This window comes from Phymastichus coffea, unplaced genomic scaffold (assembly GCF_024137745.1).
Source record: "Phymastichus coffea isolate CEN01 unplaced genomic scaffold, Cenicafe_Pcof_1.1 PCOF00023, whole genome shotgun sequence".
Taxonomy (NCBI): domain Eukaryota; kingdom Metazoa; phylum Arthropoda; class Insecta; order Hymenoptera; family Eulophidae; genus Phymastichus; species Phymastichus coffea.
Genome location: NW_026706834.1, coordinates 1,807,600 through 2,961,032, shown reverse-complemented (window position 1 = coordinate 2,961,032; position 1,153,433 = coordinate 1,807,600). Strand labels below are relative to the sequence as shown.

Sequence of the window (1,153,433 nt, the reverse complement as noted above, 5' to 3'; positions counted from 1 at the left end):
ACAGCAAGTCGTGCTATGGCATGCCAACACGTAACTTTATTTGTATTTATGATTTTCGAGCAAATTGGTAATTTCAAAAATATGCTCGATTCTCAATACAAGCAATAGCTTTGAGAATATACGTTTCTCTAGCGACAAAATTATAGTCGTTTATAGTTTGCTATTTGATAGCGAACGTCGCACATGTAGCTTGCCGCGCGGATTGTGTTTACAAACAACACGCTGTGAGCGAACGCGCATTCCTTGTCCTTCCTAGAATTCAGCTTTCCAAAACTTTTATCTCGGTAAGATTTTCGCTGCGCACGCCAGTACCATAACGTTTGGGCACCAAGATGTAACGGGGATTTAGACCGCTACAATATATTAATTAAACCGAGATCAAGTAGTGGCTGGCACTATTGCAGCTCTTTGCGGGATTACGTTCTGCTACGCAAGACCGGCCCGGTAGGTCAGATCGCCAACTGGCCCGCGGAGAGCATCGTGGGTCACGTAGCTTAAATCGCGAAAGTTGAAGGAAGCGATAGGAAGAAAAGGTAGTCCGAAAGAAAAGCCATGCAGTTTTAATAGTACACAAATATATATATAGTTTATGTACGTGTTAGTGTACAGAATGGTTCAGAGAGAGCGACGAGATACGCAAAGCGAGAGAGAAATTCAAGGAATGGTCGGTACTTACATTAATCAGAGCCTCTCGATTACAATTCGGCAAGATTGCTGAATTCGCCTATTTGAATAGTCGCTTATCACGAAGGAGAGGAGGTGTCGCACGCACAGTTGCATCTCACTAACCAGTCACAAACAAGGTTCACTCTTTAGCCATGAGGCGATTCACAATGAAAAGCTAATAAGGAATAGGCACGTCCGAACGCCTTTGCACGGCTCGCGAGCTATCGGCTAATTGCCGGCCCTTCGTCACGCGACACGCGGCGCGCGGCTCGTCAGACATACGAGGTGTGTTCAAAAAGTAAGGTGACTTTTCAAATTTCACGGGCAACGTACTTTCGATTATCGATTTTTTTGATTTGTTATGTTGGTACACTCTTCCCGAACATCTGTACCAAGTTTCAAGTGTATAGCATTTTTTGTTTGGTTGTGAGAGGCGTAAAGGTTATAAGTGTTTTGCGTGCTCGGCGATTTCTTGCTATCGAAAAATCTGGATCAAAGGATTTGCATCAAATTTTGTGTAAAAAATAAAATAAAGTGCTCCGAAACACTTGGAATGTTGACAGTGGCATACGGTGAAACTGTTCTGAGTAAAAAAAATGTTTATAAGTGGTACAAACTCTTCCAAGATGGCCGGGAAGATGCCAATGACGAGCCTCGCTCTGGACACCCAAGCACGTCAACAACTGATGAAAACGTTCAAGCAGTGAAGAAAATTGTTCTGGAAAATCGTCGAATCACTATCAGAGAAGTTGCTGAGGATGTTGGTATATCGCTTGGCTCGTGTCATGAAATTTTTTCTAACGCTTTGGGCATGAGACGTGTGTCAGCGAAGTTTGTTCCGAAATTGCTAAATTTTGACCAAAAGAACCGTCGCATGAGCATCGCTCAAGAACTGTTGAATGACGTCAACGACGATCCAGATTTACTCAAAAGGGTCATAACTGGTGACGAATCATGGGTATATGGTTATGATATCGAAACCAAAGTCTAATCGTCCCAATTTAAGAGCCCAGATGAGCCAAGACCGAAAAAAGCACGCCAAGTTCGATCAAATGTCAATGTTTTGCTCACAGTTTTCTTCGATTACCATGGCGTGGTGCATCAGGAGTTCTTTCCATATGGACGTATGGCCAATAAACAGTATTATCTTGAAGTTATGCGCCGTTTGCGAGAAGCAATACGAAGAAAACGCCCAGAATTATGGAAAAACAATTCATGGCTTTTGCATCACGATAATGCCCCTGCTCACTCATCTTTGCTTGTGAGAGATTTTTTGGCCAAAAACAACACCACAATCATGCCTCAGCCACCATATTCACCGGATTTGGCCCCATGTGACTTTTTCTTGTTCCCAAAACTAAAGAGACCTATGAAAGGACGGAGATTTGCAACGATTGAAGAGATAAAGATTGCATCGCTGGAAGAGCTCAAGGCTATACCGAAAAGTGCTTATGAGATGTGCTTTGAGGATTGGAAAAACCGTTGGCATAAGTGTATTGTATCCGAGGGGGATTACTTTGAAGGGGACAACATAAATATTGATAAATAAATAAATATTTTTTCTTAAAAAACAAAGTCACCTTACTTTGTATTTTCTTAAAAAACAAAGTCACCTTACTTTGTATTTTCTTAAAAAACAAAGTCACCTTACTTTGTATTTTCTTAAAAATACAAAGTATTAAATTAAAAATACAAATTCGCCTACACGCGCACGCGGTTTCTCTCTGCCGGCACTCTTTCTTACCTTGTTGTCCGCAGTCGTCGTCTGCTGCTGCTAAGGAGAAACATAATTCAAATAATATAATATTATAGATATATGATATTCTTAATATTATCGCCGTAGAAAGAGAGACATAACGAGTTGACATTAAACTCGTTATAACATGAGGGGGAATTTATAAAGTTCTTTCTGTATAGACTAGCTGCTAGAGAATAGTGGTTGCTTTTGATTTTGTTAATAGAGGTGATATGTTTTCTACGAAGGTAAGTTTTGTGGAACCATGGTTTAGATTATGTGGATGAGTAGTAATTATGAAAGTAGTGAGATCCTTTGTAGGAGCTTTAATCTAGTACAATAGATTGAAAAAATGTTCTGTGAGAATGTTGAATATCTTCAAGAAAATCAGTGTATAGGAGCAGAATTAATGTATTAACGCCTTTTGTGATAGCTGATTTAGCTAGTTGATCTACTGTTTCGTTATGTGTGATTTGAGAGTGAGAAGGAATCCATATAAGTTCAACAGTTTTGTTTTTTTTTGCAATTAAATAAAGATTGTTTTAATGTCTAGTATGAAGTGGGATATATTTTTATTTTTTAAAGGGGAGAAGTGTTGTATGGCTTTTAGAACACTCAAAGAGTCAGAAAAGATGGTGAAGTTATTGTTGTTGTGGGAATTGTTAGAGATGTATATTAGAGCCATGTAGATAGCAAGGGCTTCAGCTGTGAATATGGAGGAGAGAGGTGAGTTTATACATTTCATGAGTGAGGTATGAGATACGCGAAGCCAACATGAGAATTATTTTTTTGTTTAGACGCATCTGTGGAGATAGGAAGGGTGGATTGTAATTTCTCTTTAAAAATTTTGTTGAATATAGTGTTGGAAGATTTAATTTTGGATCCAGTGAGATTATCAATACTAGGTTTGTGTATGGTGATATCATTATTGTAGGAGAAGGGGAGAAGAATTTTAAGAGGTTGAATGAAGGGAGAGATTTTTAGGAATATTATATTAGTTATTGTATGGATTTAGGATGGTGTATTTATGTTTAAGAGGATGGTTAAGGGAGGATAGTAAGAAGATCTAAGTGGCTGAATTTGTCTATTATAGGGGAGTAATTATATTGTATAAGTTTTATGATAAATTTGTCTGATAGAAATTTGATTCTGTGATTGACAGTAGTAATTTTGAATTCATTGTACATGACGTTTATAGAAAAAACAACTTTATGAAGACCAGAAACATATATGTTGTAGAGCAAAGGGCTTAAGATGCATCCTTGAGGAATACCTGTATTTTTATAAAGTGGGCCGTATAAGTCGTTTTCAATTTTGAAAAGTATTTTCTGTTAGTGGTGAGGTTGTAGATGAATTTTCTAGTTTTGAAAGGGATGTTTATTTCTTCTAAGATATGGTTTAGGATAATTGGATCTACTTTATCAAAAGCCGATTTAATATCGATTAGTGTGCAGTAGATTTCAAGACCTAGTTATTTATTGATGTGTAATTTAGTGATCAGGTGTGCTAGGGCATGTTGGTAGGATTTGGATTTTCTAAAATCGTATTGGGCTTCTGGGATTATGTTATTTTGTTCTATGTAATGATTTAGACGGATGTTGATTATTTTTTCAATTAATTTTAGAATACATGAAGGTAAAGAAATTGGTCTGAATTTATTATTAGAGTTTTTTGGTATAAGGATTATAAGGAATTGTTTCCAGTTGGAGTACATTACGCCGTTTTGAAAGAATTGGTTGAGTGAGTCTAGTAGGAGTGATTTGAACATGTCGGGAGTATTTTTTAACATTTTGTAGTCAATTTGATCAATACCTGGTGAAGATTTATCTTTGATAGATTCTATGGCTATTAAGAGTTTGTTTATGGTAAATGAGTCATCTAGATTTTCTGTGTTATTTGAGTTTTATTTGTTAAAGGTTTGAATAGAGTTGTTTTTTTCGTGGAAGGGAGGGTATAGGTTTAGATCATCACAGTGTTCTTGTGCAAATTTCTTTGAGTTTTCGGTTAAAGTCATGTTGTTGGAGTAAGATTTTGTTTGTTTTATTCTAACGTTTTTAAAGCAATTATAGGTATCCCACATTTTTTTAATGTTTGTTGATGTTAAAAAGTTTTCTTCATTGTGTTGATGGAATTTATTAATTTTAATTTTTCTTAAAGAATGTTCTACGTTTTTTTCGGTGGTTTTAATATTTTTTTAAATTAGAGTAAGAGGGATTTTTAAGTAATGCATTACCTACTTGTCGTCGTATTTTTGTTAATTGAGAGCAATTATCATCCCACCAGGGAGCTTTAAGAGGTCTAACTTTGAAGTTTTTGTGGATGTTAGGTTTATGAGGTTTATAAAATTCTGTAATATCAGGAGGGGGTGGGTTAGAGTACAAGTATGTAGAATTATTAGGGACTCTTTGTATTTGTAGGAATATGTGGGTCTGGATGGGGAAGTGATCACTATTTATTCTGTCTTGATATACTTCCCAAGTACAGGAAGTCTATAATTTGTGAGAAACAATAGTTAGGTCAAGGGGTGATGAGATCATGTTGGAGTGAGTGGAAAAAGAAAGATTTTTGTTGGCGTGTGAGTCATGTTCATGTTCAGGAGAGCGTTGGTAGGTGTGAGTTCCATCGTTTAAAGATAAAAGATTGAATTCAAGAAGAGCATAATTTAGATTTTCTCCTGTTTTGCATGATTTTTTGGAGCCCGATATAGGGTGGTGAGCGTTGAAGTCTCCAGCGAAGAGTTTTTATTGGAACTGTGAAGTTAAACTGTAGAAGTGTCTCCATTCGCTTAAAGTGGTGACATTATTGTTGTTCGGAGGACGGTAGAGCGAGGTAATTAGTAATTTATTTAAATTGTTATTGTTATGATTATGGGTAAAAGAGTTATTTTTAATTAGAATTGATATTAAAAGGGATTCTAATTTGAAGGTGGAGCGATAAATCTTTTCTTCTTGGAAAGGGATGTTATTTTTAATGAATATTGAAAGTCCGTCGTGTTCATGAATTTGTCTGTTTTTTGAGATATGGTGAAAACCTGGAATGGAGACGGGGAAGTCATCATAAAGCCAGGTTTCACATAATATTAGTATGTCAAAGTTAGGGGCTATTTCTTTTAATGAGTCAAATTTGAATCGTAGTGAGTGAGTGTTTCATTGTAGGATTTTTATATGATTGAGATACATTATTATTGTTATTAAGAGTGATTTTGTTGTTTTGTAAATCTGATTATAGTGTTTGAGGTGGTAAGATTAAGAAAGTTTTATGGTGGGAGTTGGGGTGAGTTAGGAGAAGATGTCTGTGTTAGATTTGTAAATTGCATGACTTTGGGATCTATCAAGAGATTGGTAAGAATGTTGGCACATTCTTCGTGTGAGATTAGTATGTTGTTAAATAAGTATCCGTTATCATGTTGAATGTTATGTAATTGACCAACGTTGTGTTCGTCTGTTTCGGTTGGTTAATCTTGATGTGAGGAGTAATAAGTGATACTTGTTATTTTAGGATTTAAGTTGTAGTTACCACTAGAATTTATTAGTGTTTCTAGATGATCTTTGGGGTAAGGAGAGGAAGGTTTCGTTGTGTGGGTTGAGATAGGAGTGCTTTGTGGGGGTTTTTTTTGAGGTTATTTGAGAGTATGAGAGTGTGTATACTGTGAGAAGATGAAGAAGAGGGGGAGTGAAGAGAGTGATTTGAGAGAGTTGATTGGGAGTTATTATGATTTTTTTAGATATTTCTTCATAAGTGAGAGAGTTGTGTAAATCAGGATAATTAGAAAAATGAGATTTAGATTTTTCTATTTCTTCGTATACTGTTTTAATTTCATTTATAGATTTGTTTTTTCTTATGGAGATAGAAAGTATTTTTTGTTCAAAAGATCTGGTGGGACATTTTTTATCGGTGAGAAGATGATTTTGATGACAGTTGAGGCAGGAGGGGTTATTTTTCTTGTCATTGTCTTGGCAGGTATCAAAGGGATGATTGTTTCCACAATATAGGCATCTAGGATTATTTGATTTGCAGATAGCTTTAGTGTGACCATATCGATAGCAATTCGTGCAGAGTCTTATGTTGGGAATATATGTTCCAATGTTAAATTTAACTCTGAATAAATAGATGAAGTGTGGAAGTATATGTTCTTTGAAGGTAATTTGGACGGTTTCGGTAGAAAGATATGTGGGATTTTTTTTATCTCACGTTTTTCTGTTGAATCTACGTATTTTTATAGCGTTAGTGTCTTTAAAATGAATAGGGATATCTATTACTAGGACTATTGCTTCTAAATTACTTTTTTTTAAGATTTCAATATCATTTTTCAGGATTTTATTTGCAATTTTCCTTTGGTGGGTTATAATGATAAATCTATTTTTGTTTGAAGATTTAATTTCATCGAAGGTATTGTCTGGAAAGAGGGGGATGAGTTTACTGGCTTATTGGACAGATTTTATGATAGTGTCATTGTATTGTGGTGATTGGAGGATGATTTTATGATAGTGTCATTGTATTGTGGTGATTGGAGGATGATTTTATATGGGGGAGGAATGTCGCTAGTGTATTCAGAGATTTTCGGTAATTCTATTCTGTGAGATAAATTGAGTTGGGAGGCAGGATTATTGGGCGAGCTGTCTATGTGTGGGAGTTTGTGTTTGTTTATGTTATCTGGGACTCGGTAGGTAGGTGTGCGGAGTCTTTTTTTGTGTTATTGTTCTTCTGTTGTGTTTGGGGGGGGGGGAGGACGGTTGGATGCATGATATTTCGGTATCATCAATTATTGGTTGAGTATGTGAATTCGGAGCGGAGCACAAATTTATGTCAGGGGGTTCCATATCGTTAGGGTCATCCATGGTGGGACTGCGTTAGAGCAAGTCCCGGAGGGCGAGCCCCTCGAATAACTCAGATTATAGGTTTGCTTAAAGATATTTAAATTATAGTTTATTTAGAAAGTATAGAATTGTTTTTGAGATGTTAGTTGAAAAGAAAATGTTTGTTAATCGTACAGTGTCACTTTTATCTTACCAATAGATTTTTGATTAAATCAATATAGTGAAATGAAACGAGAAGATGTGATAACTCGTGGCCAACGTACACGTTTTTTTTTCAAATACGAGTAGATGGGTTGAAGCGCGTGATAAATCATATCAACCAAAAACATTCCAATTCCGAATTCCACGTGATATGATGGTTATGAATCTGTCGATTTATACATAGTATATCAGGGATAAAATTATAATGATTATAAATACAACAATCGATAGGGAGATTTAAATGATGCATTTTCTTTGATTAATTTTATGATATTTTACAACCATTTATTATCTTTATAGCCTTTGTTTAAAATTACAATTATAATGGCAAAAAAATTTGCTATTATGTTTAAAATAAACAAACATGTTTTTATCGTATTCATTATTTATGATTTAGGACGTTTAATTGGCATATTCGATGAGCCAGAAAACTACAGTATGCCCCGTTATCGACCGCGAATCTGCATTCATTTTTTGGATTTTTCAATCGGTTTCATTTTTGAAATACTTCATACTTTTCCAAAGTACCAGGACGATAAAATCGAACACAGGCTTGTTTAAATTGCACACCCCTTACTTTTCCAAAATTATTAATATATGTAATTAAAACAATAATCATAATTTCATTGTATCCTGTTATCAAAACAGTATTCCCCATTATCAACTGAGCCTGCTTTCGCGTCACGTGCTTATATATTTTACCTACTATTACAGACGTAGCCTTAGACAGTATGTACGCAATAACGTTTCATGAGCATGGATTAATAATTATGAAATTGTAAATGAGTGCATATTTTTTTGAAAGAAAGGTTGCAGATTATTTTTTAAATATATTTAAACACAATTTTTAGGTATAATTGTATATTTATTTTACACCATAATAATAAAATATTAAAAAGTACATGTTGTAACGGGGTGATTACTCCGTTTTTATTCCATTTATTCGCTCGACACACAATCGTACCGGAATGCGCGCGGTAATATCAAAATATTCGAATTTATTAATCAGAGAGCAGGAGGGGACGGGAGTCAGTCAACCAACTTACTACTAGCTAGAAATGACAACAGTAAAATTATCGTTTAAATCACATGCGAGTTAGTTTATTTTCCTATACTCTACAAAATACTTGGTCCGCAGCTCTTTGTTCGCAAAGTTAGCTTACATGCACGCTACCGATTCTTACAGAGTACGAAGGAATAGCAATTAGTTAGGCACAATCATACGTGAAAAATCGCGATATTAAGCTGGCCAGCTTACCTTAGTATCGGTCGCACTATCAGAGGGGGAAAACAATTTCGTATGCCGCTTCCGGTATCTTAGTCTTTTGAGGGAGGGAATTCGCGCCCTCGGTATCGTCCTCGATGGCGAAACTCTTCACCCACTCACACACGCACTCGTGACGGTAGTGACGAAAGTATCACTTTCAGTAATTGTCTCGGTAACTCAGCTGGATCACTGGCACTCTCGGAAAACTCGGGAAAACTTCTAATGTTGTTCTAGGCAGCTGTAGCTTGGATTGCTAGTCTTCAACTGGTTCTTTCATATTCGCGCGCGTTCCGTCCCGTCTCGTACTTAGTTCCTTTTTTCTATTTTCCCCAACCGGTAGGTGCTGCCCTCGCAGGTAGCCGCGTGATTGAGACGGTAGCGCAAACAAGACGTTTACCGTCACAATGTTTCTATTTTTGAATTTTTTCGTTTTAAAATTGTCTGCCGACTACAAAACAGACAGAATTGATTCGCTAGAAAAAAGAAAGTTTTAATTAATAAAGATTAACAAATCCAACAATAGTTATGTATTCTCAGAGTGACCACAGCTACTGCATTATAGATGCAGAGAGGGATTATTCAATTAACAATGATAAAGAATTGAAAGAAAAAATTTTAGATTTTCAACAGACTATACAAAGAAATACAGTAAATAAAACTCGTGGTAAATATGTGTCTGCTGAGCCCGATTTCAATTTAATATTGCAGAAATAAAAACAAAAAAATAGAGGTCAAAAAGTCATCCAAAATGCAAACAAATTACAGGAAAGATCTGTATATGGTAAAAAATATAGATTTACCAACACATGTGCATTTGGCACGATAATAGAAATATTAACACATGTTTGCTTTGTAGTCCAATCTTTTAATAGCAATTCATAAAAAATAATATCAATGAAATGCTCTCGACACAAAACTTGTGCTATCCAAGTACAATTATAAATAATGCAACATCTTCAATAACAAATACATTATACGTTAACAGAGCTTACATATTATATTCTATGCAAGTTAACATTCAAAACTTTGAAATGAATTGTGAAACTAATATTAATAATTTATTCTGTTCTTTAATGAAAAATTATAGTTGCATTAAGGAAATTCTAGTATGTGAAATATGTGCAAATACAGAAAATAAAAACAAATGCATAATTCCAGTGCCCAATATAAATATAGTAAGAAAACATAATTATACAACGTTAGAAGAGGGACTAAATAAGTATTTTGAAGGAATAATTGTTTTTTGTTTAAATTGTAATAGCAACAATGCTTCTGTTTCATATACAATGGGGGCTTACTTATGTATAGATATTGAAGATGCTCATAAGAGTTTTCTGATATCTGATTGCAATGAATATGATATTATTTCTTCTTTAGATCATTTACCAACAACATTAAATATAAAAAGTGAAACCTTTGCTCTGTGTGGTATTACCAGATACATTCCTCCAATGCTCAAAGTTGGTATTGCTCACTACTGCTTACCGCAGAAAGGTAAATGGCACCTGGGATGAAAGAAATAATCTACGAGGTCTGTCTGGAAAGTATCGGGCCTACCTTTATATTTTCGTGCTAGCATTATTCTTTATCATTCGGTGGGTGGCATCCTTCAAAGTAATCCCCACTTGATTGAATAAGAACGGTTCCATCGATGTTTCCACTTTTCAAAACAGTCCTGGAACTCACTATTGGGGATAGCCTTAAGTACCCTCGTCGCATTGTTTTCAACCGTTTTTTGTCATCGAATCGGTGTCCTTTGAGTGATTTTTTTAGTTTTAGAAACAGCCAAAAGTAACAAGGGGCTATGTCGGGACTGTATGGAGATTGTCGAAGCAATGCGATATTGTGTTTGCTCAAAATCTTCTGCACAAGATTGGATGAATGCGCTGGCGCATTATCGTGATGGAGAAGCCAGTCACCACTTTCCCAAAAGTGCGGCCGTTTTCTTCTTACTGTATCATGCAAACGTTTCAAAATTTGAATGTAGTATTCTTTACTGTTTGTCTGACCTGTTCGTGCATATTCGTGATGTACAACACTTTCACAATCGAAAAAAACAATGAACATTGACTTAATGTTGCTCCGACTTTGACGTGCTTTTTTTGGTCTTGGCGATTCAGAATGCTTCCATGGTGAAGATTGTTGTTTTGTCTCAGGATTATAACCATAAACCCATGATTCAGCACCTGTAATAACTTTTATAAGCACATTATCATCATTATTGACCATTTCCAGATTGTCCAGAGCGATTTCTAAGCGAATGTTCTTCTGCTCTGCTGTGAGCAATTTTGAGATGAATTTCGCACACATGCGTTTCATTCCTAAATTTTCGGTTAACATTTCTGAAATGATAGTTTTTGGTATCCCAAGGTCTTCTAGTTCTCGCACACTCATACGACGATCTTGTTCGATTGCAAGTCGCACCCGCTCAATATTATCTACGGTTTTTGTCGTCGAAGGTCACCCGGAACGAGAATCACTATCGACAGATGTGCGACCATCTTTGAACCGTTTATACCACTCTTTTATTCGTTTTTTGCTCATACACTCGCTTCCGAAGGCCTTTGCATCATTTCAATAGTTTCCGAACTCGTTTTTCCGAGTTGAAAGTAAAATTTCGGAGTTTTTTCGTTATTTAATATTTTGAGGATGAACCACCCCTAAATCCTACTATTGCTATATAAATAGTTGTCAATCACCAATTTCGCTCAGTTTTCATTTACTATGACGTTTAACAATTAATGAGAGAATTGTACTGTTGTTGTGCTAGAAAAGGAATTTAGGGCCTGGAAACTATCTTTAAAAGCCACCCCTAAAACCCTGTTACAGTAATATCTTCGGTATCTATGACTATTTATCGACAAAAAAATTTGAAAAAATCTATATAAAAGAGAAATGTAACTATACAGATTTTGTCATTGGGGGTTGCCAGCCCTATATTGTACAGGCGTGACACTATTTAGAGTATATATTTTTACCATCCGAATTCAAAAATGGATCATAACAAAATTAAATAAAACGTTCTATCTTGTGAAATATAAGTAAACCTAAAGCGTTCCGGTATATCTCCTAAACACACAGTGATTAACTCCATATGTATACCCTCTAATCAACTTCCTAATTAAGCCCCTGATTAGCCACTCTCGCATACCACCTGATCAATTTCAGCCCCTGATCAATCCCACTCGCATACCCTCTGACCGATCTTCTCCCCTGATTAACCCTACTCGCATACCCCCTGAATAACTCTACTCATCAAGTTAACCCTCGTAAACGTGAGCCCTCAGTTCATCCACAAAACATTTTCACCTCTAGAAGGGTTAACCAATGAATGGTTATTGGCCAGGTTTACCTCCAGGTCAGTCAGCCGCTTAACAAATATTTTCTTCGACAGAGTAATCCGCAGCGAAATTCCCCCCTATACAAGTTGATTCAGGACAAGTGATGCACGTTTATTTATTTTATTAATACAATATTAATACGTTTGATGGTATCATTATATTCTTCTTGAAATTCAATCAAATTTTTAAAGTTAATAATTGTATTGTATACGAGTATAAGATCCATCTTCTTGTCTCTGTTGATATTGTGAGCAATGATGATACTCTATAAACTAATGCCGCGGGCATAGTAGTGTCTTGCACTATGCAAATTTCATAATTGCTATATTTTCACAAATCTTGCAGATAGAATCTTCTTCAATTCCAAAGCAATATTCTGCAGGATTATCGAATTTAGGAGGTTTTTCATCCAAATATCCGCTCTTGTACCAAGTATATTTGAATACGTTTTGGAATCTAGGTGAAGATAGTTGATTATGTGTAATAGATTGTAATTTTATAACATTATTTCTTTCATGTCAATTTATGTTCGATCCGAATAAAATGACAGCATTAGATATTTTCCGCACAAAGTTTTTCCAAATTCTAACACCAAATATATCCAATGGTTGAATTTTGCCTGTGGTACCCTTAGGGATTGTCATCAATCGAAAATTTTTATCTTGAGGTATAACTTCCAGTACAGTGCGTTCACACTGGTCACTCCATGAGTCTAGTAACAAAACTACAGTTTTTCCACAATTAGGAAAAAAGACATCTCCTAACCATGTTTGAAGAAATTCACTTAACAGTTTTCCTGATACACATGCTTGCAAATATACAGGTGCTTGCAATAATTTTTTTACAACAGTAGGCCCGAATTCGCCCTTTGGTTCTTTTAAAACCATAAAAAGAGGCGAGAGCACGACAATACCTTCTGCAGATATTGTCGGATGTATCGTATAACTTGTAACAGTTCTATCTATGAGCTAGTTGATTATGTTACTGAATCACTGCAACCCATCAAACGCATGTACGAGGTGTGATCAAAAAGTAAGGTGAATTTTTATTTTTCTCAAAAAATATTTATTTATTCATCAATTTTTATTTTATCTCCTTCAAAGTAATCCCCCTCGGATATAATGCACTTGAACCAACGCTTTTTCCAATCCTCAAAGCATTTCAAAAAATCATTTTTTGTGATCTTGTTTAGTTCATCATTCGATGCCGTCTTTATCTCCTCAATCGTGGCAAAACGCCGTCCTTTCATGGGCCTCTTCAGTTTTGGGAACAAGAAGAAGTCACAGGGGGCCAGATCTGGGGAATACGGTGCCTGTGGCATCGTTACTGTGTTGGTTTTAGCCAAAAATTCGCGCACAAGCAACGATGTGTGAGCAGGGGCGTTATCATGGTGCAAAAGCCAATTTTTATTTTTCCACAAATTCGGACGTTTCTGGCGGATTGCTTCGCGCAAATTGCGCATAACTTGCAGGTAATATTCCTTATTTACTGTTCTACCCTGTGGCAAGAACTCATGATGCACCACGCCCCTACAGTCAAAGAAAACTGTAAGCAAAACCTTTACATTTGATCGAACTTGGCGTGCTTTTTTTGGTCTTGGTGATCCAGAATGCCTCCACTGGGACGATTGAGTCTTAGTCTCGACGTCATAACCGTATACCCATGTTTCGTCACCTGTTATAACCCTGTTGAGTAAATCTAGATCATCGTTGAAGTCATTCAGTAGCTCTTGGGCGATGCTCATGCGACGTTTCTTTTGGTCGAAATTGAGCAATTTCGGAACAAACTTCGCTGACACACGTCTCATGTCTAAAACACTAGTCAAAATTGATTGGCACGAACCAAATGAGATGCCAATATCATCAGCAATTTCTCTAATGGTAATTTGACGATTTCCCAACACTATTTTCTTCACTTCTTCAACATTCTCATCAGTTGTTGATGTGCTGGGGCGTCCAGAACGAGGTTCGTCGTCGGTGTCTTCTCGGCCTTCTTGGAAAAGTTTATACCACTTGTAAACATTTTTTTGGCTTAAAGTAGACTCACCGTATGCCACTTTCAGCATTTCAAGTGTTTTGGAACATTTGATTCCATTTTTCACACAAAATTTAATGCAAACTCTTTGATCCATGTTTTTAGACAGCAGCAAATCGTCTAACGCAAAACACTTCTAACCTTGATGCCTCTCACAAACAAACCAAACATACGACAAAGCTGAAATTTGGAACGTATGTTCTAGACGAGTGTACTGACATAACCAAATAAAAAAGTCAAAGATCGAACGGACGTAGCCCGCTAAATTTCAAAATTCACCTTACTTTTTGATCACACCTCGTATGTGTTTACTCAAATCAGCACATTAACGGCGCCACCTCACCGATTATTCGATTGTATTAGTACAAGAGTCTAATTTTATAACTAAAATAAGGAGTGTTACGTCACAAAGTAATAGATATAGATATAATGATTTTTGTTATTTAAGAAAAATATGTTAATTAGAGATAATTTTGATATAACAAAGCATTTCTTATATAGATTTTAGTACGTAGATTTAAAATATAGTAATACGAATTGCGTTGAATTATTAAATAATAATGAATTTTAATATGCAAAGTTAATTTATTTAAACAATAAGTTGTATATAGAACGAAAGCGTTAATTTTATACTTAATAATGGCAGCTTTAGAATTTATGAATCTTAGATAATTAATCTAATAATTGCGTTATAAGATTATAGAAAAAACCGTTACAAATATGAAAATTTGCTATAATTCAAATGTTATTAACTAATTTGGATATTTCTTTTTGGAAATTACTTCTAAAATTAATAAACGATAAAGTTATATAAAATTTTAATAATTTTCTATTATAAATATTATAATATTACATTAATTAACTTTATTAGTTAATAACTTTTGACGACACTATTAGCGATAATTGTAAATTACACTAAATCAACAAATAACGAATTCTGTAAAGTTTAAATGTGTTGAAAGCTCATTATTAATGTTTATTTACTTGTAAATTAAGAAAATTCATTTCTCAATATTCGCGAATGTTTCTCGAATATTCGAAAACTTCTCAAAGAAAACGCTCCTCCGAAAATAGGCGGAAAAATCTGTGTATAAATACGCCCACTATTGCATAGGCTGTCATTTACCTCTAGCCTTGCAAAGTGAGCGCATGAGTCTGAATAAACTTGGCTAATACCTAAGTTCTTTCTCTCATTGTGATTAACTAAGCAAGGCTTTTCCTTTCCTATAATTCGAGCTCAACATATAGAACATCTCGTGCTATAAGTAATTTGGGCCGAATATCCTATCTAAGGAAAACTTTAGCTCTGCTTATGGGACAATTCGCACCATAAGAAACTAGGGCATAGTCTGACTTTCCTGGAAACCTCATTCATATTCGCATATATTTGATTTTTCAATTTATTATTATTAGCATATATTTGATTTATCTATTTATTTTATTGACAAGTAAAGTAGATTTATTAGAAACGAATTCTTACTCATTAGCGCAACTAGATACGAGAGTACGAATTATTTATAAGTGATACGAACATCACAAACTATGTGTAGTCGATGATATTGATTATACAATCGTTCCAACTGTCGTTATCCCTTTCTCATTTAATGTCCTGCCACTATGCATTTCTAAATTAAACCCACTTTGATCAGAATTATATACATTACTTGCTCTTTTTTTAGATAGTTCAGATTTCACTTCATTAACAAAATTTTGATAGTTCAGCTGTAGATTAGGCTCATTATCAATAGATACCTTTGTTACACGTTTCGTTATTTTACGTGATACAATTTTATGTTTTCTTTTAAATAACAATAGCCACTTTGGTGATGCTTTAAACCAAGACACCTTCAATTCATACTTCTTTTCTAAAGCCCATCTTTTACGATCTAAATCATGAACAGTCAACTTCCGGTTTAAAGCATCTTTAATTTTTTTAGAGTATACTCTGAAATTTTAAGCAAATTATCTCTTCTAGTTCCATCTGCAGAAATTTGCTGTTTCCATATTCTCAACTAACATTTACCATGACTAATTTATACTTACTTTGAACGGAACCTAAAGACAACTTCTTTTTTTCCACATTCTTAGTATTCAATAGCTTTCCTTTTGTATCCATCATCGACTGTTGTATTAGTTGTAATACAATTAGGCAGCTCAGCATAATCTTCAGCATGTATTTCCTCAAAACCATGGTCAATCACTTCTGGATTGATTATATCAAAATCGGAATCTAGGATACATAAATTGTCACTTGTTTCATACTCAACTTCTGAATAATTACCTTCAATACTTTTCTTCAATACATCTTCAATATAATCGTGTAGCTGTTTCTCTGCGTCATTCAATTTTGGTATATTTTCCACTATTTTAGTTAGATGGAATGTTTTTAATAAACTTTGTATGACATTGTGAATTTCGATTGCCATTATCACACAATATTGATATTTAAATAAATTATACAATGTTAATAAAATTGTATTACTATTTGACTGAAATATGTTGATATAATACAATATATATATACATATATATGTTTTGAGTTAACAAAACATGTTTTGAAGTTTGGATCACATAAAAAGCATTTGATTAATCTTGAGTTGCCGTATATATGTATATACGTGCCGCATATCATTGCGGTTAACATGATGAACAAACATTAAAATTTGGTTTGATTGCGGTTAATGCCGCAAACCAAGATTAAAATTTGATTTGATTGCGGTTGACGAGGCAAACCAAGATTGAAATTCTATCATAACAGTTTCTCGCTATTCAGTAAAATAGGCCGACAGAATAGGATAACATACGTGACTTGAGGGAACAAAACAAGTTTTGCAGTTATAATTACATGAACAGTAAAGAAAGGGATTGTGGATATTCTAGTACGACTGAAAGTAATATCTGAAGCAATTTTATGCGTAAAATTTTAATCCATCCTCAGAATTGAACCATCACACCACACTTTCGAGATATTCTATCGTAAACGTGCTAAAGCCTTTAGGTTCGATTTTTACCTATATTCAAAGTTATGTCACATCGTGAATATATTTTATTTCCACAAACGGACCACACACCATAAAGTAGTACTCCTACCCTTCAAAATCCACTTTACAGATTAGGAATACATTTTTCTTCATCAAGACGATCGGAGACCCCCCGTGGGGTTAATCAATGGCTAAACGAGTGGAGTTGATCAGGGGTATTAAGGGAGTAAGCGAGTGAAGTTAATGAGAGAGTCTTCAAGGGTATGCGAATAGGGTTAAACGGGAGGTATGCGAGTAGGGTTAATCAGGGGATGAGATCGATCAGAGGGTATGCGAGTGGGATTGATCAGGGGGTGAGGTTGATCAGGAAGTATGCGAATCGGGCTAATCAGGGGGTTAATCAGGAAGTGCTTAAGACGACGGATTTAAGTCCGTATGGAGCTCATCACTGGATATTTAGGAGATATACCGGAATGCTTTAGGTTTATTTATTTATGATTATTCACATTATTCACAAGATAGAATGTTTTTTTAATTTTGTTATGATCCGGTTTTGAAAACTATGCGGTTTTGTTGTTTTTTAAGTAAGAAATTTTTTCCATCTTGTTTCATCAAAAAAGATTCATTACAACCAAAGTTACTGCTGTTTAACTGTTTTTAGGGGTGACTTTTGAGGATGGTTTTTACCCCCTAGACAGCTTTTTCACCGAGAAGAAAAAATACATATCTCTTATTTTTTTATAAAATATAACATCTCAATTGTAACAAAATTGAAGGCGGACGATTGGAAATGTTCCCTTATTAGTGTGCACTACACAACGCTAAGTTGATGATACAGTTTTATTTTGATAATATGTATATGAACTTGTAGCCAATCAACGAATAAAATCGGACAAATCCAGAGTAATGGATATACAAAACTTAACAACAAAGATGAAGGAGGAAGAAGAAAACGAGGGGAAGATAAAAGTACTTGAAAAGGAGTATTCTGAAAAATACTAGTCTAATATTAATTCTTTTCCCAAAAATACTGACTATCAGAAGATCTAAAATTGCTAGATAAAATAATTTTTTTTGAAGTATCGGAGAGATTGGTTATTGATTGAATCTCACAGATAAGGAGCGTGACTGGGATTCCTAACTCTTAAATCCTTCACTCGATTCCTTTAATCAAAAATGTTCTCTTAAATAAAGTTTTAATAAAAATTTAATCAAATAGTGTTAAATTCGATTCAACGTCCTATCCGTACATATTCCTTATATAATTCATTTATTAAATAAATTTTAGCAATATTTATAAATTATTACAAAATTCATATATATTAATTAAAATTTTAACACCAATTTTATAAATATGGATGAGATTCCTCTTACAGGCATATCGGATAGCTGGTACAGCTTAAAACACTAGTTATTTCAGTGCAAAATCAGCATTGTCATTGATTTATACTAATAAATAATTTTTTGTATTTTTATATTGCATTTTTAGACTGGGGACATCTTCATTAACCATAATACAGTTTTTTCATAAATAATTGCATTTGGCTTCTACAAAACCCTGTGGTAGTTCAAAAACACGCAGTGCGTTATTTATAATAATAAATAAATTTTCGACTTTTTTATTGCATTTTTAGGATAGAGGCGTCTTGACTAACAATAATACATTTCTTTTTCATAAAAAACTGTATTTGGTTTCGTGAAAACCCTCTGGCGGTTCTAAAACAAGATTGCGTCATTGGAAGCTCTTAAGCGTTTTAGAACCGCCATAGCTTATCTACTGACTTCGGCAATCTCATTCTGATAAATCTGCAGAAGATCCATTATTGCATAATTTTTTGAACAATAACAACATTAATAACATTAACTATGAATGCAATTTTGAGTTTATATTTTCTTATTTTTAGTAATTTTATTTATAACATTTACAGATAACAATTGCGCTTAAAATTATATTGTAGTTTTTGTTTAATTGTTGAAAATATTGTTCAAGTTGACAATGATAGCATTACGTGTATATTAATTTGCTTTATGCTATCAATCTCAGCAGATACTTGTTATAATAATTATATAAACGAATAATTATGTTAAACGAATAACTAACATTTTTATTACTTGATCAGCATCAGATGAATAGCTGCAAGGACTTACTTCGAAGAGCTCAGATATATATAGTAATTCAAACAACCCAGGTGAAAATGAAACGTTACATTCTAATGAAGTTGTTCAATGACATTTAGAAGGTTATACAGCATCTATAGAAATCCAAGAGGATTATAACAAATTTTCGATGTAGGTTTTCTCATACACTATAACGGGGTTTCTGCTCAGCTTCGCCTGGGCAGGAACAGTTATATAATATCAAGTCGCGGGAAATAAATTAGGTTGCTCTCCAGAGCAGATCGGCACTCCTGCACCGAACGTCCTGGGTCCAGCAGCTCAGTTGCCTCCTTCTCGAGTCGAAAACTTGGCCCGCGGAGAGTGTCGTAAGCTTTCGTGTGATAAGGCGCGACAGCCAAAGAGAAGCTAAAGCGCGTAATCGCATGTACGACTAGGAATCGAAGAAAATGATAGACAGCAAAGGGATGAGTTCAATTCATTTATTTAACAAACAAACGGTAGCGTAATTCGCACGCAGCATAAGCGGCAGCGTGGACGGTCTCGCGTCGAATTTCGGTGCAGCCGACGAGCTGCGCACACGCTACGCAGCGAGGACTTGCGCGCGCACGCCATGTTAAGAGCGGTTAGGCACCATGGCGACGGCTAACCGGCGCACACCGTTCGAACGAGAAAGCAACGTCGCTTGCTCGTGTCGGCTCTTTAGCCGGTCGAAATGTCTCGGTAACTTGACTGAGATGGAAACGGCAACCGCACTTGCTCGTTGTAAACCGGGCGAAGCGACAGTACGCGTGTAACGGAATCCTATTCGTAGGCCGAACGAAAACAGGCAAGAAATAATCAACTATGCGGAAAAGTATCGATGAGGATACACAGTTTAAGCAACGCAGGAGGAGAGAGCCATAGAGAGAGAGAAGCCAAGTTAACAAACTGGTACTTACGCATCGCGTAACAATCAGGTACGGTAACGAGAGAAACAAAAAGAAGAAAACATGAACGCAAATCGCTATAAGCGTATACGCTGAGCGTAATCGCTTATCGGCTGCTCCTGTGGTCGCGCAGTTCGCTAGCAGTGTAAGCGTAATGCGCCCGCTGCTCGGACAGCCACAACGGGTGGAGCGAGAAGTTTGGGCAGTCCGTGGAGCGTGCAACGCCGGTTAAGCCGCACATGCGGCAGAACCTCACGCCTATGAGGTCGTCTCGCGGCCCTTCCCACTTTTCGCAGGGCTCAGTGCGGAAAGCATTTTGGAGCGCCATGTGACCAGGTGGCCGTCTAACGCTGCTCCTTGCGAAGCTCTGGGTCGCGTCTTCGGACCATGCCGGAGCTTGGGCAACCACCATCTCCGAGGCCGGTCCTGTTCGGTCCGCCCGACGGGTCTGGCGATGAGCTGCTTGGGACTCCGAGTCCCAAGACCCCACAGCTTGGCGGATCCGGAGCGCTTGACGACGTGGGTCCGCTACCGAGCGATCTAACTGCCTCATCTGCGCGCGGAGGTCGTCCACCTCCCGCAATCTTGCCTCGACGGCCTCGGCAAGCGCACGCTTCTCCTCCTCTACCAGACGGAGGGCCATCCATTCCGACCGGGTTTCAGCGAGGTGCGCTTTCCAGTCGAGCTCTCGCTCAATCTTAGCGGCGCTTTCTCCTGCCGCGCGTCTCGCTTCTGGGCCCACTACTCGGAGGAAGTCCGCCGCCTCCGTGAGGACGGCTGTCTCCTCCAGATTGGCGGCAATTCGGGCAGCGCGGACGCGTCTTACACGCTGGAAGAGGTCCCTCCAGGTCTCTTCCAGGTTTTTCGGACCGAAGGCAGAGCCCTGAGCGTCGTCGCTGGAGTCGACGTCGTCCCGTCGGGTTTGCGTGCAACGCAGGTCTCTTCTTGCCTTTCGGTCGGTCACGCTTTTTCCGCGGTTCGGCGTTCGCCTCGCTACTTCCCGGTCTATTTAACTCGGATATACCTTCCGCAGGCGCGGGAGAGAACAAATCGTTGAGTTCCAACTCTTCTTCGGACTTAGGTTCTCCTTTCTCCTCTTCGTCCACGTCCGGACATTGGTCCTCGCTGTGACAAGGCCGCAAGTCGCATACAGCAACCTTGCCTATATCTTGGCCCTCTTCATTGCTCAGTTGGTATGAGTTCATACCCAGGCGAGCAGTTACAATGAAAGGTCCCGCAAACTTTGGACTCAGCTTAGCAGCTATTTTCATTGCAGCTGAAGAAAGTAAGCGGTTTTTGGCCCAGACTTTATCTCCCACGCAATACTCTACACTTCTTCGCTTTACGTTGTAATACTTCTCTTGGCGATCTTGCGCGATTTGAGTGTTCTCTCTAGCGACAGCGCGAAAATCATCTAGCTTCTCCATCCTTGTGTGCCAGTGTTCCACGGCGGCGGCTTCAAGGTTACGGATTCGGTCCCTATCCTCCTTCCTTTTCTTGGTATCGGGGAGTTCGGGGTGCCGTCCGTAATTAAGGAAAGCGGGACTAGCGCGCGTCGCTTCATGTATCGCCGTGTTGTAAGCGAAAGCGAATTCCGCTATGTGAGCGTCCCAGGTGGAGTGATTTTCTTGAATGAAGGCACTAATCATGGTCTTGATAGTGCGATTCACTCTCTCCGTCGGATTGCTCTTAGGAGAGTACGGCGCGCACGTGCTATGCGTTACGCCGAATGAGTCCAAGAACTCATCCACCAACTTATTTTTGAACGGCGTACCGTTATCCGATAAAAATTTATCGGGCACTCCGAATCGCAAAAAGATTCGCTCCTTTAACTCGCGGCGGATCGCTTTCCCACTAGCTTTGCGTAATGGAATGCACTCTATCCAGTGAGTAAAGAGGTCAACAAAAATGAGAAGATGTTCGTGACCCTGCGCTGACCTTGGAAAAGGGCCCATAGTGTCGCCTGCCACTATTTCCCATGGCCGAGAGACTATGTGCCTTCCCATTAAACCTGCAGGAGCGACTTGCTCCACTTTGGTTTGTTGGCAGACAAGGCAATTACGGACGTAATGTGCTACGTCTCTATTCATGCCAGGCCAATAATATTTCAGCGCTGCTCGCTTCAGCGTCTTATATCGCCCTAGATGTCCTGCTGTCAGGCTATCGTGGCTTTCTACAAGTACTTGAGCTCTGCGTTCTCGCGGGAGCACTAGTTTCCATGCGTCCTCGTCCGCGCCCATCAGATCGTCAACAAGAGGATCCGGCTTGTAGATATATAGCTTATCCCCGCTATACTTCCAATATGGGTGTTCGGTTGGATTTTCTCGAACCTTTTGAACCCATTTCAAATACCAAGGGTCTTTGATTGGAGTTAGCGCTGAAAGCGATGCTAAGTCGGCGGCAGTAGTCGTGCCATCTTCTTCGTACATCCGTGATAAGGCATCTGGAACGACGTTGAACTTTCCTTTGCGATGCACTATATCGAAACTGTACGACTGTAAGATCAGCGACCAGCGTCCGAGCTTACCGTTCGGATGCTTCAAATCTCGTAGCCATTTCAGACTATAGTGATCGGTTATCACTGTAAAATGATAACCTTCTATATAAGGCCTAAATTTCTCAATCGCCCAAATTACTGCGAGACACTCTTTTTCTGTTACTGAGAGCCTCCTCTCCGTAGCGCTGAGTACTCGACTGGCAAAACAGAGTACTCTGTCTTCTTCTTCAATGTGTTGTAGGAGAACGCTGCCCAGTCCTGAATCGCTTGCGTCACATTCGACTATAAACGGGGCCGCGAAATCGGGCCGTGCCAAGACTGGGGCAGTGGCGATCTGTCCTTTGATGCGCTCAAAAGCGTCTTGCTGCGCTTCAGTCCACTCGTACTTAGTGTCTTTTCGGGTTAATAAGGTAAGCGGATCCGCTATGCTCGCAAAATCGGGCAAGAACTTCCGATACCATGACGCCATGCCAAGGAATCTGCGTAATTGCTTCAGATTCTGTGGCGGCGGATAGTCCAAAATAGGACGAACCCTCTCTGGATCAGGACGAGTCCCATCCTTGTTGACTAAAACGCCTAAGTAGCGAACTTCTGTCATACAAATGCGCGACTTCTTGTAGTTGATGGTTAAGCCCGCCTTTTTGATCCGATTAAGGATACACGAAAGCCATTTCAGATGTTCATCATAGGTCTCGGTGGCTATGATCAAATCATCTATATATGCGAAGGCGTAGGGCTCCATCTCAGGCGGTATCAGCATATCTGCCAGCATTTGGAAGGTAGCTGGTCCTCCAGCCACTCCATAGGGCATTCGCACAAACTCGAATAGCCCGAGGCCAGGAACAGTAAATGCTGTAATCGGCGTGGATCGCTCCGTAAGAGGGATCTGGTGAAAGGCCCCTGAACAGTCAAGAGCGCTAATGTACTTAGCGTGCTGCAGTTTTCGCAGAATCACGTCCATGAAGGGAAGCGGATATGCGCTAACCTTGGACACTGCGTTGACCTTTCTAAAATCTACGCAAAAGCGATACGAACCGTCTGGTTTTTTAACCATAACGACAGGGCTCGACCATTCGCTTTTCGAACGCCGAATTATCTTCGCCTCAAGCATCTTATATACCTGCGCATGCATCTCCATTTCGATAACATGCGAAACAGGGTAGTATTTCTGCTTGATCGGCCGGGCATCTCCAACGTCAAATCAATCTCAACGGAAATCCATGAAGTACATTCAATGTGGCCATTCTTTGATTCCGACAGTATCTCCTCAATTACTCGGTCGATCCCTTTTCGTTGCTCTGGAGTAATCTCTGCAATACCAAGTGCGGACAGAGCGAGCGGATTATCAACGCTCAAAGACGAGACGGTAAGTGACACGGGTTGATCACACCCTTTTACCCGTAAGGTATTCGTCTCGGGATCAAGACAAGCGGAAAACGCACGAATGAAGTCTCCTCCTAGAGTACATTCCGACTCGGCTTCGCTTAAAATAAGGGCATCTATCGTATAAGACGCTCCTGCGACCGAAAACGGTAATTGAACACTGCCAATGATGGGCACGTAATGTCCATCGATAGCGCGCGCTCCTGGGCCGTCGTACAATGTGACCGGACGATCCAGGGCCGCAGCTATTTGAAGGCCAATGGGGCTTAAGACAGTCCGAGATGCACCGGTGTCATAAAGTGCTCTAAACGTGAAATGGCCTACTTGTACTGGTAGCCACCACCGAGGGTACGTTTCAACTAAAGCGCACGTCGCAGTACTTTGGTCTGGCAGAAGCGTAATCGCTTGACCGTTCTGTGCCGGCGAACAGACGACTTTTGCTGATTGCTGTGCCTGACGATCTCCTGAGTCGGCGTTAGTTGATGAGGCCCTCGGAATCAGGGGAGCGATAGGGACCCCGTCTACTCGCTCCTGTCTGCGTTTTTTGCAGGCTCGTTTTTCGAGCATTCAGGGCAAGTAGCCTTAGTATAACCGGGCCAACTACACTCCCAGCAGAGTAACTTATCTGCGTCTGGTCCAGGAGTTTTATCTTTATTCTTGTCTGAGCGTGGTGTGATAACTCTTGCTCGACCTCCAGGCAGTCGATCACCTCCTCGACCACCTCTAGCGTTCCATCTCCCTCCATTCCTGCCCCCTCTGCCACGAGAATCGGATCCTCCTCGTGGAGAAGTAGGTGACTGTCGTGCTGCAGCTTTCGTCGAAGTTGGAGTGGTATCCACACTAGCGATAGGCAGGCTTTTGGGAGAAGACACTGTAAGCTCCTGGTATTTCTTCAGTAGGTAATTGTGGAGAGATTTCTCTAACTCAGCATCTGATAAACTCGAAGTTTCCGCCATTGAAGCGATATTCGCCTTTGACTTCATCGTTGTCTTGGTCTTCGGCTTATATGCGGCCTCTGGGAGCAAACTCTGCTCTGGAGACGGCGGCGGCTTCCAAAGTTCATCGGATTCCGCGATTTCCACCTCTTGCGCTCGATGGAGGAGCTGAGCTAGCGATGCGATGGTGTGTTGCTGCTTCTTTAGCTCCTTCTTGAGTCTTGGAACCATGTTATCGATTGCCAAGCTGACTTGGTCAGGGATACTCCATGGTCGCTCAAAGCGGCTGAAAATCGTATGTAAGGCTGATAAGTAATCTCTCACGGGTTCATCAGGTCCTTGCGTCCTTAAATGCGCTTCAACTGACAAGTTTCGGTTGTACCGACGTGACTTGCTATAAGCGGTTAGCGCTGCATCTCGAAACTCTTGGTAAGTGTGCCATGTTGGTCTCAAGAGGCGGTACCAGTGGAGCGCTTGACCTCTGAAAAGAGTAGATAATGAGTCTAGGATTTCATCCTCGGTGATGCGATCCAAACAGCAGTTCTCTTCCACACGCTCTAAGAATTCCTCAATGCTGGTATTTGAGTCATTGGAGAACTGGATTTTCCAGTCTCTGACCGTTCTTCCCAGGTTTCTTGTTTGAATTCGTGTATTATCTGAGCTGTTGGCGTTTGTTCTCCAATTTGGAAGTCCATAACTAGTCGCTTGCCGTGTCGCATTTGTTGGTTGCGATCCCGTCGCATGCGAGAGCGAAAACGCTTCGTCTCTTAGGACCCCCCTTCCCCAGCTCGAAGCTGCGGGGGTAGAAGTCATTCCGCAAGGCCGAAAGTCTTGCGTACTTTTCGCATTAGCTGTGTCGATTGGCATCCCATTCTTTAGTATGCTTGTTCTATCGGTAGTTATTTGCGATCTTCTTGTTGATGAGAACACTGCTGCATCTGGGTTTAGTTTTGGCTTTTCAATTACTGTTAAGTCAAACTCTGGATCTATAAGACTATAGGTTTCTCGGAAATTTACATTTTTGTCCTGTCTTGTTGCTTTCCAGTTACCCATGGTTTCAGACAACGACTTTATCTGTTATTGCTGTGACTCGATTTTGTTTACGAGTCTAGCGTTCTCGCTTTGCACTCTTGATAAATCGTTTTGTAAATTATCTACCTTTTCTTGAAGCGTGGTCGCATTAATCATAAATCTCTTTAGCTCTCTAGCCGTAGATTCTGGTATGTATTGTGTTTTTCCTGTTGGCAATAAACACCATACCATTCTTTCTGGCGTTTGTGACATTTCGCCTATCGATCGGTTTTCCGATGTTGATGCTCTTGGCCGTGTGTTGACAAAGCTTGTTGTTGTCATTGTCTGCGCCGTGTGTGTGCTCTCTGCGTTCACATTATTTGTTGAAGTCTCTCTTGTTAAAATTTGTGTTGTATTAGATGTCGGCGTTAGCGACATGTCCTCGTGTACGCTATTATCTTCAGTGTTGGTGTTATTTGTATTCTCAAAATCCTCTTCATTATCCAATTCTGCAATAAGCTTAAGGTCATCGCGTAATGACTTCGGTATGACTTCCGATTGCATCAGTGCCACACATAATCTATCGCGTCTTTCTTTCGCTTTTAGCGTTAAATTGTCGATCGTTTCCATGAAGTCATCCGTCGAATAGTCTCCTTGTAGTCGTCTGTAAAGTTTATTCACGCGCTCGTATATTGAACCGTTATTATCTATTTCAAGGTCATTTAAAATGTTATTTAACGTGTCGCTGGGTAAAGATCTTATCCAATTTTTGGGCCCTCGTTCACTGCCCAGTCATATAGAGAGGGCCTATTGAATTTGATCTCAGAAAAGTGGTTCCGTATAATTAGGAATTCAGTTTGACTTGTTAAACCAAGACTTTTCCCACAGGGTATACGTATCCAGCCATCCTGGAAATATGTTCCGTCCGTACGGACTACCCCAATTTCACTAAATTTGCTACTCTACTGGACAATATCTTGGTTTTATATATCTAGATTATCATAACTTTATATATTTCTTACATTTTAAGCTTTCAACTGTATTCCATTTTATATATACATAAATTCAGAATTTTATTGTATATATAAAATCATATTATTGAATTAGCACATTAATTCTTAATATTATTTCACAAAAAGAGTCCATATGATTGGAAATAAAAAATTCAAACTACGGATATTCCATCAATTCATATCACTTCATATTACTTTGAAAAATTGTATATTACTATGATTCTAATTAATACAAAAAACAAGTAGTTTGAAAAATATTAATAGTATCAAATAAATAATGTTCATCGCAAACATGGCAAATAACTCATTTTTTTTTCATATTAAATCATTGACTGCATATTAGTATGAGAAATTGTCCATATTCTCAAGGTACTAATAACAAAAAGTAATCTGATTGTACTTATAATTTTATTAGTTCATATCAATTCAATGGTAAAGAAAGTATATTGTTTCATCATATAGAATGTGAGGATAGTTGATCCATTAAATAAAAGGGAATTTTTCAAGTAAATTTAAAAAATCAATTGTGAGCTGCTATCGTTATTATTAATTATACTACTATTTTTTTTCAAGTAAATTTGAAAAATAATTTGTAAGTTGCTACCATTTTTTTTATTATTTATACTACTATTTTGTACGGTCATTATAAATGATAACAATATTTAACTAAAACTCACTTAATTTCTTAATTAATGTTTTAATGTTTATAATCAAATGGCAAATCATAATAACTCATGTTTAAAATTATTTTCATATTAAAATCTTTGACTGCATATTAATTTGAGAAATTTTCCATATTCTCAAGGTTCTAATTACAAAAAGTAATCAGAATGTACTTATAATTTTATTAATTCATATCAATTCAGTGGTAAAGAAAGTATATTGTTTCATCATATAGAATGTGAGGATAGTTGATCCATTAAATTAAAATGTAAGGGAATTTTTCAAGTAAATTTAAGAAATAATTTGAGAGCTACTATCGTTATTATTATTTATACTACTATTTTTTTTCAAGTAAATTTGAAAAATAATTTCTAAGCTGCTACCATTATTATTATTTATATTAATATTTTGTACAGTCATTATAAATGATAACAATATTTAACTAAAACCTCCTTAATTTCTAATTTAATGTTTATAATCAAATGGCAAATATACCTCAATAAATGTCGATCACCGAAAAAAAAGGGAAGCTCTTTCTATTTGTGGGATTGGAAAAAAACAAAACATAAAAGTATAGGATATAATAGTTAAAGATAAATACTGTAAAATAAAAATTTACATATTATCTTTATTATAGTAAGTTAGACTATAGTAACTATTGAGTTATGAATTGTTTAGATTTGTTACCGTATAATATTTAGATGTATTACATACCATTTTCACACCATTACAATATAAGGAAAAAAAAACAGTCAAAAATATAATAAAAAATCAAATCTGATCGTCAAAATATATGCAAGCTTATATTTATTTTTTTATTATTCTATAGCCTATAATGTTTCTTGATATGAAAATTAGTTATAATATAATTAAAAATATATCGATACCCTAAATTTTACTTCAATATTATTATTTTAACATTTCTCTTTGAGATTTTTACATGTACAATGAATGAAAAAAACGTTATTATACAAAATTGATTGTATATATGCAAATTTTACCTTAACATTGTATACATAATAAATTATAATTTATCGAAATTCAACATGCATTCCAACAAGTAAAAAAATAAATCCTGAGAAAATGAAATAACATTGAACAAATACATGTTTCATCAATAAAAAATATAATGATAAAAGGAATGTCAGAACGAGGGCCCTATGCGAAAAGTAAAACGTTTCGCTTTTGCGATTTTTAATTTTGTTATCGATTTCATCTTTAAATATCGTTAAATCGCTAATATTTTCCATTTTTATTTAATTGGTTGATTATTTATAATTATTTGTTATTTATTATTATTTTCTTGTTATAATCCTTGATTTGGTTCTTGTTATTCTTCTTTGCTAAATTCTTATTTTAATTTTGAATTATTTATTAAGAATTTTAGCGAAATACATGTGCGTTATAAATATATGATTATATATATACATATAAATTGTTGGGTATTTATCGATAATGTTATTATCGTTAATAAACAACCCAGGTGAAAATGAAACGTTACATTCTAATGAAGTTGTTCAATGACATTTAGAAGGTTATACAGCATCTATAGAAATCCAAGAGGATTATAACAAATTTTCGATGTAGGTTTTCTCATACACTATAACGGGGTTTCTGCTCAGCTTCGCCTGGGCAGGAACAGTTATATAATATCAAGTCGCGGGAAATAAATTAGGTTGCTCTCCAGAGCAGATCGGCACTCCTGCACCGAACGTCCTGGGTCCAGCAGCTCAGTTGCCTCCTTCTCGAGTCGAAAACTTGGCCCGCGGAGAGTGTCGTAAGCTTTCGTGTGACAAGGCGCGACAGCCAAAGAGAAGCTAAAGCGCGTAATCGCATGTACGACTAGGAATCGAAGAAAATGATAGACAGCAAAGGGATGAGTTCAATTCATTTATTTAACAAACAAACGGTAGCGTAATTCGCACGCAGCATAAGCGGCAGCGTGGACGGTCTCGCGTCGAATTTCGGTGCAGCCGACGAGCTGCGCACACGCTACGCAGCGAGGACTTGCGCGCGCACGCCATGTTAAGAGCGGTTAGGCACCATGGCGACGGCTAACCGGCGCACACCGTTCGAACGAGAAAGCAACGTCGCTTGCTCGTGTCGGCTCTTTAGCCGGTCGAAATGTCTCGGTAACTTGACTGAGATGGAAACGGCAACCGCACTTGCTCGTTGTAAACCGGGCGAAGCGACAGTACGCGTGTAACGGAATCCTATTCGTAGGCCGAACGAAAACAGGCAAGAAATAATCAACTATGCGGAAAAGTATCGATGAGGATACACAGTTTAAGCAACGCAGGAGGAGAGAGCCATAGAGAGAGAGAAGCCAAGTTAACAAACTGGTACTTACAGTGCTGAAACGGACGAGTCGCTCTATGGTTAATTCGTGAGTAACTCACGGCGCGCTCGCTTATAAAGGATTGGGTATTCGCGTTATCGCTTCTTGCGTTCACGCTTTTTCAGACTGGTGCTATCACCGGGTGCTCACAAGACTCTTCAGGAACAGCGTTGGCGGTTGTCACGTGTATGGCTGCTTAACTTAATTGCTCTCTCTCCAGTAATTAGCGAGCTCGCGTTGCCGGTTGCTTCTACGTTGCCGGTCGGAAGCAGACTTACTTTTTCTTTGTTACCGCTCTCTCTCTCTCCTCGAAGGGGGCCGCCTTTCAGCGGGGTCCGCGCCGCGAGTCGATATCGATGATCGATCGATAGTCGCGTCACTTACCCGTTCGCTGACGTCCACGCTGTAATTACTTAAACACGTTTACATGATAATTAATTATTATTATTTGTTGGCTTCCTGGGAAGAGAGAGGCATAACGAACTTACATGCCGTTCGTTATAACACATATCGTATAATACCTCAAGTAAACTGTTTTGCATTTGTTATCATCTTTCTAGAGTTGAAAAATCTATAAACTAGATGGCTCTAAAAAATTAAGGGTAAAGGTTTCGCGAAATTTACATGAATATGAAATTATATATAAATTTTTTAAATATTTTTACTTACATATAAATATTGATCCCAAACTCAAACTATGATAAAGTTTAGATCAAATTTCTTTTTTTACCAACCGATAACTAGTTTCAAGGCCTTTCCAACGATATATCACAACGCATGGACCTCAGCTTCCTTCTACTTAATTAAATAATCTAAAGAAGCTGATTTCAACAATATTTCAACAAAAAGGACCCTCCGGCTAAACACTTCATGATTCATACTTTGGAAATAAAAGTACAGTGCTCGAAATAAATTCTTTTACAGAACTTGTATATATTGAGTGTCTGTATCAATTTTCAAGTTAATCTATTCAAAACACAAATAATTCAAGACCTTGCGGTAAGGGTCCCAACTTTGTTGTAATCACTAATGGTTATATTTCAATTTAAAGTTTTCACCTACATAATTAGCTGTTGAATCACTGAATCTTAATCTTGCAAAAACACATAACTTTGACATTAAGTTGGCTTCAAAAATGACCAAAACAATTTATTGCACAAAATATTTTCCAAAGAATTACAGATAAAGATATATTCCTATAAAAAACAATTTACCTGTTCGTCACTTAATAAAAATATTGAAATTCAAACATAACACAGGTCTGCAAAATCAGAATTTTGATTGTTATAGAAAAGCCATAGGTCATTTCCGAAGTAATTTTTGGCGTAGAAAACGAATCCGGAGTCCAAATTTCTCCATCACGTCAGGATTTTGAGATATCCTAACCTAAAAATGCGAAAATAGTGGTTTTTTGCTATTTTTGAGGCTATGTAGCACCGCGGCATTCTCATTAATCAGAAAAAAACCAACGACACTTTAAAGTATAAGTCTGACACTTTCAAATACCGTTGAGTTTGCTCAAATAGCTCATTTCTGCATCAAAATATTCCATCTTGAATTTTTCAAGTTTCATGAATTTAGTTGTTTACTTCGTTGGTAAACTCACATAGTTCTGGAGAAAAATGAATACGAATTTTGTTTAATAATCCCATGAAAATACGGTTACGAAAGAATTTGGAAACGAAGATTTAGTAATGAAAATACAAAAGTTTACAGAAATACACAGACACATAAACTGAATAACAATATATCACTAATTTCACTAATTTAGGATACTCAAAGGTATTTTAGGATGTTGAACTTTGAGTCATTTTGGCTTTTAAAAACTTTTGAATAAAAAAAAAGTCGATTCAAGATTTAAAACTAGAATCACATCTTAAGTATAAATCTACAACTAGATAAACTGCAAAAATATCGGATTTGCTAAATAACAAAATTAGGTTTTTTTTCGGAAAAAAAAAATTTACCAACTTGTTTTACCTAGGGTAGGTGGGTTCACCTATTAGAGTATAGAAGTATAAGTATAGCAGTTACAAGGGTTTTAAGGGTATGTGATAATGAAGTCTATAAAGCTTAAAATAGGGTAGTCCATCAGTGATGGAGAATTCGGTTTGCTTAAAGAAAAGTAGTTGGTGTACCCAGGGTTAGGTGGGCTAGTCTGTTTGATGTGCTAGGGTGGTTTATGAGGGTTCATAAGATGTATTTGGATAAAATACTTGAGGGTTAAGTCATGTTAGCCTATCTGAGTTTAAGTTGTTTATTTTTTAAAAGAAAGGCGATTAGTCAAACACTTTTTCTCCAGAACTATGTGAGTTTACCAACGAAGTAAACAACTAAATTCATGAAACTTGAAAAATTCAAGATGGAATATTTTGATGCAGAAATGAGCTATTTGAGCAAACTCAACGGTATTTGAAAGTGTCAGACTTATACTTTAAGGTGTCGTTGGTTTTTTTCTGATTAATGAGAATGCCGCGGTGCTACATAGCCTCAAAAATAGCAAAAAACCACTATTTTCGCATTTTTAGGTTAGGATATCTCAAAATCCTGACGTGATGGAGAAATTTGGACTCCGGATTCGTTTTCTACGCCAAAAATTACTTCGAAAATGACCTATGACTTTTCTATAACAAAATCTTGCAGACCTGTGTAATTGGAAACGCTTATCTGTCACCAGTCATAGCAGCTTTAAACATTTGATTGCTTGCCTCTCTGACTTCTAATTGGCCTAAATATGACTACGTAGTACAGTTCGTTGAGAGCAACGATGGCTCCAGCGTTAAACCCGTTCCGAATAGTAGAATAAAGTAAAGTGAAGTGATTTCCGCGATTTGACGCGTTTGTAAAACAATTGTTATTCCTAGAGTAACAATACTATTATCCTCTTGTACTGTAAAAAGGATTATTTCGGCAATACCTATTCCTACGACATCTTGCTGACAAACCTAACCTAACTTAACCTATCCGAAAGGTAAAAGGCACGCAGGTGCGCAGTCTTTTACATAAAACATGGTCTGTCCCGCTCAAGGATGAGAAGGGAACCATCATCTTTCCATCCCTTCCTTAAATATTACTTCAAACCTAACCACATATCATAATAAACTAAAAAATCAAATACATGATGAAAACGCTATGGATACTACGGAAACAATACAAGGTAAATCACCGACTCAAAATCCTGATGTCAATGTTATTTCAAGGGTAGGCTCAAAATTGTCAAAAACAAAAATGACTTCGAAGAATTTATACAACTTAGTAAAAATAAAGTAATAATCATTGTTAAACACCGTAACACGGCCAATCAAACATTAAAACTAGAATATTGGGAAAAAAAAGAACCTTCTAGCGTTCATTCCAAATCACCTCATGATCACACAAGGAATAATTAAAACTGTTCCAACTGACATAGAAGAAGAAGAACTGAAAGAAAATCTCAAACTCTATACTCCATTTGGCGAGTTAGAATTGCTACACATCAGATGATCCTACAGTTGATACCTAGACGAAGAGACGAACAGATTCTTTCAGTACCGACCAAAACAATTCAATTTACCGTCAAAGGTCAAACATTACAAGCTGATGCCAAACTATTTAAAATTGTATATACGGTAGAAATCTACTATCTCCAGGTAAAACAATGCTTAAAGTGCTATCACTTCCATCACATCAAAACAACTTGCAAAGCCAAATTTGAAAGATGTATCAGATGCGGACAAAATAAACGTGAAAATGAAGAAATATGCCCCAATGCTACAATAACATCCCGCTGTTTACTGTCAAGGGGAACATCTCCCGACTGCTAAAAATTGTCCAGTACGTATAGAAGAGCAACTTGTCAGAAACACGGCTACCAAATACCAAATGACAGTAGCAGAAGTACGTAATCTAACAAAAAAAACAATAGAACTCCCAAATTTCAAGATTTCCCCACCTTAAACATTCTTTCAAATAACAACATAGCATAAGCACCAAATCTTAATACAAATAACTATAATAAAGAAAACTCCGTCGCTCAACAAACAGCTAACAACATACAAAATCTAAAAGGTCAGACTCAACCTCGACAATCTCAAATCCCCATAAAGTATACCTACTCTAAACATAAAAAAGACCCCCAAAAAATCTAAATTCAAACAAACAAAACCATTACCTTTCTCAAAGTCAACAATATAGATTAAAACAAGCGGATTTCACAACAAACATAAACAAATTCTAGACAACCCGGATGGAAGAACAAACCTATCATTCATGAACTACACAAAAGACTTAAGTAATAAAAACTCCAACCCAAATAACGAATCAAGAAACACAATCACAGAAATAATAGAGGAAAATGAAAACAAGATTAATAACTTACTTCAAACCATCCCATTTGATAGCCTAATGCGAAGCATCCAAAGAAACTTTTTAAAGCACTTCCAACCAAACACACCTAACCATCAAGACTATATAAATCAACGTCATCTACAATCAAATAATCCCAACCAACGACACAATCCTGAAATCTTAATAGAAAATATTTGCAATCAAAATTTTCCAAATCTAGAAAACTCACCCATAGCAGAAACAAACTCAAAGTCATCTAGCAGCTCTGATCTATTAGCTCTATTTTAATACGACTCACCTTTCAAATGGCTAATAATAACAACTACAATAATATAAAGAATAACATTAAAAAAATTATAATAATAATGAACTGAAGATCTTACAATGGAACTGTCGATCACTCATGAGCAAACTCGACTCGCTAAAAAACATAGCAGACGAATCTTAATCCTATCAGAAACATGGCTTACAAAACACTTACACCCAACAATAAAAAATTTCAATCTAATCAGAAGAGACAGATATCATCCTACTGACATAAACCTCCACGGAGGAGTCTGTATCTACATTAGAAAAAACATTCTTTATGAAGAAGTAGAAATTTATCACAATCTAACCTTCATCGAAACAGTATCAATCAACGTTACTCTCAATAATAAAGCAAGATATTGTTCGTCTCAGTGTATCGTCCTCCAAATTAAAATTTACCACCAACTGAATGCAACAAATTCGTTAACACTACATCCCAATATAATAAAAAAGTGATAGGAGGTGATTTTAATGCTCATAATCAAATATGAAATACATCCGGGAAAACATGCACACCAGGCAAAAATCTATACGACAGCATTCAAACATCCGACCTAATCATTCTAAATCATGGTTCTTATACCAGAATAGAAAACTCAATCACAGGTCAACAAAGACAGTCTGCAATAGACATTACTATAGCATCAAACAACTTATTTCTAAACATAACATGGCGGAGAGAAGATATAAAACTTGGTAGCGATCACCAGCGATGAGCATTCGGTCACCCATCCCAAACTTCTTTTTCTCCTATTCATAACGTATCTAGGTCTGTTGTACACTTGTGGGTGTTCTATCATTATACCGTGTCCGAATTCCATGTTTCAAATTAGTTTTGTTTAAAAGAGGGAAATTAAGAAAATTCTCAATTGTATAATATATAGTTATTGTTTGGTCATCAGCATATTAAATTGATGTCAGCCTCAGAAAGTACTGATTATATATTTTCAAGTACAATTCGATATGTAACCTAGTAGTAAAAGTAAAAGTCCAATAAAAGAGGTATTGTAACAAATATAATTTATATTCTCATACTATTTTTTGAAGAATTAAGAAAAATGTAAACATATCATAAATTGTCAAATCCTAATTAGTTTATTCTTATTTGAGCTCTGTAAATTCATATAGGTCATAGGGTAAATTTAGTAAATGATAATTCTTGTTTGAAACATTTTCTTTATTATAGCTAGAACAGCTGACAATCAATGAGTCAATAAATATAAGATAATTATATCTAGAGCGTAATACCGAATTGAAATTTCCAGAGCAAATTGAACAGAATGGAAAGAGTTGACTTCGGTCCAAACAGAGTCTAACACTGAAAATGTTAAAAGTAATTGTGAAACTGTGTCAAAGTATGTTTAATTATTAAAATTTTATAGATTGATATTGATTATTTTTAATTCTTTTTTAATTTAACTTTATAGGTTTGAACCAAATGCTGAAGTGTCAAAACATATTGCTGACGATAACACTAACAAAGTCAACTCTTTATATTCTGTTCAATTTGCTCTAAAAATTTTAATTCAGCATTACGCTTTAGACATTGTCTAGCTATAATAAAGAATTTAAAGTGTTTCAAACAAGAATTATAATTTACTAAATTTACCATATAACCTATGGACTTACAGAGCTCAAATAAGAATAAACTAATTAGGATTTGACAATTTATGACATGTCTACATTTTTCTTAATTCTTTAAAAGATAATATGAGAATATCAACTATATTTGTTAAAATCCTCTTTCTTTGAACTTTTGCTCTTACTACTAGACTACATTTCGAATTGTACTTGAAAATAAATAATCAGTACTTCTCGAGGCTAACATCAATTTATATCATACAATAGCTACATATTGTACAATTGAGAATTTTCTTATTTTCCCTCTTTTAAACAAAACGAACTTGAAACGCGGAATTCGGACACGGTATGATGATAGAACAGCCACAAATGTACAACAGACCTAGATGCGTTAAAATAGGAAAAAAAAAGTTTAGGATGGGTGACCGAATGCTCATCGCTGGCGATCACTTTCTCATTTCAATTTTCATCTCTAGAACAATTAATAAATGCCCATATACTTTCACTCATAAAATTTCTACAAAAAAAAAAATGGAAAAGCTATCTATACAACCTGGAAAACAAAACGGACAGCCTATTCCCATCAAATAATCCCGAAATATTTACGAGGAAACTGTATTACCGACTAACTTTTCGATCTCATCTAATCTAATACACATTTTTAACCTAAATTCTAGCCATTCGTTTTCCAGTCTGTCCATTTTTTCATTTAAATCTATTTCCAATGCTTTAATCTCTACTTTATTTTTTTTCCGTAACGTTTTCTTGCCTAATCTTTTTAAGTTCCGTCTCTATCCTTTCTTTTATACTTTTTCCTTTCTACAATAGGCGCCTCCCTCTCCTTATTCATAGCTTCTTCCAATTCTCCTATCTTTAACCTTAAACCTTCGCATCCTCGGCATTCTAATACTTTTTCTTTATTATAAAATTTCACTACCTTCACAAAACTCTCTGTAATCGGCACCTGTTTATTTCCAGGCGCGCCGGCTTTTTCACGCTTTGACACTCTAGAGGCTTTTAGTTCCCCCTCCCCCCAAGATTCCGCAATACCGCTAATGATTTTTTCACCCGCACTCATCTCACTTTTCTCACCTCTATCGCTTCTTCTCTTAGTGCCTATCACTTTTCTAATTTCCTTTTCCTTAACTTTTCCATACATTTTTGCCCATTTATGCAATTTCCAGTTCCCGCCTACCTAACCAACTGCCCTAACCTCTACGCACGCACAACTTCTTTTCACTACAGATCACATCCACGCCCTGCGCAACGGCACATGTAGTCACGGTTTACAATCAACGCACGCAGCTTTACAATAAAACACTAAAATTGTTACACCAAACACTGAAATATCCAATTAAAGAAACAAATACCACGGAGCTTCCTCACATGCGACCATTCACACTCGCGTCACCTAACTAAGTCCAATTATTATTTCTAATTATCACAGGAACACAAAAACTTTTACGGAGTCTACTCAGGCTTCTGTGAGCGTACTGTATGTTTTTCGAGCCGCTGATTGCGAATATTTTTTCAGAATTGCTTCACCACGTCAAGATTTTATTATGATTATTTTTTGCAAAATTCTAAAGCAAAGAAATAAGAGAGTGACATCTAATACTATTAATAAAAATTATCTCTACTTAATTTATTATTTTATATAAAAGTCATGATTTGAGAGAACAATTTTTCTCCAACTATGAAGGAATAACTCATCATTATTATATTTACATTATCAAAAATAACTATAACATGATAGAATAATAAATATTTAAATTTTAATTAAACTATTACAATTTATAAAAATAAAAATATTAATATATACTGTAACGGGGTTGATATCCGTTTATTTAATTATGCGCGCGATCGCATCGAAGAGCGCGCGGGATTATCTACACGTTCAAATTCAAAAATCGGAGAGCAGGAGGGAACGAGTGTCAGTCAACCAACTTTCTACTAACACAAAATAATAATATCAGAATTACGGTTAATATCACATGCGAGATCGTTTATTTCCTTTAAAGTCTACAATGTATTCGGCCCGCGTGTTTATGTTTACAAAACGCGCGCGCGACAATAACATGCAGTGTCCGATCGCTCGCCGCTCTTTGTTCGCCGAGTTACTATATGCACGATTCTTATTGAGTACGAGAGATTAGTTATTATCAATTCTACTACAATCGCGAAATTACGCTGGCCAGCTTACCTTATTAGCAGTGGCACGGAGAACGAGAGTAAAGGTTCGCACTCTAGTTGCGGGAAAGTCTGTCTTTTATGACCAAGCGGTTCTCGCTTTCAATTTCGCTCTCGATGGCGAAACTTCACACTCGCACACGCTCACACGCACTCAAGGCACAGCTTCTCTCTCTCCTAATTAACTCGTCTCGACACTCAGGAAAACTCGGGAAAAACTCTCTTTGTCACTAGCTGCAGCGGCGTGCTCAGGTTCTGAGTTTCAACTCCCTGGCTGGAGATATCGATAGCTAATCCTCGACTAGTTCATTTTCATACACGTGCGTTCCGTCCCGTCGCGTGCCGAATTCCCTCATTACATTTGCCTCAACCGGTAGGTGCTGCCCTCGCAGGCAGCCTCATGGTTGGGCTGTTAGCGCTAATAAGACGTTTACCGTCACAATACTTATGGTAAATTAACACTTGACGTGATATTTACAAATTTTATCTTGTTTATGGGTTATTAAAGAAATCTATCTTATTGATACGCTACCCTATCTAAAAAATCCATGTGAAAATCCAGCTGGATTTCCACATGGATTTCCATGTGGATTTTTGTGGATTCTATATAGATTTATATGGATTTCCATGAAGTTTTTCCTCGTGGATATTTTGTGAAATTAATTTTTAAAAAATCCAGATGGATTATGACGAAATCCAGATGGATATTTTTATAAATTTCACATGCATATAATTATTTTCCATCTGGATTTCTTAGTAATTCCACATGGAATTTTTAGAAATTCCAGATGCGTATACTCATTTACCATCTGGATTTTTTAGTAAATCCACATGCAATTTTTAGAAATTCTATATGCATTTATTTATTGCCATGAAGGGTTTATAAAGGAATAGTGGGATTGCAGTTATTAATATATTTATTAATTATAAAATAAAATTATGATTTACAAGAGTGGTTCGATAAGTACTTAGCCTCACCGCCCGATGGCGCCACTCTCGCAAAAGAAATATTCTATCACGTAGTACAACCTTCTCGATGGTTACTGTCAAGATTTCAGCCGGATCGTAGTTGTAGTTTATTTTTGAGAGCGTGTGAAAGCAAGTGTGTCCGTTGATTTTTGAAAAATGGAAAAATAGCAGTATCGGTCGGTGATTCGATTCTTGTTTTTGGAAGGGAAATCGCGCAGCGAAATCAAAAAGCGCTTGGATGCTGTGTACGGTGACTCTTCTCCTTCGATGGCGACCGTCAAAAATTGGTTTAACGAGTTTCAAGTGGTCGCACGTCGATTTTTGAAGAGCCACGTTCAGGTGCTCCGAAAACGGCTACTACGGAGGATAACGTGACAAAAATTCACGATCTCGTATTGCAGATCGACGATTGAAGGTGCGCGAGATAGCTAAGATCGTAGGCATCTCAAAAGATCGCGTGGATCATGTCCTGCATGAAATTTTGGGCATGAGAAAGCTGTCGGCGAGATGGGTGCCGCGTTTGTTCACTCCGGACAACGAGCGCAACCGTGAGACAACTTCAAAGCAATGTCTGACGCTGTTTAAGCGCAATCAGAAGGAGTTTCTGCGTCCTTTCGTGACAGTCGACGAAACATGAATCCACTGGTATACACCAGAGACCAAGAAATAGTCGAAACAGTGGACTTTACCCGGTGAAAGGCCCCACCGGCCGGAAAGGGGATGGCCACCGTTTTCTGGGATTTACAAGGTGTGATCTACATCGACTACCTGGAGAGAGGCAAAACGATCACAGGGCTGTACTATGCCGAATTATTGGGCAGATTCGACGTTGAATTGCAGAAAAATCGGCCCCATTTGGCGAAGAAAAAAGTGCTCTTCCATCATGACAACGCACCGGCTCAGACCTCCGCCGTCGCCATGGCCAAATTGGTCGAATTAGGCTACGAACTGCTGCCCCATCCACCGTATTCTCCAGATTTAGCTCCGTGCGACTACTTTTTGTTTCCAAACTTGAAAAAGTCACTCGCCGGGCAGAAATTTGAGTGGAATGAGGAGGTAATCGCTGCCACGGAAGCCTACTTTTCAGATCTCGAGGAAACGTATTTTTCAGACGGGTTAAAGAATTTGGAGCATCGCTGGGCCAAGTGTATCGAACTAAAAGGAGACTATGTTGAAAAATCAAACGCCATTTTTCCAAAATTTTCGTTTTTCTTTTGTAGGCTAAGTACTTATCGGACCACCCTTGTATTTTCATGTTGTTCTATTTTCTTGAAAAACTCTGTCCTTTTAACTGGAAAAACTTCAGGAGGAGGAGAAGGATTTTTACTCATAAAATTTTTGATTTGTTCCACTTCGCTCACTATAGTATTTAACGGATCAATTATTGGCTTAAACGTCTTACTGAATACTTTTACTCAAGTTAGAATTACGAACGGGTTTATGAAAAAGCTTACAACAAAAAAACCCTTACAGGAAGGGTCACCTAGATAATACATGTGTTATGTTTCAAGAACGTCGAATTCTTTGTTGTTTCCGAATCCGTGATAAAAAAGTTGGCTATTCCGAGAAACAGAAAGTTGACCTTCAAATGACCTTGAAAATGACCCTCAAGGTCGAAGTTAAGGTCACCACAAGATGCCCCTCTCAAAATGCAATAACTTTTGTCTACATCATTTTTCTCTAAACCATACCGATCTTAGGTTAGTTAGGTGGAAAGATTAAGAAAAAAAAAACATTGAACTTTACGTGATGTTGGGGGCGACCTTGGTGGTCACCCAGACCCCACGTATAATAGGTCATCTAAACGTAGAATTTCCCGCTCTTTCTGAATCCGAGGTCAAAAATGGGGGTTTCTATTTAAACAAACAAAGTTGACCTTCGGATGACCTTGAAAATGACCTTCAAGGTCAGAGTCAAGGTCACCCGATTATGTCCCCCTCGGAGTCCAGCAACTTTTGTCTGAAACATATTTCACGCATCCTTACCTGGAAAAAGATTTCTGGGTGCTTCGATTAAAATGGTACACCCTGTGTATATATATATATATATATATATATATATATATATATATATTTAAACTCAGATTTTGAAAATTTGTAATGGTGTATTCAATAATGAAGCGATAATTGTATATATATATATTTTTTTTATTTTGTTGAAAATACTTACAGTAACATTTTCTGAATCAGTTATCAACTCTTTATGCCCAAAGTTGACGAAATGAGAACTATAGTCTGTTTCTGTACATTTCGACTTTTGCAGATTTTGTTTTAGACAATTTTGAACCAATGCCAGAGTCCTCTGTAGTGTCGGAATCCTCTGACCGTGCCTTTTTAAATTTAGAATTGGGAGAATCGTTCAAATCAATTTGCACAAACAGTTTCCCTAAACAAAATAACGTTCAAAACGTGACAAGATCATGCCCGTGATTGGTATCGGAAAAGTTCGCATCAGCGCCTCTCGTGGTCTGAGGCTCAAACCCTGGGACTAAGCTCGTCTGCTACATTTCTCATGTAAACAGATAAGAGAGCTGTAAAATATTTAGTGTATTTAAAACAAATAACCATTTTACTGGTAAATTAGATCGCAATCGATTAAAATTTGATTAAAGTATCTAAGCATAAAGTTTTGTAATAGATCTACAATAAAAATCATGAATTTTTTCAAATTTTTTTACAGGATTTTTATAGTAGATCCATTACAAAGCTTTATACTTAGATAGTTTCATCAAATTTTAATTGATTGCGACACTAATTTACCAGTAAAAATTGTTATTTGTTTTAAATACACTACAAATGTTACAGCTCTATCTATTTACATGAGAAATTAGCAGACGAGCCTATTCCCAGGGTTTGAGCCTCAACCACGAGAGGCACTGATGCGAACTTTTCTTATCACAATTACTGTAACTGTACTCACTTTTTACACTTGAAACAGGTGTTTGAGTACTAATTGTTGAACGTGGCGTTTGAATCTTTTCAAAGTAATCCTCCTCCTCCGTTGTTACTGACGAATTATTGACTGTTGAGATTTTATGATAAAATTCAAATAGTTCTGGGGACTGAGGCGAGACAACTGGCATAGATGAAATTCCTGGTTTCTCCGGAGTCGATGTGCCAAATATGGCATCCATTTCCCTCTTAACATTTAGGCTTACGTAGAATTAGTCTTCAAAAAGATAATTAAAAACTTCAATATTTCAAGTACTAGCTTGACCTTCATGCAGTAAAACAAATTTATACACACTTAGACACACACACAAACATACACACACGCACACATACACACACATATATATATAACGGGATATTTACTATGCAAATGGAAAAATATATATAAATCACTAAAAAATATAAAATATTTAATTACAATAATAATAATAATATGAATTACCTTTCATTGATGCAATTTGTATTGCAGTCGCAATTGGTTCAACATTTTTAACATCCTACCACATTATAGTATAAACTGCAATTTTCTCGAATGAAGAAATAGCTTCCTCCTCCGTCTTATTTTTAAATTCTAATATATCTTGAACGGGAACAACTTGGCGCATATTGTCATCTATATACTTTATTTTGGCGTACAATTTGGATTCCTCCATGGTAAATAACTCTGACGAACACTGCATGAATTGCACGGAGAATTATTTTAATAAACTGGACAGTATGGCAAAATGGCTTTGAATTCCAGAAAGACAAAGAGATGATTCAATCCAAAGGTTTTTAAACGAACTGGACAGTATTACTAAGCCGGTACTTAAGGTAGACACAACCAAAAAGACACGGTGTTCTGACATGACACGACGACTGTGCAGTCAGAGAACATAAAATATGTCTTTTTGTCAGAACCGTTTTGTAATCACTCTAAGTATAATGTCTGGTACAATTATATATTTTGTTGCATTCACACGCTTATATAGCTATATACAACATTGTATTATAAATAAAATATAAACAATTTTACCTACAAAATTTATAATAGTGTTACGTCGAGGATGAGTCAGACTATTTTATGGCGGTAAAATTTGAATTTTTTATGGAAGGGGAGTTCCCGTAATTAAAAGCAATAGTCATTTAATAGCTGATTTTGATCTCAGTGACGCACTTACCCCTTCTGGGATTAACCCTTTATCGATTAGTTTTTATGTATTTTGTGCTATAAAAGAGAACGCAAAACAATTGTTACGGAGACTCTGTATCCTACTCTGTGACACTACGCGCCTTCTGTAATTCGACAATAAATATTATAAATCTATTTCTATATTAACATATTTGAGAGTTATACCTAATCCACGTTCATCTCTGGGTTCTGAGGTACGAGTTTCTGGACCAGTTAAACTGCAGGTAAATTATTTAATTATTACTTATTCACTAGGTGTTTTAGATACGTTGCCGCCTTGCTTTCGTTTGAGTCTCGCACCCGTGGTAAAGCGCCTACGCGTTGACCGAAAAGAGACAGTCGCGTTTGAGTAATTCTTGTCAATTCGCGGCCGTTACGTAAGGCGTAACAATTGGGAACCCCTCCGGGTAAATTTTTTTAACGAAAAGCAGGATTAGGCAAAAGTAAATTTTTTGTTTACAAACATGGCTACGGGAGCCAATTTGAGAGATAAACGAAATGAGGAAGCACTATTAATATTAAGAAACTGCATAGGAAAAATAGATCCGAATTTTATAACTAGTAGAGAACCAACATTACTAGAATGTATAAAATTTCTGCACGCTCGTCAAGATTTAGGTTTCGAATTAGAAGGCAAAAAACAACAACAACTAGCAAAATTAATAAAAATTTTAGAACATTATATAAATGAACAGTTAATAAGGAATTCATGTCAAGATCCACTTTTACTACTCATTGTAGAAGAATTAACAAAACGTAATATAAGTCCAAAAAAAATTTTAGTCGCAGTAAATCGTACTGACAAACTAGTACAATTTGAAAATAGAGGCACCGTTACCCGCCGAGTCTGTCCCGGCAGAGCTTGGTCTGCGGGAGCGTGCCGAATGGATAACGGACAAGACAATGGAACTGATAACGGAACTGTGCGACGCCACGATGACTCGACGCAAGGGCCGAACGTACAAACGAGCAATGTACTGGTGGACGGACGAGATTGGCCTCCTCCGTGGGGAATGCATTGCCTGCCGCCGGAGGATGAACCGCGCACGGAAAAAGAGCAGACCAGACGCGGACGAACTATCGACAGCGTACAAGATGGCACGTAAGAGACTGACTACTAAAATAAAGGACAGTAAAAACCGATGCGCTAGACAGTTGTGTGAAGAAGTGCAGCGGGACCCCTGGGGACTTGGCTACAAGATTGTGACCAAGAAACTGGGGGCCCTTGGCCCTTCTGAACCAAAAGACAAAGACACCATGAAAGCAATAGTAGATGGACTTTTCCCAAACCAACCAGAGACGGAAGAAATGACGAACGAACAAGAGACGACAGTGCCAGAGTTTGTCGGGGCAGAGCTTATTAAGGCTGTGTCCACGATCAAGCCTGGTAAGGCACCCGGACCAGACGGTATACCGGGAGAGATCCTCCAGCAGATCGTGGGCGTACGTCCAGGACTCCTCCTGGATAAGTATAACGCGGTCTTACGTGCGGGCATTTTTCCCAGACGATGGAAGACTGCTAGACTGGTTCTCCTGCATAAAGGAAAAGGAGAGCCGAATAGTCCGTCTTCCTATAGGCCCCTGAGTCTTCTAGACACAGCGGGTAAACTTTACGAAGCGTTATTGAAACCAAGACTGACGAACGCGGTAACTGCAAATGGAGGACTTGCAGGAAACCAGTACGGATTCAGACGGGGCTGCTCAACTATAGGGGCGATTCGACAAGTGACCGACGCCTTTCGGCGGACGAGGCTCGTGTGCTACGGAGCGAGGCCAATAGTACTTCTCGCGACTCTTGATGTCAGGAATGCCTTCAACTCCGCTCGGTGGGGGGATATTCTGGAGGCCCTACAAACTTTCAGGCTTCCCGAATACCTGATGCGGGTGATGAGGGAGTACCTACACGACAGATGGATTCGATACGAGACGACCGACAGAACAGTGACCAGACGAATCACAGCAGGAGTCGCCCAAGGTTCAATCCTTGGACCCGACTTCTGGAACATACTGTACGACGCACTACTAAGACTACCGATGCCACCGGGGGTGGAGCTGGTTGCCTACGCCGATGATGTGGCTGTGGTGATAATAGCCCGTACCCCGGAGCTGGCGCAAATGCTTCTGAACCGCGCGATGTTACGAATCAATAGATGGATGACTGAACGCGGACTTAGCCTTGCCCTGGCCAAGACAGAACTCATCCTTCTGACGGGAAGCAGGATTAATACCCTGATTCCCATGACAGTCGGAGAGGTATCGCTGCGGACCAGTAGGGCGGTCGAGTATCTGGGGGTGACCCTAGATACGAAGATGACCTTCTGGCCGCACATACAACAGACAGCGAGGAAGGCGGCAGAGAGGACTTCCGCTCTCAGTCGTCTTATGTCAAATACATTTGGACCGAGACAATGGAAGAGACGACTACTGATGACAACGACCCACTCGATCATGCTCTACGGGGCGGAGGTGTGGGCCAACGCGTTGAGGGTCAAGAAATACTGCAAACGACTGACAAACGTACAAAGACAGGGAGCACTGAGGATAGCCTGCGCCTACAGGACAGTCTCGGCTGAGGCTGTCCTGGTGGTGGCGGGGGTTATCCCGATAAACATGCTCGCCAGAGAGCGGAAACGCGTGTACGAACGAAACAGCGACATGACCAGAACGGAAGCTGCCCAGGACGAAAGAACTAGGACGATGACGGACTGGAACAAACAATGGAGGATGAGCACGAACGGAGCATGGACTAGACGACTCATTGACGACCTGAGACCGTGGACGGAGAGGCAATTTGGGGAAGTGAATTTTTACCTGACCCAGTTTCTTACCGGCCACGGGTACTTCAGGAAATATCTGTTTGACAGAAACAAAGTTAACAGCGCCGACTGTAAATACTGTGGATACAAATGTGATGACGCAGAGCATACATTTTTCAAATGCTCACACTGGAACGACGAAAGGCAAAGACTGGAGACGACACTTGGAAACATCACGCCCAACAACATTGTGGCAAAGATGCTACAAGACAAAGACTACTGGACGGTAACGGCAACGTACGTTGAGACTATCCTACGAGGGAAAAAGGCGGACGGTTGCCTGGAAGTCGAGTGTTAGACGAGAAGAATGCGAGAGTAAATGGTATGAACAAATGGATGAATGTGAATAAACGGACGTAACGAAACGATACAGGACCCGTGGACAACGAGAGGACTTGACGCGGTTCTCCAGCGGGAAGTAATGCTTACGCGGTTCCCCGCTGGAGAATGGTGTAGGTGGACTTTACTACTCTTCCCCGGATGGTTTACCCTCCGGTTGAAGAGAAGCGGGATTTGGGCGGTCAGCTGGTCTTCGACGACCCGGAGGCTCCTTGCGTTCGATTGATAGATCGCTTGAAACAGCCCGGTCTGAGAGGATCAGCGAGTCACGTCACACGTACTTCGGTGAACTGCCGTCACACTCCAACCGTTATGGTCCCTGAGGATTTATCCTGTTTTTTTTACCACCATAAAAAAAAAAAAAAAAAAAAAAAATATAAGTCCAAAAAAAATTTTAGTCGCAGTAAATCGTACTGACAAACTAGTACAATTTGAAAATAAATTTGAGCCAATAATTGAATCAAACGCGGAAATAACGGAAGACGAGTCAAGGGAATATTTCCAAGCTTTGACAAACTTGACAATTGACAATGATAACGAAGACGAAATAGATAAAATAAGAAACGAAATTCTTATTATAAATCATAAAAACGTTTAATTTTTAATACCAAAAATCACTGAAAAAAGTCAAAACGAGAAAAGTAGCAATTCAGAATACTTTACGTCAAAGTCAACAAGCAGATCATTTGCCAGCACAAGACCGATTTATCATTCAACTCCACAAGAAGTAACAGTACGAAATTTCACAATTAGCCCTTTGAGAAATGTAGGTTTGAAAGATATCGTAAATTTCATTCCTAAATACGGTGGATACTGCATTCCATTACATGACTTTCTAGACGGTTGTTGGGAAGCTTATAATGTTATTCCATCCGGAAATGACGCGGATCTAGCAAGATTAGTTAAAATGAAATTATACGGGGATGCATTAAAAAGTATGCGTGGAAAACATTTTGAGACAATTAGCGAGATTGAAATGTATTTAGATCACCTTTTCGGATCAGACAAAACTTTTAACCAATTATCTGGTGAGTTGGTTATGCTCAAGCAAAAAGCCTGAGAAAATGTCGTAAAATTCTCAAACAGAGTTAAAACAGTAGCGCGAGAATTAGTAAGCGCAGCAGTGCGTGAAAAAAGGTATAATGTCGGATTCTTAAATCAATTAGAAAAGGATAAAGTCAAGTTTTTCATCCGTGGCTTACACTGGGTGATTAAAGCGTGAATGGGACAGGCAAAAAATCTTGAAAAAGCAACAGCAAAAGCAGTAGAGATTGAACGCGATTTCGCAACACAGGAACCTAACGATCTCAACCAGACAGTAAAAGTACTTGCAGAAGCAGAAAAAGAATTAGCAAACATTAAAAGTGTAAAAGGAGTAAAAACCGGTAACTCGAAAATATGTCTAATTTGTAAGTTGTCAAATCATTTAGCAGATACGTGTTTTTACCGTAACAATGGCAGTACATAATTTAAAAATGAAAGATTCAATAGTAACGAAGGCCAAAAGCAAATGAATAGTCAAAATTCGGCCAATAGAGAAAGAACGAACCAACAAGTAGCTCCACCCCAAGCAAATCAGAACTCTGCATCAAAAAATCAATACCAGGGAAATTTTAATTCTAATAATCGCGGACCAGGAAATCCAAACAGAGATCCGACTATTTGTAATTATTGCGGTATTAAAGGTCACTGAAAAATAAGATGGAACAAAAGAATTTTTAACGAACAAAAGAAACAACAACAGGGAAACGCCGGTGGTTTCCAGGTGAAAGGCGCGACCGGGGAAACAACCAGCCAAACGGAGCGCCGAGCTTAAGTAAGAATACAAAGAAATTAGAAGTAACGAAAAGACTGGTATTGCTAAACTTGAATAGTAAGTCACCAACTTTCATTTTAGATATTTTTGGTCAGGAAAATTAGACAGAGCGGTTACGAAGGCAATCGTTCAAATAAAATTGGAGTAAAATTGCGAAAATTCGAAATTTGTTAATTGCCACACAACAAATCTAAGATTTGTAATTCCGAAATTGGACTGGAAAAAGCTAACGAAGTTAAAATTAGTGAACCTGAAATCTGTACATCCGAAATTAGAAATTCGAATATTGAAAATTGGAAAATATCAGAAATTAGAAAAAACCAAAGAACGTACTCAGTTTGTAATTTAGCATTAGTTAAAGAATACGGGAGTGCACGCCCAATTTCCGCGAAAGCTAATTCGTTATTTATTCAGAATAGTATAACAAGTAGGGCTGAGCAAACCCTATTGAAAAAATCCAGCTGGAAATCCAGGCTGGATTTCCACATGGATATCCAGGTAGATTTCCAGGTGGATTCATATGGATTCCATATGGATTTCATATGGATTTCCAGGCTGGATTTCCATATGGATTCCAGATGGATTTTTTTGAAAATCCAGGTGGATTTATCAATCTGGATTTGACGTGAAGTAAAATTTCAAATAATAAATAAATAACGTATTGGTTATCAGTATATAAAATTTTACTAATAGGTTCTATGGAGGATGAATTATAAAAAAAAAAAAAGTGTCTTGACCAAGGCTTGAACCCGGGATCTTTATATTATCAGACTTGTCCTTTACCACTTTGCTATCGATGACTGTTGGAATGCATTCGTTTTCTTTCCTATATCACGTGCAACTTGAAAGTTGCGAATAAGCCATATTTCTACTTATTGTATTGTTCATCTCTGATTATATGCATGAGTTTCAAATTAAGGACGTCGTCTGGTCTATTTCAAATAATGACAGAATTTACTGAAACTCAAACTGATCATCGTTTGAAGTCTTCTGTACTCACACCAGTTTTTTTGGGACATATAGTATAGTACTACATAAAGAGAAATATGATGTTTAACATGTGCTCTTATGAGACGGCATCGAAATTATGCGTAAAAAAATAAGTGCACTTATGGGGCAGTGTCAAAACTATAAGAAAAAAATGTAAGCTGCTAACGCCGAGACTGCGATGAGGACTTAAGAGAGCCTTCTTATAATAAGGAAAAAAAAGTAAAAATAATGAGCGTTAGACTCGCAGGGTACTTCGGTTGTGGCTCTCGTGGTTTACCTGTCTGAGTTGTAGCGCTGTTATAGATTACGGTTTTCTTTCTAAAGGAAAAAAATTAAAATAATAAGCCTAAAACTCGCAGGGTATAGGGTTAGAAAAGAAAAGCACTAATCTGAAACAACGCTACAACTAAGAGAGGTCAAACTCGAGAGCCAAAATCCAAGTACCCTGAACCCTGCAAGTTTTACGCTACATATTTTTTCTCACGCTCCCGGTGAAATATAAAATTTTACGCTCGATATTCTTACACGCATTTTCCATTAAGAAAAAAAAAATAGAGCCGACGCTACACCTACGCCGGCTATTTCCGGGAGCCGATACCAAACTACCCTGGACCCGCCGAGTTTTACGCTCATAATTTTCTATTTTTTCCTGTAGAAAAAAAAACACTTATTTGAAACAACGCAACGACTCAGAGAGGTAAACCACGACAGTCATAACCCAAAAATCTTGAACCCTGCGAGTTTTACGCTCATGATTTTTACTTTTTTCTTAAAAAAAAACACTAATCTAAAACACCGCTGTAATTTAGACATGCAAACCACGAGAGCCAAAATCCAAGAACCCTGTACCCTGCGAGTTTGGTGCTCATATTTTTTTTTATATTATACCTAATATTTCGTAAGTATATGTTATATTTTCTGTAGGTATTTCTATGAAAGCAAATAATTTTTGAATAAATAGAGCTAAATTTCTTAAAATTTTGTTGTTGATCTTGATCAACAATTAAAAGCCGAGATCAAATTCTACAGAGTGAACAAAATTTGTTCAAGAAGAAAAAAAAACTCGTGTAAAAGTCTGGAGCATAAAACTTGGCGGGTCCAGGGTGGTTTGGTTTCGGCTCTCGGAAATAGCCGGCGTAGGTGTAGCGTCGGCTCTATTTTTTTTTTCTCAATGGAAAATGCGTGTAAGAATATCGAGCGTAAAATTTTATTTTTCACCGGGAGCGTGAGAAAAAATATGTAGCGTAAAACTTGCAGGGTTCAGGGTACTTGGATTTTGGCTCTTGAGTTTGACCTCTCTCTGTTGTAGCATTATTTCGGATTAGTGTTTTTCTTTTCTAACCCTATACACTGCGAGTTTTAGGCTCATTATTTTAATTTTTTTCCTTTGGAAAGAAAACCGTAATCTGTAACAGCTCTACAACTCTGACAGGTAAACCACGAGAGCCTGCGAGAACCGAAGTACCCTGCGAGTCTAACGCTCATTATTTTTACTTTTTTTTCCTTATTTTAAGAAGGCTCTCTTAAGTCATCATCGCAGTCTCGGCGTTAGCAGCTTACCTTTTTTTCTTATAGTTTTGACGCTGCCCCATAAGTGCACTTATTTTTTTACGCATAATTTTGATGCCGTCTCATAAGAGCATATGTTAAACATCATATTTCTCTTTATGTAGTACTATACTATATGTCCCAAAAAACTGGTGTGAGTACAGAAGACTTCAAACTATGATCATTTTGAGTTTCAGTAAATTCTGTCATTATATGAAATGGACCAGACGACGTCCTTAATTTGAAACTCATGCAAATAATCAGAGATGAACAATACAATGAGTAGAAATATGGCTTATTCGCAACTTTCAAGTTGCACGTGATATAGGAAAGAAAGAGAATGCATCCCTACAGTCATCGATAGCAAAGTGGTAAAGGACAAGTCTGATAATATAAAGATCCCAGGTTCGAGCCTTGGTCAAGACACTTTTTTTTGTTGTTTTTTTTATAATTCATCCTCCATAGAATCTATTAGTAGAATTTTATACACTGATAACCAATACGTTATTTATTCATTTTTTGAAATTGTACTTCACGTCAAATCCACATTGATAAATCCACTTGGATTTCCAAAATAATCCATCTGGAATCCATATGGAAATCTAGCCTGGAAATCCATATGAAATCCATATGGAATCCATATGAATCCACCTGGAAATCCACCTGGATATCCATATGGAAATCCAGCCTGGATTTCCAGCTGGATTTTTTCAATAGGGAAGCCATAATGAAATCACCCTCCATAAAAATTTCGTAAGTGATAAAATTCACCCCACGAAATTCTCAATGACAGAAAATAAATTGAGTATACAGCCATACTATAAGTTGAAAATTAGAGAAAGTAGTAGCAATGATCGCAAAAAGGTAGATTGTTACGATAATGCTGACGAAACTACCCTATTAGAAAGGGTTAATAAAGGTATTAATGTATTAAATAATACGAATTCTTACACAAGTAATAAACCATATTCGGTGAGTAACTTTTTATCGGTAATTAATTCTACAACCACCCTCCTCGAAACATTGGACAAAATCAGAGATAAAGAATACATTAATGAATTATTAGAGGAAGTGGCACAATTAGCCGAAAAATATAAAACCATTAGCCACCTTCAAAGGTCCAATAAACAACGAATAGTTTTACAACTTTTGGTCGCCGTAAAGTTTTTATTGAAGGGGAAGACACGAATACCTCCTACTATCAACGAACAGGTGCGGATAGCCAAAATAAGTATGAATCAGAATACGGAAGATAGGACATCAAGAATAATCGGCATGTCACAACTAGATCATTTGAATTTAAATGAAAAGGAACATATAGTTGACATAATAAATAAATTCAACGACAGATATTACTTACCTGGAGACAAATTAGGATATACTAATCTACTCCAACACGAAATTCCATTAACATCGAAGGTACCTATTCGCATAAAACCTTTTAGACAACCCCCGGAGTTAAGAAAAGAAATTGATGCTCAAGTTTTAAATAAGCTCAACCAAGGTATAATTGAAAGGTCTTTTAGTCCTTACTCGTCTCCAATATTTTGTGTAGACAAGAAAAGGAATGCTGAAGGCATAATCAAGAAAAGACCAGTAATAGACTTCCGCGCAGTAAATACACTGATTGCGGATTACAATTTTCCAGTGTCGAATGTAGACGATCAGTTAGATGCGTTAGGAGGATCCGCAATATACTCGGTCTTTGACCTTTATTCAGGATATCATCAATGCCTAGTTAAAAAGGAGGACAGGCAGGTGACAGCATTTCAATGCGACCAAGGCCTTTTCCAGTTTACAAGGTCGCCTTTCGGATTGAAAACAAGCACGCCGGTCTTTCTATCATTAATTCACCTTTTAACGACAGGAATGAAAGGAGTAGTAACCTTCTTCGATGATATTTGCGTACATAGTAAAACTATTGAGGAACACTGTGAGAGCATCATTGAATTAATGGAACGTCTAAGAAAAGCGAATTTAGTATTAAATCCGGAAAAATGCGAGTATTTTAAATCAGAGGTAGTATACCTAGGATATGTAATCGCGAAAGAGGGTTTACTACCTCACCATGATAAAATTTTAGCCGTCCAACAATTTCCCAAGCTGAGAAATCCAAGGAATATTAAACAATTTATCGGCCTGTGTAGTTACTACAGACGATTCATTAACAAATTTTCCGACATCGCGCAACCCTTAAATAAACTATTAAGAAAAGATCAGCAGTTTATATGGGAAGAAGAGCAGCAGAAAGCCTTTGAACTGCTAAAACGCAAATTGTGTGAGCCACCTATGTTGGTTCACCCAAACTTTGAAAAACCATTTATTTTAACAACAGATGCTAGTAGATACTGTGTAGGATGCGTTTTATCTCAAAAACAAGATGAGGACGACTTTGATAAGCCAGTAGCTTATGCATCACGATCGTTAAATAGTGCAGAAAGACGTCACAACACTTTCGAAAAAGAAATGTTAGCAATTGTTTTCGGAATTCTTAAATTTCGACCGTACTTATATGCAAAAAAATTTACCGTCATTACTGATCATAAACCTCTAGTTGGATTAAGATCGCACAAAGATCCCAACTCACGAGTAACTAGAATGAGACTGAAGGTAGCAGATTTTCAATATGAAATTAAATATAAAGCCGGAGCTACAAATATAAATGCAGATGTTTTTCACGTAACCCAATAAAACTACATACATTAGATCCGCAATTAATTCAAGAACCAATCAATATAGTAAAAGGATTAGAAGCAAATTATGATAAAGTACCGGAACCGGAAGGGATGATTACACGATCGCGCACTGGACGAAAGCCTAGCGCTAAATACGAAGAAGCTATAAGCGCACTAAAACCTAGTAAACAAAAAGAGACGAGACCAAAGTGCCACTGAGGTAACAACACAACAAAAAAGAGAAGACAAGAGGTCAGAAACCCCTGAAAACACCAATAGCAACACACCATGTACACAACACATCGAGAAATAAGCAACAGATGTACAAAACAAGGGTACAGGTGTAAACTAGTTTAGAAAGCATCAAAGAAGAAGACGAATACAAATCAAACAAAACTAAGATAGACGCAACAGAGGAGATCGTAAATAATGAGAATGAAATAGAAAAAAAATTACCTCAAAGCAACATCATTTATTGTCGCGGAAAATTGTTTATGAGAAAAGATAATTATTTGTATTTTGTTAATGATAAAGGAGAACCTCTCGATGAAGGAGCTCGTCTTTTAAAAGAAGTAAATAAATTACCAAGATTAGAAAATTTTAAAGTAGGATATCATAAACTAATTAAAGTTGAAAAAAGATATCACTTACAAGGGAACCACCCCAACCCGACCTCACCGATTTGAATGATTTTGGGATGTAGTACTTGAAAAAAAATTAGATACGTGTTTTTTTTATCGGCCCATGAGGGCTTTTAAGGGGTGAAATCCACCCTGAAAATCAACCCCTAAAATCAGTTTTTTTAATATTTCTCAGCATCAAATGAATATTTTTTAGTAAACTCAACGTTAAAAAATTTCTTATAAAAAGGCGCTTTTAAGGACATAATATTTATACCTAAGGGTTGCAACCCTCTTTTTAATAGGGGTAAATACACTATTTTTTGAACTGTTTTACGACATGTAATATAGTAAATCAGCTCGAGTGATTTAAAAACTGCACTGATAATGAGATAATACCAAAATTAAATTGACGCGTTTCCGGATTAAAAAAAAAAAATATTTAAGGGGTATTTCCCCTCTAGAAACCACCCCCGTCAAACTATCAGCAGGTTAATCCACCTAACCCTGTGATAAAAAAGTTTTCGTTCTTTGTTATTTCTTGAAATAATTGAATTTTACACCATAAGCGAGTTATCCCAGCTGAATTACATACCTCTTATCCACCTACCCCTAACCTAACTAACCCCCACCCTTATAAACCACCCTTACTAAAACACAAGCAGGCTAAACCTCCTAACCCTGGGAAACACGCGTTAAGTCGTTTGTTATTTCCTGAAATAATTTAATCCTACGTCTGAGCGAGCTACCTCAACTACCCAACCTGCCTCTAACCCACCAAACCCCTATAAACCACCCTTACCCAACCAAATATAGGCTAATAGACCTAACTTTGGGAGAATTGAGTTTGGCAGTTGCTTTTTCTTAAAATAATTGATTTCTACACCGTACGTGGGATATCCCATTTTTTTTTGATAAAATATATCTGTAGCTCAAACATAATTTATGATAACTAAAAATATGTTTAATACATTTTGTTTTACTAGTACCAAAATGGCGAGAAATATCTCTTAAAAATAAACACGAGAATAACACAAGGTCTAATTATCATTTATAGATCTATATATATATATTTATATTCGTATGTAGATACATAAATATTTTTACGTAAGAGCCATCGTACGCGATACTACATATATTTTGATATTTCATAATAATTTTCATCTTTTTCTTTTTTTTATTTATTGGTAAATTAAAATGTATATCTTGGTGAAGAAAGCTGGTTATGAACAAGAGACTGCATTTTTATGATGTTATTTCTTAAATGTAGATTCATTTCATAGTCCATCAAAATTACTTGATCTGATAAACGTCGAACGAAGTTTTTCAAGATACGAAATCCATAAACATCGAGTGGTTGGATGTTCCTTTTCATTCCTGTGTGAATTTTTTTTATATTAACAATTTTGTTTGTCCGCATTATTTCCCTTACAGCTTTATTGTAATGTCCACACCAAGAGTCGAGTAAAAGTACAGATTGAGGTCCAACAGTTGCGTAAGAAACTTCTTTCAACCAAATTTTAAAATGATCTAAAATAAAAAAATGTCAAAATTTTTTTATGTCATTGCATTATAATAAACAAAAATATCCTAACTTGTCGTTAATTTTCCAGATTTAGATGCTCCCACATGCACATTTTCTGGTCTAAATAATGAAGATTCCACTATGGGACCGAATTAACCACTTTTTTCTTTTAATATTATAAAAAGTGGTGATAAAAGTTTTCCGGTTGCTGATATAGTTGGCTAAATTGTATAACTGTGCGTTGTCGATGAAACCGACTGTACCAGACATTGCACCTGCTTTTCTCCTTCAACTGCTAATGTTCTTCCCGAGTGCATTTCTAATTGGAAACCACTCTGATCTGAATTATAAAAGTTTGCAATGCCGATTTCTGGTATACGAGGTATGTTCAAAAAGTAAGGTGACTTTTCAAATTTCATTATCGACTTTTTTCTTTCGATTATTGATTATTTTGTTTTGTTATGTTGGTACACTCAATCAATATCATCAACAAAAAATAAAATAAAGTGCTCCGAAACACTGGAAATGTTGACGGTGGCATACGGTGAAACTGTTCTGAGTAAAAAAAATGTTTACAAGTGGTACAAACTCTTCCAAGATAGCCGGGAAGATGCCAATGACGAGCCTCGCTCTGGACACCCAAGCACGTCAACAACTGATGAAAACGTTCAAGCAGTGAAGAAAATTGTTCTAGAAAATCGTCGAATCACTATCAGAGAAGTTGCTGAGGATGTTGGTATATCGCTTGGCTCGTGCCATGAAATTTTTTCTAACGTTTTGGGCATGAGACGTGTGTCAGCGAAGTTTGTTCCGAAATTGCGAAATTTTGACCAAAAGAACCGTCGCATGAGCATCGCTCAAGAACTGTTAAATGACGTCAACGACGACCCAGATTTACTCAAAAGGGTCATAACTGGTGACGAATCATGGGTATATGGTTATGATATCGAAACCAAAGTCCAATCGTCCCAATGGAAGAGCCCAGATGAGCCAAGACCGAAAAAAGCACGCCAAGTTCGATCAAATGTCAAAATTTTGCTCACTGTTTTCTTCGATTACCATATGAACGTACGGTCAATAAATAGTATTATCTTGAAGTTATGCGCCGATTGCGAGAAGCAATACGAAGAAAACGCCCAGAATTGTGGAAAAACAATTCATGGCTTTTGCATCACTTTAATGCCCCTGCTCACTCATCTTTGCTTGTGAGAGATTTTTTGGCCAAAAACAACACCACAATCATGCCTCAGCCACCATATTCACCGGATTCAGCCCCATGTGACTTTTTCTTGTTCCTAAAACTAAAGAGACCTATGAAAGGACGGAGATTTGCAACGATTGAAGAGATAAAGACTGCATCGCTGGAAGAGCTCAAGGCTATACCGAAAAGTGCTTATGAGAAGTGCTTTGAGGATTGGAAAAACCGTTGGCATAAGTGTATTGTATCTGAGGGGGATTACTTTGAAGGGCACAACATAAATATTGATAAATAAATAAATATTTTTTCTTAAAAATACAAAGTCACCTTACTTTTTGAACACACCTCGTACATGATTTAACATCAGCTACAAAAGCATCATCATTAGTTTGTGGTTCTTCTTTACTTTCTAATGTTTTTTTGGTGATAAATTTATTTATTTTTCTAGATACTATTCTATGAGCTTTTTTAAATTTTAGTAACCAATTTTGAGAAGCCTTAAATCTTATACCTTTATGGCCAACAATTTTTTGAGCTTGCAATGCCCATTTCCGTATATCTCGATCATGCAATATCGTACCAGCTGCAATAGCGGCTTTTAAATTATCAAACATGTATTGGCAAATTTGCGCAATTTTTTCTCGGTAAGTTCCATTTTTATTAATTGTTTTCGCCCAACGTTTAAGTTGACTTATAGATGAAACTTTTTTAATCTATGTTGTACAGTATCTAAGTTTTTGATTTTTCCGCTCCTCCAAAATTCTACGGCTCTTTGTTTATAATCAAATGTGATTTCTTCATTATCATTTGTCGACTGATTTGTTGGTGAATAATCAGGATCAGGTAAACATGTTGAACTTTATTTTCAATTATTTTAGCATCAGTATCTTTATAATCTTCATGAAAATCTAACGTCTCTTCAACAATCATATCAATATTCGTCGGTCCGAGTGCGCTATTGCAAAATAGAAATAGATAGGGACGCTAAGAGATGCGGCTATAATAATCATAATATGGAAGTTGGATTAGGAAGAATAAAATACCTACGCGAAACATCAAGTAACGAATGCGAAAGAATGCACGTACACAGATCAATATCTATAGGAGATCGCCTCTTTCAGTCATTACTAGTGAATAATTCAGTAGTACACGCCACAACTTTCGCAAGATCAGCTGGTAGCACAGGTGGATGCAGTAATGCAGGCTACTATAATGACCCATATGGCAAATTTTAAGACGTTTTTGTGACAGGATATGTTAAAATTTCATTGCAAGAACACTGGGAAACACTATCGCTAGATAATAATAAAATCACATTATCAACAGGTACGGTTTGTAAATTCAGTGGCGATAAATGCATAGATAACGTTCTCGGTTACGCTTTCTGGGACCCAATTCCCGTGCACGAGTGCCAAGAAAATAAGTTCACAGAACTTTACACCAGATAGATAGATGGAACAGGGTAGCGACAGGCTACCACTATACGTATAAGATACACAAGGAGTGTCCTTCGCATTTAAAGATCTTGGAGGATTACCTAAATGCGGATTTGTCTTAACCAGAACAGAACATCCAAGAATTTTTATCCTAGACGATGAAAATAAACATACCTTCCCGGCAATAAAAGATAAAAACATTAAAAACATTGATTTATTTGCATATTTTAATGCAAAGATACTTTTCTTTGAAAAACACTTAAGAAAAAGTTTACAAAAGTTATATTATGACGTGTTATTTCAACAGTGCCAGTTATAAAAGAAAGTCATAATGAATGCACTAAATATCGCAACAATTAGTCCGGATTTATTAGCCTATTATTTGATGAACGGACCAGGCTACATAAGCCTACTCGCAGGTGAGGTCATTCACCTAATTAAGTGCTTACCAGTAGATGTACGGACAAGAAACTCTACAGAGTGCTATCAAGAACTACCTGTAGAGCGCGACGATAGGCCTATGTTTATGACACCTCACACATACATATTGAAATTTTTCGGTACAGAAACAGTCTGTGATAAGACAGTACCAGTAATGTTTAAGGTGGGAAGTGGATGGTTTAAGATGTTACCACGACCGACCTATTTTAGCGACGGACCAGGAGTTTTAAAGCCTCAGACAAAACAAACATGGAAATATCTAGCACCCATTGACATAACTAACAGCGGAATTTATAGTTTGTCAGATATTGAAAAATTAAAAAGCTACATCATGTTTCCAAACGAACAAGCCACGATTTTAAATAAAGTAGCAAAAAGTGTATCTTTAAACAGACGTCCCGGAGCAGAATTATCATTCTATCATATGCTCGATGAAAAAGCGCTAGAAAAATTACCCGAATCCACATGGTCGAAATTATGGGGAAGATTTATAAGTTTTGGTTCGGTAAGCGCGGGCATTATTTCCGTAATTATGCTTTTTCGGGTAATTAAATTTATACTCGATACAATCATTCATAGATACGCACTCTATTCGTTTTTCGAAAGGTCTATCAAAATAATCGGTGCAGTGTGGAATTCACTTACAAATTTACTTATCCATTTAGCTAGGACTCCTACTAAAGAACGGGAACAAGATAAGAATCAAAATAAAATTGAGCGAGGAACAGTGGTCAACACCAGTTATATAAACGCCCTTCCAAATTCCCCATCTGCTCCAAGTTCCTCGGTCGCACCAGCATTGAAAGCGAAAGTAATCGAATGTACCTTTAAACCCAACACACAACTAGTAGAAAACAGATTAATAGATACTAGACTGTATCCCGTATTACAAGAGCCTTGCATTCGGTCAATTCCTCCAAGGAATAAACGAGCTCCTTCAGATAGGGACGAATAAAAAAATTGGTATTAAAATTAGATTTGTCATCATGAATGATTCAGAAAAAATCGAAGTACTAGAAAATCTAATTTGTATAAAGACAAAATTAATATGTATGGCTCAAAGAAATAACGAATCAACTCATAAATTTGGAAAAAGAGCCATAAACTTATTAAAATCATACAAGATTGCAGGCCATTTAGCTCAATTATAGTTAGATGAAGTAACAGACACTATGGAAGAAAGAAAACAATTAGCAACGATATATTTTGTTGAATACCTAAACAAAGGCATAAAAAGATATGTGTCAATACAAATTTTATAATTCATTACAGCAGGCAGTTGCACACGCTGAACAAATTAGCAACAATCTAAATAAATTAGAAAATATTGCAAACGCAACAGATTTAGCAGCTAATCAATATCAAAACATTCAAAGATCTTTTTTTTAATCACATAATGTATTTGATTAATTAGGTAAAATTTGTAAAAGGGTATTATAAAAAAAAATTGTAATAACGATAATACACGACCTAACCCAAGCATGGATTAACAATAGTGTATTTGACGTTAATGGTCCTATAAGCTTGTATAAAAAAAAATATATAATTTATCGAATAATAATTGTAACCTATATCGAATTACAATTTGCAGAACACACAAATAAAACAAACAAGATGAAAAAAGTAGCAATCTGCCTGTATTTTCTTCTCGGATTTATGGCAGTTAAGGGACGAGAAGAAAACCCCGTCGTACATCTGATTGAAGACAATCCAGGGATTGCATTTTATAAAATTGAACGTATAGCCTTTACGCGTGAAAATTGGAGTTTACTAACAACCATTGACATGCAACACATTTTCGTTTGGAACAAGGTACTTACTAATCAAGTAACTACTTTAAATAACATCTTCATAGAAGATAATGTATCCAACATAGAAGTAAGTTCGATTATACAGCATGTTATGGATGATCTGCGGGATATTAATCATGTTGACGATTCCCTGAATCGTCTTGTTAACACTTTGCATGTTGACAAAATTAAGGGGGAAGGAATCTTTTCAAAACAGTTACGCATTGAGTAACACAAAAAAAGTTATAGAAAGAGCAACTAACATGCGTATAAACGATCTATCTTATATTGTGGGCGATGAACCGAACACTTATTACTTTGACAATGGCCTGCATGAAAAAATTAAATTAGTAAACTTGAAAACTGACTATATTAAAAGATGCGTGCAACTGTTAAAACAGAACCCGAACATAACAGACAAAAATCAGGCCGCTAATTTCCATAAAACAATTTCACTCATTAAAGAACTACAACATGAAAGTAAAAAAATTATGTTATTAATGGTTGAAATGTTTAAATATAACAAATATTTATTAGCTATGCATACCTTATACATGTTATGATGTATAAAAAAATACTAATTCTAGAAATAATACTACCATTCATAGATGCTGAACGGTTTGTCATGTACAAAATGATGTCTTTTCCAGTTTTTCAACAATCTGAGACAAACAAGTCAATCGCTACATACATTGAACCGCGGAATGATTACATTGTTGTATCAGAAACTAATAATTCATATTTCTTTATGAGTGAAACGGCCTTTGAATTATGTAACATCGTAAAATATTATATAATATGTAGTGTAGAATTAATAGAAAATACCAAAGCATCTTGTGAGTTCAACATGCCAATAAAGCCAAAAATCAAAACTTTATATGAATTTAATGTTAAATTAAGTCGAGATGAAGATTATTTCCTAATCAAAACTGCTGGCAGTCATCTCTGGTTATTCTCAACGAGAGAATATGATTCATTAAAAAATTGATGATGCACTAACAAATTGATATCTATTCCGAAGCTTTCTTCTAGCATAATTGAACTCCCAAGGTCTTGTGACATATGGGCCGACGGAAAAATATATAGAGGTGCGACCGGCAATAAAGTAATAAAAAATCTAATTATTCCGCCTTTTCGACTAACCCTTTTAAATATAGACCAGCGGTTAGACAGTACAACTAAAATTGAGATAAAATCGATCAATACCCCAACAACAAAAGTAGAATCAAATACAACTAACTTGTCAACTTGGAACCTTATTTGTATCAACATTGCAATTTTATGTTTAATTATAAGCTCTCTAATTATGTTTATAGTATATCACTATGTCAACAAAAAACAAAGTAGAAGAGGCACTACAGTAAGCGAAACATATATACCAATGTCGAAATTCGATACCGGGTTCAGATACGATTTTACGGGACCACCGTTTTACGAGATACCCCGCATACCTCCTAAAAAGGTTCATGACTATGAAAATATGTTACCAACTCTATTAGAACCAACCCAGGATGAAGAACTAAAGGAAGAATCATCTGAACAAATAAGAATCGAAAGCTCAAAATCAATAAGTATCAAAGAATAAATAAGTATACCTGTTATTGAGGGAGTCAGTCAGCCAGTTGCAGTGTTAGCATTTATATGAAATATTTAGCTCTGCGGGGAACGTTATCCGTAGTATTAGGCCAGGTGTGGGTAATAAAGCTTTCCTAGTGTGACTAGAGTAGGTCATGGATTGTAAAATGGTAATCATCCAGGAACATAAAAGTAGAAAGAAAGAGGTAGGGAATTAGAAAAAATCACTATTAAAACGAATGGAGTAAGAGGGAATTAGTTAGTCTATAGAAAATAACAGAGCAAGCAATTAATATAATCCAGTGAAAAATGTACGCTCAGTGTGTTTCCATCAAACTCATAAGTGAAAGAGGATTTTGCCACGGTTTTCTCTTTAACGAGAAAGGTGTTATGTAACGAGACCCTCTAGGACTGTTCGAAACGAGTGAAAACTACTGTTGGACACCCGAACCGTTCCATATTTATCGCTGGGGAGCTTGCCGCTGGTTGAACAAAACAGCAAGTGAATACGGATACAAAGTGCGGACCTTACAGCCAACCAACACGTATGAATTAATCGGAGAAATAATATATAATAACTCATCAAAATATCAAGAAATATGCAAGGAAAGTGTAACGAAGATGGGATACTCACTGCTAAGTCCAGTAATACCAGGACTCACAGTGGCACAACAGCAAGCCAGAAGCAAACATTTTACATTAAGAAACAATAATGAGATATTTCAATATCCGAAATATCTTACAGTACCAAAGGATAGTTTATTCAGGAGCCAAAATTTGCTATTTCAAACCGTGAATGAAAGTACTGATATTTTCATTCAGGATCTGTTTAAGATAAATTATGGTAGTCTTAATACAGATAACCGCCTTACGTTTGGATATTGTGCAGTGTGTCAAGTACCATTATTAGCAGTACGTAATTGTCGTTACTGCACGGCGTTACATTTAGACAAACAGTATGAGGACGTGTTGATGCAAATTTTGGAGTGCCCCTTTGCCGAACATCGGAAGTCGTTAGAAAATGATGACGAAAGGTGCCGATTCCATCAAGGAGGTAGTGAATTAATTCAGGCGTGGAGTAGGCAAGTAGATCAGTTATTTTCAGAAAACAGTAACTATTGGCTAAATCTTAGTGAATAAATTTTTTTTTGGGCTACTTTTATATAAAAATAGAAATAAATAAATAAATTATTATTAGAGTGAATTTATACTGCAATTTCCTGGCAAGACTCCTCCAAATACAGTTGACATAGAATACACTAAATTCGACACCTGGTATTCGAATAAATTAAGTGGTATCTAGCAGTAAGAAAGAAACAAAATTAGAATTTTATAGCTAGATTAATGATTAAGTTTCCGGTTTGAAAGGTAGAGTAAAATAAAAGGGACTTAGTTGCCAGTAAGACAGCATAGTGTCAACTAGTTTTGTGTCTGTGTCTCTATAAGTAATTGTATAACATGTTCGTGAGTAGGCTCTTCCAAAGTTGGAAGAAGTTTATGGAGCAAACCACGGATTTGTGATCACAGAAGAAGGAGTGATAAGTGGTCCCTTAAACTTGTTCAACAGTCCGGAACCATACGACAATGTGGTTTTACCGGAAATGTATCAACGAAGAATCATCTTGTGGTTAAACGGCGAAACAATGAAAATGGGACGACTATCCAGAGCGGGTAACCCAACAAATCAGGTCCAAGTCTTAGGGCAGATTTGCTATGACAGCTGCGAAGACTACCGAAAGGCATCGGAGGATTGCGATCGTATGATGGGATACGACCTAATCCTACCGCTAGTACCCGGACCTGATATCACGAATAATCAACTTCAAATCATCATGAAGAGGTGGCAGTTAAGATACGAAAACGACCAGTTGCAGTATGTAGAGTATGTTCCTCGACCACCGGATGAATTTACGAGAGAAGATATGCAGGTATGGAAAGACTATCTTGTAACATAATTTCATGGAGAAAGGATTGAACGCGGAAGAACATACGCCGAATTTATACATCTGCCTTATGGAGGTGTGGGTTTTGCGGACTTATTAACTTTTGATAACTGTGTACAGTGCTCTCGACCTCTACCTGTGTGGCGTTTTTATAAGCTGTGTATTTTTAAATATTTAACCCATGGACCGAAGAATATCTTCCTCATCTGTTGGGAGTGCTGGTCAACCGCCCATCAGAATGCCCTTCAACCCGGAGAAAAATGCCGTTTATGTAAACCTGGCACAATAGGAGAAGAAATATTTCTAAGAAGATTAAATATAGTGTGGAGTGGTGGTTTCTTGCCTTTTGAAAATTAGAGACTTTATAGTGCTTCGAAGTTTTTCTCATTCAAACATATATATGTGTAAAATTACTGGGTGTTTAGTACGTAGTGCTTATTGTAACTCATTATGTGCAAAGTATAAGTATATTATCTTAATGTACGCAATTTCAAATAGGCAGGTGTAACTTGCGAGCGCCCTGCGTTGCTGGTCTTCAGGAGCGGACGTGTTACGTCGAGGACGAGTCAGACTATTTTATGGCGGTAAAATTTAAATTTTTTATGGAAGGGGAGTTCCCGTAATTAAAAGCAATAGTCATTTAATAGCTGACTTTAATCTCAGTAACGCACTTACCCCTTCTGGGCTTAACCCTTTATCGATTAGTTTTTATGTATTTTGTGCTATAAAAGAGAACGCAAAACAATTGTAACGGAGATTCTGTATCCTATTCTGTGACACTACGCGCCTTCTGTAATTCGACAATAAATATTATAAATCTATTTCTATATTAACATATTTAAGAGTTATACCTAATCCACGTCCATCTCTGGGTTCTCAGGTACGAGTTTCTGGACCAGTTAAACTGCAGGTAAATTATTTAATTAATACTTATTCACTATGTATTTTAGATACGTTGCCGCCTTGCTTTCGTTTGAGTCTCGCATCCGTGGTAAAGCGCTTACGCGTTGACCGAAAAGAGACAGTCGCGTTTGAGTAATTTTTGTCAATTCACGGCCGTTACGTCAGACATAACAATGGTAAGAAAAGTAATACATTCAATCTTTCAAATAATTAACAAAACTATATATAAATTGACTTATAAGTCTAAAATTATTTTAATTACAGGATCCGCAAAATACTAGTAGTTATAGTAGTCAAAGAAGCATTGCATCTGAAATGCGTATACTTAATTCAAGTACAAGCGCAAGTAACATTTATTTATCAAATTCAGATCAAACTGATAGTTTGATAAGAAGATTGCGTCGGTCAATTTCAGAATTGTCAGAAAATTCAAATGAATTTAAGGCCCCGGTTCCATAGCTACGTATGAATGCGGACGGATACGGACGCGAATTGCAACTCTAGTAACATCACTAATAATATCTAGTTCGATTATTTAGTAGCAACACTACCGGTAGTGAGCAAAAGTAACTGTTGTTTAAAACTATAGCGCCGAACGTACCACATTTAATGTAACGCCTATCTAACCTTATACATTATTGAAGTCTATAAGATGGCAAATGATAGAGAATTGATAGACTTTCAACTACAATTAGTGGAATTAGGCCTTAATTTTATGGAAGTACTTGAATATATGAGAAGAAGAAGCAAATATATATAAATGATATGTATTAATCATCCCAAAAGCTTTTTTTACATTAGCATACTCATTAATAAGCAATATTCATGAGAATTTGAAAAGTAAATTGTACACCTGACATTTGAACATTAAATGTGGTACGTTCGGCGCTACAGTTTTAAACAACAGTTACTTTTGCTCACTACCGGTAGTGTTGGTACTAAATAATCGAACTAGATATTTTTAGTGATGTTACTAGAGTTGCGATTCGCGTCCGTATCCGTCCGCATTTATACGTAGCTATGGGACCGGGGTCTAATAGATCTGATCCAACCTCAAATTCTGATCAGAATTTGAGAATAAATTCTGAAGGTAACTTAATTTACTAGATCAAAAGGATGCTCTTATCCTTTCATTTGTTATTAAATCTATTGTTTGTACTTTCAGATAACTTATATCAATTAAACATAACTAGAAGTGAAAGTATTGCAGAAAATATTGTAAGTTAATCTTTAAACATAAGTTTTTTTATTATGTAGCATTTTTTTAAGTTAAAAATAGAATATGGTATTCCTATTTACGGTAAATTAAAAATTCAGTTTATATCATGAAATTACATAAATGTATATCATATAAATATTTGAGTCAATTCTTGATACTTATCACTAACGACAAATGAAAATCAATGATTTTACTTATTAGAAATATAGCATTGAAACTACTTTTTTTTACAATGATCTATCTTCTCGAGTGAAGTTATTAATGAATAAATATTGTTGTTAATTAATCCAAGTTATTGATTTGTAGTAAAGTCATGGATTAATACATAAAATGCTATCAGAATTTTAAAAGTAAACTATTAAAAAAATAAATAAATAAAACTGTCGAAAAACAAAATCTGGTTTCTTTTAAGTTTCGTTATATGAAAGAATTAAAAATGTTATTTATTGTTTTATTTTATTTATTTTTTAAATTCGGTATACACCGTAAAGAAGCAAATATATAGTGATCCTATACCCAGTCTCGTATTAAAATAAAGTAAGTGTTATTTTTTTCAGTCACATTGATGATTGAATTGCAGTTATAAAAATGAAATATAATAATATTTTCGTCTGCACTACCTAATTCTTTTTTATTTAAAATTACATTTCAATGTGGCCGTCTGCCAATGTGCTTCATTTTCATCATCCATATCTCGTGAATGTTGTAATATCTGCTCCAGCATCGACGAGGAATTTGCAAATTAAATTAATTTATTAAATATAACTAATTCATATAAAAATATTACATTTTATTTTTGTAACTGCAATATAATCATCAATACGAATCAATCAATCAAAAACCAGGGATCTCTTACTCACTAATCACATTCGCTACTGCTTGAGCTGTTTACTGATCTTGGTTTCGGTACCATCTTACATCTAAACAGGTTCAATAGCATTTTATATCTACATAGCTCATAAATCTAAGCACTGTTAACACTATAGTATGTTGCCAATGCGTCAAGCATACTATATCTATCACTTAGCCTCTTGTTATGTTCAATTTGCCTAATTGAAAAATATTTCGATATTTGTATTTAATGATCTTAAGAAAACTTATGAGAATCTTAAGAAATTAACCAAGCTGAGAAAACAGCTCAGACGGTATAGAGTCTGATCATTAATCAAGAGGTCCCTGGTTCAAGCTACGTTCGGATCAATACATTTTTTTTCTTTTTGTTTTAATATTTTTGATGCAGCAGTAATATATTATAATTTTACAGAAGAGAAAGTTTTTATAAATATTTTTAGTACAAAAGAACGTATAAAATCCATATGGATTTATCTAAATAATCCACTTAGAAATCAGCTCAAAATCCAGCTGGAATCCAAGTGGAATCCACGTCTATCGAACTGGAAATCTACCTGGAAACCCAAGTTGGATTTCCAGTTGGATTTTATTCGATAGAGCTTCTTTACTCACTCCTTTACTGAGTAATGTACTATAAATGACATGAATGGATTGATATGCAAATGTCATTTAAGTCTATATTATTTATTAATTAATTATTATCCATCATTTTTATAAAAATAAGCATTTATTTTTCAGATAACTTTATTATCATTTGTATAAAATACTATAGTAATCTATTTATTTATTATAGGGCTACGACCACATTCCATTTGATGCTGATGACTACTCTGATAGTAGTAGTGACGAAGATTTAAATCAATATGAGATTCCTAAAAGTCAATTTCATAAATTAGATGAACTCCTGGAAAATGAAACAGCTCATAAATGTCTCAATGCACAGATATATGTTAGTAAAATAGAAATGCCATTAGCTATAATGAAATTTTGCAAAAAATATCAAGAACCAAACGCAGGATTAGTAGATATGTTTAAAATGCAAAATATGTTTATGAATAACAAAATTCTTCCCGAGAATACTTATCAGGTTGATAAACTATTCTATTCAGATGGAAATAAGGAGTATCACGCTACATGTCCAGTATGTAAGGTATATCTTGGCACATTTAATAAAAAATAACGAATATTATTTTGCGAGCAATGTGATGATGATATCAACTTAAAGGATCCGACATATACTGATTACTTTGTCTTGATCAATGTAACAAGCGAACTACAAAATCTTACTGAAACAAATTACAACTTCTATACTGATGTCGTTTGTAAAAGAAATAAAGAATCCAATGATCATTTTCGAGATATTTACGATGGGTAAAAATATAAGAAATTTGTAGCGTCATTGCCAGTTGATCTCAAAGAGTCTTATTTAACTGTTATGTTCAATAGCGATGGCAGTCCAACTTTTAAAAGTTCAAAATTTTCAATATGGCCCATACAAATTGTTGTCAATGAGATTCCTATTAATATTCGCTATAAAAAAACAATTACTTGTGCACTGTGGTTTGGACGTAATAAACCAAACATGACATACTTTCTGCGTTCTTTTGTCGATCAGATGAATAAACTTTCAGAGAATGGAATTGATTGTAGAATTAAAAATGAAATAAAATGTTTTCATGTCTATGCGTTGTGCTGTTGTGTAGATTCTGTCGCACGTGCTCCTATGCAAGGCACTATTCAGTTTAATGGATATTATGGTTGTAACTGGTGTTTACATCCAGGTGTGCGAGTCCGTCATAATACTGGTTATTCTATAAAGTATCCTTTATTGGATGAACAACCGGAAAGACGTACGGCATTTGATACATTTGACCTAATGCAGAGATTAGTTGAATCTAATGTTCCGATTTATGGTATAAAGAACGTAAGTCTCCTGTTACTGTTGAACAAATTTGATATAATTGATGGATTTGTTCCATGTTCACTACATTGTATTGATTCCGGCATAGGCAAACAGCTTTGTAATTATTGGGTTGGTTCGTCAAATGAGTCTTATGCGATTCCTAAGACTAAAATAAAGATTATCGATGAGTATTTAAAAAATATCAAAGCGCCTACTCAATTAACACGATTGTCACGTTGTCTGAGTGATCGTACTTATTGGAAAGCTGTTGAATGGTCAAATTGGATCCTTTTTGGGCCCTCGTTCACTGCCCAGTCATATAGAGAGGGCCTATTGAATTTGATCTCAGAAAAGTGGTTCCGTATAATTAGGAATTCAGTTTGACTTGTTAAACCAAGACTTTTCCCACAGGGTATACGTATCCAGCCATCCTGGAAATATGTTCCGTCCGTACGGACTACCCCAATTTCACTAAATTTGCTACTCTACTGGACAATATCTTGGTTTTATATATCTAGATTATCATAACTTTATATATTTCTTACATTTTAAGCTTTCAACTGTATTCCATTTTATATATACATAAATTCAGAATTTTATTGTATATATAAAATCATATTATTGAATTAGCACATTAATTCTTAATATTATTTCACAAAAAGAGTCCATATGATTGGAAATAAAAAATTCAAACTACGGATATTCCATCAATTCATATCACTTCATATTACTTTGAAAAATTGTATATTACTATGATTCTAATTAATACAAAAAACAAGTAGTTTGAAAAATATTAATAGTATCAAATAAATAATGTTCATCGCAAACATGGCAAATAACTCATTTTTTTTTCATATTAAATCATTGACTGCATATTAGTATGAGAAATTGTCCATATTCTCAAGGTACTAATAACAAAAAGTAATCTGATTGTACTTATAATTTTATTAGTTCATATCAATTCAATGGTAAAGAAAGTATATTGTTTCATCATATAGAATGTGAGGATAGTTGATCCATTAAATAAAAGGGAATTTTTCAAGTAAATTTAAAAAATCAATTGTGAGCTGCTATCGTTATTATTAATTATACTACTATTTTTTTTCAAGTAAATTTGAAAAATAATTTGTAAGTTGCTACCATTTTTTTTATTATTTATACTACTATTTTGTACGGTCATTATAAATGATAACAATATTTAACTAAAACTCACTTAATTTCTTAATTAATGTTTTAATGTTTATAATCAAATGGCAAATCATAATAACTCATGTTTAAAATTATTTTCATATTAAAATCTTTGACTGCATATTAATTTGAGAAATTTTCCATATTCTCAAGGTTCTAATTACAAAAAGTAATCAGAATGTACTTATAATTTTATTAATTCATATCAATTCAGTGGTAAAGAAAGTATATTGTTTCATCATATAGAATGTGAGGATAGTTGATCCATTAAATTAAAATGTAAGGGAATTTTTCAAGTAAATTTAAGAAATAATTTGAGAGCTACTATCGTTATTATTATTTATACTACTATTTTTTTTCAAGTAAATTTGAAAAATAATTTCTAAGCTGCTACCATTATTATTATTTATATTAATATTTTGTACAGTCATTATAAATGATAACAATATTTAACTAAAACCTCCTTAATTTCTAATTTAATGTTTATAATCAAATGGCAAATATACCTCAATAAATGTCGATCACCGAAAAAAAAGGGAAGCTCTTTCTATTTGTGGGATTGGAAAAAAACAAAACATAAAAGTATAGGATATAATAGTTAAAGATAAATACTGTAAAATAAAAATTTACATATTATCTTTATTATAGTAAGTTAGACTATAGTAACTATTGAGTTATGAATTGTTTAGATTTGTTACCGTATAATATTTAGATGTATTACATACCATTTTCACACCATTACAATATAAGGAAAAAAAAACAGTCAAAAATATAATAAAAAATCAAATCTGATCGTCAAAATATATGCAAGCTTATATTTATTTTTTTATTATTCTATAGCCTATAATGTTTCTTGATATGAAAATTAGTTATAATATAATTAAAAATATATCGATACCCTAAATTTTACTTCAATATTATTATTTTAACATTTCTCTTTGAGATTTTTACATGTACAATGAATGAAAAAAACGTTATTATACAAAATTGATTGTATATATGCAAATTTTACCTTAACATTGTATACATAATAAATTATAATTTATCGAAATTCAACATGCATTCCAACAAGTAAAAAAATAAATCCTGAGAAAATGAAATAACATTGAACAAATACATGTTTCATCAATAAAAAATATAATGATAAAAGGAATGTCAGAACGAGGGCCCTATGCGAAAAGTAAAACGTTTCGCTTTTGCGATTTTTTATAGTATACCAGCATTAAAATTAGTATCTCAAGAATTTCCAGAGTTTGAAATATATATAAATCATTGGTCGTTTATCGTAGAAGCCTATTATATATTACTGCAAACTGAAATAACTGTGATGGATTTACGAAGAGATGATTATCTTATGAAATAGTTCGTTTCTGATATGAAACTTTTGTATGGTGTTGATGTGATGACGTACAACGTTCATCAATTACTACACATAGTACAGAGTGTTGCTGACTGGGGTCCATTATATGCACATACCGGATATGTATTTGAATCAGGCAATGGAAGAATTAAGAAATCTATTTATGCAGCCAATGGAGTTTTGAGTCAAGTGTGTCACTATGTATCTTACGACGAGAGCACAAGGAAATTACAAAGACATGTGGAATGTAAAGAAGAATCACCGTGTATGGAATACATCATATATTTAGAAAATAATGTCGTTGAAAAAAGTGTAAAATTTTCATATAGATATTTTGGCAGAACTGTAGCTAATGAAGATATTTTAAGGCAATTCGAACTTCCAATACAAACAGTAAGAGCTTATAAAAAAATTGTTAAAGATGGATGTCCATTTAAGACATGTAATAAATCATTATATAGATCGGATAATTCATTTGCATCTTTAAAAAATGGAAATTACATACAGATTCAACAATTTTTAGTCAATATGGATGACGGGAAAGAATATGTAATATATAAAAATTTCGCCCTCGATGGCGAAACCTCACACACACTCTCTCGATCTCTTCGCGGGCGACGTTTCTCCGTCAGCTCGGGTCTCTCCCCTTGGTGGTTGAATGGCACCTTGGCGACAGCGATCACTGCTAGCTGGTACTGATCTGGGCGTTCTTCTCTCAATAATTGGCTTTAACGGCACACGGATCGATGTTAGCAAAACAAAAGCGGGCGAGCGGGACGGTGGTCAAAGCTTCACTGGTTCGGTTTCAATCGCGCGCGTTCCGTCTGCTCGCGCGCCGAATTCCTTCGTTACGTATTTCGTCCCCCCGGTAGGTGCTGCCCTCCCAGGCGGCAATCAGGTTAGGTTATCAGCGCTAATTTGACGTTTACCGTCACAGATTTTACAAAAAACCGTTACAAATACGAAAATTTATTATAATTTAAATGTTATTAACTAATTTAAGTATTTCTTTTTAGAAATTACTTCTAGTAGTGATAAGCTATTAATTTGTATAAAATTTTATTATTGTTTTATTGTAAATATTGTACTATCACATTAATTAACTTTATTAGTTAATAACTTTTGACGATACTTTTTGCGATAATTGTAAGTTATATTAAAATGATCTATATTTACTTCTGTAAAGTTTACATGTTTTAAAATTTCATTATTACTGTTTATTCTCATATAAATTTTGAAAAATGATTTCGGACAATTGCGTAAATAACTCAAAGAGAGCTGTCCTGCGAAAATAGGTGGGAAAATTTGGGTAGAAATGCGCTGATTTTTGCACAGGCTAGCATTCACTCCTAGCCTTGCAAAATGAGCGCATGAGATTGAATAAACTTGGCTAATTTTGTAGTGTTCTTTCTCTTTTTTGTTAATTCTTTCTCTCAAGTGATTAACTGAGCAAATCCTCTCTTTCTTATTGTAATCTGTGCTCGACTTATAGAATAATTAGCGCTATGAGAAACTTGGGCTAAATTACATCCTTCTATAAGAAAGACTTAAGCTCTGCTTATGGGGACACTTCGCACCATAAGAAACTAGGGTAAAGTCTATCTTTCCTTAAAATTTCACCTATATAATCATAAATATTGTTATGTCTAGGCGAGGAGATGGTACAGCCAGACGTAATAATATATTCAAGTATTGTCGCGTTGGTAAAGGTTGGATCTTAGTCAGGAGTTAAGCAGAGGTTGGTTAAAGGGACAGCGCCTTTATTATACGTAGGGCGTTTTAAGTAGATAAAATAGTTTCTTACCTTATTAGGATTGGATTTCAGAAGAGGTTTCTTACGAACAGTCTCAGGTGTTTGCGCTTGATTTAAGGTTTATTGTTTAAAGTTAATTATAATACTTAACAGAGTATAATCCCGGTTCTAAGTAGCCGGATAGTTAGACTTAAAAAATAACTTTGCGAAACTACCAAACTGCTGAATCGTCAACTGTGTACTGCGTACTGTGTGTGCGAATTCCAATCCAGCCTTTTTATACCGTAGGCTGATATGCCCCTTCCTGTGTTTTCGCTAATTTAATATGCGGTGAGTAATATTCGCGGAAATATTATGGATACGTGCTTAGACTAATCTATCCCGCTAGATAGATTTACAAATATTCCCGGGAGGGTTGGTACAATAGAAAACTGAATTATCGATACCCGGTTTGTTACCATAACTTATAATTCGTCACGTACTTTTTCTTTCGTATCGACGTGACATGCCCACCCCTCGGAGTCCTTTTGAGATAGAGCAAGGGACTAACGTTCTCCGATCGCTACTGCAATTATTTGGTATGAGTATACTTTTTGTTTTTGTGTTTTTTTTGTGTCTTACATATATATATATATATATTATTATTTTTTTTTTGTGTATTTTTTGTGTTGTTTTTTTGTTTTTTTTTGTAATTATTTTTATTATTTATTATTATTCAATTATTCTAAGAATAGGAAGAACTGAGGATAGGATTACAGCAACTCCAATCGATGAACCTGCAAGCTCCTCTGGAACCTACATAAAAACTCCTTGCCAATGAATCTGGCACAGGGGGCATTACTGAGCATAAAATGCTCCGGGCGGACACATTCGGTCTCCATGGCTAGTTGTTGATCCTTTGAAGCGGCTGCGACGCGTGCTCGGCAGAAGAAGCATCCCTGCCAATGTGCGGTGTCTTGCCCGCACTCACGGCATGGATTAAAAGGGGCTCGTCCGAATCCCTCTCCTCCATAGGTTTCCTCGAAGAGGAATCTTAAGTGCAGGTGTCCGTGATGAGCCTCCTGGAAAATATACTGCGTCAGCTCGTGGTAGTTCCAGCCTCCATCGTCGTCTAATAGCGGCAGTTCGGGATGTTGCATGCTCGTCTGGGCCTTCCGGTTCTCCCCTCTTGCAAATAGTCGTTCCATTGTTGCTGCCGACGTCCGACTGTTGCATATTTGTTCCGTTGTCCAGGATCGATTAGCCATCTTGCATGGCGGGCAGAGTGTGGTAGTTGCCGTACGTTTCATCGTCCTGATTTTATGGAGTGTCTGATATGACAGGGGGTATGTCAGCGTTTTTATACCTTTTTTATTTTAGAGAGCGGGAAGAGATGGAGGAGTGTCTGTCGTTTCGGATTTTTGGAGTGGGACCACTTGCACGGCCACGGGTGGGGAGTGAGGAGTGTCGTAGTTGATTGGTAGCCTAAAATATTTTCCGTCAAGTAATGTCTGTGCAGATTTGCAGATCATTCTTTTTTGAGGAGTTAGGGGTCGATTAATTTCTTGCATTGGTATATTTTCGAAGCCGCGGTCTTTGTTACTGCACACTCTATATACGCAGAGTATGCAACTTACTGCGATTACGGATATGACAACGATTACAATGGTTACACCTAAAGTTAAATATACGTGCAATAATTTCGCTCGGTCCGAGTGCTCGTACACTGCCGGCCAAAAGTTTGGAAACACTTCGTTCGGATTTCGAAATATGTATTTTTCCAGGAGTTTTGCCTCGAAAAAAGTATTTTTTGCTCATAATGACACAGAATCAAGCCTTTCCAGGTAACTTGAGGGTTAAGGTTTTAGATAAAAGTAGTATGAACTTAGAATTTTTGCCAGTCCGTTTGTTTTCATAATATTGACGATATGAGAGTTTATTATCGATGAGAAATTTATTGTGATGTTCTACTTTTGTTTCCTTTTTTGGCTTTAAACTTTTATCCATATTACTTTGGTTTGTCAGTATTGTTTTTTTATAAGTCTTGTATTTGATTTCCCTCATTTGAGTCAAAACTGTAAGCGTCTTTAAGTTGTCTCGAATATTTTTTTTTATTTAGGAATTTGTAAAAGTTTTGGCTTACATATTTATATTATACGGCTCAGTCATGGGAAAACGTAAAGAAATTCCACTTGAAAAAAGGGGAGCTGTATTGGCATTACATAATGAAGGTATCTCATATCGTGAAATTGCCAAAAAATTGAAAATTTCATTGAAAGGTGTGCATTCAACGATCAAAAGATTTGAAGACACGGGTAATCATCACGATCGTCCTCGAACCGGACGTCCAAAAGTAACTACTTCTCGCGAAGGTAAGCATATAGTGGTTACCAGTAAACGGAATAGACGGTTAACAGCTCCCGAAATATGCGCAGACATCAACAGAAGTCGTGAAAAACCGGTTTCACTAACAACTGTAAAAAGAAGATTAAACGCTGCCGGACTTAAAGGATGTGTTGCAGTGAAAAAACCATTACTACGTAAAGAGAATAAAAAGAAAAGACTACAATGGGCTAAAAGGCATCGAAACTGGACGATGGATCAATGGAAAAATGTGCTCTGGAGTGACGAATCCAAGTATGAAATATTTGGCTCTCGACGTAGAATTTATGTGAGAAGAAGTGCGTCCGAAAAAATGACACCTCAGTGTATAGTGCCTACTGTGAAGCATGGAGGTGGCTCAGTGATGGTGTGGGGATGTTTTTCTGGCCATGGAACCGGAGATTTAGTGAAAATTGATGGAATAATGAGAAAAGAGCAATATAAAAATATTCTCGTTCGTCATGCGATTCCCTCTCGATTAAGAGGACCCGGCCGTGGTTTTGTCTTCCAGCAAGACAACGACCCAAAACATACGTCGATCCTCTGCCGCAGTTATTTAGAGCAAAAAAAAGCTGATGGTGTCTTGGAAAATATGACATGGCCGCCGCAATCGCCAGACCTCAACCCGATCGAACTTCTGTGGGAAGATCTCGATCGAAAAATAAGAACATGTTGTCCAACATCCGCTGGAGACTTATGGGAGAAGCTAAGAGAGGCGTGGGCTTCTCTGGAACAGGAAACTTTGGACAAACTTATCGAAAGAATGCCACGGTTGGTGAGAGCAGTCATCAAAAGCAAGGGTGGATTTTTTGATGAAAAAAAAATCTGATATATTAATACCTTTTCTTTATAGACTTTTGTATTTTTCTTTTTATGTCTAGATACACTTTTTCTTGTTGTCTAGATATATTTTTTCTTGTTGTAAAATATACATTTTTTGTTGTTATACTATGTTTCAAACAAGTGAATCAATAAATTTCCTAATTAATTCATGAATACATATTTTTTCAACACTGTTTCCAAACTTTTGGCCGGCAGTGTATATGTTCTGATTATTATTTGTGTTTGGGCTTTTCATTACTGTTTTGTCTGTAGTTATCAAAGAGATTTTCGGAATTACAAAATTTTCCGCCTTTAGTTTTTTCTTTGCCCCTAAATAAATATGGTGGCTTGTTCTAAGTTCGCACGGCTGGGGAATCTGTATTAATCCGGTACCATTCAAAGGAAAGGGTTGTACTACGCCGTTACAATTAATATCAAAGGAAGTATTGAGAGTCACTGAGTATAGCAAAACATTATTTTGTAACGTCGGTATAAGATAATAGTCAGTTTCGGAGCTAGTTTCAAGTTGGCAAAATACAAGATTTGACTCTTCCGGTGATGTTAACAGGTTAAACTCGCAGGAATTATTGTTTGGCTTGCGTATAGTCGGGCGCGGGCACAGATAGAAGGAAAAAATACGTTTACACTCGTTATCAATTAAATTCTTGCTTACAAAGGCATGGGTAGCTTCTCCCTCTATCACAGTCAGGTAATCACTTTCTGGTCTAATGAACTTAGCGATTTGGTTAGTTTTGTTAGGATACTGAAATACTGGCAGCGAATATAATTTGAAACTCTGTGTATTGCTGCTTGCGACAAGGGAAAAAACTACTTCGACAATGATGTTCTTACGAAAATAGACTACGTTAACTTCTGCAATTTGTTGTAGTGTTATGATATTGATTTTTGACATATGTACTGGCAACTTTGAATTAGTAATTTCCTTGATAGTTTTTATCGCGTTTAGCAAAAATTGCGGATTGAAAGAAAATTGTTTGTTTTGCAGGCGTTGACGTACTTCAGTTGATATGTAAGTAAACTTATGTAAAATGTCGGTAATTTCGGCTAAAATAAGGCTAATGTGTGTAGAATTATATACTGGGCTCATTGCGCTAGTAATGAAATCTGCGCGAGACTTTCTAAAAAGCAAAAGATTTGTCTCTGATTGTAAATTATTTTCGGTAATATAAGATAAGTCATACTCGCCCATTTGTTCGATCAAATTACTCTCGCGCATATACAAGATATCTTCCAGGGCCTTATCGGCATGTTCGAGTAAGCGGCTGTCCAGCTATACTAGGGCATCCCGCCCCCCGTTGGGTGTGTCAAAAGCGTACGCGTTGAGAGAGGTGCTGACCGCTTCGTTGATGTGTTGGAGTTTTTTTGTTTCTTCGTAGGCTGTGTATATAGAATTTTTGATGAAATCGTTTATCTCGATTGTGTTACAAGCTGCAGATATTTTTTCCAGTGTTTGGGTGAAATTGTAACGAGAGTTAAGCACTGAGTTGATGTCGAGAGCGGTGATAATATTCCATTTTTCTTGAATAAATCGTATGGTAGGTCCTCTTTCAAAAGCGATTCCAGGCTGACTATCATATTGCTGTGTAGTTGGTTGATTTTGGCATATGACGGTAGTTAGTAGACTGATGAGAAGTACTCTGGGTAGGGGCATTTTGCTGGTATTAGCTGGAAGAGTTTATTTTTTTTTTTTTTTTTTTTTTAAATTTCCGTCTAGCGTTGACAGCGATTTTGTTAAAAAGCTCCATCCATTCCCCATTGTCTATTTGGTCAAAGATGTTTATTAGTGTGGTTGAGGAGGTGTTATAGTTTCTACGGAGAAGGAGCGGTGCTACTCGTGGGGACGAGTCGGAAGGGTAAGTGGTACTGGGTTTGAGTAGTTCGCTGAGCATTGTATTTTTATCTTGGATGTCGCGATGATTACTAGCGGTGTAATGTGTTTGTTTGTGTAGGTGTGTTTTGGTCAGTGTGTTTCTCAAAAATATCTCTTATCTCTGCTATATATTTCATGGCCATTTGTAAGCAGTTAGAGTAGTGTTCATGAAATTGTTTTAAAGAGCGGATATTTTTTGTTCGGAAAGGTAAAAGGCTGTTAATGCCGGGTGTTTTAGGAATTGAGTCTATAGGTAACTCTAGGTTGGGATGGTGTAGAAGGACATGATGTATGCAGTCTGTGCATTTAATGCATCGTATGGCGTATGGTGGTCTGTGAGGACCGATGATTTTGACATAGACAAGGTTATATGATAATTGTTGTTGTATGGGTAGGGTGTAATGACAACTTGTGCAAGTAGGTGAAAAGTTACTATTTACGTAATAAGTAACCTCTGCTTCCATTAAGTTTGATTTGTTATGCAACGTGTTTTCAGTACGAGGTATTTTGTTGGGAGGGGATTGTTCATTAGTGTTACTTTTGTACATTTTTGTGGGATTTTACGGAAGGAGATTGGTAATGGGTGAGGTCTTTCGGTGTTTAGCACCTGGTGGCTACTGCAATGTCTTGTAGTTACTTGTCAGTATCCTAAAAAAGAAAATAATGCAAAACAGTTGTTTTTTGTGTAATGTTCAGTGTTGTTATTTTCTAAAAGACTCCGATATGGGGCGGATCGAATTTCTTTTGATGCGATTGATGTCTATTAGATTTTTTTCTATTTGTACGGCGTGTAAGCGTGCATCTTGTAATTTGTTGTAAAAAGTAAAAGGGCAAACGTAACGTCTGATTTCATGTTTGAGGCCCTTAATAAAAATATAAATAACTAATTTTTCTCTCTGAGTTTCGTCTTCTGTAACTTCGAATAAAAACATTTGCGCGGCCTTTCCCATTACAAAAATACAATGTATTTTTGTAAATATGTATTTATTCTGTGTCCGAATTCTATTGCGGTTTCGTCTTGCATTTGAGTTGATATACTTAATCTCTTTTTTTCTATTATTAAGTCTTCTAGTAGTTTTCTTTTGGCTCTGTGATCCATGTTTTCAGACATATAGCTATTGTTGACGTTTATGTTCTGTTGATTAACGGTGGAATTTCTGGTTCTGATAATACTGGATATATCTGTCTCTGTGTGTAGCTTGGTTTCTGGGTCACTTGATCGTCACGTTCGATTTTAAAGATAGTAGCTCGCTCTTCGGGCTGTATTGCCGACGGGGCTTCCTTGTTTAATTTGTCTGGGTTTGTTTCTCTTTCAGGTTTCCTAGCTAGGTAAAGTAGCAAGTTAGTCAAAGAATTCTAGAATGCGCCAAGTAGGTGTATGCTAAAGCCATAGAGGGAATGAAGGGCATAACCGTGTATAATGGTATCAAGGACAAACTTAATTGCTCTAAAGATCATAAGGATGGCCAAAACAGCGGCACTCGCTGATCCGAATGTAATGAATCGACTCCATAGCGATTTCCACGTAGAATTTGCAATACGGTTCAGGGTATCTTCGTCGAGTAGTTTAGCTATAGATATTCCCGGGGCTAGATTGTATTTTCCAGCAAAACCGAGTGCGATTTGATTAAGACCCGCGTTCCGTTCTGTAGGGAACATTATAAACGTGCGAAGGTGTTCGATGTCGTTATATGTGTAAATTCCGCTTGTTGCCGTGTTCATGGGGCTATTATATTCCCAATTTTGCTTGGCCTGTGGTTTGATTATGTGTGGGGTTTCTTGACTAGTGACATCCGGAATAACTTTTACCCATGAGTCACCGAACTTATACATTACCGACATTTTAGTATCGCAAGCGGTTTTGGTTCCGTATTGTTTTATTATATGCGTACGAGGTGTGATAAACATCGGAGTCTCACCACGCGTGACCGGTAATTCTTGGTAGCACGTTTCGGCCTTTCTAGCTTTGACTTCTGCAGGTACGCATTTGATAATGTGTACTACTTCACCCGCCATCATGGCCATGTATCCGGGTTCTCTCATTAAATAATATGCTAAAAGGTCCGGGGATAAAGTGGCAATATTTAACGTATTCGTAATAACTTTTCTTTCTAATTCGCATTGCTGTAGTAATACGTCATGGTATAATTTTTGCAAATGATTTTTGATATGTTTTTCAACAAATAATATTTTTGAATTTACATAAATGAAAAGATCTAGATCGTGCATATTTTTAACTCTGTTAGAAATGAAATGTTCACCAAGCCGATTTTCTAATATGAATAATCTCGGGTGTTCTGTTTTAATAATTTCAAAACCGCATTGCATCATTTTACCGAGGGCTTTGAAAGCAAAAGATATATCCTCAGAATCTAATACATAAAGTGGTCTTCGTTCATTGCCGATCTCTGTTACTTTAGTGACGGGTCCTGAATATAGATTAGTATACTTGCTGGCTTGGCACGCCTGAGACTCGGTTCTGTCCCAGAATGCGTATCCGAATATGCTATCAATGCAACGTTCTTCAGTAAATTGACAAGAAGTTCCGGACTCGAGTTTGATTTTATTTGTTTCCAGTGTTACAGAGTTAAATCTTTCTTCGAGTGATACTTTAACATAGCCAGTAACATGTACATTGCTGAATGTGCCGTAAGGGTAGGAGAAACTTCTCGCGTTAGTGTACGTGCCATCGGGGGCAATGTATCCTGCTAACTTTATCGGGTGTACGGTTGTTTGATTTATCATTAAGTTTTGTACTAGATTATCGCCGATCGTCATTATTCGATAAGAGTGCATTTTAACGCATTTTTCTCGTGTTACTTCCTTAATATATTCTATTTCGGAAAAAGGGGGGACCATTCGTGAGAGAGCGCGCCGCATGTCTTGGCTGATCGTTTGATCTCTATTTTGCAATAACGAACTTTTACAGTTGCAAAATCATTAAGTTGGAGGAGGGATATTTCAGTTACAGTAGAATTGATTATCGGATTAGGTATGTCGCATTCAGCAATATCTACAAGAGAGAAGGTAGTGAAGTTAGTAAAACGTTGAAAACAATCATAGGCTATGAAAGGAGTGACTATTTTGTAGTATTGTTGAACAAAGATGCTGAAAATTACTGCTTTCATCTGAAACATAATTTTTCAATTACTACTTGTTTCGATGTACGATTTTTTTAAACGATTGGCGTGGACCGTTCGAGTTTCTTTTTCGTTTTATTTTTATTTTAATATTTTCTTTTTCTCCCACTTCCAGGACCAAGTAGGGACCGGCAAAGTGACTGCCTGTGAGTTTATGAGGCTTTGGGCCGCATTTTAGAAAAATCCATTGACCGACTTTGAATTTACTAGGATTTGTTTTTTTATCATATTGTATTTTGGTTTTTTCTTTATATGTTATTAATTTTTCTCTAGCTATTTCATGTATATTGTGTAACTGTTTAACCAAGTTTTCCACGTAGCCTTCGTAGGTAGGTAGTAAATCTTGCTCTAGCAAGGGCTCCGTGCTTGGTAGGCGTGGCTTGCGAGCGAACAGTAGTTCCCATGGTGAGAACTGGTGGCTACTGTGCCAACTCGTATTATAATTAAATATAGCAAGTTCGACATACTCGTCCCAATTTTTGGTCTTGGAAGTGAACATTTTTAGATACTCAATTAACGATAAATGAATTCGTTCAACATTGTTAGCCCGCAGGTGATAAGCCGTTGTAGTAATATGCTTAATTTTGAAACGAGCTGCAATACGTTTCATTAGTTTTGAAGTGAAGTTAGTGCCTCTGTCACTTACTATAACGTTAGGTACTCCAAAGGTACATATTAGTTTTTTAATAAGGTTATCAGCTACAGTAGTAGCTGTTTGGTCTGGCATGGGTGCCGCTATGGCGTATTTGGTAAACGTGCACATGCAGGTAAGTAAGTAAGCGTTTGCCGTTTTGGTAGGCTCGAGTGGGCCTACCACGTCTATGCTGACTTTAAAAAAGGGAACTGGTGGGGTATGGGTTATGATCATTTTTTGTTTGACATTATGCCTATTTAATTTTCTCAATTGGCATGGTAAGCACTTTTGAATGAACTCTTGCACATCTTCCTTCAGGTGTACCCAATAGTATTTATTCCTGATACGTTTGTAAGTTCTATTGCAACCGTTATGACCGCCTATAGCTGAACAGTGGGCCTCTTCGATTACTTGTTGACGATGCTCGATAGGGGCGAATACTATAAGTCCCTTACAAACTATAATCTTGACTCCAGAAGGTCCCAGTGTATTTTTTATCATTCGTAAAATTTCAAAGAAATCGACGAGCTCAATTTTTTTACTTTGGGCTATACTGACGGTTTTAATTTTATTTTCAGTTATATTTATTACTAATTGCTTCAGTGCCTGGTATATATAATTTCTAATGTTTTCGGTGGTCTCTCTAGTTTCATGACGGATTGGGATAATGAAATGCATCTTGTTTCCTATTTTGATTGTAGTGGGAACGGCTAATTGCAATTTGTTCATTTATGGTAGTTTATCATGTTTAAATAAACTCAGTGCACCTTCATCCAGGGGGGTACCAAATGTGTCAGTGAAGTACAAGTAATTGTCTCGCCTCATAAATAGTGCATCCCGACAATAGATAATGTTTTCATTGAGTAAATTCACGGGTCCGGTAGGGAAGTTGGCTGAGTCTTCAAGCATCACGTCTTTTAAAGAGGTCATTTCCTGTTTTGGTTGTGAGTCCTATTTATTTTTAGAGTCTTGATTATGCGTATTATATTGTGTGCCAATTTTATTGCCTTCGAAGCAGTACGTGTTTTCAGTAACTGTAGGGTAATTAATATTCGTGTCAGTTTCCGTTACTGACGTGTCTACTTCCTGAGGAGGCGGATTCTTTTTCTGACGCGGCAGGAGGGACTTGACGGCTTCCAAGTATTTTGCACTTGGTTGTCGGCCCCTTGCGCATCGCGTGGTCATGGCGTGCGTATTTCCTGGCCTTTTTGTATTATCATCTAGTCGAGCTGTCAAGACCAATGCTTGAACCGGATCTTGCCTAGTTGCTTGTAAATGCTTATTGAGCTGTTCGACTTCCTGTATAGGATTTCGAGAGAGCGCATCTATAGTACATTGACATTCGACGCTCCTTTTTTATATCTGACTTCGAAATTAAAATTTTGTAACAATAGTCGCTGATGAGTTGCTTGTGAATTTGGGTCACTTATTGAATATAAATGTACCAAAGGTCTATGGTCAGTAATGATGATGAATTTTCGGCCGTACAGATAAGGTCTGAATTGCGAAATACCCCATACTATTGCTAATAGCTCGAGCCGGATAGCGGGGTAATTACTTTCAGCAGGAGTGAGGGTACGTGAAATGTATGCTACAGCGTGTTCTCGCTCTTGGTCGTCAAATTGGGAAAGCGACCCTGCGATTCCGATTTTAGATGCGTCAGTGGTAAGAAAAAATGTTCTGTTGAAATCCGGGTGTTTGAGCACCGGAGGTTCACATAATTTATCGCGTAGTGTCTCGAAAACTTTTTGCTGCTCTTCCGCCCAAACGAACGGCTGGCGTTTCTTTAATAGAATAGTAAGTGGTTTTGCGATCTTCGCAAAATTTTCTATAAATCGTCTATAGTATTCTGCTAGGCCGAGCCATTGTTTAACGTTCTTTGGCGTGCGCGGGACTGGGAATTCTTTTACTGCGCGCAGTTTATCGTTGCACGGGCGTAGTCCGTCTTTCGAGATTACATGACCGAGGTATTCGATTTCCGGGCGTAGAATTTTGCATTTCTTCGGATGAGGGACCAGATTAGTTTCACGAAGGCGTTTCATTAACTCGATGATGCTCTCGCAGTGTTCGTCGAATGTTTTAGAATATACGCTAATATCATCGAAAAATGCTACTACATTTTTTAAATCTGATACTAGTACATTTATTAGTGACAGAAAAACTGGTGCGCTAGTTTTAAGTCCAAAGGGGGTGCGACAAAACTGATACAGGCCTGACTCGCATTGGAATGCCGTTTTATGCCTGTGTTCCTTTTTAATACTTATCTTATGATATGATGAATACATATCAAATGATGAAAATAGTTGCGCACCGGCCATTCGTTCAAATAAGTCGACAGATAGAGGGACTGGGAAATTATAATCTGGGATAATTTTATTTAGCGCGCGATAGTCAAATACGATGCGCGGCGGTTGCGGTTTGCCATCTTCCGTATTCTTTTTGGGCACGCAAAAGACTGGTGCGCAATATGCGCTAGTTGATTTTTCAATAATACCTCTTTCTAGCAATTCCTGCATTTGTTCATTTATAAATTTACTGGTCTGCGGGGGGGTGCCTAAACTGTCGTAGTCTGATTGGTACTTCGGAGGTAGTATAGATCTCGTGTTCGATAATACTCGTGGCCCCGAGCTTGTCGCCCTTAACAAAAAATCTGTCGCTGTAATTTTCGACGATTTCTTCAATTTTTGTTCGTTGATCTTGTTTGATATGGTCCAATTTAATCAACTGAAGTAACTGTTTGACTCTTTCGTCACGATTATTCGTTTCTGGGTTAACAAGCTGTGCTGCGCAATGCGCTCTAGGTACTTTTCCCCTAACAATCGAGCGAGCTGTTAACAATGCATTTAATGCGTTACTAACTATATTTGGCTTTTGTAAGTTACTTTGTGATTTAATAATTGGATCGAAGTACCTATTTAGTATTTTGAGCAAGTATAAGCAATCGCTATTAATTTCAGATTCTTTATTATTTAGGCAACTAATAATACTGCTAGTTAATTCTCGTATTGACGGGTAATCTGATTCTTATTTTTCTGATTTTTTAATCATTTCCGATGCTTTGTTTAAAGCGTAGAGTAAATCGTATTCGTTTTTCAGAGTTTGCATGCGCATGCCAGAAGTTACAGATACAGAGTTTATTTTTACTGAGTTCTCGGAAAGGTAGTTAACAGACAGGTTGTACAGTTTGTCGGAATCTGATTTTTTTAGTGCTTCTCGGATTTTGTTTTCAGACGGCTGATGTATATACTCTTTAGGAGTCAGTATGTCACCTTGTTTTATGGCCTCGTGACCATTTTTTTTTACATGGGTTTTGATACAGGTGCGTTCGTCCTCTGAGTTTCGACTGCTAGGTGCAGTAGCTTTCTAGTAGGGTCGTCGACCGAATGCAAGGAGTTATTGCCGGGCTGTGCCTGTCCTTCGTTTGCGAGAGGTATTTTGCTGGGTGCCTGGTTAATTTTTTTTGTTACGGGAATAGCTCCAATGTAACAGGACTTACTTTCGGTGAAAATTGGGAAAAACAAGTCATTAATTTTTAAGAGATTCTTGGCGTAATCAATATACGCTCTGTATTTTTTTAATGACTCGCTTCCTATTACACCGTCTTCTAATATAGGAAAATTTTCCGGTACTAAGTGAAAATCTAGTACAAAGTTATAAAAGGTTAATGAAACTTTTCCTAATGTCGAGATACTTTCTTGCGAGATCCCCCGTAGTTCGTATCTGTCAAAGATATCTACGTAGACACCGTCTGGTTTGCTTGAAATTTTAAGTAGTGAGACTGCTGCCCCGGTGTCTACGATGAAGCTAAATTTTTGTTTGGTTGTTTTTATTTCAAGTTGAATTGTTGGTGACTGACTGTTAAAATGTAAAAGGATGCTTTTTTGTGCGTGCGACGTTTGAGGCGCTGTATTTACAGGAGCTCCCGGGCAGCGCCGAGTGTCTGGGAACCCTGTCTTTTTCCGCCTGTTGTAATTTTTGATTTCTGAGTTTTCGTTTTTCGCAATCACTCTTCCAGTGTCCAGTTTCTTTACAGTAATTGCAAATCGAGGAATTAATTTATTGTAATTTTTCTTGCGAATTTAAATTGACTGGGGCGCTTGTTTTTACTTGATTTTGGGCGGCTTAAAGTGGCTGATGGCTGGAGCGGGGATTAGTGTTATTCTTAGCTGCCGCGCGAGGCTCCGCCCACGGCTGCTGTTTGGGCTGTTGCCGTTGCTGTTGCGTAGTTGGTCGAGTTTGATTTTGATTCTGCGGTATCCGATACCAACAGTCTTTAGCTGTGTGTTTTGGTCTATTGCAAATTTGGTAGATGCTATTATCTTCCGCTTTCATTAATCGAACCGGCTCTATTTTAGGTTGGATTAGCGCTTTTACTGTTTCGGTTATTTCCTCAGGTTCCTGTACGTTGAATTCTCGTTCAATTTCTATTGCTTTCGTTGTAGCTAATTCTAAATTTTCGGCTTCCCCCATACGTGCTTTGATGACCCAGTATAAACCGCGGATGAAGAATTTTACTTTGTCTATTTCAAGTTGGTTTTTAAATCCAGCATAGTTTCGATTTTCCCTTACTGCTGCTTCAAAAAATTCGTCAGCCACTGTTTTCACTCTATTAGAAAATGTGATTACATTTTCACCACGTTTTTGTTTTAAAGTTGCCAATTCGCCTGTTAATTGATTACAAGTTTTTGCTGATCCGACCAGTAGGTCTAAAAATTTAATCAATTGTTCTACATTATCAAACGTTTTTCCTTGCACGCTTTTAAGTGCTTCACCGCTTAGTTTAATTTTAATTAACTTGGCGAGATCATTTTCATTGATTGTCGGGACTATGCTGCGTGCCTCTCGACAACCGTCGATAAACAAGTGTAAGGGTATGTTAAATCCGTCGAACTTAGGTACGAAGTTAACAGCGTCTTTCAAGCTAAAATTTTTTATTGGCGATACTATGTTTTGAGTGGAATTCATTAGTCCCGTTCTGAAAGTCCCCGGCGTATAATACATAGTAAATGGGCTGCTTGCAAAATTAGTTTTGTTTGTAGGGGCAAAGTGTCGAGTTGGAGTGAAATCAACTTTTTCCGATTTATTATAAGTCATTTCTGGTGATTTGGAAGCGGACGGTGTGTTAGTCATAGATACGTTTGTAGTGGGCGCGTTGTACGTGTCTGAATTTTCAATTGCTGTCTCGTAACTCGTTTGATTTTCGATGAGCTCGAGTAATGGAATTTCAGTTTTATCTAATTTTAATTTTTCAAAATTTATATCCGTAATAGCGTTAAGGAGGAATGCTGCATTTAAATTTTTACTAGTCATTTCAATGAGGATGTCAAATATTAAGTCATCTTTACATAGAAAGTCTAATGGGCTTGTATCAATGTTGTCTTGTAAACTATATTTTAATCTTTGTAATTCTTTGACTCGGGTAATTTGCTTTGTTTCAGTGGGTGGAAATCTTTGATGCAGATATGTGAGACATTCTGTAAGCGTAGGCTCCCTGTTTGTTGTGAAGTTTGGTTCTATTTCGCTAATTTTTTTTGTTAGTATTTTGAGTCTGATTAGTTTTCGTTCGTAAGGTGTTTCGACCATTGTAATTTTGCGATAAGATCCTAATTACCAAGAAATGAGGGGCCTCTAATTGTTATGTCTAGGCGAGGAGATGGTACAGCCAGACGTAATAATATATTCAAGTATTGTCGCGTTGGTAAAGGTTGGATCTTAGTCAGGAGTTAAGCAGAGGTTGGTTAAAGGGATAGCGCCTTTATTATACGTAGGGCGTTTTAAGTAGATAAAATAGTTTCTTACCTTATTAGGATTGGATTTCAGAAGAGGTTTTTTACGAACAGTCTCAGGTGTTTGCGCTTGATTTAAGGTTTATTGTTTAAAGTTAATTATAATACTTAACAGAGTATAATCCCGGTTCTAAGTAGCCGGATAGTTAGACTTAAAAAATAACTTTGCGAAACTACCAAACTGCTGAATCGTCAACTGTGTACTGCGTACTGTGTGTGCGAATTCCAATCCAGCCTTTTTATACCGTAGGCTGATATGCCCCTTCCTGTGTTTTCATTAATTTAATATGCGGTGAGTAATATTCGCGGAAATATTATGGATACGTGCTTAGACTAATCTATCCCGCTAGATAGATTTACAAATCTTCCCGGGAGGGTTGGTACAATAGAAAACTGAATTATCGATACCCGGTTTGTTACCATAACTTATAATTCGTCACGTACTTTTTCTTTCGTATCGACGTGACAATATTATTTATTATTTTAATTATTATTACGAAGTTAATATTTAGAAGCATTTTGAAAATCGAAACAAATTCTTACTCATTAACGCGACAGACCACGAGAGAACAAACTATAATGTAAATAAAAGGTTATACGAACATCACAAGATCATAACTACGCTTACAGCAAATATTCTCCACTTAGTTTTATTAAAAATTATTCGTTAAATGCTGAGATTATAATAAAACGATTTTATAGGTGAGATTTAAAGATGACTTTCTTTTTAAAGGTAGATGTCAGCATAAAAATAAAAATACGTGTCTCTTATTTCGTCAAGTAATACAACATATTAACAAATTATTAAAATCGGTGTGGTCGAGTTGAGGATATTTTCTTGTTAGTTGGAAATATGTAAATTTATGAATTAATCTATTGAGTAATTTTATTAAATATTTATAAAGCCTGGTATATCCAAAACAATTGTTAATTACATGTCACACTCTTTGCTGATGTTTGAAGGAATCTTGACAAATCAATGTATTCTTTGTTCAATGAAATGCCTGAAACATAAATAAATAAAATTTATGCTAACGTTAGATGATGATGTATAAAAAATGAAATCATTGATTTTCTACTTACCTAGGTGTAGTGCGGATATATGTTTCAATAAAAAACTTGTTACACCTGATGGTGTTAATTTAAAAACACTACAAACATAATTATTACTAATCATTCGCAGTCCATATATACAAATTTGTCGTAACCTAACTATCAGATATGCTGGTTTACTCGAACTATACGCGTTCAAAGGCCACTTATTAAAATGTAAGAATAAATTATATTTGGTGACTTGTTATTAACAATTTTAATTTCTTCCATAAATTTGCTCTCGGCATATCAAGATGTACACATACTTCGGGATTTTCGCAAATTCAAAATATCAAAACAAACGGCCACGCCTTAATAAACAGACACTTTGAGATTCAATAAGTTCTACGCATGCGCATGGACGCCTTTTCCTTTATAGGCATTAAATTATATGTGATAATTTCTTTCTTGGTGAATTTATTTCCTTAATAGTTATTTAACAAAAATAGTTTTTAATCAAGAGAATTATGAGCAGTTGTATAGTATTTTCAAAATTAAGAAAAAAGTCATTTTAATAGGAGAAAAAAAGATTTAAAAATTTCCATTATGAAACCATGTAATTATTGAATATCTTTTTAACAAATATACATGAGCATTTAGGAGTGATATTTTTGGAATGAGCATTGAAAATCTTTTCGAAAACAATTTTTATTATAATTTTTTAACAATTTTAGCTGCTAATTAATGGAGCTAGAAATTTTCGAGTGTCCAATTTCGATATTCTAATATCGAGTACTGATTGACAACGTCATATCGTTCTTTTTGCGTGCTTGATCGTACGTTAAAACACGTGGATAAGAATTGAAGGTAAAATTTTATTTAATTTTTGAAATTATTAAGTAGTTTTCTAGTAATTATTTATTTGTGAAGTTCTTTCTTATCTGCATTTTGTACTATTTATATAGTAATATAAATATTGTAAGTGATTAATTTACAAGCTGATCTTTATTAATGTACATGAAGTCGTTTTTCTATGAAGTTGAATTAATTTTAATTGATACTAAAATATCCAGGTTTTAAGAACAGTTCTAAACGGTTTTTTTAAAGAACTACATATATATGTCTTCAAAGTCAATCATTTAATGACATTTTTCTTTTACATGTAATTAATTCGTAGGTAAATATTTGATTTTGATTCAAGTGAAATGAAAAATATTTACGTAGTTGTCATTATAAATTTTATCTACATTAATATAAAATGTCTTTGCTAGTGTGTTTTATTAAAAATGCATGATATGTGATAATTGTGCTATAAAAAATGAAATATATTACCTGAATATAACTCAACTATTAGTTATTATGCATAAATACATTAAATGTTATGACAATTTTTTCCTATTCCTTATATCTTCTATGATACAACTATCAAATAATATTGCAAAGGAATCAAACAATAGAAATACGCTATTAGGCTTGTTATAATATCAAAGTATATAAAGGTATACAAAGCTTTTAAGTACAATGTATAATCACTGATACGATTTTATTATTCTCATCTTATTTCATTATAAATTATATACTTTAAGTCAATAGGATGATAGTTTAAACATAAATATTTATGAATTAGACTGCTTTCTTCTGTGTGTGTGTGTGTGTGTGTGTATGTATGTGTGTGTATGTGTGTGTGTGTGTGGGTGTGTGTTTTATTTATGTCATTTTTAGTTACGTATGTTATTATTTATACATTACTTATTGATGTTTATTAGGATAATGATATTGACAATATAGTTAACAGGATAACTAAAATTGCTAGAAAAAGTATAATTATTTTTGATAGTATCAACATTTATTTATGATAGAAATTTTAAATATTTAGATTTTTTATTACTTATGGTAGTTTTAATAAATTTATTAATATAGTAATAAATTAATATAGCAGTAGGTTGAAATATTAAGCCTTTAAATTACCATCGAAATTAGTATAAAAAGTTTGATTTAATATTTTATTTTAGTGAGTGTGACATACGTATGAAGATTATTGTTATATTCTTATTAGATTGATTTTTATAATTTATAAATTTGTGCTGAAATAGAAAAAATTATTGTTAATAGTATTTAGTTGTAGTATTATTTTTAGAAAATATTTTTTTAATATAATAAGTATTAAGTTATTATGTTGTAATAAGAAATCTTTATTTATTTAAAAAGAAGCTTATCAAAACTTTAAAATTAAACTTATTTTTCATTCTAAATAATTTTTTCAAAATATCAATGTTAAAATATTCATATATTTTTTAACATTCAAATTACGGTTATCCTTAAATTTTATGAGATAAAAGCAGAATTGAACAAAATGAATATTTTGAGTTACTTTTAATCTTAGACTATTTTGCAAAAAATCAAGTTCAGAAAAACAATAATGCTCAATGTTCTTTTCTAAATTTTCATATAATTTTTTTATTTGCTATACATTACATATTGATTTCAAGTTTTATATTATAACTTAAATTTCAACTAGCAATATAAAAATTCTAAATTCCAAAACTATTTACAAGCAGTAGTAATTATAATATAGGCCAGAATTTGAAATCATATGAAATTCTCTCATACTAGTTCAAAAAGATTCAGATGTTATTTGTTTGAATAATTAAATTATTGTAAAAAAAATTTTCAGCTCCAAATGTTGTGATGAAATTTAAAACAACATTCGTTCATATTAATTTGTAAATAATTATCCAATTTAGTTAACACTCAGATTCAATAACAATTCAAAATCTAATAATATAACAGCTTTTCATATATTTTGTATTTAGATAGTTGGCAGAATAACAAGTAGATTCTCCTCTATTTATTTATTTATTTAATTGAATCAAAATACCAATTGTGCTTAATCATTTAATTCAATTTATTTATTAACATACTTATTTATCATTTCAAACTTTTTGTAGGATATCTATATATCAATAGATACATCATATAAATAAAAATTAGTTTCTGGTAATATAGTACAGTACTTTTATCAAAATAAATTGGTAACATTTTTATTTCCAATAATCAACATAGCTGTTATTTTTCAATCTTTCAGCAGTGACAATTTTAATTTATTGATGTTATTTATTAGACACTAAACTTCATAACAAAACTATTTAATAAATTTATATGTCGAGGCAATAAATTTAATTGGAGAAGAGCATTAAAAATATTTTATCGTATTGTGTAGAGGTTAAACTGTTAAATGAATGTGGGTGGTATTCATTCTTTAATACCTATAAATTATTTTATTGTTTTAAGTATGTCTATATTCATTAACATCAGTCTCAATTTCTCTTGTCTTAGTGATATTTTCTATTTATTCAATCAATTGATAATAAATAAAAAAATAGGCCTTGAGCTATCAATTAGTACCAATTTGCTAAGTATGTCAGTTTTTGTACTAATATATTATGTTGTAAGTAGTTGGTAGAATATGGTAATTGAATTATGCAAACAAATTTTTTAAAGTGTATGTAAGATATATATAAATTTAGAGGTTTTTTGACTCATTATAAATTTGTGTCTCATTGTTTTAGACAAAATGAATGAAAACTTGGTTTCAAGGTTTTCCTTCAATATACTGTTTGAAGACTGCAAAAGGCCAGTACAGTTAATGAAAAACCAATTTAATGCTTGTAATTTACTTCTCTAACTTTTTCTTTTGCATAAACCCCCAGAAATTGTAAATTAAGAATAATTCTGTTGTAGCTTGAACTAACTTGAACAACGTACATGTAAAAAATTTGCTTAGGTCTTCTAGGACTTCAGTTTGATGTGCCATAATGAACTGCCAGTTCACCTTAGTAGTACTTCATGTTAAAAGCTTTCAGCCAATTTAATTACGAATAAAATGACTTCATTACACAGTCCATCTTATTTTATAAGTTTATATGTTTTATAAGTTTTAATTTTATATTGGAAATTTAATTGAGAGCAAGAAAATATTAATGATATATTAGTTTTACCAGTAGTATCACCAGTAATATTACCAGTAGCATTACCAGTAATATTATCATTAGTATTACCAGTGGATTTGGCTCTCCAAATTATGAAGTATGAACATGAGAACAAAAAGTTATTTTATAGATTATATAATAAGTTCTTGCAATTAGTGAAGAACGCGCTCTTAATGTAATGATCTCCACTTACACTTTTACGCTCTTGCTTACTTACGTTCTGCATTCATACATAACAATGTTTTTAATACTTATGTGATTATTATTCTTATTGCACCATATAATCTAAAAAAAATTGCTATTTACTGAAGAAATCGTTATAAAGCATATCAACTTGTGCAAAATTAAATGCAATTATAACTAGTCTTATCATATGATACATTAATAACAAATAACGATTAACCCAATACTAATGAAATGCTTTGTGTACCTTGCATTTATTTTGAAAAACTTTAAATTTCGTTAATTAGTAGTAGGGATAATTTGATGCACAGTATAAAACGATTGTAAACTAGCCAATTCAGTTTTGTTATCGTTGCGCTAAGCTACGCACACCACCGGAGCTCCGATGCCGGAAAGCGGATTATAGTCCAGGCAATAGAACCCGAAAAACCCGTTTCGTGTACTTTTTTCCGGAAAGCACGAAATTTTTACTGTGGATAGCTGATAATGAGTGTAACAACATATCTTCATCCAAAGTCTGAAATCGGTGCAGAACATTGTTAACTAGCCGTTTGAAAAAAATTTTGATCTATTTTCGTGTTTTCGCGTAATATCTTTTTTTCTAACAGTTAAATCGAAAAATGCTCCAATGGTTTTTTGTTCGTCTCGGCAAGACCTACAAAAACATGTGTCGCACGTTAATACATGTTAATTAGATAAAAGGTTATTAACACAAAAAGGCCAATTGTTTATTTAATAACTACTGTTCAATATTTGATCATAGAGATTTTCCATATACCTCAATGTAATTCTTATTACGTAAAGATTATGAACTTTGAAGCCGCAAGCTCTAATGTTAATTTCAATCTATACAGACGGTTGACAACAAATTAACTGTTTCGTTTTGTCCACAGTCCGAATCGTTAAGAAAAGTGACGTCGATTTTTTTCCCGGTACTTGTTAAGAGTTTATAATCGAAAACTGCAATTTAAACAAAAAAAAAATTTAATTTACGACTAAGGGAATTTGTTCTAAAATATTAGTTGAAGTCTCACAGCCCACAACAAAAATTTCAGCAAGCGGTAACACCTTTTTCTAACCTATATATTATTGCAAAAAGTTCTTATTGAACTGATTTTTATTTCATTCGACTTTTTACGAAAGATTGTAGTTTCCAAGAATATTTATGGGTGATCACCGTTAATAATATCAATTGAAATTCCGAGTACAAAAAAGTTGTTTTCCAATTGTTATTTATTTTATTTAATGTGTCACTACGGCCGATGTAAATTGTATATTTTTGAATCACAATATTTTATTGTAAGTTTTTAACTCAATAACTGTATTTTTGTGCATATTTATCATTAGTGTGATGTTTTGCGAATCAAAGGAAATGTTTTACAGAAAAGGCCATTTTTTGTATTTTTTACCTTTAAATATTTACTATGCAAAACGCATAAGGAAATACGAGGTCTCCAATATATATAATACTGTAATTACTATGATATTTATAAGCGATTCAATCAGTAAAATAGCTCGATGCTCTCATATCTACCTTGAGTTATAATTTAATGGACTAATACAACGAAGTTGTGGTAATCTGTGTAATATATTTATTCTGTACGTTACAAATTCACAAATCTTTTCTTAGCAAATACCGTATACCGTTCAGTATCGATTAGTTTTTACATTAAAAACATTAGGAATAGACTAAAATTCAAATTAAAAAGTATACCTCAATATCTGTAGGGACGAATAAGTAATAACATTTGAAATTTAATTGTATTATTTACAGATAAACAATGACTGACGTAGAAAAGTACGAGGAGTTGCCTACCAATGATGCCCTAGCAATCGGGTTATCTACGGAGTTGCCAGAAATCAAACTCTTTGGTCGGTGGAATTGTGAAGACGTTCATATTAATGATATGTCTCTTCAAGATTATATTGCTGTTAAAGAAAAAAATGCTAAATACCTACCTCATTCCGCGGGTCGTTATGCAGCTAAGCGGTTTCGTAAAGCTCAGTGTCCTATAGTAGAACGTCTGACAAATTCTCTTATGATGCATGGAAGAAATAATGGAAAAAAATTGATGGCTGTTAGAATAGTGAAGCATGCTTTTGAAATCATTCATTTACTTACCGGTGAAAATCCACTACAGGTATGTCTTAAGTTATAAAAATTAAATATCAATAGCTTTTGATTTATTCACTTACACTAATATTAGTTAATTAGCTTATTCATTGAAAAAGTACACAATGAGCCTTAATAGATTAGATAGACCAACGCATTTTCATAGCCGTAGACCGGACCAGGTGTACCTGAAGAAATTTGAGACGCTGAATCCGAATTCGAGCTTAGAAATGCTTCATTATCCTCAGTTTTCGAGATGTCCTAAGCTCGAAATGTCAAAAACACATTTTTTGCTGTTTTTCAACTCCTATAATTTTTTAACCAAATATTTTTCTGCAAATTTGACAATGGTATTTTAAAGAGGAACTCTTGCCCTTTAAAATGTACTCCTCATTTTTTCAATATTATTTTTCCGACATAGATGTGACACAATGAAGTATGATAAATTTTCGCAATGTCGTTTAAACAGAGGAAAGTTTCGCTTGAAAATAATCTTCGTTAAAAAATAAAATAATGTCCCAAGTACCTTAACTAATAAACCCTCTACTTTGCTAAGCAATGTGCCTTTACGACTACACCCAAGATCCTTAACCCACTAATTTTGTACCTTGCTAGGTTTACTACTGTTATGTTTCAGCGAAACTTTCCTCTGTTTAAACGATATTTGCGAAAATCCAAATTTATCATATTTGAATGTGCTGTAACGGGGGGGAGGGGGTGAGAAAATAATTGTAGGGATTTCCTCGGCTTCATGCGCTATCGACACCACTGGCGGTGTGCGCTCACAAGGAGGGGGGGATCAGTCAACGTTGGATTGCAGCTTTTTTATTTGTAAGTGTGTGTGGGTATTGGGCACCAGCTACCATCCTCGCGTTAGGAGGGCAAGTAGCGCTGCAGGTTGACTGGGTCGAGTGCTCGCCCGCACGAGGAAAGGTGGAGAAGGGGGGCTAGCTATGGGACTGCCGTTGCTGTTACTGTTGCTGCTGCTGAGGGCTCCTGCCGAGTTCCTGAACAGCTGTCTTATCGATTCGTCCTGGCCTATTCAGCCACGTGTAAATATCGGGGGGGGGGGGGGGGGGGGAGCGCGAAAAGGCTACTGAGCGAACGAGATTAAGAAGGAAAGGGGGTAGTCGGCTAGTCAAAGAGTGTCGGTGAGCGGGCTCCTGCCCAGAAGTGGGTAGTCGAAGTGACTCCTCCAAGGTCTCCTCGCCGGTGGGTATTTAGCGGTTATTTATAACGTGAGTGTGATGGCGCACGATTGCGATGTCGTCGTCATATCGATGCGCGTTAACCTGCTCCACTCAGCTTAATCGCGATTGCTACGAGGGAGAGGTACATTACAGGTTATGATTCAAAAGAAAAGAATTCTAATTATCTAGAAAAGTCCATTTATTTGCTAAAACCAAAATCCAATATCTGCCCAAAGTTAAACTACTTTATGTTTCCAACTATTACGGTGCTTCTATTTTCAAATTAGCTGCTCTAAGTGAAGCTATGCTACATTTCTAACTGTTGTTATGCTCCTATGTTAATCTGTCTGCTCAAGGTCAAGCTGCTCTATATTCCTAACTATTCCTATGCTTCTATTTCAATAGACTTGTAAATAGATTTGTTTTTTTCAAGCTATCTTGCAAAATCTACTCTTGCTCAGCCGAAGCACTTATTTTAAATTTTAAAACAGCTTTGAAAATGAAATTTCATGAACTACAAATTATCCATTCACACCTATGACCTATTTGTGCTTAAATAGGTTTAAATTTGAAAAATGTATCACGAAAAACCAATCGTGCGCGAGAGAGAACTAGTGCGGAGTGGGAGAACTAGCATGGAAAGAGGAGTACGATGTATATGGAAATATGAAACATTATAAATTTGATCGGAAATTCAGGTAGCCAAGATAAAAATACCCTAAATTAAAAAAAAATTCAAATAGCATTAATAGGTGCAGAGAAAATAATTAGCAAAGATTAATACCGAGCGTGCCGCGCTTCAGTATTACTACATACATCGTACTTCTCTTTGCTTGCTAGTTTCCCCACTCCGCTCTTATTTTCACATGCGGACTGATTTTTCGCGACACATTTTTCAATTTAAACCTATTTAAATACAAAATAGGAATAGGTGTGAATGGGGAATTTGTAGTTCATGAAATTTCCTTTTCAAAGCTATTTTAAAATTTAAAATAAGTGTATCGGCTGAGCAAGATTGGATTTTGCAAGTAGCTTGAAAAAAACAAGGCTATTTACAAATTTCCATAACTCTTAAAGTTATGATCCATTAGCGCTCATATTGTACACTAATAAAATATATGATATAAACTACAAGATATCAAAATTACAGCTCTTCAACGCTGTAACTTACCCCGTAATGATTTTTCGAAAACCACCCTTTTTTCAGCAATTTTTTAGTTTTTGGATTTTTTTATCTCGATATGGACCGATCAACTAGACCGACGTCTCATTCGAAAGGTAATTTAATTATCTTTTTTTTTTTTTTTTTTTATTTTGTTTAACGTCGCTCTATTTATGATCTATCAGTGCTAATCAGCGACGGAGGCTTGCAATGTATTTGAGAACAAAGCACATGAAACTTTTTTCAGTGGTGCTTGTATCAATCAGCAGGGACTGGGAATCGAACCCGGGCCTACCGGGTGCGAGTTCGTCGCCCTATAGGCCAATCAATGAAGATTTTTTCGTGACATTAATACTATCAGCAAACCGACTATGCAAAGTTGTTTAATACTATGCGTAGATGAAAACGTATATGTTTCCAAATCGCAACTTTCATTTAATAACTTTTTACAGCCGTTTGAAATTTGCAAAAACATGTTTTTCGCGTATAAAACCAAAACTATTGAAGTTAGGTATGTACCTCAATGGAATAAGTTATAGATAATAGAATTATCTATAAAATAAGCTATCGCTTATCTCAATCGAGTAACTAATAATCAATATAATTGCAAAAAACATCAAAATTGATCAAAAAAGGTAACATTTCAATAATTCATATCTCCACATAGAGTGATGTTGAAAGAATTAGCTTATGATATTTTGTAGATTGCATTGTTTTCTTCATGTATGCTAAATCTGAGCTATATATAATTATTAGTTTCGGCACTACAGTAATGACAATTAAACCTTTTTTTTTTAGTACATCTTGCATAATGCCCTGTGGCTCAGCCGTTAGCGTTATACATTATTTGAAAAAAGTTTTTTAAAGCTCAATAATCAAACTACAACTTTGTCATTTGAACTTTTGCTCTAAAATCAGTTTAAAAGGGTGAAATTTGTCGTTGAATATCGGGCAAAATGCGCCCGAGCGTCAAAGAAAGCGAGTGGTGGGAGATACAGATCCCGCGGAGGGGAAGTATATATAGTAATAGAAAAGCCAGGCGCTCGGCGTTTGACTTCAATATTACTTATTTTGATATTATTTACGCTATTTTACTGAAATTTTTTTTATTTTTCAAGTTAATTAAGTACGTATTCGATATTTGTTAAATAAATAATACGAAACATATAAATATATGTATATATTTTATTATAATTTAGGCAAATAGTAATTTATATTTATTTATAATATATTTATCCCCATAAAAAATGTAGTAATTTCATTAACATTTAAACAAAATACATGTTCATTTTTGGTAATTATATATTTGTATTTATCACATTATAAGTGTTCTTAAAACGTAACGGTTATTTTTATAAATATTATAAATAATATCTCAAACTGTTAATTTCAATAAAATAGCGTAAATAATATCAAAATAAGTAATATTGAAGTCAAACGCCGAGCGCCTGGCTTTTCTATTACTATATATACTTCCCCTCCGCGGGATCTGTATCTCCCACCACTCGCTTTCTTTGACGCTCGGGCGCATTTTGCCCGATATTCAACGACAAATTTCACCCTTTTAAACTGATTTTAGAGCAAAAGTTCAAATGACAAAGTTGTAGTTTGATTATTGAGCTTTAAAAAACTTTTTTCAAATAATGTATAACTCTAACGGCTGAGCCACAGGGCATTATGCAAGATGTATTAAAAAAAAAAAGGTTTAATTGTCATTACTGTAGTGCCGAAACTAATAATTATATATAGCTCAGATTTAGCATACATGAAGAAGACAATGCAATCTACAAAATATCATAAGCTAATTCTTTCAACATCACTCTATGTGGAGATATGAATTTTTTAAATGTTACCTTTTTTGATCAATTTTGATATTTTTTGCAATTATATTGATTATTAGTTACTCGATTGAGATGAGCGATAGCTCATTTTATAGATAATTCTATTATCTATAACTTATTCCATTGAGGTACATACCTAACTTCAATAGTTTTGGTTTTATACGCAAAAAACATGTTTTTGCAAATTTCAAACGGCTGTAAAAAGTTATTAAATGAAAGTTGCGAGTTGGAAACATATACGTTTTCATCTACGCATAGTAATAAACAACTTTGCATAGTCGGTTTGCTGATACATAGTATTAATGTCACAAATTACCTCATTTTTGGTTTCATTGATTGGCCTACTACTGACCGAGCCATTGCAGGCCTCAATTCAATTATCTACAACTTGCTGTATTGGAGCTTTGCTCTGCACATTTCCGTTCTAGACGCGTAAATCATGTTTTTGCAACCTTTAATCAATTTTAAAAAAATAAAGGAACAATATTTAGGAGTTGGAAACATAACAATCTTTGTTTATTCATACCGATAAAAAAGAATATCGTATTCGTTTGTTACTAAAAGTTTTCTCCTAAATATGTCTTGATTGATTGACCTATTGGGATTACAAGCATTTCCTTTAGGAATTACAAATTTTTTATGTTTGAAATATGTTCATTTCATGTTGAAGTGAGTGTAACTGTTCAGCTTTTCACGATACAAAACCAGAACCAGGTATTTGAGTTTAATCACTCTCCAATAAATTTCTATACCATCATTAGTACTTAGACTTCGTAATGCTTTGGTTCAAAATATGAAAATTTATTTATTCAATCTTTATAAACAATCAAAGACAGAAAATTTTCAGTTTTTTCGAATAAATTCGGTCTTGGACAGTTTTTAAGATAATTACATGAAAATTTGTATAAAAAGGCTTTTGAAAGCCCTTATCACGAATTCGGTATCAGAATTTGAAAAATCCAATATGGCGGCTATTTTAGGTTTAAATTGCGGCTTTCTGAGTATATCACTTGAAAGATGGTATTTAGACCCCGGTCCCATAGCTACGTATGAATGCGGACGGATACGGACGCGAATCGCAACTCTAGTAACATCACTAAAAATATCTAGTTCGATTATTTAGTACCAACACTACCGGTAGTGAGCAAAAGTAACTGTTGTTTAAAACTGTAGCGCCGAACGTACCACATTTAATGTTCAAATGTCAGGTGTACAATTTACTTTTCAAATTCTCATGAATATTGCTTATTGATGAGTATGCTAATGTAAAAAAAGCTTTTGGGATGATTAATACATATCATTTATATATATTTGCTTCTTCTTCTCATATATTCAAGTACTTCCATAAAATTAAGGCCTAATTCCACTAATTGTAGTTGAAAGTCTATCAATTCTCTATCATTTGCCATCTTATAGACTTCAATAATGTATAAGGTTAGATAGGCGTTACATTAAATGTGGTACGTTCGGCGCTATAGTTTTAAACAACAGTTACTTTTGCTCACTACCGGTAGTGTTGGTATTAAATAATCGAACTAGATATTTTTAGTGATGTTACTGCCCCAGGTCGGCGTTATTCTCTGGCTAGTAGTACTTGTCAGCTCTCGGGAAGAGAAATCAAAGTCATCGCGTCAGTGAAGTGTGTTTGTGTGTCGTTTTCCGGCAATTTTTCCGCCGTTTCACTAGTTTTTTGAGTGAGCAAGGTGGAAACTAGAATCTTTTTCCATTCTTTTTGCAGTATCGTCCATAAATTTTCTCTAGACGTAGGGTAAATTTTCCATACTGCTCGATCGAGTTCTTCCTATAATTATTCAATAGGATTCAGATCAGGTGATTGAGGAGATCATGACATGACTTGTAGTATATCCCGGTTCTGCAAGCTCTCTAAATAATTTTTACAAATATTCGAGGTATGTAAAAATATTCGTGTGTGTATTACAAATATTCGGATAATTGTCTTGTTGGAAAATAAAGTTAGGACTGAGCAGGCGTCTTCCAGAAGACACTACGTTGCTTTGACGTATACATTTGTATTTTTCTTTATTTAATATTCTTTCGGATGCAATCCCCTACTCTGGATCCTTTAAAACATCCCCAAACCATCACAGATCCTCCACCGTGTTAGAAAGAAGGTACGATGCACTCCCGAAAATGACTCTCATCCTTGGGCCTTCTAACATAAACTTTTCTTTTCGAACCAATAACTTTAAATTTCGATTCGTCACTCCACAATACTTTCCTCCAGTCATTCACAATCCAATCCTTATGCTCTTTGACCCATTTCAATCTCAGCCAAATTTTACATTTAGCCACATTACTTCTACTTTGTAATTTATAGATGATAAAAACCTTTTGTGACAGTTTTTTTGCTGTATTTATGAAAATTCCTAGATTGATTTCAGCTTCAGAGAACTGAAAAATCGTAGAAAATAAAAATAACGATTTTCTCATTCACGGAATACCACATTCGTACAATAATCGACTCCAAAATGTTGGAAAAAAAAATTTCCGAAATAAATCTGAGAAAATTTAAGTTCATTCTATGCTACAAATTACACATTTTTTCCAAGTAAAATTTTTCCGTACGAGTAGATGATACCAAAATAATAATTCTCGTAAAAAACTGTTTTTTTTTCTTTCAAACGTCTGTAACTTTTAAGCTAATCATTAAAAAACATCCTGCTACCTTGCATTTGAAATCACTTTAAACAAGCTTCCAAATCCTCCTATTAAATTTATCGTAGAAATTTTTCCCGTAAAAATGTTCGGACTTAAAAGTGGGCAAAAAATTTTTAATTTTTTACTTACCTTTATGTATTGTTAAAACATGAAAAAAAAATTATTAATCGATTCGATAAGAAATGTACCTCAAACTACTCGCCAGAACCTACAAAATAAGATCCCGGAGGCTTCTATAGAATGAATACTTTCTTAGTAACAAAACTTTTAATTTTATGTATTTTTCACTGGGTGGGTAAATAATTGTGGACGGTAGTGTAGATTAGATCAAAAATTACAAACAAAAACCGTTTCACCTCAAAAAATCGTTAGATTTCTGTTTCAGCTCTTAAGATTATTATTTTCTCTCTACAAACCAACAATAATCTACCATTGTATTTTCATCCGATTATCCATCGTAATATTATTCTTTATGGCAAAAGTTTTTATGAAAACGTTCCCCTAATTTTTCGTTACTATGCACTTGAAATAACCTATCTATGGCTTAGCGATTGCAGGGTATTGTGCTCTAAGGTTGACCTGTCTAGTGTTCAGCATTTGCATATTATTGCTGTTGACGTAAGAAATAAATTTATGTTATATAAGCATAAAGCAACAGTGGAATGCAAGGCGTAAAATGCGAATAGTGTTGAGTTGTCGAATTACAACACAGCAGAAAAAAGCATCCTCAACGGTAAGAGAGATAGTTTCAGGAAGCATTATTTGTTTTCACAAATCAAATGGTTTTGCGATATCCCATATCCTTAAATAATCTAAAAATCATGTTTTTGGCACCTTGAAGGAAGGATTTCTTAACCCATTAACGCTCACAGGACGGTTTTTCGAGACCTGAGTTTGAACTATTCTCATGTCATGAATTCTCGTGGAAAAAATTCAGGAACCATTGTTTCTTATGTTTTCGAGTGTCCTCTTTCCAATGATGCTGGTTAAAATTGTCGCTGAAAAACTTTTACGGTCCAAAAATCAAAAATAAATAAAAAAAACATGATTTTCTGATTTAATTTTTTTTTTAAATCGACTTTTCGTTCCCTAAGCATTTTTTTTAATGCCTAAAACCCTTATAGATCGCGGCCTCGAGGTTTTAACTACAAGTTACTATGGTTCTCCGGATATGAAAATTTTTCGTATAAACAAAATGGCGGCCGAAGTGAAAATATTTATCTAAAACTTTACAAATTTTTTTCTCGAATACTATAGATTTTCATGAAAATTTTTAAAAAACAAAAATGTCTTAGAATTAGTTATAAAATACTCTCAAATTTTTTCAGAATCATCCGAGAAAATTTTGGGATTTCGGAAAAGTCTCTGAATTGAAAATTTAAAAATTATGTCGGAAAATTTTGAAATAATTTGAGAGCGTTCTTTGTTTGTTTTTAAGACATTTCTATTCTCAGAAAAATGTTCCTAAAGAGTATACTTTTCGAGAAAAAAAATGTTAAAGTTTGCTAAACAAATATTTTGTTTACCAAAAACCATGCACTTTACGAAAGTTTTTCTGAGAATATATATATATATATATATATATATATATATATATATATATATATATATATATATATATGAGAATAAAACATAAAATTTTTGAATGAATTGAATCAATCTCAATGATATAATTCTGTATAAACATAATTTTTGACAACTGCAGTTTGCCTTTGATTTCCTAGATATATTTTCAATAAATTCCATGATCTTACTCGAGACATTGCTACATAAAGTTGACCGTGATTAAAAACATCTCTTCGAAGATCGATACCAATTTTGTCGAAAGTTTGTCCTTGTGCTTTATTTATCGTCATAGCAAAAGCCAATCTTATTGGAAATTGGCGCCTTTTAAAAGTGAAGGGATATAGATTTTCACAATACAATGTAATCCGATTAATAAAAACTATATTATTCCGTTTATCTCCCGTCAATATTTTACATTTTAATAAATGATTAGAAAAATCAATTATTTGCAACCGTGTTCCATTACACAATCCTTCACTGAGACTAATATTCCTGATTAACATAACTATACAAAATTTTCTCAAACGTAATTTATGAGGAGGAAAGTTAGGTGGGTTTAATGAATTAAGGTACTCAGGAAAAAGAACATCTCCCATTTCACCATTGTCACAATTGTCTATACTGTCTATGCTCGTGTATATGTGTTCAGTCATTTTATCTAATAAATCAGTAATTTTATTATTCATATCATCCACATCAACATTTCTGGCAGATAGGATAGCACAATTACTAATATCATCAAATTTTTTGTCTTTTATCAACTCACCAAAAATGTGTTGAACGATGCATTCATTTGCAGGTAGTATACAGTGTTGTGGAAGTTGTAAATTATCATCTTGTTCATTTAATGTTCCATCACCAACATGCAATAAATATTTAGCAAATTTAATTTCATGTGGTAAAACTCTCATGTTAGTATTCAACTTATATATAGAAAAAAATGACCACAACTGAGAATTTTTTATAGACAAATTTAATATTTCGTTACGCGTCCTATTAACTGTAATAGGAAGTAATTGTCTAAAATCACCCCCTAAAACCATTATTTTCCCACTGAATGGTAGATCATTGTTCATGATATGTTTTAAGGTTCTGTTCGCTATTTCTAAAGCGTATCTTGGCGCCATTGGTGCTTCATCCCAAATAAATACTTTAGTATTTTTTAAAAGCATACCTTCAGTTGATTGTATTTTAATATTTGAAGAGGAATCATTAAACATCGGAACTTGTAACCCGAATGTCTTATGTACCGTTTTTCCATTAGGCAGCAATGTTGCAGCAATGCCGGTGTATGCCATTGTGGAGCATTTGATATTCTCTGACATAAGAAGATTATATATGGAAGTGTAAACGAAAGTTTTGCCAGATCCTTCTGGTCCATCAATGTAGAAGCAAGTTAAGCCAGTATAATTATGAGAACGTGATGCTTCAATAATGTTATCAACTATTTCTTTTTGTTCTACATTCAATTTTTCATATTGTTCATTTCCAATTCGTAATAGTTGTGTTCCGTCAAAGTTATTCGTAGTATCAACTATGCATGTCATAATACTTTGATCCATTGTCGGAAAGTCAGCTAAACTTTTTCCTTCTTTAATTAACATATTATTTATGTCAGAATAAGCCATTTGATAACTGATATTAGATTCGTTATTACGCGAAAAATCTTCAGACATAGAGTCTTTAAAGGATTCCCATAATTTCTCTGGTTAAATTGGTTGACAATGAATCAGTATAACAACAAATAAATGTCTGAGGCGTCTAGGCATCATCCAAAGGCTAGCTTCCCTCATAGCTTTGTTCCATTCATCGTCATCTTCTATAATTCCTAATCCTAGACATGCTGCTGTGAAAGAATGATGTAATACATTATCTATTATTTTTAAGTCATCGTAACTCGTAGCCCCTTTGACATGAAGTAATAATAATCTCAAATGAAATAATTCAATTTGAGTTGGACTTATTGAATACATTCGGCCTATACAATTGAGATGTTTTTTTCGAGTTGCCCATGAAGAAACCATTTGATCATCGACTTTAATTTTTTTGTAGGTAAAATGTTTAGGAATTTCAGTATAGTAATTTGCCTTGCTGTCTCGTTAGTTGCATTCAACTTAAAATAATCAAGTAACATACTGCTCGAATTATTTAAAGTTGCTAATAAAGACGTTTCATTTTCATCCTGTGCAATAATTACTGCTTGTTCATTAGATAAATGTACCGATAATCTTGTAACGACGTGACTCTTATCTTGCAATTTTTTACTGAAAATTCTGTAACATGCTTCCACTGGACCAACATAACGTGTTTCAATGAAATTATGACATTCATCGTGATCAATAGTGGTACCGTTTTCCGTTTGTCCAATCACAACTGTAGTAGCATCGTGTCCTTTATAGACATATTTATATAAATATTTAACAGATGTAATACTTGAAACAATTTCCACGTTAATATGACAATCAAAAATTAGAAGTAATTTAGCACAATATGGAACTACCCACCTATTATCTACTGTATGTCCATTACATTGATAATGTGGATAACCATTTTCATCCATAGTAGTATTTTGATAAAATTCTTTAGGAAAATGTTTTGAGCACTTTTTCTCTTTCATGCACCAGTCGCCACATGGTCCATGAATCATATTTCTCATGACTATATCGTATAAACGGGAATCGCTGTAATTTATTGGTATTTCAGCTGATATAAATTTATTAACTATATCAGGCGTAGTAATTTTGTACCCTTGCTCTAATGTAATTAGTAAATGCATATGCGGCAATCCTCGTTTCTGGAATTCAATTACATAAACGTAAGATACAACTTTTCCGAATAAACTTTGTTTAATTACAACATCTAGTAAACGATCTTTTTTCAAATCGAAAACTCTTGTTACTAAATCTGGTCTATCGGCAGTTTGTTGTCCTGGAAACAAATTTTCTGTTATTTCTGGCCAATTAGGGTTACATGTCATTGTGAGAAAAATATCTGGTTTTCCTGTCTCATTTACTATAGCCATAGCGTCTTGATAACATTGTTGCATATGCCGCGGTGATCCATTGAATGATGAAGGAAGAATAATAGTCTTGCCTACTTGACCATGAACATCATTTGCACAAATCCTCATGTGATCATGTAAACCTTTGTACGTATCAGCCCGTATTTCTTTTTGATGATTCTTACAATAATCAATTCTATCTCTTTCAATTTTTACATAACTATCTACTACCCATTGTTAAAATAGTTTACGCCCTTTTATAATAGGATTAAACTCATCGCCCCTAATAGCTAACCTATGTCTAGTGTAATCTAAGCGCGTGATTTTGCGATTATTATCAACGCGATGCATGTTATGATGCCAACAGTGTGGTCCATATGGGTAGAATAAAGGATAAATCCAAGCTTCATTCAATGCTAATTTAATTCATTTTAACACGCGTCGACCCAGTCCACACTGTTTTCAAATTCAAGGACAAATATATTATCAAATGAACACAGCTTTACATCCAAGCGATGATGAAAATCCATTATATGGACAACTTTTTTTTATAGATCAAAGCGAAGCTTTAGATTATCGAATCCAACAAAATCCTCTAATAGATTATGAATTAATGGGAATCTTAGACAGTATTATTCGTGATAATAACATTTATGCTAAATCCTATGAAATGATGAAAGATGAAATACGCATACAACAAATAGTATCAGACATGAGAAACGAATGTCAATGTTTAAATGCTCAACCGAGCAGCTCGTGCTATGATTAAAATTGTAGGAAGGAATTAATCGGAAAAACAAAAGCTTTTCTTTTCATTCAAGGATCTTTTTCGAGCGTCACGTTATTTAGCAATAATTAATTTGCCAACGTTTCGGGTGTATTATTGACACCCCTTATCAAGGCTGTAAAGCAACAAACATACAAATAACTCACAAAATACATCACACATACATAATTGAAATTTTACAACAAAATAAAAACATGATATCTTACCAATTAAAATTAAATACAGTACGCTTGCACGATCATAATCCAAAATTTGCAGAGAGTGAGAGGTGAAAGTTGCGGTAACAACAAACACCTTACTAAGAAAACCGTTTTTAATTTAACGTGTGCTGACATCGCAAAGAGATATACAAGGGGATGTACAAGGAAGACAACCCCTGGCCGTTAGTCTCACCGTTCAATGAACGAACAAAAAGAAAATTCAGCGGACGCAGGGGGCACCTATATCGAAATTCTGAGGGGAAGAAAAAGACAGAGGCAAAAATAAAATGAGGGAGTGAAGGAGAGGAAATTTAAAAGTGGTAGGGAAGGAGTGAGGTGAACGGCCGTCAAGCTCGCACACACCTTCGACAACTGCTCCTGCAGTATACATCACCGCGACGTCAACATCAAATTAATACACACAATAAAAATACTCCTAATACCTCTTCGTTCCCAAGCGGCGCAAGTTATAACGTGGAAGAGTGTTAATGCTAGGTAGTGGGCGGCAGATACTGTCAACAATTGTCTTATAGCAACTTTTTAACTTGATCGTATCAGTCTGTCTATTCATGTTATCCCTCGTATCATAAATATGTAGCATTTCCGAAAAAAGACGACGACCTAAGTACTGTTCACAATCGAGAACTCGTACTTTATCAAAGTTAATTTTGTGTCCTGTATTATTTGCATGTTCGGCTAAGGCCGACGTAGTGTCCTTATTAATAACGCTGCGCTTATGTTCGTTAATACGTTGTTGCAATTGTCGGCTAGTTTGTCCCACGTATAACGAAGTACAATTTTTAAAATTAATTTTGTACACTACGTTACTCATATCATTGTTGTTGATAGCGTCTTTTCCCAATTTTACAAAACAATGAAAACTATTGACTGGTTTATGTATCACTCTGTAGTTATCCCGTTGCAAAATTGATTGTAGCTTACAGCTAAGATTTTTAATATATGGTAATACAATAAGTTTCTCTCTTTCCTTATTACGGTTTGTAAGTTGACTGTTATTATTAATACTATTGTTACAATTCATTATACTAAGTCTTTTTCTAATATTATTGTCAATAAACTTAGAAGGATAGTCATTCTCACGGAGAAAATATTTTACCAATTTCAAATTATCATGGTGAAAGCGTGGGTGTGACAATTTTATTGCTTTGTCCACGAAACAATATACTATTGCTCTCTTTTGACTAGTCGTATGATGCGAGAAATAATTAACAAACCTGCCAGAGTATGTGGGTTTACGGTACCAATTTCAAAACAAATTGAATTCAAAACAAACAAATTTCTTCAAAACAATCAGGTCAACAACCTCACCATCTATCGTTTCGTCCACGATAATATTAGTCTTGACGCGAAGAAGCTTTTTATCTCTTACACGAAATATTTACGTTTAATTACAAAGCTAAATCTTGACATTGAATTTCTCACGAAATGTAGAAATTACACTATTGTTTTCTCTTGTTAATTCTACCTCAAGATAACTAATCTTATTGTCCTTTTCTCTCTCCATAGTAAACTTTAAATTGTCGTTGTAGTTGTTAAAAATCGAGAGGCAATCTTCAATATCGTCTGTTTTTGCCACCAAAATACAATCATCGATATAACGTTTATAATACAAAATCGAGTTTGTCAATAAATTTAAGCAATGTGTTTCCAAACATTCAAGGGCCAATTCACCAAACCACGGACTACAGCAACCCCCCATCGGGGCACCGAGAGTCTGCTTGAAAAATTTGCCATCGAATGCGAAAAACGTTGAATTCATTAAAAAGATTATTCCGTCAAGAAACTCTTGTAAAGACAACATCGTATGATTCTGCAAATACTTCCATTTACGTTTAATACCTAACAAAACTAAGTCTAAATTTATGTTGGTAAACAGAGATACGACGTCAAAGGATAAAAGTTGATAATTGTCGGGAATTTTAAGAGTAGATACAGTATTAAGCAAATCAACAGTGTTACGTAATGACGATTGCGGTCTCGGCAAATATTTATTAAAAAAGGTGCAAATTGCTTTGTCAAGAAAATAGGTAGGAGAATTGATTGTAGACACTATGATACGTACTGGCAGTTCCTTTTTGTGTATCTTAACCAAACCGTAAGCTCGCGCTAAGTTCGTATTACTAATTTTTTTAGTCAAAATGTCAAAACAAGAATCAAGTTCATGTACACCATACTTAAGCCATTTTTTTGTTATATTTTCAACGGATTTTTGTAAACTACTAATAGGATTCTTTGATAACTGGACATAATGTTTTTGGTCGGATAATATAGTCATCACTTTTTCATTATATGCTTCGCGTTCTATAGCGAGAGATACGTTGCCTTTGTCGGCTTTTGTAAACAAGATGTTCGGATTCTCTCTCATAAACACACGCGTAGCTTGAATCTTTTTCTCCATTATTCTATCAATACACGAGAGTTTCTGTTTCGTTTTAGTGAATTTATTCACACAATCAATGAGAGTAATTCTGAGCACGTGTGTGTCGTGTAATTTTTCAACATTATCAACAACATTATCGCGTTGTCTAGAATTCCCACACTTGACATAAGTATCAATACTTTTTAATAACTCATAAATAGTCCGTTTGTTCGGATTACACGAATAATTATATCCTTGTCCTAATCTTATTATGTCACACACATGTTTGGGAATACTCTGATTGCACAAGTTAATAAACCTTTTATCAAGTCGTTCCTCGGTATTTGGCTCAAGATTACAGGTGTTGTTTTCGCTTATGACCTCGCTGTTGTCAATACATCTCGCAGTAGAGTTCGCAGAGACAGTAACAACATTATTAGAGTTAATAGAATAGTAACTAGGAACGACATCATCACGTAAATGTTTATTGTTGAAAAGTTGGAAAGGTACTTTATGTTTATCTAAAAATAATTTTTCAAATTTCTTATTGTGTATTGTAAGCCAAGATGATTTTAGGAACGTAATACTATGTGTATAATGTAAATGAAATAATTTGGCAATTTTCTTGTTACAAATTCTACGAATTTAAGTGAATATGCTGTATTTCTCTTTCGTTAATCTATTTCTCTTAAAATGGCAGTCAGAGATTTCTAATTTTAAAATTTGATTCATTAAGCTAAATCTCATTTGTTGGATTTTATGTGTAATGTGCTTGTTATCTATCGTTATGTTATTAATTGATTTAGTAGAATTCAAAATGTGTAATGGAATAATTTCAAAATTTCTACATTTCGTGAGAAATTCAATGTCAAGATTTAGCTTTGTAATTAAACGTAAATATTTCGTGTAAGAGATAAAAAGCTTCTTCGCGTCAAGACTAATATTATCGTGGACGAAACGATAGATGGTGAGGTTGTTGACCTGATTGTTTTGAAGAAATTTGTTTGTTTTGAATTCAATTTGTTTTGAAATTGGTACCGTAAACCCACATACTCTGGCAGGTTTGTTAATTATTTCTCGCATCATACGACTAGTCAAAAGAGAGCAATAGTATATTGTTTCGCGGACAAAGCAATAAAATTGTCACACCCACGCTTTCACCATGATAATTTGAAATTGGTAAAATATTTTCTCCGTGAGAATGACTATCCTTCTAAGTTTATTGACAATAATATTAGAAAAAGACTTAGTATAATGAATTGTAACAATAGTATTAATAATAATAGTCAACTTACAAACCGTAATAAGGAAAGAGAGAAACTTATTGTATTACCATATATTAAAAATCTTAGCTGTAAGCTACAATCAATTTTGCAACGGGATAACTACAGATTGATACATAAACCAGTCAATAGTTTTCATTGTTTTGTAAAATTGGGAAAAGACGCTATCAACAACAATGATATGAGTAACGTAGTGTACAAAATTAATTGTAAAGATTGTACTTCGTCATACGTGGGACAAACTAGCCGACAATTGCAACAATGTATTAACGAACATAAGCGCAGCGTTATTAATAAGGACACTACGTCGGCCTTAGCCGAACATGCAAATAATACAGGACACAAAATTAACTTTGATAAAGTACGAGTTCTCGATTGTGAACAGTACTTAGGTCGTCGTCTTTTTTCGGAAATGCTACATATTTATGATACGAGGGATAACATGAATAGACAGACTGATACGATCAAGTTAAAAAGTTGCTATAAGACAATTGTTGACAGTATCTGCCGCCCACTACCTAGCATTAACACTCTTCCACGTTATAACTTGCGCCGCTTGGGAACGAAGAGGTATTAGGAGTATTTTTATTGTGTGTATTAATTTGATGTTGACGTCGCGGTGATGTATACTGCAGGAGCAGTTGTCGAAGGTGTGTGCGAGCTTGACGGCCGTTCACCTCACTCCTTCCCTACCACTTTTAAATTTCCTCTCCTTCACTCCCTCATTTTATTTTTGCCTCTGTCTTTTTCTTCCCCTCAGAATTTCGATATAGGTGCCCCCTGCGTCCGCTGAATTTTCTTTTTGTTCGTTCATTGAACGGTGAGACTAACGGCCAGGCGATGTCTTCCTTGTACATCCACTTGTATATCTCTTTGCGATGTCAGCACACGTTAAATTAAAAACGGTTTTCTTAGTAAGGTGTTTGTTGTTACCGCAACTTTCACCTCTCACTCTCTGCAAATTTTGGATTATGATCGTGCAAGCGTACTGTATTTAATTTTAATTGGTAAGATATCATGTTTTTATTTTGTTGTAAAATTTCAATTATGTATGTGTGATGTATTTTGTGAGTTATTTGTATGTTTGTTGCTTTACAGCCTTGATAAGGGGTGTCAATAATACACCCGAAACGTTGGCAAATTAATTATTGCTAAATAACGTGACGCTCGAAAAAGATCCTTGAATGAAAAGAAAAGCTTTTGTTTTTCCGATTAATTCCTTCCTACAATTTTAATCATAGCACGAGCTGCACGGTTGAGCATTTAAACATTGACATTCGTTTCTCATGTCTGATACTATTTGTTGTATGCGTATTTCATCTTTCATCATTTCATAGGATTTAGCATAAATGTTATTATCACGAATAATACTGTCTAAGATTCCCATTAATTCATAATCTATTAGAGGATTTTGTTGGACTCGATAATCTAAAGCTTCGCTTTGATCTATAAAAAAAAGTTGTCCATATGATGGATTTTCATCATCGCTTGGATGTAAAGCTGTGTTCATTTGGTAATATATTTATCCTTGAATTTTAAAACAGTGTGGACTGGGTCGACGCGTGTTAAAATGAACTAAATTAGCATTGAATGAAGCGAAAAATAATGAACTGTTATAATTACGTAAACGTTCGAAATAATTGGATGATTTATTGTGTTCTACATTGAATAGATTTAAAAGATCATGTGGAAAATCTGGAAATTTATCCAATTTTATTGATCCATGACCACAGTAATCATTGAAAGAAAATTTCTTGTTTGAAACTTTTTCATTTTCGAAATGTTGAGCTTGGCAATGTTCGCATAAAATATTCATTAGTCCTAAGTAATCTTTTTCAACTATATCAATATTTTCTTGTGAAATACGATTATCGTTAATGATTAACTGGCGTGCATTTTGTCGTTTACGACGTTGATATTCTGTTTCTCGGATTCTCCTATTCTGTCGAGCAGTCTCTGCCTCTGTGTCTGTATTTTTTCGTCGACCCATAATGTATCACTTACAAAAGTAAATAAAATGTGTATTCGATTACGTAACTCAATGACACAATAGTTTGCAATTAAAATAAAAAATATATTTAATTACATTAATTTGGTTTTTACAATTCAGTATTTGGATTGTTCAAGGTTGTATTTATTTGATTTATTTTGATTAGGTTTTGGTTTGGTTTTTGGTTTTGGTTTTGGTTTAGTTTTAGTTTGGTTAAAAAAATGATAAAATGTACAAATTATTTTTGTATCACATTTTTTTAAAGTATTATGAACATTTTATCGGATGGTTTCGAATATATTCAATTGTTATTGCATTCAGAATTGTAACATGAAAAGGGTAACCTTCATTGAACCAATGTTGGATTTTTGTAACGAAAGCTCCAATAATGTTAATAATCAGCAATAGAATGCAATGTAGATTATTGAGTATTTGAAGATACAAAAGTCAATAAATTCAACTAAATTATAACCTTGTTTTTCAAAATAAATTTCTTATAATTGTCAATCATTGGCTGGCCCCATATCATACACAATGAATCTTACTATTGTTATTGCTTACTTTAAATTTTATCAACGGCATTTCTTTATCTTTACCAGCATGTGAAATTTCTACATCGTCAATTTATCCTGTTAATTTACTGAAATTATATTGATAATAATGTGTATTACGTAATTGGAACACGAATGATTTTATGTAGTTTATTTTTAAAAGTTATGTGTGTGATTCGAAAGAAGCAATTCTTAAAAAAAAAGAGTAGCAATAGACTCTGGGAGTGGAATAATAGCCGTTGATTTTTGTATCTACTTACACTGTACCAGGAGTTGCATTGATAATATTTTTAAATTCTTCATCTGAACTGTATACTATTGCCATGACCAAGAATATTTTTTGGAAAAAATCTTATACAATGTAAATGAAGTAATTGGGAACCTGAAAAAAATCATTGTTATCTATATTACTCAAGAATTAAGTATAATTAAATTTCCGATAAAAGAAACAACGAAACAATCAACTTATTAAAATTACTTGTAACCTTTATTTAGAATTATTATTTTAATAATGTAAGATTTTCGTAGATTATAAATAATAAATTCGTCATACAATACAATTACTAAACATAACTTATTGCAAATGCTCAAATTAACTGCAGCTAATTTTCAATGGGAAAATATAGTTACTTACCGTTTTCAAATCGCATCTGAACCCTGTAACTGGAGAATACTTTTCTAAAAAATTGTTTTTTGTTATCTATCTTCTTATAAAAAAGTGGTGTGCAGACAAACTATTCGTGATTTAATTAGCTGAAAGGTGGAGACGTGATTATAGAAAAGTGATATGTGAAACCAAGCTATTCGTGATCTAATAGCACGATAAATCTGCCAGTAGTTTAGGTTAGGTTATATATGCGTGTGTTTGGGTCCATGAAGCGCGCTGTCGTGTTCTAGTTTTAATTATAAATGACATTAAGCATGGATTTGAATCAAACGTATAAGTGTAATATATTTTTGAAAATTACTAATTTTTTTACTTGTATATCGTGTAAGAAATGAAATAGAACAAATTTGAAAAAATATTTATTCATATTTGATGTACAAAATGCTTATTTACATTTGACGTACAAACTCTCATCATAAAAATAATATCACATGTATTAATGTATATTAAAATCTCATGACACATATTCATATACAAAACATTTGCACTAATTTTTAGAAATTACTATAAATACGTATCACGATCTTACAATATTTATAACAATTTATGTTCTAATGATTAGTTACAATGACAATGCTTATTTTAAAAAGATACTGTACATTCAAGTTACACTTTTAGTCAACTATTTTATACCATAGTAATATTATTATTTCAATCAGTCGACTTTACTCAATTAAAAAGTAAGTATTAATAGCAAGCTAACAGTCATGGAAGTCGTTTATATAACATAAGATGAAGTATTTTTAGCTAATATAGACATAATACATTTTGTAATACATAATTTTGTTCATGCAATGTGAAATATGTAAATGAACATTTAATAATTAATTTAAAGTTTTCCTATAAGATAAGATGATTGATTTAAATAAATTAAATAAGTTAATAAATAAAATTAAGCAGCACGTGAAATAAGTGAAAATATTTCGTAATGGAAACAAATTATTCTAGTACTCTTTTAGGTGTTTTTAATCCTCGAGCCAACTGAGTGAGTGTCATTGGTTCAGTATTTTCTACAGGAGTAATTGAATTTGCATCTCTACACATTATAACAACCGGACCACCTGCAAATTATATAATGACATTTGTTAAAGAAACACGAATTCAAAATTGTTTACTAAGTTGTACTTCTTGTTACGAACCAAGTTTTTCAATTTCACCAATTACTTTCACGAAGACTCCCTTTTCCAAATCCATCTCAGTGTAGTTGGCTACATGGACTGTAACCTTATAATTGCCGTCGGTAATTGCACCGCATCCATAGACTTCATTTTTGAATTTGTTCTCTGCTTTGACAAACTTCATCTTGATGTACCCTTCGATAGCTAGAAACATAATGATAATCAAATTAGTCATTTAATTATGATAACACATTTTTTTATAAAATTCAACTTTAAAATTGGTATGTGTAAACATTCAGAGATAGAAACTCACCAATTATACCCTGAACTTTACCAATAGTCTCAAATGTCACTTCTTGAGGAAGGAGTTTATCTGCATTTACATTCAACTGATGAGTTCCAAGATTGTTCGAAATAGTAGAATCTTTAATTAGTAATTTAAAGGGAACGTAATTATTGGTTTCTTTATAATAATTCATCGATACAGCCTTAGTATAAGCACCTTCAATGTGTAAAATTTGAAAAAAGTATAAAATTTATTATAATAATTATTTTATAGTGTTATTATATAGCAATGTACACATAGATTAACTTATACGTCCAATAACAATATCCCCTTTATGCTTTTGGATTACCGATTTTCCCCATACCAGGCACACAATCCTTTTTAAACTACCATTGTTCAAAACAAATTTGAATAAATCATATTTAGATTTACTCCCAACCACAGCTGGTGCATAGACTTCGTCCACATAGCCAATCAGTTCTCTGTAAAAAAAAAACATTTCATATGAAAAAATACAAAAAGAGGAATAAGCACACAATCCTTTCATGAGATAGAGATAAATAGTACTTGTATAATAATATATACACATCAACTTACGTTGTCTCATCTCTGTCTCTAAGTTCACTGAAATCTGCATCTGTTGTGTATTCAAACGCCATTATTTCTATTCTGTATAGAAAAATAAGTGTATTACAATCAATAAATATTTGAATTTAATTCTGGTATGAACACGTGCTTAACCTCAAAGTTATTTATTTCGCGAAAGAACACGTGTTCAATATGAAAGTCATCTGATTCGAGAAATATTACTGTAAAGTAAATATACATTGTTATAATTATTTAAAAAGCTTACCTGTTCACTTGAAGCTTGATTAATTAAATAGATCTAATTGGAATGAATTTGATACACTTATAGTCTTAGTACACTGCACTATCTGCCAATACTGCCATAAGAACAAAACTCAATTAAGACAGTTAATCAATCGCATGTCACTTTTAAACGTTGCACGCGCGCCATCTCACTGACCATACGCTAATGACATCTTTATCACGCCACACACATTGACTGCAGCCAATCCAAGCACGAATAAAATACGTCACATCACACACAGCCAATCCAAGCACGAATAAAATACGTTCAGTCACGTGACAATCTCATTTAATAAAAGGGATTGTTCATTCGGCATATGTATCGCTAATCTTACCACAGTGTGACTTTTATTTTGTAGTGGTTTACTTAAAATTCGGTAGCATGCCTCTACGGGACCAACATAACGCGTTTCAATGAAATTACGACATTCATCATGTTCAATAGTGTTATCATTTTCTGCATGTTCAATTACTGCTGTAGCAGCATCGTGTCCTTTGTAGATATATTTGTATAAATATTTTACCGCTTTAATACTTGAGACAATTTCCACATTAATATGGCAGTCGAAAATCAGTAGAAATTCAGCACAGTATGGAACAACCCACTGATTCAGGTCATTGTCATGACCTTTACGATAATGTGGATAACCATTTTCGTCCATGGTAGTTTACTCTTGAAAATTTTTCGGAAAATTTGTAGAGCATTTGCCTTCTTTCATGCACCAATCACCGCATGGTCCATGAATCATATTTCTCATAACAATGTCGAATAGTCGTGAATTTCTATTTTGATCGGGTATTTCTGTTGATATGAATCTGTCAACTATATTTGGAGTAGTTATTTTATATGCTTGTTCTAATGTAATCAATAGATGCATATGTGGTAAACCTCTCTTTTGAAATTCAATTACATACACGTACGATGCAACTTTTCCAAAATAATTTTTCTTTATTATATCGTCAAGCAAATGATCTTTTTTCAAATCGAAAACTCTGGCTACTAAATCTGGTCTGTCTGTAGCTTGCTGATTTAAAAATAAATTTTCTGTTATTTCTGGCCATTTCTCGTTACATGTCATTGCAAGAAAAATATCAGGTTTTCCTGTCTCATTTACAATAGCCATAGCATCTTGATAACATTGTTGCATATATCGAAGCGAACCAGTAAATGATGAAGGTAGAATTACAGTTTAACCTACATGTCCATTTATATCATTTGCACAATTTTTCATATGGTCTTATAAACCTCGATATGTATCAACTTTTAATTCTTTTTGATGATCTTTACAGTACTGGATTCTATCTTTTTCAATTTTAACATAACTATCTACTACCCATTGTTAAAATAGTCTACGTCCTTTTATAATTGGATTAAATTCATTTTTTCTAATTGCTATTTTATATTTAGTGTAATCTAAACGGCTAATTCGACGACTATGATTTATACGAAACATATTGTGATGCCAACCTCTTGAACCGTGTGGATAAAGTAAGGGATAAATCCATGGTTCAACATTAGGATCCAAGGAATTAACAAATTGTAGTGTTTTTGTACTCTTGTTTCTAATAGTAATATAAGACTCTGGTATTTCACCATCAGCAGTCGTTGAAAAAATAACAGCCACTTCATTTACACGTTGAAAATTATATCTACGATTATCTTGACCCGGTTTTAATGAAAATAATAATTGCAATTCACATTCTGTTGAATTTCCATTTGCTTCTCTAATAAGTTGCTGTATATGTATTTCATCTTTTATCATTTCATAAGATTTGGCATAAATATTATTATTACGAATTATGCTATCTAGAGTTGTTATTAACTCATAATCTACAACAGGATTTTGTCGAATTCGATGATCGAGTGCTTCATTCTGATCAATTATAAAAAGTTGTCCATATGAAGGACTTTCACCGTCACTTGGATATAAGGCTGTATTTATTTGATAATATATCTGACCTTGAATTTTGAAACAATATGGACCTGGTCTGCGCGTTTCAAAATTAATCAAATTTGCATTAAATGAAGCAAAAGATAAAGAGTTATTATAATTCCGCATTCGTTCACAAAATAAAGATGACTTTTCATGTTCTCCATTAAATAAAGTTGAAAGTTCGGGTGGGAAATCCGGTAATGGATCTAATTTTACAGCCCCATGACCACAACAATCATTAAAAGATAATCCTTTATTGGAAACTTTTTCGTCTTTGAAATGTTTAGCGTTACAATGTTTGCATAAAATATTCATAGGTCCTAAAGAATCATTCTCAGCTGTATGAACTAAATTACGATTATTGTCATGGATACTTTCTCGAGCTTGTTGCCGTTTAAGACGTTGGTTTTCTGTTGGCTGGATTCGTCTATTTATTTGAAAAATCGCTTCTTCTTCCTGTGTGCGTTTATTACGCCCCATAATTCAATTTATTTAAATATAAACTGTGTATAAATAAGATAGAACTAAAGTTTTATGAAAGTTAAATTTTAATAAAAAAAATCACAATTTTCGATATCAATATTACTTTAAGTTTAATGAGAATTTACAAATTCGTAATCAAAATAATTCTGTAATAATTCTGTAAATTGTTATCAAATAGAAATAAAATATAGGGTTATAGCTTTATATAAAAAATAGTCGATTAGAACAATATTTAGTCGGTTTGGTTTGATTTAGTTTGATTTAGCTTGATTTGGTTTGGTTTGGTTTGGTTTAGTTTATTTCGTTGTGGTATTGGTTGGTAGTATTATATAAATTTTAAAAGATATATTCAAATTTAAAATGAAATTCAATTTATTTAGAAGTAACAAAAATGTACATGTAAAGTTACAAAATCTTATTCTAATAAAATTGAAATTTTATTTTTTACAATACTGATATCTATTACTTCAATATTTATTTCAATAGTTTTAGTTATTGTTCTGGTAAGATCCCATATGAAAATCTAAAACGAAACCGTTAATATAATATCAAAATTGATTTTTCAACTTGTTATATAGCATGAATAATTTAAAATAAAAACAAATGAAATATGTGCAATATATAACAAATACTCACTAAGACAGGGTTTGAAAATTATGTATACTAAAAGTTGAGAAGAGGACTGAATTGACAATCACTTAAAAAGAAATATTATAAATTTAGAATGTTAGGTGGTAATTTGGTACTGCTTAACCCATTAAGGACGGGACGGACACTTTTTCGTGTCCAACTTCAAGCTACCACCAAGCCAATAATTTAATTGCAAAAAAATTCGCAAACCACCGTTTCCTATGTTTTGGAGTATGTTCTTTCCGATTATGACACTTAATTTTTTCTAAAATGAGTTTTTTCATGTAAAATTTGAAGATAAAAAAAAAAGCACGGATTTTTTGGAAAATAAAATTTTTGTGATCGAAATTTGTTTGCCTTTCGATTTTTTTATGGGCTTAAAATTCATAAAAAAGGTGTCCATGATACCTTAACTAAAAAATATCGGCCCTACGAAAACCCAAATATATATATTTTTTAATAAATTTGCGTAAATAAACAAAAATTTCATTCACTAACTTCACCGATTTTTATCTCGAAAACTATCGACTTTCATGAAAAGTTTATAAGAACAAAAAATACTTAGAATCAGTCAAGGAACACGTCTGAATTTTTTCAAATTTTTGGGGACCATTTTTGGTTTTTTCGAAAATGGCCATTTTTGGGGACCATTTTTGGTTTTTTCGAAAATGGCCATTTTTGGGGACCATTTTTGGTTTTTTCGAAAATGGCCATTTTTGAAATAACCAAACATGGTCTCCAAAAATCTGAAAAAATTCAGACGTGTTCCTTGACTGATTCTAAGCATTTTTTGTTCTTATAAACTTTTCATGAAAGTCGATAGTTTTCGAGATAAAAATCGGTGAAGTTAGTGAATGAAATTTTTGTTTATTTACGCAAATTTATTAAAAAATATATATATTTGGGTTTTCGTAGGGCCGATATTTTTTAGTTAAGGTATCATGGACACCTTTTTTATGAATTTTAAGCCCATAAAAAAATCGAAAGGCAAACAAATTTCGATCACAAAAATTTTTTTTTCCAAAAAATCAGTGCTTTTTTTTTTATCTTCAAATTTTACACGAAAAAACTCATTTTAGAAAAAATTAAGTGTCATAATCGGAAAGAACATACTTAAAAACATAGGAAACGGTGGTTCGCGAATTTTTTTGCAATTAAATTATTGGCTTGGTGGTAGCTTGAAGTTGGACACGAAAAAGTGTCCGTCCCGTCCTTAATGGGTTAAAAAGATATACTAAATAGCACACTTAGTAATGGTATGTACTGCTGAAACATAAAACATAATTCAATGTTCAATTAAAAATTATTTGGATATACTCGTAAATATAATAAAATGTATCATGAAAAAATTGTAACATTACATACCAAAAGATGTTCTCAAAAGATATCAAAGGCTAGAAGTAATAATAATATCACTATGGAATATCACTATGGAATTAAGTACGCAAATTTCATGTAATAATAGATTCTCTGAAATATAAATCAAAGAATTTTTTAGAATTATTTAAAATAAGAAATAAATAATTATTTCTATTAAAGTTTATAATATTATTTGTGTGAATAAACAAAGGTCTTGCAAATCATTGCATTAATTGTAATTTCACTCCATAAACGTTCTTCTATAAAAAACTGTTTATTTATGATTTGAAGTTAAGTTGAAATGCATATAATAGATAAATAAATATATATATATATATGTGTGTGTATGTTACGTCTCAAGACGTATCTTTACTCATTTACATTCTTTAAAAGTGCAATCCCGAATTTCGTAAAATCAAAATTATATACACGTCCACCAGAAAACGATACGGCAGCAAAACACAAAGACCATACTCAGCATTACACAACACACAATGAACTCAAAAAGAAAATTACTCAACTACACAAGAAACATCAGCGATTTATTGAGCACAAATTTATGTATATAAGATGAACCACCCGAAAGGTGAGCAGCAATTATCGTTACTCCGTACACGTCAGTTCGACAATTGACGAATAAACTCTACATATCGATGCTACAGTCGCGTGCAAGCCTGTTCGACAATTTGGCTAATTATTCAACTATTACCTGTCAAACTACATTATTTGATCTCAATAAATACGCGATCCATTAAAAGTGAGAACGTGCAAATTCATTATTGAACCTATCCAAATACCGAGATCTACGATACTGAAAGTACTCTAGAAACTGTAAGTACAACATAATAAATAAATACATTCATTCTTATTCATATATCGTATATTATTCATTACTTGTGAGCCTCAATCAGCCACTAGTACTATATTGGTACGTTTCGCACATTTGCTATTCGTAGTTTATGCACGAGACGTAACATATATATATATATATATATATATATATATATAATCAATCATCACTGAATATTAAATTCAATTTGAGAATTTATATAGTGTAATGTAATACAATACTAACCTTTTTGATTGAAAATGTAATTCCTTTGGTTAAATCAGTTATTTTATAAATAGGTGACAATTCTTTCTTAATTAGTAAATACACTACATTAAAACACTTATGAGTGGTCAATTGCTTTTTCATTAAACAAATGTGTTTGAGTATAATATATTTGTTAAGAATTACTCTGCCTAGTGTGCCCATTAAGCATTTTCAAGATTTACATAGACGCTGGTCTATAGTTGATATCCGCAATTTTGGACTTACAACGACCTCTTTCTTTTAACTAAGTCAATGTGATTGCAAATTATGAATTTATGGATTATTTAATTTATTTTTATTATGAATATCATAATATCTTGATTATTGCCTGATTATAACCTGGGCTTGACAATTAAATCAGATAGAGGTTGTGAATTAATAAAAATAAATATATTTCAAAAATATTTATATTTGAAAAAAACGATCCTTTTAATACATTTATATTACTTAATAAATAAATACAAACATTTTACTAGAGTAAATTAAATGAATAAATTATTAAATTAATACAAAAAGAATTAATAGTAGTAAATATGACAATAGATATTTAAGTATAGTTTGCATAATGTTTCAATGTTTTTTAACATTGTATGTTAGGTATTATCTATAGACATAATAATCTCTCCTATATATCAAAACTGGTTATACGTTAGCTACAAAGTATTACATGTTTTACATTATACCCATTAAAAGTATTCAATAAATAAATAAATATTATGAAACTATGTTTTTACAATTTTACATTCAAGAAAATAAGTTGTGTTTAACTACGAAGTTTTTAGTTTACATTGAAATTTCCGTCTAATCTAATGAATCACATAGTTGTTTTTGCTATTAAGTATGTAAAATTATTGAAGTTATACATTTAAAATTGTTGTTACACAATTAGTATTCGTACATTACCTATAATAATATAATATATCTCAAGTTACGCAATTAACTTAATGAAAACTAAGTTTAATAAATATTAGTCTTTCTACTCTTGAAATACATATTTTTTTTATAAAACTACTATTAAATATCTTTACTTTATACTTTGTCAAAATATATATATAATACATTAAACATCTCAATACTATAAAAACGTTTCTAATATACTACATATATCTAGCAGTCAACGAATACAAAATGTTATTTAAAAGTCAAAGCATGCTTATAAAAGATTATTCGAGTACTCTTTTTGGATTTTTAATACCAAAAGATAAATCTTGTTGGCTCATGGGATTAACATTTTTGTCTGCAATCACTGAATCGTTATTTCTGCATACAATTGTGAGCGGCCCGCCTAAAAATACATTATGATTTATATTTTTTATTTATAGAAAGATTTATCAAATTATGATTTAATATTAGATATACAAAATATCTACGTACGTATAGAATTACAAATTAATTACGTGCCCTGAATTTGAAATTTCGCCAATAACTCTCACAAAGGTTCCTTTTGGTATAGTAGCATCAGTATAATTAGTGATGTTGACGTTTATTTTATATTCACCGTCAGTGATGGCTCCAACTCCATAAGTACCATTTTTGTGACGATGGGTACACTGCACAAAGGCTAGTTTTAGGTAGCCGCTAATAGCTGTAAAATATAATATAATTTATATAAATCAATAAATTAATAAATATCAATGTAAAAATTAATTTATTTACAGTATACTTACAAATTAAACCCTCAGCTTTTGCAGTAGTAGAAAACGTAATTTCATTTGCTAATGGTTCCAAATTCGGTTCCTCATTCGTATGATTGCCTAAGTACGTGATGCGAGTAGTGTCCTGGATAAGCAATTCATATGGAACTAAATTGTTGATATCCTTGTAGTAATTTCTTGAAACCACCTTTGTGACAGCTCCTTCTACGTGTAGAATCTAAACAAAGAGACAAAAGTTCATTAGTAATTTATATTATATATTTATTTATAGAAAGTATTAAAAGGAATTCAGAGTGCGGTCAATATTTTTCATACATTAAATAACTATATAAACTTAAAAGTTAAAAATAAATTTTTATAGTGAACTTACACGTCCAATCACAGCTTCATTTTCATACAGCTGGATAAGCGTTCTGCCCCACACTAAACATATGATCCTCTTATTGCTCCCGTTGTTAAGTACAAACTTGAATAGTTCATACTGGGTTTTCGTGCTAACAAAAGTAGGAGCGTGAACTTGGTCGACATATCCTGTTAATTCACTACAAAGAAAAACAAACATATAAAATTATCTATATACTAAATGTCAATAATGATGTATATTACATATATATATATATATATATTCCATCAATTAATACAACAAATGAAATAGATTCTTAAGTTCTTTGTAATTTATCAATATTATGAATTTTCAAATGTTGCTGGTAGAAATGAGCTCATCAATTAATAAAAATATTAAAATCCAGATAAAAAATACTAATAATGAAATTGCTCAATAAATATTGAAAGTAATTACAGCACGTTTTACAGTTACAATTTTTAACTTCGATCAATTATTGTAGTCTATAATTTTCCTATATGAATACTTGTTATATATTTCATGAGAAAATAACGATAAGAACCAGTTGATTTACATTGTATATATAGGCTTATTATTTAAATATTATATAATAGATAATTACGTAGTATTATCTTGATCCTGTAGCTCATCAAAATCTTCATCTCTTGTATATAAAGGTGGATTGATCATCTGTTCATTAGAAGGATCTTTGTTCATAACATGATTTTCTTCATTGGGCACAACGTTGCCATTTGAATCTTCTCTATTTTCATCAATAGCTAATTGATTTAATTTAGACGCCATTATAGGTGATTTCTGTAAAACAACATTTAATTATTATATAATAATATTAGTATTGATAACTATTATTTTTTGAAGCAAATAAGAGTAGTTAACATACAATTCAATAAAAAAAAGGAATAAAAAAGACGATACATTTGCCAGATAATAATATATTGACAGTTAAATGTATTCAAGGAGTCAAATACATGCTCGTGAATTAACCTCACTAACCTCATTAATTATCAAGGAACCAAACACGTCCTTGTAAATTAACCTCACTAACCTTATAATTATTGAAATATAATTGATTACATACATGAAAATAAAAAAAAATACTCGAAACTTTATACAACAAAAAAAGTAATAAGAAAGACAATACTGCTAGTTAAAAGTATTCAAGGAGCCGAACACATGCTCGTTTAATTGATTTTTTTCTCTAATAATTAATGAATTTATTTATAAGAAAATGAAAAAGATTTTAAATATATTTGTAAATGTACTTACCATTTACTATATTGTAATTTTTCATTAACTAATAACAATTAACGATGCCACCGGATTGCACTATGTTAATCACTGCAGTCGAAATGTCAAGGTTTTGTCACTACCACAAGCGGTGGGCCGAGTGACGAAATGCAACACGCATACACTACACAGACACGCATTTAACACTATGTCTCAGCCAATCACATCGCGTCTCTCAGCCAATCATATCACGAATAAACTGGCTTCACTCAACAGGCCATGACTTTTTATAGGAGGGATTAGAGACTGTGCTAAGTGTCACCTCTCCCAGCGACGACTTGACAGATCTCTTCTTTGCGGCTTCTGCAGTTCCCTTTACCACCTCAATTGTATTTTTCCAAACTCCAGACCAGTATCGATAACGGCTGAATTTATATGTTGTGCCAACTCTCCATCCTCCACCCAATTACTGATCGCTAATACCGCCGCGCTAATTGCCACGCTCACCGGACACTTTCCATCTGTATTCCTACAGGCCAAGAAGCGCCTAGTCTCGCCTACTCAGCCATCATTGTCGCCGGTATCTAAGCAACCCTGCACTGCATCGTTCGTCACCTAAATCATTTGATCCTGCTACCAACGTTCTCGCCGTGAATCAAAATTATCACCAATAGTCGTTGCGTTCAATTTCTCATAAACATCAAGGCATAGATCACTCAAATACCGTGGCGGAAGCACCTGAGTGGTTCAAGCGAGAGGCCCAATTAAATGCCAACAGGCATCAAGAGATGCGCGATTTGTGGTCCCAATTGCTTGCGGAGCACCAGGTTAGAGATGCTCTCTTCGCTATTACGGATGAGCCCGAACTTCTCGTCCACGGCCTTCCTCTTGACTCTCCCTCGATCCGTGATAGGATCGAGCTTCTCCCCGAAATTGAAGGAGCATACTATCTAGTCAATTTTTTGTACTGGTGGACCTGCGAGGGTCTACGTTCGTCCCATATGCCGAAGCCAGTTTTCGATCTTCTTAAAAAAGCGAGAAAGGTCAATGCCGAGCTTGGTTATGCCTGGCCGGTAGTTCGTAACCTGAGGGTGTTTTATAGGCAGACTCAGCGCTCAGAGCTGATCCCTATTTTTACTGAGGCTGACCTCCGCGGGCTCGTGCCTCTCCAACGCGTGACTCCACCTGCTGTGAGACCATCCTCTCAGCCAACTCAAAACCACAAACGACCGTCGCTCTCACCTTCTCTCCCCCTTCAAATCAACAATAATCCAGTCTGACATTCGCACACATGCAACAATTTAGCTGAGCCAAACTCATGCTTCACTGTTGTGCACGTCAATATAAATAGATTAAATATACCCTCACATTTCTCTCTTCTCGATGCTGAAGTCCAAGCTGTCCCTTATGACCTAATAGCGATCTTCGAAACCAAGCTCAATGAATATGTACCAGATGCGTACTTTTCTCTCTCAAGTTATAATTTTGTACGGCTTGATCGTGTGGGCAGGCAGAGTGGAGGTGTTGGATTCTATGCGCTGAACTCCCTGATGATCAAAATACTGGCTGAGTCCGATCCTGTTTATGACAATACTCTAGAATTCATAATAGCTGATATTCAACTGAATCACCGTAATAAACTACGTTTCGCTGTTGTTTATTGTCGTCCCTCAGCCTCCACCCCCTCCTTCTTTTTTGACTCCATCTCTACTTTCCTTCCTTACTATAATGATCTCCTCATCACAGGTGATTTTAATTGCGGTCTTACCTCTGATCTTTCACATGTTCGTGCTCTTCGTGATCAACTGGACTCTCTCGCTTTAAGGGTTGTTTCCACCGAACCTACACATTATCCTATCTCAACTACCGGAGAAATCACACATACTACCATAGACTTGTTTATTACCAACTACTCAACTAATATCATACAGTTTTCTCAGTCTTATTCATCTTTTGTTCCCTATCATGACTTAATTGCTATCTTAATCTCATCTTCATACGTCAAAAATACCAGGAAAACCTTTTCCTCCCGTCCTCTCCACCACATTAATCCCTCAGCCTTTAACTCGTTAATCATTACCGATCTTGCAGTTTTCTCCTCTGGACCTTTGTCGGACTCCTTACCTTCACTTGATCAGCTCGAGTCTGTTATCGCTCTTACAGTACTTGCCGCTTTTTATCAGCTTGTTCCATTTCGCAAGATTGCTATCCCATCTAAGAAAAAGCCTTGGGTTTTTGAAGAGCTTCGAGTCAAGATGCGTACACGTGACCAACTTTTCTCCTGCTACAAAAAACGGGATCTATTGAAGTACTGTCCCAATACCGATCACTTTGCAATCAAATTTGAAATTCCTTAGATACTGCAAAGAATTTTTTTATTCATGATACCATTCATAATGCCTATCACTCACGAATGGGGAGCCCTCCGTGACGTGGGTGTAGCTTCCAACCCTCTATCTTCTCCATTCCTCTTCTTCTTCCCCGACGTCCTGAATGATCACTACATTTTAGTGGCCAATCGTCACTCGGCTCTAACTAATCAAGCTTTCGATGACATAATTAATGCTCCGATTTTTGATCCGATTCCTTCTCAATTTTCACAACCTTTCACCTTCTCTACTGTCTCTCAGCGTGAAATTGAGTCCAAGGTTTTGGCCCTTCGCTCAAACCTGAAAGGCAAGGGTAGCGATGGCCTCTCCGCTCAAATGCTTAAACTTGGCCTTAGCTCCTTACTCCCCTACTCACTCTCATTATAAACCAATCCATCCTCACCTCAGCTTTTTCTTCAGCCTGGAAATGCACTATTATCTGCCCACTTTCAAAAATTAAAGCTCTCCAGTCTCCCTCTGGCACTCGGTCAATAGCCCAGCTTTGCGAGTCCTCCTAGGTCCTGGAGCGCTTATTTCATAAGCAGCTCTCGGACTATCTGGAGACTAGTAATTTCTTTGATTCAAGGCAGGCTGGTTTTCGCAGGGGGCATTCTACCGAGACTGCCCTAGTTGGTCTGTTGGAGAATGCCAGGCACGCTGTTGAGATGCGTCAACTCACGATTCTTGTACTGTTCGACTTCTCCAAAGTATTTGACAGTATTCCTCATGACTTACTCATCCGAAAACTGCGAGCCTGTAACCTGACAAACTCAACACTTCACTGGTTTTTCAGGTACCTATCAGAACGGTTGCACGCTGTGCTTGATCGGGATGGCTGATTGTCCAGCTGGCTACGCGTCCGTTCTGGAGTGCCCCAGAGCAGCGTTCGTGGTCCTCTTTTATTTTCTATTTTCATAAACGATCTTCCCATGGTATTGCATTTCTGTCAGCATATGATATATGCTGACGACACTTAGATTTATTATGATTGTTTTCCTTCTGAAATCATTCTGGCCCTCACCAAAGTTCAACTGGATGTCCAGGCAGACGCAGACTGGGCTGTTTCAAATGGTTTGCAGCTGAATGTTGCCAAGACGCGTGTCATTGTGGTCGACAGTGAGCTTACCTATCCTCTCTACATTTGGATTCTCTCCCTCAAATCTCCATCAATAACATCATCATTGCATTTTCCTCATCCGTCAAAAGCCTTGGACTCACGATATCCTAATCCTTACACTGAAAAAGTTACATCAATAATACACTCAAAAAGATCTACATGAATCTAAATTCACTTAAGTTTTACAGGAAATCTCTCGCGATTTCCACCAGATCCTACCTGATCAAACCCTTCATCTTCCCTCACTTCACTTACGCTTCTATTGCCTTTCACAACCTAGATAAAACAAGGCGGCTAGCTCTACAATTTACTCACAACGCCTGTGTCCGTTGCGCTATTGGTTTCATCTCTTTCATTCCATCCCCTGACATTGAAACCCACGTCATCTTTCATAGGCTACGTCTTGGATGGCTCTCCCTTAATCTCATAGAAATATTACATTAATTCTTCTTGCTTATAAAGCAGTTTACTCGTATCTTTCACATCTCTCATACCTTACCACCCATTTCCAATCACCAATCTCTCTTCGTACAAAACGTTCCTCACGTAATCCACCTTCAGCTTTCTCATATCCGGCTCCGCGTATTTTGACTTGGAACCACTCTTTTACAATTCGTTCCATATTCCTGCTAAACGTTCCATCAAATTAAATAACAACTAATTGCAGGGGATCAGAAATAATTGATTAAGATTTTCCATATTCAATAAACTTTTGTTAGCTATTTGTACAAGTAAGACAACAGTTATTACAGTTGGGAGTATTTTTTTACATAGCAGGAAAAAATATAAGAAGTAATTAAAAATTTATAAGGTTCTAAACATCTATGGATCACGACACTATTAACTCCAATATCAAGTCATAAAATTAATTTCCTAATCTAAAGTATCGAATTTGCGTATAAATATTAAACATATTACACCATTAAACTGTATTTGGATCGTTTTGCTAGGCAAACCTCGTGTATGCAGCAAAGGAAAATTTAAGATTAATAAGTTCTTGTTAATTTTTTTTAACGTAAATTAAAAACATCATCATATAATACCTACAATATTGAATCTTTCGAAAAGCGATGAAATAACAAATCAGGGTTTTTTTCGAATTTCTACACCGTTTAGCAGCGCACATACGTTTTGACATTTTAATAGTGTAGAAAATAAATAATAATATAATCGATAAAAATATAACAATTCAAAACTATCTTATACAAATAACACAAAGGCTTTGTTATTCTCGAGTTTTTCTGTAAGCTATTATCACTTTCCTGTACAGGTAACCGACTGAGGACGAAAAGCATTTTCATATATGAACGCCATCTTCAACAGATATTTGTTTTCCGCTTTATAGTGAATGCTACTCGTTATGTCTCTCTCTCCCATGTTCTAATTTACTTATATAAGTTAAATGTATATAACATGTTATTTAAGTTTCAGTGGGTTGGGTAGGTGTGTGTGAGAGAGAGAGAGAGAGAGAGAGAGAGAGACAGCGAGGAAGGCGCTCGATTTTCTTGGCGCGACAGATTCGGCGATTAGTCTTCAACGTGAGCGCACGTGTCTAGCTATCAACATGATACTCGTGCCTTGAAACAACAAATCCTTGCCAACGTGAATTAAGAGTGCGCAGTTGTGAGAGTTATCAATCTGAAAAAGCGTGTGAGTGTGGAGTGTGTGGAGTGACGGCCTTCTGCTACCGGCGCCAGCCTGCTCGGGCCTATAATTTTGTTAATCAAGCGCCTACTGCGAGCCGACTTCCACGGGGCAGCGACTTGTAAGTACTGCTGCGTACCTCATCTTTCTCTCTCTCAATTCAGCTTCTTGCTTTCTCTCTCTCTCCTTTTGCTTCGCTGCTCTTGTATTATTTTCAGTTGTTATTTACTCGTTTATAACTAATAAATATCACGTTTGTTTTCATTACGCGCATCTGTATTATTCCGTCCTTCCGCCTATCCTGTCGAACTTTTAATTTAAATTAACCATAGCCAATCCGGTAATAAGTCTTCCATCATTACTATTTAAATTTCTTTGTCTACGTCTCTGTCGATGTAGCTCATTTGTACGACAGCGTTTTTCAATATTTCTTATTTGCACGTCGCTCGGATGACGCTGGTTGGGAAAACGTTCGGCATATAGCCGAGCAGCAGCAGTATAATAACGACGGCATTCTTCAAGAATCAGTAGTATTTCAACGCATTCATTTGCTGAATAATTTGCCATATTTTTTCAAAATATCGCTAATTCAAAAACTTGCGCAAGTCATATTATTTTAATAATGAGGAACAAAATAGTATCGTAGAAATTAAGACACGCCGAAAGAATCATGCTTCCTAAGAAAGATTGCATGAAGCGCACATAACAATACTAGTCATAACAAATTTTCTAATAAGGGATGCCAACTCAATTCTTGACAGTTGATTGAGTAAAAATTATTATTAACGAAAAGCACTGACAGTGAAAATAAACACGTACCGTCGTAAACACATTGAACTACACTCGAGTCAAATTTATAATTTTAAAATATTAGTTTAGTAATATTAATTAATAGCCATAGATCATTATTTTTTGACAATTATTTCATGTTCAATTTTACGTTATTTTGTTACAATTTAAAAATAATAATTTAGTTATTTAGAGCCTAAACATTATTATTGTTTCCAATCGTGGTAATCCGGTGTCTGAGATAGGCGTTGCCATAAAAAATATTACTTTGATCTTAAAATAATCTTGAAAACTGCATTCAAGAGCAAAATACTCAAGGTCATTGGTTCACGTAAACGAATTTTAGCGAATTTTCAGTATTTACCCTTGATTTGATCTTCTAAAGGTAATTGTAAAAAGTTTGAAATGTGAGTTTACATTTAAAACTTTTCGCTTTTTTCAAATTCAATGTCAAAAATAGGGGTCCCCATTAAAAAAACACTTTGACCTTGAAATGACCTTGTAGATAAAGTTCAAGGTCAAAGTTGTTGATACCCTCAGGGGTCCGACTCGTTATGTACAAATTTTGTAGAGGTCATTTTCCGATATCTTAAATATTAAAAAAAATCACCCGTAGCCAGTTAATCAAGTAATTGACCTTAAATCGCCCTTCCCAAGGTCATGAAAAAAATTTTAAAATACCGTTTTGCACGTAAAATTTCCCGCTCTTTCCGAATCCGGTGTCAAAAATAGGAGTTGTCATTTAAAAAATTAATTTAACCTTGAAATGACTTTAAAAATGGCCTTCAATGTCATGAAAAGGTCACCGTAATATGGCCCCCTCAAAGTTGAGAAACATTCATCTGAAACATTTTTTCCGATACCCATAAAATCTCCGAGTAATCTTCATCCGAAAGTTAAAATGGGACACCCTGTATATATATACGAGGTCTGTCCGGAAAGTATCGGGCCTACCTTTATATTTTCGTGCCAACGTTATTCTTTATCATCTGGTGGGTGGCATCCTTCAAAGTAATCCCCACTTGATTGAATAACACGGTTCCATCGATGTTTCTACTTTTCAAAACAGTCCTGGAACTCACTTTTAGGGATAGCCTTAAGTATACTCGTTTCATTGTTTTCAACCATTGTTTCGTCATCGAATCGGCGTCCTTTGAGTGGTTTTTTTTAATTTTGGAAACAGCCAAAAGTCACAAGGGGCTATGTCGGGACTGTATGGAGGTTGTCGAAGTTAATTAATTTCGCGCGTGGAGCTTTATTATTATTATTAAAATAATTTTATTTGAGTATTAATATGGCGAATAGTGTAGGCGATTTTGACGAATTATTGATTTTTAAAAAAAGCGTAGAAAAACGAATTGCGGACTGGATTAAAGAGCTACCGAGCGACGAACTCGATACAGTTTTACGAAAATTAGAACTGCTCGTTGAAGGTTCAATGTATGAGCACGCGAATAGATTTTATAAGCGACTTCAAGGCGATTACACTGCAGCGAACTTTGTAGAACCCGGAAAGCGACGAAACAATAAACAGTCGGAACTACTTATGCGAAACACTAGTTTGTTCGAATATTTTACCGGCGGAGCTGCGCGATGACTTTATTCTTGCGTTGACAGCACATATTGCAAATGATGCAGGAATTAGCGCAGAATGCGACACTTCAAGATATTTAGCTAGTTCACCTAGCTTAGCGCAAAATACAGCAGATATGTCGCTTATAACGCTTGCAGACACATCACAGATTGCAACACAATACGAACCAGTGTATACGCAACTAACGCAACAAAGCGATCTTCCAACGTTAACGATCGCTACGATACATACCTTTAACAGTTTTTTATTTCCGCCGATTCCTAGTTTTACACCCGCGTACCATTACAACGTAAATATAAGGCATACAAGTGCAACCCTGATTACCTCTGCAGCTCCAACGTATACGGCAACAATGTTGCGTACCAGCGTTCAACAGTCTTCGGAGGAAATAAGATTATTGATATACTATCCATCGAATAAGTTAAAGCGATGCGTGCTACCGAATGGCATAATACAGCTCGTACCAGAAGAAACAGCCGTCGAGCTCAGGAGAGCTATTTTGTCAGAACGGGAATTAATGATGATAAACATGGATTTAAGAAATAATATTGCGACGATTTCATCGAAAAATGATCGGCTTACGCGAAATATTAACGACTTAAAATGCGTTAATGAGGATTTGCAAAGATAGATGCAAAACATGGTAGCTAATGCCCAAAAACAAACAGCAGAAGCTCAAAGTAAGCTTAATGCGACGTATACTGCTAAAACAGTACAATTTCAAAATACATATGATTTAATCGAAGATGATAACGACTTTGACTTATCGTATACGCGATCGCAAAGCAATTTAAATCCTTACGCGCGTCTTTTGTACTCTACAACTAGACCAACAATAACTTCTGAGAAGCAATAGGCTCCATTTACGCCGCTACGATCTGAGCCAGCAATCCCCGCAAGCTTCGGCTGGGGAAGGGGGGTAGCGACCTCGACATTGCGGTGTGCGCATGATGCGCCAACTCTCGTACCGGTTCCTAACCCAGCATTAAGCTTAATCTGGAGAAGGGGGACCCCTACGAGTACAACCTTTATTCCGCCTTCGTTGGCAGAGGGTACTGCGCCAAGACTGACAGCGCAAACCGGCACGCCCTTCGGGCATAGCGGAACGAGCTTGCAGCCCCATATGCGTAACCATTTTGAGCTTCTCGTCCTAGCTTTTCTAGTAAACATCTGGAAAAGACTATTAGAGAATGGAAAATCCAATTCTCGGGCGAGTGCTCTATGAGCATTGAGGAGTTCCTTGAGCAAATATAGGAAAACTGTCGGCTAGATCACGTCGCAGAAGATGAACTTTTGGATTCACTCTCGTCCTTATTTAAGAAACCAGCCCTGCTGTGGTATAGGATGGTCAGTCCGACCTGGAAAGCCTATGCAGAATTTAAGGAAGCAGCATTAAGAGCATATAGTAAATCGTGCAAGTTTGAAAGGAACTTGTCAGTAGAGGTACTCCTTCGTACCCAGGGCGCAGATGAATCAGTACGCGACGACTATCTAACAGCTCTTAATACTATCTTTAGTCGTTTTTAAACGCCCTGGAGTACGCGCGATCAGGTGATCTTAGCTATTTACAATATGCTGCCTAAATTCAAGAAGAGGCTGAAAAAGAACCAAGATTTCTTTACCACGTTACAGCAGTTGATTGAAAAGACTCAGGAAGTCGAATCCGACAAATCAGATGAGAAGTCTCCATCTACCTTAGAACAGAGCATGTTACCTGAAGCCGCCTACAGGCCTAAAGTCAAAACTGTGAAGCCCAAGATGGCGGTAGCATCAGTGATAGAAAGGCCTATTCCTACCAACGAATCTGAACTGGAGAGAGCCTTCCAAAATGTTTTTGATATTTTTAATAAGAAATGGAAGGACCTGATAGCCGTAAAGGCTAAGAGCTTGCCCCCCGCTGAAGGCGGTAGAGGCCATATGACTCTGTCGGCGGAAGATGCGGCCAGCGGTGGTGACTCAAGAGCGATCTCGCGCTGGTCTTACAATAATAGAGGCCGCGGAGGCAAGTCAAAGGGAGGCCGAGGAGCAAATAGTGCCCGGGTGATTACTCCCAAGTCCGACAAGAATAAGGACAAGGAGCCTGGCCCGGACGTAGGCAAAGTCTTATGTTGGTCTGGTTACACCAGGACCCGCTGCCCCGAATACTCCAAGACTACTAAGTCGGAAAACGAGTTAGACAGCGTGTGAGGAGATCCCTACGACGCAGCCCTTAAATCACGGGATCTTGGAGACAATCAGCGCTGTGGGAGTTTGTGCATGCAGCGCCGAGCGTGACAGTTGACTCGATGCTAGCTACAAGCCACTCGATGCTAGCTACGAGCCACTCGAACACCACGCTTAGTCATGACAATGAAGTTACCGCATCAAACGCTCTCGTCGGAGAACACCCGCGTTGGTGGCTGAACGTACATGTCGACCCCTTCTCGTTTAAAGCCTTATATGATACGGGAGTATTATGTACCGTTCTTGGTCCCATTGGAGTAGAGATAGCGGCCGCCTGTAACTTAAGGGTGTCACCTTGCTCTGGACCAGGAGCAAGAGAAGTCGATGGTCACCATGTGCCTATCTTGGGTAATGTTAAGTTGCCCTTTGAAATAAGAGGAATTACGCACGATGTGGATGCGCTCATTCTGAAGGATGTAGATACTGATTGCACCTTAGGCGGCGACTTTATACGAGCCTTTTCGGCAAATTTTGACGTGAAAGCTAACACGTTGAAAGTCGAAGGCAGTGAGGACATCATTCCGGTTATACTCTCCTCAAAGCGAACGTAGAAGATGATGTTATTCGCCTCGCTTGGTATCCAGAAGGTTACCGATAGCGAACGCCAGGAATTAGAGCTGCTTATGCACACTCACTTCCCGGAATCGGATGAGGAGACGACGGAGGCTACACAGATTGGATCCAACATGAAATCGACGTCGATGATGCTCGCCCCGTCAAACAAAAATATTATCCAGTCTTACATAAAGTTGAATTGGAAATGTACGAGCAGGTACATAAGATGCTTCGTATGGGTGTAATCCGCAGATCCACCAGCGAATGGTCGAGTCCAATTGTGATGATTCGAAAATTAGATGGCTCGTACTACATTTGCATCGATTTTCGGAAAGTGAATGCATTGACGCGTGTTTGCGCTTATCCATTATCATATATGGATGTCATTTTGCGCAAAATTCAGCACGCCCGCTACTTTAGCGCGCTAGATCTGTCGGGCGTCTTTTGGCAGGTTCCTCTTACGGAGAGAGCCATTCCGATTACCGCATTCACTGTACCGGGAGTGGGTTTATTTGAATTCATTCAGTTGCCTTTCGGACTCGCAGGAGCTCCCGCTCCATTTCAGATGCTGATTAACAAGATATTCACACCCAAAATGGAGCCTTTTGCCTTCGCGTACCTGGACGACTTGATTATTACCACAGGAACCTTCGTCGACCATGTCAAGTGGCTCAAGTTCGTCCTTAGGCGTATTAGCGAAGCACACCTGACAGTAAATCGCCTCAAATCTCGCATTTGTATGCCAGAGAAGCGCTACTTGGGTGTATTGGTTAATTAGGATGAGATCCGCCTGACCCAGATAAAGTGACGCCAATTCTCGAATACCCGGCGCCAGCAAATCTCAAGCAGTTGCGTAGGTTTCTAGACATGAAATCATGGTACCGAAAGTTCGTTGGAGACTTCGCTTCTATAGTGGCTCCACTTACTACTCTTTTGAGCAAATAAAGGCTCTAGTGGTCATTGCTCCAGTCTTGGCTAGGCCGGACACCCCGTTTATTGTCGAGTGCAATGCGAGCGACACTGGCCTTCGTAGCATCCTACTCCAACGCGTGGGAGGCGAAGACCGAGTGCTATGTTATGCGAGCCGCATTTTGACTTCTGCTGAACGTCGGCTTTCGGTGACCGAACGAGAGTGCCTAGCCGTTATATGGTCTGTGGAAAAATTTCGACCATACATAGAAGACTACCACTTCACAGTAGTCATTGTCCATCATTGTTTCGTTTGGCTGAAAAATCTGCAACATCCCAACGGGAAGCTAGATCGTTGGTCCCTGCAACTGCAATCCTATGACTTTGACATCGTGCATAGGAAAGACAAGGACAACGTCGTAGCCGACGCGCTTTCGCGCATGTTTGAAACTGAAGAGGATCAGCCTGCAGCCATAGCCGCATTAGGTGTAGACAAGGATATTAAAGATACTTGGTACCTCCGCAAGGTTCGACAAGTGCTAGACGACCCACGAGCTCACATCTACTGGAAAGTAGTGGGAGGTCGCCTATATATTCATCGACCTAATCCCGTAGTCGACGATTTGCTGGGATGTGACGACGATGCGTGGAAGCTCGTCGTGTCTCGTGAGCAGCGTGCACAGATTTTCTCTGAATGCTATGAAGAGCCGATAGTAGGCCATCTAGACCGCTGTCAGCAGGTCAAAGTTGAGCAGAAAGCCCCTGACGGGTTAATGGGCAAGTGAATCGTATTGCGTCCATGGGAAATTGTGTCCGGAGATACTATGGGTCCGTTTCTGAAGTCGACCCAGAGATACAAGCACCTATTCATATTCTTGGACTTGTTCACTCGATGGATCGAGTGTATACCTGTTCGTAAGGCAAACGCCAAAACCATTAAGCGCGCGCTAAACGAACGGATATTTCTACGCTTCGCGGTATTGGACGTGCTGTTCGATAATGGCATGCCCTTCAAAAATCGGCTAGTGGACGACTTCCTCGAAGTACAGGGAGTTTTGCATGCGACTTGTGCCCCTTATTCGCACGAAGCGAGTAAATCGGACAATCGAAACGATGATCGCCGTGTTTATCGAGGAACGGCATACTATTTGGGATATACATGTAACTGAATTTACCTTTGCCTATGACACAGCCATACACGAAGCTACGAAAAGTAGCCCAGCCTTCCTCAACTATGGACGCAATCCCGAGCCACCTCATTCAGCGCCTCGAGTTGAAGAACGTGCTGTTACTGATCAGCTCGAGTCTGAGGCGCTTGACGACTGAAGTCGTCGTATGCAAAAGTTCGAGGAATTTAGAGCTAAAGCCCACAAAAACTCCCAAGCCGCACAAGCAAGGCAAGAGAATTATTATAACGCAAAGTACCGTGATGTTCGTTATAACGTCGGAGATAAGGTCTAGGTTCGGAATCGCGTGCTTTCCTCTGCAGCACAAGCTGTCGCGGCTAAGTTAAGCCCGAAGTATGCTGGACCCTTTCTCGTAATTTCGCGCGTAGGTGCTAACACGTACCAACTCCAAAGTGAAGATGGAGTTGATGTGGGTAAAGCCGCTGTATGCGATCTCAAACCTTGCTACGTCAAGGAACAGTTTCCCGATGAAGCAGGAGACGATGATTCTCCTACTAAGGATGAGCTTCATGACGCAACGGCTTTTGAGCACAACACTGAACTTGCGATTTCCCATGACCGTGCTTCGAGCCCTGCCGACGCTAATAAAACACACGTGACAACAGCACTGAAAAGACGAAGTCGACCTCGCGGCTCCAAGAAAGTCGTGCCAGCAATAGTTGTCACGTCGCCGCGACGTTTGCACTCCAAAAGGTAACCCTGTGAGCGCGACTAACATCTACAACCGCCTGTCTTTTCCTTTATTTTGTTTTGCTTCGCTTGTTTTGCTTTTTCACTTTCGCATGCTTGCTTATCGCTTTATACACATATTTATCCTTATTTGGATCATCTAACATCTTCTATTTTCTCCAGCAGCATTATGGCCATGACACCCAAAAAGTCAATCCTCCTGTGGGAGGGGGACCTTGAGAAGGTCCAGTCTTTCGTAGCTGGGTTATTGAATGCTCTCGGGCTCCAGTCACCATTGAATACCAGAGTGACGTTCGAAGATATCTTCGAGCTGACCGGTCGGGTTAATGCCACGGTGGGGACCGCGATACCGATTGGCCAACGGGCCATCACCGCCGCTGAAGAACCAGCACTAAGCTCGAGCACCAAGAAGCCGGACGTTATCGACGGCGGTATCGAGCTGGCCCGCATTCGCGAGATGCTGCAGACCCAGATGGAAGATCCAGAGGAAGAGTCCAAGGCTAAACCAATTTCCGATGAGCGCTATTGGTTCGCTGTCCAAGAAGAGTGGGTTCCGCTGTAGGCGAAAGTCCGAGTAGCCCGACGTGCCCGCATAGCGGCAGCCGCCGAAGAGGACGCGGCTTATGCCAGCGTCCTTGAATTTGCTGAGTGCCACGGAGGACGCGCATGGACCCTAGCCGGTGACTTTATAGACCGGGTCCAGGGTACGGTTGACCTTAGGAAAGTACTCGAGGCGATCACAACCCAATGGCGGAAAGAAAGAGAGCAGCACTGCGAGGCGGAAAGGAAGAGACAGGAACTGGAGAAAGAAAGGAGCTTGAAGCCATCCAAGCTTAGCTGGTTGAGCTCCGCAAGAAGCAGGAGCTTCTCCAGCGCGAGACCCGAGCCCGGAAATCTAGTGCATCAAGCCGAGACCGGGCCGGTACTCGCCCAGCTGCAGTGACGGTTCGCCCTGCAGAACCGCTCCGTTCCGCAGCCTCGACAGCCCAGCGCCCCTGTACCCGATGGGTCGGTTCATGTAAGGACTTAATCAACAAGTGTTATGCAACGTCTGTTATTTAACGGGCGTTAAATAACAAATCTAGCTGCCCTAACGCCGCCATTCATTGGATGTGGGACGACGGTTAGCCAGATACTTTTACGACTAAGTATCCCGGTTTTGTCGCTCTCCGCCCGAAGATAGGATACTTCATCGGCCGCATGAGCGCGACATGTCCTACGCTTAACCTTTTAAGGACGGGGATTTTTACGTTAAAATTTGACTTTTTTTGCACAATATTTGTGCATAAAATGAAAGAATATGTCACGTGGAGTGCCTGACAAAATTGGTGGTCGATATATCGACCAGTCCCGTCTGGAACGTAAAGTCCAATGTTAAAAATTTAATTTGGCGAGTTAGGAATGCTTTTCTACGTATTTGGATGCACTGAATATGAAAAAAGTCATGAAAAATGTTCAGGAGACATTCTCGACCTTGAAAACCGCATTTCAAGGTCAAATTCGAAGTTGAATATAAAAATTTTGATTCGGCGAGTTAGGAGTGCTTTTAGACGTATTTGGATGCGCTGAATACGAAAAAAATATCAGAAAATGTTCAGGAGACATCCGAGACCTTGAAAATTGTATTTCAAGGTCAACTTCATTACTTGTACTATTTTAGTCCAAAAATGATATCTCTACGTTTTTGTATGCTTTACATGCATTTTTATCACAAGAAATGTATCAGTTTTCGCTCTCAGCATGACCCAGGATCAACAGCGTGGATGTGGCGAAAATTTGATCCCTTTGGGGTGCTTGATTTTCGTGAGTCCCCTTGCCTCTCACGTTGGGGTGCTTGATTTTCGTGAGTTCCCTAGCCTCTCACGTTGGGGTGCCTTATTTCCGTAAGTCCTCTTGCATCTCACCTCTAAATATTTGACTTTATGATAACGTCTCTTTTGTGTGATATTCTTCAAAACATGGAGCTACGCATAAAGGAATATCACAATCAGAGCACATGTATTTTGTTCGACTAGTAATTTTACGTAAAGCACACAAGTGACACCTTCGACTTGTAGCAAACCTTGGAAAATGACGACCAACTAATCGAGTAGGAGGGCTAACAAGACGAGAAATACTATCATTAGTATTATCCAATTTCAATAATGATCTAACAACCGATAGTCGGAATGAAGGAAAGGGCATTGGTCCTTCATTTCTAATTTTATATAAAGAATCTATTTTATATAAAGCATTAGATAAACTTAGATCAATAAGATGGAAAAATAACTTGCGATACCACTTCATTGTTTTTCTAACTGTTTCGGTTATAGAGAATTGTCTATCTACATTGTCAACACCACCCATATTTTGGTTGTATTCATGGATGCATCGTGGTTTTATAATATCCTCATTGGTTTGATAGTGTTTCTTGCCAGTGGTACAGAACTCAGGTTCGTGCACAGTATAAGCATGCAAACACTACGCTTATCTTGCCACCTGATTGCCATCCACAAATTATTATGAGCAACTTGAATTTCCCCTCGCTCTAATTTGTTTTCTAATTTTGGCATTCCTTTCCTATTTCTTTTTACCGTGCCACACATGCCTGTATCTCGATCATGCAAAAATTCTGCCAATATGGGAGATGTATACCAGTTATCTATGTATATGACATGACCCTTGTAAAAATAAGGTTGTAAGAAGTGAGCGACAATATCCCCAGTAACACCCAAATCAAACTTCTGATAATCAGTATCAGCGCCAGTGTAGACAACAAAGCCCAAAATGAATCCAATCTCACAGTCTACTAATTCAAACAGTTTGATGCCAAACCGATTTCTTTTCAAAGGAATATACTGCTTGAATCGAAGCCTGCCCTTCCATAATACTAGGCTTTCATCTATGCACAAATTTTTGTCTGGAATAAGAGCTGCTGAGAATTTACATTGTAGATAGTCTATTATTGGTTTTATTTTCACTAAAGGATGGTGAGCGATTTCCGAGGTATCTTCATTATCATGAAAATGTAAATGGCGTAAGATTGCAAGAAACCTATCACGAGACATTATTTGACCGAAAATTGGAGTATAAAGCAGAGGATCTTTAGACCAATAATCTTTCAAGTCACCTTTTCGAATATGGCCCATTAGAATTGAAAGGCCAAGAAAACGTTCAAATTCATCTTTTGTAAGAGGAGACCAAGTTTTCTGATGGGATTGCCGATCTTCACGATTCTGACCTTCATAGCGATTCGTCTCATCTATAATTCTTTCAATCAGAGGGGAATCAAAAAAGTATACAAAATAATTGATTGGTTTATTCCCCGATATAGAGATGCTAGGATTTATTTCAGAAGTACCTTGAAAATCTTTGATTGATGGATAAAAATACGCGTTTTCAAAAATTTGAGTCTCATCATAATCACTTTCTACCAAATCAACTTCATGAATTTCCTCATTCTCCAAATCTTGTATTTCAGGTTCAAACTCGTCACTACCCCAAGCTTCAATATCAGCCATTTTATCAAAAGTAATTGCTTGTAATTTTTTGATAACTTAGTCAATAAAGAGAATGATGAAATAATAAGAATATTATCAATAAAAAATCTTCCGCAAGGAAAAATAACTAAGTGTTCATCTGCCAAGAAACTAATAGTAATAAATAGTTCAAATAAACACTGAAAATGCGTTTTATCAAACGCAACACTATTTGTTTCGTATTCAAAGCATCAAACTACGTTGGTATATCAATTTTCAGGTCGAAATACCGAATAAAAAATTTGAACTCACTATTTCAAGGTCAAATATGCTTTTTAGAATGATAACACTATGTTTCCTGTATTCGACATATAATATTACCCCCGAAACAATCCGAAGTGGTCGATATATCGACCAGTCCCGTCCTTAAAAGGTTAAAGTGAGGACATTTCCTATGCCTCAATTTCGATCGGCATAGACACCATAATTCCCTTGTAAGAAAGAGAGAGAGCAGGCATTAAGCCTAAGCTTTTTTTTTGTTTTTCTATTTCATGTACATTGTATTATTTATTCATGTTCCTATCTTATATTTTTCAGTCTATTTTAATACTAATAAATTTATTTGGCTATACACATGATATATTTTATTTATCAACCCTATAGAGAGAGACCAAGGTTTCGCATCGGTATGCCCTGGCTACCTGTGACTAGGGAAGGGGCATATAACGAGTGCGAATGCTACATATTTTTTATATTGTTTCAATATGAGAGAGAGAGAGAGAGAGAGAGAGAGAGAGAGAGAGAGAGAGAGAGAGAGAGAGAGAGAGAGAGAGAGAGAGAGAGAGAGACAACGAGGAAGGCGCTCGATTTTCTTGGCGCGACAGATTCGGCGATTAGTCTTCAACGTGAGCGCACGTGTCTAGCTATCAACATGATACTCGTGCCTTGAAACAACAAATCCTTGCCAACGTGAATTAAGAGTGCGCAGTTGTGAGAGTTATCAATCTGAAAAAGCGTGTGAGTGTGGAGTGTGTGGAGTGACGGCCTTCTGCTACCGGCGCCAGCCTGTTCGGGCCTATAATTTTGTTAATCAAGCGCCTACTGCGAGCCGACTTCCACTGGGCAGCGACTTGTAAGTACTGCTGCGTACCTCATCTTTCTCTCTCTCAATTCAGCTTCTTGCTTTCTCTCTCTCTCCTTTTGCTTCGCTGCTCTTGCCTTCATCCTCCCGCCTATCCTGTCGAACTTTTAATTTCGCGTTTAGGCGTCTGGGACTAGCGCCGCGACCTGGCATTGGAGCTACGACACCCCGACAACACCTGACAGACGATAGTCCCTAGTCAGAGACGAGCCGAGCCATTCCAGCCTAACCGAGCCCGGATTCCTTTACTTCCATCATCCGCTTATTATTATCAATTTTTTTTTATGTCAACGGTACAGTTTCCCGTTACATCTCGCGAGTTTATGCCTTGAAAAGAAGGCAGTGAGGGTAGTAACACTAATTAGTGTATACCCCGGTTATACTTTGAGTGATAGGAAGCGGTAGTGGTTGAATAAGCCGAGATTTTAAACCTCAACCGCATCCTATACCTGTGCGGAGACAAGATGGCTCTGTTGTCAGTCCAGATCGACACGTGGGCATTAGAGCTGACCTCCGCACAGCACGAACGCTACCTGGCAGATTTAGAGCTGCGCAGGAACGAAAGCGTCATCCAGCAGGCGGTTATGCTAGGGAGATGGTTGCTGGGTGAGTACAGCGTCGCAGATTTCGAAGAGACCACGCACAGTAAAGAGATGGCGGCGCGCAGGAGGTGCACCCGACAAGCGTAGGTTGATACGATCTGCGACGAGTTGGAAAACCTCAGCGCAGAGGAGCGCAGCGACCATCCTCTAAGACTCATCAACAGGGAGAGAATAACCTTGAAAAATATGTCAAGGACATTCGCCTGCCTGGATGAGAACTCGGAGATTGATGCCCGCAGCCAAGAAGAGGATGACATCATCCAGAGGGTACTTCACACTCAGAAATAGGAGGAGGGAGAGAAGAGACGGAGTAACCCGAATCTAAAGTCGCAGGAGTCCTGGATCCGGAAGGAGCCCCAAGGAGAATTATTCTTGTGCGAAGCCTGCCGGGAAATGGAGTACCTGAAGGAGTGAGTCGATCGTCACCGTAAACTGGTGGGTTGGATCCTAGAGACTATTCAGGCTTTCTAGGGCATACAGGTGTATGCGGAGCGGGAGGCGCATGACATGCGCCAAAGAATACGAGAGCTAGAAGACGGAATGCATGAAATGATCGATGCAGCTCGTTCTTCCCAGCGTGACTCAATTCAACCACGCCCCAGATGCAATGTGGACTTCCAGGACACATTCACCTGCCACTCCGACTCTGAGATCCCGGGAAGCACACCGGCTCCTCCGAGACCCATCCCCAAGAGAAGAGACGTCACCCCACCGGAAGCCCTCCAAAGAAGACCAGGTGAAGAGGATCCAGAGGATTACGAGAAATCCGCACCAATTCGACAAAAAAGTCGAAGTAGATCGTCTGGCACCGTACCCCATTTACTTCCCTCAGGGCTCTCCACAACCTGAGATGTAGGAAAAATTGTCCGCAGATGGAAATTGAGGTTTGCGGGCAGTAGGGCACAGAGCGTGGACACGTTTCTGTTACGGTTAGAAGACTTGCGAGTGGGCACAGGACTAACCGATGACGAGGTGCTTTATTCCGTATCGGAGATCCTCTAAAGTAACGCGAGGACCTGGTATGATAACAACAAGCACCAGTAGCTCAATTACGCCGAATTCGTCGCCGATGCCCGAGAATAGTTCGCCACTAGTATGCAACAGCAACAAAGGCTGTTGCAGGAAGCGCAGAACCGATTCCAGGGCGAAGACGAATTAGTGCTAGACTACGTGTCCAACCTGATAGCTCTTGTGAATAGACTGGAACCACCAATGCCCTTGGAGAGGTTATTGGGCCTGCTGCATGCAAACCTTCTCGACCCAGAGGATGAGACCAGATGGTGGTTGCGGGTAGACATAGGTGACTTTAAGATTAGAGCACTCTATGATACCGGCGCCTCATCTACAGTCATGAGTTAGTTAGGGCTAAGATTGGCATCGGAGATGGGACTCGGACTTAATGTGACCAGGGCGGGCGATGCAAGGCTTGCCGACGGGTGCCCATGCCCATCATTGGTCACGTGATGTTCCCCTTTAAAGTAGAGGGGATCACAAGAAAGATACGCGTCGCCATTACGCCACTGCTCACGGATGACTGCTACGTAGGCGCGGACTTTATAAGAGAGTTCCGCGCAGTTTTGGATCCCGATGAGGATAAATTATGGCTGAAGGACGCCCAGGTAAAAGTACCTATGGAAGTGGCGGAAATCGATGGTACGGCATTTCTCGCACCCGTAGGACTTTGGGGGAGGCCACGGAAACACAGCTTGAGGAAATCGAAGACTCGTCAGCAGATTGATTCCTGACGGAGGAGAGGTTTTAGGCTGCAATGTTTCCATGCCAAAGACCTTAAGCCGTATTATGGTCCGGGCGAAGAAGATAGCGAGGAAATGACCGACAACGAACCTCGCAAGCCGTGCAAAGAAGGACCGTTGGAGGCGAACGAATCCGTAAAAGCGTACGAAAATCCGCCGGGGATTTATCGAGCGAGCGGATCGAATTAGCAGTCCGTAGCACGGCTGTAAATAAATTCCATCGAGGCGTCAGATTTACCGGTATCCGCCCCAACCAAGAGTGGTCGAGGTAGACCTCGGAAGATCCCGAGACGGTCACCGGTCAGGCAAGAGGCGACAACTCTCCCTTAAAGAAATCTAGAGAGAGAAGTAGGCCTCGAAAGGTCATGCCCGTCGTACAAAGGATGATTGGGCCGATAATCCTAAACAAGAGACAGAAAGGCAGCGGTAATCGACGAGGGTCAGGGCGTTCACGCAAGGGAAAGCGAGGTAACGCGTAACTCGGTGGGATGGGGCGTTTAGTAGGATTTTTCTTCGCGCAGGTTGTTTCATCCAAAATTTTTTGTTTTGGATGTTACAGATGGACCGGAGAATCGTCGTGGAGGAAGAGACCTTTGAAGTGGTCCCCAGATAATCTTAGATCTGCAGCTGGGCCCTGATGGGACGCACCTAATTGAAGATCTTCGTAGCTTCGTCAGGGTCCAGTTGGAGCGCCATCACGGATCAGTGGTGGAAGTTCTCCAGGTCGCAATGTGGGTCACCCCGAAGCAGGCTTCTCGGGACGCTTCGACCCAGACGGAGTGAAATGAGACGTAGCTATTTATAAAGAGAAAAAGAAAAAGTTGAATTTTTTAATAGTATTGATTAAAGTATTTTAAATAAAAATTCTCAAATAGAGGGAAAAGCCATACCGGCATAAAAAACAATAAAAGAAAGAGAACACGAAGTTACAATAAAAAGGGAAAGAAAGAAAATCGCGCACTCTTACAATAAAAAAATAGAAGAAAAAGAAGTTGCGCACTCGACACGCCGAGACGTGTTCGCGGAACACACGAGGCCGTTGGCCGTTACAATTTGTTAGAACAATGGTGGTCGCGCTAATTGTTCTTATAAGCTTTCACTCCTTCACACAATTATATATACGCGAGAAGCTTCTCAATGACACACACTTGAACACAGAATTCGACGGTCAACCGTTTTAAAAACAGGAAGGTGATCTCGGAAAGATCGATTGTCGACAGATCACGTTTCGATTGGCGATGAAGCTAGAACGCTATGTCTATACGCTTCGAACTGCTCGGAGAGACTGCCTCATCGTCCCCTCCGAGGCAGTGAATCAACATGGTGGTCAGTCCCCGGACCTTATTTCCAACGGACTCTCGACCTCGCATTCATGCGCACACCATTCGAGAGCGCGCAAGCGCAGAAGTAGTTCGCGCGGTAGGTACGAGCTGGCGCCAAGCAACGTGACGACCACGGAACATACTCCCGGCCAGGGCTGCGGGAATGTTAGCTTGGATAACATGATTAGCAGTAAAAATAATAAACAGCGTTTGATACAATGAATTGACGAATTTGGATCAATGAATTTACAATGGTTTCTTTGGATTGATCATTCATTGATTGATTCTTACAGCATAGTGACTTATGTTAAAGTACGCTTACATTAAAGTACGCTAGTGACTCAAGTAGACTAGAACAAACATACAACTTTTGAACTAAGAGGAAACAACTTCCGTTGGAGCGGCTGTTCCGTGATTGCATAGCTTATGACTAGTTGAACATATTTACAGTGAAGAGATGGTACGGGATTGCACCTACAAACAGTTTATTGTTTAAGAGTTATCTGTGGGGAGAGCACATGAACGCGTAATGTTCCGCGTGTAAACTCCCTTTGATGTTTTTACTGATGCTACTCTGGATATGCCATCACTACTGGGAAAGACCTCGGTCACCACTCCCAGAGGCCAGCGAGTGGTTCCAAGGTTATCTTCCATGAGGATGACGACAGTACCGACAGCTAGCTTGGTATTAGAGGAAAACCATTTTTGTCGTATCTGGAGTTCGTTCAGGTATTCCCTATGCCACTTGGACCAGAAATCCTGTCTTGCCTTTGTGATGAAATTCATAGTCGATAGGCGATTCGTCGGCACTGAAACAAAATCAGTTGAGGGTAAGAAATTGATTGGTCGGCCAATAAGAAGGTGAGCTGGGATGATTGCGCTGGGGTCGTTGGGATCGGCGGACAAAGAGCAAGGAGGACGCGAATTGAGGATCGCCTCGATCTCAGTTAATAAGGTACTAATTTGTTCATAAGTCAGAAAGTGATCCTTCAGCACACGTCTCAAATGGCGTTTGAAGCTTTTTACCGCCACTTCCTAAAGATCACCAAAGTGCGGTGATAAAGGAGGATTGAAATGCCAGGAAATTCGTCTGGATAAAGCGAATGATTGAATTGAATTAATGAACTCAGGTTTTTCATGCAATTTGTAAATCTCAGTCAGCTCTCGATTAGCGCCAATGAAATTGGTTCCATTGTCGGAGAAAACATCTGTTGGGATACCACGTCGACTGATGAACCTGCGAAAGGCTGAAAGAAAACCTTCGGTTGACAGATCAGTCGCAAGTTCGATGTGTACAGCTTTAGAAGCCATACAAACGAATACGCAGCCGTACGTCTTAATGAAGCTCCTATTTCTATCTTTCTTTTCTTTGATGAGAATAGGACCAAAGAAATCCACTTCGGTCTTACTGAAAGCGGGTGCTTCAGTTACTCTGCTACCAGGAAGATCCGCCATCTGTGCATTCATACATTTAGGTCGTTGTCGAATACACTCAACACAATGTCGAACGATTCTTCTAATCTGGTCCTTTCCATTGAGAATCCAATAACGTTGACGGATGATGTATAATGTAGCTTGAATCCCAGCATGCAAATTGGAGTCATGAGTATCCCTAATGATGAGATCGGTAACATGATGTCGACTAGGCAACAAGACTGGATGACGTTGAGTATAAATTAGATCGGACTTTTTGAGACGACTACCTACTCTGATCATGTCATGTTCATCAAGAAAAGGGTTCAACTCATCCAGACTAGTTGCCCTACGGAATGGAACTGAATTATCGTCCCCTTTACTCCCCTCAGCCGTCGCAAGAAGTTTCAGCTCTTTAGGGGAAGCGTTCTCGTTGAATCATGGCTACTATTTTCCGTTCGGCAGTCTCCAATTCGCTGCTTTCTAGAGGCCGCAATTCACCTCGCCGTTCATCCAATGATTTAAGATTCTTCCATCGTAACATGAAAGCTACGACTTTGATCAAGTGCTTAAAGGACGAAAAACGGGAATAAATGAATAAAATATCATTAGAGGTAGATGAGAGCAAACAAGTCTCTTTTTCGCTAGTAGATCCAGATGGTAGTAACTGCTCAGGTTGTTTTGGCCACTCAGTATCTGAAAATAACAACCACTTTGGACCGGAGTTCCAAAGTAGGTTTTTCATGAATTCCTCAGGAAGTTGCCCTCTGGACAGTGAATCTGCAGGATTATCTCCAGACGGAACATGATACCAACTGACTTGATCATCCATTTTTTGAATCTCGGCCACTCGGTTGGACTCGAATGGTCTCCGGAGATGAGGCGCCTTTTTAAACCAACACAGGGCTATGACTGAATCGGACCAAAAAGTAACTTTATGTATGGGGAAATCTAAGACGTTTCTAACCTTGATAAAAAGTTTCGTGAGATTACTAGCAGCGCAAAGCTCTAGACGGGGGATAGTCATTCCCTTCAGCGGAGCTACTCGTGATTTACTGCAGATGAGTTGGATGGATGCTACTCCATGGGAATCGACAGATTTGAGATATAAACAAGCACCATAACCATGAGGGCAGGCGTCGCAGAAACCATGAATCTCACTTTTAACGGCACCTTCAGCCCGTATAAATCGTGGAATTAGATATTCTCGAAGGGCAGGGAGTTGTTCAGCCAACACTCGCCATTTACTGGAAATATCCTGCGGTAAAGCTACATCCCAAGTGATTTGGGATTTCCAGCAATCTTGCATGAGAACTTTAGCGTACAAAATCACTGGACCAAGAACGCCTAGAGGGTCATAGATCTTAGAAATCTCAGAGAGCAAGTGGCGTTTTGTATACAAAATGTTTAAATCGATCGATGAGACAGTGTAACAGAATTTGTCGATGTTGGAGTTCCAATGGATTCCCAAGGTTTTCTGAAGAGGAGACACCTTCACCCCGCAATCTAAGCTGAAAATTTCCCTATCGATATTTTCCAAAGCGGAAATGTGATTGGACGACCACTGTCTGATAACGAAACCTCCACGAGATAATAATTGTATCATCTCATCACGAATGCTTAAAATGGCTTCGAGAGAATCAGCACCAGAAACAAGATCATCAACATAAAAGTCACGCATTAATATCTGGCTGGCGCGTGGGAAATTCTCTGCTTCATCACGAGCTAATTGGTGAAGAGTCCTGATAGCTAGAAATGGAGCACAGGCCATGCCAAAGATGACAGTATTGAGTATGAAAGTTCTTATTTTTCCTTCGTGATACCAGAGAATCTTTTGGTATTTCCTATCCTCTGGGTGAACCAGAACCTGCCGATACATTTTTTCAATATCAACCGTGACAACGAATTTGTTTGTACGAAAGCGGAGCACTTGTTCGAAAATGGAGTCTTGAATAGTCGGTCCAACCCTGAGCACATTATTAAGGGAAATTCCAGTAGATGTCTTGGAAGAAGCATCGAATACTGGTCTTACTTTAGTCGTTTCACTAGACTCTTTGACTACTGCCTGATGAGAAATGTAGTACTCGTCTCCAGGATCTTCCTCACAAAGCGTCATATGTCCCAAGGTGATGTACTCGTTCATCGCCTTGTAATATTCTGCTTTGAGATGATGATCCTTTCCGAGTTTATTTTCTAACGAATGAAGACGCCTGAGAGCTTGCTGTTTTGATGAACCTAAATTGAACTTGCTATCTCGAAATGGGAGACGTACCACGTAACGACCTGACGCGTCACGAGTGGTGTGAGTCGCGTAATGCTCCTCACAGAAGACCTCGTCGCGAGAACGAAGAGGTTCATGGTCAAAATCCTCGATAATCCAAAATTTTTCTAAGAGTTTATCTAGTTTGACCATTTTGCAAGAAGCTGGTGAAGAGCTAGACAACCCATTAAATCCCCCAGCAGCGACCCAGCCAAATGACGTCTTCTGGAAAATTAAATGTGAATTATCGTGCTGGAGCCTTATTTGGCCGGGATTCATAGCCGATAACGTGATACCAGAAGCCAATAAAACGTCAATAGGTGCTGGAAGATGGAAAGATGGATCCGCTAACTTCAGTCCTTTTGGAATTTTATAGAGTTTACGGGGAAAAACATTAGAAGGAATCGTATCCGCAATACTAGGCACAATAAGAAAGCTCAGTTCATACGTTGGAGAAGTATAGTTGGAAATCAAGTTAGCCTTGATGAAATGATTGGTTACGGTGTTCATATTGTCGACTGCTCCAATGTTAACTACACACTCGAATTTAGGTAATCTTAAAGAATTTGCGAGTTTATCGGTTATCAAATTGACAGTGGAGCATGAATCGAGGAGAGCCCGTGCTTTAATGGATTGTCCCTGTTTGTCTCGAAGTTTGATGAGGGCCGTAGTCATCAGGTATGAATCGGAAGGATAAACAGTAGAAGTGAATGAAAAACTAGTTAGTCAAGATGGGGTTGTTTTTGGAGTAGTTGATGTACTTTGAGTAGCATCACCTCGACCTTGGTTCTGATTGTTAGAATCTACGTTTTTCTTGTCCGAATGTAACAACGTGTGGTGCTTGCGGTTACATTTTTTGCAAGATGTACTTTTGCATGGAAAAGGATGATTAGACAGGCAATTGAAACAGATCTTATGCGTCCTGACAAAATCCCACCTCTGCTGAGTGGTAAGCTTCGCAAACTCGGGGCACTTGAAAAGACGGTGATCGCTATTGCATTTCTGACAAGCGACTTTGTTGGAGACAGTTGCTGCCTGGGCAGGGGCATTGGTGACAAAACTCCTAGCATTATTTCTGGAAACTTTGGACTGATGAACCTTGGAGACTTGCTCGCTTCCCCTTTTTCGCGGATAATTAGGATTAGTTGATGATGCCTTTTCTATCGACCTGAGCTTGAAGCACGTAGTTTGTGCAAAGGTATAAAATTCATCGAGAGTTGGGAGCTGATCAGGTTCAAGCTTGTCTTGCCACCTGTCCAAGACAGCCTTTGGAATACGTCTCTCAAGAATCCTGATAACTATATCGTCATTAACCTGAACTCCGATCTTTTTCAACATGTAGAGATGTTGTTTGGTTTGATCGATAAGGAATGACAACCCGTCATAGGTTGAGGAAGTGACGACAGGAAGATCGAGTAAAGCGTCAAGATGCTCAGTAGCAATAAGTCGTTTATGATCGTAGGCAGCACAAAGTGTGGCCCAAGCCTGGTCACTAGGAGTAAACGAATTGATTTTTTCTAGAGCCCTGCCTGTCAACGAAATTTCTAATAGGTTGTGTTTGTGATAGTTGGTCAGATCATCCCGAGAGTGGACCATAGCAATGAATTTGTTTTTGAAAGTAAGCCATTTGCCAGCATTACCATCATAAGTTGGGATTGCGATGGAAGGTAGTCTTGGTCGTTCAGAAAAAGTAATGTTACTTGAGTTGAGTGTGGAGTTAGCAATCAGTTCGTTAGTCTTGTTGAGGCGTGTGACAGTAGCGGCAGTTTCAAAATAAAGAGCTTCTAATTCTAAGAATTTGTTAAGTCTTTCGTGGTCAGGTTTTAAAGAATAAGTTCGTCGTTATATTTAACATAAGATTGATAAAGAGTTGTTAAACTGGTCAAACGTAAAGAGGCATTGATAACGTCAGGGTTTTGTTCTGTTAAATATTTTTTGAGGGTGTTGACATGGCTTTCTAAAGTTTTACTTTTCTGTATGATAAAATCAACGCGCTTTTTTTGGTCTTCAGAGAACTCCATTGTGAATGTTTTATAAGGGAATATGTTTTGAAACACAAAAATCAAACTATAATTAAAAATAGAATTCACGAAATGAACACAAATAAAACTAGTATTTTTATAGAAATAAATTAATTGTAAGTGAGTCAATAATAATAATGAATCAATAATGGCAATGAATGATTAAACGAATTAATAAATGATTATGTAATTACTCGATAGATTGGTTATAATTAGGTTATAAATGAATGAATGTCAATATTCAACGCTCGAAAGTGCGAAGACAAGAGTGAAACTTATCTTTAAGTAGTGTTGAATCGAAGTGTGGTTGTCACTTCACTCGCTAGATGGTGTCAGCTATCTGTTCTGCTTGAGAATGGTTGCCTTTGATTCACTAGAGTTCCTAGCCTTAAATTCTGCAACCTAAAATAACGCGCGCACTTTTCCCGCTCGAATCACGTTCGTGCACGTCGAAATGCGACAACAAAGAAATGTGAAATTCGAACCTCACAGGAGGCACCATGAAATGAGACGTAGCTATTTATAAAGAGAAAAAGAAAAAGTTGAATTTTTTAATAGCATTGATTAAAGTATTTTAAATAAAAATTCTCAAATAGAGGGAAAAGCCATACCGGCATAAAAACCCTTTTATTATTAAATTTTACAATAAAAGAAAGAGAACACGAAGTTACAATAAAAAGGGAAAGAAAGGAAATCGCGCACTCTTACAATAAAAAAAAGAAGAAAAAGAAGTTGCGCACTCGACACGCCGAGACGTGTTCGCGGAACACACGAGGCCGTTGGCCGTTACAATTTGTTAGAACAATGGTGGTCGCGCTAATTGTTCTTATAAGCTTTCACTCCTTCACACAATTATATATACGCGAGAAGCTTTTCAATGACACACACTTGAAGACAGAATTCGACGGTCAACCGTTTTAAAAACAGGAAGGTGATCTCGGAAAGATCGATTGTCGACAAATCACGTTTCGATTGGCGATGAAGCTAGAACGCTATGTCTATACGCTTCGAACTGCCCGGAGAGACTGCCTCATCGTCCCCTCCGAGGCAGTGAATCAAGATGGTGGTCAGTCCCCGGACCTTATTTCCAACGGACTCTCGACCTCGCATTCATGCGCACACCATTCGAGAGCGCGCAAGCGCAGAAGCAGTTCGCACGGTAGGTACGAGCTGGCGCCAAGCAACGTGACGACCACGGAACACGGAGGTCCAGGAAAAGGTCAAGCGTTCCGAGTTCACTGTGGACCATGGGGTGCAGACCCTTAAGTCCGGCGTACCTCAGACGTCGGACAGTGTGAGCCAGTACCCTTGACCTAGGGAAACCTGTGGTGCTTCACACTGGGTCTGCAACCACCCCCGAATCCAACTCCTCCTCGACTTCAAACATGTACGTCTGGGGCTCAACGAGGTGGAGAGTGCTTGGCGGTTCGCCGCAGATCTACAGTCTCAGGTGCAGGACGCTTTCTAAACCACCAGGTTGTAGAAGAGCTGCTCGGGACGTGGGCAGAGGTGGCTCAACGTCAGTGGGCCTATGGAGAAGCCCTGCTACGCGTGGATAATGGACAGGAGTTCCCCACTGCGCTACCGGCGACGGCTCATGAGAAGAGAGCCCCGGGAGCTACTGGTGCTGGCCCAATGCTCACGATCCACGTGGACGAGCGCGTGGCTCCTGACACCACAATCGTGGTCAGGTTGCAGGATGGACGTGTGACCGCCACGGTGGGAGGCGTGACGATCACCGCCTCCCAAGGAGTCAGCGCCCAGCAGACCCCTTGGTCTGCCGAGTAGTTACCCAACAAGATCGGGAGGCTGCTCAATCCCGATCGCTGCTGAGTGGCTGCTACATCTGTGGGGAGCCTGGGGTGACCAACTCCCAGCGGTACTCGAGGAAGTCTACACACTGGCGCTGCCCGAAGCACCGAGCGCCATGTGTAGCCAAGAAATGATGTAGGCCTGGTAGGGCTATAAATAAAGTGGGCCTAAAGAAAAGAGGAAAGATTTTAATCATTTTGTTCCTTTCCTCCCTTTCTTTTTTCAGGTTCCTGATAACGGCGAATCACGGGTATTCGTCCTATCCGGGTAGTCAGGACTCGGAGGAAGCTGCAACGGTAGTCGATTTGATCAATCGATCCGTTCGCGATTCGGTAGCACTCGTGATGCTAGAGCGAACGTCTAAGAAAAGAGGGGGCGCGCGAGAGTTCAAAGTTCCAGTTAAACCTCAGCTGTTGTTTTTGAAAGTACCGACAATTAGTTTTAACTGTGTTTTTCCGTTTTCCACAAAAAGTTTTCCTGGGATTTTGGATACGTGCGCGAGTAATAGCGAGGAAGCTGATCAAAAGTAGCAGCATCACAGCAGCAACAACTAAAGCAGTAGATTTTTCGATTGAGGCAGCGCAGCTGTTCCCGCAAGAGCACCTTTAATTTCGCTGAAAAATAATTACGTCTGATCACCGTAATTGCACCGCAGGGTAGGTGCACTTCTCTTTTATTGCGCGACAAAATACTATCGAAAGTATTTTGTCTATCGCGAGCGTTATTTTTGTGTTCGCTCCGAGCGTTAGATTTGGCGGTAGAATTTTCAATTCTCTCTCTCTCTCTCTCTTTCTTTCTCCCCATATTATTGTTAAACATTGTATATCCTACTCGCGTTCGTTAGTCTTTGGGTCCATCAAAGACTGTAATTTTTTTGTCATAAACGATATTAATTTTATTCGTCGCATTACGTTATTTCGTTTCCTATTAGTTTAACGGATCTATCACCGGTTAATTTTTAAACCGATTTCATCTAGGGGATTAGTTGGAATAAACATTAGGTCACTCATACCTAAGATATGTCGAGTGTCACAAGTCAGGTGACTTAAGGTGAGCTTAACTCTATTGGAACGAAAACACTGGAACTAAAGTATCAAACGTAAAGGCGAATACACGTGTACTCATACGTGTTTAACGAAGCGGTTAGCTCTGCATCGTGGGAATTTGTTCTTAAATAAACCCCGTTTGTACTAGCTAATCCACCCCGTTGCAATATATATAATACCAGTGATCGCATAGACAATTCTGGGTTCCAGTAATAAGTGTAAGCTCACGCATTAGTAGTTTTCGAGCATATCCAAAGGCTAATATGGTACATTCCAGACTATGACGATCAATTTTTCAGTGGTAGGTTTCGGTTTATCTTGAAACTTGATCTACATGTTGCCTATATGATTGTGTATTTAAGTATGGATTATTAGATTATTATAATAATTATAATGAAAGTTATAAACAATTGAAAATTTTTTACGAAAAATTTATATCTGCAATAATTTAAGTTATCGAAACGAATTTTTCTTTTAAATTACGCCTAAACGGGTGTACTTTGAAGATATTAAGCGAACAATACTTTAATATCAATTTTTCCAAAAGTTATTTACTTTTTTTTTTTAACGATTGGCCATATCTCAAAAAGTGTTATTTTAATAAAAACAAATTTTTTTTATTGAATTCCTTGACATTTTTTCTTTAAAAATACGTTTTAAAATTCACTAGTATCTCGTACGTCAACGTCACACTTTATGGTGGGATGGAGAAGGGCCTAGAGGGGCCTATATATTTAAACCGGCAAAGCTATTTCTTATAGTTAATAATTTGTTGTTCAAACAATATTTCAACTTTTGTAATTGATTGCAGGTATTAGTTACTGCTATAATCAATTCTGGACCGAGAGAAGATTCCACCAGAATTGGACGAGCTGGTACTGTTAGACGTCAAGCAGTCGATGTTTCGCCTCTTCGTCGTGTTAACCAAGCAATTTGGTTACTATGCACTGGAGCAAGAGAAGCAGCATTTAGGAACATCAAAACTATAGCAGAATGTTTGGCTGATGAATTAATCAATGCAGCTAAAGGGTCTTCAAATTCATATGCTATAAAGAAAAAAGATGAACTTGAACGTGTAGCCAAATCTAACCGATAAATGTAAAATATTTTCACACTTAGAAAATAAATGTGACTATCGTACTTTATAATCAGTGTTAACACTTAATAGTAACTATCATTAAAGAAACTTTCTTTAAACATTATAGAAAGCCTATTTATGATTAGGACGAGAGTTCTTTTCATATAAAAACAGTTATAGTAAAGTCGATCTTGCATTTACTTGTTACCGTGATTCTTGTTAACGTGCTTGAATTAACTTGTCCAAATATTGGATATTTTTAATTTCTAAACTGACGTTTTAACCACGAATCGTAATAGTTATTTTAAATAAAATAATGCAAATAAAAAAAATTTAACCTGTTCCGGTTCACTGTCCGAAGTGAAAGTTTCGGATACTAATTGTATTTCAACCAATAACGCCATTACTCTATTCACGGTTTCGGTTTGAATTTATTTACGATGAATAAAAAGGCAGTAATATTATAACTTTTAAATTATTTGTCGAGCGATTTTATGTCAAATTATTTTAGAGTAGAAACTATAGTCAAAGCTAACATTACTTCTGCTTTCAAAAAACTATAGTGATTCTTACAACGTATTAGTTTAATAAAGAAGTAATAATAAAGTTTAGTAGTGATTATAGTAAGAAAGAATTATCTGACGGTAAACCATTTTTTTTTTGTGAAAAGAAAATTCCAAACGTAAAACTCGCTTCCACGTCCACGAGTTCACTGTTGATATTCGAGTCATAATCGTCTGACTCCGATGATTCCAAAATTGATTTTTTATGTATCTATCCTTTTACTTTCTAATTTATTTCTATTTATTTTTCTTTTACGTAAAAATATCACTGAACATAATTCGCTCCTTATAAAATTTGCTATAAAGTAAAATTGGTTCAATACCAAAAATTGTAAAATAAACCTTGCTTATGCTGCGCCGTGCGAATATATTATCAAAAAAAAAAAAAAAACATAAAATTTTTTGCAAAATTAAAAAAATAAATAAAAATTTTTTTAAACTTTCGTTATTCATTTAAAAAGATGATATATTTGAAAAAAATTCCTGGTTTTTTTATGTAGAGTATATATTAGCGTTTCATTTAGTTTGTTATCGACTTCTTCTCCTAAATCAATCTTCCAACCCTACAGCTTCTCTATTTTTTCCTCGACTGCATTCACTTTCATTCATTCGCAGTCATATTTCTTGGCTCATCTGCCTCAAAATACAATATATCCTTAGATGCACACAAATGAGGTTATGATTTGCTTGTCCATTTCTCGAGACACTTTTAAAATTACGTACCATAAACAGATCAAATAGAAATCACGGAATGAACATAATTAAATACATCTTAAACTAGTTCCCGTTCACGTTTTAACTGAGCCTACGATTAATTCAACGTTTCTTGCATCGGCGCTGATCTACATTCGCCTAACCTGGAGGTATGTAGTAATCTACATAGTAAATATACCAAATTATAGGAATAAATTTATACTATTTGAATAGCCAATCTTAATCGACAGTTCAAGAAATTTAAAGAATTACCTAGTATTTATATTTATTTATTTATTTTTTTTATAAATGTTAAAATAAATGCTTTTCATGAATTATCATTCGAAATTCCCTTCTGCCCATGCAGTCCAGTAAATTACCTTTATGACTAGATGTAAAATGTAGAAGCAAAGCAAAAATTGAATTAGGTCCGAAATGTGACAGTTATCATTGAGTCCTATAGGTGATCGAGCTAAAAAAGGTGAGCAAATTAACAAAAATGCGAAAAAATATCAAAATCGATGGTTTTTTTTTAAATGTGAGAAATATCGAAAAACAAGTCTTACGTAAAAATATCACTGAACATAATTCGCTCCTTATAAAATTTGCTATAAAGTAAAATTGGTTCAATACCAAAAATTGTAAAATAAACCTTGCTTATGCTGCGCCGTGCGAATATATTATCAAAAAAAAAAAAAAAAAACAAAATTTTTTGCAAAATTAAAAAAATAAATAAAAATTTTTTTAAACTTTCGTTATTCACTTAAAAAGATGATATATTTGAAAAAAATTCCTGGTTGTTTTATGTAGAGTATATATTAGCTACGATATCCTGCTTTTATTTATTGAAAATATGAATTAAATAAGGGTAGGAGAATTAAAAAAAAACAAAATTTCTTTAATTGTTAACTTAACTTGCCATGAATTAAAAAACAAATTGTTTCAAAATTTTAATGTTGAAATTGAAAATTGTCCGTTAAAGGAAGCTGTTAAAAAATTTAATACATTTTCTTAAATAGATTGTGAGATACTACTGTGGGCAAAAAGTAAGGTGAATTTGTTTGTAAAATGAAAAATCTTTATTTATTCTTCTACATCAATGTCATCCCCTTCGAAGTAATCCCCTCCCGATAAAATACACTTATGCCAACGTTTTTTCCAATCCCCGAAACATGCCAAATAGTCCCTTTCCGGTATAGCCATCAGCGCCTTCTTCGATTCAGCTCTTATCTCCTCAATCGACTCGAAACGCGTTCCCCGGAGTGGTCTCTTAAGTTTTGGGAATAGCCAGAAGTCACACGGAGCCAAATCAGGCGAATACGGTGGTTGCGGAACGATATGCGTCGAATTTTTGGCGAAATGGTCACGAAGAACGAGTGCAGTGTGAGATGGTGCATTATCGTGATGCAAAAACCAAGAGTTGTTGGCCCATAATTCTGGTCTTTTTAGACGAATTGCTTCACGCAAACGACGCATAACGCTCAAATAATATTCCTTATTAACAGTTTGGCCGGGTGGAAGGAATTCATAGTGCACCACACCACGAAAATCGAAGAAAACTGTCATCATGACCTTGATCTTTGAACGACTTTGACGTGCTCTTTTCGGTCTGGCCTCGCCTTTAGCACGATATTCGCTTGATTGGTCGGTTGTTTCAGGGTCGTAAGCATAAATCCAAGTCTCATCTCCAGTAATCATGCATTTGAGCTTGTCCTGATAGTCAGAAAGCATTGTTTCACACACATCAACGCGGCGACTTTTTTGCAAGAAATTGAGCGTTTTCGGTACCAAACGAGATTTGACTTTTCGTAGGCCCAAATGGTCTTTCAAAATTGTTTTCACAGATCCTTCTGATATTCCGAACATATCAGTAAGGTCTCTAACAGTCAACCGACGATTTTCGAGCACTAATTCCTTCACTTTATTGACGTGTTGGTCATCTGTTGACGTCGATGGTCGTCCGGAGCGCTCCAAGTCATCAACACGTTCTCGACCCTCTTTGAAGTCTTTGTACCACTTATAAACATTTTTCTGCGACATGGTAGAATCACCAAAGGCCTTCCGCAACATCCTCAACGTTTCCGCAGCCGAAATTTCATTCGGCAAACAAAATTTGATGGCACTTCTTTGCTCAATTAAATCAGACATTGTAAAAATCGAAACATGCACTCTTGGTCGTTTGGTAAACACAAGCGTAAATATATTACTGATGATGACATTGACATGAAATTTGTCCCAGATGTCATTCGCAGTCCTACCAACTCAAGAAAAAAAGAACTAGCCCGAAATGTTAAGCCCGCGAAGTTTAAATTGAAAATTCACCTTACTTTTTGCCCACAGTAGTATGGCGCTTAGAAGTTTCTAATCGATTGTATTAATAATACTTTCAGTATTAACAACTTTTTTCAATAGTCAGTATTTGGCAAATACTATATATCTCTTGAATGTAAATAAAATGTTATTTGAGCTTCATGTAATAAATATGGATTGTAGTCAACAACAGTTATTGAAAAAAAACTTCCATGGCCCGGAGCAGTGGTGGGGAGAAGAATCACTGTCGACGAAAAGCCGATTACATGCTTCAATATGAACTCGTCTTTAAAATATTTGATATTTTGGTTTTTATTCAATTTAGAATCATAATTTTTATAATTTAGTATGCCGCAATGAACAAATCACATGGGGACCTCTATTTTTCTTTAAGGTCAATATTTTTATTTACTGAATGCAAAATTCAATTGTTGAAGCAATTATCGTTCATAAATTATTGAAATAATGATTGCAATGTTCAAATATATTTTGCTCAGACTACAGCCCACACCTTAACTATAACGGGGACCCAACGCATAAAGGCAAGTATAAGGATCAGAGGCAGGTACGTTCTTCGACTTCGAAACCACTGAGGATTCTATATAAGATCGTATAACTATGGCAATGAATATTAGGACCGACGTACAATTTCAAAATTGATGTACAAAAGTCAATCATCTAATAAATACCATTTAATTTTTACTGTTCAATAAAAATAATATGTTCAATAATATGTTCAATGATACAAATTTAAAAAATTCTATTTAATCAAATCATCACAAAAATAATTCTATCTATAACATGATTACAATCTTGTTACTACTTATCATATTTGGTTTTTTTTTACAAGCGATATTATAGTCACTTTTTTTGCCGCTTTCTTCATTGTCACTGTCACAATTGAAGAGTAATACTGGTTCTGAATCTGTTTCAAGCTCATTCAACAATTTATCACAATCATTATCAATTTTAAAATCAATATCGCTGCCCATCAAGCTCACATCACAGCTCATCCGAGTGACTTGTTCTCCCGACTTTGTAACAAGGCGCCAGATGACCATACCTGACGTAATTACGGTCGTCGGGGATTCAAGTCGGTAGCATAAACTCTGCACCAAACGACTGTGTAAGATACCGAGTTGTATTGAAAGTAGCTCTTCTTTAATGGCCGCTGCAACCTGGTCTCTCTTCTTGTTCCTGGATCTCTCTAAGGATAGAGTAGCCGGTACTAGCTTCTTGATAGACAGCGGCAAAAATAGACAAGAAACGGCTTGTCATCAAATACATTAGTTGTCTCCCTCCTTCGGGAGAAAATACACTTGTCATTATACTAATCTCGAATGTTAGTAGCGTCCTCTAAATGCCTCCAGCGACTTGGTCATTTGTTCCCTATCGCCCCTCATTAGGTCGGTTAAAGCTTCAATTTCTAAGAATACGGCCTACTGCTACTCTTAGCCTCATCTAGGTGAGAGCGGAACTTACATTGGTTTAGGCTATTCTCTTATTGATCTATTTTAAAGTTACGTCAGTGGCACATTTCGATGACAATTCAAATTCACCGAATTTATGTCGATTCCTTTATCAACGATATCACGTCACGCGTACACGGTAAGATTGGTCGCATAAGCCGGTCTGTTAATGCCTATCTCTGTATACTATTTAGTCAATTTAGCCTGACATATACGAGGAAAAAGTAAGGTGAATTTTGAAATTTAGCGGGCTACGTCCGTTCGATCTTCGACTTTTTTATTTCGTTATGTCGGTACACTCGTCTAGAACATACGTTCCAAATTTCAGCTTTGTAGTATATTTGGTTTGTTTGTGAGAGGCATCAAGGTTAGAAGTGTTTTGCGTGCTCCACGATTTGCTGCTGTCTAAAAACATGGATCAAAGAGTTTGCATTAAATTTTGTGTGAAAAATGGAATCAAATGTTCCAAAACACTTGAAATGCTGAAAGTGGCATACGGTGAGTCTACTTTAAGCCAAAAAAATGTTTACAAGTGGTATAAACTCTTCCAAGAAGGCCGAGAAGACACCGACGACGAACCTCGTTCTGGACGCCCCAGCACATCAACAACTGATGAGAATGTTGAAGAAGTGAAGAAAATAGTGTTGGGAAATCGTCGAATTACCATTAGAGAAATTGCTGATGATATTGGCATCTCATTTGGTTCGTGCCAATCAATTTTGACGAGTGTTTTAGACATGAGACGTGTGTCAGCGAAGTTTATTCCGAAATTGCTCAATTTCGACCAAAAGTAACGTCGCATGAGCATCGCCCAAGAGCTACTGAATGACGTCAACGATGATCCAGATTTACTCAACAGGGTTATAACAGGTGACGAAACATGGGTATACGGTTATGACGTCGAGACTAAGACTCAATCGTCCCAGTGGAGGCATTCTGGATCACCAAGACCAAAAAAAGCACGCCAAGTTCGATCAAATGTAAGGTTTTGCTTACAGTTTTCTTTGACTGCAGGGGCGTGGTGCATCATGAGTTCTTTCCACAGGGTAGAACAGTAAATAATGAATATTACCTGCAAGTTATGCGCAATTTGCGCGAAGCAATCCGCCAGAAAGTCCGAATTTGTGGAAAAATAAAAATTGGCTTTTGCACCATGATAACGCCCCTGCTCACACATCGTTGCTTGTGCGCAAATTTTTGGCTAAAACCAACACAGTAACGATGCCACAGGCACCGTATTCCCCAGATCTGGCCCCCTGTGACTTCTTCTTGTTCCTAAAACTGAAGAGGCCCAGGAAAGGACGGCGTTTTGCCACGATTGAGGAGATAAAGACGGCATCGAAGGATGAACTAAACAAAATCACAAAAAATGATTTTTTGAAATGCTTTGAGGATTGGAAAAAGCGTTGGCACAAGTGCATTATAGCCGAGGGGGATTACTTTGAAGGAGATAAAATAAAAATTGATGAATAAATAAATATTTTTTGAGAAAAATAAAAATTCACCTTACTTTTTGATCACACCTCGTATGTCATATCTGTAAAAAACCAATTAATAATTCAACGAAAATTCGTGACCATTATCACTTGACAAAAATATATCGAGGTGTAGTCCACCAAAGTTGTAATCTGAACTATCAAGATTCTCGCACGGTACCTGTAGTTTTTCATAATCTATGATGCTCATTTTATTATTCGTGATATATCTAATCATCATATGATGCTTATTTTATTATTCGTGATATATCTAATCACTTTTCTGAAAATATTTAAATTTTACCTTTGACAAAATAAAAGTATATTTCATTCATAAAGACTGTTGTAGACACTGAAATCAAATTACGTTTGATTCATTCATTCAAATTTATAATTTCATCACTTGACAGACTAGCTTATTATTTGGACCGTTATAAAATGTGAATTCAAAATTTCAAGACACTGCAGAAGAAAAAATCAATTTATGGACGCGAAAAGAAGTGCTTCCATATGAATAAATCCATAACTACGAAAAAGTTAAAGAAACCAGCTTACCTGAAAAAAAAACTATTACAGTTTTCTTACTGATTCAGGAATATGGAATGATGATTATGAAAACGCACTCAAAGCTTGGAATGCATTCACATTAAACTATCGGTGAATATTATAATTTGTACATGAAAATCGATATGCTATTACTTGCAGAAGTTTTTGAACAATTTCACGAGCTGTGTTTATTAGTGTATTATCTTGATCTAGTCCACTATTACATAACTTCAGGCTTTTCGTGAAATGCAATGCTTAAGTTTACAAAGATATGAGCCGCTTATTTTGAAAGTGGCCTAACTCCATTCATCTTCAAATCGAGATATTGAAAGTTTAGGCCATTTTCAAACTACACGGCTCAGTTATTCAATTAATTCGGAAACCTTATGTGTAAAAAATGTATCGTATTTTCTCTGAATATAAGCAATCTGAAGTGCGCCACTGATAAATAACATGAAGTTGTACATGTAACCATTGTAAGCGGCAGAAAATTGAAAAACGGAGTTAGATCACTTTCAAAATAAACGGCTCATATCGTTAAGGCTGTTGAGAGATATAGATATATATTTATTGAATCAGGTATTCGTGGTGGTTTGAGTGAGTGCTCAGGTTGATACGGTGCAGCTAACAAAAGATTATGAAAAAAAAATTTGATAGCATAGAAAAGGAGTTATTTTTTACATAGACGCTTATAACTTGTACGAATATGTAATGACACAATATTTGCCACGAGATAATATTGAATGGGAAAAAAATTTTGTTAAGATTAATTTTCTACTAATTGCAGGTGATGCTCCAACAAGGTATATTTTGGAAGTCGATTTACGAGGGTTGTCCGATAAGTACTTAGCCTCACCGCCCGATGGCGCCACTCTCGCAAAAGAAATATTCTATCACGTAGTACAACCTTCTCGATGGTTACTGTCAAGATTTCAGCTGGATCGGAGTTGTAGTTTATTTTTGAGAGCGTGTGAAAGCAAGTGTGTCCGTTGATTTTTGAAAAATGGAAAAAGAGCAGTATCGGTAGGTGATTCGATTCTTGTTTTTGGAAAGGAAATCGCGCAGTGAAATCAAAAAGCGCTTGGATGCTGTGTACGGTGACTCTTCTCCTTCGATGGCGACCGTCAAAAATTGGTTTAACGAGTTTCAACGTGGTCGCACGTCGATTTTTGAAGAGCCATGTCCAGGTGCTCCGAAAACGGCTACCACGGAGAATAACGTGACAAAAATTCACGATCTCGTATTGGCAGATCGACGATTGAAGGTACGCGAGATAGCTAAGATCGTAGGCATCTCAAAAGACCGCGTGGGTCATGTCCTGCATGAAATTTTTGGCATGAGAAAGCTGTCGGCGCGATGGGTGCCGCGTTTGCTCACTCCGGACAACAAGCGCAACCGTGAGACAACTTCAGAGCAATGTCTCACGCTGTTTAAGCGCAATCCGAAGGAGTTTCTACGTCGTTTCGTGACAGTCGACGAAACATGGATCCACTGGTATACACCAGAGACCAAGGAACAGTGAAAACAGTGGACTTTACCCGGCGAAAGAGCTCCGAAGAAGGCGAAGACTGCCCCATCGGCCGGAAAGGTGATGACCACCGTTTTCTGGGATTCACAAGGTGTGATCTACATCGACTACCTGGAGAGGGGCAAAACGGTCACAGGGCTGTACTATGCCGAATTATTGGGCCGATTCGACGTCGAATTGCAGAAAAAACGGCCCCATTTGGCGAAGAAAAAAGTGCTCTTACACCATGACAACGCACCGGCTCACACCTCCGCCGTCGCCATGGCCAAATTGGTCGAATTAGACTACGAACTGATTTAGCCCTGTGCGACTTCTTTTTGTTTCCAAACTTGAAAAAGTTACTTGCCGGGCAGAAATTTGAGTCGAATGAGGAGGTAATCGCTGCCACGGAAGCCTACTTTTCAGACCTCGAGGAAACGTATTTTTCAGGCGGGTTAAAGAAGTTGGAGCATCGCTGGGCCAAGTGTATCGAACTAAAAGGAGACTATGTTGAAAAATAAAACGCCACTTTTCCGAAATTTTCGTTTTTCTTTTGTAGGCTAAGTACTTATCGGACCACCCTCGTAAATTACCCTCAATCTAATTACGATAAACATAATGATTTTTCATTTTGCCCAGAGCACATCAGGCCAGCTGGTTTTAAGCACGAAAAATTATGTGCTACTCTCATGAATAAGAGAAATTATGTGATACATTATCGAGCTCTTAAACAAACTGTTGACCATGAACTAAAGCCAGTAAAAATTCATAGAAATTTCCATAAATGAGAGCGAAAGTTTAAAATGAGTTTCAAAAAAGTCTGTTCAAACTCGTGAATAATACTATATATGGTAAAATTATGGAAAACGTTCGAAAACATGTTGATGTTAAACTTATAATAAAGTAGGATGAATGATATGGTATGGAAGCTATGGTTTCAATATCTAATTTCCATAGTAGAGCTATTTTTTATGAAAACTTGGCAGTTCAGTTGCGTAAAAATCAAGTACGAGGTCTGACCGGAAAGTATCGGGCCTACGTTTATATCTTCGCACTATAGTGTTCGAGCGACCTCTACCGGACAGAAACGTCAACAGTAAAGCCTCACGAATCTATTGGTTACTTACTGATACCTGCCGGACGTATAGTTCATGTGCAGCGTGTCTTTGTTTACAGTGCCTTTTTCGCGTTCGTCGGATTTTGATATTGTCAAAAATGACTGAAAAACAAGATCAACGAATTTGTATCAAATTTTGCTTTCAACTCGGAAAAACGAGTTCGGAAACTATTGAAATGATGCAAAAGGCCTTCGGAAAAGAGTGTATGAGCAAAACACGAATAAAAGAGTGGTATAAACGGTTCAAGGATTGTCGCACTTCTGTCGATAGTGATTCTCGTTCCGGCCGACCTTCGACGACAAAAACCGCAGATAATATTGAACGGGTGCGACTTGCAATCGAACAAGATCGTCGTATGACTGTGCGAGAACTAGAAGAAGACTTTGGGATACTAAAAACTATCATTTTAGAAATGTTAACCAAAAATTTAGGAATGAAACGAGTGTGTGCGAAATTTATCCCAAAATTGCTCACAGCAGAGCAGAAGAACATTCGCTTAGAAATCGCTCTGGACAATTTGAAAATGGTCAATAATGATGATAATGTGCTTAAAAAAGTTATTACAGGTGATGAATCATGGGTTTAAGGTTATGATCCTGAAACAAAACAACAATCTTCACAGTGGAAGCATTCTGAATCGCCAAGACCAAAAAAAGCACGTCAAAGTCGGAGTAATGTTAAGTCAATGTTGAAATGTTGAGTCAATGTTGATTGTGAAGGTGTTGTACATCACGAATATGCACCAATAGGTCAGACGATCAATAAATTTTGCTTATAATAAAGTAGGATGAATGATATGTGTATACGTATATATACTAAAATTATGGATTTAATAATTTATATATATATATATATAATATAGTATATATTATATATACTATATTTAATAATATATTATAATATTATATATTAATATAATAATATTATATATATATATATTTAATCAATTTCTATAAATATAGAATACTACCTTCAAATTTTGAAACGTTTGCGTGATGCAGTAAGAAGAAAACAGCCGCACTTTTGGGAAAGTGGTGACTGGCTTCTCCATCACGATAATGCGCCAGCGCATTCATCCAATCTTGTGCAGCAGTTTTTGAACAAACACAATATTGCATTGATTCGACAACCTCATACAGTCCCGACATAGCCCCTTGTGACTTTTGGCTGATTCCAAAACTAAAAAAACCACTCAAAGTCCTCCGATTCGATGACAAAACAACGGTTGAAAACAATGCGACGAGTGTACTTAAGGCTATCCATAAAAGTGAGTTCCAGGACTGTTTTGGAAAGTGGAAACATCGATAGAACCGTGTTATTCGATCAAGTGGGGATTACTTTGAAGGATGCCACCCACCAGATGAGAAAGAATAACGCTAGCACGAAAAAATAAAGGTAGGCCCGATACTTTCCGGATAGACCTCGTATATTTGAATAAACCAGTTTATGTGGATCTTGCAGTATTAGATATATCCAAAATATTAATGTACATCTTTCAGTATAATTACATGAAAAAGATGCATGAAAAAAGATATTTATACTAATAAGAAAGCTAACATTACTTATTTTGACACTTCTGACTATTCTGCCAATAACGTATTCAATATGCTTAGAGTAAATAAGAAGCTTGTTGGTTTAATGAAGGATAAGTATAATGGAAATATTCTAGCAAAATTTAAGGTTTGAGTAGTAAAATGTACTGTATTCGTGTAAATGGTATCGATGTTACCAAAAAAATCAAAGATGTGAAGGCTTCAATTTTTAATAAAATTATTTAGATTAGTTTGACACTGTTAAGAGATTTGCTCATTATTTGGTCATTACTATTTATAAAATTGACATATTCATAAAAAACAGCAAATACAATCAGATCTAAATTACACAACTTTAAAACTATTCAGCAAAGAAAGATTGCATTGAATCCTTATGATGATAAGAGATACCTATTACCTAATAGTACTTATATAGTATATTAGCATATGAACATTACAACATTACGTAAGTCAAAAAAACATATTAACATTTTTAAAACATATCATATAATATATAATCATGGAACAGATACGTAATTAGTCTTAATCAGTCTTGTTTATTTTCAGATTAAACCAGAAAAAGAAACCATCCAAGTTTGTACGTTTTTAAGAAAAAATTCAAATATGTGATATGGTTACATGCACATCGAGCTACTCCTTATGAAGAACGAATGCGGATGGCTTGTGATAGAGAGCGTTTTAAAATAAAAATCAATCATTTAAATGAAATTATTACACATATTCTCATAAAAAAGTGGATGGAAATCAAGTATAAAAAACATAAAATATATTTTATTATTTTATTTATTTAATACCATTTACATATCACCTTTATAAACATAACTATTACGTGTTGGTCGAATCCTAACCATTTTACATAATAATGATCACCGTGTTTTCTTACAACTTTTTCTATCAAATAAATATCTAGATATTTTGTCTGGCATAATTCTTAGTAAATCCATCAACGATAGGTTTGTCATACGAATATCGTTTATCTCCAACGATAAGTAAATAGAACTATTTTCATAACTATGAAAATTTCTGTTAACCCATTAAGTGTATAACCTTTCTCAAAAATCTGCTTACTTTTGCTTACTCGTACTTTGTTACCAACTTTGAATTTTGTACATTTCGTTAAAGGTAGAGGTTTTTCGTAGAGAGTCGATTCAATATTTCTGAAACTGTAGCAGCAGTTACTTCGATAAGTTTCATTCTAATTTTTCGACGTTTGGAATTATTCTATTGTGAAACTAGACCAGATAGTATATCAAACCACTTATGTTTATTATCATTCAGTGAGAATTTTTTCCACATCTTATTTTTCAAATTTCTATTAATCGTTCACTAATCGATACTTTCAAGTTACTATATGTAGAATACATATGAATTTTATATTTGGTCATTAAACTTTCAAAATCTTTATTATAAAATTCACGAGCTCTGTCAAAACATGTTTTCTTTGGTACACGTCCTTTCACAAGTATAGTTTCCATAGCCTTTGCAACATCTTTACTAGTTTTTTATTTGACTGAATCATACCAAGCGTACTTGAAAAAGCAGTCAACAGCGCACAATATGTACTTGTAATTTTTATTTTCTTGTTAATATGATATAATTTGAAAACCTATCACAAATCTCAAATAATCTTCGTGGATAATTACGACGAGCTAGCTTCTGAAGATCATCTACAACTATTTTATGCTTATTCTTCATTTTTTTCAAACGCAAAAGTTTTTCTTCAATAGCGTTTAATTTAAAATTCAGTGCTGAAATATTCTTATTGATAGTTAACAATTTTTGTTCGATGTCAATTAATAACAACTGATTATTTTAACTTATTTCATCAACTAATCGCTTCTGAGCATTAACAATGATGAAAATTTTTTCCAACTCATCACTGACATCTTTTTGCAAAACTTTAAAATTAACAGGGTCTTGAATGTCTGCAGCATCAACAACTATGGAGCTAGAGGCCTGCAATGGCTCGGTCGGTAGGGCGACGGACTCGCACCCGGTAGGCCCGGGTTCGATTCCCAGTTCCTGCTGATACAAGCACCTCTGAAAAAAGTTTCATGTGCTTTGTTCTCAAACACATTGCAAGCCTCCGTCGCTAATTAGCACTGACGGAGCATAAATAGAGCGACGTTAAAATAAAAAAAAAAAAAAAAAAACTATGGAGCTCTTATTTTCTATATCAAACTGACCATCATTGGTTAATTTGAATCCCAAGCCAGGTGGACCGTGAGTGGTAACTTGGACAGTGATTTCATTTGACGTCTAAAGAGATCAATGCTCATGATGATAATGAGCTTGAAAGCTAACTAATACTATTAATATATTATTTTAGCTACTCATGTGAATTTTATTCACATGAATTTTGATTGCCAGCTGATGTCTCTGTAATTAATAATCTATGACGTTCTAAAATCTCATAGGGATCGTCCTAATATACATAATCAGTATGATTATTGAGTCGTGCAATTTTATAAGGTGACTTGTAAGGAAATTCTCGGCCACCTAGTGAAATATGTGGTGTAAATCTGATCAACTAAAATATAATAGCTCGAAATTTTTCATTTGATTAATAGCGTATCTCCTTGTGAGATATGAAATGCTTTTTATATGTATTCGTTTTAATTATAATACGACTGTAGGTACCCAAATCATTTTTAGTTACAATAGAGCTATCAGGCTATTATTTGAATAACAGTTTAATCAATCCAGCGCTTTTTTCATAAATAACTTTACCTACAATAGCACAGGGCAACAAAATTTGAAAAGTGAACTGACCTAGAACCGTGATTAAGTACTCCCGAAGGTTTTTGAGTCGCGGAATCCAAATCCGGTAGCAGATTTTGTCCATCACATCAGGTTTCCGAGATATCCTAACCTAAAAGTGCAAAAAACACTGTTTTTTACTAACTTTGAGGTTATGTAAAATCTCTACTAAAAGTTTTTTTTCAAACGGTAGACGGCAACTCAAAGAAGAACTCTAACCCTTTAAGACCCTTCTTTCAAATTTGAAAAATCCTTTTCTTTCATTGAAATATCGATGTATGAAGTTTCATATTTTGACGATTTCGCTAGTAGGCAGAAACGGCAGGATTCTCTTCACAAGATATTTCCAGGCTGAAAGACTACAGTTTGGTCCATGTCAACTGTATTTATGTATATATATATATACATACGTACATACATATATATACAGGGTGTCCCATTTTAACTTGGATCGTAGAATAACTAAAAACATTGCCAAGTATACGAAAAATGTTTCAGGTAAAAGTTGTATAGTTCAGAGGGGGTCAACTGACGAGGACATCAAACTTGATATATAGATGAAATGGACCAAACTGTAGTCTTCCAGCCTTGAAATGCCTTGTGACGTAAATCCTGCCGTTTCTACCTACTAGCGAAATCGTCACAATACAAAACTTTAAACAACGATATTTCATCGAAAAAAAAAATTTAATTTGAAAGAAGGGTTTTGAAGGATTAGAGTTCTTCTTTGAGATGTCGTCGGCTGTTTAAAAAAAAAACTTTTAGTATAGATCTGACATAACCTCAAAGTTAGCCAAAAACAGTGTTTTTTGCACTTTTAGGCTAGGATATCTCGGGAATCCGACGTGATGGACGAAATCTGCCGCCGGATTTGGATTCAGCGACTCAAAAACCTCTGTGAGATCTATCTAATGTAGTGTCCAAACTATTGTACTAAAAGTCTAAAAATCCTTGTTATTAAAAAAAACAATTGAATAATGCCTGCCTGAACTCAATCAAATATAGTTCAGTGCCCTCTTTATTATCCTTTCGTTTGAACCTTTTTTGTCATCATTTATTACTTCGATCATGTTAACGCATTATATCGTCATAATTCGCGTACAATATGGCCGCGGAGTACTCTATAATATGATGTTGTATCTTAGTTGGGGGGAAGATAATCGAAAATGGGCAGCTTGAGAATATCGTCTTCTTTTTGAGGGTAATAGACAGAATATGTCCATTGCTAATACTATTGCGACGACGGAGCGGAGGTTACACAAGACAAGCAGTACGACTCTGCGAAACCCTGGCGGTAGATGCGAAAGAGATCTACACGATGTCCTTCACGATCTGGTAGTCCAAGCTTTTGACCGGAATTCAACTAATAGCTTGCGTAAAATCGCACGTGAAATGCGAGATATTTTCGACATGAAATGCTCGTATAGTAAGACACAGCAGATTATGAAAGACGATAAGCATCATCCTTATTATTATAGACATATTCAAAAACTTGGTTAATTTTGATATTTCGATTAGTTATCGCATTCCTACACACGAGCATTTTTATCCACATTCACCAACACATATACATTCGCACACACTCTAATACTATAAAAATTATGATCGCTTGTCAAAAGAAAGACCAGCACTCAACATATTAAAATTCGTTTTATCATCAGTTACACAATCATAGTCAAGATTATACGGTCAGGCACGCGTGCGCGTATACACACACACACACTCATGCGACATTTGCTGTATTTCGCTTAAACGCGCTTAAAAATTATAGTTATTGGCTGAACAACACGTAGCGTACAGTCAATGGTTATTAGGTCAAATTGAAGCCAATGAGGGTATCTTTAACCGGATTTTAAGGGTTTGGGATGTTTAACAAGCATAATGAATACTCATAGGATTACGAAAATTTCAATTTAATCCGCAGAGGTGTGTCGTTCCATAATCTATTAAACTGTCAATGGGATCAGCCAGTGTTCTACAAAAAACATTAAAGTTGTTTTTATTTGCGTATAAAAATCGTTATAATTATAATATTGTCATAAAATTTATTTCATTCTGAAGCGCTTGGTATAAGTTTTCATTTTTGTTATTCAAAAGCACTTAAGACATAATTAGGAGCCCTAGAAAGTCTACTTAAATATAACTTTTCTATTTTCCAACAATCTTAGCGCTGTACAAGCGTTTCGCATGAAAATGAGTTGAAATGATTTTGAGAGTGATCATTTTCTTCATTAACACCTTTACTCTAACTCAAGCAAAACACTTTTTCAATGGAATCTTTCAGCTGTCTTTCAACATCGTTTCACTATTAATATTTGGGCAGGATTGATCGGTGATAGGTTCATTCATCCATTCGAACTTCCACAACATCTGAATGGCGAAAATTATTTCAATTTTCTACAAAATGATCTTCCAGGCTTACTGAACGATCATTTAATGCAGGAGTAGTAGAACAACATGATCTTTATGCAAGACGGCGCATCAGCACATTTTGCTGTGAATGTACGAAATCATCTAGATCAGGTAAGATTTCGTGAAGATCACATAACATATTAAGATACACACGCACACACACAGATAAGTAATATGCATATACACACATACGTAATACATACATAAACACATGCACACAGAAACATACACATGCGCATAATACATACACATACGCATACACGAACGAACATATACGCGTATGCAGGCACGTATATACATAGACACGTGCGCGTCTATGGGTACTTACACAAATACAAATATCATATATTTGTTCTCATACATACAAACTCTCATACATACGCACACTCATTACACACATATATGTACACGAATAAAGATACTATCCAACTTATAAATGTTATTATTCGTAACCATAAGAATTTTATACAGATTTATCCTGGTTACTAGAATATTTGTAATGGCCTAATTAAATAGCTTGTGAGATCACTGGACTGTAATTCTTGCAACTTCTTTCTATGGAGATCATAAAAAAAGCAAGTATACCATGGTAAGGTACCTTAAAATGTGGAAGGAATGTGTGAAAAAATCCAAGATTACACAGATTATCTTCATTCAGACGTCATTCGAAGTTCAACAAGAGTTGTAAGACGCAGTGCTACATTGTGCATTGAACAATGTATTTGGATGGCCCTATGGACAAGGAAATATATAAAATAATCGCGATATTGACATGGACAGTGACGATGACGATGACGAAAATGGTGACAAAAACGGTGACAATAATAACGATGACGATGATTATGTCGATGACGACGATTCTGACTAGGAAATAAATGAGTGAATGAATGAATGTATGCCTGTGGGTGTGTTTACTACGAGCGACTCTGTGTGTGTGTGTGTGTGTGTGTGTATGTATTTGTGTGATTTGGGGTGTATAAGTATTATTTAGTTTATATTATTACGTCGTTCTATGTTTGTTGTTCTATTTATAGTATTATACATATTGTTCATTTCATAAAAAAATTATTATAAATATCAATAAAATCATTTTTATTTCGCACCATAAGACTTCTCAAAGAAATAATAAATTTTCTCCGAAAAGTTCTCAAAAACTCTTAGAAAACTCCTAGAAAAGTCCTCGAATAGTTCTCGAAAAGTCTTTCAAAATGTATATAAATCGTGATTTTCCAATTCCAACAAAAAGAACAATATTAAGTACCAAAAACTAGACCAAGGTACCTACATGTTTTCGAAGTCGCTGATTCCGAATCCGTGGTCAACTTAACCTTATCAGGTCATGTTCAAGGTCATTTCATAGCTAAATTGAAATGGGACTATAGGTTTTTTGAATAGCTGGTTTCGTATTTGGGATCGGTTTGACTATTACGTAAGTTTTAGTCAAAGTTAAAACAACGAATCCAAAGAGTGATAATAGCAATAAAAAATTAATTATTATTCTATATTATCTCCAAGTTACAGATTATAATTCTAGAAACCTATGGTCAATAATTAATAATAAATTAGGAAAAAACACAAAGAAAAATAATTACATTGACTACATCATTGATAATAACACCAAAATTACCGAACCAACAACAATAGCAGACAAAATGAATGAATTTTTTTGCAATGTTGGAATAGAACTTAGTAGCAAAATAAACGAACCACTATACTATAACATAAAAATGACAGAAATGAATTCAAAAAACATATTTTTGAAATCTACATACACGCATGAAATAAAGAAGATCATTGCAAAAATGAAAAATAAAAACGGTGGAGTCGATGGCATTAATACGAAAGTAATAAAAACATTATCTGAATTTATAAAATCTTTCATAGTACACATAATAAACTTAAGCATTGAAAAAGAAATTTGGCTAGATACACTAAAAGAAGCAGAAATAATACCTATACACAAAATGAAAGAAAAATTTTTATAGGCCAATATCTTTAACATAACAAAATTTTCGAAAAAATTATCCACAAAAGATTTTTAAGCTTTATAGAAGATTGCAACTTAATATCAAATAAACTATTTGGCTTCCAAAAGCATGAAAGATGCATTAAATCATGTAACAAATATTATATACAAATAAGTCAATCAAAGTGATCCGATTGCTATAACTTTTTTCGACCTTACTAAAGCTTTTGACACAATAGATCATACAATTTTACTTGATAAATTATTTAATTATGGTATTAAAAGTAAAGCTTATAATCTTATAAAAAATTATTTAACAGACAAAAAACAAAGAGTTAAAACAAACAATAGACAAAATCAAATAAAAACAGTAAGAATGGGAGTACCACAAGGCACAATCCTTGAACCACTGCTTTTCATATTATTTATATAATTTTATATAAATGATATTTCGCTAACAATACCAGATAATACAATTCTCCCTTTCTTTAAGCAGATTACACAGCTATAATACGAGGGTTGCTATTTATATTTTGAGTCTTGGCATACGAAGTGTTTACAGGCGCCATCTGATGTTTTCAATTAAAAGTTTATCCTTTTTAACCATAACCTTCTTTTGAACATTTTGTAATTTAAGTACAACTTGTGTTGTGTACAGCGATTTGAAAATTTTATCTCGGTGAAAAAATTGAATGAACTCGTGAACATTTTCGTGCGATTATTTTTTACGACTTTCGACATGGCTTATCAAGACAAGAGTGCATCGATCAATTTACTTCGACTTTTGGCCTTTTCGATAAAGATCCATCCTTGGCCACTGCGAAACGCTGGTATAACGACTTTAATCGTGGCCGCTGTTCGCTCAAGGACGAAATTATGAATGTCGTCTAAAATCAGTTGTTGTGCCAGAAAACATTGATGCTGTACGCGAACTATACAGGGTGTCTCAAACCACCCGTCCACCCCCCAAAGTATGCCGAAAAAGTTTTTTTTTTTTCAAAAATTGATAACGCAATTATATATAAATCGAGTACGCTCTATCGATTGGACGTAAAATCAACTTCCGGTTCCAACCGAAAATGGCCTATTCAGACCGGAAGTGCATGAAAATCCAGTTTTTTAAATGGAACATGCATATTTTTTTTTTAGATTCAGATTCTATGGTAATAAATACGAAAATTACATAAGAAGAATTTTTTGAAAAAAGTTGATATTTGACCTCTCATTGACGTCTGAAGTCTGTAATCCACCAGTTCGTACTCAAGCTGCGAATATGCATGTTTTAACAATGGAATAGGACAATGTGGCTCCTCTAAGAGGTTTTCGGGGTCGCTGAGTCCGAATCCAAGGTGAGTTTGATCTTATCAGGTCATTTTGAGGTCAATTCAAGGTCATTTAGAGGTAAAACAAAAAAAAATATTAGATTTATCAAGAATGAAGTACTTTTAAAATTTTAGCCTTAATATTACAAAAATATGAATCTCGTCGTTTTTTCATTTATTCTTGTTATTATTAATCTATGTATTTACATAGCGTACTTTTATGAAATTAGGGGAAATGAAATTCCAAAACAAATTAGTTTAGCGAGATAAAAATCTTTATTCTCAAAATATAATAGATTTCGTTGCAGTAGCAACATTTGTTTATAATAACATAAATAATGATAATTTGTTTTATTAGAACCTAACATAATGAAAATTTTTATAACATAATTAGATTTTATCTTCTATTGTTCTGTAAATAAAATTTTTTTATGAATAACGCTGAAATAACTGTGCGAAAATAGACGGTGAAGATTTGACAAAAACTTTAATGTTCAAAATGCGCTCCGCCTTGAAAAATACATGCTTGAACTCTTCTTTGGAAATTATCAACAGCTCTTCTAATTTCTGCTGCTAGCAGCGACCGAATTGCATCCGTGATTCTGCCAGTAATATTGGCTCTCGTTGTCGGACGTTCTTGGTAAACTATGTCCTATACTCTTCCCCACAAATAGTAATCCAGGATAGTCAGATCTGGGGATAGAGGTGGATAATTGACAGGACCATACCTTCCAATCCACCTATTGGGAAACATACGATTCAAACTATTTCGGCAGATATGTGCCGTATGTGCAGGACATGCATCTTGCTGAAACCACATGTCACGCCGTAACTGCAGCGGGAGGTTTTTCGGGGATTTTGTGATGACCAATAACGACAATTCCACGTATTAACTTCTGCATCACTCTTGGAGGTACATTCATCCGAAAATAGAAGAGATCTGTGAAACTCATCAATTTGGCGGATTGACCAGTTATGTTTTGAAAATAAAGATTTTTATCTCGCTAAACTAATTTGTTTTGGAACTTCATTTCCCCTAATTTCATAAAAGTACGCTATGTAAATACATAGATTAATAATAACAAGAATAAATGAAAAAACGACGAGATTCATATTTTTGTAATATTAAGGCTAAAATTTTAAAAGTACTTAATTCTTGATAAATCTAATATTCTTTTTTGTTTTACCTCTAAATGATCTTGAATTGACCTCAAAATGACCTGATAAGATCAAACTCACCTTGGATTCGGACTCAGCGACCCCGAAAACCTCTTAGAGGAGCCACATTGTCCTATTCCATTGTTAAAACATGCATATTCGCAGCTTGAGTACGAACTGGTGGATTACAGACTTCAGACGTCAATTAGAGGTCAAATATCAACTTTTTTCAAAAAATTCTTCTTATGAAATTTTCGTATTTATTACCGTAGAATCTGAATCTGAAAAAAAGTATGCATGTTCCATTTAAAAAACTGGATTTTCATGCACTTCCGGTCTGAAAATAGGCCATTTCCGGTTGGAACCAGAAGTTGATTTTACGTCCAATCGATAGAGCGTACTCGAATTATATATAATTGCGTTATCAATTTTTGAAAAAAAAACTTTTTCGGCACACTTTGGGGGGTGGACGGGTGGTCTGACAGGACACCCTGTATATTGCAAGATCGTCATGCGATTTATCGTGACATTGAGGTATCCTTGGACATTAGTATGACGAGCATCAATAAGATATTGCATGAACATTTAGCTGTTAAAAAGATTAGTTCGCATTGGATCCCGCATAATTTGATAATAGCTGGAAAAGATGATTGTGTCAATTGGTCCGAAGCAATGCTTAAGAAATATAATCGCGGTGTATCAAAAGTTATTTATAACATCTACACAGGTGACGAGTCTTAAATCTAAGCGTATGAGCCCGAAACAAAACAGCAATCCACTGTATGGGTCTTCCAAGACGAGCCCAATCCGACAAAAATGGTTCGTGCGCGAAGCACTTCGGAGCAAATTATCACCTGTTTTTTCGGAATAACTGGATATGTGGCAGTCGTACCGTTAGAGCAACGTAGAACATGAATTCTGAATGGTGCACAACCATTTGTTTACGAGAAGTGCTTGGTGAAATACGAAAAGAACCGGCAACGAAGGATCATTCTTGATCATGACAATACAAGCTCTCATACATCGGCTGAAACGACCACCTATTTGACTGGCCAAAACGTCGAATTAATGGGTCATCTGCCATACAGCCTTGATTAGGCACCTAATGACTTCTTTTTATTCCCGCGCATAAAAAATAAATTGCGTGGCCAACGTTTTTCGGCGCCTGAAGAAGCCGTTGATGCATTCAAAAACCATGATTTGGAGGTTGCTTCATTGGAGTTGAAAAAGTGTTACGAAAATTGGTTCAAAAATGTATTGATCATTATGGAGAATATTTCGAAAAACAGTAAAGTTATTTTCAATAATAAATTACTGTCTTTTCGTTATTAGGTTCAAAATATAAATAGCAACCCTCGTAACTACTGGTAAAACTTAGCAAGAAGTAGAAACAAATATGAATAAATATTTGAAAGAAATTGGTGATTGGCTTGTAATAAACAAACTATCACTAAATATAGACAACGCAGTTTACATAGAATTCCGCAACAACTGTAATAGCACTCCTAAAAATCTAAAAATATCAATTCATGGCAAGACAATAAACAGAGTAGAAGCACAAGGTATCTTAGAGTATATTTCGATAGTAATATGAAATGGGACCTTCATTTGCAAAATTTATACAAAAAAAACAAATACTTCACCTTTATATTTTACAAGTTATGAAGAATTCTAAAAACAGATATCTTAAGGATACTCTATTTTGCACTGTTCCGTAGTGTAATTACCTATGGAATAATTGCATGGGTCGGAGCATACTATATTCTGATAGAAGAATAAGACTTCAAAATCTCCAGACTAGACTAATAAAAATAATCAACAAAAATCATTTTATATTTGACAAAAATCCTTCAAATATTGATCAAACTTTTTCTTTAGAATCTTTAGTACATCATTATAAAAACCTATCACAAATATACAAAAAAAAAGCAAGAAAATCAGGTATAACTGCTTAAACCTAGCAAAATGATCTAAACAAATAAGTATCAAAAATAGTTATATAAGGACCATAACACTGTTTAACAAATTACCAAATGAGCTTGAAACAATTAACAAAACGAGTATAATAAAAAATAAACTAAAAAATGGATAAAAGAAAATCCATATCAATTTTAAACGCAAACAAAATAAAGAAGACTGAAAATAAAATGAATTGTAATAAATTGAAACAACTATTCCTTACATATGATACAAAGGAAAAATTTATCCGGCATCGGAAGTCCATGAGAATACAAATTTCCAATACAAGACACTACAAGACGCTAGGACCTATATACGAGGTGTGTTCAAAAAATAACGAGAATTTTCGTTTTATGAAAAAAATATTTATTTATTCATCTACATTAATGTTGTCGCCTTCAAAGTAGTCCCCTTCGGATTCAATACACTTATGCCAACGCTTTTTCCAATCCTCGAAACACTTTTGAAACTCGATCTTTGTAATAGATTTTAGCTCTTTCAGCGATTCGCTTTTAATGTCATCTATGCTTGTAAAACGACGGCCTTTTAATGTTCTCTTTATTTTTGGAAATAGAAAAAAGTCACATGGAGCCATATCTGGCGAATATGGAGGCTGAGGCATCGTTACAGTTTCGTTTTTGGCCAAAAATTCACGAACAAGCAATGAAGTGTGAGCAGGCGCATTATCGTGGTGCAAAAGTCATGAATTGTTTTGCCACAAATCCAGGTGTTTTTTTCGGATTGCTTCACGCAAACGACGTTGAACTTGTAGGTAGTACTGCTTATTGATTGTTTGACCTTGTGGCAAGAATTCATAATGCACTATGCCATTAAAATCGAAGAAGACAGTGAGCATAACCTTCACATTCGACCGTACTTGTCGAGCCTTTTTCGGTCTTGGCAATCCAGAATGCCTCCACTGGGACGATTGAGCCTTAGTTTCGTCATCATATCCGTAAACCCATGTTTCGTCACCTGTTATAACACGTTTTATTATTACTGTCTCTGATAGTATTAAAAGTCAAGCTTATAATCTTATAAAAAATTATTTAACAGACAGAAAACAAAGAGTTAAAACAAACAATAGACAAAATCAAATAAAAACAGTAAGAATGGGAGTACCACAAGGCACAATCCTTGAACCACTGCTTTTCATATTATTTATATAATTTTATATAAATGATATTTCGCTAACAATACCAGATAACACAATTCTCCCTTTCTTTAAGCAGATTACACAGCTATAATACGAGGGTTGCTATTTATATTTTGAGTCTTGGCATACGAAGTGTTTACAGGCGCCATCTGATGTTTTCAATTAAAAGTTTATCCTTTTTAACCATAACCTTCTTTTGAACATTTTGTAATTTAAGTACAACTTGTGTTGTGTACAGCGATTTGAAAATTTTATCTCGGTGAAAAAATTGAATGAACTCGTGAACATTTTCGTGCGATTATTTTTTACGACTTTCGACATGGCTTATCAAGACAAGAGTGCATCGATCAATTTACTTCGACTTTTGGCCTTTTCGATGAAGATCCATCCTTGGCCACTGTGAAACGCTGGTATAACGACTTTAATCGTGGCCGCTGTTCGCTCAAGGACGAAATTATGAATGTCGTCTAAAATCAGTTGTTGTGCCAGAAAACATTGATGCTGTACGCGAACTATACAGGGTGTCTCAAACCACCCGTCCACCCCCCAAAGTGTGCCGAAGAAGTTTTTTTTTTTCAAAAATTGATAACGCAATTATATATAAATCGAGTACGCTCTATCGATTGGACGTAAAATCAACTTCCGGTTCCAACCGGAAGTTGATTTTATGTTATTATAAACAGTTTGTATGTTAGTATTTATGTTATTATAAACATTTTCTGAATATGGAGGCTGAGGCATCGTTACAGTTTCGTTTTTGGCCAAAAATTCACGAACAAGCAATGAAGTGTGAGCAGGCGCATTATCGTGGTGCAAAAGCCATGAATTGTTTTGCCACAAATCCAGGCGTTTTTTTCGGATTGCTTCACGCAAACGACGTTGAACTTGTAGGTAGTACTGCTTATTGATTGTTTGACCTTGTGGCAAGAATTCATAATGCACTATGCCATTAAAATCGAAGAAGACAGTGAGCATAACCTTCACATTCGACCGTACTTGTCGAGCTTTTTTCGGTCTTGGCGATCCAGAATGCCTCCACTGGGACGATTGAGCCTTAGTTTCGTCATCATATCCGTAAACCCATGTTTCGTCACCTGTTATAACACGTTTTAGTAGTTCTGCATCGTTATTGACTTCATTTAGCGACTCCTGAGCAACTTCCATTCGCCGCTGTTTTTGTTCGAAATTCAACAATTTTAGAACGAATTTTGCTGCCACACGTTTCATACCCAAAACATTCGAAAAAATTTGATGGCATGAGCCAACTGATATGCCAACATCATCAGCGACTTCTTTGATTGTGATTCGGCGATCGTTCATAACCATTTCTTTCACTTTTTTCACGTTTTCATCGGTTGTTGATGTACTTGGGCGTCCGGGTCGTTCGTCATCTTCAACGTTTTCGTGGCCATCTTGGAAACGCTTATACCACTCATAAATCCTTGCTTTACTCATAGCAGACTCACTATATGCCTTTGTTAACATTTGACAAACTTTACTACACTTTATTTCATTTTTTACGCAAAATTTAATACAAATTCTTTGATCCATTTTTTTTCACAAACGAAAATCGCCGAGCTCGAAAAACACGTCTAACGTTAGCGGCTGCAACTTAAAAAGTAAGCAATGAATATTGCTGAAAATTTTATCGTACTTCAGGGGCATGTGTACCAACATAATAAAAAAAAATTTTATACAAGCGGACTCTCCAAACCCACGAAATTTAAAAATTCTCGTTACTTTTTGAACACACCTCGTATGTTCACAAGGCAAATGTGACTTATATTACAATAGATCACACAACGGATTAACAAATTTTAATTATAATCAAATATAATGTACATCCACCGAAAACTTCAAAAAAAAATCGTTAAAATGGCAAATGAATTCCAAGATTGCTATAAACAACATTCAGACTCATATAAACAAAAAAAAGACGACTTTAATACGCTCTTTCACAAGGGCTTCATACCAATAAAATTTGTAAAAGTTTCTCATTCCAAATCTGAATCTACAATAGCAAATGATAAAATAAAATTCAAACTAATTGAAACTGTCTTTGACGTAATAGACAAAATGTCTGAAAATAATAGCAATAAAATAATTTTAAATAAACCAGCACCAGCCCCTAGTAATCCAATTCAACAACCAAATTGCTATAGGTCTATCTATAATTATTAGATTATTATTAGAATTATTAGATACCGAATTAGTTAATGACGCTATCGTTTCTTCTCTCTTTCGTTCGCAACTTTAAAGAATAAACAAATGAAGAATCACGTATAAAGTGGAATTCCTAGGACACATAATAAGCGAGGAAAGTATCAAAACAAATCGAAAGATAATAGAAGCAGTTAGCATTCCAGTTCTAAAAACAGTCAAAAACATTAGAGAATTTTTAGGACTAACAAACTACTACAGACGTTTCATAGAAAGTTTTTCTAAAACCTCTGATACAGTTGTTACAAAAGGACATACTATTTATATGGAATAATCAAAGACAAGAATCATTTCAAAACCTAATTTCACCTATTTACATACACTTCTCGCATAAATTAAAGGAACAAAAAAAATTAGTAATTTTTCTGGCAATTTTCAACAGGCTGTATTTCAGTGAGAAATTGTATAGGAAATAAAAAAATATAGCTTCTGGAGCTTGAAGACTCTAGATTTTGAACTTTTTAGTTACAAATTTTTCGGAATACCTGTAGCCATGCTATTCTTGAATAAAGCACAAAAAAAATCTTAATCTTTTTAAAAATCAATAATTTCATTTTTTTCGACTTTTTACTCAATTTTGAGTTTTCTGAAAATTAACGAAATGATTAACAAAAAAACAATCCAAAACAATTTTTTCAAAAATTTCTTTTTTTTATTAAAATTTAATTAAAATTTATTTAAACATTTTCTTTTCAAAAAGTAAAATAATAAGGTTAAAATTTTGGAAAATTTTTTTTTGCGCTTTATCCAAGAATTGCATGACTACAAGTTCCGAAAAATTTGTAACCGAAAAATTCGAAATCTAAAGTCTTCAAGCTTCAAAAGCTATATTTTTTTATTTCCTGTACGACAATTTATCACTGAAATACAGCCTGTTGAAAATTGCTAAAAAAATTGGAAATTTTTTTTGTTCCTTTAATTTATGCGAGAAGTATATATCAATTCCAAATTCGTGTTCTTTGAAAGGCATTTAAAAAGCCAAACAAATAATTTATGCATTAACTTAGTAATAGAAAAGTGCAAAATCTAAAGAAAAATAATCCAAAACTCCTTATCCATTGCAGTTTCACCAGATGAATTTGCTTACAACATTATGAAACAACCAGCCTATATGGCTAAAGTAGCTGAAGAAGTAGTACACGTTATAAAATAACAGTAAAAATTATACATACAAATGACTGCAATAAAGATTTACCAGAGCAACGTGGAAATAAGACATGGTTTTTGATACCAAAAAGACATTCTAATAAAAAAAGGAATGAAAATTGATTGCGACTCCATAATACCTCCTTACCACAAAATCGAAAATGAATGGATAAAGTTCACACCAATACCTACAAAATTCTTACCACCAAATCAGCTGAAATCTAATACAAAAGTAGGATGGACTTTTGAATCAATTGACGGCTTAGTAACAAGTGGAATCTACTCCCAAACCGATATAGACAAAATGCAAGAACAATTAATGTTTCCTATAGAAAAAGCTTCATTACTTAATATAATAGCAAAGGAAATCAACAGAGGCACAACTCCAGGAGGAATATTTACAAAAATGCACTAAAAAATATTACCAACAGTACTTAGCACCTAATATGGAACAAACTAACAACATGAGGATCATTCACCTCCGCAAACATTATGCTATTAATTATCCTCCACATTGGAAAAATTATTATAGACACAATTATTAGAGGATACATACTACACAGAATTCATGGCTGGTCAATAAACCTATTAGGAGCCCTCTTCAATTCCATCATACATTTTCTAATGACAATCCAATATAATCCGAAAATTAACATAAAATAGAAAGAAAAAAATAGAGAGAAGGAAACCGAACTCAAAGAAATTAAGGTAATACCCAACTCTCAGATATCCTCATCAAAAATTCCCACTCCATACCAAAAAGACCACCAACCATCCTCTTCAGATTAGATCTTTCAATTTCAAAAACAACTTTATTTAGCCTAGAATGAGTTGCTGTTAATACTGAAATTTTCTTTTTTCTTCGCCACATAGGGCGCTCACTTGGACCCGGAGGGATACAATCAACTACAGAACACATGTTTTATAAATATTTTATTTAATTTCAAATACAATTACAAGCATACCTATGAGGAATATGTACATTATAGAAATCACTAAAAACTTCAGTATATACACTTCGAAAACCATTACAGTACACGCTCAGTTCATAAAAAAAGATCGCAAGACTCTAGGTATCCTCAACCGAGCCATATTTCCTAAATAATAGGAGGTGCCTGGCAAGCGGTTGCATTTCCTCAAGGTCCGTAAGGTTGCCCAAGAAACAATCCTGGAACCTGAATGAAAAAAAAAATTGTTATAATACATATATAATTAAATTTTAGAATTTACTATAATTAATTTTATTTTATTTATTAAAATAAAATTTTAGAATTGGGCAATATTTCTATAATATGAATGGCTCAAGACGTTTTTTTTGTACCTTCGTGAGATTTGTAGAGTAAACTTTAACGGTATCTTGCTCGAAAACTATAATATTTACCAAAAATTTTCCAGGTACAAAAATATCTTGAAATTTAACGGAGAATATCCTAGGATTATTTTAAAATTTTCTGATATAATTTTTAAATTTTCGATTTTGGAATTTTTCGAAAATTGCAACGGTAGTCGAGTTAATTAATCGAACCGTTCGCGATTCTACTTCTCGCGCGTTAGTTCTAATAGTTAAGAGAGAGAGGGGGCGCGCGATCTTTTGAATAGCCAGTTACGCCTCAGCTGTGAACGTGAATTTACCGCCGATTGGTATTGCACTTTGTTTTCGCCGAATAATTAGTTTTTTTGGGACAATTTCGTGCGTGAGTGCAACGGTATTTTCGAGATAACAAGTAGCAGTGCAGAAGCAGCAGATTGTAGCTAATTGGAGGCAGTACAAGGCAGCGCAGCTGTTAATCAAGGGGCAGCGGCAGTTGATATTTTTTGCAACAACAATTACGACTGATCACTGTAATTGCACCGTATGGTAGGTGCACCTTCCGTCATATTAAGCGATACAAAATACATTCGGTATTTTGTATATTCGTGATAGCGTTATTTTTTGTATTCGCGTCGAGCGTTAGTTCGCGGTATAATTCGAATCTACTCTCTCTCTTTCTCACATAATATTACTAATTGTAAAATCCTATTCGCGTGCGTCAGTCTTTCGGCCCTACAAAGACTGTAGTAATATTTATTAATTAAAAATCTGTGAAATTTATTCGCCGTTTTCGTAATTTGATTTTCCTAGTAGCTTAAGAAATTGAAAAAGGCTTAGGCTTTAATCCAATTACATCTAGGGGATTAAGAAGATTGGGAGTAAAGTCGCTCACACTTAAAACTCAACGAGTGTCACAAGACACGTGACTTAAGGTGAGTTCAACTCCGTTTAATAGAAGACAACTAGGATAAATCATCTGACGTTAAGGCGAATACACGTACTATTATACGTGTTTAACGGAGCGGCGGTTTGCTCTGCATCGTGGGAATTTGTTCTTAAATAAATTTCCAATTTTTCAGATAATCTCCCTCATTACATGGCGCCCAACTGGTAGTAAGACCCGTTTAGTGCGTACAGGATTGTGCGTCGAAGGTAATCGACGCACGAGAGAGAGAGAGAGACGATTGCGCGAGCACTTAGGAAGGTTTGAGCGGGTGGTAGCGCGAGATCGTCAGCGGTACGCTGCTGGGGAAAAAACGAAATCACTTCGAACTTTTTACTTAAAAAATTGTTAAGTTGATTGTAAAAAGGGCCGAAAGCGATAATTATAAGTGGGTCGAAGTGATTTCAGGTCGTTTGGAGTAATCAGGTGTTAATCCATTTTAGACATAGTTTGGTGGATAAAGGGGGGTTGGAAGCACCTGAACGACGATAAAAGCAGAGAGCGCAACTCAAGCGTGCAGTCCTGAAAATATTAGCCAGGCGGAGCAAGCAAACAGCAGGCTCCGACCTTAGGTAGGATATTTTTATAATATTTATAGATAGTTTGCGGAGACTGCGCGCGCTCATAATCTCGCGAGTTTGTGTCTTATAAAAAGGAGGCATTAAGGGTAGTTACACTAAATAGTGTATACCCCGCTCATACCTTGGGTGATAGGAAGCGGTAGTGGTCGATTAGGCCGATAATTTCAAACCTCGACCGTATCCTACACCCGTGCGCAGGCAAGATGGCTCTGTTGTCAGCTCAGATCGACAATTGGGCATTAGAGCTGAACTCCGCACAGCGCGAAAGCTATTTGGCGGATTTAGAGCTGCGCAAGGATGGAAGTGTCATCCAGCAGGCGGCTAGGCTTGGGAGATGGTTGATAGGAGAGTACACCGTCACAGATTTAAAAGAGACCACGGATAGTAAAGAGGTGGCGGGGCGCAGGAGGCGCACCCGACAAGCGTGGCTCGATACAGTCTGTGACGAGTTAGAAACCCACAGTACAGACGAGAACAGCGACCATCCCCTGAAGATCATCAATAGAGTGGGAATATCCTTGACAGATATGTCAAGGACATTCGCCTGCCCGGATGAGGACTCTGAGGGTGAAGCCAGCCGCCAAGAAGAGGATGAGCTCATCCAGAAGGTCCTACGTACCCAGGAGCAGGAGGAGGGGGAGAGGAGACGGAGCAATCCGGATCGCAGGAATCCTGCACCCGGAAGGAATCTCAGGAACAATTATCCTTGAGTGAAGCTTTCCGGGAAATAGAGTACCTGGAGGAGGGAGTCGACCGCAACAGCAAGTTGGATGGTCGAATCCTAGAAACCCTTCAGACTCTGCAGGGAATACAGGTGTGTGCGGAGCGCGAGGCACAGGACATGCGCCTACGAATACGAGAGCTGGAAGAGGCAATGCATGAGATGGCCAATGCTAGCCGTTCTTCTCAGCGCGACTCGGTTCAACCACGCTCCGGACGTAATGTGGACTTTCAGGACACATTCACCTGTCACTACGATTCTGGGATGCCGGGAAGCACACCGGCTCCTCCAAGACCACTACCCAGAAGAAGAGACGTCACCCCATCGGATGCCCTCCGAAGAAGAGGAGGTGAAGAGGATCCGGAAGAGTATGGGAAATCCGCACCTGTTCGACAGAGGAGTCGAAGCGGATCATCTGGCACCGGTCCTCAACTATCCTCAGGGCTCTCCACAACCCGAGATGTTGGAAAAATTATCCGCGGATGGAAATTGAGGTTTGCGGGTAGTAGGGTACAGAGCGTAGATACGTTTCTGTCAAGGTTGGAAGATCTGCGCGTGGGCGCAGGGCTGACTGATGACGAAGTGCTTTGTTCTGTATCAGAGATCCTCGAAGGTAACGCGAGGACCTGGTACGATAACAACAAGTACCAGTGGCTTAGTTATGCAGAGTTCGTCGCTGACGCCCGGGATTGGTTCGGCACTAGCACGCAACAGCAACAAAGACTGTTGCAGGAAGCCCAGAACCGGTTCCAGGGTGAGGACGAACTAGTGAGAGACTACGTGTCCAACCTGGTAGCTCTTGTCAATAAACTAGAACCACCAATGCCCTTGGAGAGGTTATTAGACCTACTCTATGCAAACCTCCTTCCTAACATCGAAATTCAGCTGCGTCGGAGCGAGATGAAGTCGATACGCGAATTCAACAGGAGGGCGACCGAGGTACAGAACACCTTATCTTACGGTCGTCGTCCGCGTGTTCACCGACCCCAACTCGACGTACTTCCCTCAGCACGCCTACCAGCCGAGCAAAAGAACGGCTGGTAATAAATCCCAAACCGCTGCAATGGCCAGCGAAGGGAAGGCGCGTGCGGAGAAGGAGGGAAATCCGCAGCGCGGACAGGGCCTGGAGAACCCTGCCAGGAGGCCTACCGAACAAGCATCGGTATCGGCTACGCAAGCTTCCACTTCTGATAAGAAGATGGAAGATCGTCTGGAGGGGATCGAGCGGATATTGCGCAAGTTGGCCAATGAGAAGTAAGGCAGCCCTCCAGAACAGCGTAAGAGCCGATGGCGTGGGGGAAGAAAAAATTCTCCTTCTCCCAGGTCTCCTGGCGAGCGGCGAGAAGAACAGAGGCGGAAGATCGACTTCACCAAGCTTCTCCAGTGTTCCGCTTGTGGCAAACTAGGATTTAGTCGTAAATTCTGCCCAGATTGCAAGAAGGGAAACGGCAAGGAGAGCGAAGAGAAGAGGTCATCTTCGCGCCTCCAGTAGATTCGACCTCTCGCTGCGGGTCACCGATGGGAAACAGCAAGTTATCGGCGACCCAGGAATCCAAACAGGTCCGGGAAGGGCATCAAGAGAGCCCGGGGCCTAGCGGTATGTTGGAGTAGAAGGGGATCGAACCTGATGCCAGCCCTCGGCAGAATAGAGAAGTTGTCATTCTGGAAGGACCAGATGGCCATATACAAATTGTGGAGGAGGGTGAAGACTCCAGGGAGAGCCTCTCCACACAAAAAGCTCCTCTGCCGATAGGATCCACGAGTAGAAGCAAGCCCACTGTCGTCGCAGCAGCGGAAGGGAAAAAGCCCCCGGAAAGCACGACGAAGGGAGGCAAAGATGCTACTCGTGGATATGACCCTGAGGATGAGACCAGGTGGTGGTTGCGGGTAGACATAGGTAACATCATAAAGCACTCTATGATACCGGCGCTTCATCCACGGTCATAGGTTAATTAGGGCTGAGACTGGCATCGGAGATGGGACTCGGATTGAATGTGACCAGAGCGGGCAATCCAAGGCTGGCTGATGGGCGCCCATGCCCTATAATTGGTCACGTGATGTTCCCCTTTAAAGTAGGAGGAATCACGAAAGGAAATCAGAGTCGCCATTACGCCACTGCTCACGGACGACTGCTACGTAAGCGCAAACTGGGCAATTCTTGGCTATTTCAAACAGTTTAAAACTTCAAATCACTAATTTTGTTCACAGTTGGTAGACTTGTTACTTATACAGAGGTCAACATCTGTGCAGAGTTTTATATCAAAATATTGATAAGGGGCCGACTTATCAACTGTTGATATTTGTACTGTAGCGGCCGAGCGGCAAGCGCGCGATTCGTTTCATTTTAGTGCTATCTTAATCCTAATAGCGGGCACTCGATTTTCTCAACGGTTTCTTATGTAAAAAATGACAAGGAACACGATGGTACAAAAATTTAAAAAAAAATATATCGTTTTTTGAGATATCGTCGATTTGTTAAAAAAATTGTTTATAACAATGGCATAAATAAATGATTTGGTATTTTATTATTTACATTTTAAAATTGAAACTCTTTCCGCGTCTTTTAAAAAAAGAATCATGTCCATATCTTTATTAGTCTCCGAGAAACCGAATTAATAAAAAAAAGTTCAATATTTTTTCAACAGTTGATAAGTCGGCCCCTTATCAATATTTTGATCTAAAACTCTGCACAGATGTTGACCTCTGTATAGGTAACAAGTCTACCAACTGTGAACAAAATTGGTGATTTGAAGTTTTAAACTGTTTGAAATAGCCAAGAATTGCCACTTTATAAGAGAGTTCCGCGCAGTTTTGGATCCCGACGAAGATGAATTATGGCTTAAGGACGCCCAGGTGAAAGTACCAATAGAAGTGGCTGGAATTGATGGTACGGCATTTCTCGCTCCGGTAGGACTATGGGAGGCCACGGAGATACAGCTGCAGGAAATAGAAGACCTCGTTAATGGATTGATTCCTGACGGAGGTCAGGCTTTAGGCTGTGCCGTGGGGGTTGAGCACGAAATAGATGTTGGAAATGCTCGACCCATCAAACAGAAATACTACCCAGTCTCTGATAGGGTGTGAGAGGAAATGCACGAGCTGGTCAAAGATATGCTGGAAAAAGATGTAATCGAACCAGCGACCAGCGGATGGTCAAGTCCAATAGTAATGGTAAAGAAGGCCGATGGAAAATATAGGTTTTGCCTGAATTACCAAAAGGTAAATGCGATTACCAAACCTGATGCCTATCCTTTACCATATATGAACGACATCCTAAGACGGATAAGGGATGCAAAGTTCATATCTACTCTGGACTTGAGCAATGCGTACCATCAAATTCCCCTAAAGGAAGAATCGCGTCCGATATCAGCGTTTACAGTACCTGGATTAGGGCACTTTCAATTCAAGAGGATGCCCTTCGCACTGTCATACGCAGGAGCGACATTCCAGAGGTTGATGGACAAGGTGATAAGCCCGGATATGGATCCATTCGCTTTTGGTTACCTTGACGACGTAATTGTGGTTTCGTCGTCCTTTGAGGAGCATAAGCGGCACCTAGAAATGGTATTAAAGAGAATTCTAGGTGCGGGCCTAACCATCAACAATGCCAAATGTCACTTCTGCAAGACGGAAGTCAGGTACTTGGGAGTTCTTGCAAACCAGGACGGAGTAAGACCAGATCCAGAGAAGATACGACCGATATTGGAATATCCCACACCCCGGACTGTCAAACAGGTGAAGCGATTCATGGGAATGACCTCGTGGTATAGACGTTTTATACACGACTTTGCCATGATCGCTGAACCTATAAACCGCCTAACAAAGAAGAATGTACGTTCCTCTTGGGAGGAGGAGCAAGAGCGAGCTTTCACAAGGTTGCAGGAGGCGATGACTTCTACCCCAATACTGCAATCTCCCGATCCTAACGGTTAATTTATACTGTAAACTGATGCCAGTGACAGTGAGATAGAGGTAGTCCTCACGCAAGATGTCGATGGAGAAGAGCGTGTGATAGAATACGCCAGCCGATCACTCAACAGCGCTGAGAGAAATTATACGGTCTCCGAAAAAGAGTGCTTGGCAGTGGTATGGACTATTGGAAAGTTCCGGCCGTACATTGAAGGGCACCACTTCAGGGTAATCACTGATCATAGGTGCCTGAAATGGCTCCACAATATGAGAAATCCCACGGGAAGACTAGCGTGATGGGCGCTAGCATTGCAAGGTAATGTCTTCGATATTGAATATCGAAGGGGGCATCTCAATGTGGTGCCTGACGCATTGTCCATGGCCTATGAGGAGGAGGGGATTGAAGTGAATGCCATAAATAGTCGACCGGAGACCACTGACATCTGGTATTTGCAACAATACCAGGAAGTATGCCAAGACCCACACTCTCACTCCACTTGGAAGGTAGTGGGAGGGAGGCTGTATCATTATCAGCCTGATGAGGACGGTGAAGGGTCCATCGACGACGATGAAGCGTGGAAGCTTACGGTGCCTAGGGAGAAAAGGCACCAGGTGCTCCAGGAGGTCCATGATGCTCCTACAGCAGGACATCAAGGACGAGAGTGTACGTTCTCCAGGGCTAGGCGTTTGTACTGCTGGCCTAAGATGTATGATCAGGTCAGGGAGTACGTAAAGAGTTGCCCGGTGTGTCAGCAATGCAAGGTGGAACAAAGAGCACCTTGCGGGCTGATGGATCGTAGACAAGTGACCCTGGCAGGTGGTGGCCGGTGATATCACTGGTCCATTTCCCGAAAGATCTCGAGGTTTTGAATACATCTTAGTCTTTGTAGACTTGTTTACTCGCTGGGTAGAGTGTGTTGCAATACGCAAAGCCAATGGGAAGACAATCGCAAGGGAATTACACGAGAGAATTGTCACTAGGCTTGGCGCGCCCGAGGTATTCTTGTCGGATAATGGAATCGAATTCAAGAATCAGGAAGTCGATTCATACCTCCAGACGAACGGCATCCAGCGCGCCTTGACTCCCATGTATCATCCCCAAGCGAATCCCACAGAGCGAGTAAACAGGACACTCAAAACCATTATCACGTCTTACGTAAGCCGTGATCATAAGAGCTGGGATAAACACCTGTCAGAGTTCAACTTCGCGTTGAACTTGGCAAATCATAGCGCCATGGGATATAGTCCTGCGATGCTCATGTTTGGACGTCAGCCGGTACCTCCTTTGACGTTCAGAAGAACCCAAGATCAGCAGGCCCTTGAATGTTTGGAGGGTCAAGCTGTGGTGGATTGAGCTGAACATATGGAGAAGCTCCCTAATTTATAGGAGAGGGCCAACTCCAAGTCAAAGGAGGAAGCTGCGCGTCAGGCGGCTTATTATGACCGGAAGAGACGGCAACCCGAGTTTAAGGTCGGAGATTGGATTTGGAAGAGGAACAGGATTCTCTCTTCGGCTGCCCAAGGCATTTCAGCCAAATTGGCGCCGAAATATGCCGGTCCGTACGTGATTGAAGAGGTATGTGGTTCCAACACGTACAGACTAGGCAATCAGCTGGAGATCCTACCTGAGCTCTTCCATGCCAAAGACCTTAAACCGTACTACGGTCCGGGTGAGGATGAGGAAAGCGAGGAAGTCATCGATCCTCGCGGGCCGCAAAATAACTAGCCGTCGGATGAGGCGAACGATTCCGCGAATGCGTGCGAAGATCCGGGAGGGGATTTACCAAGCAAGCGGATCGAATTAGCAGCCCTCACGGCCGTAGATAAGGATCCCACCGAGACGTCGGATTTACCGGTATCTGCCCCAACCAAGAGAGCTCGAGCTCCCTCAAAAGGTCCCAGAGACGGTCACTGGTCCAGTAAGAGGCAACAACTCTCCCATGAAGGAAACAAGAGTGAGAGGTAGGCATCGAAAGACCGTGCCCGTCGTGCAAAGGACGGTTGGTCCGATAAACCCGAACGGTAACCAACGAGGGCCAGGATGTTTCCGCAAAGAATCGCGAGGGAACGTATAACTTGGTGGGATGCGGCGTATATTAGGGTTTTTCTTCGCGCAGGGAGTTTTATCCGAGATTTTTTGTTTTGGATGTTACAGATGAACCGGAGAATCGTCGTCGAAGAGGAGACCTTCGAGGTGGTCACGCAGATGCTATTAGATCTGCAATTGGGCCCTGATGCGACGCAGTTAATTGAAGATCTGCGGAGCTTCGCCAGGGTCCAGTTGGAGGGGACCACCCGAAGGGAGCGCCGCAATGCTTCGGTGGCAGACGTTCTCCGGGACTCATCGTGGGACGCCCCGAAGAAGGCTACCCGGGACGCTTCAATACAGACGGAGGACCAGGACAGTGTCAAGTGTCCTAAGTCCACAGTGGACCAGGGGGTGCAGACCCTCAAGTCCGGCGTACCCCAGACATCAGACAGTGCGAGCCAGTGCCCAGGACCCAGGGAAACCTGTGGGGCATCGCACTGGGTCTGCCACCACCCCCGCATCCCGGACTAGCCTACTCTCCTCCTCGACTTCAGACACGTACGTCTGGGGATTAACGAGGTGGAGAGTGCCTGGCGGTTCGCTCAAGAGCTCCAGTCTCAGATGCAGGGGTATCTGAGACGCTTCATGAGCCGCCAGGATGCAGAAGAACTGCTCGGGGAGTAAGCTGAGATGGCTCATCGTCAGAGGGCCTACGGAGAGGCCCTGCTGCGGGTAGACAAGGGATAGGAGTTCCCCGCAGCGTTCCCGGCGCCGGCTCAGGAGAAGAGAGCCCCGGGAGCTACTGACGCTGGACCAATGCTCACGGTCCATGTGGACGGGCGTATGGCTCCAGATACCACAATCGTGGTTAGGTCACAAGATGGTCGTGCGACCGCCACGGTGGGAGACGTCACTATTACCGCCTCCCAGGGAGTCAGCGCCCAGCAGTTCCCTTTGACTGCTGAGCAGCCTACATAAGATTGGGAGGCTGCTCAATCTTGATCGTAGCTGAGGGGCTGCTACATCTGTGGGGAGCCTGGGGTGACCAACTCCCAGCGGTGCCCGAAGAAGGCTACACACTGGCGCTACCCGAAACATCGAGTGCCAGGTGTAGCCAAACGATGATGTAGGCCCTGGAGGGCAATAAAATTAGCCAAAATAAAGTGGAGAGTTTGTTATTTGGTCCTTTGCCTTCTTTATTTTTTCAGGTTGCTGATGGCGGCGAATCGCGGGTATTCGTCCTGCCCGGGTAGTCAGGACTTGGAGGGGGCTGCAACGGTAGTCGAGTTAATTAATAAAATCGTTCGCAATTCTACTTCTCGCGCATTAGTTCTAACAGTTAAGAGAGAGAGGGGGCGCGCGATCTTGTGAATAGGCAGTTACGCCTCAGCTGTGAACGTGAATTTACCGCCGATTGGTATTGCACTTTGTTTTCGCCGAATAATTAGTTTTTTTGGGACAATTTCGTGCGTGAGTGCAACGGTATTTTCGAGATAACAAGTAGCAGTGCAGAAGCAGCAGATTGTAGCTAATTGGAGGCAGTACAAGGCAGCGCAGCTGTTAATCAAGGGGCAGCGGCAGTTGATATTTTTTGCAACAACAATTACGACTGATCACTATAATTGCACCGCATGGTAGGTGCACCTTCCGTCATATTAAGCGATACAAAATACATTCGGTATTTTTTATATTCGTGATAGCGTTATTTTTTGTATTCGCGTCGAGCGTTAGTTCGCGGTATAATTCTAATCTACTTTCTCTCTCTTTCTCACATAATATTACTAATTGTAAAATCCTATTCGCGTGCGTCAGTCTTTCGGCCCTACAAAGACTGTAGTAATATTTATTAATTAAAAATCTGTGAAATTTATTCGCCGTTTTCGTAATTTGATTTTCTTAGTAGCTTAAGAAATTGAAAAAGGCTTAGGTTTTAATCCAATTACATCTGGGGGATTAAGAAGATTAGGAGTAAAGTCGCTCACACTTAAAACTCAACGAGTGTCACAAGACACGTGACTTAAGGTGAGTTCAACTCCGTTTAATAGAAGACAACTAGGATAAATCATCTGACGTTAAGGCGAATACACGTACTATTATACGTGTTTAACGGAGCGGCGGTTTGCTCTGCATCGTGGGAATTTGTTCTTAAATAAATTTTCAATTTTTCAGATAATCTCCCCCGTTATAAAATTTAAAAATTTCCTGGACCATACTAAAAAAATTTGAAAATATTCTTTGATCGATACTAAGATGATTATGTTCTTAGAAAATTTCTATGAAAATGCTTGGTTTTGGAGTAAAAAAAATCATGTAATTAAAAAAAATATTTTTATATCGGACGCCATTTTGTTTACACAACAAATTTTCATGTTCGGGTAATCTTATTAACATTTACATTAGATATCGAGACCGCGATCTAAACAGGTTTGAAGCATACAAAAACATGTTACGGGATTGAAAATTCGATTTGAACAAAAAATTCAGCTTTTTTTATTTATTTTCAATTTTTTTATGACAAAACTTCCTTGGCGGGACTTTTAACCTATACTTTTCGAGAGAGCTCCCTTGAAAATTCTCGAAATTTTGGCTTTCATATTCGTTACGTGGTACTAATTTGAACTCAGCTTTCGGAAAACCGTCTTGTGAGCGTTAATGGATTAATAAAATTGTCCACGTGAGACGGTAAAAGGTATAGATTTAGGCTCATTAATCAGCCTTGGTTTTTATAGCTTTTTACCAAATTTAACACTATTTCTTTGTAGTTTAATTATTATAAAGAAATATCAATCTTAGTATTAAAAGTGCCTATGAAAATTAATTAAAATAAATTAAAGAAGTTCCTCATGAAAACGATAAAGAAGATGAAGATTTTAGGGGGGGAACCTGCTTTACAGATTATATTGAGCCTAGTAACAATTCTATACATTTTACTGCTTGTATTTTCAATGAAGGTTACAATGGTGTTTTAAAAGTTATGGACTTAACCCATTTCTTCCCAAGGCGCCATTTTATAGTCGATTTGTTTTTAACCGAGGAAAACCTCAAAATAATCGAAAATGTATACTAGAAGTCACTTTTCTATTGTAAAATTTCCCGCTCTTTACGAATCTGCAGTCAGAATTAGGATATTTTTCACGGAAAATTACAAAATGGCGTCTTGAATGTTGATGAAAATTTAGTATTACATTAGAATTTTTCTTTCAGAAATTAGTTGCTGAAATTTATAGAATCAGGATGAAAATGTAGATTTACATTGAAAATGTTAGTTCTTTGATAAACCTAGGCATTACGAATTTTCCTGGAACATTTTTCCAAGATGGCGGCCAGCAACATGTTGACAAGCGGCGAAATCTAAAATTTTCTAAATAAAAGCCGATTTAGAGAATGAATATATACTACCTATACTTTCGATGTCGCTGAATACAATGCTAGTGTCAATTTCAAGTTTACAAAATGGCGGATCAAATATGGCGTCGTTAATACCAAAATGATGAGCACCAGTGAGTGCGTACTCAATTCCTATGTTTTCGATATCGCTGAATACAATGCTAATGTACGTTTTCAATTTTACAAAATAGCGGATCTAATATGGCGTCGATAGTACCAAAATCAGGTAATGTTGATAAAATTGCGAATCTAATTACTATATTTTTTTCTGGATTCTTTGTCCCTACAGTTGGATAAATCCTTTGTCTTCTCGAGTATTGTAAAGTGTGTATTTCTCTAACGGTCTTTTTCAAGATAGTTGGAGCATATTCACTCTTTTTTTTCGGCTGCCTCTCCAATAGTCCTTTTCAGGATAATTGGCGAACTTCCCCATCTTGTGGAGGATTGAAAAGTGCGTATTTCTCTAACGGTCTTTTTCAAGATAGTTGGAGCATATTCACTCTTTTTCTTCGGCTGCCTCTCCAATAGTCCTTTTCAGGATAATTGGCGAACTTTCCCATCTTGTGGAGGATTGAAAAGTGCGTATTTCTCTAACGGTCTTTTTCAAGATAGTTGGAGCATATTCACTCTTTTTTTTCGGCTGCCTCTCCAATAGTCCTTTTCAGGATAATTGGCAAGATTTTCCATCTTGTGGAGGATTGAAAAGTGCGTATTTCTCTAACGGTCTTTTTCAAGATAGTTGGAGCATATTCACTCTTTTCTTCGGCTGTCTCTCCAATAGTCCTTTTCAGGATAATTGGCGAGCTTTACTATTCACCGAGTATTTTTTCAAGATAAATATTTATCAGATTCGGACTCTAAAAGAAGTTTCATAAAACTGGCAAAATCATGCCGAAACGTAAGTCGATGAGGAATGCCAGTGTTGATAGCAGTGTTGTAGAAAACAATGATCATAGTGATGAAGATGAAAATGATCATGAAGTTATATGGGTACCCGATGATGATAATAGTGACGTAGAAGGTCTCGATAATGACGGAGAAGCTGATGGAACTTCTAGATTCACAGATGAAGTAGCCTTATCTTATGAAGAAGTGTATCAAAATTTTTCCGCTAACGAGAAAAAGTTAGAAGCCTCACATAAATACGAATGGATAGATCAAGAAAGACCATACGATGTTCAACTTGAATCAGAAATATATAATTTTGAAGCAATAAAACAAAATGTACTAGGAAAGGAACCTCGAGAATTATGTGAAATGTTTTTTTGTGATAGAATGAGAGATTACATTATTGAAGCGATAACTGAAAATGGATTTGAATTAGATCCAGATCATTTTAACAAATTTTTAGGTATTATCATTTTTTCCACTTCCAATATTCGTAAAAGCTATAGAGATAGGTCGACTGATGAAATGTGGCATTCCGATGTTGTTTCAGAAACGATGAATAGAAATTTGTTTGAAAAAATTAAGTCTAATTTGAAAACTTCGAAAAATTCGGATAAGACTGATAATGACAAAGTTTGGAAAGTTCGTGTAATTTTAAACATTTTCAGAGAAAATGTAAAACAGTTTGGATTTTTTTGCTCTTCTTTATCAATAGATGAAATGATGATTAAATTTTTCGGTCGCACGCTTCTAAAACAATTCATCAAAGACAAACCAATACGTTTTGGAATAAAATTATGGGCTCTTTGTACTTCTAATGGATTTGTTTTAGAAATAGATATCTATTGTGGAAAAAATGATTGTCAAAGTGACACGAAGTTCTCTAAATGCAGTTTAGGATCTCGGGCAGTGATGAATATGCTTCATGTTTTTCTAACATCGGTCCATAAGAATGATGTAGCTAAATATCATCTATATTTTAATAGATTTTTCACATCCCCTGATTTACTGGTACACTTGAAAAAACAAAACCTGCGTGCCACAGGTACGGTTAGAGATGATCGTGTTTTTACAAAGGAGATGTTTCCAAAAGTGTTGGATAAATCAAGTAAAAACTCGAAAACATTGTTCAAAAATCCGGAACAGAAGACATTGATAGATAAACATAAACTAGATAAAAAGAAAGCTGTTAGAGGATCTTATGTTGTAAGTCATGATAAAACCAGTGGTATAAATTACATTACGGTAATGGACTCGAAACCAGTGTCCATATTATCTACAGCCGTTGGCGTTACACATACTATTCCAATGAAACGATTCGATAAAACAGCTAAACGTAAAGTACCAATTGAATTTCCTGGAGCATTCAAGACATATAACAAATTTATGGGAGGAGTTGATCTTCATGATCAATACTGCAGTGATCTAAAAACGAATATTGGTTCAAAGAAATGGACATGGGTTACTTTATGTAGATTGATCGAGTCTTCACTGACAAATGCTTTGATTTTGTACAATATGGTGAACAAAAAGAGAATGTCTAGTAAAGATTTTGCAAAAAGTGTTGCAAAGTCTTATTTAGAGCAACCGATTGAAAAGTTATCAAAGCATTTGAAACTCACAATACCTGATCGTAGACGAATGTGTATAAAGTGTACCATAAGAACAATATTTTATTGCTATGAGTGCAAAACTCATTTCTGTGATACTTGTTTCAGAGAGTATCATCATGTCCACAATAAATCCACAAAATCTTCACAAAGAATATGCAAAGCTAGCAATGACTGCAAGAAACGTACGAATATTTATTGCGAATAATGTCAAGAGTATCTATGTGCAAATTGTTTTGACTCTTACCATCTTGAAAAAACAGGTACGCTTGATGAATCATTTCTTCCACTATTGCATCAATTATTTTGGAAAATACTAGAAAAAGTGCTAAAAATTCAAGACAAAATGTAGCACTTAGATTTGCGATTTTATCAACACAAACTGATTTTGGTATTACCGACGCCATATTTGATCCGCCATTTTGTAAACTTGAAATTGACACTAGCATTGTATTCAGCGACATCGAAAGTATAGGTAGTATATATTCATTCTCTAAATCGGCTTTTATTTAGAAAATTTTAGATTTCGCCGCTTGTCAACATGTTGCTGGCCGCCATCTTGGAAAAATGTTCCAGGAAAATTCGTAATGCCTAGGTTTATTAAAAAACTAACATTTTCAATGTAAATCTACATTTTCATCCTGATTCTATAAATTTCAGCAACTAATTTCTGAAAGAAAAATTCTAATGTAATACTAAATTTTCATCAACATTCAAGACGCCATTTTGTAATTTTCCGTGAAAAATATCCTAATTCTGACTGCAGATTCGTAAAGAGCGGGAAATTTTACAATAGAAAAGTGACTTCTAGTATACATTTTCGATTATTTTGAGGTTTTCCTCGGTTAAAAACAAATCGACTATAAAATGGCGCCTTGGGAAGAAATGGGTTAATGTGCCGTAACGTTTGAATCTTTCTCACGTTATCAAAATAATAGTTCGGACTCTTTCTGTTGTATTCGTAATCGCGTTTCCGAGAGTAATAAGAAGTTGACACGTGTATGTTCTAAATGAAATATGAAAATTTGTCGAGTAGTAAACCTAAAGTTTTCTAAATCGATGAATCGTCTTGAAATGCAATTGAGCGTGATTGCATCTATCGGGGAGAGGCCCGAGAGCGCCGCAACCAATAATTAATTTAATTTCTCAACAATTATTATATTTGAAGTAGGGAGATATCTAAGGCTACTTTTTTTTCATAAGAGAGATAGTCTTATGAGTTGAGCACTTAGATATCGAAAGGAGAGGAATTAGCAGGCTAACCACTGAATAAAGAAATTCATCTCAGGAAATTGCTGAGGCTTTATTTCTAAACAATGCTCGCGCTGCTAAGCAAGGTAGGATAGTGAATCCTCTTGCCGCAGCGACGAGCGAATTTATATTTGCGGAATGAGCTCCTTTCTACGCTTGGTAGTCCCTACAACGCTATTTCTGAAATTGATCTAACCTTTGCATATATTTTGTTGCAAAATGGCTCGATCGAGATTGCAATTTTATGACTTAAAAAATTAAATATGAAATAACGAATTTTTTAACATAAATCGTTTCTCGTGGAAAAGTCGCCTTTTAGAGTTATAAGTAATACTATACAATAATCAAATAAAGCCAATTTTACAATAAATTTAGGGAAAATTTTTACATAAAAAAATCGCTTGTAATTTTGAATAATAATTTAAAAATGAATTTGCAAATTTCTTTTTTAACCATTTAAAAACAGCAAATTAGTGACAATCATAATCATTAATTTTACAGATATGTACAATCGACTCGCTATCTAACAATGCAATTTTAATTGTTTAAAAAAATTATAAATTTTCTATTTATTGATAACTTAGTGAATAATTAGTTACCAAAGTGTCAAATTCTTGCTTCTCTGTTTCAATACGTCGCGGACATAATCGCATATTCGAATTAACAATATGATTATTTATTGCAAAATAACTAACAATATTAACTTGTAAATTAAATTAAACTAATAAATACCTACTTGAGCATAACGACATGAAATTCAGGATCAGCGCATCAAAATTGACTAAAAAAGTGCTTTTGTCCATTCGAAAAACTTTATCATTGTTGATTTTGCATTGTAAACAATATATTTCCCACGGATGTGAGTACATCAAATGCAAAAATTTTTCATGTATCTAAGTTTAAACGTGTTTTTCTCAGAAATACATTTTTTAAAGGACCCTGCACAAACCTTACGGAAAAGGACTTTCTGTCGAAATGGTTCAAAATTTGGGATTAGGTAGCCAACATCATGTAGATCAAAAGTCTCCATGGGCGCATCGACCGGCTATGACTAGGTTTCGAGATATGATGCCTCAAATGTAGGCCAAATGATGGATTTCTGAATTACCGGTAACGTCTGCGTGATCAACTTTTAGTATGCATATGTTGATACGCGCACCCAATCAAATAACACAGCAAACAAATAAAGAATTATTAATATATGTATGCATATATATATAAAATTCACATTAATATCAATCCATTATTGATTCAGATTATTCGGATCTACTATTTCAATATCATTGGGATTGTCTATTTCCATTTGAGCATCCATTATGGTACGTAAAAGTCGAAGCGATGGATAATGAACGTTTCCGTGGTGTTTTGCGTATCCAAGGTACTAGATAACAGCAGCTACGTGACCACAGGTACCTAAAGTTCGAGCTCCTGCTTTGCAAGTACAATAATATCCGTCTATAGCGTTATTTTCTTCTTCGGCGTCATATTCTGGATTAAAAGCAATCCATAATTGATGTTTAGTAGCATTTCTGAAACGGGAAAGCAACCTGACTCTTATAAATCCTATTTCGTTCGTATTTAAGTCGATTTGGAAAGTCATGTCTTCTTGTTCACCGTCTTCCTGATCGGCTCTTAAAGAACTGTCTTGTATATAAGAAGGTGCTAAGTTAACTTGATACGTTCCATATGTCAGAGAATGTAAATCATCTACAGTTAATTCGGGAAATAGCGGAACATGCTCTGGAGTGAGCAGAAGCCAGCGCGCTCTTCTTTGTCTTAGATTTTCAGCCTCTACTCTTGCCTGTACTACATTTTCTTCTTCTGCTCGATGAAGCATTTGGTTGGCCAAATCTACGTCTGCGTTTGGCATGGTTATAGGCCCATAGTACTTATTTATAATTGCACCAGCAATGCAAAGAAAGTCAGACAAGTTTGCAGCATGAGACGTTGGTACAGTATTTGAAAATATTTTAAAAATACTTTTCAAGTGACCATTCCGTGCTTCAACAATCCACCTGGTTTTAGTAATTCAACGTGAAGCATTTGCTTCTTCAAATTGAAACTGATTTTCGTTGCGATCTATCAATGGTGGCATCTTCGTATGAGGCCTATTTCTTGTAAAGTTTGAATTGAGTCTTGATACCCACGATCGACTATAGCAATATCGCCCTCTTGAAACAAATCCCGCATTCCATTTACGTCTCGATTAAGCTCATTCAAAAGTATGCGAGCATCATTGTTAACTGCGTTGGAAAAATATGGTCCTTGGATACCCAAAAAATAGCCATCGGGATCAACAATCATTGATGGTTTAACAAGATGCTTATGCTTATGAACACAATACGATTGACGTAGAACTTGAAAACAGGAACTCTTCTCAATATCTATGTAAGTGCAATCAATGTAAACAATGGCTTTTGGATCTTCTGACGTAGGAATGTACAATTGGTTTGCAAAAGGTGTGACATGTCTTTCTATGTATTTGTTCCTGGTAATGGCTTCAAATCCAATCTTTTCGAGACAAAATCTACTTGATAATGATTGTCTGACTGTACTTATTGCCATGCTTGTAGCCTGCCTCGAAGTATAACGAAACATTACACATAAAAATTCGTCACTAAGACCTTGAGTTAACTTGCATAAAAAACAGAGAAGATCCTTTTTGCTAATATACCTGTATCCTCCTGGTATAGGTACTGGATCACAATAAGAAAATAGATCATTAAAATCAACTTTAGTTATAGAATAAAGCGTGCGAAACTCTTCGTCAGACACGTCGTGCTCATCTGTGTACCTGCGACGATCACCTTGTTCTATTTCTCCACGCATACCTTCTAAAAATGATTGCAACTCTTGACCATTTATAATGTATGGCCTATTGATATATCTCAATTCGTCTATCTGAGCTTCTGTCAAAAATTCTCTATCATTAAAATGATTTCTATAACACACATATTTTCTGGGAACATATATCTTTCTCTTTACGAAAATATGTATCCTACATTCTAATGTCAGTCTGTGGATATCATTATGACCATTACATATAAGGCACGATTGAAAAGAAATCTGTGATAAAACATTTAATCTCAAGCATTGAGGATCATTGGCCATAATCTCTATTTCTCGACGCATTGACACTATACAATTATTACACACGCGAGTATTGGGAGTTATCTCAGCTGGTGGTATACCATTTTCGTCGCGTCTTGCAATTGCGATTTCACGTAGAAGAGCATTTTTATCACCAATAAATGCAGTAATACGTGGTATCTGACGATTACCACAGACATAACACTGTATTAATGCGCGGAAAGTCATTATTTAGGTGCTTTGATAGGAACTCTCGGAAATAAAACCAAATATCAAAGATTCAACAGGATTTTAAAAAGCTGTACAAAAACAATCATCGCCGTGCAGAGAGTATCTCCAACTATCCTGAAAAGGACTGTCGAAGAGGGAATCACCGCCGTGCAGAGAGTATCTCCAACTATCCTGAAAAGAACTGTCGAAGAGAAAATCATCGCCGTGCAGAGAGTATCTCCAACTATCCTGAAAAGGACTGTCGAAGAGAAAATCACCGTAGTACAGTGAAGATCTCCAACTATCCTGAAAAGGACTGTCGAAGAGGGAATCACCGCCGTGCAGAGAGTATCTCCAACTATCCTGAAAAGGACTGTCGAAGAGAAAATCACCGCAGTACAGTGAAGATCTCCAACTATCCTGAAAAGGACTGTCGAAGAGGGAATCACCGCCGTGCAGAGAGTTTCTCCAACTATCCTGAAAAGGACTGTCGAAGAGGGAATCACCGCCGTGCAGAGAGTATCTCCAACTATCCTGAAAAGAACTGTCGAAGAGAAAATCACCGCCGTGCAGAGAGTATCTCCAACTATCCTGAAAAGGACTGTCGAAGAGGGAATCACCGCCGTGCAGAGAATATCTCCAACTATCCTGAAAAGGACTGTCGAAGAGAAAATCACCGTAGTACAGTGAAGATCTCCAACTATCCTGAAAAGGACTGTCGAAGAGAAAATCACCGCAGTGCAGTGAAGATCTCCAACTATCCTGAAAAGGACTGTCGAAGAGGGAAACACCGCCGTGCAGAGAGTATCTCCAACTATCCTGAAAAGGACTGTCGAAGAGAAAATCACCGCAGTACAGTGTAGGTCTCCAACTGCCCTGAACAGGGCTACACATATATAGCGTATATACTTATATGATGTTAATAACCCAATAATACACGTATGCGGTTGCTTGGCCGTCGATATGATTTTTTGAGAGATATATGTATGTATATATACATGTCTATATATATGCATACATATATTAATAATTCTTTATTTGTTTGCTATGTTATTTGTATGGGTGCGCGTATCAACATATGCATACTAAAAGTTGATCACGCAGACGTTACCGGTAATTCAGAAATCCATCATTTGGCCTACATTTGAGGCATCATATCTCGAAACCTAGTCATAGCCGGTCGATGCGCCCATGGAGACTTTTGATCTATATGATGTTGGCTACCTAATCCCAAATTTTAAACCATTTCGACAGAAAGTCTTTTTCCGTAAGGTTTGTGTGGGGTCCTTTGTAAAAGTTGGAAATAGAAACACATATGTACAATGTTGAAAAAATCAAAGATAAAATAACATTATTACTATATGTAACTTCATGTGTAAGTAGCGATAAAGGTTGAGTGCACTCGAGCGGTGTTTTACTTCTCAGATGACTATGAAAAACTAAGCACCTTAGCTCTTGACTGTATATCGTAAGTAAGCACAGTACTTATTTAATTTACGTTAAATGGTTAATTTTACATTTATCTCCATTTCCTCCCACATAAATATAAAAATATTCTTTAATTAGAATCTACATGATACAAGTAATTGAAAGTTATATCAATATAAACGAACATCAATATTTTCACGAAAATAAAGCTTGTACCTCAATGAAGCAAAAACAAACAAACTATATTGTTATCTTTTTTCGTTTCCAATTATTTATAATATATCATTTAAAGAAAATTTATTGTAAGTTGCTTTTTTGAAAAATCGAACACACCGATTATAAATAGGAGAAAAATTATGAATGAAGGCTTCATGGGTAGTAAAAGTAACTGTATCAGATTTCGAGCAAAATTAAATTCTGATACCATTAACCTAACTATGCCATACATACCAAGAATGAAGAACAAATTTTCCATGTTTTCTCTTTTATCATACGTATTTATACAAAATTAGGTAAATAAATTATTCGGAAGGTTATTATTTTCAGAATTGATCGCTACAATGGATTCTAGGTAAAAAATAATGAAAAACATTTTTAATACCAATTTAAAATTTTTTAATTAAAATTATTTGCTTACAATAATTTGACAACTTTTTAGATTAATTATTTAGATATGTAGTTATTTATAACCTTTTTACGCATTTATATATAGAAGTTTCATTTATCTTATTAGAACAATTAGTGCAATCACTTTTGTAAATATAGCAACTTTCAATATAATTAAAATTGATAATTTTTATAAACGAGTAAATGATAAAAGATGAAAAATTAAGCAAAATATTATAAATTACGTTATAAATGGCACAGTTAGCTTAAGATGATATCTAATATGTTTATTTACATTGGTCACATTGTCTTATATAAAAACCGAATTATTTTTATATTAATGTACTTATTTGAAAAAAGTATACACCAATGATTTATTTCACATTTTACTAAACTTCACCTTTTGTTAGTCAAATCTTGTATTTGTTGTACGAGTCATTTTTTGGCTGATTTGTTCTTCTTGTAAAAGTTGACTCCGGAATTGGCCAACTTGAGTTAGACCTTCGGCCAGTATATCACGTTGCTTTAGTAAAGTTTCTTCCCATTGCTTTGCATAATCTGAAAAATTTATTATTATTACCAACCGAATAAAAACTTAATTCATTTCTATATTCTATTATTGTTAAAATGAATATATAATTATTTTTAATAATGACGATTATTAAAATTCCAAATAAACATAACTTCGAAAAGTTTAGAATGCGGTACAATCGTGCCATACTACCTACTTACTATCATATCCTATAGGATAAAGTATTAGATTTATTACACAGGCAGCCAAACAGAAAAATGCAGTCACGTGACTAGGTGGTGTACTTAAAGGCTTTTGATGCGCTGAATCCAAATCAGACGTAATCGTCTATCACTTCCGGTTCTCAAGATATCAAACACTGTTTTTGGCTAATTTTCAGGTTAAGTCAAACCTCGGATAAATCTTTTTCCTCCAAACCGCAAATACCACCTTAAAGTGTAACTCTTACCCTTGAAAATTTCTTTTCCATACCTCGAAAATCTTTTTCTTTTCACCGAGATATCGTTATTTGATGTTTTACATTTTAGTGATTTCGAGAGTAACTTTAAGTGCCAGGAATTCTTACTCAACATTTTTTGAAGCTGAAAAAACTGAACCTGGATGCAAGTGATCTATATATATTTCACTGGCAGTAACACAGAACCCTTACAACCCGATTTCCTTCACCCACGAATCTTGTAATTTACACGGCAATAACCCTGGACCTTTACAATCCAATTTCCTTCATCCAAGAGCTCTATAACCTGTATGTCAAGAACGCCGGACCCTTACAGCCCAATTTCCTTAACCCACAGAGCCTGTAACCTGAATGGCAGTAACCCTTGATCCTCACAACTCAATTTTCTCGAAATCACTAAAATATAAAACTTCAAACGATGTCTCGGTGAAAAAAAAAAGATTTTTCAGGTCTGGAAAAAGGATTTTAAAAGGTAAAAGTTATACTTTCAGGTGATATTTTCGATTTTAGAAAAAAAATATTTATTCAGGATGTCACGTAACTTAAAAATTAGCAAGAAACAGTATTTTTTACACTTTTAGGTTAAAATATCTCGAAAACCAGAGATGATGGACGAATTCTGATGCCAGATTTGGATTCAGGACATCAAAAGCTTCCGGGTACACCTAATCACGTGTCTGGGTTTTTTCAATTTGAAATTTTGTCGGCCTTTGTTATTTTTAAGTTGTAAATTCCTCTTTCCTTATTGTAATTCGATAGAAAGAATCTGGAAGAGACAACATTTCGAATTGCTGGAATTGAATGTGATGTGCTATGTTAAGTTAATTTATATGTTGGACGGATACAGTTCAACTAACCAGTGTCCACATAATTTTAACTATTATAAAAGTTTTTGATGAACAAAATAGTATCTTATGAATAAAACAAGACTATTATTGCCAATTTTAATCCATTGGCACTCAATATACTTTTATACTACGAGGGGAGGCCAATAAGTCTTTACAAAAAGAAGGAAAAAAAAGTTTTGTGTATGTAATTTTTTTTTTTTTCAACATAATCTCCTTGAAGGTCGATATATTTTATTAAACGGCCTTCCAGTTTTTTTAAGCCATCAGAAAAATATGATTTCTAAAAACCCTCAAAATAGGCATTTGTTTCGGCGATGACTTCTTCATTCGACGTGAATCGTTGTCCGGTAAGCCATTTTTTGAGGTTAGGAAATAAGAAAAAGTCACTGGGAGCCAAATCAGGCGAATATGGCGGATGGTCAATTAATTCGAACTTTAAATCGTTAATTTTTGCCATCGAAACTGCACACGTGTGAACTCGAGCATTGTCTTGAAGAAAGAGGCATTTTTTTTGTTCAAGTGAGAACGTTTTTCCCTGATTTTTTCTCTCAACTAACCTAATAATAGATGATTCCATACGCATCCCAGAAAACCGTGGCCATAATCTTGCCAGCTGACTTTACTGTCTTTGCCTTCTTTGGGGCTGGTTCTCCTGCGGTAATCCATTGTTTGGACTGTTCTTTGATTACAGGGGTGTAGTGGTGTACCCATGTTTCGTTTACAGTTACGAGTCGACGCCAAAAGTCTTCCAGATTACGACGTATACGTGCCAAAAGAGCCTCAGAGGTGACCACGCGGGTTCGTTTGTTTTCCACAGTGAGCTAACGGGGCACCCATCTTGCTGATATTTTTTTTATCCCCAATTTTTCATGCAAAATTGAAATGATTGTATCCTTTGATACCCCTGTGGCCTCAACTAATTCTCGCAATTTTAATCTTCTATCACTCAACACCATATCGTGGATTTTGTTGACCATTTCAGGCGTACTCACTTCTACGGGGAGTCCTGAACGAGGTTCATCTTGTGTGGTTGTACGGCTGCGTTTAAATTCATTTACCCAGTTATAAACAGTCTTAAACACAGGGGCAGACTTGCCATGAACGGCGTTCAACTCAACTGTGATTTCTTTAAATGTAAGGCCTTTCAAATGAAAATGTTTTATCACCATTCGAAACTCTGTTTTTTCCATTTTTTAAATAAACCAATAACTTTTTGTTTAACCAACGCTCACAAAAAAACGACTTAATGAATCGAAGTGAAACTTTGTACGATATCTAGTTCGTAGTATTGCTTGCCAATAGCATCATAATTTAAGCATGACGAGCGCCATCTCTTGGATTTTGTAAAGACTTATTGACCCCCCCTCGTATCATGCGGTTCAACAACCAATTGCTAAAGAACGCGAAAATAGTAGAAGCGATAGTACGAAAGTCAGGCATATGTAACAAGAAAAGTATGTATTCGATAGATTTAAATTTACATTGATGATTGAAAAAAAATTACAAGAGTATAGAATGGTTTATGTATTACGCAAAATGAATAATATCGAGTCAGGTTGTAAGAGTACTAACAAAACATCTTCGCAGCCATTATGTGCATTTAAATGAAAGTAATTAACAGGAATATACACAATAAGCATACTATCGCGTTACGAGTAAGCACATCAGAGTAAAAAGTTCATATTAACCACTGGAGTAGTAAATATTTTTCTTTGTTTCAAATAAGGATTATTTCTCAGTTAATAAGTTGATGAAACCGTATGTCTTTTGACTGATCAATTAGAACTAAATAAAAGACATACCTCCAAATAGAGTAATTATGCGTCATCATAACCGACCAGTTGGAAAATTATAAGCGATAGAAATGCCAAATAGCGCTGATAATTAAATGGCACCATGCGGAACCAATAAAATAAAAGTACGCGAGCAGCTAGGAGGAAAACCGATAGTTAAACGACAAGATACCACGCTTGATCACGTCCTATTTCATGCAGCCCTCGCGAAAGTATAGACGTACTGTTTCTTCTTAAGTATCAAACAACGGACGAAGCAGAGGCAAAGGGAGCCATTTGTTATGTCGAAAAAGAAAGAGAGAGAGAGAGAGAGTAAAACGTGAAGGTGATTCGACTTGAAGGTGACTTATCTTGTTTATTAATGCCTTCCTCACTGGAGCCCAGTAAACTTGAGTTTAAGTCGCGATCGGAAGTTTACGAACCGACAGCTTTTCCAAATTTTTCTAGCATTTCGACTAACTAATCTGACCTATGGTTGATCGGAAGAAATGAACGGAAGTGGTCATTTCTTTTACTTTCTTTCATTGCACAATTCAACCCGTCGACTGAAACCTATAATTATTGTGAGTACGTGTTGCGATCATGCCGCGATACGCCAACGAAAAGCGACTCATAAAGCTGTAGGGAAATAGCATTAGGTTATTCAATTTTTAGGAAGACCATGGGTGTAGATCTTTTTTTTTTTAATAGGATAGAGGTGATCGTTTAATAAAATAAGTGGAAATTCATTAACCTCTAACCCTATACCTTCCCCGTAGTTAACGACAGAATTGTGAAGGACAGGCTAGTCCTGGTATGCGCGTCGGTATGCTAATGACATATTAATGAGAGTGTCGGCCATTTTCGATGTTTTATCTCTAATCAATTGCTGCCTGAGGCTACCTTAGAATCCTCAAGTCCGACTACTTGCTCCTGAGCAGAGCCCATCTCTTCAAATTACCACTAGCCGACCGGTTATAAATCGAACGAAATCTGATTAGAATTTTCGTACTCCTTTCTATCTCGTACGTGACTTATGAAACTAATGCGAGCTGAGAGGAGCAGTCATTATCCGACACACAGCAACTAACACTCATCTGCTTTCGTCGCTAATTCAGTACTTTATTTAGTATACTAAAACTTTTAGTTATATGAGGTCTGTCCGGAAAGTATCGGGCCTACCTTTATATTTTCGTGCTAGCGTTATTCTTTACCATTTGGTGGGTGGCATCCTTCAAAGTAATCCCCACTTGATTGAACAACACGGTTCCATCAATATTTCCACTTTTCAAAACAGTCCTGGAACTCACTTTTAGGGATAGCCTTAAGTACACTCGTCGCATTGTTTTCAACCGTTGTTTTGTCATCGAATCGGTGTCGTTTGAATGGTTTTTTTAGTTTTGGAAACAGTCAAAACTCACAAGGGGCTATGTCGGGACTGTATGGACGTTGTTGAAGCAATGCGATATTGTGTTTGCTCAAAAACTGCTGTACAAGATTGGATGAATACGGTGGCGCATTATCGTGATGGAGTAGCCAGTCACTATTTTCCCAAAATTGTGGCCGTTTTCTTCTTACTGCATCACGCAAACGTTTCAAAATTTGAACGTAGTATTCTTTATTGATTGTCTGACCAGTTGGTGCATATTCGTGATGTACAACACCTTCACAATCGAAAAAAACAATCAACATTGACTTAACATTGCTCCGACTTTGACGTGCTTTTTTTGATCTTGGCGATTCAGAATACTTCCACTGTGAAGATTGTTGTTTTGTTTCAGGATCATAACCAGAAACCCAGGATTCATCATCTGTAATAACTTTTCTAAGTACATTATCATCATTATTGACCATTTCCAGATTGTCCAGAGCGATTTCTAAGCGAATGTTCTTCTGCTCTGCTGTGAGCAATTTTGGGATGAATTTCGCACACATGCGTTACATTCCTAAATTTTCGGTTGAAATTTCTGAAATGATAGTTTTTAGTATCCCAAGGTTTTCTTCTAGTTCTCGCACAGTCATACGACGATCTTGTTCGATTGCAAGTCGCACCCGCTCAATATTATCTGCGGTTTTTGTCGTCAAAGGTCGGCGGGACGAGAATCACTATAGACAGAAGTGCGACTATCCTTGAACCGTTTATACCGCTCTTTTATTCGTGTTTTACTCATACACTTGCTTCCAAAGGCCTTTTGTATCATTTCAATAGTTTCCGAACTCGTTTTTCCGAGTTGAAAGCAAACTTTGATTCAAATTCGCTGATCTTGTTTTTCAGTCATTTTTTGACAATATCAAAATCCGACGAACGCGAAAAAGGCACTGTAAACAAAGACATGCTGCGCATGAACTATACGTCCGGCAGGTGTCAGTAAGTAACCAATAGATTCGTGAGGCTTTACTGTTGACGTCTCTCTCCGGTAGAGGTCGCTCGAACACTATGGCGCGAAGATATAAACGTAGGCCCGATACTTTCCGGACAGACCTCGTACTATAGTAAGTGATAATAACAAACACACTTTATGGTTAGCTTTAGCAGCGATGAAATTAATAATGAATGAATGCACGAAATTATCTGCGCATGAAAAGAATAGTGTTACTGTGATATCTGATGATGAGGTAGCACATTTCATAAATAGATTTAAATTTTATGTATTGAAAAGTGGTTTTAAAATAGCAAAATGGAATTTTTTAAACTAGACTCGGAAAAGGAGTATATAATGACATCGATAGATTCTTAAAACATTACGTTATAATTCATAACTTGTTACCATCGCCGATAGAAAGTATAACAAATACTCTGATTTTGTAAATACTGTAAAAAAATACTGATAAGATAAGAATAATAATTTTGCAAGTTGAGGACATTGTAAAACTCCGAATTGAAAAGAAATCGGAATGGAAAGGAATTTGATCAATTGACGGTTTTAGTCATAGCTATATTTGGTAAGATAATCGAGAGACTGAGGATGAAAAAAATGTTAAAGTAGAAAAGTTTACAGGAAATAGTCGTAATCATGATTGGTTGTAACGTTCCTATCTATGAGCTCTTCTCTTATTTTCACTAGATTACTGTAACCCACTAAACTCATGCATCTATATATATCAATTAGTATATTAAACTGTGCCACCTCACATATTATATGATTGTATTAGTGCTAGAGTCAAATTTCATGACCATATAAGGAGCGTGACATCACTAGATATTGATATGATAATTTTTATTGTTCAATTAAAATGCATTATTAAGAGTAATTTCAATAAAATAAAGTATGTTTTATATAGATATTAGAGCATAGATTAAGATTATAATATTTTTTATTACTTTTAACTACTACATCGTATTAAATTTTAATGTTCAAACTTAATTTGTTTATAACTTTGTAAATGTTAATTATTATAATAAAGCGGATAATTTGAACTCAAGATGACTATCTGAGAAATATAAGTAAGAATTCATTTCATTGATAACAGCTTACTTATTACTGTTATCAATAAATAAACAATCAATAATTTATTTAAACAAATAATAGTAAATAAATCGAAAGCGTTAATTCTGTTTATAATGACAACATTGTTATAAGTTATTAATCTTAATTAACCGATTTTATATTTACATTACAAGAATTTGCAATAATACGAAAATTGATTATTATCAAATGTTATTAACTAATTCAAGTAATTCTTTTTTGGACTTACTTCTACAAACGATAAACTATTTTTATATGAAAAATTTTCTTATTATTTAATTGTAAATATTGCGCTATTGTAATAACTAACTTCATTAGTTAATTACTTTTAACTCTATTTTTTGCGATAAGCATAAATTATACTTAAATTATTTATATCAACTTCTCTATTTTTTACATTATTTAGATTTTTATTAGTGTTGTTTATTCTATTGTAAACCAAGGCAAATGATTTTGTACACTTGCGTAAACAGTATGAAGAATGCTATCCTGCGAAAATAGACGGAAAATATTTGTATATAAATACGCTTAATTTAGCACAGACTGATATTCTCTTCTAGCCTTGCAAAGTGAGTGCTCGAGATTGAATAAACTTGGCTTACACCTAAGTTATTTCTCTCTAGTGATTAACTAAGCAATTCTTTCCTTTCCTAGTGTGATTTACTATTTAGAACATTTAGCGCTATGAGAAACTTAGACTGAATTACATCCTTTTTTCAAGAGAGAATTAAGTTTTGCTTATGGAACACTTTGCACCAAGAAACTAGGGTAAAGTTTATCTTTCCTTAAGTCCAATTCTAACAATTATAGATATTTCGTTATATGATTTTATTTCAAATTCAATATTGATATATATTTTTCAAAGTAAAACGAATTCTTACTCGTTAACGCGACAGACCTCTAGAGTACGAACAAAATGTAAATAATAGGTGATATAACATCACATGGTCCAGTGTTAAATGTGAATTGTTATATTTACTAAATAATTTTTAGCTATTTTACTGATTTCTATAAACAATAAACAGGATGTTAATAATAAATTACTATATATAAATTTTACGCAGATTATATATATATATACTTATACCTTTACTATTAAATTTACTATTAACTGTGAAATTTGAATATAATTTTATACATAGCGTATATGAGATCTAGAATCGTGAAAGATGGCATATTGCTGCTTGGTAGAAAAATAGTTTATAGAGTCTACAATAACATTTCCAAAATTTGCGTAAATTGAAGTTGTGCTAATTTTTTGATTGGTAGATTTTACTATAAATGATTGAATTTCATTGTTATTCAAAATAAAAAATTTCAATTTTGTATCTAGAGAATTTATTTTCTCAGATTTCTTAGTTACACTATTCAACATTAGTATATTTAAATAATAAATAAATAAAGCAATATTGCTTGAAAAAACCCTTAAATTTGAAAAATCATCAAATTTCGCTATTAAACAAAGGAGTTGCAGACTACCAAATGACGGTGTATTATTTGACCAGTTGGATGAGTAGCAATAAAGAAAAATGTGGGTAAGCGGTGAACGGAGTACTATCATGTCATAAAATATTTAATGTATGGGGAAAAGCTTAGTGTATTTAAATTGTAAATTTTATTATTGTCTGTTACATAATTGTGGTCTTTATTTCTAACGAGTCCTTTTTGGTCTGCACTTTTACGTGCCTCAACCGAGCGACTCTATTTGAATTAAGTGACTTCTTTTTATTGCGATAACTAACAAGTAACTTTACCCAAGTGCCACTCACCGATTTCAACCAAATTTGGCATATCGTTAGAACACTAAAAAAATATTGAACCCGTGTTTTTTAAATTTTGGCGAAATCCAATTTTTAGGAGTAGAAACCACCTCTATCTAACCTCAAGCAGGCTAACCCACCTAACTATGTGTACAGCCAGTTCAATCAACTGCTTTTCTATAAAAAATTAAGATCTCAACTACAATAAGCTAACCCACCTTAACCCTAATATACCACATCCTCCACAACCCTTACAACCTATATAAGCCATATCTATCAACCCCCAAGCAGACTAACCTATCTAATTCTTTTTTAACCTACGTTTACCGTCATAGGGGAACAACGACGAAGACGCAGTAGAGTAGTAAATTTTTGTTCCCCTTGGAGTGCTTGATTAGCGTGAGTTTCCTTGTTTCTCACAATTGTGGTGCTGAATTATCGTGAATCCCCTCGCCTATCATATCTTCTTATACGTAATTGATTGAATAGTATCAATCTAGTACGTAACGATTAAATAGTTTAGTTGATTAAACTCCCTCTACCCAGAGTTAGGTGGATTGGCCTACTTGAGGATTGCTAGGGGTGGTTTATACCCCTAAAAAGTGGATTCTGCCAAAATAAAAACCACGGGTACAGTATTTTTTAGCGTTCTAACGATATACCAAATTTCTTTGAAATTAGTGAGTGGCACTTGGGTGAGGTTACTTGTAAGCTAAGTTAGCTTACGGAACAGCTATGGGGACAAAGAGTACGTTCTCTCAATGGCAAACTGCATCTTTTACGAGGTGTGTTCAAAAAGTAAGGTGACTTTGTATTTTTAAGAAAAAATATTTATTTATTTATCAATATTTATGTTGTCCCCTTCAAAGTAATCCCCCTCAGATACAATACACTTATGCCAACGGTTTTTTCAATCCTCAAAGCACTTCTCATAAGCACTTTTCGGTATAGCCTTGAGCTCTTCCAGCGATGCAGTCTTTATCTGTTCAACGTTGCAGATCTCCGTGCTTTCATAGATCTCTTTAGTTTTGGGAACAAGAAAAAGTCACATGGGGCCAAATCCGGTGAATATGGTGGCTGAGGCATGATTATGGTGTTGTTTTTGGCCAAAAAATCTCTCACAAGCAAAGATAAGTGAGCAGGGGCATTATCGTGATGCAAAAGCCATGAATTGTTTTTCCACAATTCTAGGCGTTTTCTTCGTATTGCTTCTCGCAAACGGCGCATAACTTCAAGATAATACTCTTTATTGACCGTACGTCCATATGGTAAGAACTCCTGATGCACCACGCCATGGTAATCGAAGAAAACAGTGAGCAAAACTTTGACACTTGATCGAACTTGGCGTGCTTTTTTCGGTCTTGGCTCATCTGGGCTCTTCCATTGGGACGATTGGACTTTGGTTTCGATATCATAACCATATACTCATGATTCGTCACCAGTTATGACCCTTTTGAGTAAATCTGGGTTGTCGTTGACGTCATTCAACAGTTCTTGAGCGATGCTCATGCGACGGTTCTTTTAGTAAAAATTTTGCAATTTCGGAACAAACTTCGCTGACACACGTCTCATGCCCAAAACGTTAGAAAAAATTTCATGGCACGAGCCAAGCGATATACCAACATCCTCAGCAACTTCTCTGATAGTGATTCGACGATTTTCCAGAACAATTTTCTTCACTGCTTGAACGTTTTCATCAGTTGTTGACGTGCTTGGGCGTCCAGAGCGGGGCTCGTCATTGGCATCTTCCCGGTCATCTTGGAAGAGTTTGTACCACTTGTAAACATTTTTTTTACTCAGAACAGTTTCACCGTATGTCACCGTCAACATTTCAAGTGTTTCGAAGCACTTTATTTTATTTTTTACACAAAATTTGATGCAAATCCTTTGATCCATATTTTTCGATAGCAAGAAATCGCCGAGCACGCAAAACACTTATAACCTTTACGCCTCTCACAACCAAACAAAAAATGCTATACACTTGAAACGTGGTACAGATGTTCGGGAAGAGTGTACTAACATAACAAAACAAAAAAATCGATAATCGAAAGTACGTTGCCCGTGAAATTTGAAAAGTCACCTTACTTTTTGAACACACCTCGTATACAAAAGAAAGAAATATTCTATCACGTAGTACAACCTTCTCGATGGTTACTGTCAAGATTTCAGCCGAATCGGAGTTATAGTTTAATTTTGAGAGCGTGTGAAAGTAAGTGTTTCCGTTGATTTTTGAAAAATGGACAAAGAGCAGTATCGGTAGGTGATTCGATTCTTGTTTTTAGAAGGGAACTCGCGCAGCGAAATCAAAAAGAGCTTGGATGCTGTGTACGGTGACTTTTCTGCTTCGATGGCGACCGACAAAAATTGGTTTAACGAGTTTCAACGTGGTCGCACGTCGATTTTTGAAGAACCACGTCCAGGTACTCCGGAAACGGCTACCACGGAGGACAACGTGACAAAAATTCACGATCTCGTATTGGCAGATCGACGATTGATGGTGCGCGAGATAGCTAAGATCGTAGGTATCTCAAAAGACCGCGTGGGTCATGTTCTGCATGAAATTTTGGGCATGAGAAAGCTGTTGGCGCGATGGGTGCCGCGTTTGCTCACTCCGGACAACAAGCACAACCGTGAGACAACTTCAGAGCAATGTCTGACGCTGTTTAAGCGCAATCCGAAGGAGTTTTTGCGTCGTTTCGTGACAGTCGACGAAACATGGATCCACTGATATACACCAGAGACCAAGAAACAGTCGAAACAGTGGACTTTACCCGGCGAAAGAGCTCCGAAGAAGGCGAAGACTGCCCCATCGGCCGGAAAGGCGATGGCCACCGTTTTCTGGGATTCACAAGATGTGATCTACATCGACTACTTGGAGAGGGGCAAAACGGTCACAGGGCTGTACTATGCCGAATTATTGGGCCGATTCGACGTCGAATTGCAGAAAAAACGGCCCCATTTGGCGAAGAAAAAAGTGCTCTTCCACCATGACAACGCACCGGTTCACACCTCTGCCGTCGCCATGGCCAAATTGATCGAGTTAGGCTACGAACTGCTGCCCCATCCACCGTATTCTCCAGATTTAGCTCCGCGCGACTTCTTTTTGTTTCCAAACTTGAAAAAGTCACTCGCCGGGCAGAAATTTGAGTGGAATGAGGAGGTAATCGCTGCCACGGAAGCCTACTTTTCAGACCTCGAGGAAACGTATTTTTCAGACGGGTTAAAGAATTTGGAGCATCGCTGGGCCAAGTGTATCGAACTAAAAGGAGACTATGTTGAAAAATCAAACGCCATTTTTCCAAAATTTTCGTTTTTCTTTTGTAGGCTAAGTACTTATCGGACCACCCTTGTACTAGTATTGTCTACTAGCGATCACTCGCACACGTATCCAAGAAAACCAGAAAAACAACTTTTGGAAAACGGCAAGAATACAGTAGAAAATATTTGGTGGTACTCTGAATAACAGTTGAGGCTTAACTGAAAAATTGAACTCACGCGCGCCCCCCCTCTTTCTCTTAGACGTTCGCTCTAGCATCGCGACTGCTACCGAATCGCGAACGTATAGATTAATCGAATCGACTACCGTTGCATACTACTCCATTAGATTTATTTATTCTACTGTTATTGTAGTAGATATTGTAGTCTGTAATGTTAAATATATGAAAATATCAACATTCCAAGTTTCTGTGCATATGAAAATATTAGGTTTATTATTTAGACCGTTAATAAAAGTTAACAGTTTGTTATAATTGGCATTAATACTTCTAATATTTTTCTTCTTCTAAATATTTATTTAAAGTGCATGTATCATCAGCTATTGTTCCATTATTAATATTTACATTGACACTTTCTATTTTTATTCCTGTTAATTGATATATTATTTGATGGACTTTGCGAGGATAAAGACGAAAATTATAGACTATTTGTTAGTCTTAATTGTTGGTCTATTATCCATTGTACGCTTGTTACCTGTTGATGACTGATAGTGTGCTCTGTTTCACCAAAGTAGCACCATTGTGGAAATATATCTCGATATTCAAAAGGCGAAGCACATGTGCAGGAAGATGTGAAGACGATTTCAACAATAATTATGTCTTTATATTGTAATGGAGCATCGGCCGTTCTCGCTTGGGTAGCTCGCGGCCGTCCGCACAAATTATTTATTTCGAGAATTCGGGAAGCAAAAGACGTTCCGACGACTGAATAACGCGTCGAGCAAAACCACGTTAAACGCATAGATTAGGATTAGGATGAGGAGCGATACAGCGGCGAATAAACACAACAACGGATTAATCCACTAATCCTTTACTCGTGAATAATAGCTTAGAAAACCGCGATATCACGCCGATAGAGGCATAACAACAAATCGCGAGCGCGAAAGTGAGGCGATGGATGGTCAGCCTGCCGATTCCTTTTTGAACCTACTTATTACAATTAATACCCGATAAACAATTGCGCAGTTAATGTGGCCGATCACACTCGTCAGCGAGCGCTTGCCCTGAATGAACGTGCGACGAAACGCAAGGAAAATCCAAGTGAAGAAGAAAAGGAATAGAGAAAGGTTGCAAACAAAAGATTCAGGAATAGTCCTGAAAAAAATAGATTCTTCAAAAAAAGACAAACCTGTATCAAAGATTATTGGTTGGGAATTAATAATAATAAGGTAATACTAAACAACGAATTTAAAGTACTTGAAGAGAAAGAAAATTATATCATAGAAAAAAAAAAAAAAAAAAAAAAAAAAAAGAGAAAAGTAAACACAACACCAACACAGGTAAATACTAAAATCCCAAAATCTCCGCCGATTTTGGTAAGTGGCGTACTAAATATTAGTTCATTAAAAAGCCTCTTAGATATAATAGCTAAAAATGAATATACCTTAAAAGTTTTGAAAAACAATGAAATTAAAATACAATTAGAAAACCCGGAATTGTTTACCCGAACTATAACTGAATTAGAAAAGAAACATACCAATTTTTATACCTTTAAAAAAAAAGAAAATAAACCATATAAAGCGGTATTAAAAAATATACACCCGTCGGTTAATCTAGAATAATTAAAAATAGAAATAGAATCGTATAATCCCTCAGTTTCAAACATAAAACACAGAATAATGAAACAATTATTACCGATATTTTTAATTAAAATAAGAACAAAAAGTAATAACAAGGAAATATACGAAATCAACAAACTAATAAATCAAATTATTAGCTTCGAACCTCCGTGTAAAAGAAGAGATATTATTCAATGCATGCGTTGCCAAGAGTTCGGTCACACCAAAAACTACTGTCATAGGATACCCGTTTGCGTGAAATGTGCAAAAAATCATCTATCCAATTCAAACCAAAATAAAAGATGTGAAATGCGCCAACTGCGGTAATAACAGAAATTATTTCCAGTACTGAGACAAAAATAAATCATAAACACAGAAAACGTCGTTATATTAAACGTCTCATATGCACAAGCTGCACGTGGGAATGTAAACACAACAGTAGACACCTCAATTAACAGAAAACAATAACAATGACAGTCTGCTAGTAAATATGATGACACAACTGATGAGCCGAATAGACACTATGCTAAATTTGCTCATCATGCTTATAACCAAATTAAAATGAATACCGAAATAATAATAGCTATCTGGAACGCTAACGGTTTAGTGCACAGAAGTATAGAACTAAAACCTTTTCTCATTGAAAATAAAGTAGATGTTATGTTAACATCTGAAACACACTTCACAAATAAAAATTTTCTTAAAATTCCACAATACACACTATACAGTACAAACCATCCTGATGGCAAGGCACATGGTGAAACGGTAATAATAATTAAAAACAGTATATGCCATCACAAGATAGAAGCATACAAATACGACTATCTACATGTAACCAATATAGCAATATCAGACAATAGAGGTCGAATAGTATTATCAGCATTATAATGCCTTTCAAGACACACAGTAACAAAAGATCAATACAAAAAATATTTTGATAGCTTGGGAAATCGCTTTCTTGCAGGTGGAGACTATAATGCAAAACATTCATGGTGGGGATTAAGATCGATAACTCCAAATCTAAAAGGAGCAACACCATATACGAGGGTCGTTTGAAAAGTCCGTGCAAAAATAAAAACTTCTTGATTTCTTTTAATAAATCTTTTTTATTTTTCAACATAGTCTCCTTTTAGGCTTATACACATCATCCAACGCTGCTCTAGTTTGTTAATCCCTTACAAATAGTAGGATTTGTCCAAGTCTGTAAAATAGGCATTCGTTTCTGCAATCACCTCCTCGTTTGAATAAAATCTTTTCCCCGCCAGCCATTTTTTTATATTAGGGAACAAATAGTAGTCCGCCGGAGCCAAGTCTGGAGAATAGGGGGATGTGAAACGAGTTGGAACCCTATCTCCATCAGTTTCGCGGCCACAACTGCTGAGGCGTGAGCTGGCGCATTGTCGTGGTGGAAGAGGACTTTTTTGTGGGCCAATCGTGGACGTTTCTCTAGCAACTCGGTTTTCAAACGATACAATAAAGATAAATAATATTCGCCTGTAATGGTTTTACCCTTTTCCAGAGAGTCGATGAAGATTATTCCTTGCGAATCCCAAAAGACAGTCGCCATAACCTACCCGGCCGAAGGAATTGTCTTCGCCTTTTTCGGAGCAGATTCCCCCTTAGTAACCCATTGTTTAGACTGTTCTTTGGTCTCAAGAGTGTAGTGATGTATCCATGTTTCATCTACAGTGATGAAACGACGCTTAAAGTCTTGCGAATTTTGCTGGAACAGCTGCAAACTATTCTTGCAACACTTCACACGATCTCGTTTTTGGTCAATCGTGAGCAATCACAGCACCCACCTAGCAGATAGCTTTTTCATGTCCAAATATTGGTGCAAAATATTATGTACCCGTTCGCTCGAGATGCCTACAGTACTAGCAATCTCACGCACCTTCACTCTTCTGTTAGCCATCACCATATCATGGATTTTATCAATGATTTTTGAAGTGTTAACCGCAACAGGGCGTCCAGAACGTTCAGCGTCTTTTGTGCTCATATATATGGCCACTCCGAAAATTTTGAATCTACTTATAAATCATTCTAATCGAAGGTGCACAATCACCATAATGTTTATCAAGCTTCTGTCTAATCTCCTGAGGCGTTTTGCCTTTGAAAAAGTAATGTTTAATCAATACACGAAATTCTTTTTCGTCCATTTTTTTACAACCACTCGATTTCTTTGATTGAAACGAATGTAAAACGCAAAGTAATTGGCCGATCTGGCTGAAACTTGATGTATGCTCTTCCAAGATATGCCACTAACTAAAATTAGCCTTGATACGCACTAGTAGCGCCATCTCTCTGACTTTGCACGGACTTTTGAAACGACCCTCGTACAGTAATAAAAAAAGAAAATTTAACACCAATATTAACAGGCGAACCTACCTACTGATCCACCGATATAAATAAATTACTTTTTGATATACTTTGCAATCATAAAAGGCTTAAGTCCTAAAAATTTAATAGTCAAATCATGTCTCGATTTAACATCAGATCATTCCCCAAGTATTATTAACTTCAACTTAACAATTAAAATAAATTAAAAAAATAGCTCATTGTATAATAAAAAATTGAACTGGAAATTGTACAGAGAAATAATAGATCAAAAACTAACTTGAAATATACCATTAAAAACTAAACAAGATATTGATATTGCGATTGATAACTTGAATAAAAAAATATATAAAGCCATTGAAAATGCAACCCCTTTTACGTAACAAAACAAAATGTAAATTTAACTATTTCCAAACTAATATCGGACAAAATTAAAGAAAAAAAAAGTTAAGAGAAAATATGGCAGTTGACTAAATTACAAACAAATAAAATGAAATCTAATCGATCTAAAAAAGAACTTAAAAAAATTCTTTATGATGTACAGGGCTATAGCGATGCTCGCTGGCCCTGTGTGCGGCACACTCCTCGCGTGAACGCAGCGACCAAGTATACGCCATATAGCGACTACATACTTGTGTCGTTGCAGGATCTGGAGAGAGGAGCGCGACGATCGGCGAGGTGTCGCCGTGAGAGCGAGTGAGAGCGAGAAGAACGAGAGAGAGAGAGAGAGAGAGAGATTTTGACTGATTTTTGACGGCGAGAGAAGTGGGAGCGCAGCGGTGCAAGGCTTAGAAATTAAGAGAGAAGAAGGGTAGTTAGGCGTGAGCTCTCGAGTAATTAGGGCCGCCTACAGAGGACCGTCCTGGACAGAGTTCCTACTGCAGAGGAACCATTGCCACTGGTGCAACAGCTATATCTGCCAGGGAGGAGAAGCTATCTTGGAAGCAGAACCAGTTCCCGCAGCGACCATTCGTCGACCACGGAGTAAAGGCCGTGCTGCGGCCCTTCCTGCAGCCACCTCCATCGTCGCCAGGGCGCCGTTTCCAGCGGGTTTCCGCTTTCGCCGGCGTCGCCTCTCTAACGACGGACCGTCGGCACCCGGTGGGTCTAACGCCAGTTTATTCTCTCTCGCGCCAGCTCTCACTCGTTTGCAGATTCCAGTTTGTCAAGCGTAATTTTATCGCGCACGCTGAGCGAGCGCGCTCGCCACGGTGAATTAAATTTGTAACGAACGTTTGTGAAAATGGCGTCAATAAATGAGATCGCCATATGTAATATTAGTTAATTAAAGTGTCCGATTATTTGAATCATCCTCCCCAACCAGAGCGAACGTCGGCCTGTGAAATTCAGCGCCGGCGTTCTTTACCGAGAAAGAACCTAGTAAAAATTAGCAGGGACCAGCCCAAGGCGCGCGGTGGCTCACCCCTCTTGCATGGCATCCCTTGTTTAATCTCGGCGGATTTTGTTGTTGGTATCGCTTTGTCCTGGTTGGAAAGAGGTGATCGCGAGAATTCCCTTTGTGATAAGTTTTGAACAGTGCGGTATCTCGCCCGATCAGTGCTTTTCGGTGAATTCGCGGAGTAGCGAGCGAGAGCCGTAGAAATAATTAGGAAAAGGGAAATTTTAGTTGCATGTGACATTTTGATTTTTCGTCATTATTGTGTCGTCAACACATTTGGCTCGAGATACGCGAAAGCCCGGATCTAGTGGAACGGACTAAGGCGAGTATCGCGGTGTTGTGATTAAGCGATTAAGCGGTAAATTTGTGTGTACTGTTATTGCGCAGATTGCGATTGCTCGAGCCGAGAGTTTTGGCTATTTGAAATTTGTACGTTTGGATTTTGTGTTTGTGAATTTGAAAGTTACCAGAATCGCAACGATCACTCTCGGCTATTTAGATTGTTGTTAAGCGAGAGCTCCAGGTTAGGCGTGTTTAGAGGCTGAGTAAGGTCTTTGTGCTGCGTACTCGCACCATAGGCATTCCGGCTTGTGCACGCTGAGCTGTTCTCGAAAACAAAGAGGACAAACGCGCTTAGACCTGTTGAAGGTGAAATAGGCCGGGGAAAGCTTGGGTCTGTTTTGGTGCCTGTTTGTTTACCGTGCGGGGTCGCGTGAAATACGATGCCGGTGACGAGATCGCCCAAGCATCGGAAAGCTACAGAATCGCGACCGCGGCCAGAAGCGTTTAGAAGACGAGTTATGAAAATTTCCGTAGTGAAGTCAATATGGGAGCGCATTCAGTCAATGAAAATTCAGGAATTGTTGATATGGATGACTCTGAGCGGATTAGTTACGGACGGTACGACCGCGATCGTGCAAGATAGGGAATTTCGCGCATTTTTATTTAGCGTGCGTCATGAATCGGCGCCGTCTGTGAGAGCTGACGATTTTCTGTCGGACGAAATACCGACCACCATTGATGCGAGAATCGCATCATCGGCGCAGGTCGAATCGCTGCTGGAAATTTTCGAGGCGGCGGTAAACGCAGCGGTAAACGCAGCGGTAAGCGCTCGACGAGCGCCAAGAGACAGCACACGGCGAACATGTGCGCTGACATCTGAGGCGCGAATTCGCGCCACGGATGGTGCGACTGCATGTGAGGAGATGCGCGGAAGGGATCAAAGAGCGGGTTTGTATCGTTCTGTGCCCACGTACTTTGCGCCAGCTCTGGGTATTGCGGATACGCAAACAGAGATTGTGCGAACGAGCGCGAAGCGGCGACCGGCGAGTTTTCACGATCAGGAGCCGTCGATGGGGCAGCGCGCGGTAAGAACGTTTGAGCCAGCATGGCTAAGGTCGGCGGCATCTAAAGCGAATGATGCCGAGAGCTGGGGCGATCGCGAGGATATATCGCGGGTGATATATATAGCATACATATACATACAGCGCAAGGCCCGGGTAGTACGAGCACGCCGGTGCGCGACGGTGCGCAGTCGGGGGCAAAGTATAGACCTCTTGAAATGAATTATGATCGAAAGCGCGCGGATGATGCCGCGGGTACGCGGTTAGGCAAGCGTGAAGCCAGTAGACAGCCTGAAGAGACAGAGGCTGAGGACACGGACTACGATTTGGTACTCGATGACGACGAAACGTGGCAGGAGAGCACGTCGGATGAGGTGCGCGCGAGCAAACTGAGGGGCCAATTTATAAATGGGCGACAAGCAGACGCGGTTACGGCGGTAAGAAGCTGGTCTTTATCATTCTCGAAGAAGGCTGGACTGACGGCGGAGTAATTTTTGAGGCAATTGCACGAAATGCAATCATTTTACAGATTGAAGGACGCGGAGATATTGTCAGCGCTAACGTTATCGTTTACTAGCGCGGAAATAGCTTTATGGTGGGAGACGAATCGCCCGAGTTAGGATACATTATGGAAGTTTAAAGATGAGTTCCAGCGCCAGTTTTTTCCGTGGCGATCGCGCGAGGACGTTTATGACGCGCTGCGCCGCCGAACTCAAGGCGAAGATGAGCCATTAGGAGAATTTCTCACGGCCTTCCTGTATATTGCGAGTAGGTTAGAACCGAAGCTTTCGGATCGCAGGAAGCTTGAGCTGATTAAAAATAATTTATACCCGAAATTACGCAATTATATCAGGGCGAAAAAGGTTCAAACCCTCAAAGACCTTCGCGTTTACGGGGAGAGATTCGAGCGCAGACGCGACATTGAGAATCGCTATCGCCCGCCGCCAGCACCATAGGAGTCGTTGATGCCAGAGGTTGCTTACTGTGGAGATTCGTCAAAAGGAATCGCGAAGACTGACAGTCGCGCAAACTTCGCAGTGGGCGAACGGGTCTATGCGGTCGGAAGTGAGAATAGAAAGGACCACCACGGAAATAAAAATAAATCGGCAGACAGGAGCCGCAATTCCAATGAAGGTGTAGCTCAACGAGGAGCCGCGGACTCATCGAGAGAGTTGTCGAGAGATAGGGTAGCCGTGTTATCCCAGTTAGCTTAATCGCAGAAGGGCGCGCCCAGGAGAAATGCGAATCCTGCTGCGAGGAACCCTGCAGGTCGCGTAACCTTCCAAGGCGTATGCCACAAATGCGGGGGGCTGGGGCATCGAAGGCCGAGTGCCCGAGCCCGGAGAACTTATAGCCGACGCAAGCAGGCTCGGAGCCGTTGAGGGCTGGAGGCGTGAGTGGCAGAGGGGTTTCTAACCAAAGTGCGAGTCGCAACCGAGAAAAGAACCCAGTACGCTGCTACAAATGCCAACAGCTAGGGCATTACGCGAATCGTTGTTCACAGGGAAATAGAACAGGGTTGACGTGCCAAGGTTGCGGCAAAGAAAATAAGACGTTGGAAACGTGTCCGCAATGCCAGGTGTGGCTCAAGGCTCTGGAAAACTTAAAAGCGGGATCCAGTTGCCCGACGGATTCCGCGTAGTCGCGCGTAATAGGGCGCCCAACGCAGCGAAAGTCGCGTTCATGAGGCTGTTCTATAGCAAGTTCGCAGAGTTTCAACAGTAGGCTGAGGGACATGAAGCTAGCTTAGGCGCGAATAACGCGAAAACAGAGGCCTTTATGCAGCGCGAGTGCGCGAAAAATAGAATCAAGGAAAGCTCGAGGAAAGAGTTCGACTGTATCGAATTCAACGAACGATGGGCAAGAACGCGTGAAGCAGGTCCCGAGCACAAGCGAGGAAGGCGAGGGTTGGAGTCAGGGGAAACGCTGGATGCGCGCGAACCAAAGCAAGATCGAGGAGATGTCCAAGGGAGTCCGACGCTCGGACGTGGGTCGAAAGATGAATCGACGAGAACGCGCGGGGTAGATCAGCCAGATAGGAACTCGATGGAAACTACAGAGACCGCGCTGTCTTCGAGAGGTTCAGAGGGGAATGCGGCGCGTGCGCGGCCGGTTCCGGAACAGACTCGGACGGCGAGATCGCTTCAGCAGGCTGGAAACTCAAAAACTGACGACTTTGACGGTGTAGACGAGACGTCGTCGCGATCCGTCACCTCGCTCAGGGAGCTTATGGTGCTGAGCGTAGAGGTAGTAGTTAGGGCGATACTGACCGCATCGGTTTTGGGAGCGTCAGATGGCGCAGGATGCGAGTCGCCGCGAAAAGATTTGGCAGATAGCCTGGTGAACGAGAAGCGAGTCGAGTCATCGGAGACCGGCGTAGGTTTCTCGCGTTTTTGTGCTCGTGTTTTCGTGGGCAAACCAAAGGTGGACGCGTTGGAGAATCGCGAGTTGTTGGTAGTTCATATCACGGGGAAGCCATATAGTGCGCTGTACGATTCAGGAGCAATGGTGACTATCGTGGGCCCGTGTGTACGCTGCGACTTTGCGGACAGGATTGAGCCGTGCGACTTCGCGTTGTTCGGGTTTTCGGAAGTGAGAACCGGGATCGTGGGAAAACTTCGGCTCAGGGTTGAGATTGATGGAGTGTCGCGAATAATAGTGGCGCGAGTCGTAGATGTGCCGATGCAATACGATATGATAATCGGGATGGATTTAATCCAGGAGTTTGGTATCGGCACAGATCACGCGAATGGGCGATGGCACATAGAGAATGACCCGTGGCACTGGTTCGCGGAGCTGAAGCGCGAAAGAGTGGAGTTCCCGAGCGACCCTGAGCCCCCGCCTGTTCGCGTTAGAGCCGAGGTCGCGGGGCTCTCTGAACTGCGACCATCGCAGTGCGAATTATTCGAACGCTTTGTGCGGCGAGTGGTTCCCGAGAAGTCGCCTCCGCGTACGCATTTAATTGAGCATGAGATTGATGTGCAGGACGCCCGTCCGGTAAAAACTCCCATAAGGCGTTATTCGCCACAGATGATGGAGTTCATACGAAGCCAGACAAAGAAATGGCTAGAATCGGGGCTAATCCGGAAATCGACAAGCGATTGGAGTAGTGCGCCGGTTATAGTTAGGAAACAGGACGGCACGAATCGAATGTGTATAGATTTGAGGTCGGTGAATAAAGCCACAAAAACAGATGCATATCCGATGCCGAGTATTGACTCAGTTCTCGATCGACTGCGTGGGGCGCGTTATGATTCTAAGATCGACCTGAAGAACGCTTACGCAAGTACCGTTAAGCGAGGAAAGCAAGAAATATGCAGTATTCGTGGTCCCGGGATCAGGGTTATTCGAATGTAATTATGATTTTCGGATTGGTAAATGCCCCGGCGACGTTCATGCGTCTGATGGATACGCTTTTCGGACCGGAATTTGAACCATATGTCTTTAAATATTTAGACGACGTAATAGTGGTAACCGAGACTTTCGATGAGAATTTGGTTTGGCTTGAGCGAGCTCTGGAGAAGCTAGTAGTTGCGGAACTCGAAGTAAACGTGAAGAAATGCGAATTCGGGTGCTCCGAGGTGACGTTTTTGGGATATCTATTGGATAGTCAAGGCCTGCGGCTTGACGCAGATCGGATCAAGCCTGTGGTTGACTTTCCTCAACCCAGAAATGTTAAAGAGTTGCGACGTTTCCTCGGTATGTGCGACTGGTACGCGCGATTTATTGAGCACGAGAGCGAGATGAAAGTACCGCTCACGAAGCTCACGCGCAAGAGCGAACGCTGGCACTGGGGCCAGGAGCAAACCGAAGCTTTCGAGAAGTTAAAGAAAGCGCTGACGGAGGCGCCGGTTTTGCGAAGACTTTCTTTATTGATTACGACGCATCATCGTATGCTTTAGGTGCATGTCTAATTCAGAGGGACGCGGATGGGTTTGAGCATCCTACATGCTACGCGAGTAGAATATTGAATCTACACGAGCGCAATTATACTGTGTCGGAGTTGGAATACGCGGCTGTAATAATGGGGATTAAAAAGTTCCGCCCTTATATTGAGGGAGTGCATTTCGTGGTGGTCACGGATCATACGGCACTTACTTGGCTATGCAATAAGAAGGAACCTACAGGTCGGTTCGCGCGTTGGAGTCTAGAACTCCAACAGTACGATTTTGAAATCGTGTACAGGAAAGGTCGCCTGCATCATACGCCGGACGCGTTATCGCGCGCGTATGAAGACGGCGAAGAGGTAGCGGCATTCGCGACTATCAAGGATCCCGACTACTTACAGCGCATGAAGGACGTACTTGCGAGACCGGATAAATTTCGGAATTGGCGAGTGGAGGACGGAATGTTATATAGATTCTCGTCTGATAGATTACTTGATCCGGTTACAAATCGTGAGCAGTGTTGACGCTTAGTGGTACCGTTAGAACACCGAGTTCGAGTGATGCGAGACGCACACTGCGAGCCGTCGACGGGACATGTCGGAAGAGATAAGACCTATGATAGAGTCGCAAGGGAGTATTCATGGCCTGGAATGTACTATTACATCACGGAATTCGTGTAATCGTGCGACAAAAGCCAACGGTATAAAATCGAACAATAATTGCCGATGGGCCTCATGAGCAAGCGGGTAGTCGAGCAACCATGGTTGGTAGTAGCGAAAGACGTGATTGAGCTCCCGAGGAGTAAGAATAGGTTTAAATATAGGTCAATAAGTCTTTACAAAATCCAAGAGATGGCGCTCGTCACGCTTAAATTATGATGTTTTTGACAAGCAATACTACTAACTAGATATCGTACAAATTTTCAGCTTGATTCATTAAGTCGTTAGTTTGTGAGCGTTGGTTGAACAAAAAGTTATTGGTTTATTTGAAAAATGGAAAAAACAGAGTTTCGAGCGGTGATAAAACATTTTCATTTGAAAGGCCTTACATCAAAATAAATCACAGTTGAGTTGAACGCCGTTCATGGCAAGTCTACCCCTGTGTTTAAGACTGTTTATAACTGGGTATAACAAAAGATGAACCTCGTTCAGGACGCCCCGTAGAAGTGAGTACCCCCGAAATGGTCAACAAAATCCACGATATGGTGTTGAATGATAGAAGATTAGAATTGCGAAAATTAGTTGAGGCCACAAGGGTATCAAAGGGTACAATCATTTCAATTTTGCATGAAAAATTGGGGATGAAAAAAATATCAGCAAGATGGATGCCGCGTTTGCTCACTGTTGAAAACAAACGAGCCCGCGTGGTCACCTCTGAGGCTCTTTTGGCACGTATACGTCGTAATCTGGAAGACTTTTGGCGTCGACTCGTAACTGTAAACGAAACATGGGTACACCACTACACCCCTGTAATCAAAGAACAGTCCAAACAATGGATTACCGCAGGAGAACCAGCCCCAACGAAGGCAAAGATAGTAAAGTCAGCTAGCAAGATTATGGCCACGGTTTTCTGGGATGCGTATGGAATCATCTATTATTAGGTTAGTTGAGAGAAAAAATCAGGGAAAAACGTTCTCACTTGAACAAAAAAAATGCCTCTTTCTTCAAGACAATGCTCGATTCACACGTGTGCAGTTTCGATGGCAAAAATTAACGATTTAAAGTTCGAATTAATTGACCATTTACCATATTCGCTTGATTTGGCTCCCAGTGACTTTTTCTTATTTCCTAACCTCAAAAAATAGCTTGCCGGACAACGATTCACGTCGAATGAAGAAGTCATCGCCGAAACAAATGCCTATTTTGAGGGTTTTCAGAAATGATGTTTTTCTGATGGCTTAAAAAACTGGAAGGCCATTTTATAAAATATATCGACCTTCTTACGAGATTATGTTGAAAAAAAAAAAATTACATACGCTAAACTTTTTCTCCTTTTTTTTGTAAAGACTTATTGACCCCCCCCCCCCCCCCCCCCAGTATAAAGCGATAATTGAATCAGTATGGACATACGGTATACAATTGTGGGGCACTGTTATAAAATCAAATATAAATGTAATAGAAAGATTTCAAAACAAAACACTACGATACATCACTGATGCACCATGGTTTGTCACAAACGAATACATAAGGAAGGACGTAAACGTAGCAACCGTACGAGAAGAAATCGAAACATTCTGCAGAAAGTATACAAGTAGAATTTCGGAACATCCAAATCAACTTGCCAAGGAACTAATAAATACAACGCCAACAGTTTCAAGATTTAAAAAATATAAAACACCGTTTGCTAATGTAAATTAAGTAAATACGGTATTTAACACATAGGTAATTACCTATGTGTTAAATATAACACGGTAAGGTACCTCCATGAACCATAACAAATTATCTTTTTTATAACCAATATATAAATTGTATCAATAACATGTACTCATTGTCTTTGGACAGATTGTACAGTGCCGGTCAGCCACTTTTACCCCCCCACGGGCAAAACCAGTCTAACTTCAAAGTTTTATATCTCTGGTAGAAATTAACGTACAGAGACGCGCGTGGGTGCGTTTGAAAGGTCATTTGGAGAGCTTTCAAATGATATGACTCACGGTTGCCATCGATTGTTTTTGGGCCCTCGTTCACTGCCCAGTCATATAGAGAGGGCCTATTGAATTTGATCTCAGAAAAGTGGTTCCGTATAATTAGGAATTCAGTTTGACTTGTTAAACCAAGACTTTTCCCACAGGGTATACGTATCCAGCCATCCTGGAAATATGTTCCGTCCGTACGGACTACCCCAATTTCACTAAATTTGCTACTCTACTGGACAATATCTTGGTTTTATATATCTAGATTATCATAACTTTATATATTTCTTACATTTTAAGCTTTCAACTGTATTCCATTTTATATATACATAAATTCAGAATTTTATTGTATATATAAAATCATATTATTGAATTAGCACATTAATTCTTAATATTATTTCACAAAAAGAGTCCATATGATTGGAAATAAAAAATTCAAACTACGGATATTCCATCAATTCATATCACTTCATATTACTTTGAAAAATTGTATATTACTATGATTCTAATTAATACAAAAAACAAGTAGTTTGAAAAATATTAATAGTATCAAATAAATAATGTTCATCGCAAACATGGCAAATAACTCATTTTTTTTTCATATTAAATCATTGACTGCATATTAGTATGAGAAATTGTCCATATTCTCAAGGTACTAATAACAAAAAGTAATCTGATTGTACTTATAATTTTATTAGTTCATATCAATTCAATGGTAAAGAAAGTATATTGTTTCATCATATAGAATGTGAGGATAGTTGATCCATTAAATAAAAGGGAATTTTTCAAGTAAATTTAAAAAATCAATTGTGAGCTGCTATCGTTATTATTAATTATACTACTATTTTTTTTCAAGTAAATTTGAAAAATAATTTGTAAGTTGCTACCATTTTTTTTATTATTTATACTACTATTTTGTACGGTCATTATAAATGATAACAATATTTAACTAAAACTCACTTAATTTCTTAATTAATGTTTTAATGTTTATAATCAAATGGCAAATCATAATAACTCATGTTTAAAATTATTTTCATATTAAAATCTTTGACTGCATATTAATTTGAGAAATTTTCCATATTCTCAAGGTTCTAATTACAAAAAGTAATCAGAATGTACTTATAATTTTATTAATTCATATCAATTCAGTGGTAAAGAAAGTATATTGTTTCATCATATAGAATGTGAGGATAGTTGATCCATTAAATTAAAATGTAAGGGAATTTTTCAAGTAAATTTAAGAAATAATTTGAGAGCTACTATCGTTATTATTATTTATACTACTATTTTTTTTCAAGTAAATTTGAAAAATAATTTCTAAGCTGCTACCATTATTATTATTTATATTAATATTTTGTACAGTCATTATAAATGATAACAATATTTAACTAAAACCTCCTTAATTTCTAATTTAATGTTTATAATCAAATGGCAAATATACCTCAATAAATGTCGATCACCGAAAAAAAAGGGAAGCTCTTTCTATTTGTGGGATTGGAAAAAAACAAAACATAAAAGTATAGGATATAATAGTTAAAGATAAATACTGTAAAATAAAAATTTACATATTATCTTTATTATAGTAAGTTAGACTATAGTAACTATTGAGTTATGAATTGTTTAGATTTGTTACCGTATAATATTTAGATGTATTACATACCATTTTCACACCATTACAATATAAGGAAAAAAAAACAGTCAAAAATATAATAAAAAATCAAATCTGATCGTCAAAATATATGCAAGCTTATATTTATTTTTTTATTATTCTATAGCCTATAATGTTTCTTGATATGAAAATTAGTTATAATATAATTAAAAATATATCGATACCCTAAATTTTACTTCAATATTATTATTTTAACATTTCTCTTTGAGATTTTTACATGTACAATGAATGAAAAAAACGTTATTATACAAAATTGATTGTATATATGCAAATTTTACCTTAACATTGTATACATAATAAATTATAATTTATCGAAATTCAACATGCATTCCAACAAGTAAAAAAATAAATCCTGAGAAAATGAAATAACATTGAACAAATACATGTTTCATCAATAAAAAATATAATGATAAAAGGAATGTCAGAACGAGGGCCCTATGCGAAAAGTAAAACGTTTCGCTTTTGCGATTTTTTTAAATTTTGCGACAATTATGCAAAATTGAAAATTCTGAAATTTTTTTATTATTTTTGACAACTAGCCAATTTTGGAAAAAAAATCGTACGAAAATTTGAAGTACACCATTTTTTAGCTTCTACCAAGCCCTATCTGAATCACTCATCAAAAATTTATTTTCGTCAAATATGACGCGCGCACGGGCATTTTTTCCTGGAAGTGATAGTTTTTTTCAACATTTTTTATCTCCGTCAAATTGTAACAATCGAAAAAAATTTTATAGGAGAAAAAAAGTTTGTTTTTTCACGTAGAATACTGCAATAATTTTTTTTTCGGTTTTTCGAAAAATGTTTTTTTTCGGTTTTTTTCAATTTTTTTTTCTCACAGTCGGTACGCTAAAAAGATGAGAAACCAAAAAAAAAAAATTTTTTTCCACCCATTCAATAATACTACATAACAAGTATCGTAAATTACATCAAAAAAAAAATCTTTTTTTTTTCGACCTTGAAAAATAATTTAAACCGAAAAAAAAAATTTTTTGAAAAACCGAAAAAAAAAATTTTTTGAAAAACCGAAAAAAAAAATTATTGCAGTATTCTACGTGAAAAAACAAACCTTTTTTTCTCCTATAAATTTTTTTCGATTGTTACAATGTGACGGAGATAAAAAATGTTGAAAAAAACTGTCACTTCCAGGAAAAAATGTTCGTGCGCGCGTCATATTTGACAAAAATAAATTTTTGATGAGTGATTCAGATAGGGCTTGGTAATAGCTAAAAAATGGTGTACTTCAAATTTTCGTACGATTTTTTTTCCAAAATTGGCTAATTGTCAAAAATAATAAAAAAATTTCAGAATTTTCAATTTTGCATAATTGTTGCAAAATTTAAAAAAACAATCGATGGCAACCGTGAGTCATATCATTTGAAAGCTCTCCAAAAGACCTTTCAAACGCACCTACGCGCGTCTCTGTACGTTAATTTCTACTAGAGATATAAAACTTTGAAGTTAGACTGATTTTGCCCGTGGGGGGGTAAAAGTGGCTGACCGGCACTGTATATATAAGTTAGAAATTAGAAAAAAAAAAAAAATTGGCTGATGAGGCAGCTAACAGATCTGCCACACTACCCATCAGCCAGCTAGCGCCCGAACATGCAAGAGAGGGGGAGAGAGAGAGAGAGAGAAAAGAGAGAACACGGCACCGATTTCGACCATCAGCCTCTCTGACGGCTAGAACACTCTGTTCGATAACGTCACTGGTGCGCTTCTTCTCGATGAGCGCCTCACTGGTGATGTTGTTATTCACTCTCTCGTTCGACCTCTCGCACGCTCCACAAAGACTGATGACCAAAGATTGTTGTTGTTGGTGTTGTTGGTTCCGCTGAGGTTGCTGTTCCAACTGTAGGAATACGGCTGGGCGCGGCCCAGCCATAACACCCTGCTTCTCGTCCGCGCACCGGGCGTACCTCCGAAAACGAAACTTCATTGGCAAGATCACGGGGTGGACTCGTTGGAAAAACCGTTGAAAACTCGGTATAATCCACGCATGTGACGTTCTCTGTTAATATCCAACAAATACTTTCTCAAAATTGGCGTGGAGATCCACAACTGGAGCGCTCTCTCTCTCTCTCTTTCTCTCTCCTCTTCTATCTTCCGCGCTATCTCGATCACTTCATCCGCCTGCTCAGCCCATACGCCGCATCTCGAACACAAAACACAAGCATGAGTGTGCGTGCCACACGCACACGTTCTCAGCTTGGCGCGACACGTGGACTTTGGTGAGAGCTAAACAGACGAAATCGGCCTAATCAAGATTCTTCATCACAGATTAATGTTTGTTTCAATATCTTTTTCATTTGTTATGCAAATTTTATAGATTTCCGAAATTTTAACTATTGATTTTCTGATTTGTTCTTTTCAATTTTAATATTATTTGATAGTTTTTTAGTTAATGTTTTTTCAATTGTATTTACGTTGTCTTTGTAATGTATTAAGATGTATGTGTGAGTGGCGCGGCGAGCACCTGCGAAGTGTGGTTCATGTGTGTTCGAGTAGCACGAATGGCCGGCACGCCGCCGAGGCCGGCTTGTAAATCTCTCTATCCAAAGCTGTAACTAATATAATAGTAAGCATTCCACAATAAAATTTAACTATACAAAACTAATAACACTGCACTAATTTAGTAAAACCTCAATATACAACAATGGCGACGAGGATTAAAACGATTTTAAAAGATTGAAGCGTGCGTGTGAGGTTATGTTTGGCCACGTGTAGCAAGCAATATAAAGTATTACAAGAGTGATAAGTTGCGACGTATAGAGAGTAGAAAGGTGCTCGCTATAAAAGCAATAAAAATTGACTACGTTTTGTGTGAGTAGAAAGGTGCTCAAATAAAACAAGTGAGTAGAAAGGTGCTCGCTATAAGGCAAATTAATTAAATTGTGTGTGAGTAGAAAGGTGCTCAATTAAACGAAAGTATTGTGCAATTTCGGAAATAAGTTTCGAATCGAGCAGGCAAAACTTGATTCAGATGCAATTAAATGAGTAAACAAGGTCTAAGTTGGGTACAGACGCTTGATAAAAATCAAATTCTGGAAGAGTTGCGTCAGCGCGGCGACGACGCGCAAGAATCAGAGAAATTCGACGACGTAAGAGAAAGGTTACGTAATTTAGTAAGAAAGGAGATAGAATCCAAGGAAGTTTTGGCACTGGAAGATAAATCGACTGAGAACGAGTCATCATTACCAGCCAATAATACAGATAACGACGACAGTGGTAGTTCAATAGCAAGCGAGATAGACAACTCTTCAGAAATGTCAGACAACGTGAAAAACATTGCGAATGATACAAAAGCAGCGCATCTACTGGTAAGAGTAGATACGAAAACGTTTCAGCTAATCAAACAGCTGATCGCTCCAGCTAAAATTACAGATCAAAAGTATACTGATATTGTTAAAGTATTACAAAATCACTTAAAACCCAAGCCGTCCGAAATTATGGAACGATGTACATTTGGGAAAGCAACCCAGTTGAAAGATGAATCAGTTACAGAATTTGCGGCGAGATTAAGAGGCTTAGCGCTGCATTGTAACTTCACAAATTTGGAAAATTCATTGAGAGACCAGTTCGTCTGCGGCATTGAATGTCACGATACGAAAATTCAGTTATTCAAGAAAACGACTTTAACGTTTGACGATGCATATCAAGAAGCACTTGCACACGAGACAGCAAATAAAAATGCTAACAAGGTTATGAACAAAATTACTCAAAACGATTCAAGTACGGACGACGTTCTAGCAATCAGACGATCAAACAACAATTGGAAATCAAAAAATATTCAAAGTCAATCTAGTAACGACTTCTCAAAAGTTAAGTGTTATTGTTATGGAAAACAAGGTCACACGAAAACAGTTTGCAAGTATAAGGATTTGACGTGTCACAATTGCCATAAGAAAGGGCACTTACAAAACATTTGTCGCAGCAAGGCAAAAGTAGAATCACAAGAAGATAAAAAGAAGCAACGAGTACAACATATACACAAGGCATCGAGCAGCGGAGCAGAACAGGCAGACGACACATCGAGTACGAGTGGCAGATCAGAAGGAGATTTCTATTGCTTGAAGAGTGATCAAGATTGCGATAATAGTGATGTGATTTACAAAGCAGAGTATCAGAGTAAAAGCGATAATATAGGTAAACCTATGTATGTAAACGTATTGATTAATGGTATGGATGTATGTATGGAAATCGATAACGGATATGTAACGGTAATCTCAAAAAAATTGTACGAAAATAAATTTAAAAAATTTAAGCTTGAAAAGACTGTGAGAAAATTGAAAACATACGACGGTAAAGAATTGTTACCAATTGGCAAATTAACAAAATTGACAGCGAAATTGATAAATAATACATGTGTATTAGATTGTTATGTACTTCCAGGTGAAGGGCCAGCACTTATAGGTAGGGAATGGCTAGCAAAATTCAAGTTATGGCCATTGAGGTTAGATTGTCAAAATACAAACAATGTGTATAATTTGAATGTAGAAAATGTTGCAAATTCACTGAGCAAAAAATTTCCAAAATTATTTAGTGATACACCTGGATGTTATAACAAAAGTTTATCTAAAATTTATTTGAAAAAAAATGTAAGACCAATTGCATTAAAATGTAGGCCAGTAGCTCATGCGTTGATTCCGCTAGTCGAAAATGAAATTGAAAGATTACTAAAACTAGGACATTTGAAACCAGTGGAGATAAGCGAATGAGCAACTCCCATAGTACCAATATTCAAAAGTAATACAAAAATTAGAATTTGTGGAGACTTTAAGGTAACATTAAACCAACATCTCACTATTGATAAATATCCTTTGCACACCATCTATGACATTTTTACTAAATTACAAGGTGGTCATTCATTTTCGGAAGTAGATTTAACGCATGCCTACATGCAATTTCCAGTCGATGAAGAGAGTTCAAAATTATTAACGATTTTAACGCACAAAGGCTTATTCAGATATACAAAAATTACAGAGGGTGTTGCACCAGCACCTGCGGATATCCAAAGCAAAATGGATGAGTGTCTAAGAGGTTTGAACGGAGTGATAGCGTACCTGGACAACATTTATGTAACTGGGAAAACGGATGAGGAACATTTAGAAAATTTGCACAAAGTGTGTAAAAGATTAGAAGAATGCAATTTAAGATTAAATAAAAATAAATGTTTTTTCATGAAACAAAAATTAGATATTCTTGGGTTTGTTATAGATAAATCTGGATTATACAAATCTAAGTCGAAAGTAAACGCAATGTTAAATGCTCCTCAGCCAAAAAATGCAAAGGAATTAGAGTCTTTTTGAGGATTAATCAACTTTTATGCAAGATTTCTTACAAATAGATCGGTAAATTTGAAACCATTGTACGACATGTTGCATAGCACAATATTCACTTGGAATGACGAATGTACAAAAGCATTTAAATGGGTAAAAAATGAATTAGCGTCCCCGAGAGTATTAGTAAATTATAACCCAAACGAAAAATTAATATTGGCATGTGACGCATCCATTTATATATATATATATATATATATATATATATATATATAAATTTATATCCATTTATATACGCATATGCTTATCAGCAATACTTTCACATAAATATAGCAATGGTAAAGAAAGACCTATTGCATTTGCATCAAAAAAGATTACAAAAAGCGAACTAAATAGAAAAATATTAGACAAAGAAGCAATGGCAATTGTATTTGGATGTAAAAAATTTTATCAATTTATTTTTGGAAAATCCTTCATTTTGAGAACAGACAATAAAGCTTTAGAGTATATACTGGGACCACGAAAGGGCATTCCACAGACTGCTGATAATAGACTACAGAGATGGGCATATTTCTTGTCGGGCTTTAGATATATAATGGAGCATGTAAGTTCAAAAGCTAATGCTAACTGTGATGCGCTCTCGAGGTTGCCAATCGATGATAATATTAAGTTAACAAATTCAAAATTCTCACATGTATACTTTTTTGATGAAGGTCTTATCAGTTATGATTATAACTGATAAGACCTTCATCAGAAAAGATTAGAATTATGTATAGAAAAGGGTTGCCTCTTTTGGGGTTTGAGAGCAATTGTACCAAAAAATATGAGAAGGGTCATACTAAATGAACTTCATGCTACTCATTTCGGCATTGTCAAAATTAAATTGTTTGCAAGGTCTTATGTATGGTGGCCAGGTATAGATAACGATATTGAACGGATAGTTAGAGAATGCAACATTTGTATAATCGAACGAAAAAAATCGCAAAAGCGAAACGTTTTACTTTTCGCATAGGGCCCTCGTTCTGACATTCCTTTTATCATTATATTTTTTATTGATGAAACATGTATTTGTTCAATGTTATTTCATTTTCTCAGGATTTATTTTTTTACTTGTTGGAATGCATGTTGAATTTCGATAAATTATAATTTATTATGTATACAATGTTAAGGTAAAATTTGCATATATACAATCAATTTTGTATAATAACGTTTTTTTCATTCATTGTACATGTAAAAATCTCAAAGAGAAATGTTAAAATAATAATATTGAAGTAAAATTTAGGGTATCGATATATTTTTAATTATATTATAACTAATTTTCATATCAAGAAACATTATAGGCTATAGAATAATAAAAAAATAAATATAAGCTTGCATATATTTTGACGATCAGATTTGATTTTTTATTATATTTTTGACTGTTTTTTTTTCCTTATATTGTAATGGTGTGAAAATGGTATGTAATACATCTAAATATTATACGGTAACAAATCTAAACAATTCATAACTCAATAGTTACTATAGTCTAACTTACTATAATAAAGATAATATGTAAATTTTTATTTTACAGTATTTATCTTTAACTATTATATCCTATACTTTTATGTTTTGTTTTTTTCCAATCCCACAAATAGAAAGAGCTTCCCTTTTTTTTCGGTGATCGACATTTATTGAGGTATATTTGCCATTTGATTATAAACATTAAATTAGAAATTAAGGAGGTTTTAGTTAAATATTGTTATCATTTATAATGACTGTACAAAATATTAATATAAATAATAATAATGGTAGCAGCTTAGAAATTATTTTTCAAATTTACTTGAAAAAAAATAGTAGTATAAATAATAATAACGATAGTAGCTCTCAAATTATTTCTTAAATTTACTTGAAAAATTCCCTTACATTTTAATTTAATGGATCAACTATCCTCACATTCTATATGATGAAACAATATACTTTCTTTACCACTGAATTGATATGAATTAATAAAATTATAAGTACATTCTGATTACTTTTTGTAATTAGAACCTTGAGAATATGGAAAATTTCTCAAATTAATATGCAGTCAAAGATTTTAATATGAAAATAATTTTAAACATGAGTTATTATGATTTGCCATTTGATTATAAACATTAAAACATTAATTAAGAAATTAAGTGAGTTTTAGTTAAATATTGTTATCATTTATAATGACCGTACAAAATAGTAGTATAAATAATAAAAAAAATGGTAGCAACTTACAAATTATTTTTCAAATTTACTTGAAAAAAAATAGTAGTATAATTAATAATAACGATAGCAGCTCACAATTGATTTTTTAAATTTACTTGAAAAATTCCCTTTTATTTAATGGATCAACTATCCTCACATTCTATATGATGAAACAATATACTTTCTTTACCATTGAATTGATATGAACTAATAAAATTATAAGTACAATCAGATTACTTTTTGTTATTAGTACCTTGAGAATATGGACAATTTCTCATACTAATATGCAGTCAATGATTTAATATGAAAAAAAAATGAGTTATTTGCCATGTTTGCGATGAACATTATTTATTTGATACTATTAATATTTTTCAAACTACTTGTTTTTTGTATTAATTAGAATCATAGTAATATACAATTTTTCAAAGTAATATGAAGTGATATGAATTGATGGAATATCCGTAGTTTGAATTTTTTATTTCCAATCATATGGACTCTTTTTGTGAAATAATATTAAGAATTAATGTGCTAATTCAATAATATGATTTTATATATACAATAAAATTCTGAATTTATGTATATATAAAATGGAATACAGTTGAAAGCTTAAAATGTAAGAAATATATAAAGTTATGATAATCTAGATATATAAAACCAAGATATTGTCCAGTAGAGTAGCAAATTTAGTGAAATTGGGGTAGTCCGTACGGACGGAACATATTTCCAGGATGGCTGGATACGTATACCCTGTGGGAAAAGTCTTGGTTTAACAAGTCAAACTGAATTCCTAATTATACGGAACCACTTTTCTGAGATCAAATTCAATAGGCCCTCTCTATATGACTGGGCAGTGAACGAGGGCCCAAAAACCGCCACATACACCACTAACGACATGGCCTTACCCAAGTAAAGCATGGGGGAGAAAACACTGCGATTTTGCAGAACTGTATGAGAAAGCATACCTACTGATAATCGATGCACATTCCAAATGGCCGGAAATAATATGTTTTAATAAGAATACAAAATCAGATAAATTGATTTCAGAATTCAAAAAATTATTTGCAAGACACGGTTTTCCACTTCACTGTGTGACGGACGGAGGTCCACAATTTCGTAGTGACGAATTTTGTAAATTTCTAGCAAATAATGGCGTACAACATTCTTTTAGTCCGCCTTATCATCCAGCTACAAATGGAGCTGCCGAAAATATAGTACAGATTTTTAAGGATAAGGTTAAAAAAATTGTTAAAGGGGGGGAAACTGTAGATAATGCAATTAATATGTTTCTTTTCTACTACCGTAGCATCGACCATTGTACAAAGGGGTAAAAGTCCGGCGTATCTACTTTATAAAAGAGAACTACGCACGAGATTCGATAAACTACGTCCGAGCGTGTTTGATCATGTAGATGACAAACAGAGAGCGCAAATAGTAGTTAAGTCGGGGAATAGAAACGTAGACTTTCAAATAGGAGATAAAGGATACGTCGATGACCACGGTGTGCGTGCGGAAGTGCGTAAGGAAGCAACAATTGTAAGGCAAGATTCGCCGTCTACTTTTGTCGTAGTAGACAAAAATGACAAACGACAAAAGCGACACGTAGATCAAATGGTCAGCAATAAACCTACGAAACTACGACGCTCTCCTAGGTTGAACCAAACTAATAATTAAAGAGGGGGGAGAGTTGTAGTGTATTGAGATGTATGTGTGAGTGGCGCGGCGAGCGCCTGCGAAGTGTGGTGCATGATGTGTGTTCGAGTAGCACGAATGGCCGGCACGCCGCCGAGGCCGGCTTGTAAGTCTCTCTATCCAAAGCTGAAACTAATATAATAGTAAGCATTCCACAATAAAATTTAACTATACAAAACTAATAACACTGTACTAATTTAGTAAAACCTCAATATACAACAGTCTTCATTCATGCAATTTACTATAACTGTATATTTATTTCTACTTATATGTAACTTTTTAGTTTGCAGAGTTTTGCCCTTTGTCAAATAATGGGCTACAACGTTTTCAAGATTAGTATTGTTATTATTATTTGTTTTTTCAACTATTAATCTTGGTACTCTTTTTGCAGTAGGTTTGGGCATTATGGTAACCTCAGCATATGAATTTTTGAATGGTGTTGTCATTTTAATTTAGTCTTTCTTTCAACAATAATTCATTTAGCAATTGGCTTTTTTCTTTTGTTTTATTATATTGTTTTTTTAATAATTTTCAATTTTAAAAGCTTGCAGTTTGTCGAAATTTTTATATGTTGTCGTTTCCATGATTTGGCCATTTTCTGTTTGTTTTTCGTGTATGATTTCATTTAATGTTTCCTGTTTTATCTGTTCTCTACTTACAAGTTTGAGTTGAAATATCAGTTGTTTTACTTCCTTGTAAAAGTTATCATATGCTAGATTTGAAGTGAACGCTAGGTTAGAATGGTCTTGGCACATCACGAATGAATTGTTTATGAATTTGATGGGGCTTCCTGCGTTTTATTTGGACACTAATTCACGAGTGTGATAGAAATTTTCACACATTAAGCAAACCACTACACCAACTTTTGTGGATGAATGACATTTATAATATTTGTGTAGAAAAGAGTCGGGTGGCTCCTACTTTTGCCAACCCTGAGGCGAAATTTGCCAAAATTTAAAGTTTTATATTTCAACGGAAAAGAGTTGTAGAATAAAATAATTAAAGATAATAGCAAAAGCTTTCAGTAACATGAAAATAATATTGTTTGCACTAGAATTATGTTTTTTATGCTTAAAAAATGAACATAAAAGATTTCTTTTTTTTTTGCCCATATACAAATTTATTTATTTGCAACGCAAATCATCGAATCATTAAAACTCCAAGCAAAATTAAAAGGTGGAATGTTTCTCTTAAAAATAAGAGAGACAGAACTCATTTCTGATTATTTTATATAGAGTTATAGCTTTTTTTTATAAAAAAATCGTTTTCTTTTTCATCAACTCATATCTCGATTGCTATGCATTACATAAATAAAAAAGTACAAAGACAAAAGTTGTTTTTTTTTTGGTAAAAAGTACGAAAAAAAATTAAAACTAAGATCTGAAACAAATTTTTTTTTTCATTTTTTTACGCTAGTCATTTTTTTATTTTTTATATTCTTTATTTTTTTTATATTTAATTATGATCAAAAGTCTCAAACACATTTTCAATAATAAATTGTTATAAATAAATTATAAAACAAATAAATAATAATAAATTATAAAAAATATTTATTAATAATGTAACGGAGTAGATTAGCTGTGTGGCGGTAAACGTCAAATTAGCGCTAATTACCTAACCTAGTAGCTGCCTGCGGGGGCAGTACTTTCTGGTAGACGAAAAATGTAACAACGGAATTCGGCACGCGAGCAGACGGAACGCGCGCGATTGAAAACGAGGCAGTGAGGGACTAACCATCATCACGCTCGTCCGTAATTACGACGCCAGTTACCGATACGCGAACCACCAGATCGAACTCTACAGTAGAATTGTCCGAACCAGAGCCGAATATCAGCGACCGCTGTCACCGAGTTGTCTGGAGTGCTGACCTGAGCCAGCTGAAGGTCATCGTACCTGCGACATCAAAAGAGTGTGTGTGTGAGGTTTCGCCATTGAGGGCGAACCACGTGCGCGCGAATTCGCGACCCGCGTCAAAAGAACAGACAGACATTCACGCAGTGCAAATTGTTCCTTTTGTCTTCGTGCCTTTGCAGAATAAAGGTAAGCTGGCCAGCTTAATCTCGCGATCGTGATTGCACGTGTAATAATTAATTTTCCGCGCTCGAAGCGTGCATGTAATAGCTCTACGGACAAAGAGCAGCGAGCGTCTCGACACTGCATGTTGTTGTCGAGCGAGCGCCGATGTAAACATAAACACGCGGGCCGACTCTAATGTAGCATTTAAAAGATAATAAAGAGTTTTCGTACATGATATTAACAAGTACTTTCGGAGCGTTCTCTTTGTATTCGTAGTTAGTTGGTGGACTGACACCTGTTTCTCCTTGCTCTCCGACTTCCCTGTTTAATATAGATGATTATGAACGTATTTACGCGATCGCCTCAATAAAATTAATTAAACGGTAAGCAACCCCGTTACAGCTGATACAAATATGGTTTATTAAAGAACAAATTCTCACAGTGCAGAGCTAACCGCCGCTCCGTTAAACAAGTATGAGTATACATGTATTCGCCTTTACGTTTAATAAACGTTTCCGATGTCTTCTTCTCAAATAGAGTTAAACTCACCTTAAATCACTTGACTTGTGATACTCGATCTATCTTAGGTGTGAGTGACCTAATGTTTACTCCAACTATCTCCTAGATGAAATCGGTTTATAAATTAATCGGTGACGGATCTATTAAACTAAAAAGACACAAACGGTCGCGATAGACAAAATACTCTCATAAGTATTTTGTCGCGCAGAAAAAGGGAGGTGCACCTACCCTGCGGTGCAATTACGGTGATCAGCCCGACACCTCTCTCTCTTAGACGTTCACTTTAACATCGCGAGTGCTACCGAATCGCGAATGTATCGATTGATCGAATCAACTACCGTTGCAATAAATAAATAGAAAGAAACAATTTCTAGACACTTTTATAAAGTAATACTCATTATTTATTATCATATTATTATTCTGTAAATATAATTAAACTTCTTTGTAATAAAACAAAATTTTACAAAAATAATGTACTTTCAAAGTAACGAAAATATAATTTTTTATAACATAATTGGCTAGCGTAAAAAAATAAAAAAAAATTTGTTCCCGATTTTAGTTTTTACTTTATTTTTGTATTTACCAAAAAAGAAATAACTTTTGTTTTTAAAATTTGTTTATTTAATGCATAGCAATCGACATATGAGCAGATGAAAAAAAAACGATTTTTTTTTATAAAAAAAGCTATATCTCTGTATAAAAAAAATAAGAAATGAGTTCTGTCACTCTTATTTTAAAGAGGAACATTCCACCTTTTAATTTTGCTTGGAGTTTTAATGATCCGCCGATTTGCGTTGCAAATAAATAAATTTGTGTATGAGCAAAACAAAAAACAAAATTTTTTATGTTCATTTTTTAAGCATAAAAAACTTAATTCTAGTACAAACAATATTATCTTCATGTTACTTGAAGCTTTTGCTATTACCTTTAAAATGGCGTGGAATTTTTTATTCTATGACTCTTTTTCGCTGAGATATAAAACTTTAAAGTTTGGTAAATTTCGCCTCGGGGTCGGTAAAAGTACGTATCGGGTACTGTATAAAAACATCTATTCTTTTGAAAAGTATAATATAATCATTGTCATGCAATTGATGAGAATCAAAATTAATGATGGCTTGATATTCATTTAAATAACTTTATTCTAATACAGCTTTGCATGAATTTGCATAGCATTTGCATAAAATTATTTGCTACTACTAACAATTTTTTAAGATTATCAAAAATCTTCATTTTAATTGAATTGTTGAATTGTTTATTTGATCGAATTGAGTCCTCTGAACCGCGTCCGATTGCGTGGACTGTTTCTCGTTTCCCGGATTTCGTTCATTTTTTCTTTGATTGCAGTGAGCAATTACGTGGCCATGTTTTTTACAATAAAAACATTCTATGTTAGGATTGTATAGTTTTAATTCGCAAACGTTCGTAAAGTGTCCTATACGGTTATAAATTTGGCAAATTATACTATTATTCTCTGACTTATTCCAGCAGTCTTTCACGATGCGATCTTGTTTGTCACATAGATGGTACGAGTACTATAAATTGGAATTACATTTTTAGTTCAATGACCTTTCCTACTATAAATTTGATATATCGCTTTGGGCTAGATTCTTCTAAAGCAGGTTTTCTGATTATAGCCTAATTTTAGATAATATAAGCAGACCTCACTACTTTGGACCATAGTGTTACGATTCAGGGCCTAATAGTCTATCCTATTAAAAATTTGGCAAGTATAAGTTGACTTCTTTTGATGAGGAAGAGGTTTACCGCGCTAAGTTAATTGTGCTTCTAAATTTTTCTCTGTTCTTTTCGCGTTGTTATAACATAGTGATATCAGGGTTTGTGTCAGCCGGTAAATTTAAACTCATATTTGATTTGTTATAACATGTTGTTTAAATCAGGGTACAGATTTCCGGGTAGAAATGTAATCGGGATTTGGGATTCCCTATCAAATTTAATTACAGTTCTCCGCACTTTCGGAAAATGGACTAAACCTTTACCTGAAAAATCACCTTAGCAAGATCCTAAGGATTAGTTTCTATTGTTCCTTTGCTGTGCGTGAAATAACTATGAGAAACGTAACTAATGAATAAATTTAATTTAAGAATGAAAGGAAGGGGGAGCGAAAGAAAGTGAATTATCTTGAAAATTAAATATATATTTCTATATTTTTATAAAATGTGACGGTAAACGTCTGGTTAGCGCTACCGTCTCGATCGCGTGGCTGCTTGCGAGGGCAGCACCTACCGGCCCGGGGAGGAAAAACCGGCGCGCGAAGAGAAAAAAATCAGTGAAAGAGTGCCTTTGACACCGGCAACATCGTGCAGGAATCCAGGAGCAACGCTAGAATCACCAACCTCGTGCGAGAGTCGAGAAATACCCCTGTCTTGGTCAACAGCGCGCGAGAATTGAGGAATAACGCGAGATTGCGTAGCGTGCGTGAGTGTTACGTCGCAAAGAGTGCGACTACTAGACGGTCGATAGTTTTTGTTGTTACTGTTATCGTGTCAGCCCAACGAACACGCCATCGTAGGCCGGCGGCGAATTGTACGAGTTGATCCGACGAAAGCAGCAAGGCGATTAAAGAGGCCTCGTCTTCAATTTGGAAAAGTGGCAACCTGAGCCACGTGCTAAGAGACGACGTTGAATGGCTCCCCCTGACAGCGCGACTAATCGCATAAGGTAAGCTGGCCAGCTTCGCGTTATTGTTTTCGATAAGCGACCACGCGCAATATCTCTCCCCTCACGTCTGCGTCAAATGAACGATTGTAAACGATATGGCGGCGCGTTAGATTGTCGCGCACATCGTATTAGCGTAAATGCGTTATATATTACATAATAAATAAACTAGTCTGTGCATGATTGAAAAATTAATTTACTGTTGTCTTTTGCTGTTAGTAAGTTGGTTGACTGATACCTGTCGTCCTTTCCCACTCATCGGTTAGTTAACAAAAATTGATTATTTCGATCTCGCCGTGCGCATTCCGATACGACTGCGCATCGGGCGAGCTAAAGAAATTAAAACGGATTCACACTCCGTTACAAACATTACGATGATTTTATTATATAAAGAGGTAATGTATACTATTATTTATTAACTAAGATTCCACGCGCTCAAGATTTTTTTTATAATTTTTTTTATACTATTCTTATACCAATTGTATTATGCGTTTTGTTAATACTGTATTTGGGCCCTACTAATCTTTCCTTGGTTTTTATTAAATTATTTTGGAACCTTTTTGTAACGCATCAATGGCTGTAAGGCCAACTTGGCCGTCGTTTCGAGGCTCTTTTCAGCAGCCGAATGGCCTTTACTTCGGAGCAGAATAAAAAGCTGGAGTGACTTTCCAGCCACGAGTACTTGTAAACCGTTTCTTTAAGACAGAGACTTTCACCCTGCTTTATTTACCCTTTTTTCAGCACATTGCGCTTGCGATACGCCGCTCATATATTTAATGTTTATTGTAATACATAGTAATTTCAGGAAAGAATAGGAATATAATTTTTACGGATTATTAATTCATTAAGAGCATTATATAGTTAATTTAAACTTTATTTACATGAAAACAGAGCACTAAGTAATATAAATATACTTTTCATAATTTTAACAATAATTATATAAGTGACACATAAACGAAAAAAAGAGGAGTCCTTTATACGCATCTACATCCTACATCTACGCGAGCTGAAATCTATTTTACCTGGGAAGAGATATACGCAAAGATATAGCTATTTTCTTCATGGAAACAATCCAAGTGAAATATATACATAGTAGAAATCAATTTCATCAAAGTAGAGAAAGAATAGAGAAAATATAACTATCGCTTTATTAAACTTAATTGTACTAACAGTATTTATTTACTGATCGATTCATAAAAATATTACGTATGGTTCTTATATATTTTATGAAATATTAGCGTTTTATGGTATTAATAATCTGGTTTCTTTTTCCTCTTTTTTTTGTGGGCAATAATAATATTATGCAATTTTCTAAGCAACCTCGCGTGCTCTCGGTTGCTTAACTCAACTTTAATTAACAAGAATAAAAATGAAAAAATTGTAATTCCAATACACGGGAGACAAATAAATATACGACTGCACTGATTCATAGTTACAGCATGTCTGCTTGCGCGATCCACTCTCGTTGCTACTGTCACACGCTTACACACACTATCCCTCTTTATTTCGAGTAGTCAGCAAACCTTCCCATAACACATGCATTTGCCTCAGTATCTTTATTGCTGCAATATAACGTCTTTATTGTTGAAGGTTAACCTTGATGCTTTCGAAGTATAGTAAACCTTTTCCTTAATGCAGATTCTAAAATTCATACTCATTTCTTAATTTAATTTACCTGCAAGATACTATATGATTTACTTTTAATTATTTTTAAACATTTTTATGACCGGCCCTGTATAGTGTGAATTAATATAGTACACATTAATAGAAATATGATAAAAATAAAAAATAATAAGGAACCTGATTTACAACAATTTTGATCGTCACGTAACACTTTTGTTAGCTTCTAACAAAAAATCTACATCTAGAAAAAATCTCGTAATGATTTTCGATATTCGGCTAAGAATTCATAAGTTTTTATTTTGATTTTATTTTTCTCGGATCAGATATTGCTGTTATTGTATAGTTCCATTCATCATAAATTATATTATTGTTTAATTTATTTTAACGTTTGTGTTGCGTAAAGCTCTTTACATGTAATGACTTAATAATAAGTAGAATGTTTAATTATAGCGAAGAGTATAATTTGTAGTTAGTTTATCATTATTTTATATTGATAAATTCTATACACTCCTCGCAAAAATTAAGGGAACAAAAAAATTTGTCAAATTTTTGGCTGATTTTCAACAGGCGGTATTTCAGTGAGAAATGGTCGTACAGGAAATAAAAAAATAAAGCTGTTGAAGCTTGAAGACTCTAGTTTTTAGTTTTTTTAGTTAAAATTTTTTTGGAGCTCCGTATTTCATGCAATCCTTATACAAAGCGCAAAAAAAAATTTTATCCAAAATTTTTTACATTTTGTTTCTTACTCTACGGGCATGGAAAAATTTGTTCGAGCTATACCAATACATAGGTCTTTTAGCCTGTTTATTTAGCTTCACGCTGCTTTTCGCGGAGCTCAATTACGATCATTTGTCTCCGAGATATCGAACTTTGAATGCAAAAGGATCCTTTTGCATTCAAAATTCGATATCTCTGGAACTACTGGTCGCACAGCGAGCGGACACCGAATTTCATCATCTGCATAAAATTTCCGATGAAATACAGTCAAACGTTAGTAATGTGAAAAATGTTTTTCCATCTCTAACATTGAATTGAAAAAAGTGAAAAAAAGTGACATTTTCCCCTTTTTTGGTTACTTGACTGTATCTTCAGTAATATGGACGGTAAAGGTACGGTTAAAGGGAAATTTTACAGTCTAATGTCCCCTAAAGAACCCCCTAAATTTTTGGAGCGATCAGTTCAGCGGTTTTTCCGGATCAATTGATCAAAATTTATAAAAAATTTAAGGAACAAGGTTTTTGTTCCTTAACTTGAAGCAAACTTTTTAAAAATCAAAAAAGACCTGTTGTACGGGCAAATGCTGAAGAGCTATTAGATTACGTTGTAAATTATCGAGAAATAATTGGGCATACAAACATAAAAGTTATGATGGATGGTGGCCAAGGTTTTTTGAAAATTTGCTTATCTGTCTTTTCAGATATTGATCGATTCAATGGTGAAACTAATAAAACTCCTCAACAAACCAGCGTGCAAAAATTATTAATTTTAGGTATGGTGCCAATGGTCAAAGAAACGTATGATAACGCTAAATTACTTTTCGATTTGATAAAACTCAATGATATATCATTCAAATTCGTGTCCGATTTCAAATTATTATTGATTGTAAATGGCCAACAGACTGCGTCAGCAGCGTTTCCATGCCCATACTGTTTTGTAAGATTGTGTGATCTACGACTTCATAAGGAAAATATTGATTCGTATGCTCTCAAAACATATGGTGATTTAAATCGTGACTACAATAGATATTGTGAACTCAGTAAACTAGAAGAATATGAAAATAAAAATATTGCTAAAGAGTGCCATAGTACCGTTAACCGACCTCTATTCGTTGAACTCGATGATACTTTTGTATTACAAAAATGTCTGATTCCAGAGCTGCATATATTGCAAGGGTTCGTCAACCATTTATTCTGGAAAGGTATAGTACCTCTAGTCAGTCGTGGAAAAGCTTTATTGTGGCCTATGAAGCTGAATCTTATCTCACGAAATTATTTTGGCGAATGCTTTGAAGGTAATGCTTGCCGAACGCTTTTGAAAGAAGCTGACAAATTGAACGACTACGAAATTTACAAAGAAGTCGGCTATTCTGCATTAGTACCTTATATTTCTGCATTTAAGGTGATGAACAAAATTGTTCACGGTTATTTTAGAGCTCAAACTGTAAATTCTGAATATAATTTACAAACTCTCTTGAAAGAATTGAATTTTGTATTAGGAAGTACTGAAACATCTGAAACTTTGAAAATTCACGTATTATTGTAGCACTTGTCAGACTGTCTAAAATTTCTTGATAACAATGGCCTAGGTCTTTGGTCAGAGCAAGCAGGGGAATCGGTTCATAGAGAATTTTGTAAAACTTGGGAAAGCTTTAAAATTAATTCTATTGCAAATCCAAGGTATGCTGAGTATTTGAAAAGAGCCGTAGTGCAATTTTCATCGCTAAACCTCTAATAATGTCTTTTCGTATATAAAGAAAACCTACTGTTTAATTAACTAATTACTCATGTTTTTGGAACTTCAACTGTAATTGTCATTAAAAATAAATATATTTTTATAGCTGGAATCTTTATTTTATTATATTTTCTCATCCTTTCAACGAATATGAAGAAGAGTAATTTGATACTTCATATTTACAATAGTAAATCAGCTGGAAACTTCAATCGACGATATTTCACGAACGGAAGCAGCTTTGATTTCGGTTGAGCCAGATTTTCAACCTATAGGTACTCAGAAATAAGATGCCGTCAGCCGTTTTTGTCGTCAATTTAGGTCGAATTGTTCGGCCTTTCTGATCACCGTGTTGTGGATTGAAAGCTTGTATCGCGTTAGTGTAGGTATGGGTCACGGATCTTGCCAGTGACGCGCTGGGAACGGATCAGTCGCGAAAGGTTTTGTGGGGCATATAGAGCGGAGGTAGAATGCGGGACAGTGACGCCAGAATGCCGCCTCCTCGACCGGTTAATCCCGCAATGCGCGAGATCTTGAAAGATAGGGGCGTGGGACCACTGAAGCGGTGCATTACCGCGATTTCACCGGTTGAACTCATGGCCCTATTGCAGAAAAACCAGTTGAGTGTTGCTGGCACGTATGAGGAGCTGCAGGACCACACGCGGTGGTACATTGTAGCGCATGAGATACCGGAGCTGAATCCGTCGAGCTTTGTTCCGGGACCACCCCAAAGCATTCTCCATGAAGAATCGCGAGAAATCGAGATGACCGAGACACCGAGTGGATATGAGGTTGAAGGCCAGCGAGCGGAGAGCCAGGCGAGTCCACGGTGAGCCGCGGCCGGCTGCGCGCATCATTACGACACGTAGAGCCGCGTTGCGCTGGGGCGCGTGACTGAAAGGCTGGGCTTAATGCAACGGACAAGCAGGTTCAGAGCGATGATATAACATCCTCGAGTGGAGCACTAGCGGCGATAATCGCCGAGGAGCCTGTTTAGTATCCTGGCATCCAGTACTATGGACAGGAGGATGAGCCTGGCATCTTGGGTCAGGTATGGGGCGTATTTGCGCAGCTGCCGCGCTTAGTCATGTATAAGAAAGTGCAAGAAGCCCTGTCCACTGACGCAAATAACCTGTATCGTGTGGAGCAAGCCACGATAAAAGTTCAATCCAACGAGTGATCACGACGGGCATCCGTTGCGCTGACGGCTGCTCGAGCCCCAGAGTCGCGAGCGCCGGGTAAAATGCCGTCCCTCTCTTGGAGAAGTGGTGTCAGAGGGAAAAGGGCTGATGCAGTGAGCACTTTCCGCGCCAAATCGCTCAAATTTAACGGTGAAGGCAATGCAAATGCGGACGAGTTTATAAGGAAATTATAGGTAGTAAGTGTGGTGCTCTCGGGGAAGGCAATGTTGTGGTACCGAAATAATGAGTTGAATTAGTCGAACCTTGATGAGTTTTTAGATTACTTTCATGAGAAATGTGGTAAGCATTGGAGGTGATCAGATTTATATCAAGACTACACTACTGCGTTCCAGTGTATAATTAAGCGCTTTGACCGTCCCCCGTCGGAGCAGTGAGCAAGACTACGCTCAGGCGAACGACTCAGAACAGACGAAACTGTTGTTTCGTCTGTTTTGTTGGGCGCAACACCACCGAGCATGGTGCCGTAGTAGAGAAGAGAACAGTGTCGTAACAGTAACGGATTTGCGAGTGGTCACTCGTTTAGCGAGATTTGCTATGCGTGTGGGGTGAGCGAACATCGGAGTGCGCAGTGTCCTAAACGAGGCACCGGCGGAAGTCGCGGAGGCGGTGAGACCGCGCCGCGATATTTTAGGTGCCAGCGGCTGGGGTATTCTATTAACGCGTGTCCGAGTATGTCGGTGTCATGCCAGTTTGCGACATACCAGGTTTCGTGTTAAAAAATTGTCCCATGTGTGCGGGCAATCTGAAGGCATAGGAAAACTCGCATGCGGGGGCCGATATTCGATTCCTACGTAAATTGGCTCGAGCGAGCATAACTGTCATTGCAGACACATCAGGAACGGATGGTGCGCAGGGCGCATGCTTTGGCGAGCCCAAGCAGGAAGAGTGGCTTGAGTCAGGCGAAGTGGCGGCCACATTTGGCAGCAATCCCTCAGGTTCGAGTGCGGACAATAGGGCGAGGAACGTAAAGAAGCAGGAAATTGATGGTGTGTACTCAGTTGGGAACACATATAGTTGACAGACCGATTTAAGAGCGGTCTTTTGGGATAACCTGTCAAATAAGTACGAGTAGTTAGATGTAGTTAACATCGACAGTGAGGAGTTTTTAGGAGTAGGTGTGTCGAAAAAGTCACGAGATTGCCGTTTATCTGCGCTTGCACGAGAGTGGTCATCCGCTGAGCAGTATTCACACCGAGGCGATGCGTTGAGCATTCTCGCACCGTATCCAACCAGGGGGCGTGGTACTGGAGGATCCGGCACCGTAGATCCGAGAAGATGGCGGTAGAAGAGCTTGAGCGAACGGGGAAGGGAGCGAAGATTTGGGTGAACCGCAATGCTCCGGTCGTGGCGAGTTAGTCCGTGCCATTAAGGCCGAAAACTCAAACAGGACAGATGAAGCGTTGCGTAGGGGCCAAGTCGAGCGGATAGCGGAAACGCTGTCCTTATGCTCCTTAACTCATTAAGTCCCAAACGCACAAAATTTTAACGTTGACTTTGACCGCGCATCATTTTAAAATAAACGAGGGACTTTGAACTCAAGGCACATATACTTATGTTTTTGAGGTCGCTCTTTCGATTAGCGGTGTCGAAAATTCCGAAAAATAACGTTTAACCTATTATTTTTCAACAAATATAAAAAAAATGCACTTTTTGCACTCGGATTTTTTTTTCAAACCTAATTTCAGCAATGTTCCGAATGTCTAGGCAACTTCTAATACAGATAAAAGGTGTTCCCGATACTTGCACTTCAAAAATATGCAGCGAAACATTTCGATATATAGTAATATTCAATTCAAAATGGCGTCCGAACGCCAAATTTTTGTTTTAAATTTCACAGATTCTTTTCTCGAAAACTATAGACTTTCATAAAAATTTCCTAAGAATAAAAATGTTTTAGATTTAGTCAAAGAATATACTCAATTTTTTTCAGATTGATCCGGTACGATTTTGGATTTTTCAAATAGTCAAAAAATCGAAATTTCGAAAAACGTCCTTAAAAAATCTGAAAAAAATTGAGTTAATTCTTTGATCAATTCTAAAACATTTTTGTTCTTTCCAAAATTTTATAAAAGTTTACAGTTTTTGAGATAAAATTTGAATAAAAATTCGAAAAGAAAACTTTACATATCAGTGACTTCAACATATCGAATGGAGATTAATTTTACGAAGTTTGTCAAGGAATTAGAATATAGTTTATAGGTGTAGGTTGTACATGTATTATTTTCCTACGTAGTAATTGCGTTTCTGTCAAACTGCACAATTACCTTTATGCAAGAACCAAAAAAAAGTCGCTACGTTTCAGAATTTAACAACGCACTGCCACTATTCAAATCGAAGTAAATTCCTGTCATAAACTTGAGCGTAATTTTTTGTTCATTTCAATTTGAATAAAATCTCTAATAAGTTTTATATAAAACAGAGAACATAATGTCTAAAAAGAAATCTAATACAGCACCTGCCAATCAACATCGGCCAAATAACTTACAATTCAATTCAGTCGAGTATGATGAGCACGAACATTTCGTGAACGGAAGCATTATTCCATCTATTAACTTTACGGACTGTGAACATTCCGATTCAGATGTATCCAATATTTATGAGGATGATGATAATTCTAAATTTGATTCTTCAGAGATAATGAATAATTGCGATTCTAACTTTACTGTTTAATCTTATAATAATTTGTATGACAGTTATACCAGTTCACAAAAAAAATTGGAAGATAATCACAAGTATGAGTGGATCAAAGGAGAATATAGTCACAATAATACTTTATCAAATGAGCTTTTCCTTAGTAAAAATAATGTGTCTGCTATATTGAAAAGTACTCCGACAGAATTATTTGAATACTACTTTTCACTCGAACTTGAATCTTACATTGTCAAATGCTCAAAAATAAATGATTATGATATCACAGTTACCGATCTAGAAATATTTATAGGTATTATTATTTTTACAATGTATAATAAAAGACTATATCAGAAGGATTATTGGTCCTTAGATTCATGTTTGAGAAGTGAACTGGTGGCGTCTGCAATGAGCCGTAACAAATTTTATGATATCAAATCCAAAATTAAATTCCACGAGCTTCAAAATCAAAATGATAACGATAGAATTTATCGCGTAAGAAAATTTGTAAACATTTTTAGACAAAATTTGATGAGATTTGGAATTTTTGAAACGGCATTGTCGATAGACGAGATGAAATTTTTCGGCAGATCGGTTTTGAAGCAATTCATAAGGGGAAAACCAATAAGATTCGGAATAAAATTGTGGGCTCTTTGTAGTGCCAGTGGCTACCTCTTCGATTTTGAAATATATTGTGGGAAATCTTCTAATAAGGCTGATAAATTATCTAATTGTGCCCTTGGTAGTTGCGTAGTAATTCTGCTTCAAGTTGTCATAAATACAGTACATCTGCGTAACCGAGATCGATTACACATATATTTGAACAAATATGGATTACACGCTACGGGTACCGTTAGAGAAAACCGAGTTGCTGTTAAAAATACAATTAACAAAAAAGATGACCGAGGAAAGTATGACGTTCAACATGATAAACATAGCGGCATGAATTTCATAACCGTAATGGACTCTAAACCTGTCTCTGTTTTAACCACTGCTGCAGGAATAACACCAATAAGTGCTGTGAAACGTCGCCAAAAAGGTGAAAAGCAAAAGAAAGATCTAGATTTTCCCAGAGCATTTCTAAATTATAATGAATTTATGGGCGGCGTTGATTTGTACAATCAACGCTGTAATAACATACAACCTATAATAAGGTCTAAGAAATGGACATGGGTAATCTTTTTAAGAATTTTACAAACTTCTCTCGTCAATGCTAACGTATTATATAATATCTGCACTAAAGGTAAGAAAGCTCCAATGAGTACAAAAGATTTGTTATAAGTGTGAGTAAAACGTATTTGAACAAATCCAAAAAACGAAGTAAGCATACAATAGAAAAAAATTTCTTGCCAAGAAAGTGTAGTATTGAAACCTGCAAGACACGAACAAGAAAATTTTGTAATACGTGTTCCTCGTATTATTGTCAGCTATGCTTTGAAAAGAATCATACTAATGATCAGCGTTTTTTTCTCTAAAAAATATAAAATTGAAAAATAAACAAAATAAATAAAATTAAAAAAAACAAAAAAAATATTAAAAAAAAAAACAGAAAACATGATTCTCTCAATCATCCACCTCCTCGCGGTAAGAATCGGGAAACTTTATTCTAAAAAAAGGCAAAGGGACGTTTACGACAAAAAATTTTTACAGAATTTTATCTCAAAAACTATAAACTTTTATAAAATTTTGGAAAGAACAAAAATGTTTTAGAATTCATCAAAGAATGATCTCAATTATTTTCAGATTTTTTAAGGACGTTTTTCGAAATTTCGATTTTTTGACTATTTGAAAAATCCAAAATCGTACCGGATCAATCTGAAAAAAATTGAGTATATTCTTTGACTAAATCTAAAACATTTTTATTCTTAGGAAATTTTTATGAAAGTCTATAGTTTTCGAGAAAAGAATCTGTGAAATTTAAAACAAAAATTTGGCGTTCGGACGCCATTTTGAATTGGATAACACTATATATCGAAATGTTTCGCTGCATATTTTTGAAGTGCAAGTATCGGGAACACCTTTTATCTATATTAGAAGTTGCCTAGACATTCGGAACATTGCTGAAATTAGGTTTGAAAAAAAAATCCGAGTCCAAAAAGTGCATTTTTTTTTATATTTGTTGAAAAATAATAGGTTAAACGTTATTTTTCGGAATTTTCGACACCGCTAATCGAAAGAGCGACCTCAAAAACATAAGTATATGTGCCTTGAGTTCAAAGTCCCTCGTTTATTTAAAATGATGCGCGGTCAAAGTCAACGTTAAAATTTTGTGCGTTTGGGATTTAATGGGTTAAGCCCTCCAGTGGGGTCAGAGTTAGTGGAGCAAGGCGATGGACAAGTCAAACCAGCAGCGATGGTACCGCTGCGATTCTCCTTGGGACCACTCACGTAGGTTAAGTTAGTAACAAATAAGTCGCCTTATAAAAGTAAGATCATTGTCAAGGAAGCGAGTGCGCCAGAGAAGGTGGCAGAGGCACCTTCTGTATTAGTGGAGGGGAAGGCCGAAGCAAGCTAGGGAAGCTCCACCACAGAGGAAACGATTGATAGGAATATAGCACATATAGTGATAGTTGAGAACAGGTTTTTTGTAACGGTTAATATCAATGGTATGAATTATTCGGCTCTGTTGGACTTGGGTGTGCAAGTGAGCGTCGTGGGCGCGGGGTTGGCGAATAGGTTCAAGTCGCGACTAAAACCTCCGACAATAGTAGTAAAAGGAGTCTCGAGTGAAGAACCTGATACACTGGGAGATTTGCAGTTGTATTGGCATCATTATACTGTCGGACTTTCAGTGGACTAGCACCCCGGTGGTCATCAGGAAGGCAGACGGAACATATCGATTTTGCCTGGACTTTCATCATGAACTTTCATGATCATCACTTTCATCGTGAACAAGGTGACTAAAATCGATGCGTATCCGATGCCCGTCCTGGATTTGATTTTGGATCATCAGCGCGGGCGGCTTTCTCTTGAAGATCGACTTATGGTCTGCTCAGCATTTTGGCATATCTCGCTGAAGGAAAGCAGCAAGCAGTACACTGTGTTTGCGGTACCGGAATTGGAGTTTTGGGAGTTCGACAGAATGTCGTCCGGTTTGGTGAATGCTCCCGCGACGTTCATGCAATTTATGGACGCCTTACTTAGCCCGGAGTAATCGTTGAATGTGTTTTGGTCTATGGATGACTTGATAGTAAGTGCGAGTTTCGGAAATTACATAGCTTGGTTGGGTCGAGTGTTGCGTAAGTTAGTAGAGGTAGGCCTTGAAATGAACTTGGAAAGGTCGGATTTCTTATGTACCGAAACTACATATCTTGGCTACCGATTAGACTGTCAGGGTCTGCGCCCCGACCCGGAAATGATTCAGCCAATCCTGGAGTATACCGCGCCAAGAAATATTGAGCCCTCGATTTGTTATGCAAATCACATGCTGAAACCGCATGAGTATCGGTATTCGGTTAGTGAGATTGAGTTTCTAGCGGTTCGTTTTGCAGTTAAAAAGTTTAGGCTGTATATCGAAGGTTTTCACTTGGTGATGGTGACGGATCACAACGCGTTAACCCGGCTTCTAGGTAAGCGAGACCTATCGGGGCGACTTGAGCGATGGGTGCTGGAGTTTCAACAGTGTAATTGCGAGATCGTGCATAGGTGAGGTGCTTTTCACCATGTTCCAAATGAACTTTCGCGCGAGTTCGCAGACGCGGTAAGGGTCTGTGAGTTCTCAAACGGTCTAAGTACAGAAAGTGGAAAGCGGAAGACAATTTAATGTACCGGTATATCACAGACCATCTGCGCGATTTAGTTACCAATCGCGAAGAATGTTAGCGACTCGTGGTTCCACTCGAGTATAAAGAAAGAATGCTGCGGGACTTGCACTGTGTGCCGTCCGCATGGCATTTTGGTCAGGAGAAAACTTACGACCTCGTGGGTTGTGACTACTTTTGGCGAGACGTCTGGTACGACGTGAAGAGCTCCGTTGACCTGTGCCGGGAGTGCCAGCGGTATAAGGTCGAGAAACAGGACCCCAGGGGTTGATGGAAAGAGTCTTAGTTGAACGTTCTTAGGCAGTGGTTGCGACAGACATGGTGGAATTGCCCAGAAGCAAGAATCGTTTTCAGTATATCGTAATTTTTTAGGGTATGTACTCTGGATAGAGCTTAAACCGGTCAGCTCGGCGGACAGAAAGTTGTTCGCATGCATGTTCAAGGAGTTCATATTGCTGTGATAATAAATACCGGATTACCTCATCAGCGATAATGCGAAGACGTATCAGAGTAAGCTCTTTCAGAACACTCTGAGCGAGTATGGCGTCGAGCACGTGTTCCACCCCCCCCCCTCCCGCCTCATCATGAGATCAATCTAGTAGAGTTAATTAGGAGCGAGAGCGGTAGCGGCGAGACGAGAAAGAATAACAGATGCATCGCGAAAGACGAAGGAACGAGCGCGAATACGTCGGCAGTATCGACAGTGACAGACAAAAGCGCGCGCGCTAACATAAAAAGCGACAAAATTCCTGAATTACCCATTGGAGAACAGCAAGGAACTAAGACAACGCTAGGCATAGAGTGGCGAGGAGAAATTCAAATTGTCACCCAGGGCATCATGGAGACTTCAGTCTAGTTTACCGTTGATCTACCAGCCACCTCAACATCAGTTTCAGCCAGCAGCCTTCCTCGGGTAAGGCTGTCTCTCTCTCTCTCTCTCTTTCTCCGTCTCTGATGAGCGCCGCACGCACTTTACATCGGCTCCAGGTTTTTACAGTTTAACTAATATAATTTTGTTGCACCTCTGCGAGCAACTTGTTCCAGGTGATGTGTTGTCCAAGGGGCAGCTAGGCTTGAGCTAGTTAGTGCATAATTTGCCCTGGAATTACACATTACCTCAATCTACAGTTGTCACATAACCTGATCCATCTCAATCTAAATGGACGTGAGACTTCAGCAGCTACTGGTATCATCTGGCATCATTTTGCACTCCATTGATTTCTCCTGCACACCGGTTTCCTGCAACATCGGCTACTAAAAAACACATTATCATCGCCTACACACCGCTTTAGTGAGAGAGATACATCAAAATTTAATTTAATAATTCTCGCCTCGTTACCCGGCTGCGCCCTTAATCAATTTCTCCTGTAGCCGTCATCGTTACCTTTTCGACTGATTGTGAGTGATTTGTTTTGTTGTTTCTGTCAGTCATCAGTCAATTTATTATTAAGCGACCTATTTTAAGTACTCATAATTCCGAGCGCCATTTATGTTAAGTTCCTCTGCTAATTAATATTCCCGCGAATTTTTCCAAATTTCCCGCGAATTTCGAAATATCTTGCATTTTATCTAACTGCAGGTAGGAGTCACTGATCTCATTTACTCTTGTTCGCGCCAAATTTTCTATGTTGTGTCACATACATACTAACTTGGCCATTTCGACTACGTTAACTCGCTCTTTCCTCTCCAGTTTATTTACTTGTTGAGTTTAACGTAGTTCGACTCCCTCTTAATCCTCTAAACCTTAAACTTGTAATCCCTTACGATTTCTTAATGTCAATTAGAGACTGCTTCCATTGCGACGACTCGACAGATCTCTTTTGTGCGGCTCCTGCAATTCTCTTTACCACCTTAATTGTATATCCCTAAATTCTAGGCCGATATCCAAAACTACTGAATTTATATGTTGTACTGATTTATCACCTTCCGACCAATTACCGATCGCCAATACAGCCGCGCTATTCGCCACGCCTACCGAACACTCTCCATCTATACTCTTCCGGGCCAAGAAACGCCTAGCCTCGCCTACTCAGCCGTTATTGTCGTCGGTAACCAAGCAACATTGTACTGCGCCTCATCATTCGTCACCTGAGTCCTCTGTTCCTGCAACCAACGTTTTCGCTGCGAATCAGAACCACCTTCAATCGTCGTCGCACTCAATCTCACATCAAGGCATCGATCACTCTACTACCATGGCGGAAGCACCCGAGTGGTTCAAACTAGAGGCCCAACCAAATGCCGGCAGACATTAAGAGATGCGCGATTTGTGGTCCCAATTGCGCTTGGAGCACCAGGTCAGAGATGCTCTTTTTGCAGTCACAGACGAGCCGGAACTTCTAGTCCACGGTCTTCCCTCTGACTATCAGAGCACACTGTTCCAAGCAGCAACTTCACTGCTTGTTGCGCTCGGTTTTGGCGGGATGCACAATCTGCCGCAAATCATAAATACGCGTGATTGGAGCCATTCATCTGTCTCTTCCCAAAGCTCATTATCACTTTCCGGCGCTGCTCGTCGGTCTACTCGCTCATTCGCTTTTCTTGTGGATTCTCCATCGATCAGGGATAGGATTCTTCGTTTCTCCCCGAAGTTGAACGAGCACACCGCCCAGTCAATCTTTGGTACCGGTGGACCGACGAGAGTTTACGTTCGCCCCACATGGCCTAAGCCGGTCTTCGATCTTCTCACAAAAGCGAGGAAGGTTAGTGCTGAGCTTGGTTATGCCTGGCCGGTGGTCCGTAACCTGAGAGTGTTCTGCAGGCAGACTCAGCGCTCTGAGCTGATCCCCATTTTAACTGAGGCTGACTTGCGCGGGCTCGTGCCTCTCCAACGCGTGACACCGTCTGCCGTGAGGCCACCCTCTCAGCAAACTCATACTCACAGACGACCGTCCCCCTCGCCCTCTTTGCCCCTTCAAATTAACACTAACCCAGTCTGACGTTCACAGAAATGCAACAATTTAGCTGAGTAAAACTCATCTTTCACTGTTGCGCACGTCAATGTTAATGGATTAAATGTACCCTTACATTTCTCTCTTCTTGAAGCTGAAGTCCTGACCATCCCTTACGACCTAATAGCAATCTCCGAAACTAAACTTAATGAATTTGTATCAGATGTTCACCTTACTCTTCCGGATTACAATTTTGTGCGACATGATCGTGTGGGCAGGGAGGGTGGAGGTGTTGGTTTTTATGCGCGGAACCCATTGATGATCAAAATACTAGCCGAGTCTGATCCCGTCTATGACAATACTCCTGAATTTATAATTGCCGACATTCAACTGAATCGACGTAATAAGCTACTTTTTGCTGTAGTTTATCGTCGTCCCTCAGCCTCCATCCCCTCTTTCTTTGACTCCATCTCTACTTTTCTTCCTTATTACAACGATATCCTTATCACAGGTGATTTCAACTGTGATCTCGCCTCTGATCTTCCACATGTTCGTGCTTTTCGTGATCACCTGGACTCTCTTGCTTTAAGGGTTGTTTCTACTGTACCTACACATCATCCTATCTCAACCACTGGGGAAATCACACACACAACCCTTGATTTATTTATCACCAACCACTCAACTAACATCTTACAGTTTGCTCAATCTAGTTCACCCTTTGTTCCTTATCATGACTTAATCGCTGTCTCAATCTCAGCTACATACATCAAAAATACCATGAAAACTTTTTCCTCCCGTCCTCTCCAACACATTAATTCCTCAGCCCTTAATTTGATAATCGACACTAATCTTTCAGTTTTCTCCTCTGGACCTTTACCGGGCTTTTCACCTTCACTTGATCAGCTTGAATCTATCTTTACTCTCAATGCACTTGCTGCTTTTGATCAGCTTGCTCCACCTCGCAAGATCACTATCCCATCCATGAAAAAGCCCTGGGTCTCTGGGGAGCTACGATCCAAGATGCGCACACGTGATCGTCTTTTCCTTCGCTACAAAAACACAGGTTCTATTGAAGTACTCTCCCAATACCGGTCACTTCGTAATCAAATCTCAAATTCCCTGGACAATGCAAAGAATTCCTTCATTCATGACACCATTCACAATGCAAAGTCTATCACACACAAATGGGGAGCCCTCTGTGACATGGGTGTAGCTTCCAACCCTCTTCCTTCTCCACTACTCCTCTTTTCCCCTGACATTCTAAATGTTTACTACGTTTCTGTTACCACTCGTCACCCTGCTATAACTAAGCAAGCTTTCGATGACATAATTAATGCTCCGATATTCGAACCGATTCCCTCTCATTTTCCACAATCCTTCACCTTCTCTACTGTCTCCCAGCGTGAAGTTGAGTTCGAGGTCTTGGCCCTTCGCTCCAAAGGCAAAGGAAACGACGGCCTCTCCTCCCAAATGCTAAAACTTGGTCTTAGTTCTCTAACTCCCCTCCTCACACTCATAATAAACCAATCCATCCTCACTTCAGTCTTTCCCTCAGCCTGGAAACGCACTATCATCTGCCCTCTCTCAAAAACTAAATCACCCCAGTCTCCCTCTGATACACGGCCAATAGCTTAGCTTTGCGAGTCCTCTAAGGTCCTGGAGCGCTTACTTACTTCACAAGCAACTCTTGAACTATCTGGAGACCAGCAATTTCTTCGACCCAAGGCAGGCTGGTTTTCGCAAGGGGCACTCTACTGAGACTGCTCTGATTGGTCTGTTGGAGGATGTCAGACGTGCTGTTGAGATGCGTCAGCTCACGATTCTCGTCTTGTTCGATTTCTCCAAAGCGTTTGACAGTATTCCCCATGAATTGCTCGTCCGAAAGCTGCGAGCCTATAACCTGGCTGACTCAGCACTTCGCTGGCTTTTTGGCTACCTGTCGGATCGGTTGCAGGCTGTGGTTGATCGGGCGGGCTCATTGTCTGGCTGGCTGCGTGTCTGTTCAGGAGTGCCCCAGGGCAGCATTCTTGGACCTCTTCTATTTTCCATTTTCATAAATGATCTTCCCAAGGTACTGCATTTCTGTCAGCATATGATAGATGCTGACGACACTCAAATTTATCATCATTGCTCTTCCTCTGAAATTATTCCAGCCCTCACTAAAGTTCAACTTGATGCCCAGGCAGTCGCGGACTGGGCTACCTCAAATGGTCTGCAACTAAATATTTCCAAGACCCATGTCATTGTTATTGGCAGTGAGCTTTATTTATCCTCTTTACATCTAGACTCCCTCCCCCAAATCTCCATCAATAATATCATCATTCCATTTTCCTCATCCGTAAAAAGCCTTGGACTCACGATATCCTCATCATTATATTGGAAAACTCACATCAACAATACGCTCAAAAAGATCTACATGAATCTAAATTCACTTAAGTTTTACAGGAAGTCCCTTGCGATTTCCACCTGATCCTACCAAATCAAATCCCTCATCTTCCCTCACTTCACTTATGCTTCTATTGCTTTCCACAACCTGGATAAAACAAGGCGGCTTGCTTTACAAGTTGCTCACAACGCATGCGGCCGTTTTGCTACTGGTTACATCCCTTTCATCCCATCTCCCAACATTGAATCCCACGTCACCTTTCATAGACTACGTCTTGGATGGCTCTCCCTTGAATCTCACAGAAAAATCTCACTAATCCTTCTTGCGTACAAGATAGTTTGTCTTTCTCACCCCTCATACCTTACTACCCACTTCCAATCACCAAACTGTCTTCATTTAAAATGTTCCTCCCACAATCTACCTTCAGCTTTCTCATATCTAGCTCCGCGTACTTCGACTTGGAACCTCTCTTTTACAGTTCGTTCCATGCATCTGTTAAATCAACTATCCATAACTGACTTTGACATTTCCAAATATAATGAGCTCAAGTCATGGCTGTTCTCCCTCTTTACGGTCCTGGAACATCAGCATTTCATCCAGAGGGTCACGTCCGAATCCTTAACAAATCTCTCATCCGTTCGAAAATTACCCACAGTATCCCTTCCTTTCAACGTCTCAGCCTTCACTGACAGTCCAAATTACCTGCAAACACCTGGTTCCTACGTCTCCTATAATTTCCGTCCCTTCAACTCATAAAAACTGGAATATTGAATCTTCCTCTGTCTTCTGTCTAGATCTTATTTCCTCTTCTCCCTCTTCTCCTCCTTCTATCCTCCTAACGTAGTGGTCACATGACTCGCATTAATTGTCGTTACCAACTAGATTTATCTGTCTCCTTGAGGTCATTCATTGAAGCCCACCTATCCTTTTTGCTCACACGATTTTCTCCCCTCGTCCCTTTATGTGACTTATTTTCTCCTGTACCCTGCGACCTGCGTATCTCCAGTTTTGTATTGTTTTCTTATTATTATACCAGTGTGATATTATTGTCTCACACTCCTTCATTTCTTATTGCCTTTCTTATTGCGTTTTTATCCTGTTATGTTTCTTGTTATAATGCCAATGTATTGCGTATGTTATATAGTGTCACTTATATTTACTTATCTTATAATTGATACATACACATGAATACTCTTAATTGTTAATTGTTAACGCTCATTCGATATTCATATTATTGTTTTATTATTTTAATAGTACTTTATTGTTTTTGAAGCCTACGAGGTTATACCTCATGGCTAAATAAAAAATTGTTTAATCTAATCTAATCTCTTTATAGATACTACCTGTTAATAAAGATAACACAGTCCGACAAAATTTGATGAAAGTACAAACCCAGAGACCAGACCTAGTATACCCGAAGGAATTTTATGCCCCGTATCCGAATCTGGCCTCAGAATTGAACCATCACTCCCCGTTTCTGAGATATCCTAACCTAAAAGTGCAAAAAGGACTATTTTTCGTTATTTTTGTACTCTTCTCATATCGCTAATTTCCATTTTAGTCAAACAGAACATTCGAAGGAGCAAGTTGTCTACTTTAAAAAGCTTTACATTCTTTAAAATAGAAAAAAAAGTGTAGGATTCTTAGAGTTTGACTTGAGGGTTAGCCTATCATGAGTATAAGGAATCTAGGATTCTTGAGGTTTATATTGGACGTTAACCTGTTGGACTGTAAAGAGTTCATATTATTTGTGACTTTGAATGTTCGCAATTATTGTTTGATGCATTTTTTACGTTATTAGATAACTCAGCAATTCGAGTTCGTGATGTGACACCAAATATATTTCGAATTTATTTATTATTTAAGATTGTAAGTGTTGTCTGAGTAGATTACGTAATTAAGTGGAATTTGCAAATTATAGATAAATTATTAATCTATTTTTACATACATCAGATCATTTTTCATGTAGTTTATAGTATCATTGAAAACTCAAATTTTTTCTATTTCAAAAAACGAAATCTTCACTTTAAAAATTTCAATTAAAAAAATTAGGTAGTGCGTTTTAAAGTAGACAACTTGCTCTTTCGAATGCTTTGTTCAGTTTTTGACTAAAATTGAAATTAGCGACGTGAGAAGAGTTCAAAAACAGCGTAAAACAGTCTCTTTTGCACATTTAGGTTAAGATATCTTAGAAACTAAGGGTGGTGGATCAGTTCTGAGGCCAGATTTGGATACGTGCGCATCAAATTCCTTCGGGTACAAGATGTCTGGTCTCTGGATCTAAAAACTGTCGGCCTGTGTAAATGAAGGTTATTGAACAGTTATTTCTGTGTGCGCCTGTCATTCTCTTCCTCTCGAGTTGTTACCCAGCCTACAAACTTCGTGACGAAGCTCATTGCCACCATTGCAGTGGAGCGAATGAGCCTCCCACACCTTCCTTTAAAAAAAAATTAGTGATACGACACTTGGGCAGGGACCCATTGTATGACTCGTGAGAATAATTAAGTACGATTATTTCCCCCACACGCTTAATCAGTGTTACAGAACATATATTCACAAAACGAAAACAGCTGAGACTGAAATGGAGGAAAATGTACTGACTCATTAGAGGAAAATCGGAGCTAAAGATAGAAAATGAACTTATGCCTTACACAGCTGTATTTTATTAATAGAAAAAATAAAATAAAAGTATTTTCATGTTAATAGTAATCTTATACATACACTAATTACACGAGTCACGATAAATGAATGACATACCATAATGACAACGGGAAAGGACTTATTAATTACCTTTATTGTTAGACTTCCTTTACCAAAAAAAGAACAGAAAACTAAAGAAATCAAAATTAAAAAATTATTTCTCCAATTTTAGAAAAATAATAATTCTTAATTTTTCTTCTGCCGAGGCTCGAAGTTTTTAGTCACCAATTTATCTATAACTTTTGAGAAACTTTTCACTTATAAAACATGTGAGATTTCGCGAACATTGATTTTGACGTTCAATAATTTATAATGGCAATTTAAAATATAACGTGACGAATGATACACATGCGCCGTCCAAAATAATTTTGACTGCAACCGTTAAAGTACATCAGCCCATGCAATCATTTAAATGTTATTGTATATTTTAGAATGTCTATCGAATATGTAATAAAGTGCACTTCATAATAAAGTAAATAGTCTCAATTAAATTTTATTTTTGTATAACTTTTTAATCGTATCATATTTTTCGATAATTTTTTTGCTATTGAAATGATTCAATATTAGGTTTAATTTAGTAAATTCAAAATAAACTCAACATTAATTAAAAACTATTTTTAATACAAGAGAGTCGTAAATTTCACCAATTTAACCAAAATAGCATATAGCTATAGAAATATGAAGCATTAATATGAATGGACGCTGTATTTTCAATATATTTTTATGTGCGAAAAGTTTTTTAAAAGTTACAAGTAAATAACTGAATAATCGGGAACAAAAACATCTAATATTCTTTTCTTCTTATTAGTATATTTTAAACTCTAACAGCAATGACGATTTATTTATGAGTGCAACGATTACCGAAAATCGTTTGACTCGCGCGATGTAATTAGCGGTTAAGCGAGGTGAGCCGCGTTCGGTTCGCGAGAGAGGGAGAGCGCGTAAGGGGCAACGACCGGGAGGGGAGGCTCCGAGCGCCAGTACGACTGTGTCACTCAGTCATCCCGTGTGCCTAACCTCCATATTCTCCGTGCCGTTCGATTTTCGTTTGGACATTGACATTGTTCTTGGTGAGTGTGCGTGGGTGAGGTGCAGCGGTAGCAGCAGCAGCAGCAGCAGCAGTGATAGTTGCAGCAGCAGCTAAAACAGTAACTGCAGCAACGGCAATAACAGCAGCAGGAGTAGCGGCAACAACAACACCGGCAACAGCTTCAGAGGCAGAGCGGAGTAGCGGCGTTTCCGCCCTCGCCTTTTGGATACGGTTGGCCACCGTATCCCCTGCGGTATTGCGGTAGGTGCACCTTCCCCTTTTGTCAACTGTGATCACGGTTTTGCGTGCGAATCCGCGCAGCGAGCGCGAGGAGCGTATTGTTTTGCGTGCGAGCAGGTAGTTCGCGGCATCGCGGTTTTTTCTCTCTCTCTCAAAAAGCGTGTATTGTCATTCACGCGTGCGCGCGTCAGTCTCTCGGCCAAATCCCTGTGTAATTGATTTCAGTTAATAAATCATCCCTTGGTCTTTATTCGAACGAGTTTCCGTTATTGTGTTTCCCTTTGTCCGGAGGTCGCGCATATTTGTTTACATTCCGATTCGAATTCGCCGGTTGCGAAGCACGAATCGCGTGAGAATCACTAGACGCGAGTCGACGTCCTAGGTTCCGGTGGTGACCGCTCGAGCGCTAATAGTACGAGCGACAGCGCCGCCAAGTGGCGAGTTGGGGGAACCCAACTCGGAATTTTGAAGAGACTCTGCGCAGGCGCACTCCTAGGCAAGGTAGGTTAATGCGCATCGAGCGCATAGATAACAAGGCTTCATATAGTTAGAGTACGGGCACTTTTAGGAGATTACCGACTAAACGACAGCCTGTTACATGGCGCCCAACTAGAATTAGGACTCACGCACGAGAGAATTTGCACGAAAAAAAGAGAGCAACGCGCGCGAGAGAGAGACGTTTGCGCGCGTGCGTAATAAGGTGCGAGCGGGTAAAATAACGCGTGGCTCGTTCGGTACGTGCTCTGCGGTAGGGGAAAGACGCCTCTCCGACCCAATAATAACTGCTTTCGTGAGCCGAGAGCACACTAACCCCAGGGGTCGAAGAGACATCCGTAGTCGCTCTAACTTGAAAACAAAAGGTGACTAATTGTATTTAGGTTAACTTTTTGCTTTTTTAAGTGTTTCATTACACATTAAAGTAGTAAAGTGGGGGTTAGTCACCGAGCGACAGTACCAGCAGAGCGCGCAATTAGGGTGTGTGTAGGGTTAGACCAACTAACCCGGTGGACCTAACAAACAGTTAGCCTCCACCTATAGGCAGGTAGCTGCGAAGCGGAAGTTAGTACTTCCTTAGACCGCGCGATACCTGCACACACCCACAAGCCACGCGTATTGTTGCCTTGTAAATAAAGGCGTAACTGGGTAGTTGGCGATAAAAATCGCAACACCCCGCTCGCGCCTTGGGCGATAGGAGGCGGTAGCGGTCGAGTACGAAAACTAACCTCAACCGTCACCTACGCCCTAACATAAGCGTTATGGAGGATACCGCCGACGCGATAACTCGGTGGGCTTCGGAACTGCCTTCGACACAGCTGGACAGATACCTGACGCAACTGGAGTTGCGCACAGATGGTCCCAGGCTGATGCAGGCAGTCCGATTAGCATATTGGTTGCTAGGCGAGTACATCGACCTAGACTTCCAAGGAGCGGCGTTGGATAGGGAGGCCACACAACGCAGGCGACGGAGCCGAGAGAGGTGGCTGGAGACCAAGCGACGCGAGTTGGAAGCAGCCGACGCCGAGGATCTTGTCGCCCACCCACTCATGCTGCTATATAGTGATGAGGCGGTGGAGGCGAACCTAACGCGGACTCTCGCCGTCTACGAGAACCTCGAAGAAGAGAGCCAGAGCGAGATGGGGGAACGAGAGCCCGCAGAGGAAGGGGGGACCGGCGAGGTCAAGGGGCCTACGGAGGGGGTCGGTAGTGAGCACAAGGGCTCCACCGGATCGCCGGATAGGCGAAGAGCCCGTCGCTTCGAGAACGCGGAGCTACAACCTCCAGAAGAAGAGGAAGAGCGCTGCGTGACCGAGCGACTAAAGGAGGAAATCGAGTGCAACCGGGTCGGGATAAACCGCATATTGGAGATGCTGGAAAAGCACGACCAGGTATGCGCTCGGTGGAGCGACCAGTTGACCGCTCTGCAGGTGGAGTTCCAGCAGTTTAGAAGCAGGGACCCCACCAACCGACGAACGGTCATACCAGAGCGGCCCCGGAGGACCGTGGACTTCCAGTCCACGTATACGTGCCACTACGACCCAAGGGTACCAGGTAGTACCCCGGAACCCCAGCGACCGACCCCTGGCGAACCTCGAGCGGCTCCCCAAAGGCAGGTGCCTTCAAGGACGGAGCAGCCACCGAGAAGAGGTCCAAGAGACTCCGACGCTGAAGAAGAGCAGATGATCCCTGAAGGATCTGCCTGGTACGACGCCAACGCGGCGTCGGGGTACTACGCGACTCGGGACGCGGGTAGGATTGTGAGAGGGTGGAAGCTGCGATACTCTGGTACGGCTTCAGAGTGCGTAGATACCTTCTTGTCTAGGCTAGAAGATCTACGCGCGGGGTCTGGGCTAACGGACGGCGAAATCTTGTGCTCGGTATCAGAGCTCCTCGAAGGCGTTGCGAGGACCTGGTACGAGCTTAACAAGCTTAAATGGAGAAACTACGCCGACTTCGTGGCAGGCGCTCGACGTTGGTTTGGGTCGAGTGAGCTTCAGCAACAGAGGTTGCTGCAAGAGGCCCAAGCTCGGTACCAGGAGAAAGGAGAGCTGGTACGAGAATATGCCTGCCACCTTCTCTTCATGTTAGCCCAGCTGCGTCCGCCGTTACCAGAGCAGAGGCAGTTAGATTTGTTATATGCAAATCTCCTACCCGCCATCCGGATGCAACTGCGAAGGAACGCGTTCTCCAACGTGGACGAGTTTCACGCCCGGGCGACCGAGATCGAAACCGCTTTGCGGGACGACGAGCGCCCGAGGACCAGGTTGGAGCCAACGTCCACGTTATACCCCGAGCACATGGGGGTGTCAGCTAAGGCACCACCGCCCCGGGCAGGACCCCGAACGGCGGCCATATCCAGCAAGTCTCGGGGTAGGGAGCAGCGGCAACCCGAGTCGCCGGTTAAAACCCCGGCCAAGAGACCCGAGGACCGGCCCACCATCGCTGCAACGCAGGCAACAGACCCCATTGAGGATCTGTCGTCGCAAATTGCGACCCTGCGGCGCGATATGGACCGGTACTTTAAGGAGAGGAAGGCTAACTCTCCCAGGCGGCCGAGAGGCCGGCCACAAGAGAAGGGGAGGAATAAAACCCCCCCAGGGTCTCCTGGCCAGCGACGAGAGGGTCAGCGGAGGAAGATAGATTACTCCCAACCCATCAAGTGCTCGTCTTGTGGCAAACTGGGCTTTACCAGAAGGTACTGCCCGGATTGCAACAAGGGAAACGGGCAGGGAAGCGGAGGACGGAGGTCCCCTCCGCGTCCCCAGTAAAGGTGACCTCTCGTCGCAGGTCGTTTGAACGTGGCAGGGGCCCGTCAACGACCTCAGGGTTCAAGGAGGCCTCGACAGGGGTATCGGACCCCACGAGATCCAGCAGTGCAGCGGCGTTAGAAGCGACAGCGACCGAACCGATGCCTGATCTGGGTAACCGGGCATTTTGTATCCTCGAAGGGTACGGAGGCCGGATTCAGGTGGTGGAGCAGGGGTTTGAGTGGGCCGGAGAGGAGACCACCAGACCCAAAAGCTCCAGGAGACCACCTGACGCTCCGGAGGATACGCCGGCGACCCAGACACCTGCGGGCGAGAGCACGTCGACGCGAGTAGCGGCTGCCCAAGGCAAGAAGAGCCGTGAAAGCCTCCCGTTCACAGAGGGGAGAGAGGCGGCGAAAGCTCCCCGCAGGTACAGTCCCGAGGATGAGACCAGGTGGTGGCTTCAGGTGGGAATAGGTGCCTATAAATTAAGGGCACTCTACGACACCGGGGCCTCATCAACGGTAATGGGTCAACTCGGGCTTAGGTTGGCATCTGATATGGGGCTGGGCCTGGACGTCACGCGAGCGGGAGAAGCGAAGCTCGCTGACGGTCGCCCATGTCCCATCTTGGGTCATGTGATTTTCCCTTTCACAGTAGGGGGAATCACAAAAGATGTAAGGGTCGCTATAACGCCATTGCTGTCGGATGACTGCTACGTCGGCGCGAACTTCGTGAGGGAATTCAGCGCCAACCTGAACCCTGACACGGACCAGCTGTACTTGGCGAAAGCCAAAGTGGCGGTACCGTTAGAAGTGGCAAGCGTCACTGGTACGTCGTGCCTCGCACCCGTAGGCCTGGTAGAAGCCACGGAAGCACAGCGTCAAGAAGTGGCTAGCCTCGTCGATGGATTAATTCCAGACGGAGGCGAGTGTTTAGGCTGTGCTGTGGGGGTCGAGCATGAGATAGACATCGGAGACGCTCGACCCTGTAAACAGAAATACTACCCGGTCTCCGACAGGGTGCGAGACGAAATGCACGCGCTGGTCAAGGCCATGCTGGACAACGACGTCATTGAACCAGCAACCAGCGGGTGGTCAAGTCCAGTGGTAATGGTTAAGAAGGCAGACGGCAAATATCGGTTCTGCGTAAATTACCAGAAGGTAAACGCAGTAACCAAGCCAGACGCCTACCCATTACCCTTCATGAGTGACATCCTACGAAGGATCAGAGATGCTAAGTTCATCTCAACACTGGACTTGAGTAGCGCGTACCACCAGATACCACTTAAAAAGGAGTCGCGCCCCATTACGGCGTTTACAGTCCCCGGCCTGGGGCATTTTCAGTTCAAGAGAATGCCCTTCGGATTGTCCTACGCCGGCGCGACCTTCCAGAGGTTGATGGACAGAGTCATTGGCCCGGATTTAGATCCTTTCGCTTTTGCGTACCTCGACGACGTGATTATTATCTCGCCGTCTTTTGAGGAGCACAAGCGACACCTGGGATTGGTTTTACAACGAATCCTGGGTGCGGGCCTCACTGTGAATAAGACCAAAAGCCACTTCTGTAAGTCGGAAGTCAAGTACCTGGGGGTCCTGGTAAACCGTGAAGGGGTAAGGCCAGATCCAGAGAAGATCAAGCCCATCATAGAGTACCCAGTACCACGGACGATCAGACAGGTGAAGCGATTCATGGGGATGATGTCGTGGTATCGTCGCTTCATACCCGACTTCGCAACCATCGCTGAACCGATAAACCGCCTGACGAAGAAGAGTGTCCCGTTTGCTTGGCAGCAGGAACAGGAACAGGCGTTCGAACGGTTGCGAGATGCAATGGTCTCGGCACCGATCTTGCAGTCGCCGGATCCCAGCGCGCAGTTCGTGTTACAAACGGACGCGAGCGATAGTGGGATAGGCGCGGTATTGACGCAAGAAGTCGATGGACAGGAGCGCGTAATCGAGTACGCCAGCCGCTCCTTAAACAGTGCGGAGAGGAATTATACAGTCTCCGAACGAGAATGCCTGGCGGTAGTATGGGCGATCGGCAAGTTCCGGCCTTATGTTGAAGGGCACCACTTCAAAGTCATCACCGATCATAGTTGCCTTAAGTGGCTCCACAGTATGAGGAATCCTACAGGAAGGCTAGCGCGTTGGGCGTTAGCATTACAAGGGCACGTGTTCGATATAGAGTATCGAAAAGGAGACCTCAACGTGGTGCCAGACGCTTTATCTAGGGCCTATGAGGAGGGGGTGGTAGAAGTGGGTGCCATGACTCATCTGCCGGAAACTGCCGATGCCTGGTACCTTCAGAGATACAGGGAGGTATGCCAGGACCCACATTCTCAGCCTACCTGGAAGGTAGTGGGTGGGAGACTGTATCATTACCATCCAACTGAGGAGAGCGAAGGGTCCATAGACAACGAGGAAGCCTGGAAGCTAGTGGTTCCTGCCGAGAAGAGGCATCAAGTACTCGAGGAGGTGCACGATGCGCCAGCAGCGGGACACCAGGGGAGAGAACGAACGTTCTCCCGGGCTAGGCACCTGTATTTCTGGCCAAAGATGTACGATCAGGTCAGAGAGTACGTGCGGAGTTGCCCGGTATGTCAGCAATGCAAGGCAGAGCAAAGGCCGCCTTGCGGGCTGATGGGTCGTCGAGAGGTCTCGCGACCCTGGCAGGTGGTGGCCAGTGACATCACTGGCCCCTTCCCAAAGAGCTCACGAGGGTTCGAGTATATTTTGGTCTTTTTAGACCTGTTCACTCGGTGGGTGGAGTGCGTGCCCGTGCGCAAGGCCAACGGAAGGACCATCGTACGGGAATTGCACGAGAGGGTGGTCACCAGGTTTGGGGCGCCAGAGATTTTTCTTTCGGACAACGGGACCGAATTTAAAAATCAAGAGGTCGATGCCTACCTGTCAAGGAACGGCATCCAGCGCGCCCTTACCCCAGTTTACCATCCCCAGGCAAACCCCACGGAGCGAGTGAACCGAACCCTCAAGGCCATGCTCATATCGTATGTGGAGCGGGACCATAAGAGCTGGGACGAGCACCTGCCTGAGTTCAACTTTGCGTTGAACTCGGCAACTCACAGCGCGACAGGGTATAGCCCGGCCATGCTGGTCTTCGGTAGACAGCCTACTCCCCCCTCGACCTTTAGAAGGGCCCAGGATCAGTTGGCTCGGGAAGCTTCCGAGGGCCAAGAACTGACCGAATGGGGCGAGCACATGCGCCAGTTACCAAACTTGTGGGAACGCGCTGGCTCTAAGTCCAGGGAGGAGGCGGCTCGTCAGGCGGCCTACTACAACCGGAGAAGACGTCAGGCCGACTTTAGGGTTGGGGACTGGGTGTGGAAGCGGAACCGCATCTTGTCTTCCGCAGCTCAGGGCGTTTCGGCGAAGTTGGCACCGAAATACGCTGGTCCCTACGTGATTTTGGAGGTATGCGGGACGAATACCTACCGCCTAGGTAACCAGCAGGAGGAGTTGCCCGAGCTGATCCACGCCAAGGATCTCAAGCCCTATTTCGGCCCATACTCTGATGAGGACGACGAGGAACCAGGAGGCGGGGACTCAGCACCGCTGGACGAGGAGGAGGGCGTAGGCGACCCGCCAGCGAAGATCGAGGGATCCAGCGAGGATCCGATATGCGAACGCGTCGCGAATGCAGCCCCCTCGAACGAGCGTGAGAAACCCGCGGCGGCTCCGGAAGTATCGATCGAGGCGCCGGTTAAGCGTGGCCGAGGTAGGCCGCGCAAAAACCCCGCGTGCGAACCTCGAGAACCAGGTGGAGACGACCTGGATGGCAATGCGGTAAAGGGAAGGGGCAGACCACGTAGAACCGCCCAGCACGTGCGGAAGGTGGTGCTGCCAGCTGCCCCCGCAAATGGGCCATGCTCGCGAGGAAAGCGCCGGGGACCGGGACGTCCTCGTAAAGAATAGCGTCGAGCATTACACGGCGACGGGTAGGTTAAGGGCTGAGCCTGAGAAATCCCTTGACCCCACTTCTTCTCTTTTACAGATGGAGAGGAAGCTGGTCATCAGTGAGGAGGCCCTCGAGACGGCAACCCAGCTGCTGCTCGACCTGGGATTGGGCCCGGGCGCCGATCGGCTGATCGGCGATTTACGTCGCTTCATCCGGGCCCAGGTCGAGACGGCCGCTCGCGAGGGCCGCTCTCGCCAGCGGGTGGATGACTTCCTCCGGGAAGGTATGAGGGCCCAGGCCTCCAAGCTCTCGACCCGGGAAGTATCCACCCAGACCGACGGCCCATCCGAAGAGGGTCGTTGGTCACAGTCCACGCAAGACCAGGGTACGCAGACCCAAGGGTCGAGCGCGTCCACGGTGGAGAGCTCGACCCAGTGCCCCGGGCCAAGGGAGGCTTGCGGCAGCCAGCACTGGGTCTGCACCCACCCACGAGTCCCCCAGCAGGTGGGTCTCGAGAACACCTGGAGGCACGTGAGATTGGGCCTCCAGGAGCTCGAGAATGCCTGGGAGTTCGTCGGGGAACTCCAGCGCCAGGTGCATGCGCACCTGGGAGAGTTCCTCGACTTCCGAGGTGCCCAGGAACTGCTGGGGGAGTGGGCTCCTGTAGTCCGGCGGCAGAGGGCCTACGGAGAGGCCCTCCAGCGCGTTGACCGGGGGCTGGAGTCCCCAGAGGCCGCGGGCCCGCCGGCAGTGTTGCCACCGGCGGCCCCGACGAGCAGGGATGCGGCCAGGGCTCCAGCCAAGCCCCCGACCAAGGCTCAACACAAGAGAGCGTCGGGGGCCCCCGGCGCCGGGCAGGAATTCGTGGTCCGCGTGGACGGGTCGGTTTCCGACCCTACCGTGGTGGTGCGAACCGAGGGGGGACGCACATCCGCCACGGTGGGCGGCGTTACATTCATCGCCGCCCCGGCGTCAGCAGCCACGCCGCCCCAACAACCGACAGGAAGCCAGGGCCATGGGGCGGAGCCCAGCCTCGTCAGGCGACCGGGAAGAGGCTGCTATATCTGCGGCCATCCCGGGATCACGACCACGTCGAAGTGCCCCAACAAGTCGGAGCACTGGCGCTACCCAAGGCATAAGGCGCCAGGGGGCTCCGGCAAATGACGTGGGGGGGTGGTGGCCCGGGATGGGCAAATAAAGTATTTGTTGAGAATAGGATGTGTTGGTTCCTCTCCTTCCCCAATCCTATCCTTGGGGTCGCGAGTCAATAGGGTAGTTCGATCCGGTCGTTCGAAGCTAGGAGGGGGCTGCAACGATTACCGAAAATCGTTTGACTCGCGCGATGTAATTAGCGGTTAAGCGAGGTGAGCCGCGTTCGGTTCGCGAGAGAGGGAGAGCGCGTAAGGGGCAACGACCGGGAGGGGAGGCTCCGAGCGCCAGTACGACTGTGTCACTCAGTCATCCCGTGTGCCTAACCTCCATATTCTCCGTGCCGTTCGATTTTCGTTTGGACATTGACATTGTTCTTGGTGAGTGTGCGTGGGTGAGGTGCAGCGGTAGCAGCAGCAGCAGCAGCAGCAGTGATAGTTGCAGCAGCAGCTAAAACAGTAACTGCAGCAACGGCAATAACAGCAGCAGGAGTAGCGGCAACAACAACACCGGCAACAGCTTCAGAGGCAGAGCGGAGTAGCGGCGTTTCCGCCCTCGCCTTTTGGATACGGTTGGCCACCGTATCCCCTGCGGTATTGCGGTAGGTGCACCTTCCCCTTTTGTCAACTGTGATCACGGTTTTGCGTGCGAATCCGCGCAGCGAGCGCGAGGAGCGTATTGTTTTGCGTGCGAGCAGGTAGTTCGCGGCATCGCGGTTTTTTCTCTCTCTCTCAAAAAGCGTGTATTGTCATTCACGCGTGCGCGCGTCAGTCTCTCGGCCAAATCCCTGTGTAATTGATTTCAGTTAATAAATCATCCCTTGGTCTTTATTCGAACGAGTTTCCGTTATTGTGTTTCCCTTTGTCCGGAGGTCGCGCATATTTGTTTACATTCCGATTCGAATTCGCCGGTTGCGAAGCACGAATCGCGTGAGAATCACTAGACGCGAGTCGACGTCCTAGGTTCCGGTGGTGACCGCTCGAGCGCTAATAGTACGAGCGACAGCGCCGCCAAGTGGCGAGTTGGGGGAACCCAACTCGGAATTTTGAAGAGACTCTGCGCAGGCGCACTCCTAGGCAAGGTAGGTTAATGCGCATCGAGCGCATAGATAACAAGGCTTCATATAGTTAGAGTACGGGCACTTTTAGGAGATTACCGACTAAACGACAGCCTGTTACATGGCGCCCAACTAGAATTAGGACTCACGCACGAGAGAATTTGCACGAAAAAAAGAGAGCAACGCGCGCGAGAGAGAGACGTTTGCGCGCGTGCGTAATAAGGTGCGAGCGGGTAAAATAACGCGTGGCTCGTTCGGTACGTGCTCTGCGGTAGGGGAAAGACGCCTCTCCGACCCAATAATAACTGCTTTCGTGAGCCGAGAGCACACTAACCCCAGGGGTCGAAGAGACATCCGTAGTCGCTCTAACTTGAAAACAAAAGGTGACTAATTGTATTTAGGTTAACTTTTTGCTTTTTTAAGTGTTTCATTACACATTAAAGTAGTAAAGTGGGGGTTAGTCACCGAGCGACAGTACCAGCAGAGCGCGCAATTAGGGTGTGTGTAGGGTTAGACCAACTAACCCGGTGGACCTAACAAACAGTTAGCCTCCACCTATAGGCAGGTAGCTGCGAAGCGGAAGTTAGTACTTCCTTAGACCGCGCGATACCTGCACACACCCACAAGCCACGCGTATTGTTGCCTTGTAAATAAAGGCGTAACTGGGTAGTTGGCGATAAAAATCGCAACACCCCGCTCGCGCCTTGGGCGATAGGAGGCGGTAGCGGTCGAGTACGAAAACTAACCTCAACCGTCACCTACGCCCTAACATAAGCGTTATGGAGGATACCGCCGACGCGATAACTCGGTGGGCTTCGGAACTGCCTTCGACACAGCTGGACAGATACCTGACGCAACTGGAGTTGCGCACAGATGGTCCCAGGCTGATGCAGGCAGTCCGATTAGCATATTGGTTGCTAGGCGAGTACATCGACCTAGACTTCCAAGGAGCGGCGTTGGATAGGGAGGCCACACAACGCAGGCGACGGAGCCGAGAGAGGTGGCTGGAGACCAAGCGACGCGAGTTGGAAGCAGCCGACGCCGAGGATCTTGTCGCCCACCCACTCATGCTGCTATATAGTGATGAGGCGGTGGAGGCGAACCTAACGCGGACTCTCGCCGTCTACGAGAACCTCGAAGAAGAGAGCCAGAGCGAGATGGGGGAACGAGAGCCCGCAGAGGAAGGGGGGACCGGCGAGGTCAAGGGGCCTACGGAGGGGGTCGGTAGTGAGCACAAGGGCTCCACCGGATCGCCGGATAGGCGAAGAGCCCGTCGCTTCGAGAACGCGGAGCTACAACCTCCAGAAGAAGAGGAAGAGCGCTGCGTGACCGAGCGACTAAAGGAGGAAATCGAGTGCAACCGGGTCGGGATAAACCGCATATTGGAGATGCTGGAAAAGCACGACCAGGTATGCGCTCGGTGGAGCGACCAGTTGACCGCTCTGCAGGTGGAGTTCCAGCAGTTTAGAAGCAGGGACCCCACCAACCGACGAACGGTCATACCAGAGCGGCCCCGGAGGACCGTGGACTTCCAGTCCACGTATACGTGCCACTACGACCCAAGGGTACCAGGTAGTACCCCGGAACCCCAGCGACCGACCCCTGGCGAACCTCGAGCGGCTCCCCAAAGGCAGGTGCCTTCAAGGACGGAGCAGCCACCGAGAAGAGGTCCAAGAGACTCCGACGCTGAAGAAGAGCAGATGATCCCTGAAGGATCTGCCTGGTACGACGCCAACGCGGCGTCGGGGTACTACGCGACTCGGGACGCGGGTAGGATTGTGAGAGGGTGGAAGCTGCGATACTCTGGTACGGCTTCAGAGTGCGTAGATACCTTCTTGTCTAGGCTAGAAGATCTACGCGCGGGGTCTGGGCTAACGGACGGCGAAATCTTGTGCTCGGTATCAGAGCTCCTCGAAGGCGTTGCGAGGACCTGGTACGAGCTTAACAAGCTTAAATGGAGAAACTACGCCGACTTCGTGGCAGGCGCTCGACGTTGGTTTGGGTCGAGTGAGCTTCAGCAACAGAGGTTGCTGCAAGAGGCCCAAGCTCGGTACCAGGAGAAAGGAGAGCTGGTACGAGAATATGCCTGCCACCTTCTCTTCATGTTAGCCCAGCTGCGTCCGCCGTTACCAGAGCAGAGGCAGTTAGATTTGTTATATGCAAATCTCCTACCCGCCATCCGGATGCAACTGCGAAGGAACGCGTTCTCCAACGTGGACGAGTTTCACGCCCGGGCGACCGAGATCGAAACCGCTTTGCGGGACGACGAGCGCCCGAGGACCAGGTTGGAGCCAACGTCCACGTTATACCCCGAGCACATGGGGGTGTCAGCTAAGGCACCACCGCCCCGGGCAGGACCCCGAACGGCGGCCATATCCAGCAAGTCTCGGGGTAGGGAGCAGCGGCAACCCGAGTCGCCGGTTAAAACCCCGGCCAAGAGACCCGAGGACCGGCCCACCATCGCTGCAACGCAGGCAACAGACCCCATTGAGGATCTGTCGTCGCAAATTGCGACCCTGCGGCGCGATATGGACCGGTACTTTAAGGAGAGGAAGGCTAACTCTCCCAGGCGGCCGAGAGGCCGGCCACAAGAGAAGGGGAGGAATAAAACCCCCCCAGGGTCTCCTGGCCAGCGACGAGAGGGTCAGCGGAGGAAGATAGATTACTCCCAACCCATCAAGTGCTCGTCTTGTGGCAAACTGGGCTTTACCAGAAGGTACTGCCCGGATTGCAACAAGGGAAACGGGCAGGGAAGCGGAGGACGGAGGTCCCCTCCGCGTCCCCAGTAAAGGTGACCTCTCGTCGCAGGTCGTTTGAACGTGGCAGGGGCCCGTCAACGACCTCAGGGTTCAAGGAGGCCTCGACAGGGGTATCGGACCCCACGAGATCCAGCAGTGCAGCGGCGTTAGAAGCGACAGCGACCGAACCGATGCCTGATCTGGGTAACCGGGCATTTTGTATCCTCGAAGGGTACGGAGGCCGGATTCAGGTGGTGGAGCAGGGGTTTGAGTGGGCCGGAGAGGAGACCACCAGACCCAAAAGCTCCAGGAGACCACCTGACGCTCCGGAGGATACGCCGGCGACCCAGACACCTGCGGGCGAGAGCACGTCGACGCGAGTAGCGGCTGCCCAAGGCAAGAAGAGCCGTGAAAGCCTCCCGTTCACAGAGGGGAGAGAGGCGGCGAAAGCTCCCCGCAGGTACAGTCCCGAGGATGAGACCAGGTGGTGGCTTCAGGTGGGAATAGGTGCCTATAAATTAAGGGCACTCTACGACACCGGGGCCTCATCAACGGTAATGGGTCAACTCGGGCTTAGGTTGGCATCTGATATGGGGCTGGGCCTGGACGTCACGCGAGCGGGAGAAGCGAAGCTCGCTGACGGTCGCCCATGTCCCATCTTGGGTCATGTGATTTTCCCTTTCACAGTAGGGGGAATCACAAAAGATGTAAGGGTCGCTATAACGCCATTGCTGTCGGATGACTGCTACGTCGGCGCGAACTTCGTGAGGGAATTCAGCGCCAACCTGAACCCTGACACGGACCAGCTGTACTTGGCGAAAGCCAAAGTGGCGGTACCGTTAGAAGTGGCAAGCGTCACTGGTACGTCGTGCCTCGCACCCGTAGGCCTGGTAGAAGCCACGGAAGCACAGCGTCAAGAAGTGGCTAGCCTCGTCGATGGATTAATTCCAGACGGAGGCGAGTGTTTAGGCTGTGCTGTGGGGGTCGAGCATGAGATAGACATCGGAGACGCTCGACCCTGTAAACAGAAATACTACCCGGTCTCCGACAGGGTGCGAGACGAAATGCACGCGCTGGTCAAGGCCATGCTGGACAACGACGTCATTGAACCAGCAACCAGCGGGTGGTCAAGTCCAGTGGTAATGGTTAAGAAGGCAGACGGCAAATATCGGTTCTGCGTAAATTACCAGAAGGTAAACGCAGTAACCAAGCCAGACGCCTACCCATTACCCTTCATGAGTGACATCCTACGAAGGATCAGAGATGCTAAGTTCATCTCAACACTGGACTTGAGTAGCGCGTACCACCAGATACCACTTAAAAAGGAGTCGCGCCCCATTACGGCGTTTACAGTCCCCGGCCTGGGGCATTTTCAGTTCAAGAGAATGCCCTTCGGATTGTCCTACGCCGGCGCGACCTTCCAGAGGTTGATGGACAGAGTCATTGGCCCGGATTTAGATCCTTTCGCTTTTGCGTACCTCGACGACGTGATTATTATCTCGCCGTCTTTTGAGGAGCACAAGCGACACCTGGGATTGGTTTTACAACGAATCCTGGGTGCGGGCCTCACTGTGAATAAGACCAAAAGCCACTTCTGTAAGTCGGAAGTCAAGTACCTGGGGGTCCTGGTAAACCGTGAAGGGGTAAGGCCAGATCCAGAGAAGATCAAGCCCATCATAGAGTACCCAGTACCACGGACGATCAGACAGGTGAAGCGATTCATGGGGATGATGTCGTGGTATCGTCGCTTCATACCCGACTTCGCAACCATCGCTGAACCGATAAACCGCCTGACGAAGAAGAGTGTCCCGTTTGCTTGGCAGCAGGAACAGGAACAGGCGTTCGAACGGTTGCGAGATGCAATGGTCTCGGCACCGATCTTGCAGTCGCCGGATCCCAGCGCGCAGTTCGTGTTACAAACGGACGCGAGCGATAGTGGGATAGGCGCGGTATTGACGCAAGAAGTCGATGGACAGGAGCGCGTAATCGAGTACGCCAGCCGCTCCTTAAACAGTGCGGAGAGGAATTATACAGTCTCCGAACGAGAATGCCTGGCGGTAGTATGGGCGATCGGCAAGTTCCGGCCTTATGTTGAAGGGCACCACTTCAAAGTCATCACCGATCATAGTTGCCTTAAGTGGCTCCACAGTATGAGGAATCCTACAGGAAGGCTAGCGCGTTGGGCGTTAGCATTACAAGGGCACGTGTTCGATATAGAGTATCGAAAAGGAGACCTCAACGTGGTGCCAGACGCTTTATCTAGGGCCTATGAGGAGGGGGTGGTAGAAGTGGGTGCCATGACTCATCTGCCGGAAACTGCCGATGCCTGGTACCTTCAGAGATACAGGGAGGTATGCCAGGACCCACATTCTCAGCCTACCTGGAAGGTAGTGGGTGGGAGACTGTATCATTACCATCCAACTGAGGAGAGCGAAGGGTCCATAGACAACGAGGAAGCCTGGAAGCTAGTGGTTCCTGCCGAGAAGAGGCATCAAGTACTCGAGGAGGTGCACGATGCGCCAGCAGCGGGACACCAGGGGAGAGAACGAACGTTCTCCCGGGCTAGGCACCTGTATTTCTGGCCAAAGATGTACGATCAGGTCAGAGAGTACGTGCGGAGTTGCCCGGTATGTCAGCAATGCAAGGCAGAGCAAAGGCCGCCTTGCGGGCTGATGGGTCGTCGAGAGGTCTCGCGACCCTGGCAGGTGGTGGCCAGTGACATCACTGGCCCCTTCCCAAAGAGCTCACGAGGGTTCGAGTATATTTTGGTCTTTTTAGACCTGTTCACTCGGTGGGTGGAGTGCGTGCCCGTGCGCAAGGCCAACGGAAGGACCATCGTACGGGAATTGCACGAGAGGGTGGTCACCAGGTTTGGGGCGCCAGAGATTTTTCTTTCGGACAACGGGACCGAATTTAAAAATCAAGAGGTCGATGCCTACCTGTCAAGGAACGGCATCCAGCGCGCCCTTACCCCAGTTTACCATCCCCAGGCAAACCCCACGGAGCGAGTGAACCGAACCCTCAAGGCCATGCTCATATCGTATGTGGAGCGGGACCATAAGAGCTGGGACGAGCACCTGCCTGAGTTCAACTTTGCGTTGAACTCGGCAACTCACAGCGCGACAGGGTATAGCCCGGCCATGCTGGTCTTCGGTAGACAGCCTACTCCCCCCTCGACCTTTAGAAGGGCCCAGGATCAGTTGGCTCGGGAAGCTTCCGAGGGCCAAGAACTGACCGAATGGGGCGAGCACATGCGCCAGTTACCAAACTTGTGGGAACGCGCTGGCTCTAAGTCCAGGGAGGAGGCGGCTCGTCAGGCGGCCTACTACAACCGGAGAAGACGTCAGGCCGACTTTAGGGTTGGGGACTGGGTGTGGAAGCGGAACCGCATCTTGTCTTCCGCAGCTCAGGGCGTTTCGGCGAAGTTGGCACCGAAATACGCTGGTCCCTACGTGATTTTGGAGGTATGCGGGACGAATACCTACCGCCTAGGTAACCAGCAGGAGGAGTTGCCCGAGCTGATCCACGCCAAGGATCTCAAGCCCTATTTCGGCCCATACTCTGATGAGGACGACGAGGAACCAGGAGGCGGGGACTCAGCACCGCTGGACGAGGAGGAGGGCGTAGGCGACCCGCCAGCGAAGATCGAGGGATCCAGCGAGGATCCGATATGCGAACGCGTCGCGAATGCAGCCCCCTCGAACGAGCGTGAGAAACCCGCGGCGGCTCCGGAAGTATCGATCGAGGCGCCGGTTAAGCGTGGCCGAGGTAGGCCGCGCAAAAACCCCGCGTGCGAACCTCGAGAACCAGGTGGAGACGACCTGGATGGCAATGCGGTAAAGGGAAGGGGCAGACCACGTAGAACCGCCCAGCACGTGCGGAAGGTGGTGCTGCCAGCTGCCCCCGCAAATGGGCCATGCTCGCGAGGAAAGCGCCGGGGACCGGGACGTCCTCGTAAAGAATAGCGTCGAGCATTACACGGCGACGGGTAGGTTAAGGGCTGAGCCTGAGAAATCCCTTGACCCCACTTCTTCTCTTTTACAGATGGAGAGGAAGCTGGTCATCAGTGAGGAGGCCCTCGAGACGGCAACCCAGCTGCTGCTCGACCTGGGATTGGGCCCGGGCGCCGATCGGCTGATCGGCGATTTACGTCGCTTCATCCGGGCCCAGGTCGAGACGGCCGCTCGCGAGGGCCGCTCTCGCCAGCGGGTGGATGACTTCCTCCGGGAAGGTATGAGGGCCCAGGCCTCCAAGCTCTCGACCCGGGAAGTATCCACCCAGACCGACGGCCCATCCGAAGAGGGTCGTCGGTCACAGTCCACGCAAGACCAGGGTACGCAGACCCAAGGGTCGAGCGCGTCCACGGTGGAGAGCTCGACCCAGTGCCCCGGGCCAAGGGAGGCCTGCGGCAGCCAGCACTGGGTCTGCACCCACCCACGAGTCCCCCAGCAGGTGGGTCTCGAGAACACCTGGAGGCACGTGAGATTGGGCCTCCAGGAGCTCGAGAATGCCTGGGAGTTCGTCGGGGAACTCCAGCGCCAGGTGCATGCGCACCTGGGAGAGTTCCTCGACTTCCGAGGTGCCCAGGAACTGCTGGGGGAGTGGGCTCCTGTAGTCCGGCGGCAGAGGGCCTACGGAGAGGCCCTCCAGCGCGTTGACCGGGGGCTGGAGTCCCCAGAGGCCGCGGGCCCGCCGGCAGTGTTGCCACCGGCGGCCCCGACGAGCAGGGATGCGGCCAGGGCTCCAGCCAAGCCCCCGACCAAGGCTCAACACAAGAGAGCGTCGGGGGCCCCCGGCGCCGGGCAGGAATTCGTGGTCCGCGTGGACGGGTCGGTTTCCGACCCTACCGTGGTGGTGCGAACCGAGGGGGGACGCACATCCGCCACGGTGGGCGGCGTTACATTCATCGCCGCCCCGGCGTCAGCAGCCACGCCGCCCCAACAACCGACAGGAAGCCAGGGCCATGGGGCGGAGCCCAGCCTCGTCAGGCGACCGGGAAGAGGCTGCTATATCTGCGGCCATCCCGGGATCACGACCACGTCGAAGTGCCCCAACAAGTCGGAGCACTGGCGCTACCCAAGGCATAAGGCGCCAGGGGGCTCCGGCAAATGACGTGGGGGGGTGGTGGCCCGGGATGGGCAAATAAAGTATTTGTTGAGAATAGGATGTGTTGGTTCCTCTCCTTCCCCAATCCTATCCTTGGGGTCGCGAGTCAATAGGGTAGTTCGATCCGGTCGTTCGAAGCTAGGAGGGGGCTGCAACGATTACCGAAAATCGTTTGACTCGCGCGATGTAATTAGCGGTTAAGCGAGGTGAGCCGCGTTCGGTTCGCGAGAGAGGGAGAGCGCGTAAGGGGCAACGACCGGGAGGGGAGGCTCCGAGCGCCAGTACGACTGTGTCACTCAGTCATCCCGTGTGCCTAACCTCCATATTCTCCGTGCCGTTCGATTTTCGTTTGGACATTGACATTGTTCTTGGTGAGTGTGCGTGGGTGAGGTGCAGCGGTAGCAGCAGCAGCAGCAGCAGCAGTGATAGTTGCAGCAGCAGCTAAAACAGTAACTGCAGCAACGGCAATAACAGCAGCAGAAGTAGCGGCAACAACAACACCGGCAACAGCTTCAGAGGCAGAGCGGAGTAGCGGCGTTTCCGCCCTCGCCTTTTGGATACGGTTGGCCACCGTATCCCCTGCGGTATTGCGGTAGGTGCACCTTCCCCTTTTGTCAACTGTGATCACGGTTTTGCGTGCGAATCCGCGCAGCGAGCGCGAGGAGCGTATTGTTTTGCGTGCGAGCAGGTAGTTCGCGGCATCGCGGTTTTTTCTCTCTCTCTCAAAAAGCGTGTATTGTCATTCACGCGTGCGCGCGTCAGTCTCTCGGCCAAATCCCTGTGTAATTGATTTCAGTTAATAAATCATCCCTTGGTCTTTATTCGAACGAGTTTCCGTTATTGTGTTTCCCTTTGTCCGGAGGTCGCGCATATTTGTTTACATTCCGATTCGAATTCGCCGGTTGCGAAGCACGAATCGCGTGAGAATCACTAGACGCGAGTCGACGTCCTAGGTTCCGGTGGTGACCGCTCGAGCGCTAATAGTACGAGCGACAGCGCCGCCAAGTGGCGAGTTGGGGGAACCCAACTCGGAATTTTGAAGAGACTCTGCGCAGGCGCACTCCTAGGCAAGGTAGGTTAATGCGCATCGAGCGCATAGATAACAAGGCTTCATATAGTTAGAGTACGGGCACTTTTAGAAGATTACCGACTAAACGACAGCCTGTTACATGAGAAACTAATAAAATAGAAGAGAAGATTCCGTAATTGTCATTTTTTCCCCTTTGTTTGTTTCAGGGGGCCAGCTAGTGTTAGATAGTAAATATTCAAAGTATTCTTCGTTGGTATATAAAGATCGTCCTAATGAAGATATCGGAACGAAAAATTTTTTATTTTGAAGGGCTCAATAAAAGCTTTTATTTTCTTACTCATGAGTATCAAAATTTTATTTAGAGATCCTAGAAATTTCCCAAGATCGTAACATCTTATATGTTGAAAAAGTTACTTTACCGCGTCTTTCTGAAAATTAGAATGAATGAAAATTATCTTGGGAAGTCTCATTGTTTTAGTTAGAATCTGTACTATGGAACGAGTCGAGCTGATTTTTAGAAAAATTATTTATTTTATTTTCATGTTTGTCAACCAGTTTTTCTAAAATTATGAATTGTTTTTCTTAATAAAATTTAAAAAACCAGTCGTAAACATGAAAAAATATTTTTTTTGTAAATCCGCTCCACTAATAACATAATACAAATCTTAACAAAGACAACGAGTCCTCTTAACCTGATTTCCGTTCACTCTAACATTCAAAAAGTGTGGTAAAGTAAATTAAAAAAAATAAAATGTTACGAGTGCAGGAACTTCCTAGAGCCACTAAATAAGATTTTGATATACTCGCAAGCAGAAAGATGAAAGCCCATACCAAATCATTCAAGTTGTTAAACGCTAATAAACAAAACATTCAAGTTTCACTATTTAACAACGGTTGGTCCCCTTAATTTCAATTTTCTTTAGAAACATAATTTTCGTATTTGATTATCCAGTTGCTTTTTAAAAACTGGTTTCACACGTTAATCTTGTCATATGAAGTTCTAGAAATAAAAACTGAAAAGCTCTAAGATAAACGATATATTAAATATAGATCGACTAAAGACAACTCTAGGAAGTTCTAGTAAACTATGGTTTATTATATTTACCTTCTTGGTCATAATCTACTTCATGTGTCATGCTAAATAAGTTATGAGCTGCATTTAAAAATTTTGCAGTGTTATCCATGATTAATTTGTGCATGTCTAATACTTCTTCCTCCAACATTTGCAAAGCAGATACTGCTTCATGAAAGGTATACAAGTCTTGAGATAATTCTCCTTCCTGAAATTTATCATTTTTGTTAAATATTTTAAATTATAATTTTATGATAATAAAACTAAATCGAGAGAATATTTTAGTTAAATTTAGCAAATGTATCATCAAGAATATTATTTTATAAAGCTCTATTAGGTTAAAATATAAAATATATAAAGAAGTTGTGATGTTCGTATCACTTATAAATAATAATTCGAACTCTCGTATCTAGCTAATGAGTAAGAATTTATTTCTAATAAAGTTACTCTACTTGTTGAGAAAATAAATAGATAGATCAAATCGACTCCACTAATAATAACATATTGATAAATCAAATATATAATAAATATGTATAATGTTTGAAGGAAAATCAGACTATGCTCTAGTTTCTTATGGTGCGAATTGTCCCATAAGCAGGGCTAAAGTCTTTCTTGGATAGAATATAATTCGACCCAAGTTTCTTATAGCGCGAGATGTTCTATAAGTTGAGCTCGAATTATAGGAAAGGAAATGTCTTGCTCAGTTAATCACAATGAGAGAAAGAACTTAGGTATTAGCCAAGTTTATTCAGACTCATGCGCTCACCTTGCAAGGCTAGAAGTGAATCCTAGCCTGTGCAAAGGTGGGCGTATTTATACACAGATTTTTCCGCTTATTTTTGCAGGAGAGATGTCATCGAATATTCGAGAGACATTCGCGAATTTTAAGAAATGTGTTTTCTTAATTTACAAGTAAATAAACATTAATAATGAGCTTTCAACACGTGAGAACTTTACAGAATTCGCTATTTGTTGATTTAGTGTAATTTACAATTATCGAAAATAGTGTCGTCAAAAGTTATTAACTAATAAAGTTAATTAATGTAATATTACCATATTTATAATGGAAAGTTATTAAATTCTTACATAGCCTTATAGTTTATTAATTTTAGAAGTATTTTTTAAAAAGAAATATTCAAATTAGTTAATAACATTTGAATTATAATAAATTTTCATATTTTTAACGGTTTTTTCTATAATCTTATAACGCAATTATTGGATTAATTATCTAAGATTTATAAATTATAAAATTGTCATTAAGTATAAAATTAACCCTTTCGTTCTATATACAACTTGTTGTTTAAATAAATTATTAATTGTTTATTTATTAATAACAGTTATTATTAAGCTGTTATCAATGAAACCAATTTTTACTCATGTTCATTTCTTATTCATTTTGCATTTAGACTATTTACATTTTTCTAATAATTCATATATTTAGTGTAATAAATAAATTAAATTTGTATATTAAAATTCATTATTATTTAATAATTAAACGCAATTTGTATGACTATATTCTAAATCTACGTTCTAAAATCTATATAAGAAATACTTTGTTATATCAAAATTATCTCTAATTAACATATTTTTCTTAAATAACAAAAATCATTATATCTATATCTATTACTTTGTGAGGTCACGTTCCTTATTTTGGTTATAAAATTAGACTCTTGTACTAATACAATCAAATAATCGGTGAGGTGGCGCCGTTTAATGTGATGATTTGAGTAAACAGATAGATGTGTTTGACGGGTTGCGGTGATTCAGTGATATAATAAACTAGCTCATAGATAGGACCATTACAAAGTTCCTTGGAAATATCGTGATCTGCAGTTAGTAGAACTTTTGTCATCAGATGTTGCGACAACACCGAATATTTCAAATCCTTGCATTCATTTCATCTTCAGTAAAATTATACGGCATTTGTAAGTTTTTTTAGTTGGGCAACAGTAAACGAATAGCATCCCAAATGAAAATAAATATACAAATTTTGTACAGAATCTATACGAAATTTATACAATTATATATATATATATATGGGTCAATCTAATACTTTTTTGCAAATCGGTGCGCACGAGGTCAACCGATTTTGCTGAAATTTTGATAATAGGTTCTACTTAAAAAAAAAGAAACTGCCCAAAATTTCAGCCCTCTATATATAAAATTGCGTTTTCAGGACCGATTTGAAGGCCCTTTTTAAGCGTTTTTTCTACTGTTCTTCAAAAGGGCCTCAATCCTTGAGTTTTTAAGGTTTTTCAACCAACGACATCTCATTTTCTTTGTCTTTTTAAGAGCTTTTTATTCATGTAATGTGTTATACACGTTACTTTATGGGCGAGCTGCTTACCGGCATATAAAGAAAGCACTTTTTTTCCTATTTTTGCTCATATTCAAAGCCCTGTAGCTCCGTCAATTTTCATTATTTTTAGGCTTGCGGGGCATCATTTTTTTTGTCTTTTCAAGACGAAAATAATTGTGCCCCGCAAGCCTAAAAATAATGAAAATTGACCAATCTATTCTATTTCAAAGTTTGCTATTTTAGCCAAAAGTACGTTTTTCGCAGTTTTCGTGCCTGTTTTTTTATATGTTCCGGTATCTCGATCGAGCTAAGAATCTGTTAAAGTGTACACCAAATGTTGTAGATTGAACTGCAATAGGTTTTGAACGGAGTATCGAACTCTATCATGTTAATTGAATCTGTTACTTTTACCTATTTTTTGATGAAATTTCCTTCTATTTTCCACCGTTTTGAAGTACTCAGGATTGTAAATTTTACAACATTGCCAGTCTACGTAAATTTAAAATATATAGAGCAAAATCCAATACCCTTTTCTTTGTGTAACGTGACAAATATAACGTAATACATAAATATTTCCCATAAAGTCGGTTTCTGGATAATGACAATCCTTGGGATAAATTTTATTTATATATATATATTATATATAATATATAATTTATTTTTTATATATAATAAATTATATATTATATATTATATATAATATATAATTTATTTTTTATATATAAAAAATGCAGATCCTCCTTCGATATAGTATCATTTTTGTGCATAGTTTTATCTGCACGAAATCTTTCTCTGTGACATTCATCGTCAACATAACCACTGACACAACAGATTTCTTCATTGGCAATGGCCATTTTATTCTCAAATACTAATACTTCAAAAAAATGAACTTATTATAATCTATTTTTTTGAAAATATCACAACATTAAATAATAACTAAGCAAATAATTTTCAAACCAGTGTGATACAGATGTCGTACGTTTCAAAGCATACAATAACAATGCAGGAATTACACGGGCACAGCATGAGGTATCAGAAAGTCTAAGAAGTTGGTAAACAAAAATAAAAGATATCAAGAAATCGAGAAAAAAAATTATGTTCTCAGATAGCTCGTCGACTAAATAAACAAATTCTATGATCGATTTGTTTGTTCTTGTTAAATTAACCATATGAAAAATTTAAATTAATAGCGATCGGCTGGCATCCACATTCATCGTGGATGCAAATATTATAAAATACTTTAAAAAATGTTTAATTAGGTAACTAGTTAAAGTTCCTTATTTGTTAATAGCACTCAAATAGAAATTGCAAAAAGCTTAATTTACACATCAGTCAAAAGATAAAATTTTTATGTGTATTAGATGCATTACTGGAAACATTGCGCAAGCGCATTTTCATTTTGCGCCATTTATCTGCTGTTCGGTAGATGACGAGAATATTTATTGTAACTCTTTCCCTAATTATTACGAGCGATATTTATGATCCAACATAAAAGTGTTAGATTGCAATACACCTAACTCAACTTCACTACACTATATCTAAACCTGTTGCAAATAAGACATGGACGTGTTTGAATTTATCCCAAGGATTGTCATTATCCAGAAACCGACTTTATGGGAAATATTTATGTATTACGTTATATTTGTCACGTTACACAAAGAAAAGGGTATTGGATTTTGCTCTATATATTTTAAATTTACGTAGACTGGCAATGTTGTAAAATTTACAATCCTGAGTACTTCAAAACGGTGGAAAATAGAAGGAAATTTCATCAAAAAATAGGTAAAAGTAACAGATTCAATTAACATGATAGAGTTCGATACTCCGTTCAAAACCTATTGCAGTTCAATCTACAACATTTGGTGTACACTTTAACAGATTCTTAGCTCGATCGAGATACCGGAACATATAAAAAAACTGGCACGAAAACTGCGAAAAACGTACTTTTGGCTAAAATAGCAAACTTTGAAATAGTATAGCTTGGTCAATTTTCATTATTTTTAGGCTTGCGGGGCACAATTATTTTCGTCTTGAAAAGACAAAAAAAAATGATGCCCCGCAAGCCTAAAAATAATGAAAATTGACGGAGCTACAGGGCTTTGAATATGAGCAAAAATAGGAAAAAAAGTGCTTTCTTTATATGCCGGTAAGCAGCTCGCCCATAAAGTAACTTGTATAACACATTACATGAATAAAAAGCTCTTAAAAAGACAAAGAAAATCAGATGTCGTTGGTTGAAAAACCTTAAAAACTCAAGGATTGAGGCCCTTTTGAAGAACAGTAGAAAAAACGCTTAAAAAGGGCCTTCAAATCGGTCCTGAAAACGCAATTTTATATATAGAGGGCTGAAATTTTGGGCAGTTTCTTTTTTTTTAAGTAGAACCTATTATCAAAATTTCAGCAAAATCGGTTGACCTCGTGCGCACCAATTTGCAAAAAAGTATTAGATTGACCCATATATATATATATATATATATATATATACGAGGGTGGTCCGATAAGTACTTAACCTCACCGCCCGATGGCGCCACTCTCGCAAAAGAAATATTCTATCATGTAGTACAACCTTCTCGATGGTTACTGTCAAGATTTCAGCCGGATCGGAGTTGTAGTTTATTTTTGAGAGCGTGTGAAAACAAGGGTGTTCGTTGATTTTTGAAAAATGGAACAAGAGCAGTATCGGTCGGTGATTCGATTCTTGTTTTTGGAAGGGAAATCGCACAACGAAATCAAAAAGCGCTTGGATGCTGTATACGGTAACTCTTCTCCTTCGATGGCGACCGTCAAAAATTGGTTTAACGAGTTTCAACGTGGTCGCACGTCGATTTTTGAAGAGCCACGTCCAGATGTTCCGAAAACGGCTACCACGGAGGATAACGTGACAAAAATTCACGACCTCGTATTGGCAGATCGATGATTGAAGGTGCGCGAGATAGGTAAGGTCATAGGCATCTCAAAAGACCGCGTGGGTCATGTTCTGCATGAAATTTTGGGCATGAGAAAGCTGTCGGCGCGATGGGTACCGCGTTTGCTCACTCCAGACAACAAGCGCAACCGTGAGACAACTTCAGAGCAATGTCTGACGCTGTTTAAACGCAATTCGAAGGATTTTCTGCGTCGTTTCGTGACAGTCGACGAAACATGGATCCATCGGTATACACCAGAGACCAAGGAACAGTCCAAACAGTGGACTTTACCCGGCGAAAGTGCTCCGAAGAAGGCGAAGACTACCCCATCGGCCGGAAAGGTGATGGCCACCGTTTTCTGGGATTCACAAGGTGTGATCTACATCGACTACCTGGAGAGGGGCAAAACGGTCACAGGGCTGTACTATGCCGAATAATTGGGCCGATTCGACGTCGAATTGGAGAAAAAACGGCCCCATTTGGCGAAGAAAAAAGTGCTCTTCCATCATGACAACGCACCGGTTCACACCTCCGCCGTCGCCATGGCCAAATTGGTCGAAATAGGCTACGAACTGCTGCCCCATCCACCGTATTCTCCAAATTTAGCCCCGTGCGACTTCTTTTTGTTTTCAAACTTGAAAAAGTCACTCGCCGGGCAGAAATTTGAGTCGAATGAGGAGGTAATCGCTGCCACGGAAGCCTACTTTTCAGACCTCGAAGAAACGTATTTTTCAGACGGGTTAAAGAAGTTGGAGCATCGCTGGGTCAAGTGTATCGAACTAAAAGGAGACTATGTAAAAAAATAAAACGCCACTTTTCCAAAATTTTCGTTTTTCTAAAAATTAAATAAATAAACAAAACAGTGTAATGAGAGTCGCATGTTATTGTTCTCCGCTATCGTCGCGAGCGTTAGTGGCCCGCACTATTTTATCATGCGAGTCTACGTGCTGTGCGCGCATTCGCGAAGGAGAGGAAGAGAGAAGGCGAAAACCGGCATGCATTTGTTCGTTTTTTTTCAACCAAAGCGAGAAAGCAAGGTGTACGAGGTGTGGCTATTAAATAACGAGACTGGTGATATAAAACATTTTATTTTGATATTATGTATATTTATTTATTATCACCTTCAATATATACCCCTCCTCTATCCCTACATCGCTCCATACGAATCTTCCATTGTTCGAAACAGTGCAGAAAGTCTTTTTCTGTTAGTTCCTTCAGGACGCGCGCCGCTTTTTCTTTCACAGCTTCAACAGACTCAAATCTTGTTCCTTTTAATGCAGATTTCACCTTAGGAAAGAGATAGAAGTCGCACGGTGCAAGATCCGGCGAATAAGGTGGATGGTCTAACACTGGGATGTTGTACTTGGCTAGAAACTTCTTGACGGACAGTGCGGAATGAGCTGGCGCATTGTCTTGATGAAGAAGCCATGACTTCTCCTTCCACAGTTTGGGTCGTTTTTTTCTTATTCTTTCACGGAGTTCAGTAAGAACGTGAAGATAATAATGTTGGTTAACTGTTTCACCTTCAGGAACCCAGTGAAGGTATATAATTCCATGAATATCGAAAAAAACAATCATCATTGCTTTGAATTTTAATTTGCTCATTTTCGCTTTTTTGGCTCTTGGCGAAGTTGGACTCTTCCAGTGCATGGATTGGCGCTTTGTTTCAGGATCATAGGTAAAAAACCAAGATTCGTCACACGTTATTATCTTTTCTAATAAGTCTGAGTCTTTTTCAATCGCATTCAAAGTGTCAATACAAATATTTTTGCGAGCTTCTAGTTGTTCAAACGTGAGAATTTTAGGCACCAGTTTTGCACACACTTTTCTCATGTTAAAATTTTCATGTAAAATTTGCCGCACACATTCTTTGTCAATTCCTATAGATTCAGCAATCGCACGAATACTTAGCCGACGGTCAGATCGAACAAGATTACCGACTTTTTCGATATTTTCATCCGTTTTTGACGTGGAAGGGCGACCCGAACGTGAATCATCTTCAACACCTTCTCGGCCATCTTGAAAACGCTTAAACCACTCAAAAACACGTGGACGCGACAAACATTCATTGCCATACACTTGTTTCAATAAATTATAAGTTTCAGTTGCAGTTTTTCCAAGTTTCATGTGAAATTTCACAACAATCCGTTGCTCTATTTTTACGTCGATCATTTTTCCGGCAAAACAAAAAAACAGCTCGTATAGAAACAAAGGCCACGGCTACACTGGTTTGTCTACAGACACGGTAGACATCGCATTCGAAAGAGTAGGCTTCAGGCTAAACAGCTGACAGTCATTAACCTTTGGCGCATGCGTACTTTTTCTGTAGCAGCGCTAGTCTCGTTACTTAATAGCCACACCTCGTATTGTCTTTAAATGTAAATCTACCCCAGCCCGAAAAACATCGAATAATCATAGAATTTTAGATATTTTGCTATGAAAATTTTTTCTAGTATATTTCAAACCTTTTACTACAAAAAAAATATTCAGGTTAACAATTTTTAATGTTATACACACTGAAAAAAATTGTTGAAAAAAAAAAATATTTTATTTATTTTTAAAAATTGTCTGGGGTAAATCTACCCTACATAGCAGTTAAGAGTTAAAAAAGAACAATTAAGGTGTACGATTAGTGACAAGAGCAACCAATTGATAAAGGCACCAGTAGATATATCTAGAGGCGAAATCCTAGCTATTTAGCATCGTCGACCACTTACAATTAGTGACTATATCAATCGCCCCCGGAGGCGACGTTCCAGTCATCGACGATCGTTATAGCTTACGGCAGAGTTTTGGGTTATTAAGTTGGTTAATATTATTAAGTTTGGACAAGTAAGTCGCGTGCGTTATATCGCGGCTCCGAAATAGTGAAGCCGCGCGATCGTGTTATTTTCATTGCAGTCTCATTCCGTGTACCGTTTTAGCTGCGCGTCCGTCTATGCCAACGATTTCCTCTCTTTCTCTCCCTCTCTTACTACAACGTTAATAGTAAACGTGTGGCTCCCGACAAATGTTTAAATTCGTTTATAGAAAATGAAGTGTTGAGGAGGTCCATTAATAAAACCTCATACGCTGTAATTGAGTGTCCGTTTGATTTTCCCATTCCGCACTCCCGGCCCGTCGATGATACGAGCTTCGAACCTGATTTCCCTTTCCGCGCGCATTACACGATTCACGCACGATCTTTCAGACCATCCACTCCACTGCGAGGACACACCTGCGCATGCGCGCAGATACTTGATCGGGACGCAGAGGAAAAGTGAGTTGGCGATATAGGAATCGATGACAAAGGTGATGGGCAAATGATTTAGGCTTATTAGCCATAATAAAAAGAACACCATTTTACAACAAGGAAATTATGGATAAAATAATCTGAAAAGCTTTCACAGAATACACAATACGAACTATATATGGAAAATTAAAATAAATTAACTAACCTGACAAAGACTTGAACATGAGACTTTCGTGTTACTAGATTTATACTTTATGACTTTGCTAGCGATGACTTTTATCGTTTGTTAATTTTAATCTATTTTACACGATCTGAAAATTGTTAAATTATTCAATCATATTCAATTAACTATATGTTTACTAATAATAGCGATTAATGTAAAATTAACAATATATAAGTTTTTCTCATCATTTACATTTTTTTGTTAAAATTAAATTCATCGATATTACCAGTACCAATACAGTTCATTTAATAGAATCAAATAAATTATAAATAATTTCCAGATTCCATGTAACACAGAATAAAAATAACTAACATGAAGATCTCGGGTTCGAGTTTCGGTCAGATCAATATTTTATTTTTTCATTTTTCGTATGTATTTCACCTTGTATGAAAGCTATTGTGACATTAATATCACCTATTAGTCGCATTAGTGAGTAAGAATTTGTTTAACTTTGAAAAATATATATGAATATTGGATTTGAAGTAAAATTATAAATGTAATATTTATAATTGTTAGGGTTGGACTTACGGAAATGATAAATTTTGTAATAATGGAAAGAAGGGAAATAGTGAGAGATGGAAATTCACTTAATTTTAATTATATTCAGCAACGTTTCGCCAGCACATTTGCTGACCTCTTCAGGCTTGATTAACAGAAAAATCACAAATTATTAACAATAAAGTTGCAAATGTAATTTTAATGGCATATGTATATATATGTACCTGATTTCTCTCGTAGTCAAATTATTATAGGCTAAAACAAATAGCTCGTCAGCACAAACGAAATATACTGACGAAACGTTGCTAAATATAATTAAAATTAAGTGAATTTCCATCTCTCGCTAATTCCCTTTTTTTCATTATTACAAAATTTATCATTTAAGAAAACTATAAGGGAATCAAGACAGTATGTTACGTATTACGGACTTAAGAAAAGATAAACTTTACCCTAGTTTCTTATAGTACGAAGTGTCCTATAAGCAGAGCTTAAGTCTCTTTTGAAAAAAGGATGTAATTCAGCCGAAGTTTCTCATAGCGCGTAATATTCTATGAGTCGAGCGTAAATCACAATAGGAAAGGAAAGAATTGCTTAGTTAATCACTAGAGAGAAATAACTTGGGTATAAGCCAAGTTTATTCAATTTCGAGCGCTTAGTTTGCAAGGCTAGGAGAGAATACCAGCCTGTGCAAAAATCAGCGTATTTATACACAAATTTTCTCGCCTATTTTCGCCGGACAGCCCTCTTCATGCTGTTTATGCAAGTGTGCAAAATCATTTTCTCTTATTTACAATAAAATAAACAGCACTAACGAAAATCTAAATCATGTAAATAATACAGTTATTAACTAATGAAGTTAGTTAATACAATAGCGCAATATTTACAATAAAATAATAAGATAATTTTATATATAAAAATAGTTTATCACTTGTAGAAGTAATTTCAAAAAAGGACTACTTAAATTAGTTAATAACATTTGAATAATAATCAATTTCCGTATTTTTGCAAAATCTTATAATGTAAATATAAAATCGGTTAATTAAGATTAATATATTATAAAATTGTTGTCATTATGTACAAAATTAACGATTTCGAGTCATATATAATTATTTCTTTAAATAAATTATTAATTGTCTATTTATTGATAACAGTAATAAGTAAGTTGTTATCAATGAAACGAATTTTTATTCATGTTTCTCAGATAGTCATCTTGAGTTCAGAGTATCCGCTTTATAATAATAATTAACATTTACAAAGTTATAAACCAATTAAGATTGCACATTAAAATTCAATACAATTTAAACTAAAAGTAATTAAAAATATTATAATCTAAATCTATGCCCAAAAATCTATATAAAAAATACTTGGTTTCATTGAAATTACTCTTGATAACGCATTTTAATTGAACAATAAAAAGTATCGTATCTATACGTAACATACTGTGTTGATTACCTTATGATTTTTTAAATGATCAATTTTGTAATGATGGAAAGAAGGGAAATAGTGATAGATGGAAAATCCCTTAATTTTAATTATATTCAGCAACGTTTCGTCAGTACATTTGCTGACCTCTTCAGGCTTTATTAATAGAAAAACAACAAATTATTAACAATAAAGTTGCAAATGTAATTTTAATGGCATATGTATATATATGTACCTGATTTCTCTCGTAGTCAAATTATTATAGGCTAAAACAAATAGCTCGTCAGCACAAACGAAATATACTGACGAAACGTTGCTAAATATAATTAAAATTAAGTGAATTTCCATCTCTCGCTAATTCCCTTTTTTTCATTATTACAAAATTTATCATTTAAGAAAACTATAAGGGAATCAAGACAGTATGTTACGTATTACGGACTTAAGAAAAGATAAACTTTACCCTAGTTTCTTATAGTACGAAGTGTCCTATAAGCAGAGCTTAAGTCTCTTTTGAAAAAAGGATGTAATTCAGCCGAAGTTTCTCATAGCGCGTAATATTCTATGAGTCGAGCGTAAATCACAATAGGAAAGGAAAGAATTGCTTAGTTAATCACTAGAGAGAAATAACTTGGGTATAAGCCAAGTTTATTCAATTTCGAGCGCTTAGTTTGCAAGGCTAGGAGAGAATACCAGCCTGTGCAAAAATCAGCGTATTTATACACAAATTTTCTCGCCTATTTTCGCCGGACAGCCCTCTTCATGCTGTTTATGCAAGTGTGCAAAATCATTTTCTCTTATTTACAATAAAATAAACAGCACTAACGAAAATCTAAATCATGTAAATAATACAGTTATTAACTAATGAAGTTAGTTAATACAATAGCGCAATATTTACAATAAAATAATAAGATAATTTTATATATAAAAATAGTTTATCACTTGTAGAAGTAATTTCAAAAAAGGACTACTTAAATTAGTTAATAACATTTGAATAATAATCAATTTCCGTATTTTTGCAAAATCTTATAATGTAAATATAAAATCGGTTAATTAAGATTAATATATTATAAAATTGTTGTCATTATGTACAAAATTAACGATTTCGAGTCATATATAATTATTTCTTTAAATAAATTATTAATTGTCTATTTATTGATAACAGTAATAAGTAAGTTGTTATCAATGAAACGAATTTTTATTCATGTTTCTCAGATAGTCATCTTGAGTTCAGAGTATCCGCTTTATAATAATAATTAACATTTACAAAGTTATAAACCAATTAAGATTGCACATTAAAATTCAATACAATTTAAACTAAAAGTAATTAAAAATATTATAATCTAAATCTATGCCCAAAAATCTATATAAAAAATACTTGGTTTCATTGAAATTACTCTTGATAACGCATTTTAATTGAACAATAAAAAGTATCGTATCTATACGTAACATACTGTGTTGATTACCTTATGATTTTTTAAATGATCAATTTTGTAATGATGGAAAGAAGGGAAATAGTGATAGATGGAAAATCCCTTAATTTTAATTATATTCAGCAACGTTTCGTCAGTACATTTGCTGACCTCTTCAGGCTTTATTAATAGAAAAACAACAAATTATTAACAATAAAGTTGCAAATGTAATTTTAATGGCATATGTATATATATGTACCTGATTTCTCTCGTAGTCAAATTATTATAGGCTAAAACAAATAGCTCGTCAGCACAAACGAAATATACTGACGAAACGTTGCTAAATATAATTAAAATTAAGTGAATTTCCATCTCTCGCTAATTCCCTTTTTTTCATTATTACAAAATTTATCATTTAAGAAAACTATAAGGGAATCAAGACAGTATGTTACGTATTACGGACTTAAGAAAAGATAAACTTTACCCTAGTTTCTTATAGTACGAAGTGTCCTATAAGCAGAGCTTAAGTCTCTTTTGAAAAAAGGATGTAATTCAGCCGAAGTTTCTCATAGCGCGTAATATTCTATGAGTCGAGCGTAAATCACAATAGGAAAGGAAAGAATTGCTTAGTTAATCACTAGAGAGAAATAACTTGGGTATAAGCCAAGTTTATTCAATTTCGAGCGCTTAGTTTGCAAGGCTAGGAGAGAATACCAGCCTGTGCAAAAATCAGCGTATTTATACACAAATTTTCTCGCCTATTTTCGCCGGACAGCCCTCTTCATGCTGTTTATGCAAGTGTGCAAAATCATTTTCTCTTATTTACAATAAAATAAACAGCACTAACGAAAATCTAAATCATGTAAATAATACAGTTATTAACTAATGAAGTTAGTTAATACAATAGCGCAATATTTACAATAAAATAATAAGATAATTTTATATATAAAAATAGTTTATCACTTGTAGAAGTAATTTCAAAAAAGGACTACTTAAATTAGTTAATAACATTTGAATAATAATCAATTTCCGTATTTTTGCAAAATCTTATAATGTAAATATAAAATCGGTTAATTAAGATTAATATATTATAAAATTGTTGTCATTATGTACAAAATTAACGATTTCGAGTCATATATAATTATTTCTTTAAATAAATTATTAATTGTCTATTTATTGATAACAGTAATAAGTAAGTTGTTATCAATGAAACGAATTTTTATTCATGTTTCTCAGATAGTCATCTTGAGTTCAGAGTATCCGCTTTATAATAATAATTAACATTTACAAAGTTATAAACCAATTAAGATTGCACATTAAAATTCAATACAATTTAAACTAAAAGTAATTAAAAATATTATAATCTAAATCTATGCCCAAAAATCTATATAAAAAATACTTGGTTTCATTGAAATTACTCTTGATAACGCATTTTAATTGAACAATAAAAAGTATCGTATCTATACGTAACATACTGTGTTGATTACCTTATGATTTTTTAAATGATCAATTTTGTAATGATGGAAAGAAGGGAAATAGTGATAGATGGAAAATCCCTTAATTTTAATTATATTCAGCAACGTTTCGTCAGTACATTTGCTGACCTCTTCAGGCTTTATTAATAGAAAAACAACAAATTATTAACAATAAAGTTGCAAATGTAATTTTAATGGCATATGTATATATATGTACCTGATTTCTCTCGTAGTCAAATTATTATAGGCTAAAACAAATAGCTCGTCAGCACAAACGAAATATACTGACGAAACGTTGCTAAATATAATTAAAATTAAGTGAATTTCCATCTCTCGCTAATTCCCTTTTTTTCATTATTACAAAATTTATCATTTAAGAAAACTATAAGGGAATCAAGACAGTATGTTACGTATTACGGACTTAAGAAAAGATAAACTTTACCCTAGTTTCTTATAGTACGAAGTGTCCTATAAGCAGAGCTTAAGTCTCTTTTGAAAAAAGGATGTAATTCAGCCGAAGTTTCTCATAGCGCGTAATATTCTATGAGTCGAGCGTAAATCACAATAGGAAAGGAAAGAATTGCTTAGTTAATCACTAGAGAGAAATAACTTGGGTATAAGCCAAGTTTATTCAATTTCGAGCGCTTAGTTTGCAAGGCTAGGAGAGAATACCAGCCTGTGCAAAAATCAGCGTATTTATACACAAATTTTCTCGCCTATTTTCGCCGGACAGCCCTCTTCATGCTGTTTATGCAAGTGTGCAAAATCATTTTCTCTTATTTACAATAAAATAAACAGCACTAACGAAAATCTAAATCATGTAAATAATACAGTTATTAACTAATGAAGTTAGTTAATACAATAGCGCAATATTTACAATAAAATAATAAGATAATTTTATATATAAAAATAGTTTATCACTTGTAGAAGTAATTTCAAAAAAGGACTACTTAAATTAGTTAATAACATTTGAATAATAATCAATTTCCGTATTTTTGCAAAATCTTATAATGTAAATATAAAATCGGTTAATTAAGATTAATATATTATAAAATTGTTGTCATTATGTACAAAATTAACGATTTCGAGTCATATATAATTATTTCTTTAAATAAATTATTAATTGTCTATTTATTGATAACAGTAATAAGTAAGTTGTTATCAATGAAACGAATTTTTATTCATGTTTCTCAGATAGTCATCTTGAGTTCAGAGTATCCGCTTTATAATAATAATTAACATTTACAAAGTTATAAACCAATTAAGATTGCACATTAAAATTCAATACAATTTAAACTAAAAGTAATTAAAAATATTATAATCTAAATCTATGCCCAAAAATCTATATAAAAAATACTTGGTTTCATTGAAATTACTCTTGATAACGCATTTTAATTGAACAATAAAAAGTATCGTATCTATACGTAACATACTGTGTTGATTACCTTATGATTTTTTAAATGATCAATTTTGTAATGATGGAAAGAAGGGAAATAGTGATAGATGGAAAATCCCTTAATTTTAATTATATTCAGCAACGTTTCGTCAGTACATTTGCTGACCTCTTCAGGCTTTATTAATAGAAAAACAACAAATTATTAACAATAAAGTTGCAAATGTAATTTTAATGGCATATGTATATATATGTACCTGATTTCTCTCGTAGTCAAATTATTATAGGCTAAAACAAATAGCTCGTCAGCACAAACGAAATATACTGACGAAACGTTGCTAAATATAATTAAAATTAAGTGAATTTCCATCTCTCGCTAATTCCCTTTTTTTCATTATTACAAAATTTATCATTTAAGAAAACTATAAGGGAATCAAGACAGTATGTTACGTATTACGGACTTAAGAAAAGATAAACTTTACCCTAGTTTCTTATAGTACGAAGTGTCCTATAAGCAGAGCTTAAGTCTCTTTTGAAAAAAGGATGTAATTCAGCCGAAGTTTCTCATAGCGCGTAATATTCTATGAGTCGAGCGTAAATCACAATAGGAAAGGAAAGAATTGCTTAGTTAATCACTAGAGAGAAATAACTTGGGTATAAGCCAAGTTTATTCAATTTCGAGCGCTTAGTTTGCAAGGCTAGGAGAGAATACCAGCCTGTGCAAAAATCAGCGTATTTATACACAAATTTTCTCGCCTATTTTCGCCGGACAGCCCTCTTCATGCTGTTTATGCAAGTGTGCAAAATCATTTTCTCTTATTTACAATAAAATAAACAGCACTAACGAAAATCTAAATCATGTAAATAATACAGTTATTAACTAATGAAGTTAGTTAATACAATAGCGCAATATTTACAATAAAATAATAAGATAATTTTATATATAAAAATAGTTTATCACTTGTAGAAGTAATTTCAAAAAAGGACTACTTAAATTAGTTAATAACATTTGAATAATAATCAATTTCCGTATTTTTGCAAAATCTTATAATGTAAATATAAAATCGGTTAATTAAGATTAATATATTATAAAATTGTTGTCATTATGTACAAAATTAACGATTTCGAGTCATATATAATTATTTCTTTAAATAAATTATTAATTGTCTATTTATTGATAACAGTAATAAGTAAGTTGTTATCAATGAAACGAATTTTTATTCATGTTTCTCAGATAGTCATCTTGAGTTCAGAGTATCCGCTTTATAATAATAATTAACATTTACAAAGTTATAAACCAATTAAGATTGCACATTAAAATTCAATACAATTTAAACTAAAAGTAATTAAAAATATTATAATCTAAATCTATGCCCAAAAATCTATATAAAAAATACTTGGTTTCATTGAAATTACTCTTGATAACGCATTTTAATTGAACAATAAAAAGTATCGTATCTATACGTAACATACTGTGTTGATTACCTTATGATTTTTTAAATGATCAATTTTGTAATGATGGAAAGAAGGGAAATAGTGATAGATGGAAAATCCCTTAATTTTAATTATATTCAGCAACGTTTCGTCAGTACATTTGCTGACCTCTTCAGGCTTTATTAATAGAAAAACAACAAATTATTAACAATAGAGTTTGCACAAGTAATTTTCATAGTATATAATTATATGTATATGTGTATACCTGATTTCTCACGTAGTCAAATTATTATAGGCTAAAACGAATAGATCGTAGCACAGTCAAGTTACAATAAAGTGAGAAATCAAGTACTTCAACCCATATATATATATACTCTTCATCTATTATCCCTTCCTCATCGTTGTTGGAATGAAATTTTTTGTCAGCAAGTAAAAATTTAGAAAATCAAAAATTACCTACACTCGCTATTCCTAATAATTGCAAAATCTTCAAAAAATGTTCATCTGTGTTAAAAAAACATAACATTATGCCTATCCCTTCATTACAAAAAACATTACAAGAGTTTGTCCGTTTAGGAAAAGACAAATCTGGTTTATTAGACAACACTGGTATTGTCCATAGTTTTAACTACAAAAAATGTTCAGCGGTCTATATAGGTGAAAGTAAACGTTCTTTAAAAATTAGATTAAACGAACACAAAAAAAACATTGGTTCAGATACAGTAGTAGCTACACAGATAGGCCAATCAATGAAGCCAAAAATGAGGTAATTTGTGACATTAATACTATCAGCAAACCGACTATGCAAAGTTGTTTATTACTATGCGTAGATGAAAACGTATATGTTTCCAACTCGCAACTTTCATTTAATAACTTTTTACAGCCGTTTGAAATTTGTAAAAACATGTTTTTCGCGTATAACACCAAAACTATTGAAGTTAGGTATGTACCTCAAAGGAATAAGTTATAGATAATAGAATTATCTATAAAATGAGCTATCGCTCATCTCAATCGAGTAACTAATAATCAATATAATTGCAAAAAACATCAAAATTGATCAAAAAAGGTAACATTTCAAAAATTCATATCTCCACATAGAGTGATGTTGAAAGAATTAGCTTATGATATTTTGTAGATTGCATTGTCTTCTTCATGTATGCTAAATCTAAAAAATACTTGGTTTCATTGAAATTACTCTTGATAACGCATTTTAATTGAACAATAAAAAGTATCGTATCTATACGTAACATACTGTGTTGATTACCTTATGATTTTTTAAATGATCAATTTTGTAATGATGGAAAGAAGGGAAATAGTGATAGATGGAAAATCCCTTAATTTTAATTATATTCAGCAACGTTTCGTCAGTACATTTGCTGACCTCTTCAGGCTTTATTAATAGAAAAACAACAAATTATTAACAATAGAGTTTGCACAAGTAATTTTCATAGTATATAATTATATGTATATGTGTATACCTGATTTCTCACGTAGTCAAATTATTATAGGCTAAAACGAATAGATCGTAGCACAGTCAAGTTACAATAAAGTGAGAAATCAAGTACTTCAACCCATATATATATATACTCTTCATCTATTATCCCTTCCTCATCGTTGTTGGAATGAAATTTTTTGTCAGCAAGTAAAAATTTAGAAAATCAAAAATTACCTACACTCGCTATTCCTAATAATTGCAAAATCTTCAAAAAATGTTCATCTGTGTTAAAAAAACATAACATTATGCCTATCCCTTCATTACAAAAAACATTACAAGAGTTTGTCCGTTTAGGAAAAGACAAATCTGGTTTATTAGACAACACTGGTATTGTCCATAGTTTTAACTACAAAAAATGTTCAGCGGTCTATATAGGTGAAAGTAAACGTTCTTTAAAAATTAGATTAAACGAACACAAAAAAAACATTGGTTCAGATACAGTAGTAGCTACACAGATAGGCCAATCAATGAAGCCAAAAATGAGGTAATTTGTGACATTAATACTATCAGCAAACCGACTATGCAAAGTTGTTTATTACTATGCGTAGATGAAAACGTATATGTTTCCAACTCGCAACTTTCATTTAATAACTTTTTACAGCCGTTTGAAATTTGTAAAAACATGTTTTTCGCGTATAACACCAAAACTATTGAAGTTAGGTATGTACCTCAAAGGAATAAGTTATAGATAATAGAATTATCTATAAAATGAGCTATCGCTCATCTCAATCGAGTAACTAATAATCAATATAATTGCAAAAAACATCAAAATTGATCAAAAAAGGTAACATTTCAAAAATTCATATCTCCACATAGAGTGATGTTGAAAGAATTAGCTTATGATATTTTGTAGATTGCATTGTCTTCTTCATGTATGCTAAATCTGAGCTATATATAATTATTAGTTTCGGCACTACAGTAATGACAATTAAACCTTTTTTTTTAGTACATCTTGCATAATGCCCTGTGGCTCAGCCGTTAGAGTTATACATTATTTGAAAAAAGTTTTTCAAAGCTCAATAATCAAACTACAACTTTGTCATTTGAACTTTTGCTCTAAAATTAGTTTAAAAGGGTGAAATTTGTCGTTGAATATCGGGCAAAATGCGCTCGAGCGTCAAAGAAAGCGAGTGGTGGGAGATACAGATCCCGCGGAGGGGAAGTATATATAATAATAGAAAAGCCAGGCGCTCGGCGTTTGACTTCAATATTACTTATTTTGATATTATTTACGCTATTTTACTGAAATTTAATTAACAGTTTGAGATAATATTTATAATAATTATATTTATAATGTTATTTACAATAAATTTTAATTTATTTCATTATACTTAAAAATTATGACATTATTATGGTAATACAATAGAAACTTAATTTAAATATTAAAGTTATTCATTAAATCTATATCTTTTAGCGCAGTGTACTTGATCCATGTCTATTACATTATCTAGATTATCACACACACTATCAATTATAGTTTCGCATTCTATTATTTCATCATTTTCGTAATCACTATCGCATCTGATAATAATGTTTTTTTCAAAATTGAAACAAGATTCTTCGTGACAATGTGCACAAAGATTTGTACATTTTAACCCATTTTTCCGGCAAGTACAAGAATAATCTACGCAGCCTTTCTTGCATCACGAACAAGATATTTGTTCAAGCATCTTTTTCGGCACAAGTGGCTCTTTAGTACCTATAGGTAAAAGACTATTGTTATCTATTTCCCATCCCCAATCTGTTGCTTTTACATTTGAATTTCCTAGCCATCTTTGAACTTGATAATAAACTCTAAACGCGTGCTCTTTTGCTGTTCCTTCGGTTGGTGGCAAAGATTCTAATAAAAATTTGGATTTGACTTTGGCCGTGCTAAAATGCAAATAGCCAAGGTCATTTAACGAGAAAGCATTAGATTTTTCTATTAAAATCTTTTCTGCTTTACTGCTATAAATACCCATAATTAAAATGAATGCACTGCTCGCAACTTCGTCGTGAGTAGCATCTTTTTTATAAAAAACTGAAGCGAATTCTATTAATTTTTGATGATTAAATATTTCCATCAATTTACTTTTACCTTGTTTGTAGAAAGCAGATGTGGTATTGCAACCACAAAAGGCATGCAAAAAGCCTACAATGCTTAACAAATCTTTATATATTAGGTGTACAAATAAGTTTCCGCGGTTTTTTATAAAAAATTAGGAATTTATTGTGAAGGAAAAGTACATTACGTTTTATTCAAAGTATTTTCCATCATTTGCCACTACTTTTCCCCATCTTTCTGGCAACATTCGGATACCCCGTCGAAAAAACTCTTTATCTTTTGACGCTATCCACAAATCTACCCAATTTTTGGTGTCTTCATATGATGTGAAACGCTGCTCAGACAGACCATGTGCCATCGACCGGAACAGGTGATAATCAGAAGGGGCTAAGTCTGGTGAATACGGCGGGTGGGGTAAAACTTCCCAGTTGAGTGTTTCCAAGTATGTTTTTACTGGCGCCGCAACATGTGGACGAGCATTATCGTGTAAAACAATAATTTTGTCGTGTCTGGAGTAGTAATGGGCGCGTTTTTCCTTAAGTGTCCGACTCAATCTCATCAATTGTGTTCGGTAGAGAGCTCCAGTAATGGTTTCGCTTGGTTTCAGCAATTCATAATACACGACACCAAGCTGATCCCACCAAATACACAGCATGAGTTTTTTTCCATGAATATTCGGCTTAGCTGTCGATGTTGATGGTTCGCCGGGCTTAACCCATGACTTTCTCTTCTTTGGATTATCGTAGTGAATCCATTTTTCGTCACCAGTGACTATACGATGCAAAAAACTCTTTTTTTTTTATTCCTGGCAAGCAGCATTTCACTCATGCATAATGGGCGTTCAACGTCTCTCGGCTTTAGTTCATATGGAACCCAATTTCCTTGTTTTTGAATCATTCCTAACGATTTTAAACGATGTGAAATTGCTTGTTGAGTCACTTGTAGAGTAAGTGCAAGTTCTTTTTGCGTTTGGGACGAATCTTCCTCCAATAGTACTTCTAATTCCATGTCTTCGTACACTTTCGGCCTTCCACTGCGTTCTTTGTCCTTCACGTCAAACTCACCGTTCTTAAACTTTTGAAACCATTCCTGACAATTTCTCTCACTTAAAGCAGCTTCACCATATGCTTCTAGAAGCAATCGATGCGCCTCAGCTGCAGATTTTTTCAAATTAAAGAAGTAAATCAAAAGTTCCCGCAAATGATGCTTATTCGGAATAAAACTTGACATTTTTGCACGAAAAAAATTACGTGATGCTGATACGGAATCACTAGTACTTTAAGGTTATGGTGTTGCCGGATGACAAAACTTGGGATATTACGTTTTACATCTGACAATTTCTCCATAACCTTCTGGTGGAGCCATCTTTTGACAAACCGCGGAAACTTATTTGTACACCTAATAAAAAGCTAGTATTACTATAGTATTCATAATTATGAACACCTTTACTGTCTTTTCTGAAAAAGATATTACTCACGTTTTGTCCTATTTGCGTTAATATTACTAATAAATCTATATCTGTGCCTACAATAATTGTAATGTTATCACTATCGACGCGCGCATTGTCAATCGCTGTTTGAACAATCAAAACATCGGTATCATCAGAAGCAATTTTTGTTCTGAAACCTATTTCATTTAATAAATGGCATAATATTTCAATTAATTTGATTTTGTTTTTTTCATTACTCAAAAATTGTTGCTGATTAACCGTTATTTTCGTATGATTTTTGAATGCTATTTCCCTACCTATATTTTTTAATTTTCGCCGAGAACGCTCAACCGATTTCGTTACATTTGCATCATCTTCTGGATAACCGTCGAAGACTATATAACTATTGGGTTCATAATGGATTTTTGCATACGAAATATACTTATTTAATATGCACTCTATTGTCTCATTACAATTCCAAACGACTTTATGAAGAAAAAATCCCCCGTCTACTACATGAGTAGTTTTGCCCTTGATCTCGATAATATCGACTTTTTCAAAATTTGAATAAAATGCTGATTTTTTTGTTTTCCGCATACCATTTTCATCGAATAATGACAATGGCACTGAAGATAGTTCAAATTTGCTGCTATATTCCCTAATATCTTCTGGAGTTTTTATATTTAACGCTAGTTTTTGAAATATCAATTCCGGTGATGTATGAACTACTTCGTTGCTGATATTTTTTATTATTGCATTAGTGGTTTGTAAATTAACAACTTTACTGCTCCGCTTAAATGTTAAGGATGAATATATTTTATCAGCTGTATTTTTCATTAATGCATTGCCGATTTCGAAAGCTTTAAAACAATTTACAGAAGACAAATCACCAACATAGCCAGAAAATATATTAATAATTTTGTCTGTGTCTGGGAATGGATTATAGATTTCGAAAAAGTGTAATAGTTTATTTAAATCATCAGCATCTCGATTAATACAAGACACCCTATTATCTACGTGTTGCTCAGACGTGGCAAATGTAACGTTACAGAAATTTTCCATCGCACTACTAACTTCTAATACAGCTACTCTAGACATAACCCATTTTCCTACAACCGATTCTGTCAAACCGCGACCATGTGTCAAACCTCCAGTACATTTGATTGGTCTCATTAACATCTGCTCTATGGTCATATCTGACCATATGCCAGACCAAAATCTGTTAGACCGCCTAATCGTGAAGTAGCCCTGATTACAATACTTATCATACTCAACAATGTCCATAAGATCTTTTGATTTTAGCATATGCTGTATATACAATAAGCTAGCTTTGGAATACAAATGATGCCCCGAAGCATAAAAAATTGGAATCATTAATTTAATAATTTCCAAATGCAACGGAAAATTGCCAGAACGTTCGGCATCTATAAATCGTTGAATTAAATAAATTATTTCAAAATATTGCACCCACAGTTGACACGTTGGTCCATTATTTTTTAGATAATTGACGCGTTCTACAAATTTTTGCTTTATATTTTGCATAATAACCGATTCAAGTTTATTGTTAAAATTATCCTCTCCTACGTCTAATAGAGATTGATTTAAAAATTTTTTTTCATTATCATCTGCTTGAACTAACAGATGGCCTCTCACAGCTCGAGAAAAAGCTTGGCCAATAAGAGCTTTATCAGCAGATAATTCAGAATAAATTGAACTAAAAGCTTCTTTAAGGCCACTTCCACCCATTATATATCCGACAGATGAAATATAAGACATTAATAGATGGAAGCCGCCTAAACGAGGAAATACTGACATTAGGTTATGGGGATCGTTATCGGGATCAATAGAGGAAACGATTTCCATTGCTTTCATAAACAATGGCAAGTCGAACGTAACAAAACAATGTTTTTGTTTGTTAATATTGGCTCTTTGCCTAGCATCGATTAATGAGGTTAATATAGTTTTATGGTCGCTTGGAGGAGCATTAATAAATGGCAAAGGGATAATTTTTGATGTGTCAAATTCATCATTCAATAAATGAAATTTGTTCATGAATCCATTCCAGTTTGGTGTTTGTTGTGGTGCACTAAATTTTCCATAGAACCACAACAAATCGATAGGTTTTAATCTACCAATTGTATCGATACTATCTAATGCTAAATCATCTACAGTTATAGAACTCAAATTAAAAGGCTTCTTATTATTAAAAGTACTTAATGGTGTAAACCCGAATGTATTAGTTGAATTAAACGAAAAGGCTCCTTTTAAACGTGGAATACAAGTATTTGAGCGTACTGACGCTGATGGCGTCACACACATTATACCGCCCATAGAATGGAAAGTATTTTTTCCATCAATAGTGCAAGTATTGTGATCTGCATTGTCATATACGAATTGCAAATACGAATCGGAGATGAAATCTATAGTTTCTGGACAGTTCACAATCGATGTTCCAAATCGAGTTGTCTCAAAATATGAAGCACAAAGACCTAAATTATGAAGACAATCTATGATACCTTTAGCAGCATATTTAGTGTGAATCATACAAGAAAGTGCTAGTAATATTGAAGAAGAAAACGACCGTGGTCTAACGACAGACATTAAAATATGGCCTAAAGTACTAATTTTATTATCTAATTTGAAATCAGGGCCTTTTTTGGGAGTACGTTTATGTGTTTTTAATAATACGTCGAGAAATACTTTCAGTGCTTCTGGAATTTCTGCGTTAACATTATCTAAAAATGTAGTTGGTGATTTATAACTATCAATGTCGCATTTCATTGAACGAATATCTTGCAATATTAATTCTGCGGCTTCTGTAATTATACGTAGTTTTTCTTCTCGCGGGTCATTTTTACGATTATCATAAAAATTTTTTTCACTATACAATCCTCCTAACCTTTTCAAACAAATAATTCGATCATTGGTAACTATATAAGTAACTATCTCATCTTCAAAATGTTTTTTTAGAGCATCTTCAATACGATTAAGCGGTGGTAAATCTGCAGACACGTGAATACTAATATATTGATTTAAAATTTTTTTTAACGAAAATTGGCACTCTTCGCTATTTTCTAATAAAAAATTAATAATATATGATATTAAATGAGACATTTCATCACTTATAGGTTTACCTATCACGTTTGTTGGACTATATAAATAAAACTTGCTTAAGCAACGTCGATGATAAAAAACATTTGCCTGAGTGTAATATTCATAGTTCTTGTCTTTTAAATTACATACACGCGACGATATCATTAAATTAATTTCATTTTCTTGATACGTTTCACGCTGCGCTATAATGCTATCTATAGTACTCTGCTGCAATACGCGAGAATATTTGTCCATATTATAAAATTTTTGCGAACAGAATAAACAATACGTAGAAAAGTCAAATTGAAGCCCTTCCTCTTTACGTTTTCTACCTACTTCAACAATTTTGAGTGCATTTTTCAGTGCCACTTTTATATTCGATTCCCTAACATACATTGTTTGACAAACTCTATGTACAGTAATTTCTTGGACTTTTTCCAAATCTACATGTTTATTGTCCTTTCTTCGACGGCTAACGCTTGCTAATTTCTCAATACCCCGTTGTTTAACTATACAAGACTTATTAGGATTATAACGAATTTAATTCATTCGTTATGTCTCTCTCTTCCCACACACGCATGTACACAATTTATATACTTATACTATATTTGAATTATATTATTATATTGTACAGCGGCCTGCAGCAGCCGACAACATCGAAGTGTAAGGTAAGAGAGAGAGCCCGGCATGTCTACTAACGAGCCTACAAGCAGGGAGAGTCGCGTCCGCGTGTATGCGTGTGGTCGCGCTGCCGAAAAGCGCGATGAAAGAGTGGGGACGCCTCCCGCGGCAATTGACTGACAAACGTAACACGGGCGACACGTGTCTGGACGCGCATTGAAGCAGAGGCTTTTCCCTTTTTTTTTCCTGCTTGGGCAGCTGCCGCGGTTTAGCATTCCTCGACTTCGTTCTCTTTACTGGAGTGCTTGGACTTTCGACCTGGCTTTGCCTGGGATTGTTTGCGAGTGCGTACAGTGGTGCGGCGATTTGACAGAGTGGTGTGTGCGTGCTGGAGCCTAGTGCTAGGCAGTCTCTCACTTCTTCACCACTGCATCCGGCGTCCGGGAACGCCGTTCGGCGAGCGAATACTCATTGTACAGAGGGCCTGGCCATTGCCATCGCATTGTAAGTACCGACTCGTCTAGCTCTCTCTTGCAGGCTTGCCGATTCTCTCTCTCCTTGCCGACTTACTGCTCTGTATGCTTTCCCTTGGATGCTATATATAAATTATTTTTACCTTTTTTATCCTCTGTGCTTCTCTGACTTTGCACCCGACTCTCACTCCCTATCCTTAGCGAATTCTCTGCGCTCGTCGCTACTTTTCGCGCTTTTCAGCCACTGCTACCTGCGACGCTCTACGCGGGCCACGAGGCTGCTTGACATTGTGGCTAGTTGAAGGGCTTGGCCACACGTGCACCAGCGTACTAGCCTCGTGGCATTCGTAACTGGTAAAGCCGAGCTGTCAATCATTTTATCCTCTCGATTATAACGACGAGTTAGCTAAACCCCGTTATAGGATCTAGTACCTTATCACATAGTATGCAAAAGTTTACATCGTTTTTGCCTGGCTGTTCACCGATGTCTTCTAGAGCAGAGATTTCAACGTCATTGTCTTCCTCTGATGAATGTCCTGCTATGTTGTGGAAGTCGTCAGTTGCAGCCATAATGAAAAGTTGAAAGATGAAAGACAACTTAATTATCTGTAAGTTATGAATAACATATTAGAACAATTTCACAAGCTGTACATAGTACACCGCTGAATTTATTGATTTAATTGTACTGAACTTATTGTAACATACATATTAATATGAATATAAAAATAATTTATATATATTAATATATTAATATATTGTAATTACAATAACTTCAAGTAAATTTTATAAATAGGAAAGGAGCAGTCCAGTAGAATCAGTTTTAAATAAGGCGCATATTAAAACCTCCTATCCGTCACCTCGAATTTCTTTTTGCGTTTAGCAATATAAATTTTTTTAGCTAAAAAAAGCGAAAAACGGCACTTTTTTTTACTTGCGCGCTGTTTACTTGAAATGTATTAAAGATACAAAAATAATTTACTGGAATAAAGTTGTAGAGCGTTAAATTTGCAACAAAGTAGCATAGTTTAAAATTGTCAGAGTCAATTTAGCGCGACTGTAGCGGCAAAACAAAAATACAAATTTTTTTTTGATAAACGTTTTCTGCGACTAAAAATGTTAATTGTTAATGTCTTCGTACATTTTTGATAAATATTCTATAAAAATATACTATATCTAACAAATAATTAAATTATTAAGTTATTAAATTATATAAAAAAACATGCTTTCACTACAACTCGTTAACTAATAAGAATACAATTAATGTAATGTCATATTTGAGTTTTTGAAGATTTGCTATATCAATTTAAAATAAAAAACGTCATATTTGATTAATTAGAAGCAGAGATAAGTCAATGTTGACGGCGTAATTCGATTTTTAGCAGTTTATCCAATTTTTCGACTCCACGCTAGGATACCCCAACCACCGCACGCAAAAATTTAATGAATATCAGGTAGCAGGATTCTTCTCGAACGGTCAAACTTTCACTTGACTTTCAAGGGATATACTAATTTATGTCTATATCTCTAATCCCATTTATTATAAATTTTATAAATAGCAGGTAACAGGATCCTTCTCGAACGGTCAAACTTTCATTTGTCTTTGAAAGGACATCCTTTATTACAGATCCAGTGTCCTAAGCTGCTTACTTCTTTCTAAAATTTACGTTGGACTGTCTATTATCGCGAAATGTACTGAAATATTAGAATAAATTATAGAAATAAGTAATCATATATTTATATATATATACAAATGCATGTGCATATATATAAGTATATACTGTACTGTACTGTATACTGTACGAAGTATATATTATATTTCTAAAATTTAAATTTGAAGAAACATTTACACTTACACTTTTATTCTACGATTCTACACAAAACAAATGTCTATATATTAAATATAAATAAAATTTCAGAAACTTACCTAAATGTTATGTGGTTGATTTAAAGAAGGTGCTATGACCAATAACAATTAATAATTGCAGATTTCAGAATAGCTAGAACACAACCAGCCAGACTGAAAGTTCCAAAGGAACTGATCAACTGGCCTGGGCCGCTCCAAAACTAGCATATTCTATATGTATATACTATACTGTATATACTGTACATTCAAAAATAACCGTTACGTTTTAAGGACACTTATAATGTGATAAATACAAATATATAATTACCAAAAATGAACATGTATTTTGTTTAAATGTTAATGAAATAACTACATTTTTTATGGGGATAAATGTATGATAAATAAATATAAATTACTATTTGCCTACATTATAATAAAATATATACATATATTTATATGTTTCGTATTATTTATTTAAGAAATATCGAATGCGTACTTAATTAACTTGAGAAATAAAAAAAATTTCAGTAAAATAGCGTAAATAATATCAAAATAAGTAATATTGAAGTCAAACGCCGAGCGCCTGGCTTTTCTATTACTATATATACTTCCCCTCCGCGGGATCTGTATCTCCCACCACTCGCTTTCTTTGACGCTCGAGCGCATTTTGCCCGATATTCAACGACAAATTTCACCCTTTTAAACTAATTTTAGAGCAAAAGTTCAAATGACAAAGTTGTGGTTTGATTATTGAGCTTTAAAAAACTTTTTTCAAATAATGTATAACTCTAACGGCTGAGCCACAGGGCATTATGCAAGATGTATTAAAAAAAAAGGTTTAATTGTCATTACTGTAGTGCCGAAACTAATAATTATATATAGCTCAGATTTAGCATACATGAAGAAGACAATGCAATCTACAAAATATCATAAGCTAATTCTTTCAACATCACTCTATATGGAGATATGAATTTTTGAAATGTTACCTTTTTTGATCAATTTTGATGTTTTTTGCAATTATATTGATTATTAGTTACTCGATTGAGATGAGCGATAGCTCATTTTATAGATAATTCTATTATCTATAACTTATTCCATTGAGGTACATATCTAACTTCAATAGTTTTGGTGTTATACGCGAAAAACATGTTTTTGCAAATTTCAAACGGCTGTAAAAAGTTATTAAATGAAAGTTGCGAGTTGGAAACATATACGTTTTCATCTACGCACAGTATTAAACAACTTTGCATAGTCGGTTTGCTGATAGTATTAATGTCACGAAAAAATCTTCATTGATTGGCCTAAGAGAAGAACGTTCTCACACGAATTTGACTGAAAAAAAACTAAGATATTGGATTATGACAAGAATTATAAGAAACGAAGAATACCCGAAATGTTACACGTTGGCTTACATAAAAACACGTTAAATAGAAAAGAGGATATGCAATATGTTAGTCACATCTATAAGCTTCTATTAAGATCGAGAAGGAAGGAATAATAGATGAAGAGTATATACTTATATGGGTTGAAATACTTGATTTCTCACTTTATTGTAACTTGACTGTGCTACGATCTATTCGTTTCAGCCTATAATAATTTGACTACGAGAGAAATCAGGTATACACATATACATATAATTATATACTATTAAAATTACTTGTGCAAACTCTACTGTTAACAATTTGTTGTTTTTCTATTAATAAAGCCTGAAGAGGTCAGCAAATATGGTGACGAAACGTTGCTGAATATAATTAAAATTAAGTGATTTTTCATCTATCACTATTTCTCTTCTTTCCATCATTACAAAATTGATTATCATATCTATATCTATAAGTACAGTGACGTCACGCTCCTTATATAGTCAAGAAATTTGACTCTAGCACTAATACAATTACATAATATGAGATGTGGCGTTGATTAATATACTAATTTATATATGTAGATTTATGAGTTGAACGGGTTGCAGTAATCTAGTGAAAATAAGAGAAGAGCTCATAGATAGGACCGTTACATAGCTCCCTTTTGAGACTGAATGATCCATGTGATAAAAGTCTTATGAATCAAGTTCTTCTATGAGCTGTGGCGAGGAATTTCGGGGGTTTTAACCACGCTCCGAGTTTCTTCCGCCACAAGGCCTGTTTGGCTCTACCCCCGATTATTTAGGGCGACAGACCGTCGGCTAATTACGGCGATCGTCGGGGGTAAGGCCACTTAATGGCGACTGCGCAGGGTGGGCAGACGGGGGATACGCGTGATATCCTCGATTCAGGCCTTGGTGTCCAACTCTCCACTTTCTATGTCTCCTTGATTATGGTATGCCGGCAGCTCAGATGATGGCTCCTTAATTCAAGTCGTGAGTCCGTTCGAATTCGCGCGTATATTACCTATCGTGGGACCCGAAATATAGCGAATTGGTGATACCCGTATATAATTTTTTATATTGTCTTACCGCTCGCGGCTGAAAATCACTAGCATGCAATCGAGGTAGGATAACACAGTAAGTTTTATATAAAATAATTAATCACTTTATTGACGTATCCAGTAATTTACAAATAAGAGGTCGGAGTGAATAGGGTCGGTAAAACTCTGAATAACCATAAAATGGCAAGGGTACAAATTAATCGAAATGTTAATAATTTTCCGGTCGGTCCTCGATTAACAAAGATAATGGGAAGGTCAGTGCAAACAACTCAATCACGAATTTTTCTTGTCTGATCTTACCGCTCCCGCTCGGTTTACGAAATGGCGGAAAGGTCAGCACAATTAAATAAGTACGGTGATCTTATTCGGCTAATTCTACTCTCGTAATAATTTGTTAGCGAAAGGTCAACGCGAATCCTGAATCACGAACTTTCCTTTGTTTGATCTTAACGCTCACACTCGGTTACGAAATGGCAGAAAGGTCAATAAAATTAAATAAGCACGGTAATTCTATATTCGGCTAAATCTACGTTCGCAATAAATTATTAGCGAAAGGTCAGCGCGAGTATCCTAAATCACGAACTTTCCTTTGTTTGATCTTAACGCTTACACTCGGTTACGAAATGGCGGAAAGGTCAGCACAATTGAATAGGCACGCTAATTTTATTCGGCTAAATCTACGTTCGTAACGAACTATTAGCAATAGGTCAGCGCGAATAACTCAATCACTACTTCGAATTCGTATAAACCTAACACGCACTTTAAATCTAGGAAATGGCGGAAAGGTCAGCGCGATTCGATAGGCACCGGCGTCGACGGATCCACGCGTCGCGACGACCTAAGGCACTGAGAAATTTATTCGGGTACTCCGCGATTAATAAAAGTGAGTGGCACTTTGCCTACTTACGATTTTTCCTTGCTGCTTCTGCGAACAAAATTAGCTAAAATGGAAGGTGTCTAGCGCAAATGGTCCTGCGATAAGATTATCTACGGAAGGCTCTTTCCGGCTAGAGAACCAGCGGCAAAATGGACGAGAATCGGCTTCTCGCGGTCAAAGATCGCTTTTCTTCTCCTCTTTCCGAGAAGAAATGTTATTATTGGTCGGTATGCCAATTCGGATATCGGTAGCGCCCTCCGAATATTTTATCATTGGTCCGTATGTAAATTAGAAGGATACAGCGCCCTCCTTAACTCTCCTACTTTTATCGTTATTTACCCTCTCTCACCCCCCCCCCCCCCACTAAGGTGACTATCATTAGTTGTCGGAAAAGATCTACCCCTACTCTTATTCATTTGTCTATCCGGACGGAAATCAAATTTTATTCTAATTTGCTCATTGGTCGTGACGTCACTAGAGAATTTTGTCAGAGGTTCGAATTCGGTCAGTTAATTTATTATTTGAACCTAACGGGGTAGTTGTCGCTCGCTATCATAATAGGGGTGTCGGTCGCATGCGAATTTTACAATTCGGTATCTATTCCATGCTCATTCTTTTTCAATTATAATTTTAATTTTAATGTGTCATAAATACGTATATAATATTCTTCGTTTCATTTGAAGCGCCCTCATCCTCGCATTTTCATATTATTCTATTTATCATTTCGTATCATCTGTCTCGCTCGCTCTTGTTTAGTCTATTTCGCTCGCTCTGTCTCGCTCGCTCTGTCTCAGTCTGTCTCGCTTGCTCTTGCTTAGTCTACTTCGCTCGCTCTGTCTCGCTCGCTCGCTCTCAGTCTGTCTCGCTCACTCGCTCTCAGTCTGTCTCGGCGCTTCAAGATGGCCGCTCAGTTTCTAGCGCGTACGCCTCGTGTTCTTGTGTCGGTTGTTGGAGCGCCTCCTGGGGCGCTCCCGTGTCGGTTCAGTGACGTTCTCCCGGGTGTTTGTGTGTGTGGTTGCTGTTATTCTTGTGTGTGGCGCTCAGGATGTCGCCGATGGTGTTCGGCAGCCCGACACAGCTGATTGCCGGCTGCCACTTCATCGGCGATTTTCTGCTCGCCCCAGGAGTGTCAGTGCCTCGTGAGTGTTGGTGTTGGTGTCTGGGAGTGTAACGGATCTGCATGTGTCATCAACATGCATTTCCGTTGCATTTCCCAGTCAAGTTTTCAATTTTTCTTTCGCCGGTCGGCAACACGTGGTCGGGAGTGTGTGTGAGTGAGTGTGTGCATGCGCTCTCTTTTTCCGTGGTGCGCTTCTTTTTTTCTCTCTGCTCTTTGAGTGTCCGTCGGATCGCGTTTGACGAGTTTGTTTTGCCCATATCTCCGGCGTTGTTGTTCGGACATAAAAAAGGGTAATTGTTCTATATAGGGCGCGTTTGTCTTTATTTTATTCAACCGGTTACGGGGCGGCAAGGGACGGGGATGGCCTTTCTGAGGTGTTGCAAATAATGCAGCACCCAGGAAAGGCCTTGTAATGTACCGCATTACATAGCTTTAATACTTATTTTCTTTATTTTATTGGTTTGTTGTTGTTTGTTTTTCTTTATTATTATAATTTACAATCATTTTCAGTGTCAGCCCTAAATAGCTCCTGGATTTTCAGCTTCAATCCATATTCTTCCATCCAAGTACTCCCAGGTATAGCTGGGCGTTCAGCTTGAGGTTGGTTCAGTTGTTGTTGCAGCTCCATAAATACTTCCTCCGATTCAGCTATCCTCACTGTCAACTTGCAGATCTTGTTGCGCTTCCTGCGCTTCCACTTCTTCGAGGTGGTAGGAAGAGGTGCGGACAGCACAAATGAAGCTGGGCAAAGTATACTTGATGGAAGGAAGGAAACTGTGAATTTATCTTTTAATTTAATCCTAACCATCCAAGAAATCTTGGACGGTATCTGCGTACTTGTGCACACAGAGTCAGGGACTACATCTTGAGGTGGTATAAAATTTTGACTTTTGGGAAAAGGAACAAAATCCCTCAGATCCGAGGAGTCGCTTTGTCTTTTCCCATTTTCAAAATTACTTGCTTACTCTCTCTAGTATTCGCACATATAATATATTGATATGCAAATTTGCTTGAAGAGAGGGTGAGTCTTCTAGTGGCTAAAATGTGTACGGTTTTAATAGAAATGTATGAATCGTGCCTCGATCTTTACCGTTCTTGTATCTCAATAGGTAAGTCTCTAGGACTTTTATAGCTTCGATTATATATGGGCCTTCATATAAGTTTAAGCACTTTTTAATTATTTCTTCTTCTTTGCTACTTACATTTTAACTCTGTAATAAAACATAATCATTAATTTTATATTGATAATGATTAATATTTTTATTGATGTTTTCAGCACGTTTTATAAGTTTTGAATGCATTTTCTTTCTTATTCCCTCTATTTGATTATGGTGTTTTTGCACGTTGGTTTTGGTATCTGGTAACCATCGATGCAAAAATCTCTCCGGTTTGAGGTGGAGGTGTGCTTCCATAGGAGTAACTCCAATTGTCTCGTGACACACACAGTTCATAATTTTCTGTATTTTAGCGATTAACGGAGCCCAGCCTTTGTGATTTTCATTGGCGTAAGTCCTTAAAACTCTTCCCAATTCTCTGTGTATCCGCTTCACGATGTTGCTCTGTGGGTGACGGATACTAAAGTATATCAATTTTATATTAGCACAAATAGAGTTTTTCTTTCCAAGCTTTTGCAGTGAATTGAGTACGGTGATCACATTTAATTGCCAGTGGTTTACCATAGTTAGGAATAATATGTTCGAAACCTTTTTTATGGTTGTATATGTTGTTGATCTATTTATAGGATACATAACAACGAATTTACTGAAACAATCTCTCTATGGTTATTAAAATATATTCAACTCTGCCACACGAAGTTGGCAAAGGACCGTAGAAATCTATTGACAATAATCGTTTGGTTTTTCTATAAGTATTGGCTGCATTATAGATGATATCTTTTTAGTATAATACTTCGTGTGTTAGCATAAATCACATCAATTTATGATTTTAGCAACTCTTTTACGAAGTTTATGAATATAAAAATTTTTTTGTAACATCTTAGTAATTTTTCGTTATCCGATGTGATCATAGATCACGTGTAATTCTTGGATTAATCCTGTAATAATTACTTCAGGTAACAATATTTTATTGTTAATTTTATCCTCTTTATATACTAAATTGTTCTTGATTATATATCTATGATCAAAATTCTCTTTTTTTCTTAATTTTTGAATGTAGTCATCATTTTGTTGTAACAAATCAAGATTTTTGAAATGCTTAATTAAATCACAAGAAGGATCCTTCATTAACGTATCGACTTGGATTTCATCGGTGCAGTTATTGTTGTAATCCGTAATGTATCTTGATAGGCAATCAGTGGCTTTATTTTTGTTGCCTGGCAAATACTCGTACGTGATGTTGTAGTCTTGTAAAAACAAGCATCACCTCACTAATCTCGCATTTGTAAATTTACAAGTAGACAAAAATTTCAACGCTTCATGATCCGTACGAATAATCATTTCTTTCGCACCTTTCAAATATGTTTCCAATTTTAGACATGACCAAGCTACTGCTAAAAGTTCTTTTTCGATAGTGAAATAATTCAATTCGGCGCCTTTTAAAGTTCTAGATATAGATGTTACAACTTAGTCTTCCCCTTTGCTATTTACTCGAGACAAAGCAGCGGCTATAGTGTGATAACTAGCATCAGTCGTTAATATATAAAGTTTACTAGAATTAGGAAATTTATATATATTTATATGTATAAATATGGTGAATTTTGCATAGGCTTGTATTCTCCCCTAGACTTGCATAATGAGCGCTCGTGATTGAATAAACTTGGCTTATACGTATGTTATTTCTCTCTAGTGATTAACTAAATAATTCTTTCCTTTCCCATTGTGATTTAAGCTCGAGTTATAGAAAATTTCGTACTATGAGAAACTTGTGCTGAATTACATCCTTTTTTCAAGAGAGACTTAAACTCTGCTTATGAGACAATTCGCACCATAAGAAACTAGAGTAAAGTCTATCTTTCCTTAAGTCCAATCCGAACAATTATACATATTTCATTTATAATTTTACTTCAAATTCAATATTCACATATATTTTTTAAAGTTAAATGAATACTTACTCATTAACGCAACAGACCACGAGAGTATGAATAAAATATTAAAAATAGGTGATTTTAACATCACATTTGGCGACCATGACAGAACTCTTGTAATTTTAGTTTGCGTTAATTTGTATAATTTTGTTAATTGTAATTACTCAATAATTTATAAGGCCTAAGCGAAATAAGCAAATGCCTGCTACAAGTTGTAGAAATGCGTCTTTAGAGAAAGAAGAATGTGGATTACGCAACTTATATTCGGAACTTGTGAATGCGTTTGTTAACTTAGGGAAAAATTTTAAACATAATATGCGATTGTTTGATACGAATTTGAGAAATATGAGTTCTGATTCAAATCATTTAGCTGACACCGTGGAACATAAAATGGCATCTAGGCCTGCTCCCGGTGCATAATTTAAATTATTTAATATTTGTCTACTTATCAAAATTATTTATTTAAATAAAATTACAACATTATGAATTATAGAGTTATTTTTATTATAAAATTTTTATTAAAAATGAGATTGAGAAAATAATCAATTTAATGTGCTTATCTTACTATTTGTCAAAAATTTTCTATTGTCAAAATTAACTGAGTTAAAAGAAAAATATTACTTATTAGGCTTAAATCATTAGCTTATTGGACTGTTTTTATCTTTTGCATTGCTTTGATTGTATTACTAAAATATCGAACGAAAAATGTCCAATATATAACTCTACAGAGTACACTCCCGAAACAATTCTAAACAAACTTAGTGAATCACTAGTTAGCGAAGATCACAAATTGACTATGCAACAAAAAAGAACGCACGAATAGGAAAGGGCCGTGGTAGATAAATTAAAAACATTTCATACTGATCAATTCAAATTGCAGAACGATTTTAAAACAATTTCGGAACCAATAAATAATCTCAGTAATAAAGTGGTCAGATTGAGCAGAATGAAATAATTAAAAATTTAGATACAAATTTTGAAAAATCAAATGAAGTTATTCTTATCTTAAAAGAAAGATGCGATGATAATTTCATTAATATTATTCGCGTAAAAAATAATGTTACTCTGGAAATGAATGAAACGTTTTCAGTACTTCGCGAAAATATTGATAAACTTAAAAATAATTATCAAAATAGATCTATCGTAAATGAAAAATAATTGAAACGATCAAGCAACCAGCTTTAACGTGTCCAGTTTTCGATGAAAGTTATAAATATCGTCCGGTGTAATATCTAAATGATCTTAAACGTTATTTACAAGCGAGTAATTATAATACCGCTCATCTATTATGTTTACTATCTCAATCTATAACGTTGGTAAATATTTTGGAAACGGAAAATTAACTCGCTATAATTATGCAATACGCAAAATAAATTTAGGGTTTGATATAAATGAAAATTTCGATGAGCAAGAATTGATAGTTAAACTCTCTCGGCATTTTGATAGAGACGTACGTCTATTAGTTAAAGTTAGACATATAAAAAAGATATCGGAATTCATTAAAATCTTATCTTCTCTAGATAATGATGAATATATTAGTTCACGCCATACTCAAAAAGATAGTGGCATAGAACAACAAATCAATAGTATTACTGATGAAAATAATAAATAAGTTAATAACAATAATAACAATAAAGTAAATAAAAACAAATATAATAAAAGTACAAAACTTATTCTACTAAACGTAGGCGTACTTAGTTCTTCGTCGGCAAACGCGTAAGTGTTGCTTCTCGAAAATCGGAAAAATGCGAAAGCTTACAACGAATAGCAACACTAAAATCATATGATAAGTTAAAATCAAAAGAATTATTAACCGTTTTTGAAGATCCTAGACGAGAAATTAATGGCGAATTATTAAATAATGAAAATAATAATAGGGGTAGAATTTGTCCTGAAATACTTCTTTTTCTATATAATATTCCGGTTAAAGCTCTACTTGATTCATGTAGCAAAATTCCTGCTATTTTAGAGGAATCTTATAATCAAGATCTAAACATTTTTAAGGATAAACCAACTCTTCCTATTAGCGGGCATGTCATTAAAGTGACTACGGTCCAGAAATTGGAGAGATTGAAGAAATAAATTTATTTAAATGTAAAATGGGGTGATCAACATATTAATATTATTTTCATAATCAGTTCGGTCCGATCGCTCAACGAGTATAGACGTGTTTACAAACGCTCAGCAAAGTTTCGAAATACAGTGAAGCATAGTGCGCAACGGTCGAGATTACTTGAAGCGCCTGAAATGGCAACTCCCTCAAAGGACGTTAAGTCCATCTCGGTGCAAAACGACGTAAATGCCGGTGCAAAAAAAAAATACAGAAAATTGGTCTACTATAAAAAACAAAAGGGTACATAGTCCAGAACTAGCTAAATCCATCAGTAGGGCGAGCAAGCAAAAGTGCATAAGCGACTACTGGCTCAGTGCTCCACCAACGATCACATCTAACAAATTTGCTCCATTTCAAGAACAAGAAAATAGTTCTCCTAATGCTACAGGAGAAGTGATCCCACCGGTCACTAAACCTCCACCAATTTTTATAAATAACGTAGGAAATATTCGCCCACTTGAAGAACTACTAGACAAAATAGCCAAAGATGGATACACCATAAAGATAGTAGGACAAGACAAACTAAAAATCCAACTTAGTCAGCCGGACAAATATCTTCCTACAGTGACAGAATTGAAACAAAAAAACACAATTTTATACGTATCAACGTAAACAAGATAAGGGACTCAAAGTTATCCTTCGAAGCATACATCCATCGGTAGACATCAACGATTTAAAAAGTGCAATAGAAGAACATGGTCACAAAGTTAATAGTATTTTCAACATACGCCACCGCACTACAAAAGCTCCATTACCGCTGTTTTCAGTTGAAATAGAAACAAAACCCAACAACTTCGAAATTTATAACCTGAATCGTCTGTTGAACTCAGTTGTAAAATTCGAACCACCTCACGCAAAAAGAGAAATCCTTCAGTGTTTAAAATGCCAAGAATTCGGCCACACAAAAAATTATTGTTTTAAAAGTGCAAAGTGTGTAAAATACGCAGAAGGGCATTTAACTAAAGACTGCCCGATTAAAGAGAGAGTAAACAACATCATATGTGCAAACTGCCACGGGAATCACACAGCAAGTTACAAAGGTTGCCCGGTACGTAAACAACTGCAACAGAAGCTATATCCTGCATTTAGAGAAAAAAATTTAAATCGCCAAAACCAAAACATCATGACACAAACAAATAAGGCCTCTGACAGTACGGTAACACAACAAACGGTAACACAAGTCAACAGATGACATACGCACAGGTAAAGAGTAATCAAAACATCACAAACCAATCGTCAAATCAAAAACAAACAGTCACACAAACAGAAACACCTGATAAATCCGAACACAATAACAAGCTTGAAAGAATGATGGAAAATCTTATGTCGAAAATGGACAATATGATAAACCTTCTTTTTACAATAGTAAATAAACTAGTAAAATGAATCAATTAAAAATTGTTATCTGGAACGTAAACGGTCTAATGCAAAGATACTTAGAATTAAAAGCATTTTTAAAAAGCGAAGATATAGACATTATGCTTGTTTCTGAAACACACTGTACAAATAAAAACTTTCTTTCGATTCCAAACTACACAATACATTTCACAAATCATCCACTAAATAAGGAACATGGTGGTACGGCTATCATAATAAAAACAAAAATAATCCACTACGCTAATATACATACATGCGAAGTTGACATACAAGCAACAAGCATAACGATATCAGACCGTCGAGGCCCTATAGGCATAGCAGCGGTGTATTGTCCTCCAAACCACAAGATAACAGAAGAGACTTTTTCAAAATTTTTTCTAAGCCTAGGAAAACGTTTTGTAGCTGACGGTGATTATAACGCCAAACACCCATGGTGGGGATCTAGGTCATCAACACCTATATATACGAGGTGTGTTCAAAAAGTACCTGGAATTATCGTTTTTCCAAAAAAATATTTATTTATTCGTTTACATCAATCTGGTCCCCTTCAAAGTAATCCCCCCCCCCCTCCAGATATAATACACTTATGCCAGCGTTTTTTTCCAATCTTCGAAGCACTCTTGTATTCACTTTTTGGTATGTCCTTGAGCACTCTCAGCGATTCGGCCTTTATTTCTTCAATCGAGGAAAAACGCCGTCCTTTTATGGGTCTCTTCAACTTTGGGAACAGGAAAAAGTCACACGGAGCCATATCTGGTGAATATGGAGGTTGGGGCACGACTACGGTATTGTTTCTGACCAAAAAATTACGAACAAGCAACGACGAGTGAGCAGGTGCGTTATTGTGATGCAAAAGCCATGGATTGTTTTTCCATAAATCGGGACGTTTTTTTCGGATTGCTTCACGCAAACGTCGTATAACTTCAAGGTAATACTCCTTATAACCGTACGACCTTGTGATAAGAACTCATGATGCACCACGCCCCTGTAGTCAATGAAAACTGTAGGCAAAACCTTCACATTCGATCGAACTTGACGTACTTTTTTCGCTCTTGGTGACGTTGAATCCTTCCAGGTGGACGATTGTGCTTTGGTTTCGACATCATAACCGTACACCCATGTTTCATCACCAGTTATGACCCTTTCAAGCAAACTTGGATCGTCGTTGACGTCGTTTAATAGCTCCTGAGCGATGTTCATGCGATTGTTTTTTTGGTCAAAGTTCAGCAGTTTTGGAATGAATTTTGCTGCCACCCGTTTCATGCCCAAAACATTTGAAAAAATGTTATGACATGAGCCAATTGATATGCCAACTTTATCAGCAACTTCTCTAATTGTGATTCGGCGATCATTCAGAACCATTTTTTCCACTTTTTTCACATTTTCATCGATTGTTGACGTACTGGGTCGACCGGAGCGTTCGTCATCTTCAACGTCTTCGCGGCCATCTTGGAAACGCTTATACCACTCGTAAACACTTGTTTTTTTCATAGCAGACTCACCATAGGCTTTTTGTAACATTTCACACACTTTGTTACACTTTATTTCATTTTTTACGCATAATTTAATACAAATTCTTTGATCCATTTCTTTTAAAAAACGAAAATCGCCGAGCTCATAAAACCACGTCAAACCTTAGCGACTACCGCAGACAAAGTAAACAGTGAATATAGCTGAAAATGTTATCATACTTCAGGGGCATGTATACCAACACAGTAAAAAAAAATTTTGACAATCGGACTCTCCAGACCCGCGAAATTTAAAAATTCCGGGTATTTTTTGAACACACCTCGTAGAGGTAGAGAATTATACAAATCTCTGCAGAAAAACGATTGTATCCCAATTTCAACCGGCGAGCCTACATACTGGTCCTTAGACATAAAAAAACTACCAGACCTAATAGACTTTGCAATAGCCAAGGGTATAAATAAGAAATATTTTGAAACCACCTCATGCTTAGACTTATCATCGGATCATTCGCCGGTGATAATTATACTACTCTCTCAAATATCAACAAAATTTAAGCAAATGAAACGAATCAACTGGCCAAAATTTTAAAAATATATCGACGAACGCTTAACGTGCAACATACCACTAAAATCCAACACACACATAGAAAAAAGTATCAAAAACCTAAACTCATTTTTAAACGATGCCTTGACACACTCCACTACACTCACCGAAGACAACAACAGTAAACAGCAACAAAACACAGACAAAATTACACAAAAAATACGTGAAAAAAGGCGATTACGTAAAAACTTCCAAAAAAGCAGATCAAAAGAAGACAAAACTAAACTAAATAAGGTTACAAAGGAATTAAGGAAAATGTTGTATGAAGAAAAAAACGCTAACGTGCAGAATTATTTGAGAAGCCTTACCCCGACAGAGACAACAGACTATTCACTATGGAAAGCTACGAGGCGATTAAAAAATCCTACTAAATTTATTCCTCCAATAAGAAAATGAAAAGGCAAATGGGCTAAAACATACGAGGAAAAATCTACCACTTTTGCAAACCATCTGCGCAAAACCTTTGAGCCGCATCCAAGAAAAATCACTGAATCAGAAAAGTCGACCTTATTACACCACACAGAAGTCCGAGATCTATCTTCTATCACTCCAGTTAAAATAAAGGAAGTATTGCTAATAATAAGTAATATCAACAATAAAAAAGCTCCGGGTTTTGATAATATCACAGGTAAAATGATAAAAGAATTACCTAAAATTGCAATCAGATTTATAACAATACTTTTCAACGCATGTTTCCGCCTACGCTACTTTCCCATAGAATGGAAAGTAGCCGAGATTATACTTATACAAAAACCTGGTAAAAAAGACGAACTAGTGAATTCCTACAGGCCTATCAGTCTAATTCCCACACTCTCAAAAATATTTGAAAAGTTAATCCACAGTAGAATTAATCAAATCATAGCTAGTAATAATCTCATTCCACATCATCAATTTAGGTTCAGAAACGAACACTCCATCATACAACAAGTAAACAGAGTCGTAACTGTTGCGAGAAAATCTATCGAGGATAAACACTACTGCTCAGCTGTGTTCTTGGATGTCGCACAAGCGTTTGATAAAGTGTGGCACGACGGACTGTTATTCAAAATAAAGAAAAACATTTCAACACACTACTACGAATTACTTCAATCATACCTCCAAGACAGAACGTTTCAAATAAAAATAAATACACACACCACGCAAAGATATAGCATCAAAGCAGGAGTACCACAGGACAGCGTCCTAGGTTTAACTCTCTATCTCTTATATACTGCTGATCTACCAATACAGCCAGACATTACAATAGCTACATACGCAGACGACACGGCCATACTAACAACCCACCACCTAGCAAATACAGCATCAAATAATCTTCAAATATATTTAGACTCACTTCAAAACTGGTTAAATAACTGGAGAATATCTGTTAACGAAGAAAAGTCCTCACACATTACATTTACTTTACGCAAAGACACCTGCCCAACAGTTACAATAAACAACAAAAACATTCCACAAAGCACATGCGTAAAATATCTAGGAATGCATCTTGATATAAGATTAAACTGGAAAGAGCACATATTTAATAAGCGTAAACAACTCGGACTTAAACTGAGAAAACTACATTGGCTGATCGGTAGACAATCCGAATTTTCCACCGAAAACAAAATATTACTTTACAATAGCATTCTAAAGCCAATTTGGAATTACGGCATATAGCTATGGGGTACTGCCTCAAATTCTAATGTTGAAATAATAGAACGATTTCAGTCGAAAGTCTTAAGAAATATAGTCGAAGCTCCGTGGTATGTTCCGAACGAAATAATTCGAAAGGATCTACAATTTTCAACGGTGAAAGAAGATATTGAAAAACAATTCAAAAAATACAAAATGAAGATAGAAGAACATACTAACCCCTTAATAAAAGATCTACTAAGCAGATCAACAAAAACCACAAGACTCAAAAAACACCGTATTTTGTCATAAAAAAAAACAAACAAAAAATAAAGTTTGAATAACCGCTGATATTCAAACACACATGTACTTAAGCGATGAACTGTAAAATAATTTACCTATTGTCTAGCAATTAGACAGATTGTAAATAACTCTTGGGTAATAATAATAAAAAAAAATTTTCATAATCATTTCTAAATTAATAAAAGATTGTATTATCGGTTATGATACGATGAAAAATATAAAACTTAAACTCGATACGTATAATGAACAAATTTATTTCCAAAGTTGATAATAATTTAGAAAATCAAAAATATAACGATATATTTGTAGATGAAAGTATTTTTCAAAGCTTAACTATTTAGTATGATACTGTCTCGGAATTTGGTAATGATCTACCATCGCTCATAGATTTAACTCGAAATGAAATAGACGCTAGGATCGCAAAAGACAATTCTGCAGAGCTAACTCGAGGGGAAATCAATGAGAAAATATATAAAAGCTCAAGCCTAACCGATGTTCAAAAAATGAGATAGCTTCGCTCGTGTACGAATTTAAAGATGTATTTCGTAAAAAACTAGGTTTATTAAAAATATATACTCATAAATTGATTTTAAAAGATAAAGAGCCTTAGTTTTCAAAACAGTATCCTACACCGTTAAATCATCGGGAAAAAGTTCGAGTTACAATCAAAGAAATGCTAAGAGATGGCATTAATCGTCGATCAGTTAGTAATTATATTAATCCTAATGTTATAAGTATTGCATGAATGCTTTTATGAAAATTCTATATTATTATTACTACTCTTTTAAATACGAGGTGTGATCAAAAAGTAAGGTGAATTTTGAAATTTAGCGGGCTACGTCCGTTGGATCTTCGACTTTTTTATTTGGTTATGTCGGTACACTCGTCTAGAACATACGTTCCAAATTTCAGCTTTGTAGTATGTTTGGTTTGTTTGTGAGAGGCATCAAGGTTAGAAGTGTTTTGCGTGCTCCACGATTTGCTGCTGTCTAAAAACATGGATCAAAGAGTTTGCATTAAATTTTGTGTGAAAAATGGAATCAAATGTTCCAAAACACTTGAAATGCTGAAAGTGGCATACGGTAAGTCTACTTTAAGCCAAAAAAATGTTTACAAGTGGTATAAACTCTTCCAAGAAGGCCGAGAAGACACCGACGACGAACCTCGTTCTGGACGCCCCAGCACATCAACAACTGATGAGAATGTTGAAGAAGTGAAGAAAATAGTGTTGGGAAATCGTCGAATTACCATTAGAGAAATTGCTGATGATATTGGCATCTCATTTGGTTCGTGCCAATCAATTTTGACGAGTGTTTTAGACATGAGACGTGTGTCAGCGAAGTTTGTTCCGAAATTGCTCAATTTCGACCAAAAGAAACGTCGCATGAGCATCGCCCAAGAGCTACTGAATGACGTCAACGATGATCCAGATTTACTCAACAGAGTTATAACAGGTGACGAAACATGGGTATACGGTTATGACGTCGAGACTAAGACTCAATCGTCCCAGTGGAGGCATTCTGGATCACCAAGACCAAAAAAAGCACGCCAAGTTCGATCAAATGTAAAGGTTTTGCTTACAGTTTTCTTTGACTGCAGGGGCGTGGTGCATCATGAGTTCTTGCCACAGGGTAGAACAGTAAATAAGGAATATTACCTGCAAGTTATGCGCAATTTGCGCGAAGCAATCAGACAGAAACGTCCGAATTTGTGGAAAAATAAAAATTGGCTTTTGCACCATGATAACGCCCCTGCTCACACATCGTTGCTTGTGCGCGAATTTTTGACTAAAACCAACACAGTAACGATGCCACAGGCACCGTATTCCCCAGATCTGGCCCCCTGTGACTTCTTCTTGTTCCCAAAACTGAAGAGGCCCATGAAAGGACGGTGTTTTGCCACGATTGAGGAGATAAAGACGGCATCGAAGGATGAACTAAACAAGATCACAAAAAATGATTTTTTGAAATGCTTTGAGAATTGGAAAAAGCGTTGGCACAAGTGCATTATATCCGAGGGGGATTACTTTGAAGGAGATAAAATAAAAATTGATGAATAAATAAATATTTTTTGAGAAAAATAAAAATTCACCTTACTTTTTGATCACACCTCGTACACTATTTTTTCTATCAAAATCTTATTTAAATACCATAAAACAATACAAAATTTTATAAAGTAAACTGTTTCTTAGACGGTTACCTTATTACATGTTACTATACATTCTTATCAAATCTCTATTTAAATTATTTATGTATTTAAATATACTTTTTTTATATATATCAATTGAGTTTTGCTTTTTTTTACGTATTGTTTCTCAATTTTTGAAAGAAATGAAATCTATTTTATAATGGTACGAAGGCTAATTTGTTTAATACACATGGCTTAAATAAATTAAGTAAGTACACATCTAGCAAATCAATGAGTCTGATATTAGGTGTACAAATAAGTTTCCGCGGTTTGTCAAAAGATGGCTCCACCAGAAGGTTATGGAGAAATTGTCAGATGTAAAACGTAATATCCCAAGTATTTTCATCCGGCAACACCATAACCTTAAAGTACTAGTGATTCCGTATCAGCATCACGTAATTTTTTTCGTGCAAAAATGTCAAGTTTTATTCCGAATAAGCATCATTTGCGGGAACTTTTGATTTACTTCTTTAATTTGAAAAAATCTGCAGCTGAGGCGCATCGATTGCTTCTAGAAGCATATGGTGAAGCTGCTTTAAGTGAGAGAAGTTGTCAGGAATGGTTTCAAAAGTTTATGAACGGTGAGTTTGACGTGAAGGACAAAGAACGCAGTGGAAGGCCGAAAGTGTACGAAGACATGGAATTAGAAGTACTATTGGAGGAAGATTCGTCCCAAACGCAAAAAGAACTTGCACTTACTCTACAAGTGACTCAACAAGCAATTTCACATCGTTTAAAATCGTTAGGAATGATTCAAAAACAAGGAAATTGGGTTCCATATGAACTAAAGCCGAGAGACGTTGAACGCCGATTATGCATGAGTGAAATGCTGCTTGCCGTGAATAAAAAAAAGAGTTTTTTGCATCGTATAGTCACTGGTGACGAAAAATGGATTCACTACGATAATCCAAAGAAGAGAAAGTCATGGGTTAAGCCCGGCGAACCATCAACATCGACAGCTAAGCCGAATATTCATGGAGAAAAACTCATGCTGTGTATTTGGTGGGATCAGCTTGGTGTCGTGTATTATGAATTGCTGAAACCAAGCGAAACCATTACTGGAACTCTCTATCGAACACAATTGATGAGATTGAGTCGGGCACTTAAGGAAAAACGCGCCCATTACTACTCCAGACACGACAAAATTATTGTTTTACACGATAATGCTCGTCCACATGTTGCGGCGCTGGTAAAAACATACTTGGAAACACTCAACTGGGAAGTTTTACCCCACCCGCCGTATTCACCAGACTTAGCCCCTTCTGATTATCACCTGTTCCGGTCGATGGCACATGGTCTGTCTGAGCAGCGTTTCACATCATATGAAGACACCAAAAATTGGGTAGATTTGTGGATAGCGTCAAAAGATAAAGAGTTTTTTCGACGGGGTATCCGAATGTTGCCAGAAAGATGGGGAAAAGTAGTGGCAAATGATGGAAAATACTTTGAATAAAACGTAATATACTTTTCCTTCACAATAAATTCCTAATTTTTTATAAAAAACCGCGGAAACTTATTTGTACACCTAATATATTATTTGAAAATAGAACGTATGCTGAAAAATGTAGTTGAAAATAGCTTTCATATTTAACGTCATAGAACAAGTAGTGTAGTTATCTAAAATGTATTTAAATTATTGATGACTAGTACTTAACGTATATGTTACAAATAACATTATATCATTCATTTTTATTCTATCACTTCTTCCAAAACTTTAAGTATTTCAATAGATAATTTTTAGAATTGTGACACTAAATATATTTAAAAATAAATACATTACTTGTTCTATGACATTAAATATGAAAGCTATTTTCAACTACATTTTTCAGCATCCGTTCTATTTTCAAATAATTTATCAGACTCATTGATTTGCTAGATGTTGTGACTGTAAACGTCTTATTAGCGCTAGCAGCTCGACCATGCGGCTGCCTGCGAGGGCAGCACCTACCGGTTGGGGAAAATGTAGTGAGGGAATTCGGCACGAAATGAGACGGAACGCGCGCGTATGAAAATGAACCAGTCGAGGATTAGAACCCGCACACTCAGCTGCAGCAGAAATTAATTAGAGTTTTCCCGAGTTTTCTTGGAGTGCCGACACGAGCTGATAAGGAGCGACAGGAGCTGTGCCTTCGCCTGACTGAGACGAGTACATGCAAGTGTGCGTGAGTGCGGAGTTTCGCCATCGAGGGCGAAACCGAAAGCGTGAACCGCTTGATCACAGACGCGAACGTCCCCGAGACTTAATCACGAACTTTTTCTCTCGTTCTTCGTGCGACTGCTAATAAGGTAAGCTGGCCAGCTTAATTTCGCGATTGCTATGATTGCTAATCACTAATCTTTCGTACTCCATAAGAAGCGTGCATGTATTAACTCGGCGAACAAAGTGCGGCGACCGATCCGACACTGCATGTTATTGTCGCGCGCGCGCTTTGTAAACATAAACACGCGGGCCTAACACATTGTAGAAATAAGAGGAAATAAACGATCTCGCATGTGGTATTGTCTGTAATTTCGATATTATTTCGCACTAGTAGAGAGTTGGTTGACTGACGCCCGTTACCTCCTGCTCTAACGGTTTACGAATTTGAACGTTCAGATAATCCCGCGCGCTCTTCGATGCGATCGCGCGCATAAATAAATAGACGGGTACCAACCCCGTTACAACGTGTACTTACTTAATTTATTTAAGCCATGTGTATTAAACAAATTAGCCTTCATGCCATTATAAAATAAATTTTATTTCTTTCAAAAATTGAGTAACAATTCGTAAAAAAAAGTAAAACTCAATTGAGATACATAAAAAAAAGTGTATTTAAATATATAAATAATTTAAATAGAGATTTGATAAGAATGTATAGTAACATGTAATAAGGTAACCGTCTAAGCAACAGTTTACTTTATAAAATTTTGTATTGTTTTGGATTACCTACCATTTCCCCGAATACTTTTCCCCGAATCGCCAATCCCCCGAAAAACTCCCCGAATGATGAATGCCCCGAAAACGGAACCCCCGACGACGTTTCCCCCGAATAGAAAAAAAAACGAATTTCATATGTTTTGTTATTTGCCGATAACCTAATCATACAAAATTAGCAGTATAAGCGGCGACAAATTATCAGTGACAAGAACTCAAAATTTTTAAGTAAAATGGATAGTGAACCGGAAATCATTGTTTTTGGTCGTTCTCATCGTTTATTTTTGGACGGTTTCGTGTAGGTGAAATCGAAAGATGCCGGTGTACATACGCATTGGGATTGTAAAAGAGTAAGGAGTAAGGAGTGTACAGCCCGAGCCGTGACATTAACTCGGAGTGCAGGAGGGCAAATTGTAGTAATACAAGGCCCGAATACATCACCGCATGAGCATCCCCCCAACCGTGAAGAAGCTGAAGGGGAAAAACGAAAATTTAGTTTAAAACGCAGGGCTGAGACTCATCCAGACCCCCAGCTGCAATGTTGCGAGAAGAACTGGCAGGAGTTGCATCTGGAGTACTCAGTCAGCTTCCCGAGAGAGAACATTTGAAAAGAATGATTCGCAGAGTCAAGAAAAAGAATGTGCCGCCTAGTCCAACTTCACTCGCGGATTTGGATGAAATTCCTGAAAATTATAGAAAAACGGCAACTGGTGATCAATTTTTAATTTATGATTCAAGAGACGATAATGAGCCAGCAGAAAGTCGAGTCCTTGTTTTTGCAACACAAAAAAATCTCGAGCTATTGTCGTCAAGCCAAATGTGGTTCGTCGACGGAACATTTAAAGTACGTAAACAAGGTTATCAAAGTGAAACTATTCCTACAATAAACTTTTATTTTATAGGTTGCTCCTCATATATTCACCCAAGTTTTCACAGTACTGGGAACGGTGTCGAGAGCTTCTGACGGAGGCGAACGAGAGGTTGTTGCATTGCCATTTGTGTATGCACTACTCTCATCAAAAGAAGGTGAACAGTATGCATCGGTCCTACGTGCCATCGTGTCAGCAGCTGAAAAGTACGGTATACGAAATTGTGCACCCGAAGCAATCATGTGCGATTTTGAGCTTGCGATAATAAACGCCTGCAAAGAAGTATTTCCTTATGCGGCGCTATGTGCGTGCTTTTTTCACTTGGGCCAGAGCTTGTATCGACAAATTCAAACAAAAGGTCTACAGGCAGCCTACAATGATAAAGAAGATAGATCCATAAAAGAGTTCACGCACATGCTTGCCGCTTTGGCATTTGTGCCAATCGGTGATGTAGAGTGTTACTTTGCAAGCTTGAAAGGCAGCGCTCCTCCAGACATGAAAGAGTATATCGAGTACTTCGATGCAACTTACGTTACCGGCATCCCACGCAGAGGCAGACGAAGAGCAGTGCCACCAAGATATCCTATACACATATGGAATCAACATGACGACGTGATAGAAGGTCAGGCTAAAACGAATAACGTGTCGGAAGGGTGGCATAACAGATTCCATCTGCTAATGAGAAAGAACCATCCCGACATATATTCGTTTATAAAAGAGGCTGTGAAAGAGCAAGGTGACACCGACATCGCAGTTGTTGAATTGTCTCTCGGACGAAGAATTAAAGCAGCACCAAAAAAGAAATGGGTCGAAGTGCAGACAAAATTGCGCAGAATTGTATTGAACTATGAAACGTACGAGATGCGCGACTATTTGAACGCCATTGGACAAACAATTGTTCTGTAATAAATAAAATCAGACTCCTGTATACGTTTATTATATTTATTCGGGGAAAAAGGATTCGGGGAAAAAAGGATTCGGGGATTGGGTTTTCGGGAAATAATAAATTCGGGAAAAGTGCAATTCGGGGAGCGGGATTCGGGGAAATGGTCGGCAACGATTGTTTTATGATATTTAAATAAGATTTCGATAAAAAAATAGTGTATTTAAAAGAGTAGTAATAATAATATAGAATTTTACAAAAGCATTCATGCAACTTTTTACTTTGTTAAAAGTGCTTTTTTAGAGATATCATTTATTTCAAGGTAAGCTATAGTTATTATTAATAATAATAAATATTAATAAGTGATGATTCAAACAGAGATTTGATAAGAGTAGTATAGTAAATAAGGCAACTGTTTACGCAACAGTTTACTTTGTAAAACCATGTGTAATGGTATTTAAATAAGATTTATATCAAAATAATGTATTTGAAAGAGAAGTAGTAATAGAAAAAAAAACTAACAAATATAATAAAATTATAATTTTTGTTATTGTACAAAAGCTTTCCTGCAACCTTTTTCTTTGTCAAAAGTTTTTTGTTTTTAGATTTCACTAGTTTCAATGTAAGCCAAAATAATAATAATAAAATACGAATTGAAAGCAATCAGTTAGTTTCCATATGTAAATCTTTTAAATGGAATAATTGTTAAATGACAAAAGTATCTTTATTATTTAAAAATTTTAACACTTCTGGATGAATAATAATTTTTCTTTATATATCTATTATAGATTAATGTCTTTTTTTACGGGCATTAGCTTGTTCTAAAATATTATATAAATATCTTTTGACCCTTTCGGCCACGGTTTTTTTAACAATTTTCGAATTAGAAACATCAAACCAGTTAATGTCTTCGCGTAGTACGTTGAAATATTCTCCATATTCCAAATTTTGCCCACTATGAAAAATTGCATTATTGGTATAACAATAACAATAATTGCAATCAGAAGAACCGAATGGTGATGGTGATATAATGATGAGATAACTCAAACGGAATGCCGGTTGATTAACAATTCATGTGTCTGCAGGTTGCAGTTTCAAGTCAGATAATCGATCGAGATCTCGAAATCGACTATCGAGTGCTTGATGATCGAGCATGCGCAGTAAAAATGTTGAATAAATTTTTCACGGCTGGAGAAGAACATAAAATTAGACCACCTCGGAAATAAGAACGATAAAAAAATGAACAATCGTCGACGTAAATAACGAAATTAGTAGTTTTGTCACTTATTTTATTAACTATGAATAATTTTGTAGATTAAACGCATAATAAAACGCATAATATGTTAAAAAAAACCGTATGACTTATGAACCCATAGCGAAGCTATTGTGTATATGTCGTTTTCCGTGCCTCCGGCATTCATGCCGCAGGTCGCTCCCGCGACCATTGATAAAAAAAGATAGGTCAGTAAGATTTTGTCTAGGTGCCTGAAAATTAAATAAAAAATTAGTAAAAGATTACGAAACCTTACTACACATGAATGATACTTTTCAACATTGTTTCGGAATAAAATTTATATCTAGTCTTGATTTGACAAGTAGTTTTTTGGCAAATAGTAAGAGCATTAACTTTATCAGTCGGCGATTTAAAATAATTTATAATCCCGTTTGTTGATGACATATTATGTATTTCTAAAACATTTAATGAATATATACATCATTTACGTACGCTATTTACATGTTGTCGTAGGGATAATTATACAATGAAATTTGCTCAATCTAAATTAGTTCAAGAAGAAATTGAATTTTTAGGACATGTTATTACTCCATACGGTATGAAAGCTCAGGAAAGTAAGTTAGAAATCATTCAAAACTATAAAGCTCCAAAAAACTTAAAAAGCTTGCAATGTTACGTCTCGTGCATCAACTACGAATAGCTAATGAATGAGACGTTCCAATATGTTGACTAGTGGTCGGATATGTCTCACTTATAATAAATATATGTGGAAATGTATGTTTGATAAGTGTACTACCTTGATAACCGTAGCCTTTAATTGTTGATAAAATGTAGCAGGCTCTAACTGCTTGTTGAATTATATGAATGTAGCAGGCTCTAACTGCTTGTTGAATTATATGAATGTAGCAGGCTCTAACTGCTTGTTGAATTGAATAATTGTAGCAGGCTCTGACTGCTTGTTGAATTGAATAGGATAGGTTGTAGAATAATACTTGCACGAATATTACTTTGTAACAGTCGCGAGTTTATTAATTAAAATGATCACCAATTGTCGGACCGGTGTGTACGGAGTTGAGTCTTACAGGTACTTATTGACAGACTGACGAACTACTGATCAACTCCCTCGTAATGATGTTCATTGCTTTTTATATGTTAATTTTCAGGTCAGTATCGAATTGTGACATTTTGTTTTTTGCTGAATATACATTCTTGTGCTCGGTGGCTTTATTTCGGAGTGCTATTTGTTTCGCGTTTCGTCAGCTTTCTGCTGACGTGTGAATATTTTAGCAGTTTTGAATTTCCTGAATATGCATTTGTTACAAAAGAGGATGTGTCGTAAGGTGTAACAACTTTATTTCGGAGGATCATTTACCTCGCGTTTCGTCAGCTTTCTGCTGATGTGCGAATAGTTTTAGAAGCTTTGAATTTCACGAGTGTGCAGTTGTTACAAAAAGGATGCGTCGTAAGACGTAACAGCAAAGTTTTCTCGGTTTTATTAATTTTTATTCAAAGTTTGCGAAAAATTATGCTGAAATATGTAGATCTTTTATGAACTTATTGCAACAAAGCAAAGGCTATCAGTGGTTACATAAGCAAGAATTAAATTTTAAAAATATAAGAAAGATTTTTTTGATACTATTACTTTAAAATTTCCTGATCCTAATAAGCCTTACATATTAACGACTGATGCTAGTTATCACACTATAGCCGATGCTTTATCTCGAGTAAATAGCAAAGGGGAAGAAGAAATTGTAACATCTATATCTAGAACTTTAAAAGGCGCCGAATTGAATTATTTCACTATCGAAAAAGAACTTTTAGCAGTAGCTTGGTCATGTCTAAAATTGGAAACATATTTGAAAGGTGCGAAAGAAATAATTATACGTACGGATCATGAAGCGTTGAAATTTTTGTCTACTTGTAAATTTACAAATGCGAGATTAGTGAGGTGATGCTTGTTTTTACAAGACTACAACATTACGTACGAGTATTTGCCAGGCAACAAAAATAAAGCCACTGATTGCCTATCAAGATACATTACGGATTACAACAACGACTGCACCGATGAAATCCAAGTCGATACGTTAATGAAGGATCCTTCTTGTGATTTAATTAAGCATTTCAAAAATCTTGATTTGTTACAACAAAATGATGACTACATTTAAAAATTAAAAAAAAAGAGAATTTTGATCATAGATATATAATCAAGAATAATTTAGTATATAAAGAGGATAAAATTAACAATAAAATATTGTTACCTGAAGTAATTATTCCAGGATTAATCCAAGAATTACACGTGATCTATGATCACATCGGATAACGAAAAATTACTAAGATGTTACAAAAAAATTTTTATATTCATAAACTTCGTAAAAAAGTTGCTAAAACCATAAATTGATGTGATTTATGCTAACACACGAAGTATTATACTAAAAAGATATCATCTATAATGCAGCCAATACTTATAGAAAAACCAAACGATTATTGTCAATAGATTTCTACGGTCCTTTGCCAACTTCGTGTGGCAGAGTTGAATATATTTTAACAACCATAGAGAGATTGTTTAATTAAATTCGTTGTTATGTATTTTATCAATAGATCAACAACATATACTACCATAAAAAAGGTTTCGAACATATTATTCCTAATTATGGTAAACCACTGGCAATTAAATGTGATCACCGTACTCAATTCACTGCAAAAGCTTGGAAAGAAAAACTCTATTTGTGCTAATATAAAATTGATATACTTTAGTATCCGTCACCCACAGAGCAGCATCGTGAAGCGGATACACAGAGAATTGGGAAGAGTTTTAAGGACTTACGCCAATGAAAATCACAAAGGCTGGGCTCCGTTAATCGCTAAAATACAGAAAATTATGAACTGTATGTGTCACGAGACAATTAGAGTTACTCCTATGGAAGCACACCTCCACCTCAAACCGGAGAGATTTTTGCATCGATGGTTATCAGATACCAAAACCAACGTGCAAAAACACCATAATCAAATAGAGGGAATAAGAAAGAAAATGCATTCAAAACTTATAAAACGTGCTGAAAACATCAATAAAAATATTAATCATTATCAATATAAAATTAATGATTATGTTTTATTACAGAGTTAAAATGTAAGCAGCAAAGAAGAAGAAATAATTAAAAAGTGCTTAAACTTATATGAAGGCCCATATATAATCGAAGCTGTAAAAGTCCTAGAGACTTACCTATTGAGATACAAGAACGGTAAAGATCGAGGCACGTTTCATACATCTCTATTAAAATCATACAGATTTTAGCCACTAGAAGACTCACCCTCTCTTCAAGCAAATTTGCATATCAATATATTATGAGGTGTGTTCAAAAAGTAAGGTGACTTTTCAAATTTCACGGGCAACGTACTTTCGATTATCGATTTTTTTGTTTTGTTATGTTGGTACACTCTTCCCGAACATTTATACCAAGTTTCAAGTGTATAGCATTTTTTGTTTGGTTGTGAGAGGCGTAAAGGTTATAAGTGTTTTGCGAGCTCGGCGATTTCTTGCTATCGTAAAATATGGATCAAAGGATTTGCATCAAATTTTATGTAAAAAATAAAATAAAGTGCTCCGAAACACTTGAAATGTTGACGGTGGCATACGGTGAAACTGTTCTGAGTAAAAAAAATGTTTACAAGTGGTACAAACTCTTTCAAGATGGCCGGGAAGATGCCAATGACGAGCCTCGCTCTGGATGCCCAAGCACGTCAATAACTGATGAAAACGTTCAAGCAGTGAAAAAAATTGTTCTGGAAAATCGTCGAATCACTATCAGAGAAGTTGCTGAGGATGTTGGTATATCGCTTGGCTCGTGCCATGAAATTTTTTCTAACGTTTTGGGCATGAGACGTGTGTCAGCGAAATTTGTTCCGAAATTGCTAAATTTTGACCAAGAGAACCGTCGCATGAGCATCGTTCAAGTGCTGTTGAATGACGTCAACGACGACCCAGATTTACTCAAAAGGGTCATAACTGGTGACGAATCATGGGTATATAGTTATGATATCGAAACCAAAGTCCAATCATCCCGATGGAAGAGCCCAGATGAGCCAAGACCGAAAAAAGCACGCCAAGTTCGATCAAATGTCAAAGTTTTGCTCACTGTTTTCTTCGATTACCATGGCGTCGTGCATCAGGGGTTCTTACCATATGGACGTACGGTCAATAAACAGTATTATCTTGAAGTTACGCGCCGTTTGCAAGAAGCAATACGAAGAAAACGCCCAGAATTGTGGAAAAACAATTCATGGCTTTTGCATCACGATAATGCCCCTGTTCACTCATCTTTGCTTGTGAGAGATTTTTTGGCCAAAAACAACACCACAATCATGCCTCAGACACCATATTCACCGGATTTGGCCCCATGTGACTTTTTCTTGTTCCCAAAACTAAAGAGACCTATAAAAGGACGGAGATTTGCAATGATTGAAGAGATAAAGACTGCATCGCTGGAAGAGCTCAAGGCTATACCGAAAAGTGCTTATGAGAAGTGCTTTGAGGATTGGAAAAACCGTTGGCATAAGTGTATTATATCCGAGGGGGATTACTTTGAAAGGAACAACATAAATATTGATAAATAAATAAATATTTTTTCTTAAAAATACAAAGTCACCTTACTTTTTGAACACACCTCGTATATGTACGAATACTAGAGAGAGTAAGCAAGCAATTTTGAAAATGGGAAAAGACAAAGCGACTCCTCGGATCTGAGGGATTTTGTTCCTTTTTCAAAAAGTCAAAATTTTATACCATCTCAAAATGTAGTCCCTGACTCTGTGTGCACAAGTACGCAGATACCGTCCAAGATTTCTTGGATGGTTAGGATTAAATTAAAAGATAAATTCACAGTTTCCTTCCTTCCATCAAGCATATTTTGCCCAGCTTCACCTGTGCTGTCCGCACCTCTTCCTACCACCTCGAAGAAGTGGAAGCGCAGGATGCGCAACAAGATCTGCAAGCTGACAGCGAGGATTGCTGAATCGGAGGAAGTAATTGTGGAGCTGCAACAACAACTGAACCAACCTCAACCTGAACGTCCACCTATACCTGGGACTACTTGGATGGAAGAATATGGATTGAAGCTAAAAATCCAGGAGCTATTTAGGGCTGACACTGAAAATGATTGTAAATTATAATAATAAAGAAAAAAAACAATAACAAACCAATAAAACAAAGAAAATAAGTATTAAAGCTCATAGAAGAACTTGATTCACAAGACTTTTTTCACGTGGATCATTCAGTCTCAAAAGGGAGCTATGTAACGGTCTTACCTATGAGCTCTTCTCTTATTTTCACTAGATTACTGCAACCCGCTCTGGACGATCCTGTGCTTCGTAGTGAGCAGGGATACGACCGTTGCACAACTTTGGATTGTCTGAATCCGGCGGGGAGTCTCACTGCATATCAGGCAGATATGCTAATTTGCAGCAGTTGAGCGCCTCTCCATGAACACCGCGATACCCGGAACGTTATCCGGACAAGTACACGAAAATCGATTGATTTATTGATTTTTTATATTATTTTTATTTATTATTATCCTTAGTTTATTATATCAATTTTATTTTTAAAAGTCTTTGGTTGAAATGTAATAAATGATCGGTATTGGGATTTAATTTGTAATCTTGACTTCCTTCTTTTTCCCATGCCTCACGTGCGAACGTCGTAACTTGCACGCCCGGCAGGTTGCTCAGTAGCCGAAGTACTCCGCTTTCCGAATCGCCGCGTGAATAATTGAAGAAATAAAGTTGCAGGCAAATATTTATTGTAAAATCCGACTATCTCTTTACGCCACTAAAAAGTAATTTTTATAAAATTCCTCAAAATGCTTTTTTGTCGCAGTAATATCTCTTCGTTGAATGAAAATCTTTTACTCGCAAGCCAAATTTTTATGTCAGGAAATAAAAAATAATCATAAGGAGCCAAATCTGAAGAATAAGGTGAATAAGAAAGTTGTCGTAGCGTAAATAAAATAATTTGGCCGTAGCAATGGAAGTCGTACGAACTGGTGCATTGTCATGGTGGATAAGAACATTTTTTTTCGACAGATGCGGCTGGTTTTCCTTCAGTATGGCATTAAATCGGTTTAATAATAAGACATAATATTCTTCTGTAATAGTTCTTTCACTCTGTAAGTAATCAATTAATATTATACCATTTGAGTCGCAAAAAATTGTAGCCATGACTTTTCCGGCTCATAACGAGCTCAACTCTTATGTGAATCTTTCGCAAAATCGGAAAAGTCTGTTTATTTCTCTATGCATACGCTTTACAACATTTAACTGAGGATGTCTAATTGATGAAATTATTGATTCAATTTCCATCCGACTTCATTTATTTATCCTTTTTACCGAAGTAACTTGCTTACCATTGATCAGACATAATTACTAGCGGCTTTCTGAATTCTATAATCTAATCTTCAAAAATTTTGTTAATTACAGCTAATATGTTTGCTTTTTTGATCTTATATAAAACCATATATTTGAAAAATACTTTTTGATGTTGGTAATGGACCATAAAAATAAATACATAAAATTTCAATGAATAGATAGATTAATAGATAGTTAGAATTCGGTTTCTCACATAATATTGACTGCATTACTACATCATAAAGTACTGTTAAATACTTTGTATGCTAATATATCGTGCAAGATTTCAATAATTTCTTTATCATTTGTTCATTTTTGGTACAAAAAATACCTCTTCACAATGTTAAAAGTTTTAAATGTACTCATGCGACCGTATGCGATGTAAATATCCCTTATTAATTTTACAAAAGTTGTATCAGGTACTATGATTTTGTATATGGAATTGTCCAACTTGTATAGCATATCATTTTTATTTAATAATTATTACTTATGATTTTGTCATTAGATGTAATTTTATTTTCTATTTTGATATAATAATCATCCATTTTTTGATAAATGCTTATTTATTTTAATAATTTGATTATATCTTTTCTCAATTCACGTTTCGCATGTGATAATGTGTCATCACGAGAAAACGTTGCACCTATAAAATTCGTGCAATACATGAAAAATCCTCTCCCGACAAGAGGACGCGAACGACCCATCAGCTGATGCCGTTGTAGCTCACATACCCATGCTTAATTATCACCTCGAGACCTCGCTAAACAACTCTCAGGACCTGCCCGACCGATGCACACCATCCGTGTACACATACTTTCATACACAGGAACCCGAACAGATGCTTCTCCAGAAGACAAAGCGACGAAGAAGATTCCAGTCGACATCAGCTGATCTTGGTAACTGGCCACGCTGGAAGGAGCACCACTCATACACTAACACTAGACCAGACCCAATCAACGTACTCGAAAAGACAGCTCAACACACACATACATGCACCGACCGACCTTGCGAACACCGAGAGACAATCATGGAAAGCGGTGACAGACGCAACGTTGATGCGGAAGCCAAGCAGCGGCCAAGTTATGACGCGACCGACAACGAGCGTGAGCCAGAGAGAGAGCGGGGGGAGCGAGAGTGCAAGTGCGAGTGAGACAACCGAGGAGGCGCATGAGTAGGCGCGAGCAGGAGCTAAGAAAAAGCATGCGTACGAGATAACCGATAGTCATTCCGGTAAGGTAGACCTTATTCCGGTTATTAAATCATTTATGGTATTTATGCTTGTGCCGTTGCGTGCATCACCTACGTCTCCTTCCATTCTTACTTTTAACAAATTTGTGAGATTTGCTTCGTCTACGTCATCAATCAGGTTTCTTATTTGTTTCAATTTTTTTATACATTTAGAAATTATAATAGTAGTAGTATTTTATTGTTCGTGTATAGCCTTCACGACCTTTTACAAAAATTTCCTTTCACATTATTTCTTACATTGTAAAAACGCTTACAAAAAACTATCTTCGCATAACCGCTTCGCTACAATAAAATCTGCAAAAAATTCGCTTTAACAATATAAATATTTGCACATGTATACCTTGCCTCTCCCTTATTTGCTCTTTGCCCTACTACTTCTGCTCTTATTCGGGATGCTCACTATACCTCCTCGATTTGGCCAATTTTTCAAAAATGAATACATAGTTACAAATTGCTCTATTAGGAATTCCTTTTAATATTTCAATCAATTTATTGTTTTTTACCCTTCCCCCACCAGTAATTTCCTGTTCCTCAAACTCCCTTATCCATTTACCCCCTATTTCCTCTTTTGCACTCCTACATTCTAGCATATGTTCCAAGCTCTCTTCTATCCTTCCACAGAATCTGCACTCCCTTTCTTTAAACCCCTTCGCCCATTCTCTGCCTATGTTCCCACATCTTATTCTCGCCCATTGTTCTTTTATCCATCCCAGAGTCGTCCTGTCCCTCCAATAAGCCTCTTTCCCCACCGTCTCTTTCAGTTTTTTATAAAGTTCGTTATATGTTGACGCGTCTATTTTGCCCCACAAACTTTGTAGTTCCTGTTCTGCTTTTCTTTCTCACCCACTCTCTAATTTGCCCTTTATTTTTTCTACTTCTTTTTTCGCCCATATTATTTTTAAGGTTTCCCCATCCCCTACCCCTTCCAATAGTATTAGCACCCTCTTTCCCCATTTCGTCGGGTTCTTATTTAATATGTTCCTTACTTCCTCCCTCAAACAAATTTTTGGCCATCTCCCTTCTTCCATTTTTTCTATCTCAACTAAATACTCCATTGCCCTCTTAGCTGTCTGCAACTCCATCGACGCCCTACTTGCTTCCATGGCAACTATATAATGTGGCGTGTTAATATTTAATCCCATGACCATTTTTATAAACTTCCTTTGTACCTTCTCTAGATTTTCCCATTTCTGCCACCCCCAAATCTCTACCCCATACAAACATCCCGCTTTTATTATACTGTCCATCAGATATAGCCTTTTCCTTAGGTTTTCTATTTTTGCCCTTTTTAAAATACCTCCCACCGCATTAATTGCCCTACTTGCTTTCTCTGCTATTTTATTTATATGTGTCGTATTCACATTTTTTTGAGTAAATCAGTACTCCAAGTATTTGAATTCCCTAACTTCCTCCACTTTTCTGCCTTTGTATGAAAAGATTTTCTCTTTATCTATTTTTCCTTCACAACAAATCATTATCTTAGTTTTCTCTGTATTAACTTCCATTCTTATTCCCTCACTATAAATCTCCGTTTCTTTTAACATTTCCCTCATTCCTTCCTCATTATCCGCCACAATTACAATGTCGTACGCGAACTTTCAACAATAGAATTTTTTCCCTCCCACTACCGCTCCTCCTATTTATTTCTTTTCCCAAATGTCATCCATATCATCCATGAACAAACAAAATAGGTTAGGACTTAATGGGTACCCCTGCCTTACAACCTTGTGTGTCTCGAAACTCTCTGATAGCTCCTCACTTGTTATTACTTCATTCCTTGTTGATTTGCAAATTGTTTTCATTATCTGCAGCATTTTCCCCCTTATCCCCTTCTTTTGTAGTTTTTCCAACATTTTATCTCTGTCTATTCTTTCAAACGCGTTTTTGAAATCAATGAATCCTAAATACAATTTCTCTCCTTTCCTTTTTAGTTCATTGCCTACAATCGAGTGCAATACAAAAATATGCTCCCTCGTCCCTCTTTTCCCTCTATATCCTACTAGACGTTCCCTAAATACCTTATTGCTCTCTGCCCAATCACTAATTCTTGCGGCCATTATTTTCGCCATTAGTTTATAGCTCACGTCTAGCAGCAATACCCCCTATAATTTTTAGACTCCTCCTCCTCGCTACTTTTAAATATTAGGTAAATTCGTGCTATTTTCCAGCCATTGAAAATTTCTACTATTGTTTTTATCCAACTATTCGGTAGCCCCTTTATGAATTCAATGGAAAGCCCGTACTGACCCGCTGCTTTTCCGTTTTTCATTTATTTCAAGGCATCTCTAAATTCTTTCTCGCTTATCCTCCTATTTAACCTGTCCTCCTCCTTCCCCTCTTCTGTCCCCTCGTTCACTTCTGCCTCCTGGTTCGCGCTTCCTCTCTCATTCTCGCTTCCCCTCCCGTTCATGCTTTCCTCCTTGTTCGGGTTCCTCCTCCCTTCCCCTGTTGCTCTTAGTAAATTCTTAAAGTGTTCGGCCCATTCCTCATTTTTAATTGTTTCCCCCTTTCTGCTTTTCCTCGGCTTTTCTTTATTTACTATCCTGCAAAATTTCCCCATGTCCCTGCTCCATACCATGACTTCGATCCTTTTTTCGTTTTCCTTTCTTACTTTTCTCGCTATCATCTCTTTTAATTTGTTTTTCCCTCTTTTCCATAACTCTCTCTTCTCTACCGTTCTGTCTGCTCTCCATGCATTCAACTCTTCCCATACTCTCTTTTTTTGCATCCTTATTTCTCTATCATTGTTTCTACTCAACCTCCCGCCTCTTCCGCTATATTTCATTATCAATTCATCAGTTGATTCTTTTATTTTCATTACCAAATTATTCCATTTCTCCTACAGTGATTTACCCCTCATTTCTTCTATCCTCCATTTTTTCCCCATCGAAACCTCATATTCCTCTGTCTTGTCTTTCTTCCATATAAGTCTTTCTCTAGCCTCTCCTTCCCTTTTCTCCTCTCTTTTTTCAATTTTACCCAACTCGAAAATTACTGGTAAATGGTCAGATTCTATCCGTGTTAGTATTTCTACCACCGTTATTACCTTTGTCAGCCCAATTTCTCCTTCTATTACCAAACCGAGGACCGATGAGCCCGCATCCCCAATAAAAGTAATTTTCCCCTTTTCGTTACCTTTGCTACATTCGTTTTTTATTTCCGCGTTACAATATTTCAGACTTTCTATTAATTTTAATCCCTCCTGCGTCGTTTTTTTGTCCTCCGAATTCTTCTTACTGCCCTTGTTTATCTGTTCGCTTCCCACCCTTACATTGAAATCTCCTGCTATAATAAATTTCTTCCCTTCAACTAAACTCACCTGTATTACCTCTTCAGTTTACTAATCATTCTTCTCGTTTTTGCGTTATTGTAAATCGTTATAACATCAATTTTTTCTTTCCCTATCCAGATATTCCTTGCTATTATTCCGTATTCCCATTCTTCTATCTCCACGTTTTTAGCTACCTCTTTCCTAATCCCTACCATAACCCCCCCCCCCACTAGCTCTCCCCCTCGTTTTCAAAAAAAAATTCTCTCTTTTACCTCTACGAGACCCCCTTTTCTTTCGTCCCATAAGCTCATTTTTCCGTTGATGTTTATTTTTAGGTAGTCCACTTGCACTTGTTTTTGTTTTTTCCTTTCTTGCTCTGCTACCATCTCAATCCATTTTTGCACTTATATTTCTCTGCATGTTCTATATTCCTCTAAACTTATTCCTATTTTTTCAAAAATCTCCTCTTGTTCTATAAACACCAATTTTTCTCTAAAATTTTCAAATGTCAAAAGTAGTTCTCCTCTCACTGGCCGGATCCTTCTTATTCTGAACTGTCTTCTTGTCATTCCCATTATTATTTCTTCTGCTTATTCCTTTCATCTTTTCCTGACGTCCTCACTCCTCTGATAAACACATTATTCTTCCTATCTATCCTCTCTTTCATCTCAAATTCGTATTCTGAATTTTTCATCGCGTCTGGGATATTTATTTCCAGCTATTTCTCTCCCTCTTCGTCGTTCTTGTCCACGTTCGCTTGTTGATCTTCGTCTGCTCGTTGTACCGCTTCCTCTTCTTGTCTTTCGCTGCTCTTGTCTTCTGCTCTCTCGTTTGCCTGCTCTCCTTCCTCCCTCCTACACTTGCCACATCTAACCATTTTTCCTATTTCCTCCTCTACCCTCTCTTTTTGTTTTCTCTCCTTTTCTCCTATTTGTTTTATCAATTCTGACATTTTTCTATCCAACTTCTCTACTGCTATTCTTATCGCTTCTTTCGCCATTTCTACTGCTTGTGCATCAATTGTTCTTTGCTCTTCCATCTCCTCCATTCTAACCTGTAATTTCTCCAATATCTCTCCTACTCTGTTTCTCTCAATTTCGCTTGTGTCCGTGCTATTATCTGTGTTTATGTCCGTCCTTCGGTCTTCTGTTCTCCTTGCTTCCTTTTCTTCCTTATCGGCCTTACCTTCTTTACCATTCAGCTCCCGTACGTCTTTATCTCCTGCTCCTTCCGTATTTTTTTACCTTTATCTTTCTTCGGGTTCTCGTCTTGTTTTTCCTCATCATCCTTCTCCTTCCTCAACTCATCTTGTTCGATTTCCTTTGTTACCTCATCGTCATCGCTCTCTATTTCCTCTACCTGCTCGATTATTTCACTGTGATTTTTCCCTACTTTACCGCATGACCTTTTATCTGGCTTCCTCGGTGGTGTATGCACTAATTTAACACTTTTGCGAACCCTATTTCCTTGTTATCTTCCTCCTTTTGCATGAACTTTCTTATATCCTTTTCTTCACTATTTTCCTTCTTCTCATTTCCTACTTTCTTTGATCTTCCCCCTTCCTTCTTTGTCTACTGTTGTTCTCCGCTTTTCGTCTCTACCTTCCTGCTCGTTGCCGCCATAACCGCACTTTTGCCGATCTTCGTACTTTCACGCATTTTCTTTTCGCTCGCCCTTATCTTTCACTTCTTTATCACTCTTTCGCAGCCTACCCTTACACTCGACCTGCTAATCCACTTTTCAATTGTTTGTTCTCTATTTTATCCTAATATCACTATCTTTATTGCTATCCTACACCGCACACGTCTATCCCGTCTGAGCTCTCGACCGGAAGTCCTTCAGATGTTATATATATTAACTGTATTGAAGTCGTATATTTCTGAACATGCTGAACAAAATTTTCGGCACATTGTATAGCGTCAATATCAGAAGAACGTAACTTATCTACTGTTGCATAATGTTTTACCACGCCACCTAAACCATCAACGGCACCTATTCCATGGCTGGTTGCAGAAAATATCCATTTTTTATTCACTGTTACTTTTATAATATAACTAGTACCGATTTTTGAAATGACTTGCAGCACCATCGGATAATATGGTGATTGACTCAAGCTTGATATCGTATTTATTAAATTCCCCTTTAAGAGTTCAATTATTTTTACTTGCTTATTTACTCAGTGATTGCCTTGAACAAGATTTTTCAAATTAATGACCAATTGTCAGCGAAATCTACGAGTATTAGATGTCGAGAGTTTTTAGATACTCCTTTCTTTCAGTTTCTATTTTTAATCTTTGCTCTTCCTTAATTTTTAAATTAGAAATTATTTTAATGATATGTTTTGCAAGTACTTCTTTGACTCTAGAACTAGATACCATTCTAGTTTCTAAATTGCTTTTATTCCAAAGAGAGTAAGATATTTCAATATATATCTCCGATTCATCAGTTTTTAAATTTCAACAAGAAAAGGGAAAAATAATAATTTACGACTGTACAAGGTAAATGTTCTCAAATCATAAGAAGAAAACTAAATTGTTAAAAAAAAATTTACAAACATTGAACAAAAAGTTAAAAAAAAAATAAAAACGATATTTATTAAAAAATATATGTGATGACATTATTTTTTCCTTCAGAGCTTTTTTATTTTTATAAAACTATATGTTTCATGATATTCACTCGAAAGTGAAATTTTTCAAATTGTCTTCTCCATAAAAAAGTAATCAGATTGATATACATTTGAAGATATAGTCATTACGAATCTATAAAAAATATGGGCAAAATAATGACCTTATTAAGATATGTCGATTTCATTACAAGATGCACTTTTTTGAAAAAGTGCATAATATTTCAAGAAATGCACTTATGCACATTTTTGATACATGTTATAAAAAAAGTTCAATCTGATTGTGACTAATAACAAATGAACTACAAAGAGTCAAAATACGTGTCACTTTATTTTTAATATAGAATCATAAAAAATGATTTGGTGTGGTTCGCTCACACATGTCCATGGAGCTCTGCATTATCTGAGATGAAATCGGCCTAGAATTGAACACAAATGAAATGGAGAAATGGGTAGTGGAAAAATTAGCACGGTTAATCATCCGCGCGTAGAGAAGGTCATGCACCCTGTGTAAAAGTCGATGAGAACTCTGAAGAATATGAATGTCCAATTATAGCCGATACCGCAGATGACAATTATTCTTTAAATCAATAGGCCTCGTAAGATGAACGTGTGTTAGTCGTTTGTTCACTGTAATGTGTTCAATATAATGATGGATTAGTGAATCCACAAAGGAACGAAAAGTTGAACAATATAGCTTCAAAGCACAGCCGCACAGAGTATGTATTAGCGAAGAGAAACGATTCGGCAGGGTGTACGAGCTAGTCCAGCGAGCTTGGAGTGCGCGAAAGAAGAAGGTTTAAGTAGAAGGTGGAAAATCAATAACGAGAAGAACGTTATGATTGGTAGTGAATTCTGGGCTAAGACAAACGAGGACCACCGCAAACAGGGAGAGAAACTCGTGGTAAGTCAACTGTCGCTACTCTACTTGCACCCATCAAGTGTCAGAGGTACGAAGCTGCGAAAACCGAGGAAGCTAAACAAGGCAGCTTCCAGTCCCGGGATGAATTAACCCGGAAAAGAGTGAATGTTGGAGTAGAAGAAAGTATTCTTTAGGTATGAAGTCGAACAGAACATTCAAAATAGGTTAATGGAAAGGCGGATCGTGGAGCGATCGTAAAGGGTAGTTGCAACTGACATGATGAAATTATCCTGGAGCAAAAATCGTTTGTGATACATGGTGTTCTTTTAGGATCTCATCATAAAATGGTTTGAGCTCAAGCTTTTAAATACATCGGACGGCAAGTCGCTCATACGTACTTTCTAGCGGTTGATTTTCTTTAGGTGGAAAATACTGGAATATTTAAATAGCAATAACGTGAAAGTGAAGATAATCGTCTACCTTCCGATTTTTTTAGGAAGATCTTTTCAGGTTTATTTCTAATTTTTGCTTTTCTAAAGTAATTTACCTACACATTGTTTAGAGTAGGGAATTCATAATTCACACAGACTACAAGCCCCTGATCAAGGTGTTCCAATAACGCCCGCCGAAAATCTCCCCAAAACAACTGTATCAATTTAACTAAATAGGTTAATTATGAACCAAGTTAAATCATATCCTAGATGAGGAGAATTCCATTGCAGATACCTTTTTACGCAAATGCATAATGCACATGATGACTGAATTAGACACCAGGATCATTAGCATGGCCCAGACAAATCTTGTGATTGTGTTACCAAACACTGTAACTACGACTCGCAAGCTCCAGCCTCTCAGCATTGAAGGCGTTCAAGTCCTAGGCGACGTCATCGCGAGTATTGTACGCCCTTACCTGCCCTTCCTATACGCAATACAGCTTTTCACATTGTACATGGACCTTCCCATCCTAGCAGCCAAGAGATCAGAAGGCAGCTCAAAGAAAAGTTCACCTGACTAGGGTTAAAAAAGAACTCTTTGCGCTGAGTGGGAAAATACACTCCATATCAGAGATCAAAGATCCATAGGCACATACGAAACCAGCCCACTCCCTATCCTCCACCACATTAAAGTTCTGAAAGCATGCTTTAATCACATTCTTCTGGACCTCATCGTACTACCGTCTATAAGTAACTTCAGGTACTGCCTAACAATTATAGACAGAGTTTCGAAATGACCTCAGGCGATTCCTTTCAAAGACAGCACAGCCGAAATCGTTGCAGCAGCGCTATACGCAGGCTGGCTCTTTCGCATGCCCCTATCTATTACTACCGATCACGGTCCTTAATTTAAGTCTACCTTATTCATTTACTTGGTGAAACTGGTAGACGTAAACCAAATTCAGACCACACCCTACCACCTCTAAGAAAATAGCACGGTTGAGCGTTGACATCGGACGCTTAAAATGGCTCTCACCATTCATAACCACGACCTATGAATAGATATTCTACTTACCGTTTTTCTAGGATTATGCACGACCTGTAAACCGGACATCAAAGCTTTAACCTCTGAGCTTCTCTTTGGCACTTCTATAAGAGTTTTCGAAAGCCTTTTTTGTAAAGAACAACTTGCCTGTCACACCTGGTTCCTTTCTTGATACGATTTCAAATACGTCATTGACGTGGACGGAATGCCCACCACGGTCTCAATCGTGCTACTAGTGGCAGGCTATGTCGTAGTGAACTAACTAACTAATTCAAATTCAGAGTTACCTTCAAATCTGGAAATCTCCAAAAAAGAGTAGCTGTGATACCTGCGCCCAGTCGCACTTTTCCTCACTACTCAGCAGCATTCCTTTAGCACGCCGCCAGTCTCGAAAGCAAGTGAAAATACAATTGCCGTCCGTTCTTCAACGACTGTAGTCGCTGATCGGTTCTGGCACGTTTGCCATAATTAAGATCGACTTAGTCATTAGAAAAGATCGTTACAAAAACCAAATGCATTGCGTGACCTACTGTCGAAAAACAGAGAAGGCGCATGGGTGAAAATATACACTTTTATATTAGAGAAGTTTTCGTAGTTTATAGATAAATTTATAGAAAGGAAGTAAAAGTTGTAAGAGGTTCTTTACAAATAAATGGTCAAGTCAAGCGTTTGCATGGCATTTTCAAAACAATGTTGAGTAAGTTGTTCAACAATGATGAAAGTCGGATTTGATATACGAATAGGGCAGATGTGGAATTTTCAGGCAATAATTGCATTAACAAAAGTATTAATGAAGCGCCAGGTAGATTATTTTTTGATATTAATCAAACTGGTAAAAAAGTGGACAACATGAGCCAGTTTCTGAAGTATTAATATTGAAGAGTGTGATTAAGACGTGATGAAAGGAAAAGCTTTAAAAAATGTTATAAAATTGTAGAACTATAGTAATAGTAAATATTGACCATATTTAGATAAGTCAGAGACCTTATCAATGTGTTTGAAAGACTATGAATATTAGTTAGTGGAAAGCACTTGTAAGAGTTCATAATACATCATTGTTACTTAAATCTTCGTTAAATTATATTATTATACAGGATGCTATAAAAGTAACGATACCCACAACAAATATTGTAGGTAAAAGCTTTCTTAAAAAAAAGTAAAGGTCATTATTTAAATAACTTTTTATGTGGAACTCAGTGGATTTGACCTTGAATTTCACCTTGAACTTCAAGGTCATTTCATTGTCAAATTTGTTTTTTTTTAAATGTGATACTCTATTTTTTATATCGGCAATCCAAAGAGTAACAAATTTTACGTCCAAAAATGTACTCAGGCCATAGGTCAAGATGACTTCGAACCTTCAGCTGAAGGTTATTGAGTTTTACGTATGAACCGGCTCCGATCTGTACTTTTCGGCTTAGGGGTTGTAACGGAGTTTATAAATTTCGACCAACGATTTCAAATGAGAATATCTTGCTCGAGGCCGTCCGTACAATATTTAATAAAAGGGAATGAGCTCAGGAGGCACGAATGCTCCTATGACTAAATGGCACACCGAGCGTATGTATCAATCGTGCGCGATTTAAAGGGAGAAGGATAGAAATCGGGTAAGAGCAGTGACACTCTCAATAACGAGTAACGTGATTTATTAAATCAAGACAAAATAAATTACCATTATGGAGCGCGCTCGCTCCGTATACGCCAGCTGTCGCCTAAGCTGGTTATAATCCTGTCAATCGGATTATCGGCATTAACATGCTTGACAATCCGACAGACCCGCGATCGTCATCGCGCACCTCACGCCCCGCACGGGGGTCGACACCCATGCCAGGCCACACCAATGCCACCACACGCGCCGCTAAACATGCGAGAGAGAGAGAGAGAGAGAGAGAGAGAGAGAGAAAGAAGACCTTGGCAGTTGATGTCTGCGCGGCACACTCGTCTGCGCGGTGAGACTCGCCGCTGTTGCTGCCGATGATAATGGCCCGTCGCCACTGCCACTCCTGCCGCTTGTACCGCTGCCGCCTCTTGTAGATGTGCCGATTGCACGCGCGCCGGCGGTGTAAACACCGCCGCGGTGAAACTCGTGAATCCCGATGACGGGCGGCGGAGTTTGGTTGGGCGCGACCTAGCCATCAACCGAACGAACTAACAACATTCTCCGAGCGCCCACACAGCAGGTACGCACCCAAATAAGTTAACATTCGACGTCGGCGAGACACTACCGCTACCGAAGACAAACCGGGCAAAAACCAAAAAGAAAAAAGAAAACCGGGGTAAACGCGTGCGATCGATCGGCCAGTCGACACTTAACTGTCGATTTCCCGCGACTCTCTCTCCCTCATCGCTCAATCAACTCCGTCGGCCGCTCCTGGCTCCGCCAATCCGCTCGCCTGCCGCACCTCAAACAGAGAAAAACGGGCATGAGAGTGTGCACAAATACATTGTCAGCCCGAGCGTATCGAACGGATCGAGGGAGAGCCAACGGAGAAAAACGGTAAACCGAGATTCTCCATTACAGGGTATTGAAAAAATTAAAGTGATTCTTATAGTAGCGGAATCCAGTGATTACTTTTAATTTGACCTTGAGTTAGACCTCACAAATACTTACAAGGTTTAAGATCAACTTTCTTTTAATAAAAACGGCTATTTTTAACAACAACAACAATCAAAAGGGCAGAAAATTTCACTTAAACCTACTATGAATTAATTTCAATCTGTGTGAAATTAGAACTTTCAAGGTCATTCAAGGTTATTCAAGGTCATGTTTTTCAAAATTTAGATACAAGTAAAAATATTTTTTGGGATATTCTGTATTCTATTTTCTTTTCATGATGAATTGAAAAATATAAAATTTTTATATCGAGGTATTAAATAGCTTTGTGGTGTAACGGGACTTTTGTTCGAGGTTTTTCAAACAGAAATCGAAACATAAATTAGTTATTATTCGCGGACGAAAACTATATGTCGCGGGCGTTGTCGCTATCTTGTACAACCCTATGCTCCTGCATAAGCGCGTCCAGGGTCCAGCTGCTTCAGGTTTCCTCCTTTGTCAAGAGAGAGAAATCGACCCGCGGAGAATGAGCTACGCAAAGATTAGCCGGTGAATAACCAAGAGGGAATGGGGCACGAATCAATAATGCGACTATTATAAGAAGATCGGGAGTGATTAGGTTAATAACTCGGCATGAATTTCAGGTAAATCAGCTTATATTGGCAAGAGGGAAGTAAATACTAATTTTACAGTTGTAGAACGCAAATTCAGCGCAAATCGGTCGACGCGCCTGCGTCACGTAGGCAAGTGCAACACAAACACTTGTAGACATGCACCCGACAGAACGAGTATAGCCCACGATCCACGTTAGTGAACCGAAAACGGGCTCACGCCACGTTATAAGCCACCGCTGATAGAAAGAGGTTACCTAGTCATACTCACTGGCGATCGAAAGTCAGTGCGACAAAGGGTCAATACGCGGCGCAAAGAAATGATAACATATGCTCGACGCACTAAAAGCGGATCAAACCAAAAGTTATACAAGGCAAGCGTAAGGAGAGAGAGCGTAAAAGAGAGAGAAAACCAAGTAACGAGCTAGTACTTACAGTGCTGATCGCTCGCTTAATCCGTTAGGATTTGGTAGCGCACTCGCTTTGGGGATCTAGCTTGCGTATCCGCTTCTCCACTGGTAGGTGATCCTTGTTTCAATTCTCCGCGTCACAGTCCTATCGTTCATCCTTCTCACGAGGTGTGTACTTGTCACCGGTTCGAAGACAATTGTTCTAATCGCGCCTATTCTTTTTCTCTCTTCTCGATAATAATCACATCTCTCCGAAGACCGCGTCGCGCGCTTACTATCGACTATCGACGGATTGACGCGTCACGTACCGGTTCGCTAACATCTGCGCTGCAAACAACTCATATAAATAAATACATTGTCGATCACATAAATTTGGCCACCCCATCAAAAATCTTCAAAAATTGAAGTTTTGTACCATTATAAGGAATCAACCGATCTAAAAAATTCAAAGTACGTTTTGAAGCTTGTACCAAGTTCTTCAATATATGATGAAAATATTTAAAAAAATAATGTTTAATTAATTTTTTATAAACAAATGAAAAAAAAAATGTTCAATTTTTTTCGTCTATTTTCAAATTGGCATAACTTTGTTAAAAATAATCGGATTAAAAAAACACAAAATGGAGGTTAAAGCTATGGTACTCCTCTTTCAAATGCGCTATATAGAATTTTGGTTTATTTATTTTTTAGGGAATATTTAAATTTTATGTAAAAAAAATCACATTTTTTTCAACAGCTCATAACTCAAAAACTACGAGTCAAACTAAAAAAATCATAAGAGCAAAAATTATGTGTTTTTACTCAATGAATACGAATTCAACGTAAAATATTCAAATTTAAAAAAAAATTTTTTTTTTTTTTACCAGGAAAAAAAGATTTTTATTTACAATTATTTATTAAACTTTTAGTGAAACTTCTTCTCAGCGACATTTCATCGAGAAGAAGGAAAAGCACGTGAACTTTCTTTCAGTGGAAAATTATTACGTTAATGTAAATTCTGACGAGAATGAAAATCAAATACATCGTCCTTATACAAGGTATCCAAAAAGCCTGGAAACACTCAAATAACTTTCCAGGCGATTTATTTTTAAAATATACCAAGGTAACATTTGAAATAATTTTCAACAAGGAATTCATTGGTGACCTTAAATTTGAACTTGAAGATGTCCTTGACGGTTTTTTAAGATCAGGTCAATTTTTTTAAATGGAAAGCGCCTTTTTTGACATCAGCAATCGAAAAAGTGGGAAATTTTACGTTCAAAATCATTCAGGTCAAAAATTTCCCGTTGATCTTGAAGGTCATTCAAAGATTATTCAATTCTGAGACCTCTTAGAAGAAGTTGATTGATGTAAATAGACCAACGCTTGCTTTAGTTTTTTTGTTTGATCGCAGTTAGCGATGACCTCAAACTCGATCTTGCTTGTATCCTGCGAGATCATTTCAAAATCAAAGTTTTTTTCTGATATCTTCCTCACCTGATATCGGCAATTGAAAGAGCAGAAGTTCCCATATTTTTACTTTTAGCGTTACCCAGGAACAACGGCGTGGACGTAGTAATTTCTGTTCCCTTTGGGGTGCTTTATTATCGTGAGTTCTCTTGCCTCTCACTCTCTGTGATTCAGTAAATATTCTCTGGCTGTATTTATTGCAGATGCTTGAACTGCTCTTCATTTAATTCTTAATAGTATCCTAATCGATGATAAAAAGCACTAACAGTATTCCTGATGATTTCAACGGGAACAAGAGCTGATTCATCAACGATCCTTTGCCGTGATTCAGCCAAATTTTAAGGTTTTGTTCTGTATACTCGATCTTTCAAATATTGCGAATAGTCAAGAGGCGTTAAATTAGGTGACCTAGTAGGCTATTCAATGGTGCCTTTTCGTCCTACCCATCGAATAGTAAATAATGCATCTAACAATAAGTAAGCGCGAACAGTTCGTGCATAATGATCTGCTGCACCACGCTGTTAATACCATGTGTCATTGAAGTTTTCTCCAGTTATTCATCTTATTGCAGGAACTATTTGATTTCGCAGCATAATTTCTTAGTTTTAGGCATTCAAGTTACGACTAATAAAAAATGGCCCTATAATTCGATTTTTTAGTTTTTCAGCCTACATTTTTAATTTTAGTGGATATTATGATTTTATAAGAATTTTCAGATATCCAGTATCTACAATTATGCTTATTCGAACTTGCGTCAAGTTGAAATGTAGCTTTATCTGAAAATACTATATTAGATAGAAAGTTAGGATTTTTAACTGTGCGAGCCATCATATCATCATAAAATTCAACGCAACGATCGAAATTATCTTCGTTTAGCTTGTGTATAAGTATTATTTTGAATGGATGGAAATTCGCTTTCTGTTGTACGTTATGAACAGATGATTTACTTATTTCGTGCTCTTCAGCGGCTCTACAAATGGAAGTATGTACATTGGTAGTGAATGTTAACAAAATATCTAATGATTTTTCTTCACTACTTACTGACCTTGATCTGCCTGATCTAGGTAAATCACTAATAGTGCCGGTATTTTCAAACCTTTTAACAGTTTTTTGTACTGTTGAAAATGACATTAGCCCTAAATGTTGCATTGATAAGATCTCTCACAGCCTTTTAAGATCGTTGCACTGGACCATAACTTCTCATTATGAGAAGCTTTATTCTTTCTCTATCAGTTAGTATGTCCATTACACTATTCTTTGCAGTAGACTGTATCCACAAGATAATCAGAATATGGAAATTCAGAAACAAGTATAATATTTTTTTAAATTGTAAACTATTGCACTCGAAAATGTTTTGACGAGCATACCAGAGCAGCTTGAAAGGGCAATAACCAGTAGTTGTTCCTGGATAACGCTAAAAATAAAAGTATCGAAACTTCTGCTCTTTCAATTACCAATATCAGTTGAGGAGAACATCAGATGAAAAACTTTGACCTTGAAAAGACCTTGTAGGATACAAACAAGGTTAAGTTTGAGGTCACCGCTAATGGCGATCAAACAAAACAACTAAAGCAAGCTTTGGTCTATTTCTGTTACGTGACGGCCTATTATATTACAATTATATACTATCGAATAATATTTTGCTTTCGGGATTTCCGTTCGGACACAGTATAGCTAGCTCGGTGGGAATGAGCGGCAGAGGCTGATTCACGCTGCGTCAGCATGCTGGGACAGCATGCTGCAGTAGGCGTGCTTAGCTAGGTAAGACGAGCCCCTACGAGAAGCGTAAACGTCTAAAGCATCTGCGCGAGAGACGGTATGCTAGGGACAAAGGCTATATAATAAACCAGCGAAAGCAGAGCGAGAGAGAATTAGTCAGTCAGGAGTGAGCGCTCGACTAAGAAGCCTGCAATTTTCCTACTAAAGTTAAATCTATAATTTAAGAGTTTGAGAATATAAGAGTTAGAGTTATAATTAAATATTCAAAATACCGAGTACCATTATTTCTAACAATTTTGTGTAAACGAAAATCATAGCAATATTCACTTTATTGCGTATTGGAATATTATTGGATAAAAGGAATATATATTGGACCAGTTAATCTGACCGAATTCAAAAGGAGTGATTGCCTACATAACGAACCAAACAATATTTCGGACCAAAACGACAGAGTGAGTACTTCCGGCCTCTATTCTCGATAAACCGAAATCTCTTCCTTGTATTTTTTTCTCTCTCTCTACTACTTACCATATTCAAGGTTCCCCTTTCGGTGAATCCATTTGTTTGCGTACCGGGACCAGGTGTGTAAAGACGACCGACCGTGCATTTTAGAACATTTATTTAATAAATCGTGAACTAGATAGTAGCGCGATATCATTACTAAACGTGTTATCTTATGTATCAAAATATATATAAATCTATCCTACGTACCCGTGTAAGTTCATTTTAATAAACCAGCGAGCCCCCCCCCCTTTTTCCCATTACTCTCGCTTACCGCTCGTGTGGACGAATTTCGGATATTATCGGCAAAAAACGCGATCCATTCGCTAACACGGTCGGGGTACCGTACTGAAGGTTCAATTCGCCTGAGTCAGGACCACTCGGAGCTAAAAACGGTCTAATACGTGGCCGTTTTGAAAAGACATCAAAACTGCCACGTAACAATTTCCATCAATCGAATTCTTCTAAGAGGCCTCAGAATTGAATGACCTTCGAGATTAACGGAAAATTTTTGACCTCAATGATTTTGAACGTAAAATTTCCCGCTCTTTCGATTACTAATGTCAAAAAAGGCGCTTTCCATTTAAAAAAATTGACCTGACATTGAAAAAACCGCCAAGGTCACCTCCAAGGTTAAATCCAAGGTCACCGTTGAATTTTTTGTTGAAAATTACTTCAAAAGTGACCTTGACATATTTTAAAAATAAATCATCTGGAAAGTTATTTGAGTGTTTCCAGACTTTTTGGACACCATGTATGGTTTATAAAGTACGCTATGTATGGATAAAAGACATTATTGTATTATATTATTGTATGTATTGTGTGACGAGAGCAGGCCATGTGCCGGTCTCTCGTCTGCGTTCTCCCTCCTCCACTCGACAAGGCGTGTTGGCCAACGTTAGGCTCATTAAAGTATGCGCCTAACACTTGGCCTTTTTGTTTCAGCGCCAAGGACGAGCCAGCGCAGTTGAGCGCAAGAAAAAATTGAGGAGCGCGGTGAGAGAGTGAGAAAGAGAGAGAGAGAGAGAGTATTAGGCCCATGCAGGGATTGGCAAGCGCGCAATGCGTGACCGATAAGCGGCGCGTCGCGTGCCGCCTAACTAATAGGTCAAGGTAGGGAGAGGAGCGAGCGCCGCTGAGCGGCTGCAAGACGAGCGCAAGAATAAGTGCGTGAGAGAGTCGAAGCCTAGTCCTACTAGAGTGCAGTAGTCCTGCTAGAGAGTGCAGTTTGGGATAGCTGGAAGGAAGGTCAACCCTACCGGCAACAGCTTTGTCTGCGACCGCAGCCAGCCCACCCCTGCAAGGAGAGTCAACGTCGCCTGTGGATACCTGGTCAGCGATAGCAGCCAGCAGCTAGCAACGATCTGACCAGCGACGACAACCGGTACTTCCTGCGGCAGCACATCGCCCGGGATCCACGACGTTGCTAGGAGTGGTGAACAAAGGTCAAGCCTTCTTTTCTTCTTTCTCTCTACACTCTCTCTCTCTCTCTCTCTCTCTGGTGATGCGACGGCCGGTGCGCGTTGAATAGGATAGCCAGGCATCCACGTGCCGGCTATCTAAAGGTCCGCGTTTAAGTTTAATTTGTAGTAACGTAAGTTACGACCGGCGAATTGTCCAGGCGCCTACGTGCCGGGCAGTTCATCCGGTATAGGTTCGCGTAATTTAAGTAAGTTTGTAATGTAAAGTGAGATTTGATTTCTGTCTTTCTATAATTCATTTATCAACCCCTCCTCGTTCTTCTCCCTCAATTGCCTTGAGCGAAAGTGCCTCACTTACCCCGCAAATAATTGGTAACAAAGAATAGAGTTTTGATACAATTGTATTATTGTATTGTATTTATTAGTCATTACCTTTCGGTTTTAGACGGCTTCCGATTATACATTTTTTTACATTAATTTTGCTCATTCTATAATAATATATCTATAATAGCCATTATGACTACATTTATAAACATTTTAAATATTATTTCAACTATATAAATTACCATTTCAAGAGTTATTTCCCGCTTTATAAATATTTCTTAACTATGACTCTACATTAACCTATTTTAATCTCTAATGTTTTTATTTTTATGTTTTCTTCACTATTCACTTTCACTACTTATGTAACTAATAATAATTCAGTCTTCATTGTTATTCTTCTTCTTTTCTGCTATTTTTGTTCTCGCTTCTATCCTTATTATTTGTATCTCCTTTAGTTTTTCTATAACTTGTCCGTTTTTCCCTAATAGGAATTTAATTTCTTCTTGTTTCTTTGTTTTTGCACATTCTTTGGTTACGTGTATCATTGTTTCTACTTCGTTTTCATATACTCTGCACATTTTTTTTGATTGTTTTTTCAATAGTCCTTTAGCTTGAATTCATTGCCACATCTATATTTTGCTATTAGCTTTCTTTCCTTACCTTTCATCTTAATATCTAAATACTTTGGTTTCTTTCTATACTCTAATATTTCTTTGGAATATTGATTATACGTTGATTCTTCGATTTTTTTAAATCTTTTTGCTGCTCCTTTTCTTTCTATTTTGCCTATTATTTGCTCAGTCAAATATTCTTCCTTTTCTTTCATTTCATCTAGTCTCTGTTTTATCATTCCTTCTTCTTTTAACAATTTTATTCTTATTTTCGCCTATTTTCCTTGTTGACCTACTCCTCTTTCTCTTTCTCTATCTTTTATGCATACTTTTACTAATTCTTTGTTTAAGTTTCTCACCCTTTTCTCGTATTGCATTGCCCTTCTTAAAGCTTTTATCGACATATTTTCTATTTTACTCTCTTCCGCCACTATATAATTTTACGTTGGTTTGTCTAATCCTAGTATCCATTTAATATATTTGTTGCTATGCCATCAAATCTTTTATCTTTTTTCCAGCCCCATACCTTTGCTCCAAATAATGCTATACTCTCTACCAGAGCTGTGAACATTCTCATTCTTTGATTAAAATTATTCTGGAAAATTCTGCCTCCAATACTCCATGTATTTTTCATCGCTATTGCCGCTTTTCTTCTCTTTTCATTCATGTGTTTTTCGGCTCCTCCGTTTTATTTCGCTCACTTCTTCTATATTCTATCCTCTCCAATCCCATCTTCTTTTTTATCTCCTCGATTTTTTTCAAAGACTATTATTTTTGTTTTTTCAGTGCTTATTCACATTTTTATACTTTCTATATATTTCTTAAATCTTTTTAACATGTACTTTATATCCTCTTTGTTTTCCGTAAGTACCACCATGTCATCTGCATATTTCAAGTCCATATCTTAATTTTTCCTATTACAACTCCTCCTCTGTTCCTTTTTTTCATGCTAATTTTGAAAATTTTTTGAAGCCAGTGTCTAATGATGAATACGTCATCAATATTACAACCCGTATCGTGTTGATTTTTGCGCGATGTGTAGCTCTGATGACTCTAATTCACGTTACCAAAGCTACAAACAGTAAACTATTCATGATATCAGTTCAGCCAGGTGGTTCGTACATAATCTCTATGACTTAGCTATGTATTCCCACAAGTTATACAAAAATCCACTACTTATGAGAAATTTAACTTTTCATGAGGCATTCAGCTTTCTTCATGATACGATATGCCACATATGTAAAAAGTCTTTCGACGCTGAAAAGGGTACAAAAGTTCGCGATCATTGCCACTTTACGGGAATGTATCGAGGACCTGCTCATAGAACATGTAACATTGCTTATCATAAATTAAGAACTATACCCGTATTTTTTCATAATCTCAGCGGATACGACGTACACCTATTCATTAAAGAAATTGCGAATAAATTCCCTGGTCGAGTGAGCCTTCTTTCTCAAACAAAGGAAAAATATATATCTTTTACCAAATATGTGGAAGGTAGCAACATTTATCTACGATTTATTGATTTATTCCAATTTATGGCTTCGTCTCTCAACAAACTGTCATTATACTTGCAAAAACATGATATTCTAGAGCGCCACTTCCATCAAGAAGATAGATACAACATGCAGCAGATCGCTTTATTGAAGAGAAAAGGTGTCTTTCCCTATGATTATGTATCATCATTAATGAAACTCGAGAAGATATCTCTTCTACAAAAACAAGACTTTTACAGCAGTTTTTATGACTCGTATATCAGCGACGAGGAGTACGCTCACGTGGAAGAGATTTGGAGAACGTTCAATATCACCGATCTCGGCAGTTATCCGAATCTATATCTCAAGACTAATGTCCTCTTATTGGCTAAAGTATTTGAAAACTTTAAGAATACATGTCGAATTGCGTATCGTTTGGATCCTGCTCACTATTATTATTACGTGACAATTTTGATGTTTTTTTAAAACGGCCACGTGTTAGACCGTTTTAGCTCCGAGTGGTCCTGACTCGGGCGAATTGAATCTTCGGTACGGTACCCCGACCGTCTCAGCGAATGGATCGCGTTTTTGCCGACTATGTCCGAAATTCGTCCACGTGAGGGATAAGCGAGAGTAATGGGGGAGGGGGGGGCGGCTCGCTGGATTATTAAAATGAAAATACACGGGTAACATAAAATAGATTTATATATATTTAGATACATAAGATAACATGTCTAGTATTGATACATTTATCGTGTTACTATCTAATTCACGATTTATTAAATAAATATTCTAAAATACGCGGTCGGCCGTCGTTACACACCCGGTTCCGGTACGCAAACAAATGGATTCACCGAAAAGAGAACACTGAATATAGTAAGCAGTTATCCAAAAAAAAGAGAGAGAAAACAAGGAAGAGATTTCGCTTTATCGAGAATAGAGCGTGGAAGTACTCACTCTGTTGTTTTGGTCCTTTTTTTGGTTTAAATAAGTCTGATTTGTGGTGTTAGCTTTATTATTTGAATTCAAAACACAATAATTCATGCCAAACTCTTTTCTCTCTTGTGCTCGGAGACTTAACTCAAGTTGATTTAATTAATACTCTGGCGAAAATAGCGTCCGTACTTTAGAACCGGCTAATCGCAACTACTCGCGCGCCTGCCTAGCTACCGCAGCCTACTCTCCCTCTCTCCTTCCTATTTTTCGTCTCCTTCTCATTGCTTTGTCTCTGCTGCAAAGGCTCAACAAGCGCGCACACGTGCGCTGCTGTCTTCAGCAGTTTATCGCTGAAGTCTTGGCCTTGACGCTTTTACTATGTGCCGAGACTTTGTTTTAAAAACTGCTCAATTTCTGTCACATAACACCCTTCCCCCGTTAGGAACGTTGCCGCCCTCGGCAATGTATCAAGAGCCACAGCGTCTACAATTAATTATGAAAAATGGATCGGTAAAGAATAAATTAGTGACTAAATTCGTAAATATATAGGTCCTTTATTTCTAGTCCATTATTATAATTTATGATAGTGTATAAAGAAAGGGGTGTGTACATATATTTAATAAGGGAATAACCCGGTCCTAGATTGTTATCCGCGCTAAATCATCCGAGATGGCCTGCGCCGTATTTTTGGTCCCTGCCGCTGGTTCTGTAGGTCCAGCGAGAGGTCGATTAGTGTCTGTTCTGGTTCCACGTTACTAACGTAATCAAAGTTTCTTATACTACAGTCCTCCAGGTGCTGGTCCCATTTTCTTAATTATATAGACCTGCCGCAGAAGTAGTGTTTTTTCAAATTCCCTCCGATTTGCATATCACAGAGTAACTCGTGCTTGCTACGTTCGTTAGAGGTAACCCAGTGGCCGCAGAGATCGTGTTTTTCGTACAGGTCCAATGCGTTTTCGCCGTACCTTACGATCCTGGGGCGAATAAGTCTGGCTTTTAAACACTGGCCAAGCTTATTCGCGACCACCCTTTCTGCGTCGGAGGTATAAATAAATGCGGCGAACCCCATTAAACCGTTCCCATTCCGCATTGGTACGTAATTTATATAGTCTATAGGGCCAAATTTTAATAAGGCCTTATTTGCCATTGCTTCGGTCCAATTATAGTGTAATAGAAAGTGAAGCCTATTTAAGCGATCGTGCTTAGGGCCAAGGTTTTTTGTTTGGAGGACCAGTGCGGCACTACTCAGGCCGGTATTTTACCCGTCCTCTTCGTCAGATGAGTCTGGTTCATTGGCGGCTTTCGAGAGGTCGTTGCCGTCAAATATTGCCTTCTCAAACTGATAATAAGTCGGCAATTCCTCTTCCAACCCCAGAACTTCCTTGGAAAACGGTTTTCGATCGTTGAACAACTGCTCGATTGCCTCCTGGGCATGAATGGGGTCCGAGAAGTAAAAAACCGTGCATCCTAGGCTTTCCCTGAATTTCTCGAGAATCGCCACGTCGATTATCTTCTCTAAAGGTCCATATTGGCAAGCAGGCCACATTGCTTCCGCTTTCCTGTTTGGGTCCATGTATACTATTATAAGTCCGTAGTTTTCATTAAGCATCGGCTCAACGTCTAATCTGAGCCGTGGGTCCATGATAAAGATCCTGTAAATTTTAAGTATGGTCCTTTAGAAAGATGAATGATAAGATAGAGATAAATCGGAAGTGAAATGTACAACGAGAAGCGTTAGACGGGGTATTACAATTAGTCCACGGGTAGTATCTATAAACATGCAGTTATTCAAGGTATTATCTAATCGTCGATGCGTGTATAACTAAGATTAACAAAAGTGACAAAGATGATCATACTTAATTTGAAAGAACTTCTTTTAAGCTATAAAATATTTACTTTTAGATAACGTTTTAGTATAATCAACTTTCTTCCTTTTTGCCTCATTTTATACATAAGTTTATAAATATTCTTGCTCTTGGTCGATGTTTGTGCTTATTTCGTTTTCAGGTGGAGTATCAGCTTGGCCCATGGACTTCGCGTTTTTCGCGGGCTGCTGAATCAAGGCGGTCAATTGTTTGGTCCTGGTCGAAGAGATCGATTGCGTATTTACCTTGGGTTCAGGATCAATTGTAGTATTCCTTGTGCTTACGACTATAAGGTGTGACGGTGGTCTTCTAACTTCTGATTTTGGATAACATCCGTTAGCCTTTTTCTCCCTTATCCTTTTCTGATGCTGCCACATGCAAGTCCTGTAATGGTCTTCGTAAATCGTAAGCTCTATTTGTTCATCACATAACCAGTGGTGTTTGGTTTCATGGTCCTAATTCCAACGTCGTTTTCGTACTTGCGCGAATTCTGCACCATATATTGGGTCACACTCTTCTACTGCCCTGTTGGCGTCAGTTGCATCGTAGTATTGGACGTATCCCAAGGCCAATGATCCCCTCGAGTCTTTCAATAGTTTGTGATATAGTAAGGGTCCGAATTCTACGAAATGCTCGAAAAAGGCCACTTCTTTTCGATTTTCTTCGATAATCCACGGTAGTCTGCAGAATAAGCGTGTGTTATCAGTTGGTCTTGATGAAGATTTCTTAAAGACTCTGGTCCTTTCTATACGCGATGACTGTTTAGTTATTGGGTCTGGGGTCCATGATTTAGTCCTCCTAGCTATTTTAGCATGTTCGATTTGATCGAATTTACATAACGCAACTTTTACGCTGCTATTGTCCACTTTTTCCAGTGCATGAAACTCCTGAACTGGTCCCATCTGTTCCAGTCTGCGTAGAAGTTCATTTAATAGCAAGTGGTCAGGGTAAAGAATTTTTATACTTTTAGGATCCTGTACCGTATTACTGGTTATTTCACTCATGTCATGTTTTCTTCTCTTTTTTTTCTGAAACAGATCGTGAGTTGGTTATATAAGTATGTTAGTAGTCATTAAGTTAATTCTGCGATTTGAGTTTGCAGTGCAAGGGTATTGTCGTGTCGCTTTTGGGGATTAGGTTTCGATGTAGATGATGCTTTTGATTTTGTTTCATTTTGGTCCAATGAAGCGTCGCTTAACGTATGACCAACAGGTTTTCTTGGTTCATCCGTACGTTTAGAATCCTTCCTAGTCTTAGTCATTTTTAGACTATGGAAAATCGATGTAGTTCTCGCGATACGGTGTCGCTTAGGTGTACGAATGCCGGGTGATTTGTGAGTTGTAGTGCTATGTGAGATCCATGTGCAGTTAGTGCACCATTTATACACAAGTGCGGTTAGTAACATTATCATAATAATATTGATACTAAATCCTCCGTAGATCAGTCCTGATTAATAGGTAGTAAATTTATTGTGTTGACTTATAGTTTCTGCCTTCTCCATAATATCATTTAAGGCTTTTTCTTGGCTAGTCCACATTCCAGATTGCGGGACCCATTTTTCTAATTTTATATCTGAATCGAATAAAAGATGTACGGTAGGATATAGATTCGTTAAGATGAAATTCAAATTTGGTTTATATAGATAAATGTTTGTGTCATTTTTTTTAGCTTCTGTTAACAGAGTCGCATCGCTCGTGTATCCATTACAGCCTTGGGCGATTTTGAGTATCCCTAGCCCTTGTATGTGGATCATCTGGTCCATTCGGTCCAGATAAGCGATTCGTATAGTGTCCAGTTGATGAGCAGAGAAAATCCACGACCCGTCCATCGAAATATAATTCCAGTGCGTCGTTTCCTGACTTTTCAGTACTATATCACAATGGTACAACTCATGGTTGGATGGTTGTATTAGCATTCTTAATTCACAATTTTTATTCAGATTAACATCTAGAAGGGGTCCTTTTACTGAGCATACAAAGGTATAGTGAGTTCGAAAGCAATCTGATAGAGATTGATGGTCCATTTGCATATACTGTTTTTGATCCGAGCTCAAGACTAAGTAAGGGTAATTATATTTTATATATGCCGACGTTTTTTAGAGATCGATAATTGTGGTACTAATATAGAATGCAATCTATATAAATTGTAGTAATTTCTGTCCACAAGGGGCAAGTGCACCACTATATATGTCCTTCCTTCATGATGCGATGCGTCAATTTTTGAAATTCTAACAACTTCTTCCGCTCTGAGATGCTCCGTTGGAATGGGAAAATCAAGGTCCATTACAGTATGTTTGATATCATTAGCTATTTGATGCAGCACATCAGTGTCTATTGAATCTGGATGCACTTTTCCTTCTTTTAATGCACGGAGAATTTCTAGAAATCTTTCTGAGCCTTTAATGAAATAATCTAATCTAGATTCCAATATTCTTCCAAAAGATTGTACAGAAATCATATATTCTAAGCGTGCGTTTTCACTTTCTAATTTTTCGAATTTCTGCTGCATCTGGGTCCCAAGCTGAAACATTTTGTCACCATGTATATCTATCATTTTGAATAATTTGTTTATTCCCGTGGTAATAATGTGTGTCCTTTTATTAAAGAGATTGATTAACGATTTCTGGTCTTGGTATAATTGATCGATGTTTGCGTCTATTTTATTCGTTTCGTCCACAGTTACCAATCCAAAAAAACTATGGCTTAAGCTTCCTATCTCTCCAAACGGTATTAGTCTTTTGGTCCTGATGCTTCCGGGCCGCCGAACCTTAGGTGGTTTGGTATTTCCCATGTTTCCGATTGATTCAGTAATTTCCGCTTGTAGTCGTTGAAGCGTGAGCTCTTTCACATCCAAAATATCTTTGTTTAGCATGTTGTTACACGTCATTCCATCTAGGTGTTTGGTGCAATTCCCAAGTAATATATGAAAGTCATGTATAATAGTTGTCCTGGCCAAGAAGTACTTCGTATCAACTGTAATATATACTTTCCAATCCGCTCTTCTTGTTCTCATGGGGTCCAATCTTTCATAATATAGTCCTGGGTTTTGGCTCAAATTCTCTATTGTGTAAGCTTGGGGGTCCGTAACAGATAATGCGAGTAAAGAGCATAGGAGAAGACAGATAAAGTTTCTCATGTTGGAAAGGAAGAACCTAGAAGGTACGAGACAGTAAGTGTAGATTTATAGCCTTAAAAGATCAAGTTTAAATAGCATATAGTTAATGTCTCAATTTCAGTTTATCCACGTGTTTGCGTAGTTTCTTTCCATTCGGGAATTCTAACAAAATATTTTTTCGATTTAAAATTTCGAAAATTTTCAAAGGTTGTTTGTAGTAACTATCGGCCTTCCCTATTCGCGGTTCGTTTAGGACCCATGTGTAGTCTCCTACCTTCCCATTGAACGTGTTAGAATGTCTGTCACACCGCTCTTTTGATTTTATCTTCTCATTTAATTGGGTAAGACGTAAAACAAGGTCCAATATGTCCAAGGAATTTTACTTTCCTACAAAGGAAATTTACCTTGTCGGGCTGTAGGACTAGTCCCGCATCCGATAGTCTCTCAAAAAGTTTTCCAACTATCACTTCATGTTCATGAAGGTTCTTAGCATAAACTATTACGTCGTCTAAGTACACTAGCATCTCTACATTTAGTAGTCCGTGCAGCAATATATTCATCATTCTCTGGAATGTTGCCGGCGCGTTCATCAATCCTTCCGGCATCCTTTTATATTGGAAATGCTCATCAAATGACGAAAAAGCTGTCTTGGGCCTGTCTTCTTCTCTTAAAGGTATTTGTTGAAAGCCATTCGCAAGGTCAAACGTTGAAAAATAAAGGGATCCCCCTAGTTGATCTAATATATCCCCTATATTCGGTAAAGGGTAAGCGTCACCGACAGTTTTTTTATTCAATTCTTGGAAATCGATGACCATTCTCCACCTTGGGGTCCCATCACTTACCGGGCTTTTAGGTACTATCCAAAAGGCCGAGTTATATGGTGAATTCGATTCTTCTATTATTCCATCTTCTAATCGTTTTCTTAACGTTTGAGAAATAAATTGTCTATGAACGGGAGGGTGCCTATACTGTTTGGTATTTACAGGAATTCTATTTTCAAAATAAATTTCATGTTCTATTAAGTCCGTGCAGGGCACTGGTTCTCAAGGAAGTAGAAATACGTGTGGGTACCCTTTTAATAGTCGCTTAACGCTTTGAGGCTCACTTGGACTAAGATGTCCGGTCGTAATCAATTGTAAGAGGTTCTTTCTCCTCTTCTTATATTAATTATTGGCCTGCACGGCTACTTTGGACTCCGACACACTTTCGCCTTCGGAGCTGGAAAACTGCGATTTAAACTGCTCGAATGGTAAAATTTCTCTCGGGTCCACTTCAATGGTGACTTCCTCGTCATCATGTGTATTAATCGCTATGATTTTACATTCGCATTTGCGACTACTCCCTCTCCAAGAAATACCTTTTCGTCCTTTACGTCAATCCTGGGCAAGTAGCCTTCTATCAACTCGGTTTTGATCAAGTTAATTTGAATAACTTGATGAGACCTTGGTCCTATGGTGTACCTGACTTTAGCGTAACTGACGTCGTCCTTTGCTCGACTGGGCTTAGTGTTACTAATCCCTTCGTTAGCAAGTTGCTCTATCGCATAATCCAGGTCCAAATCAGCTCCAAGTTCTGATATTTCATCGTCTTTTGGTACTATGCGCATAGCTTTGATAAGATTGTCTTGTAAGCGCTCCACAGGTACATTAACAGATAGAAATGGTATCGGATTCATCAAGTCACTGTTTACCATTAGAGTTCCATTATAATACGATATAACTGCACTCGTGTCTATTAAATAGTCCCTTCCTAGCATGGCATCTTCTTCAATGGGGAAATTATTCCACACTATATGAAATTTAGCAGGCTTGCCATTTATTCTTAGCAATACAGTGCCTAGAGTCGGAAACGTGTGTGCAGTTATGCCACTCAGCGTAGTCAACTCTCTTGGGTCGAACCTCGTAGTCCAATGTAAAGTATTAAATTTTATAAAATTTACGGCCGATCCATTATCGACCATAAATACGGTCCACCGTTTATCGATCTCGGGTATTCGAAATCTTACTCTTGTAGGCGCATAGATTTTATTATCTCTTGCGCTAGGTCCCTGATCTGCGGCAACTGCGACGACTGACTCGGAAGAAACGTCTCCGAATTTTTCAGTATTGTCATCACTTTTGCTGGCGGTACTCCCGGCTTCTCCACTTCCGGCATCTGTCGAACTTCTGTCATCAGTGTTTTTGCCTGTTGCTGCCGATGATTCTGAGTCGGGGATGTCTGAGATAGGCCCGTCGCATTCACTCCAGGACGAGCCCCGTTGGAGTTTAAATTACCAGCATTTCCTCCGAACTACTGATACGGCGGGTTCGGTCTTAACTCGTTGGTTTTCTGTTGTTGGTCATAGGCAATTGCCCCGTATCTTCGTCCCGTAGGATTTTGATACATGTCCGAATCAGGATTGTACAATCGTCCGGGGTGACCGCCATTATCTTGAAAATTTTTATTCTGCTGGCGTCCCCTCCAATTTCTAAACATAAACTGCCTTTGCCCCTGGGACTGATTTTGCTGTTGTTGAGGCTGGCTCTCTTGGTTGTGATACTGATTTTGCTGTCGTTGATTATTCTGGTAAAATCGTCCATTCTGGCGTTGGATAAAAAATTAGATTTCCGCGGGTAACTCTTCCCATTCTTCGTAATATGGTTCCTCAGCTTCAACTTGCTGATACTGAATATAGCTAACGTTAAATCCACGGTTAATCGACAGCCACTTACTCATATTAAGGTCCACATTTTTCGGCTTATTCTTATTCCTAGTTTCTATGCGAAGGGCTTCCTTGTAAGCCTCCTTAAGAGACTTCGGCTACTTAATATCGACTAAGTCCCCGATTTCTTTTGGGAGCCCATCAATAAAGGTTTTAATTGTGGAATTCTTTATCGGGGTCATCATAACATCGCTATATTCAACTCCGAGTTCTTCTTTCAGCGCATTCTGTGCGCAGTTTAGTAAGATATTGACACGGTCGTGAAAATCTCCGACCGTGTCCCCATTTTTCATTCGCAAACTATGAATCTTCGAATCATAAAAAGAGAAGTCCTTGCACGGGGCAAAACGCTCCTTGAGTGCTTTAATTAGTCCCTCGGCAGTATTTACCGTAAATGCAATCTCTCGCTGGTCCCCTTAATTTCGCTATGATCAAGCGAATAATTGGGTATCAGCTATAAGTGCCTTTCCGTTACGGATGTCCTGAATAAAGTCTTTTAGGGGAACATTTTTCCCATCAAATTCCGTGATTCCTTGCACAATATTTTGCAAAGTAAAACTTGATGACATACTAGTTAGAAGATTTAAAGTCGCTTGTTCAGTTGCCGTGGTAGAAAGACTTTATTGTTTCTTGGAGTCAGGTGGTAAGAGACAAAAATACACGAGAAAAAAAAATAAATAAGACGCGATCACTAAATCACAAGTAAAATGATTATATAATATAAAAGTAAATAATAATTATTATTGCTAAGGGAGAAAAACAAAATTCGATTACGGATGATAATAATACTCAAATAAAATTTACACAAAGTAAAAAAAAGGAGTAAACTCAAATCCACAAGTCCAAAATTACCGTAATTTGAATCGTTATTTTAATCTGACCTCCCCTACATGAGTATGTCCCCTACCCCTACATACAATATAAATTTCTAGCGAAGTATAAGACAATAAAACTAACTAAAATTGCAAATAAAAATTCTATCGGTCGCTCCCCATTAGATAAAAGTGTCGGATTCCTACTAATCCCATCTAAACCTTTCACTAATCCTTATCATTTAAAAGAAATAAGAGAAGAGTGAAATTAGTTAGTCCAAACCACTTATCAACAAAAAGAGGAAAAGAGAAAAAAAACTTCACCTTCATAAAAGGATTGAAACAAAAGTACTTAGCGAAAGTAATTAATTCAATTAAAACTAAATAATAGATAGGTGACCACAAAAACTCTAAGTTAATTTTGTTAATATTTGCAAGATAATCAAAAAGCACGAGGAATTCACTCGAAGAGGATAAAAGAAAAGAAAAAAAAACTCAGTCAGCAAAAGAAATTCGAGGGTGTTCAAATTTCCCGCTGACTTCAGCGAAATCAAACGCGTGAGAAAGAGCGAAAATTTCTTCCTCGCCAAAGCTCAAGTTATACGGCGGAGGAAACCCTTCGGGTTTCAACTCCACGTGCCGTTCCAAAAAAATTCCAGAACCAACACGTTTATATATATATAAAAAAAACGTATCAATAAAATTAAGAAAGGACACAATGATTTATCGGCAATTAATCGAAGTCACAAAACCACGCTCAGCTACCATTTGTTACGTGACAGTTTTGATGTTTTTTCAAAACGGCCACGTGTTAGACCGTTTTAGCTTCGAGTGGTCCTGACTCGGGCGAATTGAACCTTCGGTACGGTACCCCGACCGTCTCAGCGAATGGATCGCGTTTTTGCCGACTATGTCCGAAATTCGTCTACTCGAGGGATAAGCGAAAGTAATGGGGGAGGGGGGGGTGGCTCGCTGGATTATTAAAATGAAAATACACGGGTAACATAAGATAGATTTATATATATTTAGATACAGAAGATATTGTGACTTGGACAAGAGTAGACGTGTCTTGTGTGAGTGCTGAATATAGGCCGATTCTGGAGAGAAGAAGAGCAGGAAGTGAAGAGAAAAGTGGAGAAAAGGTGCAGGAGGAGTGGAAGGACGTTCGGAGAAGAGAAAAAGTGAACGAGATAAAGGGTGAAGGAAGAAAGGTGAAAAAGAAATAAAGAGAGAAAGGATAGGTTAGGGTGGATAAGTCAGAAGGCGAGAAAAGAGGAGCGTAGGAGAGGGGCATAAAGGCGAAGTTAGAGGGAATAAGAGAGAAAGTTAAGGCGGAAGCAAGACGGGGAATAGGAATAGGAAACAGGAACGAGATGTTTACAACACCAGGAACAGCGAGAGAGACAGACGGTAAAGGGGATAAGAGGAAGGCAAAGGGGGTGAGAGGTAGAGAGAGCGAAGAGGGCATGAGAGGGGGAAACAAGGAAGAAGTGAGACAGGCGAAAAGATACAAAAGTGAAAGCGAGGGGAGTGAAACAGAGGGGGACGAAGGGAATGAAATGGACAGAACATTGATAGGGGTGGGGGAGAGTAAAGGAGAAGACAATGTATTTGAAAGAGTACTAGCAGAAATGAGAGAGTTGAGAAGAGAGGGGAAGAGGGAGAGAGAGGAAATGATGAGACGATTGGAAGAGGCGGAGAAAAAAAGAGAGGCAAAATGGGAGAGAGGTTTGGAAAAACTTAGAGAAGAATTAGAGAAAGATAGAGAGGAAAGGAAAAAAGAGAAAAGAGAAGAAAATAAAAGACAAGAGAAGTGGGAAGAAAGAATGAAAGGATGGGAAGAAGAGATGAATAAGATAAAAAAATACATAGAAGGAAGAGAGACAAGGGTAGAAGTAAAAGGAGTAGATAATAGGGAAGAAATAGATTACATGAAGGAGAGGATGGATAGAGAAAATAGGGTAAATAATATAATTGTTCCAGATCTGGAGAGAGAACTAAAATGGGAAAAAAAAGGAGACGCAGAGGAATGGTTAAAGGACAGAATGGGAATAAAGGGGGAAATAATAAGCCTAAGGAGCATAGGAGGATCAGAAACAAATCAGAGACAGGAAGGGATGGAGTATAGAAGGAAGAGGATGTGGCAAATAAAGTGTGCCTCATGGGAGCAAAAGGAGGGAATAATGAAGAAAAAAAGTAAATTAGGGGAGAAAAAAATGTATATAGATCACGACTGGACGTGGAAACAAAGGAAAATAAGAGAGGAGGTAAGAAGAAAAGCAAGGGAATTGAAAAATAAGGGTAAGGAAGTAAAAATATGGCACAATGGGCTAAGAGCAGGGGAGGAAGAGTGGAGGTGGAACGAGAGAGAGGAGAGAATGACAAAGAAAGGAAGGGAGGGGTTTCGGAATTAAAGGGGGGAGAGGAGAGAGGAGAGAAGAGGTGATAGGAAGGAAAACAGTAAAAATGTTATTTTGGAATGTGGTGGGAATAAAGAGCTTGGAAGAAGAGGACTGGAAATATATTAGAAATTTTGATATAGTAGGACTTACGGAGACATGGGTGAAAAGAGAAGAAGCAGAAATAGGAATAGAAAGAAATCTGAATGGGTATATCATTGAATGGAGGGACTCGAAAAGGGAAGGAAAAAGGGGTAGGGAGATAGGGGGTGGACTGATGGCAGTAAGAGAAAGACAAGGGAGAATAAAGGTAAAATGGAAGAAAGAAAGGACAGAAGAAGTCATAGTAGGGGAAATAGAGATAGAGAGAGAGAGAAATGCACGGTGGCATCAGTCTACATGCAGCACAAGAAAAAAGAAAATTATGAGTACCTAACCGAAGAAATAGAGGAAAATAGAGGTAAAATATTAATAATAGGAGGAGATTTTAACGCTAGAACAGGAGGCGAAGGAAGAGAATGGGATAGCGAAGGACAGACAGAAGAAATAAAAACAAAGGATGGTATGATAAACGCAGAAGGGGAAGAGATGGTTAAATGGCTAGGAGAGACGGGATTAGTGATTATGAATGGAAAAAAAGAGGGAGATGAAGAAGGAGAAATTACATATATAGGAGCGAGAGGGATGTCGACGATTGACTACGTAATAGGAAATATAGGAGGGGAAGAGAGAGTGAAGAAAATGCAAATGGGAGAGAGAATCAATTCGGATCACCTACCAGTAGAAGTGGAGCTAGAAAACAGGGTTGAAGAAGAAGAAAACAGAGAAGAAGAAAGGTTAAGAGAAGACTGGAGCGAAGAAGGAATAAAAGAGTATCACAGATGGATAGGAGCAGTAGAAGGAACGGAAAAATGGGAAGAGATAAAAATTAGAGTGCAGAACGCTATAACAAAAAAGAAAATAAGGAGTAAAAAAGGAACAAGAAAAAGCTGGTGGAGAGAAGAATGTAAGGTAAAAAGAGACAAGGTAATGAATGCTCTGAAAGAACTAAGAAGAAGAATTGGGGATAGAAGCGGTTACCTGGAAGCAAAGAGGGAATACAGAAAGGAAATAAGAAAGGCAAAAGAAGAGGAAGGAAGGAAAGTGGCGGAGGAAATAAGCAAAGATAGAACGAGAAGGAAATTTTGGGAAAAAGTGAGCGGAGGAAAGAAAAAAAGAGCAATAATAGATGAAAAAATAAGCAATGAGGAATGGCTAAAACACTTCAAGAAACAGCTGGGAGAAAAAGAAAAGGATGACAATAAAAAAGAAGAAAGAGAAGAATGGGAAAGGGGGGAAAAAGAAGAAAGAGGGGAAATAGAAGTAAAAGAGGTAGTAGAGGTGATAAAGAGAATGAAAAAGAAAAAAGCAACAGAAGAAGATGGGATTGCAAATGAAGCGTGGATGGCTGGGACTGAAAGCCTAATAAATGACCTGACAAAATGTCTAAATAGAGTATGGAATGGAGAAGGATACCCGAAGGAATGGAGAAAGGGAATAATAATACCAATATACAAGAAAGGAAAAAAAGAAGAAGTAAGCAATTATAGGGGTATAACGCTGATGGACACAGGATATAAGATATATGCAGAAATAGTAAGGAAAAGACTAGATAAAGAGATAGAAGAAAAAGGAATACTAAGCGATACGCAAATGGGTTTCAGACTAAAAAGAGGAACAACAGACGCAATATACGTGCTAAAAACGGCAATAGGAAAAGAAATCAGGGAAAAAGGTGGGAAATTGTTTGTCTTCTTCGCTGACATGAAAGCAGCGTTTGACAAGATAAGAAGAAAGAAGATATGGGAAATAATGAAGGAAAAAGAAATAGATAAAAGAATCAGAAGAAGCATAGAAGAAATATACAAGGATGCAGAATAAAAATTAGAGGAGAGATAATAGGTGAATTCGACACAGAAAAGGGAGTAAGGCAAGGGTGCCCGCTGAGCACCACGCTATTTAATCTTGCCTTTGCGGAGTTAGAAGATAAAATGAGTAAAATTCAGGAAGGAGTGGTAATAGGAAGAAAGAAAATTTGGACGATAGGATACGCGGATGATATAGTAATGATGGCAAATAATGAAAATGGGATGAAAGAGATGCTGAAAAAACTAAAGAGATTCTTAGAGGAAAGAGGGTTGGAATTAAACGTAGAAAAGTCAAAAATGATGAAATGTAAGAAAGGAGGAGGCAGAGGAAAGGAAGAAAGTTTTGAGTGGATAGGAAAGAAAATTGAAATGGTAAAAGAATATAACTATCTGGGATACATAAGAAACAAAAATAATGGGAATAAGAGACATATAAAGAAAACAGAAGGTAAAATAAATATGGGACTAGGAAAAGTATGGGGGTTGGGAGAAAGATTATTTAAAGAAAATTGGAAGCTAAGGATGATGTTATTTGATGCGTTAATGAAAAGCGTGATAATGTATGGAGCAGAAATATGGGAATGGAAAAGATACGAGGAAATAGAAAGACTACAAATGAAATATATAAAATGGGTACTGGGTTTGGACAGAAACACACCGAGTTATCTGATAAAATGGGAAACAGGAAGAAAAGAAATAAAAGAAAAAGCAATAGAGAGAGCGATGAGATATGAAAATAAAATAAAAGAAGAGAGGGATGGAACAATAAAGAAAGAAGCATGGAGAGAAATGAAGAGAAACGAAAAGAAAAGAGAAGAAAGAAATGAAAAGAAAAGAGAGAGAGAAGAAAGACTAGGGGAAAGTAAAAAATACAGAGAGAGAGAAGAAGGAGACGATGAAAGAGAAGAGTTCTGGGAAGAAGTAAGAGAAGAATTGAAGAAAAAAGAAGAAAAAGAAATGGAAGACAAGATGGAAGAATCAAGATATATAAGAGAGTGGAAGGGGATAAGGGAGGAAATGAAGAAGAGTAGACTAATAGAAATACAAAATGAAGGGAAAATAAGAGGGCTACAGATAAGAGAGAGGTTTAGGTTAGGGAACGAGACAAGTGGGTGTAGATACTGGGAAAAAGAGGAAAATAGGAAATGTAGATTATGCCAAAAAGAAGAGGAAGACTGGAAACACATAGTAGAAAAATGCGAAACGACAAGAAAAGAAGGAGAAAAGTGGGAAGAAATAATGGTTGGGAGCAAAGAAAAAATAGCATGGATGAGGGATCTAAAGTGGAAAAGAAGAAGAAAAGAAGAAGAAAAAGAGAAAGAAAAAGAAAAGTGAAAAGAGAGAAGAAAGAAAACGGTAAGAGAGAACCGTAATAAGCATGAGTGAAAGCAGAGGGAGCGGAGGATACCGCAGTAAAGGTGTAAAAGCCCTAACACGGACAGATGAAAGAAGAGGAAAAGGAAGCGCAAAGAAAAAGAAAAAACACTAAATCATCAAAGCACGATCACACACAAATACAACACAAAACACTAACAAGAAACAAGACACGTCACTCAACAAATTGAAATGTATATTGTAAATGTATAAATAAACATTGTAACATTAAGTTGAATAAACTCAATATATATATTTAGATACATAAGATAACATGTCTAGTATTGATACCTCTATCGCGTTACTATCTAATTCACGATTTATTAAATAAATATTCTAAAATATGCGGTCGGTCGTCGTTACACACCCGGTACCGGTACGCAAACAAATGGATTCACCGAAAGGGGAACACTGAATATAGTAAGTAGTGATCCAAAAAAAAAGAGAGAGAAAAGAAGGAAGAGATTTCGCTTTATCGAGAATAGAGCGTGGAAGTACTCACTCTGTTGTTTTGGTCCTTTTTTTGGTTTATATAAGTCTGATTTGTGGTGTTAGCTTTATTATTTGAATTCAAAACACGATAATTAATGCCAAACTCTTTTCTCTCTTGTGCTCGTAGACTTAACTCAAGTTGATTTAATTAATACTCTGGCGAAAATAGCGTCCGTACTTTAGAACCGGCTAATCACAACTACTCGCGCGCCTGCCTCGCTGCCGCAGCCTACTCTCCCTCTCTCCTTCCTATTTTTCGTCTCCTTCTCATTGCTTTGTCTCTACTGCAAAGCTCAACAAGTGCGCACACGTGCGCTGCTGACTTGAGCAGCTTATCGCTGAAGTCTTGGCCTTGACGCTTTTACTATGTGCCGAGGCTTTGTTTTAAAAACTGCTCAATTTGACACATAACAATTATATAACGTCCGAATTAAGTTGGGATGCTATGTTAAAATATACAAGCGTAAAATTGGAACTTTTGACGAATATCGATATGCTCGTGTTTATCGAACGCGGTATTCGTGGAGGGATCAACCGGTGCTGCAACAGATATGCCGTTGTCAACAATCCGTACATGGGAACTGATTATAATTCCCAAAATATAACAAATACCTTATGTATTACGACAGAAATAATCTCTTCGGGTGGAATATGGCTGAACCTCTTCCACAAGACGGTTTTGAATGGTGCGACATTGACTTAAATTTTTCTTTCGATGTTCTCGATGATTAACCCTTTGGATATATACTTGAAGTTGATTTAAAGTATTAGATGAAAATTTACGACGCACATAAAGATCTATCATTCTATCTAGAGCACAAGTCTGCTCTTGAATCCAAGCAGAAAAAACCAATGACGACTCTGGATGATAAAGAGCGTTACGTAATCAACTATAGAGCATTGAAGCAAATAATAAAGCATGGTTTGTGTTTCAAGAAAATCTATTGGACTTTGAAATTTGGTCAGAATGCATAGTTGAAGAAATAGATTGATTTAAACAACGACATAAGTAAACAGACGAAAAATGAATTTGAAAAAATGCTATTTAAACTATTCAATAATGCCGTGTACGAAAAGACTATGGAAAATGAAAAGAAACGAATCGATGTGAAATTGGTGAGCAAGTGAGAGGGGGGATATGGTGCTAAAGTTCTCAGAGCTCGGCCAAATTTCCATAAAAGAGATATTTTTGACGATGAGCTAGCGATAATTGAATTTGCTAACGAAAATAACAGTGAAAAAACCCATATACATCGGTTGTGCTGTCTTAAATTTGTCGAAAACTCTTATGTATCGATTCCACTATGAATATATAGCTAGTGCTGTGACTAAGTATTGCAAATTGTTATACACTGGCAGGGATAGTCTGACGTATGAGATCACTAATACAGACATACGAGGTGTGTTCAAAAAATAACGAGAATTTTCGTTTTATGAAAAAAATATTTATTTATTCATCTACATTAATGTTGTCGCCTTCAAAGTAGTCCCCTTCGGATACAATACACTTATGCCTACGCTTTTTCCAATCCTCGAAACACTTTTGAAACTCGATCTTTGTAATAGATTTTAGCTCTTTCAGCGATTCGCTTTTAATGTCATCTATGCTTGTAAAAAGACGGCCTTTTAATGTTCTCTTTATTTTTGGAAATAGAAAAAAGTCACATGGAGCCATATCTGGCGAATATGGAGGCTGAGGCATCGTTACAGTTTCGTTTTTGGCCAAAAATTCACGAACAAGCAATGAAGTGTGAGCAGGCGCATTATCGTGGTGCAAAAGCCATGAATTGTTTTGCCACAAATCCAGGCGTTTTTTTCGGATTGCTTCACGCAAACGACGTTGAACTTGTAGGTAGTACTGCTTATTGATTGTTTGACCTTGTGGCAAGAATTCATAATGCACTATGCCATTAAAATCGAAGAACACAGTGAGCATAACCTTCACATTCGACCGTACTTGTCGAGCCTTTTTCGGTCTTGGCGATCCAGAATGCCTCCACTGGGACGATTGAGCCTTAGTTTCGTCATCATATCCGTAAACCCATGTTTCGTCACCTGTTATAACACGTTTTAGTAGTTCTGCATCGTTATTGACTTCATTTAGCGACTCCTGAGCAACTTCCATTCGCCGCTGTTTTTGTTCGAAATTCAACAATTTTGGAACGAATTTTGCTGCCACACGTTTCATATTCAAAACATTCGAAAAAATTTGATGGCATGAGCCAACTGATATGCCAACATCATCAGCGACTTCTCTGATTGTGATTCGGCGATCGTTCATAACCATTTCTTTCACTTTTTTCACGTTTTCATCGGTTGTTGATGTGCTTGGGCGCCCGGGTCGTTCGTCACCTTCAACGTTTTCGTGGCCATCTTGGAAACGCTTATACCACTCATAAATCCTTGCTTTACTCATAACAGACTCACTATATGCCTTTGTTAACATTTGACAAACTTTACTACACTTTATTTCATTTTTTACGCAAAATTTAATACAAATTCTTTGATCCATTTTTTTTCACAAACAAAAATCGCCGAGCTCGAAAAACACGTCTAACGTTAGCGGCTGCCACTTAAAAAGTAAGCAATGAATATTGCTGAAAATTTTATCGTACTTCAGGGGCATGTGTACCAACATAATAAAAAAAAATTGTATACAAGCGGACTCTCCAAACCCGCGAAACTTAAAAATTCTCGTTACTTTTTGAACACACCTCGTATATGATGTCATGCATCGAGATATTCATAAATTCAATTTCTCAGATTCTGACAAACAAAATTAGTTCAATATTCCAAGAGCCAATAAAAAAATGGTTGGACTAATGAAAGATGAGAACAAGGGTGAAATCATGTTGGAGTTTTTCGGACAGGAGTAAAATGTATAGCGTTAGAGTTCAGAATAGAAATCCAATAAAAAAGCGAAAGGTCTAAAGAGTTCTGTATTGAAAGCTACGATCGTATTTGAAGACTATCAAGTACCTTCGTGAGTATGTGACGTTAAGCCAAGAGCAAAAAATCTTCAGATCTCGCTATCATCAGTTATACAGCGAGATGCAGTCAAAGGTGGCGTTCAGTGCGCAAGATGACAAACGGTTTTTGCTTCCTGATACCACCAATACGCTTTCTTGGGGTCATTACGTTATTCCATTAGTAAAAAAGGAGGGGATAGAAACATTGAAAATGGTCTTGGTCAAGCCACCACCCGAGCCGCTGCCGCCGCCGCCACCGTAACTTCAGCATTAGTTACAGTTAATAAGCCTGTTAATAACTATAATCAGGGTATTTCATTTTAATCCGACCACAATCATAATCTAGTAAGAACAAACGTTATCAAAAAAATGACCTCTACAAAAGTTGCAGGAGACAAAGCGGGCCACTAAATGGTACCATCAACTTTGACCCTTCATACGTTTTTCAAGGTCATCTGAAGGTCAAAGTGCTTTTTTTAATGGAAATCCCTATTTTTGACCTCGGAATCGTGTAGAGCGGGAAAAGTTACATCCAAAATAATATTTCAAGTTTGTATTTGTGACTTGAGAAGGTCAATTAAAGGTCAAATGTTCAAAAAACTGTATTTTTGTCATACCGATGTCTCCGTACAATTTATTAATCAAATTAATTAATTCTCTGATTCTCCATTATGAATTTGTCCCTTGTTTATTATTAAAGTATATAATTTTTTCAGTTAAAAATAATTTTTCATATTGACTTTGACCCCTGCTTATTGTTACATACAGTTTATATTTAATATATCACGACTTATTGAACAGTTAAACTAATCAAATTTCTTTTGTTTAACATTGTTTTCTTCTTAAATTTAATAGTCACAGAAAAATTATGTCGTTTTTTTTTACTTTGTTATAATCAAAATTTTCACTATGACTGATTACCCAACGGCTGAAAGAGTTGATATTCTACTGGTTCTTCGTGAATGTAGACGTAAATACCGACAAGCTGCTGTTCTTTATCGAAATCGATATCCCGACAGGAGGCATCCGAGTCATACAACAATTCGTGAAATTTACCGTAGAGCTCAACAAGGGCAACTAGCACGGGTTAGAGAATGTCGTAATTACAATGAAGAATATATTCGTGTAATAGTGATTCTGGCAATGGTTCATTTAAATCGTAACATCAGTACCCGTGACATTCAAAGACAAACTGGTATACCAATGGCTACTGTTTGGAGAATACTAAGAAATCATTGTTATCATCCATATATCACTTTGACTCAAGCCATCACACCTGCTGATATGAGATTACATCTACAGTTTTACCAATGAGCACGACAAATGATTGCCAATGATTCAAACTTTTTTCGATACGTAATATTTTCAGACGTAGCAAACTTTCAAAGTAATGGCCAGATTAATCGACATAATTGTCTATATTGATCGGATGTTAATTCGCATTGGCACAGGCAGATAGATAATCAAAATCGATGGAGCCTTAACGTATGGTGTAGAATTGTTAATCGATACCTTATAGACCCGTACTTTTTCAATGGAAATAAAAATATGCATAATTTTTTACAGTTCCTGAGAGACCATCTTCCAGTACTTCTCGAAGAAGTAAATTTGTACACAAGATTAAGAATGTGGATTCAATTTGATAGAGTTCCTGCACACTTCGCTCGAATAATTAAACAATATCTCAATCAATATTATCGTGACAAGTGGATTGGACGCACCGAGCGTGGAGATTTTGGTGTTCGATGACTACCAAGATCGCCAGATTTAACATCACATGATTTTTGATTGTGGGGATATTTAAAAGATATTGCTTATGACCATGAACCAACAACAAGAGAAGACATGATGCAAAGAATTCAAACCGCTTGTGAAAACATCCCAAGGACTGTATTACTCAGAACAGTAGAACAATTTCAGCAGCGAATACAATTATGTATTCAAGAAAATGGTGGTATCTTTGAAAATCTACTTTGAATTCTGAAGAATTCACTGAGAGGCAAGGGGACTCACTCTAATCAAGCATCCCAAAGGAAACAGAATCCTATTACTTCCACGTTGTTGTTCCTGGGTGATCCTAATGGTAAAAATTTGACCTTCAAATGACCTTGAATATCGATAATAGGGTCCAGCACATTGTCATATTCAAATTGTATATTTTTCCATTTTCGGATCCTTGATAAAAAAAATTTTCTGTTACAAGCACTGTGACTATCAAATGACCTTGCCAAATGGCTTCAGAGACAGCATGGCATTTTACACAATTACTTTCAAAAGACATCTTTACAATATTTATTGTACCAAAAAATTTTAAAAAACCATTTATTAGGAGTTTTTTGAACAATTGACCTTCAATTGACCTTCTCAGGTCATAAATACAAAATTTAAATATCATTTTGGTTATAATTTTTACCGCTTTACATGATTCCGGGGCCAAAAATAGGGGTTCCAATTAAAAAAAGTACTTTGACCTTCAATTGACCTTAAAAATCGAATTAAGGGTCAAAGTTGATGATAACATTTGGTAACTCACTCAGTCCCCTACAACTTTTGTAGAAGTCATTTTTTGATAACATTTGTTTTTACTAGATTATGCGCGTGGTCGGATTAAAATGAAACACTCTGTATAATACTACTACTAATAACAGAGTTAATAACTGTTTTGTTATACTGTATTTATATTGAACGTAATTCCTTCTACTCATTATAATCCAATAAACTTAGTAAACTCTGGATATATATATAAGTATCTATTAGAACAAAACTAGTCTTGGAGAATAATACTTGCAGTCTCACTAATTGGGCGCTGACTTCTGACTGACTACTTTGGTCCTCGCTATTACTCTGCTCACTTTGTTTCCTACTCTCCCTCCTTCACAGTTTCTCTCTCTGATTTACGCGTTTTTAATCACTGCTTTAGTCCTCAGTAAACAAGCTGACTGCAGCATGCTGTCGCAACATGCTGCCGCAGCATGTTACAGCAGTGCGCATTTCCTATTCATTCTCGCCGAAGTGCGCACACATGTGCTGTTGACCATAGCATCTTATCGCTATGCTCTTGGCCTTGGCACAACACAAGCGAAGCTCTAGCGGGCAAGCTCTCTCTCTCTCTCTCTCTCTCTCTCTACATTTAGGCATATATAGGAAAGAAAATAGCCCATCACTTAACAGGAGAATATAAATTTATATTATATTCAGCGTGAAATTTTGGAAATTTGAATTATAAAATTGTTTACCACGGTCAACTTACAAGGAAAGGTATCCAACCCGATCTCACCGATTTTGATGATTTTGATAAATATTGTAGAACATAAAAAAATAAGAGACAAGTATATTTTTTATCGGATAATTTTCACTTTTAAGAGGTAAAAACCTCCCCTAAAGTTAACCCTCAAAAAACGTTTTTTTTAATATCTCGGCTTAAAATTACTATTTTTCAGTGAAACAAATTGAACGTTATTTCTTACAAAAGGAGCAAGTATTTCATGATAATTTGAAGAGTAAGGGTAGCATCTCCTATTTTTAAGGGTTGAAAACATATATTTTTTGGCATAATTTTATAATAAAAAAGCTTAAATCGACTACAAAAAATTGGAAAAAATGTTTAAACATCCATAATAGCAAAATTTAGTTGACGTCTATCGGTATTTTAATAAATATTACCCCTAAGGGGGGGGGGGGTAAACCACCCTTAACACAAAATAACTGTAAATATGTAATTCAAACATAATATTTCGTAGAACGTTTATATATAGAGGTTTTCGAGGTCGCCGATTACAAATCTGTTATCAGATTTTGAAAATTTAAAATGGCGGAACCAATATGGAGGACAGAAATATCGAAAAAAAAATTTTATATAATAAAAAGTTTTAAACGACTAAAAAAATTGGAAAAAATTTGTAAACATATATAATAAACAAATTAAGTTTTTTGGTATTTTCATAGATACTACCCCTAAAGAGGGGTAAACCACCCCTAACACAAAATAACTAAGTATACCTCAATTCATAATATTTTGTAGAAAATTTGTATATAGGTGTTTTCGAGATCACTCTTTACAAATCTGATATCAGATTTTGAAATTTAAAATGGCGGAACCAATGTGGTGGACGAAAATGTCGAAAAAAATATTTACCTTTCATGAAAACTTGTTTACAAATGTGTAATCTTTGTAGCCTGTACATGTGAACTAAAGAGCCTTAAACCCTAAACCCCTAAACAACAAATAGGCTATATGCCTGTGCTTTTTAACCAAACGACTCCAAACTCCTAACCTCCAGACAGGCTGAAGGCCTATACTTTATCGTAGACACGAGTATAGACATATTACCGATATTTTATTCAATCATTTTATATGTAACAAATAACTTCTCGTTTTATGTTTCAATCAAAGATTATAAAATTAACTACAAGTAAGAGGACTAATCACAATTTTTACATTGTAATATCGTTGATCAGTTAATTAGTAAGTCGTTTAATTGTAGATCAAAATCTGATTGTAAAAAATATTTTATCCCCATGTAGGCCATCACTTAATATTATTACTTGATTCTTGGAGTGGTCATTGTGACAAAGTTATAGAAGAAACGATGCCACAAAATAAAATTATTAACATAAAAAAATTCCAACTAGAACCACAGGAAAAATACAACCACTTGATGTCTATGGATTCCGTATTTGGAAAAACTTTGTCCGAACATTTTCTGTGTTGTCCGAATGTAATGTTAATGGATCATGATATGAATTTAAATGTGAGAAATAATATAATTAAACTTCAATTATTGGTTCACGACCAACTGTCTTCACTGAGATATATAGATTTGTGTAAATATTCCTGGTATAAAAGCGGTTACGTCAATGAAAAACCAGATAAATTTGATAATCCTATAGATTTCAGTTTTGGAAAGTCTTGTGCAACACATTGTGAAATAAAAGAGGACTACCATTATTCTACAAACTTCGTAAAATAATATATTTTATGCTCAATACAAAAAATGCACTATGGCAAAAGATAAAAGATTGTAGATTATTATTATTACACTCTAATATTATAAACAAAAATACATTATAAATTAAATTTATAAGGAATTTCAATAACATTCTGATAACAATTTCTACGGAAATTCTAAAACTGCTTCACACACAGAATTTTTTTGTTTACAAATTGAGGAATTTGAGGTGGTTTGGGTAAAAAGCACAGGCATATAGCCTATTTGTTGTTTAGGGGTTTAGGGTTTAAGGCTCTTTAGTTCACATGTACAGGCTACAAAGATTACACATTTGTAAACAAGTTTTCATGAAAGGTAAAAATTTTTTTCGACATTTTCGTCCACCACATTGGTTCCGCCATTTTAAATTTCAAAATCTGATATCAGATTTGTAAAGAGCGATCTTGAAAACCCCTATATACAAACCTTCTACAAAATATTATGGATTGAAGTATACTTATAATTATTTCGTGTCAGGGGTGGTTTACCTCCCCTTAGGGGTAGTATCTATGAAAAAACCGAAAAATTTAATTTGTTTATTATAGATGTTTACACATTGTTTCCAATTTTTTTAGTCGTTTAATACTTTTTTATTATATAAAATATTTTTTTCGATATTTCTGTCCGCCATATTGGTTCCGCCATTTTTAATTTTCAAAATCTGATAACAGATTTGTAATCGGCGACCTCGAAAACCTCTATATACAAACGTTCTACGAAATATTATGTATTGAATTAAATATTTACAGTTATTTTGTGTTAAGGGTGGTTTACCCCCCCTTAGAGGTAATATTTATTAAAACACCGATAGACGTCAACTAAATTTTGTTATTATGGACGTTTAAACATTTTTTCTAATTTTTTTTAGTCGGTTTAAACTTTTTTATTATAAAATTATGCCACAAAATATACGTTTTCAACCCCTAATAAATAGGGGATGCTATCTCCAATTTGTTTCACTAACAAATATTAATTTTAAGCCGAGATATTAAAAAAAACGCTTTTTGGGAGTTAACTTTAGGGTAGGTTTTTACCCCTTAAAAGTGAAAATTAGCGGATAAAAAAAATATGTGTCTCTTATTTTTTTATGTTCTACAGTATCAAAATCATCAAAATCAGTGAGTTCAAGTTGGATACCTTTCCTTGTAAGTCTCTCTAGACCCGCTGTCTGTAACTCGTGGCGCGTTTATCTCTCGAACCTGCAACACCACCACGTTCAAGCTTCTACCTATTCTCAATGTTTCGGAAAAGTTTTCGTACTGTTTGCTTATCACGAGCACGTCTGTATTAGTTTTTGTTACAATTTACGTCATTTTGTCAGTTAGCGCCGCTCTAAATGCTGCGTACGAGGCCATGCAAGGCATGTGAGCCAAATCTTGGTTATCTCGCCTTATACAGAAGAAGAAAGAAGGAGCATTTGTACACGCCTTTTCTCCATACCTCTTTTAGTCGCATTTCCAGCAGCAATCGCTTTTGTCCGATGCTGCGTAGTCAATCCCCGTGTGTCTATAGCCAAGACACCTGTAGCATCCTGGAACACGGAGCCTGGGTCAGATCCGGCAGTTAATCTACCCGATTGTAATTAGGTTCTTTTCAGCAGGTTCTGTATTTCTCTCGCGACGAATTCACATATTACTAAAGCATGTTGAAATTTAAAGACGTGTACGTTTTTTCGGTGTTAGTTCCGATGTTCGGGTTAGGTACTGTTCCTTGTTAGAGATTTCTGGGAACTCGACCTTTAATCAAAATAGACTCCATTAAACTTTTGATATCTATACCATTTTTTTGTTTTGCTAGAGCTGCCACGTTTTTGAAAATATATTAATAATAGTCAATAGATATCGAAAACCTTTATTCTCTATCGAAAAGTTTTGTTTATCTACAAAATCAGTTTACCACGTATTGTCTATTCCATGTATATGAACATTTCGACACGGATAGTTACGATGTTCTGGCTTCTGTATCTTGTTTCGAAGTCTTACGGCTGATGCTAATAAGGCTGCCCGCTATCAACTTAGTTCAAAGGGGAATTCGGCAGGCGCAAATGCTTTCACGACTGAACATTCGCCGGGTATTCGTATTAATCGCGTGCGAAACAATGTTTAGGATACGGATGCGATCGGGTTCGAAAACACTGTTATACACACTTAACATTACGGCGTTTACTTATGAAACTACGCCTACGATACATTTGTATATAAAATATGAAAACCTGGCGTTTTTTACTCAACTAATATCTAACATGGAAGGTATTCGAGGTGTCCCTCGTAGATTTTAGTTTTGTTTTGATATGTTATAGAACATTTAAAAATAAGACAAACATGTTTCTTTTTATCTGTGGAAAAAGTTTTTAAGAGGTGAAACAGTCTTTTAAAATTTTAGTAGCCGAGGGGTGATTTAAGAATTTTTAATATAATAACTTAATATTTTTTAACCAAACTCAGTAGAAAATTTATTTTACTGAAATGAATGAAAAATATCGATTTCTTGACAAGATTTGATCTATTTTTAAATATAAATAAACAATTTATTTGTAAAATTTTCATAAAATATGACTTTAACAAGTTAATTTTGAGCGAAAAAATCTGAAAAAAATATGTTATACACAAATATATATCTCAGTTGTATTTCTGTATTTTTTTTAAATAAAAATTTTCAAGGGGGTAACTACTCTTCGAATCTTTTACCATGTATCAGTTGTAACGGGGGAGGTTATCTGAAAAATGGGAAATTTATTTAAAAACAAACTCCCACGATGCAGAGCAAACCGCCGCTCCGTTAAACACGTATAATAGTACGTGTATTCGCCTTAACGTCATATGATTTATCCTAGTTGTCTTCTATCAAACGGAGTTGAACTCACCTTAAGTCACGTGTCTTGTGACACTCGATGAGTTTTAAGTGTGAGCGACTTTACTCCTAATCTTCTTAATCCCCTAGATGTAATCAGATTAAAACCTAAGCCTTTTTCAATTACTTAAGCTACTAGGAAAATTAAATGACGAAAACGGCGAATAAATTTCACAGACTTTAATTAATAAAAATCACTACAGTCTTTGTAGGGCTGAAAGACAGGCGAATAGGATATTACAATTAACTATGTTCGGTAAGAAAGAGAGAGAAAGAAGATTCGAATTCTACCGCGAACTAACGCTCGACGCGAATACAAAAAATAACGCTAACACGATTAGACAAAACACCGAATGTATTTTGCATATAATGACGGAAGGTGCACCTACCATGCGGTGCAATTACGGTGATCAGCCGTAATTGTTGATGCAAAATATCAACTGTCGCTGCCCCTCGATTAATCAACTGTGCTGCCTCGATCTGCCTGTAATCTGCTGCTTCTGCACCGCTGCTTGCTGCTGCAATACTGTCGTTGCGCACACGCACGTAATTGTCCCAAGGAAACTTTATTTTAGCGAAACTAAGTGCGAAACACAAATCGGCGGTAAACTCGCGTGAGCAGCTGAGGCGTAACTGCCCATTCAAAAGATCGCGCACCCCCTCTCTCTCTTAATTATTAGAACTAACGCGCGAGAAGCAGAATCGCGAACGGATCGATTAATTAAATCGACTACCGTTGCATAGTATCTATTTCCGCAATAATAGCATACTTTAATAGTTTTTTGAAAAACGAGACACACGTGTCTTTTTTATCTGCGGATCAACGATTTTAGAGGATGAAACAGCCCTTCAAAGTTATGGGTATTAAGGGATAGTTACTTTAAATGAAAAAACTTTATATTTTTCAACCAAACTAGCTGGAACATCCATATCACAAATAAGTTGAGATATGTTCAGTTAGTTCACAAAATTTGGTCTATTTTCAAGCATAAACAAAAAATTAATTTATAACAAATTTTATAAAAAAATGTTGTAAAGGGATAACTACCCCTTGTATTTTTTATTACGTATCAGTAGAAGGTTGGGATCATTTTTCAAAATAATAGCATACTTTAACAGTTTTGTTTATTTTGGCAAAAAGATCCACAAAATTTGTCAATCTTACACGTGTGTTGTTGGAGAGTACTAACTCTGGTTTACAGCTAAATTGAAGAGGAAAATATCCAAAAAAATTTTAAATTCTGTTATATTACGCAAAATCCCCACAAAAAACATGGTTATCAATAAGAACTTTTATTTTAATAAAGACCATTCACGGGTTATTATTTATAATAATAAATATAATTAAAATAATATCCAAATATATATGTATCATGAAACTAGTTTAAATAGAATTGATATGTCCAATTAGTTCACAAAATGTGATCTAATTGGACATATCAATTTGTGTCTCGTGTCTAGTTTGTGTAGTTGATAATGTATGTGTTTTGTGTGTGTATGTGCGTGTGTTTTGTGTATATGTGTATGTATGTAGATGTGTCTGCAACTCTTGTGTCTCTGTCTTCTACGCCTGTCTGTTCAGCTTTTCTTCCCGTTTTTCTGTTGATTAATCTTCTCTTCCTCTCTCTTTCTCTCTCTCTCTCCGAGATCAGCCTTTTCCGTTCTTCTGTTTTTCTTTTCAACTTCTTCCTTTGTTCCTTTCTTTTGCCTTTTCACCTTTGCCTTTCCTTTGCTTTTGTTCTCTTTCTTGCTAATCAGTTCATCTGTCTTTCTCCTTATTAGAGTTTGATACAGTTTCTCATTTCCTATTACTCCCTCTGCTTTTCCTTTCCTCAACTTCACTTATTTTCCTTAGTATCTTATAATTTGTCTTCTTGTTTTTCTTTTTCTTTCTCCTCTTCGTTTCTTCTTCTTTTCCATTTTAGCTCCATTATCCACGCTACCTTTCCTTTACTTCCTATTATTATTTTTTCCCATTCTTCCCCTTCCTTTTTGCTTTTTTCACATTTTTCTACCATGTGTTTCCAATTTTCTTCCTCTTTCATACACATTGTGCATCTCTTATTTTCTTCTTTTTCCCAATACCTGCTTCCTCTCGTTTCATTACCTAACCTAAACCTTTCCCTTATTTGCAGGCCTTTTATTCTTCCCTCTCCTTGAATTTCCTTTAATCTATACTTTTTCACTTTTTTATTTCTTCTTTCAGTTCTTTCCACTCGTTTATATATCTTGACTTTTCTAGCTTTTCTTCTAGTTCTTTTTCTTCTTTTTTCTTCTAGTTCTTTTTCTTCTTTTTTCTTTAACTCTTCCCTTATTTCTTCCCAAAACTATTCTCTCATTTCGTCTCCCTCTTTCCTCTCTCTATATATTTTACTTTTTTCTAGCCTTTCCTCTCTCTCCTTCTTCTTACCCTCTTTATCTTTATCATTTCTTTCCCTTTTCTTTAGTTCTCTTCATGCTTCTTTTTTTATTGAGCCATCTATTTCTTCTCTTATTTTGTTTTCATACCTCATTGCTCTTTCTAATGCTGTTTCTTTCATTTCTTGTCTTCCTGTTTCCCATCGTATTAAATAACTTGGCGCGTTTCTATCTAATCCCAATACCCAGTTTATGTATTTTAGTTGTAAACTCTCTATTTTTTCATATCTCTTCCATCACCAGATTTCGGCTCCAAACATCACGCTTTTCGGCAGTGCGTCGATCAGGTTCATCCTTAGCTCCCAATTTTCTCAAAATAGCTTTTCTCCTAGCTCCCATAGTCTTCCGAGTCCCATATTTATTTTCCCTTCTACCTTCTTTATCTGCTTTTTATTTCCGTTATTTATGCATGTTACATATCCCAAGTAGTTGTACTCTTTAAGCATCTCTATCTTCTCACCTTCCCATTCGAATTTTTCTTCTTTCCCCCTTCCTCCTCCTTTCCTGCATTTCATGATCTTTGATTTTCCTACATTTAGCTCTAATCTCCTTTCTTCCAGCTATCTTTTTAATTTTTTCAGTATTGCTTTCAGTCCACTTTCACTCTTTGCCATCATCACTTTATCATCTGTATATCCTAATGTCCATATTTTCTTCCTTCTTATCGCTACCCCTCCTTCTTGCACCTGTTTGATCTTCACTTCCAGGTCGGCGAAGGCAAGATTAAAGAGCGTGGTGCTCAAAGGACACCCATGCCTTACGCTTTTGTAAGTCTCAAACTCCCCAATTATTTCTCCTTTAACTTTTACCTTACTCCCTGTTTTCTTATATATTTTTTCTATTCTTTTCCTTATTTTTCTATTTATCCCTTTCTCTTTCATTGTTTCCCATATTTTCTTCCTCTTTATTTTGTCAAAAGCGGCCTTCATGTCGGCAAAGAATACAAACAGTTTTCCTCCTTTTTCCCTTATTTCCTTTCCTATTATTGTTTTTAATATATATATTTTGCGTTCATTGTTCCTTTTTCCTTGCTGAATCCCACCTGCGTATCGTTTAGCGTTTCTTTAGCTTCTAGTTCTCTTTCCAGCTTTTTGCTCAATATTTCCGCATATATTTTATATCTCGTGTCCATCAGCGTTATTTCTCTATACGAGGGTCGTTTGAAAAGTCCGTGCAAAGTCAGAGATATGGCGCTACTAGTGCATATCAAGGTTATTTTCAGTTAGTGGCATATCTTAGAAGAGCACACACCACGTTTCAGCCATATCGGCCAATTACTTTGCGTTTTACATTCATTTCAATCAAAGAAATCGAGTGGTTGTAAAAAAATGGATGAAAAAGATATTCGTATGTTGATTAAACATTATATTCTTAAAGGAAAACGCCTCATGAGACTAAACAGAAGCTTGATAAACATTATGGTGACTGTGCACCTTTGATTAGAATGGTTTATAAGTGGTTTCAAATTTTCGGAGTGGCCATATGAGCACAAAAGACGGTGACCATTCTGGACATCCTGTTGAAATCACCACTCCAAAAATCATTAATAAAATCCATGATATGGTGATGGTTGACAGAAGAGTGAAGATAGGTATCTAATGCTCTAGGTATTCCGAACAAATGGGTACATAATATTTTGCACTAACATTTGGATATAAGAAAGCCATTCACTTGGTGGGTGCCGCGATTGCTCACGATTGATAAAAAAAAATCGTGGTAAGTATTAGATTGTTAAAAAAACGGTTTGTAGATCTTACAACAAAATCCGTAGGACTTTATGCGTCGTTTAATTACTGCGGATGAAACACGGATACATCACTACCCTCCTGAGATCAAAGAACAGTCCAAATAATAAATTACCGACGGGGAATCTGCACCGAAAAAAAAGAAAACCATTCTTCCGGCCGGGAAGGTTATGGCAATTGTCTTTTGGGATTCACAAAGAATAATAATTTTCATCGATTATCTATAAGAAGGTGAAATAATTACAGGTGAATATTATTCATCGTTATTAAATTATTTGAAAACCGAGTTGCAAGGAAACGTCCACGATTGGTCTACAAAAGTCCCGTTCCATTACAACAACGCACCAGCTCATACTTCAGCAGTTTTCTCTGCAAAACTGATGAAAATAGGGTTCCAACTCCGTTCACACCCCCCTATTCTCCAGACTTAACTCCGTCGGACTAATATTTGCTCCTTAATATGAAAAAATAATAGGCGATGTAAAGAATTTAAGGTGGTTATTGCAGGAACAAATGCCTAATTTACAAATCCTATTATTTGGAAGGGATCAACAAACTAGGGATCACAAAAAGATTTATTTAAAAAAAATCAAATAGTTTTCATTTTTGCACGAACTTTTCAAACAACCCTCGTAGGCTTCGATTCAAGCAATATATTTCTTTGAACAGAAATCGCTTTGGCATTAAACTCTTCATGATTGTAGATTGCAAGATAGGATTTATATTGGATGTTATTGTCTGTACTGGTTCAGACACTAATTATGAGAAATTTGATTTGGGTTTTACTGGTAATATTATAACTTACTTTTTACAATTTCATTTTTATAAGAAACATATCGTATATTTATAGACAATTGGTATACATGCCCCACTTTGGCAGAATTTTGACATTATTTACACGATCGTGATACAAGTATATGTAGCACGATGAAAGCAAATAGAAAAGGAATACCAAAGCTTGAAGCAAGTTAGTCTAAAGTAAAATACAAGTAGCTAACAGTGATACGTGCATGGCAGTGAAATGGGAAGATAAACGTAGCGTTCACATGCTTACAAGTGTTTACGAAATTGAATTCTGTGCAACTGAAGAAAAAAGGTATCTAACAAATGAAGATATTAGAAAGCCAAGGTGTGTTCACGAGTACAATTAAAATATGGCTGGTGTCGATAATGTTCATAAACAATTATCTCTAACAGAAACAGTGCAAAAAACAATATAATGGTATCGAAAGCTTTTTTATTGATCTTTTTTATTTATCTTGTTAATCTTTGCCTATCTGATGCCCATGCATTATATAAAATGAGAAAAAAGGAGCTAGACATTTCCTTCACGTCGATTACAAGTTGACAGATGATTATTGAAACTTGATTCTTCTGCCATGCATTTCTCTTTACAATAATCCTCCCACTCAATTAGTAGGCCATTTTCTCAAGTAAGGTTCAAATCGAAGGTACCACTTATATTCTTTGTGCAAGACAGTACGTTGAACAATATATACATGCTCCAGTAGCGATACTCCTTTATGTGCAGCATCATGCTTTGAAGAATATCACACAAAAGAGACATTACCATAAAGACAGGTTATCATTCCTACGTCAGAGGGAGGGAGACTCACAAAAATTAATCATCCGAAAACGTGAGAGTTAAGGGGACTTGCGAAAATCACGCATCCTAAAAGAATCACCTTTTCGTCATGACCAAGTCGTTGATCCTCGGTCATGTTGAGAGCGAATGTCAGAATGTTTCTTGATATCTCTGGAGCAGTAGCTTACTGCATTTGTAATAGAAATGAAATTTGACCTCTAAATACAGTTACGTAATAAGAGTGCCTGTGGAATATTTTTATATTTTTTATGTATTCAGTTCATTAAATTACGTACGAAAACTTTCTAAAACTTGACTTATAGGAAAAATGAAAGTTGACCTTAAAATAGAGACTTTCAAATTCAAGGGCAGGAATTTTGGTACTATTTTTTTCATAGAAATACTTTTTTACTTTACTTTACTTTCAAATCCTCATAACAAATAAGACAAATTTTTCACATTCCACTTTACGTTACTTGAGGAAGTGGTTCATATATCAACCATCAGTTAGGCTTACGACTCTAACTAAGATATCCAGTTATTTTATGTACAAATTTTATAAATAATAACTTCACAAACTACGTAACTTTATAATAGTAAATATTTATATAAATCATTTACAATAATTTGAATAAATTTCTACAATAAAATTAACTTATTTTGTAAGTACATGTACTTATTAAGTGAATAATGAACGATTAACGAATAACTGAAGTTCCGCTAACTATACATATAATGTTTACCGGCAAAACTTAAAATTGCGCATGAAACTATCAATCTGAAAATATTCATCTGATTTTACTAGAGAATAAGAATAAAAAGAATACACACACACAAACACCTACATTTCAAAATGTAAAATACGGCATGTAGACTTACGTACTATCTCATAAATTATTTAACAAAATTGCCAACATAAAGAAATATCTATTATTACATCACTTTCAAAAGAGTCAACACAGAAATAAATTCAAAAGAGTATTAATATGTATTTTATGTCGGCAAGTATCGTATTATTAAAACTAGCATAACAATTATAATGTTACATTATAATAATGGTAGGAAAAATGTTGTCTTCAATTGCTATTATAGTATTGATTTGTTTAAAAAAGAATAATTTTTCTTTTAAAATTGTAAGAAAAATCAAATTCCATAACTTTAAGATAACCTACACTTCAAATAAGAGTGACGTAATATTATTTTCAGAAATAGGTAACTTTAATTTTTAATATTTACTGAAAGAAACTGGTTAGATAAGTACGAGTATAAATTGGTATACAAGGGTTTTTGGGATCGCTGATCACGATTCTGAACTCAGAATTTCAAAATTTAAAATGGCGCATCCAAGATGGCGGCAAAAATTTGGTGTATATATTTTATTTTATTGAAAGTTGGTATAAAAGGGTTTTTGGGATCACTGATCACGATTCTGAACTCAGAATTCCGAAATTCAAAATAGCGGTCAAAATGACGGATCCAAGATGGCGGCGTAAATTCAATGTATATTTTTTATTTCATTGAAAATTTGTATACAAGGGTTTTTGGAATCGCTGATCACGGTTCTGAACTTAGAATTTTGAAATTTAAAATGGTGGATCCAAGATGGCGGCAAAAATTTGGTGTATATTTTTTATTTTATTGAAAGTTGGTATTCAAGGGTTTTTGCGGTCGCTAATTATGAATCTAAACTCAAATTTCCGAAATTCGTAATAACAAATGCAAGACGACAGCAAATATTGATATTTCAGAATTTCTTCTGAAAATGTGCATGTAGAGGTTTTCGGGATGGGTGATCATATTTCTTCGAAAATTTCCTTTCTTCTGCGGAAAGTTCTGAAATTCCATATTTTTAAAAGTCAACTCCTTCCATCAATAGAGGCTGTAACAAACCGTCATCTGTTCAAATGTTGTAATTTCTGTATGCTGGTACTCCATTAGATCCAATGCCAATTCAGTAAATCAGAGGATAAATCATTACCAAACTTACTTGACTTCAATAATCCTGAAATTATATACGTATACATAAGAGTAAAAATATAGCGAGTGTTAAAAATTCTTTCAGTTGTATAGCACATCGAACATTTCAAGTTATCTATTGGAGACCGATGGAAAAACAATTTTAGAGCGATAAAATAGATTCGTACGGATCATTGTAGTATAATACACTAAAATCTGTTGTGAGTTGCAATTTTCGTAAGAGCTTGTACCGATCCTGTAGCATTAAAAATTTTTTTTATCAAGTAGTCGAGTTTTTTTATAATTACAAATATTAACGTATCTCATACAAAATGGAAATCGCTGATATTCCTAGCGACACGGAGTCAGTAGATGGACTTGTTGATTCAGACCAAGAGGATGATATAAATGTAGAAACCAAAGATCAGCTTGAAGAGAATGAAGGTGACAGCGATTCAGATGAAGATCAAGGAGAACGCTCTGGCAATGAAGTATGAAAGAAAAAAGGAAAAAATAGAGATGATGATCAATTCACTGCTGATTTCGGACCAAATATCCCCGAAAACGTAAAATCTAACTAGATATTTTTTTGTCTTTTTCCTGACGACAATCTGGATTTACTAGTTCAGTAAACAAATAAATATACACAGGAGAAAACTCAGGAAAAGCAATTGATCAAAAAAGAAGAGTTACTGATTTTTCTAGGAATTAATATTCTGATGGGAATAAAAAAACTGCCTTCTTATCGCGACTATTGGTCGAGTGACCCAAAGTTGAAGGATTCATATATAAGCTCGCTAATGCCGGTTGTTCGTTTCGGATTCATATTAGGTAATTTGCATACACTGCCGGCCAAAAGTTTGGAAACAGTGTTGAAAAAATATGTATTCATGAATTAATTAGGAAATTTATTGATTCACTTGTTTGAAACATAGTATAACAACAAAAAATGTATATTTTACAACAAGAAAAAATATATCTAGACAACAAGAAAAAGTGTATCTAGACATAAAAAGAAAAATACAAAAGTCTATAAAGAAAAGGTATTAATATATCAGATTTTTTTTTCATCAAAAAATCCACCCTTGCTTTTGATGACTGCTCTCACCAACCGTGGCATTCTTTCGATAAGTTTGTCCAAAGTTTCCTGTTCCAGAGAAGCCCACGCCTCTCTTAGCTTCTCCCATAAGTCTCCAGCGGATGTTGGACAACATGTTCTTATTTTTCGATCGAGATCTTCCCACAGAAGTTCGATCGGGTTGAGGTCTGGCGATTGCGGCGGCCATGTCATATTTTCCAAGACACCATCAGCTTTTTTTTGCTCTAAATAACTGCGGCAGAGGATCGACGTATGTTTTGGGTCGTTGTCTTGCTAGAAGACAAAACCACGGCCGGGTCCTCTTAATCCAGAGGGAATCGCATGACGAACGAGAATATTTTTATATTGTTCTTTTCTCATTATTCCATCAATTTTCACTAAATCTCCGGTTCCATGGCCAGAAAAACATCCCCACACCATCACTGAGCCACCTCCATGCTTCACAGTAGGCACTATACACTGAGGTGTCATTTTTTCGGACGCACTTCTTCTCACATAAATTCTACGTCGAGAGCCAAATATTTCATACTTGGATTCGTCACTCCAGAGCACATTTTTCCATTGATCCATTGTCCAGTTTCGATGCCTTTTAGCCCATTGTAGTCTTTTCTTTTTATTCTCTTTACGTAGTAATGGTTTTTTCACTGCAACACATCCTTTAAGTCCGGCAGCGTTTAATCTTCTTTTTACAGTTGTTAGTGAAACCGGTTTTTCACGACTTCTGTTGATGTCTGCGCATATTTCGGGAGCTGTTAACCGTCTATTCCGTTTACTGGTAACCACTATATGCTTACCTTCGCGAGAAGTAGTTACTTTTGGACGTCCGGTTCGAGGACGATCGTGATGATTACCCGTGTCTTCAAATCTTTTGATCGTTGAATGCACACCTTTCAATGAAATTTTCAATTTTTTGGCAATTTCACGATATGAGATACCTTCATTATGTAATGCCAATACAGCTCCCCTTTTTTCAAGTGGAATTTCTTTACGTTTTCCCATGACTGAGCCGTATAATATAAATATGTAAGCCAAAACTTTTACAAATTCCTAAATAAAAAAAAATATTCGAGACAACTTAAAGACGCTTACAGTTTTGACTCAAATGAGGGAAATCAAATACAAGACTTATAAAAAAACAATACTGACAAACCAAAGTAATATGGATAAAAGTTTAAAGCCAAAAAAGGAAACAAAAGTACAACATCACAATAAATTTCTCATCGATAATAAACTCTCATATCGTCAATATTATGAAAACAAACGGACTGGCAAAAATTCTAAGTTCATACTACTTTTATCTAAAACCTTAACCCTCAAGTTACCTGGAAAGGCTTGATTCTGTGTCATTATGAGCAAAAAATACTTTTTTCGAGGCAAAACTCCTGGAAAAATACATATTTCGAAATCCGAACGAAGTGTTTCCAAACTTTTGGCCGGCAGTGTATATCCGACAACAGCACAGAACCTAAAAAAGGTGAGCCTAATTATAATAAATTGTATAAATTGAGACCATTGCTGGATAGACTTCAAGAAACATTCAAAACTTGCTGGAAACCAAGCAAATATCAATCTATCGATGAATCCATGATAAAATTCAAAGGTCGAAGTAGCCTGAAGGAATACTTACCGGCAAAACTAATAAAACGAGGATATAAATGTTGGGTTCGTGCGGATGAGTCCAGTTACGTATGTGAATTTCAAGTTTATACTGGCAAAACCGAAAGTTCTGAGAAACAGTTAGGAGCACGAGTTGTCAAAGATTTGACGCGTGAACTTGTTGGTAAAAATCACCATGTGCACTTTGACAATTTCTTCACTGGTGTCGATCTATTAATTTCGCTGAAAGAAGACAAAATATTTGATTGCGGAACTGTACGTTCCAAGCGTACTGGGTTACCTAAATCTGTAATGCTTGACAAACAAATGAAACATGGACAATACGATTTTCGAACGTCTGATACTGGTATTACTTGGATAAAATGGATGGATAAGAAAGGTGTTTGTTTCCTGTCAAATTACCATGATCCATCCGAAGTGACAACAGTAAATCGAACACAGAAAGATGGCACACGAGTGCAGGTAGATTGTCCAGTCATGTGCTCTGATTACAACAAATACATGGGATTTGTGGATAACACTGATCGTTTGTTATCTACATATAAAATAGATCGAAAGTCCAAAAAGTGGTGGCACAGATTATTTTGGCATTTCATTGATCTAACTATTACAAATTCATTCATCATATTTTCAAAAATAAACGCTGATAATCTTATAACATTGAAGAAGTTCAGACTACTTTTAGTGGATCGATTGGTTTCTCACAAAATTCCAACTAAAAAAGGAAGAAAGCGACAACCTACACAAACCAATCTTCACAAACCACAAGTTTCTGTTGAAAAAAGACGCTCTCTATCTGCTCATATGCCAACACCCATTGATAATTATAGGAGATGCGCTCACTGCAGTACAAAAACAAAAGATGTGCGAACTAAATGGTCATGTAGTACGTGCAACGTACCATTATGTTTACAAGTAGACAGAAATTGCTTTTTGAAGTATCATTCAAGAAAGATTGAAATGAATTAGAAAGCTAAGATAATTAAAACATTGAAGGTGAGAAGATAAAAATATAAAAGTGAAAAAAAACAAAAAAAAACAAAAATACAAAAAAAAATCAATCTGATCTTGGATTCACCATTTTAAATTTCGAAATTCTGGATTCAGAATCGAGATTAGCGATCCCAAAAACCCTTGTATACTAATTTTCAATAAATTAAAAAATATACACCAAATTTTTACCGCCATCTTGGATCCGCCATTCTAAATTTCGAAATTCTGAGTTCAAAATCGTGATCAGCGATCCCAAAAACCCTTGTATACCATTTTTCAATAAAATAAAAAATATAAACCAAATTTTTGCCGCCATCTTGGATCCGCGATTTTAAATTTCGGAATTCTGAGTTCAGAATCGTGATCAGCGATCCCAAAAACCTTTGTATACAAATTTTCAATGAAATAAAAAATATACACTGAATTTATGCTGCCATCTTGGATCCGCCATTTTAAATTTCAAAATTCTAAGTTCAGAATCGTGATTAGCGATCCCAAAAACTCCTTTGTATAAATTTTTGTAAAATTATAACTGAAAGTTTCTTCAATAATAAATTTTGTTTATAAATAGGGCTGTTTTTTCGTCTTTGTTTAACAATATTAACAAATTAATAAAAGTTGTGGCACCAATTGACGTAAATTTCAATTGTATATTATCCTATAATCGTAAAACAATAAAAAACTCAGGGTAAATTCATCAAAAACTATTCTAAATTTACAAAAAATTCTATGAAAAAAGGTGGGAATACGTATTCCCACTGTGCCGCGCAAAGGGTTAAATAATTTTTTATTGTCCTGAAAATTTTATTTTATGCTATTTATAATTATAGAGGTATTCTCGACCTTGTAGAGGTGATTTTTCCTTTAAGTGGAGTAAATTTTAGGTTACTGTAAGAATGCTGGTCTTCAATTTCATTTTACGCTACCTTTTCAGTCGTCATCAAGATGTCAAGCGAAACGGAACCGCTCTACACAGCTAATTTGCTAACAAAATACTATAAATATCATCCGAATACCAAAGTGGATGCGGTAGTACGCCTAGTGTGCAGAAATTTTTACCATACCAATAAAATTGTTTCTAAATTCAATCAAGGCCCTCCGATAAAAATTATGAACAGTTCGTTTGTGATCTGCCACGAACATCCGGACTTTGCCCTAACCTTCAATCTACCATATGAAAAGCTCAGTGACAATGCAAAGAAATTCATCGCCCAACTAAAAATTGTAAGTAAAGAGGAAATTAAACTAAGAAATACTAAATAAAATAGTTCATGAAAAAATCTTGATAATAGACAAGAAATGGAAACAACTATTTTTGAAGTGTATGATGAGATTCATGCACTAAAAATAGAAAATAATTTACTTAAAGAACTACTTAAAGAAACTGTGGGATTGCGGGCGTGAATAGGTTAAATACAGTGAGTTCATTAATATTATTAAGTATAACGGTTTTTAATTACAATGCTGATGTTGTGCGTGTTGGAAGTACGCTACTGTTCTTTGGACCGACGCGTGTTACAAAAATGTTCATTGTTACGAGAACTGACGACGACGTTAACTCGCCGAGTCGTTGTGACGATCTGCAAATTGCAAGGGTGCACCCTTGCAGCTCAACTCCTCTCTTTCCTCTTCAAGGGATAGTTTGTGTCCTAGCCCGCGAGGAGAGGGAAAAGAGAAAAACTATAGAAAGCGCGCACGTGGGTGTATAAAGGTAGGCCCGATCTGAAGGGTCAGCCGAGATTTATGAGCGAGTCGTGCCTCGGTGCACTGTTTGCTCGACGGCCTTTTCATGTCCGAATCCGTTCAATTTGTTGTAGATTTTTACAAAAAATGAAAAAATAAATAATGTCCAAGGCTTGAGGAAAATTTAACTGCGTGTCTGGCAAGCATGTGCGGTGCAGACTTTGGAAAGTCTGCGACCTGACAGTACTCCCCCGCCAGTGATGAAGTCACGAAAAAAAAAAAAAAAAATATGTCGTCTAAAAAAAAAAGTAATTAATGGTATTATCGCGCTAACATGTGGAATGAATGCTAATTAATCATTATGATGAAAATGTAAAGTATTACATGCTTATACTAATGATAGGGCTCAATCAGTAACTGCAATAATTAAAGTAACTCCAAATTTATACAAGCACATCGAAGAAAACAATAATAGACTATTTGTTGGCTGTTAAAATTGTAGAGTTTTTAACATTATAAATACAACTCCTTGCTATAAATGTTCAAGATTTGGCTACAGTGGCAGTAGATGCAGAAACGAAGCCACGTGCATGAAATACGCTGGCAATCATACAGCTGACAGGTGCAATTGCACTTATCATAACAAGAGATTCAAAACATACTATAATGATAAACATTCTACAAATGATAGCCACAATTGTGAAATACTCAAAAATAAAATAAAAAAATATATTAAAATGACCGATTATCCCATTCAATTAACTTATCAACGGTACTTTTATAAAACACAACGCGCTACAGCACAGCAAAGGATAATTAATTAAAGATTTAGAATACCAAGAAATGCATCGCTCGCTTCCTATCGACGCTAAGTCCAACAGATAAACAAGCAAACAGTAAGAAGAAACATGGATAATGATAGTGAAAGTAATCTACTTACTGAAGAAAAAACAATTAACAACGTATACAGCTTAAATAAACATTTAAAAATAGAAAAAGAAACAATAGTATGCATCAACATTAGAAGCTTAAATGGAAATTATAATAAATTAATAGTTTTTATAAACAGGCTCCTAATAAGACCTAGCATTATAATATACACAGAAACTTGGAATCCGTAACATGAACAAATTTTTAATATAGGTGAATATAATATGTATTACATTAATAGTAAACTAAACAGATCAGATGGTGTAGTGATCTGTATTAACAATGACATAAAAGAAAGCACAGAAATAATACAATTTAATAACTTGAAAATAATTAACTAGAAAATAATATTACTAAACAATGAAGAATTAAATTTTTCCACTGTTTACAGATCTCAAGACATACATAAAACCGAATTCTTAATTAATGTTAAAAAGCTTTTAAAACTCAACGAAAATAAGAAAAATAGTATAATAGTTGGTGATTTTAACTGTGATATACTTAGCCAAGAAATAATGGACTACGAATTTCTAAAAGTACTTCTAAAAAATAGCTAATGTCCGGGTTTTCATGGTATAACCAGACCATCCACTGATGATAACAAGAAAGGTTCGTGCATTGATAATTTCTTCATCAAGCTTGATAAGATAAATTATAATACATATCTATTAATCCCGCTATTCAATGATCATTATCCACTGATAATGTGTGATGATGCGTCATCACGCGAAAAAATACACTACCTGTGCTAGCCCCGCTCCGGCTAGAAAATGCGACCGAACAGCTACGGCCGCATGCACCCGCCCACGCACGTCCAGATCTCGCGACCTATGGTTCCCCGAAGACTCCCTGACCGATGCGCACGACCATTACACCTGCGAACAACGCCTCGCGCACTCACGACCTAATCCGACACTTCCCCGGGAAGCTGGAAGCCCTTAAAGATTCCAGCCGTGATCAGCTGATCGCAAGCTCCCGTTAACTGAGGTAGATTTAGTTAAACTAAAGTAGGGGCAACCGAGCGCGTGAGAGCAAGCGAGACCGCCGATACGAGACCGATCGGACGTGAGTGAGGAGAATCGGCAAGACCAACGAGCAATAGATAGACAAGGATAGGCAAGCGACGCTAACGAATTAGCCAATCGTTATAGGCTTAGGGGTAGCTAGACTAATAGAACGAAACCGACGCTATCTTCGTAGCCAATAGGGAAATTAGGCGCCAACGCACGACCAATAAACAAATTACGCGGGCTAGAGAAACCGGTATAGACGGCGCTGACACCCGGCTTAGCAATAAGCCAACCAATCAACTAATAACTAAGGGGAGGTAAGTTAAGAGAAGCGACGCGTCGCCGAAAAACGGCGCGCCAGTACCCGTTCAGCCCTGGTGTCGACCAGACGAGCCAGACCTAAGAATGCGAGTGCCGTGAGTGCAGCAGTGATAGAACAGAGTGCAACAGCGATAGAACAGAGTGCAGCAGCAACAGAAGCAGAGCAGCAACAGCAGCAGAGCAGCAGCAACAGAAGCAGAGCAGCAGCAACAGAATCAGAGCAGCAGCAACAGAAGCAGAGCAGCAGCAACAGGCCCGCAAGCCACAAACGACAACCTCAACAGCTCGCGACCGTACCAAGGAAGCGCCCGAGTGAGTACGCTCTTCTTTTTAATAGATCGCGTGATTGCCCGTGTCCGCATTCTCGGGAGTGCCACGCGACCTCCGCGCGATTACTTAAACGCTAGATTTTCGGGAGTGCCGTATGACCTTCGCGCGTCAGACCGATCCCTTTGTACGAATCTTCGTCATCGACCTTCCGGGCGATTTCCTTGTCGCGCTGTTACGTTGTCCGTTGCCCGAAAGACAAGTTTTCGCGTGCGTGCATCTATGTGCCGCAAAATCCCCGTTTAACCTTAACGAGTCATTGATTTGAAACGAGCTTTTCCGTTTATGAGTCGCATGATTGTCGAACGTCTGCGTTCTCGGGAGTGCCGCATGACCTTCGCACGTCCGATACGATTTTCTCGAGCGCGCACCTTTGCCATGGACCTCTCGGACGCCTTTCTTGTTCCGTCACGTTGAGTATCGTTTGAACGACCAATTCTTCACGCGCGCACACACATTCGTAAATTCTTCGCGCGTGCGTAGGTTGACCACCGATTTTCCCTTACGCAAGTTTCCCCGACTAAGTTGTTAGACTTAACGAGTTTCTGGCTTTCGCGCGGACACGAACTCCCCGTACGCGCATCAGTTTCGTTGATTTCCTTTATGCGATATTCTGTTAGATAAAATTGTCGAGTGCCGTATGACCTTCGCGCGGGCAACGGACTTCCAGTGCGCGCGCCTATTCGCAAACGTTCTTCCTTTCGGGCTTTATTAAGCGCTAAACAAGAGTGGATACCGCATGACCTTCGCGCGGGCGACAAGTCTTACGCGCGTCGACAAATTCCTTTGCCGAAACCGATCGGATACTGCGCGAGTCGCGTCTGACCTTCGTTCGACCGACGAGTTTTGTGTGCGCATTACTAGCTTGCTTCGAAATGTTAGCATTGCCGATCGAGTAGCCCGACCTTCGCGCGACCGACCGATTCCGTGCGTGTGTGTTTACTGGAGCCAATTCCCGAGCTAGTATGCGAAGTAAATAGTTTGTATACGGCATAACTACGCGTTTGCGATTTATCGAGACCGCTCGTATCAACGATCGCCCGCCTAGGTCGACGTTGCGTCGAGGTACGCCACTCGTGTCCCTATTAACTAGATCAGGCTGACCATCGCGAGGGGTTGACTACTGGGCTGACCTGGGGAATAACTGATTTAATAAACAAGAGTCCTTATTAATTATGGTTTATTTACTGACTTTGCCCCCTTGATCACCTCATCCCCCGTAGCTACCGCGATCGGTCCGAGATTAACGAACGCGCATGCAAACGACTTGATTGCCGCCTAGCCCAATAGCCGTTGCCGCAGGAACCACGCTACCAGTCGACGAAGGACCAGAAGGAACCTCTCCCCAGACTACTGATCCGTTAGTCGAGGCGTCCCTGTGACGCCTTCCTCGATATACCCGCTTCTGAGCTAAGAGCCACCGTGCCCCGGATCACACCTGACTAGCCGAACGAGCTGCAGCCGTGGGTGGCTACAAACCACCCGTTGTCCCTTCTCTCTTTCATGAAAATTGTTAAGTAGTTGATGTAGTTTGAAATTTTCTGAAATCAGCCCTTACAAATGAATTCATCCCTAAAACTCAATCTCAAGTATTATTTTTTCATTACTTGAAAATACCCTAGGACTATTCAGTGGCGTAAAACGTGTAATAATATTAGTTCACATCCTTGGTATTGAATTAGAATTCTTCACCCCACTAATGTATCAACCCCTATTTTTCAATAAAAAAATGACACCCTTTTCCATATGAAAATACTAGTTTCTTGAGTTTGACGAAAAAAATTTTGGCAGTATGCACAATATTCAAATACGAAATCGACTGTTCTCACCTTAATAAAAATAACCTATAATAAGGGGTGTACCAGCCCCACAGGAGATATTGTCGTATCTCTATGATTTTATTCTTTTTCTATGGGACTTTCAAAAGTAATAAAAAATTAATGATTCAAAGCAAGAAGAACTAACTAATTATCGAATAAATGCATACGAAGAATAAACGTATAAACGCTTGGAAAACAAATTAAGAGAAGTGAACAGCTTAAAATAACAAGATAAGATTAAATTTATCATTTTCTTGTTGTTGTTGTCGAGATCGGACGGTGGGAAAAACCTCAACGGTTAAATTATCGTCTTGCTATGTTTTGGATAGATAAGACCTTTTTCGACGATGCGATCACACTCTTGAACTCACAATCAGCTCGCCAAAACAACACTCGAATACTCGATATTACCTCTCATCATCAGTCTTTAGTCAGAGCTTCATCGAGCTCGTTTGAATCAGTATATTAATTGTGAGTGCAGTGTTTGTTGAATTTACAAGAAATTACATTGGAATCCAATAAATGTGCAACCAAATTTCAAACTTCAAATTTCATCAAAGTATAACATAGTATTTTGGAATTCGTACATATTAATTCTACCATATAATTTTTGGTCAATACTTATTTCCTGATTGTAAGTAAAATTTCCTTTTGCGTAAAATTTCTTAACGCGGTAATTGATAGATATTGTATACATGCCCTCGCCATTTTTCAAAAAACGCACAGAAATTGAAAGTACTCTATTTTACAGCTCTTTACAAGCCCTATCTAAAGAAACCATAAAAAATTATTTTCATCATTTTTTTTACTCTACATTTTTGAATTAAATATTTTTCCGAAGAAAAAAGCTCAAAAATTTTCATACTCACATCGTATTTGACGAAAATAATTTTTTAATTAGTGATTTAGATATAGCTTATAAAGAGTTATAAAATGCAATACTTCATATTTTTATGTGGTCTTTTTCCAGAATTGGTGAGGGATCAAAGATGGACAAGAAATTTTGGAATTTTCAATATTCAATTATCGTTCGAAGAAATTAGAAATGAAATTGATACGTAATTGTCAGTATAATGTTGATTTAAATGATATTAAAAATTATTGCCTGACTTTGTAAAAAAATATTCAAATTAATGCGCTTCGGATTTCATCATATAAAAAACAAATAATAATTATTATTTCTAGGTATTGGAAAAATGACTATTAATCCTATAAATGTTATACAATTATTATTATTATCTTTTCAAGCTATGAATATACAAGAAAGTCCCATTACTAAAGATGAAATTGCTTTGAAGGATAATATAGAAAAACTATTACTTGATTGTATAAATAACTTTGAGGATCCAGAATTCATTGTGGAATCTACATTAGCTTTTCAAGAACCATTTAAGGATACTGAAATGCATATTGTTGAAGATATTGATAAAATCTGGTCAGCGGATGTTGATGAACACTCACTAGTATGTACAGCGGATACAGAAGATCTATCTTGGGATTACAAACGAAAAGCTGTGGACTATTGGAGAAGCGGAGTTACGAAAAATCTCGCTCTGCAAACTGTGCAGCATAGATTTCGAAAAGTCCAATCAATTACACAGTTGAAACGATGGGCGCATACTTTGAATAAAGGAGGCACTTATAAAGAAAAAATTGGAAGAATCAATAAATTTGTATTAGATAATTTTCAGTCGGCTTCCGATGCCGGTTATATAATTCACGATAGAGATTTACAAAAATGGGCATTACAAGCTCAGAAAATCGTTGGACATGAAGATATAAGGTTTAAAGCGTCACGTCATTGGCTACAAAATTTTAAAAAGGCTCACAGAATAGTCAGCAGAAAGATAAATAAATTCGTAACAAAAAAGCCTGTTGAAGGGAGAGAATATTTACAAAAAACAGCTGATGATTTTGTTTCAGATGTGAAAAAAATAATTAAAAGCAAAGGTTTGGAATCAATTTACAATTCAGATCAGAGTGGATTTCAAATTGAAATGCACTCGGGAAGAACACTAGCTATTGAAGGCGAAAAGCAAATTGAATGTCTTGTAGAATCTGTAAGTTCGACGACTCACAGTTACACAATTCAACCACTCATTTCAGGTGATGGGAGACTGCTTTCCCCATTATTCATTGTTTTAAAAGAAAGTAAAGGAACCTTTGGACCGGTAGTAGAATCCAAATTATTCAAGCCTTCAAATATTTACGTGATGCCTTCCGCTTCTGGCAAACTGACTTCAGGTATGATATTTATTATCGATGATTACAGTTTTTAACTTATGTCATGTGAATAAAAATGAGTTTTTTCAATGGTTACAGAACATTTTAAAACATGGTTGAAGGATGTGTATTTTCCCAATGTTGGGCATTCAAGTGTCTTATTAATTGATTCGTGGAGTGGGCATTGCCCTGATGCTGTAAAGGAAGCAGCACCTCCAAACAAAATTGTTGATGTAAAAATAATTCCAAAAGGAACAACAGGCAAAATTCAGCCACTAGATGCTTTCGGCTTCCGAGTGTGGAAAAATTACGTCCGTCGCTTCGAGGACAGTGTAACATTAATGAATGAGGATATAGAACTTCATAAAAGAAATAATATTATAAAACTCCAATCCTTGGTACATAATCAATTGTCATCTCCTCGATACAATAACCTATTCAAATATTCATGGTATAAAAGTGGCTACGTTGAATCAAAGCCAGATAAATTTGATAACCCCGTAGATTTTAGTTTTGGTAATGATTGTAATGAGCGTTGTGATGTTTCTGGTTGCTCTAACTCAGCAATTGTAAGATGCTCTTGGTGTAAGAAATCATTATGCTTGAAACATTTTTTTAATGATTATCATTATTGCCAGGATTATAAAAAGTAACATTAAAACTCGAAACTATTGAAATATTAAATTTAAAATTTTTTTGTACTTTGAATCATTAATTTTTTATTACTTTTGAAAGTCCCATAGAAAAAGAATAAAATCATAGAGATACGACAATATCTCCTGTGGGGCTGGTACACCCCTTATTATAGGTTATTTTTATTAAGGTGAGAACAGTCGATTTCGTATTTGAATATTGTGCATACTGCCAAAATTTTTTTCGTCAAACTCAAGAAACTAGTATTTTCATATGGAAAAGGGTGTCATTTTTTTATTGAAAAATAGGGGTTGATACATTAGTGGGGTGAAGAATTCTAATTCAATACCAAGGATGTGAACTAATATTATTACACGTTTTACGCCACTGAATAGTCCTAGGGTATTTTCAAGTAATGAAAAAATAATACTTGAGATTGAGTTTTAGGGATGAATTCATTTGTAAGGGTTGATTTCAGAAAATTTCTAACTACATCAACTACTTAACAATTTTAATAGTATCCAAGAGATTTACACCATGATATCGTAATGGAATAATGAAATATAATAGTATAAATGTTAGGGGTAGCTCACCCCCTCAAGGGATTTTTTTTTTGAAAATGCCGGAACAGGTCAACTTTATTTTTGATTATTGTGCATAAAACAATTAATTTTGTCAAGATTTAACAGATTTTGGAATGTGTATAGTGAAAAAAATGGTCATCAAATATAGTTTTTCATTAATAAAAAACGGGGGTTACGAGTCTGATGACTAAAAACAATGCATAAATATGTGCTTTTCAATAACAAGTGTTACCCACTTTGTTTTAGTAAAAAATTACGAATTGTATTCGAGAAATTAAAAAAAATTTGTTTTTAGGGGTGAACTTCAAGGGTGGGTTTCACCCCTTAAATGGGCTTATGGGCACGTATAAAAAAATACGCGTCGAATATTTTTTTATGTTCTACAACATATCACAATTTCAAGAAAATCGGTGAGGTACACCTCGGGTACCTTCCTTGTTAGTAGCAAAATAAACGCACCACTAAACCATAACATAAAAATGACAAAATGATTTCAAAAAGCATATTCTTGAAACCTACATACACATATAAAATAAAGGAGATCATTGCCCAAATGAAAAATAAAAACGGTGGAGTCGATGGCATTAATACGAAAGTAATAAAACATTAAATAAATTTATAACATCTCCTATAGTACACATAATAAACTTAAGCATTGAAAAAGAAATTTGGCCAAATGCACTAAAAGTAACAGAAAAAAATACCCATACACAAAACCAAAGAAAAATCTTTACCTAATAATTATAGGCCAATATCGCATAGCAAAAAATCTTTGAAAAAATTATCCACAAAAGATTTTTCAGCTTTATTGAAGATTGTAACTTAATATCAAGTAAACAATTTGGCTTCCAAAAGAACAAAAGCACGGAAGATACATTAAGTTATGTAACAAATATTATATACAAACAACTCGATCAAAGTGATCCAATTGCTATAACTTTTCTCGACCTTGCCAAAGCTTTTGACACAATAGATCATACAATTTTACTTGATAAATTATTCAATTATAGTATTATAGGTAAAAGCTTATAATCTGATAAAAAATTCTTTAACATACAGAAAACAAAGAGTTAAAACAAACAATATACAAAGTCAAATAAAAACAATAAGAATGGAAGTATTACAAGGCTTGGACCACTGCACTTCATATTATATACCCGTATAAATGATATTTTGCTAACAATGCCAGCAAACACAATTTTCTCTTTTGCAAATGACACAGCTATAAGTACTGATAAAACATGGCAAGAAGTAGAAACGAATATGAATAAATAGTTGAAAGAAATTGATGATTGGCTTGTCATAAACAAACTATCACTAAATATAGACAAAACAGTTAACATAGAATTCGGCAACAACTATAATAGCACTCCTAAAAACTTACAAATATCAATTCATGGTAAGACAAAGTAGATAGCACAAAGTATCTTGGAGTAGATTTTGATAGTAATATGAAATGGGACCTTCATTTGTAAAATTTATTTATTTATAAAACCAAATACTTCACCTTTATATTTTACAAGTTATGAAGAATTATGACAATAGATATCTTAAGAATGCTCTATATTGCACTATTCCATAGTGTACTTACTTATCGAATAGTTGCGTGGAGCGAAGCATATTCTGGTAGAATAAAAGGACTTGAAAATCTCCAGACTAGACTAATAAAAACAATCAACAAAAACGATTTTATATTTGACAAAAATCTTTTAAATATTGATTTAACATTTTCCTTGGAATCTCTAGTACATCATTATAAAAACCTATCACATATATACAAAAATAAAGCAATAAAACTAGGTATAACTGCTTAAACCTACCAAAATGATCTAAACTAAGTATCAAAAATAGGTATATAAGGACCATAACACTGTTTAATAAATTACCAAATGAGTTTGAAACAATTAACAATACAAGTACAATAAAAAATAAACTAAAAAATGGATAAAAAAAATCCATAACAATGTTAAACGCAAACAAAATGGAGAAGATTGAAGATAAACTAAATTATTATTAATTGAAACATCTACTACTCACATGGTACAAAAGAAAAATGTATTCGACATCGGAAATGCATGAGGATAAAAATTTCCAATACAAAACACTACTATTAGGACCTGTATAACAAGACAAATGTAACTTATATTACAATAGATCCCAAAACAGATTAACAAACTTTAATTATAATAAAATACAATGTACATCCACAGAAAACTTCAACAAAATTATTAAAAAGGCAAATGAATTTGAAAATTGCTATAAACAACATGTAGACTCACATAAAAAGAAAAAAGATGACTTTAATACGCCCTTTCCCAAGGGTTTTATACCAATAAAATTTGTAAAAGCTTCTCACTCCAAATCTGAATCTACAATAGCAAATGATAAAATAAAATACAAACCAACTGAAACTGTCTTTGACGTAATAGACAAAATGTCTGAAAATAATAGCAATAAAATAATTTTATATAAACCAGTACCAGCCCCTAGTAATCCAATTCAACAACCAAATTGCTATAGGATGACTTACGGAAACATCAATTACATAGGAAATAACAAAGCCCCACTCTATTTTAATAGAGGTTTACAAGGTCAACAAACTTTTGTAAGCTCTGTTTACTCACTTCAACTTCAACCTAAACACAAAGACCTCATAGTACTTTATGACATCGTTTTCACTTCAACCTGCCAATGTACCTTTATAAAGCAACATCAGAGAATTTTCTCCTACTACAGAACATGTGCGATTGGACTTGCCTAACAAGATTCAATCACAGCGAAAGAATAAAATACATTATGGACCACGACGCCATAATAGGAAATTATACCACAGCTAGATCAAGACTTATTAGATTCTGGTGAAGAAGAATACAAAAAAATGCATTTATTTAATAAAAAATTTATCTAAACTACCATATTAGTTTTAAGTTAGTAATAAGTGCATCCAGATCGGCGAACAGAAAATTATCCTCTGCTAGATTGCAAATTTTGCCAAAACTTTTTTGTAATATATATTAACGATCATTCTATGGATAAGGTAAATCTCACTCGAGGGGAGTGTGGACGTATCTTGGATGTGAGCGCGAGTTTTGGTGAGAAAGTTAAAGAGGAAAAGTGTTTGACGAGAAAAATAGAGGTGAAAAGAGCGTGGAGGCGGAGGAGGAGTGGAGAAGAGAGAGAGAGAGGCCTGGAGAAGAGCAGGAAAAAGCAGAGAGAGAGGAATAAAGAAAAAAATAAAAGTTGAGGTTAAAAGAGAAAATCAGAAAGCGGGAAAGGCAGGCAGAGAGGAGGGGCGGTAAGAAGTAAAGGCAGAAACAGAAAAGGTAAGACAGGGAATAAAGGTGGGATCACGGGTAGATATAGAGAAACGAATTAAGGCGTACGGGATAGTGATGGAAGGATTTATGACAACTGAAAAATTAAGAGATAAAGGTGGAAGGATGGATAGACAGACCCAGAGGAGGAAAAGAAGAAAAGAGTAAAGACGGGGAGAGGGAGAGAGAGCGGAGAGGGGCTGAGGGAGGATATTAGAGGAGAAATGAGAGAGGCAAAAAGATGCAAGAGTGAAAGTGAAGGGAACGAGATAGAAGGGGAAGGGGGAGAAGGATTGGATAAAACCGATAAGAAGAAAAGATACGGACAGATATAAGGGAATTAAGAGAGGTATGGGAGGAGGAAAGGAAAGAATGGACAGAAATGTTTAAAGAAATAATGGGAAAAATGGAAAGAATGGAGGCAGAGGGGAAAAGAAAAGAAGAAAGATGGGAGAAGGAAATAGGAAAAGTTAGGAAAGAACAAGAGAGAGAGAGAGAGAGAGAGAGAAGAAAGAAAGAAAGAGATGAAAGAAGAAAGCGAAAAAGCAGAACGTAGAGAAAAGAAACTGCAGGAAAAATGGGGAGAGAGGATGGACCAGCTGGAAGAGGAATGCGTGAAACTAAAAGAAAGCATAGAAGGAGGAAACAAGAAGCAAAGAGGAACAGAAGTAGGCAATAAGGAAGAATTCGAGCATATGAGAGAAAAAATGGATAGAGAAAGTAGGATAAACAATATAATAGTGACAGACTTAGAGGGTGAGTTAAGATGGGTAAAGAAGAGAGAGGCAGAGGTCTGGTTAAAGGAGGTACTAGAAATGAAAGGAGAGATAGTGAATCTGAGAAGAATAGGAGGAATAGCGGACAGGGATGATCGGAGAGAAAGAAGAAAAAATATGTAGCAAATTAGATGCGCTTCATGGGAACAAAAAGAAGGAATTATGAAGAAGAAAAAGAATCTGGCACAGAAAAAGATATACATAGATCAGGACTGGACGTGGAAGCAGAGAAGGATAAGAGAGGAAATAAGAAGGAAAGCGAAAGAAATTAAAAGTAAAGGTAAAGAGGTAAAGAGATAAAAGCATAACGGGGTGAAGTTAGAGGAAGAAGAATGGTGGTGGAGCGAGAGAGAGGGAAAAATGGTAGGAAAGGGGGTGGAAGGGTTTCGAAAACAATAGGGATAAAAGAGAGAGAGAGGAGAGAAAGGAGAGAGAGAGGAGAAAGGCAGTAAAAATACTATTCTGGAAGGTGGCGGATGTGAGGAGCATGGAGGAAGACGACTGGGAATATGTTAGGGAATTCGACATAATAGGGCTAACGGAAACCTGGGAGAAGAGGCAAGGGGCAAGAACTTGTGTGGAGAAGCAACTGAAAGGGTACAGCATAGAGTGGAGGGACTCAAGAAGGGAAGGAAGAAGGGGGAGAGAAATATGGGGAGGAATAATGGCGGTAAGAGAGGGGAAAGGAATGAGAAAGGTTGAATGGAAGAAAAAAAGGACAAGTGAGGTAATAGTAGGAGAAATAAAGATCGGAGGGAGGGAATACATGATAGCATCGGTGTATATGCAACATGAGAAGAAGGAAAACTATGAATACCTAAGCGAAGAGATAGAGGAGAACAGAGGAAAAACAATAATTATAGGAGGAGACTTCAACGCAAGAACAGGAAACGAAGGAAGAGAATGGGAGACAGAAGAAAACATAGAAGAAATAAAGGCCAAGGATAAAGTGTTAAACTCAGAGAGAGAAGAAATGATAAAATGGCTAGAAGAAATGAGCTTGGTGATAACGAATGGGAGAAAAGAAGGAAATGAAGAGGGAGAAATAACATACAGGGTGTCCAAAAAGTTCCGGGACACCCCAGTAAGTCCTGAGATATAACTATTTCCGAGGAGATTAAGGTCATTCCTGTAGTAACTTTGAACGAGGAATCCAGTGGTGACCTTGGTTTTGACCTTAAGCTTGACCTTCAAGGTCATTTCAAGGTCTACTTTTTTTTCAAATGGGAACCCCTATTTTTAACAACGGCAATCGAAAGAGCGGGAAATTTTACGTCCAAAACGGTATTTTTAAATTTTTTTTCATGGCCTTGAGAAGGTCGATTTAAGGTCAAATGCTTGAAAAACTGCCTAAAAGCGATATCGAAAAGATATCGAAAAATGACCTCTACAAAATTAGTTCAGAACAGAATCGGCCACTCAATGCACCAAAAACCTTTGACCTTTAACCTCATTTTGAAAGTCATATCAAGGTCGAAGTGTTTTTTGTAATGGAAATCCCTCTTTTTGACCCCGGATTCGCACATAGCGCGAAATCCGATGTTTGGATAAGGTATTGTGTTGAGTTTCAATTGATCCACGATGTTCATCGCTAAGGTCATGTGAAATTTAGATCCAATATTATTCGCGAAACATTTACAAAATGTTTCGGGCTAAATTTATTAAATTCTACTGGGAGCACGTCGTGGATCAATCGAAACTCAACATAATACCTTATCCAAACGTCGGATTTCGCGCTATGTGCGAATCCGGGGTCAAAAAGAGGGGTTTCAATTACAAAAAACACTTCGACCTTGAAATGACCTTCAAAATGAGGTTAAAGGTCAAAGATTTCTGGTGCATTGAGTGGCCCACTCTGTTCTGAACGAATTTTGTAGAGGTCATTTTTCGATATCTTAAAAATTAAAAAAACGCTTTTAGGCAGTTTTTCAAGCATTTGACCTTAAATCGACCTTCTTAAGGCTATGAAAAAAAATTTTAATATACCGTTTTGGACGTAAAATTTCCCGGTTTCGATTGCCGTTGTCAAAAATAGGGGTTCCCATTTGAAAAAAAAAGTTGACCTTGAACTGACCTTGAAGGTCAAGCTTAAGGTCAAAACCAAGGTCACCACTGGATTCCTCGTTCAAAGTTACTACAGGAATAAACTTAATCTCCTCGGAAATAGTTATATCTCAGGACTTACTGGGGTGTCCCGGAACTTTTTGGACACCCTGTATATAGGAACGAGAGGAATGTCAACGATAGACTATGTAGTAGGTAACGAGGAAGGTGATGAGACAATAAAAAGGGTTTAAATAAAAGAGAGGATAAAGTCGGACCACTTACCAGTAGAAGTGGAATTGGGAGATAAAATAGCAGAAGAAAGAAAAGAAGAGGAAGAAAGAATGATAGACGAATGGAGTGAAGAAGGTATAAGAGAGTATCAGAGATGGATAGACGCAATAGAGGGAATAGAAAAAGGAAAGTGATAAAAAATAGAGTGAGGAACGCAGTCGTTAAAGAGAAGATAAGGGAAAAAAAGGATCAAAAAAAAGCTGGTGGAGAGAAGAATGTAGGATAAAAAGGGTTAGGGTGATGGCAGAGTTAAATAAGGTAAGAAAAGGGGAAGGAGATAGACGCAAATACCTAGAAGCAAAGAGAGAATACAGAGAAGAAATAAGAAAAGCGAAAGAAGATGAACGGAAAAGAGTGACAGAAGAAATAAGAAAAGATAAGACGAGAAGAAAATTCTGGGATAAAGTAAATGGCAATAGGAAGAAAAGAATTGGATTAGATGAAAATATAGGAAAAGAAGAATGGATAAAGCACTTCAAGGAACAATTGGGAGAGAAAGAAAAGGTAGAAAGCAAAGGGGAAGAAACCGAAGACAGCGAAGGAGAGGAAGGTGAAGAAATTAAAGAAAGAGAAGTAAAAGAGGTAATAAAAAAAATGAAAAAAAAAAAGGCGACAGGAGAAGATGGTATAGCAAATGAAGCGTGGGTGGAAGGCACGGAAGGCTTGATAAAAGACATGACAAAATGCTTAAACGGAATATGGAACGGAGAAGGATATCCGGAAGAATGGAGGAAGGGAATAATAGTACTAATATATAAGAAAGGGAGGAAAGAAGAAGTAGAAAACTATAGAAGAATAACGCTGATGGATACGGGATATAAAATATATGCGGAAATACTGAGGAAAAAGCTGGAAAGAGAACTAGAAGCTAAAGAAACGCTAAGTGATACGCAGATGGGATTTACGAAGAAAAGACAATAATAGAGAAGGAAATAAGGGAAAAAGGAGGAAAACTGTTCGTATTCTTTGCAGACATGAAGGCCACTTTTGATAAAATAAAGAGGAAGAAAATATGGGAAACAATGAAAGAGAAAGGGATAAATAGAAAAATTAGGAAAAGAATAGAAGAAATATACAAGAAAACAGGGAGTAAGGTAAAAGTTGGAGGAGAAATAATTGGGGAGTTTGAGACTTACAAAGGCGTAAGGCAAGGGTGCCCTTTGAGCACCACGCTATTTAATCTTGCCTTCGCCGACCTGGAAGTGAAGATCAAGCAGGTGCAAGAAGGATGGGTAGTGTTAGGAAGGAAGAAAATATGGACATTAGGATATGCAGATGATATAGTGATGATGGCAAAGAGTGAAAGTGGAATGAAAGCAATGCTGAAAAAATTAAAAAGATACCTGGAAGAAAGGGGATTAGAGTTAAATGTAGGAAAATCAAAGATGATGAAATGCAGGAGAGGAGGAGGAAGGGGGAAGGGAGAAGAATTCGAATGGGAAGGTGAGAAGATAGAGATGGTGAAAGAATACAACTACTTGGGATATGTGATAAGCAGAAATAATGGAAATAAAAAGCAGATAAAGAAGGTAGAAGGGAAAATAAATATGGGACTCGGAAGGCTATGGAGGCTAGGAGAAAAGCTATTTTGAGAAAACTGGGAGCTAAGAATGAACCTGTTCGATGCTCTGGTGAAAAGCGTGATTATGTATGGAGCAGAAATCTGGGGATGGAAGAGATATGAGGAAATAGAGAGACTACAACTAAAATACATAAAGTGGGTATTAGGATTAAATAGAAACACGCCAAGTTATCTAATACGATGGGAAATAGGAAGACAAGAAATGAAAGAAACAGCATTAGAAAGAGCAATGAAGTATGAAAACAAAATAAGAGAAAAGATGGCTCAATAAAAAAAGAAGCATGGAGAGAATTAAAGAAAAGGGAAAGAAATGAAAAAGATAAAAAGGGTAAGAAGGAGGAGAGAGAGGAAAGGCTGGAAAAAAGTAAAATATACAGAGAGAGGGAAGAGGGATATGAAATGAGGGAAGAGTTTTGGGAAGAAATATGAGATGAGCTAAAGAAAAAAGATGAAAAAGAACTAGAAGAAAAACTAGAAAAATCAAGATACATAAACGAGTGGAAAGAGCTGAAAGAAGAAATGAAAAGGTATAGGTTAAAGGAAATTCAAGGAGAGGGAAGAATAAAAGGCCTGCAAATAAGGGAAAGGTTTAGGTTAGGTAATGAAACGAGAGGAAGCAGGTATTGGGAAAAAGAAGAAAATAAGAGATGCACAATGTGTATGAAAGAGGAAGAAAATTGGAAACACATGGTAGAAAAATGTGAAAAAAGCAGAAAGGCAGGAGAAGAATGGGAAAAAATAATAATAGGAAGCAAAGAAAAGATAGCGTGGATGATGGAGATAAAATGGAAAAGAAGAAGAAACGAAGAGAAGAAAGAAAAAGAAAAGCAAGAAGACGAAGCTACAAGACCCTAAGGAGAGACGGAAACAGAAGATAGAGAAGCAAGACCCACAGACACATCTACACACACATCATACACACACATACACACAAAACACAAACATACGCGCAAACATAAACATACACATGCACACACACACAAGACACAAGTAAAAGCAACTATACAAACGCGAGGAAACAGGTATTGGAGGATGGAGCAAAATGGAAAAGAAGAAGAATCGAAGAAGAGAAAGAAAAAGGTAAACTAGAATGCAAATCATAAGATACTAAGGAAAAATAAGTGAGGTTGAGGAAAGGAAAGGCAGAGGGAGCAATAGGAAACAAGAAAAAGTTGTCAAAGCCTTAACAAGAAGAAAGATAGATGAAATGATTAGCAAGAAGGAGAGCAAAAGCAAAGGAAAGGCAAAGGTGGAAAGGCAAAAGAAAGTAATAAAGGAAAAGCTGAAAAGAAAATATGCAAGAAAGAGAAAAAAAAAACAGAAGAGCGGAAAAGGCAGATTTTGGAGAGAGAAATAGGAAGAGAAGATTAATCAGAATAAAAATGAGAAGAGAAGAGGAACAGACAGGCGCAGAAGACAGGGACACAAGAGTTGCAGACACACCTACAAATGCACATATTTATACAACACACACACACGCACGCACGCGCGCACTGACACACACACAAAACACATACGAGGTATGATCAAAAAGTAAGGTGAATTTTGAAATTTAGCGGGCTACGTCCGTTCGATCTTCGACTTTTTTATTTGGTTATGTCGGTACACTCGTCTAGAACATACTTTCCAAATTTCAGCTTTGTAGTATGTTTGGTTTGTTTGTGAGAGGCATCAAGGTTAGAAGTGTTTTGCGTGCTCCACGATTTGCTGCTGTTTAAAACCATGGATCAAAGAGTTTGCATTAAATTTTGTGTGAAAAATGGAATCAAATGTTCCAAAACACTTGAAATGCTGAAAGTGGCATACGGTGAGTCTACTTTAAGCCAAAAAAATGTTTACAAGTGGTATAAACTCTTCCAAGAAGGCCGAGAAGACACCGACGACGAACCTCGTTCTGGACGCCCCAGCACATCAACAACTGATGAGAATGTTGAAGAAGTGAAGAAAATAGTGTTGGGAAATCGTCGAATTACCATTAGAGAAATTACTGATGATATTGGCATCTCATTTGGTTCGTGCCAATCAATTTTGACGAGTGTTTTAGACATGAGACGTGTGTCAGCGAAGTTTGTTCCGAAATTGCTCAATTTCGACCAAAAGAAACGTCGCATGAGCATCGCCCAAGAGCTACTGAATGACGTCAACGATGATCCAGATTTACACACCAGGGTTATAACAGGTGACGAAACATGGGTATACGGTTATGACGTCGAGACTAAGACTCAATCGTCCCAGTGGAGGTATTCTGGATCACCAAGACCAAAAAAAGCACGCCAAGTTCGATCAAATGTAAAGGTTTTGCTTACAGTTTTCTTTGACTGCAGGGGCGTGGTGCATCATGAGTTCTTGCCACAGGGTAGAACAGTAAATAAGGAATATTACCTGCAAGTTATGCGCAATTTGCGCGAAACAATCCGCCAGAAACGTCCGAATTTGTGGAAAAATAAAAATTGGCTTTTGCACCATGATAACGCCCCTGCTCACACATCGTTGCTTGTGCGCGAATTTTTGGCTAAAACCAACACAGTAACGATGCCACAGGCACCGTATTCCGCAGATCTGGCCCCCTGTGACTTCTTCTTGTTTCCAAAACTGAAGAGGTCCATGAAAGGACGGCGTTTTGCCACGATTGAGGAGATAAAGACGGCATCGAAGGATGAACTAAATAAGATCACAAAAAATGATTTTTTGAAATGCTTTATATGCATTATATCCGAGGAGGATTACTTTGAAGGAGATAAAATAAAAATTGATGAATAAATAAATATTTTTTGAGAAAAATAAAAATTCACCTTACTTTTTGATCACACCTCGTACATAATCAACTACACAAACTGGATACGAGACACAAATAGCAATATAAGAAATGTAAACCAAATGTAACATATAAGTTGTAAATAAATAAACTAACTATTAACGATCATTTTATGTAATTATGTATACGTACTCTGGATAATAATAAATAATAATAATTTTTTAGAAATTTTGATAAAATAACTTTTTCATGTATTTAATATTATTTTCACCCCTTGTAGAGGGTATTTTTGAGCCTAAAACATTCTTTTGAGATTGTTTCGATTTATAAACCCTAGAATCGGATTCATTGCTCAAAATAACATGAATATACTGGTCTGGCTCACTGGCCTTGACATTTTATTTATAGAACTGTGTTATTATACAACAATTAATCATATCAAAGTTAACTTTTACTTGATTACTTAACATCGTACTATATGTAGGATGAAAAATGTTACTCATTGTCAGTCAAAATTAATTTGAGAAATCATTCCCGGCAATACTATACAATGTTGATGTTCCGTTACACTCATCACGGAATCAGATTAAGTACTCAACTCTTCTTTTAAGAAAATTGTTTTAAGAAAATTAAACAGTGATTTATATATATGATTTAGAAATTGTATATCTTCTCTTTTGTTCAGGCTATTATTCAATAAATCAATGTATAACATTTTGAAAATTTTGCACTTTTTGTATTTACATATGTAATCTAATTGTGTTCGGTCAATCTCGTCCTTAAAGATGTTTTGCTTTAACCAGTACAATTCGCTAGAAGTTGTTTATATTGGAACTTATACACAACGTAAATTACAAATTTTATTACAAAAAGCACCAAATTTCCGAACTATTACAAATGTGTTTACGGAATGATAGCTGCAAAAAGATGTACAATTTCTGTATTATATGTATAAATCACTGTTGAATTTTTTTAAGACTGTAACGGAGAATCACGGCTCGGCCGTTGCTCTCCGTCGAGCTCTCGCCAATGCCCGCGTGCCTTGCCAAGCTGAGAGTGTGCGCCGGTTAAGCACACGCTCATTGTTTTGATTTTTCTGCTATAAGGTGCGACGGTAGCGATGGCGGACTGGAGGGAGAGAGCCTGAATTCAAGGGTTGGGCAGCGACCGAGGAGACACAGGGAGAGAAAGACAGAAGAGAGAAGAGGAGAGAGAGACGGACGCTGGCAGAACTGCGCGCGCACTCTGTGATGGGAAAAGAGGAATCGGCAGTTGAGTTTGAGCCTTTGGACGGATCGCTGCGCGCACAGCTTATCGAAATAGTTTTTGGTGAGTTTTCCTGTGCCCTCGCCGATAGTTATTGTGAAGGATACGTGCCCGGTGCGTGGAAGTGAGTCGCAGTGAGGATTGTTGTTGGAGACGAGTTTAACCGCGAGCGCAGCGGGGCCGGCACCAGTGCACGCGGGAAAACTGGCGAGGTGTTACGGTTTGTGCGCGCGTGCAGCCATTTTGTGGTGCGGAACAAAAGAGAGTGGCAACAATAACAGACAGTTATAACTATAACAATTAACAAGAATAACAATAGCCACCACAACACACACGCACTCATCAACAAATAACAGTAACAATAACTACACTTAACAATAACTAACAATACTAATAGCCACAACAACAACAACGAACAATAGTAATAACCACAACATTAACAATAGCAACAACAGTATTAACACCAACATCAACAACAGTAGCAACAACAAAATCAGGGTGCACAGAGGAAGACAGGAAAGTAAGGGGGAGAAGGACAGCAGAATAACAACGAGCAGCACGGAGCAGGTCGGTGCCTCTCTCTCTCTCTCTCTCTCTCTCTCTCTCTCTCAGCTACGCGATCAAGTGAATTATCTGTGTTGCGTGTAAATATTGTTTTTCAATGATGTTGTCGAATGATCAATCGGCGGATCGGTGAGCAGATCTGCAGCCGATCCATTGCGCGTTTCACGTAATTTGTGCAGTCGATTTGATGTTATTGAATTAAGAATGTTAATTTCAAATTATATTACTATTTAATAGAAATTTTATTGTTATTGTTGTCGTTGCCTAAATCACTCCTGATCCCGAATAAGTTTTCTTGCGTGCGTTTGATGCGTTTGCTCGGCGCATTATTTAGTCGCGGAAAAGTTTGCGCTTCCCGAATCCCCCCTCCCTTAAATGAATAGTTTGTACGGACAACCGCGAGCTACCGAGACGGGGACGGCTGCTTATCTCCGTTACAAGACATTAGAGTTTAGTACTTAATTCGTTTCCGTAATAAATGTTGTGGGATATCAACGTTGTATAGCACTGCCAGGTATGACTTCTCAATTAAGTTATAACTAGCGATGAGAAACATTCTCCATCCTACATATCGTATAGTGCGATATGAAGTGAGCAGATCTTTACCTGATCACTTAATATCGCAATAAAACCTAGTTAACATTAATTTGATTGATTATTGTACAATAATAATTTATATTTTAGCTTGAGTAATACGTCTTCTTTATGTTTATTCAATAAAGTCTGCTGAAAACAGCCAGATTGATGACAAAACGTCGCTAGAAATATATGGAATAAATTTATTTACCGGCCTGCTTCTCCCTCATTAAGCAATATATTTTTTACTTCATTAAAAGGTTAATATTTAATGACCAATTAATAGGTAAGTATGTTTCATCAATATAAACTATAATAAAAAATTAAGTTGTGAATTTCATCTTAATTTTGTGGTCATAAAGAAGCTTTTCCAGATTTTAGCAAAACTTTTTCAAGACGATAAAGATTTTAATTAAAAGATATATTAAAACTTATCAATGTGAATAGTTTAGTTATGTTGTAGTATATCAATCGAATAATCGTTACATAAGTATGTATATTTGTCTTTAAAATTCATAAGCTACCAAAGTAACTATATTTATATCAGTTTTTATTTACATCTGCAAGATATGTAAGGACTTTTGTACAAGTGATAAATATCTGTGCGGAAAAATATAGACAATGAGAAAATTTGATTGTAGTCACACATATGACTGAAATATTAACAGTTAGCAATAATAACTTAACTTTTAAAGCGACGATTTAATAAATACTTGAATACGAATATATTTGCTTATTTTGATAATCACGATGACAGACAAGTATCTAAGCAAAGCACAACTATATACGGTCTGTCCGGAAAGTATCGGACCTACTTTTATATTTTCGTGCTAGCGTTATTCTTTCTCATCTGGTGGGTGGCATCCTTCAAAGTAATCCCCACTTGATTGAATAACACGGTTCCATCAATGTTTTCACTTTTCAAAACAGTCCTGGAACTCACTTTTAGGGATAGCCTTAAGTACACTCGTCGCATTGTTTTCAACCGTTGTTTTGTCATCGAATCGGTGTTCTTTGAGTGGTTTTTTAGTTTTGGAAACAGCCAAAAGTCACAAAGCGATATTGTGTTTTCTCAAAAACTGCTGCACAAGATTGGATGAATGCGCTGGCGCATTATCGTGATGGAAATGCCAGTCACCACTTTCCCAAAAGTGCGGCCGTTTTCTTCTTACTGCATCACGTAAACGTTTCAAAATTTGAACGTAGTATTTTTTATTGATTGTCTGACCTGTTGGTGCATATTCGTGATGTACAACACCTTCACAATCGAAAAAAATAATCAACATTGACTTAACATTGCTCCGACTTTGACGTGCTTTTTTTGGTCTTGGTGATTCAGAATGCTTCCACTGTGAAGATTGTTGTTTTTTTGTTTCAGGATCATAACCATAAACCCATGATTCATCACCTGTAATAACTTTTCTAAGCACATTATCATCATTATTGACCATTTCCAGATTGTCCGGAGCGATTTCTAAGCGAATGTTCTTCTGCTCTGCTGTGAGCAATTTTGGGATGAATTTCGCACACACGCGTTTCATTCCTAAATTTTCGGTTAAAATTTCTGAAATGATAGTTTTTGGTATCCCAAAGTCTTCTTCTAGTTCTCGCATAGTCATACGACGATCTTGTTCGATTGCAAGTCGCACCCGCTCAATATTATCTACGGTTTTTGTTGTCGAAGGTCGGCCGGAACGAGAATCACTATTGACAGAAGTGCGACCATCCTTGAACTATTTATACCACTTTCTTATTCGTGTTTTGCTCATACACTCGCTTCTGAAGGCCTTTTGCATCATTTCAATAGTTTCCGAACTCGTTTTTCCGAGTTAAAAGCAAAATTTGATGCAAATTCGTTGATCTTGTTTTTCAGTCATTTTTGACAATATCAAAATCCGACGAACGCGAAAAAGGCACTGTAAACAAAGACACGCTGTGCGTGAACTATACGTCCGGCAGGTGTTAGTAAGTAACCAATAGATTCGTGAGGCTTTACTGTTGACGTTTCTGTCCGGTAGAGGTCGCCCGAACACTATGGCGCGAAGATATAAACGTAGGCCCGATACTTTCCGGACAGACCTTGTATATCTCCGTCTTTTTAAAAGCAAATGTATAGGTCTTCAGAGAAGGAATTGAATACTCCAAAGATGATTGAACAGTCAACCTGAGTGGTTACAGTTTCAAATCGCTCGTGAACAAAAGTATTCTACAGCTATGCGGCAATACTTAGCTACCAAATATAAGTCAGTCAGCTTTAAAGGTAATACTCAGGAAATGAGGAGACAGTTGACGATATTGTAGAGAGTATAGAGATAGACTACGTACCTCACGCATTAATTTTGACTCTCTATAATCATAAGAATGTAGATCCATTTGCTTTATCATATTTAGAATATTTTGATATACGATAAATATTTTAAGCGTCATCCAAATATTAAAGCAAAAGTTGAAGATTGCCTAATATGTGAAATCGTTTATGGAGAACTACGTCCACGAAACCTTTAAACTTGGACAAAAGAAATTAGTAATTTTCAATAGAGGAGTATATGCATAATACACATGTTTTCATATTTCTTAAGCCTTAAAAATGATGATTACATAACGTGATCACTTTTATTAACTGCTGAAAAAATAATGCTAAAGAAATGAAACAAAAGTCTTAAAATATACGTTCAATGTAAGGTACGACGATGGGTCAAAAAGTCCTTAGAAAAAGATAGAAAAACAATTTTTTTTGACAGAATTTTTTTATTTTTCAACATAATCTCCTTTTAGCTCAATACATTTTTCCAGACATCATTTAATTTTTTTAAGCCATCAGAAAAAAAAATTTTGGAAGTTTCTCAAAATAGCCAGTTGTTTGTGTTATGACCTCCTCGTTTGAGATGAATCGTTGTCCGGTAAGCCTTTTTTTTAGGTTTGGGAATAAAAAAAGGTACTAAGGGTCAAATCTAGTGAATACGATGGATGGTCGTACTACTTTGAACTTCAATTCTTTAATTTTAGCCATTGAAACTAAGCAAATGTGCACTCGTGCAATGTCTTGATGAAACATTTTTTTTTTTCAAATGAGAACGTTTTTCCTTTATTTTCTCGCTTAACCGGTCCATCAACGACGCATAATACTCTCCGGTGAATTTTTTGTCCTTTTTCTAAATAGTCGACGAAGATAATTGCATCCCAAAAATCTCAGGAGTGTAATGGTGTATCCACGTTTCATCTACAGTTATGAATCGAAGCAAAAAGTCGTCCGGCGGTGGATACGCGCCAAGAGGACCTCAGCGACCACCACTTCACTGCGTCTGTTCTCGATTGAGAGCAAACGCGGCACCCATCTTGCCGAAATTTTTCTCATATCTCATTTCTCATGCAAAATCAAAATGACTATACCTTTTGAAACCCCTGTGACCTCAACTATTTCGCGCAATTTTATTCTTAGGTCACTCCATACCATGTCGTAGATTTTATTGATCATTTCCGGAGTGCTCACGTCTACGGAATGACCTGAACGATGTTCATATGCAGTCGATGTACGGACAAGTTTAAATTAATTTACCCAATTGTCAATAGTTGCAAACACAGGGACAAATACATCATTAACTGCATTTAACTCAGCTTTGATTTCTTTCGGTGTAAGGCCTTTAAATAGAAATGTTTTATCACCGCTTGAAACTCACTTTTTTCCATTGTTAACAAGAAACAAAAGTTGTTCACTTTAATCGACAATAAAAACGGAACTACTTGATGGATTTATCTGAAACTTCGACAGCACTCTATTGAATAGTGACACTCACTGGTGCAATGTAAGTTGAGATGCTTTAAGTGCCATCTTTTGGATTTTCTAAGGACTTATTGACCCACCCTCATAGCTAAATCTCATATAGAACTATTAAGTGCGATCTTTTTCTCATAAGCAAATTTTTGATGCATGTGACTTCATTTTAGAACTATGCATCAACTCTTTAAAAGGAGCCATTACACGTGTTTTTCATAAACTGCTGATTTCGGGTGTAAAAACATGTACTTGATATGGGACTTTTTGGAAAAATTAATTTAAAAATATTTAATTACGTTTTATAAATGAAATAAACTTAGAATATCATTATTAACCATATAGCATTGGACAAATGCTTGGCACTTAATACTCATCCTCATATACTTCACCCACTCTTACAAGCAAATTTTGCAAAACCACGCTTTATCTTTCAATAAAACATTTGATTTTTTTACTTTTTAAAATTTCTTTACTAACAGGAATATCCAACTTTTCCATTTTTTGAGAACGTTTCTTTGGCGTCTTCTTTTTTTGGTAGACAGTTTTCGCTTCTCTTTTTAAGTAAATCCTTTACATAACTCTCTGCCGTGACTATTGATCGATTCTTTTCTATGAACAGGTCTTGATTTCTTTCTTGTAGCAAGTGATAATAAATTGGGAAAGTTTAACTTTGCATTATATTAATTTTCAAATTTATTCATTTCACCTACTGAAAAAAATGTACCATTTGCATGGTGCTCAATATTGCCTCTCGATAAATGTACTTGAAGTAAATTAATAACCGCTTGATGAATATCAGTTGATGATTGATTTGAACAGCACAGAGAATTAGAAACTTCTTAACTTATTTCCGTAGCGCACGTTTGGAATGTGAGCACACTAGGTTTGAAAGCTTTGTCAAAAATAACATCAGGATTGTAAAGATATAATACAATAGCTTTGAAACTAGTTTATTTGTTTTGTGGAATGAGTGAGTGGTCCCAAAAAGAAGTAAATATTCTACCAAATCTTTATTTCATTACAACTGTGTTGCTAGAACGTAGATAATTCATTACTCCAATGGGACTCAAAGGATCTAAACACAGCTTTGTCCAAGGGTTGAAGCTTATGTATTGTATGTTATAGTAATTTTTCGGCAATATCTTCCATTTCATGAATGACATGATATTTTGCTTCATCAAAAACGAAAAAGCTAGGACCAGGATTTTTATATTTATCAAAATGATGAAACTATTCTATAAATATTCTTTAAGTCACTTTTCCTTTTTCTATCTTTTCCAAAACACAGAAACTTATAGTAAATTATAACTATATTCGTTCTTCTTCCTTCTACCTATAAATCATATCATACACGGTGTTCATAGGCAGTGTTAAATGAAAATTATCAGTCACTCCAAAATAATGACATTTCTTGTTTCTGCAATACAACAGCATTTTTTAAACGCTTAATGAAAATACTCGGTTCGGTGCTTTTTTTTAACAACAAACCAAAAAATTACTTATTTTCCATGTAGGCAACAATAAAATTTGAAACCTTGAAATATCATTAAAGGACATGCTTAAGGTCAAATTCAAAACCACCAATCGATTTCTCATGAAAATAAATTTGATCTTTTCAAAATATCAGTTTAATAGGCGAATTTTAGGGTGTTTTGTTACTTTTTGAACACCTTGTATAACAAATCACATGGCAACAGATAGATACATGTGTGAGATATTGAAAGCAAAAACTGATAAAGCAATGGACTTTACCAATTACGAGATAAAACCTACCCTACGAAGATATCTAGATATGTCAGACAACTACAGGAATAAAACAAATAGATATAACAGCGCCAATCAATAGGAAATGAAGAAAACTGCATTATTGAAATTCATGCATCCGAAGATATCTAACGTCTTATCGAGTCGAGAAAGTGTACTAAGAGTCACGTAATGGATAAATACTTCAATTTCGACTACCTACTAAGTAGAGAATATGTATATAACGATTTAACATCTCTCAATCAAAATTTCTTGAAAGATAAGAGCATAATCACATGTATAAACATTAGAAGCTAGAATATCAATTTCAATAAATTAGAAACTTTCATTGGAAAACAAGTAGTAAAAACTAGAGTACTTATATGTACAGAAACTTGAAACTAACATGTTTCAAATTACTATAGACTAGAGAAATATAAGAGTAATTATAATGCAAGTACCATCAATAAAGTAGATGCAATCTTAATATAGAATAAAGAAAAATTAGAAGAAAAAAACGGAAATCGTTCTAGTTTATAGACTGAATATATTGTAAGTTTAGATATAAAAATAATTGGTGGGAAAAATTAAAAAATTTCAGCCTATTACAGATTTCATGATATGCCAGAAACAGAATTTGTCGTTAGTCTCAAAAAATTCATTACAGAACAAAAAATAAAAAGAATTACTGCATTGTTGGAGATTTTAATATAGATATTCTTACTAAATTCAATAAGTTGAATTTTTCCTCAATAATAGAACCAGAACATATGAATAATCTACTTGAACAGAAATATACTCCTTGCTTTTTGGGAATGACAAGAGTTGCAAATAACAATTTTGAAGGTACTTATATAAACAACATTTTTAAGAAAACTGAATTTATTGAATGTACCACACATAGAGTCGACAATGCATTTAAATTAAAAATAAGGGGACCTGTATTTTTACTTTTCCCCATAAAATGCGTAGTTGCATCATACATGCATTTTCAAAATTCAATGCAAAATGAAAAAAGTTAAGAAAAAATTTGTTCAATTGACTTTCGATGACGTGAATTTTATTAATTTCAAATATAATTTAATAAATATTGTTTCTTATGATCTAGTGAATGAAGGCCTTTACAACTAGATTACTAAAAATATTGAAAAGCGAATTTCTGAAGTAAAAAATGCATTTTATCGAAAAGTGCATCTGTAAAATAAATAGGTTTTTTTTAATGTCTTTTTATAGCAGTGAATTTTTTTTAAGGATTCTTTGAACTAATATCTTCAAGTATGTATTTATAAAATTCTCAATTTTGTTTTTTTTTGCGGATAAAAAATGTTAAATAAAAATTCTTTCTTCATTTTTGGTATGAAATGTAAGAGCATTTACAGAGTTGTATAATGAGTAAATTAACTGGCTTATAGTGATCAAACATTATTCAGACGGTTACTGCTTAGCCTGTGTTGATTTTTGCGGAAACTATTATAATGTGTGACGGTAAACGTCTTATTAGCGCTAACAGACCAACCATGCGGCTGCCTGCGGCGGCAGCACCTACCGGTTGAGGCAATGTAATGAGGGAATTCGACACGCGACGGGACGGAACACACGCGTATGAAAATGAACGAGTTGATGAATAGAACCCGCACACTCAGCATAGTGACAATTAGAGTTTTTCCCAAGTTTTCTTGGAGTGCTAAGACGAGTCAACTGATAAGGATCGACAGGAGCTGTGCCTGAGCCAGACCAGAGCGAGTGCGTGCTAGTGTGCGTGAGTGAGGGGTTTCGCCATCGAGGGTGAAACCGAAAACGCGAGATACCTCGTGACAAAGACAGACTTTCCCGCAACTAGAGTGCGAACTTTTTCTCTCGTTCTCCGTGCGACTGCTAATAAGGTAAGCTGGCCAGCTTAATTTCGCGACTGATATGATTGCTAATCACTAATCTTTCGTACTCCATAAGAAGCGTGCATATATTAACTCGGCGAACAAGTGCGGCGACCGATCCAACACTGCATGTTATTGTCGCGCACGCGCTTTGTGAACATAAACACGCGGGCCTAACACACTGTAGAAATAAGAGGGAATAAACGATCTCGAATGTGATATTGATTGTAACTTTGATGTTATTATTTCGCGCTAGTAGAAAGTTGGTTGACTGACACCCGTTCCCTCCTGCTCTCCAGTTTACGAATTTGAACGTGTAGGTAATCCCGCGCGCTCTTCGACGTAATCGCGCGCATAACACAGTCCGACAAGATTTTTGCACAAGCAAACCATACATGGTTCCCCGATGAATTTTTGGCGCTGAAACCGAATCCGGCCTCATAATTTCTCCAATACGTCAGGATTTTGAGATATCCTAACCTAAAAGTGCGAAAATAGCGATTTTTGCCTATATTTGAGGTTATGTATCACTACGACATTCTCTATACACAAAAAACTATAAACGACATCTTAAAGTAGCAGCCTAGTCCTTTCAAATGCCCTTGAGTTTGCTCAAATAGCTTATTTTTTCTTTAAGATATTGTATTTTAAAGTTATTCGATTTCATAAATATTGTACATCTCAGAACATACTCGTACAGCTTTGAAAGTTTTGACGTCGAATTTTATGTCAAACGACTTCAATCAACTACTGTTCTGCAAGAAAATTAAGATATATACCATAGACAGGCTAACCTACCTTTAATCTAAATTATATCATTCCACAAATCCTTACAACTCTTAAAAACCACCCCTACCAACCCTCAAACAGGCTAACCTACCTACGATAAATCTGGGTAGAGCGAGTTTAATCGACTGCTTTTCTATGAGGAACCTAAGATCTCAACCACAGATAGGCTTATCTGTTTTCTCCTTGACGTACTCTATCTCCAGATACCCTTACAACCCTCATAAACCGCCCTACCAACCCCCAAGCAGGCTAACCTACCTAACGCTGGTTAGAACGAGTTTAATCAATTGCTTTTCTATGAGGAACCTAAGATCTCAACCAGATAGGCTTACCTGTTGTTTCCTTGATGTACTCTATCCTCAGAAAACCTTACAACCCTCAGAAACCTCCTCTACCTACCCCCCAAGCAAACTAACCCACCTAACTTTTGGTAGAGCGAGTTTAATCAATTGCTTTTCTGTAAAAAAATTAATATCTCATTGACATTGTCTCTGATATACCCCTCCTCAGGTAAGGGTGGTTTCTAAGGGCTGTAAGGGTTCGTGGGGATGACGTAATTTAGGTTGAAGTTGGGTTAACCTGTCCATGGTATATATCTTAATTTTGTTGTAGAACAGTAATTGATTGAAGACGCTTGACACAAAATTCGACGTCGAAACGTTCAAAGCTATATGTTCTGAAAGGTACAATATTCATGAAATGAAAAACTTTGAAATTTAATATCTCAAAGAAAAAATAAGCAAACTGAGTAAACTCAACGGCATTTAAAAGGACTAGACTGCTTCTTTAATATGTCGTTTGTAGTTTTTTACGTATAGATAATGTCGTGGTGCTACATAACCTCAAATACAGGTAAAAATTACTATTTTCACACTTTTAGATTAAGATATCTCAAAATCCTGACGTGCTGGAGCAATTCTGAGGCCGGATTTGCTTTCAGCGCCAAAAATTCTTTGGGAAAACATATATGGTTTGCTTGTGCAAAAAATTAAGGTATTTGTGTAGGACTGTGTAATTAAATAAACGGATATAAACCCCGTTACAAATATATATTATATGTATTATATGTTTGTGTATACTATCATCGATACCTGTGTAAATATTCGCCATTTATTTACTGTTATTGTACGTTCCTATCTCAACTTATCAACATGTCAGGCATCGATATTTATTCGACAAGGCGAATGAAACGTTCAGATTATTTCGGAGTTCACCAAAAATGCATGTATCCTTCTTGAAAAAATTGATGGCCTGTTTGGTGAAAGTAGTTTAATCGTGATTTGATTGGTTGAAAGATATCACGTGATAATGGCATGTACGTACCACATGTGTAGTCGTTTGTATAAAAAGTGTGTGTCGTTAGTGTCAAAAGTGTGTGGTCTTCAACGTAATAAAAGTAAATAATAGATTTGGTAATTTTTGATAAATGTAGAATTACCGTAAGGTAAATGTAAAATTATTAATGAATTTTTTTAAAGAATATTAAGTTTAAAATATTCAAACAACTAAAAAGTAGGAAATAAATTTATTATTTAATTTTCAATGTCAAAATAATTAATCAGAAAAAACGTTAAGTGAAATAAGATTAAATTTTTTTTTAAATATTTCTGATTTATATCTCCTTAATTTCATATTCATACATCAAAATAATCCTTAATAATAAATCTTTAAAAAAAATTTTTTTTTTTAAAACAAAACTGGTGACTTGTTGAACGACGAAAGTTCTGTTTTGTGATCTGATTGGCTGACAGATAGTCGCATAATCGGTTGCGTAAATCGTGTACGGTATTAATTGTCACATGTGAGATGAACTGGCTATAAGTGGGAAAAAATTGGTTTATTGTCATCAATCGACACCGACGTAAAATTAAGTACCTGAGTTTACAATTATTAAAAAAAATAGGTGAGTTAATCAGAAACATTTAGTGATAATTATTTTGAATATTTATCTTTGATAAAAGGTTTTAATCGGCAAGATAAGTAATTTAAGTTATGTGGCCACATGTTTTTTTTTAAATTTTATTAACTTTTGTTAAAAAATAGGTACTGTAGCTACACATTCAATGTTTATGTTTATTTTCAATTTTCTTTTAAAATTTATTAACACCAAATCTGTTGTTTTTCAGAAGATATCAAGAATGGATGTGGTTTTCGAAAATGAGAATAATAAAAATGAGATCAACAATAAGGCTAACAAAGAAAATGAGGTCCAGTATACACGTGATGAAGATTTCGGTGAGTTAAAAGACAAAGATGAGACTACGTAAGAGATTTTTAGTTTTATTATTAATAAAAAAGTAGTAATTAGATTAATTCGAATAATAGTATAATAAAATTGTTTATGCACTGTTATAATCCTATATTTTGGTTGGAGATAAATGTTATTCATTTTTTTATTAAAAGCGTAGTGATTAAAGAATAGACATTAATAACTAAAGAGTTTTAAAGTTACCGCCACTGAAAGATGTTAATTAAGAATATTTTATTTTTTTACAAAGAAATCATTGGATTCGTGGATGAGGTACATGCCCCATGTATAGTAGGAAAGAAAGTTAAATATGATTTGTTTAAGTTTTGTTTGAGCAACGGAAGTGAGAGGAAGATAGTTTGTTTGATTTGGGGAAAATCCATAATAGCAAAATATGAAAAGAATATATTCATTGGGCAAGTAAGATTAATTTTTATCATTCTTTTTCCTTATAATTAATTCTTTAATTATATATTTCATATTGTACATAATTTTTTCTTTTTCCAGATTTTACACATAGAGAGTGCAGCGACAACAGCAGCATTAATGAATTATAAAGAAACTAACAACTATGTGCCATTTGAACTGTTAATTAAGGAGAATACTTCTATATCATATTTAAGCATGCATATAATGGATAAAGAAAAGAAAAGGAATGATGGAACGTGTGGCAGGGAATTTCGGGGGTGTTGACCGCGCTCCGAGTTCTTCCTCCACAAGGCCTGTTTGGCTCTACCCCCGATTATTTAGGGCGTCAGACCGTCGGCTGATTACGGCGATCGTCGGGGGTAAGGCCAGTTGGGTTGTCGCGTATCCCGGTCTGCCTAACGGCGACTGCGCAGAGTGGGCAAACGGGGATACGCGTTGTATCCTTACTGCAGGCCTTGGTGTCCAACTCTCGATTCCAATTTTCCTCCTTAATTAGGGTATGCCGGCAGCTCAGGTGATGGCTCCTTGATTCAGGTCGTGAATACGTTCGAAATCGCGCGTATGTTACCTATCGAGTGACCCGAAAATATAGCGAATTAGTGATACCCGATTATGACCGCTCGCGGCTGAAAATCACTAACATACAGTCGAGGTGGGATATCAAAGTAAATTATATGTACATAGATAATTAATTACTTTATTGATATATTAATAATTTACAAGTAAGAGGTCGGAGTGAATAGGGTCGGTAAAAATCTGAATAACTATAAATCCGTAAGGATACAATTTAATCGGAACGTTAATGATTTTCCGGTCGGTCTTCGGTTAATAAAGAGAGAGGGTCATCGCAAATAACTCAGTCGCGAATTTCCTTTGTCTGATCTTACCGCTCACACTCGGTTCATAAAATGGCGGAAAGGTCAGCGCGAATATCCTCGATCTCAATTTTCCTGGGTTAATCCTAACGCTCACATTCGGTTCGCGAAATGACGGGAAGGTCAACACAAATAGCTAATCAAGACAATTTTATTCGATTGAACCTACGTTTGTAATAAATAACTAACGAAAGGTCAGCGCGAATCCTAACTCGCAATTTTTATTCGTAACATCTAACACTCAATAAAAGTTAACGAAAGGTCAGCGCGAATACTAAATCGCAATTTTCTTTCGTAAAATCTAACACTCAATAAAAGTTAACGAAAGGTCAGCGCGAATACTAAATCGCAATTTTCTTTCGTAAAACCGAACACTCAATTTATCTCTACGGAATGGCGGACAGGTTAGCACGATCCGATAGGCACCGGCGTCGACGGATCCACGCGTCGCGACGACCTATGGCACTGAACGATTTATTCCCGCACTCCGTGATTAAATAAAAATGAGTGGCACTTTGCCTACTTACAATTTTTTTCCTTGCGGTATTGGCAAACAAAATTGGCAAAATATCTGAGAGGCGTCTAGCGCTAATAATTTGGCAGCGAGATTAGCTGATAGAGAGGCTCCTTCTATCTAGATATCCAGTGGCAAAATGGACGAGAATCGGCTTCTCGCGGTCAAAGATCGCTTTTCTTCTCCTCTTTCCGAGAAGAAATGTTATTATTGGTCGGTATGTTAATTCGGATATCGGTAGCGCCCTCCGAATATTTTATTATTGGTCCGTATGTAAATTAGAAGGATACAGCGCCCTCCTTAACTCTCCTACTTTCGTCGTTATTTACCCTCTCTCACCCCCCACTAAGGTAGCTATCGTTAGTTATTGGAAAAGATCTACCCCTACTCTTATCTATTTGTCTATCCGCACGGAAATAAAATTTTATTCTAATTTGCTCATTGGTCGTGACGTCACTAGCGAATTTTGTCAGAAGTTCGAATTCGGTCAGTTAAATTATTATTTAAATCTAAAGCGGGTAGTTGTCGCTCGCTATCATAATAGGGGTGTCGGTCGCGTGCGAATTTTACAATCCGATATTTGTTCCACGCTCATTATTTTCCAAGTTATAATTTTAATTTTATTGTCAGAGATACGTATATAATATACGCCGTTTCATTTGTAGCGCCCTCATCTTCGCATTTGCATATTTTCTATCTATTATTTTATATCGTCTGTCTCGCTCGCTCTGTCTCGCTCGCTCTGTCTCGCTCGCTTTGTCTCAGTCTGTCTCGCTCGCTCTGTCTCAGTCTGTCTCGCTCGCTCTGTCTCGCTCGCTCTGTCTCAGTCTGTCTCGCTAGCTCGCTCTCAGTCTATATCGGCGCTTCAAGATGGCCGCTCAGTTCCTAGCGCGTACGTCTCGTGTTCTTGTGCCGGTTGTTGGAGCGCCTCCTGGGGCGCTCCCGTGTCGGTTCTGTGATGTTCCCCCGGGTGTTTGTGTGTGTGGTTGCTGATATTCGTGTGTGTGGCGCTCAGGATGTCGCCGATGGTGTTCGGCAGCCCGACACAGCTGATTGCCGGCTGCCACTTCATCGGCGATTTTCTGCTCGCCCCAGGAGTGTCAGTGCCTCGGGAGTGTTAGTGTTGGTGTCTGGGAATGTAACGGATCTGCATGTGTCATCAACATGCATTTCCGTTGCATTTCCCAGTCAAGTTTTGCATTTTTCTTTTGCCGGTCGGCAACACGTGGTCGGGAGTGTATGTGAGTGTGTGTGTGCGTGCGCTCTCTTTTTCTGTGGTGCGCTCCTTTTTTTCCTGTCTGCTCTTTGAGCGTCCGTCGGATCGCGTTAGACAAGTTTGTTTCATCCATATGTCCGGCGTGGTCGTTCGGACATAAAAAAGAGTAATTGTTCGGTATAGGGCGCGTTTAACTTTATTTTATACAACCGGTTACGGGGCGGCAAGGGACGGGGATGGCCTTTCTGAGGTGTTGCAAATAATGTAGCACTCAGGAAAGGCCTTGTAATGTACCGCATTACAAACGATTAAAAAAGTTACTTTCGATAATATTGGCAAAACCAAAGGATTCGTTTATGAGTTTACATTTTTATATTTGTCTTAATGTTAATTTTATTAACTGAATATCATCAGAATTATAATACATTTTCTCAGTTTTCTTAAATTTATCTTTTCTTTAATACACAGATTATTGCAAATGTAAATTAACTATTATTTGTTTATAATAGGTCAACATGTATCAATAATTGTTTATTTATAGGTATTGAAGGTTACATCAAAATTAAATTTGTACAAAATGTAAATAAGTATAAACAAGGATCATACAGATGTGGTTCAATCACAAATGGCCAATATAAAGTTACAATTCACATCATCAATTACAATGATTTAAATATAGAGAAAGGAGTCTTGGTGAACGGAATTGGAGAGGTAGATGATTCTGGTGAGTACTTTATACTTCATTATGTGATGGGACCCTGACTGAAATGGCCGGCCCTGTCTGGCTCTCTCTCTCTCTCTCTCTCTCTCTCTTTCTTGCAGCTCGCTCCTTCGCTGTTGCCCTGGCGAGCGCGGTGGAAATCAAGAACCGATACCGATGCACGCACCGCTTTATTTCAGGGCCAATACCTGTGTCGAGCATCGTCATTGGGAGCCTTCTAGGAGCGAAAGCGGCTGCGGCAGAAAGAAGAGAGAGAGATTGATGCATAAGAGTAAGCGAGCGCGAGCGACCCGCAGCAATCCGCTTGTGAGAGCGAAGCCGCCGGCGTTGCTCGAGCAGGCACGCGAGCGGTTTTGAGGAGAGAGTTCCAACCGAGATCTTGAGGGAGAAAGATCGATTGTGACGGCAGAACGTGCGCACGCTAAAAAATCCGAATAGCATAGCAGAGAGGCAAAGAAGTGATACGACGTCGAGCAGATTGCGGCAAGGAGAGGATTCTCAGCGACGCCCAAGGCAATGAGGACTTCATCTGGACCTGCCGTTAACCTACCTGCAGCACCAGCAGCATTTCCTGCCTGCAGCTTTCGTCAAGTTAGGGCATCTCACTCTCTTTTTCTCTCGCTATTTTCGCGAGTGTGCGACGCGCCGGCGAGGTGCTCGCGATCATCCGTGCGTTTGTCCGCGCGAGCAAAGACACGCGGCCTCAGAGGACGACGCGTAAATCCGCGTCGCCGCTCTTTGATTGACAACCGTTTTAAGAATAAATATAGTTACAGGTTATTGAGAGTGATCATTATGTGCGCCCGTCATTCCCTTCCTCTCGATTTAACGCCCAGGACGCCAACTTCGTGATGAGGTCCATCATCATCGCTACAGAGGAGCGAAAGAGCCTCTCGTACCTTCCCTTTAAATAATTGGTGACACGGCGCTTGGGCACGGGCCCATTTTAAGGCTCGTGGGAGTTATCAAAAAGATAATTCCCCAAAACGCGTTAAATAATTTAATCATTTAGTGTCACAATTAAAAAAAAACTACAACTTTTGCACTTAAGTTCTTTAATAAATAATGAAAAAGATATATTTTTATTTACTAAGAGTCTAATGCGGTGCATTACAAGGCTTTGCCTAAGAGTGTTGCACTATTTGCAACACCTCAGAGGAGCCATCTCCGTCCCTTGCCGCCCCGAGACCAATCAAATAATTATACCCGACTCGTATCCTAACTAATACATTGTTTTATTTCTATTTTCGTCCACCCATGCCCGAGAAAATGACGCAACAAGTCGAAGAACGCGATTCGACAGATGGGCGAAAAACGGAGTGCACGACGGGAAAAAGAGAACGCACGCTCACACACACTCCTGACCACGTGTTTCCGGCTGGAGGAAAAACACGGAAAACTTTACTGGGAAATGCAACGGAATTACACGCGGACCCGTAACACTCCCAGACACTAACAAGGACACTTCGAACAAACTGACACTCCTGGAGCGACCAGAAAATCGTCGATGAAGCGGCAGCCGGTAATCAGCTGTATCAGGCTGCTGCGCACCATCGGCGACATCCTGAGCGCCACACACACACACTGCTGCTGACCAGTAGTGGCACTCGGAGACACGCACAACACCCGGACACATATACATCACACGACCGAAAAGGGAGCACTCCAGGAGGCGCTCCAAAGATCGGCAATAAAGCATGAAGTGCACGCGTAGGAGCGACGGCAGCCATTTTAAAGAGCCATATAGACTAAGCGGGAGCGAGCGAGATAGACTAAACAAGAACAAGCGAGACAAACCATATGAAAGCGAGCGAACTAGAATAAATACCATACTAATTTGAACGTAAACGCGATGATGAGGGCACTACGAAGATAAAACCAACATACAACTATTGTATCATTGCAAAATATCTAGCTATGCGATTTAGAATATGAAACATACTAATATAAAAATTAGAAAATAGTTGTATGCGGCCGCTACAATCCTTTAAGAGTATTAATAAGCGACAAACAATCTGACAAATTAAATTGATAACTGATTGATGAAATTTGAACCTCTGACGTAACTTGCCGGTGACGTCACGACCAATAAGCGAATTAGCATAAAATTTAATTTCCGTCCGCAACGAAAAATAAATAGGAGTAGGGGTAGATCTTTCTCATCAATCAATGCTGACCGACTTAGTGAGGGGTGAGAGAGGGTAAATAGCAACGCAGTAGGAGATAAAATAAGGGCGATGTTACTTTTCTAACTTGGATATTGACCAATGACGAAATATTCGGTGGGCGATACCGATATCCAAATTAGCATATCGACCAATAATATGATTTCTTCTCGAAAAGAGGAGAAGAAAAAGGATCTTTGACTGCGAAGAGTCGTTTTTTGTCCATTTTGCTGCTGATCGCTACCACTATAGGAAGCTGAGATTCCCGGATTCGCTGAGACCATAAAAGAACTTTAAGTTTTGCCGAGTGAGTCTTCAGCCGCAAATAGGCAAAGTGCCACTCACTAATGAAAATTGCGAAGTGCGGTGCCTGATTTCTCGTGCGAATAATCACATCGTGACGCGTAGATCCGTCGACACCAGGAATATAGTGCTCCGATCGAGTCGCGCTGACCATCCGCCATTTCTCGAGCTAGCGTGAGTGTAAGAATCGAGGGGAATTTAGATATCTAGATGCAGTTCGAATTGCCGTTACGAATTGGGGATCGAGCGTATTAGTTCGCAGCAGATTTGATTTGCCGGGACGTGTGGATTAGTTTCCGCCACGCATTAAATCGCGTCAAGTCGCGCTGACCATCCGTCATTCCAACCGCATCTGTACCTTAGCCACCGAATAAAGGACAGTAAAGCGAAACCGATTTTCATTATTTACATACGGTGATCAGAAAGGCCGAACAATTCGACCTAAATTGACGACAAAAACGGCTGACGGCATCTTATTTCTGAGTACCTATAGGTTGAAAATCTGGCTCAACCAAAATCGAAGCTGCTTCCGTTCGTGAAATATCGTCAATTAAAATTTCCGTCTGATTTTTCCTAGTTGTAACTGAACTATCAAATGTCACGCATTTAATTAAGATAAGAAATATTATTGTTATAGCAATAACGTAATTTTCTATTGTTATTACATTATTATTTGGAATATAAAAACATTACATTGTATTATATTTATATTAATATATTGTTTGGATTATTAAAATATCAAATATGAAATTTGTATTGTTACCTTATTCATTGAGATATTTTATTTGAATAACAGTCATACTTCAGTACTACGTGCAGAATTTCAATTTCGCGTGTTCTCTCTCCGAGGTCCGTGCTCACTTGCCGATGCATTTTTGCCAACTACTGTATTCACCGGTCAATCCTTCTACTTCGTTTAAAAATGTAACGTTCACTTTTGGTGAATAAATTTGCATTTTTTTTTCTTACAAAAATATAAGTTGATCAATTCCCACTACCTTTTCATTATCAGTAAACCGAATACCATGTAAGTTATTACGGACACTACATCGTTTCAATGTATACTTAATTCGGAAAGTTCAAAGATTCTTCCATTCTCCACATAATCTTAAAAAAAATTATAAGATAATAATCTGTTTCTAGACTGTAGGAACTTATTCTGATATCCATAAATGTTGGTAATATTAACAGTTATGAATTATTTAATTATCAATTAATTAGTATTAAGTAGTTTTTCTTTTATCATTAGAACGAAAAACATTGCATCGGCTCAAATATATCACGCCTGGTATATCATCAAACATCCAAACTTCTTTTCATTCATCAATATCACTTTTGATCAGGTGATTCTACAGTGTTTTATTATTTCATAAGTACATTTTGAATTTAGTGCTGTGATATAAATCGATCAAAATGAGTTATACGTGTACTCATGAAGAAAACAGAATAAAACTTTGTGCGCCGTGTGGGAAAAAAATTATTGTTCATGGTAAAAAACTGAGTTTTTTTCAAGTAACAAGTACACACGAAAAACGTATCCAAGACCATATGAATTCTGACTACAATAAATAAGTCAAATCCAAAATTTCCAACAACCATTTACAATTCATGCCGCATAACCCTCTCAGAGTATGATAATGGTGAATGTCAGCGGCCTTTACCGAAAATGCCAAACTATTCCATGATCCAACTGCCAAAAAGTAAAAGATCTACAGGTAATATATGGTATTGCTACATTTGTCGAACGGCAAGAGCTACAAATCATTCAAAAGCAAAAGTTGGACAAGGTAATACTAGACAATTTAGCACGAAGATTAATAAATCGAATGGGTTGTATGGACATGTTAGCGTGGCGTCAATTTCTAGTGTTGATTCGAAAGATAGCGAGTCGAGTTCAGATTCGATTTTACGGTGTAAGATATGTTTGAGTGAAATTGGTAAAGGTAGATCACATAATTGCAATAGCCGTGCTACTCTTCGTGAAAATGCTTTGGAACTCGTCGAAAATATTCCTATAAAGATGCAAGAGCAAATTGCTAATAATATTTTGAAACGAAAAGTCGACGAACTAGATGACTTTAACGAATTGAGTCTGAGTTCGTTTGCAGGACGTGAAATGAGAATTGCTCTAAATCCAACCAAAAAAGTTAAAACTGTTGAAATTTCTATTGATGAATTAGATGATTTTAGAGTAAATACACGGGCCTCGATGAATCACATGAAAAAAGTAACAAGTCTCATAAGATCTAAATATCGGAAGAAGCACTTTACCACCAAATTATGTTGAACATATGTCGAAAAACAACAAAAAAATGGAACATTTGTATAATCTTGACGAATTATATTTCGATACTGATTGTAAAGAGAGCAAAGAAAAAAGACCTGTTGTATGGGCAAATGCTGAAGAGCTATTAGATTACGTTGTAAATTATCGAGAAATAATTGGGCATACAAACATAAAAGTTATGATGGATGGTGGCCAAGGTTTTTTGAAAATTTGCTTATCTGTCTTTTCAGAAATTGATCGATTCAATGGTGAGACTAATAAAACTCCTCAACAAACCAGCGTGCAAAAATTATTAATTTTAGGTATGGTGCCAATGGTCAAAGAAACGTATGATAACGCTAAATTACTTTTCGATTTGATAAAACTCAATGATATATCATTCAAATTCGTGTCCGATTTCAAATTATTATTGATTGTAAATGGCCAACAGACTGCGTCAGCAGTGTTTCCATGCCCATACTGTTTTGTAAGATTGTGTGATCTACGACTTCATAAGGAAAATATTGATTCGTATGCTCTCAAAACATATGGTGATTTAAATCGTGACTACAATAGATATTGTGAACTCAGTAAACTAGAAGAATATGAAAATAAAAATATTGCTAAAGAGTGCCATAGTACCGTTAACCGACCTCTATTCGTTGAACTCGATGATACTTTTGTATTACAAAAATGTCTGATTCCAGAGCTGCATATATTGCAAGGGTTCGTCAACCATTTATTCTGGAAAGGTATAGTACCTCTAGTCAGTCGTGGAAAAGCTTTATTGTGGCCTATGAAGCTGAATCTTATCTCACGAAATTATTTTGGCGAATGCTTTGAAGGTAATGCTTGCCGAACGCTTTTGAAAGAAGCTGACAAATTGAACGACTATGAAATTTACAAAGAAGTCGGCTATTCTGCATTAGTACCTTATATTTCTGCATTTAAGGTGATGAACAAAATTGTTCACGGTTATTTTAGAGCTCAGACTGTAAATTCTGAATATAATTTACAAACTCTCTTGAAAGAATTGAATTTTGCATTAGGAAGTACTGAAACATCTGAAACTTTGAAAATTCACGTATTATTGCAGCACTTGTCAGACTGTTTAAAATTTCTTGATAACAATGGCCTAGGTCTTTGGTCAGAGCAAGCAGGGGAATCGGTTCATAGAGAATTTTGTAAAACTTGGGAAAGCTTTAAAATTAATTCTATTGCAAATCCAAGGTATGCTGAGAATTTGAAAAGAGCCGTAGTGCAATTTTCTTTGCTAAACCTCTAATAATGTCTCTTCGTATATAAAGAAAACCTACTGTTTAATTAACTAATTACTCATGTTTTTGGAACTTCAACTGTAATTGTCATTAAAAATAAATATATTTTTATAGCTGTAATCTTTATTTTATTATATTTTCTCATCCTTTCAACGAATATGAAGAAGAGTAATTTGATACTTCATATTTACAATAGTAAATCAGCTGGAAACTTCAATCGACGATATTTCACGAACGGAAGCAGCTTTGATTTCGGTTGAGCCAGATTTTCAACCTATAGGTACTCAGAAATAAGATGCCGTCAGCCGTTTTTGTCGTCAATTTAGGTCGAATTGTTCGGCCTTTCTGATCACCGTGATACAGCTTGTTGACCCGTCCTTCCCTGCATGCTGATTTTATTTTCAGCCGCGGACAGTCGATAGCAAGGATTCACTTGTTTGCATTACTGGTTCCGAGCATTAGGTGATCTACGCGCTAAATCGAACGAATCTCCGACCCGAGATGAGGAGTCGTATCCTGAGCTGCCGGCACTTCCAAGACGCGAGAGGACGGAGAAGATCGACGATTGATTTGTACCACTAGCCTGAGGAAGAGAAAATCACCGTAAAGACGTCACCTTCTCTCCTCTTGTATCTCTCTCTTAATCAGTTCAATCCTTTTGGCTATTCGCGACTTGTGCGCTGTGCCAGGCTCACACGGGTCGGTACAGCTGCGTTAGTGGTTGAATTCCTTTCTATTTTTGTATTTCGAGTCGGTAATGAGATGGCAAGGCGCCCACGTGCTGGCTATATCATCTAGTTAATAAGAATTTATTGTGTATTAACAATAATATTTATAATGTTAGGTTAAGATTTATGATTAAGTGTTTTAACCGTCATCACTCGAGGTAACGATTTTATAATAAATTTAATTCGTTAGTGAAAAGAGAATAGCTATTGTGATCGTCTTTCCTCTTCTGCCTTGCCGGGAGCGATATACCGCCTCCCTTACCTCCTCCTTAAATAATTAGGTGATAGCGGGAAAGAATTGCCGGCCAAGGACGGCCGGCGCTATTACATGTCATCCCTTGCGGGGAGAGGACGATCATTAGTGCGCGAATTATTTAATTAGGGCAAATTAGCGAACTCGAGTGATTTCTTTATTTTGTGTGAACAAGGGCAAAAAGACGTGTGTTGGAAAACAACGTGCAGCCCTATAAGTATAAGTTTCAGGTATTGGCTTGCGGCGTGGCGGGATCGTTCGCGCCGTGACGTGTTCGTGTTGCGAAATTCGGCTAGTGGAGGTGTTCGCTTACAACCGCTCGACGCATTCCTTTGTAGTCTTATGCTAGGCGATAACTTGCCAGCATATGACACGGGGAAGGCGCGGATAATTTAGTTTTTGTTTCGTTTTCTCTCGTTTCTTTTTTTTGTGTTGTGTTGTCAAATTCCTAGCGTGTCGGTTATCGCGTTCCATGCGCTTGTTTGACTGTCCATCACCACTGCAACTGCGCCGTTAAAAGAAAAATTTTTTTTACAACATGCTGCTCGCATGCAAAGATCGGCTTACGATGCGTAGGTTGCTTCGTGACGCCCGCGTTAAGGAAGTCAAGCGCTGCATCGATTCAATAGAGCCGGCCGCCCTGTTTGAACTAATGCGTTACCGTAGGTTAGCGTTGCACGGCGAAATGGATGAATATAAGGAAAGGTACTTGCGTTTCATGATCGCGTTGGAGCTTGGGTCGCCCTTACAGCTGAGCGATTTTACGCCGGGTAACGTGCCTGATCTATCGCGCGATGAGCCGATGCATACGGCAGTTAGTAGCGATGAAAGCGAGAGTAGGACGATCGAACCGGTTAGGATTGCGCCGTCAAAGGCGCCAGAGTGGCGATCACCAGGACAGGCGACGCGATCACCAGAAAGCGTTGTCCTTCTGCCTAAGCCAATTCGGCCGCCGGGTAATAGGGTTATCACTCCCATTCCTGAGGAAGAAATTTTACCGGCAATCGTCGCCGCTAATGTAGTAACACCAGAGGTAGGTGTATGCACGCCGGCTGCGCCTGAACTAGAAAGGCGTAGCAATGGTACATTTAGCCAGGTTTGGGGCGCGATAGCAGCGATCCCGCGACGGATTTACCAACGGGAAGTGCAACAGGGTATTATTGATGGTACCAATGCGGTCTATAGGGTAGAAAGAGATGCAGTGCAAGGTAGAACGAATCAGGCTGCGCAACAGGCTCAACAGCCGTTGCAAGCCGATCCGTCGGCAGGCCGCGCGGCGCTCAATGCGTCAGCGGTTGCCGGTTCTGCCTATCAGACTCGCTCAAGTGTTCCCCCGTGTGGAGCAATACCGGTGAATCAGTTACCGTTTCTGAATAGTTCTCTTGAAACTCTTTATAGATCGCCCCATTACCTGATACAGAGACGTGGATTCGTGAATGGGAAAGGGCTGTGCGCGCACCTTATAGTAAACGCGCACGCGCTTCTAAATCATAAAGAGTAGACTTGGGCTCGATGGCTAGAGCTTCGACGAGAGCGTCAGAAAGTAGACCGGTCAAAAGGCGAAAACGAAAATTTTGCCGGACCATGGCAGCATGTTGACGTCTCGAGCTCCTCCGAGTCTGAGGTTGAGGATTGGAAGAAAAGCATGTCCCATAACGGCGACAAGCCGGTAAAAATTGAAAAGAAAAAGAAAAGCCCGAAATGCGTTAAGTACATAAATGATGTGCTGGCCGATGGCGTTAGAGCGTTGACTGCATGGTCGCTTCGTTTCACTGGCGATGATGACATGAGCGCGATGAGTTATTTGTCAGGACTAGAGGACTGTCAGCGCTACTATAGGATTTCGGATAAAGAGATGCTAAATGCTATTGGCACTACTTTTCGTGGCAAGGCGCGTTCGTGGTACGAACTTAATCGTAAACAGTGGGTGACTCTTACAGAATTCAAAAAGAATTTTTCGGCTAATTTTTGTCGTCCGTTTAATTATGAACAGCTATATAGAGAGCTAAGACAGAGATCACAAGGAGAGCGCGAGTGTATCTCTGATTATGTAGCAGCTTTTCAATAGATTTTGAGACGCTTCGCTCCTCCGATATCTGACAAAAGACTAGTAGCTATCATATTGGAAGGGCTACACCCGCAGTACAAGCGTTATTTAGAAACAAAAACCTTCAAAAATTTGAGTCAATTCAAGGAAGCAGGGTTAGTTCTAGAAAACCGTATGGCGGGTTGGAAAAGGTGGCAGCGTCCACCGAGTGCGGACGTTACGCTCGTGCTAGAGTCTGTTTATACCGAACCCAAGAAGCTAGCCGAGAAGAAAGCAGTCGCGGCGGTAGAACAGGTATCGAGCGAAATAGATGAGGTTTTGACGTTAGAGCCAGTTAAAAATACGCGCGCGAGCAAGAAGAAAGCAAAGGCTAAAGGCAATGGGCCGAAGGGCGAAGTTGTCGCGACTGGTGTCCAAGGCACCAAGCCGTAGGTGACGAATCGCTCTTCACAGCAGGCAGCACAGCCAAATGTTGTAGCGCAGCCGCCGGCCGCTCAGGTGCCGACGTTTCCTGCGCCGAGTTTAATTCCGCAGCAACGGGGGCGAGCGAACGGCGCTCAAGCAAACAACGCAAGAGGACAACGTCTTTTCGCTGGCGCATGTTTCGCGTGCGGTCTGGTTGACCATCAGAGGTCTCAGTGCCCGACCGCGCAGAATGCGCTGCCGATTGTTTGTTATAAGTGCAGACAACCTAGGCACTATGCAAACAGTTGTCCACTGAGGCCCACGGAAGCTAAGCCAGTATGTCAGGTATGCGATACCGTCAGGTTTGTCTTCCGAAACAGTCCAGTTTGTAATCAAGTAAGACAGAGAAACTCGGGTGCGAGAGCCGTCGACCGTTCAGCGACTCCTGCTTAAGGCAAATTGAACGAGCGGTATGGATAGAGGAGCTACTAGAAAGGAAAAGTAATTGGGTTGACGCGTCGAAAATAAGGAATTTCGATCGCGCTGTTAGTAGTGTGTTAGGTGAGAAGTCGGGTGCAAATGAAAGAAAACAAGTCATTTGTAGGCCGGGTAGTGAAGTCACTTACGATGTAGCTGACAAGAAGCTGGAGAGATCAGATCTCGTAGTTAATGGAGAGTTTATTTCCTCGGCGTTGGACGGGCCTATAAAGCCAGAGAACCAAAAATCAAGTAATTCGCAAGGCGAAAAACACTCGGTTCACCGTGTTAGTGCTAGGGTCGCTCATAAACAACGGGACGAGGCAACAAGCAGAACACTGATAAAGTATGATGCGCGGGATGCGGTCGGAAAGAACAAAGTTCAGCTGAACGTGAACTCTTCCACATCTAACGACGTAGAGGGCTCAATAAATTCGCGTATACAAAATACATAAGTATTTCATGAACCCGCTAACATTACATTTTTAAGTAAGCGTCCGGTTGTCTGTACAGACGCACCGTCCGTTTCGGTGAGAGGAGAGACTGAGCATGGCTCAAATGTACCTTTGCTAATGACGGAAGAGTCAGATCAAGTGCTAGTAGCCGTGATCGAGAATAGGTTTTTCTTGAAGGTAAAAATAAGCAATGAAGTCTATACTGCGTTGTTAGACTCGGGTGCTCAAGTATCAGTTGTAGGACCGAGGCTTGCACAAAGGTATGAGAAACGTTTAATGCCATCTACGATATTTATTCAAGGTATTTCAGGTGAAATGCCGCGAATATTGGGCGATGTTAGACTGTGCTTTGAGATTGGTGATAGATTCGCTTGGCTTACCGCGACGGCCGTGTTAACTTTAAAACACGACCTTATATTAGGCGCGGATTTTTGGAATAAATGGGGCATTAACATTAATTTCGGGAATCATGCTTGACGGTCAGGCGATCAAAGCGATAGGTGTCAACTGGCCGACACAAATAGCGAGGCAGTTGATGTATACGCAGAATGCGCAGGTCTGAATAGATACGAGGAAACTCAGCGCAAGACGATCATGGCGCTCGTTCGCCGGATCGTCCCTGAGCCCAGAGACTCGCCGGCTGTCACAAGCGTTATCGAGTATATTATCGATGTCGGTGATGCGCGCCCGATCAACATACCAATGCGTCAAATGTCGCCGAAAATTTTGGCTTTCACACAGGAGGAAACGATGAGCTGTGGAAAGCAAAGATAATCAGGGCGTCGAGCAGTCAATGGAGTAGTGCGCCGGTAGTTGTATGGAAACAAAACGGAGGTTATAGGTTCTATCTAGATTTTAGGCCGGTAAATAAAGTAACGAAGAGTGATGGGTATCCAATGCCGAACATGGACTCAATCTTTAATAGGTTGCGTGGCGCGGTTCATTTTTCAAAAATCGATTTAAAGTCAGCATTCTGGCAAATTCCACTCTCGGAATCGAGCAAACAGTACACAGTTTTTGCAATACCGGGATTAGGTCTGTGGGAGTTTGAAAGAATGCCGTTCGGTTTGGTGAACGCGTCGGCAACGTTCATGAGAGTCATGGATGCACTTTTTGGACCTAAATATGAACCGCATGTTTTCTAGTATCTTGACGATTTATTGGTAGTTAGTGTTGATTTTGATAGTCATGTTGTTTGTTTAGAATAAGTCTTAAATAGGTTAGTAAGTGTAGGGAACGTGTGTTGCGCGACGCTTATTGCGAGCCTTCTTCTGGACATTTGGGCTGGGAAAAGACTTATGATAGAGTAGCACGTGAATACTACTGGGCGGGCGTTTGGTACGACGTTAGTACCTCCATTTCCGAGTGTAAAAAGTGCCAGGAGTATAAGACTGTACAACAGGCGCCGCTCGGATTAATGAGAAAACGTGCAGTAGAGCACCCATGGGCCGTAGTAGCCATGGACATAGTCGAGCTACCGCGTAGCAAGAATAGGTTTCGGTATATGGTCGTGTTTCAAGACCTAATCACCAAGTGGGTAAAACTGAAACCGCTTAGGTCGGCAGACGGGCTTGTTCTGGCCACTGCCTTGGAGGAATTAATTTTATATAGATGGGAAACGCCAGAGTATTTAATTAGTGACAATGCGAAAGCATATAAGAGTGTGGTCTTCCAGGGTATGTTACGGGAGCATGGCATCGAGCACGTGCTGTGCCCTGCCTATCACCAGCAGAGCGATCCAGTTGAGCGTGTCAATAAGACACTGAAAACTATGATCGCAATATTTGTTGACAAAGATCATAGAAGCTGGGACCGTTACTTGCACGAGTTTAGGCAAGCATTAAATACCGCGACGCAATCGTCTACGAAAGTGTCGCCAGCGTTTTTAAATTAAATTTAAAAGTCTTAGGAGAGAGTTAGAAAAGAAACTGCCTATTACGAAAATTGATACGCAAGCGTGAACGGACCGTTTAATTCGACTCAATGCGCTTAGAGATCTAGTCTGGCGGAAAGTTCATAAGCTCTCTAACGCTGCCGCGGGTAAGAACGCAAAACTAGACCCTACATATGACGGTCCGTTCAAAATTGTTAGAGTATTATCAAGAAGTATACGATTTGTAGACGGACAGCAAACATCATGGTGCGCGAGTGCATGCGTCGGAATTAAAGCGATACCTTGCACCTCGAAAGATTAAGGGATATTAGTTGAAGGCAAGGAGGTATGTAGTCTATAGGTGTGATAACTTGGAAGTCTGTTTATTTATTTTTAAGGTATTGGTAACGACTATGGATAATAGAGCGACGGAGTTGGGAGCCGCCGCACCCTTTGAGCACGACCGTTCCGCGCAATCGTCTGTAGCGATCGGGATGAGCGTTTCCAACGTGTTGCAACAGCCGATGGCGCCGGAAACTGCGGGGTCGAGCCAGGCCGAGGGGCTCGCCGCTTTTCCTTCACAAGAAGAGCAGGCGGCCACTCTGGTCGAGGCTCCACCACAGCTTCCTGGGGTCTCGAACGAGACGTTTGATCGTGTCAGTCTCAGGTCGCGAGGAGTGCCGACTCCTCCACTGTTACCGGTGGGTCCGGTCCCTTTTGAAACGACGGGTTTGGTGAGCCTTAAAACAAGCAGGGCTCCATCCACGACGTTGTGTTTGGCTGCTTCAGTACGATACTGGATAGAGATCGTACGCAAGTGTGCGTCCTACCGCCTGACGTCTCTCGTAATACGTGAAGAGGCGGAGAGATCGCGCGTGGCTTCCGCCGCGGAGGGTCTGTATCAGCCCCCAGTTGATACAAGTAATTGTTTAGGATCGTCACCGGATCGGCGACGTATCTCGATCAATCACTCCCCAAGACCGAATTTCGGAAGAATCGCCAGGAAGCGCGCGAATTCACGAGGACGAGGAGTCGGCCGCGAAAGTACGGCGTTATGTTCCGCGGGTACCAACGAAGTGTTGGAGATCCTCGACGAAGACGGCGATTCGGCGAAGGAGATTTTGCGAGCTCCTGAAGTGCCTCGAGTGGCGCCTCAGAGGCACGTGCATGAACCTGTGCCGTGGAAGCCTCTTCGGCTCCAGAGGCTCGATCCGGCCTATCAGTTCGTAAGGATTGGTGGACCGGGGGCTTTCGCGCCGACTGGTTACTCGGCTGATGAGCGAAGCCGAGAGCTTGAAGAACGCGTTAACGCAGGGCGGAGGCGGCGATGGGCGGGGCTTGATATGTCCTGCAACATAGAGTCGCCGTTGCACTCTAGAGACCCAGTGCCGACGCTATCGGTTAGTGTGGTTACGAACGCTGCATCGGTGGAAGCCGACCAGCGTCCCATGGCCACTACGGGTCGGGCAGCGAGTCAATCATTGATTGACTCGCTGCCGATTGAACCGCTTTGCGGTCCCGTGAGCGCGTTGACGGGCCTATGGAGGTGGAGGAGCCGCTGCTACGTCCGTCGTCTCTTCTGGCCTTGTTGCCCGTCCTCCTCGTACCGACAACTGGTCGTACCTCGACATCATTTAAGGCAGCCCGGTTTGTAAGGCGCGGGAAAAAGCCATCAGTTGAGTCGGCCCCGGCGAGTGTGCCAGTTAAGGCTGGCGCCTCTGGTGCAGGGTTCGGACTCGTGAGAGGGGCTTTTCTCTGGGAAATGACGTCTGTGCCGTGGGACGATCAGCTTGATCTCCCATCGTTCAGGTGCTTCAATTGCCGGACAGGCTCCCACCACAAGGCCGACTGCACGAAGCCACCGCTAAGACGCGACTACTGCCGCAATTGCGGGCGGTTGGACACAACCGTCAGCGATTGCCCGCGGCGTCACCTGGCATACTCACTGGATCAAGCTAGGGTTGGTTCGAGCCGAGATGCCCCGGTTCCGGACTTTAGTGAGCCACTCCCCAGCGTGTCGTCTGTCCCACAAGACAGACCGGCGCCACAGCAGGTTCCTCAAAGTCTGGGACCTGTGACAACGGGGCAGACGGTTTCCCTGGCCGCCACTCCTGAGGTTACCCGAAAACCACGCCATCGGTCGGGTAAGGCTTCCCGAAAGAGACTGGCACGCAAAAGCGCTCGTCAGTAGACGAACGGCGCGGAGTCGCGATCGCGAGACGGATCCAGTTCGCTCTTGACGGAAGTCGCCCCGATGGATACATCGGAGGCGTCCCCGCCGTTAGTGACTACCGCGGGTGGTCATCGGCTCAATGGTACTGGCGCTATTACACTGGTAGCCGAGGAGCTTAAGACCCTCAGGCTCAAGTACCTGGAGGGTAACAGATAGTCGTCGAGCCTCAAGGTATGGTATTCTCATTAGTAACCTAGCTGACTTTAAAGGTGAATACGCGCGCGGGGCGTCTTGACGCGTCGTCGACTCGATGGTTGAGTTTATTTTCTTTTACGGTGCCTGGACCACGCGTTTGCCCTTGTAATTAACCCTTGTAAAATTTAGTCGTCGTCATTAAGCTAAAATTTCAGTTTCGTTATTTATACTAACTTAGAATTAAGTTAATCCTAAGCTTATTAAGTTTTTGAATAAGTTATTTATTACTGCGTCAGGCCAAGTCGTGAGTCTTTGCCGAAAGGGGGAGAGAGACTTGGGGTCCTAGGGAGAACTTTGGCCTTCGGAGGGGCTGTAACGGTGTAGGCTGGTTATGGCCTACACCGTGTGTTCCTTCTCTCTCTGACATTGGCTAGGGCTCATGGCGGGCATCTGACGTACGTATATATTCCGTCTCTGATGCCAGCTTTTATTTCAGCATCTTTATTCTACAAGTAAGACAGAGAGAGCAGAGCAGTACCAGTGAGCAGGAGCACGCAACAACATGCGCTCCCGTCAGTCACAGAGAGTATGTGTGTGAGAGAGAGAGAGAGAGAAAGAATGCAGCTATAGTGCGGCTAGGCGCGCGGCACTGACCACGCTTGGCGGTGCCGCGTGTCACCGATTAGGCAAGTGAGTAGTAGGGGAGGCGTGAGAAGTAGTCTCTCACGCACTATTTAGTCGTCTCTCGCGAGTATTAAGGGAGTGACTTCACGAGTGAGAGTAGAACAGTCTAACGCAGCGGGACAGTATTTTCGAGCGTAGCAGCCTTTATCCACCAGTCACGCCATATCCCACGGAATCACCAGCCGGCAGAAAGAAAGATCAACGTGCCAGCTCAGCAGACTTCGCCAATTATTCAGGTCAACTTCTCTCCTCTTTTTTCTCTCTCTTAATCGGTTCACCTCTTTTGCTATTCGCGACTTGTGCGCTGTGCTAGGCTCTCACGCGCCGGCACAGCTGCGTTAGTGGTTAAGTTTGTTTGTACTTCTGTTTTTGTATTTCGAGTCGGTAATGAGATGGCGAGGCGCTCACGTGCCGGCTATCTCATCTAGTTAATAAGAATTTATTGTGTATTAGGTTAAGGTTTATGATTAAGTGTTTTAACCGTCATCGCTCGAGGTAGTGATTTTGTAATAAATTTAATTCGTTAGTCAATAGAGAGTAGTCATTGTGATCGCCTTTCCTCTTCTGCCTTGCCGGAAGTGATATACCGCCTCCCTCACCTCCTCCTTAAATAATTAGGTGATAGAGGGAAAGAATTGCCGGCCAAGGACGGTCGACGCTGTTACAAATGCTTAAACCGTTTTTGATTAAGTATGCTAATTATAATTATCTAATGGTTAATTTACTCTGACACTGTTAGTTTACGAACTATGCTTCATCCTGCGCTAGATAAATGTAAGTAATATTATTTTTATAGTAATTACACCGTATCAAATAATAAGAATCCAAAAAATATAATTGAGCAATATTTATATATCGATGTAATTTATTATATTTACAAAATGATAATGTGCTACTTAATGAATTTTAATTTTTAGAACGTTTTTTTAATGAAGGTACATAAGAAACGTACATTAATAATGTTCATTTCAACTATTGTAATACGAGGTGTGTTCAAAAAGTAAGGTGACTTTGTATTTTTAAGAAAAAATATTTATTTATTTATCAATATTTATGTTGTCCCCTTCAAAGTAATCCCCCTCAGATACAATACACTTATGCCAACGGTTTTTCCAATCCTCAAAGCACTTCTCATAAGCACTTTTCGGTATAGCCTTGAGCTCTTCCAGCGATGCAGTCTTTATCTCTTCAATCGTTGCAAATCTCCGTCCTTTCATACGTCTCTTTAGTTTTGGGAACAAAAAAAAGTCACATGAGGCCAAATCCGATGAATATGGTGGCTGAGGCATGATTGTGGTGTTGTTTTTGCCCAAAAAATCTCTCACAAGCAAAGATGTGTGAGCAGGGGCATTATCGTGATGCAAAAGCCATGAAATGTTTTTCCACAATTCTGGTCATTTTCTTCGTATTGCTTCTCGCAAACGGCGCATAACTTCAAGATAATACTGTTTATTGACCGTACGTCCATATGGTAAGAACTCCTGATGCACCACGCCATGGTAATCGAAGAAAACAGTGAGCAAAACTTTGACATTTGATCGAACTTGGCGTGCTTTTTTTGGTCTTGGCTCATCTGGGTTCTTCCATTGGGACGATTGGACTTTGGTTTCGATATCATAACCATATACCCATGATTCGTCACCAGTTATGACCCTTTTGAGTAAATCTGGATCGTCGTTGACGTCATTCAACAGTTCTTGAGCGATGCTCATGCGACGGTTCTTTTGGTCAAAATTTAGCAATTTCGGAACAAACTTCGCTGACACACGTCTCATGCCCAAAACGTTAGAAAAAATTTCATGGCACGAGCCAAGCGATATACCAACATCCTCAGCAACATCTCTGATAGTGATTCGACGATTTTCCAGAACAATTTTCTTCACTGCTTGAACATTTTCATCAGTTGTTGACGTGCTTGGGCGTCCAGAGCGAGCATCTTCCCGGCCATCTTGGAAGAGTTTGTACCACTTGTAAACATTTTTTTTACTCAGAACAGTTTCTTACTTCGCGCACTAAAGCTCAGGAATTTATTCAAGTAAACACACACGCACGGAATCGGTCTGTCGCGCGAAGGTCAGTCGCTCCTCGATCGACATTATTAGCATCTCAAGCAATAATCGTATCACGGAAAACAGGGGCTAATGATGCGCACATGAAAAACTTGTCGGTCAAACGAAGGTCAGACACGACTCGCGTAATATATATCCGATCGGCTTTACAAATAACTTCATCAACACGCGTATGAGACTCGTCGCCCGCGCTAAGGTCGTTCGGCAATCAACGGACAGTTACTCAAAGAATCCACAACAACTAGCGTACACGGGTGATTCGGCCGGTCATGCGAAGGTCAGGCTTTGTCTAATTGTAACTTTCGTGAAAATTGTTCCAAGAAATCGGTAATAGCTACGCGCACACGAACAATTTGTTTTATTCGCAAAACGGAGGAAAGCTCATTGTCGATAGGCAAATTAATAAGGTTGGGCGAAGAGTTTACGGCATATAGACGCGAGCGTGAAGAAGTCGCCCTCAGACATTAAACGGAAACGGCGCAACGACGGAATTCACCCGGAAGGTCAGCGACGAATAGGCGCGCACAAGTAAATCGGTCGGACGCGTGAAGGTCATACGGCACTCCCGTGAACGCGGACGTTTAGCAATCACGCAATCTAATAAGAGATAAACGTACTTACTCGGGCGCCTTTTTATCACAATCGCGACTGCAGATACCGCCGCTAACGCTGCCGTAGCTACCGCTACCGTTGCTGCCGCCGCTCCTGCCTTTGCTGCTGTTGCTGACTACTACTGTTGTTGAGGCTGCTGCTTGCTGCTTTTGCTACTCGTTGCTTGCCCTGCTACTCGCTGATGACTCTGCTACTCACTGCTTACTCTGCTTCTCACTGCTTACTCTGCTTTGCTGCTCACGCTGTTCACTTGTGGAGTTAGGTGGCTGGTCGGACCCAGCACTCGGCGGATACTCGGGTAAAGGTCCTCTGGTCGGCACCAGGGCTCGGCGATTACTAGCGCGGCGCTTTTTGGCGACGCGCCGCTTCTCCTTGCTTACCTCTCCTTAACGGTTATGCGGTTGGTCGGCTTGTTGCTAAGCCGGATGTTAGCGCCGTCTATATCGGTAATTCTTACCCGTGTAATTTCGTCATTGGTCGAGTCCTGGCGCCTAATTTCCTTACTGGTTGCAAAGATAGCGTCGGTTTTACTTCATTCACCTAGCCACCCTATGCTGGTTACGATTGGTTAATTCGTTAGCGTCGCTTGCTTATCCTTGTCTATCAGCCGCTCGGTAGTCTTAACGATTCCCCTCGCTCGCGTCCGATTGGTCTCGTATCGGTTGTCTCGCTCGCTCTCACGCACTCGGTTGCCCCTACTTCGGTCTAGCCAGGTCTGCCTTAGTTAACGGGGCTTGCGATCAGCTGATCCCAGCTGGAATCTTTACGGGCGTCCAGCTTCCTGGGGGAGTGTCGGACCGGGTCGTGAGTGTGCGAGGGGTTGTACGCGGACGTAAGGGTCGTGCGCATCGGTCGGGAAGACTTCAGGGGACCATAGGTCGCGAGATCTCGGACATGTGTGGGTGGGCTTGTGCGGTAACTACTGTTCGGCCGCACGTTTCTATCCGGAGCGGGGCTAGCATAAGGTAGCGTAGTTTTCCTGTGATGACGCATCAACAGAACAATTATTGCACAAATTGTAAAGATTTCTTCATTTTCCAGTTTTTCATTAACCGAAGAAATTATATTAAATTAATATTAACTTGGCAGCATATTTATTCAATTATATGTTGTAAAGAAAATCTGAGAAAACTTATATTTATATAATGTTATACCATATGTAGCAATATTTTATATGTTGGGTAAATTTTTGAACTATGTGTAAAGTTATTCAAAGCTTGAATTCATTGTATATTATTAAAATAAATTTTTTTTATTAAACGATTATTATCAAAACCTTAATTTATTTATTGTATAATATAAATAAAGTTGTGCTAATCCACATTCTCAATATGCCCAATGGTCAAGTTACACTACATTAATTTCAAATATCTGAAATTATTATCAATGTGATGTTATAAATGAAACTTAATTATACATGGATTTAATGCCGTATTTCAGTGATTAAATTTCAACATTCAGGTTTTAAGATTAATCCAGCTACTACTGGTGAGTATATTGAGTAACACTAACATACTGATTTGATATATAGTAGTTTTTACAAACTAGAATACTTTAATACTCAAATCTACAATTTATGTATTTTATTATTTTAAACATTCTTTTATTAACTATTTTATATTTAATTGTTAATTCCACGCTTTAACATATCCAGGGATATTAGTTATATAAAAATCTAAATAAAAATATTTTTTATTATTTATTGTATTTCTTTCGCACAAAATAGATGTTAGTAGATAACATTCGTTGATTTTTTATAAACTCATTTTTAATATTTAATTATGACATTATAGTTCCAAGTTTTTATTTGGAGTTTCTAAAAATTTATGGTAAGTATAGTAATTAGATTATGTAATGGTAGTCGATTCGAACAATCCATACGTTCGCGATACTCCATACGATTCGACGTACGTAAGTGCGAGAGCAAACGTTTAAGAGAGAGAGAGGGCGCGCGAGAGTTTAATTTTCAGTTTAGTCTCAGCTGTTGATTTAGTAAATCGCCTATTTTCATCTTGTTTTTCTTTGCTGTTCATCGAGATAAAGTTTTGGGTTTTGTTTGGTACATCAGTGGTGTGGGAGTGAGGAAACGAGGATAACCACAACAGACATTAACAGCGAGGAGTTGGACGAGCAGCAACCGATCCGGTAGCAAGGGCAACATCGTTGCAGTATCACCCGGGAGCAAAAAGTGGTTTGCCGACATCAATTACGGCTGATCACCGTAATTACGCCGCAGGGTAAGTGTACCTCCCTTTTTCCGCACATCGAAATACTTCCGAAAGTATTTATTATACGCGACCGTTATCGCATTCGTGCCGAACGCTGTAGTTCGCGGTAGAATTTCAAATTCTCTCTCTCTGTCTCTCTCTCTCTCTCCGGATAAATGTAAATCTTATATACGTGCGCAAGTCTTAAGTTGAAAGTATCAATCGTAAAGGCGAATACACGTATGGTCATACGTGATTAACGGAGCGGCGGTTAGCTCTGCATCGTGGGAGATTATTCTTAGACAAACCCCAATGGCATCGGTTAATCCAGCCCGTTATAATTAACATAATTTATTTTATATAATATTAACTATCTATCTAATAAAAAGAAATTTTTTATTTGATACTTTATTTTATCATTTACTTTTATTATGTGACAAAACTTAACCAGAGCAAGCCAAAATCAAACCATACCAAACTAAAATCAAACCAAACCAAAGCCAAACTAAGATAAGAACGAAACTTAGTAAAAAACATAACTCACATTACTAAAAAAAAACTCACATTACCAAATTAAAATCAAATCATCAATTAAATCAACAATATTTTTTTACAAAAGTTAGACTGATTACTAAAATATTCTATTAAATTAAGAAAATATTTACAATTGCCTTGTTATTTGTACTGATACGTTCTGATTATTATTTCATTCTTATTATACTTATTTATACTGTTACGTTGTCATGTAAAATTTCTTATTTTATATTGTATCTATTTCTTCTTATTTTTTTATTAATTTTGTATTAAAATATGGGTAGACAAAAACGCTCCGACAAAGAGATAGCGATTTAAAAAAAAATAGACGAATTAGAGAATCAAAAGGCCAATGTTGTAGATAAGTTGCTCGCCAGAATATTATTGACAATGTAATACGTTGCAAAAAATATCGTTTTGTACAATGTAATACGTTGGAAAAAAATTACTCATGACGTGAAATTCATTAGAATATGGACATTAGGTAGACCGCCGTGGGTAGACACCGTCGTCAACCGGAGAATCGACCTCAGGCTGACGGGGGAACTGATCATAATCACTTAAGGGGGTATCCCTCAATAGATCGATGAAAAAAGTCTTTTTTTTTTTGCATAGATCGAAAGTACATCATTTCAAGAATGTGCTGTTAAAATATTGGACCGAAATTCAGAGCGTTTCAGCCGCTATAGCTATTTTCGTATAGAAACTCTGGCGCGCAGAGCAGGTAGGCAGCTGCGCGCTCGAGCGGCAAGGCGCCCCGCTGGGCGGTGCGCTGCAGTTCGCTTCCTACTTATAATATACAATGGATTAGATGTTTCTCGATCTTCCTTTGTATAAACTGTACGTTCGTTTACTGGGTCAGGCTAGGTGTAGCATAGTAGGTACAAAGGTTTCTGAGGAAAGGTAGGGATTCGTTTGGGAGACCGTTACTACAGTTTGCTCAGTTTTATTTCGGCTTTTGGGTAGTGAGCATCGTGTTTCTAGTTTTCACAATTTGAAAATGAGTACTAGTTATCCTAAGGGCGAAAAAGAAGAAGGCTATCGTGCCGCAAAGAGACGAAGATCTTTCCGCAGTAATCAATTCTCAACTGAAGAAGGCGAGCAAGTAGGATGTTTATGAGCATCCAGCTCCACTACACCCAGATGTACAAAAACATTTAATCCCGATTTATCAAGTTTTATCGAAAGATGATTTATTGAAAAGATGCTTAGGTGGCTACACGCAAAATGCAAACGAAAGTTTCAACTCAGTCATTTGGCGATTAGCTCCGAAGCATTTACACTGTGGGCCAAAAACTGTTGAAATTGCCGCTCATACAGCTGCTGTACTCTTCAATGACGGATTCTATGGTGTATTAAGAATTATGAAATCGCTGCAGTTCAAGACCGGGCTATCCGCAGCCAACTACGCGAAGAGCGCTGACGATGAGCGCGTGAAGCGTCAAGAAATCCGCAGCCAAGAATCCACAAAAGCAGCTAGGACTGCTAAAAAACTAAAAGCTGCGAAGTCAAATCAACAGTATGATGAAGAAGAAGGTATCCTTTATGGTGCTGGTATTGCTGATTGAGTGAAAACCAATTTTATTCGATGTGAGTATGAAAAAAAATGCCGTTTTCGCCTGCCGCAAACTTTAAACGCGTTTATCTCCGAATCATTTTTTTTCGATTTGTCGATTTGGCGGGCGCTCTTACTCAGCGAATTTTCAACTTAAAAAAAAAAAATACCATTTGAACGGAAATTAAATAATCTCGTCGATGTACCTATAAAATTCTGTCAAATATTGTTTGTTAAACGCTTTTTTGCATGAACAATAAAAAAAAAAATATATTTTTTTTTTTAAAAGTCCGCCATTTTGTTAAATAATTTTTCCGAGCAATAAATTTAGGTTCATCGACGAGAAATATGTCTAATGAAACTAAAAAAATGTTTTCTGTATGTTTCAGAGTGATTGGAAAGCCAGGATTTGAACCGCCAAAAAGGAAAAAAAAAAAAGTTTATAACTTTGAACGAGTACTGCACATTTGTTTATTACAATATTTCTCTAAAAAAAATTTTTTCTAATTTGTTAAAATTTCAATAAAACACAGTCTGAATTTCATGAAAAAATATTGAATAGTTTTCTTTTAAAAAATTCCCAAAGTTTTCGTCGATTTTCTGCGATCTATTGAGGGATACCCCCTTAATAAAGGATAATTACTGGTAATAAGTTGTTATCTTTGACTTAACCTTGTCAAGACTCCGCATTCACCCGTAGCTAATGCGATTGGGTTACGCGAAACCGACTAGCGCGTCAACGCCGAGACGCCATTTTGTGTGAGTGAGAGATTGAGCCCTTCCCCCTCCCCCTATACCACTCTTCACCGTTTTCGAATTGCTAATATGGCACCTAGAGACGCCTCTCCGAAGATCCACTTCTGAAAAGAGTCCCTGCCCAGACATTTTTGACTAGCCGCCGCCCGCACTTCTCCTCGCACGTAGATTAGGTCTTCGCGTCCCTTCCTCACACTCAGAGGTGGCCAACAAGGCCAGTGCGAGAAGAAGAGTATCAGCGAACCGACATTCAGCGATCAGAACCAGCCGGTCTGCAGCGCTACTCGCTCTCCTACCGCGAGAACGGTAGCTGGCGCCCAATTACAAAATTAAAGCTGCAACGATTGGCTGACTGCGCCGCTGGTGGCAGTTGAGGCCGGAACAAATCAAATTATTTTTCCATCTCCCTCTTTCCGTCACAGATATTAATCAAAAATATGTCTTAATGACGGATTATAGAAATAATTCCAAATACTTGATTTTTCGATAATTTATCAAAATGTCGACTTATAAAAATGTAAGATATGAACTGTAGTTATATGCAATAACATTGTATTTCTTAATTGAATTACATTATTTTGAATTCAATTTAGGCACGTGAAGCGTGCTGTAGTGTTCTAATAATAACAGGAAACTGAATTTTCAGAAAGTTCGAGATTATGCAGACTTTTTGCAATCAAAGTTTGCTAATCGAAGATTTTGTGCTACAGTTAGTGTGTATAATAATTGTTATAAGTGTATTGTTTTTGCCAGTGAGACAGCAGAGATTGATGACAACGATATAATATAAGCAAACGAATATGAAGAATTAGAAGTAGACAGTAACGATTGTGAATTCCGACTAAATATTACAATATGTATTGATGAGTTCAATGAATTTTTAATTTCTCGATTAAAAACTCAGTGTCGCCTTTGTGTAAAAAGTTATAACGGGGTTATAGACCGCGACAATATACAAGAATAATGTAGAATAACCGAGAAGAATGGATTAAAGATATATTTGCCAGATAGCAATGGCCCGCGGAGAGTGTCATAGGTCGTACAGCTGCAATCGCGAAAGCTATGAAAAGTGAGTGAAAAAAAAGAGTACACAAAAGAAAAGGGCAGAGCCGGTGGGTGTGCAAGTGTTTTATGTATATTTGTAAATATTAATTAGTAGAAAAAAGCGGATACTCTAAATTCGAAATGATTATCTAAGAAACATGAGTAAGAATTCGTTTCATTGATAACAACTTAATTATTACTGTTATCAATAAATAAACAATTAATAATTTATTTAAACAAATAATTGTATATAGATCGAAAGCGTTAATTTTGTACAAAACAACGAAAATTTTATAATTTATTAATCTTAATTAACTAATTTATTATTTGCATTATAAGATTTTACAAAAAACCGTTACAAATACGAAAATTGATTATAATTCAAATATTATTAAATAATTGAAGTAATTCTTTTTAGGAATTCCTTCTACTAGTGATAAACTATTGATATATATAAAATTTTATCATTATATTTTATATTGTAACAGACTACCGTTTAGTCGCAAATCCCAGGCAATTATAATTACCGTAACGGCCAACCGGTGCTCTGCTATGTGCTTCGAGCACGCTAACTCACCTTACGCCGGTGTGCGCATGCGCCGAGTCCTCGTAGCAATCCAACTTCGGTGTTCGAACTATCCGCTAGAGGTGCTGGTGCGCTTGCTTACCAGCGCTCCGTCGGCCGCAGCAGACAACTCGATTGACGAACAGTTCTGTCTATTGTATTCGCGACCTATGTTGAATTCTCGGCGCGTTCGAATCAAAACGTAAATATAAACACCGACACCGGGCAAGGTGAGACGAAACAACAAGATCGTCTCTTATTATTAGTTAACCACTTTATTAGACTAGGTAAATCCTATACACGGGATGATTTGCCGAGAGCCTGGGACGCACGCCGTATATACAAAATAAATCTAACGGGGAGAGAGAGTTAATTTCGCGGACGTTGCGAACCAATCGCACCCACCACGATGTCCACAAAACTCACCACGCACGCTGCGCGAGATCGCACGCAAAACAAACTCAAAAGTGCAGCGCACTTACCGCAGAGCTGATTAGGATACGGTGGTCAACCGTATCCGCTGACACGAGCAACGAGCTGCCTCTGCAACCGGCTTTTGTTGCTGTTGTTGAGCTGCGCCGTGGATGCTGCTGAGGTTGTGGTTGCAGCTGCTGATGCTACACACGTTGTACAGTGCGCGCACTCGTCTCACCACACTCGGCGCAGATTATCTATTTATCGATTCTGTAAGTCACTCAGCACGGCTGTACAATGATGTCACTTCGCAAGGGAAACAATGATGTCGCCAGACTGATGAATACTGTCATACTGACTCGCTAGCTCTCCCCTCCCGGTCGTTGTCCCTAACGCGCCCTCTCTCTCTCTCTCTAACCTAAGCCGATCATGGCTATTACGCTTAGCCACGCTTGATGGTCCGCGCGAGGCCTAACGATTTTCGGCAATCGTTGCAATGTAAAAATTGTTAGATACAGATTTTATATTTTACATACTTTTTACAATAATTGTAAATTATACTTAAATGATCTATATCTACTTCTGTAAATTTTACATATTTTAAAATTTCATTATTACTGTTTATTCTCTTGTAAACTAGAAAAAATGATTTTGCACAATTGCATAAACAACTCGAAGAGGACTGTTCTACGAAAATAAGCTGGAAAATCGGTTTATAAATACTCTGATTTTTGAACAGGCTAGCATTCACTTCTAGCCTTACAAAGTGAGCGCTCAAGATCGAAAAACTTGGCTTATACCTAAGTTCTTTCTCTCAAGTGATTAACTGAGCAAATCGTTTCTTTCCTATTGTACTACTGTGGGCAAAAAGTAAGGTGAATTTGTTTGTAAAATGAAAAATCTTTATTTATTCTTCTACATCAATGTCATCCCCTTCGAAGTAATCCCCTCCCGATAAAATACACTTATGCCAACGTTTTTTCCAATCCTCGAAACATGCCAAATAGTCTCTTTCCGGTATAGCCATCAGCGCCTTCTTCGATTCAGCTCTTATCTCCTCAATCGACTCGAAACGCGTTCCCCGGAGTGGTCTCTTGAGTTTTGGGAATAGCCAGAAGTCAACGGAGCCAAATCAGGCGAATACGGTGGTTGCGGAACGATATGCGTCGAATTTTTGGCGAAATGGTCACGAAGAACGAGTGAACGAATTGAGCGTTTTCGGTACCAAACGAGATTTGACTTTTCGTAGGCCCAAATGGTCTTTCAAAATTGTTTTCACAGATCCTTCTGATACTCCGATCATATCAGTAAGGTCTCTAACAGTCAACCGACGATTTTCGAGCACTAATTCCTTCACTTTATTGACGTGTTGGTCATCTGTTGACGTCGATGGTCGTCCGGAGCGCTCCAAGTCATCAACACGTTCTCGACCCTCTTTGAAGTCTTTGTACCACTTATAAACATTTTTCTGCGACATGGTAGAATCACCAAAGGCCTTCCGCAACATCCTCAACGTTTCCGCAGCCGAAATTTCATTCCGCAAACAAAATTTGATGGCACTTCTTTGCTCAATTAAATCAGACATTGTAAAAATCGAAACATGCACTCTTGGTCGTTTGGTAAACACAAGCGTAAATATATTACTGATGATGACATTGACATGAAATTTGTCCCAGATGTCATTCGCAGTCCTACCAACTCAAGAAAAAAAGAACTAGCCCGAAATGTTAAGCCCGCAAAGTTTAAATTGAAAATTCACCTTACTTTTTGCCCACAGTAGTATGTTAGTACGTGTATTCGCCTTAACGTCAGCTGACTTAACTTGGTTGTCTTCGATCAAGCAGAGTTGAACTCACCTTAAGTCACGTGCCTTGTGACACACGATGAGTTTCAAGTGTAATCGACTTTGCTCCTAATACACTTAATCCCCTAGCTATGATCGGATTAAAACTTAAGCCTATTTCAATTGTTTAAACTATTAGGAGAAATCATATGACGAAATCGGCGAATAATTTTAATAGATTTTATTAATAAAAATCTCTACAGTCTTTATCGGGCCGAAAGACTGACGCACGCGAACAGGATTTACAATTTAATAACTTTCGGTGAGAAAGAAAGAGAGAGAGAGAAGATACGAAAATTGGCGCGATCTAACGCTCGGCGCGAATACAAAATTATCAACGCTAACGCGGCTGAGCAAAATAATAAATATATTTTGACACGCGATAATAAAGGGAGGTGCACCTACCCTGCGGTGCAATTACGGTGATCAGCCGTAATTGTTGATGTCAGCAAAATATCAACTGCCTCCGGTCCTAGGTTATCAGCTGTGCTGTCTCGTACCACCTATCAGCTGCAAATCTGCTGCTACCAAAACGCTGCAATCTGTAGGTCTCGTTGTTGCACTCACGCGCGTAATTATTATGGACCAGTAACTATTAGTCGGCGAGAAAAAAACAGTGCAAATAACTTCGGCGATATCTACTTGTCACAACAGCTGAGACGTAACTGCTAATTTGAAAGATCGCGCGTCCCCTCTCTCTCTCAATACTTAGAACTAACGCGCGAAAATCAGAATCGCGAACGGTTCGATTAATTGAATCGACTACCGTTCCAGTTAATACATGTATTCATGTTCGTTGTATGCTTATGACAATATTTGGCGCTAATTCTGTTCTGTAAGTTTGAGTTAACGAGTTCATCAGTAAGGCACCATGTCTGCAAAACAGTGTAAAAAATCAAAAGACAAAAGAATTCGTTACGATGTTTGTTTTAACCCTTTTTATTTAAGTAATCATTCAAGAAAAAAAAATTTTAAATTGAGAAAAGTGAATGCAAGTCTATTAAATGCATTAAAGATTCCAGTGAATAATGATTCATTGACACAAAAAATTTGTGATTCTTGCCGCCAGTGCATCTATAAAGTAAAAGAAAAAAATGAGCCAGCAAGAATGGTATGTATTTATAATAAAAATATTCAGAAATTTACAAGATATATTTCAGATATTGCTTTCATACATCATAATTTTTACAGACAGATAATATTAATGTATCGTCAAATGAGGACTCGGATGCTAAAATTGGCAGTGGAGAGACTTCTGGACCTTCAGGTGAAAGTGTAACATTGCAGACCGCTCGCGTTGAACGTTTAAATCAAGGATTAAGTTTTATATGGTCTTCACCTATCAACAAAAAAAATTGAAGTAAAAAAGTTATTCAGAGAAAAAAGTAAAAAAAATTACAGATGTCATCAAGAAAAACATTTTTCACATTAGTAATGATGGTCCAGATGATGATAATGGCGATGATAATGATGATGATGATGTTACAATTGTAAGAACTTTGCAAGAAAGTTTTAATACTACAGATGATCGCTCTCTAAAAATTAAAATTTTAACTATCTTTAGACACTGGTCGTATACAAAAATAGAGCTTGCTTTTCCAACTGCTACTTGCCACATGATTATTGTTGCAAAAAATATTGCAAAAGAGAAAGGAATTTTAAGTGATCCGAGTCCTAAAAGTCATCCATCTTTGAATATTAATGATGTAAATACTATTGTTAGTTTTTACCAGTCTGATGACAATACTCAATTGATGCCAGGTAAAAAAGATTATATTTCTGTCAAAGTTAATGGACATAGAATACAGATGCAAAAATGCTTGCTCTTAAATAATTTATAAGAATTATTTCAATTATTTAAAGAGACGTACCCAGCTGTAAAAAGTAGTTTCTCTAAGTTTGCCAGTTTACGACAAAAATATTGTATATTGGCAGGTATATACCAGTATATACCAGTATATATATATAGCAGCATGTATATACCAGTGGTACTCATTCTGTTTGTGCCTGTCCGATACATGGAAATGTGAAATTATTAATAGATGGAGCCAATTTGAAATCGATTACAGCTGATTCGGAAGAAGCAATTTTAAATTATCATGACTGTGTAGATCGTATGTTGTGTAAAGTTCAATCTACAAATTGTTTTTTGGGTTTGTGTAATGAGTGCCCTGGTGTAACTAATATTATCGAGCAACTGGAACAAAATTTCGAAGAAAAATTTATTGAAACTGTCAACTACAAACAGTGCATAACAAGTGAGAGAACTTCATTACAAACATTGATATCTAGTGTAGATGAATTTTTGGAATCTTTAAGTAGTGGTTTAAAAAAATTACTGCTACACTCTTTTTTAGTAAATAAGCAAAGAGACTTTATTAATGACAAAAAAACTAAATTGTTGAAGAACGAATGCGTTGTAATTTGCGATTTTTCTGAGAACTACGCGTTTGTAATACAAAATTCTGTACAAGGCATACATTGGAACAACGATCAAGCAACAATACATCCTTTTTCTATTTACTACAAAGATAACAAAGACGAATTGAAAATAAAGAGTTTTGTCTGTATTTCCGAATGTTTACGTCATGATACTATTGCTGTTCACGTATTTCAAAGACATTTCGTAAAATTTATAAAAACAAATTTAAAATGTGTCAATAAGATAATATACTTTTCGGACGGTGCGAGTGGACAGTATAAAAATAAAAAGAATTTTATAAATCTTACGCACTATTTTCAAGATTTTGAAATGACAGCTGAGTGGCACTTTTTTCTAACATCACATGGCAAAGGGCCGATGGATTCGCCGGGTGGCAACGGCCCGCGGAGAGCGTCGTAGGTCGCGTAACTGAAATCGCGAAGGTGTAGGGAACGAAAGGAATGATAGAAGGCGCAGAGTGAAAGAGGCGATAGGTGTAATAGAAATATATATTCTACGTGTATTTGTACAGGACGGTGCAGAGAGAGAAGCAAAGCGAGAGAGACGTAAAGAACGAGTGGTACTTACATCAGCTGCCGCTGACGGCGAGATTAGCCACGAGGCTCGACAATAAAAGTTCGGTCTATCGAACGCCGATACACGCCGCAACCGGTAGCACTCAATTTAGCACTCGATCTATCACTCAAATTAGCCACGAGGCGACGCAAAATCACAAAACGAATCTAGTCGTCAATGGCACAGCCAAGCTATGAATTTCTAACGCAGTCGCACGTGTGTCACCAATTCGAGAGGCGTCAGCTAATTGCCTCCTTTGTCAAGCAGCACCTCTCTTTCGCGGCACCCCGGCTCGCCAGTCCTACCAACCTACGCGGCCTCTCTCTCTGCTAGCGTTCTCTCTTACCTTAGTTCAGCTGCTGTCGTCCACTGCGGCTGCTAGTAGTATAATATAAAAGTAGATACATGAATATGTATATATATTATTGTTATATAATTAATGTGGAGAGAGAGACATAACAAGTTGTTGACAAACTCGTTATAGAACTCTGAAACGACTTGCTGCTCGAGCAAGCCTTCAAAGAATTAATAATCCAATTCGTACTCCAAAAGAGTTATTTGACTGGGCTACAGAAGCTTTTCTAAGTGTGACGTGTTGTTATTCAACCAATAAAGAGTACGACGAAGAAGAAAAACGATTATCTGCACGTTTTCAAAAAGCTGTTATGATAAAAGAAACTTTGAAATATCATTGCATGATGCCGATCTCACTTCAAGAGCTGGAAGCAAAACAATTCTCTTTATATGAAAAAAAAAAAATTGTAAAAATTTTTAAGTAAAAATTTGTATGAATTGTAACAATAAATATTAAGACCAAGGCAATGTTGAGAAAAAAAATGTACATAGAAATTACTAATGAATTAAAATCCGAATATATCACTTTATTAGCTAAAATAATGTTATTGTTTATTGTATTTTTCCTGATTTGATATACAACCTTATTTATAAATAAATAAGGTATACAACTAAATTTATTAATAAATAATACTATTGTATTAATAATGTAAAACATATTGTACATACTATAAGCAATATATATTACAGAGAAGAACGGTATGAGGTGAGAATATGTGGTGTACCTTGCAACTGGTGCGCCGACGTCAGGTACCGCGCTTGTTTATTTAATTTTTTTGCAATAGTAATTATTATGTTTCCATCCAGAAAAATAACATTTTCGATGTAAAATTTGATGCAGAATACGATAAAAATACTTTAAAGGCGCTAAACCGTGGGCCTCGTTGTTAAAAATTGATTTAAACATTTTTATTGTTTATAAAAATACGAAATTTTATATAAATTTTTTTGAAACATTTTTTTTCTTAAAGTTCACTTTTTGACTTTCAAAATGAAAAAATAAAAGTTTTTCTAGCTAAAAAAGAACCAGAGTTATAAATTTTTGAAAATGAGTCTATAAGGCAAAAATCACGAAAATCTCAAATTTTTCGACCCCCTCTACTTTCGAAAAAAAAAAAAAAAATTCCTAGGACACGTGTCTCTTTTTTTCGATATCGAACACGTAAAAAAATTTTCAGGCAAATCGGAGATGGGTCGGTCAGAAAGGTGTTTGATTTGTAAAAGAATGACCCAAATATAAGATCGAGACAAAATATTTGAGCTACATCACTCAAGTACACTAGGGGGACCTCAGGAGTAAAGAGAACATGGAATCGTATTAGAATTCAAGAATATCGGGAAAACTTAAAATCAAATATTAAAAAGCGGATTAAAAATTGTGAAAATTATCAAAGAAATGAACTGAAAAGAATAAAAACCAACCAGTGTTTTTACCTGCCACTACATGTTAATTCTCGCAAGATTATCGCTCTGGTTAATTTGGGTTAGGTTCGATGCACTCATACTTCGGACAGCGGACTTTCGACTACCTGCCGTCTCCATAACATAAAGCAGCTATATAAAAAAATCTTTGTTTCATTGAAATTACTCTCAATTAACGTATTTTAATCAATCAACAAAAACTATTATATCTATATCTATAAGTAGGTGACGTCACGCTCCTTATATAGTCATGAAATTTGACTTTGGTACTAAGACAATCATATAATATATGAGGTGGCGCCGTTTAATATGCTAATTGATGTACTCGTAAATAGATTGATGAGTTTAGCCAGTTGCATTAATTCAATGAAAATAAGAGAAGAACTTATAGATAGAACCGTTACAAAAGTTTGGTCAAAAACCTATCATTGTATAATTATACAAAAAGTAATAGATATTAAGTAGAAATTCCATCAGTTATTAACTTTCAATTCACCAGTCATAGAAATACGAGGTATGATCAAAAAGTAAGGTGAATTTTTATTTTTCTCAAAAAATATTTATTTATTCATCAATTTTTATTTTATCTCCTTCAAAGTAATCCCCCTCGGATATAATGCACTTGTGCCAACGCTTTTTCCAATCCTCAAAGCATTTCAAAAAATCATTTTTTGTGATCTTGTTTAGTTCATCCTTCGATGCCGTCTTTATCTCCTCAATCGTGGCAAAACACCGTCCTTTCATGGGCCTCTTCAGTTTTGGGAACAAGAAGAAGTCACAGGGGGCCAGATCTGGGGAATACGGTGCCTGTGGCATCGTTACTGTGTTGGTCTTAGCCAAAAATTCGCGCACAAGCAACGATGTGTGAGTAGGGGCGTTATCATGGTGCAAAAGCCAATTTTTATTTTTCCACAAATTCGGACCATTCTGGCGGATTGCTTCGCGCAAATTGCGCATAACTTGCAGGTAATATTCCTTATTTACTGTTCTACCCTGTGGCAAGAACTCATGATGCACCACGCCCCTGCAGTCAAAGAAAACTGTAAGCAAAACCTTTACATTTGATCGAACTTGGCGTGCTTTTTTGGTCTTGGTGATCCAGAATGCCTCCACTGGGACGATTGAGTCTTAGTCTCGACGTCATAACCGTATACCCATATTTCGTCACCTGTTATAACCCTGTTGAATAAATCTGGATCATCGTTGACGTCATTCAGTAGCTCTTGGGCGATGCTCATGCGACGTTTCTTTTGGTCGAAATTGAGCAATTTCGGAACAAACTTCGCTGACACACGTCTCATGTCTAAAACACTCGTCAAAATTGATTGGCATGAACCAAATGAGATGCCAATATCATCAGCAATTTCTCTAATGGTAATTCGACGATTTCCCTACACTATTTTCTTCACTTCTTCAACATTCTCATCAGTTGTTGATGTGCTGGGGCGTCCAGAACGAGGTTCGTCGTCGGTGTCTTCTCGGCCTTCTTGGAAGAGTTTATACCACTTGTAAACATTTTTTTGGCTTAAAGTAGACTCACCGTATGCCACTTTCAGCATTTCAAGTGTTTTGGAACATTTGATTCCATTTTTCACACAAAATTTAATGCAAACTCTTTGATCCGTGGTTTTAAACAGCAGGAAATCGTGGAGCACGCAAAACACTTCTAACCTTGATGCCTCTCACAAACAAACCAAACATACTACAAAGCTGTAATTTGGAACGTATGTTCTAGACGAGTGTACCGACATAACCAAATAAAAAAGTCGAAGATCGAACGGACGTAGCCCGCTAAATTTCAAAATTCACCTTACTTTTTGATCACACCTCGTATGTTCAACGTATAAACGGAGAATAGTAAGATTAAATAGTTTATCACAGTTCAGTAAGATTAATATGATTTGGTTTGAACAGAGGCTAGTGGTATTGTTATTAACATTTAACTTGCACACCTCATTTTGGCCACGTAACTGCTCGGTGGGGTAAATCTACCCCAGCCCGAAAAACATCGAATAAATAAGAGAATTTTAGATATTTTGCTATGAAAATTTTTTCTAGTATATTTCAAACCTTTTACTACAAAAAACAATATTCAGGTTAACAATTTTTAATGTTACACGCACTGAAAAAAATTGTTGAAAAAAAATATAAATAAAATTTATTTATTGTTAAAAAATGTCTGGGGTAAATCTACCCCCCATAGCAGTTAAGGGTTAATAATATAAAATAAATAAATGTATAAAATATATATATGCATAACACACAATACTAATGAAAAGAGTGGACCATTCTTTATGGTCACATTAAAGGTCTAGGGTAAGAAAATATTTTCGTAATCCATTTTCGAAAGCAGAGACTTGGAAGGATCTACGTACACCAAGTCTTAGTTCTTACCTTTAAAGTGTCGAGCTCTAGCCGTTCTTCTTACCAGAGAAGCCAAGTTTGTATGCAGAGAAAAACTCAGCTAAATATTTAAGTTCTCTCATATGTATGATTTTTACATTAGCAAGGTAATGAAGTAAATCCTGAGAGTGTTACAGCAAAACCAACATCAAAATATAGCACAGGCATAAGCTACTAAGTCTCTGTAATTTAATCTGTTGTTACATGAAATGATACCATCAGGCAGTAACTTAGATGAAGCCGGATTAAAAACTACATCACAGTTTTTGCGCGGCATATGGTCTTATAAAGCACAAACTATAAAGCACAGAAAAAAAACAGATGACGAGTGAGACAGATGAGAGACATATTATTACTGGTCAGAAAAGAATATCAAGAAGGCTAGCTACGAGGGGGGCCAATAAGTCTTTACAAAAAGAAGGAAAAATAGTCTTGCGTATGTAATTTTTATTTTATTTTTCAACATATTCTCCTTGAAGGTCGATCCATTTTATTAAACGGCCTTCCAGTTTTTTTAAGCCATCAGAAAAATATGATTTCTGAAAACCCTCAAAATAGGCATTTGTTTCGGCGATGACTTCTTCATTCGACGTGAATCGTTGTCCGGCAAGCCATTTTTTGAGGTTAGGAAATAAGAAAATGTCACTGGAAGCCAAATCAGGCGAATATGGTAGATGGTCAATTAATTCGAACTTTAAATGGTTAATTTTTGCCATCGAAACTGCACACGCGTGAACTCGAGCATTGTCTTGAAGAAAGAGGAATTTTTTTTGTTCAAGTGAGAACGTTTTTCTCTGATTTTTTCTTTCAGCTAACTTAATAATGACGCATAATATTGTCCAGTGATCGTCTGACCCTTTTCCAAGTAGTCGATGTAGATAATTCCATATGCATCCCCGAAAACCGTGGCCATAATCTTATCAGCTGATTTTACTGTCATTGCCTTCTTTGGGGCTGGTTCTCCTGCGGAAATCCATTGTTTGGACTGTTCTTTGGTTTCAGGAGTGTAGTGGTGTACCCATGTTTCGTTTACAGTTTGTGACAGGGCTGATAGCGATATTCGCTAACCCTGTGCGCGGCACTCTCCTCGCACGGATATAGCGGCCGAGCGTGGCTATGGTTAACATAGCATTCATGCGCTCGTGTCATTGCAGGGCCTGGAGAGGGGAGAGCGCGGCTGACGGAGAAAACGGCGCGAGAAGGAGCGAGAACGCGAAGAGCGTGAGAGAGAATGAGAGAGGAAGAGGAATGGGCGAGAACGCGGAAACCGCGGCTCGCGCCGCGAGAATGAGGAGAGCGGGAGAGATTGAGGACAGTTGGAGAGTGACCGTACGTTAATGAGGTCACGGCGCAAGAGAAGCTAGACGACGCGCCAAGAGAGAGAAACCCCAGGACGAGAGAAAGTCTTTGTGTCGCGAGTCTCCGGCTGCTGTTTGAACAGCCCCCCCGGCGATCATCATCAGACGATCGAGGAGCCGATCCCGGCCGCCAGCTGCCAACTAGCCGCCGCCGGTGATCCGGCGAGCCCCACTGCCGGCTGGACTGCGATTCCGCCGATGCCGGCTCTCCACCAGCGAGCCGCGGGGGGAGCGACCCGGTGGATTTGTTTCTGCTTGATTTTGCGGATCTCTCTCTCACGTACCAGCTCTCGCCCGGTACGACGCCGCGAAGTGAATTGTCGCAATTGATAGTCGAGCGAATCCGCTCCTATGTATTCTAGACTCGTCGCGTATGATAGTTGAGCGACTACGCTCCTATTCGTCGCCTGCTGTCGCGTTCTGTAGTTTGAGCGGACGCGCTCACCATTGTACTTGTAAAACCGTAGATGTAATTTCCGTTGGCGTAAATAAAGGGATCGCCTCTTTGTATTTATTCCGAATCCTTATGTTCACCTTTCCCGTCATCGCGGTAGATTCATGCCCGTGGAAATCAGCGCCGGCTTCCTTCACCGAAGTAGGACCTGTTAATAAATCGCAGGGGGCATAGCAGTGGCGCATTTGGCTGTGTCTTGAGGATATCCCCCCCCCCTTTGCAAGTTACGAGTCAACGCCAAAAGTCTTCCAGATTACGACGTATGCGTGCCAAAAGAGGTTCAGAGGTGACCACGCGGGTTCGTTTGTTTTCAACAGTGAGCAAACGGGGCACCCATCTAGCTGATATTTTTTATATCCCCAATTTTTTATGCAAAATTGAAATGATGGTACCCCTGTGGCCTCAACTAATTTTTTGCAAATTTAATCTTCTATCAACTCAACACCATATCATGGATTTTGTTGACCATTTCGGGCGTACTCACTTCTACGGGGCGTCCTGAACGAGGTTCATCTTTTGTTGTTGTACGGCCGTGTTTAAATTCATTTATCCAGTCATAAACAGTCTTAAACACAGGGGCAGACTTGCCATGAACGGCGTTCAACTCAACTGTGATTTCTTTTGGTGTAAAGCCTTTCAAATGACAATGTTTTATCACCGCTCGAAACTCTGTTTTTTCCATTTTTCAAATAAACCAATAACTTTTTGTTCAACCAACGCTCACAAAAAACGACTTAATGAATCGAGTTGAAACTTTGTAAGATATCTAGTTAGTAGTATTGCTTGCCAAAAACATCATAATTTATGCGTGACAAGCGCCATCTCTTGGATTTTTTAAAGACTTATTGACCCCCCTTCGTAAGAAGAATCAAGCACACGGTTACTACTGAGTTTTATATATTTCCGGTTAGCGTTTAAAGATGACCGTCGCACGTATAGTTCGTGCCTAATTGCTTTTGCTCATCTAAAATTAAATTGTTCAAATCTTAGAAGTTTTATATGTAAGTCAACAATGAACGTACAGAGACCAGTGACAGTGCATTTGAAAGCTCTTGAAAAAAACGATAATTCAATTTCGAAAATCCAATACTCTTAGCCCATCATTGGTTTCGGCCTATATCGTGAAAAAAAATCATAGCAAAATTTGATATACGTTATCTTTTTCCAAGTACTATCTATAACACTTATTATAAATTCAAATTCGTCGAATACAAGGCACGTAATTGAGTTTTTAATGGATATTAACCATTTTTTTAATTTAAAATATCTCGGTAAATTCGAAAGATAGAAAAATATTTAACTCCAAGGAAATGTTAGTTAATCTAAGTATAATGTAATAGAATTTATCAGATTTTTTTTCGAAAAAAAAATTTTTACTTTCTTTACCTGATATTTTATTACATGATGTGGATGAAATATTGTGATAAAACTATACATATCCATTCTTCTCATAAAAAAATTCATGACCTATCTAATGAAGGCAATTTATTTGCAATACAATTGCGTGAAATACAGTTCGTGGTATATGACAGCGTGTTTTGAGTTGGCTACTTCAATAATTCTATTACATATGATAGGTACTGTGATCAATAACAAATATTTAATGTTTGTTTAAATTAATTTTTTCAAATTTCAATGAATCTTTATGACGTTTAATATACATACAAGCAACATTGTATTTTTTAGTAAAGTTTTTATATTTGTATAGTCAACATAAAACAACAGTTTTCCAAAACACAATCATGATTTTTGTAAATAAGTTATCTTCAACATTGGTCGTCAATATATATAAATTTATTTATTAATTATATTCACTGTGTATAGTAAATATTTCTAATAATAATATCATCTAACATAATAATTAAACATTACTTTTACCAAAGTATCTATCTTTACTTTTAATTACTGCTCGGCAAATTCTAGGCATTCTGTTATCAAGATTGTTTATCGTATTTTCTGAGATTTTATTCTATTCTTCTTACAATATAGCCCATAGATGTGTCCGCGCCGTAGGACTTACCTTTTGTACAGTACAATTATGCTCTTTCCATAACAATTCAATGAGATGTCAATTCGGCGATTAGGTAGGCCAAACCATACGAGTACATTTCAGTTTTTCTCTTTCTTCAAGACTCTTTAGGTAACTTACGATGGTTAGATGTATGTTTTAGGTCATTGTCTTGTTAGAATATAAAATTAGAGCCAACCAATTATTCTAATTCCTGAAGGAATGACATGTCTTTAAATAATATTGTGATAGACTTCTTTCTTTAAAATTCCATCTATTTTTACAAAGCCGCCAACATAGAAATCTTCAAAACATACCCAAACTATTACTGATACGCTACCAAGCTTAACTGTAGGTACAATACAATTTTCTAAAAAATTTTTATTCATTCATCGACATATATAAATTTTCCGTTTGTTTCCAAATATTTCAAATTTAGATTCGTCATTTCATAGAATTTTTTTCTAATCAGCTGTAGTTCAATATCTATGTTCTCTGGCCCAAAATAAACGTTTTTTTCTGTTAACTTCTCAAAGTAAAGGTTTTTTAACAGCAACTTGACTAAAAAGACCTCGTTCTCGAAGTCTTCTTTTAATAGTTGTTTCACTTATTTTTATTTTCAAATTTGATTTGAGCTGCAGTTAATCCTCTATCGCGTAAATTAACTTGTGACATACAATTATTATTTTTTCCTTGGTTGTTACACTTGATTTTACATTCCTATGTCTATTTTTAGTGTTAAGTAATTTAGATACGTTATAATCCACGCTACGTTTGGGAATTTTCAGATCATGTGCAATTTGGCGATTGCTTTGACCAAGTTTGTGTAAGGCCTTAATTGTTGCACGCTCGTCCATAGATAAGTTTGACTTCGGTGGTATGGTCATTCAAAAGATCTTTTCAAAACTTAATTTAATTTTAATATTACTTATAAAATAGAAAATTTGACACTGAAATTTAACACTTACTAAAATTCGTACAATTTGTCTGTACATAACTGCACTATTATTTATTCAGAAAATAAGATATGTTTACTATCTGTACAAAAATTCTTAATATTATAACGGAAACATTGATTATGTCTTATTTCTTGATTTAATAAAGTATTTTGTTATAATCTTTTTTTACGATACAGGCCGGAATCAAAGATGGGAATCTTTTCAAGAGCTTTCAAATGCACGGTCGCTGGTCTCTGTACGTTTATTGTTGTTTTACATATAAAACTTCTAAGTTTTAACTAATTTCATTTTCAGTGGATAAAAGCAATTGACCGGCACTATATTTACATCGACTACTTTGCGCATGTGACGCGTAAAGCAAAGAAACGTACGGTTTTTTGAAGCCGAGAACATGGAATAGAACCGTTAATGAGAGTAAGAAAACGGTCCAGCGGGAACAGCCCGGTGAGCAACCATCAGTAGTCACCGCATTAGCGAACCCGTCCAGCAGCGGAGTCAGCTATCAGCGAGAGCATCAGAAAGATGCCATTTTCTTCGCCATGATCATCAGTCAATTTCTCTCTCTCTCTCTCTCTCTCCCTCTCTCTTCGTCTCTCTCTGTCTCTTGCGTGCTTTTCCGAATGACGTCTGATGATGATCAGTAGAGAATATTGCGGCTAACCGAAAATTTTGATAAGATCAAGGCATTTATTTTTGCGTTGATGATCATACTACTGTGGGCAAAAAGTAAGGTGAATTTTAAATTTAGACTTCGCGGGCTTAACATTTCGGGCTAGTTCTTTTTTTCTTGAGTTGGTAGGACTGCGAATTACATCTGGGACAAATTTCATGTCAATGTTATCATCAGTAATATATTTACGCTTGTGTTTACCAAACGACCAAGAGTGCATGTTTCGATTTTTACAATGTCTGATTTAATTGAGCAAAGAAGTGCCATCAAATTTTGTTTGCGGAATGAAATTTCGGCTGCGGAAACGTTGAGGATGTTGCGGAAGGCCTTTGGTGATTCTACCATGTCGCAGAAAAATGTTTATAAGTGGTACAAAGACTTCAAAGAGGGTCGAGAACGTGTTGATGACTTGGAGCGCTCCGGACGACCATCGACGTCAACAGATGACCAACACGTCAATAAAGTGAAGGAATTAGTGCTCGAAAATCGTCGGTTGACTGTTAGAGACCTTACTGATATGATCGGAATATCAGAAGGATCTGTGAAAACAATTTTGAAAGACCATTTGGGCCTACGAAAAGTCAAATCTCGTTTGGTACCGAAAACGCTCAATTCGTTCACTCGTTCTTCGTGACCATTTCGCCAAAAATTCGACGCATATCGTTCCGCAACCACCGTATTCGCCTGATTTGGCTCCGTGTGACTTCTGGCTATTCCCAAAACTCAAGAGACCACTCCGGGCAACGCGTTTCGAGTCGATTGAGGAGATAAGAGTTGAATCGAAGAAGACGCTGATGGCTATACCGGAAAGGGACTATTTGGCATGTTTCGAGGATTGGAAAAAACGTTGGCATAAGTGTATTTTATCGGGAGGGGATTACTTCGAAGGAGATGACATTGATGTAGAAGAATAAATAAAGATTTTTCATTTTACAAACAAATTCACCTTACTTTTTGCCCACAGTAGTACATTAGTGAGGACGCTTTCGAAAAAAAGTATTCCTATTTTATTGATTTCATCATCTCTTAAGTGCTTGTACCGTACAATCATATGATTTTATTATTCGGTGAATTATTTTTAGCTATGGCATATTCATGCGCCTTGACCCCTCTCAAATAATTTGTTGACACAAGCTTCGGCAATTTGTAGTCGTCAACGGCTTTAAATTGACTTTTCTATCATACATTAAAGAAAAGAAGCAAAACTGTAAAAAAATACAATAATTTAATTTCTTACTTTGTTTAAATTTCTTTTTATACTACATTATTAATATAGTATGCCTCATTTAATGTAGTCCAATTTTATAATTTTATTACTTTTTGAAATGATATACTCTATGTTAGAGTGCTGCGATACTGTTGAAGTGGAGAGACTTCCCATTTACATGCTATATGATAGACCGCCAAAGTCAAGAGTTTTTAGTGAACTTTTTTATAAGATGTGTGAACGATCATACCCAATTTTCCGATTTGATTGATTGCTAATATTATTATTTGATAGCTATTCAATAAAATAAATTATATAATATACTTTTTCAATTGTTAGATTTGTATTATCTGAAAACAATCAAACTATCTTAAGCGTAATAAGTAGCTACTTACATTCAAGGATATCAGTTGTGCTAAATCGCTTTCACTTGGAACCATAATGTGCATTGTTTCGTCAACTAACATGTTACGCTCATTTTCTAATGAAAAGTCTTTTATTTCCGCTGGTTCCGTGACCGCTAGTTCTTTTACTCGATCAGCATAACGAAGAGTATTCAAGGAATGCTCACAAGAACTCATCCCAGGACTAATCATGGCAATCTGTTTAAAAGACAGAAGTAAATAATATATTACGTTAATTAGATTAAAAAAATTATTGTATAAATTATAAAATAGAATTATTAGAGTTAATTGGAAACGATTTGTTAAGAAAAAAGTTAAGTAGTGTAAAATAAAGATAATAATTTCAGCAATCGCGGTTACGAGCTGCAAGGAGGTGAGTGCGGAGTGCACATGACTCTAAACAATAACAATAACAAATATATCCATACCATTCATTAACTGAATCAACATATCTTCTAAATAACTGTTATTGTTATTGTTTACTGTTGGATCTGTATTTATTTAGCTTCTTCTACCGTTTCATATATATTGATATTTGCGACCTGTGTGTACGAAATGTTCAATCTATGGCACTTTCTGTTCTTGTTAATTGTTTTGATATTAATGTTGTAGATCATTTTTACTCAAGTTTGGTAGCGTTAAATCATTTATGACTAGATATATTTTTGTCATAGTTTGAACATTTGATATCTTTTATTTTTACTTATGTTAGATAATTTGATGTAAAACGATTCTTTGCACATTTTGCACGAACGAGGCTTTTATGGCAATAAGTTTTGATATGACCATATTCTTGGTAATGCATGCATTCAGGAATATCTCTTTTTTTACGCGGTGTTTCGAAACTGATAATTTGGTTCATATTTTTAATTCCATGAAAAATATTAGTAATGGCTGCTGAGTTATTTTATGTTTAATATTTGAGATCATAATTACTTTATGGTTATTACCATATTTATTTACGTTTCAATATTTTTTTAATTCATCAATATTGACTGAAGAATGCATATTTTTTGAAACTACCTTATTCGGTTTGTTTTATTTCTTCTGTAATATGTAAAAATCAGTATTTTTCTTTTCTAATTCTTTTATTATCGGGGAAAGAGATTCTGGGTTTTCTATTTGTAGTTTGATTTCATTATTTTGTATGCTTTATAGCAACCTCATAAAAATCTTTTAATTAACGCACCCGAACAGCAGCACTTAACCTACAACCCACTTAACTTACAAATTCTGCCAGATCCTTTAAGAAAGAATATGGCGTAGTCGGTTAAACACCGACAAAAAGGACGAAAGGTGACTTGTCTTCTCCGAAAATCTTCCTGGTTCTTCTCATCAGAAAGAAAATTTCTTATTGGCCCAAATTACCAATGGGACTGTATGATGCTTCCTCTAATCTTTCATAATTTTGTGATATTTTATATCTCTTACCCCTACTTAGGCTATGAATACATTAAAATCTATTTCCATCTCTGATTAATGTAAAATTACAGCGCGCCAAAGCTCGTTAAAGAGGAATACGAGGATTACGCATAATTAATTATTTAAAAAAATATTTTATAAAAGAGCTTTAGCATCGTCCTACATCTATTGTAGTTCTCGGATGCATCCGATTGCTGTTCTTAATACCTTGATGATGATCCTATGATTTTATTCCAGTGTACTATATTCTGAAACTTGCTTAACGGTTGGTACATGCATGTAGGAATCACAGCATTATCCATGACTCAATCGCCAAAAAGTCTTATTACAATTAATTTGCACATAACAAAATTATTTAAAAAAAAATGCTAAAATTACTTAATTTTATACAACTTTTGTTAAAAAAATAATTATAGAAATTCTTCCATAATTTCATCGTTGTCTTCTCAGTCCATACATGCGCCTGGATGTAAAATGCGTTTATGCGTTTGACGTTTTGAAGTGCACATATGGTTCTGTAACTGCCATTGTGATTTGGACCTACTGTGACTAATATTCTGCATTCAAAAGAAGAATATTCCCAATCGTTTAAATCTTAAACTTTGAGTTCGAATCGATCTAGTCAAGTCTTCTTTAGATCGCCGGAACGAAAATTTTAGTAGCATTTTTAAGCGTATCTTAAATCACGAAATGTACTTAGAAATCACTTCTGTACTTGGAGTAATCGAGATTACCAGAGCTCTACTCCGATCCATGATAGTGAAACTCTAGCCATAAATTATTACGCTTGTACTTTTATGTTAGTCGCCGATACGGAAAGGGCGATTTGAATAATCGCACGAGCGGTTCTTCGTCTCAATTAAGCGGTATGATTGCCTACTTGTTCTAAGCGTAATTTTTGCCAAGCATCATGTAGCCTTGCATGTCCACTGCGTACTCAATCATGATAAAGACTGTGCTGTATTGGAAAGGGTGGGTAGTTATTTAATAAACTCCCACTAGTTTATATGTGTTTTTTCACATCTTTAGTGATCGGATTGTACCAAACGATGCGGTCATGTAGAATAAGACGATATGCTGTGATTCCTCCAAAAATATTTTCTCTTATTTCAAATTCTATGCGCAAATCTACTGGTGCAGTCTTTAAAGTCTCATTTTGTTTGGAACAATCAATTGCTATAAACGGCATGTGATATCTATATTCAAATCATTGAAGCATAGCTTCAGGATCTTTACTATAGTACAATCTTTGAAAATTAACGTACATGTACAAAATTGCATACTTGTTTTTAGCTACGAGGGGGGGGGGGGGGGGCAATAAGTGTTTACACAAAGAAGGGAAAAACAGTTTTGTGTATGTAATTTTTATTTTATTTTTAACATATTCTCCTTAAAGGTCGATCTATTTTATGAAACGGCCTTCCAGTTTTTTTAAGACATCAGAAAAATATGATTTCTGAAAACCCTCAAAATAGGCATTTGTTTCGGCGATGACTTCTTCATTCGACGTGAATCGTCCGGCAAGCCATTTTTTGAAGTTAGGAAATAAGAAAAAGTCACTGGGAGCCAAATCAGGCGAATATGGTAGATGGTCAATTAATTCGAACTTTAAATCGTTAATTTTTGCCATCGAAACTGCACACGTGTGAACTCGAGCATTGTCTTGAAGAAAGAGGTATTTTTTTTGTTCAAGTAGGAAGTTTTTCTCTGATTTTTTCTTTCAGCTAACTTAACCCTTAAATGCCACACGGGGTAACATTTACCCTAGCCCTTTTTCAGCGATCTGTACTTCCGTGGCCCTATCCCAAATTATAGTTTTGGCTCCATCTATCGTTAGTTGGATGTTAGGCTACCAGTTCATGCAGTTTTGGCGGGTCAGTCTCTTGACAGCTGCCGAAGAGAGCGAACGAAAAAGAGGGTGGGGTTCAAAGTTATCCGCTGTGTCATTTACGTATATTTGACCGTGGTGAACTGTGATTTTTTTTTCGTTTTTCTTGGAAGTAATTTTCAAATTCGAGGCGTAAGTACTACACTATAAGATATTATATATTTTTTTGAGCCGTTTTTTCAATGTTTTTGCAATATTTTAGATGTCGCGTAATTTGCGGAGTCGGGCGTTACCAGCGTTAGCCCATTGCCTTGTTGATGAGACGTCAGCCATCGACGAGATGACATCAAACGATGGTGATCACGTATCAGAGCAAAGTTCTTCTGAGGAAGCATATGAGCCTTCTCGTGAAAATTCAACGGAAAGTGCTGCAGAGATGATGGATGTAGATGAAGATGACTTAGAAAATGCTAGTTTGGATCAGCGTCTGTTAGACGCTCAAAATCGTCGAGAATCAAGAAACAGCAATGGCTGTGCGGGCAGACCAACGACGGTTTTGAGAAGGAAAAATGGCTACAAGTGGAATACAAAGGCTCCCGACAGGACTTCAGGTCAGTTTTATTCATCTATTTACAAGCGGAGCTCAGGTATATACGTACTGTGCTCGTCGTCTCTCTTGGGCGAGTATGGCGGAGCGGTAAAGATGAACCAGCAGGGGGGGGGGCACGCATAGAGAGAGAGAGAGACAGTGAGAGAGAGAGAGAAAGGGAGAAAGAGAGAATAAAGGAAAGAAAGAGATCTGGGATATTTCGGAGCACGGCGTAGTTCGGAGTCGTCAACTTTCACTTTCCAAAAATTATTTCGATTTCAAAATTTCTGATTGCAGATCGTGTATCTCCGGCAGAAGGAGGCAGAATCCCGGGTCCTATTGGACCAGCGGCTAATTTGACTGCATTAGAAGATTTTTGGGAGGTGCTGATGGCAAGTGAAATTTTTGAAAAAATTGCCTTGCATACAAATAACCAAATTGAGCACGTATGCGCTTCGATAATGGTCAGCAATCAGTTGTTACAGTCTTATCATCATCTCACGGATATTGTAGAAATCAAAGCGCTGATAGGTTTGTTGTATTATGCCGGTTCGCGAAAAGACTCAAACGTTGATGTTCATAAGATGTGGGACAAAAGGCATGGTATTAGCGTATATCGGTGTACAATGTCGCGAATGAGATTGACATTTCTTTGCATATGCCTTCGTTTTGATGATAAGGAAACGCGAGATAAAAATGACAGATTAGGAGCTATTAGGGAAATTTGGACTATTTTTATTACTAACTGTATGAATTACTATAATGCTAGCTCAAAAACAACAGTTGACGAACAGTTGTTGGATTTTCGTGGGCGATGTGTTTTTCGTATATATATAAAATCGAAACCCGATAAATACGGTCTCAAATTGATCACACTGAATGATGCTGAAACTTCTTACCTTATTTTTGCGATGTCGTACTTAGGAAAAGAAAAAATTACCGATATGCTACAAGGTGAAAAGAATCCTGAATATTTTTTTAGAAAAGTAACTGTGCCGATTCATGGCTCTCATCGAACAGTCACTTGTGACAATTGGTTTACGACAATCCCTCTGATTGATCGCTTCATAGAAAATCCGTATAATTTAACAATAACGGGTACCGTTCGCAAAAACAAGGTGGAAGTTCCAGCACAATTCAAATTAGCTTCCAAACAAGTTCCTCATACGAGCTTTTTTTATTCTAAAAGTATCATGCTGCTTTCGTTTACGCCTAAAAAAACAAAATTGTACTTGTCGCGTTTTCTTATTCGAAATCGAACGAAATCTCCGAAGGAAAACCCAATATAATTTTGCACTATAATAGTACGAAAGGTAGAACAGAGTGTTTCCACCAACTCTGTCACGCGTATACGACAGCGATGCGAACAAACTGTTGGCCAATGCGTTTTTTTATGAGCATGCTAGACCAGGCAGCTGTAAACGCTCGAATATTATTTAAATGTTCAAAGCGTAATGTAAAACAAGATGATACTCTATCAGCGTTTGATTGTCTCCAAGATTTGTCAATGCATCTAATTAAGCCGTATTTGCTAGATAGAATCACAGTGCCCAGCCTTCGAACTGACTTGCGCTTAGGAATAAAAATGATTTTAGGTCTCACAGATGAAGTTATCGTCGATGAAGAAAGGCCTTACTTCGATAAAAAAACTAGATGTGGCCTATGTAGTCGAAAAAATGATCGGAAAACAAAAGAACAATGCCCCTCTTGCCTTCGTGCAATGTGCAATGATCATCGCGTATACATGTGTATTGAATGTGCCGGTACGGATTAATATTTTCATGATTCAGAAATGAAATTATTAATCAGAATTCCTTAAGTACTAATTATATTTCATTTTTATATCATTTAATTCATGTATTATAAGATTTATAATGTAAAAAATATCGCTACGTCAAAAATTTGCATGCTTGCAAATTAGCGAAAATTTTTTTCTCAAAATATATATACTTTTTAGAAAATTTCTTGTAACCATGAGTTTCATTGAAAACTTCTATATTTTGTACATGTAACTCTAAATTTTTATTGAAAAATTTTGAAAATTGATAAAGTTACGAGGAATAGAAAAAAAAACGGAAAAATGCTCAATTTTTTTTCCTAATTTTTTTTTAGTGTGAAAAAAAAATTTTTTTGTTACAGTGAATAATTCTTACGATAAATTATGTTGAGGCGCTAGCGCGGGGGCTGAGGCAGAAATCCCGTCGGGAATGAGGTGATGCAGAGGAAAGATCCTTTAACTTGGATCCTTTATTGATCGCTTCTTGTGGTAACAAAACAGGCAAAGGTTACAATATCGCGTTGAATGATGATTCTGGCGGTGGAGAACGCAGGTCAATGCTAGCCGAAAGCTCCAAGCAAAACAGAGCTTAGCAACGGCGGTGACGTCGTTCGGGGGAAGGGGCTTCAGTCTTGCCCCCACTTCAGGGCCTGCGTCGTCGTCCTCTCGTCGGGGGATAGAGGAAAGGGGGGCCTGGGCTCGAGCCGCGCGAGGCCGGGCAACTCGACCAAACATCCCGCCCGCCTCGTTCCGAGAACGACTCGCTGATGTTGTAGTCGCCGAGCGCCCTAGGGTGGCTGCTCGATGAGACCGAGGGCTGGCAGGGGCGCCAGCTTGACGACTGGCCGGACATACTCCCCGGCGGTGGTCCGGATCTTGGCGGAGCGAACGAGGCCATCCGGTCCTAGGTGGATGGCGACTATACGGCCAAGAGGCCATCGCCTGTCTGGGCGCAGAAGAGTAGGGTCGGTTATGACCACAAGGTCGTTGACCTGGAGGTTAGGTCGAATGGTCCTCCACTTGGGGCACTGACGCAGGGTATTCAGGTACTCGCGGCCCCAGCGGTCCCAGAGCAGCCCGCGGATGGCTCGGACGAGCTCCCAGTGCTGTGTGCTCTCCAGGTTGGTGGTTGCGGGGAGCGGCTGCGGAATTGAGGTGGCAGAGGTTCCGAGGAGAAAGTGGCTCGGTGTCAGAGCGTCCAGATCGTCCAGGTCTCCGGTGGGCGGCGCGAGCGGTCGGCTGTTCAGGGTAGCCTCGATGGAGACGAGGAGCGTGGTAAACTCCTCGTAGGTGAGCCTTCTGGGGGCGGCAATGCGGTGAAGGTGGGCCTTCATGCTCTTCACGCCGGCCTCCCAGAGTCCGCCGAAGTGAGGGGCAGCCGGGGGGATGAACCTCCACGAGACGCCGTCCTGTGCTAGCGTCCCTTCGACCAGCCCCCAGTCGATTTCGGCCTCCTGCAGCAGTCGTCGAAGCTCCAGGCTGGCACCGCGGAAGTTGGTGCCATTGTCGCTCCAGATCTCGTTTAGGCGTCCTCTCCTCCCGATGAATCGGGTGAGGGCTCCGAGGAAGCTGGCCGTCGTCAGGTCACCGACGAGCTCCAGGTGGATCGCTTTCGTGCTCATGCACACGAAAAGTGCCACGTATCCCTTGATGGTAGGGAGTCCCCGTCCGCGGCTTCGGCAGAGTGGAAATGGGCCGGCATAGTCCACGCCGCAGTGACTGAAGGGCCGCGAGGGGGTCACCCTGACCGCGGGGAGGGGGGCCATCCCTTGGGTGGCGGTCCTTGCGGAGATCCGGGCGCAGATCAGGCACTGGCGAAGGTGGCGCTTGACGCGTGACTTGCCGCCGGTGATCCACGCCTTCTGCAGGACTCTCGTGTAGGTAGATCGAAAGCCTCCATGCAGGCTGCGAGCGTGGGCCCATCGGAGGACGAGCTCTGCCAGGTGCGAGCGTCCGTCCAGGAGGACGGGGTGGCGCTCGTCGTAGGGCAGTGGAGATCGTGAGAGGCGTCCGCCCACTCTCAGGAGTCCGTCTTCGTCTAGGAAGGGTTCCAGCGCTCTGAGTGAGGCCTGGAGCCGGGGCGCGGGTCCTTGGAGGAGCTTGATCTCATCCGCGAAGGTTTGACGTTGCGAGAGGCGGGCGCAGGTGAGAAAGGCCCAGCGGAGGTCATCAGCTCGGACGGGCCCCAAAGGTCTGGGCGAGTTGGGCGTTGACCCGATCAGCAGCTGGTGGGCCCTCACGGTGCCGCGGAGGAGACTCCCCAGCGTGGAGAAATTCTCGAGGTGGTTCCGGGCCTGGTCCTCCGTGGCGGCAGGGCTTCGGCGACGAGCGAGCGAGACCAGGCAGGCCGTGGTGGTGTCGCCCGGGCCTGTAGACGGTGGGTCGTCGACGAGAGCGGTCTGGGGCCAGGCGGATTCGGGGCTGGACAGCCACTTCGGCCCGGTCCACCAGAGGCGGTGGTCCTTGAGGGTGTCCGAACCGACCCCCCTAGAGGCGATGTCCGCGGGATTGTCGGTGGTGGGCACGTGGTGAAGGGTTGCTCCGGCAATCAATTCCTGGACGTGGGCGATGTAGTTGTCCACGAGGTCGTTCCCCACCGGTTCGTCGGACTGCAGCCAATGCAGTGCGACGCGAGAGTCGCTCCAAAGGTGGCAGGCCAAGATCGGGACCTTGAGGGCGGAGGCGGTGGTGGTGAGAAGCTGCGAGGCGATGAGAGCCGCGCGCAGTTCCAGTCGCGGGATTGTCATGCGTAGGCGACCGGTTGACGCTGGCTGGAGGCTCTTGATGGAGGAGAGCTTTGTCCGAGCGTTGAGTAGGGCGATGGTGACGCTTCCGTCCTTGTCGGTGACCCGCGAGTAGACTGCGGCGGCTAGGGCGCGGCGGCTGGCGTCGGCGAACGCGTGGAGCTGGAGATTCTTGTCGGGTGCGAGCCCGACCCATCGGGGGATGTCGATCTCGGTGGCCGCGAGGATCGTGGAGCGGAATGCGGACCACTTGTCCTGTCACGCCTGTGAGAGGATCTCGTCCCAGCTCAGCTTCGCTCTCCACAGATCCTGCACGATCATCTTAGCCACGAGGGTGATTGGCGCCAGCCATCCCGCCGGATCGAAGATACTGGAGAGCTCGGCGAGGGCCTTGCGCTTAGTCAGTTGAAGCCCGGGATGAGGCGAGGCGGGAGGCTTAAACCGGAATCGGTCGGTGGTCGGGCTCCAGCCTACTCCGAGCTCGGTGACTGGTCCGTCCGCCGAGAGATGGACCCAGCTGGGTCGAAGGCGATCGTCCACGGCGATGTCCTCAAGCAAGGCGGGGTCGCTGGCCACCCACTTCCGCAGGTGGAAGCCGCCCACCGTGAGGAGCGCGATCAGCTGGTCCCTGAGGCGTCGGGTTGTCTCCAAACTGTGGCCACCGCTGAGGAAGTCGTCCATGTAGAGGTCGTTCTCAGCGGCCTCTCGGGCGAGTGGGAAGCGGGCGCCCTCGTCGGCGCAGAGCTGTCTGATGGTCCGGAGGGTCAGGTAAGGTGCGCAGGTCTCGCCGTAAGTGACGGTTTGCAGCGCGTAGTGGTGGGCGGGGGAGTCTGCGTCCTGGCTCCACAGCACTCTCTGGAGGTGGACGTCCTCTGGCCTCACGCGGATCTGGCGGAACATCATCTGGATGTCCGCGCAAAAGGCGTAACGGTGCAGCCTCCACCTAGTGAGCACGGTGGTCACGTGCCCTTGTAGCTTCGGCCCGGCGTGCAGCGCGTCGTTCAGGCTGTATCCGGAGGATGTGGGTCTCGAGGCGTTGAAGACGACGCGCAGTTTCCGTCCTCGATCATGATGTTGCCAGATTCCGTGATGCGGGATGTAGACGGCCGGTCCTTGATGTGCGGTGAGCTCCTCGGCAGTGAGACGCCGCATGTGCCCGAGGTTCTCATACTCGGCCATGAACTCGTGGTAACGGCCCGACAGTTCCTGGTCCCGCTGCATCCGGCGGTGCATCGAGGCGAGGGCGGAACGAGCCTGGCTCAGGCTCTCCCCGAGGAGAGCGACGCGTTCCGGTCGTAGCGGGAGGGCTACGGTGTAGCGCCCTGTGGGGTCTCGGCTGCATCCTCGAGCGCACGCTGCCTCGCACTCGACGTCGGCGGTGGAGATCCTTCTCGTCTGGGGTACCTCATCCAGAGACCAGAATTTCTGGACGAGGCCGAGGAGGCGCTCGTGGCCGGTCGCTGGGCCCGGGATGGACAGGGTGGCGCAAGACAGGGCAACGCCCTGGTCGGCCTGTCGAGCGGCGGCCGCGCGCCCGGTGAGCGTCCAGCCGAACACAGTGTTCTGGGCCAGAAGCGGGCCGTAGCTCCGAACGCCCGATTGGATGATCCGGCCGTAGGCGTCCGCACCGATGACGATATCAATTCCGGCCGGACGGTCGAATTGAGGGTCGGCGAGGGGCAACTCTCCCTGCGGATCCGGGCGGGGCTTCTCGATGGCTCCGGAAGGGGTGACGATTGCGACATCTCTCAGGACAAGCGCCTCAATGCGGATTAGTCGGTCGCCGGAGGGGGATCTGAGGTGCAGCATCGTCTGGTGTCTCGCCGAGTCCATGGCAGGGCCGGCGACTCCGACAACGTCGACTCGGACGCGGCGTAGCCTGCAGCCGAGTCTGCGGGCGAGGGTGAGGCTCAGGAGGGTTACCTCGGAGCAGGGGTCCAAGAGTGCTCTGCCCGGCACCGGCGGTGAGCCGTCGCTGCTGGCCTGGACGACGGCAGTGGGAAGGAGGGACAGTCATAACTGTTCCTCTTCCCTCGCCGAGACCTCTGGACAGGCTCGGGTGATGGCGGCCTGGACGCGGGGGGCCTTTGGCGCGGGATCCTCGTCCTCGTCGCGGTCAGCGGGACGTCTGGCCGGCCGGCCTGCTCCTTCGTGGATGAGGGTGTGGTGGGCCCCGGAGCAACTTCTGCAAGTCCCATTTGACGGGCAGATCCTGGCCCAGTGCGAGCCACTCAAGCAGTTGAAGCAGAGGCCGCGGTCCGAGACGAATCTCCTCCTTTCCTCAGGCGTCAGGCCGCGGAAGGTCAGACAATGGCCAATATAGTGAGCCTCCTTGCAGGCTGGGAATCCGCTCCGCTTGAGGGCAGTGGTGTGGGCCCGCACTTGTCGGCCGCTCGGCTGGCGCCCCTGGCTCTGGTCGGCCTTGCGGGATGCGTCGGATGCGCTGGCCGATTGAGGGAGGGCGGAGGTCGGGGGGTACAGCGGCCGCAACGTCCGGAACCGCCGCTGGAGGAACTCTCCCAGCTGTTAGAAGGTCGGCTCGCTGGTTTTCTCCTCTCTCTCCTGCTCCCAGACTCTTCGGGTGGCAGGATCCATGGCTCGGCTGCCGAGATGGACGAACCAGTCGTCCCAACTGCCGACTGGTCGGCCGAGCTTCTCCAGCTGGGTGCGGTGACGTCTCATTGTGCAGCAAAGTTTCTGGATCTTCTCCGGCGATTCCTTGGCGAGCGGAGTGAGGTGGAGTAGGGCGTTGAGGTGGTTTCGCACGCGCAGCTTTGGCTGGTCGAAACGGCTGCAGAGGGCCTCCCAGGCCGTGGAGTAGTCGTGTCCTGACGACTTGAAGTCCCTGATTGCCTCGGCCGCCGCACCGTCGAGATTCGTCTTGAGAAACAGCATCTTCGTGGCATCTCCCAGGCTGGTGTTGGAGTGCACGATGTCGATGAAGAGGTCCTTGAATGACTCCCACTCTTCGTCGAGGCCTCCGAACCGAGGTAGGGTGATGCGGGGAAGCCGGGCCAAGGCGACGTTTCCTCCGTCGTGAATGTCAAGGCCACCGGTAGCGCTGCATGAGGGGGTCGAGGCGGGGCTCGGTGACCCGATCTCCAATGTGATTAGACGATCCCGGAGGTCGATGAGGTTTCCCTTGATTGAGGAGTACAGGTCCTCGGCGACGAAGTAGCGGTTGCTGCCGCGGTAGGCGTCTGCGTCGTCCTCGGTCGAGGTCAGAAGGCGGACGTGATTGTCGCAGAAGTTGGCCCAGTATCCCTCCACGAGCTGGAGCCGCGTCTGGAGTATCCCCATTGTCCATTGATCGGCCGGGGAGCCGCGGACCCTATCCGCCGTCTGTCGCAGCACTTCGAATAGTGCTTCCTGGATGGCAGTGAGAATCATCTGGAAGATGATGAGGGTTTAGAGACCGCGTGGAGGGGGACGGAGTCGCCGTCTGTCGGCCAGGGTCGGGCGTCCGACGCTCCGGCTCAGCGCGCGTTCTCCGGCTCCTCCGCTCAGGGGTGTCGGCCGGACGCGTGTCGTCGCCGTCGGCGCGGCGACGAGACGTGCGTCCGCGACGACCGAGAGCCACAGCCGTGATGCGGCTGGGGGGCCGTTCGAGGGGGGGGTCAAGTGTCGACCGGGGCTCGCGGAGCCCTGGTAGGGCGACGACGGCGCGTTGGCGTCGGCAAGACCCGGTGTCGTTGGCGTCGGCGAGACCCGGTGTCGTTGGCGTCGACGGCGCGTCGGTGCCGGCGAGGAGTCGCTGCTGTCGACGGCGGCCATCTTGAACGCCGCTTGGCGTTGCTGCTGTCGGCGGCGGCCATCTTGGATGCCGCTTGGCGTCGCCGTCGTCCACCCGGGGCGCCGTCACCGAGCTCGACGTGGCCACCGGGTCCTCGCCGGCGCACGCGGTCGGTCCCAGCCGGGCCTCGAAAGTCCGGCCTCCCTCGACCCGTCTCATGCGCGTCGCTGGCGGTCACCTTGCCAAGACGCTCGTCCGCCGACAGCTGGGCTGGCCGGGCGAGTCGAAGCCGGGGCTGAGGTGAGCGCGCCTCGCCTCCGGGCCGCGCCTGAAGTCGCGGCGACGCCGGGCTTCGGTCCAGGCGCGGCCGCCCGCCGTAGGCCAACGTTCAGCCTCAATTAAATAGGGTGCCTACCTCGATCGTTGTCCGGGATCCGGCTCGAAGGACCAAAATGTTGAGGCGCTAGCGCGGGGGCTGAGGCAGCAATCCCGTCAGGAATGAGGTGATGCAGAGGCAAGATCCTTTAACTTGAATCCTTTATTGATCACTTCTTGTGGTAACAAAACAGGCAAAGGTTACAATATCGCGTTGAATGATGATTCTGGCGGTGGAGAACGCAGGTCAATGCTGGTCGAAAGCTCCAAGCAAAACAGAGCTTAGCAACGGCGGTAACGTCGTTCGGGGGAAGGGGCTTCAGTCTTGCCCCCACTTCAGGGCGTGCGTCGTCGTCCTCTCGTCGGAGGATAGAGGAAAGGGGGGCCTGGGCTCGAGCCGCGCGAGGCCGGGCAACTCGACCAAACAAATTAAGTATCGAATTACATATGAAAAAATTTTCAGACAAAAATATTAAAAACTTCCAGAGTTATGATTAGTTTTTGGACTGGGGTAAAGAGAACCCCCTATGGCAAGTATGCGACTTTTTAGAGGTGTGGCATTTAAGGGTTAAAATGACGCATAATATTGTCCAGTGATCGTCTGACCCTTTTCCAAGTAGTCGATGTAGATGATTCCATACGCATCCCCGAAAACCGTGGCCATAATCTTACCAGCTGATTTTACTGTCTTTGCTTCTTTGGGGCTGGTTCTGCTGCGGTAATCCATTATTTGGACTATTCTTTGGTTTCAGGAGTGTAGTGATGTACCCATGTTTCGTTTACAGTTACGAGTCGACGCCAAAAGTCTTCCAGATTACGACATATGCGTGCCAAAAGAGGTTCAGAGGTGACCACGCGGGTTCGTTTGTTTTCAACAGTGAGCAAACGGGGCACCCATCTAGCTGATATTTTTTTTATCCCCAATTTTTCATGCAAAATTGAAATGATTGTACCTCTGTGGCCTCAACTAATTTTCGCAATTTTAATCTTCTATCACTCAACACCATATCGTGGATTTAGTTGACCATTTCGGGCGTATTCACTTCTACGGGGCGTCCTGAACGAGGTTCATCTTTTGTTGTTGTACGGCCGTGTTTAAATTCATTTACCCAGTCATAAACAGTCTTAAACACAGGGGCAGACTTGCCATGAACGGCGTTCAACTCAACTGTGATTTCTTTTGGTGTAAGGCCTTTCAAATGACAATGTTTTATCACCGTTCGAAACTCTGTTTTTTCCATTTTTCAAATAAACCAATAACTTTTTGTTCAACCAACGCTCACAAAAAACGACTTAATGAATCGAGTTGAAACTTTGTACGATATCTAGTTAGTAGTATTGCTTGCCAAAAACATCATAATTTATGCGTGACAAGCGCCATCTCTTGGATTTTTTAAAGACTTATTGACCCCCCTCGTATATCAACATTTAGATTACCATATGAATAGCATTGAGAGTTAAGTTGAAGTTTTACATTACTGATGTTGCAATGATCGAATCGACTAACATTAACTGCTCTGACATTTTTGTGATTAGTTTGAAAAGCTAAAATGACATAACACGATTTTTCTAGTTGATTTGCAGTCTTGACGGTCCAAACATGATTTTTATTCATATGTAGCATTGGATACTTGTATAAATCCCGACTACGAAAACTCATTGAAATGCTTCTTTCCCATTGAGCAAACGAATTTTACACGCATTTGATGCAGTCACGTTTGGCATAAGCCACTCGAGATGTTTTATATCAACCTTAATGTCTTCGAAAATATTTCCATCATTGATGCGTTTTCTTGTTTGTTTAAGAGCATTAACATCTGTATTTGATCTAATGAGAATTAATTCATGTTTTATACTCACTAGTACTTTGCGATAGTCTTCAATAAATTCGAGAATAAAACTTAGTGGAATTAAAACATCAAAGTTACCGTCTTGATCAACAATCAAATGATTTTCTTCTATATCTACCCAGCCAGCATTTTCAATCATCAAAGTTGGAGTAAAAGATAGATAGTTTTTTATAACGATTGTTAGCCCGACGTTTTTGCATGCATCGATTTCTATGGCATTCAACTCATATCTAATTTCCTAAAACAGGTAATAAATTACATTATTAGCAAATGCAGTATTCGTTAGGTGTGTATTATCATTTTTTACACATAATCATCCACAAATGCGCAGCGAACTACACGAAGGCAGTACGCACAAGTCTTGATATTGATTTGCATTGCGGATTTCATCGCTATTCTTGAATAATGAATTGGAGTACAGTTGATGAGCGTGTATCTCATGAGCTAGAGATTCATCAAAGGTGACAGGAAGCTGTATTTCTAGAACGTTATCCATTTCGTAGAAAGCAGCAAGATATAATGCAAATTATTTTTCACAAATGATTTTTAAGCCTAGACTTTTCAGTAACTGTATGATTTGGCGTATTAAAGCTTTTTTTTTATTGACGACTGATGACTGGTAGGCATATTTTATTCTTCATATAGCGCACACTGCTTTCTGAATTGTAAACGATTTCCATCATATACTTTTGATATGTAATTTAATGGTTATAACTTCTCTGCGAAAGTTTATCAAATTTCTGTCCTGATCCATGATGCGTAACTGTAAATGATCAATACACTTTGTAGTAATTGCTGGGAAAAATTTGTGAATATCGTGATCTTCTGTTTCATTTAAATATGTTCCAGAGGTGATGCTACATAAGATTCTCAATGTGTTTACCTCAAGAATTATAACTAGAAGATCCAACCGACCCGTCTGCTAGTAAACGCGGGATGAATTCTAGTAGACGACCGATGAAATATTCCGGATGGAAACCAATAGGCTCAGAACTTTCAATTATACAACGTAACGTATTATTATTTGGTTTCAAATTTACTGTAATATAATGTTCCTCCAGGGTTTTCTAAAGAAATTTATTAATACTGTCAAGCTCGTAGTTGCCTGTAGGTATTGTGATGACTTTCTTTACCAACATAAGATTTATTGTGGTTGTCGTCAGTATTAGGTATTGAATTGAATGTTAAAAGTTCAACTAAACCTAAAACGTAATTTTATTTTAATAAAAGCTCAATAGACGGAAAATTGACTTCTAGAACTGACGATGTAACCGTATGAGTCAAAGTGAAAGAACTCTCCATGACTGTTCTAATACGATTAGCAAGTATTTTGTAGTTTTTTTACTTACGAGGTCTGTCCGAAAAGTATCGGGCCTACATTTATATTTTCGTGCTAGCGTTATCGTATTAGCGTTCAAAGTAATCCCTACTTGATTGAATAATACGGTTCCATCGATGTTTACACTTTACATATATACAGTCCACTTTACATATATACACTTTACATATAATACAGTCCTGGAACTCACTTTTAGGGATAGCCTTAAGTACACTCGTCGCATTGTTTTCAACCGTTCTTTTGTCATCGAATAGGTGTCCTTTGAGTGGTTTTTTTAGTTTTGGAAACAGCAAAAGTTACAAGGGGCTATGTCGGGACTGTATGGAGGTTGTCGAAGCAATGCGATATTGTGTTTGCTTAAAAACTGCTGCACAAGATTGGATGAATGCGCTGGCGCATTATCATGATGGAGAAGCCAGTCACCACTTTCCCAAAAGTGCGGCCGTTTTCTTCTTACTGTATCATGCAAACGTTTCAAAATTTGAATGTAGTATTCTTTACTGTTTGTCTGACCTGTTCGTGCATATTCGTGATGTACAACACTTTCACAATCGAAAAAAACAATCAACATTGACTTAATGTTGCTCCGACTTTGACGTGCTTTTTTTGGTCTTGGCGATTCAGAATGCTTCCACTGTGAAGATTGTTGTTTTATTTCAGGAGCATAACCATAAACATATGATTCATCACCTGTAATAACTGTTCTAAGCACATTATCATCATTATTGACCATATCCAGATTGTCCAGAGCGATTTCTAAGCGAATGTTCTTTTGCTCTGCTGTGAGCAATTTTGGGATGAATTTCGCACACACGCCTTTCATTCCTAAATTTTCGGTTAAAATTTCTGAAATGATAGTTTTTGGTATCCCAAGGTATTCTACTAGTTCTCGCACAGTCATACGACGATCTTGTTCGATTGCAAGTCGCACCCGCTCAATATTATCTGCGGTTTTTGTCGTCGAAGGGCGGCCGGAACGAGAATCACTATCGACAGAAATGCGACCATCCTTGAACCGTTTCTACCACTCTTTTATTCGTGTTTTACTCATACACTCGCTTCCGAAGGCCTTTTGCATCATTTCAATTGTTTCTGAACTCGTTTTTCCGAGTTGAAAGAAAAATTTGATGCAAATTTGTTGATTTTGTTTTTCAGTCATTTTTGACAATATCAAAATCCGACGAACGCGAAAAAGGCACTGTAAACAAAGATACGCAGCGCATAAACTATACGTCCGGCAGGTGTCAGTAAGTAACCAATAGATTCGTGAGGCTTTACTGTTGACGTTTCTGTCCGGTAGAGGTCGCTCGAACACTATGGCGCGAAGATATAAACGTAGGCCCGATACTTTCCGGACAGACCTCGTACATACTTCCACATACAAACTGCAGACAGAGGTGACCATAGGTATTAAAATATTGATATCTCTTACAATTAGTATTGTACTTGATCTCGTCAACTCCAAAATATATCATCAAATCGAGAGGAGATTCGAGAGAAGGTTGCCAAAACTATCAAAGTGTGTAACTTTATTTCCAATTTTCCGATAAGCAAAGATAGTGTGTTCCAAGTGCATTAACGTTATCGAGATTTATTATAGCTGATTCACGATAGTGTGGTCTAGAAATTGGTAAATCGTTTCTCATCAATACGCCGCGGAAATTTGGTATGTTTAAAACTTTACCATACGAGGATCGTTTGAAAAGTCCGTGCAAAAATAAAAACTACTTGATTTTTTTTAATAAATCTTTTTTATTTTTCAACATAGTCTCCTTTCAGACTTATACACTTCATCTAACGCTGCTCTAGTTTGTTAATCCCTTCCAAATAATAGAATTTGTCCAAGTCTGTAAAATAGGCATTCGTTTCTGCAATCACCTCCTTGTTCGAATAAAATCTTTTCCCCGCCAGCCATTTTTTCCTATTAGGGAACAAATAGTAGTTCGACGGAGCCAAGTCTGGGGAATAGGGGGGATGTGAAACGAGTTGGAACCCTATCTCCATCAGTTTTGCGCCCACAACTGCTGAGGCGTGAGCTGGCGCATTATCGTGGTGGAAGAGGACTTTTTTGTGGGCCAATCGTGGACGTTTCTCTAGCAACTCAGTTTTCAAACGATCCAATAACGATGAATAATATTCGCCTGTAATAGTTTTACCCTTTTCCTGATAGTCGATGAAGATTATTCCTTGCGAATCCCAAAAGACAGTGGCCATAACCTTCTCGGCCGAAGGAATTGTCTTCGTCTTTTTCGGAGCAGATTCCCCCTTGGTAACCCATTGTTTAGACTATGCTTTGGTCTCAAGAGTGTAGTGATGTATCCATGTTTCATCTATAGTGATGAAACGACGCTTAAAGTCTTACGGATTTTGCTGGAACAGCTGCAAACGATTCTTGCAACACTTCACACGATCTCGTTTTTGGTCAATCGTGAGCAATCGCGGCACCCATCTAACGGATAGCTTTTTCATGTCCAAATGTTGGTGCAAAATATTATGTACCTGTTCGCTCAAGATGCCTATAGTACTAGCAATCTCACGCACCTTCACTCTTCTGTCAGCCATCACCATATCAATGATTTTATCAATGATTTCTGAAGTGGTAACCTCAACAGGACGTTCAGCGTCTTTTGTGCTCATACGGCCACTCCGAAAATTTTGAAACCACGTAAGGTGCACAATCACCATAATGTTTATCTAGCTTCTGTTTAATCTCCTGAGGCGTTTTGCCTTTGAAAAAGTAATGTTTAATCAATGTACGAAATTCTTTTTCGTCCATTTTTTTAGAACCACTCGATTTCTTTGATTGAAACGAATGTAAAACGCAAAGTAATTGGCCGATCTGGCTGAAACTTGGTGTGTGCTCTTCCAAGATATGCCACTAACTGAAAATAACCTTGATACGCACTAGTAGCGCCATCTCTCTGACTTTGCACGGACTTTTCAAACGACCCTCGTACTTCATCAAGCCAACATTTATGAGAGTTATATCGGGCAAGCTTATATCGACCTTTTTTTTAACCCTGATCTTAAATATGGTTTGATATAAAGAACATAACCTGCTTTGTAAGGTCTTAGATATAATCCTTTTCATATTGCAATTGTTTCCATGGTTTTGTTGTACCTTTTATTCTGTTCTAATTCTCGTTTCATTGCTTTTGCATTGTTTACTACTGTAGCAATACCTGCAGCTCCGCTAGCTGAAGCACCAGTAGCACTTTAACCTATCAAAAATGGTATAAGAAAGCGTAAAGGTTCTCCTATTTTTAAAGAAATCGGTAGAATTCAAGTAATGGTGTTGGGTATACCGCCAGGTTTTTTAGTTGCTGCACGAGCTTTGTTTAAAGCTGATCTAATGACGGTTTTAGTAGATTTATTTTTTGACCACTTACAAGTTGAAGCTTTAATTATGTATTTTAAATTGATCGACACTTTGCAACTACTATTACTTTTTGTCGTTTTTTTTGCGATCTTTTCTCTTATTCTTTGAGTGCCATGCCGAAATTTGATTTCAATTTCATGGTTTTGGCGACAGCGTAAGTAGCTACTTTTTCACCAATACCAGAATTCTTAGCTAAAATTTGTCACCAAGCTTTTTCTGCTAAAATTTTACCTGAAACATTTCTCGCTTCAATATTATCTCAATTTTTCGAGTACGTTATATCACGTTCATTGCAAGCAGTGTCAAAGGGATTGATGCCTAGATCACGCACTAAACGTTTCTGTAACATAATTCCCGGATTACAGTACTGATAAACCGGAATATGAAGCTCGAATGGAAGTTTATAATGAAGTTATTGACGACCTCCCGTCCTTTCTTCATTTTCTGCTGCTTTGATCATTTGTATATAATCGTCACTATATGAAGATCATTCTATATTACTGAAATTTGAAACTATGAAAGCACGTATAGGTATAGCTATTCAATCAGATGTCGTCTGAACACTTTTTTGGAACTATGGATTTCAAAGAGCAGGTAGTAATACTGCCTATTCAGCATTTTAATATCATTGTACAGGAAGATAATTGTCTAAAACGTCATGGTGATTTACTTTTCAATAGTATTAGAGTCATCTTTTGCGATCCGTCAAACTGTAGTAAAAGTCTTTTGGCACTTATTACATATCCTAATGGAGTTAGATTGGAAACGTTTACGTTTACTTAACATCTGTAAATCAACTAAAGTGTAAATCATTAGAAGAGTTACTGAAGCCTATAGATGGTATACAGTATTTTTCATTCAACGAGCACGACACATTGGTTGATTCTGAATAATCATTACCTAAATCAATTATGATATTCGACGATATTGTATGTGCGAAACAAGACAATATGCATGCTTTTTTTGTATGGGTAGACATAAAAGTATCAATTATATTTATTTTTGACAAACGTACGCTCGGATTCCCAAACATCTTGTAAGAGATAATGTTAATCTGTTGTCAATTTTTCGACAAGACGAAGCGAATATGAAACATATATATGATGATCATGTAAATTCAGATATGGCATTAAGTATGTTTAAAGTATTATGCGTAAAATGTTGGCAGGATGATAAATATGGATTTTTAGTAATCGACAAGGATCGACCTATTGATTCTAATAGATATAGAAAAGGTTTTGATTGTTTTGCTATAAATATATCTTACCAGTAACATAACATACAATCTATTTGTAACTGTTGAAGTGTGAACACTATGAATGATCACCAATGAAAAAAATATGTACTTAGCCAACTCGTGAAAATGCAAAATGCAATTAGTGATAAATTTAAATTATTAAAGAATGATCGTATTAATAAAGATAACTTTTTAAATGAAACATTCGCACAAATTGTTGTTCCTCTTTAAAATATTGTGAGAAAAGTTGATCCAATGAAAAAGTTAGTTAGTGAACATAAAAATCTGGAAATCGAAGGCGTAGCACCTAGAGATTTAATTGAACATGAATATTCGTTTATTGAAAACCCACACCATTATATTCGTTCTACTGCTCTTGATAGTAGCGATAGGTATGAAACAGTCAAACGATAAAGATATTGACACTACCTTAACAAATGGTTTAATGGAGTTGTAGCAAAACATTCTAATCTAACTCATATAAGTAAAGAAGATTACAAAAATTATAAAGAAATTCTCGAAATAACTGACAATCATAGAAGGAGAGCCAAAACAAATGAACCTATTCGAGCTTATAACAGTAAGAAATTCAATAACATTATTTGTGTTGACATTATGGAAATTCAACAACATATTTGGTATAACTAAAAATGCTGATATAAACTCATTGAAAATTGGTACTTCTTTGCCTAGTTACAAGGTAGCGCGAAACAATATTAATATGGATTATGTGTATTGGGATGATCCAAATGACCTTGTTGATGATCTTCAATTACTTATACGAGGGTGGGTCTTGAATCAAACTTCCCCTCGACGTCTGCCACATCTGAACCGCGAGAAGCGACCGTTCATTGGAGTAATATCTCTAGCACTTTCAAGAATAGAATGAAAATTGGACTTATAACCAATCTTAAACATTTAGATTTGCATTCTTTTCTGACAGATACTAAAAACTTGTATGTTTTATAAATCACAGATACTTTAGACAAATAATAATTTGAAAGTGAACGTTATATTGGATGCTGAGTTTGCAAAGGTAAAATATAATAAAGAGTCACTTGATGTGAAACATTTCAATACAAAGACAACTCCAATATTTACAATGCTGTTAATCAGACATGTAGCTGATTGCAATTCGTTTGTTGGCCATAATCAAACTAGACGATCAAGCAAGCTTCTCATCTAGTTCAATAGTTGTCGAACCCAACCTTAACCATCTATCCATGTCTTCAACGTTAGCGCGGCTTAACCTTATAAGTTGATATGAGTCCAAAAGCGCTAAAGCGGTATCCTTGAAGTATTGCACCATTGTATAACTGTATACATACGATTGAATTATCAAGCCTAACAGCTCAAATGTCTTATATATGCCGAGTAAAAATTGGGAAGGGGGGGGGGGGGGGGAGCAGCGTCAGTAACAGTTAGCGACTCGAATGATATGAAACGGAGGGGGAATCAGTCGGCAGCATTCAGCATAAAAATTATAGGGAGGGGGTAGCAGTAGGCGGCTCGACGATGTAAACAAATTTGTGACGGACGAATCGATCGTTGAGTTCGATCGCCCTGTCCGCCTCTCTCTCTCTTCCGCGTGCCCTCCCCTGAGCCGCTGCCACATCGGTCTTGGTTGATTAAAACCGAGTATCGACGCACGATGTGGCTTTGTTGCAGGTTTGATTCCTGATCGGCGGAGATGCCTGGCGTTGGAGGGATAGGGCAAGAGCGGAGAGCAGAGGAGGAGAGAGAGAAGTAGTGTCGCCGGCATGAGTCGCACATGTGTGCGTAGCCGGCGGCGCTCGGCCGTTTTTGAGTACCTATAGGGAGGGGGCGAGTAAGACTTCGCGGAAGGCGCGAGATCGCAGTCAGTGTGGCTTCGACCAGCAATTAATTTGGAGAGTTGAGCCTCGCGACCGAGAAGTGTGTGCGATAAGCATATTGAGTGAACGGAATAGAAAAGGAGGACAGGACCATCTGCATCCATCCAGAAACCCGCCTTTCGAGGACGACATCGTTGGCCCAGAAGACGCGGACTTCTGCAGCAGCGCTCCCTCCCAAGGTCAGGTATCCTTTTTGTTTCTCGGTGCGTGCCTCGATTTCTCTCTCTCCGAGCATCGTATAGGCCGGACGCGGACGAGCGGTTGCATGAGTAAACTCGCATCGCCCTCGCGGAATTCGCGGGACAAGTTGTAAGGTGATGTTCTGTCTCCTGTGCGTTAATTCGCACGGAACGAACTTAGCCCGGACTCGGCCGACGCACACGTCGAACGCTGTATGTACGTTATTGTTGTAATAAAGTGTAAAATAGCTGAACTGATGAGTTTATTCTGTTTAACCTGTCTCTCTCGTAATTAGTTAAATTGCGATTATCGATATTACCGGACGACACAGCCCTCGTTAATTTTCCGCAACGAAGCGAGTATGCCTTCCGAGCCTTTCCCCTTAAATAATTTGTGACGCAACGTTGTTCGGGCTTAAATTATTAACGTACGTGTTACAAATTATAAGGAAGAGATAGCAGTCAGTGGTTTGAATTATAATAGGGATAGTCGTATAAAACAATGGTAAACTATCTTTAACTACCAGTTTGTCATGCGAACTAATAATAAAATAATATAGTTATCTCCTGTAGCTAAGAACATATGTCATACACGCGTATTCGTTGCACACGCGGGCCGACTGAAGTAGAAGACATAAGATAGGCCGAAACAAACAAACTATACGCGGTAAATACATGATAGACCAGAAATGAAATAGAACATAGACAGCTGCAAACCTAAATAAACAATTAAGCTATATGACTCTCTCGGTTCCCAGGATATACTTATTCCTGAAGGAAGTGGTAGGGACTTATCTTAAGTTTGTGAGCCCCCGAGAGGGACAAGCGCAGTCAGTCCTGTACACGATCTCGCCTTGTAAAGACATCTCTCTGGAGCTCTGTCACTTTATAATAAAAAGTATTATTATATAACTGCCGACTTCGACGCCTAGATTCCTGCAAGTACCCACACGCGCCTTATAACTCGACCATCGCTACCGCAGCGTGTAAAACTTGCCGTGACAATCATCAAAATTGGATGACAAGTTATGAAAATAATATCAAAACAATTGCCGGTTTGTAAACATAGATTATATTATTTTTGGCTTTTCTTTGCTAATGTGATCTTTATAAAGCTTAATAAAGTGTTTGAATGTTATTAAATAAAACTCTATTTAATAGAAGTTATTGTTTGCGGTGTTAAATGGTAATTCGACTCTTATCATTTTTTCTTCAGCTAGTATTTTTTATAAATGTAATTTTTTTTAGTTTTTTTTTAATTTCGAACTAGCGAGACTTGATAGCTTTTGTGACGAATGGTTGAACGAGCATATTACTCCTATCGAATTGGCTAACACTGACTTTTATTATACAGGGCAGATTGATCACATTGTTTTGAATGTGGTATAGAAGTCTGTCATTAGGAAGAGGGCCCTATGGTTGAACTTCAGCGTTGGAGCGATTGTTATCGTTTTATACGCAACCTGCCCTGTGGTAACGTGTCCATCGGTTTGGACTCTAGTACTATACCTCGTCAGGATAGGGATGTGACCGGTCTCTATTTCCTTGATTACCAGCTCGATGTAGAAGCTGACATGCATAGTAGGGCAGAACTCAATATGATTATTACATCAGAAGCTACAACTGATGACAATCGAACTGGTTTTCCATGCTGTTGCTCGCGAAAAGAATGCTCTAGAAAGAAGCTAACTATGTTCTTAGAAAGTAGACTGAGTCGTTTAAAAGAGGAAATCAATGAAATTTCGAATATCACTCATACAAATAATCTATTAGTAAAATTTGTTTAAAAAATAATATTGAGCTTTTGTTTATACCTTATAGACATATTGTATCATATAGCAACTGTGCTCTTCAGTTAATTAAGTTTCCCATTTATCGAGGTGATATTGTGACATTTCGAGACATAAACGTATTTATTTTTCATAAAACACTTTTCAAAAAAGGATATTTACCAAATATCCAATTGAAATAATGATAAAAAGAGTAATAATGTATACAAATAGAGTTCATCGACTTAAAAAAAGGTTAGATTTGTTAGCAGTTAAAAAATTATCTACTGATTTTAATAAAATCTAAATGATTTTAATAAAATCTCTCTAAATAATTTTAATAAAAAAATAATACTGTCAAAGCAATTTTGCATGACTTACATAACTTCACTAATATATTTCGAATTCCTTTAAATAACATTGCTGCGATAAAAGATTTGGAAGAAATGTCGGAGATTGGGTTCGGTACATTAGAAAAACTTGCCTTTATAACAATTGATATTCCGCTTGTAAGAGTTGAATCTGTATTAATTTTAGAAAAAAATGACTAATTTGAAGCCATAATGAAAGTAATAATTTTTAAAGCTTCATCTCCATTTCTAGTTTTAATTGTAATGACAGAATAGTTTACGATGTATCTTAAAAGATACCTCAAATTCTTAAAAGATACCTCAAATACAAGTTATTTTCAATAGAGAAGCGAATGTTTTAAAATTTATTTGAAATATGTAAATCAAAATATATTTTGAAATCAGATATTGTAAAGAAATTTTTCAAATAGTAATGAGTAAAAATATAGAACAAGTTTTATTTCTCAATAAATATAATATTTTTATACTTTATTAATTAAAATTTTATAAATATAGGTATAATTGGAATAATAAGAGACGAAATAATATTCAGTTGTCATTGAATAAGAAACAATGACGATCAGTCGTCTGAGAAGGAAAAAAGAGATTGAAAGTAAGAAATCGTTTGTCACACTATTGATAGTCAAGTGCATCCTCTCGTAAAAGACGGTGCATCCTATGTTATATATATATTATATATATATATACGTCCTACATATGCGTCCTATAATATGCCCATATTATCCCTCTTTGCCCCTCTCTCTCTCTCTCTCTCTCTCTCTCTCTTCTCTCTCTCCTCTCTCTCTCTCTCCTCTCTCTCTCACTCTCTCTCTCCTCTCTCTCTCTCTCTCTCTCTCTCTCTCTCTCTCTCTCTCTCTCTCTCTCTCTCTCTCTCTCTCTCTCTCTCTCTCTCTCTCTCTCTCTCTCTCAGGTAATACTTTTTTTATTAATTAATTGTTTTAATTTCAGTCAAATGCTTCCGGAATTAATTTAAGATTTTTGGAGACCATTTTTGGTTATTTCAAAAATGGCAATTTTCGAAAAAACCAAAAATGGTCCCCAAAAATTTGAAAAAATTCAGACGTGTTCCTTGACTGATTCTAAGTATTTTTTGTTCTTATAAACAATTCATGAAAGTCGATAGTTTTCGAGATAAAAATCGGTGAAGTTAGTGAATGAAATTTTTGTTTATTTACGCAAATTTATTAAAAAATATATATTTGGGTTTTCGTAGGGCCGATATTTTTTAGTTAAGGTATCATGGACACCTTTTTTATGAATTTTAAGCCCATAAAAAATCGAAAGGCAAACAAATTTCGATCACAAAAATTTTTTTTTCCAAAAAATCAGTGCTTTTTTTTTTAATCTTCAAATTTTACATGAAAAAACTCATTTTAGTAAAAATTAAGTGTGATAATCGGAAAGAGCATATTTAAAAACATAGGAAACGATGGTTCGCGAATTTTTTTGCAATTAAATTATTGGCTTGGTGGTAGCTTGAAGTTGGACACGAAAAAGTGTCCGTCCCGTCCTTAATGGGTTAACGCAGCTAGTACGCTATCGTAGGCCTGCCACAAAGCCGCTGAATCAACTCGGTGGAAGTAACAGGGAAATAGAGAAGGCCTCGTGCTTTATTTGGAAAAGCGGCAACCTGAGCCACGTGTTGAAGGGCGACGTCGATTAGTTTCCCTTGATAAAGCGACGAGCGTATCAATGTAAGCTGGCCAGTTTCGCATTACGATATTATTGAACAGCCACGCGCGATCCATTAACTTTTCTTTCGCAAAGCCATGCGCGAGCGTTATTAAACCGGCAGCGAGCGAGTGAACGATTACATCAAACAAGCGATTGCGATTAAAATGGCGGTGCGTAAAGTTGCCGCGCACATTGAATAAACGTTTATGCGTAGGCCAAATGCGTTGTAGATAATTATCGTAAATAAACTAGTCTGTGTGTGATCGAAACAATAACTTACTTTCGTCCCTTCTTATTGCTTAGTTGGTTGACTGATACACGTCCTTCTCCACTCTTCGGTTAGTTAAGAAAATTGATTATTTCGTTCTTATCGCGCGCATTCCAGTACGACTGTGCACGAAGTGAGACAAGGGTATTAACACGGAATTCATACCCCGTTACAATATATATATATATATATATATATATGCGAGTGTGTGTATGTATGTGTGTGTGTGTGTGTAAATTTTTTGTATTTTTTCTAACTAATATTTTGCTATTATTCACAGGCCTCAAGGATACATACAATTAGAGGAGTCACAACTTCAACAGTAATTTAAAATGATTTTCCTCATCTTTTCTCTCACGCTCTCTTGCTGTGTTGCTTTGTGTATGTGTACATGCATGCCATAAAAATATATTAAAATATGTTTTTCAGTCATCCTTTACCACATGCAATGAATATTGAGGAGGCAGCCGTTGAGCTGCAGACTATTGAGGAGGAGGAGCCAGCACACATACCCAGACCGCGCACCGCACAAGAACAACGGAATAATATGTAGGTATTACAATAATTTTTAGATGTTTTCTAAGATATTTCATAAATATTTCTTTATATTTCAGATATGTGCATGCTGATTATCATTAAGGAAAGAAGCGATATAAAAATATCACCCCGCCGGTGATTGAACTAGATTAGCTAATAATTAAGTATTAATTGTTAATTAGACTAAGTTTTTGATAAAGAATAAAATTTATAGTCTCTTATTTTATTATTCTTTCCTTAGTTGCTTCATCCCATAAAAGTAATAATCTATAAGATAACATGCAGGGAGACCCGGGAGAATGACCCGATATCCCTCTAATCTGTAGCCCTCTTATTTACCTACTTATTGTTTCTCGGAAAATACGATGATGATATTTATTTTATAGTAGGTTTTACCTACAAGACTCTAGAGCCGAAAACCTAGGTTTTTTATAGATTTTTTTTAAGCTATTCCACCACTTTTAAAAATTTCAAAAAATTCGCAGGAAGTTTTTAGCTAAAAATATACAAAATATTTTTTTTTCCGAGATGAGTCGATACTTATTTTCGAAATATCGAGTTTTAAAAATTTCAAACGCCTGTAAAAATTCGAATTTCGCGTAAAAATTTTTTTGAATAACATGATTTTGTAGGGCCTAAAAAACCCTGCTTTTGAGAAAAAAAGATTTTCTAGCTTAAACACTAACCCAGATATCGTTGAAATACTAAAAATCACGAAAATGGGCTTTACAGGTCCCTGTATGGATTTTAGATTCTGAAATTTTCAGGATTTTTACTATTTTTAATGCTGAACATACAGGCATAATTAATTTCTCGGGTTAGTCAAAGGCACTTTTGATCATCTTACCCTGCTAGACTTTTTGTAATGTTTTTCATTTGTCTCGATGAAACTTTTAAGGTTATCTAATCATTATTTAACTATTCTTTCGAAATAGAAACGTTTTAATTCTTCAGTATTTAGAATGATTTTCTTGTACGTTCATTGGTTTTGTAACGAGCGCGATCAACCCTCGTTATGTCTCTCTCTCCTCGCGATGAGCCATATACATATATTATTGTATAATACATTTAGCTTCTAGCACAGCTGACAACAGCCTGAGAGGAGAAGCAGCCGATCACGGTAAGTCACGTGAGAGGGAAGAAGAGAGATATCTAACAAGTTATCACATGCGTAAGGGTCGTGCGCCTCTGGCCTTCCGCGACTCACATGGACGATACAGCAAAAGAAGGTAGAATAGGTTTGACCACGCGATCGCGCACACGCATCTTGCAGCAAGCCGTGCAACCCTACGCGCATCGTCATCGTTTCGTGCGTTTACACTTTTCGAGTGCATCAATGAAGAAGAAGCTATTCGCCGCATCAGCGTAGCTATACATCGCCTCCTCTTCCTTTGTGACTGGGACCCATCTAGTGTCCCGTATAGTAGTAAATATGCTTGTATGCGCGTGCTGATATTTGAACACAATAAGAGTGTCACTTTTTTTTCTTGTGTAAGACCTAAGCGAGGGCTAGGAAACTACCGTAAACTATAAGTGTCTGCAACTTCTCTCTTTCTCTCCCGGCTTGCTGCTTTCTCGCTCTCCCGCACTGCAACTCTACTGCCTGCGCTTCTGCGAAGCACCGCTTTGCTTTTATTATATGCGATCGTGTGCTATTGTGGATTAACCGTTTCTTACGTTAGTATATGATCTATTTCATCCTAACCACTTGCTTCTTTTGAACCCTATTCTTTCCCATTTCCCCGTCGCCCGTTGCAACTGCACATTACGTTCTTACGCATTTTTAGTGCAAGTGAGCTGCACAACGCTGTCTGTGGGCCTAGGAACTGGACCGGTCCCACAACGGCATAGCTGTGCTACATAGACAACGCTTCTTAATCCGCTAACCTATAATCTTCCTCAATACTTTCTAATAACGGCAGGTGTTGTGCGCGTCAAGTGCATCCCCGTTATAGTATTTAAGTACTTTAAACACAAAGTTTGTCATTTTATCCAATTATATATTCGTGCTTTTAGAGAAGAACATGAATTTCTTTGAAATTATGTTTTCATTGAGTTTTTAACTGTACAGTTAACATTGCAATACAGAAATTACAAGAAGCATTATATTGTATACAATAATGTATTATAGTTAGTTTATTTATTTACAACTTATATGTTACATTTGGTTTTCATTTCTTATATTACAATTGTGTCTCGTATCCAGTTTGTGTAATTGATAACGTATGTGTTTTGTGTGTGTGTGTGTGTGTGTGTGTGTGTGTGTGTGTATTTTGTGTATATGTGTACGTATGTAGATGTGTCTGCAACTCTTGCGTTCCCGTCTTTTGCTTCTGTCTGTTCAGCTCTTCTTCCCATTTTTCTGTTGATTAATCTTCTCTTCCTCTCTCTCTCTCTTCAAGATCTGCCTTTTCCGCTCTTCTGTTTTTCTCTTTCTTGCATATTTTCTTTTCAACTTTTTCCTTTGTTACTTTCTTTTGCCTTTTCACCTTTGCCTTTCCTTTGCTTTTGCTCTTATTCTTGCTAATAATTTCATCTATCTTTCTCCTTATTAGGGCTTTGACATCTTTTTCTTAATTCCTATTGCTCCCTCTGCCTTTCCTTTCCTCAATCTCACTTATTTTCTAATTTATAATTGTATCTTATAATTTGTCTTCTAATTTACCTTTTTCTTTCTCTTCTTCGATTCTTCTTCTTTTCCATTTTGCTCCATCCTCCAATACCTGCTTCCTCTCGCTTGTGTAGTTTCTAGTACTTGTGTTTTGTGTGTGTGTGTGCATGTGTATGTTTATGTTTGCGCGTGTGCGCGTGTTGTGTGTGTGTGTGTATGTGTATGTATGTAGAGGTGTCTGCGAGTCTTGCTTCTCTGTCTTCTGTTTCCGTCTATCCTTAGGGTCTTGCTGTTACGTCCTCTTGTTTTTCTTTTTCTTTCTTCTCTTCGTTTCTTCTTCTTTTCCATTTTATCTCAATCATCCACGCTATCTTCTTTTTGCTTCCTATTATTATTTTTTCCCATTCTTCCCCTTCCTTTCTGCTTTTTTCACATTTTTCTACTATGTGTTTCCAATTTTCTTCCTCTTTCATACACATTCTGCATCTCTTATTTTTTTCTTTTTCCCAATACCTGCTTCCTCTCGTTTCATTACCTAACCTAAACCTTTCCCTTATTTGTAGGCCTTTTATTCTTCCCTCTCCTTGAATTTCCTTTAACCTATACCTTTTCATTTCTTCTTTCAGTTCTTTCCACTCGTTTATGTATCTTGATTTTTCTAGTTTTTCTTCTAGTTCTTTTTCTTCTATTTTCTTTAGCTCATCTCTTATTTCTTCCCAAAACTTTTCCCTCATTTCTTCTCCCTCTTCCCTCTCTCTGTATATTTTACTTTTTTCTAGTCTTTCCTCTTTCTCCTCCTTCTTACCCTTTTTATTTTTTTCATTTCTTTCCCTTTTCTTTAGTTTTCTCCATGCTTCTTTTTTTATTGAGCCATCTCTTTCTTCTCTTATTTTGTTTTCATACCTCATTGCTCTTTCTAATGCTGTTTCTTTCATATCTTGTCTTCCTGTTTCCCATCGTATTAAGTAACTTGGCGTGTTTCTATCTAATCCTAATACCCACTTTATGTATTTTAGTTGTAGTCTCTCTATTTCTTCATATCTCTTCCATCCCCAGATTTCTGCTCCATACATAATCACGCTTTTCGCCAGTGCATCGAACCGGTTCATCCTTAGCTCCCAATTTTTTCTAAATAGCTTTTCTCCTAGCCCCCATAGTCTTCCGAGTCCCATATTTATTTTCCCTTCTACCTTCTTTATCTGCTTTTTATTTCCGTTATTTCTGCTTATCACATATCCCGAGTAGTTGTACTCTTTAACCATCTCTATCCTCTCACCTTCCCATTCGAATTCTTCTTCCTTCCCCTTCCTCCTCCTCTTCTGCATTTAATCATCTTAGATTTTCCTACATTTAACTCTAATCCCCTTTCTTCCAGGTATCTTTTTAATTTTTTCAGCATTGCTTTCATTCCACTTTCACTCTTTGCCATCATTACTATATCATCTACATATCCTAATGTCCATATTTTCTTCCTTCCTATCTCTACCCCTCCTTCTTGCACCTGCTTGATCTTCATTTCCAGGTCGGCGAAGACAAGATTAAATACCGTGGTGCTTAAAGGGCACCCTTGCCTTACGCCTTTGTAAGTCTCAAACTCCCCAATTATTTCTCCTCCAACTTTTACCTTACTCCCTGTTTTCTTGTATATTTCTTCTATTCTTTTCCTAATTTTTCTATTTATCACTTTCTCTTTCATTGTGTCCTATATTTTCTTCCTCTTTATCTTGTCAAAAGCGGCCTTCATGTTGGCAAAGAATACAAACAGTTTTCCTCCTTTTGCCCTTATTTCCTTCCCTATTATTGTTTTTAATATATATATTGCGTCCATTGTTCTTCTTTTCTTCCTAAATCCCATCTGCGTATCGCTTAAGGTTTCTTTAGCTTCTAGTTCTCTTTCCAGGTTTTTCCTCAGTATTTCCGCATATATTTTATATCCCGTGTCCATCAGCGTTATTCCTCTATAGTTTTCTACTTCTTCTTTCCTCCCTTTCTTATATATTGGTACTATTATTCCCTTCCTCCATTCTTCCGGATATCCTTCTCCGTTCCATATTCCGTTTAAGTATTTTGTCATATCTTTTATCAAGCCTTCCGTGCCTTCCATCTACGCTTCATTTGCTATACCATCTTCTCCTGTCGCCTTTTTCTTTTTCATTTTTCTTATTACCTCTTTTACTTCTCTTTCTTTAATTCTTCACCTTCCTCTTCTTCGCTGTCTTCGGTTTCTTTCCCTTCTCTTTCTTCCTTTTCTTTCTCTCCCAGTTGTTCTTTGAAGTGTTTTAACAATTCTTCTTTTCCTATATTTTCATCTAACCCAATTCTTTTCATCCTATTGCTGTTCACTTTATCCCAGAACTTTCTTCTCGTCTTATCTTTTCTTATTTCTTCTGCCACTCTTTTCCCCTCATCTTCTTTTGATTTTCTTATTTGATCTCTGTATTCTCTCTTTGCTTCTAGGTATTTGCCTCTGTCTCCTTTCCCTTTTCTTACCTTATTTAACTCTGCCATCACCCTAGCCCTTTTTCTTTTACATTCTTTTCTCCACCAGCTTTTTTTCGATCCTCTTTTATTTCTTATCTTCTTTTTTACAACTGCCTTCTTCACTCTATTTTTTATCTCTTTCCATTTTTCTGTTCCCTCTATTGCGTCTATCCATCTCTGATACTCCCTTATACCTTCTTCGCTCCAGTCGTCTTTCTTTCTCTTCTTTTCTTTCTTCCGCTATTTCGTCTCCCAATTCCACCTTTATTGGTAAGTGGTCCGACTTTACCCTCTCTTTTATTTAAACCTTTTTTATTGCCTCATCACCTTTCTCGTTACCATAGTCTATCGTTGACATTCCTCTCGCTCCTATATACTATATGTTATTTTTCCCTCTTCATCTCCTTCTTTTCTTCCATTCGTTATCACTAAGCCCATTTCTCCTAGCCATTTTATCATTTCTTCTCCTTCTGCGTTTAACACTTTATCCTTGGAATTTATTTCTTCTAGGTTTTCTTCTGTCTCCCATTCTCTCCCTTCATTTCCTGTTCTTGCGTTGAAGTCTCCTACTATAATTATTGTTTTTCCTCTGTTCTCCTCTATCTCTTCACTTAGGTATTCATAGTTTTCCTTCTTCTCATGTTGCATATACACCGATACTATCATGTATTTCCTCCCTCCGATCTTTATTTCTCCTACTATTACCTCACTTGTCCTTTCTTTCTTCCATTCAACCTTACTCATCCCTTCCCTCTCTCTTACCGCCATTATTCCTCCCCATATTTCTCTCCCCCTTCTTCCTTCCCTTCTTGAGTCTCTCCATTCTATGCTGTACCTTTTCATTTGTTTCTCCACACCAATTCTTGCCCCTTGCCTCTTCACCCAGGTTTCCGTTAGCCCTATTATGCCGAATTCCCTAACATATTCCCAGTCGTCTTCTTCCATGCTCCTCATCCCCTCCACGTTCCAGAATAGTATCTTTACTGCATTTTTTCCCTCTCTCTCCCTTCCCTCCTCTCTCTCTCTTTTATCCCTATTGTTTTCGAAACCCTTCCACCCTTTTTCCCACCATTTTTCCTTCTTTCTCGCTCCACCACCATTCTTCTTCCTCTGACTTCACCCCGTTATGCCACATCTTTACTTCTTTATCTTTACTTTTTATTTCTCTCGCTTTCCTTCTTACTTCCTCTGCTTCCACGTCCAGTCCTGATGTTTGTATATTTTTTTCTGTCCCAGCTTCGTTTTCTTCTTCATAATTCCTTCTTTTTGAAGCGCATCTAATTTGCCACATATTTTTTCCTCTTTCTCTCCGATCATCCTTCCCCGCTGTCCCTCCTATTCTTCTCAGATTCACTATCTCTCCTTTCATTTCTAGTTCCTCCCTTAGCCAGTCCTCTGCCTCTCCCTTCTTTTCCCATCTTAACTCACCCTCTAAGTCTGTCACTATATATTGTTTAACCTACTTTCTCTATCCATTTTTTCTCTCATATACTCTTATTCTGCCTTATTGCCTACTTCTGTTCCTCTTTGCTTCTTGTTTCCTCCTTCTATACTTTCTTTTAGTTTCACACACTCCTCTTCCAACTAATTCATCCTCTCTCCCCATTTTTCCTGCAGTTTCTTTTCTCTACGTTCTGCTTTTTCCCTTTCTTCTTTCGTCTCTTTCTTTCTTTCTTCTCTCTCTCTCTCTTGCTCTCTCTTAACTTTTCCTATTTCTTTTTCCCATCTTTATTCTCTTCTTTTCCGTTCTGCCTTCATTCTTTCCATTTTTCCCATTATTTCTTTAAACATTTCTGTCCATTCTTTCCTTTCATCCTCCCATACCTCTCTTAAATCCCTTATATCTGCCCGTATCTTTTCCATAAAATCTTCTGCACCACTACTTTTTCCCACTTCTCTTATCGTGTTGCCCAATCCTTATTCCCCTCCCCTTCCGTCTCGCTCCCCTCGCTTCCAATCTGGCATCTCTTTGCCTCTCTCATTTCTCCTCTATTATTCTCCCTCAGTCCCTCTCCGCTCTCTCTCCGCCTTACCACCTGTACTCTTTTCTTCTTTTCCTCCTCTGGGCCTTTCTTATCCATCCTTCCACCTTTATCTCTTAATTTTTCTGTTGTCACAAATCTTTCCATCACTATCCCGTACTCCTTAATTCGACTCTAATTCTACTCGTGATCCCACCTTTATTCCCTGTCTTACCTTTTCTATCTCCGCCTTTACTTCTTACCGCCCCTCCTCTCTACCTGCCTTTCCCGCTTCCTGATTTTCTCTCTTAACCTCAACTTTTCTTTTTTTCTTTATTCCTCTCTCTCTGCTTTTTCCTGATCTTCTCCTAGCCTCTCTTTCTACTCCACTCCTCTTCCACCTCCACGCTCTTTTCATCTCTATTTCTCTCCTCAAACACTTTTCCTCTTTAACTTGCTCACCAAAACTCGCACTCACAGTCAAGACACGTCCACAGTCTTCCACCAACCTACCTCTCCTCCTACAATACTGTATTATAAACGGAAACATAATTATTTCAATTAATATACGTTAAATATATATATATTGTAACGGGGTTAGTACCGTTTAATGATTATATCGCGTGGTTATATTACTGGGACACACGTGAATCGTCAAAGCTCACTACTATTCCGGGAGAGCACGAGAAAATATGCGTCAGTCAACCGATAATCGTTTATAACCTAAGCTAAATTCAGTGGAAGCTATGTGAGATGAGAGAATCAATGAAAACACTTGTTAGTAAGGTAAATCGGATCTTTTATTATCCCTCAAAACTCACAAAAGGTCGGCCCGCGCGTTTGTTTACATGCACGCTCGCTCATCGACAACACGCTTTGCCGGTACGCTCGCCGCTCTTCGTTACGAGAGCCATTACATGCACGCATTAAATGTTAGAATCGAGTTATTATTTGTGTGATCGCGATCGCGAAATTAAGCTGGCCAGCTTACCTTTTACTCGCAGGCGATCGAAGAGAAACAACGAATACTTCGCACAGCACGGAACAGTTTTATTGTTGTTTTGGTGTTCGCGAGTCGCGAACGCGCGCACGCACTGGTTTCGCCCTCGATGGCGAAACCTCTCACACTCTCTCTCTTTCTCGTTCTGGCCTCCGGCTGGTACTCGATGGCTCCTTGGCGGCTGCACTCCTGGATCACTAGTTGCTGTTATTATTAAAGCGTACGGACGTCAAGGGCACGTGAATCGAAGGGATGATAGCGTAAGCGGACGGACACTATGATGGTCGATGCTTCACTGGTTCAAATTCGTTCGCGCGCGTTCCGTCTGCTCGCGTGCCGAATTCCTTCGTTACCTATTCTGTCCTCCCGGCAGGTGCTGCCCTCATAGGCAGCAATTAGGCTCAACAGTCAGCGCTAATTAGACGTTTACCGTCACAGCCCCCTTCCAGTCAGGACCTATAGGGTCCTCGACGATAATTCCATTAGCGCTGCCTTTTCCGAGGAGAAGATGAGGAAGGATAATAAAGGATTGTAGTCCATGTGATGTAAAACTTAAGATTTATTGGACGGCAGGGCGATGTATCGGTGGTCCTGCCCACGGGGGCAGGACGTTATCACCTAGCTGGCCTCGGCGGTAATTCCTGGCCCTGGTCGTCCAACGGGGGTCGGCCGCGCGCCTCCCACCCCAGCCTCTCCTGGACCAGGTCGGCGTGTTGTCGCACGCGTGGGCAGCGGTCCGTGCGGGTCACCCCGGGGTAGTGGCATACGTTGCATCCCTCCCACTGAGCGCGGGAAAGGGTGCCCCGTGGGAGCTCTCGCTCTCGGGGGGTCAGAGGCAACCCGTTCCTACGGTTCGGGGCGGACCACAATGGTCTTTCGACCGTGGAGTCCGCACCCGCGGGGCCTAGGACCACATTAATGTGGATGGGCCCCGTTGCTTGACCGCCTTGGCTCCCATCCACATTAACCACCAGGGTTACCCCGCCTTCTTGCGAGCCCTGGTGCGGCGTGATCACCGACCTGGTTTCCGGGGCCGTTGTTCTGGCGCAGGCGGTCGGAGACTGGGGGAGGCTTGAAGGATCGCCGCTCGCCGGGCCCTCGATGGCCTGGCGGAGGCGCTGCTGTACCTCCCTTAGGGCCGACGCGAACTGGCGACGGCGGGACACCACTCTCTCCCAGTGGTCAAGGTCTGCTGGGTGGTGTCCCGCGGCTGTGTACGCATCATATTCGGCGTACACAGCCCGCTGGAGGGCGTTGAGGGTCGTCCAACCTCGCTCGACCTCCCTCAACCCCTCGACGATGTCCTCCCAAGTCCTTTTGCCAGAGGGTGGTGTCTGGCTCGGGAACCTGGGGGGCCAGGTCGCGTCGGGGGCACCCTCTTCCGTTTGGGTGCCCACTGATGCTGTCGGGACCCTCATGGGGATGGGTCCCTTTGGTGGTCCGGACGGTGGTGCAGCGTCGTCGCGCGTGATGCCGTGCGTCGTCGTCGGCGTTGTGGAGGTTTCCTAGGTCGGGAGCACTTCTATGAGCACGGATGACGAGCTCTCGTGAGCTCGCACCCGTGCTCGCTCCTCTTCCTCCTTCTTCTCAGCGAGCAGGTGGAGCGCGGCATGAACCACCCCCTCGACGGCGGGACCTAAGTCCAGGCCGATGAGGGCGGCTGCCGCTTGCTCGAACTGATCGAGGGTAATCTGCATCCTGTAAACGTCCGGCGAGTTAGTATCCTAAAAACAACTTTGGATATCGAAGGTGGGCGCCTGTTCGGCTGCCCAGGGCCTTCGTCGCCGGAATTGAAGGTGGGATCCTTGGCGTCGGTCTCCCAGGTCCTTCGTTCGCCGTGTATCATGCATCCACGGTTGTCGCTTTCGGTGGTCTGCCCCTCTTCCTCTTCACGATGATGGGAGGAGGGGCTCGGGTCGTTTGTCGATGTTGTGTAGTGTGTGTTGTTTGCGCGGACTTACGAGGTCTTCCTCGTGGGCGCTTCGTCGGGTTAGTAGGGGGGATATGTAGCGGAACTCGGCTAGGGGGACTACGGCGAGTACGGCGAGGTGAGTTCGGGATTGTCGCGTCGTCATTTCGGAGTGTATTATCTGAAGTGTTGGCGCTCCCGTTTCCGTGTACCGATGTATCGCTCGCGTTAGGCGGGACGTTCATCGCCTCGGTTCCCTCGGTGGTAGAGGTCTCGTCGTCATCTCGCGTTCGGGGCCCATTTGCCGGTATGTCGTCGTCTCGTCCATAATAGGGTTTGAGGTCCTTAGCATGTATTAGCTCTGTGACCTCTTCCTGTTGGTTGGCGAGGCGATATGAGTTGGCGCCGAGTACCTTTGTGACGATAAAGGGGCCGATGAACTTGGGTGCTAGTTTCGCGGAAATGCCCTGTGCCGCGCAGGACAGTATGCGATTCTTTTTCCACACCCAATCACCTTCTTTGAACCTGTGGTCCCTGTGTTTGGCATTGTAGTACTTGGACTGCCTCAGGGACTCATCCGAGGCGCTCTCGTGAGCTTGCTGAATGGTGGAACGGCTATTCTGCATGTGCTCGTTCCATTGCCCGATTCGAAGCAAACTCTCTTCTTGCTCGGCGAGCTCGTCCATCCGTTTCCGGAGAGTATTCGGGGCTCCCGGTTGTCTGCCGTAATTGAGCATGGCCGGACTAACCCCGGTGGAACTATGGACGGCCGTATTCAACGCGAACATGAGTTCGGGTAGCGCTCGGTCCCATTCCCGATGATTCCCCTGCAGATACGACGTTATCATCGTCTTCAAGGTGCGGTTAACCCTTTCCGTAGGGTTAGCCTGCGGGGTATAGGTTGGGGTGAAGATCCGTTTTATCCCCTGATCTCTCAGGTACCCGTCCACCAACTGATTGCGGAACTCGGTGCCGTTGTCAGACAAGAAGATCTTGGGTGTGCCGAAACGTAGGATTATTCGTTCCCGAAGTTCCTTCACGATCGTCTTGCCGTTAGCACTACGTATGGGTATGCATTCGACCCATCGTGTGAATACGTCGATGAATACCAGGACGTATTCGTGCCCTCGTGGGCTCTTCGGGAAGGGTCCGGCGATGTCGCCCGCGACCACTTGCCAAGGCATAGACCATGTTCGGTCCTGCATGAGCCCGCGCGGCGGTCGCTGCTCGACCTTGCACTGTTGGCAGATCTGGCACTTTTGGACGTATCCCTTCACATCCGTGTACATTCCCGGCCAGTAATAGGACTGGGCGACACGGGCGAAGGTCTTCTCGCGTCCTAAGTGTTCTGCCGTCTCTAGGTCGTGATTTTCAAACAATACCGCTCTGCGTTCTTCCGGGGGCACGACGAGTTTCCATTCGTCGCCATACCGATCTCCTCCTGGATGATCATAATTCGGCTTTCGGTGATACATCACCCGGCCGACAACCTTCCACTTCGGGTATTGCTCTGGTTGGCTCTCGACGCGTCGGAATTGATCCGTGTACCAGGCGCTGTCCCTTGGCTTCGGCTGGTCCATTGCGCCAACCTCTGCCTTCGTGGGCTCGAAAGCGCGTGATAAGGCGTCGGGCAATACATTGTCTGCTCCCTTTCGGTATTCGATCTCGAAAGTATGGCCTTGAAGTTGTAAGGCCCATCGGGCGAGACGTCCAATTGGATTCTTCAGGTTGTATAGCCATTTCAGGCTATTGTGATCAGTTACCACCCTGAACGGGCACGCTTCTATGTATGGGCGAAACTTTTGGATGGCCCACACGACCGCCAAGCATTCGCGCTCCGTAGCTGAGTAGTTTTGCTCAGCCGGATTAAGGACTCTGCTAGCGTACTCTATGATTCGGTCGCCGTCTCCTGCCTTTTGTAACAGGACGGCCCCGATTCCGGTAGCGCTAGCATCTGTCTCCAGCACGTACTGCCCATCTGGTTCTGGTAATCCCAGGCATGGTGCGGACATCATGAGTGCCTTAATTTTGGCGAAGGCTTGTTCCTGTTCCTCTCCCCACACATATTCGCTCTTTTTTCCTGTTAACCTCGTTAACGGTTGAGCGGGCGTGGCGAAGTCGGTCAAGAATCTGCGGTACCACGAAGCTACCCCCAGGAAGGTGCGCAGCTGTCGCACGTTTCCTGGTCTTGGGTACTCCATGATAGAGCGCACCTTTTCAGGATCTGGCCTGATCCCCTCGCGGTTGATCAGCAGCCCGAGGTATTTGGCTTCAGACTTGCAGAAGACGCTTTTCTCTCGATTGATCGAGAGGCCAGCTTCGCACATCCTGTCCAATACGGTTTTTAAGTGTCGTAGGTGATCCTCGAAACTGGACGATACCACTATGATATCATCCAAATAGGCGAAGGCGAATTCGCCTAGTTCGGGACCGATCACACTATCGATCAACCGCTGGAAGGTGGCACCGGCGTACGAGAGACCGAACGGCATTCGTACGAACTGGTAATGTCCCAGTCCAGGTACGGTAAAGGCCGTAATCGGCCGAGATTCGATCTTGAGTGGGATCTGGTGATACGCGCTACTGAGGTCGAGCGTAGATATATAGCGCGCATTTCGCAAACGTCTTAATATATCTTGCATAAACGGTAAGGGATACGCATTCGGCTCGGTGACTTTATTGACCTTTCGGAAGTCAATACAAAATCTGTATGAGCCGTCCTTCTTGCGTATCATGACCACTGGGCTCGACCAGCCACTGTCGGCTGGTTCGATTACCCCTTGGGTCAACATTTCCCTTACCAGTCTATGCATTTCTTGCTCGACCTTGTGCGATACTGGGTAGTAACGCTGCTTAATTGGCTTCGTATCCCCGACCCGAATCTCGTGCTCGATGCCTGCCGCACATCCCAAGCCCGTCGGGGCTCGGGATAGAGCCTCGTTGATGGTCTTCTGCAGCATGGTCTGTTGTGTAGCCGTAACCTCGGCTAGTCCGATTGTGGCTAACCTCGGACCAGCCTCCAAACTAGCTACTTCTAGCTCCATTTTGGCCTGCGATCCCTTGAACAACAATGTGTTATCGTCTGGGTCAAGTACCGCTCTGAACAACCTGACGAAGTTCACTCCTAAAATACATTCTTCGACGAGGGTAGGGAGGATGGCTACTCTCGTCGGCATCGTCAATCCTCCCACGGTGAAAGGTAGTATAGCGTGACCGACGATCGTTAACTTACGACCGTCTGGTAATCCTGCTGTTCCCGCGTGGGTGGTGTCTAATCTGACGCCTAGCACAGTCGCTATTTGTAGAGCATTACTACCCATGGCTGTGGTGGAAGCTCCCGGATCATAGAGGGCCCGTATTTGGAAGTCCCCTATTTTCACCGGTAGCCACCAACGCGTCTCCTGTTCCGGGGAATATCGGGAAACAGTTGCGGCGGCTCCACAGCTTTGCTCTTTATTCGTTATAGCGCTAACCATTGTACTCTTGCGTGGTCGAGTGGCGTTACTTGTGATCCGAACCCCTTTGGTTCGGGCGATCGGAGTTTCCATGAGGTTCTTCTTCGACGGTTTATTTGCCTTAGCCCGTGCCCCCGAGGGCGTGTGCGATCCGTACGTCACTGCCTCGGCTGGTCTAGGGTCTTTGGCTTTACCAGTGTCGTAACCTTTCTTCTCCGAACGCACTCTTCCACCACGCTTATCTTTGGCGTCAGCAATGGAGTTCTCGTCCTCGACGCCCAACACGCTCGCTGTTAGCGGCGTGGGCTGTGTTGGCGGAGGCCGCGAGACCTCTTTGACGGGGTTTGGGTTATTGGATGAAGGAGTGGGATCAACCCCACCTATCCATTCCTTTGGTCGTTTCCCTTATTACACTGGGGACAGAACTTCCTATAATAACCCAGTAGGCCGCACTCGGCACATTTGATCGGCCCAGAGAATTCTCTTCCTCGTTTACGGGGAGTCTCCGGCCTTTTACTTCGGTCCTCGGAAGTCGAACTTTTATCGGTGCGGTTACTCTTCATTTCCGCCGATATTTCCTTAAGGGATAACAGCATTTGGTTGAATACGTCGGTGGGGGGAACCTTCTTTTCACCATCGACGGCTTCCAGACTCGGGTTAGGTGCTGCCCCCGGGGGCGTCGGTGTGTAGACGACCTGGTGCGTCACCTTCTCGAGTACCTTCTCCATGCGTTCCAATCTATCGCTGACTTCCGGTTTATCACCGGACATGGAAGCCACTTTCCCTTTACGAGCCTTGCTCGCGTCGGTGCGGGGATGATATGCCATCTCAGGATACAAAGTCGACTGAGGGTCTGGCATCGTCCGCTCCATCCTCCGCTGATGCAAGTTGTGCTGGGCCGTCATGGCCAGGACGTTTAGGGTTCGTACGGAGTCCACTTCTGATCTCCGTATTTGGCTTTGGATTTCCGGTAGGAGGTTGGTATGAAGCAGGTCTAGCTGACTCTCGTGCGTCATCCTGGGGTTTAGCCGACTCATTAGGCCTATCAGGTTCGCGATGTACACGTTCGCGGGTTCGTCTGGGCCCTGATATCGGCCTTGTACCTCTTTGGTTAGACGTTGCTGCTGTTGCCTGCTAGTTCCAAACCACGCTCTGGCGTCTGCCTCGAAATCCGCGTAGGAGAACCATTCATTCCGCATTGCCTCAAACCAGACGAGGGCAGGACCGGCGAGTAGCTCGGAGACAGCCGTGAGCATCTCGTCTTCCGTGAGTCCAGCGCTGCTCCTCGAGTTGTCTAATCTCGTTAAGAAGGTGTCGATGCTCGCGTTGCCTTCTCCGGAGAACCTGAGCTTCCATCCCCTGACGATGCAGCCGACGTCCCTTGTTGTGGATAACGGGCTTGACGTCTGTTGGGATGACCACATGCTCGGCGGGTGGTTGTTCACTTCAGCATTAACTCCACCGAGTTGATGCTGTCCACCCTCTCCAAAAGGGGGCGTTCGGCGGGGGGTCCTGTCGGGGGCCCCCGTGGGCCTCAGTCCGGGTCCGGCTGGAGTGCTCTGGGGTAGCCTTGCGTCGTAGTGGCATGTGAATGTGTCCTGGAATGCGACACTCCTACGCGTGTTTTCGGGTTGTGGTTCCTCATTGGAACTGTTCGACTCGTCTTGCCGCATAATTTTGTTTACGGCACTCTCCAGTTCCGTGATCCTGGTTGCTAGGTTGTCCATGTGTTCCTGCACCCTGATGTTGGTCTGGACGATTTCTTGCATTACTTGGATTAGGTCAGACGCATTTCTATTTCGTGAGTCTTGTACCTCCCATTTCCTCTCATGTTCCCTGCACCGGAAAATGAGGTCTTGAACCATTACCGCGAATGCCGGCGGGAGTCTGAATTGGCTGCCATCATCAGCCGTAATAGTAATTTCCTTATTACTATTTGATTCTTCTCCGCTGTCCAGGGCATTCGCGATGTTTATCGCGGTTTTTTGAACTCGCGATATTACGTCCGCACTCTGTAGTAGCTGGGCTAGCGGGTGTTCTCCTTCCTGCTCGGATGCTTTGTGTTCCTGGCATAGGGATGCAATTAGCTCCGAGCGTAGGGCGGCTCTTTTGGCTGGACTGCTGTTTCGGTGTTCGGCTTCCGCGAAATCTGTTGCGGAATAGTCGCCGAGTAGCCAGTTGTGCAGTCGTGCAGCTCTCGAGAGCTTGCTCCCGCTAGTTTTGAGCTCCAGCTGGTCGAGGTATTCTTCTACTTCCTCCTCCTGGAGCGTCCATACCCAATTTTCTACTTCAGTCTGAGTGCGGTCCATGATTTGTTGTTAGGTTACTTGCGGTTGACTTTTATGTAAATTTACAGGTATGTTACGCGCGTGCGAGTGTTATATTAAAATTCGTGCGCCGAATTGAAAAATAAAAAAAATTTTATTTGTCAGCACTGGGCTTGATCAAGGGCGCTTTACGGATTAATTGCCGAAAAATTCTTTGCTCGTCAATACGCAATATAATGATCCTACCTATCAGGCGTACTAACTGTTTGTTAGCACGGCTGTGTGAGTTAGTATCTAAAATATTGTAATGAGCGTTGTGCGTAAACACCAATAACCGCAGTTAATAATATTAAAAAATTTTTACGTTACGACAATGTCAAATAAAATTATTCAATTAAATTAATTTCGTTTGAAAATTGCCGGTGTTAGTTTTCCCCGGGCCAACGGGTATAATATTATTTACGGCAACTTTCAAAATTTGTTGGTGTTTACGCTCGAGAATCTTTCGGTCGCACTCGCACGCGTTCACAGTCAATGTTTACAATTTTTCGCCGCAGCGGGCCTTCGCAAGCTAGCTAACGGGCTTTGTTTACTATTGTGGCTTTCGGTGTCGAGTGCGCACAACAACACTTGACTGCCACCTGAGCTATTGGTTGACCGAGCGCAAGGTTAATATTAAGAACCGGTGTTTTGAACAATCAGAAACACCGTAGGTTCTTTAACGTTGGGCGCCATGTAACGGGGTTAGTACCGTTTAATGATTATATCGCGTGGTTATATTACTGGGACACACGTAAATCGTCAAAGCTCACTACTATTCCGGGAGAGCACGAGAAAATATGCGTCAGTCAACCGATAATCGTTTATAACCTAAGCTAAATTGAGTGGAAGCTATGTGAGATGAGAGAATCAATGAAAACACTTGTTAGTAAGGTAAATCGGATCTTTTATTATCCCTCAAAACTCACAAAAGGTCGGCCCGCGCGTTTGTTTACATGCACGCTCGCTCATTGACAACACGCTTTGCCGGTACGCTCGCCGCTCTTCGTTACGAGAGCCATTACATGCACGCATTAAATGTTAGAATCGAGTTATTATTTGTGTAATCGCGATCGCGAAATTAAGCTGGCCAGCTTACCTTTTACTCGCAGGCGATCGAAGAGAAACAACGAATACTTCGCACAGCACGGAACAGTTTTATTGTTGTTTTGGTGTTCGCGAGTCGCGAACGCGCGCACGCACTGGTTTCGCCCTCGATGGCGAAACCTCTCACACTCTCTCTCTTTCTCGTTCTGGCCTCCGGCTGGTACTCGATGGCTCCTTGGCGGCTGCACTCCTGGATCACTAGTTGCTGTTATTATTAAAGCGTACGGACGTCAAGGGCACGTGAATCGAAGGGATGATAGCGTAAGCGGACGGACACTATAATGGTCGATGCTTCACTGGTTCAAATTCGTTCGCGCGCGTTCCGTCTGCTCGCGTGCCGAATTCCTTCGTTACCTATTCTGTCCCCCCGGCAGGTGCTGCCCTCATAGGCAGCAATTAGGCTGAACAGTCAGCGCTAATTAGACGTTTACCGTCACAATATATATATAAATGAATGAAAAAAATTGAAATTTAGGTGAAAAAATAATATTCTTACTTGGATAATTTTCATTTAAGCAAATTTTCATATTTTTTGTAATAAGAAATGAAACCCCCTTCTTACTTTTTGTCCTCATTTTTGTTAAACTTTTCGGTCATTGAGATCCTATGTGGGAAATAGAAGAGCGAAATATTATTTTAAAATTTATTAATTTCATGTTCATTCAATAGCCCTGATAAGACGCGATTTTATGAAAGACATTTTTAAATTCAGTTATTAATTATTCGTTTGGCATTTTAACGGGGTTGCTTACCGTTAGGCCAGCCACTAGGTTAGGCAGTTAGCGCTAATTTGACGTTTACCGTCACAGCATATAATTTCATTATGTTTTGAAATATATAGATTGAAATGATGGAATAATTTCTTTTTCATAAAAATTGAAAATAAGGAAAGAATAAGTGCATCTCCTCACTAGTTGTCTCTTCGATTTCGTGCGAAATGTATACGTTTTAATCTCCCATTAAAATTTTTCAACCAACTATCCAAAAGGTATTTGCATATATCACATGTGATTAAAATTTCCCATGTCACAAACCACGTCGTTAGTGCCAAGTTGCAGTGAGTAGTTTAGACGAGACAAAAATGAATAATGACGTGGTGTATATAAACTTTCGTCCGCAAATGACGTCACCACCAAGCCAGCAAACAGACCTTGGTGCACTGATAGTGATGCCTAGCAAATCTCCGGGGCACCATCTACTGCGACGAAAGAAAGTGTCAAGACTATGATGTTGTTTGCACTAAATAACCGGTCTTACAGGGAAAGGTACTCAACCCGAACTCACAGATTTTGATGATTTTGATACATATTGTAGAACATAAAAAAATAAGACACGCGTATTTTTTTTATCGGCTAATTTTCACTTTTAAGGGATAAAAACCTCCCCTAAAGTTAACCCCTAAAAAGCGTTTTTTTTGTAATATCTCGGCTTAAAATTAATATTTTTCAATGAAACAAATTATTATTTGTTATTTCTTACAAAAGAAGCAAGTATTTCATAGTGATTTGAAGAGTAAGGGTAGCATCCCCTGTTTTTTAGGGGTTGAAAACATATATTTTTTTGCATAATTTTACAATAAAAAAGTTTAAACCGACTAAAAAAAATTGGAAAAAATGTTTAAACATCCATAATAACAAAATTTAGTTGACGTCTTTCGGTCTTTTAATAAATATTACCCCTAAGGAAGGTAAACCACCCTTAACAAAAAATAACTATAAGTATACTTTATAACGAATCGTTTGTATATTCGTTATGTCTCTCTCTCCCCAAGAAGCCAGTAACTAATATATTTAATAATCATTATAAATTACCATATTGTTTGAATAGTTACAGCATTACGGACGTCAGCGAACTGGTAAGCGACGCGACTTGCGTACGATAATCGATGTCGACTCGCGGCGCGGACCTCGCGGAGAGACGCTTCCTTGCGAGGAGAGAGAGTGAGTTTCGAAAATTGATATAGTCCGTTTTCGACGATCGACGGGTTAACGTTCCTCGCGCGAGTCGTCAGGAGTATTTTCGACTTCCTTCTGGCGAGCCGAGGCCTACTGCGAACATCCAGCCTTACACGCGCCTACGTACGCTGCATACACCAGAAGAGAGGCGTTATTGCGAGTCAGCCGACCAGCGGAAGCGAATACGCAGCAGAAGCGAGCCCGCTATCGTGTGCCCTCGGTTTGCGGGTTAGAATAGGTGTACAAGCGGCTATACTGTAAGTACCAGATCTAGTACCTGGTTTCTCTCTCTATACCGCTCTCTCCCTTTTTGCGTTAACTAAGCCGCGCGTTTACGCTCGCCTTTTCTTTTGTACACGTTGCGCCGCGGCCACGGTTGGTACCGGCAATTCCTCTCTCTCCGCGAACGTGCTGTCGCTTTTATATATTCGTCGTATCTGAGACGAATAAGTGCGGTTTGCCGTTCGCGAACACCCGGCTCCTACGAGGCAATTTCGCTGTTACTTGCTTCGACGAGGTTAAGCGCTGTCGCTTCCACGTTTGAACGGTGCGCGCCGGTTCGCTGTCGCCAGTGTGCACAGCTCACAACAGAGCGAGTGCTTGCGCAACCTTAACCGCGTAGCGTGTGCGCAGTTCCGTTCGCTTCACTGTCAAACTATTGCGAGTTTGTTGCGTTGCGATTAACATTGTTTATATCGACGCGTTTCGATACTATGTATTCCTTTGTTGCTGATTAAAATTTATACGCCTCTACTTTTAATTCTATTCGAGTGCTTATTGTCCGCCGACTCCCCGTTCCTTGAATTGCGATCGTGTATGCGACTGTACACGCGCGAATCTCTCTCTTTGGACGTCGCGCATCTTCACGCGTAGCCTACGACACTCTCCGCGGGCCAAGCTTTCTGACTGAAAAGGAGGCAACTGAGCTGCTGGGCCCAGGACACCCGATGCAGGAGCACCGTGTCGCTCTGGAGAGCAACCTAATTTATTTCCTGCGATTTAGATATTATATAACTGTTCCTGTCCAGGCGAAGCTGAGCAGAAACCCCGTTATAACTTCAATCCATAATATTTTGTAGAAGGTTTGTATATAAAGATTTTCTAGATCGCTCTTTACAAATCTGATATCAGATTTTGAAAATTTAAAATGGCGGAACCAATGTGGTGGACGAAAATGTCGAAAAAAAATTTTAACTTTCATAAAAACTTGTTAACAAATGTGTAATCCTTGTAACCTGTACATGTGAAGTAAAGAACCTTAAGCCCTAAACCCCTAAACAACAAATAGGCTAAATGGTTGTACTTTTTAACCCAACGACTCCAAACTCCTAACCTCCAGACAGGCCGAAGGCCTATACTTTACCGTAGACACGAGTATAGACATATTACCGATTTTTATTCAATCATTTTGAATGTAACAAATAATGTCTCGTTTTATGTTTCCATCAAAGATTATTTATTTTTCTGCCTTTATAAATTAGCATAATTTCAAAAATAATTACATAAATTATAAAGTATTTCATAAATTTCATAACTATATAATTTTATAAATTCGAAAAGTTCACACTTTTTTGCAAATGAAAAAACATAGGTTAATAAAATTAGTTTATCAACCTCTTTTGCATTTTGTAATAAATTTTAATGTTGTCAAACTTAGGAGTTTTTCATTGTTACAATTATTTCGTAAGCCAAAAGTTTTTTAGATGAATTCTCGAAGTAATGATTATTGTATCTACGAGGTCTGTCCGGAAAGTATCGGGCCTACCTTTATATTTTCGAGCTAACGTTATTCTTCATCATCTGGTGGGTGGCATCCTTCAAAGTCATCCCCACTTGATTGAATAACACGGTTCCATCGTTATTTCCACTTTTCTAAACAGTCCTGGAACTCACTTTTAGCGATAGCCTTAAGTACACTCGTTGCACTGTTTTCAACCGTTGTTTTGTCATCAAATTGGTGTCCTTTGAGTGGTTTTTTTAGTTTTGGAAACAGTCAAAAGTCACAAGGGGCTATGTCGGCCGAAAAGTGCGGCCATTTTCTTCTTACTGCATCATGCAAACGTTTCAAAATTTGAATGTAGTATTCTTTACTGTTTGTTTGACCTGTTGGTGCATATTCGTGATGTACAACACCTTCACAATCGAAAAAAACAATCAACATTGATTTAACATTGCTCCGACTTTGACGGGTTTTTTTTGGTCTTGGCGATTCAGAATGCTTCCACTGTGAAGACTGTTGTTTTGTTTCAGGATCATAATCATAAACCCATGATTCATCACCTGTAATAACTTTTCTAAGCACATTATCGTCATTATTGACCGTTTCCAGATTGTCCAGAGCGATTTCTAAGCGAATGTTCTTCTGCTCTGCTGTGAGCAATTTTGGGATGAATTTCGCACACACGCGTTTCATTCCTAAATTTTCGGTAAAAATTTCTGAAATGATAGTTTTTGGTATCCCAAGGTCTTCTTCTAGTTCTCGTACAGTCATACGACGATCTTGTTCGATTGCAAGTCGCATCCGCTCAATATTATCTGCGGTTTTTGTCGTCGAAGGTCGGCCGGAACAAGAATCACTATCGACAGAAGTGTGACCATCCTTGAACCGTTTATACCACTTTTTTATTCGTGTTTTGCTCATACACTCGCTTCCAAAGGCCTTTTGCATCATTTCAATAGTTTCCGAACTCGTTTTTCCGAGTTGAAAGCAAAATTTGATGCAAATTCGTTGATCTTGTTTTTCAGTCATTTTTGACAATATCAAATTCCGACGAACTCGAAAAAGGCACTGTAAACAAAGACACGCTGCGCATGAACTATACGTCCGGCAGGTGTCAGTAAGTAACCAATAGATTCGTGAGGATTTACTGTTAACGTTTCTGTCCCGTAGAGGTCGCTCGAACACTATGGCGCGAAGATATAAACGTAGGCCCGATACTTTCCGGATAGACCTCGTATAATAAAATATTTACAGTCTAGAATTCCATAATAATACTATTTGATACTATTTGATGAATTTATCAAAAAATCTAAATTCAATAATAATTATTATTCTCATTATTATTAGTATTATTCATTATCATTGCTATTATCTGTATTACTGTTCTTATTGCTATTGTAATTATGCTTATTCTTATTATTTTTTTTTGTGGAGACTCGGAACCCATTTACGGACAATTAACGGAAACCTGCCAAGTGTGGGACTCAGTAGTTTAGGTCACCAGTACCCACCAAACATGTCTCTCCTTGTTTGCACAGCAACCAGCCCGGAACTGTTTATCACATTAGTTCAGACTGGACGGCTGTCATTGCGTGTCCAAGCATACATTCATCCCTTTAATACTCATTCATTCATAAATAGGCTCTGAAATTTTCTCATTCATTCAATTTTCCAAGCATCCATTCGTCTTTTTGTTTCGTAACACATTCGTAACGTACAGCGCGATCTTACGCCATGCGTCAACAGTTATCAACATTACGTTCGTCACGTTTTCTGGCGTAATCGGCCCTAATTATGTCTCCAGTCTCAATCTTTGCTCGGCCCAATGATCGCACGCGCAAAACGTGTGCTCCGCGTCGTCCCAAGACCCTCTACAGTACACACAGTCTGGGGAAGTTCCTTACCCATTCTGAGCAGGTACTTTCGGAAGTATCGGTATCCGGTTAGAAACTGGGTGAGATAGAAATCCACCTCCCCGTATTTTGTCTATCCACGGACCAACGTCTGGTATCAGTCTGTGGGTCCATCGTCCTTGAACGTCTGTTGTCCATCTTGTCTGCCATTGTTCTGTCGTTTTCGTTCGTTCCTCTGTTGCAGCGTCGGCCCTCCCTACGGTCGCACTTCAGTCGTAAATGCGTTTCCTCTCGCCTGCCAAGAGGTCGATCGGGATAACGACCGTGATACGTGCGAATATCGCGTTTTCCGAAACTGTTCGGTACGCGTAAGCGATTCTTAGCGCTCCCATTCTTTATACGCTCGTCATAGTCTTTTCGCGTCTCCTCACCCGTAATGAGTCGGCCCATACCTCTGCTCCGTAAAGCATGATAGAGTGAGTTACGCCCATCAGCAGTCTTCGTATACTCGATCTCGGTCCTTTCGTATTTGCCATCAGCCTGCTCAAGGCCTTGGTCCTTTCGCTGGCTCTGTCGGTCGCGCCTCTTATGTGGGGCCAAAAGTTCAGTTTCGTATCTAGAGTCACCCCCAAGTATTTTACCTTACTTTTGGTCTCCAGTCGTCCCGTTCCTATGGTCATTGGTATTATCGTGTCTATTCTCTGTCTCGTCAGTATCAGTAAGCCTGTCTTAAAAAGAGCCAGGCTCAGTCCGTGGTCCGTCATCCACCTGTCCAAACGCCTCATAATCTGGCTCAATTTGAGCTGAGCCAGATGTGTGTCGCGGGCCGTTATTACGGCTGCTACGTCGTCAGCGGCTTGCTTCGCCGCGTTCAGTCTTGATCTCAGTAGCAGTTCGTATACTTTGCCGGTCGTTTTGAGGAGGCTCAAGGGCCTATACGAATTCGGCTTGTCGGGTTCTCCCTTGCCTTTACCAATGAGTACCAACCTCGCGTTTTTCCAGAGTTTACTGAAAACACCCGCTGTCAGGCACCCATTGTACAACTGCAAGAGTATGTCGGGCCGTCGAGTCGCTACATACCGTAGCAGTTCACCCGGTAGATCCAGGAACCTTGTTCATCTTCAGCAAGGTTGTCGCTCGTATGAGCTCTTCACTTGTGAAGCAAGGACATTCCATTTCTTCGTCCGTGTTCGTGTCATCGATTCTGTCAGGATGCGTTGGAAAAAGATCCTCAACTATCTTTTCCATTGTCCTAGCGTCTTTTGTCTCCGGTGGAGCTCGGACGCCTAGTTTCCGGGTCACAATTTTGTAACCCATCCCCCACGGGTCCAAGTCCACCTCGTCTGTTAGTCGTGTCCAGCATTGTCGTTTGCTGTCCGTTATAGCTTGTCTCAGCCTTTTTCTGGCAAGTTTGTATGCATCTGAGGCTTCTTCGTCATGTCTGTATCTTTGTCATTGTGCCTGTCTACGTCGCCGGTGACATTCGCGTCTGATGTCTGCAATTTCTTGCGTCCACCAGTACATCTTTCGCCGGTCGCGTCCGTATCGTTTTTTCGGCATCGTAGCTTCGCATAGGTGACGGAGGTATTTTTCCGCCTCCTCAGCTAACTTCTCCGCCGAGTCACGGTCCGTAACACTTCGAGTGGTTTCCGTAAAAGGCTCTGCGTTTTGCAGTAGTCTGTTGAGTTCTTTTCTGTCCAGGTGTTTCGTGTCCCATCGTAGAGGGGGTAACACGTTACCTCTTCGTCTAGTCGTATTTTCGTCTGACACTTCAAAGATGATGTATTGGTGATCACTGGCTATATATTCCTCGATAACTTTCCATCTTCTTATTCGCGTCAGTAGTCCGTCTGTGGCGAAGGTCACGCGTGGTATAAATTGACCCCACCCCGGTCGTCTAAATGTCGCCATCTTTCCCTCGTTTACCACTACTATTTCCAGCCTTGGGGCCATCTCTAGTAGCAGTCGTCCGCGTCTGTTTGTCGTGAACATACCCCACTCAATCGCCCGCGCGTTAAAATAGCCCGCCACGATCGTATTTCCGGGTATATAGCTGACGGCGTCTTCGATATCTGCGAGTCTGTTGGCATACTCCATCGCGGAATAGTTTGGTGACAAGTATACACTGACAATAACGACAGTGCCCACCCTCACTCAAACTTAGTCCGCCCCGGATCCGCTTGCCGAGACTCGCATTGTTTCGTTTCCGCGTACCCATACTGCCGTCGTGTTCGATTTGCTAGCGAACCACGATGGCTCAGGTCTGTTCCTGTATTGTTCGCTTATAACAAGCACGTCTGCGTTCGTCTCCGTCGCAATTTCAGGGAGGAGCATGTATGCTACGCTATTCCTGTTCCCATTGCATTGTAGTATCGTCAGGGTCATTTTTTCTGTTTCGTCGTCAGTTCCATCAGTGCTGCTCTGTATACGGCGCATCCGCCTGATCCAGGTACGTGGGCCAGGTTTTGTCCTTCTATCCCCTAGAGGATAGAGTAAGAGGAAGCAGTCAGTAGTGTTTTTACACTCCTTGCCCACGTGACCCGTCTGTCCGCATTTCATGCAGCAGTTCTTTCTGTCCAGCCCTTTACATTCCCTCCGCGTATGTCCGTAACCGAGGCAGTTGAAGCATCTTTGAGGATGAATGCGGAGTCGAACTGGACAATTCATCCATCCTGTTTTGATGCGCTCTTTGCCTATCAGTCTCGTTGCTTCCGTCGTGTCGAATTCGCAAACGGCTTGCGCATTCCCATATGCGTTTGGCGCAAAAAGATGCACTTTCCGTTCCGAGTCCGTATTTAGTTCATGATTTATCGCGTTCGCGATGTCCTGTACCGTCGTAACGTAGTCCAAGTCAGCAAACTCCAGCGTCACCCTGGAAGTTAAGTCTTTTACTGTCGCAGTCTGTCCTAATACTTTCTGAAGTGTCCTTGGGAAGTCCTGTCCTTGCGACTTTTCCAGCCGCATCAATACAGCACCGTCCTTGGTTTTTCTAATCGTCCGAACGTCTACCTTCTGTCTTGGGGTCTACCTTCTGTCTGATAGTCCACAAGACATCGGCGTACAGTTGTCCTTCTGCCGACTTGATCAGAATGGTCCCGCGCCTGATTTTCAGGTTGGGACACGCCGATCCTCGGCTTCTGTGTCCGTCTGTCGTCTTTTGTACCGTCTCGTTGTCGGTGTTTTTCTTGTTCATTTTCTTTTTCTTTTTTACGACGGTGGCCCGGTCCTCTGACACCTCCGCTCTCATCTCAACATCCTTCGAAGGAATCTGTTGAGTGGTATGCGTGGTGTCCCCCTCGTCAGCTATCTGTCAATTTCCGGCATTAACCCCCAGCTTTTGCTGTGTGGCAGCAACTTCGTCATCTACCTGGTCTGGGCTTGGGGTCTGTTTTAGCCGTCACCTTTTATGTCCTGGAGTTTCCTCCATTACATTCGCTCGTCTTTCCGTTACGTTCGTCTTTTTTCTGAACTGTCCCATTCGCTTCAGTTCATACATACAAACTTCTACAGCCTCATATATCTCAGCCATACCGTTCGTAATCACGCGACTCACGTTTCTTTGGACGTCGTCTTCTCCGTCATTTGTCCTAGGACGCTGGGAATAGTGAGCAGTTGCTCTCGCATCTTACTTTCCACAGCGTCCCAAGATTCTAGCGACGTCGACCCTGTCCTTTTTCCTGTTGCAATTACCCATCCACCAACCAGGTTTCCTACTGGTGTAACGGGAGAGCCGGGCAACTCCAGTGACTCTTCTGAGTCGATGGGCGCAGGCAGCACTCTAGTACCTGCAAAATTTTCTTTATCTTTCATCTCCTTTTCATCTCCTTCATTCTACTATGTGTTTTATGTGTTAGTAGTCAGAACTAATTACCAGGTATAGTGGGTCCTGCAATCTTTCCTGAGTGACCCCCTGACCGAGCGTGCCTAGAGTCCGGTGGCCTCGACTGTTCCTCCCCCCCTCGCTGTAGCAAGGGCCCTTCCGATCGCCAATCGGCATTACTACAGAGAGCGAGATTTGACGGTTATTACGCGCTTTACCATTGTGTAGGGCGAACCTCCCATGCTGGCTGAGCTGGGTCCGATACCCTCCAACTACTGGCGACCCAGGAGTGCGAGACGGGTTTTACAATTGTACCCTCCAGAGTCGGCACACACACAATCTAGGGTAAACTCTCTCGTGATTGCTCTCGCACCGCCTGGTAAAGTTCTGCTTTGTGGCTGACAGACTAATCCATCATTCCTCTGGTATCACATCCATTCGGGAGATGCCCGTTTATAGAGCCCTCTCATTTACAACCCACTTGGAGAAAATACCCGTTTATAGGGTTCCATCTCATTCGTAGGCAATACCCGTTTATAGGGTTCCATCTCATTCGTAGGCAATACCCGTTTATAGGGCCCCTCATTCATGCTCCCAGAGAATTTTCAAACAGTCAATCAGATGTGTAGGTTTTGTCTGATAAGTGGTTGTGTATAGCCTTACTGCCTACCACTAATCGCGGCTGTAGCCAGTGCTTCCATTAGCCGTCTCTATTATAGCGCTGCTGCAGAGAGCATCGATGCGATATTGACATTTCCAGCGGACGCGACGTGGACGCCGGAAGTTAGCGTTTCTCTATTGTGGGTGTGATCCACACAATAGAGCACCCACAATTCTTATTATAATAATTATTATTATTATTACTATTATTATTATTATTTTTTTTTTTACAAGGAGTTGCGGAATCCTTTTTGCGGATTTCCCTTAGTCTTTCTGACTGAGGGGTTATGTGGGACTCCCCGAAAAAAAAAAATAGGCCTACCCACTAAACCGCCATCTCCTTGGTGTCCTTCCTCCCAGCCAGGGACTATAATGATATTACTTCTGACTGGAGGTTCTCTCTGTATTCGTCCGTTCGTGTCGTTTCTCCGTGTCTTGTTACATCGCGTCACTTCGTCTGCTCAGTCATCTGTCAGGCAGCCGTCCACGTTCTTACGTCTCAGTATAGTTTCCGTATAGGTAGCGACTAAGCGCCACCATTCAGGTTCATGCAGCATGAAAGCGACGATGTTATCGGGGGTAATGCTGCCGACCGTTTCTTCCAGTTCCTGTCTGTGTCTTGTCCAGCGGTCACACGCGAAAAACGTGTGTTCCGCGTCGTCTCGTTCATGTCCACAGTACTTACAATTGGGTGTTCGTAGTCTGTTCATATTGTAGAGGTACCGTCGGAAGTATCCGTGGCCCGTCAAGAGCTGGGTGACGTAGAAATTTACATCACCAAATTTCCTTCGAGCCACAGGCTCAAGTCCCGTATCAATCGTCTCGTCCAGTTACCACCTCGTTCCTCTGTCCACCGACCATGCCAAATGTCAATTGTTCTGTCGCGTTCAGCGATTGCCGCGTTCTTTCGTCCTATGTTCGCGCTGCTCCCGTAGATCCTTTTGCGCTTAAAGGCCAAAAGATCCACGAGTATTACGCCAGCCACCATCAAAACAGCCTGCTCAGAGACTGTTCGTTAGGAGCAAGCGATTCGCAGTACGCTCTGTCTCTGTACCATCATCATCGTCTTACAGTATTTTTTTGTCTTCAGGGAGTCTGCCCATATTTCCGCGCCGTATAGAAGGATAGAGTGAGCTGTCGCCATTAACAGTCGTCGTTTTCCCGATCTCGATCCCGTCGTATTTGCCATCAGGCGACTCAAGGATGCTATCCTCTCTGCTGCTTTCCGTGTTGTTTTCTGTATATAGGGCCAGAAGGTCATCTTCGTATCGAGGGTCACCCCAAGGTATTGACTTCCCTCTTGGTCTCTATCTCGCATGTCCCCACCCTCATGTGCAGTATCGTCTGTATGCGTCTTCTCGTGAGAAACATCAGTTCCGTTTTTTCCGTTGCGAGTTGTAGTCCGTGGTCTGTCATCCATCGTCCGACTCGTCTCATGGTCTGGTTCAACGCCAGCTGCGCCAGCTCTGGGGACCTCTCCGTAACCACCGCCGCCACGTCATCAGCGTAGGCGACGAGGGTCACTCCGAGCGGTATCCCAAGCCGAAGCAAGCTATCGTATAAGCCATTCCAGAAGTCAGGTCCCAGTATCGACCCCTGTGCCACCCCAGCGGTGACCTGTCGCGTTACTTGTTCTTCGATCGTCTCGTACGTTATCCGTCTGTTTGTTAGGTAATCCTCCACAACCCGAAGCAGGTATGGCTGAATCCCGAAGTTGCTTTTCAGCGCCTCCAAGATATCCTTCCACCTGGCCGAATTAAAAGCATTCCTAATGTCGAGCGTAGCCAGCAACACCATAGGTCGCGCAGCGTGGGAGTGTCTGTCTAGTTCCAGAAAAGAATCGACCACCTTGTGGATCGCTCCAATCGTCGATCGACCCCTCCTGAAACCGAACTGCAAATCTGATAAACCTCCTGCGGTCTGGATCGCATCCATCAGTCTCGGTCTCAGTAGTTGTTCAAAGAGTTTACCAGTCGTGTCAAGTAAACTCAACGGTCGGTAAGACGAAGGCGTGCCAGGATCTCCCCTACCTATTGAAATAAGAACGAGCCTTGCCACCTTCCACCGGTCGTTGAACGTTCCTGTCATCAAATACGTGTTGTACAGGTCGAGGAGTATCTCCGGCCGTAGATGAGCCACAAGCCGGAGGATCTCGGATGGTACTCCGTCCGGTCCCGGTGCCTTACCCATCTTCATCGCATTCGTTGCTCTGATGAGCTCCTTAGCGGCAAAGGTGGGGGGTATTTGTGCGTCCACGTCATCCATCATGTTTGTCCTAATCGGGTGCGTCGGAAACAATCCGTCAACAATCCGTCTTGCTGTTTCGGCATCTTAAAGTTCCGATGAGACTCGGGCCCCTAGTTTCCCGGTCACAATCTTGCACTCTCTCCCCTGGAGCCGGTGCAGCCATTAGCTCTTTCGAAAATTTTCGTCCGTCGAGTTTACGTAGGTTCCACCGCGGGGGTTGATGGGTTCTCGTTCGTCTCGTTCCCGTCCGACCCACCACTTCAAAGACGATGTATTGGTTATCGCTGGCTGTGTAGTCTTCAAACACCCGCCATCCTCTCAGCCGTGGCAGAATTCTGTCCGATGTCATCGTGACGTCGGGGATAGAGTCACCAACACCTGGCCGTCTGTACGTCGGCGTATGTCCTGTATTTACCACTGCTAGATCGAGTCTTGCGGCCATTTCCAGCAGTAGTCGTCCGCGTCGATTCGTTTCTTTCATTTCCCACTCGGTCGCCCTCGCGTTAAAATCCCCCGCAACGATGACATCCCCGGGCAGGTCCCTGACCCCGTCTTCTAGGAGTGCCACCTTTCTTTCGAACTCCATCGCGGTGCAGTTGGGTGTCAGGTAGACGCTGAGATAAGTGACAGCGCCAACTGTGACCCAGACGTAGTCGTCCCCGACACCGCGATTGGAGACTCTAGATTAGGTGCCGCCCCGTACCCAGATAGCAGTGGTCTCTGTCTCGTTTGTAATGTATGTCTGGGTCGTCCTTCTCCTGTATGGTTCACTCAGAATCAGGATGTCCACGTCATATTCGTCGGCCATCTAAGGTAGGAGCATGTCTGCAGTCCTACTTCGATTCAGGTTTCCCTGAATTATTTTGTCCGTCTTCTGATCCGCCCCCTGCACTCCTCCAGCGCGGCCCGGAACACGGCTCACCTGCCGCCTCCGGCGAGGTGGGCGACGTCCCCGTGCCCGGCCTCGGAGCTCAGTGGGCAGACCGGCTTGTTTTGGCATTCGGTCGCGTAGTGTCCGGATGTGCCACACTTGCGGCAGCATTTCGTCCTGTCCTTGCCTGTGCATTCAGCTTGTACATGGCCGAAGCCAAGGCATCTGTAACATTTTGTCACCGTCAGTCGTTTCCGAACGCGGCAGTGCACCCAGCCAATTCCGATCCGATCACGCCGAAGCAATGCATCGGCTTCCCGCGATTCTAATTCGCAGACCGCCATATACTGCTCAGCGCGGTTTGGACCGAAAATGTGGACTCGAAAGTCCGTGTTTCGTCCCGTTTCCCGTCTGAGCGCGTCAGTCACGTCTTTCGGAGTCGCAACGCAGTCTAGATCCATGATCTCCAATTGGACCTTGGAGGTCATGGCCCTGACACTGCCCGCTTCCCCGATCGAGTCTTTGATCTGTCGCCCAAACATCTCACGTCAGTCCGGCTTGTCTGCGTCTACCTGTAGCTTCAGAAGACATAAGCCGTTCTTCGTCTTCCTCAGGGTTGTCATCTGCACGTGGCTCTCCTTCGAGACGATCGTCGTCCGTATTTTCCGTACTATGTCAGAGTACGTCGTGTTGGTGCCCGGCCTGATCAGGACAGTCAGACCCCTTTTCCGGTGGGCCGGTCCCACTCTGTCAGGCCGATTCTTTACGTCCGTTTTCTTTTTTGTCTTGTCTGATCGTTTTCGTGTTACCGTCTGCCAGTCTTTGGTCGGTTCGATCGTCGGTGGCCTCTTTTGTGAGGGCTCCGGCGTGGTTTCAACCGTCGAACGTTTTCGTTTCGTCCGTGGCGTTTCTTCGTTATTCGCCGCTGTCTTGTCTGTATTGTTGTTGTCTTGGAAACGGCTTTCCGAAACTGTGTCCGATCGCTTGTGCAGCGCGATGTCCACAGTCTCAAGAATTGTCTTAATTCCCGTCTTCACTGTCATACTCATGTTCTTTGTATGTTTGCTGCCTTGGCCATTTTCGTCGCCGTCTCTTGTATGAGCCGCAGCAGTTCCATCACGTCTCGTGTATCGTTTGTTATTGTCGGTGTTCGTCCTGTCGTTGGTTCTTGGCTGTCAGCGGCAGAGGCGTAGCTCACCCCGCTGCCGCCGCTTGACACACTGTCCGTCCTCTGTCGTCTCGATAAGTTCAGTAGGTTCGTGTCGTTTTTTCGTGTCTTTTTCCCCATTCCCGTGCACAAAGTGCGGCCCTCAAAAATCCGTACCGCTACCCGTGGCCACCGGGGCTTTCACCCGATCGGAACCCGGGGTAGATTCCTCCTGAGAAGGAGTTACCACTTGAGGTACATTAGTGATTTCATTGTGCATTTTCATAATTTTGTGTCCCGTTATGCTAAAGGTCCCTCGTGATCGCAACTGCACGAACCCCGCTAGAACGACGCGCGGTCCCTGAGGTCCCCTCTCCTGTGTGTTTACCCTGTGTGTTCAGTGTTCCTCCCTGTAGTGTGTGCGTGTATGTAAGTGCCCATAGGCGAAACCGGGCTTCGTTCACGGGGAGAGCCCGTTTAGAGAGATCCCCTTCACTCGCTATCGGGCGGCTCCCTTTATGGGAGTCCCCGCCCATTCGCTTTTCGGTAAGACCCGTTTATAGGGTCGCCGAGCATTCACTTCCCTGGTTTGCCAGAAGGCGTGTGTGTGTGAGTATTTGCGTAGTGTGTGTGTGTGTGTGTGTATGTGTATAAGTAATTAATGGTTGGACACATCGGCAGAATATCATTATCTTTTGCGTCATTTGTGAGCCATATCTTCCTCTTGGCCGTGTCCGTTATGGCGTTGCTGCTCAGAGCATTGACGCGACGGACAACGTTTCCACCGGGCACGTCGTGGACGTTGGAAGCTAGCATTTGCCCAGTGAGGTGTTACCACTTACTGGACTAGCCCGTCATTATTATTATTATTATTATTATTATTATTATTATTATTATTATTATTATATTACTATTATAATTTTTGTTATAGGTAAAAATACATAAAAGAATATCAATACTCGAACTTCATTTGTAATTAAAGAACACGTTGTTATTGAAACGGAATTGTATATACATTCATTAGTTTAATGAATGGTATCATACATTCAATGATAATACCACAGATAAATGTCTTTCACTAATAAAAGTTGTTGACAATATGTGCGAATCAATATATTCTTTTTAGATTGTTTTCATCGAGAGTTTACCTTAGCTGCCTGTGTTATTTTTTCGGCAGTGAGTGAGTGAGTTCTGTGGGTATTCTAGTTCGATACCGGAAAGTACGAATAGTACGTCTTTTTGTTTGTCAGTGGTATCATACAGTTGTAGAAAATTTTCTTTCGTGATTTTATATAGTGTAACAGGCTGCCGTTTAACCTTTAATCCCTATTGAATATATCTATTCGTATGGTCAAACGACGCCGTGTTATCTATGTGCTGTAAGCACACTAACTCACCTTGTCCCGGTGTGCGCCTGCGCCGAGTTCTCTTACCGATCGAAGTTGGGTTCTCGATCTCTCCACTAGGGGCGTTGGCGCGCTTGCTTAGCAGCGCTCCGTCGGCCACTGCTGATAACTCGGTTGGCGAGCCGCTTCTTATGTTGCCTACGCGATTCGTGCTAAACTACCGGCGTGTTCGAATTAAACGTAAACAACAACACCGATTTCGAACAAAAGGAAGACAAAATAATACGATCGTTACGTGTAAATCACTGACTACTTTATTTACTTAAAAACGTGTATAAGAGAGGGATTCGCCGAGAGACTTTCGCACGCTATTTCGAATAACGATATAATCGGGGAGAGAGAGAGTGAAACTCGCGATCGTCTCGGACTATTCGCTCGCACGCTTTTAATATTTTTGCCGCGCACGCTGCGCGGGATCGCACGCCAATACAATATATAGTGCTGTGCACCTACCGCGGAGTTGTCGGGAATACGGTGGCCAACCGTATCAAATTATACTCGTTGCTGTTACTGCCTCTGCGTCTGTTGCTCCTCTGTAGCTGTTAAGTGACTCGCTGTTGCTGATGTTCTCGTATCTGTCGAGATCACGCACGTTGATCAGTGCTGGCACTCGGTACTCCACGTTCACTATCAATACACTTGACTCCCTGGATCTCACTCAGAAATTCGCACACGCAGTTGTCTCTCACTCGTAATCTAAATGATGCAGCCGGACTGAATGTCACAGTCATACTGGCTAGCTAACTCTCCCCTCCCGGTCATTGCCCCTAACGCGCCCTCTCTCTCTCTCTCTCTCAAACCGATCGCGGCTGTTACGCTCAGCCGCTTAATAACCCACGCGAGTCAAATCGATTTTCGGCGATCGTTGCAATAGATTTACATTATTCAATTTCAAAGTGAATAAAAGTTTCTATAAGTAAAACATAATTAGTTTAAAAGTGATTATATTTAAAATACGTAAGTATTCTATTCACTTTTTGAACATCTTTTCAGTAATTATTACGTTTCATATAAAATGAATAAATAAACTTTTGTAATTTTGCTTCTTCAAATTAAACTCGATACCGCTCAAGAGGCTCGTCTAGAAAAGATACTGTTTTGTTTCGTCTTGTTTTGAAAATTTATTGTAATGAAAAAAAATTCTAATTTTTTTTTCTAAATTCCTTCAGAAATAAAAATGTTTAGACCAGTACAGTCTCTTGTTTAGCGATTTCGAGAGTAAGAATACTATCATAATAGTTACTTATCATTCATTTTGGGTACGACTCCTACACAATAGGCCTTATATTCTCACCAGAACAAAAAGTATAACCAATTAAAAAATGATTATTTAAAGTGTGAAATAAATTTTGAACTAATATGAGTTCGCTGAAGATGCCATCCTGTTTTCAAAGCGAAAAAACACGCGATTTTCGGTGATTTTTTTAAATGAAGTTAAAAACTGTATTTATTACAGAAAATTGTTGATTCAAAAGGGTTTGTCGAAAAATTATTTTAAAGAAAATGGCGGCCATTTTATGAAATAACGTGGTTTTTGGAAGACTCAAATTTTCATTTTGCTTCCTCCCAGAGAAAGCTTTATAATAGTAACATTTTCAGTTAAAACTTCATAGAAGTAAGTTTGAAGGTGTTTGGAAGTCGAATCACGTATTTTTAGAAAATGTTTGGGCCTAGTCGAATTTAGTTTAAAAGATATAATGTTTTAAAAAAATAAACTCTTTTTGTGAATAACAAAGTTATGGTTACAGCTAATTGTAAGTAAATTTTATTTTAGTGAAAACATAAAAATTTTGTATTCTTTCAAAAACAATTTGTATGATTTAAATATATTAATTTTTTTATCTAAAGAATGGAAAAACCATTTTTCAAGAATCGAAAATTCACTATAAATCAAAAACGTGTTGATAAAATCAAAATGGACTCTTTTCACGCATTCGGGATAGAAAAACAAAAGTGGATACCAAATTTATCGATATCCGATGGATAGATAAAAAATGGTATACGTACATACACACACACACACACATCCATATGGACATTTTCTAAAAACACGTTTTTCGAACTTTAAACGAAGTTTTTTTATGAAGCTGAAAATTTTACTTTTACAAAGCTTCTTCTACGAGGAAGCAAAATTTTAAGACGATTGCTTTTACGATTTTCAAGATATCTTGGTCACCGAAAAACAACTCTAAAAAAGACAGATTTCCTTAACATGGCTATAATTCCCTTAATTTACAATATTTTTCAATACCAAAATTCACGAAAGTTTTTCAATATATCTACTTTAGAACCAACAATTTGCTGTAAGCATAAAAACAGTTTCAATTTCTCAAAACGATCCACGAAAATCGCGTGATTTTTCGCCTTGCGACTAGGCATAAACCATGATTAGTATATTACGCATTAAGGGCGGAAAGAAGGCGATTACAGACGAGTGTGAAAGTTGTCACCCTAGCGAAGTGAGAGTGGCAATCACTCATTATAACCGTTTTCTTTCCACCCATTATGCACACCACATTTTTTGTCTAATCTGCACAGTAAGTGTATTATTACGTACGTGTAAATGTGAGTGTTATTATAGCACTATTTTCCGCTCTAGAGCGGAAAAGAGAGCCCTAGGATGGAAATTTTTTCCTTTTTTGCACTTTTTCGCCCGTAAGTTTATTTTTCGCCCAAGGGCTCATTCCCCCGCCCTTGAGCGACAAAGTGCTATTTTCGGTCCGATTTACATGCATATAACAGCATACATTCGGTGGAGGCAGGGCAAAAAGATTGTAACGGTCCTATCTATGAGCTAGTTTATTATATCACTGAATCACCGCAACCCGTCAAACGCATCTATCTGTTTACTCAAATCAGCACATTAAACGGCGCCACCTCACCGATTATTTGATTGTATTCGTACAAGAGTCTAATTTTATAACCAAAATAAGGAGCGTGACGTCACAAAGTAAAAGATATAGATATAATGATTTTTGTTATTTAAGAAAAATATGTTAATTAGAGATAAATTTGATATAACAAAGCATTTCTTATATAGATTTTAGTACGTAGATTTAGAATACGAGGTGTCTTCAAAAAGTAAGGTGACTATTCAAATTTCACGAGCAACGTACTTTCGATTATCGATTTTTTTGTTTTGTTATGTTAGTACACTCTTCCCGAACATCTGTACCAAGTTTCAAGTGTATAGCATTTTTTGTTTGGTTGTGAGAGGCGTAAAGGTTATAAGTGTTTTGCGTGCTCGGCGATTTCTTGCTATCGAAAAATATGGATCAAAGTATTTGCATCAAATTTTGTGTAAAAAATAAAATAAAGTGCTCCGAAACACTTGAAATGTTGACGGTGGCATACGGTGAAACTGTTCTGAGTAAAAAAAATGTTTACAAGTGGTACAAACTCTTCCAAGATGGCCGGGAAGATGCCAATGACGAGCCTCGCTCTGGACGCCCAAGCACGTCAACAACTGATGAAAACGTTCAAGCAGTGAAGAAAATTGTTCTGGAAAATCGTCGAATCACTATCAGAGAAGTTGCTGAGGATGTTGGTATATCGCTTGGCTCGTGCCATGAAATTTTTTCTAACGTTTTGGGCATGAGACGTGTGTCAGCGAAGTTTGTTCCGAAATTGCTAAATTTTGACCAAAAGAACCGTCGCATGAGCATCGCTCAAGAACTGTTGAATGACGTCAACGACGACCCAGATTTACTCAAAAGGGTCATAACTGGTGACGAATCATGGGTATATGGTTATGATATCGAAACCAAAGTCCAATCATCCCAATGGAAGAGCCCAGATGAGCCAAGACCGAAAAAAGCACGCCAAGTTCGATCAAATGTCAAAGTTTTGCTCACTGTTTTCTTCGATTACCATGGCGTGGTGCATCATGAGTTCTTACCATATAGACGTACGGTCAATAAACAGTATTAATTATCTTGAAGTTATGCGCCGTTTGCGAGAAGCAGTACGAAGAAAACGCCCAGAATTATGGAAAAATAATTCATGGCTCTTGCATCACGATAATGCCCCTGCTCACTCATCTTTGCTTGTGAGAGATTTTTTGGCCAAAAACAACACCACAATCATGCCTCAGCCACCATATTAACCGGATTTGGCCCCATGTGACTTTTCTTGTTTCCAAAACTAAAGAGACCTATGAAAGGACGAAGATTTGCAACGATTGAAGAGATAAAGACTGCATCGCTGGAAGAGCTCAAGGCTATACCAAAAAGTGCTTATAGTATGAGAAGTGCTTTGAGGATTGGAAAAGCCGTTGGCATAAGTGTATTGTATCTGAGGGGGATTACTTTGAAGGGGACAACATAAATATTGATAAATAAATAAATATTTTTTCTTAAATATACAAAGTCACCTTACTTTTTGAGCACACCTCGTATAGTCATACGAATTGCGTTTAATTATTAAATAATAATGAATTTTACTATGCAAAGTTAATTTATTCATTACACTAAAAATTTGAATTATTAGAAAAATGTAAATAGTCCAAATGTAAAATGAATAAGAAATGAACATGAGAAAGAATTGGTTTCATTAATAACAGTTGAATAATAACTGTTATTAATAAATAAACAATTAATAATTTATTTAAACAATAAGTTGTATATAGAACAGAAGCGTTAATTTTATACTTAATAATAACAACTTTATAATTTACAAATCTTAGATAACACAGGTCAACATGATTTATATCGCACGAACATGAGCAAAATATTCCGAAGGTTTTTGAGGCGCTGAAGACGAACCTGGCATCAAAAATGCTCTATCACGTCATATTTTCGAGATATTCTAACCTAAACGTGCGAAAAACACGTATTTATGCTATTTTAGAAGCTATATTACACCGCAAAAAAATTTTTTTTACTGAAAACTCACAAGACCATCTGAAAGTATTGCTTCTGCCCTTTCCAACGCATTTTTCAAATTTAACAAATCTTTTTTTTCGCGGAGATATCATCGAATGAAGTTCACCACTTTAGCGATTTCATAACAACAGTACAAACAATACAAATATGATAGCCCCACGAAAAAGTCATATGTGAATAAAGTGCAAAAGGTAATACCATTACATTTATGTTTTTGGGGTTGTTGAATCCCAATCCACGATTCATTTAACCCGATTAGCTCAGGGGTCAAAGTTAAATCAAGGTCAAATCAAGATTATCCCATTAATGTTGGTCCAGGTACTGTTTCTATAGGATTTTGAGGTAGCTGAATTCGAATCTACGGTGTTTGACCAGGTCAACTCAAAGTCAAGGTTAGGTCAAGGTAAAATCCAAAAAATACATTCAATGAACCCGAATTTAAGGTTTATCTGACCAATAACCCCCTAATATTTCTATGGCAATGTTAGCAACCCCCTAATAAACCTTTAATAACCCCCTAATATGAACTATGCCATGAACCCAATGGTAATCCTATCAACCCCTTAATAACTCACCCCCCTAATAACCCCCTAATAAGAACTATGCTAATAACCTCCTGATTACGCAATGACAGTGCTATCTCCCCCCTAGTAACCCCCTAATAACCTCCCTAATATGAACGGTTCTATGAACCCCTTAATAGCGTAATGGCAATGCTAAAATACCCCTAATGACTCAATGGCAATCCTATCAACCCTCTAATAGCCCCCCCCCCTATATACTTCCCCCCTAATAACCCTCTAATATGAATTAAGCTAATAAGCCCCTAATAATGCAATGAGAATACTAGCAACCCCCTAATTACCCAATAGCAATGCTATTAACCACATTATGTCATATTCTTCAATGTTATCAATTTTCTAATTGTGAAATCGTTTCCTTTTTTAGTCTAGGCTTCTGGTTGCTCACTTTCTCTTATGCTGTAGACCATCATCTTCATGTTTAAGAGCCCAGCAGTAGTTACCTAACATATTAACATTCCATCTACCTGGATACCTTCTTTCCATCTCTTGGATGTCTTGGTAGAATCTTCCTCCTTGCTCCTCACTTGGGGTTCCAAGATTCTCAGGAAAAGAATCTAAATGAGAATTCAGGAAGTGTACTTTTAAACTCATGTTACAACCCAACTCTTTGAAACTCGTAAGCATATTTTGAACGACTACGAGATAATTTTCTACTTTTCTATTTCCCGAAAATCCTTCTACAATCGCTGCAAAATTCACCCATGCAGCCTTCTCTTTTCTTGTCATCGTTTGTTGAAAATCAGCCGATTTCAAAAGATATCCGGACCTGTGAAAATACCTTCCTTTATTTTTGCATTAGATAATCCTGGGAATTTATCCAATAAGTAGTGGAAGCATTTTCCACTCTGATCAAGGGCTTTGATGAATTGCTTAATTAATCCTAATTTTATGTGGAGGGGAGGTAAAAGTATTTTTTTTGGATCACACAAGGGTTTTTTGAGAACATTGTGTGATCCTGGCTTCAGAGACGTGCGAAGTGGCCACTTAGATTCTTCCCAATGACGTGTAGTAGCTCTACTATCCCACAAACAAATGTAACATGGGTATTTGGTATACCCCGACTGCTGTCCAAGAAGTATAGTTATTACTTTCAAATCACCACATATGAGCCATTTATAATCTTCATATTTAATTTTCTCAAGAACTATCTGCATATTCTCGTAAGATTCTTTTAGATACACTGAATGGGCGAGTGGAATCGAAGCATATTAATTTCCATTGTGAAGGAGGACAGCCTTCAAACTTCTTTTAAAAGAATCGATGAAGAGACGCCATTCAGTAGCGACGTATATCAAGCCTAATTTTGTCATTAAACCAGTCACGTCATGACAGTAAGTCAATCCATCTTTCTCTGCGAAATATCTGATATATTCTTGCTCTCTGTTTCTGTACGAAGAAAAAGTTGTTTTTGGCGCAAACAGATTCATTTCTTTCAACCTAGAACCTAACAATTCTGATTTATTTTTTGGCAGGTCCAAATCTTTAACCAAATTATTTAGAAGAGCTTGTGTAAACAATTGAGAACTTTCGGTTGCATCGAATTGTGCACTATCATCTGACTGCGGATCTTCGTCGTCCACCTCGATATCATATATTTCGTCTGGGCTTCTGGAAGTAGTAGGTAAACATTCTAATTTCTTTAGGGGTAATGATTTCTCACAGACAAGAGTCCCCCGTAAAACTGCTTTATTAACAGATGAGACATTAGGATACAAAATTGCAGATTTATTCTTATTATTGAAATCTTTCAGATCAATAGAACAAAAGTAACAGTCATTATGGTCACGTGGCTCACGCCAGATCATCGGAGAACTGAAAGGCAATTTTTGCGAAGAGTCGTCTTTATTCCAACGACTTAATATTGTATGGCAACTTACACAAATTGTGTTTGGCACCCAAGATTTATCTACATTCACGATAAAATAGCCGAAATAGTTTTTGTAAGCAGTTTCGATTGAAGGCGTAATGTTTCTCCTTTGGTTTTTAGTAGCATAAAGTCCACATACGTTGCAGAACTTGTTAGGATCGTTCATGCAACTCCGGGGAGACATTATAAAATCGATCTCAGGAACACGAGGACGATGAAGATTACTAGAAACTTCAACTGGGATTCTCAACTATCCTGAAAGGGACTATCGAGAAAATGCCGCTCGATCGCAAGAAGTACGCCGAATCTTTCAACTATCTTGAAAAGGACTGTTGAAAAGATGCGCGTAAGGTGGACCAAAGCAGAATTCTCAACTATCCTGAAAGGGACTATCGAGAAAATGCCGCTCGATCGCAAGAAGTACGCCGAACCTTTCAACTATTCTGAAAAGGACTGTTGGAAAGATGCGCGTAAGGTGGACCAAAGCAGAATTCTCAACTATCCTGAAAATGCCTGTTAAAAAGAAGTGCGTATGATCACCAGAAACCGGACTCACAACTATCCTGTTGTGAAAATCCCGCTTGATCGAAAGGAGTACCGTTTGCCTTTGCACTATTAAGGGGTTGATAGGATTGCCATCGCGCTATTAGGGGGTTCATAGCATAGTTCTTATTAATGCGATTATTAGGAGGTTATTAGGGGTTGATGGCACTGCCATTGTATTATTGGAGGTTGATAGGATTGCCATTGGGTTATTAGGATGTTTATAGAATAGTTTATATTAGGGCGGGTTATTAGAGGGTTATTAGGTGGTTGCTAACATTGCCATAGAAATATTAGGGGGTTATTGGTCAGATAAACTGGGGTTATAAATTAAATTCGGGTTCATTCAATGCAATTTTTTGGACTTTACCTTGACCTAACCTTGACTCTGAGCCGACCAGGTCAAACGTACCCCAGATTCGAATTCAGCAACCTCAAAAACCTATAGAAACAGTACCTGGACCAAGATTAATGGGATAATTTGATACATATGTTCTACAATATGTATCAAAATCATCAAAATCGGTGAGTTCGGGTTGGGTACCTTTCCTTGTTAGTAACAACCGGTAGTATTTGGTTACATTTTTTTTTTATTTATTTATCTCTCTCTTAATTTTTCCGATATTCATCGACATTCTCATAATAATATTTTTTCAACGTCTCTTTGTTCGAATTGTGGTTGTTGGACAGCACGAAAAAAGGAATATCTGCATTCTCAAATAATATTTTATAAAAAAATTTTTGTTTTTCATTTAACTATTTCCATGATTGTATGTTTATTTTGCCTTTGTTTCATTGATATTTTCAGCTTTTTACAATCGAACAATCATTGTCTCTTTTCTCGATTTTCGTGTGCATACTCACTCTATTTCTCGCAGATAGCAAGCGATTATAGAATAGCTCGGATCTATTCAATCTCACGTAATTAAGATTAATAAAAATATTATTTGACGAGTCAATTGGAGAAGAATCTTTGATTTCCTTACTATTATTTTTTCCGAAACAATTAATCACTTTATTCTTTTAATATCTTTAAAGAAAATTCTAAGACAACATTCTTAATCCTCTGCTAAATTAAACTTTTAAAAAAAATATAAAGTATGTTATACATTACCATGCATGTTTTCGACTTCTCTCCAATAAAACTATCTCTTAAAACTTGAGTTAATTTACTGGCTCTAAATGGTAAGTGGGTACCTTTTCGGCCAAGTGCTCTAATGCATTCTTTTAATGCTAGCAAGGATTTATTTATTTCAGCTCCCTCCATTCCTAGAGTAACAATATAATATTTAGATTGGGTATTTTCAAGCTTATACACATGTGACCCGTGTTGTTTATAAAAAGTTAATTATATATAATATTATAGTTTAATTTGTAATGCATCATAAAATTAGGATCTATTTGGTTATAAAACAAATATTCAGTTACATCAAGTTTTCAACTGTTTAAGTGATACATAAACTTTATTATACAATCTGATTCAGAAACATTGAATGAAAATTATATCACTGGATTTGTCTTAAAAAGTTATATAAGATGCAATTGAAAAAAAATTTTTAAGTTGAATAGGTAATGAGATAATTGGCATAAGATCAGCTAATGAACGACGGCCGTTACTAGGTAGAGCCTCGCGGCGAGCAGGAAGCAGTTCTTAATCGCATTGATGAAAGACATGTAGTTAGCTGCATAATTTTTTTTTATTCTGACGTATTTCAACTTGCTGCATGTAATAAAAAGTCTTGCTTTTATTTATTTACTTTCTTGGAATTAAAGAGAAGTTTACAAAACCATTTTTTTTGGTTATCTTTTATTCATGAGTTTTCTGTATGTGCGTTAACTCATAGTTTTTTACGATTTTGCAGATAGTCTGCTCAGATTTGGTACGCACGATTATCATTGTAACACAAGTATGGCTTTTTACTCACAAGACTGTTACATTTAAATTAACAAGTTTATTGAATGTAGAAGAAAATTAAATGATACCATTCATAAACGAGTTACATAAACCAACAAGGAAGCAATCCATCAATGCAGTTGGCAGCGTATTTGTTTTTGTTCTACGTTCGTTCCACAAAATCCGTACATTTAAATTCAAACCGCAAGTTTTCTCAGTAAATAGAAGCGTCGCGTTTTATAATCTGATAACAATAACTAATTTCGAATTCTTGCAGTTCGAAAGAGCTTGAGATTGACGTTTTTCAACGACAGTTAATTGAAAAGGAAGGGGGTTTGGGAGTGTCTGATCTCGTAGGGAAAGAATAAATGAACTCCAAGGTATGGACTTAATTTTGATACTATTTCTTCGGATAAATAATAGAAAGAAGAGAGAGAAAGACGATCGAACATCGAGGATTTGTCGTAATACATTAGGTCTCTGCTTATCTGTGTCTGCTATATTTACGCCTGATTTTTAAAATAATTTAAGTGGTAAAAGCTTCAAATAAAAGTTATAGCGTATTAAATTATCTGCCAAAAAAATCAGCACTATTCTAAAATCATTAGTTTGCTTGTAAATTGATAAAGACACGGAATGAATTTAACTACTATTTGTGTTTTTTTTATATCTTTTCAGGTTAAAAACTGATCATCGTATTATTACTATGAATTATTATAAAATATTCAAAATGTTGCAATACAGATATTTAAATGTTTATTAGAAACAAGTAATAAATTGTCTACAAAATTTTATCTTGTAAACGTTAAAAAAATCAATTGCATAATGTTTATCCGAATTCAAAAGCATGTGGAGTTCAGCGCTCTCGTTATTCAAATGTTTATAACTGTAGTTGATATTAATATTGTAGCTCACGATGGTCGTTTTTACTAGTTGAATTATATATAACATATACGTCAGCCGAGTTCACTGATATTGTATTGTACCTCAGGTGGGCAGAAAGTAACCGAGAATGAGCAGCACGGGAGTACCGTCGACGTTTCAAGAGCTTGCGCGAGAATATGCTTACTGGCAACACCATCGTGGTAACGGAGCGTGGTAGGCTACGATATACCAGCAGTATGGCCGTGCGAAATCTGGACGGTGATAGCACAACAGATCTGCGCGACGCCCTTCATAATCCTGTTATGCAAGCGTTTGCCGAAGATTCAACCAATAGCTTGCGCAACGTCACGTGTGATATATGAGTCAATTTCAATATGAGATGCTCGTACACCACTACGCAAAGGATCATGAAGGATGATGGCCAACATCCATATCACTACCAGCGCGTCCAGGAGCTCGGTAAGTGTGCCACGAAATAAATTAGTTCGTCAGTGCTTTAAAGTAAAGTTTTGAATTTTTTTAATATTTGGCACATTGATTGTTTAAATTAAGATCATATCTTGAGCCAAATAAGACATCAAAATATTATTTAATTATCAAATTATGGATAATTAAAAAAAAGTTTTTCTTTTTTTTTTTAAATGCTATATCTCGGAAACTATCAATCGGTACGAAACGGAATTTTTCAAAATAAGTGGACAAAATAGTATTGTAATTAAAAAAATACATCATAATTATTTACTGAATAATAAAATAGTTATATAATAAGTAAATAAAATCAAATATAACATTTATTATCGAAATGGGCAATATTTTTTCAAAAGTATTATTACTAATCAATTCTGTTGACAAATTTGCACAAGAAATTAAAACGTATTAATTTTTATTGAAGCTAAAGTTATTAGCGATCAAAGATGACGCAGGGTATGATATATATTTCATCCTGGCGGATCGTCGACGTTCTCAATTGTCCCTCAGCAGCATTGAACGTTTCGGTAGTGACCGTCCCCAACAATTACTGTGTCAAATACAAAAAAACAAAAACTTTACTCCAAAGCACCTACAAACTTATTTGTTATATGCCTATTACCTTAGTGAATTATTATGAACGCTATATAATATAAAAATTAAAGCAAATTAAAGCAAAATAAAACCAATAATGGTATTATGGATAGAATTTGGTGGTCTGATGAGTCTACTTTTGGAAAAATAGGACTATAATCAGTATAATGAAAACTGGTGAGACTATGAAAATTCAAAATTATTGAAAGAAGGTAATCTATTTTTTGACATAGAATAGTAATAAATTTATCATTTACTCATTCACATAAATACACGACCTACGGGTTTAATCAGACACGCACGCATACTCTCGCACATACATACAGGTACTTATAAATTTATAAAGGATTTGCAATCAAATTTCAAATTAGGTTCAGGACAGACACATTTACATTTAAAAGCGAATATAATTAAACAAACCTATACACATGCGCGTAAATAATTGCATTTACACGCAAAAATCACTCACATACACACATACGTAAACACACTCGTAAATGATTGCACCTAATGATTAAATGTTAAACAATCAACATGGTTATTAAGAACAAAGTATTAATAAGAAAAATTCTGATGATTGTAGACAAAGATAAATTAATTAAACAACTATTGAAAGAGTTGGAAGAACTTACGAAAAATTCCGGTGATTTAACTAAAACTATTACAAATACATCACCAATCTTAAACTAAAGAGTTGTTTAGACCTCCAAAGTGTTATCAAATAGGAATTCTGTATCAACATGTACACTGTAACGGGACTTTTGCTCGACATGTGTCGAACAGAAGCCGAAACAAAAATGAGTTATTATTCCTGGATGAAAATTATATGTAGCGGGCGTTGTCGCTATACTGTACAAATCTATGTTGGTGCATAGGCGCGTCCAGGGTCCGGCTGCTTCAGGTTGCCTCCTTCGTCAAGAGAGAGAAATCAGTCCGCGGAGAGTATCGTGAGCTATGCGAAAATCAACCAGTCAATAACTGAGAGGGAACAGGGAACGAATCAATAAAGTGACCGACTGTTATAAGAAGAGCGGGTGTGGTTAGGTTAATAACTCGGCACGAATTTCAGGTAAATAACAGTTTATATTGGCAAGAGGGAAGTTAATATAAAATTCAGAATGATAAAACGCAAATCAGGCGACGCGCCTGCGTCACGTAGGCCAGTATAACACAAACACTCGTAGACATGCATCCGAGAGAAACGAGTATAGCGCACGCGCTACGTGCGTGAATTGAAAGCGGGCTTACGCCACGTTATGAGCCGCCGCCGATAGAAAGCGAACCGGCGCGCCATATATAAATCTGTAAGCTAACACGCTTACTCAGTCGCATGCGCAGGCCAACGACAGTCGGCGCGACAAAGCGTCAACACTCAGCACTAAGAAATGATAACATGTGCCCGACGCACTAGACGTAGTAGTAAGCAGATCAAACTAAAAGTTATATAAAGCGAGCGTGAGGAGCGAGAGCGTAAAAGAGAGAGAAAACCAAGTGAAGAGTCAGTACTTTCAGTGCTGATCGTTCGCTTAATCCTTTAGGATTCGGTAGCGCACTCGCTTCATCTCGTGTATCCGCTTCTCACTAGTAGGCAATCGTCTTAAAGTTTTCGCTTGGGTCCTAGGATATTGCTGCCGATAGTCGTGCGAAAAGGCTGCCTTGCTTCTCGTCTCACTATAATTCTCCGTGTCACACTCGTATTGGTTGTCCTTCTCACGAGGTGTGCCCTGGTTACCAGTTCGAAGCTACTCGTAATTGTTCTGATCGCGCCTTTTCTCTCTCGCTCCTCTCGATAATAATCACGTCTCCGCGTGGTCCCCGTTGTGTGCTTACTATCGACTATTGAAGGGTTGATGCGTCACTTACCAGTTCGCTGATATCTGCGCTGCAAATATCTCATATAAATAAATACATAGCAATATTACAAATATATTTATTACGGGCTTTGTGAAGGGAGAGAGACATAACGAACTACAAGCCGTTCATTATAACACTTAGGTTATTTGGATCTACAGTTTTATTTAATAAATGATTTTGTTTTAGATAATTCTGTACGTACCACGAATAGAGAAAAGTTAATCAGTTGTTATGGCATGCAAAGTAACAAGCAAAGTAGTTTAGTTGAACCAATAGATTCCTCAACACCATCAGCACTTATTAGGAGAACAACATGACAAAATGTACAATTCTTTACATCTGATGAGAATTTTGAGTCAACTTCTCTGAACAGCGTTTCATCAATTTCTGTATCCATTACGTATCTCACTGAACATAAATTAATATCTAATAAAATTATTGTCAGTATTAATAGAAACGCCAAAGTTATCTCACCTTAAAACACGAGTGATCAAGTTGTGAAGGAAAAATAGATTGTGTAATTAATATTTAATAGAAAAATAATAAATGAACAAGACCAACCAAATATTGCAAAGAAAAGCATTAAGTGTAAGAGAAATATGTGAAAGCAAGAGGAGAGAACCTTTAAGCACTTAGAAAAAGGACTTCTTTGTTAAAAAAAATAACAGAAACGAGATCGTATATATTGCAACGGTAGTCGATTCAATTAATCGATCCGTTCACGATTCTGCTTCTCGCGCGTTAGTACGAACAATTAAGAGAGAGAGAGGGGGCGCGTGATCATTTCAATAAACAGTTACGCCTCAGCTGTATACGCGAGTTTACCGCTGATATTGTTTTGCACCGTGTTTCGCCGTTATTAGAGATTTTCTGGGATAATTACGTGCGTGAGTGCAACGACGGTATTGCAGCAGCAAGTAGCAGCAGTGCAGAAACAGTATTGCAGCAGATTAAAGACAGAGTGAGGTAGCGCAGCTGATAAATAGAAGGGCAGCAGCAGTTGATATATTTCATCAACAATTACGGCTGATCACCGTAATTGCACCGCAGGGTAAATGCACCTCCCGTCATTATTGCGTGACAAAATACATTCGGTATATTATCAATCGTGATAGCGATTTTTTTTTGTATTCGCTCCGAGCGTTAGTTCACGGTAAAATTCGAATCATCTCTCTCTCTCTCACCGAGTGACGGTGTAGGCTGGTCATAGCCTGCACCGTGTATGCCTGCATTCTCTCTCCCAGGCGAAGGCACACGGCTGGCATCAAACGCACGTTATTTTCACGTGCCTGATGCCTGCCTCTTTATTTTCAGCAACGCACGAGAACAGAAGGCGAAGCCATAGGCGCGACGACGCGATCGAGCATTGGGAGTGCGAGAGCGAGAGAGAGAGAGAGAGAGAGAGAGAAGCAATATATGAGTCTAGTGGTTGGGCTTGGCGCGCGGCACTTATCGCGACTGGCATTGTCGCGTGCCGCCGATTAGGAGGCGAGTGGTGGGAAAAGGCGTGAGAAGCCGGCTCTCATGCACTCGCTACAGTGAGTGACGCGACGCATGCGAGTACAATCGGCCGCATTAGCTTAAGTGATCGTCGCCGTGAAGCCTGCCCTTTTGTTCAGCCAAGCAGCTAGCAGTCTTTCTGCAGATTAGCCGGGCCGGTTTCTCTGCCAGCAACAGCGGCAACACAGGTTCTCCTGCCAAAAACCGCCAGCAACGCAGCAACCAACAGTCTTCCTGCCAAGCCGCCGGTGGTGCATCTGCAAGACTGCCAGCGACAGCAACATCCGCCAGCATCGGTCAGGTTATTTGTTCTCCTCTCTCTTTGCATCTCTCTTTTCCTCGGCGATTTCGCGGTTCGTGTTGCTGCGCCAGGCTTCCCCGAGCCGGCGTAATTTTTGGCAGTGCTTTAGTTTTTTAGAGTATAAGTTGTTGTTGAGCCGGTTAATGAGACGGCAAGGCGCTCACGTGCCGGCCGTCTTATTTAGATTAAGCGATGATCTATTATGTTAACATAAGTGAAATTGTTTAGTTCGTTAGCACTTATGATAGTGCAGTTATAATAAAGGATGAGTTCCTGGAATATTGTGAAAGTTATTTGCATGCACTTCTCTTTCTTGCTTTGCTAGGAGCGACACACCGCCTCCCTTGCCCTCCCCTTAAATAATTCGGTAATAGTAGCGAAATTGCTGGCATTGAAGGCCCACGCTATTACATGGCATCCCTTGTGAGGAAGGGGGCAAAGCAGAAGTGAGAAGAGTGATTGTGTGTGTACGTGAGTAATTATAAGTGAAATTTGCATTTATTAAATTCGGCAGTGAGTGAAGTTGTGAAAGTGATTCGTCGCGTTCCTTTGTTAGCAAGGGCAAAGCGCATTGAAACATCGCGTCTTTGTCAGAGAAAAAAAAATAGAAACGCATAAACATTGAAAGCGTTAGTATATCGGGTTGCGGCGCGGAAAGGTCGCTTGCGCCAACACGTGTTCGCCTCAGAGAATTCGAGCGCCCGAGTTTGTTTACACTCGAGCACTGCATTCCTTTGTGGTTCTAGGCTAGGCGATAACTTGCCAGCCTAGCACAGAGAAGGAACACAATTTTCTTTCGATTTTGTTTTTCTTTTTATCCTCAATTATTATTTTTTTTTGTGTGTTGTTCAATTCCTAGCGTGTTAGTTACCGCGTTCCGCGCGTTTGCTTGACTGTCCGTTGCCATTGCATCTGCGCCGTTGAAAGAAAAAGAATAATTTTTTTTAGACAACATGCCGCTCGCGTGTAAAGATCGGCTTGCGATGCGTAGGTTGCTTCGCGATGTCCGCGTTAAGGAAGTCAAGCGCCGCATTGATTCGACGGAGAAGGTTTCCCTACTTGAATTAATGCGTTACCGTGGGTTAGCGTTACACGGCGACATGAACTTAGGGAGAGGTACTTGCGTTTCACAATCGCATCGGAGAGGCTAGAACTTGGGTCGCCCTTACAGCCGAGCGATTTTGCGTCGGGTCGCGTGCCTGATATATCGCGGGACGAGCCGATGCATACGGCAATTAATAGAGATGAGAGCGAGAATAGGACGATCGAATCGGTTAGGATTACGCCGCCAAAGGCGGCAGAATGGCGATCACCAGGACAGGCGACGCGATCACCTGAACGTGTTGCCGTTCTGCCTGAGCCAATCCGGCCGCCGGGCGAAAGGGCTATTACTCCCATTCCAGAGGAAGAAATTTTACCCGCCACCGTTACCGCTAGTGCGGTAACACCAGAGGTAGGCGTGCGCACATCGACTGCGCCCGAGTTAGAAAGATGCAGCAACGGTACCTTTAGTCAGGTTTAGGATGCGATAACAGCAGTCCCACGATGGATTTACCGACGGGAAGTGCAACAAGGTATCACTAATGGTACTAATGCATTATATAGGGTAGAGAGAGAAGCAGTGCATGGTGGAACGAATCAGGCTGCGCAACAGGCTCAACGGCCGTTGCAGGCCGATCCGTCGGCCGGCCGCGCGGTACTTAATGTGCCAGTGGCCGCCGACCCCGTCTATCAGATTCACCCAAGCGTTCCTCCGCATGGAGAAATGCCGAGGAATCAGATATTCTTTCCAAACAGCTCTCTCGAAACTATTTATAGATCGCCCCCGCAATCTGACACAGAGACGTGGATTCGTGAATGGGAAAGGGCTGTACGCGCACCTTGTAGTGAACGCACGCGCGCATCAAGATTAGATAAAGTAGGCTCGGGCTCGGAGTCTAGAGCTTCGACGAGAGTGTCAAAGAGCATGCCGGTCAAGACAAAAACAAAAATTTTGCCGGACCATGGCAGCACGATTGACCTCTCGAGCTCCTCCGAGTCAGAGATTGAGGATCGTAAGGAAAGCGTGTCGCATCATGGCGACAGGCCGGATAAAATTGAAGGAAGAGAAAAAAGCCCGAAACGCGTTAAGTATATAAATGGCGTGCCGGCCGATGGTGTTAGTGCGCTGACCGCATGGTCGCTTCGTTTCTCGGGCGATGATGACATGAACGCGATGAGTTATTTGTCAGGACTAGAAGACTGTCAGCGCTACTATAGTATTTCGGATAAAGAAATACTAAATGCTATTGGCACTACTTTTCGTGGCAAGGCGCGTTCATGGTACGAACTTAATCGTAAACAGTGGGCAAATTTTATAGAATTTAGAAAGAGTTTTTCGGCTAACTTTTGTCGTTGGCTTACTCGCGAACAGCTGTACAGAGAGCTGAGACAGAGATCGCAAGGAGAGCGCGAGCGTATATCGGATTATGTAGCTGCTTTTCAATCAATTTTAAGACGCTTCGATCCTCCGGTATCCGATAAAAGACAAGTAGCTATCATTGTGGAAGGGCTACACCCGCAGTACAAGCGTTTTCTAAAGACAAAAAGCTTTAAAAATTTAAGTTAATTTAAGGAGGCAGGATTAGCTCTAGAAGACCGTATGGCGGGCTGGAAAAGGTGGCAGCGTCCACCAAGTGCAGACGTTACGCTCGTGCCGGAGTCTGCTTATACCAAGCCTAAGAAGCTGGCTGGAAAGAAAGCAGTCGAGGCGGTAGAACAGGTCGCGAGCGAATTAGATGAGGTTTTAACACTAGAGCCGGCTAAAGATACGCGCGCTAGCAGAAGAAAAACGAAGGTCAAGGGAAAAGGGCCGAAGAGCGAAGTTGCCGCGGCTAATGTCCAAGGCACGAAGCCGCAGGCGACGAACCGCTCTTCGCAGCAGGCTGCGCAGCCGAACGTTGCAGCGCAACCGAATGTTGCAGCTCAGCCGAACGTTGCAGCGCAGCCGCCGGTCGCCCAGCTACCAATGTTTTCTGCGCCGAGTTTGATTCCACAACAACGTGGACAAATGAACGGCGCTCAAACGGGCAACGCGAGAGGACAACGTCCTTTTGTAGGCGCGTGTTTTATGTGCGGTTTACCTGGCCATCAGAGGTCTCAATGCCCGGCTGCGCGGAATTCGCAGCCGATTGTTTACTATTCATTGCCGACAACCAGGGCACTATGTAAACAATTGCCCACTGAGACCGACGGAAACCAAGCCGGAGTGTCAGGTTTGTGGGACCGTTGGATTTGTCTTCCGAAATTGTCCGACTTGTAGTCAAGCAAGACAGGGAAACTCGGGTGCGGGAGCCGCCGACCGCTCAGCGACTCCTGCTTAAAGCAAATCGAACGGGCGGTTTGGATAGACGAGTTGCTAAAAAGGAAAAGTAACTCGATTGTTGCGTCGGAAATAAGGAATTTCGATCGCACTATTGGTGTGAGATTAGAAGTAGAGTCGGATGCAAACGAAAGAAAGCAAGTCGTTTGCAGGCCGGTAGGATTTGGTGTAGACGAGAGGTTAGAATCGGGTACAAACGAAAGAAAGCAAGTCGTTTGTAGGCCAGGTAGTGAGGTCGTTTACGATGTAACTGACGGGAAGCTGGAGAGACCAGATCTCGTAGTTAGTGGAGAGTTTATTTCCTCGGCGTTGGAAGGGCCCCTAAAGCCAGAGAACCAAAAATCGAGCATTTCGCACGGCGGAAAAGCCTCGGTTCAACGTGTTAGTGCTAGGGTCGGTCATGAACAGCGGGACGAGGCGACAAGCAGAACATTGCTCAAGTACGATGCGTGGGATGCGGTCGGAACGAACAAAGTTCAGCTTAACGTAGACTCTTCCACATCTAACGATGCGGCGGGCTCAACAAATTCGCGCACAGATAATGCGCACATATTTAACGAACCCGCCAACTTTGTAGCTTTGGGTAAGCATCCGGTCGTCTGTACAGACGCACCGTCCGTTTCGGTGAGGAGGGAGACTGAGGATAGCTTAGTACCTTTGCCAAAAACGGAAGAGTCGGATCAAGCGTTAGTAGCCGTGACAGAGAATAGGTTTTTCTTGAAGGTGAAGATAGGCGATGACGTCTATAATGCGCTCTTGGACTTAGGTGCTCAGGTGTCAGTTGTAGGACCGAGGCTTGCACAAAGATACGAGGAACGTTTGAGGCCGCCAACTATATTCGTGCAAGGTATTTCAGGTGAAAAGGCGCGAACATTAGGCGATCTCGGACTGTGTGTTGAGATAGGTGGTAGAATCACCTGGCTTACCGTGACGGCCGTGTCAACTTTAAAACACGACCTGATCTTAGGCGCGGACTTCTGTAAGAAATGGCAAATTAACATTGATTTCGGGAATCGTGCTTGGCGGTCAGATGATCAGAGCGATTGGTGTCAATTTGCCGACGAAGGTAGCGAGGCAGTTGACGTGTTTGTTGAATGCGCAGGTTTGAATAGGTACGAAGAGACTCAGCGCGAGACGATCATGGCGCTCGTTCGCCGGATTGTCCCCGAGTTTGGAGATTCACCGGCAGTCACTAACGTTATCGAGTATATTATCGATGTCAGTGACGCGCGCCCGATTAAAACGCCAATGCGTCGAATGTCGCCGAAAATCTTGACTTTCCTGCAGGAGAAAACAATGCGCCTGTGAAAAGCAAAGATAATCAGGCCGTCGAACAGTCAATGGTGTAGCGCGCCGGTAGTCGTGTTACGTCTCGTGCATAAACTACGAATAGCGAATGTGCGAAACGTACCAATATAGTACTAGTGGCTGATTGAGGCTCACAAGTAATGAATAATATACGATGTATGAATAAGAATGAATGTGTTTTATTATTTTATTGTACTTACAGTTTCTAGAGTACTTTCAGTATCGTAGATCTTGGTATTTGGATAGGTTCAATAATGAATTCGCACGTTCTCACTTTTAATGGATCGCGTATTTATTGAGATCAAATAATATAGTTTGACAGATAATAATTGAATAATTAGCCAAATTGTCGAACAGGCTTGCATGCGACTGTAGCGTCGATACGTAGAATTTATTCGTCAATTGTCGAACTGACGTGTACGGAGTAACGATAATTGCTGATCACCTTTCGGGTGGTTCATCTTATATACATAAATTTGTGCTCAATTAATCGCTGATGTTTCTGTGTAGTTGAGTAATTTTCCTTTTGAGTTCAATGTGTGTTGTGTAATGCTGAGTACGGTCTTTGTGTTTTGCTGCCGTATCGTTTTCTGGCGGACGTGTATATAGTTTTGATTTTACGAAATTCGGGATTGCACTTTTAAAGAATGTAAATGAGTAAAGATGCGTCTTGAGACGTAACACCTCGGGGCATAAGATATTGCAATTAATATGTATTGATTGCAATGGTTGGTTTTCGGTGGAAAAGATTATTTCATTATGTGCATTTCCGAGTTTCGGAAGTGTTGGAATTTGATTGCGTCGGTGGGATCATTTTTCTGCAAGATGTACAAATTATTTGGTATATATAGGCTGCGTCGCTTCAATAGTTTACAAAGTGTTCTCTGCGCTTGTGACGAGAATACAGAATTCAACATGTATGGTTTCTCGAGAAAACGCCGTTCGATGGTTTGCGTAAGTATTTTGCTTATTTATAGTATGTATGTGTATATGTAAGTGCTGTATGTAGGTGTCTATAGTGTATATATAATTTTGGTTTTTCTTTCCTTTAGTTTGAAGACTGGAAGCATACTCGCGCCGTCAGGCGTGCCAGGAGGGAGGGCCTGCCCATGCCCGCCGCGCCGAAGCCTGGAACGAGGAACTATCGTAGGATAGAGTTTCAGGATTGGACTGTTATCCGGGCTCTAAGGCAATGTGACCGGCTGACACATACTTCTTACTACCTTGGGGAGTATGGAAGGGACGAGGATACTTGGGGTCTTCGCGATATGTTTTTTTATGAATTGCGTGTGTATTGTAACGGATTTCGTAGAGTTTATATAGAAGTGTTTGACGATGATTATAAAGTTTTTATCGGGCCAAGTATATCGCATCGGTATGATTGTAATTGTATTTAGTATGTATGGCGAGTCATTATTTCCATTTTCCTGGCTTTTTACGATTTGTATAAAAAGGATTATTTGTGTTTTATAAATACAGAAATTGAATTTGAAGAATTTTCTTTTATTGTCGTAAACCTATAGCGAATATTTCGCTTCCCTACCCGCTTAAAATTAGGCTACATTTGAGGAGTCTTGTTTGTATTAGTTTAATTCTAGTGAAAACAAATGTTTATTTGTAGTTGAAAGAGTAGTTTGATTGTTGAAGGTAAAAGGTGGTCTGTTTGGTAGAGGAGGTGGCGTTATGCATCTAGGTGTTGAGATAGGTATTGTGGGGATAATCTTGATTTCTTGCAGATCTATGTGTTTTTCTTTGTCGTTGTCTGTTCTGTTTTTACTTGGTTTCTCGAGTTTGATGGGGAGGTGTGTAATAGAGCTGAAGATGGCTCCGAGTAGGTGGAGCGACCAGCCGTAGATTGCGTGTAGTGCGTATCCTCTAATTATTGTATCTATTATTAATTTTATTGTGTTTATTAAGATCAATGTCATAATTATAACTGAAGAGATTGATCCGCAAGTGATCACTTTGTTTATGATCATATTCCAGGTGCTGACTGCAATGTTTTTTATGGTATTTTCTGAGAAGATGCTTCCGCTCGTTGTCACGTCTCCCGTTATTTCTCTTGCTATGTCATTGAGTATTGATGTTCTTTCCATAGGGAACATTATTTGTTGTTGTAGTTCGTCTAGTTCGTCTTGAGAGTATACTCCACTTGTTGCTAATGAATTTATTGATTTGAAGTTCCATCCTATTTTTGTGTTAGGTCTAAGTGTGTTTGGTGCTGCGCATGGTTGAGGTTTGGGTGTGAGTCTTACCCAGTCTTCTTCGAGTTTGTAGTACGTTGGGACGAGTGCGTTACAGTTTATCTGTTCCCCTTTCTTTTTGAGGATGTGTGTTTTTGGTGTCAGGAACCATGTTTCGTTTCCAGAGGTTTCTGGAAGTTCGTTGTAACATTCTTCTAATTTAATTATTTTTACTGTCTTTGGTACACATTTTATTGAGTGTACTGCTTCTCCTGCAACTCTTGCGATGTATCCTGGTTTTTTCATGATGTCGTATGCAAATTCGTCAGGGGAGAGGGTTGCAATGGATAGGGCATTTTGTATTACCTTTCTTTCAACTTCGTATCTTTCTGTTATTAAATTCAAGTATAGTTTGTTCAATTGACTCCTTAAATGTTTTTCTACGTATACAAATTTTGAATTGACATATGTAAATAGGTCTAGGTTTACGGTGCTTTTTGTGCTTACTAAGTCATTTTCTAGTTGGTATACGTTTATGTAATTGTCTTTTTCTACGATGAATAGTTTCGGGTGTTCCGTTCTTACAAGTTCTCTGTTGCAGCGTTGTATTTTGTTTCTGGCGCTTAGAGCAAATGTTATTTCACTATGATTTAATGCGTAAATTATTTCGTGATCGTAGTCACTAGAATATTTCGTTGCTATGCCTTTAAATAGTATATCGAATTCATTTTTGAAGCATTCTTCTCCTGGTAAAATATCCCAGAAGGTATAGCCTGCTTCCATGTCTATACATGTTTTGTCAGAGAACTTGCATACGGTCACTGTGTTTAGTCTTAATTTATCGTTATCTAAGTTTACTTTAGCTCTACTTTGTATTAATATTATTTTGATAAAGCCATGAACAAATACCTTATTCCATGATCCGAAGCTATCAGCGTAGGCTGCTCCATAGCAGGAGTTTCCTTCTGCGCTACCCGCGAAATCGATACTTTTTGAAGTAGTTGCGTTTATTTTTAGATTAACAATTTTATGAATATTGTCATGTACGAAAGTTCCCGTTTCATGGATAAATTTACATTGTTCATGACTTATTTCGTAAATATATTCTTGTTCTCCAGTTGGTGTGGGTATTAAGTGCCCGAATATTCCACATGTGGAGACAGTTCTATGTATTTCTATTTTACATTGTAGTACGGAAATTTCGCGGAATTCCGCGGTTTGTATTAATTCTATATATACATTTGATTTATTTACGGGAGTGTTGTAAAAGTCGCATTCTTCCGTGTCTACTAAGGAGTACGTCGTGATGTTTGGCGTTGTTGTCCCGCAGTCGTATCCAATGATGGCTGATGTTGTTTTGATAATTGTAATTATTATTAAGAATTGTTGATACATATTGAAATGGTTCTAGATCATAAATTATTGTTAGATTTTTTTCTTGTGCATAATTAATTTATTTGCATGGACTGTATTTGCTTTTCCACCTTTATTTATGATAACATTATTTTTGTCTGTAACCTTTAAGATTTCAAATGGTCCCAGGTTTTGGTTCTTTTCAAGTTTGCCTGGTTTAGGTTCTTTTATGAGCTAGACCTGGTCTCCAACTTTGAAATCTGTTGGGTTTATGAAGCGATCATAATATTTTTTTGATCTTTCTTTAGTAGTTATTAGGTTTTTTCTTGCAAAATTTGCAATATCTTTCATATTTGTGATTAACTGTGACAGGTAATTATTGAAAGTGGGTAATTGTTCTGAAGCTTTTAAAGCTTCGCTTGAAGGTAATCGTGGTGGATAAGCAAAAACTAGTTCATGTGGTGTGAATCTGTGGGCGCTGTGTACGCTTGTGTTATAATGGAATTGTGCTAGTTCTAGTAATTCGTCCCATTCAATTTTTTTGGTTGAAAAATTTTTTAAATATTCGCACAATGGGTGATGGGCTCTTTCTAATGAACCGTTTGATTGTGGCGAAAAGGGTGTTGTTTCTATTTTCGTGAATTTAAATCTGCGCGCTATGCATTTCAAGAGTTTGCTTGTAAAGTTTGCCCCTCTGTCTGTGAGCACGATTTTTGGTGAACTGAAAACACAATAAAAATTTTTTTATGAACGCGTCTGCGATTGATTCGGCAGTTTGATCGGGTAGAGGTATCACTATTAGAAATTTTGATAATAAATCTTGAATAGAGAGGATGTATTTATTTTGATTTTTGGTAATATTTAGTGGACCTACTATATCCATAGCAATTTTGTAGAAAGTTTTAAAGGGTGTTTCCGTTATAACCATTGGTTGTCTTGTCTTTACTCTTTTTAATTTATTTCTCTGGCAGTCTTCGCAATTTTTTATTCTTTGTTCTATGTCTGTTTTTAAATTTTCCCAATAATACTTGAGTTTGATGCGATTTAATGTTCTATTTACTCCTGAGTGTCCTCCTAAGGCGGATGAGTGATTCAGATTGAATATTTTATCTCGGTCTTTGATTTCGATATATTCTATATAGTTTAAGCAAATAACTATGTTAATTCCTGAGTTCTGAAAGGTTTTTGCGATTATTTCTTCTATTTCTTGCCAATGGATATTGTTTATCTGTAGGTCTTTTGAAATGCTGAATCTATTTTCTTTTTGTTGTGTCATAATTTCTTTCAGGGTTCCTAGGATGTGGGTGATATTTTGTTTTATTGTTATTGCTGATTGACCTGAGTCTATGCATAGAATGAATAATTTTTTTGAATTTATTTTTATAATTTCGATTTCATTTGTGCGAAGGTCTTTATTGATATTGATTTTCTTTGACTTTATAAATTGTTCCATTTTTTTGTCTAATATTTGTCGTGATTGGTTTACAAATATTGCAACGTTGTCGTTCCGTGATTCTATGGATTTTTTTGTGAAGACTACATGTTTCTGTTTTTCTAGGTCTGCCTTGCTTGTCGTGATTTGTGGTGGGTAATCTTGAATGTTTACTATTGTTTTTTCCTTTGGGCTTGTTTTTTGTTTTCTTTTTTTCTTAATTGTTCTTTTTATTGTTGTATTATTATTTTGTATATCTGTTGTCAGTGTTTTTTCTGTTTCTTTAGCTTTTTGTGCTCTGGTTACGACTGTTACCATGGTATTTTCTACGGGATTTCTTGATAGTGCGTCTGCGTTTGTGTTTATCTTCCCAGGTTTGTAGATGATATCATAATCGTAATCCAGTAAGTTGAGTCTCCATTTTTGTACTCTGGAGTTATTGTCGGCAGATTTGAAAGATAGCAGTGGTTTGTGGTCACTTACTATTGTGAATTTATTTCCATGTAATTTCTGAATGTTTTCACGGCGCATACAATTCCTAATGCTTCGCGTTCATATGTGTGGTACTTCTTTTCTGCTGGTTTTAGCACTCGTGATGCAAATGCAATTGGTTTATCCTCGCCTATTTTGCCTTGTGAGAGTACACACCCTAATGCGAAATTTGATGCGTCTGTTGTTATTATGAAGGGTTTTGTCATGTCTGGATATTGCAGTATTGGTGCAGAGCATAGAGCTTTCTTTAAGTTTTCGAATGATTTTTGTCTCTCTGTATTCCAGACAAATTCTATGTCTTTTTGTAATAGCTGTATTAATGGTTTGGCTATATCTGAAAAGTTGTCTATAAAGCGTCTGTAATAGCTGGTAAGTCCCAAGAATTCTCTAATATTTTTAACTGTTTTAGGGATAGGAAATTTCTGTATTGCTTCGATTTTCTTTGGGTCAGTTTTTACGCCTTCTTCATTTATGATATGTCCTAGAAATTCTACTTCTTTTTGAAAGAATTTGCATTTGCTGCTTTCTAATTTGAGTCCTGCTTCTCTTAGCTTTTGTGCTATGAGCTTGAATCTTGCGTTGTGTTCTTCTACTGTATTTGCCACAATGATTACGTCGTCAATGTATACATAGCAGAAGCCTTTTTCTCTTAAGTCTCCGAGTACTGTTGTTAGTGCTCTTTGAAAAATTCTTGGCGAATTGATTAGTCCAAAAGGTAGCACTTTAAATTCGAAGCGTCCCAAACCAGGTATGCTGAAGGCGGTTTTGTGAATGTCTGATTCTTTCATTTTTATTTGATGGAATCCAGAAACCATGTCAATAGTTGTAAAAAATTTGTTTTTTCTTATACAATCAAAGATTTCCAATATGTTAGGTATCAGGTAAGGGTCTGGTATTGTTTTAGCGTTCAATTTTCTGTAATCTATGACTAATCTCCATTTTTTTTCCCTCTTTCGTGAGTCCTTTTTTTGGAACGACCCATACTGGTGCATTAAAAGCGCTTGTTGAAGGTCTAACTAATTTGTTTTAGATTAGTTTTTTTGTTTCGTCTAATGCCACTTGTTTCAGTGTGTAGGGCAAAGGAAATTGTTTGATATATACTGGCTTTTCGTCTGTTAAGTTGATCTCGTGTTCTTCGATATTGCACATGCCGAGTTCATCTCCTTCTAGCCAGCATATGTCTTCGAATGATATGATCAAGTTCTCTATTGCTCGTTTTTTATTGTGGGTTAAGTGATCTAGCTTTACTGTCTCAATCAGTCGGTTTCGTCTTTCTTTCGTGTCTTGAGTTTCTGGGGCTTTTTCTTGTGTGATTTCCCTTTGTATTTCTTTTTGTGTATCAATAGTTCCATTACCTGATAATTCTGCTTCTTGTATATGTATATTTTGTTTTGTATTGTTCTCTATTTTTATTTTTTGTTCTAATATCGAACAAAAGGTATAATAGTTGTCCATGATGTATTCTTCTTCTGTTTGCTCTTTTTTATTTTCGAGAGCTTCGTTTATATTTTCCATGAATTTTGCTAGGTTTTCTTGATACGTTTGTTCGTCGCCTTCCTCTTGTGCTTGCTCTGTTTTTTCTTTTTCTTGCGTGTTTATTTCGTTTACTGTCGTTAATATTTTTTCTAGATCTTGATATAATGATATGTCTTCATCTTTTGATGTAGTGTCATATTTTTCTGTAATTTCTTCTGTATTGTTGGCTTCTTGGTTTGAAATATCAATCGATTTTTCTTGTAGTGTAGTAATTGTGGTAGTTGTGTGTTTGTCTTTTGTAGATTTTACAAGTATTTTTTTTCCATTGATTCCTAGGTATCCTTCATCTAGTCTCACCTTGTAGTCTAAGAAAATGTTTATTCCTAGAATTCCATCGTATGGAATAGAGAAAGTGTCCGGGGCTACATGGAAATCAAAGTATGTGTTTTGTATTGGTATCTTCGTAGATCCTAGGGTTTTGATAGACTTGTCGGTTATTCCGGAGATCAATATCTGTTCATTGCTATTTATGTCTCGTTTTGAAATACTGTTATTTTGTATGATGTTTAGTTGAGCTCCGCTATCGATCAACAATTTGAGTTTCTTGTGTGAATATGGATCATCGACTTCAATATATTGCAGTAAATTTTCCATTTTCAATACGTATGTTTTTGCTTCTATGTTGACTGTGTTTTTGATTTGTTGTGTTTTTGTATTTTTTTGTTGTGGGAGCGCTTTTTCGTTGTGTTCCCTTTCTAGGCGTTCCCTCCAGAAAGGGCCTCGAAGTTTCCCGCTCTTCCTTTATTTCTAAAGCAATTTTGTATTGTGTGACCGGCTATTTTACATTTTTCGCAGAATTCGCCGGCTTGTTTTTGTCGTGATAGGATTATTCTGCATTCATCAATTATGTGGCCGTGTTTCTTGCAAAATTCGCATATTTTTTGTTGATTTGTTGGTGTGTTGTTCATTAATGCGCTTAGTTTTCTACACTCGTTTATATTATGTCCTGGACTTTTGCAGTAGGCACAGCCTTTCCTTTGGAATCCATTATGATTTGAATTATATAATAGGTGTTGGGTTTGTTGAACTTGCTGCGATTGCGTTTTTAGGAGTGGGCAATACTTAGCTGTGTGGCCTGTCTCTTCACAATACTGGCACTTAAATTTCTGTTTAGCTTTGAATTCTGTGAACATGATTTTTACTTGGTCACAGGTGTCTTGTTCGTGGCCTACTTCTTCATAGATAGCACATATTTTGTATAGGGACTTTTTTATTTCTCCTGCTATACAATCTTTTACAAGGTAGCCCATATTATTGCACTTTCTGCATATTACTTCCGGGCATTGTTGCATTGTATGTCCAATCTTCTCACAATTTTCACATTTGTTTTGTTTTGAAGTTTGGTCATTCTTACAATTTATTGGGTTGTGTCCTGTTTCGTTGCATTTCCAGCATGCTTTGTAGTTACTGATGTGTGGGCATTGATCTACTTCATGTCCCATTTCTTGACAATATTGGCAGTGTATATTTTGCCTTTTGTTTAAACGACAGGCACTTATTGAATGGCTTGGTTGGCTACAGAATTTGCATATTAGATTAATTTTCTTTGGCACTCTCTTGCAACTATTCGAGAAATGATCTGTTCCTTTACAATACACGCAGGCTGCCGTGCGACAAAATAGAGCTTCATGTGAAAATTCTCTGCATATTTGACATGTGAGAATTTTTGTTTCCTGAAATTCTTCTTTATTGTTCGAATATGTATAGTTTCTATTTGGTTTTGTTGTGTATTTCCTTTTTTCTATGTCGCTTTCGATGTCTATTGCCCTTGTCGACATTTCTTGTACTGTGGTTCCTGGGCCTATTTCATATCTAATTTCTGCTTTTAATCCTTTTCTATAGCTTTTAGCTGCTTCTTTATCTAGTGTAGCTTCGAATTGTGTTCGTTCTATTGCTGTAGTGTCTTCCCATTTATTTAGTTCTTTGAGAATACTCAATACTAATTGTCGTAATCTGTTAGTATAGTGTACGACTGATTCATCTTCTTCTTGTGATATCTGACGAACTTTTGCATATAATGCGTGTATGTCTTCTTTGATGGGGTATAGAGTTCTGATTGCATTGATTAAGTCTGTTATATTTTCCACTTTGCTTCCTCTTATGGCTTCTTTTACTTCACCTTTAATTTTTATTTTTAATAGTTTTGTAAGATTTCTCTCATCGATGTCGTCTATAATATCCTTTACTTCTTTTAACATGGAGATGTATTCCATAGGTGATATGTTTTTGCCATCGAACACTGCGACGAAGGCTGCTACGTCTTTCAATTGTAATTTCATTGGTTTTTCTTGGTTATCCATATTTGTAGGTATTTTATTAATTGATGGCATAGAATTTTCTCTAATGATTTTTGTTTTTTGCTTTGTGGTAGACGGGTCTTTGATGAGTGTGTCGATGTTTACTAATGCTAGGAAATCGCTTTTCCGTGGGTTTTCCTTCTGTAGATTATTTTCAAAATTTTTTTGAAGTATGATTTCTTGTTTATCTTTTTCGGGAAATGTTTTTCCTTCCTCTTGACTTTGTAGTTCGAGATTTGAAAATATATCTTTTGAAGTTCCTAAGATCAGGCTTTGTTCGTTGTAAATTCCTCCAAAGTCTGAGTATCGTTGATTTCTATCAAGGTCTATTGTGGTATTTATTGTTGAAAAGTTGTTTTCTTGTAAAACTGAATCTTGTTCTTCTGTTTGAGTTGCTGATGAATCTTCGGTTCTTGAAATTTCTGCTTGTGTTTCCTTGGTTTTCTTTGTAGGTGAGTATTGTATCTTGCTGCTTCTTCTGAATGCATTTTTTTCTAACTCTTTATGTAGGAGGCTTTTCAGTTGGGGATTGCTGCGCGTTTGGGATCGCGTAAGCTTCGAGTCATTTTAAGTTATTCTGCTAGTTGGGGTAATTTTTTACTCATTTGGGCATTTTATTCGAGAAAAGAAAAGGAAAAGTAAATGTATTGAATTTAGATTGTATTGAACATTATAAGAAAGTTCGAAAGAAAATAATGTGGAATTAAAAAAAAACTAAAAATCGATAGTTAAAATTTGTTCTGTTATTAGGAGGGAGTCACGAAAAATGATTCGTATATTGTTTGATTTATAATAATATTTGCATGCACTTCTCTTTCCTGCTTTGCTAGGAGCGACACACCGCCTCCCTTGCCCTCCCCTTAAATAATTGGGTAATAGTAGCGAAATTGCTGACATTGAAGGCCCACGTTATTACAACCGAATAGTATTCATTATAAAATCCTGTTCTCGAGCGTTAGTCTTTCGGCCCAATAAAGACTATAGTTATTTTTATTAATTAAAGTTAGTCAAATTTATTCGCTGATTACGTCATTTAATTTTCCCAGTAGCTTAAGCGATTTGTAAAAGACTTAGGTATTAATCCGATTACATCTAGGGGATTAAGTGGATTAGGCGTAAAGTCGCCCACACCTAAGATTCATCGAGTGTCACAAGGCATGTGACTTAAGGTGAGTTCAACTCCGTTCGATAGAAGACAACTAAGCGAAATCATCTGACGTAAAAGCGAATACACGTACAATCGTACGTGTTTAACGGAGCAGCGGTTAGCTCTGCACCGTGGGAGTTTGTTCTTAAATAAATTTCCCATTTTTTAGATAACCTCCCCCGTTACAATATATTTATATATTTTTAATTATTCTTTTATTTATTAAACTACTACAACGTTGTATTCTATATTTTATTATATTTTACAGCTAAGTATGTCGCACATATGATATGGTATTTCTATTCTTATAAAAGTCCGGAAAAAAGCTATGGATGTCAATACTTCATACGCCTTCATCAGAATCTTATATTCACTTTTATGGAAAGATGATGAGTTCATCACACTTGAAATACAAGAAAACAGAACAAATGTTTCTAATGTTAAAAACAATGCTGATCCAAAGAAGTTTGAAGCTTAAAAAAGTAAAAATAAAAAACATAACATAAAATTTATTATTTATTTAAGAAATTGTTTTTCTTTATATCTTTTTTTTATTTTTTTTTTTTATTTACAGAAGCGTATACTCAATTCTTGTACAATCGTTGAATGATCACAGAAGATATCGACAAAAATGATACCAAAGCTCTCAAAGCACAAAATGCCAGAATCAATAAATTTAGTAGAGAATTAAGCGTAATTATTTCTCAAGAAAGACAAAAATATTTGGCTTTATCTGAACGAACACGTCACGAGAAGAATGACTTAGATGATATTGATGAAGATGAGGATGACGAGGAAACAATGTTAGCTAGTCCATTATAAAAAGAACATAATGATGCCTAAATATCGAACGTAACCAAATATATTCTATTTTATTAAATACTCACTTTTATTAAAAAAGCGATGTATAAGACAGTTTATTTTGTAACGGGGTATGACCGTTTAATAAATTATATCGCGCAATTACATTAAGGGACGCGCGTAAATCGTCAATGCTCACTACTTATCCGGGAGAGCATGAGAAAGTATGCGTCAGTCAACCGATAATCATTGATAACCTATACTAAATTGAGTGGAAGCTATGTGAAATGAGAGAATCAATGAAAACACTTGTTAGTAATGTAGATCGGATCTTTTATTGTCCCTCCAAAATTCACAAAAGTTCGGCCCGCGCGTTTGTTTACATATACGCTCGCTCGTCGACAACACGCTTTGCCGATACGCTCGCTGCTCTTTGTTATTACAGCCATTACATGCACGCATCGAATGTTAGAAACAAATTGTTATTCGTATATTCGCGATCGCGAAATTAAGCTGGCCAGCTTACCTTATAATTGCAGGCGATCGGAGAACAACACGAATACCTCGCACAGAGCGGAACTGTTTTTATTGTTTCTTACGCGACTCGCGAATGCGCGCACGGAGTGGTTTCGCCCTCGATGGCGAAACTTCACACACACGTACACTGCTTGGCCTTCAGCTGGTGTCCGGATGGCTCCTTGGAGGCAGCTGTCACGGCTATCTGGCACTCTCGGTTATCAGCTGATCTGGTGTATCGTTGATAAGGGCTCGTGAATTGGCGATTGCGGTAGTGAAAGCGGGCGGACACTATGATGGTCTATGCTTCACTGGTTCAAATTCGTTCGCGCGCGTTCCGTCTGCTCGCGTGCCGAATTCCTTCGTTACCTATTCTGTCCCCCCGGCAGGTGCTGCCCTCACAGGCAGCAATTATGCTAAATGGTCAGCGCTAATTTGACGTTTACCGTCACAATTTATATAAAGTATGTTACATCGTCTACTGAATCTGGAATGTAAGATCCAATATTTAAAATTAAAATAGGAAACCATTTTTCTATTATTATATTATTATTATTTTTACTTTAAATTATGTGAAGTTTTTATTTGCATAATGTATAACAATGATTTCATTTATTGAATTTTCTTTAGTCGTTTTAATCTGCAGTAAAATTGCGTTAAATCACAATGAGAACTGATTTTTAGACTAATATATAAATTTAATAAAAATAATTCTTTGTTACAATGTTTCCTTATTGGAAAAAAAATTTTGAAAATTTTGAAAAACATATTTTTAATTTGTGTAATCAACTTTATAAATTCTATTATTTTAAGATATGGCAGCAATAACTATATTTTATGTAAAATTTATCAATAAAGTAATGGATTTCCATTCCTTTATATAGTACATATTACTTTATAAACGACATTATCAACGGGAGAATTAATATAAAAAATAATGTTATTTGGAATGGGATGACGTCATATTATTTCAAAAATGTTATTTTTGATAAAAAATAACGTTATTTCTGAATACTGAAAAGTGAATGAAATAAAAAAATCAAGTTATTTGGGATGAAATGACGTTATTTGTCAATACTAATGATAAACAGATAATAAAAATAACGGCCTCTTTTGTTCCAATAGCTGACACGTTCAATAACGTTAATTTTTGACGTTATTTAATCACGTCATTTCTCGATGTCATTTTCTTCAATAGAGCATACATGCACACATATATTTCTCTTTTCATAAATAATTTTTGTGCTGCTTTGAATTATTTCAAACGGATTCTAACACCGTATCAATATAAACATTTCGACAGGATTAATGGGGAATCGCATGATTGACCCATTTGAACTGCCATAGCCACTGAATGGTGATAATTATCTTGAATTTCTGCAGAATGATCTTTCCGATGTATTTTTAGGGTGAACTTTGATGCTGAATTTCATCCTTTAAATATGTTTTTCTACTGATAAAAATAATACGAATCTTTTGTTTTTTGAATATACTACAACATATACAAGAATTATCAAAATCGATGAGTTCGGATTGGTGTACCTTCTTCGAAAGTATCTGCATGAGTTGTACAACATTCCACAGCCTATAGAAAATTTAATATTCTAAAAAACATTTAGCATTTTTCATTCGACGATATATCACATATGTAATAAGCCTTTCAACATCAAAAAAGATACAAAAGTTTGTGAGCATTTTCACTTTACTGGTAAGTATGGTGAACTTGCTTACAGCGCATACAACAATACTTATCAAGAATAAAGGACTATTTACGGATAAATCAGCAACTTTTACAATAAATCTGCTGACGTAAACGATCCATACATGGGGAATGACTAATCCGCAGAAAGATGACAATTTTTTTAATATACTACGACGTTCATAAACTTTACTAACGATGTATGACTGAGCCTCTTCTACAGGGTGGTTTGTAACGGTGTGAAATTAATTAAAACTTTTCTATCAATATTGCCGATGATTGCTCATTGAATACGTACTTGAGGTAAATTTTGAGTATCCAAAAATAATGCATGATGCCCACAATGATTTACCCTTTTCTTATAATGACACTTTAAGATTAAAAACTTTACGTAATAAAAAAAACATTGAAATCAAGACATTAGTTCAGAAGTTATTAATAATTTTCCAAAGCGCCGCCGAACTGAAAGTAATTTTTTTAGACGTGAGAGAGTTCGCTGGCAGGCTTCTTCGTCCACCTTCCTCACTCTTTACTTTTTAAACTGGTAACTTTCCTTTTCAATATCATTTAAAAAAAACCTCAACTTTTCAAATTTTTATAAGAGATTTTAAAAATTTAGAGTTTACGGTACCAATTGCCGTTAAATTATTTTTTTAATATTATAAACAAAAGGGCTACGAATTTTTGAAAAAAAAAATCGTACCTCACTTCCTATTGGACATAATCAATTTTTTTTAATTTACACCCTCAAACCAGCTTTAAAAATTCTTTTGTTCTAGATTTGTAAAACGAATAGGATCGCTGCAAATTGAATTGTTTATAAGCAAAAAAGAGACATTTTCAAAAAACTTTTATTTAAAAATTTTTATTCGAGACTTTTCAATGATTAAGGGCATCGTACTTTACTGTAGGGGCTATTATTGTAAATTAATTCATTACAATTATCATAATCAGTTGTTCGTCCTAGTACATCAATTTGGTAAAAAAAGTGTGTTTGTGTGTGTGTGTGTGTGTGTGTGTGTGTATGTGAATGATCCATTTACCTGATTCACAAAGAATATTAGTGCAATGGTCAAATTCAAGACTAGAACTATGGTGAACTACGAGGTGTGGCTATTAAGTAACGAGACTAGCGCTGCTACAGAAAAAGTACGCATGCGCCAAAGGTTAATGACTGTCAGCTGTTTAGCCTGAAGCCTACTCTTTCGAATGCGATGTCTACCGTGTCTGTAGACAAACCAGTGTAGCCGTGGCCTTCGTTTCTATACGAGCTGTTTTTTTGTTTTGCCGGAAAAATGATCGACGTAAAAATAGAGCAACGGATTGTTGTGAAATTTCACATGAAACTTGGAAAAACTGCAACTGAAACTTATAATTTATTGAAACAAGTGTATGGCAATGAATGTTTGTCGCGTCCACGTGTTTTTGAGTGGTTTAAGCGTTTTCAAGATGGCCGAGAAGGTGTTGAAGATGATTCACGTTCGGGTCGCCCTTCCACGTCAAAAACGGATGAAAATATCGAAAAAGTCGGTAATCTTGTTCGATCTGACCGTCGGCTAAGTATTCGTGCGATTGCTGAATCTATAGGAATTGACAAAGAATGTGTGCGGCAAATTTTACATGAAAATTTTAACATGAGAAAAGTGTGTGCAAAACTGGTGCCTAAAATTCTCACGTTTGAACAACTAGAAGCTCGCAAAAATATTTGTATTGACACTTTGAATGCAATTGAAAAAGACTCAGACTTATTAGAAAAGGTAATAACGTGTGACGAATCTTGGTTTTTTACCTATGATCCTGAAACAAAGCGCCAATCCATGCACTGGAAGAGTCCAACTTCGCCAAGAGCCAAAAAAGCGAAAATGAGCAAATCAAAATTCAAAGCAATGATGATTGTTTTTTTCGATATTCATGGAATTATATACCTTCACTGGGTTTCTGAAGGTGAAACAGTTAACCAACATTATTATCTTCACGTTCTTACTGAACTCCGTGAAAGAATAAGAAAAAAACGACCCAAACTGTGGAAGGAGAAGTCATGGCTTCTTCATCAAGACAATGCGCCAGCTCATTCCGCACTGTCCGTCAAGAAGTTTCTAGCCAAGTACAACATCCCAGTGTTAGACCATCCACCTTATTCGCCGGATATTGCACCGTGCGACTTCTATCTCTTTCCTAAGGTGAAATCTGCATTAAAAGGAACAAGATTTGAGTCTGTTGAAGCTGTGAAAGAAAAAGCGGCGCGCGTCCTGAAGGAACTAACAGAAAAAGACTTTCTGCACTGTTTCGAACAATGGAAGATTCGCATGGAGCGATGTAGGGATAGAGGAGGGGTATATATTGAAGGTGATAATAAATAAATATACATAATATCAAAATAAAATGTTTTATATCACCAGTCTCGTTATTTAATAGCCACACCTCGTATTACATTTTGTACTCTGTATCTTATTTTAGAATTAAAAACTATTTCTTTTTCGAAGGATTCTAATCAAAAATCTATATTTCCGACGTGTTAATAATTAATTCAATAATATTAATTCAATAATTCATTTATACTTATAAATTAAGTAGAATTAGAATATCCTTCGTTTATTCAACAAAACTTCTTTTGCTTTTTTTACGATTGTATTTTGTATCAGAAAGTACATTTGTTGTTGCATCATAAACTACATATATGATTATTATTTAGTTAACTGTTCAAAATTATGATCATCAATTTCTTGTATATTTTACTTTTCCCGTTAGAGATAACGATAATATACAGATCGATTCTGAAACTACTGTATTTCAAAAAATGTTGCAATGTAGATATCTCACTTCTGATAACCGCTTCTGTAACATTCTTAAAATGTTAGACTTATCTGTGTATTTTGAGATTTTTAACAAAATTCTGTAATAAAATACCCGACGTCTTTTTGTTCTTTCAGAGCAAATGTATTTTCAATCAAAGCTCTCATCTTTTTCTTTGGATTGTCTTCTGGATTGTTAAACAATTTTACTCTAATAGAAGTAAAATTGAACAAGTCTTGTGAAACTGAACTTGCATAACACGAAACTAAATCTTAACTTACTATACCAATGATTTTCCATGACTTTTCATATGTCGCATCTACATATTATTCCAGGTCATATTTCTTAGAGGATGTACATTAGGTTGTTCATTTAAAAATTCATTACAATCATCATCCTTTTAATTTTTAGTAGTTGATCTACTAGACATTTGTAAGACTGTCGTATTTTCATTATTATTTATTTTGTCAACATTTTCCCTAAAGTTATATTTATTTATTTAATATTTTTTTAATTTTTTTGATGACTATATTTTTGCACATGCTATAATGGTCATTATTAAATTTGTGGAAGGGGAATTGGGGGTTGGGTTTAGCCCGTATGCACGAAATTTCGTCGCCACAAGGTTCGGATGACTCATTTCTTCGACTAGATTTTAAGGGGCGCCAGATCACTGTTCTGGGTAACAATGATCGTCGGAGATTCGAGTCAGAATCGGCGCAAATCCGGCTTTGCCCGTGGTGCGACTGCGCAGAGCGGGCAAAGTGTTTAAATTCGGTCCCCTGCGCCTTTTCGTTTACTCAAGTCGTTTCCGATGTCGTCCACTGGTCACTTGTCGTATTCCCGACTGGGCACATTCAAATACAATATTCACTCTAGCGTGCTTGCTTTTAAAGCCATTATTATATCAATTACACAGTCCTACAAAAATACATTAATTTTTTGCACAAGCAAACCGTATATGGATTCCCGAAGAATTTTAGGTGCTGAAACCGAATCCGGCCTCAGAATTACTCCGATACGTCAGGATTTTGAGATATTCTAACCTAAAAGTGTGAAAATGGCTATTTTTGCCTATATTTGAGGTTATGTAGCACCACGACATTATCTATACACAAAAAACTACAAACGATATCTTAAAAAAGCAGCCTAGCCCATATTAAAAGTAGCCTAACTTAAATGCCGTTGAGTTTGCTTAAATAGCTTATTATTTCTTTGAAATATTGCATTTTAAAATTTTTCGATTTCATGAATATTGTATCTTTCAGAACATACAGCTTTGAACGTTTGGACGTCGAATTTTGTGTCAAGTGACTTGAATCAATTACTGTTCTATAAGAAAATTAAGATAGACAGGCTAACCCAACTTCAACCTATATTTCATCCTTTGTCGTAAACAACTTTCATCTGAAACATTTTTCACAAAAACACGAATTTTCGATTTTAAAATGGTTGTACGGATGGTCTGGAACACCCGGTATATATATATATATATATATTTACAACCTATGTTACATTTGGTTTACAATTCTTCTTCACTATTTCTGTCTTGTGTTTTGTGTGTGTATGTGCGTGTGTGTGTGTGTTTTGTGTATATGTTGTGTACGTATGTAGGTGTGTTTGCAACTCTTGAGTCTCTGTCTTCTGCACCTGTCTGTTCAGCTTTTCTTCTCATTTTTCTGTTACTTAATCTTCTCTTCCCCTCTCTCTCCGAGATCTCCCTTTTCCGCTCTACTGTTTTTATCTTTCTTAGTTATTTTCTTTTTTCAACTTCTTCCTTTGCTACTTTCTTTTGCCTTTTTACTTTTGCATTTCTTTTGCTTTAGCTCTCCTTCTTGCTAATTTTCTCAACCTCACTTATTTTCCTTAGTGTCGTATAATTTTATCTTCTTGTTTTCCTTTTTCTTTCTCTTCTTCGTTACTTCTTCTTTTCCATTCTTGCTCCGTTGTCGAATACCTGCTTCCTCTCGCTTGTGTAGTTGCTATTACTTGTGTTTTGCGTGTGTATGTGTATGTGTATGTTTGCGTGTGTGTGCGTGTTTTGTGTGTATGTTTGTGTATGTAGATGTGTTCGCGAGTCTTGTGTCTCTACCTTCTCTTTCCGTCTGTCCTTATGGTCTTGTAATTTCGTCTTCTTGTTTTTCTTTTTCTTTCTCTTCTTCATTTCTTCTTCTTTTCTATTTTAGCTCCATCATCCACACTATCTTTTCTTTGCTTCCTATTAATATTTTTTCCCATTCTTCCCCTTCTTTTTTGCTTTTTTCACATCTTTCTACTATGTGTTTCCAATTTTCTTCCTCTTTCATACACATTCTGCATCTCTTATTTTCTTCTTTTTCCCAATACCTGCTTTTCCTCGTTTCATTATTTAACCTAACCCTTTCCCTTATTTGTAGGCCTTTTATTCTTCCCTCTCCTTGAATTTCCTTTAATCTATAGTTTTTCATTTCTTCTTTCAGTTCTTTCCACTCATTTATATCTTGACTTTTCTAGCTTTTCTTCTAGTTCTTTTTCTTCTTTTTTCTTTAGCTCTTCTCTTATTTCTTCCCAAAACTATTCTCTCATTTCGTCTCCCTCTTCCCTCTGTCTGTATATTTTACTTTTTTCTAGCCTTTCCTCTCTCTCCTCCTTCTAACCCTTTTTATCTTTTTCATTTCTGTCCCTTTTCTTTAATTCTCTCCATGCTTCTTTTTATATTAAGCCATTTCTTTCTTCTCTTATTTTGTTTTCATACCTCATTGCTCTTTCTAATGCTGTTTCTTTCATTTCTTGTCTTCCTGTTTCCCATCGTATTAAGTAACTTGGCATGTTTCTATCTAATCCTAATACCCACTTTATGTATTTTAATTGTAAGTCTCAAACTCCCCAATTATTTCTCCTCCAACTTTTACCTTACTCCCTGTTTTCTTATATATTTCTTCTATTCTTTTCCTGATTTTACCATTTATCCCTTTCTCTTTCAAGATTTCCCTTATTTTCTTCCTCATTATCTTGTCAAAAGCGGCCTTCATTTCGGCAAAGAATACATACAGTTTTCCTCCTTTTTCCCTTATTTCCTTCCCTATTATTGTTTTTAATATATAAATTGCGTCCATTGTTACTCCTTTCTTCCTGAATCCCATCTGCGAATGGCTTAGCGCTTCTTTTACCTCGAGTTCTCTTTCCAACTTTTTCCTCAGTATTTCTGCATATATTTTATATCCCGTGTCCATAAGCGTTATTTCTCTATAAATTTTTACTTGTTCTTTCTTCCCTTTTTTATATATTTGTACTATTATTCCCTTCCTCCATTCTACCGGATATTCTTCTCTGTTCCATATTCCGTTTAAGCATTTTGTCATATCTTTTAACAAGCCTTCCGTGCCTTCCATCCACGCTTCGTTTGCTATACCACCTTCTTCTGTCGCCTTTTTCTTGAGCGACCTCTACTGGACAGAAACGTCAACAGTAAAGCCTCACGAATCTATTGGTTACTCACTGATACTTGCCGGACCTCGTATAGTTCATGCGCAGCGTGTCTTTGTTTACAGTGCCTTTTTCGCGTTCGTCAGATTTTGATATTGTCAAAAATGACTGAAATACAAAATCAACGAATTTGCATCAAATTTTGCTTTCAACTCGGAAAAACGAGTTCGGAAACTATTGAAATAGTGCAAAAGGCCTTCGGAAGCGAGTGTATGAGTAAAACACGAATAAAAGAGTGTAAACGGTTCAAGGATGGTCGCATTTCTGTCGATAGTGATTCTCGTTCCGGCCGACCTTTGACGATAAAAACCGCAGATAATATTGAGCGGGTGCGACTTGCAATCGAACAAGATCGTCGTATGACTGTGCAAGAACTAGAAGAAGACCTTGGGATACCAATAACTATATTTTCAGAAATTTTAACCGAAAATTTAGGAATGAAACGCGTGTGCGAAATTCATCCCAAAATTGCTCACAACAGAGCAGAAGAACATTCGCTTAGAAATCGCTCTGGGAATGGTCAATAATGATGATAATGTGCTTAGAAAAGTTATTACAGGTGATGAATCATGGGCTTATGGTTATGATCCTGAAACAAAACAACAATCTTCACAGTGAAAGCATTCTGAATCGCCAAGACCAAAAAAAGCACGTCAAAGTCGGAGCAATGTTAAGTCAATGTTGATTGTTTTTTTCGATTGTGAAGGTGTTGTACATCACGAATATGCACCAACAGGTCAGACAATCAATAAATAATACTACGTTCAAATTTTGAAACGTTTGCGTGATGTAGTAAGAAGAAAACGGCCGCACTTTTGGGAAAGTGGTGACTGGCTTCAGCATCACGATAATGCGCCAGCGCATTCATCCAATCTTGTGCAGCAGTTTTTGAGAAAACACAATATCGCTTTGTGACTTTTGGCTGTTTCCAAAACTAAAAAACCACTCAAAGGACACCGATTCGATGACAAAACAACGATTGAAAACAATGCGACGAGTGTACTTAAGGCTATCCCTAAAAGTGAATTCCAGGACTGTTTTGAAAAGTGGAAACATCGATGGAACCGTGTTATGCAATCAAGTGGGGATTACTTTGATGGATGCCACCCACTAGATGATAAAGAATAACGCTAGCACGAAAATGTAAAGGTAGACCCGATACTTTCAGGACGGACCTCGTATCTTCTGCATCACTACTTTTTCCCACTTCTCTTATCATGTTGTCCAATCCTTCTCCCTCCTCCCCTTCCATCTTGCTCCCCTCTCTTTCACTCTTGCATCTTTTTGCCTCTCTCATTTCTCCTCTAATATTCTCCCTCAGCTCCTCTCCGCTCTCTCTCCCCCTCACAACCTTTACTCTTTTCTTCTTTTCCTCCTTTTGGTCTTTCTTATTTATCCTTCCCCCTTTATCTCTTAATTTTTCTGTTGTCACAAATCTTTCCATTACTATCCCGTACGTCTTAATTCGTCTCTCTAATTCTACTCGAGATCGCACCTTTATTCCCTGTCTTACTTTTTCTGTCTCCGCCTTTACTTCTTACTGCCCCTCCTCTCTACTTGCCTTTCCCGCTTCTTAATTTTCTCTCTTAACCTCAACTTTTCTTTTTTCTTTATTCTTCTCCCTCTGCTTTTCCCTTCTCTTCTACAAGCCCCCCTCTCTCTCTACTCCACTTCTATTCCGCCTCCACGCTCTTTTCACCTCTATCTCTCTCCTCAAACACTTTTCCTCTCAAACTTTCTCACCAAAACTCGCACTTACAGTCAAGACACGTCAACTCCCTTCCACGAGTCTCATTAAATAAAAATATATTAATGACTGTTTAGTTCCTAGTGTAAAACATGGTGGTGGTTCATTCATGGTATGGGGTTGTTTTGCTGGGTTAATAGTAGGCGATATAATTAAAATTGATAGAATTCTGAAAAAAGGAAGTTACAAATAATTTTACGTACAAAAGTATGCAGTCACGTCAGAGTTACGATTAGATGGATGACAGTTTGAATTTCAACAGGATAATGATTCCAAGCATACTTTAAAATTATGTAAAATAAAAATAAAAAAATTAAAAAAAATAAAAAAAATTCGACTTCGGAACTATAAATTATGATAAGCTAAATATTTATGCTACCAGTTATTGAGGTTCAAATGGGATTCAAAACCGAAAATCATTCGGAAAACTCGATTTTACAAAAAGCATTTTGAAAAAATAGCGTTTTTGTTATTATATTTATTTATCAAATTTTTAACAACATAAGTAAAAGTAGATAAATAACATCAGTTAAATAAAAAATAAATAAATACTGTAAAAATTATTTGAAAATTTGACAATAAATAAATTTTTTTCTACAACGTGGAATGAATTTTATTTTATTTGAATTTTATTCAAAAGTTGCTCTACTTAAGTAGATTAGATAGTACTAAGAAAGATAATTGGATAAATTTAGCTAGCCAACTTAAATTTTTAAAGTCTGCAGTGAAGTAGTTTTATTCATCAGATTTTCTAAGACTGGTCCAGCTATCGGAGAAAGAACATGGCATACTTGTGTCTTTTAAAAACTTATATTTATAACATACTATCAAGGTAAAAGATTTCAATAACATGATTTTTTATTTTTCATAATTAATTTATGACTATTAAACTTCCAGGTTCAAAATTTGCCCAAAAGGGTTCAAAAAGGAGGGAAATACTGCATCTGAGCTAAATTTTGTTTATGTGTTACAAGCATATTTTTGGAGGGGCTCAATTAATTGCAATACTGGTGGACTCAATTGAAAAGATATCCCTCCTAGATGGTCCCAATTCATGATTATGAATTGGTTGAATTATTTTTGTAACTTAAATGAATAAAGTAGTGAGTAAAATAAAAAGTAAATTTGTCTTATCCATTAAAAATAATGATTAAAAAATATGTATGTATATGTATATATATATATATATATATATATACGTACGGGTTTGTCTATTAGCTGAAGAAGTATCTGCACCTCTTTCGTTGCCAGCTAAATCTATCAGTGAAAATTTTCCATGAATTTTATGAGTTCCTGGTGCACGTACAATTATTTGGAAAACTGCGTGTGACCTTGATGAATTTGTATTGGCACTAGTTTGTCCACTTGTTCGTACATTGTTTCCATGTTGGATGAGTTTTAATACTTCATCGCAATTTTCGACAACTTTCTCAGTTAATCCAACTATTTGCACCTATTATTTTTAATACATTATTAATGTTGATGAATACAGATATTTATAAAGTAAAAAAATTGACAAATACATTGAATTCACACATTATAGTTACAATAGTTACGATTTGATAGTTATTTTCTTTCCTTTTCTATTTTAAATTTGACTGATTTTTATACCTACTCAATCTCCACATCCTAACCTGAACATATCGTGCGTTAAAGCTGATAATGTAATTATTAAACCTGTTTGACTGAAAAGTAACTCTACCCAAGTGTCACTCACCGATTTCAACTAAACTTAGTATATCGGTAGAACCCGTGTTTTTTTTATTATGGCGGATCCCACTTTTTAGGAGTAGAAACCACCCCTATCAATCTATATAACTCTTAGTAGAGAATGTTTAATCAACTGCTTTCCATACGAAAATTAAGATCTCTCTCAATCACAGATAACCTAACCGACCTTAACCCTGATATATCTCATCCCCACAATCCTTTATAAGCCATTCCTACCAACTCCCAAGCAGGCTAACCCATCTAATTTTTCTTTTTACCTATGTTTAGCATTATCTGGGATCAACGACGAGGACGTAAAAAGTTTTTGTTCCCTTTGGGGTGCTTGATTAGCGTGAGTACCCTTGCGTCTCACAATCAAGGTGCTGGATTTATGTGAGTCCCTTTGCCTTTCACAATCGGAGTGGTAAATTTACGCAAATCCCCTCGCCTTTCACCTCTTCTTATATGTAATTGCTTGAACGTAATCATTTAACATGTAACAATTAAGTAGTTGAGTTGATTAAACTCGCTCTACTCCAAGTTAGGTGTGGGTTAACCTGCTTGGGAGTTGATAGAGGTGGTTTCTACCCTTCAAAAATAGATTCCACCTGCAACGAACCCACCCAGTACCGGAACTCCGTGCACTGCGAGGTTTTACGCAATGTTCTCTTCGCCCACTAGACGGAGCACCGTTGTCGCTGTTTTAAACGCATTGTTTTTCAATAAAAAAATTCGATAGATGCATTTTCATGATACTACTTTAAAACTTGATAATTTTGTTGCTGTAAACAATAAAATTGAGAAGAAAATGGACAAGTATAAAGTATTTTTAGAATTAGCCAAAGAATACATGACAATTTTTTGGATGTATTTTGAATAATTTTTTTATTTTGTAAAAAGTTGCCATTTAAAAAAACAAACAATATTCTCAAAAGTAGTCGAAAAAGTTCATATGAGTATTTTTCTTTTCTTGGCACTTTTTCCATAAATTCATAGTTTTTGAAAACAAAAATCATGAATTATTTGAAAAAATTTTACGGTTCGGGCGCCATTTTGAAAATTCTAAAGTAAAAAATCAAATTTTGAATTATAGATTCTTAAAGTTCAAGCATTTATTCCATCAGTTAAAAAGATTTCCGGTCAATTCCCAACATGAAAAACTTTGAAAACTAGATTTAAAAAAAAAAGTAGAAAATTCATGCTTTTTTTTTTGTTCAAACGCCATTTTTTCATAAATATTAATAATTTTGATCAATTTTGAATTAACCATCAGAAAGGGCATATCTCAAGTTTTATAAATATGACCTTCTCAATTTTTTTGACATCTATATAATGAGTTACGAGATGCCAAAGGTTGATATATTGCGAGTGGCGTTTTCGGCCAAAACGGGATAGGTTACAAAATTGTGAATCTCGAGCAAACGAAAGATATTCAAGTAAAATATGTGTGAGTCCAGAAAGTTACTACGAATATCTTGGTGGTATGATTTTTGATGCTCCTTGGTAGCTAAGACTAACAACCGAAACCTCGAACGGGGCAGATACGTCAACGTGAATTTCTAATGTTGGCACTTTCTATGACTTAATTTTATTCACGTTTTCCACTGAGCTTGAATATATGAGTTTATTTGAAAATTGAATTATAATAGTGATTAATATTATAATAAGACCAATAATAGTGATCCACCCACAGAACAGGCTTGCCGGGTCCATGAGCACAACCAGTCCTTTTTACAAACTATCTATCGGAGGAGATCCGAGATTGCGGGCCGACGTGACTTAAACCATCTTTGACTTCCGCTGATGGCAATACAGATGGCTGCTTTTCTAGTCAGAAGCAGCCAGTCGGCTTGGCTTCGGCCTTGACAAGTGTAGTTTGTTGTGTAACGTCTGCCGGAAACCTTCCAAAGAGCCTAGTACCGTTGTGGATGTGCAAAGCACAAGGGGTGAAGGTGAACTAGTACGACAGGCTGTACTACGAGTATATCTCTGCGTGATGTGCCGTCCCTGGTGCCGCCCGTTTAGACATGTGTTGGAGGGTCACACCTAGTTGCTTCCGAGGGTAGTTCCTGTCGGTGAGAGTTCAGTGGGCTGCACGCACGTGGAGATGAATATTTATTTTCAGATATGGAGCAACGTAAATTACATACGGAAGTAGTAAGTATTAAGGTAAGTAAAAGAAAGAATGTGTTAGCAGCTGAGACTAACGACCTGAGGGAGCAGCTAACACCCACTTTAACAGGAGGATCGAAAACGGTCATGAATGCCCCTACTAAAGAAGAAATTACGAACCTCCAACGAGTCAACGATGATATGAGGGCACTCATAAAAACCATGACAGCCGTATTCGGGCACCAAAAAAACATAGCGCGGAGTTCGAGAATAGCCTGCCTAAGCTAGAGGATTATCTGGACAAGCTAGAGGCAATCAGAGCTTATTGTGGTTCTTCACGAAAAAGGATAGAGCTCGTTGCAAACGCAATGAAAGCATCTCTCACTAACACTAGCTCCACAGGATGAAAAGAAGAAGGCTTCGAGAATGCCAATATAAACTCCTTCTCTAAAGAACAGGAAACAAGAGAAGAAACAGGAGGATGGAGCATGGTTCAAGGTGTCCTCCGAAAAAAAGGAAAACAAGGACAAAAAAGGAACAGGAGTCCTTGAAGAGCCTTTACTAAAAACAACGAAGAACACTACGGGCATCCTGCGCAAGAAGAAGGCTTGGCCAGAAGCGATTGCCCTCAAACATTAAGGAGACAAGACCTACGCCTATATTAGAAGAACCATACATAAGAGTGTCAAGCCCGAGGACTATGGCGTTGAAGTCTGCGGCATGCGCTGCATGAGGACCGGAGAGGTCCTCGTAGAGCTTCGCAATGCAACGGCCGAAAGCCGGCAGGGCATCACAGAAGACTTTAAAAGGCTGTCGGCAAAGGCACTGGCATTAGGAAACAGATTCTAAGGGCGATCTTGAAAATTAAAGTCCTCTACTACTGCACCACTAACGCCAAGATAGGAGACGCCCTGCAGCATGTCCTGCAAGATTACAAAGAACCATTGAGGATATCGGTAACCAAGGCAACAATGTCCAGCAACTTCTGACCATTGTCGAGCTGAGAGCGGTTGCTGCCACGAAGCTGTTGGAAACAACAAAAATAAAGGTGGGTAATCTGTAGGATCATTCCCCGCAAAGTGCCTTGGTTTCGGTCATTTGGGCCGGGACTGAAAGGGATCTGTCTAAAGCTCCTGTTATAAATACGGTCCACAGAGACACAGGGTTGCATTTTGTACTACAAGTCTAATATGCATAAAACCAGGACTGTTTATGACCAGTACTTATCAACGAGGCTGTGACTGATGTTACCATGTGCGTCATATGTCGAGCCAGCGAGGTATTGGGGAGGAAACAGCCGAGAGTAAATAAACGTCCTGTATTGGTGGACGAACCAGATTGCGGAGCTTCCGACGTAATTGTCTGGAGCTCCGAAGACGCGCTCAAAGGAGCTAAGTTGGTGCAGAAGCAGCCCTAAGAATGGCCGATTACAAATAGGTCAAGAGGGAACTTCGTCAGGCCTTCAAGTCTAGTCAGCGCCGATGCTGGAGCGAATCGGAGAAGTATTTTAATTGGGATTCATGGGGATTGAGGTATAAAATCGTCTTCCGATAATTGGATGCCTTATCACGAAGCGGGCCTACTAATGCGAGGACGATGGATGTTATCATCGATGCCCTTTTTCCTGCGCATCCTAGGAGATCCGAACCCACTCCGAGTCCGGTATACCTGGATGCTCCGGCCTTCATGAAGGAAGAATTTCGGAAGGCCGCGAGCTCGATGAAGAACAAAAAGGCACCAAAGACAGATGGACTCTAAAAGCCGTAATTGAGAGCAGATCCGAGCTCTTGTTAGGTATGTACAATGCGTGCCTAAAAGCGGAAACATTTTCTTCCCACTAAAAAGCCGCGCGACTTGTGCTTGTCGGTAAGGGCAAGACCTGCACCCCAGAGAGTATGGCTTCCGAAGTGGGAGATTGACGTTCAACGCCATCCAGGTGGTCATGGGAGCTGCCAGAGCAACGAAGCAGGGAAACCACTATTCTCGCCCCGTCTGCCTATTGCCATTACTCGACGTGAAAAATGTTTTACACTCGATAAGATGGACCGACGCTTTTGACGCACTGGAGTGGGATTTTGGTGTCCATGATTACATACGGTGTATAGCCGGGGATTGCCTATGAAACCGTTTCCTGGTATACCAGACGCGGGATCGTCGAAGGTGAAAAGAAGAGAGCGGTGGTGCAACTAAGGGCTCCGTCCTCTGTTCCGACATATGGAATATCTACTATGATAGGATCCTGCGGTTGCATTCCGAGGGAGTTTAAATACGAGGATAATGTCGCATTTATTATCACAGCAAGAGATGAGAAAGCGGCTCAGATGCGACTCAACCAGGTCATACGATGCATTATGTTCTGGATGGAGGATCATGGACTTCAACTGGCAACGCCGAAAACAGAGATCGTGTTTCTCACCAAGAGACATATCCCTCTTGTGCGACCGATGTCTATGAGAGATGCGACAGTCTAGACGAGCACTGCAATTAGTTACCAGGAAGTAATACTTAACAACAGGCTCACCTTCGAGTGCCAGATAAGAAAGGCTTTGAACAAGGCGGCGTGCGTGACGGTGAACTTGAGCAGGATAAAGGCCAACATCGGGAGCCCATGACCCTGCAAAAGACGTCTGCTCGTACGCGTTGCCGAGTTCATACTGCTCTACGGAGTATAAATTTAGACTTATGCACTGCGGTTACATATCAATCGAAAGAGGATCACCGCGGTGCAGCAGAGAAGGACCCTCCACATGGTATGTTTCTACCGCATGATCTCCGAACTGATGGCGCTGATCATAGCGGGTGTAGTCAGGTCCATAACTGGATTCCCCCTTATCTAAAACAAAAAATTATTATTATTATTATTCAGTCAACGTTTGATTCATGAGGACAGCAGACGTACCTGTTACACATTCTACTCGGATAACTAACTGATAGCCAGTTAAAACTAAAATTCAAAACAATATAATAAGTTATGCATAATCAGTTAAAGAAATAGTCACGGCCAAAATACCCACCCAGACAGGAGAAGTAATATCTACCACACGCAAAACAACACTGAGAAGTGGTTAACGATTAATAGCAAAAGGCAGCGAAGTAGCCCAGATAATTCAAATCAAAAGGAAAAACAACGACAAGCACATCTATTCGACTATTGGCTGAACCAAAACACTAACAAGTTGGAAGTTTAACAAAATAAAAAAGATGCTGACGGTAACGAAGTAACAATCATTTTCAAAGAAGACAAATCACCAACAATATACGTGTACAACATGGAAAACATTTGTCGACTAGAAAACTTACTAAATAATATAACTAAACATAGCTATACCCTTAAAGTACTAGCGCAAAACAAGGTTAAAATTCAACGTACAATTTCAGAAAAGTATTTGCCTATAGTCAGCGCACTAAAAGAGAAAAATACTCAGTTTACACGTATTAGTGCAAAGAAAAATAGGGCTTAAGGTGATCTTGAGAAGCATCCAGCCTACAGTTGATACGGAGGTATTAATATATGCCATCGAAGCATATGGACATAAAGTAATTAACATTCGCAACATACGCCACAGGATTACAAAAACACCGTTACCTCTTTTAACTGACAAAATAGAACACGATTATAAGAGCCAAGAAATTGACAAAACTAATAGACTACGAAACTTGAAAAATTTTAACCATCACATATCAAAAGAGACATACCACAATCTTATAACTGCCAAGAATTTGGGCACACTATAAATTATTATTTTAAAAGCGCAGTTTGTGTAAAATGTGCAAAATATCGTGCAACTAGCAATTGTTCAATAAAAGAAAAAGTAAAATAAGTAACGTATGTAAACTGTAAAGGAAATCACACAGCAACCTTTAAAGAATGTCCGTTATGTATACAGCTGCAACAAAAACACTTTCCTAGATTAAGAAAAAAAACATTAAATCAAAATAATACACAAGCTCAACGAAATTTTTATTTAAATAACAATGTAAACAGAGTCAGATCAAATACTTTATATAATCAAGCAGCCGCAAACCAAAAGAAATACAATGTGACGCAAGAATCAAACCAAACTAATGATCAGGCGGAATCGAGTAAACACTCAGAAGAAGAGCACATAAACAAACTAGAAAAAATGATGGAGCAATTAACGAATAGGATGGACACCATGCTAAATTTATTAACAACGTTAATAAATAAAATAGCATTATGAACTTATTAAAAATTGTTATCTGGAATGCAAATGGACTCATGAGGAAACACCAGGAATTTAAAGTATTTTGAATACATGAAAATATTGACATAATGCTAATAGCAGAAACCCATTTCACTAGTAAGAACTATTTAAATATTCCAAACTACGAGGTATATAAGACATTACACCCATTTGACAAGGCATATGGAAGTATTGCGATTATAATCGAAATTAAAATAAAATATTACATCCACTCACACACTAGTGAAAAAACTAGTATAATCATAAATGCCAATAATGGTCCAATAACAATAATAGCTGTCTACTGTCCTTCAAATAAAGCAATTACGAAAACAACTAGACAAACTTTTTCAAAACACTGGAAAATTGTTTTCTAATAAGAGGAGACTTTAATGTGAAACATTCATGATGGGGTTCAAGATCATCCACGCCAACATACTGAGGTAAAGTTCTTTATGAAACTCTTCTTAAAAATAATTGCATCTATTGAAGAATCAATGTACTGCCCAAAAGACACACACAAGAAATTAGATTTGATTGATTTCGCAATAGTTGAAGTTATAAATGAAACACACATTGAAGCTTTTTCATGCTTAGACCTTTCATGAGATCATTCCTCAATATTAGTCACTTTGCACTCAACAGTACACGAAACTGTAAACAACCGTACACTAACAGACTGAAAAAAACATACACGATTTATAGAGAACCGTACTAAATGTAATGTACCTCTCAAATTTACTACTAATATAGAAAATAGTATTCAAACACTCAACTCACTCCTAACTGGAACCATTAACCAATGCTCTACTACTATAACGAAGAGAAAATCTCAACAAATCATTTTCTCTACAGTCGAATAAAAATTCAAAGAAAAAAGACTACTAAGAAAAAGGTATCAAATTACTAGATCGAGCCAGAATAAAACGAAACTAACTAGATTAATTAAAGAACTGAAGAAAGTATTGTATGCAGAGAAAAATGCAAAAATACGGAAAAATCTCAGAGCACTTATTCCAACCGAAGCAACGGATTACACACTGTGGAAAGCGATTAAACGGTTAAACAGACCAACTTCATTCACAGCGCCCATTCGAAAAAACTATGAAACATAGACCATATCAGATGAGGAAAAAATGGCAATTTCGCAAATCATTAAAGCGAAGTATTCAAATCACAAAAAAGGATAATTTCTGAACAAAAAGAAGCCTTACCGGAAGATCATAATGCTCAGGAAATCATTCCAACCAAACTAATTAACTCAAAAAAAGTACTCCAAATAAATAATAATATAAATTATAAGAAATCCCTCGATTGTGATAATATTAAAGGAAAAATGATTAAAAAGAATTTAAAAATAGCAATTAGATACATAACTATAATATTTAATGCATGCGTTCTTATTTGCTATTTTACTTCTGAATGGAAAGTAGCAGAAATTATTTTAATACCTAAATCCGGTATAGAAACTGAATTCATGACTTCATACAGACCAATTAGTCTACTGCCAATACTTTCAAAAATTTACGAAAAAATAATACTAGTTCGAATAAACACAATTATAATAGATAGAAAACTTATCCCGGACCATCAGTTCGGTTTCAGGAGTCATTATTCCACGATCGAACGAGTGAACAGACCATGTCAAATTCTTAGGCATACACTTAGATAGAAGATTGACATGGAAAGAACACATATTCCTAAAACGAAAACAACTGAGACTGAAATGAAGAAAGATTACTGGCTCATTGGATGAAAATCTGAGCTAACAACTGAAAATAAACTTCTACTTTACAAAGCTGTACTCAAACTAGTCTAGATATATGGTATCCAACTGTGGGGAGCCGCTTCGAATTCGAACATTGAAATCTTAGAAAGATTTCAATCGAAAGTCTTATGTAGCATAACTCTTGCGCTGTGGTTCGTTCCAAATTAAATCATCCGAAAAGATTTTACGATTGTAAAGGAAGAAATAAAAAATTTCTTTCAAAATACAACATAAAACTACAAAACCACTTAATCGAAAACTGCTTTAACAAGTGATTTTTGAGGGTGGCTTTTACCCCTTAGAATGCTTTTTCGAATGAATGGCATTTTCTTGATGAAAAAAAAAGTGTGAATATTTATATTTATTAACTTTAAAAGTTTTTTACATGAATATTATTATGTTTATAAAAATATTATATTAATATCCCATGTTATAAAAAGTTATATTTTCGTTACTTTGAAAGTATTATATTATTTTTGTAAAATTTTGTTTATTACAAAGAAAGTTCAATTATATTTACATAATAATAATATGATAATAAATAATAAGTTGCAACGATTAGCGAAAATCGTTTGACTCGCGCGAGGTTATTGAGCGGCTGATCGAGAGAAGCCGTGATCGGTTCGCGAGAGAGAGAGGGCGCGTAGGGGCAATGACCGGGAGGGGAGCGTTCAACCGGCAGTATGACTGTGTCACTCAGTCGGCCTGCATTGTCGCTAACCTTTTTCTCCGTGCCTTTAACGCGTTTTTGTTTGGTGGTGCTCAAGCAAACGGCGTGACTTGTGTGCGTGGGTGTGCTAGCAGCAGCAACAGCAGCAGCAGTAGCTATAGCAGCAGCAACAACAGCAACAACAGCAGTCGCAGCGACAGCAGCAACGACAACAGCAGCAATAGTAATCGCGGCGGTGCGGCGAGCAGAGAAGCAGCGCTTCAACAGTTGGTTGTTCGGATACGGTTGGCCACCGTATCCTCATCGTTCTCGCGGTAGGTGCACCTTTCCCTTTTTACCGTTGTTAATAGCGTGCGATCCCGCGCAGCGTGCGCGAGGAAAGTAATTGTTGCGTGCGAGCGGTTTGTTCGCGGTAATCGCGGTTTTTTCTCTCTCTCTCATTTAGCGTGTGTTGTCATTCGCGCAAGCGTGCGCAAGTCTCTCGGCAAAACCCCCGTGTAATTGAAACGGTTAAATAAAGTGAATATTAATCTTTATTAAATCTAGCAGTCGTTATTGTGTCTTTCCTTTGTCCGGAGGTCGCGTCTATATTTGTTTACAGTTGATTCGAATCCGCCGGTAGCGTAGCACGAATCACGCGAATACCGGTAGACGGGAATCGACAACTTAGGTTCCAGCGGCGGCCGCACGAGCGCTACTAGTAAGGGGCGACAGCGCCGCCAAGCGGTGAGTTGGGGGAACCCAGCTCGGAATAGTGAAGAGACTCTGCGCAGGCGCACTCCGAGACAAGGTAGGTTGCTGTGCTTTGAGCACAGAGATAACAAGGCGTCGTTTAGTAATTATAAAGGTACGTTTAAGAGATTGTAGACTAAACGGCAGCCTGTTACAAAGTATGTATTACTTTATAAAAATGTCTAGAAATTATTTATTTCTATTTATTTATTTATTTATTGGTAAACTTAACTAAGAATTTATTATTGAAAATTTGTTTGAGACTTTTGATTACCATTAAATATAAAAAATTTGTTCCAGATCTTAGTATTCACTTTATTTTTGTATTCTTTACCAAAAAAGAAACAATCTTTAGAGTTTTTTTTATTTAATGCATTGTAACGGGGTGTGAATTCCGTTTCATTTCTTTATCTCACCCGATGCGCAGTCATACCGGAATGCGCGGCGAGATCGAAATAATCAATTTTTGTTGACTAACCGATAAGTGAGGAAGGACAGGTATCAGTCAACCAACTTACTAATAGCAAAGACAACAGTAGATTAACGTTTCAATCATGCACACACTAGTTTATTATCATGTAATCTACAACGCATTTGGCCCGCGCATTTACGTTTTGTAATGGGGTGATTACTCCGTTTTTATTCCGTTAATTCGTTCGACACGCAATCGTACCGGAATACGCGCGGTAATATGAAAATATTCGAATTTATTAACCGGAGAGCAAGAGGGGACCAACTTACTACTAGGTAGAAATGACAACAGTAAAATCATCCTTTGAATCATACGTGAGTTAGTTTATTTTTCTATACTCTACAAAATACTTGGCCCGCGTGTTTATGTTTACGCAGCGCGCGCGACAATAACATGCATCGCCGGATCGTCCACAGCTCTTTGTTCGCAAAGTTAGCTTACATGTACGCTACCGATTCTTACAGAGTACGAAGGAATAGCAATTAGTTAAGCGCAGCTATACGTGAAAAATCGCGATATTAAGCTAGCCAGCTTACCTTAGTATCGGTCGCACTATCAGAGGGGGAAAACAATTTCGTATGCCGCTTCCGGTATCTTAGTCTTTTGAGGGAGGGAATTCGCGCCCTCGGTATCGCCTACGATAGCGAAACTCCTCGACCACTCACACACACTCGTAACAGTGGCAACAAAAGTATATATCTCGGTAACTCAGCTGGCTCACTTCTGCACTCTCGGAAAACTCGGAAAAACTCATAATGATGTTATCGCAGCTGGATGCTCGGATTGCTAGTCCTCGACTGGTTCTTTTATATTCGCGCACGTTACGTCCCGTCTCATACCGAGTTCCCTTTTTCTATTTTCCCCAACTGGTAGGTGCTGCCCTCACAGGTAGCCGCGTGATTGAGACGGTAGCGCAAACAAGACATTTACCGTCACAGTTTATACGATGTGCGCGACAATCTTACATATGGTCATTTCGTTTACAATCATTCGTTTACTCGTTTGCATGCTCGCTCGCTACCAATTTTCTCGTATTCGCAGATGTGAGGGGAGAGCTAAGATGTTACGCTCGGTCGCTTATCGAAAACCATACAGCGAAGCTGGCCAGCTTACCTCATGTGATTAGTCGCGCTGTCAAGGGGAGCAGTTCTACGTCGTCTTTTAGCGAGTGGCTCAGATTGCCACTTTTCCAACTTGAAGGCGAGGCCTCTTTATTCGCCTTGCTGCTTTCGTCGGATCAGCTCGTTGAATCCGCCGCCGGCCTACGATGGCGTGTTCGCTGGCCTGACACGATAACAGCAATAACAAAAACTACCGACAGTCTAATAGTCACGTTTCTTGCGACGTTCACACGCACACACGCCGTTACCGATACTAAAGACACTCCTGGGTTCAGACACGCTATCCACGATTTTCAGGTAACTGTTCAACTCTCGCATTAGTGCTCATGGACTCCTTCACGTTCTTACCGGTGTCAAAAGCGCTCTCCCACTGGTTCTTTTCTCTTCGCGCGTGTTTCTTCCCATTTCGGACAGAGTTCACGCCTTGTCCAACCACCCTCAAGCCCTTGACTATTTCCTTCCATGACCGGTGACTACCCGGCGCTGTTGGTTGGTGGAGGAAATCTGGACGCCAGTCGTTATCAATGGAAGCACTGTCAGTTTGAGGACTTGTTGATACCTTCGGCGCTGCTGCCGGAATATCTCCAGCTGGTGGTCCTGGCAGCGACGGGGTCTCTTCATACACGATGCCCAGAGCAGATGACGGAGTCTGGGGTTAATCTTTCCCCACCTCCTCAATCAGCACGGACGACAAGCTCCCGCGAGCTCGTGCTCGTGCCCGTTCCTCCGTTTTTCTCGTTTTCTCGATGAGCTGGAGGGCGGCGTGCACTACTCCGTTGGCGGTGGGGCCCAAATCTAATCCTATATGGGCGGCCGCCGTTTGGTCTATCTGCTCCTGCGTGATCTTCATCCTGTAACATTTTTATATGTCAATACCGGTAATTTTTTTCCTTTGATATCGAAGGTGGGCGCCTGTTCGGCTGCCCAGGACTTACGTTGCTGGGGTTGGGTTGAAGGTGGAGTCCTTTGCGTCAGTCTCCCAGGTCCTTCGTTCGCAGGGCATCATTCATCAATGGTCGGTGTTTTCGGGGGTCTCCCTCTCTTCCTTTTCACAACGACGGGAGAGGAGATACGTGGACTTTGTTAGCACGACGGGGCCCGAATAGTCAGCGCGTTCTTGCGAGGTCGTCCCCGCGAGCGCTTTACCGTACTATTCGACGGGGCTATTATCGGGGTCTTATCGAGGTGACTGGAAGGGGTGCAATGGGGGTGGCTTTAACTCGTCGCGTTCTCGCTCTGGGGAGTATTATTCGTGGTAACGGCGCGTTCGCTTTCGTGCGGTATCGCATCGCTCGTTAAAGGCGGGTGGCTCGTCGCCTCAGCTCCCTCGGTGGTAGGGGTATCGTCATCATCTCGCCTTCGGGTTTCGTCTTCTGAGAAGGTGCCCTCATGTCCGTAAAAGGGTTTGCGATCTTTGGCGTGGACCAATTATTTTACCACTTCCTGTTGGTTGGCAAGGCGGTACGAATTGACTCCGAGTACCTTAATGATCACGTAAGGGCCTCACGTATGCGGTTTCTTTTCAATACACAGTCCTCTTACTTAAATTCCGAAGCCCTATGCTTGACATTATAATATTTCGCCTATCTAAGGGATTCGTTAGAGGTGATCTCTCGGGCTTCCTGAATAACGAACCAGTTATTCTTCATCTGTTCGTTCCATTGCTCTATTCGGAACAAGTCTTCCTCCCGGATCGCACGCTCGTCCCTTTACCTACGGAGGGTATTCGGGACTTCCGGTTGACTCCCGTAATTTAGCATACGAGGGTCGTTTGAAAAGTTCGTGCAAAGTCAGAGAGATGGCGCTACTAGTGCGTATCAAGGTTATTTTCAGTTATTGGCATATCCTGGAAGAGCACACACCAAGTTTCAGCCATATCGGCCAATTACTTTGCGTTTTACATTCGTTTCAATCAAAGAAATCGAGTGGTTGTAAAAAAATGGACGAAAAAAAATTTCGTGTATTGATTAAACATTACTTTTTCAAAGGCAAAACGCCTCAGGAGATTAAACAGAAGCTTGATAAACATTATGGTGATTGTGCACCTTCAATTAGAATCATTGATAGAATCTATGATATGGTGATGGCTGACAGAAGAGGGAAGGTGCGTGAGATTGCTGGTATTGTAGGCATCTCGAGCGAATGGGTACATAATATTTTGCACCGACATTTGGACATGAAAAAACTATCCGCTAGATAGGTGCCGCGATTGCTCACGATTGATCAAAAACGAGATTGTGTGAAATGTTGCAAGAATGGTTTGCAGCTGTTCCAACAAAATCCGCAAGACTTTAAGCGTCGTTTCATCACTATAGATGAAACATGGATACATCACTACACTCCTGAGACCAAAGAATAGTCTAAACAATGGGTTACCAAGGGGGAATCTGCTCCGAAAAAGGCGAAGACAATTCTTTCGGCCGGGAAGGTTATGGCAACTGTCTTGTGGGATTCGCAAAGAAAAATCTTCATCGACTATCTGGAAAAGGGTAAAACCATTACAGGTGAATATTATTCATCATTATTGGATCGTTTGAAAACTGAGTTGCTAGAGAAACGCCCACGATTGGCCCACAAAAAAGTCTTCTTCCACCACGACAATGCGCCAGCTCACGCCTCAGCAGTTATGGCCGCAAAACTGATGGAGATAGGGTTCCAACTCGTTTTACATCCCCCCTATTCTCCAGACTTGGCTCCGTCGGACTACTATTTGTTCCCTAATATGAAAAATGTCTGGCGGCGAAAAGATTTTATTCAAACAAGGAGGTGATTGCAGAAACGAATGCCTATTTTACAGACTTGGACAAATCCTATTATTTGGAAGGGATTAACAAACTAGAGCAGCGTTGGATGAAGTGTATAAGCCTAAAAGGAGACTATGTTGAAAAATAAAAAAGATTTATTAAAAAAAATCAAGCAGTTTTTATTTTTGCACGGACTTTTCAAACGACCCTCGAAACGGGGTTAGTTCCCGTGAAGCTGTGGATAGCGGTGTTCAGTGCAAACGCGAGTTCAGGCAGGACTCGGTCCCACTCTTTATGATTTCTGTGCAGTTACGAGTTAATCATCGTCTTCAGAGTTCTAGTAACACTTTCGGTAGGTTTAGCCTGTGGGGTATAGGTTGGCGTAAAGGTCCGGTTTATCCCCTGTTCCCTCAGGTATCCATCTACGAGCTGGTTCCGGAATTCAGTGCCATTATCGGACAGAAAGATCCTAGGCGTGCCGAAGCGCAGGATCACTCGTTCCCGGAGTTCTTTTACGATTGTCTCACCATTGGCACTACGTATAGGTATACATTCGACCCATCGTGTGAATAAGTCGTTGAACATTAATACGTATTCGTGCCCTCGAGGGCTCCTCGGGAACGGTCCAGCAACGCCCGCCACAACTTGCCAAGGTATGGACAACATCCGATCCTTCATGAGTACGCGCGGCAGTGGCTGTTCAACCTTACACTGCTGGCAGATCTGACATTTTCGGACGTATCTTCCGATCCGCGTACATGCCAGTCCAATAGTAGGATTGGGCGACACGGGCGAAGGTTTTCTCTCGCCTCAAATATCTGGCGGTCTCAATGTCATGGTTCTCGAACAGAACAGCTTCTCGGTCTTCTAGTGGCACGACAAGCTTCCAGGTATCATCGTACCGTATTCGTCTTGGTAATCACTGTTGGGCTTTTGGTGGAACATCACCCTACTCACTACCTTCCAATCTCGGTATTTCTCCGGATTGGCTTCGACGCGTCGGAACTGTTTCCGGTACCAGGCGTCGTCCCTTTCTTTAGGCTGATCTATCGCACTGACCTCCGCCTTCGCGGGCTCAAACGCGCGTGATAACGCATCGGGCAATACATTGTCAGACCCTTTTCGATATTCCATCTCGAAAGTATGGCCTTGAAGCCGAAGGTCCATCAGGCTAGACATCCCATAGAGTTTTTCAAATTATACAGCCATTTTAGATTGTTGTGATCCATCACAACCTTGAATCGGTACGCTTCTATATATGGGCGGAACTTCTGTATAGCTCATACGACCGCCAAGTATTCGCGCTCCGTGGCAGAGTAATTCTGCTCCGCCGGCTTAAGGACTCTACTAGCGTACTCGATGATCCGTTCTTCGTCCTGTACTCTCTAAATCAGGACGGCACCGATTCTCGTAGCACTAGCGTCTGTCTCCAACACCTATAGTCCATCGGGTTCTGGTAATCCGAGGCATGGTGCGGATCTCATGAGCGCCTTATGTTTGGCGAAAGCTTTTTCTTGGTCTAGTCCCACTGGTCTAGTCGCACTTTTCCCCGTTAATTTCGTTAATTGTTGAGCGTGTGTGGCGAAATCACTCAAGAAGCGGCGATACCAATAAGCAACCCCCAGGAAAGTACGCAGCTGTCGTACGTTTCCTGGTTGGGAGTACTCCACGATAGAGCGCACCTTTTCAGGGTTGGGTCTGATTCCTTCTCGGTTAATCAGCAATCCTAAATATTTTGTCTCCCGCTTGCAGAAGACGCTCTTCTCTTCTCAAAATCAAGAGAAAGTGTATGTAGATCAATATCCTCGACAATAATAGCATTGGGTTCCTTAAGTTCTTCTTCGAAATCTAAAGAAGTTTCTTCAATCGAATTGACGTTATTACTTGAGTCCATCAAATCTAATAACATTTACTGAAAAAGATCTTTAATTTCCACTTCCTTAATATTATAATTACTTTCTTCAATAGGTAGTTGTTGAAAATAAGCGAGTAGCATATTTATCAAGTTTAGAAGATTGATTTTCATTTTAAATGCTAAAATAAACATGACAAGCTGGTAAAAATATTTATAATTACAAGAAAAATCTTCAACTTATCTTATCTAGGCTCATAATTAGTCGATGAAGAATATTATATTTACGCATATACTCCATAAAGAAATTAGCTAGAAAATAACTTGAAGAGACAATATCAAAAATAAACTTACATTATATATAAATTAAGAAAAAAGAATTATTCACATAAACAGAGAAAAAACAAAATTGTTTTGAGAAAAAGATTGTTGAAAATCAAAGATGATACGAAAGTTATTTTCAAAACGAACATGTAGAATGCCTGATTTCGTTCATTTATTTCTACATATATTCCAATTCAAAATTCATATGTAGCATTCTCGCATCAATATAATATTTTTCACATGGCTGAAATATATGACCTAAAATTTACATGTGTTACTACTCTTGAAATTTTGTTTGAGACTTGAAATAATATAAATATGTATATATTTTTTTCGAACATTTCGCCAAAATTTCTTTCGCAGAATAGCACCGACTTACAACAAAACATTCGATTAACTGGCACCGAATAAAAATATACGTCGTAAGTACGTGATTATGAAACCTGCTCATTTTTAGCAGATAAACAAGTTAAAAACATTCCAGTGACTCACACCAGAAAACTCGTTTCTTCCGAATATGAAACTTATGTTAATAAAAATATTAATGTAATGCAACTTATAGATAATAATGTTGGAGTAATTACGAGGGTGGTCCGATAAGTACTTAGCCTACAAAAGAAAAACGAAAATTTTGGAAAAGTGGCGTTTTATTTTTCAACATAGTCTCCTTTTAGTACGATACATATAGCCCAGCGATGCTCCAACTTCTTTAACCCGTCTGAAACATACGTTTCCTCGAAGTCTGAAAAGTAGGCTTCCGTGGCAGCGATTACCTCCTCATTCGACTCAAATTTCTGCCCGGCGAGTGATTTTTTCAAGTTTGGAAACAAAAAGAAGTTGCACGGGGCTAAATCTGGAGAATACGGTGGATGGGGCAGCAGTTGGTAGCCTAATTCGACCAATTTGGCCATGGCGTCGACGGAGGTGTGAGCCGGTGCGTTGTCATGGTGGAAGACCACTTTTTTCTTCGCCAAATGGGGCCGTTTTTTCTGCAATTTGACGTCGAATCGACCGAATAATTCGGCATAGTATAGCCCTGTGACCGTTTTGCCCATCTCCAGGTAGTCGATGTAGATCACACCTTGTGAATCTCAGAAAACGGTGGCCATCACCTTTCCGGGCGATGGGGCAGTCTTCGCCTTCTTCGGAGCAGTTTCGCCGGGTTAAGTCCATTGTTTCGACTGTTCCTTGGTCTCTGGTGTATACCAGTGGATCCATGTTTCGTCGACTGTGACGAATCGACGCAGAAACTCCTTCGGATTGCGCTTAAACAGCGTCAGACATTGCTCTGAAGTTGTCTCACGGTTGCGCTTGTTGTCCGGAGTGAGCAAACGCGGCACTCATCGCGCCGACAGCTTTCTCATGCCCAAAATTTCATGCAGAACATGACCCACGCGGTCTTTTGAGATGCCTACGATCTTAGCTATCTCGCGCACCTTCAATCGTCGATCTGCCAATACGAGATCGTGAATTTTTGTCACGTTATGCTCCGTGGTAGCCGTTTTCGGAGAACCTGGACGTGGCTCTTCAAAAATGGACGTGCGACCACGTTGAAACTCGTTAAACCAATTTTTTACGGTCGTCATCGAAGGAGAAGAGTCACCGTACACAGCATCCAAGCGCTTTTTGATTTCGCTGCGCGATTTCCCTTCCAAAAACAAGCATCGAATCACCGACCGATACTGCTCTTTTTCCATTTTTCAAAAATCAACGGACACACCTACTTTCACACGCTCTCAAAAATAAACTACAACTCCGATCCGGCTAAAATATTAACAGTAACCATCGAGAAGGTTGTATTACGTGATAGAATATTTCTTTTGCGAGAGTGGCGCCATCGGACGGTGATGCTAAGTACTTATCGGACCACCCTCGTAATTGTTCACGTAAATAATTGTAAACGTAATTATTATTAACTTTATTGCTTTTTACAATTACAATATTTAAAAAATGTAGAATATTGTTGGCTACAAAATGAGATCTTTGTTTTTTAATATTTAATTTACAGAAATTAATAACTATTTAAGTGATCAAAAACATAATTTTATTATTATTGAATATGTTTAATGATACGAATAATTAAATTTTTATGTATTGTTTCAATTCGATAAAGCTTCGTTTTGATGGAAGAAATTTTTTAGAAAAGCATCATCGTATAAGTATTGTGTATTTAAAGGTTTATAAAATATTCTATAGAAATGGAGTAATCTTATGAAAATCTGATTTTAGAAGTGAAATTTGATAGTAGTTTTTACCGCTTTGAATGTGCTATTGACATATAACGATATATATTTCTCATTATTTTAGGCCTTCTTTAGATTGAAATTTCATTCAAAGCGGTTATCATAGCTATTTGTTAAAAAGAAACTATATATTTGACTGAAGAAGGGCTTACCCCACTTATATATAATTTAAAAAGAAAATTCGAAATACATTACCTGTAGGTTTCAATGTCCTTCCGAATAAAAGAAGTTTTATTTAGTTTGCAAGAATAAAATTAAAAAAAAATACTTTCACCCTTGTAAAAAATAAGAGATGCAACTCCCTGGATTCGTGGTATAACTTATAACTTTGTGACATGGTAACAAATAATTTTTAGTTGGTTTCAAGAAAAAATGATTTATAGAAAAGGAGATATACTGAAAGATCGGTTCTTGGGGGTGAACAATATGAGTAGTTTCCACCCCTTAAATGGTTTCTTCCCCTCACGAATGAATACTTCTGGCTTTTTGTTAGTCGTGCATAGTATATTGAACAGATTCAATCTTAGTTACATCAATTTCATTTATACAGTTAACTCAAAGCGCTTAGTTTCAATGAAAATAAAAAAATTAATTTATGGGTAGTTTAACCTTAAATTAGAAAATAATAGAAAATACTTCAACTTTGATTCTTAATGCCCTTCTAAATAAAAAAAGTTAGAAGAGGATTAAATTAAATTCACAGTATTGGCAGACAAAAATGTAGAAAAAAAGTCATTTCCATCCTTATAAAAAGTAAGGGTTGTAACCCTCTGGAGCTACGTGACACTGTTATTGAGTAACATGAATATCCAGTTGGTTCCAAGAGAATATCTTATTTAGAAGAAGAGATATATCAAAAAACTATTTTATGGGGTGAACTTTAGGGGCAGTTTTCACCCCTATAAATCACGTATTAGCAGATAAAAAAATACGTGTCAACTATTTTTCAGTCCTCTACCACATATCAAAGTTACATCGAAATCGGTTACTTACACTTGGTGTACCTTCCTTGAAAGTCCTAATATGTTCACGCGTGACTAAGATCTTAAAGATCTTTAACAATTTTGCGGAACGTGGAGTGAAAGTGTGGATTCTAGAACCGAATAAAATTGATAGCATCTTTATACAAAAATTACAGTTTATTTGCAATTAAAATTTTGGCAAGAAAAGACACAATTAACCGATATAGAAAAGCGAGAATACAAAACGTGTCACGTGGAGATTTGTGATTCTATTGATCAGTGCGCGTGCGAGAACTAAGTTTACTCGGCGGCTGCCGGAAGGAGAACGAACGATTTATCTGATTGACAGTAGCTCCAATTCGGCGAGTATCCTCTTCGGCATCTGAGTACCACCACCGCTGCTTCCTCGCTGGTTGGACATCAGCGCTGCAGGCGGTGCCAAAAATTAGCGATATTCCAAAACCAGAGACCACATAAAGTTTCAAGCCAGTTCGTGAGGATCCAGGTGGCTTGAAGCATACATAGGGGTTTGCGCATGCGCGCGCGTATGCTGCGCACGCATCGTGGATGGTTACGGAATGGGTGTTGCCTCCCGACGACGCCTCGAAGTCATTTCTTGACATAGTCGCGACCACCCAGAGCTCTCCCCCCTATTAGTAAATAATAAAAAAATTAATTTTATTATATAGAATGTCAACGTAGATTCCTCCTATAGAGATTGTAAAGAAAGGATGCTGTAGAAGTTGGCAGGGCGCTTGATAAGCTATATGCTAGCTAGGCGTGAGCCCTCGAAGAGGGGGTAGCGTCTTTAGCTTGCTAAGCTATGGTTGCTACGTGTGAGCCCTCGAAGAGAGGGTAGCGTGTCTAGCTTGAGGTGTGCTGGCTAAGCTGAATGTCGGCTCAGCGTCTCTCTCTCTCTTTCTCTCTCTCTCTCTTTCTCTCTCTCTCTCTCTCTCTCTCTCTCTCTTTAGCTTGAGATATATACGTATGAAGGGGAGGATGTTTGCTAGGGCTGCATCAAGCTTATATTGAAAGACAGAGTTCAGTGCCCCACCCTCACTCAGCTCGCCAAGTAGTCTTTTCCTACGATTCTTCACCCACCTACTCTCCCACTTTATACTCTTCCAACTCCCTTAGAGATATTTATTTGTAGTAAGTAGACAGTGTAATTATTAGCAATTATCTATCTCCATTTTGAACAATTGTCCTCGGAAATATATTCGAACAATTCGATAGCTAGCCTAGAAATGAGAACATTGAAATTCAGTATATACTCTATTTAGTTAAACTCTGCAGTTACCTTCCCATTTTGAAGTATAAGCTACTCTTTCCATAGATCACAGCTTTGCGTACACTATATACACTGTATAATTTCTGAAGAAGCTTAAAGACGACTATTAATTTATAAAGTAATTTACTGCTTTCATTGCTCTTAATCGATACTAGGACATCACAGCGCGCTTCGCGCGCGCAGTTAATGTCAATGTTAATAATTTAAATGTAAATGAATAATTCAATAAAAATCAATATAAATTATTTATCGCTTATACAGTATTGCAAATTATAATGTTTTAATGTACCAAAATAATTAATTAATATCATATAACTCTGTGTAAACATAATTTTTAACAACTGAAGTTTGTCTTTGATTTCCTAAATATATTTTTAATGAATTCCACGATCTTATTCGAGATAGTGCTACATAAAGTTGACCATGATTAAAAACGTCTCTTCGAAGATCTATACCAATTTTGTCTAAAGTTTGTCCTTGTGATTTATTTATCGTCATAGCAAAAGCTAATCGGACTGGAAATTGTCGCCTTTTAAAAGTGAAGGGATATATATTTTCACAATACAACGTAATGTGATTAATAAAAACTATGTTGTTTCGTTTATCTCCAGTTAATATTTTACATTTTAATAAATGATTTGAAAAATCCATTATTTGTAATCGTGTTCCATTACACAATCCTTCACTGAGACTAATATTTCTGATTAACATAACAATGCAAAATTTTCTTAAACGTAATTTATGAGGTGGAAAGTTAGGTGGGTTTAATGAATTAAGATGTTCAGGTAAAAGAACTTCTCCCATGTTTCCGTTGTCACAATTGTCGATGCTGTCTATGCCGGTGTATATGTGTTCAGTATTTTTATCTAAGAGATCAGTAATTTTATTATTCATATCATCTACATCAACATTTCTGGCAGATAGAATAGCGCAATGACTAATTTCATCAAATTTTTTGTCTCTTATCAATTCGCCGAATATGTTTTGAACAATGCATTGATTGGCAAGTAGTATGCATTGTTGTGGAAGTTGTAAATTATTATCTTGATCATTTAATGTTCCATTACCGACATGCAATAAATATTTAGCAAATTCAAGTTCATTTGGTAAAACTCTCATGTTAGTCGTTAATTGAAATTTCGAAAAAAGTGACCATAATTGAGAATTTTTAATAGACAAATTTAATATTTCGTTACGCGTTCCATGTACTTTAATAGGAAGTAATTGTCTAAAATCACCACCTAAAACCATTATTTTTCCACCGAATGGTAAATCATTCTTCATGATATATTGTAAAGTTCTGTTCACTATTTCTAATGCATATCTCGGGGCCATTGGTGCTTCATCCCAAATGAATACTTTACTATTACTTAAAAGGATACCTTCATTCGATTGTATTTTAATATTCGAAGAAGAATCATGAAACATTGAAATTGGTAAACCAAATGTTTTATGTACTGTTTTTCCATTAGGCAGCAATGTCGCAGCAATGCCAGTGTATGCCATTGTTGAACATTTGATATTTTCTGACATAAGAAGATTATAAATCGTAGTGTAAACAAACGTTTTTCCAGATCCTCCAGGTCCATCGATGTAGAAGCTAGTTGAGCCAGTATAATTATTTGAACGTGCTGCTTCAATAATTTTATCTACTATTACTTTTTGTTCAGCATTTAGTTTTTCATACTGTTCATTGCCAATTCGTAATAGATTATGTATATCAATAGTATCAATATTATCGACTACGTTAGTAATGATGTTTTGATCCATTGTTGGAAAGTCAGCTAAGCTTTTTCCTTCCTTGATTAACATATTATTTATTTCTGAGTAAGCCATTTGATAACTAATATTCAATTCGTTGTTACGCGAAAAATCATCAGACATTGAATCTTTGAAGGCTCCCCATAATTTTTCTGGAAAAATCGGTTGACAGTGAATCAATATAACAACGAATAAATGCCTTAGTCGTCTAGGCATCATCCACGATACAGCTTCCCTCATAGCTTTATTCCACTCATCATCATCTTCAATAATTCCTAATGCTAAACATGCTGCTGTGAAAGATGGATGTAATACATTATCTATTTTTTTTAAGTCATCGAAACTTGTAGCTTCTTTTATATGAAGTAATAATAATCTCAAATGAAATAATTCAATTTGAGTTGGACTTACTGAATACATGCGACCTATGCAATTGACATGTTTTTTTCGAGCTTGCCATGATGAAACCATTTTACCATCAACTTTGGTTTTTTTGTAGGTAAAATGTTTAGGAATTTCAGCATAGTAATATTGTCTTGCGGATTCATTGGTTACATTCAAATTAAAATAATCAAGTAACATACTACTTGAATTGTTTAAAGTGGCTAATAATAATATTTCATCTTCGTTTTGCGTAATTATTACTGCTTTTTCATTAGGTAAATGTACTGGTAATCTTGTAACTACGTGACTATTATCCTGCATTTTTTTAGAAAAAATTCGATAACATGCCTCGACTGGTCCAACGTAACGCGTTTCAATGAAATTACGACATTCATCGTGTTCAATGGTGCTACCATTTTCTGTTTGCCCAATCACAACTGTAGCAGCATCGTGTCCTTTATAAACATATTTGTATAAATATTTAACCGATGAAATACTTGAAACAATTTCCACATTAATATGACAATCAAACATTAGTAATAATGTAGCACAATATGGAACTACCCATCTATTATCTACTGTATGTCCATTACGACATTCATAAGTACCGGTATTTCTTCTCTGATAATGTGGATAACCATTTTCATCCATAATTGTATGCGGCTGAAACTCCTTTGGAAATTTTTTTGAACATTTTCCCTCTTTCTTGCACCAATCGCCACATGGTCCATGAATCATATTTCTCATAACTATATCGTATAAACGTGGGTCGCTGTAATTGATTGGTACTTCAGCTGATATAAATTTATTAACTATATCAGGCGTAGTAATTTTGTATCCTTCTTCTAATGTGATTAATAAATGCATATGCGGCAATCTCCTTTTCTGGAATTCAATGACATATATGTAAGATGCTACTTTTCCAAAGAAACTTTTCTTAATTACAATATCTAGCAGACGATCTTTTTTCAAATCAAAAACTCTTGCTACTATATCAGGCCTGTCAGCGGTCTGTTGACCTGGCAACAAATTTTCTGTTATTTCTGGCCAATTTGGGTTGCATGTCATTGTTAGGAAAATATCCGGTTTTCCTGTTTCATTTACAATAGCTATAGCATCTTGATAACATTGTTGCATGTGCCGTGGAGAGCCAGTAAACGATGAAGGAAGAATTACAGTCTTGCCTACTTGACCAGTTACATCATTTGCACAAATCCTCATGTGATCATGTAAACCTTTATACGTATCAGCTCGTATTTCTTTTTGATGACTCTTGCAATATTCAATTCTATCTCTTTCAATTTTTACGTAACTATCCACAACCCATTGTTGAAATAACCTGCGTCCTCTTATAATGGGATTGACTTCATCTTCTCTAATAGCTAATCTATGTCTAGTGTAATCTAAACGTGTAATTTTACGATTATTATTTACGCGAAACATGTTACGATGCCAACAGTGCGGACCGTATGGGTAGAATAGAGGATAAATCCATGCTTCTACATTAGGATCTAAAGAACTTACTGTTTCTAATTTTTTTGTACTTTTATTCCTTATAGTAATGTACGATTCAGGAATTTCTCCATCAGCAGTTGTTGAAAATATTGCAGCAACTTCATTTACTCGTTGAAAATTGTATCTACGAATGTCTTGTCCTGGTTTTAATGAAAATAATAAATGCAGTTCTGAAGAATTTGATTCATGCCTCATATTTGTTATTATTTCTTGTATGCGTATTTCATCTTTCATCATTTCATAGGATTTTGCATAAATGTTATTAGCGCGTATGATGCTATCTAAAATTGTCATTAATTCATAATCTATTAAAGGATTTTGTTGAATTCGATAATCCAAAACTTCGTTTTGATCGATAAAAAAAGTTGACCATATGAAGGATTTTCGTCATGGGTAGGGTATAAAGCTGTATTCATTTGATAATATATTTGTCCTTGAATTTTGAAACAGTATGGACTTGATCTTCGCGTTTGAAAATTAACTAAATTAGCATTGAATGATGCGAAAGATAAAGAGCTATTGTAATTACGTATACGTTCGAAAAAAATTGATGATTTATTATGTTCTCCATTGAATAAACTTGAAAGATCAGGAGGAAATTCTGGAAATGCATCTGATTGAATAGATCCATGGCCACAGCAGTCATTGAAAGATAATTTTTTGTTAGACACTTTTTCATCTTCAAAATGTTTAGCTTGGCAATGTTCACATACAATATTCATTACTCCCAAGTAATCTTTTTCAACTACGTCAACATGCTCTTGTAAAAGGCGATTACGATCAGTAATGAGTCCTGAATTTTGTCGTCTACGTCGTTGATTTTCCGTGTCTCTGCGTCGCTTGTTTTGTCGAGCAATCTCAGCTTCAGCATCTGTATTTTTTCGTCGACCCATAATGTATATTTGATAGCAGTACTAAAATCCGTTAATCGCTCAATTAATATTATGAATGAATTTTTTGCAATTCTACTGTAATCATAGAACAAATGATTAGTATTGTTTTCAAATTTTGTTTGCAGTAAATATAATTGGTTTTTTTGGTATTCGGTATTTTGGTTTTGGCTGGGTCAGGTTTATTTGGCTTGGTTGGGTTTGGTCTGTTTAGTGTAGAAAATATATGTAAGTTAATAATTATATTTTATTTTTTGTAATACGATGAGTATGAATTTCAAAATTTCGGATATACACGACGATTGATTGTTGAAAAATCTCGTAACGTATATCGTGTGCGCCTATGAAGCCTGCAAGGTGACGTTTTTTCGTGCTTGCTCAAAACTTGCAGTGTGAATAAATGGAGAACCTGAAAAAATAAATTTGTAATGAGGAATCCGTTGTATGAACAAATTTTACAATAGTAAAATGTAAATCAACTCACCAAAATGCAAACTGCAGAATGAATAAAATGGATTTCAGTATCTATGGTGATAATCTATGACACCGCCACGTTGTATAGCCAAAGAAATTTTAAACTGTGGACGTTATAAAATACTATTAATTATCATTGTTTATTGATTTCCATATGATGTTAAAGATATAAATTCTATGCAATCAGTTAGCATGACGTAGAAAGTCCTATTTTTTTTATTTAAACAATCATGATTTCTAAGTAGTTAAACAATTGTATACATCTAATTGATTTAATTTGACCATTTTTAGTAAAAACACTTAGATACAGCCTTTACCGTCCATTTTCTTGTTTTTTATTATCATTCTCATGTAAAAAAAAATAAGAGGTAATAGTAAATTCAATTTCAAAACTTTTTCACATCTTATGTTTTTCCAGTAGAATGAATAGTTTGAGAGAAACAAATTCATTTCAGTTTTGGTCGGTTCATTCATTTCGAAGAACCCATTGAAGGGAAAATGAATTTTTTTCTCTCTAACTATCTATTGTACAGGAAAAACATTAGACATAAAAAAGTGTTTAAATTGAATTTACTATTACTCCTTATTTTTTTTTGACATGAGAATGATAATAAAAAAAATGAAAATGGACGATAAAAGACTCATGTCACTGTTTAGATATATTATCAGTACGAATAAATTTACCTGGAAGTTACAGATGATATAAGTTGACCTTGCACTTTAATGTTAATAAAATATGTAAAATCTCCACTTATGACAAAGGGATAAAGTCCGGTCAATTCCAGAGAAAGCACTAAATAATTGATAATCAAAATTGACTATGAACTTTCGAGCACTGACAAATAATGTTATCTGGAAGTATAATTCACAAAGTCATTTATATCATGTTTATTTTGTTTGGAAGTATATTCATATAAAAAATACACTTACAACCAATGTTGCTGTTGAAATTGCAAAGCATATGCATGCAATGTGAAAAACTGAAATAAAGTTGCATAAACTGCAAGTTATGACGTACTACAAATCTTAATTGTAAAGATTGCTGAGAAGTGAGAAACTGAATTGGAAAATGTAGGTGTGATCAACTGATCTCTGATTCTCATATACGTTTTTAATATAGGTTAATTAAATAGCACGTGTTGATGAAAAAAAAATTTGTTATACGTTTCGTAAGATAATCGTTGGAGGGCGTTGTACATTAGATGCAGCAGCAGACAGCACTTATAGTATATCTGTCATTTATATTATATACATACATAGGGGAGGGCGCTTTAGAATTGATGTAGCAGTAGTCAGCTTTTATATATATAAAAATACATTTTATTTCACTTGAAATTTTAGAACTCATTATACTTATTACACGTAACATCTCGCGAATATGTTTACATGATAAGCTTTAAGAAATATTAGAATGTTAAAAAATGTACAAACTTAACGTATTTTAGTACTAATATTTTAATACATTACATGAATTTTCAGTCTGGCTTTTACTTTTCTTAAAACAAAATTATACTTAATATTTCCTTATAAGTTATCAGTCTGATCCTTAAGTAAAATTATCTATCAAGTAGGTGATTTTAACAATATAATAATTTAATGTGAAAGGATGTTGAGATGTTAAGTGATCGAATAATAATTTTTCATCATTTCTTAGAATCAAAATTTCTAAATAATTTAAAAGACAAACTTCAAATATAAAAAAATGAACATATTTGAATATGCATGAAATATCGTTTGACAGAAGTTAAAAATGTAGTAGTATGAAAAAAAGAAAGTGTCATTAGACAGAACAATTGTTTTCAAAATTTCTTAGAATGAGAAATTTTAGAAAAGACGAATGTCAATACGAAGTATCAATAAGAAAATTGAATGTCATTAAACCGAAGTTAAAAATGTAGCAGGAAGTAGAAAAAGAAAGTGTCATTAGATAGAAGTTATTGCTCGTGTCCTCGTTTCGGAGTCTTTACACCACGAGCAATTTGTGCAGCTGTCATTGATGCACCATTATCAACTGGAACGACAGCGCTGTCATCTCTGCATACAATTGTAACCGGTCCTGAATCTAAAAATCATAAAAATGAATTTATAATCAACTTTTTTTATAGCACGAAAAGAAATGAATAGCAGTATGAATTTTTTTTTTTCTTACCGGATATATCCACTTCACCAACCACTTTTACTCTAACTCCTTTTTCCAAGTTCAGATTTGTAAAATTGACGATGCGAATGTTAATCTTGTATATTCCGTCAGTGATAGCTCCCCACCCATAAATTTCATTTTTGAATTTGTTGTCAGCTTTGAAGAATTTTACCTTGACATACCCTTCCAAACCTAGAAAAATAAAAATTTTAAGTGTGTATATACATATAGTTTTCTGTGCCAAATCAAATTCATGTGGCCTTTATCGTCCATTTTCATTTTTTTTATTATCATTTGTAACGAGTAGGCTCGTTAAGGGGTAGATGAGCGAGATTTAAAATAGCGCGCCATGCGCAATAGATCCGCGCAGCGATAAAGAGAGAGAGAGATAGCTAGGACGCGCCGATTCGAGAGAGTACACGTGAGACCGGCAAGCGAGCAGCACGTGTTCGAGGATCCTTTGTAGATTTGACTTTTTGGGTGTGGAGAATCGAGTGGAGTAGTGTGATCGTTGAGTGAGATTGAGCAATTGTGCAGAAGGAATACTGTGGTCGGGATCGACATCCTGCTTCGATCAGCATACGGGGGCGACCGGACCGAAAGTCACCAGCAGAGCGAGGAGCCTCGACTAGTCGCCCACAACATCAGCCCGGAGACCTCCCCGATCTCGACAGTATTGGGCGACGATCTTCACACGACTAGATTCGGGTTACAAGGAAAAGCTATCTACGGCTGCGACCGACCGAGTAAGTCCCCCTCCGTTGTAACGTGATTACGAGTGCGAGTCCTATTAAGCGAGCGTATACGAACTGCGCCGACCGTGCGCCACTTGAAAATGTATCACCTGTCTCTCTCTCACGCGTACGTTAAGTAGACCGTGCGCCGTGAACCTCTCGGTCGATGCGGAATGCGCGCGAGTGTGTAAACAAAATAATCGAATAAAATCCGTTCTGGTTGTACTGAGTAAGACAGCGAGATTATTCGATTACACCAAATCTTTCTCTGCGTTCCCTTCTCCTTCGTAACGTTTTCGGAGAACCTGCAACCGTCGCTCTTCTTCGTTTTCCCGTGCTTTCGCGCTCGTTTTCAGGTTGCGCCGCCGGCACGGAGCTAGCCGAAAAGAAGGAAACAACGACGACATAGATATTTTGTTAACGGACAGTGATTTGCAATTACGAAGAAATCAACTCCCGTTACAGTGGCGCCCAAATAAACGAAAACAAAGCAGAAGAAAAAGGACGAACCCCGACAAGAGAATTGATAAGGCGCGCGCGACAAAAATTCCGAGAGAGAGAGACTCGCGCTAAATTAAATAAATAGTGTGTGTGTGTGTGTAAAAAGAAACACCACGAGGTTTCAGAGCAATAAAATTTGTCGAGCGTACTCTGGCCACGAAATAAACACAGTGTATATACAAACGATTGTAAGACCGAGAGTGTTTACTAACCCAAACAAAATTCCGAGGCCAGAGAAGGATACAGTGAGCACGAAAAGCGAGCGCGCAAACTTATACCGCGACAACGTGCTCAAGAAACTCCAACGCCGTGACGTCACAAGCCACGAAGAGAGAGAGCGAGCAAAACACAGCGGCAACAGGCTAGCCGCATAGCATAGAGCAGCAAATAATATCTAGATAAATACATTCGTATTCAATAAGAAATAGTGATTATTAGTTATCATTTAATGAATAAGATTTAATAATATTAAGATCAATTATTTGATACCTAATTAACCCTCATTGAAAAACAAACTGAATTAAATTAAGCACGCTCTCTCGGCAGAAATATCACGGCGCGAAAAATTGTTCGCTTCAATAAAATTTCCTTTTCAAAAATATTAAAATTTTCATTTAAAATTATAAATAGAAAATCTAAAAATAGAAAACTGCTCACTGTACGACGACAAAATTTATATAAATAATTACGCCAAGAAAAACTAACAAATTCTCACCTACAAACAGTAAGTGAAAATTAATAGGTAGGATAATTGTAAAATCAGCGTAGAAAAGGCGAAGTAAGAAACCTCATGGTGAATACCACAGTAATAATAAAAGTTTGATTACCATAACAGATTAAAATATTTTTTCTTACTTCGGATAAAATTTTGTTTGTTATTTCGGCAAATAATACCGAAAATCAGAAAAATAAAAGCATACACACACACAACAAACATCGCAATCTAACTCAACGTACACCCACCGATAATAATAGATAGAAGAATGTCAAACATGAAGGACATGGACGACACAGAACCAGAAATAGAGGAGTGGATAAATAACCTAGATGATGATCGACTACATCAGACTCTGGCAACTTTAGAATTAAGAAGCGACGGTGAAAAGACAATCAGGGCACAGAGACTCCAGCGTTGGTTAATGGGCGACTATACAGCGGCTGACTTTGACGAAACAACAGCTCAAGAAATCGCCCAAGACCCTATCCGAAGAAATGAATTGAGATACGCCTACATCTCCAAGGAATGCAAAACACTGGAAGACACAGGAGCAACCGATCGCGAAAACCACCCTCTATATAGGCTACTCACCGATGATGAGATTGCAATCAAGCTCAATCTATCAACGAGCCAATCCCTATCAAAAGGGGCAGAAAGGATCTCAAGAAGCGAGGAACACGAAGAAGACCAAGCTTCGATAGCGTCAGACACGGAGATGCCCACGCTATATAATGAAAAGGGCAAGCCCGTTACAATCCCCGCAGAGATCAAGGAAGTTATGCACGAATGGATAAATCGACTTAGAAGAGTCGAAAAGGCTATGGAAAGAGAGCGCCAGTACGTGTTATTAATAGCACAAATGGCACAAACTATATGCGCAACCCAAGCCACGGAAACATCAAGGATGACTAGGGCTCTGCAAAGGATAGGCAATATCGAAAACGAGATATACTTACTCCAGGAAAACCAACCATCGTCACCAAGCAAAGAAACGGAACAGCAGCCCAGCAAAACAGTGAACTTCTAGGACACGGTGACACTACACTATGACACCATAATACCAGGAAGCACTCCGCAAACACCACCACCAACGGAACAACCACGATGGAACCCCAGAATACCGGGAGACCCCCAAATACAACCCTCGGGGGGGAGTGGACAGCAGAATACAGTGAATAATTCTGCTGAAGGTGGCTTCGCAAGACATACAGGCAGCTACGGGCAAAACACGACGATGGGCCTGTCAACTACACGAGACGTGGGAAGGATCGTGAGAGGCTGGCGAGTCAAGTTCTCCGGAGGAGACGACCAGAGCGTTGACGTCTTCCTGGAAAAACTCGAAGCCCAAAGATTGGCAGCTGGTCTCTCAGAGGAAGAGATGCTCCTCGGGCTACCCGATGTACTTACCGGGGTAGCCCACACCTGGTACCTGAATAACAACAAGGATTGGATAGACTACCAAGACTTCATTTCGGATGCGAGAGAATGGTTCGGTACTAGCATCCAACAGCAGCAGAGACTCAAAAGAGAAGCTCAATCGAGATACCAGGGTGAAAACGAGCCAGCTAAGGTCTACCTCACGAAACTACAGGCCATGGTGAGTAAGCTACATCCACCGATGCCACCGGCAGAAATACTTGAGCTAATGTACTCCAACCTACTTCCCGAGATAAAGATTCACGTGAAGAGAAGAGATGCCGTATCTGTTAGGGAACTATGCCGGTTAGCGACGGAAGCGCAGAACGACATCACTTTTGTCCGACAAAAACGGACGCTGCTGGAGCCCAAGGCCTCCCTCTTCCCTGAGTGGGCGTATCAACCCACGAGCGGAGAAGCAACGGCGAGTAACCGTAGGCCGAAGGTAGCGGGCATGTCGGATGGGAAAGAGGACGAGGAGGGGAAGAAAGAACCAACAGTACCGGAAATAGCGGGCCTGATGGAGCAAGCCTTCCCGTCCACGATGATGCAGGGATTGGAGAGTCTAATCTCGAAGATAGTAGACCGGAGGAGTCGACACCCGGTCCCACCTGCTGAGAAACCGAAAACCCCCGAGAAAAACGGAAGCCCAAAGTTGAAATCAAAGGGGCCCCGACGAGAGATCGATTTCTCAAAACCACTTACGTGTATAAAGTGTGGCAGGTTGGGCTTCAGCATCAAGCATTGCCCCGACTGCAAAGAGAGCCCAAAGTCGGGAAACGAGACAAGGGACGGTTAGAGGGGGTCCCTACCGTTCCAGAAACAGAGAGGATCCCTCACTCCGATAGTCAGCGGGACGAGGATATCCCGCAGGCGAACCAGGCAGTTACCCCTGCCGAGGCGCTGGAGAAAGTATCAGGAGTGAGAGGTGAATATTCGACCGAGATCAGCACGCAGGGAATGAGCGAGGAGAGCGAATCCAAGTTAATAAATCGACCGTCTAAGAGTATGGAGGTATCGAGTTCCACGGATGGGGACTTAGACGTCGCAAGAGCAGGTCCACAGGAGAACCCGGAGGAGGGGAAGGATGGCCAAGAGTCCTTGGGCGCCACGGAGGAAGGAATTTGCAAGAAGCAAGCCAACCAATGCGCGCCCAGGGAGAAAGGACCGCCCCCACCGGCTATCGGATCGGCCAAAGGCGACAGTCGAGGGCGACCTAGGAACAAAGAATACGAACCCGAAGATGAGACGAGATGGTATTTGCCCATCAAAATAGGGGGGTTCCGGATCAGAGCATTATTCGATTCGGGAGCATCTTGCACTGCGATGGGTAATTTAGGACTGGAAATCGCTTCGTACTTGGGTTTGAGACTAGAGGTGAAAGATGCGGGTTCCTGTCGTTTGCCGGATGGCACGAAGGTATCCATAACGGGTCACATTCTCATGCCCATGACAGTAGGTGGAGTGACAAGGGAAATCCGTGTGGCGATCGTCCCAAGACTAGCGGACGAGTGTTACACTGGAGTCAACTTCATCAAAGCGTTCAAAGCCGTGATAGACTCGGAAGAAAACGAACTTTTCCTCAAAGACGAAAAGGTCAAGATACGCATGGAGATGGCGAGCATCGAAGGACTGGCTCAACTAGCATCGGTGGGCATCGCGGAAGTAACGGACGCCCAGCGAGACGAGATTAGCCAGATGGTCTCCAAGATCTTGCCAAAGCCAGGGAAATTCCTAAGCTGTGTTATCGGGGTAGAGCACGAAATCAACGTCGGAAGCGCTCGGCCGATTAAGCAAAGGTATTATCCGGTTTCGCCGAAGGTCGAACAGGAAATGCATCGGCAGGTTAACGAGATGCTGAAGGCGGGGGTCATCGAGCCATCCAAGAGCGGATGGTCAAGCCCCGTGGTGATGGTCAAGAAAGGGGACGGAGCCTGGAGGTTCTGCGTGGATCTAAGGGAGGTAAACGCGGTCACGGAACCGGACGCGTACCCCATCCCTTTCATGCAAGATATTTTACGCAGGCTAAGAGATGCCAAGTTCATATCGACCCTCGACCTCAATTCGGCCTACCATCAAATCAACCTGAAAAAGGAATCCCGCCCAATGACGGCGTTCACAGTACCAGGCATGGGCCACTTCCAATTTGTGAGGAAGCCATTTGGCCTCTCATACGCCGGAGCGACCTTTCAACGGGCCATAGACTCAGTAATTGGCCCTAACATGGATCCTTTCGCCTTCGCGTATCTCGACAACATTATTATTGTCTCATCGACATTCGAAGAGCACAAGGAGCACTTGCGAAAGGTATTAGAGGCGCTCAAGGAAGCCGGCATGTCCGTAAGCTTAGAGAAGAGTGCCTTCTGCAAGTCGGAGGTACGATACTTGGGCGTACTAGTGAATCGAGACGGGATACGCCCCGATCCCGAGAAGGTACGCCCAATACTAGAGTTTTCTGTCCCTAGGAACATAAGGAAACTCCGTAGCTTCATGGGCATGGCCTCATGGTACCGGAAATTCGTAGACGATTTCGCCACAATCGCAGAACCCCTCAACAAACTTCTGAGAAAGAAATACCCATTCGGGTGGGGCGCCGAGCAGCAAGCGTCATTTGAGCTAATAAAAAGACTGATGACGACGGCACCTATACTCCAGCCGCCTGACCCGAAGGGAGACTTCGTATTACACACCGACGCGAGCGATACAGGCTTGGGAGCGGTGCTGACTTAGATAGTAGAAGGGGGCGAGAGAGTCATCGAATTCGCCAGCCGTACGTTGAGCCAACCAGAGAGGAATTTCTCGGTTTCCGAACGCGAATGCCTCCGAGTCGTATGGGCCATCGAGAAGTGCCGGCCGTACATGGGTTATCACTTCAAAGTGATAACCGACCACAGTTGTCTTAAGTGGCTGAGGAGCATGAAGAATCCGACAAGCCGTTTGGCTCGTTGGGCGCTTAAGCTACAGGGATACACCTTTGAGGTAGAACATCGCAAAGGCGCCCTACATCACGTGCCCGACTGCCTCTCAAGAGCTTACGAAGAAGATGGCGAGGAAGATTCGATCCTGTGCGCATTTACGTGGAGTGAATGTACCCAGGATAAGTGGTTTCTGGAGACCCTGCAGGCAGTGACGGACGAGCCGGAGAAGAACCCGACATGGAAGGTCATGGGGGGAAATTTGTATACCTACCGCCCAGACGCATAACTCGGTGAATTGAGTGACGAGGAAGAGGCATGGAAGCTAGCCGTGCCCAAGGAATAGAGGAAATCCATCATGGCTGAGTGCCACGACGCCCCGGCGGCTGGGCATCTTGGGCGAGAAAAGACTCTCGCCCGGATACGCCGCTTTTACTTCTGGCCAACCCTCACAGATGATGCCGCCAAATACGTGAAGAACTGTATGGTGTGCCAACAATGTAAGGTGGAGCAGCGCCCGCCCTACGGCACCATGGGGCGCCGCCAAATGGAAAAATCATGGCAGATCGTAGCCGCGGATATAGCTGGACCCTTTCCTCGAAGCTCAAGAGGGCACGAATACATCTTGGTGTTCGTAGATCTATTCACACGATGGGTGGAATGTATCCCCCTTCGAAAGGCCACGGCTAAGAATATCATAAGAGAATTCCATGATCAAATAGTTACACGGTATGGCGCGCCAGAGGTCTTCCTATCAGACAATGGCACCGAGTTTAAAAACAAATTGGTGGAAGAATACCTTAATAGAAGCGGCATCTCGCGGGGCCTGACGCCAATTTACTGTCCACGAGCGAATCCAACAGAGAGATACAACCGCACCCTTAAGACCATGATCAGATCATACCTCGAGGAGCAACACAAGGATTGGGATGAGAAGCTGCGCGATCTCTGTTTCGCCCTTAACACCGCCGTCCATAGCTCAACTAAAGTTAGTCCCGCCATGCTAAATTATGGGAGACAACCAGTGCCGCCTGCGACGATCCGACGCGAGCGGGAAGCAATAAGGGCAGAAAACGAAGAAAACCAGTCGCGGGAAGACTGGGCGGATCACCTGAGTCACCTACCCAAGCTATTCGAAACGGTTACGGAAAGGGGGCGGCAAGAACAGGAACGTCAGGCGAAAATGTTTGATCAGAAGCGACGCCAAGTCCCTTTCAAGGTCGGCGACTGGGTGTGGTACCGTAACCGCGTCCTTTCATCCGCGGCAAAGGGGATCTCGGCTAGCTTGGCGCCGTTTTATAAGGGCCCATACGTCGTCATCGAAAAACTGGGGGCAAATACCTTCCGAATAGCCAATCACCAGGAGACTATCGAGGGTACGGTTCACGCCGAAGAGCTTAAACCGTTCCACGAGGCGACCAAGGAAGAAGAAGACGAGGAGACTCGACCTCCGAGGGACATCGAGGCGAAGCGCGACCCGCCAGCGACATGCGACGAATCGAACGACGGAAATCGCGAAGGGCAAGGCTCCGAATGCACTCCGGATTTAGCCGACGTACCTCCACAATCGGAAGCTGAGGATTCCGAGGTGGGGAACGCACCCAGACGGCGACGACGTGGGCGGCCCCCTAGAGGACCACGGAGTCAGGGCCCCCCAATCCCTGAAAAGATGGGCAGGGGTCGCCCGAGGAAAGCCGTATCGGTGGTACGTCGGGTAGTCGAGCGCGCGGCGTCGAACGAAAAGCGGGGAGACGAGCCTCCCATACGAAAACGCGGACGACCTCGGAAATCGTAGCTCGAACTCATTAACTGTGATACCCACCCCGGGGTACAGGCGATCTATATTATGTAACCATTTACCATTTTCAAACATATCATATCATGCATCATACTCATGTCATATATCATTCCTTTACCTCAACCCGATGACCTCCTCCTCCCCCAACCCTAGGATAGAGACCACGATCAGGAGGAATGCCGATTGGATGGAGGAAAAACTCCGATATCTCCTCCTGTCGGACTCGGCGCAGACAAGGGTCACAGAGATCCTGGGCCGGATGAAAAGAAGGCTGGTTAGGGCCCGAGATCTCGAGGACCCGATCCACGTGGAGGAGACAATGGTGAGCGCGGCCGACGCGGCCCTCAACGAATTGGGCGAAGTCAACCTTGGGCGCGTGGCGAGGGAACTCATCGTACACACGCAAGTACGATTCCTCGCCCAGCTCGGACGCGCCCACGACCGGGGGGAGTCGATGCTCGCCCCAGGCGGTCGGACGAAGGGTCGCCCAATCCACATCGTCGAGGTGAGGGATCCCGCCCCGGGAATCCCGGTAGTCACGCACAGACCGGGATTGGCCTCGCCACCTCCATCAGACGGCTTGAAGGAACTGTGGGAGAAGTTCCTACCGATGCCTACCAGCAGGGGAAGTCTAGCTCCAAAGCGCCCACTTCCACCAGTGGGGATGAGGCGAACGCGGACGGCAGAGGCAGCGACCAACACCGAGGCTGCTCCCTCCTCCGAGACATCTGGCTACGCAGGGGCTCCTTCCTTCTCCAAGGGCTCCTCGGCCAATCGGGAGCCCACCAATGATCCCCGCGCGGCGGCCGCAACACCGGACCGACAGCCAACAGGCACGGGATCGGAGGACTCCAATACCGCGCAACCGGATAGGCCGGGATACCCCAGGAGAGGTCGCCCATATAACCGGGATGACTGGCCTACCTCTCCGTTAGCCTGGCCAATGGAATCCTCCTTGGAGGAGAAGTGGAAGATCCTCCACAATGCCCTCCAAGAAATGGACAGCGCCTGGAACTTCGTGCGACTCCTCACTCACAACACCACCGTGAGGTTCGCCGAGTTCCAGGATTATGCTGGTGCTACACAGATGGCCGGGGAATGGACGGAGAAGGTCGCCATCTGGCTATCCTACACCGCGGCCATTCGGAAGGTTCGAGCCGACCGAGCCTAGAAACGAGAGGATCGGGCTCGCGGAGACCACGGAGGGGTCTCGGACGAGACCCACCGCCATCATTCCGGGCCAACCTCCAGCGCCAACATCAGCGTGGAGGCATCCTCATCCAGGGGAGGGACGGTGAATATCACCATCGCCCCTGATAGAGAAAGGGGCCAGGGTGGGCAACGCGGACAAGCGTTGCTCGAAAACTTCCAAAGGAAGCGGAGTCGGCGTAATCACGATCCGGACCGGAAGCCGAACCCGAATCATTGCGACCCCAATAACAGGAGAGAGGGGCTCTCCTTCTCACAGGCACAGGGGTGTGCCCGGTGTGGACATCCGGGCGTGACCCGATCCAGCAGATGCCCAAACATATTGAACCACCCGCCAATGGGGAAACCAAGTCGACCCCTTTAGCCTCCCCTCCTGAATAAAGCAATTCCATTCGATCACGAAAAATCGCATTATTATTATACCCCAGAATCATCCATAGCCATCCATCGCTCATCTTCGCCTCATCGATATCATCCAAACTTCCGATAAGTCTGGACTAGAGGGGGGCTGTAACGAGTAGGCTCGTTAAGGGGTAGATGAGCGAGATTTAAAATAGCGTGCCATGCCCAATAGACCCGCGCAGCGATAAAGAGAGAGAGATAGCTAGGACGCGCCGATTCGAGAGAGTACACGTGAGACCGGCAAGCGAGCAGCACGTGTTCGAGGATCCTTTGTAGATTTGACTTTTTGGGTGTGGAGAATCGAGTGGAGTAGTGTGATCGTTGAGTGAGATTGAGCAATTGTGCAGAAGGAATACTGTGGTCGGGATCGACATCCTGCTTCGATCAGCATACGGGGGCGACCGGACCGAAAGTCACCAGCAGAGCGAGGAGCCTCGACTAGTCGCCCACAACATCAGCCCGGAGACCTCCCCGATCTCGACAGTATTGGGCGACGATCTTCACACGACTAGATTCGGGTTACAAGGAAAAGCTATCTACGGCTGCGACCGACCGAGTAAGTCCTCCTCCGTTGTAACGTGATTATGAGTGCGAGTCCTATTAAGCGAGCGTATACGAACTGCGCCGACCGTGCGCCACTTGAAAATGTATCACCTGTCTCTCTCTCACGCGTACGTTAAGTAGACCGTGCGCCGTGAACCTCTCGGTCGATGCGGAATGCGCGCGAGTGTGTCAACAAAATAATCGAATAAAATCCGTTCTGGTTGTACTGAGTAAGACGGCGAGATTATTCGATTACACCAAATCTTTCTCTGCGTTCCCTTCTCCTTCGTAACGTTTTCGGAGAACCTGCAACCGTCGCTCTTCTTCGTTTTCCCGTGCTTTCGCGCTCGTTTTCAGGTTGCGCCGCCGGCACGGAGCTAGCCGAAAAGAAGGAAACAACGACGACATAGATATTTTGTTAACGGACAGTGATTTGCAATTACGAAGAAATCAACTCCCGTTACATATTCCCATGTTAAAATAAAAAAATAAGAGGTAATAGTAAATTCGATTTCAAAACTTTTTTATATCTAATGTTTTTCCCATAGAATAAATGATTAGAGAGAAAAAAATTCATTTCCCTTTCAATGGGTTCTTCGAAATGAATGAACTGACCAAAACTGAAATGAATTTTTTTCTCTCTAACTATTTGTTCTACAGGAAAAACATAAGATATGAAAAAGTTTTGAAATTGAATTTACTATTACCTCTTATTTTTTTTTTGACATGAGAATGATAATAAAAAAAATCAAAATGGACGGTAAAGGCCGCATCAAAGAATTTTCTCAAAAAATGTTCAATGTTTTTATTAACATTCTGATGTACAAAAAAAAAAGAGGTAATAGTAAATTCGATTTCAAAACTTTTTTATATCTAATGTTTTTCCCATAGAATAAATGGTTAGAGAGAAAAAAATTCATTTCCCCTTCAATGGGTTCTTCGAAATGAATGAACTGACCAAAACTGAAATGAATTTTTTTCTCTCTAACTATTTGTTCTACAGGAAAAACATAAGATATGAAAAAGTTTTGAAATTGAATTTACTATTACCTCTTATTTTTTTTTTGACATGAGAATGATAATAAAAAAAATCAAAATGGACGGTAAAGGCCGCATCAAAGAATTTTCTCAAAAAATGTTCAATGTTTTTATTAACATTCTCATGTAAAAAAAAAGAGGTAATAGTAAATAAACTATAGTACTTACACACTAATCCTTTTGCTTTTCCTACATCTTCAAAGGAAGTTTCAACAGGCTCAGCATTTGTCTTGCCGTCGATCTGGTCATGAGTCCTAATACACTGAATTGTAGTTCCATCTTTTATCTGTGACGGAGAATTTCGGCTCGCCGATTTTTCTCCTCTGTCTCTCTCTCATCCGTTCGCTACACCCGGGCTGAGAGTGTGTTGGTATACACTCTCATGCCTGGTTTTTTCTCTGTTGTGAGGTGCGGCGAACGGGCATTGGCGGAGCTGGAGGCGGTTGACGAGGCGACGATCCGTTGCCAGGATCGTCATGCGGGAGAGCGAGCGAGATGGGGAGAGCGCGAGCTGTGCACGGATCCGATGCGTGCGCAGCCGGGGGGAAGAATCGGCAGTTTCGTTTGGGCTGGCCGATCGCGTGCGCGCGTTTGTTTTCGTTCGTTGCCGATTTGGATTTTCCGTTGGTTTTTCTTTGGAAGCGGTGCGGTGCTTCGCCACGTCGTTTGTTTTGTGGATGCGCACCCGGTGTGTGGGTGCGCATCGGTGGTTCCATTTTGGTGTGAGTGAGGAGTGAGTGGCTGGGTCGCGCCCAGCCAAGCCTTGCCGCCCAGCACCGGTGTGCGTGGGTAAGGGCGAAGCCCGTACCGCTGGCGCGCGCGTGTTCGGCGAGCGAATCCGGCGAGCGGCTGAGCAGTAGCACCAGCAGCAACAGCTGAACAGCCGCAACAGCGACAACAGCAACAGCTGCAGCAGCAACAGCAACAGCAACAACATCAGTAGCAGCAGCAAGCCGCAGCCGTTGACCGGGAGCGGCCATCTTCACCTGAGGTCGCCGTTGGGAAGATCGGTGCCGGTTTTCTCTCTCTCTCTCTCTTTCTCTCGCTCTCTTGCATGTCCGGGGTGTTCGCGGGTGCAACGGTGCAGGTCGGGCAGTGATGCCGGCCCCCGTTGCCGGGTGTTGAGGTCGCGAGTGCGTTCGCGGGCGTTTAGGGTTAAGCGGATTATCGGGCAGTGATTGCCGATAATCCGATTAAGCGGATTAGCGTTTTTCTTGTATTAGGCCGATTTGCGAGATGGAGTGTGCGTGCTCCGTCTAATTATTAATTTGTGTGTCTTTCTTTTATTTTTCTTTTATTGTGTTCGTATTAATAAAGTTTGTTATATATATATATGTGTCATATATTACTGCGTCAACCCGTTCGTTTTCCCGATTTTCCTTTAATTCGTGCGCGATTGGCACACACGCTCGGTGTGCCATTCAGTCGTGGGAGCATTCGTGCCTCCCGAGCCCTCCTTTGATAAATATTGTGCGGACGGCCGCGAGCAAGTATTCTTCAACGAATAGTCGGCTTAAATAATTCCGTTACATATCAATAACTCGAAAGGCACCAAATTTTGTTCTGCTTTATAAAAATTCATAAGGACAGCTTTCGTTACTGCACCTTCAACATGCAAAATCTGGTAATATATTATATTCTGGTTTTATATATAATATATTATATCTGGTAATATATTCAACATTAGTATGTTATAATGCATTATAGTAATAACAAATTAATAAATTTGTAAACTTACCTTGCCAACAGCGATCTGTTCAACATATTTTTGGATCAGCGTCTGTCCCCAGATTAAACAAACAATCCGTTTGGAACTGCCATTGTTCAACACAAATTTGAACAAATGATATTTGACCTTACTTCCAACAACAGACGGAGCATGAACTTCGTCGAATACCCTACGACTTCTCTGAAAAAAAAAAAAAAAAAGATTATAAAAAAAACATGAAAAACATCATAATTTTAAAACAAAATTAAAAGGCAATCCATTTCCTTACGTTGTTTCATCTTTGTCACGAAACTCAGCTAAGTCCTCGTCTGTCGTGAACATCGGTTGATTGCATTCGCTGGCCATAATAACTGTATAAAAATCAATGTATATGCATTTTATGAATAAAAAAATATTTTTAGTTCTCAAAATTCAACACGCGGTTTGCAACTTCATATTATAACCTAAATAAGCGAATACGTATTATTCATCATCATATTATAACAATGCATGCAAATTATTACGATAAAAATAAATAACACCGCAATAAAATGCATATAAATTTATCGACGTTTAAAAAAAAATTAACATAAAAAATTCAACTCCAAATGTTAACACGTGAGTTAACCTCATTACCCGAACATATCAAAAAGATAGCGAATAATATAAGACATAACTTAAAAATAATTTATGTACTTTTGGCTTTCGTAATAACACTTACCTTACATTGAATTATCGGACTGACAAAGACTAAAAATCAGCAGATGGAAGTAGGTCATTAACCGAATAAATTTTTCCACAGCACCGGGGATGTCAATGGCAAGACAATACATTGACCGGATTTGTACATTGACCGGATATGACCTCTACCCTTTCTTTTCTCACTTCACTCTTACACGCATGTGCTGCCAATGAACAAACATACACACACACACTACTACTTACCACAGCATATAACGTCACGTTCTCAGCCAATCAGCTTACGAATAAGACGCGCTCACTCATGAGTCTCAGCCAATCAGATCACGAATAAAACGCGTTCACTCATCACTCATTTCCTTTTAGAAGTAGGATTTGAAATTGAATGATTTTTCTCGAGTAATACTATGAAGAGGTCAAACTTGTGCTGTACACTTGATTGCCCTAGAAAAGCAATTTAATAATTTCATAAAAATCGGTGGAACTATTCAGACATCACAGATAAATATAGATGAAATTCAAAGAGATGGTATTGTTTGAAGACCAATTCATTCTGCTTTTAAAAATCGTATTAATACTATAGTCATAGCAAATCAACATCATGTGGATATAAAGTCGTTTTTAAATGAAACAAACAAACTTTTACAAAAGCAAATACCGAAGTTTCTACTTATTCATAATGCATTGAAGATAAATATGGATATTTCAGCTTAGTTTATTATTAAAAAAAGGAACGAAGAGAATATTCAAATTAAATACTTTAACACTAAAAATCAATGCATTCATAAAAATAGTGATCTAACTGAATGGTATTGAAGAAATATTGAAGACGTTTTACTTAAGAATAAAGAAGAATTTCAAGAAAGAGACACTGGTTCATCATAAAAGACTATTGTTAAGTAAGCTTACAGTTTATATAAATAAATACAATCCACTCAAACTTGGCTCGTATATTCCATTACCTATGGTCATAAAAATGATAAAAGCTTGTATTAATGTTAGGAATACTGACAATGAATGTTTCAAATGGGCTGTACCATCATGTCATCATCCTACTAATAATTATAAAAACCAGAGTTATAAAATCATTAATTATGCGCGCTTTGCAAAAGAATTGAAATTTGATGATATAACGTTTCCTGCGGAAATAAAGAGTATTCGAAAATTTGAAAAGTTGAATGACATATTTATAAACGTATACGAGGTGTGTTCAAAAAGTAAGGTGACTTTTCAAATTTCACGGGCAACGTACTTTCGATTATCGATTTTTTTGATTTGTTATGTTGGTACACTCTTCCCGAACATCTGTACCAAGTTTCAAGTGTATAGCATTTTTTGTTTGGTTGTGAGAGGCGTAAAGATTATAAGTGTTTTGCGTGCTCGGCGATTTCTTGCTATCGAAAAATATGGATCAAAGGATTTGCATCAAATTTTGTGTAAAAACTAAAATAAAGTGCTCCGAAACACTTGAAATGTTGACGGTGGCATACGGTGAAACTGTTCTGAGTAAAAAAAATGTTTACAAGTGATACAAACTCTTCCAAGATGGCCGGGAAGATGCCAATGACGAGCCTCGCTTTGGACGCCCAAGCACGTCAACAACTGATGAAAACGTTCAAGCAGTGAAGAAAATTGTTCTTGAAAATCGTCGAATCACTATCACAGAAGTTGCTGAGGATGTTGGTATATCGCTTGGCTCGTGCCATGAAATTTTTTCTAACATTTTGAGACGTGTGTCAGCGAAGTTTGTTCCGAAATTGCTAAATTTTGACCAAAAGAATCGTCGCATGAGCATCGCTCAAGAACTGTTGAATGACGTAACGACGACCTAGATTTACTCAAAAGGGTCATAACTGGTGATGAATCATGGGTATATGGTGATGATATCGAAACCAAAGTCCAATCGTCCCAATGGAAGAACCCAGATGAGCCAAGACCGAAAAAAGCACGCAAAGTTCAATCAAATGTCAAAGTTTTGCTCACTGTTTTCTTCGATTACCATGGCGTGGTGCATCAGGAGTTCTTACCATATGGACGTACGGTCAATAAACAGTATTATCTTGAAGTTATGCGCCGTTTGCGAGAAGCAATACGAAGAAAACGCCCAGAATTGTGGAAAAACAATTCATGGCTTTTGCATCACGATAATGCCCCTGCTCACTCATCTTTACTTGTGAGAGATTTTTTGGTCAAAAATAACACCACAATCATGCCTCAGCCACCATATTCACCGGATTTGACCCCATGTGACTTTTTCTTGTTCCCAAAACTAAAGAGACTTATGAAAGGACGGAGATTTACAACGATTGAAGGGATAAAGACTGCATCTCTGGAAGAGCTCAAGGCTATACCGAAAAGTGCTTATGAGAAGTGCTTTAAGGATTGGAAAAATTGTTGGCATAAGTGTATTGTATCTGAAGGGGACAACATAAATATTGATAAATAAACAAATATTTTTTCTTAAAAATACAAAGTCACCTTACTTTTTGAACACACCTCGTACATTCGTAAAAAAATATAGAAAAAATTTTAATTTTATAATTAAGAAAGAGTATATTGATGAATATGATAACCAAAGCCAAAATATTCAGAATGAAGAATCAATTTCCGATGAGTTGACTATGTTTGAATTAATAATTTGTCTGTTCACACTTCTTAGAAGTTAAATGACTTCACATACTAAAAAAATCTATCTTTGTGAACGCTGCCTCCACTATTTTACTACTGGGGATTAATTGACAGCTCACGATATTGATTGTTCAAAAATTAATAAGTGTAGGATAAATCTGCATAATGATACAATTCTAAAATTCAAAGATTCGAAACGTAAAAAAGTGGTTCCATATGTCATATATGCTGACTTAGAATGTTTATTATAACCAATCGACAATAGTCGTGCTTTTCAAGAACATGAAGCTTTTAGAGTTGGATTATATATAAAATGTAGATATGATGACAGTAAGTCAGAGTATAAGTCTAATGGAAACAAAACATTTGAAGAAGAGACGACTGCTCAATGGCTTATAGAACAACTTAAAATATTATTAGCTTAGTTGGAAGAAGTATATAAAAATGCTTTAGCAATGAATCTTTCCTTTATAGATGAGTATACATTTAATTGGGCTTCGAAATGTCACAGTTGCAATAAAACTTTTAAGGAAGAAGAAAGGAAAATTAGAGATCATTGTCATTTAACCGGTATATTTCGAGGAGCTGCTCACAATCATTGTAATTTGAATTATAAACAGACCAATTTTATTCCAGTAGTATTTCACAATTTTACAGGCTATGACTCTCATTATATCGTAACAGAAATTGCTAATAATCCAGATTTTGAGAGAAAAATTTTTATTCTAGCAGAGAACAAAGAGCGTTATATATCTTTTACAAAACATGTGTAGGGTTATGTCATTAGTTTACGTTTTATTGAATCGTTTCGTTTTATGTTTTCATCTGTAGATAAATTAGCATCATATTTACCTAAGCTAGATATTGTAAAAAGAGAATATGAAAAAGATAATTTCACTGGAAGACAAATTGATTTACTTAAAAGGAAAGGCGTCTTCCCGTACAAATACGGTAACAGTTTAAATAGTCTGACAGAAAATCAATTACACTCTATGGAAGGATTTCATAGTCAATTAACAGATATTAATATATCCATGGCAGAATACATCCACGCATCAAACGTTTGGAATACTTTTCAAATTAAAAATTTAGATCAGCATATTAATCTTTATCTGAAAACAGACTGGACGAGATCGTGCGATTACAATGAGTTATCGTACTTGGGAAATGTATGAGTATCCGAAATTACCTCGTATATCAAAGCATGTTTAGAGTGTTAAGACTTCCAATCAATTGGAAAAGCCCCGCTTTGTTATTTTAGCTTTTGAAACTATACGTAAAAGTTCAGCGAGTGTTAATTCTAGTAATTTTGATAATTGTGACATTAGTAATGTAAAGCTATTTCTCAATTCACAATGCTATCCATATAGAAATCTCAATTTGAACATTGATCAAAATCAGCATGCTGTTCTCTACAATATGTATACTAATTTTCAAAACACCTATGGTAAAGAAAAAAATGTAGTAAAGCCGTTACTCAATAAAAAAGATTACATTAATAGAGTACCGCTAATAGTTAAGGACTATTCCAAACAAAATGAAACATTAAACAGCGCACCAGCCAATGTTCGCCTAGAATTTGAATCGGATCGAGTTTCCTGAAGATATTGCTGCCTAATACTTAATATTACACGATTGCATTGTACAATTAGTGGTGATGTCAAAAAATTAGCTTAAAATTAATAAAACATTATGTAATCAATGTATACAATGCTTTTCAATAAAAAGAAATAAAATATAAACATTGTTGGAATTCAATTTAAACTACCGATAATCATACTATATAACTCAGGGGTGTGGGCTATGGTGACTATGACGTCCTCTATTTTCGAATAGTGGTGAGGTATGGGCTTTATATAGAAGAAATACATGCATGTAATCTCATAACGTCTTTGGTATCTCGTAGAGCTCACATTAACTTCTTCATCTTTTGAAATGGATTACGTATTAGATATTCAAAGTTTTCAAGACTCAAACGAGTCTTTTGTGTGAAAAAACTCGGCTATTTACCTTTATATATTGATACTTTTCTAACTGTGCTTTTCTTTGAACCACCGCATCATGGCTTAAACTTCCTATCATATGTCGTAAAGTAAATAAATTATTAGAAATGTTTCATCATGGTATATTATGAAGATCTGGCATTATACCATATAAAATTTTACCGTGTGTATTGAACAAATATTTACATAATTCTAAAAATATTTATGTAAAAGAATTGCAAAAGAAACAATGGCTACCAAAAATATTACCTAAAAAGTAAGTATAAAAATTATTTTTTGTCAGAAATTAAAAACATTATTAATTAGAAAGTTCTTTCCTTTTATAGAAAAATTTTGGATCTTGAAAGCGACATGAGATATCCACCATTGAAAGAATTACCTTTGCCATTAAAAACGTTGTAAACATATATATATATATATATATATATATATATATATATATATATATATTGTAACGGGGTAAAACCGTTTAATTATTTTCTGCGCGCGAATACACTAAAAGGACGCGCGCAGTTAATTATACTCGGTACGTAAATCGGAGAGCATGTAAAGATAGTCGCCAGTCAACCAGTAAGTTCTCTTATCGAAGGAAAGTGAGTGGAAGCTATGAGATATAAGCGAATCAAAAGAAAACATTTGTTAATAAAATGAACTAGATCTTTTATTATTCCTTATACTCTACAGAAGGTCGGCCCGCGCGTTTGTTTACGTTGACGCTCGCTCATCGACAACACGCTTTGCCGGTACGCTCGCTGCTCTTTGTTATTAGAGCCGTTACATGCACGCATCAAATATTAGAATTAAATTATTATTCATACGATCGCGATCGCGAAATTAAGCTGGCCAGCTTACCTTATATTTGCAGGCGATCAGAGAACACAGCGACAAATCGCACAGCACGGAACAGTTTTTCTATTGTTTTGCTCGCGGGTCGCGAATGCGCGCACACACTGGTTTCGCCCTCGATGGCGAAACCTCACACACCCTCTCTCTCGTCCTGGTCTCGAGCTGGCGGATGTCTGGCACCTCGGTGGGAGCTGACACGGCTATTGGCACTCTCGGATATCGTTGATCTGGCGTGTAGTCGTCAAGGGCACGTGAATCGGCAGTTGTAATAGCGAAAGCGGGCGGACACAACAACGGTCAATGCTTCACTGGTTCGAATTCTATCGCGCGCGTTCCGTCTGCTCGCGTGCCGAATTCCTTCGTTACCTATTTTGTCCCCCCGGCAGGTGCTGCCCTCACAGGCAGCAATTAAGCTAAATAATCAGCGCTAATTTGACGTTTACCGTCACAGCTCCCTTCCAGTCTGGACCTATAGGGTCCTCGACGATAATTCCATTAGCGCTGCCCTTTCCGAGGAGGAGAAGAGGAAGGATAATAAAGGGTTATAGTCCAAGTGATGTTAAATTCGTGTTTTATTGTGTAGCAGGGCGGTATATCGGTGGCCCTGCCCACGGGGGCAGGGAATCATCACCTAGCTGGTCTCGGTGGCAGTTCCTGGCCCTGGTCATCCAGGGGAGGACGGCCGCGTGCCTCCCACCCCAGCCTCTCTTGGACCAGGTCGGCGTGTTGTCGCACGCTTGGGCAGCGGTCCGTGCGGGTCACCCCGGGATAGTGGCACACGTTGCACCCTTCCCACTGAGCACGGGAAAGGGTGCCCCGTGGGAGACCTCGCTCTCTGGGGGTCAGAGGCAACTCGTTTCTACGGTTCGGGGCGGACCACAACGGTCTTTCAACCGTGGGATCCTCACCCGCCGGGCCTAGAACCACGTTGATGTGGATGGGCCCCGTTGCTTGACCGCCCTGGCCCCCGTCCACATTCACCACCAGGTTTACCCCGCACGTTTGCGGGCCCTGGTGCGACGTGATCCCCGACCTGGCTTCCGGAGCCGTTGTCCTGGCTCCGGCGATCGGAGGCTGAGGGAGGCTCGTCTGATTGCCACTCGCCGGGCCCTCGATGGCCTGGCGGTGGCGCTGCTGGACCTCCCTTAGCGCCGACGCGAACTGGCGACGGCGGGACACCACCTTCTCCCAATGATCCAGGTCATCTGGGTGGTGTCCCGCGGCTGTGTACGCGTCGTACTCGGCGTACACAGCCCGTTGGAGGGCGTTGAGGGTTGTCCAGCCTCGCTCGACTTCCCTCAACCCCTCAACTATCTCCTCCCAGGTCCTTTTGCTAGACGGGGGCGTCTGACTAGGGAACCTGGGGCGCCAGGTCGCGTCGGGGGCACCCTCTTCTGTTTGGGTGCCCACGGATGCCGTCGGGGCCTTCATGGGGATGGGTCCCGCTGGGGGTCTCGACGGTGGCGCGGCGTCGTCGCGCGTGACGCCGGGTGTAGTCGTCGGCGTGGTGGTGGTCTCCTCCGCCGGGAGCTCTTCTATGAGCACGGAGGATGAGCTCTCGTGAGCTCGTACCCGTGCTCGCTCCTCTTCCTCCTTCTTTGCACTGTTGGCAGACCTGGCACTTTCGGACGTATCCCTTCACATCCGTGTACATTCCCGGCCAGTAATAGGACTGGGTGACGCGGGCGAAGGTCTTCTCGCGTCCCAAGTGTCCTGCCGTCTCTAGGTCATGATTTTCGAACAACACCGCTTTGCGTTCTTCCGGGGGCACGACGAGTTTCCATTCGTCGCCATATCCGTCTCCTCCTTGATGATCGTAATTCGGCTTTCGGTGGTACATCACCCGACCGACAACCTTCCAATTCGGGTATTGCTCTGGTTGGCTCTCGACGCGTCGGAATTGATCCGTGTACCAGGCGCTGTCCCTTGGCTTCGGCTGGTCCATTGCGCCAACCTCTGCCTTCGTGGGCTCGAAAGTGCGTGATAAGGCGTCGGGCAACACATTGTCTGCCCCCTTTCGGTATTCGATCTCGAAAGTATGGCCTTGAAGTTGTAAGGCCCATCGGGCGAGACGTCCAATTGGATTCTTCAGGTTGTATAGCCATTTCAGGCTATTGTGATCAGTTACCACCCTGAACGGGTACGTTTTTATGTATGGGCGAAATTTTTGGATGGCCCTCACGACCGCCAAGCATTCGCGCTCCGTAGCTGAGTAGTTTTGCTCAGCCGGATTAAGGACTCTGCTAGCGTACTCTATGATTCGGTCGCCGTCTCCTGCTTTTTGTATCAGGACGGCACCGATTCCTGTAGCGCTAGCGTCTGTCTCCAGCACGTACTGCCCATCGGATTCCGGTAGTCCCAAGCATGGTGCGGACATCATGAGTGCCTTAATTTTGGCGAAGGCTTGTTCCTGTTCCTCTCCCCACACATATTCGCTCTTTTTTTCCTGTTAACCTCGTTAACGGTTGAGCGTGTGTGGCGAAGTCGGTCAAGAATCTGCGGTACCATGAAGTAACCCCCAGGAAGGTGCGCAGCTGTCGCACGTTTCCTGGTCGTGGGTACTCCATGATAGAGCGCACCTTTTCAGGGTCTGGCCTGATCCCCTCGCGGTTGATCAACAGGCCCAGGTATTTGGCTTCAGACTTGCAGAAGACGCTTTTCTCTCGATTAATCGAGAGGCCAGCTTCACACACCCTGTCCAATACGGTTTTTAGATGTCGTAAGTGATCCTCGAAACTGGACGATACCACTATGATATCGTCCAAATAGGCGAAGGCGAATTCGCCTAATTCGGGGCCGATCACACTATCGATCAACCGCTGGAAGGTGGCGCCGGCGTACGAGAGACCGAACGGCATTCGTACGAACTGGTAATGTCCCAGTCCGGGTACGGTAAAGGCCGTAATCGGCCGAGATTCGATCCTGAGTGGGATCTGGTGATACGCGCTACTGAGGTCGAGCGTCGATATATAGCGTGCGTTTCGCAAACGCCTTAATATATCTTGCATAAACGGCAAGGGATACGCATTCGGCTCGGTGACTTTGTTGATCTTTCTGAAGTCAATACAAAATCTGTACGAACCGTCCTTCTTGCGTATCATAACCACTGGGCTCGACCAGCCACTGTCAGCTGGTTCGATTACCCCTTGGGTTAACATTTCCCTTACCAGTCTATGCATTTCCTGCTCGACCTTGTGCGATACCAGGTAGTAACGCTGTTTAATTGGCTTCGTATCACCGACCCGAATCTCGTGCTCGATGCCTGCCGCACATCCCAAGCCCGTCGGGACTCGGGATAGGGCCTCGTCGATGGTCTTCTGTAGCATGGTCTGTTGTGTAGCCGTAACCTCGGCTAGTCCGATTGTGGCTAACCTCGGACCAGCCTCCAAGCTAGCTACTTCTAGCTCCATTTTGGCCTGTGATCCCTTGAACAGCAACGTGTTATCGTCGGGGTCAAGCACCGCTCTGAACAACCTGATGAAGTTCACTCCTAAAATACATTCTTCGACGAGGGTAGGGAGGATGGCTACTCTCGTCGGCATCGTCAATCCTCCCACGGTGAATGGTAGCATGGCGTGACCGACGATCGTCAACTTACGACCGTCTGGTAGTCCTGCTGTTCTCGCGTGGGTGCTGTCCAATCTGACGCCCAGCACAGACGCTATTTGTAGATCATTACTACCCATGGCTGTGGTGGAAGCTCCCGGATCATAGAGGGCCCGTATTTGGAAGTCCCCTATTTTCACCGGTAGCCACCAACGCGTCTCCTGTTCCGGGGAATATCGGGAAACAGCTTCGACGGTTCCACAGCTTTGCTCTTTATTCATCATAGCGCTAACCATTGTGCTCTTGCGTGGTCGAGTGACGTTACTTGTCGTCCGAGCCCCTTTGGTTCGGACGATCGGAGTTTCCATGGGGTTCTTCTTCGACGATTTATCCGTCTTTACCCGTGCCCCCGAGGGCGTGTGCGATCCATACGGCACCGCCTCGGCTGGTCTAGGGTCTCTGGCTTTACTAGTGTCGTAACCCTTCTTCTCTAAGTGCACTCTACCGCCACGCTTATCTTTGGCGTCACCAAGGGAGTTCTCGTTCTCGACGCCCAATACGCTCGCTACTAACGGCGTGGGCTGTGTTGGCGGAGGCTGCGAGATCTCTTTGACGGGGTTTGGGTTACCGGATGAAGGAGTGGGATCAACCCCACCTATCCACTCCTTTACTCGTTTCCCTTATTGCACTAGGGACAGATCTTCCTATAGTAACCCAGTAGGCCGCACTCGGCACATTTGAGAACTCTCTTCCTCGTTTGCGGGGAGTCTCCGGCCTTTTAGTTCGGTCCTCGGAAGTCAAGCTTTTGTCGGCTCGGTTATTCTTCATTTCCGCCGTCATTTCCTTGATGGACAACAGCAATTGGTTAAACATGTCGATGGGCAGAACCTTTTTCTCGCCATCGACGGATTCCAGACTCGGATTAGGTGTCGCCCCCGCGGGCGTCGGTGTATAGACGACCTGGTGCGTCACCTTCTCGAGTACCTTTTCCATGTGGTCTAATCTATCGCTGACTTCCGGTTTGTCACCGGACATAGATGCCACCTTCCCCTTACGACCCTTGCTCGCGTCGGTGCGGGGGTGATACGCCAACTCAGGATATAGAGTCGTCTGAGGGTCTGGTATCGTCCGCTCCATCCTCCGCTGATGCAAGTTGTTCTGGGCCATTGTGGCCAGGTCGTTTAGGGTCCGTACGGAGTCCACTTCTGATCTCCGTATTTGGCTCTGGATTTCCGGTAGGAGGTTGGCATGTAGCAGGTCCAGCTGGCTCTCGTGCGTCATTCTGGGGTTTAGCCGACTCATTAGGCCCATCATGTTCGCGATGTATACATTCGCGGGTTCGTCTGGGCCCTGGTATCGGCCTTGGACCTCTTTGGTTAGACGCTGCTGTTGTTGCCTGCTGGTCCCAAACCATGCTCTGGCGTCGGCCTCGAAATCCGCGTAGGAGAACCATTCGTTCCGCATTGCTTCGAACCAGACGAGGGCAGGACCGGCGAGTAGCTCGGAGACAGCTATGAGCATCTCGTCTTCCGTAAGTCCAGCGCTGCTCCTCGAGTTGTCTAACCTTGATAAAAAGGTGTCGATGCTCGCGTTGCCTTCTCCGGAGAACCTGAGTTTCCATCCCCGGACGATGCGGCCGACGTCCCTTGTTGTCGACAACGGGTTTGACGTCTGTTGGGGTGACCACATGCTCGGCGGGTGGTTGTTCACTTCAGCATTAACTCCACCGAGTTGATGCTGTCCACCCTCTCCGAAAGGGGGCGTCCGGCGGGGGGTCCTGCCGGCGGCCGCCGTGGGCCTCAGTCCGGGTCCGGCTGGAGTGCTCTGGGGTAGCCTGGCGTCGTAATGGCATGTAAATGTATCCTGGAATGCGACGCTCCTACGCGTGTTTTCTCGTTGTGGTTCCTCATTGGAACTGTTTGACTCGTCTTGCCGCATATCTCTGTGTACGGCATTTTCCAGTTCCTTCATCCTGGTTGACAGGTTGTCGATTTGTTCCTGCACCTTGATGTTGGTCCTGACGATTTGTTCTACAATTTGGGTTAGGTTAGACGCGTTCGAATTTCGTGAGTCTTGTACCTCCCATTTCGTCTCATGTTCCCTGGACCGGAAGATGAGGTCTTGAATCATCACCGCGAATGCCGGTGGGAATTTGAACTGGCTGCCATCGTCAGCCGTTATAGTAATTTCCTTCTTACTATTTTATTCGTCGATTTCCTCCTCCTGGAGCGTCCATACCTAATTTTCTATTTCTGTCTGAGTGCGGTCCATAATTGCTGTTTGTTCGCTTGCGTTTGCTTTCTTTGCAAAATTTACAGTTATGTTACGAGGGTGCGAGTGTTGTATTACGATTCGTATGCCGGATGAAAAATAAAAAAAATTTTATTAGCCAACACTGGGCTTAATCAGCGGCGTTTTACGAATTATTTGCCGAAAGATTCTTCGCTCGTTAATACGCAATATAATTATCCTGCCTATCAGACGCACTAACTGTTTATTAGTACGGCTGTGTGAGTTAGTATTTAAAATATTGTAACGAGCGTTGCGCGTAATCACCAACAACCGCAGTTAATAATATTAAAAAAAATATTTACGTTAACACAGTACAATATCAAATAAAATTATTTAATTGAATTAATTTTGTTTGAAAATTGCCGGTATTAGTTTTCCCCGGGCCATCGGGTATAATATTATTTGCGGCAACTTTCAAAATTCGTTGGTGTTTACGCTTGAGAATGTTTTCGGTCGCACTCGCACGCGTTCACAGCTATTATTTACAATTTTTCGCCGCGGCGGACCTTCGCAAGCTAGCTAACAGGCTTTGTTTACTAACGTGGCCTTCGGTATCAAGTGCGCACAACAACACTTGATTGCCACCTGGGTCGTTGGTTGACTGGGCGCGAGTTTACTATTGAGAACCGGTGTTTTGCACTATCAAAAACACCGTAGGTTCTTTAACGTTGGGCGCCATGTAACGGGGTAAAACCGTTTAATTATTTTATGCGCGCGAATACACTAAAAGGACGCGCGCAGTTAATTATACTCGGTACGTAAATCGGAGAGCATGTAAAGATAGTCGCCAGTCAACCAGTAAGTTCTCTTATCGAAGGAAAGTGAGTGGAAGCTATGAGATATAAACGAATCAAAAGAAAACACTTGTTAGTAAAATGAAATAGATCTTTTATTATTCCTTATACTCTACAGAAGGTCGGCCCGCGCGTTTGTTTACGTTGACGCTCGCTCATCGACAACACGCTTTGCCGGTACGCTCGCTGCTCTTTGTTATTAGAGCCGTTACATGCACGCATCAAATGTTAGAATTAAATTATTATTCATACTATCGCGATCGCGAAATTAAGCTGGCCAGCTTACCTTATATTTGCAGGCGATCAGAGAACACAGCGACAAATCGCACAGCACGGAACAGCTTTTCTATTGTTTTGCTCGCGGGTCGCGAAGGCGCGCACACACTGGTTTCGCCCTCGATGGCGAAACCTCACACACCCTCTCTCTCGTCCTGGTCTCGAGCTGGCGGATGTCTGGCACCTCGGTGGCAGCTGTCACGGCTATTGGCACTCTCGGATATCGCTGATCTGGCGTGTAGTCGTCAAGGGCACGTGAATCGGCAGTTGTAATAGCGAAAGCGGGCGGACACAACAACGGTCAATGCTTCACTGGTTCGAATTCTATCGCGCGCGTTCCGTCTGCTCGCGTGCCGAATTCCTTCGTTACCTATTTTGTCCCCCCGGCAGGTGCTGCCCTCACAGGCAGCAATTAAGCTAAATAATCAGCGCTAATTTGACGTTTACCGTCACAATATATCATTACGGCAATCGATCTAACTATGTATGTGTCATTACAAATATACAAAAATTGTTTACATGGATTAAAGATAGACTGAAGCAATCTGAACTCGATGGTATCAATGAAGTTGATAGTAATACATACAAAAATTCATATAAACATTTCGAAATAGCTATGGTAATCACTAATAAAAATAAAGATTATAGACAAACTGTTCTGTATTCAATGTATAATTGAACAATAAATTAATAATGAAATGAAAATTCTATGAGTTCTACTAATAAATATTTGAATAAAACTAACTACGGGGTTGAAAAGTTCCCGAAATCGAATGAGACTACTATAGTGCTTACTTAAGTAGAGAGAAAAAGAGAGAGGGAGAGAACAGCATCCATGCTATACGATGTACTCAATCTCCCTCTACTATACAGCTATAGCCTGTTGAGCTAAAGGAGAGAGAGAGAGAGAGAGAAAGAGAGAGCAGCATCCACGCTATATATAGTATATACGTGCCTAGCAAGCTAGAGACGCTATCCCCTCTCCGAGAGCCCATACCTAGCCAGTATATAGCTAACCAAGCTAGAGACGCTACCGCCTTTCCGAAGGCTCACATCTAGTTAGCATAGCTTAGCAAGCTAGAGACGCTATCTCCTCTCCGAGGGCTCACACCTTGCCAACATAGCTTAGTAAGCTAGACACGCTACCCTCTCTCCGAGAGCTCACGCCTAGCCAACATATAGCTTACCAAGCACCCTATTAACTTCTACAGCGTCCCACCTTTACAACCTTTATAGGAGAAATCTACCTTGACAGTCTATATTGTTACGTTACATAGTGATAGACTTGTGAAATACGTTGACCGTCGTTAATTGGAGAACTATTTTGCTTGAATTTTTGGTGCTGCGATTTTCCTCAAGCTGTGGGCAAATGCTAGAACAGGAACTTGGGTTGGACCACAGAGCGTCAACTCCCAACCAAGTTCAATCTCCTATATGACCCCCATAATGCTCCTTTCGAAATTTCCTGACGTTCAAGAAACGGGTCCTTTGTTTTCTGGAATGGTGATTGGCTTGGGGCCTAGAGTCATCATTGGAAGACTGAAGATCAACCTACTTGAGGCAAGAGAGAAGATTCAAGAATCAAAAGACGGGTCCCAGTTTTCTTCTAGAATGTTTGTTCGGCTGTGCTTGAAGATTTGGCATTGGTTGAAGACGGATTAACCAGCTTGGTTTAAGATGTTCTTATTGTCGAGGACGACAATTTTTCAAAGGAGGGGGTAGTGTTACGAATGCGATTTATAATATCGAATTTGTACGTTTGTATCCACGGCAACGTCGGAATAAATATTTTAGTTGTTGTTTTGTTTTTTTTTTATTTAACGTCGCACTATTTATGCTCCATCAGTGCTAATCAAGGACGGAGGCTTGCAATGTGTTTGAGAACAAAGCACATGAAACTTTTTTCAGTGGTGCTTGTATCTATCAGCAGGGACTGGGAATCGAACCCGGGCCTACCGAAGCCAAAAAAAGCACGTCAAAATCGGAGCAATGTTAAGTCATTATTGATTGTTTTTTTCGATTGTGAAGGTGTTGTACATCACGAATATGTATCAACAGGTCAGACAAACAGTAAAAAATACTACATTCAAATTTTGAAACGTTTGCATGATACAGTAAGAAAAAAACGGCTGCACTTTTGGGAAAGTGGTGACTGGCTTCTCCATCACGATAATGCGCCAGCGCATTCATCCAATCTTGTGCAGCAGTTTTTGAGCAAACACAATATCGCATTACTTCGACAATCTCCATACAGTCCCGAATAGCCCCTTGTGACTTTTGGCTGTTTCCAAAACTAAAAAAACCACTCAAAGGACACCCATTCGATGACAAAACAACGGTTAAAAACAATCCGATGAGTGTACTTAAGGCTATCCCTAAAAGTGAGTTCCAGGACTGTTTTGAAAAGTGGAAACATCGATGGAACCGTGTTGTTCAATCAAGTGGGGATTACTTTGAAGGATGCCACCCACTAGATGATGAAGAATAACGCTAGCACGAAAATATAAAGGTAGGCCTGATACTTTCACCTACGACGTCAATTCAGTGACAGAAGAACCTATGTGCACAGTAACTTTCGAACGTTAGAATTAAATGCAGTGGTGAGCGATAGCCAAACCAAGGAAAAATCAACTTGAGTGACTATAATCCACAGCATTTTAACATGAGCTTCAATCTAGTTAAATAAGTTGAGAAGCTGGCAATTTCTAGAATGTTGATTCTTAAAGCCATAACCGACATGTCTGTGATGTTATGCTTACTTTACGTGAAAATGTTAGCGGTTCGTTTCAAACGATCGTTGAAGAGATTTACGTTTGTGACTAGTAAGATCATGATCTTCCTTTTTCAATGACGAGCAGTAGTTGGACATTATATTTTCGTCTTATTTACCTTGGTGTTGTTTCATTTGTTCCACTGTAAGAATCACAACTGATTGGCGAACGTCTATCAACATCTACTCTGAAAATTTGTATTTGACATTATGTGAATTAATATATGGGAGCGAAGCGTTATCTAGTTAGCAAATTTCTATAAATTCGTGGTCGAGAATTACAACAAATAGTAAAATGACCGATCGGCAATATTACGTATATAACGTCTACGAAATTGCGTAATTATTTTTATTTGAATTAAACAACCGCTAATAAATATTAGTGTAGCTGTTTTTCCGTGTTTTAGCGTGAGCGTCTTCACTTATTCCCAACGTCGCTCAATTTTTAGAATATATAAAATATTTTTTTGTTCCGCACTCGTGTACAATATTTCGGTACGCACGCAATCAATCTCTAGAGTGTCAACAAACCGGCAAGTAACAGTGAAATTGACACCGTGTGAGCGAAGTCGCCTTGTTATGGTATGCGCTTGCTCGACTCTGGAATGTCAACAAAGCAGGCTTGCGCGAGTTGTTGAGTTGTCGGCACGCGGAAATCAGATTTTACACTTTTAACCACACATTTCTTTGTTGGGCGCCAAATTATATAACGGGGATTTAGCCCGGTTTACCCCGTGAATATAAAAAAAAACAATAAATGGGGAATGATCGAACAAACGAAGTCTGAAGCTTATTGTACTTAGTCGTCCTCCCAGGTCCGGTGCTCGTCACGCCGGTGACAGGACGGACGGATCAGCGCAGATTCGTAGTGTTGGCTAAGGAACGCGAAAGTCGGAAATTCAAAAGCGGTTGTCGATGCGAAAAGGTAGGACGGTCGAATAAAACAGCGGGATACGATTGAGCCAGGAGACGTCGCAATTCCTCCTTGAACAGGGACACACACTCCAAGGGCTAAGAAAAAGGGCAGGAGGCCACAGTCAAGGTCCAAGGAAAGAAGGCAGTTGGAACAAAGGACTCTGTCTGCTCACTCGCGTGTCTAGACAGCTACTGCTCGCGCCGCGCGCTAAAGTACTCGCTTTCGTCAATGAGCCAATCAATGCGCGCGGTCACTCGCTAAGGCGCGACTATGTTTCTCTCTGTCTCTCCGCGCCTTACTGTCGCGCAGGGAAGTATCTCTGCGTACTCGCATCTCTCTCTCACCTCACTTACCTTATATCAGAACAGAAGTGTAATTACATATGTAAATATATATAATAAATGAATATAAATATAATAAATTTAAAATAATAAAAACATAGGATAGGTTCGGAGAAATATGTTACATATACTTATCATTACTAGGGAGAGAGAGACATAATGAGTCAGCAATTTCACACGTTATAAATGTTTCATCAGAATATATCCTTTCCCTATTTACCTATTCAAATTTATGATCATGTTCAAGCTTACTTTTATCTGCCTGATAACTTTTCGAAGCCCTCTTGAAAGTAGCTTTTGCCAATTTTTTAACACGATAATTATCCAAATCATTATCTGAAGCATTTTCAGAATCTGAGGAACCAGAATAATCTGCATTTGGTATCATACAGTTCTCATCATCGTCTGTTGTATATACTTCAGTATCACTTTCAGGATCAGGAGAAACAGCATGCCTCGATCGTTTTCGTGGCATTGCAAGTATAGATATAAAAACAAATTGTTCAGGAAACCTCGCTATTTCAGGATGCTGTATTTGAATAACTTTTCGATTGGAAAACCAAGATATATTTTATCGACTTCAACCACTGATGTCACCAAATAGTCTTTAGGAAAAATTTTCTCAAAGAAAGGATGGCTTACGTTATGAGTAAAGTATATAATTTATAGGCATACGGATCATTTCTTGTATTTAGAGCTTCTTGGGGAATGGAAATTCTGTACGTCTGGACTCTAAATTGTACTGGGAAGTTTCAAAAGTTAAAACGGTTGAAAAGAATTCGCACAAGTTTGATATTCTTTTCTCGAAAACTCTAGACTTAAGGAAAAAACTTATGAGAATAGAAAAGTCTTAGAATTAGTCAAAGAATACTCTAATTTTTTCATATTTTTTTGAAAAATTTCTGAAAACTTCGAATTTCTGGTTTTTTAAAAAATCAAAAATTTTCTGCAACGACTCTGAAAAAAATTTGAGAGTATTTCTAGACAAATTACAAAACATTTTTGTTTTAAAAAACTTTTTTCTAAACCTTATTGTTTTGGAAAAAACAAATAGTAACGAGAAAAGTATTTTTTTTTCAGATTTCGGCATTTTATTCGTCATTTTGAAAAAAAAGCTCAAATATAAAAATTTTCTGTTAAAGTTCAACTATTTTGTGCACTCATGGTTGAAGAAAGATTTTGATTTCGATACGTTTAGGGGTAAAAGAAATTCAGGAAAAAAAGAATTTTTACTATTTTTTTATAAAAAAACCGCATTTTTTTTTTATAAACAACAATTTCCAATGTTGAGCCCGGATTTGGATTCAGCACACCCAAATACATAAGGGACGATACCTCAGATCAATTTTTTGTTCCGTTTTACAAATGGATTTTGCGATCAAAAACATGCTCAGAAAATGACGTTTTTCGTTGTGAAGGGTTAATAATATATATCTGATCGCTTGTACCAACTCAGCTCCTTGAAAGTTGAATGAAGACACGACTATGCGAAACAGTACGTTAAAGAAATGGCTCACATTATTTAGTGTATATGAAGGAAGAGAAAGAAAAGAGAGAGAGAGAGAGAGAGAATATTTATGAAAGCGATCCGTAAATGTTCAGGAAAAAATCGGGTACCTAGGAAATATAATTGAGCAATGATAAAGTTGGTGAAGGTCGCAATAGCAACATTCATATTATTCATGTTTTTTAATAGCAGATTACTTATTTTTACTAACCAAATTTTGATGATTATTGGAATATTGTGAGAATCAAATTTTGTTGTTCTTGAAGAAATTCAAATGTAATTAGTTCTTATATAATATTGAATATTAAAATATTATATTTAAAAAATTAAACCCCATTTATAATTGAATTTGAAAATTCAACATCGTAATATAATTGTTTAAAAGATTCATTTTGAAGTCAATATTTTGTTTATTGTTTAAATTTATATTATAAAATTAATCATATCTGCTTGTATTTTCCTTCTCTTTATCTATGTGAATAGAATAATAAAAAATTAAAATATTGCATGAAATAACATTGTAGAATCTATTCACTGTAAATTTTAAGGACAGTTAATTTAATGATTATTAAGAAATAGTATGTGAAATGAACAGGCTAGCTTCAAGTAACTTAGGTGAAAGGAACACAAGGGTGTAGTTAAAAAATTATGTAATTGATTATTTTGAAGCTGTTGAAGTTTGCTATTGATATTTGTATTTTTCAGAAGTAGAAACCATAATTCTTAAATTATAATACTATTTACCTGCTGTTTTCCATCTTCTAGTACTCGTAATTTTTCTTTATCCGCTAAAAGATCAAATACTTTTCCTGAGTATATTTCAAAAAAACTAGCTGAAACAATCAAGTTCAATGGGCGATATTTGGGTATTTTTAGGCACTTAAATACGTCTTTAGCTACCATTGCATATATTCCTTTTCTACAATCTTGCGTTTTTCCATTGAAATCTCCACCCATTGTATGAGTTTTTCCACTTCCAGTTTGTCCATAAGCAAAGCATGTTGCCATGCCACCATCAAAAATTGTTGAAATCAATGGCTTTGCCGTAAATTTATAAACTATCTCATTATTACATGATTCATCAAAAGCATAATCAAACCTAAATAATTGATTTTCTAAGTACTTTGTTAAATCAACCTTTGCTTTAGGCTCGTGAACAACTATTTGATCTTTTCTGGGTACACTAATGACATCTATTTCTTTTTTAGCGATTTCCTTCTTATTCAATGGACGTTTTCTGACACAAACTGTTATTTGGTGGTCTTCTACTGCATCTGTTTCTCTTAGAGGACGGAACTCAATACTACCTTGATAATCTCTGTAAAAAAAGGACAAGAAATCAAATTAAATCTATTCGTACAACTAAATAGCAAGTATACAATAGCTTGAGTCATTGAAATTTACTAAAATATTTTTTAATATTGAAACATCTAAAATGAATCATATATGATAATTCTTTTAAAAAAATAACTGAATATAAAATAATTTTGTACATGCAGTCTTCATATTGTAATAATTTAATTATTACTTTATTACTGGTTCTTTTATAATCAACAAATTCATGAAAGTTATATGGTATAGTACTTATAAGCTCGTGATGTGCTGCGCTACATTAGTCCCTTACTTTTACGTATTATTTGATAGGTATGTCATATACTTATAAAGGCAGTTCTGACGGACAGTTCAGGGATTGTTATGATAACCAGACTTTCAGATTTCTACCACCCTAGAACGATTCTTGTTCCTAACTTGATTCGGAGTGTGAATCTGCCCTAAATTCATCGATAAAAGGTAGGGTTATCGTCGAATTTACGGTCGGCAAAATCGCGTTTTAATTCTTATTATTGAGTTTCTTAAATTTTCCCAAAACTGATAAGACTGCCTCGCAATTACCATTTCACACACACACTCTCTCTCTCTCTCTCTCGCTCTCTTAGTCTTTGTTCTCCAAGCTCATCAAATATCCTTTTTCAGGCCAGCTCAGTTAAGGACAGTTTTTCTCCTAAGTATGGTTACGAATAGTCATGAGCAATTTCGAAAGAGAATTAACCCTTTTTCTCCCAAATAACACAAATTTTTTCTTAACATTCATCCTCATATCTTTTAATGAAAAAATCGTATGAAAAATTTATCAAGCATCACATCTTGTAGATTTTGATCTCCTCTTTCGAATGCCATTGACAAAATTTACCTAAATTGTAAGCCGAAAACGTTATAGACCGGTTTTCCGGAAAATTCACAAATTTTTCGCATTTTTTTTTCTAAAAAAAGTATATTTTGAAATGGAAAAAGTTTGCACACACCATTGAAAACACTGTTATCGGTGTTATAGATGTCTTTTCTTTCAAATGCCGTTGGATTATTTCCGAAATTTAAAATGGCGAACACAAAATGGCGTTCGAAAGGAAAAATTTTTTTTTTAAACTTGACGAATTTTTTTCTCCAAAACTATCAAGTTTAGTGAAAAATTTCTAAGAACAAAAATGTTTTAAAATTAGTCAAGAAATACTCTCAAATTTTTTTACAGCGAATTTGGAAATTTCGATTTTCCGATTTTCCAGGAATTCGAAAATTAACTCGGAAAATTCTGAAAAAAATTGAGAGTACTCCATGGTAAATTTTAAGACTCTTTTGTTATTATGAATTTTTTTATTGAGTCAATAGTTTTTGAGTAAAAAATTAATCAATTTTATTCCTAGTATACATTTTTTTCAAATTGGTTTCACAAAATTTAAAAAAATTTCAAGTCTAACAATTATTTTTTTTTGCTACCCTCGCTAAAAGTCGATTTTCCTGATCGCGACGCGATAGGACTTTAGGCGAGAGAGTTAATTTTTGAATTCGTGGAAAATCGGAAAATCGAAATTTCCAAATTCGCTGTAAAAAAAATTGAAAAAATTTGAGAGTATTTCTTGACTAATTTTAAAACATTTTTGTTCTTAGAAATTTTTCACTTTTCACCGATCTTAGAAATTTATAGATCTTAGAAATTTTTCACCGATTTTCCACGAATTCCAATTGTTATTAGTTTTACGCAAGATAATTACATAGTGCAACGGTAGTCGATTTAATTAATCGAACCGTTCGCGATTCTGCTTCTCGCGCGTTAGTTCGAACTATTGAGAGAGAGAGGGGGCGCGCGATCATTTGAATAAGCAGTTACGCCTCAGCTGTGAAAGTGAATTTACCGCCGATTTGTATTGCACTTTGTTTTCGCCGAATAATTAGTTTTTTTGGGACAATCTCGTGCGTGAGTGCAACGGCATTTTCAAGATAACCAGTAGCAGTAGAGAAGCAGCAGCTTTGTAGCTAATTTGAGGCAGATCGAGGCAGCGCAGCTGATAATTAAGGGGCAGCGGCAGTTGAGATTTTTTACAACAACAATTACGGCTGATCACCGTAAATGCACCGCATGGTAGGTGCACCTCCCGTCATATTAAGTGATACAAAATATATTAGATATTTTGTTTATTCGTGATAGCGTTATTTTTTGTAATCGCGCCGTGCGTTAGTTCGCGGTAGAATTCAAATCTACTCTCTCTCTCTCTCTTTCTCACCGAACATAATTAAATTGTAAAATACTATTTTCGTGCGTCAGTCTTTCGGCCCAACAAAGACTGTAGTGATTTTTTTATTAATTAAAGTCTGTTAAATTTATTCGCCGTTTTCGTCATTTGATTTTCCTGGCAGCTTAAGTATTTGAAACAGGCTTAGATTTTAGTCCAATTACATCTAGGGGATTAAGAAGATTAGGAGTAAAGTCGCTCACACATAAAACTCATCAAGTGTAACAAGACACGTGACTTAAGGTGAGTTCAACTCCGATCGATAGAAGACAAATAGGATAAATCATCTGACGTTAAGGCGAATACACGTATTATCATACGTGTTTAACGGAGCTGCGGTTTGCTCTGTATCGTGGGAGTTTGTTCTTTAATAAATTTCCCATTTTCAGATTTATCTCCCCCGTTACAATAGATTGTTATTTAATAAATCGGCTCAATTTTATACCAATTACTTTACTTATTTCAATAACCTGCTTCCTCTGTCTATCCGACGTTGGATATTATTCAAATCCCACGGAGAACAAAGGATGTTAGTAAACATTTTGAGCTGAATCATCTCCGGCTGTCTGCTATCAAGGTAAGCCACGACCCAGCATCAATTTGAGTCGGCAAAACACCATGTTACAAGGTATATAACCGTAATTATACGGATATAAAATATCTCATACATCACACACGCGTCGAACTTCATACATGATCAATTAATGGAGATGTACTCCTTTCCAGACGTTTTTACGCACCCCCACACAAAAAATCATGAGAGCTAAACAGTTTTATTGCTCAACAGAAAAATATAGTAGCTCAAAAATTCCAATGATATTCAAAAATGTGACGTCGGGAAAATTTTTTTCATTTTATTTCTTTTAATTATTTTTCTTTGAATATCCGAGTGAACGCATGAATAGAATACATTTTCATCATCTGCTTTATCTACCATATAAAAAAAAAATAACGTAGCGTCAACGATCTTTGAAATTTATAATTAATCCGTATCTTTGCGTTCTCACAAAAAACCGAGCGCATACATCTTGGAACTTTTGGCGCAAACAGGTGACTGAAAAGTGATAAAATTAATATCTACCTCAGTAGTAGATAAGCTATGGCGGTTCTAGAACACTTGAAAGCTACCGATGACTCAATCCGTGTTGTAGAACCGCCATAAGGTTTTCACGAAGCCGAATGCACTTATTTATGAAAAGGAAATGCACTATTGTTAGTTTAGATGCTAGACCAGTCCTCTGTCCGAAAAAAAATAGAAACAATCTTTAAACAGCGCGATTTTTTTTATTTTGCCGTGGAAGAAAAAGTACATAATGGGAAAAATAGTTTCGGATGTTGAGAGATGGCGGAACATTGTTTGTTTACGAGTTTAATGAAAAAACAGTACTTTTTTTAATTATTTGATTATATATCTTGTTCTAATCATTCCATTGAGATAACAAGCTCGGCGGCATTAGATTCCCGATGAAATTCTGTATAAGAGTCAATATGTCACCAAATAAATTTTTTTAATAACAATATCTTGTTTCCAAGATTGCAAAAGAAAAAAAAACCTTTATATAGTCGTTAATTTTCATCATAATTTATCAAGAATTTCGGAATCAATAAATCTTTTGAAAACGAATAATACAGATTCGGTCCGATTTAACAAAAGTTTATTGTTCACGAGTTAGAGGGCGACAAAGATTTATCTCTGAAGGTGTACTCGTACCAGTGTGACCTCGGCCAAATTTCCTCGTATGCTAAAAAGTATGAAAATAAAGGTATCAAAGATTCATCATTCATTTACAAATTATCATCTGAACGTAGAATTTCATGCAGAATTAGAATCTCCAGTCAAAGATATAGGTTTCAATTGAAAACACAACATTGACTTTGAAATGACCTTGGGGGGGGGGGGGGGGTTATTGAGGAGATCATCCGTACCCCACACATGTAGCTTTATCTGAACGTAGATTTTGACAAGGAACTCAAATACGTGTTAAAAAATAGGGGTTTTCATTGAAAAAACAACATTGACCTGGAAATAACCTTTTGGGGTGGCAATTGGGGAGTGGACGGCACCGGGACCCCACACATATTATACGATCTAAGTTTAGCATTTCACGAAGAATCCGAATTCGTGGTCAAAAATAGGGGTTCCTATTCAAAAACAAAATTAACCTTGAAATGACTCTGACGGGTGGCGTTCAAGATCAAATTCAAGTTCATCAACATATGGCCCCTTCGATCCTGAACAATTTTCATATGAATCATTTTTTAGCTTTCCGGGCTTGTTTCCGAGATACATAGCTGTGAAAGTTAAAATGGGACACTCTGTATACATACAGGGTGTTTCATTTTAATCCGACCACGCGCATAACCTAGTAAAAACAAACGTTATCAAAAAATGACCTCTACAAAAGTTGTATGGGACTGAGTTGGCTACCAAATGCTATCATCAACTTTAACCCTTAATTCGATTTTCAAGGACATCTGGAGGTCAGAGTGCTTTTTTAATTGTGTAGAGCGGGAAAAATTACATCTAAAATGATATTTCAAGTTTGTATTTATGACCTGAGAAGGTCAATTGAAGGTCAAATACTTGAAAAAACCTCCTAATAACTAGTTTTTTTCAAATTTTTTGGTAGAATAAATATTAGAAAGATACCTTTGGAAATTAATTGTGTAAAATGCCATGCTGTCTTTGAAGCCATTTTACAAGGTCATTTGAAAGTCACAATGCTTGTTGGAAGAGAAAATGTTTTTTCATTAATGATCCGAAAATAGAAAAATATAAAATTTGAATATGACAATGTCCCGGACCCGATTATCGATATTCAAGGTCATTTGAAGGTCAAATTTTTATCCTACCATTAGCGTCACCCAGTAACAACGACGTAGATGTAATAGGATTGTGTTTCCTTTGGGGTGCTTGATTAGAGTGAGTCCACTTGCCTCTCACTTTTCTTCAGAATCCAACGTAGGTTTCCAAAGATACCACCATTTTCCGGAATACATAATTGTATTCGCTGCTGAAATTATTATACTGTTCTGAGTAATACAGCCCTTGGGATGTTTTCACAAGTAGTTCAAATTCCTTGCATCATGTCTTCTCTTGTTGTTGGTTCGTGTTCATAAACAGTATCTTTTAAATATCCCCTCAAATAAAAATCAGGTGATGTTAAATCTGGAGATCTTGGTGGCCTTTAAATATTAGATTTAAATATTGGCCTTTAAATTTAGATCTTTAAATATTATTAAATTGATTTTTATCAACACTAATTCAAGCCTTGAAATTTTCTTTATTTATTCAGTCCAAATTATTCATATCAAAAGTATGTCTCTGGTTTTTCGAATTTTCGTGATAATAGTCGTACATTAAATCACTCACAATATTTTGCCTACTATCTGAAACTTGATCTTTTATTTGGTTAACCAAAGGCCAATAATTATATCAACGACCAAATGTTTACTGCACTACAAGAATCATGATAAATGAGGCAGTTATAATCCATTTAAAGTTGATCACGGATAGATTTAAAAGCTGATATCGACGTATCCTTTTGCTTGCAACCAAAAGTACAATATTTAAAAGAATTATTTCCTTCCTTATAAATTTTTAAATCAGGAGTATCATGATCTATAGAAACAAGTAAGTTGCTAGTGATCTTATTATAAGATGGACAAATCTCACTATTACGTGGAACATCTTCAATAGGATCTACTAATTCTTTATTGGTATTATATTTTTGCCTAATATTATTTATTGGTCTTAATAGTTGTTTATATGTGCAAATACTGTTTCAACCTACTTTTGAGTTTCGCAACTCAAACACAGAGTAAAAGGCATTATTTAAAAATTAAACAGCTCCAGAAATAGTAATACCGAAAATAAAAATAAAAAAAAAGCGTAGGAATTCAAAAAGCCTATTAATAGTGACATCCAGTACAAATTCATCCATGAAAACTTTGTATACGCTATTTCAAATTATGAATCCTTATGTTGTAAAATGTACACATAAATAAAGTAAGACGTTGTAATTTAACATCCACCATCTATGAATTACTTGAACAAATGCTGAGGATTATTTAAAATTTTCGTGTTTTCTGGTTTAAAATCCAAAAAGATTAGATAAGTTTTCTGAATATAAAATATACTGTACAAGGTATGTTCAAAAAGTATCGCGAATTTTGAATTTCCGCGGGCTACGAAAATTTGATTTCTGATTTATTTGTAGTGTTATGTTCGTACTCATATCCCTTACTTATGCTGATAAGGTCGCCCATTTTGAATGTTTAGTTAATTTTTGACAACTGTTTTGCTTGGATGTGTTTTGGCTTGTCTTCGATTTTTGCCTATTCTAAACAATGGATCAAAGAATCTTTATTAAATTTTGTGTGAAAATCAAAATAAAGTGCACGGACGCAATCCGAATGTTGACTGTGTCATATGGTGAAGCTACCTTGGACCAAAACAACGTTTATCGGTGGTATAAAATGTTCTTAGTGGGCCGCAGATGTGAACGATCAACAACGTGCCGGACTCCCGAACACGTCAACAACAGACGAAAACATTGATAAAGTAAAGAAAATAGTATTGGCCAATCGTCCAATCACCGTTAGAAAAGTTTATGAGGATCTAAACATATCGATTGGCTCAAGCCATTCGACTTTAACCAATGATTTGGGCATGAGTCGGGTCACCGCGAAATTCGTGCTAAAACTGCTCAATTTCGACCAAAAACAGCACCGCGTTAACATTGTTCAGGAGATGTTGGACTCGGTTAGTGACGACTCAAATGTGCTCCAGAGCATCATAACTGGTAAAGAATCATGGGTTTATGGTTATGATGTGGAAAACAAAGCTCAATCATTCCAATGGAAGCTGCCGCATGAGTGAAGACCGAAAAAAGTGCGCCAAGTTCGGTCGAACGTGAAGGTTTTGTTCACAGTTTTCTTCGATTACAGGGGTGTGGTGTATCATTGTCACAGGGTAGTACGGTCAATAAGGAAAATTACCTGCAAGTTATACACAATTTGCGCGAAGCAATCCGCCAGAAACGTCCGGATTTGTAGAAGAACAAAAACTGGCTTTTGCACCATGATAACGCCCCTTCTCACACATCGTTACTTGTGCGCGAATGTTCGGTCAAAAACAACAGAGTAATGGTGCCGCAGCCACCGTATTCCCCAGATTTGGGCCCCTGTGACTTTTTCCTGTTCCCAAAACTAAAGAGGCCCATGAAAGGACGAGCTACGCCACGATTGAGGAGATAAAGATAACATCGAGCTGAACAAGATCACAAAAAATCATTTTTTTAAGTGCTTCGAGGATTGGAAAAAATGGCATAAGTGCATTATATCTCAGGGGGATTACTTTTAAGGAGATAAAATAGATATTCATGAATAAATAAATAATTTTTAAAAACATACAAAATTCACGATACTTTTTGAACAGACCTCGTATACCATAATTATTAAGTTATTCAAGAGGTAATGCACCGATTTCAAGAGTCAATTGGAATAAAAAAAAATAAATTATGTAAGTGAAGAAAATGTAAACATTTTTAAATTGCTATGATTGTTGATTTTTCAATTTCAATTAGAATAATTTTTTTGTTTTAACTTTTTAATAATATATTGAGATGGTTTTGTCCTATCTAGAAGGTTGCTTTTTCATCAAGATAATAAATCAAGCCATGAATATATATTTTTCATTCTATCCAAAATCTGATTATATTTCTAATTTTTAAATGAATTGAATGTATACATTTCATTACGGGAATGATTAAACCCCTATAATACGGGAAGATATAAAAATAACTGTAGAAATGATTTAGGCATTGCAGTTTAAAAATTCTATGAAAAAAATGTTACTTTTCAAATTTCCATGATTTTACACTACGAGTTTCCATTACACACAGATTAAGGGTATTTTTTCTATATCTAGAGGGTTAATTTTTCAATAGGATCAATGAATACTGTTACAGATTTCTTCTAATTTTTTTAATCAAGCAAAAATTTTATTTTTTTTATATTTGATTTTTATATTCAATTTTTCAAATTTTAGAGGGATAAACTCAACCCAGCCAGAGTTTAACAGTAGACTGTGCAACCCTCTATTATCTGTGAGGGATAAAGAGAGATAATTAGCTTCCATATTTAATAGCTATTACAATAATAATAAAAATTTTTGCAATTTAAAGAATTTTTTAATTTTTAACTTTATTAAGTTTTTTCACCTCTCAAAAAAAAAGAAAGTTTTTGCAACTTTTAAAAAAATACAAAATTTTTTTTTCGTTTTATCACGAGTATACAAATACCGTCAAAATATTTTTACGAATTTTTTTTCAATAATTTCTCTGAAATTTCGAAAAACGGGTGATGTTTGCGGTCACTTTTTTTTCCATAACTTAAAAATTTACATAAACTATTGAGATGTCTTTAAAATATTTCACTTTCTTCTATTTAAAAATCCGAGTTAACAACATTTTCATAGCTAAGTTAGACCTCAGTGTAATATTTACGACTACAGTTCTGTACTTTAATGGGCTGCAGTTGATATTTTGGGTTGTCAGAGCTATGCAACCCCCTAAGTCTGCAGAAACCCACCCCTAATCTAGAAAATTCCCTGTCTAAACAAAAAACTGCGATAATATCAGAGCATCAAATGCTGAATTAAAAGAGTAAAATTGTACGTACTCTCATAAAATTCGAATTTGTGGTACGTCGAAGATTCCTTCTTTTAACTTCGCATCGCTCGTTTCCGGAAATTTCGTTCCCAAGTATGCTAAACAATCACAATCTTTGTTTAGAGCTTTGACAAACTGTTTCATAATAGCAAGCTTTATGTGAAGTGGAGGCAAGAGGATATTTGTGGGCTCAACTAGAGATTTGCGAACAATATTTTTAAAGCCTGGTTTCATTTCTCCTCTCCTAGTCTATTTCTTTTTTTGATAGTGATTGATTCCAACTCTACTATCTCACAAACAGAAGAAGCACACATATTTAGTGAATCCTGTATGTTGACCAAGAATAAGTGTTGCGATCGTCAGATCACCGCATATTTTCCATTTGTACTCTGCATATTTGATCTTCTCTAGAATTATTTCCAAATTCTCATACGACTTTTTAAGCTTGGTGGAATGTGCTATTGGAAGAGGTGCGAAGGTATTTCCATTGTGAAGAAGGACAGCTTTGAGGCTAGGCTTCGAGGAGTCGATAAACAGCCTCCATTCCTCGTCTTTATAAACATTTGGTTTAATTTCATTTACCAAACCTTTCACAATATACCAATGACTTTCCATTATCTTTTGTGAAAAATTTCCTGAAACATTGTTCTCTTTTTCAGTAAGTAAGTTATGTTCTCTCTTGAGTGAAAGTCTGAGGGGTTGCCGTTTTCGATATGATAAATTCCTCATCTCCATCGTATTCTTTACTATCCTCCTCGGAGCTTGTCTCATTCTGATCATCATCTTCCTCTTCTTAAATTATCTATATTCATAGGTTCATGTACCGTTCCTTTCTCTGTTTCTGTTTTAATCGGCATTTGCACTGAGCAAACCGCAGCGTTCTTGATCTTTGATTTGTTGTTGACACTGAAACCTGTGGTGTTTGTCATGCAGAAATGGAAATCGTCTTTACAAGTCGGTTTTGACCATGACATGGGCTTCGTGAATTTAAGCTTATCTTTTTCTTTAAATGTCCTATATCGTAATAACATTGTACAACACAAACTGCAAAAAATATGTGTCATTCCCGTTGATCTTGATGTACAAACTTTAAAACTTTAGTAAGATGTCCGAAAACCATTGATCTTTCTCCTATTCTTAAATCTTCAAATCCTCCACTGAAACGAGGTCACATTACATCTGTGTCTATAACCAGGTTACTTTCATGTGGTGACGGTGGGCAACGGTACTACACTACCTGAGTCCCTGGGTTAGCGGTCTCATGTCGTCATGGCAGGCACAGATTAAATATGTTTTACGATGTAGGGGAGAGAAACTCCAATATCAGCAGCTGGTCAGGGTGAGAAAACGGGTCTGCAAGCGTTGTCATCAAGCGATCGCAACTCTACAGAAGTGAAAAACTTGGTTTCTGTAGAGTATGAAGTTACAAGGCATGATATAGTAGATCACAACTGCACCGAGAGTGTAGACACGTTCTGCTATGTATGTGGAGAATTTAGAATTTCTAAAAATAGGTGAAAGATCAATGGTCATTGGGAATCTCTCTACGGAGATTGTTTTGGTTTAGAGATTGAACATCAGGATACAGCATGGGTACCGCATATAATTTTCAGTTCATATTGTACAATGTTATTACAATATAGGACAATTAAAGAAAAAGATAAGCTTCAATTCACGAAGCCCATGATATGGTCAAAACCGATTTGTAAAAATGATTGCTATTTCTGCATGACAAACACCACAGGCTTCAGTGTCAACAACAAATTAAAGATCAAGTACGCTGCGGCTTGCTCGGTGCAAAAGCCGATTAAAACAGAAACAGAGAAACACACATGAACAGAGAAACAGGTACATGAACCTATGGATATAGATAATTTAAGAAGAGGAAGATGATGATCAGAATGACACAAGCTCCGAGGAGGATAGTAAGGAAGACGATGGAGATAAGGAATATATCATATCGAAAACGGCAACCCCTCAGACTTTCACTCAAGAGAGAACATAACTTACTTACCGAAAAAGAGAACAATGTTTCAGGAAATTTTTCACGAAAGATGATGGAAAGTCATTGGTATATTATTCGGATGTGAAAGGTTTGGTAAATGAAATTAAACCAAATGTTTATAAATACGAGGAATGGAGGCTGTTTATCGACTCCTCGAAGCAAAGCCTCAAAGCTGTCCTTCTTCACAATGGAAATACCTTCGCACCTCTTCCAATAGCACATTCCACCAAGCTTAAAAAGTCGTATGAGAATTTGGAAATAATTCTAGAGAAGATCAAATATGCAGAGTACAAATGGAAAATATGCGGTGATCTGACGATCGCAACACTTATTCTTGGTCAACAGACAGAATTCACTAAATATGTATGCTTCTTCTGTTTGTGAGATAGTAGAGTTGGAATCAATCACTATCAAAAAAAGAAATAGACTAGGAGAGGAGAAATGAAACCAGGCTTTAAAAATATTGTTCGCAAATCTCTAGTTGAGCCCACAAATATCCTCTTGCCTCCACTTCACATAAAGTTTGCTATTATGAAACAGTTTGTCAAAGCTCTAAACAAAGATTGTGATTGTTTAGCATACTTGGGAACGAAATTTCCGGAAACGAGCGATGCGAAGTTAAAAGAAGGAATCTTCGACGTACCATGAATTCGAATTTTATTTGCAGATCAGTACTTTGTTACGAGAATGAACGATACCGAGGAGAAAGCATGGATCAGCTTCAAAGCAGTAGCACAAAACTTCCTGTGAAATAAAAAAAGTGATCAGTATCAGATTCTGGTTAAAGACCTGCTGGAGAATTACCGGAAATGGGGTTGTTTAAGGGGGGGGGGGGGCAGGTGAATTTTCAGCCTACCTTTAAAAAAATCGCAGGAGGCTGATAATTATATTTATAACGTAGTTTTTCCCGCTGAATCGAATGGCGTTATCAGAAATTAAAAAAAAAAATTTTTTATGCTTATTTTGGCCGTTTTTCAAAAAAAAAAAATTTTTTTTTGGGTTTTTATTTTTTTTTTTGTGGAAGGAATCAATATTTTTTAAAACCCATGCGCTATCTTGTTTAAAATAATAAAAACTATATACAAAAAAATTTTGAGCTCAAAATCTCAAAAATTGAGGGAGGAGTAGCATTTTTTCGAAAGCCACTTTTGTTTCTTTTTTTTTTTTTCAAACAGCACTAGCTTTTATGTATAATAAATATGAAGTGTAACAGGCTGTCATGTAGTCGGTAATCTCCTAAAAGTGCCCGTACTCTAACTATATGAAGCCTTGTTATCTATGCGCTCGATGCGCATTAACCTACCTTGCCTAGGAGTGCGCCTGCGCAGAGTCTCTTCAAAGTTCCGAGTTGGGTTCCCCCAACTCGCCGCTTGGCGGCGCTGTCGCTCGTACTATTAGCGCTCGAGCGGCCACCACCGGAACCTAGGACGTCGACTCGCGTCTAGTGATTCTCACGCGATTCGTGCTTCGCAACCGGCGAATTCGAATCGGAATGTAAACAAATATGCGCGACCTCCGGACAAAGGGAAACACAATAACGGAAACTCGTTCGAATAAAGACCAAGGGATGATTTATTAACTGAAATCAATTACACAGGGATTTGGCCGAGAGACTGACGCGCGCACGCGTGAATGACAATACACGCTTTTTGAGAGAGAGAGAAAAAACCGCGATGCCGCGAACTACCTGCTCGCACGCAAAACAATACGCTCCTCGCGCTCGCTGCGCGGATTCGCACGCAAAACCGTGATCACAGTTGACAAAAGGGGAAGGTGCACCTACCGCAATACCGCAGGGGATACGGTGGCCAACCGTATCCAAAAGGCGAGGGCGGAAACGCCGCTACTCCGCTCTGCCTCTGAAGCTGTTGCCGGTGTTGTTGTTGCCGCTACTCCTGCTGCTGTTATTGCTGTTGCTGCAGTTACTGTTGTAGCTGCTGCTGCAACTATCACTGCTGCTGCTGCTGCTGCTGCTACCGCTGCACCTCACCCACGCACACTCACCAAGAACAATGTCAATGTCCAAACGAAAATCGAACGGCACGGAGAATATGGAGGTTAGGCACACGGGATGACTGAGTGACACAGTCGTACTGGCGCTCGGATCCTCCCCTCCCGGTCGTTGCCCCTTACGCGCTCTCTCTCTCTCGCGAACCGAACGCGGCTCACCTCGCTTAACCGCTAATTCCATCGCGCGAGTCAAACGATTTTCGGTAATCGTTGCAGCCCCCTCCTAGCTTCGAACTACCGGATCGAACTACCCTATTGACTCGCGACCCCAAGGATAGGATTGGGGAAGGAGAGGAACCAACACATCCTATTCTCAACAAATACTTTATTTGCCCATCCCGGGCCACCACCCCCCCACGTCATTTGCCGGAGCCCCCTGGCGCCTTATGCCTTGGGTAGCGCCAGTGCTCCGACTTGTTGGGGCACTTCGACGTGGTCGTGATCCCGGGATGGCCGCAGATATAGCAGCCTCTTCCCGGTCGCCTGACGAGGCTGGGCTCCGCCCCATGGCCCTGGCTTCCTGTCGGTTGTTGGGGCGGCGTGGCTGCTGACGCCGGGGCGGCGATGAATGTAACGCCGCCCACCGTGGCGGATGTGCATCCCCCCTCGGTTCGCACCACCACGGTAGGGTCGGAAACCGACCCGTCCACGCGGACCACGAATTCCTGCCCGGCGCCGGGGGCCCCCGACGCTCTCTTGTGTTGAGCCTTGGTCGGGGGCTTGGCTGGAGCCCTGGCCGCATCCCTGCTCGTCGGGGCCGCCGGTGGCAACACTGCCGGCGGGCCCGCGGCCTCTGGGGACTCCAGCCCCCGGTCAACGCGCTGGAGGGCCTCTCCGTAGGCCCTCTGCCGCCGGACTACAGGAGCCCACTCCCCCAGCAGTTCCTGGGCACCTCGGAAGTCGAGGAACTCTCCCAGGTGCGCATGCACCTGGCGCTGGAGTTCCCCGACGAACTCCCAGGCATTCTCGAGCTCCTGGAGGCCCAATCTCACGTGCCTCCAGGTGTTCTCGAGACCCACCTGCTGGGGGACTCGTGGGTGGGTGCAGACCCAGTGCTGGCTGCCGCAGGCCTCCCTTGGCCCGGGGCACTGGGTCGAGCTCTCCACCGTGGACGCGCTCGACCCTTGGGTCTGCGTACCCTGGTCTTGCGTGGACTGTGACCGACGACCCTCTTCGGATGGGCCGTCGGTCTGGGTGGATACTTCCCGGGTCGAGGGCTTGGAGGCCTGGGCACTCATACCTTCCCGGAGGAAGTCATCCACCCGCTGGCGAGAGCGGCCCTCGCGAGCGGCCGTCTCGACCTGGGCCCGGATGAAGCGACGTAAATCGCCGATCAGCCGATCGGCGCCCGGGCCCAATCCCAGGTCGAGCAGCAGCTGGGTTGCCGTCTCGAGGGCCTCCTCACTGATGACCAGCTTCCTCTCCATCTGTAAAAGAGAAGAAGTGGGGTCAAGGGATTTCTCAGGCTCAGCCCTTAACCTACCTGTCGCCGTGTAATGCTCGACGCTATTCTTTACGAGGACGTCCCGGTCCCCGGCGCTTTCCTCGCGAGCATGGCCCATTTGCGGGGGCAGCTGGCAGCACCACCTTCCGCACGTGCTGGGCGGTTCTACGTGGTCTGCCCCTTCCCTTTACCGCATTGCCATCCAGGTCGTCTCCACCTGGTTCTCGAGGTTCGCACGCGGGGTTTTTGCGCGGCCTACCTCGGCCACGCTTAACCGGCGCCTCGATCGATACTTCCGGAGCCGCCGCGGGTTTCTCACGCTCGTTCGAGGGGGCTGCATTCGCGACGCGTTCGCATATCGGATCCTCGCTGGATCCCTCGATCTTCGCTGGCGGGTCGCCTACGCCCTCCTCCTCGTCCAGCGGTGCTGAGTCCCCGCCTCCTGGTTCCTCGTCGTCCTCATCAGAGTATGGGCCGAAATAGGGCTTGAGATCCTTGGCGTGGATCAGCTCGGGCAACTCCTCCTGCTGGTTACCTAGGCGGTAGGTATTCGTCCCGCATACCTCCAAAATCACGTAGGGACCAGCGTATTTCGGTGCCAACTTCGCCGAAACGCCCTGAGCTGCGGAAGACAAGATGCGGTTCCGCTTCCACACCCAGTCCCCAACCCTAAAGTCGGCCTGACGTCTTCTCCGGTTGTAGTAGACCGCCTGACGAGCCGCCTCCTCCCTGGACTTAGAGCCAGCGCGTTCCCACAAGTTTGGTAACTGGCGCATGTGCTCGCCCCATTCGGTCAGTTCTTGGCCCTCGGAAGCTTCCCGAGCCAACTGATCCTGGGCCCTTCTAAAGGTCGAGGGGGGAGTAGGCTGTCTACCGAAGACCAGCATGGCCGGGCTATACCCTGTCGCGCTGTGAGTTGCCGAGTTCAACGCAAAGTTGAACTCAGGCAGGTGCTCGTCCCAGCTCTTATGGTCCCGCTCCACGTACGATATGAGCATGGCCTTGAGGGTTCGGTTCACTCGCTCCGTGGGGTTTGCCTGTGGGTGGTAAACTGGGGTAAGGGCGCGCTGGATGCCGTTCCTCGACAGGTAGGCATCGACCTCTTGATTTTTAAATTCGGTCCCGTTGTCCGAAAGAAAAATCTCTGGCGCCCCAAACCTGGTGACCACCCTCTCGTGCATTTCCCGTACGATGGTCCTTCCGTTGGCCTTGCGCACGGGCACGCACTCCACCCACCGAGTGAACAGGTCTAAAAAGACCAAAATATACTCGAACCCTCGTGAGCTCTTTGGGAAGGGGCCAGTGATGTCACTGGCCACCACCTGCCAGGGTCGCGAGACCTCTCGACGACCCATCAGCCCGCAAGGCGGCCTTTGCTCTGCCTTGCATTGCTGACATACCGGGCAACTCCGCACGTACTCTCTGACCTGATCGTACATCTTTGGCCAGAAATACAGGTGCCTAGCCCGGGAGAACGTTCGTTCTCTCCCCTGGTGTCCCGCTGCTGGCGCATCGTGCACCTCCTCAAGTACTTGATGCCTCTTCTCGGCAGGAACCACTAGCTTCCAGGCTTCCTCGTTGTCTATGGACCCTTCGCTCTCCTCAGTTGGATGGTAATGATACAGTCTCCCACCCACTACCTTCCAGGTAGGCTGAGAATGTGGGTCCTGGCATACCTCCCTGTATCTCTGAAGGTACCAGGCATCGGCAGTTTCCGGCAGATGAGTCATGGCACCCACTTCTACCACCCCCTCCTCATAGGCCCTAGATAAAGCGTCTGGCACCACGTTGAGGTCTCCTTTTCGATACTCTATATCGAACACGTGCCCTTGTAATGCTAACGCCCAACGCGCTAGCCTTCCTGTAGGATTCCTCATACTGTGGAGCCACTTAAGGCAACTATGATCGGTGATGACTTTGAAGTGGTGCCCTTCAACATAAGGCCGGAACTTGCCGATCGCCCATACTACCGCCAGGCATTCTCGTTCGGAGACTGTATAATTCCTCTCCGCACTGTTTAAGGAGCGGCTGGCGTACTCGATTACGCGCTCCTGTCCATCGACTTCTTGCGTCAATACCGCGCCTATCCCACTATCGCTCGCGTCCGTTTGTAACACGAACTGCGCGCTGGGATCCGGCGACTGCAAGATCGGTGCCGAGACCATTGCATCTCGCAACCGTTCGAACGCCTGTTCCTGTTCCTGCTGCCAAGCAAACGGGACACTCTTCTTCGTCAGGCGGTTTATCGGTTCAGCGATGGTTGCGAAGTCGGGTATGAAGCGACGATACCACGACATCATCCCCATGAATCGCTTCACCTGTCTGATCGTCCGTGGTACTGGGTACTCTATGATGGGCTTGATCTTCTCTGGATCTGGCCTTACCCCTTCACGGTTCACCAGGACCCCCAGGTACTTGACTTCCGACTTACAGAAGTGGCTTTTGGTCTTATTCACAGTGAGGCCCGCACCCAGGATTCGTTGTAAAACCAATCCCAGGTGTCGCTTGTGCTCCTCAAAAGACGGCGAGATAATAATCACGTCGTCGAGGTACGCAAAAGCGAAAGGATCTAAATCCGGGCCAATCACTCTGTCCATCAACCTCTGGAAGGTCGCGCCGGCGTAGGACAATCCGAAGTGCATTCTCTTGAACTGAAAATGCCCCAGGCCGGGGACTGTAAACGCCGTAATGGGGCGCGACTCCTTTTTAAGAGGTATCTGGTGGTACGCGCTACTCAAGTCCAGTGTTGAGATGAACTTAGCATCTCTGATCCTTCGTAGGATGTCACTCATGAAGGGTAATGGGTAGGCGTCTGGCTTGGTTACTGCGTTTACCTTCTGGTAATTTACGCAGAACCGATATTTGCCGTCTGCCTTCTTAACCATCACCACTGGACTTGACCACCCGCTGGTTGCTGGTTCAATGACGTCGTTGTCCAGCATGGCCTTGACCAGCGTGTGCATTTCGTCTCGCACCCTGTCGGAGACCGGGTAGTATTTCTGTTTACAGGGTCGAGCGTCTCCGATGTCTATCTCATGCTCGACCCCCACAGCACAGCCTAAACACTCGCCTCCGTCTGGAATTAATCCATCGACGAGGCTAGCCACTTCTTGACGCTGTGCTTCCGTGGCTTCTACCAGGCCTACGGGTGCGAGGCACGACGTACCAGTGACGCTTGCCACTTCTAACGGTACCGCCACTTTGGCTTTCGCCAAGTACAGCTGGTCCGTGTCAGGGTTCAGGTTGGCGCTGAATTCCCTCACGAAGTTCGCGCCGACGTAGCAGTCATCCGACAGCAATGGCGTTATAGCGACCCTTACATCTTTTGTGGTTCCCCCTACTGTGAAGGGGAAAATCACATGACCCAAGATGGGACATGGGCGACCGTCAGCGAGCTTCGCTTCTCCCGCTCGCGTGACGTCCATGCCCAGCCCCATATCAGATGCCAACCTAAGCCCGAGTTGACCCATTACCGTTGATGAGGCCCCGGTGTCGTAGAGTGCCCTTAATTTATAGGCACCTATTCCCACCTGAAGCCACCACCTGGTCTCATCCTCGGGTCTGTACCTGCGGGGAGCTTTCGCCGCCTCTCTCCCCTCTGTGAACGGGAGGCTTTCACGGCTCTTCTTGCCTTGGGCAGCCGCTACTCGCGTCGACGTGCTCTCGCCCGCAGGTGTCTGGGTCGCCGGCGTATCCTCCGGAGCGTCAGGTGGTCTCCTGGAGCTTTTGGGTCTGGTGGTCTCCTCTCCGGCCCACTCAAACCCCTGCTCCACCACCTGAATCCGGCCTCCGTACCCTTCGAGGATACAAAATGCCCGGTTACCCAGATCAGGCATCGGTTCGGTCGCTGTCGCTTCTAACGCCGCTGCACTGCTGGATCTCGTGGGGTCCGATACCCCTGTCGAGACCTCCTTGAACCCTGAGGTCGTTGACGGGCCCCTGCCACGTTCAAACGACCTGCGACGAGAGGTCACCTTTACTGGGGACGCGGAGGGGACCTCCGTCCTCCGCTTCCCTGCCCGTTTCCCTTGTTGCAATCCGGGCAGTACCTTCTGGTAAAGCCCAGTTTGCCACAAGACGAGCACTTGATGGGTTGGGAGTAATCTATCTTCCTCCGCTGACCCTCTCGTCGCTGGCCAGGAGACCCTGGGGGGGTTTTATTCCTCCCCTTCTCTTGTGGCCGGCCTCTCGGCCGCCTGGGAGAGTTAGCCTTCCTCTCCTTAAAGTACCGGTCCATATCGCGCCGCAGGGTCGCAATTTGCGACGACAGATCCTCAATGGGGTCTGTTGCCTGCGTTGCAGCGATGGTGGGCCGGTCCTCGGGTCTCTTGGCCGGGGTTTTAACCGGCGACTCGGGTTGCCGCTGCTCCCTACCCCGAGACTTGCTGGATATGGCCGCCGTTCGGGGTCCTGCCCGGGGCGGTGGTGCCTTAGCTGACACCCCCATGTGCTCGGGGTATAACGTGGACGTTGGCTCCAACCTGGTCCTCGGGCGCTCGTCGTCCCGCAAAGCGGTTTCGATCTCGGTCGCCCGGGCGTGAAACTCGTCCACGTTGGAGAACGCGTTCCTTCGCAGTTGCATCCGGATGGCGGGTAGGAGATTTGCATATAACAAATCTAACTGCCTCTGCTCTGGCAACGGCGGACGCAGCTGGGCTAACATGAAGAGAAGGTGGCAGGCATATTCTCGTACCAGCTCTCCTTTCTCCTGGTACCGAGCTTGGGCCTCTTGCAGCAACCTCTGTTGCTGAAGCTCACTCGACCCAAACCAACGTCGAGCGCCTGCCACGAAGTCGGCGTAGTTTCTCCATTTAAGCTTGTTAAGCTCGTACCAGGTCCTCGCAACGCCTTCGAGGAGCTCTGATACCGAGCACAAGATTTCGCCGTCCGTTAGCCCAGACCCCGCGCGTAGATCTTCTAGCCTAGACAAGAAGGTATCTACGCACTCTGAAGCCGTACCAGAGTATCGCAGCTTCCACCCTCTCACAATCCTACCCGCGTCCCGAGTCGCATAGTACCCCGACGCCGCGTTGGCGTCGTACCAGGCAGATCCTTCAGGGATCATCTGCTCTTCTTCAGCGTCGGAGTCTCTTGGACCTCTTCTCGATGGCTGCTCCGTCCTTGAAGGCACCTGCCTTTGGGGAGCCGCTCGAGGTTCGCCAGGGGTCGGTCGCTGGGGTTCCGGGGTACTACCTGGTACCCTTGGGTCGTAGTGGCACGTATACGTGGACTGGAAGTCCACGGTCCTCCGGGGCCGCTCTGGTATGACCGTTCGTCGGTTGGTGGGGTCCCTGCTTCTAAACTGCTGGAACTCCACCTGCAGAGCGGTCAACTGGTCGCTCCACCGAGCGCATACCTGGTCGTGCTTTTCCAGCATCTCCAATATGCGGTTTATCCCGACCCGGTTGCACTCGATTTCCTCCTTTAGTCGCTCGGTCACGCAGCGCTCTTCCTCTTCTTCTGGAGGTTGTAGCTCCGCGTTCTCGAAGCGACGGGCTCTTCGCCTATCCGGCGATCCGGTGGAGCCCTTGTGCTCACTACCGACCCCCTCCGTGGGCCCCTTGACCTCGCCGGTCCCCCCTTCCTCTGCGGGCTCTCGCTCCCCCATCTCGCTCTGGCTCTCCTCTTCCAAGTTCTCGTAGACGGCGAGAGTCCGCGTCAGGTTCGCCTCCACCGCCTCATCCCTATATAGCAGCATGAGTGGGTGGGCGACAAGATCCTCGGCGTCGGCTGCTTCCAACTCCCGTCGCTTGGTTTCCAGCCACCTCTCTCGGCTCCGTCGCCTGCGTTGTGTGGCCTCCCTATCCAACGCCGCTCCTTGGAAGTCTAGGTCGATGTACTCGCCTAGCAACCAATATGCTAATCGGACTGCCTGCATCAGCCTGGGACCATCTGTGCGCAACTCCAGTTGCGTCAGGTATCTGTCCAGCTGTGTCGAAGGCAGTTCCGAAGCCCACCGAGTTATCGCGTCGGCGGTATCCTCCATAACGCTTATGTTAGGGCGTAGGTGACGGTTGAGGTTAGTTTTCGTACTCGACCGCTACCGCCTCCTATCGCCCAAGGCGCGAGCGGGGTGTTGCGATTTTTATCGCCAACTACCCAGTTACGCCTTTATTTACAAGGCAACAATACGCGTGGCTTGTGGGTGTGTGCAGGTATCGCGCGGTCTAAGGAAGTACTAACTTCCGCTTCGCAGCTACCTGCCTATAGGTGGAGGCTAACTGTTTGTTAGGTCCACCGGGTTAGTTGGTCTAACCCTACACACACCCTAATTGCGCGCTCTGCTGGTACTGTCGCTCGGTGACTAACCCCCACTTTACTACTTTAATGTGTAATGAAACACTTAAAAAAGCAAAAAGTTAACCTAAATACAATTAGTCACCTTTTGTTTTCAAGTTAGAGCGACTACGGATGTCTCTTCGACCCCTGGGGTTAGTGTGCTCTCGGCTCACAAAAGCAGTTATTATTGGGTCGGAGAGGCGTCTTTCCCCTACCGCAGAGCACGTACCGAACGAGCCACGCGTTATTTTACCCGCTCGCACCTTATTACGCACGCGCGCAAACGTCTCTCTCTCGCGCGCGTTGCTCTCTTTTTTTCGTGCAAATTCTCTCGTGTGTGAGTCCTAATTCTAGTTGGGCGCCATGTAACAGGCTGTCATGTAGTCGGTAATCTCCTAAAAGTGCCCGTACTCTAACTATATGAAGCCTTGTTATCTATGCGCTCGATGCGCATTAACCTACCTTGCCTAGGAGTGCGCCTGCGCAGAGTCTCTTCAAAGTTCCGAGTTGGGTTCCCCCAACTCGCCGCTTGGCGGCGCTGTCGCTCGTACTATTAGCGCTCGAGCGGCCACCACCGGAACCTAGGACGTCGACTCGCGTCTAGTGATTCTCACGCGATTCGTGCTTCGCAACCGGCGAATTCGAATCGGAATGTAAACAAATATGCGCGACCTCCGGACAAAGGGAAACACAATAACGGAAACTCGTTCGAATAAAGACCAAGGGATGATTTATTAACTGAAATCAATTACACAGGGATTTGGCCGAGAGACTGACGCGCGCACGCGTGAATGACAATACACGCTTTTTGAGAGAGAGAGAAAAAACCGCGATGCCGCGAACTACCTGCTCGCACGCAAAACAATACGCTCCTCGCGCTCGCTGCGCGGATTCGCACGCAAAACCGTGATCACAGTTGACAAAAGGGGAAGGTGCACCTACCGCAATACCGCAGGGGGTACGGATACTTTTGGATACCAACCGTATCCAAAAGGCGAGGGCGGAAACGCCGCTACTCCGCTCTGCCTCTGAAGCTGTTGCCGGTGTTGTTGTTGCCGCTACTCCTGCTGCTGTTATTGCTGTTGCTGCAGTTACTGTTGTAGCTGCTGCTGCAACTATCACTGCTGCTGCTGCTGCTGCTGCTACCGCTGCACCTCACCCACGCACACTCACCAAGAACAATGTCAATGTCCAAACGAAAATCGAACGGCACGGAGAATATGGAGGTTAGGCACACGGGATGACTGAGTGACACAGTCGTACTGGCGCTCGGATCCTCCCCTCCCGGTCGTTGCCCCTTACGCGCTCTCTCTCTCTCGCGAACCGAACGCGGCTCACCTCGCTTAACCGCTAATTCCATCGCGCGAGTCAAACGATTTTCGGTAATCGTTGCAGAAGATGTGTAATCGATTAGTGTATTCAGTGCGAACTTGAGATACAGTCAGACGTGAACCTAGTAGTTATCACTATCAATCATGCCTCGACGTAAAAATCGGTCGGTGTATTATAGTGAATTGGCAACAAAAAAATGGAAAAAAGCTTCGTGTCAGAAAAGCTTACGTTCACAAATGAAAGCGGATGCCATAGCGAATATTAGTGAAAGAAATAAAAATGAAAACAATGAAGCAGAAGAAATAAATGCAGTGTCTGAAGAATTTTATGAAGATATAACTGAAACTACAGATGAAGAAACGATGGATGAGTGCGACCAAGAAAAAGTTAGTGAATCGCAGTACATCTTGCTCGATTTTTCACAAATATCGTCATTATTGTCAAAAACGAAGTGTGTCGATTGCGATCATAGTACATTGCGTTTCGAGTTAGATTCACAGTCTTGGGGATTCTCGAGGAAAATTGTTTTGAAATGTTCATACTGTGAGTTGCTTGGATTAGAGACAGATAAGACAAGTATATATACGTCAAAAAGAGTTTGCACCAAAAGTAGTAGCAGGCCTCCTTTCGATGTGAATGTAAGGCTGAGCTTGGCATTTTTGTATGAAGGTAGAGGCTATTCAAGCATACAAAATTTTGCTATGATTATGAACATGCAACCTTTTTCCTGTGCTTCTTTCAAAGATCATATGGAACGAATCGAAACTGCTGTTGATGAGTCGACTGAAGTGATTTTGAACGAATGTCGAACTGTTGTCAAAGATACATACACAAGTTCATGTGTGGTTGAAGATCAACAAGTCGATAGTGACAGTGACGAAAACAGTAACTCTGACGACGACGAAGAAATGAATTGTGACAGTGACAATAGTTCTTATTTGATTTCTAATGACGAATTAGAAAGTGCAGCAAAAATTCGAACGGAGCAAGGGCTTGAAAAGAAACTGAATTTAGGTGTCAGTTATGACGGTTCGTGGCCTACCAAAGGTTTTAGATCGCAAGTTGGTTTTGCCAGTGTAATTGATTTGGTTACTGGATTCATCATCGATTTTGATATTGCAACGAAGTTTTGCCAAGAATGTTCGTTCACAGCAGCTCTATTGGGTGAAGATTCGCCGGAATTCGAGTTTTGGTCGCAAAGTCATGTCGGCCAATGTCGTAAAAATCATTCAGGATCGTCAGGAGCAATGGAAGCTACAATTGCTGAAAACTTATGGAAACGGTCCGAAAAGTATGGATTTCGCTATACGAAAATGCTTTCAGATGGGGATTCAAAAGCATTCACTCATGTCGCATCGTTGAATCTTGGAGAAGATTATAAAGTAGAAAAAGAAGAATGTGTCAATCATGTATCCAAAAGGTATTTATAAATTCGTAATTGTATCTTCGAAATTCGCGTCATACAATTTGATCACATTTATTTATTATCAATTACTATCCAGAGTCTATGCTGGTATAAAAAAAATTATAAAAGAAGAAAGGAGCAGAAAAGTCACTTTGGGAGGCAAAGGTCATGGTCAACTCAAAGACACGACAATAAAAAAACTAACAGAATATTATAAAAAAGCAATCTATCGTAATAAAGGGAATATACAGGTATGTATGAAAACATTTGTATATAGTCCATATTCCTTACTATTTCATAAATTTATATCTAAAATATCATTTCACCCTTTATTTACAGAATATGAAAGTAGCAATATATGCATCCATTTACCATTGTGCGTCTACTGATAACGAGCCTCAACATTTATATTGCCCAGTAGGGGAGTCATCTTGGTGTTTTTACTAGAGAGCATTAGGGAAAGGAATCGAGCCTGGAGCTCACGAATCTAATGTAAAAACACCTATAAATGAATTTTGTTTGCAAAAAATTCTTCCTCTGTATGCTAGATTGACTGACGATTCTTTACTACTACGAGGTGCGCGTTGTCAAACACAAAATGCGAATGAAAGTCTACACAGCATTATTTGGAACAGGTGCCCTAAAGGAACATATGTTTCTGATAAAAGAGTTAGAATGGCAGCAGCAATTAGTGTTTGCGAATACAACAGTGGATGTAAGAGATTTTTGTCAGAAGTTTTGAAGAGATTAGGAATAGTAGAAGGTAATACAACTGGGCACATGTCAACTAAAAAAGATACGAAAGCAGTGCAGCGATTCGAGGAAAGAAATTCAGCCAAATATAAAGAAGTACGACGAAAAATTGAATTCGCAAAACAAAAAAGAGAGAAAGATATACTCAATCGTGACGGTGAAAGCTATGGTGCCGGTATGTTTTGATGGATGCCTATTGTATGCGCATAAAGTATGTAAACTGCAATAAATGTAAATAGAATTCTGAAACTGACTAAGATATTTTGATTTTCCCTTTGTAGTATAGAAAATACAGTCAATAATACACAGAAATAGATATAAAAATCGATTACACATCTTCATATTTATTATACAAAAACGCTAGTGATGATTAAAAAAAAAAAAAAAAAATGCTACTCCTCCGTCAATTTTTGAGATTTTGAGCTCAAAATTTTTTTGTATATAGTTTTTATTATTTTAAAGAAGATAGCGCATTGTTTTTAAAAAATATTGATTCCTTCCACAAAAAAAAAATAAAAACCCAAAAAAAAATTTTTTTTTGTTGAAAAACGGCCAAAATAAGCATAAAAAAATTTTTTTTTTTAATTTCTGATAACGCCATTCGATTCAACGGGAAAAACTACGTTATAAATATAATTATCAGCTTCCTGCGATTTTTTTAAAGGTAGGCTGAAAATTCACCTGCCCCCCCCCTTAATGAATTTGAAATTATATTTCCTGCATTCTCATCTGGACTATTTTCCCGCAAATTCCGGGGACTACAGTGAAGAACAAGGTGAACGATTTCATCAGAATATACAGAAAATGAAACGTAGATACCAAGAAAGATGGGACATAAACGTGATGGCAGATTTCCGTTGGATGTTAAAGAGGGATACTGAAACCAAAGGAAAGAAGAGAAAAATAAATCCACTATACAGATCGCTGAAAGAGATAAGGGTTCGGTACAAACGAAGAAAATGAGAAATTTCTGAAATAAGTTTACGGTTATTTTGATACAGAATCAGTTCATGCAGACGCAGAGTAATTTTTTGACTATCAATATTTTTCTTACCGTTACTTTATAAGGTAAATTCTTTTTCTTTCGAATTGAAATTCCTATATTGTGTTCCGGATGAAGGGACAGTTTTTTTTCAGACTTAGCGAGCTACGAGTTTCGAAAATTTCAAAATCCTGTTCTGCCTCTGAGAGTACGTACAATTTTACTCTTTTAATTCAGCATTTGATGCTCTGATATCATTATCGCAGTTTTTCGTTTAGACAGGGAATTTTCCAGATTAGGGGTGGTTTTCTGCAGACTTAGGGGGTTGCATAGCTCTGATAACCCAAAATATCAACTACAGCCCATTAAAGTAAAGAACTGTAATCGTAAATATTACACTGAGGTCTAACTTAGCTATGAAAATGTATTATAAACGGAAGAATCTAATTTTAGAAAGGATTAACCGAATTTTAGGGATAGTTTATCTCGATTCCGAGTAACTGAAGAGTGTAGGGCCAATTCTGACCGTGGATTCGGATTCAGTGCACCAAAAGACATAAGGGTACATAGATACCATATTTGGAACAGCCCACTTTTTTTGTGTGTGCCTGTGTTGTTTTTATAAATTATATTAATATAACTGAATAATATACAAAATTTTTACTTTTTTCTGGTAAGTTTTCATTATCAGACTGAATATGAAGAATTATAAGATATTTTTAGTACAATTATTTCATACTTTTACATGTATTAATTTGTTATTATCAATTGTAACTAGCTTAGTTCAAATTTATTTCATTTGCCAGGATAAGGTCTTGCATATTCATTATCTCTTCATCACTAATAATTTTGATATTAACCAAAGTTTTAACTCATAAAACAAAAGTCACATCCATAATAAAATATTTTATGTGGTATTAATAAAAGGAAGTTTAATAAAACTGAATTTATTGTAAAGTAATGTCATAGTCGAATCGTTTATATAATAGATAAATCTATTGTTACCGTTTGTAAATGTGTAAATGGTATGAAGAATGATAACTATATTTTGAAAACTTTAGTGTATGGAATTAAAGCAACTTTATATTTCCATTCTTCTAGATTCGATATATCATTCTTAGAAAAAAATATATTTAAATTGGTTGATTAGAAGCGAAGAAAAGTCAATGTAAAAGCGCGTAGTGAGTTATAACTCGCCAATATACTTCTTCGTAGTTGTGCCATCTTTTCCCCACTACTGCAGCTGTAACGCCAAAGAACGGATTTCGATTGAGTTGTCTCTTCTTTTTATTTAATTGTGCAACATATAAACGTGTGGCGTATTTGTGTAAACTAATATGAACGTACTTTTTTTCGCGATAGAATGGTTTGACAGCTGCATGTAGCTACTTAACTCTGGTCAAATAATTCAGATTCAATATTTTAGGTAACAAATGTTGCCATTTTTTGCAAATTTTAGTACGCATTTTTCAGATTTTAACTCTAGCAAATGACCGTGGAAATGTTCAATTTATAATTAAGGTGAAAATCAATGCTCTTCTTTAAAAAATCGCATGACTCGATTAAATTACAGTATATGGTGATTTGAACATAAAAGTATACGAAAACTTGTCTTTTGTTTATATAATTGATAAAAATAAATTTAATTGCTACTCTTAAATGAAACATAAAATTATATACATCAACTGAGTAAAATTGCTGTTGCATGTACGTAATATACTAAAAGATATCAAGAATTGAATCCGAGAATTAATAGTAGTCGTTTCATTTTTACTGTCAAAGTTCTTGTCATACTGTCTGTGAATGCCGTAAGTATAGACTAATTACATTATATTGTATATCAGTGTAATTGAATTGAAACATAAAAATATATACATAGAAATGACGGCAATTGCTATGTTATGCTTACACAGTAAACGAATAATCGAGAAGTCAGGAGTTGAATGTGGAATAGCAGTTGTGTAAGAGTCTTTCGATCAATGCCCTAAGTATAGAAAGTATGGGTATAAGTATTATAAAGTAGTAGATAAGTATTCTAAAAATTGAGATTAATACTGAGAAAAATTTTTTAATACCGTATATTACATATTATTTATTAAAGTGTCGTTGCGTTTCTTAGGTAATAGTATGTTATGTTAATAAAATATAGTATGTTATGTAACGGGGTGGATTAGCTAGTACAAAAGGAATTTATTTAAGTGCAAACTCCCACGATGCAGAGCTAACCACCGCTCCGTTAAACACGTATGAATATACGTATATTCGCCATTACGTTTGATACTTTCATTTAGTTGTCTTCTTTCCAACAAAGTTGAACTCACCTTAAGTCACCTGACTTGTGGTACTCGATCTATCTTAGATGTGAGTGACCTGATGCTTATTTCAACTAATCCCCTAGATGAAATCGGTTTGAAATTTAATCCGTGATAGATCCGTTAAACTAATAGGAAACGAAATAACGTAATGCGGCGAATAAAATTAATAACGTTTAATTCTAATAAACTACAATCTTTAAGTGGCCGAAAGACTAACGCACGAGAATAGGATTTTACAATGATTAACAATAATACGGGCAGAAAGAAAGAGAGAGAGAGAGAGAGAGAGAGAGAAAGAGAGAGAGAGAGTCGCGATTTCTGTCGTGCATAAAAAGGGAGGTGCACCTACTCTGCGGTGCAATTACGGTGATCAGCCGTAATTGATTTTCCAGCGAAATCAAAGGTGCTCCTGCAAGAACAAGATGCGCTGCCTCGCTCGCGAATCTGCTGTTTAGTTGCTGCTGCTTTAGTTGCTGTTACTGTGATGCTGCTACTTTTGATCAGCTTCCTCTATATCACTCGCGCACGTATCCAAAATCCCAGGAAACTATTTTTTATGGAAAACTGTGAAACACTATGTAAAAACTATTTGACGGTACTCTACCAAGTAACAGCTGAGGCTTAACTGAAACTTTGAACTCTCGCGCGCCCTCTCTCTCTCCTAGTCGTTCGCTCTAGCATTGCGAGTACCACCGAATCGCGAACGGATCGATTAATCGAATCGACTACCGTTGCAGGTAATAAAATACTAATATTTTATTAACATACCATTCCTTTGTAAGTCTGCTATAAATTCTTATTTTGATTCTGGTATAAAAGTGATCATTTTGTTGTAATCTTTTATCGAAAGTATATCTAATTTTTGTTTTTTATTTACTACAGCATTATTCAATTCATAGGGGCTGCTTTCAATTTCTTGCATGAATATAAAGTTAAGATATCCAACTATTTCTAAAATAAAATCAAGTATAGTTAATAAATAAATTATTTAAAGTTGTTATAAAAATATATAAAAAGTTTGTTATATTTACTAATTAGCCTCATTTTTCTGCAATATCTGTGAATTTTATTTTTGGGATATTTTTTTAAAGATTAAATGATTCTAAATCAACAATAGTAATATTGGAAATTCAAATTCAAGTATGTTTTCTTGGAAAAATTTCATTGAAAGTAATATTTTTTTAACTATAGTAGCATTACTAATCAATGTTTTCTATAAAACGAATTTGCTGCTATAAATTGCTTGTATAAACTTAATATATTTAAATATTAAATGGAAATATTACCTTATTTAACAGTTATGGTAAAAAATTTAGTCGCCTTAACTTGCGCACGCTAATTCGCCCCCCAATGACTGTTAGCGACTCGTCTCTCCGACATGATTGGGGGCACCAGACCACTGTTTCTAAAATCAGAGATCGTCGGAAATTCGAGTCGGAAAAAGGCGCGTAATTTACTGCGTACCGTGCGCCTGCGCAGTAGGTGCGTATAATGGCGTCTTTACTGCTACCAGCCGGATTTCTTCGGGTTTTCTTTCTCTATTTCCAATTCTCCTTGCTCTTGAATGTTCACGACTAAGGAACTCAGTTAGCAGATCCTTCTCTTTGGGTCAAAATGTGAGGAGATAATGGCGCGCAAACGGCTATCTCTCTGAGAGCGGAAGTGTTTTGCTAACACGGAGCATCGCATCTCAAAAGTAAATAACCTAACTCTTTGTAGTTTTTTATGGAGAATCGCGGTATGGCCATCGTTCTGCCGACGGACTCTCGCCAAAGTCCATGCTCTGTGCCAAGCTGCGAGTGTGTGCGTGTAGAGCACATACTTATGCTTGGCTTTTTTTGTCAAGGTGTAGCGTGAGGATGAGCGATGAAGGAGGACACAAGCGGCAGAGGAGAGGAAGAACGACAGACAGATAGAGGAGAGTAGCGAGAGACAGAAGAAAAAGGTAGAGAGAGAAAGAGAGAAGATGGAAGAAAGATAAGAGAGGAGAGATTGTGAATGGCGCACGCTCTCACGCGATTATTGGCAGTATTCGTTGAAATATAGCGAAGGCCGTCACGCTATTTTAAGTACATTTTTTTATGTTTTCCCCGCAACTTCATCGAAAAGTATTGTTCCTTGGAGATGCACCTAGTGCACGATGTATAGTTTTATCGGCAACGTTGCATCTAGCCACTGGACTGGATTAGTAACTGGCATCGGTGCGCGTATGATTCCGACAAAGCGTCGCATGTAAACAACCATTGCCTGGAGTGAGGTGTGCGCATCAGCAGCAACAAGGGACATCAGTTGCAGTCATGACAAATACAACGACATTGACAACAACAACGACGACGTAGACAAGAACGGCAGCAACGATATCGACGACGACGATAACAATGACAGAATCAGACCAGCGGATGAGTTCGGTGTTGCTGTTTTCTCTCTCTCTCTCTCTCTTCTCCCGCATGCATTGAGCGTGAGGTTATAGATTAATCAGGTGGCAATCCTACCAGCGATTCACCTTTCGCGAATGCGTAATCTGTTTATTTTATATTTGTTGATTTTTTCTCGTTTCTTGTTTTTCTTTTGTTGTTATCATTAAATGCTTTCATGTTATGTCGTTGTCACGTTCGTTTACCTATAAGTCATTCCTTATCCTGAATCCGGTCCACGCGATTGTGGCGTTATAGCTCGGTGCGGTATTTAGTTGTGGGAGCATTCGCGCCTCCCGAATATCCCTGTAAAATAATTTATACGGGCGACCACGAGTTAACCCTAGCGGGAAAAGACGAAAACACCGTTATAAGTTATTGAATAAACCTTTAACCAAAGCTTAATAAGTTTCACTTTTCTAATTTTCAAGGTAATTCTCTGCGGCTATTTTGAAACTTAACTATGCAGCCAACTCTACAGGGGTTATTTTTAGTATTGAAGAAAAGTAATTACGCTGATCCCCAATGGCAAGTGTTCTGTGATCACAAAATCTTAATTCCAATTCTTGGTTAGCAGTCAGGATTTACAAAACTTTCCTATTTTTTGAGTCTCTGGGATATTAGAGATAGAAAATATTACTATGTACAAAAATAGTAGTCAAGGAAAACAGATTTTAATCTAGATGTAACAAATATCCTTCGACATGTTTTAATAGGTCCATCAAAAATGTTGCTTTTATCCCTTCATATCAAACTGGATCTTATAAAGCAATCGTCAAATCTCTGGACAATGATGGAAAATATTTTTAATACTTAGAAGTTTCCAGATATAAGTGATAACAAACTAAAAAAAGGGTGTTTTCGATGGTTCCTAAATTTGCACATAATTCAGTGATGAAGACTATCATAAATGATAATTGTAGAAATGGCTACATGGTGGAATTTAAAAAAAGTCCCAGAGAATTTTTGTGAAATCCAAAAAGTAAAGATTATGAAATTTTGGTAGAAAATTTATTGAATAAGTACAAGGAAATAGGTTGTTTAATGAACTTATAATTGTACTTTACACGTCCTCATTTCGATTACTTCCCAGAGAACCTCGTAGACTACAGCGAAGAATAGGGTGAACGGTTTCATCAAGATATCAAGGAAATGGAATGTAAGTATAAAAAATGATGGGATATAAATATGATGGCAGATTTTTGCTAGATGCTTAAAAGAGAAAAGGGCTAAAAACACAAAAAAAGAAGAAAAATCAACTGCATAGATCTTTTCAAGATCGAAGGGTTCTTTACAAAAGAAAAAAAGTATAAATTTAGATATATCTATAGCATCCACCATTGTTTAAATGTGGTTTTGCTTATGAAATGAAATTGAGGAACAATTTCAACGTTGAATTCGGATTCAGCAATCCTCGAAACGTAGGAGAGCAATTTTTAAAAATTAGAGTATAATACGAGATTTGTCCCAAAAGTGTCGAACCTACCTTCATATTTCCCTGTCAAAACTTCTAAGCGACCTCTATAGGGCATGGGTGTCACCAGTAAGTCTTCACGAGCTCATTGATGTGCGCAGTAATTAGCGACTTAATGTATAAGTCCGTGAATGGCATGCGTTTATTTATAGTATGTTTTTTATTTTTATCGCATTTCGTTATTTGGTAAAACGACGGAAAAATTAGATAAAAAACTTTGCATAAAAGTTTGTTTTAATCTTGGAAAATCTAGTTCAGAAACAATTAATATGATGAATAAGGTATTTGGACAGGAGTGTATGTGCAAAGCAAGAATAAAAGAGTGGTACAAGCGATTTAAAGATGGCCGCATAATAGTTAACAGTGATTTTCGCTATGGTCGACCATGGGACACAAAAACACCAAGAAATATCGAGCGTGAGCGACTTGAAAATGAAGGAAATCGTCGATTGATCGTCAATGCCAACTAGAAAGTGATCTCGGAATATTAAAAACTACTGTTTGGAGAATTTTAACCCAGGATTTGGCAATGGCTCACGTGTGTACAAAATTCATACCAAATTGCTAACGGTAGATAAAAAAAATAGCTCAGGACAACTTGGAAATGGTTTCTAATGATGAAAATGTACTCAAGAAGATTATTACTGGTGATGAGTTATGGGTTTACGGCTATGATTTATAATCAAAACGACAGTCTCCATAATGGAAGCATTCTGAATCTCCAAGACCAAAAAAAGCACGTCAAAGTCGGAGCAAGGTGACGACAATGTTGACTTTTCTTTGATTATGAAGATGTTGTGCACCACAAATACGCTTCGAAAGAGCAAACGATCATTAAAGACTAACTGCAATCAAATATTGAAAAGATTGCGTGACCCAAACAGAAAACGGCCAAAGATTTGGTCAAGCGATGACTGGCTGCTTCACCACGAAAATGCACCAGCGCATTCAGCACACCTTGTGCAGCAATATTTGACAAAGCACTAAGTCGTACAGCTTTGTCAGCCTCCATACAATCCCGACGTAGCTCCCTGCAATTTTTGGCTCCTTCCCAGATTAAAAATGCCACTTAAAGGACACCGGTTTGATAAGAAAGAGACGGTTGAAACAAATGCAACGAATGTACTAAAGGCTATTCCAAAAACCGACTTCGACTATCTCAGGAAGTGGACACACCGTTGGCAATGTGTTATTCAATCAAATAGGGACTACTTTGAAGGATGACACTCACTGGATGATAAAGAAAAACACCAATGCGGAGATATGAAGGTAAGCTCCATACTTTTGGGACAAGCCTCGTATATAATCGCCGAATTATTTATTTTATTACACAATCTTCTCAATTATTTCTGTTTATTTCAAGTTTATGCAATACACATTTTATTTAGCTATGCTATTAATCGTTTATATTTTATACGGCGTAATACACTTAAAAGTAAAATTTGAGAATAGGTGTCTATTGTAAGCGTACATGAACGTGTTTTAGGGCCCGAAAACTCGGAGACAGAAGGAAAACAATACCGGCGACAGCTCAGCACGTCTGTGACACGCGTGTGCGGAACAGCGTATTTTTATAAATGAAAAGCTTTCATTTACGACAGAATTTAGCTCGGTACACCAGCGATCGTTTGCTTTCCCTATGCGGCCAGCAAACAAAGACTTTCTCTAAGCTATATTTCCATTTCTAATAAATTTTATGAAATTGCATTATACGAGGTCTGTCCGGAAAGTATCGAGCCTACGTTTATATATTCGCGCCATAGTGTTCGAGCGACCTCTACAGGATAGAAACGTCAACAGTAAAGCCTCACGAATCTATTGATTACTCACTGATACTTGCAGGACCTCGTATAGTTCATGCGCAGCGTGTCTTTGTTTACAGTGCCTTTTTCGCCTTCGTCAGATTTTGATATTGTCAAAAATGACTGAAATACACAATCAACGAATTTGCATCAAATTTTGCTTTCAACTCGGAAAAACGAGTTCAGAAACTACTGAAATAGTGCAAAAGGCCTTCGGAAGCGAGTGTATGAGTAAAACACGAATAAAAGAGTGGTATAAACGGTTCAAGGATGGTCGCTTTTCTGTCGATAGTGATTCTCGTTCCGGCCGACCTTCGACGACAAAAACCGCAGATAATATTAAGCGGGTACGACTTGCAATCGAACAAGATCGTCGTATGACTATGCGAGAACTAGAAGAAGACCTTGGGATACCAAAAACTATCATTTCAGAAATTTTAACCGAAAATTTAGGAATGAAACGCGTGTGTGCGAAATTCATCCCAAAATTACTCACATCAGAGCAGAAGAACATTCGCTTAAAAATCGCTCTGGACAATCTGGAAATGGTCAATAATGATGATAATAATGTGCTTAGAAAAGTTATTACAGGTGATGAATCATGGGTTTATGATTAGGCTCCTGAAACAAAACAACAATCTTCACAGTGGAAGCATTCTGAATCGCCAAACCAAAAAAAGCAGGTCAAAGTCGGAGCAATGTTAAGTCAATGTTGATTGTTTTTTTCGATTGTGAAGGTGTTGTACATCACGAATATGCACCAACAGGTCAAACAATCAATAAATAATACTACGTTCAAATTTTGAAACGTTTGCGTGATGCAGTAAGAAAAAAACGGCCGCACTTTTGGGAAAGTGGTGACTGGCTTTTCCATCGCGATAATGCGATAGCGCATTCATCCATCTTGTGCAGCAGTTTTTGAGCAAACACAATATCGCATTGCTTCGACAACCTCCATATAGTCCCGACATAGCTCCTTGTGACTTTTGGCTGTTTCCAAAACTAAGAAAACCACTCAAAGGACACCGTTTCGATGACAAAACAACGGTTGAAAACAATGCGACGAGTGTACTTAAGGCTATCCCTAAAAGTGAGTTCCAGGACTGTTTTGAAAAGTGGAAACATCGATGGGACCGTGTTATTCAATCAAGTGGGGATTACTTTGAAGGATGCCACCCACCAGATGATAAAGAATAACGCTAGCACGAAAATATAAAGATAGGCCCGATACTTTCCGGACAGACCTCGTACATCTTTAATTTAATTTAAACAGAGTTGTATAAGAGTGAATTAATATACTCGTATATAATCAGGCATGAGCCCGAACGTGTAATTGTTTAGGTATTTATAGCAATTAAAATCTAATTTCGACAAACGACTGACATTAGCCCGAAAATTTTCCCGTTACATAATTTTTTTTGCGAAGATTGGCGGTAAATCGATCTAGCTATTTAAGATTATGTTGAGCTATGCACACTCACGCGATTGCGGAGAAGTGATTTAACCCTTTTATCACGCAATTAGCATGATTATTTGATCGTCACAGTAATATATTATCTTAAGGTTTTTGGGGTGGCTGATTACGAAAATGAAGTCAGACTTGAAAAATTTAAAATGGCGGATTCAATATGCTGGACCAAAATTTTCAAATTTCATGAAGTATGAACTAACATGTATGTACATAGGTTTTTGGGATCGCTAATTACGAATCTGAAATCAGATTTAAAAATTTAATATGGCGGATCCAATATGGCTAACGGGAAATTTCATATTTAGCAACATAAGAACTGAAAACTGATTTGTGGTTTTCTTAGGATCGCTGGTAATAAATATGATGTGAGATTCTAAAAATTTCTACAAATTAAAGATGGCGGATCCAATATGGCGAATCAAAAATTTAAAATTTCATGAAATTATAACGAAAATATGTATACATAAGTTTTTGGTGTCACTGATTGCGAATTTGAAATCAGATTTAAAAAATGCAAGATGGCGGATCCAATATAGCTGATAGAAAATTTCATATTTGGCAAAACTTGAAGTTAAATTTCGTTTTGTAGACGTTTGAAGTCACTAGTAATAAATATTATGTCAGGTTATACAATTCTATAAATTCAAAATGACCGATGCAATATGGAGATCCAATTTTTTTGGGATTTTATAAAATATAAAGTTAAAAATATATACATGAGCTTTCAAGGACATTTATTACAAATCAGATTTTGAAAATTGAAAATAGCAAATTCAATATGGCCGTTGAAAAATGTAACGTTTGGTAATTCTGCACCAATAATTCTTTTTACTACGATTTTCAGGCCACACTGTCTCATTTCGATTCACCAATTTAAAACTCATTACGAAACACCCTTCTCTTTTGAACACGGGCTTGGGACCGGGTATGGCAGAGTTTTGTTTATTTTTGTTTTATTTTTCTCTTTTTTTTTAAATTCATCATTTCCTATGATATTCTTACTTCGTAGCAATTATTTTTTGCTGCAATGCATAGTGAAACATTACAAATGGTACATAGGTATGAAGTTCTTACTCGCTTTTGTGTAGAACTGCAACAATTGCAATTTCTTACAGTTTCTAATTTAGTTGGAATATGTAGTACTTGGGAAAATCTTATTTCATCGAGAACTGCTCGTTTGTGATTGTAAGGAATATATTGCTTTGGTTTTTTACCTCTCTTAGAAGAGATAGAAGAGCTAACAAATTCCTTGACAACGTTCAATCAAAAATCCTTCAGACATTTTTGTGGCTGAATTATTTTGTTTGTAAAGGAGAAACAAATTCACTATTGTCACGTCGACGAAACGCTAGAATATTCGATGCCACCACTTTTTACTTTTACAAATGATCTCATAGGTAGATTTTAACAGGTCTGCTTGGTCTACAAAACCTATATAATTATTGTAGTCTCGAACAAGTTGTAGACAAGTAAGTACGAGGGTCGTTTGAAAAGTCCGTGCAAAGTCAGAGAGATGGCGCCATTAGTGCGTATCAAGGTTATTTTGAGTTAGTGGCATATCTTGGAAGAGCACACACCAAGTTTCAGCCAGATCGGCCAATTACTTTGCATTTTACATTCGTTTCAATCAAAGAAATCGAGTGGTTGTAAAAAAATGGACGAAAAAGAACTTCGTGTATTGATTAAACATTACTTTTTCAAAGGCAAAACGCCTCAGCAGATTAAACAGAAGCTTGATAAACATTATGGTGATTGTGCACCTTACGTGGTTTCAAAATTTTCGGAGTGGCCGTATGAGCACAAAAGACGCTGAACGTTCTGGACGCCCTGTTGAGGTTACCACTTCAGAAATCATTGATAAAATCCATGATATGATGATGGCTGACAGAAGAGTGAAGGTGCGTGAGATTGCTAGTACTGTAGGCATCTTGAGCGAACGGGTACATAATATTTTGCACCAACATTTGGACATGAAAAAACTATCCGCTAGATGGGTGCCGCGATTGCTCACGATTGACCAAAAACGAGATCGTGTGAAGTGTTGCAAGAATGGTTTGCAGCTGTTCCAGCAAAATCCACAAGACTTTAAGCGTCGTTTCATCACTATAGATGAAACATGGATACATCACTACACTCCTGAGACCAAAGAACAGTCTAAACAGTGGGCTACCAAGGTGGAATCTGCTCCGAAAAAGGCGAAGACAATTCCTTCGGCCGGGAAGGTTCTGGCGACTCTCTTTTGGGATTCGCAAGGAATAATCTTCATCGACTATTTGGAAAAGGGTAAAACCATTACAGGCGAATATTATTCATCGTTATTGGATCGTTTGAAAACCGAGTTGCTAGAGAAACGTCCACGATTGGCTCACAAAAAAGTCCTCATTCACCACGACAATGCGCCAGCTCACGCCTCAGCAGTTGCGGCCGCAAAACTGATGGAGATAGGGTTCCAACTCGTTTCATATCCCCCCTATTCTCCAGACTTGGCTCCGATGGACTACTATTTGTTCCCTAATATGAAAAAATGGCTGGCGGGGAAAAGATTTTATTCAAGCGAGGAGGTGATTGCAGAAACGAATGCCGATTTTACAGACTTGTACAAATCCTGTTGTTTGGAAGGGATTAACAAACTAGAGCAGCGTTGGATAAAGTGTATAAGCCTAAGAGAAGACTATGTTGAAAAATAAAAAAGATTTAATAAAAAAAATCAAGCAGTTTTTATTTTTGCACGGACATTTCAAACAACCGTCGTATAACCAGTTGTTAATCGTAAATTATGCTAGTTATTTCATATTCTATGACGCTCAAGAAAGCCAAACACGTGAACTTTTGTTCTGAAGAATAAACTATTAAGAGGGTGAAAGCTACCCCCAAAAGGTACCCCTCAACACTATTTTATAGCGAAATTTTCGTATTTTATGCACAGTTTTCAACAAAAGAAACTAAAAAATTCTTTTAAAAAATTTCAGCTAAATATATGGATTTCGTATACAGGGGTTGCAACCCAACCCCCTAAGTCGCCTGAAAGAAAAGCTATGTTTTCAAATATTTTTTTGCAAAATTTTTTCAGAAGAAATGAAGTTTATGAAATTCCGTTTAAAATCTCACACAAAAGTATACAGTATCCGTCACCAGGGGCTGATACCCCTTCATTGGAGAGTGAACAGAGCATTCATTTGTTACCCTGATCCCCTACCACCCTGAACCCAATTTCCTTAAACCTCGAGCTAGTTACCCTGCCACGCTATAACCCGTAACTTAGACCCCAATTTCATCAACCCTCGAGCTGGTTGACTTGCCACGTTCTAATCCTGAACTCCTACAACCGAAATTCATCAACCTTCGAGCTAGTTACCCTACCACGCTGTAACCCCAAACTCTTAACTCCAATTTCCTTAACTCTCGAGCTGGTTACCCTGACACGCTCTAACCCCGAACTCCTACACCCGAATTTCATTAACCCTCGAGCTGGTTACCCTGCCACGCTGTAACCCCAAACTCTTAACTCCAATTTCCTTAAACCTCGAGCTGGTTGACTTGCCACGTTCTAATCCCGAATTCCTACAACCGAAATTCATCAATGCTCGATCTGGTTACCCTGCCACGCTCGAACCCCGAAATCCTACATCCGAATGTCATCAACCCTCGAGCTGGTTACCTTGCCACGCTGTAATCCGTAGCTCCTTCACCCCCATTTCATCAAACCTCGAGCTGGTTACCCTGCACTTTCCAATTTTCTAGTCCGAAACCCGGTTCTCTGTTGTTCATAATCCCGATTTCGAAATATTTATAGTATCTTCAAATAAAAGAACACAGGCACATTATTTGTAGAAGATAACGTTTAATTAATTACGTATATTTATGTATAGGTAGGAAATAGCAAATGCAACTACGAAATCATGCAAATTTTTGAAGTTGGAAATAGCTACGGGGAATTTCATTTTTGAATCATTATGTTCAACAAATATTACTACTATCCCTGAGGAAATTCTATTATTGTGTTATGACAAAAAAATTCATTAGACAAACTGATTTTACCATACTAATAGGTATATGTGTGTATTTCGCGAGGCAGTTTTAGCCAATATAAAAATACTGACATGAGATAATGTTACTCTTATTTTCCACCTTAAACACACTCGAGTATGTGCGTGGCATAAAAAAATCAAACTGTGGCATGACGTGGAAACCACAATCAACGAATGCGGTTCATGTGGTTCAAATAGCAAGATTGGAACTACAACTGTTTTTTTCTTTGATAGAAACCATAATCAACGAATGCGGTTCATGTGGTTTAAATAGTAAGATTGGAACTGCAATTGTTTTTTTTTCTTGATAGAAATCGCAATCGTTGACGTATGTGATAAGCCAAGATCTAACAGTGGAGGAGCCTCGGGCACCTTGGTTTGATATCGGTTTGTGTGATGCCAACTTCAAAACATGTTTTGTTCACTTACAGTATATAGAAGCATATTCGATCAGCATACTTCAGTTAATTTATAATAGAACTTCGCTTTACACCTACGTTTTTGAATATCAAAATTGTGTTAGAATGGCAATTGAAATTCACAACGTCATTCAAAAATTACTGAAAACATTCCATATAAGTGCGGTTGTAGAAAGCATACCTATATTAAACGATGCAGAGAAGCAGCTACACGATTATGTTGAAGATATATTGAGAAAAAGTATTGAAAAGAATTCAGGTATTGAACGTGAGACAAGTGAGAACTTACGTTTCCTGGATGATGATTTGGATATCAATTCAGAAGTAATTGACGATTAATTTGACGAAATACATGGTGTAGACTATGCCGAGGTACCTACTTGTACAGTAACAAATACAGTACTCGACGATAGATTTAAAAGAAAAGCTGTTGAATACTGGGAAAGTGGTAAGAAAAAGAAACTATCTTTAAGTTCCGCCCAGAGTAAATATAAACAAGTTTCGTCAGAACGTCAGTTGAGAACATGACAAATTTTGATAGGCGGAACCAAAAGAGAGAATCTGTTTAATGTTTCAGAATATAATTTACAACAACTCAAAGATGCTTTAGATCGGAAGTTAACAGTGCATGATTTAGATCTTTAAAGATGGACTTTACAAAAAAAGTATGAGTTAGATATGCCTTGATTTAAAGCTTCACCCAATTGGATATTACTATTCAAAAAAAAGCATAAAATTGTATCGCGTAAGATAACTAAATGTGACTAAAGTATCTGTTGAAAATGAGGCTAGTTTAAAGTTAGATTGTCAAAATTTTATCAACCTCATAAAAATAGAATTATCAACCAAAAGTACAAGTAACGTATATAATGCCGATCAAAGTGGATTCAATTTAGAAATGCATACTGGAAGAACATTGAGCGAAAAAGATAAGAAGACAGTCAAATCAGTAGTACTATCTGTATCATCGACTACGTATAGTTATACGATTCAACCGATAATATCTGCAGAAGGTACATGGCTATCACCCCTTTTTATGGTATTAAAAGAAACAAACGGAGAGTTTGAACCCATTGTTTCAAAAAAACTATTCAATGCACCTAATATATTTTTGCGAGCAAGTGCATCAAGAAAGCTGTCGAGTGAATTACTTCAAACATGGTTGCAACATGTATTTTTTCCTAACAGTGGGGAAACAGCAGTTTTATTACTAGACTCATGGAGTGGACAGCGTGAACGAACTGTAAGAGAAGTGACAACACCAGATACAAATTTGTGATTGATGACAATTCCTAAGGGTACGACAGGCAAAATTCAACCACTGGATGTATTCGGTTTTCGATTTTGGAAAAACTTTGTAAGAAAAATATCTGATGCCATTATTTTATTCGGATAAGACATCAGTTTACATGAAAGGAATAATATTATAAAATTACAGTATATCACACATAATCAATTATCTTTACCTAGATTCAAAAGCGTATTTATATATGCTTGGTACAAAAATGGGTAGTTGGATAAAAAACCCGATTCGTTCGACAATCCTCTTGAATATTGCTTCAAAATTACAGAACAGCCTATCTGCGAGACTTGTAAGAAAATAGCAATTATAAAATGTGCATGGTGCAAGAAACTAATATGTCTACAGCATTTATTTATAAAGTATCATTATTGTTCACAATATGTGATATGAGAGCGGATCGTCTTTTTATATTCAAAAAATGTAATCTCAATATTAGATGAAATGACGAATTAATGAAACGTAAATATAACAGAAAAATAAAATAAATTCTACAATTAATTCGCCTATGTCCTTTTCTTCAGAGATATTACAAATATGTCGAAATTGGGATTATGAATAACAGAGAACCGGGTTTCGAACTGGAAAATTGGAAACCGCAGGGTAACCAGCTCGAGGTTTGATGAAAGTAGGATGTAGGAGTTTGGGGTTAGAGCGTGGCAGGATAACCAGCTCGAGGGTTAAGGAAATTGGGGTTAAGAGTTTGGGGTTACAGCATGGCAGAGTCACCAACTCGAGGATTGATGAAATTCGGATGTAGGAGTTCGGGGTTAGAGCGTGGCAGGGTAACCAGCTCGAGGGTTAAGGAAATTGGGGTTAAGAGTTTGGGGTTACAGCGTGGTAGGGTAACCAGCTCGAGGATTGATGAAATTCGGATGTAGGAGTTCGGGGTTAGAGCGTTGCAGGGTAACCAGCTCGAGGGTTAAGGAAATTGGGGTTAAGAGTTTGGGGTTCCAGCGTGGCAGAGTAACCAGCTCGAGGTTTGATGAAAGTAGGATGTAGGAGTTTGGGGTTAGAGCGTGGCAGGATAACCAGCTCGAGGGTTAAGGAAATTGGGGTTAAGAGTTTGGGGTTACAGCGTGGCAGAGTCACCAACTCGAGGATTGATGAAATTCGGATGTAGGAGTTCGGGGTTAGAGCGTGGCAGGGTAACCAGTTCGAGGGTTAAGGAAATTGGGGTTAAGAGTTTGGGGTTACAGCGTGGTAGGGTAACCAGCTCGAGGATTGATGAAATTCGGATGTAGGAGTTCGGGGTTAGAGCGTTGCAGGGTAACCAGCTCGAGGGTTAAGGAAATTGGAGTTAAGAGTTTGGGGTTCCAGCGTGGCAGAGTAACCAGCTCGAGGTTTGATAAAATTGAGGTGTAGGAGTTACGGGTTACAGCGTGGCAGGGTAATAAGTTCGAGGATTGATGTACTCGTAATTCGGGTGTAGGAGTTCGGGATTAGAGCGTGGCAGGGTAACCAGCTCGAGGGTTAAGGAAATTGGGGTTAAGAGTTACGGGTTATAGCGTGGCAGGGTAAATAACTCGAGGTTTAAGGAAATTGGGTTCGAGGTTCTAGGGGATTAGGGTAACAAATGAATGCTCTGTTCACTCTCCAATGAAGGGGTAGCAGTCCCTGGTGACTGATACTTTATACTTTTGTGTTAGATTTTAACCGGAATTTCATAAACTTCATTTCTTCTGAAAAAATTTTGCAAAAAAATATTTGAAAACATAGCTTTTCTTTCAGGCGACTTAGGGGGTTGCAACCCCTGTATACGAAATCCATATATTTAGCTGAAATTTTATAAAATAATTTTTTAGAGTTTGTTTCGTTGAAAACTGTGCATAAAATACCAAAATTTCGCTATAAAATGGTGTTGAGGGGTAACTTTCGGGGGTAGCTTTCACATTTTTAATAGTTTATTCGGTAGAAGAAAAGTTTACATGTATTTGGCTTTTTTGAGGGTCATTGAACATGAAATAACCAGCATAATCTGCGAATAACTACTGCTTATATTGTATTAATAACATTAAGGGGTAGTTCACCCTCGAAATAATAGATAATAGGAAAACCCCGAAACACGTCAATTTTGTTTTATCATTTTCTACTAGAATATCATTTTTAAAATTTTTGTAACATAATTTTTTGATTTTGTAAGGTAAAAATATACTTAAAAATACAGCTTTTCCTCTATATAATGTAGGGGTTGCAACCCCCGGGGATCAAATTGATGTGTGTCTGTTACTTTTTTTATAAGTATCTTGTGTTTTTTTGTTTCATAAAAAAATATTCATTACAACTAAGGATATTGCTATAGAACTGCTTTGGGGCTGTTTTTTGGGGGTGGGTTTCATCCCTTAGATAGCTTTTTCCGCCGATAAAAAAAATACGGTTCTTTTATTTTTTTACGAGCTATAACATATCTCAATTGCAGAAAAATTGGAGGCCGAGGGTTCGGGTGGTTCCCTTGTAAGTAGAAAGAACTTATATTTTAGATTTATCTTTTTTAAACGTTTTTTTGGTTACATAGAGATCGAAAAAAAAAACGTTACAAATTGATAAGTGGACATTGCCCAATGAATTGCAGGCATGGGCCTAACTTAAGTAACTGGCTACCTAGAAGGGTCTGCAAGAGTTTCTCAACTACGGGCAAACATTCGCCAAGACCAAGAGTCCTGGGCTACCGAAAAACAGTAGCTTTTCTGTATTAAAGATTATGGCCATATGATGGAGACAGAGTATGCCAGCACATAGGGAGACTCATTTTGTCAACAATTCATTTTGTGAAATATTGTCGTTTAAAATTCAAAATGTTTTTATTTTATTATTGTAATGTGAAAGCCTAATTTTATGCGTTATGACAATTTTATTTGTGTTTGATGTGACATAATTGTAAGTGTTAAAATGTTTTAGGCTGTATTAATTTTAACCCTTTCCGGCATACATTTTTCAGAGAAACCAGTTTTCGTATAAATTGGTATTTAATGGTTTTTGGGATCGCTGATAACGATTCTGAACTCAGAATTTCAAAATTTAAAATGGCGGATCCAAGATGGCGGTAATAATTTGGGTTATTTTCTTTTATTTTATTGAAAATTGGTATACAAGGGTTTTTGAGATCGTTGATCACGATTCTGAACTCAGAATTCTGAAATTCAAAATGGCGGTCAAAATGACGGATCCAAGATGGCGGTCAAAATGACGGATCCAAGATGGCGGCGTAAATTCAATGTAGATTTTTTATTTCATTGAAAATTTGTATACAAGGGTTTTTGGAATCGCTGATCACGGCTCTGAACTCAGAATTTTGAAATTTAAAATGGCGGATCCAAGGTGGCGGCAAAAATTTAGTGTATATTTTTTATTTTATTGAAAGTTGGTATACAAGGGTTTTTGCGGTCGCTAATTATGAATCGAAACTCAAATTTCCGAAATTCGTAATAACGAATCCAAGACGACAGCAAATATTGATATTTCAGAATTTCTTCTGAAAATGTGCATGTAGAGGTTTTCGGGATGGGTGATCATATTTCTTCGAAAATTTCCTTTCTTCCTGCGGAAAGTTCTGAAATTCCATATTTTTAAAAGTCAACTCCTTCCATCAATAGAGGTTGTAACAAACCGTCATCTGTTCAAATGTTGTAATTTCTGGATGCTGGTACTTCATTAGATCCAATGCTAATTCAGTAAATCAGAGGATAAATCATTACCATACTTACTTGACTTCAATAATCGTGAAATTATATACGTATACATAAGAGTAAAAATATAGCGAGTGTTAAAAATTCTTTCAGTTGTATAGCACATCGAACATTTCAAGTCATCTATTGGAGACCGATGGAAAAACAATTTTAGAGCGATAAAATAGATTCGTACGGATCATTGTAGTATAATACACTAAAATCTGTTGTGAGTTGCAATTTTCGTAAGAGCTTATACCGATCCTGTAGCATTAAAAATTTGTTTTATCAAGTAGTTGAGTTTTTTTATAATAACAAATATTAACGTATCTCATACAAAATGGAAATCGCTGATATTCCTAGCGACACGGAGTCAGTAGATGGACTTGTTGATTCAGACCAAGAGGAGGATGATATAAATGTAGGAAAAGATCAGCTTGAAGAGAATGAAGGTGACAGCGATTCAGATGAAGATCAAGGAGATCGCTCTGGTAATGAAGTATGGAAGAAAAAAGAAAAAAATAGAGATGATGATCAATTTACTGCTGATTTCGGACCAAATATCCCCGAAAACGTAAAATCTCCACTAGATATTTTTTTGTGTCTTTTTCCTGACGACATGCTGGATTTACTAGTTCAGCAAACAAATAAATATACACAGGAGAAAACTCAGGAAAAGCAATTGATCAAAAATGAAGAGTTACTGATTTTTCTAGGTATTAATATTCTGATGGGAATAAAAAAACTGCCTTCTTATCGCGACTATTAGTCGAGTGACCCAAAGTTGAAGGATTCATATATAAGCTCGCTAATGCCGGTTGTTCGTTTCGGATTCATATTAGGTAATTTGCATATATCCGACAACAGCACAGAACCTAAAAAAGGTGAGCCTAATTATGATAAATTGTATAAATTGAGACCATTGCTGGATAGACTTCAAGAAACATTCAAAACTTGCTGGAAACCAAGCAAATATCAATCTATCGATGAATCCATGGTAAAATTCAAAGGTCGAAGTAGCCTGAAGCAATACTTGCCAGCAAAACCAATAAAACGAGGATATAAATGTTGGGTTCATGCGGATGAGTCCAGTTACGTATGTGAATTTCAAGTTTATACTGGCAAAACCGAAAGTTCTGAGAAACAGTTAGGAGCACGAGTTGTCAAAGATTTGACGCGTGAACTTGTTGGTAAAAATCACCATGTGTACTTTGACAATTTCTTCACTGGTGTCGATCTATTAATTTCGCTGAAAGAAGACAAAATATTTGCTTGCGGAACTGTACGTTCAAATCGTACTGGGTTACCTAAATCTGTAATGCTTGACAAACAAATGAAACATGGACAATACGATTTTCGAACGTCTGATACTGGTATTACTTGGATAAAATGGATGGATAAGAAAGGTGTTTGTTTCCTGTCAAATTACCATGATCCATCCGAAGTGACAACAGTAAATCGAACACAGAAAGATGGCACACGAGTGCAGGTAGATTGTCCAGTCATGTGCTCTAATTACAACAAATACGTGGGATTTCTCGATAACGCTGATCGTTTGTTATCTACATATAAAATAGATCGAAAGTCCAAAAAGTGGTGGCACAGATTATTCTGGCATTTCATTGATCTAACTATTACAAATTCATTCATCATATTTTCAAAAATAAACGCTGATAATCCTATAACATTGAAGAAGTTCAGACTACTTTTAGTGGATCGATTGGTTTCTCACAAAATTCCAACTAAAAAAGGAAGAAAGCAACAACCTACACAAACCAATCTTCACAAACCACAAGTTTCTGTTGAAAAAAGACGCTCTCTATCTGCTCATATGCCAACACCCATTGATAATTATAGGAGATGCGCTCACTGCAGTACAAAAAGAAAAGATGTGAAAACTAAATGGTCATGTAGTACGTGCAACGTACCATTATGTTTACAAGTAGACAGAAATTGCTTTTTGAAGTATCATTCATGAAAGATTGAAATGAATTAGAAAGCTAAGATAATTAAAAAATTGAAGGTGAGAAAATAAAAATATAAAAGTGAAAAAAAACAAAAATACAAAAAAAATACAAAAAAAAATCAATCTAATCTTGGATTCACCATTTTAAATTTTGAAATTCTGGATTCAGAATCGAGATTAGCGATCCCAAAAACACCCTTGTATACTAATTTTCAATAAATTAAAAAATATACACCAAATTTTTACCGCCATCTTGGATCCGCCATTTTAAATTTCGAAATTCTAAGTTCAAAATCGTGATCAACGATCCCAAAAACCCTTGTATACCATTTTTCAATAAAATAAAAAATATAAACCAAATTTTTGCCGCCATCTTGGATCCGCCATTTTTAATTTTGGAATTCTAAGTTCAGAATCGTGATCAGCGATCCCAAAAACCCTTGTATACAAATTTTCAATGAAATAAAAAATATACACTGAATTTATGCCGCCATCTTGGATCCGCCATTTTAAATTTCAAAATTCTAAGTTCAGAATCGTGATTAGCGATCCCAAAAACTCCTTTGTATAAATTTTTGTAAAATTATAACTGAAAGTTTCTTCAATAATGAATTTTGTTTATAAATAGGGCTGTTTTTTCGTCTTTGTTTAACAATATTAACAAATTAATAAAAGTTGTGGCACCAATTGACGTAAATTTCAATTGTATATCATACTATAATCGTAAAACAACAAAAAACTCAGGGTAAATTCATCAAAAACTATTCTAAATTTGCAAAAAATGCTATGAAAAAAGGTGGGAATACGTATTCCCACTGTGCCGCAAAGGGTTAACTATTAAAACTATAAGTATATGGATGTATTGCGTGTGTGAAATAATGTATACTCCGAATGTGTATGCGTGTGACAAAGATGGCAAACAGGGAGAGCGCCAGCAGCGCTGTACTCCGCATCGCGGCTGTCGCCACGCCTATGACTTGACGGAGAGAGCTCGTAGAAGCCTGACGCGCTTGTTGCTACTTGAGGGTATTTCTTCGCGTACGGCTGTGAGCCGTATACTTCATTGTATTTCTTTATATCTGACCTAACTTATTTTGCTACAATAAAGATAACTCCACATACGTGTCCGCTGTTTATTTATTTAATAATTCTCACTAGACGAAAAAGTCCGTTTAATAGGTTATGGGCCCAGGCCACGTGTCGTGCGTGTTTCTTTTGGTTGCAAAGTGATTTTTTTTGGGGTTGTGTTCTGATATAAACAGTTAACAATAAAATGGAAGCGATTTCAAAAATCGAGAAGCTTAGAGACAAAGATAACTGGAATCGGTGGTTATTTGTAGTGCGTACTCATCTCGAGGATGACGACGATCTATTGGCAGTATGCGAAGGGAATCTTGTAATGCCTGAAACTCTCGCTGTGACTGCGACCGATCCACAGAAAACTGCGCATGCAACGGCCGTTGATAAATTCAAGAAGGCAGATAAGGCTGCGCGAAAGCTGATTGTTTCTACAGTTGAAAGAAAGCCATTAGACTTGTTAATGAATTGTACGACAGCTCGCCAAATGTGGGTAAAGTTAAGTGCTGTGTACGAAATGAAGTCGGAAGAAAACGTTTCATTGTTACAGAAAAAGTTTTTTGAATTCCAGTGGGACGAGAGTGAAAGTGTAGCAACAAATTTGTCGCAGATAGAGATACTTGCTACAAAAATGAAAAATTTGGGTAGTGAAGTTCCGGAATCAATGGTGTTAAGTCGTGTATTGTGCAGCCTCCCTAGAGCTTATAACCATTTCCACAGTGCGTGGGATTCAGAGCAACCTGCCAAGAGAACTCTTGAAAACTTGACTTTAAGGCTAATGAAAGAGGAATCAAGAATCGATGGTTATGAAAGCAACGCAGAAAACAAATCGATTGCTTTAATTGCCAAGCAAAGACAAAGTTTGGACCTGTCGAAAGAAGATACAAAGAAGACCAGTAAAAAGAAAAACAAAAATCAGAATCCGAAAAGAAAAGGCAATTGTTATAAATGTCATTCGCCGAATCACTACATTCGTGAATGTCCGAAGAAAGTTCAACGAAACGACGCAAAGGAGAAATCATCCGCGGAAGACGGTTCCGAAGAAAAGGTGGCACTTGCTGGTTTCAAGAACGAGGCGAAGCAAACAGACGTGTGGATACTCGACTCGGGATGCACGGATCACATGACATGGAGGAGGGAGTATTTTTCAAGCTACGCAGAGTTTGAAGATCCCGTACCTGTGACTTTCGGAGACGGCGGTATGCAGCTAGCGTATGGATGCGGTAAAGTAGAAATCGAAACTCGCGTCGCGGATAAGCGTAATTGTTGCGTTCTTTCCGATGTTTTGTTTATACCTAGCCTGCGAGCGCATTTGTTTTCTTTAAAGGTCAGTGCCAAAAAGGGGATCGATTATAGAATCGAGAATAACGGTAAAGTTTGCAATTTACTTAAAAATAATGTCGTTATTGCGAACTGTTCTGAGATGGGGAATTTGTATAAAATAAATTTGGAGGTTCTAGTACCTGAAAATTTGTGTCTTGTCTCGAATAAAGTTGAGAGTTTACAGATGTGGCATGAGAGGCTTTGCCATCAAAACAAACGGCATGTGCGCGAAGTTTTAAAAACTGTAACTGTGCGCTCGGTAAACAACATCGCGATCCTTTTCATGCTAGGGTAGACCGTGCTAAAGAAGCGAGACAAATTATACATGCCGATCTATGTGGGCCAATAGAAATTGAGTCGCTCGGTAAAAAGAAATATTTCTTACTTTTTAAAGATGATTTTTCGAGTTTCAGGAAAATTTATTTCTTGCGGCATAAATCGGAGGTCTCAGAATGTTTACAAATTTTTTGTAATGAAATTGGAAATCAATACGAGAGTGGTGTCAAAGAATTTGTAACTGACGGTGGTGGGGAGTTTGTAAATGAAACAAACAGAAAGTTTCTTGCAAGCAAAGGCATCAAACATACGGTGACGATTCCGTATACTCCACAGCAAAACGGAGTCGTGGAACGCGATAATCGCACAGTTGTAGAAGCAGTTCGTTCAATACTGCATTCAAATACGGATATACCGCGTAATCTTTGGGCAGAGGCCGTTAATACCGTCGTTTATGTTTTAAATAAAACGGGTCCGAGTAAGGTTAAAGGCAAAACTCCGTATGAGCTGTGGATCGGTCAATCGGCGAGTATTTCTCACTTAAAGGTTTTTGGTACTGAATGTTTTATACACATTCCGAAAGAGAAGAGGCGAAAGCTGGATAGTAAATCGCAAAGAGACTTTCTTGTTGGGTATGTGGAAAAAAATCGTGGTTGCCGTGTTTGGGTACCAGAGTTACATGATGTCGTCGTAAGCCGTGATGTTTTATTTAAGCCAGAAAGGTTGACTCATACGATCGCTGAATTAGAAGTAAGCAAAACTCAGAACGGTGCTGATATCAATATGCCTATTGATAAAAATGCAATTGAACTCGAAAATTCTGACGATCCGATTAATAGTGATAAATGCGAAAATGTTACTGTAGATGCGATCGAAAGTAATGTAAATAAAGGCGATGGCGCTATTTCAAACGATAGGAGAGAAAATCGTGTGCGACGTCAAACAGATTTTTACGATTGTGTGCTATCTCACTTTTCCAATGCCGCTCCTAAAAATTTTAATGAAGCTATGAATTCTAGTGAGAGCGAATTTTGGAAAAGGGCAATGGAAGATGAGATAGAATCACATAGCGAGCACAACACGTGGAGTCTTGTAGAAAAACCCGTTGATGTGAGAATCTTGGGAAATAAGTGGGTTTTCACGTATAAAAGAAACAATGACGGGACTTTGCGCTATAAAGCGAGGCTTGTTGGTCAAGGGTTTTCGCAAATAGAAGGAGTAGACTTCAACGAGATTTTTAGCCCCGTGGCTCGTTTCGACTCGTTCAGGATTCTCATGGCAATAACTGCGATGGAGCGCCTTCGGCTCGCTCAATTTGACGTTAAAGTCGCTCACCTACATGGTAAATTAAAAGAAGTTATTTTTATAAAACAGCCAGACGGTTTCAACGACGGTACAGATCGGGTATGTCGTTTAGATAAGAGTATCTACGGATTGAAACAGGCAGCTCGGTGCTGGTTCGAACTCTTCGAAAAATTTCTCGTAGATTTTGGTTTCGCAAAAAGTACAGCTGACCCGTGTTTTTACGAATACATTCGTGGTACTGAAAGGCTGTTTTTACTGCTTTATGTTGACGACGGACTCCTTGCTGCGTCGAGCAAAGAATTAATCGATTCGTTCTTAAAGAGTTTAAACTTAAAGAGTTCTTAAGAGAATTTTAAAATTACTTTTACAAAAGATGTAAGAAAACTCCTTGGCGTGGGAATTTCTAGGTTGGACGATGGTTCTATATTTATAGATCAAAAGGACTATGTAGAAAGTATTATAAACGATCTCAAATTGACAAACGCAAATAGCGTATCTACGCCTATTGAGCCTTGTGGGCAAACGAATGATTATAGCAAAAAGATTTCAAATGTACCGTATCGCGAAATAATTGGTAAGCTTATATTTTTAAAGGTCACTAGACCTAACATTTCTTTTGCAACAGGCATCGTATCGCGTTTTTTAGAAAATCCTAGCGAAGGCCATTGGATGCTTGTTAAAAGAATTGTAAGGTATTTAAAAGGGACAGCTGACTATGGTTTACATTTTAAAGGCGAAGGTAGTTTAATAGCGTATAGTGACGCTGATTACGGAAGTGATAAAGAAACACGAAGATCAACTTCGGGTTCGGTTTGTTTACTTGCAGGCAGTGCAGTCGTTTGGAAAAGTAAACGTCAGTCGTGTGTTTCTTTATCAACTACCGAATCAGAGTATGTTAGTGCGGCTAATGCTGCTAAAGACATTGTGTGGGCAAGGCGTTTCTTGAGTAATTGTAAGAAAAAATGTAATTTGCCGAATATAATTAATGTATGCGATTCTGAAAACAGGTTAGATGCAACTCCATTGTTTGTAGATAACCAAAGTGCGATAAGATTAATAAAAAATCCCGAGTTCCATGAGAGAACGAAACACATCGACATCAAATATCACTATGTAAGAAACTTGTACCGCGAAAACATAATCGATGTGAAGTATGTAAGCACTGACGAGCAAATTGCGGATATCCTTACAAAAGCTCTGCCGAAATCAAAATTCATGTACTTCGTTTCTAAACTAGGTGTTGTATCAAGAAGTAATATCTTTTAAAGGACTGTAATCTAAAAGTATACAATATTTAGGGAGAGTATTAAAACTATAAGTATATGGATGTTATGCGTGTGTGAAATAATGTATACTCCGAATGTGTATGCGTGTGACAAAGATGGCAAACAGGGAGAGCGCCAGCAGCGCTGTGTTCCGCATCGCGGCTGTCGCCACGCCTATGTCTTGACGGAGAGAGCTCGTAGAAGCCTGACGCGCTTGTTGCTACTTGAGGGTATTTCTTCGCGTACGGCTGTGAGCCGTATACTTCATTGTATTTCTTTATATCTGACCTAACTTATTTTGCTACAATAAAGATAACTCCACATACGTGTCCACTGTTTATTTATTTAATAATTCTCACTAGACGAAATAGTCCGTTTAATATTAACAAGGTATAATTTTTTGTTTTTTTTGTTTTTAATGATTCATTTATTGTAATAAAGTACCTGATGAGGCCGAAAAACATATCAGCGAAACGTTGGAATGGAATAAAGAATATTAAAGTCAGGAAGAGGTTTTGTAATGAGTTGACCTTTAAAATCGATTATATATATGAACAATTCATTTTATTTGTAATTTATAAGAAAGGGTAACTTGATTGGGTCTCGGATCATTAACAAGAGTTATGTTTGCAGCGGAAATGTTAAACTCTATTTTATGTTGTTTTTTTTATTCACTCGCTTCATAACAAGAAATCAGTACATTTATTCAGCATATTCATAAATTTGCTTTCTGTTGTAAGCTTTTAAAATTTTCACGTCGACTTCACACAATTTTTGATCAGACAACCATCTATCACGAGCATTTTTTAATCTATCTGTAAAAATCTGGAAATATATAGAGCATTTTTAACAAAAAAATATTTAGATTGGATTTCATAAAGCTTGCTTTGTAATCACATTGTTAACAAAAACAATAACTATTATTGCAATACCTTTTTTAAGCACCGACCAGTTATGTTGAGTGAAGCAAGAAGTTTCTTTTTACCCAATCGGTGCCACGTTGATATACGAGGTGTGATCAAAAAGTAAGGTGAATTTTGAAATTTAGCGGGCTACGTCCGTTCGATCTTCGACTTTTTTATTTGGTTATGTCGGTACACTCGTCTAGAACATACGTTCCAAATTTCAGCTTTGTAGTATGTTTGGTTTGCTTGTAAGAGGCATCAAGGTTAGAAGTGTTTTGCGTGCTCCACGATTTGCTGCTGTCTAAAAACATGGATCAAAGAGTTTGCATTAAATTTTGTGTGAAAAATGGAATCAAATATTCCAAAACACTTGAAATGCTGAAAGTGGCATACGGTGAGTCTACTTTAAGCCAAAAAAATGTTTACAAGTGGTATAAACTCTTCCAAGAAGGCCGAGAAGACACCGACGACGAACCTCGTTCTGGACGCCCCAGCACATCAACAACTGATGAGAATGTTGAAGAAGTGAAGAAAATAGTGTTGGGAAATCGTCGAATTACCATTAAAGAAATTGCTGATGATATTGGCATCTCATTTGGTTCGTGCCAATCAATTTTGACGAGTGTTTTAGACATGAGACGTGTGTCAGCGAAGTTTGTTCCGAAATTGCTCAATTTCGACCAAAAGAAACGTCGCATGAGCATCGCCCAAGAGCTACTGAGTGACGTCAACGATGATCCAGATTTACTCAACAGGGTTATAACAGGTGACAAAACATGGGTATATGGTTATGACGTCGAGACTAAGACTCAATCGTCCCAGTGGAGGCATTCTGGATCACCAAGACCAAAAAAAGTACGCCAAGTTCGATCAAATGTAAAGGTTTTGCTTACAGTTTTCTTTGACTGCAGGGGCGTGGTGCATCATGAGTTCTTGCCACAGGGTAGAACAGTAAATAAGGAATATTATCTGCAAGTTATGCGCAATTTGCGCGAAGCAATCCGCCAGAAACGTCCGAATTTGTGGAAAAATAAAAATTGGCTTTTGCACCATGATAACGCCCCTGCTCACACATCGTTGCTTGTGCGCGAATTTTTGGCTAAAACCAACACAGTAACGATGCCACAGGCACCGTATTCCCCAGATCTGGCCCCCTGTGACTTCTTCTTATTCGTAAAACTGAAGAGGCCCATGAAAGGACGGCGTTTTGCCACGATTGAGGAGATAAAGATGGCATCGAAGGATGAACTAAACAAGATCACAAAAAATGATTTTTTGAAATGCTTTGAGGATTGGAATAAGCGTTGGCACAAGTGCATTATATCCGAGGGGGATTACTTTGAAGGAGATAAAATAAAAATTGATGAATAAATAAATATTTTTTGAGAAAAATAAAAATTCACCTTACTTTTTGATCACACCTCGTACACATTCCTTCTTCATAAGCTTCATAATAGTTGCAAATAAATACCCATTGGTTAGTGGTTATATTTTTCCCCTCCCACATCGTGGCGTTACTGAATATAATTATTTTATTTTTGTTATCTAGTATCTTTCAGTACATTATAATACTTATTTATTACTTATACCCACATCTCCGACATTTTTATATCTATTGAATGTGGAGGTGTCATCGAAAACAATGTTATTGATAAGACTATCAAATGCAAGCTGACATTGGTTATGGCACTATTGAAAGATTCTATTCGATACATCAATGTCTTTAACGATAACGATTCGAAGTCGACAGAACTTGAAATAGACATCGTCGATAATGTTAAAATTTGTTCAAAATTTATTTATCACTGCGTTTATAATTAAAATTAAATACCACCTGGAAGTGAAGCGGGAAAAACAATAATAGTCAAAAAGCGACAACTTATTACAACTTCCAATTATGCATACTGTTTGCAAACAAAATACTTATAATAATCAACAAATTATGATGAACTCCGGTAATTAAAAATCCAAGACTAGACAAAGTAATTGAACAAAAGATTTATCAGGGTGGTGGGTAAAAGTTGCGAACGATCAGAGAATAGTAGTAATCTAGACGAGCAGAAGACGGCGTCAATGAAGTGAACAGGACGTCGAGTAAAACCTGTATCAGCAGGACGCCCAGGCGATAGCGACGCGACGCACCATCGGACCTTGCTGTAGCCGGCGAGAGGATACGTTGCCGAAGCCCTTCCTGAAAGCGCAGAAAGCTAGGAAGTAAAACGACCGAAGACGAGACCGAGATATACTGTATTGTAACGCGCCCAAACACATAAGTGTACAGCTTAATTACTTTCTCTTTTTCTCTCTCCCTCTTCTGAAAACAAGGCTGTACTCGTAAGCGCGTAACTCAGCGGAGTTGTTTGATGGAATGCGATCATTAGGCACGGTGAGGTGGTGAACGACGTTTACCTATCGCACGCATGTACGCTGTTTAATTTTAATAAAACGAACGCTACAACCCAGTTATCAGTCTCGTTAATGTTGGCTCAGCAAACCTACTGATCCATAGTCCATTTCACAGCACCAGCAGGAGCCCACCGAATCATGCCTCTCCACGGGCAATCGTGAAGAGGCCACGACTGCAGTTCGTCTATGCTAGCCCGGCAAATATCCTCCTGCGAGAGTGTCATCTCGGATATATGTATAATATATAACTTGCTAGGGGATTTCATAAAACGGACCTAAAACACAAGCTCACAAGCTAATACATTACAAAAAATTAAATTATATGTGACGGTGTAGGCCTGTCATGGCCTGCACCGTGTGCCTGCCTCCCTCTCCTTCTTAGGCAAAGGCGCACGGCCGGCATCAAGCGCACGTTGTTATCACGTGCCTGATGCCTGCCCTTTTATTTTTCAGCAACGCACGAGAGTGGAAGGAGAAGCCGTGGACGCGACGACGCGATCGAGTATTGAGAGTGCGAGAGAGAGAGAGAGAGAGAGAGAGAGAGAAAAGCAATAGTTTGAGTGTTGGGCTTGGCGCGCGGCACTTGTCGCGACCGGCATTGCCGCGTGCCGCCGATTAGGAGAGTGGTGGGAGAAGGCGTGAGAAGCCGGCTCTCATGCACTCGCGACAGAGAGTTACGCGACGCGCGCGACAGCAATCAGTCGTACGAGTTAGTTGGTGACCATCGCTGCCTGCCCTTTGTTCGGGAAGAAGTCAGCATTCCTCAGCAGATTGGCCGGACGAAACTTCCTCTGCCAGCGACGTAGCAGTCAGGAGTTGCCCTGCAAGAAGCCGTCATCGAGGCAACACCCAACAGCCTTTTCTGCCAGATCGCCGGCCACGCAGCAGCCAGGGGTTTTCCAGCCTAGCCGCCGGTGGGACACCTTCAAGGCTGCCAGCAACAGCGACGTCCACCAAATTGGTCAGGTCACCGATTCCTCTCTCTCTTTATATCTCTTCCTTTCCTCGACGATTCTCACGGTTCGCGTTGCTACGCCAGGCTTTTCCGAGCCGGCGTAGTTTTCGGCAGTGTGTAATTTAAGTAATTGTTTGAGCCGGTTAACAAGGTGACATGGCGCTAACGTGCCGGTCATCTCGTTTAGATTAAGTTTGCGCGTTATTGTTAATAAGTGTTTGTACTTTCGCCGGCATTCTAGGTAGTGCGTTGTAATAAACGGTTTGTCAACGAGTTGTGTGTGCGAAGTTATTTTGCCCGCTGTTCTCCTTCCTGCTTTGCCTGGAGCGATACACCGCCTCCCTTGCCTTCCCCCTTTATAAATAATTGGTAATAGTAGTGAATATATCGGCATTGCACGCCGACGCTATTACATATAAATAAATGTAATTTAAAATATCAGCGAAATGAGATGTATTTAAAGGACAGAATGTATTTTTGTTTTGATTTGAAAGCTCCTAAAACTCTTTCATTTTCTTCTGTCTATCAAATGGAATTTCGTATTTGGAAAACCAAATCGAATAACGACTTTAGCGTTCAAGATAAACCAGCTGCGGCTGCAAGTATACAATCACAGTGGAGTGCGAAGCATACTTTTCTTATTAAAAAAAATAAATAAAATTTAGACTCATGGATAATTGTCATTAAAGAAGTTGTTCTTTATGATTCATAGTATTTGTCTATATGTTTCTGTAAATATAATTATATTTTGGAATATATTTCTTATAAGCACATATATATGTGTATGACTGTATGAGAATCACGCCACCATAGTGAGCGCCACTAAACGCATTCTTTCTTTACTTCCTAATAAAAGTGTATCTTTATATATGATTATGTGCGTGCCATTATATCACCCAATATACAACAGTATGAGAGGAAATGTGCAAGGTGATCGTACCACTATGCTCATGTATATCACGTTTTTATTAAAAAAATATATAGACGGTCATCACTTTCAAAATAAGTATGATAAATATGATATATACGTACTGTCATTTTCACTGAATATTTTTGAAAATATGAGTAATAAATTGTAGTTTCAGCTTTACTGATGGCAAATACCGTAAGTGTCTATTAGTATTTTCATACGGAAAAAAAACATTCTTTGCTATAATAACACTTGATTAACATGTTTATCATCATTATCTGTAGACAATATTGCGATAATAATTTTTTGTTAAATAGTTAATTAGTTAGCAAGTGATACTCTAAAACCTTTTATTTCTGTTTATGCAACGTAAATATAATTTACGATACTACTAACATTTAAATAGCCATAATTATAGACCATGCAAGATTTTCATTATTTGTTTGTTTTATTTGAAAATTGCTTAAGATGAACCCACATAAAATCAGTTTGATTATATACAGCCCTGGTTATCATGCTCTGAAGAAAGATTTATGTTGATATAAAATTTTTTTCAGTATACGTGAAACTGCCGGTTAGAGGAAAAACTATTTTAGAAATCAAAAGAATGCATAAGATTAAAAAATAAACTTTACTATCAAAATCGAAAATGGCGATAAAGTAGATGGCGCTATAAGGTGAGGAATATACATCTAACATTATTATTACGTCTTCTGCCAAGTTAAGCATCCTATTGTAAAACTTACGAGTATTTTATTGTCCAAAAAGTATTCGATAATAAGATAAGAAATGTAAGTAATGCCGACTGAAATGAATTAATTTTCCAATAAATTAATCATTGATCAATTGTACACTGAGTAAGTTTCTTCTGATCTACAGAAGTTAAATAAAAAATCAAGATAGAGTAAAAGTTTAGGTAGCCAATCACTTCGATGTACCAATTGACGTCCAAATACCTCTAGTTACGCATAGTGAAGGTCGCTACCCTGAATCCCACGACACGCTATCTATACCGGTTTCAGATGCGCCCACTCAAGTACATAAAATGACTTCTACAAGTGCAAATTGAAATTTAGATTCTTTTATAAATTTTATGTTTTATAACCTTATCTTGTTAGAGATATAACTTATAGTAAAGAGTGAAATTAGTGTTTAATAGAAAATGTAAAAAATTTTAATTTTCAAACATGACGTTTCTTTGTTGCAAATTGATGCATCTACACTATTTATTTAGTTTTGTTTTTTCATTGTCATTTGCAGTTGCTATGAAAATTTTTTTAGAATAGGTTGATACCAACGAAAGTTTGTTTACCGACGAAATTTATTTTACTTTATAGTACGTCTATACAAGTACGCGTTGATAAAAAAGTTAGCTCGTAATTTGTGATATTTTCCTAAACTATACTTTTTTATTCAATAACTACATCAACTTCGTTGCACTATAAAAATTCTTTCATCGTCGCAGAACATATCTTATTAAATTTTGTTATTTATCTAACTGATTTTCATCTTACAAAATAAGGCCAGAATTGAAAGTCCACGAACTTAGTTGTTTGCACGCCCTCGTACTGGCATAAATGTATATATTTCATGAGGCCAATTACTAGAAAAACATAGAAGCAGTGATCAGGATATAAACAGTACTATTTTTTAAAAAGTTTGACACGCATGGTTTTTGATCCCGTTCCTCAAAACTATAAATTAGTTGCACATGAAATTTTTATTTTGAGCAAACAGCCTTATCTAAGAGTATGAATAATTGATATTGAAACGTTTTGAACTGACATTTATATTACAATAAACCGATCCGATAAATTAGTCACCATCATCTACCTGAGGCGAATATTTTAGCACGCGATATTATATTTTGAGAGGTCGACAATCGATTTTTAAACGAATTGATTCAAAGATATCACACCAAATAACTTGGTTGTGACAACGTTATTTTCATACAGTCATTTGGACCCAGATATCGCCTATTATGTAGCTATTGGCCTAATAACGGCTTCGAAGTCTCTTCAATTACAGCAACAAACAAAGGATGAACTCCGCTCCTACCACGCTTTCATTACAAAATGAGCAGGCAGTCGCACATCCATTTGCGCTACTAACTCGAGTCAGTAGGTTCATCCTGCTTTAATCCGCAGCATTTTCAAACAAAACGTTAGGATAGCAGTTCTGAACCTTGCCGACTTAAGGCCGAAGAAGGACGAGGCAGATGCATAGCGGAAATCTATGTGATTCGGAAAAACCGTTTCCCTTCCTCTTGTTCCCGAAAATATTGCGAATTAAAGCTATCGTGCAGCCGTTTGAGACCGAGATATCGCCTATTATGTAGCTATTGCGTATTATTGCGAGTTATGAATAATATAGTATGTATAATATAATATATATATGTATATATAACATTGTCAACCTCCGCATAAGCGTGCGGCTAAATGATCGGCTATGCGCGTACTAGCGATTTTTGTCAGTTAGACCGAGCTAAGCTTGAGTGGGGGCACCTATACCTGCTCTACCGATGATTTACTGTACCTATTACGAATCTTTATCGGAATTTTTCTCTGTAAATATTAATTATATGATAAAATCCAAGTATGTATGATTTTAGGTGAAACCCCTTGTGAGTTGGGATATTCAGGAAGTTTTTTCATTTCGTCTAATGTGTACTCACCCAGATTTCATTCTGAAACTCTAGGGATGGTATAGAAAAAGGATATGGTGGAATTCTCGGGAAAGAAAGGAATCTTGATTGGTAGGAGGATTTCACATCAGGCGCCTACAACAATACAATTGATTACTGGGACTGGGTTTCCGTAGGTTTTAAAAAAAATTATAGACTTGAACTTTTCTTCCATTTCCATTTATTTATTATCTTATAATAATGTATTTTATACAAAATTATCTATAAGTTGTCCAAAAGTAGAAAATCACCGTTAAGTTTAAATTATTAGTAATAGTTAGAGAATATCATATACAGTAAGATTAAGATAAGGGGATTAACAGTACTTACTTCAATCAGCATAAGTACAGATTTGGTGTTGATTCCGAAATATTTTAACGCGGCCTAGAAAAGAAGCAGTAAATTAATACATTTCGATTAAACTCATTTCGTTCAATAACAAAGTTACGGCAACTCATTGTCTCCTTGGCTCCACGAGTTATTTTTTCAGTAATAATAGTACAGCGATACTGGCACGTCCAAGATTATTGTTTATTCGATAACTTTTTTTTTATATCTTCAATAATTATTTTAGGACAGTTAAAAAGAAATAGTTACTGTAATCAATACTAAATCAAAGAAAATAAAACCGATTTTGATTATTTTATATATTGTTGTAAATTAAAAAATTATCAATTAGCCAATTTACACAAGCATATTCATGGAAACATTAAAAGTAATGATACATATACAAGGGATATGAAAATAAAAATTAGGTAAATATTGAGATTAATGAAATATTACTATACTTACATATCAATATTGATAAATTTTAATCAGTCTAAATGTTGAGCTATTACCAATTTTTTCATCTCTGGTATACGTATAAGCTTTTTTGATTTGCTCATATATATATGCTTGTGCAATTTGTCTATTCGATGACATTATTATTATAGTTACTATACAGTAACTATTTTTAAATATTCACTTTTACACAACTTATTTTGCTCGTTACAAATTTTTTCAGTATTACAGGCTAATAATAACTTAAGTGAATAATAAAAATAAGTAGTGATTTGTTTTGTTAGATGGCTCTGATATAGTCAGAATGTAAACTTTAATTTATTAAAAATAGTTCACATCTTATTTTGGTTAACATTCATCTAAAAAAATAAATTACAACTTATTTTTATTATTCATTTAAGTTATTTGCTTGTAATCCTGAAAAAAGGTATAACGAGCAAAATAAGTTGTGTAATAGTGAATATTTAAAAATTGAGATTCAATGTCACTATAACAACTATTCTAAAAAATAAATCACAACTTAAACACAGAAAAAATTGTAAAAGCAAAATAAGTTATGAATTACTTTTTAGGATGGTTGTTATAGTCAGATTGAACATATAGAAATAAGTTTATATAATGTGTGACGGTAAACGTCTTGTTTGCGCTACCGTCTCAATCACGCGGCTACCTGCGAGGGCAGCACCTACCGGTTGGGGAAAATGGAAAAAGGGAACTCGGTATGAGACGGGACGGAACGCGCGCGAATATGAAAGAATCAGTCGAGGACTAGCAATCCGAGCATTCAGCTGTAGTTAATAACAATAGGAGTTTTCCCGAGTTTTCCGAGAGAAAAGAAGCGAGCCAGCTGAGCTACCAGAACATTAAGTGAAAGTGGTACTTTCGTCGCTACCGAGATATATACTTTTGTCGTCACTGTCACGAGTGTGTGCGAGTGTGTGGGTGAAAAGTTTCGCCATCGAGGGTGAAACCGAGAGTGCGAGTCACCTCCTTCAAAAAGACTGATATCCTGGAAGCGGATATACGAACTTGCTTCTACCCCCTTCTAATAGTGCGACAGATGATAAGGTAGGTTGGCCAGCTTAATATCGCGATTTTTTATATATAACTGCGCGGAACTAATTACTAATCCCTCGTACTTTGCAAGAATTGGTAGCGTGCATGTACTAACTCTGCGAACAAAGAGCTGCGAATGCTCCGGCGATGCATGTTATTGTCGCGCGCGCGCTACGTAAACATAAACACGCGGGCCAAGTATTTTGTTGAGCATAGAGAAATAAACTAACTCGCATGTGATTTAAACGATGATTTTGCTGTTATCATTTCTTGCTACCCTATTGCAAAAATCCAGCTGGAAATCCAGCATAGATTTCCAGCTGGATCATATGGATTCCATATGGATTCTATCTGGATTTCCAGATGGATTTCCAGGTGGATTTTTTTAAATTGAGGTGGATTTCCAGGTGGATTTCTAGTGAATTTTTTATAAACCAGGATGGATTGCCAGCTGGATCACATGGATTCCAAATGGATTTGTGTGTGGATTTATAAGTGAATTTCTAGGTGGATTTCCAGATGAATTTCTAAGTAGATTTCAAGGTGGATTGTCAGGTGGATTTTTCGGTGGATTTTTTTGTGTTGGGAAGCACACACACGTGACAATATTAACATGGCAACATAGTGGATTTGCAAAGTCTGTTAGTGGCATACAAATATTGAATGCGGTTGAAGTGCTTGTAAAATAAAAATATTAGTATGGCATTGAAAAATAGTGATTAACGGTTTGATTAGAAAATAAATAATGTATTAATTAAGTAGAGTTACAGAAAATAACGATTTTTATACACTCCAACAGAATACAATTTTCAAAATTTTTTCACCATTCAACGAAGATTTAAAAAAGATCAGGTATTGACATCAGTTGGCGAATGATTTTAATCTGTACATAAAATAAATTCGTTAATATTTTTAGTTAACATGTTCTGCATTATTTCAAATTATGTGATATATTTTGTTTTTCAAAACGAAAGAGTTCATATTATCAAAAAAAAAAATTGACAGAATGAGTGTGATATTAATACTCGCAAATTGAAATTATTTTTGCTGGATTGAGTAATAATAACATTGAATTATAAAACAGTGAGTTTATTTTACAACCAAACATTTATTGATTTTCAAATATGATTTAAATAAGAAATTTTAATATCACGTTGTTTTAAGTTATAGCTTTTATTAGATTATTTTGAGTACAGATTAAAGTTTAGGAAATATCACATAAAAGACAAAAAAATAATAAAATATAAAAAAATTGAGTATTGATGACACCGTTGGTAGAAATAGTTAACATAATAATAGGAAAATCATGAAATAGTTGTCCGAAAATAAAATAACTTTTTTTAACATTTGATTCTCAAACTATGTCAACTATCCGATCAGATAGATGTGCTAATCCGCTCGGACGAACGGGCCATGTTGGGACCGATTTACGTAAGATATCGAAAGCTGTTCTCCAAGAGTACCCACATACAAGGTGTGTTCAAAAAGTAAGGTGACTTTGTATTTTTAAGAAAAAATATTTATTTATTTATCAATATTTATGTTGTCCCCTTCAAAGTAATACCTCTCAGATACAATACACTTATGCCAACGGTTTTTCCAATCTTCAAAGCACTTCTCATAAGCACTTTTCGGTATAGCCTTGAGCTCTTCCAGCGATGCAGTATTTATCTCTTCAATCGTTGCAAATCTCCGTCCTTTCATAGGTCTCTTTAGTTTTGGAAACAAGAAAAAGTCACATGGGGCCAAATCCAGTAAATATGGTGGCTGAGGCATGAATTTCTGTTTTTGGCCAAAAAATCTCTCACAAGCAAAGATAAGTGAGCAGGGGCATTATCGTGATGCAAAAGCCATGAATTGTTTTTCCACAATTCTGGGCGTTTTCTTCGTATTGCTTCTCGCAAACGGCGCATAACTTCAAGATAATACTGTTTATTGACCGTACGTCCATATGGTAAGAACTCCTGATGCACCACGCCATGGTAATCAAAGAAAACAGTGAGCAAAACTTTGACATTTGATCGCACATGGCGTGCTTTTTTCGGTCTTGGCTCATCTGGGCTCTTCCATTGGGACAATTGGACTTTAGTTTCGATATCATAACCATATACCCATGATTCGTCACCAGTTATGACCCTTTTGAGTAAATCTGGGTCGTCGTTGACGTCATTCAACAGTTCTTGAGCGATGCTCATGCGACGGTTCTTTTGGTAAAAATTTAGCAATTTCGGAACAAACTTCGCTGACACACGTCTCATGCCGAAAACGTTAGAAAAAATTTCATGACACGAACCAAGCGATATACCAACATCCTCAGCAACTTCTCTGATAGTGATTCGACAATTTTCCAAAACAATTTTCTTCACTGCTTGAACGTTTTCATCAGTTGTTGACGTGCTTGGGCGTCCAGAGCGAGGCTCATCATTGGCATCTTCCCGGCCATCTTGGAAGAGTTTGTACCACTTGTAAACATTTTTTTTACTCAGAACAGTTTCACCGTATGCCACCGTCAACATTTCAAGTGTTTCGGAGCACTTTATTTTATTTTTTACACAAAATTTGATGCAAATCCTTTGATCCATATTTTTCGATAGCAAGAAATCGCCGAGCACGCAAAACACTTATAACCTTTACGCCTCTCACAACCAAACAAAAAATGCTATACACTTGAAACTTGGTACAGATGTTCGGGAAGAGTCTACCAACATAACAAAATTAAAAAATCGATAATCGAAAGTACGTTGCGCGTGAAATTTGAAAAGTCACCTTACTTTTTGAACACACCTCGTATAACTGATAAAGCAAAAGTTTGCAGAACTTGCAGAGACAATTTGTCAGAATCTACGTGTCAAAATTCATCTGAGCCACCTGCTAAAGTGGCAAAGGTGCATAAAACATATGTAACAGCCAGGTCAGACGTATATCCATCTGCAAATAAAGACTTAGTAGATAATAAAAGTGCTAAGTCGGAAAGAGAAATTGAACTATAACACATGTTAGATGGGTTGAAAGAGAAATTCAATTCGCTAGAAAAAACAGATCCTCTGCGTTTATCAATTTTAACAGTTGCTCCAGAGGAATGGAGTACTCGTAAAACAGCTAAAGAATTCGGAACGACTAGGCATATGACAATCAAAGCTAAAAAACTAAGGGAATTAGAAGGAGTATTAGCGCAACCAGCATTAAAGAAAGGGAAACATTTACCAAATGATACGAAGTAATTGGCGATAGATTTTATACAAGTGATTTGAATAGCCGGTTAATGTCAAATCTGAAAAATGTCCTTGTAGTGTCAGAAGATAAAATTAAAAAATTGGAAACAAAGCGAGTATTATTATACGATATAGCGTGTTTACATAGAGAATTTAAAAATTTGTATTGTATCCGAATAATCCCATCGGACTAACCAAATTTTCAGAGCTTCGACCAGAATACGTTGAACTGGCTGGAGCCAAAGGCACACATAGTGAATGTGTTTGCACTATTCATGAAAATTTCAAAAATATGGTTGAGGCTGCTGATTTGGAAAGGATAACGCTTGGGCTGAGATACCCAATTAAAAATTATAATGATTACTTTTCAATTATTATGTGCAAAGAACCGACAGTTGATTGTTATTTAAGAAATTGTACGGCTTGCCCAGGTATTGAATCTTTTCATGATTACGTCCAGGAAATTCTAGAAGAAAGAAATATTGCGGAAGTCATTTTCAGCGTGTGGCAGTCAACCGATAGGTGTACACTGATAAAGCAATGTTTACCTGCAAAAGACTTTATCTTTGAAATGTGCACACAATTACAGAAATTATTGCCTCATCATTTTATTTCAAAAAATCAATCGGCTTATCTATCTCAACTGAAACAGAAGCGAAACCAGGAGAAGTATTAGCTGGTACTGACTTTTCTGAAAATTTGAAATACGTTGTTCAAAATGCCGCCCAAGCATTCCATTTTAATAATGACCAATCCACAGTTCACGTTAGCATTTTTTATTATAGAAATGGTGATACGATTGAACATCAAAGTTTGATAGGGTTGTCTGAAAGCACGACCCATGATGCAGCATCAGTATACATGTTTCAAGAGAAAATGATACCAGAAATAAAGAAAGTGTGTCTTAATGTTAAGAAAATAATTTACGCTAGTGATGGTACTAAATTGAAAAGAGACAATCGATTTCTTAGTAAATATAATAAAAAATTATGAAAAAAAGAATAAAAAAAAGTAATTCGGGCTTGATGCACTGAGTATGATGACAGTCTCAATCTTGTTAAACGCAGAGAGCTTTTCACTCATCTACAATAGGAAGGTAAGAAATGATGACACTTTTTTAAAATGATTATATGAAACTATTAATAAAATCTGTTATGTATTTTTAAGAGAACAATGACCCCCCTCCCCCCCTATTTTGAAGATGAAAATATAAAATGAATTTTTTTATGACGAACATACATGAACTGACTATATATTGATTATGAAATTTTTGTTTGGTACGTCATGCATAAGGATAAGTTATTTTATATTATGAATATCTGTCCCCGAATTTTTATTTGATGGCTTTCAATACTGCTATACATAAAAACTAATCGCTTTTGATAGACTTCAAAAAATTTAGCAGGATATTCATATTACTTCGACACCATATTGGATCCGCCATTTGGAATTTCGAAAATATGACATTGGATTCGTGTTCAGCGACCTTGAAAACCCCTGTATACATAGTTTCAACGAACTTCATCGATTTATTCGATTTTTTTTTAATTTCGAACCGCCATATTGGATCCGCCATTTTAAATTTCGAAAATATGACAATGGATTCGTGTTCAGCGACCTCCTAAACCCCCTAATATGTATGTCAAGTCTATTTCGTTAATTTTTTCTCGACTTAGCTCGGGTTTCCGGGTCCCGCGGCGCCATATTGGATTCGCCATTTTGAATTTCGAAACTCTGATGACGGATTCGAATTCACCGACCAAAAATATCCCTTATTACAAGTTTGCAAGTAAATGGCAATAAAATTGCAAGTTTTGTAACCGAAAACGTAAAAAGTTAACCCGAGGAAACTAACTTTTGGCAGCCATATTGGATCCGCCATTTTTAAATTTCAAAATCGCCAGAGTTATTTCGAAAGTACTTGTCAAGACGAACATTTTGAGCCGTCGCGCGATTTTTTAGGACGCTCTCAACTTTGTCGAAGCTCGGTGGTCGAGTTGACGCGAAATGCTTATATATATATATATATATATAAGCATACTTTCTATAGTAATGTGCTCTAATTTGATGATTGGTATTCTCCGATGTATACCACCTGGCGTATAGGCAGGTTTATCGGTTACACATTTTTTGCTTAATTTTTCTTCATATGAACTATTTTCAGTCATATGCATAGCTCGTAATATATGTTTCGTAAGTTTACTTTCATCTTTTGATTTAAGAAATATTTTTCAGTCTGAATACAGGATTTTTAAATCCTTGTTAAGCCATAGATATGTGGTCTGTAAAAAAGTATATATTTCATAATTGTTTCTAAAATAAAGGTAAGTAGTAGAATTCTAAAAATTAACATACTGACCATTACACCTTCATCATTTGTAATAGTTTCTTTGTGTCCAAAATTTGAATGATAGTCCGATAGCTCAGTCGAATTTTCTGACTGAATACTTTCATGATCCGTCACAGATAGCATTTCATCTTTATCTGATTCAGTATTTCTGCCACGACAATCTTTTTTTGCTTGCTTTACAGATTTATGTTTTAAACAATTATACGATAATAATTTAATTTCCTCTGTTTGCAGAGTATCTTTGGGAATTTCAACTGGTTTTGAAGAAATTGACTCCATGTCATGATTTGCATTGTCATCAATTTCTGAATTTTGAATGGATTCCTCATTATGTAAGTGTAACGGTTTTGGTTTCTTCCTAAGCAAAGTCGGAGTGAAATACTCATATTCTAATCTCCCTACAAAAGATTATTTTAGAACATTATTATAAAGTAATTTTAAATAAAATAATTAATGTAATTCCCATATTTAGTTATTTCATTACTTTTATTGGACGACGTCGGTGTGTTGTTTAATGGTAATTCGATATCTGTTGTGACGGTGAACGTCGCATTAGCGCTAATAGCCTAACCTAGTGGCTGCCTGCGGGGGCAGCACCTACCGGTAGACGAAAAATGTAATGAGGGAATTCGGCACGCGACGAGACGGAACGCGCGCGATTGAAAACGAACCAGTGAAGAATCAGCTACCGATACACAAGCCGCAAAATCCAAGTCCGCAGTCTGATTGCCCGAACGCAGTGCAGATAAGAGTTGATTGTTGTTGCCGAGCTGTCCGGAGTGTCAACCTGAGCCAGCAGAAGCGCTGCCATCTCCTGCGGAGTCAAGTGTGTGTGTGAGGTGTTTCGCCATCGAGGGTGAAACCGTGTGCGCGCGAGTTCGCGATCCGCGACAAAGAATTGAAAGACTTTGCCTGAACACGCTGTGTACTACGTTTCTCTTGCTGCCGAACAATCGTCATTAAGGTAAGCTGGCCAGCTTAATTTCGCGACCGGGATAGAATTGCTAAGCAACTAATCTCTCGACTCGACAAAAAGCGTGCATGTAATAGCTCTGCGGACAAAGAGCGTCGAGCGATCCGACACTGCATGTTGTCGTGTGCGCCACTGTAAACATAAACACGCGGGCCTAATGCGCTGTATAGTTAGAGGAAATAAAAGATTCCATTACTGATTTCATTTTCGTAGATAGTTTATTGACTGACATCAGTTCCCTCCTGCTCTCTGATTTTCATGTTTGACGTAGGTAATTACGCGTGCCCTTCAGTACGATCGCGCGAATAAATTAATTAAACGGTATCCACCCCGTTACACTGTATTAATATTAACCAGCGTATTGAAATCAGATGATAATATTGTACTAACATTACTCCTTTGCCAGTTTTTGTTCGGGGTATTTGTGTTACCAATGACAGCAATTTCAGTCTTAAAAGATAAATATACATATGAATTATACATTGTGGTTATACTAAATCTGCTAAATAATTTATGTTAAATTAAGTAATATATGACATTTCCCTGCTATCGAGTTTGTTGTTACAAGTTTACTAATTGTTTTTTTTCTTAAAAAACGGGAAAGACCGAGAGTGAAGCTTTTATTGATTATGATTGACTATACGACAAGAGATTGTAAGTTATATATTTATACGATTATTTATTAAAATATCAAAATCTATCAGTGATAAAGCTGGTAACATAGATTTTCAAAATTTGTATTGTAAAAATCAATATTCTTTTGCTTTCAAAAAAAGGCAATACACAATCTAATTAGCATTTATTATGATCTTTAACAAATAAAATTTCTCAAGGAAAACTTTTCAATAAAGTTGTGATTGATGTGTTAAAAACGTTCGATTAAAAACAATGACTAAAACAAAAGCAATCATTTTCAATCGTGATTCTATATCCTCTGTTATCTATTAATATCATACTTCGAAAGCAAGGTAATTGAAAATGATTAAATTCGATAGGAATAATTATCATTAGATTCGATTTAAATCAGAAACTGAATTTTTTGAAGTTTTTGAAAAATACATAAAAAATATTCAATAGCAAACATCACATTTTATTGAATTGTTTTAATGAATATTATTAAGAATATAAATTATATTTTATATATCTGTAATATTGGAGGTTAGATTTCACTTGAGGGAAGTGTGGACGTGTCTTGAATGTGAGCGCGAGTTTTGGCGAGAAAGTCAAAGAGGAAAAGTGTTTGAGGAGAGAAATAGAGGTGAAAAGAGTGTGGAGGTGGAGGAGAAGTGGAGAGGAGAGAGAGAGGCCAGGAGAGGAGCAGGAAAAAGCAGAGAGAGAGGAATAAAGAAAAAAAATAAAGTTGAGGTTAAGAGAGAAAACCAGAAAGCGGGAAAGACAAGCAGAGAGGAGGGGCGGTAAGAAGTAAAGGCAGAGACAGAAAAGGTAAGACAGGGAATAAAGGTGGGATCACGGGTAGTTATAGAGAATCGAATTAAGGCGTACGAGATAAGATGGAAAAATTTGTGACAACAGAAAAATTAAGAGATAAAGGTGGAAGATTGGATAAAAAAGGCCCAGAGGAGGAAAAGAAGAAGAGAGTAAAGGTGGCAAGGGGGAGAGAGAGCGGGGAGGGGCTGAGGGAGAATATTAGAAGAGAAATGAGGGAGGCAAAGAGATGCAAGAGTGAGAGCGAGGGAAGCGAGATGGACGAGGAGGGGGGAGAAGGACTGGACAACACGATAAGAGAAGGGGGAAAAAGTAGTGGTGCAGAAGAAATAATGGAAAAGATACGGACAGACATAAGGGAATTAAGAGAGGTATGGGAGGAGGAAAGGAAAGAATGGACAGAAATGTTTAAAGAAATAATGGGAAAAATGGAAAGAATGGAGGCAGAGGGGAAAAGAATAGAAGAAAGGTGGGAGAAGGAAATAGGAAAAGTTAGGAAAGAACAAGAGAGAGAGAGAGAGAGAGAGAGAGAAGAAAGAAAGAAAGAGATGAAAGAAGAAAGAGAAAAAGCAGAACGTAGAGAAAAGAAACTGCAGGAAAAATGGGGAGAAAACTAAAATGGGTGAAACTAAAAGAAAGCATAGAAGGAGGGAACAAGAAGCAAAGAGGTACAGAAGTAGGCAATAAGGAAGAATTAGAGCATATGAGAGAAAAAATGGATAGAGAAAGTAGGATAAACAATATAATAGTGACAGACCTAGAGGGGGAGTTAAGATGGGAAAAGAAGGGGGAGGCAGAGGTCTGGTTAAGGGAGGTACTAGAAATGAAAGGAGAGATAGTGAATCTGAGAAGAATAGGAGGAACAACGGAGAGAGATGAGCGGAGAGAAAAAAGAAAAAACATGTGGCAAATTAGATGCGCGTCATGGGAACAAAAAGAAGGAATTATGAAGAAGAAAAAGAATTTGGCACAGAAAAAGATATACATAGATCAGGACTGGACGTGGAAGCAGAGAAGGATAAGAGAGGAAGTAAGAAGGAAAGCGAAAGAAATAAGAAGTAAAGGTAAAGAGGTAAAGATGTGGCATAACGGGGTGAAATCAGAGGAAGAAGAATGGTGGTGGAGCGAGAGAGAGGGAAAAATGGTAGGAAAAGGGGTGGAAGGGTTTCGAAAGCAATAGGGATAAAGGAGAGAGAGAGAAGAGAAGGGAGAGAGGGGGGAGGAAGCCAGTAAAAATACTATTCTGGAACGTGGCGGGGGTGAGGAGCATGGAGGAAGATGACTGGGAATATGTTAGGGAATTCGACATAATAGGGCTAACGGAAACCTGGGTGAAGAGGCAAGGGGCAAGAACTGGTGTGCAGAAACAACTGAAAGGGTACAGTATAGAGTGGAGAGATTCAAGAAGAGAAGGAAGAAGTGGGAGAGAAATAGGGGGAGGAATAATGGCGGTAAGAGAGAGGAAAGGGATGAATAAGGTTGAATGGAAGAAAGAAAGGACAAGTAAGGTAATAGTAGGAGAAATAAAGATCGGAAGGAAGGAATACATGATAGCATCGGTGTATATGCAACATGAGAAGAAGGAAAACTATGAATACCTAAGTGAAGAGATAGAAGCGAACAGAGGAAAAACAATAATTATAGGAGGAGACTTCAACGCAAGAACAGGAACCGAAGGAAGGGAATGGGAGACAGAAGAAAAACTAGAAGAAATTAAGGCCAAGGATAAAGTGTTAAACGCAGAGGGAGAAGAAATGATAAAATGGCTAGGAGAAATGGGCTTAGTGATAACGAATGGGAGAAAAGAAGGAGACGAAGAAGGAGAAATAACATATATAGGAGCGAGAGGAATGTCAACGATAGACTATGTAGTAGGTAACGAGGAAGGTGATGAGGCGATAAAAAAGGTTCAAATAAAGGAGAGGGTAAAGTCGGACCACTTACCAATAGAGGTGGAATTGGGAGACAGAATAGCGGAAGAAAGAAAAGAAGAGGAAGAAAGAATGATAGACGACTGGAGTGAAGAAGGTATAAGGGAGTATCAGAGATGGATAGATGCAATAGAGGGAACAGATAAATGGAAAGATATAAAAAATAGAGTGAAGAACGCAGTTGTAAAAAAGAAGATAAGGAAAAAAAAGGATCAAAAAAAAGCTGGTGGAGAAAAGAATGTAAGGCAAAAAGGGATAGGGTGATGGCAGAGTTAAATAAGGTAAGAAAGGGGGAAGGAGACAGAAGCAAATATTTAGAAGCAAAGAGAGAATACAGAGAGGAAATAAGAAAAGCAAAAGAAGAGGAAGGGAAAAGATTGGCAGAAGAAATAAGAACAGATAAGACGAGAAGAAAATTCTGCGATAAAGTGAATAGCAATAGGAAGAAAAGAATTGGATTAGATGAAAATATAGGAAAAGAAGAATGGATAAAGCACTTCAAGGAACAACTGGGAGAGAAAGAACAGGAAGAAAGTAAAGGGGAAGAAACCGAAGACAGCGAAGGAGAGGAAGGTGAAGAAATCAAAGAAAGAGAAGTAAAAGAGGTAATAAGAAAAATGAAAAAGAAAAAGGCGACAGGAGAAGATAGTATAGCAAATGAAGCTTGGGTGGAAGGCACGGAAGGCTTGATAAAAGATATGACAAAATGCTTAAATGGAATATGGAACGGAGAAGGATATCCGGAAGAATGGAGAAAGGGAATAATAGTACCAATATATAAGAAAGGGAGAAAAGAAGAAGTAGGAAACTATAGAGGAATAACGCTGATGGACACGGGATATAAAATATATGCGGAAATACTGAGAAAAAAGCTGGAAAGAGAACTAGAAGCTAAAGAAACGCTAAGTGATACGCAGATGGGATTTAGGAAGAAAAGAGGAACAATGGACGCGATATTTATATTAAAAACAATAATAGGGAAGGAAATAAGGGAAAAAGGAGGAAAACTGTTCGTATTCTTTGCAGACATGAAGGCCGCTTTTGATAAAATAAAGAGGAAGAAAATATGGGAAACAATGAAAGAGAAAGGGATAAATAGAAAAATTAGGAAAAGAATAGAAGAAATATACAAGAAAACAGGGAGTAAAGTAAAAGTTGGAGGAGAAATAATTGGGGAGTTTGAGACTTTCAAAGGCGTAAGGCAAGGGTGCACTTTGAGCACCACGCTATTTAATCTTGCCTTCGCCGACCTGGAAGGGAAGATCAAGCAGGTGCAGGAAGAAGGGGTAGTGATAGGAAGGAAGAAAATATGGACATTAGGATACGCAGATGATATAGTGATGATGGCAAAGAGTGAAAGTGGAATGAAAGTAATGCTGAAAAAATTAAAAAGATACCTGGAAGAAAGGGGATTAGAGTTAAATGTAGGAAAATCAAAGATGATGAAATGCAGGAGAGGAGGAGGAAGGGGGAAGGAAGAAGAATTCGAATGGGAAGATGAGAAGATAGAGATGGTGAAAGAGTGCAACTACTTAGGATATGTGATAAGCAGAAATAACGGAAACAAAAAGCAGATAAAGAAGGTAGAAGGGAAAATAAATATGGGACTCGGAAAGTTATGGGGGCTAGGAGAAAAGCTATTTAGAGAAAACTGGGAGCTAAGGATGAACCTGTTCGATGCTCTGGCGAAAAGCGTGATTATGTATGGAGCAGAAATATGGGGATGGAAGAGATATGATGAAATAGAAAGACTACAACTAAAATACATAAAGTGGGTTTTAGGATTAGATAGAAACACGCCAAGTTACCTAATACGATGGGAAACAGGAAGACAAGAAATGAAAGAAACAGCATTAGAAAGAGCAATGAAGTATGAAAACAAAATAAGAGAAGAAATAGATGGCTTAATAAGAAAAGAAGCATGGAGAGAACTAAAGAAAAGGGAAAGAAATGAAAAAGATAAAAAGGGTAAGAAGGAGGAGAGAGAGGAAAGGCTGGAAAAAAGTAAAATTTACAGAGAGAGAGAAGAGGGAGATGAAATGAGGGAAGAGTTTTGGGAAGAAATAAGAGATGAGCTGAAGAAAAAAGATGAAAAAGAACTAGAAGAAAAGCTAGAAAAATTAAGATACATAAACGAGTGGAAAGAGCTGAAAGAAGAAATGAAAAGGTATAGGTTAAAGGAAATTCAAGGAGAGGGAAGAATAAATGGCCTGCAAATAAGGGAAAGGTTTAGGCTAGGTAATGAAACGAGAGGAAGCAAGTATTGGGAAAAAGAAGAAAATAAGAGATGCAGAATGTGTATGAAAGAGGAAGAAAATTGGAAGCACATAGTAGAAAAATGTGAAAAAAGCAGAATGGAAGGGGAAGAATGGGAAAAAATAATAATAGGAAGCAAAGAAAAGATAGCGTGGATGATGGAGTTTAAATGGAAAAGAAGAAGAAATGAAGAGAAGAAAGAAAAAGAAAAGCAAGAAGACGAAGCTACAAGACCCTAAGGAGAGACGGAAACAGAAGACAGAGAAGCAAGACTCGCAGACACATCGACACACACACACACATACACACACACACAAAACACAAACATACGCGCAATCATAAACATACTCATGCACACACACACACACACAAGACACAAGTAACAGCAACTACATAAGCGAGAGAAAGCAGTATTGGAGGACGGAGCAAAATGGGAAAGAAGAAGATTCGAAGAAGAGAAAGAAAAAGGCAAATTATAAGATACTAAGGAAAAATAAGTGAGGTTGAGGAAAGGAAAGGCAGAGGGAGCAATAGGAAACAAGAAAAAGGTGTCAATGCCTTAATAACGAGAAATATATAGGAAATGATTAGCAAGAATGAGAGCAAAAGCAAAGGAAAGGCAAAGGTGAAAAGGCAAAAGAAAATATGCAAGAAAGAGAAAAACAGAAGAGAGGAAAAGGTAGATCTTAGAGAGAGAAAGAGAAAGAGAAGAGTAATCAGAAGAAAAATGAGAAGAAAAGAGGAACAGGCAGGCGTAGAAGACGAGGCCACAAGAGTTGCAGACACACCTACAAAGGCACATATTTACATAACATATACACACACACAAGCACACACACACACACACACACACACACACACACACACACACACACACACACACACACACACACGCGCGCGCGCGCGCGCGCACACGCACACACGCACACGCACACGCACACGCACACGCACACGCACACGCACACGCACACGCACACGCACACGCACACGCACACGCACACACACACGCACACGCACACACACACACACACACACACACACACACACACACACACACACACACACACACAATCAACTACACAAACTGGATACGAGACACAAATAGTAATATAAGAGATGTAAAGTAATGTAACATATAAGTTGTAAATAAATAAACTATATCTGTAATATTTATAATTTTATATATTTACAATATATTTATAGTATATTTATAATAAATTATAGTCTCAATTATGAATTGTAAGTTACTCTTGTACCTTAATTATTTTTCGGATTCATTCGGTATATGATGTGTGTAATATGATTTAAAGATAAGTATTGCGTTTAGTATTTCTCATAAATCTACTGCAAAAAATAATTTTTAACTGTTAATGTATTTTTTAACAAGTACGAATATAAGAGAATTATTGATGAATTCATTGTTTTAATATTTAATGTCGGTAGTTAATACTAAATACTTATATTTATGATGAATTCATCGACAGTTCTTTCATAAATAATTATTTTTGTTTGAAAAAAAGAATACATTAAACATAAAAAATAATTTTGTTTTGAGTATTTATAATACAAATTAAAATTGATTAAGATTAGTTTATATCTACACAGCATATGTTACATAATTAATTACGCTATAATTCTTCTTTAGAGTGTCGAGTGAAATTGTTATCAGAATCTATGGGAATTATAACAAATATATTCAAAACATTTTTTTTTAATAATAAAAATACATAGAACCATGTATCAAAACGAATACTCTACTGTAAACTATAATTACAATAAAATATATTTTGAGATAATTTTTTTAAATTCCATCTCTTTTTTAACCAAATAATAACTATGATAAGATTTATAAAAAAATAATCAAAAATATTGGATAAAAAGTGACTGAAAATTACATTTATAAGTACCTATTCGAAAATATTTAAAGTATTTACATTAGATGTAGAGTTCCATTAAATATTATTAATGTACATAAAGAAATATTAAATAAAAAGTAATTAAGTTTTTCATTATTGGAAATATTATTAAAAATAATTAAATAGTATTGAAATTAATAGTAAATTTTAATATTGATTGTCATTTCGATTAAAGATAATTAAAACTGATTTAATTTTAATTGACTTGCCAATTGAAACTGAACCATTCCATTAAAACTGATTAAAATTCATTAAAGTTTCATAAACTTTAATAATAACCGAAGGATCATTTTTACAAGGCAAAGACGTTTCTAGCTATGGTGAATTATATGTAACATATCATAGTGTTAGATTACGGATTCGATAAATAACATTGTTTATCAAAACAAAATTCTGGACTATAGTTTGAATGATAAAATAGATAAAAGCTCTAGGACAAAGAGAGAGACAAAAATGAGAACGTACTGTATAATTTTATAATTAATTTTAAAAAATTATTACCTTTTTTCTAGATCTTGAATCTTCCTGTGCTACTTATTATCTTTAAACTTAAACTTATTATCTTTAAACCTTCATTATCTTTAAACTTTTGTTCATAGTTATAAATTTGAAATTGCAATTTCTTATTAATTAAACGGTATGTTTCTAATCGAGATTGTAATGTTTCTATCCTGTTTTTGAATTTTGTATTGTCATGTTGTAAAGCTAAATTGTCTTTCTCCAATTTTTCAATTTACTTTTTCAAGCGACTTTCAATTAAGTCTTTATTGTTATCTGAATTTTGAACCTTCAATAGCTCAATACTATCATGTGAATTATTACTATCAACTTTTCCATCGTTATCCAATGATAAGCTTTGTGATTCAACAAATTTATCCATTTTGTCTTTTAATGATTGCTTTTGTATATCACTGTCATGTTGCTGTAATATAAAATTATCAAATCATTTTAACTCATAGTTTATTATATTATACACTATAAGATACAGTATAAAATAGTGAAACTCACCAATTTGCGCAATTTTATTTCTCTACTTTTCTTTGACAAAGCTGCATGTTGACTGGCTTTCAATTGAGGAATATCATTATAGTCAACTTTATCTTTAGCATTGTAATAATTTTCTACGGTTGAATTGTTCAAAATATTAAAAACTCCTCTTTTTAATTTAAACTGTTCCAACTCATCTTCAGTTTTGATAACTACTTAAATAAATTTTGGTAAAATAAATTCACATAATTTAACAGTACATACATGTTTATGTAATATGTAGAAACTTTGATTTAATCTTATATAATAATATACATTTATATCAAGTTGATGAATAAATATCCGTGGCAAAGAAACAATGATTACACAGTCCGACAAGATTTTTGCACAAGCAAACCATACATGTTTCCCCGAAGAATTTTTGGCGCTGAACCCGAATCCGCCGTCAGAATTTCTCCAACACGTCAGGATTTTGAGATATCCTAACGTAAAAGTGCGAAAATAACGATTTTTCCTATATTTGAGGTTATGTATCACTACGACATTCTCTATACACAAAAACCTATAAACGACATCTTAAAGTAGGAGCCTAGTCCTTTCAAATGCCGTTGAGACAGGCTAACCTACCTTTAACCTAAATTATATCATTCCCACAAATCCTTACAACCCATAAAAACCACCCCTGCCAACCCTCAAACAGGTTAACCTACCTACGATAAATCTGTGTAGAGTGAGTTTAATCTACTGCTTTTCTATGAGGAACCTAAGATCTCAACTACAGATAGGCTTATCCGTTTTCTCCTTGACGTACTCTATCTCCAGATACCCTTACAACCTTCATAAATCGCCCTACCAACCCCCAAGCAGGCAAACCTATCTAACGCTGGTTAGAACGAGTTTAATCAATTGCTTTTCTATGAGGAACGTAAAATCTCAATCAGATAGGCTTACCTGTTGTCTCCTTGATGTACTCTATCCTCAGAAAACCCTACAACCCTCAGAAACCCCCTCTACCAACCCCCAAGCAAACTAATCCACCTAACCCTTGGTAGAGCGAGTTTAATCAACTGCTTTTCTGTAAAAAAATGAATACCTCATTGATATTGTCTCTGATATACCCCTCCGCAGGTAGGGGTGGTTTTTAAGGGTTGTAAGGATTTGTGGGAATGATATAATTTAGGTTAAAGGTAGGTTAGCCTGTCTATGGTATATATCTTAATTTTCTTGCAGCACAGTAGTTGATTGAAGTCGTTTGACATAAAATTCTACGTCAAAACTTTCAAAGCTGTACGAGTATGTTCTGAGAGGTACAATATTTATGAAATCGAAAAACTTTAAAATACAATATCTCAAAGAAAAAATAAGCTATTTGAGCACTCAACGGCATTTGAAAGGACTAGGCTCCTACTTTAAGATGTCGTTTATAGGTTTTTGTATATAGAGAATGTCGTAGTGATACATAACCTCAAATATAGGCAAAAATCGTTATTTTCGCACTTTTAGGTTAGGATATCTCAAAATCCTGACGTGTTGGAGAAATTCTGAGGCCGGATTCGGGTTCAGCGCCAAAAATTCTTCGAGGAACCATGTATGGTTTGCTTGTGCAAAAATCTTGTCGGACTGTGTAATCATTGTTTCTTTGCCACGGATATTTATTCATCAACTTGATATAAATGTATATTAATATATAAGATTAAATCAAAGCTTCTACATATTACATAAACATGTATGTACTGTTAAATTATGTGAATTTATTTTACCAAAATTTATTTAAGTTTCAAGTTTGCTTTGTTTAAAAGAGAGAAAATAAGAAAATTCTCAATTATACAATATATAGCTATTGTTTGATATAAATTGATATCAGCCTAGGGAAGTACTGATTATTTATTTTTAAGTACAATTCGATATGTAGCCTAGTAGTAAGAGCAAAAGTCCAAAGAAAGAGGTATTTAAACAAATATAGTTTTTAGTCTCATACTATTTTTTAAAGAATTAAGAAAAATGTAGATATGTCATAAATTGTCAAATCCTTATTAGTTTATTCTTATTTGAGTTCTGTAAATTCATATAGGTCATATGGTAAATTTAGTAAATTATAATTCTTGTTTGAAACATTATTAAATTCTTTATTATTGCTAGACAATGTCTAAAGCGTAATGCTGAATTAAAATTTCTAGAGCAAATTGAACAGAATATAAAGAGTTGACTTTGTTACTGTTATCATCAGCAGTATGTTTTGACACTTCAGCATTTGGTTCAAAGCTGTAATATCTAAATTAAAAAAGAATTAAAAACAATAAATATCAATCCATAAAATTTTAATAATTAAACATACTTTGACACTGTTTCACAATTACTTTCAACATTTTCAGTGTTAGACTATGTTTGGAACGAAGTCAACTCTTTCCATTCTGTTCAATTTGCTCTGGAAATTTCAATGATTACGCTCTAGATATAATTATCTTATATTTGTTGACTCATTTATTGTCAGCTATAATAAAGAAAATGTTTCAAACAAGAATTATAATTTACTAAATTATGACCTATATGAATTTACAGAGCTCAAATAAGAATAAACTAATTAGGATTTGACAATTTATGACATGTCTATATTTTTCTTAATTCTTTAAAAAATAGTATGAGAATAAAAACTATATTTGTTAAAATACCTCTTTCTTTGAATTTTTGCTCTTACTACTAGGCTACATATCGAATTGTACGTGAAAATAAATAATCAGTACTTCCCTAGGCTGACATCAATTTACTCGTATTAGGTGTACAAATAAGTTTCCGCGGTTTTTTATAAAAAATTAGGAATTTATTGTGAAGGAAAAGTACATTACGTTTTATTCAAAGTATTTTCCATCATTTGCCACTACTTTTCCCTATCTTTCTGGCAACATTCGGATACCCCGTCGAAAAAACTCTTTATCTTTTGACGCTATCCACATATCTACCCAATTTTTGGTGTCTTCATATGATGTGAAGCGCTGCTCAGACAGACCATGTGCCATCGACCGGAACAGGTGATAATCAGAAGGGGCTAAGTCTGGTGAATATGGCGGGTGGGGTAAAACTCCCCAGTTGAGTGTTTCCAAGTATGTTTTTACCGGCGCCGCAACATGTGGACGAGCATTATCGTGTAAAAGAATAATTTTGTCGTGTCTGGAGTAGTAATGGGCGCGTTTTTCCTTAAGTGCCCGACTCTCATCTCATCAATTGTCTTCAGTAGAGAGCTCCAGTAATGGTTTCGCTTGGTTTCAGCAATTCATAATACACGACACCAAGCTGATCCCACCAAATACACAGCATGAGTTTTTTTCCATGAATATTCGGCTTAGCTGTCGATGTTGATGGTTCGCCGGGCTTAACCCATGACTTTCTCTTCTTTGGATTATCGTAGTGAATCCATTTTTCGTCACCAGTGACTATACGATGCAAAAAACTCTTTTTTTTATTCCTGGCAAGCAGCATTTCACTCATGCATAATCGGCGTTCAACGTCTCTCGGCTTTAGTTCATATGGAACCCAATTTCCTTGTTTTTGAATCATTCCTAACGATTTTAAACGATGTGAAATTGCTTGTTGAGTCACTTGTAGAGTAAGTGCAAGTTCTTTTTGCGTTTGGGACGAATCTTACTCCAATAGTACTTCTAATTCCATGTCTTCGTACACTTTCGGCCTTCCACTGCGTTCTTTGTCCTTCACGTCAAACTCACCGTTCTTAAACTTTTGAAACCATTCCTGACAACTTCTCTCACTTAAAGCAGCTTCACCATATGCTTCTAGAAGCAATCAATGCGCCTCAGCTGCAGATTTTTTCAAATTAAAGAAGTAAATCAAAAGTTCCCGCAAATGATGCTTATTCGGAATAAAACTTGACATTTTTGCACGAAAAAAATTACGTGATGCTGATACGGAATCACTAGTACTTTAAGGTTATGGTGTTGCCGGATGACAAAACTTGGGATATTACGTTTTACATCTGACAATTTCTCCATAACCTTCTGGTGGAGCCATCTTTTGACAAACCGCGGAAACTTATTTGTACACCTAATATATCAAACAATAGCTACATATTGTACAATTGAGAATTTTCTCATTTTCTCTCTTTTAAGCAAAACGAATTTGAAACGCGGAATTCGGAGACGGTATGATGATAGAACAGCCACAAGTATACAACAGTCCTAGATGCGTTACGAATAAGAAAAAAAGAAGTTTCGGATGGGTGACCGAATGCTCATCGCTACAAAGCAGCTGCAGTGCAAAGCTCATCAACATTATTTCACTTTTATGTTTTAATATTTTAATATTTTATGAGTAGGAGTAAATAAGTAAATAACGATAGAAAAGTAATTGCTTATACATAAATTAAATTATCTGTTGCAACGGTAGTCGATTTAATTAATCGAACCGTTCGCAATTCTGTTTCTCGCGCGTTAGTTCTAACAGTTAAGAGAGAGAGGGGGCGCGCGATCTTTTGAATAGGCAGTTACGCCTCAGCTGTGAACGCGAATTTACCGCCGATTTGTGTTACACATTGTTTTCGCCGAATAATTAGTTTTCTGGGACAATTTCGTGCGTGAGTGCATAGGTATTCTCGAGATAAAAAGCAACAGCAAGTAGCAGTGCAAGAAGCAGCAGATTGTAGCTAATTGGAGGCAGTACAAGGCAGCGCAGCTGATAATCAAGGGGCAGCGGCAGTAGATATTTTTGCAACAACAATTACGGCTGATCACCGTAATTGCACCGCACGGTAGGTGCAGCTTCCGTCATTATAAACGATACAAAATACATTCGGTATTTTGTCTATTCGTGATAGCGTTATTTTTTGTATTCGCGTCGAGCGTTAGTTCGCGGTATAATTCGAATCTACTCTCTCTCTCTTTCTCACCGAATATAACTAATTGTAAAATCCTATTCGCGTGCGTTAGTCTTTCGGCCCTACAAAGACTGTAGTAATTTTTATAAATTAAAGTCTGTTAAATTTATTCGCCGTTTTCGTAATTTAATTTTCCTAGTAGCTTAAGTAATTGAAAAAGGCTTAGGTTTTAATCTAATTACATATAGGGGATTAAGAAGATTAGGAGTAAAGTCGCTCACGCTTAAAACTCAACGAGTGTCACAAGACACGTGACTTAAGGTGAGTTCAACTCCATTTAATAGAAGACAACTAGGATAAATCATCTGACGTTAAGGCGAATACACGTACTATCATACGTGTTTAACGGAACGGCGGTTTGCTCTGTATCGTGGGAATTTGTTCTTAAATAAATTTTCCATTTTTCAGATAACCTCCCCCGTTACACTGTTGGTTTTTTTGAAAAATATATTTTACAAAAATATATTATCAAAAATAATTATCGAAAAGAATCATATAATTATGTTTATATAATGTGACTTACAAAATTATTTTACAGTCTCAATCATGGAAAGTTCTAATGGGAGTCATGGGAGCTTAGCAGCCAATGCATTTAATTTATCTACTTCCTCAAATGTTGATTTTGATTCAACTAGCTCATCAAATAATTATACAGATAGTATAATGAGAGAATTGCGTCAGTGTGATTGCAATGAATGTGATGAAATAATGTCACACAATTGTAATAATGGTGAGAAAATTAATCATAATTATTATAATACCATTCGAGTATCGTTCTATATTGTAATTCAGATAGATTCAGATGATTGATCATCATCATGTATTGAATTGTTAATAAATACTTTTCTATTAACATTCGACTATAATTATTGTCTGCAAATATACAACAATTTGGCGACGAGGATGAAAATCGTCATGTTTTCTTCGCTACGTTTTACAAGAAAAAAGAATCTGAAGCAGAAAACTGTGCGACAGAGCATCCAACGAGCTTGCAGATGCAACCTAACCCTACGTGTTTAATCTTTTCACATCAACTTTGAGAAACGAAAAAGACGGCAAAAACGGAAGTACAGCAAATAATTTATCGAATTCATCGACCACATCAATCAAAATCATGGACGCAGGTCAATTTGCGCAAATACTTAAACTACAGAAAAGTATGTTAGAAAAGTTGGTAAATATTCAAGTAACGGGAGATCCGTTACGACTTGCCAGTTCGGGAGCTTTCAATACTTGTCTTTTACCGAATTTCGAAAATTTTGATGCCAAAAATGAATCTTTTCGAAATTACAAACAACGTTTCGAGAATTACTTAGAAATGAAACACATCAAAGAGCAAAAAGGATATTGCGCGAAACTGTTGTTTAATTCTATTGGAGCAAAGCATTTTACGACTATAACAGCGCTTGCAGCTCCTAAAACTCCTTCTGAGCTTATTTACGAGGAACTTATGAAACTATTAGAAACACATCTTTCGCCAAAGAAAAATGTACTCGTTTGTCAACATCAATTCTTATCGAAATACCAATCCGAGCAACAGTCAATTTCCGAGTTTGTTGCATCTTTACGGCGTGATATTGGAGACTGTGAATTTATTTCGTCTTGCAACTGCAAGTCTTCGATTGCAGATATTTTTCTGCGCGCTCAATTTATTCGCGGAATCAAAGATTGCTCGATTCGTGAGAAACTGCTTCAGTGTGAAAAGTTAACCTTCGAACAAATACTTGAAAAAGCTATCGCACTCGAAGCTTCAAAAATTGATTCGAAAGAAATCGCACACAAATCGATTTCGACTTCAAATACTATTGCTGATACAAATAAAATTTCACAGTCCCACAATAAGTCAAAGCGTCAATCGAAGGACCGCAATCAATCGCAGCAGAACTCGTCTTTAAAACAAGAGCATCAACATCCTCCGAAGAAAGGTTACAAATCGAAAATCGACTACAAGGCTTTAGGCATCGGCGGCTTGTGTTTACGATGTGGACGCAATAATCATATAGCTAAAGATTGCAGAACAGAGACATCAAAGCTCAAATGCAATGACTGCAATAAAACAGGTCATGTGAGTAAAGTCTGTTTACATACGTTACTTCAACGTAATTCGAAATCGAGTACTTCAACAACTAATTACATACAAAATGAATTAGTTTACTTGCACACTGATTATGGTGTCAATACTATTGTTGATGTTTTTCAAAACAATCAAGCAGCAGCAACATCAACTGAGCGTTATTATACATTCATCAATATCGAAGGAAAAGCTGTGAAATTCGAAGTTGACTCCGGACCTGCTTACACCTTTTTGCCGCGTAGCCAATTTTCTAATCTTAACTTGAATGTTCCTTTAATTAAAACATCGATAGGCTTTCGATCGTACACTCAAAATACATTTATGCCAGATGGCAAAATCAAAGTAAACATTGAATACAATGGTAAATCAATCGAAGATGAGATTTTCATAGTGCCAGATGAATATTCTGCATTAGCAGGTCGGAGTTGGATCAGACAACTTGCAATTGACTTAAAAAAAAATTGATGAAGACGTTACTTCACAATTTTCAAATGCTGTTATCAAAACTGTTTCTAAAAATGATATCGATGAGATAATTGGCATGTTTCCCAATGTTTTCGAAGAAAAAGTTGGCTGTGTACGTAATTATCAGGTTAATTTGAAATTGAGAGAAGACGCAAAACCAATTTTTCATCGACATACTGATATTCCTTACGCAATGTTGGATCGTGTGAATAAGGAACTCGATACTTTAGAAGCTGCTGGCATAATTAAAAAGTTGAAATTACTGACTGAGGATCGCCTTTAGTAGTTCTTTCCAAAGCTGACGGAAGTGTTCGTTCGTCAATTATAAACGTAGAGTTAATCAACGTCTTAAGAAAGTTCATTATCCAATTCGAAGAATTGATGATATCTTCAATAGTTTGCGAGATTCTCGTTAGTTTTGCAAACTTGATTTGTTTAAAGCTTATTTACATATTTCTGTTGACGACGATTCGAGTATTATTCAAATAATGTCGACGCATCGAGGCACATATAAAATCAAGAGGCTTGCTTTCGGTATAACGACTGCACCATCAGAATTCAATCGAATATTGGATCAGATACTACAAGGCTATCCGAAAACCGAAAAATATTTGGACGACATTATCGTTCATGGCTGCACCAAGGAAGAATGCAAACAAAATTTAATATCGTGTTTGAAACGTTTACAACAACACGATTTACACGTTAATGTAAAAAAATGTTCTTTCTTTCAAGAAGTTATTGAATTTTTAGGCCATACTATCAGATATAATCAGATTTCTAAATCTGAAAATAAAACCAAAGCTGTCGTCGAAATGCCTAGACCAACATCAAGTGACGAAGTCAGAACTTTCCTTGGCATGATAACTTATTATTGCCGTTTTATTCCAGACCATTCTACTAGAAATGCTCCTTTACGTCAACTTTTGAAGGATAATGCAAAGTTCAAATGGAATGCGAAATGTGAAGCAGCATTCATTCGATTAAAGCAAGAAATAACAAGTGATCGTGTGTTAAGACCATATAATTGACATCAGCTAAACAAAATTATTCACAACTTGATCGAGAGGCACTTGCGATTATATTTTCAGTTGATTATTTCTATCAATATTTGTATGGTAGACCTTTTACACTTATAACTGACAATCAATCTCTCGCTCGAATTTTTCACGAGCATGCAGATATACTACGCATGACGTTAGCTCGTTTACAACGATACGCCGCATTTTTAACTCGTTTCGACTATAAAATTTTGTGCAAGAGGGGTGTTGAAAATTCGAATGCAGATTATCTCTCTCGTGCACCGATTGTTTGCAATCCACGAACAGAAGCAGCTATTAATCAAGAAGTTCATAAAATTTACAATGAGTCAATTCTTGTAATTTCAACACTCAATATTTCATTCGAATCGATAAGAAATGAAACTCGAAAAGATACTATACTATCTACAATTTTTCGAGAACTTAAAAATAACGCAAGTTGCGACACTGAATATACACTTGACAATGATATTTTATTCAGAGATCAACGAGTTGTCATTCCATTCAGCTTGCAAACTTTGGTACTTGCAGAACTTCATCGAACACATGTAGGCATTTCTAAAATGAAACAGCTTGCAAGAAGATATGTATACTGGAAATCGATTGACAAAGATATTGAACGATTGGTTAGAACTTGTGAAGCTTGTGTGCCAATTAAGAATAGTCCAGCAAAAGCGCCTTTCCATCCCTGGGAAAAACCAGAAAATAATTGGCAACGTATTTATGTCGACTATGCAGGCCCATTTCAAAATCATCATTTTCTCGTTATAGTAGATGTCAAATCAAAGTGGGCAGAAATCGGTCTTAGTTTTTCTGCTCCAACATTCACGTCGATAATTAAAATACTGGAAGAAATTTTCGCACACCACGGGTTTCCGAACGTATTGGTTTCTGACAATGCAACAATTTTCACAAGCGACGAATTTCAAAACTTTTTGCAAGAAGCATGGAATTTTTCAAAAGTTTATTGCACCTGGACAACCAGCTACGAACGGTTTGACTGAATGAAATATACAAACGATAAAAAAAAGACTTTCCGCTATGATTGATGAGCCACTGTCTATGAAACAAAAGGTTAGAGAAATACTTTTTAGGTATCGTGCAACGCCTTTGAACAGCAGCAAAACACCTGCTGAGTTATATTTGAACCGACAAATTCGAATTCAGTTTGACGCATTTAAACCAAATCAAATTGTAAAAACTTCCACACCAAGTAAAAAAACACGTCAATTGAACGTCGGAGAAAGAGTGCAAGCGCAATACTACTCAAATAATAAAGCACAGTGGAGACTTGGAATTATCATAAAAAAATTCGGTCAACTTCATTACTTAGTTAAATTAGATAACGGTTATACATTCAAAAGGCATATTGATTAGTTGATTTTAACAGAAATAAAAGAGAAGAAGCCAATAAGTTGTGGACCAAATGTGAAAGCTCAAGATTCAGTTTGTTTAAAACAAAGTTCACCTCATATACAAGATTTAGTTACTTTTTCATTCAATGTTCCACAGCAACAAGAGCAAGTTGAAGCTCATGTTCCCGCTAATAATTTACCACAACAAGAGGTAGATCAGCAACCACCGTAATATTAAATAGATTTACAAAGAAGAGAAGAACGACAACAACAGCATGTATATCCTTTTGAAGAACAGCGAATACTACCTTTTGTTGAGCCGCAAGTTCCAATTGTTAATCGTCGATCTTCTAGAGTTCGATAAGAACCTGTTTACCTTAAAGATTATGTAAGACGTTAGAATGCTATATTTTCAATATAAAATTAATAAATTCTCAAAATAAGCGTGAGAGAATTATAATAACATTCGAGTATCGTTCTATATTGTAATTCAGATAGATTCAGATGATTGATCATCATCATGTATTGAATTGTTAATAAATACTTTTCTATTAACATTCGACTATAATTATTGTCTGCAAATATACAACAATTATACATGTACTTATTTGCATATTAATATAATGTAATTCTATATCTTGCTTAATAACATCTGTGGAAATTACTTGTTAATAAAAGTATATTATTTTTTTTTAATTTATATAAATTGTTAAGTGTAAAAAAGTTTCATATTTGTAAATGTAGTTTTTGTTTCTATACTCCTATAATTTTAAAGCAATTTCATGAATTTCAAACAGCATATTTTTGAGAATATTCAATCAATTTTTTTAGTCATTTTTATACGAAAATTCAAAGCTGATTTCATAAAAATTATAACAGTTTTATAATTATAATTGCTTTTTTATAAAATTTTTATTATAAAAATTATAATTGTGTCCAAAAGAAAGTTCTATATGAAATTATGTTTCAGATATCTCAGCCACAACTAGTACAATTTCAAGTGAAAAATCATGTTTTGATTTGCAACTGAATGCAGAAGGTAAAATTCTAAGTTTACTATACACAGTTTTTTTGCAAATAAATGTATCTTAGCCATAAATATTATAGTTAGTAATTGTAGATAAGGATAAATATAGTTGACACCTCATGTTAGCTTTGGAGTATTAATTTAATCTCATTAAGAAATTTATGTAATATACGGCTAACCAAAATATGAATATAATATAAATATAATTGTGTAGTCAATGTAGTAAATTTTTTCTATTAGAGTCCCCTTATAAAAAAGTGATGGAAGCCATATTGAAGCATTTTATTCGTGACCTGATTGGCCCAAATGAAAATACCGCGAGAATTTAAATTGATTTTAGTTGATTTTTTATTTCAGATTTAATTTAATTTGTTTTTGGCAAAAAAATAAAATATAAAAAATATAATCTTTCATTCATCATTTATAATCATAATGTAGTTCATTGTTTATCAGTTTTATCCCTTATGAAAAAGTGATGGATGCCACGATGAAGCATATAGTGATCTGATGGCTGAGATATAATTGCGTGATATACTTATGCGGCGGAAAATAAGCATATAGATGTGGTTTTGATTTGAGATTTTACTAATAAAAATTCAAATCATCATAATTTATCATACGGATAATTTTGAAGATAAGGAAGTAAAAAAGTAGACTGTAATATTGTTTATACACTCATAATATGAAACTAACAACGAAGAAATCGTTTCATACAAATAATATAGGTTTAAATTGCTCTAAATATTTTCTATTAATAATCGAAAATTTGGTTTTTGAATGTGTAAAATAAAAGTTGTAATATTGCAATCTTTATTCAAGAAGTAGAATAAAAGTTTAATTATAAATTAACCCGTTGAGAAAAAAATATTATAAGATTATATTTATTGCAGTTTTTGATATAATAAATCATAAATTTGAAAAGGTAGTTTCATCACAAATACACATTTTCCGCTGTGATATGCGTTTTTAAAAAAAATTGAAAAATCTACCTTTGAAAAAAGTAATTTGTTAAATATATTAATATTGATATAACAATAAGAAATAAAAAAGAAGGTAAAAACGCGTAAAGTTTATATAAACTTTGTAACAGGCTGTCGCCTAGCCTATAATCTCTAAAAAAGTGCCCTTATTATAACTAGACGAAGCCTTGTTCTATGTGCTCAAAGCACAGTAACCTACCTTGCCTCGGAGTGCCTTTGCGCAGAGTCTCTTCGCTGTTCCGAGTTGGGTTCCCCCAACTCACCGCTTGGCGGCGCTGTCGCCCCTTGCTAGTAGCGCTCGTGCGGCCGCCGCTGGAACCTAAGTCGTCGACTCGCGTCTATCGATAATCGCACGATTCGTGCTACGCAACCGGCGAATTCGAATTCCCTGAAAATAAACACTGGCGCGACCTCCGGACAAAGGAAAGACTAAATAACGACTATTTAACTCGAAAGTAACGATCAACATGCACTTTATTGGTGCAATTTAACTACACGGGAGTTTTGCCGAGAGACTTTCGCACGCTCGCGTGAATGACAAGACACGCTGTTTGAGAGAGAGAGAAAAAAAACCGCGATTACCGGGAACTACCTGCTCGCACGCAACAACAAATTCTTCGCGCTCGCTGCGCGGATTCGCACGCAAATGATAACAACGATTAACAATGGGAAGAAGGTGCACCTACCGCGATATCGATGAGGATACGGTGGCCAACCGTATCCGAACAACAAGTTGCTAGACGCCGCTTCGATGCTCGCTGTGCCGCCTCGTAACTGTTGTCGCTGTTGTTGTTGCTGCTACTGCAGTTGTTGCTATTAGCACACCCACGCACTCAAGTTCTCAATGTCAATGGCAAACACACGAAACTTGAACGGCTCGGGAAAACGGAGGTTAGATCGGCACGAACTGACTGAGTGGCACAGTCATACTGCCGGTCGGAGCCTCCCCTCCCGGTCATTGCCCCTTACGCGCTCTCTCTCTCTCGCGAACCGAACGCGGCTCCTCTCGCTTAGCCGCTCGTTAACCTCGCGCGAGTCTTACGATTTTCGGTAATCGTTGCAGCCCCCTCCTAGCTTCGAACTACCGGATCGAACTACCCCATTGACTCGCGACCCCATGGACAGGATTGGGAAAGGAGAGAAACCAACACAATCTATCCTAAATAATACACGCTTTATTTGCCCATCCCGGGCCACCCCCCCCCCCCCCCCACGTCATCTGCCGGAGCCCCCTGGCGCCTTGTGTCTTGGGTAGCGCCAGTGCTCCGACTTGTTGGGGCATTTGGAGGTCGTGGTTATCCTGGGATGGCCGCAGATATAGCAGCCCTTGCCCGGTCTTCTGATGAGGCTGGGCTCCGCCCCACGGCCCTGGCTCCCTGCTGGTTGTTGGGGCGGCGTGGCTGCTGCTGCCGGGGCGGCGATGAATGTTACGCCGCCCACCGTGGCGGATGTCGTCCTCCCATGGTACGCACCACCACGGTAGGGTCGGAAACCGACCCGTCCACGCGGACTGTGAACTCCTGTCCGGCGCCGGGGGCCCCCGAGACTCTCTTGGGCTGAGTCTTGGTTGGGGGCTTGGCCGGAGTCCTGACCGCGTCCCTACTCGTCGAGGCCACCGGTGGTAACACCGCCGGCGGGCCCGCGGCCTCTAGGGACTCCTGCCCCCGGTCAACGCGCAGGAGGGCCTCACAATAGGCCCTCTGCCGCCGGACTACCGGAGCCCACTCCCCCAGCATTTCTTGGGCGTCGCCCAAGTCGAGGAACTCCCCCAGGTGCGCGTGCACCTGGCGTTGGAGTTCCCCGACGAACTCCCACGCATTTTCTAACTCCTGGAGGCCCAACCTCACGTGCCTCCAGGAGTTTACAAGCCCATCCTGCTGGGGGACCCGTGGGTGGTTGCAGACCCACTGTGGTTGGCCGCAGGCCTCCCTTGGCCCGGGGCACTGGGTCGAGCTCTCCGTCGTTGCCGCGCTCGACCCTTGGGTCTGCACCCCCTGGTCCTGCGTGGACTGAGACCGACGGCCCTCTTCGGACGGGCCGTCGGTCTGGGTGGACGCTTCCCGGGTCGAGGGCTTGGACATACCTTCCAATACCAAACCTCCTCATACCTTCCCGGAGGAAGTCGTCCACCCGCTGGCGCGAGCGACCCTCGCGAGCGGCCACCTCGACCTGGGCCCGGACAAATCTGCGAAGATCGCCGATCAGCCGATCGGCGCCCGGACCCAGTCCTAGGTCGAGCAGCAGTTGGGTGGCCGTTTCGAGGGCCTCTTCACTGATGACCAACTTCCTCTCCATCTGAAAAGAGAAGAAGTGGGGTTAAGGGATTTCTCAGGTTCAGCCCTCAACCTATCCGTCGCTGTGTCACGCTCGACGCTATTGCTTACGAGGACGTCCCGGTCCCCTGCGCTTTCCTCGCGAACATGGCCCATTTGCGGGGGTAGCTGGCAGGACCACCTTCCGCACGTGCTGAGCGGTTCTACGTGGCCTGCCTCTTCCCCTTACCGCATTGCCATCCAGGTCGTCCTCACCTGGTGCCTGAGATTCGCACGCAGGGTTTTTGCGCGGCCTACCCCGGCCTCGCTTAGCCGGCGCCTCGATCGGTACCTTTGGAGTCGCTGCGGGTTTCTCACACTCGTTCGCGGGGGCTGCAATCGCGACGCGCTCGCATATCGGATCCTCGCTGGATTCCTCGACTTTCGCTGGCGGGTCGCATACGCCCTCCTCTTCCTCCAACGGTGCTGAGTCCCCTCCTTCTGGTTCCTCGTTGTCCTCATCCGAGAATGGACCGAAATAGGGCTTGAGGTCCTTGGCGTGGATCAGCTCGGGCACCTCTTCCTGCTGGTTACCTAGGCGGTAGGTATTCGTCCCGTATACCTCCTGAATTACGTAGGGACCAGCATACTTCGGCGCCAACTTCGCCGAAACGCCCTGAGCTGCGGAAGACAAGATGCGGTTCCGCTTCCACACCCAGTCCCCAACCCTAAAGTCGGCCTGACGTCTCCTCCGGTTGTAGTAGACCGCCTGACGGTCCGCCTCCTCCCTGGACTTAGAGCCAGCGCGTTCCCACAAATTGGGTAACTGGCGCATGTGCTCGCCCCATTCGGTCAGTTCTTGGCCCTCGGAAGCTTCCCGAGCCAACTGATCCTGGGCCCTCCTAAAGGTCGAGGGAGGAGTGGGCTGTCTACCGAAGACCAGCATCGCCGGGCTATAACCTGTTGCGCTATGAGTTGCCGAGTTCAACGCAAAGTTGAACACTGGCAGGTGCTCATCCCAGCTCTTATGATTACGCTCCACGTACGACATGAGCATGACCTTGAGGGTTCTGTTCACTCGCTCTGTCGGGTTTGCCTGTGGGTGGTAAACTGGGGTAAAGGCGCGCCGGATGCCGTTCCTCGCCAGGTAGGCATCGACCTCTTGATTTTTAAATTCGGTCCCGTTGTCCGAAAGAAATATCTCGGGCGCGCCGAACCTGGTCACCACCCTTTCATGCAATTCCCGTACGATGGTCCTTCCGTTGGCCTTGCGTACGGGCGCACATTCCACCCACCGAGTGAACAGGTCTATGAATACCAAGATATATTCAAACCCTCTCGAGCTCTTTGGGAAAGGGCCAGTAATGTCACTGGCCACCACCTGCCAGGGTCGCAAGACCTCTCGACGACCCATCAGTCCGCAAGGCGGCCTTTGCTCCGCCTTGCACTGCTGACATACCGGGCAACTCCTCACGTACTCCCTGACCTGCTCGTACATCTTTGGCCAGAAATACAGGTGCCTAGCCCGGGAGAACGTTCGTTCTCTCCCCTGGTGCCCCGCTGCTGGTGCATCGTGTATCTCCTCGAGCACTTGAGGTCTTTTCTCAGCAGGAACCACTAGCTTCCAGGCTTCCTCGTTATCGATGGACCCTTCGCTCTCCTCAGACGGATTGTAATGGTACAGTCTCCCACCCACTACCTTCCACGTAGGCTGAGAATGTGGGTCCTGGCATACCTCTCTGTACCTTTGAAGGTACCAGGCATCGGCAGTTTCCGGCTGATGAGTCATAGCACCCACTTCTACCACCCCCTCCTCATAGGCCCTAGATAAAGCGTCTGGCACCACGTTGAGGTCTCCCTTTCGATACTCTATATCGAAGACGTGTCCTTGAAGTGCTAACGCTCAACGCGCTAGCCTTCCTGTAGGATTCCTCATACTGTGGAGCCACTTAAGGCAACTATGATCGGTGATGACTTTGAAGTGGTGCCCCTCAACATATGGCCGGAACTTCCCGATAGCCCATACTACTGCCAGGCACTCTCGTTCGGAGACTGTATAGTTCCTTTCCGCACTGTTTAGGGAGCGACTGGCGTACTCAATTACGCGCTCCTGTCCATCGATTTCTTGCGTCAATACCGCGCCTATCCCACTATCGCTCGCGTCCGTTTGTAACACGAACTGCGCGCTGGGATCTGGCGACTGCAAGATCGGTGCCGGGACCATCGCGACTCGTAACCGTTCGAAAGCCTGCTCCTGTTCCTGCTGCCACGCAAACGGGACACTCTTCTTCGTCAGGTGGTTTATCGGCTCAGCGATGGTTGCGAAGTCGGGTATGAAGCGACGATACCACGACATCATCCCCATGAATCGCTTCACCTGTCTGATCGTCCGTGGTACTGGGTACTCCATGATGGGCTTGATCTTCTCTGGATCTGGCCTTACCCCTTCACGGTTCACTAGGACCCCCAGGTACTTGACTTCCGACTTACAGAAGTGGCTTTTGGTCTTATTCACAGTGAGGCCCGCACCCAGGATTCGTTGTAAAACCAATCCCAGGTGTCGCTTATGCTCCTCAAAAGACGGCGAGATAATAATCACGTCGTCGAGGTACGCAAAAGCGAAAGGATCTAAATCCGGACCAATCACTCTGTCCATCAACTTCTGGAAGGTCGCGCCGGCGTAAGACAATCCGAAGGGCATTCTCTTAAACTGAAAATGCCCCAGGCCGGGGACTGTGAACGCCGTAATGGGGCGCGACTCCTTTTTAAGAGGTATCTGATGGTACGCGCTACTCAAGTCCAGTGTCGAGATGAACTTAGCATCCCTGATCCTTCGCAGGATGTCGCTCATGAAGGGTAATGGATAGGCGTCCGGCTTGGTTACTGCGTTTACCTTCTGGTAATTTACGCAGAACCGATATTTGCCATCTGCCTTCTTAACCATCACCACTGGACTTGACCACCCGCTGGTTGCTGGTTCAATGACGTCGTTGTCCAGCATGGCCTTGACCAGCGCGTGCATTTCGTCTCGCACCCTGTCGGAGACCGGGTAGTATTTCTGTTTACAGGGTCGAGCGTCTCCGATATCTATCTCATGCTCGACCCCCACAGCACAGCCTAAACACTCGCCTCCGTCTGGAATTAATCCGTCGACGAGGCTAGCCACTTCTTGACGCTGTGCTTCCGTGGCTTCTACCAGGCCTACGGGTGCGAGGCACGACGTACCAGTGACGCTTGCCACTTCCAACGGTACCGCCACTTTGGCTTTCGCCAAGTACAGCTGGTCCGTGTCAGGGTTCAGGTTGGCGCTGAATTCCCTTACGAAATTCGCGCCGACGTAGCAGTCATCAAACAGCAGTGGCGTTATAGCGACCCTTATATCTTTTGTGATTCCCCCTACCGTGAAGGGGAAAATCACATGACCCAAGATGGGACATGTGCGACCGTAGGCGAGCTTCGCTTCTCCCGCTCGCGTGACGTCCAGGCCCAACCCCATGTCTGATGCCAACCTAAGCCCGAGTTGACCCATTACCGTCGATGAGGCCCCGGTGTCGTAGAGTGCCCTTAACTTGTAGGCACCTATCCCCACCTGAAGCCATCATCTGGTCTCATCCTCGGGTCTATACCTGCGGGGAGCTTTCGCCGTCTCTCACCCCTCTGTGGACGGGAGGCTTTCACGGCTCTTCTTGCCTTGGGCAGCCGCTACTCGCATCGACGTGCTCTCATCCGCAGGTGTCTGGGTCGCCGGCGTATCCTCTGGAGTGTCAGGTGGTCTCCTGGAGCTTTTGGGTCTGATGGTCTCCTCTCCGACCCATTCAAACCCCTGCTCCACCACCTGAATCCGGCCTCCGTACCCTTCGAGGATACAAAATGCCCGGTTACCCATATCAGGCATCTGTTCGGTCGCTGTCGCTTCCAACGCCACCGCACTGCCAGGTCTCGTAGGGTCCGATATCCCTGGTGAGACCTTCCTGAACCCTGGGGTCGCTGGCGGGCCCCTGCCCCGTTCCAGCGACCCGCGACGAGAGGTCACCTTTACTGGGGACGCGGAGGGGACCTCCGTCCTCCGCTTCCCTGCCCGTTTCCCTTGTTGCAATCCGGGCAGTACCTTCTGGTAAAGCCTAGTTTGCCACAACACGAGCACTTAATCGGTTGGGAGTAGTCTATTTTCCTCCGCTGACCCTCTCGTCGCTGGCCAGGAGACCCTGGGGGGGTTTTATTCCTCCCCTTTTCTTGCGGCCGACCCCTCGGCCGCCTGGGAGAGTTAGCCTTCCTCTCCTTAAAGTACCGGTCCATATCGCGTCGCAGGATCGCAATCTGCGACGACAGATCCTCCATGCGGTCTGTCGCCTGCGTTGCAGCGATTGTGGGCCGGTCCTCGGGTCTCTTGGCCGGGACTTTAACCGGCGACTCGGGTTGTAGCTGTTCCCTACCCCGAGGCTTGTTGGACATGGCCGCCGTTCGGGGTCCTGCCCGGGGCGGTGGTGCCTTAGCTGACACCCCCATGTGCTCGGGGTACAACGTGGACGTTGGCTCCAACCTGGTCCTCGGGCGCTCGTCGTCCCGCAAGGCGGTCTCGATTTCAGTCGCCCGGGCGTGGAATTCGTCCACGTTGGAGAACGCATTCCTCCGCAGCTGCATCCGGATGGCGGGTAGGAGATTTGCATACAGCAAATCTAACTGCCTCTGCTCCGGTAACGGCGGGTGTAGCTGGGCCAACATGAAGAGGAGGTGGCAAGCGTATTCCCTTACCAGCTCTCCCTTCTCTTGATAACGGGCTTGGGCCTCTTGCAGCAACCTCTGCTGCTGCAACTCGCTCGACCCGAACCAACGGCGAGCGCCGGCTATGAAGTCGGCGTAGCTCCTCCATTTGAGCTTATTGAGCTCGTACCAGGTCCTCGCAACGCCTTCGAGGAGCTCTGATACCGAGCACAAGATTTCGCCGTCTGTTAGCCCTGAGCCCGCGCGTAGATCCTCCAGTCGTGACAAGAAGATATCTACGCACTCTGAAGCCGTGCCGGAGTATCGCAGCTTCCATCCTCGGACAATCCTACCCGCGTCCCGAGTCGGGTAGTACCCCGACGCCGCATTGGCGTCGTACCAGGCGGATCCTTCCGGGATCGCCTGCCCTTCATCCATGTCGGCGTCTCTTGGTCCTCTTCTCGGTGGCTGTTCCGTCCTTGAAGGCACCTGCCTTTGGGGAGCCTCTCGAGGTTCGCCAGGGGTCGGTCGCTGGGGTTCCGGGGTACTACCTGGTACCCTTGGGTCGTAGTGGCACGTATACGTGGATTGGAAGTCCACGGTCCTCCGGGGCCGCTCTGGTATGACCGTTCGTCGATTGGTGGGGTCCCTGCTCCTTAACTGTTGGACCTCCGCCTGCAGGGCGGTCACCTGGTCGCTCCACCGCGCGCATACCTGATCGTGCCTTTCCAGCATCTCAAGTATGCGGTTGATCCCGACACGGTTGCGCTCGATCTCTTCTTTTAATCGTTCTGTCACGCACCGTTCCTCTTCTTCTTCTTGAGGTTGTAGCTCCTCATTTTCGAAGCGTCGGGCTCTTCGCCTATCCGGCGATCCGGTGGAGCCCTTGTGCTCACTACTGACCCCCTCCGTGGGCCCCTTGACCTCGCCGGTCCCCCCTTCCTCTGCGGGCTCTCGCTCCCCCGTCTCGCTCTGACTCTCCTCTTCAAAGTTGTCGTAGACTGCGAGAGTCCGCGTCAGGTTCGCCTCCACCACCTCATCCCTGTATAGCAGCATGAGTGGGTGGGCGACAAGATCCTCCGCATCAGCTGCTTCTAACTCTTGTCGCCTGGACTCCAGCCACCTCTCTCGACTCCTTCGCCTGCGTTGTGTGGCCTCTCTATCCAACGCCGCTCCTTGGAAGTCTAGGTCGATATATTCGCCTAGCAACCAATATGCTAATCGAACTGCCTGCATCAGCTTAGGACCATCTGTGCGCAACTCCAGTTGCGTCAGGTATCTGTCCAGCTGTGTCGAAGGCAGCTCCGAAGCCCACCGGGTTATCGCGTCGGCGGTATCCTCCATATCGTTTACGCTGGGGCGTAGGTGACGGTTGAGGTTAATTTTCCCTAGTCGAACACTACCGCCTCCTATCGCCCAAGGCGCAAGCGGGGTGTTGCGATTTTTATCGCCAACTACCCAATTACGCCTTTATTTACAAGGCAACAATACGCGTGGCTTGTGGGTGTGTGCAGGTATCGCGTACTCTAAGGAAGTACGAACTTCCACTTCGCAACTACCTGCCTATAGGTGGAGGCTAACTGTTTGTTAGCTCCACCGGGTTAGTTAATCTAACCCTACACACACCCCAATTGCGCGCTCTGCTGGTACTGTCGCTCGGTGACTAACCCCCCACTAAAATACTTTAATATGTAATAAAACACTTAAAAAAGCGAAAAGTTAACTAAAATACGATTAGTCACCTTTTATATTCGCGTTCGAGCGACTACGGACGTCTCTTCGACCCCTGGGATTAGTATGCTCTCGGCTCACAAAAGCAGGTGTTATTGGGTCGGAGAGGCGTCTTTCCCCTACCGCAGAGCACGCACCGAACGAGCCACGCGTTACTTTACCCGCTCGCACCTTATTACGCACGCGCGCAAACGTCTCTCTCTCGCGCGCGTTGCTCTCTCTTTTCGTGCAATTTCCCTCGTGTGTGAGTCCTAAATTAGTTGGGCGCCATGTAACAGGCTGTCGCCTAGCCTATAATCTCTAAAAAAGTGCCGTTATTATAACTAGACGAAGCCTTGTTATCTATGTGCTCAAAGCACAGTAACCTACCTTGCCTCGGAGTGCCTTTGCGCAGAGTCTCTTCGCTGTTCCGAGTTGGGTTCCCCCAACTCACCGCTTGGCGGCGCTGTCGCCCCTTGCTAGTAGCGCTCGTGCGGCCGCCGCTGGAACCTAAGTCGTCGACTCGCGTCTATCGATAATCGCACGATTCGTGCTACGCAACCGGCGAATTCGAATCCCCTGAAAATAAAGACTGGCGCGACCTCCGGACAAAGGAAAGACTAAATAACGACTATTTAACTCGAAAGTAACGATCAACATGCACTTTATTGGTGCAATTTAACTACACGGGAGTTTTGCCGAGAGACTTTCGCACGCTCGCGTGAATGACAAGACACGCTGTTCGAGAGAGAGAGAAAAAAAACCGCGATTACCGCGAACTACCTGCTCGCACGCAACAACAGATTCTTCGCGCTCGCTGCGCGGATTCGCACGCAAATGATAACAACGATTAACAATGGGAAGAAGGTGCACCTACCGCGATATCGATGAGGATACGGTGGCCAACCGTATCCGAACAACAAGTTGCTTGACGCCGCTTCGATGCTCGCTGTGCCGCCTCGTAACTGTTGTCGTTGTTGTTGTTGCTGCTACTGATGTTGTTGCTATTGCTGCCGCTGCTGTTGCTGCTACTGCAGTTGTTGCTATTAGCACACCCACGCACTCAAGTTCTCAATGTCAATGGCAAACACACGAAACTTGAACGGCTCGGGAAAACGGTGGTTAGATCGGCACGAACTGACTGAGTGGCACAGTCATACTGTCGGTCGGAGCCTCCCCTCCCGGTCATTGCCCCTTACGCGCTCTCTCTCTCTCGCGAACCGAACGCGGCTCCTCTCGCTTAGCCGCTCGTTAACCTCGCGCGAGTCTTACGATTTTCGGTAATCGTTGCAACTTATATATTTTTATTTTCCTATATGAAAAAGTGATGCTGAGTGAATGTTTTGTCTTGAAAGGTTCACCTCTGAAATGCCGTAAGTGGCATTCCAGCAAATTTTTATTGAAAAGAATTAAAAGGAAATGATTTTAATTAAACAACTCAATTTCGCGTGACCTGACCCTTAAATCTACAAATGAATCAACCTTTAAGATTTTGATTCAAAACTGGTCCCTGCGGTTTGTTAATGTAGCACTGGTAACAAATAAACAACACTATTTTTGTGGGAAAAAAGCCTTTCGGCATAAAAAAAACCCAATTTATTAAAATGATACAGATTGGATAAATTCGGATGAATTTGAATGTAAGGATGATAGAGTGATGCCGCACATAGTGACACGCACAAAGGTCGCAATTATTTTCGCACGGTACTATCACGTGTTCACATAAATTTTACGCGTGCGCGCGCGGATGATTTTTGTACACACATTCACACACAAAATAAATGTTGCTGGTAATATCAATGGTATCACACAAAGATGATTATAGAGAGAGAAATGAAGTTAGCTTGATATCGGTGATATCATACAAAATGAAAACAAAATTGACAAGACTTATGAGATTAGCTTGATATCGGTGATATCATACAAAGGCAATAGTAGACAAAGGAAAAGGTTCGTGGATTACTATCTGTAATCACCGCGTGGCAAGGGCCACTTATTTGTTTGTTATAAATAATAAACACTAGAGTTGCGCAATACGTTGTTTTGCGTCTTTGGTATTGTTAATCGTTGACGATTTTAATTATCACGATCACAAAATGAACCGGATTGCGTTGAATTTCACGGATGCAAACGAGAGGTAGAAATTCGCGATCGCCCTCTACGCAAAGGCTGCTCGAGCTATACTAACTACGTGCTCGCGGTCAAATTGGCGCGAACTATCTAAAAACCGCGAAAGCATGTGCAGTTGGTGGCGCCATCTCCCGCAGTTCTCATTCAAGCTCGGCTCTCACGCTCACACATATACACACATGTGAGACGACGGAACAGTGATGAAATTTTATTTATGACCTGATTGACTGAATTTCGTCACGTGTGTCACAATTATGAGTAAATCGGTCATAATAATAAATCGAAGTACTTTACATCTATCAATACAAATAAGTATAATAATTTGTAGGCATTAAACTGTATATGACTTCCACATTCTCTCAATGGCCTAACCTTTAAATAATACGATAAAGTAATCTTAATGCACTTCAATTGCATTTATTTATTGAACATATAAATTAATTGAATATATCATTATTGTAAAGTTTAGCTTCGGATAAATATGATCAATATTGAGAAGAATGGTAAATTGATATTTTATATGAAATTCTGCGAATTTATTTCGGTGCAGTCAGCACCGTTCATTTATTTTAAATAAATTTTGAAATTTAATTAATAAATGTAAACAAACTCTCCAAATGGTTTCAGATGAACAATGGAAAAAACAGTTAAATTAAAATAATATATCTGTTGATATGGAGAAATCCTATGGAAAGCTTTATACCATGAACCAATACGTTAAGAAAGAAACAAAATTAAATTGTTAGGCGCAGCTGATGGTTCTATCCTTATCCTTGCCTTACATTTATTTTTATTTTTTATTTTTATACGTTTTACATATTTTATTCCTAGCTTATCTTTAAAAAAAGATGAGTCGCTGACATCCAACGTTGTGATTTTTTGATGCAAAAATAGAATGCGAAATTTTGATTTTTCCTATACTTTGAAATATTATTATTATTATATATCAAAGAGTGTAAGATTTCTATTTTAGCGATAAATTCAATTTATGAATAATTAACATGGATAATAAACTGCAAGAATGGAAATATGTTTATAAATTGGTTTAAGAACATAATACGTTATGTTTTGAAATTATTTGTACAAATTGTTAATTTTATAACCATCTCCGATACTACAATTAATATCGTTGTATTAAAATTTGGTAGAAAGAAAAAGAGAATAAAAATAAAATAGAGAGTATATATTTATCTTTTGTATATTTTAAATTAAAACGTATGCGAACAAAGGAAATTAATTATCAAAATATTAAACCCGTTAACTTAGAAGAATATTCACGGGTGTTTTCATAGTGGCAGCAAAAAGTACACGACGTTAAATGTATTACTCATACTAATATAAGATTGGAGCCATAATCACTACTATTGAATATGTAAGTTTAGTGTTGTATAATAGTATAATAGCATTATTAATCTTAGGTCAAATTAATCTTTTGAATAATTTTTCCGATATATCTTGAAATGAGTAAAAGTTCATCGATTTCTGAGAACAAATGGGTGCATGTTCTATTTTTATTCATCAATAAATGTTGACGTATGTAGTCTATTTTAAGCAACATGATTTATTCGTGTCCATTGAAATCTTGAAGTTGACATGTAAAAGGTTCAAATAATGTAATAGATAATAGTAAAACATGAAAAAAAAAGCGCGCGAAGAGCGCTAAATAACACTAGTAGTATAAAAGTTGATAGTATATAGAATATTAATTTTCATAATTAAATAAAAGTACTGCATTATGATTATAAAATAGTACCAATTTTAGTATAAAGTTATGATAATTACAAGAGCTTATTTCAAGTAGAATAAAAAATATAGTGACATTAGAATTATATAAAAATGAATACTGATATTATATTATATGTATATTATGATGTTCGTATCACTTATAAATAAAATAATTCGAACTCTCGTAATCTAGCTAATGAGTAAGAATTTGTTTCCAATGATTTTACTCTAATTGTCAATAAAATAGATAAGTAAATCAAATGTAATTAATAAGTAAATCGAATATACATAAATAAGTACAATGTTTCGAGGAAAGTCAGACAATGCCCTAGTTTCTTATGGTGCGAATTGTCCCATAAGCAGGGCTAAAGTCTTTCTTTGATAGGATATATTTCAGCCCAAGTTTCTTATAGCGTGAGATGTTCTATAAGTCGAGCTCAAATTATAAGGAAGGGACAGTCTTGCTCAGTTAATCACAATGAGAGAAAAAACTTAGGTATAATCCAAGTTTATTCAGACTCATGCGCTCACCTTGCAAGGCTAGAAGTGAATGCTAGCCTGTGCAGAGGTGGGCCTATTTATACATAGATTTTCCCGCTTATTTTTGCAGGAGAGATGTCATCGAAAATTTGAGAGACATTCGCGAATTTTGAGAAATGAGTTTTCTTAATTTACAAGTAAATAACCATTAATATTAAGTTTTTAACACATGTAAACTTTACAGAATTTGTTATTTGTTGATTTTATACAATATACAATTATCGCCAATAGTGTCGTCAAAAGTTATTAACTAATAAAGTTAATTAACGTGATATTACACTATTTACAATAGAAAATTATTAAATTTTCATATAACTTTATAGTTGATTAATTTTGAAAGTATTCTCCAAAATTAATTATTTAAATTAATTAATAACATTTGAATTATGACTAATTTTTCATATTTGTAACGGTTTTTTCTAATCTTAATATGCAATTATTAGATTAATTATCTAAGATTTCTATATCATAAAGTTATCATTATCAAGTATAAACTTAATATTTTCGTTCTATATCTAGCTTATTGTTTAAATAAATTATTAATTGTTTATTTCCTAATAACAGTTATTATTCAGCTGTTATTAATGAAACCAATTCTTACTCATGTTCTATGCTTATTCACTTTGCATATGAATTATTTACATTTTTCTAATATTTCATATGTTAACGTAATAAATAAATCAACTTTGCATATTGATATTCATTATTATTTCATAATATAACGGGGTTCCTGCTCAGCTTCGCTCGAGCGGGACACGCTATATAAAAGTAACCGCGGAAAAGTAGATGAATGGCTCTCCAGAGCAGATCGGCACTCCTGCACCGAACGTCCTGGGTCCAGCAGCTCAGTTGCCTCCTTCTCGAGTCGAAAACTTGGCCCGCGGAGAGTGTCGTAAGCTTTCGTATGACAAGGCGCGACAGCCAAGGAGAAGCTAAAGCGCATAATCGCATATACGACTAGGAATCGAGGGAAAATGACACATAGCAAAGGAGTGAATTGAATTCATTTATTCATAACACAAGCATAGAATAGCGTAGTTCGCGCGCAGTACAAATAGCAGCGTGGATAGCCTCGCGTCAGATTTCAGTGCAGCCGACGAGCTGCGCACACGCTACGCAGCGAGGACTTGCACGCGCACGCCCTGTTAAGAGCGGCTAGGCACAATGCCGACGGCTAGCCGGCGCGCACCGTTCGAACGAGAAAGCGACATCGCTTACTCGTGTCGGCTCTTTAGCCGGTCGAAATGTCTCGGTCACTCGACTTAGATGAAAACGGCAACCGCACTTGCTCGTTGTAAATCGGACGAAGCGACAATACGCGTATAACGGAAGCCTGTTCGTAGGCCGAACGAAAACAGAAAAGAAATAAGCAACTATGCGGTAAGGTATCGACAAGGATACGCAATTTAAGCAACGCAGGAGGAGAGAGCCATAGAGAGAGAAGCCAAGTTAACAGACTGGTACTTACAATGCTGGAACTGACGAGTCGCTCTACAGTAGATTCGCAAGTAGTTCTCGGCGCGCTCGCTTGCAAAGGACTTGTTAATCGCGTTATCGCTTCTTGCGTTTACGCTTTTTCTCTCTGCTTCTATCACCGAGTGTTCGCTGGGCTTTTCGGGAACAGCGTCGATGGTTGTCACGTGTGTGGCTATCAAACCTGATTGCTCTCTCGAGTAATTAGCGAGCTCGCGTTGCCGGTTACTTGCTCGTTGCCGGTCGGAAGCAGACTTACTTTTTGTCCCTACTCTCTCTCTCTCCTCGAAGGGCTCGCCTCTCCGCGAGGTTTGCGCCGCGAGTCGATATCGATAATCGAACTATAATCGCGTCACTTACCGGTTCGCTGACGTCCACGCTGCAATTATTTAAACATGTTTACATGATAATTAATTATTATAGATAATAATTATTTGATGGCTTCCCGGGGAGAGAGAGACATAACGAACTTACATGCCGTTCGTTATAATAATTGAATGTAATTTTTGTTATTATATTATGAATCTACATGCTAAAATCTATATAATCAATACTTTGTTATATTAAATTTATCTCTAATTAACATATTTTTCTTAATATCCAAAATCATTATATCTATATCTATTACTTTGTGACGTCACGCTGTTTATTTTGATTCGACTCTTATTTGTATACAATCGCGTAAACAGTGAGGTAGCGCCGCTTAATGTATTGATTTGAATAAACAGATAGATACGTTAGACTAGTTGCAGTAATTCAGTGATTTAATAAATAGCTCATAAATAGGATCGTTACAATATTTATATTTTCAGATGTCAATTATCCACCTTATGAATTGGATATGAATAATCAATCACAATGTCATATTAATGAAGATACAAGTGTTTTGGAATATTTTGTAAGTATTAAAAATTGAAGGTCTATTATTATGTATATTTGGAGAATTATGATGATTGATCGTATTGGCTAATCAACAAATGTTTGCTCTATTTTTACTTTTATTAACATATAATTACTTTAAATACATATATTTAAATACTATTATTACTTTATATTGCAACGATTACCGAAAATCGTCAGACTCGCGCGTGGTTAATGAGCGGCTAAACGAGAGGAGCCGCGTTCGGTTCGCGAGAGAGAGAGAGAGCGCGTAGGGGCAATGACCGGGAGGGGAGGTTCCGACCGGCAGTATGACTGTGTCACTCAGTCCGCCTGTGTCGACTAACCTCCGTTTCCGAGCCGATCACGTTTTCCGGGTGATAGTGCGAGGGCGATATTGCGAACTTTGGTGCGGTGTGCTGAGTGCAGCAGCAGCAGCAAGAGTAGCAGCAGTAATTGCAGCAGCAGCAGCAGCAACAACAGTAGTAGCAGCGACAGCAGCAACAACAACAGCAGCAACAGTAATCGCGGCGGTGCGGCGAGCGGAGAAGCAGCGCTTCAACCGTTGATTGTTCGGATACGGTTAGCCACCGTATCCTCATCGTCCTTGCGGTAGGTGCACCTTCCCCTTTTTATTGTTGTAATTAGCGTGCGATCCCGCGCAGCGTGCGATCCCGCGCAGCGTGCGCGAGGTAATTAATTGTTGAGCGCGAGCGGTTAGTTCGCGGTAATCGCGGTTTTTTCTCTCTCTCTCATTTAGCGTGTTTTGTCATTCGCGCGTGCGTGCGCAAGACTCTCGGCAAAACCCTCATGTAACTAAGTTGCATTAAATAAAGTGAACATTAATCGTCATCTTTAAATTAAGTAGTCGTTATTGTGTCATTCCTTTGTCCGGAGGTCGCGCCGATATTTGTTTACAGTCGATTCGAATTCGCCGGTAGCGTAGCACGAATCACGTGAATATCGATAGGCGGGAATCGTCAACTTAGGTTCCAGCGGCGGCCGCGCGAGCGTTACTAGTAAGGGGCGACAGCGCCGCCAAGCGGTGAGTTGGGGGAACCCAACTCGGAAAAGTGAAGAGACCCTGCGCAGGCGCACTCCGAGACAAGGTAGGTTGCTGTGCTTTGAGCACAGAGATAACTAGGTGTCGTCTAGTCTTAATAAAGGTACGTTCAAGAGATTATAGACTAAACGGCAGCCTGTTACAATATTTGTTTTATTATATTACATTCAATAGTTCTAATTGTGAGAATTTTAAATTATATAATTTTAAATTAAAATTATATTAAAATTCAAATTATATCACTATAGTTATACCATTACAAACAATTTTTTTTTCAAATTTCAGTTTTATCAATAAGTAAATAAACTATCTCCAGGAACAAAATTCTGTCTTTATTACTGTAATAATTTATGATCTTAAAACATTGCAAAAAAATCTTATTGGACTCTATTCATTTTTATGAAGTATTTTTTATATATTTTAATTGCTGGCAATTGTAAAAAGTTATGTACAATATTTACATGAAAATTTTTAAATATATTCAACTTGTTTACTTGAATGGAATTTAATTGTATTTCATATAACTTTTATCGTGTTTAATTAATTGTTTATTGCATTTTTCTACGTGTTACATATTTGAAGGAATATATTACATTCTATTCCAATATTAAATATGCTTGATATTGTATGAAAAAATATTATAAGTGGTTTTCTGAATACAGTGAACCAATATAGTAACTAAAATTATTTCGTTTACCAAAAAATTCATGATAAGCTACTTATATTTACATTTTATTAAACATAATTGTAATATTCTTTTACATTTCATTAGGTGTCTCAAGTAATTAAGAATTATTATGCATGATCTAAACAAACTATAATTAAATACAAATTTATTGATTATAATAAGATATTTTTTATCTCAAAATTTGTGAAATACACAGAAAAATAAAATTTTATGGTTTTAAATGACCATCAACCACGACTATATCATAATACTTTTGTTGAGCATCTAATGAAGATGTTGAGTTAATGAATGTTTGTTTACTTTGTGTACCTCTATCGAAGTACAGTAGATCTTTATTTGTACCTAGATAGTTAATGCCCATCCTAATACAGTTTGGGTAGGTACTTTGCACCGTGTAGGTTTCCCTGGGGCTAACATTGGTTTTTTTTGCTATTTTATCTATTTCATCAAAAACTTTTTCAATTGATGTTTTATTTGTTAATTGTAGATTAAAATCAGGGAGCATGGCATTTATAAACTAAATACGTTTGGTATCCTTGTTATGGGGTTCCATATTTAAATGTTTAATAAAATCGTTTGCTAACTTGATTATTGTGATTTTGTCCTCTGTCGTTATTTTTTAACATTTTTTTTGTAAATAAATTGAATCAATCTAGTGTGAGATCTTTTGTAATACAAATTCCAATTTTTATTTGCACGGATATATGTTCTAATATCTTGTTGTAACTTCGTATGGTTATTCGCATTCTCATGGATAGGAAGCGAATTCCCATAGAAATTATTTAATTGTTGTATAATATCTTTACATTTGATTTTATTGTCGATAATTTGTGAATTTTGATGTGTTTTTTATCCATCTTTTGAGTTTAGTTTTCCTATTATTTAAACTATCAGTAGTTTTTAGTTCATTTGGTAGATTGTTGAAGAGCATTACAGCTCTTACATAGCTATTTTTTATATTATTTTTGTTCTTTTCGACTGCTGTAATTTATTAAATCTAATTTTTTTGTCTTTTAATGTACTTCAGGTGTAATTCTTCGTAGTGAAAAAGTAGAGATTCAAATGATAAAGTCTAGTCCAAGTCGACTGGATAATTTTCTACATTGAATTTGTTTTAATATATTATTCTAAATAGTATATTTTGTAGATTTTTGATCCCTTTAATTTCACCTCTATACGCTCCTCCCCGAGCAATAATTCTATAGGACAATGCTATGAAAAAATGCGTAGTAAAGCATCAATATTTCAGCATTCATTATTTTTGATAAATTGTAGAAAACATATGTCAAAAATTTGTTTTCTTTTATATATATTTTGTACGTACAGATCCCATTTCATATTAATGCCGAAAGTTGCATCATCTTGCTGAAACCATATTCTTCGTCTTATTTCTAAATCAAAATCTCCTAACAATTCTGGCAAATTGTACCTTAGAATTGTTAATTGTACCTTACGCAGTAGAACAGATTTTCAATTTGGATTTCACTTCACTTGGTTAGTCTATAACTATGTTTAACCTTTCGAGTTAAAACACTGTAAACACGTCTAGTCTCCCTGAAGACTAAACGCAAACTGATGGAAACATATGATATTTACATTTTATTAATAATAAAAATATTATTTATGATAGAATTAATGTATCGATTTACTTACAGAACAATCATCTAGTATCACAAAATATAGAATATGATCTTTTGGAAAGTAGTGATGAGGAAGACAATTTCAATAATTTGTCAATGTACGACATTGAGACCATTGGTAGTAAATTTAAAAAATTAGATGAAATTTTATGCGATGAAGAATATAATGAAGTTCAGGAATTACAGATAAGTGTTAGCAAAATAGAAATTATGTTAGCTATAATGAAATTTTGTAAAAAGTATCATGTACCAACCACAAGAATTGTAGATTTATTTAAAATGCAAAATATGTTCCTTAATAAGATAGTTTTCCCAGAGAATCGCTATTATCTTGATAAATTATTCAATCTAGAAGGAGGTAAGGAATATCACGCTGTATGTTCATTATGTAAAGTATATCTGGGAACATTTGGTAAAGAACAACGTACAATATTTCGTGAAGTGTGCGACGATGATATCGATTTGAAAGATCCCTTTTATAGCGGTTATTTCGTTATTTTTAATGCTGCAAGCGAAATTGAAAATCTTGTCGAAGCCAATGCCGACTTTTATATAGATGTCGTTTCTAGACGTAATAATGAGCTTAATGTCGATTTTCGAGATATTTACGATGGTCAAAAATATAAGCAATTTGTAGCATCCTTACCGGCTGATCGTATAGAGTCTTATCTTAGCGTTACGTTTAACAGTGATGGGTTGCCAACATTTAAAAGTTCAAAATATTCAATATGGCCGATTCAACTGATGAAATTCCTCAAAATATTCGTTCTCAGAAAACTATTACTTGTGCATTGTGGTTTGGGCGTGACAAACCATACATGACATATTTTTTACGTCCCTTTGTCGAATATATTAATGAACTCTCAAAAAATGGAATAAAATGTAAATTGCAAAATGAAATAAGAAATTTATATGCATCATGCTGTTGCGTGGATACTATTGCGCGAGCACCTATGCAAGGCCATGTACAATTTAATGGTTATTATGGGTGCAATTGGTGCTTGCATCCAGGTGTACGTGTTCGCCATGATAATGGATATTCTATGAAGTATCCTATATTGGACGAATATCCTGAAAAAAGAATAGCTGATTCTACATTTCAGTCGATGCAAAGAGCAGTTGAATCTGGTGCTCCTGTTTTCGGTATAAAAAACGCCACACCTTTGCTACTTTTGAATAATTTTAATATAATTGATGGTTTTGTCCCATGTTCAATGCACTGTGTTGATCTGGGTGTAGGCAAACAATTTTGCAACTATTGGTTTACTTCATCTAATAAACCTTACTCAGTTCCTAAATGAAAAGTGAATACCATTAATCAATATTTAAAAAACTTCAAAGTGCCGACGCAGTTGGTACGATTGTCATGTTCTTTAGATGATCGAGTATATTGGAAAGCGGCAGAGTGGTCTAATTGGATTCTTTTTTACAGTATTACGATATTGAAATTAATATCACAAGAAATTCCAAATTTTGAAAAGTATATGAATCATTGGGCCTTATTAGTAAAAGCATATTATACATTATTGCAAAATAAAATAACTATGAGAGAATTACGAAGAGCAGATTGTCTTTTAAAATAATTTGTATTCCAAACTGAACTTCTTTATTCAGATGATGCGATGACATATAATGTACATCAATTATTACACTTATCACAGAGTGTTGCTGATTGGGGTCCATTGTATGTACATAGTGGCTATGTCTTTGACAATGGTAGAATTAAACAAGCTATTTACACTGCTAAAGGTGTCTTAAGCCAAGTATGTCGTCAACTGAGTTTTGAAGAGAGTATCAGGATATTACAAAAATATATAGAAATAAGAGAAGATTCACCGTCTTTAGAATATGTTAAATATTTAGACAATGGATTTGTTGAAAAGACTATTAAATTTACATACAGATATTTTAGAAGAATAGTTCTTGATTAAAATCTTTTTGAACAGTTTCAACTTCCATTAGGAAAAATAAGGGCTTATGCAAAACTAATTAAAGATGGGTGTTTATTTAAGTCATCTGAAAAATTATTATATAGATCAGACAATTCATATGCAGTTTTAAAAAATGGTGATTATATACAGATTCAGCAATTTCTTGTAAATATTGAAGATGTAAAGGAGTATACCACGTATAAAAAGATCAATGTAAATAATGATAATTTAATAAATGATGAATTACAGAACCTCAAAAAAGTTATTGAAGTAAGACAGAATGTTGATATAACAGAAACTACAAATGTTTATAAATTACGTGTCTATTTAAATATTGATGGCGATGATTATGTTTCCTCTGTACCTAATATGTATTGGAAATAACATACATTTATATTATATTGTGTAGTAAGACAATTGTTAAGAAAACAAGGAATGTTATTCAATTGTATCCTTTTTATTTTCCGAATACATTATGTCTATTCACGTTTCTCATTTAATATTTATTATTATTATGCATTGATTATCTTGTAAGAGCTAATGTAAATATTAATTAAGAAGTATCTGTATTATTTTTCACTATATTTTTATACAAAATAATAAATATCATATAAATAACTTTATTCAGCAGTTACGAATTGTATCTATTTTTAAATGATGGCATTTTAGTACATACTGGAACAATCAGATTAATGTTATTCCATTGAATTTTGATTATTATGTAAGTGATATTTTACATATTTAGCCGTCAATATCCTTACAATGAATAAAAATGTAATCATAAAAAAGTTACACTAGAATTCAACAATGCAATAAGTACTTTTACATAATATATAATTATTCATTTAATACTTTTCTTGTGCTCTGAAATAAATATATTTTTCTATCCCGTGACTTTTATCTTATGAACTTTAAAAAAAAATTGATTAGAAATCGTAAGACTGCGAAGTAGCGAAGATTCTTAGAAGTAACGGAAATTCATCCAGAAATCAATAATTAAATTAAAAAAAAATATTTTTGAATTCCAAGTAAAAGCAACATAGAACTCTACTTAGAAATCCAACTGGGTTTAAAAAATCCATCTTGGATTCCACCTAGAAATCTACCTTGGATTCCACCTAGAAATCCACCTGCATTAAATGAATCTACCTAGAAATTCACATGGAGGCCATGTGGAAACCATATGATCCAGCTGGAAATCAATCTTGCATTATAAAAAATCCACTGAAATTCACCTTGATTTTTTAAAATTCCACCTGAAAATCCATCTAGAAATCCATATGGGATCCATGTAGAATCAATATGATTCAGTTAGATATCCATCCTGGATTATAAAAAAATATACTGGAAATTCTCCTAAAAGTCACCTAGATTAAAATAAACCCTCCTAGAGATCCACCTAACAATTCACTTGGATTTAATATAAATCTACCTGAAAATCCGCCTAGAAATTCTCCTGGATTAAAATAAATTCACCTGGAAATCTACCTAGAAATTCACATGGATTATAATAAATCCACTTAGAAATCCACCTGGAAATCCACCTAGAAATTCACCTGGATTAAAATAAATTCTTCTGGAAATCCACCTAGAAATTCACCTGGATTATAATAATTCCACCTAGAAATCCACCCGGATTTAATATAAATTCACCTGGAAATCCACCCAGAAATCCATATTGAATCCATGTGGAATCCATATGATCCAGCTGGAAATCCAGCTAGATTTCCAGCTGGATTTTTTCAATAGGGTAGTAGTAAGTTGGTTGACTGACTCCCGTCCCCTCCTGCTCTCCGGTTAATAAATTCGAGTATTTTCATGTTACCGCTCGCATTCCGATATGTAATCACCCCGTCACAAATCAGATTATTATTGAATAACTAAAAATGTAAAAAAATCCAAACATAAAAGTAGAATAAACAAATTATGTTTTAGCAAATACTTAATAGTATTTAATGATAAAATGTATTAGTTTTTAATTGTTAAAACTGTGATATAAAAATAATGTACTTACTAGTGGTTAGATCCCTATTGATGTAAACATATAAGTCTTGGACTATAAATGCTTCAATGATATGGACATCTCGCACAATTTAATATTTAATTGGGTTTCTACAACGCCTCTATTGGTAAATAATAAAATTATTTGTAGTTATTAGGCTTTTCTGCAATTGTTTACTATGTAGGACTGTCATCAAATTTCTATTTTTTGTTATATTAAATGTAATATATTTGACGTATGCTATTTATAAAAGTTATAAAATACAATATACTCGATACTGTAACAAATTGAAGTTATAAGTTGAAAATACAAGTTACTTTCCTCATTTATTGATTTAAGAAAATCTGCAGTATGAGTTTAATTATTCAATATTGAAATTGAAACTAATACTACATTTTGATATCTTAGTAAAATTAAAAAATAATGTATCAAGTAAACGTACTGATTAATTAGGTTCTATAATGTTATGAAATAGATTTTGTAGTTGTAATAAATAAAATATAATTGTTTAATTGAAATAAACTAATAAATTTTTACTTAACTAGTGAAACCTAGATATCGATAAACGCAAAATTATTAACTATTTTACTTTCGAAATATTTATTATTTGCAATATAAATGACAACATAACTTTTAATCACTAAAAGTAGTTAATTTAATAATTATATTTATTCTTTAAATTTTTAGTTTGTTAAAAGTTAATATTTAAGTTAGTTTTCATAACTAACCTGGATAATTTAAATTATTTTAATATATGAAATAGATAAAATTTTTTGATATAAACTCATAATAAGAAATAAAAATACCAGAATTAATACAAAAATCCAAATAATGATTTAAATAAAGATAATTCTTACTAATTTAATAACTGAAAATATTATAAATAAATTTATTCATTGAAAATTAATATTTTGATTGCGTTCAACTAACAATAAATGCTTATGAAGAATCGCTGATTGTAATATGAATATAAAAATTAAAGTGACAGCTTAACATTGAAATCGAAGATTGAAATGATATTATATTGATAATTAGTTACTCTACTATCTTTACCAAAAGAAAAATAAAAGTATGGATTAGTAAGTAGCCAACGAGGTAGGACGAGTACCAACGCAAATGCCTTGCGGTCACGGCGCTAACTCCCGTTTCAACTCGCAAAATTCTAAAATTTTTTAGCACTTATACTGGAATGAGCAAGCATAATAACGTCAAAGTATTTAAAAATGTTAGCGAAGGACATAGTCTCAGGTCGCTTTTAGATCAGAGGAAGTCACTCCCAAGAGTTGGATTCTAAGTCTATGATGAGAAAACAGAAAAGAGTGCGTATACTCCTCTAAATTATAAGTTCAATTTCGGGATTAGCTGAAATGTATTTATATTATAAGTAGATCATTCTTTGCGTGGCAATTAGGCAAGAGTAGAACTCATGCCCGTGCCTACGCGAGAGCTCATTTTTATTAACAGAATTTGGGTACAATTTACACCGAAATGTCCGTTCAATATTATTTTTTATATGGACGTATACTTTATTTATTTATAACAGCAAATCCAAGAACGCTATATAGTTTTGCATTTCAACATTAAAATTTTAATTTGACAATGTAGAAAATGAAGGTATAAGTAAGAAATGCGAGAAAAATTGTTATAAACTATTATTTACAAGTAAAGTTTGTTTATTTCATATAGCAAAACTACCAATAAAAATTATGTGTTTAATTTATATAACAAAATCGGATATAATCTGAGAAATAGAATAGCATTTTTAATTTTCGTGTGAATTTGAACAATAGAATTTGAATTTTATATAAGATTTGAATTTTGCAAAATTTCTAATTATTAATATAAAATCGTGTAATATATTAAGGTAGCTTTTGAGCATTTTCCCTGCATGTATGCACTCAATATGTCAGATGGTTGAGAAATCGTTAATTGATTCAAAGATTTTATAATCCAAAGGTGTTGAATAACCGTAGCTACTAATGATCACCTAGAATATACCATTCAACTAAACGGTACGATATTCATTAGTAGGCCCCTAATATCCAAAAATAATAAAATGAATTATCAAATAATTGAATTGAAATAGCAAAAAGAATAGAATCTAATCATTGTCATGATGTTTACTAAATGGTATAGAAATATAGACCTCGTAGTCATGTACTTGGCGGTAAAATAATAATTAACAGGATATCGTGTATCCGTGCCACTGATCACACTTATTACCTGTCATTGTAGTAATTGGATCGATAAATTATTCAGTAATATATTTCAAAGAGCGTAGGCCCTCTGTACCATGGAACTAGTACCATCGAATTTCGACTCAGGAATATCTAATATGTATCGTGGTAAAATTTCCATCAATCACGTATTTCCTCTAGTTATGTGATGTTTTTTATTTATTATGGAACCGATAGCTCACTCCGGGATGTTTTTAGAAGGACGTAGGCCCCGTATACCATTGCACTAGTACTTGGGTCCGAAAATGCATCAGGTACATCAAATCCATATAAAACGACTCAGGCGCATCTAATATTTATCAATGTCGATTTCTAAGAAATCACGCGATACCCTCAGCGATATAATGATTTATAACCATCATGCGGCTAATAAATTACTCCGTCATGTTTTTGAAGAGCGTAGGTCTTCTGTATCTTTTCACTAGTACTTGGGTCCGAAAACGACTCAGATGCATCTAATACGTATAATGGTAAATTGTTTTGCAGTTACACAAGCGCCTCAGTGATATAATGCATTGTAAGAATCAAGGGTCCGATATCCTTACATCGCCATGTTTCTAACCGAGCGTAGGCCCCATATATCTTTGCACTAGTACTTGGGTCTAAAAACCACTCAGGCGCATCTAATACGCATTATTGTTAAGTTTCCATCAATTACACATTTCCCCTAGTCATGTAATGCTTTGTAATAATCGTGGATCCAATAGCTGGCTCTGCGATGTTTTTAAAAGAGCGTAGGCCCTCTGTACCTTTTCACTAGTACTTGGGTCCGAAAACGACTCAAGTGTATCTAATACGTGTAATTGTAAATTGTTTTGCAGTTACACAAACGCTTCAGTGATATAATGTTTTGCCTAAATCATGAATTCTATATTCTACTCTGTGATGTTTTTAGAAGGGCGTAGGCCCCGTATACCGTTACGCTAGTACTTGTGTGACACTAGAATTATCCAGGGATTCAACTCTTTAGTAGGGCAAAGCAGTTCTGTTGCTACGAGAATGACGTAAACTTAATACATTTAATGAAAAATTCTCATTACGTATCCTCCATATAAGGATCTTTATCGGTTAATGGTGGATTTTAGTATCTTAACTTTCATCGTAGTAATATCAGTAATAAGTTTCCCCCGTAAAGAAAAAATTGCTCATTTGCTGTATAAATTCTTAATACTTGCAATTAACAGAGATGGAGGGTTTACTTGAAATGGGTAAATTGAACTTTGTAAAAGAGTGTATTTATCATTGTAGAAAATAAATGGTTTCAATAATACTTACTGTATATCGTCACTATCATTCATGAAATGATTGCCTTTGTCCTTGACCTAGATATTTCTGACATGAAATTAAGCTCGACGGGAGAGTTGTGTGACGATCTGACGAAAAATATTATAACATCATAAACATCACGTTTTTGATCTTAAAAATAAGAAACAATAAAGCACATGTGCTTCTAACCGCAACTCCTGACACTTGTTTACATTCCTAATGTTTTGGTTTGCATTGACTATGTTTTGATTTGCAATAATGAAGTAGGCGTGGGGATGATGGAATTTAATCGAACGAATTATCACGTTGAAGCACATTTAAAATCAATTATTCTACAAAAAAATCATGTTCGAATGATCTCAAAATTTAGTTTTGAACTGACAAGAATTACTGTCACATTTTACAATGGTTACATTTAATATTTCGGAATAGGTTCGAAACAAAGTTGTTGCTTCTGAAAAACTCTACAAACTACGTTAAAACTGACTTCAGAATTGAAAAGGATGGCCACTCAATATATTTTAGCAAAGGTCACATTTATTTCTTCGCATACCAAGAGATAAAAAAATTTAGTGGCCACTTTATAAAAGTCACTTAGTATATATATATATATATATAAAATCTTTCTTCTTCTTTGATTTTTTCCCTTCGTACTCTTCCTTATTCACATGGCTTCTCCACTTCTGCTCTCCTCTGCCTGGTTATTATCATTCCTATCAACCTGCTTTAATATCTCTTGCTTACCTTTACTAGTTTTTCGAAAACTCTAGCGTATTAACAGGTTCCTGAATCTACTTTTCCTTTTAATAGCCTACTTCGTTTCTCAATCAAATCCTTTTTGTGCTATCTTCTCTCCATTTATCCACCGCTTGACATCACTTCGTAATATCTTTTTATGCTCTCTCACAAATCAATATATGTTGTAAATCTTCTCTGCAGATTCTGCACTCATTATTTCTAAATCTTTTCTCTTCCTCCTTGTCTATACTGCCGCATTTTAAGCTTAACCATTCTTTTTTCATGAATACGTCGTTTCAACTCTCTTCCTACTCGTAATATTGCTCTTTTCCTATGCCTTCCTTCCAGTTTTTACAGTATATGATATGTAATTTTGCTGACTTATAATTTTTACTCCATCTTAGTTGTATGTTTTGTTTCAATCTTGTTACTGGCACATTCTTCATTATCTTTTGTAGATTGTTTTTAATTATCTCTTCTTTAAATAGCTCTCTTAGCTCGCCATTTCCTGCTATTTTGGCTGTTCCTCTCAGTTCTTCTCTCCATTTGGTCGGATTTTAGCTCTTTTTAGGTAGTCTACTATTCTCCATTCCTAGTATGTAGTATGTATTTCTAGTATACAGATATCTTCTGTTTATCTCGTCACTCTCTTGATCGTCTCTGCATCCTTTTCCATCATACGAGGTGTGATCAAAAAGTAAGGTGAATTTAGAAATTTAGCGGGCTACGTCCGTTCGATCTTCGACTTTTTTATTTGGTTATGTCGGTACACTCGTCTAGAACATACGTTCCGAATTTCAGCTTTGTAGTATGTGTGGTTTGTTTGTGAGAGGCATCAAGGTTAGAAGTGTTTTGCGTGCTCCACGATTTGCTGCTGTCTAAAAACATGGATCAAAGAGTTTGCATTAAATTTTGTGTGAAAAATGGAATCAAATGTTCCAAAACACTTGAAATTCTGAAAGTGGCATACGGTGTGTCTACTTTAAGCCAAAAAAAATGTTTACAAGTGGTATAAACTCTTCCAAGAAGGCCGAGAAGACACCGACGACGAACCTCGTTCTGGACGCCCCAGCACATCAACAACTGATGAGAATGTTGAAGAAGTGAAGAAAATAGTGTTGGGAAATCGTCGAATTACCATTAGAGAAATTGCTGATGATATTGGCATCTCATTTGGTTCGTGCCAATCAATTTTGACGAGTGTTTTAGACATGAGACGTGTGTCAGCGAAGTTTGTTCCGAAATTGCTCAATTTCGACCAAAAGAAACGTCGCATGAGTATCGCCCAAGAGCTACTGAATGACGTCAACGATGATCTAGATTTACTCAACAAGGTTATAACAGGTGACGAAACATGGGTATACGGTTATGACGTCGAGACTAAGACTCAATCGTCCCAGTGGAGGCATTCTGTATCACCAAGACCAAAAAAAGCACGCCAAGTTCGATCAAATGTAAAGGTTTTGCTTACAGTTTTCTTTGACTGCAGGGGCGTGGTGCATCATGAGTTCTTGCCACAGGGTATAACAGTAAATAAGGAATATTACCTGCAAGTTATGCGCAATTTGCGCGAAGCAATCCGCCAGAAACGTCCGAATTTGTGGAAAAATAAAAATTGGCTTTTGCACCATGATAACGTCCCTGCTCACACATCGTTGCTTGTGCGCGAATTTTTGGCTAAAACCAACACAGTAACGATGCCACAGGCACCGTATTCCGCAGATCTGGCCCCCTGTGACTTCTTCTTGTTCCCAAAACTGAAGAGGCCCATGAAAGGACGGCGTTTTGCCACGATTGAGGAGATAAAGACGGCATCGAAGGATGAACTAAACAAGATCACAAAAAATGATTTTTTGAAATGCTTTGAGGATTGGAAAAAGCGTTGGCACAAGTACATTATATCCGAGGGAGATTACTTTGAAGGAGATAAAATAAAAATTGATGAATAAATAAATATTTTTAAAAAAAAATAAAAATTCACCTTACTTTTTGATCACACCTCGTACACTTCTCATATAAATTAAAGGAACAAAAAAATTTCTAATTTTTTTGCAATTTTCAACAGGCTGTATTTCAGTGATAAATTGTCATACAGGAAATAAAAAAATATAGCTTTTGAAGCTTGAAGACTCTAGATTTCGAATTTCTTGGTTACAAATTTTTCAGAGCACCTGTAGCCATGCAATTCTTGGATAAAGCTCAAAAAAAAAATTTTCCAAAATTTTTAATTTATTATTTTACTTTATTGGCATAAAAAAATTTTTTCGAGGTAGACCGATGCATAGGTTGCATAGCCTGTTCATTCGGCTTCAATTTGCTTTTTGCGGGAGTCGGATACGATCATTTATTTTTGAGATATCGAATTTTGAATGCAAAAGAATCCTCTCTCACTCAACTGCTAATATCTCTGAAACTACTGGTCGCTCAGCAAACGGACAGGGGGTTTCGTTTTCTGCGGAAGATTTCCTACAAAAATTTGACATGGTTGATTGGAAAAAAACTTTTTTTTTTCGTTTACAAGACACGCAAGGTTTTTGATTGATTACTGATTTACCGCCGGCATTAGCGTTATCCAAAGCATACCATGTGGAAGTTGCACGGTCGGATTTACGCTTCTTTTGTGTTTACGCACGTGTGTTAGATTCTTCAGAAAAAATGAGACCCTGTAGGTTGTAAGTTTCACAGTATTTAACGACTCCAAACTCATTTTCTAAAGTGTGTAATGTGTATGTGTTCAGTATCGGGTGTTCCCGCCTCTACTCCTAATTACAGCTTGGAATCTTTGTCGCATATTCGAAATGCAATTTCGGATCATCCGTTAAGGGAGCTGACGCCAAACTCTTATCAGAGCGTTCTCTAATTCTGCTAAGGTGAGGTTGCAAGATTCGGTCGATGTAACGCCTAGCATTGAGAGTGTCTCGAACAATCACTAAAGGAGTACGAGAATCCCGTGTAATTATAGCCCAAACCATCACCGATCCTCCACCGTAAGCAGCTATGGGACGAATGACACGTTGTTGATAACATTGACCTGCACGACGCCAAGCTTGAGGTCTTCGTTCGTTACCATGCAGGCAAAACCGAGACTCGTCAGAAAAAAACGCTGTTCAGATTTTTCATTGACCAGTTCACATGGTTGTGAGCGTACTGCAGACGAGCTCTACGATGTGCAACGGTCAAAATCGGTCCACGGGCAGTAGTTCGAGTCCAAATTCGCGAAGACGATTTCTTACCGTCGATCGAGAAATGTTTCGTGGCTGTCATTGTTGTTGTTTTTGTTGTTTTTGTTGTTGTTGTTGTTGTTGTCGCTGTTGTTGACGATTCGGAAAGTTTCAAGCGATGACTTTTGCTGGAGCAAAAGGGTCTTGGATAGCTTGTCGAATGATTGCTCGATCATCTCGACAAGTCGTTGCTCGATGTCGTCCTTGACCAGCACGTCGTTGGTATTCATTTGTTTCCCGGAATCGGTTGTACGCACGAGATACAACCGAAGCACTTACACCGAGTTCTTCACCAACCTGTCGATATCTGTATCCCTTCTAAACAAAGGTCATTAGCCGAGTGACTTCTGGGGCAGATAAATGTCGCCTGAGAGGCATTATGGAATAAATTGGAATTTAAAATCTGTTATCATTAATTTCTTTAAAAATAATGAAAAAAACTGTTGGTTGGTTTTTATTACCAGAAGTCGAACAGTTTTGAAAATAACTGTTTTGTGTCACGTAATGGCTTTGTAGAAAACGTAAAAAATTTATCGCTCAGAATTTCGCGTAATGAGTACCATGGGCACCTTCGAGATATCGACTTTAATTCTATTCAATAAAATTTTTTTTAGGAAAAAAAAAAAAGGTTTGAATATATCCATAGCTTCAACGAGGTAAGTCAAAAATGGCCTCTTGGTTTTTCTTAATTTTAAAAATTTTGCAAATTTAATTATCCAAAAAATAAATTAGCGGGAAGTTACAGGGATGACCTTTAGGGCGAGCCGTTTTCCACATTTTATGTTGTTCATTTTTTCGATATTTTTTTAAGGAAATTTTATGAAATTTTTTTAAGCGTGAGAAAATTTTTTTTTTCAAATTTTTTCTTCAATTTAAAAAAAAAATTTTTGAGAAAATTTTCGAAATTTTTGAAAAAAGTTTTTTGGATTTTTTTTTTCGTTAATCAATTTTCAGAAAACTCAAAGTTGAGTAAAAAGTCGATAAAAATGAAATTATTGATTTTTAAAAAGATTTAGTCAAGTTTAAGATACAAAAATCTTGTTCCCTTCATTTTTTCAAAATTTCAATCAATCGGTCCACGAAAGCCACTGAACCGATTGATCTAAAAATTTAGGGGGGTCTTTGGTATATTAGACTGTAAAATTTTTTTCTAACCTAAGTTTTTCCCCCAATATTGCCGAAGATACAGTCGATTAACCAAAAAAAGGGAAATTGGCACTTTTTTTCTCTTTTTTAAGGTTAACGTTACAGGTGGTAAAACATTTTTTTTCCAATCAACCATAACAGATTTTTGTAGGAAAACTTCTGCAGAAAACGAAACCCCCTGTCTGTTCACTGGGCGACCAGTAATTTCAGAGATATCGGCAGTTGAGTGAAAAAGAATCCTTTTGCATTCAAAATTAGATATCTCAAAGACAAATGGTCGTATTTGACTCTCGCAAAAATCAAATTGAAGCTAAATGAACAGGCTATGCGACCTATGCATTGGTCTAGCTCGAAAAAATTTTTTCATGCCCATAGAGTAAAATAATAAAGTAAAAATTTTGGAAAATTTGTTTTTGTGCTTTATCCAAGAATTGCATGGCTACAGGAGCTCTGAAAAATTTGTAACCAAAAAATTTGAAATCTAGAGTCTTCAAGCTTCAAAAGCTATATTTTTTCATTTTCTGTATGACAATGTATCACTGAAATACAGCCTGTTGAAAATTGCCAAAAAAATTTTTTTTGTTCCTTTAATTTATGCGAGAAGTGTAGGTTATTTCCTCATTCCAGTTTCATTCTGTTCTTCCATTCTTTATCGTTCCCTAGTCTCCTTACAAAATTTGAAAAGCTCTCTTTCCTTGTTTCTCTTCTTGTCCTACGATGTTCGTGGTCATTTTTGCTCTCCTTCCTTGGCATCCTCTCCTATTTTTGAAATCTCCTATCATCAGTTGTTCATGGCTCTTCATATCTCTCTCCTCTACTAGTCTTTCATGTTATATTCCGAATTTTTCTATACCCACGTTGTTGTATATTATAATTATATCGCATATTCTTTCTTTCTTTATATTCACTTACAATTAGTCAATACTATTCCGTATTGTTATTCCTCCATCCCTACTCACTCTATCGCCGTCAAACCAGAAGACCCCTTAGAATGTTACATTTGCAATAAAATATGAGCAATTTATAAATAAAATTTTTTTTAGTTAACTTAGAAACATAAGGAAAATTTTATAACTAGAAAAGAGTTTAGGAAAATAATATCTAAAGATGGGGAATTGAAAATGACCTAAAACAAAATGATCAAGAGTAAAAGAAACTTCATAAGTTAAACATAGAGTTTTTGAAAATGATGGAAAGTAACAAAGCTGCATATGACAAAGCCAAAAAGATAAATATAGAAAAAAACTAGTAAATAAAAAATTAAAAAGTGGAGCATATTAGAATTCAAAATGCGGATCATAAGGGAAAACTACGATTGATAAGTAGAAAAATTGAAGTAAGGTTTGGGATAAAAGAAGACTGAACACAAGGTAATATATGAGTGAAAGCCGATAAAATCGAAGAGAATTAACAAGAGGCATTGTAACGGTAGTGGATTCGATTAATCGATCTATTAGCGATTCGTATACTCGCGGTGTTAGTTCGGACGACTAAGAGAGAGAGAGAGAGAGAGAGAGAGAGAGAGAGAGGGTTTGAAAATAGTCAGTTAAGCCTCAGCTGCTTTTGCGATAGTACCGCCAATTATTTTGTACAGTGTTTCGACGTGTTTTTCAAAAAGTTTTTCTGGATTTTTTAGTACGTGCGAGTGCAGCGAGGAAGATAAGCAGCAGCCGCATTTACAGTCGCAGCATCTCAAGCAGCAGCAGTATTACGAGTAAGGCAGCGCAGCTGATTTGGATCCGAGGAGCACCTTTCAATTTTGCTTCAACAATTACGGCTGATCACCGTAATTGCTCCGCTGGGTAGGTGCACCTGCCTATTATTGCACGACAAAATACTTTCGAGAGTATTTGGTCTATCGTCAGTGTAATTTTTTGTATTCGCGCCGAGCATTAGATTTCGCGGCAATGTTCGAATTCTTTCTCTCTCTCTCTCTCTCTCTCTCTCTCTCTCTCACCGAATTATAATCAATAATTGTGAATCCTATTCACGTGGGTTAGTCTTTCGGCCCATAAAAGATTGTAGTTTTTATTAATTAAACTTTGCTCATTTTATTCGCCGTTTACGTCATTTCATTTCCTATTAGCTTAATAGATCTATGAAGGCTTAAGTCTTAATCCGATTTTGTCTAGGGGATTAGGCGGATTAGGCATTAAGTCATTCATACTGAAGATAGATCTAGTGTCACAAGTCAAGTGACTTGAGGTGAGTTCAACTCGATTGGAAAAAGACACTGAAACGAAAGTATCAAACGTATAGGCAAATACACGTATAACCATACGTGTTTAACGGAGCGGCGGTTAGCTCTGCATCGTGAGAGTTTGTGCGTTAATAAATTTCTCATTTTGTAGGAAAACACCACGTTACAGCATTCAAAACTTATAAAACGTGCTAAAAATATCAATAAGAATATGAATCATTATTCATTATTAATATAAAATTAATGATAATGTATTATTTTGGAATTAAAATGTAAGTAACAAATAAAAAGAAATAATTACTGAAGAGAGTAAGCTATCAATTTTGAGATGGAAAGAGACAAGGCAACTCAAACCGATTCCTCAGATCTGAGGGACTTTGTCCCTTTCCCGAAAACTCAAAATATTTTACCATCGTAAAACATGGTCCCTGGCTCTGTGTGTAAAAGACAACATCCAAGTCTTCTTGGTTGGATTAAAAATCAATTTACAATTCCCTTCTTCTCAGCGAGTATACCTCGCCCAGCTTCTTCTGTGCTGTCCGCATCCCTTCCTACCACATCGAAGAAGCGGAAGTGCAGGATGCGCAAAAAGGATGCGCAAGTTAGCTGCGAGGATTGCTAAAACGAAGGAGGAAATTATGGAACTGCAACAACAACTTATAGAAAACCAATCTCAACCAGAGCGTCCACCAACACCTGGAAAAATATGGATGGAGGAGTGGAAAAAGAAGCAGAAAATAAATAATTAATAACAAAATAATAATAAAAAAATTAGTACAAGAGTCAAATTTCATGACCATACAAGGTGTGTTCAAAAAGTAAGGTGACTTTTCAAATTTCACGGACAACGTACTTTCGATTATCGATTTTTTTGTTTTGTTATGTTGGTACACTCTTCCCGAACATCTGTACCAAGTTTCCAGTGTATAGCATTTTTTGTTTGGTTGTGAGAGGCGTAAAGGTTATAAGTGTTTTGCGTGCTCGGTGATTTCTTACTATCGAAAAATATGGATCAAAGGATTTGCATCAAATTTTGTGTAAAAAATAAAATAAAGTGCTCCAAAACACTTGAAATGTTGACGGTGGCATACGGCGAAACTGTTCTGAGTAAAAAAAATGTTTACAAGTAGTACAAACTCTTCCAAGATGGCCGGGAAGATGCCAATGACGAGCCTCGCTCTGGACGCCCAAGCACGTCAACAACTGATGAAAACGTTCAAGCAGTGAAGAAAATTGTTTTGGAAAATCGTCGAATCACTATCAGAGAAGTTGCTGAGGATGTTGGTATATCGCTTGGTTCGTGTCATGAAATTTTTTCTAACGTTTTCGGCATGAGACGTGTGTCAGCGAAGTTTGTTCCGAAATTGCTAAATTTTGACCAAAAGAACCGTCGCATGAGCATCGCTCAAGAACTGTTGAATGACGTCAATGACGACCCAGATTTACTCAAAAGGATCATAACTGGTGACGAATCATGGGTATATGGTTATGATATCGAAACCAAAGTCCAATCGTCTCAATGGAAGAGCCCAGATGAGCCAAGACCGAAAAAAGCACGCCAAGTTCGATCAAATGTCAAAGTTTTGCTCATTGTTTTCTTCGATTACCATGGCGTAGTACATCAGGAGTTCTTACCATATGGACGTACGGTCAATAAACAGTATTATCTTGAAGTTATGCGCCGTTTGCGAGAAGCAGTACGAAGAAAACGTCCAGAATTGTGGAAAAACAATTCATGGCTTTTGCATCACGATAATGCCCCTGCTCACTCATCTTTGCTTGTGAGAGATTTTTTGGCCAAAAACAACACTACAATCATGTCTGAGCCACCATATTCACCGGATTTAGCCCCATGTGACTTTTTCTTGTTCCCAAAACTAAAGAGACCTATGAAAGGACGAAGATTTGCAACGATTGAAGAGATAAAGACTGCATCACTGAAAGAGCTCAAGGCTATACCGAAAAGTGCTTATGAGAAGTGCTTTGAAGATTGGAAAAACCGTTGGCATAAGTGTATTGTATCTGAGGGGGATTACTCTGAAGGGGACAACATAAATATTGATAAATAAATAAATATTTTTTCTTAAAAATACAAAGTCACCATACTTTTTGAACACACCTCGTATAAGGACCGTGATGTCACTCTACTTATAGATATAGATATTTGTTTTTCAATTAAAATGCATTAATTAAGAGTAATTTCATTGTAACAAAGTATTTTTTATATAGATTTTAGGACATAGATTAAGATTATAATAATTTCAATTACTTTTAACTACTAAATCATATTGAATTTTAATGTGCAAATTTAATATGTTTATTACATTGTCAATGTTAATTATTCGAATAAAGCGGATACTCTGAATTCAAGATGAATATCTGAGAAATATGTGTAAGAATTCCTTTCATTGATAACAGATTAGTTATTATGTTATCAATAAATAAACAATTAATAATTTATTTAACCAAATAAATTGTATATGAATCGGAAGCGTTAATTTGGTACATAATAACGACATTTTTATAACTTATTAATTTTCATTAACTGATTTGATATCTGCATTATAAGATTGTACAAAAAATCGTTGTAAATACGAAAATTGATTATAATTAAAATGTTATTAACTAATTTAAGTGGTTCTTTTTTGGAATTACTTCTGCAAACGATAAACTATTACTATATGTAAAATGTTATCATTATTTTATTATATATATTGCACTATTATATTAATTAACTTTATTAGTTAATAACTTTTGACTATACTTTTTGCGATAAGTGTAAATTATACTTAAATAATCTATATCTACTTCTGTAAATTTACATGCTTTAGAATTTCGTTATTGCTGTCTATTCTATTGTATACAATAGAAAATGATTTTGCATACTTGCGTTAACAGCTTAGAGGGCTGTCCTGCGAAAATAGGCGGGAAAATCTGTGTGTAAACACGCTGATTATTGCACAGGCTAGCATTCTCTCCTAGCCTTGCAAAGTGAGCGCTCGAGAGTGAATGAACTTTTTCTCAAGTGATTAACTAAGCAATTCTTTCCTTTCTTATTGTGATTTACGCTCGACTCATAAAACATTTCGCGCTATGAGAAACTTGGGCTGCACTTTTTCAAGACAGATTTAAGCTCTGGTTATAGAACACTTAGCACCATAAGAAACTAGGGTAAAGTCTATCTTTCCTTAAGCCCAATTCAAAAAATTATAGATATTTCATTTACAATTTTACTTCAAACTCAATATTCATAAATATTTTCTAAGTTAAAACGAATTCTTACTCATTAACGCGACAAACTACGAAAGTACGAACAAAATAATAAATAATAGGTCATATTAATATCACAACACTTTGGTTACATTAAATAAGATGATGATCTTAAAAAACAGTATCGTTGCAACATTAAGTAAAATGTAGATACCTATATTAAAACAAACGCATGCAACTATTAAATTAAATATACCGAGTTGCTTAATTTTGATTAGATAACTGAAAGATAGCCTAATTTAAACAAAAATAAGCTGAACTGTCGGATGAACAACAAGAATACAATTGTAAAAATAAGTAATAAAAAATTTTTTTTTAAATCAATATAAAACAGCTAGCAAGGTACATAAAGTTTAATGTAACTGTAAAAGATTAGTGTAAAAAATCAGAGGAGCGTACAGGAGCGATTAAGCATTCAATATAGAATATAGAAACAAAAGAATCAATTGATTTAAGATCAGATTGATGTTCATTTAATCGGAAATATTAAACATCTTCTGCCTTCATTGCTAAATAATTAGTAATAATAATTTTGCAGAAAAAATAATATCTATTACATAAAATAGAAATAAAATAACGATTAAAATACAATTACAGAAATTAATGCTGTTGTTACTATGATAACGGTATGTATATTTTTTGACTTTACAAATTAATAATCTATCATATATTAATAAATAGGGAATCGTTATTGTATTAATCTGAAACGAAAAATGTAAATATGAAGACCTGGACTATTATAAAAAATTCATTGTAATCCCTGATATTGAGCTGTCACTTACAAAAAGTTGGAGCAAACGTTGGTTTTTTAATACATATCAAAGAATCAGTGACGTGAGCTGTGAAATGGTGTTAACGAGTTTTGTAAAAAAACTCGTTTTGTAAAAACAAAACCATATATAAATATAATTTGTAACGAGGGTCGCTCGTTAAAGGTAAAGCCTAAGCGCCTCCATCGCGTAGGGCGACGTAAAAACCGGCCCGTGAAAATAAATCAGAGAAGGAGAAGCGCCCGCGAGACGAATGAGCGGAAAAGTGAGAGAGAGGAGAGAGATTAGGGCGCCGACCAGCGCGTGTTAGGCGCGCGTAGCACGGAACTGTAGGAATAAGGGGAAGGGGAAAGAGAGCGATTAGGCCGCCGGCCGGCGTGCGCGACAGAGGAGTGAGGAATGCGTACGATCAGTCAAGTCCGGACCTGCGGGCAAGAAAAACGCGAGTGAGTGCATTTGACATTGAAGGAGCTTCCCGACCGATATTACGCGAAGACTCGGTGGTTATAAGGTCGCTGGGAATCACGCCCCAGGGAAAGGTCATTCGCTGCCCATTACTGCCAGTTGCCCAGAGCGATCTGAGGCAACAGTCGAGGATCGCGGGCAACTGCGAACCCGGGCAGGGAAAACCTTGACTGGAAGGCGTGCCGCGAGGAAGGGCCGGAAGCCGACGCAACTCGCGAATACCGTCGAGGATATCCTTGGCAGCAGCAACTCGACCCCGCAGCGTAATGTCCCGACATTAATTGTAAGTGCGCGCGGACAGAAAGCGAAATTAGATAGTGCGCGTCTTTCTCTCTCTCATCGCGAGCGCGATATACCCTGCGAAATCTCTCGGCCACGGCGTTACCTTTGTATGATCTAACGCGGCAAAGGAAAATAAATCTGTAAATCTTTCAAGAACTAGCTGAGACTTTTCCTTTCGAACTCCCTTTGGTTTTCCTCTCCTATGGCCCATAACAGAACCTACCCGACCTTGAGTCACTGGGCAACCCGGAATCGCCGCACGTGTCCCCCACATGTGGGGTTTCTCGGGCTCTGGGGCGAGAGGTCAGAAGATCGAGCTGATCCGAACGAGCTGATCGAGGTGGCGGTCAGCCTCGCAACGCAGGGAACATCCTTTCTCTAACGGGTGAGATTTCTATTCGCGCCCCGAAAGAAATACCCCGTTACAAATTTAAGCACAATATATTTTTTCAAACATCGTCTGTGGAATAATGCTATAAAGTCTCTAAAGTCGTTTTTTAAATACATATTGTATCAATAAAAATGATCATTTTTGGCAATTGTGAAAAAATTCTACGCAAAATGTAATTATAATTCTAGACTTCAAAACCACCCAAATAAACTTGTCAACAAACTTTTTAAGATATCCATTGCCAACACTAGATTAAATAAACAAAAATGATTAAATAAACGTGGATGGTCTTACATTCTTCTTGCGAATATGTTGAGAAGTAACTGTTTTTCCATGGGAAATAGGATATGATTTTGTAGTTCTTAGAGATCTTCTAAATATCGCTCGTTGCTAATAATTCCATTTTCGTTGATTTTCAGGTTATTTTCGTTAATACTTATCATGTTATAATATTCTTGTCTAAATTCTTTAATAACTAGAATACTTTATTATAGATGAAAATGATCATTTTCTTAATAAGAAACAATAAAGAAAACAATAATGTAGAAAATATCAAATAATCAGTTTTTATTACTCCATTATCGAAATAAATATAATAAATAAATAAATTATGTATTCAGACGTTTTGATAGCTTTAAAAATTCATGTTTCTTGGTAATAATAATAATAATAATAATTAATAATAATAATAATAATACTAATATAATAATAATTAAATTATTATTGTCGGAGACGACTACGTCTGGGTCACAGTTGGCGCTGTCACTTATCTCAGCGTCTACCTGACATCCAACTGCACCGCGATGGAGTTCGAAAGAAAGGCGGCACTTCTAGAAGATGGGATCAGGGATCTGCCCGGGGATTTCATCGTTGCGGGGGATTTTAACGCGAGGGCGACCGAGTGAAAAATGAACGAAACGAATCGACGCGGACGACTACTGCTGGAAACGGCCGCAAGGCTCGATCTAGCAGTGGTAAATACGGGACATACGCCGACGTATAGACGGCCAGGTATCGGAGACTCTATCCCCGACGTCACGATGACATCGGACAGAATCCTGCCACGGCTGAGGGGATGGCGGGTGATCGAAGACTACATAGCCAGCGATCACCAGTACATCGTCTTTGAAGTGGTGGGACGGACGGGGACGAGACGAACGAGAACCCACCAACCGCCACGGTAGAATCTGCGTAAACTCGACGGACGAAAATTTTCGGAAGAGCTAATGGCAGCACCGGCTCCAGGGGAGAGAATTCCCTCCGAACTGACGGGCCGGTAAAGAGAGGAAAAACTGACAGACAAGACGGCCAAATTAATAGACAGTTTTTGCAGAAGTACAATACCGAAACGTCGACAGATACAACAAAGACAACCACAATATTGGTGGACGAACGAGATAGCCGAGCTACGCAGGATATGCCTGACAAATCGACGACGAGTGACAAAGGCAAGGGGCGGACCCGAAAGGGAAAACCTCCAAGCCATATACAAAACTGCACGGAAGACGCTGACGAAAGCAATACAGGACAGCAAGACGCGATGCTGGAGGAAGCTCTGCGAGGAGGTGAACGAGGATCCCTGGGGAACCGACTACAAGATCATGGCGGGAAACTAGGGTCCCGAGTATCACCGGAACTAAAAGATGCCGAAACAGCAGGACAGATTGTTGACGGATTGTTTCCCACGCATCCGATTAGGACAAACGTGATGGATGACGTAGACGCACAAATATCCCCGCCTTTGCCGTTGAGGAGCTCATCAGAGCAACGAATGCGATGAAGACGAGTAAGACACCGGGACCAGACGGAGTACCATCCGAGATCCTCCGGCTTGTGGCTCGTCTATGGCCGGAGATACTCCTCGACCTGTACAACACGTGTTTGACGACTGGAACGTTCAGCGACCGGTGGAAGGTGGCAAGGCTCGTTCTTATCCCAAAAGGTAGGAGCGATCCTGGCACGCCTTCGGCTTATCGACCGTTGAGTTTACTTGACAGGATTGGTAAACTCTGAACAACTACTGAGATCGAGACTGATGGATGCGATACAGACCGGAGGGGGTTTATCAGATTTGCATTTCGGTTTCAGGAGGGTTCGATCGATGATTGGAGTGATCCAAAAGGTGGTCGACTCTTTCCTGGAAATAGACAGACACTGCCACGCAGCGCGACCTATAGTGTTGCTGGCGACGTTCGACATTAGGAATGCTTTTAATTCGGCCAGGTAGAAGGATATCTTGGAGACGCTGAAAAGCAACTTCGGGATCCAGCTATACCTGCTTCGGGTTGTGGAGGATTACCTAAAAAAACAGACGAATAACGTACGAGACGATTGAAGGACAAGTAACGAGACAGGTCACCGCTGGGGTGGCACAGCGGTCGATACTGGGACCTGACTTCTGGAATGGCTTATACGATAGCTTGCTTCGGCTTGGGATGCCGCTCGGAGTGACCCTCGTCGCCTACGCTGATGACGTGGCGGTGGTGATTACGGAGTGGTCCCCCGAGCTGGCGCAGCTGGCGTTGAACCAGACCATGAGACGAGTCGGACGATGGATGACAGACCACGGACTACAACTCGCAAAACGAAAAAACGGAACTGATGTTTCTCACGAGAAGACGCATACAGACGATACTGCACATGAGGGTGGGGACATGCGAGATAGAGACCAAGAGGGAAGTCTATACCTTGGGGTGACCCTCGATACGAAGATGACCTTCTGGCCCCATATACAGAAAACAACACGGAAAGCGGCAGAGAGGATAGCATCCTTGAGTCGCCTGATGGCAAATACGACGGGTCGGAGATCGGGAAAACGACGACTGTTAATGACGACAGCTTACTCGATCCTTCTATACGGCGCGGAAATGTGGGCAGACTCCCTGAAGACAAAGAAAAACTGTAAGTCGATGATGATGGTACAGAGACAGGGCACACTGCGAATCGCTTGCTCCTACCGAACAGTCTCTGTACAGGCTATTTTGGTGGTAGCTGGCGTAATACCCGTGGATTTTCTGGCCTTTGAACGCAAAAGGATCTACGGGAGCAGCGAGGACATAGGACGAAAGAACGCGACAATCGCTGAGCGCGACAGGACAATTGACATTTGGCAAGGCCGATGAACAGAGAAACGAGGTAGTAACTGGACGAGACGATTGATACGGGACTTGAGGCTGTGGCTCGGAAGGAAATTTGGTGATGTAAATTTCTACGTCACCCAGCTCTTGACGGGCCACGGGTACTTCCGACGGTACCTTTACAACATGAACAGACTACGAACACCCGATTGTAAGTACTGTGGACACAAACGAGACGACACGGAACACACGTTTTTCGCATGTGACCGCTGGACAAAACTCAAACAGGAACTGGAAGAAACGGTCGGCCGCATCACCCCCGATAACATTGTGGCTCTGATGCTGCGTGAATCCGAATGGTGGCGCTTAGTCGCTACCTATACGGAAACTATGCTGAGACGTAAAAACGCGGACGGCTGCCTGATAGGAGACGAAGTGACGCGACGATATGAGATACGGAGGAACGACACGAACGGACGAACACAGATAAAACATCCAGTCAGAAGTAATATCAATATAGTCCCTGGCTGGGGGAAGGACACCGAGGAGATGGCAGTTTAGTGGGTAGGCCTATTTTTTTTCGGGGAGTCCCACATAACCCCTCAGTCAAAAATACTAAGGGGAATCCGCAAAAAAGATTCGGCAACTCCTTGTAAAAAAAATAATAATAATAATAATAATAATATAATAATAATAACAATACACACACACACACACACACACACACACACACACACACACACACACACACACACACACACACACACACACACACACACACCCACACACACATTGACTTTAAAGAGTCAAGTCACTCCTAATAACATAACAGTATGAGAATCTCACAAAAAATTATCTATTTGAATTTGATTGAACAATAGAATTATAATATGAGGGAGGGTCAATAAGTCTTTACAAAATCCAAGAGATGGCGCTCATCACGCTTAAATGTGGGGGCACACAGCTCTCTCACGGCCTAAGTCGGTAACTCCCCTCTCTTCCTGACCGATCATGGCTCGTCGCTGTGCTTTGACTCGCGCGCACACGTGCCAGTCCGAACTTGCTATTCAAGCCTTCAGCACGCCTAACTGTATCGCTGATTTTGATACTAAAATAAAGTCTCTTGCTTCCAGACTGAGTTGTCTCTCTTCTCTATCAACCTGCCAGGCAGTTGTGGGCTGCCATCCTCAAAACTGCCCTACCCTGGGCATTGACTTCCCACATTGGTGACCCCTCGACGTAGAGGAGAGAGCAGTCGTCGTGCGGAGGACTTCTTCAGCGCACCTTACCAGCGCGCCTTTACGCCCTCGCCTGCGGTTCCCAGCACGCCTCGCCGTCCACTCCGCGTGTTTCAGCACGCGTTACCTTCTTCACCACGTGCCTTGTCTTCACGGCGCTGAGGTACCCTGGGGCCCATAGCTGCTGTACTCAAGCGAACTCCGTCAGCAAGCCCGATTCGCCACTTCTTCACTCGACCTTCAAGTAAGCTAGTGAGTGATCGTGCAGAGGTCACAGACAGTAACATTCTGCGAGTGTTCATTTTATTTGTTACGCGTGTGTGTGCATTTTGCAAAGCGGCGTGCGTGTGTGTGTGTGTGCATTGTGCAAAGCAATGTGCGTGTGTTTTAGGCCTTTGTCTTAATTCTTAGAATCATGTTTCCCCTTAGTATCTACGTAGGAATCAGTGTTTACTTTTCGCACGCGCGCGGCTTCGTGCTAGCGAGCGTTTCGTGGAATTCCTGTTGGTTTTGTTTTCTTACGCGTGCGTCGGAATTTACTAGAATAATATTCAGGGCATTTTGTTGTTTGTGATGTACCTGCGTGTACACACCAGCTATTTGTTAACAATGACACGCGCGCAACCTGTTGTTGCATTCCAATCAGTGTCGACTTATTTATTTTTCTGTCGGGCTACACCTTCGAGTGCTAGTTAGCCCGTCTTTCGACAACACTGATAGTATTCCCCAGCCTTATCATGGCCACTCAGCAACAAGTTGACGAGCTTCAGGCAGCCCTCCGCCTAGCTATTGAACAGAACCAGCAGCTCACAGCTGCCATTGCTGCAGCTCGTCCCGCACCTCAGGTAGCCGCCTGTAGGACTCCGAAGATTCCCAGTTTTCTACGTAACGACCCCAGAGTCTGGTTTTCACAGTGCGAGATTACGCTCCGGAATGTAGGGATAACGGCATCTGACATTAAGGCTGATTTCATCGCAAAAAAGCTCGATGCGACCCTATTTCCTCGTCCCTCTCAGATTTACACAAAGAAATCGCTCGCATTTCCGACCGCCTCGAATCCCTCGAAAAAACCGAGGCCACTCTCGCTCTAGGAATGCTTACCGCGGCCGCTCTAAATCGCGTAATAAAAAATCCTCCAACCAAGCGACCAGGACCGACGGGTTGTGCTATTTGCACGCCAAATTTGGCAGCAAGGCCTATCGTTGCCGAGGCAATTGCTCTTGGCGTCCCATCCTTTCGGAAAACTAAACCCTCTCCCTCGAGCGGAAGCCTCGAGCGGAGTTGGTCATTCTTCCAAGCGCTTCCACATTCGCGACGTAGCCTCAGGACTCAGTTTCCTCGTCGATACAGGAGCTGAAATATCGCTACTTCCAAAAAGGGCTAATGATAACACGCCCACTCGATTTAAGCTATTTTCCGCGAACGACTCAATTATCAACATTTACGGAGAACAGAACCTCGTTCTTGACCGTCGACTAAAGCGTAGCTTCCCTTGGAAATTTCATCGCGCTGACGTTACCAGTCCTATATTCAGTGCTGATTTTTTACACTTTTTCGGCCTTGTGGTCGACCTCAAACAGCGTAGGGTCGTCGATCCACACTCTAAAACCTTTTCAATCGGTTGCTTCAAGTTAGCCCAAGCGACCAAGATCAGCGTTCTCGATGCCAACTCTAGTTTGTCCAAACTTTTGGCAGAGTTTCCCGAGGTGACCGGGGAGTGACCCTCCAATCCCCTCACCGCGAAAGAAATATTCCACCATATCAAAACTTCTGGTCCTCCTGTCACTGAGCATGCTAGGCGTTTAGACCCGGTAAAGTACAAGGCGGCTCGCAAAGAATTTGAAAATCTTGTCAAACAAGGCATTTGCCGCTTATCCAAAAGCCCATGGGCCAGTCCCATTCACATGGTAAAGAAACAAGACGGTTCCTGGCGCATTTGTGGCGACTACAGGCGCCTCAACGCTTGTACCGTGCCGGATAAATTTCCAATCCCTTTCTTGCACGACTACTCTATCCTTTTGCAGGTCAAGCAAGTGTTCACTAAGCTGGACCTCTTCAGAGCCTACTACCAAATTCCGGTAGCTCCCACTGACGTATTAAAGACGGCAGTCACGACGCCCTTTGGCCTCTTTGAGTACGTTTTTATGCCCTTTGACCTCCGTAATGCTTCGCAGTCCTTTCAACGTCACATCAACAGAGCGTTGGGGGACCTTAACTTCGTGTTCGCCTACCTCGACGGTATTCTTGTGTTTTCTTCCTCGCCCGAAGAGCATGAAAAACACCTTCGTATTGTCTTCGAGCGACTCAGGAAATTTGGCCTGCGATTTAACCTCGCCAAGTGCGAGTTCGGTAGGTCTGAAATTGTCTTTCTTGGCCAACTCATCGTCCAGCACGGTTCCAGGCCCTCACGCGAGAAAGTTCAGGCAATCATCGATTACCCTCAACCTAAGACAATTAACAGCGACTGGATGGAAGCCTCTCGCATTCTTCTCGCGAAAATTGTCGTCATCCCATCGTAACTACAGCGCCTATGATAGGGAACTTACCGCGGTTTACGAAGCAATCAAACACTTCAAGTACTTTCTCGAAGGCCGTGTATTCAAGGTTGTAACTGATCACAAACCGCTGACCTTTGCTTTCTCTCAAAAGTTAGACAAGGCCTCTCCGCGTCAACGCCGCCAGCTTTGTTTCATATCACAGTTCACCACGCATTTTGAGTACCTCCCCGGCACAGCCAACGTAGCAGCGGACGCTCTCTCGCGCGTAGAGACCATTCGTCTCCCCCTCGATTTCGAAATGCCAGAGCTGGTGCAGCACCAGCAGCACGACACAGAGTTGAAAGAGCTCCTCGAATCATCTAACCACTCACTTATTCTCAAGAGCATTGAGTTTGGTCACAACCACAATCACCTCTATTGTGATCTAACGGGTAACATAATTCGCCCCTACGTTCCGAAAACTCTTCGTAAAAAAGTCTTCGACCTGTTCCACTCACCATCGCACCCGAGCTCCAAAGTCACGACCCAATTCCTCAGGCAGAGGTACGTGTGGCCTGCAATGCATCGACACATCAAAGCCTGGTGTCAAGCCTGCCCCGATTGTCAACAAGCGAAAATCTCTCGCAACGTCAAAAATGAAACCCTCAAAAATGAAAACCTCCTGACGACCGCTTTCGTTACGTCCACATGGATATCATTCGGCCTCTTAAAGCTTGCGATGGCTATAACTATATTTTAACTATCATCGACCGTTTTTCGCGATTGACTGAGGCGGTGAACAAAACTATTGAAGCTTCTACCGTTCTTCGTGCGTTCCAGGATTGGGTCCCGCGTTTCGGTGCTCCCCGCTTCCTCACCACCGATCAAGGTGCACAATTTGAAGCGAAGATCTACAGCGTTTATCTCGCCTTCCTTGGCTGCAAACGCAAGCGGACCGCCGCGTATCATCCTGCCGCCAACGGCCTTATCGAGAGTTGGCACCGCAGCTTTAAAACTGCACTCATGTGCCACAACAATCCTGATTGGCGAAGCATCCTTCCAATCGTGGTCCTCGGCTTGCTCACAGCTGTGCGTCTCGACACGGGTGCATCCCCCGCTGAATTCCTCTATGGAACCAGCCTCCGCATTCCGGGCAAATTCTTCATTTTCGACGATTTTATGGCCAATCCTCAAATATTTATTGAAGATTACCGCGAGCACATGCGTCAGCTCAAGCCAGTGCCAGTTGAACATCACCACGGCACGCGCCCCTTCATCTTCAAGGACCTCGCTTCGTGTACGCATGTTTTTTTGTGCTCTCCAGCAGTCAAATCTCTTGTAAGGCCCTACTCCGGACCCTTTAAGATCCTCGAGCGCGTCTCAGATCGCAACTTCAAAATCGATGTGAAGGGTGCTCAAGGTCGTATCGACAGAATTGCTTAAACCGGCTTATTTTGTTCCGGAAAGTCTCGGTACTCCGTTTTTGGATCTCTCGGTTCCGTGCGTTGATCCCAAAAAACCTGTTTCCTCTTTAAAAACTTACTCGCGATCAGATCAGCTTCAGATTCCTCGCCGAGTTCGTTTTGATCCTAGTACTAAGTAGCATTAAGTTAGTTTTAAGTCAATTTTTATTGTGTTACCTAATTAAAGTTTGTGATCTCGACAGCTTCCCTCGAAGCGTGTGGGAAGCTTGTCAACCCTTTCTAATAAAACCAGAAACGTTCGAGACTGAATCCTTAGTATTAAGGCTTATCGGAGCACTAATTAACACCTTGCTCTTGTGCCCCACTTACCTTACTTGTACCTGTTCTCGACTTATCTTTAGTTGTAATTTCTTTGTAACTACAGTTTTGTTCCGCAATATTAGATTGTTTTGTCAGTCGGCTTGTGCGTTAGCCATCCACCTTGTTGTACACTTAATTTTTTTTAATGCTTTTTCTCGTGGGGGAGTATGTGGGGGCACACAGCTCTCTCACGGCCTGAGTCGGTAACTCCCCTCTCTTCCTGACCAATCATGGCTCGTCGCTGTGCTTTGACCATCGTACCCCATAATCTCTAACCAAATTTCCTGGCGCAAACCTCTTTTAAAAATTCTCAACGCGGCCGATTTCACAGTTGTTTCATAAATATCATGAGCTTGGTCTGTTGTGTTTGGATCTATTTTTTTTAGTTCTTTAATCTGTAGAGTTAATCCCTGTAATCGATTCGCATAACTTAAAACTGAGGTTTGCATAATTTCCTCGAATTTTCCATACAAATTGTGAATGTTATCCGACGACGGATATAATTGCCTTATGACTGATGAAATCATTGATACTTATTGTGTTTTAATTTTTCTATATATTCCGTAATTTTTATGTTTTTCCTGAGAAAGTTTGGAGCAATATTGGCGACATATATAAATAATAATCGTAAGAGTTAAGCAGCTGTATTTCTGTTTTACTTATATATTTATTTATTTATTTTGGAAGACTCGCTCTAGTTGGATTGCAAAGTACTAGTTGCTTTTTGATATAGCTTGTAAATTTCGTGTCTTTTGCATTGTTACAAATGCTATAATTACTAAAAATTTACTATCTATGTAGTCTTTATCTGGAAAAGAGAAGTCGTGTTCAATATTCGTGTTAGGTATTGTGGTAATACCTAATAATAAATTTGAATGCTTAAAATTTAAAGTTAACTGCCTTACCATACTAATCCTAATTACTAGTACTTTACCGACATTAGTATTATATTTTAATTCGAAGTTTGAAATATTTGCTAATTCTATTGTTTCATTCATATTCGCTAAAATTTTTCTCGCAAAATTCATAGTTTTTTCGAATATACGTTATTCTTAGTCTTATTGTTCGATGAGGAATGAGCAAGTTTACTTCGACTCTAAAATGGATTATTTTATTTGATGAAGTAGGTCGCGTGGGTGAAACTATTTTCTTCAAATCTAAGATTTTTTTACTAGAAGTCGTGTTAAGTGTATTACTTCCTCAAAACCGGCTTTATTTTTATTGTTCATTAATAATTAAAAAATTACAACATCTGCATACTAAAACAGGATAAAAAAACCTATACCTTCTGTAACAAAGCCACCATTAGCTTATTCTATTTTTCTTTCAACTTAAAAAAAAGAAGAATTCACCTCTGAAATTATAAAATGTGTTCAAGACATCCTGTTTGTACCGGAACCATCATCAAGTGTAGACTCGATGATCAGCATTTTTTATTTCTCTATTTATAAAAATAATATTATTCTGTGTTCCGGCCGGAATGAACGTCGCAAGGTCAGTTTTGGCCAAATTTATTTTGGCTCACTGCATAACAGGAGGCCGTGACGTCACTCGAAGAAGGTTTACACCGGTTTCACCTAAGGGTCAACGATTGTCTATTAACTTGTTTTCTGTTTTTGCTTCCTGTTTTTTTGAATAAATTAATAACACTTTTGTTTTCTTCCTTTGTATTCTTATTTTTGCTGCTTGTTACAACTTGCTTGGTGACGTCAGCAAACAGGCTACTACGTTCTCTGCAGGCTTCAAGAGGGCAGCACTTCTCGGCGAGCATGATGGTTCTCGTCAGCGATCGCGGAGGTGGGAGTAACGCTGGTGCCCCTTCCACAGATCCATTCACTAGAGTAGGAGACGGCGTCGAGGCGCTCACCAGAGTTGATGCCTGAGAGACAAGCGAGCTGGCGAGTCAGTTCTGTTCCTGCTCACCAGCGGATCGGTCATCTTCGCTTCCGGCTCTCGCCAATACCTCGTGACACGGCGGTGATAGTGAGCTCTCGACGTGTTTATCACTGGGGTGTGCAACGCTGCCCCCCCCCCCCTTCCCCCTGAGATCTGGTCGAACAATCAGCGAACGCTCCAGCCATTGTTTCACAACGACGCTTCCGGCGACTGCTCCTGCTCATCTTCGTGACAGCCCTGGCGCTTACTCACCCGATGTGACAGTGACTGTTCTGGTAGCTCGTGTCAAACATCGCTGTCGTCTCCGGATTGGAAGCCTCTCAGTCTGGCGTAGAGGTTGCGGTTGGCGTTCGCACCTAGGTGATTATTCCGAGGGAGATCTTCTGTCACCTCCGTGCGGTCTCACAAGTTTGTGAAAACGTTCTCATTGATTTAATTATACTGTGCAGTGACTTATCTCTCCTTACTATGTAAACGTAAAGGTGAATAAAATAGTTATTTGGAACGACGGTGATATTCCTCACATCAACGACCCTATCACTCCTCGATCAAACCGGCCCTTCTTAGCGAGTGTGATTTCCCTAGAAGAAGCCACTCGACTAAAAATCAACTCGCGAACATTCTTTTTAAAATAATTAATCTTAGTATAATTGTTTTATCAACGCCAATTGATATGACATAGTTAATTATTTAATACGACATCAAGGCAAGACTTACCTGGTTATTGCGATTATTACGTTTCTTCGTTAGCCACTGATTCAACTTCTCTGGTCGGCTCAATGAGATAGCCGCGAATGGGCAATGAATTCACAGAAAATAATCATTTTTGACACTCAATAAAATGTTTTATACAACCTCAGTATAAATTCTAACTAATACAATTTCAAGATATATGTAATTTCAGTGTTCTATTTTATTTGATGTAATAAAGGTAGAGAGATATAAATTCAAATTCATTATAAAATTTATAATGAAATTTAAAACTCGATGTGCGATTGTCGCGCGTCGCAAATCTGATATAAGGTTGAGCTTTCGTTTAGTTCATTGGTTTTTCGGACTATATTTTTTCATTTTGCAACATTCTTGAAAATCGAGGTTTCGTTAACCGCCTCGATTTCTGGACTACCAAAATGCTGAGTTTTATTGATTGCAACATCGTGAGCTCATTAATGAAAAATAGAGAACAGATTACATCTCAAGACCTAGTATCACATTCGTTTTGAAATATAAAAGATTTCTCTAATTTTAATAAAATAGCAATTTCTAGTTTACCTTATCATTGCCAAAAATTCCCAATTAGGATTCCCTGGATCCATATTCATAAGAGCTTCTTTTTCTTCTTTTAATTCAGCCTGCCTCTGTCTCCGTTCTTCTCTATTTTTCTTTAATCTTTCTACTTCCTTTACAACATTGGAACGTCGACTTCTACTATTGTCTGATACATTTTGAGTTTGAATTGATTGTTTTGATTTCAATGAAATAGGATTAGGAACGGAAAAAGCTGGAGTAGTAGGTGTTGGAGGGATGGTTTCAACTTCACGACGACCAGTGAAATTCAAGATTGAATCATTGCCATTGACGGATGTCGGCATAATATTAGTCGGACGGTTGATTTGCCGAGAAGTCTGTTTATTAAGAGATGCTGTAAATTATAAATATATAAAAAATGGGTTAATCAATTTCGTGTATCTAGAAAAGGAATTAAAAGAAATTAGAAAATGTTTTAAGAGTCAATCTTCAGGAAACTTGCAATAAATCAGACAACAATATTATGCAAATAACATTTCGCCGTCTTAGTTTGCGGCCATTTTATTCTAAGTAAAATAAATGTAAAACAGAGTTTTTAATGTAACTATATCTTATATAAAAAATGCTAGGAAGTTACATGTACTTATGTCACATCATTATGTATGAGATAAAGTCTAAATGTTTTAAAAATTAGGTAATTTTGATGTCAAAAACTTGTTACAAATGAACAAAAACTTTTTGTTTTCCTTTTTCATAATTGTGACGATGACACAATTAGACTGATCAGACATTGAAACTAAGCTGTGAGAACAATTGTGTACGGTTTTATGGTTTGACATAAACCATTGTGCACAGTAACGTGGCGCGAATCAGCGTGTATCAATTCTTACGCTATGTTACTATGCAAAATAATTTATATTTATAATAAAATCGTGTACAATTGTCCGCACAACAAAACTAATTGATCAAAACTAACTGAAAAATATGGCCAAACGACTGCTTATTAAGTATACATACATTCACACATAGTCATGTTATCTGTTCAAATCTACACAAAACTTCACAATTTATTACTAACAGAACATCATTTAATAATTTTTTATTATATAACTCATGAAAAAAAGATACTATATCGTCTCATAAGTTACGAGGGTCGTTTGAAAAGTCCATGCAAAAATAAAAACTGCTTGATATTTTTTAATAAATCTTTTTTATTTTTCAACATAGTCTTCTTTTAGGCTTATACACTTCATCCAACGCTGCTCTAGTTTGTTAATCCCTTCCAAATAATAGGATTTGTCCAACTCTGTAAAATAGGCATTCGTTTCTGCAATCACCTCCTCGTTTGAATAAAATCTTTTCCTCGCCAGCCATTTTTTCATATTAGGGAACAAATAGTAGTCCGACGGAGCCAAGTCTGGAGAATAGGGAGGATGTGAAACGAGTTGGAACCCTATCTCCATCAGTTTTGCGGCCACAACTGCTGAGGCGTGAGCTGGCGCATTGTCGTGGTGGAAGAGGACTTTTTTGTGGGCCAATCGTGGACGTTTCTCTAGCAACTCGGTTTTCAAACGATCCAATAACGATGAATAATATTTGCCTGTAATGGTTTTACCCTTTTCCAGATAGTCGATGAAGATTATTCCTTGCGAATCCCAAAAGACAGTCGCCATAACCTTCCCGGCCGAAGGAATTGTCTTCGCCTTTTTCGGAGCAGATTCCCCTTGGTAACCCACTGTTTAGACTGTTCTTTGGTCTCAGGAGTGTAGTGATGTATCCATGTTTTATCTACAGTGTTGAAACGACGCTTAAAGTCTTGCGGATTTTGCTGGACCAACTGCAAACCATTCTTGCAATACTTCACACGATCTCGTTTTTGGTCAATCGTGAGCAATCGCGGCACCCATCTAGCGGATAGCTTTTTCATGTTCAAATGTTGGTGCAAAATATTATGTACTCATTCGCTCGAGATGCCTACAGTACTAGCAATCTCACGCACCTTCAATCTTCTGTCAGCCATCACCATATTATGGATTTTATCAATGATTGCTGCAGTGGTAACCTCAACAGGGCGTCCAGAACGTTCAGCGTCTTTTGTGCTCATATGGCCACTACGAAAATTTTGAAACCACTTATAAACCATTCTAATCGAAGGTGCACAATCACCATAACGTTTATCAAGCTTCTGTTTAATCTCCTGAGGCGTTTTGCCTTTGAAAAAGTAATGTTTAAGGAGGTATCCTCGTGTAAATGGCGAAAAATAAATGCGATTTTTAAGATTTTTTTTTGAAAAAACTATACAATATTATCATTTGAAATTTGAACAGGTCCTCAATGTTTATTTCAGCATACAAAAAAAAATTTTCTTTTTCAATTATTACAAATAGTTGAAGCTTAATATATTATTGAAGAGACACACAATTTTTTTTTTTCGTTTTGTGCCACGTTTAATTACCGCTGTATCAATCTGAAACATACCAAAAACATTTTTTTGTTATTATAGTACGAAAAACTCGTCGATAAACTACATTTACGATTATAAAAAAATTTACTAAAAAAATGGCTGACTTCTAAACGAATTAAGAAAAATTTTTTTTTTATTTTTATTGCAAAAAAATGGTTAAATAATAACTTTTTTCAAAATCCTTTCAGTTTGTCGACTAGATAATTAAATTACCTTTAAAATGGTATTTTTTTTTTCGATACATTAAAAATTCGCGGAGTAATCGTCGACAGAAACTCGAAAAATCATTTTTCGAGGAAACCCGAGAAAACGCGTTTGCAATAAATCAAAATTTCTTTTTTCATATTTTCACTTTCAAAACCATTTTTTGAATTTACCTGCAATGCCTGGTCCATAGAGCAAACCTTCTGACTTTTTTAAGAGCACATTTTCCGCTGCATTTTTCATTTTCTTCAATAATCGAGCTTCTTTTGAGCAACTCTCACTTCGAGCATCTTACCGCTTGACTCGCTCTTGGTCCACTGTTTTCGCATAACTGGCTGTAACGTTACCGACTTGCAAATCTAATATCCTCATCATCTTCAAAATGCCTTTGAATCCATCATTGAAAACTACAGCAGCAATATAAGCAGCAATTTCAACAGTTTTAGGGCCAGAATGTAAATGTTTTGGAGCTAGACGCCACAAATGTAAATGTTTTGGAGCGCGTTGAAACTTTCGTTGGCGTTTTGAGTGTAACCGCCTAAGCACCTTTTCAATAAATCTTATTTCGAAAGATCTTTGTAAATTGGTAATAAGTGCTTTTGCAAGTCAACATATAAACCTGGAGGATGTTCATATACATTTGCCCCTACAAGGCGTGATGATTGCCACCCGCACCAGCTGTCAATTCCAGGAGGGCAATTTTCGTGCATTGGGTTTTCATCTGTAGAGCACATGTGATAATAAGTTGACATTATGGCTTTCTTCATATCTTCAACGGAGTCCACGTTCCTCCTTATTGCTAATCCGTAATAATTAGTCAACTTTGTAATTAGTGCATCTGTGAGTTTACCCTTTCCGCCTAATTTTTCAGCTTTTTTCAAATTGCGCAGTCTTGTGCCCATTCTCTTTTGCACATGGCCAATGCACTCACATTTAGTAACTGTATAGGCATCACTATAAGGATTTTCGTTCAATATGGCTAGAAATGTCTTTGAGTCGTCATCACCTGTATAAACTGTATACATTACACCGTATAATCCTTGTGATCGCAAAAACATTTCGAGTACGACATCGACCTCCATTTTACCAGCGGAGCCTTTATGATTCGCAATGCACTCATCAGCGTGATTCTCATACCAATCATTATATTCCGGCGTATTTTCTTTATAAGGATACGTAGAGCAACCTTGACAGAGCGTACTTTTCACAATTAAGTCAATAATTTTTCCCGTCTCGTATGCTATCAACGTTGTAACACCAATTTTTGACAAGAAGCCACGCTTCTTCCACGAGCCATCGCCTGATACTTTTAACTCTAGCAGTGGTCTGTTGTTTTCCTCATTTAATTTCTTTTCTTCTTTGACGGCGTTATCACAACTTGTGAGAAAACAAGCCTTCGAGGTATCATAAATATGCTGCAGTATACCATCATAGGCTTTCTTACTGAGACCTTCGCCAATATCCAGTAAACTTGCAAATAAGTTAATTCCTTTCAAGCCAACACCTAATAATCTCATTACAAATACTATACGTCGGTTTATTTCGAATCCATTATTGATGAAGGGTCCTGAATTAACTTTACTTTCACCACACCTACACGAAACAACGAGTTTCTAGCCTATGCCGCGGTGCCCAGCTTCTAAAAACTTTACAGGTCCTTTGCACGATTTGCAGCACAGCAATTCAGACAATACAGAGAACATAGTCACAAACTCAATGATGCGATACCGGTGCCCATTATTTATTGTGATTTCATCCTCCGATGCCAACGATAATTTTCTTGCACTCGCACTGGCACCTTTCGGTTCGCCTGTTTCAATTGTAAAGCGGTTTCCATAAAACTTTCTTTTGCGCTCTGATGCACGATATCTTAAGCCTCCCACGCCCTTCGGATACGAAGAAGATGACATGGTAAAACGTGCAGACTTGCTTATAACTCGGAAGCCACGAGAGAACTGAAACAGCTGCAGTAATCGCGCCGAAACTAGCAGTTCGAAAGCTATACTCTACAACCTCATCTCAGAAGTATACTAAACATAAAAAACGTTATATTTCAAACATGGCTGTATACATTTTATTGTATACCTTTGAGTTCCTACTCGATGGGGGGCCTTTGTGTTAGAGCGCTCATCTGTTTACCTGCTCCGCGCGCTGACGGACCTTTCCGAAAACGGTCATAAAATTTAAACCGCTTAGAATTTTGCTCCAAAATTCTAACAGCATACTTTTGAAAGGTATACTTTCAAAATATACACAAAAAAACAATCGATTTTTTTCGCCATTTACACGAGGATACCCCCTTAATCAATACACGAAATTCTTTTTCATCCATTTTTTTACAACCACTCGATTTCTTTGATTGAAACGAATATAAAACGCAAAGTAATTGGCCGATCTGGCTGAAACTTGATGTGTGCTCTTCCAAGATATGCCACTAACTGAAAATAACCTTGATACGCACTAGTAGCGCCATCTCTCTGACTTTGCACGGACTTTTCAAACGACCCTCGTATAGGTATAGCATGCTTTCGCCAAGTAAATTGGAAGAAACTAATTAGAGCGAGTAATAAATAAAAAATATGTATAACAAGGGTTTTATTAAGAGCTCGTGTTACAAAACTTTTGCTTTTTTCACTTGAATTTCATAATGTGAAGTAGTAGAGCTAGATAAAGTACACATTTCTGATAAATATTCAAGTTTAAGTAAAGAACGAGAATTAATTATTAATATACTTTGGAGGAAATTTGGAGTAAAGCGCAGACCGCAGTATCGAATAAAAATATCAAAAGCACATTCACGTAAGGAAAATAAGAGAACGCGAATATAATAGGTCATATCTGTAAATCTAGAGAAATAAATATACAGGGTGTTGCAAAAGTATGGATACATTTGAATAACTTTTCAGGAATAAATTTTTTTGAAAAATGATCATTAAAAATGATTTAGGATTTTTCCCTGGCTATTCGACTGTGACCTTGACCTTGCCCTTCAAGGTCAAATCAAGGTCAAGGTTCCTTTTTTAAATATGTAACGGTGAATCGGCCGTTCTCGCCTAGGTAGCTCGCAGCCGTCCGCACAAATTATTTATTTCGAGGATTCGGGAAACAAAAAACATTCCCACGATTAAATAACGCGTCGAGCAAAACCACGTTAAACGCACGGATTAAGATTCAGGATAAGGAGCAACACAGCAACGAATAAATACAATAGCAGATTAACTCACTAATCCTTTACTCGTAAATACTATATTTAGAAGACGGCGATCTCATGCCGATAGACTACGAGCAGCACAGCAACAAGTCGCGAGCGCAAAAGTGAATCGGTGGCTGGTCAGGCTGCCGATTCTCTTTTGAATCTAATTAACTTAATTAATGCTCGATAAGTAACTTCACCGTTAATGTGGTCGACAGGGTAATCGGCAGATCTGCCACACAACCCACCCATCAGTCGGCGCCCAAACATGCAAGAGAGAGACGAAAGAGAGAACATGGTACCACAGCCCCTCTGACGGTTGGAAGACGTCGTTGAATGATGTCACTGGTGCGTTCCTTCATGATGAGCGCCTTGCTAGTGTTATTGCAGCTACTCTCTTCAAATTAGCGCAGGGATTCATAACTGGAGAGCTCTGTCTCTCTCTCTCTTTTTTTCCATCTTCCGCGCCATCTCGATTGCTCCATTCGTCAGCACAGCCCGGGCACCGTACTCCGAAAACAAAATATAAGCATGAGTGTGCGTGCCACACGTACACACTCTCAGCTTGGCGCGGCGCGCGCACATTGACGAGAACCAAACGGACGAAATGGTCCTAGCCGAAATTCTCCGTTACAAATGACAACCCCTATTTTTTATTATGGATTTGATAAGAGTGAAAAATTTTACGTCTGAATATGACTTCGATTTTGACTTTGAAATGACCTTGAAGCTCATGATCAGGTTGTTTGTTAGTAAAACAGCGATATTTTCATTGTTCCTATCTCCTATTGACTTTTTCAAGTAGAATGACCTTGACCATTACTAAGATCATGACAAATATCATCTGCCATATTAAATCTCCTATCTTAGATTATGAAATTTCCGTTTAAGCATAAACTAACCACCACCCAATAACCAAATAACAAGGCGGTGATCCGGCCAGTGAAGGGAAAGCGGTGATCCGGCCAGTGAAGGGAAAGCGGTGACCCGGCAAGTGAAGGCAAGGCAGTGACTCAACCAGTGAAGGCAAGGAAGTGGCACATAGCCAATAGCTAGCTACAGCTTATAATCTATGTTCCAAATGTTGTCTCAAAACATCCTGACATATTCCTAGACGGACATAAAAATTTTCAATGCACTTTTTATCACATCAAGGGTAATATCAGTGCATACATTGACTATTCTCTGTTTAAGATCATCTAAATCTCGTACTTAATAATGTATACCTCATTTTTTATGTAGTACCAAAAAAAAAAGTCATTCCCTAATCTGGCTGGTCACTTAATAGTGCCCTTCTGGCCTATCCAATGATTATTGAATACATCATTTAGATAGTTTCTTACAATTATTCGGAAATGAACAGGTACACCATCTTGCTGGAACCAAACCTCGTTAAATTCATCACCAGCTATCTCCTGAATTGCTGAGTCTATTTGCTCTTGAAGTAATTCCAGGTATTTTGATCCATCTAAACTCTCGTCGATAGAAAAAGGTCTGACTATTCTATCCCTAAAAATACCTGCCCAAGCATTTAATTTTTTTAGGTACTATGTGTGATGTTCATTCATTGCTCTAATATCTGTGGCGATTAACTTCACCATTGAGTTGAAATATTGATTCATATAAAAAAATAATCAATGACTGAAAATCAGGATTGTGAATAACTTTTTCAATCATGTTTTCACAAAATTCAAATTATCGATCTTGATCATCTTTATTTATTTCTTGATGAAGATGTATTTTGTAGGGATGAAATTTGATTATTTTTAAATTTCTAAAAATTGACATTTCTTCAATTCCAAGCTGTTGAGAAGCCTTCCTAATACTCAAATGTGGCTTTTTAACAAAAGATTGGGCCACAGCCATTTGCTGATTTTCTGTGGTCTCAATTTTTGGTCTTTCCGACTTTGGAAAATTCTTATTGGTACCAGATTCTTAAAATTTTCTAATAATTTTAGCAACATTGAACTTACTAATACCTGTTAAAAGCCTACTGGAAAGGTTTCATTAAATAATTGTACTATTGCATTGCCTACAAAGATAACTTCAACTTCACATCATTAAGGAGAAATTTTCTCTCGTTCCGTTAGAGAAGCCATATTGAAAGGTAAGAAGAAAAATAACTAGTAATAAAAAACAAATAATAGCCAAAAAAGATTTCGCTAACTAGACTGAAAGGACTGTTAGAAGTAATGGGGAAAAATAACTTTTCAATTATCCTAAAAAAGATTATTAAAAAAAGTATCCCCGCTAACACAATAATCTCTATTAACTATCCTAGAAAAAACTGTTTATGGCAGTGCTACGAAAATAACTTTTTTTAAATTATTCTCTAAATTAATTTCGACGTTACAAAACCGAAGCACAAGCAAAAATGGTGGACAAGATTTTATAGGATCAATTGAATTTTGCAAAACTGAGTGTACGAATGTTTTTGTGGTCGCTGATTACGGGTCTCATGTCAGTTTGTAGAAATTGTGTAAACTAAGATGGCGGATCCGAGATAGCGGATAATATTTGTCATAACCTTGTGACGGGCGGAGCGACCGTTTAGTTCGCTCGCCCTGTTCGCCTCTCTCTTTCTTCCGCGTGCCTTCCCTTTCGCTGCTGCCACATCGGTCTTGGTTGATTCAAACCGAGTATCGACGCACGATGTGGCTCTGTTTCAGGTCTGATTCCTGATCGGCGTTGATTTTTGGCACGGGAGGGACGGAACGAGAGCAGGAAACGAGACAAGAAGAGAGAGCGAGAAATAGTGTCGCCAGCATGAGTCGCACATGTGTGCGTAGCAGGCGGCGCTCAGCCGTTTGGGTACCTGTAGGGAGGGCCGTGGAAGACATCATGAAACGCGTGAGATCGCGAGGGCAGTGTAGCTTTGACCAGCAACGCGCCTTTAGCTGGATTAGCCTCGCGACTAGAAGTGAGTGTAAGACGCGCGAATACCAGCTCTCTTGCAGAAACTACGCCAGACTTCAGAAAAGAGGACCGACTGCGCCGTGACAAATCCACCTTTTCGAGGACAGCAGTCGAGCCGACGGACGTGGACTTCCTCTACGGCACTCCCTCCTAAGGTCAGGTACCCTTGTTTTTCCTTGGTGCGCGCTTCGGTTTCTCTCTCTCTCTCTCTCTCTCTCTCTCTCTAGCCATCATATCATCTGGACGCGGACGAGTGGTTGTACGTGCGTAGAATCCGCACCGGATACACGGGGACTTGCGGGATAATTTTGTAAGGCAACGCTTTGCCTCCGGTGCGTTAATTCACACGGGACAGGCTAGCCCGGACTTTGCCCGACGCACAAGTCAAATCGTGCCGGATATGTAAATAGGAACATTTGAATAAAAAGTGTAACTGATTATAGAAAAAAGGATTTCATATTACCCTGTCTCCTCTTATAATTAAATAAAATCGCGACTATTGAGATTGCCGGGTGACGAAAGCCCATCATTAATTTTTCGCGACGAAGCGATTACTCCTTCCGGACTTTTCCCCTTGAAATAATTTGTGACGCGACGTTACTTGGGCTCATTTCCGACGTGAAAATAGGAAAATATAAACGAACGTGTTACAACCTTGGTAGTGGTCAAGGTTATGACTATGTTATTGAGGGTCAAGATCATTCTGAACTATAAAATTAACAGTAGATATGGCCAGTGGGAATATCACAATTTTATCATGAAAACGACCTTGACCATGATCTTCAAAATCATTTAAGATCGAGGTCAAAGTCATGTTCGGACGTAAAATTATTCGCTTTTTTCAAATCTGCAATAAAAAATAGGTATTGAAAGAATAAATCTAACAAAATAGAAAGAATAAATCAAACAAAATAGAAAGAAAAAGCAATAGCTAAAGTCATGCGGGACTAAAGGATTACTGACATAGAAGGCCAAATTTGATCATACGTCAGTGATAACTTGAATCGAGCGGTTAAATTAAAGAATTTAGATGTCAAGAGTAATAAATTAGAAATCAGAAAATTAGAGGTAAATAGAAATCTTGATTCAAGTGTTATAAGTTCGATATATGACTGATGAAATACCCCGGTCAAATTTGTAATTAAACAAAACTTAGAGAATAACGATTCTATAGCTGAAAATAAAAAATTTAATTAAGAACCAACCATCATAAGCAAACATAATTATAAATAATGTGAATAATAGCAGCATTTTATTAAATACTGCATTTAAATTATAGAAGAAGAAATTATATAGTATCAAGCTGATACCAAGGTTTGGTTAAACAGATCAAACTCAGAACGATCGCCTAAACAGTTTGTTGATGTAAGATTTGAGTATACTCTTAGAAATACTTGATCATTTTAATAGTGTTGTACTATATTTTAATGACAGTCTAAAGTATAGTAATATACATAAAAAAATTGTTTTGTTAAATATAATTAGCTATAATAATACACTGAAAAAGACGGTCAAATTCAAAATAATAGAAATTCATAAATATGAATATGACAAGAAGGTTTACATAACACACTTCAATCAATATAGGAATCTTAACAAATATACATGTACGAGGTGTGTTCAAAAAGTAACGAGAATTTTTAAATTTCGCGGGTTTGGAGAGTCCGCTTGTATAAAATTTTTTTTATTATGTTGGTACACATGCCCCTGAAGTACGATAAAATTTTCAGCAATATTCATTGCTTACTTTTTAAGTGGCAGCCGCTAACGTTAGACGTGTTTTTCGAGCTCGGCGATTTTTGTTTGTGAAAAAAAATGGATCAAAGAATTTGTATTAAATTTTGCGTAAAAAATGAAATAAAGTGTAGTAAAGTTTGTCAAATGTTAACAAAGGCATATAGTGAGTCTGCTATGAGTAAAGCAAGGATTTATGAGTGGTATAAGCGTTTCCAAGATGGCCACGAAAACGTTGAAGATGACGAACGACCCGGACGCCCAAGCACATCAACAACCGATGAAAACGTGAAAAAAGTGAAAGAAATGGTTATGAACGATCGCCGAATCACAATCAGAGAAGTCGCTGATGATGTTGGCATATCAGTTGGCTCATGCCATCAAATTTTTTCGAATGTTTTGGGTATGAAACGTGTGGCAGCAAAATTCGTTCCAAAATTGTTGAATTTCGAACAAAAACAGCGGCGAATGGAAGTTGCTCAGGAGTCGCTAAATGAAGTCAATAACGATGCAGAACTACTAAAACGTGTTATAACAGGTGACGAAACATGGGTTTACGGATATGATGTCGAAACTAAGGCTCAATCGTCCCAGTGGAGGCATTCTGGATCGCCAAGACCGAAAAAGGCTCGACAAGTGCGGTCGAATGTGAAGGTTATGCTCACTGTGTTCTTCGATTTTAATGGCATAGTGCATTATGAATTCTTGCCACAAGGTCAAACAATCAATAAGCAGTACTACCTACAAGTTCAACGTCGTTTGCGTGAAGCAATCCGAAAAAAACGCCCGGTATTGTGGCAAAACAATTCATGGCTTTTGCACCACGATAATGCGCCTGCTCACACTTCATTGCTTGTTCGTGAATTTTTGGCCAAAAACGAAACTGTAATGATGCCTCAGCCTCCATATTCGCCAGATATGGCTCCATGTGACTTTTTTCTATTTCCAAAAATAAAGAGAACATTAAAAGGCCGTCGTTTTACAAGCATAGATGACATTAAAAGCGAATCGCTGAAAGAGCTAAAAGCTATTACAAAGATCGAGTTTCAAAAGTGTTTCGAGGATTGGAAAAAGCGTTGGCATAAGTGTATTGTATCCGAAGGGGACTACTTTGAAGGCGACAACATTAATGTAGATGAATAAATAAATATTTTTTTCATAAAACGAAAATTCTCGTTATTTTTTGAACACACCTCGTATAATACCGTAAGAAGTAATTTTAATATTGATTTCATAAATTAAAATGATATGCATAGGATTCGTTATTGAATATACTAGAATATGAGTTTATACTTCTTTTTAATAAAATCACTATACCAAATTAATAACGTAAATGAAGGATCTGGTATAGACAATGTTTTCGCTAAGACAGGTATGAATTTAATACGATTAAAGTGAATATGTGCTTCACTAATCACTATTGACCCTTTATAACTTTAGATGAAAAACATTAAAAAATTAAGAAAATGAAATACATGGAATTCAATAATCTAAAAAACATTGCTGATAAAAAGAATTCGAATTTTATTTTAACTATTATTGATGCTTCAATAGCTTGTGATACTTTAACTGAAATCATCCAAAATGTTACAACAAATGTAATATTACATGAAATCTAACTATACTGTAAGTATCATAAAAATGGAAAGATAAAACAATTCATGGACTACAAAAAGTATTGTCACTTCTCGTAAAATCAAATAACAATATATCAAATATAACATAGAGAATCAACTAATTTAAGACTTAAAAATGAATACAGGAAATAAGAAAAAACCTTGAAAAAGTCATAAAGAATGCCAAAATCCAAGATGGCTTATATCGTACCGACCGCTGCAGAAAGGATAGTAATACGGTTTAAAGATATATTAGTAAGAAATTAAATAGAATTTATGAGATAAAAAAATGGAGTATATATAATTATTTACTAATTACAGTAATTTGTTTAATATTGTCAATACTTTTAATGATTTCTTTGGAGAAATGGCCATTAAATTCGCTGAAAAAATCAGAATAATGTGCCAATTCTAAAACTACCACTTAAGAAAACACAGGATTTCAAAGTTTTATTGACTTATTGTTAGTAGAGCAACATAATTTATTCCATCTATGAGAAAATCTTGTGGCGAACGAGCTCGATCTGGTAAGGAAAAAATTGATATGTTTGCCAATTATTTATACACAGTATTCAAACCTTTACCGAACAAGAAGAGGACCCCGCACTAGAAGATCTGAACGTCCAAGACATTACATCAACTGTAGCAGTAAAAATAAAGGAAGTATCATTCATTATGAAAAATATAAAGAAGAAAAAAGCATCCGGTTTTTGATAATATTACAGAATAAATTATTGAAAAGCTACCTGCTATAGCAATAACATATTTAAAAACTATTTTTAATGTATGCCTTCGTCTATATTAATTTTCCACTCAATGAAAAATGGCAGAGATTATTTTAATTTCTAAACCTAGTAAAATAACTAAACTAGTAACGTCGTATAGACCGATTAGTCTTTTACCTATGTTATCTAAAATTTTTGAAAAAATAATTTTAGCTAGAATTAACCGAATAATAATAAATAGAAAAGTTATCCCAGACGATTAATTTGGTTTTAGATACAATATTTCACGATAGAAATCGTAAATAGAATAGTATTAGCTAGAAGAAAATCTATAGAAAAGGAAAACAATATTGGACCTGCATATTCTTGACGTTGTACAGCCTTTTGATAAAATATGGCATAAAGATCTTCTACATAAATTAAACAGATGTTTGCTAGAAAAACAATATGAATTACTTAGGTCATACATACAAAATAGATAATTTCAAGTCAAAATAAAGTTTAAAAAATCAAAAAGACAGATAATAAAAGCAGGAGTACTGCAAGTTAGCGGACTGGGATCAACAATGTACTCGTTATCTACAGCTGATCTACTAAAATCTCCGAACATCATGGCAACAACATAAGCAGACGACATAGCCTTTGTCATATCATATTTAGAAGTAAAAATTACAACGCAAACGATAAAAATTATATAAATAATTATCTACAAATCTGGCTAAACTCATGGTGAATTAAAGTAAATGAAAATAAATCAACACATATCATTTTCTCACTTAGGAAAGCCACCTGCCCATCTATTAAACTCAACTACAAACACATATCACAAAGCAGTCATATGAAATACTTGGGAATTCATTTAGACCAGAGGCTTACATGGAAAGAGCATATATTCAAAAAACGGAAGCATCTGGGAACGAAATGGAGAAAAATGTACTGGCTCATTGAAAAAAAAATCAGAGCTTTCAATAGAAAATAAAATACTGCTTTACAAAACGATAATTCAATCAATCTGGACTTATGGCATTCAACTATGGGGTGTCGCTTCAAACTCAAACATTGAAATCTTAGAAAGATTCCAATATAAAATATTAAGAAATATTGGACGAGCGCTATGGATTATACCAAATGACACCATCAGGAATGATCTACAGATACCATCAGTAAAAGAAGATGTGGCGGGGAACTTCGGGGGGTCTCCGCTGCGCACTCCGAGTACTTACGCCATAAGACCTGATTGGACCATTTTCTCCCGACTAATCATAAGGGCGCCAGACCGCCGTTCCTAATTTACAGCGATCGTCAGGAAAAGGGCCGGAAAATCGCGACGTATGTCTATTTGCCCACAGTGTGACTGCGCAGAGTAGGCAGGTTGACGTCTTCATGGCGATTTCCTCTTCTCAGGTCGATGGTACCACCCACAGTCGATCTTATCCGTCCTCTCACGTCCTGGAAGTGCCGGCAGTTCAGGATACGACTCCTCATCTCGGATCGGAGATTCGTTCGATTAAGCGCGTAAGTAACCTAATGCTCAGAACCAGAAATGCAAACAAAAGCATCCTTATTATCGACCGTCCGAGGCTGAAAATAAAACCAGCATGCAAAAAAGGAAGAATCAACGAGGCGTAAATAATGAAAATTGGTTACGCTTTACTTTCTTTTATTCAGTGGCTAAGGTACAAATGCGGTCGGAATGGCGGATGGTCAGCGCGTCTTGACGCGATTTAATGCGTAACGGAAACGGATTTACACGTCGCGGCGAATCAAATTTGCGACGGACTAATACGTTCGATCCCCAATTCGTAACGGTAATTCAAACTGCACCTCGATATCTAAATTCCCTTCGACTTTTATACTCATGCTAGTTCGCAAAATGACGGATGGTCAGCGCGACTCTATCGGAACACTATTATCCCGGCGTCGACGAATCCACGCGTCGCGACGGAATTATTCGCACGAGAAATCACGCACTACACTTCGAAATTATCATTAGTGAGTGGCACTTTACCTACTTACAGATATGGCTGAAGACTCACTTGGCAAAACTCAACGTCCTTATATGGTCTCAGCGAATCTCATTATGGCTTCCTACAGCGGTAGCGATCAGCAACAAAATTGACGAGAAACGGCTCTTCGCGGTCAAAGATCCTTTTTTTCTCCTTTTTCCGAGAAGAAATCATGTTATTGGCCAATATGTTAATTCGGATATTGGTAGCGCCCTCCGAATATTTCGTAATTGGTCAATATGTAAATTAGAAAAGTAACAGCGCCCTCATTTTATCTCCTACTTCGGTGCTATTTACCCTCTCTTACCCGCCGCTAAGTCAGCCAGCATTGATTGATAAGAAAGATCTACCCCTACTCCTAATTACTTTTCGTTGCAGACGGAAATCAAATTTTATTCTAATTCGCTTATTAGTCGTGACGTCACCGGCAAGTTTCGTCAGAGGTTCAAATTTCATCAATCAATTATCAATTTAAATTATCAGATTGTTTGTGGCTTATTAATACACTTAAGGGATTGTAGCGACCGCATAGAAGTATTTTCTAATTTCTTTTAGTATGTTTCATATTCTAAATCTCATCGCTAGATATTTTGCAATGATACAATAGTTGTATGTCAGTTTTATCTTTATAGCGCCCTCATCATCGCGTTTGCGTTCGAATTAGTATGGTATTTATTCTAGTTCGCTCGCTTTCATATGGTCTGTCTCCCTCGCTCTTGTTTAGTCTGTCTCGCTCGCTCTCGTCCAGTCCGTCTCGCTCGCTCCCGTTTAGTCTATATTGCTCTTCAAAATGACCGCCCTCGCTCCCGCGTGTTAACCTCGTGCTCTGCTGCCGGTCTCCGAAGCGCCTCCTGGAGCGATCCCTCTCGGTCGTGTGATGCATATGTGTCCGGGTGTTATGTGTGTGTATCTCCGGGTGTTATCAGTGATCAGCAGGAGTGTGTGTGGCGCTCATGATGTCGCCGATAGTGCGCAGCAGCCTGACACAGCTGATTGCCGGCTGCCGCTTCATCGACGATTTTCCGGTCGTCCCAGGAGTGTCAGCTTTTTCGAAGTGTCCGTGTTAGTGTTTGAGAGTGTAACAAGTCTGCATGTATCGCTAACGTGCATTCCCGTTGCATTTCCCAGTCAAGTTTTCCGTGTTTTTCTTCTAGTCGGCAACACGTGGTCGGGAGTATGTGTGTACGTGCGCTCTCTTTTTCTCGTTGTGCGCTCTCTTTTTCTTGTTGTGCACTCCGTTTTTCGCGGGGCGGCAAGGGACAGGGATGGTTTCTCTAATGTGTTGCAAATAGTGCAATTCTCTCAGATAAAGCCTTGGAATGCATCGCATAACAAAGAAATCAAAACGTTTTATGAAAAATACAACACCAGATAGAAAAACCACCCAAATAAACTTATTAGCAAACTTCTCACGGTAACAATCACTACTACGAGACTAAAGAAATGTAAACTGATTAATATACAATAAAATCGAAATTAATAAAATATAATACACCTGTAAATTAACAATAAGAAAATAATACTCACTAGAGTATTATGTTTTATACTTTGTTAATTTCCACAATAGATAACACATTTCCTTATTGTTTATTGTGATGAATAGATTGCAATGAAACTTGTAATAAATAAAATAAAAATGTGAATATCAGAATATATTACCATCAATTCCATTTTCTCACCAAATTTGCACATTGTAATTAATGCACATTCATCGCAATATCTTAGGCCCCGAGGTGATACGTCTTGCAACGTATTTTTTGCAGAAATATTTCCTTAAACATACACGTACAATTCTAAAATTTAAGCTCTTAAAAACAACCAAATTATGCGAGCATATGCAAGAACCGTCAGACTTCCATAAAATCTATGTCATGTTTTATATTAATTTTAATACGTTGTAGTGCATTGAAAAATAGCCAACACGTATTTTTTTATACGTGCCCATACGCCTATTAAAGGGGTGAAAAATGATCTTAAAAACACCACCAATAACCGGTTTTTTTCAATTCTCGAAAACTATTGCAAATTTTTTGATGAAACAAAGTGGACATCGTTCTTCTATAGAAGATAAGTATTTATATAATATTTTTAATATAAGGGATAAAAACCCTTATCTTTTATACAAAGAAAAACAAAATTCTTTTCCATCTAAAATTTACAAAACTGAGTGAATCTAAATGAAATCAACTATGTTATAAATAAAATTAAAAAATAAAGTTGACCTATCTCGGGATTTTGTGGAAAAAAATTTTAAAACGGGGTAAACTACTTCTAAAATGGATATTAAATCGTTTCAATATTATGTATGTACATACAAACTGAATTCTTACGTTATTATTCTGGCTATTTGAAAATAATCATAATCAAACATCGTGGAGGAAAAATCTTCCCCCCCCTCCCATAAGGGAAAAGAGTCACTTATTAAAGAAGGTATTTGATTTTCCTTCATTCTAAAAATAAAAGTTTCTTTGCTAACTATTACCAATTCATTCAGTACCTCGTTCGCCTGATAAATTAATTACACAGGTTTACAAAATAAAAAAAGTTGATGCCTACTTGACCAGACTATATAACTTTTATGTATTTCGATGCGCTGAACACGAATCCGAGGTCCGTTGATCTCCATCACGTCAGGTTCAAGGTCTTTTGAAGTTCAAATATATTTAATACAACGGAATTTAAAATTTGACTACGGATTCGGAAAGAGCGGGAAATTTTACGTTCAAATACATATTGTTGGTTTTTTCCAACATGACCTTTGAAGGACATCTAGAGCTCAAACAAATAATAAATAGACCTTATTTGCTTTTTATCCATATCAACTTGTTTTTGAGACGTCCGATGGGCTTCTATTGTATACTGTCATGTATCTTTGTATTCTGGAACTATTGGCATCACGGCTGAAAGAAAAAGGTTGTTTACACAAAAAAACAAAAGTAACATACTACAGAAACAGAGATGAGCCTTTTCGAAAATATTTTGTTCAAGGTGGTTCTTTGGTATATTGTAGTGATATAGACGGGTTGTTTAGAACATTTGGAGTTGAACATGATCCTAAAGAATGGCGGTTATTTATTGATTCTTCTAAGAGAAGCCTTAAAGCTGTATTACTAAACAATGGGAATAAACTAGCTTCTGTTCCATTGGCTCACTCTACGACAATGGATGAAAATTACGTGAATATGGAATATTTACTTGATAAAATTAATTACGAGTTATATAAATGGAAAATCTGCACGGATTTAAAAGTTGTCACAATCATTTTGGGACAACAATCTGGTTTTACGAAATACCCATGTTTTCTATGTGAATGGGACAGCAGAGCTCGTGAAAAGCATTATGATGTAAAGGAGTGGCCAGCAAGGGATAGTTTTGTTGTAGGGAACAAAAATCTCAAATACAATAAATTGGTTGATCCTGATAAAATAATACTGCCTCCTCTTCATATAAAATTAGGCTTGATTAAACAGCTGGTATAAGCTTTAAAGAAAAGAGATAGGAAAGCTTTTCAATATCTCTTCTTGAAATTCCCAAAGTTATCCGAAGCAAAACTCAAAGAGGGAATTTTTGATGGACCTCAAATAAGAGAACTCATAAAAGCTCTCGAATTCCCGATAGAATGTCAGAAGATGAACGAAAAGCTTGGCAGAGCTTTATTGACGTTTGTACGAAATTTTTAGGTAACAACAGAGATCAAAATTATAAAGAAATAGTCAACGACTTGGTCGTAAACTACAAAGCTGTTCAATGTCTCATGAGTCTGAAACTCCACTTTTTAGATTCTCATTTGGACAAATTTCCAGAAAATCTAGGAGATTATAGTGAAGAGCAAGGTGAAAGATTTCATCAAGACATTAAAGAGATGGAAAGGCGCTATCAAGGATTTTGAGATGTCAATATGATGTCAGATTACTGCTGGAACCTTAAGAGGGATACTTCAGTTAAGCACAAGAGAAAAGCGCTGAAAAGAACATTCGATGAAAGATGTAGACCTAGCAAGAAAGCACGTTTACATTTAAGAGTGGTGGCTTAACAGAAAGACATAAACCTCGATGTTAAGAAGTACCCTGCATGAGATTATAATAAAAAATGATTGTTTCACCATGACATTGAAATACTTAATATAAATTTCAGAGATTTCCTGATTTTCATACCTTTAACTGACTTTAGAAAGTTAGAAGATCTTAAATTTCGATTGGATTTCAATTCGATTTCGAGAATATCAAGGTCGGGGCGTGTAGAATTTGCTATGCCGTGTTTGGGATTTTTTATGCGGTGGTAAAAAGTAAGCGAATCCTCCTATCTAGAACCCTGTTCTCTACTTTACTATTCGGAGAATCCCGGTAGCATTTGAAGTACCCATAACACGTAAGCATCTGCGTAAGGTAGAAGTTCACTTCTCCGAAGCTCCTCTCCATCCACGCCCTAATGTCGGGAATTGAGCTTCTCGTCCATACGCCTTTACCATCTCTCGACCACCGTTCTCGCCATACCTCTATTGTTCTATCACTCTCCTCCTTGGCTACTTCTACTTTATTTTCGTTTAACCTTCTGTCATAGATCCTCTTGCGCTCCCTAGCAAGAAGATCTACGGGGATTACACCATCGACAACCAGAATAGCTTCCGTCGAGACCGTCCAGTATGCGCTAGATGTCCTCAAGGCCCCTCGCCTCTGTACGCTCAAAAACCTTTCGCGATATAGATCAAAGTTCATCGCATCAGGGGTTCATGAAATTAGGATGTGAAGGTCGGGGTTGTAGAGTTGCAGGTTACCGGACTCGGGGCTGAGAAAATTAAGATATGGAGATCGGAGGTTGAGAGTCCAGGGTTATAGTCACGCAGAGATGCAGGGCTCGAGGGTTAAAGCAATCAGGGTTCAAAGACTAGGGTTATATTTGTTTTTTTTGTGCAAAATTAACGAATTAACCTTGAAATGACCTTGATCCTAACTGGATGAGGTCAAATGGATTCCAGGTTTGTATTCAGAATACAAAGATACATGACAGTATACAATAGAAGCCCATCGGAGGTCTCAAAAATAAGTTCATATGGATAAAAAGCAAATAAGGTCTATTTATTATTTGTTTGAGCTCTAGATGTCCTTCAAAGGTCATGTTGGAAAAAACCAACAATATGTATTTGAACGTAAAATTTCCCGCTCTTTCCGAATCCGTAGTCAAATTTTGAATTCCGTTGTATTAAATATATTTGACCTTCAAAAGACCTTGAACCTAAAGTGATGGAGATCAACGGACCTCGGATTCGTGTTCAGCGCATCGAAATACATAAAAGTTATATGGTCTGGTCAAATAGGCATCAACTTTTTTTATTTTGTAAACCTGTGTTATATATGAAAAAACTGTTCAACAGGGGTAAACTACCTTTAAAATGAATACTATACTGTTTTTATATCATATATGTACATATAAACCGAATTTTTTAAAATTTTTCGTTCTGCGCAATCGAAATTAATCAAAATTTAATAAATTTACTTCTGTGAAGGAAATATTAACTGCCTAAAAGTGGATATAGGCAATTATTATTTTCGAGCACTGAAAAAATAAAAGTTTCTTTCCTAACTGTTACTCATTAATTTAAAGCGTTATTCTTTAGGTAAATTAAACATATACGAGTATATACTGCGGTATTCTGCTTTTGCATAGGGATGAACTACCTTTATCGCATTATTAAAATTCAAGATCCTAATGCAAAAAAAAAGATAATAACTTTTTTATCTCTTATATACGAGTAGAAATAAAAGTTAAAGTAACACCAAAGTTTTTATTTTCATAAAAATAGTAAACGATTCGCTTCAAGTATTTTGAAAAAAATAAACGTTTACTTTTTAAAATATATTAACATAAACTAAACATTAACTTTCATCAACTTATACCAAATTTATACAATTATTTTCAATAAGATAAATAACACAATTAAAGAAAAACAATCAACGCTCTGTTCTTCATAGTTATTTACGCATCTAGGGCGATAAGTGATACTTATATTTATGATAAATTTTATAATAATGGAAAGAAAGGAAATAGTGAGAGATGAAAATTCACTAAATTTTAAATATATTCAGCAACGTTTCATCAGTACATTTGTTGACCTCTTCAGGCTTTATTAACAGAAAAACCACAAATTAATTATTAACAATAAAGTATATAATTATATGTATATACTTTATTAAATGTAAATAAGCATAAAATTATATGTATATGTGTGTACCTGATTTCTCGCGCAGTCAAATTATTATAGACTAAAACAAATAGCTCGTAGCCAGTCACATTACAATACAGTATGAAATCATGAGTCTGAAGTTTGGATCGTTCACAATGAACGAAAATTTCCAAATTTCAAGTTTCAATTTTCAATACGACATATTGCTTATCAGCAATGCTATATTGATATGAACAATTATTTTACATCATTAAGTTAATTACAACCCCTATAAACTACCCTTAGAGTAACTGGCGTAATGAATGTTAGTATATTACGTTGACACTTGTTATTACCAATAAATAAGACGCAGCATAATGCTTTTACGTTAAAGTATAATTGTAATAAGAATGCGAAAAAAATGTTTCCGGTCGGCGCCGTCGTGAACTACCCCTACAGCTCGTCAAACAAGCGCTAAACACAGAATTTAATCGTTTTTTCGTTCAAACATCGAACCACCAAGATATATAATGTTAAGCAATGGTTTTTTATGTAAGCATTGCTCCAAGGAAAGGGCTCGGAAAATATCTCCGGTAGTCGTACTCGGGAACTACGAGGGTCGTTTGAAAAGTCTGTGCAAAGTCAGAGAGATGGCGCTACTAGTGCGTATCAAGATTATTTTTAGTTAGTGGCATATCTTGGAAGAGCACACACCAAGTTTCAGTCAGATCGGCCAATTACTTTGCGTTTTACATTCGTTTCAATCAAAGAAATCGAGTGGTTGTAATAAAATGGACGAAAAAGAATTTCGTGTATTGATTAAACATTACTTTTTCAAAGGTAAAACGCCTCAGGAGATTAAACAGAAGCTTCATAAACATTATGGTGATTGTGCACCTTCGATTAGAATGGTTTATAAATGGTTTCAAAATTTTCGTAGTGGCCATATGAGCACAAAAGACGCTGAACGTTCTGGAAGCCCTGTTAAGGTTACCACTGCAGCAATCATTGATAAAATCCATAATATGGTAATGGCTGACAGAAGATTGAAGGTGCGTGAGATTGCAAATACTGTAGGCATCTCGAACGAATGGGTACATAATATTTTGCATCAACATTTGAACATGAAAATGCTATCCGTTAGATGGGTGCCGCGATTGCTCACGATTGACCAAAAACGAGATCGTGTGAAGTATTGCAAGAATGGTTTGCAGTTGGTCCAGCAAAATCCGCAAGACTTTAAGCGTCGTTTCAACACTGTAGATGAAACATGGATACATCACTACACTCCTGAGACCAAAGAACAGTCTAAACAATGGGTTACCAAGGGGGAATCTGCTCCGAAAAAGGCGAAGACAATTCCTTCGGCCGGGAAGGTTATGGCGACTGTCTTTTGGGATTTGCAAGGAATAATCTTCATCGACTATCTGGAAAAGGGTAAAACCATTACAGGCAAATATTATTCATCGTTATTGGATTGTTTGAAAACCGAGTTGCTAGAGAAACGTCCACGATCGGCTCACAAAAAAGGCCTCTTCCTCCACGACAATGCGCCAGCTCACGCCTCAGCAGTTGTGGCCGCAAAACTGATGGAGATAGGGTTCCAACTCGTTTCACATCCTCCCTATTCTCCAGACTTGGCTCCGTCGGACTACTATTTGTTCCCTAATATGAAAAAATGGCTGGCGGGGAAAAGATTTTATTCAAACGAGGAGGTGATTGCAGAAACAAATGCCTATTTTACAGAGTTGGACAAATCCTATTATTTTGAAGGGATTAACAAACTAGAGCAGCGTTGGATGAAGTGTATAAGCCTAAAAGAAGACTATGTTGAAAAATAAAAAGATTTATTAAAAAAAATCAAACAGTTTTTATTTTTGCACGGACTTTTCAAACGACCCTCGTACCCCTACAGCCCCTCAAATAACGGCTAAACACAGAATTTTATCGTTTTTTTGTTCAAACATCGAACCACCAAGACATATAATATTGAGCAATGGTTTTTTATGTAAGTATTGCACCAAGAAAAGGGCTCCGAAAATATCTCCGGTCGGTGCCCTCGCGAACTAACCCTACAGCCCGTGATTTATTATCTGACTGCTAAGTGCAGCAAGGCGCCGCGCCGCTGCTCGTTTTCTGCAACTCTGCGCGGCTATTGTCGCGAGCGCGCCGTTTTGGTGAAATCGCTATATTCCACTGATTATTACTAGAATAGATCTGAAACTTTCCAGAAATCTTTCTTGACTGTTAACCAACAAATGTCTCGCTAAACGTTATTAAAGTTTCACACTTCCCCGCACACATTTCGTCATTAAATGCATGAAAACCATGACACCCGAATATGTTCACTTGCATTGAAATAAATAATTAACCATATTCCACAGTTATTTTTGTATAAATTCAACGTGTATGCAAGATTATTACACGTATTTAAAACAAGAAATCGATATAATCGGATGAAAATTGACCGAGTAACAGCGAGTTTATTCTAAAAAAATAAATAATGTGTTTCCCTTTCGTTAACTTTTTTTCTTTCTCACGTATTTCATTTTTACACACACTGTTACTCTTTAATAATAATCAACTCACTTTCTATTCGGATTCCACCATGCTCCTCTAACAAGAAGTTGCCCATTCTGTTCGGTAAAATGTATTGGTGGACACTGCGGCGGCTGTTGAGCTTGCGCTAAGAGCTGCTGCGGCGGTTGTTCACTTTGTGACGGCGGCTGCTGTGGCTTATTTTTTGCCCATTGTCCTTTTTGGGCTCGTTTTCCTGCAAATACATATAATTATTATATTATATAATTTTATTATTTAATATTTATTAAAATAAAAAAATGGTATAATTACCTCGTCTTTTGAATGCTTCTGACTCATTTTTATTTTTCTGTCCATGCGTCTACTGTGAGCGTTTGGAATGAAATGCAAATCGAACACTCTCGAATTATGCCATACCATGTGTTGGCGGTGTTGCGATCGTCATCTCTCTCTCTCTCTGTCTCTCTCTCTCTCTCTCTCTCTCTCTCTCTCTCTCTCTCTCACTTAATTGTAAGTTATAATTGTAAATCCTATCGCATGCATTAGTCTTTCGTTCCATTAAACTTAGTTAACGTACGGAAAAATCCGGTTTTGATATTACATTTTATACATCGTGTCATATTTATGCAATAAACAACTGTGTTTTGCAGTAATAATTTCATAAAAATAACGAAATATTATGGATGATTCTTGTGCTAGGAGTCTTGACAAATCAAATGACATGACGCTGACGATCGTGAGACATTTTTTCATATAATTAGAGCAATTGACAATGAAGCGATCGCAATGTAATAAATTGTATATTTAACTAACTATACCAAGTTTCGTATAAAAAAATAAAGCACGTTTTGATGATGGAAGCGCATTATTTCAGACTACTTAGTATTATTTTTCAGATTTATTGCAAAATAAAAAAATTCCAAAAATGGTGTTGTTTAACGGTTTTTCGTTAATAAATAATTATTTTATTGATTGATTTTGACGGGCGATATCTCATTTTAATTTTTTCTACGCAATTTCATTTTTATCGAAATTACGCAAAGTATTGTTTCTTAGGTAAAATTTAACATTCTTTCAATTAGTCCATATTTTTTTAACGTTTTCCAAGCCGTTCGCGAGATATAAACAAAAACAACTTTCGAACGTTTATTTAGCATAGAAATCGTGGACCGAGTGCGCTGAAAATGTTTAATATAAATCGATCAACTTTTACTAAGTTCAAGATGTATTGGAAAAAATATTCGAAAATGAATTTAACCTATGATTAATAAAATGTACTAAGCGATATATCATACTATTATGCAATATCAAACCACATACTTAATAGTCGTGATTACAGTCTTAATCTGATATATTAGTATGAGTGTTATGTGACAGAAATTGAGCAGTGATTAAAACAAAGTCTCGACACATAGTAAAAGCATCAAGGCCAAGACTTCGGCGATAAGCTGCTGAAGTCAGCAGCGCACGTGTGCGTGCTTGTTGAGCCTTTGCAGCAGAGACAAAGCAATGAGAAGGAGACGAAAAATAAGAAAGAGAGAGGGAGAGTAGGCTGCGGTAGCGAGGCAGGCGCGCGAGGAGTTGCGATTAGCCGGTTCTAGAGTACGGACGCTACTTTCGCCAGAGTATTAATTAAATCTAACCCATTACTTATATTCGACTTAAGTTAAGTCTCCGAGCACAAGAGAGAAAAGAGTTTGCCATTAATTATCGTGTTTCAAATTCAAATAATAAAGCTAACACCACAAATCAGACTTATATAAACCAAAAAAAAGGACCAAAACAACAGAGTGAGTACTTCGATGCTCTATTCTCGATAAAGCGAAATCTCTTCCTTGTTTTCTCTGTCTCTTTATTTCGATAACTACTTACTATATTCAGTGTTCCCCTTTCGGTGAATCCATTTGTTTGCGTACTGGGACCGGATACGTAACGACGACCGACCGCGTATTTTAGAATAGTTATTTAATAAATCGTAAATTAGATAGTAACGCGATAGAGGTATCAATACTCGATATGTTATCTTATGTATCTATATATATATATAAATCTATCTTATGTTACCCGTGTATTTTCATTTTAATAATCCAGCGAGCCGCACCCCCCACCCCCATTACTCTCACTTATCCCTCGCGTGGACGAATTTCGGACATTGTCGACAAAAACGCGATCCATTCGCTGAGACGGTCGTGGTACCGTACCGAAGGTTCAATTCGCCTGAGTCAGGACCACTCGGAGCTAAAACGGTCTAACATATGGTCGTTTTGAAAAAATATCAAAACTGCCACGTAACAATGAGTAATACATTTAACATCGTATAATATTTTTTTGTTAAAAATACCCGTGAACATTCTGCAAATTTAACGAGTTTAATATTCTGTTTATATCATTTGGTTGTCCGCAGTTCTATTAGTTTATAATGTACAAAAGATAAAATGTGTTTTCATCCAGTTTATTCACTTTCTCATTCAATGAAATTTTAACAAGAGAAAAGTATCACAGATGGTTATAAGATTATCGATTTGTACTAATAATTTCAAAGTACAACCTCTTATCTTTTCAAAATGATTTATTAACAGCATTTTTTCAAATTTTGCATTATATAATCAATATTATTTTTTAATAAATTAAATTTTCTACTAAAATAGAAATCTTATACTTCTTGATATATACTCGTAATACAAATTTTTCAAAGTATACGTAAAATACCAAATTTTGCACTCTTTCCTTTTAACGCTACAATTGCAGTTTTTGAGTACTCTATATTCAAGGAAGTGCCAATCGACGAAAACAAGATGAAATTAACTCAAAATTCATACCCGACTATTTTTGGGTATGCTCTTTCGATTAGTGTAAGCCAAAATTCCGAAAATTTTTAAAAAACCACTAAATATTTAGATTTAAATAAATAAAACACGATTTTTTAGATATATTTCAAACGTTATTTTTACCTTGAAATAACTCTTCTTTTGGCATAAAACCTATCAAAATCTTGCAATTGAACCTCGAACTTAAAAGTTATAAACTTCAAAAAATTAATTTCATATTTCCTAATTCAAAATAGCGTCCAAAATGGCGCAATATCAAGTTAAGCTTTCATTATTTTTTAAATCACGGAGGGTTAATTTTAGAAAAACATTTTGTAAAACAAAAAGTGTTTACAATCATGTAAAAAATATGTATGAATATTTCAGAAATTTTTGGAGATGCTTTTGAGTTTTTCAAATAAACGGCCAAATCCAAAACTCTCAAAAAATTTAAAAAAAATAAAGACTTACTCTTTGAATAATTTATAACGGAGTTTTGGCTAACCCGCCGTTATAATCGAGAGGATAGATTAATTGACAGCTCGGCTTAATAAGTTACTAATGCCACGGGGCTAGTACGCTGGTGCATGTGTGGCCAAGCCTTGCAACCAGCCACAATATCAAGCAGCCTCGTGGCCCGCGTAGAGCGTCGCAGGTAGCAGTGGCTGAAAAGCGCGAAAAGTAGTGACGAGCGCAGAGAATTCGCCAATGATTGGGAGTGGGAGTCGGGCGCAAAGTCAAAGAAACGCAGAGAATACGAAGGATAAAGATAATTTATATAAATTATTAAAGAGAAAGCATACAGAGTAGTAAATCGGTAAAGATAGAGAGAAGCGAGCAGGCAAGCGAGAGAGAGCTAATCGAGTCGGTACTTACAATGAGGCGACAATGGCCAGGCCCTCCGCACAGTAAACGCTCGCTCGCTGAACAGCGTTCCCGGACACCGGTTGCAGTGGGCTACCTAGCACTATGTCCTCGCACACACCGTTGTGTCAAAGTGCCGCACCACTGCACGTACCCGCGAACAAGCTAAGGCAATGCCAGGTCGAAAGTCCGGGTCCGCAAAAAAGCAAACTCTTTAGCGCCCAAACACGTGTCGCCCGTGTTACGTCCGCCAGTCAATTGCCGCGGGAGGCGTTCCCACTCTTTCATCGCGCTTTTCGGCAGCGCGACCACACGCATACACGCATACACGCGGACGCGACTCTCCCTGCTTATAGACTCGTTAGTAGACATGCCGGGCTCTCTCTTACCTTACACTTCGACGTTGTCGGCTGCTGCAGGCTGCTGTATAATATAATGTAAATTCAAATATAGTATAAGTATATGAATTGTGTACATGCATGCGTGGGAAGAGAGAGACATAACGAATGAATTAAATTCGTTATAAATTTTAAACAAATTTTGTTCTATAAAATTTTTTCCTAAAGTTTATTATTATCCTTTGCAAACGTCATAAATATAGACAATTAGCAATTACTATGCAAATGTGATTAATATTGAATATTATTGTTTAATATATGATTATAAGACCTTTTAGCGATTTTTCAACCTATAACAATGTTTCCAATTCTAACCACATGAAGGTAGATGCTTATCTAGAAACACTTTTTTTTGTTTTTTTTGTTCTTTCTTTTTTTTATTATTTTTTTATTTTTACCGTTATTCTACTGTAGAGTACACATTTAATGTTTGATTATTTTGCATGAGCTTTTGTTCTCTGACTTATTATTTACTTATTTAGAACCAGAGCAGTACTTTTGTTTTTAATTACTGTGCCAAATGTGATTTAGTATTGGTTTTACTTCTGACTTATTTAGATAAGCTTCGCAAACCTTTAAAATAAGCTCCTTTTTTTATCAACTTTTTATCATTATTAGAAGCTGTATTATACAATACAGTAGCATTCTTTATAGCTGCCTGTAATATTTTTATGAGAATGAGCCGAAGTCCATTTTTTAGATCATACTAAATATACATGTTGTTGACTTAATTTTCTAGGAGAATAATTAAGAAATAATATTTGAAGCATTTGCAATACTATACGACTTCCTTGTGTGTATTTGAGTAAAACAATAGCAGTATCACTATTCTTGCCACAGTATACATCAAAGTCGTATAAATAGCTATTTGAATTAAATAATGCCCACATTTTTATTCCAAACCGGATAGGTTTAGCTTTGATGTACTGTTTGAGGAGAGTCCGTCCACAAAATTTGAACATCATTTCATCGATAGATATGGCAGTTATAAAAATTCGAAATTGAACACAGCGTTCTCTAAAAATATTCAACAGTCTTCATACTCGCCATATTCTATCGTTTTTATTCTCATCCGTTGGCAATGAATACTTTATATGAGATTTTATTTGTTCGAATTATCTTTGGCCCATAGCTGCTGTGACTGGTTCAGCTCGTAATAAAGGATTTTTGGACAAAAAATCCTTCTGAGACATTCTTTTGTTAAAAACAGAGAATATTAGAACTCCTAAAGACACGTAAAATATATTTGGAGTAAGTGTATATTTATTTTCTGCTGTAGCGTGAATGATATGTTTTTTTTTAAATACTGTTCAAATAATTCTAGTATTTATTGTTTTTGTTCCTCAGTAAGTAAGATTTTATTTGTAAGTGTATCATTATATATTTTTTCACCATTTACCCAATTATATTCATGATCCTGTTCTAATTTTTTTTCAGTTGTGTTGTAATCTTCTCAAATTCTTTTATACAACTGCGATGGAAAATACATTTTATCGTTATCTTCTTCATCAGAATTTACTTGATCATCATTGGATTCATTATCATGATAAAATTGATCCTCCGTGAGTTAAAATATAATGGAAGTTTATCTTGATATTGCGCCATTTTTAATTAAGAAACACGAAATTCATTTTTTGAAGTTCATAACTTTTAAATTCGATGTTCAATTGCACGATTTAGTGGTTATTTGGAAATTTTCAGAATTTTGGCTTGCACCAATCGAAAGAGCATACCCAAAAATAGTCGGGTATGTATTTTCAATTAATGTGTGTGTGTGTGTGTGTGTATGTGTGTGTGGGTGTGGGTGTGTGTGTGTGTGTGTGTGTGTGTGTGTGTGTCTGTGTGTGTGTCTGTGTGTGTGTGTGTGTGTGTGTGTGTGTGTGTGTCTGTGTGTCTGTGTGTGTATTAGAAATTCGCGATATTTTTTTTCATTTCAAAACAATTTTTTTTCAAAATTAGATTAATTTAATTACTTTGAGTTTTTTTCAATATCATTTATTATTCAACTACTGTCTGACTATAGGTGAGTGAAAATGGAAAAAGGGTATAAAGGATGTAAGACTAAAGCTCAGAAACCTTTGGAAAGTTCAAAATTCAGCTTTAATGAGTAAAGTTCACGCAATAAAAAGTAAAATTAATATTATTTGTGATAAAATTGATTTAAATAAATCAAATAACATATACAGGGTGTCCCATTTTAAAGGAACCACCCCGAAATTTTCGACGGTTGGCGTTATACAAAAAAATTGTTCAGACAACAGTTGTTTGGGACAATGGAGGCAACCTTTCTGTGAAATCCGATTTGACCTTGAGATTCATTTTCAAGGTCATTTCTAGGTCAAAGTCATTTTTTGAATAGGAACCCATATTTTTGATCCCGGATTCGGAAAGAGCGGACAATTCTACGTTTAGATAACGTATTATGTGTGGGGTGCGGTGAACCCCCCCCCCCCCGCCTAAGGTCATGTAGGGGTCAAATTTATGTATGTAAGAGTAAGGTTAATTGTAATAACCCAATAACTCGATAACCCAAATAACCCAATAATCCAATAACCCGATAACCCCAATATAATTCAATAACCCCAATATCCCAAAAAAATTGTAGGGTCAAACAACAGTGACCGTGAGCTTAAACTCCAGGTTGATTTTCAAAGTCGACTTCATGTATTCAAAGCCTTCATGAGAAGTGTCATTTTCCATTTTGTGGGATAACATGTTATTTCCATTCTTTTTTCTGGTGTGAATCCGGACAAGCCTACAAAGTTTCAACTAAATTGTTTAATAACACTTTTTTAGTATTGTTTATGACAATAGTGATTCGCGAATAGTCCTTCTCAGAAAAGTTCAAGTGTAATTTTCTTAGTCGACTTAAAAGGAGGGAATATGCCGGATTATTCGAGAAACGAAATTGCTGATATTCTGTTGTCTCTCGGGGCAAGTCAAGGCCGATATCCTGCTGCGGCAAGGTATTACCCGCAGCACCCGGCTGGGTAATCAATACCTTATTAACCTCACCCTTGCCCTGGTGGGATGGGGGGTGAACCGCTCCCCCAACATAATACTTTATCTAAACGTAGAAATTCCCGCTTTTTTCGAACCCGGGATAAAAAATGGGGGTCCTTATTCAAAATATCTCATGGTTATTGGGTTATTGGGGTTATTGGTGTTATCGAGTTATTGGGTATTGGAGTTATTGGGTTATTACAATTAACCTTACCCTTGCCCGATCATCCCTGTGCATAAATGAAGAAAATCATAAATTTGACTCCTACATGACCTTAGGCAAGGGGGGGGGGGTTAACCGCACCCCACACATAATACGTTATCTAAATGTAGAATTTTCCGCTCTTTCCAAATCCGGAATCAAAAATATAGGTTCCTATTCAAAAAATGACTTTGACCTACAAAAGACCTTGAAAATAAATCTCAAGGTCAAATCGGATTTCACAGAAAGGTTGCCCCCATTGTCCCAAACAACTGTTGTCTGAACAATTTTTTTGTACAACTCCAACCGTCGAAAATTTCGGGGTGGTTCCTTTAAATTTGGGACACCCTGTATAATAATGGTTTAGATGCTAAAATTAAAGAAGACAAAAAAGTATGAACCAATCACAAATTGATGAAGGAGAGTATTCGTTGAAAACAAGCATGATCGAAAATCCCAGACATATTAATGAACCGGATGAAAACAATTTCAAGAAATTAATAGATTACGATATAAATAATGGACAGAGTTCAAAAATTAAAGTATTAAGAAAGTTAGAAAATTACTTAAGCGTCCTTATTAGCGAGACAAACTGCAAAGACAATTTCATTCAAGAAAATTCCTGCAATCCAAGTACAGTATTCGATCGTGAAATCAACGAGTACGACTCATATTCAATGTTTGAATCAGAGAAAAAAATTGAATTAAAACCATTAGAAATTGTTTTTGTCGATGCTCGAACGTTATAAAAAAAATAAAAGTGCAAATTTTAGTAATGAAATAACAGTCGTTTGGATTAATACAAATTTGTTGACAGATTCGAACATAGTTTTTGACAAGACAAACTATTACAGAAAAAAAACAATAATCGGTGATGGTAATTGCTTATTTAGATGTTTTTCCGTAATACTTTTTAATACTGAGACTCACCATAACCTGTTAAGTATTCAAATGAAGTGCACGAATACCAAAATTCGGAAGATTATAAAAATGTTATGGAAAGATTAAGGGAGTTTGGAACATTATATGAAATAGGAGTGTTTGCTAAGTTATTTGTTATAAATATTCAAGTATTCGTCGAAGGAGATGAGACAGGGAAAATAGAAAAAAAAGATGAAAGTGGTGATGTAACCCATCAGATTAGTGCCTGTATTTTATTCACTGTAAAACGTACCAACGGTCACTGGCAACTTATAGAAATAGTCAGTGTAAAAACATCTGAAAATACAGTAAAACAGGCAATTTATGAAGATATTCCAATGAAAGAAAATGATTTATCTTCTAATGGTAACAATAATTTGACGTCGACACAAGTATGAAGAAGGATCTACCAATAACAAGCAAAATAATATCCAACAGCTCAAAATCAACAGAAATTTAACGAAACCAAGTAGTGAAAAAACAATTTGTAACCAAAAAAAAATTACTGTAGAAGAAGCCGAGGATATGTACTCATTTGAGTATAAAAATAATAAGATAGATACCAACAAAATTGTAAATTTTTCTAGTAAAAGTAGACCACACCTACCAACATCTAAATTAACATCATACAAATATTTTCATGAAGATTCAAGAAGTAATTGCGAAAGAAGTCTTATTTATCCACAAGAGAAGATGAAGAGTTTGATAAATTGTGTAAGAAATTTAAAAAAAGTTCGATGGCAAACAAAGATAAAATAGTATTCAATCATGACATCGGCAAAGTAAAACTGCCATCAACTGAATTTAAAGACGAGTTTGGGCAGATCAATAAAGACAAAATAAGAGCAACCATAGAAAATTGCCTGTTGTATGACTTGAGCTGTACTTGTACATTGCGATTTTATGAGGGTGTTCGTTACAATCGAAAAGATATTGTAACGTATGCCAAATGCGGACGTATTAATGAACATCACCAATTAAGATTTAAATTCCTAATTCACCATGCCAATGAGCCGATTGCATTTATAAACGTACTATCTACAGAAAAAATAAGAGTCGTACATGAAAATACTAAAATAAGTTATTATTACAAGTTATTGAAAGGAGAAAAGCGTGGACAATGGGTTGAAGATGCAAATCGTTTAGGTATTCAAAATCTTGTGAATCAAGTAATTTTACAATCTGATCCTGGTCTTACTGCCGATGGTCATAATCAAGAAATGAGAAGAAGTGCTACAGTTTATAAAGCTGTTTCAGAACGGAAAACTGCAAATCGTCTAAAATTAAAGTCAAGAGACTTATTGGATCTGTTTGAACTATGGATACAAGAGTCCAAACAAAAAGATCTTTTATTGAGAAAAGTGCAACTTCCACTGACAGTTATTATGTATGCAGAATAAGAATTACATTTATTGTCCACGCAAAAAAAATATAATAGCCCATATAGGAACCGTAGCGCGTGCGCCACAAGATTTGGAATGTAAAAAAATATTTTATTATACTATGTTGGTTAAACATGAGACTGAAATAGTTAAACTGACACACATGATAACTTCCGAATATGGAGTTGTTTCTATTAGCGAGTGGCTAAAAGAATATAAATTTTTTACAATGAAAGTTTTGTATAAACGACCATTCTTTGAGTGTGTGGTTTCGGATTGGTCATGGGTTTTTGTACATTCCATAATACAGGAATGGAATGACATGACATTGGTAGAATATATAGTAAAATTGTATGATTTCTGTCTCAAAGAGGCCACCGCTGACGAAGAAACAAAAAAAAAAGCAATCTTACTACTACCTAAACATTTGATACATTTAAAAATATGTTGTGGTTATTTTCAACACTTGGTATCAAGATCGATAAAAGAAAATTTTAGAGAGTTTGTCCACAATAAAATAAGTAACTATAAAGTGAAAAAAGACAAAAAATGTCTTACTAGATTGCATGGGGCTATTCCTTTTATGTAATATTAACAGAAGTTGATGAACTCTTTGAACTTATGTGTAACGTGCTGCTGAGTACAGAAAAACAAGACGCCATTGATCATTTAAGACAAATCAAACGGCTTCGATGTAAGCATTCTGCATTGTTACCCAATTATGATATTTCAGAAAAGGAAGATAACAAGGATATCTTGCACAAAAACGATAATGACAATTTTGATATTATTGCCGATACCTATAATTCTGCCGTATACAAAAAATCTCCATTTTACCAACGTTACTATAAACTCTACGTAACGATTCATGGGAAGAAACATGTTATTGCTATGGAAGTTGAAATAAATGTATCAAATTGCTATTATGCTCCAAAATTGATCATGTACTTCGACTGTAGATACCTTATATTGGTTTGTGGAGTGGTTTGGATTTATATGTTATAGATTCAAATATATCAAGACTCAGCAATGCTTACATTGAAAGTTGAACTAGAGTAATGAAAGAAAAACTCTTGAAAGGAAATATTAGCTCGTGTATAGGTGATGTAGTTCGTATCCTTAAAATGATCGACAAGTAACAGCTAGTTTGGTAAAGATGGGTGTTTCCAAACTAACAAGGAACAAAATTATCTAGCCAAAAACCTAAATACCCAGAAGCTCTTGTTAATCCAAATCTTATTGAGAAGTGGAACAGAAAATCTGCCATGAACGTGAAAGTAGGCAAAAAAAGAAGGAAAAGAAAAGTCATTTAGAAGCATCAACAATTTGCCGTCGACTACCTGAAAAATTAAAAAATAATATAGAAGAAGGATTTTCAAATGAAATGAATGAAAATTTAAATTCAACAGTGTGTAAACAAACGAAGAATGGACTGATGAAAGGAACTACAAAAATAAAAAATAAGTGTATAGCAAATACTTTGACATCTATAACTAATAAAAGAAAAAGAAAAGAAAATCATGTTATCCAGATTAAAAAAAAGAGGACTATTGAAAAAATATAAATCGAAGAATATCAAACTGCTGATAGCATGATTGAACTGATAATGTCAAAATTAGAAATACGTTGTCCAGATGACTTGGAAGAAAAATTAATAGATGAAAGAGCAATCGTTCCGATCGATGACTGCATTGAACCAACGCCAGCAGCATCCGATGATATTATAATTCAAGGTTCAATAGGTATCGAAGTAAATCAACAAAGCTCGGGCATGAAAGAAAACCATTAGAAAGGCAACCAGAAATTTTAGACACATTTCCAAATAAAGTAATAAAAGATGTTAATTATTATTTCAATTCCCGGTCTTGCAATATCACTGTCATTAAATACCAAAGCCAAAAAAATTGTTAAATTGAAAGTATGTGAATTGAGAGCTCAAGAATTTCACACACTTCGGAAAAAGATATGGATCAATATTGATGATAGATGCATACATAGCTACATGTATAGATATATGGGATAATGTAACATATGAGGTGTGTTCAAAAAGTAAGGTGACTTTGTGTTTTTAAGAAAAAATATTTATTAATTTATTAATATTTATGTTGTCCCCTTCAAAGTAATCCCCCTCAGATACAATACACTTATGCCAACGGTTTTTCCAATCCTCAAAGCACTTCTCATAAGCACTTTTCGGTATAGCCTTGAGCTCTTCCAGCGATGCAGTCTTTATCTCTTTAATCGTTGCAAATCTCCGTCCTTTCATAGGTCTCTTTAGTTTTGGGAACAAGAAAAAGTCACATGGGGCCAAATCCGGTGAATATGGTGGCTGAGGCATGATTGTGGTGTTGTTTTTGGCCAAAAAATCTCTCACAAGCAAAGATGAGTAAGCAGGGGCATTATCGTGATGCAAAAGCCATGAATTGTTTTTCCACAATTCTGGGCGTTTCTTCGTATTGCTTCTCGCAAACGGCGCATAACTTCAAGATAATACTATTTATTGACCGTACGTCCATATGGTAAGAACTCCTGATGTACCACGCCATGGTAATCGAAGAAAACAGTGAGCAAAACTTTGACATTTGATCGAACTTGGTGTGCTTTTTTCGGTCTTGGCTCATCTGGGCTCTTCCATTAACACGATTGGACTTTGGTTTCGATATCATAACCATATACCCATGATTCGTCACCAGTTATGATCCTATTGAGTAAATCTGGGTCGTCGTTGACGTCATTCAACAGTTCTTGAGCGATGCTCATGCGACGGTTCTTTTGGTCAAAATTTAGCAATTTCGGAACAAACTTCGCTGACACACGTCTCATGCCCAAAACTTTAGAAAAAATTTCATGGCACGAGCCAAGCGATATACCAACATCCTCAGCTACTTCTCGGATAGTGATTCGACGATTTTCCAGAACAATTTTCTTCACTGCTTGAACGTTTTCATCAGTTGTTGACGTGTATGGGCGTCCAGAGCGAGGCTCGTCATTGGCATCTTCCCGGCCATCTTGGAAGAGTTTGTACCACTTGTAAACATTTTTTTTACTCAGAACAGTTTCACCGTATGCCACCGTCAACATTTCAAGAGTTTTGGACCACTTTATTTTATTTTTTACACAAAATTTGATGAAAATCCTTTGATCCATATTTTTCGATAGCAAGAAATGGCCGAGCACGCAAAACACTTAAACCTTTACGCCTCTCACAACCAAACAAAAAATGCTATACACTTGAAACTTGGTACAGATGTTCGGGAAGAGTGTACTGTGACGGTAAACGTCAAATTAGCGCTGATAACCTAACTTAATTGCTGCCTGGGAGGGCAGCACCTACCGGGGGGACGAAATACGTAACGAAGGAATTCGGCACGTGAGCAGACGGAACGCGCGCGATTGCAACCGAACTAGTGAAGCTTTGACCACCGACACGCTCGTCCGCTTTTGTTTGTTTTGCCACTACCGATCCACTGCAGCTAACACCGAAAAATCGAGAGGACGCCCGTTCCAGTAGTAGCCAGAGCGATCGCTACCATCAAGGTGCCCTACAGCAGCCAAAGGGAGAGATCCGCGCCGACAGAGAAGCGTCGCCCCAGACGAAATTAAGACAGTGTCTGTGAGGTTTCGCCATCGAGGGCGAAACCGCGTGTGCGCGCATTCGTGACCTGCGATAAACAGACAAAAACAGTTCCGCGCAGTGCGACTCTTTATCGTGTCACCTCCGTACGCCTGCAATAATAAGGTAAGCTGGCCAGCTTAGTCTCGCGATCGCGGTTGCATGGTTAACAAATAAATTATCGTTTCCGAAGCGTGCATGTAATAGCGCTGCCAACAAAGCGCAGCGAGCGTCCCGACACTGTGCGTTGTCGATGAGCGAGCGTCGATGTAAACAAACGCGCGGGCCGACCTTATATAGTATTCAAATCATAATAAAAGATTCAGTTCGTGTTACTAACAAGTGTTTTTCGACTCGCTTACTCCTTATAGCTTCCACTCATTTTATTATAAGTTAATTAGAATTACTGGTTGACTGACGCCTGTCTTCACATGCTCTTCGGACTGCATTTTGAGCATAGATAATTACTTTCGCCCCTTTGGTTTAATTGCGCGAATAAAATATAATTAAACGGTGATACCACGTTACAGTACCAACATAACAAAACAAAAAAATCGATAATCGAAAGTACGTTGCCCGTGAAATTTGAAAAGTCACCTTACTTTCTGAACACACCTCGTATGTGCCTACTGACATTACCTCGACGATATTAGGAGAGTACAGTGTAAAGAGGACATGTACAAATAGACGATTAACCAAGTTTTAGATTTCCCTATTTCTAATTTATTATTAATGGCATACTTGATAGGCAGTCACTGGCAGTTATTAGTCGCAAATGTCAAAGAAGAGAAAATTTGCGTACTCGATCCTTATGATGAAAATGCAGATGAAGATCGAGCTTTGAAAGCGTTTAAGTTCTCGATTCAAACAGCTTCTTGAAACAGCTGAAAAATGAAAACTGGAAAAAATGGAGGATTGATAACCGACCTTATCAGTCAGTGAATGATGGGCACAGTTGCGGCCCGTACGTAATGTATTATTTACATTGCTTAGGGTTCAATAAAGAATTTGATTTAAAATTCGATCCTGAAGAATATAGGATGAAAGTAGCTCACGATCTACTATTACTCTCTCAAAATATGGAAAACATTTGCATATATTATTTTTAAGAAATTAGATCTATGCCAATAAAATGTAAACGCTGTAATCGTAAAAATGATGTACGATGCTTGAAATACCATGATGTAAATAGTGATGAAGAAGAAGAAATACCACTGAACGAGCATTCTAAAAAGAGAAGACTAGAAGAAAAAGTAGATGAATGTCATACATTCGTATGTAGACTTTGCCAACGATACAATGTTACGATAGTATTGCATCGAGAGAGATTATATAAAAGTAGTTAATGAATATAAATATCTTTTAGTACTATTTCGAATACGAAGCTGCTAAAATATAATATCAAAAAGAAGAAGATCAGCCGATTCTAAATCTTATAAAACCAAAATTTAATATAACAAAAAATTATCTTTTATATTTCACTTTTATTCCAGTATAATAATGTCTAAATAGAAACACTGTACTAAATACGAGGGTCGTTTGAAATGTCCGTGCAAAAATAAAAACTGCTTGATTTTTTTTAATAAATCTTTTTTATTTTTCAACATAGTCTCCCTTCAGACTTATCTACTTCATCCAACGCTGCTCTAGTTTGTTAATCCTTTCCAAATAATAGGATTTGTCCAAGTCTGTAAAATAGGCATTCGTTTCTGCAATCACCTCCTCGATTGAATAAAATCTTTTCCCCGCCGGCCATTTTTTCATATTAGGGAACAAATATTAGTCCGACTGAGCCAAGTCTGGAGATAGGGGGATGTGAAAGGAGTTGGAACCCTATCTTCATCAGTTTAGCGGCCACAACTGCTGAGGCGTGAGCTGGCGCATTGTCGTGGTTGAAGAGGACTTATTTGTGGGACAATCGTGGACGTTTCTCTAGCAACTCGGTTTTCAAACGATCCAATAACGAAGAATAATATTCGCCTGTAATGGTTTACCATTTTCCAGATAGTCGATGAAGATTATTCCATGCGAATTAAAAAAAACAGTAACACATTGTTAAGACTGTTCTTTGGTCTCAGGAAAATATGAACAATATTTATTATACGCGTAGTAGCGTTAAATAAATCTGTAAACTTTTAGTAATACAGAATTTCTTAAAATTATTCGGTTGCAAAATAACCCTAACATTAAAAAAAATTGTTTCTTAGCCTCGCGCAGTCGGTATTCGCAGTAACGGAAAAATGAGTCAGTGGACTTGTTAACCTAATAAAGAAAAACAATTTTTCTTTGCTCTGTACAGGCGGTATTCGCAGCAACGAAAAAATAGGTGAGTGGACTTTTCAATGTAACAATGAAATCAAATTTTCGTTGTTTCGTGCAGACGGTATTCGCAGTAGCGAAAAAATGAGTCAGTGGTCTTTACAATGTAACAATGAAATATAATTACTTCTTTGCCTCGCGCAGTCGGTATTCGCAGTAGCGAAAAAATATGTGAGTGGACTTTTAAGTGCAACAACGAAAAACAATTTTTCTTTGTCTCGTATACTCGGTATTCGTAGTAGCGAAAAAATATGTGAGTGGACTTTTTAATCTAATAAAGAATAACAATTTTTCCTTGTTCCGCAAGGCGGTATTCGCAGCAACGAAAAAATAGGTGAGTGAACTTTTCAATGCAACAATGAAAAACAAATTTTCTTTGTTTCGAGCAGCCGGTATTCGCAGATGCAAAAAAATGAGTGGACTTTTCAATGCAACCATGAAAACCATTTTTCTTTGCCTCGCGCAGTCGGTACTCGTAGTAGCGAAAAAATATGTGAGTGGATTTATCATTGTAACGATGAAAAACAAATTTTCTTTGTTTCGTGCAGTCGGTATTCGCAGATGCAAAAAAATGAGTGAGTGAATTTTTCAATCTAATAATGAAATACAATTACTTCTTTGCCTCGCGCAGTCGGTATTCGCAGTAGCAAAAAAATGAGTGGACTTTACAATGTAACAATGAAATACAATTATTTCTTTGTTTCGCGCAGTCGGTATTCGCAATAATGAAACAATAAGTGAGTGAACTTTTCCATTCAACAATGAAAAACCATTTTTCTTTGTTTCGCGCAATCGATATTCGCCGTAGTCAAAAAATAAGTGAGTTGATTTTTCAATGCAACAATGAAATACAATTATTTCTTTGCCTTGCGCAGTCGGTATTCGCATTAAAGTCCGGGAAAGTAAGTAAATAAAATTCAAAAGTTTCCCATAATTGATTTTTCATTTTTAAATGAAAATATATTGACCCAGCATCACTCTGTTAGATTGTCTAATAATTTCCGCTCGAGGTTGCGACGCATCTTGCAAGCACAGCTCAGACCATCTAAAATTCAAGAGATTTATGCTCTTGTCATTTCTGGATATGTTCTTACAAAAAAATCGTAGAGATGAAAATTGAAGGAAATCTTATGCTCTTGAAGGTGACGCAAATAGTTTTTTCAAAAAAAAATTTTTCGATCTCAAATTTTCCAACAATTGAAAAAATTTTTGAAAATTATATTTTGGGCTGGTAATTATAAATAAAATATTAATATCGAGGTCAAAACATAGATAATCATAGAGAGCAAACTTCTAAAAATTTACATTTTTTCAGATTTGGAAAATTCAAAATGGCGGCTGCGCAAATTGGAAACAAATTTTTTTTTTTCAATCGCGTCTAAACTTATGAACATTAACGATATTGAGAAACAGTTTGTTGCAATCGGCAGAGTAAAAGTTATATTTTTATAAATAACATAAACAAAATTTTGAAAAATTTTTTTACATAATTTTTAAGAACATTTACCAAAAATAAAAATTGTTCCATCTATTTTTTTCTCATTTTGGCGTTGAAAAATTTGTTTAAAATATGTTTCCACATTATAAATATGTGTCTTTGAAAGACGAGTATTTAAAAAAAAAAGTTTTTTAGATGGGGCTTTTACAAGCTGAGATAAACAAATTCAAAGTCTGTTAGATTCTGTGATAATATCGATTGAAATTTTCAAATTTTGATCACTTCGCTAGATTTTCGAATCCCAACTCAACTTAAACACAATTTTCAATTTTCTACCGTCAATTGGTCCATTCAAAAGAGAATAGTAATCCTAGCTCGCTCGGCCAAACGGTGCGGCGGCAGCTGCTTGGCGTTGTGGTGGGGGATCAGCGCTCGTTCGTAGTTGAACGAAGCTCAAGCTTTTATTTTGGTTTTCTTTGTAAAAATTTTGCATTTGTGGTTGGCTAATAGTATGGTTATTATCAACGATTACATATTGCTAGAAATAAAGTACAATGATATTTATAATTTATATCTATAAATCCATTTATTACATATATTATACATAATTCGAAACGTAGATACTAAGAATAATATTTATTTACAAATTTACATCTATTTTCTACAAATTCTCGCCCTTTTTGGTCTCTGAGGAAGTGGCTCTGTACAATTTTCCACGTCATTATCATTAGCATATAAATCCTCATCGATATTATTGCTACTATCAATTGCAAGTTCACAATCGAGTAATTGACTCGTATCAAAATTTAGCTCATCACTCAGAGTTTCATTATCATCCTTGTCATTGTCAAGTACCGTACTTACAATTTCGATGTTACAACAGTTTTTGCCTTCGCAATTTTTACATAATATCGTGCAATGTATGCCAACTTTTTTACAACCACACCTGGAAATAGAGTACCCTGTGGTACAAGAACACGAAATAATTTTCAATAATTCGTCGGGTACAAGTACGTCATTAGTCATTTCTGGTGCGAGGCCACAATTATCAATGAATTTCCAACCTCAGTCGGTAGGCTTCATTTTGTCAATAATGGTTTTATCCTTATCCCACAACCGGAGTTGATAAAACACTCTAAAAAAATGAAATTTCATTGCAGCTTCCGTTGGTAGCAAAGTTGCTAAATTAAAAGTTTTTTTAGCTGAAGATTTTAAAAAACATGTAAATGGTAGCATGTTTAACGATTCATTGCGATTTGGTTTCGACACATATACGTATTTTATAAATTCTGTGCCAGCTTTTTCAACTTCAGCTTTCGTTGCTGTACTGTTGTAAAATATTTTTAGTTGATCGAGCAGTTGCATGTTGTTCCTAAGAAGATCTACGAATTTGAGTTTACCTTGGTTATAAAAAGCAGACGTGTATCACAGCCACTAAAGGCATGTAATAATGACACGTAATTTTGAAGCATTGGGTATTTAAAGCTGTCGCATCGATAAAATTTTTTTGCGTCTTTATCTTTGCCTAGTTGTAGAAAGTAAATATTAGTTTTTTCATGAGCTAGCTGACTTAATATAACTATAACGTCTACATCCTCAGCAACGATGCAAGCAAACGGATAGTTATTGGAATAGCTTATAGCCGACCGAACAAGCTCTGCATCGACATCTTCTGCTTGGTTTATCAAAAATCCAGCATTGGCAAGTTTTCTTTTCAATAACTAAATAAAATTGTTCTTATTCGTATCATTGCTTAATAAGTTCAGGATAACCATCAAAATATATCATGCAAGTGTTACCATTTTTAGCATAATTTTTCTGGATATAATTAACGTACTGATCACCTACTTTTCCATACGTCGAATTCCTATTCCCAACCACTCGATGTAACAAAAAACCACCATCTATAATAAATATTGAGTATTTGAATGTCGGAGGTTTGACTTCTGGCGTAAAACAATCATAAAAATCTGATTTCTTGTTTTTACGCATACCAGTTTCATCAAAAATCGACAGTGGGTATGGGGCCAACTCGTGTTTTAAATACTTTTGCATATCTTCATCGTTTCTTTTCCACACGCAAATTCTTTGGAATAGTAAAGTAGGATCTATCGCAAACTCATCTTTCTTCTTGTCAGTGTAGCCTTGCAAAGTCATGACTCGGTTTTCCGTTGTAATTTAATATCTTTCCAATTTTTGCCGTATGTTTCTTTCATTATTTCGGAGCCTATTTCAATTGCAATGTGGCAATTCACTTGTTCCTTATCTGCGATCAAGCCAGTGCTTATACACATAATTTCTTGTGTCGAAGTAAAAGGACACAACGCCAAGCAGCAGCCGCCGCACCGTTTGGCCGGGCTAGCTATAGGATTACTGTTCTCTTTTGAATGGACCCATTGACGGGAGAAAAATTAAAAATTGTGTTTACGTTGAGTTGAGATTCGACAACCTAGCGAAGTGATCAAAATTTGAAAATTTCAATCAATATTATCACAGTATCTAACAGACTTTGAATTTGTTTATCTCAGCTTGTAAAAGTCGCATCTAAAAATTTTTTTTCCAAAATACTCATCTTTCGAAGACAAACAAATTTATATCGTGAAAAGATATTTTAAACAAATTTTTCAACGCCAAAATGAGAAAAAACTAGATGGAAAAATTTTTATTCTCGGTAAATGTTTTAAAAAATTATGTAAAAAAAATTTTTTAAATTTTGTTTATGTTATTTATAAAAATATATCTTTCACTCTGCCGATTACAACAAACCGTTTCTCGATATCGTTAATGTTCATAAATTTTGACGCGATTGAAAAAAAAAATTTGTTTCCAATTTGCGCAGCCGCTTTTTTGAATTTTCCAAATCTGAAAAAATGTAAATTTTTAGAAGTTTGCCCTCTATGTTTATCTATGTTTTGACCTCGATATTAATATTTTATTTATAATTACCAGCCAAAAATATAATTTTCAAAAATTTTTTCAATTGTTGGAAAATTTGAGATCGAAAAATTTTTTTTTGAAAAAACTATTTACGTCACCTTCAAGAGCATAAGATTTGCTTCAATTTTCATCTCTACGATTTTTTTGTAAGAACACATCCAGAAATGACACGAGCATAAATCACTTGAATTTTAGGTGATCTGAGCTGTGCTTGCAAGCTGCGTCGGAAGCTCTAGTGGAAATTATTAGACAATCTAGGAGAGTGATGCTGGGTCAATATATTTTCATTTAAAAATGAAAAATTAGTTATGGGAAAGTTTTGATAGTTAACAGATTTTTCGACCTTACTTTCCCGGACTATTAGCGAAAAAATGAGTCAGTGGACTTTTCAATGTAACAATGAAATCAAATTTTCTTTGTTTCGTGCAGTCGGTATTCGCAATAGCGAAAAAATAAGTGAGTTGACTTTTCAATGCAACAATGAAAAACAAATTTTCTTTACCTCGCGCAGTCGGTATTCGCAGTAGCGAAAAAATAGGTGAGTGGACTTTTCAATTCAACAATGAAAAACAAATTTTCTTTGCCTCGCGCAGTCGGTGTTCGCAGTAACGAAACAGTAAGTGAGTGACTTTTAGATGCAACAATGAAATACAATTATTTCTTTGTTTTGCGCAGTCAGTATTCGCAGTAGCGTAAAAATGAGTCAGTGGACTTTTTAATCTAATAAAGAAAAACAATTTTTCTTTGCTCTGCACAGGCGGTATTCGCAGCAACGAAAAAATAGGTGAGTGGACTTTTCAATGCAACAATGAAAATCAAATTTTCTTTGCCTCGCACAGTCGGTATTAGCAGTTTCCTCAGGCAGCTCAATATCAGCCAGAATAGAGTACGTAGTACAAGGTATTCAAGTAGTATGCAAGGTTTCATGATGCCTGACAATACATATGCCTTAAAGGAGCTAGCGAGACTTTCACTTAACTGCAATGAAGAACCACTCGTACGATTATTCAAATCTCCGTTTCCATGGCGAGGACTACCTGAAAAATGTAAGCGTTATAATCTTTGGATGAAAATCTACTTCCATGGATTAGAATGGGACTCTGGTGATTTCAAGTACGAAGAACATAAATTCATCATCACAAACACGCTCAAAGATGCTACGAAAATTTTTGTTTCCGGAGATCTGAAAAAAGAGTGGTTAGAACGATATGACTTCAAAGTTTTCGACTTGAATAATTGGGGATGTTCCCCTTGTGAAAATATGAAATCAGTTACCGTGTGTCCTAATCATAACGGTAAATACGTAATGAAGTGCGCACATTAAAATGTCAAATTTACGAAAAAGTTTTACTTAAATGGTTGCTGCATAGATTGGGAAGAGAGCGATAAAATTATTGAAAAACAATATATTTGAATATGTACATTCAAACACACACACACACACACACGCGCGCACTCACACATACACACACACGATAACACGTGATCTTAAAACACGTGCACACATACGGATGAACTCACGGGGGGGCCTAGTCTAGTCGCTTTTTGGTTGTGTGTATCTAATATACGCAATAAGAGCTACCAAGAGCTAAAAGCAGTCGTGACTCACTTGTTAAATGCTACGGTCTATCGATCCATAGGACGCGAGATCGATTCCCCATGATATCTGCTCATTTTTTTCACTGAGCTAAATCTGTGCATTACACCGTATACACGTCAATCAATTGCGTCAAATTAATTAAATTCAATTAAACATAAATTTATTTTAATATTTAAAACGAATTGGGTGGGCGGGGGGAAGGGACTCTTGCGCATGATCTAGCAGTGCTGATCTGATAGCTCATACGCTTTAAATCACTGAAGGAGGAGGGGGTGGTAGCGGGGGCGCCTGATCTAAGAGTGCTGATCTCATAGATCTCAGGAGGAGAGAGGGGCGGCGGCGGGGCGCCTGATCTAAGAATGCTGATCTTATAGATCTCAGGAGGAGAGAGGGGCGGCGGCGGGGCGCCTGATCTAAGAATGCTGATCTTATAGATCTCAGGAGGAGAGAGGGGCGGCGGCGGGGCGCCTGATCTAAGAGTGCTGATCTCATAGATCATGCACTTCAGATCACTGATTTGAGGCCCCCCTGATCTGAGCCCCTCCTGATCTGTGGTCTCTTTTTGTGTCTTATTACTCTTCTTCTTTCAAATTATGATTAATCGGGCATTTTTGTTTCACTGTTTTCGTCGTCTTATAGCTAGTGAAAATTCCTTTCTCGGTCAGTATCTCACACATTGTTTTCCTATATATCTCATTTATTATATTTAATATCCGTACGTATATCCCTTTATAACTAAGTTTTTCTATCATGATTTTCATGTTCACAGTGCTGAATGGCCTACTGTACTCTGTAAATGTCAAATAAATCATTCCTTTTTTCTGTTTTACTCTACTATTCCGAGTATTCTCAGTGTCTTTCCGACCTATCAAGCTGATGCTGCACTTGGTCTATCTGCCCCTGTGACCCGATACTCCACGATGCCACCCATCCAGATCCTTGTAAAGATACACAGGATTTTCCCACTATCCTACCTTTAGCATGGCAAATTCTAATGTAAATTGCCTAAATAATTATTCCTACTTTTCATTTCTTGAAATCCGAGAGTCGCATGTACTTTGCACTGAATGGCGTCAATTTTTTCTACCTTTATAGACTAAGTAAATACGTGGATGGCATTGCCTTCTATGTTTGTGAGTGTTATACGAGTGAAAAAACTAAAACAGTGAAAAAACACTAGAGTGAAAAAACTTCTGACGTCCAATCAAAAATTTGATAACTCGCCTAAGTTTATTATTGCTTGTACTAAATTAAGAGAGTAAATCAGAAAATATTGTTTGCCGTTGTCAAGCGAAAGCCACCTGTCGTTGATTAGGTGATTTTAATGCAAATACTTATCTTATCTACTGTTTGTATCCTAGGAGACCTCCGTGACTTGGATGCCCTTACAGTAGTCTCATTAAATCCTACATGCTATCGTTTTAAGACCAATACATCCACTTATACTAACTTGGATCTCTTTAAGTAAAGCGTAATATAAAAATTGCTTTCTTAATCTAAATTGAGGCATCTTTTATTGACTGTCCAGACCTTATTGAGCTTATTTTTCGATGTTCAATCCCTTGAGATACCGTTTGAACTATCACTATACGTAAACTTGAAGCCATGAACCTTAATCGACCCAATGAGGCCATTAGTAGTCATTGGTATGAAATCTGTTATTCGTATATGCTTGTTCATTGACATTTCTGAATACCGACTTCCATCTACATAAAAGAACTCTGTTCTCTATTTTCTCAGTATTTAACTCCATGGCACTACAGCGCCGAACAACTCTTTCTTGAAAAAAAATTGTGAGTTTCTACAGAAATAAGGGTCCACGTACGAGCTCGTGATATTGTCTACAAGCGTGTTAGATTTCGAACTCATCGCTACATGGTTTCGAACGAGATTGATATAGCCAAGAACAAGTATCTACTGCTCAAGCTTCAGGCAGCAAATGGTTTCGAAGGTAAACGGCGTAGGCTTTGTAACATCGGCTCTGTCGTCAACTCAGTGCCTTCGTCCAGTACCCTTAATGCTCATTATACTTATATGGAATAGGTTACCTCGTCTCATCTGTGATACTTTCTCAGAAATGCCAAGTATCTCTTTTATTCACTCCTTTAATTTTACCTCCTTCATTTGTCAATCTGTTACTCAGAAAGAGACCGCCTCTAGGAGCAGAGATCTGGATAGCTTGTAGGTGCGGATGATCATAATTTCAGCTGAAACTATTCATCCTCACCTTACAACACTCTTTAACAGGTCGATCGATAGCACTTACTTCCTAGAATTCTAAAAGTGTACTCTTTTAAGACTCTTTTAAGTGTCTGATCGCATCCAGATCGTCATCGATGAGGGTAAGATTGTGTTCCAGTGGCTGTGTCACATGGTAGTGTAATGGACCCACTTTTGTTTGCAGCCTTTATTAATTTTTTCAGTACTCTACGTTTTGATAATCATAAGATCTTTGTTGCTAATATCCAGATCAACCTATCCTCAAGATACATTTGTAGATTTCAATACGAAATTTGATGTATGGTATTAAAAATCAAAAGTAGAAAATTGATTAATATTTTACAATAGCATTGATAAAAATGAATTAGGTCTTGTAACAATTTTGCAGGAGTAAAATATTGATACAAAGTTCAACAAAGACAATGTTTTAAAAAAGAACTGATTTAGGTCATTGCTATCCAAACTCACAGTAGCTTTATTACTTCATCTATGCTTTCCTCTGTTAAGAAACGTTTTATAGCTCTCGTCTCTGAACAGCTTTCTTTTGCAATATATTCAATCGAAGGTCCAATAGAACATTTATGCTTTTTCAAAAGTAAAGCATTATTTTTAATAGATCTACTACAATAAACAATTCACTGAGATAAGTTTGGCTAATGCCAGTATGAATCGCTCCTGAAATGAAATATTTATTTCAATTTTCTTTTTACACATGAAACATAGCACTCTTAGAACTATTAACCAGTATAAATTTTCTCACTTAAAGCACCTTGAGTGTTTATTAAATAAACTTTCTTTCCTTTTAATGGATTGTCATACTTTCTGCTAGACATGATACCGTACGAGGTCTGTCCCAAAAGTATTCAACCTACCTCGACACTTGATTTAATCTTCGTCATCCGGGAGTGGTAGCATCTTTCATAGTAGTCCCGATTTAAATAAATAAGACGCTTATATCGATGTTTCCATTTATTAAAATACTCTTGAAAGCCAGACTTCGGAATTGCCTTCAAATTCCCTTAAAATGCCTGTAAAAATGATAAAAATGTCTGAAAATTCATACTCGACTATTTTCGGGTATGCTCTTTCGATTGGCGTGGTTAAAAATTTCAAAAAATTTAAAAAAAACCATTAAATTTTGCAATTTAAATAAAAAAAGCACGATTTTTACAATACATTTTTTTTCAAACTCGATTTTCACCTCGAACCACCTGTTCATTTCACGCAGAACCTTTCAAAATCGTGCAATAATACCTCGAACTTAAAAGTTATGGACTTATGATAATAAATTTTGGCATAAAAAATTCAAAATGGCGCCCAAAATGGGTCAATGTCAGGGTACATTTTCATTATTTTTTTTTTCACGAACGGTCAATTTTAGAAAAAAATTGTATAGAATAAAAAGTGTTTAGAATCACTCAAAAAATACGCCTGAATTTTTTCAAAATAGTTTAAAGACTTTTTTAATTTTTTTTAAAAATTGTTAAATTCAAAAATCCAAAAACTTCTCAAAAAATTCTGAAAAAATTCACACTTACTCTTTGAACGATTCTAAGCAACTTTTCTTCTATAAAATTATTTCCTAAAACTGATCATTGTTGACTAAAATGGGTTAAATAGAAAAAATTATTTACTTGTTGAACGAAATTACATTTCTGTCCACAAAGCAAATTTTTTTAACATTCTTTATTTAGTTTACTTTCCTTACTTTTTCTTTTCTTTTTATTTTAAATCTGTTTTATATATTTTTTATAAAATGTAGCAAGTATATCAAAGTTAGTTATTTTTATTCGATTACTTATCATAATAATCAGTATAATTATGTGTGATTACCATATTCTTGATTCTCAAATATTATAGGGATTAATTTTACTTTATTTATTTTGAAGATTTAAAATATTGCTAATGATTTTTTTCTGAACCGAAAATGTCGCAATTATTTCAGAGATAGTTTCTTTTATTATTTTTCATGTGCTCTATAATTATACGTGATAATTCTAACATATCATAGTAATTATTTTTACTTTATTTGTTTTCAATATTTTAAATATTTCTACTGCTTTGTTTCTGAAACATATTGTAAAAATGCCAAAGAGAAAAAATGAAACATCGGCTTCTGCTACTGTTTCAAAAAATCGTCATAAAAAGAAATACAAGGTATCGTCTAGTTCGATAGAATTTGATGAAGAAGAAAATTATGATGAAGCTGTTTTTATTCCAAATCCAGATAGTTCTGGCGAATCTGATGGTGATGATTCACGTTACGAAAATGACGATTTTGATGATTCTGAAAATGAAGTCGAAGAGTTTTTTCCAAGTTCATCTTATAGAAAATATCTCCAAGGATATGAACCTTCCCAGAAAAAACTTGAAGATGACCATCAATTTGTTTGGGTTGACGGAGAAAAGAAATATCATTCTAATCTGAAAAATGAAATATTACTGTCAGAAAAAGATAAAAACTTCATTTCCCAATGCTCTGACTCCAAACTATTCGAATTGTTCTTTTCTACAGATATCAAACAATATATAATCGAAGCTACTAAAATAAATGGATATGATCTGACTCCGGAAAAATTGAATGCATTTTTAGGTATAATAATATTTACCATGTTCAACAAACGTTTATCTCAAAGAGATTATTGGTCAAAAGATCCTTTTCTTGGATGTGCTTTAGTACCTAATGTTATGAGTCGCGATGAATTTGAGAAGATAAAGTCAAAGCTCAAGTTGTCCAAACCAGAAGACGAATATTCTAACGATAGAGTCTGGCGTGTTCGATCTGTTTTCAACATTTTTAGAAAAAATCTTCTTATTTTTGGAGTTTTTGCAACGGCTCTTTCGATCGACGAAATGATGCTAAAATTTTTTGGAAAAACTGTGTTGAAGCAATTCATCAAATCAAAGCCCATTAGATTTGGTATCAAACTATGGGCTTTATGTAGTGCAAACGGGTATGTGTTTGACTGTGACATATACTGCGGAAAAAACTCTGAAAATAATGATTTTTTACCAAAATGTGCATTAGGCAGCCGTGTTGTCATGCAAATGTTGCAAAATGTTTTGGAAAATATATCAATTAAAAAGCTGAGTAAGTACCACGTTTATTTCGATAATTTATTTTGCTGCCCTGATTTATTAGTACATCTACACAAAATTGGAATACAAGCAACAGGCACGGTTCGAGAAAATCGTATCAATGTAAAAAACAACGTTGACAAAAAAGATAATAGAGGTACATATGCAGTCAAACATGATACAGAAAGTGGTATCAACTTTATAACTGTTGTAGATTCTAAGCCAGTTTCTATTTTGTCAACTGCCGCAGGTGTTACTCCTCTTTCTATAGTAAAACGTTTTGACAAGGAACAAAAGCAGAAATCTGACATATCATTCCCCCATGCATTTTCGGTGTATAACAAATTTATGGGCGGAGTTGATATTCATGACCAGCGATGTAATAAGGTTGTGCCTATTGTGCGTTCGAAAAAATGGACTTGGATTATACTTATGAGAATGATTCAATCAAGCATCACCAATTCTGTAGTTTTGAGAGACTTGACCGATTCAGAAGATAAAAAACACTCTACAAAAAGCTTTGCACTCTCATTAGCTAAACATTACATGGCAAAGAAGGATTTCAAAGGACATAAGTCAGAGATTGTACAAAAGTTTAGATATTGTTCGGGAGAAAAATGTGAAAAGCGAACAAACAGGATTTGTGAAAATTGTGAATTGTATTTTTGCAAAATATGTTTTGATACAATCCACTGATAGTCATTTAAAATAACTTTTTAAAGTTTAAAAAACGTAAACCTTTTAAAAAATTATAAAAAAACGTAAAAAAAAATTAAAAAAAAAAAATAAAAAAAAAAAAAAAAGAAGAAGATTCTCGGAAATCGTCCACCTCCAAGTGGTGAGAATCAGGCAACATTGTTGATAAAAACAATGGCAAAGGGCGATCTTGATCTCTAGATTATATACTTACAAATATTACACCCAGACTTGTATATATATGCCTGTGTGTGTATGCAGATTTTCGGCCATGTAGCGCACGAATAATTTTTTCTATTTAACCCATTTTAGTCAACAATGATCAGTTTTAAGAAAAAATTTTATAGAAAAAAAGTTGCTTAAAATCGTTCAAAGAGTAAGTGTGAATTTTTTCAGAATTTTTTGAGAAGTTTTTGGATTTTTGAATTTAACAATTTTTAAAAAAAATTAAAAAAGTCTTTAAACTATTTTGAAAAAATTCAGGCGTATTTTTTGAGTGATTCTAAACACTTTTTATTCCATACAATTTTTTTCTAAAATTGACCGTTCGTGAAAAAAAAAATAATGAAAATGTACCCTGACATTGACCCATTTTGGGCGCCATTTTGAATTTTTTATGCCAAAATTTATTATCATAAGTCCATAACTTTTAAGTTCGAGGTATTATTGCACGATTTTGAAAGATTCTGCGTGAAATGAACAGGTGGTTCCAGGTGAAAATCGAGTTTGAAAAAAAATGTATTGTAAAAATCGTGCTTTTTTTTATTTAAATTGCAAAATTTAATGGTTTTTTAAATTTTTTTAAATTTTTAACTACGCCAATCGAAAGAGCATACCCGAAAATAATCGAGTATGAATTTTCAGACAATTTTATCATTTTTACGTTGATTGGCACTACCTCAAACATGGACTACTGAAGAACTGCAATTCAGGCGTTAATGGGTTAAAGTATGAGTTTTCTTCTTTCAAATGCCGTTGAGTATGCTCGGATATCTTTTTTTTTCACGAAGTTACACAAATTTGAAAATTTCAAATTTTATGAATTTAAAAAGCACCACACCATTCAGCCCAAGCTATCTAACAAGTAACCATATTAAAGAGCCACTCACCAATTTAAACCAAACTTGGAAATATGACAAAACACTAAAAAATATTGTGAGCATCGTGCTTCTATTTACAAAATGCTCTCTTACGGGTAGAAACCACCCCTGCCAACCCCTAAACAGGCTCACCCACATAACCCTGGGTAGAGCAAGTTTAATTAACTGCTTTTTGATAAAAAAACTCATTTTCTAATCACAGGTATGCGTACTAATATGAGCTAGATAGGCCTCATCCCCAAATACCTCTTCAACCCTTTAAAACCAGCCCTCCCAACCCCTAAGCAGGCACACCCACATGACGCTGGGTAGAGCAAGTTAGCCAAGTGCTTTTTAATGAAAAAATTTAATTTTTCAATCAAAAATGGGCGCACACATCTTTACCTAGATATGCCTCATCCTACTTTTATTTTCGACCCTTAAACCCATCTTTACCTTCTCCTAAGCAGGCTAACCCACGTAAACTTGGGTAGAGCATGTTTAATTAAGTACTTTTTGATAAACAAAGTAAATTTTTAACCACATATCGGCTTACTAATTACATTCTTGATATGTCTAATCATTATACGTACACCATTACAACCCTTAAACTACCTCTTTAAACGCCCAAGCAAGGTACCCTACCACTGTTCACCTGTATCATGGTGAAAAGGAGATCAGTTGTGCTACCGCGCAGCCTCTTTCATCCGACCAATCACGTTCTCATCCAAATCGCCGCCATATTAATTTCTTAAACTAAGCCTGTACACCCTAAAATCTAATACTCTAAGCCAACTTTCTTAAATATTCACCATCTCAAATCCACTCACCCCGAAATTCATACACACAAAGAATCGATCAGTAACTTGTTTTTTCTTTTAGGGCCGGGTGTGTAAGCGTGAGTTTCGTTGGCTCGGGATGTGTAGGTTTGAAGTGGTGAGTTTTGCTTGTGTGAGAAAGTTGAGGATCTGTGAATTTAGATGAGGTGTATTAGTTTGTGGATTTTATGATGTTTTGGACTTGGATGTGTACGTGCATATGTGTATGGGCAGCCTCTTGCTACGTGAGTTTAGGAGTATGTGTGGACTAAATACGATACTGTTTTGTAAGAATTTTTATTTGAACTTTTAAAAATTAAAAATGGTTTATTACCGCTCTCAGCCGAACCCAGAGTCACGAAACGTGGACGTGGCGGTATTGACTCCTTTCGTTTTTTTTTTGTTTTTTTTTCATTTTTTATATATTTTTTTTATTTTTTTGAGAATTTTAATTTTTTTTTGTAATTTTTTATTTTCTTTTTGTTTTATATATGCTCATTTTTTCTTATGGAAGCGTTCACGTGACCAATCATACGCTCGTTTAAGAGACTTGCGTCTATGATTAGGCGAGTTGTCGTTTCTTTTAAGAGACCAGGCATAATCTGCCATCATTCGCACAGTTAATTTACCTTGATAACGTCGCTCTTGTTGTTTAATGTCTTGATGAAAGCGTTCACCCATCTCTTCACTGAATGCCCCTACATTTTCAGGAAAGTTGTCCAAGTGAGAAAATAAAAAATGCAATTTCATGCTCATTAAACAGCCTAATTTCTGAAAATCCTTTAACATTTTTGTGACTATAGTTGAGTATTGAGGATCTCGATAGTTTCCCAAAAAGTTTTCTATAACTTTTTTGAAACTTAACCAAGCATTTTTTTCATCAGTTTTCATACACTTCACAAATTCTTCATCATTCATTAGAGCTTTAATATCAGGACCAACAAAAACACCTTCTTTTATTTTAGCATCCGATAAATATGAAAATTTAGATTTAATATATTGAAAACAATCACCATCAGTATCTAGAGCTTTCACAAATTGCTTTATTAGTCCCAATTTTATGTGAAGAGGTGGTAGTAAGATCTTGCTTCTGTTAACAAGGCTCTCATGCACAACATTTTCAGATCCTACTTCCCATTTCAATCTATTTTCCCACTTCTTTTTGATGTAATGTTTATCTCGATCCCGGCTATCCCAAAGACAGATATAACAAGGGTATTTAATATTTCCAGATTGTAAACCAACTAAAATATTAATCATTTTGAAGTCACCGCATATCAACCATTGGTGCAAATTGTAATTAATTTTCTCCAGGTGAAGTTGAAATGTTTCATATGATTCTTTAAGCGTACTAGAATGAGCAATAGGAATTGCCGCATATTCTTTTCCGTTATGAAGCAATACTGCTTTGAGGCTCTCTGTAGAAGAATCGATGAACAGACGCCAGTCATCTGGCTTATAAGAATAAGATGCTTCTTTATATTCATTAATAAGTCCTTTAATATCATGGCAATATACTAAAGTATCTTCACTCGTAAAGTACTTTATAAAGTTCTGTTCTCTTTTTCTGTAAACAGTTATTTTTGTACCAGACAATAGCAAATTTCTCTCCTTCAACCTAGAAGCTAACAGCTCAGCTGAATCTTTGGCAAGACCTAAATCACGGATAAGATCGTCTAACAAGGAAACCCCCCCCAACCCGACCACACCGATTTCAATAATCTTTTAATATGTTATAGTTCATCAAAAAATAAGACATACGTATTTTTTTTTATCGGCGGAAAAACACTTTGAGGGGGTGAAAACAACCCTCAAAGTTCACCCCCAAAAATAGATTTTCCAATGTATCTCAGCATCTAATTGATATTTTACGACCAAACAAATTTCATATCACTTCTCATGTGAAAAGCAAACTAGCACATGCAACTTCGACCACAAGGGATGCAACCCTTATTTTTTTTTATTTAAAATACTATCTATTTCATGGCTATTTTTATGAAAAAAATTAAAATAACCCGAAAAAAATTGGAAAAAATATTACCCTACATAAAATACAAAAATAAAGTTAATCTAGTCAAGCTTTTTTTCAAACTACCCCCTTAAAGTTGAAAAACCACCCCTAAAAAATTGTTTTCAATACATTACAGGTGGTGTTGATAATTTAGTGTAAAATTTGTTAAGTATCATTTATACTGTACAAAAACAACTATCTCGTGCAGTTTCGACCACAAGGGTTGCAACCCCTAATTTCTGTCATCGAAATTTTTACCTTCTTTGTACCTATTTTTGAAAAAAAGTTCATAATGAGCTTGAAAAAATTAGTAAAAATATTACCGTGGATATAATAAGAAAAAAAATTTACCTTTTATTTTTAAAACCACCCCTTATGTTGAAAACCCACCCCCAAAAAATTGTTTCCAATACATTACAGGTGGTGTTGATAATTTACTGTAAAATACGTTGCGTATCATTTATAATGTACAAACACAACTATCTCGTGCAGTTTCAACCACAAGGGTTGCAACCCCTAATTTCTGTCATCGAAATTTGTACCTTCTTTATTCTTATTTTTGAAAAAAAGTTCATAATGAGCTTAAAAAAATTGGAAAAAATATTACCGTGGATAGAATAAGAATAAAAAATTTACCTGTTCAAACTTATTTTCAAAACCACCCTCAATGTTGAAAAACCATCCTAAAAAAAGTTTCTGACATATCGTTGCAATCTCTTCTAAATCAAATAAGCTATGATTCCATAGCTATTTTGTTGCTCTCTTTTAAATTTTTTACGTTCTATCGTTTATTAATTCTATCAATAAATAAATAACTTTTATTATATAAAAAAACAAGTCAAGAATAATATAATATTATAAGTATACCTAGAAGATAAGTATAGTTTCTCGGATGCGCAAAAATTTTGGTATATAAATGATAGTATTATCAGAATTTTATTTACGTCCTACTATCAGCGTCTCTGACGATTGTCTGTTATTTTCATGATTGATAAATATGAGTAAGTAATTCTTCATCAGTAGCCAACACAACTTTCTTGTTGTTGGACGTATTGTATCGACTATTGAACTAACAGCATAATAAATAGTAATAAGAATATAAGATTATAAGTACAAATAATAATAAGATACTATTCCGTTAATTCGTATTTCGTAGTACCTGCTACGTAAGTATAACTATAAAATTATTTTTTATATGCAAATAATTTTACGGCTTTTTAATATTTGTTATTAAAAAAATTGAAATTACACTGATTATGAGGATTTATTAATTAATGATGTTTATAATTATTGTTTACTTATTGATTTGTTTATTATTATTGTTTATTAATTAATATGTTTACTTTTTAATTTATTAATTAATTTTTTTCATGAATGTTTTCTATAAGTTTGTTTATCATTATTGTTTACTTATCAATTTGTTTATTTATTTGTTTTTATCCTAATTTGTTTATTTGTTATTCAGTTTATTTCTTATTCCCCAGCGATATCAGGAGAGACCTATACAGAGGAAAAATAAGGAAAAAAAGGGGACGGATGGATGGACGGACGCACGGAGAATTTCGCGCCTTCTGTTTAATATAATAGAAGATATATAAGATATATGAATATATATATATATTTTTTTTTTATTTCAGATTAAAAAATGAAAATTAACGCTCTGAACGTTTTAAATTTATTATTAGCTTACTTTCAAACTCTACAAATACCTGAAAGTGAGACAAATTATAAAGAGATTCAATTGTCGGAAAGAATTAAAAGCATTTTAATAGATTTCAATGAATGATTTCAATGAAGTAGATATGATCGTTGAAGATACATTAAATTTTCAAGAAGATTACAAAGATCATGCTGCAAAAATAGTAGAAGATGAAGTTCAACACCATTTTCCTGACGATTTCGAAGCACCCACCGACCATTGTACCAAAGACAATGAAGATGTCAGTTTTAAATATAAGCAAAGAGCCGTAGAATACTGGAGAAGTGGCAAAAAAAAAATTTAAGTGTTGAAAGTGTACGTCAAAAATTTAAGAAAGTTTCATCTGTGAGTCAGTTGAAACGTTGGGCTCATACAGTCAACAAAGGTGGTACTTATAGAGAAAAAATTGCAAGAATTTGTCAGTACACTTTTGATAATTTTAAAGCAGCAGTAGACGCTGGTTACATCATTCATGATCGTGACATACGTCGATGGGCATTGCAAGCTCAAAAGATTATAGGATCAGAAGATGTAAGATTCAAAGCTTCGGATAACTGGCTTTGTAAATTCAAGAAAGCTCATAGAATAGTATCCCGGAAAATAAATAAGTTTATAACCAAGAAAACACTAGAAAGTAATTCAGAACTAACGATTAAAGCAAACACTTTTATTGCTGATGTTAAAGCAGGCATAAGAATAATTGGAATTTATAATGTGTTTAATTCTGATCAGAGCGGATTCCAACTGGAAATGCACTCCGGAAGAACGCTAGCGGTTGAAGGAGAAAAGCAGGTACAGTGTTTAGTACAGTCAGTTTCTTCAACAACCCACAGTTATACTATACAGCCACTCATATCAGCCACAGGAGAATTACTGTCACCACTCTTTTTAGTTTTGAAGGAATCTAGCGGTGAGTTTGGACCCATTGTTGAAACCACTTTCATAGGTCTCTTTAGTTTTGAGAACAAGAAAAAGTCACATGGGGCCAAATCCGGTGAATATAGTGGCTGAGGCATTATTGTGGTGTTGTTTTTGGCCAAAAAATCTCTCACAAGCAAAGATGAGTAAGCAGGGGCATTATCGTGATGCAAAAGCCATGAATTGTTTTTCCACAATTCTGGGCGTTTTCTTCGCATTGCTTCTCGCAAACGGCGCATAACTTCAAGATAATACTATTTATTGACCGTACGTCCATATGGTAAGAACTCCTGATGCACCACGCCATGGTAATCGAAGAAAACAGTGAGCAAAACTTTGACATTTGATCGAACTTGGCGTGCTTTTTTCGGTCTTGGCTCATCTGGGCTCTTCCATTGAGACGATTGGACTTTGGTTTCGATATCATAACCATATACCCATGATTCATCACCAGTTATGATCCTTTTGACTAAATCTGGGTCGTCGTTGACGTCATTCAACAGTTCTTGAGCGATGCTCATGCGACGGTTCTTTTGGTCAAAATTTAGCAATTTCGGAACAAACTTCGCTGACACACGTCTCATGCCCAAAACGTTAGAAAAAATTTCATGGCACGAGCCAAGCGATATACCAACATCCTCAGTAACTTCTCTGATAGTGATTCGACGATTTTCCAGAACAATTTTCTTCACTGTTTGAACGTTTTCATCAGTTTTTGACGTGCTTGGGCGTCCAGAGCGAGGCTCGTCATTGGCATCTTCCCGGCCATCTTGGAAGAGTTTGTACCACTTGTAAACATTTTTTTTACTCAGAACAGTTTCACCGTATGCCACCGTCAACATTTCAAGTGTTTCGGAGCACTTTATTTTATTTTTTACACAAAATTTGATGCAAATCCTTTGATCCATATTTTTCGATAGCAAGAAATCGCCGAACACGCAAAATACTTATAACCTTTACGCCTCTCATAACCAAACAAAAAATGCTATACACTTGAAACTTGATACAGATGTTCGGGAAGAGTGTACCAACATAACAGAATAAAAAAATCGATAATCGGAAATACGTTGCCCGTGAAATTTGAAAAGTCACCTTACTTTTGAACACACCTCGTATCAATAAAAAGAACATATACATTTTCATAAGTTTAATGAATACTGATTCAGCAACTGTTAGGTTATTCTTATTGTTACTTCAAGAACTACGTCCACATGGAACGCTGCAGATGTACACCAGGTACCTATACGCATTAGTCTTGGTTCCCTATAATCATGATTATGTAGATCTACTTCCCTCACAATTTTTTTAAAGTGATATAGGAGAAGAAGGTTTTACACGCATCATAACTCGATCTACAGTTTAGGTACAATTGAGATAAACTTTTCTTTATTTTGACTTTATTTCCGTGTTTTGGGGCATAAACCAAAACTTTTTCTTAATGACATTTTTTCCTAAAACCAATAAAACTTGAGATAATGATTTATTTTAAAAAAAGGCTGTTTTTTCACAAAAATGACTGTAACTCCGGTAAAAAAGTCGCACGAAAATCTGCGGGTGGTCTTCGTAAAGGAGAAGGGGCTAGCTTATGATTTTTGTTGATATACTTGTCCTCCTATTACTAGTTCTAAACTGACATTGATTTGAATCAAGGTGAAAAAAAAAATAAATTTTTTAATCTGTATTTTATCGAAAAACAGTTGTTTATTTAAAAAATGTTTTTTACATATTAAATGGAAGTTGTTGCAATAATCTTCAAAACGCACTCCGATTTTTTTTCATACAATACTTTTCGACTGCGATACAAATTTTCAAGTTTGTCTGATTTTGGTGTCGGTATGGCAAAAATGATTAATAGGTAATGTATGTAAGTCAACAATAAACGTACAGATATCAGCGGCAGTGCATTTGAAAGCTCTTGAAAAGAGCTTTTAAATGGCGTATACATTAAATGCAATTGATGCCCTGCTCTAACTTTTTCTAACGATAATTCAAATTGAAAATTCAATACTTTTTTGCCTATATTGATTCGTGGTATATGACAGTGTTTTGAGAGCGCGAAGCGCTCTGGGCTTGGCTACTTTAATAATTATATTACATATGAAAGGTATTATGATCAATAACAAATATTTTATATTTGTATAGATTTATTTTTTTAAATATCAACGGACCTTTGTCATTGTAACGGCCCGGAAAATAATTAAATTATTCTCGCGGCCTGTTAACAAATTTATCTTCGCTGCTCGGTGCGAGGCTTACCGCCGCCCCGGTCAGCTAGGCGCTTCCTGGTGTTCCGCCGCGTACGGGCGGACACGTGCTGCCCTGAAAAGGGATCGCGAAAGCGCGGCTAGCACGAGAGCGTGCGTGGATTTTAACCACGGGCGTGGGAAGGGAGAAAGGTGCCTTCCTGGGTACGCCCAACACAATGGCAACACTTGAGCAGGTCAAACCGCACTTTATTCACTCAATCAGATTTTCTTTTTTACACAATATCGCGTGCCGAGATTTCGCTTCGAGTACTATTTTAGAGAGAGAGAGACGCTCGCTCGCGCAACTAACGCACGCTAAGTAATCGCTTACGAACGCAAGAAAACTCACCGGGAAGTAGCTGCTGCAGACAGACTACTCCTTCTCGCTAATCGCCCTCGCTATCGCCCTTGTTCGGGCGGGCAAGCTCTGATCCTCGAATCGCCCACCGGAGACGACGGTCCACGGGCTCTGGTGATCCTAGGGGATGGCGGCAACACTTTCTCTCACACACTCACACTTTCCTTTTTCCTCGATCCTTTTTCTTTCGTTCGTGCGCGCACGTGACGCTAGCTCGAGCTCCCCGGTATCAGTGCCCGAAAATCGTCTCCTCTCCCCACTCTACCGCTACGGCACGCGCCTCATCGAGTCTCTCTCTGTCTCCCTCTCTGCTTCGCTTCGCGCTCGCTTGCCCGCTTGGCCATGCTCGGCCTCGTGTGCGGGCAACTTTCCGCGAAAACGGCTCCGTCCGTTATATCATATTTAATGTACATACAAGCAACATTATACTTTTTGGTAAAGTTTTTATATCTATATGGTCATCATAAATCAACAGTTTTCCAAAAGAGAATCATTATTTTTCTAAATAATTTGTTTTTAACGTTGGTAGTAAATATATATAAATTAATTTATTAAATAGATTAACTACGTATAATGAATAATTCTAGCATAATAATAATAATATCATCATTAATAAATAACATTGAACTAGAGAATAAATTAAATATTACTTTAATCAAAGTGTGTACCTTTACTTTTAATTATTGCTAGGTAAATTCTAAGTATGTCGTTAACATGCTTATTTAGTGTATTTTCTGAGATTTTATTCCATTCTTAGCGCAATATAGCCTATTGCATAAGATGCTCATATCGACGTTTCCACTTATGAAAGTACTCTTGAAAATCAGACTTCGGAATCACCTTTAGTGCATTCATCGCATTAGTTTCAACAGTCTCTTTATCGTTGAATCGATGTCCCTTAAGCGGAATTTTCAATCGGGGAAATAGCAAATGTCACAAGGAGCTATATTGATACTGTATGGAGATTGGTGGAAGTACGTAACACTGTGTTCTGTAAATAATGCTGCACAAAGTTTGATGCATGCGCTAAAGTACTGTCTTGGTGAAGAAGCCAGTTACCGATTTTCCAAAGTTGCGGTCGTTTTTGCTTGATAATTAATTTATTTAACGCAATCTTTTCAAAACTTCAACGTAGAACACTTTGTTGATTGTTTGACCTGTAGGAGCATATTCGTGGTGCATAACGTCCTTATAATCGAAAAAAAACAGAATGATGATCACTGTCAAAAGATGTGCGGCCACTTTTGAACAGCCTATACTACTCTTTCATTTGTCTTTTATCCATATACTCATCTATCAAGGCATTTTGCAACATTTCAATAGTTTCCGCAACTAGTTTAAGATGTTACTATGTACATCAAAATTAAATTATAAAAAATAAAATTTTTTTTTTGAAAAAAATTTGTTGCATTCTACTTGAATTAACAACCATTTGCTTTCAGATAAATATATTTCTATCTTTCGAATATACCAAGATATTTCAAATTTAAAAACAGTGGTTAATATCTAACAATAAGTCAGTTGTGCGAGTTGTATGCGACGAATTCGAATTTATAATGAACGACTAGAAAAAGCTAAAAAATGACATATCTCAAAATTTGCTAGCCGGAATCGAAGATGGGGAAAAAAGCGTTGAATTTTCAAAGTTGAATTATCGTTAGAAAAAGTTACAGCAGGGTCTCAATTGCATTTGATCTTTACGTGATCTGAAAGCTCTTTTCAAAAGCTTCTAAATGCATTTCCCGTGGTTTATGTACGTTCATCGTTGACCAACACGTAACACTTCTAAGTTATGAACAATTTCGTTTTTGGCGGGCAAAAGCAATTGGCTAGCATTGTATATACACGCGCGCGCGTGCTCATTTTAATTTATGCAGTCAAACATCTGCGAATGCAAACCACATGCAAAAAAATGGTTCAAACGAAAATAAAAATTGTTCATGTCAATGGGGGACATTTTTGGTCACCTTCAATTTGACCTTGAGGTAATTTTTCAAGGTCATTTCAAAGTTGAGATAATTTTTTTTAATAGGAATCTATTTCTGATGTGTGAATTGGATAAAGCGGAAAATTTTACGTCCAAAACCGTTCTTCAAACATTTTGTTTGTCGAAATGTCATAGTTGTCTCAAGCAGAATAAGCCTTGCTAAACACAACCAATCAATTAAGAAATTTTTGTGGTCACAAATTATGAATTTGATATTAGGTTTCGATGGGGTGCGAGATGATGGTACTGTATGAAGGCTAAATCGCTTTAAGTAGGGTAAATTTTTCGATTTCCATGAAAATTGCTAAAAATACTATCCTGGGCGTTTTCGTGGTTATTCCTTTGCAGAAATTCCAGCAACATTGTTCTATCCGTTTTAAGCTCTTTCTGATAATACTGGGTCCTTACTTTTAGCATTACTCAGAAATAATGACGCTGACATAGTAGAGTTTGTTTTCTTTGGGGTGTTTGTTTAACGTGAGTCCTCTTACCTTTCACCATCATAACTGCGGTTGACATTTATTCAGGGAGTAGATGTTCTAATTTACCTCCATTGGCTTTCAGGCACAGGCGTCAGGACCTTTGGAAATGATCCACTGTCCTGAGTAACGTTGCTCTAGGAATGGATACGCAAGCTCTACGAATTCTATCCATAAAATCTTTCCTTGTTGTAGGTAGTTCAGCAAAAACTACATTTTTTATGTACCCCCACAAGAAAAAATCTGATGACGTCATAGCTGGTGAATTAACAGGCCAGTTAACTAGACTTCCTCATTCAATCCACCTCTCATTGTAGTTGTTATTTAAAAATTCTCGAATGATACTTGCAAAATGTGATGCTGCACCATCTTGCTGAAGCCACATTCTTTGTTTTGTAGCTAAGTCGACATTTTCCAAAAGTACTGGCAACTGATATCTTTTGTTAGTAGCTCTAAATAGCTGTTTCTATCGATAGTTCCCTTAAAGAAATACGGACCTATCAAGTAACTACTAACTATTTCACACTACACCATGATGTTACACCAATTTTGATGATCCATCGCTCTGTATTAATGAGGGTTCACATCTTACCAATAATGGTCATTGTGCTTGTTTAGTCGCCCGTCGCTATAAAATTTAGTGTTATCCGAGAAAAGAACGTATTTGAAAAAGTCTGGATCATTGTCTATCATTCTTAAAGTCGAGTAACAAAATTCAATGCGTCATTGAATAGGATTCTGCCTTAATTCCTGAACTAAAGTTATGTTGTAGGAATGATAGTTAAGAACTGTCAGAATTCTTGAATCCGTCGCATGGGTAATACCAATTTCTTTTTCAATTTAGCATGTGCTAATATGCAGGTCAAGATAAACAATAGCTAAAATAGTTACGAAACGAGCGTCGTTTTCATCGTTTCGTGGTGCCTGCGCTAGCGAGTGAGATGGCCATCACAAACTCTTTGAGTTAGAATTCAAATTGTCATATCAGTAGCATGTCTTCTTTGTGAATACAACTCATCATACCGCCTAGCTGCCATTACGTTGCTTTAAAATCATTATCATGTCAACTATTTGATCAACTGAATAATCAACCATGATATAATTCTACTTATAGAGAGATAATTGAAAAAGATTTAATTTTTGAAATATTGAGAACAAATAAGCTTTAGTGTTTCGGACATTTAACTTAAGTTACAAGTTCAATACTAATTACTGAAAATTCCATTCTTGCTTATTTTCAACATTATAATAGTTAACATTTATGTTTAAAACTTTTATTTAGTTGATCTTATTATCACTTATTAGATTATAAACCAGAATTTTCGACATCGTTATTCCGGTGCAGTTGTAGATATTCCAAATACTTCATATTTGGAAAAAAGAAATCCTGAACAAACAAGTTACAATGGTATAATTATGTAAATTTTAGAATATTTAGTAAGAAAAATAGAAAAATGATTTGTATCTGTTTAGTAAGTACTTAACAATTAAAAACAAATTAAGAAAATAAAATTAATTTAACAAAATTGTGTATGTTTTCTGGTATGCTGAAAAACTGACCAGTCTGTGCTTGGAAACTTATAAAATTGGAAGTTTTAAATGGCAAGATATTTGGGGAAGGTAGGCTTTGGATGTGAGAATTCTGTTGTTTATAAACTAAAAATGACCGACTCGTGGATTTCAGAATTAGGAGGTAGTAGTTTGGAGCTTGCAAGTTACTCGTTTGAGAATACCTGTGATAAAAATAAAAATTTCTGTTACTTTATATTTTTTTACCTAATGCTTATTCTCATAAAATCATAAAACTTTGTATATGGGAAAGTGATTTTTTGAGTCTTAAGAAAAAATGGAGGGTGATGGAATAATTCTGGCCACAAATTCGGTTTTAGCACATCAAAATTCATGAGTTGCTGGATCTGCTCTTAGGTACAGACCCCTTTCTACTCGTAATTATGTCTGTGAATTATCCAGCTGATTAAATAGTTGATATAATAATAGTTTTAGGGCAATATAATTATCGTACCGCAGCTAGGCAGCATACTGAGCTGTATCTATAATAAAGACATCCTTTAACTGCTTGGGCTTATCAAGGCTTGTTCTGCTTAAAATAACTATGACATTTCGCGTTCAGATCATTTTTTAAGCATTAGACCTTTATTGAACCTTATGGAGGTCACAAATAAAACCTTTAAGAAACGGCCTTGGATGTAAAATTTCCCGCTGTATCCGATTCCAACCTCAGAAATAAAGATTTCTATTCCAAAAAATAATCTTAAGCTTGAAATGACCTTGAAAAACTACTTCAAGATCAAATTGAAGATGACTAAAAGTTGATCATTATCGGATTGAACAATTTTCGCCTGAATCATTTTTTTGCATTTGCCTTGCATTTGGAGATATTTCGCTGCATAGATTAAAATAAAACACCGCGCGCACTTGTGTGTGTGTGCGTCCGTGTGTGTATATATACGAGGGTGGATTGATAAGTTTCCGGCCTGACCAAGAAAAACAACGTTTTTAAGAATTTGTTTTTTTTATTTCTCAACATAATCTCCTCCAAGGCTGATACATTTCTCATAGCGGTGTTCTAGTCTAGTAATGCCATATTTATAGACTGATTCGTCAAGCTCCTCAAAATACCCATTTATAGCTTCGATTACTTCTTTATTGTCCGCAAATCTCTTAACACAAAGCCATTTTTTGAGATTAGGAAACAGATAATAGTCACTCGGGGCTAGGTCTGGAGAGTAAGGAGGGTGCGGCATCAATTCAAACTTCAGATCGTTGATTTTAGCCATCGCAACGATTGACTTGTGCGCTGGTGCGTTATCGTGATGAAACAAGATTCTTTTCTTCGCCAGATGAGGTGGTTTAATTTTCACCTCGTGGCTCAAACGTTGCAATAAGTCTGCGTAGAATGGACCAGTGATAGTTTTACCCTTTTCAAGGTATTCAATGTATATAATACCTCTTGCATCCCAAAAAACAGTAGCCATAACCTTGTTCGCCGAAAAAATTGTTTTTGCCTTCTTTAGAGTTGGTTCCCCTAGTCCAATACACTGTTTAGACTGTTCTTTGGTTACAGGAGTGTAGTGGTGGACCCAAGTTTCGTCAACGGTTACGAATCGACGCAAAAATTCGCTTGGATTACGCTTATACAATGCCAAATAGGCGGTAGAAATGTTTTTTCGAATCAGTTTTTGGTCGACTGTTAACAAACGCGGCACCCATCTTGCACAGAGCTTTTACATATGCAAATGTTGGTGCAATATATTTTGCACACGTTCATATGACATCTTACAGGTTTCAGCTATCTCACGCACTTTTAATCTGCGGTCTTCCAGCACTATTTGATTGATTTTTTCGATCATATCTGGAGTTGTGACCTCAACAGGGCATCCTGAGCGAGGCTCATCAGAGGTGCTCACACGATTCTTTTAAACTCGGAAACCTACTGCTTAATTGTTGAATATGATGGGGAGGATGTCCCCAGTGTTGAGTCCATCTCTTCTTTGATTTCCTTCGGCTTTAACCCCTTCAAATAGAAGTATTTTATGACAGCACGATTTTCCAGCTTTTCCATTTTTAAGAAAAACACAGAGGTGTCTTGTTCAGTGTGCTCTCAAACCTAAACTAACATGGCGATCGGGCTGAAACTATAGCTACAAGCTATCTAAGGATGGTACTATAGAACGCCACCTCAAGGTAGGCCGAGTGGCGCCATCTCTTGGTCAGGCCGGAAATTTATCAATCCACCCTCATATATGGCACATTCCAGACTATGACTATCAGCTTTTTAAGGGTAGGTTTCCGATTTTCTTGAAACGTGGTCTACATTATGCTTATGTGATACTGTATTCAAGTATGGATTATTAGATCATTATAAACAAAAGTTATAAACAATTGAACATTTTTGACGAAAAATTTTTAAAAAATATATATCTCCGCAACCATTGAAGTTATCGAAATGAATTTTTTTTATATTACGCATAAAAGGGTGTACTTTAAATATATTATGCGAACAATACTTTAATATCAATTTTTCCAAAAGTTATTAACATTTTTTTTAAACAATTGTTCCGTTTGATCCAGCGCCAATGCTCGGCCGACGAGCGTCGTAAGGCCCGGCAGCGTCCACTATTATCTCTCACTGTGTCGCATCTAATGATCGCTTGATGAATTTTAAAACTGATTCTTAAAGATAAAATGTCAAGGAATGCAATAAAAAATAAAAATATTTAAATTTTAAAATAAAAATTTTTAAAATAAAAATAACACTTTTTACGATATGCGCAATTGTTTAAAAAAAATGTTAATAACTTTTGGAAAAATTTATATTAAAGTATTGTTTACTTAATATTTTCAAAGTACACCCTTTTATGTATAATTAAAAAAAAATTCGCTTCGATAACTTAAATGGTTGCGGAGATATACATTATTGATATAATTATTATAATGATCTAATAATCCATATTTAAATATACTACCATATAAACAATACGCAGACCAAGTTTCAAGAAAATCCGAAACCTACCCCTGAAAAGTCATAGGCTGAAATGTGCCATATATATATACCGGGTGTTCCAGACCATTCGTACAGCCATTTTAAAATCGAAAATTCGTGTTTTTGTGAAAAATGTTTTAGATGAAAGTTGTTTACGACAAAGGGGGCCATCTATCTGTATAATTAGTTTTGACCTTGAACATCGTTTTCAAGGTCATTTGAAGGTCGAATTATTGTTTTAAATGGGAACCCCTATTTTTGACACCGAATTCGGAAAGAGCGGGAAATTTTACGTCCAAAACGATATTTTTAAATTTTTTTTCATGGCCTTGAGAAGGTCGATTTAAGGTCAAATGCTTGAAAAACTGCATAAAAGCGTTTTTTTAATTTTTAAGATATCGAAAAATGACCTCTACAAAATTTGTTCAGAACAGAGTGGGCCACCCAATGCACCAAAAACCTTCGACCTTTAACCTCATTTTGAAGGTCATTTCAAGGTCGAAGTGTTTTTTGTAATGGAAACCCCTCTTTTTGACCCCGGATTCGCACATAGCGGGAAATCCGACGTTTGGATAAGGTATTATGTTGAGTTTCGATTGATCCACGACGTTCATCGCTAAGGTCATGTGAAATTTAGATTCAATATTATTCACGATACATTTACAATTTAGGTCAAAACTAATTATACAGATAGGTGGCCCCCTTTGTCGTAAACAACTTTCATCTGAAACATTTTTCACAAAATCACGAATTTTCGATTTTAAAATGGCTGTACGGATGGTCTGGAACACCCGGTATATATATATATATATATATATGACATATATATATGGCATATATATATATATATATAATAGTGAACGTTCACAGGCCCTACGACGCCGATAAGTCAGTAAGTTTGATAGCATCGCCGACGCGCGACCGAGCGAGCGTCGTAGGGCCTGTGAGCGTCCAATATTATCGCTCACTGTATCGCATCTAATGAAGAATTTTTAAAATAAAAATAATAGTTTTTGAGATATGGTAAATTGATTAATGATTTTCCATACTTTCTTTTCAGAGTAATCAATATTCTTTCCGAATATGCTTCCAAATCATCTGATCCGATTTTTTTTTAATTTATAGAATTATCTGGTGCTCACGCTGAACATCTGAAAAAGTTAAAGCGTAATAATTGTGTTAATTTATTTAATTATAAGTTGCAACGGTAGTCGATTCGATTAATCGATCCGTTCGCGATTCGTTTACTTGCGATGTTAGTTCGAATGACTAAGAGAGAGAGAGAGAGAGAGGGCGCGCGAGGTTTTGAAAATAGACAGTTAAGCCTCAGCTGCTTTTGGAAGAGTATCGCCGTGATTTAGTTTTGCACTGTATTTCACCGTTATTTTGTAAATCGAAAGTTTCCAGGATTTTTGGCGTGCGTGAGTGATAGCAGCATCAAAGCAGCATCAAAGCAGCTTCAAAGCAGCAGCATCTAAAGCAGCATCAACAAAAGCAGCAGATATTTGTGAGAGACAGCGCAGCTGATCCGAGGAGCACCTTTAAATTTCACTTCAACAATTACGGCTGATCACCGTAATTGCACCACAGGGTAGGTGCACCTCCGTATTATTGCGCAACAAAATACTTCCGACAGTATTTTGTCTATCGTGATCGTAATTTTTTGTGTTCGCGCCAAGCGTTAGATTTCGTGACAATTTTCGAATTCTCTCACTCTCTCTCTCACCGAATTATAATTCATAATTTTAAATCCTATTCGCGTGCGTAAGTCTTTCGGCCCATGTAGTTTTTATTAATTTAACTTTGTTAATTTTATTCGCCGTTTACGTCATTTCGTTTCCTAATAGTTAAAGATTTATAAAGGCTTAAGTCTTAATCCGATTTAGTCTAGGGGATTAGGCTGATTAGGCATGAAATCATTCATACTGAAGATCGATCTAGCGTCACAAGTCAAGTGACTTGAGGTGAGTTCAACTTGATTGAAAAAAAGACACTAAAACGAAAGTATCAAACGTAAAGGCGAAAACACGTATAACCATATATGTTTAACGGAGCGGCGGTTAACTCTGCATCGTGGGAGTTTGTGCGTTAATAAATTTCTCTTTTTGTAGGATAACCACCCCGTTACAAAGTAATCAATGTCGAATCAAATTACATTGTTATGTTCAGCGACTAAAAGTACGCAGAAAATTTTGAGATTAGAATAATATCTAATATCAAAAAAGATTCCAACAAAATCTTGGATAAATCTAATAAATATTCACTAAGTACAGGATTTTCATTAAAATTGCGCGCACGCTATAATAGCACAACGATTATTAAATGACAGCTTTATGGAATATAATAACATGCGGTTATATCTACAAACTCACGACTTGGTTAAAAATGTTCTTTTCAAGTGATTATTTATTGATCTGATATGTGGTTTTGTAAAAATCTTCACTGATTGTTAAAAAACCATTATCCTGCTATAAGTTATTCTAGTATTAAACATCCTCGAGTAATTTTTGATTTTTGTTTATAATTGAGTAAACGAACAGAATAATGTCATACTAAATTTTAAATAAATTCATTATAAACTCTAGATAATTATGTGTATTTAAAAAAGTCAATTTATTAATAATGATACTTGATCATAGTATAGCAATTAATTGTAAAAAAAGTTTTTTAAGTTACTTTTGTAATTTTTAACATTTTACTTTTTTTCTTGAAATTTAAAACAATAATAAATGTAAAAAGTCAACATTTTTCATTAATATTTTTCAATTCTTGTTTTTTCAACTTTGTAAAACGGATAATTGACGTTATGTTTCTGAAAAGATAAAGCGCTTAGCTGCTAATGATGTGCGTCCCTTCAATTAACCACAATACGCAAGGTAATATTCATACTTTTTTAGGCTTTTTGAAAAAGTATATTTTGAAGTGACTGTTTTGTATTTATGTGTTGTGACAGTAATCGTCGTATTAGCGCTAATAGCCTAACCTGGTGGCTGCCTGCGGGGGCACCAACCGGTAGACGAAAAATGTAATGAGGGAATTCGGCACGCGACGAAGCGGAACGCGCGCAATTGAAAACGAACCAGTGCAGGACTAACTACCGATACGGAGAGCCGCGAGTGAAGGATTAGCCATCGACACGCTTAGCCGAAAGTCAAGGATTGGGACCCGATCGCAGAGTTGCGCTACCAAGATTATTGACGCTTCCCGAGCTTTTCCAGGAGTGCCCATACGAGCCGAGTCGGAAGTACGACAGCGACCCTCCCGCCTGCCTAAAAAGCGTGTGTGTGAGAGTGCGCGTGCGAGGAGTTTCGCCGTCGAGGGCGAAACCGTACGCACCAGTTACCGCGTGAAAAGACAGATTTTCTCGCCACTCGAGTACGAACTTTCCCTTCCGTTCTTCGTACAACTGCTAAAAGGTAAGCTGGCCAGCTTAATTTCGCGATCACGGTATAATTGATAAATAACTAATCTCTCGACTCGATAAAAAGCGTGTATGTAATATCTCGGCAAACAAAGAGCGGCGAGAGATCCGACACTCCATGTTGTTGTCGTGCGCGCGGCATGTAAACATAAACACGCGGGCCGAATACGATGTAATGTTAAGAGGTAATAAAAGTTCTCGTATGTGATATTAACAGTACTTTCGAAGTGTTCATTTCGTATTAGTAGATAGTTGATTGACTGACACCCGTTCCCTCCTGCACTCCGATTTTTGTGTTTGATGTAGGTAATTACGCGCGCCCATCAGTACGATCGCGCGAATAAATTAATTAAACGGAATACCCACCCCGTTACAGTGTATTTACGTAGGATCGGAGTATGAGGGACAAAATTCATTCAATGATATGAGTTGAATTTCGATTACGTATTATAAATTTAATTGAATATTTGCATCTATCTATTTTAAGGTAAGTCTGCAAATGTTGTAATATTTCATTTTTATTACGGTTTTGATTTGGGAAATTTTCAAAATTTGAATGTGAATTGCTATAGAAAATATTGGAATATATTTTCATCAAAATAATAGCATTTGTTTTTTTTAATTTTTATATAACAATCGATCGAGTTATATCTTGATGGTTAATACATACGAGACTTATATAAAAGAATGGCTGGACGTCTGGAGTTTACGGCTGACGAATACATCGATATGGTGAGTTTTTCTGGTGAGGCTGGGCCTGGGAGAGGAAGAGCTCCAAGGGCTGCTGTACTGTGGGAGGCACGTTATGAGAGAAGAGTCGACCATTAAACCATCGAGACCACCATTAGAAGGTTAAGGGAGAAAGGCTCTGTATTAGTGCAAAATCCGAACGGCGGTTACCCAGGCAATCTGTGCGGTCAGCTCTACAAGTCGATCGTTGAAGTCTTTGAAGATAATCCAACGACTAGTTTGCGAGTGGCTGCTCCTCAAGTTTCGACAGATCTCAACGTGAGGTGCACGTATAGCATGGTAACGAGGAAGGACGAGCAACACGCGTATCTTTACAGGCGCGTTCATGAGCTCCGTAAGTTATAAATTCATGGCGATTCATAATTGCGAAAGATAAGTTGTAAGAGAACAAGGTCATATGTTTGATGTTCGTCGTTTTATCAACATGCTACTTATTTAATCTAAAAAAATCATGACACCATCCTATTCCTTGCTTTTTTTACATCGAAATAGTATTCGTAATATAAGGCTAGACACAAAGCTGTCCGGAATAAACGATCAAGCAAATGCATCGGCTGTCACCACTCTATCGCATGCGTGAGCGGATTATTGGATCGGATGGCTCAAAGATTTCACGCCAGCGTCGCTAAAAAGTAATACCCGCTAGTACCTACTTGCCTCTCTATTATGGTAAAGCACTTCTTCTCTGCATTCAATTGAACTTGAGACAAACACCTTTAAAAAATATCCGCATTAGAAGTTTTTTTTAATGCATTTAAAATTTTTTAATTATTACGGTCACTGCACCTTAAAGTAAATTATAAAAAACATCGAAATTTTCTGAACTAATTGTCATTGGCCGTTCTTTTAGTCTTTTGAACTTCTTTCATTTCATATTCAAAAGTATACGATGTCCTTTTGCACATTATAAATTTTCTATTATCTTTCATAATAGGAATACATACCTGATTGTCTTGAGCTCGATTGTTATTTTCAACTTTTTCATAACGTTGGAACAGATATTCCTGAATTTCTTGATGTTTCTTGTTCGTACAGTATCTAAAAGTTATTTTACTTTCAGTTAATGGCTGTGTAGCCCAATGAAAATGTTGTTCGGGATGGCTGATTAATTTTCCATGTGCACTTTCCTGTCTAGATGATCCACTCAAACGTCCTCCAATCCTATCACTTGTACTTTTTCCATGACTACTAGCATATTTTTACTAGCATAAAATTTTTCAAATTTGCAAATTGAGTAAATTGCAATAATACGTAAACGCATGCGATAAAATGGTGGCGGCCGATGCATTTCTCCAATGTTCACACTGCAACAATCTTGCAGTTAACTAGATAAATATTCGTTTACTATTGTAAGCCGTTCTGTAATATGGTACGATTTTTGAGAGAGAGAGAGAGAGAGAGTCGCTCTTGTGAGATGAAGTCCGCTTACGTATCCTCGGTGAAATGGCAACAGGCGTTGGCTTAATCACTCGGCCCGCTCGGAGTTGTTAAGCTGCAAAATTCGAAGATGCACAAGAGAAAGGACAACAAAAATCTTAGAGAGAAAGAAAGCATACCGCTGGGCTAATGTTGTTGCTGTCGCTGTCGGTGTCGCTACCGCTTTAGCCGATACTATTGCCGATACTACTGTTGCCCGTTGTTGCTGATGCTTATATTGTTGCGTCTACTCATCTGTGCGAATCAAGAATTTTTTCCTACCTATTAACACATACTTATTGCATTTACGGAGCTTATTTTCAGTTAGAAAGACGTACAATTCTTTAAGACTCAATAGCGGTAGGGTCTGTTTGACGTAGCGTCCATTCACCGTAGAAGCTTCTCTCGCTCGGCATACTTCCTATCCATCTTCCGACTGATATAGGGAGCCGTTTGAATTCTAGCGCGCTATAAAACAAGTTCTTTCTGGTATTACTTACAAGGGAACCACCCCAACCCGACCTCACCGATTTGAATGATTTTGGGATATGTTGTAGTACTTGAAAAAAAATTAGATACGTGTTTTTTTTATCGGCTCATAAGGGCTTTTAAGGGGTGAAATCCACCCTGAAAATCAACCCCTAAAATCAGTTTTTTTAATATTTCTCAGCATCAAATGAATATTTTTCAGTAAACTCAACGTTAAAAAATTTCTTATAAAAAGGCGCTTTTAAGGATATAACATTTATACCGAAGGGTTGTAACCCCCTCTTTAATAGGGGTAAATGCACTATTTTTTTACTGTTTTACGACATGTAATATAGTAAATCAGCTCGAGTGATTTAAAAATCGCACTGATAATGAGAAAATACCAAAATTAAATTGACGTGTTTCCGGATTTAAAAAAAAAATTTGTTTAAGGGGTGCTTCACCCCCTAGAAACCACCCCCGTCAAACTAATAGCAGGTTAATTCACCTAACCCTGGGAAACACGAGTTAAGTCGTTTGTTATTTCCTAAAATAATTTAATCCTACGCCTGAGCGAGCTACCTCAACTAACCAACCTGCCTCTAACCCACCAAACCCCCATAAACCACCCTTACCAAACCAAATGTAGGCTAATAGACCTAACTTTGTGAGAATTGAGTTTATCAGTTGCTATTTCTGAAAATAATTGATTTCTACACCGTACGTGGGGTATCCCATTTTTTATTGATATAATATATTTGTAGCTCAAACATAATTTATGACAAATAAAAATATGTTTAATACATTTTATTTTAATAGTACCAAAATGGTGAGAAATATCTCTTAAAAATAAACACGAGAATAACACGAGGTCTAATTATCATTTATAGATCTATACATATATATATTTTGTAACAGGCTGCCATTTAGTCGATAATCTCTTGAAAGTGCCTTTATTACGACTAGACGAAGGCATGTTATCTCTGTGCTCGAAGCACAGCAACCTACCTTGCCTCGGAGTGCGCCTGCGCAGAGTCTCTTCACTATTCCGAGTTGGGTTCCCCCAACTCACCGCTTGGCGGCGCTGTCGCCCCTTGCTAGTAGCGCTCGTGCGGCCGCCGCTGGAACCTAAGTTGTTGATTCGCGTCTACCGGTATTCGCACGATTCGTGCTACGCAACCGGCGAATTCGAATCTACTGTAAATAAACACTGACGCGACCTCCGGACAAAGGAAAGACACAATAATGATTACGAGATCAAATAAAGGCTAACGTTCACTTTATTCATGCATGTTAATTACACGGGGGTTTTGCCGAGAGTCTTGTGCACGCTTGCGCGAATGACAATGCACGCCGTATGAGAGAGAGAGAGAAAACCGCGATTACCTCGAACAAACCGCTCGCACGCAACTACTAATTTTCCTCGCGCACGCTGCGCGGGATCGCACGCAAATTATAATAACAGAAAGGGGGAAAAGGTGCACCTACCGCAAGAACGATGAGGATACGGTGGCCAACCGTATCCGATTAACACGCTGCTAATAATCGGCTCCGCTACTTGCTGCACCGCCTCGATTGCTGTTGCTGCTGTTGTTGTTGCTGCTGTCGCTCAATTGCTATTGCTGCTACTGCGGTTGCTGCTACTGCAGTTGCTGCTACTATTGCTGCTGCTAACCCACCCACGCACTCAAGTTCGCAATGTCACCAGCAAAAAACGCACGAAAAACTTGGAACGGCTCGGGAACAGAGGTTAGATACGCTCGGGCGGACTGAGTAGCACAGTCATACTGCCGGTCGGAGCCTCCCCTCCCGGTCATTGCCCCTACGCGCTCTCTCTCTCTCTCGCGAACCGAACGCGGCTCCTCTCGTTTAGCCGCTCATTTACCTCGCGCGAGTCTAACGATTTTCGGTAATCGTTGCAGCCCCCTCCTAGCTTCGAACTACCGGATCGAACTACCCCACTGACTCGCGACCCTAATGACAGGATTGGGAAAGGAGAGAAATCAACACAATCCATCCTCATTAACACACGCTTTATTTGCCCATCCCGGGCCACCACCCCCCCACGTCATCTGCCGGAGCCCCCTGGCGCCTTGTGTCTTGGGTAGCGCCAGTGCTCCGCCTTGTTGGGGCACTTGGATGTGGTGGTAATCCCGGGATGGCCACAGATGTAGCAGCCCTTGCCCGGTCTTCTGCTGAGGCCGGGCTCCGTCCCCTGGCCCTGGCTCCCTGCTGGTGGATGGGGCGGCGTGGCTGCGGCTACCGGGGCGGCGATGAACGTAACGCCGCCCACCGTGGCGGATGTGCGCCCTCCCAGGGTACGCACCACCTCGGTAGGGTCGGAAACCGACCCGTCCACGCGGACCGTGAACTCCTGTCCGGCGCCGGGGGCCCCCGAGACTCTCTTGGCCTGAGTCTTGGTCGGGGGCTTGGCCGGAGTCCTGGCCGCGTCCCTACTCGTTGATGCCGTCGGTGGTAACACCGCCGGCGGGCCCGCGGCCTCTGGAGACTCCTGCCCCCGGTCAATGCGTAGGAGGGCCTCACCATAGGCCCTCTGCCGCCGGACTACCGGAGTCCACTCCCCCAGCATCTCTTGGGCGCCGCGGAAGTCGAGGAACTCCCCCAGGTGTGCGTGTACCTGGCGCTGGAGTTCCCCGACGAATTCCCACGCATTTTCAAGCTCCTGGAGGCCCAACCTCACGTGCCTCCAGGAGTTTTCAAGCCCTACCTGCTGGGGGACCCGTGGGTGGTTGCAGACCCACTGCCCCTGGCCACAGGCCTCCCTTGGCCTGGGGCACTGTGTGGAGCCGTCAGCCGTCGCCGGCTTGTTCGGCTCTGGGGTCTGCACCCCCTGGTCCGTCGTGGACTTAGACCGACGGCCCTCTTGGGACGGGCCGTCGGTCTGGGTGGACGATTCCCGGGTCACGGGCTTGAAAGTTTGGGCCCTCATTCCTTCCCGGAGGAAGTCGTCCACCCGCTGGCGCGAGCGGCCCTCGCGAGCGGCCACCTCGACCTGGGCCCGGAAAAACCTGCGGACATCCCCGATCGGCCGATCGGCGTCCGGACCCAGTCTCAGGTCGAGCAGCATTTGGGTGGCCGTCTCGAAGGCCTCTTCACTTATGACCAGCTTCCTCTCCATCTGTAAAAGAGAAGAAGTGGGGTTAAGGGATTTCTCAGGTTCAGCCCTCAACCTAACCGTCGCAGTGTCACGCTCGACGCTATTGCTTACGAGGGCGTCCCGGTCCCCTGCGCTTTCCTCGCGAACATGGCCCATTTGCGGGGGTAGCTGGCAGGACCACCTTCCGCACGTGCTGAGCGGTTTTACGTGGCGTGCCTCTTCCCCTTACCGCATTGTCATCCAGGTCGTCTCCACCTGGTGCCTGAGATTCGCACGCAGGGTTCTTGCGCGGCCTACCCCGGCCTCGCTTAGCCGGCGCCTCGATCGGTACCTTTGGAGCCGCCGCGGGTTTCTCACACTCGTTCGCGGGGGCTGCAATCGCGACGCGCTCGCATATCCGATCCTCGCTGGATTCCTCGACCTTCGCTGGTGGGTCGCCTACGCCCTCCTCTTCCTCCAACGGTGTTGAGTCCCCGCCTCCTGGTTCCTCGTTGTCCTGATCCGAGAATGGACCGAAATAGGGCTTGAGGTCCTTGGCGTGGATCAGCTCGGGCAACTCTTCCTGCGGTTACCTAGGCGGTAGGTATTAGTCCCACATACCTCTTGAATTACGTATGGACCAGCATACTTCGGCGCCAACTTCGCCGAAACGCCCTGAGCTGCGGAAGACAAGATGCGGTTCCGCTTCCACACCCAGTCCCCAACCCTAAAGTCGGCTTGACGTCTCCTCCGGTTGTAGTAGACCGCCTGACGGTCCGCCTCCTCCCTGGACTTAGAGCCAGCGCGTTCCCACAAATTGGGTAACTGGCGCATGTGCTCGCCCCATTCGGTCAGTTCTTGGCCCTCGGAAGCTTCCCGAGCCAACTGATCCTGGACCCTCCTAAAGGTCGAGGGGGGAGTGGGCTGTCTACCGAAGACCAGCATGGCTGGGCTGTAACCTGTCGCGCTGTGAGTTGCCGAGTTCAACGCGAAGTTGAACTCTGGCAGGTGCTCATCCCAGCTCTTATGGTCCCGCTCCACGTACGATATGAGCATGGCCTTGAGGGTTTTGTTCATTCGCTCTGTGGGGTTTGCCTGTGGGTGGTAAACTGGGGTAAAGGCGCGCCGGATGCCGTTCCTCGCCAGGTAGGCATCGACCTCTTGATTTTTAAATTCGGTCCCGTTGTCCGAAAGAAATATCTCTGGCGCCCCAAACCTGGTTACCACCCTCTCGTGCAATTCCCGTACAATGGTCCTTCCATTGGCCTTACGTACGGGTACACACTCCACCCACCGAGTGAACAGGTCTAAAAAGACCAAAATATATTCGAACCCTCTCGAGCTCTTTGGGAAAGGGCCAGTAATGTCACTGGCCACCACCTGCCAGGGTCGCGAGACCTCTCGACAACCCATCAGCCCGCAAGGCGGCCTTTGTTCCGCCTTGCATTGCTGACATACCGGGCAACTCCTCACGTACTCTCTGACCTGATCGTACATCTTCGGCCAGAAATACAGGTGCCTAGCCCGGGAGAACGTCCGTTCTCTCCCCTGGTGTCCCGCTGCTGGCGCATCGTGCACCTCCTCGAGTACCTGATGCCTCTTCTCGGCAGGAACCACTAGCTTCCAGGCTTCCTCGTTGTCGATGGACCCTTCGCTCTCCTCCGTCGGATTGTAGTGATACAATCTCCCTCCGACCACCTTCCAGGTAGGTTGAGAATGTGGATCCTGGCATACTTCTCTATACTTTTGAAGGTACCAGGCATCGGCAGTTTCCGGCTGATGAGTCATGGCACCCACTTCTACCACCCCCTCCTTATAGGCCCTAGATAAAGCATCTGGCACCACGTTGAGGTCTCCCTTTCGATACTCGATATCGAACACATGCCCTTGTAGTGCTAACGCCCAACGCGCTAGCCTTCCTGTAGGATTCCTCATACTGTGGAGCCACTTAAGGCAACTATGATCGGTGATGACTTTGAAGTGGTGCCCCTCAACATAAGGCCGGAACTTCCCGATAGCCCATACTACTGCCAGGCACTCTCGTTCGGAGACTGTATAGTTCCTCTCCGCACTGTTTAAGGAGCGACTGGCGTACTCGATTACGCGCTCCTGTCCATCGATTTCTTGCGTCAATACCGCGCCTATCCCACTATCGCTCGCGTCCGTTTGTAACACGAACTGCACGCTGGGATCTGGCGACTGCAAGATCGGTGCCGAGACCATTGCGTCTCGTAACCGTTCGAAAGCCTGCTCCTGTTCCTGCTGCCACGCAAACGGGATACTCTTCTTCGTCAGGCGGTTTATCGGGTCAGCGATGGTTGCGAAGTCGGGTACGAAGCGACGATACCACGACATCATCCCCATGAATCGCTTCACCTGTCTGATCGTCCGTGGTACTGGGTACTCCATGATGGGCTTGATCTTCTCTGGATCTGGCCTTACCCCTTCACGGTTCATTAGGACCCCCAGGTACTTGACTTCCGACTTACAGAAGTGGCTTTTGGTCTTATTCACAGTGAGGCCCGCACCCAGGATTCGTTGTAAAACTAATCCCAGGTGTCGCTTATGCTCCTCAAAAGACGGCGAGATAATAATCACGTCGTCGAGGTAAGCAAAAGCAAAAGGATCTAAATCCGGGCCAATCACTCTGTCCATCAACCTCTGGAAGGTCGCGCCGGCGTAAGACAATCCGAAGGGCATTCTCTTGAACTGAAAATGCCCCAGGCCGGGGACTCTGAACGCCGTAATGGGGCGCGACTCCTTTTTAAGAGGTATCTGGTGGTACGCGCTACTCAAGTCCAGTGTCGAGATGAACTTCGCATCCCTGATCCTTCGCAGGATGTCGCTCATGAAGGGTAATGGATAGGCGTCCGGCTTGGTTACTGCGTTTACCTTCTGGTAATTTACGCAGAACCGGTATTTGCCATCTGCCTTCTTAACCATCACCACTGGACTTGACCACCCGCTGGTTGCTGGTTCAATGACGTCGTTGTCCAGCATGGCCTTGACCAGCGCGTGCATTTCGTCTCGCACCCTGTCGGAGACCGGGTAGTATTTCTGTTTACAGGGTCGAGCGTCTCCGATATCTATCTCATGCTCGACCCCCACAGCACAGCCTAAACACTCGCCTCCGTCTGGAATTAATCCGTCGACGAGGCTAGCCACTTCTTGACGCTGTGCTTCCGTGGCTTCTACCAGGCCTACGGGTGCGAGGCACGACGTACCAGTGACGCTTGCCACTTCCAACGGTACCGCCACTTTGGCTTTCGCCAAGTACAGCTGGTCCGTGTCAGGGTTCAGGTTGGCGCTGAATTCCCTTACGAAATTCGCGCCGACATAGCAGTCATCAGACAGCAGTGGCGTTATAGCGACCCTTACATCTTTTGTGATTCCCCCTACCGTGAAGGGGAAAATCACATGACCCAAGATGGGACACGGGCGACCGTCAGCGAGCTTCGCTTCTCCCGCACGCGTGACGTCCAGGCCCAACCCCATGTCTGATGCCAACCTAAGCCCGAGTTGACCCATTACCGTCGATGAGGCCCCGGTGTCGTAGAGTGCCCTTAACTTGTAGGCACCTATCCCCACCTGAAGCCATCATCTGGTCTCATCCTCGGGTCTATACCTGCGGGGAGCTTTCGCCGTCTCTCTCCCCTCTGTGGACGGGAGGCTTTCACGGCTCTTCTTGCCTTGGGCAGCCGCTACTCGCATCGACGTGCTCTCATCCGCAGGTGTCTGGGTCGCCGGCGTATCCTCTGGAGTGTCAGGTGGTCTCCTGGAGCTTTTGGGTCTGATGGTCTCCTCTCCGACCCATTCAAACCCCGGCTCCAACACCTGAATCCGGCCTCCGTACCCTTCGAGGATACAAAATGCCCGGTTACCCAGATCAGGCATCTGTTCGGTCGCTGTCGCTTCCAACGCCACCGCACTGCCAGGTCTCATAGGGTCCGATATCCCTGGCGAGACCTTCCTGAACCCTGGGGTCGCTGGCGGGCCCCTGCCCCGTTCCAGCGACCCGCGACGAGAGGTCACCTTTACTGGGGACGTGGAGGGGACCTCCGTCCTCCGCTGCCCTGCCCGTTTCCCTTGTTGCAATCCAGGCAGTACCTTCTGGTAAAGCCTAGTTTGCCACAACACGAGCACTTAATCGGTTGGGAGTAGTCTATCTTCCTCCGCTGACCCTCTCGTCGCTGGCCAGGAGACCCTGGGGGGGTTTTATTCCTCCCCTTTTCTTGCGGCCGACCCCTCGGCCGCCTGGGAGAGTTAGCCTTCCTCTCCTTAAAGTACCGGTCCATATCGCGTCGCAGGGTCGCAATCTGCGACGACAGATCCTCAATGCGGTCTGTCGCCTGCGTTGCAGCGATTGTGGGTCGGTCCTCGGGTCTCTTGGCCGGGGCTTTAACCGGTGACTCGGGTTGCAGCTGTTCCCTACCCCGAGGCTTATTGGACATGGCCGCCGTTCGGGGTCCTGCTCGGGGCGGTGGTGCCTTAGCTGACACCCCCATGTGCTCGGGGTACAACGTGGACGTTGGCTCCAGCCTGGTCCTCGGGCGCTCGTCGTCTCGCAAGGCGGTCTCGATCTCAGTCGCCCGGGCATGGAATTCGTCCACGTTGGAGAACGTATTCCTCCGCAGCTGCATCCGGATGGCGGGTAGGAGATTTGCATACAACAAATCTAACTGCCTCTGCTCTGGTAACGGCGGGCGTAACTGGGCCAACATGAAGAGGAGGTGGCAGGCATATTCTCGCACCAGCTCTCCTTTCTCCTGGTATCGGGCTTGGGCCTCTTGCAGCAATCTTTGTTGCTGCAGCTCACTCGACCCAAACCAACGTCGAGCGCCTGCCACGAAGTCGGCGTAACTTCTCCACTTGAACTTGTTAAGCTCGTACCAGGTCCTCGCAACACCTTCGAGGAGCTCTGATACCGAGCACAAGATCTCGCCGTCTGTTAGCCCAGAGCCCGCGCGTAGATCTTCCAGTCTCGACAAGAAGGTGTCTACGCACTCTGAAGCCGTGCCAGAGTATCGCAGCTTCCATCCTCGGACAATCCTACCCGCGTCCCGAGTCGCGTAGTACCCCGACGCCGCATTGGCGTCGTACCAGGCGGATCCTTCCGGGATCGTCTGCCCTTCATCCATGTCGGCGTCTCTTGGTCCTCTTCTTGGTGGTTGTTCCGTCCTTGAAGGCACCTGCCTTTGGGGAGCCTCTCGAGGTTCGCCAGGGGTCGGTCGCTGGGGTTCCGGGGTACTTCCTGGTACCCTTGGGTCGTAGTGGCACGTATACGTGGACTGGAAGTCCACGGTCCTCCGGGGCCGCTCTGGCATGACCGTTCGTCGATTGGTGGGGTCCCTGTTCCTTAACTGCTGGACCTCCACCTGCAGAGCGGTCACCTGATCACTCCACCGCGCGCATACCTGATCGTGTCTTTCCAGCATCTCTAATATGCGGTTTATCCCGACCCGGTTGCGCTCGATCTCTTCCTTTGGTCGTTCGGTCACGCACCGCTCTTCCTCTTCTTCTTGAGGTTGTAGCTCCGCGTTCTCGAAACGACGAGCTCTTCGCCTATCCGGCGATCAGGTGGAGCCCTTGTGCTCACTACTGACCCCCTCCGTGGGCCCCTTGACCTCGCCGGTCCCCCCTTCCTCTGCGGGCTCTCGCTCCCCCGTCTCGCTCTGACTCTCCTCTTCTAAGTTGTCGTAGACCGCGAGAGCCCGCGTCAGGTTCGCCTCTACCACCTCATCTCTATATAACAGCATGAGTGGGTGGGCGACAAGATCCTCAGCATCAGCTGCTTCTAACTCTTGTCGCCTGGACTCCAGCCACCTCTCTCGGCTCCTTCGCCTGCGTTGTGTGGCCTCCCTATCCAACGCCGCTCCTTGGAAGTCTAGGTCGATATATTCGCCTAGCAACCAATACGCTAATCGAACTGCCTGCATCAGCTTGGGACCATCTGTGCGCAACTCCAGTTGCGTCAGGTATCTGTCCAGCTGTGTCGAAGGCAGCTCCGAAGCCCACCGGGTTATCGCGTCGGTGGTATCCTCCATGTCGCTTATGCTGGGGCGTAGGTGACGGTTGAGGTTAATTTCCCTAGTCGACCACTACCGCCTCCTATCGCCCAAGGCGCGAGCGTGGTGTTGCGATTTTTATCGCCAACTACCCAAATACGCCTTTAATTACAAGGCCACAATACGCGTGGCTTGTGGGTGTGTGCAGGTGTCGCGTACTCTAAGGAAGTACGAACTTCCACTTCGCAACTACCTGCCTATAGGTGGAGGCTAACTGTTTGCTAGCTCCACCGGGTTAGTAAGTCTAACCCTACACACACCCCAATTGCGCGCTCTGCTGGTACTGTCGCTCGGTGACTTACCCCCACTTAATTACTTTAACGTGTGTGTAAACACTTAAAAAAAGCAAAAAGTTAACCGAAATACTATTTGTCACCTTTTTTATTCGCGTTAGAGCGACTCCGGACGTCTCTTCGACCCCTGGGGTTAGTGTGCTCTCGGCTCACAAAAGCAGGTGTTATTGGGTCGGAGAGGCGTCTTTCCCCTACCGCAGAGCACGTACCGAACGAGCCACGCGTTATTTTACCCGCTCGCACCTTATTACGCACGCGCGCAAACGTCTCTCTCTCCCGCGCGTCGCTCTCTCTTTTTGTGCAATTTCCCTCGTGTGTGAGTCCTAATTCAGTTGGGCGCCATGTAACAGGCTGCCATTTAGTCGATAATCTCTTGAAAGTGCCTTTATTACGACTAGACAAAGCCTTGTTATCTCTGTGCTCGAAGCACAGCAACCTACCTTGCCTCGGAGTGCGCCTGCGCAGAGTCTCTTCACTATTCTGAGTTGGGTTCCCCCCACTCACCGCTTGGCGGCGCTGTCGCCCCTTGCTAGTAGCGCTCGTGCGGCCGCCGCTGGAACCTAAGTTGTCGATTCGCGTCTACCGGTATTCGCACGATTCGTGCTACGCAATCGGCGAATTCGAATCTACTGTAAATAAACACTGACGCAACCTCCGGACAAAGGAAAGACACAATAATGATTACGAGATCAAATAAAGGCTAACGTTCACTTTATTCATGCAGGTTAATTGCACGGAGGTTTTGCCGAGAGTCTTGCGCACGCTTGCGCGAATGACAATGCACGCCGTATGAGAGAGAGAGAGAAAACCGCGATTACCTCGAACTAACCGCTCGCACGCAACTACTAATTTTCCTCGCGCACGCTGCGCGGGATCGCACGCAAATTATAATAACAGAAAGGGGGAAAAGGTGCACCTACCGCAAGAACGATGAGGATACGGTGGCCAACCGTATCCGATTAACACGCTGCTAATAATCGGCTCCGCTACTTGCTGCACCGCCTCCATTGCTGTTGCTGCAGTTGTTGCTGCTGTCACTCAATTGCTATTGCTGCTGCTGCGGTTACTGCTACTGCAGTTGCTGCTACTATTGCTGCTGCTAACCCACCCACGCACTCAAGTTCGCAATGTCACCAGCAAAAAACGCACGAAAAACTTGGAACGGCTCGGGAACAGAGGTTAGATACGCTCGGGCGGACTGAGTAGCACAGTCATACTGCCGGTCGGAGCCTCCCCTCCCGGTCATTGCCCCTACGCGCTCTCTCTCTCTCGCGAACCGAACGCGGCTCCTCTCGCTTAACCGCTCATTTACCTCGCGCGAGTCTAACGATTTTCGGTAATCATTGCAATTTATATTCGTATGTAGATACATAAATATATTTACGTAAGAGCCATCGTACGCGATACTACATATATTTTGATTTTTCATAATAATTTTCATCTTTTTCTTTTTTTTATTTATTGGTAAATTAAAATGTATCATTCAACGAATTCCTTACAGAAATGATAATCATCGAAAAAGTGTTTGAAATATAATGATCTTTTACACCAACCACACCGTATTATAGCAACATTTTTACATGCTTCTACTTCGCAATGTATATTGCAAGAATCTTCAAAACTAAAATCAACAGGGTTATCTGTTTTAGCTGATTTTTCAGCAATGTAGCCGCTTTTATACCAAGCGTATTTAAAAATATTTGTATATCTTGGTGAAGAAAGCATGGACAAGAGATTATATTTTTATGATGTTATTTCTTAAATGTAGATTCATTTCATAGTCCATCAAAATTACTTGATCTGATAAACGTCGAACGAAGTTTTTCCAGATACGAAATCCATAAACATCGAGTGGTTGGATGTTCCCGGTCGTTCCTGTGGGAATTTTTTTTATATTAACAATTTTGTTTGTCGGCATCGTTTCCCTTACAGCTTTATCACAATGTCCATTCCAAGAGTCGAGTAAAAGTACAGATTAAGGTCCAACATTTGGGTAAAAAACTTCTTTCAACCAAATTTGAAAATGATCTAAAATAAAAAGTCAAAATATTTTTATGTCATTGAATTATAATAACCAAAAATATGCTAACTTTTCGTTAATTTTCCAGATTTAGATGCTTCCACATGCATATTTTCTGGTCTAAAAAATGAAGATTCCACTATGGAACCGAATTGACCACTTTTTTCTATTAAAACCATAAAAAGTGGTGATAAAAGTTTCCCGGTTGTTGATATAGTTGGCTGAATTGTATAACTGTGCGTTGTCGATGAAACCGACTGTATCAGACATTGCACCTGCTTTTCTCCTTCAACTGTTAATGTTCTACCCGAGTGCATTTCTAATTGGAAACCACTCTGATCTGAATTATAAAAGTTTGCAATGCCGATTTCTGGTATACATGATTTAACATCAGCTACAAAAGCATCAGCATTAGTTTGTAGTTCTTCTTTACTTTCTAATGTTTTTTTGGTGATAAATTTATTTATTTGCAACGATTGCCCAAAATCGTTATGCCTCGCGCGGACCGTCAAGCGTGGCTAAGCGTAATAGCCGTGATCGGCTTAGGTTAGAGAGAGAGAGAGAGAGAGAGGGCGCGTTAGGGGCAACGACCGGGAGGGAAGAGCTAGCGAGTCAGTATAGCAGTGTTCGTCAGACTTGCTACGTCGTGTCCTTCACCAATTATTTCATAGCAGATTACAGGAGCTATTTTGGAGATATTCTGTGCCGAGTGTGTGAGTGAGTGTGAGCCTTGCACCTCGTGCGTAGCAACAAAGACTGCAGTAACACCTTTGCAGCAGCATCCGCAGCGCAGCCCAGCAACAACAGCAAAGCAGGTTGCAGCGGCAGCTCATCGTGTTTGTTAGTGGATACGGTTGGCCACCGTATCCTAATCAGCTCTGCGGTAAGTGCGCTGCACTTTTGAGTTTGTTTTGCGTGCGATCCCGCGCAGCGTGCGCGGTGAATTTTGTGGACATCGTAGTGCGTGCGATTAGTCCGCGACGTCCACAAAATTAACTCTCTCTCTCCCCGTCAGATTTATTTTGTATATACGGCGTGCGTCCAAGACTCGGCAAATCATCCCGTGTCTAGGATTTATCCAGTCTAATAAAGTGGTTCACTAATAATAAGAGACGATCTTATTATTTCGTCTCACCTTGCCCGGTGTCGGTGTTTATATTTACGTTTTGATTCGAACGCGCCGAGAATTCAACATAGGTCGCGAATACAATAGACAGAGCTGTTCGTCAATCGAGTTGTCTGCTGCGGCCGACGGAGCGCTGGTAAGCAAGCGCACCAGCGCCTTTAGCGGATAGTTCGAACATCGATGTTGGAACTACGAGGACTCGGCGCATGCGCACACCGGCGTAAGGTGAGTTAGCGTGCTCGAAGCACACAGTTAGCAGAGCACCGGTTGGCCGTTACGGTAATTATAATTGCCTGGGATTTGCGACTAAACGGTAGCCTGTTATACTAGATACTATTCTATGAGCTTTTTTACATTTTAGTAACCAATTTTGAGAAGCCTTAAATCTTATATCTTCATGGCCAACAATTTTTTGAGTTTGCAATGCCCATTTCCGTATATCTCGATCATGCACTATCGTACTAGATGCAATAGCGGCTTTTAAATTATCAAACGTGTATTGGCAAATTTGCGCAATTTTTTCTCGGTAAGTTCCATTTTTATTAATTGTTTTCGCCCAACGTTTAAGTTAACTTATAGATGAAACTTTTTTGAATCTAAAATGTACAGTATCCAGTTTTAAGTTTTTGTTTTTTCCGCTCCTCCAAAATTCTACGGTTCTTTGTTTATAATCAAATGTGATTTCTTCATCATCATCTGTACACTGATTTGTTGGTGCAAAATCAGGATCAGGAAAGTGATGTTGAACTTCATCTTAGATTATTTTAGCATCAGTATCTTGTGACGGAGAATCTCGGCTAGGCCGATCTCGTCCGTTTGGCTCTCGCAAATGTCCGTGCGCCGCGCCAGGCTGAGAGTGTGTGCGTTTGGTACACACACTCACGCTTGGACCTTTTGTTTGCGAGGTGCTGAATACGGGCTAAGCTGACGACTGGAGCGATGCAGATGGTGCAGAAGAAGAGAGAGAGAGAGAGAAAGAGAGCGCTCGAATTGCGGATCGCCGCGGAAAATTCGGGGAGTCTCTGCTAAGCGATAAGCAGAGGAAGTAGCGCGCGCGGATAAAACCGAAGGTTACGGTTTTTCCGAAGTTGGCCCCGCGACCTCGTCGACGTCTATTCGTTTCGGAGACACGCTCGGTGCGCGGACGAATAGTGGAGCGTAAGGCTGGGTCGCGCCCAGCCGTGTCCCGAAGTATACCCGGCACCGGTGCGTGCGGGTAACCGGCGAGGTGCGCGGGTGCGCGCGCGAGCAGGCTGAACGTGCTGCGGTACCGAACGATATGGAGGCGGCGAAGACAACAGCAGTATTGTGTAGCAAACGAGAGGACGAGAAGGAGGAAGATAGCGACGACAAAAGAAAATACCAGCAAGACGGCCAGCGAGGAGCACACCAGTGACGTCACGGTGCAGAGCGCTCTAGCTGTCGGAGAGCCTGAAGGTCGAAGTCGGTGCCGTGTTTTTCTCTTGTCTCTCTCTCTTGCATGTTTGGGCGTCAGCTTATGGCTGGTAGCACGGCAGATCTGCTGGCTAGCCGTTGGTAGACTATCGGCGGAAAGTGTTTGTCGGGCATATATTGTTATAATATTTAGTTTTTACAAGGGAATCGGCAGGCTGACCAGCCACCGATTCACCTTCGCGTTCGCGTTTGTTATTGTGCCGCTCGTAGTGTATAAGTCCGAGGTCGACGTATTGTAATTGATTGTTGACAATTAAACGACTATTGTATTAATCCGCTGTTGTGTTTATTCGCCGCTGTATCACTTCTCATCCCGACTCCAAATCTGTGCGTTTAACGTGTTTATGCTCGTGGGAACGTCTTTTGCTTCCCGAATCCCCGAATAAATAATTTGTGCGGACGGTCGCGAGCAACCCAGACGGGTACGACCGGAATTCTCCATTACAATCTTTATAATCTTTATGAAAATCTAACGTCTCTTCAACAATCATATCAACATCATTAAACTCATACACGGCATCTATTAATATTTCTTTCAACTTTTCTGACAATTTAATTTCTTGGAAATTAATCTCGCTATCTGGTATTTGTAAACTTTGAAAATATGCTAATAATAAATTGACTACGTTCAAAGGATTGATCTTCATGAATGAAAATGATGTTAGTGATGGGGGCGAAGATGGTCAAGATGATGATAATGATCCCGATTGGGAAACGTAAATAGGATATTTGATAGTATATAAATTATTTCCGTTTGTATTATTAAAGTTGTTCATATTGTTATATTGTTTCTACGTACTTGTAGATTGTTAATATACAGGGTGAGTCATTTTAATTTCCCCAGTCTAATAACTTTTGAAACAAGCAAATTACGCAAAAATGTTTCAGACCAAAGTTGTAGGGGTTCAAGGGGGACATCTAGGGGTGACTTTGAAATTGACCTTGAGCTTGACCTTGACGGTTTTCTCAAGGTCATTTCTATTTTTTTAATGGAAACCCCTATTTCTGATCTCAGGATCAGAAAGAGCGGGCAATTTTACGTTCAAGTATCTATTTAGTTTTTTTTCATAAGAACATAAACAATATTTCAGTTTTTACTTAAGAAATTGAAGCCGCTTTCAAACATCAAAAGGTTTAACGAGCATCGAAGACCTTTGTCGTACTTCTGTTCTCAATGTGAAGCAAAGGTCAAATTCTTGAAAATTCTCTTATTTTTGTTACATTTCGAGGCGAAGCTTTTATCGCCTATGACCGTTGTTAAATAAACTTCCAAAGAATAAGGGACTGGCCATGTACTAACGATGCTGATGTTTAAGATCATAAACTTCCTATCTTTAGCACTACCCAGGAACAACGACGTGGACGTAATAGGATTATGTTCCCTCTGGGGTGCTTTATTAACGTGAGTCCCCTTGCCTCTCACGATTCGGGGTGCTTTATTAACGTGAATCCCCTTGCCTCTCACGATTTGGGGTGCTTTATTAATGTGAGTCCCCTTGCCTCTCACAATTCGTGATGAAACTAGAATAAACTTATTTCCTATCGGTTTTGCTCGAAATTATTACCATTTACGTCGATGCATTGCCTGAGCCTCTATTCGAAGCTTTCAATAGTGCGCAGTAAGATATCTCTAGAGATTTGTCTACATGCAACTCTAATCCTTTCTATCATATTCTCCCTTGTTGTGGGCGCTTCGGCGAACACAGTATTTTTTAAGTATCCCCAAAGGAAGAAATCTGGGGAAGTTAAGTCCGGTGATCGTGCAGGCCAAGCAACTGGACCACCTCTTCCAATCCACCTTTGTTGGAAATTTCTATTTAAAAACTCTCGTACAATTAAAGCGAAATGCGGTCCTGCACCATCCAGTTGTATCTACATTCGACGTCTAGTCTCAAGATCTACGTCTTCAAGTAAAAGTGGGAGATGATCCCTTAAAAGTTCTAAAATAGCATTGCCGTTGACATTTTCTTCAAAAAAGAATGGCCCGATGAGATGACCATTAACTATTCTACACCATACATTTACACTCCAACGATGTTGATTATCGACTGGTCTGTACCAGTGAGGATTCTGATCAGACCAATAATGACTGTTGTGACGATTCAATTGGCCAGTACTATGAAACGTAGCTTCATCAGAAAAAAGGACATAATTAAAAAAATTCGGATCCTGCAAAATCATCTGTAGAGCCCACCGACAGAAATTTACTCTGTTTCTCATATCATTAGCGTTTAATGCTTGCGTTAAGGTAATATGATACGGATGATATCTATTACTTCTTAAAATTCTAATAACGGTTCTCTGAGGTATTCCTGTTTCTCTCTCTATTTGTCGGCTGCTGATATGAGGATTTAGGTGAACCAATCCTAAGACAACCAAAACCCTAGCATCTCTATCATCATACTCATGTCTTGGTCGACTTCTTCGTAGATGCCCTTATCGAGCTCTTTCTTCAAGACGATGAATGGTACGGTGATCAGGATGGCGCCTTTGTGGGTATCGAATTCGATACAACCTTGACACTTCACGGTAATTACCTCTACATTCTCCTAAAATCCAAATCATATCAACTATCTCTGTTGGGGTAAAATCAGCCATATTTAAAAGATTTTTTCAAAAAACCTCAATACAATTCAACAAAGGCAAAGATCATAGAAAGATGATACAAATTAAATATTACTGAAAATAGAGGCAATATTGTCCAAATTAGATTTCATATGATCGATGGCAATAAGAAAGGTCTCTTATTCAAATATGAAGAAATAATGATAGTGATACAATGAACACAAGCATGGTTAAAACAAAAGTAATATTTAAAGCTTTTTCAAAATTGAAATCACGACTGAACGTATTGCGATTACTTTCTAAACGACTTCCAAATGTAATAGATTCTTCATTGAACATGAAATTTATCCTTATGTATTTAACTTTTACTCTTATTTCTTTGCAGAACATCAGATTGATACTGAAATAGTTTCATTAATTTAATAGACTTGTAATAGCAAATTATTAGCAACAACTTCCAATATTTGAAATTTATTAATAATAATCATACAGTCCGGTAAAAAATAAAAAAGGATAGGGAACGGAAACAAGAATAGTCCCGTAAAATTTAAAAAAATTAAATTTAAAAAATTTTTAAATTTAAATTTTAATTCCTGTAAAATTTCCTGCTCTTTCCGATTCCGAGGTCAGAAATAAGGATTCCCAATAAAAAAATAGACTTGACCTTGAGAAAGCCGTCAAGGTCAAGCTCAAGGTCAATTTCAAAGTCACCCCTAGACGTCCCCCTTGAACTCCTACAACTTTTTTCTGAGTCATTTTTTCGTATTTTGCTTACATTGTTCGATTCTTGTTCCAGGATAGTTTTGACCTTAGCATGACCTTAAGGGTTTATTTTGACCCATGTTAAAAGATGTTATCTGGATGTAAAATTTCCCGCTCTTTCCGATTCCGAGGTCAGAAATAGGGGTTCCCAATAAAAAAATAGACTTGACCTTGAGAAAGCCGTCAAGGTCAAGCTCAAGGTCAATTTCAAAGTCACCCCTAGATGTCCCCCTTGAACCCCTACAACTTTGGTCTGAAACATTTTTGCGTAATTTGCTTGTTTCAAAAGTTATTAGACTGGGGAAATTAAAATGACTCACCCTGTATATAAATTAATAAAGAATATAGAAAAGTTGTTATTAATATGAGAAAAAATTGAAGATTCATGTCCCTAACTCGTCTAACCTTGAATAAGAATGTTCTCAGATCGTTTGACCTGGAATGCGGTTCCCCTCGGCTGGTCTAACCTGGAATACGGTTTCCTCTGATCTGGTCTATTCTTGATATAAGTTTGGTTTCTGGTCTATTCTTGATATAAGTTTGTCTTCTGTCCGTCTGACCTTAATAATGATTCCCATGGCTTATCTGACGTTTAATGACTTTGCCCTCGGCCCGTATGGCCATAATCATTTTCATGGCTAGTCTGATTTTGAATAAGGTTGCCTTCGGATAGTGTCGTCTTAAATAAGGTTGCCGTCTGCTCGTCAGGCCCTTAATAAAATTTTCTCTTGCTCGCCAGGCCTTAAATGAGTATGTCCTCGGCCCGTCAAACCATAATCATGATTTCCATGGCTCGTGCGACTTCAAATATGGTTGCCCTAAATAACAGTCCTCCCAGCTCGTTCAACGTTAAATACGGTTACCCTCAGCTCGAATGATCTTAAATAAGGTTCCGTCGTCCCGCCTGACTATAATGTTGATTGCCATGGGTAGTCTAACTCCTAATAATGTAGTTCTCGGCTGGTCTGACCTAAAATACGATTACAAATGGCTCATCTAACCTAGAACGATGTTTCCCTCTGTTTGTCTGACTTTGAATAAGGTTGCCACAGGCTCGTTTGACCTAGAGTACGATATTCCTCTGCTCATCTAGCCACAAACAAAAATCGCTTCGGCTCATCTGACTTTAAATGAAGTGTTTGCAACTATTTACAATTGGGTAATGAATTTAAACGTGACCGTATATTGACTGCATATGATCGATAAAATCCACGATATGGTGTTGAGTGACCAAAAAAAAAATTGCGAGAAATAGTTGAGGTCACAGGGATTTCAAAAGGTACAGTCATTTCGATTTTGCATGAGAAATTGGGGATGAAAAAAATATCAGCAAGATGGGTGCCGCGTTTACTCACTGTTGAAAACAAACAAACCCGTGTGTTCATCTCTGAGGCTCTTTTGGCACACATACGTCGTAATCTGGAAGACTTTTGGCGTCGACTCGTAACTGTAGATGAAACATGGGTACACCACTACACTCCTGAGATGAAAGAACAGTAAAAACAGTGGATTGTGAAAGGTCAACCAGCTCCAAAGAAGGCGAAGACAGTGGAATCAGCCGGCAAGGATATGGCCAATGTTTTTTGGGATTCACGTGGAATTATCTTCGTTGACTATTTAGAAAAAGAACAAATAATCATCGAAGAGTATTATGCGTTGTTGTTGGACCAATTAAGCGAGAAAATGAAGGAAAAACGTCCTCATTCGAACAAAAAAAAATTCTGTTTCATGGAGACAATGCACGAGTGCACACATGCTTAGTTTCAATGGCTAAAATTAAGGAATTGAAGATTCACCAGATTTGGTCCATAGTAACTTTTTTTTATTCTCAAACGTAAAAAAGTACCTTGCCGGATAACGATTTATCTCGAACGAGGAGGTCATAATACAAACAAATGGCTGTTTTGAGAAAATTCCAAAATTATTTTTTTCTGATGACTTCAAAAAACTTGAAAGACGCCTGGAAAAGTGTATCGAGCTAAAAGGAGATTATGTTGAAAAATAAAAAAATCTTGTAACACGTTCATTACTTTTACCTGATTTCACGATTCTCTCATCAAATAAACAGCCCAAAAAACGTCGCGTCACTAATTATTTTATAAAGGGGAGGGTACGAAAGGCGCATTCGCTACGCCGCAGAAGGCATCAATGGGCTTTCGTTGTCAAATATTCCGAATGCTGCAATTAAGAGACAGGTGGAGAAATAGGAATTATCTAGAATCATTTATCTGTTAACAGTCTTTATTCACTAACTCTAATTACAATGTTCGATGTAACTTTACGCATCAGACAGAAAGGCCGTGCAAGTTTGTCTCTTTGCGAGTAAATGCAACGGAGACAAAGCATTGCATCACGCATACTTGGCCGATCGTTCGGCAGATGCGGTGCGATTTAAGTGCACACGCACCTACTTGGCCGCGTCCTGGTGATTTCTTCAAGAGAGAGAGAGAGAGAGAGAGAGAGAGAGAGAGAGAGAGAGAGAGAGAGAGAGAGAGAGAGAGAAGCGAAGGGGGCACCGAAAATACAAGAGAGCACCTGACCTGAGGAAGAGACATCGTCAAGAATCCTGCGAGCGGCTGCTGCTGATGTTGCTCTGCCACTCGTCGACGTCCTCCTTTCTGCTGCTGCGCGTCCTCTCGATTTCCACGGAAAATATCTAGGGCGGTCTGGTAGCTTTCCTCAGCCTTCCCCCTGCTTCCCGTTTCCAAAGAGAGGGCCGATGTCAGTTGAAGATCACTTTTTTTTTCTTTTCTTTCACTCGCTATTGTTCGTGACGCTGGTCCAGCCAGTACTACTCGCGCTCTCCTGTTCCTCGCGGCATTTCCGCCCTTTCCCTCAGTACCCAACATCGGCTAAGCGCCGTCGGCTTCGCACACACGTGCGAGTCATACTAGCAACACCACTTCGCTCTCTCTTTCTCTCTCTCCTCTTCTCCTCCAAAGCTCCAACTACCAACACCGATCAGGAATTAAACCTGAAACAAAGCCACATCGATGCTCGATATTTGGTCCGAATTACCAAGACATCGATGTGGCAGAGGCGAAGGGGAAGGCATGCGTAAATGAGAGAGAGGTAAACATGGCAAGCAATCTCAACGATTACCTCACCCGTCACAATCTACCAAAAAAATTGTTTTTCTATCTTTTTCTAAGGACTTATTGACCTACCCTCGTTTTTCTACATCGTGCTCGAATGTCTGGCCCTACAAATATGCCTTCCTTAATTTACGCTTCAGACAATTTAGGAAATTTGCCCTGAAGATACTTGTAACATTCGCCTTCCTTATCTAGTGCCTTGACGAATTGCTTTATCAAGCCCAGTTTTATATGGAGTGGAGGTAACAAGATATGTTTAGTATCAACAAGGTTCTCATGGACGACATTGTGTGATCCAACAACCATTCCGATTCTTTTCGTCCATTCTTTCCGAACCTAATGTTCTTCTCGTGCACGACTGTCCCAGAGACACAAAAAACAGGGGTGCTTCGTATTTCCAGATTGCAAACCAACTAATATATTGATCATCTTGAAATCGCCACAAACGAGCCATTTGTTTCATTGCAATTGATTTTCTGAAGAAGGAATCAAAAGTTATCGTGAGACTCTTTCATTGCAGTGGATTGAGCAATCGGAATAGCTGCATACTCATTCCCATTGTGCAGAAGTACTGCCTTGAGACTTTGTACAGATGCATCCATGAAGAGTCGCCAGTTCTCTGGATTATAACCTCCTTGCACTCCATATAAACTGATGAGATGCTTTATATCGTTGCAGTAAACAAGGTTATCCACGCAAGTAAAATATGGCCGAAATTTAATATCTCTCTTCCTGTAAATAGAAACTTTTGTCTCAGGTAATAAAAGATTTCTTTCTTTTAGTCTTGAAGCTAAGAGTTCTGAAGAATCTTTCGGAAGATTCAAATCACGGATCAGATCATTCAAAGAATTTTGGTCGAAAAATTTGGGCTTTTCTGAGTCAGCAAAATCTTCTTCATCACTACTGCTACTTTTGTCTGTTACGGGAACTTCTATTGGTTGAAGTTTTTTTGGCTCAGAATCAGAATTTTTTTTTCTTTCTATTTTTCCATACTGAGTTGCTGTAACACTAGAAACGTTCGGATAAAGGAGAGAAGCTTTGTTATTATGATTAAAACCTAAAGTATCACATTTACAAAAGTAACAGTCATCATGGTGATTTTTAGGTTCACGCCATATTGTTGGTTGGAGAACAACTTCGGTTTTAGTTTTATTCCAGTTTTTCAAACTTCGGCGACAGTCTTCACAAATATATTCAGGAACCCATGGTTTGTCTAAATTCTTCATAGGTGTTTCGTAACATTCTTCAAACTGATCTTTAATGATATCAGTGATTAATCGACGAAGTCGAGCTACCTCAAATTTACCGCAGTATTACAAAAGGAATCGATCTTTCCTTTGCATGGAACTCTACATGCCGACATCTTCAATAACTTATAAGTTAATTGGAAATCACGAGTAATATTATAAACTTATTCTAATAACGAAATGGGTAAATATAATTATATTTCTAGAAGACAAAGTAATAATAAAGATCAGTAAAAGTACTGCACGCAGTGTTATATGAGAAATAATAGAAAGTATTTAATTCCAGTGACTTTTCCGTTAGCCTGCCGCTCAAACACGATCTCTAACACGGATGAAGAGTAGAACTCAAAAACTTGGAGTTTTCGAGCAGTGTTAAAACACGAATAATATAAACTTATTCTAATATCGGAATGGGGTAATGATAAAATTTCTGAAAAATGAAGTTATAATAAAAATCAATGAAAGTACTGCACGCAGTGTTGTACGAGAAATAATACCAAAAATTTAATTCCAGTGACTTATCCGTTAGCCTGCCGCTCAAACACGATCCCTAACACGGATGAAGAACGAAGCACAAAAATTTGTAGTTTTTGAGCAATGTCATACACGGGTATCCTCAAGTAAGGAAATGTAGGCCCTAAGTGAATCCGATATCTGCTAACGTAGATACTTTTTTCATCGTTAGTAGACCAGAAAAATGTAAGATTAAAATTCCTAGCTGATCGATTTCGCAAGTTATAGACACTTGTATGTAAAAGTAAATTGTACTTGTATACGTAAGTTGGATATGAATTTTCCTATCACAGACACAAATTCTTCTACCTTCTTTTACCGCTGAAATAACGTCTATCGTTGTTCCATTGACCGAGCGGTAATCCCCGTCCACCAAACCCGAATTTTTTTAACCCTCGATAGGGCCAGGAGTTATAGCTTCGCAGGTTAAAGACTCGAGGGTTAAGGAAATTGGGGTGTGAGCGTCGGGGGTTATACAGCAGCAGGTTAAAGGACTCGAGAGTTAAGGACTTTGGAGTATGTCGGTCAGGGGTTACAGCGTCGCAGGTTATGGGGCTCTAGGGTTAAGGGAATTGAGTTTATAGAGTTATTCTGACGTTAAATTTGGATTCAGTGACCCAAAAAACATATAATTACACTATAACTCCTGTGACAGGGCTATAGCGATGCTCGCTGGCCCTGTGTGCGGTACTCTCCTCGCGTGAACGCAGCGACCAAGTATACGCTATATAGCGACTACATACTTATGTCGTTGCAGGATCTGGAGATTGGAGCGCGACAATCGGCGAGGTGTCGCCGTGAGTACGAGTGAGAGCGAGAAGAGCGAGAGAGAGAGAGCGATTTTGACTGATTTTTGACGGCGAGAGAAGTGGGAGCGCGGCGGCGCGAGGCTTAGAAATTAAGAGAGAAGAAGGGCAGTTAAGCGCGAGCTCTCGAGTAATTAGGGCCGCCTAAGGAGAGACTGGACAGGACGACATTTCGGCCAGAGAGGAACGACTGCCAGGAGTGCGACTGCTATTTGCGAGGAGAGCCAGGAGTTCCAAGCCGAGCCCGGACAAGCAGCGACCATTCGCCGTCCACGGGGCAAAGGCCGTGTTGCGGCCTCTCCTGCAGCAGTCTCGGTCATCGCCAGGGCGCCGTTTCCAGCGGGCCTACGCTTTCGCCGGCGTCGCCTCTCTGTCGACGGACCGTCGGCATCCGGTGGGTCAAAAGCCTGTTTATCTCTCTCGCGCCAGCTCTCGCTCGATTACGGACATTTGCGTATTTCGATTTTATCGCGCACGCTGAGCGATCTCGCTCGCGTGATCCCGCGAACTCTTGTCACGGAAAGGCTGAGCGAGCGCGCTCGCCGCGGCGAAGTAAATCTTGTAGCGATATTTGTGAAAAGGCGTCAATAAATGAGATCGCCATATGTAATATCATTGAATTAGAGTGTCCGTTTCTTTGTATCAACCTTCCCCAGCCAGCGCGAACTTCGGCCTGTAAAAGTCAGCGCCGGCTTTCTTTACCGAGAAAGAACCCAGAAAAATTAGCAGAGACCAGCCCATGGCGCACGGAGGCTGACCACTCTTGCACTCCTTATTCGGAAATTCGCCACTATTTCGTGCTGTAACGAAATCGCTAAATCACTCAAATTCAATCTACGATATCTCGATGGAAAAAAAAGATTTTTTAAATCTGAAAAAAGGGTTTTGAGGGGTAAGAGTAGTACTTTGAGATAGCATTACTTATTTTTTAAAATAAAATTGGCCTACGACGTAATACTACGCGAAATATAGTGAAAAGTCGTGTTTTTTGAACATTTAGGTTAGGATTTCTCGAAAACCTAGGGTGATGGAGCAATTCTGAGGTCAGATTCAGTTTCAGCGCACCAAAAACGTTTGGGAACGTACTGTCTGGTTTGTGGATTTTTCCATTTTTAAAATTTTGTCGGCCTGTGTTATTATAATAGACCTGAACTACCAAAAAAAATTATGATATGTCAAATTTGTCATGACCCCCAACACGAAGCGCTATTTTGCCATTCTGCAGCATGCGTCTATTGCAAAGGATCAGATCACTTTTCCAATAACTGTAAAAATTCAGTAGACAAAATCAATTTGATATGCAAATACTGCAGCCAAAAAGGATACACAATAAGCGCTTGCCCGCTAAACAAACGAAGAAATAAACATTGCCAATACTGTCAAGAATTAGGACATGAGGTAGGTCAATGCCCCTACATTGCCGACTACATAAAATGTTGGAAATGCGGAGAAACGGGACATGAAGCCATCAAGTGTAAAAATAAGATCACACAAAAAGTAAACAAATGTGATATTTGCGAAGAGGGAAGTCATTCAGCGCAAGAGTGCCCTGAAGTCTTTTGTAAAAAATGCAACAAAAAAGGTCACTCTATCAAATTTTGCACAATAGGTAAAAATAGATTACCTTATAGAATATGCACCCTATGCCAAGAACAGGGACATGAAGAACAAGATTGTGAAGAAGCGCGAATATATTTCACAGAACAAAGAAACAAATCAAGTTACAAGTGCCAATTATGTGATCAATTGGTCACACAGCAAAGTTATGCAGAAAAATTGCGAATACACAACAATCTGCAAACCCTCAGCAAAGTCCGCAAAACTACAACACCTACAATAAAAACTACAATATCGGCTACAGAAACGATTTTAACAACGATCAAAAAAAAAAAATTCTGCGCCTATTGCAAAAATATGAGTCACACAGCGAGTGAATGTAGGAAACTATAAGCACTAAAAAATTACCCACTACAAAATATTTCAATCACATGCGAAGGTTGCAACGAAACATGACATAACATAGATAACTGTGAAAAAATTAAAAGATTACAAGAGGAAAGAGTATTTTGCAGAACCTGTAAAGTTGTCGGTCATACAATAGTACAATGCCGCAAATATGGGGTAAACTCGGAAAACTCTGGAGCTCCTTTGGGAAGGAACGCCTAAGGAAGTAGCAGACAATAAAAACGTTCCACGATGAAACATCCACTCTCCCAACACAAACAAAACAACACATAGATATATACAGCAAATTCGAAGAAAATGTAAAGAAAATAGAGAGTACCATGCTACAGACAGATATAGCTGAAAACAGTAATGATATTAATCAACAAATTACAAATTATTACAAATAATAATATATTACAAACGACTGTACCAAAATATACATTGTCAAACTTAAAAACCTTCTCAAGTACATAGAAGTATTTGAACCAAATTCGAATAACAAACTGCAACTACTAGTAGACAGTGGAACACAACTAAACATTATCAAGAATAGCAGCATTCCACAAAAGCATTTAAATAGAAACGAACAAATATCTATATCAGAAAGAAGACGCCATAAGAACAATAGGCTCAACACAAATGGATATTGCAGATGAATCATTTGATTTCCATATAGCACCAGATAACTTTTCTATTCCTTACGATGAAATAATAGGAATAAATGCTTTATCCAAACACAAATTAAGATTAGATAGAGATTAATTGGAAATAAACAATCAAAAAGTGCCATTAAAAGAAACTACTAGCAGAAATCAAACAAACACATTTACAGTACAAACATCAAAAGAAATTAATAAACATCATGACACATGGGAACCCATAGCATTTGACAAAAATTACATAGTAGACAAAAATGATATCGAAACAAATACGACAACACACAGCAAAGAAGTATCAATACATAAAGATGTAACACAAATCTTAAATATAATAAGTGACATACAAAAAGAAACGAAAAATAGTACGAATGATCAAATATATGGGAATCCAGAAACAAAAATATTATCTCAACCTAACTATCACTCAAGCTTGGCACAATTTATTGGAAATATTAGTAAAGCCCTGGAAGACGAATCCAATGAAACCGAAGAGAATTATACTATAAATGATTATTCAAATTTTTGCGACATGTTAAAACATAACGTTGCAGGAGAGATTGACAGAAAATATGACAAAATAACGAACCAGCAAATTCACATTATGAATGATATAGAAAATAACTTCAAAAACATTAATGAAAAATTCACAGCTAAAGAAACTAATTTAAAATCGACACATATATTTACAACTACACACAACAAAATCGCACAAAAAGAGACACAAGAACATGAAATAAAAATACGACGAAAGCAATTGATAGATACAATAAACTTAGAACACCTGACTCAACGTAAAAAAGAAAACAGAAAATTTAATACTGTCATTCGAAGACATTTGCTGGTTAGAAGGAGATAAACTTGGCCAATGCAACATAGAAGAACACGAAATTATTTTAACTGATGATAAACCAGTATATGTTAAACAATTTCCTATGCCATATACACTCAAACAAATCGCATGTGATGAAACAAAGAAGCTAATTACAAATAACTTAATTAGATCCTCAACAAGTGCATTTAACGCGCCAGTATGGATCGTGCCAAAAAAGGGAATAACAAAAGACGGAAAGAAAAAATGGAGAATGGTAATAGATTACCGAAAATTAAATGCAAAAACTATTCCAGATCCATATCTTATACCCAACATATTAGAAATTTTTAACTGCATAGGAAAAAACAAAGTTTTCACCACCATCGATATGGTTTCTGGATTTCATCAACTAAAAATGAAAGAGTCAGATATACATAAAACGGCGTTTAGTATCCCTGGCTTGGGACGTTTTGAATTCAAAGTATTACCTTTCGGACTAATAAACTCACCTAGGGTCTTCCAAAGAGCACTAACAAAAGTACTCTGAGACCTATTAGAAAAAGGGTTCTGTTACCTGTACGTCGATGATATAATTATTGTTGCAAATACGGTTGAAGAACATAATAAAAGATTCAAACTCATAGCAGAAAAATTTAGAATGGCAGGATTAAAAATTGAAACGAGTAAATGCAAATTTCTCCAAAAGGAAGTAGAATTCTTAGGCTACATTATAAGTGAAGAAGGCATCAAAACAGACCCAATGAAAATAGATGCAATAAAGAAATTTCCTATCCCAAAAACCATAAAAAATATCAGAGAAGTCTTAGGCCTAACAAGCTACTACAGACGCTTTATTGGACACTTCTGACAAATAGCAAAACCTATCGTAGATTTACTGCAAAAAGAACAACCATTTATTTGGACTGAAGAAAGACAAAAAGCATTTGAAAAATTAAAAAATGCCCTATGCACAACTCCAGTTCTTCAATACCCAGATATGAAAAAACCATTCATCATTACAACAGATGCTTCAAACTACGCGCTGGGTTGTGCACTCTCTCAAGGAGAGATTGGTGATGACAGACCAATAGCATTTGCATCAAGAATCTTAAAATCAGCAGAGAAAAAATACCATACATACGAAAAAGAAGCACTTGGCATAGTATTCTCAATAAAGACATTTAAGAATTACATATACGGAAACAAATTTACCATCGTTAGTGATCACAAACCATTGTTATCCTTCAAATCAGCAGATAACAATTCAAGAGTACAAAAATGGAGACTAAAACTAGCAGATTATGATTATGATATTATCTACAAACCTGGCAAAATAAATACAAATGCCGATGCACTATCACGAAATCCGATGGAAGATATAAAAATAAATGTAGTTAACAGCACAAAAAGCAAAACAAGAATCAATAGAAATAATCAAAAATGAACGACAAGTACAAGAAAAACACGAGAAACAAATCAAAATAACAAGAAAACAAGACAAAGAAAAAGAAAATAGAAATAAAAATATTACACAAGCACAAGTACATATGGAAAAAGAAGAAAATACAAATAATGAAGCAAAAATACAGAAACAACATAACATTCGATTTACGAAAAAACCCATCGAATCAAGAAAAGACAACATTATACATTTTATCGACAACAAACATCAATCATTAGATAACGCAACAGAAAGACTAATAAAAATCAAACAGATACAACCAGACAAAAATCTACAGCCCCAGGAAATTGGAATAATACAGTCAGGAACAAAAAATATCTTCATAGCCTGTCTTGACACAAGACAGTCCGCTATGAGGATAAAGGAGAATCTCAAAGGTATCTTCAAATTATTAAGAACATTAATAATTTGCAAGAAAATAACAACATTCAGCATCTCAAGAGACCTACAATTAAAAAACATACATTAGGCTGAAATAGAAAACATTCTAGCAACAACATTCGAAACTTCTGAAACTAAAATTAGCATTTGCCTAAACTACATCGACTACGTAAAACTTGCAGACCGAGACAATATATTCGACCAATATCACTCAAGTGCACTAGGAGGACATTCGGGAATCAACAGAACATGGAACAGAATAAAAAACAAATACTATTGGGAAAACCTGAAAACTGATAGAGAACCGTATCAAAAATTGTCAAACTTGTCAAAGAAATAAACTAAAAAGAATAAAAACTAGACAACCAATGATAATAACGGACACTCCCATGAAAACATTCGACAAAATCGCAATGGACATAGTAGGACCTCTAAACGTTACTAATAATCAGAACAAATACATTCTTTCTATACAAGACCTACTCTCAAAATTCATAATAGTTGTTCCACTCATTAATCAAACCGCAGAAACAATTGCAGACACCCTAATCAAAAGATTTATATGTATTTTCAGTTCACCAAAAGTAGTCCTCACCGACAGAGGAGCGAACTTTACAAGTAAAATCTTAAAAGCCATTGCTCGTAGATTTAAGTTTGCAAAAATAGAAACAACCGCATTTCCACCACAATCAAACGGCTCCCTAGAAAGAGCACATCACCCCCTTTGTGAATATTTGAAAATTTTTTCTAGTAAAAAAATTGAATGGGACAATTTATTAGAATTAGCCCAATTTCATTACAACACAAGCGTTCACAGCGCACATAGATTTACTCCGCATGAACTGGTCTTCGCTTACCCACCATGATTACCGTCTAGTGAACCGTTAAAAATTTCAGAACAATTGCCAACATTCAATAATTATCTATCAACACTTATACAAAACATGCAGGATATTGCATGCTTAGCGCGAGAAAACCTCGTAACAGCAAAAGAAAAATAAAAAAAATACTATGATCGCCACATAAACCCTTGCAATTTCAAAATAGGAGATCAAGTGTGGCTCATTAAAGAACCTAAACCAGGAAAATTAGAAAAGAATCACAACCTGGGTCCCTTTGAAATATTAAACATCACAGATAAATATAACGTAACAATAAATAAGGGTGGAAAACCGAATACAGTTCACGCAAATAAATTAATATTACACAAGAGTATATAAACTGATAAACCTTTCTCTGTTTTAGGACAAACAAATCATGTATTCAAAAATAACGTTATTCATTACATTCTTTCAAATTACTTATGCATACATTGGATATCACTGCGGCACCACAAACACTAACATCACAACATTCTCTCTACTGGACGCTGACGAATGCGACTTTAACACCGAAACCATAAACTCAACAATAGCAAATATAGAACTTATCCAAGCAGCCGAATTTAGAAATGTTCCAGTACATCAATGCAAAATTGAAATCCATCGGACAGTATACCAATGCGGATTATTCGGACGCCTCGAACCTGAACAAAACGGAGAACAGGAATACTTGTATGAATTGAGCCATGAACAATGCCAAACTATGCATGAAACGAGAATTTTTAAGTATGACAATTTTCATACAATTGCCGATTTAAAAATAAACGCCACAACAACCAAGGGCATAGACTTCGCTGGCGATGCAGGAAGCTGCAGCGGCGTAGCCTACGCAGACAGGTTCGGATCATGGAATAAGGTACTTGTTCAAGGCACAATTAAAATCACATTAATACAAGCCTATGCGAAAATTTGTCTGAGTAATGACAAACTACATTTAAGCTCAGGAACGATATATAAATTTTCAGACACAACTTGCGTAGACTCTGACGGGGGTTATACATTTTGGGACATTTTACCTCAGGAAGAATGTTTTACTAACACTTACGATATTTTATATAAAGGTCCAGTAACAAAATACTTTAACACACACAATGACGACATAATATACATGGTAAACATTAGCGACACGACCTTTGCTTTAACAGCCAAAGATAAAATATTAAAATGCTACAGAGAGTTCATAAGAACAGAACACCCAAAACTCTTTATCGCGGAAGAAAACAATAACTTCAACAAATACAAATCCGATAAAGATACTGTTACTAGCAAAATCAAGGTCAACATAGATTTATTCACGTACGTAAATTCTAAATTTGTATATGTCGAAAAGCATTTGGGCAGACAGCTGAACGACCTTTACAGAAAAGTCATTACAGATAGGTGCGAAGTAGAGAGGAAAACAATACAAAACTCCCTATCCCTTGCAACCCTCTCCCCTGACGAATTCGCATACAACATCATGAAGAAACCTGGATACATTGCCAGGATCGCAGGAGAAGCAGTTCATGTCATAAAATGCACCCCTACTGTAGTGAAGGCACAGCACCTCAGCGAATGCTACAACGAATTACCAGTAATTTCAGGCAATAAAACCTGGTTTCTTACTCCAAAAACACATATCCTCAAAAGAAAAGGTACTTCAATGAACTGCAACTCCATACTACCCACATACTACAAAGTAAACAACAAATGGATAAAACTAACGCCCAAACCAATGGAAACAATACCACCACAAGCACTCAAACCTAGACCAACTACAACAACAAATAATGTTCCCCATGGAAAAAGCATCTCTGTTAAATATTATAGCTAAAGAGATATCAGGAGAAGGAACAACAAAGAACATTTTTACAGAAAATACATTTGCGAAATTGGCTGAAGGCACTTGGAATTACATGTTCAACAAACTAATCACGTGCGGATCAATCTCATCAGTAATCATAATGATATTAATATTACTGCAAATAATAAAATTGACGATTGATACCATCATCAGAGGATATACGCTGCACATGGTTTATGGCTGGTCTATGAACCTACTATGGGCCTTCTTCAGCTCAATAACCCACCTGCTAGTGATACTAGGACGACAAAACCATGACAGTATGACAAAAAATAACAAACAAAACGCAGAAATTCAACTGGACACAATGCACACAAACCTGAACGACACAGATGTCAGGATACAAATTTACCCTGATACCCACTGTCCTATTCCTCAATAAAGCTTATCAGCTTATAAGCTTATTCAGAGGTATCGAATCAACACTAATCAAATACAAACATGACCTATTTTCAACAAAAGTCTAATTAATTGTCGTATCATTCAGTATCCCAAATGCTTTACGTCATGGCTATATTTTAAGCGGGGAGGGAAGCGAGATATTCGCTTTAGGATATTTGGCTAAGACTGCAAAGGAATTTAAATTAAAAAACAAATTTTTTATCTAAAAATAAAAGAAAAAGAGATATTTATTTTTACAAAATTACAATTATGTTTACAAATATAATTGCACTTATATACAATTGCAATTATATCGATGGTCCGTACTTGGACCTATGATTGCATTATGGAAATCATTAGGAGCCTCCACGCGTGCTCGACGAGGGCCGTTGCAATATGCTGGCAAATCATAAAAGAGTAATCCGTAAACTAGAAAAAGGGAAATATATAATGATAATAATAACAATGAATAAAAAAAAAAAAAACTAAGTAACAAGAACTACAAGCAATTTGTAAAATACTTACGCAGACCATCAAATGACGCTTCCTTGGAGGTCCAAGCATTGTAAATTACAAGTCAAAATCGAACTGTACAAAATCGAGCAACCACGCTCCTTATATACTAAATAAAGTGGACACACCGCAAAATTTCTGTATAAACCGCTAGTAGCTTTGAATTTCAGAAGTATTTTCATGCAAACATTGCAATGTCTTAGGCCCTGGGGTGTTACGTATTACGACGCATTCTTTTTGTAACAAATGCACATTCATGAAATTCAAAGCTGCTAAACTACTCGCACGTCAGCAAAAAGCTGACGAAACGCGAGGTAAATGACACTCCGAAATAAAGTCACCGAACGCAAGAATTTATATTCAGCAAAAACAAAATGTCACACCATATCGCAATACTCAGCTGAAAAGAGCTGTAAAAGATATAAAAAGGAATGAACAAAATTACTCGAGGGGCAGTTGATCAGTAGTCCGTCAGTCAGTCAATAAGTACCTGTGAGACACAACTCCGTACATACCGGTCCGACAATTGGTGATTACTTTACTTAATAAAGTACTTTTGTAACTCGCGACTGTTACAAAGTAATATCTTGCAAGTATTATTCAACGACCTATCCAATACAATTCAACAAGCAGTTAGAGCCTGCTGCATTTCTATCAACAATTAAAAACTACGATTATCAAAGTAGTGCAATTATCATACATACATATTTACATTTCCACATACATTTATTATAAGTGAGACATATCTAACCACTAGTCAACATATTGGAACGTCTCATTCATTAGCTATTCGTAGTTGATGCACGAGACGTAACAATAGATGCGTCAAAGCGCTGGATTTTTTAAGATTAAATGTTCCTGGAGCATGGTTATTCTAGGTCACATGAGACGTGAGTGGTACTTTTTAAAGCGAGGTGAGACGAGAGCAACTTTACTTAAGGTTAGACGAGGCCAAGGCAGATAACCGAAGGTAACCTTATTTGAGGTCAGAAAAGCCAGATAAACATTTATCAAACAAGCAACGGTAGGCTTTTTTCATGGCACAGGGGATGAAAGCTTTACGTCAGCGCGTGTGTATACGTGTATGAGTATGTCAGTATGGAATATACTTTCACTTACGGAGTTAGATTCTTTGCTATAGAACTTCTTGGTGATGACAAAATTTTCCTCTATTCATATGGAGTGAGGATTGAGGATAACGAAGAATTCAGTTAGTTCGGTTCCATTGCATCCAAAATTGTGATCGAAATGTTATTTTATTGATAATCCATATTCAAAATGATAATTTGTAATTTATAAGTTGTTAGCGCTTTTCTTCGACTGCAAATGGTCCCCCCGGTTGCTCCAATTCTGTATAATTCAAGATGTCATGGGTAGTAGTTTGTAATTTTTCCACTTCCTTCCCAATAATTTTGTCAAGTTATTCCAAAGGTATTTTTATATTTTAAGTATATCATCTTCAGCGACCTTGTCATGTAAATTTTGTAGGAAAAAAATTGCATCTAGGTTTTCACCCTGTCTTTTCAACCAGTTTCTCAAAACGTTCACATTAGACTCATGGGAAGACATTTTGAAGCCATACATTTTTTCCAATACCCACACCGCCTGCCCTAAGCTAATGTTCCGTGGATCATACGTTATTCTGCGTTGACAATACAAACTACAAAATACCGTTAAAAATATATTGTGAGCACAAAATGCACTTTAGGTGAGCAGGTGTCTCTAAACTACGCTCTACCCGAAAGCTATAGTCTTAGCCAATCAAGTAAAGTGCCAATTAAATTCAAAACATCTCAACGTTACCTTAACACAAAAGAAAAATAACGACCGAATTATTCACTTGAATAGGAGACGATATGTCTACTCATGATCAAAATCAAATTGAAAATTGTAAACTCGTTGATAATGAAAGACAACAAGGCAGACTAGAACTTGAAATTCAAAATAAATCACGACAAGCACAATTATCAGATTACTGGGTAAGTAAATGAAGCAACAAGTACTAAATACTTTACGAAGCCAATAAAAAATAGATTGAAGAAGAATACAGAAAAACCAATGAGACAAACAGTAGTAAAAATTTAAAGAAAATATATAGAAAATATATAACCGCTTGAAAATTTACTGTACACAATAGCCAAAGAATATTACATATTAAAAGTGATGTGACAAAACAAAATAATAAGTTGTATAATACAATAACATAGATTGTAACGGGGTGGATTAACTGATGCAACTTGGGTTTATTTAAGAACAATCTCCCACGATGCAGAGCTAACCGTTGCTCCGTTAATCACGTATAAGTATACGTGTATTCACCTATACGAGCTGTGTTCAAAAAGTCAGGTGACTTTTCAAATTTCACGGGCAACGTATTTTCCATTACCGATTTTGTTGTTTTGTTATGTTGGTACACTCTTCCCGAACATCTGTACCAAGTTTCAAGTGTATAGCATTTTTTGTTTGGTTGTGAGAGGCGTAAAGGTTATAAGTGTTTTGCGTGCTCGGCGATTTCTTGCTATCGAAAAATATGGGTCAAAGGATTTGCATCAAATTTTGTGTAAAAAATAAAATAAAGTGCTCCGAAACACTTCAAATGTTGACGGTGGCATACGGTGAAACTGTTCTGAGTAAAAAAAATGTCTACAAGTGGTACAAACTCTTCCAAGATGGCCGGGAAGATGCCAATGACGAGCCTCGCTCTGGACGCCCAAGCACGTCAAAAACTGATGAAAACGTTCAAGCAGTGAAGAAAATTGTTCTGGAAAATCGTCGAATCACTATCAGAGAAGTTGCTGAGGATGTTGGTATATCGCTTGGCTCGTGCCATGAAATTTTTTCTAACGTTTTGAGACGTGTGTCAGCGAAGTTTGTTCCGAAATTGCTAAATTTTGACCAAAAGAACCGTCGCATGAGCATCGCTCAAGAACTGTTGAATGACGTCAACGACGACCCAGATTTACTCAAAAGGGTCATAACTGGTGACGAATCATGGGTATATGGTTATGATATCGAAACCGAAGTCCAATCGTCTCAATGAAAAAGCCCAGATGAGCCAAGACCGAAAAAAGCACGCCAAGTTCGATCAAATGTCAAAGTTTTGCTCACTGTTTTCTTCGATTACCATGGCGTGGTGCATCAGGAGTTCTTACCATATGGACGTACGGTCAATAAACAGTAATATCTTGAAGTTATGCACCGTTTGCGACAAGCAATACGAAGAAAATGCCCAGAATTGTGGAAAAACAATTCATGGCTTTTGCATCACGATAATGCCCCTGCTCACTCATCTTTGCTTGTGAGAGATTTTTTGGCCAAAAACAACATCACAATCATGCCTCAGCCACCATATTCACCGGATTTGGCCCCATGTGACTTTTTCTTGTTCCCAAAACTAAAGAGACCTATGAAAGGACGGAGATTTGGAACGATTGAAGAGATAAAGACTGCATTGCTGGAAGAGCTCAAGGCTATACCGAAAAGTGCTTATGAGAAGTGCTTTAATGATTGGAAAAACCGTTGGCATAAGTGTATTGTATCTGAGGGGGATTACTTTGAAGGGGACAACATAAATATTGATAGATAAATAAATATTTTTTCTTAAAAATACAAAGTCACCTTACTTTTTGAACACACCTCGTACGTTTGATACTTTCGCTCCAATGTTTCCTTTCCAACAGAGTTGAACTCACCTACGTCACCTGACTTGTGACACTTGCTTTCTCTTAGGTGTACGGAGACTAATGTTTCTTTTCACTATTCCCTAGATGAAATCGGCTTAAAGAAAAATCCGGTGGCGGATTCGTTAATCTAAAGGGAAATAACGTAATACGGCGAATAAAATCAAGACGTTTATAATAATAGAAGCTACAATCTTTGGTGGGCCGAAAGACTTGCGCACGCGTATAAGATTTACAATTATACGGGGAGAGAGAATTCGAAATTCTACCACAAAATCTAACGCTCCGCGCGAATACGATAACGGTCGCGTATAACAAAATACTTCCGAAAGTATTTTGTCGCGCGGAAAATGGGAGGTGCACCTACCCTGCGGTGCAATTACGGTGATCAGCCGTATTGATGTTGGCGGCAAACGATTTCTTCACCCGAGTGATGCTGCAATGACGCTGCCCTTAGCTCCCGGATCGGTTGCTGCTCGTCCGACTTCTCGCTAATCTTGGCTCCGTTGCTTTTTTCTCGCACCTCGCTATCACCCACGCAAGTATCAAAACTAAATAATTTTCACTTGTCAAACGGCAAAACACAAGAGAAAATTTTGGCGGTTTTCTTGCACAACAGCTGAAGCTTAACTGAAAATTAAACTCGCGAGCACCCCACCTCTCTCTCTCTTAATCGTTCGTTCTAGGGTCACGAGTGTTGCCAAATCGCGAACGTATCGATTGTCGAATCGACTACCGTTGCAACATATTAGCTAAAGATTTTGTTTTTATTGCTCCAAGAATTTTAGCAATCTGTATTAAATATTCAGATAATAAGTAAATTGTATTGATATATCAAAAAACTCTTACATGAATAGCGGCTGAGTACTGCACTGTGTGATCTGACTTTAATTTATATCATATAAGTAGATCAAGATAAAACAACAATGAACAAAGCAACCAAAGAACTGGTGAAAATGCTTTATGAAGAGAAGAAAATACAAATGTAGATAATACTAAAAACACTGAGTCGAACAAAAGCAATTAACTATTTGCTGTAGAAAGCCATTAAACTACTTGAAAGACCAACTTTGTTCATTCATCCTACCTGGATAAAGCACCTGATCACATCACAGGCAAAAAGATAAAAAGTTACCTGCAAAAGCAATAAGATACATGCATACGTCATGCATTGAAAACTATTGTTTTTTTTTCAATATAATGGACAAAAGCTGAAATTATTTTAATACCAAAATCCAGAAAAGTAATAGAATACAGAACAAACAGTTCACTGCCTGTACTTTCAAAAATCTTTTGAAAAATGTATAACGGCATTACCAGCGATATTCGCTTCCCCTGATTGCGGCACTATCCTGGCAACGACCAAGCGTAGCTATGATAACATAGCATTCACACTTTCGTGCTTGTTACAGTGTCTGGTGAGAGAGAGACAGAGCGGAAAGACGCGTAGAAGAGGGCGAGAGCGCAGAGCAAGAAAGAGATGATTATGATAAAAGCAATTATCGTGACCGTACTTTGGCCTTATGGTAATTGATAAGATATAAAGTAGCATATATTCTCAAAAAAATTGAAACATATACAGTATAGAAGATTCAGTTGATTCACATATAATAATAAGGTACAAAACTAAAAGATAACTTTTACATAGTTAATTTATCGTAAGGGATATACCGCAACGCTGCAGAGAAACACCAAGATTACCATTTAAATCACAACTTCTATTTGCACCACGGCCTCAACAAAATTTATTGCTAAATGTCTGTGCCATCCGAAAGAAAAAATTCATGCAACCTAATCTTAGACGTAGCGAGATTATTAATAAAACGAATATTTGTAGGGATCGAGTCTCAAAGGTTCATAGCTTCAACTGTGAAAGACTTTGCATAGATAATAGTGGTAACTAGAGGTCGCTTAAAATTCTACTGCTTTAATCGGTAAGAACGTCGAATCTTAATAATCGGGGGAGAAAAAAGGTTGAATAGATAACGCGGTTTTTGAATGGTAGAACCTGATATAGGGATAATTTCATGAAGTAAACCAGCGATAGACAGCCAGCCCAGCTTGGCATAAAAAAGCTTGAGATCCGCATCCCTTCCAAGTCGAAAAACGAATCGGACACAAACATTCAGCATGCGATGGAGCTTATCATTTAGATAATTGGACAAATCACAATATGAGAGACAAGTATAATCGAAGTAGAGATTGGCCAACACAGTGATCATCTTCTTTGAAGTGACGAATGTAAGAAAGCTCCCCGTTTGCGTAACTCGAATAGAACGGCATATACTCTACTCAAATCTCGAAAAACTTGAGTGTTCCATTGCAAGATGTAGGACATGGAAATGCCGAGATTCTTAACGGGGAAAACCAATTCAATCTCATAGTCCCCAACGATGATCAGTTGCAGAATTCGCAAATCGATGAAGCGCAGCTGTTGTGATGAGTCCACAAGCATGGCCACCGTCTTGACAAAATGAATATCAATTTCCTTGTTATTTACCCAACGCAAAATCTGGTCTCCGTCCTGGTTCAGCTTTCTAATTGTGTTGTTGCTATCTTTGTTCATAAGTTTGTAAATGATCCGCAAAAAACATCCCGCTACTATAGGACAGGACACGCAGCACGGAATCAATGAAAACCAAAAAGATTATAGGACCTGGCGTCGAGTCCTCCGTACACCAGGGGACACCGCAAGAAAGTCATAGATTTAATTCTCGAGATCTATTGCTGTTACAGGAGTATCGAATGATCAATTGAGTTAAAGACCTTTCTAAAATCAGACAAGAGTACGAGAATCTATAAAATTATATATATATAAATTATATATATTATATATATATAAATTATATATTATATATATAAATTATATATTATATATATATTATATATAAATTATATATATATTATATATATAATGTATATATAAGAATCTCGTAAGATAGTAACGAAGCCTCTGTCAATGCCGTGACGAATATCGTCCATAATCTTAATAAAGCAGACTCAGTACTATTATACTTACGGAAACCTGACTGGCAATCCGAGAGCAAAGAGTTCTGATCAAGAAAATCAGTGATCTGGATGGCCATGACTTTGTCGAATAACTTGGCGAAATGAGGTAACTTTGCAATGGGTCTGATGGCGGACAGCGATCTCGGCTTTGGAATCTTGCTGAGGGGAATATTTGTGGCTCTTTTCCATGCTGATAGATTCGAATTGAACGCCAATTAAATAGATTTGCCACGGAAGGAGATATAAGAGACAATACATCCTTAAAATAACTGAGAAAGGAGCGCAACTCATTAGATAATATCAAAAACTTGCAAATTGCAAGGAAAAGCGAGATTGCAATGATTTACAAGGCCGCAACACGCGTGCGCATAGAATACAGTATAAGCGAACGCAGAACAAAACAATGACGCATGTAATGAGAGCGGAACATGGGTAAACGCAGTTGCGCTAACGATAAACAGCGTACTATAATATAACAGATGGCTTCATAGATGAACGAAAAACAGATGACATAGACTACCAAGAGATAAACAAGACACTCAAAACAGAATAGTAAATAATGTGAATTATTAAGTAGTAGTAAATCGCACAAAACAAAAAATGATAATTCGCAGTTAAAATTGAAACCGGACTGATCCAAATACACGGAACGAAAACAAGATTTTTCAAAAACAGAGAATGAGGCGGTCAAGAAGTGCACGTGCACATTGCAAAAAGGACTCACTCTCGGATAGCAGAACTCAAGAACAATGACCTAGCTAAAAATTCTGGTTAGCAGTCACTATCACGGCCAGGAGTAGACACGGCAATCCAAGTTGAAGGCATTAGCAACAAGACGGCATAAATGCAAAGCCACAGACAGTAAAACAGTAGAGGAGCAGCAACAGCAAGGCAGCAACAGTAAGCAGACGTGAAGCAGCGAGAAAAATACTCCCAGGTAAATATTCAGCACTAGAACATGCCAGTATAGCAATTCTAGGTCGTTTTGCAGTGAAATAAGCAAAACTCCATATAGCACACATGGACCACAGGAAATTCAAACCGCCCTGTAACAGATTTCCTCGAAAGGGATAGGGCAAAGGTAATAAATACCAGAGAAAGACAAGAGCGTGGTAGGATTGGTGTTGCTACGACACTTACTAAAATGATTGATCGATCGATTATTCTTTATTGTGCTGGTGTGGTGGTACCCCATCTAGTTAAAGAGAGAAATAGATAGATAAATAGATAAGCTTTATTGAGCCGTAGGGTGTAACCCCGTAGGCTTTAAACAAGATACAAAGTAGATACAATAAGTTAGAGCGCAGTAATAGGCAGTAAGAATACCCAAATAATATAAATTTAAGGTGAACTTAAGAGTAAACGTAATATGTAAAGAATATGAGAGTGAAGTTATGATACATACATAAAAATAGAAATAATTTAATACTCGCATGAGGTAGAGAGAATATAACTGAATTAATTGAGAAAAGGTTAGGTGATGAGATGAGGTGAGGTCGTGAATCGTGGCGTACAAGAATGAAATAAGCTAAATTTAAAGTAACTAGATGAAAACAAGCGGACTTAATACAATACAATATACTCAAAAGAGCGGACAGTTCACAAAGTTGAATCGCCGGCCAAAGAGAGTAGATGAAGCTAGCGAACAGGATCATTATACGTGGTAGAGAGAGAGGAAGAGAGAGAGAGAGAGAAAGAGAGAGAGAGAGAGAGAGAGAGAGAGAGAGAAGGAACTACAAGAAAGAAAGCGAGAATAGAAGACTTATTTGTCCATTTGTCCAAAGAAGAGCAGTGTGGCGAGAGCTATTAAACAAATTGGCCGTCTAGAGAAAATTTCGATCAGTGGAAGTCTGATCGTCGCGCACGAGTTGCTTCGTTAAATGTCGAAAACCATTGCCATTCGCGGAGTTTGATCCTTCGTGAACTGTGATAATTGTAAGGAATGCCAGCGATAGTTTCCTCGTCGCCCTTGTCATCCGGGCGACCCTTAACAAGTCGGCAAATAGCCAACGTCATCCACGCCAAATGTACGCCGCTTTACCACCTGCAGCAAGGTTGTATCGACAACCGACATCTTCGTCGCTACAAAACCTCAGCGTGCAAATTGGTCGTCTGCGGTCAACAGGCCCACAAGTCCAAGCCAACGATCAACAGTAACCATTTCCGTCATCGCCGCCCTTCCTCCTGCGAGCTTGAGTCAGCGGATGATCTCGGTGGGTAAAAATTCAGGGTTTTCCCTCTCTCTACCGCACCAGTTCTCGCTCGGGTATGACATCGCTTATTCGCGCGAATTTGTATAGTTTGTGTTGAACGAATTATCCATTTGTTTTGTCTTTCTGCACGTGGTGTTTTCACGGATTGCGTCGAGTGACTTCGCTCGCGCTTCTCACCCTTGGGTGTGTTCATCTGTTGGATCGCAAACACTCAACGATTGAATAAGTAAACAGAACAGTAGCCGCTACGCTAGCTGAAGGGATCTTTTATGAAGCAGCACTATGAGCTGTTAGTATCACCACCATGTGATGCGAGGTATAATCCTTGGCTGAGAGTACCGCATGCCAATAAATAATAACTAGTGATGACTTTTCTCAACGGCAAAATCTGGCTAGCGTTTTTTAAGTCCAACTTTACATACTCATATCAAACGTTTGTCAGAGCACTATGGAGTTTCACGAGCTGGTCAAGATGTACTTGTACGTGAAAGTACAAAACACTGAACCTTCCTTCGTTTGTCGACATTTTTATAATAATTTTGAACACTATTTATAAGCTATCAGATGTATTTCTATTACGGGTATCACTACTAGCGTTATTATGAGAGGTGTTAAAAAAGTTTACCCGTTGCTATAACTATAATGCTTCAGTTGATACCTGTTGTATTAACAACGGAGGAATATTATAAAATTTACCATGACAACGTCAAACGTGATATTAATAGTGAAGTTGGTCTTGCAAACTACAATCAGTGTTATGAATTTTTATAAAAATGTTGACGAACAAAGAAAGTTTCAGTGTTTTTTACTATTAGAACTTACAGATGTAATCCACTTTATCAAACTCAAAAATTATTTAAAAAGCAATATAAACCAAAGTTAGACGCGCGTTGTGGCAACGTTATCTCAACTCGTAATTGACAACTATTCTTGGGAACTTATGCGCAACATTTCAGTAACATACATAAAGAAAATCAACATGGTTCACTGCTGTTATTGCAGCAATGATAGTAAAACGTTTTATAAGTGAATAAAGGAAATAACGAAGATATAACATGCTAATAATAACTGGACTATTTAATAAAGCAACTTTCAAACAATATTCTAAAAACATTACAGTAATATTTCCACCTATAGGGTTTTCGAGGCTTAAATGCAAAATACTGTAGTAACATTTTTAAATTGTTACAATGACTACTCCAAAACGTTCCAAAATCTATAGTGGGGGAAATAGAAGAAAACTTATGTTGAAAACCATAAATGTCTACATTTAAAAATGTAAGTTTAATTTGTTGTTATCGGCTTATTCGTATCTTAAAATTATACATATCTTATCAATCGAAAATAATATAATTCTAACAACCTATGTAAATGACGCTCGCTTTAAATGATAAAGATAGAAATAATAATATTTTCATGAACTTTTTATATTTAGACATAGCATCATTATCAATCGATGCGCACCCAGATTAATAGAGCATTTTAGCCCGGCTTGTTTAGCCAAATAATGAATGAATATGTAGGTGAAAGTAAAAAACACTATTTTATTATAATTTCTAGATAATTTTCATACTACCTGTCATACCTTAAAAATATCTTAGAAACGTTTATTTTTATGAAAAATTTATGGAACATAAAATTTATCATGTAGAATGAAAAATTAAATAAGGACCAGTTGTAATTGTTGTTTCTTTTTAAAACTGGTCTTCGTTAAAGCTTTAAACAAAGCTCCGGGTTCACAACGTTAATCCTGCAGCATCATTCTTTACATAAAAATCACGCAATAATCAATGTGCATTGACACGAGCGCGCGATTTAAACAACTGTTAATCATCGTTTTGTCGGATTAATTGCAACGCATGATGTGCTCGCTGCCTATTTTACATTTTTAGATACATGATGATGATTCGCTAATAAAATTCCTCAATCGATCATGTATTCTCATAATTTGAAAATATTAATACACGAACAATCTATCATTATTCGATCATTTATTTGACAAATAATTTTTACTTGCATATGATATTTTCTGTAACAATTGTTATTAAAAAAATATGCATAATGATTAAGTTGCTCAGATTATTTGAATCACTGCATTGTAGCGGCAACATTTTCGTCTATTAACAGATTACTATTCCCGGAATTTATTTTTGTGTAAACGAACAGGTACGCAGAAAATAATCGTAACAGGTAAAAAAGGAATAGATTTAGCGACCACACAAGGTTACATAAAAAATATTCAACGAATCACTTTTATAATTTAATATTTTCAATTCGTGATCAATTCATCGGTATGATTCATTGCATATGAAGCGCGCATTTTAATCAGTCGGTAGGAGAGGTTCTTCATTGATGTTGAGCACCGCTTTTAGCCGTGGCGTCTGCAGCGGCGCGCGCTTGCCCCCCCCCCCCCCACCAAGTACGCGTTCGATTGACCAATTTTTGAAGATAATTATCTAATTACCTATAATTACGAAAAAAAGAAAATAAAAATAGTTTCTTGCATAATTTTTCAAGACGAATCCAACGGTAACCATTGTTACATACGTTTTCAATCACTCTGTATATACATATATATAAATTTCCTGGAGTGGCTACTACAGAAATATTGTGATCGAATAATAGCAAGTAGATATAAAGACTCGAAGTCTTATTTGGCCTTTTTTTTCAAAATTCGTAGTTCGAGTTTCTAATCTTTTTTTATCAACGGATCGTGAAATCTCGCTGCTTTTGTACTTTTATGAAAATAATAGTTCATGAGCAAATATACATATATACGAAGTCCCCACTTAGCTTGACTGGGCGATAATGGTTTTATAGTTATCTTTGAAGTGACAGATCTTGTCTAATTTCAATATTTTAAAGGAAGATGAAAACAATTTTAAGAGATTCAATTTTATTTTTTGCGCATTGAATTTGATTCTAAAGGATTGGAGATATGAAATTTGAAAAGTCATAGATTTTCAATAATTACAATTTGGCGATTTTCAAAGTCCTGTTAGGCGGATAGTAAAGTGCTAAAAATCCCGCAGACATCTTTATACGTCGGTATAATGTAAGTATGGACTAATATATTTATACATGTGTGTTTGTGTGCGTATGTGTGCATGCGTGCGTGTGTGTATGTGTGTGTATATACTGCCGATCACCTACTTTGGGCACCCCGCCGCAAAACTAGTAAAAACTTTAAAGTTCAATGTCTCTGGTAAAAATTAACGTACAGAATTTGCTCGGAAGCTCATTTGAAAGATCTTTTTAAGAGCTTTAAAATGGTATGACTCATGAATGCCATCGATTGATTTTTAATTTTTTGCAAGCAATAATTCAACCTTGAAAATGCGGAAAATTTGTTGCTAACTTTAAAAAGTAAGCAAACAATTATTTTCGTCGAAGCCGACACGCATACAGGCATTTTTCCAGAAAGTGACAATTTTTTAAACATTTTTTATCTCCGTAAATTCTCAAAATTGAAAAAAATATATAGAAGAAAAAATGTTTGTGGTGGAATACTGTACTATTTTTTAAAATTTTTTCGAAAACAAATTTTTTGTCGATTATAAAAAAAATTTTTTTTTTCACAGCTGGTACGCCAAAAAGATGAAAAACTACGTAAATTTTTTTTTCACTGATTCAATATTATTTCATAATGAATATCATGAATTATCAAAAAAATGAATTTTCTCTTCATGATTTTTTCCAGATTTGGCAAATTTTCAAAGCTAGCAAAAGATTTTCCGAATTTTCAATGTTGAATTAATGCTTGCAAAAAATTAAAAATCAATCGATGGCATCCATGAGTCATACCATTTTAAAGCTCTTAAAAAGATCTTTCAAATGAGCTTCCGAGCAAATTCTGTACGTTAATTTTTACTAGAGACATTGAACTTTAAAGTTTTTACTAATTTTGTGGCGGGGGACCTAAAGTAAGAGACCGCCAACGTATATGTGCGTGTGTATGTATTATATATGTTGGCTCTCAAAATTGGAATTAATTTTACTTATGTGCGTGTGTATTTTTATTTGGTTATTGAACATTTTTGTCTGAAAAGTATAACAGGAGATGTATTTAGCGAGCTATGATACATCAAGAAATATTAAAAACTCATAGAGCTATACATTTTGAAAAATATAGCAAAAAGGCCTTTCCAAAATTATATATACATGTAAATATCGTAAAAGAAAAAATATATGCATGAGAAAGCATAAAAAGAGGAAGTTAACGAACAAGTATTTACAGATTATCGTTGATCGATGGAATACGAAGGAAAAACTCGCTCATGCTGACGATTAATCTGGTCGTTGTTAATCTAACATAGGTAACTGCGTTCGTTGCCATATCCAGACCTCCCGTCTGTCGTACTTTCCTTCTACCTATAACAAGTATTGCGGCATGCGGTACTACGAATTCGCTCAGAAATTCTCTCATAATGTATCCGTATAATAGCGAAGTTCTCAGCTCGATGGTATAATCCTAACTTCTCTTACGTATGCGGAAAGTATTTTCCTCTCTCTTCTCATTCAATAAGCTCATAATTTAGCACGCGGTCACTCACGCATGTCTCGTTGTCTTTCTCTCTCTCTTTCTCTCTCTGGTAAAGGTCTGCAACAGACGTACTTTTGCTTTACTCCTGGTTTTTTGGCATTTTTCTAATACTCCGTTCACCCTTTTTCGAGTGTATTGTTGCAGGTGATGCGTGTTCCATCGGGCATCCAGGTTTGTGTTGAATTTTGCATTGGTTTTTGCATTTTGCTCGGGATTATTGTATCGCCTTTCACCGATCTCTCTGGCTAACCTAAATTGGTCATCACCTGTTCGCCGCTTGCTGACTTTTCTACCATCGTCCGTAACCACTGCAGTTGCCATTCTCCTGCACATTAGCGTCTCAGTGAACTGGATCATCCACTACCCTGGACCTAAACCTTCACTATTACCGATGCGCTTTTTAATTCTACTTTTAGTGAGAGCTATTTTATCCGTGTCCGCGTTCGCCGATTGACGTATTGTTTCGGCGTCGTTTGCCCGCCGCATTGTTTTTCGTGATTATTTTCGCCCCGTTTTATTTTTGTCTTTGCTGATTGATCTCTGTTAATTATTGTTACTCTTATTAATATTTCTTTGATACATATTGCAAATTACAGATTATATCGGTCTCATCGCAAAATTTTTTAGCGCTTTCTCTTGTGAATTTTAATTACCTCGCCACTCAACCGTTAGCGGTTGCGACTTTTCCGCCGGATTTGAATCCGCTGGCAGCGCGCCAATTTTCCCGTTCGTCAGCTACGATTCGCTCTCTCCTCAGCAGTCACCGCTCTTCTGAGTTTTTCACTATTAACCTAGTTGCGATTACTATTACCAGTCGAGTTTTCGCACGTGCCTGCATATATCAAATCGCGATTGGGCTAAATACGGTCTCGCTGTGCGCCGTCTTCACCGTACTCTGCTCTACCGTTCCTGCAACCTGTTGTACCACTATAACTGCGTATCAACGCGAACTCACGCCCTGAGATTTCCAATTCTGCAGATTTTGTCTGTTGCGCCAACCGTTCTCCAGCTGAAAAAACTATTACCTAATATCTCTGCCTCAATCATTGCTACGCCCACTGGTCACTCTCCTTCCATCTTTGCATTGGCCAAGAAGTGATTAGCCTCTCCTCTGCAGCCATTACTTCTTCTTGTCGCCAAGCAACCCTGTATATCGATCGTCGATTCGCAGCACGTTCCGTCTGAGCGTATTCCGGATTCTCGAGCTACCAATTTAGTGGAGTCTTCGCCTCACAAAAGCTTTCTTCACTCTGCTCCCATCACCTCACCGCCCAGCATGACCAACACGTCTGAGGCACCGAAATGGTTCCGAAAAAAGGCACAGCTGAACGTCAGTTGTCATGAGGAAGCCTGCCGCTTTTGAACACAGCTATAAGCAAGAATCATGCCAGAGATGTGCATTTTGCTATCACTAACGAGCCAGAGATCGTTGTGCATGGCTTTCCTCATGAGTTTAAGGGTTCTCTATTCTAGGCCGCCTCCACCGTGCTTGTTGCCCTCGGCTTGGGGGGGGGGGGGGGGGGGGGGGGTCACGCCCTCTCCCCATTGATCGCCGCCCGATAATGAAACCTTGCTGCATCCTCTCGTGCGATGGACGCCAACATTACCCCTCAGCAGAAGCCCTCGATAGCAGCAATCAACTCAACTCCCGCCATTCCTTTGCCTTCCTGGTGGACTCACCTTCCGTACGCAATGGAATTCTACGCTATTTGCCGCGTTTAAAGGAGCATTTTGCCTTCACCATTTTTGAGTGTGGCGGTACCTCCAAGGTTTATCTGCGCCCTATCTGACCAAAGCCGGTCTTCAATCTTTTCGTTAATGCAAGAAGAGCTACCGCCAACCTTGGCTATGCGTGGCCAATGGTTAGAAATCTACGTGTTTTCTATAGAGCCACTCTGCACTCCGATCCTATCCCAATCTTAATTGAAACCGATCTGAACAAACTCCCAAATTCCAATCCTGTTCCCCCACAGCTCATGAGTTTCCACAATCTTCCCCGCTCCCGCAAAATAGCCAGGGCCCGCTCTGACTCGTCAATAAAGTCCCTCATCATGTGGCCTCTGATTCTCATTAAATCCCACATATTTTTATCGCACATATAAACATTAACGGCTTTAACGTTCCCTGGCACTTTGCCCTTCTTGAAGCAAAGATGCAACTCAACCATTATGACCTAGTGGACATTTTCGAGACCAAACTTTCTCATTTAATCCCAGAGGAACACCTCTCCCTATCTAATTTTAACTTATAATGTCACCATTACGTCCTCCAGACGGCTACACACGCCCTCATCCAGAAGAACCATCCGCGTTTAATATACCCGGCCGACGCCTCCCAGCGAGGCAGCCTAGAGCATTGTAAACTCCCTTCAGACGGGAAAACAATACTCCAAGCCATAAGCATTCGGGTGTTTCCGTCCCTCTGCTATTTTTCCCGAGCCTTAGGGAATTGTTCCTCTGACTCCCCCTTTGAGGATGACCATTCACGTAGTCGACTGATCGTCAGACCGAGTCTTAGTTACCGTACCGATTTACCCCCTCTTTCTGCGGGTAGAGTGAGGCCCGATCAAGCACCACAAGTCGTTAACAACGATTGGTGTGTAATACCCGATCCTTGGTGTGGTTAGTCTCTTGTAGCTAGGGGAGCTTTACCGAATTCTCAGTTATGTATCAGCCGGTCTCTTTCCTTTGTTACAGTGACGTACTGGATAAGTGAGAACCCTCTATTTCTTCTGTATAACAATAAAGAGCTTAATCCTTGTCTGTCTAATCTCTGCCTAATTATTTAACTAAGCCCGAATCATCCTCACAGAACTAATAGCAGTCCAAGAGGATTCACAGTTGTAAGGATTACCCCGTGCGTGGAGATATGCTGCATTAGGCATGCCACCTCTAGTACATGTCTATCTATAGCCAATATAAAGATATTTGATGATTAAGCCTATTGACAATAACACTATAAAAAATATAACATTTGCCTTAATGGTAATGTAAAAATAATATCATTTATGAAATCTTCATGTAATACCACTAGTTTCTTATTTATATTATTAAATAAAAACGAAAAGTAATAAATTACCACAAGGGATTTTACTGTCTGATAGTGTTACGTCGAGAATTTTAAAATATTTAATTTCCCTTTTTAATCTCGAAAATATCCTTAATTTACTAGGAAAATTGATCTAGAGCGAGCGAAGCTACGCAGAATTATTGAAAGGAAAAACCTGTCATGGCGGGTTAATACTTCGTCACCTTTGGCTGGTAGATTCTCCTATGATTTGTCAAAATGCAGTCCGGCATTAACAAGAATAGTGGAATGTGCCTAAAGCACTGCCCACAGCTAGTCACACTTCACAAGTCAAGCGGAATGTTTCGGTTCGGGTTGTAACTTCACTAAATTTCATGGTATCGATTTCTTTATTATTACTACGCTTTCAATCTTACAAAAGAATTAAGCGTTTCGTGTAGCTCGTTACAGTTTCGCTCGCGGTTGCGGAGTGTATGCAGTCTTCTCCGCAATTGAAAAAAAAGACCAGCAATGGCCCGCCCAATGGCGTAATAATCAATGTCACCGGCCAATGGGCTAATTGCTCATTGAGCTTCGCGAAGTCGTCCCCTATCCTATTCAGCAATTCTCACAAGAGCGTGAGAGAGGGGGAATGTCTTTTGTCAAAAGGGCATATTAGGTGGAAGGATATACGTGTCTCTCACTCCCCGCAGGAAACGGCATCGACTTAAATACAAATTTCGTCTGGAGGTCGATCCCTATTAAGGTTCCCGAGAGCGAGGAACCGCGCAGTTAGCCGTTTGCGTCAGAGGGACTGAAAGTCGCACGCAAACTGTTGTATCGGCAACATTTCAGCGTATGATGTCTGACTTGCATGGGACGTAACAGATAGAAAACTCACTAATGCAAAATGCTTTTAAGCCATAGTAACTGTATTTCTAAAAGTAATAAAGTGATAGTCAAATGAAAAAAATATCCGTGAGATACAGTTATTAGGTAAAGATTACAGGAAAGCAAAAAAAAATTAACTTGATGTATTAAAACCTATTAAGAAATTTTTAATAATTTTTTTCCAACATTCAGCAATTGTCAGGTCTTTAAAAGATTCATTTTCTATTTTAATCGTTACATTTGATGGGATTTCGAACAATTATGCACGGATTACGTCAATAAGTCTTTACAAAAAAAGGAAACACAAATCTTTGCGGATGTAATTTTTTTTATTTTTCAACATAATCTCCTTGAAGGTCGATACATTGTATTAAACGGCCTTCCAGTTTTTTAAGCCATCAGAAAAATATGATATCTGAAAATCATCAAAATAGGCATTTGTTTCAGCGATGACTTCTTCATTCGACGTGAATCGTTGTCCGGCAAGCCATTTTTTGAGGTTAGGAAATAAGAAAAAGCCACTAGGAGCCAAATCAGGCGAAAATGGTGTATGGTCAATTAATTTGAACTTTAAATCGTTAATTTTTGCCATCGAAACTGCACACGTGTGAACTCGAGCATTGTCTTGAAGAAAGAAGCATTTTTTATTGTTCAAGTGAGCACGTTTTTCTCTAATTTTTTTTCACCTAATAATGACGCATAATATTATCCAGTGGTTGTCTGGTCCTTTTCCAAGTAGTCGATGTAGATGATTCCATATGCATCCCAGAAAACCGTGGCCATAATCTTGCCAGCTGACTTTACTGTCTTTGCCTTCTCTAGAGCTGGTTCTCCTACGGTAATCCATTGTTTGGACCGTTCTTTGGTTTCAGGAGTGTAGTGGTGTACCCATGTACAGTTACGAGTCGACGCCAAAAGTCTTCCGGATTACAACCTATGCGTGCCAAAAGAACCTCAGAGGTGACCACGCGGGTTCGTTTATTTTCAACAGTGAGCAAACGCGGCACCCATCTTGCTGATATTTTTTTCATCCCCAATTTTTCATGCAAAATTGAAATGATTGTATCCTTTGATACCCCTGTGGCCTCAACTAATTTTCGTAATTTTAATCTTCTATCAGTCAACACTATATCGTGGATTTTGTTGACCATTTCGGGCGTACTCACTTCTTCGGGGCGTCCTGAACGAGGTTCATCTTTTGTTGTTGTACGGCTGCGTTTAAATTCATTTACCCAGTTATAAAAGTCTTAAACACAGGGGCAGACTTGCCATGACCGGCGTTCAACTCAACTGTGATTTCTTTTGGTGTAAGGCCTTTCAAATGAAAATATTTTATAACCGCTCGAAACTCTGTTTTTTCCATTTTTCAAATAAACCAATAACTTTTTGTTCAACCAACGCTCACAAAAATACGACTTAATGAATCGAGCTGAAACTTTGTACGATATCTAGTTAGTAGTATTGCTTGCCAAAAACATCATAATTTAAGCGTGACGAGGGCCATCTCTTGTATTTTGTAAAGACGTATTGACCCCCCCTCGTAACTATTTACAATTTATTGTGTACGTAGTGTAAGAATTGATTCACACTGATTTACGCCATATAACAATAGTTTATGTGTATAATAAAATCATGCATAATTGTTCGTTAGCCTATAAAATATAAGAATTATTGAAATAGAAAATAAGTTTTTTCAAGACTTGTAGGTATTGAAGTTTTGTGTGAAAATAAAGAATTAATAAAAATATGGTAGTTTGACGGTTTTAAATAATATAATTTGATCTGAATAAATACCAAGGACTTTCAATTTTGTGCCCAATAGTCAACATGTCGTTTTATACACTGCTTTTGTTTTCGGAGCTCAGCAAACAATGAAATTTTATACAAAAAGATGCCGAATTTCGATTTTAAATGTTTACATATTTAATATAATGTAATCGGTACTCATAATAAACGATTTTTTTTTCAACAACTATACTAATTTTCTGTTGTTCATTCTTGCTCAATATTAACCTTAAAAATATAATAATATTTTTATTATTAGGGACAGATTTCCCTAATAATGTAAATATCAATATTCAATGTAATAAAATAATAGTTTTTTAATCAATATTTGAATTTCAGAATTAATTATCAAATTCACTTACATTTCATCGGTAACGAAGACTTGCTCGTGTTCTGAAAAAATAAAAATTATCATAATTCAACTGTAAACTTATGATTGTTAAATAATTGTATAATTTAGCAAACGAAATATAACACAATAAACAAAATTAACGATAAACATAAAGCAAACCAATATATTGTAAATTTTTAATTTTAATCAGTTGTCACATGTGGCTACTCCATAGACCTATGTTGATTCATAACATTCAGTGGCGCTGTCGAGCGCTACGTCGTACTGCGTTGCTTCATATCATCGTACAATGAACCTAATGACTCAATCGCCTGAATGAGTTATAAAAGTAATTCGACTTTTATGTGTCTGTGATCACTCCAACATGCTTGCATAATTGCGTAAAAAAGTACTCAAGGATATAAAATACCTCTTCAAACGACACTCATACACTACTTACATTTCATGTGATTAGCACGAAACCATATACTACGAGGGTAACAGGAATAATATGCCACTAGTACTTGCATCTATTTCCGAACGAATCTATTTACTATAGATTAATCGGGATACGCAATTTTTCTGTCTCCAAGTATACATAAGTGTTAAACAATAAATGAACCTTAAACTTATCTCACTATCTATTTTTCACGCAAATCGTGACGCTAACATCGCCTAGGATTGATTAAATGACAGCCTGGAATGGACACGGGGAAGTCATCATACATGATATTTCTAAAGTCGGGAATGGAATTTAAAAAAAAAATTGTTTCAAGTTTTTTTTTTTTTGAAAAAAAAAATGGTTATTTCCATCACGCAAAATTTATCTATGTTGACTGTGACAAGACAGATTGAAAGGACAAGGAGGACATGAATCGTTGTACGAGCTCTCGCAACTCTTGCCGAACAATGCTAAATATCTTTTTAAATTCCTCCTTATAGTCCTGTAAGTCAACCTGATATACATCATAACATCACATATTACATATAATTCATTTAAGATCTAGAAGTTCATGGTGAGCCTTAACTGAGTTATTATAAAATTCAAAACAACCAAGAATTTTTTATCGGATTGTTCTTTAGTATGAAAAAAATAGTATTGTAAGATCATAAAGATCATACATGCAACTTTTTAAAAAACCGCAATTGTTTAGTTCAAACTCATAATTTTGCGTTTGACATTATTCGTTGCAAATAATTATCATGAGAACATATACATCCACTGGCTGGAGTATAGATATAGCCATGCCTATATGCCACTTGTACACAGCATACGTAAAGAATGAAAGAATGTAAATAAACCTTAACCTTTCACTACTATTTAAACCAAAAAAAAGGACTAATTTTTAGTTGGTATATTTACATTTTATACACTGTTTACATTTTGAAGAGTCCAGATCAATTTTACGTGAAGTTCAATGTTATATTGAAAATGTTTACAAACGCCTTGACTCATGAAGATAATCGTGAAAGATTGTACTTGTTTCGTTTTAAAGTAAATAGTTAATAGTAATAGCTAATTTGAAAAATAAAAATATAATGAGGAATATATCTCCGAATGGAAAAAATGAAGAACGTGTTGAAAAAGTTATTTATGATTACGATTCTTCTCGAGAAGAATTTTCTACGGATAATTCTATTGTATGTTTAAAAAAACTTTATAATTTCAAAGCGAATAGAAATCAACCAAGAACAGTACCTCAGTCATTTTAAACCTATTAGAATAAATGTACGCTCCTTCAATACTATAGAATATATAGAATATATAGAATATAAAGAAAATAGAAAATAGAATATAATAAAGATGTATAGACGCCTAATAATTTGATTGGAGCAAATTACAGTCGAACCGCCATAACTCGAATTGCAAGGGACCGAGACATAAGTTCGAGTTATAGAGATGTTCGAGTTAGGAAGGGCGAGGTTCGACTTGTAATATGTATGTACATATAAAGATGATTTATGACATAAAAATATAAAAAATTAAAATTCAATCATAAATAGTTATAATAAGAAAAATATACGAGGTCTGTCCGAAAAGTATCGAGCCTACGTTTATATCTTCGAGCCATAGTGTTCAAGCGACCTCTACCGGACAGAAACGTCAACAGTAAAGCCTCACGAATCTATTGGTTACTTACTGACACCTGCCGGACGTATAGTTCATGCGCAGTGTGTCTTTGTTTACAGTGCCTTTTTCGCGTTCGTCGGATTTTGATATTGTCAAAAATGACTGAAAAACAAGATCAACGAATTTGCATCAAATTTTGCTTTCAACTCGGAAAAACGAGTTCGGAAACAATTGAAATGATGCAAAAGGCCTTTGGAAGCGAGTGTATGAGCAAAACACGAATAAAAGAGAGGTATAAACGGTTCAAGGATGGTCGCACTTCTGTCGATAGTGATTCTCGTTCCGGCCGACCTTCGACGACAAAAACCGCAGATAATATTGAGCGGATGCGACTTGCAATCGAACAAGATCGTCGTATGACTGTACGAGAACTAGAAGAAGACCTTGAGATACCAAAAACTATCATTTCAGAAATTTTAACCGAAAATTTAGGAATGAAACGCGTATGTGCGAAATTCATCCCAAAATTGCTCACAGCAGAGCAGAAGAACATTCGCTTAGAAATCGCTCTGGACAATCTGGAAATGGTCAATAATGATGATAATGTGCTTAGAAAAGTTATTACAGGTGATGAATCATGGGTTTATGGTTATGATCCTGAAACAAAATAACAATCTTCACAGTGAAAGCATTCTGAATCGCCAAGACCAAAAAAAGCACGTCAAAGTCGGAGCAATGTTAAGTCAATGTTGATTGTTTTTTTTGATTGTGAAGGTGTTCTACATCACGAATATGCAGCTACAGGTCAGACTCAAAGGACACCGATTCGATGACGAAACAACGGTTGAAAATAATGCGACGAGTGTACTTAAGGCTATCCCTAAAAGTGAGTTCCAGGACTGTTTTCGTAGTTCTGGGATTGATCCATGGGCACTGCAATTATCGATGAAAAGTAGAATTTTCCTTTTCTCTCTGGCAAACTTGCTATCTAACTTGAGGAGCCACTTCTCAAAAATATCGCGAGTCATTCATGCCTTATTGTTAGACTCATACTCGCATGGCTTCGTTTTAACGTTCTTAAAACATCGAGGATTGGCGGATTTCCCAATCGTTAGAAGCGGAAGCTTCTCAGTGCCATCAGAATTAGCTTCAACAAGAACTGTGATGCGAACTTTACTTAGCTTCCCACTGCTACAATTTTCTCCCTTGAAAGCTAGCGTTTTATTCGGCAAACATTCATAAAAAAGAGCCGTTTCGTCAGGGTTAAAGATGTCCTTGGGGTCGACACCTCTAATTTTTTCCAAGAGATTCACTGTCCATTCTTCTGCTACTTTCATATTGACTGCTGCATTTTCTCCACACACTTTTTTCACAATAATATTGTGACGATGTTTGAACGTCTGCAACCAACCATTACTCGCCTTGAAGTTAGAACAATCCAAACTGCTAGCGAACTCTTGAGCTTTCGCCTGAAGTATCGGGCCACTAACGGGGATCTTCTTATCACGAGCCTGTTTAAACCACTTCGTTACACATCCATTTAATTCCTCATTCGTTGTCTCTCGGCATATATTTCTACTCTGATTCGAATAATGTTGAATAATTTTATCCTTATTTTTTAGATAAGTGGAAAAAGTATTCCGAGGAATTCCAAAATCAGTAGCAATTTCCGACTTTTTCTTCACTCCTGTTGGAACTTCTCTAATCACAGCAACTTTTTCAGCTAAATTCAAAGTTTTCAAAGTCTTTTTAGTTGACGTGCTCAGAATATAAGTCATTTTGTAACTAGCAAAAAACACAAGGAACGTAGATAGAACGAAGATAAAAACTGAATTTAGACACGTACTCAACGGAAAACCGATGGAGACTGTTGCCTCTGCAGATTTTCGATTTCCTTTTAACGGTTCGAAGAATGGTGACTGCGATTGGTGTGGGGGAGGCAATGGAAACCAGCATACATCATGCAATAAAAATTTCAGTCATTCCAGCGACGACAAGTATGTATGTATGTAGAGCGAGGGTAGTAAAATCGTCAGAACAGTTTCGGGTAAAAACCCTGCGCCACCTGAGCATCGCAATTATGTCCCGCCAGTTTGTGGGAAATCCAAAGAATCGTCTATGCTCCAAAGTACGTGTGAATGAATGCCATAATAAAAGAAGGCCAGGTAAAGCAATAAAGTTAGGGCGACAGTCATTGGGAAAAACCCGGGGAAAGCCCAAAGACGGTCTGCGCTCTATTCACGTTTAAAGCCTATGCAAAATTATGATCTCGAATTTAAAAAGTTCGAGTTAGGGAGGTTCGAGTTCGAGTTATAGAGGTTTTTTTACATGTGTCAGTATAGGAATGTCAAGGGACTAGGGCAAGAGTTCAAGTTAGAGAGGAATTCGAGTTATGGGTGTTCGAGTTATGGAGGTTCGACTGTATATGGAATTTTCGCAAAACTAACTACCAAGGCTATTGCGCCATTTTTCTAATGAAGTTCAGCAAAAAATGTGGTATCAGCATGACGAAGTTCCGGGTCATCAAGTTGCCTTTGTTAAAAAAATGCTGAACCACATGTTTACAGGCAAGTAAATTGGTAAAAACGGACAAATTTATTAACCTTCAGAATCACCAGATTTTAATCCTCGAGATTTTTTGTGTGGGATCACGGAAAAGATTATATCTATAGCACAGAGATAAATAATTTAAAGGATTAGAAAATAGAATTATGATGGAATTTGAAAATATCACATCTGAGATGTTAGCTGTAGCAAGACGGAATTTCATACGTCGGCTACATTGCTGCATTGAAGTTAATGAAGAATATATTGAAAATCATCTTCGAGTTAGAAATTTTCATTTTAAAAGTAACATAATTATTATTAAAATTATACAGTGTCGTATTTCAGGTTAACACACTCTAAAACTTGTACATATTCTTTTTTTCAAACTTTTAGATTTCTATTTTCAGTTTTATAATTCATCTTTCATTTAATTTATTCATTTCTTTCATTTCTTTTGTTTGTTACAAAATAAAATATTTATATTGATTAAATACAAAAATTCACTATTATAACTGTTTAATTTATTACTGACTATTGTAAATACTGACTATTGAAAGATTTTTAGTTATCAGATTGTGATATGATTTTTACTCTATGCGAAATATACTATATAAACGTGCATAGCAGGGCAACAATTTCACAATTATTTAACAAAGGGTTGAGTGCTGGAAGGCAGTTATGCTCCAGTGCTTCGGTGACGCAGGGTACCGTCGCCTAAGATCGGACAGAGATTACAGGAATTATGAAAGGGTATAAATGAATAAAAGAGAATTACTAAGATTTGCTTTAATGATAATTTATTAAAACCTTAGGGTATAAGCCTAGGGTATAACCTTTAGACATTTTATTATTTTCAAATAATTAAAATAATTAAAATATATATATTGTTCGTAGAATAGGGATCACATTCCTTCCTTCTATAGTTTTCAAGAAGCAAAAATAGTCGTTTTTGAACAAAGTGTCGAATAAGACAGTACACTCGTTCCCACGAGCTCTACACATATGTACGAGGTGTGTTCAAAAAGTAAGGTGACTTTTCAAATTTTACGGGCAACGTACTTTCGATTATCGATTTTTTTGTTTTGTTATGTTGAAACACTCTTCCCGAACATCTGTACCAAGTTTCAAGTGTATAGCATTTTTTGTTTGGTTGTGAGAGGCGTAAAGGTTATAAGTGTTTTGCGTGCTCGGCGATTTCTTGCTATCGAAAAATATGGATCAAAGGATTTGCATCAAATTTTGTGTAAAAAATAAAATAAAGTGCTCCGAAACACTTGAAATGTTGACGATGGCATACGGTGAAACTGTTCTGAGTAAAAAAAATGTTTACAAGTGGTACAAACTCTTCCAAGATGGCCGGGAAGATGCCAATGACGAGCCTCGCTCTGGACGCCCAAGCACGTCAACAACTGATGAAAACGTTCAAGCAGTGAAGAAAATTGTTCTGGAAAATCGTCGAATCACTATCAGAGAAGTTGCTGAGGATGTTGGTATATCGCTTGGCTCGTGCCATGAAATTTTTTCTAACATTTTGAGACGTGTGTCAGCGAAGTTTGTTCCGAAATTGCTAAATTTTGACCAAAAGAACCGTCGCATGAGTATCGCTCAAGAACTGCTGAATGACGTCAACGACGACCCAGATTTACTCAAAAGGGTCATAACTGGTGACGAATCATGGGTATATGGTTATGATATCGAAACCAAAGTCCAATCGTCTCAATGGAAGAGCCCAGATGAGCCAAGACCGAAAAAAGCACGCCAAGTTCGATCAAATGTCAAAGTTTTGCTCACTGTTTTCTTCGATTACCATGGCATGGTGCATCAGGAGTTCTTACCATATGGACGTACGGTCAATAAACAGTATTATCTTGAAGTTATGCACCGTTTGCGAGAAGCAATACGAAGAAAATGCCCAGAATTGTGGAAAAACAATTCATGGCTTTTGCATCACGATAATGCCCCTGCTCACTCATCTTTGCTTGTGAGAGATTTTTTGGCCAAAAACAACACCACAATCATGCCTCAGCCAACATATTCACCGGATTTGGCCCCATGTGACTTTTTCTTGTTCCCAAAACTAAAGAGACTTATGAAAGGACGGAGATTTGCAACGATTGAAGAGATAAAGACTGCATCGCTGAAAGAGCTCAAGGCTATACCGAAAAGTGCTTATGAGAAGTGCTTTGAGGATTGAAAAAACCGTTGGCATAAGTGTATTGTATCAGAGGGGGATTACTTTGAAGGGGACAACATAAATATTGATAAATAAATAAATATTTTTTCTTAAAAATACAAAGTCACCTTACTTTTTGAACACACCTCATATATATGATAGCTAGCTAAAATATAAGATAGGCTGAAATCATTTTTCGCATTTTTAAGTAACCTGTTCCTATGTACATATTTAGAGACATCGTTCATAGTAATAGCGGCATATCTATAATCCCGTATACAATATTAGTTCATGCGCATTCCAAAACGCAGCTACCCTTGAAGACAAAGAAAACTACCACCTAGCAACGGTTATAAATATGGGACAGTATAATCTTGTATAAGCTACCATAGCATAGCGACGTCTGTCAGGAGCTCCGTCACTTAAAATAAAGACTTTTATCCATAAAATTTATTTTAAATATTCATTTGTGTCTATATTGATGCCCGGATTCCTGCAAGTACTCAAACGCGCCTTAACATCGACTATCGCTACCATTACGTGTAAAAATCTTGCTCAAGTGTATCTTAAGTAGACGACATATTTTGGTGGCAGTCAGGGTGATATCTAGAAACGGTACAAAAAAATCATCATTGATATAGTCGAACTATCAGACTTTTACGAAAACATAGAAAAACCAAAACTTTATTTATGATCTTCAAACATGGATGCCATCAACAAGATTACAAAGAAAATACGCTCAAACGAATATCTCACCGAATCAGTTAAGGAAACAGTTAAAAAAGGAGCTTCTATCGCAGTATAAAATAAATGAAAGACAGCAGACGTAGATCTCTAATTTAACAAAGCAACTTAATAAACTTATGAAGGAAATGCACAAAAATGAGGTAACATAAACGAACAAAAACAAGGGAAAATTCTTGCCTCAGCGCCAGCTCTGCCTCCTAATGATCCTTATTCAGCCGGAGATACGTCCGCGTGATTACATGTTTACAGAGGAATGCTAACACGGGAAGACCATCGGTTTATTCGTGAGCTGCTCACAGTGATAAGAGAATACGACGGATCCATAGATGTCTTCGCATTTATTGATCAAATAATAAGCACTCAACTAGATTCGGATCCGACTATCTCTGCTTTAATCATAAAGATGTGCGCGTCAAAATTGAAAGGGAGTGCACAATAAGTAGTAGAGCGACATAAAGTGACTACTGTTCTACGACTAAAGAAATGTTTGGAAGCACACTTTGGCAAGCTGGAGCTTGAATATGATTATCCGAGATACGAAGTGCTATGAGACAAAAGCCGGGTGAGCCAGTGAAAAATTATGTTTATAGCTACAATAATATCAATATGCGGATACAAGTGGCTATAGATGGAGAAGGCGGAAATTATAGAGAAATGCATCGCATATATGAAGTTGATAAAGCTATAGAAAAATTTGTGCGTGGATTATATCCCAAAGGATTGCGACTTACCGTGCAACAGCAGAAACCGCACACATTACCCATAACATATCAACAACCAATGTACGAGGAGCAAAGAAGAAGCGAAGACGAAAGACTTCGTGCTAGAAATCGCACCGATCAGACATATAAATAGGCCGATCATAGAAAAGAATGAGAGAGAAGGGACATTAAATCCAAGGATAGATACACTAGTTTAAGTGGACATCACTCAAGAGACAATTATAATTCAGTGCCAAGAGAAAAATATTAAAGCAAAGGAGAAGTTAATTATCGCAACGACTCACGAGGACCCTCAAAAGAACGATATGAACTCCGAGATAGAACACCCCCAGCAGTGGAAAACGAGACAAGCCTATAAAACCTACTTGTTCGAACTGTGGAATACGGGCATGATAAAAATCATTGTTATCGGCTGCAGAATTCGCAAAATGAAAATTTTTTAAAACCAGCCTCGAAACCTAATAAACGAAAAGTATCTTCTATAAACAGATGATCCGCCTCAATGCTATTGGAACGACATGGAGACGCAATTTACCCCTCAAATGGACGACATTGGCATTTATGGCTCAAGCCAACAGGAACTGGAGGACGATTACTGAAACTTTTAGTAGACACAAGAGCTAGATTTTCTATAATTAACGACTCAGTACTAGACAGAAAAACATGTAACGCAATTAAACAACCTATAGATGAACGAAAAACAATTCAAATAGTAAATGGATCGCACGCAATGTATGGGCAATGCAAGCTCAAGATTTTCGGAATAGATTTTATCTACAATATAGCAGCAGATTCCTTTCCACTCGATGCCGATGGACTATTAGGCAGCGATCGGCTAAAACCTATCAACCTCTTATAAACACAGCCACAGAAACAATAGAAATCAAAGATGAGCATAAAAACGTCTTGAAAGTTAGATTTAACGAAGAACTTACACATGCACAACCACGAATTAATATTTTTACAGTAAAATTCGATACACTAGATGGAAATTACATTATTACAGACGGGAAAAACTTCGTTGTTCCTGCAATTTATCGTGTTAGAAATAAAAATACGAAAATAACCTGCATTAATGAATCGGATAAACAAACGAATATAAGTACTAACTTAGATATAGAGAAATTTGATGAAAACACGTCAATACTGAATAATAATATTCCAAACGAACAAAGGAAGGCACTTTTACGACAGCTTTACTCACAAAACAATTATACATATGCAACGCGGGAGAGAGATCAACGTATAACCGAAATTACGGCTCACGCACTTACCACCAGATCAAGCAAGTGCCATTTTATCTCTGGTTGAAGCATACTCAGATATATTTTAACTTGACGACGATTCTACCCCTTCGCTCGATGATATATATCATCGCATTGATCTCACCACGTCTCAACCTATAACTTGAAAATTATATCAACACCCAATGTCTTTGCATAAAGAAATCGACAAACAACTATTAGATCTCGAAGAAAAAGGAATAATAGCTAAATCTAACTCACTTTTTCTTTTGCCCATGTGGTGTGACTTAAGAAGCCAAACGCCTCGGGAGTACAAAAATACAGAGATGTGATCGACTTCCGAAAATTGAACGAATATATACTTCAAGATAATTACACAGGCCGACAGAATTTGACAAAAATATTTTACCAAGAACCCGAGTATAGTTTTCCGAAGGTTTTTTGCGCGCTGAATCCGAATCCGAGGTCAGAATTACTCTGGTGGCTCCTGTTTTCGAGATATCCTAACCTTAAAGTGCAAAAAACGCGATTTTTGTCTATATTTGAGGTTATGTAACAAAGAAAAGAAATTTTTTTTCAAAAAACTGTATACATCAAATTAAAGTATGAGTTTTCTTCTTTCAAATGCCGTTGAGTATGCTCGGATATCTTTTTTTTTCACGAAGTTACACAAATTTGGAAATTTCAAATTTTATGAATTTAAAAAGCACCACACCATTCAGCCCAAGCTATCTAACAAGTAACCATATTAAAGAGCCACTCACCAATTCAAACCAAACTTGGAAATATGACAAAACACTAAAAAATATTGTGAGCATCGTGCTTCTATTTACAAAATGCTCTCTTACGGGTAGAAACCACCCCTGCCAACCCCTAAACAGGCTCACCCACATAACCCTGGGTAGAGCAAGTTTAATTAACTGCTTTTTGATAAAAAAACTCATTTTCTAATCACAGGTATACGTACTAATATGATCTAGATAGGCCTCATCCTCAAATACCTCCTCAATCCTTTAAAACCAGCCCTCCCAACCGCGTACAAAAAATAAGCTGCGTATATAAAAAATTCTTATGTTTTCACACCTGATATTTGATGATTTTATTTTATTAAATTTCTGATCTTAGGAGTTATCCCTGTAAATAATTACACACCTTGTTTTTCTTGTACCAAAATAAGCTGCGTATGTCTATCTGTGATTAATTCCTTCATCGAATTTCACATGATTAAAATAGCTTACCCAGGGTTCTATGATTAGCCTGCCCAAGGGTTTTTAAGGGTTGTACATGTATACAGGGATAAGGCATATCCAGGTTAAGATGTGTATGTCTATTTGTGATTAAAAAATTAATTTTTTCATCAAAAAGGATTTAATTAAACTTGGTGTAACTAGGGTTACGTATATAAGCCTGCAAGGGGTAGATAGGGGTGGGTGGCTTTTAACCCTTTTCGGCATACATTTTTCTATTGACTATTCTGGCTTAAAATTTCTTACTCGGGGGTTTTCGGGGTCGCTGAATACGAATCTACAGTCAGAATTTTCATTTTTGAAAATCCAAGATGGCAGATTCAAGATGGTGGATGAAAATCATAGAATTAGTATTTTTATATTTTTGGTTGGAAATTAGTACTCGGGGGTTTTCGAGGTCGCTGAGTTCGAATATACTACCAAAATTTCGTTTTTTCAAATCCAAGATGGCGAACGCCAGATAGCGAATTCAAAATGGTGGAGGATATTTTTTTGAAATCAATATTTCGCTCGAAAAATAGTAACTTGAAAGGTTTCCAAAACCCCCGAGAATGGGTTTTTTTTTACCGAAAAGCAGTTGATTAATCTTGCTCTACCCAGGGTCATGTGGGTGTGCCTGCTTAGGGGTTGGTAGGGCTGGTTTTAAAGGGTTAAGGAGGTATTTGAGGATGAGGCCTATCTAGATCATATTAGTACGTATACCTGTGATTAGAAAATGAGTTTTTTTATCAAAAAGCAGTTAATTAAACTTGCTCTACCCAGGGTTATATGGGTGAGCCTGTTTAGGGGTTGGCAGGGGTGGTTTCTACCCGTAAGAGAGCATTTTGTAAATAGAAGCACGATGCTCACAATATTTTTTAGTGTTTTGTCATATTTCCAAGTTTGGTTTAAATTGGTGAGTGGCTCTTTAATATGGTTACTTGTTAGATAGCTTGGGCTGAATGGTGTGGTGCTTTTTAAATTCATAAAATTTGAAATTTTCAAATTTGTGTAACTTCGTGAAAAAAAAAGATATCCGAGCATACTCAACGGCATTTGAAAGAAGAAAACTCATACTTTAATTTGATGTATACAGTTTTTTGAAAAAAAATTTCTTTTCTTTGCTACATAATCTCAAATATAGGCAAAAATCGCGTTTTTTGCACTTTAAGGTTAGGATATCTCGAAAACCGGAGCCACCAGAATAATTCTGACCTCGGATTCGGATTCAGCGCGCAAAAAACCTTCGGAAAACTATACTCGGGTTCTTGGTAAAATTTTTTGTCGGCCTGTGTTATCCATTACCTTCAATAGATGAAATTCTAGATCAATTAAGTAAAATGCGGGTTTTTTAGCGTGCATGATCTAATGAATGGATTTTATCAAGTCTCTGTTTTTCCAGCGCATCGTGAGTGTACTGCATTTAGCACGAATAAAGGACATTGGGAATTTAAACAAATGCCAATGGGTCTTAAAAATAAATCAGCCACCTTTCAACGAATAATGAATTTGAAATGACAAGGATTGATTGGGACGATATGCTTCGATTATCTTGATGATATAATGATTATTCAAAAACACTCGAAGAGCATCTACAAAATCTGCAAACTTTGTTTCAACGGCTCAAAGAAACAAAATTGAAGCTACAACCAGATATGTGCGAGTATATAAGAAAGAACTCAATTAGAATACCTTCGATATTTAATCACACCAGAAAGAGTTCTACTAAATTCAAGAAAAATTACAAGCAACTTACGAATCAAAAGGAATTATAACAACTATTAGGCCTTTGTGGGTACTACAGAAAATTCATCAAAAACTATTGCAAAATAATCATACCACTCAATAAATTTATGAGAAAGGATCAAATAGTTAAATTCACGGATAGTTGCAAAAAGGTTCTCGAAACTCTCAAAAAAAAATTAACGTCAGCTCATATTTTACATTACCTGAATCTTGACGATTTGCTTATACAAATGATGTAAGCAATGAAGGACTCGCAGCAGTATTAAGCCAGGGCAAATATAAGAAAGAAAAAGATTTACCGTGCGCATTTGCTTCGCAGGCATTAAATGACGTAAAAAAAATTATTCAACCACAGAAAAGGAACTATTAGGATTGGTCTGAGCAATACGACACTTCAGACACTTTTTATATGGAAAGTCATTTGCCATCATAACCGATTATGCGCATTTGGGTGGATTAATCAAAACAAAATTTCTCGAAATAGAATCAAGAATATTTAAACTACTTTTGAAAATAGCAAACTTTCAACCAATGATTGAGTATAACAAAGGAAAGCTTAATACCAATGCAGATGCACTTACAATTAGTCGAGCATTCTGCACCAAAACTCTTTGTAACATTATTTAGACACGAAACAATTATCCAGGTTTCATCGACACCAAAGAAAAATGGGACTCAACACCTGCAACTAATTTAATAGATGAATCCTTCAAGCAAGGAATTAAGTCGTTTGAATTCAACGACGATTTTACTCCGCGAGAGATTGACAATTTAAGCAATCTTCTGAGAACAGTGGCAAAAATGAAAAGTGTTAATAAATTATATGTAAAAAGGAAACATAACTATTTGAAGCAGTCCGTAATATCGGAAGATAAAAGACCCGATTCCTCTATCAAATCAATCACAGCCACCAAATAATCTAAGATTTACAAACAACCATTATCTCCAGCAACCAATGCCGAAAACTCAGATTTACCCCTAACACGACAACAGTCGCGATCCCGTGGAAAGCCGAAAATCAAGTCAAAAATCATCATTAATAACACAGCCCCACAAAAAAAAATTTCTGTGCACGGAACCAGACCACTATATCCTTATGTTTTTTTGGTCGCTGAATCCGAATTTACAGTCAGTTTTTCTCCATCAGGTCAGGGTCAAGGTCAAGTCAAAGTCAAATTCATGAAAATACGTATAATCAAAGACAACCGTTATAAAAAGGTTCTCGGCTTGGCTATATCAAGAACCTGTATTTATCTAAGGTTTTATATGATATCTCACTTTTTTATCCTGGAAAGATCATAAAAGTGGCTGTCTTTTACGTTTTTTTTTCTTGTCGTTACTTTCCCTTTTCTTTCTGTCACGTTTGTCACACATATATAACAACGAATAATGAAGATTATAATAAATACATATCAGTTTTCTACCGTTTTGTAAGTGTTTGTGCCAAATCCACGGTTCTAAGACATTCGGATTAGACTTGTTAATAAACTGTAGGTCCAGAGATCGGGAACAGATAAATCAAGTAGAATGATATCAATAGAAGCAAGTGCAAAAACGAGTACTCTTGCACGCGGTAGTCCGAAGGCTTCTTGGAAAAACGAATGTTAAGGTGGAAAATAGAAACGCTTCCTACACAGCGGTGGTAAGTAAGGTACCCTAAAAGCCCGGAGAGAGTATAAGGAGTACATACAAAAAAATAAATCTTTGTGGGCATATATTAATTCTGCAAAACCTGCTATCATGAAAAATACTGGATGCGATGACAACTGCTTCAAATGAAGATATGTAGAATGATTCGTTGTCCAGTCCATTATGGTAACGAAGCCACAATTTGAAACTACACTATTTACTTTCACCTTTAGAGTACTTCCCACAAAATCTAGGTGACTTCAGTGAAGAGTAAGGAGAAAGGTTCCATCAAGATATTAAGAGAATGGAAAAAAGATATCAAGGAAGAGAGAATGTGAGCATAAAGGCTGATTACTGCTGGTCATTGAAAACGGAAAGTAATGATAAGGAAAAGAAACGTAAAAGACAGCCACTTTTACAATCTTTCTAGAATAAAAAAGTGAGATACCATAAAAAACTGTAGATAAATACAGGTTCTTAATATATAAAAGCAAAGCCGAGAACCTTCTTATACTGGTTGTCTTTGATTATACGTATTTTTTTAGATTGACCTTGACTTGATCTTTAACCTGACCTGATATGATTTATATTTATCTAAGGTTTTTTATGATATCTCACTTTTTTATTCTATACATGCGTTATATATATTTTTTTTATCAATATGATATCACATTCCCTCTTCCTTGATATCTTTTTTCCATTCTCTTAATATCTTGATGGAACCTTTCTCCTTACTCTTCACTGAAGTCACCTAGATTCTGTGGGAAGTACTTTAAAGGTGAAAGTAAATAGTGTAGTTTCAAATTGTGGCTTCGTTACCATGAGAAAAACGGACTTCAGATTCGGATTCAGTGACCCCAAAAACATAAAGATCCGGTCTGTTTGTCCACATTCAACGGATAATCTCGATTTTACGTTGACATGACCTTGACCCTGACCTGGTGGAGAAAAACTGACTGCAAAGTCAGATTTAGCGACCAAATAAACATAAGGATACAAAGGTCTGGTTCCGTGCCCAGAAATTTTTTTTTGTGGGTCTGTGTAATAAATGCAAGGGGGATATAATTTTAGAACCTTCCATAGAACTTATCACTAATCCAATGCCTGTAATAATAGATATATTGAACAAATTGAAATTTGACGAAACATTAGAGCTGAGAAAGATTGATCGAAATACTTTTCAAAAGCTGATACAGAAATTCTCTGAAATGGCTATAAAAATGACACGGCCTACTCTGTATATCAATAATAATGAGCAACAACATGTAAGCAACGAAGCTACGTAAAAAATACTATTCGGCAGAGCACACGGAGAAACACATTGGAAACAGGATAAAATGATGATCGAAATTCGAAGATTTACTACTAGGAAACAAAAACGCAAGATATTCAAAATTGAATTGGTTCTTGCGAATACTGCCGCAGCGAAGAAACAAAGAATCGATTCAGGGCCCCAGGCATACTCGTTGATGCACCTTCAGATATTAATGAAATTTAGTACATAGATCACGTACAGCCAAAAAGAAATGTATATTTATTCGTAATTAAAGCCTTATCAAGATTAGTGAAATTCGTGATATTAAATAGTTTTGATGAAACCACTAATGCATTTAAGAACTTATTTTGTGAATGGGGGACGCCGAAGAAAATAATGTCAGATAACGATTCAACGTTGCACTCGAAATCATTTCAAAAGTTATTGGAACAGAATGGAATAAGTCACTATCCTGTCACACCTTTGCAGCCTCAATCAAATAGAATCTGCGAAAGAGTTACTGGTACACTCAAGAATAATGTAACCCAAGCGTTAGAAAATAATCAATAGCATATACCCTCAGTCATGAGCTATAACAATATGATACATCCAAATAAAGAATTCTCACCGTATGAACTTTTTTATGCTCATACACTAAAAGAGATTATGACTGAATCTTTATTAAGAGGCATAATCGAGGTTTAGTAAGGCTGCTCGAGACAAACTTGTAGTAAAAACAAAAATCAATGAAAGTAAAGAAAGAAATAAGAGGGAAGTCGACACAAGACAATCATTAAGATTCAAACCAGAATTGGAGCAACAAGTTATGTTCAAATTAGAAAATTAATGAATATCTTGCACCACCGACAATACTTACGATAAATCGAAATGCAAATGCTACACAAATATTATACAGGGTGTCAATTAAGTCCCGGGACGCCTGAATATTTTCTGAAGTACTTCAGTTCTGAAAAAGGTCAAGGTCATTCCTTTAGTAACTTTCAACGCGGAATCCGATGGTGACCTTGGATTTGACCTTGAGATTGACTTTCAAGGTTATTTCAAGGTCAACTTTGTTTTTTCAAATAGGAACCCCCATTTTTGACCCCGGATTCGGCAAGAGCGGGAAATTTTACGTCCAAAACGGTATTTTTAAATTTTTTTTCATGGCCTTGAGAAGGTCGATTTAAGGTCAAATGTTTGAAAAACTGCCTAAAAGCGTTTTTTTAATTTTTAAGATATCGAAAAATGACCTCTACAAAATTTGTTCAGAACAGAGTGGGCCACCCAATGCACCAAAAACCTTTGACCTTTAACCTCATTTTGAAGGTCATTTCAAGGTCGAAGTGTTTTTTGTAATGGAAACCCCTCTTTTTGACCCCGGATACGCACATAGCGCGAAATCCGACGTTTGGATAAGGTATTGTGTTGAGTTTCGCGCTATGTGCGAATCCGGGGTCAAAAAGAGGGGTTTCCATTACAAAAAACACTTCGACCTTGAAATGACCTTCAAAATGAGGTTAAAGGTCAAAGATTTTTGGTGCATTGGGTGGCCCACTCTGTTCTGAACAAATTTTGTAGAGGTCATTTTTCGATATCTTAAAAATTAAAAAAACGCTTTTAGGCAGTATTTCAAACATTTGACCTTAAATCGACCTTCTCAAGGCCATGAAAAAAAATTTTAAAATACCGTTTTGGACGTAAAATTTTCCGCTCTTTCGATTGCCGTTATCAAAAATAGGGGTTCCCATTTAAAAAAACAAAGTTGACCTTGAAATAACCTTGAAGGTCAATCTTAAGGTCAAATCCAAGGTCACCATCGGATTCCGCGTTGAAAGTTACTAAAGGAATGACCTTGACCTTTTTCAGAACTGAAGTACTTCAGAAAATATTCAGGCGTCCCGGGACTTAATTGACACCCTGTATAACAACGCCATACTCAGACGTCATTTCAATCAACTTAAACCATTGCCCGACGTTTACGTAACAGATGAAAGGACTTTTGCCTAACTGCTTTCCCTAACCACTAGCACGCACGAGCAGATTAATATGACGCACCAATTCATACCATTGCTAAGACAAAGTTTCGGTACTGCTTATCTGTATGAAGATACATGGACCATACTTAATCACATGAACCTATCCGTGCTTCTGCAAAACGGATAATAAATTGGACGTTTAGATCTCATAGCTTCTGTTTGTAAAAGTCATACCTATCAAGCCAAAAACTTTATCATACACTAGAAGCGTAGGCTAAATAGCCTTATACAAAGGATTTCACTCTTCCGACCACATGATACAGAAATTAATAATAGACAAAAAAGAGGTTTATTTAACTTTGTCGGATCAGTCAATAAGTTTCTTTTCGGTAATGGATGCTGATAATGCTGAATATTACAATCAAGAAATAGAAAAACTATACAACCACACAGGAAAAACTTTGATGGCCGAGAGAAACCAAACGATATTTATGCAGCACCCCTTCAATGAATTTTCAAAGGAATTTCATACGTTCCAAAGAATCGAGGAGGAGTTGCTAAAATGGAGTAGAAATATGAGATTCGTATCCACGAACTATCAAGCCAACGCGATAATAGATTTGTCGCTTGAAAAAATTGATGTTTCCATAGAAGATTATAATAAATACATATCAGAGTTATTTACATCTATAAATATTGCACGAAACGGCATATCAGAAGAACGTATATATTGATATACTCTTACCATCTCATATCAATAACTATTTTTACATCATATAGTCTATGACTTTCTCGTCATATACAGGGTGACCCATTTTAATCTATGGACCCGAATTGATTCTAAACCACGACATCTGCAAAAAAATGTTTCAGACAAAAGTTGATCAGGACAAAGGGGGCCATTTGACGGTACCATTAGTTTTGACCTTGAAGTTAATTTTGAAGTTCATTTCAAGGTCAAGATGGTTTTTTAAAATGGGAACCCCTATTTTTGAGTGCGGGTTTGGGAAGAGCAGAAAATTTTAAATCAAAATTGTCTTATGCAAAAATTTTTTTTGTGACCTTGGAAAGGTCAAAAATGAAGGTCAAATGTCTGAAAAAACTATTATTCGTACTTTTTCTAAAATGACTTGGTTTTCTTGGTAATATTACCGTTCATAATGCTTGTGAAAGATCAATAAATTCTAAGGGTGTTAATTACTTTGATTAGCTTGACCTTGGCATCAATTTTCAAGGTTATTTGAAGGTTATAATGCATTTTTTATTGGTAAACCATATTTTTGACTGCAGTCCCTGTTTTATGATATTAGGTCCTAAAAGAATGTAACTTCTTACATGATGACAGAGATTTCTTAGTTTTTTAACCTAACTTTAAGAAGATCACATCAAGGTAAATTTAGGAACCTTTGTTTGATTGCTGATTCTTCTTCAAACATGAGTGGCTTTTTGTAATACAAGAAAAGCAAAACAAAAGTTCTTTTATCTTACTTTTAGCGTTACCCGGAAACAACGACGTGGACGTAGTAAGTTCTGTTTCCTTTCGGGTGCTAGATTATCGTGAGTCCCCTTGCCTCTCACGTCGAGGTACTAGATTATCGTGAGTCCCCTTGCCTCTCACGTCGGAGTGCTAGATTATCTCGATTCCCCTTTCCTCTCACGTTCGATTAGCCACGGATTAATTGTTCGAAGTTCCCTTTCATTTTCAGAATTTTTTTCAGAGTACAGTACCTGGTCTAGCTAATTTTTGTTTCAAGTTTCTTTAAAATGCACTCGAAAATCGCTTAATCCCTAGTCTGACGCTCGTACTGCGTTCACCACTGTTAGATTTATTTTTGATATTGCTGTATCAATAAATATGTATAAGATCTAACACAGAATGGCCCTAGCTTATTGATACAATTTCTTTTTATTAATTACGAATTAAAATAATAACTGATTGAAGGATCTGACTCAAGATTTAAAACGTACTTAAAATTTTATTTTTTGTCTCCGAGATATTAAAGCTCAAAGATTGACCGATTTTCATTAGATGGCGAAATTTATCGTGGTACTATCATTTTTCAACTACTTTTAATTGTATTATTGAAAAAAATTGAGCTTATGTTAGCCATTGATTTATTTGTAATATTTTATTTATTCCTTGAAATCTACCTCGTTATTAAATCACTATTCACACTTCTTGTACTTGATCCGGAAGAAATTTCGTAATATGGCTGATTATCCACCAACACAAATTGTTGATATGATATTAATTTTAGGAGAATGTCACAACAATTTCACCGCTGCATCAAGACTTTATGCTGTACGCTTTCCAGATAGAAGACACCCTTCTGATATGACAATAAGAACCTTAACTGAAAGAGCTCGCGAAGGGCACCTTGTTCGCCAACGCCGTCATCATGATTATGAAGATAATGATGTTCGAACCTTAACAATTCTCGCAGCTGTCCACTTAGATCCGCACATTAGTACTCGACAGATTGAAAGAGAAACGGGTATACCGCAAAGTACAGTTTCGAGAATCTTAAGATATTTAAATTATCACGCTTACCACATCACTCTAACGCAAGCCTTACAGCAGCGTCATATTTTAACGCGAATTAATTTCTGCCAATGGGCTTTGCAAACCATACAAAATGATCCCTATTTTTTTCGATACTTACTTTTCTCCGACGAAGCTAAGTTTTATAGCGACGGGCAGCTGAACAGACATAACTATCACTATTGGTCACACGAAAATCCTTACTGGTTTAGAGCTGTAGACCATAAAAATCGATGGAGTCTCATGGTCTGGTGCGGAATCGTAAACGGATATCTTATTGGACCTTACTTTTTTTATCAAAATGTTGACAGGCATAGCTACTTAGCGTTGATAAGGGACCATTTACCCGGTCTCTTGGAAAATGTTGACTTGGCAACGCGACAAAGAATGTGGCTTCAACAAGATGGTGCTGCGCCTTATTTTGCACGTATTGTACAGGACTTTTTAAATAATCGTTATGATGGCAGGTGGATTGGACAAGGAGGACCAATTGAATGGCCTGCTTCTTCGCCGGATCTCACGTCACCCGACTTTTTCTTGTGGGGGTACGTGAAAAATATTGTTTTTGCACAACGGCCAACCTCGAGAGAGGATATGATGGAACGAATCCGTACAGCTTGCGAGAAAACTTTGAACAATTTATCCGTGGTTAACCGCAGCCATTGTGAGAGGCAAGAGGACTCACGATAATCTAGCACCCCAACGCGAGAGGCAAGGGGACTCACGATAATCTAGCACCCCGACGTGAGAGGCAAGGGGACTCACGATAATCTAGCACCCCGACGTGAGAGGCAAGGGGGCTCACGATAAACAGAACTTACTACGTCCACATCGTTGTTTCCGGGTAATGCTAAAAGTAAGATAAAAGTACTTTTGTTTTGCTTTCCTTGTATTACAAAAAGCCATTCATGTCTGAAGAAGAATCAGCAATCAAACAAAGATTCCTAAACTGACCTTGATATGACTTTCTTAAGATTAGGTTAAAAAACTAAGAAATCTCTATCATCATGTAAGAAGTAACATTCTTTTAGGACCTAATATCATAAAACAGGGACTGCAGTCAAAAATATGGTTTACCAATCAAAAAATGCGTTATGACCTTCAAATAACCTTGAAAATTGATGCCAAGGTCAAGCTAATCAAAGTAATTAACACCCTTAGAATTTATTGATCTTTCACAAGCATTATGAACGGTAATATTACCAAGAAAACCACGTCATTTTAGAAAAAGTACGAACAATAGTTTTTTCAGACATTTGACCTTAATTTTTGACCTTTCCAACGTCACAAAAAAAATTTTTGCAAAAATAGGAGTTCCCATTTGAAAAAACCATCTTGACCTTGAAATGACCTTCAAAATTAACTTCAAGGTCAAAACTAATGGTACCGTCAAATGGCCCCCTTTGTCTTGACCAACTTTTGTCTGAAACATTTTTTTGCAGATGTCGTGGTTTAGAAGCAATTCGGGTCCATAGATTAAAATGGGTCACCCTGCATATATCTAAAACAGGACTGACTATTGTCACAAAAGATCCTATTGCGTACACAGATCCATGCAAAGTTATAAAATTGTACCTATTACCCTTCGAAAGTTGTTTAAATGTCCTCGGACTCCTGGAAATTACACAACAACATATATTTATATATAAAAATAATGCCAAGTATACAACTATCGACGATATCAATGTATATTCATGCAATGACCAAGGGTGAATATGTGATCTTCAGTTGTATCCAAAACATCTGAACTCGCTAGATAACTGTGAAAGATTGCTTCTTGATGATGCAACAAAATGTCTGCCAAAATATTTCACGTTATCACATTATTTCATACAAAGACTAAATAACACCAGCTTCTATATACTATCGATCGATAGAATGCAGTTTAGCCTTTTTTGCCATTCCTACATGAAAGATTTGTAGATAAAATAACCAACTGTTATACAATTGTCAGACCGATGTTTTCTCACCAATGCTGATTATAAACTAGAGATAGCACATGACGTATGTACGTACCTACACAGAAAGTTACCCAAAGGTGAATATTCCATCACTTCCCCAAAATACATCGCTTGTGATTCCAACATTCACACTACAGACATCACTTAGAAAATCTACACACGAAAGCAGCAAGCTTGAAACAAATAGAAGATAAATTTGAGATATTGTCAAAAGAATAGAGTAACTACTCTTACATTGCTACTGCCATAGATTATCTGCATTAGGCTGGATATATAACGCTTGCATTTATACTAACCTATATCGGATCTAGAATAGAATTATTTAAAGCCATAATTATACTTTTGCAATACATTTCTAGACAATTGACAGGGTATTGTTGTTGTAATCGTCCAACCACTTCAAAGATAGTGACTTACACTCATTGTTCTAATGTTAATACCACCGGTAATTAAACTTACTCTGAAACTGTCAACCGATTCTCTTATACCAGCACGCAAAATACCTCCACTGCAATATGCAAATATTTTGTAAGATTCTTGAGGATAAGAATCATCCGAAGGAGGGAGCTGTCAAATAAAACAGTACACTCATTCCCATGAGCTCTACACTTATTTATATATGATAGCTAGCTAAAATATAAGATAGGCCGAACTCATTTTTCGCATTTTTAAGTAATCTGTTCCTATGTACATATTTAGAGACATCGCTCATAGTAATAGCCTCATATTTATAATCCCGCATATACGTAATATTAGTCCATGTGCATTCCAAGACGCAGTTGCCCTTGAAGACAAAGTAAACTACCACCTCGCAACTGTTATAAATATGGAATCCCACCATCGGACAGCGGTTATTCTTGTATAAACTACCATAGCACAGCGACGTCTCTCAGGAGCTCCGTCACTTTAAATAAAGACTTTTAGTCATAAAATTTATTTCAAATATACATTTGTGCCTATATTGACACCCGGAATCCTGCAAGTACCCACACGCGCCTTAACATCGATCATCGCTACCATTGCATGTAAAATCTTGTTCAAGTGCATCTTAAGTAGATGACAAAAGTAAAATTTTACCATATAATGTTAATAATATATAATATGATATTAAACACAAGGAGATTTACTTATCGATGAAAAAAGATAAGATGACACCTAGAATTCAAATGAAAACATGAAGTATATGTGTAATTTGATTTATATTACATTCACAGTTCTGAAATTATTATTATTGTAACAGTTGTTATTATTAGTTAAGAAACACTAGAATTGACCTAATTATTACCATCAGTACCGAAATGAGTTTGAAGTTAAGAACGTTCAACTTGAACGAAAAAATCTAACCTTCAAAAATGTCTTCTAATAAAAATTAATGGCTAAAATACATTACAATAATGATAAATTACAAAAAAAAACTTTTAGTATAACATTCCACGCTCTAAAAACTATCCTTAAAAATCTGCCAATGTCGAATATTACCATATGTTATTAGATAAAAAATCATTAATTATTATTGACCATAATTATTTATTCTTATGTTAACACGAGTAAAACGTTTGAGCGCGCGGAATTGACCTGTGATACGCTCACTCGACCGCGAAATGGCGCTGAGTCAGCGCTGCAACCGAACTTATCAACTTATTGGCGTCGTAAGGCCTGTGAGCGCCCATTATTATCGCTCACTGTATCACATCTAATGATCGCTCGATGAATTTTAAAACGGGTTCTTAAAGAAAAAATGCTAAGAAATTCAATAAAAAAGGAATTTTTAATAAAAATTCAATAAAAACGAAAATAACACTTTTTGAGATATGGCCATTTAAAAAAATGTTAATAACTTTTAGAAAAATGGATATTGAAGTATTTTTCGCTTAATATCTTCAAAATACATCCTTTTACGCGTAATTCAAAAAAAATTTTTATAACTTAAATGATTGCGAATATATCAGTTTTCGTCAAAAATTTTCAATAGTTTATAACTATAGATATAATTATTATAAAGATCTCATAATCCATACTTAAGTAAACTACCACATAGGCAACATTACAAAGGTCTTACGATTTGTTTGAACAAGATATGGGACGGAAAAGGATATCTAGAAGAATGGAGGAGTGGGATTATTGTGCCAGTTTTCAAAGGGAGCAAGAAAGAAGTAGGGAACTACAAAGGAATAACATCAATGGACTCAGGATGCAAAATATATGCGGAAATTTCGACGAGAATATTCGATAAAGAAATGGAAGGAAAAATGATATTAAGCGATACACAAATGGGATTTAAAAGATTAAGAGGGACAATAGATGTGATATATGGGTAATTCTAGGCTATTTCGATTGACTTGTAACCCTTAGATTACGGATTTTTTTTTAATTTGGCACAATTGTTGTACACATAAAACTGAGATTTTTCCCAAATTTTGGAGACGATACATTAATTATATCAAAAGTTATTAACAATTAAAGAAAAATGATAAAAAATTTTCAAACAGCTATATTTTAAAAACTAATAAAGATATCGAAGTCGGATTTTTTTCAAAATACTTATAATGCCTTAAAATTTCGAAATAATTACAACAATAAACAATAAAAATTTTTTTTCGAAAGTTATTAACTTTTTGTTTAAACAATTGCTAATATCTCAAAAAGTATATTTTTTTTTGAAAAATTCTTGCTCCTACGTATTCCTGAGGATTTTTGCTATCGAAATCAATCATAAAATTCAAGGGCCCGACATATCGGAAAGCGTAGCCCTAATCAAAAGAAGACGCCTCGGCGTAAGGCTGCGGTAGCGCTCCAGTGGACTCACGGTCGAAAGGTACTTTAGCTTTAATCTAAAAAACTAATAAAGATACCGAATCGGAGTTTTCCCAAATTACTTATAATACCTTGAACTTTCGAAATAATTACAACAATAAACAATAAAAATTTTTTTTCGAAAGTTATTAACTTTTTGTTTAAACAATTGCTAATATCTCAAAAAGTATATTTTTTTTTTGAAAAATTCTTGCTCCAACGTATTCCTGAGGATTTTTGCTATCGAAATCAATCATAAAATTCAAGGGCCCGACATATCGGAAAGCGTAGCCCTAATCAAAAGAAGACGCCTCAGCGTAAGACCACGAAGACGTCCTGCTGTCGTTGCGACGTACACTGAGGCATCTTCTTTTGATTAGGGCTACGCTTTCCGATATGTCGGGCCCTTGAATTTTATGATTGATTTCGATAGCAAAAATCCTCAGGAATACGTAGGAGCAAGAATTTTTCAAAAAAAAAATATACTTTTTGAGATATTAGCAATTGTTTAAACAAAAAGTTAATAACTTTCGAAAAAAAATTTTTATTGTTTATTGTTGTAATTATTTCGAAAGTTCAAGGTATTATAAGTAATTTGGAAAAACTCCGATTCGGTATCTTTATTAGTTTTTTAGATTAAAGCTAAAGTACCTTTCGACCGTGAGTCCACTGGAGCGCTACCGCAGCCTTACGCCGAGGCGTCTTCTTTTGATTAGGGCTACGCTTTCCGATATGTCGGGCCCTTGAATTTTATGATTGATTTCGATAGCAAAAATCCTCAGGAATACGTAGGAGCAAGAATTTTTCAAAAAAAAAATATACTTTTTGAGATATTAGCAATTGTTTAAACAAAAAGTTAATAACTTTCGAAAAAAAATTTTTATTGTTTATTGTTGTAATTATTTCGAAATTTTAAGGCATTATAAGTATTTTGAAAAAAATCCGACTTCGATATCTTTATTAGTTTTTAAAATATAGCTGTTTGAAAATTTTTTATCATTTTTCTTTAATTGTTAATAACTTTTGATATAATTAATGTATCGTCTCCAAAATTTGGGAAAAATCTCAGTTTTATGTGTACAACAATTGTGCCAAATGAACAAAAAATCCGTAACCTAAGGGTTACAAGTCAATCGAAATAGCCTAGAATTACCCATATGTGCTAAAGTACGTAATAGAAAAGATAATGAAAAAAGAAAAAGTCAGCATAAGTAAGGGACATGTGTACCAACATAACGCTACAAAAAAATCAAAAATAAAATTTACGTAGCCCGCGGAAATTCAAAATTCGCGATACTTTTTCAACAGACTTCGTATTACGTTATAAATAGTACGTATAGAAAGTTAATTAGTTTTGATATTTTATCTGCACGAAATATTAACGTTAATAAAATAAACTGAAAAGACATTGATTTATTAGATAAAACAATCGAAAAAATATACACAAGTATAGACAGTACAGAAAACTGAGGTAATGAAAGTTTTCAAGAATATAAATTTTCTCCTTCATCTCTTCCGCTTTACGAACTAATTTGAGAGTAAATATGCTTATTCGAAATTTTAGTATCAACGAAGTTTTATGTAATGGTAATAAATTACTGATTTTAGAATCTTGCAATAATTTATTAAAATGTGAAATATTAAAGGGTGATAGAAAAAGTTAAATTGTCATTATAAACCGTATAACATTGTATTTGTCAGAAAACGAATATCGATTTGCTTTTAAACGCCGACAATTTCTTATGAAAATAGCGTTTGAAATCACAATTAACAAAGCGCAAGGTAAAACTTTAAAAAATTGGAATCGATTAAAGAAATTGCATTTTTAACCACGAGCAGTTATACAGGGTGGTGAAAAAGTATGGAAACACCTGAAAATCTCAGAGGGTTGGTCATAAAAATAAAACTCTTAAGGTCAGGTCCTATATAACTTTCAACGAGGAATCCAGTGATGACCTTGAATTTGACCTTGGACCTTACCTTCATGGGTCATTTCAAGGTCAACCTCATTTTTTCAAATGAGAACCCCTATTTTTGATGCCGGAATCAAAATGAGCGGGAAATTTTACGTCCGGATACGTGGTTAGGTATGAGGTTAAAGTAACCTCTGGAGGTTAAATAGAGGTCAATGTCGGAAAAAGTATGGAAACCCCTGAAAATCTGAGCGTTGGTCGTAAAAATAAAATTGTTAACGTCAGGTCTTATGTAACTTTCAACGATGAATCCAGTGATGACCTTGAATTTGACCTTGGACCTCACCTTCAAGGTCATTTCAAGGTCAAATTTCTTTTGTTAAATGGGAACCCACACTTTTGACATCGGCAATTGAAAGAGAGTCAAATTTTACGTTAAAATATGCCTTGAGGTCCAAGGTCGACGTGACCTCTGGAGGTCAAATAAAGATTAACAGTATATTTATATCGAAACTCCAAAAATGTGTCTATTTTGATTATTAAACAAGAAAACTAGTTTCTCAATCCAGAATCCTTCTTTTAGCGCTATCCAGGAACAACGACGTGGACGTAGAAGGATTCTGTTCCCTTTGGGGGGCTTTTTTAGAGTAAGTTCCGCTTGCCTTTCACTTGGGGTGCTTTGTTGAATAGGTTTTAGTATCACTGATCTCGATCACGCTACCCTGAACCTGAATCGGGATACACGGCTACACGGAAACACGGCGATTTCCAAAATTACTGAATAAGTTGGCTAAAATAAGAAAATAATTTAGAAAATCAGATATGTAGTTTGTAATAATTTGCAAAAATGATTCATTTGCATAAATTTTGTAAAACGTTTCATTTGCAAAAAATTTCTAAATCGTAGCCTTTCAAACAAATAGCGAAAACGAAGTTGGATCCCGCAAAAATTCGTTTCTATTTTCATTAACATTCATTTACCATTCAAACCGTTACATTAAAAAAGTATTGCTAAGTTTAAATTAGACAAGAAAAAATTATTTTCGTTACGCCCGCTTCTACAAGAAAGAAAGAAAAGAAAGAAAGCCAACGTATCCACATTTTCAAATGAAAATCCGACGTGTCCGCTTTTACAAATAAAAACTCAACTTGTCCGATTATTCCGCCAAACTGACGAAATGTATCTTTAACAAAATAGCTGTCTCATTAAAAGTCGAAAATTCAATATTATGTGTGGCTTTTTCATGTCCGCGTAGTTACATAAATGATATTGTTAAAAAAAGGTTTTCTTTAGATAGAAAATAAATTTATGAATGAATGAATTTTTATTTCAATTCGCTTGACGAATACATTTTTGGTATTACTGCATAAATAACACTCTGTAGTTGCAAGAGATAAAATTTGACAAAATCACCAAATATTTTTGTTGTAAATTAGTTTTGTACGAAGAAGTCATTTTGAAACCAAAATGTTTCGATTGTCCGAAAGAGAACGGATATCACTTTTGATAATGAGAGGTTTGGGGTGATATGTATAGGTCATATACACAGGTAACTAATCTGTTTAATGCAACATTTCGAAACGATGGTACTCCTATATCAAGAGGAACTGTTTCAAAAACAATAAGACGTTTTGATGATACGGGATCTGTTCGAAATCGTCCTGTTGCTGGTAGACCATCGACAGCAACAAACGAAGAAAAATCTTTACATGTTTTACAGTCTTTTGTAGAAAATCCTCATGAGACTCTTCGATCTGCAGCTTTACAACACGACATCCATCACACATCTGTTCTTCAAATTTTGAACAGAAACAAATTGCATCCCTTCAAAATTAAACTCGTGCAAGAATTAAATGAAGATGATCCTGATCGTCGCACATAATTTTGTGAGATGATGATGGAAATGATAACTGACAATCCACAATTTTTAGGAAATATTGTCTTTTCAGATGAAGCAACGTTTCAGTTAAACGGTAATGTCAATCGACATAACTTTCGATATTGGTCTGATACAAATCCTCACTGGATGGACGCAACTCACACTCAATATCCTCAAAAGCTAAATGTGTGGGCAGGAATTGTAGACGACATAATAATAGGTCCCTTTTTTATCGAAGGAAATTTAAATGCACAAAATTATGAACAGCTATTGCGAAACCAAATTGTTCCAGCAATACAAGCTGTAAAAGGAGACGATTTCAAAATCACATGGTTCCAGCAAGACGGTGCAGCACCATATTTTGCAGTTAATGTTAGAGGATTCTTGAATGAAACATTCTTCGAAAGATGGATAGGTAGACGAGGTAGCATAGAGTGGCCTCCAAGATCTCCAGACTTAACACCATTGGATTTTTTCTTATGGGGTTATTTAAAAGATCGCGTTTACAGAACAAATCCAGAAAATCTTGATGAATTAAGACGTAGAATTATTGAGGAAACTGCTCTCATTACAAGAGATATGATTCGACATGCAGTTCAGTCATTTTACATCAGGATTGGTTACTGTCAAGAAACAAATGGAGAACAATTTGAGCATCTGTTATAAATTTACTCATCTACTATAATAATTCATAAAAACGCCCTAAGTGAGAGGCAAGGGGAACTCACGATAATCCAGCACCCCGACGTGAGAGGCAAGGGGAACTCACGATAATCCAGCACCCCGACGTGAGAGGCAAGGGGAACTCACGATAATCCAGCACCCCAAAGGGAACAGAATCCTTCTACGTCCACGTCGTTGTTCCTGGATAGCGCTAAAAGAAGGATTCTGGATTGAGAAACTAGTTTTCTTGTTTAATAATCAAAATAGACACATTTTTGGAGTTTCGATATAAATATACTGTTAATCTTTATTTGACCTCCAGAGGTCACGTCGACCTTGGACCTCAAGGCATATTTTAACGTAAAATTTGACTCTCTTTCAATTGCCGATGTCAAAAGTGTGGGTTCCCATTTAACAAAAGAAATTTGACCTTGAAATGACCATGAAGGTGAGGTCCAAGGTCAAATTCAAGGTCATCACTGGATTCATCGTTGAAAGTTACATAAGACCTGACGTTAACAATTTTATTTTTACGACCAACGCTCAGATTTTCAGGGGTTTCCATACTTTTTCCGACATTGACCTCTATTTGACCTCCAGAGGTTACTTTAACCTCATACCTAACCACGTATCCGGACGTGAAATTTCCCGCTCATTTTGATTCCGGCATCAAAAATAGTGGTTCTCATTTGAAAAAATGAGGTTGACCTTGAAATGACCCATGAAGGTAAGGTCCAAGGTCAAATTCAAGGTCATCACTGGATTCCTCGTTGAAAGTTATATAGGACCTGACCTTAAGAATTTTATTTTTATGACCAACCCTCTGAGATTTTCAGGTGTTTCCATACTTTTTCACCACCCTGTATATTGCTTCATTTGTTACGATCTTGGAATTCATTGAAATTATTTAGAGATTCACCTGATAAGGATAGCATTGAAAATTTTGTATATAAGAAATTGTATGTATAAATTATTTACAAGCTTTCCATTGAAATATTTTAAATTACATCATTTTAATATTATGTACTTATTCTACTAATGTTATAACCCATGTTCGTCATGGAATTAATTTCGATTGCGAAATACAAGTATAATGTAATACTATTATATCAAATTGAGGATGCAGCCGGTTTTTCTTTATCTCTATAAGCTTGTATAGTCAAATTACTTCTAAGCATCGAAAAACCCTGGGCGCGCGTACGTGCACTAGTGAGATTATATTATTGTAAATCACGTAATACGATATCATATATATATGGGACGTTTCACGTTAACCGAATCACCTGCTACCCAAAATTTGTGTTGATAGATCTTGACGTTTGAGGTATCAAAATGTATGTTTGGACAAGAATTTTCACAATTTTACCGGCGAAATTCAAAATTCAATATGGCGGCTACAATATGGCGGCCGGAAGCTGGAAAAAAACCGCGTGTAAGGCATAAAAAGCTTGCAGAAAGAAAAATGCGAAACCTATCGGGTTATTTTAGGCTCAAATTGTAGCTTAGGGATACCCTTTATCAGCTGTTGGGGTTGGATGAAAAAATCCAACATGGCGGTTCCAATATGGCGGTCGAAATTCACTATGGCGGACAAATTTTTAAAAATCAACAAATTTATACCAAATTCGATATATGGGAGTTTTTAGGGTCGCTGTTCACAAATCCGGGGTCAGATTTACAAAATTCAAGATGGTGGATCTAATATGGCAGACCAAATTTTAAAAATTAACCGACTTTTCTTAAATTCGTTATAGGGAGATTTTTGGGATCGCTGTTCATAAATCTGCGGTCGGATGTACAAAATTGAAGATGTTAGATACAGGATGATGGACCTAATTTTAAAAAATCAATCGATGCCCCCAAATTCGGTATATTGGGATTTTCAGGGTTGCAAAATTCAATGTGGCGGATGTAAGTGTATAGACCACTATTTTTAGTGAAAATTGCTACTCTTAGCACTACCCAGGAACAACGACGTGGACGTAGTAGTTTTCTGCTCCCTTTGGGGTGCTTGTTTTTAGTGAGTCCCCTTGCCTCTCACTATCAGGATGCTTATTAATTTTTAAAAATCAACTTATTTGTAATTATAATCAATTTTTGCAAGTAGTTTTTTTGCAAGTAGTTTTTTTGCATGAGAGTATTCTAGTACAGATAGAATTTTATCTGTATTCGGAACGAATCCATGCGATGATTGAATTTTTGTAACTTTTGGACATTTATCAAATCTCTTTTTCAGAACTGAAAGGACTTTTTCATGATCCTTCTTAGAATATAAGAAAAATTTTATGCCAAATTCTCGTTTATTAGCCCAATTAAAGAGGCTCTGAACATTCAAAATTGCTTCATTTTCTGAAACTTGCAAGCTCGCTCTTGTAGCTTCTCTTTTTACAATGGCTCCGACGCCATCTGGAGCTCCTTTTCCGTGAACAGTGGCGGAAGTATGCCATTCAGCATCCACTCCAAAATCCATCTTGTGGTTCATTAGATTAACCATCTGATAACGATTTTTGAAGTGCTGTTTGGCACCGTCACTGATATATATGATCTTTTTAACATTCGGTATGACTTTGCAGATTTCAGGTACAAGATTTTTTTGCATCAAGTATACAGCAGCAGCATCGTGCTTAGTACACTCCGACATCGATAAACAGCTAAAATGTTTTAATTCACCTTCTGATTTATAGTAAACAACAGCTGGAAATATTGTAGATTGATCATTATTATAATGAAATTGCTGGGCGGCATTTTGAGCAACGTAAGCATAATTTTCTGAAAAATCTAATTGTACGAGCACTTCACCAGCTGAAAGATTATTCTTTTTTTCTTCAATAAATTTAGACTATTGTTTAGCAATAAAGTGATGAGGTATCAACTTTTTCAATGCAGAAGAAAGAACTTCAATGAAATCTTGCGTTGATAGACACTGCTTTATCAGTGTGAATCTGTCGGTTGCCTGCCAGGTACTGAAGATTACTTGACTAATATTTTTCTCTTCCATAACATTTTCAACGTAGTCTATAAATTTTTGAATTTTCGGACAAAGATCACACTGCTCCAAATAACAGTTTTCTGTCGGATTCTTACAAAGAACATAATTTATACAGTCTTTATAATCTTTGAGAGTACCATTAGAGATATTTTCTAGATTAATAGCGTCAATCATCGCTTTGAAGTTTTCATGTACAATACACACGCATACATTATGCGTACCAGCGGATCCTGCGAGTACACACCACCTTGGTCTGAGCTCAGCAAATTTGGTAAGAACAATCGGATATTCAGGAAAATTCTTTTTAAACTCTATGTGAAGATTTTTAATATCATTTAGTAATAATCTTTTTTGTTTTTTTGTCTTTTTATCATCAATACGAACAGTAACAGTATCTTTTTTATTGGACATGATTCTGCTGTTAATATCGTTTTCATAATAATCTATAACTGCTTTTATGGTTTCTGGCGGTAAAGTTTTTCTAGATTTTGCAACTGGAGACGCCAAAATCCCAGCTGATTTTTTTAACTGTTTGGATATACGTGCCTTCCTATAAGATGTATCAAATTCCTCGGCAATTCTACGTATACTCCATCTTTCAGGCAAAATAGTGAGTATACTCGTACGTAATGGGTCATTCTGTGGAAGAGAATTAAATTTGTTTTTAAGTCCAGTTAAAATGTCTTTAAGATCATCAGCAGTATTTGAATCCTCCTCTGCCTCATTTGAGTCAGAAGGAGGCTCACTATCTTGTAATTCGGCATTATTACAAGAGTCCTGCTCAGAATCGAGACTCATATCGTTTGCTGAAGATGAGGTATATAGTGTATCAAAAGAATTTCTGCATGCATCACAAATTACTGACTATTCTGGAAATTCAGGATGTACTTCGTGAATTTTCTTAGAGATCTTCCTGATAATTTTGCTATGTCCTCTATTAATACCGAAAGGGTTAATACATCTGTCTCCACGGAATTTTTTTTCTGGAGGAGACATTGTTCAAAAATTGGACGAACAAATTGGAAAAAAAAAGGAAAATATAAATAAAACTGAGAAAATAAAAATAAAAAAACCAAAAAATGTGTGAATGATAAAATAAAATTTAGAAAGACTGGCCTACCAATTATCCTAAAAAGAACGATTGGGAAAAAAGTTGCCTACAAGTTGGTATTAAATGTCGCTGTTGGATTCTGAATTAGACCTTTGAAAAACTCAGATAGAAATAGTAAACATCGATAAAAATTGCTGTATTCATAATTTTGACAAAGTAAATCACTTGTGTCTAGTCATGCATCACCTAATGATGATAATTTGAAGTTTAACTATCGTATGATGACCAAAATGGAAAATTCAAATTAATTTGATTCTGCACAAGTTTGCTCTAAAAGAGTGTCAAAATTCAACGTTGTAACTCTAATTTCCTATATGGGGGTGTTTCGAATCATGAATCAAGATCTGCAAAATTTAAGATGGCCAATGCAAGATAGCGGAAGAAATCTTTAAAATTTGACTGATTTACTCAAAATTTGGTATACAGGCGGTTTTGGGGTAGCTGATTGTGAATTCGTGGTCAGATTTTCAAAATTCAAGATGATAAATTAAAGATGGCAGTACATATTTGCAAATTTGTTCCGCATCTTGGATCTGTCATATTTAACCCTTAATTGGCACTGTGGTTAAAAAATATCCCAAGTAATTTTTGAGCTTAAAATATACATACGTACTAAATTCGATAAAATGGATCATGTGGTGACATCTATCAGTAGTTGATATTACTAACTACAGGTACAATAGGTACGCGTAGTGCAGCAGGCGTTAGTGTATGTTGGGCAGTCGCTCAAAGTAGATGCCAAAAATTGTTGGGCAATTGATTACCCTGTGTATTTTGCAAAATGAATACCTTTTTTTGGAAGCATCAATATCGCAGTAAATTTTTTCTTAAAGTATAATATCTCAAGCATTTACCCATAAATTTATAGCTAAAAATATTAAAAATTATGCGACTTATGATTATTTAAGTGAAATTTTTTTCATGTTTTTTTGCAAACTATTTTTCAAAAATTTTTTTTACTAGATTAATTTGAATAAATGACTATGAAACCAATTAGACTTCGAAAAATATACCCTAAAGTACATTATATAATGTTTTTGAGCAAAAATATTAGATATTAGCTGAAGAAAACTTATTTTAACGCGTTGGGATATTAAATACCCCATGTGTCAGTTACGTATATTGGAACCAACAGTGCTAATTACGGGATAATTCCAAATTTGACATTTAATTTATGAATAGCAACTTTAACAATCCCATATACCGAATTTTAGGGCAATCAGTTAATTTTTGAAAATTTTGTCCGCCATATTGGATCCGCCATCTTGAATTTTGTAAATCTGACCCCGGATTTGTGAACAGCGATCCTAAAAACCGCCATATATCGAATTTGGTATAAATTTGTTGATTTTTAAAAATTTGTCCGCCATATTGGAACCGCCATGTTGGATTTTTTCATCCAACCCCAACAGCTAATAAAGGGTATCCCTAAGCTACAATTTGAGCCTAAAAATGACACGATAGGTTTCGCATTTTTCTTTCTGCAAGCTTTTTATGCCTTACACGCGGTTTTTTTCCAGCTTCCGGCCGCCATATTGTAGCCGCCATATTGAATTTCGCCGGTAAAATTGTGAAAATTCTTGTCCAAACATACATTTTGATACCTCAAACGTCAAGATCCATCAACACAAATTTTGGGTACGCAGGTGATTCTGTTAACGTGAAACGTCCCATATATATATAATTTTAACACAACTATAAAGAACGAAAACAAAAATAAGAATGACTAATTAATAAATGAATGATTAATATATAATTAATAATTTTCAGAACAATGTTTCGTAAATATTAACAAATGAAAATAGAATAAAATGGGTTTTATTTTTTTACATGTTGTAAATATATTGAAAAATTATAAATATATCAATTTATGTATTGAGAAATTCTATAAAATCTATAAACAACGAAAAAAAAATAATGATTAAAAAGAAATAGTTGATCAAACGAAAATCGAACCTGCAAGAGTTGAAACGGAATCATGAGTCAAGTGCTTTAGCTACTTCAATTATTGACGCATTAGATACTTATAGCGTAAGAGTTGCATATGTTTATCAAGAAGCAAGAGACTTAGGATTAAGTATTTAAGCTTGAACTTCGATAAATAGCTTAATTAACCCGCAATGAACCTAAAAATGCAAAAAAAACAATCATACGTAAAATACTGTCTTGATTCCCTTATAGTTTTCTTAAATGATAAATTTTATAATAATGAAAAGAAGGGAAATAGTGAGAGATGGAAATTCACTTAATTTTAATTATATTCAGTAACGTTTCGTCAGGACATTTGCTGACCTATTCAGGCTGATTTCTCTCGTAGTCAAATTATTATAGGCTAAAACGTATAGCACGTCGTTCGCTCGCATTTAAATGTAAAATATATATAAAGAATTATCTCGAATTTATAAATAAAAATCTATAAATTATTATTTTTTATTTATATATTAAAAGTAATATAAAATCTGTTTTCAATCATTCAGAGCGTCCTAATATTTATAATTTTGCTGAGTATATCAAAACATATGTATATGTTTTGATAGACATACCGACTGGTGCCTATTCATATAGCAGTTAGCTAGAGATAACTTGATAAGTAAAAAAAATATTACATCACAAGAAATTCGTTTAACATATCTAGTAGACAGACACAAGCCAATAGCTTGATTAAGATAAAAGAGAGAGTCAGTTTACATGCTAAAATCACCAAAATCAAAATGTGTATTGCTTGCTGATTAATATTCATGGCTAAGAGAGAATGGAAAGAAAACAATTAGTCAGTGTTTATAAAGTACAGACGTATAGTTACGACTTTCTTGGAATTACTTTGCACTTTCCTACGTGATTATTTTAATTCGGCTACATGTGCATAAATGCACTATAGCTTGGTCGTTCTTACCGTCCCTGAAATTGTTTATTTAATTATCACATTTATTTGTTATAATTGTCACACTGATGATAGCAACGGATAATCAATTATAAAAGTTATCAGCATCGCCTATACCTAAACTGAATACTGCATGATTAGTTCATCAACCAGCATTATTCAATAAAATTCATTTATTTATTCAAACGTCTTACGTCAATGCACTCCATGCCAGCGACGTTGAAATTTATTGAAGTAGTGCAATGAGAAGTACGTAATAGCACTTTCATGTTGGCAACACGACATTAATTGCCTATTGTTTCTTGCAATTATTAGAATTAGTTTTATGTTCAATTTTATTTTATTTCAATTTTTTTAATTAGTATTTATTTTATTTACTTTATTTAATAAAACGGTTCATGAATTTATACTATCTGTTGCCTTATCTATTTTATTATAACCCACATTATTCTTTATCTTACTCGACTTTGAATATTAATTTCATTATCACAGAGAGGACGAAACACAAGATCAAAATAAATGTCTACATAAATTCTGATCTAACTATTTGCTATCAAGGTAAGCCACGACCTAGTCTCCAGTAACTGAGCTGAGTTATGGGTTAATCTCAACAGATAAATAAACATTACATTCAATCATTCCTTAGGTAATAATGTGTCGAAGATAACTAATTAAAATTTAATATTATCTTCCCATAAATTCCGTAAATTATTATTACTAATAAGAATGGCACTCCTCTGAAGTTTGATTAATTATTAATTAATAACTAGTAGTGCCTAGCGCCTAATTTAAATTCAATAATGACCTATTGAGTAAACCGCGTTATAGTTAGTCCACTCAATAAAGTTTTTAAGGCGACTCCAACAACATATTCTTGGTCATATTTGTAATCATTATCATCCATTATTATCTATCTTGTCGAATACCATAATGAATTAATAATTGATAATCCACCATGTTATAAAGGCACCTGTAATTGTTTTAAATTTTTATTTTAATTGGAACGTATCTTCAAGGTTTTGCTTATACTTCAAGAATGTACAATTGGCCACAAAATAACGGTTCATTTATAATAAGAACAGGTAGCGGAGAGATTGTACGACGGCCGAATCTGGGCACCTTGATTTATTTTAATTTACGGTTTTTGCTGCGTTAGATGCCGCCGTTGCACCGTTTGCCGGATCGCACACTGTACTATTTCGATTTAAGTTGTGCAATGATCAAACATCATCATTTAGACGAAAAATATAATATTGAGTCGAAAGATAAATGAAGGTTCAGGTAATAAAGATTTTGGTAAAATATTATTTTAATAATTTTTCATCGCTGACCTTTAAATAATCGATTCGAAGTTGACGGAATCGATAATTTTTATACATTTCCTTATTTTTAACAGCAAAATTTTTTTTTTCTAAGTCTAAGCTTTGTGCGGTTTGGCACGGTAAATTCAAAGCCGTTGTCGAAATTGGTCTAACATTTTTTAATGCTTGCAAATAGCTTCAGAAAGTCGGCCCTCAGGAAAAATGTATCAAGCTAAAAGGAGATTGTGTTGAAAATTAAAAAAAAATCTACTGTGACGTCGGGGTCACTTTCAGGTACGCTTAGAGTAAGTGTAAACTCAGAGATGCTGTGATTGTTGCGTGAAGAAAACTGTATGCTAGCGCGGTATGTAATAACTAAATGTTATTAAAAACACACCAGACTCACGCTTAATGTGTTCTTAAGGGACTTTAATGAAAATTCACAAGACTCACGCTTAATGAATTTCCAAAGAAGGGACTACTTAAAGAAAGGAATGGACAGCCAGATATAAGGTTTTACTTATATTATTTGATTATTTGATATTTAGGCTGCGCACTCTCTGTTCTTTGATCTCTATCTCACTCTCTCTCAATTCTCAATTCTAGATGTACTTAGCTGAGTTCTTCCTGAGTTCTTGGTTGACTTCTTGACTGAGTTTTTGGCTGAATTCTTGGCACTATTCTGCACTATTGATTCTTCAAAAATTATCTTATCCTATGCTTCCTCCAGCACTAACTCACTGGTGCTCACTCTCTGCTCCTTGGGTCTTGTACAGCCCTTTTTATATTCGGTGGGGTAAGTCCCTCTCTTAGCCTCTCGGTTTCGGGAGGAGTGGAGCAGGCAATGGTGCGTTAATTGGTTTGTTTGTCTCTTCCAATTTTTCCTCGCTGAGTTTTCGGGCCCTGATTGAAGCGAGGGCTTGGAGAAAATCGGGGGCATGGACGCAGGGGTACAGGCCTTGACTTGCGAGACGGCTCCTCGAATACCGTTCGCAGCCAAGATTTGTTCAAAAATTTTGTAATTATTAAATAATTGAATTCAGAACAAATCTAATCGACTGTACATAACTTATATACTACTTAATACTAACAACAATATTACAATTAAATCCGCCGTAAAGTACAATTACACAGCCACACAAAAAAAAAAGTGGCAAAACCCACAGACCAGACCATGCAGACTTTATGTTTTTGGGGTCGCTGAGTCCGAATCCGGGGTCAGTTTTGCCCCACCACGTCACAGTCAAGGGCAAATGAAGGTTAAATTTGCAAAAATGGAGAAAATCAATTTTCTCCAGTCTATATATACGTTTTTAGGGTCGCTGAATTCAAATCTGGGGTGACTTTTGTCCCACCCCCGCGAGGTCAAGGGCAAATGAAGGTCAAATTTGCAAAAATGGCAAAAATCAATTTTCTCCAGTCTATATATACGTTTTTAGGGTCGCTGAATTCAAATCTGGGGTTACTTTTGTCACACCACCTTGGTAGTGTAGTATTCATCAAAAACAAACAGAAAGTCATGCCATCTAATTTTTTCTGCTATACCTTACGCGTTTCTCATCGAATGAACGGTGCAAAGATTTTCTTTTACGTTTTTTTGCCGTTTTACAATCTCTTTTCAACATCCAACAGTAGTCAGCCAACATGCATGTACCCCATCTTCCTTGATAACGCTTTTCCATCACTTTCACATCTTGATGGAAACGTTCACCATGTTCTTCACTATAATCACCACAGTTTTCAGGGAAACTATCCAAATGATTATGTAGAAAATGTAATTTGTAATTCATGAGACAAACCATCACCCTAAAGCTCTCCACCATTTGAGATACAATTTCTTTGTAATTGGGGCTTCTACGATTAACCAAAAAGTTTGCGGTAACGTCCTTGAAGCTAAGCCATGCAGTTTGTTCGATGCTGGTCATGGAACTAATAAACTTATCATCAGCCATCATTTTTCTAATCTCTGGACCATCAAAAATACCTTCTTTTAATTTCACATCCGATTTACTTGGAAATTTGCTTTCCAAGTACTTGAAGCTCTGAGCATCTTTATCTAAAGCCTTGACGAATTGTTTCATGATACCAAGTTTTATGTGCAATGGTGGAATGAGAACTTTTTTAGGGTCAGCCAATGGGGTAGCTTTAACGTTGTGTTCTCCAACAGTTAGAGATTTTCTCTCAGGCCATTTATGATCAGTATAGTGCTTTGCTCGATCTCGACTATCCCATAAGCACAAGAAACATGGCGTCTTCGTAAAACCAGACTGCTGTCCTAACAATATTCCTGAAACTTCACAAATACGCCATTGATCCTTGTCATATTTAATTTTTTGCAGTATAATTTTGAGATTACCGTATGTTTCCTTCATTGTGGTGGAGTGCGCTATAGGAACTGAGGCATAATAGTTGCTATTGTGCAGTAATACAGCTTTCAAACTTCTGTTTGATGAATCTATGAACAATCTCCATTCTTCGTCTTTATACACATTAGGTTTAATTTCATTCATTAAACCTTTTACGTCTTTACAATATACTATTTTATTACCATCACGATTCATATCTTCAAAGTATGGTTCGAAACTTTTGCTTCTTTTTCTGTAAAAAGATACTCTAGTAGAACTTGCCAACTGATTCATGCCTTTCAAAGCTGAAGCTAAATGTTCTGCTCCATCTTTAGGTAAGTTAAGCTCTCTAACTAGGTCGTTCAGTTTATCTTGAGACCATAACTTTACGCTTTTGTCTTTCTGGCCCGCTGGAAGGAAAATATCATCATGTTCATCATCATCATCAGTTTTTTCATCAATATCACTTTCATAGGATTCATCTTCCAAATCATCACCTACATCATTGGTAGCATTGCCATTATTGTCATCACTTATGTCGTCACAATCTTCGTCATTATGATCTCCATCATTCGTATCCGATTCAATGGATAACTTCTCAAGCACATAAAGCTCTTCATTGGTACTCGATTTTTCAACAGCTTTTTTTACAGAAGTGACTTTAGCGTAATTCACTTTTATTTTTGATTTACTATTCAATCCTGAAACTTCAGTATTGCAGAAGTAGCAATCTTCGCTTCCATCTGGTTGATACCATTCCATTGGGCTAATAAATATGACATCATCACGTTTTTTTGTCTTTTCCCATTTACAAAGCATTTTACGACATCGTTCGCAGATGCTACCTGGAGTCCACTCTTTTATAATATCATCCGTCTCTAATTGAAAACATGATTTGTGAATTTTTCTGAGGCGTTCATTAAAATCACGACGAAATTTTTTAGGAGTATATACTCCACAGACGAAACAAAAAAGATCACGATTTTTTTTGCAATTATGACGAGAAGTAGAAGGTAAATGTTCCATACAGTATAACCCCGCACGTTAGGGATCCTAGTCCGACCGCAGGTGAGTCCGCTGTCCCGGAGGTGATAACTCTTATACCTCTCCGGGGCTAAGTATAAGAGCTTTCCGACTTTGACGAGGACAGTGTCAACTCGTCGTCAGACACACTACAGCTTCATCCTCACACCCTAACGCCCCCCTGCAAGGCAGTGCGCTTCCACTGGCATCGTTACCTCGACAAACTAATGAGCGGATCATCCCACACATCCCTATTTAGGGCAGTGTCACCGTCACAGTTTTTGTCGAGGCAGCAGGTTAAGGCAACTTTGAAGGAAAAATTCATATTTGAATTCTTCTCATTCATGTCACCATACATTTATACAATTAGCAAATACATGCTGGTTTTCTAAAAAGTTCTCTACTCATGATACAGAAAACTCTAATGCATTTAGGAAATTGTTGAACGTACGATTTCACAAATATGAAAGAAATAAATATGATTTTTAACTTTTTGGGGGGTAGCAGAAGCCCAAATTATGAAGTATCTGAAATTGTTGAGAACATAACGCCGAAGTAAGTGGCGGCAATGATGAGGATAGAAGTGATGACTCGGATGATGATTCAAGGTTGAATTCTACGAAAGTGATAACGATGGAGAAACTAAAGAAGACGATGATGAAGATGACAATGTTTTCCTTCCGGCGGATAAAAAAAAAATAACATAAAGTTATGAACTCAAGGTAAACTGAACGACCTTGTTAGAGAGCCTAGTTTGAAAGATATGAATCAGTTGGCAAGTTCTACTAGAGTATCTTTTTACAGAAAAAGAAGCAAAAGTTTCGAACCATACTTTGAAGATATGAATCGTGATGGTGATAAAATAGTATATTGTAAAGACGTAAAAGGTTTAATGAATGAAATTAAACCTAATGTGTATAAAGACGAAGAATGGAGATTGTTCATAGATTCATCAAACAGAAGTTTGAAAGCTGTATTACTGCACAATAGCAACTATTATGCCTCAGTTCCTATAGCGCACTCCACCACAATGAAGGAAACATACGGTAATCTCAAAATTATACTGCAAAAAATTAAATATGACAAGGATCAATGGCGTATTTGTGAAGTTTCAGGAATATTGTTAGGACAGCAGTCTGGTTTTACGAAGACGCCATGTTTCTTGTGCTTATGGGATAGTCGAGATCGAGCAAAGCACTATACTGATCATAAATGACCTGAGAGAAAATCTCTAACTGTTGGAGAACACAACGTTAAAGCTACCCCATTGGTTGACCCTAAAAAAGTTCTCATTCCACCATTGCACATAAAACTTGGTATCATGAAACAATTCGTCAAGGCTTTAGATAAAGATGCTCAGAGCTTCAAGTACTTGGAAAGCAAATTTCCAAGTAAATCGGATGTGAAATTAAAAGAAGGTATCTTTGATGGTCCAGAGATTAGAAAAATGATGGCTGATGATAAGTTTATTAGTTCCATGACCAGCATCGAACAAACTGCATGGCTTAGCTTCAAGGACGTTACCGCAAACTTTTTGGGTAATCGTAGAAGCCCCAATTACAAAGAAATTGTATCTCAAATGGTGGAGAGCTTTAGGGTGATGGGTTGTCTCATGAATTACAAATTACATTTTCTACACAATCATTTGGATAATTTCCCTGAAAACTGTGGTGATTATAGTGAAGAACAAGGTGAACGTTTCCATCAAGATGTGAAAGTGATGGAAAAGCGTTATCAAGGAAGATGGGATACATGCATGTTGGCTGACTACTGTTGGATGTTGAAAAGAGATTGTAAAACGGCAAAAAAACGTAAAAGAAAATCTTTGCACCGTTCATTCGATGAGAAACGCGTAAGGTATAGCAGAAAAAATTAGATGGCATGACTTTCTGTTTGTTTTTGATGAATACTACACTACCAAGGTGGTGTGACAAAAGTAACCCCAGATTTGAATTCAGCGACCCCAAAAACGTATATATAAACTGGAGAAAATTGATTTTCTCCATTTTTGCAAATTTGACCTTCATTTGCCCTTGACCTCGCGGGGGTGGGACAAAAGTCACCCCAGATTTGAATTCAGCGACCCCAAAAACGTATATATAAACTGGAGAAAATTGATTTTCTCCATTTTTGCAAATTTGACCTTCATTTGCCCTTGACCTCGCGGGGGTGGGACAAAAGTCACCCCAGATTTGAATTCAGCGACCCCAAAAACGTATATATAGACTGGAGAAAATTAATTTTCTCCATTTTTGCAAATTTGACCTTCATTTGCCCTTGACTGTGACGTGGTGGGGCAAAACTGACCCCGGATTCGGACTCAGCGACCCCAAAAACATAAAGTCTGCATGGTCTGGTCTGTGGGTTTTGCCACTTTTTTTTTTTGTGTGGCTGTGTTATTATTATTGTGTAGTCATAATATATAATAAAAATGAAGCAACGCTTGTTATCTCGGACGCTATGTTGTACAAATTCGTGGACTGTCAATTATCATTTCAAGAATTTAAATTAATTGGTAATTACGCAGTTTTATTTATTCAAAATTGTAATCGGGGAACAAAAATTCTTATATAACTTAACAGACTGCTTACTAGCTGATTTTTCCTAATATCTTATAATAAAAGTTCGCCAAATAACAGAGAACTTATTAAAATTAACGTATATTTTTTTCATTTTCTTCTATTTTCTGCTTAAACTAAGCTTCGGAGCGAAAAACCGTTAAGAGGATTTGAGAGGCCAAAATTATTTGCGACATATTGATGGAGTTAAAATATTCAAATTAAAAAAAAATCATATTATCATTTCTAATGCTTAATTTCTAGCTTGAAAGAGAAAAATTCGTTAGTCATGATGAGAACAGGATGCAGACGCACATCACGTCTTCGGAGGCTGCATGCACTTTACATAGAAGAACGAGGGTGCGAGGGGCGGAAGAGCGCAATAAAAAAAGAAACGCACGCTTACATGAATTTGATGTACAGATTTTATTGCCGTTTGGAGACTGTCGAGGAAAATTTTCCTGCGATACTCGATTCGGTTCCCACCGTTCATGGGAAACGGTTTTCACTCCGTCCTCGGTTTTGATACTAAGAAAAAAAAATTATTCCCTTTTTTTGGAATCATACGGCCCGTCGTTACAATTGATTAAAATCTATTAAATATTACGGACATTCTCTTAAAATTCGGTGTGAAAAAAAAAAAAATTGTATTGTTATGGCCCCGTCCTATTATTGGCGTGATAACGCTTCACGATATATACGCGATGATCGTAGGCTCCTGTCAACACATACACGTGGAATAAAGCAGGATAGAGCGTCGATTGTAAGGCCAGGTACGCAAGCTCGGGCCACTATCAAGTTTTATATAAACACCTTATCTCGAATGTGTTTTCATCGTGGGAAATCATAAGGGTTCCCACTCTGTTCTCAATATTTATTTATATTAATTAACTAAAATAAAAAAAAACTAAGTTATTGCCGGCCATAACACTACCAAAAAATTGTTATTCTATCTTTATCTAAGGACTTATTGACCCAGCTACGTGTTATTATAATTCTATATTATGAAAATTTGTGTATAGAAAGAATATTGATAAAACTATAATTGATAGAACTGAAATAATATCATTATATGTAACAGGCTACCGTTTAGTCGCTAATCCCGGGTAATTGTAGTTACGAATACGGCCAAACGGTGCTCTGTTAGCTGTATGCTTCAAGCACACTTACTCACCTCGCTCCGGTGTACGCATGCGCCGAGTTCTCTCAGCGATCCGACTTAGATGCGCGAACTCTCCGCAAGGGGGCGCTGATGCGCTTGCTTGCCAACGCTCCGTCGGCCGCTGCAGACAACTCGGTCGACGAACAGCTCCTTCTATGCTTTCGCGATCCGTGTTGGATTACCGGCGCGTTCGAATCAAATGTAAACAATAACACCGACACCCGACAAGGTGAGACGAAATAATAAGAACGTCTCTTATTGATCTCTAACTACTTTATTGAACCAAAACTAACCCTGTACAAGGGACGATTTGCCGAGAGTCTGAACGCACGCTATTTCGACACAATAATTTGAATGGGGAGAGAGAGAGTAGATTTCGCGGACGTCGCGGACTATTCGAACGCACGCTACCTAAAACTCACCGCGCACGCTGCGCGGGATCGCACGCAAAACGGTATATAAAGTGCAGCGCACTTACCGCTGAATCGATGAGGATACGGTGGCCAACCGTATCCGACTATACTAAAAGGATGAACTGCCTCTGCAACTGCCTCTCGTCGCCGAAGTTACGTTGCTGTGGATGCTGCCGAGGTTGAGCTCGCTGCTGCCGAGGCCGCACACGTTGCACAGTGTGCGCACTCGCCTCACCACACTCTAATTATCCACTCAATCACCCTGTCTATCACTCTGAAGGCAAAACACTTTGTCGCTTCAAACGTAAAGAGCTGCGATGTCGCCGGACTGAAGGACACAGTCATACTGGCTTGCTACCTCTCCCCTCCCGGTCATTGACCCTAACGCGCCCTCTCTCTCTCTCTAACTCAAGCCGATCACGGCTATTACACTTAGGTAGCCACGCTCGACAGTCTACGCGAGTCCTAACGATTTTTGGCAATTGTTGCATATAATAAAATTCATCGATAAATGACAACCATTAACTATATACAGTGGCGTGCATAAGTTTCTGGTCAAAAAAAATCACTTAAAATTCAAAGTTTTGCAATGGCCGTAGACAAGCTCATTTTAAAGTGGAGAGAAATACCCTGCATATATTTTTTTTATTAAATTAAAAATTGGATTTTTTAAGTTAAAAAATAAATTACTTTTTTTTACATTAAATTGGTTACAATTTTTTAACGGCTTAGTAGATTTAAAAAATGGAAAGTATAAAAGTTGTATATTTCTGTTATCTTTAAAATGAGCTGAATAAGATCCATTTTTATTAAGCGGATAAAAAGCTACATTTTTTGTAAAACAATTCCCTTTTGTTCATCTTCGATTATCTCGAAAACTATATACTGGAGAAAAAAGCTAGAAAGAGAAAAAAAGGTTGTTTGTTAATGTAGAATAATTATTCACTATCAAAATTACATGTTGTAAAAAAAATGTTTCCGTTTTTTTATCATGGGTACAATATTACTATCAAACGATTACAAATAAATATATTAATATCAGTGAAAATTATGAACGTAATGCAAATGTTATATACTCTTTTTTTGGTAAAGTCATTCATTTTCCAAAAATCTGTGCATTAATGTATTAATAAAAAAAATACGATGATAAATGAGTTCTGAAAGAAATTTTTTCTTTTTTGTTCATTTTTGAAAACACTTTTTTTTTTAAACAAGGGCTAAAATTTGCATGCTATTCAAGTGTTTGTTAATTGAGTACAATGATAAAATTGCAAGTAATTTGTTTTTTGTATTCATCGTACTTCAAGAACACCATGACTTCCCTGGGCTGAGGACTCTCTTTTTTGATTATTAACACGTTGATAAGCGGAGGATTACCACATCATTGCACAAGGCTTAAAGTTCAATTAATACATACTGACAGAAAAATTTTTTTTTTCTTTCTTAGTAATTTTTTGTTTTTTTATCGAACATGTTACTTTTTTAAAATTTGTTTTCATTATTAGCTTTTTTTAATTGTTTATCCGTTAATATTTTATATTTTCGATTTTTTATTAATTTGATTATCACTTTATTCAGTTTTCTTAATTTTTATTCTTGGCTTGTCCATATCGTTTAAGAGATGCTAGCGAATTTGTGCGAATAGTTACGCTCATATAAAACTGAGATCTGTTAAAAAATGATTAGCAGAAATCCTAGGTAGTGTTATAAATTTTCCAACAATACCGGGAGCGTGTCTCATGAGCCGCTCGATGATAAGACCGAACAAGGAAACGAGTGGATCTTGAGTCTACTGGACGATGATATTCACAAGACCTTTGTCGATCTAAAGCTGCGCACCGATGGTGACAGAGCCGATCAACCTGTCAGGTTACGCAACTGGATTGGAGGTGGGAATGTACTCCGCTAGTCTTTGCGTGATATTGCCTTTTCAATAACAGTATTCTTAAACCATATATCATCTAAAATTTTCAGAAACAATCGTGGTAGGGGAGGTTAAGTGATAAATATTTTTGTATCAATTGAAAAATATATTTTATTGATGAAAATACATCTTGCATTCTATATTCTTACATCCTTTAAGATATTTACATGAAAGTACATCTTATTCTTTAAGTATTAAGTTGACAACACATCTTCATATACAACTCATACAATTCATTTACTTAAGAATCACTATACAAATCCTTAAAACGATATTTTATCTATCCTTCCAATCCATGCGTGTAAGTGTGTGTGTGTGTGTGTGTGTGTGTGTGTGTGTGTGTGTGTGTGTGTGTGTGTGTATGTGTGTACATCAACCAATGATTTAAAACTTTCATTAATTTAACGTTTTGATATAATGTGATGCATGTCGTTATATATTTATCATTATGATTAGGGTAAACAGTAATTAATTCTAAATTTTCAAAATGGGAACAACCCCAATCATTCAAGTCGAAAAATCAGGTAATATCCTTCTAGCCATACAAAAATTGTTATGACATCTATTAATGTACGAGGTCTGTCCGGAAAGTATCGGGCCTACCTTTATATTTTCGTGTTAGCGTTATTCTTTATCATCTGGTGGGTGGCATACTTCAAAGTAATCCCCACTTGATTGAATAACACGGTTCCATCGATGTTTCCACTTTTCAAAACAGTCCTGGAACCTACTTTTAGGGATAGCCGTAAGTACATTCGTCGCATTGTTTTCAACCGTTGTTTTGTCATCGAATCGGTGTCCTTTGAGTGGTTTTTTTAGTTTTGGAAACAGCCAAAAGTCACAAGGAGCTATATCGGGACAGTATGGAGATTGTCGAAGCAATGCGATATTGTGTTTGCTCAAAAACTGCTGCACAAGATTGGATGAATGCGCTGGCGCATTATCGTGATGGAAAAGCCAGTCACAACTTTCCCAAAATTGCGGCCGTTTTCTTCTTACTGCATCACGCAAACGTTTAAAAATTTGAACATAGTATTCTTTATTGATTGTCTGACCTGTTGGTGCATATTCGTGATGTACAACACCTTCACAATCGAAAAAAACAATCAACATTGACTTAACATTGCTCCGACTTTAACGTGCTTTTTTTGGTCTTGGCGATTCAGAATGCTTCTACTGTGAAGATTGTTGTTTTGTTTCAGAATCATAACCATAAACCCATGATTCATCACCTGTAATAACTTTTCTAAGCACATTATCATCATTGTTGACCATTTCCAGATTGTCCAGAGCGATTTTTAAGCGAATGGTCTTCTGCTCTGTTTTTGGTATCCCAAGGTCTTCTTCTAGTTCTCGCACAGTCATACGACGATCTTGTTCGATTGCAAGTCGCACCCGCTCAATATTATCTGCGGTTTTTATCGTCGAAGGTCGGCCGGAACGAGAATCACTATCGACAGAAGTGCGACCATCCTTGAACCGTTTATACCACTCTTTTATACGTGTTTTGCTCATACACTCGTTTCCGAAGGCCTTTTGCATCATTTCAATAGTTTCCGAACTCGTTTTTCCGAGTTGAAAGCAAAATTTGATGCAAATTCGTTGATCTTGTTTTTCAGTTATTTTTGACAATATCAAAATCCGACGAACGCGAAAAAGGCACTGTAAACAAAGACACGCTGCGTATGAACTATACGTCCAGCAGGTGTTAGTAAGTAACCAATAGATTCGTGAGGCTTTACTGTTGACGTTTCTGTCCGGTAGAGGTCGCTCGAACACTATGACGCGAAGATATAAACGTAATCCCGATACTTTCCAAACAGACCTCGTATCTTGAATCACAAACTTATGCTGTGAGTATTTGAGAACGCTAGAGTTCAATTCTAATCCATGATAGTGGAATTCTGCCTAAAGATTATGAATTTTAAATTAATTAGTTTTGGCCATGGAAATGATGGCTTAAATAATCGTACGAATGAGTTTTTCTTATAGTTGTATGGAGTATTATTAACTCCTTGAAGGTGTAATTTTTACCAGACATCACAATACCTTGTACCTTGCATATCCACTACGTACTCCATCTTATTGATTACCAAAGCGGTTTTTGAAATAGTTAACGGTTTTAATAAGTCCCCCTTCGTTTAATACCCCCTCTCTTCTTTAAAATTAGTTTTTATACATCGCCATTTATCGTATTATATTGAATAATGCGATCATGGCAATACAGGTTGTAAACTGTGGTTTCTTCAAGAATATTGTCTCTTGCTTCAAACTCTAACAGCACATCCACTGCACCACAATTCAATGATTCGTTTTGTTTAGAACAATTAATGAAAACGAGCGAAACTTTATTTATAAAGATAAGTATATTTAGCAAGAGTTCTTTTGGAAATTGTTCTTTGGAAATATCGTACAATATTGCAAATTGATATGTATTTATGTCAATATTATATGTAATTACCATACGAATAACAATGACAATCGTTATCGACTTGTGAGAGTTGGAGAAAAGTTTCACGTTACTGATGTTGCAATGATAAAATAAGCTACCTTAGTTGTTGGGATATTTTTTAGTTTAGTTTGAAAAGTTAAAATAACAAAAAATGATTTTACCATGTCACTGTCCATACATGACTTGTATTCATAGGTATCATTGGATACTCATATAATTGCCAACTACGAAAACTCTTTGAAATGCTGTTCTCTCTTTTCATAAAGTCAAATAAACAAATTTTTTGAGTATTCGATGCAGTAATATACGGCATAAGCTATTCGATATACATTAAATCGATCTTGAAGTTTTTTAAGACTGTTTTAGATTTCCTATTTTTCTTTTTTGTAAAACAACATTTAAATCATAGTTCGATAATGTGAGAATCAGATCATGTTTCAAATTTATCACCATATTTATTTTGTGATAATTCATATTTATTTTGTGATAATCTTCATAAAATCCAAGAACATAGCTCAAAGGAATAGTGACATCGAAGTATCCATCCTCGTTGATTACATTTTTGATTGCGTTTGTATATACATGTGCCTGCGGTTTTCCAAACTATACATCGAGTAACCGTATATCCTACTTCATCTTCTTATGAGTACGTTCTCGTTTTTCATCAAATGACCACTTCAGGGATCATCGTTTCTGTTCTGTCAATAGGTCGTTTCTCTACCAGAAATAGTCATCCATCATATTCTCGTCCCACCTACCTTGTCTTCCTTTCTGTTTGAAGTCTATGGCGAGGAATTTTAGGGGATCTCAGCCACGCACTCGAAGTACTTCCGCCACAAGGCCTGATTGGCCCTTTTTCCGCGACTAATTATAAGGGCGTCAGACTGCCGTACCTAAATTAGGGTGATCGTCGGGGGTAGGATCAGAATATCGCGGCGTATCTCTGTTTGCCCGCGGTGCCACTTCGCAGAGTGGGCAGGTAGACGTTAACACAGCGTTTTCCCTGGTATCAGGCCGATGGTATCCAACAATTGTCCATTTATTCGTCTTCTCGCATGCTTGAAGTGCCAGCAGCTCAAGCTATGACTCCTTGTCTCAGGTCGGAGATTCGTTCGATTTCGCGCGTAAGTTACCTGATTTCGTAACCGAAAATGACGAACAAAGACTTCTCGTTATTAACCATCCGCGGCTGAAAATAATATCAGCATACACGGAAGGGAAGATAACGAGACGTAAAATTAAGAAAATCGATCACACTTGACTATCCTTTATTCTAAAATACAAATACAATTACGGTCTAATTAGCGGATGTCAGCGCGACTTGACGGGACTCAATGCGCGGCGGAACAGATCCACACGTCCCGGCGGATTAAATCTGCGACGGTCTAACACTTTCGATCCCTCAATTCGTATCCGTAATTTTCTATTTCACTATCTAAATTCCCTTTCGTTTTGATTCTAGCACTCACGACAACTCGAAAAATGGCGAATGGTCAACGCGACTCGGTCGGAGCACTAAATTCCCGGCGTCGACGGATCCACGCGTCGCGACGGTATTATTCGCCCGAGAAAAATTACGCACCGCACTTTACAATTTATTTTAGTGAGTGGCACTTTGCCTACTTACAGATTTCCGCTGAAGACCTCGACAAGCGAAATTACGGTAGCGAATCTGGCACAATTGATTCCTTCCAATCTAGCGATCAGCGGCAAAATGGACGAGAAACGGTTTTTTGCGGTCAAAGATCATTTTTCCTCTCATCTTTTCGAAAAGAAATCCTATTATTGGCCGATATGCTAATTCGGATATCGGTAGCGCCCTCCGAATATTTCGTCATCAATATATAAATTAGAAAAATACAGCGCCCACGTTTTATCTCCTACTTATTACGTCGTTTTCTCAAGTTTAGGTAGACGGATATGGAAAAGAATTAGTGTTCGAATTAGGGCGCGCATAGATTATAATTATACGGCTGGTTACGGGACGGCAAGGGACGGGAGTGGCTTTCCTGAGGTGTTGCAAATAATGCACCACTCTCAGGCAAAGCCTTGTAATGTACCGCATTACAAGTCCTGATGGAAACATTCATCCATTTCCTCATTGAATGCTCTAACGTTTTCAGGGAAGACTTTTAGATGAGAAAATAGGAAATGGAGTTTCAAATTCATAAGACACCCTAATGCTTCGAAATTTTTCAAGATTGTATATATGATTGCTTTATAATTTTGATTTTATGATTCTCCAAAAAGCTCTCTACTACGATTTTGAAGCTTTTATTTCACCGTTTTTTCGAAGTCATCATTTTTCATCAATTTCCGAATATCAGGCCCTACAAAAATACTCTCTTTTATTTTGGCATCAGATAACTTAGAAAATTGAGAATGCAAATATTTGTAACATTCAGCTTCTTGGTCCAATGCTTTCGTGAATTGTTCGTATGATGCTAGGGAATTCTGGATAAATCAGCGATGGTTTATTGCTATGATTAGAAATAGTTATATCGCATTTGCAGAAATCATTAGTATGACTTATACATTCACGCCAAATATGGCTGGATAACAACTTCTTTTTTAATATGAGTTTAAAGTTCCGAACGTTCAACTTCAACGAAAAAATCGACATTTCGAAAAATGCTTTCTAATCAAAGTTAATGACTAAAATACATTGAAATAATAATAAATTGCAAAGAAAAAACTTTTAGAGTGACCTACCATCCTCTAAAAACTACCCTTAAAAATTTTGACAATGTTGAATATTGCCATGTGTGGTTAGATACAAAATAATTAATTATTTTCGATCATTGTTACGTGACGTTTTATTATGTTACAATTATATACTATCGAATAATATATTGCTCTCGGGATTTCCGTTCGGACATAGTATAGCTAGCAGTATTCGTGTGTGCGACTCGGTGGGAATGAGCGGCAGAGGCTGATTCACGCTGCGTCAGCATGCTGGGACAGCATGCTGCAGTCAGCGTGCTTAGCTAGGTAAGACGAGCCGCTACGAGAAGCGTAAACGCCTAAAGCATATGCGCGAGAGAGAGACGGTATGCAAGGGACAAAGGCTATATAATAAACCGGCGAAAACAACGCGAGAGAGAATTAGTCAGTTAGGAGCGAGCGCTCAATTAAGAAAGCCGCATCTTTTTCCTACTGAAGTTAAAATCATAATAAGAGTTTGAGAATATAATTGTTTGAGTTGCGATTAAGTATTAGAAGTGTCGAGTACAATTGTTTTAATAATTTTGTGTAAACGAAAATCATAGGAATTATCATTTTCTTGCGTGTTGCTACACTATTGGATAAAGAATATATTGGACAACGAAAATCATAGGAATTATCATTTTCTTGCGTGTTGCTAAAGTATTGTATAAAAAAATATATTGGACCAGTTGATCTGATCAGATTCAAAGAAAAAGTGATTGGCCACATCACGAAGCGAATAATATTTTGGACCAATTTATATTTACAATATTAATACAGAGTGAGTAATACTTTTTATGTAACCAAAAAAACAATAGACATCGCGAGGCGAAAATTATGCGTCTGAGAATATATATATATATATATATATATATATATATATATATATATATATATATATATATATATATATATATATATATATATATATATATATATATATATATATATCTATTCTGCTTAACTTATTTATGTTGTGAATGAGACTAGAATAAATGTTATAATTATAAACGCCTATAAGTGTATCCATATGCTTCCCCACTATATTAAAGAAAATCTCTATTACATTTTTCCTTTTTATAAATAAGCGAAAAACGTTATAAACGTTCAATTATTTATTTTACAAAAACGATATCGAGTGTCGAATTATAATTAACGGGGATTTCATTATTGACGCGCGAACGGGCCGGGGTGCCCGAAAGCCTGACTGCCGCCCGAGTCTAAGGCCGCTCGGCTGTTAAAAAGGCCTTCGTACGGGACAAACTCGCCTCGCGCGAGTTATCACCTAACAATCATATTCATTTCTTATAATGTAAAAACATTACTCAAAACTTTAAGAACCCAAAACCACCCGGAACAACCAGTAAATTCATTTAAACAAGTGAATAAATAAAATTGATATATTTTAGCTACCATTTGTAATTAGCCATTCCTTTTTTTCAATTTTTTCGGATATAATTGTTAAATGTCATGTAAAGAAGAGGTGTACAAAGTTTGAGCGGGCGGAACGATATGCAACTACCCCTAAGTTAATTTAACAATACGCAATCAAATATACGTAATCAAGGAAATTCGCTGTATTTACGACACCATTTGTTATTAGCCACTCCTTTTTCAAAATTTTTGGTATATAATTGTTGAGTATGATGTTGAGAAGAGGTGTACAAAATTTGAAGGCGTGGAACGATATGCAACTACCCCTAAGTTAATTTAACAATATACGTGATCAAAGAAATTTGGAACTTCAATGCTCCCATTTGTTATTAGCTACTTAATTTTTCAATTTTATTGTATATGAATGTTGAATGTCATGTAAAGAAATGGTGTATAGAAATTTGTTACATATAATAGTTACCTGTCCTGCAGATAAGAAATGAGCAAAGTTTGATCCTAGGAAAAAACATGAAATTGTCTTCAAATTCAATCAAAAAGATAAATATTTTTAATTTACACTAGTCCCGCTTCAATTTATTATATGTATATATATATATATAATACATAGACGTTGATGGTGTAATATGTGGTGATAAATATGTATATATATATACATATATATATATATATATATATATATATATACATTTAACTATTTATTTACTTATTGCGAACTTTTTAATAATTATTAATTATAATTTGTAATATAACATTTGTAATTTTATATATTGTTAATAATTCTTCGTTATAATTTTATTACAGAAAAACAATTTCCTCTCTGCATTCAAAAGGGCTTGAGACCTTCATATTAATAATATTTTGGATTATATTAACATGGCTGCATTAGAATCGGTTTATTTACTTCAGTTTTTTCACTGTTCTTAGTCTATCGACTTCCGTAACACTATTGTATAGGTTTCCTGCATTGTTCTTATTAACTTTTACATCGATCGTGCAGTATGATATATTTTGGTTAATTGTAGAACAAAATGCAGATTGTTTTAAAATATAAATCTATAAATAATGAATCAATTATTTATTTTCATTATTAATATTTTCAATAATGATAATATTTTATAGATGTTAAAAGCAATAATTTGAATTAATTGAATTTTTTAGTTTTATATCTATCTTAGTCCAGCGACTTACTGTTTTTACAACTTTTAATTCTCAGATATAAATCTGATTTTGTAGCTGAAACTGAATAGACCATGAGTTTGATGATTATATAAGTACTTTGGAAGTTTTATTTGATTTTAAAATATTTCCTACAAAGTTTACAAATAAATAATTCGTTTTCTCCTGGTTTATTTTCAATTTTTCTTTTTTTAAACCGCCTGTTAACTGTAACATTCTCTAATTCATCCGTATCAATACTTGTGTACTGCAAACATCTTTTTCCACATTTCCGTCTGCAATATTTGCATTAGATTGATTCCGATTTTATATTAGAAAAGCAACACATACATATATTTTCCATATTGTCTGATAGTAACAGAAGTTTATGTGCTACTTTTAACTTGTACTTATCAGGATCAAATGTGAGGTTGAAATCTTTTGCATAACCTAAACACTCAAGATAATACATTACGTATGATCCATAACTGTAACCATCGTTACAATTTTGGTATGGACGATTATCAATCTTCTATTTTTTCCATTGGAACTTTTGTAACTGATTGAATGGTGAGTTTGTATGTTTGATAAAGTTTTCAAATGCCTTTGTAGCTCGATCTTCATCGTCACCTTTACCGTAAGGATCTAAAACACATACTTTTTCTTCACTTATATTTGCAACGAATAATTGCCAATGACTATTTAGTAAATAAGGCATTAGTAATAGGTTTTCAATAGGAAATGTAATTGTATTTATTCTTCGATCTGTGCATTTCCTCCTTCCGCTGTATTCTCCCAATATTATCGATGTATTATCTGTAGATATGTGAGTTACACCTTTCTATTCATCTATACAGGTAGCTACATAAGAATCTATAACCATACCATTTTTCCATATTTTATTTTTTAGTGTATGAAATTCTTGAGCTCTTAATTCATATGTGTTCATTATTATTAATTTCTGGCTTTTATATTTAGTTACAGCAACATTATAAGAACGAGAATTAAAGTAATAATTTGCATCATTGACAACTTTATTTGGATACTTTTCTACAACTCTTCTTTCATCATTTTCATCGTGTTCCACGTATTTAGTACTGTTTTTTTGTATATCTTCTTTCATCTATTCTTCTGAATGATTATCAATATTCATATTATTAATTTTTACATCCTGTGTTGGAATTGTCTCACACGTAATTTCTTTGTCTTTATTAGTAAGATCTATTATGTCAAGATTTAGACGATTATCTCCTTTGAATTTTCTTTTGTTCGTAGATTTATCTGATTTCTTCTTTTCATCGATCACCGTAAGAACACGTATTTGCAAATAATTTTCTGTTATTTTCTGTGCCATCAACTCTATTTTCGCCGCAGTTGTACTATTTTTACTTATTTTTCTTTCATTAATCTGTACTTTCTGTAACTCTTTTGGTTCGAAATCATTCTTTAAGTTTTCTTCTACTTTACGTAATTTTTTTGCTTCATGAATAATAGTTGATGCATTAATATGGCCCTTTTTAATATGCTTTTTGATATTTATCTTAATGTCTGCTGACAACTTTCTATCCCACGTCTTTTTTAAGTACGGATTAGCAACAGTTGCTGGATATTTAGCTTTCTTATTCGATAATCTGATTCATTTTATACATTGGTTGAGTTTAATGAAAGCTGCCGTTTCTTGTCTGCTTTTATCAAGTACGCGTATTACATCACCAATACAAGACCTAGTATTTCCATTCAGAACTTTATTTTTCATAACTTATGTGGAGCTTTCGATGTAGGCATTGTGATGGTAATTGATTACTCTTGAGATAATGTTATTTACTAAATCCAAATCTAATCCACTCCACATCACTATATCCAGAATCCATTTTTTTATAGCGTATTCAACAAATTCTGGAGCAAAGTATTTATTCGATACTATTTTTGGAATTTTCTCTTCGCATTGTATTTTACTACCATAGATAGCAATATATTTCTGGTAATAACGTTGATAAAACGGTGATTGTTTGTAGGTGGCACGGTTAAATAAATCTTCACTAGCCACTATATCAAAATCTTCATTTGTGTTGTCAATATCCCGTTCATTTTCTTTATAGTCGTCATCTTCATGTTTCGGGATTAAATCTGATTTTTTAATCAATAATGACTGCAATGCATTGATACTATCATTCGCATTTTTTTTCTTCTGTAGTCAATAAAACGTTACAAATGTGTTGAAATATTTCATCAATTTCAACAAGGCTTCTGCACAAGATTAATAAAAAATGTAATATAACAAGAAACTATGTACGTTCTTTTTTTCTTTTTGGTCGTGCATTTTATTATGTAAAAAACGTGAAAAATTGACTTTCAAGGATCGTGAAACTGCGTGTGCAAAGTGAGTACAGCATATTTTTACAATAATAAATTCTTTAGATAGTAATACACCTTCTGCACAGAAAGTATACAAAATGTCTATATACTTCGGTAATGGAATATTGTTTCATTCTAACAGCAATGAGTGAATGAATACCCATGATTAATCAGTAATTATACATCGTAAAATTGGCCATCTTTTTAACTTTTCCATTGCAAAATTTCTGTATTTTTTTAGCCATTTACTAATTGATGAAACGCCATGTTCAGATGTGATCATATGCGTTATTTTGACTATTGCTGCATAATGTCTTATTAATATATTATAGTAATAGATCTTCTTACAATTCAGGTCCTATGGATTACGTACTACAGATCCCGTCACATCTATATGAAGTATTGCATTTTTTATTTTTGCTAATACATTCAACTCTTGTTCTACATGCATGATAGCAGTTAATGGCAGTTGTACTATTCGCAAAAAAGGATCTTTTAGTTTTACATTCTTTGTAAGAATGTAGGAAGAGATATTTTTCTGCTCATTATTAATAAAAATGATTTTGACAATTTTGTATCTATTAACGAGAACCTGAAGAAACAGAAATATGAAATAAGTGTTTACTTCGTGGAAGGAAAATATATTAAGTAACGTTCATCATTCTATCTAAAAAACATATTTGAAATCTCAAATGATTTTAATTTGTGGATTGAGGGATCACGTGATGTGACGACGTAAATTTAGCGAGATATTTAAAGCTTTTCATTAATATTTTTCAATTCCAATTTGAAGTAAACTATTTTAATGTGAATTAGTACTATTAGTTGCTAATATTCTAATTATAATTATGTTACAGATGGAACATTACATGCCAAAGAAGATTGCCTAAATATACCATTACGTTGTTTGCTTACACTTTCAGCAACTATTATTAAAAATATAAAGTACAGTTTATAAAGGACAGTTGATGCTACGAGGGGTGGTCAATAAATCTACAAAAAGAAGGAAAAAAAAGTTTTGCGTATGTAATTTTTTTTTATTTTTCAACATAATCTCCTTCAAGGTCAATACATTTTATTAAACGGCCTTCCATTTTTTTTAAGCTATCAGAAAAATATGATTTCTGAAAACCCTCAAAATAGGCATTTGTTTCAGCGATGACTTCTTCATTCGACGTGAATCGTTGTTTGGTAAGCCATTTTTTGAGGATAGGAAATAAGAAAAAGTTACTAGGAGCCTAATCAGGCGAACATGGTGGATTGTCAATTAATTCGAACTTTAAATCGCTAATTTTTGCCATAATCTTGCCAGCTGACTTTACTGTCTTTGCCTTCTTTGGGGCTGGTTCTCCTGGGGTAATCCATTGTTTGGACTATCCTTTGATTTTAGGAGTGTAGTGGTGTACCCATGTTTCGTCTACAGTTACGAGTCGACGCGAAAAGTCTTCCGGATGACGACATATGCGTGCTAAAAGAGCCTCAGAGGTAACCATGTGGGTTCGTTTATTTTCAACAGTGAGCAAACGAGGCACCCATGTTGCTGATACTTTTTTCATCCCCAATTTTTCATGTAAAATTGAAATGATTGTACCCTTTGATACCTCTGTGACCTCAACTAATTCTCGCAATTTTAATCTTCTATCAACACCATATCGTGGATTTTGCTGACCATTTCGGACGTACTCACTTCTGCGGGGCGTCCTGAACGAGGTCCATCTTGTGTTGTTGTACGGCCGCGTTTAAATTCATTTACCCAGTTATAAACAGTCTTAATTACAGAGGCAGACCTGCCATGAACGGCGTTCAACTCAACTGTGATATCTTTTGGTGTAATGCCTTTCAAATAAAAATGTTTTATCACCGCTCGAAACTCTGTTTTTTCCATTTTTCAAATAAACCAATAACTTTTTGCTCAACCAACGCTCACAAAAAAACGACTTAATGAATCGAGCTGGATCTTTGTACGATATTTAGTTAGTAGTGTTGCTTGCCAAAAACATCATAATTTAAGCGTGACGAGCGCCATCTCTTGGATTTTGTAAAGACTTATTGAGCCGCCTCGTATATTAAATAAAATAATGGTGAAATACATGAACTTTGAATATTATTCCAGACGAATAATTTCCAGCTTCTTCCAAATCTGGTGTGAGAAATAGGGGTTTCCATTTCAAAAGTAACGTTGACCTCGAAACAACTGGGGAGTGGGATGGGGGTCATTCGGAACCCATAATTATTCCATCATCTGAACGTGCAATTTCACGTAGAATACAAACCTGTGACGAAAAATGAGGGGTTCCAATTAAAAAAAAAAAGTTGACCTTCAAATGACCTTGAAACACAAGTTTAAAGTCCAGTTGGAGGTCATCATCGGCTGTCCCCTTCCAAACCCTAAAACTTTTATCCGAACTTTTTTTCGCTATCATGTGTAACGGTCCAGTCTGATTTGTATCTTTTTTTCCTCTGCAAAATATCAACCCGTCGTGCACGAGAAAATCAAAGAAAAGCGGTAATTGAGCGAAAGCGCTTTTCTCACATATATGTAAATGTGTTAGGGCAATTCAACGAAAACCAGACCATATAAGGAGCGACACGTCACGATCGTGGGAAATTTATTGTTTACAATGAAAATCGACAATTGCAAAGTTTTTCAAATTAACAAAAGCATTTTTTTAGTCAATTTTGATGCGCTGATCTTGAATTTCATGTTGATATAGTTCTCAAATATATATTTATTGGTTTAATTTAGTATACAAGTTAATAGTGTTAATTATTTTGCAATAAACAATTATATTGTTAATTCGAATATGCGATTGCATTCATAACGTAGTGAAACAGAGAAGCAAGAATTGGACACTTTGGTAACTAATTTTTCACTGAATTATCAATAAATAAAAAATTTACAATTTATTTAAACAATTAAAATTGCATTGTTAGATAGCGATTCGATTGTATATATTTGTAAAAATAATGATAATGATTGTCACTAATTTGCTGATTTTAAAATGGCTAAAAAAGAAATTTGCAAATTCGTTTTTTAATTATTATTCAAAATTGGATAGCTATATTAATCGTTTTTAATTTAAATAATGTTCCACTAATCACAAGCGATTTTTTTATGTAAAAATTTGCCGTAAATTTATTGTAAAATTGGCGTTATTTGATTATCAAATTGTACTACTTATAACTCTATAAGGCGATTTTTCCTCGAGAAACAATTTATGTTAAAAAAATCGTTATTTCATATTTAATTTTTTAAATCATAAAATTGCAATTTCGACCGAGCCATTTTGCGACAAAACATGTGCAAAGTTTATATCAATTTAAAAATAGCGTTGTAGGGACTACCAAGCGTAGAAAGGAGCCGATTTCACAAGTATAAATTCGCTCGTCGCTGCGGCAAGAAGATTCACTATCCTACCTTGCTTAGCAGCGCGAGCATTGATTTGAAATAAAGGCTCAGCAATTTCGTGAGACTAATTTCTTTATTCAGTGGTTAGCCTGCTAATTCCCTTCCTTGCGATATCTAAGCGCTCAACTCATAAGAATATCTCTCTTATGAGAAAAAAGTAGCGTTAGATATCTCCTCTCTTCAAATTCATTAATTGCTCAGAAATTGTATTGAGTATTGGTTGCGACGCTGTTGGGCTTCTCCCCGATAGATGTAATCATACTCAATCATATTTCAAAACGATTCATCGAAATAGAAAACTTTGTGTTTGCTATTCGATGAATTTTGATATCTCATTTCTTGTAGAATATATGCGTGTCAACTTCTTGCTACTCTCGGAAACGCGATTACAAATACATTAGAAAGATTCCGAACTATTTATTTGATAACGCGAGAAAGACTCAAACGTTACACATGCTTCCGAAACGAAATAATTGATCACCTCGATTAAAATGGTTCACCCTGTATAACAATAATATCTACTTGCGTGGTAAGTTTCGTTTGTGGCACTTTCTAAGAACTACCCCTCCACTAAAAAAATTATTTCATTTTGAAAAATTATTTCTGTAAAAGTCTTCCAATACGCATGCCGTATAACTACCGAAAAAGCATTATTGTTAATTGCAAAAAGTACTTCTTCAGGTTATACATTCTAGTAATGGACTATATGAAGTTGTAGCCCAAGATTCACTGAATTAGTAACTTTTTTCCGTTTTGAGAAATATTGATTAGATTAAAAGTTATTAACAGCCAAAAAAATGTTCAATTCCCGACTTTGAAAAATTTATAACTTTTGAAATATGCATTTTATGAAAAAAGTGTAAAAAACCATTTCGTCTCAAAATAACACCGATTTACTTAAAAAAATAGTTCAGTTGATGAAATTCATTTTTCCATAATTTCTTTAAACAAAATAAATACAATTTAAATTAGTATTGGGACGGTAATCGTCGTATTAGCGCTAATAGCTTAACCTAGTGGCTGCCTGCGGGGGCAGCACCTACCGGTAGACGAAAAATGTAATGAGGGAATTCGGCACGAGACGTGACGGAACGCGCGCGTACGAAAATGGACCAGTGCAGGATTAACTATCGATACAAAGAGCCGTAAACCGAGAATTGTAACCCGATCGCAGAGCCGTGCCACATAGTCTTTCGACGTTTTCCCCTAGTTTTTCCTTGGAGTGCGAAGGCGAATCAAGGAGATAGCCTGACGGAGCTGAGTGCGTGCGAGAGTGTGCGAGTGAGGAGTTTCGCGATCGAGGGCGAAACCGAGAAACGCGAGCTCCCGCGACGCGACAAAGACAGACTTTACCGCAGCGAGAGTGCGACTTGTTCTTCCGTTCTTCGTAAGACTGCTAAAAAGGTAAGCTGGCCAGCTTAATTTCGCGATCGCGGTAGAATTACTAAATAACTAATCTCTCGTATTCGACAAAAAGCGTGCATGTAATAACTCAGCGAACTATAAGCTGCGAGCGATCCGATACTGCATGTTGTTGTCGTGCGCGCGAGACGTAAACATAAACACGCGGGCCGAACATAGTGTATTAATAAGAGGTAATAAAAGTTCTCGCTTGCGATACTGAAAAGATCTCCGACGTATTTATTTCACGGTAGTAGATAGTTGGTTGACTGACACCCGTTCCCTCCTGCTCTCCGATTTTCGTGTTTGACGTAGGTAAATATGCACGCCCTTCAGTACGATCGCGCGAATAAATTAATTAAACGGTATCCACCCCGTTACAGTATCTATAAATATTCATTTAGAATAAAAAGTTCAAAAAACAATATAGTTTTAATATTTCAATTTGATTCAATGTTAGCATTAAAAATAGGAGTCATTAATTATATTGTTGTACTTATTCAAAAAGCAAATATTGTTAATCAAATTTATTAAATTTTGGGGAATAATATGTATGTGCAATTACCCCCTGTTCTGCTAGCCAATTAGTTAGTTCAATGAGGCAAAAATTCTTTGTGCGAGAAAAAAAAGAGAGAGAGGAAGAGAGAAGAAGAGAGAGAGAGAGAGAGAGAGAGAGACAGACGTTTTTGGATATAAAATTAGGCACTTCCCCTATGCTGTTATTTCATATGATTATATAATATTATTATAAATAAAATTTTTCTACATACCTTTTTAATTAATGAATCCATTCCAACCTTGTCAAAATTCACTTCTATAATGGATTTAAAATTATCTGCAATAATTTTTCCAGCAAGCTGGATGAATTTTTTATCACTCATTTACGCTTCTCATTTTTAAACTTGCACTATTACAAATTACAATTATTGTAAATTAACAAAGTTGTAAGTTTCAAAATTGAATATAGCACTATTGAAACAAATTGAATTAAAGTAAAATTAAAATAATGAAATTAATAAACGATTGAACGATTGAAATGAAATAAATGAATGAAAACGATTGAATTGAAAATTGAAATCGAATTAAACAAAATCGAAATTGAATAATGAAAAAATCCACTGTGCAATGTTGTCGTGGCAAAGATCACTGTGCAACTGACTGCGACTATCGAGAAAAGACTATGTATTGACATTATATACTATATGACATACATAGTTACATCTATAAAACATAGGATTTAAAAGACGATATATTTTTCAAACGGCGAATTCTTTGTGCTCTTACTAGTCAGTCGTCAGAAAACAGCCAGAGGCAACAGTTGTCCCGAGAATCAAATAAGTGATATTAAGGTAAGTAGTTTACTAATTCGCTTCTTTGTCTCAAAATTAAATTATTAATTTTATTAAATATAAAATAGTATATTTATGCAAAATATAGATGGCAGAATCTAGGGAGACAGATATAATGCCACCTGGCATTGAAGGCGACGACCTACCCCAGTACTTTACGCATGGAAGTGCCGCCTCCTCACCGACATTACCGCCAACACCATCACCATCACCACCCTCAGCACCACTACAATCACCACCACTACCACCACCACCACCACCACCACCATCACCAACACCACCACCACCATCATCAGCACCACAAGTATCAGCTTACTTTTGGCGTGGAGATAATTCCGCGGGACCTTCTGGATACCCCCAGGTCTCCTACGGGCTATCGCCGCATCAATCCCCAGCGCGCTGGCCGCACCAGCGCCATCAACGATATAGATCACGCCAAGAGTAAGTAGAAATATAAAATTGTCAAAGAGAAAAGAGAGATAGATAGATAGATAGATAAGCTTTATTAAGCCGTGGGGTATAACCCCGTAGGCTATGAGCAGAATACAAAGCAGATACATTAAGTTAGAGCGCAGTAATAAGTGATAAAGTTATACAAATAAATATTAATTTAAGATGAACATAGGTTAAGCATTATAATTAAAGAGTATGAGTGTGCGATTATGACGCATACATAGCAATAAAATGATACAATATTCGCATGAGATGGAAAGAATAGAGATAAATTGATTGAGAATAGGTTAGGTGACAAGATAGATGAGATCACAGAGCGAGGCGTACAAGATGGAATGGGATGAGCTGAAGTGACTAGTTGTGAACAGGCAAACATAACACAGTACGTTGTGCTGAAGAGGCCAGAATAAGCACTAAATAAAATCACCGGCCAAAGAGGGTAATGGAGCCAGCGAACAAGTTAACAAGCATAGTGGTCAAGCAAATTCAAAACTAAGGATTAACTCGTAAAGCCTGGAGAGATGAAGAAGTGACAGTGAAGGTAGATTGTAGATCAGGGTGTAAGTACGGGTGGGTGTTACAACGAGGAATTGAATGGGGAAAAATTGCAGAACAGGTAGCGACCAGGTGATAGGAGGTACTCTGATGAGGAAGTGAAGGCGGAGACGTTGAAGGGAAGAGGGATAGAAGGGAGTTTCAGGAGCCAGGAAAGATTTGTGAGGTGTTCGGCGTCCACCCTATGGCGAAAAAGGAACTATTTGATCACCATAAAATAGCCATAGAGCCAGCGCCTGAGCTCTACATAGCGAGAAATGTCAAACTCAGTGATGGCTAGCTGGTTGAGGATATACATGCCATAGGCCGCCGCCGAGAACCTCCAAGCCTTAGTTCTTGGAGCGGGATAGGAGAAGGCCATCGGGGGATTGTGGGAGGAATGCTTAAGATTAGGAGGATTTGGGGTTTTGATATATGTCGTAAGGTAGCACGGGTATTGACAGCATACGGTTTTGTATGTACGAAGGATGAGAGAGATGTTGCGCTGACTCTCAAGAGATAGCCAGCCCAGACGCAATCTATGGAAGGAGACATGGGAGTCAATGCTTGGTGTGAGGATGAAAGGTATAAAGCCTGTGATGAATCGGACACAAGCATTGAAAGCTGTTTGAAGGGCCAGGGTTCTGGACTTATCAATTTGCATGAAGGCTATGGAGGCATAAGAAAAGTGGGGAAAGAACAATGTTTGTACCAGATATTTCCTTGTCTCAATGGTGAGTGACTTTCTATAAAATTTAAGGGAATTTAGACCAAGGTGAACTCTCTTAACAATGTCGGAGATGTGGGGTTTCCATTGAAGAGTCGGGTGATAGTAAGTCCAAGGCTTTTCACAGATGAAGAGAATGGTATCGCAACACCATCAACCTTGAGCCTGGACAATGAGTTTAGGTTAATAGCGAGGACGTGAAGTTCGCTACCAACGACCATGACCTTTGTTTTGGCGACATTGAGTTGGAGACCGTTCGCTCGCGCCCAATCCGTCACCGCCTGTGCATCCAATTGGACCTTCTCAAGCCCTTCAACAATCTGGGAAGGGACGCAATGATGGTAAATCTGGGTATCATCAGCATAAATTAGGTGCTTGCAGAAAAAAAGCACTCGTGGGAGGTCATTAATGAAGATGGCAAACAGTAGCGGACCAAGGACGCTTCCCTGCGGGACACCCGTCCGGGCACGCTCCCACCGCGAAACAGTGTCCCCATGGTCAATGACAGCTTGCACCCTGTCGACAAGGTAGCTGAAGAACCATCGTAGGACGGAGTCACCAACGTGAGAAGCTCTGATCTTATCAATAAGCAAGTCATGAGGAATTCCATCGAAAGCCTTTGAAAAATCAAAAAGGACAAGGATGGTAATTTGCCTCCTATCAATGGCAAACCTCATGTCGTCAAGGACGCCCACTAAAGCAGTCTCAGTAGAGTATCCCCCACGGAAGCCAGCCTGCCTGGAATCCAGAAGGTTATTAGCTTCTAAGTGGTCAGAGAATTGTCGGTGCAATATTTGTTCAAGGATTTTTGACGGTTCAGACAACTGTGCGATGGGCCTAGTATTAGAAGGAGACTGGGGTGATCTGACCTTAGAAAGAGGACGAATATGGGTGCGCTTCCACGTGGCTGGGAAAGCAGATGTTTCAATGGACTTGTTATATATTTCGGTAAGGTTGCAGGCTACGGTGTCAAGTCCAAGGAGAAGCATCCCTCCCGTAAGTCCATGACAACCCCTGCCCCTAGAACGCAACGCCCTGTTCTCGCTCTTAACATCAGATTGTTTAATTTTTGAAAAGACAAAAGGAGGAAAAGTAAAGGTGATATGCAAGGGGGAACTGCAGATATTGTCAAATGCAGTAAGGTTTAGGGCTGGAGATCTATTGACAACCGTGGCAAAGTGTTTATTGAGTTCGTCAGTTGAAAAAAAAAACAGTGGTGACTGCAAAAGCCGATTGGTTAAGCCGATATCATGGAGAGTCCTCCACTTGGCTTTTGAGCTATTGGCATGTTCAATGTTATTACGGATGTGGGTATTTTTCTCAGTATCAAGCTCGTTTGAAATGACAGTTCTTAGGGAACGACATTGTTGAAGGGCCAAGGATGAGTTGGAGGCTCGAAAGCGTTTGTAGGCTGCGTCGCGGATCCGCATTTGGACACGCAGCTTATCAGTCACCCATGGCTTCTTTTTGGCGGAGATGGTAACCAGACGAGAAGGAGCAAGCTCGTCAAAAGCTCCACAAACTGCCAGGGTGAAAGTTTGCTCAAGTTGATCGACTAAGGGTCTCGACGAAGAAAATCACCCTGGTAATCCGGGGAGACCGAGAACTTGCTGGTGATGAGAGAGTTCAGGACCGATTTATTAACACGATGGAGAGAGCGGGAGGCAAAGGTTTTAGGTTGTTCTTGGGGCGAGGAAAAGAGTATGGAAAGCTCAATGATTTGGTGAAACTAAGAATATGAGTTGAGGGATTTGTTATGAAAAGATCCAGCGCTGTATGTGTGGCGACTTCACTCTCAGTAATAGGATGATGTGTAGGCTCGGTGGAAACAACCCTAAGTGCGTGTGAATCGATCAGATCACGCAATGCCAGGACGTGAGGAAGATGTGATGTAAGGTCGGAGTTGAAATCGCCAGTGATAATGACATCATTGAAGAGAGGAAGAAAGGAAGAGATGGTGTTAAAGAAAAATGATGAGATTTTGGCAGATGGACGGCGGTAAACAACTGCAAATAATAGTTTTACGTGGCTTTTATTTTTGATTTCGGCTATCATGAATTCAGGTGAGTTGTTAAACGTGGAATCAGAGGTAACGAGTAATTTTACTGTCAAACTATTGTGACAATAGAAGCCAACTCCACCACCCTCCTTGCCCTCGCAATCCAGTCGGAAAAAATTATAATCGGCTAGAGCGAGGTGGTCATCAGACATGACATTACAAAGTTTGGTTTCAGAAATGGCAATAATGTCATATGAACTTGTATGTGCCTGTGCTTCAAGGAGAGAGAAGTGCCACGGTACGTTCAGACCGTTTATGTTGATGTGCACAACGGTGAGGGAAGATCGAGAGGGGATGGAGGCGATAGCAGAGTTATTCACAGGGACCGTTGAATGTCATGAGGTTTGAGCTGAGTTAACGGTTGGCGACTGTGAAGAGGAGGCAGATAAAGTGAAGCTTGGTGTATTTGCAAGTGATCGGATATGAAGATCAGAGCGAGGAAGTCGGAGATCACGATGGGCATCGCCAAGAGGAGCGAAAGGCGCGGCCGAAGGGTGAAGGGGGTCTGGAGCTCCCGCCGAGCCTGCGACAGGTTGACGAGATGCCAGCCTCGGCAGACCACGCAGGTCAGCCTCAGAGACGATGGGAATGAGCTCCGATTGCGGCATGGCGCGGCAGAAGACCCGCAAGTTTCGCACCACAGGCCATGCATATCCGAGGTCATCACTCACTCTTCTGGTCTTGGATAGAAGCTCAAAGACAGGCTTGGGGTAGATTGGGCGCAGTAGGACTCGTAAACCACCTCCACAGCCAAAGATCGTCTGCGCAGTATGCCCCTTCAGTCTGGACGAAAACTTGATAATTCTGTCACGAGAGGACGGTGAATCCAGCAGGAAGGTGAACGACTTCCTTCGTGCACCTTGGCTCGAGTGAGAGAAAGATTGCGGCTGATTTGTGGGTGCAGTAGAGCAAGAAGCAGCAGTGGGATTCCACTCCCTTGTCGCAATAATCGCAATGAGGACAGAGGTAGCGGCCTGGAAGAGGGAACCTTGAAATTCAGCAGGTAACCCATGGACCAAGATTTCAGGCTCGTCGACTATTGCAAAGTGGACGTCACGCTCGCGAAACTCATCCTGCGTTTTAGTCCAGAGTCCGCACAGTTTCTCAAAGCGCTCAGAATTGAGTTGCGCTTCCTTCGCATGCCGCTCCGCGTTAAGCTGCGACTCCCTGCGAAACCACTCAGGTGCCTCAGACATTGCCGAGTAATCGATGTTCCGACCTTTAGTCGGAGGTAGCTCAGATCTATAAGCTTTGGTGATCGCCAGCAGTGATGGCTGAGTTGGTGAGGCAAGACGTTTCTTGGCGTGTGCAAGAATAGAGGGGGAGTGTCCTGTAGGCGTAGCGAAGATATCCAAGGCAGTATTGGCTAGAGTTGTATCGTCGTTCGGTGAGCGGTTGAGGCAGCAGTTAAATTCTGCAGAGTTGTGATTGGCTGGTCTTGAGTTGGGTGAAATGCAAAGGTTATGGTACAGGGAATTACAGGAGTTGCAGAAGAGTAGTTGATCAGGTCGTCGCACGATCAATCCGCACTTGGCACACACGCGACTTGACATAAATAGGCGAGATAAGTTTAGAAAAAGTAGAAGTGCCTATAATAATTTGAATGTTCGCGCGCAATCTCAAGTAGCGCGGATGCGCACGCAACTAACCAGCTATGACAAACTCGGTAAAGTGACCTCTACCGAGAAAAAGCGAATTATCATAGAGGGTGTGGCGGGAAAATCAAAATACGCGCGAAGATGATGCTCGCAGTAATGAGGAACGCGAAATAGAGATTAAGGGGAAAATTTGGCGCGGAAAATTCACAAGATGACGTAAACCGACTTAAATGTACGTTACAACTTATAACGAATTTAATTCATTCGTTATGTCTCTCTCTTCCCACGCATGCATGTACACAATTCAAATACTTATACTATATTTGAATTCACATTATATTATACAGCAGCCTGCAGCTGCCGACAACGTCGAAGTGTAAGGTAAGAGAGAGAGCCCGGCATGTCTATTAACGAGCCTATAAGCAGGGAGAGTCGCGTCCGCGTGTATGCGTGTATGCGTGTGGTCGCGCTGCCGAAAAGCGCGATGAAAGAGTGGGGACGCCTCCCGCGGTAATTGACTGGCGGACGTAACACGGGCGACACGTGCTTGAGCGCGCGCTAAAGGATTTGCCTTTTTTGCGGATTCGGACTTCCGACCCGGCATTGCCTTAGATTATTCGCGGGTGCGTGCAGTGGTGCGACACCTTGACACGACGGTGTGTGCGTGCAAGGACGTAGTGCTAGGTAGCCCACATTTCGTCACCACTGCAACCGGCGTCCGGGAACGCTGTTCAGCGAGCGAGCGTTTACCGCACGGAGGGCCTGGCCATTGACGCCTCATTGTAAGTACCGGCTCGATTAGCTCTCTATCGCTTGCCCGCTCGCTTCTCTCTCTATCTTTACCGATTTACTACTGTACGCATTCTCCTTAATAATTTATATAAATTATCTTTATCCTTCGTATTCTCTGCGTTTCTTTGACTTTGCGCCCGACTCCCATTCCCAATCCTTAGCGAATTCTCTGCGCTCGTCAATACTTTTCGCGCTTTCCAGCCACCGCTACCTGCGACGCTCTACGCGGGCCACGAGGCTGCTTGATATTGCGGCTGGTTGAAAGGCTTGGTCACACATACACCAGCGTACTAGCCCCGTGACATTAGTAACTGATTAAGCCGAGCTGTCAATTAATCTATCCTCTCGATTATAACGGCGGGTTAGACAAAACCCCGTTATAAACTTAAGATTAAAATGAGTGATTATGAAAATGATGATAAAGATGAAAATGTGAATTACGCTAGATGAATCGAGGTGAGATGTAGTCTTAAAATTAAAAATGATCGATTACAGGTTCACAGAAGTAATAACAAATAATAAAAAAGAAAAACGGACAATACAGAGTAGTGGCAAAATGTAGGCAGGACAAAATATTCCTCACTCAACCAACGAGAAAATAGTTGTTCTAGCGATGAGTTCGTCGTTGGTAGAGCTAGAACGGCCAGGTTGATGATGAGATGTCCTGGTACAGTTGTGATACGGCAATTGATTTAGTTAGTAGAGTGACGTATGTGGTGTTGATTCAGGTGAAAGAGGTTAGGTGATGCTGGTTGCACAAGTAATGCAAATTCCAGGGCAAAATGCAAATAATTATGCATGAAACAGCGTACACTTGTTAGCCCCGTGGAAGATGTACTACCTGGAACAGTTTGCTCGAAAGTGTGATGCCATATGGTTAGATAAACTGTTTTTGTTGAAAAGCCGTTGGAAAGATGCTGTGATGCTTACCAGAGAGAGAGAGAGAGAAAGAGAGAGAGAGAGAGAGAGAGAGAGAGAGAGAGAGAGAGAGTATAAATTTGTGTAAAAATAATTCTTAATATTTACAGGCCAACAGGACCGTATAATGAGATACAGAAACTAAGATATGTAAGTTACCGAAACATATAAACGACAGCAATATAAAATATTTTATAAAAATATAAATATAAATTTTTTTTAGAAACTGTCAGCGGAGCGTCGAAAAATGAGGAATCTTTTCGACGAAAATAAAACACTGAAAGCTCAGTTAGAACTGTTGAAGACAATGACTCCATGAGTAACAATTAACATAACTCAATCCCATCTGCGATATACAATATTTAATATTAAACATTTTCTGTTTCAGATAAAAAATTCAACTAAAATTGCCTTATGTTAAAAAAATTATTATTTTAAATTATAAAATAAATGTATTCACTGTATATACATGTGTGAATTTATTTTCCCTGCAAAAAATTAGAATATTTCGTGGCAAACTTATAATATTTTCAATTTTCGTAATTTCTTTCGTTGTTAAATTAACATAGGGGTAGTAGCCTATCATTTCGCGCACTCAAACTGTGTACACTATTTCTATAAATAACGGTCAACAATTTTATACACAAAAATTGAATCATTAAATGGCTAATAACAATTGGGAGCATTAAAACTCCAAATTTCATTGATTGCGTATACTGGAAAATTAATTTAGGGGTAGTTGCGTATCGTTCCGCTCGTTCAATTTTTGTATACTAGTTCCTTACATGACAATCAATAATTATGTTTTATATGTTTAATTATATACGCTTCAATATATCTTGCATAAACGGTAGGGGATACGCGTTTGGCTCGGTGACCTTGTTGACCTTCCTGAAGTCTATACAAAATCGGTACAAGCCATCCTTCTTGCGTATCATAACCACTGGGCTCGACCAGCCGCTGTCCGCTATCTCGATCACCCCTTGGTCTAACATCTCCTTTACCAATCTATGCATCTCTTGCTCGACCTTGTGTGACACTGGATAGTAGCGCTGCTTGATCGGTTTCGTATCACCGACCCGAATCTCGTGTTCAATGCCTGCCGCACATCCCAGTCCCACGGGGGCCTGCGATAAGGCCTCGCTAATGGTCCTCTGCAATATCACCTGTTGAGAGGCTGTCACCTCGGCTATTCTGATCGTAGCTCATCTCGGACAAGCCTCCAAGCTAGCTACCTCTAGCTTCATCTTGGTTTATGATTTCTTGAGCAGTAACGTATCATCGTCAGGGTCAAGTACTGCTCTACACAATTTAACAAAATTCACTCGTAAGATACGTTCATCGACTAGGGTTGGGAGTATAGCTACCCTCGTCGGAATCGACACGTCCCCTACGGTGAACGGCAACACGGCGTGACCAACAATTGTCAACTTACGGCCATCTGGTAGTCCTGCCGTACCCGCGTGGGTGGTATCCAACCTGATGCCTAGCACAGACGCTATTTGCAGAGCATTACTACCCATTGCTGTGGTGGAAGCTCCTGGATCATAGAGAGCCCGTATCTGGAAGTCTCCTATTTTCATTGGTAGCCACCAGCGCGTTTCCTGTTCCGGGGAATATAGCGAAGCAGATTTGGCGGCTCCAGAATCTTGCTCTTTGCACACCATAGCGCTAGCCACTGTGCTCTCGCGTGGTAAAGTGATGCCACTTGTCGTTTGAACCACCTTGGTTCGGACGATCGGAGTTTCCATGGGGTTACCCTTTGACGGTTTATCTGCCGTTACCCACGCCCCCGAGGGCGTGTGCGATCCATTCGCCACCACCTCGGTCGATCTAGAGTCTTGGGCTTTATTAACATCAATACCCCTTTTCTCCTCGTCCACGTTACGTCCGCGTTCACCATTGGCACCACCAGGGGAATTCTCGCTCTCGCCGCTCAACACGCTCGCTACTATCGGTACTGACTGTGTTGACGAAGTCCGCGAGATCTCGTTTACGGGGTTTGTCTTAGGGGATGAAGGAGTGGGGTCAACCCCATCTAACCACTCCTTTCCTCGTTTCCCTTGTTACATTGGGAAAATACGGAAGCAACAAGAGGTAAAAGGTGTACAGGAACTGAACGGTAAATAAGGGGAGGCCGATAAGGAAGGAAAGGAGGCAAGGAGAGCAGAAGAACGAGAGATGAACATAAACACAGACAAGAGCACGGACACAAGAGAAAAAGAGAGAAACAGAATAGGAGAGCTATTGGAAAAATTGCAGGTTAGAATGGAGGAGATAGAAGAGCAAAGAAGAATCGATGCGCAAACAGTAGAAATGACGAAAGAAGCGATAAGAGTAGCAGTAGAGAAGATAGATAGAAAATTATCAGAACTAATAAAACAAGTAAGAGAAAAAGGGAGAGTAGAAAAGGAAACAGAAAAAATGGTCAGATGTAGCAAGTGCAAGAGGAAGGAAGGAGAGCGAATAAACAAAAGAGCAGAAGACAAAAGCAACGAAAGTCAAGAAGAGGAAGCGGTACAGCGAGCAGACGAAGACCAACAAGCGAGCGTGGACAAGAACGACGTAGAGGGAGAGAAAGAACTGGAGAGAAATAAGCCAGATGCGATGAAAAACTCAGAATACGAGTTCGAGATGAGAGAGAGGAGAGATAGGAAGAATAATGTGCTTATCAGAGGAGTGAGGACGTCGGGAAGAAGATGGAAAGAAGAAGCAGAAGGAATAATAATGGGAGTGACAAGAAGACAGTTCGGAATAAGAAGGATCCAGCCAATGAAAGGAGGAATACTTTTGACATTTGAAAATTTTAAAGAAAAAATGGCGTTTATAGAACAAGAGGAGATTTTTGAAAAAACAGAAATAAGCTTGGAAGAAGATAGAACATGCAGAGAAATAGAAGTGCAAAAATGGATTGGGCTGGTAGGAGAGCAAGAAAGCAAGAAACAAAAACAAGTGCAAGTGGGCTACTTAAAAATAAAAATCAACGGAAAAATGAGCTTATGGGACGAGAGAAAAGGAGGTCTCGTAGAGGCAAAACAGAGAATTTTTTTTGAGGGCAGAAGACAAGAAGAGGAGCAGCGAGAACGGAGAGGGACACCATGGAGGACAAACACGGAACATCTCCACGATAGGTTTCGGAACGAGTGAAGAAGCAACAGTTGAGGAAGAGGAAAGTGACAATTGGGAGATCCAGGACATATCAACAGAAGGGGCAAGAAGAGAAACAACGACGAGCAGAGGGACCGGCGAACATGGAAGGAGAGGTTATAAATGCGTATCATGGAATGTAGTAGGGAGTAAAAATATATTAAAATGCGAAGATTTCTTAAATAAGTTTGACATTATTTTATTACAGGAGACATGGGTAGAAAAAAAGAAAGAAACAAATTTAATTAAAAAACTGAACAAAAAATATAGATGGGAAATGAAGGCAGCAATCAAAGAGAAAACGAGAGGGAGAGCTAGTGGGGGGGTTATGATAGGGATTAAGAGAGAGATAGGTAAAAACGCGGAGATAGAAGAATGGGAATACGGTATAATAATAAAGAATATCCGGATAGGGAAAGAAAAAATTGATATTATAACGATTTACAACAACGCGAAAACGAACAGAATGATCAGCAAACTGAAAGAGGTAATAGAGATAAGTTTAGTAGAAAAAAAGAAATTTATTATAGCAGGAGACTTCAATGTAAGGGTGGGAAGCGAACAGATAAACAGGGACAGTAGGAGGAATTCGGAGGATAAAAAAACGACGCGGGAAGGAATAAAATTAATAGAAAGTTTAAGATATTGTAACGCGGAAATAAAAAACGGATATAGCAAAGGAGACGAAAAGGGGAGAATTACTTTTATCGGGGATACAGGTGCATCGGTCCTAGATTTGATAATAAAAGGAGGAATTGGGATAACAAAGATAGTGACGGGGATAGAAGTAGTAACAAGGATAGAATCTGACCACCTTCCAGTAATTTTCGAGTTGGGGAAAAATGAAAAAAGGGAGGAAGAAGAGGAAGGGAAGGCTAGAGAAAGACTTACATGGAAGAAAGATAAGGCAGAGGAATACGAGGTTGCAATGGGGAAAAAATAGAGAATAGAAGAAACGAGGGGCATATCACCGCAGGAGAAATTGAATAAATTAGTAATGAATATAAAAATATCAGCTGATAAATTGAAAATGAAAACTAACGGAAGGGAGGGAGGGAGGTTGAGTAGAAACAAAGATGGGGAAATAAGGAGGCAAAAAAAGAAAGTATGGGAAGAGTTGAATGCATGGAGAGCAGACAGAACGGTAGAAAAGAGAGAGTTATGGAAAAGAGGGAAAAACAAACTAAAAAAGATGATAGCGAGAAAAATAAGAAAGGAAAACGAAAAAAAAAATCGAAATCACGGCAGCGAGCAGAGACATGGGGGAATTTTGGAGGATAGTAAACAAAGAAAGACCGAGGAAAAGCAGGAAAGGGGAATCAATTAAAAAAGAGGAATGGGCCGAACACTTTAAGAATTTACTAGGAGCAACAGAGGAAGGGAGGAGGATCCCCAACAAGGAGGGAAACATGAACGGCAGGGGAAGCGAGACTGAGAGAGGAAGCGCGAACCAAGGGGGAGAAAGTAACGAGGGGATAGAAGAGGGGGAGGAGGAGGACAGTTTAAACAAGAGGATAAGCGAGAAAGAACTTAGGGATGCCTTAAAACAAATGAAAAACGGAAAAGCAGCGGGTCAGGACGGACTCCTCATTGAATTCATAAAGGGACTACCGGATAATTGGATAGAAACAATAATAAAAATTTTTAATAAATTATGGGACAGAAGCAAGATTTTAGAGGGATGGGAAATAGCAAGAATTTACCCAATATTCAAAAACGGTGAAGAGGAGGAGACAAAAAATTGTAGGGGGGTAGCACTACTAGATGTGAGTTATAAACTAATGGCGAAAATAATGGCCAAAAGGATCAGTGATTGGGCAGAGAACAAAAAGGTATTTAGGGAAAGTCAAGCAGGATTTAGAGGAAAAAGAGGGACGAGAGAGCACATTTTTGTATTGAACTCGATTATAGGCAATAAACTAAAAAGGAAAGGAGGGAAACTGTACTTAGGATTCATTGATTTCAAAAACGCATTCGATAGAATAGACAGAGATAAAATGCTGGAAAAACTAAAAAAGAAAGGGATAAAGGGAAAAATGTTGCAAATGATAAAAACAATTTACAAATCAACAAGGAATGAAGTAATAACTAGTGAGGGATTAACAGAGAGTTTCGAGACAAATAAGGGAGTAAAACAGGGGTGCCCATTAAGTCCTAACCTTTTTTGTTTGTTCATGGATGATATGGATGACATTTGGGAAAAGAAAGAAATAGGAGGAGCGGTAGTGGGGGGGGGGGGGGGGGGGAATTCTATTGCTTAAAATTCGCGGACGACATTGTAATCGCGGCGGATAACGAGGAAGGAATGAGAGAAATGCTAAAAGAAACGGAAATTTACAGTGAGAGAATAGGAATGGAAGTTAATACAGAGAAAACTAAGATAATGATTTGTTGTGAAGGAAAAATAGGTAAAGAGAAAATCTTTTTATACAAAGGCAGAAAGGTGAAAGTAGTTAGGGAATTCAAATACTTGGGGTACTGGTTTACTCAGAAAAATGTGAACACGACACAGATAAGTAAAAAAACGGAGAAAGCAAGTAGGGCAATTAATGCGGCGTGGGGTATTCTAAAAAGGGCAAAAATAGAAAACTTAAGGAAAAGGCTGTACCTGATGGACAGTATAATAAAAGCGGGATGCTTATATGGGGTAGAGATTTGGGGATGGCAGAAGTGGAAAAATCTAGAGAAGATGCAAAGAAAGTTTATAAAAATGGCCATGGGAATAAATATTAACACACCAAATTATATAGTTGCCATGGAAGCAGGTAGGGAGTCGATGGAGTTACAGACAGCTAGGAGGGCAATGGAATATTTAGTTGAGATAGAAAAAATGGAAGAAGGGAGATGGCCAAAAATCTGTTTAAGAGAAGAAGTAAGGAACATATTAAACAAGAACCCGACAAAATGGGGAAAGAGGGTGCTAACACTACTGGAAGGGGTAGGGGATGGGGAAATCTTAAAAATGATATGGGACAAAAAAGAAGTAGAAAAAATAAAAGGTAAAGTAGAGAGCGGGTTAGAAAGAAAAGCGGAACAAGAACTACAAAGTTTTTGGGGCAAAATAGACGCGTCAACGTATAATGGACTTTACAAAAAAATAAAAGAAACAGTGGGGAAGAGGCTTATTGGAGGGACAGGATGACCCCGGGATGGATAAAAGAACAATGGGCGAGAATAAGATGTGGAAACATAGGCAGAGAACGGGCGAAAGGGTTTAAGGAAAGCAAGTGCAAATTCTGTGGAAGGATATAAGAGAGTTTGGAACATATGTTAGAATGTAGGAGTGCAAAAAAGGTTATATGGGGTAAATGGGTAAGAGAGCTTGAAGAACAGGAAATTACTAGAGAAGGAAGGATAAAAAGTAATAAATTGATTGAAGTGTTATAAGGGAGCCCCAATAGAGCAATCTGTAACTATATATTCATTTTCGAAAAATTGGCCAAATCGAGGAGGGATAGTGAGCACCCCGAATAAGAGCAGGGGGAGTAGAACATAGAGCAAATATGAGAGAGACAAGATATACATGTGCAAATATTTATATTGTTAATGCGAATTTTTGTTACTTGTGAACTTTTATTTAGCGAAGCGATTATGCGAAGACAGTGTTTGAATATAAGAAATAATGTAAAAAGGAAATTTTTGTAGAAGGCTGTGAAAGCTATACATGAGCAATAAAATACTACTACTACTAGTTTCAAACGTTAGTCGTGTGTTGGACTTGATCGAGTGATGATCATATGCAAACGTCAAAGAGAAAAAGAAAGGACGAAGATTTGTCAATGATATCATTAATTAACTTCCATTTGAACTCCATATTCCAGGCTATCAGTATTGCGGACCAGGAACTAAGTTACAGACACGTTTAGCTCGCGGCGATCCAGGAATCAATCCTCTCGACGTAGCTTACAAGCAACACGATATAGCGTACTCGATAAATCGAGAAAATATCAAGGCTAGAAATATCGCACACAAAATTTTAGCTGAAAAAGCGATCAAGAGAGTCTTAGCTAAGGATTCTAGTTTTGGTGAGAAAGCAGCTGCTTATGCTGTATTTAACACTATGAAATTAAAATCAAAGTTTGGTATGGGTCTCCCAAAGAGAAAAAAGAAAATCAAGACGAAAGAACGCAAGAAAACAAAAAAGTTAGTTAACCCATTAACGTCCAAAATGTCAAAATTTCTTGCACGTTTTCAAAGTGATTTTTTCCTATGTAATTGGCGTTGAAAAAATTCTTGAACCACATATTCTGATGTAAAATTGCATGCTCTTTCAGAATCCGTTGCCAGAATCATGATAAAACTCACAGGAAAAGAGATATGCTCGATTGAAACATAAAAAATACCTAAATTTTCGAAAAAAAAAATTTTTAGGATTTTTTTTCGAAGTGTTACGGTGAAGATATCACCTTGCGACCGTGATCAAAGGTGATCATGGGATTTGAAGTTTAACAGGGAATTTTTTTGTTTACCTTGAACCATCGCTTCTTTACGAAATGGCAGAAAAAACGAATTTTTTTTTTCAATCTTCATCAACTTTTTTCTCAAAATCTATGGTCTTTAGAAAAAAATTCATAAAAACAAAAATGCCTTAGAATCGCTCGAGGAACATTCTCAAATTTTTTCAGAATTTTTTGAGACAATTTTTGATTTTCCGGGAAACTTGGGAAATGGAATTTTCAAAAATGTCTCCAAAAATTCTGAAAAAATTTTAGGATGTTTCTCGAGTGATTCTAAGACATTTTTGTTCTTATGAATTTTTTTCTAAAGTCCATAGATTTCGAGAAAAAAATTGATAAAGTTGAAAAAATAAAAATTCGTTTCGGCCGCTATGTTCACTTTATCAATTTTTTTCTCGAAATCTATGGACTTTAGAAAAAAATTCATAAGAACAAAAATGTCTTAGAATCACTCGAGAAACATCCTAAAATTTTTTCAGAATTTTTGGAGACATTTTTGAAAATTCCATTTCCCAAGTTTCCCAGAAAATCAAAAATTGTCTCAAAAAATTCTGAAATAATTTGAGAATGTTCCTCGAGCGATTCTAAGGCATTTTTGTTTTTATGAATTTTTTTCTAAAGACCATAGATTTTGAGAAAAAAGTTGATGAAGATTGAAAAAAAAAAAATTCGTTTTTTCCGCCATTTTGTAAAGAAGCGATGGTTCAAGGTAAACAAAAAAATTCCCTGTTAAACTTCAAATCCCATGATCACCTTTTATCACGGTCGCAAGGTGATATCTTCACCGTAACACTTCGAAAAAAAATCCTAAAAATTTTTTTTTTCGAAAATTTAGGTGTTTTTTATGTTTCAATCGAGCATATCTCTTTTCCTGTGAGTTTTATCATGATTCTGGCAACGGATTCTGAAAGAGCATGCAATTTTACATCAGAATATGTGGTTCAAGAATTTTTTCAACGCCAATTACATAGGAAAAAATCATTTTGAAAACGTGCAAGAAATTTTGACATTTTGGACGTTAATGGGTTAATTTGAAAAGCGTAATCATAGCGGCCACATTCAAATGATCCAAGGATAAATGTGCGCGCAAAGTCATCGGTTTTGCTTTGAAAAAAGTTCGTATAACCGTTAAAAAAAGCTGGTGGAAAAGCAAACATCAACGTTCCACGAATGTTGCCAACGTCAACATTCCACGAATGTTACCAATATCAACTAAAATGGGTGGAGCTTTGCCTCATACCACTTTTTGCAGGCTTGAGTGTAACTGGCGCTCTAGCTGGTGGCACCGCGGGAATAGCAAAAGCCGTGAACGATGCAAAGTCTGCAAAACAGCAATTGGAAAAGAACAAGAGACACAACAAAACGATGGAGGCCATTACTCTGGGAAAAGGCTTGTATCTCAAACCTTGTAAAAAAGGCTATAGACTTTATCTCAAACCTTATCTGGGATCAGGTTTGAAAAAAAAAAGTTCGAAATAAATTTACCGGATGAAGCCCTCATAAACGCCGACTTGATGAAGTATGCAAAAATTTTGAGTATACAAAATTTTCGCGGAGTCTTCATGAGAAATGATTTACCAAGTTCTGGACCATATTACACGAATCAGCTATAGTCAATCTTGATGGCGTCGAAGGAACAAGAATGCACTGGGTGGCTTATCGCAAAATCGGAAAAAACGTCACATATTTCGATAGCTTTGGAGATCTTAGGCCACCTATTGATTTAATGATGTATCTTGGCGATATCGAGATCAAATATAATACGAAAAGATATCAAGATTTCAATTCTTACGTATGCGGTCATCTTTGCTTACAGTTTTTGTGCGAGGGTATACAAGTAAAGGCCACGTGAAAATATCGGTCGTCATGTTCGGACAGTCATGGAGGATTCGTTAACTCTGACGCTCTCGGGTAATTCTTCACTGTTGGAAGCGCACTATTTCCCACCAATCAAACTATCACAGCATAAACATTACAAGTTGGGCTTAGTCGAGTTCCTAACGTTCAACTCAATACCTAATATTGACGTACATAATAATCAATTTTACGTCGCAAATCAAATTATCGACATACCTGTCGGGACCTACGAGGTCGACGAAATTTCTTCGCAAAGTTGTGCAGCCTCTCCGTACTGATAATAATAATAAAATAATATTAAGTTTGAAACCAAACAACAACACCTTGCAGCATTGTACAATCAAGTGTTTCGAACATATCGATTTTCGTCCGCAGAATTCTATCGGACGATTGTTGGGTTTTTCACAACGTACATTAGAGGCAAACATTTCTCACAACTCTGATCTGCCCGTCAGTATTCTCAGAGTGAACGCTGTGATAGTCGAGTGTAACATAACCGCTGGAGCTTACTTGAACGGAAACACCGTTCACGATATTCACGAATTTTTTCCAGCAGTACCGCGTGGATATAAAATTATTGAAATTCCCTCTCACATGATTTATCTTCCAATTATGAAAAAGTCTATAGATTATTTACAATTACGCATCGTCGATCAAGATGGAAATTTAATTAATTTTCGCGGTGAAGTCATAACCATCAGATTACACCTCAAAAGCGTATAATGGGAATTGTTTACGATTCAAAGAGTGGTAGGGGCTATATAAGCATTGAAAAATGCAAACCCGCCATCAGTCGTCGACTGAAATTGAAAGCGTCAACACGACGAACTCCAGTTATCAATCGTCATCGGAAAGCGTGAGCTTTAACACGTCAAAGCATAAAGTTCCTAAAAAGTCTTGGGTTAAGAGTAGTTCCAGGTGGAAAAGTGACGAGATTCGTATATCAATTCAACATCAAGACTTGTGCCTTTTACCATCTCGCAGCTCGTTACACACTTGTGAACGATTACGTAGCAACAATAACACTTTGTTAACGAATACTGATTTTGTTAATAATGCCATTTGTCACATGTTTGAAGAAATTAGGTATGAGCTGAATGCTATAGAAATAGATAAATGTAAGTATGTTGGTCTCATAACCGTTATGAAGAACTGGTTATCTCTCACTCCAAGCCAAACCTTGATTGCCGAAAATGCCGGATGGATAAATACCTTAGAACAAGAAGACCGTAAAATAACTAATGCGAATGGCGACTTTGACATTCTCGTTCCTCTGAGCTTCATACTTGGATTCGCTGAGGACTATCGCAAAGTGCTAGTGAATATGGAACATGAATTAATTCTCATAAGATCGAGTACCGATTTAAATGCAGTTTATCAAACGAAGAAGACCGTGACCAACGTTGAAGCTTACGAAAAATTCAAGATTAATGTAACACGTCTCGAATGGCTTATGCCCTATGTGACTGCACCGAATGCAAAGAAAATACGTCTACTCGACTTTCTAAAAAGCGAACGAAGTATTTCAATGAGTTTTCGTAGTTGAAACCTGTACGAATATCCAGCGCTGCCTGCAAACACAAATCACGTGTGGACAGTTATAACGACAAATCAGTTGGAGAAACGACGCTATGTCATTTTCGCTTTTCAAACCAATCGAAAAAATAAACCAAACTATAACGCTAGTATATTTGATCATTGTAACATCAGAAATGTAAAACTGTACCTCAACTCTTAGTGCTATCCATACGGTAATCTTAACATTGATTTCAGTAAAAACCAGTACACAATGTTGTACGATATGTATGTCAATTTTCAAAACGTATACTACGATAAGAATGCCGAACCGATGCTCAAAAAACTCGAATATAAAAATTACATGCCACTCGTAGTGATTGACTGTTTAAAACAAAACGAATCATTAAAGACTGCTCCAGTAGATGTGCGCTTGGAGTTCGAAACCAGAGAAAATATTTCCGAAGGAACTACAGTGTATTGTCTTATTCTACACGATCGCATCGTTTAGTATAATTCGATAAATGGAGATGTGGAGAAACTTATTTAGGAGAGGGGGAAGGGTATTAAAGAATTGACTCTTACCTTAAGCAGCTCAGTAGTAGCTTTCTATCGCAATGGAGTACGCAGTGGATATGCAAGGCTTCATGATGCCTAGTAAAACTTATGCTGTGAAAGAGTTAGCAATACTTCCACTTAACTACAATGAAGAACCGCTCGTACGCTTGTTCAAACTTCTCTTTCCATGGCAAAGACTAACGGAGAAATATAAGCGAGAAAATCTCTGGTTAGAACTCTACTATCATGGATTAACATGGAACTCTGGCGATTATAAATACGAAGAGCATAATTCATCATCACAGATACGTACACTGAAAGATGCCATAAAAATTTTCAGTTGTTAGAACGATATGGCCTGAAAGTTTGCGATTTGAATGATTGGGGCTATTCACCTTTCGAAAGATTAAAATCAGTTACCGTGTGCCCTAATCATAACGGCAAATACGTAACGACATGTGCACATGAAAACGTTAAATTAATGAAAAAGTTTTACATCGATGGCTGTTGTATGGATTGGGAAGAGAGCAATGAAGTAGTTGAAGGATTTCTATAGTGATTTTGTTTTTTTTAAGTAAATACTTTGTAGAATAACATGTATTTTTTAAGAACATGTAGAATAAGATATATTTTTTATTAATAAAAAATTTTTGTTTCAATTGATACAAAAAAAATATTCTTTTATTTTTTTTTATTAAACCATCCAAAAAAAAGCGAAATTCTTCGCTGACTCTGACGATGACAGCAGCAGCAGCAGCAGCAGTTCATCTTTTTATAATAAATTTTGTATTTTTTATCAACAAAAAAAAATGTATACAACATAGAATTAAGATGAAAAAAATGTTTATTTATTAGTTGAGGTGGTGTACAATGATGACATGTATACATATGATTATTAGTCCTTCTTTTCGTTATTGAACTGCTGATAGCCTTTTTGTTCAAAAATTTTTTAGTACTGCTCGAAAATTTGGAAATACTTTGTTTTCATGTCGATGATCCTTTGTTTTTCTTTTTGTCCGGGTTTTCCTGTGAAAGACGAGAGTACTTTACTTTAGAGTAGCGAACCATTTTACTGGAATGCTGATTGATGAATGATTCGATAATTCATACGCTGTGCTATTTATAGTAGCTTACAACCACGAAGGCTACAAATAAAAGAAAGTAAGCAGAATTTTGTGTTGCATTCTTTTCATCTTTGTCTTCACAGGTACTTGCAGGTTTATTCTATTAAACCATCTTTGGTAGATGAGACACGCACGCACGCACACACACACACACACACACACACGCGGGGAGTGCGTAGAACGCAGGGGCATCACAGTGTAGGAGGGGGGGGAGTGCGTAGCACGCACGGACAGCACAGTAGAGCAGGGGGAGGGGGGAGTGCGTAGAACGCACCGGTGTAACTCAGGAGGGGGGAGGTGAGTCGACAATGCACGGGCCGCTTAGTAGGGGGGGGGGGGGGGATGACGTGACAGTGGAGAGCTGAACATGCACACACCTCAACTCACACACTTCAACTCAGTGAGCTGATACCCCTCTGAGTTAAGGCCCCTCTGGTTTATCTACTCGATAGAGTTTAAATTAATGAATCTGTAAGATTGAGTGAGTTGGTACGCGGGAAACGCTGGCTGGAACTGGATTCCCGCTCTGCTTCTCGTGCCGAGCCCAAGGTCCCTTATGCGCCCTGCACCCGTAAGATTCTCGCCGGCAAAATCGCTGAGTAAGGTCAAGTCGGAGAGAAGTAAATGCGCTAATTGCGAAATGCACTTGTTTATTTACAGTTTATTGCAGCAGTTGGGTAATAAGAATACAACTCCGAACGCCACAGCTGTGGGCGCAGCGAGCCGAAACAGAAAAAAGACGGCTAAGGCGCAGAAGAGCAAATTCTCGCTAGCAGGAGCGCGGAGATAGGCTAGCTGCACGCGGCTAGAGCGCCGAGCCACGACTACTTGATCCTCTTCATATTCCGCGCCGAGCGCTACTCCCAGTCCGCTCGTGGTGCGAGCACTTGCTTGCGCGGTTGGCGACGAGGCAGGGAAGTGCTGCCTCCTGGTGGCGCGAGTTGTCTGGCCGGTAAAGGCGCCACAAATTTTCCATGACTATCCGAATGCGACAGACGATTATTTTATAATGTCTTCACTTATATAATTTCGTCCAAGGATTGTAAGCAAAAGTGACCGCAAACTTAACCATTGAATTCGTAGTATCATTGTGGAATATATTTAATTTCGTCAACTCCAAGCTACATCATCAAATCGAAAGAGGGATAAGTATTATAATGCCATCAAAATATGCAACGTTGTTTCCGATTTTCCGTTAAGCAATCCAGTGAATTCTACATATATTACCATTATAAACAATTATTATTGCTTATTCACGATAATGCGATCCAAAACTTGGTAAGTCATTTATCATAAACACTCCTCGAAAATATGGTAAATTTAAATTTTCTTCATATTTCGTCAAGACGATGTTTGTAAATTCATTTCAAGTTTTTCTATTAAACTTAATGCTAAGTAAGGTTTGAGATAAAGTCCGTAACTTGATTGATAAGGTTTCAAAAGACGATGAAGGATGAGATCCATCCTTTATCGTCGACACTGTCAAAATTTGTAGAACGTTGGTGTTTGCTTTACCACTAGTTTTTTTAACGATCGCACGAACTATTTTTGAAAGCAGAACCAGTTCAAAGCAGAACCGTTCGCGCAGATATACTCTGTGACTATTTAAAAGTGGTCGCTTAGATTACGTTTTTCAAATTAACTTACTTTTTAGTTTTCTTGATTCCTTTCAAAGTAATTTTTATCTTGTTGAGGACCATGCGAAACTTTGATTTTCATTCCATGGCGTTGGATACAGTGTAACGGGGTTTTAGACCACCACAATATATATAATAATAACATAAAATAATCGAAAGAAATGGTGAGCTCAATTACAGATTGTTGAGGGTTCATGCGAAGGTCTTACGAGACTTGGCCCGGTAGTCCGATGCATTTGTCGATTGGCAATGGCCCGCGAAGAGCGTTGTAGGTCACGCAGTCGTAATCCCGAAAGCTATGGAAAGCGAGTGGAAAGAAAGGGTACACAAAAGAAAAGGGTAGAGCCAATATGTGTGCAAGTGTTTCATATATATTTGTATATTATACAGGACTGTGTAGAGAGAAAAGCAAGCTAGGCAGAGAGAGAGAGAGAGAGAGAGAGAGAAACATAAAGAACGGTCGGTACTTACATATAGCGTTGCCTTCGTAACGGACCAGTAGGCTGGCAATATTACAATCATGCCATTAACAATATCCTCACAAAAGTCGCAGTGACACGCACCCTTGCAACGTTCTATGCACGATACAATGCCTAACATACGAAGTAAGTCACTCGGAAAGCCACGCGGCGAAATCAGCCAGAAGTGCACGCAGGAAATTCGTTCATCGCCTAAAGGTTAGCTGGGCGTCCTATCCGCTCGCGAGCAGTCCGTTAATTGCTGGCTCTTTGTCACGTGGCACGTGGAGCGCGGCTCGTCATTCGTACCACGTCAACACACGCGCGCGCTACTCTCTCTGCCGGCTCTCTCTCTTAACTTAGACTCTCAGCTGTCATCGTCAGCTGCTGCTAGGAAATAAATGTATAACATTTAGAAAATAATCAATGTATATAAATTTACATAGGGAGAGAGAGACATGACGAGTTGACAACAAACTCGTCATAACAGCATAAGCAACTGCTTTCTCACTAATACTAGAATCATCAGCAAAAATTCTCTTCCACGCTTTTTCAGGTAAAATTTTGTTTGTAATATTTCTAGTTTGTATATTTTTCGATTCCAGCCCAGTTATCGTTTGAAAGATGGAGATTTACTTTCAACCAGCATTAGAGCTATTTTTTATGGTTCATCCAACTATGGTAAAATCAACAGCTTTTTGGAGCTTGTCACTCAATCTAATGGTGTTACATTCGACAACGTTTATATTTATTCGAAATCCCTCAATCAATTAAAGTATAAACTGGAAGAGATGTTGAAATCTATAGTCGGAAAAAAGTATTCTGAGCATGCAATACTTAATTTAATTATGACATTCGATAACATTGCCTGTGAGAAATGGGACAAAATACGTACTTTTTTTGTATGAATAGACTTAGAAATGTCGATTATTTCTATTCCTCGCAAACGTAAACACGCATTCCTAAAAAATCACCTCAGAAATAACATCAATTTATTGGCAGTTCTTCGACAAAATAAAGCAAATATGAAACATATATACGACGAATTCATCATATGAATTTTGATATGACTTTAAGTCCATTGAAAGAACTTTAAAGAACTTTAAAGAACTACGCTAAATGTTGTTTTGACGATTAATATGGATATTTAGCTAACAAAAAGGATAGGACCATAGATTGTAGAAGATACCGAAAGGAGTTTGAATTGCTTTGCTATAAATATATTACAGTATTAATGCTGCAAACAGTATATTTATAATAAATATACTGAATTTATAATAAATTGCTGATGCGTCAACATAAATGATCAGCAACGAGAAAGTTATGTGCTTTTTTTAACTCGTGAAAGGGCAAAATGCAATCATCATTCATTACCAGCAACGATATTTAGCTGAGTGAGATCATCTATAAAAATAAACAAGAGAGACAAAGACAATTATGATCATCTTTTAGAACAAAAATAATTTTTCTTTTATTATTATTATTCCAAGTTCACGTCAGTCAATAAGCAAATACTCTTACAATTACACACACACACACACACACACACACACACACACACACACACACACACACACACACACACACACACACACACACACACACACACACACACACACACACACACACACACACACACACACACACACACACACACACACACACACACACACACACACACACACACACACACACACACACACACACACACACACACACACACACACACACACACACACACACACACACACACACACACACACACACACACACACACACACACACACACACACACACACACACACACACACACACACACACACACACACACACACACTTAGTATTTTTTGGATAATGATTCTAGAATTTTTTTTAAAAAAAAGAACTAAGAAATATATCGTATTCTTCCAGGAAAATTGGCCGAACTTTTAAGCTCATGGTGAAACCTCAAAAATGGCAAACTTCAATTGATGATATCTTGATGAAAAAAAATGATATCTTAAATTTGAAAAATGGGTTTTGAAGGGTAAGAGTGCTTCTTTAAGATGCCGTCAACCGTTTTTGAAAAGAATATAAACTCACGATGTAATCAAGCCTTGAATATGGCCAAAAAACGTGTTTTTTCGACCTTTAGGGGACGATTACTCAAAAACCTGACGTGATGAAGCAATTCTGACGACGGATTCTAATTCTACGCCAAAAATTACTTCGGAAATGACCGTAAGTTGTAAAAGAACAGTGACGACTCTCTATTTTGCAGGCCTGTGTTATGTTAATTTATTTGCGTATTCATTAGTTTGTTTCTTCAATCTGGTGTTGACGATGGATGTTTAGAGACGTATATTGACAAGGTTATTTGGGTAGTTTTGAAGTCTGGAATTATATTTTACGTAGAATTTTTGAATTTCTTCTTTAACTGTAGGTATCTGTAAATCATTTCGGATAATTCTATTCGGTACGGACCGTGCGGCCCGTGCGATATTGCGTAGGACTTTCGATTGAAATCTTTCCAGGATTTCGATATTCGCGTTAGCAGCACCCCATAGTTGAATGCCATATGTCCAGACTGGTTTAAATATAGCTTTATATAGCAGCAATTTGTTTTCAATTGACAGATCCGATTTTGTTTCGAAGAGCCAGTACATTTTCTTCTATTTTAGACCTAACTGTTTACGTTTAGTATATATATGTGCTTTCCATGTAAGCCTTCGATTTAGGTGAATATCTAGATATTTTACTTGACTATTTTGCGAAAAATATTTCTCGTTTAATCTAATAGGAGGACAGGTACCTTTTCAAAGTGTGAATGTCGTATGTATTAATTAGTGTTCAATTACTATTATTCTCCAAGAGTTAAACTAATTTTGAAGATAATTTGTTATGTAGTTTTGTAATGTTTTGTTTACTATTGTTAAGTCTTACGACGCATCCTTTTTATAAAATGAACATTTGCGAAATTCAAAACTACTAAACTATTCGCACGTCAGCAAAAAGCTAATTAAACGCGAGGTAAATGACTCTCCGAATTTAAGCCTTACGACGCATCCTTTTTGTAACATATGCACATTCAAAACTGCTAAGATATTCACACAACAGCAAAAAGCTGTCGAAACACACTCCGAAACTAAGTCACCAAAACGCAAGAATTTATAATCAGTGTTCGCGGCATCTGCGCTCCATGTGCATAGCACGAAAGTAGAGAGTAATAATTTATAACAATTTTTTTGGCGGTTGTAAATGTGAAAGTTTATTTAGAGATTCGGTCCTTTGTCGCTTAATGTTTTCTCTCTTTTTTTTGCGGATGGGGAAAACCCAGAATATTAACACGTGCGGCAGTTCCAGCGGTGCGCGCGCGATACAAAAGAAAACAGGCGGTATGGTCGTCCAGCAATTGTCGCGCAGGTAAACGTTCGGAGGGAAATTCGGCACTATAAACCTTGCTTTTTTTTAATTGTCTCCACGAACAGGCCCAATGCTGGAGAAAACTCTGATCCTTCTTCAGGAAGGAGGAAGCAGCAGTAGCTCTCGAGAACTCGATCCTTACACCTCGTAGCTCTATCTCAGCACCTCGTCGCATTATTTTCAGTCACCTAGTTGCGCTCAGTTAACTGCTGCTTTCAATTGTTACGTCGTTGTGTTAGTTTATCGTGCTAGCCTTCACGGGTAACGTGTGTGTTGAATGTGAGTGCGAGTTCCTGCAGTATCGTGCATTTTATCTTGTGACCTGTCGAACCCACGATCGCAACAAGGGCTACCGGCATCCGTAGGCCTAGCTGAGGATATACGTGATATCCTCTGAGGCGTCTCCGACCCTGGGCAGCTCAGACAGCAGCAACTCGGCCCTACTTTAGGGGCAGCATAGTGCGGGCCGTGCCCGTGACCAAGACGTTGGCACTGTGCTGCTCTAGGAGACGACCTTCCTTCTCGCACAAGGTGCAATTAGCGTCGTGTGGTAAGCGAGTAGTCTATAACTTGAATGGCCATTCACAGGCAAAGCGAGCCTGCCGAAATGTATTAACTATAATAAGTAGCATAACTCTGTACATTCGTCGACTGTATTTGCTTATATTTAGATGGCTTTTCCCTACTTATGACTGGGGTTTTTATGCCGGATAAATACGAGCCTAATTATATTAGATAAAATTATAATAAAAAATAAATCCATATCTTTTATTTGTTCACTATTCACGCACCATATTAGTATTAAATTTCAAATAACTCAATATACATGAGACTTATAAATTCTTTCTAATAGGGGATCCAAATTTCTGTGTTAATTATATTTAACTTGGAATTTCTACTAAGAATTGTCCAATTTGTTCAATCAGCAAAAACAAAATGTCACACAATATCGAAATACTGACCTGAAAAAGAACTATAAAAGATATAAAAACCAATGAACAAATCACTCTCAGCAGTTGATCAGTAGTCCGTCAGTCAGTCAATAAGTACCTGTAAGACTCAACTCCGTACACACCGGTCCGACAATTGGTGATCATTTTACTTAATAAACTCGCGACTGTTACAAAGTAATATCGTGCAAGTATTATTCAACAACCTATCCTATTTAATTCAACAAGCAGTTAGAGCCTGCTACATTTATTCAATTCAACAAGCAGTTAGAGCCTGCTACATTCATACAATCCAACAAGCAGTTAGAGCCTGCTACATTTTATCAACAATTAAAGGCTACGATTATCAAGGTAATACAATTATCAGACATATATTTCCACATATATTTATTATAAGTGAGACATATCCGACCACTAGTCAACATATTGGAACGTATCATTCATTAGCTATTCGTAGTTGATGCACGAGACGTAACACTATTGTTGCCTTTGAGTGTACTGTTAAAATTGCTGTATCATGTAATAACAACAAAGAAGGTTTACAGTCATGCGTACTGAGCACCATCGTCAACTGTCCCTTGCTATATAACTGAGGATGACATGATCTGATGTTCTTTTGCTCTCGGCTTCAAATAATATTTTTACGAAGATATTTGACGTGGTCTTCTAACATAATTATAGCAGTCAACACAGCACTCTCTAATCTTTTGCCTTCATTACAGGATTTTTGTTTTGCACTTTGACGCTTATACATCTTGCTTCTGAATTCAATAAACTCAAACCACTATCTTATTGGTTCTTGAAATATTGAACTGATTTGATTTAAAAAAATTTGAGGTATTGAACTGGTGAATATCTCGGCATACGATGGAAAATCTTTTTCTCTCTATTTCTCAGTCATTTTATTAAGTAAAAAGTATTACCTTTTTTGAAATTGCAATCGTCCATTACCGTAGCCAGTAAACTTATAGTCATTAAATAATGCGGTGACTTATGAGACGTTGCCAAATACGTAAGTATTACCTTTATAAACCAATAAGTTTTTAAAACGTAAATTTGTATTCTTATATATAATATATTATTTGTTTCATGCTTTCACTCTACAGATCTGATGCTAACTTCTAGATGTTTGCGAAGAGTATCAATCAAGGCGTACCATTCATGTTGACTTTGTGTTTGGGACAATGAGGGACACCTTCCCCAGAAATCGGATTAGACCTTGAGATTTATTTTCAAAGTTATTTGAAGGTCAGTCATTTTTAGATTAGGAACCTATAATTTTGAACCCGGATTCAGAAAGAGCGAGAAATTCCACGTTCAGATAAAGTATTAAGTGTGAGGTGCGGTTAACCCCCCCCCCCCCCCGCGAAAGGTCATGTAGGGGTCAAATTATTATTTTCTTCATCTATGCACAGGGATGATCGGGCCAGGGTAAAAGTAATTGTAATAAACCAAAAACTTAAATAACCCAATAAACCAACCCCAATAACCAAATAACTAAGTTCGTGATCGAATGAACAATTTTTTTGTAGAATGCCAACCGTAGAAAATTTCGGGGTGGTTCCTTTAAAATGGGTCACCCTGTATATGCTGTCCGAATACCCCCCCCCCCCCCCCCCGTCCATCAAAGTCATGAATTCAAACCTGCGACGAAAAATGAGTGTTCCCATTCAAAAAGTAAAGTTGACATTGAAATGACTTTAAGGGTGGGGTGGGGGAATTACGGACCTTATAAATATCCTATCATCTAAACGTACAATTTCATATAGAATTCAAACCTGCAACGAAAAATGAGGGGTCCCATTTAAAAAGTAAGATTGACCTTGAAATGTTTTTTGGGGTGGTCGAGGGGTTATTTGGATCCAAATTACATGAATTGAACGTAAAATTTCCCTCTCTCTCCGAATCCAGGATAAAAAATATAGGTTTCCATTTAGAAAAATAAAGCTTAACTTCAAATTACCTTGAACTTTAATTTCACGGTCAAGTTGGAGGTCACCATCGGCTGTCCCCCTCCAAACCCTAAAACTTTTATCTAAACTATTTGTCGTTATCATGCTTCCGGGACAAAATAATTGGCCACCTCGATTAAAATGGTTCACCATGTATACAGGGTGTTTCATTTTAATCCGACCACGCGCATAACCTAGTAAAAACAAACCTCATCAAAATATGACCTCTACAATAGTTGCAGGGGACTGAGTGGGCTACCAAATGCTATCATGAACCTTTAATTCGATTTTCAACGTTATCTGAAGATCAAAGTGCTTGTTGTAATAAAAAATTTTTTTTTCAAGAATCCGAAAATGGGAAAATTTACAATTTGAATATGACAATATCCTGGACCCTATTATCGATATTCAAGGTCATTTGAAAGTCAAATTTTTATCCTACGATTAGTATCACCCAGGAATAACGATGTGAACGTAATAGGATTGTGTTCCCTTCGGGGTGCTTGATTAGAAAGAGTCCCCTAAGTTTTCAAAGATACCACCATTTTCTTGAATATATAATTATATTTGCTGCTAAAGTTGATCTACTGTTCTGAGTAAAACAGCCCTTGGGATGTTTTCACAAGCGGTTCGAATTCTTTGCATCACGTCTTCTTTTGTTGCTGGTTCGTGTTCATAAACAATATCTTTTAAATCTCCCCACAAATAATAATCAAATGATGTTAAATCTGGAGATCTTGGTGACCATCGAACACCAAAATCTCCACCCTCGGTGCGTCCAATCCACCTGTCACGATAATATTGATTGAAATATTGTCTAATTATTCGAGCGTAGTGTGCAGGAGCTCCATCTAATTGAATCAACATTCTTAATCTTGTGTATAAATCTACTTCTTCGAGAAGTACTGGAAGATGGCCTGTCAGAAACTGTAAAAAATTATGCATATTTGTGTTTCCATCGAAAAAGTACGGGCCTATGAGGTATCCATTAACAATTCAACACCATACGTTAAGGCTCCATCGAATTTGATTATCTATTGTCTGTGCCAATGCTGATTAATATTCGACCAATAATAACAATTATGTCGAATAAGCTGGCCATTGCTTGGAAAGTTTGCGTCGTCTGAAAACATTACGTATCGAAAAAAGTTTGGATCATTGGCAATAATTTGTCGTGCCCATTGGCAAAACTGTAGACGTAATCTCATATCAGCAGGTGTGATGATTTGAGTCAAAGTGATATAATATGGATGATAAGGATGATTTCTTAGTATTCTCCAAACAGTAGCCATTGGTTTGCCTTTGAATGTCACGGGTACTGATGTTACGATTTAACCCATTAATACCCAAGTCGAATCTGGTAGAGATAGCCTTGAAATAACTATTGAGTTCATGTTATAGCTCAAACATAATTTACACATGTTTTTTCTTTTTGCATTTCCAATTGTTTATAAAAAGTTATTTAAACAAATTGACAAAAGTTTTAGTTTTTTGAAAAACTATTTACGGCAATCGATTCTACGGGAAAAACCAAGGCGAATACCTCTTTAGCCTTTTATCATACAAATGTAATTAGAAATCATAAACCAGTTTCCATCATTTGAATTTTACGAACCGAATGTGAACTAAAAATAACTTGAAAAAGATTTTCTACGGTTGTACTGAAATAAACACACCATCAGTAGAAATTCCTCATAATTTTATAATTCTTTCTAATTTTCATTCCTATCTTCATCTCAAATGTAAATCGACTAAATAGTTCAGTGTCATATACTATTTCGACGATAGCTTGTCACTCTCAGTGAAATAGAAGACTATTCTATTATATTGAATAAATTTCTGATTTTGTTCTTTTTATATACTTCAATATAAAACTGTAATAACAAGACGAGGCGAAGAATTGCTGATTTGAATGAGATGGTTGACGGTGATGATATAGATGGTGACCATCATGTTGATATTGCATTTCTTCCAACAGAGCATGAGAGCTCAGATGAAGGTTCAAGTAATGAAGAAGAAGAATATACTTCACTTCGGTCGCTTCCTACAGGATCGTATGAACATATAAAGAGTTCTTATACTAGTGACCAGAAGTTACTAGAACCGAATCATAAGTATGATTGGCGTGATAATGCTTTGAATTATGACGATCTTCCAGATGATGACTATGATCTTTCATCTATTTCATCATTTTACTCAAAAAGTTCTTTGGAATTGTTTGAACTCTTTTTTTCTCAATCAATGAAAAACTTTATTATAGAAGCTACTTCCGAAAACCACTTTGAATTAACCAATGATGATTTAGACCGATTCATCGTGATCATTATAATTACTATAGTTAATTCTAGGAAAAAGCAGTCTTACTATTGGTCCAACAAACGACTTTTGCAGTGTCCAATAATAAAAGAAATTATGCCAAAGGAAAAATTTGTAAAAATAAAAAAAAACATTAGGTTTTATAAACTTCAAGACAAAGATGAAAAAGATAAAGTCTGGAAAGTCAGATATTAATTATTTAGGGAAAATTGTATGAGATATGAATTTTTTGATTATAATTTGTCAATTGACGAAGTTATGGTCAAATTTTGGAAGATTCAGCATCAAGCAATGCATTAGGAACAAACCTATAAGATTTGGGATAAAGCTATGGATACTATGTTCTTCAGACGGATATATATATGATTTAGATATATATACGGGCAAGTTTGGTACTGAATCTGAAAATCCTTTAGCTTCCGTTTGTTTGGGATCGTGAGTGGTTATCAAATTACTTCAAAGGTTCCTGGAGACGGTTAAAAATGAAAATCTGGCAAAATATCATTTGTTTTTTGATAACTTCTTTACATCTCCAGATCTCATGATTCACTTAAGAAATATTGGATTATCGGCTACAGGAACTGTTCGTCAAAATCACGTCAAAGCAAAAATCGATATGTCAAAGAAAGCTGATAGAGGAACCATTATCTCAGTTCATAAAGCCAATTCAAAACTGAATTACATAACGGTGATGGACTCAAAACCCGTATCAGTTCTCTCAACTAAATACGGAGATGAACCGAAAATTGAAATGAAAAGGTGGCATAATAAAACTAAACAAAAAATTCTCTTTCCTCAAGCTTTCATAATGTATAATAGGCACATGGGTGGAGTAGACTTACACGACCAGCATTGTAATGCACTTATTCCTACAATCCAAAGCAAAAAATGGACGTGGTGTCTCTTCATGAGACTTATTCAAGCTTCATTAGCTAATGCTACTGTTATTTATAATAAACTCCATCCAGACGAGAAGAAAGGTTCAAAAGATATTGTGGAGGAAGTTTGTGAATATTATATTCAAAAACCCGAAAATACTCATCGACCCAAACGACAGAAAAAAGTTAAAACTCAGACAGAGGAACATCAGATAAAGGTTGGGAAACGTAGAAAGTATGACAACGAAATTGTTCAGTATTGACTGAATATTGTTGTTCAAAAGGTGATATTTATTTTTGCAAAACTCACAGAGAAAATCATTCGTAATTGTTTTTAAGGATCTGTTTTGAAGAAAGTAGTTCTTTTACCCATAATGATTAACAAAAACAGTTGGGTCGAAAAAAATAATGTTAGAGAGGTTTTTGTCAGCATCACTTCTCAGTTTCAAATTGTTTATAAGGAATATACACCAACAAAATCGAGTCTAACAAGAAAATCTTACAGAGGTTTTCGCCTTGGTTTTTCTCGTAGAATCGATTGCTGTAAATAGTTTTTCAAAAAACTAAAACTTTTGTCAATTTGTTTAAATAACTTTTTATAAACAATTGGAAATGCAAAAAGAAAAAACACGTGTAAATTATTTTTGAGTTATAACATGAACCCAATAGTTATTTCAAGGCTATCTCGACTAGATTCGGCTTGGGATACAACGAGGTCAGCATCACTTTTCAGTTTCAAATTGTTTATAACGAAATTAAACCAACAAAATCGAGTCTGACAAAAAACGCTACAGAGGTTTTCGCCTTGGTTTTTCCCGTAGAATCGATTGCCGTAAATAGTTTTTCAAAAAACTAAAACTTTTGTCAATTTGTTTAAATAACTTTTTATAAACAATTGGAAATGCAAAAAGAAAAAACACGTGTAAGTTATTTTTGAGCTATAACATGAACTCAATAGTTATTTCAAAGCTATCTCTACCAGATTCGGCTTGGGTATTAATGGGTTAAATGAACCATTGCCAGAACCACTATTACTCGAATATCTTCTTCATTATAATTACGACGTTCTCTAACCCTTGCTAGTTGCCCTTGTTGAGCTCTACGGTAAATTTAACAAATTGTTGTATGACTCGAATGTCTCCGGTCGGGATGTCGATTTCGATAAAGAGCAGCAGCTTTTCGGTAATTACGCCCACATTCACCAAGAACCAATAGAATATCAACCCTTTCAGCCGCTGGATAATCAGCCATAGTGAAAATTTTGATTATAACAAGGTAAAAAAAAACGAGATAATTTTTCTACGACTATTAAATTTAGGAAGAAAACAATGTTAAACGAAAGATTTAATTAGTGCTATATTAAATATAAACTGTATGTAACATTAAGCAGAGGTCAAAATCAATATGAAAAATTATTTTTAATTGAAAAAATTATCTATTTTAATAATAAATAGGGGATAAATTCATAATAGCGAATCAGAGAATTAATTAATTTAATTAATAAATTGTACAGAGACATCGGTATGACAAAAATACAGTTTTTTAAGCATTTGACCTTTAATTGATCTTCTCAGGTCACAAATACAAACTTGAAATATCATTTAGGATGTAATTGTTCCCGCTCTACACGATTTCTGGGTCAAAAATAGGGGTTCCCATTAAAAAAAGCACATTCACCTTCAGATGACCTCGAAAAACGTATTAAAGGTTAAAGATGATGATAGCATTTGGTGGCCCCCTCTGTCCACTGCAACTTTTGTGGAGGTCATTTGTTGACGTTTGTTTTTACTAGGTTATGCGCGTGGTCGGATTAAAATGAAGCACCCTGTATAGAATAAAATATTTTTATATTAATAAAAATATTCATTAGATCAAAAAATATTTTATACTTGATCTCCTATCTCAAACCATTATTATCCAAGCACCAAAGTAAACATTGGATCACTGTCAAAACAGAATAAAAATTTATCCGTAGTTTTTTCTTTTTGTGATTCCAATTGTTTATGTAAAATTATTGAAACAGTAAAAAAAATTTTACGATTTCAAAAAACTGAGCATGTCAATTGTTCCTACAAAAAAATATTGAAAAAATATTGAAAACCTCTATACCATTTTTATATTCTATTTTGTTAGTGTATTATCATTAAAAAATAAAATATTCAGCTTTATTTGGAAATTAAGATTTTAATTTATTTTATTCTAGCCAATTGCACCGAATCTTCAGACACGAATTTTTTCAGCGATCATTTAGGATTGAGTTTAGGTAACAGATTACATGTGTACAAGAAAGTTCCAAAAAGGTTTTCTACTTGTTTTTCCGTGTAGGATCAATTGATATGATGAGTTTTTTGAAATTGCAAAGCTTTATAATTTATTTAAATAATTTCGTATAAGCAATTGCAATTACAAAAAAAAAACGCGAGTTATTTGTTTTAGTTTTGATAGTAACCTTAATGATTAGTTTGGTATTATCTAACCTGTGATCTAGCCTTTGATTGGGCAATAGTGCGTTAATTGCTTCTAAAATGTCTAAACCACACCTGATCTGAGAGTACTTACCTTAAAAACGCACACAGTTAGATCATACATGATCTAAGAGCATTGATTTTATACTACACAAGTTCAGATCATATTTTATCTAAAAGTGTTTGACCCGCTCAACCGCCTGCTACAAAAGAAAACCCGCTGGAACTGGACCAATCTAGCTCCAATATTAACCTATCCTGACTTCACCGAACCCGTCATACTACATACAGACACCAGTTCTATTGGCCTAGGAGCATGCTTCACCGAGACAATCGAAGGAAAAGAACGCGTGATAGTCTACGCCAGCCTATCGCTATCAAAAGCAGAAAAAAACTACTGAGTAACCGAAGTGGAATACCTGGCCGTCGTAAGGGGCATCAGGAAACTCCGAGGTTACCTAAAAGGATTCCAATTCACTATATATACTCACCACCAATTCTTGCAACGGCTCCATCAGCCAGGTTCATCGTCCGGCAGACTAGCAAATTGGACACTGGAACTGCAACAGTATGATTCCATCATCAATTACAGAAAAGGTTCAGAAAACATTGTAGCAGACCTCCTTTCGCGTAATCAGGCTGGGATGACCTAAAAACTAACCCTCAAAAATTCCTAAGCTACATCATCCGCAACAGCTCTACCGCTATATAATAACCAGACTAGATTTTAAGTACACCGCAGATGGAAAAGACATGTAGACAGCACAAAAGACATGTAAGAAAGCTATGTATACCGTCGCACGACTGGAACAAAATAATACTCGATAATCACGATGCCCCAAAAGTAGGCTAGCTAGGCGTGGCAAAAACTCCCGCCAGATTAGCCAACAAGTACGAGACTGGGATGCTTCGAGAAGCAGCCAACTATGTGCGAAATTAGTCCAGGTGCCAAAAATACAAATGTAGCCAGAAATGCATTCCAGGACTAATGGACGCCTATATAGCATGCTCTTCAAACCAAAACGCAATGCTCCTAGTCGAGCAGGATAAGTTCACCAAGTGGGTAGAGGCCATACCTCCCCGTAAAGCATGAGTCAAGGCAGTCACCAAAAACACAAGCAATATCATACACCATTTCGGCAAACCCGATACCATTATCAGCGACAATGGTCGGCAGTTCATAAACGGAAAATTCACTAAATTCTTAGAAGGATCCAAAATCACCCAGAGATGAACGTCACTATACACTCCACAATACTACTGTGGGCAAAAAGTAAGGTGAATTTTCAATTTAAACTTCGCGGGCTTAACATTTCGGGCTAGTTCTTTTTTTCTTGAGTTGGTAGGACTGCGAATGACATCTGGGACAAATTTCATGTCAATGTCATCATCAGTAATATATTTACGCTTGTGTTTACCAAACGACCAAGAGTGCATGTTTCGATTTTTACAATGTCTGATTTAATTGAGCAAAGAAGTGCCATCAAATTTTGTTTGCGGAATGAAATTTCGGCTGCGGAAACGTTGAGGATGTTGCGGAAGGCCTTTGGTGATTCTACCATGTCGCAGAAAAATGTTTATAAGTGGTACAAAGACTTCAAAGAGGGTCGAGAACGTGTTGATGACTTGGAGCGCTCCGGACGACCATCGACGTCAACAGATGACCAACACGTCAATAAAGTGAAGGAATTAGTGCTCGAAAATCGTCGGTTGACTGTTAGAGACCTTACTGATATGATCGGAATATCAGAAGGATCTGTGAAAACAATTTTGAAAGACCATTTGGGTCTACGAAAAGTCAAATCTCGTTTGGTACCGAAAACGCTCAATTTCTTGCAAAAAAGTTGCCGCGTTGATGTGTGTGAAACAATGCTTTCTGACTATCAGGACAAGCTCAAATGCATGATTACGGGAGATGAGACTTGGATTTATGCTTACGACCCTGAAACAACCGACTAATCAAGCGAATATCGTGCTAAAGGCGAGGCCAGACCGAAAAGAGCACGTCAAAGTCGTTCAAAAATCAAGGTCATGATGACAGTTTTCTTCGATTTTCGTGTGGTGCACTATGAATTCCTTCCACCCGGCCAAACTGTTAATAAGGAATATTATTTGAGCGTTATGCGTCGTTTGCGTGAGGCAATTCGTCTAAAAAGACCAGAATTATAGGCCAACAACTCTTGGTTTTTGCATCACGATAATGCACCATCTCACACTGCACTCGTTCTTCGTGACCATTTCACCAAAAATTCGACGCATATCATTCCGCAACCACCGTATTCGCCTGATTTGGCTCCGTGTGACTTCTGGCTATTCCCAAAACTCAAGAGACCACTCCGGGGAACGCGTTTCGAGTCGATTGAGGAGATAAGAGCTGAATCGAAGAAGGCGCTGATGGCTATACCGGAAAGGGACTATTTGGCATGTTTCGAGGATTGGAAAAAACGTTGGCATAAGTGTATTTTATCGGAAGGGGATTACTTCGAAGGGGATGACATTGATGTAGAAGAATAAATAAAGATTTTTCATTTTACAAACAAATTCACCTTACTTTTTGCCCACAGTAGTATAACGTCGTAGAAAAGACTAACAAAGTACTCAAGAGCATGATAGCCCAACTCAGCAAACAAGAACAAAAGAACTAGGACAAACACATTCCGGAGCTAATATTCGCATAGAACACTGTTCATCCGAAACCACCGGATACACTCCAGCGTATCTCATATTCAACCGCGAACTTGAGCTACCAAGAAGCCATCTACATTTACTAGCCATCAACTAGTAATATCAACCCACTCGTCTAAAGTACCTCAAAGAAGCACGAAATCTCATCAAAACAAACTTTGCCAAAGCCTTTCATAAACAATCACTTACTATAACCGACGCCGGAGACATCGGTCTCCAAAAATAGGCACGCGCGTCATCAGAACGCATATTCTGTCCGACAAAGCCAAGAATGTGACCGCAGAACTAGAGCCTAGAGCCTAGAAGGCCCATTCACCATCATCAAGCAACATTCCCCAGTCATCTTTGATCTCAGGGGAACAAATAAACAATTACTCCGTCACGTACATATCAGCCACCTAAAGGAGTTCGCTAGTTCCTACTCCCAAGTGTTTATGGACTGCGTAATTTCTCCAGTACCAATGGAACCATCATCCAAGGAAGCCGCATGCTCTCGCAAACCCACCGCTCCGCAAATGGTGGTTCCTCTGCAAAAAACTCTTTCGGCGCAACTACACTCCAAACATCAACCAGACGCATATCCGGTACCACGAGACCTCCCGCCCACCAAAACGCAAACAGCCAAGCATCATTCTGACACTAAGATCGCGGTCATCGTTCTACCTCCAAAGCGCCGCAGACACCCCAGCAAAAACCACCAGCCGGAACAGAATTCTGGCTATTTCATCGAAGGATGGACGCCGCGTCAGGGACGCCCAGTAATGATGGTCCAACTACTGGAGAAAAAAGAGGTCCCGGTACCGGTCAACGGAAGCAACTGGACCCAATGGTGGACCATCAACGGATCCAAGAAGAATAGGACGCTACGTTTCTCGAAAACCCACCAACTAACTTACGTGAGTCTATGGCGAAATATGTAATTGCCACAATTTTCTCATTACCCCCTCCCCTCTGACAAAGAGAGGATGTGTATCGTTACTATCCGTTGGTTTCACAAACGACTGCCAGGCGGCCACACACGACCTAATCCGGGATAATCACCTACATTTAATATACCCGGCCGACACCTTCCAGGGAGGGTAGGCTAGACCATTGCGATATCCCTTTCATAAGGGAAGACAATACTCCAAGCCAAGGCGACTGGGTGGTTTCACCCTCTCCACCACTATTGACAAGTCTTAGGGAGTTGACCCTTTGACTCTCCCCCTTGAGCGCGACCACTCACGTGGCCATCTGGTCGGCGGGCAAGCCTTAGCTTACCGTACCGATTTACCCTCTCACAAAGGCTGGCGCCCATGCCGATCAGCTGCCACCAGTCGTTATCGATGATCGGTGCAATACCGATCGTCGGCGTGGACACGCTCTCGTAGTTAGGCGCGCTATATTGATTTCTTAGTTGTGTGACAGCCGGTTTTTTTCTCTATTACGGTGACGCACCAGATAAGTGAAAACGATTTATTTTTAGTATCTCAATAAAGCATTTAGTTCCTGTTCGTATAAACTCTGCCTTGTTATTTATCTAAGCCCGAATGATCCTAAAAGAGCTAATAGCAGTCTGAGTAAACGGACGGCTGTGGGAGTTACCCCGCGCATGGAGATATTCTGCTTTAGACACGCTATCTCTATTGCATATCTATCTCTGTCATTAAATACTAGTTCTTACTGCGAGCGAGGATTGAGTTTATGTTAACGATGAACAAAGCATCAAGTGCAACTTAAAAGTAAAACAAAGATACATTTGTTCCTTCCAGCAAGACAGACACACAACAGTCCAGATGTTTCGACCGAGTGCAGAACGAAAGTTAATAAACACTCACACCTACGAGGGGGGTCAATAGGTCTTTACAAAATCCAAGAGATGGCGCTCGTTACGCTTAAATTATAATATTTTTGGCAAGCAACACTACTAACTAAATATCGTACAAAGATCCAGCTCGATTCATTAAGTCGTTTTTTTGTGAGCGTTGGTTGAGCAAAAAGTTATTGGTTTATTTGAAAAATGGAAAAAACAGAGTTTCGAGCGGTAACAAAACATTTTCATTCGGAAGGCCTTACACCAAAAGAAATCACAGTTGAGTTGAAAGCCGTTCATGGCAAGTCTGCCTCTGTGTTTAAGACTGTTTAAAACTGGGTAAATGAATTTAAACGCGGCCGTACAACAACAAAAGATGAACCTCGTTCAGGACGCCATGTAGAAGTGAGTACGCCGGAAATGGTCAACAAAATCCACGATATGGTGTTGAGTGATAGAAGATTAAAATTGCGAGAATTAGTTGAGGCCAGAGAGGTATTAAAGGGTACAATCATTTCAATTTTGCATGAAAAATTGGGGATGAAAAAAATATCAGCAAGATGGGTACCGCGTTTGCTCACTGTTGAAAACAAACGAACCCGTGTGGTCACCTCTGAGACTCTTTTGGCACGCATACGTCGTCATCCGGAAGACTTTTGGCGTCGACTTGTAACTGTAGACGAAACATGGGTACACCACTACACTCCTCAAACCAAAGAACAGTCCAAACAATGGATTATCGCAGGAGAACCAGCCTCAAAGAAGGCAAAGACAGTAAAGTCAGCTGGCAAGATTATGGCCACGGTTTTCTGGGATGCGTATGGAATCATCTACATTGACTACTTGGAAAAGGGCCAGACGATCACTGGACAATATTATGCGTCATTATCAGGTCAGCTAAAAGAAAAAATCAGAGAAACGTCCTCACTTGAACCAAAAAAAATGCCTCTTTCTTCAAGACAATCCTCGAGTTCACACATGTGCAGTTTCGATGGCAAAAATTAACGATTTAAAGTTCGAATTAATTGAACATCCGCCATATTCGCCTGATTTGGCTCCCAGTGGCTTTTTCTTATTTCCTAACATCAAAAAATGGCTTGCCGGACAACGATTCACGTCGAATAAAGAAGTCATCGCCGAAACAAATGCCTATTTTGAGAGTTTTCAGAAATCATTTTTCTAATGGCTTAAAAAAACTAGAAGGCTGTTTAATAAAGTGTATCGACCTTCAAGGAGATCATGTTGAAAAATAAAAAAAAATTACATACGCAAAACTTTTTTTTCCTTCTTTTTGTAAAGACTTATTGACCCTCCCTCGTATCAAATACAATAGAGATATAATAAGAAAAGTATAATGAAAACCGCGAAGTAATCTGGATTATCGGCATATGTAACACAAAAATACTATCGGTGTACGAATGAATGAAGACTCCTGAAGATAACTGGTGCTGCAGCTACCTGGGGTACATTCAGATCGCGATGGCCCGGGTGATAATTGTTGGTATTCACGTTCGGCCATGTCAGGCGGCTAAGGTCTCGCTGACCGTTTTCTTCATTCAGGAACATCTTCGATGACTCTTATTCGTGTATCATTTACTCTCTTTTGCTGTATCACTTCTCTGATCTAGAAAGTCCGACCACACAGTCAAAAGCCAAAGGGCAAACAATGAGAAAAAAAGAAAGATAGCGGCTCAACATATTATCGGCTCAAGCTATACTGTCTTCTCTTATTCACGTATTGTTCTCGCTATTTCACTTAGCTCTTGCATGTGTTTGAATACTCTCGAATCCCTCGGCTAATTTCTCTCTCTCTCTCTCTCTCTTTCATGTTTGTGCTATCTATTCGATACCACAATTGCGCTGCAGTATAGGTGCGAATGCTTTATCAAATATCCATTCATTACAGGAAAATAAAAAAATTAAGCATTTGAATATATATAAAGTTTATTTATGGGCATATATTGTTTTATCATATGCAGTTATTCCACGCTCATTTGTTTGTCATATTAATAACGGAGATGAAGCCATTGCAGCCTTATTGTGACTTATATATAACTACATAAATATTTGTGATGTTCGTATCACTTATAATATAATTAATAGTTCGTACTCTCGTGGTCTTGTCGCGTTAATGAGTAAGAATTTGTTTCTTTTCAAATTTACTCTAATTGTCAATATGAAATAAATCGATAAATCAAATGTATGTAAATAATAAGTAAAGTTCCAAGGAAAGTCAGACTATGCCCTAGTTTCTTATGGTGTGAATTGTCCCATAAGCAGAGCTAAAGTCTTCCTTATAAAGTATATAAGTCAACCCAAGTTTCTTATAGCGCGAAATGTTCTATAAGTTGAGCACGAATTATAGGAAAGGAAAGGTCTCGCTCAGTTAATCACAATGAGAGAAAGAACTTAGGTATTAGCCAAGTTTATTCAGACTCATGCGGTCACTTTGCAAGGCTAGAAGTGAATGCCAGCCTGTGCAATAGTGGGCGTATTTATACAGATTTATCCGCCTATTTTCGCAGGAGCGTTTTCTTCGAGAAGTCTTCGAATATTCGAGAAACATTCGCGAATTTTGAGAAAAGAGTTTTCTTAATTTACAAGTAAATAAACATTAATAATGAGCTTTCAACACATGTAAGCTTTACAAAATTAGTTATTGGTCGATTTAGTGTAATTTGCAATTATCACAAATAGTATAGTCAAAAGTAATTAACTAATAAAGTTAATTAATGCAATATTACAATATTTACAATAGAATAATATTAAATTTTTACATAACTTTGTCGTTTATTAATTTTAGAAGTAATTTCTCAAAAGATATATTCAAATTAGTTAATAACATTTGAATTATAACAAATTTTCATATTTTTAACGGTTTTTTCTATAATATTATAACGCAATTATTAGATTAACCCATTAAGGACCAGGCCAAAACTGGAAGAGATAGCGTCAAACTAACTATGCGTTCATAGGCAAATCGAAAAAAAAAATACCAGTGTTTTTTCTTTTGCCATTTGCAATTGTTTATAAAAAGTTATTTAAACAAATTACCAAAAAAGTTATTGTTTTACGAATCTGATTGCGGAAATCGATTCTACGGGAAAAAACATGAAAAAAATTTATGTAACATTTTTTTACCGGACTTCAATTTGTCATGAAAAACAGCTATCAAGCATTGAATTGATACCGACAGTCACAAGTGATTCAACCGGATGGTTGAGTTCAGTTCAGTTAAAAAAAAATTTTTTTGATTGTAAAAATTTGTAAACCGTGTTAGAGATCACGTTTGAGTGGCGGGCTAACGGTTTTACAGAAAATTTAGAGGTTTTGTTTCTTGATACGAAAATTTGATTTCTATCTGACTTACAGCGAAAATCTATAATTTCTTGTAAATTGCTGTTTATTTTTGAACCAAGCAAAAATGACAAGGCGGATGGTTAAAGATTTAACCGATTTTGTCGAGGATGATGATATTAATGATTCCCGAGCTCATGTCGATATATCGTTCATTCCCGGAGATCACGAAAGCTCAGATGGGGATTCTGATTGAAATTTTGACGAAAATATATCATTTGAATTGATTCCTGTTGGTTCGTATGAACATATAAAAAGCGCATACAGCAGCACTCAAAAACTATTAGAACCCAATCATGTTTACGATTGGCAAGTATTAGATTTGAATAATACCTCAACTATGAATACGATGATCCCTTCAACGTTCAATCCATTTCCTCTTTGTATTCTAAAAACTCTTTGGAATTATTTGAAGTATATTTCTCAAATTCAATGAAAAATTATATCATAGAAGCTACAACTGAAAACAATTTTGAATTAAGTATGAATGACATAGAAAAATTTATTGTTATCATAATGATTACTATTTTCAATTCGAGAAAGAATCTCCGTGACTATTGGTCAACTAAAAATCTTACAATGTCCAGTTATTTCTGAACTTATGACAAGAAATAAATTTATTGAAATCAAGAAGAAAATAAGATTTTATAAACTTCAAGATGAAAATAAAAATGATAAAGTTTGGAAAATTAGAAGTTTATATGATTATTTTCGTGAAAATAGTATGCAGTTCGGTTTTTTTATTACAACTTATCAATAGATGAGATAATGGTAAAATATTTCGGGAAGTTTGGCATAAAACAGTGTATTAGAAATAAGACAATCAGATTTGGAATAAAATTATGGGCCCTTTGTTCCTCAGATGGATATTTATAGAACTGGATATTTATACAGGTAAAGCAGGACTCGATGAACGGAACCCTCTAATTGCTGTTTGTTTGGGATCGAAAGTCGTTATCAAGTTGCTATCGCCTTTACTACAAGTAACTAATAAAGAAGATCTTACTAAGTATCATGTGTATTTTGATAATTTTTTCACCAATCCAGATCTTATGGTACATTTGGAAAAAATTGGATTATCAGCAACTGGGACGGTCAGACAAAACCGCGTCAAAGAAAAAGTTGAAATGCCAAAAAAAGCTGAGAGGGGAACAACTATCGCTCTTCACGATCAAAATTCCAAACTGAATTATATAACTGTGATGGATTCCAAACCTTTATCAGTGTTATCAACAAAATTTGGGGATGAACCGAAAATTGAAGTGCAGCGATGGCATAAAAAAGCTAAGAGGTCCATTCTTTTTCCTCAAGCGTTTTCTTCCTATAACCAAAACATGGGTGGGGTTGATTTGCATGATCAACATTGTAATGCTTTGATGCCTTCAATTAGGAGTAAAAAATGGACATGGTGTCTGTTCTTACGACTTATTCAGGCTTCATTGACTAATGCTACTGTGATTTATAATAAGCTGCACCCAGACTTGCCCAAAGGTTCAAAAGATATTGTGCAAGAAGTTTGTGAATTTTATCTTGAGAAATCAACGTCCTAACAAGCGAAAGAGATCAAGTGACACATCATTACATAAACACGTAATCAAACAAGGTATGTACAAAACATGTGGGGTATTATCGTGTGAGATGAAAACTGAATTTTATTGCCAAAAATGTGCTATACCCTTGTGCAAAAGACACCGAGAAGATCACGAAAATAAAACTGAATAAAAATTCAATCGAATTACATGATCAATGTTTGATAGCTGTTTTTCATGACAAATTGAAGTCCGACAGAAAAATGTTACATATATTTTTTTCATGTATTTTCCCGTATAATCGATTCCCGCAATCAGATTAAAAAAAATTACTTTTTTGGTAATTTGTTTAAATAACTTTTTATAAACAATTGCAAATGGCAAAAGAAAAAACACGGGTATTTTTTTTTTCGATTTGCCTATGAATGGTATAGTTAGTTTTTCGTTATCTAGCGTAGATTTTGCTTGGGATTTGGGGAAGAAACTTTGACTGTCGGAGCCGCAATTATTTATTGCCGTTTTACATTAACAAATTGAAGTCCGATAAAAAAATGTTACATAAATTTTTTTCATGTTTTTTTCCGTAGAATCGATTTCCGCAATCAAATTCGTAAAACTTTTTTGATAATTTGTTTAAATAACTTTTTATAAACAATTGCAAATGGCAAAAGAAAAAACACGAGTATTTTTTTTTTCGATTTGCCTATGAATCGCATAGTTAGTTTGACGTTATCTCTTCCAGTTTTGGCCTGGGCCTTAATAGGTTAATTATCTAAGATTTAGAAATTATAAAGCTATCATTATTACGTATAAAATTAACGCTTTCGTTCTATATACAACTTACTGTTTAAATAATTTATTAATTATTTATTTATTAATAACAGTTATTATTTAACTGTCGTTCATGAAACTAATTCTTACTCATGTTTCTTAGATATTCATTTTGAATATGGAGTATTTACATTTTTCTAATAATTAATATTCATAGTGTAATAAACAAATTAACTTTGCATATTAAAATTCCTTATTATTTAGCAATTAAACGCAATTCGTATTATTATATTCTAAATCTATATATTAAAATCTATATAAGAAATGCTTTGTTATATCAAAATTACGTCTAATTAACATATTTGATTCAAATAACAATAACCATTATATCTATATCTATCAATTTGTAACGTCACGCTCCTTATATGGTCATGAAATTAGACTCTTGTACTAAGACAATCGAATAATAGGTGAGGTGGCGCCGTTTAATATACTGATTAATGTAAACAGATAGATGAGTTTAACGGGTTGCAGTGATTCAGTGACATAATAAACTAGCTCATAGATAGGACCGTTATATATTCAAAATAGTATTATCAGATAAGAAAAAGAAAAGAGAGATGGAAACTAAAAAGAATTTTCCAAAACAGAGATAAACTGTTGACTTGTAAATATGAAATAATTAAATTTTTGATTTTTCTAGATGATTTCAATGTATATTACGGTTTTAAATATTTCTTGATTGCAATGTGTCTAAACTCATGAAATGATACGTAAGTAGTAGAAATATAATATCAGATAGAATTCCTTTGATGGAATCCTGTAAATAGAACCTTAAATTTTCCGATAACTATTGATAAGACAATGTAAAAATACTAATTCAATTTAAATTTAAATTATAAATAAATAAAACACAATAAAAACTTTGTATATACTCAGAAAAAGTTAAATCATGATTATAAAAATGTATAAGTATTTGAATATACTTCAATTCTTACCCGTGATTTTGTAGTAACCAGAACTTGGTTATTTGTAATTGATGGTGTAACAACATTTGGGATGCTTAGTTCAGGATTCAGCGATATGATGGCTTCAATTTCTACCTAAAATGACATAAACAATGAATATCGCCTGCACAATTTTTAAGTAAAATCAAAGTACATGGCATAAATTTCTAAGGTGCATTTACAGGCGACACTATTCACAGTACCATCATGTACAAAAAGTCCTAAAGCTTTATAGTTTTTAGAATTACATAAAAAAAATTTTTACAAAATGAAAATGATATGTTTTACAAATTTTTACTCTTTTTTTAGCGTGAGACTCAGAAAATAATCAGTACTTTTTTGTTCAACTTTGCCCTTTATTATCATAATCCCAGCTGAAGAACTCTTTTCCCTATCTAACATGTAGTACAGATTTTTGGGACTATGAATAGTATTGTGATATTGAACTGAGAAAATTAATTATTATTCAAATTTGAAAATTCAAAAATTTTTTGGCCATCTTTGATTCCGGCCTGTATAGTCAAAAAAAATAGTAGCAAAATTTGAGATACGTCATTTTTTAGCTTTTTCCAAGCACTATCGAAAATGCTCATTATAAATTCAAATTCGTCGAATATAACGCGCGCAATGAAGTTTTGGCTAGAAATTAACCATTTTTTAAAAATTTGAAATATTTCAGGAAATTCGAAAAATAGAAAAATATTTCACCTAAAGAAAATGTTTGTTAATCCAAATAAAATGCAACAAAATTTTTACTTTTTTTTATCGGACGTTGACGTACCTAGTAACATTTAATCTGAAACTAATTGCCAAAATTTTTTAAGTACTTTATTCAATCAAGAAATAAGATATGATCTCTGTTTCCATGATAATATTAGGAGTACAAATAGAAAACCGCCGTTTTCCCATAGGTGGCGTCAGTATTGCACGTCGGTAAAAAATTGTTAACAGGAACGTTACATAGCCAGCTGAGGCATTTGTCAACAACTCTTCATCACCTCGCTTGTCTATTTTTACTGTGCTTTGTTTTGTTCGTGCGCAAAAATGGCAAAATTCGAGCCGAACAGGAGACATTTGCGGGAAGTGTTGCTTTTTGCATTTCATTCGGGAAAAAACGCAGCTGAGGCGCGTCGAATGATTGTAGAAACTTATGGTAACAGCTGTATTATTGAAAGAACGTGTCGGGAATGGTTCCGAAAGTTTAGAAATGGCGAGTATGACGTAGATGACAAGGATCGTCCCGGACCCGTAAAAAAGTTCGAGGGTGCGAAATTGGAGGCTTTGCTGGATGAAGATTCTTGCAGAACGCAACAGGAACTTGCGGATTTATTGGGCGTAACTCAGCAAGCCGTTTCCCATCGCTTGAAATGCTTAGGAATGATCCAGAAAGTGGGATGTTGGGTGCCGTACGAGCTGAAGCCGAGGGACATCGAACGGCGTCTTGTCACGTGCGAACAACTCCTCCAACGGCAAAAAAGGAAGGGTTTTTTGCATCGCATTGTGACCGGCGATGAAAAGTGGATACACTATGAGAACCTAAAGCGGAGAAAATCGTGGGGTCTTCCCGGCCATGCATCAACTTCGACAGCGAAACCAAACATTCATGGCTTGAAGCTGATGCTGTGTATTTGGTGGGACCAGATTGGCGTAATTTATATGAACTCCTGCAACCACGCGAAACCATCACAGGAGCCCTCTATCGGATGCAATTGATTCGTTTGAGTCGAGTGTTAAAGGAAAAACGCCCAAAGTACACGGAAAGACATGACAAGGTCATATTTCTGCATGACAACGCTCGGCCACATGTTTCCAAGGTCGTGAAAACATACCTGGAAACTTTGAAATGGGACATCCTATCGCACCCGCCGTACTCTCCTGACATCGCCCCTTCTGATTTCTACTTGTTCCGATTGATGACGCATGACCTGGCCGAACAGCACTTTCGTTCTTACGAAGAAACCAAAAATTGGATCGATTCGTGGATCGCATCAAAAGACGAACAGTTTTTTCGAAGAGGAATTCAGAACCTGCCAGAAAGATGGGAAAAAGTTGTGACTAAGGATGGAAATTATTTTGAAGAATGAGATTGTAACGAGTTTTTTACAATAAAACCTCAAATTATTAGAAAAAACGGCGATTTTCTATTTGTACTCCCAATATTAAGAATTTCTTTATCGATACCAGATATATCTTATTTTCCGAAAAAATAATAGTGTAGTCAAGTGTTGGTAAATTGTATGAATTTTGATAAATATTAAATTTCAGCGTCAAATTTTCTATTTCATAAGTAATATTACAATCAAATTAAGCTTCAAAAAGCTGTTTTGATTGACCATGCCTAAGAAGAAAAACTTATCTACGGAGCGGTGTGTAATAATTAAGGCATTGCATAAGCTTAGTAAAAGCAATCGCCAAATTGCAGATTATCTGAAAATTCCCAGACGTGGTGTAAATTATAATGTATGTAAATTACTTAAGTATGGTAACGCTAAAAATAGACATGGGTGGCGGGGGGAAAACTAAGAGTAATAAACAAGAAAAATAATAATTCAATTTACGCAAGTCAAATTTACACAAGTCAATTTACGCGATAGACGATAAACTACTGCTTAAATCGAATTCCAAATTTAAGCTAATTTGAAAATGAAAATAAGCGAAATAAGTATCAAAAGAAGATTTCAAAAACGTGATTGTTCTTTTCGAATTGGTGTGAAAAAACCTTTACTTTGAGAAGTTAACAGAAAAAAACGTTTATTTTGGAGCAGAGAAGATAGATATTGGACTACAGCTGATTGGAAAAACTTTCATGGAGTGACGAATCTAAAATCGAAATTTTTGAAAACAAACGGAAAATTTATGTGCATCAAAGATTGAATGAAACATTTTCACAAAATTGTATTGTGCCCACAGTTAAGCATGGTGGCGGATCAGTAATGGTGGTTTGGGTATGTTTTCGGGGTTCCCATGTTGGTGACCTTGAAAAATAGATAGAATCGTAAAAAAGAAGGCTATCACAATATTATTCAAAGGTGTGTCATTTATTCAAAAATTAGAATAATTGGCCCTATTTTTATATTTCAACAAGACAAAGATCCAAAACACGAACCTAACGTTTGTAAGAAATACCTGTAGAGTCTTGAATAAAGAGATAAATTCAAATATATGGTTTCGCCTCTCCTATCTCCGGATTTAAATCCCATTGAATTGTTATGTGAAGAGCTTGATCGTGCTGTACGAAAGATATGCCCTACGTCTAAAGGATGCTTAGAATTTACCGAATAGTAATTAAAAGTAAAGGTAGACACTTTGATTGAAGTAATGTTTAATTTATGCTCTAGTTCAATGTTATTTATTAATGATGATATTATTATGTTAGAACTATTTATTGCACACAGTTAATATAATTGATAAATTAATTTATATATATTTACCATATACATCAAGTCCAAAATGTTATGTTTAAATCATATGAAAATAAGTGCCTACTAAACCTTGATTGAAAGACTTATGACATAGCATGGTGGAAGAAACACATCGAGATGGAGACGAGACAAATCTGAGGACCACTTAATAAGGCTAATGAGGTGAATAACCTTGAAGAATGGTTATTTAAGAACAGGAATTGATAGGTGACAATTCGCGCCAGGCGAATTTGTCCCGTATGTAGGCCTTTCAACAGCCGAGCGGCCTTAGACACCCCGACCCGTTCGCACGTCAATAATGAAATCCCTATTAATTTTAATCCGGCACTCGATACCGTGATCATAAAATATTTAATCGGACGTTTATATATATTTTCACTTGGTTATATAAAAAAAAGAATGTAATAGAATTTTTTTTTAATATAACGGGGAAGCATATGGATACACTTAAGCGCGTTTATAATAATTTATAATATTTATTCTAGTAAGTTTAACTACATAAATAACTTAACCAAAAATAGAGAGAGATATATAAATGCGTAATCTTCACCTCGCGTTGTCTATTATTTGTATTACATAAAAATAAGTGGTACTCACTTAGTATTAATAAGATTAGTACAATTTTGTCCTTGGTATTATTTATTTAATTTGTGAGTATGATCTTCCTTCGTTCTGATCAAATTTACTGGTCTAATATATGTATATATTTTTATTTAATATTGCGGCAGCAGATAAGATAGTGATGATTTCTATAGTTTTCGTTTATAGAAAAGAAAGAAATTATCTGAATGATCGCACTTAACACTTTTTTTTTAATATTCTATTAAAACTCAAACTCTGATAATTTAAACTCCAATAAGCTCAGACTGTAATAAACTCAAACTCAATAAACTCTGATAAATTTAATTATAGCATTGGAGGAAAAATTGCAGCCTTCTTAGTTGGGCGCTCACTCCTAACTGAAGAATCCCTTGCTCGTTCTCACCGGTTGGTTATATATCCTTTGTTTCCCTCTCATTCCTCACACTCCATCTCTCTCTAGTGCATACATTTTAATCGTTTCGCATTATCTAAATCCGGACGCTGAGTGCGTCGCAGCATACCTCAGCGGCTGTGCTCAGCGTCTTCCACTCGTTTCCGCTAAGACGCGCACACGAGTTTGAGTGTGTGTGTGGGACCGAAAGCGAGAGTCTAATCAAGCATACGGTTGCAAAAAAAAGAAAATAATCCGTCACGTAACATCCCTCCCCCCTGAGAATCGTTGCCGTCTTTGGTAACGTTTTGGAAGGGTCCAATTAGGGTAGTACAGGAAAAGAATAGAAAATAATAATATATGTAATAATAATAAATAATAATAGTAACTAATAAAATATATGGTCCTCTTTGATCATATATAACAAAAAAAATAAAGGAGAGAGACAAAAGTTTATGGTTCTGCTCAATCTTCATCTGCGCAACGCAAGTGGCGGATATCCTGTCCAGCTGTTAAATCTAACCCCTCTAAATCTTGTAGATAGGAAGTTTGATCTTGAAGTAATAAGTACTGGTCATTAGGTTTGATTGAGGGAATTTGTAAAAACAAGGTCAGCTTCTTTATGCTATCAAAGGGGGACCCGTTGTAATCATAGGTCCCTAGATTACAATCTTTTAAATACTGGTCCCAATTGGAGAGATACGAGGGTGGTCGGATAAGTATTTAGCCTACAAAAGAAAAACGAAAATTTTGGAAAAGTGGCGTTTTATTTTTCAACATAGTCTCGTTTTAATTCGATACACTTGGCCCAGCGGTGCTCCAACTTCTTTAACCCGTCTGAAAAATACGTTTCCTCGAGGTCTGAAAAGTAGGCTTGCGTGGTAGCGATTACCTCCTCATTCGACTCAAATTTCTGGCCGGCGAGTGACTTTTTCAAGTTTGGAAACAAAAAGAAGTCGCACGGGGCTAAATCTGGAGAATACGGTGAATGGGGCAGCATTTCGTAGCCTGATTCGACCAATTTGACCATGGCGACGGCGGAGGTGTGAGCCAGTGCGTTGTCATGGTGGAAGAGCACTTTTTTCTTCGCCAAATGGGGCCGTTTTTTCTGCAATTCGACGTCGAATCGGCCCAATAATTCGGCATAGTACAGCCCTGTGACCGTTTGCCCCTCTCCAGGTAGTCGATGTAGATCACACCTTGTAAATCCCAGAAAACGGTGGCAATCACCTTTCCGGCCGATGGGGCAGTCTTCGCCTTCTTCGGAGCACTTTCGCCGGGTAAAGTCCACTGTTTCGACTGTTCCTTGGTTTCTGGCGTATACCAGTGAATCCATGTTTCGTCGACTGTTACGAAACGATGCAGAAACTCCTTCGGATTGCGCTTAAACAGCGTCAGACATTGCTCTGAAGTTGTCTCACGGTTGCGCTTGTTGTCCGGAGTGAGCAAACGCGGCACCCATCGCGCTGACAGCTTTCTCATGCCCAAAATTTCATGCAGGACATGACCCACGCGGTCTTTTGAGATGTCTACGATATTAGCTATCTCGCGCACCTTCAATCGTCGATCTGCCATTACGAGATTGTGAATTTTTGTTACGTTATCCTCCGTGGTAGCCGTTTTCGGAGCACCTGGACGTGGCTCGTCAAAAATCGACGTGCGACAACATTGAAATTCGTTAAACCAATTTTTGACGGTCGCCTTCGAACGAGAAGAGTCACCGTATACAGCATCCAAGCGCTTTTTGATTTCACTGCGCGAAAACCCTTCCAAAAACAAGAATCGAATCACCGACCGATACTGCTCTTTTTCCATTTTTTAAAAATCAACGGACACACTTGCTTTCACACGCTCTCAAAAATAAACTACAACTCCGATCTGGCTAAAATTTTGACAGTAACCATCGAGAAGGTTGTACTACGTGATAGAATATTTCTTTTGCGAGAGTGGCGCCATCGGGCGGTGAGGCTAAGTACTTATTGGACCACCCTCGTATACCGCTCTTCAACAGAACCAATGCGTTCTTAGTACATTTCTATTTTGGTATTGGTAAATGGTTTTATGTGCTTCAATTTCAGTTTTAGTGACGGAGTTTCGCTGTTACATGTCGAGGTGGCGAATGTTTCGCCTTGTAGCGTCTATACAAGTTGGATGGTGCCATCTCTCTCTCTCTCCGTGGATCTGTCGATGCCGGTGCCTATTGTTTCGAGTGATTCGCGCTGACCTTTCCGCCATTTCATAGAATCGAACGTGAGTGTTAGGATCAGACGAATTAAAATCAGTGATTAAATTATTCGCGCTGACCTTTCACCAATATAGTAGTTATTCCGATTGTAGATGTAAACGAATAACATGAGTGATCCAATTATTCACGCTGACCTTTCCGCTATTTCGTAGAATCAAACGTGAGTGTTACGAACAGATAAAGGAAATCAGTGATTAAATTATTCGCGCTGACATTTCGCCAAAATCGTATTTTATTGCGAATGTTAGAAGTAGACGAATTACAGTCAGTGATTAAATTATTCGCGCTGACCTTTCGCCAATATGGTAGTTTATTGCGAATGTTAGGCTTAGACGAATAAAATCAGTGATCCAATTATTCGCGCTGCCCATTCCGCCATTTTCGTCAATCAAAACCCGACCGGGAGGACATTAACTTTTCCATTATTTCGCGTCCTTGTTATTACGTATAATTATGCAGAATCATACTGACCCTAATTAATCCGACCACATGCGTATGAATTATGAAATAAGTCAATACAAGTGATTAATTGTTCTTTATATAAATTTCTGCTTCTTGTTACCCTGCTTTATTTGCATGCTGATTATTTTCAGCCGCGAACGGTTATGAGGTCTGGAAAGTATCGAGTCTACGTTTATATCTTCGCACCATAGTGTTCCAGCGATCTCTACCGGACAGAAACGTCAACAGTAAAACCTCACAAATCTATTGGTTACTTACTGATACCTGCCGGACGTATAGTTCATGCGCAGCGTGTCTTTGTTTACAGTGCCTTTTTCGCGTTCGTCGGATTTTGATATTGTGATAAATGACTGAAAAACAAGATCAACGAATTTGCATCAAATTTTGCTTTCAACTCGGAAAAACAAGTTCGAAAACTATTGAAATGATGCAAAAGGCCTTCGGAAGCGAGTGTATGAGCAAAACACAAATAAAAGAGTGGTATAAACGGTTCAAGGATGGTTGCACTTCTGTCGATAGTGATACACGTTCCGGCTGACCTTCGACGACAAAAACCGCAGATAATATTGAGTGGGTGCGACTTGCAATTGAACAAGATCGTCATATGACTGTGCGAGAACTAGATGAAGACCTTGAGATAACAAAAACTATCATTTCAGAAATTTTAACCGAAAATTTAAGAATGAAACGCGTGTGTGAGAAATTCATCCCAAAATTACTCACAGCAGAGCAGAAGAACATTCGCTTAGAAATCGCTCTGGACAATCTGGAAATGGTCAATAATGATGATAATGTGCTTAGAAAAGTTCTTACAGGTGATGAATCATGGGTTTATGGTTATGATCCTGAAACAAAACAACAATCTTCACAGTGGAAGCGTTCTGAATCGCCAAGACCAAAAAAAGCACGTCAAAGTCGGAACAATGTTAAGTCAATGTTGATTGTTTTTTTCGATTGTGAAGGTGTTGAACATCACGAATATGCACCAACAGGTCAGACAATTAATAAAGAATACTACGTTCAAATTTTGAAACGTTTGCGTGATGCAGTAAGAAGAAAACGGCCGCACTTTTGGGAAAATGGTGACTGGCTTCTCCATCACGATAATACGCCAGTGCATTCATCCAATCTTGTGCAACAGTTTTTGAGCAAACACAATATCGCATTGCTTCGACAATCTCCATACAGTCCCGACATAGCCCCTTGTAACTTTTGGCTGTTTCCAAAACTAAAAAAACCACTCAAAGGACACCGATTCGATGACAAAACAACGGTTGAAAACAATGCGACGAGTGTACTTAAGGCTAAATATTCCCTAAAAGTGAGTTTCAGGACTGTTTTGAAAAGTGGAAACATCGATGGAACTGTGTTATTCAATCAAGTGGGGATTACTTTGAAGGATGCCACCCACCAGATGATAAAGAATAACGCTAGTACGAAAATAGAAAGGTAGGCCCGATACTTTCCGAACAGACCTCGTATAATCGGGTAATACTGATTCGTTATATTTTCGGTTCCTACGATAGGTAACATACGCGCGAATTCGAACGGACTTCCCACCTGAAATAAGGAGTCATCATCTGAGCTGCCGGCATATCATAAACGGGAGACAAAGAGGAAACGAATTATTGGAAACCGAGGCCTGGAGTAGAGGAGATCGCGAGTACCCATCCGTTTGCCCTCCCTGTGCAATCAAACCGGGACACGCAACGATCCTTAGGCCCTATCCCCGACGATCGCCTTAGTCAAATGGCGGTCTGGCGCCCTAAAGCATCGGGGATAAAGAGCTAATCAGACCTTATAGCGGAAGAGATTCGGTAGCGTGGCTAATACCCCCCAAATTCTCTGCTACAAGGTCTGAACAAATTTCAATTCAGCATTACGCTTTAGACATTGTCTAACTATAATAAAGAATTAAAATGTTTCAAACAAGCATTATAATTTACTAAATTTACCATATAACATATGGACTCACAGAGCCCAAATAAGAATAAACTAATTAGGATTTGACAATTTATGACATATCTACATTTTTCTTAATTCTTTAAAAAATAGTATGAAAATATAAACTATATTTGTTAAAATCCTCTTTCTTTGGACTTTTTCTCTTATTACTAGGCTACATATCGAATTATACTTGAAAATAAATAATCAGTACTTCCAGAAGCTGATATCAATTTATATCAAACAATAGCTACATATTGTACAATTGAGAATTTTCCTATTTTCCCTCTTTTAAACAAAATAAACTTGAAACGCAGAATTCAGACACGGTATGATAATAGATCAGCCACAAGTGCACAACAGACCTAGATGCGTTACGAATAGCAAAGAAAGAAGTTTAGGATAGGTAACCGAATACTCATCGCTGTGCTGACGCTATTTTTAGAAATATATAAAAACTTGATGTTACATATTCTGAATACTTATATAATGTATTGAATACATTCTTTTTGTTCGAAAAAGTGTTGATGTGCTCAGTCGCGAAAAGTGAGCTTTATTAGATTGAATGGATGTGATGGAAGCGTAAATTAATGTTATATATTATATACTATTACATGAATGTATGCACGTACTTATGTATATGTTCCTACCTACGTATATGTGTAGCTGTGTCTGTACCTGTATATCTGCATGTGTGCGCTTCATAGATTCAAAACTCAAATAATAGTTTCGGATCAACTTTGCGGTTCGACGTTTGTGCAGAAATTTGATTTTTTCCTATTTCCGAGCGGATTCCGGCCATTAGCGCTTGACCAAACGGAGTTACGATAAAACTAATATCATCATCGAATTTTCGAGTATGGCCCACTCTTTCTAGAAATTGGAAACCAATTTAGGTGGATAGAGTATACAATTATAGATCTCCTCACAAAAATTGGAACCTGAAACGTACAATAGGCCTATTATATATAGGGTAGATTAAAAACTGGAAAAATTTTTTTAGGGCAGATCCTTAATTTGTGTGATCTTGAAAAAAAATCACAAATAAAGGAAATTACTAAAAGAAGAGAATGCCCAAAACCAGATGTCGATAGCTTTTTTAGATCCGGAGAAAAAAAATTAAATGTGAAAACATTTGTTTTTTGTATATGGGTAATTCTTGGCTATTTCGATTGACTTGTAACCCTTAGGTTACGGATTTTTTGTTCATTTGGCACAATTGTTGTACACATAAAACTGAGATTTTTCCCAAATTTTGGAGACGATACATTAATTATATCAAAAGTTATTAACAATTAAAGAAAAATGATAAAAAATTTTCAAACGGCTATATTTTAAAAACTAATAAAGATATCGAAGTCGGATTTTTTTCAAAATACTTATAATGCCTTAAAATTTCAAAATAATTACAACAATAAACAATAAAAAATTTTTTTCGAAAGTTATTAACTTTTTGTTTAAACAATTGCTAATATCTCAAAAAGTATATTTTTTTTTTGAAAAATTCTTGCTCCTACGTATTCCTGAAGATTTTTGCTATCGAAATCATTCATAAAATTCAAGGGCCCGACATATCGGAAAGCGTAGCCCTAATCAAAAGAAGACGCCTCGGCGTAAGGCTGCGGTAGCGCTCCAGCGGACTCACGGTCGAAAGCGACCGGACACCGAGGCATCTTCTTTTGATTAGGGCTACGCTTTCCGATATGTCGGGCCCTTGAACTTTATGATTGATTTCGATAGCAAAAATCCTCAGGAATACGTAGGAGCAAGAATTTTTCAAAAAAAAAAAAAATACTTTTTGAGATATTAGCAATTGTTTAAACAAAAAGTTAATAACTTTCGAAAAAAATTTTTTATTGTTTATTGTTGTAATTATTTCGAAAGTTCAAGGTATTATAAATAATTTGGGAAAAATCCGATTCGGTATCTTTATTAGTTTTTTAGATTAAAGCTAAAGTACCTTTCGACCGTGAGTCCGCTGGAGCACTACCGCAGCTTTACGCCGAGGCGTCTTCTTTTGATTAGGGCTACGCTTTCCGATATGTCGGGCCCTTGAATTTTATGAATGATTTCGATAGCAAAAATCCTCAGGAATACGTAGGAGCAAGAATTTTTCAAAAAAAAAATATACTTTTTGAGATATTAGCAATTGTTTAAACAAAAAGTTAATAACTTTCGAAAAAAATTTTTTATTGTTTATTGTTGTAATTATTTCGAAATTTTAAGGCATTATAAGTATTTTGAAAAAAATCCGACTTCGATATCTTTATTAGTTTTTAAAATATAGCCGTTTGAAAATTTTTTATCATTTTTCTTTAATTGTTAATAACTTTTGATATAATTAATGTATCGTCTCCAAAATTTGGGAAAAATCTCAGTTTTATGTGTACAACAATTGTGCCAAATGAACAAAAAATCCGTAACCTAAGGGTTACAAGTCAATCGAAATAGCCAAGAATTACCCATATACGTATTGCAAAGGTAGTCGATTCGATCAATCGATACATTCGCTATTCGGTAGCACTCGTGATGCTAGAGCGAACGTCTAAGAGAGAGAGAGGAGGCGCGCGAGAGTTCAATTTTTAAGTTAAGCCTCAACTGTTGTGCGTTAGAGTACCGCCAAATAGTTTTCTATTGTGTTCCTGCCGTTTTGCCGATTAAAAGTTATCTTTCTAGATTTTTTGATACGTGCGCGAGTGATCGTAAGAGTAATCGCAGCAGCAGCAAGCGAGCAGCAGTATTAAGCCCAGCAACAGTCAATTTGCGGCGAGGAGAACCAGCGCAGTCCTTTCTGGGAAGGAATTCGTTGGACAACAAGAATTTTGTTGAAAAATTACGGCTGATCACCGTAATTGCACCGTAGGGTAGGTGTACTTCCCTTTTTCTGCGCGAAAAAATACATACGAGAATATTTTGTCTATCGCGACCGTTTGTGTGTTCGCGCCGAGCACCGAGTTAGTTTTCTCAGTTGAATTTTGAATTTTCTCTCTCTCTCTCTCTCTCTCTCCCCGTATTATTGCAGCAATTTATTAAACGTATTCGCGTGCGTAAGTCTTTCGGGCCTACAAAGACTGTAATATTTTCTGTCATAGATGTAACGGTCCAGTCTGATTTGTCTCTTATTTCCCTCTGCATAGTAGCAACTCGTCATACACAAGACAATCAAAGAAAAGCGGTAATGGAGCGAAGGCGCTTTTCTCACATATATGCAAATGTATTAGGGCAACTCTGCGAAAACATTACCATATAAGGAGCGTGACGTCACGACCGTGGGAAATTTATTGTTTACAATAGAAAATCGACAATTATAAAGTTTTTCGAATGAACAAAAGTATTTTTTAATCAATTTTGATGCGCTGATACTTAATTTCATGTTGTTATAACTCTCAAGTCGGTATTTATTAGTCAAATTTAGTTTACAAGTAGATAGTGTTAGTTATTTTGCAATAAATAATTATATTGTTAATTCGATTATGCGATTACGTCCGCGACGTATTGAAACAGAGAAGCAAGAATTAGACACTTTGATAACTAATTATTCACTAAGTTATCAATAAATAAAAAATTTATAATTTTTTTAAACAATTAAAATTGCACTGTTAGATAGCGAATCGATCGTACGTATCAGTAAAATTAATGATTATAATTGTTACTAATTTGCTGATTTTTAAATCGTTAAAAAAGAAATTTGCAAATCCGTTTTTTAATTATTATTCAAAATTAGATAGCTACATTAATCATTTTTAACTTGAATAACGTTCCGCTAATTACAAGCGATTTTTTCATGTAAAAATTTTCCGTAAATTTATTGTCAAATTAGCGTAATTTGATTATTGAATTGTACAACTTATAACTTTAAAAGGCGATTTTTCCTCGAGAAGCGATTTATGTTAAAAAATTCGTCATTTCATATTTAATTTTTTAAATCATGAAATTGCAATTTCGATCGAGCCATTTTGCGAAAAAACATGTGCAAAGTTTGTATCAATTTCGAAAATAGCGTCGTAGGGGCTACCAAGCGTAGAAAGGAGCCCATTTCGCAAGTATAAATTCGCTCGTCGCTGCGGCAAGAGGATTCACTATCCTACCTTGCTTAGCAGCGCGAACACTGTTAGAGAAATAAAGCAATTTCCTGAGATAAATTTCTTATTCAGTGGTTAGCCTGCTAACTCCTATCCTATAGATATCTAAGCGCTCAACTCATGAGACTATCTCTCTCATGAGAAAAAAGTAGCCTTAGGTATCTTCCTACCTCAAATACAATTACTGTTGAGAAATTAAGTTGAGTAATGGTTGCGGCGATGTCGGGCCTCTCCCCGATAGATGCGATCACGCTCAATTGCATTTCAAGACAATTCATCGAGTTAGAAAGCCTTGGGGTTTGCTACTCGAAAGATTTTTATATATCATTTAGATTACACGCGTGTCAACTTCTTGCTTTTCTCGGAGACGCGATTGCGAATTCAATAGAAAGAGTCCGAACTATTGTTTTGATAACGTGAGATAGACTCGAACGTTACATAAACGATCTTGATTTTGTTCGCCGCATTACGTTATTTCGTTCCCTTTTAGCTTAACGGTTCCGGCACCGGTTAATTTTTAAACCGATTTCATCTAGATGATGGTTGGAGTAAACATTAGGTCACTCACACCTAAGGTAGATCGAGTGTTAGAAGTCAGGTAACTTAAGGTGAGTTCAACTCTGTTGGAAAAGGAGATATCGGAACAAAAGTATTAAACGTAAAGGCGAATACACGTATACCCATACGTGTTAATCGGAGCGGCGGTTAGCTCTGCATCGTGGGTGTTTATTCTTGAATAAATCCATTTTGTACCAGCTAATCCACCCCGTTACAGTATATAGGGTGGGAAGTGGTCTAGGAAGATCCAGTCATCGGCAAACTTAATCTTTCTTTATGTAAAATACACTCATATAATTAGTTTTTGAATCCAAGTAGGGTGCCAAATCGTTCTTCTTATTTCGGTGTACCCTTTAATCGAATAAAACAAAGAAACAGCTCGATGGATATAATTTGAACAGTGGGAGATTCTTGTAGGTATATTGAACTATAAAGATATACTTAACATTATTGGTTTTTGCGATACTGTAAATTTAACTCACGGTTTTTCAAAAACGCATCAAAAGCTCTTTTTTCTTTTTCTTTCAAATTCATGTAAAGCATGAAAAATATATTTTATTCAAAAATTAATGGCCAATTTTTGAATAAGCTTTAATGAAATTTGTGAAACCCATCTTCAATTTTCAGTGCAATCATTTGGTTCTGAGACACGAGAATCAAAGAAAACATGATCTATTTTATATTCAAACTTCAATATCTCTAAGTAAAATTGTCGTATAAAGCTCTACAATCTCCCCAATTAAAGTTAAATAAACAAGCTATGCACTTCATATAATCGTTTAGATAAAAAAATCGCTTTAAGTTCGTGGACCAAAAAAGAACCAACAAAATTTCGAAAAATGTTAATAACACATTTCTTTCTTAATCAGGCTCAGTAACTAAGCTTTCTTAAAAGACTTGATAATTTGGACGTTTACCTGGACCGATCCAAATTTTTTGTAATTACACATACTTCATCGTAAAATATGCTCTTAAACGAGTAATTAAAAACAATCTATTTTCTTCAATTTTTTTGACCGATTTATGCCATTTTTAAGACAATCATGTATTTTTCGTAAATACCGCCAACATTAGCATGACACGATGCGTATCATGAGGAGATTGGTCGGATTTTCGCATCATTTTGGCCCAGAAAAAGGCTAATTGTGTAAACCATTTCTCAAACTAGGGGCACCCTCATTTCTGCAGTATTTTCTGATTCCAAATCCTATGTGCCTCAGACATTTGATACTGTGTATTACTGCAAATAGGAAAATTTCGTACACTAATTCATGATCAGCGACCTCAAAAATCCTTGAGAACCCTTTACACTGCATTTTCCTTGCTTCCTAATGCCATTTTCTGATCCTATAAGGACGAGAAGACCAATTTCAGCGATACTCCGTCTTGCCGAAGAAATTATGATTTTTTTCTCAGTGTACAAAGTATATATGTAGAAATTGAAAACTACAAAAACATTTTTAATCAAAATGCCTCAACTAACTGCAATTGAATCTGCTCAAATTGTTCCCCTGTTACGAGTCGGACTAAATCCAAGCAAAATATTAAGAAAAATGGGGATTCATCGTTCGACGGTATTGTGTGTTTTTAGTAAGTATGAAGAAACAGGTTCTTATGACTGGGGGCCTGACCAAAGTCGACTTAGGACAACTATTAATCGGGAAGATCAAAACATTGTCAATGAAGTCTTGCGCAATCCAATACAGTTTGTGCGAGAAACTGAGAATAATGCTTTATTAGGCAGACAAATTAACGCTCAGACAATAAGCAGACGTCTTCACGAAAGAGATTTAAGATCACGAATTTATGTTAGAGTGCCAATTTTAAGAGCAATTAATCGACAAGCTAGCCTACGCAAAACCAGTAATTATTGAAATTGAACAGAAAGATAGTGGAGAAATGTGTTTTTTACAGACGAATCTTGATTTTCTCCTAGAATTCGAATTTGTTGACGTGAACGAGAGCGTTTTTACGCAAATCATATTTGTCCAACTTGAGCGTTTCAATTTAATCAACTAACTACTCAGTCGTTAGGTACTAAATTGATACTATTAAATCAATTACGTACAAGAACACGTGAAAGGAGATTCACGTATATCTAGCACCCCGATTGTGAGAGGCAAGGGAACATACCCTAATCGAGCACCCCAAAGGGAACAAAAACCTACTACGTCCTCGTCGTTGTTCCTTGATAACGGTAAACGTAGGTTAAAAGAAAAATTAGATAGGTTAGCCTGCTTGGAGGTTTGGTAAAGATGGTTTATAAGGATTGTAAGGGTTGTGGGGATGAGGTATATCAGAGTTAAGGTAGGTTAGCCTATCTGTAGTTGAGATCTTAATTTACTTATAGTAAAGCAGTTAATCAAACTTACTCTACACAGAGTTAGATAGTTAGCCTACTTGGCGATTGGTAGGGATAATTTCTACCCTTAAAAAGTGGATTCCGCCAAATAAAAAAAATACGGGTTCAATATTTTTTAGTGTTCTAACGATATACCAAATTTGGTTGAAACTGATGAGTGGCTCTTCGATAAGGTTACTTATTAGCTGCACAACATCTAGCAGCTAGGCGTCTCAGGAATGCTGTTGCATCCTTACCGATAAGTTCAATTTAATAGTACCGGACGAAACGCCTTCAATTTTTAGAAAAAATCTCATTTTGAATCTTGCACATGGCAAGCAAAATAAATAATAACATAGTCACACACAAAAAAAAATGGGCTGTTCCAAAGATGGCACCTATGTGCCCTTACGTTTTTTGGTGCGCTAAATGCGAATCCACCGTCAGAATTGGCCCTACACCTTTCAGTTACTCGTAATCGGGGTAAACTACCCCTAAAATTCAGAAAATCCCTTCTAAACTTGGATTCTTCCGTTTAAAATACATTTTCATAGATAAGTTGGACCCCGGTGTAATATTTCATTCTCGTAACAAAGTACTGATCTGTAAATAAGATTCAAATTTGTAGTCCGTAGAAGATTCCTTCTTTTAACTTCGCAATGCTCATTCCTGGAAATTTCATTCCCAAGTATGCGAAACAATCATCATCTTTGTTTAGAGCTTTAACAAACTGTTTCATAAGACTAAGTTTTATGTGAAGTAGAGGAAAGAGGATATTTGTGGGCTCAACCAGTGATTTGCGAATAATATTTTTAAAGCCTGGTTCTATTTCTCCTCTCCTAGTCCATTTCTTTTTTTGATAGTGGTTGATTAAATCTCTACTATTCCACAAACAGATGAAGCAGGGATATTTAGTGAATCCTGACTGTTGACTAAGAATAAGTGTTGCGATCTTCAGAACACCGCATATTTTCCATTTGTACTCTACGTATTTTATCTGCTCTAGAACGATTTCCAAATCCTCATACGTCTCTTTGAATTTGGTGGAATGTGCTTTTGAAAGAGGTGCGAAGGTATTTTCATTGTGAAGAAGAACAGCTCTAGGGCTTCTCTGCATGGCTCTGACATCCCACATTCTAACTTCAGCCCATTAAAATACAGAGTTATAGTTGTAAATATTATACCGGGGTCCAACTTATCTATGAAAATGTATTTTAAACGGAAGAATCGAAGTTTAGAAGGGATTTTCTGAATTTTAGGGGTAGTTTATCACGATTACGAGTAACTGAAGGTGTAGGGCCAATTCTGACGGTGGATTCAGATTTAGCGCACCAAAAGTCTTAAAGGCATATAGGTGCCATTTTTGGAACAGCCCACTTTTTTAATATGTGCCTATGTAATTAGTTTATTTAGGTTGAGCTCGTAAAACCGACATAAAATTGAAATATAGAGTTGAGAAAGAAAAAAAATTTTATGTTCGTAATGAAACGTTTTATTAATACTTGAATTAGTTACCTTCAACTTCAGGATGAGCTTAAATTTATCCCCACCTCTACTCGCTATTCAATACAATATGGTTCATTCTCTCTATATCATTAGTTTTTGACAATGGAACAATCAAAGGAGGTTCAACAAGCACAAGTTCAGAAAACGTCATTGAAGTGTGTTTAGTTCCAAGAAAATCTTCACGTATGTCAAATGTTTATATAGGCACATCGAATTACTTATTATGGGAGATGGATGTAGATGACTTGTGATAGAGATTGTTTTAAATTGAGAATCAATAGTTTGGTGAAATTATTACACCTGTACTTATAAAAAAAGGATGGAAATAAAAAATAATAGAACATGAGTAGTATAGCAATGTATGTTTCAGGCCAGCCTGCGGGGGGGGGGAGGTTCTGTAACTTTTTGGTCTCCTAGCATAACCCCTCCATGTTAATTATTATTAATGTTAATAATTATTTATAATTTTTGAGGAAGGTTCCTAGGGCTGCTAATCCCTAGAAACTCTACCTAGTGTTTTCTGTCTAATTTATTTTAATGTATTTTAAAAAGTTATAAATATTATTGATAATTTAATTGCTACATTGAAAATGAAATGAATACAAAGCGATAATTGAAAGAAATGAAGAGACAGATCGGAGAATGGAACCGGCGTCCTCTGGGTCGACAGGCTAGCGCTCTACCACTAGAGCCAATGCCACATGTACCTTAGAGAATGCTTATTGTGTATATTAGCTACACACATACATTTGGTCTAGGGCCTGAGCGTGCGGAGGAGGGGAATGCGTGTTCAGCTTGGCTTGGTGACTATAGTTTTGGCTTGGGAATGCGCTGCTATAGTAGTAAATGTGTGCTCTCTCCACGGAGGGTGCTTCACTTACTACCATAGCTGTTGCCGTAAGAATACTAAAGACTGCGAGCCCAATCACTCGACTGGCACCTCCTTGAGATGTTCCTCCTAAACATCTCTATTAGGAGAGAACCTTATTTCCATCCATTCACCCTTTCTCGTAATCGCTTGAGATGAAATGTCTCTACTCAGAGAGTATCCTATTCTTCTCATGCATGACTATTTTATTATTGTGATTAGTTAAATATTAGTTAAATAAATTTACATTTTAGTGTTTATTTAATATTTATTATTTTTAATTATACATTAAGTAGAGTACACTTTGTCTATAATCTTTATGTTCAGTATCCGACATAGCTATTTTAAAATATTCAGTCGAATTTTTATACGAATTATAGTCCTCTGTAAATCTTTCGACTGTATCGAACCTTTTTGACTTTGCTTGTTTTTGTCTTTCCATCATCCAATCGTATATCTTTTGTGTAATTACCGCAGCACGTATTATATTCTCTCGATTTTGACTATGATATATACATGATAATTTAAAATTAAGACTTAAATCTTCCAATCTCATTTCAGTTTCGATATCTAAAATCTTTTTGTAATTAAACAAAAATAATTAAATTCAAATTTATAATTACATTCTAATGTAAATTATTTAAACCTACTTTTCAGGAATAATTCTTGCTTCTTTTGAAATCCTGTCACATACAAATTTCTACAATCATGTAAATAACTACGTATAGTGCAATTGAAAAAATTATACCATTTCTCCATAATACGAGGTGTGGCTATTAAGTAACGAGACTAGCGCTGCTACAGAAAAAGTACGCATGCGCCAAAGGTTAATGACTGTCAGCTGTTTAGCCTGAAGCCTACTCTTTCGAATGCGATGTCTACCGTGTCTGTAGACAAACCAGTGTAGCCGTGGCCTTCGTTTCTATACGAGCTGTTTTTTTGTTTTGCCGGAAAAATGATCGACGTAAAAATAGAGCAACGGATTGTTGTGAAATTTCACATGAAACTTGGAAAAACTGCAACTGAAACTTATAATTTATTGAAACAAGTGTATGGCAATGAATGTTTGTCGCGTCCACGTGTTTTTGAGTGGTTTAAGCGTTTTCAAGATGGCCGAGAAGGTGTTGAAGATGATTCACGTTCGGGTCGCCCTTCCACGTCAAAAACGGATGAAAATATCGAAAAAGTCGGTAATCTTGTTCGATCTGACCATCGGTTAAGTATTCGTGCGATTGCTGAATCTATAGGAATTGACAACGAATGTGTGCGGCAAATTTTACATGAAAATTTTAACATGAGAAAAGTGTGTGCAAAACTGGTGCCTAAAATCCTCACGTTTGAACAACTAGAAGCTCGCAAAAATATTTGTATTGACACTTTGAATGCGATTGAAAAAGACTCAGACTTATTAGAAAAGGTAATAACGTGTGACAAATCTTGGTTTTTTACCTATGATCCTGAAACAAAGCGCCAATCCATGCACTGGAAGAGTCCAACTTCGCCAAGAGCCAAAAAAGCGAAAATGAGCAAATCAAAATTCAAAGCAATGATGATTGTTTTTTTCGATATTCATGCAATTATATACCTTCACTGGGTTCCTGAAAGTGAAACAGTTAACCAACATTATTATCTTCACGTTCTTACTGAACTCTGTGAAAGAATAAGAAAAAAAGGACCCAAACTGTGGAAGGAGAAGTCATGGCTTCTTCATCAAGACAATGCGCCAGCTCATTCCGCACTGTCCGTCAAGAAGTTTCTAGCCAAGTACAACATCCCAGTGTTAGACCATCCACCTTATTCGCCGGATCTTGCACCGTGCGACTTCTATCTCTTTCCTAAGGTGAAATATGCATTAAAAGGAACAAGATTTGAGTCTGTTGAAGCTGTGAAAGAAAAAGCGGCGCGCGTCCTGAAGGAACTATCAGAAAAAGACTTTCTGCACTGTTTCGAACAATGGAAGATTCCTAAATATACACAATGGAAGATAAATAAATATACATAATATCAAAATAAAATGTTTTATATCACCAGTCTCGTTATTTAATAGCCACACCTCGTAAATCAATAAAATTGAATATATTAAATATTTCAAATAAAATAAATGTTAATTAACGATAATAAAAAATAAATACCATGATGACGTAATTACAGCCACTTATTAACACTTTGATATTCGATAGGAAGTTTGAGCCAATGATGCGGATGTTTAAAAAGAAGTACTGTAGATGAAGTATTAGAATATACTGGTAAATAGGCAAACTCCTTACAAATAAAAATATTATTAGGACTCTGAAAGCCTTGAATATCTAAAATATAGTCTATTTTAGAGTATAAATGTAATTATTCTCTGAGATATGTGAACAGAATCGTATTTCTAAGCAATTATATCGATATTTTTATTTTAAAGATCTATATAAACCCTTTAATACTAAATTTATAAGTTGGGGTGCTACAGTTGCATTTTACCGGATGTTAATGTTCTCTCGTTTCTCACGTTAATGTTCTCTCGATTCTGAGAATAAGCAATATCGTGATCTTTACAAGCAGCGTCTAGCGGATTTTTTCCAGGATTACTCCGAACAAGTCATTTTTTTTAATTTAGTTCTCGGTGCGCAATACTTATAACCAGACAAATGAGCTTCGAATGGCAAATTATTGATGATCTTCTTCACTAAGCCACCACCAGCAAAAAATGCTATACACTTGAAACTTGGTACAGATGTTCGGGAATAGTGTACCAACATAACAAAATAAATAATCGAAAGTACGTTGCCCGTGAAATTTGAAGTCACCTTACTTTTTGAACACACCTCGTATAGATCAGTAAATATAGTCGTTCATGCTTTGAGATACCATTGATTTCACATATCTTAGAGAACAATTGGATTTATACTCTAAAAATGGATTATGTTTGCGATGTCTAAGGCTTTCAGAGTCCTGAAAATAATGTTATTTATTAATGGTATTTATTTATTTAATTATATTTATTTAGTTATAATGTGTTAGTTATTTAGTTATATCTCTCTCATACTCTGGTTTAGCGTGGCTTGGGACCATTCTTTCTCGTAGAAAAGATATTTCCCTTTTCCCGTGGAGGGGAGCTATGTTTGCTTGAATCCCTACTAGTTCTTGTCGAACAATGTGCTACACTAGTCATTTTCGAAAGGTAAAGAGAGACTACGACCGAAGTCACTCGATTGCTTTCTTCTTGAGATGTTCCTCCTAAACATATCTGCTAGTATAGAACCTTTTATCCTATCCGTTCAGCCTACCTTTTCTTGCAACTATGATTAGTTAAATAATTACTCCTATCAATTGCTTACTTGTTATCATTTATTAGTTTTAATTATACACTGAGTAAAGTATACTTTGCCGATAATCTTCATGATCAGTAGTCGTCATAGTTATTTTTAAATATTGAGTTCAATTTTTATAAAAATTATAATCATGTGTAAATCAATCGACTGTATCATTCCCTTCTGATTTTATGTTTTTGTCTTTCCTTCAATTAATTGTATATCTTTTGTGTATTTATTACAGGATGGACTATAATTTTTCGTTTTTGACTTTAATATATGCATGATGATTCAAATTTAAGACTTAAGTCTTCCAATCGCAGCATCTCATTACAGCTTCAATATCTAAAATTTTGCTATAATTGAAAAAATAATTCAATCCAAATGTAGATTATTATTAAGTTAATCTGTAAATTATTCAAACTTATCTTTGAGGAATAATGTTTTGAAGCCATCGCTCCTTTTATAATTCTTTTATATAAATATTTCTACAATTATGTAAATAATTACGTATACTGTGACACAAAAATTTGTATGCTATTATACCATTTCTCCATAATATTCTTATAAAATTCCATTTATTAAATATTTCAATTAAATTTAATATTCTATAATAATATAACTAAATAAATATATTTAAATAAATAAATACTATTAATAAATAATATTATTTTCAGGACTCTGAAAGCCTTAGACATTGTAAATATAATCCATTTTTAGAGTATAAATCCAATTCTTCTCTAAGATATGTAAATTCAATGGTATCTCATATCCCAGTATCATTCAAATCGGTGAGGTCGGGTTGGAGTAGTTCCCTTGTTAGTAACCTCGTTTCTATCTTTAACTTAGCCATATAAAATATAAATCATATTTGCTACTTTGCTAGAAGTCAATTCCTATTAGAATTGACATCTTTCTATAAATCAGTCTGTTCTCTTCAGATTCCTAACCGGTTGATTTTTTTAGTGCGAAAGTAGGTCGAACCTTTTTAACTTTCTTTCATTCCAGTAAATTTTCTGATTCGTTTGGACAGTCGTTGTCATTTTTTACAGCTCTTTCACTTATTCTCTTTTTTTATGGGATCAAGTACTACTACTACTATTACTACTACTATTACTACTACTACTACTACTACTACTACTACTACTACTACTACTACTACTACTACTACTACTACTACTACTACTACTACTACTATTACTAGTGCTGGGACACCAGATCGCGATAAAGCGATTTGGGAACATAGCACCTGGCACCCATGGTCCCTGAGGATATGCGGATCTTCGTAGACTCCCTTTTTCTCGATGATCCTAAGTGGTAGGCCCGGCTATTGAACGCTGATGATGGGGTTCCTCCTTTTACAAGGGAGGAGTTGCTGATGGCGACGGCAGATCTTGTAAACAGGAAGGCTACGGGTCTGAACGGCATCTCAAACGAGGTGTTGAAGGTCGTGGCGAGGGAAGACCACACGTGCTGCTGGAAATGTTCAATGCTTGTCTTCGAAGATTATCCAGTTACATTCCCAAAGACCACAGCCCGGTGTCCCAAACGCCGTATACTTCTTGCTATCCTCTCACAAGGGCACTTGAAGATAGACACTCTTAAAGTCGATTTTGGAAATGTACCCGGTGCCTCGCAACCTATCGATTATCACATCTATCCCCGGCATCAGATTAGCGTCGATGCGAGTGGTTTTGTTTACTGGGCGGAGGTCGATGTATAAACGGTAGCTTCCGTCGTGCTTTATAACGACCACCGAAGCACTACACCACTCGCTCTGAGATGGAGGGATCAACCCCTTTTTGTAGCAGTCCACGATCTTCTGGCGGATGAACTCTGTGACCTGCAGGGAATACCTGCGCAAGGGTGTCTTGATCGGTCTAGCACCTAGCACATCAGTGACGTCCTCAATCAAGTTCGTCTGCGCAGGTGACTCCTTCGGCATCACTCGCCGCATTAGCGCCTCGATTTGGAGTCGCTGGGGCCCTGCAGTGCCGAAAATCCTCCCACTTCCGTAGTCAGATTCAGATTTCTTGGCTGGTCGAGAAAGTATATGCAGTTCTCCACTCTTTGTGCAAAGTGGTACCACATTTCCCGATTTTCGATACTCCATGCGTCCTCCATGGCGTCCATTCGGAAACCAAAGGCAGGGATAAAGTCCTGTCCGAGAAACATATCGTACTGCAGTTCCTGCTCGCATGCATTTGCCTCGATTTACCGGACCACTGTGTCGAATTCGATCACCAGCAGCAGCTTCCCCAGCATGCTGACCGATGTACCCAAGAAACCGTTCAACGCACTAGGGATTTTCTGAACTCGAGCTCGAAAGTTCTGCGTGATTCGGCGGTCCACAACAAATACCTATGCCCCTGTGTCGAACAGGGCACTATACGGTTTACCGCCGATGAACAATATGAGAAGTAGACGGTTTTCCACTATTACGTCAACCATAGGATTCTCATCATCAGATGCAGCCAAATAATCAGTTGTAACCTCCACGACCACCGCCCCCCACCGGAACCGACGAAACATCCAGCTCCTTCGTTGGGTTCCTAACACTTGAAGCTCGGACTGCATCCACTGGTAATCTAGAGAAAATCAATGGTTTCACCCAATCGCTCATCCGACTCGCTCAGCGCATCAGACGCTAAGATAGCCCGCTGCGACGACTCACACGCGGGCACTGCCTCGCACATTCACGCCTTCACGCATTTCTTGGCGTTTCTTATCGTCAGCCACCTGCCAACGGCTCTCAAGACGCCTTACGAGCTCCTTCCAGTACCCTCGGTTCGTCTCCGTCTCTCTCTCTCTCTCTCTCTGAACTGTGAACTAGTCAAATCCTAGTCTATTTATTTTAATGTAATAACTACAAGCATAATTTTATTTATTGACTGAGGAACTAAAATTGTAATCGAACTGTGATGAAATGTGATGCCGGTACGGCATAATGTAAACTAAAGCTGTGACAATTACTGTATATATTTATATATTATTGTATTCTATGTTTTGCCATCACGGTAAATAAATTCTTATCTATCTATCTATCTCTTTCTCTCTCTCTCTCTCTCTCCCTGTGTCTCCTAGCTCACTGCTCGAGGCTTGGGTTCGGGGTCTCCCTCCAGCCCGCCGTCATCGCCGTCGCACCTCAAATCAGAAAAACCAAAACAATGAAAGAGTGCTCAACCAGCGCACACTCTCAGCTTGGTATTGCACGTGGGCACTGGCGAGAGCTCGACGGAGAGCAACGGCCGGGCCATAATTCTCCGTTACACGATAACCGTTATATTCGCGCACTTGTTTTATCGGTGAGACTGCTCGCGGGTGAGCCTACCGGCTATAAAAGGAGGGCATGCGTCGCGTCCGCTGGAGAGATTTTACTGGGCAGCTTCAGTCTCGCTTTGAAGTAATGCTAAATTCTACTAGCTAAAAAAAAAGACGCGAAAGCACGAAGAATTAAATATGAATTAAATATACAGAATTAAATATGCGAGTATAGGAATGGGCATTTCTGAAGGGTCAGTTGTGATGTTCGTATCACTTATAAATAATTCAAACTCTCGTATCTAGTTGCGCTAATGAGTAAGAATTCGTTTCTAATAAATCTACTCTACGTACTTGTCAAATAAATTGAAAAATCAAATATAAGGTGATATGGCTAGGTTTTAAGGAAAGTCAGACTATGCCCTAGTTTCTTATGGTGCGAATTGTCCCAAAAGCAGAGCTAAAGTCTTCTTGGGATTGGATATAATTCGGTCCAAGTTTCTTATAGCGGGAGATGTTCTATAAGTCGAGCTCGAATTATAGGAGAGAAAAAGTCTTGTTCAGTTAATCACAATGAGAGAAAGAACTTAGGTATTAGCCAAGTTTATTCAGACTCATGTGCTCACTTTGCAAGACTAGAAGTGAATGCCAGCCTGTGCAATAGGGGACGTATTTATACACAAATTTTCCCTCCTATTTTGCAGGAGGATTTTCTTCGAGAAGTTTTCGAATATTCGAGAAACATTCGCGAATTTTAAGAAATGAGTTTTCTTAATTTACAAGTAAATAAACATTAATAAAGAGCATTTAACACATGTAAACTTTACAGAATTCGTTATTTGTTGATTTAGTCTAATTTACTATTATCGCAAATAGTGTCGTCAAAAGTTATTAACGAATAAAGTTAATTAATGCAATATTACAATATTTACAATAGAACAATATTAATTTTTAACATAACTTTATCATTTATTAATTTTAGAAGTAATTTCTAAAAAGAAATATTCAAATTAGTTAATAAGATTTGAATTATAACAAATTTTCATATTTGTCACGGTTTTTTCTATAATCTTATAACGTAATTACTAGATTAATTATCTAAGATTTATAAATTAGAGAGCTATCATTATTACATATATAATTAACGCTTTCGTTCTATATACAACTTACTGTTTAAATAAATTATTAATTATTTATTTATTAATAACAGTTATTATTAAGCTGTTATTAATGAAACCAATTCTTACCCATGTTCTTTAGATATTCATTTTGAATATGGACTGATTACATTTTTTTAATAATTCATATTTTTAGTGTAATAAATAAATTAACTTTGCATATTAAAATTCATTATTATTTAATAATTAAACGCAATTCGTATAACTATATTCTAAATCTACGTACTAAAATCTATATAAGAAATGCTTTGTTATATCAAAATTATCTGTAATTAATATATTTTTCTTAAATAACAAAAATCATTATATCTATATCTATTACTTTGTGACATCACGCTCCTTATTTTGGTTATAAAATTAGACTCTTGTACTAATACAATCAAATAATTGGTGAGGTGGCGCCGTTTAATGTGCTGATTTGAGTAAACAGATAGATGCGTTTGACGGGTTGCGGTGATTCAGTGATATAATAAACTAGCTCATAGATAGGACCGTTACACAGTCAATGATTAGATTAGTCGTTCTTAATTATCACGATGGTATCCTTTAGTAGTCAATGGTCCGTTTACAAATTGAGAGCTGTGTAGCGACAATAATTTCTAGCACATGGCAGATGCGGGTGCCGCCACTTTGTCCGCTGCCACGTGCATGCAGAAATCGTTCGTCTACAAACGAGCTATAACACGCGTACAATTATATCGTGGCTATTTCCGAATTCGCGTGAGATTGGGCGTCGACCCATCTCGGTCTACACCTTATATTACATGTATAAAACAATGACGGTCTGCGCGGGTATATTAAGCGGAGCTGGCCAGCTCACTTCGCGAGATCTGCTTTTCGCCGTCACGCAGGTTATTTCAATCCTCTGGAGCTCGCTCAGGATGCCTTCTTTTTCTATTGGGGAAATAACGCACATAGTAGCTTCCGCATTCAACCGATGTCGAAGTTCGAAAGTCCGGAACTCGAAAAAAACGTCTGTGTCTCAGGCCGGTCTTTACACACCTATTTGCTTATCTCTCCAGCGTACACGACGCATGCCCTCCTTTTATAGCCGGTAGGTGCTGCCCCGCGAGCAGTTCCACCGATAAGATAAGTGAGCGAATAAAACGTTCATCGTTACAATACATATTAGGAGTAGTATTATTAATTGTATTGACTGAAAATTTTCAAAAATTTATGAACGTTGAAACTTATATAAATTAGCAGTAGTATTACTGATAACAAGTTACAAAAATAATGAATTTTTGAAAATTTTGACCATAACTTGTTGTGAATAATCAGATTCGGAGATAGGTTTATTGCAGTTTCATCGCATTACATGTGACTTAAAAGAGTTTACAACGTTGACAAGGAATGTCCGGTGTGGACGATCGCCACGAGCCAAGAGACGCGATAGATTCCCCGCGTGTCGCGCTTCGTGCGTCGAAACGCCGAGCGCCCGAGAAATGTCTCTCACGCATTTACGTATGTAACCTCATATTCTCAATACAGTTAGTTACTGTAATACAGTATTCATACAGTTTATTCATTATCGATGATGGGTTTATTTTAATCCACTTCTTGAGTTCATAGTTTCTAGTGTATAAGTTCCCTATTATTATTAGATTGTGAGGTAACTGATTGATTAGCATAACTTGTGACGGTAATCGTCATTTTAGCGCTAATAGCCTAACCTAGTAGCTGCCTGCGGGGGCAGCACCTACCGGTAGACGAAAAATGTAATGAGGGAATTCGGCATGTGACGAGACGGAACGCACATGATTGAAACTGAACTAGTGCAGGATTAACTACCGATACGGAGAGCCGCAAGTCGAGGATCAGCATCCGATCGCTAAGCTGTGTGAAAGAGGTTGACGTTATTCCCGAGCCATCCTAAGTGTCGAGACGAGCTGACCCGGACCTGCAGGAGTCGTGCTATAGCCTGAAGGAGCTGAGTGCGTGCGAGAGTGTGCGAGTAAGGAGTTTCGCCATCGAGGGCGAAACCAAAACACGCGAGTTACCTCGACGCGATAAAGACAGACTTTGCCGCAACCGAAGTACGAATTGGTTCTCCTTCGTGGGACTGCTAAAAAGGTAAGCTGGACAGCTTAATTTCGCGATCGCGATATAATTGCTAAACAACTAATCCCTCGACTCGACAAAAAGCGTGCATGTATCATTTCGGCAAACAAAGAGCGGCGAGCGATCCGACACTGCGTGTTGTTGTCGTGCGCGCGGCATGTAAACATAAACACGCGGGCCGAATTCAATGTAACTTTAAGAGGTAATAAAAGTTCTCGTAAGTGATATTAACAGTACTTTCGAAGTGTTCATTTCGTATTAGTAGATAGTTGGTTGACTGACACTCGTTCCCTCCTGCTCTCCGATTTTCGTATTTAACATAGGTCATTACGTGCGCTCTTCGATACGATTACGCGGATAAATTAATTAAACGGTATCCACCCCGTTACAAACTACTCTTGTGTGACTATTTTTGATACTGACTGTAAGTATCCTTTTTGGGTGTTGTAGTGTACGAGGTGTATTCAAAAAGTAAGGTAACTTTTCAAATTTCACGGGCAACGTACTTTCGAATATTTGTTTTGTTATGTTGGTACACTCTTCCCGAACATCTGTTCCATGTACCAAGTTTCAAGTGTATAGCATTTTTTGTTTGGTTGTGAGAGGCGTAAAGGTTGTAAGTGTTTTGCGTGCTCGGCGATTTCTTGCTATCGAAAAATATGGATCAAAGGATTTGCATCAAATTTTGTGTAAAAAATAAAATAAAGTGCTCCGAAACACTTGAAATGTTGACGGTGGCATACGGTGAAACTGTTCTGAGTAAAAAAAATGTTTACAAGTGGTACAAACTCTTGCAAGATAGCCGGGAAGATGCCAATGACGAGCCTCGCTCTGGACGCCCAAGCACATCAACAACTGATGAAAACGTTCAAGCAGTGAAGAAAATTGTTCTGGAAAATCGTTGAATCACTATCAGAGAAGTTGCTAAGCATGTTGGTATATCGCTTGGCTCGTGCCAGGAAATTTTTTCTAACGTTTTGGGCATAAGACGTGTGTCAGCAAAGTTTGTTCCGAAATTGCTAAATTTTGACCAAAAGAACCGTCGCATGAGCATCGCTCAAGAACTGTTGAATGACGTCAACGACGACTCAGATTTACTCAAAAGGGTCATAACTTGTGACGAATCATGGGTATATGGTTATGATATCGAAACCAAAGTCCAATCATCCCAATGGAAGAGCCCAGATGAGCCAAGACCGAAAAAAGCACGCCAAGTTTGATCAAATGTCAAAGTTTTGCTCACTGTTTTCTTCGATTACCATGGCGTGGTGCATCAGGAAATCTTACCATATGGACGTACGGTCAATAAACAGTATTATCTTGAAGTTATGCGCCGTTTGCGAGAAGTAATACGAAGAAAATGATATCGGTTTTAACGATCTCGGTTAACTTTTGAACTAGAAAAATTTTTTCGTTTTGATTTTGTCGAGTTTTTTAAGTTGTTCAAAACCGTTAAGTCGAAAAAATTGTTGGCATCAAATTCAAATTTTTATAGCGTTTTAATTTTTTTCTTGAAAATTAAGAAAAACACATTTCTGGAAAAAATATATTTTATGTATTTCTACTCTGAAAATACGCCTATATTTTTTTGAGACTTTTAAAATTGGTGGAACAATCTGTGACGAGAGCAAGCGTTGCGCTTGTTCTCGTCGGTATTTTCCCCAATTCCCCCTCTCTCTCGGCAAAGCACGGTGACCAGTGTTAGGCGCATTTAAGAATGCGCCTGATACATGGTCTTTGTTTCAGCCGACGGAGAATGCCGAGCGAGACCGAGCCGGCCCGAAGCTGTTACGCTGGCGATAGAGTATAGAGGTGTTAGAAAGAGAGAGAGAGAGATTTAGGGACGTGCGTGCCCTACGCAAAAATCGGCAGGCGCGCGTCACGAACCAATTGGCGCATTGGTCGCGCGTCTCCTAATAAGTAGGTCAAGTTAGGAGAGAAAAAGAACGAAGAAGAAGCTGTCGATCGCGGAAAAGAAAACGAACGACACAGACGGTACTGAGTCGAGCAGTCAGAGAGTCAGAAGGTTTCCATTAAGACGGTAGACGGTCAGCGGTGAAAAGTCGAAGTGCAGTTGAGGACAAAGGGTCAGCCAAACGCATACGCCACCAAGGAGCCGAGAAAGACCGAGAGAAAAGAGGACGACTGCCTTGTTCCAGCATCTGCTCGGGACGCTACCCGGAGAAGCCGGCAGGAGTTGCCCAGCGACGGCCAGCAACATCGTGCGCAGGGCACACCCAGGCCTCCCGTTCCAGTATTGAAGGTCAAGTCTCGCAAACTAATCTTTCTCTCTCTCTCTTTCTCTCTTTCTCTCTCTCTCTCTCTTTCTCTCTCTCTTTCTCTCTCTTTCTCTCTCTTTCTCTCTCTCTCTCTCTCTCTCTTTCTCTCTCTCTTTCTCTCTCTCTCTCCAGCGATATGGCTCAGCGCGTAATTGTAAGTGTCAGGTGGGTAGCATGGCATGCACACGCCGGCTACCTGCCCTAATTACGGTGCGCGTCATAAATTGTTCAAATAGAAAATCGTCTAAGCGATCCCTTGCCGGGCGACTTTCTCTTTTAGTTAAGTAGGCTAAGACGGTTCGACGTCAAGGCGGTCATCTGCCGGGCCACATAACAAAATTTGATAAAATGTCGGTGGTGTATATCGTATAGATTTGTAAGCGCGATAAGATAGTTAACTTCTTCTTTGTTCTCTATTGTTCTATAGTGTTAAGACCTGATAGCAACACCGTTGTGTTCATTAGGCTAAGAATTTGTAATAGTTGATTATAAGAGTTCGTATTATAATACGGTTTATTCTTTTGTGGTTGTTCATGTACGGTTTTGAAATTTAAGTGTAATTTTACTTTGATTTGATATGAATTAGATTTGTTTGAATGCGAATTTTTGTTGTGTGTATAATTCCGTAACCACTTTCACTTCTTTACCTTTCCCCCCTTCCCGCCTCAATTGCTATGAGCGAGTGTGCCTCACTTGCCCACCTTAAAAATTGATAACGAACGAGCTTTCGCTACATGGCATCCCTTGTGGAGCTAGCAATTGAGGTAATGGGAACGGAAATGGTAAATTAATGAATGGTTAATTGGGAATTTTCCGTTGTATACCAAGGGCAAAACGCGCGCACAAAGAAAAGAACCTCTAGTTCCGTGTTTATTTTTCTAGGAGTGTTTTGTCTCGGATTACTAGTGACCTTTTGTCGGTGGAGGAGTCGGGTGTCGGCCGTAAGTGCGTCGTTTGGTTGTTTTGACACCGGACCCGACCTTAAACATTAGAATTGGGCATATCTCGAGTTTTCTTTCTTGGGCATATGCAAGGCGATCGCTCGCCGGCTTAAAGCCTGGAAGAGAATTCGAGATAAAATGTCGGTGGTGTTGAACTACATAACACGCGATAAAGGAACGCTGCCTCGATATTTTAAACTTCGGTTTCCCACGGAAAGCTCAATTCATTAAGTCGTTTTTTGTGAGCGTTGGTTGAACAAAAAGTTATTGGGTTATTTGAAAAATGGAAAAAACATTTTCATTTAAAAGGCCTTACACCAAAATAAATCACAGTTAAGTTGAACGCCGTTCTTTGCAAGTCTGCCCCTGTGTTTAAGACTGTTTATAATTTGGTAAATGAATTTAAACGCGGCCGTACAACAACAAAAGATGAACCTCGTTCAGGATGCCCCGTAGAAGTAAGTACGCCCGAAATGGTCAACAAAATCCATGATATGGTGTTGAGTGATAGAAGATTAAAATTACGAGAATTAGTTGAGGCCATAGGGGTATGAAAGGGTACAATCATTACAATTTTGCATGAAAAATTGGGAATGAAAAAAATATCAGCAAGATGGCTGCCGCGTTTGCTCACTGTTGAAAACAAACGAACCCGCGTGGTCACCACTGAGGCACTTTTGGCACGCATACGTCGTAATCCGGAAGACTTGTAGCGTCTACTCGTAACTGTAGACCAAACATGGGTACACCACTACACTCCTCAAACCAAAGAACAGTCCAAACAAAGGATTACCGCAGGAGAAATAGCCCCAAAGAAGGCAAGGACAGTAAAGTCAGCTGGCAAGATTATGGCCACAGTTTTCTGGGATGCGTATAGAATCATCTACATCGATTATTTGGAAAAGGGCCAGACGATCACTGGACAATATTATGCGTCATTATTAGGTTAGCTGAAAGAAAAAATCAGAGAAAAACGTCCTCACTTGAATAAAAAAAATGCCTCTTTCTTCAAGACAATGCTCCAGTTCACACGTGTGCAGTTTCGATGGCAAAAATTAACGATTTAAAGTTCGAATTAATTGACCATCCACCATATTCGCCTGATTTGGCTCCCAGTGACTTTTTCTTATTTCCTAACTTCAAAAAATGGCTTGCCGGACAATGATTCACGTCGAATGAAGAAGTCATCGCCGAAACAAATGCCTATTTTGAGGGTTTTCAGAAATCATATTTTTCTGATGACTTAAAAAAACTGAAAGGCCATTTAATAAAATATATCGACCTTTAAGGAGATTATGTTGAAAAATAAAAAACAATTAAATACGCAAAACTTTTTTTTCCTTCTTTTTGTAAAGACTTATTGACTCCCCCTCGTATATAACATTACCTCTACACGGAACTGACAATTGTCACCAATACACTATTATTTCGACAGTTTTCTCCAAAGTTTGGCACGAAGATCATCATTTCTTAATAAAAGCTTGATTCTCGACTTTCGTAAGCGATGAGCCAATATCAATCCACTCTGAGCAAGATAAAAAATGAAATATCACAACCCTCAAAAATGAGACACCTACCGCTAGATTACTTTATCATCCTAAATACAACCTGCACCCTCATTTGTATCCTCAGAACAACTGATTGTGAGTATGTTTCGACTGGGGAGGGAAGGTATAATAGCAGTAAAGACATTAATCCATGTCTAGTGGAAATTACTACCATTTATCCAAATAGTTTACAAGTTCTTTCTAAAAATACTATATACAGCAACAAAATTTAAAAAATTATTTACCTCTTTGCCTTTGGTTTCTCCTTTTTCAAACCATTCAACCGTGACACTTTGTTGTTGCCAATTGACGCCTGACACAATAGCTGAATGGACTCGCCCTAAACAAAAGAAAAAAACCACAATATAAAAACGAAATTAATATAAACTAATTAATTACAAAATTTAATGAATTCTAAAAATACACATATTACTAGGAATAAAATATTTTTTACAAATATAAACTATAAACTATTTAATTTAGTATTGCTGGATATATTAAATATCTTAATTAGGTAATTAATTGAATAAAGTTTTAAATTTGTTTTTGAATTAATAATAAATACGATGGATTGAACTACATTACATCTTTAATTTTTTTCCTGGAATTGACTACATTTGACTATATTGATTCATTTCTGATTTTGAACTAAAATCATGGACGAAATGAGACTTTCTGTTGCATTTGAGAGAATAGGATCTTGCCGTTGAATTCTACTTTTTGAATAATTGCATGCTCATTCTTTTGTTTAGAGGTTAACTGTAACTGCACAAATGAATAATGTACACTTATACTAGATGTGCGGAACTACATCTTTACGTACGCATTATAGGAAGTAATTCGAGAAGAAATCGCTAAAGAAACAATCTAAATATTAAAGTAAGTAAAAGGTTGATGAGGAAAAAAATCAAGTCCTGCTGTGTGGCAAATTTTGTTCAGGCAATCATAGTGATAAAATTTTAAATTATCCCTATTAGCGAAAGTCCTAAAAACCAAACGATTTACTTTCTACACTGAGCTTTCTTTCAAAACTAAATTAACTAAATAACGTTGGTACTTACATGATAAAATTACATATCAATATAACCTTATCCCAAATCCCCAAATCCTTATTACCCCAATTCCCGTCTCTTATACCTGTGAACATATAACTTCAGACCTCTGAATCCCAATTACCTTAATCCCCGACTCCTGTAACCTGTAATTTTAATGTTGTGAAACTGCTAAATATTTAAAATTAATTACTGATATTTCGAAATGAAAGAAAAAGATATCTCCAATCCAAATAATGGAGTTTAAAGGGCAAGAGCGTTGCTTTACGATGGGTTTACTGGTTAATGGAAAAAGTTTATTCACAGTGTTACATAATCTAGAACATAAAAAATAATTGTGGTTTTCGCCTTTTTAGGTTAGGATATTTAAAGAACCTCAGGTGATGGATTCATTCCGAAGCCAGATTCAGATTCAGCGCATTTAATACCTTCGGAAATATACTGTCGCATTTTTGGGTTTCTTTGGATGTCTGCCTGCGTTATCTGTATTTTAATATTATAATTCTGTTTAATAGTTATAAGTTCTTTATTTAATAATAACAATATTAAGTAATTGTGGTACAATCATTGGTTATTGACATTCATTGCACGTAGTTCATTAATCTTTAAAATCTATGATATCATTATGTTTTCTTGTTATTTCACATTTTTTGGGATTTTTGTTAAAAGTTCCAGTAAGTATTTTCAGAAATTAGAAAATAGAAAATGTTTAAAGATTTACATAAGCAATCAAAGTCATCGGTGATATTAAAGATATTACTTTAATATAACGAATAGTGATTACCATTTTACCCATGCGATAGTGTTATGTATTCGCTTTTATATTACAATACTTTTGATCTGTATTTCGACTGAATCAGATTTATCGCGGCTAAAATTCTCCTAATAATATTTAGATCGAGATGTAACAGAGTTGTTCGTATCTTGTTGGATTGTATACGTGTTGTGCTATTGGTAGTAGTTTGTTCCAATCAAGGTTATTTTATATATAAATTTGGAATTATTCCTTTATTGTACTATTTCATCTTTCGATACCCCTTAATTGTGTAAGTGCTGTTACGTATAAAGCAGTGCTTCTATATTTATTTATTCTGAAAGTGTCCGCAAATTCGTTCAAAAGATTATTTACAAAGTGCGTGCCTTGGTCAGTAGTTAAAATATTTTAGTGTTTTTAAATAGCACATTAATTTTTTTATTAATGCACGCTACTTACATCCGCGTTTACCGTTAGTATAAATAATGTAATATTGAGTAAAGTAGCTTGTAAGACTATAGTGTATTTATGGTTTTTTCTGTTGGATGCATAGGATTAATTTGTGCAAATGGCTTGGGTTACATTTTTGTCATAAGTATAGGTAATCAATATTATGCACAAAAATGAAGGGATTGTGGCGGGGAATTTCGGGGGGTCTTAGACGCGCTCTCGAATCTCTTCCGCCACAAGGCCTATTTAATAGGGCCTAATATCGCAACGTACTCCGATTTGCTTTCAGGGCGACTGCGCAGTGTGAGCAAACGTAAGAGGACTCACGATCTCCTCTATTTCAGGCCTTGATGTCCAATAATGTGGTCGTCTTCTTCTTCGTTTGTAATATGCCGGCAGCTTAGGTTGTGATACCCTACCTCAGGTCGGAAGTTCGTTCCAATTCGCGCGTATGTCACCTATCGTGGGAACCGATAAATAACGAACCAGTGTTTTCCGATTACAACCGTCCGCGGCTGAAAATAATCAGCATGTAAATAAGGTAGGGTAACAAGAAGCAAAATTTATAAAGAAAAATTGATCACTCTTTATTAAATTTATTTCACCCTAAATACGCACGTGGTATTAACTAGTAATTAACTAAAGGTCAGTATAATTCAACACAATTCTGTGTAACAGCAAGGACACGAATTAATAGAGAAACTAAAGTTCTTTCAGTCGGTCTTTGATTAAACGAAAATGGCGGAATGGTCAGCGCGACGTAATCGAAGAAATACTACCTGGTTTAATTAGGCTTAATCTTTAGCTACGTCCTAATAATCGAACAATTAGTTAGCGCAACCTATCTCAACTACTAACTAACTTCCGATTAATTTAACACTCATTCTACATTCGGATAAAGGCAAAAGGTCAGCGCGAATGATCTAAACACTGATTTCCTTTGCTTAATTTTAACACTCACGTTAAATTCCAAGAAATGGCGGAAAGGTCAGCGCGAATCACTTGAAACAATAAGTATTGACGTCGACGGATCCACGCGTCGCGGCGACCTGTTATACCGAGAGATTCATACCCGTACTCCGTGATTTCTAATAGTGAGTGGCACTTTGCCTACTTACAATTTTCTGCTGAAGATTCGACAAGCGAAATTACTGCGGGAAGAACTAGCATAATCACTCCTTCTGGCTAGAAGAGTAGCGGTTAAATGGACGAGAATCGGCTTTTCGCGGTCAAAGATCGCTCTTCTTCTCTTTCCGAGAAGAAATACTATTATTGGTCGATATGCTAATTCGGATATCGGTAGCGCCCTCCGAATATTTCATCATTGGTCCGTATGTAAATTAGAAAGATACAGCGCGCTTATTTATTCTTCTACTTTCGTCGTTATTTACCCTCTCTCTCCCCCCCAAAAGTTAGCTAGCATTGATTGATGGGAAAGATCTACCCCTACTCTTATCTATTTTTATATGCGGACGGAAATCAAATTTTATTCTAACCCGCTTATTGGTCGTGACGTCACCAGCGAGTTTCGTCAGAGGTTCGAATTTTATCAGTCAATTTATCAATTCAATTTGTCGGAACGTTGGTCGCTTATCATTACATAAAGAGGGTTGTCGGTCGCATACACATTTTTCTAATTCGGTATTTTTCCATTTTCGTTTTTAATTTCAACTTAAATTAATTGCGAGTAATAATTTAAGTCATTTCATTCGTAGCGCCCTCATCTTCGCATTTACATTTAATTCTATTCATCATTTCACTCGTTTCATATAGTCTATCTCGCTCGCTCCCGCTTAGTCTGTCTCGCTCGCTCATATTCAGTTTGTCTCGGCGCTTCAAAATGGCCGCTCGCTCTCTCGCGCGTGCACTCCGTACTCCGATACCGGTCTTTGTAGCGCCTCCTGCAGCGCTCCTGTTTTGGTCAGGTGATGTGTTTTCGAGTGTTTGTTTTTCCGGGTGTCATTAGTGATCATCATTGTAAATATATGGTATATATATATATACACAGCTGATTGCCGGCTGCCACTTCATGGGCGAATTTCTGCTCGCTCCAGGTGTGCCAGCGTTCCACGAGTGTTAGTGTTAGTACCTGTGAGTGTAACGGATCTGCATGTGTAATCAACATACATTTCTGTTGCATTTCCTAGTTAAGTTTCCCATGCTTTTTTTCTGGTCGGCAACACGTGGTCGTGAGTGAGTGTGTGCGTGCACTCTCTTATTTTGTAGTGCGCACCATTTTTAAGTGTCCATCGGATCGCGTTCATCTAGCTTGCTTCGTTAATTTCTCCGGTGTTATTTTTCGGACATAAAAAAAAATGAGTGTTTGTTTTAGGGCGCGTCTGGGTTCGCGTTATACGACTGGTTACGGGGCGGCAAGAGACAAGGATGGCTTTCCTGAGGTGTTGCAAATAATGTAACACTCTCAGGCAAAGCCTTGTAACGTACCGTATTACAGGATATAAAAAATATTCTAATTTTTCGGGGTCATTTTCAACCAAGAATATCTTGGAGAAGAACAGTCGTACAAGAAATAAAAAGCCTAACCTAAAAGTTAAAAAAACACTATTTTTTTTCATGTTTCAGTACATATTACATAGTGAATAAATTTTTTTTTCTTAAAAACGGGTTCTGCCTTTTAAAAGTAGCATTCTCATCCTTCAAAATCCTCTTTTAATTTTTCGAAAATTTTTTTTTCTTCAAAGATATTGTTAATTGAAGTTTAATATTTTTCTTATTTTGTCACAGCCTTGTAATCAATGCGATTTTCCTAGAAAGCAGATAATATAAACTTTTACGTTTTATAAGTAACTTAATACAAATCCCACGATAGAATTCTATCATAACCTAAAATTTTGAGATTTTCTAACCTAAAATTGTGTGATCTCAGATTTTATCGTTGAGATGTCCTGTAAATCAGGTTGAAAAATACAGAAATATATTAGTTTAGTGTTTTTCTGATCAAGTAATGTTTATTGAGTAATTGACAAAATGTTTTAGGTACATTTATAGCTGTAGTTACCAAATAAGTATAAATTTATTTATAAAGACGAATAAAAGCATTTATAAAGAAAAATAAGTATAAATTCATTTATAAATTTATTTATAAAGAAATAAGTATAAATTTATTTATAAAGACCGTATTTACGTATGGCTGTAATACAGAGATCTGAGATACAGTCTTTGACTTGAACTCTTACGAAGTGCCCGCCACGGCGCTTGCAAGGTTCTTATAGCTTCTAAATTTCGTTATTTTTTTATATTTGCAGTTTCAGGGAAATTTTGCTTGCTACATCGCAATTTGCAGAGTAAGACATTAGCTTGCCGCATATCTATTTGTGGTGAGAGTTCACGATAGTGCAATGATTTCTTGCTGACGTGAACAGAATTTGAGTTTCTTTAAGAGCTTGAGATTCGGAACTTTATATTGAAAGTTAAGAGACATCGTAAGATGTAACATGATTATGATGTAGTATGATTAGTGGCTTTTAATAAAAAATTTTTCGAAGTGATAATGTTGACTGAAAAAAAATTAAATATTTACAAATTTAAAGGTATTTAGAAAGTTTGGTATTACTTTGGATAAATTAGATATGTGAAGGATGTTAATTGTAATTTTTCAACTTCAAAGTATCCGCAAAAACTGCAAAACACTGCGATTCTTTTCCTTAATACCCTAAAGGTTAAAAAAAAACATTTCTGTCAAAATCACCGGACAAGAAATTTTTCAGATTTTTATTCATGTTTAAAACTTTAAAATGATTTTAGTAATAATAAGTAAATTTTGTACTCAAATATAAAAATTACCAAGATAAATATGCATAAAAAATTATTAAAAAAAAATTTTTTCTCCTGTTCACGTTTTTTCAGTTGCACTGTAAAATCATATTCTACTAAATTGTCGTGAAATTTACTTGCTTCGTATTCTATCACTTTTGGGTGTTGGTCTTGCTGGCATGAAAATTTTTGCATCTCATCACTTTAGGAAATTTTCATTGCTAGTGGTGATTCCGGTTGCTGCCGAATTCTAATTTCTTGAATACCGATTTTTGTAGTTCGTTCCCTTGTTTAAACAAATCTGCGATGATCTAAAATGCTCGATCCCCAATTCGTAACTGTAATTCACACTGCACCTAAATATCTAAATTCCCTTTCGATTCTTTCACTCACGCTAGTTCGAAAAATGGCGGGTGGTCAGCGCGACTCGATCGGAGCAGTATATTCCCGGCGTCGATAGATACACGCGTCGCGACGGGATTATTCGCACGAGATATCACGCACCATACTTCGCAACTAGTACTAATGAGTCGCACTTAGCCTACTTACAGATTACTGCTGAAGAATCTCGACACACTAAAGGTGCTTATGAGCGACTCTCGTATTTGCTTCCTACAGAGGTAGCGATCAGCGGCAAAATGGCCGAGAAACGGCTTTTCACGGTCATGATCCTTTTTTCTCTCCTCTTTCCGAGAAGAAATCCTAATATTGACCAATATGCTAATTCGGATACTGGTAGCGCCCTCCGAATATTTCATCATTGGTCAATATGCAAATTAGAAAAGGAACAGCGCCCTCATTTTATCTCCTACTTTCGTCGCTATTTACCCTCTATCAATCCCCACTAAGTCGGCCAGCATTGATTGATGAGAAAGATCTACCCCTACTCCTATTTATTTTTCATTGCGGACTTAAATCAAATTTTATTTTAATTCGTTTATTGGTCGTGACGTCACCGGCGAGTTTCGTCAGAGGTTCAAATTTCATCAATCAATTATCAATTTAATTTGTCAGGTTGTTTGTCGCTTATTAATATATTTAAGGGATTATAGCGGCCGCATACATTTTCTAATTTTTATTTTAGTATGTTCCATGTTCTAAATTGCATCGCTAGATATTTTGCAATGATATAATAATTTTATGTCAGTTTTATCTTTATAGCACCCTCATCATTGCATTTGCGTTTGAATTAGTATAGTAGTGACATTATGCTTTAAATTTAACGTGTTTTGGGGAAATATAATTCCCATGAGTCATACAAGGACCCGTGCCCAAGCGCCGTGTCACAAATTATTTAAAAGGGGAAGATAAAAGAGACTCTTTCGCTCCTCTGAACGGTGACGATGGCCCTCGTCACTAAATTGGCGTTTTGGGGCTTTGAATTAAGAGGAAGGGAATGACGGGCGCACAGAATAATCACTCCCGATATTCGTTAACAATATTTATTCCTCAACATTTAACAATCAAAAGAGCGACGACGCGAGTTAACGCGTCATCCTCTACGGCCGCGTGCCTGCGCTCGTGCAGACAATCGCACGGGGGCACGTTGCAATAATTTGAAAGGACTAAAAAGGAGGGACTCGGTTTATTCGCCGATTTCGGCGAATTCTCGCGGATGATCGCTAGCACTTCGCCGACGCGTCGTGCACTCGCGAATAGAGAGAGAGAAAGAGAGAGAGAGAGACGACCTGACCTGGTGAAGGCTGCTGGCAGGAATCACTGTTATTGGCAGAAAATACTGCGGAAACTGCTGGCAGGCTTGCGGCAGGTTCGAATGGATTCCACGATGCCTCAAGTGACGACGGAAATCCTCTCCGGGCTGTACTCTGCTCGACGTCGTCTAGCTCCTTTGTCTCTGCTTGACTATTCGGTTTTCTCGCGAGCGCACGCTTGGCCGTCAAATCGATCCTTCTAACCCAAGATCTTGGCTCGAACTCTCTCCTCAACCGATCGCGCGCCGGCTCGAGCAACGCCGGCGGCTTCAATCTCGCGAGCGGATCGCCGCGGATCGCTCGCGCTCGCTTACACTCTACTTGCGACGCGCCAATCTCTCTCTCTTCTTCTTGCCGCACCCGCTCTCGCTCCTAATTGGCTCCCAATGACGATGCCCTGCTCAGGTATTTGCCTTGAAATAAAGCCGTGCGAGCATCGGTATCAGTTCGCAATTTCCAAACGCTCGCTAGGGCAACAGCGAAGGAGCGAGCTGCAAGAGAGAGACAGCGAGCCAGGCAGGGCCGGCTATTCTAGCCAGGGCCCCGTCACATGGTATTTATTCTAGTTCACTCGCTTTCATATGGTCTGTCTCACTCCCTCTTGTTTCATCTGTCTCGCTCGCTGTCGTCCAGTCTGTCTTGCTCGCTCTCACTTAGTCTATATCGCTCTTTAAAATATCCGCCCTCGCATCCACGCGTTAACCTCGTGCTCTGTTGCCGGTCTCCGAAGCGCTTCCTGGAGAGCTCCCCATCGGCCATGTGGTGTAAATGTGTACCTGGGTGTAATGTGTGTGTGTCTTCGTTGTCAGTGATTGGCAGCAGTGTTTGTGTGTGGCGCTCAGGATGTCGCCGAAGGTGCGCAGCAGCCTGACACAGCTGATTACCGGCTGCGGCTTCATCGACGATTTTCTGGTTGCCCCAGGTGTGCCAGCGTCTTCAAAGTGTCCGTGTCAGTGTCTGGGAGTGTAACGAATTTGCATATATCGCTAACATGCATTTTTGCTGCATTCCCCAGTCAAGTTTTCGTGTTTTTCTCTCCAGCCGGCCACACGTGATCGGGAGTGTGTGTGTGCGTGCGCTCTCTTTTCCTCGTCATGCGCTCCGTTTTTCACTCATCTGTCGAATCGTGTTCTTTAACTCGTTTTTTCGGGTATGGATAGGCGAATATGGAAAAAAATTAGAGTTTGGATTAGGGCTGTGATGTTCGTATCACTTATAATATATTAATAGTTCGTAATCTCGTGGTCTTGTCGCGTTCATGAGTAAGAATTCATTTTTTTTTTTCAAATTTACTCTAATTATTAATATGGAATAAATCGATAAATCAAGTATATGCGAATGAAAGCAAAGTTTTAAGGAAAGTCAGCCTTTGCCCTAGTTTCTTAAGGTGCGAATTGTCCCATAAACAGAGCTGAAGTCTTTCTTATAAAGGATATAATTCTGCACAAGTTTCTTATAGCACGAAATGTTCTATAAGTTGAGCATAAATTATAAGAAAGGAAAAGAATTGCTCAGTTAATCACAATGAGAGAAAGAACTTAGGTATTAGCCAAGTTTATTCAATCCCATGCGCTTACTTTGCAAGGGTCGGAGTGAATGCCAGCCTGTGCAATAATCAGCGTATTTAAACACAGATTTTTCCACCTATTTTCGCAGGAGAGTTCTCTTCGAGAAGTTTCCGAATCTTCGAGAAATATTCGCAAATTTTGAGAAATGAATTTTCTTAATTTACAAGTAAATAAACATTAATACTAAAGTTTCAACAGGGTGGGTTTCGACTCGTGGATGGTAGTGGATGTGTCTTGACTGTGAGTGCGAATTTTGGTGAGAAAATTAGAGAGAAAAAGTGTATGAGGAGAGAGATAGAGGTGAAAAGAGCGTGAAGGCGGAAGAGAAGTGGAGTAGAGAGAGATGCTTGGAGAAGAGCAGGAAAAAGCAGAGAGAGACGAATAAAGAAAAAAGAAAATTTGAGGTTAAGAGAGAAAATTAGGAAGCGGGAAAGGCAGGTAGAGAGGAGGGGCGATAAGAAGTAAAGGCGGAGACAGAAAAGGTAAGACAGGGAATAAAGGTGAGATCACGAGTAGAAGAAGAGAGACGAATTGAGACGTGCAGGATAGTGATGGAAAGATTTGTGACAACAAAAATATTAAGAGATAAAGGTGGAAGGATGGATAAGAAAGGTACAGACGAGAAAAAGAAGAAAAATGTAAAGGTAGTGAGGGTGAGAGAGAGCGGAGAGGGGCTGAGGGAGAATATTAGAGGAGAAATGAAAGAGGCAAAAAGATTCAAGAGTGAAAGTGAGGGAAGCGAGATGGATGGGGAGAAGGGAGAGAGACAACACGATAAGAGAAGTGGGAAAAAGTAGTGGTGCAGAAGATAAAATGGAAAAGATACGGGCAGATATAAGGGATTTAAGAGAGGTATGGGAGGACGAAAGGAGAGAATGGACAGAAATGTTTAAAGAAATGATGGAAAAAATGGAAAGAATGAAGACAGAGGAGAAAAGAAGAGAAGAAAGACGGGAGATAGAAATAGGAAAAGTTAGGAGAGAACGAGAGAGAGAGAGAGAGAGAGAGAAAGAGAGAGAGAAAAGAAAGAAGGAGAGAGACGGAAGAAGAAAGGGAAAAAGCAGAACTTAGAGAAAAGAAACTGCAGGAAAAATGGGGAGAGAGAATGAACCAGTTGGAATAAGAGTGCGTGAAACTAAAAGAAAGTATAGAAGGAGGAAACGAGAAGCAAAGAGGAGTAGAAATAGGCAATAAGGAAGAAATAGAGTATATGAGAGAAAAAATGGATAGAGAAAGTAGGATAAACAATATAATAGTGACAGACTTAGAGGATGGGTTAAGATGGGAAAAGAAGGGAGAGGCAGAGGTCTGGTTAAGGGAGGAACTAGAAATGAAAGACGAGATAGTGAATCTGAGAAGAATAGCAGGGACAGTGGGAAGGGATGATCGTAGAAAAAGAAGAAAAAAGATGTGACAAATTAGATGCGCTTCATGGGAACAAAAAGAAGGAATTATGAAGAGGAAAAAGAAGCTTCGACAGAAAAATATCTACATAGATCAGGACTGGATGTGGGAGCAGAGGAAGATAAGAGAGAAAGTAAGAACGAAAGCGAGAGAAATAAAAAGTAAAGGTAAAGAGGTAAAGATGTGGCATAACGGGTTGAAGTCAGAGGAAGAAGAATGGTGGTGGAGCGAGAAAGAGGAAAAAATGGTAGGAAAAAGGGTTTCGAAAACAATAGGGAAAAGAGAGAGAGGAGGGGAGGGAGAGACAGGGAAGAGGGGCAGTAAAGATACTATTCTGGGACGTGGCGGGGATTAGGAGCATGGAGGAAGACGACTGGGAATATGTTAGGGATTCGATATAATAGGGCTAACGGAAAGAGGAAGAAAGAATGATAGACGACTGAAGCGAAGAAGGTATAAGAGAGTATCAGAGATAGATAGACGCGATAGAGAGAACAGAAAAATGGAAAGATATAAAAAATAGAGTGAGGAACGCAGTGGTAAAAAAGAAGATAAGGAAAAAAAGGATCAAAAAAAAAGCTGGTGGAGAAAAGAATGTAGGATAAAAAGGGCTAGGGTGATAGCTGAGTTAAATAAGGTAAGAAAAGGAGAAGGAGACAGAGGCAAATACCTTGAAGCAAAGAGAGAATACAGAAAAGAAATAAGAAAAGCGAAAGAAGCTGAAGAGAAAAGAGTGGCAGAAGAAATAAGCAAAAATAAGACGAAAAGAAAATTCTCAGATAAAGTGAATTGCAATAGGAAGAAAAGAATTGGAGTAGAAGAAAACATAAGAAAAGAAGAATGGTTAAAGCACTTCAAGGAACAATTGGGAGAGAAAGAAAAGGAAAAAGCAAAGGAGAAGAAACCGAAGACAGTGAAGGAGAGGAAGGTGAAGAAACCAAAGTAAGAAAAGTAAAAGAGGTAATAAGAAAAATGAAAAAAAGGCGACAGGAGAAGATGGTATAGCAAACGAAGCGTGGATAGAAGGCACGGTCGGGTTGTTAAAAAATATGACAAAATGCTTAAACGGAATATGGAACGGAGAAGGATATCCGGAAGAATGGAGGAAGGGAATAATAGTACCAATATACAAGAAAGGGAGGAAAGAAGTAAAAAACTATAGAGGAATAACGCTGATGGACACGGGATATAAAGTATATGCGAAAATACAGAGAAAAAAGCTGGAAAGAGAAATAGATGCAAAGGAAACGCTAAGCGATACGCAGATGGGATTCAGGAAGAAAAGAGAAACAATAGACGCAATATATATATATTAAAAACAATAATAGTGAAGGAAATAAGGGAAAAAGGAGGAAAACTGTATATATTCTTTGCTGTATATATTAAATTAAACTGTATATGGGCAAATCCCAGAAACTTTTGATTTTTGTGTTACTCGCTTCTACAGCTGCGTAGACATGAGTTTGGTCAAGTTGTAATGACTTAAATTGAAAGGTCTGCAACGTGTGTATCAGGAAAAAAAATATTATTTGTTCAATAATAACCTTTGCATGCAATTCTGAAGGTCAAAAATCCAAAAAGTCGGAATATTGATGAATTTTGCATGTTACTTTGCAAAAAAAGAAATTTCGAATTGCTGTAAAACGTGGAGCATTGTTTGAATTCTATTGAAACTTTTAGAAGTTGTTCTATGTACTATGCCCTTGAAGAAATATCTTCATTTTTTCATGTGCCCTTAATAAAAAATAAATGGGAGTAGCTACAAGTTTTGTTACTGGTTTTTTGCCGAATTTGATAATTGTCGATTTTCGCTTATAGCGATTGGAGCATTGAATGAATCATAATATAACAAATTTTTATGTTTAATTGATGCTTAAGTAAAGCTATTTATGTGCCAAAAAAGTGTGTGCTCGTTAAAACTAGCTTTTTAATCGATGTCAAAGATCGAAATATCTCGCGAAACTTTTTTCCACTATCGTCATATTTTAGTAGCACAAAAATAGTAACATGTTAAAACCGTCGACGATCACTGTGCTCTATTTAATATCACCAGTGGAAGCTTATAACAAAATGCTAACATGATCACTCTTTTTATTAAAAGAATAGGGCTATTATAAATTTTAATGTCAAAAATCATGGTTATCAACTTTTTTATATTAGTGATTAGAACATTGTAGATTAATTTTACATGTTTTAAATATCTATATTTTGTGTTCTATAATGAAAAATAAGTATAAATAATTAAATTAATAAATTGATAATAATGAACATAATAAATTATTATTAATAATTAAAATAATTAATTATACATGAATAAATGAAAAGTTCATATCTGTATTGTTGAAAATATTATGTCGATGACAAGACTATTCTATTTAAAAGTTTAGTAGATTCGAATTTGTAAATATAGTCTGTTTATCAACACGAATACAAATCTGATTTCGGGCGCCAAATATTCGTCTATTAGTCGGGAGTGAGAAATCAAAGTTGAATGAATGAATGAATATGAAACAGTGAATAATAGCAATGAAAAGCTTCGAAAAAAAAGATTGCAGATGCAACAAAAGCGTTTGAATGAAGGTTTGAAACGCGAGCGAGAGAAAATTAGGAAAGATCAGTACAATGAAAATAAGCGAAAGGCAAGAGTTATCGTTCTATGTTCATTGCAACTTCTTGATGTACAAAAAGTGATAAATATATTGTTGATGGCTCATGTTTTATCATGTATTTTCATTTAAGAATCATTTCCAACATTATTGTTAATGAGTTGTGTGTGTGTGTGTGTGTGTGTGTGTGTGTGTGTGTGTGCGTGTGTGTGTGTGTGTGTGTGTGTGTGTGTGCGTGTGTGTGTACGTGTGTGTGTGTGTGTGTGTGTGTGTGTGTGTGTGTGTGTGTGCGTGTATATATGTGTAAGTGTAAGCATGTCTTTGTGTACAAATAGGTATGTCGAGAAATACAGAGATATATGTAATATTTTGAGTACTATTATATTGTTAATGGAGAAAGGGTTGCAGCTGCTGGAGCATTGTATAAAAAATTAAGCACAACTATTCTATCAATTCTTACACTAGTTCCTGTGATCCTGACCAAATTTCACAGGTGTGCTCCAAAAATTGGCCAATTCTACTTTTTTTGACCAAAAATCAAAAGTTTTTGGGATTTGCCTATATATTAAAATATGGGAAATCATGGAAGAGAAAGGGATAAATGGGAAAATCAGGAAAAGAATAGAAGAAATATATAAGAAAACAGGGAGTAAGGTAAAAGTTAGAGGAGAAATAATTGGGGAGTTTGAGACTTACAAAGGCATAAGGCAAGGGTGCCCTTTGAGCACCACGCTATTTAATCTTGCCTTCGACGACCTGGAAGTCAAGAACAAACACGTGCAAGAAGCAGGGGTAGTGATACGAAGGAAGAAAATATGGACATTAGGATATGCAGATGATATAGTGATGATGGAAAAGAGTAAAAGTGGAATGAAAGCAATGCTGAAAAAATTAAAAAGATACCTGGAAGAAAGGGGATTAGAGTTAAAAGTAGGAAAATCAAAGATGATGAAATGCAGGAGAGGAGGAGGAAGGGGGAAGGGAGAAGAATTCGAATGGGAAGATGAGAAGATAGAGATGGTGAAAGAGTACAACTACTTGGGATATGTGATAAGCAGAAATAACGGAAATAAAAAGCAGATAAAGGAGGTAGAAGGGAAAATAAATATGGGACTCGAAAGACTATTGAGGCTAGGAGAAAAGCTATTTAGAGAAAATTGGGAGGTTAAGGATGAATCTGTTCGACGCATTGGCGAAAAGCGTGATTATGTATGGAGCAGAAATCTGGGGATGGAAGAGATATGAAGAAATAGAGATTACAACTAAAATACATAAAGTGGATATTGGGATTAGATAGAAATACGCCAAGTTACTTAATATGATGGGAAACAGGAAGACAAGAAATGAAAGAAACAGCATTAGAAAAAGCAATGAGGTATGAAAACAAAATAAGAGAAGAAAGAGATGGCTCAATAAAAAAAGAAGCATGGAGAGAACTAATGAAAAGGGCAAGAAATGAAAAAGATAAAAACTGTAAAGAGGAGAGACAGGAAAGGCTAGAAAAAGTAAAATATACAAAAAGAGGGAAGAGGGAGACGAAACGAGAGAAGAGTTTTGGGAAGAAATAAGAGAAGAGCTAAAGAAAAAAGAAGAAAAAGAACTAGAAGAAAAGCTAAAAAATCAAGATACATAAATGAGTGGAAAGAACTGAAAGAAGAAATGAAAAAGTATAGATTAAAGGAAATTCAAGCAGAGGGAAGAATAAAAGGCATACAAATAAGGGAAAGGTTTAGGTCAGGTAATGAAACGAAAGGAAGCAGATATTGGGAAAAAGAAGAAAATAAAAGATGCAGAATGTGTATGAAAGAGGAAGAAAATTGGAAGCACATAGTAGAAAAATGTGAAAAAAGCAAAAAGGAAGGGGAAGAATGGTAAAAAATAATAATAGGAAGCAAAGAAAAGATTGCGTGGATGATGGAACTAAAATGGAAAAGAAGAAGAAACGAAGAGGAGAAAGAAAAAGAAAAACAAGAAGACGAAATTACAAGACCATAAGGACAGAAGGAAAGAGAAGACAGAGACACAAGACTCGCAAACACATCTACATACGCACACATGCACACAAAACATGCTCACACACGCAAACATATACATACATACACACACACACACACACACACACACACACACACACACACACACACACACACACAAGTACTAGCAACTATCCAAGCGAGAGGAAGCAGGTATTCAATGACGGAGCAAGAATGGAAAAGAAGAAAAATCGAAGAAGAGAAAGAAAAAGGAAGACAAGAAGATAAAATTATAAGGCACTAAGGAAAATAAGTGAGGTTGAGAAAATGAAAGGCAGAGGAAAAATAAGAATTGAGAAAAAGGTGTCAAAGCCCTAATAAGGAGAAAGACGAGTGAAATGATTAGCAAGAATGAGAGCTAAAACAAAAGAAAGGCAAAGGTGAAAAGGCAAAAGAAAGTAGTAAAGGATGAAGTCGAAAAAGAAAATAAGTAAGAAAGAGAAAAACAGAAGAGCGGAAAAGGCATATCTCGGAGAGAGAGAGAGGAAGAGAAGATTAAGCAACAGAAAAATGAGATGAAAAGCTAAACAAACAGGCGCAGAAGACAGAGACCCAAGAGTTGCAGACACACCTACATACGTACACATATACACAAAACACACACACGCACATACACACACAAAACACATTCATTAACAACTACACAAACTAGACATGAGACAAAAATAGTAAAGTAAGAATTGTAAACCAAATGTAACATAAGTTGTAAATAAATATATATATACTAAAGTTTTAACACATGTAAACTTTACGAAGTTAGTTATTGGTCGTTATAGTGTAATTCACAATTATCACAAATAGTATCGTCAAAAATTATTAACTAACAATGTTAATTAACCCATTAACGTCCAAAATATCAAAATTTTTTGCACGTTTTCAAAGTGATTTTTTCCTATGTAATTGGCGTTGAAAAAATTCTTGAACCACATATTCTGATGTAAAATTGCATGCTCTTTCAGAATCCGTTGCCAGAATCATGATAAAACTCACAGGAAAAGAGATATGCTCGATTGAAACATAAAAAACACCTAAATTTTCGAAAAAAAAATTTTTAGGATTTTTTTTCGAAGTGTTACGGTGAAGATATCACCTTGCGACCGTGATCAAAGGTGATCATGGGATTTGAAGTTTAACAGGGAATTTTTTTGTTTACCTTGAACCATCGCTTCTTTACAAAATGGCAGAAAAAACGAATTTTTTTTTTTTCAATCTTCATCAACTTTTTTCTCAAAATCTATGGTCTTTAGAAAAAAATTCATAAAAACAAAAATGTCTTAGAATCGCTCGAGGAACATTCTCAAATTTTTTCAGAAGTTTTTGAGACAATTTTTGATTTTCCGGGAAACTTGGGAAATGGAATTTTCAAAAATGTCTCCAAAAATTCTGAAAAAATTTTAGGATGTTTCTTGAGTGATTCTAAGACATTTTTGTTCTTATGAATTTTTTTCTAAAGTCCATAGATTTCGAGAAAAAAATTGATAAATTTGAAAAAATAAAAATTCGTTTCGGCCGCTATGTTTACTTTATCAATTTTTTTCTCGAAATCTATGGACTTTAGAAAAAAATTCATAAGAACAAAAATGTCTTAGAATCACTCGAGAAACATCCTAAAATTTTTTCAGAATTTTTGGAGACATTTTTGAAAATTCCATTTCCCAAGTTTCCCGGAAAATCAAAAATTGTCTCAAAAAATTCTGAAACAATTTGAGAATGTTTCTCGAGCGATTCTAAGGCATTTTTGTTTTTATGAATTTTTTTCTAAAGACCATAGATTTTGAGAAAAAAGTTGATGAAGATTGAAAAAAAAAAATTCGTTTTTTCCGCCATTTTGTAAAGAAGCGATGGTTCAAGGTAAACAAAAAAATTCCCTGTTAAACTTCAAATCCCATGATCACCTTTGATCACGGTCGCAAGGTGATATCTTCACCGTAACACTTCGAAAAAAAATCCTAAAAATTTTTTTTTTCGAAAATTTAGGTGTTTTTTATGTTTCAATCGAGCATATCTCTTTTCCTGTGAGTTTTATCATGATTCTGGCAACGGATTCTGAAAGAGCATGCAATTTTACATCAGAATATGTGGTTCAAGAATTTTTTCAATGCCAATTACATAGGAAAAAATCACTTTGAAAACGTGCAAGAAATTTAGACATTTTGAACGTTAATGGGTTAATGCAATATTAGAATATTTAGAATAGAACAATATTAAATTTTTACATAACTTTATAGTTCATTAATTTTACAAGTGATTTCTAAAAAGAAATACTCAAATTAGTTAATAACATTTGAATTATAACAAATTTTCATATTTGCAACAGTTTTTTCTATAACTTATAATGCCATTACTAGATTAATTATTTAAGATTTATAAATTATGAAGCTATCATTATTATATACAAAATTAACGCTTTCGTTCTATATACAATGTAACGAGTCCATCTGCTCGGCTTCTGCAACGGCGGCGCGGCCTGAGAAGCGCGAACTGGTCGGATACACGCAGTCACCTTACTCGCGACTCACGCGGGTCCTGCTCCTGTTGATCGGCGCTACAATGCCATAAACGCTGCGCCTTTTTCTCCTTCTGATTTCTACTTACTGCTTGTAGTCCCCGTTGTCGTGGGTAAAGGGTCGCCCGGAGTCAGCGACTTGGCGGCTGTTTGTCGCACGTGTTATTTTTATGTTGCTCGCGGAGAAGAGAACGGTGCGAGGTAATCAAATGGGTGAAATTCACAGCATGCAGATCAAATTGACAAAATAGAAAGAGGCGTTTGTGGTATTTCGCGGCTCACATGGGGTTTTCTAGGCCCCGCCGCATTTATTTTAGATAAATCAAAGTAAACGTTGATAACTGAGCTCATGCTCATACAAAAGAAATAAACGGAGTCGGCTTTTATGCTTGCCGCTCGAACTAATACAATGCGCAGTTTTCATCTGCTCTCTTTGTGTCGCGACTTGCTCGCATCTTCCTAAAGTACAGTATTACTCACGCAGCTTCGCTTTTACAGCTGCGCCCCGCTGGCGAAGATGTTCTCGCGGTCGGTCCATTTCCACTCTTTCGGAATTGCTCAAACGCTCGCCGGACGAAAGTCGGCTCTCTCGGTTCATGCTCGCTCGTCCGTGGTCCGGCCCCAATCAGCCGCACGCGATCAGAAGATAGCGTCGACGACCGACACTTCCCCCACTCACGGCTCTAACCGAAAACGTATACGCACTTACAGTGCGTATGCCCTTTCGTCGCTCTCACGCCTCGCGCTCGCGACTACTTGCACCTGTGTGCGTGTCCTCACGACTATCTTTCTCTCGAATGTTGGCTCTGCGAGCCTATGTGTGTGAGCGGTCGAGATACCACGTCACAACAAATTAATGTTTAAATAAATTATTGATTATTTATTTATTAATAACAGTTGTAATTAAACTGTTATTAATGAAACCATTTCTTACTCATGTTTTTGAGATATTCATTATAAATTTGGAGTATTCTCATTTTTCTAATAATTAATATTTTTAGTGTAGTAAACAAATTAACTTTGCATATTAAAATACATTATAATTTAATAATTAAACACAATTAGAATTATTATAATCTAAATCTATGTACTGAAATCTTTATAGGAAATGCTTTTTTACATCAAAATTACTTTTAATTAACATATTTTATAAATAACAAAGCTATTATATCTATATCTAGAAGTCTGTGACGTCACGCTCCTTATATGGTCATGAAATTAGATTCTTATACTAAGATAATCAAATAATAGGTGAGGTGGCGCCATTTAATATAGTAATTGATGTAAACAGATAGATAAGTTTAACGGGTTGCAGTGACTCAGCGAAATAATGAACTAGCTCATAGATAGGACCGTTACAGGGCGCACATCGGTCATAATTATCCGGCTGGTTACGGGGCGGCAAGGGATGGGGATGGCTTTTCTGAGGTGTTGCAAATAGTGCAACACTCTGGGGCAGAGCCTTGTAATGTACCGGATTACACTAGTTAATTGGCAAACCACCATCTTACAGTAGATTGTATCACGTACGAACTGAAAGGGAGCAGAAGATAGCTTTAAGTCCTTTTGACGATAAAATATGTATACTCGATGGGAAATTTGATAAATTTTCATGGGGACGATAGAAATCTCATAATTGAAAGATAGAGTTGCAGCGCTACGCCGAAAGAGAGGTGAAAAAAAGTAGAAGATGAAGAAAATGACCACAGAGAGCAGCACAAAAATTCTACATCAGCAATAGTCAATAGATGTCGCTTAGTAGAAGGTAGTAGTGGGGGAGAAGGTAGTAGTGGGGAAGAAGGACCTCTTAGGAAAAGGAAAAAGTTAGAAGAGAGGAAAACTATACAGTCTATCTATACAGATGTCGCTCAAGATAGAGTAGTGCGCGAAAAAAGAGGGAAATGACGAGCTCTAAGAGAGGAGATGTTAGTTATAAAGCGGAGAGCACGTTCCAGTCCAACGCAGTTGTTCAGCATTCACTTGAAGCAACAGCCTCTTCCTAATCCTCCTCTTTCTCCACTAGTAGATGCTCTCCAGTAAATTTAAAGAAAAAAAGTTTCGTGTACAGTTCTCTAACTCTGACACTAATAGTAATAAAAAGTATATAGTAAATTACTGATTGATTTTTTTTTTGTAGAGTGGATTTTTCATCAATCAATAAGTTTGCACAATCAACTTTCTTACCTAGAGACAATATATCACAGTTAGATAAGAACTGTACATATATGGTAATTAAATTCAGATGGATGAACACTCGCTATGGATTTAGCGTTGTAGTAACTGTTGATGAAGAATTTGAGGTATTTCTACCGAAACGAGTAAGCTTGGCGTTAGAAAAAGCTGAGATGCTACAGAAATTATACAAGACCACAGAGAAGAACGAATTATTTCTGCACCATCGAGAAGGCTCCAACTTTAAATTTAAAAATTAATTTAGAACAATGTATAAATGTATAGACACTACCCGTCAATCACTTTTGCCATGCTTACCTCAAAATTAGGCAAAATTGAAAGTTTTGTATCTCGGTCGGAAATCATCGTATCACAAAAAACAGCAGGGCATTTTAAAGGTAATTGCAAAAGCTTCCATTGAAGACATGCAGAGACTTAAAAATGAAAATATGTGTTTTTTACAGTAAAAAAACTGATTAAAAAATTTCAATTTTTTTAACCTCGACTTAAATCAATGCCAATTTAGAACCAGGCGGTGGAGGGCAAATCGACCGTATGGGTTCGGAGGGTAATGTCTTTCCCTTTAAAATTAGCCCCCGCGGGGTTCTATCCGATGTTTTTTAACCGAGTTACGGCGTTTTTTGAAAAAAGCAACCTTTTTTTCCAATCCTCAATTACTTCGACTTGCGTACGTTTTGGAAAAAAATGCCAAGGAGAAAAAAGTTTCATTTTGTGCCCAAGAATACGAAAATAAAGTCAAAATAAAGAAATAGAGAAAAAAATTTGTTTCGGTTTTTTAGTGCATTAAAAAAATAAATGAATTTAACTTTTTTTTTACGCTTCGTTTTAAAATGTCTAGGGACGTAGTAAATCACAAAAAAACTTAAACTAAGCGTAAAAAAAAAAATTAAATTCCTTTATTTTTTTAATGCGATAAAAAACCGAAAACAAATTTTTTCTCTATTTCTTTATTTTGACTTTATTTTCGTATTCTTGGGCACAAAATGAAACTTTTTTCTCCTTGGCATTTTTTTCCAAAACGTACGCAAGTCGAAGTAATTGAGGATTGGAAAAAAAGGTTGCTTTTTTCAAAAAACGCCGTAACTCGGTTAAAAAACATCGGATAAAACCCCGCGGGGGCTAATTTTAAAGGGAAAGACATTACCCTCCGAACCCATACGGTCGATTTGCCCTCCACCGCCTGGTTCTAAATTGGCATTGATTTAAGTCAAGGTTAAAAAAATTGAAATTTTTTTAATCAGTTTTTTCACTGTAAAAAACACATATTTTCATTTTTAAGTCTCTGCACGTCTTAAATGGAAGCTTTTGCAATTCCCTTTAAAATGCCCTGCGGTTTTTTGTGATACGATGATTTCCGACCGAGATACAAAACTTTCAAATTTGCCTAATTTTGAGGTAAGCATGGCAAAAGTGATTGACGGGCAGTGTAGTGAATAAGTAATAAAATTATATTTTTAATTTTAATCATTTCCTTAATCCTTATATAATTATTCTTTCAAATCGTTTTTTGGAGAGGTAGATGTAATTATTTATGCGATCTTTCCGTTGAGTTTCGACTTAGTGTAAAGGTCTCATAAACAATGTTGGTAGTGGAAGTACCTCATAGGTGAGAGCGATAGTTGGGGCTCTCACTATTCCCTAACAAAAAAAAAAAGAGAGATAGAGAGAGAGAAAGGGCGATTTACTGGGGTTAGATGGGCTTAGATTCTCAAATAGCGAAGGAAGTTAATAGAAAGCCCATTCTGTTCGAAGCAGCGGTAAGAAGAAGTAGTAGAAGCTTAACCATGCCAGCTATAAGAGACAACAGGAGATTTCGCTCCTCTACTAAGAATGGATATTTTGCGAAAAAAAATCATGTTCAATACGAAGAAAAAGACTGTAGAAAAGATATTTAGGAGCAGATGGCACAAGATCATGTACGTTTCCAAAGACGTATTGCCTAATTGAATAAAGTTTTATTACGAGTATTGTTCAAGAAACGTATACTTATGATGAATCGAATGCTTGGTCCTATATTTGAAAATCACACACGATATATATGTTAAATAAAATAGAAATCTAATTCAAAGTAGAGGGAGGCGGTTGTGGCGGCTCGAAAACCATAGTAGTAGAGAGAGGTTTTAAAAGAGCTGCGAATCTCGAAGAGTTTAATTGCTACTCGATACGTTTGTAATTCTAATCTTATTATATTTAGAGATTTTCTATAATTATTTATCGTAGTCGTAAGCGTAGTAACGTTAGCTTCACTAGTTTTTCGCAACGTTTGTAAGTTTACAGCATCGTTACTCTCCTGAGGATCGGCTATATACAAATTATTTTGTCATCAATATTGTATTATCCGTCTTTAGTGATTTCATAGCCTACACCAGGAGGACCTCGATTACCCTCCTTTTTAATAAGTTTACGTCCAAACCCATCAACACTCATTTTATTACTGAGAAATATTTAGAAATTTCTTAATATATATAGCCAGCTTCACGCAATTCTTTAATAATTGAATGAATTTCATTAACATGACTAGGATTACCAGCGGTTTGTTCGGCGATAAGCAATCTTAATCGATCAACACGCTCGTTTGAATCATCCCAATATACATAATCAAATAATGTTCCTTTTCTTGCTATTTTATATTTAGGAAAAAGACCTTTCATCAATAATCGATTTTCGCTTCTTAACACTACCACTCAAGGATAAATTTGAATCAATACACTTTTTGAATTTATTTACATGCTTATTGCCATATTCTTCATTTGTTTCGTATCTCTTACGATGAGCGTTAGTGATTTCAAGAATTTTTATATAATTTTCAATATCCGATGAAATGATTAATTTAGAATCAGGTTCTTTACAAAAGAGAGGTTCCATTAAACCAGACATCTTGCTATATGCTTTATTATTCACGATCACATTATCATTTTGGAAGGAAATTGGAGAATTGCCTATAGCATATGTATTTTCTTGCAAGCGAACACCAAATGGCTTGTCTAAATTACTTTGCTGTTGAGGTTAATGCAATAGACGAATATAGTTTCCTACAATCGAATCATCCAATAGCTGTTTTTGTTGTTTTGTAGTTACATTTGAAATAACTTTATCTGAATTTAGCTTTGTTTAAATTCGTCTTCATCAGCATCATCATCAATAGGAATAGCGGATTCAAATGTAGTATCAAGCTGTTGCAATGTAGAATTTAATACATTAACATTACTATTGATCTATCGAGAATTACAGGGTGTAAAGATCCTACTCGTATCTATGAACTCATCTCTTATTTTCACTGGATTACTGCAACCCACTAAACTCGTCAATCTACTTACATCAATTAGCAGATTAATCCATGAACGACCAAAATGCTCAATTTTTTTGTTGATTTTCAACTCGTTTTTTTCGGTAGTCATAGGCCTAAAAAATTTTTGCAAACACGTATTTGGATGGGAAATTTAACGCTTTTTCAGAATCTTTTTTCAAAATTGCGATTGATTGCGTTATAAAAAAGTTATAGCCAATTAAACAATAAAAACCTGAAAAAGTTTGCGATTTTTTTTAGTAATGTTACCGCTAAAAAATCATCAAACAAATATGATCAGAGGTGATCACGATTATCAAAGTATCTCCAGGAATTTTGGTGGAATTTTTGAACCACTTCTTCCAACAAAATGGTGGCAAAATAAAAAAAAATCCATAAAAAACATTTATCATTTTTTATCTCGGAAACCGTTAAGTTTAGATAAAAAGTTCATTGAACAAAAAAGTCTTAAAATTAAACAAGAAATACCCCTGAATTTTTTCATAATTTTCCGAGGCGATTTTTGAATTTTCGGAGAATACGGAAAATTCATTTTTCGAAAATCATCTCCAAAAATTCTGAAAAAATCCAGGCATGTTCCTTGATGAATTCTAAGACTTTTTGTTCCATAAACTTTTCCTACAAACTCAATAGTTTTCGAGATAAAAAACGTTCTACTCTTAGCATGACCCAGAGACAACGTCGAGGACGTAGTAGAATTTTGTCTCCTTTGGGGTGCTTGATTTGAGTGAGTCCCCTTGTCTCTCACTGCAATACGAATTTTTCAGTGTTTTTTTTTTTGAAACATTCAACACAAATCGATAAATCACATTTTTCACAGATAATTCTCGTTCTTACGGGACAATAATAACAAAGTTTAAGTTTTGTTTGTTTGGACATATTGTGTTTCTCTTTTTTGCATTGTCTCTGCGTCATGTAATTTTTAGCTATTGAAAGTGCAAAACCTTTTGTTCCAACCCCTTTTTTCTCATCATTGACAGCATTAAATAGTACAGTAGCATTTACAATCAAAGCTTGAATTAGTCTTAAAAAAACTACCCACGTCCACTTTTTTGAACGATTATAAGTAAATTGTTACAATGTCCGTCGTGGAAACCATTGCCACCCATAAAACTGTTATAGACGCTAACAGCCCTCGGAAAAGGTATTTCAACTTTTTTTCCTTCCTGCTCACTGTATCTCTTTAAAAAGGATAATGGAGTTACCCCTGCAGCAGTAGAAATAATCGAAACTGGTTTTGAATCCATCACAATGATGTAATTTATACCAGTGTTTTTATCGTGCTTCACGGCATACTCACCTCTTTGAGCTTTTTTATTTAGAACATTTTTATCTTTGACTCTATCTTCTCTAATAGTACCTGTACATTTTAGCCCAAGCTTCTTCAAATGCACAGCGAGATCTAAGCTTGTGAAATAATTATCAAAATAAAGATGGAACATAGATATTTTGCCCGGAGGTATAACACGAAAAAACTTTTCTAGTAAATTCATGACAACGCGAGAACCTAATGCACACTTACTAAATTTACTTCCCGTTGTAGAATTTTTTCCGCAGTATAAGTCAAGACCTAATACAAAACCATCGGAAGTACAAAGATCCCAGAATTTGAGACCAAATCGTATGGGTTTTCCTCGAATGAATTGTTTTAGAACCGTCCTCGCATAAGACTTAGCCATCATTTCATCGATGGAAAGAGCAGTTCTCCACACACCGAACTTCATAATATTAATTTTAAATAGGTTTAATAGTGAACGGATACGCCAAGCATAGTCAGTTGAATTTTTATCTTTCGTTTGTGAATATTTTAATTTTGATTTGATATCTCTTCAAACTTATTACGTGACATAGCAGAAGAAACAATGTTACAAGATAAAAAGGGATCACGTGACCAGTAATCCCTCTGAGATTTCCTTTTGTTGAATGAAGTCAAAATGATTATTCCCACGAATGTATTTAAGTCTTTTAACTTTAAATTAAAATTATTTTCTTTGCAAGCATCTATAATATATTGCTTCATTTCAGTTGAGAAAAATGTTTCAAACAGTTCTACTGGCTCCATTTCTTGTATTTTATTTTTTACCGAGTCTTTCAATAAAATTTTGTCTTTCAAATTATCATTATACTTTTTTTCTTCTTCCATCCACTGGAGTTCATGCGTTCTTTCTAATTTAGTTTGAGTTTCAGTATATCTTTTACAAGCTTCTGTGCACGTTATACTATATTAGAAATTTCATCATCCGAATCAGTATCGAAATCTGATCCATCAGAACTAGAATTGTCAGGATTTGGAAGGGTAACTATATCATCGTAAGTGTTCTTTGAAGTATCAATTTCGTACATTTCATGGGAGCGAGTGGAACGTCTTTTACGTTTTTGCGACATGTTATATAAAATACTAAAAATACCTAATGAAAATAATTACTACAGTTTTCAATGCTTCTTGTCAAACCTAGACTTTAGAAAGCGAAAATAATCTTTTCGATTCGATTTACTATATGGTCTCAAAATAACAAGAGACTAGTAAGTAATAAAAATGAGCTCACATACAATTTTCTACATTGCTTTTTTGATATGTGCATATTAGTATATGCTATACAAACTGCACTTGTATACACATAAAAAGGCAAAACATTATTATATTATTGTTGAATGGCTGTTCTTTATTCTGTATCAAAAATATTAACGCTGCTAGGATTATAACCTAACTCACTTTTTATCTCGAAAACTATTGAGTTTGTAGGAAAAGTTTATAGAACAAAAAGTCTTAGAATTCAACAAGGAACATGCCTGGATTTTTTCAGAATTTTTGGAGATGATTTTCGAAAAATGGATTATCCGTATTCTCCGAAAATTCAAAAATCGCCTCGCAAAATTCTGAAAAAATTCAGGGGTATTTCTTGTTTAATTCTAAGAATTTTTTGTTCAATGAACTTTTTATCTAAACTTAATGGTTTCCGAGATAAAAAATGAGAAATGTTTTTGATGGATTTTTTTTATTTTGCCACCATTTTGTTGGAAGAAGTGGTTCAAAAATTCCACCAAAATTCCTGGAGATACTTTGATAGTCGTGATCACCTCTGATCATATTTTCTTGATGATTTTTTAGCGGTAACATTGCTAAAAAAAATCGCAAACTTGATATTTCGCAAAATTTTTCAGGATTTTATTGTTTAATTGGCTATAACTTTTTTATAACGCAATCAATCGCAATTTTGAAAAAAGGTTCTGAAAGAGCGTTAAATTTCCAATCCAAATACGTGTTTGCCAAAATTTCTTAGGCCTATGATTACCGAAAAAAACGCGTAAAATCGACAAAAAAATTGAGCATTTTGGTCGTTAATGGGTTAAACGGCGCCACCTCATATATTATATGATTGCAGTAGTACTAGAGTCAAATTTCCTGACCATATAAGGAGGGTGCGTCAATCTACTTATAAATATACGAGGTTTGTCCGGAAAGTATCGGGCCTACGATTATATCTTCGCGCCATACTGTTCGAGCGACCTCTACCGGACAGAAACGTCAACAGTAAAGCCTCACGAATCTATTGGTTACTTACTGACATCTGTCGGACGTATAGTTCATGCGCAGTGTGTCTTTGTTTACAGTGCCTTTTTCGAGTTCATCGGATTTTGATATTGTCAAAAATGACTGAAAAACAAGATCAACGATGAAATTTGCATCAAATTTTGCTTTCAATTCGGAAAAACGAGTTCGGAAACTATTGAAATGATGCAATAGGCCTTCGGAAGCGAGTGTATGAGCAAAACACGAATAAAAGAGTGGTATAAACGGTTCAAGGATGGTCGCACTTCTGTCGATAGTGATTCTCGTTCCGGCCGACCTTCGACGACAAAAACCGCAGATACTATTGTGCGGGTGCGACTTGCAATCGAACAAGATCATCGTATGACTGTGCGAGAACTAGAAGAAGACCTTAGAATACCAAAAACTATTATTTCAGAAATTTGAACCGAAAATTTAGGAATGAAACGCGTGTGTGTGAAATTCATGCCGAAATTGCTCACAGCAGAGCAGAAGAACATTCGCTTAGAAATCGCTCTGGACAATCTGGAAATGGTCAATAATGATGATAATGTGCTTATAAAAGTTATTACAGGTGATGAATCATGGGTTTATGGTTATGCTCCTGAAACAAAACAACAATCTTCACAGTGGAAGCGTTCTGAATCGCCAAGACCAAAAAAAGCACTTAAAGTCGGAGCAACGTTAAGTCAATGTTGATTGTTTTTTTCGATTGTGAAAGTGTTGTACATCACGAATATGCACCAACAGGTCAGACAAACAGTAAAGAATACTACATTCAAATTTTGAAACGTTTGCATGATACAGTAAGAAGAAAACGGCCGCACTTTTGGGAAAGTGGTGACTGGCTTCTCCATCACGATAATGCGCCAGCGCATTCATCCAATCTTGTGCAGCAGTTTTTGAGCAAACACAATATCGCATTGCTTCGACAACCTCCATACAGTCCCGACATAGCCCCTTAGGACTTTTGGCTGTTTTCAAAACTAAAAAAATCACTCAAAGGACACCGATTCGATGACAAAACAACGGTTGAAAACAATGCGACGAGTGTACTTAAGGCTATCCCTAAAAGTGAGTTCCAGGACTGTTTTAAAAAGTGAAAACATCGATGGAAACGTGTTATTCAATCAAGTGGGGATTACTTTGAAGAATGCCACCCACCAGATGATAAAGAATAACGCTAGCACGAAAATATAAAGGTAGGCCCGATACTTTCCGGACAGACTTCGTAGATATTGTTACTAATGCGATTTATAGTATCGAATTCGTACGTTTGTATCCACGACAACGTCAGAATAAATATTTTTGTTGTTGTCTAGTTAGTTGACACCTGAGAGTCAAATTGGAAGCATCACGTTTGTGTTTCAATAAAGTTTTAGTTTGTGTTATTTACGTATTTTTATTGACTATACGTAAACGTAACATTTTGGGGGCTCGTCCGTTTTGAATTTGTCCGAGTTTGTGACAGTGAACTGTTTATACAACATGAGTTTTCAAAAATCTGGAAAAACAACATGTACACCATCACGCGTGCCGCTGCAGACAAAGACGAGGGCGCAATCTGCAATTGAAACTGCGACCACTGCTGCTGCTTCGAACGACACTGCTACATCGGATATTTGCGAAGTGAAGACCACCATCGACAATGTAAATAGATCATCCATCGATATTTCTAATTCTACATCTGCTCAACAAACAATTTTGCCTTCGAGCTTGCCGAATGACCCGCTGTCACGGGATCAAGGTCCACGCTCGTTAACTTCTGTGCCGGTGGATGAGATACAGGTTTTATGTCAAGAACCAGTACAATATGGTGTGCTGTTGGTTGATGAATCACAGCCTTTTCTTCGTCAACTTAATGCAGCAAAGGCAGAATCAGAAAAGCTACGTCTAGAAGTTGCGGCTTTACATCGTCTTTGAAAGGAAGATACACAAGCTAACCAAGAAGAATGTGACCGATTAACTCAATGAAAAGCTGTATTAGAGAAAGCTAACCAAGACGAACATCGTTTACGATCCAACATCGAATCGCAGTTTCGCAGAGAACTAGCAGAGATGCAATTACGATTAACACTGCTAAGCATCTGCACTACATCTGTCATTTCACCGTCGGTTTTTTGTAATGTTGTACCGATTCCATCTACCTCTATTTTTCAACCCTCCGGACAAACACATAACCCTACTCTTACACATACACCTGATTTAATCCCTCAACATTCGCTATATACCCCTGTATTGCCTACAAATGTAAACACATTCAACCCTTCTAACACTCAACCACTTCCAATTGCGAATACCCATATCAATCTAGGATATAACCTACAACCCGACACTTTTGATGGTACTTTATCCTTCCACGATTTCATCCATCAGTTCGACATAATTGCTCAGTTTAATAGATGAAATGAAAACAAAAGTTGTATTGCATTAGTTTCTTGCTTACGTGGACAAGCTCGAACCGTATTAGATAGTTTCGAATATGGCTGTGTAAATTTTGTAGATTTACGTTCAAAATTAGACCTTCGTTTTGGCAATAGTTTTCAGGCATTAAATAGTTTTTCGTTATTTCAAAATAGACGTCAGCAAATGAATGAGGATTTCGCTGTACTGGCTACGGATTTGGAAAGATTAGCAAGATCAGTATTTGCTTGTTCTCCACCGGAAGGGCAGGATAAGATTGCTTGTTCACAATTTATCCTTGCTCTGCTTGATAATTCTATTCGCGAACAGTTACAATTAGAACATATAGTCTCTTTAAAAAATGCTGTCGCTTGTGCTTTTGAAATAAAAGCTATTAGAGAACAAAATCGTATATTTACCCCACAGGTTCCACCACTATTTCTTGGTTTGGCTCCTGCTATCCCAACTGCAACTGTCCAAAATTTTTATCAACCTCAAAAACCTCTTTCCGGTAACCAACATGCCCCCACTAAGAAGTTCACTGACCCCGAGTGATGTTGGGAGTGTGGTTCCAGTAATCATATCCGGATTAATTGCTCTAAGTTTACTAAGAAGGGAAATTAGAATGTGTCAAACTTTCTGGGGCGAGTTTGACAAATTGCAACAAAGCCCCATTGCAACCATGTAATCCTAATTCTCTTTATTTCGGAAGAATTTCAAGGAATCCGAAAAATTTTCATTTTTCTGGTAAAGTTAATGGAACTTCATGTACATTTAGAATCGATTCCGGCTCTGATATTTCAATTTTAAATTTTAAATTGTTTGATCCCAGTAAAGAAAGAATTCCTTGTGATTCTTCTAACCTTAAATACCCTACAGGCGAAAATGTTCCTGTATATTTTAAGACACGTGTTAATGTAGAATTAGGAAAACACCGTTTGGATTTAATTATCTATGTCGCTGACATAGGAGATGATTGCATTTTAGGGTTAGATTTTTTTGATACTGCAGGCATTACTTCCTACACAGAAAAGGCCTTTTTGGTAATTTCCCAATTTGTGAGCAACGAACTTGTGGTTATATTTCTTCCTCTTCTTCTTCTACTTCCTCTGAAATTCCTGAATATTTACAAGACTTGTACGAGAGAAGTTGCATTGAATTAAACATTTCTCAGAAAGAGAAATTCAAAGAATTCCTTATTCAACATTCGACGTCTTTTACGGATGGATCAGTAAAGATTGGTGCTTGTAATAAGATCGAACATAAGATAGAGCTTTCTGACCCCCGTCCCATTAAACAACCTCTTCGTAGATCCCCTTTTCACTACAATGCAGAAATCCAAAAAATGATTTTGGAAATGCAAAAACATAGAGCTATTAGAAAATCTAAAAATTCTTGGTGTTCCCCTGTAGTTATAAAAAAAAAGGATGGTACATTACGGTTTTGTATAGACTTTAGAAAGTTGAATGCTGTTACAATTAAAGAATCTTTTTCTTTGCCAAATATTTCAGAAATTCTCGATGATCTAATAGGGTATTTTAGGTTTTTAACATTAAATTTTAAGTTAGGATATTGGCAAATTAAACTCAGATCTCAGGATAAAGAAAAAATAGCATTTTCTGTAGGTAATGGTCTTTGGGAATTTGAGGTTATGGCTTTCGGTTTGTGCAATGCTCCAGCTACCTTTGAAAGGTAAATGGAGGATATTCTTCAAGATTTGATCCACAAAACTTGTCTAGTTTACCTAGACGATATTATGGTTAGGGTTAAGAGCTTCGAAGAAATGTTAGATAATTTAGGTAAGGTTTTCTCTCGTTTACATGAAGCGAATGTGAATCTTATTCCGAAAAAATGCGAACGTTTTAAGAGGCAGACAGAGTACCTAGGTCATATTATATCTCAGGAGGGTATAAGTATGGATCCCAAGAAAGTTTCTGCTGTCTTGGAATGGCCAATTCCTAAGACAAAGAAACAGATTAAGAGTTTCATTGGGTTCGCTTCATATTCAAGAAGATTCGTCCCAAAGTTTTCTGACATAGTCAAACCTCTTTATAAGTTAACTGAGAAAAACATTCCATTTGTTTGAACTTCTGAATGCCAGAAAGCTTTTGATAAGTTGAAGCAGGCCTTGACATCCCCTCTTATTTTAGCATATCCAGATAAAGATGGCAAATTTATCTTAGATACTGATGCATCAGGACATGAGATTGGTACTGTTCTTTTATAAATTCAGAATGGTGTAGAACGAACAACTGCGTATTATAGTAGGGTGTTATCCAAGGCTGAGAGCAATTACTGCGTCACTAGAAGAGAACTTTTAGTGGTTATAGATTCTTCTAAATATTTCTCCCATTATCTCATTGGTAGAAATTTTTAATTCGTACAGAACATTCAGCTTTTAAATGGCTAATCTCTTTTCGAAACTTAGATGGTTAGTTAGCTAGGTGGTTAGGAAAAATAAGTAAATTTAATGTTGAGGTTATTCATAGGAAAGGATCTTCTTATAGTAATGCAGATGGACTTTCACGTCGTCCCTGCGATAAATCTTTTTGTAGATATTGATTAAAAATTTAAAACAACTATGCTGTTGAAAAGGTAGTCGGTTGAATCTGTCTTCTTGAGAATAATCCTATTGATTGGAAAATAGAACAAGGAAAAGAAGAGGACATTAGTGTCCTACTTAAATTTAAAAGGGAGGATAAAAGTCCATATAGACGTATTGTTTCTTCAAAAAGTCCTTCGTTTAAATTTTATATTCTTCAATGGGATTCTCTCTTTTTTCGTAATGATCTTCTTTTTAGACGTTGGCAATCACATGATTTGAAAACATGTGTGTGGCAATTAATTGTTCCAAAGAGTAGGATCAATGAAGAACTCAAAGCAGCTCACGATTCTCCTACTGGTGGCCATTTTGGTATAAACAAGAGTCTGGACAAGGTTCGACATCGTTTTTACTGGGATTCCTGTAAAAGGGATGTTGAAAATTGGTGTAAGAGTTGTGATCTTTGTATTGCTAAAAAGGGACCATCAGGAAGAGGTAAAAGTCCCTTACAGATTTGTAATGTTGGAGCTCCATTTGAAAGACTTCAAATAGACATTTTAGGCAAATTACCTCCTTCTTCATCTGGTAATAGGTATTTAGTGGTTATAATTGATTGTTTTACGAGATGGCCTGAAGTAATTCCTCTAAAAAATATTTAAGCCAAGACAATTGCTAGGGCGTTAGTCTCCTAAGTCATTTCCCGTCATGGAGTTCCTTTAGAAATCCATATAGATCAGGGTAGGAATTTCGAGTCAAATTTGTTCAAAGATTTAACAGTTTTATGGGGTATCCATAAAATTAGAACTATACCTTTACACCCACAATGTAATGGTCAGGTCAAGCGTCTTAATAGAACAATTCTGCAGTATCTCTCGTTGTTCTTTTCAGAAAATCAACGGAATTGGGATGAAGTTATTCCGCTCTTTCTTCTAGCATTTCGTTCTTCACGTAATGAGACAACAGGGATGACTCCTGCGGAGATTTACCTTGGACAAGATCTTCGATTGCCCATTGACATACACCAAGGATATCCATCCAACGTTGTTACCGAAACTCCCTTCAATTATGTCACAAGAATTCGTCATCAACTACACCAAATTCATGATGTTGCTCGAAAAAAAATGAATTTACAATTCAACCGTACCAAGATGACCTATGATAAGTCTTCTTTTTTCAAGTCATTCGAAGTCAAAGAAAAAGTTTGGTTCTTTAATCCGAAGAGAAAAATTGGAAAGATCCCGAAGTTGCAATCCGATTAGGAAAGTATATGAAGTTGTTCGAAAAATTAACGACATTATTTATTGTATAAGACAATCCCCTAGACATAAGAATAAAATTGTACGTAGTGATAGACTTGTGAAATACGTTGACCGTCGTTAATTGGAGAACTGTTCTGCTTGAGTTTTTGGTGCTGTGGTTTTCCTCAAGGTGTGGGCAAATGCCAGAACAGGAACTTGAGTTGGACCACAGAGCATCAACTCCCAACCAAGTTCAATCTCCTATATGTCCCCCATAATACCTCTTTCGAAATTTCCTGACGTTCAAGAAACGGGTCCTTTGTTTTTTGGAATGATGATTGGCTTGGAGCTTAGAGTCGGCTGTGGAAGACTGAAGATCAACCTGCTTGGAGTCAAGAGATAAGATTCAAGAATCAAGAGATGGGTCCTAGTTTTCTTCTGGAATGTTGGTTAGGCTGTGCTCGAAGATTTGGTATCTTGGGCAACCTTGGAGCTTTCATTGGTTGAAGACGGATTAACCCGCTTGGTTCAAGATTTCCTTATTGTCGAGGACGACAATTTTTCAAAGGAGGAGGTAGTGTTACGAATGCGATTTACGAGGTGTGTTCAAAAAGTAAGGTGACTTTTCAAATTTCACGGGCAACGTACTTTCGATGACCGATTTTTTTGTTTTGTTATGTAGGTACACTCTTCCTGAACATCTGTACCAAGTTTCAAGTGTATAGCATTTTTTGTTTGGTTGTGAGAGGCGTAAAGGTTATAAGTGTTTTGCGTGCTCGGCGATTTCTTGCTATCGAAAAATATGGATCAAAGGATTTGCATCAACTTTTGTGTAAAAAATAAAATAAAGTGCTCCGAAACACTTGAAATGTTGACGGTGATATACGGTGAAACTGTTCCGAGTAAAAAAAATGTTTACAAGTGGTACAAACTCTTCCAAGATGTCCGAGAAGATGCCAATGACGAGCCTCGCTCTGGACGCCCAAGCACGTCAACAACTGATGAAAACGTTCAAGCAGTGAAGAAAATTGTTCTGGAAAATCGTCGAATCACTATCAGAGAAGTTGCTGAGGATGTTGGTATATCGCTTGGCTCGTGCCATAAAATTTTTTCTAACGTTTTGGGCATGAGACGTGTGGCAGCGAAGTTTGTTCCAAAATTGCTAAATTTTGACCAAAAGAACCGTCGCATGAGCATCGCTCAAGAACTGTTGAATGACGTCAACGACGACCCAGATTTACTCAAAAGGGTCATAACTGGTGACGAATCATGGGTATATGGTTCTGATACCGAAACCAAAGTCCAATCGTCCCAATGGAAGAGCCCAGATGAGCCAAGATCGAAAAAAGCACGCCAAGTTCGATCAAATGTCAAAGTTTTGCTCACTGTTTTCTTCGATTACCATGGCGTGGTGCATCAGGAGTTCTTACCATATGGACGTACGGTCAATAAACAGTATTATCTTGAAGTTATGCGTCGTTTGCGAAAAGCAATACGAAGAAAACGCCCAGAATTGTGGAAAAACAATTCATGGCTTTTGCATCTCGATAATGCCCCTGCTTACTCATCTTTGCTTGTGAGAGATTTTTTGGCCAAAAACAACACCACAATCGTGCCTCAGCCACCATATTCACCGGATTTGGCCCCATGTGACTTTTTCTTGTTCCCAAAACTAAAGAGACCTATGAAAGGACGGAGATTTGCAACGACTGAAGAGATAAAGACTGCATCGCTGGAAGAGCTCAAGGCTATACCGAAAAGTGCTTATGAGAAGTGCTTTGAGGATTGGAAAAACCGTTGGCATAAGTGTATTGTATCTGAGGGGGATTACTTTGAAGGGGACAACATAAATATTGATAAATAAATAAATATTTTTTCTTAAAAATACAAAGTCACCTTACTTTTTAAACACACCTCGTATAATATCGAATTCGTACGTTTGTATCCACGACCGAATCGAAATGAAAATTTCGATTTCGGATTCGGAAAGAGCGAGAAATTCCACATTCAGATAACGCATTATGTGTGACGTGCGGTTAATCCCCCCCCCCCTGCCCGACCCAACCAGCGTAAAGACATGTAGGGGTCAAATTTATTATTTTGTTCATCTATGCACAGGGATAATCGGACAAGGATAAGATTAACTGTAATAACCAAATAACTTGCTGGTAATATCTTGCCTCCCCAGCCCAATAATTAGACACTAATATCTTGCTGCAGAACGATGTCGGCCTTGACCATCAAAATTACCCAGGGAGGCTTCGGTACCAAACCACATAGGAATCCCAATCATTGAACGAAGAAAAAGACGTCGACCACGAATACGCGGAAATCATCGTCGCATTATGAGACAGAACATCGATGATCTACGAATTCTCGTTGTTTTGGCAATAGTTGATTTGGATCATCATATCTCTGCGTGAAATTCAGAGACGTACTGGAATCCCAAGAACAACAGCCAGTAGAATTTTGCGGCTTCATAGATGTCATCGGTATCATATAACTTTGACTCAAGCTTTGATGCCAGATGATCTCCGCCGCAGACTCGAATTCTGTAATTGGGCACAAGCAAGGATTCGTGAAGATCCTGAATTTTTAGATACGTAATGTTTTCGGACAAAGCTACATTTCATAGTAATGGGCAACTCAATCGCCATAATAGTAATTATTGGTCTATCCAGAACCCTCAATGGGTAAGTCATGTTGATAATCAGCATAGATGGAGCCTCGTAGTTTGGTGCGGTATAATAAATGGTTATCTGATATGACCTCATTTTTTCGATGGGAGTGTCAACGGCGCAGTATATCTTAATTTCCTGTAGAATAAATTACTCGAATTATTGAAAGATGTGAATTTGGGAACAAGACAACGATTACGGCTTCAACAGGATGGTGCACCGTGTCATCGCTAATAGTTCGTCACTTCTTGAACCAACGATACCGAAGACGATGGATAGGCATTGGTAGTGACATTACTGACAAGGGAACCACCCCAACTCTCCGCCACCGATTTTTTATGTTGTAGTTCGTAAAAAATAAAAGACCCGTATTTTTTTATCGGCGGAAAAAGCTATCTAAGGGATGAAACACACCCCCAAAAAACAGCCCCAAAAGCAGTTCTATAGCAATATCTTTAGTTGTAATGAATATTTTTTTATGAAACAAAAAAATACAAGATACTTATAAAAAAAGTAACAGACACACATCAATTTGGTCCCCGGGGGTTGCAACCCCTACGTTGTATAGAGGAAAAACTGTATTTTTAAGTGTACTTTTACCTTACAAAATAAAAAATTATGTTAAAAAAATTTTTAAAATGATATTTTAGTAGAAAATGATAAAACAAAATGGACGTGTTTCGGGGCTTTCCTATTATCTATTATTTCGAGGGTGAACTATCCCTTAATGTTATTAATACAATATAAGCAGTTGTTAATCGGAGATTATGCTGGTTATTTCATGTTCTATGACGCTCAAAACAGCCAAACACATGTATACTTTTGTTCTGCGGAATAAACTATTTAGAGGGTGAAAGCTACGCCCGAAAGTTACCCCTCAACATCATTTTATAGCGAAATTTTCGTATATTATGCAGTTTTCGAGGAAACAAACACTAAAAAATTGTTTTAAAAAATTTCAGCTAAATATATAGATTTCGTCTACAGGGGTTGCAACCCCCTAAGTCACCTGAAAGAAAAGCTATGTTTTCAAATATTTTCTTGCAAAATTTTTTCAGAAGAAATGAAGTTTATGAAATTCCGTTTAAAATCTAACACAAAAGTATACAGTATACGTCACCAGGGGCTGCTACCCCTTTATTGGAGAGTGAACAGAGCATTAATTTGTTACCCTGATCCCCTATCACCCTGAACCCAATTTCCTTAAACCTCGCGCTAGTTACCCTGCCACGCTATAACCCGTAACTCCTACACCCCAATTTCATCAACCCTCGAGCTGGTGACCCAGCCACGCTGTAACCCCGAACTCCTGCATTCCAATTTTCTGAAATACGGAACCCAGGTCCCTGTCATTCATAATCCCGATTTCGAAATATTTATAGTATCTTCAAATAAAAGGACATATGCACATTTTTTGTAGAAGATAACGTTTAATTAATTACGTATATTGATGTATAGGTAGGAAATAGCAAATGCAACTACGAAATCATGCAAATTTTTGAAGTTCGAAATAGCTACGGGGAATTTCATTTTTAAATCATTATGTTCAACAAATATTACTACTATCCCTGAGGAAATTCGATTATTATGTTATTACGAAAAAATTCATCAGCCAAACTGATTTTACCATACTAATAGGTATTACAGTAGGGTGTTCGTAGTCTGTTCATATTGTAAAGGTACCGTCGGAAGTATCCGTGGCCCGTCAAGAGCTGGGTCACGTAGGAATTTACATCACCAAATTTCCTTCCGAGCCACAGCCTCAAGTCCCGTATCAATCGTCTCGTCCAGTTACCACCTCGTTCCTCTGTCCATCGGCCTTGCCAAATGTCAATTGTCCTGTTGCGCTCAGCGATTGCCGCGTTCTTTCGTCCTATGTCCGCGCTGCTCCCGTAGATCCTTTTGCTTTCAAAGGCCAGAAGATCCACGGGTATTACGCCAGCCACCACCAAAACAGCCTGCGCAGAGACTGTTCGGTAGGAGCAAGCGATTCGCAGTTCGCCCTGTCTTTGTACCATTATCATCGACTTACAGTTGTAACGAAAGCTCGTTCGTTAACTATTATTTAGAAGTGGGTAAGTGAGACGTACTCGCTCATAGTAATTGAGGGGGGAAGGGGGAAGAGGCAAATAAATGAATTAGTTAATAACTTTATAAACACAAAACACATTCGCATTTAAACAAATAGAATTCCAATCAATTCAAGGTCACATTACATTTAAATTTCGCAATTACCGCACATTAACAAACCGCATAGAATCAGTCGCATTACACAAGCTCTTAATCCGATAAACACAAGGACGTTCTTAACACCTATTACAAAAAGAACAAATTAACTAACTTATCGCGCTTACTAATCTATACAAAACACAACGCGCGTCGCCCGGCAGATGACCGCCGTGACGACGAACCGACTTAAGCTATTTAACTAAAAAAGAAAGTCATCCGGCGAGGGATCGCCTGGACGATTTCTCTTTGCGCGATTTATTACCCGACCGTCATTAGGGCAGGTAGCCGGCGTGTGCATGCCTTACTACCCACCTAACATTAAAAATTACGCACAGTGCGAGAGATTAATTTGAAAACTTGACCTCTAGTTCTGGAGCGGTAGTCCTGTCTGCGCCCTGCGGGTCATCGCTGGGCAACTCCTGCCGGCTTCCTGGGTAGCATCCCGGGCAGTTACGGGATCAAGTCGTCTTCTCTCGGTTTCCTCTCGGCCCTCTGTCCTCGGCTGAACTCCTGTCACCGCTGGCCGTCCACCGTCCTGCTCCGAACGACTCGGAAAACCTTTTGAGTCTCTACTCGACTTACAACCGTCTGTATGTCGCTCGTTTTTCCTCGCGATCTACAACTTCTTTGCCGATCTTGTCTCTCCTCACTTGACCTACTTATTAGGTGGCGCGCGACCAATGCGCTAATTGGTTCGAAACGCGCGCCTGCCTAACATTGCGTAGGGCACGCACGTCCCCGACTATTTTTCTCTCTCTCTCTCTAACATCTCTATATTCTCTGTCGCCAGCGTAGCTGCTTCGGGCCTGCTTGGCCCCGCTCGGCAATCTCCGTTAGCTGAAACAGAGACCATGCATTAGACGCATTCTTAAATGCGCCTAACGCTGGTCACCGTGCCTTGCCAGAGAGAGGAGAATTTGGGAAAATTCCGACGAGAACAAGCACAACGCTTGCTCTCGTCACACAGTATTTCTTTGTCTTCAGGGAGTCTCCCTATATTTCCGCGCCGTATAGAAGGATCGAGTGAGCTGTCTCCATTAACAGTCGTCGTTTTCTCGATCTCGGTCCCGTCGTATTTGCCATCAGGCGACTCAAGGATACTATCCTCTCTGCCGCTTTCCGGGTTGTTTTTTGTATATGAGGCAAGAAGGTCATCTTCGTATCGAGGGTTACCCCAAGGTACTTGACTTCTTTCTTGGTCTCCATCTCGCATGTCCCCACCCTCATGTGCAGTATCGTCTGTATGCGTCTTCTCGTGAGAAACATCAGTTCCGTTTTTTCCGTTGCAAGTTATAGTCCGTGGTCTGTCATCCATCGTCCGACTCGTCTCATGGTCTGGTTCAACGCCACCTGCGCCAGCTCGGGGGACCTCTCCGTAATCACCGCCGCCACGTCATCAGCGTAGGCGATGAGGGTCATTCTGAGCGGCATCCTAAGCCGAAGCAAGCTATCGTATAAGCCATTCCAGAAGTCAGGTTCCAGTATCGACCCCTGTGCCACCCCAGCTGTGACCTGTCTTGTTACTTGTCCTTCGATCGTCTCGTACGTTATCCGTTTGTCTTTTAGGTAATCCTCCACAACCCGAAGTAGGTATGGCTGGATGCCGAAGTTGCTTTTCAGCGCCTCCAATATATCCTTCCACCTGGCCGAATTGAAAGCATTCCTAATGTCGAGCGTCGCTAACAACACTATAGGTCACGCTGCGTGGCAGTGTCTGTCTAGTTCCAGGAAGGAGTCAACCACCTTTTGAATTACTCCAATCGTCGATCGACCCCTCCTGAAACCGAACTACAAATCTGATCAACCTCCTCCGGTCTGTATCGCAACCATCACTCTCGGTCTCAGTAGTTGTTCAAAGAGTTTACCAGTCGTGTCAAGTAAACTCAACGGTCGATAAGCCGAAGGCGTGCCAGGATCGGTCCTACCTTTTGGGATAAGAACGAGCCTTGCTACCTTCCACCGGTCGCTGAACGTTCCTGTCGCCAAACACGTGTTGTACAGGTCGAGGAGTATCTCCGGCCGTAGACGATCCACAAGCCTTACCCGTCTTCATCGCATTCGTTGTTCTGATGAGCTCCTCAGCGGCAAAGGCGGGGGGCATTTGTGCGTCCACGTCATCCATCACGTTTGTCCTAATCGGGTGCGTCGAAAACAATCCGTCAACAATCCGTCCTGCTGTTTCGGCATCTTTAAGTTCCGGTGAGACTCGGGCCCCTCGTTTCCCGGTCACAATCTTGTAGCCGGTTCCCCAGGGATTCTCGTTCACCTCCTCGCAGAGCTTCCTCCAGCATCGCTTCTTGCTGTCCCGTATTGCTTTCGTCAGCGACTTCCGTGCTGTTTTATTATTATTATTATTATTATTATTATTATTATTATTAACCTTACCCTTACCCCGGTGGGATAGGAGGGGGGTTGACCGCATAGCACACATAATTCCTTACCTGAACGTACAATTTCCTGCTCTTTCCGAATCCATGATAAAAAATGGAAGCTCTTATTAAAAAAATTACTTGGTTATTTGGTTATTTGGGTTATTGGGATTGGTTTATTGTAGTACGAACAATGAATTTTTTCAGCTTCCTTAATATTTTTTTTTTAGCCATGATACTATGTACTTTGCTCTATCTTTTAGCCGACCCAAATCTTAAATAAGATTTACAGTCTCTTGTGATATTGGACCTTTTTCCTTTGCGATATAATGTGGAGTGTATTCCTCGTCACTTGTATGTACTGCACTATCTACAATATCTTTGTTAATTAAATCTTTGACTTCTCTATCGTTTTCATGAGGAACTTCATTCATTTCTTCTTGTAAGGTCTTCATATTTTCATCTTTTTCAAAATTAGGCTGAATATCCATAGCATAAATCTGTATGCAATGTTTATACTTTTTCATTATTTAGTGATACATATATTGGTTTCACTAACTTTAATTTTGGGGAAATTAATTTACCATTTATTTTTGCTATGTATCCTATGTAAATTTGTATTGCAAAAATTGGTTTCCTCCTAATATTAGGAACATTCATTTTTAGTGCATGTTACCATTCTTAAACATTCTAAGCATTTTCCTACAAGAACTGCATCTCTCTCTCTCTCTCTCTCTCTCTCTCTCTCTCTCTCTCTCTCTATATATATATATATATATATATATATATATATATATATATATAAAGAGTATATATATCATGTATTTTATTATCAGACTAGTGCTATTTAAATATTTCCATGATTTGATATGATATATAGTCGATGATATCATTGATTGATAAATAAATATGCAATAGAATTTTATATTTTTATCTGTCGAAGTTCGGGATTTAATCCAGTTGGATTAACAGAAAAACTTTTGAAACACGACATTGAATTGAGTACTCCATATTATTGTTAGAAGCTATTCGAAAAATTGTGTGGAACACCGCCGAAGCGCCGAATTTTTGCGTAATAAATGTTTAAATGAAAAAAGACGCAAAAAATATCAACTAAAAGACAAAAATGTATGAGAACAAAGTTGTAGAGCGTAAAATTTCCAACAAAATGCTATGTTTGAAAATTGCAAAATTCAATTTTCTTCGGCCGCAGCGACTGACTGCAAAAAAGGAAAAAGAGCCTATCTTCTGCACTCGAAAATGTAATTGACAATATCGTTGGATCTTAACGATAATGTACTTTCTATGAACTTTTGTCTTTCACGAACAAAACAAGAAAGAAATCAAATCGCTATCTTTATTAGTTAACAAGTTACTGCATTAGTTAACTAAATGAGATGAACTTTTAGACGTTAAAAAAAAGTAACAAACCATTGATCTACAACTGTCGTGATTTTTTGTAACATTGTACGAGCTTTCAATTATTATATGCTGTGATTTAGTCGATAACTTTTTATTATTAATTAACCGGTACGTTTCGTTTTTTTGAAAATGTCGATTTTCGTATAAAATGAATACAACCGCGATCGTTGACTCAAATCTAACTTTGAAAAATCCACCATAAAGTGCTCGGAAAATGGAAACTTTTGTCGCTTCGAAAGTTTGATTTCGATCATTCTATCCCAAGTTATTGAATCTCAAAGTAAGTGCCTGTACGCGACTACCAAACAACAATTTTGCGAAAGAAAAATACCTTCATCTTCGTTTGTGATATTACTTGACATATACTTAGAAATTCAATACCCTCAACGACAAAAACTTTCATGTGCGTATTCGTTATTTCGATAGACAATGTGATTATATTCCACTAAAAGCACAACAATTACGAATGACAAATACCGTCCACGAAGTTTTGGAAATGCATTAAAAGTAATGAGTTAATTAGATTTCTCTTAATTAGCTACATCTAATTGAAAATATATATGTTAAAATCACTTGTCTACAACCGAAGGAAGTTTAATTTGAAGAGCGCTGCAATGGTTTTGCGCTCGCCGAATCACTTCACTAGCTTAGCCTCGAGCTTCCCCCACCACCGCGTCTCTTTGGTCGAAGAGCAGATTTCGACCGCGTTTCCTCTTTTTTTTTATTTAATTAAGCGAAATATATACGTTGAGGGTATTGAATTTCTAAATATAAGTGATGATGTAATATCACAAACGAAGCTGAAAGTACTTTTCTTTCGCAAAATTGTTGTTTGGTAGTAGCGTACTGGCACATTCTTTGAGATTCAATAACTTGGGATAGTATGATCGAAATCAAACTTTCAAAGCGACAAAAGCTTCCATTTTCCGAGCACTTTATGGTGGATTTTTCAAAGTTAGATTTGAGTCAACGATCGCGGTTGTATTCATTTTATACGAAAATCGACGTTTTCAAAAAAACGAAACGTACCGGTTGATTAATAATAAAAAGTTATCGACTAAATCACAGCATATAATAACACAGGCCAACAAGGTTTCAGAACCAGAGACCAGACATAGCACACCCGAAGGATTTTGGTACGCTGAATCCAAATCCGAGCTCAGAATTGCGCCAGCACGTAAGGATTTTGAGATATCCTAACCTAAATGTGTGAAAATCACGTTTTTCGGCTATATTCGGTACCTTATAACATTGTGAATAAATTTTTTCATGCAAAACTGACAACGGCATCTGAAAGAGCAACTCTTGATCTACAAAATGCAGTACCGATTTTTGTTTTTATGTCTTTTGGTAATGGAGATATCACCGTTTGAAATTTAACACCTATGAATTTGTTTATACTGCGACACTACAGAACGAGTGACCAGACATAGTACACCTGAAGGATTTTAGTTCGCTGAATCCAAATCCGAGCTCAGAATTGCGCCAGCACGTCAGGATTTTGAGATATCCTAACCTAAATGTGCGAAAATCACGTTTTTTGGCTATATTCGGTACCTTATAACATTATGAATAAATTTTTTCATGCAAAACTGACAACGGCATCTGAAAGAGCAACTCTTGGCCGACAAAATGCATTACCGATATTTTTATGTCTTTTTCCAGCAGAGATACCGTCAATTGAAATGTGCCATTTATCAATTTATTTATACTGGAATATGAAACATCTTGATTTTTTTGCAGTCTTCAGTAGTAGGAAAAACTTACACTGGCATATAAAGGTCTACCATTGTAATAATTTACGGCGAATCTAGCTGAATTTATTAGATGCCCTCTAAAATGGCAGCTATAAATTTAGGGCAGGCTAAGGCAGATGGTTATGACCTAAATGCACTGAAAATCCTATAACTCTAGAACCAGCGACAGATTAACTTAAGTGCGCTATAACCTGGCAAATCACGGCAAGTTAACCTAAATTCGCTATAACCTGCTACAGGTTAATTTAAGCGCGCTATAATCCGCAACAGGTATATTGAGTACGATATAACTTGCAAACTAGAATCCACGACAGTATAACCTATATGCGCAGTAACCTTCGAGCTCTAGACCACTACAGGGGAACTTACGTTCGCTATGATCTGCGAGCGCTAAACTCACAACAGGTTAAACTAAATGCAGTGAACAGTGAGGGTCAAGCACAGGACAAATTAATTTAAGTGGACTGTAATCTATAGCATTTCAACCCAAGCTCCAATGTAGTTAGAGAGGTTACACTAAGAAGCTGACAATCTTTAGAATGTATATTCTTAAACCTATAACCGCCAATTCTGTGATGTTATACTTTCTTTTTGTGAAAACGTTGGCGCTTCATTTCAAACGATCGTTGAAGAGATTTACGTTTGTGACTAGTAGGGTTATTATCATCCCTTTTCAATGACCAGCAGTAGTCGGCCATCATTTTTTCGTCCCACCTTCCTTGGCAGTGTTTTTCCTTTTGTTAAAGTCTTGGTGAAATCGTTCACCAATCTCCTCACTATATGCTCCAAGATTTTCTGGGAAATAGTCGAAATGAGAATGAAGGAAGTGTATTTTAAGCCTCATTAGACAACCCATTTTTCGGAAATTCTGTAACATGTTGGACACAATAGTTTCAAACTGAAGGTCTCGATTATTGCCTAAACATTTTTCTGTAACATATTTGAAGCTCAACCAAGCATTCTTTTCAACGAGAATCATGGTTTCGATAAATATATCATCTTTCATGAGTTTTCGTATATCAGGCCCAACGAAAATGCCTTCCTTAATTTTTGCATCACTCAATTTCGGAAATGTGGCTTTCAAATGATTTCAAACATTTACCTTCTTTATTCAAGGCTGTCACAAACTGTTTCATTAAACCTAATTTGATGTGAAGTGGTGGCAGTAATACTCTCTCTCTCTATGAACAAGACCTACGTAGGCGACATTATGAGAACCTATTTTCCATTCTGATCTTGTGGGCCATTTTTTTGTTACCCAATGCTTAATAAATGATTTTTTTAGTGCAGTTGAGTGACCTACAGGAAGTGCCGCATACTCATTTCCGTTGTGTAGTAACACAGCTTTGAGACTGTGTGGAAGAATCAATGAAGAGACGCCAGTTTTCTGGCTTGTACAAATCTTGGATATACAAGTTAACCAATTCTTCGATGTTATTACAGTACACCATCACATCGTCCATTGTAAAGTACTTTATGAACGCCTCTTCTCGGTTTCTGTAAATTGACACTTTTGTTCTAGGTAATAATAGCTTCCTTTCTTGGAGTCTTGAAGCACAGAGTTCAGCTTTATCCTTGGAAGATTGAGGTTTCGAATAAAATCATCTAACGAACTTTGGTCAAAAAGCTTAGGACTCTCGTCATCAGAACTATCTTCAAAAGAGACATCTTCAGTTGTATCAATATCCATCGGTTCAATTTTTGCCGAACCAACTTCTTTTCCGGGTTTACTTACTTTTCCTACTTTGGCTGGTGTTACACTCGCTACCGCAGGGTAGATGATTTTATTTGAATTTTGTTTATTGAAATCCGTTGTATTACATAAGCAGAAGTAAAAATCAGTTTCATGGTCCTTGGGCTCACGCCAGATGGTTGGTTCAATAACAGTCATATTGCTGCTATTATCATCCCACTTCAACATAGCAAGTCTGCAAGAATTACAAATTGAAGATGGTACCCATGTCTTATCTAAATTGTCGATCGGAACCTTATAATATTTCTTATATAGAGTTTTGATTGAATCATTAATCGATCGTCGATAAGAAGTTGTTTCCCACAAACATAACAAAATGTATCAATTTTTCTTGTACAAGGGCTTCTGGAACTCATTTTTCTTATAATAAATAACAAAGAGGATAAAAAATGTTCTTATGATAAATATTCTTATAATACATAAAGTAGAAGAAAATAAGATAATAGCATTTACAAAAATTCGACCGTTAGCCCGCCACTCAAACGTGATCTCTAACACGGAAGGATTAGCATGTCACAAAATCAGTTATCTCAGCTTTCAACTATCTCAGTTTCAGCATACAGTCATACATTTCAAGTTACGTAATATTCTACATCATCTATCTACAGAATTTCAAAAACGAATGAAAGATTTCACGGTTTTTGATTCCGCTGATCGTATCGGATATCAGATTTTCAAAACTTATTTTATTCAAGCAATTTGTTTAAACAAATTTTTGCACAATTGAATATTTTTGCAAGTTGCACCTCATTTCCATGGTTTTAGGGGTCACTGATTACGAGTTTGATGTTAGATTTGTGAATTTAGATTTATTTAAACAATTTATTGAAACAAATGTTGCAAGACTCAATGTTTTTGCAAGTTGCACGTACTTTTGCTGATATTTGAGGTCTCTGGTTATGAATCTGATATCAGATTCGCAAAATATATTTTATTTAAAAAATTTCTTTAAACAAATTCCTGTATAATAGAATATTTTTGCAAGCTGCACCATATTTCCATTTTGGGGGTTACTAGTCACGAGTTTGATGTCAGATTTGTACATTTAAATTTAATTAAACAAATTATTTAAATTTTTAATTCTAATATTTGTCTGTCAGTCATAGGCCGACAAACTTCAGAACCAAAAACTATACATAACGCACCCGAAGAATGTCGATGCGCTAAATCCAAATCCCAGCTTAGAATTGTGCCAGCACGTCAGTATTTCGAGATATTCTAGAAGGCTATAATCTGTGTGACCATGACCCTAAATCCGTTAACCCAAAAACCCTCGACCCCTTAACCTTTAACTACCCCCTTAACCTTAAATCCGTTAACCCTGTAGCCCTGAAACCTGTGATGTTATAACCCTCGATGCCGTTACGCAAATCCCTTAATGCCTGAGCCCAGTAATTTGCGCCTAAAGGAATCTAGGGCTATTGTATCGCAGGTTACAGGATTCCGAGGTGAAGAAATTCGGGGTTAAGTTGGCAGGTTTTATTGCCGCGATTGTTATAACGTTCTTGGGTTAAAATATTTGGGTTAAGGGGACGGGGATTATTGCATCGAAGGTCACAGAACTCGGGGGTTAAGGGAATTAGGGTTAAGTGGACAAGGTTTATTGTCCCGCAGGTTACAATGCTCCAAGATCAGGGATTTGAGTTATAATAGTCGAAATTGCGTTGCCGTATAAACCAATTGATAAGTAGTACATTTCAATTGACGATAAAAGAAGACATACACTAAAGATTGTTAGTGCTTTTGTACGATAAGAATTGCTTTTTAGATGCCGTTGTCAATGTTGCGCGAAAAAATTTATTCGCAATGTTATAAAGTACCGAATATAGCCAAAATACGTGATTTTCGCACATTTAGGTTAGGATATCTCAAAATCCTGACGTGCTGGCGCAATTCTGAGCTCGGATTTAGATTCAGCGCATGAAAATCCTTCGAATATATTATGTCTGGTCTCTGGTTCTGAACCTTTGTCAAATTTTGTTGGCCTGTGTAATTGAAAGCTCGTACAATGTTACAAAAAATCACAGCAGTTGTAGATCAATGGTTTGTTACTTTTTTTTTAACGTCTAAAAGTTTATCTCATTTAGTTAGTTAACTAATGCAATACTCGTTAACTAATAAAGATAGCGATTTGATTCCTTGTTTTGTTCGTGAAAGACAAAAGTTCATAGAGAGTACATTATCGTTGAGATCCAACGATATTGTCAATTACATTTTCGAGTGCAGAAGATAGACTCTTTTTCATTTTTTTCCAGTCAGTCGCTGCGGCCGAAGAAAATTGAAATTTGCAATTTTGAAACATAGCATTTTGTTGGAAATTTTACGCTCTACAACTTTGTTCTCTTACATCTTTGTTGATTAGTAGATATTTTACGAGTAAAATGGGAAAACGTGTCACAAAAATGCCATTTTTGGCGTCTTTTTCCACTTAAACATTTATTACACAAATTGCTGCACGAAAAAATCGGCACTGGGTATACGGCGGCGTTCCATACAAAATTTCGGATAGATACTAACAATAATATGGAGTATTTAATTCACTGTCACCTAAAAGTTCTATTCGACTGGACTAATTCTAAAATCATCAAAAATCTTAGAAAACACAAAAAAATGTAATACAAGTTCTAAAAGTTTTATAGTTTACTACAATCGTATCCTTAATGATATAAATAACATGCTTTCGTAATGTTTACGGTTGTAATTAATGCATTCTCAAAAAAATTTTTCAATATTTATATAATTTAATAAAGCCAAAATCACCGTAGAATATTTTGTCGTAATAATCTATTGATTTCAATATTTTACTACCTTCTTTGTTTGTTTGGAGCTAGACTATTCCATAGAGTAAAATTTAATTTATTTCTTTAAATTAAGGTATATGTCGGTTTTTATTTCGAGGTGAGTACGATTATATCACTTCATTCATATCAAATTCATGTCAACTATACTGCCATTCTTTCCGAACATTTAATCATCCATATAAATCTGCAGTAAATAGTAATACTTCATAAACACATGCAACCTATATACTATCACATAACATTTCCTATTGCTCCCTCTGCCTTTCCTTTCCTCAACCTCACTTATTTTCTTTAGTATCTTACAATTTGTCTTCTTGTTTTCCTTTTTCTTTCTCTTCTTCGATTCTTCTTCTTTTCCATTTTTGCTCCTGCATCCAATACCTGCTTCCTCTCGCTTGTGTAGTTACTAGTACTTGTGTTTTGTGTGTTTGCGTGTGTGTATGTGTATGTTTGCCTGTGTATATGTGTTTGTGTGTATGTTTGCGTATGTAGATGTGTCTGCGAGTCTTGCGTCTCTGTCTTCTCTTTCCTTCTGTCCTTAGGGTCTTAAAATTTCGTCTTCTTGTTTTTCTTTTTCTTTCTCCTCTTCGTTTCTTCTTCTTTTCCATTTTAGCTCCATCATCCACGCAATCTTTTCTTTGCTTCTTATTATTATTTTTTCCCATTCTTCCACATCCTTTTTGCTTTTTTTACATTTTTCTACTATGTGCTTCCAATTTTCTTCCTCTTTCATACAAATTCTCTTTGAAATATATTCTGTGATCTATAAAGATCTTTTTCTGCCCCGGCTTCTTTTTCTTCTTCATGATTCCTTCTTTTTGTTCCCATGAAGCGCATCTAATTTGCAACATCTTTTTTTCTCTTTCTCTTCGATCATCCCTTCCCGCTGTTCCTTCTACGAGGGTGGTCCGATAAGTACTTAGCCTCACCGCCCGACGGCGCCACTCTCGTAAAAGAAATATTCTATCACGTAGTACAACCTTCTTGATGGTTACTGTCAAGATTTCAGCCGGATCGGAGTTATAGTTTAATTTTGAGAGCGTGTGAAAGCAAGTGTGTCCGTTGATTTTTGAAAAATGGAAAAAGAGTAGTATCGGTAGGTGATTCGATTCTTGTTTTTGGAAGGGAAATCGCGCAGCGAAATCAAAAAGCGCTTGGATGCTGTGTACGGTGACTCTTCTCCTTCGATCGCGACCGTCAAAAATTGGTTTAACGAGTTTCAACGTGGTCGCACGTCGATTTTTGAAGAGCCACGTCCAGGTGTTCCGAAAACGGCTACCACGGAGGACAACATGACAAAAATTCACGATCTCGTATTGGCAGATCGACGATTGAAGGTGCGCGAGATAGCTAAGATCGTAGGCATCTCAAACGACCGCGTGGGTCATGTCCTGCATGAAATTTTGGGCATGAGAAAGCTGTCGGCGCGATGGGTGCCACGTTTGCTCACTCCGGACAACAAGCGCAACCGTGAGACAACTTCAGTGCAATGTCTGACGCTGTTTAAGCGCAATCCGAAGGAGTTTCTGCATCGTTTCGTAACAGTCGACGAAACATGGATTCACTGGTATACGCCAGAAACCAAGGAACAGTCGAAACAGTGGACTTTACCCGGCTAAAGTGCTCCGAAGAAGGCGAAGACTGCCCCATTGGCCGGAAAGGTGATGGCCACCGTTTTCTGGGATGCACAAGGTGTGATCTACATCGACTACCTGGAGTGGGGCAAAACAGTTACAGGGCTATACTATGCCGAATTATTGGGCCAATTCGACGTCGAATTGCAGAAAAAATGGCCCCATTTGGCGAAGAAAAAAGTGCTCTTCCACCATGACAACACACCGGCTCACACCTCCGCCGTCACCATGGCCAAATTGGTCGAATTAGGCTACGAACTGCTGCCCCATCCACCGTATTCTCCAGATTTAACCCCGAGCGACTTTTTTTTGTTTCCAAACTTGAAGAAGTCACTCGCCGGGCAGAAATTTGAGTCGAATGAGGAGGTAATCGCTGCCACGGAAGCCTACTTTTCAGACCTGAAGGAAACGTACAGTGCCGGTCAGCCACTTTTACCCCCCCACGGGCAAAATCAGTCTAACTTCAAAGTTTTATATCTCTGGTAGAAATTAACGTACAGAGACGCGCGTGGGTGCGTTTGAAAGGTCATTCGGAGAGCTTTCAAATGATATGACTCACGGTTGCCATCGATTGTTTTTTTAAATTTTGCAACAATTATGCAAAATTGAAAATTCTGAAATTTTTTTATTATTTTTGATAATTAGACAATTTTGGAAAAAAAATCGTACGAAAATTTGAAGTACACCATTTCCTAGCTATTACCAAGCCCTATCTGAATCACTCATCAAAAATTTATTTTCGTCAAATATGACGCGCGCACGGGCATTTTTTCCTGGAAGTGACAGTTTTTTTCAACATTTTTTATCTCCGTCAAATTGTAACAATCGAAAAAAATTTATAGGAGATTATTTATGTTTGTTTTTTCACGTAGAATACTGCAATAATTTTTTTTTCGGTTTTTCGAAAAATTTTTTTTTTCGGTTTAAATTATTTTTCAAGGTCGAAAAAAAAAAGATTTTTTTTTTGATGTAATATACGATACTTGTTATGTAGTATTATTGAATGGGTGGAAAAAAATTTTTTTTTGTGGTTTCTCATCTTTTTAGCGTACCGACTGTGAGAAAAAAAAATTGAAAAAAACCGAAAAAAAAAATTTTTCGAAAAACCAAAAAAAAAATTATTGCAGTATTCTACGTGAAAAAACAAACATTTTTTCTCCTATAAAATTTTTTTCGATTGTTCAAATTTGACGGAGATAAAAAATGTTGAAAAAAACTGTCACTTCCAGGAAAAAATGCCCGTGCGCGCGTCATATTTGACGAAAATAAATTTTTGATGAGTGATTCAGATAGGGCTTGGTAATAGCTAGGAAATGGTGTACTTCAAATTTTCGTACGATTTTTTTTCCAAAATTGGCTAATTGTCAAAAATAATAAAAAAATTTCAGAATTTTCAATTTTGCATAATTGTCGCAAAATTTAAAAAAACAATCGATGGCAACCGTGAGTCATATCATTTGAAAGCTCTCCGAAAGACCTTTCAAACGCACCCACGCGCGTCTCTGTAGATAGGAGACATCCTAACCACACTATCATTCGAAATATTGATGTAAGATCTCGAGAAGTGTGGTAAAGACGTGCTAGACCACTATGTATTTATGATGAATTTTATGTTCATGTATTAGTTACTCTGGCGATTGTTCACTTAGATTCTCATATCAGTACTCGTCAAATCGAAATGCAATATGGAATCCCTAAATCAACTGCTAGCTGAACACTTCGTAGCCAACATTATTATCCATATTATTATAACACAGTAGTTACACCTATGCAGATGTACTTACAGTTTTTACCCATTAACATAGGCAAATCAATAACCAAAATCGCTGGGACCTTAATGTGTGATGTGGAATTATGAACGGATACCTCATAGGTTCCTTCTTTTTTAATACCAATGTGGATATAAATAATTTTTTACAGTAGCTTAGAGACCATTTTCCAGGACTTCTCAAAAACAACAGATTTAAATGCTAAGTTACGAATGTGGTTAGAACTAGATGAAGCTGCTCCGTAGTTTTTTTTAATAGATCAAGAATTTCTCAATGAACATTACCATAACATGTAGATAGGACGTACTGGACTTAGGGATAATGGCCAGCAAAATCTCCAGATTGGACGTTACCTGATTTTTTTTGTGGGGATACTTGAAAAATCTTGTTTATGAACACCCAGTAACTACAAGTAAAAACATGATCAAAAGAATTCAAACTGTTTGCCGAAACATCCCGACCTACGGTACGTTCTGTCTGTTAAGAACAGTTGATAAATTTCAGCGCAGGATCGAATCGTGCATACAACGAAATAGAGTTATCTTCGAGTGCCTGCGCTAGATTTATAAAAAATGTTTGTAAAAGTTTTCTGCGTGTTGGAATAAAAGCGCCGAAGGCATTCTTAGCATAAAACTTTAGTTGAATCATTTATGAAACCTTCCTTTTTCTTTATTTGAGTTCAGGTTGACAATGAGTAGGAGTGAATGGACATGAAATCCGCGTCACAAAAATCACTGTAACCTTGAGAATCGCGTTGAAGATCAAGAAACTGGAATTCGGATCTCTTCATCTCTAATAAATTCCACTTAAAACGATATATAAGCTTCGTCTGGGTTAAAACTGATTAAGACTTTTAGCATATATCACCGTTATTTGAACTTGCCAAGATCATGAAAAAAAGAAATATTAAAAACGTACAATTATGGCGTATTAAATCTGGTGTCAAAACTTGGGGATCCCATTTAAAAAAATCACTTTAATCTTTAAATGACCTTGAAAATCATTCTCAAGCTCGAAATTAATTTGATACGTCAAATGGTCCACATTGTCCTGAACAACATACGAGTATACCTGAACAATTTTTTTTAATAACGCCAACTTTCCTAGATTTTCCGATTAAAATGGCATATCCTATAGAATTTGACTTTTAAATGACCTAAAGATCATGAAAAAAATTTGAAAAACGTTTTGGACGTAAAATTTCCTGCTCTATCGATGGTGATCCGAAGTACGTTTTAAGATTACGCGTTATCATTGATATATGGTTGAATGCATATATATTCATACTAGCGGACCCGTCTCGGCTTCGCCCGCGTACGAAACAAATAAAAGAGAATTTCATATTACGCAGAAACAACCAATGAAAGATATATTCACATAACTATAAGACCCAGAGCTGAAATCCGTAGACTAAACGTGCATGGCTTTTTTTTAAATAAAAAAAAAACGTCATAGATAATATAATTGGTTTTTAATATTTTACTCAAATAATATTTACAAAATTTCTTTGTACATGCTAATATGAATAAACTATTGGATGTAATGATCCTCGAGCAAGCTACATAAAACTGTCTGTGAGAGAAACAATCTTCTCTGAAGTCGATACCAGCTACTGTTAATATCTGCCCTTGTGCCTTATTGATAGTCATTGCAAAACAAACCTTAATAGGAAACTGCAATCGTTTGAAATTGATTACGTAATCAGTTAGTATTAGCGGGATTCAAGGAATAAAGACAGAATCTCCCCGAGCACAACCAGTAAGAACGACAGCCTCAATTAAATTCTTGTGTAAAACCGTTACTTGCAATCTTGTACTATTGCAAAGTTTGGAAGAACATAAATTTCTTAGCAACATAATAGGAGCGCTGACTTTCGAAGTGAGTTTGTGGGCTGGGTATCCTGGAGGATTTTGAGAACTCAAGAATTCCACCGGATAGTACACAATATCATCAATTTCGATAACAGAATCAACTGATCTATATTCTAGTTCAATAGCCTTAAATTTATCTAAAAGTATACTATTAATTTCAACTCCTCCGTTGTTTGTAGGAGTTTATATTGTACGTTCACATAACCAGTCTGATGATTTCTATCTAATATGACTCAAATTCGGATATACTGCATTAATAAGATTACCTAGAGTATTGACTAAACAACATAAATTAGAACCTATATTTATTTTTCCGTCAATTTCTGTGTACTCGCCTTTGCAATTATTAACAATAATTCTAAGAATTGGCCAGCATATTCATCACCTCTTAGATGTACACGCATATTTCTTGTCAAAGAAAACTTTCGAACTTTTTGCCACAAATATGATTTCTTAAGGCAAGCCTTAATTTTATCAGCGCGTGTTTTTCTAGGCACTACAGGCAAAATCTGACGAAAATCTCCAGCAAGTAAAACTGTTACACCTCCCATAATACTATTTCGAATGTTTCTTAGAGTTTTGTCAACAGATTCAAGAGCTCTTTTATGTGACATTGTACTCTCATTCCAAACTATCAGACTACATTCACGAAATACTTGGGCTGCAATACTTTGTTTTGAGATAAAACCATGGAGACTGTATGCAGGAGGCGAAGCAGCAACGTTTTCTCTAGGCAACTTTCTCTTTTTCTCGGATGTATTTAGTCGACTTTAGCACCGCGCGCGGTAGTTAGTGAACCACTAGAAGACTTACCATATGAGCGCAGCTTATCGACCATCGTACTGTAGGTAACGAAGATAACCCGCCCATGCATATCTTTTTTTGTAAAAAGGAATCCATTAATTTTATAGAAAATTAATACTATTTTACAATGAAAAAGTCTTGCAATATATCGTTTTTGTTGTTTTTTTGAAATGGTAGAATACGCTTTTCGATCACTCGATTTTAATAATTTTATAGTTTTTTCTGTTTTTATATTTCCTTATTAAACAATATAATCTCTAATAATAAATAACATTCGATATATTTAACTTTAATGATAGTTACAATGATTAATGTGATTATTGTCAACTATCCACGAAATTTTTACCGTGGATAGTTGACAATGAGTGTAATAACATATCTTCATCCAAACTCAGAAATCGGTGCAGAACATTGTTAACCAGACGTTTGAAAAAAAATTCCATCTCTTCTCATGTTTTCGAGTAATATCTTTTTTACTAGCAGTTGAATCGAAAAATGGTCTAATGGTTTTTTGTTTGTCTCGGCAAGACCTACAAAATTATGTATCGCACGTTAATACATGTTAATTAGATAAAAAGTTATTGACACAAAAAGGCCAATTGTTTATTTAATAATTACCGTTAAATATTTGATAATAGAGATTTTCCATGTACCTCAATATAGTTCTTATTACGTAAAGATTATGAACTTTGAAGCCGTAAGCTCTAATGTTAATTGCAATCTATACAGACGGTTAACAACAAATCAATTGCTTCGTTTTGTCCACAGTCCGAATCGTTGTGCAAAGTAACGCCGATTTTTTTATCGGTACTTGTTAGAGTTTACAATCGAAAACTGCAATTTAAACAAAAAAAAAATTTAATTTACGACTCAGGGAATTTTTTTCTAAAATATTGCTTAGTTGTAAAATGAAATTAACCGCGTATTATGAGACTTTTCGGTGGAGATTTGGAGGTTTTCAGAGGAATGATCCGGTTTTGTTTTAGTCCATTTGTTCTTTAACCCTTTGCGGCACAGTGGGAATACGTATTCCCACCTTTTTTCATAGCATTTTTTGCAAATTTAGAATAGTTTTTGATGAATTTACCCTGAGTTTTTTGTTGTTTTACGATTATATGATGATATACAATTGAAATTTACCTCAATTGGTGCCACAACTTCTATTAATTCGTTAATATTGTTAAACAAAGACGAAAAAACAGCCCTATTTATAAACAAAATTCATTATTGATGAAACTTTCAGTTATAATTTTACAAAAATTTATACAAAGGAGTTTTTAGGATCGCTAATCACGATTCTGAACTTAGAATTTTGAAATTTAAAATGGCGGATCCAAGATGGCGGCATAAATTCAGTGTATATTTTTTATTTCATTGAAAATTTGTATACAAGGGTTTTTGGGATCGCTGATCACGATTCTGAACTCAGAATTCCGAAATTTAAAATGGCGGATTCAAGATGGCGGCAAAAATTTGGTTTATATTTTTTATTTTATTGAAAAATGGTATACAAGGGTTTTTGGGATCGCTGATCACGATTTTAAACTTAGAATTTCGAAATTTAAAATGGCGGATCCAAGATGGCGGTAAAAATTTGGTGTATATTTTTTAATTTATTGAAAATTAGTATACAAGGGTTTTTGGGATCGCTAATCTCGATTCTGAATCCAGAATTTCGAAATTTAAAATGATGAATCCAAGATTAGATTGATTTTTTTTTGTATTTTTGTTTTTTTTTTGTTTTTTTTCACTTTTATATTTTTATCTTCTCACCTTCAATTTTTTAATTATCTTAGCTTTCTAATTCATTTCAATCTTTCATGAATGATACTTCAAAAAGTAATTTCTGTCTACTTGTAAACATAATGGTACGTTGCACGTACTACATGACCATTTAGTTCGCACATCTTTTGTTTTTGTACTGCAGTGAGCGCATCTCCTATAATTATCAATGGGTGTTGGCATATGAGCAGATAGAGAGCGTCTTTTTTCAACAGAAACTTGTGGTTTGTGAAGATTGGTTTGTTTAGGTTGTCGCTTTCTTCCTTTTTTAGTTGGAATTTTGTGAGAAACCAATCGATCCACTAAAAGTAGTCTGAACTTCTTCAATGTTATAGGATTATCAGCGTTTATTTTTGAAAATATGATGAATGAATTTGTAATAGTTAGATCAATGAAATGTCAGAATAATCTGTGCCACCAATTTTTGGACTTTCGATCTATTTTATATGTAGATAACAAACGATCAGCGTTATCGACAAATCCCATGTAATTGTTGTAATCAGAGCACATGACTGGACAATCTACCTGCACTCGTGTGCCATCTTTCTGTGTTCGATTTACTGTTGTCACTTCGGATGGATCATGGTAATTTGACAGGAAACAAACACCTTTCTTATCCATCCATTTTATCCAAGTAATACCAGTATCAGACGTTCGAAAATCGTATTGTCCATGTTTCATTTGTTTGTCAAGCATTACAGATTTAGGTAACCCAGTACGATTGGAACGTACAGTTCCGCAAGCAAATATTTTGTCTTCTTTCAGCGAAATTAATAGATCGACATCAGTGAAGAAATTGTCAAAGTACACATGGTGATTTTTACCAACAAGTTCACGCGTCAAATCTTCGACAACTCGTGCTCCTAACTGTTTCTCAGAACTTTCGGTTTTGCCAGTATAAACTTGAAATTCACATACGTAATTGGACTCATCCGCACGAACCCAACATTTATATCCTCGTTTTATTGGTTTTGCTGGCAAGTATTGCTTCAGGCTACTTCGACCTTTGAATTTTATCATGGATTCATCGATAGATTGATATTTGCTTGGTTTCCAGCAAGTTTTGAATGTTTCTTGAAGTCACCTTTTTTAGGTTCTGTGCTGTTGTCGGATATATGCAAATTACCTAATATGAATCCGAAACGAACAACCGGCATTAGCGAGCTTATATATGAATCCTTCAACTTTGGGTCACTCGACCAATAGTCGCGATAAGAAGGCAGTTTTTTTATTCCCATCAGAATATTAATTCCTAGAAAAATCAGTAACTCTTCTTTTTTGATCAATTGCTTTTCCTAAGTTATCTCCTGTGTATATTTATTTGATTGCTGAACTAGTAAATCCAGCATGTCGTCAGGAAAAAGACACAAAAAAATATCTAGTGGAGATTTTACGTTTTCGGGGATATTTGGTCCGAAATTAGCAGTGAATTGATCATCATCTCTATTTTTTCCTTTTTTCTTCCATACTTCATTGCCAGAGCGTTCTCCTTGATCTTCATCTGAATCGCTGTCACCTTCATTCTCTTCAAGCTGATCTTCGGTTTCTACATTTATATCATCCTCCTCTTGGTCTGAATCAACAAGTCCATCTACTGACTCCGTGTCGCTAGGAATATCAGCGATTTCCATTTTGTATGAGATACGTTAATATTTGTAATTATAAAAAAACTCGACTACTTGATAAAAAAAATTTTTAATGCTACAGGATCGGTACAAGCTCTTACGAAAATTGCAACTCACAACAGATTTTAGTGTATTATACTACAATGATCCGTACGAATCTATTTTATCGCTCTAAAATTGTTTTTCCATCGGTCTCCAATAGATGACTTGAAATGTTCGATGTGCTATATAACTGAAAGAATTTTGAACACTCGCTATATTTTTACTCTTATGTATACGTATATAATTTCATGATTATTGAAGTCAAGTAAGTTTGGTAATGATTTATCCTCTGATTTACTGAAATGGCATTGGATCTAATGGAGTACCAGCATACAGAAATTACAACATTTGAACAGATGACGGTTTGTTACAACCTCTACTGATGGAAGGAGTTGACTTTTAAAAATATGGAATTTCAGAACTTTCCGCAGAAAGAAAGGAAATTTTCGAAGAAATATGATCACCCATCCCGAAAACCTCTACATGCACATTTTCAGAGGAAAATCTGAAATATCGATATTTGCTGTCGTCTTGGATTCGTTATTACGAATTTTGGAAATTTGAGTTTAGATTCATAATTAGCGACCGCAAAAACCCTTGTATACCAACTTTCAATAAAATAAAAAATATACACCAAATTTTTGCCGCCTTCTTGGATCCGCCATTTTAAATTTCAAAATTCTAAGTTCAGAACCGTGATCAGCGATTCCAAAAACCCTTGTATACAAATTTTCAATGAAATAAAAAATATACATTGAATTTACGCCGCCATCTTGGATCCGTCATTTTGACCGCCATTTTGAATTTCAGAATTCTGAGTTCAGAATCGTGATCAGCGATCCCAAAAACCCTTTTATACCAACTTTCAATAAAATAAAATATATATACCAAATTTTTGCCGCCATTTTGGATCCGCTATTTTGAATTTCGAAAATCTGAGTTCAGAATCGTGATCAACGATCTCAAAAACCCTTGTATACCAATTTTCAATAAAATAAAAGAAAATAACCGAAAATTTTTGCCACCATCTTGAATCCGCCATTTTAAATTTTGAAACTCTAAGTTCAGAATCGTGATCAGCGATCCCAAAAACCCTTGTATACCAATTTATACGAAAACTGGTTTCTCTGAAAAATGTATGCCGCAAAGGGTTAATATTTTACTATAGTTCCATACATAGCTATGGTTATATTTGTAATTAAGTAAACTAGCAAATGATCTATAATGTGACTTTCTTTTCTTTTTGAATAATTTCTTTTTGAATAATATAAAGTCGACAAGCGTTTTAGTAAAGCACCAACGTTTGAACGCGGCTATTCTAATTCTTTTAAGTTTGTCAAATTTAGAATTGACCAGGTTGCGATGAGCTTTATTACTGACTTTTTTTCGGGGGGAATTGTTTACAATAGCTTCAATTGTAACCTAGAATAGGTTATATTTTCCATCGACTGGTAGTGAATTACATTACTTAGAGAGAAGATTGTCAAAGTTGTTTTCGAGGCTAATATGAACTTTTACCTAGTCCGTTCTAATTCATTTAATGTTGAATAAATTTTTGCGATATATGCTTTTAATGATAGATATGTTTATATAAATAGGAATGTGGTCCGATCCCCAAGAATTTTTAGATAGTTCAAATTTAATTTTGTCAACAATATTAGAACTTGAAAATAAGAGGTCAAGGTTGGACGCGAGAGAGCCTTGGAAACGTGTAGAAATGTTTGTGTGATTGAGAAATAAGTCAGATTTCTTAATATTATCTGCGAGTTTTTTGCCATTTGTGTCGTTTTTTTAACAGTTCAAACATTGATGGTAAGCAATAAAGTCGCCTAAAAAGATCGTGGGGTCATTTCTTTCGGCAATGTTTAATAGGACGTCTCATTGTGCTTCGGTTAACGTGCTACCAGGGGCTCGGTAACAGACAATTACATTTAGTACAGGAGAGATATTAGTTATACGAATACCAGCTACTTCAACTGTTGGGTTAGGGCTCTAGAGGTCGGTGAGTTCAGTGTAAGCCAGGTTGTTGCACAGGAGCATGAATATACGGCCACCAAAGGTACAGGAGTGATCTTTACGGAAAGTCTTGAATCCTGTGAAGTGGAAGTTCTTATTTTTTTCAGTTAGCCACGATTCGACACAGGTAAAAATGTCAATCCCAGGTAAAGATTTTATAACGTCGTCTTGCTTTTTCATGATGCTTCTTGGGTTCCAGTAAAGTAACCTGAGATTTTTCAGTTCAGTGGACGAGCTATTTGTACTGATGACATCAGGAGACGTTATGGCAGATGTATTTATGTTTTTTGTGCAAGGAGCCATTTCGAAAATGAGAATGTTAATTTTGCGACGAGTCGCTTTTATGTTCGGTGTCATTGTCATTGGAGCACATTTTGGAGAGTTTTTTTTCAAACGCGTTAAGCACCCTTTGAGTGTTTTGTTTTCGATGAATTAATAAATCTCGTCGATGGTGGAAATTACACTGTCTATCCTGTCCGTAAAGGATAGAACAATACATTGAGCGTCTCGTTGTGCGTGAGTTTTCTCTAATATCGTTTCGAGAGTGTTGAGATCGTTTGGAGGGACGGCTTGCTTTAGCTTCAGTGCCTCGAGAGCTGGACGTATTAGATCATGAAGATTTGTGGAGTTATGAGTTGCATCCGGATCTTTGACCTTGAGTTTCTTTTGATAGGGACGTTAAAAGAGGGGTCAAAAATGACGTTTTTCTTAAAGGGATCTTGCTGAAGCGAATCAGTTGTTTGCAGAGCAGCACATTCAGATGAATCAGATATCGTAGAAGGTACAGGTCTCTTTGGGTTGACAATAAACTTGTCGAGAAGAGGGGGGAGGGGACAGGTTTGTTTTGAATATTAGCTGAGCTGCTTTTCGTTGTCTCTGTATATGCGGGTAGCGTCAAGGCTTGCGAAAATTGATTTGGGCAGAGTTTGGCCGTGTGGCCGCTTTGTTTACATACAAAGCAGCTCATGGAGTCAATGCTGAAATAGATCCAGTAGGTGGCATTTTCGTAGCTAAGTTAGATAGATTCTGGGAGTAATTTTTTGTCCTCTTCTTTCACGTAGGTCTGTCTTCTGAATGACAGTATGTAAGATCGACCGGGTTTGTTTAGACCTGTTCTTATATGTGAGATGCTGGAAACTGGGTTGATTCCTCTTTGTTTAAAACAATCGAGTAGGGTATCGTGCGGAATGACCGGACACACGTTGGAGATGGTGACCCTTCTGTTTTTTCCAATAAGAGGTCTAATCTTGAGTTGGGTGTTTTTGACTGTGATTTCTCTGCTAGAAAAATTCTCTACTAAGCTTGTGTCGCCGAGGTAAACAAATATTCTGTTGCCTGAAATCTTGGATATAAACTTTATGTTGTTAGGATTCATAAGAATTTCAAGCCCATCAATGTAGTCGTCTATTGTCGCTCCTTCGATTGTGTCTGAAATAATGGCATGTTCCTTATTTGGGAGAAGAGCTTGTGCTGTAATTGAGGCGTAACTGTTAGATTTTGATGCTGAGGAGGGGTTGGTGCTGTGATTTTCTATGTGGACGTCTTTATCAGACTCCATTGTAGGTTCTTGTTATTGTTACAGCATTTCAAACTGCAGCCGCAGTTTGAGAGCTGAGACACTGTTCTTTCTGGTAGGAAGAGATGCACTATAGAACTTGTATACTATCACTCGATATAGATGATTGCACAAATAACGTAAGATTTCATAAAAAGGCGCGAACGCGTATAAAGGTTGTTTACAGTGCGAGTAAATACGCCTGCTCGCTTCGGTGTCTCAAACCAAACTCCTCGTTTAGCATCATCTGGATGACTATGTGATACTTCATTCATTTCCCAAAATGACTTCAAGAAATTAAAATGTACAGATTCCATAGTTTGCTCGGTAAAAGACCCCTTATAGCATATTCACATAATTGTTTGACATAAAAAATACTGCATGAATTTTGAGAGTGATACTAATTTATAAACTTTTATAGCTTTTTCTGAAATCTACTATATATACCTTATAATTGTTTTCGAAATTTGACCTAAAACATGCGAAAATAACATTTCTGAAGTCATCAAAAACTTGCACATATTTTGGTATTGCTAAATTATTTGATCTGCGTAAAATATCGACTTTCCCAATAAATTTTTGCATAAATTACCTTTGAAAGTAGAACTACCATGCATACTTTCACGCTGATAATACAAAAATTTATCCATATTAAAGCTTCAATTTCACATTCTTTCATTACATAGGTAAAAAGTTTATTGAGTACATCGAGTATAAGATAAAGCTTTGGCAGTGGAATTATCTGTAAGAGTACTTCATTCACATCATCACAAGAATATTTCATTCACATTTATTTTTTTATTTAAACAATTTCAATCCTATATAAGTATTATTTTGCTCACATTATATATCATTTTCATTAATAAGCAGTGGGTGAAAGCATTTGAAGGATTTCTTTGGTTGCTTTTTAACATCTAAAGTGCGCCATTTCTTATAGTTCTGCAATATGTTTGCAGTAGATTTCAAAAAGCCATCTTTGCGAGTATAGCACCAAGTATATGAATAAGCACTACTATGCGACATTATTCCAACCTACATTCAAAGAGCTTCAAATCAGTCGCAAGCTTAATCAGTGCAAGAACTAATATTTATTAACGTCAATAGCTGTGTTAAGTTAACAAAATTTTCTTGAATATCCATGCGATTTCTAAAAAGAATAATTTTTTCACACCGGGATCTTCAAATCTTCATATTTGGAGCGTTTTCTTATATTCACCTTAGTTGACATTGATTGGACTGATATACATAGTTTTAAGAATTCAGCTCCAATCAATACCATATTTGAAATCAACTTTTTCCATTTGTTTTTTTTTTCTTCATATGCTCAATAAAATCATGCATATTGAAAAAATAAGCAACCGTTAAAGGGGATTTGTAACTTCTGTTCAAGTCGGAGCAATTTATGTTCAAAAAAATGTTTAGTTTGTAAGCTCTAGAGTGAAGATATTTTACTAATCCTGACTCAATGAATTTTCTATCTTTCGTTACCGCACGGAGAAATGAAACAACTTATAACAACACAGTTACTCAATTTACAATCAGTGTTTATTTGAAACAATTTTACAATATATTTAAAAATACTGATAACTGAAAATCAACAAACAATGTTAAAATAAACTTGTTTTATTTTTGAATTACTAATTAGAACTTTTTGAAAATCCAGGGTCACTTGTAACATTACAGCAAGATATTTTACGAACTTTACATTCACAACTGCTTTGCGATCGTGTAACTTTTTTCAAAACTGGAAATAATGATAAATTTGAAAATTTAATAGCAATATTACTGACTTGAACGTCATATATACGTCTGTTACAAGTAGTACACAAAGTCGCAGGCAAATTTTCTTCGTCAATATAATTAGTAATCACATTTGTCAAATTACTTTTCAATTTGCTTATCATTTCAGTCATTAACTTTTGTTTTCAAAAATATAAAAAACAAACTTTACATCAATTTTTACTGTGGCTGAAAACTCTATGTGGCATTTTGTACCGCAATTATGTAATAATAACATATACACTCCTTCAAATACTATTAACTAACTACAAAGTACAAAATGCCAGATATTTATTTCATCTACAAGCTAACATTACAGATCTCAGTGTTGATAAATGGAGATATTTTTATTGAATAAAAATCGACTATTCAAATACTCAGATTGAAACAATAACTTTTTTCAAAAACCGCTAGATCTCGGATTTTTATTTTTATTTTTTCGTGATCTAAAAACAATGTATTTTAAAAAGCTTGAAGCAAATTCAAAGTGCAAAATTCTGTTCAATATAAAGCGTGACATGGATTAAGTTGAAAGGTACGATTTTTATTTCACCTTTCGGCGACAGTAGACAGTAAAATCTTGGTCGAAAGATTTAGGCGTACGCAATAACACAAACATCGTTGCTGCAGCACGATGCAGACGTAAGTGATGAGGTGTGTGAGAACTTCGGGTATTAGTCGACGACTCCGAACCTTCACAGTTTCAGTGTTCACAGCGCCCAGGGAGCAAAGACTTGGGCGATGAATCTCTTATCGGCTAGTCTGGGCGTCCAGCCCTCAACGTGCGCACTTTTATTAAGCCGGTCACCACACTCCGAGCTATTCACCGTACTTGTGAAAACGGTTGCACAAAATAAGAAAAATAAGAAATCGAGATAGGAAGTATGGAAAAAAAACGGCAAAAGTAAAAAAGGGAGCTTCTACTTCCTTTTTCTTCTCCATTTGCCAGTCGAAGCGCTGCCATTCGATACTGCTCCTTACCTAGTAACCTGCTGCACTCCGTCTTCCACCATACTTTAAGAGAATTACGATATGCTCCCGAATTTTCGGCTCACCCCTCTCTTACATTTGCCCTCGCTATTGTCCATCATGATGGCTCCTTATTACACGCGTGTGCCTTAACAAATATCTATTCATTACAGTATATAGGAATTCAACACAAAGAATATCCGCATTATCCGGTCACAAAATGCAGAGATAGGAAATCTCATTTATTATACTTTCTGAATACTGATACAAATATGGTAGATGATTAATTGTAACCAATGGTTAAAAGGAAAACTGTCAAAACAATAAGGTCCTTGCAGCTATTCATGAAATCTTGTAATATTGAAGAAAGCTATCGTGCTAATAAATCCTCTTTACCTTAGTCTATTATCCTTAGTTTAAGGCAATTCTTACCAACTCTCAACCCTACCGACTAGTCCAGTTGGTTACACTAGGACAAAACGCACTAATATTCTCCTGCATTTCCTCCTCTCACCAGTGAGCCTAGTTACATTCAATAGTTAGCTAAAGTACCTTGTTGTCTTATTTACAGGAAAAAGTAATGTGACGAAGCATGCACATTAATTTGGCCAAACAATTGTATCTAGTCAGAGAAAAAGAGAGAAAGAAAGAAAGTAAATTTTTATAACAAATTCAAAAATATTCAACATTTTGGTCTTCAGCTTAAAACTGCCATTTCAAATTTTTAATTTCTCATTTCAGATTCGTAACTATATAGTAACCCCATAAAAACTCTTGTGTAGCAATAATTTTAAGTTTATGGTTAAAAATTACATACATAATAAATGAGTTTAAGAAAAATTTCATTCTAGACATTGTTTCTAAATATTAACAAGTTATTACGATATTTAAAACCTTTCAACCTAAATTTCAATTTCTTAACATTCTATCACTAAGAAACTAGAAAAAAAACAAGTTGAATCCAATAAAAGTAATCTGAAATTGCAAAAAAATATACGAAAATAAGTGATCTCTGTAAAACAACCATGTCATAAAAGGTTAAAAAATAAAAATAATGCAGTATATATAGAATAATAATGGATTCAACATCCTCATTGTAAATAATTTATGAAATTGATGAGTTTTTATTTATTGACATTAAGAAAAACTAAATAATTCAGATAGATAAATTAAACAAACAAAGGAATATTACAAAGATTTGTTTTCTAATTTGAAATGTATTGAGTTTTCAAAACATTCAAATATCACTAATGCTTAGCAATGTACCAATACTTAGCTACTTTTGATATAACATATAAAATATATTGTCCTCCTTTATCTAAATTAATTCAGATTAAATGAACATTTATGTATAAAAAATATATGGAATTTGTCATTAGATAATGAACAAGAATCTTTGAACTAATATAAATAGTCCTGATATTGTTACATCTAAAATTTCTATATTAATTTTGAAAAATAATAAAACAATTGACCATATATCATTAAAAATCAAATATATTATTGAAAAATCAATAGAATATACAAAAGGTAATTTTATTCCATTATATAATATTTCTATATTGTGATTAAATTCAAAATAAAAATGTAACATCCATTTATTCCATTTTTAATCGTTATGAATTACTCAATCGGAAAATCTTTACCCTGCAATTAATTGCAATACTTAACTTGTTTGTCATAAAAATATTTAATAATTACTAAAAAAAAACATAAATAAACTACTCTTGGCCATTAACAATGATTTTACAAAGAATTATGCATCAAATATAAAGTAGTTTGAGTGGCAATAATTATTTTATTCTGTATTAATTTCATATTCAATTTATATTTCATAATAAAAATGACTTAACAGAGTTACATATTCAAATAAAATATAATATCAATGAAATTGAAAAATTTAGATTTTCAAAAATAAATAACTATTCGAAGAACTCAATAATAAAAATAACCATACTATATTACTCTTAATACAAAGAGATTATTAATAATAATGTTTTAATTTTATTTATTTTGCCGCAAAATCCAATGTCATAAAAATACTTACCGTCGGTTCTTTTAATATTCACGCTAGTACCAGTTTCGATATTAAAAATAGACTCCATGATCTTTTTCTATTAAACAATCTTTATAAAGTGACTAGTCATTTACCACAAAACCAATGTTTAAACATTATTGATAAAAATCAGATATTAGAATTGAAAATACATTTATAAATTATTTCACAAAAACCAACTAAACACTTTAAATTTTTCACTTTTATGAAAAATAACTTTACAAGAGTAAAAAAACTATGCTACATTTACATGCGTAACATTATGTTTAATCTTCCTTATATTTATCTTTATCTTTATTATTTACTTTATTTTATTTTTTTATTTTATATTTAAAAAGATCCATCACAGACCACCTTTCAAATATAAAGGGACTTACAAGCTGAATCTAACACCCCCCCTCCTAGGCTACTCAACGTAATTAAAGCAAAAATATATATATATCCAAATCGATATATTTTCATTCATCCATTTCAACTACATGGTTCAATTTATTTGCTTATTACTAATCTTTTCAGAAAGAATTAATAATTATACTCAATACTATATGATTTCGAACGTCAATAGCTTTGTGATTATTCAATATTTTTAAATTTCTGAAATTACCAAAATTTTCCTCGAACTAATTTAATTTGCTCTGTTGATTCTAATAATAATTGATTAATATTTTAAGTACAAAAAAAATTTCAAACAATTATTCTGGTTATACAATCCATGCAATGCGCATGCGTCCTAGAAAGAAGACTACATCTCATCGGAAACGTATTTAAAAGCGTATTTCTGTTCAGAACAAACAACGTTATAAATAAAGTAATGGTGGTTTAAATAAACTACATATATTTAATTTTGTTAAAGGGTAATTGATTCTCGTTGCGAGTCTGACTGCCGATCAGTAATGAGAATCTGAAGACGTTACAAAAAACTCCATTTTCATGAAGTCATATCGCATCGATATCGTTTATGCAAAACTGTAAATTTTAAATGATTTTTTTTAGCCAGAAACTTACGCACGCCACTGTATTAGCTATGATTGTAATCAAGGCCTTTGACTAACTTTTTGAGTTGAGTATTTGACTCTTTTCTTAACTTGTAGCTGACTCTCCGTTTCGCGATTTATGAGAAGGGTATCATACTGGGTATAAGCGCTTTTTGGTGATGTTAATCGAACGTTTCGGAGATACACAACCTGTAACACTAAGACCATGGTCCGTTGTCCTGGACAGAACATATTATCAAACGGAAGAATTAGAGATCATTGTACAGAGTAATGAACGGACACGAGTATACAATAAATCAAGTGATACAAGGTTTAATATCTTTTTTTTACGACTAAGCTAATGATTACCAGCTAAGGTCGAACGGTTGAGCCAGGGGTCCTGCTTTGTATGAAGTAATAAGTGTATATGTGCTTGTATTAATAATTAAGATAAAACGCGACAAGTTATCAGACTGTTAATAGTCATTTCCGTTAACAATTCTTATTTCAATCTCGCTTTTACATAAAACATCTCTTATGTATGATTCTAATGATGGTTCTATATATTTTAATAATATAAGGTTATATAGTTATGATAGATATAACGTTTGGAATTCCAAATAATACATTTGCAAAACGCTTCAAAAACGTTTTAAAAATGTTTTTCATAAACATTTATACAATAAACCGGTATCACAATACATTTTGAAAACGATTTAAAAACGTTTTTAAACATTTTCAAAACGTTTTAAAACAGGTATCACAACACTTTATCGAAAATTTTCTATAATAGGCTGGTATCAGAATACGTTTTAAAAACGTTTGTAAAACGTATTTTTATAAAAACATTTATTATAAAAACTTATACAATAGGCTGGTATCGGAATACGTTTTGACAACGTTTTAAAAACGTTTTTAAACGTTTTCAAAACGTATTGTGATATTGGCCTATTGTATACATTTTTCTATAATACGTTGTGACACCCGTTTTAAAACGTTTTCAAAACGTATTATGATACCGGTCTATTGTATAAATTTTTATAAAAAACGTTTTTCAAACGTTTGTAAAACGTATTCAAAACGTATTTACTCGTAGACATATATTACGTTTTAAAAACGTTTTTAAACATTTTCAAAACGTTTTAAAACAGGTATCACAACACTTTATCGAAAATTTTCTATAATAGGCTGGTATCAGAATACGTTTTAAAAACGTTTGTAAAACGTATTTTTATAAAAACATTTATTATAAAAACTTATACAATAGGCTGGTATCGGAATACGTTTTGACAACGTTTTAAAAACGTTTTTAAACGTTTTCAAAACGTATTGTGATATTGGCCTATTGTATACATTTTTCTATAATACGTTGTGACACCCGTTTTAAAACGTTTTCAAAACGTATTATGATACCGGTCTATTGTATAAATTTTTATAAAAAACGTTTTTCAAACGTTTGTAAAACGTATTCAAAACGTATTTACTCGTAGACATATATTACGTTTTAAAAACGTTTTAATAACGTTTTTTTCACTAAAAGTCGTCAACGTTTAAAAGTTTCCTAGAAAACGTTTTTGAAACGTTTTTAAAACGTTTTTGTGTTATTGGGGTGACTGTATTGTTACTGTGTCTCTGTATTAAGTCGCAAAATAAGTCTTTTTGAAAAAAGATATTACGTTTCAGGATTATGCTAATTATTCATTATTACTAAACAATAATCTAATTTTATCATCTGTAAAAATCTCAAAATCATTGTCGATATAGTAATAGTAATAAACAATTATGCAGAATAATCATCCTGGATAATTGTAGTTGGAGAGATCGTTGAAATAATAGTTTTCAATGTGATAAATTACGAAGTTTAAATATATGAAATATAAATGTTTTGTAAATAAACTAACTTTTCGATTTCAAATTGTAACTGATTAATGACGTAAATATATTGTCAGATTAGGTTGAGTTCGAGCATATATGAGTGTGTATGTCTGTGTGTGTGTGGTGGCGTGATCGTCGCATTCGTTGAGTGAGCATTGCTGCTCTCTCTCTTCCACTCTCTAGTCACTTGGACTGTAGCATCCAGCCAGTCACCATGCTACACGCTCTCGCTGTCCGTGCTGTTTTATTTATACAATTGTCATTATAATAAATTCCAGTTTTACCAGTTAACCTGTTTATCTCTTTTATTCGCATGATAACCATGCATAATCTCTACAGGTTATGGGCCCAGTATGGTTTTTTCGCTTTGTCTCACGTGAATTCGGAGTGCGGGTGTATGACGCAATAGAAATCGCGCGAGAACAATAGACGCTTTTGTGCTGAACGGTTTGTCGGCCATTTTGACTCTTTTTTGAATCTCCGTGCCGGCTGTGCTTGTGTGTTACGTAACCGTCGAAGATGACTGACCAACACCAGTTTCTCGTGAGGAGCATTAGAAAATTTGATGGATCGAATTTTCAAATCTGGAAAGCGGACCTGCATCGAGCTCTGAAAGGCATTGGATTGCTGAGCATGATCGATGACACTGCTACACCTCCCGGAGAAACGGCGACGCCAGAAGCTAAAGCAGAGTGGGACAAGAAAGACTCAACGGTGATGCTTTTAATGTCATCGAACACGGTTGACAGCGAAGCTGAAAATTTTCTTGGATGTGACACTGCTGCTGAAATGTGGAAAAACATGCAGGCCATTCATGAAGAACGCTCTGAAACAGGCAAGCTGACTCTACTACAAAAATTCTACCAATGCTCATTGGAGGGAAATGAGTCTGTCGTGGTGTATACCACACGTCTACAAAATATCGCACGGCGCTTGAAGGACGCGGGAGAGCAAATGTCCGACAACTGTGTCATGGCGAAAATTCTTGGTGGTTTGCCGGAAAAATATGGAAGTTTGGTATCTTCCTGGGACTCTGTGGACCCTGCTTGTCAAACGACAATACATCTGATTGAACGCCTGATCAAAGAGGAAAAGCGTTTGGACAATCAAAATACAACACTTGGTGCTTTCTCAGCTGCAAACCAAGCAGGTTCTTCGAGAAATTTCCAGAACAACAAAATGGCGTCCGGACCCAAGAAGAAGAACAAAGGAGCCTGCCATTACTGTGGGATTGACGGTCATTTTGCACGCGAATGTAAGAAGAAGAAGCGTGATCAAGCTTCAAGGGGAGTGGCTTCCGGTAACTTTCAACAAAATGGAGGCCAGCGCACACAACCTAATAGGAGCAGTGGTGTGCCGCAAGAGGGAGTCACACCTGGATTCGTGGTGTCACTTGTCGCCACTGTGAATCTACAACCTCAAGCCAACTCAACTTCGGCCAGGGATGATCGTTCGCAGTCGAGGACCCCATGTGATGAATGGCTGACGGACAGTGGTGCCTCCTGTCACATGTCGTTTCGCCGGGATTGGTTCAAGGATTACCGTGAGTTGTCACCAGCTGTGAATGTAACGCTGGGGGACAATTCTGTTCATCAGGCTATCGGAATTGGAACCATCCAAATCCAGCGCAAGGTCGGTGAAGAGTGGCTTGTGGGTAAACTCAATGATGTGTTATATATTCCATCATTTAGTCGAAATTTGTACTCCACTAATCCTGCAACACGGAAAGGTTACGAAGTTGTGCTCAGGGGAGATGTTGTTTACATTGTCAATACAGAAAATGGCTCTGTCGTGGCACAAGGCAGGAAGCAGCTCAATAATATCTGCTCCATGGATTTTAGGGTTATTCCACCGGGTGTAGAGGTGAACAGCAGCTCTCTACAGGATCTTCATAGAAGCTTGGGACATGTCAACGTTGGAAGATTGAAGAAGATGATTGATGCCAAAGCTGTTGCCGGACTGGAGGATGTTGCTGGAGACGACTTTGTATGCAGGGGATGCATGTATGGCAAGTCTCATCGGTTGCCGAGTCGTCCTGTTGGTGTTGATGTGGTAAAATTTGGCAAGGGTGAATGCATTCATGTAGACTTGTGTGGCAAGATGAGTACATCACTGGGTGGAGCTCAGTATTTTATGCTGGTCAAAAATCGTGCTACGGGTTTCCGTCACGTGTATTTTCTGAAGCATAAATCTGATGCTGCCACAAATCTGAAAAACCACTGCATACTCATGGAGAAGCAGTATGGTATCAACATCAAGAGAGTTCGATGTGACAATGGCCTGGAGTTCTGCAACTCGACCTTGGTTGATTTCCTGAGAGGGCATGGGATCCAGATGTGTACGTCGGCTCCACATTGTCCGGAACAGAACGGCTTCATTGAACGAGACAACCGGACAATAATTGAATCCACACGGAGTATGCTTCATGATGCAGCGTTACCACAGTCTCTTTGGGCGGAGGCTGTGAACACAGCTGTCTACGCTATGAACCGGACTATATCCAACAGTACTGGTAAGAAGACTTCGTTTGAATTGTGGCATGGTACCAGGCCATCAGTTAGGCATATGCTGCCGTTTGGTACTATGGGCTATATGCACCTGCCAAGGCTGACACGACAGAAGTGGGATGCCAAATCTTCAGAGGTGTTCCTGGTTGGCTACTTTGATGAGGTATACAACTACCGGGTCTACGATCCATCTGCTAACAGGATTCGGATTATCCGGGACGTTGATTTTGTGAAGACTGACTTCCAGGATGACAATCGGAGTATTGTCCTTAACATTGCCTTGGACCAATCCATTTTGCAGTCTGAGCAGCCTTCTGATCTGGGTGATGGGTTGATCGAGCAACAGGTCACTGCAACAGCACCAGTCCGAGGCAGGAACATGAACAAAGAAAACTTTCCACCTTTGAAGAGTAAGACCAAGTCCAAGAAGAGAAACAACTCTGAGTCGCCTAGCCGAATGCAGTTAAGATCAAGAAAGAAGATTAAACTTTCAGGATACCTTCGGGATTATGAAGTCTATAATGCCTCATGTCCTCTGGAATCACAAGGAGTCCAGGAACCATTGTCATTCAAAGAAGCTCTGGAGAGTAATGAATCTGCCAGCTGGTCTCTGGCAATTCAAGAGGAGCTTGATGCTCACGAGAAGAATGGTACCTGGACGATTGTTGAGAGGAAGGAGGGTGCTAACATTATTGACTCAAAATGGACGTTCCAGCTCAAATACGATGCAGCTGGTAACGTTAGCAGGTATAAGGCGCGTTTATGTGCTAGAGGTTTCTTGCAGGAGTATGGAGTGGACTACAATGAAACATATGCTCCGGTCGTTGGCTATGAGGCGCTGAGGGTCTTGTTTGCAGTCGCAGCCCAAGAGGACCTTGAAATGCAGGACTTTGATATCAAGACGGCGTTCTTGTACAGTGGACTGGATGAAGAAATCCAGATGAAGATTCCGGAAGGTGTAAATGTTGAAGACTCGCCGAATAAAGTATGTAAGCTGAACAAAGCGTTGTATGGTCTTAAACAGGCCTCCAGATGTTGGAACAAGAGGTTCACTGAGTTCCTTGATAAGTTTAGTTTTGTACAGTGTGCATCTGAATGGTCTGTGTATGTGTGTAAAGAAAGATCATTGTATTTGGCTTTGTTTGTGGATGACGGAATGTTATTCGGCAAAAGTCGTGAACAAATCGACACTGTGATAAATGCTCTTAAGTCTGAATTCGATATAACCGTAGGGTCGACTGAGATGTTCATTGGGATGCAAATTGTGCGTGATAGGATGAACAAAACAATTATATTACATCAGAGTGCCTATTCACAGCGTATACTTGACAAATTTTCCATGACAAATGCAGTCCCGGTGAGCATACCAGCCGACCCCAGTATCAAGCTACATGCGTCGGGTAGCACTGACTTTCCAGAGGTTCCTTATCGTCAATTGATTGGTAGCCTTTTATTTTTAGCTAATGTCACGAGACCAGACTTGTCTTTTATTGTGAACTATCTTAGTAGATTTAACAACTCTTATGATGTATCACATTGGAAAGCAGCTAGACAAGTATTAAGATATTTAAAGAAAACTGTCCACTTTGGTATTCGTTTTGCTGGTAATGAGAAAGGCATCACAATCCATGCATTTGCAGATGCTGACTTTGGTGGTGACCTTGATACAAGAAAATCAACTAGTGGTTGTATTGTAGGAATAGTATCTGGTCCAGTTATTTGGTTATCGCGACGTCAGGATGTAGTTGCACAGAGTACTATGGAAGCTGAATATATAGCAGCAAATATTGCAACTAGGGAAGTAGTTTGGCTTCAACGTTTTTTATCTGAAATAGGATTAGCTCGGGATGATCCGGCTTTTATATATATAGACAACCAAAGTGCAATTACGTTTGCTAATCATCCGTCTCTTGCTCGTAGTTCCAAGCACATAGATATTAATTATCACTACATTCGAAGTATTTTGGAAAGTGGAGCAATTGAAGTTTTATATGTTAATGGCGAAGAACAATTAGCTGATTGTCTTACTAAAACACTGGCCAAGCCCAGATTTGAATTTATGCGGGATCGAATAAATGTAGTGGATATGCTCGAACACAGGGGAGTGTCAGATTAGGTTGAGTTCGAGCATATATGAGTGTGTATGTCTGTGTGTGTGTGGTAGCGTGATCGTCGCATTCGTTGAGTGAGCATTGCTGCTCTCTCTCTTCCACTCTCTAGTCACTTGGACTGTAGCATCCAGCCAGTCACCATGCTACACGCTCTCGCTGTCCGTGCTGTTTTATTTATACAATTGTCATTATAATAAATTCCAGTATTACCAGTTAACCTGTTTATCTCTTTTATTCACGTGATAACCATGCATAATCTCTACATATATGTATTAACATTGAGCAAAATATTACACAGGTCCACAAAAAAATGAAATTTAATGTCCATTGACATAGTATTCCTAGGTAATTTGTTCGGCTCAATCGAATCTGGCGTCCATTGAACTCAACCCCAGCATAATAGCTTCAAGGGTATTTGAAGGTCAAATCCAGAAAGAATAGCCTATTCCATTTAAATCATCTTTTTCTTACATTTTTCGGTCGTTAAATTTAAATATAGTGTCTGTTTATGGAAAAAGGTCGAGGTCAAGGTCATATTAAGGTCAAATGTATTCATATTGCCAAAAATCAATTTTTGAATGTAGATTCTGATGAACGGAAAATTTTACGTCCAGATATGATTTTTCTCTATATTTTTATCATAACGCCGAAGCTTGCTTCAAGATCACTGTGTTATTATATAGACTGTTCATAAAAATTGCAAAAAGTACGAAAATATAGACTATACGTACTACTATGAAATATGTTTTGGGGATCGCTGAGTCTGAGAACAGAGAGCACTAAAAGAGTTGATGAGAAAACGTGTGGTTGAGCGCCCCTGCTTAGTAGTAGCAATGGACATAGTGAAGCAAAAATAGTGGTAGTGTTTCAGGACCTCTTTACAAAATAGGTGGAGCTCATCGGCGCAAAGTCACTCAAGAAATAAAAACGAGAGTGTCACATAAGAAGTATGCACCTTTCAGTCAACATTGAAGACATTGAAGACCTGATAGGGCGATAAAAATCTTCATCATACAGTGCCGGTCAGCCACTTTTACCCCCCCACGGGCAAAATCAGTCTAACTTCAAAGTTTTATATCTCTGGTAGAAATTAACGTACAGAGACGCGCGTGGGTGCGTTTGAAAGGTCTTTCGGAGAGCTTTTAAATTATATGACTCACGGTTGCCATCGATTGTTTTTTTAAATTTTGCGACAATTATGCAAAATTGAAAATTCTGAAATTTTTTTATTATTTTTGACAATTAGCCAATTTTGGAAAAAAAATTTGAAGTACACCATTTCCTAGCTATTACCAAGCCCTATCTGAATCACTCATCAAAAATTTATTTTCGTCAAATATGACGCGCGCACGGGCATTTTTTCCTGGAAGTGACAGTTTTTTTCAACATTTTTTATCTCCGTCAAATTGTAACAATCGAAAAAAATTTTATAGGAGAAAAAATGTTTGTTTTTTCACGTAGAATACTGCAATAATTTTTTTTTCGGTTTTTCGACAAATTTTTTTTTTCGGTTTTTTTTCAATTTTTTTTTCTCACAGTCGGTACGCTAAAAAGATGAGAAACCACAAAAAAAAAATTTTTTCCACCCATTCAACTACATAACAAGTATCGTAAATTACATCAAAAAAAAAATCTTTTTTTTTTCGACCTTGAAAAATAATTTAAACCGAAAAAAAAAATTTTTCGAAAAACCGAAAAAAAAATTATTGCAGTATTCTACGTGAAAAAACAAACATAAATAATCTCCTATAAATTTTTTTCGTTTGTTACAATTTGACGGAGATAAAAAATGTTGAAAAAAACTGTCACTTCCAGGAAAAAATGCCCGTGCGCGCGTCATATTTGACGAAAATAAATTTTTGATGAGTGATTCAGATAGGGCTTGGTAATAGCTAAAAAATGGTGTACTTCAAATTTTCGTACGATTTTTTTTCCAAAATTTGCTAATTGTCAAAAATAATAAAAAAATTTCAGAATTTTCAATTTTGCATAATTGTTGCAAAATTTAAAAAAACAATCGATGGCAACCGTGAGTCATATCATTTGAAAGCTCTCCGAAAGACCTTTCAAACGCACCCACGCGCGTCTCTGTACGTTAATTTCTACCAGAGATATAAAACTTTGAAGTTAGACTGATTTTGCCCGTGGGGGGGTAAAAGTGGCTGACCGGCACTGTATATTTTTGAAGCGGCTGAATTTCAATTCAATACTAGTTTGATGCTATACCGTCAAAATTAAGAGCTAATCATGTGCATTTTTAAAACAATTTTTTATTTGACCTCAAAACAACCTTTACCTTTACCTCATTGGATTAAAATGACCTCGGATTTGAATTCAGTGACTCCAAAAACATAATAATACCTGATCTGATTTGCACTGAATGGTCTTTAGGATTTATTTTGTGTGTCGACTGATCATGCAGTACTTTTCCGATTTTTTAACGGCTCGAGTATTCATTTCGGTGAGTTGAGGCAATAATAACTTTTGTTCAGGGTCTCACGGTCTATCTTTTTCCCAAATTTTGTTCAATTTGACCGAAAGATTCTTTCTCGTGTATCGTGCGTGAAGTCCTTTGTATATTCATTTCTAAGGAAGTTTACCACATTTCTGTAAATGTCTAAGACTTCTCCTTTCTATACAGATATTGAAAGCAATACGCAAGAAGAAGGATGAAGTGCATTATTGAAAGACTAAGGACGGCGTGAATTTACTACAAAGTCCCAAGCAATGCACACACTCTTGAAGCAATGCGTGTAATCGAAAGCCAATGTACGAAGAATACGCCACCGATTGCCCTCGATAAGCAGTAAATAACTGCAAGTCGACCCAAAGAGAATATAGTACGTTTTCTAAAGTCGACTAGCATTCACAAGTGCGGCTGTGTGTACCTTCACGCGGTGGGGCTGAAAACACTATCTTTGCAAAAATATAGTAGGCAAAATACACAACGCTTGTCCTAAGGACAGCAGGCCGCTAAGATAACATTAAGTAATACGGCACAATGTCAACACGGACATGAAATCACGTAATGAGGTGCGGCCTGTTAACGCTCAAAAATTCAACGCGGAGTCTACCGCACCACGAGAGCTCAACTCGAGCCCAGACAAGCCAAAATCCGGGAGTCACTCGAGGGGAAATCATTCAGAATTACGGTACCGCGGGCCCTTTTCACCGGACGGGAGACCGCTCCAGGAGCTAGTTGCAGGGGATCAATGGTCCCGACAATCCGAATTTAATTCGGGTAGATAAGAAATTACTCCTTGTCGACTGGCAATCGACAGGTGCCACTACTGAGGGTAAAGAGTCGTGGCTATGGTCATAGCAGCCACCCAAAGTTCTTTGCCTTGAGCTTCTGGTGTAAGACCCGATACACCTTTATGCAAGTGCACCAGATCTAACAAGTCCAGATTTCTTTTTATGGGGCTATTTGAAAAGTGTTGTTTATGTACAGCAACCTACAACACGGCAAGATATGATGCAACGCATCATACAAGCTTGTAGAGCTATTCCGCGTCACGTTTTGTTGTCCACAGTTGAAAACTTCGAACGTAGAATTCAACACTGCATAAATTTGTACGGCGGTATTTCTGAACATTTTATGAGATAAATGTTTGTGTTACGACATTGACCATAACCTTATCTGTAGTCATCGTCTTGTCTTCATTGGCTGGGCATTCCCACCTTGCCTTAATTGGCTGGGTAATCAATACCTCGCCTTCATTGGCTGGGCATTACCACCTTGCCTAGATAGACTGGACACTCCCTCTTTGCATACATTGATTAGATTGGTTCACGTTACTAAATTAGACACGAACACACGTAATGATTAAATCAAAAACGACCTTGATAATCGAACTTTTATTTATCTTGGGTAGAAGGGTTATTATTATCATTATTATTATTATTATTATTATTATTATTATTATTATTATTATTATTATTATTATTATTATTATTATTATTATTATTATTATTATTATTATTATTATTAATCTCACCCTTGGCCCGTTTAGATAGGAGGGGGGTTGACCGCACGCCACACATAATACCTTACCTGAACGTAGAATGTCCTGCTCTTTCCGAATCCATAATAAAAATGGGGGTTCTTATTAAAAAAATCACTTGGTTATTGGGTTTATTGGGTTATTGGGCTATTTGACTTTTTAGGCTATTAAAATTAATCTTACCCTTGCCCGATTATCCCTATACTAGATGAAGAAACTAATAAATTTGACTCCTACATGACCTTATGCGGGGGGGGGGTTAAGCGCTCCCCACACATAATACCTTATCTGAACGTAGAATTTCTCGCTCTTTCCGAATCCAGGATCAGGATTACAGGTTTCTATTAAAAAATGACTTTGATCTTCAAATGACATTGAGAATAAATCTCAAGGTCAAATCCGATTTCTGGGAAAGGTGTCCCTCATTGTTTCAAATAACTTTTGTCTGAACAATTTTTTTGTATAACGCCAACCGTAGAAAATTTCAGGGTAGTTCCTTTAAAAACGGAAAGCATTGCGAGTGAACCCCGTTGGCAGATGCCAATAGGAATATGCAGTTCGCATGCACTAAAACCCACTCGATTTTGTCTACTATTAATTTTTCCTTAAGAACTACTGCAGAACATTACTTCACGGAGGGACAGTCTTGCTTCAATAGCCCCTTCTAAGTCCGAGGTTCATCACAGTTGTTTCTTCTTTTTTTGTCATATTTTTATTGGCTCCATCGAAAAAAATATTTTAAAAAAGAAAATATGCTCCCTGGTTTGATTCGGATTTTAGACAACTCGTGGACAAGTGTGATATCATCCACAAACTGTATGTTGATACACCGCACAAACACCTCGCATGGCCGAGTGGAGCTCTTGGGTGAGTATCAAGACTCACTAATGAGGTTGACGCACGTCTAGAATAAGAGCGTACCAGGTTCATTCAAAATTACATCAATGGTTTTTTACATGAGAGAACAAATATCTGGAAAGTATTGCGGGGCCTTCACATCTTGCTTGAGAAGCACGAGAACGCCGTCTGCAGCTTCACTCTAAATAAGTTAAATGATTACTTCGCACGGGTTTCTGTCTCGTCACTTGAGGCTTGGACAGTGTGACGGATGACATATTATCTGTGGGCAAGAACAGATTCACTTTCAAACCTATCACCATCAATGAAGCTGTCCTAGCAATTTCTTATTTTTCTCGTAGGTGAGTGGTGTGAATGAGGTTCCTCAGAGAGTGATCGTGAAAGCTCTTCCGGTTATTAAAGAGTACTTTGTGTTGGTATTCAATTACTTCTTTGATCAGAGTATTTTTCCGAGTATCTGGAAGTGGACGCAATTTACAACACTCAAAAAATCAGGTTACTCATGACCAGATCATGGAGTATTTTGACGTTGAGAAACTTCTAGATACCCTCCAGATGGGATTTAAATAACGTCACAGAGTACAGACAGCCCTTCTTAAACTTATCAATGATATGCGCATGGTTATAGACGAAAAAAGATATTTAATCTTTTTTCACTTGATATTTAATCGAACTTGGCGTGCTTTTTTGGTGTTGGCTGTTCTGGGGTCTTCCATTGGGACGATTGGACTTTAGTTTCGACATCATATACCCATGATGCATCACCAGTTATAACTATTTTGAGAAAATCAGGATCTTCATTGACTTCATTCAACATCTCTTGAGTAATGGTCATGCAATGGGTATTTTGATTAAAATTAAACAATTTTGGAACGAATTTCGCTGACACATGTCTCATGCCTAAAACATTCGAAAGAATGTTATGGCATGAGCGAACCAATATGCCAACATCTTCTGCAACTTCTCTGTTGGTGATTCGACAATTTTTTACCACAATTTCTTTCACTGCTTCAACATTTTCATCTGTTGTTGATGTGCTGGGACGTTCAGAGCAAGGTTCGTCTTCGACATTCTCTCAGCTTTCTTGGAACAGCTTATACCACTTATACACATTTTTCTTACTCAAAATAGACTCACCATATGCAATTGTCAACATTTCAAGAACTTTAGAACACTGGATTATATTTTTCACACAAAATTTAATACAAACTCTTTGTTCTATTCTTTTTGATAGAAGAAAATCGCCGAGCTCACCAAATACTTCTAACCTCTAACACCTCTGCCAGAAAAATAACAGATGCTGTATAGTCAAAACTGTGAATATATGATCGTGGCGAGTCTACCAGCACAACAACAACAAAAATTCAAAACTTGAATGTACGTAGCCCGCGAAAATTGAAAAGTCACCTTACTTTTTGAACACCCCTCATATACATATATATTATATATATAAACTGTAGTGAAATATTGTATATATTAAAATATAGTACATCTTATATTCAATAAGACATTTAAGAGCACAGTTCTCAGTTGAGTGACTTGGAAACTGAGCTGACTACGAATGAATCTCAGTTTTTAAGAAAGATGATAGCACTGTTCAGCATGAAAAGTAATTTGTAAAAGTGGGAGTTTTAGTTAATAACAGTGCCACTGAGATGGATTTTGAATCCACAAAAATTGTAAGGGTACATTTAATTAGTACTTTTATAGAGCTTTTTTTTCATAAATCTGCTAATAACAAATTGATAGGACACGTGAAAAAGAAAAAATTTGAAAATAATCATATAAAATATAACATTATATTACTTCATGCTATTAAATAAAAAAATATATATATATATTGTTTTATTTAATATATTGTAACGGGGTATAACCGTTTAATTATTTTATGCGCGCAAATACACTAAAAGGACGCGCGCAGTTAATTATGCTCAGTACGTAAATCGGAGAGCATGCAAAGACAGGCGTCAGTCAACCAGTAAGTTCTCTTATCGAAGGAAAGTGAGTGGAAGCTATGAGGTATAAGTGAATCGAAAAGCACTTGTTAGTAATACGAATTAGATCTTTTATTATCCCTCATACTCTACAGAAGGTCGGCCCGCGCGTTTGTTTACATTGACGCTCGCTCATTGACAACACGCTTTGCCGGTACGCTCGCTGCTCTTTGTTATTAGAGCCGTTACATGCACGCATCGAATATTAGAAATTGATTATTAATCACGCAATCGCGATCGCGAAATAAAGCTGGCCAGCTTACCTTATATTTGCAGGCGATCGGAGAAATCACAAATAACTCGCACAGAGCGGAACAGTTTCTGTTGTCTATTTCGCGAGTCGCGAGTTCGCGCACGTTATGGCTTCGCCCTCGATGGCGAAACCTCACACACTCTCTCTCGTCCTGGTCTCGAGCAGGTGGATATCTAGCACCTCGGTGGCGGCTGTCACTGCTATCTGGCACTCAGCTGAATATCACTATTTTAGCGTGTGGTTGTCAAGAGCACGTGAATCGGCGGTGGCAATAGCGAAAGCGGGCGGACAGAACAATGGTCTAAGCTTCATTGGTTCGAATTCTATCGCGCGCATTCCGTCTGCTCGCGTGCCGAATTCCCTAGTTACGAATTTCGTCCCCCCGGCAGGTGCTGCCCTCACAGGCAGCAATTAAATTAGATTATCAGCGCTAATTTGACGTTTACCGTCACAATATATATATATATATATGGGACGATCCATGTCAACCGGATCACTGCTGTGTCCCAAATTTGATGTGACCAAAAAAATCGTACAACGACTCATTTTAAAGCTTAGGATATCTACTTTCTGATGCTGTGTGCGCCTTTGCAAAATCCAACATGGCGGCTCCAATATGGCGGCTACAAGAGACAAACTCGTAAACAAAAAATTTTATTTTTCAAATTTTTAGTAATAAATGTTAAAAAAATTAATATTTCATATTTTTTTATGAAAATCGGGCTCATTTCCTACAAAAAAGTAACAGAGACCATTTTCGCTAAAATGAAAAATAAAGAAGTTATAATTTTTTGAAAATTTTCAAAAATAAAAAACTTTGCGATTTTTTTACTTAGAAGGAAATGACTTTGGAAAAAAAATTTTAGGAACAAAATTGCTTGAAATTCATCAAAACACAAGTGTGAATTTTTTCGAATTCCTTTGAGCGATTTTTTGCTTTTTGGATTTATCGGATTGTTTAAAAACTTAAAAAACTTCCCAAGATCTTTTACAAAAATTCATACGTAGTCTACGACTAATTCTAAGAGCTTTTTATTTTATAAGATTGTTCAGTAAAGGCGATCCTTTTTGAGTAAATCAAAAAAGTAACTTGGACCGCTAGACACCAACCAGATAACCCACGCAAGCTCAGGAGAAGTTGTTTATAAATAAAAATGTAAGAAAACTAACCCCAAGCTATTAAACCTGCGTGCCCAGGGGCAGCAATTTTTAAATTATAATGAGAATAAACTAGTGAGGCCAATAACCAAATAACCCACACAAGCTATGAGGCAAACTGTTTGCAATTAAAAATTCAATAAATTATAACCCCAAGGCGTTAAACATGTGTACCCGGGGGACAGCTGTTTTTAAATTATACTGGGAATAATTTAGTGGTTAGATATGGTGTAAGATATTGTCCAATTCATGTACAACTGTTGTTAGTTCTAATATTGTATTATATTCACATTATCTTTTGCAGCCGCGTAGCGTTTTACTATCAATTTATTGTCAGTATTTGGAATAAACGCATGGCTACTTCGAATCTTGGTTACAGTAGGTGGGTTGGGGAATTTTCTTTTTAATGTATCAGATAACCTCTTATGTTCTTCTTTTGTATAGTAAAGAAATTGTATGTTCTTGAACTTTTCCTTAGCCCATTTAAAGAGAGTTATAGAATTTAATATAGCATTTTTTGGTTCAGCTTGTAAGCTATATCGGGTTGCCTCACTCTTCAAAGAAGCACCTAGTCCATCACAGATGCATTTACCATGAGACGTTGCATAACAGTGCCATTCCGCATCAATTTGAAAATCAGTCTTGTGATGGGCACGGTGCATCATTCGAGTTCTATTCTTAAAATGTTGCTTGGCACCATCAGATATATAATAAATTTTTGTACTTTTTGGACACAACATTTTAATTATCGGTATCACTTTCTGTTGCATTAAATAAACTGCTGTTGCATCATGGGTTGTGTAATCTGATAGTAAAATCATGTTGTGATGTTTTAATTCGGTATTGGAGCGATAGTAAAATGCAACAGTAAAAACCGAACATTGGTCATTGTTATAATGGAAAGCTTGAGCGGCATCCTGAGTCACGTATGCATAATTTTCCGCAAAATCACAGTGTAGCAATATATCAGTTTCTTTTAAATTTTCCCTTTTATCAGATATAAATTTTTGTTGTTCATTTGATATAAAACTATGCGTAATGAGAACTTTGATGCGATCACACAATACTTCTATAAATTCATCTGAGGGAAGACATTCTTGTTTGAGGGTACAGCGATCAGTAGATTGCCAAGTGCTGAATATAACTTGTTCGATTTTATTTTTTTTCAATAATTCCAAAAGGAAGTCGGAAAGCTTCTCAGTATTAGGACATTTGTTACACTGTAGCAAATGACAATCAGTTGTAGGTTTCTTACACTGAATGAATTTAAAACAATCTTTGTAGGCACATAATTGAAATTCAGAATCCCTGCTCAAAAATTTAAGATTTATAGCATCTAACATTAGTTTAACATTCTGGTGAGTCGTGCATATGCAAACGCTGTGTGTTCCTGATGATCCAGCTAAAACACACCATTTAGGACGCAGCTCTGCGAACTTAGATGATCCAATAAGATGTTCTGGATATTTCTCCTTGAACATGAAATGTAAAACTTTAACATCATACAGTAGTAAATGTTTTGGTTTAGAAACTATCACACCATCTATCTTGACCTTGATAACTTCTTTTTTATGCGGCATAATGCGACCGTTTGTGTCATTTTCGTAAAATTCAATAACTTTCGATACAGTTTCTTCATCTATATTTTTTCCCCTTTTGAAAGGTGGTACTAATAATACTCCACCAGAATTTTTCAAATCCTTAGAGTTTTTTGCCAGTCTATAAGAACATTTAAATTCTTCCATGATTGTACGAATGCTCCAACAATCAGGAGCTATAGTGAGAATAGACGTACGCATTAGATCATTTTCAGATAAACTTAGGAATTTATTTTCAAGGCCATTCAAGAGTTCTTCTAACTGTTCTTCTCTAGATTTGCATGCAAGTTCTTCCAAGGAATCATCAAATTTCATGTCCTCTATACTATCATTTTTACTGCAGGATTCGCGTATTCCTTTATTCGGAGGTTCATTCAAGGAGTCATCGAATTCCATATAAGCTCGACTATTACCTTCAAAAGAAAGATCTTTATGAGAGTTATAAATACTTTTTCTGCAAGTGTGACAAATTTTTGATAGTGGATGCAAATTTGGATAGGACTCAAAAATACCTTGCGAAATATTCCGCAAGTTTTTACCCACATGACCATCTTTACCCAGTGGGTTACAACATCTCTTAGAATGGAGATTTTGTGACGAATCAGCCATGTCCACAGTTAGAATGCGAATACGTACTTGTAAAAACAATGGAAATAAAATAAGAAAATTAAAAGAAATGAAACAAGTAGGAAATACACCAACTATTCTGAAAAGGACTGTTGGAAATTGACCACCGATGTTCCGCACAAACCTGGAAAATTATCTCAATAACTATCCTGAGAAGGACCGTTACTGAGTTTCTACCGATGCTGAGTACCACCCAATATATCAGAAAAACGACTATCTTGAAAAAGACTGTCGTTTCCGAAAATAAAAGGCGTAGAAAGAACAAGCTAAAATAGACCAACTAATTTAAAAAAAAGTTCTTATAATTAGTCGTAGACTACGTATGAATTTTTGTAAAAGATCTTGGGAAGTTTTTTAAGTTTTTAAACAATCCGATAAGTCCAAAAAGCAAAAAATCGCTCAAAGGAATTCGAAAAAATTCACACTTGTGTTTTGATGAATTTCAAGCAATTTTGTTCCTTAAATTTTTTTTCCAAAGTCATTTCCTTCTGAGTAAAAAAATCGCAAAGTTTTTTATTTTTGAAAATTTTCAAAAAATTATAACTTTTTTATTTTTCATTTTAGCGAAAATGGTCTCTGTTACTTTTTTGTAGGAAATGAGCCCGATTTTCATAAAAAAATATGAAATATTAATTTTTTTAACATTTATTACTAAAAATTTGAAAAATAAAATTTTTTGTTTACGAGTTTGTCTCTTGTAGCCGCCATATTGGAGCCGCCATGTTGGATTTTGCAAAGGCGCACACAGCATCAGAAAGTAGATATCCTAAGCTTTAAAATGAGTCGTTGCACGATTTTTTTGGTCACATCAAATTTTGGACACAGCAGTGATCCGGTTGACATGGATCGTCCCATATATATATATATATATATATATATATATATATATATATATATATATATATATATATATATATATATAAATTCAATCAATTATTCATTATAGAGAGTAAGAGAGGGAGCTGGAGAATTACTGCTCGGCATGCTTGGGAGAGCAGGCTACGCGCGAAGCTGTAGCAGTTGAATGACTACGCTCTCTTGTTCTCGCTCTCTTACTCATCTTCTCGGAGCACGGCAGCACGCACAACTATCACCTCCACCATCCCTTCCAGCAGGACCATACGCACGTTAGAACACGCCTACTGCTGCACACTATAGTACTTACTACAGCCCTTGCTATAGGTATACACTTCGAATGCTACACACTATCATGAGCTATCGCGAGACTGATTAATCTATATATAACTAATAGTGGGAGTTATTTAAACTATATACAATTTATTGTAGGACTAATGCATCCGTCTCACAATAAATTTATTAATTACACAGGTCAACAAAATTTGACAAAGGCTCAGAACCAGAGACCAGACATAATATATTCGAAGGATTTTGATGCGCTGAATCCAAATCCGAGCTCAGAATTGCGCCAGCACGTCAGGATTTTGAGATATCCTAACCTAAAAGTGCGAAAATCACGTATTTTGGTTATATTCGGTACTTTATAACATTGCGAATAAATTTTTTCATGCAAAACTGACAACGGCATCTAAAAAGCAATTCTTATCGTACAAAAGCACTAACAATCTTTAGTTTATCTCTTCTTTTATCGTCAATTGAAATGTACTACTTATCAATTGGTTTATACGGCAACACAATGAATTTCGACTATTATAACTCAAATCCCTGATGTTGGAGCATTGTAACCTGCGGGGCAATAAACCTTACCCACTTAACCCTAAATCCCTTAACCCCCGAGCCCTGTGACCTTCGATGCAATGATCCCCGTCCCCTCAAATATTTTAACCCAAGAAGGTTATAACAAGCGCGGCAATAAAACCTGCCAACTTAACTCTGAATTTCTTCACCTCGGAATCCTGTAACCTGCGATACAATAGCCCTAGATTCCTTGTGTCGTAAATTACTGGGCTCAGGCATTAAGGGATTTGCGTAACGGCATTATGGCCACGCAGACTATAGCCTTCTAGAATATCTCGGAATACTGACGTGCTGGTACAATTCTAAGCTGGGATTTGGATTTAGCGCATCGAAATTCTTCGGGTGCGTTATGTATAGTTTTTGGTTCTGAAGTTTGTCGGCCTGTGACAGACAAACAAATATTAGAATTAAAAATTTAAATAATTTGTTTAAATAAATTTAAATGTAGAAATCTGACATCAAACTCGTGACTAGTAACCCCCCAAAACCATGGAAATGTGGTGCAACTTGCAAAAATATTCTATTATACAGGAATTTGTTTAAAGAAATTTTTTAAATAAAATACATTTTGCAAATCTGATATCAGATTCATAACCAGAGACCTCAAAAATCAGCAAAAGTATATAAAAAGTATATAAAAAATAAATCTAAATTCACAAATCTAACATCAAACTCGTAATCAGTGACCCCTAAAACCATGGAAATGAGGTGCAACTTGCAAAAATATTCAATTGTGCAAAAATTTGTTTAAACAAATTACTTGAATAAAATAAGTTTTGAAAATCTGATATCCGATACGATCAGCGGAATCAAAAACCGTGAAATCTTTCATTCGTTTTTGAAATTCTGTAGATAGATGATGTAGAATATTACGTAACTTGAAATGTGTGATTGTATGCTGAAACTGAGATAGGTGAAAGCTGAGATAACTGATTTTGTGACATGCTAATCCTTCCGTGTTAGAGATCACGTTTGAGTGGCGGGCTAACGGTTGAATTTTCTGCAAATGCTATTATCTTATTTTCTTCTACTTTATTTATTATATGAATATTTATCATAAGAACATTTTTTATCCGCTTTTTTATTTATTATAAGAAAAATGAGTTCCAGAAGCCCTTGTGTAAGAAAAATTGATACATTTTGTTATGTTTGTGGGAAGTTTGAAACAACTTCTTATCGACGATCGATTAATGATTGAATCAAAACTCTATATATGAAATGTTATAAGGTTCCGATCGACAATTTAGATAAGACATGGGTACCATCTTCAATTTGTAATTCTTGCAGACTTGCTATGTTGAAGTGGGATGATAATAGCAGCAATATGACTGTTATTGAACCAACCATCTGGCGTGAGTACAAGGACCATGAAACTGATTGTTACTTCTGCTTATGTAATACAACGGATTTCAATAAACAAAATTCAAATAAAATCATCTACCCTGCGGTAGCGAGTGTAACACGAGCCAAAGTAGGAAAAGTAAGTAAACCCGGAAAAGAAGTTGGTTCGGCAAAAGATAAACCGCTGGATATTGATACAACTGAAGATGTCTCTTTTGAAGATAGTTCTAATGACGAGAGTCCTAAGCTTTTTGACCAAAGTTCGTTAGATGATTTTATTCGAAACCTAAATCTTCCAAGGATAAAGCTGAACTCTGTGCTTCAAGACTCCAAGAAAAGAAGCTATTATTACCTAGAACAAAAGTGTCAATTTACAGAAACCGAGAAGAGGCGTTCATAATGTACTTTACAATGGACGATGTGATGGTGTACTGTAATAACATCGAAGAATTGGTTAACTTGTATATCCAAGATTTGTACAAGCCAGAAAACTGGCGTCTCTTCATTGATTCTACCACGCAAAGTCTCAAAGCTGTGTTACTACACAATAAAAATGAGTATGCGGCACTTCCTGTAGGTCACTCAACTGCACTAAAAGAATAATGCAATAGTTTTCAATTTCTACTGGAAAAAATAAATTACAAGACTCACAATTGGCTTGTTTGTGGTGACTTTAAGATGATAAATCATATAGGTGGCTTGCAGTCGGGAAATACCAAATTTCCATGTTTCCTCTGCCTTTGGGTCAGCCATGCAAGAGATAAGCATTGGGTAACAAAAAAATGGCCCACAAGATCAGAATGGAAAATAGGTTCTCATAATGTCGCCTACGTAGGTCTTGTTGATAGAGAGAGAGTATTACTGCCACCACTTCACATCAAATTAGGTTTAATGAAACAGTTTGTGAAAGCCTTGAATAAAGAAGGTAAATGTTTGAAATCATTTGAAAGCCACATTTCCGAAATTGAGTGATGCAAAAATTAAGGAAGGCATTTTCGTTGGGCCTGATATACGAAAACTCATGAAAGATGATATATTTATCGAAACCATGATTCTCGTTGAAAAGAATGCTTGGTTGAGCTTCAAATATGTTACAGAAAAATGTTTAGGCAATAATCGAGACCCGCAGTTTCAAACTATTGTGTCCAACATGTTACAGAATTTTCGAAAAATGGGTTGTCTAATGAGGCTTAAAATACACTTCCTTCATTCTCATTTCGACTATTTCCTAGAAAATCTTGGAGCATATAGTGAGGAGATGGGTGAACGATTTCACCAAGACTTTAAACAAAAGGAAAAACACTGCCAAGGAAGGTGGGACGAAAAAATGATGGCCGACTACTGCTGGTTATTGAAAAGGGATGATAATAACCCTACTAGTCACAAACGTAAATCTTTTGAACGATCGTTTGAAATGAAGCGCCAACGTTTTCACAAAAAGAAAGCATAACATCACAGAATTGGCGGTTATAGGTTTAAGAATATACATTCTAAAGATTGTCAGCTTCTTAGTGTAACCTCTCTAACTACATTGGAGCTTAGGTTGAAATGCTATGGATTACAGTCCACTTAAATTAATTTGTCCTGTGCTTGACCCTCACTGTTCACTGCATTTAGTTTAACCTGTTGTGAGTTTAGCGCTCGCAGATCATAGCAAACGTAAGTTCACCTGTAGTGGTCTAGAGCTCGAAGGTTACTGCGCATATAGGTTATACAGTCGTGGATTCTAGTTTGCAAGTTATATCGTACTCAATATACCTGTTGCGGATTATAGCGCGCTTAAATTAACCTGTAGCAGGTTATAGCGTATTTAGGTTAACTTGCCGTGATTTTGAGCTTGTAGGTTGTAGCGCACTTGAGTCAACCAGCCGCGTATTATAACGCACTTAGCTTAACCTCTCGCGGGTCATAGAGCGTTTAGGTTAACTTGTCGTGGTTTTAAGCTTAGTGTAGGTTATAGCGCACTTAAGTTAATCTGTCGCTGGTTCTAGAGTTGTAGGATTTTCAGTGCATTTAGGTCATAACCATCTGCCTTAGCCTGCCCTAAATTTATAGCTGCCATTTTAGAGTGCATCTAATAAATTCAGCTAGATTGGCCGTAAATTAGTACAATGGTAGACCTTTATATGCCAGTGTAAGTTTTTCCTACTACTGAAGACTGCAAAAAAAATCAATATTTTTCATATTCCAGTATAAATCAATTGATAAATAGCACATTTCAATTGACGGTATCTCTGCTGGAAAAAGACATAAAAATATCGGTAATGCATTTTGTCGGCCATGAGTTGCTCTTTCAGATGCCGTTGTCAGTTTTACATGAAAAAATTTATTCATAATGTTATAAGGTACCGAATATAGCCAAAAAACGTGATTTTCGCACATTTAGGTTAGGATATCTCAAAATCCTGACGTGCTGGCGCAATTTCGCAAAGATATTTACAATAGATTCCACTGAACTAAATGATTGCATGCTTTACTGCAATACCAAATAGACTTAAATTTACGAGGTGTGTTCAAAAAGTAAGGTAACTTTTTAAATTTCACGAGCAACGTACTTTCGATTATCGACTTTTTTGTTTTGTTATGTTGCTACACTCTTCCCAAACATCTGTACCAAGTTTCAAGTGTATAGCATTTTTTGTTTGGTTGTGACAGGCATAAAGGTTATAAGTGTTTTGCGTGCTCGGCGATTTCTTGCTATCGAAAAATATGGATCAAAGAATTTGCATCAAATTTTGTGTAAAAAATAAAATAAAGTGCTCCAAAACACTTGAAATGTTGACGGTGGCATACGGTGAAACTGTTCAGAGTAAAAAAAATGTTTACAAGTGGTACAAACTCTTCCAAGATGGCCGGGAAGATGCCAATGACGAGCCTCGCTCTGGACACCCAAGCACGTCAACAACTGATGAAAACGTTCAAACAGTGAAGAAAATTGTTCTGGAAAATCGTTGAATCACTATCAAAGAAGTTGCTGAGGATGTTGGTATATTGCTTGGCTCGTGCCATGAAATTTTTTCTAACGTTTTGGGCATAAGACGTGTGTCAGCGAAGTTTGTTCCGAAATTGCTAAATTTTGACCAAAAGAAACGTCGCATGAGCATTGCTCAAGAACTGTTGAATGACGTCAACGGCGACCCAGATTTACTCAAAAGACTCATAACTGGTGACGAATCATGAGTATATGGTTATGATATCGAAACCAAAGTCCAGTCGTCCCAATGGAAGAGCCCAGATGAGCCAAGACCGAAAAAAGTACGCTAAGTTTGATCAAATGTCAAAGTTTTGCTCACTGTTTCCTTCGATTACCATGGCGTGGTGCATCAGGAGTTCTTACCATATAAACGTACGGCCAATAAACAGTATTATCTTGAAGTTATGCGCCGTTTGCGAGAAGCAATACGAAGAAAACGCCCAGAATTGTGGAAAAACAATTCATGGCTTTTGCATCACGATAATGCCCCTGCTCACTCATCTTTGCTTGTGAGATATTTTTTAGCCAAAAACAACACCACAATCATGCCTCAGCCACCATATTCACCGGATTTGGCCCCATGTGACTTTTTCTAGTTTCCAAAACTAAAGAGACCTATGAAAAGACGGAGATTTGCAACGATTGAAGAGATAAAGACTGCATCGCTGGAAGAGCTCAAGGCTATACCAAAAAGTGCTTATGAGAAGTGCTTTGAGGATTGGAAAAACCGTTGGCATAAGTGTATTGTATCTGAGGGATACAATATCTGAGGATTACTTTGAAGGGGACAACATAAATATTGATAAATAAATAAATATTTTTTCTTAAAAATACAAAGTCACCTTACTCTCTGAACACACCTCGTAGATGTGCATTAACTATTACGTTTTATTGAAACGCGTTCGCTTATAGAATTGCCTTCTATTTTAAGAATTCATGAATAATTCGCAGCTATTAACGCAACTGTAGTTGAAGATTTAAATGACTAGATGCAAGCTGAGGAGATAATATTACCAGAAATATTTCTACATATTTGTCATGACTTGAATAATGTATTACATTGACCGATGTCAGAAAATGTTGCTCATGAAAATTTGGTAGATTTTGACCTAGAAAATGAAAATAAATTTTGAATGATGATCAAATAATCAATGGCGACATAGCTCGTGCACTAGTTATGTAACGTAATTGTTATCAACTTAAATTGGTATGTTTATTTAAAAGCTGTTGTGTCTTTGTCAACAGATCCATCGATAATTTATAAAATATTTTCATTAATTGACTATAATTTATCTGACCAATTATCTAACGAACAATATTTATTTGCCATGAAAATAATTGAAAATTATTTGGTCTTTCATACAATTGAGTAGTGAGAGAGGCTCGTGATATCTTAGGCATTGTTTCAATGTATTGAAATATTGTAAATACGTAATACCCTTTCTTAAGAGTATCATAAGCAAAATGAAAATATTGTACATCAGATAATTCTTAAATTTTCTCGTGCTATTCTTGTAGGCGTCAACGAAAGATTTCTGCACCAATAATTTGAAAAATTACTTTGAAATGAACAAGAATTCGTAATATTATCAAATGTAAGTATGGATTATTTTTGGTTTGTAATAAAAAATAGAACTCATGAAGGAATACATACTTACAGGGCCGACGCAGAGTTAAGAATCATACATCAAAAATTTCTGGAGAAATAAAATGTCAATGAATATGGTCCAAATTAATGGATGCTTGAAAGCAATTCAGAAATTCAAGCTACCTCCTGCGTTAATTGAAAATATTAGACTGCGACAATATAATAATAATAAACTAATGTTTGTAATAATTAATGATAAAGCAATTTACTCCTATCTTTTTTATTTTATAGAATTTTAAATATAGGCAAACTTTTCTTTTCGCACTTTTACATAATTTATTTTAATAATAAATTTGATTTTAATATTATACTAAATAGTTCTTTATAAAACATCTAAACTGAGGAATACGAGGGTGGTCCGATAAGGACGTAGCCTACAAAAGAAAAACGAAAATTTTGGAAAAGTGGCGTTTTATTTTTCAACATAGTCTCCTTTTAGTTCGATACACTTGGCCCAGCGATGCTCCAACTTCTTTAACCCGTCTGAAAAATACGTTTCCTTGAGGTCTGAAAAGTAGGCTTCCGTGGCAGCGATTACCTCCTCATTCGACTCAAATTTCTGCCCGGCGAGTGACTTTTTCAAGTTTGGAAACAAAAAGAAGTCGCACAGGGCTAAATTTGGAGAATACGGTGGATGGGGCAGAAGTTCGTAGCCTAATTCGACCAATTTGGCCATGGCGACGGCGGAGGTATGAGCCGGTGCGTTGTCATGGTGGAAGAGCACTTTTTTCTTCGCCAAATGGGGCCGTTTTTTCTGCAATTCGACGTCGAATCGGCCCAATAATTCGGCATAGTACAGCCCTGTGACCGTTTTGGCCCTCTCCAGGTAGTCAATGTACATCACACCTTGTGAATCCCAGAAAACGGTGGCCATCACCTTTCCGGCCGATGGGGCAGTCTTCGCCTTCTTCGGAGTACTTTAGCCGGGTAAAGTCCACTGTTTCGACTGTTCCTTGGTTTCTGGCGTATACCAGTGAATCCATGTTTCGTCGACTGTTACGAAACGATGCAGAAACTCCTTCGGATTGCGCTTAAACAGCGTCAGACATTGCACTGAAGTTGTCTCACGGTTGCGCTTGTTGTCCGGGGTGAGCAAACGTGGCACCCATCGCGCCGACAGCTTTCTCATGCCCAAAATTTCATGCAGAACATGACCCATGCGGTCGTTTGAGATGCCTACGATCTTAGCTATCTCGCGCACCTTCAATCGTCGATCTGCCAATACGAGATCGTGAATTTTTGTCACGTTATCCTCCGTGGTAGCCGTTTTCGGAGCACCTGGACGTCGCTCTTCAAAAATCAACATGCGACCACGTTGAAACTCGTTAAACCAATTTTTGACGGTCGCCATCGAAGGAGAAGAGTCACCGTACCATCCAAGCGCTTTTTGATTTTGCTGCGTGATTTCCCTTCCAAAAACAAGAATCGAATCACCAACCGATACTGCTCTTTTTCCATTTTTCAAAAATCAACGGACACACTTGCTTTCACACGCTCTCAAAAATAAACTACAACTCCGATCCGGCTGAAATCTTGACAGTAACCATCGAGAATGTTGTACTACGTGATTGAATATTTCTTTTGCGAGAGTGGCGCCATCGGGCGGTGAGGCTAAGTACTTATCGAATCACCCTCGTATAATGTCATATTCCTTTGTAAGTATTTTAACTAAATCAATCCAACATTTTGTAATAGAGTACATATTTGCGGGTCAAATGTTCCTCTAAAGTAGCTTTTATAATATTAAAGAATATAATTTAAAAATTCGACGGTGGGTTTCGACTCGTGGAAGGGAGTGGACGTGTCTTGGCTGTGACTGCGAGTTTTGGTGAAAAAGTTAGAGAGGAAAAGTGTTTGAGGAGAGAGATAGAGGTGAAAAGAGGCTGGAGGTGGAAGAGTAGTGGAGTAGAGAGAGAGATAGCTTTGGAAAAGAGCAGGAAAAAGCAGAGAAAGAGAAATAAAGAAGAAAGAAAAGTTGAGGTTAAGAGAGAAAATCAGGAAGCGGTAAAGGCAGGTAGAGAGGAGGGGCCGTAAGAAGTAAAGGCGGAGACCGTAAAGATAAGACAGAGAATAAATGAGAAGCAAAGAGGAACAGAAGTAGGCAATAAGGAAGAAATAGAGTATATAAGAGAAAAAATGGATAGAGAAAGTACGATAAACAATATAATAGTGACAGACTTAGAGGGTGGGTTAAGATGGGAAAAGATGGGAGAGACAGAGGACTGGATCGCCGCGGATCGCTCGCGCTCGCTTACACTCTACTTGCGACGCGCCAATCTCTCTCTCTTCTTCTTGCCGCACCCGCTCTCGCTCCTAATTGACTCCCAATGACGATGCCCTGCTCAGGTATTTGCCTTGAAATAAAGCCGTGCGAGCATCGGTATCAGTTCGCAATTTCCAAACGCTCGCTAGGGCAACAGCGAAGGAGCGAGCTGCGAGAGAGAGACAGCGAGCCAGGCAGGGCCGGCTATTCTAGCCAGGGCCCCGTCACATGGTATTTATTCTAGTTCACTCGCTTTCATATGGTCTGTCTCACTCCCTCTTGTTTCATCTGTCTCGCTCGCTATCGTCCAGTCTGTCTTGCTCGCTCTCACTTAGTCTATATCGCTCTTTAAAATATCCGCCCTCGCATCCACGCGTTAACCTCGTGCTCTGTTGCCGGTCTCCGAAGCGCTTCCTGGAGAGCTCCCCATCGGCCATGTGGTGTAAATGTGTACCTGGGTGTAATGTGTGTGTGTCTTCGTTGTCAGTGATTGGCAGCAGTGTTTGTGTGTGGTGCTCAGGATGTCGCCGAAGGTGCGCAGCAGCCTGACACAGCTGATTACCGGCTGCGGCTTCATCGACGATTTTCTGGTTGCCCCAGGTGTGGCAGCGTCTTCAAAGTGTCCGTGTCAGTGTCTGGGAGTGTAACGAATTTGCATATATCGCTAACATGCATTTTTGTTGCATTCCCCAGTCAAGTTTTCGTGTTTTTCTCTCCAGTCGGCCACACGTGATCGGGAGTGTGTGTGTGCGTGCGCTCTCTTTTCCTCGTCGTGCGCTCCGTTTTTCACTCATCTGTCGAATCGCGTTCTTTAACTCGTTTTTTCGGGTATGGATAGGCGAATATGGAAAAAAATTAGAGTTTGGATTAGGGCTGTGATGTTCGTATCACTTATAATATATTAATAGTTCGTAATCTCGTGGTCTTGTCGCGTTCATGAGTAAGAATTCATTTTTTTTTCAAATTTACTCTAATTATTAATATGGAATAAATCGATAAATCAAGTATATGCGAATGAAAGCAAAGTTTTAAGGAAAGTCAGTCTTTGCCCTAGTTTCTTAAGGTGCGAATTGTCCCATAAACAGAGCTGAAGTCTTTCTTATAAAGGATATAATTCTGCACAAGTTTCTTATAGCACGAAATGTTCTATAAGTTGAGCATAAATTATAAGAAAGGAAAAGAATTGCTCAGTTAATCACAATGAGAGAAAGAACTTAGGTATTAGCCAAGTTTATTCAATCTCATGCGCTCACTTTGCAAGGGTCGGAGTGAATGCCAGCCTGTGCAATAATCAGCGTATTTAAACACAGATTTTTCCACCTATTTTCGCAGGAGAGTTCTCTTCGAGAAGTTTCCGAATCTTCGAGAAATATTCGCAAATTTTGAGAAATGAATTTTCTTAATTTACAAGTAAATAAACATTAATACTAAAGTTTCAACAGGGTGGGTTTCGACTCGTGGATGGTAGTGGATGTGTCTTGACTGTGAGTGCGAATTTTGGTGAGAAAATTAGAGAGAAAAAGTGTATGAGGAGAGAGATAGAGGTGAAAAGAGCGTGAAGGCGGAAGAGAGGTGGAGTAGAGAGAGAGATGCTTGGAGAAGAGCAGGAAAAAGCAGAGAGAGACGAATAAAGAAAAAAGAAAATTTGAGGTTAAGAGAGAAAATTAGGAAGCGGGAAAGGCAGGTAGAGAGGAGGGGCGATAAGAAGTAAAGGCGGAGACAGAAAAGGTAAGACAGGGAATAAAGGTGAGATCACGAGTAGAAGAAGAGAGACGAATTGAGACGTGCAGGATAGTGATGGAAAGATTTGTGACAACAAAAATATTAAGAGATAAAGATGGAAGGATGGATAAGAAAGGTACAGACGAGAAAAAGAAGAAAAATGTAAAGGTAGTGAGGGTGAGAGAGAGCGGAGAGGGGCTGAGGGAGAATATTAGAGGAGAAATGAAAGAGGCAAAAAGATTCAAGAGTGAAAGTGAGGGAAGCGAGATGGATGGGGAGAAGGGAGAGAGACAACACGATAAGAGAAGTGGGAAAAAGTAGTGGTGCAGAAGATAAAATGGAAAAGATACGGGCAGATATAAGGGATTTAAGAGAGGTATGGGAGGACGAAAGGAGAGAATGGACAGAAATGTTTAAAGAAATGATGGAAAAAATGGAAAGAATGAAGACAGAGGAGAAAAGAAGAGAAGAAAGACGGGAGATAGAAATAGGAAAAGTTAGGAGAGAGACGAAAGAAGAAAGGGAAAAAGCAGAACTTAGAGAAAAGAAACTGCAGGAAAAATGGGGAGAGAGAATGAACCAGTTGGAATAAGAGTGCGTGAAACTAAAAGAAAGTATAGAAGGAGGAAACGAGAAGCAAAGAGGAGTAGAAATAGGCAATAAGGCAGAAATAGAGTATATGAGAGAAAAAATGGATAGAGAAAGTAGGATAAACAATATAATAGTGACAGACTTAGAGGATGGGTTAAGATGGGAAAAGAAGGGAGAGACAGAGGACTGGTTAAGGGAGGAACTAGAAATGAAGGGGCGATAGTGAATCTGAGAAGAATAGGAGGGACAGCGAGGAGGGATGATCGGAGAGAAAGAGGAAAAAAGATGTGGCAAATTAGATCTTCATGGAAACATAAAGAAGGAATTATGAAGAGGAAAAAGAAGCTGGGACAGAAAAATATCTACATAGATCAGGGGACTGGACGTGAAAGCAGAGGAAGATAAGAAAGGAAGTAAGAAGAAGAGCGAGAGAAATAAAAATCAAAGGTAAAGAGGTAAAGATGTGGCATAACTGTGTGAAGTTAGAGAAAAAAGAATGGTGGTGGAGCGAGAAAGAGGGAAAAATGGTAGGGAAAAGGGTGTAAGGGTTTCGAAAACAATAGAGAAAAAAGAGAGAGAGAGAGCGGAGGGGAGGGAGAGACAGAGAAGAGAGGCAGTAAAGATACTATTTTGGAACGTGGCGGGGATTAGGAGCATGGAGGAAGACGACTGGGAATATGTTAGGGATTCGATATAATAGGACTAACAGAAACTTGGATGAAGAGGCAAGGGGCAAAAACTGGGGTGGAAAAGCAACTGAAAGGGTATAACATAGAGTGGAGAGACTCAAGAAGGGAAGGAAGAAGGGCGAGAGAAATAGGGGGAGGAATAATGGCGGTAAGAGAGAGGAAACGGATGAGTAAGGTTCAATGGAAGAAAGAAAGGACAAGTGAAGCAATAGCAGGACAAATAAAGATCAGAGGGAGAAAATACATTATAGCAACGGTGTATATGCAACATGAGAAAAAGGAAAACTATGAATACCTAAGCAAAGAGATAGAGGAGAACAGAGGAAAAACAATAATTATAGGAGGAGACTTCAACGCAAGAACAGAAAATGAGAGTGGGAAGAACAGGGAACAGAGAATGGGAAACAGAAGAAAACCTAGAAGAAATAAAGGCTCAGGATAAAGTGTTAAACGTAGAGGGAGAAGAAATGATAAAATGGTTAGGAGAAATAGGTTTAGTGATAACGAATGGGAGAAAAGAAGGAGATGATGAGGGAGAAATAACATATATAGGAGCGAGAGGAATGTCAACGATAGATTATGTAGTAGGTAATGAGGAAGGTGATGAGACAGAAAAAAGGGTTCAAATAAAAAGGAGGGTAAAGTCGGACCATTTACCAGTAGACGTGGAATTGGAAAACAAAATAGCAGAAGAAAGAAAAGAAGAGGAAGAAAAAATGATAGACGACTGGAGCGAAGAAGGTATAAGAGAGTATCAGAGATGGATAGACGCAATGGAGGGAACAGAAAACTGGAAAGAGATATAATATAAAGTGAGGAACGCAGTCGTAAAAAAGAAGGTAAGGAAAAAAAAGGATCGAAAAAAAGTTGGTGGAGAAAAGAATGTAGGATAAAAAGGGCTAGGGTGATGGCAGAGCTAAATAAGGTAAGAAAAGGGGAAGGAGATAGAGGCAAATACCTAGAAGCAAAGAGAGAATACAGAGAGGAAATAAGAAAAGCGACAGAAGCTGAGGGGAAAAGAGTGGCAGAAGAAATAAGAAAAGATAAGACGAGAAGAAAATTCTGGGATAAAGTGAATTGCAATAGGAAGAAAAGAATTGGATTAGATGGAAATATAGGAAAAGAAGAATGGTTAAAGCACTTCAATGGACAACTGGGAAAGAAAGCAAAGGAAGAAACCAAAGGGGAAGAAACCGAAGTCAGCGAAGGAGAGGAAGATGAAGAAATCAAATAAAAGAAGTAAAAGAGGTAATAAGACAAATGAAAAAGAAAAGCGCAACAGGAGAAGATGGTATAGCAAATGAAGCGTGGATGGAAGGCACGGAAGGCTTGTTAAAAGATATGACAAAATGCTTAAACGGAATATGGAACGGAGAAGGATATCCGGAAGAATGGAGGAAGAGAATAATAGTACCAATATATAAGAAAGGGAGGAAAGAAGAAGTAAAAAACTACAGAGTAATAACGCTGATGGACACGGGATATAAAATATATGCGGGAATACTGAGGAAAAAGCTGGAAAGAGAAATAGATGCAAAAGATACGCTAAGCGATACGCAGATGGGATTCAGGAAGAAAAGGGGAACAATGATCGAAATATATATACAGGGTGATTCAAAAACATATGTAACTAATAATTCCATTCGATTCGTCTCGAAAAATTAATTCAGAATTCTGTTCTTAGTTTTTCGATTATATAATTAGGTAATTAGATAATTAGCTTCAAAGATCGGCCAATCAGCGCACAGCTTTAGAAGAACGGGCGCTTGGTAGCGAGCGCGGAGCAGTGAGGGGGGGCCAGCGGCGCGCGCCGCCGCTGATTGCAGGCGGTGCTCAGCCCAATCGTGCAACACGGAGCTCCCATGTCTACATCCTGATATACGTATTCATTGATTGAACGCGTATCAATAAAAAGAACGGTTCAATACTGATTGACTAATAACAATGATGTACGTGAAAGCTTTTGTGTTTATTTTGCGAAATAGGTTATTTAGTAGTGGTACTCGTCGAATTCAAACTCGTTGTCTTACTTAAGAATTATGTTCATTTAATGCTGAAAATCGCTGTGATCGGCTACTATATCATTGCTTTTTTTTGCTTTTGAGAAAATTGAGATCAATAGGTAGAGGCGTACAGTGTGTTTCCAATTAGCTTGGTTATACGTTTTTTTTGAGATTAAGAAATAAAATAATAATAAATAAATACTGACAACTCTCGGCTGAAAATTTCCATGAGGGAAATTTACTCCTGATGTGTCATCACACTTGGAACAAAGTCTCAATTCGCGTGTGAGAGACAATTTACACTAGTTACACACAGGAAATCCATTCTAAAATTACTCACGCGTGCGAATCGTATCACATCTGAATTTGAGACTATGGGTGAGACTCTAATAGAGCCTATAATAGAAGGAGTTTTAAATCTCCGAGAAAAAACGCATTTTGGCAAGTAGGCGGCTCGTAAACAAAAATACTGTCCCTACGATGGCTTGCAGCAACTCGGCGCCTCGAATCAGATAAGTGAAATTTGAATTTCAGTAATGATCATTAGTCATGAAATTATTTCCAGCACATAATAATTATAAAGAAAATATCGCAATGCTGAAGACTAGATCTACAATACATTGCGCATTTCTGAAATATTATTATCAATCTGACGAGCAAGCTACAATTATCAAAATAATTAGGATTATTGTAGAACGCATTAGAACTTTAAGTCGTAGTCTGGGAAGCGAAACGCTTTTCATAAAGTGCGTAAATTTGTGTACATCAATTTTTCCAAGTTGAATTAAAAATTATAAATAATAAAAAACTGAAAATTATAAAAGTCGTCGCCATTTTTCGGTGAAAAGAAATTCCAAAAACAAATTTCCATAATTTTTTTAAAAATCAATCTCTCGTTGCCCTGTTCCGTATGGTAACTTCATCGTTTAAAAAACCGACATACGAAAGAAGATCCGTAATGATTCAAAGGTGCCAGGCTGCTCGGAGAGAGTAGTGGATGTGGCGAAGGTGGGGATTTTGAGAAGAATAAACGAAACGGGGGATGAGGCTGGGGGGCATCAGGACAGACGAACGCAGTGCGACCTAAGAAATTAGACGGACGGTGGGAGGGATTCGTCCAAATAAGACGGACGAGCGGAAGGCAAGGTGTAAAAAGGCGGACGAGCGGAGGGCAGAGTATAAAAAGAGGGACAAGCGGAGGGCTGGGTGGAATAGGGCGGACGAGCGGAAGTCAAGGTGAAATGAGACGGACGAGCTGGGCACTACGTCGAAATGTAACGGACGAGCGGAGGGCTATGTCGGAAAGGGCCAACGAGCTGTGGGCTTGATGAAATAGGGCAGACGAGCGGAGGGCAGAGTAAAAGGAGACGGACGGGTCGGGGGGCCGTGTGAAACAAGGCGACCGCGCGAAGGGCTGCGTCTAAAAGGGCTTGCGAGCCGTGGGCTACGTCGAAATTAGACGGACGGCGAGGGGGAGACGTCGAAATAAGACGGACGGGCAGAGGACTGAGTGAAATAGGGCACACGAGCGGAGGGCTGTGTGAAATAGGACGGACGAGCAGATATCTGCATCCTCAAGGGCAGACGAGCAGAGCGCTATGTCAAAAAGGGCAGGCGAGCAGAGACCTAGGTCCCAATATGACGAACGAGTGGAAGGCTGCGTCCAAAAGGGCAGACGAGCAGAGGGCTGCGTCGAAATTAGACGGACGGTGGAAGAGATTCGTCGAAATAAGACAAACGGGCAGAGGGTAGCGTCATGAAAGGCAGCCGAGTAGAGGGCTACGTCATAAAGGGTAGACGAGCTGGGGACTGGGCGGAATAGTGCGGACGAGCGGAAGTCAAGGCGAAATGACACGGACGAGCGGAGGGCTATGTAGGAAAGGGCAAACGAGCTGTGGGCTTGATGAAATAGGGCAGACGTGCGGAGGGCAGAGTAAAATGAGACGGACGGGTGGGGGGCCGTGTGAAACAAGGCGAAGACGCGAAGGGCTGCGTCTAACAGGGCTTGCGAGCCGAGGGCTACGTCGACATTAGACGGACGGCGAGAGGGAGACGTCGAAATAAGACGGACGGGCAGAGGGCTGAGTGAAATACGGCACACGAGCGGAGGGCTGTGTGAAATAGGACGGACGAGCAGATATCTGCATCCTCAAGGGCAAACGATGAGAGGGCTATGTTAAAACAAGACTGATGAGCGGAGGGCTGTGTAAAATAAGACGGACGAGGGAGGGCTGCGTCCAAAAGGGTAGACAATCGGAGGGCTATGTTAAAACAGGACAGACGAGCGGAGGGCTGCGTCTAATAGGGCAGACGAGCAGAGGGCTGCGTCGAAATTAGACGGACGGTGAAAGGGAGACATCGAAATAAGACGGATGGGCAGAGGGCAGCGTCATGAATGGCAGATGAGCAGAGGGCTACGACGAAAAATGCATGCGAGTGGAGGACAGTGTGAAATAGGGCGGATGAGCGGACGACAACGTTAAACAGGACGGACGAGCAGAGGGCTGTGTGCAATAGGACGGACGAGCGGAGGGCTGTGTGAAATAGGGCAGAGAAGCGGTGGGCTGCATCCTGAAGCCTAGTGTGGCCTCAGAGGAAATGCAGGCGAAGTCGGAGTTTTGTAACAAGCTTAAGACTAGAGCAGACTGCCCTTGCAATAGATTTGGACGGAATTCAGGCTCGGAAAAAAGGGCTATGCATAGTGAGTAATAAGTAAAAACAAATGAGCACCTCTCCGGGGTACATGCGATTTTTGTGTTAATTGTTTGTGGAAAAAATTACAAATAAAAATAATTGCGAAAGAAGAAAGTTTTTATATTAATGTCACGTGTAGTGCGTACCCATCCATACTAGCCACCATAAAAATTCGTCGGAAAATGATCGGCGCGTATTTATTTATTTGTAAGCAGAAGATTTAAACCCATGTAAACAACGATGCTTAAAGACGTAACTCGCTTTTAAAAAATTAGTACCCGGCATAACAGCGTAAACTCGGCAAGCTTTTCAATTTGAATGAAGGATACGGGCGAACTCATGAAACTAAATTCGCCATCGTATTCTTCGTAAGAAAACTACGTTAAATTCATGTACGTATATGAGTTGAAAAAAACGTTTCATGGATTGTCTTGGAATTTGGAGGAAAACTTTCGCCTGTGGATCGATCGACGTATGGAATTTGCTTTGTTGATATTCTTAGACTTTCAAATAATTTTTTTAACAATGTGATACGTGTTTTTCAAGTATTATTTATCGCAGAACACTATGGTATAATTTGTTGCAAAACTGAACTGCAAATTGCTAGAAACGATAATTCGAATTTGTCAGAAAATTTTTTTGATTTATTAAAGGTTTTTTAGTTCTAGTTCTATTTTTTCAAACTATACAACAAATATAATTATACCATCGTATTCTATATCTGTAAAAATTACATCGAAAACAGGTATCAAATTGTTATAAATAATTTTAGGAAATCTCGAATATTCTACAAATAAAAGTACCATATACTGATTAACTGAAATAGCAGCACAACTCACCCAACATATCATCATATCAACACAAACGAGCTTTTATAAATTGATGGATTTACCATTCAAAAAGTTCTGTACAATTGATATTTTTTGGAAAATATCAAGTTTTAAACATAATTTCCCAATTTTTGCAATTTTTGGAACTTTAAACTCGAATATCTCAAAAACACGAATGACGGTTATGGCTGGATGCCACAGAAATAACTGTAGATATGTACAGATACATGTCAAAAGTTTATTAAGAGTAAATGGAGAAGTCAATTACATCAGTCAACGCTTTGATTTTCATGTGTGCATCATTTTCTTTGTGAAATGTTCTCATGTACTCTTTAAAAAGATCTTTATCGGCAGCTTTTTCATAGAGCTGCAAGTGATCTTTCAGTTCAAACGGATAGCAATTTCTTTTGTAACATTTGTACGAGATATTCGTGCCATTGTAAAATATTATTTTCAGAGACCCCGCATCAACTCTATCAATTTTGCCGGGCAAAATATCATACGTGCCGTATTTTGCCCATACGATTTGCCCCGATACAAAATTCTTCGTGGATTGACGACCCTTTTTTTTCTTTGAATTTCGATCAGTAACTGAGGGTGGAGCATCTCTTTCCAGCAGCAATGATGGATTCGCCATGCTTGATGTCTAAAACATTTTTTTTTAATTATTTTAAGGACTAACCAATGTTTCAAACTAAAAAATTTAAGAAAAGCTTGGCAAAGATGAATTTAAAAAAAAAATATAGCTTTGTGTTTGTATGTCCTTATTAGGTGTACAATAGATATTTTGAAACTTGTGACAAAGAAAAACAAAACTTATTTTGAGTATTTTGAGCTGAAAAAAGTCCTGAGTCGATATTTTTATTAGAATAGTTTCTTCGCAGCAATAAACAAAGATCTCAATTTTCACTTCGAGACCGACTGAAACTCTATTGGCATTACTTTGGCTGGTTCCGTATCAATGATTCCATTTTCATGAGAATTTGTAGAGAGATTCTCGATTGGTGTATTAGTCCTTAAAGGATTGGAGTTGATCAAAGCTGGCAATTGCATTCCTTCAGGTGGCAAGGATTCGTTGTCCAAAGTGTTGATACGTGAAAGCGACTGTCTTCTATAAAACAACATAAAAACGATCATTGCATAATAAGTATTATCCTCACCATAATCACTGAAACAACGTTCGAGATGCAGTCCATGGTCGTCAATGAGATGGTTATACGTTAGTGTTTATGCGAGGAAATAAATGCATTTTCCGCGGTCTTTCGTGTTCAACTTCCTTGTAAAAAAAAAAATCGCTATTAGGCTGAACCAAAAAAAGGGAGATATATGTCGTCGATTCTACTTTTTCATAGTCTTCTATGAAATTATTTTATCAATTTTTTTTCTCAACAAAATTGTAATCTCAAAGTATTGATATAAAAGCTACAAGCAACAGAAGTAAATTAAAATTTTCAAAAAAGCAGATTTTTTCATTAGTAAATTGTTTGTTAACACTTACAAATACGCACATTAATTTAGGAATTTTAATTTTCACAAGATAAAATTATTGAAACGCTTTTATGAATAATTCGGCGACGTCGGTTGAGGGCACAACGCGTTTATTCATAAAGGCATTTTTAAGTTTTTTCTTATGAAAATTAAAGTTCAAAATTGATATCCGTATTCTTAAAGCGTTAACAATCAATGTGTAATGAAAAAATGAAAAAAATTATTTTTTCTGGAAATTTAGAATACCTATTTGTAGTCTTACGTTTGTTCATTAGTACTTTTGAAGTTATAATTTTGTATGAAGAAACAAAACTACGAAATAAAGATTGTAAAAACTAAAATTTACGAAGAATATTTCCTACTTTTTTTTTGTTCAAGCCATCAGTATTTCATCTTTCACGACCGAATCGAAAACGAGAAACCGCGCGTAGAGACTATTGAGTAATCTTCACTTGACGTCCGGCGTATGCAACTCGAATATCGTTTAGTAGTTCACTGATGCCTTACAAAGATCGACCATCATAATCAAAATCAGCGTTGCTGCGCTGCTCTGTTGCCAAAGAACACAACTGGGATACATTGCTCAATGAAGATATAATTTTTCTACGTCTTCTTCTCCCCATACTTAGTATAGGCGATTACGAAAGACCCGATGTGCTGATTTCACTTCTAACCGCGGTAGCAGATGGTAGAGAAGATGGTATATTAATAGAGCTTCTTGACTTTTTCTTTATAATTCTATTTAATATTTATAGGGTTGAAAAATACCCGTGAGCTTACGGATTTATATTGTTTATAGAAAAATTATTTTGAGGTGACCGGATTCTCTTCCTACTGACTTTTATGAGTGTGGGAGGTGATGAAGGATCCAGAAAATTATTTTCTTTTTGAGCCATATCAGCACTAGACGCACTTGATGTTTCACTGATTGTAAAAAGAGAAAATAATTATAAAATAGAGGAATCATTTTCAGTTATGATTCAGATTATAGTTTGTGTGTATACGTGCGTGCACGCACATAACGAAATTTACAAAAAATTTAACTTTTCTAAAGAATGGAATTGAAATAAATGTTTTTAACGCTAGAGCTTCCGGACTTTTATGCCTTATTGCTTAAAAAATACTCGTAAAAATTTGAAAAGTAGCTGGCAACTTTTTTTCTGCGCTTTTAAATAAAAAGTTGACACGGGCACGCCCTCCTATACAATTTTATTTTACAATTAAATTGCATACATGATCTGCGATAAGCTGAGTGCTGCTCTACGTTCGCGCCCCCTTTTATCTCTCTCTCAGACAAGGCACAAACTCACACACACACACACACACACACACACGCACACACACGCACACACGCACGCACGCAAGTGGGAAACTCGAGCCACGGCCGTGTACATACGCAACCCTATCACGCAACGCTCCCGCCTACACTTCGGCTCGTGTCCAAAAGGTTGAGAGCTGATTTGTGCAGGCTGAACACTTTTTCAGGGACCACGAGTAGCCGAAGTTTTAACTCGAGAAGGGAACTTACCGAGAGTGGAGTCTTTAGTTACTTAACGCCTCCCGCGCCCCATAAATGTCTTCCTCGCGGAACTCACCACTCTCCGGGTGGCCTGGAACTGACGCTAGAGCACAGCCTCGCAGCTCCAAAGCCGCCCCCGTGGTCGAGTCCTGCACCTCCGGGCAACCGTGAGCTGTCCCTAGAGCTATTTCCCCTCGCAGCTCCTGTTGCCCCGAGCTCGATCACGCTGAGCTTGTGAACCTTGCAGCCGAG

At 38.1% G+C, this 1,153,433-nt stretch overlaps 2 protein-coding genes across 5 annotated transcripts; one reads left to right on the top strand and one right to left on the bottom strand.

The window, feature by feature from the left end:
• Positions 1 to 89,768: 89,768 nt before the first annotated feature.
• On the top strand, positions 89,769 to 156,843 carry LOC131675485 (small ribosomal subunit protein uS7). Of its 2 annotated transcripts, none has more exons than XM_058954482.1 (3): positions 89,769 to 89,846; positions 94,926 to 95,292; positions 156,301 to 156,837. In XM_058954482.1, exons 2-3 carry the CDS (start codon positions 94,933 to 94,935, stop codon positions 156,583 to 156,585), a joined length of 645 nt encoding a protein of 214 aa, XP_058810465.1. In that variant the 5' UTR covers positions 89,769 to 89,846; positions 94,926 to 94,932; the 3' UTR covers positions 156,586 to 156,837. The 2 variants fall into 2 exon arrangements, with proteins under 2 accessions (XP_058810465.1, XP_058810464.1); XM_058954481.1 differs by having other exon boundaries at positions 89,830 to 89,957; positions 156,301 to 156,843.
• A 28,049-nt stretch (positions 156,844 to 184,892) lies between these two features.
• On the bottom strand, positions 184,893 to 1,114,101 carry LOC131675475 (kinesin-like protein Klp10A). Of its 3 annotated transcripts, XM_058954469.1 has the most exons (12): positions 1,113,736 to 1,114,101; positions 1,047,987 to 1,048,081; positions 1,014,769 to 1,014,873; positions 906,851 to 906,881; positions 782,276 to 782,645; positions 643,414 to 643,987; positions 582,903 to 583,152; positions 549,188 to 549,342; positions 480,734 to 480,940; positions 287,666 to 287,840; positions 206,266 to 206,423; positions 184,893 to 185,075 (listed from the first exon to the last, which is right to left on the bottom strand). In XM_058954469.1, exons 1-11 carry the CDS (start codon positions 1,113,791 to 1,113,793, stop codon positions 206,272 to 206,274), a joined length of 2,172 nt encoding a protein of 723 aa, XP_058810452.1. In that variant the 5' UTR covers positions 1,113,794 to 1,114,101; the 3' UTR covers positions 184,893 to 185,075; positions 206,266 to 206,271. The 3 variants fall into 3 exon arrangements, with proteins under 3 accessions (XP_058810452.1, XP_058810451.1, XP_058810453.1); XM_058954468.1 differs by lacking the exon at positions 184,893 to 185,075 and having other exon boundaries at positions 205,670 to 206,423; XM_058954470.1 differs by lacking the exons at positions 184,893 to 185,075; positions 206,266 to 206,423; positions 287,666 to 287,840 and adding an exon at positions 480,533 to 480,632.
• Between the last annotated feature and the right edge of the window lie 39,332 nt (positions 1,114,102 to 1,153,433).

Bases quoted from the DNA above. Each gene is read 5' to 3' on its own strand.
- LOC131675475 (XM_058954469.1), bottom strand. From the start codon at position 1,113,793: ATGGAGTCTATTTTTAATATCGAAACTGGTACTAGCGTGAATATTAAA. The intron at 782,646-906,850 runs GTAAGTGAATTT...TATAATTTACAG, and splicing joins GTCTTCGTTACCGATGAAAT to CATCTCTTAATAAACAGACT. The intron at 480,941-549,187 runs GTAATGTATAAC...TCTTTTAAACAG, and splicing joins AGAAGTCGAAAACATGCATG to ATTGCCATGATTAGTCCTGG.
- LOC131675485 (XM_058954481.1), top strand. From the start codon at position 94,933: ATGACTGACGTAGAAAAGTACGAGGAGTTGCCTACCAATGATGCCCTA. The intron at 95,293-156,300 runs GTATGTCTTAAG...AATTGATTGCAG, and splicing joins CCGGTGAAAATCCACTACAG to GTATTAGTTACTGCTATAAT.